The 1,153,433-nt window shown below is 36.2% G+C and overlaps 4 protein-coding genes, 5 long non-coding RNA genes and 2 pseudogenes across 19 annotated transcripts in view; 7 read left to right on the top strand and 4 right to left on the bottom strand.

The window, feature by feature from the left end:
• Positions 1-22,234: 22,234 nt before the first annotated feature.
• TYR (tyrosinase) lies at positions 22,235-141,320 on the bottom strand. 2 transcript variants are annotated; one of them, XM_003910524.3, is made up of 5 exons: positions 134,725-135,579; positions 122,080-122,296; positions 85,425-85,572; positions 31,221-31,402; positions 22,235-22,851 (listed from the first exon to the last, which is right to left on the bottom strand). In XM_003910524.3, the coding sequence occupies exons 1-5, from the start codon at positions 135,541-135,543 to the stop codon at positions 22,625-22,627; spliced, it is 1,593 nt and encodes a 530-aa protein (XP_003910573.3). In that variant the 5' UTR covers positions 135,544-135,579; the 3' UTR covers positions 22,235-22,624. The 2 variants fall into 2 exon arrangements, 1 of the variants encoding a protein (XP_003910573.3); XR_004177419.1 differs by lacking the exons at positions 22,235-22,851; positions 31,221-31,402; positions 85,425-85,572; positions 134,725-135,579 and adding exons at positions 108,674-112,468; positions 136,153-141,320.
• Positions 23,361-31,175, top strand: LOC108582107 (annotated as a pseudogene). The gene is made up of 2 exons (XR_002517338.2): positions 23,361-23,571; positions 23,738-31,175. The product of XR_002517338.2 is annotated as a chromobox protein homolog 3 pseudogene (transcript).
• Positions 141,321-246,932: 105,612 nt separating the features above from the next.
• Positions 246,933-258,486, bottom strand: LOC108582130. Its single transcript, XR_004177421.1, has 3 exons — positions 258,403-258,486; positions 253,966-254,032; positions 246,933-247,520 (listed from the first exon to the last, which is right to left on the bottom strand). It is a non-coding gene; the product is annotated as an uncharacterized LOC108582130 (long non-coding RNA).
• On the top strand, positions 258,009-831,544 carry GRM5 (glutamate metabotropic receptor 5). 6 transcript variants are annotated; one of them, XM_017948835.3, is made up of 11 exons: positions 260,709-260,901; positions 261,913-262,094; positions 274,642-275,502; positions 476,650-476,899; positions 679,714-679,949; positions 728,398-728,644; positions 734,862-735,030; positions 741,503-741,629; positions 766,272-767,211; positions 809,900-809,995; positions 825,859-831,544. In XM_017948835.3, the coding sequence occupies exons 3-11, from the start codon at positions 274,842-274,844 to the stop codon at positions 826,769-826,771; spliced, it is 3,639 nt and encodes a 1,212-aa protein (XP_017804324.1). In that variant the 5' UTR covers positions 260,709-260,901; positions 261,913-262,094; positions 274,642-274,841; the 3' UTR covers positions 826,772-831,544. The 6 variants fall into 6 exon arrangements, with proteins under 6 accessions (XP_017804323.1, XP_017804328.1, XP_017804325.1 ...); XM_017948834.3 differs by lacking the exons at positions 260,709-260,901; positions 261,913-262,094 and adding an exon at positions 258,009-258,690; XM_017948836.2 differs by lacking the exon at positions 261,913-262,094 and having other exon boundaries at positions 260,706-260,901.
• On the top strand, positions 711,913-712,872 carry LOC101019473 (annotated as a pseudogene).
• Positions 831,545-905,017: 73,473 nt separating the features above from the next.
• On the top strand, positions 905,018-910,638 carry LOC110741258. Its single transcript, XR_002517156.2, has 2 exons — positions 905,018-905,421; positions 906,341-910,638. It is a non-coding gene; the product is annotated as an uncharacterized LOC110741258 (long non-coding RNA).
• A 2,832-nt stretch (positions 910,639-913,470) lies between these two features.
• On the bottom strand, positions 913,471-921,091 carry LOC108581999. Its single transcript, XR_001895030.3, has 3 exons — positions 918,810-921,091; positions 917,194-917,304; positions 913,471-916,412 (listed from the first exon to the last, which is right to left on the bottom strand). It is a non-coding gene; the product is annotated as an uncharacterized LOC108581999 (long non-coding RNA).
• Positions 921,092-942,614: 21,523 nt separating this feature from the next.
• On the bottom strand, positions 942,615-981,047 carry LOC116269708. The gene is made up of 3 exons (XR_004177423.1): positions 978,053-981,047; positions 961,616-961,706; positions 942,615-945,933 (listed from the first exon to the last, which is right to left on the bottom strand). It is a non-coding gene; the product is annotated as an uncharacterized LOC116269708 (long non-coding RNA).
• On the top strand, positions 968,531-988,451 carry LOC116269707. The gene is made up of 3 exons (XR_004177422.1): positions 968,531-968,974; positions 971,030-971,159; positions 986,338-988,451. It is a non-coding gene; the product is annotated as an uncharacterized LOC116269707 (long non-coding RNA).
• Positions 988,452-995,929: 7,478 nt separating this feature from the next.
• CTSC (cathepsin C) lies at positions 995,930-1,036,483 on the top strand. Of its 4 annotated transcripts, XM_021926406.2 has the most exons (8): positions 995,944-996,211; positions 998,044-998,080; positions 998,645-998,790; positions 1,020,928-1,021,094; positions 1,024,155-1,024,310; positions 1,029,469-1,029,584; positions 1,033,824-1,033,955; positions 1,035,563-1,036,483. In XM_021926406.2, exons 1-8 carry the CDS (start codon positions 996,191-996,193, stop codon positions 1,036,063-1,036,065), a joined length of 1,278 nt encoding a protein of 425 aa, XP_021782098.1. In that variant the 5' UTR covers positions 995,944-996,190; the 3' UTR covers positions 1,036,066-1,036,483. The 4 variants fall into 4 exon arrangements, with proteins under 4 accessions (XP_003910570.2, XP_009185345.1, XP_021782098.1 ...); XM_003910521.4 differs by lacking the exon at positions 998,044-998,080 and having other exon boundaries at positions 995,930-996,211; XM_009187081.3 differs by lacking the exons at positions 998,044-998,080; positions 1,020,928-1,021,094; positions 1,024,155-1,024,310; ... (1 more) ...; positions 1,033,824-1,033,955; positions 1,035,563-1,036,483 and adding exons at positions 1,005,522-1,005,606; positions 1,007,257-1,012,880 and having other exon boundaries at positions 995,939-996,211.
• A 108,205-nt stretch (positions 1,036,484-1,144,688) lies between these two features.
• The window catches only part of RAB38 (RAB38, member RAS oncogene family), a 62,864-nt gene continuing 54,119 nt past the window's right edge, over positions 1,144,689-1,153,433 (top strand). Inside the window, exon 1 of the mRNA XM_003910520.4 lies at positions 1,144,689-1,144,987. Within this exon, the coding sequence (XP_003910569.1) occupies positions 1,144,786-1,144,987 (202 nt within the window). The 5' untranslated portion in view covers positions 1,144,689-1,144,785. The remainder of the gene's footprint in view (positions 1,144,988-1,153,433) is intronic.

Here is a 1,153,433-nt window from a genome sequence, read left to right on the forward strand (position 1 = left end):
ATTCAAGTTCCAGTAGGTGTTCAAATGTTAAGTGTTAAACGTAGGTCATCTTTGCTTCTGCAGGGTTTCATCTTGCATGTTTAAGAGAACTTTGCTTTATTTTGAGGGATTAATTCTCTGCGGATCATTCTTAAAATATAAGCCTTAAATCACTAATTTTGGTAGCAATAAATGTTAAAATTGAAATGGTGTCCTTGAAATTTCTATAAGCTCACTATAACTTTGGAACAAATAAAGCAGCAACATTTGTTCACAAGATGATGCAAGTTTAAGAAACACACTCTGCTTGTCAGGAATTAGCATTTGCGCTGGCTGTGGCCGTGGTGGCTCACACCTGTAATCCCAGCACTTTGAGAGGCCGAGGCGGGCGGATCACTTGAGGTCAGGAGTTTAAGACCAACCTGGCCAACATGGTGAAACCCCATCTCTACTAAAAATACAAAAATTAGCCAGACATGGTGGCGGGTGCCTGTAGTTCCAACTACACGGGAGGCTGAGGCACGAGAATCACTTGAACCAGGGAGGCGAGACGGAGGTTGCAGTGAGCCGAGATCGCACCAATGCACTCCAACCTTGGCAATGAGACTCTGACTCAAAAAAAAAAAAAAAAAAAAAAAAAAAAAAGATTTAGCATTTGAGTGCACCCTAGCATGAGAAGCCTTAGGAATTTGAGTTCTGGAACTATCAATATTGTTGCAGGCTAATGGTGTGACTGAGTCAAATTACTTCTCATACATAGACTAAAATGTATCATTTTATTAATTTTTGGACAGTGTATCCTTTTGAGAATCTGATTAAAATGCTTAGTATGACATACAGCACATCCCTACAATTTTGGGGAACCTAGAAACACATTCCAAAAAGAAGCACACTTGTTTAAGAACCTCTAAACAAAATGGCTTTTGCTATATGTGTTTCTACTCATACACCTCTTTTCTTTTTCTTGTCTGTTTTGTTTTTGGTTTTGTTTTTTGTTTTTTGTTTTTTCCTGAGACAGGGTCTTCCAGCCACACTGGGATGCAGTGATGCGATCTCAGTTCACTGCAACCTCCACCTCCTGAACTCAGGTGATCCTCCCATCTCAGCCTACCAAGTAACTGGGACTACAGGCACAGGCCACCACACCTAGCCAATTTTTTTATTTTTAGTAGAGACAGGGTTTTCACAATGTTGACCAGGCTGGTCTCAAACTACTGGGCTTAAGTGATCTTCCCACCTTGGCTTCTCAAAGTGCTGGGATTACAGGTGTGAGCCACCACTCCTGGCCCAAACTACCAATTTCTATAGGATTATACCAAGACATTTATTTTGTGGACAAGGGCGTTCTCTTTATATGTTACCAAACAGATAATTCAGTAGGACTTTCCATCGGTTTTTAATCTTGCTGTATCACCTGATTTATGCAAGGGAAGACTATCATTTTTACATATAAATAATTCTAAAAAACTGTGATTCACATACACACACACTCATACATATATACTACATAAATCCATACATATACGTACATATATTTGGGACTTCATTTTCTTTTTTAAAAATTTCAAGTTAAAAGTGAAATGCTTGATAGTTCTTCATTCAGTGACTTTAAAATGCCAATTGGGTGACTATGGTAGTCTAGGCATTTAAAACAATAGCGTAAAAGCAATGTAGACAAGGAACAGGCTGAATCAATTTAATCTACACAGCCATGTGATTTATAAACCCACAAATCAGTGTTTACTTGGAGCATTCACAGCACGTGATGGATTTAAATTATGAGCCGTTGTTAAAGAGATTCACTGGCGGCAAATGGACTGTTGTCATTAATAGATAATGCTAGTGATGAAGAATATTCATTATATAAAAGAGAAGAAATTTTAAGAAAAAATGTTCTGTTTCTTAAGGACGGTTAAACTAGCCAAAAAGTGAATTTTCTAAACAAACCCAGGGGAAAATTTTTAAGTTGCTATTCACTTTAAGAAGTTTCCTTTTCTTGTGCTAACTAGGACTTTTTCCATACACAGTTATATTACTGAAAATAAAATACTGAAAGTAGAAGTAGTCTTATTTTACAATTGGGAAAACTGAGGATCAAAATTGCTACAAGTCATCTATTGAGTTTGTAGCAGAGCTGAGCCTGGAATTCAATTTCTTTTTTTTTTTTTTTTTTTTTTTTTTGAGATGGAATCTCACACTGTCGCCCAGGCTGGAGTGCAGTGGTGTGATCTAGGCTCATGCAAGCTCCGCCTTCCAGACCCACGCCATTCTCCTTCCTCAGCCTCCCGAGAAGCTGGGACTACAGGTGCCCACCACCACGCCTGGCTAATTTTTGGTATTTATTTATTTTTTTTTTAGTAGAGACAGGGTTTCACTGTGTTAGCCAGGATGATCTCGATCTGCTGACCTTGTGATCCGCCTGCCTCGGCCTCCCAAAGTTTTGGGATTACAGGCGTGAGCCACTGCACCCAGCCTGGAGTTCAATTTTTTAAATCTCTTCTACTGAAAGGCTCTTCACCTCCCCATGAAATCTTCATCTAATAAAAATATCTTGCACTGTGAGTTTGAATCTCCCTGTTAAACCCGATTTAGTGTCATGTGGAAAATAAGACACTGAGTGTTAATTCCAGATTCAGATTCAGAAAATTATACTCTTCTGATGAATCTATCTTCTTATTCTAAATGTGTTAGTCTTATATGTTTTGCCTAACATTTTCATATACCTGTTTTTAAGTATGATAATTGTGATAAAGGGATTGTGTTCTCCAGAGTTTTGCATTGGAGAAATCTGTAATGTAGTTTCTAGGAAATGCTAATATTATAATTTTAAATTCAAGTTCATAGATGAAAATCATAACTTCACCAGGTTTCTAACCACCCAGGAAACACTGGTATCAAAACAAATGACTATTGTTCACTACTCACATGACCATAACTCACTTTTTGTCCAGGAGAAAAGAGTCAGCATTTTGTAAACTAGTGAGACAGGAAATAAATGAAATCAAATGTAATGAGATTGACATTTACTTCAGCCACCTCAGGACAATGAGAACTCACTGTTATTTCTCTTCTAAATATCCTCTCTATTGCACTAACTTTATTATTCTATTCTGTAAGACTCTTTATTCTATTCTATGCTATTATGTTCTTTATTCTCAAAGGACACAATTGCAGAGACTAAACTAAATTTTCTAAAGAGAAAAAGCAGAAAACATCTAATAATTAGCAAATAGGGGTTTATTGTAAGAGAAAAAAAGGTCACGTGGATCTTTTATAAAAATGAACAGAAAGCTTAATGTTGCTTTAGAACAGAGACCAACAACCTGATGCAAAGTGTTAAAATTCACATTTCAGAACTAGGAAGGGCAAGAAAAGTCTCATAGGAGGAATACAACTTGTCAGAGAAAGCAAAATCATTGAATACATCAGGACATAATAATGTTTTTCCTTTTATAACTCAAAAGATGCTCAAATACTTGGTAAACTGGCTATTTCTCTGGTTTGGAAGAATATAAAAGAATGTGATGTATGGCTAGATTTTAGGGAACCTTTCACATTTTCACTGACATTAGATTTTTAGCAAGAAGCTTTATCTTAGATTAAAATTATATCTAGGTTCTTTAAGAAATAAAGCATTGATGAGCTGCTGTTTGACCTAGAGAAGACCCCGACACTTAGATGAGAGCCAGCACTGCAAAATACTTTAATATGTATGGCAATAAAGAAGGCCAGGATGCCATGCACTGCTTTAGTCACATACACAATGCATTAAAATTCTGTCATTGCAAGGTCATATTTCACAACCCTTATCCTTCCACCCAGGGAATGAAAACCTTCTTAACAATTGCAGACATTGAGAAACATACATTATCTCTGTCATAACATAAAAGTATATATATTTACTTATATCAGCATATTCACTTGAACCTAGCATCAAGTTTGTATGACTATGTAACTCATTTTAGTGGTGAGAAATATTCACAGTGCATCAAACAGGAGCTTTGCTTACTTGCTTAAAAATTTACTGCAGCCAACACATTGGCTAAAGACAAAGCCATTAAATTTTCTAGGCTTTTGTCTGCAGCTGAACCTCAAAGGAATGTAAAATACCTTATTGCACCTGTGTTGCAATATGGCCTGGGACATATCCTACACTCTGTGATTAGATGTGCTGCACAGTTTATTCTTTAGGCTCCCAGGGACTAACAGGTTTAGGAAAATACAATCTCTTGAGTCAGCATGGAATCTTTAATGGCAGAACTGGGTGCCCACCAGGTGCAATTACACCTTTGTTTAAATAAAACAATTATCTGTCTACCGAAAGGCATTAGCAGGAGATTATATGTTTTTTCTCTTTTCATTAAAATTTGTTTTAAGGCCAGGCAAGGTGGCTCACACCTGTAATCCCAGCACTTTGGGAGGCCAAGGCAGGCAGATCACCTGAGGTCAGGAGTTTGAGACCAGCCTGGCCAACATGGTGAAACCCTGTCTCTACTAAAAACACAAAAGTCAGCCAGGCATGTTGGCGGGCACCTGTAATCTCAGCTATTCAGGAGGCTGAGGCAAGAGAATCCCTTGAACCTGGGAGGCGGAGGTTGCGGTGAGCCAAGATTGTGCCGTTGCACTCCAGCCTGGGGGACAGGAGCGAGACTTGGTCTCAAAAAATAAAAATAAAATAAAAAATAAAAAATAAATTAAATTAGAGATGGGAAAAGTAGAAATCACTTTAAAAATTAAGCATACAATTGGATGACATGCTGTTCTACCCTGAGAGTGTGCCAGTGTTACCCTTGTATTCAGCCACATTCAATGGTTATGAAGAAAACAGGCTTCTGAGAGAGAAATCAGAAAATTTGGAGCCTTCATCCATGAAATATATTAGATCACTTACGTAAAAATGGGAATAATATCTACCTCTGCTTAATTGACAGGGATATAGTGTGGCAAAAATATGGAAGAGGGGAGGAGAAGTATGGTGAAGAGAGAGATTTCCTAGGCAAATCTCCCTTAGTAGGCTTTTGATAACAGAGTAAATATCAAACACTGTTGTAAGAAAGTAAAACTCAGACTTTTATGAGTTGCAGTCCATTGTACCTGAGAGATTGATTATTTAATTTTGTTTTCTGGACAAGTAGGGAAACACCCACAGCAAACCAGCACCACTATCTGTCTTTGTTCCGCTCTCCACAAAGAAAGTCTTTTGTTAAATCTAGTATATGTTTTCTGAATTCCTCTTAGCTGGTTTTGGCCAGGCCCAGTGTGGCTAGAGATAGTTGTATTCACTTACAAAAATTAAGTTAAGAATTGCAGATGGTAGCATGAGTTATCCCACTTATTTAGGATTTGATGGAGGAAAATTTCAGTGTTTATGAGATATTCTACTGAATTAAATTCAAGACCTATGTCTTAGCACTAGAAATCCTTCTATTTACAAAAATTGCAAGACATTTTATCTGCTTTTTCTTTAGATGGGAATAAAGTAAATGTATAGCTTTCTTACTCTTACTGGAGATATTTTACATTGTGGGTTTTCCTCAAAGCTCATGGTATTTTCTAGATTTTTATATTTAAATAATGTGTGTATGTGCATGTGTGTATTTTTATGGTGGATTATAAAAAAAAATCTCTTGAGTGAAAATGAAATTTCAGAATAATGTGTAGCAACACCCTCCAACTTTCATAGCATTCAACAATTCCAGGTTTGCAATTAGAGAAAGTATAGTCCTCCCATCCAATTGTGAGATGCTCAGCAATCCAAGTTTGGCATTTGATCCTTGTTATCTAGTTAAATGGAAGTGTGGCATGATACAGTGCTGAAGAGAAAGCACTAAATCAAATTCAATATTCATAAATAATTGAAAATATGCATACATTTATATATAATTTTATTGCTCTAACGTCATAGTACGTAGGAAAACCTTTATTGTTTTGGAACATGGCACAGTGCTTACAATTGAAACAAATAAAATTTGTTCAAACATACTTAAAATCTCTTTTCATTGGGAATTATGCGCTTTTGGCAATAATAATCAAGAATTTTCTCTAGGATTTTGAGAACAGCATAGTGTTGTTTTCATACTAAAGAAGGACCAGTCTTACATGTGAAGATAATAAAAAAGTAGTATTTAAGGACTGCTCCTTTGAAACACTTTGAAAATATTCTAATTTCCAAGCCACTCAACACTTTTGTGATTTTCCTTACAGCAGGACATGTAATTCGGAATGATAGAATTCTGATATTTAAATTTAACATGCTGGATTTGGGATTTGGGTTTTATTTTTGGTTTGTTTTTTGTTATTATTTTTAAATCTCGTAATTGTACCCAGTAAGATTGGAACATTAAATATTCATATAATTTTAAAATATTAAAATATCTATATATTTGCACAGAAAATTAATAAAATGTAATATGTTCATTACGAAGTTTAAATGTTGAGTTTTTATGTTTGATCATTGGGGAGTCAATTTTACCTAAACATTGAGTATACTGTACATATTTACACACATGTAAAAACTCCTGCTTACAGATTTTTGTTTATTTTATCCAGCACATCACAATCTCCCTTTTCTGAAATCTTCAAATTATGCAAAATAAAGAATAATAGTAAAGTTACTGTCAGGTGTGCCTGACATTTCCTAAGGTAGGATATGAGCCATTTGCCATCAGCCCTGTCCTAGAGACCAGTGTTCTGATACCATCTGAAAACTGCTTTCCCCATCAATAAAATGCGGATCAGACTTTTTTCTAAAAATGCTCTCTGAGAATCATTATATCTTGTGTTTCTATGTTGACTTTGACTCTCTGTAGAATTGATGATTTTATAGTGGATAGGATGAGTAAAAATGCTTCAGTATATATGACTGTGATCACTTTTAGGTCCTAAGATATGCCTAGGCTATACCAAGTTGAAATGCGTTCCTGCATCAGCAGTATGAAAATGTATTTGCTGACTGGGCATGGTGGTTCATGACTGTAATCTCAGCACTTTGGGAGGCCGAGGTGGGTGGATCACCTAAGGTCAGGCATTCAAGACCAGCCTGGCCAACATTGTGAAACCCAATCTGTACTAAAAATACAAAAATTAGCCAGGCATGGTGGTTCACGCTTGTAATCCCAGCTACTCAGGAGGCTGAGGCAGGGGAATCACTTGAACCTGGGAGGTGGAGGTTGCAGTGAGCTGAGACTGTGCCATTGCACTCCAGCCTGGGCGACAAGAGCAAAACTCCATCTGAAAAAAAAAAAAAAAAGAAAAAGAAAAAGAAAATATATTTGCTTCAGAATACAAGACATTATATTATTGATGTTTCTAAATCTATGCTCTTTACATTAAATTATTAGTCATTATTTTCTTTAAGAGTCATTCATGGATTAAATTAGATGCCACTGAGCTCTAACTTATATAGCTTTTAGAAGTAGTGACTTGTTTTGTAGGGTTTAAGCAGGTTACTTCACTATGTGGTACTGTATTTTTCTCAATCAATTCCTACCACGTTGCAGTCCTTCAAGTGATTTATTTTCAAAGAGTCTGCTTTCCTGAGATGGTGTCTTGCCCCCTGTATTTGTCCAAGCTGTCATACATTCTGTAATGGGCATTTCAACAGGTCAAGTTCAAATGCATTTAAAGGGCAAGATTAACAGTTGTATGCTTGCATTTGCTATGTGCACTATTTGCTTTGTGTCACAATGGGGTCATGAGTACATGCTTTAATAGCACTAGTGTTGTAAAATTACTCATCAGCAGCAGCCAGCGAGAGAAGAACACAAAAGATAATTGAGGAAAAAAATATTTGAAGGATGCACAAATCAGTGAGTCATTGATGCAAATCTCAATTCTGAAGACCAAAAGTTTCTATGAAATGTCTTCCCTTATTCGTATTGATTCACCTGTCAGAATGTGTTTGCTAGGGCTAAAAAATATGAAAATATGTGATAGTAAAAGTTTCTCATCAGACTTTTTATTAGGCAAGAAAATCTCTGAGAAATCTTTTCAAGTAGCTTGTGTTGCAGAGGCCACGTTTGTAGCTTGCTGATAAATGTGTAATCAACTGGGAGATGTAAGCATACATACCAGAATTGACTTTATCATTTTAGATATAGAACCAACGTATTGTGTGAAAAAATACACTTAGAGTAACTACTAATTATGACAGATTTTAAATGCACATGCATTTTGACAAGGTGATTTCTGAAATTAAATTTGTGTTTTATTTTGATAAAAGATAAATGGAGGTGTTGACTGGTAAATAAACTCAGATTCAAGATTTTTAAATAGCAGTCCCTGTGCCTTGGTTTTCTGTTATACCGATGGTAGGAAGTGATTAGTTTAGTTATTTATTTTAAATATCTAATGGGACACTTGGGAAATACTGAGGACATAGTTACCTTGCACCTGTCTTCCAAAGCAGATTGAAACGAAATATCTAGTAATATATATTATAACCATGTGGGCATTGTTAAGCCCTCTCTTTTGGGGCAGTTGCCCCTTCCCTCTAACCCATATCTGCCAGTCATAAGAAGAGTGCTTCAAATTAGAGCCAACAGACAGCCAGAGAGCCCTCAGAGCCACAGTTATACCCTGAAGTTGTACTATGACTACATCTTTTCTTTTGTTTTCTGATATAAACTCTTTTCCTCACCTATTTCCTTGAACCTAACTTTAAACTTGAACCTTGTTTTTCCCTGTTGATTAATAACCCACCTACAGACTTTAAGACCCAAAGTTCAATGCCACACTTGGCAAAAGTCTATTTGTTTGGGTTTTTGGATTAATCCAAGCTCTGAGTTTGTCTGTTCCCAATTCAGTGCCTGAATTAGCCTATTATCCTTGATTCCGAGTTTTTCTCTGCCCCAGGGCTCAGAGGAGTCATTGAGGCACTGGCTCTTCCCCGTCACAGCCCCTTCTGTGCCCATGGTTGCTATAGCTCCCTGACATACACAATGTGCTGCGGAACCCGGTGACTTTATGGTAGATAGAGGTTCTTTGTGTATGAAGTGATGTTTGAAGGGGAGTCAATTCTCGTTATTTATGGTAGTTTTGTTCTACAAAGTTGCCACACAGACTGAATTAGTGAATAGCAAACCATTACTCTCAGATAGGTTCCCATGAGCCTCTGATCAAATTTCCATCAACCTTTTAATATATAACATTATATATGTGTGTTTCTTTTTAAAGACACCTTATTTAATATATATTGTTGATTCATTAATATTGAACTCATCCCTGAATAAAGCTTATCTACTATATACATCTTTATCTATATCTATATCTAAATCTAATCCACAAGACAAGAAGACAGACTTTTTGTTTTATTCTGACAAAAGACTTTAATTGGAGGTCCTTAGGAACACTAAACAAAACTTCACTACACTTGGGGCTCAGCTGGGAATGTCAACCTGGAGAGACAAATGTTTGACTGCTCTGCTCGTGACTGCAAAAAACTATGAAAGTGCAGCAGGTATTAATTTGGGGGTCACAAAACTTTTTAGCAAGCAGGTGATTTGCAAATATGGAATCTGCATATAATGAGGCTTGACAATACCTATTTTTTCTGGGTGTGGGAAATGGGAAGGAAGATTCTGTGACTTTTTATATTTTTAGTTTTTATTCTTCACTTACTGGTTTTGAACCAACTTGGGCATTTCTGTAGGAGACAGAGATGCTTTTCTATTTTGATTGGTCGGCTTTTATTATCGTCGCTTTCTTTCTTCTGCCTTCAAGAATAGAGAAGAGAGGATAATAATTTAGACAGAGTGTGAAATTTTTATTGGTCCACATTTATTAAGGGCTATGATTCTTGAGTGTAAAGGATTATGCATATATCTGTGTGCAGAAAAAAAGTTAATATACCAGGCCTGAGACTGATATCCTTCTTAGAAAAGTATGCTTGCAAGCTTGTCTCTTGGCTGGCATTTGGGAACTTGAAATTTCAGGACTATTCTCACTGTCCTAATTGATAACAATGACTGAATGTTACAACACTTTTGTGCAAGCAATAAGGTTTATACTGAACACATGCTTTTTTTTCTGGGACTCTGGAATTGCGATAAGTGCTAGGCAAGATGCCTATGCGATCAACCTACAATGCAAACCTTGGGCACTGAGTGTCTAAAAAACTTCCTTTGTAGACAACACTTCATGCAAGTCACAGCTTGTTGCTGGAGGAATTAAGTGTATCCTGTGCGACTCCACTGAAGAGGACTTTTGGAAGCTTGTGCCTGATTTCCCCTGGACTTCACCCCACACACTTTATCCCTTTGCTGATTTTGCTTTGTATTCTTTCATTGTAGTAAATCATTGCTGTGAGTAAAACTATACTGAGACCTTGAGTATCCTTAGAGAATTAATAAACCTAGGTGATACTGAGCACCCTTGACACGATTTGCATGCCCCTTAGTACTTTGATCTCTCATTGTCTTTTGTTCCTGGGAGAAAAGTGGATGCAGGACCTTATCCCACATTCTCATTCTCTCTTCCATTTCTTCTATGCCATACATATACTAGAATGTCAATGAGGTTGCTGTCATCTTTGTTGTGCTTCTTTTCTCTCCTTGCCTTCCTTTCTCAATTTGATAGACTAGGGGTGGTAAGTGCCCCAGATTTGGAGTCATTTTTTTCTAACCATTGAAAGTTTCACTTGAGACTATTGCTTAAGTCTTGTGCACCAACCTAGCTTTAGCAGAGAACCCCAAACTGGAGTTAGTCACTGATATCGCTGTTAATAGAACCTTCTCTCCCCTTTTTTGCATATCGTTTATTGTATATTCCTCTGTCAGTTCCCTAACACAAAACAGAGGTGATTGGCAGGGCAGAATTAAAACATTATATCACCAAAGCCCTAATATTCCTTGCTTTTTTATCTCTTCCTTTTTGTTTTTGTTTTTTAATTATTATTATACTGCTTGAGTTAAAATCCTGCCTCCGCCAGTGTGAGCTCTGTTACCTTGCACGATGTTTTAAAAATGATTATCAGCTTTAGTATTTTTATCTACATAATGAGGGTTACATGAGTCAATAATATGTAAGGTGTCTAGGGTCACAAAGTAAATTATAAATGCTATTAATAAAAATGATAACTTTACTAATTAGACAAAGATGAATTTGAAAGTCAAGGAAATAGTATGGATAGCAGGAAGGATGAAGTTGTAAAATCAGGAATGTATGAATAAAAGTCCTGGTCTCTCTATTTTACCAATTGTGTGACTTTGGGAAGTTCTCTGTTCTTCAAGTGTCCTCCTCATTAAAATTGAAATAACATACTCATGTCCAGGGTGTATATGACAACTATATGGAAATTATATAGTAATAGTGTTTGAATCATGTCTAACATAGAAAAGATAGAAAGGAATCTATTATAGTAATTATGAAAGAAATTGGATCAACCGGAAGAAATAAGGTAGTAAACTATGGATAGTTTGTTATTTTTTCTATATTATAAACTTATTTACAAAAGTGTGTTTTTAAAATATTTTTCAGAAGTGATGACATTTTCATTACAATTTCATGGGTATTTATCAGCTTGCCTGTCACCTCCAGTAAGTGTGGATTTCTTCAAAGTAGCACATGGTTTTATAGTCTTAATCATCTTCTCACCCCTGGGTCCTAGCAAAATTTCTGATTTTCAATAAGTTCTCAGTAACTGGTAAATTAAATTTAATTCTCATTGTGTTGTTATGCCTAAAAGCCACATCTAATAGGAAATATTGAGTATTGTTAGGAGTACTTAGAACCATAAAAATAATCTTAATAGTTTTCCTTAAAAATATTATAAAGAAAAACTAAAAGGAAACAATTATGTATATGATCAACACATTACATTTTAGTACTTAGAATTTAGGTATTAGTGTAGTTAGAGAAAGAACATTAGTTATTAGTCTAGTTAGAAAAAAAGGAAAAGTTAGGAAAAAACAGACTTTCAAGTTGAGTGTGAATTTTGATTTTTCCTCTCTATTATTTATGTTACTAAGTCCTCTTAATTTTATCATTTTGAGGCTTCTCACATCTGTCCTTTTCTCCTTCCATGTCCACCATCCTAGTTTTAGAGATAGTTTAACACCAGCTAGTTAATTCATTTTCTAATATAGAGTAACATTAAATTCAAGACTACTAACATTAGACTACTAGCAATAAAAACTGTTTTTTCCATGTGTACTTGAAAACGTTTTTCATAAAAATTTTAGTATCTATAGCTCATGGTCTTCTTTTTTACTTAATGTCTGTGCCTACACTCAAAAATTTTTTAGACATCAACTAAGTATGTACCAAAATGAAGTTTTAGAAGATGCACACCCCGGTGACCTGTAGTTGTTGTTTGAAGGGCAGGAGAGCTGGTTTGTTTTTTTTGTTTTTTTCCCTAGAAAAGCTACATTTTTACCAAAGGACACGAACTTAAAATTCTCAACACACTCTTTTGGTATTGGTCTTCAAACCTTGATTTAAGATGCACCAGTCATTTGAATAACCAGAAAGATCAGTTTAAATGTAATTACTTCCTTGATTTTTCCTTGATGCTACTACCAGGTATGTATACACACATCAAACAATCACACACACCTGGCAGTAAGCTATACCAACATGGTATGTTGGAAAATTTATCAGCTTTGAGTTAAGCCTTAGGTTTGGATCTCAATTTCATCATGGCAGCATGACTTTGGGCATGCTACTAAGCCTCTTAGTGTATCAGTTTCCTTATCTTGCAAGTGATGATAATAATACATTCACAAAATTTTAGTGACAATGCAATGATATCAAATATGTAAAATACCCAGATCTTGACATATATTATAAAATCCTCCCAAAGTATTAAGTCTATAAAATCTTTCATCTTGCATAACTCTTCTTCTATAGCCCTAAGCCAAATCTATCATATTTTTATAGCTTGGGAGTATAAATATTTATTATATTCTTCCTGGGCTGAAACCATCTTAAGGGCAGAGCTTCTTTCTAGCTACTTCTGTAGCCCCACATAACCTGGTATTCTAATTTCAACTCATGTTTCATCCATTGATACCTGAAAAGATTTTTTTTGAACGAAGCTATTTTTAGGAATTATTCCAGTATTGCCTATTATTAATAACTTTTCTTTATGATCTGTCATGCTATGGAAGGTCTGATGGAAATGTTCACCATCTGCATCTAAGAACATTGTCTTTTAGAGTCACTGGAAGATTTACCACATCAGGATGCCTTCAACTCATACTGAGGACTTTTCTATAAGTAGCTCCCACTTCTCAGTGTCACTATGTTTACCAATTTGGGTTCTCTATTTCCTTTTAGTTGAAGTATTACCTAGTTTAATGCAACCTGGACTTCTTTCAGAACTATAAGCAATCTTCACTTTTTGGAAGTCCTTGAAATACTGAAGTGAGGGCTAGATCTTACTGTTTTTTAAGCATAAAGTATGTTTATTCTGTTTTTACTTTTCTCTATTTGCTTAGATTTAATTTTTGATGAGTTTCACTTTCATTCTTCCATTTAATATTTATCCTATTCTTACTAGGGATCAGACATTGGGAATATAATTTCTCAAAATTAATGCAGAATTTGTCTTCATGAAATTTATTATCTAGTGGAAACAGATGCATTGAATTTACTTGCCAAAGTACTGAAAGTAAGGTGCAGAATAGCATGAAATAAAACTGGAAAGGCAGGCAGGGGCTAAAAAAGGAGGTCTTCGCTGAGGACTTAGAATTTAACTGGAGAGAAATGTTAAGCTTCTGAAGTGTTATAAGCATCCTTTTAAATGGTCACTTTAATTGCTATGTGGATTAGAAGATAGCAAGTGAGGGGGTTAGAATTAAGTCAAGTGGCTATTGCAGTAGTTTCAACAACAGAAGATTATGACTTAGTCTAGAACTGAAATAGAGAGATTGCTGTGATGTGACAGTGAGGTCATGTTAGAATGAAGTGGAGACATGCCAAAGTCATTGCATGTTTTAGGCAGAAATAGGACTACTGCAAATAGATTAGATGTGGGGGAAACTATATCAGAGAAGACTTCCAAGTTTATTTCATGAGAAATAACTTGGGTACAGGTGCCATTTATTAAGTTGTGGAAGTTTGGAGGAGAAACTATTTTTTTTTCAATAATTTTAGGGGTACAGTAGTTTTTGGTTATATGGATAAATTGTATAATGGTGAAGTCTGGGTTCTAAGTGTACCCCTCACCCAAATAGTATACATTATACCCAACAGATAACTTTTTTATCCCTCATCCTGTTCCCATCCTCCCACCTTCTGAGTCTCCAATTGTCCATTATACCACTCTATATGCTTTTGCATAGCATATGGCTTAGCTCTCATTTATTAGTGAGAGCATATGGTATTTGGTTTGTTCCTGAGTTATTTCAATAAGATAATAACCTCCATCCATTTGCTACAGAAGACATTATTTCACTGGGAATTGATTTTTAGAATGATAGTAAGAGTTCACTTTTAGATTCATTCAATTTTAATTCTTGTAAAATATTTAAGTAAATTTTAAAATGAGCAATTGGATATATCAATTAGAAGCTCTAAGATGAAGCTTGGACTAGAGATGTAAGCTTGGGAGTCATCAACAATTCTGGAATTTTAGAAAAGGAGACTTAAGTAGGGAGTAGAATGAAAAGATGAGAGTGATAAAATCATCCACGTGTAGTGGATGCTCTGCTGTATTGAACAGATTGTTCCTTAAGGACAACAGCATTCATTTCCCCCAGCTACTATTAGTGTTGGCTGCTGATTGCTCATAGCTGAGTCCCTCTTCAGGAACTGTGTTCACAGAAGGCAGTCTCTTGCCTGAGTCTCTTGTCTGGGGCAGCTTATATGCAATGACTGGACAATGTGGGAAAACAAATACTGAAGCTTCCTGCTTTGATGTGGGACAGTTCTGAAAGACAATCCCAGCTGCAGATAGCTGTCAGATCACCTGAGTCTTCTGGGGACCCTGAAGACTACCAGTGCCAAAAGTCGTCTTAGAAAGAAGTCTCTAAAATAGGATTTTGCTGCTGGATAATCCACCAGTTAATCGGCAATGAAAACTCCATCACTAGTAGTAGTTGGAATATGGATAGCTCCTAGCATGCTGTAGTGGGCAATTGTTAAAAACTTTACAGTATTAACTGGAATGAGCTTATAGAAGAATTGAATGCACCTGTAACTAAAGTATATTTAGGGGTTTGGGAAGTTCAAAGGAAGTGGCTCTTGTTGAATGCTATTGATACATTGATGCTGAAAAATGACAATGAAAGTTTAGGGATCACTAAAATGAATTGTAAACCCAAGAGATCTACAATTTAAGCTGAAATCTGGAGCTTAATCCATTGGAAAGTCTTTTAAAAAGGGGTTTGGCCTTTCTTTGTCAAAGAAACTCTCACCTGTGCATTAGCTCATGTCCTTGAGGTTCCAGTTTCAGTCAGCTTATCTTCCCTTCCTGTTTGTCTTACAAAGTTCAGACTGGTTTAGTCAACCCCTATAATTGTGTGAGGCAAATTTCTTATAAAAAGTTTATACGTATGCTTATACGTATGTTTATATGTTTGTATATATATTCATATTTCTCCTAGCTGCAGAGCTCCCTGAAGGGTTGGCTGAAGTCTCTATTACATTGCTTTTTCTCTTCCTTCCACTCCATACTTCTCTTAATCCATTAGAGATATTAGTTCTGCAAGCATTTTACCTTTTCTTCTTTTATTATTTCCTTTTGCATTTGAAATTTTGTTTATTTATAATCATGGGATACAAGTGCAATTTTTGCTACATTTGACATATTTCATTGTGAAGTCAGAGCCTTCATTGCATCCATTACTGGAGCAATGTGCACTGTACCCACCAAGAAACCTGCCATTATCCACCTCCTCCCACTCCTCAACCCCGTGGATTCCTCATTGTCCATCATTCCAAACTCTGCGTCCATATGTACACATTATTTAGCTCCTACTTATGAGTGAGAATAAATTTTACAAACACTTTCTAAATACCACCTCCATGCAAACATCTGCCTTAGAGAACCCCAACTAAGAAAACATCAATGTCTAGAGACAGAAGAGTTGAATCTTTTGGAAATGCCAAGAAGGAAAAAGCGGAAAGGAAGAAAACACCAACAGGTGAGTTACTGCTCAGAAACCATAAGGAAAGAGTGTTTAAGTAGAAGAGAGAATCAAGTTAAATGAGTACCAAAAATGTCATCTAATTTGTCAATATGGACAGCTTTGGTGACCATGGTAAGGAAAGTTTCCATAGAGAGGCAGAACAGAAAACAAATTGAAGTATGTTAAGTCGTCAGTAAGAGACATAGCAGTAAATACCACAAATATAAATAGCCTTATTAAGAAGCTTGGCTATCGAAAGAAATAGGGCAAAAGCTGAGTGAAAACTCAGCTTTTTTAATTTTGGCATTTCTTGGTCAAAGAAACTCTCACCTGTGCATACCTCATTTTAGCTCATGTGCTATTAATGGAGAGTGATTTTCTTTTTTAACTTAAGCATATCTGAATGCTGAAGTGTTAAGGACCCTACAGTATGGGAAGGGTTGAAGACACGGGGAAGAATGAGGAAAACTAATGAAATAAAAACTCAAGAATTTCAGAAGGGTTGGGTTCCTAAGCTTACAAAGAGATGGGTGCTCCATAGGAAGGACACTTAATGGCAACAATAAGTGATATGGTTTGGCTGTGTCCCCACCCAAATCTCATCTTGAATTCCCACGTTTTGTGGGAGGGACTGGTGGAAGGTAATTGAATCATGGGGGCAGGTCTTTCCCATGCTGTTCTCGTGATAGTGAATAAGTCTCATGAGATCTGATGGCTTCATGTGGTGGAGATCCCCTGCACGAATTCTCTCTTCCTGCTGCCATCCATGTAAGATGTGATTTGTTCCTCCCTGCCTTTCTCCAACATTGTGAGGCCTCCCCAGCCACATGCAACTGTGAGTCCAATTAAACCTCTTTCTTTTGTAAATTGCCAACTCTCGGTATGTCTTTATCAGGAGTGTGAAAATTGACTAATACAGTAGGGAATAAAAAAGAAGATGAATAAAACAAACATCTCGGAAGTGTGTAGATTTGCTGGCAGAAAAATATTTAAAATCCCACATTCCTTATTCATATTATTCAGTGTGTGTCTGTGTGTGTGTGTATATCTGTTACCGTATCTGTATCTACATATCTGCACCAAAGCACTTTATATCTTTAAAATAAACCGGCAAATCAATAGAATAACAAAAACCCTAATCAACTATTGTTGTCTCAAATGTTAAGGTGAAGTTCTCTTTCATGATTTTTTACCTACGTTGATCTGTCTTCACCTAATCTGAATTTTTCTGATTTGGTTTATGCCAGGGGTCAGCAGACATTTTCAATCAAAGGCAAGTTAGTAAATACTGTAGGCTTTGGGCCATATGGTTGCTATTGCAACTACTTAGCTCTACCATTGTAGCATTAAAACATCAATAGACGATAAGTAATGTAAATGAATGAGTTTGGTTGTGTTTCAACAAAGCTTCATTTACAAAAACAACTGGCAGGCAGGAGTTAGCCCATTAGCCATAGCTTGTGGGCACTTACCTTTGCTCATGTTATCATTTTGCTCAGATGATTGATCACCTTGTCTACCTGGTGAACTTCTGGGAATACAATTCAATTGTTAGCTTTTCTTTGAAATCTTCTATAGCTCCCCTGATGATATTGTACCCCTGCAGTATCAATTGCATTACTTCAATAAGACATGGATTATTCCTTTATGATGGTATTTATAATTTTGCAATGATTTTCTCAGAGGCTTGTCTCTCAGAGTACTGTGATTTCACTGTGAATAGAGACTAAATCTTATTAACATTCGTATCTCTAGCAAAGTGCCAGGACAGAGTAGGTGTTTTATGAAGACTTGTTCCTTGAATAAGTGAGTGAATGATTTAAACTGAACCAACACTCTTTAGCTCAGAAGAGTTTATCCTGCTAGGGACTGTTGGCCTAGGATGTGCATTAGGTTCAAGCCCAGTACCACATCATAGATGCTTTAATAGCCAACTTTTGTTTAGGAGCTAGAAGTCTATTACTTGAATGATTAATATTTCTATGCCCCAAATGTTTCTCTGTCTTAAAAGTACATTTATCATAATATCATTTTATTACATAGGTACATTACTCTTCATGGTTTTGCAAAATTATTATTGAAAAACAAAATGTGTGGTTATATTTTTATCTTTCTTTCTTAAAACAGGTAACATGCTGAGTTAACATACTCTATGAGAACTTGTGAAATAATAATGAGTATTTATGCACTACTGTAAAGTCTTTAGATTTATTCTTCAGGACATGTTGAGGAAAGTACTATTATTACATGCATTTTAACAATGATAAAACTGAGGCACACAGAGGTAAGATAACTCACACAAGGTTATACAGCTAGTGAGAGATTGCACCAGGAATCAAATTCATAGAGTCTGACTTGAGATCCCAGACATATTAAAAATTTTCTCAAATCTTTAATGCACTTACTATCACAGCCTATGCCATGTTAAATTCACATGAAGTTAAGGTTCTAACTTAAATAAGGCTCTTCAGTTCACCTTCAAAGAGAATTGCAGTATGTCTTCTTTCTTCTAAATTCTTTACCTGTTAATTTTCTCATTTATTCTTTCTGTTGTCCTTTTTTTTAGACTCTTTTCTTTGCATTTTTAAGTCTACACAACCCTTTCCAAAAATGCTGTGGCAGTCCATTAGAAAAGTTATAAAAATATTCATGTGCTTTGACCCAGAGAACCTACTCCTGGAAAATAATTTAAGATAAATAAAGTGGTATATGAACCAAGATTTGCGTTACAATATTAAACAAAACGATAACAACAAAAGCTAAATCAAAACTATTTAGTAGCAAGGAGTTGGTTATTACACTTCAACATAATTGAGTAAAATATAACGATTAAATTTATAATAAGAATCACCTAGGAATAACTAAACTCAAATCCAAGATAAATTACCTAAACTACTGAGCAGGCACGTAAACTTGGGAAGGTGTTCACCCTATTTCAACCAGTTTCCTCCCTTGACAATATGAATAATACTTATTCTCATATTGGTAACATGTAGATTATTAAATGAGTTAACATACATGAAAGTGCCTAGCACAGTTCTTTGAATATCACAACTACAGACTAAATTGTAACATCTTTGTTATTTTTAATTGAAAAACTAGAAATCATAAGAATATGCCGTATAATCATGATTATGAAACATAAAAATTGGAAGATGAACATGAAGTCATAAGAATAATTTCTTACATTGCTATGAAGAAAAGAACTCATAAAACAAGAAAAACATGAACAATATAAGTTTTAGTAAGGCTTTCTTTAAAAAAAATACTTAAATTCTTCCCATATTGTTTTAAATAGCTGAACAATTTGAAAGCTCTTGAGGTCTAAGTGATTTCCATAGCCAATTTTAATTTTCATTACATTGTAGAAAATGGCAAATGATTTTCAAAATAAGCAATAAAAAGTTTATTAAGAAACAAAAACAAAACTCTTTTCACATTTGCATTTCAGCAGCTTTCAGAAGGCATCTAATCAGAGGGGGCATGGAACTTTGTTCTACTGGCATGCCCTCCGAAACAAGCTCACAATAGGTGGCTCCAGTAAGGCCCTTTTTAGGATGACAAAGAAACCCCACAAAATCAAAGCCTACACAAACAAGGAAAAAGCTAAAAACATCCGCCACTAATGCCGGTTGTTAGCCTGCTGGAGACACTGGCTGAAATGACTTGTGCCAATTGTAAATGTAATTTCTACAGATGGAGAATTATATATTTGACTTGTTGGAAAGATCGGATACTAAAAATACTTTTTTTTTTTTTTTTTTTTTACAAAACACAGAAAGATTAAAAAAGAGTGACAGCTGCTTATTTCTATTTTTTTCAACAGAATGTGGCTTATAATGTAGCAATGGAAAATGATCAGAGCGGAAGCATAAAATGAAGCAATTTATAAAGGTCTCAGTAAAAAACAAAGCTATAGAATATAATGTTGATTATAGTTTAATGGACCTGTCAGTTTGATGTATCAGTCATGTAATTTCTATGCCATATTGAGAAAACCATGGAATTAAAGTGATGATGGTTTTATCATAGATGCTACTTCTATACAAACAGACACCTCAAGCCTCTAGAGAAACAAAACGATGTTCTATATTGAGGTGCACTGATGGAGGGAATTACCTGTGAAAAAGGAAAAAAATGACTTTATATGGCTCCCTCTCAGTAACAATGACAATTTCTTAAGTGGACTTTTATTCAAAATGCGTTGCAAAAATGATTTAAACGTATGACCCCGGACTAAAATCTTGCCTTCAAATCAATCCTAGATAAGTGACCCACACATAGTTGTTTTGCGGTGTCCACAACACCTTGGCCCCTGTTAGGTAAGCCATACCCACCCACATGTGTGATCTGTGACTAAAAGTGTCCCCCAATCACTGTTACTCCTTCAGAATCTTCTACAGACTATTGTGCAAATTTCTTTTCCCATTCCTTCTTCTTCTTCATTTAACTAGCTTCAATTCACATCTATAATTGACTCTAATCCTCAGACACCATTGTGAATGATCTGTTTGAAATCTTTTTTGCTGGTTATGTACTAAGTTGAGGATATACTCCCTGGTATTTATCGTTTCCTCCCACAGACTTCCACTGTGTCCATGTGCTGCTCCCCACTTCTTGCCAGAGTTTCCTCCAGTCGGTATCAGAAATTAGACATGCTAGCTTAAGTTTGACAACTAATGGGAGTCAGAAGATGACTGCTGCTCTATTACCAAGTTTAGTAATGGTTAGGAATTTCTGATAATTAATACAATAACTTTAGAAATAATTGTAAATTTTTACTTATTATAGATTTTAAAATTAACCACAATGTATGGTTAGGACATGTGTGTTGTTAGAACCTGTGTAAAGTAGGATGATTTTTGCCTCTCTTTGAAATCTAAAATGGGACTAAATGAAAAGTAATCATTTGAAAATTATGCGGTCTTGATTTTAGGTCAGTCTTATACAGATAAAGGTGTTTTCAAGAACTCAAATTTTTCAGCCAATTTATTTTTAAATGCATTCATAAACTATCAGAATGTATGCTTCAGACCTTTTAGTAGTTACAGAATCTTGTGACGGAAAGGAACCCATAAAAACCCGTGTGTCTCATCTTAACTACCTTCCCAGAGATGTAGGGCTCAGATGCCAGACCCAGAGGGGTTTCTAGGAGCCTGGATTGAGTAGATCTGCCTTTAATATGCCACCAACGGACAGAGAAAGTATGGTGTTCAAAGATGACACTGGAAACAAAAGCAGTCAAACTGAAATACTATTTGAAAATCCTAAGCAGACAAGCACAGCTAGGTATAAGGAAACTGAAGAGCTGGGAACACCTGGACAAAGTAAATAAATTTGGTTGGAAGGCTGGAAGAAAGAATGGTGAAACACCCTGAAATAATGTGGAAGAGTACCAGGGACTTTTTATAGAGCATGGTTAGCTTTGGTTTACAGTGGGGAGAGAGTTGGCAAGAACCCTGAGCCAATTTAAATGACTCACTGCTTAAATTTTCTCTATAGATTAGCCACCCAATCTAGTATGTGAAGACGTCCAGTGGTAACCACTTATTATTGTCCAAAGATGTCCATTTTGATTTTGGAACTCTGAGTATTGAACAGTGTTTCCTCTTATTGAACTAAAATTGGGCCCACTATAAATTCTACCCACTGGTCCTCATCTTTTATGCTATATATAGCCATAATACAAATGTAATATCAATTGTACTTTTTTTTTTTTGGAAATCAATAGGGCCCCAAAATTTAAGTAGTAGGATTATCTGAACATCCTAATTTGAAATCTTAATAAGCAAGGAAAATGGAAATGAGTTATTTTACTAGAACTGCAGAAAGGCTGATAGTCAGAGAGTTGTTCAAACTTCAAATGTTTGATTGCATTTTAAACTTTCTCTAATAAAATACTTTTAGAAGGTGAAAATATGTTAATATACTTATAATTATCATCATTAACATATTTAATGGACACATCTCGAGACAGGCATTTAGCTGGATGTGTTGTTGAGGCTGGGCCCTTGTTCTCAGTGACCTTGAAAAATATCGTCAGAGCTATGACAGGAAAGAGCTAAAGGTTGTTTTCTATTTGAAGTTTATAATATATTTTGGAGCAGAAATGTAAAATATAGGGGAATATCATACTTTCTGAAGAAAAAAAATGTGTTTCTGAAGCCTAAAGGAGTCAGTTAATGTAGATTTGTCACTGTTTTATTAAAATAAAAAAGGAACCAATAAAACATATATATAAATAATCAGAAGGCAAAAATCAAAATTATTTCCTTTTTGTAAAATAAGAGCACTTTAATTCAGATACAAATAACAGTTCCTCATTACCAAATAGCATCCTTTCCTTAGACATGTGGGCTTAGGGGAAAATGTTAAAAGGGCTGAGTGAAAACAGCAAGACAAAGACAGGCATGTTCTACCTGAGCTGGAAGAAGGGTACACTTTGTATTAGCTTGCAATTTTGCAAATGGTCTTTACAGAAAAATATCAGCAGATATTCTGTGGGAACCTGGACATTACTTTGAGTTAGAGTGAGGTCACTCTAACTTTTGACCCTACTCTATTGCCTAAGCCTTTTATAAATGGCTCTGATACAACAAGTTGTGGTAATCCTCTTTCTCCATGAGGAGTGGCTGCCTTTCTTCAGCAAGCTGCTTTCTCTTGTGACCACACAGCAAGCTCACAAGCCCTGCCAGCAGGGCAGTGAGGGCGGCTCCTACCATCGCCGCCCCAAGGAGCCATGACCAGATCCGACCGGCTTGTTCCAGATAGGACTTAATGTAGTCTTGAAAAGAGTCTGAGTCTGAAATAGAAAGACATCCCATCGTTTTTATTGTTACCACCATTGTTACGATCACCATCATCTTCAACCTTTCACAGTCCTTTGAAGGCCAGTTCTACTACTTATTAGCTGTAAGAGCTTGGGAAAGTTATACCTAATACTCCAAAGGCTCAGTTTCTTCATCAGAAAAATAGGAAAATAATACCCCCATTGTTGGAACGTTTGAATTTTATAGATAACATCCGCAAGTGATTCAGAGCCTAGTATATAGTGTGTACTCAATTAAATGTTAGCTGTGATTTTTCCATCTTTTTCTGTAAAAGGATCTTGTAACTATTCCGATTATCAATAGAACACTGTTACATCATTAATCATTCACTAATCCAGTCTTTTAATTATTTGACAAACATTAATAGTAATGTTGGCAAATGCTCCGTAATCTTAGAAGCCTCCTAAGAACCCCAGGGCATTTGAACAATCTCTATATTCACAGAGGTCACAGTCTTAAATCTTGAAACAGATTTTGGCTCATGGGGTTGTCCCTCTGTCCCAAGGCTTCGGTGGTGGGGGTCGCTCTTGGTTACCGGGCCGCAGGGGCACAGGAGCGGGCCCTGTGCCGCGGTACCCTGGAGCGCCCACACTCTGGGCCTTTGTTTCTCCTCGGAGATGCGCGGACCAAGAACCCTGCGCTCCCTGGTGGAGGACGGGAGCCTGGCCTTGATAGGCCTCAGGACGCTGAAAGTAAAGCCTGGAGGGGCGGGGCTTAGGGGAGCCGATATCTGTATGAATAATGGCCCTTCAGGTGTGCCGAAATCAAACAACAACCAAAACAAGCAAAAAAACAAACAAACAAACAAACAAACAAACAAAAAACAAAAAACAAAAAACCTCAAAAGCCTTAAATGAAACTACATTGCAAAAAATAAAAACAAATTTTTTAAAAAGGGAGGAAAAAGAAAAAAAAAACAGAATGAAAAGAGTAAAAAAGTCGAAGAGGCAGAGCCTGAAGAATCTGTGGAAAAACTACTGGATCCAATTGTAGCAAAAGGGAAGGTGGAGCATTTCCTGAAGTGGAAAGGATGTCAGATGTTGACAGTACTTGGGAACCCGCAAAAAATTTAGATTGTCCAGAGTTAATTGAAACATTTCTTAATTCTCAAAAAGCTGGTTTAAAAAAAAAAAAAAAGGTACAAAAATAAAGAAAGTCTTTATCTGACAGTGAATCTAATGACATCAAATCAAAGAAGAAAAGAGGTGCTGCCGACAAACCAAGAAGCTTCACCAGAGATCTTGATCCTGAAAGAATAATTGGTGCCACAGGCAGCAGTGGAGAATGGATGTTTCTCCTGAAATGGGAATATTCACATCAGGCCTACTTGGTGCTAGCAAAAGAAGCAAATATGAAGTTTCTTGAAATTGTAATTGCTTTTTACAAAGAGAGAGTAAGTTGGCATTTTTGTCCAGATGATGAAGCTTAATTGTTTGTACTGCAAGATATATATATATATATATATAAAAATATAAATATACACATAAATATATATATAAATATATACATAAATCTGGGTCTTGGCTTTTAATTAACTAGTGTGGAAAAATAACTACATTCTAATGAAAATCAGTTTCGATATGTTCATTTTAAAAGTAGTATTGGGAGAGTTGAGTTTTTTTGGTGTGTGTGTTTTTTTTTTTCATCAATACCATTGGTTACTTTGAATAAATAAAAGCTTTCTGTAATTGCTTCCTTTATCATAAAAGAACGTTTGATATCATGATGTATTATTTCCTCTGCATTAGAGAACAGCATTTCTAAATGTCGCGGAAAATTTCTATAGCCATTACTCAATCAGAACTTGTGTTCAGCCTAAGGAACACTCTGGGTTGTGTGTGTCTGTGTGTGTGTGTGCGTGCATAAAATGCATGCGTAAATGGCTTTTTGTGTTGTTTTTAAACATTCACCAAAACAAAAATCATGGGTAAGCACATGTTTTTGAGATGCCATCATTCTGAGCAACCTAAGAAATAAATCACATCAAATTAAATTCAAAATTTTCCTGAAGCCATACATTTCAAATAAAACAGATGATTCTATAATTAGTTGGATAATTTAAATGAATCATTTAAAAGCAGTCATATAAGAATCCCTGTCTACACCCTTGGTCATATAAATGAACAGGCTGTTTGCAAAATTCCTAAAAGGAATAATTTTATTACTACCAACAACCTCCCCAACCAGATGAGGGGACTAGACAGATCCTGCTGTGTTTTAATTATCTAAACAAGACTTAGTTTAATGGACATTTAAATATTCCTCTAGCAAGCCATTCCTTTACAAAAAAGTTGAAATCCCTGTGCTATATTGACTAAAAGGTCATGATTCATGGTATGTCTAAGATGTGGCTTATAGGAACCCAATCAGATGGTTGGAGATTTGGCAGTTCAGAATCTGCTGCCATAAATGGATGAACAACTTTTATAATGTATTGACTTGGATATTTTTTCTTCACCTTATCTCATTCCTTACATGTAGACTCAGTCTTTTCAAAATTCGATTTGCTGGTTCAGCAGAAACCAGGATAAACAATAACTTTGTAGTAATCAGAATGTTATCCAATTGTATATTGATTCCTTTATTGTAAATAAAGGTGAATAGTGGTGAATAGTTTTACATTACTTTAAAAAGCAACAACAGATTTTGACCATATATATTTTAAAAATAAATCTGAACAAGGAAAAGCCTTTAGCTTCCTGATTATTTATATTCCTCAAACCACCATAAGAACATGGCACTGGGGAGAGACAGCATCCAATATGTTACTGGCTTAGCATTTCCTCTATTATCACACCCATCACATTATATTCCAGCTATCTATTACATGAATATATTTTTTTCTATTAAAATGGTTCCTTGAAGGCCAATAGTATGTTTTCATCATTGATATAATTCTAGAATCTGATACAGTATCTGAAACACATATGAGAGAATGAACATGTTTACTGAATGACTGAATGTGTTATTGTACCCAGAAGATATGGTGAAGGAATGTCCCTGAATGGCAGGTGTGGAATGAGAAGGGGAGACCTACACAAAGGATGTCACCCAGGTGAAAAATGTATACATTGCCCATATTTCACTCTGTTATGAAGTGGTATTTACAGTTCCTTTTAAAATTTGGTATAAACAGTGATGGGTGCTTTAAAATCAAAAAGATAAAAGTCTTAATTCCAATAGAATTGGAATTAGGAATGTAGGAAAACAAATGTAATCATAGCATACTATTTGGTTGAATTGTAAATAATATCGTAGTAGTGAAAACAATACAATTCCTAGATGTGGATTTGCCCCCAAATATACTGAGAAGTTGAATGAAAGAACAGGGAAGTGTAAGTGAGTTAAAATCATTATTTAAATATGAGGAACTCTAGAGATAAACTTGATGAATTAACAGATAGTAATATTTGCCTATTATTTAGAAATACAGAGCAAAATAGCAGAATAAATAGCTAAAAGGGTTACAGTAGCTGATATAGGGGCATAAGTCTTTTGTTATAAGTCTTGGATCACTCTTTGGCTTGTAAAATAGCATGCATATATTATTCGATAAAATTAAATTAATTAAAACATATGCTTAACACCTTATGTGTATGTGGAAAAAAGTATAAGAAAAAGTACAATGGAGACTAAAACAACACAAGTGATCAATCTGACAATAAGATTATAGGTGATTTTTATTTTTGTTTTATTCTATTATTATTTTTCCAAAATAAAAAATGAATGTCTTTTTACTGATACAAGTAGAAAGCATGCTACTAAAAGTACCTGAGGCAATTAATAGATGATATAACTATAGGAAATCCATCATCAGATAATGCATATTTTAAAAAAATAGCATACTGCTAGATAAGGATTACATAGATTAAACTTCCCTGTGCATCAACAATTAACCTAAAAATAAATATAATGAAAAACAAATCTCATTATCAAAATCAACTGCATATTAAAGGCACATAGTAGTTAAGGAGAAATGTTTAAATTTTATGTAAATATAACTATAGAATCTATTTAGGAGACTATAAGATTTGAGTAAATGAGGAAGTTTATACTGAATATCTGTTCAGTAAGAGCAAATGGATTCTTTCTAACAAAACAATTCCTCTATAGAAGTTGCTCTCTATAATGCATATAGAAGATATGTATGTAGAACATACACAGAAGATACTACAAATTTACTTTTTGACATAGCAGAAAGAAGAGAGTGCATCCGGGGCTTACCTTGCAGCAAGTCATGGCTATGTGACTCAAGTCTAGAGCAAAAATATATGTATAACTTTGGGGGAAGTTCCCTTAAAAAGAAAAAATATATCTTTGACCATTTACCTTTTCCTTTCTGACTAGCTATAATATAGATGGATTGTTGGTGAACCATCATGGACTCTATAATCCAGGGTAAACCCTTGACCTTGAAAGTTACTGTTTTTAATATATATTAAAATTATTTTGAAAATGGGACTACAATACCTAGCTTAGATTACTGTTAGTGGCTTCAATACACAGTATACTTACAATGTCCAAAAAAGGCAGGATACATAGAGGCTATATAATAAATATTTTCTTTTTTTTAAAGACTCAGCTCAAGTGTTTTCACAGCTTTTAAACACTATTTCTATGTCAGTTCTGTTCTCCAGCTTCTCTTATTATTGCTCCACTTCAATTCATTCCAAGTGGTCTCAATTTTTAGTGTCACCAAGGGACTATCTTTGAAACACTTTTACTTCTCAACGTCTTTAAACTGAAATTCAGACTTTCTTTCTAAGCTATCTGCTTTTGAGCCCCAATAGTGCACCTTTTTGTTCTTTCCCAATGTCATAATTTTTTTATCATCTTTCTCTATGTGAAGTCCTATTTTTCTTGTCATCCATTCTTTTCAGAATAATTATGTAGATTTTTGTTTTATGTGCTGTCATTTCCTAAGTGCATTAACATGCCCATTTATTCACAAAACAAACACATGAAGTAGTTAGGGGCCATTACTCTAATGAATTAGGAATCTGCCTGGAGCTATTAAACCAGACAATGTATATATAACCATTGGTACAATGTCTACCATATAGAAAACAATTTACAACTGCTGTTGATTCTTATCATGATAAAATAATAATTTCATCAATATTTCAACTAAATCAGCTTACAATAGGAGTTTTTCTTTCCAAACTTGCTTCAACTGCTGACTCAGCTCCATTCTCTCTTCTGGATTCTCAAACTAGTTTCTTTGCTGCCTTGTGACATTTGGCACAAACGTCCATTTATTATGATTATATCTATTTATATATATCTTACTTTTCAAGCTTGTCACAAACTCTCAAGAACAAGTATTATGTCTTACATGTTTTATCTTTCATTCTTCTATTCATTTATTTAAAAAATCACATATTCATTGAGATACACTACCTGTCAGGGGACACTCTGTCTCATTTACCTTTTCACCCTCAGCACCTGGCAGGTAAACAAATCATTTCGAGAGTAATGTTCTGATGAAGATACAAAGGGATCATGGAGAAGAGACCTCCTACATCTCTCTGTGAAGTCAGGGAAGGCACCAAGAAGACTGTCCCACTGAGTAAAAGAATGAGTTAGACTCTGAGCATATAATGTTGATGGCAATCCATCCTAGGCAGAAAGGAACAGCATGCACAGAGGTGTGCACATAGCCAAAAAGAGCTATTGAACAAATTCACAAATGATAGAAGTGTCATCAAATTCCATTGGCAGAATGGGGCACTGCAGTTACCATGAGCATTGTTTCCCCTTCTCATTTTTGAAACCAAATTTCCAGGTCTTTTATAATGTATGGGAAGAAAGATGCTCTCAACAGAGAACTTTTCTGCTACCCAGAAAGCAAGATTACATTTATCAACAACATTGAGGATATAACCCTTCATTGCCAAAGCTTTTTGGCCTCACCTTGTAAATTAGTTATACATACAAGAAAATTACCTGCTACTCAATTTTCTAAAGAATCGCTAAATTCAATTATAAGAGAATGTTTTATAAATGGCAGAAATCAGCTGCCCTTTTACAGAAATCGCTTAAGTAATTATAAGCATGAGTACCTACCTGGATGATGAATAATAATCCCTTTGAACAAAATTATATCAAGACATTTAAAATAATTTTTAAGTAAGCTTAAAATTTGGCTATGAATGGAGATAAATTTTAAACTTCTTGAAAGTACAACAGAAGCAACAATATGGAAAAATTCATAAAACAGAAAATAGGCAATTGCTGTTACTTAGTTTAGCTATTTTGTTTTGTTTTGTTTTACTTTACTTTGTTTTTAGAGATGAGTCTTGCTGTGTTGCCCAAATTGGCCTCACATTCCTGAGTTTAAGTGAACCTCCTGTCTCAGCCTCCCAAGTATCTGCTGTTGGTTACTTTAAAGTCAAACTTCTCTAAAATTAACTTTGTAAATTCAAAGCTGTATGAAAATTACTCTAAAGCATTCAAATAAATTTTGTTTATTTAAATTTAATTGGAAATAAATACCTTCAAGCCTCTAATATGACTCATTGAGCTTCTTTTCCCCTGGCTCATCCAGGCAATTTTGTTGCCTTTGTAGTAAAAAGTATTCATTTGTACACTTAGGGAAGGAACAAAGAGGTGGAGCATATGTGTAGAAGACAATATAGGGGTTAAAGGGAACCCTCCTCTCTGTGCAGTGATGGAGTGATAAAGTTTTGGATTAAATATTTGACACTTATTAGCTTTGTAGTTTAAAATTAATCACTTTATCTTTCTGATTCTCAATTTACTTACCTGTAAAACAGAATAAAAATCACCCCTTCATAGGATTTTAAAAATTAGCTGAGTCAACAGTTTGTATGCTGATGTCCCTCACATTCGGATCTGAGGGCCAGACACCACTTTTGAGTTTCAGGCCTGTGTATCCAACTTCCCAAGAGACATTTACCTTGCCGTCCCATATAACTTCGTTTCACTGTATAACAAAACCATAAGCCTTCCTCCAAGTCTTTCTTTGCTCCTCTTGTTATTATATCAGTGAATTATTCTACCATTCATCAGTTTCACAGGCCAGAAAGCATAAAGCCATTCCTAATATCCTTCATCTAGTATATAAATCATTTTCCAAGTTCTGTAAATTTTGCCTTCAAAATAATATCAAATTAATCATGCTTTCTATCTCCCTTCCTGCCACTACCACTGCAACTCAAACTACCTTTACCTCTTCCCCAGACTCTTGTAATAGCATTTACACTGCCTTTCTGCATGTGCTTTCCAACTGCTAAAATCTTTCTACACACTGAAGCTGCAATAATCTTTTGAAAATTCAAATTTGATTATAACCTGCTTAAAATTTATCAGTGGCTTGCATTATTCTAACAATATGGCCCAAAATCATAATCATGCCCTCCTTTTCAACTAGTTAATTCTACCTGTCATATTGATGTCATCTGAAATATCACTTCATTGACCCCTGGAGTTAGACATATCTCTGCATAAATGAGTTTTTAAGCAAGCAGTTATCTTTTCCTTCCATTGTAAACTTTATGAAGATAGAGACTATGTTGTTTACCATTGTATCCATAGTATCTAAGGCAATGTCTTGTTCAAAGTAGTTATTCAATAAATGTGTGTGTAAATAATAAAAAACTCAGTGCAGACACATAAAAAAAAACACCTGACATGATAGAATACTTACAGTGTTTAAAAATATATATCCAAAAATGACCTGAGTATAAAGAGTATGACATTTTTCTAGCAAACTTCACTTATATTAGTTAAGAGAAATGACACTTCATGATAAATATCACTTGCACTCAAATTGATTTATTGATTTCAGTCCATACCAGATAAAATGTGATGCTTAGAATGGAGAAGCTTGCGAGATAAATTCTGATCTTGGGGGTTTGGGGAAGAATAAAACCCAGGACAGATTCATACATAGAAAAAAATACTATGTAACTATGAGAAAGGCGCGAGTAAACATGACTATAAGTGTAAAATGATTTTTATATCTGAGAGTTTGACAAATGGAGAAATAGAGAAATCCTAAATGGAAAATCTTTGAAAAATAGTTACCAGTAAGCTCTCTTCTTTATGTACTGTGGTTTTCATAGAAGGAAGGGAAGACCTGTTACTTGAGACTTACAGGAAGTCCCTCCTCTTATCACACCTCTACCCTTTGCAAACTTCTCTGTTCTTAGTGATCTTAAGATTTTTATTAAACGGGTAATAAATTAAGGATTATAATGCACTTTCTCGATTTAAAGCATTCAGGAATAACATTGTAGAAGCATAAGGTTTTGTGCTATCTCAAAATAAATTGGTAACACTAGATTCAGCAATTCCTCTGAAAGAAAGTAAACTTTACCTGAATCTTGTAGGTAGCTATAGTCATAGCCCAGATCTTTGGATGAAATAAAGAAATCACCGTTTCTGTACAGTGGTATAAAAGGAACCATGTAGGATTCCCGGTTATGTCCAATGGGTGCATTGGCTTCTGGATAAACTTCTTGAAGAGGATGGTGCCTTCGGAGCCACTGCTCAAAAATACTGCAGAGGAAAGGGTTATTCAGATTAAGAAACATATTGTGTATAAAAGACATATTTGAAAATTTTTAAAGTAAAGTAAGGCATATATTAAAATCTGGAGACATGGAAAGATGTCGAATATATTCTTTATACTTCAAAAATATTTCATAAAGTATCAGTTTATTCTTTCAGGCCTTGAAGAAGTTCACTCATTTAAAATAAATATTGAGGCTAGCTTTGAAACAATAATTTCTTAGGAGGTGAATAAAACTTACACATTGAGTTTTGAACCTTCAGAATGCTGCAAAATAAAGGTAACTATTGGTTGAGTGACAATCATAGTTGCAAATTAAATATATTGCTTGTCCCAAAGAAAGACCGGAGAAAGAACATATAAAACCAAATTGGAAACAGTGCTAGAATTTGGTCACTTTTTTGGTTCTGGTGGGAGGCTTTCAACGATTTAAACATCCATGTTGTGATAGGTGAAGTGTGGGCTTAATGAGTCTTGATGGGAGACAGAGCTTACCTCCAATGATAATGGTTTAAATACTTGTACTTTGTTTCCCGGCTTTTCCTAAAGTTAGAGTATGACCATATGATAAATATTATGCCAATCAGACATACTCATTCATGACTTTGAAACAGGAGATAATGACACAAAGAAGCAGGGACAATCGGAAACCATCCTAGAAATGGGCAGTGGCAGTTGATACAACAATATTTAGTTTTCAGGGGCAGCAAAGCCAGATGTACCAGCAAAGGAATCCATTGCCCAAGAAGTGCCCTGTGTTCTATAGCATGGTTTTGGCAGCTGTCTTAGCTGATGCCCTTCTTGCTTATTCTCACCTGTTTCTGAACCTGATGCTCCATGATTTTGTGAGCTACCCAATAGCCTCTCAGCAAATTCTTTTCCTACTTAAATCAGGCAGAGTTAGTTTCTGCTTCACGCAACTAAAAGCTTTGACTAGAACAAAAACTAAAAAGGTAAAGGATTGAAAAACTCCAGTAAGAATGGAGTAGAAACTCAAGTTGTAGGATAATTTATAGGGGACCATTAACAATATGACAAAGAGAATGGCCTTGCATTATCGAGTCGTGTGACATACAAGAAGGAACACAAGAACTGGAGTTTGGGAACTCTCCTTGAGGCCTAGCTCTGTGTTTTCATCTGACTGTATGACTCTAAGCCAATCATTGAACTTGGAGACTTAGCCTCCTCATCCCTAAAATAAGAGTAATAATATCTGTCCTACCTGTTTCCAATATGATAGTTTTTGTGAAAGTACTAAATAAGTAAGCTATCGTTACTTAGCTGTACATTTTAAGCTAGCAGGTCAAAGGTTGGTACATGGTAGAAAATGTGGTATTGAAAAAGAAGTGATAATGCTTCAAATAAATTGAATACAATTTTAGAAAACCATTTTCAATATTTTGAAGCACAAAAACAAAGAGGACAAGGAAGCCAAATGGAAGAAATGGTGATCATTTTTTCCATGACAGAAAACAATTGTTTATTAGAGGATCTGAACTTGAAACACTACTTGTGGTCAAAGTTGGTTTTCAGTTGTGAATTTAGTGAGTAATTGGCAGTCCACTGAAAAACACTAAAAATCTGGTTCATGCATACCAAATACTTTCTAAATTAGTGCAATTATTAAATGAATATTTACTGAGTATCTACTGTAGGTCAACCTACACATAGACCTGTGTAAAAATCTGAGTTCTATAGGTTACGACAAGGAAGATTTGTAAAGTTTTATAATCTGTTTGATCTTCTTTATTCTACAAAATGTGAATTATGTTTATGCCATGAAGGTAATGTGAGCATTAATTAAAATAACACAAAATACACACTTAAGTGCTTGCCAAATGGTAAGTAAAAGCTATTATCTTTCTCACAGCTCCTCTCTCCTCTTCTTCCCCCTCCTCAGTATTATGACTATACTGGAAACACTTTAAAATTGATGAGATATAACATAAGCTGTAATAGAAATGCCAAAGCCATGTATATGTGAGCAGTGCCTTTGGTGATGTTTATTATTCTGATAGGCAAAAATGAGAAATTATAAGATTTAAGATTAGTTTTTTTGTGCTTCACTTTCCTCAACACAAGAAATTAGAAACTGGCTTAACAAATAAACCTCAATTTCGTTAAAGTCCTATGATTTTATAAACTAGTCCTTTTGTTTTAACTTCTATGGTTTTCTTCTCTTCACAAAAGCAGTACTTGTTTGTTATATAAAAAAGAGAAAATATAAACAAAAAGGAAATCATATTACAAATAATTTTTAGTAGACATTTGTACTAAACCATGTATTTTCAATTGGTAAATTAATTTTTTGAAATGAGAAGGAGGCTGTCTGATAATCCCTCCACCACCCCTGTCAAACTTTGACTGATTTTGGAATAGCCTGATATACAATGAGCCACTAGATAAGGGCTTGAGGCAAAAATTGTACCTTTTGTCAATTGAGAAAAATTACTATTATAGTTCAATTTATAAATAATCTTGTTTCTGCCATGAAATAAAAATTCTTTACCTAAGTAGGGCAAGGACATCAATTCTCAGCACCAAATGATTTAATGGATGAAACCATTAATGTGCTCACCCACCTCATCAACCTTTTCAAATGAAGGTATTAATCTTGATTAAGTTCTTCACCAGTGACTCTCAACTTCAGTTAATTTCACCAAACCATGTCTAGAATAGCTCACATGGGAATACTAATGTTTAACTTAGATAATTACATTGACATTTAGGGAGGAGGGGGTAGTCATCATTTTAGCAAAACTTAATTTGAACTGAATCTAAATAGTTTTCTGAACATCTGAGCAACAGTGAAATTTACAACAGAAAAATTAGAAAAATGTAAAGATGACCACAGATGGAAACATGGAAAGATACGTTTTTTAAATGAAAGCTGGCATGGGAACTCTGATTTCAGGTCCGTAAAGACTCTAGTCACTCTTATCCTTAAAATAAGGAAAAAATAGACAAATTAATAATCAACAAATTTTCTTGGACCCATGAGAGAATTGAAGTTGTGGGTCAAACTGCCATACTCAAAAGTGGAGAGATGGGTTCATCCAGAGGCACATAGCTGAGATCTGCTTACCAGGGGCAGGAGCAGCTGGATTCCTAAAGTGGTAGGAACGCTGAAACACTTCCATGAATGACTGGAGACTGAGTCTAGACTAGTGATGATAGTGGGAAATTCCTGGGTGCTGCTGTCTTAAGGGAACTTCCACATGTTTGGGGCTTTACCTCCAGGAACTCCACCAGGTTTTCATGGTGAAGACCTCAGAAAGATACTCTCCTTATTCTGTCACAGAGAGGAGGAGAGTGACCATTGTGAAATATGCCCAGGACATTATCCATATCAAAACCCTATGATCCAGGGGAAATGGTTAGAGCCTTATCCCAGTTTCAGGAAGAGAATTCCTTTCAGTCCAGTCTCTTTCAGTTTTCCTGTCTCACCTAAGGGGAAGTAAATATAAACCACAGGTGTCAGAGTTTCAAGGAAATAAATAGAAATACTGCAGTCAGGGAAGCAAATAGAGGGGCAGAGGCAAAAGAAGAAAAAGCTGTATTGTGAAGCCCCAATGCACTGGTCTACTAAAGGACTAAGATTTAATTAGAATATTTTGAACACTGCCCTCCCTCATACTTTACCACCATCCAACAAAGCTTCAGTATAACAACAGTGGATTGCAGCTAAAAGAGCTGAAATACATAAACTATCTCTAAGGAAGAGTATGTAGGGGAACCTAAAACCAAAAATAGAGACAAAAACAAATACTCTAGAGAAACTTGAGGCCTCTGATCTCAAAACCATAACAACTATGACAAACATTTAATCATTGTCCGACTCCTTGCCAGAATATCATAAATTTGTACACTAAAAGCCCATTTACCTCGGTTTATCTTACCTAATAAAACCTATATGGCTTTTAATAAACAATTACAAGGCATGGCAACAGAGAAGAAAAAAAATCTGAAGAGACAAAGCAATCATTAGAACCCAACTCAGATATGATATAGATTTTGGAACTATGAGACATGGAATCTGAAATAATTTTGAATAATATGAATTTTAAATAACTATACATAATATAAAATTAATACATTAAAATAACATTTCTAATAAAAAAGTAAATAATACACCAAAAAACCCATGGATAATGTAAGCAGAAAGATGGAAACTCTAAGAAAAAATCGAAAGAAAGGCTAGAAATCAAAAACACTCCAACAGTGTTGCACATATCACTAGCGTTGATATGGTCAAGAAAAGAATCAGTGAACTTGAGGCTAGGTTAGCAGAAACTTCCCAAACTGAAATGCAAAGAGAAATAATAAAAAATAATTAAGAATTGTGGGATAATTTCCAAAAAATGTAACATATGCATAATTGGAATTCCAGAAGAAGAAAAAGTAGGCAGAACAGAAGAAATATTCTCCAATAAAGAGAACTGTGGCTCCTTGAAGAAATGGCAGCCTCTAGGGCTGGAATAAGAAACATATAAGATGAATGTTGAGCATCTTGCAGTGCCATAAAGTAAGGATATGTTCAAAGAAACCACAGCCATCCACAATGTTAGAGATATGTCAAAGGGACAGAGGAGTCAACTGAAATCACTCCTAAAGGCTAAAACTGGAAGAGTTTGAGCCACAAAATAAAGCCATATAAAATAAATATAGAGGAGTCTATACAGATACAATCTATAAATATATAAGTTAATAAATGGAGACAAATCTATAAATCTATCATGTAAAAGAATTCAAATAATTATGATCATGTAAAATAATTCAAATAATTATGTAGATACTCTGCCCTGAAGGTACTATCTGTAACTCCCCACTCACTAAGTATGGGATGCACACAGTTACTTCTTTTCAAAGAGTACAGTATCAAAACATGATGAAATCATTTAACAGTTTGAGAAAGTTGACCAGCACTACCTCTGACAGGTAATCAAGGTTAACATTCACAATGGTAAATTATGTTAATAGCGTGGCCCTTGTGGGGTGATAGAGGTGTGATAATTTCTCTCTACTCATCGTAAGGGTCATGGCCAACACTCCTATAACAAAAGACAGATTAACAAGAAAAAAGCATAATAATTTAATCAAAGTTTTATATGACATGGGAGACTTCAGACAAAAGAAACAAAGACCCAGGGAAAATTGTCTATTTTTATGCTTAGATTTTATGCTTATGGCCAGTGATGCAGAAATTTGACAGGACAAAAGGGTATGATCTAATGGTAATAGACGGAGAGAAACAATCCAGTGAGACCTATCTGTTTGTATTCTTTTTGACCTTTCTGTGCAGCAGTCCCTCCTCCTACATATAGGGCAGGACTTTAAAAATGAAGGTTTTATGATCTACTATCAAACAACGTAGGTCAAAGTATTTCTTTATGGCCAGTTGCTACACAGAAAGATGAGAGAAGATGATAGTAATATTTTTAGGGTTTATGGCTTGTTTTGGAAAAGAAAGGTTCTAGTTTTCATGAACTTGGGGAAGAAGTTGTCTAGTTTCTATGGCTTCTTTCCCAGGAGAAAGAGGGGACAGAGACTTTGCTTCTGAGGCCTTCCAATCTCCTTTACTTCAAAATACTCAGCATCCCAAGGCACCATACTTTGGGGTACATTTTGAGTCCTTATACACCTGTGATATGATGTGAAGAGAACGGTGCTTTACCTCTATGGTTGTCCATCTCAAAACACATATCCCAGTTTAATCATTAGAAAAATACCAGACAAATATCAAATGTGGGACATTTTACAAAATACCTGAGCAGTACTCCTCAAAGTTGTGAAGGTCATCAAAAAACAAGGAAAGTCTGAAAAACTCTCATAGTCAAGAGGAACCTAAGGAGACAGGATGATTAAATACAATGTAGTATCCTGGGTGGGATCCTGGAGCAGAAGAAGATATTAGGTAACTACTAGTAATCTAAATAAAGTATTGATCGGAAGTATGCGACAAATTCAAGGAACTAAAAATTGACCAAAATGTCTATGGGGATCAAGGAGCAAATAGCTCCAGATGAGGCTAGGAAGGTGAACTGAGGCCAAATTATGAAGGGTAGCAGAGGCCACATTAGGGAAATTTGTGTTTTTTTCCTAAGAGTGGTAAAAAATCACTGTTTGTATCTGGAATGGTGAATGATAACATGAACAGTTTATCATTTGTAAAAGACCAGACAGATTTCATTGCAAAGAAGGGACTGAGGAAGAGTAGGAGTTGGTGGATATGCAGGCATCAAGGGAGATAAATCAGTGAGAAAATTATGTCCAGGAAAAAAGATGACGTCCAGAAGTCCAAGCAGTACAACTGAGAGGCCAGGTGCCACAGAAAATGCCTGATTTTCTGGCTTATGCTACTGAGCAAAGTGTTTGTATTACCAGATATAGAAATCCCTGAAGAAGTGGAATATTAGGGGAGGATGTTAATGTCATGATTCTAGATGTGCTGTGCTGCAAGATGTTTTTGAGGCATTTCAGTGGGGACGTCAGGTCATTAGCTAGATATCTGGGTCTGGATTTCAGAGTAAGATTAACTTTGGAAGCACAAATGGAGAACCCACCAACCTCTAGCTAATAACTGAAGCCATGGGAATAATGAGATAATGAAAATACAAGAGAATCTGGAGTTATTTTTCTTAGATGTCATCTTTCTGAAAGGCCAGGACAGATGATGTGACAATCACACTGTCTTTGAGAACTACAGCTTGAGATGCCTCCAGCCACTCAAATTTCTAGTCACTCAAAATTTATTGAATTGTAGTTGTCTAATAGCAAGGCCAGTGCATTCCTATATTTTTTATTCTTTTTTGTTTGTTTGTTTGTTTCTTCATGTAGTACTTGTTTTGAAGCAGTTACTTGTTAAAACAAATTTGTAATTTTTAAATGATAACAAACATTTCCATTTAAACTTAATCCAATAAAACTCTCTAGGCCTCAGTGTGCTCATTTATAGAAAGCAGATGGTACTATCCATTTTAACGTAGTTATGAGAACAAAAATAAAATAAGGAAGTGAAATGTCGAGTAATAATACTTATGGATAAAATGAGAAAACATAAATGATTGACTCAGTTCTGAAGAAGCAGTAGTTTGTTTTCTTCCCTTCCAAACCCCTCATTTTACAGAGGCAAAATAAAATTGGAATCCAAAGGTCACAGTTAACGGTACAACCAATACTGGAATCAGGAGGTCTTGGCTACCACTCTGTTACTAATAATAGTAAATACCCTGTTCTCTGTGTGTTTACACAGGATGACAGGGGTGTTTCTGCAGATGTGAGTATGCATATGCTTCTACCAAAGTCTGATGTGTAGATTTTCTCTCTCTTGGAAGATGCTCTGCTTGACCTTCATCTTGAAATGTAAGCTGTTTATCCAACAGACACCTGCATTAATTAGCATTAAACAACTTAAGTGTTCCTTTTCTCAGAGGACTCAGGATTCACACTCTTTATACTCAAGGAGTAGCAATGAATACATTGCAAGATCAGGAAAGGGTATGTATTAGCATAACAAATACAACGAAGGAGATAACGTGAAATCATACTTAAAAAAAAGGGCAGAGAGAAAGTAGTGAACAAAGTTGGTAAGGGACTGAGTTAACATGAGAACCCAGTTCTTCTGGCTGACCTATCTGGGCTTGTTTCTCTGACACTCTCATGTTCCCTATCTAGGTGTCTGTTCTTTCCTTCCTTTCTCTCCATGAGGAGGTTTCTGTTACTTTCTGACTAAGCTTTAAGCAATGTAGATGGAGGAGAATTTGTCAACAGGGAGGGAAAGGTACAGAAAACAGATGCTAGATTATCCGTTAAACACATTCCTTATTTCAGAAATTCAGGATCACAATCACTTTTTTTTCTTTCACTGTGAGGGAACAAATCCAAATAGAGGCAGAGCATTGTTGTTTTCAGAGCAGGCACAAGTACATTGGGGGAATATTAATGCTGCCAACCAGCTGAAGAATAGCAGCTTTTTATCTTTTGTTTTCTCAGGGCCATGCACACAGTAGGTGCCAACTATTTACCCAATAATCTTGAGTTTATAATCTAACCCAGAAGACAAATGTAGCAATAAAGCAATTTCTATAAAATAAATTCTTAATGTATTGTTAAATGAAGTTTAGCTGAAAACTGTCTCCTACATATTTTAAGTTCAGCCTAAAGGTTTCTCTGTACATTGTGAACTATAACCTAAATGGACTTGTAAACAGACTATAGTCTATTCTTTCACCAATCACCGAGTTTTGTCTAATCAAAAGTTGCCAGCTGTTCAAACCGTGTTCAAATAAGTCAAACACCAAGCTATAACCAATCTGTTTCTGTACCTCACTCTCATTTTTTTAATGTTATTTTTCTTTTTCTGCACATAAATCTTCTTCCACCATGTGGCTATGCTAGAGAATCTGAGCCTACTCTAGCTCAGGAAGCTACCTGATTTATGAATTGTTCTTTGCTCAATTAAACTCTTTTAAATTTAATTTGGCTAAAGTTTTCCTTTGAACAATATCTTGCTTACTATTTTATTGTTTCCATTTTACAGAAGAAAAAATTAAGTCAAAGAATCTAAGAATTTGCCAATAGTAACTCAGCTAGAAAGCAGTAGGAAATCTGGGGTTCCATTTTATATTCCTGTGACTTTTATTATAACACTCAGCTGGCAGAGCTAGGACCAGAATCACGGTGCTCTGTTCCAAGTTTAATGCTTTTCCACTAACATGCAAGAAATTAGTAATTGGGAATTAAAACAGAAAGGTGGACAAGGCTTTCATGTTTTGTTCCAAGCATTAGCAGGCCTTTCAAAGCTATACACAGAAGTGAGAACTAGGCATCTTCTGATTTCACCTCACGTGACAAACAGATATTTGATTACAAAATCTCTCAGAGTATGTAAGAAAGGATGACAGCATAGTTGTGAAACACTAATATCAGTAGTCTAAAGACATATGATTTATCCTTGTGGAATTGAAACCCTTTTTTATTCACAGGCCATGAGGACCTGTAGACCAGCACTGGCTTAGTAGGGCATGAGGTGGCAACAGATAAGTAGGTCAAAGAGAATGCCATAGACATGAGATTCTGGATCTGGGCCTAGACGTATCCATGATGACTAGCTTAGAATACCCTCCTGAAGAGGGCCACGGAGTACTTGGGAGGTGACTTTAAGAGTGCTGAAAGGGACCTAAACAGCTCACATCACAACAGGCAGTGAAAGTGAAGGGAGTTGGGGAAAGCAGTACAATATATCTTGTTATGAACATGGGAAGAACCTGCCAGATGAACATAGAAGAGGGGAAAGTCCAATTTCCACAATCACAAAGGCTTCTACAAGGCATCCTAACTTTACCCCTGGGATGTGGGAGCACGAAGAGAAGACAGAAATACAAAACCTCCTCCTAAGAAACCTTGTTTCAAATTCCTGTTATTGGTTTTCGTGAGGAGAGAGGAGATAATCTCTGGAAGTTTCAGTTTGCTCTTCTGTAAAATATGGATAATAACAAACTGTAAAGAGCTGTGAGACATAAATGAGATGAGGTGTACGGTACACCAAGGACAGTGCCTAACATGCAGTGAGATTAGTTGTGGTCATTATACTTGCACAGAGAAGAAACCATTAGTTCTACAGCTTAATACAGGAGCCAATTTAATTTCCTCAGACAAGACATTTTATATATTTGCTATTTGGTCTCCCATCCAAGTACTAACGAGGCTAGACCCTGCTTAGCTTTCAAGAAATTGGTATGCCTATGGTATAGACATAGGCACATTTTTGCTATTTGTGAATTATGGTTTACCACAAACAAAAGAGATATCCTAAAATTTCAATAGGTCTGTGAATTTTGTTTCTTATTTTAAAATATAAACAGAGAATCATACAATATAAAGGCTAGCCTCACAGATTCTGGAGGAAGATGATTGTGATACTTAGTAATTCTGCAAACTGGGGCAAGCTACTTAACTTCATGTACTCCACTCTTCTTTTCAGTGAAGTGGGGATTATAACATATTATGAGCTAAACTGTATCCCTGTAAAATTCAAATGTTTAAGTCCTAACTCCTAATACTTCAGAATGTTACTTTATTTGGATATAAGATCTTTAAAGAGATAATTAAGTTGAAATGAAATCATTAGCATCGGCCAGAATCCAATATGAATGAAGTCCTTAGAAGAAGAGGAAATTTGAGCATGGGCAGGGACAGAGAAGACTATGTGAAGATGCAGGAAAAAAGATGGCCATCTACAAGTCAAGGGAAGAAGCCTTAAAATAAACCAACCCTAGTGATACCTTGATCTCAGACTTTAATTTTCCAGAACTGTAAGACAAAAAAAAATTCTGTTGCTTAAGCTACCCAGTCTGTGGCACAGGTATATCACATTTGATTACAATTCAATTTATTGCTTTATGCAGATATTACATTGTTTACAAATTGAAGGTTTGTGGCAACCCCACATTGCAGAAGTCTCTCAGTGACGTTTTTCCAACAGCATGTGTTCACGTCACGTCTCTGTCACAGTTTGGTAACTCTCACAATATTTCAAACTTTTTCAATGTTACTAAATCTCTTATTATGATCTGTGATCAGTGATTTTTGATGTCACTCTTGTAATTGTTTTGGGGTGCCACAAACCACATCTGTATAAGATGGTGAAGTTTTGTGTGTGTTCTGACTGCTCCATCTGCCAGCTGTCCTCCTTCCCTCCCACCTCCATCGCCAACAGTCCTTCTCCCTCTCTTCAGGCCTCCCTGTTCTCTGACACGTAGAAATACTGAAATTAGGTCAATTAATAACCCTACTGTGGCCTACAAATGTTCAGTTGAAAGGAATAGTCACACATCTCTCACATTAAATCAAGAGGTAGGAATAATTACCTAGAGGTAGGAATAATATTAGATAAATATTAGAGGTAAAAATAATAATGAGGAAAGCATGTCCAAAGCCAACATAGGCCAAAAGCTAGGCCTTTTATATGAAATGTAGTCAAGCTGTAAATGCAAAAGAAAAATTCTTGAAGGAAATCAAAAGTGCTACTCGTGAACACATAAATGATAAGAAAGTGAAACAGTCTTATTGCTGATATGGAGAAAGTTTTAGTGGTTTGGATAGAAGATCAAACCAGCTACAACCTTCTGTTAAGCTAAAGCCTAATCCAGAGCAAGGTCCCAGCTCTCTTCAATTCTGTGAGTCCTGAGAGCAGTGAGGAAGTTGAAGAAGAAGAGTTTGAAGCTGGCAGTGGTTCAAGAGATTTAAGAAAAGAGTCCATTTTCATAAAATAAAAGTGCCAGGTGAAGCAATAAGTTCTGATAGAAAAGCTGTGGCAAATTAACCAGAAAATCTTGCTAAGATAATAGATGAAAGTGACTACACTAAACAACCAATTTTCAAGGTAGACAAATTGGCTTCTATTGGAAGATGCCATCTAGGACTTTCTTTGCTAGAGAGAAGTCAATGCCTGGTTTTAAAGCTTCAAAGAATAGGCTAACTCTCTTGTTAGGAGTTAAAGCAGCTGGTGAGTTTAAGTTGAAACCAGTGCTTATTTAGTTGAAGCCATTCCAAAAGTCCTAAAGCCATCAAAAATACTAAATTTAACTCTGCCTGTGCTCTTTAAATAGAAAAAGGTTTAGATGACAGCACATCTGTTTATACCATGATATACTGAATATTTCAAGTCCATTGTTGAGACTTACTTCTTAAAAAAAAAAAGATTTCATTCAAAATATTACTGCACATTGACAAGGTCACCCAAGAGCGCTGATGGAGATATACAAGGAGATGAATATTGCTTTCATTCCTACCTACACAACATCCATTTGGCCGCCCATGGATTAAGGAGTAATTTTGACTTTCAGTTGTTATTATTTAAGAAATACATTCTGTAAGGGTATAGCTGACATACAGTGATTCCTCTGATGAATTTGGGCAAAATTAATAGAAAACCTTTTGGAAGGGGTTAACTATTTAGATACAATCAAAAACATTAATTTTCATGGGAGGTAGTCAAAACATCAACATTAACAGAAGTGTGGAAGAAGTTGAATACAAACCACATGGATGACTTAGAGGGGGTTCAAACTTCAATGGAGAAAGTTATTGCAGATGTGGGAGAAATTGCAAGAGAACTAGAGTACAAGTGGAGCCTGAAGATGGTAACAAATTATTCAATCACATAATAAAATTTGAATGAATGAGGTGTTGCATCTTATGGATGAGCAAAGAAAATGGTTTCTTGAGATGAGATTTATTTCTGGTGAAGATGCTCTGAACACTGTTGAAATGACAAAAAAGTACTTAGAATATTCTATAAATTTATCTAATAAAGCTCCAGCAGGGTTTGAGAGGATTGACTCCATATTTGCAAGAAGTTCTACTGTGGGCAAAATGCTATCAAATAGCATCACATGCTACAAGAATACATTTTTTGAAAGGAAGAGTCAATCAATGTAGCAAACTCTTTTTTTTTTTTTTCTTGTTTTAAGAAATTGTTGCATCCACTCCAAACTTCAGCAGCCATCACCCTGATCTGTCAGCAACCATCAACCTGCTAGATCTACCAGAGGTCTGACCTACCAGAGAAAAGATCACAACTTGCTGAAGGTTCAGAATATTCTTAGCATTTTTTAGCATGAAGTATTTTTAATGTAAGGTATATACATTATATTCTTAGGCATAATGTTATTGCACCATAAATATGCTACAATATAGTATAAATATAACTTTTTATATACACTGGGAAATCAAAATATTAATGTGACTAACTTTATTAGAATGTTTGTTTTATTGTCATGGTCTGAAGCCATGTCTTAGAGTTATAACTTCCATATCTTAGAGTTATGCTTGCACTCTATTATGGAAGCCCTAAGAAACCAATAGGTAATATTACTTACTACAAGGGATTATTTTTAGCATTAACTGAATTAATATATGTAAAATCAATTACAGTAATGTGTAGCATAGAGTAAGCATTGATGTTATTATTATTGTTGTTAAAATTATAAATACTTTGTTTTGGGATTTTTCTTCCTTATGGGTTCTTTAAACTTTTATATTCTCCTACATCTTTTGCCCCTTTAAGATTAGCTCAATGGCTACATTTATGAAAACTTTTAAGAGTTGACATTTTCCTCCTTTGATTATCACATTTGTCATATTGCATTGCAATTATTTGATCATGTGTCATTTTTCAGCTATATGGGAAATTCACTGAAAGCAATGATGTTGCCTTATTGGTCATTATATGTCGCGTGTCCATTACAGTGGCTGCCAGTTAAAAAAATGAATTCAACCAGGAGATTGAATTCATATTATTTATAAAGTCTCATAAACCATACATGAAATACATAGGAATTGTGTATTTTTCCCTAGAGATTCCAAAATGTTTTCAAATTATTTAAGAGAGTATGAAACATTTTATGAATCACTAGTGTTTACATATCAGAACTTGGAGAACAAAAGATCTAAGAGATGTTGATGATTTGGGTTTGAATCTTGGTAGATTGTACCATTCACTAATCCCCATCAATTAGGACAGTGCCTGGCATGTAATAAGCATTGCATTGAGTGCTGGAGATACAAAGCCAAATGAGGAAATGTGCTTGTTTTACAAAGAGCTGAAGTCTGGTCAATAATTCAGCACAGTACAGTGCGAATGCCAGCAGAGAAGGGCCTTTCATGCCTTGGGAAACTAGAGAAAGAGGAGATAGTATCCGCTTGGATGAGGGATGAGTGGTGTCGGTCAAGGTGCCCCTTTGGTGACGCTTGAACTTAAGTTTTAAAAAATGAATAGTAGAGATCTGGGCAAAGTAATAAAAGGGAAAAAAAAAGCACTCTAGGAGTAGTAAAGCACAAGCATGAAGGAACAGAGGTATGCTTTTGGGACCCTGCAAGTAGATCAGATGGATTGAAAGGCAGGATATTATGTGGATATCTGTGGGTATATGTGGTTTAACCCAGATAATATAGGTTTGCATGAAAGGTAATTAGTCAATATTAGTTTAAAAGCTGTGAGAAGCCATTGGAGGATTGTAGGACATGGAGTGACATAATCGTGCCTAGTTAATGTACAATTCAATGGACCGACAGCTGAGTTTGAGGGCTCAAAGGGAGCAACGCAGTAGTAGATCCACAGCCTACTTCTACTGAGACCACTGGGAAAAACTTGGAAGATCTATCTAGGTTTGAAATAACAGCGTCCCAGGAGCTCTATTTCCTCCTGGCTCCTGGCTAATGATGAAACACATTTGAGAGTATCTGGAAACTTTCACTGAAAAACAACCCTTTTAAGAGAACTCGACACTCTAAGAGTAGAGATTGTCAGGAATAAATAGCTTCAAATGAAAATCCTGTTATACAGCTAAGAAATTCAACTGGGGCCAATCTCAATTAATTTTAAGTGTATAGTCTAGAAGTTCTTAACTTAGTTGAGAAAAGGGGAAACAAACCCTTGGGGAATGAGTAAGGGAGTTAAAATCAGATTAAAATCACTTAAACTAATGATGAAACTTGGAGGAACTTAGTATAAGAACCAAAAAGTCCTAAAGAATTAAAAGTTTAAGAAAGAAAGTCAGTTTCAGTGTTTTTTTCTCTCCTTTCCCATAAACATTTAAGCATTTCATTAAGTAGCAGGCACCCTGCTATGAACTATTTAATGTGCACCCAGGATTGAGAGACACTGTATTAGGCAGAAATTGCACTCAAATAAAATGAGCCAGGCCACACAGGGCACAGTAGTCAGGATGAATCTAGAAAAGGTCTCCTAAAGGGCCAGCCCCTACAGACAATGCTGGGTGCAAATGAGAGGTCTGCTATTCACTTAGCTTTCAATAGGAATTACTGATGGACCCTCAAAGCCTCACCGCTCTTACCTCTGAAGTGGTGATAACAAAACTTACCTCTCTCCCTTCACTGAGTTGTCCGTTTATTTATTCAATAAATATTCTATCATGTTAAGGATCATGACATGTCAGGCTCCAGTGATGTAGAAGCACAGTCCCTATCCTCATTGATCTCTCTCCATGTTGTGATAAATGCATACATATAGTGTTAAGGCAATGTAAATGATGCTTTTAAAGATGTGTATAAAGCCTGTGGGATCACAGCAGGAGCAGCTAACCAGATGGGGAAACGAGGAAGTGGTATTTAAATTGGATGAGTAAATTATGGGGAAGGTATCACATAGAATGTGTAGACCAACAGGGACCCTGGGCACTGATGTAATTGAAAAATAAAAGTGATCTGGTGTGGGATGCAATGTATAGAGCAGTGCAGGATCTACAAGAAGTGAGCCCGGAAAGGTGGAGGTGGGTCACACTATGAAAGGCCTTATGCATATCAGGGTGGGGAGTCTGGGCTTGATCCCAAGGGTTAACTTGTACCTAAGTATTTTAGATAAGAAGTGACCATTCCTGGATTTTAATTTTGGAACTATAATTATAATGGATGTGTGTATTATATTAAATTATAATAAATCAAAATATAATACTTCTGTTTAGTGTAGATCATAGTATGCCAGGGGAGCGATAGTGAATAAGACAACTTCTACATATGACAAATAGCTATTACTTTTTTTTTTCTTCGCAATTCGGATATTAATTTATTACTTTTCTTTTTCTTTCTTTCTTTTTTATTATTATACTTTAAGTTCTAGGGTACATGTACACAGCATGCAGGTTTGTTACATATGTATACATGTGCCGTGTTGATGTGCTGCACCCATTAATTCGTCATTTACATTAGGTATATCTCCTAATGCTATCCCTACCCTCTACCCCCACCCCACGACAGGCCCTGATGTGTGATGTTCCCCACCCTGTGTCCAAGTATTCTCATTGTTTAGTTGCCGCCTATGAGTGAGAACATGCTGTGTTTGGTTTTCTGTCCTTGTGATAATTTGCTCAGAATGATGGTTTCTAGCTTCATCCATGTCTCTACATAGGACATGAACTCATCCTTTTTATGGCTGCATAGTATTCCATGGTGTTTATGTGCCACATTTTCTTAATTCAGTCTATCATTCATGGATATTTAGGTTGGTTCCAAGTCTTTGCTATTGTGAATAGTGCCACAATAAACATATGTGTGCATGTGTGTTTATAGAAGCATGGTTTATAATCCTTTGGGTATATACCCAGTAATGGGATGGTGGGGTCAAACAGTATTTCTACTTCTAGATCCTTGAAGAATCGCCACACTGTCTTCCACAATGGTTGAACTAGTTTACAGTCCCACCAACAGTGTAAAAGCATTCCTATTTCTCCATATCCTCTCCAGCACCTGTTGTTTCCTGACTTTTTAATGATCACCATTCTAACTGGTGTGAGATGATATCTCATTGTGGTTTTGATTTGCATTTCTCTGATGACCAGTGATGATGAGCATTTTTTCATGTGTCTGTTGGCTGCATAAATGTCTTCTTTTGAGAAATGTCTGTTCATATCTTTGCCCACTTTTTGATTGGTTTGTTTGATTATTTTCTTGTAAATTTGTTTAAGTCCTTTGTAGATTCTGGGTATTAGCCCTTTGTCAGATGGGTAGATTGTAAAAATTTTCTCCCATTCTGTAGGTTGCCTGTTCACTCTGATGCTAGTTTCTTTGGCTGTGCAGAAGCTCTTTAGTTTAATTAGATCCCATTTGTCAATTTTGGCTTTTGTTGCCATTGCTTTTGGTGTTTTAGACATGAAGTCCTTGCCCATGCCTATGGCCTGAATGGTATTGCCTAGGTTTTTTTCTAGGGTTTTTATGGTTTTAGGTCTAACATTTAAGTCTTTAATCCATCTTGAATTAATTTTTGTATAAGGTGTAAGGAAGGGATCCAGTTTCAGCTTTCTACATATGGATAGCCAGTTTTCCCAGCACCATTTATTAAATAGGCAATCCTTTCCCTATTGTTTGTTTTTGTCAGGTTTGTCAAATATCAGATGGTTGCAGATGTGTGGTATTATTTCCGAGGGCTCTGTTCTATTCCATTGGTCTATATCTCCGTTTTGGTACCAGTACCATGCTGTTTTGGTTACTGTAGCCTTGTAATACAGTTTGAAGTCAGGTAGCGTGATGTCTCCAGCTTTGTTCTTTTGGCTTAGGACTGCCTTGGCAATGAGGGCTCTTTTTTGGTTCCATATGAACTTTAAAGTAGTTTTTCCCAATTCTGTGAAGAAAGTCATAGTTAGTTTGATGGGGATGGCATTGAATCTATAAATTACCTTGGGCAGTATGGCCATTTTCACAACATTGATTCCTCCTATCCATGAGCATGGAATGTTCTTCCATTTGTTTGTGTCCTCTTTTATTTCATTGAGTAGTGGTTTGTAGTTCTCCTTGAAGAGGTCCTTCACATTCCTTATAAGTTGGATTCCTAGGTATTTTATTCTCTTTGAAGCAATTGTGAATGTGAGTTCACTCATGATTCGGCTCTCTGTTTGTCTGTTTTTGGAGTATAGGAATGCTTGTGATTTTTGCACGTTGATTTTGTATCCTGAGATTTTGCTAAAGTTACTTATCAGCTTAAGGAGATTTTGGGTTGAGATGATGGGGTTTTCTAAATATACAATCATGCCATCTGCAAACAGGGACAATCTGAGTTCCTCTTTTCCTAATTGAATACCCTTTATTTCTTTCTCTTGCCTGATTGCCCTGGCTAGAACTTCCAACACTATGTTGAATAGGAGTAGTGAGAGAGGGCATCACTGTCTTGTGCCAGTTTACAAAGGCAATGCTTCCAGTTTTTGCCCATTCAGTACGATATTGGCTGTGGGTTTGTCACAAATATCTGTTATTATTTTGAGATATGTCCCATGAATACCTAGTTTATTGAGAGTTTTTAGCATGAATGGCTGTTGGATTTTGTCAAAGACCTTTTCTGCATCTATTGAGATAATCATGTGGTTTTTGTCTTTGGTTCTGTTTATATGATGGATTACGTTTATGATTTGTGTATGTGGAACCAGCCTTGCATCCCAGGGATGAAGCCAACTTGATCGGGGTGGATAAGATTTTTGATGTGCTGCTGGATTCAGTTTGCCAGTATTTTATTGAGGATTTTTGCATCAATATTCATCAGGGATATTAGTCTAAAATTCTCTTCCAAGCTTTGGTATCAGGATGATATTGGCCTCATAAAATGAGTTAGGGAGGATTTCCTCTTTTTCTATTGATTGGAATAGTTTCAGAAGGAATGGTACCAGCTCCTCCTTGTACCTCTGGTAGAATTGGGCTGTGAATCCATCTGGTCCTGGACTTTTTTCGCTTGGTAGGCTATTAATTATTGCCTTAATTTCAGAACCTGTTATTGGTCTATTCAGGGATTCAACTTCTTCCTGGTTTAGTCTTTGGAGGGTGTATGTGTCCAGGAATTTATCCATGTCTTCTAGATTTTCTAGTTTATTTGCATAGAGGTGTTTATAATATTCTCTTATGGTAGTTTGTATTTCTGTGAAATCGGTGGTGATATCCCCTTTATCATTTTTTATTGCATCTATTTGATTCTTCTTTCTTTTCTTCTTTATTAGTCTTGCTAGTCGTCTATCAATTTTGTTGATCTTTTGAAAAAAACAGCTCCTGCATTCATTGATTTTTTGAAGGGGTGTTTGTGTTTCTATCTCCTTCAGTTCTGCTCTGCTCTTAGTTATTTCTTACCTTCTGCTAGCTAGCTTTTGAACGTGTTTGCTCTTGCTTCTCTAGTTCTTTTAATTGTGATGTTAGGGTGTCAATTTTAGATCTTTTCTCCTTTCTCTTGTGGGCATTTAGTGCTATAAATGTCCCTGTACACACTGCTTTAAATGTGTCCCAGAGATTCTGGTATGTTGTGTCTTTGTTCTCATTGGTTTCAAAGAACATCTTTATTTCTGTCTTCATTTTGTTATGTACCCAGCAGTCATTCAGGAGCAAGTTGTTCAGTTTCCATGTAGTTGTGCTGTTTTAAGTGAGTTTCTTAATCCTGAGTTCTAATTTGATTGCACTGTGGTCTGAGAGACAGTTTGTTATAATTTCTGTTCTTTTACATTTGCTAAGGAGTGCTTTACTTCACTATGTGGTCAATTTTGAAATAAGTGTGATGTGGTACTGAGAAGGGTGTATATTCTGTTGATTTGGGGTGGAGAGTTCTGTAGATGTCTACTAGGTCCGCGTGGTACAGAGCTGTGTTCAATTCCTGGATAACTTTGTTAATTTTCTGTCTTGTTGATCTGTCTAATGTTGACAGTGGAGTGTTAAAGTCTCCCATTATTATTGTGTGGGAGTTTAAGTCTCTTTGTAGGTCTCTAAGGACTTGCTTTATAAATCTGGGTGCTCCCGTATTGGGTGCATATATATTTAGGATAGTTAGCTCTTCTTGTTGAATTGATCCCTTTGCCATTATGTAATGGCCTTCTTTGTCTCTTTTGATCTTTGTTGATTTAAAGTCTGTTTTATCAGAGACTAGGATTGGTTTTTTTTTTTTGTTTTCCATTTGCTTGGTAGATCTTCCTCTATCTCTTTATTTTGAGCCTATATATGTCTCTGCACATGAGATAGGTCTCCTGAATACAGCACACTGATGGGTCTTGACTCTTTTTCCAATTTACCAGTCTGTGTATTTTAATTTGAGCATTTAGCCCATTTACATTTAAGGTTAACATTGTTATGTGTGAATTTGATCCTGTGATTATGATATTAGCTGGTTGTTTTGCTCATTAGTTGATGCAGTTTCTTCCTAGCATTGATGATCTTTACAATTTGGCATGTTTTTGCAGTGGCTGGTACTGGTTGTTCCTTTCCACGTTTAGTGCTTCCTTCAGGAACTCTTGTAAGGCAGGCCTGGTGGTGACAAAATCTCTCAGCATTTGTTTGTCTGTAAAGGATTTTATTTTTCCTTCACTTATGAAGCTTAGTTTGGCTATATTTGAAATTCTTTTCTTTAAGAATGTTGAATGTTGGCCTCCACTCTCTTCTGGCTTGAAGAGTTTCTGCTGAGAGATCTGCTGTTCATCTGATGGGCTTCCCTTTGTGGGTAACCCGACCTTTCTCTCTGGCTGCCCTTAGCATTGTTTCCTTCATTTCAACTTTGGTTATTCTGACAATTGTGTGTCTTGGAGTTGCTCTTCTCGAGGAGTATCTTTGTGGCATTCTCTGTAATTCCTGAATTTGAATGTTGGCCTGCCTCGCTAGGTCAGTGAAATTCTCCTGGATAATATCCTGAAGAGTGTTTTTCAACTTAGTTCCATTCTCCCCCATCACTTTCAGGTACACCAATCAGACATAGATTTGGTCTTTTCACATAGTCCCATATTTCTTGGAGGCTTTGTTCATTTCTTTTTACTCTTTTTTCTCTAAACTTCTCTTCTCACTTCATTTCATTCATTTGATCTTTAATCACTGATACCCTTTCTTCCACTTGATCGAATTGGCTACTGAAGCTTGTGCATGCATCACGTAGTTCTCATGTCATAGTTTTCAGCTCCATCAGGTCATGTAAGGACTTCTCTACACTGTTTATTCTAGTTAGCCATTCATCTAATCTTTTTTCAAAGCTTTTAGCTTCTCTGTGATGGTTTCGAACATCCTCCTTTAGCTTGGAGAAGTTCATTATTACCCATAGTCTGAAGCCTTCTTCTCTCAACTTGTCAAAGTCATTCTCCATCCAGCTTTGTTCCATTGCTGGTGACAAGCTGAATTCTTTTAAGAAGAGGTGCTCTGATTTTTAGAATTTTCAGCTTTTCTGCTCTGGTTGCTCCCCATCTTTGTAGTTTTATCTACCTTTGGTCTTTGATGAAGGCAATGTATTGATGGGGTTTTGGTGTGGATGTCCTTTCTGTTTGTTAGTTTTCCTTCTGACAGTCAGGACCCTCAAATGCAGGTCTGTTGGAGTTTGCTGGAGGTCCACTGCAGACCCTGTTTGCCTGGGTATCACCAGCGGAGGCTGCAGAACAGCAAATATTGCAGAATGGCAGATGTTGCTGCCTGATCCTTTCTCTGGAAGCTTCATCTCAGAGGGGCACCTGGCTGTATGAGGTGTTAGTCGGCCCCTACTGGGAGGTGTCTCCCAGTTAGGCTACTCGGGGGTCAGGGACCCACTTGAGGAGGCAGTCTGTCCATTCTCATATCTCACTCTCCATGCTGGGAGAACCACTACTCTCTTCAAAGCTGTCAGACAGGGACATTTAAGTCTGCAGAAGTTTATTCTGCCTTTTGTTCAGCTATGTCCTGCCTCCAGAGGTGGAGTCTATAGAGGCAGGCAGGCCTCCTTGTGCTGCTGTTGACTCCACCCAGTTCAAGCTTTCCGGCAGCTTTGTTTACCTACTCAATCCTCAGCAATTGTGGACTCCCCTCCCCCAGCCTCACTGCCACTTTGCAGTTTGATCTAGACTGCTGTGCTAGTGTAGTGAGCAAGGCTCCATGGGTGTGTGACCCTCTGAGCCAGGGGCCAGATATAATCTCCTGGTGTGCCCTTTGCTAAGGCCTTTGGAAAAGCACAGTATGAGGGTGGGAGTGTCCTGATTTTCTAGGTTCCATCTGTCATGGCTTCCCTTTGCTAGGAAAAGGAATTCCCTAACCCCTTGTGCTTTCCAGGTGAGGTGATGCCCTGCCCTGCTCTGTGGGCTGCACCCATTGTCTGCAAAGCCCCAATGAGATGAACCTGGTACCTCAGTTGGAAAAGCAGAAATCACCCCTCTTCTGTGTTGCTCATGCTGGGAGCTGCAGACTGGAGCTGTTCCTATTCAGCCATCTTGGAACCTCTCCCTATTACTTTTCTTAAGATGGCTATGTTGCCTCTCTTTCTTCCAAAATATCTCTTCATTTAATATAAATTATTATCCTACTATTCTTCACTAGAATGATGCTTCTGAGGCTCATAGAATAATAAAAAATGACTGATTGCTTCAGTAATAATTTCAATTTTTTGGATGACAGTCATGCATCCAGTGCTATGCTGAGAATTTTGATATATATCATATCTAGTTTTCCAACAAAACTGCAAGAATTGTATTAGTAATGGTAGTAGTAGTGATAGTTAGCTCATATAACACTGTATGCCAGGTATTATGCAAAGTACTTCACATATAGGAACTCATTTGATCCTCAAAACAACCATATGAGGTATGTTATATTTGTATTTTACAGATGAGAAAACTGGAGGACAAAAGGGATATAAAACTTGCCTAAGGTTACACAGCCATTAAGTGTGAAGTGGCAGAATCCAGATTTGAAACTTGCAGTCTAAATATGATAAGTGTTCTTAGCTTTAATGAGGTATTGTTTTATAAAAGTACTCCCATTAAAATACACATAAAAATAGGCAAACAAACAAAAAGTGAGGGTTTAGGCAACTTTTTTCTATTTAGTTAGTAAATGGAGCAGTAGGAATCAAATCTGAGTCTTTTGTACTTGGCACTTTCCAGGACACCAAGTGCTTCCAATTGTGTATTCTGCACATACACACACACACACACACACACACACACACACACACACAGTAAGCCTACATGACTTGCCCATTTTCTAAGTTAATCAGGAAAAAGAAAAACATTGAAAAAGATCTTTGAGTAGAAAACTATGTGGCATTTTACATTAGAAATAAAATCTTCATCTGTTCACTGCTACATCCATAGAAAAGAGAATAGTGCCTGTACACATTTGGTACTCAATAAATATTTGACAAATAACTATCCGAGAGGGTTTTCAGAATGTATCCCCTGGGAATCAGGAGAATATATTATGTGTTTCTTCAAAACATATTCAGAAAATAGATACTTACAAGCTATTACCTACAGGCAAGTACAGGAAATGTTTATAATAAAATGGGAGAGCAAAAGCTTCAGAAAGCAGAGTCCTTCCCTTAAGGAATTTTCAGAGAAGAAAGCCACTTAAACCATTTATATCTATTTATCTCTTTGTATATCTTTAATCATTTATATCATTTTTATGTCTTCAGTCAAAGATGAAGAACCTGTATCTGATGGAGAAAGGTGTCTTCAAGTGCTGTAAAGTAAAAGTCATTATTCAAGGTAATAATAGTTAAGTAAGTTCAAAGTGAGCATATGTAGTACTTTCACATACCCAACACTCTTGTCATAGCAGACAATACTTTCTGGTTTCCAACAACCTCACTGAAATATTCCCAGTACTATATCCCTAAGCCGTAAGCATTGATTTTCATGTGACATTAACAGCCTTACTGCTCTCCCCCAACTGTAGTAGATTTCACTTGATTTTGAGAATTACAGTGGAAGAGTTTCTCATATATCTACTACCTGTACAGATGTAGAACTCCTTTATTTTGAATGACAAGTCTTGCCCCCAGACAAAAGAATATTATTCCTTTTGCCCTTTGTGCCCTTCAGACACAAACTCTAACACTTGTAACCTCCCCAATAACTGACATGGTTTGGTAGGAATCCAGAGGAATTATTCTTCATGTAATAATCTACATGATAATCTTCATGTAATAACCTACATGATAATCTGCATATGAACAGGCCAGGTTTCCACCTCTGCTTCAGAAAATGAGAAAAATGAGTGCTTAGTTTGGTGCTTATAGACTAAAAAAATAGTAGAAAAGTGGGCAGGTAAGAACAAAATAGCAAAAACCTATGGGTGTTGGTCTGAAGTATTTGAATTTATTTTGTATGTAATATATATGCAATAGAAGACTATTGCCATTTGAAGAGTGGAATCGTGTGAAAAAAAAAAAAAAGAGTTGTGTGAAAATAGAAAGAGTTACATGGAGGTGTTATGCAGAATGGATTTTTTTTTGTTGGAGAGATTAGAGTCAGGGGACCAATACATAGGATGGGGCTAAATACCTATGGCCCATACTAAATGTAAGAAAAATCAGAGGTAGTATCTGTAGATAAGACAAGAAAGCAAAGAAAGTAAAAAAAATACGCGAACACAGAGATGTCATCTAAAATAAGCAAAATTCTCTATGAATTATCTATGAACTCAAATGCTTCCTTTCAAAGAACAGCAAATATTCTATGCATGAGTAAGAGTATTTATGATTTACAATTATAAAAATATACAGAACACCAATACACAAATAATTTATGTAATAATAACACTAGTATCATTGGCAATTTATATAAGAAAAAGCATGATGTGTTAAAGTCTAGCCTAATGAACAAAGAAGATAATGTAAAACATTCTTCAGAGAGCAAATTCAACTCAAGCTGACAACCTGACATCTTAATCACAACAAATGATCTGGACCTGCTGGAAAAAAGGAGCCCAAGAAAAGATCGATCAAATGCTGGAAAACAGACTATTTTCTTTGCATTTTGCCCAAAAATAGTAGCTAGATATCCTCCCATGTACTTACCATTTATTTCCTTCTCCAGCCAAAATTTTTATTTATGTAATATTTCTTAGCTTTTTTTCCTTTTCTACTCTTCCAATCCTCTATTCCAATTGGAAAAATCGACAAACTAAAGTATATCTTAAAAAAGCTAGTGATTGGAGCATCATTCAATCTGGAGTTAAAAATATTAATTGCCACTCTCAGGGAACGAAAAACTGATTATTTTATTTTTATTAAATCTCCACTATGGAAAGGGAGATAACATGGAGGAAAGGATTACTCTTTCTTGTGCTAATGAACAATTTGTGGAAGAGTGAGAGATTAGTGAAACCCCCTCTGACAATGAACAAGTAACCAAGGTAGAACATCAACAGAGAAAACTCAGAAACATCTCAAGAAGACTCCAGAATACAAACCAAATGGACTTATGACTGTTAACATTTTGAAATTTCTATTAAAATCCCAAGTTGATTGCTTATTACCTATTTTCCCCAAGTGATTAGTAGTAAAATTCATGAAATGAGAAAGGCCCAGTTAAGAAAAATCAAGAGTAATAAGGAACTCTGAAGACATATTTCACTCCACAGCCAAGTGGTGAAGGCAGAGGAATTCTGAGGGGTGGAGTGGTTGTGATAACTCTATCAACAAGCTCCTCCTTGGGCCTGTCTGAGAAAGCTTATCCTTTTATCAAAGGTCAAAGGAGTAAACTCCTTGTTTGAAGGCTTTCCCCTACCCACTTATATATCCTTGGACAGTGATAATTAATTATTGTTTTTATCTCCCATATCCCCGATGATTTGCTTGTTTACTTTTAAAAGCATCAGCGAGGGTTCAATTTATCATTTTTTTTTGTTGTGTCCAAAACATTTGAGAATCTGTAGTTGTTTAGAAGTGATTAGGTATAATCATTGAAAAAATATGAGTTTCTCAGAGGCCTGATTACCTAATGGACCTAGACTCAAAACTGACATAACTCAATAAAGCTTGAAAGAATTAAATATGCACTAAATACATAGATATCATTTACTGAGAAAAAAAAGAAAAGTGAAGAGATTTCCTTAAAGAAGTGGAAGAAAAATGGCACTTAAGAGAAGTGATTTTCCTTACAAGGGAGAGAGGAAAGTTCTTAGATATCTAAACAACATGTTAGACACTTCACAAATATTAGGGCCTGAAAGAACACTGCTCATGCATGTCCCTGCAAAGGACATGATCTCGTTTTTTTTGTTTGGCTGCATAGTATTCCAAGGTATACATGTACCACATTTTTTTTATTCAGTCTATCATTGATGAGCATGTAGGTTGATTCCATGTCTTTGCTATTGTGAATAATGCTGCAATGAACATATGTGTGCATTTTTTTTTTATAATAGAACAATTTATATTCCTTTGGGTATATAACCAGTGATAGAATTGCTCGGTCGAATGATATTTCTGTCTTTAGGTCTTCGAGAGGTTGCCACACTCTCTTCCACAATGATTAAACTAATTTATACTTAAACCAACAGTGTACAGCAAACTCCCATGACGTAAGTTTACCTGTGTGACCGACCTGCACATGTACCCCCGAACTTAAAACAAAAGTTAAAAAAAGAAAGAATACTGTCATCTAATCTAAGAGTTGATAAATAAGTTGCCTAGAGTCCATGAAATGTTTGAAGACTTGCCACCCAAATGAACTTCGGAGACTTTACTGCAATCACAATTAGAGCAGTTCTACTTGCATCTGTATTACATGTTAAAATGACATTCAGTGTTGGAATTTTTTTAAAGAAGGGTTTCTGGATTTCCATTTCTGGATTGGCAGTGGGAGAAGCTTCATGGATCTTCTTCTTGGCAAAACAAGCATAACTAGTAACAATTATGAAAAAATAATACTCCCCCACTTAAAGTCCCTAGAAGTTATTCTAAGGGTACACAGTAAATGCTGAAACATTTACTTAAGAAAATCTACTAAAACAGAAAGAATATTGAGACTCTGTGGCATTTGAATTATGAATGATGATCTTCTAACTTCCTCTCACTTGACAGAGATTGCGTTGAATTTATAGACTAACTTAGAAAGTATTGTCATGTTAATGAGAGTTAAGTCTTCCAATCTGTGAACAAGGGATGTCTTCCTGTTATTTTATTCAGATCTTTATTCATTTCTTTCAATAATGTTTATAGTTTTCAGTACTGGTCCTAATTTGGTTAAAATTATTCCTAAGTATTCTATTCTTTCTGATATTACTGAAATTGTTTTCTTAATTTCCTTTTCAGTTTGTTTGTTGCTAATGTTTAGAAATACAACAGATTTTTGTATATTGATTTTGTATCTTGCAAGTTTTTTAAACTCATTCCAACTATTTATTTGTAGATTCTTTGGTTTAAGACAATGTTATCTGCAGAAATCGTTTTAATTTTTCCTTTCCAGAATGGACAATTTTTGTTCTTTGTCTTGCTGAATGGCCCTGGCTTAAACCTTCAATACAATATTAAACAGAAGTAGCATAAGCAAACATCTTTACCTTGTTCTTTACATTAGGAAAATTATTTGAGGTTTTTTTTTTTTTTTAGTTTTTAACAAGTAAGTATGATGTTAGCTGTGGCTTTTTCATAGGTGTTCTTTATCAAAATGAGAAAGTTCTTTTTTATTCCTAGCTTGATGTATGTTTGTTTTTTAAATCATGAAAGGTATTATCTTTTTCTGTACCTATTGAGATGACCATGGGTTTTTATTTTCTTTTTTATATTAATATGGTATAATACATTTATTAATTTTAATATGTTGAGCCATCTTCGTATTCTTCAAATAAATCCAATTTGGTTTGACATAAATATTTTTTATGCTGCTGGGCAATTTTTCAGTATTTTGCTTAGAAATTTTTTCCATTTATATTTGCAAGTGTTATTGTTCTGTAGTTTTCTCTTGTGATGGTTTTGTCTGACTTTGTTCACAGCAAGGAACACTCCTCATAGAGTGAGTCAGGAAATGTTCCCTCCTATTCAACTTTTTTTGAAAGACTTTAATTGGTGTTCTTTAAACATGTGAGAAAATTAATTAATTAAACTACCTTGTCGTGGGATTTTTTTTGTTGACTTTTTTTCTTTTTTTTTTGGATGAGTAGCTTGTATCTTTACTTATTACGGGTCTGTTTAGATTTCTATTTCTTCTTGAGTCTGTTTTGGTAATTTGCATGTTTCTAGGAATTTATTTTATCTAGTTTATCAAGTATCAGTTGCTGCCATACAATTATTTATAGTATTCCTTTTTAATTTTTTCTCCTGTAAAGACAGTAGTAATGACCCTTCTTTCATTCCTGATTTTAGTAATTTGAATCTTCTTTTTTTTCCCCTTGGCCAATCTAGTTAAATGTTTGTCATTTTTGTTGATCATTTTAAAGAATTAATGTTTGCTTTCATTGTTTTTCTCTACTGTGTTTCTATTCTCTATTTTGTTTATTTCTACTCTAATCTTAGCTATTTTTTTCTTCTTATTTTAGTTTGATCTTTTATTTTCTTGTTTCTAAGGCTGGTGGTTATGTTATTAATTTGTGATATTTCTTTTATTAATGTAGTCATTAATAACCATAAATTTCAGGCCGGGGATGGTGGCTCATTCCTGTAATCCCAGCACTTTGGGAGACCAAGGCGGGCAGATTACCTGAGGTCAGGAGTTCAAGACCAGCCTGACCAACATGGTGAAACCTTGTCTCTACTAAAAATACAAAAATTAGCTGGGCATAGTGGCAGGTGCCTGTAATCCTAGCTACTCAGGAGGTTGAGGCGGGAGAATCACTTGGACTCAGGAGGTGGAGGTTGCAGTAAGCTGAGATCATGCCCTTGCACTCCAGCCTGCGCAACAAGAGCAAGACTCCATCTCAAAAAGAAAAAGAAAAAAATGAAAATTCTCTCATTTCCACTTTTGCTATTCTCCATGGCTTTGGTATATTTTGTTTTTAATTTAATTCATCTCAAAGCATTTTCTAAATCTCTTGTGATTCTTTCTTTAATTCAACTATTATTTAGCAATATGTTGCTTAATTTCCCCATATATTCATAAGTGTTTCAAATTTCTTTTTATTATTAGTTTCTATTATTTTTTCCATTGTGGTTGGAGAATATACTTTGTATGATCTCAATCTTTTCAAAGTTTTAAGACTTGTTTTATGGTCTCACATGTAATTAATCCTGGAAAATACTCCATGTGCACTTGAGAAGAATGTGCACTCTGTTGTTGGGTAGAGTGTTCTATAAATGTCTGTTAGTCTCATTGGCAATATAGTATTGTGCAAGTCTTTCCTTGCTGATTTTTGGTCTAGTCCTATCCCTTATTGAAAGTGGGGTATTAAAAAGTCCCTATTATAGTTGACTTGCAAATGTTTCCCTTCAATTTTGTCAGTTTTTGCTTCATGTATTTTGTGGCTCTGTTGATAAGTGCATACATATTTGTAATTCTTGTATCTTGTTTAGCAATTGACCTTTTTATCATTATATTATGTCTTCTTTTGTCTCTTGTTAAAATTTTTGCCTTAAAGTCTGTTTCGTCTGATATTAGTATACCTGTTCAAGCTGTCTTTTGAATATTTTTTACATAAAATATCCTTTTCTTTTCAACCTATCTGTGCATCTAATGTGAGTCTCTTGTAGACAACATATATTGAGGTTATTTTTAAAAATTCAGTGAGCCAAATTGTGTCCTTTTATTGCAGAAATTAATCTACTTACATGTCATGTAATTGCTGATAAAATGTCATTATTCTTGACATTTTTCTATTTGTTTTCTATATATCTTATGTCTGTCTTTATTGTTCCTTAGTTCTTCCATTACTGCCTTCTTTTGTGTTAAATACATAATTCCTTCCCCAACCTTTTTGGTGCCAGGGGCTAGTTTCATGGAGTATAATTTTTTCATGGATGGAGATTGAAAGGATGGTTTTGGGATAAAACTGTTCCATCTCAGATCATCAGGTGTTAGATTCTCATAAGGAGTGTGCAACTTAGATCCCTCACATGCCCAGTTCACCTGCCGCTTAGCTGACAGGAGGCAGAGCTCAGGTTATACTCACTTCACCACTCACCTCCTGCTGTGTGGCCTAGTTCTTAACAGGCCACAGACCAGTAGCAGTCCATGGCCCAGGGATTGGGGACCCCTGTTGTATGGCGCATGCTCTCATTTTTATGCTGTTATTGTCCCACATTTTATCTGTATACATTATATGCCCACCAACCTAGATTTATAATTATAGCCTTATATATTTTCTTTTAAATCAGATAGAAAAAGTAAGTTACAAACTAAAAGAGCATTTATGTTGTCTTTTAAATTTATCTATGCAGTTATCTTTCACAGTGCTCTTTACTTTTTCTTGTGGATGAGTCACTGTTTAGTGTCCTTTCTTTTCAGCTTGAACTGCTTCCTTTAGCATGATTGGAGGAAGTCTACCAGCAATGCAATCTCTCAGTTTTTCATTTATTGGGAAATTTCTTTATTTCTCTTTCATATTTGAAGAATAGTGTTGCCAGATATAGAAGTGTAGGGTCACAGTATTTTCTTTCAGCACTTTGAATATGCTAATCCTTTGTTTTCTGACCTTCATAGTTTCTGGTAAGGAGTCAGTTCTCTCTTCTCTCCTTCTAGCACTTCTGTTACACATATGTTGATATAGTTAATGATGGTGCTCAGATCTCTTAGGTTTTGTTCATTTTTTAATTTTTTTTTTTTTTTTTTTTTGCATTTTATTCTTCTAAGTGGCTAATCTCAATGGAATGAGAAGTTCAAGGACTTGTCTAAGGTAATGAAACTGTCTGATAGTAGATGAGAAACTATGGCACACGTCCTTGGCTTAACCCAGTTATTTGCTCATTCCATTGAGTTAAAAGAAGATAAACTAAAAATATGCAAGCTCTTTTTAACCATCAAAGAATATCTACAAGTGGATAATTTTAGTTCTCAGAGAAAACATAGCACCTGGAAAATAACATGTCCAAAGTTACATGAATAGTAAATGGCAGGGCCGGGAATTACACCAATGTTCATCTGGTTCTTAAGCCCATAAACTCTAACTAAAAAGAATAATATAATTAAATACGAGGGAATAATTATTAATCAAAATTAAGATAGATTCAGTGTAACAATAGTGCTATGTATTTTTAAGAAATTACATATGGTTCTGTCATTATGCATTGATGATTGTCCAGCAGATATGCTGGGAAATTGGTAGAATGCCAGCTTAGAAGAAAAGATGTGGGGTCACAAGTAAGCTTTGCCTAAAATAGTATTCTGGTTTTAGGTAGGGTAAGCCCCTGAACAGGGGATCCAGGGGTCTAAAAATGAGCATTCAAGGAATTTTATGAACTCTGGTTTGACTTTGGCTTACTATTTTATTTCTTGGTCCTATTTCTTCCAACTTCTCATATATTTTTTTAACCTAACTACATTAGCTACTTCAGTGTAGTAATATTTGATGTTATTTCCAAAAGGACCTAATTCAGTGTGAGATCTATTGTTCAGAAACAGGTGGTTGAGGTTATAGTTTTGGGTGATCTGCCTGCTTGGCATTACTTTCTCAGTGATAGAAGTTTAAATAGTGTCAACCTTTTGGGGAATAGACTAAAAAGAATAAAGCCAAATACTAATGTTCTAGCCAAATATTCTACACAACAGGGCATAATTTGATTCTCAGTATGGGAAGGACAGTGCTAAGCTTGCAAGGAAGATGTCTTGGCTGTGTAAAGAAGAGATTAGGGGAATGCTATAGTCATTGTGTTCTTAGAATTCATTTGTGCTTACGTAAATGTTACGAATTCTAGACCCATTCATTTTGGACATGAATACAATGGTTCTTAATCCATTATAATACTGATGCCCAGACTTCCATATCTGTTAATTCAGAATTTCTGTGTTTGTGGCTTGCACATGGATATTATTTAAAAAACAAAAAACAAAAAACAAAACAAAAAAAACACCCATTGATTCGTGCAGCAAGGATTGAGAAATACTTTTGCAATAGATTACCTATTCTGGTAGGTATGACTTAGAAAATGGATAAAACAGACATAATAACAGTGTATCTCCAGCTGAGTGAGGCTGGCAAAGGCACTGGCTGCTCCCCACTCTGCTCTGAAGGAATGGTGTTTTATCAGAACCTCATAGTTGGTCTCTGGTATTAGATTTGGCACTGTATTGTGGGAATAGGTAAGTCAGTCTTTGGAAGGAAGAAAGCCATATTATTGAACCTACACAAAGGCTTAGAAAACAGGCCAGTGCCTATTTACGTTGTTTACAATTAAATGTACAATAAAAATACTTTGTTTTTCTTAAATTCATCCAATTTCTGTCCACTTGTCATTTTTGTTTCTTCATCATAATTTCATGGAAATTTTTTCCTGTATATTCTATCATGCACATTATCAAAAGTGTCAGAGAAGATGATCATAAATTCTCATTTTTTCTAATCTAACACCTAACTTAAAAATCTTTTCATACTTCACTCTGAGCCAGAAACAGCCCCAACTTATTTCATTTTTTTTTTTTTTTTTTTTTTTTTTGCACATTTTCATTTGGCCAGATGTTGCCATATAGATAATAAGAGATTTCCTTTACTTTTCCTTTAAGGAAAAGTTGTTACATCCATCAGGCTTCTTTTTTGTTTTTGCCTGATTTGATATAGATAGCTAATATAGAAACACATATTTTCTCCTTCACCACCTTCAAGGTATCAGGTGTCATAATTCTTCAAGTTATAAATAGCTAAAAGAAACATAAAAAAGTTTCTCGTCTGTGTTCAGATAGAATCCATTTGAGAAGAAAATTTTTCACCTTTCACCAGAGTAATCAATATACACTCCATTGTCATAATGCCACACCTTCAAAATGAATTTAAAGGCATAAAAATAAGTGTTGTGGAATCAATTGGCACAATCTTTTGGGACTTTGCAACAAAACACGATTGCACATTCTTAAGTTTTATGAAGAACATGATTTCTTAAAAAATCCATATTCTCAAGGTACATTTGGGGTGTTGCTACATAGTAGTGCAGGAAATACTATATGCATGAAATTAAAGGCCTTCTTTGAGGAGTTTTTAGCATTTCTGTGTTCAGTAATTTAATGGAAGACTGCAGTAACCAAAGAAAGGTGAAAATCACTCAGAATTCAAATTCTTTAGGAAAGAAAGTTTGAGTCATTTGATAGATAAAGAGCCTTAGCCAGCCAAAATGCTGGCTGAGTGCAAATATAACATTTAATAGGTAGTAAAAAAAAATAAAATGAAGTCTGCAGCAGTTATGCATCTTTTCTTTCCTGGTCCTTCTGTGTTTTCACATATAACCTAATTTGTGTCTGTCTGTGTGTATACATATACAGTATTTTTATATATTAACATTTCATGTCTCATTATTTCATATGTGTTATCAATGATATTTAATCTTATAATTCACTCTTTAGAGTACAGAATGTTTATGTAAATCATGACAAAATTTGAAGTTTATATAACATCTCCCAGAGAGGGCTAATATGGCTATTAATCAGAAAGGAATAATTAATCAGAAATGGCTTTTGGGACATTCCTTACATCTTTGTGGGGATAGGATGAGATAATCTTGGTTTGAAAAAATAGCATAAGTTTGCTATTGTGTGAAATTTAGCTATGTGTGGGAGAGTAAATGTGTATCAATGCCTGATAGACAAGAGGTGGACTGTGCTGGTTTTTAAGCTATTGTTTCCAGCCCCAATGATGTCCAACTGTATTCCACTTTGGGATACTGGGGCTGAGAATGTGTAAGCTGCATTTCTCTTTTGCTAGTTGAATCCCTGCCAGACACCACACACAGGCTAGAACAGTAAAGGACTTGTTCCTTCTTGTTTATTTCAGTGACTGTTCTTGATCCTAAGAAGAGCAGTAGAGTCTAGCTTCCAGCTTTTTTATCAGCATACCCAGAATCAGCATTATCAGCATTCCCCTTAAGAAGTTTCAACATGCTTTAAGCCATATTCCTGATTCCCTAACACCCCTACATCCCTCTCTGTTCAAAAATCTGAGATCTAGTTCTGTAGAGCACTGGTATACTCCTAAGCTCTCAGTACCAATTCACTAAAGCCTCCTACTCAGGGGTTTGAATTCCTGCCCTGTGAGGCTCCTCCTCCAATATCAAGTGATATGAGATATCACTACTAAGTAAACAATGTCCTCTCTTTGGAAATCTGAGTCCAGGTTTTCAAAGCCCTTCCCCAAATTACTAGATTCTAATATCTCTTACTACTTTGTTATTTTTCCCCAGCCCTAGGAGTGGTACTGCTTCCTCCAGTGCCTATCTCTGTATTTTTTCAGTTTTTTTCACTTTTGAATTTTCAGATTTCTATTTAAGCTATTTATTATTATATAAACAACTGACATTATTAAAACAACTAGCATTGTTTCTGTTTTTCTCTCATTGAATCTTGACTAATACGAAACACACACACACACACACAAGTACACACACGTATCTCATTTTGTGTAAAACTATAGAAAACAAAGTTCTTAATAGCTTGTCAAATGTGGGTTAATGTGATTTTTTTAATACAAAGTTAAGAAAAACTTAGTAATGATAGAGTATACATTGAAGGCATATGACATAGGACAGTATCAGAAATACTTGATGTGTATTTAGAATTCATACATTTTACAGATGAAAACTTATGTTCACACATCCAAGTTACTCTAAAAATATTTGTAAGTTTTTCAATAACAAATATCGGATTTTAAATTAAAGTTTAAAATTATTTTCTTGAGTTTTATTAGCAATATTTTAAGTGCTCATTAGCCACATGTGCAGATATAGGTCATTGTCTTTATTACTCATATTTCACCCTGATTCTATAGCAAACCATATGTAAAATTTTTTGAACAATATATGGCAGTTTAATGATGTCAAAGATGAGAACAGAAATAAAATGCCACTGTTTAATTAAAATATGTGACTCATTTTGTCAGAAGATACTAGACTAGCAAGTAATATTAATAATACATATCAAAAAATACTGAAATATATAATGGAAAAACAATAGAGAGAATCAATTAAACTAAAGCTGCCTCTCAGAAAAAGACAAATAAAACGAATAAAGGTCTAATTAGGCTGGTTATAAAAAATTAGAAGAGACAAAAATTACCACTATCAAGAATGAATTAGAGGCATCACTACAGAACCTACAGATATCAAAAGGATAAGAAGTAGACATTATGAATTATTGTATGCCACTAATTTGACAATTTAAACAAAATAAACTACTTCTTTGAAAACTACAAACTATTAATGTTTATTCAAGAAGAAACAGATTGCTTGAATAACATTAAATTTATTAAACCAATTGAGTTTTAATTTTAAATCTTTTCTACAAGGAACATTTCTAACCTAGCTGACTTTATTGGTGAATTCTGCCAAACATTTAAGAAAGGAATATTGCCAATTAAATACAAACCCTTCCTAAAATTAAAAGAAGAAGGAACGTTCATTTTATTTTATTTTATTTATTTTTCACTAGACAGGTCATCAAGACAGAAAGTCAACAGAAAAACAATGGACTTAAACTGTACCCTAAAACAAATGGGCTTAAGAGAGAATTACACAACATTCTACCCAACAACCACAGAACATACATTCTCTTCATCAGCGCATGGAACTTTCTCCAAGATAGATCATATGATAGGCCGCAAAACTAATCTCAATAAATTTAAGAAAATTGAAATTATATCAAGTACTCTCTCAGACCACAGTGGAATAAAATTGGAAATCAACTCCAAAAGGAACCTTCAAAACCAGGCAAATACATGGAAATTAAATAACCTGATCTTGAATGATCATTGTATCAACAGTGAAATCAAGACAGAAATCTAAAATATTTTTTGAACGGAACAATAATAGTGACATGACCTATCAAAACCTCTGGAATGCAGCAAAGGTGGTGTTAAGAGGAAAGTTTACAACCTTTAATACCTACATCAAAAAGTCTGGAAAAGTACAAATAGACAATCTAAGGTAACACCTCAAGGAACTAGAGAAACAAGAACAAACCAAACCCAACCCCAGCAGAAGAAAGGAAATAACCAATATCACAGCAGGGTTAACTGAAATTGAAACAAAAGAAATGCAAAAGATAAATGAAACAAAAACCTGGTTCTTTGAAAAGATAAATAAAATTGATAAAACATTAGCAACGTTAACCAAGAAAAGAAGACAGAAAATCCAAATAAGCTCAATTGAAAACAAAATGGGAGATACTACAGCTGATGCTACAGAAATACAAAAGATCATTCAAGGCTACTATGAACATCTTTATGCACATAAATTAGAAAACCTAGAGTAGATGGATAAATTCCTGGAAATATACAACCCTCCCAGACTAAATCAGGAAGAATTAGAAAGCCTGAACAGACCAATAACAAGCAGCGAGATTGAAATGCTAATAAAATTACCAACAACCAAAAAAAGGTCCTGGACCAGACAGAGTCACAGCTGAATTCTATCAGATGTTCAAAGAATAATTGTTATGAATCCTGCTGACGCTATTCCACAAGATAGAGAGTGAATTATCCCTAATCATTTTATGAAGACAGTATCACCCTAACACCCAAACCAGGAAAGAACATAACAATAACAACAAAAAACTACAGACCATTATCCCTGATGAACATAGATACAAAGATACTAAAGAAAATACTAGCTAACTGAATCAAACAGCATTTCAAAAAGATAATCCACCATGATCAAGTGGGTTTCATACCAGGGATGCAGGGATAGTTTAACATACACAAGTCAATAAATGTGATATACCACACAAACACAATTAAAAGCAAAAATCACATGATCATTTCAATAGATGCAGAAAATGTACTTGACAAAATCCAGCATCACTTTATGATTAAAACCTTCATCAAAATTGGCATACATAGGACATGCCTCAATGTAATAAAAGCCATCTATGACAAGCCCACAGTCAATATAATACTGAAAGAGGAAAAGAGGAAAGCCTTCCCTCTGAGAACTGGAACGAGACAAGGATGCCCACTCTCACCCTTCTATTCAACATAATACTGGAAGTCCTAGCCAGAGCAATCAGACAAGAGAAATAAATAAAGGGCATACAAATTGGTAAAGAGGAAGTCAATCTGCTGCTGTTTGCTGATAATAGGATCATATACCTAGAAAGCCCTGAAGACTCTTCCAAAAAGCTCCTAGAATTCATAAATGAATTCAGCAAGGTTTTGTTATACAAAATTAATGTACACAAACCAGTAGCTCTGCTATATACCAACAGCAACCAAGTTGAGAATCAAATCAAGAATTTAGTCCCTTTCACAATAGATGCAAGAATAAAATAAAATCAATTACTTAGAAATACACCTATCCAACAAGATGAAAGACCTCTAGAAGGAAAACTGCAAAACACTGCTGAAAGAAATCATAGACAACACAAACAAATGGGAACACATTCCATGCTTGTGGATGGGTAGACTCGATATTGAAACATTCATTTTAAATGGTCACCATTACCTGGATACCAATACTTGGCAGGGCTGTGTGTTACCTGGAAATGAAGCATTATGTAAGAGCAGAACTCAACAATACTAAGTAAATACCTCAATAAAAACAGAGATTTGAAAAAAAAATCTTCAAGCAGTTAACATTTGTAGTTGGCAAATTCTTGTCACCTGTATGCAATGCTTATAGGCTAAGAAGTCTACTTTTGCAATAGGTGCTGACTTAACTATAAAGAAAGAAAGTAAAAGGATCTTTTATTGACAAGTAAAGAAACAGAACATAAGAATTAAGGGAAATTCTAATCCAGCTGAAATGAGTTAGAATGCTGAAGTTTAAATTTGGAAGTATGACTAATTTGCTTGCCACGTGAGAGAAGAAATAAAGTCATGTAATATAGAGCAATTAACCTAGATTTGGGATCAGAAGATTGTGGTTCAATTTACCACTTAACTACTTTGTACTTCAGAGGCACTTTTCCAAAATACTACTCAACTTATTTATTTTAAAAACAAATGACTGCAGGAGACTGTTTCTATAATTAAATGAAATAATAAAGGAGTGTTTCCTAAATGTTGCTTTCCTTTTCATGCTGAAGCATGAAACTCCTTAAAATGATCCTCGAGGAGCCTCATTACATCCCCAATCTTATTCTCCTGTACAGTCTCCCTAGTTTACAATGGTCCAGTTATTCTAATCTATCTGTTCCTTGAAATTCTTAGTTTGTTTTAATTTCAGAGGTTTTGCACTTGCTTTTTCTAACTCAGTGCTTTGTTTAATTTCAAAACACAAAACTTACATGGAGTGCAAGCACCAGGTTTCTAATTTTTCAGGGAATTGTTTTTCTATCCAGGTCTTGAAGGCTAAAATCTTCCTTTGACTTGTAGTGGATTTTGTTTTTCTACTATACTCATTCATGAATGATGCAGATTTCTAGGGTCTTTGATTATATGGACATTTTGGTCCTAGCCTCGGGTGGGCTGAAGTCTTTCATTTCTGCCCCATCATGGGCTTTAAAATCTTATCCCTTGGGTTACTGAGATCAAAACCCCAACAGCCAAGGCAAGGTACAGGCCACCTTCCTAGCTTGGTACTCCTGTTTTTATTTATTTTTTCTTTCTGAAATCTGATTAGCCTTACTGTATAGAGAGATTGATAGGCACGTAAAATACATTTTCCCATTATATTTTTCTGCCTTTGTACTGATTGTCTCAAGGGAATTTTCAGATTCTCATAGTTTAATATCTTGCTAGAACAGAAAGCCATATGTCAACTTTAAGAATTGCACATAAAATATCTTAAAAATAAATCAAATATCTTCCTTACTCATAGAACATGAAAAAATAGAAGGACATTGGAAATCAGAAAAGCCAATGTCCTCATTCTGTAGTGAGGATAAAAGGAAATATATGGGGATGGCATAACTAAGGGTGATGCAACTTAAGAGTGACACTACTACAATAAGGGCCTTTCTCAAGGCCTGCTTCCCTCACCTCCATACCTCAACACTGAGTACTAGAGTTAATTACATTTCAATGATTTAACTGATATGAGCAACTGTCTGATTAGTATCAAGGGACCTCACAGAACAGGGATCATTGAGGTTAAGGGATTTCAAAAATGTTATTTCCATTCTCTAAAGCAATTGATTCCTGGTTTGGTAAAAGAAAATCCCATCATGTGAATCTTGCAGCTTGTTCTGGCTGTCTTATTTTACCCTGAGGTACAGGAACTGTGCTGCTTCTTTTTCTTTTGGGGAAGCACTTTTTCTTAAAAAACAAAAACAAAACTTTTTTCCTTTCAATAAATATGCTTTGTATGAGGACACAGCTACAGAAAACTTATTTCAGCTGCCATTTCCCCTTTGACTTTTTGAATTTAGTAATATTTCTTTCCTGAGAATTCAACAGATTCTTATCCTCATTGTTATTCTAGATTATTGTGACATTTTGTACTTGACAAGATATATCTTGGGCATACTTTAGGATAAAAATAACATTTGTATTGTGCATGCATGTTATTATTTGTCCTCTGCTGTGGCAATTCGACATACAGAAATTTGTTTTGATACTTCAGGAAACCCTTATGTCATCAAAATTACATTAATAAACAGTCATGTGATAGATATGTTATGAATAATTTGGCAAAAGAGGTTTTCAAAATAGCATTTCTTATAGATATTTTATACATTAGTTAGTGTTCTTTAATTCATTTTTCCTTTGAGGAAAATCTGAGATAATTTCCCTACAGAATGATATCTTTTGGAATTAAAGCCATATGTTTTATAGTACCTATTTAAACATTTCAGCATGCTTTAATGTTTTTTCTCTCATTTCTTCAGCAAATTTCACTTAAACTATAAATTCAGTCACCTGTATCTTAAAATTTTAAAAAATCATTCTAAAATACTTTTTTCTTAATTCTTGCTCCCTTCAAATGATTTGTTTTCTTATTTTTCTATTTTATCATCACAATTATAAAAGCTAGGTCTGATTTAACATTTTCAACTACAAGTCTGTCATTATTCCACTACAGTTTGACTTTCATTCTCACTACTTGCAACAGGCTGAATTGCTTCCCTGCAAAATTTGTATGTTGAAGTACTAATCCCAAGTACCTCAGAATGTGAGTGAATTTTATGATAAAGTTTTTAAAGAGCTTATTAGGGTGAACTCTAATGCAATATGACTGGTATCTTTATATGAAGAGAAGGTTAGGACACAGACACACACAGAGAGAAGACACAGCAAGAAGATGGCCATCTACAAGTCAAAGAGAGAGGCCTTAGAGGAAATTAACCCTGCAAACACCTTGATCTTGCATTTCTAGTTCCCAGAATTGTGAGAAAATAAATTTATGTTGTTTAAGCCACCTAGTCTGTGGTATTTTGTTATCGTAGCCCTAGCAAACTAATATACCACTCTATAAATAATGTTTTTGATATGATTATCAGTTACTTCCTAATTGATACAATGACAGAACCAAAACACAGGGACTTTGAAATAAGAGAGAAGTGAGTTAAAGTCTTAATTTTAGTCAATGAATAGCGCTAAAACTTTGAGTGAATTATTTAATCTTTCTTTGCCTCCACCTTCAGTCTTTAAAAAAGGAAATAGTAAGTATTCATTTTTAAGGATTAAAGAGAATGGTTATATGGAAATTCCTTATGTAATATCAAACAGATAATAATGAAACTCATGACACTATAGTTCTTTCCTGTTGTCCAGACAAGCATGCTTCCTAAATTCAGACCACTGCTATATTTAATGACATAAATAATGGATGATTTGTCTAATATTGTTTTCTCTAACTTACACAAACTCTTCCTTTCTAATTCTTATTCTCCTAGTCAGCCCCCAGGCCCTTAAGAACTGATGACCTCCCTTCACACTTGAATAAGAAAATAGAAGTAACTAGATCAGTATACCCTAATTTTTCCAAGAACAATACATGCATCTGTACTCTATCCTCTGTCTCCATTCAGGCATAAAGGAAGATTCCTCCCAACTCATGGCAAAAGCTCATCTCTCCATTGGGCTTTAGATTTCACATCTCAAATACCTTGCTGTGGCAGTTTTTTCATTTTTCTCCTGTGTCTCTTTCCCTGAATGTTTTAATTTTCAGCAACATATAATCATTCTCTAGTATGTATCCTCTCTCTTAAAAATAAAATCTCAAATCCTCCTTTTCCACTCACATCCCCTTTCCTGCTTCCCACTTAAAAATGCTCTTTTTTTGTGAAAACTTTTCAAAAGATTTGTTTAGAATCTGCTCCAGTCTGGCTCCTGAAGCTTCCATTCTGCTGAAACTTTTCTGTTGCCAAGGGCATGAGCATCCTTGTATTTTCAGACCCAATAGATACTTTTCTCTCCCCATTTTATTGATCTCTTAAGAGCACTTGATTTATTTTTCCACTTTTTTTTGGTATATGGCTTTTGTGGCTTAATGTCCTTGTTTCCCTTCTTCCTCATTGGTCAATGACCCTCTGTCTTCTTTGCTGACTCATCTGTATCAGCTCATCCTCTTAATGATGGAGTATGCCAGACTGCTTCCTTTTCTTCTGTATTTATACTCAATTCCAGGACCTCATTCATTCCACTGATTTTAAATAATGCTAAATAATTAAATTTTAAAAATTAAATAATTAAATTACATGAAGTGATTAAATAATGTTAAATAAATAAGGCTGAAACTACCAAATACATGTATATAAACTGGTTCTCTCTTTTTAGCTTGATACTCCAAGATTCAACTGACTACTTGGCGCCTCTTTTGGGTATCTATTTGCCCTATCCTAAAAAGACCTAAAGATGTTCAAAGATAACTTTAGTTTATTCTCTTTGCTAAATTTATTGCTTACCTGTCCTTTCTACTTCAGTAAACATCTCCACTCTTCTCTCTTACGTTTCTAATTATTGGAGTAATCCTTGATTCTTCTTTTTTCTTTATTTTTAAAATTATCATATCTATATTATAACATAGTCCATTAACAAGTCCTGTTAGTTTTACCTCTGAAATACATGTGATTCAGTTATTTTTTTCCCAATAGCTCCATTGTCACCTCTGTGATTGAAATCACTATCATTTCTCATTTATACCAATGCAATAGAGTAATCCATGTCACTTTTGAAGTTTTCACTCTAACAGTCTATTTGTCACAACAGCCAAGACAAGTTTTAAAAATGTCAATCTAAAAATTATTCCAGTACCTGGATTAAAATAATTTTAAGTCTTTCCTCTGTACTGTACTTAGGGCTCTGTTGATCTCTGTGGATGTCTTCAATATCATATTATACCAAGTTCTTCTTGTTTACTATATTTAGCTTTGCTAGTCTGCTTTCCGACCTTGAAACAAGACAAGCTCTTTTTTTGCCATGGAGCCTTTGAATGTGTGCCTTCTGCTTCCTAAACAAAACTTGTCCCAGAGGGTTTTCTATGGCTATCTCTTTTCCATGGCCTCAGTGTCAAGTTATAGGTCATTTCCTCAGAGAAGCTGGCTACAAGTAGCCTATCTCAACTGGAACCTTCTCCCAAGTAATTCTTTATAAAATATTAGATATTATATCTCATCATAGTGGTTAACTGAATTTTGTGCTTATTTATTTCTTTTCTGGTTTGCTTATGTTTCTCCTCACTGCAATGCAAATATTTTAATGGCAAGTTCCTTGTCTATCTAGTAATTGCGTGCTAAGAACATTGTTACATGTATTTTTACAATATCATACTAAAATCAAAGCTGTAACTTTAAATGGCTACAATATTAGCACCATTTTATGGCTGAGAAAAAGAAGGCCTAGAGAAGAATAAGCAGCTTGTCAGAGATTATGTAGCTAGATGTAGCAGCTTTGGGATTCAAAATGAGGCAGGTCTGATGCTAAAATCTATGATCTTAATCACATGATTTACTGCCTCTTAGTCTTCTGATTTCTGGCCTTTTGATTTACTTTAGAGCCCTGTTCATCCCTTGAATCTGATATTTTGTGCTATTTCAGTGGGTCTGACCTTTGGCTTTCTAAATAATTATGATAAAAATCTATCCTACAGTCATGCTGCTTCTGTCTGCCTAAATATCCTCCTGCTATGTTAAGTATATTCCACACTGCACTGCCCCCAGGATCTCCTAATCTGCAGGACAAGAGGTTGACACACTGTTCCCTCTGCTTTGCAGAAAACTGTGTGCCTTTGGGCACATCATCTTCTCTGGGTCCCAATTTTGTTATTTGTAAAATAAGCAATTTGAATTATGATCTTGAAATTCTCTTTCAGATTTCAGCAATAATGATGACAAGCCATGTTTCTTTATCCCCCTTCGTTTATGCTTTTTAAGTTATCAATATTTTAATTTAAGCAATTTAACTTTCCTAGTACTAAAATATATTCATCCTACAAAGAGCAGCTACATTGTTGTAGGAACATTCTTTAGGTTGTTAGTAATAGTACATGATGTCTTCATCACTTGGATAGAAAGCAATTCAACTTTCTTAGATTAATATTTTACTCCACAACAAAATGTTATTGATAACCCAGTTAATGCCTGCCTGCCTCAAAGTTATCAATTACACAGCACCTCATCTAATAAGTACGTAATGAATGTCTCCTATGTGCTGGATTCTACGCTAGGTGCCAAAAATGATCGATACATAGATCCTGTCTGCAACGAACCCATGATTTAGTGGGAAAGATAGACAAACCATGAGTCAATCTAACAAACGCAGAGTGGTTTAAGAGCTAAATCTAACAATAACATCAAAAAGAAAAACAGCTGTCAGAATACAGACAAGTATATCTATAATGGTATAACTGCTCTTTGTTCTAGGGCATTAATTCTGCTTTAGAGAACAAATCAGGGAGCAGTTTTTAAAGCTGGTCACAATCCAACAGTGTGAAAAGAAACCCAGAAACAGACAGGTCCCCCTCTGCCATCCCATCTGATTGCTAGAATAGACTTTAAGACATTTTTCTGGTTTCCAAGCTTACCTACCCCCATAACCCTGAGATTTCTGCCTTTCTGAGCAAGCTTCAGCCTTGCAATCACCAGCAGGGAAGCAATCTGCTGTTCATTCCTGAAGCCCCGGGGACCTTCCTTGCTGCCACCCTTCTGGTTGGGCTCTTTCTGGGCTGCCAAGTTGGCAAGGCATCTGGTCTGAGGGCCTGTGGGTTAGGACAGTCTTCTTAGCAGGATGGCCTAGGGGAGGCTTGGGGAGTAGAGTAGAAGGGAAGCCTCACTGGAAAATACAGCCAGCGTGTCACTCCAGAAGATGTAATTAATCTGTAGCTGAAGAGGGAGGCAGTCTAGCCATCCCTGGAATGTATTGTTTTAGGTTTGCACCTAACCTAGATTCCTACACATTTAAGAGACACGCTATAGGAGAATCACTGAGGTGTTGCCAATACTGGAGAGCATTTAGAGTATAGTGAGTAAAGAACAAAAGCATTGAATATTTTTTAAGCCCCTTATACTCTACCCTCTTTACAAGAGCTAGTCTTTGTTAATGCATGTTATAGTTTATAAAGTATAAACTCAGGTTCTTATGAGGAAAGTAGTGTTATTACTGCCCTTTTCTAAGTGAGGAAAACGAGGCTTGGAGATCAGCAACTTTCCTAAGATGACACAAAAGAAGCATGAAGCAGACCCAGGACATAATCACAGAACTTCTGACTCCAGGTCTCATGATCCTTCCACTATAGGATTCCTCTTTGCAGTTAGAATTTAGTATCTAGACTGTGAGCTCCTAGTGGTGGATATCATGTCCTGCCTTTCATACCTCAGTCTCAGTTCCTAAGCCAGTGCCTGTCCAGTCAGGTTGACTCCTATGAGCCCCAGACACATCAGAGTATTTAAGAATCAGTTAAAACTGCTGGCCCAAGTTTCTGAGCATGCTAAATGGCAAATCTCCCCACCCTCCTATTTTGGCCCAGTGTTTGTTCCTCTTCTTTTTTTTTTTTTTTTTTTTTTTTTTTTTTTTTTTTTTTTTTTTTTTGAGATGGAGTCTCGCTCTGTCACCCAGGCTAGAGTGCAGTGACCCGATCTCTGCTCACTGCAAGCTGTGCCTCCAGGTTTCACGTCATTCTCCTGCCTCAGCCTCCCAAGTAGCTGGGACTACAGGTGCCCGCCACCAGCCACCATGCCCGGCTAATTTTTTACATTTTTAGTAGAGGATTTACCGTGTTAACGAGGATGGTCTTGATCTCCTGACCTCGTGATCTGCCCACCTCGGCCTCCCAAAGTGCTGGGATTACAGGTGTGAGCCACTGCACCCAGCCTATTCCTCTTCAGATTCATCTTAATCCTCATTTCCCTGCCTGCCTGCCCCATCTGATCATGCTAAATTTTTTATCAACTTGTTTTGCTTGGAATGGCTCCTGCAGCAGTAACTGCACTGCTTGACTAGTGTTCAGAATAATCACTTATCCTGACAGTTCCTGCTCCCTTGTTAGAGGAAGAGTACACTTTCTTTGTCTATATCCAATACACACTTTCCTTCTATTAAGCCTCCATCTAAACCCTTTATGAAGCAGTATTTAGTATGGGTTACTTAACCTCTCTGAATTGCAGTCTATTCTTCTGTAAGTATTGATTGAATGAGTCAATTCATGTGATGCACGTAGAATTTGGTGTGTAATAAGCACACAATAAACCTTAGTTTTGTTTTTAGTTTTTTTGTAATGTTGTAACTATTGACTGTTTTCTTAAGTCTCTTTCAGCCGCATATTTCTATACCTTTTTGTTTTGTTCTCTCTGTATTGACTGTTTTTACATGCAAATGTCACAAGTAAAAAGTCTACTCATTCTTCATAGAACCACCAGTCATAAAATTGTATTCTGAACAACAGTATCAAACAGCTATTAATTGACTGTCTTATGCTAGACATAGTGGTAGGTGCTGCAGATTCAGGGGTTAAAGAGGACTACTCCTGTGGTCCCTATTCTTTGGTGCTCTTTTTCTCACTTCCAAATATCCTGTCCTTAGAGCCACTATTACTGCAGAATTATATTTTGCTTTATGTTACTTAGTTGTTGACATATCTGCCCTGGGGGAAACTAGGTGGAGAATAATAGTATTTAGAGAGTACTTAATGTTAGTTGAATTAACAGATGAAGGAATGCGTATGTGCAAAGGTGTACTTTTTTTTTTTTCCCCTGTATAAACCATTCTTGAATGGGAATGTGCAAAGAAGGAAATATTTCTAAAGCCCCTTTTTTGCTGTTCTGACATTTATCGAAGGTGCACCACCTAGCATCAACCCTTTACTTTCTTCCTGAGGAAGCTATGCACATAAAAGCTTCCAATCAACTGCTAAAACATGGACAATGTGTAGCATAAGACAAAATAGTTCACACAAAAGTGAGATGTGGATTTGCAAGAGTTAATTCCATGCAGAGAATTACCAAAAGGAGAATTTGAAGATCTGCAGAAATAAGGAGGAGCCATTGAATGCATGGTTCTTGCCATAAGCAGGCCATGCTAAGCTGAGAGGGCATTTCAGAAGCTGGACCTTGACAGAGAGTAATACAGGTATGTCAAGAGAAATGCAGAACCTGGAGCTCAACTGCCTAGTAGAACTCTTTATTCAATCAATCTATAAGAGAGATAATTCTGGAAAATATGAGTCACCAGTAATTACTTTAATAAAAATAGATGAAAGGAAACAAACACAATTTTAAGCGACTTTAAGAGTGTAGGCAAATGATAACACATCCCTTTCTACCCTTTTCTATGTTTATTGCTTATTTTTCTGTACAGTTTTGGAAATAGGCTCTATTTTTGGTATTATTGCAAAAGTGTACATATCCATTGCAAAAAAATTTTAAAATTTGTAAAACACAGAGGAAATAAAGTTTATGCATAATTTTACCAACCAGAGGTCCATTACCAACATTTTTATACCCTTCTCACCTCTATTAATAGATATATTTGCATTTGAATACACATGCATATGCTTTTGAAATGGAATATTATTAAATATCTTATTCTATAACCTTTCTTCCTTATTTAATAATAATTAACAAATATTTTAAAACCCAACAATTATAAATACACATCATTTTAATGGTTACTGAATTTTCCATTGTATGCAAGAGTTCACTAAATGTATTTATAGTCTACTTTGAGAAACGACAGCAGAGAATATATTTCAACTACATTTCTTAGCCAGTTTGCTAGTTAACACACTGCAGTTGGACATTGTTATACTTTATTAATTAAACTAAATATTGTGTGCTGGGAATTACCCTGAGCACAGAAAACTACAGATACAAAGATGTGATAGATAAAATGAGAGATGAAATTATAATTCAAGATCTTGCTAAGTAAACTGGACAATTATAATTCATAATAATACAATTCTAACACAATGTCTTAAGCTTGGCATAAAAGGTCAACCCCCAAATTCTTGGAGACCCAAAAGACTGGAGTAAGGGCCTTGGGGAAGTGGAGAAAGCTGCACTGACAAGGTGATGCTTGAACTACCTCTTGACTTATAAGTATAGGTGGAACTCCCAGTTTATGTACATTAACAAGCCTGTTTAGGAAGGATGCAGAAGCTGAAGTGTCTAGTGAGTGGCCCACACATGCTAAATAAGTATTTATTGAATTAATGTAGAATGACTAGATAAAACAATAAAACGTAATCTTCTAAAACATTAATACTAACACTACCCTGTAACATTTAGATCAATTTATTGGGACCTCTAAGCCCCAATAAAGCACTGTATTCCTTTGCCATGCCCACTCTGGAATCATGGAAAACCTATAAACTTTTGAGAATAACATAATTTTTGAAGAATAGGTGTTCAAATTTTTGGAGAATGATAATTATTGTAACATCTTATTATTCAGTATCAGCTAAGTATTATTTAAAATACTCCCAACACCCTGACAAAGATGGTATCATGTGATATCCATTATATAGAGCAGAGGCTCTGTGATTGAGTGCTTAACTGACTCATCTGAGTCGAGGTCTCTCTGACTCTTTAATTCATTATCACACTATGCTCCCTACTGTTTATAGAGAACATTTAGATTCATATCTTCTTTGATTTCTGTAACTTCTGAGTTGGTCAGGACCTCTTTAGAGACTCCCATTTTAGCAATGGAGATAAGTCTCAAAAAAGCTACATGATTTATCTGAACTCCCAGGGATACTAATTAACAGATTCTAAATGTAAAAAAGTTTTCTTTCATTGGCCCACACTGCATTAACCACTCCTGACACATTGTTCTATATGGAAAAATTTCTGAAATGCTAGTTGTCAGAATAGAACCCTCCAGTTAATCTCCAAGGTCCAAATGACCACCTTCACCAAAGTCCTTCCACACCAGTAGGTCTATATGCTACAAAGTCAGTAAAGAGGCCGGGCATGGTGGCTCAGGCCTATAATCCCAGCACTTTGGAAGGCCAAGGTGGGTGAGGAGTTTGAGACTAGCTTGGCCAACATGGTGAAACCCTGCCTCTACCGAAAAAAATATCCAAATTAGCTGGGCGTGGTGGTGGGTGCTTGTAATCCCAGCTGCTCGGGAAGGTGAAGGAGAATCACTTGAACCCAGGATGTGGAGGTTGCAGTGAGCTGAGATTAGACCACTGCACTCCAGTCTGAGCAACAGAGAAAGACTCCGTCTCAAAAAACAAAACAAACAAACCAAAAAAAACCCAAAAAACAAAGTCAATAAAGAGCCAAAGAAGTCCGTTCTGAAATTTTATCCCGGACACTCATCTTTCTCTGAAATAATAACATATCTTTATCTTCTTCAGAAATATATCTATACCTGGGTCTTTCCATGTTCTTCACTATGCCAAAATATTTATAATATCATCTATGGCAGGACACATTGTAATGTGATTTAAATTCCTCAAAAAATCTGTGTTCAAAAGCTGGTTCATTTAAAGAATTCATTTAAAGAAAACTGAATTTTTTTTCTCTTTATTTTCAGTTTTCTCATCTATAAACATGGACTGCAATAACTTACATAATTGTAATGAGACAATTTCACTATTATATTAATATGAAATATATATTATATATAATATATACTATAATATATATTATAGTAATATAACACATAATCTACTAAAATATATAATAGTAATATAACATATATAAAATACAATATTAATATATTAAATTATATTAACATCTATACAAATGAACTGCAATACTTTATATAATTGTAGTGATACAATTTTAGTTAATTGTAGTGAAAATTAAATGAAATAATATTAATAATAACTTAAGCTTTTGAGGTTTTTGTTCACTGCTATAACCTTATTGCCTAGTATAGTGTCAGGAGCTCAATGAATATTTTCTAATTGAATTAATGAGTGAATAGATTCATTGAATTAATAAATGTGAATGAATGATTGAATACAATATTTAAAGGGCTTAAATATTTATTGGACACATATCAGATTTCTTGACATTTTGCTAGGTCCTAGCAATCAAACTATGAACAAACTATATGTGATCCATGCAGAACTAATGGGGAACACTGTTAAGGAAACAGGCAAGTAAGCAGAGTACAGCATGATGAGGATGTACAGGGTAGTCAAGAGTACATACGAGGGTAATTTAAGTGTAGGAGGCAGACATTTCATCCTGAGGCAGGTCACATCTATAGAAGCAACATATGAAAAATTCCTGTCACAGGACCTGGAACTTAGTATGTTCTTAAATAGTTCTTCATACTTTCTTTTTTTTTTTTTTTTTTTTTTTTTTTTTTTTTTTTGAGACGGAGTCTCGCGCTGTGTCACCCAGGCTGGAGTGCAGTGGCGCGATCTCGGCTCACTGCAAGCTCCGCCTCCCAGGTTCACGCCATTCTCCTGCCTCAGCCTCCGAGTAGCTGGGACTACAGGCGCCCACCACCACGCCCGGCTAGTTTTTTGTATTTTTAGTAGAGACGGGGTTTCACCATGTTAGCCAGGATGGTCTCGATCTCCTGACCTCGTGATCCACCCACCTCGGCCTCCCAAAGTGCTGGGATTACAGGCTTGAGCCACCGCGCCCGGCCAGTTCTTCATACTTTCTACATCTTCTCCCTATCATCCAAGCTGAAGAGCATTGACAGACACCATCAGCTTTGCTTGATGACTGTTGTAGTGTTAGGGTGATTTAACAACCCAGATGCCCTTGTGTTTAGTTTTTCCCAAATCTTATATTTGTATAGAAACAGAATAAACAACTCTTCAACCTATTCTTTCTTTCGGAGTCTTCAGCCTCCTCAAACTTTTTAACCCCGTCTCCACGCCAGAGAGTGTTTTGTTTGTTTGTTTGTTTGTTTGTTTTTACAAACCTGAGAACAGCTTAGAGTTCCTTGTCAAACCTTAACCTGAATAGAGGAGAAAAATAATTTTAACTATAAATTGAACTTCTCTATTTGTAACTTACCTATTGATCATAACTAAAAGCATGATTAAGCTGTAACTAAAAATCCCAGTAAAGACCTGCAACTGTACTAATGTATTACTGTCATTTGTTCAAAAAGAGATGATCCAGTTGTAAAGTCCAGAAAGGAACTTAGAGATTTAGAGCAATTCACTCTTTTTAGAGACAATACTACTGTATAAGAAACAAATGTTCATGACCTTAAAGCCATGAACAAACAACTGAATTAAAAAGAAACCATATGAAAAGGAATAACTTCTGAATAGCAAAAAAGTACCATTAAAACATTAAAACATTTAGTCATCACGCTGTACAACAGATCTCTTAATTTACTCTGTTTTTTTTTTTTTCCTTTCTTCCTTTTTTTTTTTTTTTTTTTTTTTGAGATGGAATCTCGCTCTGTTGCCCAGGCTGGAGTGCAGGGGCACAATCTCAGCTCACTACAACCTTGGCCTCCCAGGTTCAAGGGATTCTGCTACCTCAGCCTCCTGAGTAGCTAGGATCACAAGCTCACACCACCATCCCTGGCTAAATTTTTGTATTTTTAGTAGAGGTGGAGTTTCACTGTGTTGCCTAGGGTGGTCTCGAACTCCTGAGCTCAGGCAATCCACCCATCCCAGCCTCCCAAAGTGCTAGAAGTATAGGCATGAGGCCCTTCGCCTGGCCTACTTCTTATACGTAACTGAAATTTTGTATCATTTGACCAACTTCCCTCCAACCCACACCAGCACCAGCCCTTGGTAACCATCCTCTACTCTCTAATTCTAGGAGTTTAAATTTTCTTTTGACTCCACAAATAAGTGAGATCATGCAGTTTCTGTTTTTGTGTGCCTGACTCATTTTATTTCACATACCGAACTCCAGGTTCATCCATGTTGTTGCAAATGAGAGGGTTTTCCTTTTTTATGGCTGAATAGTGTTCCATTGTGTATATATACCACATTTTCTTAATCCATCCATCATTATCAATATTTGGGTTGGTTTTGTATCTTGTCTTATATGAATAATGTTACAATGAACTTGGAAGTTCAGTTATATTTCCCTTTGGATATATGCCCAGGAGTGGAACTGCTAAATAATATGATAGTTTTATTTTTAATTTTTTAAGAAACTGCTCTGTTTTCCCAAATGACTATATTAATTTACATTCCCATGAGCAGTGTACAATTCCTTCTTTTTTTTTTTTTTTTTTTGAAATGGAGTCTCACCCGGTCATTCAGGCTGGAGTGCAATGGCATGATTTTGGCTCACTGCAACCTCCACCTCCCAGGTTCAAACAATTGTGCCTCAGCCTCCCGAGTGGCTGGGATTACATGCATCTGCCACCACGCACGGCTACTTTTTATATTTTTAGTAGAGAAGGGGTATTACCATGTTGGCCAGGCTGGTCTCAAACTCCTGACCTCATGATCTGCCTGCCTTGGCCTCCCAAAGTCCCCCCTTTTTTTTTTAAACATAGTCTCTAACACTGCTTGTCTTTGTCTTTTTATTAATAACTGTTCTAAAAGGTGTGAGATAATATTAATATTATCTCATTGTGGTTTTGATTTGTGTTTCCTGGTGATTAGTGATGTTGAGCATCTTTTCATGTACCTGTTGGACCTTTGCATATCTTCCTTTTGAGAAATGTCTATTCACATCCTGTGCCCAATTTTTTAAATTAGTTTTTCTGTTTTCTAACTATTGAATTGAGTTTTTTATATAGTTTTAATACTAACCCTTTACCAGAGGTATGGTTTGCAAATATATTCTACTATTCTGTAGGTTGTCTGTCTATCATGTTAATTATTTTCTTGGCTGCGTGGAGATTTTTAGTTTGATGTAATCCCATTTGTCTATTTTTGTGTTTGTTGTCTATGTTTTGGGGCTCATATCCAAAAAAATCATTGCCCAGACCAAAGTCTTGGAGCTTTCACCATATGCTTTCATCTTGCAGTTTCACAATTTCTAATCCCTATGTTTAAGTCTTTAATTCATTTTGAATTGGTTTTGGATATAGTGTTAGATATGGGTCCAATTTCATTCTGCTGAATGTGGATATCCAATTGTCCCCAAATGACTAATTGCAGAGACTGTCATTCCCCATTGTTTTTGGCATCTTTGTCAAAATTATTGGATTGACTTATGGGCTCTCAATTCTGTTTCAATGAACAGTAAATGTGCTTTTATGCCATTACCATGCCACTATAATTACTATAGTTTTGTAGTATATTTTGAAATCAGGGAATGCAATGCTTTGTTCTTTTTGCTCAAAATTGTTTTGGCTATTCAGGCCCTTTTGTAGTTCCATATGAATTTGAAGACTGTTTTTCTATTTTTGTAAAGAATGTCTTGGTGTTTTGATAGGATTACATTGAATATGTAAATTTCTTTGGGTAGTATAGTAATTTTAACAACATTAATTTTTCTAATCTATGAATAGAGGATATCTTTTTATGTATTTTTGTGGTATATAGTTACTTATATCAATATTTTATAGTTTTCAGTGTACACGTCTTTCATTTTCTTGGATAAATTTACTCCTAAGTATTTTATTTTTTGATGCTGTTGTACATGGGGTTGTTTTCTTAGCTTCTTTTTCAGATAGTTCATTGTTATTTTACAGAAACACTACCAATTTTTGTATGTTGCATTTGTATCTTGCAAGTTTACTTAATTTATCAGTTTTAACAGTTTTCCTGTGAATTCTTAGGCTTTTCTGTGTATAAGGTCAGATCATCAGTAAACAGAAACAACATCTTCTTCCTTTCATATTTTGATAGATTTTTTTTTTTTTTTTTTTTTTTTTTTTTTTTTGCCTAATTGCTAATTGGGTAGAACTTTTAATACTATATTGAATGGAGGTGACAAGAGTAGTCATACTTTATCTTTAGAGTTCACTGGGTAGTTCTAGAGATTAAAAATGGCAAAAATTTACACCAAAAAGTGATATAAAAATGACTCTTTAAAAGCGTTCAATTTATCTTTTCTGGTAACATTTTATTCCAGCACTATGCTTTTCTCTTATATATGAGTATAGGTGGTTGTGATGTTGGTATTGGCACCAACATTTTGGTGTTCATACATGTTCTTATACACTGATTTCTGAATAAAACTTAACATAGACTGTTACTTAATTCTCATTATATGAGAATTGCCATGAAGCCAATAAAAATCTGCCTAATGATTTTCCTGGATAATGGTCATTTTCTTATTTGATATTATGTCCATGTTCCTGTGGACATGAGTGAAGAGAAGATGTTGATAAATTAAGTAAAATCCTTAATTCTCAGTTTCAGTTTCCTTATCTTTAAAACATGAAAAAAAGTCCTCTTATTTTTACCCAAGAGGATGATAGTATTATCTTCATGGCAGGTATTGATCTGTGCCCTTTATGCATTAACTCTGGTGAGAAAATTACCATAGAGGGGACAAAGAACACTCCACAGCATTTGTCAGTCATGATTTGATGCTTTATTTTCTCCTTTCTTCTTGAAAAATTTCAAGAGTAGGCAGCTGACCTTCCTCTGAACAGTTTCTTTTCTGCTATCATCACCTACAATTAAGTCTAAAACTTAATATGTCTAAGACATTACACATGTAATGGAAGAGGGTTAATAAGGGGAATAAAAGCTCCAAGAGAATTAAATCACATTAAATAGGACAGTTGGGCCATAGTGCACTCTGTCTGGAGAATTAACAACGTACTGTTCAGGCTGGTGGAAGAGATCAGTTTGTACTTCCTTATATGTGAGTGTGTTAGGTTCAAAAAGAGAAGAAATAATACAATTTCCAGAAGGAAAGATATATTGATGACAGATGTAGTAGGTTAGTGCCAGGCCCACATGGCCTTAAATTCCTATATCAGTTCTGTGTGTCCATCCCCCTGCTTTCTCATTTTTTGCTCTTAACCACTTTCTCCTGAAGCCTTTAGAAGGCTGCCCTTGGGTACTGGGGCCATATCTGGAATCAAGCTCCTAAGAGTTTTACATCCCCTACCTCAGGGCAACCTGTAGCTAATGGCTATTTAGTGTGGAAGTCCAAAGACTCATCTTTTTTTCTTCCGGTAGGACAAACTAGGGTATACTTTACATTCTACCAAGATCTAGTGGAGTCTGGGATTTCAATTGACATTGTACCCTTATTTTGCTTTTCTTTCTTTTCTATCTTGCCTAATCCACCTTCTTACTAATGTATCCTTATAAACACTTTCTTTATTATACATTTGCATGCAAATTCTTAGCCTAAGGTCTGTTTTGGGGACAACCTGAACATAGACAATAGACTACCATAACTTCTTAGCTTTTATTTAATAACTTAAATCACACTTGATAGGCACCCTCTATTTAAATCCAATGAGCACATACTTTATAAAGAAATATTAACCAACCTGTCAACAAATGCATGGTGAAGAAGGAAGATGGGATCGTTGGCAGATCCCTGTACCTGGGACATTGTTCCATTCATATAGATGTGCAAGGCATTGTGCATGCTGCTTTGAGAGGCATCTGCTATCCCAGTAAGTGGACTAGCAAATCCTGTTCAGTAAAAAAAATGAAAAAAAAAATTTACTTTAATGACTAAAAACCCAAGTGATTATCCCATTTGATTTATAACTATAACTTAAAGCCCAATTCAAAATATAAAATCAAAAATAAAATTCATTCCTCATTGAGACTCTTTACATTCTGGATACCCAATGTGTATTCAATAAATATTTGTGGAATTAAATGGCCTCAATTTGGGTAAAATAGACTGCTTAACCAGATAAAAGAGGCTGAGCCAGTTTGTGTTCCCTCCTGTTCCTTCTGCCTATAATTTCTGTTTCAGTATGCACAAGTCATAGGAACATTTTATAATAACCAGCAGTCACTTTCACTTCAGTCTGTAACAACACTCACAGCAGATCTTTTCAGACTGTTATGTATCCCCTTGCTTTCCAGTTCTGGAGAATACTTTACGTTTGGTTTCTGGTTCCAGAGAAAGCGTAAAATTTGTGACTTTTCACATTTCAATTCCTCTTTCACAGGAACATCTTTCATATCAGTTCATAATGTGTTTGATTTTACAAAACATTCATTTCAAAAATAATCAGAACTCCAATAAATATTTCCGTTTATTACATCAGCATCAGTAATAATGGGAAAATGTTTAAGAAGAGCTATTATTTTCTAAATGTTGAGTATGCTAAATGTTTATCGTGACATATGTTCTTCAATCTTTACAGTAACTGTGTTGGTGAGAAATTATTATCCCTATTCAAAGAAAACTGAGGTTCAGAGAAGTTCTGAGTTTACCAAACTACCCAGGTAGAGTTGGGATTTTAATCTGTATCAATTAGACGCTAAGATATGAGCTCTTGGAATTTTATGTTCTCTCTCATATGCCCATTAACAAGAGGAAGAGGAAGGTGACTTTTTGTGCCCACTCAGGCAAAACTGAGAGTTAGGACCAGAAAAAGAAGTTTGAATAACAAAATTGAATTGTAAACAGGAACCAAGTTGGGGGAACATGACAAAGGTCATTCAGAATTTAGAAATATCAAGCAAGCAGAAATTGTGAATAAGATTGTAATGTAAACCAGTTATAACAGAAACAGTGAAAAAAATTAGGATTTAGGCAGGGAGGTTCTAGCTTTATTTCATACAAGTAGAACTATTTTATTGGCAATATCTTCCTTATTAAATGTGCAGTTCTTAATTTTTGCACCACATGCCTTGTGCTCGCCCACTAATATGGCTCATAGTGTTTCTGCCCCTTTAGGTAGTGGTGTTTTTCCCTCCTTTTACCTCCTTTTGAACTTATTTTATTCATTCTGGGAGACCATATCAATCCGTGATCCCTCTGAAAGATTAGCCTAAGAACATGCATGTCCCTCTCCTTTATACAGGTTTGTCTATGACAACTTCTGTGAATATATATACATGACAATCTGTGTAGAGATTTTTCTAGATCTTGACATAATTTTATGTGACATTTAGAAAGATCTGACCAATTAAGTACCTCCATTATGACAGAAACGGGAAAAAGGGCTTAGAGGGGGCAAAGAACTTGTCTAAGGTAAAATAACAAGTTGGAGGTTAAGGTTAGAGCAGATACCTGTTTTAGTATAGAACTTATGCTCCTAAATACAATGGTTTACTTCCTTTGCTATGTAGCAATAAATCATGTCACTGAGGACAATGTTCTGCATAGAAGTTCTTTTCAAGATTTTATCTTTGAGTAGCACCAAATGAAAAATTTAAAACCACTTACACTCTCACACTTTTTAAAGTAGGTCCCAAACTGATTTTTTTAATTTAAAATAATTTAAAATAATTTTTTAATTTTTTTTATTTTTCATTGGTATTTAACAATTGTACATATCTTTGGGGTACATGTGATATTTTGATGCCTATAATGTACAAAGTATAATGATCATATCAGAGTAATCAGAATATCGATCACCTCAATCATTTATCTTTTCTTTGTGTCGGGAATCTTACAAAGCTTCTCTTCTAACTATTTAAAAATATACAATAAATTGTTGTTAACTATAATTTTCCTACTGTACTATCAAATTGTTTTAATCATAATCATAAATAGTTTCAGAGGATATAATACAAGGATACTGCAAACAGTGTCAATTTAAAATGAACATATATTATTACTTTCCAAAAATGTATCCACCATGATTGTTTGATACCATCATCCACATCAAAAACAACTTAAACTCTTCTTTGATAGTCTGTAACTTTCTGGAGTTACCTTTTTATACTTGAACTTGTATTTGCATACTATTTGTCTACACAATTATATCTAAATGTTATATATGTTATGCTTAAATTATTTAAAACATATTAGTGATGATTAATGAGATGTTAGTCTAAGGATACAAAATTTTTGTTAGATAGGAGGAATAAGTTCAGGAGATCTATCACACAACATAGTGATTATAGTTAATAACAATGCATGGTATACTTAAAAATTGCTAAGAGAGTAGATTTTAAATGTTCTTACTACCCAAATAAGTATGTGAGGCAACAGATATTTTAAGTAGCTTGATTTAGCCATTTCCCAATGTATACATACATCAAAACATCATGTGATGCACCATAAATATATACAACTTTTATTTATAAATTTTAAAAAGAGAAAATAATAAGCAGCCTGCCAAAATTCTCTGTAACAAAAATAGGTATATCAAGTATATTCTAAATTTTAAAAAATAAATAACTGCCAGGAAACTTTGTTCTTATAAATAAGTAGATAAGGGTAAAGAAATTTTTTATACAAATTTTACTTACTTTTTAGAACTCATTTGAGCTAAATAAGCTAATAAAGATACAATCCAGCAAAAAAATAGTTTTTACAATTTGATCCATCAACTGACAACTCAAGCAAAACTTATTTGATAAAAGCAATTTCACAAATGATGAATTTATTTATAAACTACTCAACTCTTAAGAAGTTTGTTGCCTAGTAATTAAAGTTATACATGTTGGCAATACTAGCACAAATATTTTGGATTTCCCACTTGTCAAACACTCTGGAAGTTTTTCCCATTCTGGGAGCAGATTGTATTGCAAATGAATTCAGAATAGGTGGAAGATAGGCTCTTCTGAAACATCGGAGAAGGGAGATTTTGAAAGGAGAGTGGGTGAAGGAGAATCTTCAGGAGTCTTCTCAATAAGATTCATTTGGAAAAGTATACTTGGAAGGATGAGCTACCCCTTAGAAAGTCTTTGTGAACCTGCAGTAGTGTATCTATGCCACTTTGAAGATACTGCTGTAAAAAGATTTTTAGAACTGAGTAGAACTTGGCTTACATTCTATGTTACATACTGGAAGTCCTTGTCAAGTTATTTATATTTTGGGGGCTTCAGTGGTAAGAGAGGAAGTAAATAATGTCCACTTATCAGTTGGTAGCAAGGATTAATTTTGATAGCAGTTATAAAAGCAACTAGTATAGATCTGGTGCAAAGTGAATACTCCCTGAGTAGTAACTGTTATTTCTCTAATCATGTTGCATGTGATAAATGGGTGCTGCTAACCAAGAATATGGTGCACTCCCAATGCAAAACTGTATCTTTTGCTGCAACTCCACACCATTAGGTACCACTCTAGCATCACGCATCTCCCTCCTTCCTGAACTTAATTGTTCTGTAGAAACCTGGCTGCTGACTGTCCACATCCTGTGTCAGGTGCTCTTAGGTGTCTTAGGAACTAGAACGGACTGACATTTTAAGAGCGTTTTCAGCCAGGCTAGTATTTCATTATTCATTACTATACTGACCTGACAGATGTCACATCGAGAAAACCCTCTAATATTATTAAGAAAAAAAAAAAAAAGGCCGGGCGCGGTGGCTCAAGCCTGTAATCCCAGCACTTTGGGAGGCCGAGACGGGCGGATCACGAGGTCAGGAGATCGAGACCATCCTGGCTAACACGGTGAAACCTCGTCTCTACTAAAAAATACAAAAAACTAGCCGGGCGCGGTGGCGGGCGCCTGTAGTCCCAGCTACTCGAGAGGCTGAGGCAGGAGAATGGCGTGAACCCGGGAGGCGGAGCTTGCAGTGAGCTGAGATCCGGCCACTGCACTCCAGCCTGGGCGGCAGAGCGAGACTCCGTCTCAAAAAAAAAAAAAAAAAAAAAAAAACAGCTAAAGAAAAAGTACACAGAGTTTGTCAGAGTATATTGTGATATGTGCTTAGAAATAACATAAAGCCCCAGGTTGAACCAAGATTCTTTTAATACATACCAGATTAATATAAACAGTTGTAAACAGTTTTATTATATTAACAATTTTAAACAAACTATGTATATATTGTCTATTCAAATAGACTAGAAACACCTCAGAATTAGAGATCAAATTGTTTATTTTGATTTTTGATAATTGAAATCAGAGACTTGAACATCTTCATATTTAAAAGATAAACAAATATAAAATACTTCTCAATCTTTCACTTATGTATCCCACAGAGATTGGGAATAGGAGAGAGAATTTCCATAAAACCTACAAGGTAATTTTAGAGAGCTCTACTCTGGCACCTGTCAAGTGACAAAACAGAGAAAATGTTATGAATGACAAATAATCTAAAAATATGAAAAACTCTTTTCTATTTTATTTTTTCAAAGAGTTCATTTTCTTGGTTGGTAAAGTCAACTTGAAAAAAAATAGAAATAATTACTCCAACTTCAGTGGCTTCTCTGTCTGAGATTTGACTCAATTTTGGAAGAATAAGTCAAAGAGGAAATTCTAGGTACTCCAAAATAGTGCCCATATATATCCAGCTTTTCAAATATCTTTCATGTAAATAATCTCATTTGAATCTCAGGGCTACTTGTGATATGAATATTATCACTACCTCAATTTTACAAATGTGAAAACTACGGTTTATAGAAGTTAAGTAACAAATAATTAAAGCTAGTAATTGGGGAATCAATTATCTGAACCATTGATTCCAATACCTGTGCTCCTGTTTGCATATACTGCTGGGTAGTGTCTGTACTGACTTACCCTTGGAAATTTCTTTGCACTATACCCCTGCAATGAATTTGTGGACTTGTCGGTTTTAGCTACCAAATTACAGCAAGGTGCAAAATGTGTTATTATCTCAACCTTGTCCAGGAATTCTTCATGGAAAGAAATTTTAATGAGCCAGTAGGGACATTGTTAGTCACAGATGCCAAAATAGCTCAATGTTCTTTGTGAAGGGCAGTAAGAGTTCCCCCAAATTATGTTATGCCTTAACATTTGCAAGTTACATTCCTATACGAAATTAATAAACCCAGTTTCAGATCAATGGCAACAATAGAATTTTTTTTTTTTTTTTTTTTTTTGAGATGGAGTCTCGTTCTGTTGCCTAGGCTGGAGTGCAGTGGTGCGATCTCAGCTTACTGAAACCTCCACCTCCCAGATTCAAGAGATTCTCCTGCCTCAGACTCCAGAGTAGCTGGGATTACAGGCGCAAGCCGCATGCCCGGCTAATTTTTGTATTTTTAGTAGAGATGGGGATTCCCCATGTTGGCCACACTAGCCTCAAACTACTGACCTCAGGTGATCCACCCTCCCTGGCCTCCCAAAGTGCTGGGATTACAGGTGTGAGCCACTGTGCCTGGCCCCCAACAATAGAAAATTTCAACTAGTTGATCTCTTTTTGCTCTTTTCTTCCCTAATACCACTCTGAAAAGTTTATGTTTGTTTCTTTTTAATATTGATGCTTATCTCTCACACCTGGAGATTCAGATATAACTGGTTTAGAATGGGACTCAGGCACTTGGAGTTTGAAAACCATTCTGGGTCGTTCTAACATGTGACCAGGGTTGCACTGCACTAAATTAAGCTAAATTGATCTCCATTCTCTAAACCTGAGCTCATGCTTCAAAAACTTTACCTCTGGATATATGATTTCCTTGGTGTGAAATTTTCACCTTCTATATTCTGACACCAAAAATGTTTCTACCTTTAAAATCTTACACTATAAACTTATGCCTTCACATATTTTCTTACTGGTAACTCTTCCATGTTCCTTTGAAAAGTAAGAAATTGAGCAACGACTTTGTAACAGTCACTGGCTAGGCATTGGCACATATATCACCTCATATAATTCCATATTTTTCTGTTTAGGAAGATGAGTTACAGATGTTGCACTTTAATCACACCTGTTAAGAGTTTGAAATGTGAAAACGTGTGTAGTTAAATCTTCAGAAGAACAGAGCACATTTAATTTAGTGAATTTCATTTAAGTGCATTTTAACCTATTTTAACATTTCATAGTGTTTCAGAGATAGAACTGGAGAAAAGGAAATAAAAAGAAGATAGAAAATGTATATTAGTGCATCTGAAGATTTTTTTAAAAGTGACTTTAGACCCACTGACTTATATTCCTCCAATTTACTCTCCTAATGTGCAACTTGATTGAGGAATTAAGTACACAGCTACAAAAGGTTACGCACAATGGTTTTAGGAGGCTGTATTTGATGGCTGAATACTTTGAAAAGGCTTGTAATTTAAACTACTTACAGAAGAAATACACAATTGCAGATCAAAAAAACATTTTTGGATCTAAGCAAGTCCCTAGATACACGAGAAGCATTAACGTTCAACCAACTTCCAGTTTGCTCAAAGTGCTAGCTCTACAGCCATAAATGTAATTAATTAGCATTTTTGTTTATTAGAAAATACTTTTGACTCAGGAGATTTCTTTGATTATGAGGAATAGAGTAACGAAGCAAATGCAGTGGTGCATGAGTGTTTCATACTATGTAATTATTATAGCATAGCCCAGGGCACAAACACTCCACGTATTTTGTGGTTTTCAAAAATGTGGTCCCAGAGTCAGCAGCATCCCATGTAAACTTGTTACAAATACAAATCCTCTAGCCCTAACATTGAATCACTGAACAGAAAGTCAAGTGGGGACCCATCACATGTGTTAACCAGTTCTCCAAGTGATTCTAATGCACAATAAGGTTCAAAAACAGCTGCTTTCATTCTTTTCGTTGTTTGCACAAAGACAATGATTAATCACAATGAATCATAAGTCATCTCTATAAATTCAATAAAGTTTGTGTTATTAAGGTGTTTATTATTTTAAGTGGGTTTCTCTACTTGTTAATCTCGGGGTTTGTGTTTTCTCTACTACTTAATTACCTCTCTACAACAAAGATTACTGCTATTACTACACCTTCTATTCCTATGTGGTAGGTGCTAGAATGTGTTTCCTTAAGTTTTTATGGAACTTCATCTTCATAGTAACTCTTTTTTTGTTTTGTTTTGTTTTTGTGTTTTGTTTTTTTGAGACGGAGTTTCGCTCTCGTTGCCCAGGCGCTGGAGTGCAGTGGCACGATCTCTGCTCACTGCAACCTCTGCCTCCCAGGTTCAAGCGATTTTCCTGCCTCAGTCTTCTGAGTAGCTGGGATTACAGGCACCTGCCATGCCCAGCTATCTTCATAGTAACTCTGTAAAGAAGATACTATTCAACCAACTTTCAGATGTTGAAACTAAGGCCCAAAGAGGATACGTGGTTTATCTAAGGTTATTCAGTAATGATATAGTTTGGATATGTGTCCTCGCCCAAATGTCATGTTGAAATGTAATCACCACTTTTGGAGGTGGGGCCTGGTGGGAGGTAATTTGATCATGGGGCAAATTTCTCATGAATAGTGTAGTACCATCCCTTTGATGCTGTTCTCACAATAGTGAGTGAGTTCTCGCAAGATCTGATGATTTAAAAGTGTGTGACACCTGCTACGCTTCACGCTGGCTCCTGCTCGGGCCATATAAGAGGCGTGCTCTCTTTGCCTGCTACCGTAATTAGAAGTTTCAGCCTCCGTAGAAGCCAGGCAGATGTTAGCACTATGCTTCCTGTACAGCCTACAGAACTGTGAGTAAATATGACCCTTTAAAAAAAAAATTACTCAGTCTGAAGTATTTCTTTAAAGCAATGTGAGAATGACCTAATACAAGCAGATAAGTAGCAGGGTCAGAATTTCGGCCAATTATCTGCCAAACTTCCAAGCTTTGCTCTTAATTATTCTGTTACATTCTTTCAGTTAATATAAAGCCATTAGTTGCAATAAAATTTAAAATAGACAATAGATGTTCTGTTCCAGTTATGATAGTCTCTTTATTTCCCTTAATTCTTGTCATATCCATTGGGATAAAAAGCTGAAACCCAGCTTTTTCATAATGTACTCTCTTGGGTTAGAAAAGGCCCTATCATGGTGGTTCTTACTCTCTGGATGAAAATTTCATCAGCTTCCTATCACAGGACTCCAGGGCACATGGTCGACTGGATCAACCAGACTCCTATTTTAAGTATCAAAGAAGGCAAGAATTTTTGGCAGTGTCACCAAGATATTGTATAAGACCAAATGCCCACATAATTTTGCCTAATTTTCGTTCTTATCAAATTTAATTTTTTTACTACATTGTAAGAATTTGTAGAAGGATATAATTTCATCCTAACGGTTGCTTTTAAAAGCATTCTGTCAGGCTGGGCATGGTGGTTCACGCCTGTACTGAGGCCGAGACGGGTGGATCACTTGACGTTAGGAGTTCAAAACCAGCCTGGCCAACGTGGTTTCTCTACTAAAAATATAAAAATTAGCCGGGGGTGGTGGTACATGCCTGTAGTCCCAGCTACTCAGGAGGCTGAGGCAAGAGAATCGTTTGAACCTGGGAGACGGAGGTTGCAGTGAGCTGAGATCACAGCACCGCACTCCAGCCTGGGCAATAGAGTGAGATTGTCTCAAAAAAAAAAAAAAAAAAAAAAAAAAATCATTATATCATTCTGCTGCTCTTTGCTGCTCTTTACACTTTGGCTGTAAGTTTAATTTAGGATTAATATTTTCCTGAAACAATTTTTGTCCAGTTTGAGTCTCAAGTACTAGTCTATTATTTAGAATTTGGTTTCTATATAGGGCTTGAAAATTACAGTGTGTGCATCAGCATGCAAGACAGTAATTTTAAGGAACTTTTACTATTGCAGTAAAAGGATGGTTCTAAGAAATTTACAAATACTGACTTATGTAATATTCACAACATATGAGGTAGGTATTGTGATTATCATCACTTTGTAAGTGAGGAACCTCAAGCAACGGCAGGTTATTCTTACAAAAGTCATTTAACTAGTAAGTGATAGTGCTGGAATTTAAACCCAGGTAGTCCAACTCTTAACCACTTCTCTCTAACTGCATCTAAAACTTGGCTTTTCTATTTGGAACACTTGAGGATATGATCTCCCTTGCTAATGATCCAAGTTTTCTACCTGTTAGCTCTGTAACATTGTCAAGTTAGATAAATTCTCAGAATCTCAGTTTCCTCATTTATAAATTGTGCTTAATAATAAATATGGCATAAGACTTTTAAGAGGAATAATTAAGATAATGGATGTGAAAGGTGTTTAGAAAAGTAGGATTGTAGTGATGTTAACAGTTGTTATTAATTACAGAGGCTATCTGGTAATTTGTAAGCTTATTTTGTAAAGATACAGGAAAGCATTTGTCAATTTTCCTCCTTTTCTTCTTTGTACTTTACTGAAACTGTTCCAGCTCATTCTTGGTGATATCAGATCAACAATAAAAACTTCTCTGACAAAAAATATTTGGTTAGGTTCCTTCATTTAATGACACTTATATTTGCCTCTTTTAATCATTTATTTTCTTTGGATTATAATTGGTTTTTCACAATCTAGTTCTTAATTATATTAAGTTTCAAGAGGGCAGAATCTGTCATTATTTATTCCTAGTATATTGCAAAGTATCTGTATATAGTAGATACTCTGTAAATGATTTTTAATCAATAAATATGAGGCATATATTTCTCTTTCTAAAACATGTAGCTTTATTTGCCGGCATAATTTTAAAATCAATTAAGTTAACTTTTGAAGATTCCCATAATGTTCTAAGGTTTATGTCTTTGAGTAAGATTGATGATGGCTTTGAATTTGACCCTTATGTTTTTATGTTATAGACTTTTCTCTCAATAGTCTCCTGATGGAATGATTAAGTGAATAGAGACAAAACCCTGAACAACCTACATGAAAAATAGTTTTGGCATTGTTCAGCATGGAGGAGATAACAGTAGATGTTAGGATAAAAGAGATAGGTGATTCTTCACTCTAAAAAAGTAGTTAATAGAAATAATTATTCACCCATAAAACATGGAATAAATTTTTGGGAAATACCATGGGGAAAGAAGAATATATAATGATTATGGAAAACAGAATAGCATGACCTTTTTCCGTGTGGTAGAAAATGGAATAACATTGGAAACTATTTCAGAAAGAGTAAGGCAAGTAAGCAATGGTAAGAAAGATAAAATTATCTGTTCTTTCACAGTTAAGAATTGAGGCCTCAATGAAAATGAGGCATCCCAGCCCAGCCCAGAACTAAAGTTCAGGAATTACTGGATCCTAGAGGGAAAAATAAAACAATGAAGAGACTCAGAAAGACCCAAGACATATCCGTTCACGGTGTTCAAAAAACCAATTTCCCTTAACTCCTGGATGCACAACCAACGTCACATTTATATGTGGCCCTGTGAATAAGTAGTGGTCAATGACATGTGGGCAGAAGGTAGGTGGGCCACTTCAAGGCTTGGCCTATATATTTCTCACAATTCTTCATATATCCTCATACTCTGTCTCCCAGGAAGATGGACAAGATACGTCAGATAATTGGGGGACAGTAGACTCACTAACATAGCCATAGGAAAAGTCACTCACCAACCAGAAATATGCAAATTGGACTTTGTATGAGCAAGAAATTCATTTTTATTGGATTAGACCATTAAGATTTTGGCATGCATTTGTTACACTGCGTAGCATTGCTTACTCTAATACGTTCCACTTCCTAAGTGATATAGTAATAAATGCTCACAATTTTAATAATTTAAAAGGTCTAGAGTTAAAGAGAGACTTTAACACTTCATTTCTACTATATTTCTACTGTAGTAGAAACACTTATTTTTACTATAGAACTAATGTTTTACATGAAATTTAAAACAACACTGTGACAGAACATTAAGGTAAGAGTGTTTGATTTTTATTTCAAATATTTTACAAAACACGAGTAAAAGATTGTGGCAAAGACTACTACTTTTTTCACAAATACTATTTTTTTCTTTTTTTCCTAATAAATAATCTAAATGTTGTTGGACACACGGCCACTGGTTCGAGATAACATCCTCCAGTTTAAGCTAAATGTTACCATGTCTGTTTGATCATGATAAGAAACACTTCTAAATAATTCCTTTAAAGAAAAATAGTAATGCACTATTCTGCCCACTTTCCCCTTTTCAGTTAGGGTGAAAACATTAGGATGAAGATTGAGAGATGGAAGCTATGAGTTAAGGATGACGGAATTGCACTACTAGATCTTGAAGATCTAACTTCATGTCATTTCATAACAGCAAAATCAACTTCTGTTTCTTTAAAGGCATATTATTTGGGTTTTCTTTTCTTTTTCTTTTTTTTTGGGGGGTGGAGGGGGGAGATGGAAGTCTCTGTCTGGACCTCCCGAATAGCTGAGACTACAGGAGTGCACCACCATGCCTGGGTAATTTTTTTTTTGTATTTTTAGTAGAGATGGGATTTCACCATGTTGCCCAGGCTGGTCTCAAACTCCAGAGCTCAGGCAATCAGTCAACCTCAGCCTTGGGTTTTCAATACCATAAAGTGAGCCCCACTTAATAGAAAGTGAAATAGGCTAATTCAGCAAAATTCCATGAAATGAATGGCAGATAGAAACTCAGAAGGAACAATTTGAGCCACAGTTGCTTTTAGTGTACATACAGTAATATTCCTTACTCTGCTTAACTGCCATCCTTTAAGTATATCACCTATAAATCTGATGCTTTTTCTTAGTGCATTTTCTTCTGTTTATTTATACACTAAAGTCACAATTCCAGATTCATAAGCTTTCACACCTTGTATTGGTAAGTGAAGTCATTCACTGCACAAAATCTGAATTTACTGCATGATGAAAAAGAAAAATAAATATGGTTTCAATTAACATTATTGATGAAAGATACCAAAATCCTAGTATGTTATATATATCCTAAAAATTATTTTCTTCATTATAATAATATAGTAACAGAGGTTTTCTATATTTAACAAACATTATCTTAGTTGATACTTACATAAACAGAGATAGAACATAAATACTATCTTTATAAATAAAAAACATGAGCTGTATGAAGTTAAATGACTTACGGAGGGTCTTGTGTCTTTAGTATTAATGATCTCTCTCCAAAAATGGTAGGATTCTTATGACATTTCTAAACATTTCTTAGTAACAGTATGAACACTATTTGATTGACAGGTGCACTCAAAGCCCAGACTTCACCACTGGGCAATATATCTGTGCAACACAATCACAATTGTACCCCTAAATCTATAAAAAAATTTAAGTTAAAATAGATTATTTTAATGGATTGCTTAGACTCAAATTTTTAAAGCCAATGGGATGTAGCCATTTATTTTTTGCCAAAGCAATAATTTTTATTTTATTTTTATTATACCTGGGTACATGTGCACAATGAGCAGGTTTGTTACATAGGTATACATGTGCCATGTTGGTTTGCTGCACCCGTCAACTCATCATTTACATTAGGTATTTCTCCTAATGCTATCCCTCCCCCAGGGCCCCACCCCCAAACAGGGCCCGGTGTGTGATGTTCCCCTCCCTGTGTCCATGTGTTCTCATTGTTCAGCTCCCACTTATGAGTGAGAGTATGTGGTGATTGGTTTTCTGTCCTTGTGATATTTTGCTTAGAATGATGGTCTCCAGCTTCATCCTTGTTCCAGCAAAGCACATGAACTCATCATTTTCTATGGCTGCATAGTATTCCATGGTGTATATGTGCCACATTTTCTTTATCCAGTCTATCATTGATGGGCATTTGGGTTGGTTCCAAGTATATGCTATTATAAACAGTTCCGCAATAAACATATGTGTGCATGTGTCTTTATAGTAGCGTGATTTATAATCCTTTGGGTATACCCAGTAATGCAATGGCTGGGTCAAATGGTATTTCTAGTTCTAGATCCTTGAGGAATCACCATACTGTCTTCCACAATGGTTGAACTAATTTACACTCCCACCAACAGTGTGAAAGGGTTCCTATTTCTCTACACCCTCTCTAGCATCTGTTGTTTTCGGACTTTTTAATGACTGCCATTCTAACTGGTGTGAGATGGTATCTCGTTGTGGTTTTGATTTGCATTTCTCTGATGACCAGGGATGATGAACATTTTTTTCATATGTCTGTTGACTGCATTAAATGTCTTCTTTTGAGAAGTGTCTGTTCATATCCTTTGCCCACTTTTTGATGGGGTTGTTTTTTTCTTGGAAATTTGTTTAAGTTCTTTATAGATTCTGGATATTAGCCCTTTGTCAGTTGGATAGATGGCAAAAATTTTCTCCCATTCTCTAGGTTGCCTGTTCACTCTGATGATATTTCTTTTGCTGCGCAGAACCTCTTTAGTTTAACTGGATTCCATTTGTGTATTTTGACTTTTGCTGTCATTGCTTTTGGTGTTTTAGTCATGAAGTCTTTGCCCATGCCTATATCCTGAATGGTATTGCCTAGGTTTTCTTCTAGGGTTTTTATGGTTTTAGGTCTTACATTTAAGTCTTTAATCCATCTTGAGCTAATTTTTGTGTAAGGTGTAAGGAAGGGATACAGTTTCAGCTTTCTACATATGGCTAGCCAGTTTTCCCAACACCGTTTGTTAAATAGGGAATCCTTTCCTCATTGCTTGTTTTTGTCAGATTTGTCATAGATCAGATGGTTGTAGATGTGTGGTGGTATTTCTGAGGCCTCTGTTCTGTTCCATTAGTCTATATATCTGTTTTGGTACCAGTGTCATGTTGTTTTGGTTAGTGTAGCCTTGTAGCATAGTTTGGAGTCAGGTAGCATGATGCCTCCAGCTTCGTTCTTTCTTGCTTAGGATTGTTTTGGCTATGCAGGCTCTTTTATGGTTCCATATGATCTTTAAAGTAGTTTTTTCCAATTCTGTTAAAGTCAGTGGTAGCTTGATGGGGGATAGCATTGAATCTATAAATTATCTTGGGCAGTATGACGATTTTCACAATATTGATTCTTCCTATCATGAAAGGTTCTTCCATTTGTTTGTGTCCTCTTTTATTTTATTGAGCCGTGATTTGTAGTCCTCCTCGAAGAGGTCCTTAACATCCCTTGTAAGTTGGATTCCTAGGTATTTTATTCTCTTTTTAGTAATTATGAATGGGAGTTCACTCATTATTTTGTTCTCTGTTTGTCTAATATTGGTGTATAAGAATGCCTGTGATTTTTGCATATTGATTTTGTATCCTGAGGTTTTGCTGAAGTTGCTTATCAACTTAAGGAGATTTTGCGCTGAGACAATGGGGTTTTCTAAATATACAATCATGTCATCTGCAAACAGACAATTGGACTTCCTCCCTTCCTATTCCAATACCATACCCTTTATTTCTTTCTCTTGTCTGATTGCCCTGGCCAGAACTTCCAAAACTATGTTGAATAGGAGTGGTGAGAGAAGGCATCCTTGTCTTGTGATGGTTTTCAAAGGGAATGCTTCCAGTTTTTGCCCATTCAGTATAATATTGGCTGTGGGTTTGTCATAAATAGCTCTTATTATTTTGAGATACATTCCATCAATACCTAGTTTATTTAGAGTTTTTAGTATGAAAGGCTGTTAAATTTTGTTGAAGGTCTTTTCTGCATCTGTTGAGATAATTAAGTGGTTTTTGTGATTGGTTCTGTTTATGTGGTGGATTTACATTTATTGATTTGCATATATTGAACCAGCCTTGCATCCCAGGGATGAAGCCAACTTGATTGTGGTGGATAAGCTTTTTGATGTGCTGCTGGATTCAGCTTGAGGATTTTCACATCGATGTTCATCAGGGATATTGGCCTAAAATTCTCTTTTTTTTTTTTTTTTGTGTCTCTGCCAGGCTTTGATATCAGGATGATGCTGGCCTCATAAAATGAGTTAAGAAGGATTCTCTCTTTTTCTATTGATTGGAATATTTTCAGAAGGAATGGTACCAATTCCTCTTTGTACCTCTGATAGAATTTGGCTGTGAATCCATCTGGTCCTGGACTTTTTTTGGTTGGTAGGCTATTTATTGCCTCAATTTCAAAACCTGTTATTGGTCTATTCAAAGATTTGAGTTCTTCCTGGTTTAGTCTTGGGAGGGTGTATGTGTCCAGGAATTTATCCATTTCTTCTAGATTTTCTAGTTTATTTGTGTAGAGGTGTTTATAGTATTCTCTGATGATAGTTTGCATTTCTGTGGGATTGGTGGCGATATCCCCTTTATCATTTTTTATCGCATTTATTTGATTCTTCTCTCTTTTCTCTTTGATTTGTCTTGCTAGTGGTCTATCAATTTTGTTGATCTTTTCAAAAAACCAGTTCCTGGATTCATTGATTTTTTTTTTTTTTAAGGGTTTTTTTGTGTCTCTGTCTCCTTCAGTTCTACTCTGATCTTAAGTTATTCCTTGTCTTCTGCTAGCTTTTGAATTTGTTTGCTCTTGCTTCTCTAGTTTTTAATAGTGATGTTAGGGTGTCAATTTTAGATCTTTCCTGTTTTCTCTTGTGGGCATTTAGTGTGATCAATTTCCCTCTACACACTGCTTTAAATGTGTCCCAGAGATTCTGGTACGTTGTGTCTTTGTTCTCAGTAGTTTCAAAGAACATCTTTATTTCTGACTTCATTTTGTTATTTACCCCAGTACTCATTCACGAGCAAGTTGTTCAGTTTCCATGTAGTTGGCAGTTCTCAGTGAGTTTCTTAATCCTGAGTTCCAATTTGATTGCACTGTGGTCTGAGAGACAGTTGGTTGTGATTCTGTTCTTTTACACTTGTTGCGGAGTGTTTATTGGTCAATTTTACAGTAAGTGTGATGTGGTGCCGAGAAGAATGTATATTCTGTTGATTTGGGGTGGAGAGTTCTGTAGATGTCTACTAGGTCTGCTTGGTCCAGAGCTGAGTTCAAGTCCTGGATATCCTTCTTGTTGATCTGTCTAATATTGACAGTGTGGTGTTAAAGTCTGCCACTATTATTGTGTGGGAGTCTACATCTCTTTGTAGGTCGCTAAGAACTTGCTGTATGAATCTGGGAGATCCTGTATTGGGTGCATATATATATTTAGGACAGTTAGCTCTTCTTGTTGAATTGATCCCATTTCCATTATGTACTGGCCTTCTTTTTTTCTTTTGCTCTTTGTTGGTTTAAAGTCTGTTTTATCAGAGACCAGGATTGCAACCCCTGCTTTTTTTTTTTTTTTTTTTTTTCTTTCCATTTGTTTGGTAGATCTTCTTCCATCACTTTATTTTGAAGTTATGTGTGTCTTGTCATGTGAGATCGGTCTCCTGAATACAGCACATTGATGTGTCTTGACTTTGCAATTTGCCAGTCTGTGTTTTTTAGTTGTGGCATTTAGCCCATTTACATTTAAGTTTAATATTGTTATGTATGAATATGATCTTGCCATTATGATGCTAGGTGGTTATTTTGCCCATTAATTGATGCAGTTTCTTCATAGCGTAGATGGTCTTTACAATTTGGTGTGATTTTGCAGTGTCTGGTACTGACTGTTCTTTTCCATGTTTACTGCTTCCTTCGGGAGCTCTTGCAAGGCAGGCCTAATGGTGACAAAATCTCAGCATTTGCTTGTCTGTAAAAGATTTTATTTCTCCTTCACTTATGAAGCTTAGTTTGGCTGGATATGAAATTCCAGGTTGAAAATTATTTTCTTTAAGAATGTTGAATATTGACCCCCCACTCTCCTATGGCTTGCAGAGTTTCTGCCAAGAGATCCCTTGTTAGTCTGATGGGCTTCCCTTTGTGGGTAACCCAACCTTTCTCTCTGGCTGCCCTTAACATTTTTTTCCTTCATTTCAGCCTCGGTGAATGTGACAATTATGTGTCTTGGGGTTGCTTTTCTCAAGGAGTATCTTTATGGTGTTCTCTGTATTTCCTGAATTTGAATGTTGGCCTGCCTTGCTAGGTTCGGGAAGTTCTTCTGGATAATATCCTGAAGAGTGTTTTCTAACTGGGTTCCATTCCCTGATCACTTTCAGGTACACCAATCAAACATAGGTTTGGTCTTTTCACATAGTCCAATATTTCTTGGAGACTTTGTTTGTTTCTTTTCACTCTTTTTTCTCTCATCTCATCTTCTTGCTTTATCTCATTAATTTGTTCTTCGATCACTGATATCCTTTCTTCTGGTTGATCGAATCCACTATTGAAGCTTGTGTATGTGTCACGAAGTTCTTGTACTGTGGTTTTCAGCTCCATCAGGTCATTTAAGATCTTTTCTTCACTGGTTATTCTAGTTATCCATTCATCTAACCTTTTCTCAAAGTTTTTAGCTTTCTTGCAATGGGTTCAAACATCCTCTTTTAGCTCGGAAATGTTTGTTATTACCCACCATCTGAAGCCTACTTCAGTCAATTCATCAAACTCATTCTCCATCCAGTTTTGTTCCCTTGCTGGTGACGAGCTGTGTTCCTTTGGAGGAGAAGAGGCATTCTGGTTTTTGGAATTTTCAGTCTTTCTGATCTGGTTTCCCCCCCGTCTTTGTGGTTTTATCTACCTTTGGTCTTTGATGTTGGTAACCTACAGATGGGGTTTTGGTTTGGATGTCCTGTTTTTTTGTTGTTGATGCTATTCCTTTCTGTTAGTTTTCCTTCTAACACGCCCCTCGGCTGTAGGTCTGGTGGAGTTTGCTTGACGTCCACTCCAGACCCTGTTTGCCTGGGTATCACCAATGGAGGCTACAGAACAGCAAATATTGCTGCCTGATCCTTCCTCTGGAAACTTTGTCCCAGAGGGGTACCTGCCTGTATGAGGTGTCTGTCAGCCCCTACTGGGAGGTGTCTCCCAGTCAGGCTACATGGGGTCAGGGACCTACTTGAGGAAGCTGTCTGTCTGATGTCAAAGCTCAAACACTGCTCCAAGAGCCACTGCTCTCTTCAGAACTGTCAAACAGGGACATGTAATTCTGCATAAGGTGTCTGATGCCTTTTGTTCAGATATGCCCTGCCCCCAAAGGTGGAACCTAGAGAGGCAGTAGGTCTTGCTGAGCTGCAGTGGGCTCCACCCAGTTCGAGCTTCCCTGCTGCTTTGTTTACACTGTGAGCATAGAATCACCTACTCAAGCCTCAGCAATGGTGGATACCCCTCGCCCTGCCAAGCTCCAGCATGCCAGGTCAATCTTAGACTGCTGCACTAGCAGTGAGCAAGGCTCCGTGGGCACGGGACCTGCTGAGCTAGGCATAGAAGGTCTGCTGGTTGCGAAGACTGTGGGAAAAACGCAGTATTTGGGCAAGAGTGTACTGTTCCTCCAGGTACGGTTACTCACAGCTTCCCTTGGCTAGGAAAGGGAAATTCCCCGACCCCTTGTGCTTCCCGGGTGAGGTGACACCCTGTCCTGCTTGGCTCGTCTTGCATGGGCTGCACCCACTGTCCAACCACTCCCAATGAGATGAACCACATACCTCAATTGGAAATGCAGAAATCACCCATCTTCTGCATTGATCTCCCTGGGAGCTATAGACCAGAGCTGTTCCTATTCTGTCATCTTGGAAACTCTCCCAAAGCAAGAATTTAAACTAAACTGAAAGTTGAGCAAAATGTCTTACGTTTGTTCTTACTTTACAATAACATAAATAGTGGACATAAAAATTGATTGATATGGAAAATCTTTTTTTATATACTAAAAAACAAAAATAAAAAGCAACTGCTAATGCTGGTGGATAAATAAAAACAATGTAAGTGTATCTAAGACGAATGATTACAAAGATCATTAGATATGTTTTAGAAGTACTTATACAATTAGGGATTTGGGTATATCGTAATGACTAATATTATAATGCATATTTTAAGGAAATCTCTGTAAATGATCCATAGATTCAGATGAATTGCATACAAATTATTGAGTAATTATTTTATTCTCTAGCACAATAATTATTCATCTCAAATTGGCAGGAAACAGAGTGATAATATCTTACATTATACATTTTTGTATAATGTAAAATTTAGAATAAAATCTGTATTGGAAGTCCTCCCTAAGTCTTTTCTCACATATATTGATAACTGTTGATATTATCTTGGATGGTGTTACACATTGGTTCTCTTCATGTTTATGCACCAAGAAAGTTCAATACATAAAAGTAAGAATTGCTCATTGCTTGACTGAAATAGGGTTCTTAATACTGCCTTTTATCTCATCTATCTATTTAAATGTAAATTTCAAATATTTGCCTTAACTTTGTCTTTTTAAAAACTTTTTATTTTGAGCTAATTATAGAATTATATGCAGCTGTAAGGAATAATAGAAATCTGATGTGCTCTTTATTCAATTTCCCTCAATGGTAACCTTGAAAAAATATTATGTAATATAGTAGAATATCATAGCTAGGATATTGGCATTGAAAGAGTCAAGACACAGAATATTTACATTTTGAAGCAGTTTTGTATTTATTTTTGGAAGAAATTTCACTTGTTTCAATGCATAACATTCTTTTTATATACAGCTGAATTATATTCGTCAATATTTTGTTAAGAATTTTTACATCTATCTACATGAGGGATATTGATCTGTCTCATTTTCTTGGCATTCTTTTATCTGGTTTTAATATCAAGGTAATACTAGATTTATAAAATGACTCAAAAAATGTTTCCTTTTCTTCTATATTCTGAAACCGATTATATAGAATTTGTGTTAATTTATTAAATTCCTGACTGATTCTCAAGGAAAACATTCTTTGCCTAAGGATTTCTATTTTGGGAGATTTAAAATTACCAATTCAATTTCCTTTACATTTATAGGGCTATTTAAATTGTCTATTTCTTATTGGGTGAGTGGTATAGTTTGTGCTTTTATAGGAATTAGTTCATTTCATCTAAATTGTCAAATGTTATGTACATAGAGTGCTCATAGTACTCTTTTATTACCCTTTTGATGTCTGCAAGATCTGTAGTGATATCCCCTGTTTGATTCTTGATATTGGTAATTTGTGTCTTTTCTCTTTTTTCCTTTGCAATCATGCTAATTTGTCAATTTTATTAATATTTCCAAAAACCAGGTGTTTGCTGTATTCATATCCTGTATTGATTCCTGTTAATTTCACTGCTTTCTGCTCCTATCTTTATTATTTCCTTCATTCTTTGTGCTTTAGTTTTATTTTGCTCTTCTATTTCTAAGTTCTAGAGTTTGAGTTTGTATTACTGACTTGAAACTTTGCCTCTTTCCACATGTGTGCATTTAGTACTATACTTTCCCCTCTAAGCACAATTTTATAGTATGTCTGACAAATTTTGGTAAATTTGGTTTTTAATTTTATTTATTTAAATGTATTTTATTTTCCTTAAGTCTTTCTCTTTACTCCTTGGGTTATTTAGAAGTGCTTTGTTTAGTTTCTAAGTGTTTGAAGATCTTTCCATAATGTTATTGATTTCTAGTTTGATTCCATTATGGTAGGAGAACACAATCTGTATAATTCCAATCCTTTTAAATTTGTTGATGTTTGCTTTATGGCTCAAGGGGCAGTCATATGTTTAGCATATGTTTTATCAGCACTTTAAATAAATGAGTATTTTTATCATTATTGAATGGAATGTTTTATCAATGTTGAATAGATTCTTTTGACTGATGGTGTTAAGTTCTTCTGTATCACTGCAGAAGATATTTTGCCTAGTCCTATTGGTTAAAAAGAAGCATTGAATTCTCCAACTGTAATTGTGAATTTGTCTATTTCTTCCTTTTAGCTCTACCAGCTTTTGCTTCACATATTTTAAGCCTGTTTGGTGCCTACACATTTAGAATTGCTATGTCTTCTTAGTGGATTGACTCATTGATCTTGATAAAATGTGCCTCTCTTACTCCAATGACTGTTTTTTCTCTGAAGTCTATTTTATTAGATATTAATATATCCACTTTCACTTTGTTTTGATTGTTTTATAATTTTTTTTTCCATCCTTTAACTTTCACAAATAATGTTATATCTAAAGTGAATTTCCTCTAGGCTGAATACAGTTGGGTTATTTAAAAATAAAATCTAACCTACCAATCTCTTATTTGGTATTTTTAGAACATTCACATTTAATATAAGTACCATATAATGTTATGGCTTAAACCAACTTTTTTTTTTTTTTCCTGTTTGTTACTTTGCTGAATTTTTTGGTTCATTTTTCATGTCTTCATTTGAGTTGCTTGAAAATTTTTACAAATTCCATTTTTATTAATAGTTTTTTAAAATATATTGTATCACTTTGTTGGTGATTTATCTAAGTATTATGCTATTTTTACATAATTTCTCTCTGCTGCAATCCTTCAACTAGTTCAAATTAAGTGTAAAACCTTATTTGTCTTAAATATTTCTCTTATGTTCATTGAGATGAATGACATAAAATTTTATTTTTGTTTCAACCATCAAATCACAATTTAGAAAACTCGAAGGAAGTCTATTGAATTCCCTATATTTTTGCATAAGAAAGTTTTTTATTTTATCATTTTCCTTCTTTTAAAGAAACTTCTATTAACTTTTTTTTTTTTCAGGGCACGTCTAGTTGGTGGTGACAAACCTTTTCATTTTTCTTCATCTGAGGAGATCTTGATTTCTCCTTCATTACTGAATTATTTTCCCTGGGCATAGAACACTGCATTAACAGTTCATTTTTTTCAGCATTTGAAAAATGTAGTGCCACCTTCTGGCCTCCATGGTGTCAAAGGAAAATCTGTCAGTCATTTTTTCCACAAAATCACTACTTTCAATATTTCTTTAGTTTTTAGAAGTTTGTAGTGATATATTTTAATGTGGATTGCTATGGGATTTATTAAATTGGGTTTAACTCAGATTCTTGAATTTGCTGTTTCTTTTACTAAATTTGGGAAGTTTTCAGTCATTTCATTGAGTACTTTCTCAGAACTGCTTTTTCTCCTCTCTTTCTAGGATACTAATAACACAAATGTTCAATCATTTTCATGTAGTTATTCGAGTCTTTGAGCCTTTTTAATTTTTTTTCATATCTGTTTTCTGTTTTTCAGATTTGGTAATTTCTATTTTTCTGTCTTCCAGTTCACTGATTCTTTCTTCTTTCCTCTTCATTCTGCTGTTGAACCTAGTATTGAGACTTTTATTTTGGTAACTGTATTTTTTAGTTCTAATTTTATTTTGTTCTTTGTGATATCTTCCATTTTCTTGATAAGTCATTCTATTTTTTTAAATTTGTTTCAAGTATGTTTATAATTGTTCATTGAGGAATTCAAAAATGACTGTTTTGCCGGGTGCGGTGGCTCACGCCTGTTATCCCAGCACTTTGGGAGGTCGAGGTGGGCGGATTATGAGGTCAGGAGATCGAGACCATCCTGGCTAACAAGGTGAAACCCCGTCTCTACTAAAAATACAAAACATTAGCCGGGCGTGGTGGCAGGCACGTGTAGTCCCAGCTACTCGGGAGGCTGAGGCAGGAGAATGGCGTGAACCCAGGAGGCGGAGCTTGCAGTGAGCAGAGATTGCGCACCACTGCACCCCAGCCTGGGCAACAGAGCCAGATTCCATCTCAATAAATAAATAAATAAATAAATAAATAAATAAATAAATAAATAATAAAAATAAGTGACTGTTTTAAAATCTGTTAACTTGATACAAAAGTAATTGTGGTTTTCGCCATTCTGTTCAATGACGAAAACCACAATTACTTTTGCTCCAACCTATTATTTGAGATAATTTTAACATATCTGTTACTTCAGTGTTGCCATCTACTGTTTTTTTGTTTTTTTTTTTTTTATTCAAGGATGTAACTTTTCTTGGTATGAAAAGGGATTATTATTATTATTTTGCAACCTGGACATTTTGAGTATTTTATGAGACTTATTAAATCTTCTGTTTTATAAAAGTTTATAATCTCAACTGGGCACAGTGGCTGACACCTGTAATCCCAGCACTTTGGGAGGCCAAGGTGGGCTGAACACTTGAAGTCAGGATTTGGAGGTTAGCCAGGCCAACATATTAAAACTCAGTCTCTACTAAATACAAAAAATTAGCTGGGCTTGTGGGTGGGCGCCTATAATCCCAGCGACTCGGGAAACTGAAGCAGGGGAATCCCAGCTACTCTGGGAGGTGGAGGTTGCAGTGGGCCGAGATCACGCCACTGCACTCCAGCCTGGGCAACACAACAAAGACTCCATCTCAAAAAAACAAACAAAAAAAATGTATAATCTCCTGGCTTTCTCTGACTCAGCTCCAACAGGAGGGAAACGCTGCATTATTACTTTCAAGTAGCAATAGAAGTCCAAGTTCCCCACTGACCTGGCTCCCCACTAGGCCTCTTCTGGTGTCTTCCTTGCTAGGAGAGGTAAGAATACCTCATTACTTACTGCTCCTCAACTAGTTTCCCCTAATGCCATTGGGTGGCCTAATTACCACTAGACAGTGCTAGAAGGCCTAAGTCTCCAATAGGCCCCCTCTGACAACAATCCAGAAGGGAAGAAAAGATTCATCTTTTTATTGCCTAATAGGGATAGAATTGTAGGTCCTCCAAGTTGCCTCCATGTAAAGTAGAAGAGTGGTTAATTCCTCCCTGGTTAGAATGCAAACTGAGCCTTCTCTTATACCACCGTGGAAGGGTATTGAGGAGGCACCTTTTATAGCCTAGCAAAGGTGGAAGTCTAGTCTCCCCAATCAACTTTTGCTGACTTGGGTGGGGATTGTGCCTCAGTTTTTCTGTTTTTGAATTTGATGAAGTAGAGTGGTTACTATTTAAAACTTGTCTGCACCTTTCTTTGTCCTGTGACTAGAGAGAGAAGGCTTTTGTTGGTGTTTTTTTCTGTTTTTGTTTTGTTTTGTTTTACTTTTGTTTGTATATACCTTTAGGTGTTTCTAGATTACAAGCTTCTTCAACTCCAAATCTTGAATATATGAGGTAAATAAAACCCAGGGGACTCACCATCATACCATGAGATCCCAATATTCCTAGCTGATCTGCCTTCTTCTCGCCACTATTTATATTCTTTCTGCTTCTTTTATATACAATATCCAGAGACTGTGGTTGTATTTAGAGGGACTAATAGAGAAAAGTGTACCTACTTTACCTTCCCAGAAGTAGAATTCTGTGTTGAATGCTTTTGTTAGTTTATTTACGATTATGTTTCTGTTTGCCCACCAAAATTTCATTGTTTTCACACAAGAATTTCTTTTAGATACCCTCCCTGAGCAGCGTGGTTAGTGTTGGGTCATATACCAGAGGCAGGGTTGGGAGTTTATCAGAGTCCTGAGCTTTACTTTAGCAAGCTGAAGAAAGCTTTGTAGTGAAGTGGAATTTGTATCAGCCTTGGAGTCAGATGAACTTGGAATAGTAGACTTAACTGTGGTTGTTATCAACCATGTGACTATCAGGTTCCCTATCTGTAAAATCAAGGCAAAACCGATCTCATGGTGTAGTTGCAAATTTCAAATGATTTATTTGAAAATGTACAAGGCATCAGGTGCTCAACAACTACTAATTTTGTTTTCTCTGTTGCTCAGTTATAAAGTTGAGATGAAAGTATCTATTACTTTCTTTCTTTAATATAGTCAAGCTCTTTAGATATCAAAGAAGTCTATTTATGTTATATGAATCAAAGGCTAATGATCAGACTTGCAAATTGAAAATAGGCCACTCTTTTTACACTAGAGATTTTACTGAACAGAAAAATCTTTTCATAGAAACAGCATCATTTTTTTCTGCCCTTGAGGTAAGACAAGCTTGCAATGAAGAGAAATATAAGCCATGAAATAGTTTTTATAGCCATATTTCTACAGTTGATTACAAAATCTGCTCCCCCACCATTACTTATTACATCATAAGAAAAGAAATGTGAATACAGTAACCAGCTATAGAGCAGAGCTGCCCTGTATGCCTGATCATAAAAATCACCTGAGGCATTTACTAAAATTAAAGTTTCCTAGGATCCAGTTATAGAGAGAGAGTGTGAGTGTGTGTGTGTGTATTATGAAAATACATTCTAGTTTTGGCCATGAAACATTATCAACATCAACATGTTAGGGTTGCCAAATTGGCATATATGTAAAACCCTAGAACCAAGTGAACACTAATCACATCTGGAATCAATATATGTGCCAGATAATTTGTAACAGCCAATTAGATCAAGTTTGGGAAACACAATGACCTACTATTTACCATAAAATCTGCCTCATTTTCATAGCTCAGCGTGCTTTTACTGTGGGATTTTCATTCTGTCCTTCAACTTTCCAAATACTAGAAGGTTATGTGTGGACCTCATTCTGTTGAAGGCCCTCAGGATGCACCCAATCCACTGTAGACAACCTCAACAGTCACCAGGGAGAGAAGCAAGGTGATCAGTGTACCATTGCAGGAAAACACCTTTTACCCTGCCCCCACAAAAATATGTGTGTGTGCATGTGTGCTCTTTGTATTGATAATAGGGTTTAATATATAAATAGAAATAATTGTGTGGAGATGTGTGTGTGTGTACACACACACATACACACACACACACATATATATGTATATAAACATTATTATATGAGTCACTGTGGCTCACTGGAGGTCATAAACACCCCTACTTCCACTGCCAGACCTACTGAACCAAAACCTCTAGAGGAAAGGCCTGATAATGTACGTCATTAGCCACCATCTCTTTGGATTTAAATGTGCATTTACATATCAACATTCTTTGACATTTCATCCTGAAAATGCAGAATTATGTTTGAAATTAATAAGGTCTTCCCAGATGCCCTTATGTTTTAAAAAGAAATTATTCTACAATCCCAGGGTTTTCTTGGTTAGCAAAATGTAACCAACAGATCCCTTGAAGTCCCTGAAACTCTTTGAGTATTTGCAATGTCAAAACTATTTTCCTAATAATACTATGATGTGATTTGCCTTTTTCCGTGTTCACATTTGCACTGATGGTGCAAAAGCAATAGTGGGTAAATCTTCTGGTGTTTTAGCACAAATCAAGGTAGTGGCAACCAAGTGTACTGTAATTATTACATTCTTCACCAGCCACAGACTTGCAGTAAAACTGAATACATGAATGCTAGTTTCACTTAATGTCCTTAATGAAGCAATACAATTTCTTTTTAAAAAAACTATCTTCTTTTATATGCCTCTTTATTTTTCTGTTCGACAGAATGGAACCTACATATGTACTATTTATGCTGCATTTTGAAATATGTTCATCTAGGGAAAAAACACTTGTGCCATTATTTGTGTTGAGAGCTGAAATAATCATGTTTCCCACAGGAAATCATTTTGACTTGAATGTAGAATTCAGAGATAAACTGGCTATTTAGACAGGCATTTGGCAGACTTCTTCTTATGTGAACAAAGCAAGTCTGTCACTTGAAAAAGCTAATGGTATTTTTTTTGCCAGTGCTACAATTTGAGTTTTCAAGCAAAAATTTAAATTAAGAAAAATTGATACCATCACTATGAGCTTGATAAAGTCTTCATACTTAAAGATATTTCTGATGAGATTGGTGGTGATATTAATAATGTCATTTTGAATATTGTATAATGAGATATTTTAACATTTGGAAGATTGTGTAACTCAGTATTTTACAAATGACCAATGCATGATATTATAAAATCACTAATGAGTAAAATACTCATTCATGATGCTAGACAGATCAACGGACTTTAATGTGGCAAGGACAAAAAGGTCATTTACAGGATTTCAGATTTGACAGTGTAATTAAACTCTGAGAAAATTACCATTTGTGAAGTTTTAGGATCAAAAAGAAAGGATTCACAATTATCTGAAAGTGTTTTTAAAAATACTTCTCTGTATTCTGATTACATAGTTGTGTGAGGCTAGATTTTTCATCAAGTTCTTCAACCAAACAATAAATTATAATATATTCAATGTAGAAGTAGTCATAAAATCCAGATGTAGCCTGTTTGTAAAAATAAAAAGTAGTTTCATTCCACTTAGTATTTTAGAAATTATTATTAAAATTATATTATTTATACTATCATATAAGAAATTTATTTTTAAATTAATACAAATATGCAAGATCTTTACAGTTTTACAAATGAGAAGTAGTCATAAATATAACCCACATAAATAAAACCTAGCAGAAATTTTTCATATATTGTAAGAGTTGTAAATGGATTCTGAAACCAAAACACTACAAATCATTAGTGTAGAAGAGTACAAAGCAGTCGTATGTTTGCATCAGACATTGTTAATTTATCTTTGATACCCTGAATTTAGGCCAGGCTTGGTGGCTCAAGCATTTTGGGAGTCTAAGGTGGTGGATCTCTTGAGGTCAGGAGTTTGAGACCAGCCTGGCCAATATGGAGAAATCCTATCTCTACTAACAATACAAAAAAAAAATTAGTGAGGCATGGTGGCACTCACCTGTAGTCCCAGCTACTCAGGAGGCTGTGGCTTGAGAATCCTTTGAACCCGGGAGGTGGAGGTTTCAGTAAGCCAAGATTGCGCCATTGCACTCCAGCCTGGGCTACAGAGCAAAACTCCTAAAGTCTTTTAACTCATATTTGTTTAATTAATAACTGCATAAAATAGAGTTATAAATTTTCTTTGCAATATTTATTGCTAGTGTGTAGTGATATTTTTCCCAAGACTTATCCCAAGGAAGTGAGATGTCTATATGTTTTAATGCCTGACTCTATACTTAGAAAAGAAGTATTATTTTGAGAATACTTAAATAAGTATATTTATTATATAAGAATACTTTATATTATATATAAGAATACTTAAATTATATAAAATACTTATATATAAAATACTTAAATTATTTTGAGAATACTTAAAAAATAAGAAAAGTATTATTTTGCTTCATAAAGATCTTCTAGGACCCTCAAATGAATTCTTGGAAAATGAGATTATGCTTCTGTAAATAGCCATTTTCCACAGCAGTGAGTTCAAATCATGAAAAATTAAACAAAAGTTCTTTAGCATGGATAAATACACATTACGAAGACTGATAGCCTATGCTAAATTATAACAGAAGCTGAGAAGACCATTGAAGATTACAGAGAAGGTGGGAGGAGAAAAGGGGAAACATTTTTGTGTATGTAATAGGAGCTAGATGTACATAAATTATCATACATAATTATTGAACAAATTTTACAAATTAGGAAGTAGATGCCCAGAATTTTAGAACTGATACTGAAATACAGTTCTATATGTCTTCAATATCAGTGTTTTCATTGACCCTAAGGGGCTCTGCACTAATCTGGGGAGTTTCTTTTTCTCTTTGCAGTGAATCTTCCTAAGATGGTACTTGCCATAAGATAATACCTGCACCTTTTAATTCAGAGTGAAGATGACACACGGCTTACATAAATTCACTTTAACTTTCTCAGTATTCACATTTGGCAAGAACAACAAATTGCATGCCAGTATAACTAAAGGAGTAGAAGAAGGACTAGGTAGAAGAGTCAGTTTAAAATGTATAAATATATGGGGACAAATGCTGCTTTTTGTTTGTTTGTTTTGTTTTTGTTTTTGTTTTTGTTTTTTAACACAGAGAGCCCCAGCGATACCATTAGTGCACTTACTACTTAGAAGTTACTGAGTATCATGCAATAATAGCCTCAAACTTTAAACTATTCTAAGTCCTCTCTGAAAGAAATAGAAAACAGTGACTTTCTACCACTCAGATGTCTCAACTATGTCACTGGTTCTTAAGAACTCTGTTTCTGCAAAAATTAAAATGCCCCATAATCTTCAAATACTCATCATTTCTAGTAGGCTATCACTGCATGCTAACTAGAGAATTTCTAAAATAACCAGATGTGATAAACGTATTCTGGTCCTCCCAACCTTCTGCTTTGAGAAATAAGATATTGATTAAGAATTTGACAGGAATTTTCATATGTAGTAATTACACTTGACTTGTGTGTGTGTGTGCACATGTGTGTGGGTGTGGATGTGTGTGTGAACCTATAACATAAATATTAACTCTTCCCTGAGAGCAGCTTCTGCCTTCAATAATTTAAAATATACATAAATATCTACAAAGATCTTATTCACAATAGAACATTCCCTATTTTGTTTCAGAATTTTAAAAACAGTAATGTTATTTTCTGATTAAAGAACTACATATAAAGCAAATCTACTTGGAAAACAATACAATTGTCACTTGTTGAATTCCCTTCATGTTATAGGAAAGGTTCTATTTGCTCTGAGAACTTGAAGAAAAGAGAAAAAAAGTTACCTTTTGAGTGAAATAAGTGGAATGAGCTTATAATATAAGGACAGAGACTGTCTCCTAAATTTATTGGAATAATTACTTTGCAGAGAATGGTGCTTTAGTTTAATCAATGAAATATCCTAGGACTGTTATGAGGAAAAAATAAGATAACATGTGAGAAGTATCAACGTCTGGCACATAGGAATTTTTATTGTTATTATCAGGATTATTGCCTGATCAGAATACCAATGTGGTTATCGAGGTGGTAAATCTGGGGGATTAAGTAAAACAGGCCCAGAAAGGTTTTCCTGGTCTGGATTAATCATCTTTCCAAACCTTCTGCCTCTCTCTGAGTCAGGGTACACCAAACTACTGAGTTTCTGATTCCCTCAGAATTAGTGAGGAATATACTAGGGAAATAATTTAGCCTTCCAACTACTAGAATGTGTCACCCCATGTTAACTATCTCCTTGGCTACCCAGTTTACACAATTAGTGTCATTGTAATTGTATTTTGCTTGAACTAAGAAAGTCCATTTCTCAGGCAGGAAGACTGAGAACTAGATTACCTATGGAGGCTTCACTGTAGTTTCCCAGCTGGCTTTTCTCTGCAAATACACACACTATTCATGTTAAAATGTCATTAAAAAATGCAAAACTTCCACTGTTTCTCATTAAAGCTCAGAGCTCATTTACCACTTTCTAGATTGCTCCTTAAAAAAAATCTTTGCATGTGAATTGGTGAAATACTTCCTACTGAAGTGCTTGACAGTCACATTGAAATAAAAAGGACTGAAGGGCTGCAGAAAAAATGTTAAGGTTCTAGAGAAGCATAATATCAGTTTTATAAGGGCTGTTACATGAAGAAAAATTACATTTTTAAATGATGTATAACTTACTAGGACAAAAACAAGGACCAATTGTTAGAAATCAATCACAAATGTGTCAGAATCATCCTGAACTTGTTACTTTCCTTGCCGCCTTACAGTCAGTCACCTGAGCTTCTGATTCTACACACTAACCAACTCATCTTCATCCTCATTCTCACTACTTTAGATCTAGCCCTCATCATCCATGACTCCCCCAATAGCTCACTGATTATCTTTTTGCATTCTACTAATGCCACTAGCATCATATCTTTTGAAGAATATGTAGGATAATATCAATTTCCTGCTTAATAACCTATCACAACTACCCTTGTAGATGGCAATGTTTTCAAGACAAATTTTTCACACATACTTTTGAAGATATGAATGTTGTGGATTTTAAACATTAGGTTTTTATGGTGATGACAGCTAATGTTTTATGTAATACTAATGAATTTATAACTCTTTTAAAGTGAAGGTTTGAAAGAATCTTAGAATAAACTTCAGTTTCTTAATTTTCTAGGGATTTGTGAACATATTCCTAGAGGCCTATAATGTGTTTTTTTTCCTTCAAGAAGATTGAGAGACACCGGTATACATGGATTTTTCTAAACTCCTTACATCTCTTGTTATTTCCCACTACAAACTCAATATTCTAGCCACGTAGAACTTCTCATTTTTTGGTAACTCGTCTCACACTTTCACACCTCTACGTCATTGCATATGTTGTTCCCTCTGCTGGAAATGCCTCTCCTCCTCTTCTCTGCTCAGTGAGCAGTTAATGATATTTCAAGATCCAATTCTATTTTCACCTCCTTGGGAAATATTTCTGGTGTATCTGGGTTCCTACCTCATTTTATATCGATTACTATTTTGTGTATTCCTTATGTATTTGTGTGGTGTTTCTTCACTTGATGGTGAGCTTTTCAGTGAGATAAACTGTGTAAGTTATCTTTGTATTTTTTTGTACTTCCATAGTATACCATAATACCAGGTTCATGGATGGCTCTATTTAAGTTGAATGGAATTAGATTTTGGTTTATCCTAAAGAACTTCTTATTTTCCCTTGTGGGGTAGGTTTTCCCTTGATGGGTCACATAGTGATGTTATCCCAGTGGGCATCTTAGCATAGTGTGGGATGTCGGACTGAATACACTGAAAAGTCTCTTCCAATAATAAGTTTCCATAGTCATAAATTGCATTTGTTAGAAAGGGGTGGTTTGAAACAACCCAAGATTGACTTGGCCCTACCTATGATTAATTTGATTTTACACTATTCTTGGTATATATAAGTTTTACAATGAAGGCAGCTTTCCTTTATTTATTGATTTATCAGTCTGTCAGCCAGTACTTAATGAGCACCTACTATAGGCAACCACTGTGCTCAGAGTTGGAAGTACACCATTAAACACCAACAAGTTGTTCTTTGTTCCTGTCTCCTTCTTCCCTTTTGGGTAACAGAAGATACCTTTGCTCCTGCTGTCACCTCATTTTTGAAACTTGCCCTGAAATCCTATCTGTCTCCAGAAACATTATTTATTTTGGGGTCTATCTTCATGAATCTTCTTTTCCATCCTCCCCTTTCCCTTATTTTTCCACTAAATGTAGGCCTTTATAATATGCTTTCTCAGAACTCAATGTATACTTACTTTGTTAAGCTAATTGCCAGACAAGTTAATGATTGCTAACTAAGTTGTCAGCAACTAACCACAGCTTAACACAATAGTGTTGTGCCCTTTGTTGAAAAAAATGTTCTAAGTACCTTTCATGTATTACATCATTTAATTCTTTGAAACTTATACATTATTATGTTATCCCCATTTTACAGATGATAAAACTAAGACCCAGAGAAGTTAAATAACATACCCAAGGTCACACATCTAGGAAGTGGTTGAGCTAGGATCTAATCCTAATCAGTTTGATTACCTTTAATCAATTCATTGAACTTTCAGTTCGCATGTCCCACTCCCCAACAGTGCTATTAAAAAAAAAAAATCTCTTGTAAACTCTGATATACAGGACATAATGGATAGGCAGAGATTTTCATGAGAGAAAATTGCTGTTTTAATGTGACAACTGACACTGCACAGGGTTCCCTATTTAACCTAATCAGAAAACTGCTTATAATGCAGACTTACTTGTATTTGCTTTATCTAGAAACATGAGGTTTTAATTTAATTAATTAATTAATTTATTTATTTTTGGAAAGAGTCTCACTCAGGCTGGAGTGCAGTGGCATGATCTAGGCTCACTGCAACCTCTGTCTCCTGGGTTCAAGTGATTCTCCTGCCTCAGCCTCCTGAGTAGCTGGGATTACAGACACGTGCCACTATGCCCGGCTAATTTTTGCATTTTTAGTAGAGATGGGGTTTCTCTATGTTGGCCAGGGTGGTCTCGAGCTCCGGACCTCAGGTGATCCACCTGCCTTGGCCTTCCAAAGTGCTGGGACCACAGGCGTGAGCCACCGTGCCCGGCCATGAGGTCTCTCTTATACAATTCACAAATTACACATCTTCACTATTTCAGCAATGAAATCTAAGAGGAAAGCTGAGGTTACTTAAATAACTTCCATAGACAAAAATACAATAGTTCCTTTGTCCTAGCAATGACTATGAATATTTTGTTCCATGGGAAGTGCATTAAACACTTCTCACAAGACAAAGAAAAAAAAGGAAGCAATAACTTTGAGGTTTAATCAAAAGCAACAATTCCATTTCATGTGCAAGTATTGAGAGAGCAGGGTGTAATTGTGACATTTCACCTCTTCTCAATTCCTATTGTCCTCACTGCTATACTCACTTGAGTAGTCCTTGTAGACCAAGACACCCCAAGACTGGATTCTATTTTGGAGAAGAAAACTCCCTGCCCTATTCATGTTGTGAGATAAAATGTGTCTCTCTGGTGACCAAAACTTGCTTCCAAATCTTGACCTAGAATTTCCTTCCAATGAAAGAAAACATTACTCCTTATAGTCATGGCTAATTTCAGGCCTGGAGCATTGTAGGTACAAGATGCTGTAGAATAATTTACTTACCAGAGAGAGTGTGTGTTTTAAAAAAATGTGTATATGAAATGGAGACATAAGAACAAGCTTGAAGGTGTACCATGGGCAAATTCTGGAACCACTGGCACACAAAGATAATTAAGCACATCAATGAGTTATATACCATTAAACAATGGAAAGCCTTTACTCCATACCATTATTAGATAGGTAGACAGATAAATAAATAGAAAGAATGGAGGATTCTTGCTAATAGTAGAATCCTGAATATTGGCTAATAAATTTAAAAGAAGTGCTGAAGCTGAAAAATCATACATTTGTAGCCATCAATGGATGGCAACTGTAGGAGAAATTGTGATAAGAGGTGGTTTATTTACATAGTCTTAAAATGTCTCCATGTAGACAGTTTATTAAACAGGGGAAAGAAGTAATTATGCAGTGGGAAAATTGAACCACATCTGGAGTAGGAGATCAAAATTAACGTCTCCAACGTGAGACAGATAGTCATCATGTGCCTCCAGATGTGACAGCATCTCAGAAAGATGCATAATGACCTATGTAGAATTTTGGTTAAAAGTGCATTATCTGGATCTAGTCATGAGGAAATATTAGATGCACTCAAAATGAAGAACATTCCATTAAAAAATGAGGAGGAAGAGGAGGAACTGTATCCTCCAGAGCTGTCAATCACATAAAGACACATATGTACAGACTATGGAAATATTTCAGACTAAAGAACCATGAAAACTAAATGCCATGTGACCCTAGACTGGATTCTATTTTGGAGAAGAAAAATACTGAAAAGGATATTATTGTATCTATTTTTAAAAACTGAAATATATACAGTAGATTTGATACAAGCATTGTATCAATATAGAGTTTACTGAGGTTGAAAACTGTTCTGTGGCTATATGAGGATATCCCTATCCTTAGGAAATACACACTAACATATTCAGGGGTAAAGAGTTAGTCTATGCAATTTACCCTCAAAATGGCTCAGACTGGGAGATAGAGAGAGAATCAGGATAAAAAGTAGGTTTGGGTAAAATATATATTCATGGTTTTTGTATTGCTTTCATTTTCACAATTCTGTAAGCTTAAAATTATTGCTGAATACAAATTTAAGGAAAAATAATTTTAAAATGTGTACCTACTAAAGAAAAGTTTTTCTTGGTAGCTCAGTTTAATGGTTTCTCACATTTTGCCTCATGACATGGACTTCATGCAACAGGCATAGATAAGGTAAGTGGTGGGTTAGATAAAATTTGAAGGATTCTAACTATTATTTATGTATTCGGTTATCAGATACTTATTGAACACCTACTGTGTGCCAGACAATATGCTATGTTGCGTCTTTTCTCACACACTTTGCCTACTAAAGTGTGTAAAATTAGAATAAATTATGGGAAAAAATAATTTACAAATATAAATTATTTGTAGTAGCAAATTATTTGCAGTAAATTTGCTGTTCCCTCTTTACCTGTGTGTATTAGACTCTCACTTGAAAACCACTGGCTGAGTTGACACATCTTGAGTCACTTTTTTTCTTTGACTTGAGACCCTAGACGACTGATGTTCCCCTGCCTTATTTCTGTGACCAACCCATGCTTCGTAATAATAAAATATATGCTTTTGTCACTCATGGCTGAAAACTTTGCCTGAAGAAACAGAAAAATACTCCAATTTCCTTAAAGATGTAGCTTCATTTTGCAACATCATTAATATCAGCTTTCTGAGTACTATTGTTAATCCCTAAAGTGTAGTGGGTCACCCAATCCTCCCAGATTGTGACTTTGAAATTGTGTACTTTAGATTCGTTAAATAGGCTCTGAAATTCCCTGGTACTATGTCTTGCCTTCTTGTATCAAAAGACCAAACTGGTATTGTCCACTTCAAAGAAACTCTCAACCCACTGTTAATCATCAGAGTGCGAAGGAAAGAACTTGGACTTTGGTACGTGATAAAGCTGGGTGCAGATTATCTCTGCCGCTTATTCAATGAGAAGCAATAACCAAAAGATGAATATCTCTGATAATGTTTCCTCCCTTAAAAGTGGGAATAATAAATGCAATCTTCCTTAGAGGATGGTTATAAGAAATTGAGTGAGATAATGCCATACAAAGTGTTTGACATGGCGCTTTAGATATGGTTATTACTTTAAAAAGTTAATCATGAATATTACTGTAGAAGAATAAACCTAATTTCTGTTTACATAGCTGGAAAACAGAATTCATCTTTAGGATGAGACTCTCGTTGCTTAAATTGATTCTGGATGTAAGACCCTGAGACTATGGTTTTGAGTAAAACAAGGAAATGAACAAAACAGTAAAACCGTTCTGCACAGTACAATAACAAAAGTTAGGGTGTAAAACAATGACAAAAAGGGGGGGGGGAAAGAACAAGTTAAGGAGAAAGGATTACAAAAGAGAGGAAAGTTTTTCTATGTGGTAAGGTGTTACAGGTCTTTAAGGAGGTGAGATGTCTAGTGTTAAATTTTGAGTTGTCTGCCTTGCCACAAGTCAGTGCCTATGTCTTCCCCAAACTCCTCTTAAATTTGTGACTTGAATGAGTGTTTTTGTTTTTGTTTTGTTGTGTTTGTTTGTAATTTTGTTTTCCTAATGGAAATTTATGTGAATGGAATGGGTTTCATGACTGGGTCAGCTATGAGCAGAGAAGAATGAACAGATGTTGAATGCAAAATGCAAGCAAGATGAAAGCATTTGTAGGAGAAATATTTAGGAGTTAGAAAAGATCATGAGATGTAATCTCTGATGAAGAACAGAAAACTTAAGGAATAATGATATGGAGGCTTGACCTATGTGCTGTGTCCTTATTACAGTTAAATGAATGAACTTACCTCAAAGAACACAACTGCCTAGAATATTTTAAACAGGAGAAAACTAAAACACTAAAATGTAGGAAAATACTATCAGTTCATAGACTTATATCTGAAATTCTACAATACAAAATTGTTCTGGAAATGTAATTACTTTTTCTCTTTTAATGGAAAAAACTGACATCACTCACCATTAGGTTGCCTATTGCCTGTATTTATTCATAAGATGAATATATTCATATATTTCACTAAAGCGGCTGCTGCTGCTGCTGCTTCTGCTTCTGCCTCTTCTTCTTTCCTCATAGACTCTCTCACTTTGTTACTGAGGCTGGAATGCAGTGGCACAGTCATAGCTCACTGCAGCCTGAAACTCCTGAGTTCAAGTCATCAACCTGTCACGGCCTCCCAAGTAAACTGGGATTACAGGCATGAGCCACCATGCCTGACTCCTGAAGCTAAGATGTTGAATTATAACGTGCTGACCAGTGTTGGCTAGGGTCATTGTCAATGTAAGTATAGACAACACATATTCTTGGTCAACTCAGAAAATTCTGAATTCTCAAACATCTCCTCAGACTTTGGATAAAAGACTGTAAATACAAATTCAGAAAAAAAATTAAAAGTGAAAAGAAAGAGATTACCTTCCAGTGTATTTCTAAAGCTGAAATTGGCAGCTTTATCCATGGAACCAGATTCATACTGGGTCAAACTCAGGCAAAATTCTACGTCAGCTGAAGAGGGGAGCCTTGGGGTTCTGGATTTGTCATGGTTTCCAGGATTGCGCCGTAAAGGTCCCTCGGGCATTCCATTGCATAAAGACTGATGGCTGTTGTACTCCTCCAATCGGCTACAGATAATCTGTACAAAACACCCTCATGTTAAACAAATTGTCACCACCTCTGAGTCCGTAGAAGAAGGGTAGAAATGTTGGAATTTCTAATTACCATTGTTAGACTTCTCCTTAGGAGATTACCACAATTGTGTGTCTTTAATGACAGGGATATATTCTGAGAAATCCATCATTAGGTGACTTTGTCATTGTGTGAACATCATAGTCAGCGTACTTGCACAAACCTAGATTGTATAGCCTACTAAACATCTTGGCTGTATGGTAAAACCTACTGCTCCTGGGCTACAAACCTGTCCAGCACATTGCTGTACTGAACACTATAGGCAACAGTAAGATAATGGCAAGTATTTGTACATCTAAACCTATCTAAACATACAAAAGGTACAGTAAAAATACAGTATAAAAATTATTTTTAAATGGCATACTTGTACATACAGGACACTTACCATAAATGGACCTTGTAGGAGTAGAAGTCGCTTTGGGTAAGTCAGTAAGGGAATAATGAGTGAATATAAAGGCCTAAGATACTACTTTACGCTACTGTAGATTTTATAAACACTATATATATAGGCTACATTAAATTTATAAAAATATTTTTCTTTTTCAATAATAAATTAAACTTCCTGTAACTTTTTTACTTAATTTTTTAAAACTTTTGGGGTCTTTTGATCATAGCACTTAGCTTAAAACACAAACATATTGTCCAACTGTAGGAAATATTTATATCTTTAGTCTATAAGCTTTATGTTATTTAATTTTTTACTTATAAACATAATTGGAATTTTGTTAAAAACTAAGACACAAGCATATATACTATCGTAGGCCTACACAGAGTCAAGATTGTCTATATTATTGTCTTCCACCTCCACATCTTGTCCCACTGGAAAATCTTCAGGGACAATAGCACACATGGAGCTGTCATCTCTGTGATAACAATGGCGTTTTCTGGAACACCTCCTGGAGATCCTGCCTGAGGCTGTTTCACAGTTAACTTACTTTTTTATAAGTGGAAGAATCACATTCAAAAATAATGATAAAAATATAGAATAGTAAATACATAAACCAGTAACATAGTTGTTTATTATCATTATCAAGTATTATATAACGTACATAATGGTATGTACTAGACTTTTATACAACTGGGATTTCAGTAGTTGTTTACACCAGCATCACCACGAAGACATGAGTAATGCATTGTGTATAACATTATGACTGCTATGATGTCGTGACAGGAATTTTTCAGTTCCATTTATAGTAGTGTGGGACCACTGTCATATATGTGGTCCATCCTTGACAGAAATTCCATCTTGTGGCACATGACTACATTTTAAAATGTTGAAGAAATTAGCTTTTTAAGGTTGCAGAATGAGCCATGAAAGTTAAAACCTAGAACAGGATTCTAGTGTTGCATCTACCACTTAAGAAACTGATTTAACTGTCTAGACCTCATCTATCAAATGAAGATAACAACTACTTCACATAGTTATAGAAAATAAAATATTTATTAATTACCTATTATATATTAAGCACTATGCCAAGTGCTGAGGCTAGGGTTGGTAACAATAGAGATAGTCATCTCTCTATACATAAGGCCCATAGCACATGGCATGACCGACAGAAAACACTCAAACAGTAGCTTTAGAATGTCAAGGACTAGAACTACTTTCACTTTGTGCTTTTTTGTTCATAAAATGTCCTATTATTGTCTTTTTTTTTTTGATGTACAGTACAATACTCATGGTTGATTGTTTTTTAAAAACTAGAAATTTCTCTGAACTTTAGCTAGAACCGAGGTGATTTTCATTGCAGAAATACCATCTTAAAAATAAGAATTTCTCACCTTTTTATAAGCAAAACTTTTTAAGAAAACATGGTGCATGCATTGCCTTATTTAAATCACAAAGCAATACTTTCCACCTCACAAGTAAGGAAAATGAGACTCAGGTTAAGTGGCATTTTCCAGGTTATATGGCAAATAAATGGCAGTGTTGTGACGGCAACCCAAGTTTTCCAACTTCATCTGTAGTGTATTTTGTGCTTTTACAACTAATCTAGCACGGCTCAACATTCAACATTTTTTAAAAGTAGGTTCTAGGTTAAAATAAAATAGAGAGTTCTAGTCCTATATCTCGGTTGTGGTTGACAACAGGATGTTGTTCTTTGTTGATTTCCCTAAATCTTGATCGAATTTTTCTAAATAAACTGTCTTAATATAACTTGATTTGAGTATCTATTTTCTGCTGAGAACCTGTCTGATGCAAACATTATTTCCTGCTGATCTTTCCCTTTCCGTCTCTTCTATGTCTTCATTGGTCTCTTTGCACTTCCCAGAACTCACCAATCACTCTTATGCAACATGTTCCTGTATTGGTTATTTTTTCTAGGTAGACCGTTTTCTCCTGATACCTGCTTGGGTTATTCATATCCTCATTATCTTAATGAGATCTACACTAAACATCTATTTAACATCATATTCAGCCTTACTCACCCACTTTAGCAGTGTAGTAGAGCTGGTTAGCACTAGCAAAATTCAATGTGTGTAACCCTTCTCAGTATTGGAATGTTCAGCAATATCTCATCATTAGATGGAAATCTACCATTGTCAGTATTTACACCACAACAATTGGAAAATCAGAATCGTATCTCCCGACCTTCCCACTCCCCATTGAGAACAAGTTATTAAACATTTACTGTACACCACTAATTTCTGCTTTATCTGTGCACTTAGCAACTTCTAACATACTATATAATCAAAAGAACTCCTCTCATAGAATAATTGATTTATTGTTGCTGCATTTCAAACCAAAGTTTTAAAATGTCTATGTGTCAGGCATTATACCAGAGCACAAGAATACATATTGAACAGGATAAACACAGTTTTTATTTTTATAGAGTTTACAGTCTAATAGGTATGGTTATAAAGATTAAATGTCTATACCATATTGCCTTATTCATTGATTTAAAATGCTTTTTAATAAGTATTAGCATTTTAACTATTGAGTACTTTATGTAACATACATAAAGTGTGTGAGTGAGACAGTAAAACAATATATATATAACTTATATTTTTAACTCCTTCAACTTTTTAAAATAATAAAATATATATCATTTTACTGTCTCACCACACACACTTTCTAGACCTACTCCACTAGAAGGTAAGTTACATGAAATACTCAAATTGCTAATATTTTTGTAAATGAATTTTTAAATCAATGAATAAGGCAATATGGTATACATATTTAATCTTTATAAACATACCTGTTAGACGATAAACTCTACCAAAATAAAAACTGTATCCTGTTCACTATGTATTATTGTGTTATGGTATGGTGCCTGACACAAAGACATTTAAGACTTTGGTTTGAAATTCAATAACAATAAATCAATTATTGTATGAGAGGAGTTATCTTGGTATTTCCATCTCATCAATGAGAAATTAGGCTTATAGAAGTTAAGTGACTTCATCAAACATATATAGTTTATAAAATTGGGGGAGTTAATATTTGAATATAGACTGTGTGATTAAAAACTCAAATCTTAACAACTATCTTAAATGAAACTTCCATTTCCTGGCTATTCCTTCCCACATAAAGGCACTCTAGTCATCTTCCTCTGTCATCTCTTGACCAATGAATTTGTTATGAACCTTCAAAGACTCCATATTATAAAATCCAATTATCCCTGCAGGTCCTAATGTTAAAATAGCACTGGGCACAGTTGACCACTTTCACTTTCACAAAACACATTCCTCTGTCTTCCTCTATCTATTGATTTCTATGATCACATCCCCTTTGATTTTTGCCTTTCTCTCTTGCTGTTACTACTTGGTGTGTCCTACTAGCTCTTCCTCGTCTATTTTACCTGTAAATATTGTGCTCTAGGCAGGACTGGCTATGCAATTTGCAGCACCAGGTAAATGTTGAGAGCTTGGTTGTGGGTAGAGAAATCAATATTTACTTTCTCAATCTACAGGGAATACGTGGCCCACAGTCTCAGTCTACAGTGAATAGGTGACTCCTTAGGGATTGAAACCTCCATGCTAAGACTTGTTTGAGTAGGTGGGTAGATTAGTTCAGGCTGCCATAAGAGAATACTACAGACTGGGTGGCTTAAAGAGCAGACATTTCTTTTCTCAAAGTTCATGAGTTTGGAAGTCCAAGATCAAGCTGTCTGGTGAGGTCTCTCTTATGTCTTGCAGAGGAAACCTTTTCTCCATCTTCAGAAGGCCGTTTATGTATACATAAAGAAAGAGACAGCTCTGTCTTTTTCCTCTTATGAGGACACCAGTACTATTGGATTAGGACCTCACTGTTATGACCTCACTTAACTTTAATTACTTCCTTAAAGCCCTACCTCCAAATACAGTCACATTGGGAATTAGGGATTCAACACACACGTTTTTGGGAGATGCAATTCAGTCCATGATGCTGGGTGAGAGGCCCATATGTAATCACCTGTGCACCATGCTAAGGCGCAGCCAGTCAAAGTAGAGAAGGCCTCCGTTTTACCCTGAACCAACAAATCATGGGACCAACACCCAACTTCACACCTCTTCTTGCTTGCACCAAGGAACCAACCAGGGTTGGAGAGTGATGTGGGATGTTGACCTCTTTCCTCCCACCAGTGGCCTTGGACAGAGGGTGAGGAAGTAGAAACTAGATGGGGCTGGTGGATGGGTTAGTGGTAGCCGAGACTCATCCCAGGAAAAAAAAGAACAAAAGGTCTGCAGGACACATATGAACCAATCATATGCTCCATTGTCCCTATAACTTCACTTATAAAGCACAAACTCAAAGATAAGATTAATAAGAATTTCAACATCAAGACCACAGATCATTAAACCTCAAATGTGGGGTCTGCTTCTGAGCGTGGAGCATCATATGATGGCACTGTTTTTATATTGTCAATTCTACCTCCAAAACATCTCAAGTCAGGCAACCATTCTCCACATGCTGACATCCTGTGTGATCCTGCTGCTAAAGTCAGATGGTCTACTCTTCTCTGACACTGCTTGTTCTTCTCCATTCTATGACTCTGACTGTGGCTAAGCATGCCCACTTTTTGCCATGCATCTAATATCCTACCCATTCTTTAAGGCCAAGGCAAATAATTAGTAAAAAAAAAAAAAAAAAACAGGCATTGTTGACTCTTACTTAAAAAGTAACTCAAAATGGACTGACTCTGAATGTAAAAAAAATTCAAGAATCCTTCACCAAATTATTTTTCTTATAGTTTCGTTTATATGTAGGCAGAAGAATAAACTATGATAAAAATGTATGACTACATAAGCCAAAAAGAGCTCTTAAGAAAAACATTAATTTTACTTTTTCTTAGTGTTACATAAATTAATGCATCACTTAAATTCTTGGATACCTTACATTTAATAAAATAGAGTAATTAGGTAGTGAGAGAGAAATTCAAAGCAAAAGATGAAATTTAGGAGAGTCCACCCTGCCATCACTGACTGTCCACAACAGGTGCATGCTTCTGTGGGAGGCTTGGGACCACTAGGGAGATAACATTGTTCTTTACCCAACTTATACTTATTCATTTTCGTCTCTAATATACAATGATTATTATATCCCTTATAAAAATGCATCCTTCATGAAGACACATTTATTTTTACATTGTTGTTTATTTCTTTACCCTCAGAATCTAGTTCAGTTTCCAGCAATCTGTAGATGTGCAATAAGTATTTGTTGGATGAATGAACAGAGTCAATGAATGAGCCAAAGAATCTCCTACAAAAAGTATGTGTTGAGTGCTCATTTTTCTCAGTCATGTTGTTGGTACCACCTCTACCATAGAATATATTTCTAGAACTTATTTTTGTAAACATATGTTGAGTCCCTACTCTGTCCTAGGCCATAAGGGAGCTATCTCTGTGAACACTAAAAATTGAAATTCTCACAACTACCCTGTGGATTTTTATGATTTTATCTCCATTTTCATGATGAGGATACTAAGCCAGACTGTGAAAGACTACAAAAGGCTAATGGGGTATAAAGTCCCATGTTATGATTTATAATTTTGTGAACAGTAGATGAGGCACATAGAATAGTAATTTAAAGGTAAAATGTCTTACTGGTCAACTGTTTGCATCACATTTGAAAATAATCAAGACTATTTTATTAGTCCCCTATCCCACTGAATTTACTATCTATAAGCATGTATAAACAAATTTAGTCATCTCAAATAGAATTGAATGGGCAGTCCCCCACCATAGATGGCTGCTACTGTGTTAGATAAGAAATGCTTAGAGAAGTTACTCTTAATTTTTGGTCACTAAGATCTAACTTATGAATTATGCATTGTGTGGTGGAGAAAAAATTGGGCTCCATAATGCAGGTAGATGTGACTTCAATTCTGGCTAATTTTCTTACTAGTCATGGGGCAATGAACATGTTTTTTAGGCTTGTTAAATCTCAATTTTTTAAAACTGTACTATGACATGATATATGAAAAGAAACTATTCAACAAATAATTTCTGGCTCAACTAATGCCAGTTTCTAGTTTTCCTTATACTTTACAACATTCCTAAATCCTTTCATCTGTATGTAATTGAGAACTGGAACTGTTGAGTGACTTGTCTTAGGAACATATGATGTTTGGAGTCAAAACCAAAGTACTAAAACACAAGCTTCCTGATTCCAAAGCAATATCCACTACATTTATTATGATGTGTTAATAGTTTAGGAATGGTTGAATAAAACTAACCTAACTTTTACATTGAATGTAGTATGTTGGATGCTTTTATAATTTTGATTAACTAGACACTACAAGTATATAGACTAAATCATTTTTATTCCTCTTTGAGTAATCTCAGGATATTTTCAAAAGATCCTGCTGCCTTAAAGACTCCTACAGCCAATTCAGTTAAATTAGAGAGGCTTGAATGAAACTATTTTTGCTGAAATGCCAACTGCCAAGTGACTAAGTGTTCAGATGACTGGAGGTATTACTAACGAGGAGGAAATCTACCCTGTTTCCAGAAATAATTTGAAAAACTCCAAACCTTAGTCTTTACACTGCATACAGGAAAGGAGGCAGGCTAGGAGAAATTGTTAGCATTGTGCTTATGATCATGAAGATTCTAGTCAGAAAGACCTGGTTTCCATTACTGACCCCATTAGTTACATGGCCTGGGGGCAAGTTACTTAAGCTCTCTGAGTATTAAGTTTTTTCATCTGTAAATGGGAATTATGCCTTTCTATCAATGATCAAATAATCTAACATGTATAAAGCACTTAGCAGAGTGCCAGGTGTAAAGTGTTTGATAATGACAGCTATTATAATTATTTTTGAAAACAGGACCATTGGGCAGGACACCAAATTGTTTTTAACTTTGGGTGTATCACACTGTTTGAATATTCATTATTATAATATCTAACTTTGATATATCATTTAAAAATATATTAATTATTTCCACACATGAAACTCAATATGTCAGATCCTAACAAGCCATATAAATACATTTTATTGAATCCCTTCACAGTAATGCTTTAACCTATATTCTAATTTTAGGGACAAAAATCGTCTCAGAATAATTAAGTAACTTGCTTAGGGTCTTGTAGCTAAGTAAGTATGGAAATTCACTCAAATTCATGCTGACGTGACTGAAAAGACTATACTCTTTGTACTACATTGTTCTGTATTCCATTACATTTAATCCTCCTATTAACACACACATAAAATAAGTATAGATGGTAATTCTACCTCATTTTTTTTCTCTTGGGAATAAACAAAGGTCAAATATTTTAAATAACTGGTCCAATGTCATCGACCAAATGGCAGGGGTAGAATTTGAACCTGGATGTTCTGATGATGACTGTGTTCTTTTTCTATTTCAACACAAGTGATTTATAACATATATAACATATGCTGGGGGAGGAGATCAAGTGTTCCAAGTCAAAGCAAAAAAGGGGAGATACAAGAAAGAGATATGTTAACGAGGAAGGTGAACCTAAATATTGTTTTCTTAAATTTAAAGAAATAACATAAACTGCCAGCTATTAAAAGCTTTTGGGAGCAAAGATTTTGTTATAGCATTAGAGGTTTATCTGGGGCAAAAAATGCAAACCATATGACATTCCACAAAATGTTTTTCATAAAGGAAAAAGAGAAGCTGTTATTTCACTGAGCTGTTGTCATGGTTACCTAAAACCCATGACTCTCTGCTGAAATGTGACTTTTTTTCTTCCAACTGTTTGCTTCCATGTGATGTGCTTTTCACCTGATGAGTGAATTCCCTGGTCACAATTCGCTCATGTCTATCAGCTAGGAAATATTTTTCATCTTTGTTTCAGTTCATCATGACACCTATTCCTGATACCCCTTTTATTTTTATGGCTAGCTTATCTGTTGGTTGCATAACATTAGATCTAATTATGTTGGGCACGGGTAGTTTGTACTTAAATGTTAAGCAACCCTCCACCTCCAAATATAATGAACTATTTTAATTGATGACAAACATGGCCTCTACTTTAAAAGCTTTGGTCATTAAACAAATAAATGAGCAAACAAACAACAGACATGAATTAGGAACACAATATTTCCAAATAAATTAGTTACCTGATTTTAACATATTTAATAGAAAACTTTGACCAATAAATGTTAATTTCATTTAATTCACACTCAGCTATGTTGCAACTTGCTTCATCTTCTTTCTTGTATTCTTACTTTGCATGCACACACACACATACATATGGAACTACCAGAGAGAACTACACAAAATATCTTATACCCAAATTTAAGTAAGTGGCTACTGTTGACATTGTTGTATCCTAGGTATTGGGAATCCAATGCTGTAAAAAACTGCAGTGAACGGTCCTAGAAATCTACCCATGCAGAGTTTAATATTTGATCTATGCTAGCACTGGAGCTAACATTTCTTTGATGTTAAATTTTGTTAAATTCAGCATGTATTTATAAAGCCTGTTACATGTATATATTATAGTCCTGTGTTCTGTGGATACAAAAATATTTAGAAATGATCTCTACCTTGGAGGAGCTGACAGGCTGGTAGATACAGACAGGCTTGAAAACCATTGCATGTAATGAAAAGTTACAAGTGCTATGATATAAATCTGTATAAAGTACAATGATAGCACAAAGGGGAGAGGGTCAGCTCTACTAGAGTAACAGAGGTGGATCAGTAAAAGTCTCAGAATATTTTCATTATGATATAAATTAAAAGGATTACATCACTGTGTCTGCCTATGTTGTCTTGGGCAGGAGAATTTTCAGGGTGTCAAAGTGTTTACATGTCAAATTATACATCTAGAAATTAGCGAGTTACTTGAACCCTTCTGAACTTAAATGGATCCTTATAAATAAGAAATAACACTGTTGACTTAAAAAGCACTGCAGTCAGAGCCGCTCGGTTTTAGTCCTCAGATGTGTGACTTTGGACAATCATCCTACCATTTTAGACTTTTCTATAGTTTTTTAATAAAATGCAGACGCTACCCTAAATACCATTGAAGATCTCTCAGCTCAGAGTTAATAAATGCTATCAAATCTCTAAAATCTCAATTTTGGGGTCAAGTAAAATGATGTCTGAAACCAATAAAAAAAAGAGGGCTTTATGTGAAAGGTGAATCAGCATAGCTAATTTGGAAGGTCTTAATTAACTCAATCTAGAAAGTTTTTGATCTCATCTCACACAAAATAGTCTAGTTCTTAATTTAAGCATTCAATTTGGGCAAAGGCATTCAAATTAATGGTGTGTTTATTACAGAACCTGCATTTTTGTAAAGCGAAAGTAAAGAGATACCAAAACAATCTCCATATTCATTAACTCAATGATTCTCAGTGCTGGCTGCACATTAGAATCACAAAATGAGGGTTTAAAAATGCAAACACTTGAAGGCCCGGCATGATGGCTCAGGCCTGTAATCTCAGCACTTTGGGAGTCTGAGGCGGCAGATCACTTGAGGTCAAGAGTTGAAGACCAGCCAGGCCAACAGGGTGAAACCCCATCTCTACTAAAAGTACACAAAATTAGCTGAGCCTGGCGGTGGATCCCTGTAGTCCCAGCTACTAGGGAGACTGAGGCAGAAGAATCACTTGAACCTGGGAAGTGGAGGTTGCAGCGTGCGGGGATCGCGCCACTGCCAAAACAAAAACAAAAAAAGCAAAAACAAAACAAACACATCCGGACGCTTTTACACTTTTACAACCTCACGGAAGACCACCTGAATCTGAACTTCTGCCAAGAAATTAGGTGCGTAAAAATCTTGCAACAGTTTTTATTTTTTATTTTTAATGGTTTTTTGGAAGCTTCCTAGGTGATTTTGACATTGAAAACTCTGAATTAAATCAATGTAAGCAATCAATCTTAACTTTTATAAGGACTTTGTAACCAGAGAGGCTGTGTGAAGGAGTGGAAACAGCCAATGTGAGTGGGGTTTGACTGTCACCTCTGCCACTAATAATCTCTTGACACTACTAAAACACAGTAGGTGAGCAGCAAATGTTCATTCATTTCACCTTTCTTAAACTGTGATTTCCTTGTTTCTCTTCAATCATCTTCCTTCCACTCTGTTTTCTAATTTTATTTTTGAAACCTGTTTCTACACAGAAATTTAATCATAGAACAAGGTTGAAGTTGATAATTGTAGCAATTTCAGTTCAGGGCTTACCCACTTGACACACTTTTTTTTTTTTTTTCTAGAAAGTATTAAAATTGAACACATTCATGAAAAGAAAAAGGAAAAAGTTCCACTTGACAATAAGTAATTAGGAAAACAATACGCATATGGCCGTGGATATCATCTCGTATTACACATCTCATGTAATTAAAAATCAATGTGTATCTATTAAGCTTTCCTGTGGATGTTGCAGCTTATTTTAGTAATTTAGACAGTCCTCCAACCTTTCTGGGTCAAGTTAAGCCACATAGTTAAACAAAGCATAACAACTGACTGAAAATCCCATGTCCAATCCTGGCAGTTTTTTTAAACAGGAACACAGGATATGAGAGCTAGATGAGAGTTTGCACATTATAGATTAAGGTAGGAGGTCTGAAAGCTCACTGAAATAGATTTTTTTTCCGAGCACATTTTTCTAGCCTTTCCTGCATAAAACCCATTACGTTTGGTAAATAGCTGACTAATAACACCAAAAATTATACAGTGGCCATTTTTTAAATGAACTTCAGTAGACTTCATTGGGATGGGGTACAAACTTGGTTCGGTGGAGAATGCGATCTACATTTCAAAACTGCAGATTTTGAGAAATCGAGTGCAAGATTCTTCTCATCCCATTCACACATTGGGCTTAATTTCATAGAGCATTGCTAGTCAAAAGTGCTGTATTAGAAAGTTTTGGAAGACAGACAGAAGAGCTTTCCTTTAACATATGGTTTTAAATGATAAATAATTAAACACATATTTCTTTGGTTACCATTTGCCCCTAATTCAAAATGAAAAATTCAGAATAGATGAAATAGGAATTCAATTCCAAATAGTAATCCTTCATATTTTATCTAAAGTTTTCAAGGACTGAGAAAGAAAGCTAACTTCTAATGCAGCCTAAAGAAAAAGTGAGAAATGAACCAGATCCTTTAGCTAAAGATATCACAGCAGTTACATCCTTGGAAATAGGATACGGTGGTCATATAGCCAGATTATTAGAGAATAAATGTTTTTTTGTTTTTTTGTTTTTTTTGCTTCTTATTAGCTGTATGATATTATGCAAGTTACCTGATACCTTTATAACCTCTAAAATAGAGAAAGATTGATAAGAGCATGAAATGAACGAATGCACAAAAACATTTGCCACAGGGTTTACACATGCTAGATGTTCAATGAATATTAGCCATCTTCATTATTTACCTGTTTAAGCCTCGGGATCTTCATACTTTCAAAAATGAAGATCTAATCCAATAATTATTTCCCAAACATTCCTGATTAAAAGAATCAACATAGACACTTAGTAAATTGTGCCTTCTCAGGACTATCTCCTGAAGATTCTGACCAATGAGTCTGGGATAGGGCCAGGAATTTGCATTTTTAATTTGTACACCATATGAATCCTGTTGTAATAATTTTATTTCTCAGAAACATTAGTGTATATCATTTTTTAATCAAATATGCATTCATTCATTCATTTATTCAATTCACAAAATACATAATGTGCTATTGCCATTTCTAAAGGCACCATACCATGTTCTGGGAAATACAATAATGAATCAAGTACTCTGTTCATTGCAGTTTAGAAACCTAGTAGAAGTCGTTAGACAAATAATTACAGAAATATCTAAAGTGTGCTATAAAGGAAAAATACAAGGTACACTGAGAGTTCTTAACATGGCATCATTTCTATTCTTGATGGGGGCTGCAGTGGGGTGCAGAAGAGAAGTTTATACCCTGCCTGAAGAAGTGATTGTTAAGGTTCCTCCCTGCTCTGACATCATACATCCAGCACATCTTACCTGCCAAGAGGAGAAGAATGATGCTGGGCTGAGTAGGTTAGGATTTGTGGGGTGCTGACCTCCCATGTACTCATCTGTGCAAATGTCACACTTTTCTGCATCCCGCCAGTCCCAATATGGAATAGTGAAGTTTTCATCTCCTGTCAGCTTCTGGATTTCTTGTTCCCACCGCAACAAGAAGAGTCTATGCCAAGGCAGAAAAGCTGGTGCTTCATGGGCAAAATCAATGTCTCTCCAGATTTCAGATCCCCCAAGCAGTGCATCCATTGACACATAATAATGGATCCAGACAAAGAGGTCATAAATGTTGATATCACTAAACATGGGTGTTGACCCATTTTTCATTTGGCCGTAGGTCCCTATGGGGATGACATAGTCTGAGCTGATGGTATGCTTTGCTAAAGTGAGGTAGGCAAAAAATTTGTCCTTCTCTGGGGCACTCAAATCAAAGATGTTTCTTCTCACCAAGAGTCGTCTGTCTGTGCAGTTGGGTCCCCAAAAGCCAAACTTGCAGTTTCCACAGTCGAATCCCGTGAAGTTGCCAGAGCACTGGCAGGTCCTATTATAAAAGATGGAAGGCCACGACTCCCGGTCATCCACCCCTGTGAAGGGAAATTGAGGCCCAAGTGGTGCATTGGACAGAAGGATATTCTGACAGGAACCTCTGCCTGAAAGTTGGCCACAGGGACTCCCGTCCCCACTCCATGGTGGGCAGCATTCCTTTTCCATCAGGTTCTTAGAGGAGACACAGGCTCGAGGGAAATGTCCAGCGGAGGTCTGGAAACTCCACAGCAGGCAGTACAAAACAGCCAGGATCATTCTTCCTCTAGTCCTCACAAGGTCTGCTGAAACTGGCTAATTGGAGTCACAGACTTCTCTTTCCAGCTACTCCTACAGTGATTATCACATGTCTTGGCTGAGACCTATATAATACCACTCCCACCTCCAGCATCAAACACTTTTAGTCTTTATCTTAAGCTTTCATCCTCTGAAAAGCACATGACTGACTTTTCTTTGGAATTGGCTCATATCCCACCAGTGGGATAGGTCTATGTTAAAGTGAAAAACTCTATTCACCATTAATAGTTTAATTCTTATGGTTAGAATATTAACAATAAGATTAATAATAATAATGCCTGACCTAAGCAAACCCAGTTAATAGACTACAAAATTAATGATGATTTGAACTTGCAGATGAGAGGTAGTGTCAGGAATAGAGCTTCTCTTATTAACAAAGTTTAGGAAGTATTAAAGATTATGGGTTTTAGCTGGTTATTTCTCAGAGACCGTAAACAGGCTACAATATTTGAAGAACTCCATATGCAGAGAGAGATTGTCTTCAGAGTCCAGAGATAATTCCTTATATGTTATTGAATTTCAGTTCATTTATTTTATACAAAGGATCAGAAAAAAATCTTATACTTTTACCTGATAATCCTGATGCATTTTCTGACAACTCCTAAGGATAGCTCACTTTGATAGCTGGTTGATTTGCTTCATTGTGGGGATATCCCATGGCAAAGAGCGCGCGCTCTCTCTCTCTGCACCTCTCTCTCTGCATCTCTCTCTCTCTGCATCTCTCTCTCTCTCCAATGCTGTAGACATGTTGTTTTTCCTATAAATTCTAGAAATTAGGAATTTATTTGAAAATGTTTTTGCAATGTGTTTTGTGCAAAGAAATTCTCAATTAGTGAGTGAATGAAAAAGGAGAAATATATTTCTTCGCAAATATTTTTTGGTCATCTCAATTATTTCAAAAGTTCCTTCTCTGTGTATAGTGAGCTAGGGAAACTGAAATTCATGGCTAAAAAATATAATGTAACTATGTTAGTTTTCAAATGAGTAGTATAGATAATAAGTAAATCAAACTTTTAATGGAAGAGATGTATTTGTGGGCTGATACTAGAAAGAATTGCATAATTTTGGATAATATGCAAGTGTTATCAAGGCAGTGCCCTTGATTAATACCTCAAGGAGTGGGCATAAGTTGGACAGACAATTCAGAATAGATACAACACCTGAGACAGGGGAAACGTGTAGAGATGGGAACTGTGTTTCATCTGTCGAGTTGGAGCATTACACTCAGATAGGCCTCTACACATCATAGAAAATTAAACCTGGGGCCAATACATGGAGGGGCTTAAAGACTTAGTGGTTTGAACTAAAGTGAGCCCTTTTGTGAGCTGAAGAGTGACAAAATGAGAGTAGTCAAATCAAAGTTGCCCCTCTGAAGCTTCCTTCTTTGTCCTCCTCCAAAATTAAAGCTGGGTGGTCCACTGAAATTAATGAAAAAGGAAAAGAGGAGATCATTAGTGTTTGGGTCCTTAGCTGAAGCATTCTAGGAAAAGCTGTCACTATTTTGATGATGCCAGAGTGTCAGACTGTTCTGCTTTTTTCTCTTTTTGCTGGAGTTTTCCTCATTATTTAAAGAAAAAAAAAAAAGAAAAAAGTCACAGCTCCTCCAAACAACTTTTTTGAGACAGAGCAGGCTTTGCAGGTACATGGAGCAGTGTGTGGGTGAAGAGGAAGAGAAGTTTCCATGGAAATACTGCCTCTGGCTGGGATCAGGAAGTCATCACATGATCTCCACAAGGAGGCTTAATCTTTTCTCTCTTTCTTTCAGAGCCACAAAGAGATTAACACAAGACTTCTTGTCCCTGGGGAGCCTTGGTTCTGCATTACTTGTAACCACATGTGGCATTTCATAATTCTTTTCTATATACTCGCAGACAGAATTCAACTTCTCATGTTCAATTTAATTAAGAATTTTGCCTTACACTTGCCCCACTATCAGGCTTCCAGTGAAATAACTTAGAAAGTCTTCATCATGCTCTTTAAGGGCGTTTGTGTCTGCTGTCCTGTCTATTTTTCATAATCTGTAGAGCCTGCTTAGAGGAATTACTAAAATGTACTTTGTCCTATTAATTTCCTTTACAGGGTTGATGTTCTTAAATAGACCTCTTTATTTGTTCCCAGTATAGGCCACTGTCTCCTCTGGCCTACATGTGTTGTAGTCTTCAGTCTTATTGCCAATCTTGGGTTCCTAAATATTAAATTCCATTTAGAGTGCTTTCTTCCTGACTCTAGATGTGCCTTCTTTAGATATCTTCAGGTTGTACGATTTGAAAGAGTCCTATCCTGTTTTGGGAGATTATTGTATGACTTGACATGAAATTAGTGCAATGCCCTATAAAGTAGAATTAGGGGTTCAGTAAATACTCTTCAAGTATTTACTGAGCACCAACTATCAGACATGGGGAGAGATGGGAATGCTATGGTAAGCACAACAAAAATCTCTATCACCATGAAGGATATTGTCTCTTAAAATACTATTTTAATTTTAGTAATTTGAAATAATATTTTAACTACATGTACTTTAAATAACTTTTTTTCTGGATTAAATTACTTTTTAAGTTGCTATAAGAGAAAATTAGAAATTAGGGAACGGACAGAAGGACCTTTCTAGTCTCACGAGAGAAGGGATAGTCAGGGATAATTTTATGGGAAAAGTGACATTTCAAGTGACACTTGAGGGATCAGTAGAAGTCTGTTTGATGAAGGGGAGAAAAGCAGGAGTGTGAGCTTTCCAGGTAGAGAGAATAGCATGTTCAAAGTCTCCGAAGTGGAAGTAGGTTGGTATATTCAAGGGATTTAAGGACAGTTAAGATGGCTGCAACCCCCAAAATGGTAGAGGTGTGATATAAGTATGAAGGTGCATGTATTGACCAGCTCATAGTCCATAAAGGCTTTGCAGCAAAATTTTGGATAATCATACATGAATTTAAAACTTGTCACTCAAGCTACTGAGGTGAGAACAGATGTGGGGTAGGGAGCTAGACTAAATGTAGAAATAACTGTTAGGAGATTATTGATATAAACCAGGCAAAAATGACATTGCTTAGACTAGAGTAATGATCTCTGAGATGGACATAAGTTAATGAATTTGAGAGATATGTAGGTGATAAATTCAAGAGCAGTAAGAAGCAAAGGGAAAGAAGATTTAGGGCTATATGCTAGGATGTTGGCTTGTGCCATTAACTAAAATAAGAAACAATAGAGGATAAATGTTTGTGGGAATTGAATATGGGCTCAATTTTAGATATGTTGAGTTTGAGTATAAACTAGCCACAATCACTGGTCCTCTTTTTCTGGTATTTGTATAGATTATTCACCCACTCACTGGTGTTAACCTGGTCGATCTTCCTCTTTTTCCTCACTCAGATCACTGGTATTTGCTCTTCTATTTGGTAGTAGTTTGAATCCATTTTCTGTCTTTGTTTCTCAGCCCTCCTTTCAATTACAATAGTAGCTACCATTTATTAAATACAACTAATATAATTATCTCAGTATCAAGAGCTACCATTTAAAGAAACAAATTTACTATGGAAATAAATATGCTGAAATCAGTAAAAAAAATAATATAACAAACTAGCATTTACTTACCTCCAAGTTTCAACATCCAGTATTTTTCTGCTTGTTTTGTTTCTATTAGTTTAAAAATTCTGGAATATTTTAAAACAAAACTCAGATAACATATTCTACCTCTAATTTAGGTATATATAGCTAACAAGAACATAAAAACAAAACCATGTATCTGATGCATAAAATACATCTCAAACAAAAAGAGAACAATAATTCTTTAATATCTGGTTTCAAATTTATGGTTAATTTAATTATCTCAAAAGTATTTTTGTCAAGATTCAAACAGGTATATACCTTGCATTTTGGTTGATCTAATTTATCAGTTTCTATTAATCTGTAAGTGTCCTTTTTTTAAAAAAATGCAATTTATTTTTAGAGCAAACTGAGTTTTTGCCCTACAGAATTTCTCACATTTCAGGGTTAACATTTCAGGGTGAAATTTATCTCTATGAATTTAACATGCTCATTATCCTGTATTTTCCATCATTTTATACATTATCAATAATAATATCTTGCATTTTGTACAATTGGAATTAGATCTAGAGATTTTATTATATACAGGTTGAATTTTGTTATTGCTTTTGTTAACAATTACTTCACAGGCATTGTTATGTACTACCTACTTTGATTTACTAGAGAACATATTATCTGGTTTTCTCAGTATTTGTTTTTAAAATTGATCAGCAGCTTGAAGTGAGGTCAGACTGTCCTTTCAATTACATAATTCTTTAACAAATTTTTATATGGTTTTATTTTCACTGATAATTATATCCTATGTTTGGTATTTTATTAAAGCTTGCAAGAAAGGTTATTTTTTTTTGTAAAGAATAACTTTCCTCATTAACTATTTTGTTACCCTGTACAAGAAAAGTGGAATAAATGTTTGATTCTTGTCCTTCATTTTTCAATATTCAGAATAACAATGTGGCTCCCTAACAACCTCTAAACGTGATATATTTTTAACTATCGTGAAGACTTCTAAAGTTTTATGTATTTAGTACCTTTCTTTTGGGAGAGAAATTGTTGCATCTTTGTTCAATATTTTGCTAATAAGTGGATATTAGTCAGCCTACATTGTGATTTGTTGGTCAATGATCATCATGATTATGTTTGTGTGTGCATATGTGGAGTTCAAGAAAAAATATGTAGCCATCAACTCTTTATATTTGAAATTTAGACTCATTTGTTTGTTCAATAGATATTGAACATCTATTATTCCTAAGAACTTATAGTAAATACCTAGGGCATAAACAAATTGTATAAGTCACCAACCTTTATTTTGATGTTACGAAGTCAGAATCTCTGATGTAATATCCAAGGTCTGCCCGTTGTTAGTCTCAGGCCCCATGACAAGAGAAAAGGGGGAAGAGAATTAGCATATATTTAAGATTTGTTCAGTAATTTCACTTATCACAACCTGAGTGTGCTCAACTCTACCACATGGGGCTATTTGGAGTTTTAAATAATTTAATAGATATTAAACATTCAATATAAGGTCTGACACATATTAAGCACTTAATAAATGTTCACCATTTTTATTAAAGACCATAAATTTGGTGCTGTTAGTGTTCATCACTATAATGCTCTCAATACTTCTGGCTATTTTTGGTCTAGAGGGCTAGGGAATAAGTATTTTATTGGATATAATTAAATATCATTGTTTTAAATTGGCCTCTCCTTCTCTCGTTAGCAACCTCAATTGCCTTTTTTTCTCCAATTAAAACCTTGTTCTTTAGGATATTGAACTTCTGCAATAACACTGAGATGTCATACTTCTATAGAATTCAGAAATTAGCACATGTTATTTCTCTTAACAAATAATGTTTTTCTCTTTTATTCCCTTGCATAATTTCTGTACATACTGTAAGATACATCTGAGGTGTCATAGCTTCAAGAAAGCATTTTCTGATCTACAGCCCTTCTCTGAGGATAGGCTGGAGGACTATCTTGCATATTCTCATTCTACTCTCAATTCACCTTTGTCATTGCACTCACCACAATGCATATAATCTACCGATGTTTCTCATGCCCTTTCTATATCATGAATCCTTTAAGAGTAAAAATGTGGTTTCACAACAAATGCCTAGAACATTGCATGTTAAATGTATCTTTAGTAGATGGAGAATGGATGGATGAATGAATTAACAATTAAATCTCTTCTTTTGTTTTCCTTATTTTATAAAATATATGTTCTAAAATATTTCAAACATGCAGAAAAATATAAACAATGAGCACTAATGAATTCGTTACTTATTTAATACATTTTAAAATTTTAGAGTAATGGATGCACTTTTAAGATCACATAGTATCATTTCGGACACATGAAAAACAGAGCTAGAGGAGGAAGGGTAAAAGTATGAATGAGATTCGCCCTTATTTTGAATGAAGTGTCATGCAAGGCAGAACCCATCCATCCATTCAGCATAGAGCAGAGAAGGTGAGAAGGCCCAATATGAGAAGAGACTCACAAAACAGAATTAGGGACGCATTATACCAGAACCTTGGTAGAAGTCTAGCTAGAAGGAGGAGACTAGTGTTTATCTAGGATTTATTCAACTATCATTTTCATTCAACATTATTTATTGAATGTCTACTTTGAGATAGGCATTTTGCATACATTTTTTCTGATTAAATCTTCAAAACAAGAGTGTGAGGTGCATATTGTATCCCTTTATAGCTAAATAACCTGATGTTTATGCTTAAGATTAAGCAACTAGTACATTGCAGAGCCATATCTTTCTGCATACTTCCATGTCGCACAGATATTCTATTTCATTGTGTTATCTTCCATGCTAATGTTAGTTTTACTTGCTGGTTGCATTTGACTATTCTAATCCAGCTTCTAGTTTTAGACTTCATACTTTTCATGTTCTATATTCTCATATCTGTTCTGAATGTCAGCTTTAGGTACTTGGCTACATTTTTGATAGGCTTCTAGAATACAGATGGGTCTTTAGCCACCCCTGCTCCAGTTTCAAAATGTTATTTTTAAGTGACATACAACCTCGGTCATGCACTAAAGCCCCTCCCAAAACTGATCCTCATAGTTTGTTGAAGTGTTAAGAAAGTTGTGGTCACCACAATGTTTAATGAATTATATTTTGTTTGCTTCAGTTGAACTGTCTATAATTATTTTAATGGTAGAGGGTATTGATATCTGGGAAGCCAATTTCCTGATTCCATATATTCTACTACATGCAGAACTAGTTTTGCTATCACTTAATGCATATACCACTTGTAATTAAATTCTATTCAAATTATTTAAATAGCATTACCAAAGAGCAAAATATGCTTTACAAGAACAGCAAGAATAATCTAAGACACATTATGGAGAAAATGGGCTGGCAGGAAAATGTAACTGTAGAGTTGAAGAATGGCTGCTGAGAGCCAGCACAACCTCGGATGAATTCAGAACAGAACTAGCTGATGAACCAACATGTAGAACTAAAGTGTGCAACCTTCACAAGTTTAAAAAGCCCACTCGTTTTAATGTCAACGAACTGTGCAGATCCTCTAGCAGAAAGCACATGGCTTTCAATATTTATTGAACATAAATAATGACACCAACTGTCAGTAAAGTAATTTTATCTGAGAGCACAGAACATGATACCCCCAAAGGATGACTTCCTGGTGTGCTGAGTATTTTCAGCTGAAGGAGATTGGGAGTGCCACGGAAACAAGAAGGTCTCTCTGCCCTTCCCCTGGCCTCTTTTCTCCCTTGAAGTGGGTCATAGAAACCGGAACTCCTCTTCCCAAAGCAAGCCATAAAACCTGGGAATGTCATTCTCTGACCTCCTTCCTTTTCCCCAGAGGACCTTCATGTGACAGGTGGGTCTTCAAGGGGAGCAGGCCTTGCTTGTTTAGATTATTCTTTACCCCAGAGGTCTAATTCTGAGCAATACAATATCTGTATCATAGAGATCATTAGACACTCAGGCACAATAGGAGTTGCTTAGGCATAGACAAAGGACAACAGGTTTTGAGTAGCCAATCAGAAATTGTGAATTGTGATAGGGACTCAGATTTGGGATAAAATAGTTTCACCTTTCAAAGTTTAAAATTTCTACCAAATTGGCAAAATTAACATACCTCCTATGATGAAAAGAAAATAATCTCAGTGATTAAGCTTCAAGTGATATCTTTTCAAATAGATGCATCAGATATTGTTATGCAAGTCAGTGGTCGAAAAGCATATTTACCTAAATAATCAATATCATGCTTATTTCTCACTCACTTTTCTCCAAATACATAAACTTCCAAACTAAGTTTGGATTTATAGAAACACTTACCTGTTAAATTAAGTTTAGCCTAAAACTGCCTCCTTACATATTTTAAGTTCAGCCTAAAGGTTTCTCTCTACAGATAAACTGAAACCTAACTGGATGTGTAAGCAGACTGTAATCTACTCTTATGCTAAACACCGTGTTTTGGCCAATCAAAGGTGGACAACTCTTCAAACCGTGTTCAAATAAGGCAAATGCCAAGCTGTAACCAACTGAGCTGTGCCTGTATCTCACTTCCATTTCCCGTACTTCACTTTCCATTTTCTGTGGCTGCACTGGAGTTTCTGAGCCTCCTCTGGCTCAGGAGGCTACCTGATTCACTATTTATTCTTTGCTCAATAAAACTCTTAAGTATAATTTGCCTTAAATTTGTCTTTTAACATACCTGATGTCAACTTGTGTGCCTCCCTTAAAGTTCAGCCTGCCCTGTCTATCCTCCTAAGCTTATTTTATATGGCACTTAACCTGACGGCCTGTTGATTGCTCACAGGATTAATTTGCCCTGAAACATTCCTTTTCATCAGCTCACACTCTTATTTCTGAACAAATTTACATCCATTCTAGAAAACATTTATTTAGACACCCAGTATGAAGTACCACATCCAGAGTTCAGATAAAATATGAGGCAGTGACTATTTTTAAGGTGTCACAACAATATGTATTACTTCCCTTCCTTCGTTTAATCAAACATTTATTTAATGTTAATTTTTGTGCCAAGCAATGTGCATGACAACAGACGATAACAGTGACAAATAAGCCATGGTCCTTGTCCTGGAGTGGTTCACAGCCTGGTAAGGAAGTCAGAGAAATCAAGAGACAATTTCAGCACAGTTTATTAAGTGCATATTGTTCATAATATGGAATGTGGTATCAGTTAGGGCCCTGGCAGGAAACAGCTGACACACTGAAGCTGTTTTTTTCAGAAGGGCTTAACAAAGAGACTATTTACAATTTTGGGAGTAGGGTTTAAAGAATCAAACAAGTGATCATGCAGTACCCTGGGCATGAGGGCAAGGGCAATGAAGAACTGGAACACAGAGAAGATCACTGTGTCGACTGAGCCAGCTGGCAGGAACTGTGGCTTATAGAAGGATGCAGACAACCACTGGCTACGTGGCAGAGAGAGATTTGAGAACTAAATATCCTGACCTCAGAAGTCACTTTCTTCTGCCCTCTGATCTAGTCATGCACCTCTGGGGATGAAGCCACACTCAAGTCAGAGGAGCAATAAGCCCATTGATGCAGTTCTTACAAGTCAGCCTCATGGGGCCCAGAACAAGGTAGAGACGGGAGAAGAATAGGTCCAGGGGGCCAGAGGAATAATATCTAACACAAATGCTTACTCTATGCTTTTCATATCATGTTATTCATCTTTGCAACTACCTTGTATGAAATAGTTGTTTTAATTTTGCAAATGAAGAAAATGAGGTTCAGAAAGCTTAAACGACTTACTCGAGGTCATGCGACTAGCAACTGATGGATTCAGGGTTCGAACTCACCAGTGTAGCTACATCTCCAGGTCTATGTATTGAGATTTATGTGCAGGAAATGATGGGACCACAAGAAAAACATGTAGCCCATATTATCTGCAAATGGGCCAAGGGAAGCAAGATTGCCATGAAAGACTTCCTAGGGGGAGATGATGTCTGAACTGAGCTTGAAAGAAGATTGGTATAAGAAAATAGAGAGGAAAAAAGGGACATAAAGTGTTGACCAGGTAAAGGGGGCAGCCAAATACAGAGATGACAAAATGCATTTAGGACTTCAAGTAGTTGATTGTGTTTGAAACAGAGAGGGCAGAAGTAACAAGAAAATATGACCTCTATAGTAGCATTGTGAAAAATTAACATAATTGAGGGACATTTAGGTGACTTAAAGATTACATGGTTATATCTCACAGTGTATAGGTATTAAGGTTCATAGCAACAAATGAATAGTATTATTTTGGGTAAAAATAAGGGAGATAGATTATTACAACAAAGACATAATGTGCTTGCTTATTACTGAAACCCATCTTTTTCACCATCGGCCCTCAACTTATCACTTTTGAGGCCTATGCCAACAATTTACAGAAGTTTTATTGTTATAAAATTTAAAACACTTACTGCTGCATACAATATAATAATTTTGTGCCATTGATGTGGCTCACAGCTTCACAAATCCTGCGTATGTAAAAAAGTCAATCAATAATGTAAAGGCTACAAAGATATTATGAAGACTTATAGAAATTCTGTAATAGTACATTTGTTATAGTGTGGTCCCCATATCATTTACATATAAACTCTACTGTTTTTGTCAAACATGCCTCTTCTATCCAGTGGCCAAAAATATAGCCTTTTATCTATGGACAATCATGATACATAGAAATATCAAGCAAACACACACAGAAAAAAATGGCCCTTGAAACAAAATAGATCATCATAAAAAACTAAAGTTTTGTCTTATATAAACCATTAACTTCATTCGTTCCTCATTTTCTCTTTAAGTAAAATAGGGACAGTAAAATAACCTCATAGCATTACTGTTAGAATTAGATAATGTCTTCATAAAAGAAAGCTTCTGCATCCCAGATCCCCCAAATAGTCTATACATACACTTCACTTCATATTTTATACATCTTTCTGAAGGACATGCCATTACTTGACTTAGGAAGGACAGGGAAAACAAACAGATATGGTACTCTATTTCTTTGAAGAATGTCATTGGTATTTTGATGGAATTGGTAGTATTGACATTTTAACAACTGGAATATTATTATAATCCATGACATGGAATAACTTTCCAGTTTTTTGTGTTCTCTTCAATTTCTTTCATTGGTGTTTTATAGTCTTTTTGCAGAGTTCTTTTAACTTCATAGGTTAAATTTGTTTCTAAATATTTTATATTTTTGTAGCTATTGTAAATGAAGTTGATATCTTGATTCTTTTTCAGATATTCACTGTTTACATACATAAATGATACTGTTTTTGTATGTTGATTTGCTATATAGTCACCTTAGTGAATTTGTTTATAAGATCTAACAGTTTTTTAGGGGAGTCCTTAGGTTTTTCTAAATCTAACATCCTGTCGTCTTCAAACAAGAGAGATTGATTAATGGATTGAAAACAAATAGAAGAAATAAAATCTAGTGTTCCATAGTTCAGCAGGGTGAATAGAGTTAATGACTATTATATATTTTAAAACAGCTAGAAGACAAAAATTTGAAAGTTCCTAGCATAAAGATAAATGTTTGGGATGATATATATCCCAATTTAACTGATATGATCATTACACATTATATGAATCTATCAAAATGTCACATGTACTCTGAAAACATGTACATCTATTATATATTAAAACAATTAAAAAATTTTAAAGATATGGAATCAAACTATATCCAGTTTTCTTCATATAGTAGCAATTCTAAAAAAAGGTAGTGAGTATAAAAGAATATACAGAATTTTGAATTATGAACTCTTTTTCCATCACCAATTGTATCAATTTATTAATAATTAGTAATCTATGTTTGTGCTACTAAGATTCTATATCATGATATTTTATTTTATATGCTAGGAAAACAGGGTAAGAGATTAAGAAACTTTTTCTTGATCCTTTGAGAATTTCATAGTTGTAACTAAATTCCCAGGCCTAGAATTCTCAATTCGTTTTTATCCCTTAATCCCCTAAGGATCTCACATTTGTAAAGTCTATTATATCATCAGATGAAAATTGCTACTGTACAGGAAGATATATTTATATAATGTGATCAATGGCACTGAGAAACAGAGAAAACTTGTTTCATGTCATAAGAAAGCAACTCTGATGCAGTGTGAACTTTTTGCCTTGTGTCAGTGTAGAAGAAGCTGGAGAGCAGGCAAATGCCCTTACATCTCATTTATTTTATGATGGAGTTCTGGGGAAAGAGAAATGGGAAAAATACATCTACATCCACTGTCCATCTATCCAGAGAAGCAGGAAATCTTACCTACATCATGTTATATACAACTTCAATTCCTTCCAATAGCTATAAAACCAACCTGCTTCCCATCTTTTACTCTGTCAAGAGATGATAGTTTATTATGAAAAAGGAATATATGAAGCACTGACAGCTTTCAGATATACTTTTATGCTAACTGTATGACTCAGTTTCACTTTGTTGAGGTGTTAACAATTAAATACAAAGCTTTAAAACAGGCTAAAGTGTGCATAGGGTGAACTAAGGAAATCAGGGCTATTTCAGAATGACACAAAGGGAGGCTTTTCTTTGATTTGACAGCCTAGGACCTACCTCAAAGTTAGGCTAACTTGTCAAAGCTATTATTTAATGGTTTTGAATTTTTCTATCCAAGAACTGGCTAGCAGACTTATTTCCTTTTTAAAAGTTATACAATCTTCTTTTAGTAGCTATATTAAGAATGCATAAGAGAAGATATCACTTATAAGCTTATAGTTATCAAACTCCTCAGAATTCATGTGATTCTTTCTTGTTCTAGATTATAAACATAGTATGTATTTACAGAAACATGATCTGGACAGAAAATTGATCCAGACTCTCACCATTTAAAATAAATTTAGCTTCTGGAAAAATATTTATATGTACATTAATTATTGAAAATAAGAAAGAAAAAAGTTCTTGGTTCTGGAAATGAATTAAAAGCCATTGCATTAATCTTTCAATCTGACAAACTTAGTTCATATGAGGTTAATAATCCAGATATAGGTTCTTCATGTTGGGGTATGTGGCTTTAATGCCCATGTAGGAGATTTGGTCCTAGGCATGTGAGAAAAGGAGAGCTGAAATAGAAAACCTTCTATAAACTTGGCAAGGTAAAAAGGCTGCCCTTCCGGGAAGAGCTAGATGGGAAAAACACCCACCAGAACAGGAAAGTTACAGCTGCAAGTGATGGAAACTTTTATAGAGTCATAGAACCTGAGCTCACAATTTAAGAAGCACGTTGAGTTGCAAGCAGAATAAATAAAATATACTGACTGGGCATGGTGGCTCACGCCTGTAATCCCAGCACTTTGGTAGACTGAGGCGGGTGGATCACGAGGTCAAGAGATACAGATCATCCTGGCCAACATGCTGAAACTCCGTCTCTAGTAAAAATACAAAGATTAGCTGAGCGGCGTGGTGGCACGTGCCTGTAGTCCCAGCTACTTGGGAAGTTGAGGCAGGAGAATTGCTTGAACCCGGGAGGCGGAAGTTGAGATATATATACACACACATATTTTATATAAATTATTATAGTAAAATAATTTACTAAATTATTATAGTAAAACCATATATATACATATATTTCATATATATGTATATATGTGCATATATATAAAATATATATATATAAAATATATGTGTATATATATGGTTTTACTATAATTAGCAGTATATATATCCTGCTAAATTTAATGTATATATAATTTATATTTATATATATACTTAATTTGGTATATATATAATTTAGCAAGATATATATACTGCTAAAATATTATAGTAATATTACTATATTATATTACAATTAAATATTACAGTAATACAGTAAACCTAAATTAAACACAAGTCTTAGAAACCTCACAGAAAAAACAGATTATTCCTCCTCACCCCCAAATTAGACAATTAAACATATAATAAAGGAATATATCCAATGTACTAAGAAAAAGTAGCATCAAAACAGAGACATCAAACAGAGAATCTCAGTTTAATGTATTATGATTTAAGAATGAAGTTAAATAAAGGTATTTGAGGGGAAAGGCTGCGAGTATTTACCATTCACAGCTTTTCAATGACAGAATGACTAAACCATGTACATGATTGTGGAGGAAAAAACTCAGAAACAACAGTGAGCAAAAATAACTAGTTAAAAACAACCTGTTTCCCCTTCCCTCATCTCCTAGCAACGAATCACTCTAATTTCTGCTTCTGTGAGGGTCTGAATATTTTAGGTACCTTATAAGTGGAATCATGCAACATTTTTCTTTCAGCAACTGGTTTATTTCATTTAGTATAATGTTCTTCAAGTTCATCCATGTTGTTGCAATTGGCAAGATTTGTTTCATTTTTAAGACTCAATGGTATGCCACTGTGTATATATACCACATTTTCTTTATCCATATATGTCAGTGGACACATTGGCTGATTTTATATCTTGACTATCACGAATAGTGCTGCAATAAACATGGGAATACACATATGTCTTTAAGATACTAATTTCATTTCCTTTGTATATATATGATTGTTAGTAGTAGGATTGCTAGATTATATGGTAGTTCTATTTTAACTTTTTGAGGAACCTCCATATTGTTTTTCATAATGGCAGTATATTTCTACATTCTCAATGTTTCACTTATGCAATATAAAACAGTTTTAAAGATCTGGTATACAACATAGTGCCTACAGTTAATAATACAGTATTATACAGTTAAACATATATTAAGAGAGCAGATCTTAGATTAAGAATTTCTACCACAATAACAAAACAAGCACAGGCATACACACAAAGGGACATCAAGAAACTTCTGAAAGTGATGGATTTTTTTTTTTTTTTACCTTGATTGTGGTGATGGTATCCTGAGTGTGTATGAATATCTATCATCTTAAAATTGTATACATTAAACAGGTACAGTTTTTATTTTGTATCAGTAATATCTCAAAAAACTGTTTAAAAAGCAATTTTTAGTTTCACTGGCAGGAAAATGGTGAGTGTGTCCACTAGACCTTCTTCAATTCTATGGTTTATCTATTAAAAATTCCTTGAAAGAATTGGAATGGTTCTCTTTGTAGTTTCCAGAAATCATCTGCTTTTTCCTATTTTTAATTTGATGTTCATGTTCATGGAAACCTAATAAAAAATTACATGTTTATATTAAATTTTCTTATATAAATTTTAAAAATAACCAGATAAAAATCTGGGAAATACACTGTCATAAAAACAAGAGTGATGACAAATAATTTCAGTTGTTTAAAAATGATGTGAAATTAGAATATTATACGTAACACAGAAAATGACTTTAAACTAAAATTGTTAAGGATTAAAAAAGCCGTTATTACAGATAGAAGAACCAATTCATTTACCACATAGCGAAACATTTTCTAAATTTGCATATACCTATTTATTGCCCCAGTCTAGAATAGAAACGTGACTATAACAAAAGGTTAAAAGTATAGGGATAGAAAAAGAAAACCAGGAAATTATTAGCCAGGCTAAAGCAGTTATAACTTTATTATTATCACATAAAATAGTCTTTAAGCCAAAAATATTTATTAAAGATAAAATCATTATTTGACAAGAAAGGCAATAATTCTCTACCATACAAATTAAAGGCTATTAAGATTCAGTAACATTTTATTTTTATACAAAATTTTAATTGTAGTGTTTCTGTTGTTTAATTCTAAATGTTTTATAATTTTGCACCAGAAATATGCAATTCCCTAAATATTTTTGCTCCTATCGACAAAGCCACAAAATTGAACATTGATATAGAAGTATCCTTAACTGTAGCACAAAATTTTAATGAATCTCTCAGAAAGCGATACACCAAACTTTGTTTAGTAAAATATGGAACATTTTAATAAACAGCCATCAAGCTAGCAAAAAATTAAATATTAAAAAATACTGAATAAGCAAAATTATGCAGATGTGTTTTCTAGTCATATTGTAATAAAAGTATAAATTAATTACAAAAAGCCACAAACCACAAACTGCATATTTGTAAATGTATAAATTATAGAAGAAGTAAAAATGTATCTCACCATATATTTATAATTGAAAAATATAAATTTTATATATCAGAACTTGGAAGATGAAAAAAACGGCTTTTTGAACTCATAGCTCAAACACCATATATTACAAGAGAGGTAAAACTGTAAAATTTATTTTTTTAAATGTTAAATACAAAATGTTAGAGAAAAAAGAAAAACAGAACAAAAGAAAAAATAAACGTAAGATTAGTAATTTTTAACATATTTTAAAGGGAATATATTTTTGAGAACTGATAGGTTTCTGAGAAATTTAATCAAGAAAACCAAGAGAAAGCACAAATTAACATATAAAAGCATTATAACTATAGATTCAGTGATCATTAAATAAAATCATAATAATTCTACCCAAAATTCTATGAATGAAATTGTAAATCTGAGATAAAATGTATATATTTAAGGGAAAATACAATTCACAATGTTGACTTACAAGAAATAGAGAATCTAAATAAACCAAAATTACTAAAGAAATTTAATCAGTATTAAAATGTCTATTTGAAAAAGTAACATTTCCTGATGGTTTTACAATTGTATTTTGTCAAAATACCTAGGAACACATATCCTCTATATTAATCTGTTATGGACAATAAAAATGGAAGACATCTCTGTAACTAATTATGTCAATCCAGTTTACTTTATTGCAAAACCAAATCAAGACAACAAGATAAAAGAAGACTGTAGAGGACTATCACTAATGGAAGTGATGCAAAAATCTCAATAAAATCAGCAAACTAGCAAATAAAATTAGCAAAACAAGCAAATAAATAAATAAAAAAAAAACCCACATGACCAACTAAGATTCATCTGTCACTCTTCTAGTTATGATATAAAATTGGAAAATTCATTAAGAGATTTTGGTTAAAACACATTTAATGTTACTTTCTGCTAAGGTTAAGCAAAAACACATGATAAAGGTGATTCTTAAGTGAATAAACACACAAGGACATGCCTAAAAGAAGAGGAGATCATACCCGTCTTGGAAGGTGGGATGCGTAGAGTGAAAAGTAATGGTAGCAGTCCTGATCAAGCTGAACCCTACACTGGAAGAGTGGACAGCAACAAAGTTATGCAATATGCACTGCAGAAATTCTGAAAGGCTCAGGAATTGAACAGTGTACCTCTGGAATGAGTGTGGAGGGAAAACCAAAAACAACATGCTTATTTTAAAGTTTTTTTAAGATGCAGTTTGCTGCCGAATCAAACATCCCAGTTTCTGCAGAGGGTAGTGGCTATCTCCATTACAATACATTGCCATCAGAAGCACAGACATACTCTCTAAGGAGGAACTCTGTAGTTTCTACATTCAAAGACATAAGCCACAGTGGAAAGCTTTGAAAACAGAGGAACTGGAAAACGCTCCATTGACAGTTGAACTGCCAAACCTCAATCCTCATCCCCAACTTAGTTCCTAGATTTCTGGAAGCTTTTATTTATTTATTTATTTATTTATTTTCCTGTTAGGGAAGATATTGGAAGTTTTTTTATCTGAGAAGTTGACCAGCTCTAGAAAACAAGTAACTATACAAATTACTAGTGGGGGTTCCCAGTGAAATCACTTCTTCAGACCTCTCCATGGTTAAGCTTGTAGATTACAGTCTACAAGACTCTTCCAGGTGTCCACATTTACCAGTGAACTTTATAGTGATTCAAGTTTAAATATGAGCAAACATCACCCAATTCCTGAAGAAATTTCCAACCAACACTAACAAAAAAAAAAAAAAAAAAAAAAAGGTAAGATGTGACAGAAACTAAAACCTAGATGATACAAACAATAATTTATTTGGACAGAAACTCTTAGGTCAGAAGATTTCTCCATCAAAATCTCAAGAGCAGTATCCACTGACTTCAGACATTTGATTCTACAGGGAAGTATGAGGCCAGCCTCATTTTTATTTATTTACAGGTAAATTATTTTATCTGTTTGGATTCTTACAAATGTTCATCTCTTCATAGGAAGGAAACAAATTTCATAAAGATGTTGTAGGGGAGGGGAGAGACCAAGATGTCCAATCAGAAGCAGCTGTGGTCTGCCACACTCTTGAAGAGGAACGAAAGGGGCGAGTAAATACAGCACCTTCAACTGAAATATCCAGGTTCTTGCAATGGGACTAAATAAAGAAACAAGTTGCCCTGTGGAAAATGAAGAAAATCAGGGTGGGGCAATGACCCATCCAGGAGAAACACAGAGCCAAAGGAACCCCCATGTCCAGCCAAGGGAAGTGGTAAGTGATTCAGCAATCCCAGGATACCATGGATCTTTGCAACCCATGGATCAGGAGATCCCCTTGTGAGCCCCTGCCACCAGAGCCTTGGGGCTGACACACACAGCTGTGTGGAGTCTTAGCAGAGCAGCTGCTTAGGCATGCAGAGACCCAGTCAGCTTTACATATTCCAGGATCCCCAACAAAAAGTATCTGCAATTCAGGCAAGGTGGAAAGTCTGCACATACCCCTAGGAAGGGGGCAGAATCCAGGGAACAGAGCAGTGTTGGTCTGCGGGCCCCATTTCCACAACCCCTCACAAGATAAGATCCACTGGCTTGGAATTCCAGCCTGCCACCAGCAACAGGGTGGAGCCTGCCTGAGACTGGCTGGAGCCCCCAAGGGAGGGGTGGGTGCCATCTCTGCTATTTGGTCGACTCATCCATTTCAGCCTGAGGGCTTTGGAGAGTCCAAATAATCTGGACAAGGAAAGGTCTCCCTCAGCAGCGCAGCACAGCATAGCAGCTTTGACAGATTGTGGCCAGACTGCTTCTTTAAGCAGCACCCCAATCAATTCCTCCTCACTGGGCAGGACCTCTCAGCCAGGTCCTCCAACCATGCCTGCCCTCACCTATTATGGACAGAGCTCTGATCTCTCCCTAGGACGAAGTGTCTGGGGTTGGGAAGGCTATCACCTGGGTTGGTTAGATGACTCAGCCTTTCCAGCCTGTGAGCTTTGGACAGTCCAAGACAACAGGGCCAGAGACAGTTTCCCACCACAACACAGACATTTTGTCGAGTTATGTCCAGACTGCTACTTTAAGCGGGACTCCAGTCCAGTCCTTGTGAGGCAGATCCTCCCAGCTGGGTCCTTCCAGCTGGGGTCTCTGACCACCCCCACTGATGTTCTACAGTGCTGACAGGGCTCTAATTTCTCCCTAGGACACAGTGCCTGAGGAGCAGGGCAGGCCACCACCTTGGCTATTTGGGTTTCTTAGCTGGTCCAGCCTGTGGGCCTTGGAGAGCCCAAACCAACTGGAGGCTGGAGGGGTCTCCAAGACAGCACAGCTGCCCTACCAGAAAGCATCCAGACTGCTTCTTTAAGCAGGTCCCTGATTTTATTCCTCTTGACTGGGTGAGACCTCCCAACAGTGGTCTCCAGCCACACACTGCAGGTGTGTTGGTACCAACAAAATGTCAATATCCACCTGGGATGAAGCTACCAGAGGAAGGAGCAAGCTTCCATCTTTGCTGTTTTGAAGACTTCACTGGTGATACCTCCAGGTATGGGAAAAACCTATGCAACTAGGGTCTGGAGTGGACCTCCAGTAAACTGCAGCAGACCTATGGAAGAATGGTCTGACTGTTAGCAAAAAAAAAAAAAAAACAGAAAACAACAACAACAAGCCTCACAAAAACCCCAACCAAAGGTCAGCAACTACAAAGATCAAAAGTGGATAAGCCCACAAAGATGAAAAAGAATCAATGCAAAAATGTTGAAAACTCAAAAAGCCAGAGTGCTGCTTTTCCTTCAAATGACTGCAACACATCTCCAGCAAGGGCTCAGAACTGGGCTGAGGCTGAGATAGCAAAAGTGATAGAAGTAGGCTTCAGAAGGTGGGATAATAATAAACTTCACTTCACTGAGCTAAAGAAGCATATTGTAACCCAATACAAAGAAGCTAAGAATAATGATAAAACAATACAGGAGCTGACAGCCAAAATAGCTAGTTTAGAGAGGAGTATAACTGACTTGTTAGAGCTGTAAAATACTCTACAAGAACTTCACAGTGCAATCACAAATATTAACAGCAGAATAAAACAAGTGGAAAAAGGAATCTCAGACCTTGAAGACTATCTTTCTGAAATAACACAAGCAGACAAGAATAGAGAAAAAAAGAATAATAAGAAATGAACAAAACCTTGAGAAGTATGGGATTATGTAGAGAGACTGAATCTATGACTGTTTAGGGTACCTAAAAGAGATGGGGAGAATGGAGCCAAATTGGAAAACATACTTCAGAATATCATCCAGGAGAACTTCCCTAACCTGACAATACAGGCCAACATTTAAATACAGGAAATGCAGAAACTCCAGTAAGATATTTCATGAGAAGATTACCTCAAGAAACATAATCATCAGATTCTCTAAGTTCAAAATGCAAGGAAACATGTTAATGGTAGCGAGAGAGAAAGGTCAGGTCACCTACAAAGGGAAGCCCATCGGATTAACAGCAGACATCTCAGCAGAAACCCTACAAGCCAGGAGATACTGGGGACCAATATTCACCATTCTTTAGGAAAGAATTTCCAACCCAGAATTTCATATCCAGCAAAACTAAGCTTCACATGCAAAGGAGATACAAGATGCTTTTCCAACAAGCAAATGCTGAGGGAATGCATTACCACCAGGCCTGCCTTGCAAGAATTCCTGAAGGAGGCACTTAATATAGAAAAGAAAAACCATTGCCAGCCACTACAAACACACACTGAAATACACAGACCAGTGACACTATGAAGCAACCACATAAACAACCCTGCATCATAAGAAACTAGCATGATGAGGATAGGATCAAATTCACAATAGCAATACTAATCTTAAATATAAATGAGCTACATGTCCCAATTAAAAGACAGAGTGGCAAGCTTGATGAAGAACCAAGACCCATCAGTATGTGGTCTTCAAGAGACCCATCTTACATGTAAAGACACACATAGGTTCAAAAGAAAGGGATGGAGGAAAATTCACCAAGCAAATAGAAAATAGAAAAAGCAGAGTTTGCAATTCTAGTTTCTGACAAAAAAAGACTATAAGCCAACAAAGATGAAAAAAAAAAAAAAAAGACAAAGAAGGGGCATTACATAATGGTAGTGTTCAACTCAACAAGAAGAGTTAATTATCCTAAATATATATATGCAGCCAATACAGGATTACCCATATTCATAAAGCAAGTTCTTAAAAACCTTCAAAGAGACTTAGAGCCCCACATAATAATAGTGGGAGACTTCAACACCCTGCTGACAATATTACATAGATTATCAAGACATAAAGATATTCAGGACCCCAACTCAATTATGGATCAAGTGGACCTGATAGATATCTATAGAACTCTCCACCAAAAACCAACAGAATATACATTCTTCTTATCACAACATGGCACTTACTCTAAAATTGATAATCAGAAGTAAAACACTCCTCAGCAAATGCAAAAGAACTGAAATCATAAGTGTCTCAGACAACAGAGCAATCAAATTACAACTCAAGATTAAGAATTCACTCAAAACACACGACTACACGGATATTAAACAACCTTCTCCTGAATGACTCTTAGGTAAATAATGAAGTTAAGGCAGAAATAAAGAAGTTATTTGGAACTTATAAGAACAAAGAAACAATGTACCAGAATCTCTGTGATGCAGTGAAAGCAGTATTAACAGGGAAATTTATAGCACTACATGCCCACATCAAAAAGCTAGAAATATCTCAAATTAACAACCTGACAATAACACTAAAATGACTGGAGAACCAAGTGCAAACAAACCCCAAAGCTAGGAGAAGACAAGAAATAACCAAGATCAGAGCTGAACTGAAGGAGAGAGAGACACGTAAAATCCTTCAAAATATCAACAAATCCAGGAACTGTTTTTTTGAATAAATTAATAGATAGACCCACTAGCTAAACTAATAAAGAAGAAAAGAGAAGATTCAAATAAACAGAATCATAAAAGATAATGGGGATATCACCACTGACCCCACAGAAATACGAACAACCATTAGAGAATACTATAAACACCTCTATGCACATAAACTAGAAAATCTACAAGAAATGAATAAGTTCCTGGACACATACACCCTCCTAAGGCTGAATCAGGAAGGAATTGAATTCCTGAATAGAGACTAATATTGAGTTCTGAAATTGAGGCAGTAATAAATAGCCTAACAACCAAGAAAAGCCCAGAACCAGAAGATTCACAGCTTAATTCTACCAGAGGAACAAAGAAGAGCTAGTACCATTTCTAGGGAAACTATTCCAAAACATTGAAAAGGAGGGACTCCTGCCTAACTCATTCTATGAGTTCAGAATTATCGTGATACCGAAACCTGCAGGTGATACAACAACAACAAAAAACTTGAGGCCAATATTCCCAATGAACATCGATGCAGGAATTCTCAGTAAAATACTGGCAAACTGAATCCACTAGCACATAAAAAACGTATTCACCATGATCAATTAGGCTTCATCTCTGGGAAGCAAGGTTGGTTCAACATATTTAAATCAATAATTGTGATTCATCACGCGAAGAAAATGAATGACAAACCTGTTGATTATCTGAATAGACACAGAAAAGACCTTTGATGAAATTCAACATCCCTTCTTATTAAAAACTGTCAATAAACTAGGTATTGAAGGAATATACCTGAAAATAACAAGAGCCATATATGACAAACCCACAGCCAATATAATACTGAATGGGCAAAAGCTGGAAGCATTCCCCTTGAAAACTGGTACAAGACAATGATGCCCCCTCTCACCACTCCTATTTATTATAGTATCAGAAATTTTGGACAGGGAAATCAGGCAAGAGAAAGAAAAAAAGAGTACTCAAATAGGAAGAAAGGAAGTTAAACGGTCTTTGATTGCAGATGAGATGATCCTTTATCTAGATAACCCCATCATCTCAGCCCAAAACTTTCTTAAGCTGATAAAAAACTTCAGCCATGTCAGGATACAAAATCAATGTGCAAAAATTGCTAGCATTCTTATACACCAACAACAGGCAAGCTGAGAGCCAAATCATGAATGAACTCCCATTCACTGTTGCCTCAGAAAGAATAAAATACTTACAAATACAGCTAACAAGGGAAGTGAAGGATCCCTTCAAGGAGAATGACAAACCACTGCTCAAATAAATCAGAGATGACACAACAAAATGGAAAAACATTTCATGCTCACTGATATGAAGAATCAATGTTGTTAAAATGGCCATACTAGCCAAAGCAATTTATAGATTCGATGCTATTTGCATTAAACCACCATTGACATTCTTTACTCAATTAGAAAGAAACTATTTTAAAATTTATATGAAACTAAAAAATAGCCCAAATAGCCAGGATAATCCAAAGCTAAAATAACAAAGCTGGACACATTACCCTACCCAATTTCAAACTATACTACAAGGCTACAGTAACCAAAACAGCCTGGTACTAGTACAAGAACAGATACATAGATCAATGGAACAAAATAGAGAACTCAGAAATAAGACTGCCCACCCACAGCCATCTGATCTTCAATAAACCTGACAAAAACGGGAAAGGATTCCCTATGTAATAAGTGGTGCTGGGAGAATGGGCTAGCCATATGCAAAAAATTGAAACTGGACTCCTTCTTTACACCATATGCAAAAATCAACTCAAGATGGATTAAATGCTTAAATTTAAAACCAAAAATGATAAAAACCCTAGAAGAAACCCAGGTAATACCATTGAGGACATAGCCATGGGCAAAGATTTCATGAAAAAGACACCAATGACAATTGCAACAAAAGCAAAAATTGGCAAATGGGACACAATTAGAGTTTCTGCACAGCAAAAGAAACTATCATCAGCATGAACAGACAACCTACAGAATGGAAGAAAATTTTGCAATCTATCCATCTGACAAAGGTCCAATATCAAACAGCTACAAGGAACTTAAAGAGATTTACAAGAAATATTTGACCCCACTAAAAAGTGGGCAAAGGACATGAACAGATACATCTCAAAATAAGATGTACATGTGGCCAAAAAGTATATTAAAAAAAGTTCAGCATCACTGATCGTTAGAGAAATGCCAGTTAAAACCACAATAAGATACCATCTCACACCACTCAGAATGGTTATCATTAAGAAGTCAAAAAACAACAGACGTTGGCGAGGTTGTGAAGAAAAAGGAAGGTTTTCACACTGTTGCTTGGAATGTTAGTTTAACCATTGTGGAAGACACTGTAGCAATTCCGCAAAGACCTAGAGGCAGAAATACCATTTGACCCAGCATTCCCATTGATGGGTATATACCCAAAGTAATATAAATCATTCTGTTAGAAAGATAAGATGCACGTATGTGTTCATCACAGCATTGTTCCCAATAACAAAGACATAGAATCATTCCAAATGCCCACCAATGATAGAATGGATAAAGAAAATGTGGTACATATACACCATGGAATACTATGCAGCCATAAAAAAAGTAATGAGATTATGTCTTTTGCAGGGACATGAATGGATCCAGAAGCCATTATCCTCAGCAAACTAATGCAGGAACAGAAAACCAAACACACATATTCTTACTTATAAGTGGGAGCTGAATGATGAGAACATGTGGACACATGGGGGAGAAAAACACACACTGGTCCTGTTGGAGGTTGGGTGGTGGCAAGAGGGAGAGCATCAGGAAATATAGCAAATGAATGCTGGGCTTAATACCTAGGTGATAGGATGTTCTGTGCAGCAAAGCATCATGGTACAAGTTTATGTAACTAAGTTTCATAACCTGCACATGTACTCCTGAAATCAAAAGTTTGAAATAATACAAAAGATGTTGCAAGATAAAGAAAAAATACTATTTTATATTTGCTAGAAGGCCTTTCGAGAAAATAAGGTAAAGATGGTTATTATGAAATCTTGCAATGTAATTTACTGTTTGCTGCCTCTTCATATATAGAGACGGACAAACATATATATTTCAAAATTTGAGCATCAGCCTGTAGTTCATTTGATATAATACCATGTCTGAAAGACTGTATACATAGTGGCTCTATTGTATTTGGGTAACAGATGCAAGTACTTGCCACCACTGAATATTTCCTTGGAATTGCTAAATCTTTATGGATATTTTCATATGAGGTATGCAGTGGTCATTTTACACATCAAACACAGCCTACATGAAGAGATGACTGCTCACGTAGAGATGGCTGTCCATTTCCTGTGTGACAAAATCCTTGTATCTCTGTATAGAATTATAAATCAAGACAAGAAATGTCTATTGCCTCCCCAACTTCTTTCATATAAATAGGATTGTTCTACTTCAAAAGGTAATTCATGACCAGGACACGTGTTTGTGTATTTGTGTGTTTGTATATATATTTTTTAAACAGCCCTATGTTTTAATGATCAGAGATTCTTAGCTCTTAGATGTCAGTGTCTATTTTAGAAGATGGTGTGAATATTTGTCTTTATCCATGTCCTTACAAATAAGTACCTTGGTGGTAAGTTTAAGTGGCTGTCTGGAAGTGCTAGCCAAGTGACACTGTAAATGAGAAGTCTAATTTGGTGTTTAATAGAATTGGCAATTCTAAATTAAGTTGTCTTGTATGCTTCCTTACTAAAACTCTGTAACTCTCCAGGAGGAAAATGATTTAGAGTATTAGCCCATATAACATATTTATTTTTATGTACTGCTTTCAGACTCTGTTTGGCCCTAGGGAAATAATTATTAATATGATAGAACTTTACCTCCCAAAGAGATAGCAATCTGATGTGAGGACACCCATGTATCCAATAAATCTAGTATAACTGAAAGGATCTATCATTGTTCTTAGCACAGATTAGCTTCACTTATGCTGACCTCAAGAATCAGTGAAAGATTTACCAGGATGAATAACTAGGGCCAAGTGTGGAAAGATGATTCTAAACAAAACGAAATGCTCCCATGTGCTTTAAGTGATGAGAATGTGTTTTCCCAGTAATTTTAACAGTTTTATTAAGATGTCTCATTTGAAATGTGTGGTTCAATGATTTTTAGTATAATCATAAATATATGCAACTATCACCACAATCAGTTTTAAAATATTTTTATCGCCTCAGAAAGAAATCCTAGACCCTTTAGCTATCAAACCCCTATACCTACCCTGCACTCCCAGCCATGTGCAACTACCAATACATGTTCTGTCTCTATAGATTTCTCTATGTACCTTTATAAAAGTGAAATCATATAACATGTGTAAATACTTTTATTAATAGTCATTCTGACTAATATGTAATCTTCTGGGACTGGCTTCTTCCAATTAGCAAAATGTTTTCATTGAACAGTTACTGTATGACCCAGCAATTTCACTCCTAAGTATATATCCAATAGCAATGAAAACATATTCACATGAAAATTTCTACATGTATGCTTATAGCAGCATTATTCATAATAGCCAAAAGGTAGAAACAACCCAATGTTTATCAAAAAACAAATGGAGAAATTAAATATACTATATCTGTATAATGGAATATTATTCAACTATAAAAATTCATGGCATGCTGATATATGTTGCATGTTTCTTTATTGCATTCTGAAACAGTGAGGATAAAGAAGCTGAAACAGGTTAGAATTGCAATTAGCACCAGCCCTTGTTGACCTGAACTTGCATTGTTGAGAGATATGCTGTCATTCTCTTTCCAAAATCTTCCCTGAAATTTCTCAGATCATAGACCTGAGAAAATATAAGGCCATAGAATTGGCTGTGAGTCTGACTAGTTTACCGTGTTGAAGAGAGATGAAAGAAAAAAGTAATAGAAATAAATTTAAAAAACAACAATTCCAGAGGACAACTGTCCATGACAATAGAGAAAACAAAAACTCTTCATTTAAGCTAGCTGGGCAAAAGTTCTTCCTATGTCCATACTATGAGAAGTCCTGTGGAGACCCAGAATAGAGAATGAAAACGGTAGTGAGTACAGTGTGGGAAACAATAAAATTCCCTTCCTTATTCAATTGTCTGCTTCAAGTGTTTTAAACTTTTCAAGTTTTATATTATATTACATCTTTGTTAGTGCCATAACCCTGACTATTCATTTCTATAACACAGTTAATATTTATCATTATATTATTTTGTCACAAGATTTAGAATTAAATTTGGTCTCTGTCATTTCTCTCTGTCTCATTTGTCTCTCTCTTTCTTGGGGAACTCTTTATTCTTATTGAGGTTAAAAGAGTTCATTAATTTCCATGTCCATTTTGAAGAACTTAATGACATATTCCTTTTGCATCCAAATTCCAACCTTATGTACCTCTCCTTTGACATTGTCAGTAAAAATTTTAGATGCAGATAATTTTCTGAAACAGTAAATGAAATTAAAGAAAATGTAGTTCTATCACTCATTTTGTAGATCAATGAAAAATGGCCAAAAGAGGTGTAATAGCCAAGATTACAGTCAGATAGAAGAAAACGAGCATCAGAACCAGTTGTCTTAACCCTTATTTAATGCTCTTTAAGCTCTTCATCTTCCACCTGTTGTAAGAAACTTCATAGACTTCAAGATATGAAGGCTTCAGAAATTGTCTGTCTCTAATCTATAAATTGAGAATAATTTCTCCATGAATGTTTACTTACGAAGCACTGCAGAGCCCATTTGACTGAGATTTTTCTCCTACCCCATTTAGTAAATTATTAATGATTATTAATTTAGTATGACTGCTATACCTGCAGTCCTTTCACCTCTTCCCAGAGATTCCTCAGCTCAACACTAGATGTTGGTCCGGCAGCGTTTTGATTCCATATGAAGTGTCTATTGTATCATCACACTCAACAAGTTTGTAAGAATCTAGGTTTCAATTCAGAGTTTGAATGTTAAAGTGGCTTAAAAAAGATGGAATACCCTTGAGTACCAATACCCTGCAAATCCCCTCTTCCTTCTTAATTCCTACTCTTTCACTGGTGCTTACTGTGAAAACACTATTCAAGTCAACATTTGTTTGTTGGATAAAAGCATCTGTTAAAAGCCTGGGAGAATAAGAAAAATGTTCAAGCGGTACTTGATGGTAAGGAAGACAGTAGATGTCTCTTTCCAAATTAATAGGAAAAAAAAAAACAAAACAAAACCCTATTTTAGTTCCATGAGATGCTTACACCTGAATACAGAGATGACTGTAGAAGAATCACCTGCAAACTGTGGTAAAAATACAGATAAACAGCCTCCAGTTTTCAGAAGTTCTGATTCAGGAGACTGAGGATGAAGTCAGAGAACTTTATTTTTTTTAAGTGCCCCCAGGCAATGCTGACACAAAGCCAGATTTTGAAATTAGTATCCTGTTGAATAACACTGGGGCTCAGGAATATGGGCAACAAAAAATATTTCAAACAGCACATCTAAAATATGAAAATACTTAAATAGATACATTATATTCTTATGCTGGAGAATTTTAGAAATGAGTAAGGAATGGATTCTGCTGCAAAGAGATTTACAAAAAATGTGAAGACAGGCATACAAGCAAACAATTAATCCTAGTATTTGCATTAATGATAGTTATTAATACTCATACATAATTATTATATATATAATTATTTAGGGGGTACAAATGCAGAGTTTTTACATGCATATATCGCATGGTGGTAAAGTCTGGATTTTTAGCGTACCCATTAAATACTGTTTATTTTACTCAAAAGGTAGTATTTCATCCCTCACTCCTCTCTCACCCTCCTATCTTTGGGAGTCCTCAGTGTCCATTATTCCACTCTGTATGTACATGTGTACCTGTTGTTTACCTCCCATTCATAAGTGAGAACATGTAGTATTTGACTTTCTGCTTCTGAGTGATTTCAGTTATAATGACCCCTAGCTCCATCCATGTTGCTGCAAAATACGTGATTTTATTCTTTTTTATGGCTGAATAATATTCCATTATATATACACACAATGCATTTTTTTTAAATCCAGTCCTCCATTGATAAGTAATTAAATTGACCCCATATCTTATAAATAGTGCTGCAATAAACATACAAGTGCTGGTATCTCTTTGATATAATTATTTCTTTCTCTTTGGGTATATATTCAGTAGTTGGATACCTGGATTGAATAGTAGTTCTATTTTTAGTTCTTAGAGAAATCACCATACTGTCTTCTGTAAAGAATGTCCTATTTACTTTCCCACCAAAAGTGTACATGCGTTCCTTTTCCTCTGCATCCTTGGCAGCATGTGTTGTTTTGACTTTTAAATAACAGTCATCCTGACTAGTGTAAGATGGTCTTTCATTGTGGTTTAATTTCTATTTCTCAGATTATTAGTGACATTGAGCATATTTTTCATGTATTTGTTGGTTTCTTATATGTCTTCTTTTGAAAATTGTTAATGTCTTGTACACTTTTTCATAGGATTATTTGTCTTTTTTGTGTTGAGCTGTTTGAGTTCCTTCTGGATTTTGGATACTAGTCCTTTTTTGTTTTGATGCATACTTGCATACGTTGCAAATATTTTCCCCATTTTTTGGGTTGTTTATTGATTATTTTTTGTCATGCAGAAGCTTTGAAGCTTATTTCAATATTATTTGCCTATTTATGTTTTTGTTGCATTTGCTTTTGAAGACTTGATCATAAATTCTTTGCCTTGACTAATGTCCAAAAAAGGTTTTATTAGGTTTTCTTCTAGAATTTTTATAGTTTCAAGTCTTATATTTAAGTCTTTAATTCATCTTGAATTAATTTTTGTGTGTGATGAGAGGTATGGGTCCAGTTTCATTCTTTGGCATATGGCTATCCGATTTTCCAGCCTTCATTTATTGGATAGGGTGTCCTTTCCCCAGTGCATCTTTTTTTCTCCCTTTGTCAAAGATTGGTTGGTTTTAGGTATGTGGCTTTATTTCTGCATTCTCTGGTCTCTTCTATTGACTGATGTGTCTATTTTTATGCCAGTTTTATGCTCTTTTAGTTACAATAGCCTTATAGTATTATTTTAAGTGGGGTAATGTGATGCCTCCAGCTTTGTTCTTTTTGCTCAGGATTTGTTTGTCTATTCATGGTCTCTTCTTAGTTTCATATGAATATTGCGATTGTTTTCTCTAATTGTGTGACAAAGGATGTTGAAAATTTAATGGGAATTATGTAAATATGTAGATTGCTTTGGGAAGTATGATCATTTTAATAATATTGATTTTTCTAGTCCATGAGCATGGGATATTTTTCCACCCATTTGTGCCATCTATGATTTATTTCAACAGTAATTTACAGTGATTTATAACTCTCCTGATAGAGATGTTTCATCTCCTTGGTTAAATATGTTTGTAGGCAAATTTTTTTGTAGCTATTGTAAATGGGACTGCCTTGATTTGGTCTAAAGCCAGATTGTTAGAGCCAAATCAGGAATGAACTCCCATTCACAATTGCTTTGAAGAGAATAAAATACCTAGAAATACAGCTAAGAAGAACAGTGAGAACTACAAACCATTCCTCAAGGAGAACTATAAACCACTTCTCAAGGGAACCAGAGAAGACACAAAACAAATTAAAAAGAAAATTCTATGCTCATGGATAGGAAGCATCAATATCGTGAAAATGACCATACTGCCCAAAGTAATTTATAGATTCAATATTATTCTCATTAAACTACTATTGACATTCTTCACACAATTAGAAAAACTACTGTAAAATTCATATGGAACCAAAATAAAGGCTCGTATAGCCAAGACAATCTTAAGCAAAAAGAGCACAGCTGGAGCCATCATGCTGCCAGACTTCAAATTACATTCTAAGGCTACTATAACCAAAACAACATAGCACTCTTTGACAAACCTGACAAAAATAAGCAATGGGGGTAATAATTCCCTATTTAATAAATGGTGCTGGGAGAACTGGCTAGCTGTAAGCAGAAAATTGAAACTGGACCCCTTCTTCACACCTCAAACAAAAAGTAACTCAAGATGGATTAAAGACTTAAATGTAAAACCCAAAACTATAAAAACTCTAGAAGAAAATCCAGGCAATACCTTTCAGGACATAGGCAAAGACAAAGAATTCATGATGAAATCACCAAAAGCAATTGCAATAAAAACAAAAATTGACAAATGTGATCTAATTAAAGAGCTCCTGCACAGCAAAAGAAACTATCATCAGAGTGAAATCAGGCAACCTACAGAATGGGGTGCGAGCCATCCATCTGAGAAAGGTCTAATATCCAAAATCTACAAGGAACTAAAACAAATTTACAAGGAAAAAACACCACCATTAAAAGGTGGGCAAAGGACATGAACAGACACTTCTTAAAAGAAGAAATTCAGGCAGCCAGCAAACATACGCCAAAAAGTTCAACATCACTGATCATTAGATAAATGGAAATCAAAACCACAGTGAGATACCATCTTATGCCAGTCAGAATGGTGATTATTAAAAAGTCAGGAAACAACAAATGCTGGTAGGTTGTGGATAAATAGGAAAACTTTTACATGGTTGGTGGGAATGTAAATTAGTTCAACCATAGTGGAAGATGGTGCAGTGATTCCTCAAAGACCTAGACACAGACTACCAGTTGACCCATCTATCCCATCACTGGGTATATACCCAAAGGAATATAAATTATTCTATTACAAAGATACATGCACGCATATATTCATTGCAGCACTATTCACAATAGCAAAGACATGGAATCAACCCAAATGCTCATTAGTGATAGACTGGATAAAGAAAATGTGGCACATATACACCATGGAATACTATGCACTCATAAAAAAAGGAATGAGATTATGTCCTTTGTAGTGACATGAATGAAGCTGGAAGCCATTATCCTCAGCAAACTAACACAGGAGCAGAAAATCAAACACCGCATATTCTCACTTATAAATGAGAACTGAACGAACAAGGGGAACACATTGACACAGGGAGGGAACAGCACACACTTGGGCCTGTTGGGGTGGTGAGGGAGGGAGAGTATTAGGAAAAACAGCTAATGCATGCTGGGCTTGATATCTGGGTCATGGGTGGATAGATGCAGCAAACCACCATGGCACACGTTTACCTATGTAACCTGCATATCCTGCACATGTACCCCAGCGCTAAAAATAAAAATACTGCCTTGCAGTAGCACAAGGCAGCATAGCTTTTCCACATAACAAATGTGGAAGACTTTTAGAGACTATACATTTACATTAGGCTTTCCTGAAATATTTCTTTAGAAGATGTTCATCATGCCTAAATAGTTTGTATTCAAATAAAAAAGCCATGTTTTATCTACAAATTTCATTTTAAATGCCTCTTCAGGTAATATGACCATATTGGCTTACATAACGTGAATGAGGATTGAAGGAGGGGGATATGAAGGAAGAAGACTCAGTGCCTACTGCAGTGTGGTAGGCAAGTGGCAATAGGGTTTGAAAACCAATATTGAAGTAGAAGTGTAAAGGAAGCGGTTTACATAAGTAGTTGTAAAAGATGAATGAAAAATGTTTTATGTGACTGAATTTTAGAAGAGAAGAATCCATCATGTAATCAATAAGTTTGCTAATTTATTATTACAGAAGTAATACAGGTGCACTATAGATTATTGTAAAATATAGAACATGAATAACAAAAGAGGAGAAAGTCACCCTAGACCCCTCGTGCTTTTTTTCTTTTGTATAGTTTTCTGGTTATTTTTCTTATTTTTTAAAAATCATGATCATATAATTTTTCTATCCTCCATTTCAAATATTACATGACATTTTTAATATTATAAAATCTATTTAGAAATATTAATGGCTAAATAGTAGTCCATAGTGGAAGTCTATCCAATTCGACTTGATATGGTAAACATCTGACAAATTCTATCATAAATTAGATATTCACATGGTTTCCATATTAGGCATATTATAAACAATACTACAAAAATATTTTTGTGCACAACTTTTTATTCATTCATATTTATAAGTTTTTAAATGGAGAGATGCTATAATATGTCCTGGTTAGATTTTATTTTTCAGGATACATATTAATAAAATACTTGCTAGAAATTGCCGTTACTGGCCTGTAACAGTAGCTTTAGGTATTATGATTTTAAGGAATATTTGGTAACATTTAATATCAAGGTTTTGAGCCTGAGGATGAGGAAATTATAGTTCTTTTGGTGAATCTCTCAAAGTGCGGAAAACAGCCGATTTGAAGGAAAGAATGAGGTCAAAGAGTACTTCTAAATTGTATACATTAAGTGAAGAAAAAGTGGCAATGATTACAGCAAGGATTCTACCATTGAGAATAGGGCTGGCTTTCCCAAGCATTAAAAGACAACATACTTCCTGCTGTTTGCTTGTTTATACCTGCTGTGCCTCACCTTTGAGATCAAACTGACAGTCTACTTGAAAACTGGATTTAAGATATAATTATTAAATGCAACAATTTACATTTCTGGAAAGTAAACACTTGCTTGAGAAAAATTGAGACTCTTATATAATTGACACCTTAAATTTTGCATGTCAAATATCTCCAGGGGCATCTGATGACCTGAGTGGTGAGTTTGTAAATAAATTAGTTATAACCTGACTTGAGTGAAAGCTTTTTTTTTTCTTTTTTTTTTTTGAAACAGAGTCTCGCTCTGTCACCCAGGCTGGAGTGCAGGGGTGCAATCTCTGCTCACTGCAACCTCTGCCTCCTGGGTTCAAGCAATTCTCCTGCCACAGCCTCCCAAGTAGCTGGGACTACAGGTGTGTGCCACCATGCCTGGCTAATTTTTGTATTTTTAGTAGAGACGGGGTTTCACTACATTGGCCAGGCTGGTCTCAAACTTCTGACCTCATGTGATCCACCTGCCTTGGTCTCCCAAAGTGCTGGGTTTACAGGCATGAACAACCCTGTCCAGCTGCAAACTTCCTAAATTAAAATTTCAGGAAAACCAAATGACAATAAATTTGAGGAGCTATGCCATACAATAAAATAAATTTTAGACGACATGATGAGTTTGATGTAATAAATGAGTTAACAAATAACAAAAAGTCAAAAGCAAGTATATGTGAATTTTATTGGCCCTAGTTTAGAAAATAATCATGTATTAATAAAAGCAAAGTAAGTAAATTGATATATAATTAATTATTAAAAATATTAATTTCTCTAAACCAATGGGATCAGAGGATATAAATATATAATTCTATAAAAAATAAAGGAAATATAGTTAATTCACTAAAAGACAAAAATCACATTTTCAACCTCACTAATAATCTCAAGTTATGCAAATTATTATGTAGCTTCATTATAATTTTTTATCTATCAAAAATATTTTTTAGAAAAGATAAACATTTTTTAAAAAGATAATGTTTATGAGAAGGTTGTGAAACAAGCTGTCTTAAATACTGCCTGAGGAAAGATATAATTTGTCTTAAATTACCGAAAACAATCTGTCAATTAGTATGACAATTGGTCCAAATACTGTTAAAGTCTCTCTAAAGGTATTAGTCATTTTTAGAAATAAGTTCTAGGAAAATAAGAGATGAAACTTATTTTAAATTTTTAGTGATTTCCTGAGACATGATTATGAGGCAATTCTGGTGACCAGACTTTTAGGAGTCACTGTTTTAGAGAAACTTTGTGTTTCTACCTAAAGACATGTACAAGCTTCTTCACTACGATATTGTTTGTTGCAGATATAAAAATTGTAACTAAAAATAAAATACCAACCATAAAAAGATGGGTACTAGGTTGGAGTATAATTACAAAATATAACTCCGCTGTTAAGAAGAATGGATTAGGTCCTGAAACAATGTTGTGGAATCTTGAAGTGCACTGTGTCCTAAGCAAGTTTCAGAGGGATACATATTGTATGCTATTTATTTAGTTTTAAAAAGCGTAAGATATTGTATATGATTTACAGGTACACAGTAGCAAATGTAAAATAAAATGACTTAGAGATAAGAATAAAATTCATGGCAATTTTGCCCCAAAGAAGGATTTCACATTAAGACTGGAAATGGAGGCAAAGACACTTAAACTTTATCCACAAATACTTCCTATTTTAAAATAGGATTTGAAGCAAATATATAAAATGAGCATTTTCAAAACTTGATGTTGGGAATAGGAGATTAATTTATCATTTCAAGTAATATTTAGCATCCATCTGTTACAATCAGGCAGTTTTCTAGGTTCATACAATTCAGTTTAGATTCTAGCAGAGAGAGACAGTCAATAAACAAGTGACTGTAGTAACTAAACATCAGATGAGGATTAAGTACTATGGAGATAAAAGCAGAGTAACAGAAACAGAAAATTTAGAATGAAGAGGGTAGGGAAAGACTTATGTATTGTTTAGGAGAATTAGGCTGTGACAGGGATATTTGAGAATGGGAGAGCGAGCGAGCCCAGGAGCACTATGTAGAGGAATAGTACTTGCAAAGGGTTTGAGACTTGTATGTCTGAGGAAGAGCAAGGAGCCTCATATAATTTGGGTAGACTGATGGGGGGAGTAGAGGAGAAGGAGATGACATCAGGAAAGTAAGAAGTCATCAAGTTATTTTTATAATTAACTCTTTTAATCAAAATGTAGCACATACGGATATAAGCGAACAAATTTTAAGTGTTTGGATAGATGAGTTTTCCAAAAAAGGACATGGCTATAGGGACATGATGGTCAACTAGACATAGCAAGGAAGCTCCACTCCCACTGAGACAGACCAAAATGTCAAGTAAACCAACATTCTTTGAGCAGACCTCAAAGAGAAAACACCAAGAGTGGATAAAGAGGTACGGACTCTGAGGCTCCAGAGCGAGGAAGTTAGGAACACTGCACAGGATACCAGAATGTCTCCTAAAGAAGTGGTGAGCGAAGAGATTGATGGCCTAATTTTACCATGACCTTTTAGGATCCTAGCTTTAAGGAGACCCTAGATCTCCCACGGACCTATGGACATTTGAGCTGGTAGCAGAATCTCCCTGGAGAGTAGTCAGAATCAGGGCTTCAGCTGCTCTGGAGTGCAGGGGCATTTTTAATTTTTTGTCATGGAGCAGCTCTGATGGAGCACAGCCGTAAGTGCCCATCCCCCAGGGCTCTTCATGTCTTTCTGAGATGCTCCTACCCCAACTGACTGCCAGTTTGGAGATTTCTCAAAAAACTTTAAATGGAGGTACCATTCAACCCAGCAATCCCATTACTAGGTATATACCCCAAAGAAAACAAATTATTCTACCAAAAAGACACTTGTATGTTTATTGCAGCACTATTCACAATAGCAAAAACATGGAACCAACCACCTAGGTGCCTGTCAGTGGTGGACTGGATAAAGAACTGTGGTATATACTACATAGCCATAAAAAGGAATAAAATCATGTCCTTTGCAGCAACATGGATGTAGCTGGAGGCCATAATCCGAAAAAAATTAATGTAAAAACAGAAAACCAAGCACTGTATGTTATCACTTTTACATGGGAGCTAAACATTGAGTACACATGGACATAAAGACGAGAATAATAGACACTACAGGACTACTGGGGAAAAGTAGAAGAGTGGAGCATAGATTGAAAAACTACCCATTGGGTACTATACTCACTACCTGGGCGATGAGATCTGTACCACAAACCTCAGCATTATGCCATATTCCTATGTAACAAACCTGCATATATAAATATGTGTGTGTGTATAATATATGTGTGTATATGTATATATAGTATATATGTATATATTATATATAGTGTTTACATGTATATATAGTGTATATATGCGTATATATTGTGTGTGTGTATATATATGTATATGACCTGTATCTAAAAGTTGAATTTTTTTTTTAATGAAAACTCATTAGTGTACCACTTGTAAAAGAGAGAGGGGAAGAAGGAGGGGGGGGGATGGTGTGATGGTAATACTGAGTGTCAACTTGATTGGATGGGAGGATGCAATATGGATTCTGGGTGTGTCTGTGAGAGTGTTGCCAAAGGAGATTAACATTTGAGTCAGTGGGCTGGGGAAGGCAGACCCACCTTTAATCAGGTGGGCACCATCTAATCAGCCACCAGTGACTATAAAGTAGGCAGAAAAATGTGAAGCTACGAGACAATGGGTCTAGCCTCGTAGCCTAAATCTTTCTCCTGTGCTGGGTGCTTCGTGCCCTCTAACATTGCACTCCAAGTTCTTCCATTTTGGGACTCCGACTGCCTCTCTTTGTTCATCAGCTTGCAGACAGCCTATTGTAGGACCTTGTGATTGCGTAAGTTAGTACTTAATAAACTAACCCTCTCTGTCTGTCTGTCTGTCTCTCTCTCTCTCTCTCCCCCCCCTTCCTTCCTTTCTTCTTTCTTCTTCCTTCTTTCTTCCTTCCTTCCTTCCATCCATCCATCCATCCATCCATCCATCCATCCATCCATCCATCCATCCTATTAGTTCTGTCCCTCTAAGAGAACCCTGACTAATACAGATGGGGAGGGATAGAGGGGAAAAAAAGAGAAAGCGAGATTGAGAGCAGTGTAACACCTGAAATCTCCTTCTATGCCTCAGCACTTATTACTATCCTCAGCACAGGTAACCACTATCCAAACACCATCAATTCATTTGGGCAGTTTTTGATGAGGTAGTTCTAGTTCATTCATTTTCATTATGTATGGCAATCAGACACGTGCGTGTGTGCGCGCACACACACACGGACATACAATTTCTTCATTCTGCTCTTGCGGTTTTTATGTTCATTGTTTCATTTGAGGAGGAGAACATTTTCTAGTTTTTTACCATCATGAATAGTGCTGTGATAAACATGGTTTTTGTGAATAAAAGGGGCACATTTCTGTTGGGAATATACCTGGGAATTACATTGCTGCAGCATATTGCTTACATATGTTTCAGTCCCACTTACTACTTCTATCAGCAGAATATGAGACTCCCAATAGCTTTACATTTTAACTTACACTGGAATTATTAATATTATTTAAGCCATGCTGGTTGGTATATAGTGGTATCTCATTGTGATCTTAATTTGCTTCCTTCTGATGGATGAAATTGAGCACTATTTTATGTTTATTGATAATTATGATATCTTCTTTTAAAAAGTAGATAGTCAAGTCATTTCCTTTTTTCCTTATTTGGTTTCCTTATTTTCCTTATATTCTTTGTATATCTTAAATGTGTTATTTGTCAGATATATGTGTAAGAAATATAGTTTCCTATCCTTCTACTTGTCCTTTTTACTCTCATAGGAATAATTTGTTGATCAGATAACTTTAAATTAACGTATTACAATTTATTGTTCATTTCCTTTATTAGTAGTACATTTTGTGACCCTTTAATAGATTATTACTTAACTCTAGACCACACTAATATTCTCCTGTATCATCATATAGAAGCTTTGCTGTTTTACATTTCACTTTTAAATTTAAAATCCACTTGGAATTGTAGTAAAGTAGGAATCAAAGTCTATTTTCTCTCATATGGTTATATAGAGAGAATATAATTCCATATAATTCGTTTAAAATGTCCTCTTTTCCTTTAATCATTTGCAGTGTATCTTTATCAAATATCAAGTGACCATCTATGTGAATCTTTTTCTGGACTTTTTAGTAAGTGCTAGGGGTCTGTTTAGCTTTTCTTGTACCAGTGTCACACTGTCATAATTAAAGTGTCTTTTTAGTAATCAATAAGAATTAAAATTTTTTCTTCACGTATGTCCTGGCTGTTCTTTGGGCTTTACATTCTCATATAAATTTTAGAATAATTTTGTCATTTTCTATAAGAAAACCAGCTGGGATGCTTTTCTGGGGATTATTTCAAATCTAGAGAACATTTGTAAATTGATAAATTTACAATTCTAAGTGTTTCTATCTATAAACAGAACATATTCATTAAAATACTCAATCTTAGTTATTTCAATCGTGTGTTATAGTTTTGTGTGTATGCTGCTTTGATTTATTCTTTAAGTATATGTTGCCTTTTTACACTAACGTAAGTGTATTACTAAAAATAGCTTGCTCTATAGTCTTAAGGTGTGTGTTTCCCTAAAATTAATATGTTCAAATGTAATCACCAATACAATAGTATTAAGAGTAGGTCCTTTGGGGAGTGATTAAATCATTAGGTCTCTGTCTTCATGAATGGGATTAGTGTCTTTATTTTTTTTTAATATATCCTTATAAATGAGAGCAATCTTGCTCCTTCACCATGTGAGGACTAAAGAACAGGTACTCACTAGACACCAAGTTTGCTAGTGCCTTCGCCTTAGACTTCCCAGTCTCCAGAACTGTGAGAAATAAATTTCTAAATTTTTAAATAAATTACCCAGTCTCAGGTATTTAGTTATAGCAGCCTGAAGAGACTATGACAGTTTGTTTTTCTCTTTGCTGTCAACTATTATTTTAGTATTGCTCTTATATCCACTGATACTGGTAAATTCAGTTATAATTATTTGTGTATATTTTTTGTAGTTTTCTAAATATATAATCGTTTTTCTATGAGTAATGATGTTTACACTACTTCTCATACAATTTTTATATTTTTATTTAACGTGCTGGCAAAGACTATGCAGAGTGCAACCTATAAGTATTCATAATGGGTCTTCACAGGGGAAAAGTTTTTACTGTATCACCATTAATTATGTTCTTCAATTTGATTAGACAGTTTTCATCAGGTTGGAGACATTTCCTTCTCATTCTAGTTTGCTAAGAGGTTTAGGGTTTCTTTTCTTAAAATGAATGCAGTTGTTACTCATTTTATCAAAATACCTTTCTGCTTCTATTGATTTTAATGTTTTTCTTCTCTTTTTTCTATTATTGTGATAAATGACATAGCTTACTTTTTAAAGTACTGATTATTGGGAGGCCAAGGTGGGTGAATCACCTAAGGTCAGGAGTTCGAGACCAGCCTGACCAACATGGAGAAACCCCATCTCTACTAAAAATACAAAAATTAGCCAGGCACATGCCTGTAATCCCAGCTACTCAGGAGGCTGAGGCAGGAGAGTTGCTTGAACCCAGGAGGCGAAGGTTGAGGTGAGCTGAGATTGCGCCATTGCACTCTATCCCAGGCAACAAGAGTGAAACTCCATCTCAAAAATAAATAAATAAATAAATAAAGCACAGATTACTTACATAGAGAAAAAATTACCTTTTAAAACTATATAGTTTGCTGAATTTTTAAGAACATTCACAGCCATGTAATCATCACTATAAACAAGATTATTTTTATTACTGCTGGAAGTCTCCTCATATCCCTTTGTAGTGAGCACCCTCCATCACCCCACCAACCTTTAGGAATGGCGGCTTCTTTCAGTATAGTTTGTCTTTTCCAGAATGCCATATAATTTTATTGTATAGTAATTATACATTAATCCATTCAAACCTGGCTTTTCCACATAATATATTTTCAAGATCCATTTATGTTATATATCAGCAATTCCTTATGGATGTAGAAAAATTGTTATTTACTGGTTGATGAATATGGGGTTGTTATTTTCTGACTATTATGAATAAAATTGCTATAAACATTGAGGTACAGGTCTTTGTGTGTAGACACAACTTTTTATTACTCTTGGATAAAACAAGATTGGGATTGCTGGGCTATATGTTAAGTATTTGATTAAATTGGTTAAACTACTAACCTGTTTTCAAAACTGGCTGTGTGACTTTCCATTCCAACCAGAAGTATATGATATCTTTACAATTTTATTGAAATCTATAACCATGCTACACCCATCCCATACTGCTTTAATTGCTTTTTTCAAATGATGCCATGAAGTCATACAAGTTCTCCAAATTTATTCATATTTTTAAATTATTTTGACTATTTGAGGTCCTTTGTTTTCCCACATAAGTTTTTAAATTGCCATTTTCTAAAAAGTCTAATGTAGTTTTGATTAAAATTATGTTGTAATAATACTGCAATAAACATACTTGTGCATGTGTCTTTATAGCAGCATAATTTATAATCCTTTGGGTATATACCCAGTAATGGGATGGCTGGGTCATATGGTACATCTAGTTCTAGATCCTTGAGGAATCGCCATACTGTTTTCCATAATGGTTGAACTAGTTTACAATCCCACCAACAGTGTAAAAGTGTTCCTATTTCTCCACATCCTCTCCAGCACCTGTTGTTTCCTGACTTTTTAATGATCGCCATTCTAACTGGTGTGAGATGGTATCTCATTGTGGTTTTGATTTGCATTTCTCTGATGGCCAGTGATGATGAGCATTTTTTCATATGTCTGTTGGCTGTATGAATGTCCTCTTTTGAGAAATGTCTGTTCATATCCTTTGCCCACTTTTTGATGGGGTTGTTTGTTTTTTTCTTGTAAATTTGTTGGAGTTCTTTGTAGGTTCTGGATATTAGCCCTTTGTCAGATGAGTAGATTGCAAAAATTTTCTCCCATTCTGTAGTTTTCCTGTTCACTCTGATGGTAGTTTCTTTTGCTGTGCAGAAGCTCTTTAGTTTAATGAGATCCCATTTGTCAATTTTGGCTTTTGCTGCCGTTGCTTTTGGTGTTTTAGACATGAAGTCTTTGCCCATGCCTATGTCCTGAATGGTACTACCTAGGTTTTCCTCTAGGATTTTTATGGTATTAGGTCTAACATTTAAGTCTCTAATCCATCTTGAATTAATTTTCGTATAAGGAGTAAGGAAAGGATCCAGTTTCAGCTTTCTACTTATGGCTAGCCAATTTTCCCAGCACCATTTATTAAATAGGGAATCCTTTCCCCATTTCTTGTTTCTCTCAGGTTTGTCAAAGATCAGATGGCTGTAGATGTGTGGTATTATTTCTGAGGACTCTGTTCTGTTCCATTGGTCTATATCTCTGTTTTGGTACCAGTACCATGCTGTTTTGGTTACTGTAGCCTTGTAGTATAGTTTGAAGTCAGGTAACGTGATGCCTCCAGCTTTGTTCTTTTGACTTAGGATTGTCTTGGAGATGCGGGCTCTTTTTTGGTTCCATATGAACTTTAAAGCAGTTTTTTCCAATTCTGTGAAGAAACTCATTGGTAGCTTGATGGGGATGGCATTGAATCTGTAAATTACCTTGGGCAGTATGGCCATTTTCACGATATTGATTCTTCCTATCCATGAGCATGGTATGTTCGGTATGTTCTTCCATTTGTTTGTGTCCTCTTTGATTTCACTGAGCAGTGGTTTGTAGTTCTCCTTGAAGAGGTCCTTTACATCCCTTGTAAGTTGGATTCCTAGGTATTTTATTCTCTTTGAAGCAATTGTGAATGGAAGTTCATTCATGATTTGGCTCTCTGTTTGTCTGTTACTGGTGTATAAGAATGCTTGTGATTTTTGCACATTAATTTTGTATCCTGAGACTTTGCTGAAGTTGCTTATCAGCTTCAGGAGATTTTGGGCTGAGACAATGGGGTTTTCTAAATATACAATCATGTCATCTGCAAAGAGGGACAATTTGACTTCTTCTTTTCCTAACTGAATACCCTTGATTTCTTTCTCTTGCCTAATTGCCCTAGCCAGAACTTCCAACACTATTTTGAATAGGAGTGGTGAGAGAGGGCATCCCTGTCTTGTGCCAGTTTTCAAAGGGAATTTTTCCAGTTTTTGCCCATTCAGTATGATATTGGCTGAGGGTTTGTCATAAATAGCTCTTATTATTTTGAGGTACGTTCCATCAATACCGAATTTATTGAGCGTTTTTAGCATGAAGGGCTGTTGAATTTTGTCAAAAGCCTTTTCTGCATCTATTGAGATAATCATGTGGTTCTTGTCTTTGGTTCTGTTTATATGCTGGATTATGTTTATTGCAGCACTATTCACAATAGCAAAGACTTGGAATCAGCCCAAATGTCCATCAGTGACAGACTGGATTAAGAAAATGTGGCACATATACACCATGGAATACTATGCAGCCATAAAAAAGGATGAGTTTGTGTCCTTTGTAGGGACATGGATGCAGCTGGAAACCATCATTCTTAGCAAACTATCACAAGAACAGAAAACCAAACACCGCATGTTCTCACTCATAGGTGGGAACTGAATAATGAGATCACTTGGACTCAGGAAGGGGAACATCACACACTGGGGCCTATCATGGGGAGGGGGGAGGGGGGAGGGATTGCATTGGGAGTTATACCTGATGTAAATGACGAGTTGATAGGTGCAGCACACCAACATGGCACAAGTATACATATGTAACAAACCTGCACGTTATGCACATGTACCCTACAACTTAAAGTATAATAATAATAAATAAATTTAAAAAAAATAAAAAATAAATAAAAAAATTATGTTGTGTGTATAGATAGATTTTGTGGGAATTGATTTATCACCTACACTGAGACTTTCAATTTGTGAACATGGTGCATAGTTCAGTTAACTTATTTTGGTTTTGATTTCTCCCTTCAATGTCTTATATTTTTCAGCACAAAAAATTTTGTACATGTTTCTGTATACATTTTGTTAGATTTATCCATAAGGGTTTTATGCATTTTAATACTATTTTGTGAATGATATTTTTATTATCCAAGTAATTTTTATATGTTGACTTTGTATTCTTTTTTTTTTTTTCTCTCTCTCTCTTTTTTTTTTTAAGGTGGAGTCTCACTCTGTTGCCCAGGCTGGACGGCAGTAGCGTGATCTTGACTCACTGAAATCTCCACCTCTTGGGTTCAAGCAATTCTGCCTCAGCCTCCCAAGTAGCTGGGATTGCAGGCATCTACCACCATGCCTGGCTAATTTTTGTATTTTTAGTAGAGACAGGATTTCACCATGTTGGCCGGGCTGGTCTCGAACTCCTGACCTCAAGTGATCCGCCCACCTCAGCCTCCCAATGTACTGGGACTACAGGTGTGAACCACTGCTTCCAGCCTAATTTTTAATTAATATTTATAATTTTTGTGTTTCTTTGGAATTTTTGGTATGTTGTATCATGTCGTCTGGCAAAAAAAGAGAAATTTTATGACTTCCTTTCCAAGCAGTATGTCTTTACTCTCTCTGCTCTACTGGTTATAATAACGTGGCACAATCTCGAATATGAGTGGTGAGAGAAGAAATCATTGTCTTGTCCCTGACATTAGGGGCGAAACATTCCATCTTTGAGAATTAATTATGAAGTTAGCTATAGGATTTTTGTAGATACACTTGATCAATTTTTGGAAGTTTTCTTCATAGTTTTTTAAAAGGTTTTTTCTTATTGTGGTTATCATAAATGGATGTTGATTTTTGTGAAATATTTACTTCTGCTTTGAGATAATCACATGATTTGCCCTTTCAGTCAGTGAGTATGGTGAATTATAATGTTTAATTTTTAATTTTTTTCAAACCATACATTACTGGGATAAATTCTACTTTATGATGAGGTATTATACTTTTTGTATGTTACTGTATCTGATATGCTTATATTTGTTAGAAATTTTTGCATTCCTGTGATCTAAATATGATCATATACTTCATAGGCTCAATATTTTAAAATAAAATAAAGATAGAATCCTGGGCTAAATTTTGGCTCAGAATCTGGTATATGAAGCCATCACTTCACTTTAACAATATTAATAAAATACATATATTATCAATTTACAGTTTAAATTTTTTTCATAAACATTATTTTATAATACCATCACAATAATCCTGCAGAAAAATATAATTTTCTTCATTTTTTTTAGATAAAGCAACTGAAATGGGGAAGATAAAATGCCTTGCCCAATTTCTCGCAATTTATTAAGTTCATTATTATCACTTAGAGGTCTGCACTTTAATATAGCTATTATCCTGAAATATAAAGTGTCTACCTCCAAACCGATTTTCTGCTACCTCTTTGCAACAGCTTGACTTTTAAGCTCCACTAGATATTGTGATGTAGATGGTTATTTTTGTGCTCCTAGTCATCCTGTTCTGTACCTTCCTTTTTGTCACTTCTTACCTCTGGTCCTGCAACCCTAGCTGTTTAGGGTCTGTATAATCTGCATACCAAGTCTTCCACACATACCCCAACACATCTCAATCATCACACCTGTTAGGCTTTTCATTCACAGCATCATGAAGAATTATATTTTATTGAATCTAAGATACCATTAGTTATTAGATGTACTGATTATAATCGAACCATTAATTTGTATACTGCTAAAAGAGAAAAATATTATTGCAAATGACACTGAAATATCTTCTTACCACATTCATTGTAATTCCACTAGAAGAAAATTCAAAATATGAAAAGATTGTTTCGATTATCTATTACTGTATAACAACCTACCCCCAACTGAGTATCTTAATACAAATAGATATAGATATAGATATATAGATATAGATATATAGATATATCTTTCATAGTTCTATAGGTTGACTTGGCTAACCCGAGCCATTCTTTCTTGAGTTTTCTTAAGCATGTTTTTTCAATGATAGTAGTGATAGCAGTAATTGGAGGAAACCAGGATAGGCATCCCATAGATGGCAGTTGATGCTACTACTGAAGGGGAGCTTAGCTGGAGCTATTGAAGAGATTGCTACACAAGACATTGCTATATGTATAGGCTTCATACAACATGAAAACTGAGTTCAGAGAGGGAGCTTCCAAAGCATGTTTCAAGAAAGAGGTAGTAGAAGTTGTCAGTATAATTAAGGGCTGGATCTGTAACCAGCATAGCATTATTTCATTTAACATCTATTAATCAAGAAGTTACAGGGTCTCCTGATTCAAGTGCATAGAGAAACATACTGCATTTTGATGGAAGTTTGGCAAGTACAAATATGTTATGCATAGAAATATGCCTTTTTGAGTTCACAAAAACATGAAGTATATACATAATGTTGTTACTCATGATTGCTTCTGGTTCTAGAATATTGAAAGAGCTAAAATTCTCTGTAGGATTAAAATTTAAAGGTTGGCATTGTAACAGATTTTTACTTTTTATGGTTTTCTCCATATTTTTGAGTACATTTTAAAGTGTATTAAAGAAATATGTTTTGAATTAAAATTGACTGACTGCCCTTTCCCTATTTTCCCAAGGCTCCTCAAAGGATAACAAAAGGGAATAACTACTATTGGAATAATTTATCTGGACATTCCTCAATTCTTCCTGTTTTTCTAAAAAAAAAAGTCCTTTAGAACACCACTGCTGTATTTTCTTCTTCACTCCTACACAGGAAAAAACTCTTGTAATAAGAGGTTGCTTCTCTAAATCATAGTCCTCAAATTTTTTTGTAAAGGAATAATTCTTGCAAAGATAAAGGAAGGCAATGGGACAAGTTAGGTTTAAACATTTTTTAATCTTTTGTATTATATGGGATGATGAGAAGAGACAGGAACTGTGGGAGTTTGGTTGTATTATTTTGCTATTTTAACATTAACTCTTAAGCAGTGAAATCTCTCCTTAGAAAGACTTTGTCCAGGCAAGGCCATGCATCAGTTAAAGTTCCTAAGATCTGCCAGACAAATGACTTCCACTTTTTCTTCATTATATTTTCACCTAACAATACCTTTATCCCTCAAAAGGCCACATCCATTAAAAAGGGAAGGGATGGTGTGGGTAACTATAACAGGAATACTATTGATTCCTAGTTAGTAGAAAACATAGTGATGATTATTTCTGTGTAGACACTATAGGCATCAATAATTACTATTAAATTAACTTGAACTCTTCACATTTTTAGTAAAACCCCATTGGGTGAAGAACGGTAAATTGGAATGGAGACTTTTACAGACTTCAAAATGAAGTCTCTGAGAGTTTGAAGATTGACATGCTCCAAATCTGTCATTGAGGACTTTGTAATTACTCTATGTGAGTAATTTCATCTAAATACTCTCTCCTTGGACCACACTACCTTTTGAAATTCTATTCAAACATGCTATAACAGTAGACACTGGACAAATACGAAATGGATTTTGCGGTGTTTACATTTAACTTCTTTCCTGATTTTCTGTGTGTCCATAAAACTTCAGGAGTGCCACTTATCTTTTTATAGATCAGATTGACACTGAGTAAGGTATACCTAGGGTTTCAGCCTGAATCTGTTATGACAGGCAATAAATCACCTAAAACATCTTTTTGTATTTGATGAGCAGTCAAAATCACTCTTATAGAAGCTGATGACAGAGATTATTTTTTTTTCTCTCAGTTAGCACAAGTTTTCACACTCACCGATTTTAGAGTAGTTACTAGACTAATGACCCAATTCAATCAGATGCTTATGATATTTTTTGTCATCAGTTTTGTGATCATGAAGAGGATGAAATGTTAATAGTTCTGACATTTGTTTTTTCAAATCTTTTAATACACTAAAGAAAAAATTCTCACTAATATTATAGAGACTTCTTTTACATTGTTTTCTATTCAAAATAAGGGAGAAATTCAGTAACAGTTATTAATAACATTTTTCTTCTAAATTCCCAGAATGTCACCACTAAGAAAAAGACATCTTGGGTAAATATAAGACAAATTTGTTAAACTTCAACTGGACCTTCAGTACTTCTATTTGTTTTTTTCCACAATAGATACTCGCCACCTATCTCTTACACACTTTCTTCTTCTTGGCAGATAACCTGGTGTATTAGTTAAGGTTCTTCAGAAAGAGAAAAACAATATGATGTATATGTATGTGTTTTTAAAAACACACAGAAACACAGATCTGTATATATGTGTACCTGTATACACATATTTATGTGTGTGTGTGTATGTGTATGTGTTTGTGTGTATTTATACACAGAATTAGCCAGACTTAAAGTCCAAAGGCAGTCTACTTATTGAATTCCTTCTTGCTCTGGTAGAATTCTAGATCAGTCTCTGTTCTACTAAGGCCTTCAACTGATTGTATGAGATTATGTAGGGTAAACTGCATATTTAAAATTCACCAATTTAAACGTTAATCTCATCTCAAAAGCACCTTAATAGAAACATCCAGAATAATGTTTGACCAAATATATGGACACCATGGGCCAGGCAAATTAACACAAATTAGCCATCATACTTGGTGTCTTACTTTTCTAAAAACCTGCTGCTGCTTCAGAGGAAGGAGACTTTCTACCCTTCAGAAGCTAATGCTCTCTATACCCTTACCCCTCTTCTTTGATTTCTCTTATAACTTGTTCTTTCATCTGTCCTCCCAAACCCCACTTCTATCCCGTTATGACACCCTACTTCAGTCCTTTCAGTCTTCCCAGAAACTCATCAGGTCTCTCCATTGATAAACTTTCTCTTGACCTTTTCAGGGTTGCCCTCATTTCACAGTCCAACTCCCCATTTCTTGTGTTCTCTAATCTGACTGCACTTCCATTCAGCATAGGAAACAACTCTTACAGGTCAGCAGTAGGTTCCTAGTGGCTAGAACAATGAGTTTTTCTTTGTTCTCTTTCTTTGACATTTCTCTGTACCCTGGTCCTGTTATTTCCTCTTCCCCATTGATTTTGGTTTTCTGTGATTTTGTCATCCTCTAATCATTTTATCTATTTCTCCTTCACTTGCTTTTCTTCTCCCTGTCATCCCTTATGTAGATGTTTCTCAAGTTCTATTCTCTGTCTTTCCCTTTAATTTCTTTATTTTTTTCTGCCTGGATAAATATCTAAATTTTTATGGTTTTAAATATCTACTTTAAAAAAAAAAGTGTTTCTAAATGTGTGTCTTCTAAATTATTTCATTCTCCTGTATTTTAGCTTCCTGAACTAAAAATCTTGGAGCTATATGTAAAAATTTTCATTTTCTCATTTTTCTCACTTAGACCAGTAAGCATTCCAGAAAGATCCTAACAAAGAAATACTTCGACTTGAGTCATTTCCTTCATCCTTAATGCCCAGCCATGATTTGAAACTTCATAATCTCTTCTCTGGTTATTTGGTAAGTCCCGCTGACCGTTCCCACCTCGAGTCTCTCTTTTTTGCATCTATTTCTGTAATTTGCTGGAGTCGTCTTTCTAAATATGTGCCTCTCCTTGGTCTGTAGTGATTTTTGTGATGTCTCTTCAAAATGTGGTCCATCCAACAGAAGATTTATTTCTCTTTCAATTATTATTGCCATGTGATAAAACAATGCATGCTTAGTTTGTCATTTCTTAAATGAGAAAAATGAAACTTGAAAGACATAAGCCTGTGGTTGCTCTGATATCTGAAGATAGACCTGCAAATATGATTATAGTCCTGATTTTGATTTTTTGCTTATCATGCTGTTATACTAATTCAAACTAAGACAGCTTCTAAATAAATAAACAAATAAGCAAATGCCATTGGCATCTGTCATGAGAAATGAGTGCCTGTTGAGTAAAGGCAGTGATAATTCAAAGCAGTAGTTGTCAGCCTGGCTAGATTATTAAAATCCCCAAAGGAGTTTAAAAAAAACACTGATGCATAGGCATCACCAAAATCTCTGGAGGTGGGAATCTTACACCAGGATTATTTTTAAGATCCCTAGTTGAGTCTAATCAAAAGCAGATTTGAGAACCAGCAGTTTCCTTTGCTATTTGAAGTGTACATATTTGAAAGTAGTCCACAGGATGTTATAAACACATATGTTTTTAAAAATCAAATTACTTAAAGCATAATGGATGTGTTTAATTATTTACCTATGCAAATGTATGAATTTCTCTTAGGAGGAAGTATAGTATTCAGAATTGGCAAACTAACTTATTGCAGAATAGTTTCTTTGTTTCCCCCCCCCAGCTTTTTTGAAGTATGATTGACAAATAAAAATTGCATGCATTCACGATGTACAAACTGATGTTTTGAGATGCATATACATTGTGAAATAATTACCACAATACAGATAATTACCATATTCATTATCTCACATAGTTACCATTTGTGTGTATGTGGTGAGAATACCTAGATCTACTCTCAGCAAATTTCAAATATACAACACATTATTATTAGCTATAGCAATCATGGTGTACATTAGGCCTATGAAACTTATTTATCTTTAAATGAAACTTTGTGTCCTTTAACTAATATGTCCCCTTTTTCCTCACCCCGCATCCACTAATAACCACCAATCTACTCTCCGTTACTATGAGTTTGACTTCTTTGTAAATTCCACATATAAGTGAGGGCATGCAATGTTTTCCTTTCTGTCAGGTTTATTTTACTTAACATGGTGTCCTCCAGGTTCCTCCATGTTGTCACAAAAGATAGGATTTCCTTTTTTAAAGCTGAATAATATTCAATTGAATAACATATACCATACTTTATCCATTCTGTTGTAGATGGGCTTTTGTCAATAATGCTGCTATGAACATTAGAGTGCAAACATCTCTTTGATACAGTTCTTTTATTCCCATGGCTATAAACTCAGAATTGGGATTGCTAAACCGCATGGTAGTGCTATTTTTATTTTTTTGAGGAAACCCCATACTGTTTTCTATAATGGCTATAAACAATTTACATTCTCACCAACAGTGTTAAAGAATTCCCCTTTCTCCACATTCACCAACACTTGCCTTTCATTTTTTAAAAATAATAGCCATCATAACAGGTGTGAAGTAATAGCTCATTGCTGTTTTGATATGCATTTTCTTGATGATTAGTGATGTTGAACATTTTTATATAATATATACCTGTTGGTCATTTGTATGTCTTCTTTGAAAAATCTTAGGTCCTTTGCCTATTTTAAAATTGTGTTTATTTATTATCCTTAATTTTGAGATGCATGTGTTCTCTAATATTTTGAATATTGGCTTTTTATCAGATATATGATTCGCATTTTTTTCTCCCATTCTTTTGGTTGCCTTTTGTTTTGTTGATTGTTTCCTTGGCTGTGCAAAGACTTTTAGTTTGCTGTAATTCCACTTATTCATTTTTGTGTTTGTCCCCTGTACATTTGGTGTAAAATTCAAAAAAGCATTGCCAAGACTTATGTTAAGGAGCTTGTCCTTATGTTTTCTCTTAGAAATTTTATTGTTTCAGGTCTTACTTTTAAGTCTTTAATACATTATGAGTTGATTTTGTGTAAGATGTATTATAAGGGTCTAGTTTTGATCTTTTTCATGGGGACATCTAGTTTTTATGGTATAATTTATAGAAGAGACTATTCTTTCCTTATTCTGTATTCTTAGCACCTTTGTCAAAAATTAGTTGACTGTATATATGTGTGTTTACGTCTGGGTACTAGTTTGTTTTACGCAGAATTCTTTGGGACTAAAATGTTCCCCAGAACACTTTGATAAATATTGATGTAACAGTTTTTCTCATAGGAGCACTATTGGCATTTTGAATGTGATAGTTATGATGGTAGTTATTGCTAAGGACCTGCCCTACATGTTTCAGGAAGGTTAGCATTTCTGAACCCTGTTTAGTAAAATTCAGCAGTACTCCCCGGTGATTTCAATAATCAAACACACTTCTGTAAATTACCTAGCATTTTCAAGTCAGTGATGCCATCCAAGGTTGAGAACTATTTTGTAGCTGGTCACTAGGCACAAAGAACAGGAAATTAAGTTTGCCAATTGGGAATGTTATTCACTCCAACTCTCCGAGTCTAGATCTTCTCCATTGTCTTTGGCCTATTACATAAAGCCTTGAACTCTGCTGGTATCATAGCGAGATTTGTCAAAGACTCACTCAGAGCATTACAAAAAGCTACAGAGGCCCAAAGTTGTCAGAGAGGTTCTGTCTTGTGCAAATATCATAAAACCTCATACTTCATGGGGACCATTGTACCAGTGACGTGGATGAGATTGTTTGGGCCAGAAAGACCTTGTGATTACATCAACTTTAGTTTGTCTTCCTCACATTTGAAACGGCCACCAGAGATATTTTTTTCTTAAATCACTCATCATATTCTGTCATTCCTCTACTGAACATTCCTTTATTGGTTTTCGATTGCTAAAGATTAAGAGATTAAGATATAAATTCTTGATGACATTTAAAATAACCATAGCATAATAACAAGTAGACTTCTTTACATACTTCAGCACCCTCACATGCATACACCACCTCTCCATTTCTCCTTCTCTATCAATTCCAGTCACACAACCATTTTCTGACTGAATCTCATTATTTGTTAAACAAGACATATAGTTTACATCCCTAGCTTTTTGCTCTTATTACCTGGAATGGTCTTTTTAATTTGACAACCTGATGAAAATCCTACTTAATTTTTTTAACTTCTTATAATTGTTACCTCCTCTGCATAAAGTTCTCCAACATTTCTATTTATCAGTCACTTTTATGTTCATGGCTGCAGACACTATTAGACAACCTGCCATAGAAATCCACCTTAAAATCTACAAAGTGGTGCGTATGGTGGACGAAATCTTTTTCTTTTCTCTACATTCCTATCTGGGCTCTCAGAGGAGAGCACTTCTCTAGACAATGTGTCCTTTGGCATCATGCTAGAAGGCAGTTCCATCTTCTACAAATCTCTTTATTGCTCCTGCTCATAAGATAAAGTGTAGTTAATATAATTTGTGAAACTCAGATGTATAGTGAGCAATATTGGAAATATACTTTACCATTCTCCTTGCTCTGACCACCTCATAGATGAGTAGAAAGATTAATGGAAGGACTCTTCTCTGTTTTCTGCTTCCACGTGGTACGAACACTTGGGTCAAAGTCCTACAATTGCTTTCTAAAGGCAGGCCAAATATCCTCAATTAACCCACCCCTTATCTCTCTCTCTGTTTCTTTCTTTTTACCTGTCTCTATCCCTTCATCTGTTCTGTGTTTCTCTTTGTCTCCTTTCTCTTTTCCTATCTCTGTATGGGTTTTCTGTCAGTTTCTCTCGTTGTCTTCCTCTCTCCTTTTCCTGTAAGTAACTGGTAAATGTGGAAGATCTGAATTATTTGTATCTGGCAAAGTCAGCTCCTTCATTAGGTTGAGTGTTCCAGACTGTAAACATGGGTGAATATATAAGGATCCTATTTGATGTCTATCTAAACCACATTCTTCAATCCACTTTTACCATGAACACTGTGTGCTTTGGGGTTAGTAAGCATATGCTTTGCTGATTAAAGGGTTTTCACTTCATTTTTCTTTTCTTGTTTCTAGTTTTCCCATCAAATAGAACCAGTAGGACACCCTCCCTCCCACCTGATCTCCAGCATATTGGTGTATTGGTGGGAGGTGGTTGCAGAGAGTATTGGGAAAAAGGATGGTAGCAGCCATTTTGTGGTTATATTGATTCTGATTCTTCTAAAATGCAGAATAAATAAGAAAGTTTGAGTCTTTAAGAGGGCTACTATTACAAAGGAAACCAGATTCCATTTAAATAAGACTCTTTTTGGATTAGACCAAAAAAATTAAATATTGATTGGAGAAAGACACCATGGGGAGGAAGGCAGCCTCAGTAAGACTTGGTGTCTAGATGTGACATATTTGCAAATTTTTGAGTTTTGAAAGAATATAAATGCATTTGAGACTCTTTACATGCCTTTGTTTTTTCCTAATTCTCATTTTTCCAAAATACCATCCAGATGTCTTTGCTGTGGTCTTTTTAAAATGACAATCTAAACTCTTTTAAGTCCTAGTTTCTGAAAACAAAATCCCGCTTAGCATAATTTTTGAAAGTACTATAATAATTTTTGCATTTTTTACAGAGAAAAAGCATGTGTAGTTGAAGAGATAATTTGTGATATCCATCTAAAGATGCTGAAGGAGTCAGAGTTGTGCAGAGAAACTCAGATATTATTTGAGAGAAATTCTTTGGGTGGAGACTGAGCATACTAAGATATTAAATGTTAAAAACTTCTGATTTGAATGTCTTTTGACTATAAAGAGTCAGTGATTTAATTTTTTTCCAGACTTAAATTTTCTTATTGAGAGGAGAGGTTTGATTTTTTTTCCCTTTGTGCTTTTTATGTTGCAAAAGTTATATTATTTTAAATACTATTTTTTAAATGGATTTGGGTGTAGGGGGCGCGGTCTCACTTCATTGCCCAGGCTAGTGTCTAACTCCTGGCTTCATGCAATCCTCCTGCTTTGGACTCCTAATGTGCTAGAATTACAGGCATGAGCCACTGCACCTAGCTCTGGAATACTTTCATTCCACCTCATAGTGTTGGTTTTCCTATATCCTCTGACCAGACACACTGGACTACATGGCAAGGAAAATTTAAGACAAAAAATGAAATAATACATAACTAAAATCCCTTTATTGTCCATTTTAGACTCATTATAAACACTGAACTGCCCATGCCTCATCCTAGGATAACACAAAGGCTTACTGGTAGTAGAGATTAGGAGACAACATGATAAAGGGAACTTCAGAACAACCATGATTTGTTGTTGGTCTTTTCACCAATGTATGTGTACACATACACACATACACACACACACGCACTCCTGGTTGTCCATAGATGTTTTCCTTGTCTATTGGGATGAAAGAACAATATTTGGGGAATGTTGAAGGTAAACTTTTGTCTAATATTCTCACTTTAGGTTGTCTGAAGAAATACTTAATGAAATTTCTGTAATATCTTGCTATCCCACCTTTCCCCTTACTTTTCCTTTTAGCAATAAGAACAAATAATTGGACTGGTGAGAACTTGTCAATAGGCCATGTTTCCCCCACTGGTGGGTGCTCTGTATTCAGAAAGTCACTGCTCATGTAAGGCATAGTCTCTTGTTTGAACTACATTATATTCGCTCTCCAGTGGGTACACATATTATCTGATCTTCTCCAATATACATTGCGTCCATGCAATTAACACACCATCAGAAAAAGATAGATCAATTCCCTGACCTGCCAGAATGTAACCTGTCATTCCCTCTCGCAATTTGGTGCAGGAGCAGGTGCCTGACAAGGTAGATGAAACTTGTGATATCAAACCGTGGTCCCCATCAGTATGCTTCAAGGTTTAGATTCAGGAGAGAGTAAGACGGTCCATTGTAATACCAATTTAAATCCATACTCTTTAATGCATCATTCCAGAAATCCTAAATTTAGGGATAATTGAACATTTTCTTAACTGTTAATAAACTTATTCTTTGATCTCTCTTTAGACTGCATTTGTGTTTATTTTCCCCATTATTTGGAAACTAGATGAGAAGATGACTGAGGACAGGCTCTTGCTGTTCCATCTGTCTGTAATGATTATGTCCCAGGTATCAACTTACTCCATTTACTAATTCTGTCCTTTATTCAAATGTCCTTTATTCAGAATATCTGTATCTGACAATCCCTTCTCAATTTATATGATTATTTCTCTCTGGCTCCTTCTTATGTTCTAATTTTTCCCACAGCACTAATCATACTACCTAAAATTGTATTTTATATTTATTTGATTATTATGTCTTCCTTTTTAAAATATGAATTTCAGGAATTCAGAATCTTGTATTTAGCTGTATCCACAAAGCCTAGACAAAGCGTGATATATAGAAAACACCATATGCATATTTGTTAACTGAATGATCAAAAAGATAACCTTTCGATTATGTATCTGTCTGATACATCATCAATACTTAATACTTTGAATTTAAATGCAAAATGCTAATGCTCTCAATCATTTCAGGGAAATTTATTTAACAAAGTTTGTGGTTTTAAAATAATTCTCATTACTGAGGTTTTTTTTCCCATGCATCTGATATAAGGAGAGCTACTGACTCATTTAATATGTTTTAACCTATACTTTGTAATGCTGTGCTAAATAAGAAGACCAGATGTGTTCCCTACTCTCATAAATTTTACAGTCTAGCAAAACAGCTCAAATAACTGTACCATAAAATCAACTTATGTGTAGGTAAAATCATACATTAAATATGCTTGTTCTAAAAAGTCTTTGGCCATCGCATCAGTATCCTTAGCTTTCTCTCCTCTGCTTCTATTTAACTTTCCTCTAATCCTATCTTTCAGTTCAGTTCTGTATGCAGTTTAACTGTCCTTTTTGACATCTTGTCACTTACTGTCTACTCATGCCTTCAATGTCTCACCTTACATGCCAAGTGACTTTTGAAAAATGATTTCCTAAACACAGGTATAATAATTTAAGGAATTATTTGTCATCTCCTTCTGTGTCTTATCTAATTCTTTTGGTTTTATAAGAAATTACAGAAATTTAGAGCTGGAAACCCTTATTGAACATCATAAGACTAGAGCCACTTATCTTTGAAGCAGTCACATGTTTTCTGACTTGACCACAGGCCCTATTCACTCAGCCTGAGTTGTCTGAAGGAATCATGGGGAAGGTTTTGATTCACTTTTCTGCCCTACTACCCTCTGAAGACTGTTACTTCCTCTATATTCTGGAGATGGAAAACAGAAAGAAAATAAAATAAATGGAATACAAATTCTTATTTGTGTAAATTGTGATGCCAAGCACTCATATTTTCTCAACTAAGTTGCCTTTGCTTTGCTGAATTTTAGCAGCTATTTCCTAGTGACAGCTCAAAATTTCTGTGTAGCTTGATTTTGGGAGCAACAATCTGGTGGAAGGGTCGGTCAAGGCACTTTTAAATCTGAATGTGCCTAGAAGGCACTCTTTTTATTTAGGTTATATAATACAAATAAAAAGAGCAAGTAATACAGCTTCTAAAATGCTTTTTTTTTTTTTTTTGGTTTTATGTAAGATTTAAAAAATGTCAATGTGGCCGGACATGGTGGCTCACGCCTGTAATCCCAGCACTTTAGGAGGCCGAGGCGGGCAGATCATGAGGTCAGGAGATCGAGACCATTCTGGCTAACATGGTGAAACCCCGTCTCTACTAAAAATACAAAAGCAAAATTAGCCAGGCCTGGTGGTGGGTGCCTGTAGTCCCAGCTACTAGGGAGGCTGAGGCAGGAGAATGGCGTGAACCCGGGAGGCAGAGCTTGCAGTAAGCCCTGATGGCGCTACTGTACTCCAGCCTGAGCAAGAGTGCCAGATTCTGTCTCAAAAAAAAAAAAAAAAAAAAAAAAAAAAAAAGAAAAGAAAAGTCAATGTGTTTATAAAATAGTACTACTTTATAAAACAATATTTGATTTCACCTTGAGATTTCATGTAGATTATTTAGGGGCAGGTGCTAAAACTCCCCACAGACTATTTCTAGGCCTTATCAATAACCAAGGAACTTAGTTGATTTGAAAATAGTTTGTTTTATACACAACAAATATTTTATATATATATATATGCTGTTTTTAACAAATATATGTTTTAACACGTATATGCTCTTTTAAGTGGTATTTTAAAATAAATATGTACATATATACTGTTTGTTTTTTAATGACTTTTTTTGCAGTACCAATTATCAAAGCTTGAAAGCTAAGGGTATTCAAGATTTACATTATTTTTAAGTAACATTTTGTTAATGGGAAAGTCATCCATTATACAAGGATTCTTTTATTTTCTGCTTTCCCTCCCTTCCTCCTTTCCTCCCTTCCTTGACTTTTCCTTTTCCTTTCCTTTCCTTCCTTTTGTTCTTTTCTTTCCTTTTGATTGAAAAATAATAGTTGTGTACACTTATGAAGTACAATGTGATATTTTGATTTATGTATACGTTGTAGATAAGATTCAATAAAGCTAATTAACTTACCTATCAGCTCACAGACAGCATCATTTATTTGTGGTGACAGTGTTAGAAATCTATTTCTTTAACAATTTAAAATTTATAATATATAACTGCCATCACTGTGTAGTACAATAGATCACTAAAAGTTAGTCCTCTAGTCTAATTATAACTTTGTATTCTTTCATCAGCATCTCCACTTTCCCTATCCCTTGGCATCCCCTAACCCGTCCTCAGTCTCTGTTTTTATGATACCCGCATTTTTAGATTCTACATCTATGGGAGATTATGAGCAGTTATCTTTCTCTGCCTGCCTTATTTCTCTTAACATAATGTCCTCCAGTTCTATACATGTTGTTACAAATGACAGCATTTCCTTCCTTTTTAAGGTTTATTATGTTCCATTGTGTATATACCATATTTTCTTTATCCTTTCAATTGTTGATGGACACTTAAGTTACTCTCAAATCTTGGCTATTTTAAATAATGCTGAAATGAAAATGGAAGTGCAAATATCTTTTTACCATACTGATTTCAGTCTCCTTGGAAACATACTCATACATGGGTTTGCTGGATCATATGGTAATTATATTTTTAGTTTTTTGAAGAACCTACATGTATTCTCCAAAATGATTGTACTGATTTACATTTCCACCAACAGTGTACAAGAGTTCCTTTTCTCCACATCCTCATCAACACTTATACATCTTTTTTATAGAAGCTATTCTAGCAGTATGGGGTGATATCTCATTTTGGTTTTAGTTTGTGTTTCCAAAATAATTAGAGATGTTGAGCATTTTTTCATGAATCTGTTGGCCATTTGTATGTCCTCTTTTGATAAATGTATATTCAGATCCTTTGCCCATTATTAGGTTTTTTTTCTATTGAGTTATTTGAGTTCTTTATACATTTTGGATATTAGCTCCTTATCAGATATGTGGTCTGCAAATATTTTCTTCCAATCCATTGGTTGTCTCTCCACTCTGTTGTTTACTTTGCTATGCAGAAACATTTTAGTTTGATATAATCACATTTGTCTATTTTTGCTTTAGTTGCCTGTATTTTTCATGTTGTATCTATGAAATCAGTGCCAAAACCAATGTCATGGAGATTTTCTCTGACTTTACTTCTAGTAGCTTTATAATTTCAGATCTTATGTTTAAGCATTTTTAAGAATTTTTTTCCATAAGTTATTGGGGTACAGGTGGTATTTGGTTACATGAGTAAGTTCTTTAGCAGTGATTTGTGAGATTTTAGCGCACCCATCACCTGAGCGGTATACACTGCACCATATTTGTAGTTTTTTATCCCTCCTTGCCTCCCACCATTCCCCCAAAGTCCACAAAGGCCATTGTATCACTTTATGCCTTTGTATCCCCATAGCTTAGCTCTCACATATTAATGAGAACATATGATGTCTGGTTTTCTATTCCTGGGTTACTTCACTTAGAATAATAGTCTTCAGTCTCATTCAGGTTGCTGCAAATGCTGTTAATTCATTCCCTTTTATGGCTGACTACTATTCCATGATATAAATATACTACAATTTCTTTATTCACTCGTTGATTGATGGGCATTTGGGTTGGTTCCATGATTTTGCAATCGTGAATTGTGCTGCTATAAACGTATGTGCAAGTATCTTTTTCATATAATGACTTCTTTTCCTGTGGGTAGATACCCAGAAGTGAGACTGCTGGATCAAATTTAAAATCCATTTTAAGTTTATTTTTGCATGTGGCATAATAGGAGGGCCCAACTGCATTTTTCTGTATGTGGATATCTAGTTGTCCCAACATAATTTATTGAAAAGACTGTCCTTTACCCATTGTGTGTTCTTGGCATCTTTGTCAAAAATCACTTGGCTGTAAATACTTGAATTTATTTCCAGGCTCTCTATCCTGCTTCATTGGTTGATGTGTCTACTTTTATGGCAGTACCATGTGTTTTGATTATAATCTATTATAATGTCTTAAAATAGCTTTATAATATATTTTGAAAAAAGACAGTATGATGCCTACAGCTTTACTCCTTTTGTTCAAAATTGCTTTGGCTATTCGTGGTTTTTCTGGTTCCATACAAATTGTAGGTTTTTTTCTTTATTTCTGTGAAAAAATGATGTTGGAATTTTAATAGGAATTTCATTGACTCTGTAGATAGCTTAGTTTGCATGGACATTTTAAGACTTTCTCCACTTTTATTCAACATAATACTAAAGCTCTAGCCAGAATATTAGGGAAGGAAAAGAAATAAATATAATTCATTGAGGAAGGAAAGAAGTAAAATTGTCTCTGTTTGCTGATGACATGACCTTATACGTAGAACTCCACCAAAAAACTGTTAGAACTAATACATTTAAGTAAAGTTTCAGGTTACAAAATCAATATACAGAAATCAGTAGCATTTCTATAAACTGACAACAAACTGTCTGAAAAATAAATTTTAAAAAAATTTGATTTACAATAGCATCAAAAAATAAAATACGAAATTCAAGGAGGTGAAGATTTATACACTGAAAACTATAAAATATTGATAAAAGAAGCGAAGAAGATACAAGTAAATGCAAAAATATCCTATGTTCATGAATTAAAATAATTAATATTGTTAAAATATCCATAGTACCCAAAACAATTTACAGATTCATTAAACCAGTGATTTCTAACCTCAGATTCAAATGCACATGAATGGACTTCGGCAAAGAGAGGAATACCCAAAAATTTAAACAAAATTCACATGGATATGCACTTTATTGTAGAAAAGGCCTGTAATTCCGTAGAGGCATACTGGATTATACTAGTACATATGAACTACATATGCTTAACCGAAACCCCCAATTCTGAAATCTTACTATGATAGCAATTTATTTCTTCCTCACATAAAATTTCAGGGTAATATGTAGCCTTACTTTCTGAAATGGTCTCAGGTTCAGTTTTCTAATTTTTTTCCCACCATCTTATGATGTTTATTGCTAGGTGGCACAAAAAAGATCAGCATTCCAGCCAACATAGACATCCCATTCCTTTAAAGGCAAGTCTGAAAATTGTACCATATTTTCAGTGAACTCTCCATTAATTAGAACTTAGAAATAAAATCTTCATTCTGGGTGGCCATGTGTTGAGGATAAAGGATTCTATTACAGTAGAGGAAGTAAATAATAGATATTAGGAACAGCTAGCCCTTTCTGGCACAAACATACATTGTAAAGTACTTAGAGCAATACCTGGTAGATAATGAGTACATATTAAATTTTAGCTATTTTAACCATGGATCTATGGTATAAAAACTAGAAAAATCTGGTAGTAGCAGAGAATTCAAGATAATATGACTTATAAATTAATTGCCTCATGTAATATTGTCTTAGTTGTTTTATATGTAATTTGTTTACATTTTGAGTGGATTAAGATAAGCAAATCTAATAGATTTAAATTCATGCATATTTTTCCCTCGGAGCATGGTATACAATAATAGAATTGTTAGTTTACATAATTCCTGTGAGCTAACTTGGATTTGTGATCATCGAAACAGCATTTTATCTGGTATGAGACTTCAGCCTTAGATATTATTCCCCTATATAGGAATATATATTCTAGATTTGAACTAAAAGAACAATTATTCTATAGTGATTATCTTGTGCCACTCACACTCCACATTGTTCTATTCAATGCAAGAAAAAGGTTTCTGAATATTAAAAAGAAATCTCATGCCAAGTGAAATATATTTTTGTATATCTGAAGGCACAAGTATGGGATATAATATGTCAATATTTCTAAGCTATCTGAGAGTTAATATTATTACACAGATATTATTATTTATGTTAACTATTTCTACATGACAAATTTGGTAGCCAGATGTCCAATCCAGACTATGGAGCATCTTTGATTTTGAACTTTGTAAAACCTATTTATAAATGCCGTAGGAAACTAGATCCATTACTTTATACAACTGCCACATGCCTAGCACAAAATAGCATTGCTATTTTCCTCATTTGGAATATTTAGAATTAAATATCATTTATTTTTTCCATCAAGATGGAAGGCAATGTGTTAAAGTAAACATGACATATTAATTTAATATTTTTTATCAAGAGGATTCAAGTATTAGATTGGGAATTAGAATATGTGAGTTTTATTGTTCCCTTTTACTCCAAGAGCTAATATATATACATATTTTTTAATAATTTATAAGGGTTTGTTTCTAATTCTAATTCTATTTATAACTGTGTGGTCATGGAAGGGTGATCCAGATTTCCAATTCTATAATGTCATATAATCCAGTTCTAAAACAATCTAAGATTTATAATCCACACTTAATCTTTGGGGGTATTACTATGAAGGAAATATATATATTTTTTTAGGAAAAGGTATTGACCAAGACTTTTGCATTTCAGTTGTAAGTTACAGGAAAACAATTTGAAATAAATTATTAAAATTGGGGAGAAGTTTCTCGGAAGGCAACAAAAACATCTATCTTGAAGACACTTCATGACCAGATGAATCAGAGTGCTAGGTGCAGGAGATAACATGATCAGTCAGTCTTGGGCATATGTCCACTCTTGTGCTTGCAGTCCAAAGGGGAGCAGAAACTAAGAGTATTAGATGCCAACAGTAAAACCAAAATTAGTTTCTAAAATGCTTTTGATCAACAACTGCATCATTGATGTGAGTTATCTCCTCTTACAAGGGTAAACTTAGTGAACATTTGCAAATAGAAATACTTATGATATAATACAAATACATTAAGATTTTATATTTATGCATTTGTGTGTTCTTATAAGTCTAGATAATTGTCCAAATAAAAACTCACACATTCATTTGCTAGGGCTGCCATAACAAATTCTAAGAGTTGAGTGGCTTAAAACAAAAGAAATTTATCTTGTGATTCTGGTGGTAGAAGTCTGAAACCAAGAATATGTGGTTGTCTCTTTCTGAAGCCTGTGAGGAAAGGCTCTGTTCAAGACTTTTCTCCTTAGCTCATTATGGCTGCCTTCATACTCACATGTTATTCTCCCTATACACATGTCTGTGTCAAAATTTTCCTTTTTTTTTTTTTTTTATAAGGACATCAATTATTTTGGATTAGGGTTCACTCAAATAATCTCATTTTAACATGATTACCTCTATAAAAACCTTATCTCCAAATAAAGTCATATTTTGAGGCACTGCAATTTAGGAATTCAACATATTAATTTGGTGGGGCGGGGGTACAATTCTCCTCAGCAACTAGAATGAGACCACATTAAAAATTTCATTATTAATACATAAATTTCAACTCTCTTTCTTCATACTCCACTCTTCACTTTAACGTTTCTAGTTAGTAGAAAATATACTATCTCTTTTTGCATGTCTTTCTCCGTTGAAATATACAGTTTATGAACCCTACCACTTATTCAGTCCAGAAGGGTCAGTCTGCATGGGAATACCTCAGAACCACAGGCTTAATGGATTTCATCTATTCTAGTAGTAGCCTTTTTTTTTTCCTGGTGCCATTTCTTCCATCACTGACACATAATGTCATTGTTGTAAGAAGAATTCCCCCACCCACCACCCCCCTACCACACACACATATAGTTAGGATGTCCACATTGTCCACTACTCCAGTAGCTCCTCTACTAGTCAGGCTGGACTTACTCAGGTTATGGAAGGCAGGGCCAAAAAAACAAAACAAAACAAAACAAAAGTCTTTCCCAAAGTGTTATGCTTGGTGGCCATATGGACAGTTAGTAGTAGTGGCCATATGGACAGTTTGGTCTATCAAACTGATTGTCCCTGAGCAACTCATGCTGGTGCATAGCCCTCCACAGTCTGTGGCAATTCTTATTTGGAAAATGTCCAGAGGTGCCCTCCCTGTGATTTCCAAAATCACTGTTTTTTACTTGGCATTATATTCTGAATGACTATTTCCATATCAGCCCCTCAAGACCAAAGAAACAAGAAACAGAGATTTTCAGCCTTTTTCACACATTTTTTTTTTTTTTTTTTTTTTTTTTTTGGATACATCTTTCTCCAAATCACACAGCTCTGGAAGTGAGCCTGATTCACCTGCCCAGACTATACCAAATGAGTATCCCTTGGATGACCTTGATTTACTTTCTGCCAGCATTCCTCAGCCTGATTGACTTCAAGCCATGAGATCAGAGAGATTTTACTGAAATTGAGTCTCAAAAAGAGAAAGGTTGACCATAAATATATACACCTACAATATACCTGCAAAAACCAAGAATAAAACAAATTAAAGAAAGGTTGAAATCTAGGACCAGTATTTTTTTCTGAGGCTACTTGGTTTCTATGTAGATATTTTGACCCACTCATCAATTTTATGAAGTAAATAGACACTATCAATTAACCACCACAACTTACCAAAATAATCTATTCCACACTTTTTTGCTACAGTGCCAAGGACCCTCTTTCGTTATATGACCTTAGCTAGAGAAACAATCGAGATTTTTCCTAGAACAATAAGATGAAAAGGCCCACTCCATCAAAATATAATTTAAAAAATATTTATAGAGATGACTTTCATACAAGTATATATTGAACACATTTCAAAATGTATTTAATTATCTGAGAGAGCCAGCAAGGTGTAAAGTAGGTTCAAAGAACATTTGTACAGCTTTTTGCAATCAGCCAGAAAATAAATGTATAAATAAATTTGCCGAGTTAAAATACAAAACTGGCTAATATCCTATATGCCAATTATACTATAACCTTTGGGGTTATCTTTTCTCCTATACAAAAATAGTCTCAATTTTTTCTAAAAAAAATTGCAAGTTCAGAATTTTTTTTAGTTTAATGAATTTACAATCTTTATAGAATCTATAAGTAGAGTCCTAATCAATAGTAAGGTAAATTTATGAGTACATTCACCTTAAAAATAAGATAACATTTAATTATGTGTTTTATTAAGCAAATCATTTTTATATTATTTTTTGAGTGGCTATATATGTTCGCATTTTTTAAATACTCTTGAAAAATTTGGATAAGTCTATTAGTGCTTGAGTGTGGCACAGAAAAACATAAAATCATCTTTTTGTGTTGTTTCCATATTTTAGATATTTTTTCTTAACCACTCTAAAGTTGTATAATGCCTGTCATAGCTTCATGAGAAAAATCAATCCTTAAAATTTTTTTCTCATAAAAAATTAAAATAGTTTTTCGTCACCTGGCATTCAGGTGTTATATATGCTAATTATTACAAGCAACTAAGGCCTTAAAATTTATTATCCACTTGTATGACCACCTTCACTTTTAGCAACATAGTGGACTACAAAAAAATAACAAATGAAAGAGGAAAAGTGACATCAAGATGGCACAGTAGGAGGCAATGTGCTTAAATTCCTGAACAACAAGAATTCTGTAGCCATCCACATTTAAAAGTCTCTCTGCAGTAGCCTTGGGATTTAGGTAGGAGTTTTGTGAAACCCTGGTAAAGCACAGGACCCAGGAAGACTGTTTTGAGAATGCAGAACAGCAACCAGGTTGCAGATCCACTGATGACGTTCTCAGGTTCAAACCTAGAATCAGTTCCATTCCCCAAAGGCTTTGGCTACAGCACCATTTGGCCCTGAGCCTACAACCAAAACCATTTGCCAAGGGATCCAGAGGGAATCACGAACACCAGTGTCTCAGCAAGAAAATATCATTTTCATGCTGACCCTGATCTCTGCAGTGGACCTGAAACTTGTACTGTGGCTCAATTCCAGCCCAGCCCAGTTGAGGTTCCAGCTTAGAAGTGCTCACACCCTTGTGTGAGAGACTTTTCCGTATGCTTCAGCCAGAATCTGAGCCTCCATAAGGGGCTTACCAGCCCTCATCCCATAGCAGATCTTAAGCGAACCCAGTCTCACCTCTGGTACCTCTGGTTACAATCAGAAAACTATCCCACCTGTGCAGGGACCCACAAGGATATGTGCACCTGGCAGAGCTAATGAAACAGGCTCACCAACCTCTGTCTCACATCATATTCTGAGGGTGCCCTATTTTGGCTCCAGCTCCTCCTGCTATAATCCATGAACCATTCTTCCCGTGCAGGATCCTGCAGGGAAACACATGCCTGCCTTATTCAGTGAGATGGGCTTGACAGCCACCATCCTACAGGAGGACCAAAAAGGCCCCTTTATCAGGTCCATTTTCTCCTGCTGCAGTGAGAGACCTATCTCACCAGTGCCAAGACCTCCTGAGAGACACACACCCATCTGAACCAAGGAGATGGACTCCCAAACTCCATTTCACAACAGATCACCAGGAGGCCCAGCTCACCTCCAGCCTCACATGCTGCAGTCAGGAACCTCTCCTGCCTTTTTAAGGTGCTGCTGAGATACATGCACCCATCTGAGCCAAAGAGAAAGGCTCACAGTTAGCCATCCCACAGCAGATCCCAAAAGGGCCCTGTCTCAGCTCTGACCCTTTGTGCTGCAGTTGGAGACCACTCTCACTGTTGGAGAGACATGCTAGGAGATGCATACCTATCTGAGCCAAGGAGATGGGTGCACCAACCTCTACCTGAGAGCAGATTCTGAATGGGCCCTCATTCAGTTCCAAGCCCTTTCACTGTAGCTGGTGAATTATCCCATCTATGCAGGGAGCTTCAGTGAGGTGTATGCCTGGCAAAGCCAATGAAACAAGTCACCAGCCTCTGTCTAATAGCAGATCCTGAGGGGTGCCTAATCCCTGCTCCAACCCGTTTCACTGCAGCTGAGGGACTATTCTGCCTCTGAAGAGTAGTGCTTGGGGGGTGCACCTGTCTGGGCCACTGGGAAAATCTCTGGCTCAAGTTTCTGGCCAGCTTTCCCACAAAGCCCAGGTACCCCCACCTTGAGTTTTCAGCAGGTCCATTTGGGCCCGAAAATCATGCTGATTACAGAGCCCTTGTGAGACTTGTGGCAAACCTATGCTTAGAGCACCAGAGCACCCTCGAGGGTTTAGATGGCTGCAGTGGTGACAGGTTCTGGTAACACAACAATCTGGTTAAAACCTGTAGAAGGTCGAATGAGAAGAATGAGCACAGCCAAAAGCAGATTTTGAAGGTTGGAATAAATATATAATCCCTTGAGGTGCATGCAATATCACATGTCAACAAGAATCAACATTAAAAGAAGTATGATGTCACTAAAGCATCAAAACAAAGCACCAGAGACTGACCCTCAATTAATGAAGATGTGTGATCTCTTAGAAAATAAAATCGAAGTAGCTGTTTTAAGGAAACTCAGTAAAATTCAAGTAAATGCAAAGAAATAGTCCAGAAACTCATCAGAGAAATTTAGTAGAGATAATAATAAAAAAACAGAATATTGGAGCTGAAAAAGACAATGAGCAAAATAAAAAATACAATAGAAACAATCAACAGTAGAATCAAACAAACGAAAGAATCATTTAACTTGAACATAAGCTATTTGAAATTACATAAAGGAGAAGGAACAAAAGGGAACAAAGAAAGCTTACTGGATCTATAGGACAATATCAAAAACATAATAAGATAGAACTTTCCAAACATGGAGAAAGATATGAATATCCTGGTACAGGTAGGTCAAAGATCACCAATAAGATTCAACCTAAAGAAGACAACCCCAAGACATGTTATAATCAGACTCTCAAAGGTCAAAGACAAAGAGAGGATTCTGAAAGATGTGAAAGAAAAGAGGTAAATAAACATATAAGAGTGTTCAAATACACCTGGCAACAGACTTCTCAGCAGAAACTTTGCAGGCCAGGAGGAAGTGGGAACATATCCTTAGGGTGCTGAAACAAAGAAACAGAAAACACTGTCAACCACTAATACAGCACCTGGGAACTATCTTCAGAAATAAAGTAGCAATAAATACCTTCCCACACAAACAAACTAAAGGAATTTATTACTATCAGACCTGTCTTACAAGTAATGCAAAAACAACAACAACAACAACAAAAGGTTGGGGCAATTCTCTAAACTGAAAAAAGGATGCTATCATGTAACAAGAAAAGTATACTTGAAGACATAATAGGCATTGGTAAAATAAGGTATATAGACAAAATACACTTACTTTAATACTTTACTAGTGTAATCATTGTTTGGAAAGCATATCTTTAGTATAAAGACTAAATACAAAACTACTTAAAAAGTATTTACATTAATTTGTTATGAAATAAGTAATATAAGAAAATATAAAATGTATCAAAAATTTTAAAAAACAAAATGAAGTTCAATATGCATTTTTTGTTATTTGCTTTTCTTTGCATTCAAAGTTATCAGTTTAAAATAACTTGCTATGACAATAGAATGCTTTTTGTAAGCCTGATGATAACCATAAAACAAACAGCTATAAAAGACACTAAAAATAAAAAGGGAGGAATTGAAACATACCATTTGAGAAAAAAACACTTATGTACAAGGAAAGACAATATGAGAGAAAGAAAGGAAGAAAAGGTTTAGTAGAAGACAAGTAACAAAATGGCTGTAGTAAGTTCTTACCCATCAGTAGTTACCTTGAATAGAAATAGATTAAATTGTCCAATTAGAGGACATAGAATAGCTAAATTGATTTTTTAAAAATTATGTGCTGTCTACAAAAAACTTACTTCATCTGTTAAAAACATTGAGACTAAAAGTGGAGACGGAATAAGATATTCCATGCAAACAGAAACCAAAAGAAGGCAGAAGTAGCTATACTTGTATCAGATAAAATAGACTTTAAGTCAAAAACTGTAAAAAGAGACAAAGAAGGCCATTATGTAATGATGAAAGGGACATTATAGGGAAAGGATTTAACAATTATAAATATGTATGCACTCCATATGAGAACACTTAAATATATACAGAAAATATTAATAGGTCTAATGACAGAGTTAGACCACAATACAGGAATAATAGGGGATTTTAACACCTCATTTTAAGCAATAGACAGATCATTCAGAAAAAAATGTCAACAAAGATTAGTGTTAAACTACATTCTAAACACAACAGAACTAATAGACATTTAAAGAACTAATAGAGATTTAAAGAACATTCCATCCAAGAGCCTCTCATAGCACATGGAACATTCTACAGAATAGACCATGTTAGACCACAAAACAAGTCATATGGAAGTTTAAAAAATCAAATTGTATTAAGTATCCTTTCTGACCACAGTCGAATAAAGTTACAAATTAATAACAGGAGGAACTTTAGAATCTATACAAATACATGGAAATAACATGCTCTGCAATAACCAATAGCTCAATGAATAAATTAAGAAGAAAATTAACAAAAAATTTTTGAGACAGAAAGGGAAACACAAAATAATAAAACCTGCGGGATACAGCAAAAGTTCTAAACGTATAAATGACTAAAAATGTACAAATGATACGTTTTGTGTCCCCACCCAAATCTCTTCAATTCCTGCATGTTGTGGGAGGGACCCAGTGGGAGGTAACTGAATCATGGGGGCAGGTCTTTCCTGTGCTGTTCTTGTGAAAGTGAGTAAGTCTCACAAGATCTGATGGTTGCTATAACAGGGAGTTTTCCAGCACAAGCTCTCTTTGCCTTATCCACGTAAGATGTGAGTTGCTCCTCCTTGCCTTCGGCCATGATTGTGAGGCTTCCCCACCATGTGGAACTGTGAGTTCTCCACTAAACCTCTTTCCTTTGCAAAGTGCCCAGTCTTAAGTATCTTTATCAGCAGTATGAAAATGGACTAATACAATCAATGAAGCAACAAGTTGGTTGTTTGAAAAGATAAACACAATTTACCAGCCTTCTGCTAAATTAAGGAAAAAAGAAGATCCAAATAAATAAAATCAGGAATGACAAAGGAGTCATTATAAATTATACCATGGAAATATAAAGAATCATGAGAGACTACTATGAATATATATCAACAAATTGGAAAACCTGAATGAAGAAGGCAAATTCCTGGACACAACCAACTGACTAAGATTGTTACGGGGAATTGAATACCTGAACAAACCAATAAAGAGTGCCGAGATTGAATTAGTAATAGAAAAGTCTCCAATCAAAGGAAAGCTCAAGACCTAATTAATGGCTTCCCTGCTGAATTCCACCACACACCTAAAGAAGAACTAATACCAATCCTTCTCAAATTATTCCAAAAAACTGAAGGAGAGAGAATTATTCAAAATTAATTCTAAGAGCCTAGCATTGTCCTGATAACCAAACCAGAAAAGAACACAAAACAAAAAGGAAACTATAGGCCAATATCCCAATTCTCAACAAAAAAACAGCAGACCAAATCTAACAGCATATCAAAAAGATTACTCCCCTCGTAAAGTGGGATTCATCCCAAGGATGCAAGGATGGTTCAACAAATGTAAATTAATAACTATAATACATCACATTTACAGCATGAAGGACAAAAAAATCATATGACTATTTAATAGATAACGCATTTAATAACATTAAACATCCATTTCCTGATAAACACTCTCAACAAATTATGTATAGAAGGAACATATCTCAGCATAATAAATGGCATATATGACAAATCCACAGCTAATATTATATAAGAAAAGGGAAAAGTTGAAAGCTTGTCCTGTCAAATCTGAAACAAGAAAATGTTGCCTACTTTCACCACATTTATTTAACAGAAAAATGGGAAGCCCAGCCAGACTGTTAAGCAAGAGAAATAAATAAAGGACATCCAAACTGGAAAGGAGGAAATCAAATTATCCCTGTTTGCAGATGACATAATTTTATATAGAGAAAAACCTAAAGACTGCACCAAAAAACTGTTAGAATGAGTAAACAAATTTAGTAATGTAGAAGGATATAAAACCAAAATATAAATTTCAGTAGCTTTTCTATATGCTAATAGTGAACAATCTGACAAAAAAATAAAGCAATCCCATTACAATAGATATCAACAAAAATAAAACATATATAAAAATTTAATCAAGGAAGTAAAAGATCTCTATGATGCAAAGGTACAAAATATTGATGAAAGAAGTTGACACAAATAAATGAAAAAGATACCATGTTCATGAATTTGAAGAATTAATGTAGCTAAACTGTCCATACTTTCCAAAGCAATCTACAGTCACAAAACACCCAAGACATTCTTCACAGACACACAAAAAATCCTAAAATTTGTATGAAACAAAAATAACCTTGAATAGCTTAAGCAATTTTGAGAAAAAGGAACAAATTTGTAAGCATCACATGATCTGACTTCAAAATATAGTACAAAGCTATAGTAACCAAAACAGCATGATACCAGCATAAAAAGAGCAGCAAGAGAACCCAGAAATCCATGGATTTACAGCCAATTGATTTTTGACAAGAACAAGGATGGGGAAAGGACAGTCTCTTCAATAAATGGTTGTGAGAAAACTATATATCCACACACAGAAAGATGAAACTAGATGCCTATTACTCAGTACTTACAAAAATCAACTCAGAAAGGAGTAGACTTAAAAGTAAGATCCTAAACTATGAAACTCTTAGAAGAAAAAATATACAGAAAACATTTATTTTGTGATATTGGTCTAGGCAAGTTTTTCTGATAAAACTTCAAAAGCACAGGCGACAAAATAAAAACAGACAAATGGAATATTAAAAACCTCTGCAGAGAAAAGGAAAAAAATAAACAGTGAAGAAATAATCTACATTATCTACATAATGCGATAAAAGATGCACAAACTATAAATCTGAAAAGGGTTAATATCTAGAATATGTAAGGGACTCAAACATTTCAATAGCAAAAAAAAAAAATAATGACTTAAAAAAGGCCAAAACATATGGATAGACATTTCACAAAAGAAGACATACAAATGGCCTACAAATATATTTTAAAATGCTCAACATTACTAATAATTACGGAAATATAAATCAAAATCACTATGAGATATAACATCAGTCCAGCTAGAATGATTGTTATTAAAATGACAAAAAAAAATTACCTGACTGTGGAGAAAGGGGAACTCTTGTATACTATTCGTGGGAATGTATATTCATACAGCCATTATGAAAAATAGTATGGAGACAGGCCGGGCGCGGTGGCTCAAGCCTGTAATCCCAGCACTTTGGGAGGCCGAGACGGGTGGATCACGAGGTCAGGAGATCGAGACCATCCTGGCTAACACGGTGAAACCCCGTCTCCACTAAAAAAATACAAAAAACTAGCCGGGTGAAGTGGCGGCGCCTGTAGTCCCAGCTACTCGGGAGGCTGAGGCGGGAGAATGGCGTGAACCTGGGAGGCGGAGCTTGCAGTGAGCTGAGATCCGGCCACGGCACTCCAGCCTGGGCGACAGAGCAAGACTCCGTCTCAAAAAAAAAAAAAGAAAAATAGTATGGAGATTCACCCCAAAGTTAAAAATGGAACTAACATTTGATCTTGCAATCCCACTACTGGGCCTATAGCCAAAAGAAATGAAATTGGTTTGTCAAAGAGGTATCTGCTCATCTATGTTCATTTCAACAGTATTAACAAGAGCCGAAATATGAAATCAACCTAAGTGTCCATAAATGAATGAAAGGATAAATAAAATAGGGTATATTTATACAATGAAATACTTTTAGCCATAAAAATAATGAAATGTTGCCATTTGCAGCAACATGGATGAGCCTGGAGGACATTATGTTAAGTGAAATAAACTAGGCACAGAAAAACAAATACCTCATTATCTCACTCATATGTGAAATCTAAAAGAGTAGAGAGTAGAATAATGGTGACCAGAGGCTGGGAAATTAAAGGATATGGAAGGATAAGGAGATGTTGGTTAATGGGTACAAAGTAACAGTTACGTAGGAGAAATAAGTTCTAGTGTTGCATTACCCATTAGGGTGACTGTAGTTAACAATAAAACACTGTATATTTCAAAATAGCTAAAAAAGGATTTTGAATGTTCTCACCAAAAAGAAATGATAAATATCTGAGTTGATGTGTAATTAGCATATTTTTATGGGGTAGAGTGTGATGTTTTAGTACAAGTGTACATTGCACAGCATCAACAATATGTGATGTATGCCTATATTAAAACATACTGTACCCCACAAAATGTACAAGTACTATGTATAAATTTAAAATAAATAAAACTTTTTCAAGAGAAAAAACTTAATTTCTCCTAAATTGTGTGCTGAACACAAAAATATACCTATTTATCATGGTAGGAGTTTTATACAACAAATTGGTAAGGTTTTTATTTAATGCCACCACTAATTCACTAAAGCATTAAGTAATTGGTCCTAATCACTAGACCTATAGGTGATGGAACAGGACCATCAACCCTGTTATCTAGGCCCCTAAGTTCACAATCTTTTCCCAGACCATCTCAAAAATACCTTCTTGATAATTCTCAGGGGAACTTATTAGAAGAGCTAAATTTAATGAGGTAATTATCAGCAGTTTGGTCAGAAAACTCTAATAGGATGAAACTAAGTCTGTTTGAAATGACTAAATGAGCATGAAAGAATGCCAACTATTCTAATTCCATGTAATGGAAAAGCATTGTCTGCTTCTTTTGTGTTTTAAACTGCACAATAGATATGATAAATTTGAAAAACAAATGAAAGAAGGAGATGCCCTTAGGGTCAGAGTTAGAGTCATTGCAACTGGTTTGAACGGATGATCAAAATTAAAAAAAAAAAAAAAAAAAAGCTGGGAAGAGAGTGTTAATGAAAGAAGTACAGCATAAAGATGCAGGAAAAATCTGGAGTCCTTGATTATAATCATACTCTACCACCAAATCTGCCTGGCCATAGCAGATTAATGTGCTTCTGTAAGCTCCAATTCCTTATTGTGTAAGTTTAAAGTGCTGAGCTAGGTGGTCTCTAAGGCCTATTATAGCTTTAATATTCTTTGAACTCATTTAGGAGTCAATAATAGAGGACTAACAATATATACACAGTAACATCATTTTCTTGCTTAAAAATTTTCAGTGAATCTCTATTGTAAATATAGCACTGTCATTAAGAAATTGCTTAATTTCTCTGAGTTGTAATTTTCTTCAATTTTGTGAATATTTAAGATTATGTTTATAAAAGTATATCACAATACTCAGGAAATGGTAAGCATTCAATAAACACTGGCTATTGTTATTGACTGTAGGATTTAGTTAATTTTTTACATGACTTGAGTAATTCCCTTTGATCTGGGTTTTGTCTATCTTCTTAGCATTGTCTGTCACCATTTTTTGCCTTATATATCATACTGCAGAAGCACAAACTGCTTATAGTTCTCTTCTGTTCTTTCTTATTCCCTCTCAGGAATACTCAATTTTTTTTTTTTCCGTTAAGAGATAAGAATAAATCTTTCATGAAATAAAGGGCATAGAAAATATATAAAAATGACCGTTCAAAGGCCCAAAGTGATCCTGGGTCTTTGTTTCTCATTCTTGACAAGTTAACATAAAATTTCTTGCATTGGTTTTCCTCTTTAGTCTAAAAATTTGGCCCATGAAATTGTGTTAAGATGCCTGTTATTGTAAATATTTATGTGGCATTAAATAAAATCTTTGTAGCAAATACACATTATTTAATGACAATTTGCATGAAAAAACAACTCTTACAGTAATAATCTCTTGACACAAATTTTACAAATATTCTTGACTTCACTGACACTTTAATTATCAAGTGACATGTCTAGTCCCAAAGTAGAGAGTATGCATAATCAGTCAATTCACTTCACGTGTTGTCACTAATCTTAATACTGTACTCCACAACTTCAAAATCTGTCCTCTACCATTGTGGAGAGCAAGATAAAAAGTTTAATATACTTATCATTTAACATTTTGACTAATTTATTTTCTGGTGAATTTAAAACTTAAGGCAAATTTTTTGAAGAAGGATTTTTCATTTATTTTAACAGGGATATTGATATCAGCAATTAGATGTCTTTGACTTTTTCTGTCAGAATAATCAATTTGCTTGATTTTACCTTTCATGGTCCATTTAATTTCATATTGAAAGATTTATTTTCTTGCCCCCCTACTACGCTGCTTCTTGTGGTGGTTGTGTCAAACAATCATCTATTTTTCTATTTCTGGACACCATAAGACTACAAAATTATTTATTTGGTTGATTGTTTGATGCTCCATCCCCCTTCAAGCCCCACCAAAATGATATGATGTAGCTTATAAGATTATTTAGATGTAGTGGCTCTAGCCTTGGAAACAGCATTTTTTTTCCATAGAACTAAATTTCAAGAGGAATTTAATACATGTTTATTTGAAATGAACAACAAAATAGAAAATACAGACATACCTTGGAGATACTGCAGGTTTGGTTCCAGACAACCACAATAAAGAAAAAATCATATGAAAGTGAGTCACACATATTTTCTGGTTTTTCAGTGCATATACAATTATCTTTGTATGATACTGTAGTCTCTTAAGTGTTCAAGTCTTTAAAAAGTACATACGTTCATTAAAAATACTTCATAGCTAAAAATGCTAGTGATTATCTGGGCCTTTAGTGAGTCATAATTTTTTGCTGGTGAGAAGTTTTGCCTCGATATTGATGGCTGCTGACTAATCATGGCAGTAGTTGCTGAAGTCTGGGGTAGCTGTGGCAATTTCTTAAAATAAGACAAAGAACTTTGCCACATTGATTGACTCTTCCTTTAACAAAAGAGTTCTCTGTAGCATGTGGTGCTGATTGATAGCATTTTACCCACAATAGAACATCCTTCAAAATTGGAGTCAATCCTCTCAAACCCTGTCCCTGCTTTACCGACTAAGTTTATGTAATTCTTTAAATCCTTTGTTCTCATTTCAACAATTTTCACAGTATCTTCACTGGGACTGAATTCCATCTCAAGAAACCACTTTCTTTGCTCATTCCCAAGAAGCAACTCCTTATCCATGTAAGTTTTATGACATTGTAGCAATTTAGTCACATCTTTAGACTCCACTTTTAATTCTATTTTTCTTCCTATTTCCATAACATATGCAGTTATTTCCTCCATTGAAGTCTGGAATCCCTCAAAGTCATCTATAAGGGTTGCAGTTAACTTCTTCTGAACTCCTGTTAATAATGACATTTTAACATTCGCCCATGAATCACAGATGTTCTTAATGGCATCTAGAATGATGAATCCTTTTAGAAAGTTTCCAATTTACATTGCTTGGATAGCAGAAGAACTGCTATCTATGGCAGCTATAGCCTTATAATATGTATTTCTTAAATAATGACTTGTAGGTTGAAATTACTTCTTGATCCATGGGCTGAGAATGGATGTTGTGTTATCAGGCATGAAAGCATTAATATCCCTGTACATCTCCATCAGAGTTCTTGCTTGACTAGGTGCATTGTTGATAAGTAGTAATATTTTAAAATATTTTTTTTTTCTGAAGAGTAGGTTCCAATGGTGGGTTTAGTAAACTATGCTGTAAACAGATATTTTGTGATCTAGGTATTGTTGTTCCACTTATAGGCACAGGCAGAGTGCATTTAGCATAATTCTTAAGGGCATAAGGGCCCTAGGATTTTTGGAACGTTAACAGGGCATCGGCTTCAACTTAAAGTCTCAGCTGTATTAGCCCCTAACAAGAGACTCTGCCTATCCTTTTAGCTTTTTAAATCAGGCATTGAATTTCATCTATTCTATTAGTTAGACCTTCTGAATATCTGAATAACTTGCTGCAGCTCCTACATCAGCACTTTCTTCTTCACCTTACAATTCTATGTTATGGATACACCTTCTTTCCTTAAACCTCATGAACCAACTTAAAATAACTTCACACTTTCCTTCTGCAGCTTCTTCACCTCTCTCAGCCTTTGTAGAATCAAAGAGAGTTAGGATCTTTCTCTTGATTAGTCTTTGGCTTGAGGGAATGTTGTGACTGGTTTGGTCTTCTATTCAGATTACTAAAACTTTCTACATATCAGCCATAAGGCTGTTTTACTTTCTTATAATTCATATGTTCACTCATGTAACACTTTTAATTTATTTCAAGAACTTTTCCTCTGTATATGTAACTTTGTTAACAGTTTGGAATAACAGGCCTTTCTTTATTTATTGGCTTCATGCTTTCCTCACTAAGCTTAATCATTTGTAGCTTTTGATTTAAAGTGAGAGACGTGCAACTCTTTCTTTTATCTGAACACTTAGACACCCTTGTAGGATTATTAATTGGCTTATTTCAATACTGTTTTGTCTCGGTGAACAAGAAGTCCAAAGGAGAGGGAGAGTCCAGGGAAGGACTGCCTGGTGGAGCAGGCAGAACATACATACACAGCATTTACCAATTGAGTTCATGGTTTTATTCGGGCATGATTTGTGATGCTCTAAAACAGTAATGGTAGTGTCAATAACACTGATCACAGATCACTGTAACAGATTCCATATTAATGAAAACATTTGAAATATTGTAAGGATTACCAAAACGTGACATGAGATGGGAAAGAAGTATATGCTGTTGGAAAAATGCTGCCAATAGACTTGCTCTTTGCAGGGTTGTCACAAACCTTCAACTTGTTAAAACATACATACACACACACTCTCTCTCTCTATATATACATATATCTGTATAGATATAGATATATGGTACACTAAAGCCAAAAAAAAAAAAATGAAGTATGCCTGTACCTAACACCTTAATCTAAACCAACTATATTTCTGTCATGACACGTGTGAAACAAACCAATATTTCAGGAAAGAATCTCTCAAATTTTCTCTTTGCCTGTCATTTGACTGAGTTAGCCACTCCATTTTTTCTTGTTGTAAACTGAACAAGCAATTGTATCAACCATCAATGAATAAATAAAAGTTATTTTGAGAGACAAATGTTTAGATTATCATACTCCTGCCATTTACATATCCCAAGAAATAAACTTGATAGGTTCCATGCTCCAAATTTTGTCTCAGCATTAAAGCACCAGCCTTGAATTTCATGTCCTGGATGCTCTTGCTGGGTAAAGTTGAACCACTGACAGCCATGCAATGATGTATAGAATCAAATAGTATTCAGGAAATACTTCAGTACTGACAGGACCATCAAACTTAAGATGAGTATTTATTTTGTGTCAAGTTATTTTATTGTAAAGTAATAAAATCACTTGATTGCTATTTTTCAGTATTTCTAAGAGGAAATCAGTGGACTCACATGGAGTGGAGTGAAGTGAAGGGAACAGATGTTAAATTTTGGACAAACTTGATAGCAATATTCCAGGAGCAAATATAAACTTGAGAAGACATTTCTCTAAGTTGGTGATAAGAAGGCAAATCTTAGATACATGAGATGTATAAAAGTATGTGTTAATCTGAGTTGACAGAAAGTTCACAAGAATAGAGAAACAGGCAGAATAAAGTAGAATGCATAAAAATAGACACAAATTAATATGGAAGTCTATTGAGTACATGATAAAAATGGCATCTCAAATCACTGAGTCACAATTGACTTTTTTTAATAGATGATGCTGGGACAATTAGTCATTCGGAATATAATTTTGATCCATCCTTTGCCCTGTCCTTAAGAATGTACTCTGAAAAGATCGGCAATGTAATAATAAAACATCACACCATGAAGGTAATGGAAGAAAGCAACAATTGTAAATGTTTTATTCCCCTTTAAATAAAACATGTTAAATTTAATTGCATTCCTCTTTAACACAGGTGTAGAGAATGGCATTCTAACTATGAGTCAAAATCCAGATACAATATAAAAATTGATAAATTTGAATACACGTGATTTCTAAAACCACTTTTCATGAACAAAAACAAAACCCACTACAAATAAAGTTAAAAGAATGACAAACTGGGAGAATACATTTGCAATATAAATACACACACACACACACACACACGTATATATACATACATATAGGTGACAATTAAATAACACAGGTTTGAACTGTGCAGGTCCATTTATATGTGTATTTTCTTCTGCCTCTGCCACCACTGAGACAAGACCAACCTCTCCTCTTCCTTCTCCTCAGCCTACTTTGTGTTGATAAAATTTGTGTAAGAAAAAAGAGACGTTAGAACACAGACACATGTCTGTTCATTTGCATGGAAAGAAATACAGGAAAAGTAAACAGAAAGTTTGATAATTTGGTTGTTTCCAGGTTTTGGCTAATAAGAATAAAGCTGTTATGAAATTTTATATACAAATCTGTGGGTTTTTGCTTTTTTAAAATTTTTTAGGTGAATCCTACTAATCCAATGGCTAGAATGCATGGTATGCTTATGTTTAACTTTTGGAAAAATAGAAAAACTGTTTTTCTAAGAGATTATATCATTTTATATTCCAATTTGCAGTGTATTAAAGTTCCATCCTGTCACCAACTCTTTGTGAAATGCATGTTTTGCAAATATTTTTTTTCCAGTCAATGGATTTCTTCTTTCTCTTGTCTGATGGAGTCTTCTAAAGGGCAAAACTTTTAAACTTTTATAAAGACCTATTTATTCTTTTATGTTTTATGTTTTTATGTCCTATTAAAACACCTTTGTCAAATCCAAAATCGCCTATTGTTTAAATCTACATATTTGATGTTTTAGCTTTAGGTCTGTAATCTATTTTCAGTTAATTTTCATACATGCTGTAAGGAAAGGTTTGAGATTTACTTTTTTATATATAGTTACTCAATAGTTTTGGGGCAACTTATTGAAAAGGTTATCTTTTCCCACATTGAATCACTTTAGTACTTTTGAACAAAAATCAGATGACCACCAGGCCTCCTTTGCAAGAGCTCCCAAAGGAAGCACTAAATATGGAAAGGAAATAACCATTATCAGCCACTACAAAAACACACTGAAGTACACAGACCAATGACACTATGAAGCTACCACATAAACAACTCTACATCATAACCAACTAGCATCATGATGACAGGATAAAATTCACACATAACAATAATACCTTAAATGTAACTGGGCTAAATGCCCCAATTAAAAAATGCAGAATGACAAACTGGATAAAGCACAAAATGCCATCAGTATGCTGTCTCCAAGAGACCCATCTCACATGCAAAGACACACATAGGTTCAAAATAAAGGGATAGAAGAAAATGTATGAGCAAATGAAAAAGAGAAAAAAGGAGGGGTCACAATCCTAGTCTCTGACAAAACAGACTACTTGCTTTCCAAGATTTTGTGGAATCCTGAAGCATGGATTTTTATGCTACAGGAATAAACAAACATTTCTTGCTGGCAAAAATGTGTTGATTATAATGGTTCCTATTTTGATTAATAAAGATGTGTTTGAGCCTAGTTATAATGATTTGAAATTCATGGTTTGAAACCACAATTATGTTTGCACAAACCTAATATAATCAGTGTTTTCCCCTTAAATGTTAAATAGAATTCACTAATGAAGTCTCCTGTTTTCTTTTGTGGAAAATTTACACACACACACACACACACACACTCTTAAGTTATTTCTTTACTAAAATTTGAATTTGATTTTTTCAAAGTGGTTGAAATTAATAAATAACATGGAAAATATTTTCCTATTATTTCAAATATTTTGAAAATATTTTCCTATTATTCCTTTAATGTTGATTTTTTTCCTCTCTCTCTCTGCAGTCTGGTAGGGGTTTATCAATTTTATTAATTTTCTCAAAATACTAGCTTTTGGTTTCTTTGATTTTCTATATTGTGTATCTGTTTTTTATTTTAATGATTTCTGCTTTTCATTATTTCCTTTTCGGTACTTATTATAGATTTAATTTGCTCAACTTCCCAAGTGTCCTGAGGCAAAAATAAAAAAGTCATTATCTGAGACTTTCCTTCTTATTTGACATAGACTTTACTTTTAATGCTTTACTTTTTCTCTGATTACTGCTTTAGTTGCATCTACAATTTTTGATTTGCCTTGTTTTTATTTTTTTCACTTAAAAATACTTTATAATTTCTATTTTTTATTTTTCTTGGAACCATGCATAAGCGTGCAATTTAGTTTCCAAGTATTTGGTAATTTTCCAGCTGTCTTTCTATTATTATCGTTTAATTCCATAGTAGTCAAAAAATACACATTTAATAAGTTTGTTTTATGAACCAGAATATGGTCTAATTTTGTAATGTTTCTTATGTTTAAAATACTCATATTATGATATTGGATGAAGAGTTGCATAAATGTCAAATACATCAGATAAGTTGACAGTGAGGTTAAAGTTCTACACATCTTTGCTAATTTTCTGTCTACTTATTCTGTGAAATATTGAGAGAGGTGCTCAAATATATTTTGGGATGTATTCCTCCTTTTATTAGTATAAGATTATGCTGTTTTGTGAAGTTTGGCTGTTAGATGCATTATTATCTTGATGAATTGTTTGTAATTATAAAATTATTGTTATTTGTAATAATTTTTACTCTGAATTATACTTTGATATTAAGTTTGCCATTGTACCTTTCTTTTGATAGTGTTAGCATGATATATTATTTCCTATCATTTTATTTGTCTTTATAATTTTTTTTATTGTACTTCAAGTTCTAGGGAACATGCGCACAACATGCAGGTTTGTTACATATGTACACATGTGCCATGTTAGTGTGCTGCACCCATTAACTCGTCATTTACATTAGTTATATCTCCTAATGCTATCCCTCCCCTCTCCCCCCATTCCACAACAGGCCCCGGTGTGTGATGTTCCCCTTCCTGAGTCCAAGCGATCTCAATGTTCAATTCCCACCTATGAGTGAGAACATGCGGTGTTTGGTTTTCTGTTCTTGCGATAGTTTGCTGAGAATGATGATTTCCAGCTGCATCTATGTCCCTACAAAGAACACGAACTCATCCTTATTTATGGCTGCATAGTATTCCATGGTGTATATGTGCCACATTTTCTTAATCCAGTCTGTCACTGATGGACATTTGGTTTGTCTTTATAATTAAAGCAAATTTATTTTAGGCAGCACAGAGCTTTGATAACATTCAACCTGATTTTTCTGCTTTTTGATTGGTGTTTACATCATTTATATTTTATATGATTACTAATATAGTTTGGATTACATCTCCCATCTTGCTATTTATTCCCATTTGTCTCATTTTTACTTTATCAACATTTTTCACACTTTCTGCCTTATTTTAGATTAATTCAACATTTTTAACCATTTGAATTTATCTTCTTTGTTAGTTTATTAGTTTTTACCTATTAGTAAAATATGAGTAGTTGTTCTTTAGGATTTGTAGTTCTTTTAGGATTTATAGTACACATTTTAAAATTATTTAGTTATATACTCTATGTACACTGGTAACACCAGAGTACTTTATTCCTCCTTTCCAATTCTTTGTAATGTTGTTCATATAAATTTTATTTGGACATTTTTCACAAACTCTATATAATACATTGCTATTGTTTTTGTATTGTCAATTATCTTCAAACATATTTTTAAAATAAAAAATATATTCATTAACATAATTGCCATCTGTTTTGTTTTTTTTTTTTTCTGTCTGAAGGAAACTTCCTTAAATTTTTTTTAGTGAAAACCTGCTGTTGAATTATTTCAACCTTTTATATTTGAAAAACACTTTATTTTATCTTCATTTTTGGTAGACCTATTCATTGGTCACAGAATTCTTAGGTGACTGTTTTGTTTGTTTCCAGAAGCTTCAGGATGTTGCTTCATTGTCTTCTGACAAGCTTTGTTACTAACAATAAATAATTTCCTTGTCATTTCTATCTGTGTTTCTCGGTACAAAATATCTCTGTTTTATCTCTGGCTACCTTTAATATTTCTCTTTACCAATTTTTAATCAATTTGATTATAATGTATATTGGTCTTTATTTTTTCATGTATTTTAATGTCATTCTATGACCCCAATTATGCACAATATGAAGCAGAGTTAGTTTTTTCCATAACTCTCTGATGCTATTATTTTTTAACTACTTTTACCTATGTATTTCATTTTAGACAGTTTCTTTTATTATGCATCAGTTTCACCAATATTTTTTCCCAGTGTGTCTATTCTCTTCCTTACCCTCCTCAGGATAATTTTCATCTCATGCAATTAGTTTTTATGTCTAGAAATTCAATTTTGCACTTTTCTGTCTTCCATGCTTCTCTTTAAAGTGGTCATGGTTTTACCTACTTTCTTTACCATATGGAATGTATTTTAACTCTTTTATGTTCTTGTTTACTAATTGTCACCTGTGTCTTCTTTGTTTTTATTGATTCATTTTTCTCCTTATTGTGGTCATATTTTTCTGCTTCCTTCACATCTCTTAACATTTTATTAGATGTCAGGCATTGTGGACTTTAGCTTGATGAGTACTAGGTATTAGTTTCCTTAAATATTCTTGAGCTTTATTCTGTGGTTCCATGGTGCAGTTGAATTTCTTAGGATCAGTTTTTTCCTTTGAAGACTGCTTTCTTAGGGTGGTCTAAAACAGTGCCATATTTTTCCACCCTACTCAGGTAATAGCCTCCTGAGTCCTCTACCTGATGCTTCATGAATTATGATGAACATTTTTGCCCTGTTTAGTGGGAACACAAACTATATCTGGCCATTTGTGAGCTTCACAGCTTCTTCCTCTTGCCCCTTTGTGGTGTTTCTTTCCTTGGTCTTGAGTAATTCCTCACACTCATGCACAGCCATTACTCAGTGGAAGATTCAGGTGGAACTCTGTAGATCTTTCCTTCTTTTTATGTACACACTGTAGCGAATTCCTGTAATTTTATATCACCTTGGTATCCATTTTGAATATAGGTTTAACTTTTTCATACCTGAAGCAAGGCTTAGTTACTCTTAACACAATTTACACTTTTCTGCTTCCTCCCAGTTTTCATTATAAAAGACAAATACCTGCCATATACAACCACATCTGGTGATCACATCCCTGTGGTATATAGAGATACAATCTACTTGACTTGCCCCACTGACTCCCGCACCCCACATGGACTGCACAGATACCTCTTAGTGATCACCTCTTAGTCACAGTATGAACCTGCTGAATGCTTATTCTAAACCCACGAATTCAAACTCTCCACAGGAGGGAGAGTAAATTAGTTCAACCATTGTGGAAGACAGTGTGGCGATTCCTCAAGGATCTAGAACTAGAAATACCTTTTGACCCAGCAATCCCATTACTGGGCATATAACCAAAGGATTATAAATCATTCTACAATAAAGACACATGCACACGTATGTTTATTGTGGCACTATTCACAATAGCAAAGACTTGGAACCAACCCAAATGTCCATCATTGATAGACTGTATTAAGAAAATGTGGCACATAAACACCATGGAATACTATGCAGCCATAAAAAAGGATAAGTTTATGTCCTTTGCAGGGACATGGATGAAGCTGGAAACCATCATTCTCAGCAAACTATTGCAAGGACAGAAAACCAAACACCACATGTTCTCACTCATAAGTGGGAGTTGAACAATGAGAACATATGGACCCAGGGTGGGGCATATCACACACGGGGGCCAGTCAGAGGGTTGGGGGGGGCTGGAGGAGGGATAGCATTAGGAGAAATACCTAACGTAAATGAGGAGTTGATGGGTGCAGCACACCAACATGGCACATGTATACATATGTAACAAACCTGAACGTTGTGCACATGTACCCTAGAACTTTATATTAAAAAAAAAAAAAAAACAAAAACCTATCCACAGGAAATTTCCTTGGGTAACACCCCAGACCCCTATAAAGGCCTTGGCCCATAGGTCCATCTCTTTTTCTGGCTCCTCACTTTTAGGTTGAGGGCATGGCCCCTGTGATCTTTCCATTGGCCCTTGTTGGTACTTCTCTTTTGTTGACCTATGAATAATAAATGACTTCTGCTATTTCATGTGTTTTTGTTCTGTTGCCTCCACTGTGTCTCACCTGACTGACCCACCTGGATCTAACTTTTCTCCTGGTAAAGGCTCTCCTAAAGAGTAGATATCTTGGTAGAAATAAACTGGAAAAGGGAAAAAAAAGATATGCAAGTGTATCTGTGAGTATAAATAACACATTTTGAGAGGAACACTTGGTTATGGGTCAGATACTTAGGCATTAGATTATTTGCCAGGATAAAAAAATGTATCCCCCAAAAGGCTGACTGCAAACATCCAAAACCACATCCCTTAGATCCCCATGAGAGTAAAGCTACTGATGGTAGTCACTATCCAGATAAACACTTCAATGCCAAATTAGAGCAAACAACAGTAGTTCCCTCCACTTCCACTCTATGCCACTCTCTTAGATCTGGTAACTGCTCCCGAAATTGTAGCCACCACAACCTCTTCATATTTCAATCCTGTCACTTTGACAGAGAGAATGAGTGCCAGGCTTTCTCAGGGCTCCAATTCCCACACTAAAACCTGGACATTATCCAGAAAGCAAACTGGGACAATAGTAGGGTTAACCTTGTAAGTTTCCCATCTTTTGATGATTACTTGTCTTAAACAGTGGTTGTCAAACAACTGAAAACCATTGTTTCATATATTATGCCCATTTTTAAAATTGTGGAAGGTGAAAAGAAAAAATAGTCGCTAGTGTTCTATAATGGTTGTAAATGAAAAGTTAGCTGTATGGTTTAAACTAAGTTTCTCAACTGTCCATAGCTCTATCTTCTGGAAGTATAAAATGATGGATATTATCATTCCCTTACAGTGTTAAGGTGAGAATTAAATAATATTGACCTTGATATGGACATGGTGTAATGTCTCTACTTTTTAAGAGTTTTATCAAATGTTAGTTGCTCTCTTCCACTCATTCTCCTTAATCAAAAATAAATTAGCATAATTTGAATATGCAGTTTATCCCACAAGGTAACATAATTTGTTATTTTATGAGGAAGAAGTAGAGGATAATATATCCCCTTAAAAGAATTATCTGAAAAGTGTTGCAGCAGAAAATACTTTTTACTGTTTTATTAGATTAGGCTCACAGCTCCCGCCCTTCCCCCTGCAAATTTTATAGAAATCAAACAATTAACTTGCTGAATTAATTATCTGCATTTTTCACAATAGATATAAAACTGCTGCTCTCTCACACATGAAAACACTGAAGGCAGAGACTGTGACTATACCCACGTATAGTTGCCAGCCTCTAAGATGGACCTCATAGATCTTCCTTCTGATGCTTATCCCTTTCCTTAGTTGCCTTCAAAAATATATCAGGGCAGGTCTGTGTGCCCAATAGAATAAAGTGGAAATAAAGAAATGCCAGCTTTTGATTCTAGAGACCTTTCTGAAATAACTTACTCTGGGAAAAGCCAACTGCCATTGTATAAGCAGCCATATGGAGAGGTCCATGTCACAGGGAGCTGAGGCCTCCCAGCAACCACCACGCAAATGACTTGATTGGCTCCTCCAGCCCCAGTCAAACTTCCAGATGACTACAGCTTCAGCATGTATTTGGCTGCAACCTCCTGAGTGATCTTGAGTCAGAATCACTAGCTACACTACTCTCAATGTCCTAATATTTGAAATTCTGTTAGATATTAAATGTTTAATAACTGAGTTTTGAAGTAATACTTTATGCAGGCTAGGTAAGTAAAGTAATACTGATTCTGCTATTGCAATGTGGGTATGCTATCATAACAAATATCTAAAAACTTGAATACTAGGAAGTGGTTACAAGCTGAAATGATATTAAGAAGAGTGTTCATTGAAATGTTGAGCATGTGTTCTTTTCTTTCCTGCTACTTACAGTAAATGAGAAATGAGAGAATTAAACAAAAGGAAAGGCTAATATATGTGTAAAATGTTGAGATTTCATCATTTTAAATTTTTAAGCTTCCACAGGTAGCAAAAGATTTTAAAATTAAGACATGGCCTCTGAACAAAGAGTAAGGAAAACAAGGTCCAAAGATGCAGTAAATACCATGATTAAAAATTATGTTTAGCTTAGAATAATTTGAAGGTGGTACTTCCAGATACACCTTTCTGTCAGGTAAAAGTCCTTCCAGACAGATTGGGCTTCTAGGAAGGTTAGCTGTAGAGATCCAAGGTAAAGAAGGGCTTATCTTGGAGAGATTTGTGGGTGTGAATTTTACCCAATGGAATGAACTGCAAGAAGATTCACAAGAGATTGAAAACGTTTTTAAGATAATGTATCAACAGAAACATTGCCAGCTTGGATGAAAAGGGACAGAAGGAGTACAAAATGAAAGGCCTTTGGGCCTGCTAGCAGGAAATAGGTTGAAAGGACTACTTACCTGCAAATACATACCACATCTCCTATAAAAGGAAGAGTGGTTCAGTGGAAACAAGAACCCAGAAGGGAAAGCCAAGGGCTATGACTTCTGGGCAGAAGCAAACTGACACTTAATTAAAGAACTTGCTACATTTTTCGAGTTGGATCTCAGAATTGCTAGAAACCCAGACTACTATGTGCCACTCATTTCCCTCTTTTATAGAAAAGGAATTGTAAATGTATATAGAAGTGTGTGTTTCACATGTGGGAGGTATGCCTATCATTACAGCCAGAGGGCAGACTGTGGTAATAATCGTGTAAGCTACCCCCAACTAAATACACATCCTTGTGTATTTACTTCCCACATTCTATTATGGAAGGTCTGTGTGTCTGATAGAATAAAACAGAAGAGACAAGGTGAGACTTTGGAATCTATAGGACATAAAAGATATTGAAAATTTTCTCTCTCTCTCTTTCTCTCTCTCTCTCTCTCTCTCTGGAGGAAGCCACCTGTTATAAGCAAACCTATACAATTGATATTTGAATCACATTCTCTAGCCCATGTCAAGCCTCCAGATGATGGCAGCTCCAGCTGACAGCTTGACTGCCACCTTTTGTGAGACCTTGAGTTCAAACCGTTCACAAATCTGCTCCAGGATCCCTGATCCTCATAAACTATTAATATGAACAAAATATGGATTTAAGGTGATATGTTTTGGGGGTATTTTACTCACCAAAAATAGATAACTAATACACCACATGTCCAGAATAATGGTATGTGGTGAAACTGATCCGAGTATCACCCTGTCTTATTATCTCACCTGATAAAAATTGAAGTGGAAGGCAGAAAGTGTGGTTCACACCTGTAATCCCAGCACTTTGGGAGGTAGAGGTGGGTGGATCACTTGAGGTTAGGAGTTCAAGACCAGCCTGACCAACATGGTGAAAACCCGTCTCTACTAAAAATACAAAAATTAGCTGGGTGTGCTGATGTGCGCTTGTGGTCCCAGCTACTTTCTGGGCAGGAGAATTGCTTGAACCTGGGAGGTAGGAGGTTGCAGTGAGTCAAGATGGCGCCACTGTACTCCAGCCTGGGTGAGAGTGAGACTCTATCTCAAAAAACAAAACAAAAAAAATGTAGAATCCATTATGACCACTAAACAATAGTAGCATCTAGACATGGTTTCTGCTACTTGATTTTCCCTGAGCTGTGTCTACAGAAGGACTGAAAGTACCTTGAACTGGTATGTTGTACAATGACTTATTGAAAACTTACTGTGTTAACTTGGCCTTTACACTCCTTTGTTGTCATTCATGCTTAGCACACATATAATTATTTATATTTCCCCAAAGTGTCATATTTTTAAACATCTTTATATATAATTTTTCCTTCATCTTATTACCTCCTTATCTGATAGCATTCTTATCCTCCATCAAGATGTTGTTCACATAATTTCTACAATGCCTTCCATACCACCCTAATGAACATCAACTCCTTCTTTTGCCTGTTAAAATGTGGCTTGAATATGATTCTTCTTAATAGTTATCCTAAAATATTATTATATTCCCAGTCTCTTATACAGTAACATACACAGAATATGTTATTAAATATTTTATGGGTAAAGGAAATAATTAACAGATGAGGGAGCACCATGAGGACACCTGATGAATATTAAATATATAAGAAAAGCTCTGGAGTAAGGAGATGTCATGTGCAACGAGATAGGAAAAATTATTATTACATTGTTTCTAAAAGGATCAGTACCTTATAAATTACAAATACTTCATATACCACAAAGACAGACTACTTAAGTGTTTTACAAACTCTCAGATTCGATTCTAAGAACCTAGTAGGCAGGATCCATGTCCATTATTAAGCTCCAGCATGCCACAGGTGTTTAGTAAATGTGTGCAGAGAAGTCACGAAGGGGGGAAAAGGGCTGTGTTTTTATTTTGTAGATTATTAGTGAGAATAGCTGAGTATAACAGTCATTGACTTACTGTATCCCTATTTCTGTTTCCAAAAATCATAAATTATGTTTCATGACTAGCATATCTAGTCAAAAAAGGAGCCAAGCAATAGAACTAAGCCAAATGAAATTTCAGCTTCAGCATACTTTCTAAAATGGCACTGAGAGAGTTTAGGTAGCAAGTAGCAGGACCAGAGGAGAGGGGTTTCAGCTCACTTCTCAACACACATTTACTAAACACCTGTGGCATGCTGGAGCTTAATAATGGACATGGATCCTGCCTACTAGGGTCTTAGAATCGAATCTGAGAAATAAGAAAATGTGGTAAATCACTAATAGAATAAAGAATACAGTGCTATAAAAGATGTGGCAAATACATAGCAAATGAAAAGAGGAGAAAGAGAATTTGGAAGTGTGGTGGATCATGAAGGGCTTGATGTAGAAGGAGACATCTCAAATAGGCTCTAAAGGTTAGATGCCCAACCATATATTCCAGTCCTTATCTACTGATTGTAAGAATCAGCATAGCACAGGATTAAAAATTTAGAGCCAGAAAGAACAGAGCTGCAATCTTGCTTTTCATTATTACTAATTATAGAACCTTGACTATATGATATTGCTTTTCTGTGTCTCAATTTTATAATATGTAAAATGAGGATAATAATAGTGCCATCTCATTTTATTATAAGAGTTATTTAAAAAGTTGTAGAAAAATATTACACAACCTGGCAAACAGGCAGCAAAAATGCATTGAAGTTATTATTATGGTTGTTGTTATTGTGATTTTAGCTACCTGGCGACCCACAGAGATGAACTGATCCCTTTACTCATTCTTACTGCCATGAAAAGGTGATACTTGAAGTTGGGGCAGCATTCATATCACCATGTGAAACAGCAAAGAGAATAATATAATGTTGGCCCAGCTTTCATTGAACCTTTTAACCATACTGGCAGCATCTTACTGCCAGAGTGCTTGTTTTGTGAGAGCTGTAATCCATGTATCTTAAGTCATCGTTTAACAGGCTTTCTTTACCTGCATCCCCAAACACTCCTAACTGATACATTGATCATCCAACAAGGCAATTTTAGAGTGAGTAAGACATAGCAGGCACTGTAAGACATTATATGATTTTGATAGGTAGAAGTAATTTCATATTTGTTCTAGATGATAATATTTCAGAGACCCACTGGATCCCAGATTGAAAGAGAGGAAACCAAGAACTTCATACACTCAAACTGAAAGCCCATACCTTTCATTCCCCAAATATCCATGACGATGACAGAATCTGGGCTTCCTCATTCATAAGATGAAAGTAAAGAATAACACTTTATAGAACTGTTGGGAGGATTAAATACAATAGTCTATGAAAATTTTCTTTCATAGTACCTGGCAGTAGAAATTACTCATGAATTGGTACCCATTTACATTATTAAAGCAGAATGTTATTCTCTAGTGAATTTTCTTGAAAAAATTCTAAGTTATTTAATACGTAATAAATTAGGCACTTCATTTGAAGCTTACATTCTTCCTGGATAGGGTTCAAATCTTCTCTTTATTTTTGGTCCTTTCCCCTCATCCCCAATACCACAACCAATCACAGCCCAACTCAGAGAATATACTTATTTTTTGTTTTGTTTTATAGAAACAGGATCTCACTATGCTGCCTGGGTTTGTCTGGAACTCCTAGCCTCAAATGATCCTCCTGTCTCAGCTCCCAAAGTTCTGGGATTACAGGCGTGAGACACCACACCCAGTCACAGAAGACATGCTTATTGAAATGAACATTTTCAAACTAGCTGTAGGTACAGAACCATCATTATCTCTTTGCATATGGAGGCTGCTTCACATTTCCATTATATGGATGCAAATAAACTGAGAGTTGTTAAACAATTCTATAATACAATTTGTCCTTGGAAGTCAACATTTCTAAAAGCTAAATAGGAAAGCCTCACTTAAGCTTTTCCTTGACATATGCATTTGGTTCCTGGGTATAATGAAGAGAAACTTGCAAACTGTGAGATAATTTCATTGAAATAACTCATTTTGATTATAATTTAAGTGGTGATAATAAGGAAGAATCCTAAGTAACGGCTTTATTAGCATAATTTTTGGAAGTCTTGTTAACTCTATGTGACAGATTTGAATATAAATTAATGAATAATTTAGAGATAAAAAGTTTCTGCTATAAATTATATTTCCAGATTCTTGAAGTTACGAAGAATAACAATTAAGGTCACAGGCACTTGGATCAGATAGACCTAACTATTCCCAGCCTGATTCTATTTCCCGTGGGATTTTGAGAAAAAAATTAATATATCTAAGCCTCATTGTTCATTTGTACAGTATTGATGATCATTGTATTTACTTAATATAATTGTGATAATTAAAAATGTATGCGAAATGCATTAAATAAGGCTGGCATACAGTAATTGCTCAATAAAAATTGACTAGTGATCTTGCGATTTGCAAGTATAATCTATATCTCAGGCTCTCCCTACTTCTTAATTTCTGCATTGCATTAGCTTGAGCCCCACGTTCCATATTTGAGTTTATCTCTAATATTGCTGACATTATGAGGAAGGTCAGTTCTCATAGTCATGTTTCAATTTGGATTTCGGGTCTGCCGAACAATCGTTCTTTGCTATTGTAGGAATTTCCCTTTATTACTTCCTGGTATTAATTCAAGTAAAACCAAATGTATTCCCCTAATTTTCTTATGTAATGAATTTAATCCTTATAAGACCCTATTGCCAAAATAAGCACTAATGTTTACTTTTTTTTTTTTTTAACAAACAAATAACCCAAAACTCATTAATTCACCCTGCCAAACAACTGGGCCAATTCCACCTGGTCTCTATTCTTCCTCTACTTATCTGATAATAATGATACTAATGCTATCCACAACCTCCCTCCCCAACACAAACACATGAGAGAGTAGCGGGGACTGTGATTAAATGATAATGTTGATTTTTGCTTTCTTTTCTGCATTTTGAATGAAGAAAATGCAATTTTTTATAAGTTTTTATTGCCTTATATATGCACAAGTTTGAGTTGCAGTTAAACACTCATGTAAGACTAAAAGTACAGATTTTACTTTACGAAGACCTGCTTTTGGCCTATTCTTAGGTTATAATTTAAGCAGACTGAATCATTTTCCAAGGGGAGCCCATTTGTTCAAGGAAGACCATATTTACAGTCAAAATTCATGTGTTCTTGTTATGACGTCAGTATCCTCATCTGTCCAAAGATAGAACTAGTATTTTATTTGTACGATAGGGTACTTATGATGGATAAGTTAGAAAATCAATGTTAGCATGCTTTGTAAGTTATAAAACAGAATACATGAGTTACACTGAATTGAATTGAGGCAACATGGCAGAAGAGAAGCAAACAAACAAACAAACCTGGGCTCTAAAATGAAAAGATCTCAGTGGCTGACCCAAACAAGACTTTTTACCTCCCTTTATTTCACTATGTCTCAGAAATGAGGCAAGTGATAATAATTCAAATGATACCTTTTTACTGGTCTCTTACAAAAAACACTAAGAAAGATAAATGCTTTTCTTTTTTTTTTTCTTATTTTGTTTGTTTTTACAACATTGTTGGAAATTAAAAAAAAACAAAAAACCTCAATACTTATTCCTTCTCTGTTTTACTTTTTTGGCTTTAGATGGTAAGACTACTGTGTGGCTTTCAACCCAGAATTCCTGTTAGTTTTGTTATGAGAGAGATGCCGGCAAATCTGCTGCAGTTGACAGGTGGCAGTGTCCTGGCCCTGAGGAACACAAGGGACAGTGCTGACCTCTGGCTTGGTTTGAACCAAAGGTCATGGGCGATGATCGTTTTACGAAAATACTGCTTTCCTCTAATAGATTTTCAACTTTATCTGCTTGATATCATTCTCAGGGGACTGCTCAAAGCGTTCAATATGTGGGAGGCTTCCTGCCAGGGATGCCTCACAGAGGAGGTATTATATCTGGTTTCTGTAGAGCACAAGGTAGAAATAAAATTTGTCATCCTGCTGCCCTTTTAAGAAAGAAGAACTGTAAAAATTCCCATTTGTGTTAATTACCTCTTATAATAAACTGATTAATTTTTGCACTAAAAATTGAATTTTGGTAAGATACCAGGACTGTGCTAGTCCCTGGAATTGCAGCGATAAACCCCAGAGGAGGTCTTGGGTCCCACCTTCATGTTATTCCCAAATAAGGGAATGATCTGAGACTTCAGTTTTATATGCCCAGTTTAAGCAAGGGACTTGAGATTAATAAATGTTTACTATGAAAAGAAAGAAAAGTAAGATCTGAATCTTGAGATCCATGGTATGCTTAGAAGCCATTGTGTTCTTCATTGGGTGGAACTTAACAGGTGTTGAATGGGCAGGAATGACAGGAGAGGAACCTGAAGAATAGACAGAGGCCATAGTAGAGTAGACATTCATATCATGGGATATACTTTAGGGATCTATATTATCTAAGGGCACTCGAATCGTCTCTGATACACTATACTCCCTATTTCTTCAAGGCATGTGAAATTCAAGAGCAGTCCCAGTCCCAGATCTTATAAATAAGGTTCTTCTCAGGCCATTGCTTTAGCCGAAACTCACCTCTTGACTGACTATATTAGTCATTTGTTTGAAGACAACCTCACTCTTCAGTAGGGGAAGACCTAGGCCAGCAGCAGCTCTTACTCTGCAACCCTCTGCTACCCTCTTCTGGTAATAGTCTGTCACTGCAATTAACCCTTCAAATCCAGGTGAATCTATTCTAAGCGTGGTTGGTAATGGTCAAATTAGGAAAAGCGACATGGGGCAGAAGACATAGCCAGATCCAGCTCCTGGCTCTAGAAAACCAAGTCCATTCGTGGAATTTGACATCTTAAGGCTATGGCAAGAGACTTCAGATGTGGTGGGCCAGGCAGTCTGTATCAGCCACGGACGTGCTAAATTACTGTCATGCTTCCAGTAAGAGGGTAGGCATGTCAATAACAATGAAAATATTACTTTTCATTCAGCAATATTAGAAAGCACAAGCAGCAGCAGGTAGACCAGCACCTCCTTCTGTGGCCTTTCATTGTCATCTTGTTTAAAATATCTTCAAATTTCTATGTCCATCTTGTTTCCCTTTTCTCTATAATATTCTTTTACCACCTAACATGATGTTTTTTGAATTTTGTTAACTGAGTATGTTATTAAAAACTAAGCTCCAGGAAAACATGTTTTGTTTGTTTTTTCTTTTGTCACTACTATATTCTCACTTATATTAGGACCTGACACCCACTAGTTGCCCAATCAATACTTTTAGAATGAAGATATATCACTAGGAAACAACTCTCATTCATGGCGCTGTAGGTTTGAGACAAAATCTGCACAATAAAAATACAGTGAGGTCTCCCAGTCCTGCTGCTTAGATAGTGAGGAAATGGGTTGCCAGAACTGAGCCCAAATATCATCAGAGTTTTGGAAAGTGTGATTGATGGGTTTGGGTAAAGTTCTCAAATGTTACAGAGCATAACAATAACCTGGGAGGCATATTTAGATGAAGATTCCTGAATCCCTACCTCCCCAAAGTATAATTCAGTAGATCTGGATTAAGGTTAAACATCTGGATTCTAAACAAGCACCCCCAAAATAATACAGAAGGCCCTCTGATGAAATTTTAAGGAAAACAAAATTAACCCCTCATAGTTCAAGGTTAAAATTGTGTTTAGAAGTTAAGGGAGATTCTGCAGGTGGGAATTTTGCTTGTGAAAAAAAAGAATGGAGGTAGAAGGTGGAAACAAGTGAAGTCTAGGGGCATCAGATGTTCATTGCACGCCCAATTTCAATGCTTAATAAATTGTACTTTCTGCAATTATATTCTCAAAGATTAGATTTTAGTATATAGCAAGTGATTCTGATACCAAAAGCCCAGAAGTCATACTTTAGAAATGCTGGCGTGAAGGGAAAGGAAAATGTTTTACCTTCTATAATGTATATGTGCCAGACACTGTGCCAAGAGACCTTTACACAGAGGTAAATATTATTAACTTTATTTTACAGATGAAAAAACATGATAATCACACATGATATAACTCCCTGAGGACACACTGATAAAATAGAGGTGAACTGTGACTCAGATAAAAGGAGTCCTGAATCTGTTCCCTTAGGTTATTCTATTACGCACAATGATTGTCCTGCAGCACATACATAAAGGAGATTTATTGAATAGATAAATGTGAGGATGATCTAGTAAACAAATGAATAAGTGATAGCATAGTGAACATTAAAATAGGTGAATGTGAGAAAGCCAATAGTGACCACATGGTATTCTGAACCAAGATGTTCATTTGAATCACTAATATAGTAATCTGATGTGATTAATCAATACTAGGTTTTATGCAATTCATATTTCTTCATTGACATATTTTGCAGATGAGGTCAAGTTTATTGGTGTTCAGTGTGCACAGAGGTACATACTCTTTAAAATAATTTAGTCACATAAATTTGGCCAGCTGTATGTGGTTTTGTAACCCCTACCATAGTCAAGACATAGAATCTTCCCTGGTTTAATTTAGGAATTACTCTTCCCCAACCACTAGCTCTTACCAAAACGACAACAAAAAATCTGATTCTACCCTTAAAATTTCAACTTTATAACTTATCTTACAGATTCATCACTAATTATTTTAGGGTTTTGATGCTACTGCAAACATTTTTAAAATTTTAATTTAAAATTGTTTCTTGCTAGTACCACAGCCTTGAAAGTGATTGCCGTCTTAAATTTGGTATGCTAAGCACCTCTTTTGACTTATCTTAATAACACCATGGATAGTATATATATAAAAAAACTACATCTTGTACCTTGTATGTTAACTTTATGTTCTGTGATTTTGTTAAACTGATTAGTTCTAGTAGCTTTTGAAAGGTATATTTTTGGGGAATTTTTACATAGACTATCATGTCATCTATAAATAAACACTCATTTATTCCTTTCAAATTCATATACATTGTCTTTATCTTGTCATATTGTTTTACTTATGATCTATCTCCAGTACAGTATTAAAGAGATTTAGAAAGAAAAAATATTTTTGACTTGTTTCTGATTTTCAAGAGATAAAACATTTATGCCTTCACTCTTAGGTGAGTTTTTTCATAGATATACTTTATTAGGCTGAGAAAATTCTTTTCAATTCTTACTGTGGTGAGAGCTTTTATTACAAATAAATTTTGAATTTTTGTCAAATGTTTGTGTAGATCGGTTGAGATAATTATTACTTTCTCATATTTTGTTCATATACTTAATTAAATTATTCTCCAATAATTTAATCTCCATTGACATAATGATGGATTTATAAAATTAAACCTACTTAATAATGATATCTTATGCTTTTGAAAATATACGGATGGATTCAATTTGCAATGGTATACCAGGGAAATAGCCAAATTATAATCAAATTGACTTCAGAATAAGAAAAAAATGTGGTTATTATGTGATTATGATGGGTTAAATTCAATAAGAATATGTGATAATACACAATGGGTATGCAAAAAATAACAAGCTTCAAAATACAAAAAGCAATAGGTAATAGAATAAATAGACAATACACAATCATATTTGTGAAATTCTATGTTCCTCTCAAAATAATTGATAAAATAATTAGAAAAACATTTGTAAGGATACAGGAGATCCGCACTAAGCTATCAGCCAAGTTGACCTAATTGTTATTTATAGAACATTACAACCAAGAAAATATATAAAGCATTATTTCATATATGCACAGAGCACATCAAGATATATCATATCCTGGACCTATAAAAATATTAATAAATTGATAATCATATAAAGTATGCACATCAAACACAATGGAACTAAATCGAAATAAAGGAAAAAATGAGAAAATCTTCAAATATTTGAAAATGTAAGTAACACATGGGTAAGAAAGAAATCTCAAGGGAAATTTTAAAATATACATGAAATGGAAAGAAAAGTACAATATATTAAAATGCTAGATACAACTTAGAGATAAATTTATAGTAATAAATACTAATATTAGAGGGGGAATAAAGCAATGAATCAATGGCCTAAGGCTTCAATTTAAGGAACTAGAATAAGAGCAAATTAGGCTCTAAATAAAGAGAGAGAAAAAAATAATAAATGGAATACATGAAATAGAAATTGGTACAATAAGAATAGAAAACTAAAAACAATCAAGAAAAGGTGAAACTAAAAGCTGTTTCTTCAAAAAGATCAATAAAATTAATACATATCTGTTCAAAAGGATCAATAAAAAATACAAATTACCAATATTAGGTACCAATATTAGGATAAAAAAGACTGCTTAGTCTTCATATATTTATAAAATATAGAAAATTTATATAAATATATAAATTTTATTAGCCTATTTATAAAATAGGCTGCTTTTTTAGTTGCATATATTAAAGGGACAATATATTATATGAAAAGGCAAAAAATCTAAATAAACGATTTTAATTTTTGTTATAGTAAAACACATAACTGAATTCAATATTGCAACCACTTTTAAGTGTATAGTATAGCAGTGTTAACTATATGTACACTGTTGTGCAACAGATTTCTAGAATTTGTTTTTATTTTGCAAAACTGAAAATACATACCCATTTAACAACTCCTCCTTTCCCCTCCCCCAGCTTCTGGCAAACACCATTAAGAGTTTTACAACTTGAGCTATCTCATGTAAATTGAAACATAAAATATTTGTCTTTTGTGACTGGTTTATTTTACTTGGCATAATGTCCTCAAGGTTTATTCATGTTGTATGAGTGTGACAGGATTTCTTTCTTTCAATGCTTGAATGTTCCATTGTTGATGAACATTGAGACAGCTGTCACCTCTTGGCTAATGTGGACACTGCTGCATAAACATTGATGTGAAAATATGTATTCCAGCCCCAGTTATTATTTTGGGTACATACCCAGAAGTGAGATTGCTGGATTGTATGGTAGTTCTATTTTTAATTTTTTGAGGAACTTTCGTACTGTTTTCCAAAGTGCTGCTCCATTTTGCATGCCCACCAATACTATAAAATAATCCAATTTCTGTGCATCATTTTTGATACTTGTTATTTTCTGGTTTCTGTTTTTTATACTTACCATTCAAATCAGTATGAGGGGTAATCCATTGTGGTTTTGATTTGCATTTCCCTGATGATTAATGATGTTGAGCATCCTTTCCTATAATGATTGGTCATTTCTACATCTTTGGAAATTTTTTTAAAGTACTTTGCCTATTTTCACATCAAGTTATTTGTTTTGTTGTTGTCATTGTTACTGAATTGTAGGTGTTGTTTTTATATTCTAAATATTAACTCCTTATCAGATATATGCTTTGTAAATATGTTTACATATTCCACAAGCTGCTTTTTTAGTTAGTTGATAGTTTTCTTTTGGTAGAGAAGTTTTAAAATTTGATGTAGTTCAATTTGTTATTTTTTTCTTTTGTTGCTGTGCTTTTAATGTAATTTCCAAGAAATTATGCCTAGTCCAATGTAATAAAGTTTTTTTCCTAAATTTTATTCTAGGAGTTTTATAGGTTCAAGTCTTATGTTTAGGTTTTTAATCCATTTTGAGTTAATTTTGGTACATTATATAAGGTAAGGGTTCAACTTCATTTTTTCATATGTAGATACCCAGTTTTTCTGATACCATTTGAACAAGAGAGTCTCCTTTTCACATTGTGTAACCTTGGTATCCTTTTCAAAGATCAATTGACCATATATGTAGGGGTTTATTTCTGGGCTCTCTATTCTGTTCCGTTGGTCTATATGTCAGTCTTTACAGCAATACCATGTTTTTGTTACTGTAGCTTTATGATATGTTTTGAAACCAGAAAGTATGAGATCTCTCGCTTTGTTTTTCTTTCTCAAGATTTTATTGGGTATTTGGGGTCCTTGGAATTCCATATGAATTTTAGGGTTTCTATTCTAAGAAAAAGGTGCTATTGGGATTTTAATAGGAATTGCATTGAACCTGTAGATAACTTTGGGTAGTATGAATATTTTAACAATAATGATTATTCTAATTCATGAACATTTCATTGTATTTATTTACATCTTTAATTTTTTGATCAATATTTTATAGTCTGTACTGTGCAAGTCTTTAACCTTCTTGGTTAGTTTATTCCTAAGTAATTTACTCTTTTTGGTACTATTGTGAACAAAATTGCTTTCTCAATATCCTTTTGTGAATTGTTCGTCATGAGTGTATGAAAACAAAACTTGTTTTTCATGTTGATTTTGTATCCTTCAACTTTGCTGAATTTACTAATTTTACTAAGTTTGTGTGGAATCTTTAGTATTCTACAAATAAGATTATTTCAACTATAAAGATATATAATTTTTCCTTTTCCTTTCCAATTTGGATGGCTTTGATTTCATTTTCTTGCCTAATTGTTTCAGCTAGGACTTCCAGTACTACGTTGAACAGAAGTAACAAAAGTAGGCATTCTTGCCTTCTTTCTCATCTTGGAGCAATAGCTTTTTGTTTTAACTGTTGAGTATGATGTTTATTGTGGGCTTTTCCTATATGGCCTTTATTGAGAAAATTTCCTTCTATTTTTATTTTGAGTGTTTTTATTATGAAAGTGTGCTGCATTTTGTAAAATGCTTTTTTTTTTTTTTTTTAATCGGTAAGGTGATTATGTGGTTCTTTTCCCCATTATTATGTCTCTTTTTTTACAGTTTTTGAATTACAGTCTATTTTATCTAATTTAAGAATTGTTGCTCCTGTTCACTTTTGGTTTCCATTTATTTGGATTATCTTTTTCCATTCCTTTACTTTCAGTCTACATGTATCTTCAGAGATGAAGTGAGTCTCCTGTAAGCAGCATAAAGTTGTGTCTTATTATATCCATTTAGTCAATCTATACCTTTTAATTGAAGAACTTAATCCATTTACTTTAATGTTATTATTTATCAGTAAAATCATATTCCTGCCATTTTGTTAATTATTTTCTGGTTCTTTCATAGGTAATTTATTCCATTTTTCCTCTCTTACTGTTTTTGTCTGTGGTTTGGTGGTTATTTGCTGTGCTAAACTTTATTTTCCTTCTTATTTGTATATCTGTTGTAATTTTTTTCTTTATATTTATGAAGCTAAAAAAAGTCTTGTAGTTATAATAGACTATTTTTAACTAATAAAAATTTAACTTTGGCCACATAAAAATATCGTAAAAATTTTCTTCCTCACACTCCACAGTTTATATTGTGTTGCCTTCATTTACATCTTTATCTACTGTGGGTTCCTTAGCCACTAATTGTAGCTGTTGTTTCTGACCATTTTGACTATAAACCATGATACTAGAGGAATACAAGATTTACCTGGCTCATTATAGCACTAGGGTATTCTGAGTTCGATTTTGAACTTATCTCTACTGGTGAGCTTTATACTTTCACATGTTTTCATGATGGTAACTACCATCCTTTCATTTTTGGTTGTAGTGCTCCCTTAAGCATTTTGTGTAAGACCAGTACAGTGGCAATGAATTTCCTAAGATTTTACTTGTCTAGGAAGATGTTTATTTCCCTTTCATTTTTGAAGACTAGCTTTGCTGAATGTAGTATTCTTGAGTACCATGTTTTTTCTTTTGCCAATTTGAATATATCTCTCTATTCTTTACCAGCCTGCAGTTTTATGCTTGTAGTAATCTGCTGACAGAGTAATAAGAATTTGCTGTTATGTAACTAGATGCTTTTCTCTTGCAGCTTCTAGAATTCTTTGTTTACAACTTTAAAAAAAAGTTGTTTTTAATTGAAACATAGTTATAGATATTTATGGGGTACAGAGTGATATTTTGATACATGAATACAATAGGTAGTGATCAAGTCAGGGTAATTAGCATATCCATCATCTCAAACATTTTTTGTGTGTGTTGAGAAAATTCAACAACCTCTCTTTCAGCTATTTGACAAATACAATAAATCATTATTAACTATAGTTACCTTATAGTGCTATAGAACCCAAGAACTTATTTCTCCTATCTATGTGTAACTTTATATATATTAATCACCTCTCCCTATCCTCCCTTTCTTTTACTTTTCTCAGCCTCTAATAACCATAATTCTATTTTCTACTTCTATGAGCACAACTTTACTGCAGCACTATTCACAATAGCCATGACATAAAATCAACCTAAGTGTCCATCAACAAATGAATATACAAAGAAAATGCTACACACAAACACACAATGGAACACTATATCTGGATACACACACACACACACACACACACACACACACACACACACAATGGAACACTATCCACCATAAAATGAATTAAATGCTGTAATTTGCAACAACATAAATGAGCCTGGATGATATTATGTTAAGTTAAATAAGTAAGACATAGAAAGACAAATACTGCATGTTTCACTCATATGTGAGAACTAAACTTTGTCTTTGACAAATTACAGTTTGATTATAACATGGCTGAGAGAGAATCTTTTTACACTGAGTCTAATTGGGGAATTTTTAGCTTGTAAGATTTGGATGTCCATATCTCTCTCAAGTATTGGGAAGCTTTCAATCATTATTGTGTAAAATACATTTTCTGTGCCTCCTTCAATAATATGATGCTCTAAATATTTGTTCATGTAGTGATGTTTCATAAGTTCTGTAGCCTCTCTTTATTCTCTTTTATTTCTATATTTTTCTGACTTTGTTATTTCAAAGGACTTGTTTCCAAGTTCAGCAATTCCTTCTTTTGTTTGAGCTAGTCTTTTGTTGAAACTCTCAATTGTGTTTTTTATTTCATTCACTGAATTATTCAGCTCTAAGATTTCTGCTTGGTTCTTTTATATGATACTTATCTTATTGTTGAACTTCTCATTCAAATCACGAATTATTTTATTGAATTCATTGAATTGTTTGTCTGTATTTTGTTGTATCCTGAGTTTCTGTAAGATCATTATTTTTATTTCCTGTTAAGGTATTTCATAAATACTTCTTTTTTTTTGGAATCTGCTTCTGAAAATTTATGTTCCTTTGGAGTGTCAAATTTCCTTGTCTTTTTATGTGTCTGGTGCCCATGGGTTGATATCTGCAAATCTAGTAGAACAGTCATTTTTCCCCTATTTTATCAAGTACTTTTGTAAAGAAAGACTTTTCCCTGAAGATGGGTCCTACGATGTCAGTTGGGTATGGTGCATTGCATTTAGCTGTGGATGGATTCTGTAGTATGATCTCCATGTAGTTACTTCAGTTGAAATCCTTGTCCATGATATCTGCTATTGTCTCTGTGGTCTGGGCTATAGGAGTTTGTGATGGTGATGGTGTGGTATTGCTTGAGGCTGTGTCTCTGGGCTGGTCATCATGTTGGGTGCATATGAGCACAATGTGCCAACAGGTTATGTGGTGGGCTCTCTGGGGGCCTGGGCTGTCACTACATTGACTGTTGGATTAGGCACAGGCATAGGCACAAGTCTGTTTCTTGAAATTGAGAGAAAACTGAGGTGTTGCCTGTAATCCCAGCACTTTGGGAGGCCAAGGCAGGCAGATCACGAGGTCAAGAGATCGAGACCATCCTGACCAACACGGTGAAACGCCGTATCTACCAAAAATACAAAAATTAACTAGGCATGGTGGCACGTGCCTGTAATGCCAGCTACTCAGGAGACTGAGGCAGGAGAATTGCTTGAACCCGGGAGGTGGAGGTTGCAGTGAGTCGAGATCACTCTATTCTACTCCAGCCTGGCGACACAGTGAGACTCTATCTCAAAAAAAAAAAAGGTGGGGAGGTGTTACCTTCTTTCAGGTCTAGTAAAGAGTGTCCCAGGAGAATCTCTAATTATGGACTTGTTTATGAAAAGAGCTTATTGGTATCTTATTAACTACCTGAGTAGTGGTGGTTGAAAAACAAATTATCGATTGAGACCATCCTGGCTAACACGGTGAAATCTCGTCTCTACTAAAAAAAAATACAAAAAACTAGCCGGGCGAGGTGGCGGGCGCCTGTAGTCCCAGCTACTCGGGAGGCTGAGGTAGGAGATTGGTGTGAACCCGGGAGGCGGAGCTTGCAGTGAGCTGAGATCCGGCCACTGCACTCCAGCCTGGGCCACAGAGCAAGACTCCGTCTCAAAAAAAACAAAAACAAAAACAAAAACCCCACAAATTATCTGGCCTGTCCATCTGGGACATGGTGAGATTATTTTGGGGGGAGCTTGACCTAAAGTGTAGGCGTATATACGAAGATAGATATATTTGGTGTCTATGTTATTATAGACATATATTAAATCTAGAGCCTTCTAGAGCAACCTAGGCCAGCAGAACCCTAAGATAAAAATATGGTGTCTGAAGAAAATATGGTGGTGACCCTACAACATTTTAATTCTCTGATGATCTTGGAAGTGCAGGAGCAGGCTCCAGTGTTCCAATAGCTCCACATAAGGTTAATGAAGGTTAGCTGGGAGACGTAATTTAGGAAGCATCCTAGTCAGCTAACTAGTCAAGCAATAAATTGCCCAACCTAGAGAAGTGGTTGACAGCATACATCTTTGGTGACATTGTTGAGGAGCTTGGCCGTATTATATGAGTGGGCTCTTAAAGACAGAGATAACTAAACAAATCTGGATACCATCAGAAAACTAGGCTCATCAATAATACAGAATCCAACATACCCCTGGAGGATCTGAGCATCAAATTGAATAAGGTCAGGGGTATCTTCTCTATACTACCATATCAGCAGCCACAAAAGAGGATATCTTTTCTCTCATTTCTTCTTCTTTGCCTCAATGGTAAAGTAACTAGAAACTAGGATAGAGAGAAAACATGAAGGACGTTTAAAGGCAAAGTCATCTACTTCTGTTCCAGATGCTTAATTAGGGAAAATGTTCAAAGAATAGATCAACCATCTTTGTCCTCTTCTATTCTTCAAATTTCAAGTCTTTTCTGAATAGAATGGAGAGAATGACAATTCTGATATGAAAACTATGTTTTAAACTGAAATGAACTTTCTTAAGAACCCAATGTAAACAAAATAATTATGTTTTTTAACATAAGCTTCCCTGAAGGGTTCTGCCACCTTATTGGGAAGCAATAATTTTAATAAATAACACATTGGGAAGCATAACACATTAACAAGCAATAATTTTAATAAACATGTGTTTATATTAATACTTCAAATATTGGAGGTTCTCCAAGAAACCAATGGCACTCTTTTATATTATTGTTTTCTGAGAAAAGTATGACCTTGAAGCTAAACTTTTGGATATGTATACTGAGAACTTTGAGGAGAATTAAATTATATGCAACTTAACTAAGCAGTTTAAACATGAAAAATGTGTTAACCATAGTTCACTTAAATGGTTAAACCATAAAGGAGGACACAGAACACCTTGATTATACTTCTAAAGTGTTGGTATTAGATTGTTTCAGATAACTGTAACTGCATCTTATTTGTCCTGACAGGACACAGATTATTCTTTGGCTTAGGTTGATAAACTGAACTTCACCTTTATTCACAGTATGACCTATTCCTTCAGCAGAGTCTAGACATTTTGCAGCAATATTTCAGTGCTGCTTACTTACACATATTTCATAGTTTGAGTGCACTAAATCTCCCTTTTTAGTCCTTGCACTCATACTGCTTATCTGCAAAGGAACAAAATACTTGAGAAATCTATTTGGTCACCTTATTCTGATGATCTAGTCGTATGACCTGTTTTTCCATCTTCTCTCGGTAATTTAAAGGAAAGTCCCTATCCAAATAATCTGTCAGATAATTCTTAGACAAAATTTAGACATTTCATCTTTGATGACCACTAGGTAGAATCCCCCCTACTGTCATGTTGGTTTCATAAATATCAGTGTTCATGCTGTGTGTGGGCCGATTCAGAGCTTTCATACACCTACAGTTCTATGCTAAAAATAAGAGGAAATCATTTGTTTCCTAGGCAACAATTTCATGGAACATGTATAGTTCTCCTTTGAAGGTGTCCTAAATGGTGAAGTTTACTATTTGTAATATTAACATGTTCACTTAAAAAATACTATTAATGATGTGCTTTAACAATCATAGATTGCTAAATTAGGCAACGTTGACCAAGTTCAAACTTGTGCACAAGGAGGGCTAGGTGTTCTCTCTGTATAAACTCTATATAGAATGTATAAAAGGGGATAGGGAATAAGGACAGAAGGAAGGAAGAGAGGTAGGAAGGAAGAGAGAGAAAACAAGAGAGAAATAATCTACAAATAAACACCAAACCCATAGGAGGATTTTCAGATTAAAACAAAATGCTTAGTATGATGATTGGTAGGTATTATATGTCAAATCCATGGTAGGTTTTAAATTTTGTTAAAATAAAAACAATCATTCCTGTGTAAAATACTTAGGAAAGCACTCGTGTATCGTGAAATACAAGCTCAGCGTATATTATAATCAGGCCAAAGATAACAATGAAGGCAAGACATTGATAGATCAGGAAAGGCAAATTCTTCTTTTGTTGGCTTAAGTTTATATTAATATGTACAGATATACAGCCTAGGTAAATTATACCCACGTTTGCAAACTACTTAGCACCTCCTATCTGGAAGATTTTATATAGAGTATTTATATGCATTAACTCTTTAAATTCTGAGAACTCTAAAAGAAAGCTATTATTGTTGGTATTTTAAAGATATGAAACAGATGCTCAGAGATTTTAAGTGATCATCTGAAGCTTGCACAACTAGTAAATCTAGGATCTAGAATTAAAATTAGGTCAGATCCTTGATGTTTAACTACACACTATTCCAGAGGTCCTCTGCTTTATTTTTTCCCGAGGAAAGTAGATCTAATATTTCCATAAAATCAAAAAGTCGCTAATAGAACTTGACAAAAGGATATTTAGATAAATCAAGCTATAATTTATCTAATAGAGAAAGGAATCAAAAACATCTGATGCCCCAGGCTATCAGTAGGACATAAGTCAAAATTATAAATTATTTTGTTACTGCTTTTTCTACATAGAATTTTAGAGCTAGGTTAAAAACACAGTTTGATAAATACATCTAATAGTGATTCATAGTATTATTATTTCAAACCTGAAACTTTCCTGGACTCATACAGATACCTAAGAAACACAGTTGCTACAGAATAAGTTCACTGAGTACTCCCGGGGAAAGCCATATCCTGTCGCTTTTACTTCTTCCTTCATCTCAAGTCTCTTTAAAAATAAGCCTCAGAAAATAATCCATTAAAACAAGACATGAGGGCCGGGCGCGGTGGCTCAAGCCTGTAATCCCAGCTCTTTGGGAGGCCGAGACGGGCGGATCACAAGGTCAGGAGATCGAGACCATCCTGGCTAACACGGTGAAACCCCGTCTCTACTGAAAAATACAAAAAACTAGCCGGGCGAGGTGGCAGGCGCCTGTAGTCCCAGCTACTCGGGAGGCTGAGGCAGGAGAATGGCGTAAACCCCGGAGGCGGAGCTTGCAGTGAGCTGAGATCCGGCCACTGCACTCCAGCCTGGGCCACAGAGCGAGACTCCGTCTCAAAAAAAAAAAAAAAAAGACATGAAAAATAGCTCTTAAGTGAATTAAAACTTAACATTCAGCTAGTTGTATAAAACTGTAAAATTATTTCATTACATTTACAATAGGTTTTAGGCTTTCTTATTTTGATATTCTTGCATATTTTACATGAAAAAGCTTATAATAAATTTTAGTTGTCTTCTTGATTTATTTTTAAGGTGACAAAACCTAATTGTTCTCGTCAATTAAAAGCCTATTTTCTTTTATTTTTATAGAGTTGGGTGTCATCTTCCTACAGGTTGGTGACATTGTGAATGTTTTCAGTTAACAACTGGCTTGGACACAGACATTCAACTAGTTCAACTTTTCCAGCTTATTCTCTTAGATAACGGAAGTAAATGTCTCAGTTTCCTTTGTCAGTTTAAACACAGACGATTAGAGTCATGCTGACAAATAAGATGCTCTGGGAGTTTCAGTTGATTCAATTCTGAAACTAAATATACTTTTGCTGAAATTGATTGAATATTTATGCCCTGTTAACAGTGGCTTGGCCACATTACTTTGTGTGAGGTATTATGAGGGCAAACATAGACCAAGAGAGAGAAACTTGAAAAGAGTTATAGAGTTTTGTTACTCACAGTTCCCTAGGGAGAACACAGCATGCCATGCAGAGCCACTCGAGGAAATACGGGGACTGCTGTAAAATACACACACACACACAAATATATATATACACATATGTGTGCATACATATACATGTAAACATGTATGTATGTGTGTATGTATATACACATACACATATATGTATACATATACACATGCATGCATATATACATGTGGATTTATATATGTGTATATGTATGTATATAAAAATATATATGTAAAGTTATATAAAGTTTTCTTTGTTTCTATTTAAATTCTTTAGACCTCATTCTTCATTATTGTGAGAAATAATTCATTTTGTTAAGGGAACAAAGACAACCAGTTCCATTCTTCATTTTTCCTACTGCTGAGACTGAGCCAGCCAAACCAATATCCTTGCCATCTCTCACAAAAAACTTATGTCTTCTCTGGGCACATACAAATATCTCTCTGCTCTTTCCAATTCACATTTTGCTGCTCCTTCAGAAGGTAAAGAAAAATTTTGTGAAAAATTTTATGTCACTCTGATCTAGTAATTAGATCTGTAATTTATTACTCTGTGCCATTTGAATGGTATGCTTCACAATCCTCATATTGGAGCTTACTCAGAATAAACATGTAATAAGTACTTGTTGAATGTTTTCAACTCTGCTTCACACAAGTGCCCTGTGGATACCTAATCATGAATATTTTGAGGGTAAAACCCTAACTGTATGGTTTGTCTCACATGCCTTAGTCCAATGATTACTTTAGTAATCATTTAAGCTGAGATGTAAAGGATAAGTAGGAAGGAGTCAGTAAATATTTTCACTTTACTTCAGTATTGTTCACCAAATTTCTAAATGTGATTTCAATTATTTGCTGACGTTCACATGATTATCTATTAGGTAAATCTACCTGGGGCATCAGAAGGTTTTTAAATTTCAAAAAGTGACCCTAGAAAGAAAACTAGAATGCTATACAGGGACACAATGTTGGTATTCTAAATTTCTTATTTTTTCCAAAAATCTTTCATCCAAAGACTACATGTAATTATTTATTTGCCTTGTTTTGTAGGAAATAGAAAAGAATTTTGGAAAAGTTAGCAATATCCATATTAGTGTTGCACTGATGACTATAATATGCTAGTCCTGAAGTGGTTAAGTGTATAAATTTACAGTTGTTTCTCAAAGAAGTATTTAAATAATTGAACATGTGCATTTTAATCAGTTACATCATATGTACTAATAGGGACTGTTGTTTATGATAGTCATTATGTGTGTCCTATAGGTACTCTTTTGTGATTCACATAAGATAATGAATGCGAAAGAGCCATGGAAAGGATAAAACATTAGGCAAATAACATGTTATATTTGTGACATTCTTCTCCAATTTTCCTGTTGTTTAACTGTAAAAACATAAGAATTTTAAAGTGTTTCAAGAGAATATTTTAATCATGGATCAAAGTTAAGCAGAAAAGAAAGAAGGAAGATAAAAGATAAAACTCCAAATAAGACAGGTTGAAAAAATAATCAGCAATGGATAACTTGGATTCTATTAAAGTTATGAGTAGCAGAGTAAAATTGATTGGATAACTCAAAAATGTAAATATAACTAACGGCACTGAACATTTTAAAATGGTTAAAATGATACATTTTATGTTATGCATACCTTACCACAATATAAAAAAGATAACATGTTATCTTTTTATATTTTTATATTTATATTTATGTTATGCATACCTTACCACAATATAAAAAAAGATCACATTTTTATATTGTTGTATATTTTTATATTATGCATACTTTACCATAAAAATATTTTAAAAGCTTAATAAACAGATTCTAGAAACATATTAAAAGTATAATAAATCATTACCAGCCACAGTTTTCCAGGAATAAAATAATGTTTTATTATTGGGTAACCTATTAACAAATTTCCCTAGGAATGATAAATCAAAATAATCTCAAAAAAGTTTACAGAAATTGTCAGAATTTAACATTTATTTTGTACAAAATAGCAATAATTAGAGATGTCATGCTGATTGGAAAACAGCATTCTCATTAAAGCCAGAAACAAAACAAGGAAACTCTTTATTACCACCACTATATAGTATTGTCTGTGAGTTATAAGACAATACAATTAGATAAAGGAAAATAAGAGATATAAAAATTAGAAAGGATATAAAATTATTCTCTGGAGATCTTGTAATTGTTTACTATAAAACAAAATTTTTTCAAAACTTTGTAGAGTCAAAAATATTTATAACGGATAAAATAATTAAGCTGAAAATTAATTTTCAAAAACCAATTAGTTTTAAGCAGTCAAAGAACACCACAAAAATATCATGAAGGTAAATTCCCATTTCAAATAAATGTTAAAAGATAGTAAATATAACAAGCACAGGAAGACTCAATGAAGAAAATTTTAGAAGACAAAAGGGATACAAAGGAAGGTGCTGGGGAGTGCAAATAATGCTTTGAAATAAAAGGTGTTAAAATATAAAGACAGCGATCCTGCCTAAACTGTTTAACATTTAACACCATGTCAATCAAAATGCTTAGAGATTTATTCGGTAGCTTGAGGGGTAGGGAAACATAGATATATTTTCTTTTTTTGTAAAGTAAACAATCAGTAATAACCAGAAATTTTTTTAAAAAAATGAAAAGATACATACTGAGTAGAGAATAGCCTTATTAGATATTGTATTAGTCAAGGTTCTCTAGAGGGCAGAATTAATGGAATATATATATATATATATGTACTATTATATATATTCTATATAAATTTCATATATATTCTATTATATATGTACACTTAATAAACTACATTTTTTTTCTATTTCCTACAAAATTCTTTTCTATTTCCTAAAAACAAGGCAAATAAGTAATTACATGTAGTCTATATATATTATAGGAGTTTATTAAGTATTAACTCATATGATCACAGGGTCCCATGATAGGCCATCTGCAGGCTGAGGAGCAAGGAGAGCCATTCTGAGTTCCAAAACTAAAGAACAGAGTCTGAGGTTCAAGGGCAGGAAGCATCCAGCACGAGAGAAAGATGTAGGCCAGGAGGCTAGGCAGTGTCTCATTTCACATTTTTCTACCTGTTTATATTCTAGCCATGCTGTCAACTGATTACATTGTGCCCACCCAGATTAAGGATGGGTCTGCCTTTCCCAGCCCACTGACTCAAATGTCAGTCTCTTTTGGCAACACCATCACAAACACACTCAGGATCAATGGTTTGTATCCTTCAGTCCGATCAAGTTGACACTCAGTATTAACCATCACAGATATTATATCAGAAAACTACAATAGTTTATACTGTATGATATGAACAAACAGATCAATGGACCAGAATATAAAGTCTAGAACGGTAGTGAGTAACTAGAACATTAGTAAAGTCTTAGCACTTTTAGGATGGAGAATTCTTTTTTCAGATGCTCTCTGGTGCATCGCAGATGCTCTCTGGTGCATTGCAGGATTTAACAACATCCATGGCCTTTACCCAAAAATGCCAGTCTCTCTCCCTAGTTGTCGCAATCAAAAACATCTCCAGACACTGCCAAATGTCCCCAAAGGGGCAAAGTTGCCCTTATTGAAGACCTACTGATACAAAAATTGATCCAAATGTAATTGGCTATTTATATACAATAAACATGACCTTCAAATTAGCAGAGAAAAAAATAGATTATTTAATTATATGGTTGGTAAAAGTGGATAGAATTCTGGAATAAATAAAAATAGATCTATACCTCACACTTTAGAACAAAATAAATTCTGATAACTCACAGAATGAAATGAAAATAGATATGAAATATAAACTATGAAAGTCTTAGAAGAAAATAAAGAATTTGATTATTCAAAATAATCTTTCTAAATAGGAATAAAACTCAGAAGTCATATTAGATAAGATTAAGTTTGATCTCTTAAAAATTTAAAAAAATCTCATTTTATCAACACGATAAAGTCAAGAAATAAATGGGAAACTAGAAAAATTTTAACTTGAATCACAAGGAGCTACTTTCCTTGTTAAGAGAAGATTATTACAAATCAATAAGGAAAACAGGATGAACTCAAAACAAAAACTAACAAAGATTAGGAATGGTTGACAGAAAAATTATAGCTGGTTCTTAAGCATATGAAATAGTATTTTGACATAATCATAAAAAAGAAATGCAAATTAAGATCATATTGATATATAATCTTTCTTATTTCCTTTTTGCCAAGATCACATGTGTGATGACATACTGTATTGGTAGATGTATGAGAAAGTAGCTGATCTTGAAAGATGGATACGTAGTTATTAGGAAAAGAAGGAGATAAAATTATGAGCATTTTAAAACCAAGTAATTCCTGCTGATGTGTAAATTAAAACAACTAAGGAAGGAATTTTGAAAATATATTTCAAAATAACAACTACAAATACCATTTGGACATATTCTAGAACATATTCACAGGTATGCAAAATGATATATTTAATAACAATATTTGTTATATTGATAATGTAAAAATTCTGAAATCAGCTTGTTTATAGGCACTGGTAAAATGTTACAGTACATCACTTCAAAGGAATGCTGTACATTCATGAAACCACTATAGTTTTACTGAATGAAACCACTATAATTGTATTGAAAAATAAAAAAATAAGATGTAGAACAGTGTGCTTAATGTGCGATACTCAATTTGTGTAAAAATAAGGAACACATATACATTTCAGATACATCTGAAAGGATATAAGAAAATAGGACGTATACTTACTTTTACTCGTTAATGTATTATGTATTTTATATGGTATATCATGTGCATTTATAAGATATTCACAATGAGTAAATACAATTTTAAAATTCATTAAGGACATAGTGGCAAAACATCCACAGTCAGTACACAGGTATATCCTATGTGACTGCCTCTGTTGACTATTGAGTGGAATTACCTATCACAGAATCATATGTTACCAATGGAGGTGTCACAATTTTATCCTGGGTTCAGCAGTAGGAAGGGACTGGCTAGAATTAGTTTTGGCATCTTAGACCTACCACTGGGCTACTTAAAAGGCAAACTAATCACAAGCATTGCAGGAGTATGGAAAACATGCACTACTTAAAAAAGATTTTCTGTTTTATACTTGCTATTTGAAAATAAATATTGAAGCATCTATCATGGGGATAAATCAAAATATTGTAGCACTTCTTGGAGCTTTTTAAAATATAACTTTAAATTTTCTTTTGAATTTTTATGGGGGTGGCCCTTCCTTCTTTCCTTCTTCTTTCCTCCTCCTTTCCTTCTTTCTCTTTCTTTTTCTTTCTCTCTTTCTCCCTTCCTTCCTTCCTTCCTTCCTTCCTTCCTTCCTTCCTTCCTTCCTTCCTTCCTTCCTTCCCTTCTTTCCTTCCTTCTTTCTTTCTCTCTTTCTCTCCTTTCTTTCTTTCTCTCCTTCCTTCCTTCCTTCCTTTCTTTCTTTCTCTTTCTTTCTCTTTCTTTCTCTTTCTTTTTCTTTCTCTTTCTTTCTCTTTCTTTCTCTCTCTTTCTTTCTTTCTTTCTTTCTTTCTTTCTTTCTTTCTTTCTTTCTTTCTTTCTTTCTTTCTTTCTTTCATTCATTCATTTAGGGCCATTATTCATCCTACAATAAATCTGTCCTGTTGTCGGATACATCTCACTCATTACATAACATCTTTTTCCTACACCTTTATGTCACACTAACCATATACTATACACACTGCCATTTCTTGCTAGGGTTGAATGTTATTATGAATCTCAGCACATCTTTCTCATAATGAAAACGGCATAACGTGGACCTGATCATTTCCACTAGGGGAAAACAGGTGTTTGCAACTCTTTAGGGCCCTGGAAGGTCACGCACTAGAATGCTTCCATTTTTCTGACTTTAGGGATCATCAGCCACCTCGATACCATTGTTGTGTATGTACCAGGCTGCTTCTCAGAGATGGTGATGCCCATTCGAACACAGTATAACTTTGCCACCCTGTTTTGCCTACCGTGAGCAGAGATTCTGGTTGCATTTCTTCCTTGAAGGAAGCTCTACGACTTAGTTGTTTTCCATAGTCCCTGTAAGTTTGACTCTTAACTGAGATAATCTCCAGAGACCAACCATTAGACAAAATGAACCTAAAGCAGAGAGGATAAAGAATAAGGGAGTGAGAAGTTTTTCATTCACTTACTCTAAAAATATTATTACATGCTAACTCAGTATCAGGCATTGTGCTAAGTGTTAGAAATACTGAGATGGGTAAGGCTGCGTTGCTCTTCTTAGATACTCAAATATTATTAGGGTAACTTTCATCAAAATTAGTTTCAAAATTTCACAGAAACTGCCGGAGGCTTCATCTACTGATGTTTTCATGCATTTTAAAAACTTCATCAATGGCTACATTGTATTAGTCTGGGTGTTGCTTTTTGATGATGTTCCTTTGATATCTACTGTAATTAGTTACCACAGGATGTAGGCTCTTTGATTTCACAATTCAGCTTAAAGAGGAAAAAGGGCTTTTTCAAAACACCTGAAAGAGTTTTGCCACGGCCCTCCACTATAATCCCACTCTTCTATGCCAGTTATATATTTTTGACTTTCAGTATATGTAACTGCATACTGTATTGTGGCTTTCTAACATTTGACCTCGAGATCTTAAATTTGTGTTTTGTGAATGCATCCAAAGTGCTTGTAATCTGCTCTTATGTAGCACCTAGACATAATCTTGGCACTCATCAGATCATATTATCAATGTTTTCCCCATCAATGACTCGCAGTTAAATTTGAATTTCAGTAAAACAGCCTTATTTGTAGTGTAAGAATGTCCCATTAAATCTTTGGGACACAGAGTTATGCAATTTTCATTATGAATGTATACATTAAAAAAAATTCATTAATCTGAAATTCAAATTTAACAGCTTCCTGTATTTTGTATGAAAACTCTAAAGATGTATCATAGCCTGAAGATTCTATAATTTTATCTTTAAATAGCATTTAACAATAAAGGACATGATTTAGTCTATAGCAATCAGAATTTTTAAAAAGTATTCAACCTTTTTATCAAGTCCTGTCGTCTGGGTTATATTCTTATATCTATGTCTACATACATATATAATTATATATGTATATGTATTATGTACATACACATGTAATCTGCTCTTAATTTTTTTAACCACAAATCTGAATAGGTCTTCATTTCAATATTTTTCTCATGAATGAATGGGTTATTGAAGTAAACGAAAGGCAACTTTAAGGATGTCAATTCATATATTCATTCAGTAAATATTTATTAAGTGGCTAAAATGTGGCAGACATGTTCTAAGCAGAGATGGTGACATGATAGAAAAAAATGATCATTCATAAAGATAAAATTGGCCATATGTTCATAGAAATAAAATGAAATCATTAAAATAAATAGTAAATGACTATATAGTGTAAAACTGGGTGATTATAGAAATTTGTAGAACTTTGGAACAAAATTGACCTGATTCATATTTTAAGATAGGGAATTTGTCAAGATATATGAGTGAGGTAGAGATTATTAAGCTTACATCAGAAAGCCACTACTGTTTACTCTTTACATTAATTCAATGTATTATTTACTTTTTCTAATTGGAAATTGATTACTGTAATACAAGATATATAATGATCAAATAGAAAAATAATTAGGTTAAAATTTTGAACTAATAATTATGGATTAGACAAAATTGAAAGCTCAAATTTAGACAGCACATGTTTCTGGTTGAATAGACCAAGGTTTCTAGGGAACTTTCTGAATTGTATTTTTCAGATTATTTAATGCAGGACAGTCATATTTAGACTTCGTTGCATATAAAAATCAAAAGCAGTTATTGGTTATTAACTTATCCCCCAGTAGCAAAACTTATGCTCCAAATATGTTTCTGTTTTCTCGCTAGCTCTTGATTGGTTTACAGAGTCCATGTTTCCATGAAAGATAGAAATCTAAATTTATAACCATTTACTCAGGAATAAATACAAGGCTATATTATTCTCTCTATATATCTCTAAATATTTAATTTATGGTGCTCAATACCTCTTATTTCTCTTCCTTGTAATGCGCTATTGATAGTTTATTTATACCTAACTTGAAGGCATTTAAGTTACAATTTTCCTTGGATTACTTCAGTAATGGAGGAAAGATTCTGAAAACAATTGATGAGAGAAAATCAATTTTTCTTATCATTTAAAAGGCTCATGAAAATAGTCACTATGGAAGGAAGACATGAGTCCATGGAACATCAAGAGATCAGAAGAGAGGTCTTGAGCTGAGACTCTTGGTCTTAAATTTGGAAATTTGACATAAATTTTAACCCTCATTTGATAACTTCTTTATAAATTATGAGGTTTATTTTAGATTACATAGTCCTTGGATTTTTAAATTTTTGCATAATTCTCTGTGGTATTTCCTTTCTCTTTTTCTTTCTTCTTACCTTCCTCCCTGTCTTCTTCCCACACTTTATTGTCACATTCTCTCTTTTTCCTTCTTTCCTTCCTCCCTCCTTCTCTCCCTCCTTCTCTCCCTCCCTCCCTCTCTCCCTCCCTCCCTCTCTCCCTCTCTCTCTCTCCCTCCCTCTCTCTCTCCCTCCCTCTCTCCCTCCTTCTCTCCCTTTCTTCTGTATCTGTATCTCCTTTTTAAATGTTTTTTCTCCTCTTTCTTCTTTTCCTGCCATTGTTTTTCATTGTTTTGAGTGACAGTGTGACATGTGAAAAGAAAGGAGATGACAGAAAACTCTCTTGGCTTTTCTACACCAAAATATTACTAAGAAGTGGGGGAAGTAATACATTCTATTAAAAAATAGAACTGAGAACAATAATTGGAAAATAGATTGCTTAAATATTCTAGGTAGTTCTGAGTAAACCCATAAATCTGTATGAGTTTAAATTTAAATTTTTTTAAATTTTAACATTTGCTTGAGGATATCCTTATATAGTTATATATGAATAAAATAGAAAAATGTGTAGTTGAAAATAATCATTAGCCACTGTATTTACAAATATATGAAATAATTTAGAAAACAATTTTAAGTAAAACAATTAAAAGCTAAGATTTTGTGTATAACATATGTGCAACTAGATTTTCAGAGCTTTGAGGTTATTGCTCTTTGTAACCTCTATACATATCACAGGGTGTAGCATATAACAACTGCTCAGTTAATATTTGCTTAAGAAGTACATGGATGCACAGAAGTACATATATATGAACAGTTGAAAACAAAATGCAAAAAATAAATATTCACTTAATTTTGAATTTACTGGACAATAAATATTTGTCATTCTATTTCTTTGTTTTTGCATAAAATATTGAATAAATTATCTTGTAATATTTTAAACATTGTAATTCCCAATATATCTTTATATAATAAATTACTAATATGACTTCACTTTTAAACATTTTTCTAGAAATGCAGTAATGTCTACTTGAGATTTTATAACAAAAATATTTTATTCTAGTATATGTGAATTAAGCATGTCAATATGCAAAATTTACACAGTTTAAGAGTCAATGGGGAGGAGTGTTTACAGAGTTAGGATGCAGCATAAGATAACTGGAAATAGCACAAGTTTTGGGTTCTAGGATATGATTTTACATATTGGAGTTGTTATTTTAACATTGTATGGTAGGCAGGGTGTGGTGCCTCATATCTGTAATCTCAACATCTTGGGAGGCTGCGGTAGGAGAATCACTTGAGGTCAAGCGTTCAAGAACAGCATGGGTAACAAAGCAAGACACCATCGCTACAAAAAAAATAAATAAAATTTGCCAGGTGTGGTGATTCACATATGTAATCCTAGCTACTGGAGAGGCTGAGACAGGAGGATTTCTTAATCCTAGGAGTTCAAGGTTACAGTGAGCTATGATTTCCACTGCACAGCCTGAGCAACAGAACGAGAACCTGCATCTTAAAAATGTGGTAAGCGCTAACAACTTCACCTCTTTGGGTCTCATCAGTTACTTCCCATAGTTGATATGAAGAATATTTGAGAGACATGTCTATTTCTGACATAAAGTATGCCTTAAAATTTTTACAAATCTGAAATGGGGATATCCATTGGAAAAAAAATTCTCGTTCTCAGAAGGGGTAAACAGTGCATTAATCATATAGAAGTTCATTTATTCTCATGTTGACAAATTGTGCTTTATTTGATAAAATGACACCTACACTCATATCTGTCATTTGTGCCAAATTAATTTAAAATAAACACAAAGGGTGTAAAAAATACTGAAGAGTGGTTCTGAATCTTGGCAGTATATTAACACCATCTGTGAACTCTTTAAACATCCCTTGAGGCCTCACCTGATATCAAATAAGTCAGTGGTTTTAAAAGATCTCCCACGTGATTCTAACATGTAGCCAAAGTTCAGAATCCTTGCACTAAAAAGTCTAGGTATCTGAACTCGTTTATGCTACTTTAGAATCTAGCTTGTGAAAATCTGGATTGATTGCTAGAACACATTAATTTATTCATTAAAAGTGTGTTTGTTACCCACTACATGCTAAACGCAATAGGCAGTACAGAGAATGCATACAATAAAATGCCTAAAAAGAGTTTGCATTATATAAGGCAACCTGATGAGGCAGGAACCTAATAAATAATTGCCATATAATATGATACATCTTACACTAGGGCTTTTTAGCAAAGTTCTACGGTAGCTGAAAGAAATGATGTCCAGTCTTTCAAGGGAGTTGGGCAGTGTTTCACTGGAGTTAATCTTGAAAGGTAAACATGCATTCATTAGAGGAAAAAAAAGGAGATTAATATTAAATGTCTTTCAAAATGATAAAGAGTCATGATAAAAGGGAAAAAGGGGAATTAGAGATTCATGAGAACTTCTACACTTTCTGAATATTCTGAAGATATTCATTCCAACATAAGGTTTATAAAGCCCAGTGTTTCCTAGTTCCTGGGACTTGAATTATCAGGTTCAATTTGATGATAGGACTCATTTAAGTTGAATGATGACTGGATCTAAACTGCTTACTAAATTATTATAAGCTAATAACTAACATTGTATGTTGGCCATTAGCAAGGCACTGTTCTAATGGCTTAGCAGGAGTTAACAGTTAATACTAACAATGGCTTTATGAAGTAGTTGTCTTTCTCTCTACTTATGAATAAATAAACTAAGGTACAGAAAACTTAGTCAATACACAACTAGTAAGCAACAAGCAACACAGACAAGTGTCAAATCCATGCAGATTGGCTTCAGAAATTATGCTTTTACTCATGTGCTACAGAGTGTGTTAAATGCTCACCATGTACCAAGCTCTGCACTTTGCAAGTGTAACTAATTTAATCTTCACAACTAACTCATGGAACTAGCATTTCCTCCCCCCCCCCATTTTACAGATAAAAACGCTAAGAAAGAGAACTGAAGGATTTACCTCTTCAACAAGCACCTTGGCTCTTAGTCTATCCATCAATGTTTCTGATAGATCTGTGTGTCTAGCCCAGCTCAACATTCTTACTGAATCTTAAAGAAGTATAAAAAGCAAACATATAGTAACATAAAGAAGCACTCACCTCACCAATTTTCAAAATTCTGGCTTTCATTGCTTACTACATGATTTAAAATAATTACTGGCTTTAGCTCAATGAATTGCTTCTAGGAAATGTAACACTGAAAAACAACATAAATCTCCCAAATCACTAGAGTTATAGTGTGCTAAACATAACATTAGATTTCAGGTGGCTTAGAATCCTCAAGACTAAATGCATTATAAATAGTTGCAACAGCTATATCTAAGCCATTAATGGCATAATTGTCTCTTATATATATAGTGAAACATTCCCAGGAATTCTATTAAGCAATGAGTCTGAGGTTCTGTTTGGAAGGATAAAAACTTCTGTATACCCTTACTTGTTCATTTACATGCAGTTTAGAATGCTGCTGCTGCTGCCATTTTACTTAACCTATTTTTTATTGTAAGTGAAAAATTTTACTATCTTTGCCAAAAATATTGATGAAGAATTACTACAAGACCTGGTCTTATAATTTAAATATATTTACAAAGAGATGAGCTCTACTAGACTAGAAAATAGTTTTGAAATTTACAAGTATCTTAAAAAGTAGACTTTATGTCCCAGGCTATGTTTAGTATATTGGCCATGCTAATGTGGGATGTAAATAATTGGAAATTAAAATAAACTAATCCTCATTCCCATCATCATCATCATCATCATCACCATCACCAAATGCCCTGTATCTGCCACATTTCAAGGACTGTATAATTGCTTCACATCTATTATTGTTTATCTTAGCAGCAATCTCTACATAGGTACTATTATTCACATTTTAGAGAAAGAAAACAAGAAATTTCCTGTCAACATAAAAATAGAATTTAGAGAGGGATTTTCTTTTGTTAAGTATGACCCTTTCTAGTAATCCAACACCATTATTCAATTTCTTACCGACACATCACATTGTACTGGAACAAGAGAGTCATATTGTGAGGAAATGTGAGGAAAAAAAGGACCACGATTTGCTGAGACTTTATAGCACTTTTGATTTCCAGAGTGACTTTATGTATAACAAAGATAATTAGATATTTTTTACATCACCTTTCTGATTTTTCCATTTCCAGATAAGGAAAGAAGGTTCCAAGGTTCAGTAGCTTGTCCAAGTCCCCTACTCAAGAAAGAGCCAAAATTCAGTTTCCAAATGCAATCTGTTAGGACCGAAATCCCATGGACATTCTGCTATACCCTTGGATGAGTGTTCTATGTCTTCACCTGGGATATAAGGGAAGTCCTTTGCCCCTTGTGATGAGACAGTTAAACATACACACACACACACACACACACACACACACACACACACACTATATTTTGTGCGCACAGAGTGAAGAGGAATATCTCTGTGTTTGCCATACATGTGCCAAGAGTCTGCTTGGACAGAGGACTTCGTCTTGGAAAACACTGTCTAAAGGAGTTGTAGTTCCAAAGCACTAAAGGGCTAAATACTTTTCTTACTGTATTTTTTACCAAGTATCATAACAAAAATTAATTCACAGGGTTACATTTCTAGGTCTGTCCTCCGTGAAGAATAGAAAGATGAATAAACATGGATTCATAAATAACAACTTGAGTTAAATTTCCATGGTTTGTCTAGATCTTAAATTGACACTTTATATAAGAGTGCATAATATAAAAAAGCTTCCTATTTTTGCTATAAAATCCTTGCTGAAGATATCGAGTTTTTAGGGACCATGTATATAAGGGTCTATATAATAGTACTATCATTTAGTAACAGCAGCAATAATAAAATTCTATGAGCAGACTAAATTTCTTAGATAATGATATAACTAAATATTTTCTGGTAAACCACTTTAGTCAATATGATACGAGTATTTGTCATTTCCTTTTTCTGCATGGTTTTCATTTTCCATTCTTAATAACATATATAATTGCCTCATTCACATCTAGAAAGTTGGCAGATTAAATTTAGTAAACAAAATTAGATAAAATTACCCTCATTTGGGAGTTGAACAAGCTGAGATATAGCTAAGGTTTGTCAAGCTCTACTTCATTTACCCCGATGTCTTTTCAGTTTCCAAAGCTTGGCAAATGTTGTTCTGCCTCAGAGCTTCCACATATTGTTCCCTCTGCCTGTAAACCCCCTTAATTTTCTTCCCACTCTTTAATCAGCCACCCCTTGTTGATCACACCTCTTAACTCAAACAGAAATAGAGACATGTCACATATTTTGCATAATATACTTTTTAGGTCTTGATTTAATATTTCTGTCTTAGAATTATTTTTAATGTCCAGTCAAAACAAGATACCAGTTCCCCTCCTCATGCCCTACTATTCTATATAACTGTACCTTGTTCTTCATTGTATTTCCCAAAAATTGTGACACATTAGTTAATTTATTAATGTGTTCCTTACTTTAAGCCTCACAAGGACAGGAGATGAATTCTATTTCATACATCATTGCATCCCCAACACCTAGCCATCCCTGGTACATGATAGTTTAATAAGTATTTAATAAATGGCATGAATGAATAAATTTAAACATATATGCACTCACACACATATGTAATAACTTTAAGTTTTCTAAGGCCAAGCAAGTATATATTAATATTTTGTGTATCATTCTATTATAGTGCTTTGTACAGTAACTGGCAAAAAATAATAGCAATAATAGATGTTTAATGAGTTCATTAAATTAATAAAAACATTCAGAAATTTTTAAGCCACTTGTAATCTTTTATTTAATGAGCTCAGATAACCACATACTTGCAAAACATTTAGAATTTTTATAACCCCCTTGAAGTCTAGAACATGAGCTAGCTAAGTCTGAGAATCACAAGAGCAAAAACAATGTAAGAGGTGGGTAAGTGTGCCCATATTAGGAAAAGATGCTGTCACTCAGTAGTCTTTCAGACCTCCTGCAAACATTCACATGATTTACCATCAGTGTTGCCAACTTGTACAATGAAGGGCAGCGTATAACAGCTATACCTCTATTATCATAAATATTCATTTAATTATTCTAAATATTTATTGAGAGGACTTAAGTTTTTACTCAGTGAAACCAGAAGTTACTGGAGGGATTTGATTTAAGATAAATTCTTTAAAAGATCACTCTGGATGCTGTGCTGAATATAGCCTGTACTAGTTTGGAATTTATCCCTGTAAGGCAGGTAAAAGTTGATAGTTGATGGATTCAACATGGTCTCTCTGAAGGTGGTTAGAAGTGGTAAGATTCTAGGATATATTTTAAAGGCAGAGCTAACAGTATTTCATGACAAATTCTCACATATAAGAAAGGACAGAAATGAATGGAGACTTCAAGTTTTAAGCTTTATGAATTCTGAGAATGAATGAGTTTTCCAGTCCTTTTTTTCTACTGTTCTACATAAGAATTAAAATATTTTGTTCATTAATAGCTCATCCTAAGGCAAAAGTTATACCTTTGAGCAATTTATAATCAGAACTTACTATTGGGATGTAAAACATTGTTTCTATATTCCTTTTAATTTTAGTTTTGCCTAATTCAGCACTTTACAATTAGGAGATAAAGCTGTATTTTAAAATGTCACTGAGCAATTTTAAGATTATATAATAATGTTTTCCTTCTCATCTGAAAATTTTACTATTGCTCAACATGGAGAATGTCCTTCACATTTTAGCTTTTAGAGCATAGGAAGTCGATATGTATTGGTAAGCAGGTATTACATTCATGGAGTGCTTTGTCATTTTTTTGACATGCTTTGACATGTCATGTCATCCCACTCTTGTCATAGAACTGGGAGACAGGTGAGAAGGAAATATGTGTAGGAAATTGAAGAGTTTAAGTGACTGAGTGGCCAACATGGTAACTCCTTCTTTCCCATTCACTAATGTATTTTGATCCAGCTCCAACTGATGGAGAAAAACTGGGAGCTTGGAGTGCCCCATGCTCACTGAAAGCTAAATGTCTCATACAATGACCCAAATTTGACCTTATCTTTATTGTTAATGCCTCAGAATTAGAATTGGATAAACAAATCACTTTATTCATCGGACTTAATCACATCACCAGAATCATCTAGTCATGTTACCCTCCATTTTCTTGTGAACTCACAAAAAAATAAAAAAATAAAAAAAATTTGTATTTCCTCACCTATGCCATCTTTCTATTTTCTCATCTATGCCACCTTTCTTGGTTTTTTTTTTTTTTTTTTTTTTTGAGACGGAGTCTCGCTCTGGTACCTAGGCTGGAGTGTGCAGTGGGAGTGATCTCGACTCATTGCAAGCTCCACCTCCTGGGTTCACGTGATTCTCCTGCCTCAGCCTCCCGAGTAGCTGGGACTACAGGCACCCGCCACCACGCCCAGCTAATTTTTTGTATTTTTAGTAGAGACGGGGTTTCACCGTGTTAGCCAGGATAGTCTTGATCTCCTGACGTCATGATCCGCCCGCCTCGGCCTCCCAAAGTGCTGGGATTACAGCGGTCAGCCACTGCGCCCGGCCACTTATTTTTTGTTTGTTTGTTTAATTAAGGAAGCTCACTCACAGCTTTTCTGGCCTCTCTCCAAAGACTAAAACTTGTTTTGTGAATTGCAATCAAAGAAATACAAAAAGTAAAAATGATCTCATCAGTAGATATGAAAATGCAAGAAGAAAGATGCTGTTGTAAAACTCAACAAGGTGTGGTGGTAGATAGATCTCTTTCTTTTTCTTGTTGTTAAATCCTGAAGCTATCAAACAATAACTTACCTTATTGACAAGGGTCTGGTGGAAAATCTAATGAGTATTAGTAATGAATGCATCAGCAACAATCCCCTTGACTTTAGTGCACTCATCTTTTAATCTTTGACCCAGCTGCTGCAAGCACCTGGTTCCCAATTCAGTTAGGAAAATACAATGGAAATAATAATAATAATAATAATAATAATAATAATAATAATACTGCAATGTCTTTCTTTTCTTTAAGCCATGCAAGTAATTTATACCAATTCCTTTTCAGAGGCAGAAATGAAGTCTGTTTTTGTATTTAAAGATAATCTCAGCATATCTGACAATCCTGGGCAGTTATGGGGGTGGTGAAGGAAGGCAAGCAAAGTCGTTTGAGAAAGTAAAGACATTAAGACATTCAACTGCCAACGAAGAATAAATTTTAACGGATGTAGGAAGAATCGTTTGTAAAAAGTGCAGACAAATGCAAAATGGTATTATTAATAAGTAACATCATTAGAGGCCGTTCTTTCTAACCACTCACACCTCTGAATCATCACGGGGTTCCCTGACTTCCTAGCTCTCTCTACCCTCCAGCAGTGACGCCCCTTCTCCCAATCATTGTCAGGGATTTAAGTGCCATAGTCAAAGAGAACCTTATTATCTACCTGCTCCCCCAGCTTCTCTCTGAGTGACACACCACCCACGCCTCCCCCGCACAGCTTTCCTCCTCCCAGGGCTCTCAGAAGGAATGTGAGGAGCAGGAGAGGGAGCCCAAGGCTACCCTCGCCTGAACCCCAAAAAGACGAGGCTTTAAGACCCTTATTCACCCACTGAGTCTATGCCTTGGCGGTTCTGCCAACCCCCGCCGCGCGCTGCGGGAGTGTAAGCCAGTCCTGCGCTGCGCTTCCAGCTGCGTCTGCCCGAGCGCGGCACGTGCTCCCGGCGCTGGCGCGAGAGAGCGAGCGCCACCGCCGCGGGCCCCGCAGCCGTTCTGCCTGCTGTCACCGCTGCCTCCATCGCCGACACTAGCGCTCCAGCTGCAGCCAAGGCCGCTACGAGAGCGCAGGAAGCCCTCGAGGAGCGGCTGCCTGGGGGCGCAAGGCTCAGGGCGCGCACCTGGTAAGCACAGCGCCTTTTTCTTTCTCTTAGCTGTAGTTACCACGGATATAGGATACCGCTGGAGCCCCTCCCCCAGTGCAGGGATGGAGAACGATCAGGCGAGGGGCGGGAGCTGGGGCTTAAAAGACCCAGGAGGGCAGGTGGTGGGCAGGTGGAGGACTGGTGGAGCCAGGAACGCTAGGAGGTCCTGCAAGTTTAGAAAAGTCACCCTGCAAGGACGTGTGCTGTGTGAATCAGACATAAATTTAAGTCAGGAGCCTGGGCTACCGCGGCATAGCTCCAATGGGAGGTTTATGAAGATCATTTTGCTTTTATTTGCATAAGTGAGGGATTTAAGTGGGCTTGTTTCCATAGAAAACGAACTAAAAAAAAATCAGAGGAGGAAAAAATAAAGATCCGAGCCAAAGGATACGTTTGGATCTCTCTCTCTCTCTCTCTCTCTCTCTCTCTCTCTCTGTGTGTGTGTGTGTGTGTGTGTGTGTGTCTGTCATACCGATACATGTGCACAAAAGGCATGGATTTAGGAAGGGAGAAGGGCTCCTCTATCTTTGAGCCCATTAGGTGTTTGGGGGAGCTAATAAGAGCAGTTGTTGGTGCTTCACCCCAAAAAGAGGCAGAGAAGAAGGGACCCTATTGGGTGTAAATGTCAGTGTTCCATTTCTAAAAGGACTACAGTACTAGGAGGGAGAGGTTTTCTAGAACTGTGGGTCATGTAAAGATGGTGCACCTGCAACTCTGGACCTATAAACTCAAGTTCATATACTCCCAGTGGAGCCGGGAAGACATGTTTACTCTTCGTGCCTGTGTGGAACTTTGGCAGAGGATAATCACACACACACACACACACACACACACACACACACAGAGAGAGAGAGAGAGAGAGAGAGAGAGAGAGAGACAGACAGAGACAGAGAGAGAGAGAGGTAACGAAAGAACTAAATAAATGAATAGAGGGAAGAGAAGGGAGCTGAATATGACTGAATAGGCTGAGTGGGGTAGTAGAAAGAACAAGAACAGGGTGATCGGGTTTGGCATCACTGCGTTCATTCAGTTCTACCCTAGGTAGTTCCTGGACTAATCTCTAGAAAAACATGACCTTGAACAAGCCCCTTAACCTTCATGTACTCAGTTTCTCTACTGAACAATGTAGAGGATATTCTGCATTTGGGGACATGAAGGTCCCATGCAATAGTGTTGATGTATGTGTTTGAAGATCTGCATACTAAGAAGTAAGAACACTCATAAAATATGGATAAAGGAAGCTTCAGGGGATTCTTCCTCAAAGTACTAAAGGCAGTTGGCAAGATCCTGACTGTGCTGTCAGGATAATGCATGCTGAGAGGTCTCTGGAAATGACTGAGGAAAATCCGACGTCCAGCCTGCAGCTCAGTGAACTTGGAGTTCTGAGAGCTGTTTAGAAATGTTCAGATCCAGTCTAAAGTCATACGCTATTTTTAAGGTTAGCATTGAGGAAGGTTTGGTGGCAAGGAAAATAAGTGGCAATCCAGTTTAAAGGTTAGGTAGTCAGGGCAGCAAAAAGAAGGTTTTAGAGTAAAACATAAATGCAATGTAATCTGGGCAGAGGGGTTAGGAAGAAGAAGATAATGGATATTCCTCCTGAGACAAGGATGTCTATACTCCTAGGAGTCAACTGGGACTTACCATGTCCTTGACACTCCTTCCACCTGTCTGAGGAAGGCACAGGTGCCCTTTCTCACTCAATACAGGCTTATTCTTAGAATTTAGGGATCTGTATCCCAGGTGCTGAGATATGACGGTAAACATGTGAAAACTAAGTCCTGGGAGTGCCTCCAACTCCCTTGCCATGTGAGCATCTGTTTGCAGAGCTGGTCTACCCATCCAGATTCACCCAGGAGTCTGTGTTCCTAAAGGAACTCACTGTGCCACTTGGTGGCACCAAAAAGTTGCGCAAAGAACTCTTCTCTATAAATACAAACTACCACCCCTCCCTCCTCCGCTCTCTCCCCTTCCCCCCTTCCCCCCTTTCTCAGTAGCGGGGAGATTGCTGCACACGCCGCCCTCAGCTCGGCTGTTCTGCGCACGCTGAGCGGAGGGGATGAGCTTGAGATCATCTTGGGGGGGAAGCCGGGGACTGGAGAGGCCGGCTCTGCCCCGCTGATCCCTGTGGCCCAACTTTTCGGGGGGCTAGCTAGACCGAGTCTCACTGCTCGCTGCGCAGCCAACAGGGGGGTAAGCTTGCTAAGTGTCTGTGTGCCCAAATGTTCCCTGGCCAGAGAAGGATTTAGGATCTATAAGCTTGCTGAGTAGCTCATAGTTTTATTGGGGGAGGGGGACGCGGGTGGAGCGGGGGTGGCCAAAGCCGACAAGATTCAAGTCTACTCCATTTGCGAACAGCCTTAATTAAACCTGTTGGGGAAAAAGGCGCGAGCAATGGGGTGAAGGAGGGAAGAGCTGCAAAGGTTGAAAAGGGGATTCTGCATGCCTTCGCATCCGAGTTCCCGCTCTCTAAGGCCAGGTGCGCGTGGTTTCGAATGCAGAGTGTGCTCCCGCAAACCACCCGAGGGCTCGGAATTGTGAGAAGCAAAGGTGGAGAGGGAAAGAGGACAGAGAACTGCTTTTCAATAGATCGGTTAGCGGTCGCATCCTGGCGCCTGCTGCAGGAAGAGGGGGGACAGCGGGTGGTGCTGAAAGCACATCTCTTTCACTCAGGCTATATTGCCTCTCTTTGAACACCAGCCTGAGCCCTCCCGCTCTTTCCTCTTCCATGGATTTGTCTTCCCCCTCGAACACAAAGCCTGCTAGTTATCCCACGGCGGGAGCATGATCAGCATGCCAACGAGGAAGCCCAGGCTACAGCGACTTAGGGAAGAAAACCCAGGGCAGGCCCTTGAGTGTGGAAGCTAGCCGGTGACCCGAGCCTAACATGCATTAGGACCTCTCCAGGGAAGTGACAGGTCCACCTGGAAGGCTCTTGCACCTGGTACTTGAATTTACAGCTGCCCTCATTTCCCTTCAGAGGAGTTGCTGTGTGGAAGGGAGATTTAGGAAAGGATAACAAGCGCTTGTGCTTATTTAGACACAATCTTGATGCTGCCTTAGTTGGACTGTAACATCGAGTAACCAGGCAGATAGGTTCTCCAACACTTTACTTTTCAATAAGCAATTGATACAGACCAGTGAAAAGGCAGCTTCTCCTTTTCACCTTCTTCTCCATTCGCTACATGGTATTTCATTGTTCAGAGTTTCTCAGGACAAAGCTAGAGCTAATTTGTGTCTCTAATGCTGAGCACTGGCCATTTGAAGCAGCCAAAGGTGCATTGACCAGGACTACGTGCAGCCCTTCCTCCAGTGGGACATAAGCAGGGGTTTTCTGTGGAAGCCGTAGTTGCATGACATTCTACTGTCAGCTATGGAGCGTTCAGGTATGCTACCTATTGTTAGATGTGCTTTTTGCTGTTTTCTTTATGGAGTGCAGGGAGTTTTCTCCTTTAATTTCTCAGTTCCGTCAATGTAATTACACATGTAAGAATCCATTGTGGCTATTTCTGTCCTTTATGCATGTTTATTTCAATTTAAAAAGGCCATTGGTTTGGGACTTGAAAACACTGCATCCTGATCTCATTGGGTTAGTAGTGTGTACCCCATCAATTTCCAGCCTTCTCCCCGTGAAACCTCGTCAGCACTCTGGACAGATCTTTCAAGCTTTCTTAGGAAAAAATTATACATAGCACTTCCTAAATATCAGCTTCTCTTAAGAGAAAAAGCTTTCCCTAGTCATTTACACTCCACATGACAAAATATACAATCTAGATATTTTAATTGCACCCCCTAGAGGTTTGTGCTATCACATGGGAATGTTTTGGCTGTGGGCTATACACTCACAAAAAGCCCAAACTCTTCAATGTTCACTTATGAAAGAATATGTCGAGATTATTTGGGAGAGGAAGATGGTATTTGAATAATCCAAGTTTTTCACTTTACTTCCATAGGTAGACACAGACCTTTACTATCACTTTGTAGTACACCTTATGGACATGATGACAAACACCCACGGGGAAATTGAAAAATTCACTCATATCTATTTTATCCAAGCAGCACAAACTATCCAGACTTTGGGAATACTTGATTAACTATATACCATTTTTAGTTTGGGTTCTGATCATTAATGTTGTTGTGTTTCATGATAAAATGACTTATATCATTAAAGATGCTCACTTTTGTGACTAAAGCATTTTAATAATTCTACTTTTCTTATTTCTTTCCAAAACCCATTCAATATTTTATAGGAGTCTTACTATATTGTCTTTTACAGAATGATAATTTTTGTTAGAGAAACTAAATTAAGTGTCAATGAAAGGTAGGTGATACTACAAGTAGAAAATGTAAGATGAGGTTAATCATTAAAAATATTTTTTTGTATACCAATTTTATCCCAGGTTTTCTATCCTCATGGGATGAAGACAGAGCTATATCCAAATATTTTAACTTACACATACTTATTATATTATATATGTACATGTGAGGTATTTTTATGTATATGTCTATAGATAGATCATGTATGAACCAACTTTATAAAATATTAGATACTACCTTTATATATGTTGATATATATATGTTATATGATAAAGCTGATTTGGTTTGTATCAAGGTTGGATATATTGAAGATGTGTTATTACAAAGCAGGAAGATTCTGCAGTTTAGAAATATGTGTTATATTCATATTCAGAGAAATATTAATTCTAGTCCTGATGCATCATTTAGTTGTCATTTTAGTCAGTGAATGAAGCTTAGGAGAACATAAGAAGACAGGAACATGAAAAGAAATATTTTTAGTGCATGATGTATTTATATAACCCAAGAAAAGAAACTTCAATTTTGATGTTTGAATTTTCAATTATTTGTAAATCAGATAATATCTTGGTATTCCTTTATCTTAGTTGTTTAAAATGTGTTTCTAAAAAGCATTAAGGCATAGGCTTGCTTTCATTTCCTTTAAATCCATAGAAAGGAGATGAAAATCTATATTTTACCAGTCCAAATCATATTTTAACTATATATAACTTTTGTCAAAAGGGCCACCAGGCAAAAGTCTTGGTGCAGACTCATCCCTGCTCTAATAACTACTATTTATTAAGCACATCAGGCATCATGCTAAGCACTAGGTATGTTATTTTATTTAATTATCATATCAACAATATAAGGCATTATTTGTTTTTCCTTTTCTGTTATAAAAACTAAGCTTTTTATTCTATTGTCAAAAAACAGTGCGTAGTTTATGCAGTGTTCTCTGTGGGTCAGACATTTTATTTGTGCAATTAATTATACTCATTCAGTAACATGTACTGCTATAACCCATCCCCCATTTTGAAAATAAGAAAAAATATTTCACTCATATATATGTGTGTGTGTATATGTATATATGTATCTTTTACCATATATGTAAAAAGAGAGAAATAATGGGAACATATATACATATATATGCAAAAGAGAGAGATTTGATTTGTTTGGCACTAAAACTTACCCTGTTTCCATTGTATTGAGCTGCATTACTCTGTGGTGTGGCTAAACACTAAACATCATGGGATTATTTTATTGTGGTTGCCAGTGAGTTGTGGTATGATTGGAAGTACAGGTCCTGGCTTCAAATTGCCTGAGTTTGAATCTCAGCTTTGTGGCTTACTACTTATGTGACCTTAGGCAAGTTACTTAAATTTATGTACCTCAGTTTCATTATTTTCAAACTGGGGGATGGGTTATAGCAGTACATGGCATCGAGTGAATATGATGAATTAATTGCACAAATTAAAAAAAAATAGGTGCAGAAAACCACCATGGCAGACATAGACATATGTAACAAACCTGCATGTTCTGCACATGTACCCTACATTTTTAGAAGAAATAAAGAGAAAAATAAATTAAATTTAAAAAATAAAGTGTCTGATCCATAGTGAACAGAGCATAAACTATCAATCCTACCCAGGCCTTTGGATGTCCAGTTTTCTGCGTTTCCTGTGTTATTACATTTAGTGTTCAACTAGCCTATGGATTGTGTTTTATTTTTATTTTTTGACTTTAATGATAAAATGTAATACTAAAATAGATTAAATAACTTGTCCAATGTCCCATGGTACAAACAAAGGTGACAGAGCAGGTATTTAAATCTAGGATCATCTGATTTCCAAACTTTTATGATACTGACCTACAGCTTAGACACATATATCAATTTTTTTGAATTCTACTAATTTTGAGTCGGCAGCCCTTCCTCTACAAGAGAATGTGCAAATATTTATTTTTCTCATATATTCAAGAATATTTGAAAATGTGCAAATGCTTGAAGATAATCAGAAATCAAAATGATACATAATTGCTGTCTCAAATATCTCCTTTTTTAGTCAGACTGTAGAAGAAGTGTAAAGGAAAGACTTATATGCAAAAATATATTTTATGCATATATGATTTTTATTGGTCTTGCAAATATATCAGATTCAAGAAAAACTCTCTAATGATTAGCTGTTCACAATAATTCTGGTTCAGGTCATGGGTTTTAAAATTTTGAGTATAAATGTTCTGAGGAAAATGAAAACTTGTAATCACAATGATAATAGTGAGCACTTTAATAATGCAACCTTCTTACAGTCATTATATTTTACAGAAGAATGATAAAAATACTTTTTAAAAAATGATTTGTCTAAATGCATAGTAATGTAGAATTATTCAAAGATATAGAAGTAAATAATACACTATTATATCATTTGTTTAAAAATAAGTAAAATTTTAAAAATCAATGTGTAAATTACTTTATAAAGTTATCATTGTCTTGTTAAATTTATAATGAACTTTGCATTTCATATCAAAAGCAGCCTTTGAGTTTGGGAAGTATATTGTAGGATACTCTCCTCACATTCATTTCTTGTAATTTGTGATACTTAGAACTATGCATATTTAATGTAAGGCAATATAAACCTTGACTCTTACAGTTTAAATTTGTCTTTCTCAAATTGAAATTTCTACCTTTTAAACAAGATAATACAGACAAATAACTACATAAACATTGAGTAAGGAAGCCTATTTCAACCTTCTCTCCTTAGCATTATTTGGAAGTTTCAGGTAGAGGCTTTGTAAGACTGATGTGTCCTGATGATTGGCTCTTAGTTATGCTTTTCTTTCATGATTACGTCAACCTTGCCAGGATAACTTTAATGTAAATTAGTGTTTTTCAACTGGAACTGACTTTACATACAGGAGACATTTGCTAATATCTGAGGATATATTTGTTTATCAGAGCTGGGAGGGGATGGCATTGTCATCTAGTGAATAGAAACCAGGGGTGCTGCTAAACAACCAACAGTGCACAAAAAACATCCACCCACAACAAAAGATTATCCAGTCCAAAATGTCAATAGTGCTCGGGTTGAGAAACTCTTATCTAAATGATGCTAGGAAACAGAGTTTCCAATATTTACTTGATTTGTTTGTATGCTTTCTGATGAATTTGTGGACATTATATAAGAATTTAATGGAAAGCAGGATCTCCAAAATGCTTTGCAACCAATGCATAAGGTTTGAATAATCAATTCATTTATTTATTGGGGGAGATCTCATGATTTGTTTATAAGTATGGGCTTTGGAGCCAAATGTAGTTGGATTCATGTCCTGATTCTGCCATTTATTATAGGTTTGATACTTTGGATAAGATTCTTGACCTCTAAACTTCAATTTCTAGAGGTAGTAACATAGGTAGTAAATATACCTACCTTACAGGGTTTTTGTGAGACTTACATCAAATAATTATTATACATTATTTAGCAGAAAGAAGGCACTTGATAAATATTATCTATTAATACATAAGTGGAGATCAAGTTATAGAAAGGTAAAACCACAGTCTCAAGCATTTGATGATAGGTAATATATAGAATAATGCTTTACAGTCTTCAGAGGTATACCCTTCATAACGAGAAATCAGCTGAAGGCTACAGAATGGGTAAAAGTGTAAAATCCCTGCTTTATAATTAAATTGACACTAGTTAACTGTGGATTGCATCATTTTTATTGCTTTGCTGCAGAAGGCTGTTCCAGGTCTTCATAGACTACTAAACCACTTGTTTAAATGATTTACAGTCATTTAGTGAGTTTTTTTCTACTGCCAGAACTTTTTAATTAATGGATAAAATTACAGATTTCATCTTTGTACAATAGTGTTTTATGGCCCTTTTTTTTGTTGAGGGGGTTTCAGTTAAAATGTGGCCTATGCTTTGTGGGGCTAAACAGTGGATGCTGCATTTTCTTGTTTACAAGGTCACAAATGTGTGATTGAGATAGTAATGACAATAGAACTTTGCTTAGACTACAGGGTTCTCTGTATCATTGCACCTCAGAATATCTCTTATCTATGGTATGCACTTATTTTCAGAAAAATGTATCAGATGCATTGATGGCATTTGCAATATTGACACCCCTGACTGTTTGTGATGAGGCCACTGAACAGGCAGAAGAAATCATTTTAGTGTTGAATCCTGAGCTGTGTGATTTGCTTGTGTGGAGATTAAGTTATATAAGAGACATCTGTGCCAGAAAGATGGTCAGTATTTTAGAAGATTGTTGAAAATAAAGGACAATGTGAGCTGTGAATCTGATTATAGTGTAGATTGCAATTTATGGCAAAATTTACCTATCAATATCTCTTTTTTGTATTCATTTAGGATATAACATGAGAGTGTGTGGTTACCTGATGCAAAATACTTTTATATGTATTTAAAATATGTCTATTGTTTTCTATAATGTGCTAGTAATTAATTTACTATGCTAAGGACCCAGAAAAATAACACTCAATAAAGCATACTTCTGAAAATAAGTTCTTGAGCTAATATACTATATAATCAAACTATTAATACATTTACCCACCTTTTAGTGAATTAAATGTCACCATATTATTAGATTGTAGGTCATAACATTTTAAAAGCTTTTTTATCATTACAAGAATTAATGCCTCCCCATTATCTATAGCATAAACCTGCCCCTTTATTTCTACTGACATATTATCCCTACCATCTAAAAGCTATAAACTAAAGAAAATAATTTTTCTTTGAGACTTTATTTCCTAATATAAGAAATAGGGGTTATTAGATATTTCTAGAAGTATCATTTTTAGGTAGATGTGAGATCAAGTATGAAAAAAGGGTCTTTACATTGGAAATAAAGTATTATGGTATTTTTCTTTGTCTTTTCTTTTGCTAGGCACATGTTAAAATAATGAATGAATCTTGTGGTGAGATTGCACAGGAGAAATCTCACCACAAAGAGAAATGTCCTTACCCAGGAACTTATATAGAAGCAGGAGAGCGTAGGTCCTCACAGAAAGAATATTGGATAGTTCTCAGAATTGATTATGTTAATGAGACAGATCTGGGAGTGAATTTGATATCATCTTTTATACTTTACATTCATCAATTGTAAACTATGAGAAACGTTAATGCCAGAAATACCATCTTTAGATAATTGTGCTACAAAAATACTTTCAAAAGCAAGTAAAATGCAACATTATGATATTAAGACAAATCTATAAATAACCTTAATATCTAACAATAAGGAATAATTAAATATTGGTACACACGTGTAATTGAATGCCATGAAACTGATAAAATTCAATAAACGTTCTAAATGTGACTCCTGACTCTGCTGCTACTCACTTGCTTGGGAATCCTGGCCAAGCCTCTGTACCTCTCTGAGCCTCAGTTCCTTTCTCTGTAAAATGTGCATACATAACTTATTTTACAGTTAGTATGACTTGCACTTACCATATCTTCAATCCAACCACTGTCATCTCTCTCACCTAAGTTAGTGCAAATTTCCTAATTGCTATTCGTTTTCTGCTTTTGTGCCCTTATTCTTGTTAAAATTTTAGGCAGAATGTGTTCCTCCTCTGTTAGAATCCTCCCAGGAAAACGTTCTCATGAAATGTTAAAGCCAAAGTCTTTTAAAGTCCAAATAGGCTCAACATCACCACATTATCTCTTGTTTTCCATGTCTTCCTTTCTCTGCATTTTAACTTTTCTACAGCCACACGAGCCTGTTTGCTACTCCTCAGCACACTAAACAGAAGTCTGTCTTAGAGGCTTTGTATTTGTTTTATCCTTTAACTGGAATGTTGTTTTTCTAGAGATCTGCATGACTCATTCATTTAATTCTTTTGGCTATTTACTCAAATGTTATTTTTTTCAGTTTATGCTTCTTTGGCCACATTACTCAAAATTTCATATATCTCTGGCACTTTCTATACTGCTTCACTGCATTTTGTTTTTTGCTTTTTAAACACTCGCCACCGTGTAGCACACAATATTTTACATATTTATTTTGTTTGTTGCCTGGCAAAATCCCTTAGAGTATAGGCTCCATAATGATTTGAATTTATATCTATTTTGTCCATAACTGGGTCCCTGGGGCATAGAAGGGTGTTGGTACAGAATAGTTACTCAATAAACATTTATAGGAAACATATGAGTAATGCTGATAGATTTGATGTATTCCTTTCAGGTCTATTTGGAATTTATACTCCATGAATTTCTTGCATTTTGATTGCACATAAGATGACTTTCTATTTAGCCTTATAAAATCTGAGTAATAGCACAGTTCTTTCGCATTTCTATGTCATAATTTTTTTAAGTGTATTCCAGGTATCTAAGTTCATAGCTATTATGTGCCTCATCAGATTATAAAGCAATTACTACAGTAATTGCAGTATAAAGCAGTAATTGCTTTATAATCTGATGAGCCGTAATTTGGGATGGATATCAGGGCAATGTAAATATACTTGTACTAGATAACCTATACACTGCACCTTCTGTGTTTCTATGTGCTGAATCATCTTTTCCCTGGAATGCTCTTTACTGTGTAGTTTGAAAGGCAACTCCTGTAAGATTCTATATCTCTGGGATGTTCAAATTGTGTCTGGGTGGCCCTTCTCATTTTCATGGACATTGGTAATATCTTTTATTTTTTTTGGTAGGAAGGGGCTGTGAAGCAGCAAGGAATAGTTAAAACAATGTGTTATAAATCAACAGGCATAGGCATAAATTCCAGCTCCATTATTTTGTAAGTGTTCAGCTAGTTTTTAACTTATCAAAACCCATTACATCATTTGTAAAATGAAGGTAATAATTCAGTTCAAACATCCCAAATTCAAAAATTGAAAATCTGAAATGCTTCAAAATTGCTGGATTTTTGAGTACCCGTGTGACACTCAAAGGAAATTCTTATTGGAATATTTCCAGTTTCAGATTTTAGGATTTGGAAAACGCTCAAGCAGTAAGTAAGTATAATGTAACTATTCTAAAATCTGAAAGATTCTGAAATCTGAATATTGGTCCTAAGCATTTTATGTAGGGGTTTTCAGCCTGTACCTACATTTTAGGGTTGTAAGGATTATTGGTATACATTTGCCACACTTACAGACACTCTCAAAGACATAGTCATTGTGTCAGAAATCTTCGGGGTATATAGCGTGTACATGGAATATAGTATCTTCCATGTGAATCAGATACATTTTTTTCTCTGAAATATGTAAGCCTTTTATATGTCTTTAAAAATAAAGTACCTAAAACATTCTCTTTTGGCCTCTATGACATCACATACTCTCACTTTACCTTCTTTTTGGGTTGCCTCCTTTTCATAGCTGGCTTTTCTCAAACCTGGCCCCTCAGCAGAGCTTACTTTTTAGCTCTACCTTTGCAATATTTATACTTCCTCTCCAGGTGATTTCATGCATTCTAAATATTTTGTATATTGATGACCCTCAATTTACATCTCTAAACCAAAACTCTCCCCTGAGTCCAGCCTTACATATTCACTTTCCTGTTTGACATCTTTACTTGGATACCTCCAAAGCATCTAAAATTTTGCATTTTCAAAAGATCATTAATTTTCTTCTGCCCCTCACCTGTTTATGTACTAGTCTATCCCATCTCTACTAATGCTGTCAAAATGCACTAGGCTCTCAAACTAGAAGCCTAGGAGTAGACCCTGATTCCTCTCTCTACCTTACTACTCACATCTAGTCCATCAGCAAGTACTGTTGATTCAACTTGGAAAATATGTCTGACTATGACCACTTCTCTTCATATCTACTGTCACCAGTCATAGAGAAGTCACCATCATTTCTCGCTAGATTATTACAGCTTTCCTTATAAGATTTCTTCAATTGATTATCCAGAAAAATGAGCAGCCAGAATAATTCTAAGACTAAATTGTGCCAGTCATTTGCTTAAATCTCCTCAATGACTTTCTGTTGTACGTAACATTATTATTACTTTTTTTTTCTTGAGACGGAGTCTCACTCTCTCACCCAGGCTGGAATGCAGTGGCACCATCTTGGCTCACTGCAGCCTCCTCCTCTCGGGTTCAAGCGATTCTCCCGCCTCAGCCTCCCAAGTAGCTGGGATTACAGGTGCGTACCACCACATCCAGCTAATTTTTCTATTTTTGGTAGAGACGGGGTTTCACCATGTTTGTCAGGCTGGTCTTGAACTCCTGACCTCAAGTGAACTGCCAGCCTCGGCCTCTCAATGTGCTGGGATTACAGGCATGAGCTACCATGGCTGGCCAACATAAAAAATTTTTGTAAGAGCCTACAACATCCTACATGGCCTGGACCTTTATTGTCTTTCCATCTTCACCTCGTATCACCATCCCTCCCATGTTCTTCATGTTCTAGTCATGCATTTTACATGACTGGCTTTTCTTCATTCTTCTGTTTCTTTTTCTTTTTCCTTGGAGATGGAGTCTTGCTCTGCCGCCTAGGCTGGAGTGTAGTGGCGTGATCTCTGCTCACTGCAAGCTCCGCCTCCCAGGTTCACACCTTTCTCCTGCCTCAGGTTCCCGAGTAGCTGGGACTATCTTTTCTTTTGTTAACTTTAATTTTAAGTTCAGGGGTACATGTGCAGGTTTGTTACATAGATAAACTTGTGTCATGGGGATTTGTTGCACATATTATTTCATCACCCAGTTGTGAAGTCAAGTATCCACCAGTTATTTTTCCTGATCCTCTCTCTCCTCCCACCCTCCAGTAGGCCCCAGAGTATGTTGTTCCCCACTATGTGTACATGTGTTCTCATCATTCAGTTCTGACTTATGTGTGAGAACATGCAGTATTTGGTTTTCTGTCCCTGTGTTAATTTGCTGAGGTTAATGGCCTCCAGCTCCATCCATGTCCATGCAGAAAACATGATCTCATTTTTTATGGCAGTATAGTATTCCATGGTGTATATGTACCACGTTTTCTTTATCCAGTCTATCACTGATGGGCATTTAGATTGATTTTATGTTTTTGCTATTGTGAATAGTGTTGCAATGAACATATGTGTGCATGTGTCTTTATAATAGAATGATTTATATTCCTTCGGGTATACACCCAGTAATGAGATTGCAGGGTTGAATAGTATTTCTGCGGTGGGAGTATAAATTAGTTCTATCATTGTGGAAGACAGTGTGGTGATTCCCCAAAGACCTAAAGACAGAAATACCATTTGATCTTTACTTTTCTTTGTATTCATCAGGTTTCAGCTAAAGTTACCCTTTAGAATACCAATATGTAAGGCCCACAAGTATAGGGCGCTTGTATATTTTGCTTACTCTTGAATATTCAATTCCCAGGACAGAATAATAGCATATACATACTATAAATATTTGTTAAATGAGTTAATGAATAGATGAGGCATGTTAGGTGCTCAAAGAAAGATAATAATGACACTTACCAATGAATATTATTACACTTCTTTTTTACATTACTCTCTTTCACTAAATAGTTAATAATTTTTTGTTAAATGAAATAAGTAACAAATTTCGCATAACTTCAAAAGGCAATATTTTAGTGTTTTAATATATATACTGTATCTCAATATGTAGGGGTTTCATAAAACAACTTAAATGAATAAAATGCATGGGATTGATATTTCAGCTACATGAGCTGACGGGACACTAGGTCTCTCATATCACTTTTATGTTTTCACATAAAAAATGAGTCCTGTTTTGTTATTGGTTCACTCACTAACATTCTGATTTAATCAGAAATTGTGCTTTCTTTAACTTCAGATTTTTCTTTTTGTCTACAGTAGAATTCACATGACCGTGAGAATAATTATTTTAGATTTTGGGTCTAAGGAAAGTGAAAGAAAGATTTGGTAGTATTCAAATGACTTGCCAATGACAAAACTAACATTAGTCTTCATTTGTTCCTCCGTGTCTACAATGCCAACTTTTGTACCAAAACTATTTTTTTCTATATATTCCCAAATGTCTAGTTATTCTGCAACATCTGATTATTTGATGAAATATTAAAAATTTAAGCTTTTGTCGCTGTACAGAGGAAGCCTTTCTCTGTTGCCATAGGAAACAGTAGAAGGAAATAGTGAAAATGCTGGTAGGAGGGATTAGAAATATGATTCAAGTTATGTTTGTTTTGTGTCTGGTCTTAAATTTTTGTAGATTTGACGACCTTTGAAACCATTAGTATTCTTGTAAAAGTGCGATATTTGCATACATTCCTGAAGAAACATCACCTGTTTTTGAAAGTCGGTGATTAAAAAGATAGTCACTTTAAAATAATTTGAGATCCTTGGCTGGCAAAGTTGATAACAAAGTAAGTCTCTTACACAATTCCCCTAAGTTATCAAATCACTAATTCGTCAGTTATCTTTTACAAATTATGCTAGAATTTGCCATAGAAAATTTGGGACAAAATTTCTTTCTTCCCAGGAATTTAAATTGAAATAGATGATGACATTCACAGCTATACTAAATTTCTACCTGGCAGAATAGTTCCAAACATACATCCTTTTAGACTTTTGAGCCTTAGTGATGTGGAATCTTTTTCTGGATCAGGGCTAGAGGACTGATTACTGTGAATTTTATTACAAGACTCTGTAATTACTTTGAAGTCTCTCTGGAGGACCAAGTAGGTTGCCAGAGAATTTTCTGTCCTCACGACCTAGCCACAGAATGCCCTTGAAAATTTAATAACAAAAAGATGTCGTTTTGAAAAAAATATATATATTTTCCCTGTTTAATTTATAAAGCATTTATTTAGTTGATATCTTGTATTGATTCACATAGGGGACAGCCTAGCACATAGTATCCCCATTTTTCAGGTGAGCAAATTCTGGTCCCGAGAGGTTAAACAGTTTACTAATACTTCTTAATAGAAGAACAGGGATTGAAATGTGAATATTATTTTCTCTAAAAATTGGTGCTAATTTGACACTTCCTTGCTGCCTATTTGGGGGACATTGTACTCTATAATTTCCAAACCTTTTCCTTTCTCTTCTACAGTTTGTTTAACATGAAACATCCACCTTTCTTCATTTGTTTTTGTTATATCTTCCACAATAATTAGACACAATACTTATTTATTCCTGGGAAGATTATTCAACTTGTTTGACATTGCATTTGGAGAGAGATTATGTGGGGTATTTTTGAAAAGATAATTTTATTTTTGTAATTGCATAATTAATTACATGCTCAATGCTAAATATTTCAAAAGAAAAGAAAGCATAATGCAAATTTACCAACAGTTAGCCACACTTTCATTACCGAGAGATCACCAATGTTTAATATTTTGGGGTGCATACTTCTTGAAGTTTTCTGTTCCTGGTGTAGTTTTGCTTCTAGAATGCTCTGTCATCTCTGCCTGAGAGTACAGTACAGTTCTGACTGCGACACACAAGGTTTGGTTTTGTGTATTGCAGGTGAACAAATAAAGACTATTACTCTAAGCAAGGCAGGGTCAAGAAGCTACATCAGCTGCTTCATCAAATCATAAAGGAAGCAGACAAAGGAAAGTCAGAAACATTTTTGAATTATTTTTTCTTTGTTATCTGCATCATCAAAATGTTTTTTCTGCTAACATGTATTATGGAACTTCCTCAAACTAGTTGCACTTATGTTTGTTAAAGACGCATGTTATTTTTTTTTTTTTTTCAGGTTTAGAAGATCGTGACCACATGGATCATCTAACTGAATGGTACATGGGGACACAATGGTCCTATAGAGAATATATGTGAATTGTTGGCTAATTTCTTGATTTGCGACTCAACATAGGACATCGCTTGTTCATATCTATCAGAACACTCCTGAATTTTCCCCACCATGCTATCTTTATTAGCTTGAACTCCTTCCCTAAAATGGTCCTTCTGTTGATCCTGTCAGTCTTACTTTTGAAAGAAGATGTCCGTGGGAGTGCACAGTCCAGTGAGAGGAGGGTGGTGGCTCACATGCCAGGTGACATCATTATTGGAGCTCTCTTTTCTGTTCATCACCAGCCTACTGTGGACAAAGTCCATGAGAGGAAGTGTGGGGCGGTCCGTGAACAGTATGGCATTCAGAGAGTGGAGGCCATGCTACATACCCTGGAAAGGATCAATTCAGACCCTACGCTCTTGCCCAACATCACACTGGGCTGTGAGATAAGGGATTCCTGCTGGCATTCGGCTGTGGCCCTAGAGCAGAGCATTGAGTTCATAAGAGATTCCCTCATTTCTTCAGAAGAGGAAGAGGGCTTGGTACGCTGTGTAGATGGTTCCTCCTCTTCCTTCCGCTCCAAGAAGCCCATAGTAGGGGTCATTGGGCCTGGCTCCAGTTCTGTAGCCATTCAGGTCCAGAACTTGCTCCAGCTTTTCAACATACCTCAGATTGCTTATTCGGCAACCAGCATGGATCTGAGTGACAAGACTCTGTTCAAATATTTCATGAGGGTTGTGCCTTCAGATGCTCAACAGGCAAGGGCCATGGTGGACATAGTGAAGAGGTACAACTGGACCTATGTATCAGCTGTGCACACAGAAGGTAAGTTTTCTTTGCATACATCGAGTATCTATTATTATACACTCAACGGTTAAAATTTCAAGTTTGGGAAGACTAAACTATTCCTAATTATTTTGGATATTTTGAATTGTCCCAGTTATAACAGTACTATAAGAACAGACTGGATGACATATATCTAGAGAGACATAGACTTAAACTACAAGAGGGTGTATGTGGCCGATATTTGGTTAAATATAATTTTGTTTTAATTGTGAATTACATTATTTCCTTCTGCTATACTGATGCTGTATTATACTTCTGATATAATGATCTTTCTATATTCATTACTAGAGGTTTTTAAGTCTCTATATCTTCATTGTACATCTCATATTTTTGTCATTTCAAGATTGTTCTAGGTTCCTATTGTTTCTAATAGTTAAAGCAAGGTACACATAAATATACATTGCACTGAAGGTAGTAGCCAGCTCTAACCTAGGTATGTTGTTATAGAGAATTACCAAAAAGTTTAGTCTTACAGCTATTTTTTCAGAAGAATTCATGGTCAAATCCAAAATGGAGATAAATTAATTTTATCTTTGTGTAGAACATATTTGAGAAGTATAATTTTAAATAATTCAACATGTTTGCTTTAAAATGTATTGCTTCTTGATGCTCCAAGAATAGTGAGGAAAGAAAAATCTGACTGATGCTTTATAACAGTGAATAATAAGTAGCCCTTTGCTTTTTATGGTGTTTTAAAAATCATTTGTATACATTATTTGTTAGTTCTTGACCAAGGCTGTTTGGAAAAAATTTGTTTTGACCTCCAGAGTTTGTGACCCAAACGGGGAGACGTACTTGTTATGCAGCTCTTCTTCTAGAATAACAAAATGTATATATTAACACTATAGAGTACTGAAGAAGATACGAAATACTTTTTATAAATCATCGAATTATTGTATTTGTTGAGATTTTTAAAATTCTGCATTAACATATTAATATAGTCCAAACATTTCAGTCCAGTAAAATGTGGAATTAAGTTACTAACTCCACTTCAGAGGTTAGGAATATATTTATGCAACACATATTATGCACAAATATATATGCAAGACAGGCCTGTGAAGGATAGCCCTTTGTTTCGTATATCACAGACTTCAATGGGATTTCAATCTGGCAAATGTAAGTATGCACAAATACTTATATAATCATAATTCAAGATGACACAATGTTACAAATCTGACTCTAAAGGAAATTGATGGGGAAAAAAATCACCTCCCGCTCGGTGGTTATGGGGGTCATGGTGGGAATCTTACAGAAGGAAATGGAATTTGACAGTTGAAATTTAACAATAATAATACTGACAATTGGTGAAAATTAGCAGGGATGGCTTTCAGTGAACAGCATAAGAAAATATGAATAGGTGAGAAAGTAAAAATGTTTGAAAGGGCCAATTATAAAGGTATGTTTTGGTTTGCCTCAAATAAATCATACATTTTATTAGGGACTCCCTTCTAGCTTCAGAAAAGCAGGGTTTGGTCATGGTGTGGCAAATGCTAATTCAGTTGTGCTCCAAGGGAAACTCTTAGCCATGACCCTTGGCTTTTACTAGTTAAACTGTTGTTTTATCCTGAATTTACCCCAATAGCAATCTAATAACCTACTAAAATAAGTTATGATGCATTCAAACAATGCATTATCACATAGCTAATAAATAAATGAGATACTCTATTAGGTAATGATTACAATTTCCAAGATCATCTTAGGTGAAAAAAACAAGGTGCATTTCTGTATATATTACATTTTATTTTTTCTGAAAGAGTTTCTTATGCAAACAAATTGATTGGATATTCATAGAATTGTTCTCAGAGAAGAGCAAAACTACTAAGAGTTGCTGCTTCTGAGAAGAAATCTAAGTTAAGAAATGAGGTGGAATATTTTATGCATAATTTTTATATACATACACTTTAAGCTCTATATTGAATACATAATTTACCTACTGAAATATAACTATCACATGAAAACATTCTATTTGTGGGCAAACAAAAGACAGTAGAAATTGCAATGCCAAATTAAGGCAAAATATTTAGGTTGTACCACCAGGATTCAGGAGAGAACAGACCTTGGAATTGGACATTCAAAGGTTGGAAGAAGTTCTGCTTTGCTTACTGTTTATGTGGTTGTGTCAAGAAATATTTATCTTGCTTTTATCCCAAGCAAGTATGTGGATAATGAGGTGATGTAGCGTTAAGGCTTATGATTTATCAGTATAAGAATGGCATGGTAGGAATTTTCACAAGGTGAAGCTCACCTCCAGGATCAGAAAAATGAGAGTCAAACAGGATACAGCTTTGTTGGGTGCTGTGGGAACTCTCCAAGGCCATGCTTGTTTTTTTTGCCACTTGGTTTTTCAGAAAGTCTTGGTGTGGGATCTTCCATGAAATGATAGTGTCAGTTATCATCCAGTCTCTTTCTCTCACTGGGTTGAGGTGATTTTCTCTAGCATTAGGAGAATTAATCCCAGTACCTGATAATTTATCTTCATGTTCTTATAATTATTCTCCTTTGTTCCATTAATATTCTCTTTCTTGAAGAGTATGGAAATTTCCAAATGCTTTCACATGAACCATTAAGGTCTATGAAAAGATATGGTCCTACTTTCAAAAAACATTTTTTCTCCTAATTGCCTATGTATTTTATACTTAAACCTAACCATACTGTGTCACAGGTACCACAAGATATTCCTTCAAGAAAGTGTATATCATCACAGAATTCCAGAGGAGTGTACAAGGAAAACTCGGTTTCAGTTTCAATGTTAATCTCTTACACTTGCTATTTCCTGTGATTTATGGCTTTCGTAGGCCGTGTGACTGGGTATTTATTTGTTTTATTACGCAGAAATTATGCCTAGAACTTCTAGGCAAAGAGATTCATAGTATAAAGCAGAAGAAGAAAAAAAAGAAAGTATTTTTAAAGAGTAGATCAAACTAGCTCTTCAGCTTGGAAGAGGAAAGGAATATGCGATGACTCAGAACAAAGGTAAAATCACTTTCTCTGCACTAAGGAAATGTGAAGGGTCCTTCGCCTTAGTACTTTTGCAAACCTTGGTACATGTGTCCATGATGACACAGGATTGATGGTGCTTGCTTGTTTAGCAGTGTGGCAGATTGCATTGATGACTTCCACTAATGGTTCCTCTGTATTCACATCATTTGCTTTTGACTCGATAATTCCCTTTTACTTTCATGTAGCACTGGCCTTCTGACTACTTTGACCAATAGTGCTTGGTTGACGTGAGAACTTTCTTCCTAGTTTGTGTTGGAACCCTATCATCACTCTGTGAAGTATGAGAGCACCCAGGTTTTCCAAATGAGTGCATCTTAGACCAGTTGACCTCAAACATGTGAGAGCATGCAATGCAGATCAACAAAATTGCCTTCCCAACCCACAGCTAATTGCAATCACATAATTGAGCCCAGCTGAAACCCTCAACATTACCCAGCTGACTATTATTGTGAGCAATAAAAAATGCCTTCAGGATGGAGTTCAGTATAAACATATTCATCCCTCTCACTTTAGTCTCTAACTTCCCTCCTCCCAAATAAGATGCTACTGCTTAAACTTCAAAAGCAAAATGAAATAAATTACCATGTATTAATATTCTTGAAATTTGAATATGAAATAAAACATAATATATGCTGCGGGAAAGAAGGAATATTTAAAATGCTTTGCCCATACTTCTGTGGCTAGAGATGTGATAGTTCCCTTAAAGTCTGAATGTTTTAAATAGTTAAGCACTTGAATATATTTCATTATTATATTTTTTACCTTAGTCTAGTTCAACATTATTGAGAAAAGTAATTATTGCATTGCGTTTTATACAAAAAAAAATTATATTGTACTTTCTGGGTGATGGACAAGATTTCACACTTCACTAGTTTTCCTGACTTTCTTTGAAAATCTACAGTATATCCACAGGGCCTATTAGAATGCCCATCATATAATAGGTGCTCAAAGACTATTTGCTGAATAGAAAAATTTGTGTTAGAAAAGTACATAGCTCACTATTTATGAATATATAGTATGTGGATAAATAGCAGGCACTTGTAAGTTTTTAGTTTTGCTTCTTTATAAAAATGAGGTGTCAAAATGACTCCCTTGATTAATTGTAAAATCCTGTTCATGCTACACCTCATTTTTTGTTTTCACTGGTTCTTGAAGTTATTATTTCTGTCTAATGACAGGAATGCTAATTTATTACAGCAAAAAAAAATATCAGTGATGTTCTGGGGAGAAAAATGTACCAATAAATTTCACTGGTGGCATACATTATTAAAAATATTGTCTTCAGGTTAACCTAGAAATTGCAGTTTCAGGTTATGATATGACTTCCCATCAATTATTTACTTAAAAATGTGATAACAATCCAGCTTTGATTGAAGAAACTTCAGTGTGATTCATAGTCTATATGTTTGTTTGACTTCTAAAAAGTGGGAGTTCACTTTTCCCATCTCAGCATTTCTACTAATTATCATTATATCAAGACAACAATTTAGCTGGGAAAAATAATAAATGCCACTGTGGAAGCTACTGAATAATTTTTTAAAGGACTTTATTTTGTTTCTCCAGGAGTTGAATAGTGCTGAGAGTTAAAACAAATTTTGGGATGATCATGGTAATAATAAAGACACATAAACTACTGTTCATTCCATAGAATGTTAACACTGGACAGGTCTCAGGCCAGCATTTAATCTTCTGTATTTTACGGTTAAGGAAACTAAGATAGAAAGGTCACATATCTCTACCTTGCTTGTCAGATAATTAGTTGCAGAGTTGTGTCTTGGAACTCAAGATTTCTGTCCAGAACTTGGTTTCTAAAACATTGTTGGAGATTATTATGCAAGTTCCTGTGTGCCATTTTTCTACCTCTCCATTGCATTGTTTTATTCCTTCTCCCTTTATCTCAATGGCACCAATATTTCTAAATCACTGGCTGAAAGTGTTAATAACTATCTGAAATAGTAGAAGGGACCACAAATGAAGTAATTCATCTAAAAATTAGCCTTGACAGGAGATTTGCTTGAACCTGGGAGGCGGAGGTTGCAGTGAGTCAAGATGGTGCCATTATACTCCAGCCTGGGTGACAAAAGTGAAACTCTGTCTCAAAAAATAAAAATAAAAATTAGCCTTAAGAAATAGCATGCTCCCTTTGTTCTTGATCTGTAAATTAGATGAAATGCTCCTTTTCCTGGGTCATATTGAAGGTTTGCAGAAACTCTGAAAGATTTTCCTTTGGTCCACAAAACTTCTGAAAACATGAGATCCCCAGAAATCTTTGAAATTATGGATTGATTGTATAATTGTATTGATTACCACTGACTTAACAATATATACAATTTAGAAGACGCAGAGACTTTTAGGGGGATTCTTTAGCAAGTTGGATCATGGATCCATAATCTGGGAAACACAGTGGGTAACTCTAATTGTAAAGAAGCAATTTTTCATATTCACATATCACTGTCAGAAACTTCATTGCTAACAGTGAAAAAATTACAGATAGCCCTGGTTTAGAGTGTTTAGAGGGGCACTCCCTCCTCTTCCCTCCAGAAGGAATAGCCTATGGACTCAGTAAGTAATTTCTAAGAGAGTTACTGCCTCTTTCAGAGAAAAATATAGAGTCTGCTGACATATCCACATGTGTTTTGGGCAGTGTTTATATTGAGATTCATTTCTGATGATACAATTTCTGGCTTGGACTCTGGCTCACCGATAAGAGACTAATTCCTGGGATAGCATCAACCTTCCTCTCTCTTAGGCACCATTGTTATCATCAATTGCTGAAAATACTAGAAAACTCTCACAGATACTCCATGTCCAGGATGAATAAGCTGAGTTAAAAGGAATTTTGTTAGCGGATTTCACTGCACTGCTCCCCCATAATGCGTAAATATCTCTGGTGATTTGCAAATGTGGACACTTCTACAGTTCTAAATAATCAGATGCTTACCTAAATGTGAAGATCATATCTTAGTATGTAGCCTGTCAGTTATTCACTATTTACCCATCTTATGGATGGCAGCTGCATACAAATGCATGTTTTCCCTTGGTCACTCTTATTCCAGATGCCATTAAAACCTTTTAGCTTCCAGGTTGATAGTGTTCAGCCACTTCTGTTGAAGTCACTTCTGCATAAGGAAAGCTGGGGAATGAGAGGGCATGCTGTGTGATGTTTATGTTCCAATGTACAGCTTGAAACACATAAAACACAGAATGAAAAGCAAATTATGCACAGTAAATTCTGCCCAACAAAACCCAAACAAGCATACAAGAGAAAGCAAGAATAGAGATCCTCAAAACTCTAGAGGGAGTATCTTGAGAATTTTTTTTCTTCCTTCCCTCCTCCTTTTCTTTCATTCCTTCCTTCCTTTATAACTTCTTACCTTCCTACCCTCCTTCCCTTTTCTTTGTCTCTCTCCCTTTCTCTCTCTCTTTTTTTTTTTGTTTGAGAGAGGGTCTCTCTCTCTATTGCCCAGGCGGAAGAAGAGTGGCATGGTCATAGCTCATTGCAGTCTCAACCTCTTGGTCTCAAACGATTCTCCTGGTTCAGCCTCCCAAGTATCTGGGACTACAAGAACATGTGACCACGTGTGAATAATTTTTAATTTTTAATTTTTTGTAGAGATGAGGCCTTACTGTGTTTCCCAGGCTGGTCTCAAACTCCCACCTGCCTTGGCCTCCCAAAGTTCTGGGATTACAGGTGTGAGCTACCACAACTGACATTGTCTTTCTTTCTTATTTATCATTTTTCCTCATCTCCTTTAAACTAGAAGGTTTTTGTTTTGTTTTTTGTTTTTGTTTTTGCAGGCTCTTCTGTAAGTCTTGTCATTATCCTGTTAATTTCATAGTGAGTATATAAAATATGAAGAATACATTAATACTATCTTGGAGTTGGAAAAATAAAATGACTAACTGTGCTAAAAGTAAGATAACTGACATGAGAACTAAGGATTTTACTCTGTGACTCCAAGAAAGTCACTTCAACTCCTTGCATCATTTTTTTTAATACAGAAAGGCACTACAAAGGATGTTCTTACAGATTTCTTCTAAGACTAAGCTTCTGTGACTTGCTATGCTCAAATTCCTGCAGACTACAGCTGGGCTACATTAAATGTTGGACATAGGGTGGGCAACATAATAAGGCTCTATCTCTACAAAAGGTAAAAAAAAAAGAAAAAGAAAAAGAAAAAAGAAAAGAAAAATTAGCTAGGCATGGTTGTGTGCACCTGTAGTCCCAGTTACTTGGGAGACTGGCAGGAGGATCACTTGAGGACAAGAGGTTGAGGCTAAAGTGAACCAAGTTTGCACCACTGTACTCAGCCTGGGTGACAGAGCAAGACCAGTATCAAATGCAACCAAGCAGGGCCTGTTCAAAGGAGAGTAGCCCAAATGGTTATGCAATTTGAAATTATATCCTCAGAGAATAAATTTAGTAGAGAGAAGACAAGGCATGGCAAGGCCCTGACTGCTACCTTTAGGTATCTGGTATATTTACATATTTTGATTATTTAGATATTTGTAAATTCAGGTGGAAAACAGCTAGCTTCACTCTGTATGGGCAGCAGTTAACAGAGACAGCTAATTACTAAAATACAAGAGTAACAAAGTATGGTTTAATTAAAAAATTAATATTAGCAGAACTGTTCAATAAAGGAATTGCCTCTCTTAGGAGGTAGTGAGTTAGATCTCTGTAACTCCTTGTGCACAAACCTGGAATGGACAATCACTTGGAGGACTCTGGAAAAATAGACTTAAACCTCAGTTGAGGAAAGAACGATATTGGACTGTTTGTTCTTTTGATAATTCCCAATGTTGACAATCAAATGCCATTGAGATCTTATTACTCTGTGAATTGAAACATAATCACTATATATTTTCTTCTCTTCTCTTCTCTTTTTTCTCTTTTCCTTTTCCTTTTCCTTTTCCTTTTCTGAGATGGAGTCTCACTTTATTGCCCAGGCTGGAGTGCAGTGGCATGATCTCGGCTCACTGCAACCTCCGCCTCCGAGGTTCAAGCAATTCTCCTGCCTCAGCCTCCTGAGTAGCTGGGATTACAGGTGCATGCCACCATGCCCAGCTAATTTTTTGTAGTTTTAGTAGAGAGGGGGTTTCACCATGTTAGCCAGGGTGTTCTTGATCTCCTGACCTCGTGATCTGCCTGCCTTGGCCTTCCAAAGTGCTGGGATTACAGGTGTGAGCCACCATGCCTGACCACATATACTATACTTTAAATTTGGTTAGTTTGTTCATTTATTTCATAACACAGTCTGATAAAGTAGCCATTTTAGTAGAATGGACAAGGAAAGAGTGATTTTTTTCTGCAGCTAAAGTTAGTGGCAGAACAAAGATTTGGACCCAAGGCCAACTCTTTTGAAACAAATCTAAATCTCATTCCTTTACATTGGAGTAGGTGTGGCTCCAAGGAAAAGCAGAATGGACATCGCCTGGTTCTTTTTCCTTCCCTGGGAAACAACAACAACAAAAAACCCTAATTGTTTCCCCACTGAGAGTATCTTTTGAGCATATTTTTGTGTCTTTTTATCTAGCTTTCAAAGCAGCACCTTTCCTTGTTCCCATGGAATGGGTTAATTATAGTGAAAAGAAAACAAATTAAGGAGGAGGCCTGTGGCAACAAGTTGACCTCATAAAAGACCTCTTTGTGAGTCTGATGATAAACACAGAATGTGCTTGGTTGTTTCTATTTACATCTCCATCACAGGCTCCACACTCTGTCCTTCAGATGCTGATAATAGCAGGAAGCAATATGGTATATAATTTTTTAAGAGCAGGATGATATATTGTTAAATGATGTAGCCTTATATATGAAAGACAATTATTTGGAATTCATCAGGGCTGTGGGTTACGAAATCTCATTTTGGCACATTTGCAAATACTCCAGAAAGATTTATCAAACATTCAAATGTTGAATTGAGGAGATGTTTTGGCAAGAGGTGTAATAGTCAAATACATTTATTTTAGGGAACTTTGTAAAGTGATTTCAGCCCAATGTTACATTTACACATTGATTTTCATACACACACACACACACACACACAAAAGAGATTCTAAAGAAAGAGATTATCTAGTCCGTGTTATTTTCTTTTTTTTCAAATAGTGGATCATAACTTATAAGTTATTTGTAAAACCAATTTAGAGGGTTGAAATCAGAATTTAATATAGAATACATTAAAATAGACTAGAGTAAAATATAAATATTAACATGTATTACATCATAGGTTAGATATTTTGTAAATTTCACTTTAGTTACACATAACCATAAATAGCCTGTGTGTTACCATTTAAAAGATATTTCTTCTATGTCTTGCAGCTAAAAATATAAAATTTAAAAGTAACTTACTCTACTTATATTTTTCACGATGTTTGTAAATACTTTTCTAGAGAAATGTAACCGATACACACGAATTTATTCTTCTGTGACAATGTCATTTAGTTTATATTTTATGGAGTGATGGGTTTTAGGTCTTATTTAAAACAAGCAAAAACTTCATGGCAGCCATGGTAGGAAATGATAGAAGCATTGAACAACTATCTTATAGGGCAGATATTTTTATTTCAATTTGATAATAAGGTAATTAAATTTACTTATCCAAAGTCCCTCAACTAGCAAGACTGTTAATCAGTATTTGTACTCAAATTTGCCTGGGTTCATCCTACTACTTAATTGAGAATTATTTCAAAGGGTCAAAAATCAGATTCCAAAGATACATTTGCAACAAACTGTGAATTTAAGTTATTGCACAGTAGGTTACTCATTGAACAATTATACCAATTATGTAAATAATTGATATAATTTTGGTAAATGGTATATGCATCAGGATAGGACAATGGAGTGGATACTAGACAAGGAGGTCAGGAGAGTTTCTAGTCCTAGTTTTTATCAGTGATAAAGACAGTGTGGAAGCACTTTAATTTTTAATATCCCAATATAGTACACTAAGAAATAAATGCCAAAAATATTATCATTTTGACATTATTTTGACATTAAACATTTACATTTAACAAATTAACATTTCTACCCCCTCCCCCCTCCGACACACACACACAGACATACAGGTACAAGCACATAAAATATAATGTAAGGCATTTGTGCCATTTACAAGATAACTTTTTGGCTATATAAACAAGTCATAGTGCACCACATGTGCACTATGTGTAATAAGGCACAAGTTTAAATATATAAAGTAGCAATCTTCTTCCACTTTTCTCCGAGTGTCCCCAAAATTATATGAATAATTTCATTTGATATATAGTCAAGTCTAAAATTTAGACTTCTTTTGAGAATGAGAATCTTGGACCAAATACTATTTGTAAAATATAGTACGGTAATTTATGAGAGTGTGCTTTTAAAAGTATTATAAAAGTAGTTTGATGAAATGAGTAACCTACAGTGCAATAACTTAAATTCACAGTTTCTTGCGAAAATATCTTTGGAATCTGTTTTTTGATCCTTTGAAATAATTCTCATTTAAGTAGTAGGATGAACCCAGGCAAATTTGAGTACAAATGCTGATTAATAGTCTTGCTAGTTGAGGGACGTTGGACAAGTAAATTTAATTTTCTCATTATCAAATTGAGATAAAAATACCTGCCCTATAAGATTGTTGTGAAAACGAAATATAAAGCACTTAGTATCAAGCTTGGCACATAGAAAACATTCAGTAAGTATCTTCTAAATTCTCCTGCCAAGAACCTGTCTTGCCTTATCTTGGCTTTGAAGAAAAGAACCATAAATGATGTTTCAATTCAGCTTTGCCCCGTTATAATTGAAAACATAATGGAGTGGAGAATTGGTCAGGAAAGTTATCAATATATGTAGTGAGTGTTAGACTCTTACTAATTTTCCCCTTAGAAGGTAAGTTTGCAATTGCACCAAAAAAGATAGGGTGCTTATTGCTTTGGCATAAGTACAAATACACCCCACACTTTCCTCCTCCGATTGGTGATGTATGTTGAGAGGCGTTATGCTGTGGTAAGATGAGCAAGGTCTGGACAATTCCAGAGCTGTGAACATGGTTATCTTTGATGTACGTGGGTGGAGGAGATGAAACTAGAGGGGATTAAAGATGGAAACTGATTGCTATACTTTAAGTACTTTTGAATTCTTTTTACATTTTCAACAAGCATAAGCAACTTTTATAATGAAAAAAAAAAGAAGTGCAAACAATAGATAAATTCTTTGTAAATTTCAAATTGAACATGCTCATGTATCTTTACTAGTCCAACTAGAAACTTTGTTAATAGAAACAAGTTGTAGCACATTGAGATATGCCATGGGCCTGAGGTTAAAACCAAAAGAAATAACATGGACCCTAGGAAATAAAACAGACAGATTACATTTAATTGCTACATTAGTTTGAAAACTAAATTAAATGCTCTGTCAGATTGTTGTAGTTCCAATAATAACAATGAATATATAACTTATTTATCAAATGTTTATTTTCAGAAATTATAAAGGCTTTTTTATTCTATAAAGTGATATCTAGGTAGATTTTTGTGCTGTTATTAGTATATTATTAATACAACCTGAAAGTCAGTAGTCTCATTCATAGCTGCAATGAAAAGTAGATAGAATAAAAATAGAATAAAAAGATATTTCTGCATTCCTTTCCTCAAGAACAATAAAAATATAAATATTTGTATTTTTAATGATTTATTCAGAAACTGTCTTCATATTGCTTTGGTTATATACCCTCTTTTGAACTGTTATATATTTGACCTTCACCAGATTTGGGTTAGGAATTCAATCCTTGCCTTTCCCTAATAAAGTTAGAGAGACATTTTTGTTAATGAAAAATAAGTTACTGAATTACATATGATAGCATTTTATCCTTCAGAGAATCTGAAAAAATATAAGTTAAGTAAGACATACTGAAGTACATGTCAGTTTACTTTCAGTTTTATGGAATTAGTGCACATGTACCCTAGAACTTAAAGTATAATAATAATAAAAAAAGCTACAAATGATGTTGACAATATGTTTGTATGGAAATGATTTGATAAAACAGTAAATATGTGAAGATAGAGAAATATTGTACCATCTGGCTATATTATTTGCAATAAAATTGAATTTTATTGTTTGCAATTCTCAAATTAATACATTCATTAATTTCTTATGATTTTGATGATTGAGAATAATTGATATTAATTTTTTGCTCAGAGGATACAAAAATATGCAAATAACCATAGATTCCATTATATATTATAACTCTAGGTTTTAATAAAATATATATGCTAAAAATCACAATACTATAGGACTTTGTATTTATATAAAATTGATAACAGCAAAGTCTCTTATACCTAATACATTGCCAAAAAAAAGCAGGGGGGGCTTGGTGGTACTTTAATTTGACAAGATTTTGAACTTATAAAAATAAACAAAAGCTTCTGCTTTGAGAGAATTTTTTGGACAAAATACAACTTTCAATGAAATACAGATATTTGTATTTCAATGCAAATATATAGTACATGAAAGCACACCCAATAGAGCTTGAGGTCCATGTGATACTACTACAAACAAATTGTTTTATTCATTAGTCTACAAATATTTATTGGGTAGATACTCTGTACTCAGCTCTGTGATAGATACTGTGAAAAAAGTGACATGGAAGCACTTGCTAGTGAATGAGTTTTCTCAGATATATACCAAGCCACGGCTCCATAAAAATAGAACATTTCCCTTCATAGAATATGTTAATATGTAAGCAGAAACTCACAAAGCAATCTATATGACAAGAGATGAATATGTATGGATAGCTTTGGTTGAAGTAAAAAAAAAAAAAAAAAACACCATTGTGTCATGTTTTTGTTTAATACAATGTTATTTTATATCATGTAGAACACTGTAGATGTAGTAATTCCTTTTTGTTTATGCTGTTGAATGGCTCTGATTCAGTATGAAGATCATCAATACTGTTCCATTTGAGATAGGAAGTCTGAGTTGCATACCATTAATATCTTTCTTTTGTAAAAGAGTGAGATTTTAAATCTTCCACACTAACAGATATAGCATACAACTTTAAACAATAACCTATAAAATCCATAATAAGTAATTAAGATATTCTCTGGTTTAACAACATTGAAATAATTTACTTTTAGGACTATTTGACCTCTCGTAATAATTGTCTATCTGTGTGGAACTATGGAAAGACTTAAATAAACACTTTTTATATTTTAACCATGCTACACTTTTCTTGGTATAAATTTAACATTCTTTAACTGAATTGATTCATAATCTCAAATGTTTCTTGGTATCTGTCTCTTTTTTGAAATTCTCAATCTTATTTTTATTTCTGTTTTTTTCTGAGTCTTAACCTCTAACTTTTTCAATTCTTTTGAGTAATCAGTATCATTGATGGTTTGAATTGTTTTCACTTATTTGGAATGTACCTTCTTTAAAGGAGACTGCATTATTTGTGACTTTAGAGATTAGTAATTTGAGTTTGTTTGACTGGAAATTTTTCTCCTAGCTTCAAAACCTGTCACATACTTTTGCTTTTACCTTCAGTCTGTCAATACGTGGAAAATTAAAGCATACAATTTCAAAATTTGAAGAGGCTGAAGAGAGTATATCACTTGTGCTATTAACAGGAAAAAATGTCCTTTAGAAACACAAAAAAGAAAAATTTAAAAATTCAAGATTTTATATGTGAAATACTAAAGTGGCCATGAGTGGAATTTTGTAGATTGCACACAATTTCTAACCATAGGCAACTCAAATAAATGTTAACCATTCCCAAGAAAGAGTAGAAATTAATGCTGAAGTAATTCAGCCTGAATATGTAAAACTTTGTTACTGATCCTTTTATAAAATAAAAACAATTTAGTTTCGATGTCAGTGGAAAGAGTGTTAATCTTGGAATTGCTCTGGCGACCATATTTTATTTTCCACTTTGGGATGACCCTGGGCAGCTCACTTAACCTTTATAAACACACAGATCTTCATTTGCAAGATGACAGATGGCTGTACCTGCACTTTCTGTACTAATGTTTTGTTATGATGGTCAGTTGAATAATCAGTTAATGCACTTTGTAAGTGTAAGGCTGCCTAATTAATTATTAAATGAACACTCACTATGTGCCAAGATCTATGTACTTGGACTAGGCTTTTAAGTTTTCTTAAAAAATATTGAGCACAATACTTTGAAAATTAGGTGCTAATCAAAGACTTCATTAATTGTGTCTTTATAACAACAGAATCAGTGAGATTTTGACTGACTGGGGGAAGAAGTTAAACTCCTTTTTCACACTATATTTATGCTCCATCAGTAATTAGCAATATTAATAAAGTGTCAGATCTGGAAGGGACAGATCTGAGAGTTCTAACAGTGGGAGCACTGAAAAGTCATCAAGAAAGAGCGCAGACATTGAATTCAGATACACTTGGGTTTAAAGACCAGGTGTTGTCTTATTTGCTGGTCCATCACTATTTGCCGTGGAAATGAGGCAAGTTCCCTAAGCCTAAATTACCACATTTCAAAAAAGGGATGATTTTCGATATTGTTGGCTCATAGGGCAGTTGTGATCATTAATGTAGCGTAATACTTGGCACATAATAAGGGTTCAAAAATGTTATTTTCTGCTAGTATGTGTTCTTTTTCAACCTCCTCATTTTTAGAAAAGAAACTCAGGTCTAGGAAATTTAAGCAACTTGTCTAAGGTCACAGAGCTGGTAAGTAAGAGTGCTTGCACAGAAGGAGACTCCTGGTGCCAGGGTACTGTTGGGAAAGTATGCTTAATATTCAGATAATATTTATTTTAAGGCACTCATTCTCACAACAAAAGTATGTCTATTATAATTGAAATATATATGTATATATTAATATGATATACTTCTTTTGGTTTACTGTTTTTATCACTGTGTTTAAGGACATAGATCTAGAATCTATGGTTAAATTACCTAGAATTTGAGCAACTTATTTAACCTTTGTAAATCTCAATTTCATCAATTGTAAAATGATTGATGCTGCTAGTGCTAGAAAACAATTACCTGAAATTTACCAGGTGTCCAGTCCATTTTCTGAGCACATTGCTTTCATTAATTTAAACCGAGTCACAGAAAATGAAAGTAATGGTAGACAAATGTCAAATATTTATGCAACTTAAATGGTATTTTTAAAACTATGCAATATTTATGGTGCGTAGTATATAACAGGCAGTCAATAAGTGCTGTTAATACTATTTTTCTTCTTATGTATATTTTTGGCCTAGCCATGATTTCAAGTGTAACTTCTTGAGTCCTTTATTTGCATTTTGAATTATTCTCCTAATATTCTGGTGTCTGAGAACAACTTAAACTGTATGTATAAAGTGAAAATAAGAATGATGCAAATAATATATTTTAAAACATACATGATTTCCAAATATAAAAGTAATTTAATAGCTAGATATTTAACATTTAGAAAACGAGAAAAAAATTTAAATCACTAATATTGCAACAGAAATAAAACTTTTAAACATTTTATCATTTCTAATGCACAATTTAAAAAATTAGCTATAGACATAATATTGGATGTTTTTGTTAGCATTTTTTTTTATTTTACTCAGCATTGTAAGGAGCATATTTTCTCTTGTTATTCGTACTTTTTATGAACATTGTTATTGACAGCATTATAATATCCTTTCTCTTCTCCACAACATTGCCAGGTTGGGAGCCCTCAGATTCTTTTTTATTTTTCACAATTCCAAAAAGCACATAAAAGAACATAATCTGTATTTTAAAAAAATAAAAACAAAAATAAGCAAACAGATTAAATTCTTGTACAACTTGAAAATATCTTAATTAAGATTACTTACAACAGAAATAATGTAAATGTTTTAAATAAATAATTGCTGTCATAAAAAGTTTAGGTAGTATAAAAACACTCATGTTAATACTGGCTTAGGAAACAAACATTGTGCCTATCCCTTCCCATGGATAACCCACTTTAAGTTGCTTTTGAAATAAAGTTTTTGTCCTACAAAATAGAATTTTGAAGTTTTAAATACATGTGTCCATGCATCCAGAATAACATTTTTACTAAACTTTTATTAGACCTCATCTCTAAGGCAAATCATCCTTTAATCTTTCTTCGTAAGTTCTACTCTTTACAAGTAATTTTTATTTCAACTCTTCCAATAATTATTTAAATCATCTAGTTGGAGAAGTTTTCTCCTTCTGGACACATTTTATTTATATTTAAAATCGTGCTTAGGTTTACTTCCACCAGGGACTAGTCAAATACACATGTAAACTACAGGGTGTTTTTCCATAGTATTAGAATATTTTACCTGTAATTCAGCATTCTTGAGTATAATAGGGCATAAGATCATAGAATTTTGAATCAGACTATGTCCGGAATTGGTGGGTTCTTGGTCTTACTGACTTCAAGAATGAAGCCATGGACCTTCTTGGTGAGTTTTACAGTTCTTAAAGATGGTGTGTCCGGAGTTTGTTCCTTCAGACATTCAGATGTGTCTGGAGCTTCTTCCTTCTGGTGGGTTCGTGCTCTCGCTGTCAAGACTGAAGCTGCACACCTTCCTGGTGAGTGTTACAGCTCTTAAAGGCAGCGCGAGTTGTTCGTTCTTCCTGGTGGGTTCGTAGTCTCGCTGGCTTCAAGAATGAAGCTGCAGAACTTCGGGGTGAATGTTACAGCTCACAGTAGAAAGACGGACCCAAAAAATAAGCAGCAATAAGATTTGTTGCAAACAGCCAAAAAACAAAGCTCCTAGGGCGTGGAAAGGCACCCACCGGACTGCCACTGCTACCTTGGGCAGCCTGCTTTTATTCCCTTATCGGCCCCACCCACATCCTGCTGATTGGTCCATTTTACAGAGAGTTGATTGGTCCACTTTACAGAGAGCTGATTGGTCCGTTTTGACAGAGTGCTGATTGGTGTGCTTACAATCCTTGAGCTAGACACAGAGTCACAGAGTGCTAGTTAGCTAGATACAGAGTTAGCTGGATACAGAGTACCAATTGGTGAATTTACAAACCCTGAGCTAGACACAGAGTGCTGATTGGTGCGTTTACAATCCTTGAGCTAGACACAGAGTCACAGAGTGCTAGTCCTCCCAAATCCCCACTAGGTTAGCTAGATACATATTTATAAACCTTGAGCTAGACACAGAGTACTGATTGGTGTATTTACAAACCGTGAGCTAGACAGAGTGCTGATTGGTGCACATATGATCCTCTGGTTAGATACAAAAGTTCTCCAAGTCCCCATCCAGTTCAGGAGGGCCTCTGGCTTCACCAGGTGGATCTTGCACCAGGGCTGCAGGCGGAGCTGCCCGCCAGTCCTGAGCCCCTACTGCACTCCTCAGCCCTTGGGCTGTGATGGGACCTGGCGCCATGGAGCAGGGGGCAGAGCCAGTTGGGGAGCTCAGATACGGCGGGCTGCAGGTCCTTAGCCCTGCCCGGCGGGGAAGCAGCTAAGGCCGGCGGGCTGGCACTGCTGGGGGACCGGGCGCAACCTACGCAGCTGGTGGCCCGGGTGCTAAGCCCCTCACTGCCTTGGGCCAGCAGTGCAGGCCAGCCACTCCGTGTGCGGGGCCCACTGAGCAAGCAGCTCTGCGCCCGCCTGAACTCACACCCGCCCGCGAGCGCAGCGCCGGTTCCCACCGGCCTCTCCCTCCACACCTCCCCTCAAGCAGAGGGAGGAGGCTCCTGCCTCAGCCAGCCCAGAGAGGAGCTCCCACGGTGCGGTGGCGGGCTAAAGGGCTCCGCAAGCGCTGCCAGAGTAGAAGCCGAGGCCGGAGGCCAAGGAGGCACTGAGAGTGAGGGCTGCTAGCACATTGTCACCTCTCAAGATCATCTGTTCCTAAGATTCTCAATTTTATACTAACTTGAGAACATCATACAACCCATCTTAAGGACGTTGTTTTTATGTATTTTTAAAGAGTTGTTCTTTAAATATATGATTACTTTTATTGTTATTTTATTATCATAGCTAATACTAACTACTTAATATGTTCCAGCCAATGTGGTTCTATTTTATTTAGTCCTTACGATAATGCTATGAGTTAAGTACTTTTAATTACCATTTACCGGTTGAGGAAATGAAGGCACAAAGGCATTAAATAAAAGAATGTATTTATCAAAGGGCTTCCTGAGAAAGTCAACCTCACATGGCCTTATGATTATTTCTGTCTTGCTTTTTCTCCTTTTGCTGGATAAAATACTTCCCCAGGATGGATGTTGTTGGTATTTTGAGATTACTGCAAAGCTCTGTAACCTCTGATAAGGCCAAAGAGACACAATATATTGTATAAGAAATCATTTGGGCTCTCTTATAAAGGCCAATCATTCTGAAGACACTTTTATTGAAAAAGAATTTTACTGGAAGAATTAAGAAGTCAAATATCCAAGTTTTATCATTTAGGAAATACATTAGGGTCAGCGGATCAAAAAAATAAGTTTCATGATTGCACCCAATGTCATTGTATTATTTTGAAAAAAGATGAATTCTGGTTGATAGATTTTATACTAATGGCATGCTTTCTGTGTTGTTATTGGTGTTGTCTCTCTTTAAGAAAAAAGTAAGCGAGAATAACAAAGTATAACTTAGAACAGGAGTAAAAAATGTTGTGTAATATAACATCTATAGCTTTGGTTGTCTCTTTTGTTGCTTCCCTTGGCACTGTTTCCCCAGCAACCCAGCATTCCTTAGTGTCTACTCCCCAGCTAACCACTGTACCGTGATTATTTAGCAAGGAAGTTTTGTAAACAATTTAGTGGGAAATATTGAATAAGAGATGTAAGGACTTTTTAATATAAGGCATTTAGGAAATAAAATATTTCAGCATGCCTCATCCTTACCATGCACAACCACAATGACTTCTGTAAAATCCCATTAAGGATGCATCTAGAATAATCAAGTATACAGCATTCTGGTGTTAAGAAAACTCGAAGAAAGCCTCAGTAAACTCAATGCTTAAATTTTAACATATGTAATGTTAATGTTCAGAGTGCTTGTGATAGAAAACTAGAAAAGTATTCTATAGATTTATTGAAATATATGCTATACATATGTATGTGTGCTGCTATCAAATTATACCAGAATCTGAAGAACGAAGCACTAGTATTAAGGAGATTTAAGTTTTCTATCAACCTTCTCACTAAGGATGGTTAATTTATCTGACTTTGTTATATGTCACTAATTATCACAGCTTATTTCCTATTGTATTGAATGATTCTTCTAAATACTATACTGACAGAATAATCCAAAAAGTTTTTTAACAGTGCTTCTACCAGATAACTTGTAGTTTTCCTTTTCTCCTTAACATGTTAAGCTTATTTGTATTACAAATTCTGTAATGTTTTGTTTAGAAAAATGCCCATCAATGTTAGACTGGATAAGGAAAATGTGGTGCATATAAACCATGGAATACTATGAAGTCATAAAAAAAGATGAGCTCATGTCCTTTGTAGGGACATGGATGACACTGGAAACCATCATTCTCAGCAAACTAACGCAAGAACAGAAAACCAAACATTTCGTGCTCTCACACATAAGTGGGAGTTGATCAATGAGAACACATGGACATGGGGAGGAGAACAGGGAGGGCCTATCGGGGGGTGGGAGGCTGGAGGAGGGATAGCACTAGGAGAAATACCTAATGTAGATGACGGATTGATGGGTGCAGCAAACCACCATGGCAAGTGTGTGTATACCTATGTAGCAAATCTGCATGTTCTGCACATGTACCCCAGAACTTAAAGTATAATCTTAAAAAAAGAAAAAGTTAACTTAATTTTCTATTACTAAAAATTTAAAATCAACCAACTCTTTTAGAGATGTACTAGGGCATCTTTCCTTTTTAAGATCATTACATTGTGTGTTTATTAAGGGTTACCAAACACTTTGGTCATGTGATATATGGCTAAAAATTATAGTACTTCAAATGTGTTTTGGGTTTTGTTCTTCTGACAAGGTCTTATTCTGTCGCCCAGGCTGAGTACAGATCATGGCTCATGGCAGCCTCGACCTCTCAGGCTCAAGTGATCCTCCTATCTCAGCCTCTTTCTCAGTCCCTGAGCTGGAACTACAGGTGCACACCACCACTCCTGGCTAATTTTTTATTTTCATTTTTTGTAGAGACAAAGTCTCGCTATATTGCCAAGGCTGGTCTCAAACTCCTGGACACAAGTGATCCTCCTACCTTGGCCTCCCAAAGTGTTGGTATTACAGGCATGAGCCATCATGCCTGACAAAATTTGGTACTTAAATTGTTAAAAAACAGATAATAAAAATTGTATTGGGATAAGTGATGCATGGATGTTCGTTATAATTAATGAGGATGCAGGCTTCTTGTAGTAAGGGGTTGTCTTAGTTTGTTTTGTGCTGCCATACCAGCCTACCACAGACTGGATTATTTATAAACAGAAATGTATTGGCTCACAATTCTGTTGGCCAGGAAGTCCAGTATCAAGACGCTGGCAGATTTGATGATTCTGATTCTAAGATAGTGGCTTGAATGCTGTGTTGTCCTCCTGGAGGAAGAAATACTTCATCTCACATGGCAGAAGATCCAAGGAAAAGAGGGCAAATGAGGTCCTAATTCATTCTTTTAAAATGGCATTAATTCTAAAAATGAGGGGAGAGCCTTGATGGCCCCATCACCTCCCAAACTTACACCTGTTAACACCACCACAAGGGCAAATTTCAACATGTGTTTTGGAGAGGATATTCACACCATAGCAGTGATATTAAATTTTTGGGTGTTGTTCATAGCAGTTGCCATAGTTCTGAGTATATGGAGGTCAAATAAATGCATACTGAATTATATTTATTTGATGTTGCATTTAAATATGTTCATATGTCCTAATGAAAACAGAAATGCTAAATAATATGGAAGTGTTTCTTTTCAAGATTCAGATGTCATGGTCTTATTTTGTAGACTAGACCAGGGTGACTAATTTATGAGAGATTGGTAAGTACTGCAACCCCAGGGTTAGAATTTTTTACTTAAAGTAGAAGTGTGAAAATCAGAAATTTTGTCATAAACTGATTTTATCTAATAAACCAAACTTCCTAGTCTTCCTTGTTTCAGTAGCCTGTTTGGCACTGTAACTTAGTAACTAATTCCTTCAGGCTTTGAAAAATATTTGAGTGAGTAAGAAAATGTAGGCCGGGCATGGTGGCTCATGTCTGTAATCCCAGCACTTTGGGACACCAAAGAGGGAGGATCACGAAGCCAAGAGATTGAGACCAGCCTGTCCAACATGGTGAAACCCTGCCCGTCTCTACTAAAAATACAAAAATTCGCTGAGTGTGGGGGCATGCACCTGTAGTCCCAGTTATTGGGGAGGCTGAGGCAGGAGAATTGTTTGAACCCAGAAGGCAGAGGTTGCAGGAAGCCGAGATTGTGCCACTGCACTCCAGCCTGGCAACAGAGGGAGACTCTGTCTCAAAAAAGAAAGAGAGAGAGAGAGAGAGAAAGAAAAAGAAAATGTGATATGGCTTTGTGGGGGTGGCCAGTGAGCAAGCATCCGATACAAATGGGAGGGCAAAAAACTGGAAAGAAAAATTTGTCTCTGTCTCTTGAGAAGGTGGGATGAAGCCCTTTTCCTTCTGTCCCATGTACAATCACTTGGCCATTCCTTACTTCAACACTTCCACTTTGTCACATGGGTTACTTAAAACATATGACTTCAATAGGATGTGAGATACTGTGAGAAGACAGAAATAACTAGTCATAAGACTAATTTTCCAGAGTGTCTTTCCCTGTTGCCCTATGGAGTTAAGAGTGTTCCATTAAAGGTAAAGTAAGAGTGATTAATTTAATGTATTCCTCTTCCTTCCTTCCTTCCAACGGGGCTTAGAACATGAGAAATAATCATAGATTGCACACACTGAATGACTCTCATGTGTTAGTATTTTCATATATGGAATCTCATTTTATTTCCACATTGTCTTACAATGCAGAAATAATTGTCTTTTATAGGAATCAAGGAAACTAAGGTATAGAGAAAATAAGTAATATTACAAAGTCACAGTAAACTTGAGACAAAATTTTATTTTAGATGTTTCTGATTCCAAAGACTCTTTCTATGACACCATGCTATCTATAGTCAGTGTTCCAAATGCAGATGCTACAGAAGTGTAAATTGTCTATATGAAACCCTGACCCTCAATTCTACTCATGGAGGCAACTACTATTGGCAGTTTCACATTAAGTTTTCTAATTTTTCTCTATATTTTTCCCCTTAAGTTTTACTTTAGGTTCAAGGGGTACATGTGCAGGTTTGTTACATAGGTAAATTGTGTGTTGTGGGTGTCTGGTGGACAGATTATTCTGTCACCCATGTAATGTGCATAGTACCCAGTGGGTAGATTTTTATTATCTCCCTCCTCCTACCTTCCACCCTCAAGTAGTCCCCAGGGTCTATTGTTCCCTTCTTTGTGTCCATTTGCTTTCAGTATTTAGCTCACACTTACAAGTAAGAACATGTGATATTTTTCTATTCTTGAGTTAATTTGCTGAGGAAGATGTGTGTTGCCAAAAAGGGCATGATTTTGTTCTTTTTATGGCTGTGTAGTATTTCACTGTGTATATGTACCACTCTTTTTTTTTAATCGAGTCCACAGTTGATGAGCATCTAAGTTGATTCTATGTGTTTGCTATTGTGAATAGTGCTGTGATGAACATATGCATGAATGTATCTTTGTGGTAAAAGAATTTACATTCCTTTGGTTGTATACCCCAGTAATAGGATGGCTGGGTTGAATGGTAGTACTGTTTTAAGTACTTTGAGAAATCACCAAACTGTTTTTCACAGCAGCTAAACAAATTTATATCCCTAGCAGCAATATAAAGTGTTCTTTTTTCTCTGCAACTTTGCCAGCATAACTTTTCACAATCCATTTCTTTTCCTCCTTCCCTCTCTATTTCCATATCTTATTAAATCATATTTGAACAAAAATTAAGATTGATATTTGCATCTTCCTTTGTGACTTAATTTAAAAAACAATAATAATATATCATGAACACATTTTGAATTCCATCTGATGCATTTTGTAAGCGTAGATCATTTCCAGGTCATTGTGTAGTTCCTATTATTGCAGGCTCTTTTGTAATTAAAGAGTGCAGAGTATATTGACTCTGTACTCTTTATGTCTGCATTAACTTTTCTCATATTTTCACTCTCTCTGAAGTCTTTAGTAATCTGACCTATCTTTTCCTTTCCCTGTTGTCTCTTGTTGCCATCCTTAGCAACTTCCAAACACAAGTTTGCTGTCTATCTCAGCTACTGAGCTTACAATTTATTGTCAGTCACCAGGGCAAATCCAGTCTGGTGATATCTCTTGAACAGAGTTAAGGTTGCTTCCTGGTAGTTAGAGACACAAATGGAGGTTTTCTCTTTGGACTAGAAAAAGATGGTTCATAGTAATTTTTTCCTTATGCCATTTATTCCCACATCCTCACATTACAAGATACAGGAGGAAAATTGAAGCCAATATAACTCGAAGATGACTTTCTAGATTTCATTCTTACTACAACTAATTTTCAGCTTCTCCTGATAACTAACATTATATAGATTTGTGGCTCGAGGCAGATGTTAAGAAGAGATAAACAAGTCTTTTTTAGTGGAAAAATTGCCTATCAGTGGTGTAGAGCTCATTTGATTACCCGTCCTTTGAGATATTCACCTGTTTAATAGTCAGTTATGGTTATTTAGGGAGTCTACTATGAAGAAAGGCTGGGCCAAGGTGTAGATAATTCGTTAGCAGAGTGTGAAGGTCCAATATTATATTGCAAGTCTTGATTCATACTTCAAGCTTATTGGCCAAGGTATTAGATTTGTTTTTTTTCCAGTAATACACACAACAGTTGAAAATATGTCATTGAAAGTTGAACAAAGTAGAAAATATTGTTTTCCCAATATTTTGGCCATAATATATTCTAATAGAATACAAATATTTTCTGTTATTTTGATCTTGAGATCTTTGAGCTAAAGAGGTGATATGATATGTGTAAACATCCCTGCCAGTACTTTATATTTAATAAGCTCTACCTCAATTGAAAAATTCTATTATTTGAAGCAAATTAAAAATGAATTTCATCCCAAAATAAGCTTCTTCATTAACTTGGTAGATGATCATAATTATTTTTGCTATGAAGATCCTGATATAAGAGTCTGAAATTAAAGGAGGCTGCAGATACCTTAATGTAGTGATGGTGCACTTGAAGGATCATTAGGCATACTCTCCTCAGTATCTCTGGCAAGGCAAGGCTAGCTCTCTGAGTCTATATTTGTGTAATCTTTCAATGACTATCTTTGGAATTAAAAAAGATAATTGGTATCTGATGAATAACTGTATTATTTATTTATTAAGATAGAGTCTTACTCTGTCCTCCAGGCTGGAGTGCAGTGGCAATATCAACTAATTGCAACCTCTGTCTCCCAGGTTCAGTAGTGATTCTCTCAGCCTCCTGGTACCAGGTGGGTGGAACTTCCCACCTGACTAGAGAGCCAGCCCATTTTTAGCACAGGCAGGGGTTTACCATGTTGGCCAGGCGGTCTTGAATTCCACGGCTTCAGGTGATCCGCCTCCCAGAGGCTGGGATTACAGGAAAGGCATGAGCCACTGTGCCTTAACCTCCCCTAATGGTTTCTTTCTTAAGATCATTATTTATTTTATTTTATTTATTTATTTATTTCCGTCTCTGTCCTTCATTCCTTCCACAACCTCCGCCTCCCGGGGATTCCTCCACCTCCCATTTCATTCATTCTTTCTTCCTTCCTTCCTTCCTTCTTCCTTCCTTCCTTCCTTCCTTCCTTCCTTCCTTCCTTCCTTCCTTCCTTCCTTCCTTCCTTCCTTCCTTCCCTTCCTTCCTTCCTTCCTTCCTTCCTTCCTTCCTTCCTTCCTTCCTTCCTTCCTTCCTTCCTTCCTTCCTTCCTTCCTTCCTTCCTTTTCTTTCTTTTCTTTCTTTCTTTCTTTCTTTCTTTCTTTCTTTTATTTTCTTTCTTTCTTTCTTTCTTTCTTTCTTTCTTTCTTTTTCTTTCTTTTTCTTTCTTTCTTTCTTCTTTGTAGTTTTAGTAGAGATGGGATTTCGCTATGTTAGCCAGGCTGGTATTGAACTCCTGACCTCATGATCCACCTGCCTTGGCCTCCCAAAGTGCTGGGATTACAGGAAAAAGTAAGTCACAGTGCAGCAGCCCTAAAAACTTCTTGAGATGAAACCCACTGTAAGGTAAAATATTAAGGAAATGACGAACATACATGACTGGACAAAGAAAGACCTTGGTATATCTGGGACTAGAATTGTAATCTAATCTGTATCACTTTGAGACTACAGAGGTTCTAAGGACCTCAGCAGCTTTTAATCTCGATTTGATAGCAATGCTCCATTGATTTAACATTATAATAGGTAGGATGAGTCTGGGAAGTATGGAGAATAGAGCAGAAGAAAAGTGTTCGAGGTCACGTCGTGTAGGATGGAAATCAGAGACAAAAGAAAGGGATAACAATATCCTCTGATGGTGTATGAAACATTCTTCATCATTATTCCAATATTCTCCATGTACCCACACAATGAAAGCATGTGCGCATGCACACACATGCACACACACACATGCACACTTTGCATATACTTCATTCACGCCCCATAATAGTGCAGGAGGGTACGTGATACTGTAACTGGCCAAGTACATCACTGTTTGGAAAAAAACATAGCTGGAAATATGCATGAAAATTACCTGGGAACGTGTTAGAAATACACGTTTTTGGGCCCCACCCCTGATTTTGTGAATCAGAAACTCTGGGGATGAGACATTTTAAACATATTTCCTACAAAGCGTTTGCTCCTACATTTTCATTTTTAAATCTAAGACCTAGTTCAAAACCCACTTCCTGCTTGAACCCTCCTCTAGCCCCATGATAAGTGATCCACTTCTTGACATAGAAAACATTTCATACTGCACTTAGGGACCTTATAATGCACTGTTGTTTATTGCAGTTCTATTTGAGCACATTTTAACTCCCAGGCCAGACTAGTAAGGAAAGTAAAAAAGAGTAAGATACTCTTTATCTATCTATCTGTCTGTCTATGTCTATCTATGTCTGTCTGTCTGTCTGTCTGTCTGTCTATCTATCCATCCATCCATCCATCCATCCATCCATCCATCTGAGATGGAGTCTCCCTCTGTCACCCAAGCTGGAGTGCAGTGGCATGATCTCGACTCACCGCAACCTCCGCCTCCTAGGTTTAAGCAATTCTCCTGCCTCAGCCTCCTGAGTAGTTGGGATTACAGGCATGTGCCACCCCATCTGGCTAATTTATTTTTATTTTATTTTATTTTATTTTAATTTTTAGTAGAGAACAGTTTTCACCATATTGGCCAGGCTGGTCTCAAACTCCTGACCTTGTGATGCACCCACCTCAGCCTCCCAAAGTGCTGGAATTACAGACATGAGCCACCGCGCCCGTCCTATTCTTTTATTTTTAATCTTACATAACTGCTACCTTGTAGTGGATCATATTCATATTTAAATAGTTGGTATATGATGAATATGGAGTAAAGATTCTATAATATCAAAATAGTTGAAATTATGGTTAGGGTGTATAGTGAATATTGTCTCCTTTAGGCTATAAAAACCAGCTTTTACAAGTATAGAAAGAAAATGCATGAAATGAGCACTTTCTAGAATCCAGGCATGTGTTTAGTTAAAATGTAAATGGAATAACTACTATAAACCAAGCCCCATGTGATATGCTGGGGAAAAATATTTCACCAGCCCCTTCCAGGACATCATCTATCAAAAAACTCTGTTTTATTTTCTTAAGAACATTTGTCATCTCAAATTCTCATGTGGTTTAACTTGTTCTCTTGTTTATTGTCTTCCCCTTTCCCAAATCCATGAGATAGACTTTGTCCAATATATTAACAGCTGTACCCCAAGTGTCAGGGGCAGCCTGGTACATAATATCCACAGAAAAAAAATACTTTTCAATGAGTAAATAACTTAAATAGTGAGTAACATTGTGAGGAAGACATTCTAACCCCATCATAGACAAAGAAACTGAGACTCTGACAACTTAAGTGACATGCCCAAAAAATGTAGAGCCTAGAGTTTAAGCTCAGTTTTTTCCAATTCTAAAAATTGCATTTCTTAACTCTACTGGCCATCTTCACATGATTTTTCCCCTTCAACATATCTGTCTCCAGTTTTTTCATGGGATCACAGGAATTTGAGCTGCAGTTTTTTAGTACTGACTGCCTGTACTTGAAAACTTCTCAAAATTGTACTGAACTGTGCAGTTAATCATTTTCTTGAGTTGAAATGAACACCACAACCTTGCATACCACCAGTTCTCCCAATAATTTTGGTATATATAGCCCCAGCTTTTGGAAACTTCCTTGAGAATCAAGGAAGCAGAAAGATAGGATTAAGGAAGCAGTTATCCAATGAGTTGCCAGTCCAGTGAGCTGACAGCAGGAACCTTGGCCATGGGCTGATTTTAAAGAGGCTTGTGCAGGTGATGGAGTGACCTTGTTAGTGATATTTTCTTTTTTATTTCTTCCTGCACATTTTGCTTTCTGTTTATGATATTGAGGGAAGCAGAGGACTTGTGAAGAACTTCATAAAACCTTTTCTTTTTGCCAGGACTCCGAATATCCACTGAATCCCTTCTGTTCTTTTTTTTTTTATTAGCTTCAAGAAACTGAGTATCAGACTGTTGCAATAAGAAATGCATTTAGTATTCACAAATAAAGTTGTATAAGGATAACTATGACCTGGAATTTAGATGGTGAAATGAAGTGGCTGTGGTCAAATGTATTATCTATCCTCCTTCGTGGAGACTCTCACAGGGAATTGGAAATGAAATAACCTTGGGTAACAGAATATCCTGGATTTGAGCCCTAATTCTGCCACCATTAGAAAACACTAATCTCATTAAGTCAGTTTTTTATTTTTCCTGCCAAATAAGATTCATTGTGATTACATGGAAGGATATTTGAGAATTATGTGAGATAATGATTAATACAGCCCTTAGGATCATGCTTGGCACATAGTATATATTGCATAAATGTATGTCACACTTATTATTTTTAACATAGAATAATATGTAATGAATGGTCTCACAGGGATAATGGATCATTAATTCATCAAAAACCGGATAGGCATGAAGCTGGAATCGATGGTTCCTTTGGTTCTGTGTCTAGGCCGTGTAGACCAGATTATATGGGGTTTTTTAAGGGTACTACCTACTAGTGTAATTGAATGAAGACCATCATGGCCATCATTTGGCTTCGTTTTACTCCTCTAACAATGTTATCGTTTTAAGTCTCTGACTGTCAGCACCCACTGATCTTTAGTAATTCCAACAGTCTATCACTAAATTCTACTGTGGTCCACATTCTTAGTACGGACTTCTGCTATTTCTCCCATTACAGGAAAGATGATAACTTCGCTTAAGAATGTTTCCTGTAAGTGAGCATGCTCTGAACCTTCTGTGGTGGGAAATGGATGTGACATATTATTAATGTTGGATTGTTGCTTAAAATGTCTTTTGGTGCTATAAACATGAGATTGGAAGTCCAAACACCTGGGCTTAAATTCCAATTCTGCACTTACTATTTGGTGTTATCTGAGACTTTCACTACTGCACTATAAACAGAACCAGAAATGCTTAACTCACATGGTAATTATGTGGGTTAAATTAAATTAGATAAGGTATATTCAGCACCTGGAATAGTGAGAATTAACAATTGGTAATGCTTTGGCTTACCTCCCTGTCCTTCCATAAACCACGCATGGCTGAACTCATCCTCTCCCTGCCCAGATTTTGCACTATTGAGATTATGAGGTACTTCCTAATGTTGCTGCAGCTGCAGCCCATAAAACAGAGCTCTTTGTGTGTGTGTGTGTGTGAAGAAAATCATAATAAGAGGGGCCTCCAGAGCCATGTCACATCTCTCAGGCAGTACAGCCTCTTTCATTAAATCATATGAATGATTAAACCAAAGGTATCTGATTGGTCTCACTGTTTTATAGCAGAAACTTTTCTACAGGTTCTGGCATCAGGAAAAATCCTTCCACTCTGAAATTTGGGAAGTATTAGAGATGAAAGTGTATGTTTGTTGTGGTTTTTGCTGTTGTTGTTTTACAGAGTTTTGCTCTGTTGCCCAGGCTAGAGTGCAGTGGCGTGGTATTCTCGGCTCACTGCAGTCTCCACCTCCAGGGCTCAAGTGCTACTTGTGCCTCAGCCTCCTGGGTAGCAGGGATTACAGGCGCCCACCACCACGACCAGCTATTTTTTTTTTTTTTTTGGTATTTTTAGTAGTAATGGGGTTTCAGCACGTTGGTCAGGCTGGTCTTCAACTCATGACCTCAGGTGATCCACGCGCCTTGGCCTCTCAAAATGCTGAGATTACAAGTGTGAGCCACCCTGCCCAGCTGAAAGGGTTTGTTCTTGATATGACATTTTTCTGTACATAGCCTAGATAGTATGGAATGGTGAAAGAGAGTAACTTTACAGTGGAAAAAGCTGACAAACACTAATATCAGGTGATCCACTGTAACATAAACAATGATAAGAGTATGTTGGTAACACATACCCTCGATATGATGTAAATAAGAATGGCACTTTCTTCTGTGGTCTTTCTCCCCAAAACATACAACCCCAATGTAATCTGAGAGAAAACCATCAGACAAATCCCAATGGAAGGACATTCTACAAAATACCTGATTCGTGCTCCACAAAACTGTCAAGGTGGTCAAAAACAAGAAAAATATGACAATCAGTCACGGTTTTGAGGAGCCTAAGGAGGCACAACAACTAAATCTAGTGTGGTAAACTGGATGTGATCTCAGACAAGGAAAAGGATACTAGGTAAACATTAAGGAAGTCTGAATTAACTATAGTTAGTTCTATAACTATATTATTAACTTTAGTTAATAATAATGTATCAATATTCATTTATTCTTTGTGACAAATGAACCATATTAAAGCAAGACGTTAATAGGAAAATGTGGGTATGCAGTATATAGGAGCTTTCTGTGCAATATTTACAATGGTTCTGTAAATCTACAACTATTCTGAAATGAAAAGTTTATTTTAAAATATTATTATTCTTATTTATCCTTCAAAATTCTGGGCACTCTTTTAGGAAGCCTAACCTTTAATGTAATCCCATAATCCCATAACTTCCCACTCTCCCCCATCACCATGCCTCTCCTCTCTAGTCCTTACTGTATTGTATGAGCATTTTTTCACAGAACTAAATGTTCTTCAAGGACAGGTCTTTAATTTCCATATCCCAGTGCCTCTCACAGCATTTGGGATAGATAGTAGATAGATAAATGTCCAAGACATAGTAGAATAAATTTTTTAAAATATTGAATAAATCAATGTTAGAACAAATAAATGCATTTTTTAATGAATTAGTAACTGAAGGGGCAGAAATACTAAGCCCAGCAAATGACATCAGCTGCCTTTGTACTGATATGATATTGAAAAGAACAGTGACTGAGGGATCTCACCACAGTACATTTCACATATTATTGCATCATTGATAGCATAATTACTGACAAGTGGCTTGTTTCTGAGGAGCAAGGCTCTATTCTGGGGATTGGATTTGGTACACATATACCTCTTGGTGTTAAGCACAGCTATTTGGTCTATAGACACTGCATGTGCCCTGCATGTGAGCTTCATTCATTAAATCATTCAACAAATGTGTAATGGCAATGACAACAATACCCTTTATTAAATAATTATTATGTGTCATATATTGTGTTAGATACTGTATTGGATTGATTTCATCCATGCAACAAACCTGAAATTTAAATTATAATCCTATTTTTATAGATGGGGACATTGAGGCAGGTAGTTTAAGTAGTTTTATTTAAAGAGCCTATCATGTGCCAAGTAGTGGATATACAGCTGGGAGAGTAGGAGGCAAGCACTGGAGAAAGAGGTTCTAAGAAGTAAAAACAGAGTGCTAGTTATGAGTGTATTGACCTAGACTTTTATCTAAATGCTTAGGTCACTTATGACTCTTTCTTTGTAGGAACTGAAAACCAAACATTCTGTAGATTTTCTTCTAAATCTCTTATTTTCCTTCTGGAATAGAAACTCTAAGGTGAGTACTCAACAAATAACAGGAAATGATGGTGCATCTGATACAGTGCTTGTGAGAAAAAGCATATTGTGTTAAAGGGTTCAAGCTTGGAATCAGATACACTTGGACTGAAATCCCGGGTCAGCCATTAGTAGCTCTGTTACCTTGGCCAGTCAGCTTCTGCTTCCTTTTTTTTAAAGTGGGAATTATCATTCTTCTCTTGAAAGGTTGTTGGAGAGATTAAGTCATAGGTATCAAGTACTTAGAGCAGAGTAGGTATTTATTTGGTAAATAGGCATTTATTTGGTAAGAGGCATTTTCATTACACCTCTGGAGAGGAGTAAAACACAGTAGCTGGTGGAAGGAGGAGGTGTGCTGAAGGCCAGCTTTCAATTTCTGTACATTATACTATGCCTTGTTTGAATTTTAATTTTGTTGAATGAGTTGTCTCAAGAATAATGTTCTCAATAAAGTTTATTTTGTAGGGCATAAACTAGTATTAACAGAAGAGTCTACTTATCTTTTATTCATTGAGCATTGCTACAGACTAGAGTCATGGTAATACTCAGAAGTCCATTAGTTAAACCCTGATGGTCTGAGGGTCATACCAGAACAAGGATACGCTGATGAATTTCTTATTTTTGATGGAGTCAAATGCTTGCTTAGTTTATACATAGTCTCTTCTATAGTGACAGAATGTTGAAGTTTGAAATGACTTGAGAGCTCATCAAATTTATTATATCTACCTCTGTGTAGTCATAAATGAGAGAATACAAAGAAAGCTTCTTGGTGTTAATGATAGTGCTAGCCTTGCTACTTGTATTTGGTAGTTAAAGTATGTAGCTTTTCTTTCTACAAACAATTTAAAGTACTCTCATCATGTGCTCCCATCAAAAATTTTATCTGTAGATGGCTATTATCCAGTTTGCTATGAAAAACTGAGTGGAAACAGTATTTACTTTAGGAAAGTATCTTCCTGACTGTTTTATCCCATCTCACTAGAGGTAGATCTTAGTATGCAAATACCAAATTTCAGGAGCCAATGTAGTCTTTATTGACTTGGCCTCACAAAACAAGCATGCCCACTAAAGTACACCCAGATGTGTAGAAACAGCTACATCAAAATGGCTTACTGTTATATTTGCTAATTGACAATAAGAAAAACGCTTGACTTCTCTAAATGCTAGTTTCATCCTTTCTCAAACAGGAGATAACAATTACTTTTCAGGGATACTTAAATAACTACAGACAGTGTATATAAAGGATTATGCATTGGTTAGCAAATACCACCACCACAAAATATTGGAAATGCAGTATTAATTTCTTTCTATAAGACTATTATTAAAGAAAATAAGAATAGTGTTATTCAAAGTCCTTATATAAAGAAACGTCAGCATAAAAATTACATTTGAAACAAATTTTATGAAAATATCTCTCTATATGAAAAACCATTATTTCCATGCACATAATATGTACCTGTATGTATAATGTATATATAATAAATGTGAAATATAAAATATGTACTATATATGTTATATGTTATAGATAAGCACAAATATGTTTTATGGTATATGTAAATATATATAATACATAACATATAATAGTTCTATATATTTTATAACATATTATTATATATAGATATAATTTACATGTATTTAGTTAGTTTCACCTTAACACTAGAAAGCTCAGCACTAAAATAAATTTTTGAATATAGTGTTCTTTTCCCCCTAGATGACTGATATCTTCTTTTCCTTCCAACTGGATTTTTATTGTTTCAAAATCTGCAATCTACTCTACTAAAAACTACATTTGATCACTTTTAGAAACAGGGAGGACCTCAGTTGGCAAATGTATCATGCCTTCTAGATCAGGAGAGAAAACAAAAGCAATAAGGTTAAATGACATGCCCCCTATCTCACATTGTTGGCTAATGGTAGAGTCAAGGTGAGAACAGCCAGGTGCTGCCTGGTATTCTTCCCAGCTGGTTTGTGTAATCACACTGAAAGGTGTAATGAGATATCATGAAGCTACTTTCTATCAAATAACTCTTATCCCTTTGGGAAGCTTTTCTAATGAAAAGTTCAATGTACATCCTCCAAAGTACTTGGCACACTTCCTGGGAAATGGTATTTAGTGCTACCTGGGCTTTTAAAATACACAAGAAGAAAGCGTTTGTGTCTGTGTAGCTTTGGATTAAAAAATGAACTGGCCATTGCCTGATGAAGTATGAGGCCCTGAGATATCCACGAGTCCATGAGGGCAGACTCATATCCAGAATTTTTTTGTGTGTGAGTAGCTACGTCTATTACCTAAGGAATATGTCTTTCAAAACACTGTCAACAGACACCCATTGATTTCTTCTCAGTCATGAGCACTGAGTGGCAGGAAGAAGCACAATAAAACAGCCAGCCAACAAATACCCTGCGAGTGCCACCAAAGTGATATCATTTGTTACTTCGCAGTGAAGGGAAGCATAAGTAATGAAGGTTCTGCCTATACATTTTAAATTGTGTGATCTGGTGTCACTGACTTTTGTATGAACATTCATAGTTTACAAAATTATATAAGGTAGCAATCCTATGAAGCAGGTTTATGAAATTTTATGAGTGGGTGCTCATTTCACCAATAAAGGATTTGAAGTTCAGCCAGGCTAAGTGACCAGTCCAAGTTCAAATAAATATTAAGTTATGTGATATGTAAACTCACATCCTTTTGACACCTGTGCTCTTTCAGCGAAACCATGTTATATTTTGTTTCATATGATTCCATTGATTTATGTAAGCAGCAAGCTATGGTTCTAAATCGGGTTCTGGCCACCCTATGAATCAGCCCTAGTGAAAAATGGATGAGTGCAGCTCACTTGAATATGTGCAGTGGGCATTATGCCCACAAGAAGTAGGCAGGACCAGAACCAAGCATTCAAGAGTAATTGAAGCAAAGCTTTTAAAATTTTTTAAAAAATTATTTTTAAGACGTTTTGTGGGTACAGAGTAGGTATATATATTTATGGGGTACATGAGATGTTTTGATACAGGCATGCAATATAAAATAAACACATCGTAGAAAATGGGGTATCCATCCCTTCAAACATTTATCCTTTGAGTTACAAACAATCCAACTGCATTTTAAGTTATTTTAAAATATACAGTTAAGTTATTCTTGACTATAGTCACCCTGTTGTGCTTTCAAATAGTAGGTCTTATTCGTTCTTTCTATTTTGTTTTTGTACCCATTAATCATCTGTGCCTCCCTGTCCCAGCCCCCCACCTCCCTTCCCAGCCTCTGGTAACCATTTTTCTACTCTCTATGTACATTAGTTCAATTGAAAGAGGCAAAAAAAGCCCTATTTTTAGGGGAAAATGAATTGAAGTAACAGCATTGAAACCCAGTTCAGGTTAGCTCAGCAAATTGTGTTTGTGCTTTTATGATGAGCCAGCACTGTTGACCAGTAACACAAATTCTGTTTTCTGTACCATGTGCAGAACTAACGGTCTTGATATATCTTGATGATACTAATGGTCTTGGTACATCTCCATGATCTCTACAATTTTATTTCCTTAAGTAGGCTATATTTCTATTAATAAATAAAGTTTGAGTCACTAGCAACAATTGTGAAAAGAAAAGGGAAGATAGTTGTAGTGTTGTATGTGTGATTATGTGTTTGTGTGTATATTTGACACATGCAAAAACATGTGTGTGTGTGTGTATATATATATGTATGTTTTTGTGTATGTGTGTATACGTGTGTGCACGTGATAATGGATATATTTGTGACTACGTAGCAAATATCTCCAGAATACTGACTTACTGATGTTGGGCACAGTGTCTTGTCTGAACTAGAATAAAAAATATAAGCCTTAAAGAGTCCAGTCTTTCCATACTTTTCAAATGTAACGTACTTTATAAGAACTGGGAAGTTACATGAATAAGTGTTACCTAATCTCTAACCACTAGGAATTCACTTCTAGTCATTGAGCAAGGCGCATGCTCAAATAATTTTAATAGCCATCTGGTAGGATGTGATAAGTGCTATAATAAGGTTAAAATTGCTAAGGGATCACAGAAGGAGGAGCATTGGATTTGGACTTGGGTTGTAAAAACCATTTCTCAGTAGAAATGACATTTCCCTGAACCCAGAATAATGAGCAGGGTGTTGATATGACAAGATAAGTAGCTTTGACAGTTTACAGCTATTTTTGCATCCAGAAGCAAAATAATTCTTTCCTGATAGTAGTATGGAGCAAGTCTGCCCTCATAGAGTAAAGATTTTGGAGTGCTTCAAAATACACAGAATTGTCAGGTGTGAGAGTGAGACTTGGGGCCTGCATTTGTATTATTCACTTCACTAACATGATTCTGACCAATATATGATGCTCCTAATGTGCAATGCAGAGATCCATAAACCAGCTTGATTCAAGCCATACATGGAGAATGGAGTAGTACCCTCCCTCTTCTGGTGCTTTTAAAACTATAAGATGAAAAAGAAGTTATTCCTTTCTTTCTAATATTCCCCTAAAGACCAAGAGTATTTGTGGACATTTGTTTTCTGTGGACCAAGTCAGGAACATGAGCAAGAAAAGCCTAAGCATTTCCTCTAAAATAGTAATTGACAAATACAAAAAAATAACACATATGCGTAGCTTCCAATATTTGTCATCCATCATATTAGACTTACAGAACTCTTACATGTAGCAAACAATATGCTATCTTAAAGTCTGATCTTAACTGTATTACAAAGGGAGTACCTATCGACTTTGTCCACAGGGACTTAGATTCAGTGAAATATGGCAAATAGATCATATAAAATTTGAAATGAAACAGCTAATGAATAATGAATGTTCTGTTGCTATTTTGGGGTAAGCGTCTGCAAACATATGTTTTTGGGGACTTTATAGGATGTTGATTTTATGCAAACTAGAAATTCTCTACCATCTGTAATAGGAAATGAGTTTTCTGTGCTATAGCTAATAATAGATAGAGCACTGAGTGAATTTTAGGAAACTATTCAAACAGTATGTAATGATTCCTTCACGTTGTTCTTTAGCATTGCTTTCTTGCTCTTTGATGATTTGGGCTGGCTAGAATGCTGACAAGCTGAAGCTCTTTTAATGTTAAGATTTGGTCAATGTAGGGCCTTGAAATATTGTTCAATTTTGGGTAAGCTTTGACTCTGTGTCTCCTTCTGTTCATTTGTTTCTTTTTCATATTAGGACATTGGCTATCAAAGGTTTCTGTGCAGCAGTTCTTGATTCTCTTAGTAGATTTGATCCTAGAGAGAGAATAATGTATACATTCAATGTAGAGTCATAAGGAAATTATATTTTTTACATACCATACATTGTCCCAGAAAAGACCCCTATTTGCAACAAGAAAGATCACCAAATAGGCTCTCTCACTGTGCTAGGTTAAATGGTTCAGACTCTGCTCATGGGAGCTTGATGTCAGAATTCACTGGATTAGGCCAGAATGCTCTGACCTAAGGAGTACAAATCATCTTCCTCCTGCTGGGCACCTACTTCATTGGCATGAGGAATTCCTGCTACCCCTACAGATATTTATTTGCAAGTATTATATGCAGATGTATTTTACCTTCTTTTGCCCAAAGCTCCATTGCAACAAAAAGTCTACTCTTACTTTGCTGTTCATTTTTATCTTAAATTTCTTTTCCTCTGATTGTAGATTTTCTACTTCTAAATTATTTGTTTCTTCTTTTCTCTCTTCCATTCTTCACTCACTCCCTCCATTCTCTTGCTTTCCCACCCTTTATTTTTTCTTTCATTGGAATTTTTGATCATTATAAAAAATGTACCCATTAACCTATGCATTATTGTTATCAGAATGAGAGACAATGTAACTTGATACTTAATGGAACTAGTTTTGGAATCAAGGTAATCTGAGGTCAAATCCAGACTTTCTTCCCTTAATCATTCTGTGAAATGATCAGAATTTTAATTCTCCTTAAATGCAAATTTATTCATCTGTGAAAACATCTATGAAATAACATTGCTATAATGTAGATATAATTAAGAATAATAGCATCTATATAACACAATCCCATGAATATTACATAAAATAATGTATACAATATATTTAGCAGACTGCCTGGCCCCTAGTAATTCAGTTAATGGTCAAGATGCTGTAGGCTGCTTCATGGTTGGTGGTGGCAGAGATCAGTTATTATGCTGTATCAAGTATATCATCCCATTTTCTTTGAAAGTACATTGCAGATTTCACGTAATCAGTGTTGGGATGCCACCATGAATGAAAAGGCAATTTTGTGCAAAGCTCTGGTTTTCAGTAATCAGTTAGGATTAATTCTTACATGTGGACAAGCTGAAGCATTCTGCAGCAGCTCCTGCCAACTTCTCTGTAATACAGACATTTTCAACTAGACACCACTGAACTAATAATGAAGATGTCATCTCTCTTATAAGTTACTCACATGATATTCACAACTGTTTTAGCCTGAACATCTTGATAAAGAGATCTATTTGTTTTAAAATTGTTTTATAAAACCCCTTCACCCTCAAAAAAATTCAAATTAATATTGTAATACCATGTTAAATAAGATTAAGAAACCTTCCTGTAAATTACCGAAAGTAAAGCTCATGCCGAATTACAGAAGTTGTAAAAGAAAAAAAAAAGAAAGAAAGAAAAAAAGGGCTAGTGCATTAGGAAAATTAAGCAGACACACTATGAACATTAGTTACAGCTAACTGAAGTTTTGTTTACTGAGGTTAGCAGATTCTAACTCACTGAGTTTCCTTAGAAAATGGCCTCAGTTATCCTGGCACCATAAGTTATAAAGCAGCAGATATTATTTCTCTCTACAAATGGAACCACATTAAATTAAATATAACTTTTCTTATTACTCTTTTGGAAACCAAAGGAGGGAGTTACCTAGAGTCCATCAGGATGCCTCAGACCACTAAGGCTTTTCATTTTCTCATAATCATGTGCCATCCTCTGCAGATATTAGTTTTGCTTTTTCAGGCTCATGGTGTGGCTTAATACATATGGCACCATGACATGGTGAGTTGAGGGGGGAAAGGAAGGAAGAAACCTGTGTTCTAATAACTATTCTCCCAGTATCTAGTGTATGGTTCTCCACAGTCACTTTGGCTCTCTGTGTTTCCACTTTGTCATCTACAAAGTTGTTTATATCAATAATTTTTAAACTTTTAACAATTATAACTCCCTTTAAGAATAACATGTCTATAATTTTGATTGGCATAAACATGAAATTTTCACAAAATACAGCTATATATCATTTTAACAATTCTATGCCACCCTGAATCCCTTACAGTTGCATGAATATTAGGATAGGGACCCTTATCTAGGTGGCCACATGATATCTTCATAATTCTGTGTTCCTTGGGCATTTAAATTCTTTCCCAAAAAGTTTATACTCATAGGGTCTTTTGGGAAGCAGGGGTTATGTATATTTTATACATTCTCTAGCTCTGAATTTGCTGTAAGATTTGATCAAGTTATAGCTTCTGTGGGCCATGTTTATAGGGCAGTGTAGTGATAAAATCTTAGACTTTGGAATCCAAAATATCTCAGTGCAAATCTTCGTTGCTTCATATATTCACACTCTAACTTTAAGGCAGAATACTCTGTGGGCATGCTTTTATTGCATATAATCCTGAATAATAGGCCATGTCTTAAGACTTTGAAAATTCAATAATCATTTGCTCAATATTTGCCTCAATCCTTTGTAATGTATATGCCCATATACATGTGTACATATATATATGTTCATATACATGTATACATATATATATCTGCATTATGTATAATATATGTGTATATACATATATGGAGTTGTAGCTAATTGATGTTTCAATTTGAAGATATTTATTACAATTGTAAACATTTTGATTTTGTGTTTTTATGGCTTGGAGATCATTGCTCTTAGATCTTAAACACGTTTTGTATTCTGTACAATTTCATACGTACTTTATTATATTACTTAATGAATATAATGGCCATGGTTTGACTCCTAGTTTTCTCATCTGTTAACTTGATGATCTTGGGTAAATTCTTCTATTTCTCTGAGGTTAAATTTTCTCAATAGGCTGCTATTTGTCATTCAAAGAAAGTTAGGTCAATTAGTGATTAAAATAAAGCTGGATGTAAGTATGTAATTCTCAACTCCTTAACTTTTTTTGAAATTGAAATTAGTTCATTAAACTTGAAAAGGTTAAGGAATACCAAAGAAGGAAAAGAGGTATGAATAAAGTCTCTGTAATTACTTGATTTACAATTTAGTGACATTACATCTTGGTATGCTAATATGTCAACTTACCTTTATGTTAACAAATTCATTCATTGATACACTTAAAATTAACTTACAAAACCTGTGCTTGTCTTATACAGCTTAAAGTTTTTTATTTTTATTTTTAGGGTGGAGGGGCAAAGAAGGAAGAGATGCATAAGGGGGATTAGATATTGATGTTATCTTTTATGAGGTGTGTAAAACAATAAGGCTAAAGGTAAATTAGGCTCCTAATTCGTTGTAAGTAAAAAGTTATCACTTGTCAGTTATGTTTTTAAAATTAAGCTAAAATGCCCTTAATTAAGAAACAAACTAAAGAAATAACAGAGGCAAATCAAAATACAAGAATATTCTTCAAAAACTTATGCATATTTATTGTTCCATCTTCTAAACGTGATTTTTCTTGATTGCCTTTTACCGTAAATCATTACTTATGGATGATAATCATATTTGTAGTGTACTGCGAAGAAACATTTTTCATGCATTTGAATTAGAAATAGCAGAATGTATCAAGACAACAGAGTAGACCAAACTGTTTTCTCCCACATAAGAAGTAATGAAATTTTATACTGGAGAGCTTAACCTTATGATGAAGCCAGTAACAACACGTTTGTGTTCTTTAAGTTCAGTTATAACAAACGGACTAATAATTAGTGAACTATCACTTACAGTTTTGGATATATACGATTATCAAAATCAAATTTATATGACCTTGATGTCTATATAAACGTAGCTATGAAGAATAACATTTGATGCATAAATACAGACTGTGTAGTAAAACAGTTTTGCAGGAATAGTCCTTGTCTATTTACATATAATGGAGAGAAAGAACATCAGAGGAAATGAATGATTTATGATAGAGATCTGAGCATTATTAAATTTAATTTTATTTTGAATACTTGCTTGATTATCCAGCTAACCATGTCTCTTATTTTCTTTAGTAAAGTAAACGGTTTCAATAGTAAACGTTATATATCCTTGAGTTTACATGTCAGCACTGCATACGAATTCTTTGCAGCATAGGTTCTCAAAGAAGATATTTTGGTCCAAAGAGACTTTTTCTTCTCTATGCAATACTGTTTTTTTAGTTTCCTTTTTAATCAAGACTCAAAAAAAAAGAAACATATAATTTTATTCCTTTTTCTTTCCCCCTCTTACAACAAAGATAGTTTCTTTCTGAGTACATACAATGGTACTGAAGTTTGGGATTCTAATTTTAAGTATTATCCAGGACTGTGTTTCTTTATTTGAAGTTATAGATGCGTTAATATTGTGAGTGATTAAACAAGGAATGAAAGGTTGCCACTTTCACCATTCAAGTGAAGTTACTGATGACACAGCGTTAAACACAAGAAGATTAGAAAACTACAGAAACTGAGGATTCAGTCTTCATTCAGTACCTTCTTTTATTTCTTACCTTGATTTCATAAGAGTCTTCTAATTGCTCTCCCTGTCTTCACTTCATATTTGTAATGAATTTTGCATTCTGCCACCAGAGGTTCTTAAACATTAAGCTATTCATCATGCTCTTCTGCTGAAGCCCCTTTAATTCTTCCTCTTACACACTTGGATAAAACCCATGTGACCTAACAAGGTATAAAACAAATAAACCTTTACTACCTATCTAGTCTCTTTGTACTTCCCCAAGCATCATTTTTCTCCCTTCTCATCTTGCATCTATGCTGTATTTATAAAAACCCTAAATGTAAAATAACAGCACAATGATAATGGCAGTAATGAAAATCACTCTTGTTGATTGATTATTAATAATGTGACCAATCACTGGATTTGAAGTTTCATCTATTCCTCCACTCAAAAAATACCCCTGAACACAAGTATATGGTAATACTTGGCACTAAACTTAGCAGAGAGATATACTGGCATGAAAAGAACAGTGGTGTTATAATTCAAGAAAAAGCAAATATTCACTACACTCCTGGAGTCACAGTCTGGTTGGAAGGATGCAAATTATCACTTAAACAAATGCAAAATTTTATCTTTGCTGTGTGCTAAAAAGTAAAGGAAGCAAGTCCTGGGAGATCCTATGATAGGGGCATGTGGCCTAATAAATAAGGGTGGGATAGGCACACTTTATGCGAGATTTTAAAAACGATTTGAAATTATGTAGGCAAAGTGGAAGAGAGACGAGGACAGGGTAAAGGTAATACGCAAAATGCAAAGAGCAGAAAGGGGCATGGATATGTGTAAACTCAAAGAAGGCCAAAGTGGCTGGTGCACAGAGAGTGGGGGAAGCAAGGCATGAAAATGATTTTAGTGAGACAGGCAGGAGAGAAATCATGAAAGATCTGTTAGCTCGACTTTAATAATTTGGTTTTAGGAGCAATGGGAAGTCATTGGGGGCTTTTAAGTGGGGATGTGACTTGATCTGGTATGCATTTAGGTTCTTCAGCCTGGATGGTGGAGAATGGGTTAGGAGCAGGGGTCCAGGTGGAAGCAGGGAGAGAGTTAGAGTTAATAACTAGGGTCCAAAAGAAAGGAAGACTCAGCTCATTTGGAAATAGTGGGTATAAAAATAAATGTGTAACTTATCTCATTTAAGCCACACAACTATGCCAGAGTAGATCTTACAAATCCCAATTTGCAGATCAGTACACTGAAACTTGGATAAGTTATATCAATTTGCTTAGTCCCATGGCAGTATATGGCATAGCCAGGCCACAGAAACCAGGTTCTTTAATTCTAAACTACGTTCTCTTTCTACTATGCTGTTCTCTTTCCATATTCTGCAATGCTGTGCTTTTTACATGTTATAACTTTTCATTGGCTGTTTTCTCAACTCGAAATACATTTCCATTGTATCAAATCCCTGGAAGCCTTCTTCAATGACTCCCCCTTTATGCTTCCGGTCTCTGCTAATATCTGTCCTTTGTGCTTTCATAGCACATTTTTTTTTCTTGTTGTTTTATTCTTTCTTTACTAGACTATGCACTCTTAAATACAAGGAATAGGGCATTTATTTGTATAGTTCCAATGCCTAGCAAAATGACAAGAATATGGTAGGTGAGTAACAAAATTTAAATTAAATGAATGCTTGTGATAACAATCTACATCAAGCCCTCAAACATCCCCTAAATCCTTGGTACAACATTTCTGGTCAATGATCACTGAAGACATCCACCATTACGTTACTGGTAATACATTACTGATCACCTCCTAAATGCCAGGCACAGATGTAAATACTTACTAATTTGCCATATTTAATACTCACACAATCTCTAAAAGTAGATATATCTATATTATAGATGAGGAAAAACTGAGTAACTTATCTAAGGTAACATACTCTAGAATTCAACATTAAAGGCATTCTGAATCCAGATATATTTGATGTAGATTATAATATATCCATTCCAATTACTATTACCTTTGGCCCTTTATAATTATCCATTGCTAGATGGAAAATTACACCTTGACTTTCCTGACCCTAGCTTGACAAATTGTATATTTTCCCCAAGTCAAGCAAACCTAATACAAGCGAGTGGTTCTTCCTGACTCTTGTTATTTCTGCTCTTTCCAATTCCTTCCCAATATGAAATGTATAGCCTGCTTTTAGTACACAATGTAATAAATTTGTCAGCTTCTGCTTAAATAAGGAGTCTTTCAACAAGCTCTGACAACTACTTCAAATTTCTTTCTTTCATACTTACATTTAAACACATAAAATTTAGTAAAATATTTTAAAAACCAGTTGCAGAATCTTACTTGTCAGCATAAATCCAAAGATAGATTTCATCTATGTAAGAGTTTTGCTAAGTTGGTCCTGCTCCCAGCTGTGAAATCCCACAGTCAGAGAAGTCAATAATGTCCTAAGCCTAGAGGCAGTCTGGTCTGCCAAAATGCATTCCAGTTTTGGAGGTGGAATCATTGAGTTTTCAATTGCATGTAACCCATATGATATTTCTCCTGGCTTCAGAGTTCTTGATTAGACTGGGGAACCAAGAAGAGCTCTGTTTGAAGGACAATGTCTTTAAATAGAAGAGAGGCTTCTAGTCTCAAAACATAAATATTTCATCTATTTGCATATGGGATTAAATAATTGTAGATTTAAGTTCACGTAATCAAATTCCCTTTCTCACCAACCTTACAAATTGTTTCCTCAGAAATGCTTCAGAAAGAGGAAAATAATTTTTAGAAAGATAAATACCTTGCCCAAGTCACAAAGCTACATTTCAAATGTAGATCTAAATGATTCCAGAGCCTAAATTCAGAACTATTTGGATCTTACCTTGTGCATGCCCACTTTCAACATCTTAGGACTGCTAAATTTTTTTGTTTTTGTTTCAGGTTAAGCATCCTCAAATTCCATAAGCTTGCCTTATATAATGTGCCCATATTTTGTACTCACCAGTAGTCCCCAATCCTGGTTAGTAAGAAAGTATTTTAAAGAAGAAAAGCCCTTTGATCCAAGTATAAGAGATTTTTGTAAGAGATAATCAAATCTATAATAATGTGAGAAGTTCAATATCATTTAAATTGCAGCATACAAATGCCAATATTAGAGACTTTTAAAATATTCTTTGCATTTAATCATCTACTCCCAATAAAATCACAGGACAAACAATTTAAACTTGAGTGAAAAGAAAAACCTACCTTAGACATCTCTCTTGGAATTTATCATGGAGGATAACAGATCATTTGGTCCAGCCTCTTGCATTTAAGAGGAAGTTGTAATGTATTCATTTGAAAACATAGCATTTAGTACCTATTAATATGCTAAGACCTCTGCTATTTGATTTATTTTTAATTATATCTCTTCAATATCCCAAACTCCAATCATTCTTTGATCTCAAAAGGACCTGCAACTCATTTTTGATCTTGCCTATCCTTCAGTGTTCATTATCCTTCTCAAGCTTTCACTCCTACCTTATTCAGCTTATATTTCCAGTTCAACTTTATAATCGCTTACTGGGATATCTTTATTTTCCCTTGTAATTGTACCTGCCACCATACTTGATTGGAGCAACTCCAGCTTTGGCTAATTCTACCTGTCTCCCTAATTTATACCTGTGCCTGGGCCACTGAACAGCGCTGGAGCAAACACAAAACACTACTGACTGGCTTTACTTAAATTTATTATCACAAACTTTATATGGCTTCAGTTTACCTCCGGCCAATACCACAACTAAATTTTATTAGTCTATTTACTCTACCACTGTCCAAAATAATAATAGTAAGTTGTTTAAATGGTCAAAGACAGCAGATTTCCTTTGAAATTCATCTAGCTTTATAATTTAAAAAGCACTATTCAAAATTTGTCATTGATCTTTTAACACTTGATTCAGTGTTATTCTTAGAGTTCTCCAGGCCATCTAGCTTGTCCTTCTTCCATGCTTTCACCACTTTTTGTATTCATCTCAATGCATGTTATATTGTATTGCTTTAAAAATTTTTTTCTGTTTATTTCTCTTCCCCCCTCATGCTGCTCTCTCTTTTAAATGACATTCCCTCGTTAGGTAATTAGATTCCTAAGGATAAGAGTTTTAAGGACTGTACTGTGTTTTATTTGTTTTTATATCCCAGGGTTTTTCAGGAAGCCCGGCACTATATCCCATATTGTACTGCAGTTATCTGTTTGTTTGTAATACCTTCCTCTCACCCCAACTCCAATCTTTTCCTCCACAGTCAGACCTGTGAGAGTAAGGCTTGTGTAGCATGTAGTTGACTCCACTGCTAGAATTATGCCTGGTACATTATAAATAGTAAGCAAGTGTTTGTTGAAAGCATAGCACAGCAAGAAAAACATAAGTTCTTCAAGTTCTTCCATTTAACATGTTTTTGTTGAGCATATATTCTGTGCTTGTCATGAGAAAAATTTTGGGGATAGTGCAGTGAACAAGAACACAAAAAAATTCCTATAAAGGAAATGTAAAGATAGACACTAAGAAAAGCAAATGAACCCTCAAATGTGTTAGAGCAAGATAGGCTAGATTGGATATTAGATAATGTTCTCAGGGTGAGCCTTACTGAGAAGAGGACTTTACAACAATGATCTGAAGGAGGTGAAGGTGCTCTCTAGGTGGCTGTCTGCGGGGAAAGCATTCTGAGCAGTGGGAATAGTGCGGCATCCTTGGTAAAAATGGAAGCCTTTGGAGGGTTTTGAACAGAAGAATGAGGTTCTCTGATTTATATTAAAATATATAAATAAGTGAAAATACAGGAGAATATAATCAGTGGTAAAATGTTCTGCAATAGATTATTAAACACTCATCTGTGTTGGTTCTGTGCATTTTAGTAATAAGTGACCCATACGAAGCAAAAGTTGCCCTTGTTGCAAATAACATATTTAGTAGATGAATAAATGAACTAATGAACTTGAATGACAGGTTGCCAAGGAAATAGCCTATCAGGATTCGTTACAAAAGAGGCTTGTCTTTATGTGGGAATCAGGGACAACAAATCTAGTTATTAGCATTAGCAGCCTCTTATTTTTGAGTATTTATTTTTAGAAAACCAGAGCTCCCAAACAGGATTCTTCTGTGCACTTTACCTAATGTTCTTGAATAACAAGATCAATGCATACTCAGTTTGCTAAATACATCCACCAGCAATTTCCTTGATGCAAATAACTTATACCTTTTAATAAAAACATATTAGCTCTTTGTTATGACTTTATTTAAAGCATAATCCTCTGGAATTATTAATTACCATTGACTTTGGCATCTTACATTTTTCTTAGCCTAGATACTGTTAGGAAAACATGCCAAAAATAGTTAAACTTGAAATAGAAATATGTTCAATCCAAGAATCTTAGAAGACAATATGAGCTCCAGGCACTCACTTTATGTCCTTCCACATGCCTTTTAAAATGTTATCACCCATATTTCCAGCTCTCTAGGGAGAGAAAATAGCTCACATATAAGAAATGTAGGTGCTTTTTCTTTTAATGTAAGTAAAAATTACCCTTCAGTTAGAGCATTAAGAACAAATGAGATTTAGTATTTTTGTTTTAAAAATGACAGTGTGTTTAAAATATATGTACTTTGTTTTTGTTGACATAATTATGATTAATGTGATATGCAAGTCTTTAGATGACATTTTTAATAAGACAAGTTGCTGATGTTAAGACCGTTTTAAAGTAAACCCTTTATTTTGAGACAATTGTAGACTCACATGCAGTGTGAGAAATATATAGAGAGGTCTCATATACTCTTTACCAGTGTTTCCTCCAATGGTAACCTTTTACAAAACTATGTACAAATATAGCCAGTGTAGTGACACTAATACAGTCAATAATAGAGCAGCACCACCACCACAAGTATCCCTCATGTTTTCTTTTTATAGTAGCATTCACCTCCCTACCCACTACGTCCCTGACACTGACAACCACTAACCTGTTCTTCATTTCTATGATTTTGTCATTTCAAGAATGTTCTATAAATGGAACTATACAAATAAGACCTTCTGGGTTTGGCTTTTTCACTTAGCATTATTCTCTGGTGATTTATATAGGTTGTTGGCTGTATCAGTATCTCTGTCCCCTGATATGGATATACCATCCATTGAAGTTTAAACATTGACCAGTCGAAGGATGCCTGATCTGATTCTGGTTTTTGATTATGACAAATAATTCTGCAGTGAACATTCTAGCACTTTTTTTGTGTGGAAGCAGAAGTTTTCATTTTCTAGCATAAATGCCCAGGAGAGTGATTGCCAGATTGTATGATAGTGGAAAATGTAGTTTGGCAACTTTTTCCCCCCAAGAAACCTCAATATTGTCTCCTCAAGTGGTTAGGTTATTCTACATTTTCATGAATAATGTATAAATGACTGGTGGTAGTTTTATTTATTTCTTTTTCTTTTTAACCATCCTGCTAAGGTTATAGTGCTCTCTCACTGTGGTTTTAATTTTCATTTCCCTGGTGGCTAATAATGTTGGAAATTTTTAATGTGCTTTTTTTTCCATCAGTATATTCCCTTCAGTGAAATGTCTGACCAGTACTTTGTCCATATACTAATGGGCATTCTTTTTAACCACTGAGTTTTAAGTCTTTCTATATTCTAGATATTAATCCTTTGTTAAATATGTGGTTTGCAAATATTTTCTCCCAGTCTGTAGCTTATTTTTTGTTGGTTTTCTTTAATTCTTTTAGGGTCTTGTACAGAGCAGTTTTTAATTTTGTAGCTCTATTTATGATTTTTCCTTTTATTAATCTTGTGTTTGGTGTCAAGTTTAAGACTCTTTGTGTAGTTCGAAGTCGTGAAAACTTTCTTCTATTTTTTCCTAAAATTTTAAAATAATTTCAAGATGTACATTTAAGTCCATGATCCAGCTTCAATTATTTTCTGTATAAGACATGAGGTTTAGGTTGAGATTCTTTTCTTTTTTCTTTGCCCATTGATGATAACTTACTCCAATATCATTTGTTAAAGAGGCTATGAATTGAATTGTTTTAATACCTTTGTCAAAAATCAGTTGGGCATATTTGTGTGGTTTTCTGAGTTTTTTCGTTTTGTTCCATTGATCTGTGTCTACTCTTCTGCCAGCATAACACATTGTAGACTACTGTAATTATATAATAAACCTTGAAACCAGGTAGACTGACTTATTTTTCGTTTTCAAAATTGTTTAGCTAGTCTAGTTCCTTTACTTTTCCATATGTATTTTAGAATAATCTTGTCTATATCTAGAAAAAGCCTGTATACTTTGTAGATTTATACACCGTTTTTTAGTGATTGTAAATGGTAGATAATTTTTTATTTTCAATGTCCACATGCTCATTGCTAGTATATAAAAATACATTTGATTGTTATGTTTATCATAAATACTGAAGCTTTGCTAAACTCACTTATCAGTTTCAGGAGTATTTTTATAGATTCCTTGGGATTTTCTATTTAGACTATCACGCCATCTCGTAATGGAAACAGTTTTATTGTTTCATCTCTAATCTTTGTTTTACCTTTTATTTACTTTTATTGCCTGTTGCACTGGCTAGAACATCTAGTGCTATTTTGAATAATGGGAAGATTGGTCATCCTTGCCTTGTTCCTAATCTTAGGCTAAAGCATTTGGTCTTTCAACATGAAGTATAACATTTACTGCTGGCTTTTTGGAGATACTCTTTATCAGGCATCAAGCTGAGTAAATTCTCTCTCTTCCTATATTCCTGAGAGTTGGTTTTTTTAAATCAATGAATTTATGTTGAATTTTGTCAAATGGTATCTCTACATTCATTGATATGATCATGTCATATGGCATATTACATTGATTGATTTTCAAATATCATTCCAACTCGCATCCCTGGAATAAATATCACTTGGTCATGGTGTATAAGCTGCTGAATTCATTTTTATGTACTGCTGAATTCTACATAATAATATTTTGTTAACAATTGTTGTGGCTACATTTGCGAGGTAGTTGCTCCCTTCCTTCCCTCCCTCCCTCCCTCCCTCCTTCCCTTCCTTCCTTCCTTCCTTCCTTCCTTCCTTCCTTCCTTTCTTCCCTGGTCGCTTCCCCCATCTTTCTGTCTTTCTTTCTTTACTATTTTTCTTCTCTGTCACCTTCTCATATTTTTTCTTCTCCCACCCCCTCTCATTTTTTAAATTAGTTTTCATACCAGGGAATACTTTCTTTGGTTTTGGTATCATTAATATACTATATTCATAAAGAATATTGGGAAGTATTCCCTACTCTTCTCTTTTCTGAAAGAGATTGTATAAAATATATTTGAACTCTTCCTTAATGCTTGATAAATTTCTCCAGGGAAACCATCCTGGCCTAGAGATGACTTTTTTTGAGTTTACATTATAAAGTCAATGTCATTAATAATTATAGGATGTTGAAGTTATCTATTTATATTTAAGTATTTGAGTAAATTGTGATTGTTTATACATTTCATGGAATTAATTAATTTCCTCAGAGTTGTCAAATATATGTTTGTAGAGCTATCTGAAGTATACCCTTATTATTCCTTTAGTATTTGAAGGCTCTGTATTGATGTTCCACATTTCACTCATGATGGCAGTAATTCATGAATTCATGTCCTCTCTCTCTCTCTCGTTTTTCCAGTCTTCTTAGAGGATTGTCAATTTTACTGATTTTTTAAAAAAATAAGTAACTTGATTTTCTCTACTTTTTGTTTTCAAGTTTATTAATTTTTGTTATATTTATTGTTTTCGTCTTTGTTTGCTTTGCATTTATTTTGCTCTTTTTTTGAGGTGGAAAGTAATACTACTGATTTAAGATTTTTCTCTTCTTTTTCTTTTTTTCTTTCTTTTCTTTTTTTTTTTTTTTTTTAATTTTGAGACAGAGTTTCACTCTTGTTGCTCAGGGTGGAGTGCAGTGGCGCAGTCTCAACTCACTGCAACCTCCAACTCCTGGGTTCAAGTGATTCTCCTCCCTCAGCCTCCCAAGTAGCTGGGATTACAGGTGCCTGCAACAATGCCTGGCTAATTTTTTTTTTTTTTTTTTGGAGTTTTAGTAGAGATGGGGTTTCACCATGTTGGATAGGCTGGTCTTGAACTCCTGACCTCCGGTGATCCACCTGCTTTGGCATCCCAAACTGCTGGGATTACAGGTTTGAGCCACTGCGTCCATCCAGATATTTTTCTTTTCTAATAAAATCATTTAATGCTATTCATTTCTCAGCACTGTGTTAGCTGTGTTCCACAAATTTTGTTATATTGTCAACTTAGTTCAATGATTTAAAAAAATTATCTTGATACTTCCTTTTTAGCCTATAGATTATTTAGCAGTGTATTGTTTAATATCTATGTGCTTGATATTTCTATTTTCTTGGTATCTTTCTGTTACTGATTCTGTTTTGATTCGATTGTGGTCAAACAACACATTCTGCATGATTTCAAGTCTTTCAAGTTTGTTGTGGTTTGTTTTCTATCTTAATGTATGTTCCAAAGGCATGTTAAAAACAAGAATGTACTCTTATGTTGGATGGAATGTTCTATAAATACCAATTAGATGTTTTACGAGATGTGTTTGTCTATATCCTCACTGATTTTACATCTAGTTCTATCAATTTTTGAGAGAGTGGTACATAAGTTCCCCACTAAAATGTGGTTTTGTCCCTTTTTCTTTTAAATTTTATCAGCTTTTGCTTCACATAACTAGATTTGTTGTTGGTTGCATATAACTTTAGGATTGGGTTGTCCTCTTTTTTGTCATTCTATAGTATAATGATGGCCTGATGTATCATCATTCAAGTTTGGCAAGTAATTAGTCACAGCCATATATAGTGTCAGAATTGTTATAACTTGATTTATATTGCATGGTTTATGAAGCCCAGGTACACCAAATACCATTTCTTCTCTTCAGAAGTGCTCAGAGATATCCTTTGGAAGTTTATCAGTATTGTTCTTCTCATGGATTTCAGAGATAAAGACACAGCTGTAATCAAATTGTGTGTGTAGAAAATAGGCCATTTTGTAGTAAAATTCTCCCACAGGGTTTATCATGCTGAGTTGAACTGTGAAACTAATACATTGAGTGATAATTAAAACAGTCCTAAAAAATGTGAAGCTGTAAGATTTCATACAAGCATACATTTACTTTGACTAGCAGCTATATACTATAGTTTCTCTGCTCTGTGAGGTTTTTCTTTTTCTTTTTCTTTCTTTCTTTGGTTTTGGTTTTGATGACAATTTCTGAGGGAGATGTCAATTTCTGGAAAGTCTTTGGATGAAGGATTCAGGTGAGGAAAGCAGCCATATGGTTCTTCCCCCTTTCATGACCAGAGCCCCAATATGTAATCATTCTTCTTATGCATTTATAGATATTTTATCATTTAGAATTTCAAGATTTGAGTTTTGCTGTGTACTCTTCACATGTTTGATACAACCTATATACTATTTTTCATTCCTATTATTAGAAATAAGAACTGATATTTAGAAAATGTCAAATGATTTGCATCCTACAGATTGCAGCAGCCATCCTAGTTGTCAAGTCCAGAGAATCTTTAATTGTCCTTGCCCAAGAATATGTTCTACAATATTAGTGCACACCACTTCAGTACCTTATACCATGTACCTCACTGGCCGCCTTTTTTTTCTTTTTTCTTTTTTTTTTTTTTTTTTTGAGACGGAATCTTGCTCTGTCACCAGGCTAGAGTGCAGTGACATAATCTCAGCTCACTGCAACCTCTGCCTCCCGGGTTCAAGTCTCTAGCCTCAGCCTCCTGAGTAACTGGGACTACAGGTGCCTGTAAACATGCCTGGCTAATTTTTTGTATTTTAGTAGAGATGGGGTTTCACCATGTTGGCCATGATGGTCTTGATCTCCTGACCTCGTGATCCACCTGCCTTGGCCTCCCAAAGTGCTGGGATTATAGGCGTGAGCCACTGTGCCCTGTCACTGACCTTATTTTAACTCATATGTTCACCTTTGTTCTGTACAACCAATTCTTGGTGGATCTCTTATTTCATATCTTAATATATGTGGGTGCTATAATAACTGTCTCCTATTCTCTCCTCCAATTACTCTGATTTTTAAAACTTAGTATCATCATTTTTCTGGGATTTTTTTCTAACCATCCTCATGCTCACAACTTTCAAAGGTTAAAAGCTCTACAGTGAGACGATTTTCCTCATTTCTTTATCTCCAGGGTTTGATAATTTATAGGTACATAATAAACATTCTTTAAATAATTTCATTTTAGTCATGGTTATGGAAAGGAATGAAAGCATAGGTAAATGTTCTGAGGATACACTAAGAGGCAAGCTATAAGTGAAACATTCCCTAAAACAATTAAGATAACCAAAACCATAACATACAGTAACAGGGAAGCTCTATAGATATCAGTAGAACTTCACCCCACCAGTCCTTGGATCTTGATCTTATGGAACCTCGTATGTACTTGAGATAATGATTTTGTAAAAAACCAAAACAAATAAAAAAATTTCTGATATAACATAAATTAAAATCTTAATCTGAGTTAAATCCTAATCATCCCAGGAACACCAACAAAGTGTTTTACTGTTTTGTTATATAATGCTTTAATTCAGTGGCTTTCAAATAATGATCATGGCTAACTCTGGTGTCTCCAAGATTCTCTCAGAGGATTCACAATGTCTATATTATTGTCATATCAATACTTTGCAGCAATTGTAAAAAACCATTATATATAATAATCAGCTAAAGTGATTAATAATAATAATAATAATAATAATAATAATAATGAGTTTTTGTGTCAGGAACTTTACCAGGTACTTAAAAATACTTTCTTTTTGTGAAAAATGCCATTGGAATTTTGATAGGGATTGCATTTAATGTGTAGATTGCTTTGAGTAATATTAACATTTTAACAATATTAATTCTTCTAATCCCTGAACTCAGGATATCTGTTAATTTATTTGTGTCTTTTAAAGATATCTTTCATCAATATCTCCTTGTTTTCCTTGTATGTATCTTTTACCTCCTTGGTTAAATGTATTCCCAAGCATTTAATTCTTTTTATAGTTTTTTCTATTGTGAATAAGATTATATCCTTTTTTTTTTTTTTTTTTTGGATAGTTCGTTGTTAGTGACTGAAGGCAACTGATTGTTGTATATTGCTTTTATATTATAAAACTTTACTGAGGTTGGTACAGTGCTTTGTATAGGTAATCTCAGTACTTTTGAAGGCCAAAGCAAGAGTTGCTTGAGCCTAGGAGCTTGAGACCAGCCTGGGCAACTTATGGACGTAACTACAAAAAGTCAAAAAATCTAGTTGGGTATGGTAGCTCACGCCTGTCATTCCACTTAGGAGGCTAAGGTGGGAGGATCACTTCATCACTGCAGGCTAAGGCTGCAGTGAGTCATGATTGCATCACTGCACTCCAGTCTGGACAATAGAATGAGACCCTGTCTGAAAAACAAGCAAACAAAAAGCACCAGAAATAAAACCAGAAAAAATAAACAAAAACAAACAAACAAAAAAAAAATGCTTTACTGAATTCATTTATAGTGCTCATATCTTTTCAGTGGGGTCTTTAGGGATTGTTATATATAATATTACATTACCTGTACACAAAAACAGTTTATCTTTGAGAACCAAAAAAGACTCTGAATAGCCAAAGCAATTTTGAGAAAGATCAAAGCTGGAGGCATTCCTTGATTTCAAACTATATTACAAAGCTACTATAATTTAGAAAGTACGGTACTCAGTTGAAAACAGACATATTTACTAATAGCACAATATAGAGAGCCCAGAGTTAAACTCACAAATACATGGTTGACTAATCTTTAACAAGGGCACCAAGAACATACAAAGAAAAGTCTCTTCAATAACTGTCACTGGGAAAACTGGATATCCATATACAAAAGAATGAAATTGGACTCTTGCATTTTTTTTTTTTTTTTTTTTTGAGACGGAGTCTTGCTCTGACCCCCAGGCTGCAATGCAGTGGCACCATTTTGGCTCACTGCAAGCTCCGCCTCCTGGGTTCAGGCCATTCTCCTGCCTCAGCCTCTCCTGAGTAGCTGGGACTACAGGTGCCCACCACCATGCCCAGCTAATTTTTTTTTTTTTTTGTATTTTTAGTAGATACGTGGTTTCACCATGTTGGCCAGGATAGTCTCGATCTCTTGACCTTGTGATCTGCCCTCCTTGGCCTCCCAAAGTGCTGGGATTACAGGCGTGAGCCACCCCGCCCAGCCTGGACTCTTGTCTTATACACAAAAATTAACTGGAAGTGGATTAAAGACTTAAATGTGAGATGTGAAAACATAAACCTTCTATAGGAAAACTAGAGGGAACGATTCTTGAAATTGGTCTTCCCAATGATTTTGGGGGGAGGATATGATACCAACAGTGTAAGCAAAAAAAAAAAAAAAAAAAGAAAAAAGAAAAAAGAAACTCATCTGACTATATTAAACCAAAATTTCTGTACAGAGAAGGAAACAAGCAACAAAATGAAAAGGCAACCTAAGGTTTGGAAGAAGATATTTGCAAACCATATATCTAGGAAGGGTTTAATACCCCAAATGTATAAGGAACCCATACAACTTAATAGCAAAGAACAAGTAACCCAAATAAAAATGAGCAAAAGAGTTGAATAGACACTTTTTTCCTAAAGACTTCTTTCCAAAGAAAATATACAAATGCAAAATTATAGTATAAAATCACCAGCAGGATATTGACATTGATACAGTTAAGAAAGAGAAGTGTTCCATCACCAGTAGGAAACCTCATGTTATCCTTTTATAGCTGCACCCACTTCCTCCATTTTCTTTTTTCTGAACCTTGTCAACCACCAATCTGTTCTCCAATTCTATAATATTGTCATTTCAAGAATGTTATATAAATGGAACCATACAATATATGACCTTTGGCTTTTTCACTTAGCATAATTCTCTAGAGATTATATTAGTTGTTGTATATATTAACACATACATATATGTATAGAAATAGGTTGTTCTTTTTTGTTACCTAATAGTACTCCATGAGATGGACGTACCACAGTTCATTTAAACGTTCATGCATTAAATGATATCTGTAATAAGCCTGCCATAATCATTTGTGTATACATTTATATGTAAATATATTTTTTCATTTTTTAGAATAAATGTCCAGGATTGCAATTGGTATGTTGTATGGCAGTGGAATGTTTATTTATTATTATTGTTAAGAAACTGCCAAAATGTTTTTCATAGTGGACGTACCATTTTATACTACTATCAGCAATGTATAAATGATTGATGTTGTAATTTTGCATTTTAGACACATTAGCAGTTATATCTTGATAACTTACTCTGATTTTCACTTGCATTATTTTGTTAGCTAACCCTATTGGACATTGATTGATGTGCACACTTGCATCTGCAAGCGTCCATACAGTGGAAAAGGACAAACAATGCTTTAGTATTGCTGTTATAATAATACTGACATTGCAGATCCTCTGAAAGTGTCTTGGGGACACCAAAGGCATCGTTGGCCATGTTTGAAAACTGCTGAATCTAAACTTAATATGGAAAAGTGAAACATTCGGTGTTCTTGGTATGATTAGGACTTCATTTTGATTAATAATTTATTTTATATCAGAAAGCATTGTTTATTAAAATATAGTCCCAAGCATGTATGAGGTTTCATGAGATCAATGTACAAGGACTAGTGGGGTAAGCTCTGCTGAGATCCACAAACAATAAATTGTGCCTTTAGTTATCTTCATTGCTTTAGGGAATGTTTCTCTAATAGCTTGCCTCTTAGTTTATACTCAGAAGAATCACCTATTATTGTATCCATTATCTTAATTATGACTAAAATGAAATAATTGAAAGGATGTTTATTATGTACCTAAAAGGATGTTTATTATGTGCCAGAGTCTGGGGAAAGATAAAGAAAATCAGTTATACATGTAGGAGTATGAGGTATGTGGCATCTAACTTTTAGAGTTGTGGATATGAAAATAGTTTTCTCAGAGAAATGATACTGCAACCAAATCTTTAAAAACATGGTAAGATTAAGAGAATTGGGCGTGAGAATGGGATGGCAGGCTTTATTCCTTTAGAGTGGCATTTACGGCTCTTGTGTATTTATTTCTTAGACTGAACCTGATATCAAAGGACTTAATAAATGATTAAGTGGAATGGAGTAAAATTGAGTACCAGATTGATGATACACATAATATTGTGATTAGAAAAAAAGTGAGTCAAATTATTAAAATGGCATTTTAAAAATATCATTGATAACAATATAAAATTTATTTTCATGATTTTCCAGGTGTGTGTTCTTGAGATTTGAAGAAGTTAAATGGAATGATTCTTTAGTATATGATGCCCTGGAAATTGAAAACATCCAAGTGCTCTCTCTCTGTTTCCCCACCAGTGCTGTAATTCAAATAAATACCTTTCTTTCTCCTATAGCTATAATAAACCATCTGAATGTTACATAGACTTTTAACCCTTTTTGGTTAAAAATATATAGGTCTTACAAGTTTAAAGTGAATATCATTTAGTCTAATTTTATAATCTTTATTTAAATTTAGGAAGGCAACTCTCAGAATTAGGAGAATAAAGATATTGCTAATTAGCTGCATAATACACATATATAGTCATATGTCACTTAACAGTGGAAATACTTTCTGAAAAATGCGACATTAGGCAGTTTCATCCTGTGAACATCATAGAGTGTACTTACATAAACCTAGATGGGATAGTCTACCCTACACTTACTCTATGTGGTATGGCCTAGCTCCTAGGCTACAAATCTGTACAGTCAATTAGTGAAAACTGTAGACAATTGTAACAAAATGATAAGTGTTTACATATATAAACATAGAAAAGGTACAGTAAAAATACAATATAAAAGATAAAAACTGGTACACCCGTATAGGACATTTACCATGAATGAAGCTTGAAAGATAAGAAGTTGCTCTGTCGAGTTGGTGAGTGGTAAGTGAATGTGAAGGCCTATGACATTACTGTATACTACTGTAGACTTTATAAACACAGTATACTTAGGCCATACTAAATTTATTAAAACCCTTTTTTTCCAATAATAAACTAGCTTATTGTAACTTGTTTACTTTATAAACTTTAAGTTTTTGATTATCGTAATAACAGCTTAAAACACACACATTGTAGAGCTATACAAAACTATTTTCTTTATATCCCTTTTCTATAAGCTTTTTAATATCTTTACAAGTTTTTATTTTTACACTTTTTGTTAAAAACTAAGATACAAACACACACATTAGCTTAGGTCTACAAGGAGTCAGGACCATAAATATCACTGTCTTCCACATCTTTTCTCACTGTAAAATCTTTAGGGGCAATAATATGCATTGGGCCATTACCTCCTATAGTAACAATGTCTTATTCTGGAATACTTCCTGATGCATTGCCTGGGGCTGTTTTATAGGTAACTTTTTCCACAAGTAGAAGGAGTATACTCTAAAATAATGATAAAAACTATAAAGTATATTATCAGAAGTACATAAATTAGTAACAGTAATTTATTGTCATTAACAAGTATTAGGTACTGTACATAACTGTATGTGTTAGATTTTATGAGATACTAAAAAAAAGACTTTTATGAGACTGGCAGCACAGGAGGTTTGTACCAAACCAGCATCACCACACACACGAGTGATGAGTTGCACTATGACATTGTAATGACTGTGACATCACTAGGCAATAGGAATGTTTCAGCTTCATTATAATCTTACAGGATCACCGTTGCGTATATGGTTTGTTGTTGATCAAAACGTTCCGGCAATAGGTGGAGCATAACTGTAGTTACTATGCACATGAACTCTTTAGGTGCCAATTAAGATAAATTTCTATATATCTTTCCCTTGGTTTTCCTTAATGATATTTTACATCACCATTTGTCCAAACAATTGACATGATACTATTAACTAAACTACTACAGGTCAGGTGTTATATATATAATATATATATATAATATATGTACATAAAAATATATATGTATATAAAAAATATATATATAATACATATATATATATATTTTATATAGAATCTCGCTCTGTTACCCAGGCTGGAGTGCAATGGTGAGATCTTGGCTCGCTGCAAGCTCCACCTTCCGGGTTCACATCATTGTCCTGCCTCAGCCTCCCAAGTAGCTGGGACTACAGGTGCCCGCCACCACACCTGGCTAATTTTTTGTGTTTTTTAATAGAGACAGGGTTTCATCATGTTAGCCAGGATAGTCTCAATCTCCTGACCTCGTAATCTACCCGCCTCGGCCTCCCAAAGTGTTGGGATTACAGGAGTGAGCCACAGCATCTGGCCAGGTCATATCGTTTTTATAAGGAATAAGCTACTAGAAAAAATAAGAACACTTTTATTTAATTAAAATAACCTTTTAGTATTGCATTTCTTAGATGTTTCTTAGATTTTAGATATTTCACCAACATGAGGTAGTCGTTAAGTTGAGGACCTCAATAGTTCTCTCAGCTGCTAAATGTTCAGAAATCAAATTCACTAAGGACTCTTTTAATTTCATTAACAAACATTGCCTAGATATAATTTATTTTTTGTTAACTAATCAGAATATATTTACCTAAATTTGAATCCTTATTTTTAGCCATTTAAATTGAGTAGGTAATAGAGATATGGTACTTCTGATTAATATTTCCAATATTTTCAGCTGTGTTTTTTCAATTATAAAACTAGGAAGCAATTCTAAAAATATGCACTGAAGAATTAGTCTGTGGATAGAAGTCTGCAAAATCCAACCTCCGCACACTAAGACTCTATTTCTCTCCCAATGATCATATCTTCAGAATCTCCCACATTTCTTTACTTCCAACGTTTAAAATTGTATAGATTTATTGGATAAATAGCCCATGCAATAAAATGCCTTAGATTTCTAAGCTTTTTGCCCTGGTTAGACCAATGTAGGGTCTTCAATAAGAATCTGGAAATTAGAAAGGACCATGACTTGAGAGCAGCAGTGTTAAAAAAATGTTAATATCCGTCTCACGTGTCTGCTCAGTTACTCATTGATTTCAGCTCAAACCCCTATTAGGAAGTGATTTTTTTTTCCACACACACACACACAAAAGGAGTATAAAGTGCTCCTCTCTCTACTGCAGCACAGGAAAGCCACAGACAGGAATTCACAGAAGCATCAGACCTAAGCACAGAGAAAGTCAGAACCCGAATATTAAAGAGATGAGGCAAAACGCAACTTTGGGCAAAGCTGAAGGCTTTTCTACAAATAGTAAGATGGGCCCTGAATAAAAGCAAATGACATGGTATGCTCACAAAACAGATCAGCAATAATCAGACATCTCTAAAGAGTCTTGACGCAAATAAAATAGTCTCCTAGCAAGGATTAATATTTGTGTAATACCTGTAAGGTAATGACTTGGAAATTTATGTCAGACTCACAGAACATTTATCACTTGATGTGTGTATTAATATTTAAGTTAGAGAATAAATGTGCAGTTTCTTATTCCAGTAAATATTTGGTTCCAGTATTTCAAAAAATCATTTTGTTTATGTTTTGAAATCAAAAGTTCAATAAACCCTCCCAGCGTTTTGAAATCATGACGGTGAGACTAGTTAGATCCTCCATGACTTGAGAAGCTCCTATTGTTTTAAAAGACTGGTTTCTGTCAATGTAAAATAATTACTCATCACAGGAGAATTCCAAGGCCCTAATTCTCCTTTAACCTGCCTGTGACTTTTGCATTATTCATTAGGTTTAGATTATTTAAGAGTTAATAGTAGCATCAGGAATAAAACTGCATTGCTGAACAAGAAGATGAAAAATTATGGCTCTTTGTGAAATGAATTTTTCTTAAAACTGGGACTGTTTTAAAGATGGTAGGAGATAAATGAAGGATTTTGATACACTCTATAGTATTTATGTTTTCTCTTACACAGTAAAGAGTGCAGTCTTAAAGAAATATAAATTGAAGTTAGAAATCCTGTGTTGAATCTCAGCTCTTCTATTCACTGGATGTATGTCTTTGACAAATTACCTACTCTGAGCATCAGTTACCTCATTAGCAAAATGGAGATAATAGATACTTAATAGAGGATGGGAGAATTCTATGACACAACGGAAAGCTTTTTCTGTGTTTACTGGCACATGTAAGGTGCTCAAAATATTAACTGCTTTTTTTTTTCTCTCCAACATCAATATTTTATTTTATCTTTTCAACATTTTTAAAATTTAATTTCTTGACATAAAAAATGCTATACATCAACCTTGTCCAACCCATAGCCTTGTAAGCCACATGAGACTGGATGGATTTAAATGTCGCCCAACACAAATTCATGAACTTTCTTAAGACATTATGTTTTTTTTTCTTTTTTTTCCTTTTTCTTTCTTTTTTTTTTTTTTTTAGTTTATCTGCTATCATTAATGTTAGTGTATTTGATGTGTGGCCCAAGACAATTCTTCTTCCAATGTGGCCCAGGGAAGCCAAAAGATTAGATACTCCTGCTGTACATAAATAATGGATACAACCTGATGAGTTTGGAGGTAAATATATACCCAGGAAACCATCACCACAACCAATGCCATAAATATATCCATCATTTGCAAAAGTTTCTTCCAGCTTTCTTGTTTATTATTATTACTTTTTGTTATGGGACAATTAACATAAGATCTACCCTCTTTGCAAGTGTTTAAGTGTACAATGCAGCATTAACTATAGGCACTGTGTTTGTACAGTAAATACCTAGGACTTATTTATCGTGTATTTTAGAGCTGGCTAATTGTGAGGAATATTGGCTACAAGTGGAGCAGAAACTGATCTACTACAAATGAAAATGTGCAGAATTTTCTATATGATATCCAATAAAGTAGATGATATTCTTAAGGATGTATAAGCAGAAATGCTGAATGAAAAAGTAATAAAACAATTTTGTGCAAGATTATTATGAGTTTGTATGTGTTGACAAGGGAGGTGTGTTGATGTGCAAGAGAAAGCAATTGTTCTCTCTACCTATCTTTACCAGGGCATTTTGATGCCATGTATCATTCATGTCAATTGTCATAAGACGCACAGAATTTTGAGGGAATTCTAAGCATGTTTCATCTGTCTTTCCCTCCATAGCAAGTGACTTCTCCTTGAATATCCATGGCAACAAAATATGAAAGCTTGAATTAAAATCTTAATCTTTCACTTGCAGAAATGTGCTTCTTAACCTGCTGTGGTCATTTACTTTGAGGTAGTCTCAAATTCTTGCATATGACACCACTTCAAATATTCAAGACCTTCATAGCTAATAGCAAGTAGATAATACTTTTGAAATTTAAATTTCTGCATTGTGAATGGAACTTTATTTTTGTTAATGAGCTCAGTTTTTTAAAGACTTTGGCTCACGCCTGTAATCCCAACACTTTGGGAGGCTGAGGCGGGCCTCAGGAGATCCCTGAGTCAGGAGATCGAGATCATCCTGGCTAGTACAAGGTCAGGAGATGGAGATCATCCTGGCTAGCACAGTGAAACCCTATCTCTACAAAAAATACAAAAATCAGCCGGGTATGTTGGGGTGTGCCTGTGGTCCCAGCTGCTCAGAAAGCTGAGGCAGGAGAATGGAGTGAACCTGGGAGGTGGAGCTTGCAGTAAGCCAAGAGAGATGGTGCCACTGCACTCCAGCCTGGGTGACAGAGCGAGACTCTGTCTCAAAATAAATAATAAATAAATAAATAAATACATACATACATAATATAAAAGAAAATATTTTATGTTTAATCACCTGGGATGAATTTCTCAAATTCATTTAAAAATGTTCCTTCATTTTGACAAGGACTTATTTTAATCTCTTCAAATAAATCTATTATTTGAGAATAAAATCTTTCTAGACTCTAATTCTCCCCACATGAGAAATAGAATTTTATTTGATCTATTAGAAAATTAAAGTAAACTGAGAGTTTCTCCTCCAATATTGACTAGTTTACTAGGGATGAAATTATTCATTTTTTCTCTTTCCAACAGTATTATTTAAGGGTCACATGCTAAGTATGCAGGAAAAATCAGCATACCTAAGTATTTTTTTGTATTTATAGAAAACCTTTGGAGGAAGTAAGTCTTCACTAACAGTGTAAAAGATCTTCCATTTTTATATCTGAAAAAAGATTTGTGTGTGTGTCAGATTTACTGCTTAATTACAACTAGCACAATATAAAAACTTACTCCAGATGCTCAGTTCAGCAAACAATTATTGAGTGTTGCTTCTGTATATAATAGAGTTCTACTAATCCTAAAGAATACAATATTGAAAAACCCAGTATCATCAACCTCCTCCTCAAATCAATTATGGGTAAAATTTACATAATAATAGCAATTAATTCATTTTTTTGCCAAGCCCTGTGTTCAGCACTAGGATTTTTAAATTTTCTTATAACAACCCTATGTATTAGATATTATTATCTCTATTTATTAGATAAAGAAACAAAGGCTTTGGAAGATAAGACTCAGGCTACCATAGTTCTATTTGAGAAATTCAAAAAGTGACATTGAAGAAAAGAAAGGAAATGGTAGATTCGCAAGATTCACGAGACCAAAGTACACTCCAGCCATCTCTCAATTTTTGTTCTAATTACTCTCACAGCCACAATTCAATTCTCTCCAACTTAGTCACAATTTTATATCCGATTTTAAATATTCATTATATTTAATCAGTCAATATCTGCACACACTCAATGTAAGTATTTTAAGTTGTAATTACCTAGGAATCAATTTTACTTTCCTCTTCTTGTGGTTAAAATCAATAATCATTAACTGGAATAATTTCACTTAAAGCATCATTAAATTTACCAAATTAACTAATCAAATAGGTGGAACCAACATAACAAATAAGCAATTTCACAAACAGCCTTGTGCTAGCTGCAACCTGAGTATTCGTGTAAAAGTGTAAAACCAATGTCAGAGCATAGCTCTCTGTTCAAATGGAAGCTAGGCACATTATATTCATAACATTATTTCATTCCTGTTATAACCAAGGGAGGACACTATTATGATCTCCATTTTATACATGGGGAAACCAAGGCTAATGGAGGCACAATTCACTTATCAATGTTTGGCTTCAAATCCTAATTTTTTTACCTCATAGTATGTTGGAATCAAAATGAGACCAACATTGTCATTTTAACAGATGTGAAAATGAAACAAAATGTTATATAATACATTTAGATGGCAGTGCTTCATAAACATTCATGCCCATATGAGTCAACTGAGGATAATGCTAAAAGGCAGTTTCTGATTCAGTAGATCTGGGTTGGAGCCTAGGATTTTGCATTTCCATCAAGCTCCCAGGTGATGCCAATGTTTCTGGCCCATGGGCCACACTGTGGGTAAGAAGGTTTAATTTAGATCCTTGAGATATAACGAAGGGTGGTCCTAGGTGGGAAGCATCAGCATGATGTGAGAGTTTGTTAGAAATTCAAACTCACTGGCATCCTTTCAAACCCCTTGAATTAGAATATCTGGAAATAGGACCTGGAAATCTGTGTTTTAACAAGACTTCAAGATAATTTTTGTTCACACTACAGTTTGAGAAGCATTAATGTAAATTGCATATTGAATTTGTATTAGAAAAAGAAATTATGTCTTCTCACTCCCTTCCTCTATACCAGATTGTTTCTCCCAGTGCTGGAATTGGCTGCCATCATGGTTTGTGAAACGTCAAGATTTTATTCATAGTCCTCTTTCTTTATACTTTATATGACATATTTGAGAAATTTTATCTATTCACAAGCTTTAACTAGCACCTACCTGCAGAAGAATACCAAACTTACATCTCTTGTTCTAACTTCTCTTAGTTTAAGTCCTAAATGTCTAATTCTCAAATACATACTTATTTGCACAAGGATGTCCCGCTGACACATCAAACTCCTTATGTCTAAAACAGCACTCATCAATTTTATGCGATATGTCTTCTTAGTTATCTTCCTGTGTTTGATATTCCCATCCACTGCAATTATCTAAGATAGGGTCTTCAGAATGTTGATTGAATACTTCTCATGAATCACTTCTTAACCTAATTATTTACCAAGTTTTGTCTTTCCTATTTTTCTTTCTTGTATGTTCCTACTTACTTACCTCATTTAATGGGGTGAGAGAGAAGACATTAAAGATATGAGAGATAAGAGATTTTTATAACAATTCCTGCTAAAACTTGATATGGTTTTAATGTAATACCATAAAATTGGGCACACCAAAGAAAATCTGTAGACAAAAAATCATGATAGAATGTAAAACTTACAAACTGAAACACAAATGATGGCCTAGGGTGTTAATTCTGAAATGATTCTATGTTGGGGACTATGCTCTAATAACTGACATATACTCACATGGCTAATATAAACTTGGAATATAAGATTCATTAATTCATCCATTTATGATTTATACATACACCAATTAATAGTATAAGCATTTATTGAACATATATTTAAAGCATTGTGATAGGCTCTCTAAATACAGAATATCTATCTATCTACCTGTCTGTCTGTCTGTCTGTCTGTCTATCTATCTATCTATCTATCTATCTATCTATCTATCTCTATTGCAGGGAGCTAACACTGTTAGCCAACTCAACAGATGTTTTTCAATCTTTTTCTCCATTTTCATATCAACTCAAGATGCTGGGAAAGCAAATGCCCACCTTCACAGTTTCCCTCACAGTTGGGTATAGTTCTGGCTACTGAGATTTAAACAAATATTTTCTGGAGATATCTAAAACAACATCTCCTTTCTTGATAAAAAGACACAGGTTCAACTGGCATGAACCTTTATCATCTTTCTCTACTTTCTTTCTCATCTTGAAAACAAATATGATATCTGTAGATACTATAGCCACTTTAGAACTAGGAAATAAATAGCTTTAGGATAAAGGCCAACATCTCAGGAGGATAAAATAGTGGATATTTAGTGTCTGAATCCCTCCAGAAAGTGTTGATCTTCCTCCCATTTCATGTTACCCAGGCAATAGCTTTTAACCTTTACTTAATCTTCCAATTTTTAAAATTTTAAAAGCATTATTCAGTAATTTAAAATTTACATAAAAATTGAAAAAATATAGGGAGTTCTTGTATAACTTTCACCCACATTTCCTTGTTAACATTTCTCTTGTTTTGAAAAAGTTAAGAGTAAGTTTCCATTATGATACCCCATTACTCCTTGTATTAGTTTCCTGTGGCTGCATTAACAAATTGCAACAAACTTGGTGGCTTTAAACAACATAGATTCATTCTTTTACAGTTCTGGAGACCAGAAATCCAAAATTAGTCTCATTGGATTGAAATCAGGGTATTTGCAGGATGGGGGTCTCCTCCAGAGAGAGATCTGTTCCTTGCTTCTTTCAACTGATGTTGGTTATCAATATTCCTTAGCTTGCCCCCATATTAACTCAATTTCTGCTTCCATCTTCACATTTTCTTTTCCTCTTCTATCTGGGTTAAGTGTCCCTTTGCCTCTCTCTGAAAAGAGCACTTGTGGTAGTATTTTAGGGCCCACCTGAACAATCCAAGATAATCTTCCAGTCTCAAAATCATTACCTTACTCACATCTGCAAAGAACCTTATTATAAGACAACGCTTAACAGGTGTAGGTTTCAGAACCTGATACATTTAGGGCCTATTATTCTTCTTACCACACCTCTTAATTCTCCAATATGTATTTCCTATGCACAAGAACATTTTGCCACATAGGCCCAATGTATCCATCAAAATCAGTAAACAAGTATTGATGTAATATTATTTTCTAGTCCACAGACCCCACTTACATTTTCCCAGTTATCCCAGATATACCCTTTATAGATCCACTAACCAATCCATAATCAGTACTTTAATTCATTGTTATATGTCTTTAATACCTTTCAATCTGGAATAGTTCCTTATTTTTTCTTTGTCTTTAAGGATCCTAACATTTTAAAAAATTAGTCATAGTTACTGTGTAGAATGTGACTCCATTTGTAATGTTTGTTATATTTAAGAATTTGTACGTTTTTGGCAAGAATACCACAGAAGTGATAATGAGCTCTTCGCAGTGTGTATACAGAAGGTACGCATGCTGATTTTGTTTCATTATTGATGATGGTAACATTTATTATTTAATTAATGGTACCTGTGGGATTTCTACACTAGAAAGTTAATTAATAAGTATATTATTAATAAATAATCAACATGCATTTATGGAAAGTTACTTTGAGAATATGTGAATACTCCATTTTTCATCAGTCTTTTACACATCAGATTTGGCATTCATTGATAAATTCTTTTCACTGATGATTGTCAAGTGGTAATCTCCTAATTCCATAATTCTTTGTAGATTGGTTAGTTGGCATGGAAGAATTCCCTTCCAATTCTAGCACCACCCCCAATTTATATATGTATCCATTTATGTTAGTAAAATCTCATGAATTCTTATTTTACTCAAAATATTATAACTGGTCATTATTATTGTAAGAGTTAAAGAAAGGAAAGAAACACAAAAAGTGTCTCAACAGTCAAAGACAGGTTTATTTTGAAGAATAAACCTGAGAGGGGCTTCTGGCCACTTTCGATCAGGAGTGCTGTCTCTTATAGACTAAGAGTATGTACTGATTTTAGGGTGAGGGAGCTTATTACAGACTTGAAATGTTTCTTGGTGGGGGAGAAGTTTAATGGGGGGTTGGAATGTCTCTGGTTGGAGGGGAGGTTATCTCAGGGCTGGCATGTCTCTGGTCAGGGAGAGGTTCATCTCACAGTTGGAATGTTTCTGATCGGAGATGTCATTTATGGTTTATGGTCATGCTGACCTTAGCCATTAGGCTGATGCCCTTTGTATTTAGGTGATTTTTGATCAAGGGGAATTTTAAGATGGCAGTGCTTGTCCAAGACGGCAATGCTCCTGCTTGGTCAATTATCACTTATTTCAATTTGTCCCAGACTTGGCTAGTGGAAGCTCCTTCAACTGGTTCTTATGTCTTTTGGACATGCCCCTAGAGTACCTCTGGCACCACAGGATGTTCCCAGATCATCTTGCATTTTCCCTGCCTCAGCCCTGGAGTCAGGTACTCTTCCCCAGGAAGCTCTGACTCCTTAGTATCTAGAAACAAATAATGGGACACTATATGTGCTCCTTGTGACTGCAGTGTAATTGCATGTATGTCCTCTAAAGAGAGTGAGATTTAAAAAAAATCTATTTCTGCACTATTCACAGTGAAAAAGATATGGAATCAACTTAAGTACCCATCAACAATAAACTGGGTTTTTAAAAAAGTGGTACATATGTACCATGGAATACTATGCAACCGTAAAATATAAAATGATCATGCCCTTCACAGCAACATGGATGGAGCTGGGTGCCATTATCCTAAGTGAACCAACACAGGAATAGAAAACTAAATGCCACAGGTTCTCACTTATAAGTGGTGGCTAAATATTAAGTACATATAAATGCAAAGAAGGAGACGACAGTCACTGGGGCCTACTTGAGGGTGGAGAGTGGGAGGAGGGTGAAGATAAAAAAACTATTAGGTTCTATACTCATCATCTGAGCATGAAATAATCTGTACACCAAACACCTGCAGCACTCAATTTACCTATATAACAAACCCACACGTATACCAGTGAACCTAAAATAAAAGTTAAAAACAATTAAATTTAAAAAAGCAAATCTATATATACAAATAATATGCACATATGCATATATCTATATGTTTCTATATTTTATTTTAATTTTAACTGGAGCTCTATCATATTTGATCATTGTGCCCACTGGTGCTTCTACTTGCATTCCAAAACTATCTCCTTTCCATATTCATAAGTCCCATTTTCAATAATGAGAAATATGTTTTCCACTACCCTAAATGAATTTCCTAATTTGTTCAATCCTGCCGGTATTAACAAACTCCTTATCATGACAGCAGAAAGCAGTGTCCTTGACTCACATCCATATTGGGTATACCAGCTAAAAGGTGTACACAAAGGAAGGGGAGAAGTAGAGAAGGAAGAAGGTAAAAGGGCAGGAAGAAGGATGAAGAAAAAGACATTTAGAAAGCACAACCCCAAAATTTAATTTCCCTGTATTAATATGCTGGTTCATAGCTGGGTCCCTACATGGCACTGACAACTGCCCACTTCCCACTGCCCACGTGTTGTGTACATCTGAAAGCTGAACTTCCAAAAAGGGAAAGAGAAAAAGGAAGAAAAATTGGTCAGTTAGAACTGTTGATTCCAGATATGTGACACTCGTCTTACCAATATGTTGGCCCTACCAAAACATGCTGTTCCCTGTTCCCACTGGGCATGCCCTCCCAAAGCTTGACTAATGTAGTAGTTTAATTATTTTCAGTTTAATGTTGCTGCTAGCTGTCCAAGATAAATCAGTGTTTCTCTTCCTATGTACAGAGTAAGGCTCCATTTCACAGCTTCCTTTTTAGCTACTTCAGGCAAAATGATGATGTTTTAACCACTAGAATGCAAGGAGAAGTGATATGTGCAATTTCTGGACAAAGACATTTAAGAAGAAGCTATATCTCCTTCACCACCTTTTTACTCTTGCCTGATGGATGCAGATATCAGTGAAAAGCTAAGGGAAGCAGGGGCCATAGGATGGAAGAAACAGGGCTTCGTAAGTTGTGCTATGTGAAGCAGAGCCATCCAAGTTGAACGATTAGGTAGGTGAGAAAAAAGCATCCATTTATCTTGGAGCCACTATACCTCCTATGATCTATTTGTTACAGAAGCTTATTCAAGTTGCACAGACTAACACAACATCTTAAACTAATATTATCTTTATAATATTATACCTGTTGAATAGTTATGCATAGTGTTTTATGTGTACACCGAATAAGGTCACTTAATACATGTTAGACATAGAAGAAAATCAAGAAATGCTTCTCACAGGAGGTAATACCTACTTGAGTATTGGAAAAAATAAGCATTAATTAAACAAGCAGGAAATAAGATTATGTTCCTATTAGAGATAACAGCATGTATAAAAGTAAGGCAAATGAGGCAGTGGATATTGTGTTTAAGGGAAGTCAAGTTTTTTGATATGACTATAACTCAAAATGTATGAAGACAGTCATGGAAAAATAAAGCTATATGTGTCATGCTGAATTTCTTTCTGTGCACGAAATTAATTTAGCATTTCAATGGAAAATACAAAGTATATACATATTCGTTCTTTTTGACATCAGTTTATTTCTTCCCTGTTAATGATGGTCTCATGTCTAAAGCAAAAGATGTAAAATAAATTATCATACAGAATTCTTACTGCTATAAACACCCGAGCCTTGAAGAAGCTTTTAAGATGAAGCCATGTTAATAAACATTAACATCTTTATATCATATATTTGATAAAAGTTAAAAGTAATTTCAGCTCATTTGCTATCCTCTATTTTGTTAGTACCCAGGAACATTTTCTTAATAGGAGTTCCAGGAGATCACTGATTGGTTTCAGTAAAGAAATCACTAACATAAACATGTTATTTTGATGGGGAAATTAGATTTGATGTATTCCACAAGAAGCAGTTGGATCTTAATTTAGAGGGTAATTTGGTACCTAAAACTACCTGCAGAATGTTTAGTTTGGGGTATAAAAATACTGTCTCCAAGCATTGGGTAGTGTTTCTCACATGCTTGGAGACTTGCATCTTATTTTTCCAGCAAGTAAATATATATATATATTATGTTTTTTATAACATATGTTTTATATATATATTATATATATATATAAAAAATCAGTGACAGAAAAAATATAACAATTTTTTAAAGCATAGGTGTTGTAGGTCATCTCATAGAATGCACAATTGATGGGAACAAAAGTTAAATGACTGAAATGCATTCTTATATTATCCACCTAGTTTCCTTCTCACCTGTTGTTCATTACTTCCATTCTGTATTCATTGCTGATTGCTCCTGTTCAGGCCCTTATTTCCTCCTATCTATGCTAAATAATGTCTTACTTTCAGGATTGTCCTTTGCTCTCTACAAGACACCTTCCACACTGATGCTGAAGTTTTCTTTTAAAAAATCTAATCTTATTGTTACTACATCTAAAAAACCCGATCCTGTGTATCCACAGCCAAGAGAAATAATTAAAGATTTCTTGTTATATCATCTAAGCCCTTTGATTATCTGACTCTTATCTACTTATTTTTTAGTTTATTTTTTATTTTTTAAGTATACAATTCAGTGGCTTTTTAGGGTATTTTCAAAGTTTGAAATTACTTGCACTAATATTACAACATTGTTATCACCCTAAAAATAAAACCTTCAACCCTTTGTTTTATTTTTTATTTTTTTAGAGACAGGGACTTACTCTGTCTCCCAGGCTATAGTACAGTGGTACATTTATGGTTCACTGCAGCCCCAAACTCCTGGCCTCAAGCAATCCTCCTGCCTTGGCCTCCTGAGTAGCTGGGACTACAGGTGCAAGTCACTACACCCAGCTAAGCTTTTTATTTTTATTTTTGGTAGAGATAAAGTCTCTCTGTTGCCCAGGCTGGTCTCAAGCTTCCGACTTTAAGTAATCCTCCTAAGTCGGCCTCCCAAACTGTTGGGATTACAGACATGACCCACCATGCTCAGCCCTTGAATCATTTAGCAGTGACTACCCCTAGTTCCTGGAAACCACTATTCTACTTTCTGTCTCTCTAGATTCCCCTATTCTGTACATTTCACATAAATTAAATTATACAATATATTTCTGCCTGTTTAAACCCTCTCTTTGTAACTCCATCTTTCATATTCTTCCAGCTGACCAGACCTAATTGTAACATACTATATTAATTTTAATTAGGATTGACTACTGTATTGGACATTCAAAATTAATGATTTTAGTATGACATGTATTTCTTTCTGTATAAACCTGAGCCAGGCTTTTTCACATAAAATTCTTCATTAAATTTTCAGCAGTCCTAAATCTTTCTATTCTGTTACTCCACCATCAATAGACATCACATCCAAATTCTGATTCAAAGGAAGGGGAAGGTCTAACCATGACTCACCTGTAAATTTGATGGTCACTTTATTTTTGCTCTTAGGTGTCATCTTCACATTTTCCTTTTCTGTTGTATAATTCAATGGAGGACCTTGGTAGGTTAGGTATTTCCTTCCTCTTCATCCGTCTTGGATGCATCTTCTATAGAAGCTGCCTTTTCTCTGTGCCTCTAGCCTCAGACAAATGGCCCATACCCTCATCACTCAGTTCTCAACATGCATCCATCAGCAGGGAGCTTTAGCTTTTGGACTCATCATATTATCTGTTGCTATGACTTGAAGATGCCCTCTGAAACTCATGTTGAAATTTAATCCCTAAAGAGTGTTGATAGGTAGGACCTTTAAAAGATGATTAGAATGCTGGGACTTTGCCCTCATGAATGGATTAATGCCATTATTGCAGGAGTAGTGTCCTTATAAAGAATTAGCTGAGCCCCTTTATTGCTTGCTCTCATGCATGCATTCTTGCATGTTAGCTGTAGGATTACATGGCAAAAATGACTTGCTAGAAGTGGGCCCCTTAGCTTCAGACTTCCCAGGTGCCAAAAGTATAAGAAATAAATTTCTGTTCATTATAATTTATCTATCTGTGGTTTTCTGTTATAGCAACATACAATGGACTAAGATATCCCTCTATCCCTATAAGTGGTAGGGGCATCATTTTTTTTATGTTTTAATAGATAAAATACTCTTCAGAAGATTATATATATATATAGATATGTGTGTATATATAGACACACATATATGCATGTATACACACACACACATATATATATCTTTAGTGAGTTTTGATAGATTGTGGCTATTAAGGAATTCATTATGCTTGACTTCTTGGATTGTCTGTCAATGTGTAAAAATGTATTCTATAAAATATCATCTGATTGAAACACTTAGATTGGTGTCAATTTTATTAGAAGTATTATGCCTAATGGGTTGTATGACATTGAATTCCATACACACATTTTGCATTTCTCTTGGCCTAGCTGGATGGCCATATCTAGCTTTAAAAGATGGTGGAGAATACAATCTTTATTCTGGAAGGCCATACACACAGCTAAAGATTATGCTTCATGTTTATTCCATGAGAGGAAAATCACTCGATATTAAAGGAAAACCAGAATTATCTGCCATACTATACTCCTTTGTCAGCCAAAATCATTTGTGTACACTCCTTCCACATAGAGAACGTATTCATCTCATATCCAGGGGGGAAACTTCAAAGTCTCATTCAGGAAAGTCCACTGAAGTCCATAAACTTGAGGTTATGAGTATTCACATGTATTAGGTCTATCTATGGTTCTTCACGATCCAGTGACCTATGACATACCCAAAATGCAGCGGTAGAGTAGGAACAGGATGACCACACTAAAATGTCCATCTGACTTGTCAAATTTGTGGATATAGAGTTGCTCACAATTTTCCATTGTTATTTTTGTGTTTGTGAAGGTATGTAATGATGTCCCTTGTTCAATTCCTGATGTTGGTATTTATGTCTTTTCTCTTTTTTGGTTGCCAGTATGACTAGAGTTTTATTTTTTTTCTAAAAACACAGCTTTTTTTTTTTTAAACTGCTTTTCTGTTTTTAATTTCATTGATTTTTGCTCCCAGTTTTTCTATTTGCTTGTTTTGAGTTTGTCTCTTCATTCTCTAATTTGTTAAGCTAGAACTTGAGTATTGATTTAAGGTCTTTATTCTTTCATAAGCATTTAATGCTATACTTTTTCTCTAAAGATTTACCTGCATCTTATAAATTTTCATGTCTTATTTCCATTTTCATTCAGTTCAGTATTTTTACCTTGAGACTTCTTCTTTGACCTCTGGGTTACTTAGAAATGTGTTGTTTAATTTCCAAGTATTTAGAGGTTTCCCAGATATATTTATATTATTTATTTCTATTTATGTTATGGTCTAATATACTTTGTATGATTTTTACTTTTGTAAATTTAAAGCCTGTTGAATTTCCCATTGTGTTCTGTCATGATGAAATTTTCATGCATGCTTGATGCATATTCTGCTGTTTTTCAGTAATCTATTGCATAAAATGTCACTCAGATCAAGTAGTAGCTAGTATTTTTCAGGTCTTCTGTAAGCTTCCTGACTTTTTATCTCCTTGTTCTGTGAATTACTGAGGAGTGTTGATCCAAATCCACTACAGTTGTGTGTTTGTAGATGTCTCCTTTGTGTACAGGTTTTATGTATTTACGTATGTTGTTGGCTACATACCAAATTAAGATTTTAAAAATACCTTCTTAGAGAAACGACCTGATTGTGTAGCTTTTTACTCCTGATAATATCCCTGGTTCTGAATTCTACCTTGTCTGATATTAATATTGCTACTCCAGCTTTCCTTTGATTGGTGTGTGTTCGTCAAATCCCTTTCCATCCTTTTACTTTAATCATACATAAGGCTGTATATTTAGTGTAGTACAATGGACTGAATGTTTATGTCCACCCAAATTAATATGTTGAAATCCTAATCTCAATGTAATGGTATTTGGAGGTAGGGTTTTTAGAAGACAATTAGGTCATGAGCATGGAGTTCATGATCTAATTCATGAATGGAATTAGTGCCTTTAGAAGAAAAGGTCAGAGAGTGAGCTAGCCCTCCTTCCTCCATGTGAGGATAGAATGGGAAGTCTGCAACGTTGCAAGAGGGCTCTCACCAGAAATCAACAATACTGGCAACCTGAACTCATACTTCCAGCCTCCAGAACTGTGAAAAATAAATTTCTAAGGTTTATAAGCCACCCTGTCTAAGGTACTTTGTAAAAGTAACCTGAACTGAATAAAACAAATAAGTTTCTTGTAGATAGAATGTAACTATATGCCTTAGATTTTTATTCAGTCTAGCAATTTTGTAATTGGTGTGTTTATAACATTTATACAAAATACTATCATGGATGTATTTGGATTATAATATACAGATCTTCTAGGTATATTGTATTTGCTCAATATGCTGTTTTATTGTTCTTTTTCTGACCACTTGAGTTAACTTAGCAACTTTTTAATGCAATTTTCACAGTTTTTCTTTCAGCACTTTAAATATGTCATTCTATTGTCTTTCAACTTGCACAGTTTCTGAGGAGAAGTCTTATATAATTTTATATAATTCTTTTTTTAATATACAAAAGTAGGCCAATTCTATTGCTGAGAGTAGATATAATTCCTATTCTTATTTCATTGTATATAATTTGACCTCATTCTTTGGCTATCTTGAAGAACTTTGCTCTGTCTTTGGTTCTCAGTAGCTTGAATATGATGTGCCAAGATATGGCACTTTTGATATTTATTGTGCTTTTTGTTCTTGGCTTCTTGGATACATACTTTGTTGTCAGTCAATAATTTTAGAAAATTACTATGTTTCACTTCTCCCTGTAGGTGTCTGTCTATTTGTTTATTGCTGGACAGTTGGTTGTCCTATGACCATAGCACTTAGACGGGCTCAATAAAATTTGTGAACTTGCTGTTTGCCCGGCTTTTTAAAAATGTGCATGGTCTAGTTCCCCAAACTACTGAGCAAAATATAGAATTTAAAATAGTTTTAAGTCTGGAGTGTCTAGTCTTTTAAGAAGAAAACCAAAACCAAAACAAACAAACAAAAAAACCCTCTATATCCCTGCCTATTCTATTGTTACTCTCAGAAAAATAAAATGAAAGCTTTCTTTTGAGTCATCTAAAATAATGTGTTTGGATGGGAAGGCAACATCCTTAATTCGATTTTGGCTACTGTGGTGGCTCCAATGTCTGGCTAACAATTTTTAATTAAAAATGCTTGGTGTCATAGTCTTTTCTCCAGGTAAAGTACTTTTCCAGGGCTGCCTAATATTCTTTTTCAATCTGAGTTACAAAATCAGTTTACTCTTTGAATCTATAAGGCCTCAAATTATGACACTTTCAGTCAACTTAGATTACAAATTGCATGTAGAGAGTGTGTCCCTGCACTGATCTATAGAGTCTCCAATCTGTGTAAACTAAATCTCCACCCCAGTGTCCTTCATCTCTTCTGGGCCTTTTCTAAAACATAAAATAAGAATAAGAATATTTCTAAACATTTCCTCTTAAGCATAGACTCTCACAGGAAGGAGTTTTCTTTCCAAGTATTAGGACAAGTTTTACCAAATACTGGCCATAATGTACTGAGAGTTTTCAGCTTTCCAAAATGTGATATCTGTATCTTCACAGCCTCTCTTACTGTCTCAAAGAGAATGCCACATCTTTTATATTCTTTTAGTGAAACGTTCCATTGTATAGAATAAAGGTTCTCATACCATAAATCGTTCAAATTAAGAAATTACAAGTGGTTTAAACAATATTAAAAAAGTAAAAGCCAATGCTAGAAGAGGTTGGCCGGCACAGCATCATGGGGTCTAGAATTTTTCCATCCTATAATTCTGCCACCTCTACCAGGTTGCTTTATCTGCATGGTCCAACATGACTAAGTAGCATAACTGTATTCCAGTCAGGAGGAAGATAAAAGGGATAGCAAGTTTATTATTTCTTCTCCTTTTGAAACATAACACAGATGTTGCAAACACTACTTCTGCTCACATTCAGTGATCAAAAGTAACATAAATGGCAATACCTAACTAACTGTATGGTTAGTTACTGAGGCTGAAAAAATAAATTTGATTCTGGGCAACTATTTTGCCTAGCTTTTAATTAGTAATTTTATTACTATTAGAAAGGCATAATAAATATTGGGGCATGACCAACAGTATGCCACATATATCCTGTTATTTAATGTAAATTTGTATCTGCTTTACCATTTCCCATTGTCTGAAATGTTTCCTTTGTTTTCCAACGTGTCAACTTATCTGTTTCTTTTAAGCCTGCATTTGTGTATCACCTCCTTTGGTAAGTTTTTGTGGTTTGTTTGTTTGTTTTGAGATGGAGTCTTGTTCTGTCACCAGGCTGGAGTGTGCAGTGGTGTGATCTCAGCTCACTGCAACCTCTGCCTCCTGGGTTCAAGCAGTTCTCCTGCCTCCGCCTCCCGAGTAGCTGGGACTACAGGCACGTGCCACCATGCCTGGTTAATTTTTGTATTTTTAGTAGAGACAAGGTTTCACCATGTTGGCCAGGATGGTGTCTATCTCTTGACCTCATGCTCTGCCCGCCTCGGCCTCCCAAAGTGCTGGAATTTCAGGTGTGAGGTACCATGCTGGACTGGTAAGCTTTTATTGAACTACTTCTCTCCATACAACAAAGATATTTTCTCCTTTGCCTCGCATTAATTTTTTCTAGATTATTTGAATCAGACTGTAAGATACTGTAGGTTAGAGTATGTCTTACTCATTTTAGTATTCCTTGTATCTAGTAATGGTTTACTACAAAGAAGATACTTAATAATGGTAATAAATGGATATAGTTTTAATAAATAGTTGAATAGGTTATGGAATGAATGGATAGATTTCAGGAATTATTAAATTAATAAATGAATGAATCAGTGACTATATGAATAAATCGACAGATTGGTAATGGTTTTAATATAGTTGAATGCATGAAGAAAGTAGTGGAATGGATGACGAGATAAGTGAATGGAAGCATTGAAGAATGGATACATAAATATAAGAACAAGTAAGTGTGTGGATGAAAGAGTGGATATTTGGAGGAAAGGTGGGTGGATGGTTAATCATTAAATTGATGGATAAACTGATGCATAAGTATATTGGTAAGTGCATGGTAAATGGATCCTATATACATATATACCTGAATTGACACTTCTGCCATATTGCACTGATTTGAGAGTTAGAATGACCTGGATTTTTATGATACCTCTGCCATTGACTTTCTGAATTTTATGCACTATTTATGCATCTCAAGTTTATCTGTGCATCTCAGTTTCCTTGATTCTAAATTCATATTATAATAAATGCCTTGCAAGTTTTTGTGGGGATAAAATAAGACATTATATAATGTGACTGGCACAAAGTATGTGCTCCATAAACAGTAACTGCTATTACAGTCATCATTACCATCATCAAATTCTCAGCCAACTCTAATTTCCTACACAGCATTTCACTGATCACCGGGTGTACATGGAAATATATATGTAATCTTGGTTCTGCCTTCTAGGATCTCCTAGGAACTCTGGGTAGATAGGCCATATGCATAGAAGGATTACCACTATTAAAATGAAGGGAATGCTCAATGCCAGATGACCAATTTGTGATAAAATTAAAAAGAAAAGGATCATGAATAGTCAAGTAAGTCTTGGAATGTTATGTTGAAGGTTGGGAAGTAAAGAAAGGAAGAATTTAATTAGCAGAGAGAAGGTGATAATATCTTACCCATACTTCTCATTAAATTGCAGATTATCTGAAGGATCTCAAAGGAAAAATGAATAAATAGCAAGAGTTCCATTTATCTGTGAGACAAATGAGGTCTCAAAACATTTGAATGAATGGCCCAAGGACAGACAGTGACTTTGACCCTGGCACAGTTGCAAATGGCAGCCTCAATTCTTGGCTGCTGTGTCTCTTTGGGTTTGCCAGTATTTTCAAAACAAGCAAAAAAAAAAAAAAAAAAAAGAAAGAAAGAAAAGAAAAAAACTGTAACATTTTTTCTGAGGACAACTTGGCTGAGTTATTTTGACAAAACACAAATCACCGGGAAGAACAGCTGAGCTGCTTGTACGTCACACTCGTTTGCTTACCTACCTGTCTAGATGCTAAGAACAATATTCTAAAACAGTGAGTTCATATACGGCACCTACTTTTGGTGTTCTCCTTTTACCCCACCTGGCTCCAGTCAAGCCTCCTTGATTTATTTAGGCTATTCTTGAAGAATTTCTCACCTAGAGATTCACACAACCCCTAGGAACTATAAATTAAAGGGCCAGTGATATAATCCAGCAGTTACTTTAGGCCCCAAAGTCTAACACTATTGGATTGAAATCCAGACTCCACCAGTTATTAGCTATGTGTTCTTTAGTATATGTACTTCTTTCTGAACTTTTTTTCTATCAATATCATGGGAATGCTAATATCTGTTAAAAACTGCTTCATCTAGAATATTTTTTATATAGTAATGGAATCAGAAATAATGGTTGACTTCACCTGAATTTGTTTTTGGCTTACCATTTACACTAAGAATAATACCTTAAGGTCATTTGGTTTCAGATCTGTGATGTTATTTTAGTGGACTCCTTTACTTCCATTTCTGTCAACTGCAACTCACTCTACTAGGTCACCGGCAGTGATGGGGAATCTAGGATAAATCAGCTCAAACATGTTCATCTCACACATCTTCCCAAGTTTCCTAAAGTTTCTGGGTATTGTAAGCTTCTCCCAACTCATCTTGCTGCTTCCACACTTGCCTTGCTACTATCTGTTCTTAAGACTATCTAATGTGATTCTTTTAAATTAGATAATAGGTCTGTTGCACCAAGCATTAACCAGCACTCACTCAACTTTAGTTAGCAATGAATGTTCCTTCCTAGCAAATATTTGTCCTTGCCTAAAGGTGGTTTAGAAAGTCAAGCTGAAGAATTTCACAAAGCCCTTTTATTATTTAGCAATATCCTTTATGTGCCTACTTCATAGTTTTGTGGGTTTTTTTTTTTTTTGTGAGGATGACACAAGCTTATATAAAGTACTTAGAATAGGCCTGACACACAGTAATTGTAATATGTGTTAATTATTGGATGTCTCTCTTCTTTTTACAGCCTTCCAGTCATTCCCGAATTCGTTCGTTCTAAATGTAATTCGACCTACATAATCAGTTCCCTACTACTTCTCTGACTGCATGCCTTTCACTTGCCCCATTCATCCATCTTACTCTGGCCAAATGGTCTCCTTGCTCTTTCTCAAACGCTCTAAGCACAAATCTGCCTCAGATCCTTTCCAAGTGCAATTTCCTCTGCTGAGAACATGCTTTACCCAGAGTCTGCATGGCTTGCTTCCTCCCTTCATCCAGATGTCTACTCAAATGTCATCTTATCAGCGATGCCTTTGCTAAACACCATATGTTAAACTGAGTTTAAAATGTTCTATGGAAAACAAGAAAAGAAAATCTTTCCAAATTCTAGCTGTATATATACTTTTTGCTGTCAAGAAGACTTTGTTTGCCTTCATGATTTATTCCATCTCATCTTATCTAAACATAACAGATAGGAGTGTGATTTTTAGCAATACACTGACCTCTTATCACATTTCCCTCTTCCTGGCTAGGCAGTGGTTCTAACCCAGAGCTCTGTGTCTCTGGCTGACTCTACTAAGGTCAATATCTGAACATTCTCTCAAATAAGAGGTGAAACTGTTATGTGCAGCAGGGAAGGAAGGGTGTTAGTGGTCTCTTATTTGTTCTTAAAATAGAGTATCTCAAAACTGCTTTAAAAAGAGCTCTAACTGACCAATGATTAGTATATTTTTATCAATTTATACCTGTAGAACTGTGTTTACTTTAGAATTTGACATTTTAAAATCTAAAATGCAGATAAAATTAAAGTAATTTAGAAACAGTATATATAAATGTATATAAAATTAATTATAATACATATATATTTTTATGTTCAGCATCTGAACATCAAAAATGACAAAAGCTGGATTATTATTAAAATTTACATAATATTATTAATTTCTTAGACATATCTATCTGTGATGGAGTCACTGTTATTTTTCTGAATTTATTTCAACATGACAGCACAATTTTTTTTTTGTAAATTTGCTACAATCATCTTAAAATTTATATTTTCAGTAACTAAAATTTAAATTGTTTACACTTTCAATTGACATTTCCCTAAAGAGAAGAAATTACTAATATGTTATCCAAAGACACTTGGAGATTCAAAATCCTTTCACAGGTCCTGTGAGGTCAAAACTATTTTTATATATTAGAATGCCATATATCTCTATTTCTCATTCTTTTATGAATATACGATAGAATTTTCTATAGCCTTTCCGACACATGGTATCACAGCATTTTAAATGTGATAGATATAAAAATCCAACTATCTTCTATGAAGTGTGATACTTTGCAAACTTTTTAACAATAAAATAAGAAAAAATGCCACCCTAGCCAGAACTTCCAATGCCATACCCATTAAGCTACCAATGAGTTTCTTCACAGAATTGGAAAAAACTGCTTTAAAGTTCATATGGAACCAAAAAAGACCCCGCATTGCCAAGACAATCCTAAGTCAAAAGAAAAAAGCTGGAGGCATCACGCTACCTGACTTCAAACTGTACTACAAGGCTACAGTAACCAAAGCAGCATGGTACTGGTACCAAAACAGAGATATAGACCAATGGAACAGAACAGAGCCCTCAGAAATAATACCACACATCTACAGCCATCTGATCTTTGACAAACCTGACAAAAACAAGAAATGGGGAAAGGATTCCCTATTTAATAAATGGTGCTGGGAAAATTGGCTAGCCATAAGTAGCTGAAACTGGATCCTTTCCTTACTCCTTATACGAAAATTAATACAAGATGGATTAGAGACTTAAATGTTAGACCTAAAACTATAAAAACCCTAGAAGAAAACCTAGGTAATACCATTCGGGACATAGGCATGGGCAAAGACTTCATGTCTAAAACACTGAAAGCAACAGCAACAAAACCATAATTGACAAATGGGATCTAATTAAACTAAAGAGCTTCTGCACAGCAAAAGAAACTACCATCGGAGTGAACAGGCAACCTACAGAATGGGAGAACATTTTTGCAATCTACTCATCTGACAAAGGGCTAATATCCAGAACCTACAAAAAACTCAAACAAATTTATGAGAAAAAAACAACCCCATCAAAAAGTGGGCAAAGGAGATGAATAGACATTTCTCAAAAGAAGACATGCATACAGCCAACAGGCACATGAAAAAGTGCTCATCATCACTGGCCATCAGAGAAATGCACATCAAAACCACAATGAGATACCATCTCACACCAGTTAGAATGGCAATCATTAAAAAGTCAGGAAACAACAGGTGCTAGAGAGGATGTGGAGAAATAGGAATGCTTTTACACTGTTGGTGGGATTATAAACTGGTTCAACCATTGTGGAAAACAGTATGGCGATTCCTCAAGGATCTAGAACTAGAAATACCATATGACCCAGCCATCCCATTACTGGGTATATACACAAAGGATTATAAATCACGCTGCTATAAAGACACATGCACATGTATGTTTATTGTGGCACTATTCACAATAGCAAGACTTGGAATCAACCCAAATGTCCATCAGTGACAGGCTGGATTAAGAAAATGTGGCACATATACACCATGGAATACTATGCAGCCATAAAAAAGGATGAGTTTGTGTCCTTTGTAGGGACATGAATGCAGCTGGAAATCATCATTCTCAGCAAACTATCGCAAGAACAGAAAACCAAACACTATGATGTTCTCACTCATAGGTGGGAATTGAACAAGGAGATCACTTGGACTCTGGAAGGGGAACATCACACACTGGGGCCTATTATGGGGAGGGGGGAGGGAGGAGGGATTGCATTGGGAGTTATACCTGATGTAAATGACGAGTTGATGGGTGCTGACAAGTTGATGGGTGCAGCACACCAACATGGCACAAGTATACATATGTAACAAACCTGCACGTTGTGCACATGTACCTTAGAACTTAAAGTATAATAAAAATAAAATAAAATAAATGCCACTCTTCACACTAAAAATATTTCTATATTTTCTATGGAAATATATAATTTTCAATAAAAATATTCGTGTTAACATGTAATAGGTTATTTAAAATCAATGAATATTTAAATTTGTGTTTTAGTTTTTAATATAGTAAATACCAGTAGAAATTACCCACATAAACAAAAGTCATTTGGAGCATTCAATACTTCTTAGGAGTACAAAGCTGTTATAAAACTTTGAAAGTTTGAGAATTGCTGTTGTAAACTATAATGCTTTACGTTAAAATACTTTCATTGCAAATATTGATTTATCTAGTAGGTATCAGAATAAATTATGCTAAATGAAAGATGTCTTTAGTTATATTTTATATTGAAGTGTATGAATATTTAAGCCTAAGCCTTAGAGGAACAATCATTTTTATTCTCTTTAGAATATTTTCTTTGGCAGATATTTTATAAGACAAAATTTATAGAACAAGTTGTTTTGTGATTCTTTTAATTATTTTGATAATTTTAGATGCTGAAAAATTCTATACCTTCTCAACTTCAATCTTTGATAGTATAAAAATATAAATTTCTAAAATTAAAAATAGAAGTTCTTAAAAAGATTCTACAATTTGAGATAGGATAAACACAATTATAGAATTTAAAAATTAGAACACCATGCACAGTTTGAGATTTCTAATCTTCCCTTTCTGCTTTTGTTGGATAAATTTGGATACTTTTTTTGTAAACTCTATTATCATTATTTTCAATTCTACTAACATTTTTAAAGATAATATTTTTAGCACTCAAATTGTTGAACAGTTTCATCACAGACTCTCAACTGATTTTGAACAAAATGCAAACAAAATTTATATAACTTGTTTACCAAATTTACTCAATATCATAGAAGGAAACTTAGATTTATGTAAAACTGACTCTTCAAAAGCTTAAATATTTCTAAATTCTGGGCAGCAAATAAACAAAGAATATACTACCACATGCTGAAATTTTTCTTTTCTTTTAAATTCAAAATCAGCTACATCACAAGTATTTTGAAGTTCAGTTACCCTTTGCTTATATACTTGTACTTTGGACAACTATAGCTTCTACTTAGATTGATAGAATACGATAGCTTATTTTGATATACTTATGAATTATATGCACATCACAATAAATTACAAGTATATTTCTGCTTCATAAACTTCTTTACATAGTAAGAACATTCTTTTACAATGGTACTATGTTTCACCCAAATTTACACTTTTGTTTTCCTCACAAAAAATTATATTCCATGCTTATCTTTTAACTGAACTTATAATAGCATTCACTTTATTGTCTGCTATTTTATCTTCAGTGAAAAAAAAAGTTGTCATTGGAAAATTTATTCCATGAAGTACATTTGAAAAAATAAGTAGCATCTAGTGATTCTGCTATAAACTACGTAATTAAACTGTTACAGTTAACCTATTTCACTATTATGTTATTTTTTCTTACATACACAAAAAATGCATATAAAAAATGAGAATAGTATATAAGAAAATAAGCAAAATCAACACAGAACATAGTTATTTGATCTATATTAAAAATTATGTTTATGTAGTTTCTTCATCTACATGTGTTATATTGCCATCTCAGACACAGTGTTAAACTAATGAGTAACCTTTGAAAAAGATGCTGAAATCTCCAGACTTATGGCATTAGGTTTTCACATGGTAAGGGATATGATTGAGACCTCCAGGCTAGACGGTAAGTGTCAGTCAAAAAACCTTTGGATAAGTTTATATTATTCACAACTTCCTACATAAATGGGAGGTCAGAAAGTCTTTGCTTAAACCAATGTGTAGAAAGGCTTTTCCAATGTTATCTTCTAGAACTTTTATAATTTCAGGTCTTGATTTAAGTCCTTGATCCATCCTGAGTTGATTTTTGTATAAGGTGAGAGATGAGAATCCATTTTCATTTTCCTACATTTGGCTTGCCAATTATCCAAGCACCATTTGTTGAATAGGGTGTCCTTTCCCCATTTAATGTTTTTGTTTGCTTTGCTGAAGATCAGTTGGCTGTAAGTATTTGGATTTATTTCTGGGTTGTCTATTCTGTTCCATTCACCTATTTGCCTATTTTTATACCCAGTACTATGCCATTTTGGTGAATATGACCTTCTACCCATCCATGAGCATGGGATGTGTTTCCATTAAAAACAAAGATAAATAGGTGGGGCTTAATTAAACTAAAGAGCTTCTGCACAACAAAAGGAACAGTCAACAGAGTAAACAGAAAACCCACAAAGTGGGAGAAAATCTTTACAATTTATACATCTGCCAAAGACTAATATCCAGAATCTAGAGGGAAGTCAAACAAGAAAAAAACAAGCAATCCCATCAAAAAGTAGGGTAAGGACATGAATAGCCAATCTCAAAAGAAGATATACAAATGAGCACAAAACGTATGAAAAGATGTGCAATATCACTAATGATCAGGAAAATCCAAATCTAAACCACAATGTGATACCACCTTACCCCTGCAAGATTGGCCATAATCAAATAAAAAAAAAAAAGAAAAAAGAAAGAAAGAATGATAGATGTTGGTGTGGAGACGGTGAAAGGGAAATACTTCTATGTTGCTGATGGGAATGTAAACTGGAACAACCACTGTGAAAAACTCACAATTGGAAAAATATGGAACCCGCCCAAATGCCCAATAATCAGTAAGTAGATAAAGAAATTGTGGTACACATATATGATGGAATACTACTCAGCCACTTAAAGGAATGAATTAATGACATTTGCAGCAACCTGGATGGAACTGGGGACCATTATTCTAAGTTAATTAGCTCAGGAATGGAAAACCAAACATTGTATGTTCTCACTCATAAGTGGTAGCTAAGCTATGAGGATGCAAAGGCCTAAGAATGATACAATGGACTTTGGGGACTCAATGGAAAGGGTGGGAGAGGGGTGAGAGATAAAAGATTAAATTGGGTTCAGTGTATACTCTTTGTGTAATGGGTACACCAAAGTCTCACAAGTCACCACTAAAGAACTTATGTAACCAAATATCACCTGTTCCCTAAAAATCTATAGAAATAAAAAGTTAAAAAAAAAATAAATGGAAGGTCAGTATTTAACTTTTCATTAAACGTGTGCCCCTTTTTTTTAGGACATTACTACTGAAAGGTTAATTTACAAAATAAACATGAATGCAGATTTATCTCACAGATAAAAACACTGCAGGAAAAGAGTTCAAATTACCCTCTTACATTCATTGACAGACCGTCTTGACCTCTACTTCCTAAACAGATTTCACATATGCCTAATACATTCATTTTCCACTTTTCTCCTTTATGCAGTAGACTGGCTAGTACACCACGTACCAGATAGCATCAGTCTCTTTTCTTAACACCTCAGACTAGGAGTTACCTGTCCTTAGTCACTCATGTCAAAACACGCTGTTTTTTCAGCAAGTGTCATGCATGCTACCCTTGAAAAAAGGATGGTTAGTTATATTGTATCTCACAAGAGTTAGCCCGAAAGACAGGACTATTATCTCTCATATTTCACCACCTCTTAAAGTAAAAACATTGTTAACTGTATATTTATTTTATATTCTGTTAGATGAGATAATGGGCAAAGATGAAAGTACAAAGTAGAGATCTTCCAAAGCCATTCCAAAGTCCTTTAATGCAGTTATTTTCCCCAAACAAGAAAGAAGTTTTGTGACTTCTCACATAGGTGAAAAAGATATTTAAAAGTGGATATAAAGTCCAAAGCACGTAGTTGGCTCTGCTTTGATATTAGTGCGGAACACAAGTTACACCTGGTTGCAGTTCCCTTAGAGTATTGCCTCCATACCCATAGGGTAAAGCTGGCTGACAATCACCACATCCTGCAGAAGGTAAAAGAAAGTACAGGACAAGCAATTTCTTTTTAAGGAAGTATACAGAAGCTATTTACATCATTTCTACTTACAGTTCATTTGCAAGCATGTAGTCCTCTACATACTTTGCTGCAAGTAAGATTGAGAAATACAGGCAGGAAAACAATCACAAATTCAGAATTTAAAACCAAGGCTGCACCTAATATATGAGCAGCATTATAAATAAATAAATAAATAAGAGAGAAAGAAAAGAAAAGAGAAGAAAGAAAGATAAGAAAGAGAAAGGAAATGAAGGAAAAGAAAGCAAGAAAGGCAGGGCAAGTCAGGTCAAGGCAAATCCTCAGGAGCGAGGTCTCAAAGCCACATTAAGTTAAAGATTTCATTTTAAGTGAAATTATGCCCAAGAGCCCCTAAAATAGTTTCCTTGAGGTTTAATGAAATTATTAAAAACATAATAGTTTATTTAAAAGATGAAAAATCCCAGAGAAATAGTAGCTGAGAACACCAGGAAAACAAGGATAAACCAGGACAATTTGGGGGAAACTGGAATATATGCTCACCCTAACTATTAAGGATGATAACAAAAAGGAACTAACATTCATTTAGCACATAATATACCCTTATGTTTAATCTGAAGTTTACTTTGTCTTCTAAATCAATCAAGCATATCAGTGTTACTACCCTCAATTTATTTTTTTCTTTTTTCTTTTTTTTTCTTTTTTTTTTTTTTTTGTGATAGAGTCTTGCTCTGTTGCCCAGGCTGGAGTGCAGTGGCACGATCTTGGCTCACTGCAACCTCAGCCTCAGCCCCCCAAGTAGCTGGGATTACAGGTGACTGCCACCATGCCCAGCTAATTTTTTGTATTTTTAGTAGAGATGGGGTTTCACCATCTTGGCCAGGCTGGTCTTGAACTCCTGACCTCGTGATCCACAAACCTTGGCCTCCCAAAGTACTAGGATTACAGACATGAGCCACCGTTCCCAGCCTACCCTTAATTTCTATATGAATAAACTGAGAGGGTAGGTTACCTTCTCAAAGGCTGTGTAACTATTAAAATATTCAAGCCTCAAAATCATGCTCTTTCCATTCGATCAAACTCTCTCAATTAATAAACAATCCCTAAATGAGTGCTTATCAGAAGATTGAAGAGTATTGTAGGATTAGTTCATGCTTTAAAATGATCTTCCCCCATGGAGACAATATTTTTTATTTTTACTTTAAATCATCTTCATTAATATTTCATTCATTTTAATATTTAAATCTTGATCATCTAGGAATAGATCTTATTTTTAAAATATATTAAGAAAATTCTCATGCAGCAACATACACAGAAACCTAGTCAGGATAGCACTAATATACATAGAAATTATATTCATTCTTTCTGGTATGATCCAGTAAGTTTTCCAGCAATAAATGAAATATATTAACTATTAATACTGTAATGGCAATGCAAATATTTATATGTCCATTTTCATTATAGCAAGTTGGTGAAAAAACAGGAACATACTTTCTTCTGTGATTTTATAATGATGTCTCAATCTCCATTACCAATCATTACGTTATTTTAAGACATCCTCATTTTTTTCTTATCTTCATCCCTGTTGTTTAGAACTAAGTTCAAGATCTTGTCATCTGTGTCCTGGAACTGTTGAGATAACTTTACAACTTGTTTTCTCATTTGATGCTTCAGCACTCTAAAGTGTATTTTGTCCCACACTGCTTTTTGTAAAATGGAAATATATACACATTCTGAACGTTTATGGGATCTCTTTGTCATGTTCTTTAGTCCCTTCTCCATCTGCCTTCTGCTTTAGCCGTACTGTGCTGCTTACAATTCTCTTGAATATATTCTTCTGAGGATGTGTTCTTAATGTGAAACACCTGTTCCTTTCTTAGTGATGTCACCTGGAAAATTCCTACTCATCTTTCAAGTCTTACTTTCAACAGTCCTCCTCTGAGAAGGCTTCTCCAGCTTACTGTGACAGAATGAGGTCCCATCCTTTCATATTTGCATAGTATATTCTATTTTCCTTGTTCATAGCTCTTTTCACCTTGAACTGCAATTATTATTACTGATAATTACTGAGCACTTATTAAATTCCAAACAATGGACTAAATATTTTATGTATCTGCATACACTAGCTTTCTAAGTTCTCACAATAACCCAGTAAGGTATGTAATTTTAGTGTCTCCATTTTACAGATGAAGAAATAGGCTCAGATTGGTTAATCAAGCTGAGAACAAAATAGAAGTTATTGTACCTGAAGCTTTTCTTTTTAATGTGTTACATGTTGTGCCTCTCCTCGGAGACTATGAATTCTTGAGAATAGGAACAATGTAATATTTATATTCAATCTCTAGCCTAGCAGAGTGGCTAGCATATGATATATGCTTAATAAACATTTCTTGAATAAATGAATAAAATACTTGCAACAAAATAATTTGCTTAATTAGAATCAGTGTACCATGATAAATATCATCTATCACTAAGATTTTAATGTTATTTTCTGAGTGCTCTACTTAGGAATTTTGTTAAGGGATTTGCATTTTGAACACTTTAGCTTTTACGTGCAAAGAGTGTGAAGGCAAAGTGTTAGGTGATTATTTATTCTGACAAAATTTTCAAGTGGAGGGGATTTCTGTGCCAATCTGCTACTCTAAGCTTTGCATTTTCAGATTTTCACTTGTGAGTAGTATCAGGAATGCCTGAATAGAGGTTTGAGTTTCTGATGCTGTTTTGTGAAACTGAGGATCTCGAGTTAGCAAGACAAAATACAAATGCTGTTTCACAACTGGATTTTTAAAAAAATAATTTGTAGCCAGCATTATTTAAGAAGCTATCTTATAAGGCAGGAACTTGAAAGAGTCAAATGGTGTTCAACTCACGGTGCATTCAGACTACTAACTAGTAACAAGGCTTTCAGATAAATATCTATTGTGCAAAGTATGAGATCAAGGTCAGAATTACTAAGAAAATACTGAACAAGGAGTGATGAATTCTGATGAGAGAAAAGACTTTCTGTAGTGGGAGGCATTTGATCTAGGTGCTGAAAAATGTTAAGGTTTAGTAGGTGGACAGGTGGGAAGAGCACTCTAAATGAACAGAACTCCACACACAATGGAAAAGAAGCAAGAAAGTTCAGGATACATTTGGGACAAGGACAGGAACAAGGTATGATCAGAGTGTAGATGAAATGTGAAGAAATTGGATAGAAAAAAATAAGCATTTTAAGCTAATGAAGAAGTTAAGAATGGAGAAATAAATGTGAAAAATTATTTTCTGTATGCTGTGGAAATACAGATATTTTTGTTAATTTTATAGTTATATGAGTTTTATTATATGCGCTTATATCAGAGTTAATATACATGGTTGACAAAATTTACTAATTTTTAAAAGATTATAGTAAGACATACATAATCATCATTAACTGTTACCATTGAACCTGAGTAATCACCCTAAGATGTTTTAGTATCATTGTTTATACACATTAGTGATTAATGTATGACTATAAGACATAAGCTGAACTGTTTGAAATATTTTATTTAGCAGATTGAAAAGAATTGCCTCCGCTCTTTTTATTCTTGAAGAATGATAATAGTAAACTCCTTCTGGTGTGTAACTGAACAAGTTACTCACCTTCTCTTTGTTTTTGATTATGTCTGTATACAAACAATACAAAATTACTTGCTTGTTGTCTTTGTATTACCATTATTGATGCCCAGTGGGGGGGAAAAAAAAAACATGTGAAAGTGTTGGACAGGCCATAAATCATTATAGAAATTGTCCACATCATTTTTCAGGAACTTAGTAAATGGGAAAGTATCCCCATATATTTCATTATTTTGGAAAGAAAAATAGATCTAAAATTCTTTTACATTCAGTCTTTTAAATTTTAATCTTTAGCCCTTGCCATTTCAGCCTTTCTCCATTCACCCATCCCAGCACCTGTTCCACCATGTACCATGCATACCACCGGGCTTTAAGGTTAGAACAATTACAGCAAGCAGACTAAGCTTCACAACAATGGTAACAAAATCAGCCAGGTGATTACAGGACAGACCAAAGGGGAATGACTATAGCTGTGCTGTCCACTACAGTAGCTACTAGCCACGTGTGGTTTATTAAATTAAAATTAATTAAAATTAAATAAATTAAAAATTCAGTTTCTCCGTTGCACTAGCCACATTTCAAGTACTCAATAGACACTGGTATCAGACAGCTTAGATTTATAGACCATTTCTGTCTCTGCAGAAAGTTCTACTGAGCAGTGCTGGGCTCTCATGTCAGACCTGATTATATTACTAAATTCTTAAATAAACATTTATCCTTTATTTAGTCTCTTTGGTCTTGTTTTTCTTTACACAACATGTGAAAAGAATAATAACACTCACTTTACTTACCTTAGGGAGCACACAAACATTAAGTGAAAACACCTTTTAGCATTCTCTAGAAGAACACTACAAAATGTCAGGTATCGCTGTATTATTTTTGGAGGACTCAAGGTTGAAGACAAGCTTTTGAATTCTTAACTAATTTTCTTTAAGATATGTAGCATTTCCATCTCAGATAGAACAGTTTTGATACGGTTGATGTAGAAGGCACCACATGACTGGTATTGTGCTTTCCTAACTCTTCCACTGGGAAGAAACAGCATTTTAGCTAACCTATGGACTTTATATTGAATAAAACTGCTGAGAAATAACCAGAATATGAACCTAATTTTAATGAAAGGACAATAGCAGGTTGGCAACCATTCTTTGAACAGTAATTTTATCTACACCATTTATGAACCAAAAGACTGACATGAAATATAACATGTTAACATAAAACATAATATGTTCTTTCAGTGGTGTTTACAGAAGCTTATTCTTCATGCTATGGTCAGAAGACATGCACATTTAGGTAAAATACTTCTCTTAAAACCTCATAAGACAAGATGCTACATTACAAAAGTCATATGCAAGTGACTGCTTGAAATACCTTTAGCAGCATAAAGCATTCAATTATATGATTCTTTTGTAATTTTTCTTTCTCCATTAAATGACAGTTTGAGTTTTTTCCCAATAAATTATGTGATTCAGCAGCATGGATATTAGGATTAAGTATCCAACATAGGCAATGTTGATATCATTGAAACCAAGGAGATGTGCTTGTCTGATAGGGGCTGGCCACAGCGCCCCATGGAGCACTGTGGTAGTGCCTATGGCAAGGGCAGAGGAAACAAATGAGGGTGGAGGTTCATGTGGTTTTATAGTTTAGAAGAGGTCAGCATATGTGACTTTAAGGGGCCATCAGAGTGTATATATTTGGCTTACATTTCTGCTTCATGTACCTTCTTTTGCTTCTTTGAAGATATTGTCTTAAGAAAGAAAAAATATGATAAAGTAGGCAGTTGTAATTTTTTTAAAAAATTAGTCATTCTCCAGGTCTTGTTCTGAGAGCCTATTATCTGCCCAATTCTATGTTATGGGATTTTAATCTACCGGCAGAGATGTGTGTGTATGCGTATAAGTGTGTGTAGATGTGTATATGCTACAATGAATGCATGAATTTTAAAAAAGTGGAATGTTGATATTTGTGTCTTGATCCTTTCTCTTTCCTCATAACCCTCAATCAGTAAACAATAAACACGAGTCTTACAAATTTCAAGGTACTGTAATAGGCTGCAATAAATTTGATCTAGAACATCAGGGTTTTTATTTCACTATCTTTGCAGAAGGATAAATGAAGGTAATTCAGAAACACGATTGCTTTCTTCACTCTCTATTCATTTTATTCATTACACTAAAGATAATTTAACATTATAGAAAGTTTAGAAAACAGAGGGGAAAATCCTCCATTATCCATACACTCAAATAAAATAACTATTACATTTTAATTTTTCTTACCGTCTTCTCTATATTCCTTTTAGAAAATATTTTACAGATAAAAACAATTATGGGATAATGGATGGAAATAGACATCTGTTCTCTTTTTTCTCATTTAAGAAATGGAAATGATTGCCCAAGGCTGAAAATATATTTTTGTGATTTATTTTTAAAATGGATACCCATTGTTTGATTTCCTCTATACATACATACAGAGAGAAAAATGAAACCACTGACATTATCAAAAACTCTGTGACTTGCCACATTAGCATTGCTGGGAATTTAAAAAAAAAAGTTCTCTTTCTGCTTTCACCTTTTTAACTTACTATGGAATTTACAAAAGGTAGTAGGAGGTACTGAGAAGTTAATGGTAGAAATTTTTCTTTATGTTTTGGGATATGAATTTTGCCATCAGAATATTCAACCAATATTCATTGAATGCATACCAATACCATTTACTCTACAATTTACCAGCAATGAGACAGTGGAAGAGGGAGAAAAACCCCGCTCTTGTGCTGCCTCCAGGCTAGTGTATGAGACATACAAATGAACAGGGATTACAATCCATCCAATGCTACTGAATGACAGTTGGAAGTTCAGAGAGCTATGTGGGCACATTAGTAAGTCCAGGAGGTCAGAAAAAGGTTTCAATGAGGAAACCTGAAAGATATATAGGAGATTTTCAGAAAAGTGGCAGAGACTGAGTATCCCAGGAAATGGGGACAGGGTGTGAGTTAGCTTAAAGAAAAAGCAGAGAACATGGTGCATTATATGTGAGTGTGTGTGTTTGTGTGTATGTGCACGTGGTGGAAGAGAGCGAGACTTTGCTGAGAGCTGACACCTGAGAAGTTAGCTGAGACATGAGTTATGTGGAGAAGAGTGGCGGGGATAGAACTGCATTTCAGAAAGACAATTCTCCCTGAAATGTCTTCTTTGTATCATAAACTAAACAGTGGCCAGAACAGTCAATATGGAGCAGTCAAAAGCAAATAGACTTAATGAAACCCATGCTTGAGAAGTGAAGTAATGCATAGTTTGTTTAATCATGTATAAATACACACTGCACACATACATACACATGCAGACAGACATCCAGGCCAGAATCAGTAATTAGTAACTATGATGACATTTACGGGGCACTTAATATGTGCCAACAATTGTACTTAAAATATCTTTAGCCTCACAACATCCTCACACTATAGACATTGTTGTTTACAATTTATAGAAAGAAAACTGAGACTCAGAGGGGATAAGTTGCTACTGTCTCTCCTCTGTTAAATAGACAATATTTCTCTGACTAAAAACTCACACTGTGTCTACCATAGTATGCTCTTTCTCTATTGAACTGTCAACCCAAGGGAATAATATGAGCCATTGTTGAGATTGATAAATTGGAAAAGCAAACACAAGACACATCTTATCATCCAACACAAAAAAGAGAGTCCAGCAGGCTCAGTAGCAGACAGGTCATATAACCTGCACACTTGCAAGGAGGCCCAGAGCTTCCTGGTATGCAAAAGTTCTTCCCCTTTAACTTCTCATACCTCCCAAAAGTGAATTTTTCAATATCCCATTTAACACCAAAACAATTTTCTTTTACTTCAACCTTAGTTCTTACCTCATAGTCCTTCAATAAAGCATTGTAAAAGCAGAGACTGTTCTGGAAATAGAATTGATTCTGAAAATGTTAACCACTGTCTTTCAGGTTTGAATTCAGCACAGTTTTTCCTGCATAGCAGAAATGAAATACACAGACTTCTATTCATTGCTTTAAAAACTAATTCATGTACTCTCTTTCACACACAGACACACACACTAACCTGCCATTTGAGAAAAAGAAATTGTCAAGTAAAAATTCCTAGACTGATTTTTCTCAGCTAAATAAATCCATTTTCTGGTTTTTAGTCTTGGTTTTTCCCAACACTGATGGTCTCAAAACCTGGAGTATAACTGCATTTGATTTATACATTTATACATTTACAATTTATCTCACAAGTAGTACCTCCCTTGATCCTAACGACAAACCTGTGAATTAGAATCACACTTGAATTTGGGTCAGACATGTGAGGCAAAAATTCTGTTCAATGATGACAATAAAACTGGTTTTGCTACAAAATAGCTTTTTGGGTAGCTACTCTCACAGCAAATAATGACAGAAGTAGAGCGTTGTCTTGTAATAAGGAGAGGATAATATTTTGGAATATCTGGGAGGACTCCCTGATAGCTTTTTAAAGTATTTTTTCTAATTTCTTAGTCTTGTACTTCTTTTTGTCATTCTAATAATGAACTGCCACATGTCAAAGGATCTCACTTTATAAAACTTGTATTATTTTCAATAGTTTGCACATTATTTTCTAGTTCTGTTTTATATTCTTATAAATATTTTAGTGCAAAAAATTAAGAAGGTATTTCTGAGTGAAAACAAAAACTAAAATTTTCCCAGAGAATACCACTGGTATTGTCTTGCTCTTTTTTTACTTATTTCCCTCTCTGTGCATATGTTACACATACACACACACACACATGCTTGTCTCACAAATATCTCTTAATAGGCTCTGTTTAGAAATATCTCACAAATATCTCTTAATAGGCTCTATTTAGAAATATTTTCATTTACCTATTTTATTTCAATCAACAGTACAGCATAGAACATATTCCTGGTATTTTTCTAAACACAGATATAAAATGTAAATGATAAAGAGTAGTTGTCTTTAATAGTGTCTAATAGATAATGAAGAAATTTGGCCAGGTGTGGTGGCTCACGCCTGTAATCCCAGCACTTTCGGAGGTCGAGGTAGGTGGATCACGAAGTCAGGAGATCAAGACCATCCTGGCTAATATGGTGAAACCCCGCCTCTGCAGCTGGAAACCATCATTCTTAGCAAACTATCACAAGAACAGAAAACCAAACACCGTATGTTCTCACTCATAGGTGGGAACTGAACAATGAGATCACTTGGACTCAGGAAGGGGAACATCACACACCGGGGCCTATCATGGGGAGGGGTGAGGGGGGAGGGATTGCATTGGGAGTTATTCCTGATGTAAATGACGAGTTGATGGGTGCAGCACACCAACATGGCACAAGTATACATATGTAACAAACCTGCACGTTATGCACATGTACCCTACAACTTAAAGTATAATAATAATAAATAAATTTAAAAATAAAATAAAAAAATAAAATTAAATTTAAAAAAAAAAAAAAAGAAAGAAAGAAAAAATTAGCCAGGTATGGTGGCATGCACCTGTAGTCCCAGCTACTAGAGAGGTTGAGGCAGGAGAATCACTTGAGGCCCGGGAGGCAGAGGTTGCAGTGAGCTGAGATTGTGCCACCACACTCCAGCCTGGGTGACAGAGCAAGACCCCGTCTAAAAAATAAAAAAAAATTAAATATTGATTACATTGATGTATATATTATTTTTGGCTCCTAAAATATTGTTTCTAATGATTATATTCTTATTGTATAGTATGGGTATTGAATAAAAGTTTTGCTATTTAAAAAATATTGCAATGAGTACCTTTGTAGATAACACTTTACATGCATTCATAATAATGTTAAAAATAATATATTTCAAGGATTTCCTTAAGATTTGCTTTAACTTTCTTTAAAAGTCTATGCTTTATTATTTTTACATTTGGTATATTTTAACAACTAAACTCTCTTACTTCATAAGTTGCCTATGGAAAACTGTCTGTCTCAATCATTAATCTGGTCGATTACTTGAAGTGTTTCTTCAACTAGGATAATATTTCATGGTCGTATGTTTTATGGTAAAATGTATTCACTTAACAAATATTTATTTAGTGTACCTACTGTATTTCAAAATGACACACACTGGGTATGTAATGGGAATCAAGTAGAACAACGTATTGCCTTCATAAGAATTACAGTAATGAAAGAGACAAAATGAGCAGGCAAGTGCAGTACAGTGTGAGGATTCTGTTGATGGAAGATATCTAGAGCTGTGGGAGCACAAAAGTAGAAGAGCACAACAATAAAGGTTAAACAATTGGAAGAATGTGAGCTCGTGGTGAAGCAAAGTTGGTTCCCTCAGGACAACACCTGGAGTAAAATCAGGATTGGATGCCTTAGGCACTGTACTTTTATTGTATAATCCTGCTCCTAGTGGTCAGAAATTGCTTTTAATCTAGGGGAGTGGCTTCAGAGGACAATCAGAAAATCAAGTATCTGCACATCCACCTTCTAACTAGACAGTAAAGAGGAAGCAAAGCAAGCCATTCTGAGCTTCCTGTTTAGTTGGGGCACACAGTAATATCTTTCCAGATGTAAAATTAGGAAGTTATCATTTTTTGTTTCTCATCTGTTGCCTCTTTTGAACACAATTGCTCTTCAATTTTGCTCTTGTATTAATTTATTTGCACTTGCCTTTGATTGCTCTTCTTCCTTATTTCTATTACTTTCTTAGGTTCATATCTTACCCTTTTATTGTGCATTTTGAATTGTTTTCATAATTTATTTCTTTGGAATCTAATATTTGCACATAATAGAGCAATAGCTTTCTTGATTTCATATTTTCTTTTGGAAATTAGTCTATTTCTAAAAGTGAAAATTAAAAGGGTGTGTGCGTGTTAGCTGGACAGAATGCAGGAAAACAGAAATGATTTCCATGTACTAAAGACTCATAAAACTTCTAGGAACTTTATTAATTCTCAAACTTGAACCCTTGCATTTATCCAGGTTAGACCTAAGTTAACCGAGAAACATAATACTTTCTTCTATTAGGTGAATTTCATAAAGGTATAAAAGAAGGACAGAATATGACCATTTCATTTTTCAGTACAATTGGCAAAAATTTATTTCTAGCCATTGTGTAACAGTGGAAACTGAAAGCAGCAAGCCATCCTTGACCAAAGTCGTGAAACTAGCCACCTGTCTTTTGTGAACCACACTGGAAGCTCAATTAAAGAAACCTGCACCTGACTCAAACTGGTTTGAATACCAATATCTGATTCATTAATTGCAGAATAAAGTTCTTAATGCTTTAAAAAAAATGAATATGGGCAGTAAGAATGTTTATGCCAGTAGTTTTCAAAATTGACATACAAAAAAAGCAGCTTTCTTGTTTTCTTTCTTTTAAGAAAAGGACTGTCATACAGAAAGCCAATAGGTAAAACAGATAAAACTGGGACTTCTCTGGCTAAGATTAGGTTCGATTGTCCGAAGCTCCCCTCCCTTCTCCTCCACCTATCCTTTTGGCCTCCATTTTCCTGCCACTCTCCCAATCACCTCTGAGGCATTTCCATGGATTCCCGGTTTCTGCTGATCACATTTGAAAGCCAACGGCTGCACTCTCCAATTTGCCACTTCCGACTCCAGAGCTTGTTCTTACTTATTACAGTTGTTTCCAAGGGACATCTTTACACTGTGCAAATTATTTATATTATTAATAGTAGTTTGAGGAAAGATGATAAGACTTCTTGAACTTTAAACATAGTAGATATTTATTTATTGCTTTTCCTTTAGCTCTGAACAAGATTGTTCAATAAGGGGAGAGAAGCCCTGGTGACCCCTCTACCCTCACCCAGTAAAGTGGATTATTTCTTCCAGTCATAATGGATTATATTATTTTATTAACCAACTAAATTTATACTAACAGATAAGTGGGTATTTAGCAAATATAATACTTAAAGCCAGAGATGGTGTTTGAACAATAAGTTCACCAGTCAAAGAGTATGAAAGAGGTAATAGAGAGAAAAAAAAAAAAAAAAACTAACAATGCAAGGACACAATGGTAAAAAGAACACATTTTAGGTACCTAAACCTCCATGGTGTGTATTTGTAAGTACAACATTTGAGTCAGGAGTTGAAGTTTGTGGGTGACTTTATTGTCCTAGTGAGGATTTTGCATTTATCTCTATGTGGAAGGCATTGGCAGGCAAGTAAATATGCTTTTTGGAAATGTTGTTTAAAGTAACCAGAGTTAACTCAGCAAATATTTCAACAGAAAAAAAAAAAAAATGAGCACACCAAAATAGAGATTTCTATAAACATTAACATGCAAGAACAGCAAAATATTAATGCAGGAGGTAGGATAAAATGGGGAAATTATTTAAGTCATTTGAGGCCTAGTAAGTGATACAGTAAACAGGAACCTTTTTTTTTTTTTTTTTTCCCCCCCCCCCCACAATTCTCATTACAACCTCTCCTTTACTTACACTATTAAAAGTTCGGTCTATAATATGTTTCCTAGTTCTTTGTTTAAAAAATTCAATATGTTCAATTCATTTTTAAAGCCAAAAAGCTTTATACTGATAGACTTCCTAGATTCTTCAGTGAGTCTGCCTATGCAAAGATTTTCCCCATAGGTAAACATTCTCATTTTGATTAAAGCACAAAGAATAATAAAGCAGTCAGATAGAGAATGCTCCAGGAGATAATGTTTCATTGACTGGCAATCTGTCAGTAATGTGAATGCCATCCTGTTCTCACTTTCTCCCTGAACCCTGTAGGGAGACCAGACTGAATAAGTAACCACCCCCCACCCCGCCAAAAAAAAGAAAGAATTTCTGAAAATGTCAAAAACACAAGACACAATTTGGTCTCTAACATAATTGATTACTTTGTATGGACAGATCCAGAAGAGATGACAGAAAATTTTTCAACTATTTTTCCCCTTCACCCCTACTCCAGTAGTCCTCAGTATCTATTATCGCCATTGTTATGTCCATGGGTACTCAATGTTTAGTTCCCACTTGTAAGTGAGAACATGCAATATTTGATTTTCTCTTCTTGCATTAATTTACTTAGGATAATAGCAGCTAGCTGCATCCACAATGCTGCAAAGAACATAATTTTATTTTTATTTTATTTATTTATTTATTTATTTATTATTATTATACTTTAAGTTCTAGGGTACATGTGCATAATGTGCAGATTCTTGCCATATGTATACTTGTACATGTTGTGCTGCACTCCATCAACTCATCAGCACCTAATCAACTCGGCCATTTTACATCAGGTATAACTCCCAATGCAATCCTCCCTCCCCCCTCCCCATGATAGGCCTCTATGTGTGATGTTCCCTTCCCGAATCCAAGTGGGATCTCATTGTTCAGTGGGGAACAGATCCCACCTATGAGTGAGAGAACATGTGTTTGGTTTTCTGTCTTTGTGATAGTTTGCTAAGAATGATGGTTTCCAGCTGCATCCATGTCCCTTGCCAAAGGACACAAACTCATCCTTTTATGGCTGCATATATTCCATATGTAGTATATGTGCCACATTTTCTTAATCCAGTCTGTCACTGATGGACATTTGGGATGATTCCAAGTCTCTTTGCTATTGTGAATAGTGTCAGCAATAAACATATCGGTGTTGTGTCTTTATAGCAGCATGATTTATAATCCTTTTGGGTATATACCTGTGGGATGGCTAACATATGGTACATCTAGTTCTAGGATCCTTGAGGAATCACCTACATTGTTTTCTCATAATGGTTGAACTATTTCTATGCACCCCACCAACAGTGTAAAATGTTCCTATTTCTCCACATCCCTCCAGCACCTGTTGTTTCCTGACTTTTTAATGATTGCCATTCTAACTGGTGTGAGATGGTATCTCATTGTGGTTTCCGATGTGCATTTCTCTGATGGCCAGTGATGATGAGCATTTTTCATGTGTCTGTTGACTGTATGAATGTCTTTGAAAAATATTCAATTCATATTCTTTGCCCTCGCTTTGATGGGGTTGTTTTTCTTGTAAATTTGTTTGAGTTTTTGTAGGTTCTGATAATAGCCCTGTCAGATGAGTAGATTGCAAAATTTTTCTCCCATTCTGTAGGCTGCCTGTTCACTCTTGATGGTAGTTTCTTTTTGCTGTGCAGAAGTGCTCTTAGGTTTAATGCAGATCCCATTTGTTTCTACTCTTTGGCTTTTGCTGTCATGTTTTTTGGTGTGTTTTAGACATGAAGTCTTTGCTCATGCTCTATGTCCTGAATGGTACTACCTAGGCTTTCTCTCTTAGGGTTTTACAGTTTTAGGGTCTAACATTTAAGCTCCTAATCCATCTTGGAATTCCTTTAATTTTCAGATAAGGAGGCGAAAGGATCCAGTTTCAGCTTTCTACTTATGGCTAGCCAATTTTCTCCTGTGCACCCATTTATTAAACAGGGAATCCTTTTCCCATTTCTTGTTTCTTCCCAGGTTTGTCAAAGATCAGATGCCATAGATGTGTGGTAATATTTCTGAGGGCTCTGTTCTGTTCCATTGGTCTTATATCTCTGTTTTGGTACCAGTACCATGCTGTTTTGGTTACTGTAGTCTTGTAGTACAGTTTGAAGTCAGGGTAGCATGATGCCTCCAGCTTCTTTGTTCTCCTTTTGACTTAGGATTGTCTTGGAAATGCGGGCTCTTTTTGGTTCCATATGGAATCCTTTTAAAGCAGTTTTTTCCAATTCTGTGAAGCAAACTCATTGGTAGCTTGATGGGGATGGCATTGAATTTCTAAATAACCTTGGGCAAAGGCCATTTTCAATGATATATTGATACTTCCTCATCCATGAGCATGGTATGTTCTTCCATTTGTTTGTGTCCTCTTTTATTTCACTGAGCAGGTTTGTAGTTCTCCTTGAAAAGGTCTCTTTACATCCCTTGTAAGTTGATTCCTAGGTATTTTATTCTCTTTGAAGCTAAATTGTAAAGTTCACCCATGATTTCTGTTTGTCTTGCTGCATTGGTGTATAAGAATGCTTGTGATTTTTGCACATTAATTTTGTATCCTGAGACTGTGCTGAAGTTTCTTATCAGCTTATGAGATTTTGGGCTGAGACAATGGGGTTTTCTAAATATCCAATCATGTCATCTGCAAACAGGGACAATTTGACTTTTCTTTTCCTAACTGAATACCCTTGATTTCTTTCTCTTGCCTGATTGCCCTAGCCAGAACTCAACACTATGTTGAATAGAGGGGAGAGAGGGCATTCCTGGTCTTGTGCCAGTTTTCTTCTGTGCTGAATTTTGGCAGTTTTGCCTCCATTCAGTATGATATTGGTTGTGGGTTTGCTCAAGTAAATAGCTCTTATTATTTTGAGGTACATCTCCATCAATACCGAATTTATTGAGCTGCTTAGCATGAAGGGCTGTTGAATTTGTCAAAAGCCTTTTCTGCATCTATTGAGATAATCATGTGGTTCTTTGTCTTTGGTTCTGCTTCTTATATGCTGGATTATGTTTATTGATTTGCTAATGTTGAACCAGCCTTGCTTCCTCAGGGATGAAGCCCACTTTGATCATGGTGGATAAAGCTTTTGATGCTGAATCCGGGTTTGCCAGTATTTTATTGAGGATTTTGCACTACGTTCACTGTGATATTGGTTTAAAATTTCTTTTTGTGTGTGTCTCTACCAGGCTTTTGGTATCAGGATGATTTTGGCCTCATAAAATGAGTGCTAGGGAGGACTTCTTTTCTATTGATTGGAATAGTTTCTGTGAAGGAATGGTACTCAGCTCCTCCTTGTACGCCTGGTGGAATTCTAGCTGTGAATCCATCTGGTCCTGGACTTTTTTGGTTGGTATTATTAATTATTGCCTCAATTTCAGAGCCTGCTATTGGTCTATTCAGGGATCTCCCACTCTTCCTGGTTTGGGTCTTGAAGAGTGTAAAATGTCCAGGAAATTATCCATTTCTCTTCTAGATTTCTAGTTTATTTTAAGTGAGAGGTGCTTTTATAGTATTCCTCTGATTGTAGTTTGTATTTGTGGGTCGTGGTGGTATCCTCTTTTATCATTTTTATTACATAGCCTATTCTGATTCTTCTCTTCTTTCTTCTTTTTATTAGTCTTGCTAGTGGTCTTTGTCAATTTTGTTGATCTTTTCAAAACCAACTCCTGATTCATTTTCGATTTTTGAGGGTTTTTTATGTCTCTATCTCCCTTCAGTTCTGCTCTGATCTTAGTTATTTCTTGCCTCTGCTAGCTTTCAAATGTGTTTGCCTTTTGCTTCTCTAGTTCTTTTTAATTGTGATGTTAGGAGGCCAATTTTAGATCTTCCTCTAAGCTTCCGTGGGCATCTAGTGCTGTAAATTCTCTACACACTGCTTTAAATGTGTCCCAGAGATTCTGGTATGTTGTATCTTTGTTCTCATTGGTTTCAAAGAATACCCTTTTTATTTCGCTCTTCATTTCATTATGTACCCAGTAGTCATTCAGGAGCAGGTTATTCAGTTTCCCATGTAGTTGGAGCGGTTTTGATTGAGTTTCTTAGTCCTGAGTTCTAGCTTGATTTCACTGTGGTCTGAGAGACAGTTTGTTATAATTTCTAATTTTGTACATTTGCTGAGGAGTGCTTTACTTCCTATTATGTGGTCAATTTTGGAATAAGTGCTATGTGGTGCTGAGAAGAATGTATATTCTGTTGGATTTGGGTGGAGAGCTCATAGATGCTCATTAGGCCTGCTTGCTGCAGAGATGAGTTCACTCCTGGATATCCTTTGTTAACTTTCTGTCTTGTTGATCTGTCTTAATGTTGACAGTGGAGGTTGAAGTCTCCTAATATTATTGTATGGGAGTCTAAGTCTCTTGTAAGTCTCTATGACTTGCTTATGAATCTGGGTGTCTTGTATTGTGTATATATTTGGGATAGCTAGCTCTTCCTGTTGAATTGATCCTACCATTATGTAAATGGCCTTCTTTTGTCTCTTTGATCTTTGGATGGTTTAAAGTCTGCTTTGTCAGAGACTAGATTGCAACCCCTGCTTTTTTTGTTCTCCATTTGCTGGTAAATCTTCCTCCATCCTGCTATTTTGAGCCTATGTATGTCTCTGCATGAGATGGTCTCTCTGAATACAGCAAACTGATGGTCTTGACTCTTTATCCAGTTTGCCAGTCTGTGTCTTTTTTAATTGGAGCATTTAGTCCATTTATATTTAAGGTTAATATTGTTATGTGTGTGAACTTGATCCTGCCATTATGATATTAATGGGTTACTTTTGCTCATTAGTTGATGCAGTTTCTTCCTAGCCTCATGGTCTTCTTACATTTGGCATGTTTTTGCAATGGCTGGTACTGGTTGTTCCTTTCCATGCTGAGTGCTTCCTTCAGGGTCTCTTGTAAGGCAGGCCTAGTGGTGACAAAATCTCTAAGCATTTGCTCATCTTAAAGGATTTTATTTCTCCTTCACTTATGAAACTTAGTTTGGCTGGATATGAAATTCTGGGTTTAAAATCTTTTCTTTTTAAGAATGTTGAATATTGGTCCCCACTCTTCTATTTGAGTTTCGCCGAGATCTCGCTGAGTCCGATGGCTTTCCCTTTAGGTAACCCGGACCTTTCTCTGGCTGCCCCAGATCTTTTCTCCTTCATTTCCAACTTCTGGTGAATCTGGCAATTATGTGTCTTTGAGTTGCTCCTTTCTCGAGTATCTTGTGGTGTTCTCTGTATTTCTGGATTTGAATGTTGGCCTGCCCTACTATTAGAAGTTCTCCTGGATGATATCCTGAAGAGTGTTTTCAACTTGGTTCCATTTTCCCTCTCACTTTCAGGCACCCTAACTCAGACGTAGATTTTATCTTTTACATACACCCATACTTCTGCAGTTTTGTTCATCTTTTTCTTTTCTTTTGTTTCTCTCTCTACTTTATTTCATTCATTTGATCTCAATCGCTGATACTCTTTCTTCCAGTTGATCGAAGCCGCCATTGAAGTTTGTGATTTGTTAATGATTTTATCATGGTTTTCATCTCTTTCATTTCGCTTTATGACGCTCTCTGCATTAATTACTTAGCCATCAATTCTTCCACTTTTTTTTCAAGATTTTAGTTTCTTTGTTGGCACTCTTTTTAATTTTGAGTTTGAGACTGGTTTCCTCTCTCTCATCTCACAAAGCCATTCTCCATCGCTTTGATCCGCTATTAAGGAGTTGTGCTCCTTTTGCTGGGGAGATGTTCTTATTTTTGAATTTCCAGCTTCTGTCCTGCTTTTTCCCTCTTATCTTTAGGTTTCTGATCTGCCTCTGGTCTTGATGATGGGTGACGCATCGATGGGGGTTTTGGTGGTAGGTGTCCTTCCTGTTTGGATAGTTTTCCTTCTAACAGTCAGGATCCTCACGAGGTGTGCTGAGACACGGAGGTCCACCCAGACCTGTTTGCTCTGGGTGTCAGCAGAGGCTGCAGAAGATAGAATATTTCTGAAACAGCCGAAAGTACCTGTCTGATTTTGTTTGGAAGCTTCCTCTCAGGGTGTACTCCACCCTGTGAGGTGTGGGGTGTCAGGATCGCCCCTAGGGGATGTCTCCCAGTTAGGCTACCAGGGTCAGGGACCCACTTGAGCAGGCAGTCTGTCCCTTCTCAGATCTCAACCTCCATGTTGGGAGATCCACTGCTCTCTTCAAAGCTGAAGCCAGACAGAGTCTCTTGCATCTGCAGGAGGTTTCTGCTGCTTTAGCTGTTGCTTAGCTGTGCCCTGTCCCCAGAGGTGGAGTCTACAGAGACAGACAGGTTTCCTTGAGCTGCTGTGAGCTCTACCCAGTTTCTCAGCTTCCCAGCCGCTTTGTTTTACCTACTTAAGCCTCAGCAATGCATGGCGCCCTCCCCAGCCTCACTGCTGCCTGGGTGCTGCAGATCACAGACTGCCAAAGCAATGAGGGGAGGGGCTCCTGGGCGCGGGGACCCTCCCCAAGTGTCCAGGTGTGGGATATAATCTCCTGGTGTGCCTGTTTGCTTAAAAGTGCAGTATCAGTGGAGTTACCCCATTTTCCAGGTAAGCAGGTCTCAGTTCTGGCTAGGGAAAGGGATTCCTCTCAGACTTCCCAGGTGAGGCAATGCCTCACCCCTGCTTCAGCTCGCTGGTCGGGCTGCAGCTGGGACCAACACTGATTGTCCAGGCACTCCCAGTGAGATGAACCCAGTACCTCAGCTGAAAATGCAGAAATCACTGTCTTCTCTGTGTCGGCCAAGGGCTGGGAGTTGGAGACTGGAGCTGTTCTGTTCGCCATTATCTTGTCTGGCTTCCACCCCTTCCAAAGAACATAATTTTAATGGGCACCTGGATTGATTCTCTGTCTTTGCTAGTGTGAATAGGGCTGCAAAGAACATGCAAGTGCATATGTCTTTTTGGTAGAAAGTTTGGTTTTGTTTTCGATATATACCTAGTAATGGGAGGGCTAGGTTGAATGATAGCTCGTTTAAAGTTCTTTGAGAAATCACCAAACTGCTTTCCACAGTTACTGAACTAATTTCCATTCTCACCAACAGTATATAATAATTCCCTTTTCTCTGCAACCTTGCCAACATCTTTTGTTTTTTGACTTTTTAATAATAGCAATTCTGACTGGTGTGAAATGACATCTCCTTACGATTTTGATTTGCATTTCTCTGAAGATTAGCGATAATATTTTTTTTCCTGTTTGTTGACCTCTTGTATGTCTTCTTTTGAGAAGTGTCTATTAATGTTGTTCACTCACTTTTTAATGGGGTTATTCATTTTTTGCTTGTTGAGCTGTTTAAATTCCTTACAGATTCTGGATACTAGACTTTTGTCAGATGCATAGTTTGTAGATATTTTCTTCCATTCTGACAGGCTGTCTGTTCAGTTGGTTGATCATTTCTTTTGTTGTGCAGAAGCTCTTTTTTTTTTTTTTTAACTAGGTCCGACTTGTCAATTTTTGTTTTTGTTGCAATTGTTTTTAAGGACTTAGTCATAAATTCTTTCCTAAGTTTGATGTCCAGAATGGTGTTTCCTAGGCTTTTTTTCTAGGATCCTTATAGTTTGAGGTCTTACATTTAAATCTTTAAACCATCTTGGTTAATTTTTGAATATGGTGAAAGGTAGGAGTCCAGTTTCATTCTTTTGCATATGGCTAGCCAGCTGCTCCAAGCAACATTGATTAAATAGAGAGTCCTTACCTGATTGCTTATTTTTGTCAATTTTCTTGAAGATTAGATGGCTGTAGGTGTGCAGCTTTATTTCTGAGTTCTCTATTCTGTTCCATTGGTCTATCTTCCTATGTTTGTACAAGTACCATGGTGTTTTGGTTACTGTAGCATTATAGTATAGTTTGAAGTTGGAAAATGTGATGTCTCTGGCTTTGTTCTTTTTGGTTAGAATTGCTTTGGGTATTCAGGCTCTTTTGTTTTGTTCCATATGAATGCTATGATACATTTTCTAGTCCTGTGAAAAATAACATTGGTAATTTGACAAGAGTAACATTGAATCTATGATTGCTTTGAGCAGTATGTCCATTTTAATAATGTTTATTCTTTCAATTAATGAACATGAAATGCTTTTTCATTTGTTTTGTGTCATCTATGATTTCTTTTAACAGTGTTTTGAAGTAGTTGTCCCTGTAGAGGTCTTTCACCTCATTGGTTAGATGTATTCCTAGGCATTTTGTGTGTGTGTGTGTGTGTGTGTATCTATTGTAAATGAAATTGCATTATTGATTTGGATCTCAGCTTGAATGTTATTCCTGTGTAAAAATGTTACTGATTTTTGTACAGTGATTTTGTATCCTGAAACTTTACTGAATTTATTTACCCATCTCAGGAGCCTTTTGGTGGAGTCTTTATGGTTTTCTAGACATAGGATCATCTCATCCACAAAGAATAATAGTTTGACTTCTTATTTTTTATTAGGATGCCTTTTATTTTTCTCTCTTGCCTTATTGATCTGGCTAGCACTTCCATTCTATATTGAATACGATTGGTGAGACAGGGAATCTCTGTCTTGTTCTAGTTCTCTAGTGGGATATTTCCAGGCTTTGCTGATTCAGTATGTTGTTGGCTGTAGTTTTGTCATAGATGGCTAATTGACAAATTCTAAGCATCCTAGTGAATTTCAGTCTTTGTTTTAAGCTCTTTGTAATCCAGTGTATTTTTTTTATAAGCCACACACAACTATCTTTCTTTAAAAAATCAAGGAATCTGGAGATCTAATGTACTACATGAGAACTATAGTTAATAAAATTGAGTCATAAACTGGAAATTTGCAAAAAAGTTACATAGATTTTAGGTAATTTTACCATACACACACAAAGGATAACTATATGAGATGATGGATATGTTAATTAGTTTGACTATAATAATCATTTTACTATGTAAATATATATCAAAATATCATGTTGTAAACTTGAAATATATTCAATAAAATAAAAGAATAATTTAGCAACTATTTAATTATTCCACTGTGACCCAAACACACACATGCACACACACAAAACTCCATTATGTTTCTCTCTTATGAACATTTATTGGTTCTCTAGCATCCAAACTCCTTATTTGTCGTCGGAAATTCCTTATAATCTGGCTTCTCTGCATCTTTCTGGTTTCAAGTTTAGCCTGTTTGCTTCTACATCATTTATTCTTTTCAGAATAAAATTCTCATTTCCCCCTCCTAATAAAGTCCTTTCATGAGGTTACAGCAACAACCAACTTATCCTTCAAGAAGCAGCTCAAATGCATCTTGCTTTAGGCAACACAACTTTAGGATTGTCTATTTTCTGCCAAACCCTATTAAAGTGCCAAGCATTTGACATTGATTATTCACATTTAGTATTCACAGCTTCTTGAGATAAGGCTTGTAGTCTCCATTTCAGAACAGAGAAACAAAACTGAGGGCCAAAACAGTTAAGAGTCTGTACTCGGTTGGTTGAACATGTAGTGAAAATGTGAATTTGTAGTATGGATGCCAAGACCCCTATATATGGACCTCTACATTGCATGCTGTAGTTTATTAGAACAAAAAGAGAGAGATCTGGGTATATGAATGATAATGAAACCTATATGTTGCGGTAAAAGCAAATTCAATATTATTAAAATTAACTCCTGTTCTTTTGCTATTTTTCCTACATTAAAGCTACATTTTGTTGCCGGTGGGAAGGAAAGGGTAAAGTCCTACGAGGCATCAAGAGTTCCCACTTGGGAGCTTGGTGTACATCATTAACTGATAAGGAAATTACAGAAGAAGGTGAATTTTCAGGAGAGAACAATAAGCTTTGTTTTTGTTTTGGAATGTTATGAGTGAGTAGTAGCAGTATGCTTTCAAAGATATGTACAACAGAAAATTAGCCATTGCAGTCAAACCTAGACTTTCACATTTCACAATTAGGAGCATTTCTATGTAGAAGATTATCTGAAAATGATTATCTGATTGCTGCTAATCGTGAAGCTGATATATAGAAGAGAGACTTGGATAAATTTGTGATGATTTCTAGATGTCTGGGGAAATGTTCTGGGATACAATCTTCACAAATGAAAGTTATGTTTGATTAAATGACTACCACAAATTTTAAAACTGCATAGACATCAAAAGGAATTCCCTAATACATGACAGAAGACATAATATTGGTCTTAGAGTTCAGTAGTTCTTTCCTAATGACACCTATATGAAGCCCTGTCAGGCAGAGTGCATCAGTTAATCTCTCAAAGCCTCAGAGTAATAACAGTTATTAATAACAACAGCAATAATGTACTCATATGGGGCCACTTGTCCTTGGTTTCCTAGGGTATTGTAAGGAATAAAGAAATTGTGCCATATTAGAACAATTGGAGTTGCTTGCTTGATAGCTGTATTGCTCAAAAATTTTTTGTCTGGGCTTCTACTTTGTATCCTATAGTTTATTAGAACAAAATTAAAATGATAGATCTGAGATAACAATGATGTTGAAACATATTTGTTGAGGTTCTATTAAAGCAAATAAAATATTGTTAAAAATCAATTCAACTCAAAACCTCAAAGTAATTTCAAACTTCAGTTGTGTCCCATTTTTTTTTTAATTTGAACACTGTCATTTTACAGAGAAAATGATAAATCTAAGTCATCATATTATCAAATGTAAGTTCTTAAATGCTTTACTAAGCTTAAAAGTCTTCCCATAGGGCAATGGAACCACTGAAAGTATTCTTGGGTGAGAGGCTCATGTTTGATTTATGAATATATAATTTTAGGAGAACCTTTGAGGGCCATAAGACTAGAAACTAGTGTTGGCAGGAAGCAGGAAGCAGGAAGCCAGTCCTTAATGCAATTTTAATGCCCAGAAGAAGGAATGGATGTACTTATCTGGGATTTAGAATGAACGAGACTGGTCAAATAGTATTTCCTGCTGTTCTATTTGTTTTTACTTTGAAAAAGACAAATCACACTAGCAAAGTTGAAAGAATGGTACAACTATATATCCCTCGTATATCATATATTATATAACAACTCATATATCCCTCACCAAACTCACCATTTGTTAACATCTTACCACACACTTCCCTTTTGCCAAATCATTTGAAAATACGCTATGAATGTCATGATACTTCATCAATAGATATTAAAATGTGTATATTTTTGGAATGATAAAAATTTCTGACACAGCCTTAATTTACTAATTTAGCACAAGTCAACATCAATTTACTAATATCATTATAGCCAGTCCATACAAATTTCCCCAGTTATCTAAAAAATGTCATTTATGGCAGTGTTTTATGTTTTGTCTTTGTGTTTCTGTGTTTTGTTTTTGTTTTTGTGTCTAAAATCCAATTAAGGTGTATATATTTGCATTATTTCTTCATAGTCACCCTTGATGAAGCAACAGTCTTCATCACGTGAATTTTTGTGTGTAACATTGAACTATTTGAAAAGTCCTGGTTTGTTGTTCTACCAAATATCTTATAATGTAGAAAGGCCTTTTCTTATAGTATAGAATTTCTTATACTATAGAAATGCCACATATGTGGCATTATTTGGTTAAGATTCTGACCATCAAATATCTCCATTGTAAATGAATTTTTAATCTTTGTAAAATTAAAATTGATATTATGTTCCCCAACATTTGTTAGGCCCATGTTTTAATGATCCCATGTAAGTCAATTATTACTATAGTTGTTCTACATTTACAGTTGGCATTCTTTTCCATAAGGAAGCTTTTTCCCCCCTCCCCTTCCCTCCCCTCCCCTCCCCTCCCCTCTCCTCCCCTCTTCTCTTCTCTTCTCTTCTTCTCTTTCTCTCTCATTATTATGTATATGTGGGTTATTTCTTTAAGTTCAGATGTGTTATATTCCATTAGTTTCATGATTATTTTTGATACTCAGAGTGTTCCAATTTTGTTAATGGGGTTGCCTTTAAACTGGCCTCTGTCTTTTTCACATGTCCCCATTAGACTTTGGGCATTTCCTTATTTTCTGGCACATTAAGGTGCTTCAGGCTCTCCTTGTACTTTTTATTTCAGCCCCAGTCTGAAATAAGCCATTTCTCAAAAAAACTTTGTTTCTTATTAGTAGAAAATGACATTTAGATACAAAGATCTAAGTTTGGAGTGTTTGTTACCTCTTGCTTGTTTCATTGTGCTTTGGTCCTTTTGGAGATAGAGTTAGGGGAAACAAATGTGTGTGTGCACTTAACACATTGTCACACATGAGTGCACTTGCAAGTGTGTTCATATTGATTGCTTCAAATGAAATTCAGCATTACAAGGTTGTTTCTCATCTTCTTCCATTTGATATTTGTATTTCTCTATTTCTATAGCGAATATTCTTATTTATCAAAATATATATGTTTAGATATTTTATTTCAGTATACTCAGAGTAGTTTCAGAATTGCATCACCAAGACCATTATCAGGAAATCAACTAATCAAAGTTCAATATTTTTTCAGTTCTTCTTATTTTTATGCTATACTTCCCATAAGTTTATAGTCAACATGCTGTATTTCAAAGTTACTTGAATTAATTTTTCCATATGTTACTATGTAATCAATTTTGCATAATATTAGGATTATCTGTATTTATTTTTTTAAATTTCAGAGTTTTATTTTTATATTAATTTTGAGCAGTAAGACACTGTTCAAAAGATAAAACTGTATAATGGGAGCTCTTTCTCCCATCACTATTCCCATTAAAAAGTCTTCTTTTCCCCAAACAAATGACCAAAAAAAAAAAAAAAAAAAGAAAAGATAAAAACATTGTCCCTGGAGGCTGAATTGCTTTTAAAAGGTCTTCTAAAAAAAAACATGAACCTGGGATGAGATCACACTATGTGAGATGATTTCAAATGTTTTCAAATCAGGGAAAAAAAATGGGCCACTTAAATAATGTTGCAAATAGATGCTAGAACACAAAGAAAGAAAATTAAAATTGGTTTCTCTTCAGAGTTATGGAATATATCACCTAAGGCCTGGGCACTAATAGAAGACTAACTCTGATGCATTTGGGCAGGCGTATTTACTTTTGTGTTAAGAACCCTGAAGTTTAAAACTAGGCCACTAAGATGTGAGAGAAATCAGTAAGCTTCATTGAATGATATTTGAGCAAGATAACACATAATATAAAAGACATTCTACAATCTGATTCCTTTTATTACTGAATTATTCACTCTTCATATTATATACTTTGATCTTTCAACTACTGCCACCCCAGCCTATGTATAGTTATTTGCACTTGGTCTGCTACTTCTCAATTCTGTACTTTTAGCCATTTCTTGCAATGCTCCTCTGACTTATTTTTTCAACTAGGAAGCTACTACTTCTAAATAGAAGGTTTTTTTAGCCATCAGGTACTTCTTTCCCTTTTCTGTTTCTCAACATTTGTTTATTCATTATTTACTAAATGTCAGGTACGCTCATATTGCTTCACCAAACATGTGCACACATACGTATTAGAATATTTTTATTCTAATAATATTAGACTAATTATTCTAATCTAGTTTTGTGTTTGCTTATCTGTTTTTAAAATGTAAGCTACTTGGTTTAGGATTATGCTACTACATGAGGGTATCCAGTAAATATCATTAAAAGGCCAAGTGAGAATTACTAAAGAAGAATGATCATGATTTCTTCCTTCATGGCCCACATGTGCAGCTAAAATACACACATTACAACTTTTAAAAGTTATTTGCTTCAATTGTCCTGGTATCATTTGGCCTATTTTCTCCTCCTGAGGAGGAGCCATGATAGGATAATATTGGTGTATCTGGTATGTTTGGGTTTCACGAAAATACAATTAATGTGGGCACCCTTATATTACTTGATTAAAAATTATTTTGCATTATAAAAATATTATTTTAAAGTAAGCACATCAGGCACCAAAGTTCTGGTGGTTAAAAACAAAACGAAATTGAGTAAACAATTCGGGCCTTCAGTGGTGACATTTAGAGAATGAAATTTGAATATATATTTGGTGATCTCAAGAGAAGAGAAATTATTTCAGATGTGCCAGAATAAAACAGAATTCTTGAGTCATCCACAGATGAATTAGTCATAAACTAAAAATATAGAATATGCAAAGAAAACGGAAAATTATTGCAGAAGATAAAAAATAGAGCAATTGTGAATTTAAAATATACTGCAATCAAGAACATTTTAGGCAAATATCAGTAGTGCAGAAAACAGTAAAAATTCACAGTTATGGAGAGAAAAGAGAATATGGACTAGAATCCATCCTGGAACATGTTAATGGAGACAGTTTGTTTGATACCATCTTGAAAGATGCAAACCTAATATAACTTAGGAAATCAAAAATATATGTAAGCTTTTCTAAAATTGGTGCTAATATATAGATGTAAAAACATAATCCAATTTTAATATTCATTAAAAAACATTCAAATGATTGACCTACTTTTACTTGAACCCTGTTATGTGGAGGTGAGATAAGAAGACAGTGAGTAGATAAACAGTGTTTGTACAGAGGACCCAGTGTAATGAGAACAACTGGATTTGGTGCTACTACTTGCTGAATATGTAATTTTATACAAATTACTTGACTTCTCTGGGGTGTAGCTTCTTCTTAAAAAAAAATGAAGTAATACCTCATTAAAATATTGTGCGAATTAAATTAGAAAGTATATAAAAAGTGTTAGTACAATGTTTAACACTAAATACAGACACAATAATTACCGTTTTATTGTTGAATATCAGGCTCTGTCTCTTAAGTAAATTTTCTAAATAATGGATATTTAATCCTTCATATATGAAAAATCTAAAAGATGTCTTTACCATTTAAAATAACAATGTATTGTTTTAAAACACAAAAATCAAAATCATGCTAAATACTTTCTTCTCTTCCTAAAAGGAGTAAAATGTGATAAGGCTAAGAGCTTCTTAATCCAGCACACTTCTCATTGTAAATATTTGGTTCTTCCCAGCTTTATTGACATACAACTGACAAATAAAATTTTATGTATTTAGTGTATAACATGATGTTTTGATATATTGGTGACATACGTATACATTATGAAATGAATAAATCAAGTTAATTCACATATCCATCAACTCACATACTTAATCATTTTCCTTGTTGGTCATAAGAACATTTAAGATCTACTCTTATAGCAATTTTCAATTATATAATACATTATTTTCAACTCTGGGCACCATGCTCATTATGAATATTTGTAAACACATTTTATTTTAATTCAACTGTGCTGTCTAAAGTCATTGAATCATTACAACTGTTTGCCCCTTTAGAAAATGACGATGATTGTGTGAGATACAGTTTCATGCATTACTTCCCCTGTTTGCCCACGTATCCACTGACTTTGCTCACAGACGTTAGTATGAGATTATAACAAACACCTCTTCTCATTTTCTGCTTCTATTCTGCAGTCAGCTTGGAGACCGGAGGACTGAATTTGCTTTAAAATTTGTCTATAAAATAAGAGATCCTCTACTGTATTTGAGGGCTTGGTGGGCTGTCTTGAAAAAGACATGCAGAGTCCAACAAATTTGTGTTACAGAATTTGTTTGGAAACATTTTGTTTCCTTCTAGTTAAAAGACTGTATTTTGTGTAAATATCCAGCCATGTGAATGCTGGATAAGAGAAACATTACTATAATTGTTCTCACTTGGTTCATATGTTATAATACTACTGATAAATGAAGCTATGCAAATTGTCAGCAGAAAGAATGAAGGCTGTGTTGTCATTGTTTGTTTAGAAAATGAGAAATCTGTCAGACTTCAAAGTTATTATAAGTGTTGAAAGAAGACAAAGCAAAGATAAATACTGTATTATGTTATTAACTTCTCAAACTGTAAGATTTTGTATTCTATACAGAGAATATCATTACTAATGTCATTTACTATTTATTTGATTTTAAGTACCATAAACACAAGTATATGTGGTAGCATGTTTCATCCAAGAAATGATGAGAACATTTCCACATATTAAGGTTAAACCCAGTTGGTCCCTCTGAGCTCAAATTAAGCTCAATATTCACCTTTCTTAAAGATTCCAGACCCAAATGAACATGTTTTATATCACTTTGAGTTTTAGTTTTTTAAAATCACTCTCAAAAATGCTACTTATTTGTTCTATAATAAATTGTAAATTATACCATAGCCAATATTGGAACTTCTCTTTCTTTAGGAATCTTCCAGTTCCTAATCTTTCCATCCTCCACTCCCTATACTTGAGAACCTAAAACAGCTAAACATAAAATACCTTTAGTGTTCAAAGTGATTACTATTTAATAAACTATGTCCAGGCTTTGCTCCTCTCTCAATGTTGGGCTGTTCAATTTTAATATTTCAATTGGTCCAAACAAAACTAATTGAAAGGGTGAAGTGATTGGGCTTTTTCAGTACCCTTATATCTTGGTAATTGTTTATGAATAAATGGTTAATGATATTTTTATTTACATTCATAATGACTCTTTAAAGTTATATGTTTAAAAATATTATAGTTAAGTATTTTAAACTTAGCTTTTTATCCAGTTCATATTTCCATCCTTCGTATCAAGTATTTTTTCTTACCATGTGTCTTGTTTAGTTATATCAGCTTTCCTTGCTTTATGTTAAAAGATACTTTATTTCACATTGTTTTCCATGTTTTCACAGCTTTTCTTTATTTGACATAGTAGTAAAAATAGTAGTAAACAGAAGAAAGTATGAGAGATTGTAATGAGAAAAAGCTTGATGACTCAGATAAATCTTTCTGCTATTGGCCTAATAGTCAAGCCTCTTTTTTCCTTTAGCAAATGTTTTTATTTGTTAAGTTTTCACTTAGGCTTAAAACAATATGGTCATCTGGCTAACAATAATACTCACCATACATTGACTTCTTGCCAATTCTAGGCCTTTGTTTAAATATTTATGTTGTTATTTTAAATCTCTTACAACCATCCTGCGAGGAAGGTGCTAGTCAGATTAGCAACCTAAATCTTAGGGAATTTAGATAACTTGACTAGTCACATAGCTGCTGGTGGCTGAGACAAGATTTGAGGGCAAGTCTTTCTGAAACACTTTTCACAACTGCCTGTAGTCTTGTACATGACTCCATTAATCATCAGCATCTCCTCTTGGCTCTCCATTAATAATTAGAAAAATGAACTGTGGGATTTACTTTGTAGAATAATAAATGACAAAAACATTAAAATAGATTTATTATTTATGTCATCTAAATGTTGCCAAAGGGACTAGAATTAGTTGGGATTGTATTTAATTTAATTTTTAATTAGTCTTACCCCAAATAAATACTATACTAATGAGGCGATCTTCTCTTTTCAGAAATCTTTGAATGTATCTTTTTAAAAAACTTTTAACAAAAAATATAATTAACAGGAAATAATATATGAACAACCTAAAACGTGTGGTTTATATATGAAGGATATCCATCCTGTAAAATGTGCATTCCTTTGAATGTCTTCAAAAAGAGTATTTCCCTTTTCATTCATCCATTGAAGGAGTGAGTCTGGAACATGAGTCTCATCCTGTGCCAAGCTGCCTTTTGTTGTAGTGAGGGATTTTTGACCATCACACTCTTCCTAATGGGGGAAGTTCAAACCTTGCTCATGGATTTTCCTAAAGAAATCTGTATTTAGAATCACAGTTGCTCATACTAACTAGAGCACTACCTTTGGACCTAAGCAAGCAAGACTGATCATTTCTTCTCTGTCCCTTTTGAGCAATGTAATTTTCTCAGCCTCATTTTCTTATATGCAAAATAGGAAGTCAGTAATTGGAAGAGTGATAATTGTGTGTTTATACACACTGTATTTTTTTGTCTTCATCTATGTGATCTTCCTTCACTATTCTAGACATTCTTTTTTTTTTTTTTTCAGTAATTTGAAAGATTTATTTGGTATGTTAAGGAAGAGTTTAGCAATCCTGGTGGGCTTGCATTTTTATGATAATGCATTGAAAAGCTCCTGCATATATGCCTTGGAATGAGCACAATAATGCAAGCACCAGCAGTAAAGGGATTATTGCTATTGTTGGGGCTCAGAAAACAATACCCTGAAATGAAGGCTTCATAAGCAAAAGTTTCTTTCTCTGATCTTCTGACTTTCTGTTTCTCAGTCCCATTGTACCCTAAGGCTAGCCATAGAAATTAGACTCCTTCTTTCCTAAGGCAGATCATAGAAACCAGAACTCCTTTTTCCCAAAGCCAGCCATAAAACATAAAAATATTACTCAAGCTTTTCTTGTCACCTTATACATTCCTTTTATTTCTGTCACTTTCTAACCTGAAAATTGACAGCCAACACATTGCTTTGGAAGAGAATATGGGGTTGTGGAAAAAACTAAAATCAAGGTCTAAAAGTCTCAGCTCTGTCGTTAATGAAGTTGAAAGATTGGTGAAGTTACCTAATCCTTATATGTCCTAATTTTTCTCCCATGGTATGGGGACATTAACAGTTTGATAGCAGATTTATAGTGTTGACATGAGAATTAAATGAAATTGCTAATCACAACAGTACCTAGCACAGTGCTTGGGACATAATAGGCCCACAGTAGGCAACTGACAGGTATTAATTTGCCCTTTCCTATTCCTTCATGAAAGCTTTAGATCATAGAATTTGGCAAACCTGATGGTCTATTGGTGGCCTATTTCTATAGTCCAGTGTTTTTCTGACTTAACTTTCAACTCCTTTTAAAAGAAAAACATTTGCTTGAAATCCTACCTCTAACTTACACATTTTTATTATAATAATATTTAAAATATAAAACCATTACAGTTTGAATTAGACACTAATATTTATAATGTATATTCAGTTATAAGACCAGAGCAAATTTTCAAATAAGGTTTGAATACAATTAAAATCAAATAAAATTCAAATAAAATCATTAAGTTAATGTGATAGAGGATGTTATTTTTCTGAAATTAAATCACAATGTACAACTGAATGTAGTACTGGATATACTTTTGCATTCATCATGCTTCTACCTCACCATGTTATGTGATGACTTGAGTTTCTTTTCACTTAAATTATTCAAATTCTTTATTTCAGCATTGTGTCCTGGTATGATTTAACCTTCACCTGGTGCAAATGCATCATTTAAATTTTGAATATGCCATTTGTGTTTTCCTGAAAAATAACATGACAAATAGAGCAGCTTTGGGCACTAAAAATGTGCAATACTTAGTTATTAGGTTATCATGCAGAAGATAAGAGCTATTAACCTTGTTAGGTTATCTTTGAAATCAATTGACAGTTTGACACATTCTTGGAGCTCATTGTGAACTCTGTTATCAAAGAATAGAGATCACAGCTTGAAAATCGTTCTGTATTAAAAGACCAATACAGGAATCAAGAAGAAAGCCTCTAGTAATTGTTTTGATGATGGTGACATTATTAAAATAGTAAAAATTAGAGAAGTGAGTTGTGTGGCAGTATAAAATGAAGATTTTTTTGTTTGCTTTTTTTTTTTTTTTTTTAACTTTTATGATGTTGAACCCCTTTTAAAAAGAAAGAAAATTATCAGCAAGAAAAGGCAGATCTTATTATCTGTCCTTAAAAGTCCTTTTCTTTTTGCTAATTTCTTAGGGTATGTTTTAATTTTAATAGGCCCAGGTCTGGTTCACTTTTATATTTCCTTCAGTGTCAACCATATGTAAGAGCTGTTCCAAGCCCTTTACTGACGAAAGAAGTAATTTTATTCTCTGAAGAATATTTTAAAAGATACTTTATTTTTACCCCTTGGAGTGATTTAAGTTGCCTATGTGTAAGCAAATGAATTAATTAAATAACATTTTCAAACGTGTGATTTCTTGGTTTCATTGATTTCAATCTAGTGTAGCAGTAAGTAATGGATAGAATTAAGATAGTAAAAGTTGACTTATGCAAAATTATGTGGTGTTAGATTGATTTACGACTCAAACTAAATAGGTCTTAACAAGTAAGACTAAATTAAATATAAATGAGAACACTGCTAAAAGTATTTAATTTTTTTAAAATTGAAGAAATATGTCCAAAGAGTAGTATATTCATGGATTTTGCAAGATAAGATAGAATATATGAGCAGTTAAGAATGCTTTTAAGTTGGTCTCAATACATCTGTTTGAAGTTTAGCAATGAACAGTAAGTCAGGAGAGTCCCGCTAATGTAGCAAAGACCTTTCACCAAGAGGAACTCCAGCTTATGTACTTTCACTTACACCTTCATTGCTGTTATTATTATTTTTTAATTATGAGCCCTGCACTTAGTTAGATGTTACTTGAGGAGAAGGATAACACAATTCTGTTACACTGGCAAATCAAACATATGCTAACCAAAAAAAAAAAACCCCAAAATATTTGAATTGTAGAGCTGAGGTATTTCCTGAAAACCTCTCAATTTTTTTGGAGTTTATTAAAAGATAGAAAGTAATATAAAGTTTAAATGTTAATTACTTATGAGTGACCTTTCTGAATTGCCCGCTTGGAAGACTTTTCTCTGAGATGATTTAAAGAATCTCAGAGAGTGTGTTTTCCAAATAAAATTGATTTGTTAAAAGGTCATACACATGATTTAGAGATATGTGGGTCAAGGAAAGAAGATAACTAATTGCAAATTAACTGTTTACAGTTTAGATGGTCTTTAATGAAATCTTAACTGGTATTTTGGCAATATCAGGCATTAGAGACTTTATTTAATGAATCAACAGGGAACTGAAGCTTTCATGTAACACTGTTTTGTCTAGAGTGAATTGTAATTTGAAGTGAGCTAATGTGATATAGAAATATTGGCAACCTTGGAAAATGTCTACAGAACCCCTTATTTATAAAAAAAAAAGTTTTAAATTACCAAAATATCATGTCCTAAATATAACAACTCTTAATATGTTATTACATATATAGCTATTTATCTCTCTATGACCATTCTGTATTTCCATATATAAGCCTGCTTATTTTTTATGTATTTATATAACATCTTATTAATAACAGATACAACAGCAAATATAATAACTAAACTGGATTAAGTGCTCACTATATGAAGGAACTATGCTAAGCATCATTACACATTATGAAAATTTCCACGTCACTAGCTAACTAAATATGTGCATGATACATTGTAAGTTTTGATAGCTGCATAGTGTGTTATTATATGATTATACCATAACTTATTTAGCCAATAAACTATTGTTAGGCATTCACGTTATTTCCAAATATTTGTATTTATAGATACTAACATAAGATTTTTTTAATAGTCAAGTATTTTATGCATCCAAATTTATTATGTCAGGATAAATTGTCAGAAGTATAATATCCAAACTAAAACATTTACATGTTCCTTTGAAATTTCATTATTTAGCTGTTGTATCAAAAGATAAAAAATAGAGAACAGGGAGGTTTTTGAAATGGATCGTTGAATTGTAAACTCAGTAACCCCATGCCGGTGTATACACCCAATAATACTTTGTGAGACTTCCTTCCCTACATCCTTGCTGACTCTGGTTTTATGTGTTTCAATCTTTGATGAGACTGGTCAGTCTTAAAGCCAGTCAGGTTTATTTTATTTATGGATGCCCTCAATTGCTACTCTTTCTCCTAATAGATGAGATCAAATATTAGGATATCTTAATTGATGAACCATGCAGTGTGTTTTCATGACATATATAATGTGTTATATATCAGAGATAGTAGGGAAGATATCAATAATAGTGTTATTTTAGTTCAAATGTGGACCATGAAAAAGCTTCAAAAATATTTCAGCCTACTTTCTCCAGATACAGAAATAACAGATGGCAATATAAATAAGAAATAAGGTGAGATGTGATGTCATCCACAATAAAATAATTATCAGGTTATGATATAAAGCTGGTACAGAGGACAGAATAACAGCAACAATAACTGCCATTTTATCTCTTCTAGAGCCCTGTGTGGGGCTAGAAATTCACAAGTGTCTGTCTTTGTCTTTGCTCATGATAATTCCTCAACATGGTTTTCCAGCCCTGCTATTGGTTTCTTCTTTGCCTGTTTACATTGTACGTACCACTGGGACCCAGATCAAAGGCTAGGGTCTATTTGTAGCTTCCTTAATCTCTATAATTAGGATTTTTATTTTTTTTTACTTTGGTTCTTTCAATATTCTTTATCTTTGTGTTCATTTTAATTTTGCATGGTTAAGTGTTAATAAAGTCATTTCTCTCATTTGTATACATATTCCTTAAAGTGGCATATATTTTAACCAATTGTGTAGCATAATCAAAACTCAGTATTACAGTGACTGGCAAAGTACATGAAATATTTGTTGAATGAGTAAGATAAAGTGTTTTATTTATAATGCTTTTCAGATAGCATATAGTATTTGAAACTCATTGGAGAATCACTAAAAATGACACTGAATTATTTCCAGGAAAAGTTTTAAGCTTTTCATTTGAAAATAGTCATGTATTTATAGCACATATAATAGCATTTTTTAAAACTCTCATTAAAAGAATGTCCTCCATTTTTATATACTTGTATATAAAATATAATTGTATAAAGCACGCTTTATATACTTTCCACATCTAGAAATAATAAAATCAGCAACTATAATCTCCCATTTTTTTTAAAGAAAACCCTACAACACTTCCCTTCATCTAGAATTGAAATGGTTCTTATATCTATTTATCTTTGTTCTCTACCATTAAGAAGTTGGCAATATGAGGCCGAGTGTGATGGCTCATGTCTGTAACCCCAGCACTGTGGGAGGCCAAGGTGGGTGGATCACCTGAGGTCAGGAGTTTGAGACCAGTCTGGCCAACATAGTGAAACCCCATCTCTACTAAAAATACAAAAAATTAGTGGAGTGTGGTGGCAGATGCCTGTAATCCCAGCTGCTTGGGAGGCTGAGGCGGGAGAATTGCTTGAACCTGGGAGGCGGAGGTGAGCTGAGATCTCACCATTGCACTCCAGCCTGGGCAACAAGAGCAAAATTCTGTCTCAAAAAAACAGAGTTGACAATATGAGGTAAAGTTGTATTTGAGGGCCACATGATAAAAATTGCTTTCCTTTTTTCCTTGAATAATGCATCAGATTATTTACTTATGTATTTATTAGAGATGGGATCTTACTCTGTTGCCCAGCCTGGAATACAGTGGTACACACACATTAAGACATCATATTGTGCTACTATTCAAAGGTATTTTATTATCTTGTAAACTTAAGTTTATGTTTGTCAATGAGACCCACAAATTTTTCATTTTTGAAATAGGTAACAAATAATATCAAATTAAATGCATTTATTACTTTTTAGTGAAGCTCTATAAATGGCTTCTAATTAGATACAAATAGTTAGCTCAAGAGGGGCCTCAAAAAAATGAGAACAACTTTTCCCAGTTCATCTGGACAGAATCACTATGTGCATAGTGATACATGTTTTATTCTCAAACACTTGGGTTTGGTTTCAACACGCCAAGGATCCTAGTTTGGCTGTTTCCCAAGTTTGCTTTAAAGTAAGGCTATTGGATCAGACTGGTGTTTCAAAGAAATAAATCAAAATGTACACAGTCAAATTTGTTAGGCAGAAAAAAGCTGTCATCTCTCCAAATGTTTTTTGGTGTCTATGTCTCTCAAGCTCAAAGAAAATAAGACATGCCAAAAAAAGAAGCATCTGTCTTAATGTAAGCAAAGAAAAGTGATAGATTCAACAATAATCTGTGCTGGGTGCAGTGACCTGTAATACCAATGGCTTGGGAGACGGAGGAGAAAGGATTGCTTGAGGACAAGAGATTGAGAACAGCCTGAGCAGCATAGTGAGACCCAGTGTTCACCAAAACTAAAAAAAAAAAAAAAAAAAAAAAAAATTAGTTCGGTTTAGTGATGAACGCCTGTAGTTCCAGCTACTCAGGAGGCTGAGGCAGGATGATTGTTCGAGCCCAGGAGCTGGAGGCTGCAATGAACTGTGTTTGTACTACTGTATGCCAGGCTGGGCAACAGAGTAAGATCCTATGTCTAATAAATACATAAATAAGTAAATAATCTGATGCATTATTCAAGGAAAAATGTATACATACATATATATGTATATATGTATGTATATATATGTGCGTGTGTGTATATATACACATACTTTTATACATGCACACATATCCATATATATGGCATAGGTACAGACCTCTCTAAAAACCAATAAGGGAAAAAAATTTCATCCATATTTCTTACCATTTACTGCACTGATAACAAACAGTGTACGTTTTAAAACTATGTTGGTATATGTTACACAGAAACTTATAAATTAAAACATAAAATCATAGACCCACATGTGGAATATTTAATAAAATATCTAAACATTACACTTACTGAGCTGGACACAGCTTACAATTGTTCGAACTAGTCCTTCCAATGTGTTTTGGCAAAACTTATAATTGTCATTTTATCAGTGATTGATTCAGAAAACATGTAGTGACCAAAAACTACAATAAATTTAAGGATATTTTCAAATGCTTTTGTGTTCTTGTAAATCACAGTGACGTCACCATTCGTTATGAATTAATAGTACATATATATATATGATAGATTGTCAATCTATAGATGAAGTTTGGTGCACTTAGGGATTCACGGACTCACAACTACTCTGTGGAGTTGCAGTTAATTGCAACCCACAAGTGTGGAACCACAATGAAGTAACTGGGGCCCACAGTAACCACAGATGAAGTAACTGTGGCCCAGAGAAATGATTCACCTACAATTATATAACTGGTAAGCACCTTATTACAATTAAAACCCAAAATTCCTCAATGTTGGTCTTACATACTTTCCCCTACACTGAAATTTCTCATCAATTTTGTTGATGTCTCCGTTGAGAATCAGATGCTGTTACCCCAGGGAAATGCATATGTGCCCATCCATGTGAAATGCTGCCCATAATCCTAAGAGGGTTCACAAACCTTTTAGGGTCTACTCATGAGCCCCTGGTAATAACACTTGCCGAAGCTACCACCTTAATTTCTATGTTAAAAACCAAGGAAAGAGTGGGCTACCGGGCCCTGGTTCTGAAATTAAGTGATTGGTGGAGCTTTTTAGATCGTATTTTTTAAAGTGTGCTTTCCCCTCAGTTTTAACCAGGATCACTTGATCATCACAATGTGCAAGTATTAATGGCTTTGAGCTATTAATAATGTTCTTAAAAATATTTTTAAGAAATCTGAATCTCACTGTTATTTCTTTAAAATTAATTGAACACACACACAAACAAGATAAAATAGAAAGTTAAAATCCTTCCTGTCTATGTTGGTGGCTTAACTTTGTGATGTTTTCAGTAGTAAAGCCAGTCTTTAGCTAGGAGTTCATAAATATTGAGAAGCATGATCTTCCTCCAGAGAAAGTGCCTACCAATTCGTGTGGATTCCGGTTGCCAAGAGACAAAGTTTAGTCCATTCAAATTAAGTTCAATGGTCGAAAAAATGCCAAATTTATGATAAAATGCTATCTTTTGTGGTAGAAAATATTTATTTAAAATATTTAGGCCTTTAACATGTACTCTTCTTTTTAAATAATGACAAATGTGTGCAACTTTGAAATTGAGGGTTTTCTTTTACTTTTTCTTTCTTTTATCTTTTTCATTTGTTTGTTTCTCATTCACATTACAAATTCAAAATAATGATGCCAGACAGTCGAAAGAATCTAAGTCTGAGGTTTTACTTCTAGAATATATTCTTTCTGCCAGACATTCCAAAGGCTTTAATTTTCAATTCTGGGGTATTTGGCTATGTGTAAAAAGCCCTAGAAGAATTGAAAGAAGGCCAACAGGAGGAGGGAGCTTCCTGAACAACTATATTGACTTCCTTCTTTTTGGTACACCTTTAGTTTTTGAGCATTCCGTTAAGTTCATCCAAACCACCCCAGGATAAAGAGGGTTTTCTTTATTTACGATGTCGTGAGGCTGACAACAAATTAGCATTGTATGCATTGAAGTTTTAATCTCCCGAAAAGAAAGGGACTACAAGAAAAGAAATTGGTCATAGCTTTTTCCTGTGAATAGTTCAAACATGTAAATAGTTGAAATGTAAATATTTAATTGTTAGTAAAATAGCTGAAATATAATTATCAAATAATTTATATAGTCAAAATAGATGGACTGAATTCACTCAATCATTGAACAAATATTTGCTGAGTAGCTCCCGCAGATGTAAAGAGCCATTCTAGGTGTGGGATAAACAATGAACAGAACACAGAACTGCCCTCATAGGGTTAACATTTTGGTGGCTCTTAGATTGATATCATTTAAGAAATAGATTTCTCTATGATTTAGAAGTCTAATTCCAATGGAGAGTACTGTAAGATCTGGGAAAACAAAAACAGTCATTTTGAAATAAAATTAATATAGATTTGTGGAGATACAGGTGAAAATTCTAGCTCCAATGAACCAAAAGTTGAGTTGCTAAATAGACAAAGTAGACTTTAAGCAAATACAAAGGTATATGTGAAGATATAAAGACAAAGGATGGAAAGGTCAAGTTTTATATGAACACCATCAGTAGATATAAACTTAATACCTGGATGATATGTGTGGCTATCATTTTAAAGCAATAAGCACTTATTTTACCCATAAAATGATATCTTTTTAACATGCTAGTGGTAATCACAGTGGATTTGTACTACTTTTCAAAACTCACACTGTAGAACACAAAGTATAATTTGAAATTTGACATGAGAATAGCATCCAGGGGAGTCAGCCTGGTTTTTGACTTTAGAAGGATTTGGTTTTGAATACTGGCTCTGCAAACTGCTCCTTGTGACCTTATCTGTAAGACACAGAAGTAGTACATACATTGAGAGTTTAGAGAATCAAATGGGAAAAGGTGCAGGAGGCACCTAACATAGTGTTGTGCGTATAATAGCTAGTTAGTCAGTGGCTGGTCATTTGTATTTACAAGACCAGAATTTGGATTTCATGTGCTTGGTTTAATCCTGTGCTCCTTTGAGAATGCACCTAGCTGCCTCCAGATATAGTAAAGGGGAAATTTTTAATGGGCAGTAAAAGAAGAAATATGCCTCACTATTTTTTTTCTTGGGGGAGGGGTCCTGACTGTTTGAGTGTTGCTCTGTCCCCCAGGCTAGCATGCAGTGGCACAATCTCGGCTCACTATAACCTCCGCCTTTCAGGTTCAAGCTATTCTCATGCCTCAGCCTCCAGAGGAGCTAGGGTTACAAGCATGTATTACACCCAGGTAATTTTTTGTATTTTTAGTAGAGTTGGGGTTTTGTCACATGGGTCAGACTGGTCTTCAGCTCTTGGCCTCAAGTGATGTGCCTGCTTCGGCCTTCCAAATTGCTGGGATTATGGGCATGAGCCACCACAGCACCGGGCCAGTGCCACATCTTAGAACACTCCTGAGGTGTTTTCTGATTTTTAGGTAAGTGTTTAAACCCGTGTAACACATTACGATTGACTCAGTAAACTATTATCTATGCCTTGAAATTTGGATTAGGAATCCCTAATGGTGAATAAGGTTGTGTTGTAGGGATGTGATATGTCAAAGATCAGAGAGAACTACAGGACAGGTCAGCAATTAAGTTGCTAATGGGGCCAAGCATGGTACAAAGTAAAGGTGGAGGATGAGGTGGGACTTTGGGAGATGAAACTAGTTTCTAAGGAAAAGGGAAAAAGTAAAATAAAGCAGCAAAAAGTACTCAGTATCTCTGATCCTTTCCTCAACTCTGAAAAAATAATAGCTCTTTTCTTGGGCACTAAAACCACATTGAGACTCAGTGGCCATTTTATAGGTGTCAGTTATTTTTATCATTATTATTTTTATTTAAATCATGACACTGTTGAGCTAATTAAATCCTTCCTGACTATCTTCAGGCCAATTGATCACTTATTTGCTTTGGTATCTATCTGTGTTTCAACAACATGTGTAGTTATATACAACTACATAATTTTAATAAAAACACATGATCCTTATAACTCTTCAGGTTTTTTCCTAGCTGAAGTAAAACATTTGTGAGATATTTATAGCCTCTCTCCCCCAAAATGATGTTTTAAAATTTATTTTTATTGTGTATATTTAACATATACAAAATGATGTTTTGATAAACATACATATAGTGAAATGATTACTGTAGGTAAGCAAATTAGTATACACATCATTTTCCATAGGTAACTTTTGTGTGGTGAGAGTGCCTAAAATCTACTTTCTTATCAAATTTAATTATATAATATATATATATTATTAGCTATAGTTAATAATATTATAATGCTGTAAATCATAATATTTGATATCTAAACTTATTCATTTTACATAGCTGCAAGTTTGTACATTTTTGACTTACATCTCCCCATTTTCTCTTCCTCTGTGTCCCTGGTAACTAGCGTTCTACTTTCTGTTTCCATGTATTTGACTATTTCTGAGAATCCCACATGTAAGTGAGATCATGCAGTATCTATTTTCCTGTGTCTGGCTTATTTAACTTAGCATAATGTCTTTCAGATTCATTATACTGTCGCAAATGGCAGGATTGCCTTCTTTGTCAAGGCTGAATAGTATTCATTTGTATGTATTTATAAAATATTTATCCATTGATGGACACTTTTGTTTTCATACCATTGTTATTGTGAATGATGCTGCAATAAACATGGGAATGAAGATCTTTCTACAAGGTGCTGACTTCATTTCCTTTATGTAGATACCTAGCAGAGGTATTGCTGGTTTTATAGTAGTTATATTTTTAATTTTTTAAGAAAGCTACAAACTATTTTCCATAATGGTTGTACCAATTTACATTCTCAGAAACAGTTTGCAAGAGTTACCTATTCTCCCCACCCTAACAATGATTATTTCTTTTGTTTGTTTGTTTGTTTTGATAATAGCTATACTAAAAGGTGTGAGGTGATATCTCACTGTGGCTTTGATTTTCATTTCCCTGATGATTAGTGACATTAAACATCTTGGCATGTGTCTCTTGGCAATTTCTATGTCTTCCTTAGAAAAATGCCTATTCAGGCCTTTTGCTCATTTTTAGTATTTATTTATTTTTCCCTTTAAATTTTTTAATTTTTTATGGGTATATAGTAAGTATATATATGAATACACATGTGAATATATATATTCATGGGGTACATGAGATATTCTGATATAGGGATACAATGCACAATAATCACATCAGAGTAAATGAGATATTCATCACCTCAGGCATTTATCTTTTCTTGGTGTTACGGGAATTCCAACTATACAATTTTTTTTATTTTAAAAGGTACAATAAATTGTTGAGTGTAGTCACCCTGCTATGTTATCAAATACTAGATCTTATTCATTCTATCTAACTATATTTTTGTACTTATTAACCATCCCCACTTTTCCTCAACTCCCCACTACTCTTCCCAGCTTCCGGTAACCATCATTCTACTCTCTACTCCATGAGTTCAAAATTATTTCAACTTTTTGCCCCTGCAAATGAGTGAGAACATTCATCTATTGATGGACACTTAGGTTTGCTTACAAATCTTGGTTATTTTCAATAATGTTGCAATAAACATGGGAGTCTAGGTATCTCTTCAATGTACTGTTTTACTTCCTTTTGGGTACACACTTACCAAGAAAATTGGTGAATCATATGGTGGTTTTACTTGTAGTTTTCTGAGGACCTTCCATACTGTTCTCCATAGTGGCGGTAGTAATTTATATTCCCAGTTTTTTATATCCTTGCCAACATTTGTTATTACCTGTCTTTTGGATAAAAGTCACTTTAAATGGAGTGAGATGAAATTATATTGTAATTTTGATTTGCATTTCCCTGATGATCAGTGATATTGAGAAACTTTTCATTTACTCATTTGCCATTTGTACATCTTCTTTGAGGAATGTATATTCAGACATTTTGCCCATTTTTAAATTGGATTATCAGATTTTTTGCTATTGAGTTGCTTGAGCTTCTTCTTTTTTTTTTTTTTTTTTTTGAGACGGAGTCTCGCTCTGTCGCCCAGCCTGGAGTGCAGTGGCGCGATCTCGGCTCACTGCAAGCTCCGCCTCCTGGGTTCACGCCATTCTCCTGCCTCAGCCTCCCAAGTAGCTGGGACTACAGGCGCCTGCCATCTCGCCCGGCTAGTTTTTTGTATTTTTAGTAGAGACGGGGTTTCACCGTGTTAGTCAGGATGGTCTCGATCTCCTGACCTCGTGATCTGCCCGTCTCGGCCTCCCAAAGTGCTGGGATTACAGGCGTGAGCCACCGCGCCCGGCGAGCTTCTTATATATTCTGGTTATTGATCCCTATCAGATGTAGAGTTTTCTAATATTTTTCCCATTCTATGGGTTGTTTCTTCACTTTGTTGATCATTTCCTTTGCTGTGAAGGAGATTTTTAACTTGATATGATCCCCTTTATCCATGTTTGCTTTAGTTGCTTGTGGTTTTGGGGAGTTGCTCAATAAATCTTTGCCCAAACTCATGCCTTACAGCCTTTCTCAAACGTTTTCTTTTAGTAATTTTTTAGTTTAAGGTCTCAGATTGTAGTCTTTAATCCATTTTGATTTGATTTTTGTATACAGCAAGAAAAACTATAGTTTTATTCTTCTGCATATGGATACCCACTTTTCCAAACGCCGTTAATTGTAGAGACTGTCCTTTCCCTAATGTATTTTCTTGAATCTTTAGTCAAAAATTAGTTCTGTTGATATGTGGATTTATTTCTGGGTTATCTATTTTGTTACATTGGTCTATGTGTCTGTTTTTGTGCCAGCACCATGCTATTTTATTTATTATAGCTCTGTAGTATAACTGGAGGTAATGCCATTCCTCCAGTTTTGTTCCTTTTGCTCAGGATAGCTTTGGGTGTTCCCAGTCTTTTGTGGTTGCACATAAATTTTAGGATACTTTTTTCTATTTATGTGAAGAAGTTAAATGGTATTTTGATAGAAATTTCATTGAATCTCAGATTGCTTTGGGAGTTATGGGCATTTTAACAATGTTAATTCTTCCAATCTATGAACATAAAATATTTTCACCTTTTTTGTATCGTCTTCAATATCTTGAATCAATGTTTTTTAGTTTTCATTGTGGAGATCTTACACTTTTTTGGTTAAGTTTATTCCTTAAGATTTTATTTTATTTGTAGCTAATGTAAATGGGATTACTTTCTTGATTTCTTTTTCATATTTTTCACTGTTGGCATATAGAAATATAATTTTTTTGTATTTTTATTTGGTATTCTGAAACTTTACTGAGTTTATTCTAAAAGGTTTTTGATGGTATCATTAGGAGTTTCTAAATATAAATTATCATCTACAAATGCAGATAATTTGATTTTTTCCTTTACAATTTAGATGACATTTACTTCTTTCTATTGTCTGATGGCTCTCACTAGGACTTCCAGAATTATGTTGAATAACAGTAGGGACAATAGGCATCCTTATCTTCTTCCAAATCTTAGATCCAAGGCTTTCAGTTTTTGTCTATTTAATAGGATAAATGACAGCTGTGGGTTTGTAATTAATGGCTTTGTTGTTGTTGTTGTTGAGATATGTTCCTTCTAAGCCCAGTATTTTGAAGATTTTTACCATAAAAGAATGCTGAATTTTATCAAAGGCCTTTTCAGCATTGATTAAGATGATCATATTTTTATCCTTCATTCTGTTGACATGGTGTATCATATTGATTGATTTGTGTATGGTGAACCATCCTTGTATCCCTGGGATAAATTCCACTTGGTCATGGTGAATGATTTTTTTAACAAAATTGTTTTTAATCACACTATTTTTAACACAATGAGATTTCACTTTATTAAAAAAAACAATGGTTTTTAAAGTGTGGAATATTAAGGTATTTTCAGGACTGAGGGTACAACAGATTCTATTAATTTGCTGATATCTTCTTCACTAATAAGGAGGCCAGCTTTGAAAGCCGTTATAACCTGCACATATATGTTTTTAAAAAATAAAAATAAGAATGCCATACACTTATGTAGCACTTTGACAGTCAAAGTAGATTTGTTCCTATTTTCCATTGGGTAATGTGAGGTGAGGCAGGTATTGTCACTGGACTCTCAGAAAACAAGGCTTGATAGGTGCAGCAAACCACCATGGCACACATATATCTATGTAACAAACCGGCACGTTCTGCATATGTATCTCAGAACTTAAAGTGAAATGAATGATGTTTTTAATGCATTGGTGAATTCGGTTTGCTAGTATTTTGTTGAGGATTTTTGCATCTATGTTTATCAGAGAGATTATCCTGTATTTTTTTTTATGTGTCTTTGTCCTGTTTTAGTATCAGGATATTACTGGCCTCAAAGAATTAGTAGTACTTCCAATGAGTTTGGAAATATTCTCTCCTCCTCTATATATTGGATATTGGAGCACTTTGAGTAGTATTTGTATTAGTTCCTCTGAAGTGTTTGGTTGAATTTAGCAATGAATCCAGTGGGTATTTGTATTAGTTCCTCTGAAGTGTTTGGTTGAATTTAGCAATAAATCCAGTGGGCTGTGAGTCTTTTTTTTTTTTTTTTTTGGCTGGGAGACTTTTTCTTATGACTTTAATCTTCTTTCTTGTTATTAGTCTATTCAGGTTTTAGATTTCTTCATCATTTGATCCTGGTAAGGTGTATGTGTCTAGGAATTTACCTGTTTCCTCTAGGTTTTCCAATTTATTGGCATATAGTTTTTCATAGGAGTCTATAATGATCCTTTGGATTTCTGTGGTATCAGTTGTACTATCCCCCTTTTCATCTGATTTAAAAAGTTCGACCTTCTCTCTCTTGTTTTTAGTCTGGCTAAAGGTTTGTTGATTCGTTTTATCCTTTCAGAAAACCGTCTTTTCATTTCATTGATTTTTTGTATTTTCCCCTGTTTCAATTTAATTTACTTCTGCACTGATCTGTATTATTTCTTTTTATCTACTAATTTTGAGTATGCCTTACCGTTGTTTTTCTAGTTATTTAAGATGTGTCATTAGGTTGTTTATTTAAAATATATATGCTTTTTTAATGTAGGCACTTATTGGTAAAAACTTTCCTTTTAACATTGCTTTCTCTGTATCCCATAGATTTTGGGATGTTGCATTTTCATTTTCATTGGTTTCATGAATTTTTAAAATTTTCTTTTTAATTTCTTCATGGGCCCACTGGTCATTCAGGAACATTTTGTTTAATTGCCACGTGTTTTTATAGTTTTCAAATTTCCTCTTGTTATTGCTGTCTAATGTTATTCTATTGTTCTCTGAGAAAACACTTGATATGATCTTATTTTCTTTTAATTTTGTGAGTCTTGTTTTGTGGCCTAACATATAGTCTATCCTTGAGCATTATGCATGTGCTGAGGAAAAGAATGTATATTCTTCAGTTAATAAATAAAATATTCTGTAAATATCTATTAGATCCATTTGGTCTATAGTGCAGATTAAGTCTGATATTTCTTTATTGATTTCCTGTCTGGATAATCTCTCCACTCCTGCAAGTGGGGTGGTAAAGTCTCCAACTATTATTGTATTGGGATCTATCACTCTCTTTAGCTCTTATAACATGTGTTTTATATATCTGTGTTCTCTAGTGTTAGGCGCATATATATTTAAAATTGTTATATCCACTTGCTGAATTGACCCCTTTATCAATATGTAATGACATTCTTTGCCTCTTTTTGTAGTTATTGTCTTCAAATCTGTTTTATCTGATATAAATATAGTTACTCCTGCTGTACGTTGAATGTCATTGGCATGGGATATCTTTTTCCATCTTTTTTTTTTTTTTTTTTTCAGTGTATGTCTTTATAGGTGAGGTGTGTTTCTTGAGGCAGCATATTGTTAGGTTTAGTTTTAATGCATTCAGCCACTCTACTTTTTTATTGGAGTGTTTAGTCTATTATATTTAATATTATTATTGATAAATAAGGGCTTACTACTACCACTTTGTTATTTGTTCTCTGGTGTCTTGGGGTTTTCTCTTCCTTCTGTCCTTCCTGTCTTACTTTTGTGAAAGTGTTTTTCTCAAAACACTTTGAGAAATATTGTGAAATATTTCTCAAAACACTTTGAGAAATATTGTGAAAATATTTTGTATTGGTCTGTGTACTTATTTCCAGTCAGCTTTGTACTTTTGAATGATTTCTTATTTAATCTCTTTGTGTGTGTGTGTGTGTGTGTGTGTGTGTTTCTATTTTTTAGATTTTTTGATTTGAGGTTACCATGAGGCTTACAAATAACATAACTCATTACTTTAAACTTATGACTACTTAACTCTGATTGCAAAAACAAAGAAAAAACTAATAAAAACTCTATACTTTAACTTCATACTTCTTGTTCTTTAACTTTGTTGTTTCTATTTATATCTTCTTATACTATGTATGTCTTTAAAAGTTGTTGGAGTTATTATTTCAGATAGATTTGTCTTTTAGCCTTCCTACTCAAGATATGAGTAGTTTACACACCACAATTACAGTGTTATAATATTTTGTATTTGTCTGTGTACTTATTTCCAGTCAGCTTTGTACTTTTGAATGATTTCTTATTGCTCTTTAATGTCCTTTTCTTTCAGATTAAAAAACTTCCTTTTGGACAGATCTGGTATGGATGATATCCCTCAGGTTTTGTTTGCCTGGGGAATTTTTTATTTCTCCTTCATGCCTGCAGGATATTTTCACTGGATATACTATTCTTAGACAAAAGTTTTTTTGTTTGTTTGTTTGATTTGTTTTTGTTTTTGTTTTTGTTTTTCCTTCATCACTTTAGATATGCCATGCCACTCTCTCCTGGCGTGTAAGGTCAAGACTTTAAGTCTGCTGACAGATGTATTGGTGCTCCTTTGTATATTATTTGTTTCTTTGTTTCTTGCTGCCTTTATGATCCTTTCTTTATTTTTGATGTTTGTGAGTTTGCTTATTAAATCTCCTGAGTTAGTCTTATTTGGGTTAAATCTTCTTGGTGTTCTATAACCTTGTGGTACCTACATATTGATATATTTCTGTAGGTTTGGAAAGTTCTCTGTTATTTTTTTCAATACACTTTCTACCCTAATCTCTCTTTCTATTTCCTTAGGCCAATAACTCTTAGATTTTCCCTTTTTGTGCTATTTTATAAATCTTGTAGGGATAGGCATGCTTCATTTTTTTTGTTATTGCTCTCCTCTGTCTGTGTGTTTTCAAATCGCCTGTTCAAGCGCACAAATTCTTTCTTCTCCTTCATCCATTCTGCTCTTAAGAAACTGATGCATTTTTCTGTTTGTCAGTTAATTAATCTGTTCCAGAATTTCTGCTTGAGTTTTCAAGATTATGTTAATCTCTTTGTTAAAATTATCTGGTGGAATTCTGAATTTCTTCTATGTGATATTTTGAATTTCATTGAGTTTCTTCAAAACAGCTATTTTGAGTTATCTGAAAGGTCCCATAGCTCTGTCACTCCAGGATTGCTCATTGGCACCTATTTAGTTTGGCAAAGTCATGTTTTCCTAGATGGTCTTAATGCTTTTGGATGTTTGTCAATGTCTGGACATTGAAAAACTAGTTTATTCTAATCGTTGCAGTCTGAGCTTATTTATACCCATAATTCTTGATAGGGCTTTCTAAGTATTTAAAGGGAATTGAATGTTGTGATCTAAGTCTTTGGTCACTGTGTGCATTAGGGGGCACCCCAAGCCCAGTAACACTTTAAGTCTTGCTGACTCATACAGGTGCCACCTTGGTGATCTTCAGTAAGATACAAGAGAATTCCCTGTATTACCAGGTAAAGTCTTGTTCTCTTCACTCACTTTCTCCCAAGCAAACAGTGTCTCTATTTCTGTTCGTACTGAGCTGCCTGAAGTTGGAGAAGGGGTGTTGCAAGCCCTCCTGTGACTACCATTGCTGGGACTCTTCTGGGTCACAGCTGAGGCTAGCATAGTACTGGGTCTTGCCCAAGGCCTGTGGTGACTACTATCTGGCTATGGCTGCTGTATATTCAATGCTCAAGGGCTCTTTAGTCAGAGGTAGTGAATCTTGTCAGGCCTGTGTCTTTCATTTCAGGGCTTCAGGTTCCCTTCTGTCCCAGGGTGAGTCTAGAAATGTCATCTGGGAGTTATGTCCTAGTATTGGGGTCCTTATGAATTAGCTTCATGCTTTATTGTACTATGGCTGAGCTGTTACCGAAGTTGCAAGACAAAGTTCTCTTTACTCTTCTCTCTCTTTTCATCAAGCTCGAGGAATCTCTCCCAGAATTGTGAGCTGTGTTGCCAGAGTTGGGGGAGGGATGACACTCCCTTTGCTGCTCCAGCTGGTTTCTTACTGAGTCACATGCACCCCAAGTCCACTGGCTCCAAGCCCAGCAAAGCATCAAGACTGCCCAGGAATTACAGTCCTTGTGGTCTAGTCACCCTTTCTAATTTATTTAGGATCTCAGGGCAATTTAACTCATGGTGGTGGTGCCAGTCATAGCTCAGGTTCCCACTCCTCAGATGTGCTATTTCCCTTTGGGTAGGGCTGGTTTAAATCCTTCCTCCTTGGAGGCTGGCTGAATTCCACCTTGCATTACTTTCCCCTGTGACAAGTCAGCACTGACTTCCAATGCAAAGTCTCAAAATCAATGCACTCTCCCTCTCCCAAGCATACAGATTCTCTGTCCTAGTACCTTGTGGTGCACTGGGGGATGGGGGAAGGATGATGTACGCAAATAAAGACTGTCTTTCCTACCTTCTTTCATGCCTGTTTCCTTGATATGAGGTTAAAGACATGCGCTGTAATTGCTAGCTTGATTTTTGGTTCTTATGAAGATGTTTTCTTGTGTAGACAGTTGTTCAATTTGATGTACCTGCAAGGGAAACAATTGCTGGATGCTTCTCTTCAGCCATCTTGTTTCTCCTTCTACCAAATGAATTTTTAAGAAGAATAAATGACACAGCCATTATTTACTTAATTCTCAAATTTATATTATTATTATCTTATCTTATTAAGAAATTTATTGTGTCCATAACCTTTCAGGATAGTTTGACTATTCTGTGGTAGTTTTTGTTTTGTTTACTTAAGTTAAAACTTCATTTTCTTCAGAAGATAAAAGACTATTTGGCTGGCCTTCAGTTTTGTAGACAACCATGAGACTAAAAAACTGTTCTTAAGGAACATAATATCTGCACAACAAAACCTCTGATTTTTAAGCCTCTTCCTGACCGTCAGATCTGAAGTTAGAAGATGTTGATAGTGGTGCTTTGAAGATCCTCCAAAGAAACCTGTTTGCAGCCCATACATATTTGCAGAATTATTTCCTAAGAACTGAAGAAATGGATTGTCAAATAACTGTTCAAGATCCAGGTCCAAAAGCCTGTTACATAAGTATTAATGGAATTTTAAATTAATTAATGCATTATATATTAATAGTATATCTTTGATTAGATAATGAGAGAATATATGACCTTTGCAAGAAAACTGAATTTAGTCTCAGATAGCTACAACAGCTGTAATAGAAAAAGATACTCTCCATAATGGGGCAAGGGAGCAAGAACTTATCCCTTTCCCCTTATTTTCAATTATTTACATTTCAGCTCCACAAATTTATTCTAATATGACCAAGATATCACCAGTTTGTGAATCAAACTTATGCTGCACATTAAAAAAAAAAAAAAGTCTTACAATTCAACAACAAAAGATGGTTGCATTTTGTTTTATAAACCACCAATCTTGTTACTTTAGGAAAGCTCTACAGGCCGGTTTTATTTCTGGGGCACTACTTCACAGTATATTTATTAATGTTTTCTTTTCTACTCCTCCTCTGTCTCCCCCTCCTTCACTAAATTTTCTCTTGCTCTCAGTATAATTAAAAATTAGATTTTTTTTTTTATTCTACAAAGAGTAGGTGGAGGTAGTCAAACCTAGTGCTCAAAATAGTATAATTATTGATTATTCTATCTTCTGGAAAATGTGACCTTTTTGTTTTTGTGAAAGTTGCTAACAAAACCATTAAAAATCTTGTTAAGGAAACCTTAATTTTCTCAGTATTTTCTTACCCATACCTGAATATTGAGGCAAATTGAAGATGATATCACCTTTTTATTTTATTTTAGATAATTTTCCATGAACAATTCAATGAACAGTTTTCATTTGACTTTTAATTTTTTTCATAGTCCTCAGGAATATGACAACATTTTTCTTTATGTTTGAGAAAAGAAGAAAAATACTGAATATGATTGCTAAGAAAAAGGGAAATTATTTTTCTTGAGTCGAAAGTGGATATTGTTGATCTTTAATTCACTATGCAGTTATTCACACATTGTTTGTAGTAATCTGGTAAAGTACAGGATAAGACATGGATCTTACCTTCGGATTCAATGGAACAGAGAAACAGGGCAGCAAGGATATATGCTGAGTCACAGAATAACCTTACCACCTGCTGCCACTGCCTTAGTCCAAGCTGCCATGTCTCCTCACCTGTATTATTCCAACTGTTCTTGCTTCCTCTCCTGGATTCTGGCAATGTCTTCTGAATATAGCAACCAGAGTGAACTTTCTAAATTAGGCCAGTCATGTTATTTAGCTGCTTAGAGGCTTTTGGTTTATATCTTTGATCCTTCACAAGAATATAAACTCCATTAGGATAGAGAATTTGATGTAATTGGTCACTACTATATCTCCAGTTCTTGGGAGAGAGAATGCTTGATGTATAGGATCTATTTCTTCATATTTTTGAATTAATGATTAATGGAAGCATGATGTCTCAAAGATAGAAATTTGAGTACCCTCCGTCAGTCTTCAGAAGGTGATTGGAAATGTGGAAGGAGACCCTAGATCAGTGACTCTGTGAAGCAGAAAAAGTCAACTTCAGCCTTCTAGAGAAATGTCCAAAATGTATGCTAACTGGAGACATTAAGAGACATATGACACCAACATGCTGAGTGATTTATCAGAGCGTTGGTAAGGCACAGAATTTACTGCATATGGTTCAAATAAAGATGATTCTATGAAAGGAATGTATATGGTATGTGATCAGGATTAAAGGAGTAGAAGCAGCAGGAAACCATTAATACCCACTAGGACTGAAGGAACAAGGAGATAAAATAGTATTGTGTGACCAGTGAGATATGGAACTGTAGGTCACATGCAGTGGCTCACACCTGTAATCCTAGCACTTTGGGAGGCCGAGATGTGTGCAAAACTTGAAGTCAGGAGTTCGAGACCAACCTGGCCAACATGGTGACACCCCATATCTACTAGAAACACAAAAATTAGCCAGGTGTGGTAGCACATGCCAGTAATCTCAGCTATTTGGGAGGCTGAGACAGGAGGATTGCTAGAATCTGGGAGCCGGAGGTTGGAGTGAGCCGAGGTTGTGCCACTGCACTCCAGCCTGGGTGACAAAGCACGATTCCACCAAAAAAAAAAAAAAAAAGATATGGAATTGTAAAAGAGGGACCAACCAGTAGGAATTCTCATCAGAGGGGGATGCAGTTTCTACCACAGATGCAGTTCTGAGACGGGGAGGGGAAGGAAATATCCTGAATTCTCTCTTCTACATTACCCTCCCCTATTGCCTTCCATTAACCCAGCAGGACGCCAAGCAGGAAGGGATCTCAACTGCTACCTTCTTCATGAATTGGCCTTCCTGGGCTCAGAGTAGGGCAGAGAAGTGTTGAGAGACTGGATCTTGAGGGGGTGAGAATAGAGAGGCACAGGAGATATCACCATGGGATATAATTATGCCTCTGATTTTCTCACTGATCAGACCACACCTAGAGCACTGGGCTCAGTTCTGGGCATTACCTTCTGACATGGTCCCTGACAAACAAACCTATTTAATACCAGTGATCATGAACAGATACGGTAGGAACTGAGGGTATTAAGCTTGAGAATAGATGATTTAAGGATTATGCATAACTGGCTACATAATTTGCAAGGCCCACTGCAAAATAAAAATTGAGGGGCATTTGTTTGAAATGTTAAGAATATTAAAATAGCAACAGGGGAGGATTGAATCAAGCATATTGCTACTCAGATTCGCAATCCTATGTTCCATGCCCATGTATGTAGACCTGGGAATATGTCAGCCTCCATCAGGCATTTAACGGACTGGCATGATGACAACAGGTCAATAGGTAAAGATTAGTCTGTGTCTTAAGATAGTAAAACTCACATCCAAGGAGGGAAATTTTATCAAGTGCTTTTGTTTGTTTGCTTTAAAATAAGTTCAACTGTTTCATAATGGAATATGCTTTCTATAACTGGAAAATCTTTAGGAGATACTATAGAAAGATTGAATGTTTGCAAGGATGTTGGACAAAATGACCATTATGGATGCTTTCAACTATAAAGATTGATAGAAATCTGACATTTAAAAAAATTATGAACTGAAACATTATTCTTCATTACGGACATATTAACCTGAGCCCTCCCTCCCTCACCAACACACACACATGCATGCACATACATATACAGTATATAATGATCTCCATGGCAAACGTGTGACAATGCAGAGAAAGAAATCATATGCACAGAGGGCAATACAAGCCTTTACCTGTGCACTTTAGGAAGCAAAGACCAGATGAGAGCCTTGTTTCCTAAATATTTCCATGAAATATGAGAGAATAAAATTCCTTAGTATAAGTCAGCCCCTTTAAGAAAGTAACAAATATCAATTTGTTTGATGGCAGTAAATTGGAAAATGTTGCATTATCATTATTTTAGTTATACCAAAGTATGCACATTTTAAAAAATGTATTATCTTGATGGGATATACATATTGAAAAATAACATTGTGACTCGTTCTTCACAATCTCAACTTTTGAATGCTCTAATACTCTTCATTTGGTCCTTTTGGGAAGTTATACAGATACATGTTCCTCTGAACTTTGCCAATACTTACAGTATTGCACAATACTTATTTGTGACTTCTCATCAACACCCCAACTGGTTAGATGCTGTTATTTTTACTGGTTGTGGATTAAGAAATAAGTTCATACTTGGGGGGGGCAAAGAATTCTTACTGACTAGTTCATATTTCTAGGTTCCCCACCACCATTTCCAATAGAGGGACTTTTTCTTCTTCCCAAATAAAATTGTGCACAGATGCCAAATGCATAAGGCAAATGAAAGTAAAACCACTGTATTTAAAGTAAGCACAGTGAGCACAGAGCCCTACTAATTTAATTCCCCCTCATCTCCAATTTTAGCTTCTGAGGCAACACAAAGTGTAAACCAGTGATCTAGTTCAACGTCCTCAATTTACAAATGAGGAAACATAGCCGATAGAGGTTTAGTGACTTATTCAAAGTCAAACAGCTTATTAGAAGTAGAGTCAAGATTAAAACAAAGTCTCTGAACCCCAATGCTGTTTTCTATACACTACGCTACCTGGGTGGTACACGAATTAAATACACTACCCATCATATGGATATAAAAGAATTTAGAATACTCCAACAGTGAGAGAAACTGTCACTTTTGTGTACAAAAAATCTATATGCTTTCTCATTTGTTTGTTTTAATTTCACTTAGCTTATTTAATTATTCATTTTTTCACAGGAAATGAACAGGAAACACAGGATAGATGAATAAATAGAAAATGATAAAGATACAGACAACACACAAGCTATGCAATTACAGTTGTGTGTAGGCGAAGGACTTGTTAAAAATGAATCTGTTCTCTTATGACTGCCCAGAGACTCCAGCTAGTTATCCTTATGCCTGAAGCAGAGCTTTACATACAGTGGGGACTAGTCCCTTTTTAATTGTTTTTAAATGCTCTATGGTAAATATTTAATCTTTTTCATCTTTTGGGAACACGTGACTTGCATGGAAAAATCAAGAAGTGACTAGGAAAAAATATATTCTTATTTACAAAGCAACTTTTTTTTTCCAAACACGACTGGATGTGTTCGCTTGTTATTTTAGAGTATTTCAATAAAAGATTTAAACCTTAAAATTCAGGAGAACTTTAGATTTATGTTTTTGTTCCCATTCTCTAGCTACTGAAAAGAGAGAGAAACCAGCAATTTGAAAATATTTCTTGGATTTGGGATTGCATATTTTAGGACTTTATCTGAAACAAACAAACAAACATATGTTCTACATTTTGTGTTTTTTAAGTATTGAGCCCATTTATATGGCTATACATTTATGTGAATAGACATTTCACCTACTGGATTCTTGCTTGAAATATATTTTACATGTCTTTGATGGTTTATCATGTTCTTGCTTAAAACTGCTGCTGATTCAAACCATATAGGATATTTCTCTTTGTCTAACCATTTGACAATTTTAGACAGATATAGTCTAAACATATATGTTTGAGAATTGTTCAGGTTTTTGTCTAATTTACTCCCTCTTCACAGTCTCAGCTAAAGAAAAAAAGCCAATCAAAACTATACCCACCACAATGTAAAATGATGTAACTGCTGTGGAAACCGTCTGGTGGTTCCACAAAAAGTTAAATGTAGAATTTACATATGAAACAAAAATTCCACTTCTAGGTATATACCCCAAAGTATTGAGAACAGAAATTCAAACAAATACTTGTATATCAATGTTCATAAAATCATTGCTTATGATAGCCAAATAAACTCAGTGTTCATCGTAGATAAATAGATGAACAAAATGTTGTCCTGTATGTTCATACAATGGCATATTTAGCCTTAAGGAATGAAGTCTGATATATGCCACAACACGGATAAACCCTGAAAACACTAGACTAAAAGAAATAAACTAGATACATGAAAAAATTTTGTATGATTTCAATTATATGAAATATCTGGAATAGATATGCTGATAGAGATAGAAAGTAAAGACTACCAGGGACTGGGGAAGGGTAAACTGGGGAGTGATTTCTTAATGGGGATGGAGTTTCCATCTGAGGTGAAGTGATTTTGGAAATAGTGCTGATCGTTACTTAGCACTATGAATGTATGTAATGCCACTGAATTTTACCCTTAAAATGGTTAACATGGAAACTTTGATTATATGTGTTTTACTACAATTTAAAAAAATAAAGTGTATACTCATAATCTCTAGAGGAAAATCACAAATAGCAGGAAAAATCTTATTTGTCCTCAAAATGACTATTATTGTAGTAGGTGGGCTTCACGCTCCTGAACTTTGGGCACTAATATTAGATGAGAATGAATTTGTTATTATTGTGCTCCTCATTCTTGCTAGACACTGCTATGGTAACTGGGGTTACAGAGGTGAGTAAGAAAGGCACACCCTCTGCATCTTGGAGATACCAGTGAGTATGGCCAAGAAACAACAAGCAAACATAGAAAGAAGCAAATGTAAGTTATAAGTACCATCATGGAAACAAGCAAGAGATGAAAATAGAAAGTATGTGTGTGTGTGTGCCTGTGTGTGTGTGTGTATGTGTATGTGTGTGTGTACTGGTGAGGATGAAGAGGTTGGGAACATCCTGCTTTATTAAAAAGAAGCATGGGATTCAGAGTAAAAAAAAAAAAATAGACAAAAATTCAGAAAAAAAAAAAAAAAAAAAGGATGGCAGTGTAGTCTGGCCATTCATTTACCTGCCAGTGGAAAGTAGAAAAGAAAGAATAATATGAACGTGTCTGAAGACACTTTTTACCTTAGACACCAGCCACTTTGAGGGAGGAAGTATGTGAGTAAGAACAAGATGCCAGTTTTGCTAATATACAACATGTACGATAAGTTTTAGATTGCTGTTAAATGTTGTTTGGCTAGAGAAATCCAGGATTAATAGAACCATGCTTTATAAATCATCTGTTTCCCACAAGGCTTCCAAGGCAATAATATACTCAAGGAACAAGGACAAATGAGAAATGAAAGTTCCACTTTAATTTTAGTTGGGGTAGTGACTGTAACTGCCAATTAAATGTTTTGAAAAATCTGGATTGAAGTACAATATATAAATTTGGACTCAACGTCTCCTAGAAAGGACTTCAGCTTCAAAGTCCAACTCTTGTCTCTAACAGGCTGCCAAGTTCAAAGTGATTAGGTTTCTGACCATCAAAGTACTAATACAAGGCAACTAAGAATGCTAGAATAATGGGTTTCCTTGCAGTATGGAAAGAAGGGGCCACCATATGCATATAGGTAAACTCATACTTTATAAATGTTACTCATTCACTGGACATTCTGAAATCTGAACAAACGGTTTAATATCTGCTCTTGGGTGCAGTTTTTGGTTGAACTGAGATATTAAAAGGATTTTCACAAGCAAATATTGAAGGAATCATAATTCGTGTCAGTCAGAGAAAGAAAATGACCCCAGACTTGAAGACTGTATTCCAATATACCTAGAAAATGAGGTACTTTGTTAAAATAAGGTATAATAGGATAAGAAGATGAAAATAGAACTTAAGGCCATACTACTTTTGAAAAACAGGCAAAAAATACCCTCTTATTTTTATGTTTTGAGCAGTCATTTTTAAGCTTGTGGAAAGATAGTTACCGAATCTGGGTTTAGGAAGATATATTCCGGGGGCTATATGTGAAAGAGGTGGTGCAGAGGAAAGAGACTCCTAGCAGAGATGGTAGTAAGCATGCAGTCATTACTTACCAAACCCAAGATGATCATTTTTATTCACATTACTAGAAAAAGAGACTAACAATTTTTTTTCCATTATGTAAGAAATTATGATGAATCATGACCATTATTTTCAAAATCTATCATGCGATCAGACTTTTCAGGAGCAATATTCCCTGTTACAGTTCCTAGATAGAAGACAGGGAAGAGCAGGTTTGCAAGATGGACAAAGTTGACAGGTATTTTCATGGCACATATAATTTTCTCAAATATGGAAAACATGATGTTTGTATTGAGTGCTAAAATGCGGATAAGTATAGATAAGAAATATTGTCCCATATTTTCCCTCATTTTAATAACTATACTCAATATTTTAGGGCATATTCCCATGTTTTCTGTGGAGTTGCTTTATAACCACTTTCTCCAGTATTGTCTTAGGCTGCATTTAGTCTCCTCAGATATTTTTTTCTAATAATGATGGGATTACGTGCAAATTATATAAATTACAACAGACAAAAAATTGTTTTTAAAGCTACCATTTATGAGCATCACCACTGCCAAATTTTCTGCTATGAGATTCTATAAATATATATGTGAATAAACAATTTTATTTAAATATTTAATAATTCCGAGGGACATTTCTGAATTACTAGTTTTCAAATTAAAACAATGAAGCATAGAGAGGTTAAATGACTTGACCAGCTAGTAAACAACAAACCTGGGGTCCAATCCTGCTTGATTCCAAAGCCCTGGTATTCACGATTAAGTTATTCTGCTCTTCCACCTTGTAAATGGTAAAACCCTAAACAAATGTTCCATGTAATTATAATAATTTCTAATATTCGCATGAGTAAATACAGCTGCAGAGAAATTGTGACATTTTAAAGTCATACAAATATTTAGTGAGAAGATAGAGCACTTCCAAACTGCTCTGTTTTGATAAAATAGCATTTTGTTCTATTTTCACAATTCTCTCTCTCTTCGTCTTATTCTCTCAGTCTTGCTCTCAGTTTCTATGTCCATTTGTGGAACTACTAGCAGGTTGGGACAGAGTGGAGGCATGGAAGGCCAGAGGAGACTCCTGTGGTAACTTTGTGGGGCACTAGAGTGTGGCCAGCTGTGGTCTCCCAGCTGTTGGGAGGCTTTCAGGAAAACTCAGTGATGATTGCTACTAGCTAACATACACAGGGTTTATATAACATTCCAGACAAGCCTCTAAGCACTTCATGAGTAATAATTTAATTTTCATAACCATCCCCATTATATAGATGAGGACATGTGGCCCTGAAAAGCCAAATAACCTACCTAAGATGTTACTTCAGGCAAATAGAACACCTAGGAATTGAACTCGAGTATCTGCTTCCAAGCCAGGATTCTTTCCCTGTTAGCCAAACTGCCTCAAATCCTCAAAGTAACTCTTTTTAACTGCTTAGAATAGCTAGGCAAAATATAACCTGTTACTAGCAGTACTAGATGTTCAAACTAGTAATTATTTAGCATTTTAAAAATTAATAATGACAATTGATTAACTCCTTAATTAGCCTTTTCTGGCATGGACTCCTTATCACTTTCAAATGTGGCATTATGTTTTCATGCATATAATGGCTTCATGGAGTTCTCATTATTTACTCAGTTTTTAGCAGGGGAATATGACGTTTAGTAAGATTAAGTGACTTGCACAAGGTTACATTGCTCATATTTACTAAAACTCAAAATTTATGTCATATTTTCCAACTCTAAGTTGAGTATTACATTCTTTATACCATAATTGTGGTTATTTCTGACATAGAGAATTTCCTATATTTTGACATATATGTATTTTCTAAAAACTTACCAACATCTATTTATCATAGAAACGTAAGTTTGTTCCTGTCTGGAAAGTGAAATAGAAATGAAACAAGTGAAAACAGACAAAAATAATCCAAGGCTTTTGAACGTTTTTTCCTCCCAGATGAAGTAATTTCTTCTAAAATGGTACAAATATCTAAGTAAGTCATATAGTGAGATAATCTCATGAAAACAACTCTCAGATTTATGTATAAATGTCCTCAAAATTTGAGGAGGGCTAATAAAGTAATAATGTATGTCTCACATCCTAGAAAAATCACTTGAGGAACACTCTTGTTTTAGTTGCCCTCCGTTGTGAGTCTTTCCTCAAAATAGACCAATATAAATGCTGAAAACTTCCCAATGACAGAAACAAGAGTAGATGAAATTAATAAGCCAGTAACCATAAATGCTTTTGATTTACTTGTCAATAAATATCAATGGTGTTATCTGGCTAAGAGAGATGCTGTTAAATTCATTTGCATTTACAAAACAGGTTACCAATACAACTCAGCTTTTTCTTCTGTTATACACTAAGTAAATTTAAGGGTACTTAAATAAATTTGAATATAATTTTACAAAGTCCTTAACAGTTTTCAGATCTTGCCCTTTATTTGCTCTGGCTTCCCTCTTGTTTTATTCTCTAAAGAATTAAAGTATAATAAGATTTGAATGTAGAGAATGTGTATGTTTCTCTTCCTTGGCACCCACCAGTGCCTCCTGCCTTGCCACACTCCAGGGTTGATGTTCTCTAGAGTCAGAGACTCTTATTTTGTTCATTTGCTCATCTCAGTGTCTGGCATTTAGTAAGTGGCTCAAAAATGCCTTTCAAAGTGAGTTTTGCAGAGAGATTGAAAGACATTCAAAGTCGGGTATCATTAAGACCATCTTCCAGGTGAACAAATCTAATAAGAAGTCCTACCCCATTTAATAAAGTAAGGCCAGGCATGGTGGCTTATGCATGTAATCCCAACACTTTGGGAGGCTGAGGCAGACAGATTACTTGAGGTCAGGAATTCCAGACCAGCCTGACCAACATAGTGTAACATCGTCTCTACTAAAAATACAAAAATTAGCCAGGTGTAATGGTGGGCACCTGTAATTCCAGCTACTCAGGAGGCTGACACAAGAATCGCTTCAACCCGGAGGCAGAGGCTGCAGTGAGCTGAGATTGCATTACTGTACTCCAGCCTGGCTGACAGAGCAAGACTCTGTCTCAAAATAAGTAAATGAATAAATGAATGAATTAATGAATAAATAAATAAATAATAAAATATTGTCTTGTCCATGCAGGCCTATCTTTTGCTGCTTGGCAAGCTCCTGCTTTCTGACCCTTTGTCAATATGGCCCCATCGTTGGAAACATGTACTCAGAGATGGTTAATTTCCACATTCTTCCCTACCCCACCTTCTCTCCAGTGAGAATGTAAGGGTAATATTCTTTGCTCAAAAAGTTTCTGAAAGATAAACACATATTGTATAGACACAACTGAACGGAATCTTCTGATTGGATGAAGATGTATGACACATTCATGCCCCAAATTAAATTCACAATTCAGCAGCATAATCATATATCAGTAAGAAACAACTTTTGACTAGATAATAAGAGCTTCTGTTTATGAGATCTTTTATATTAACATAATTATCTTATATGTTTAATATTGCAGCCTGATAGTTCTCCTTTCCAATTCACATTTTTTCAATAAATAATTCTGCAGTGAATTGAATGGTATGCCCTACAATGATAAGTCCACATCCTAACTGTGTAAACCTGTGAATATGACCTTATTTGAAAGCACTATATACACAATATATACATATATTCTAGAGATAAAATGCACTGTGTGTAATGCATGCACATATATGATGGAATACATATATAATGGTTATGTAAGATATACATTCTATCTGTAGGTTTACATGAGTAATTTGAATCCCACACCTATAGTTCACAGACTCCTAGTATTCCACCGAAAAAGAAAGGGGAATATACAAGCTAAAGCTATCTCCAGTGTTTAAAAGAAACCAAAGGATAGAATATATTAATTGCAATAAGGTAGTACAGGTTGATGGAAATCATACGTTCGTTTGCTCTTGACTAGAATGGTGACTCTAGGAGAGAATGACATTGGTTTGCTGCCACCAACTGGAAGTTGAGATTAAGGTTACTTATGGCTTTGAAAAAATACGGTGGCATGAATTAATTATAAATAAATTATCTTTGGTTGAGAAAATGTGTTTAAAATATGGGCTCCTGAAGGAAAATAAAATAAATAGTCAAAAGAACTCCAGGCAATGAAAGCTTGACAAGTGGATCCATATATATATACACACATACAAATTGACAATTGTGCATAAATCACAATGCATTTGTCTTAATTTTCTCCTTTGTGAGGACAGTCTAGTTTTACTTCTTAACGCCTCATTATTCAACTCTCTGCCTTTCCCCGAACTTTATCTTTTTAATGCATCCTCTTCATTAGTTGGCTACTATACCCTTAATTATCTGAACCTATCTCGAGATGCTTTAATCATTTATTTCATTCTCAATGAAAGCATCTTCGATTCATTCCATAATGCTATTCCAAACCCTGAAATTCCTTCCATCTCACTTAACATGAAATCTATAGTTTTTACTTGGCCAACAATCCCTAAAAATCTGTTATGCCTTTTTTAATAAATATATGGAATGCAAGTATAATTTTGTTTTGTCTCTAAATTGCATAGTGGTAAAGTCAGATATTTTAGGGTATTCATCACCCAAATAATGTACATTGTACCTATTAAGTAATTGCTCATAATCCATGCTCCTCCCACTATTCAACCTTCCTAATCTCTATTACCCATCATTACACAATCGATATTCATGTGAACATGTTATTTTAGTTCCCATTTATAAGTGAGAATGTTGAATTTGTATTTCTGTGTCTGATTTGTTTTACTTAAGATAATGGCCTCTTGTTCCAGCCTCATTGCTGCAAAAGACATGATTTTGTTGTTTTTAATGGGTAAATAGTATTCCATTGTGTATAAATATGCCACATTTTCTTTATCCAATAATCTTTTGATAGACACTTAGGTTGATTCCATATTGTTTCTATTGTGAATAATACTGTGATAAACATGCGAGCAGGCATCTTTGTGATATAATGATTTCTTTTCCTTTGGGCAGATAGTCAGGAGTGGAATTGCTGAATCAAATGGTAATTCTATTTTTAGTTCTTTGAGAAATCTCCATACTGTTTTCCATAAAGGTTGCACTAGTTTAAAAGTTTGTCACACTTTGATGCTCATCCTCTTCTCCTAACATTCTCCCTCTTAAACATCCTCTCATATCTCCTCTTTTATCAAATCAGTCCTTTTTCTTGGTTTTCTTTGATGATGACAGAAACCCTCTAGCCTCAGGGCCTTCGCATTTGCTTCGCCCCCGTCCCAACCCAGAGAGTTACAGATCTATCCCTCTTTTCACTCAGGTGCATGAATAAATGTTATCATAAACTGGAGTCTGTCTCTGGCTGCCTTATCTAAAATAACACTTCCCTTGCTGTTGCTTGTCCTCTTACTCTGCTTTTTTTTTTTTTTTTTTTTTTTTTTTGAGATGGAGTCTTGGTCTGCCACCCAGGGTTGGGTGCAGTGGCATGATCTTGGCTCACTGCAACTGCTGCCTCCTGGATTCAAGTGATTCTTCTGCCTCAGCCTCCCTAGTAGCTGGGACTACAGGTGTGTACCACCATGCCTGGCTAATTTTTGTATTTTTAGTAGAGACGGGGTTTCACCATGTTGGCCAGGCTGGCCTGGAAATCCAGACCTCATGATCTGCCTGCTTTGGCATCCCAAAGTGCTGGGATTACAGGTGTGAACCACTACGTCTGGCCACTCTGCTTTATTTTCACACATATTTATTTTTCTGTTTGGTACCTTTCTCCCTTTGAGAGAATGTAAGCTCTAGAAAAACCAGGGAGCAACTTTGATGTGCTCTCTGCTACTCTCCCAAGTCTTAGAAATGGGTCTAGCACCAATAAATATTTTCTGAATGAATAATTACATTCACTTTCTTACTCTTCATTTAACATTTGAGTACCTAATAACCATAATAACGGTTTTTGAATACTCAGTAGGTGCTAGATACTATGCCAAGTGCTTTACATGGACCACTTTCATTTAATCCTCACAAAAGCCTTTTGAAGTAAGTTGTTTGATCTTCTCTTCCCAGATAGAATGTGAGTCTGGGAGAAATTTTTAAATGTTCCCAAGTCTGCACGACTATTAAGTAGTAAAGGTAAGATTTAAACCTAGACATCCTAACTACAGATTCCAAGTTCTTCCACCCTAAGTTATACTGGCATTGTATCAGATTCAAAAGATAAACTCATTTAAAAAAACAAAAACAAACAAACACTTTTCTCTGCCCTTAGGCAGTCTGCAGCCTAAGCCAGAAAGAGAAAGGCGGCATATAATCCAGTGGAATGAGTTGACACAAGGGGCATTTGGGGATCTTCTCAGAGGATCATCTAAATCGTAATGAATAAGGAGAATTTAGCCATGCTAAGAAATGTGGAAAAGGATGGGAACCACACCCTAAAATGTGAACTTTTTATACAATTCCAGAGTCATAGAAAAACCTGGCTCAATTATGAAATTTATTTTGGCTGTTTGCTTAAGAGATGGGAAAACAAAATTGAAGCATTTGGCTTTTTAGCCCTAAGTTTGAGATGCATTCAGAAGAGACGGCTTCAAAAATGTTAAGTAATTAAAAATAAACAACTCAGAAGAAATGAAAAGAAAATATCAGAGGCTATGGGAAGACTTCTCTTGAGAGCAATCAAGCAAATGATCACTTTTCACAGGACAAAGAGTGGATGAGCCTCCCTCCTAAACTGAGGAATATTGCTGAAAAGTTAATGTGAAGACTTGGTGGCCAAATTCCCTGGCATTTTCAGAGCTCATTCACCATAATGCATAAACATGAAGGGACATAGCCTGGGTCTTTGATTTCCCTAGCTCTGCTGTGTTGCCATCACAGCAATTAGGGGAACATTCCAAGATGCTTCTGAGGTCAAAGAACATGAAGCTGGAAACGACTTCAGGAAATGTCTAAGAGATTAGAGTCAGAAAGAATTAGGTTGGAATTCTACCTCTGGTCTTTCCTAACATTTAAATTGTGTTTAGCTTACAATTATCTCAGATTTATCTAATATAAAAAGAGAAAGAAGGATATTCACTTTATAGGACTGTTGTGAGAACTAAGTGACTTAATGTATGTGAGGGGATATAACGGCATCAGTCAATCAATAAATTTTAGCTATTATTTTATTATTATCCACCACAAACCATTTTTTTTCCATTGATAAGGGATCTGACATACTAGAAAATGACTTGACCAAGCTCACACATGGATCTCACAAGTTACCCAATCCATCAGCATTCCTCTAGGGCTCTACCCACTTGTCCGCATCACCACCAGGTTACATGTTTAAGTTCCATTAAAGATCTGATAACCAGCCTAAAAGTTCCTTCTTATTTTAAGCCTCTGTTTACCATCCCCACAAAATCATGAACCTGCTTCACCTTCAACTAAATTTACAGAGATCACTTCAAATACGGGATCGAAGTTGTGGTTGGCAATACTAGGAATAACTCTAAAGTAAAAGAGCCTGTGTTTCATAAGGTGGTTTTGACAGCATCATTTTCCCAGAAAACCATCCCAAACAAGACTGGGCTAAATGGCTTTTCTCTGTACTGTGGGACAGAGGCTTACCTCTATCTTAGTATTTATTCTTCTATCTACTGGAATTATCCATTTGGTGGCTCTTTTTATAATGTAAAAATAGAAACTAAGTCCTAGCCATCTGTGCATCTCTTGTTCATAGCACAATGTCTAATATATAGTAGATCTCTAAAATTTTATATAATTGAATGTTTATTTTATCACAATTAATTAATATGAGGCCCATACAGGAGGCTATTATACTATGTTTTAATAGCATCAGTGTAATTACGACTGTGTAGATTTAGATACTCGAAATGATCATTTTAACCAACATGTTTTTTGGTATATAATATTTTCAGTTTTAGATAAAAATTCACATAGATTCTTTGCTTTTGTATCTGTTAAAATAGTCATCCACTTTACATATCTAATTGTAAGCAGTGGTGTGTTTCAGTTTGTCACACTGACTTTCAAGAGTTGTATCCATCTGTTCCCAAATCTATGTTCAGTGATTTCACATTTGTGGCTTGAAACTGGTCATGGTAGGAGTGCTTACGCCATGGAAATCAACTAATGTTAGAAAGCAGAGATTTTTTCTTCCTCAGAAACCAGGTTGTTATACATTTACCAGTATATCACTATACATATGGTTCTTAATACTATCCACTCTAGTCTGTGTAGTTCTGCATTTATGGTTTTTATTAATCTAAGGTAGAAGCTACATCTAATTTTCTGTCTCTGCTTCATTTTTTATGCCACCTGGGTACCCATAAATAGTTACCAGCAGAGTTGTTTATATATTTAGCAGACACTCATAAAATAAATAATTAATATGAGTCAGTCTCCATGTCTAACTAGTTATTCCTAATATATCTTTTAAAGTCTTATTACGTTTTATTAAATGAAGTAGGGAGGATCAGCTTTGTGAGTGGATCAAACTCAAATGTTGGTGGACTGGACAAAAATATATTGTGGAACTAGAAAACAATGTCTTACTAAAATTGCATATAAATTTAATCGGCTGACAAAACTTTTGCACTGCCTTATTTATGCAAAGAAATGTGGAAATAAGGCAGTTATTCATATTTTTCTTAAAAGATGTAAGGCTAAGATTGTTTTATACACATAAATGAAGTGTGGATTTATTCTCACTTCAGTTTTGTTTTCAGGATAATACAAGATTATTTCAGGCCATTCTAGTATTATAAATAATTGTTGCAGTCCCCTAAATGCAGTTTAAATTTCAAACTGTAGGTTATTATTATAAAGTAATCTTTGGTGATAAATCAGTCCATTTCCTCTTCAGTTACTTAAGGGTGGAAATATTCAAGAAAAATGGATATGTTTTAAAATTACTGTTCTCAGTTCTTTCCCTCATAAATAATTAGTAAGTCTGCTAATTATTTTCTTCAAAATTATCCACTTCCTAATTATCCACTATTTTTTCTTCCAAATACAGTAAATGGGCAATAAATACGTTTTATTGTAAAATGGTTATATTACTGTCCTATCCCAGGGTATATGAGATAAAATTTAACAGAGATTGATGGACGTCTAAATTTTAGCCAGCATATTTACTGATGAGACTTCTCCCTATACCCTCTCCCTGTCAGAATGCTCATGTTGCTCAAGATGAAATAACCTAAGAGAGCAATAAATTATTTTGGCAGATATTCTGAAAGAAAGCTCCTGGGAAGCTGCTGTAGATGTCATTAGGATTTTAAAAATCTAAGTTTGTAGGCTAGTCAAAAAAATCTAAAGATCACAATCGGAAAACTAGGAAACTGACAAGTAACAATAATGAGAATGTACATAAACACATAACAAAAGCAAAATATGTATATCCCTTTGATTCGTTTGAATACCACCTAAACTCTGATCCACTAAGAGAAATTCAGGTATAAAGGGCATTTTTGGTAAGCTCTAGGCATGTTCATACATCCATTTTTCCATTTACTCCTTTACTTGATAAGTAAATTATTAATTAGTAAACTAAGTTGTATATCAATCTAAAAATTACTGCAACAGTTTCCAATATCAAAATAGTAGCAAGCCAGATAGATAAATGGATATATAGTTCAAATATAATGTAACAAATGGAAAGAAAAATACATCATGTTTTGTGTGAACACCAAAGGGACATAAATACCTGGGAGAAAAGGGAAAGTTTTATACACACACATACACAAACGTGTGTTTGTGTGTGTGTGTATGTATGACATATATGACTGGATAACAGGGTGCCCATATATGTTTTTGAGCATCTGTGATCCAGCAACTGCTGTACTAGTTGGTTTTCCATAGTTTATTTCTTAGTCTAGTTATTTTAATCTTTCAATTGATGCTACAGACAGTATTATTTGCATTCTCTCATATAAAGAAACTGAAGTTCTGGGAAATTAAGCAAACTGGTGTTTTGGTTGTATTGTGTTCCTGCCCCCAAAAAAGAGATGTGAAAGTCCAAATGCCCATTACCACAGAATGCGACCTTATTTTTAATAGGGACTTTACAGAGTCAATCGAGTTAAACATAATTATTACTATTATTAATTATTAATTATTGCTATTAATAATTATTAAGAGAGTTAAACATTATTAGTGTGGGCCCTTATTCAATATGACTGGTTTCCTTACAAAAGAGGGAAATTTGGATACAGAGATAGACATGCACAGAGAGAAGGCCATGTGAAGATGGAGGATTGGAGTGATGAATCCATAAGCCAAGGAAAAACAAAGATTGCTGTCAAACCCTCAGAAGCTGGAAATAGGCAAGGAAGAATTTCCCTACAAGTTTTAGAGGGGGCATGGTCCTGCAGTTTGTTCTTCTAGCTTCCAGAACTGTGAGACAGTATTTCTGTTGTTCTGAGACTCCTGTTTTATTGTATTTGTTATGGCCCCCCAAGGAAACAAAGTTGGTCAAACATGGGGCTAGTCAGTAGTGATTCACAATCATCCTTTCCTGGTTCCAAAGCTTACATGTTTTCTCCTTTACAAAGAAAATCATTTTCACCCAAACCTTTTAAGGATGAGTTAAAGCTTATAAGGCGGAAGGGAAAGGAAAGTGTCTCCTTTTATCGGAAAACTTTGTGAGTTCAGGCTAACTCTAAAGGCCCTCAACCTTAGCACTATTGACAGTTTGCTTTTTAGGTGGTCTTTCCTGTGCATTGTAGGATGTTTAACATAATCTCTGACCTCAACCTATTAGATGTCAGCAGCACCTCTTTCAGCTAAGACAGTAAAAAATGTCTCCAATTACCAAATGTCCCTCAGGAGGCAAAAATGATCCTCTGGAGAACCACTACCATCAGTAACATGCTGATGTTCAGCCAGTATTGCAAGCAAATTTATTTCATGCGTCATCTTCCCTGATTAAGAGTAGTTGCCCAAACATGGTATTAAGAAGGAATCAGACTTTTTTGCAGATTAAAGAAAAAACATTTCATTATGATTTTTTTGTGTCTGTTGTGGGCCCAGGAGGGGAAATATTGGGCTGTCCTTTATAAATTCTGACTTCTAGCTAGTAGTACTAGAGAGAAGAAAAGGGATGAACCCTATAAATATTTGTATCAAAATTTTAAGTTTGGTAAATGTCAGTTTATCCAACTGCATATTTTTTCTTGCCTGTTAAGAGTTTCAGAGGAGTTTGAATTTTCTTTTGCAGTTCCTCAACTTTGCCTTTTTTAGAAGGTTGATTTCTTCCAGACATAAAGGTTATTATTAAGGAATAATTTTTTAGGTTTAGCCACCCATAATTGAACTGATGTTTCATCCTGTGTTTCAGAACATTAGTTGGATGGTTCGTTTGATTAGGGTGTTTTGTCCTGGAGTTCAGGATCTGTGATGTTGCCCTTAAAAGGATCTGCAAGCTCAGACGTTTAACAAATTTTGCTCGTTATGATGGTCAATTTTATGTATCAAGTTGACTGGATTACAGGGTGCTCAGATATTTGGCTGAACACTGTTTTTGGATATATCTCTGAGGATGTTCCTGGAGATTAGTATTTGAATCAGTAGTCTAAGAAAAGCAGACTGACCTTCCCGATGTATGTGGCCATCATCTAATCTTTTATGATGTCCAACAGAACAAAAGATAGGAAGGGAGGATTCACTCTCTCTGTTTGATTTGGGACACCATTCATTTCCTGTTCTCAGACTAGGACTCAAACCATTGGCCCTGTGGTTCTCGGAACTACACCACTGGTCTTCAGTCTCAAGCTTGCAGATTATGGGATTTTTTTGCCTCCATAATTGTGTGAGCCAATGCCTTATAATAAATACACCTCTCTAGCTAGCTAGATAGCTAGATAGATAGATGATAGATAGATTCTCCTATTGCTTCTGTTTCTCTGTAGAACCCTAAAATACTCTTATTTCCCACTCTGCCCCATGTTGACTCTTGTTTTTGATACTTGCTGTTATTTTTGATACTTGCTGTTATTTTTGATACTTGCTGTTGTTTTTGATACTTGCTATTGTTTTATTTCCTCCTTTTTTTCCTATCCCTTTCTACATATCTTCCTTTGGAAATCTTCGTTGTTATCTTCTTATTTATGATACAATGCCTTTCCCTTTTGGAATGTTCAGGAAAGTTTAAAATGCTTCTCTGAGAATTGCGTTATTTATGTACATCAGTGGTTACATGCACAAGTGTTGGAAACAGGCAAGCTTAGATTTGAGACATGGCCTACCCTCTACTAGATGTAGTTACTTCATCAAATTCATTAAATTCATCTATGAGATGTAGTAGTTATTGTGTAAGTGATATATTTGCTGCAAAACTTTCATTACATATTACCTTCTATCTAATAGGCAGTTAATAATACAATTTGAATTGCCTTGTCCATTTCTTTGCCTGGAGAACCTCCTTCAAAATTCTAATTCTATCCTAATGTTATTTTCTCAGTTCTAATGCTGTTTCTTCGAAAATATTATAAAAACTAATATTTTTTACTAGTAATACATACCATTTTAAACTTCTACATCACAAGCACCTAGCATAGTGACTAACACTTAGGAGATGCAATAAATATCTGTTGAATTATATTTGATCACACAGACCTGAATTCTATAATAGATGTGAGAGATATATTATTGCACAGTGTATGCCAATAAGCAGCAAATATTTTCATAGAAAAACCAATTTAAAATAGTTCACATGTTGACATTATTGTTTAAAAATAGCATCAATGTTAAGAAACCAAATGATAATTACATGGTGGACTTGTTTCTTTCCATTTTTGCCTTTACAAGTGATCAGATTGGCTTATAGGAAAAAATAATGAATACCAATAGTAATAAACCCTTCAGAGTTTATTTTCACAATCCAATTATGATAGTTAATACTCATCACTGATTGTGCAAAATGTTTACTATATTATTCAATTATAATGGTTTAAAATATGATTATGATTATTGTTCCCTCTTTACAGTTAAAGAGACAGTCTAATGTTAAGGGATGCACTCGAGGTCACAAAGCTACAAGTTGAGGTTGAAAATTCCAATCTGTCTACTGCCAAACTTACATTCATCATTCTTTATAACCTAACTAGGATGTAGGGTTACCTCCACTTTACTGATGAGGAAACTATTTCAAAAAGATTGTAATTATTTAATTATGTGTTACAAATCAGTTTCCCCAACCCAAAACAATTGACTTCTACAATGAATAAATCAACTCAGTCTTTCTTTAATTAATTTAATTTTTTAGGTATTTTCTTAATTGTTTCAATAGGGCTTACAATATACATCTCAATTTATCAGTGTACTTCAAATTTACACTAACTTAATTCCAGATATATATATACACACACACACACATATATATGTATGTTTGTATGTATATAGCTCCAGCTCCAGAGTTATCACGGTTGTCTACTCTCTTAGTCAGTTCGGGCTACTATAACAAAAATAGCACCACGTGGCTTCAAAAACAAATTAGTTTTTCTCACAGGCTGGAGCCTAGGAAGTCCAAGATCAAGGTGCCAACAAATCTGTTGTTTGGAAAGGCTTCACTTCCTGGTTTGTTGATGACAATCTTCACATTGTATTCTCATGTAGGGGAGAGCAGAGAGAGAAAAAAATGTATTCTTTCATTTCTCCTTTTATGAGGGCACTAATTCATTCATAAGTACTCTATCTTCATTACCTAATATTGTCCCTAAATCCCCATTTCTTAATACTCTCACTTTAGGGATAGGATTTTAACATATGAATTTGAGGGGAACACAAACAGGAGCAGGAACAATCAAGCAGTGAAGATAAAACTGATTCTGCCATTAAGTTCCAAGTTCAAGTACACAGCCAGATAAAAGTTCCAAAATTCTGAAAGTTAGTCCCTTGGAGGCACTAGAACACAGGTTAGAAAATTGCAGTGGTAGGACCAAAGAGAAAGTACCTTAGTGCCATGGACAGACCTCAAGATGAAGCAGCTGCATTGTCTGTGGTTTAAACACAGGGTTCATTGTCACCTGCCAGGAAAATTTAGGACATGGACAAACACAAGGAGTACAGGAGCCAGGTTTAATAGGCAGAAGACAAGAGAAAGAAAAACAGCTTTCTTTATGGAGAAAGGAGTTTCTGAGTGGAAAGGACTGGCTGGCAGCAAATGTGCTAACTTTTGTAGTCCAATTTGAGGTGGCAGTGTCTGATTTACGCAGGGCTTATAGATTGGTTCGATCAGGTATGATGTTTACATAATGCACAGGGAAGGCTGGTCTCCCCACCCTAATGTTATTATGCAAATGGGCTGTCCAGTTGATCAGCACCATCTTGTCTGCTCCTTACAGTACACATAGCTAATAGAGAAGGGAAAATGGAGCCGCCATCTTGAAAATGTCTAGTGCTTAATTTCTGCTGGCATTCACCCATGCAAGCTCCCACCTTGCTTGTCTGTGTCTGCAGGTCAACTTAACAGGCTACTCTTTGTTAGTAAATGATTTGGAACTGTGTTTCATTAAAAAGAAAAGCATTACTAAAGACTCTTATACCCTTGCTATCTGCCTAAGTGATATCTTCTTAACTCTTCTATCATTCCCCTCTCTGGAGTGGTAACCCTATCTGCTGTTGAGGGGTGTTGGATGATGACTCTTTCTGGCTATTTCCTGCTGAAAAGGGTCATCATGTGGGGAACATCAGCTAGGGCTCCTCTTAGGTCAATCTAAGGGTTCCTGGAAGAAAGATGCACCCATGTGTGGTTCAGTGTGAAGCTCCATTTGGAGTTTGATTGCTGTCAATCATTCCAATGGCTTGTGATACTGGTTTTCCTCCACCAGATGCTGCTGAAGTAACATACAAGTAATATACAAGTAACATTCTTTTTTGAATAAGTGGTATTGGATTTGGGTAGCTAGAGTAACTTTAGTGTTAACCTTGACTAAATCTTTCCTGCAATTATTAATTCCCTCATTACTTCTACAGACCATCTAAGACGTGCTTAAACTTGTCCTAGCATCCTTCTTTTTAAACAACCAACTCTTATTTTTAGAACAAGTATTTACCATCCTTATAATCTTTTCATGACTTCCACAAACCGTCTACAACATGCTCAAAGCTTCTGACTTCTCCTAAACATCCCTCTTTTAAACAACCAACTATTCTCTTTAGGACAAGTATTTGCCATACAAATTCCTTTCTTATGTAAAATATTTTTCCTTTATAACCTTCTTATAACCTTATATAGCCAGGGTGTGACATTAACAAACCTAATAAGAAGTTCTAGCAGATTCAATGATAGTAAAACTTTCATACTTCCTTTTTTTTTTTTTTTTTTGGTAACTGTTATCCCTGCTGTAAGGATAATAATTAAGCAAAATACTATAGCAATGGAAACTCTTTATCTGATATTCCAGTTAGAAGGTGCTAATGTGTATAGCCCTACTGCAAATAGTAGAGTGAGTACAGCAATTTCTGCAAGTGTGGTGTAGTAGATAATTTTCATCTAAAATTGTACCTGCCAAGATGTAGAATTTCCCTTTGGGGAGTCTGTGAAGTTTCTTGGTTTCATTTTCCCAAACAAATAAACCTCCGGGTTATGGGCACCCTACTGACTTTTAATACCTGGCAGAATTTGCAGAATAATTGCCCAGAACTAGAGTATTTATCCAGATTTTCATGTTACCCATTTCTTTTTGTTTCTTCCAAACTGCAGATCACCACTCGATTCACAAGAATAAACAGAGTTAGTCTAAAATGTAGGTAAAAAGCTTAAAAACAATTATTGTGACTAGGATTTAATGACAAATTTATGATAAGCTTTGGAGCACAATTTCTCTCTCCGGTCCTCATCTTTAGTAAAAACAAATTATGATAAGACCATGTTGTTTGTAGAATAAACTTTAGCCTTATACTTGGCGTGAATATTTGCATAAAGTACAGCAAGAATAATTATCCCTACATAGGCCTTTTGGATTGGCTTTGATGGAACTCTATTCCACAAGGAATCTCAGATAAGATCTCTTCAAGCCAAGTTCAGCAATGGATTTTTATCCTCAAATACTTTACACTTAAGGTCCCAAGATAAACTTGGAGCTCCTGGACCTGTTAGAAAGTGACAATCTTTACCGACCACAGGTTAAGAAACCTGTCCAGAGACTGTGTAGACAAGATATGAGGCCAATCTTCCCCCCAAGATGTTTTTATCAGCTCTGCAAGTTGAGATTGACTCTTTAAAGGGAGAAGCATACACTTCCAGTCAAAGCTTTGATAAAATAACCAGTTTTTCTAATTGTGTCCTATTGCGAAAAAAAAAAAAAAAAAAAAAGGATTCTTATGGCACTGATGCAAACTACTATATTGCCATAAGTTAAGATTACTCACAGATAGTTTCCGAATTCTAGAGGAACCAAGTAGAGAGAAACAAACATGCTTCAAATTTTGTTCACAAGAGTATAACTTACTCAATTATTAAAGGCTGTACATAGTTCAAAATAAGTTTCCTTGACTCTGAGAAACAAAACAAGGATCAGCAATATTCTAAGCAAAAGTCAAAAAGATTGCTTTAGCTTTCTGAGTAGAGTCCATATAGTCAACTCTTGTTTTGCTTGATATTTACAATAATTTTAACCTTGGTTATGATTGATAGTGTATACTAAGACATTAGAATTTTAGAAATCCCATAAAATTTTGGAACATATATTAGTATTATTCACAAAAATATAAGTTAAAGAAGATTGAGGGCCGGATGTGGTGGCTCATGCCTGTAATCCCAGCACTTTGGGAGGCCGAGGCAGGTGGATCATGAGGTCAGGAGATCGAGACCATCCTGGCTAACATGGTGAAACCCCATCTCTACTAAAAATACAAAAAATTAGCTGGGCATGGTGGTGGGCATCTGTAGTCCCAGCTACTCAGGAGGCTGAGGCAGTAGAATGGCATGAACCTGAGAGGCAGAGTTTGCAGAGATTGTGCCACTGCACTCCAGCCTGGGTGACAGACAAGACTCTGTCTAAAAAAAAGAAGATTGGACATCACTTTGGCAATTCCAATGTGATTAAACATGAGACAATTTTAAAACTTGAAATTTGATTTTGGGATGTCTGTTAAATATTAGAGATTTAAAACAGTTGATGTCGTGAAACTGAATTCCAGATAGTCATAAATTATTTATTTTGCCAAAATGATGACTAAAAAGGCAAAAACCTTTCATAAGCCTTTACTATTATATAAAAATCCTGCTCAAAGCCAAATTTCGCCTTTGCATTAATTTATTAATGTTAACCTCAATTTGATTAAATGACACCCTAAAGACAATTCCATCTAATCTTAACCAATTTGACCATGAGATGAAATCCTTACAAACGCTTTATAACCCATTTTGCTAAAGGGCAGAGTAGTGTCTTAAGACAGCCTTGTATTTCAATGTTCAATTTATGAAAAGACCATCTTTCCACAGCATGCTTAAACCTGTAGCTTTATCTTATCAAGTTTAAGATAATTCCTCATCCCCGGGCAGTATTTACATTTCTATAGTTTCTTATAATCTTTTACTAAAAAACGCATTTTACTGTTTTTTACACCTTTCATTTAAAACGGTTTAGTGATCTCAAATACATGCTGCACTGTTAACTCTTAGCAACTTTTACATTTGGTGAGAAACCTGGTTAGTAAGCAATTTTCATTATGTACCAGACATGGAGTCTAGGACCGAGACAGAAGTGTAGATAAGATCTGACTCTTTCCAGTATCTAACTCCATGTGTCCCAAGCCTTACATACCTGTAAATCAGGTAGTATACAACCTTGGAACAGTTAGCAAACCTGGTATCTGTTTTATGATTTAGACCATCAATTTAGATTTTGATGACCGTTGCATTTTACTAATAATCCTTAAGATTATTTTTATTTCTTAAAAATTGAAGTCACATGAACTAAAACATATTTGACTTAAGCACTTATTTTTTTAAGCCAATTAATTAGAGCTTTTATTATAGACATTACACACAATGCATATATAGGGACACAAACAGAAGACTCAGCACTTGTAAGATTTTTCATTTGTCAGTTTCTTAATTGGATTATTGGCTTCAGGGTGGAGACTTTGGAGGAACTGGGCCAGGCAGCATGCATTTTTAGGGCCTAATAAGTAGGCACAGCTGAAGGCAAAGGCACATTCCCTAAAATGAAGTGTGCCAATTTATACTAGATTTTTGATCCCCTAAAGGAGGGAGATACTGTGGGAGAAAACAGTGCATTGGTTCTACCATGTATTTCATTGCAAGGCAACCCAAAGCCAATCAGCTTTATCCCCCACGGGCGTATCATCTCTCAGTCGAGGGTGGGGATGTTTCCATATCTTTCAGGTGGCCAAGAGCATGCTTCTCTGATTTATAACTACTATTTGCCATCCCTTAAAGCGTATTTCCTACCTACTTGTTACACATCAAAGCTCTCTCCTAATGTGAAGTATGTTGATACACCCGAAACTCAAAATGGTCAGTACATACAATGCAAAACGAACAGAGCCTTTGATTTCGAGAGGGAACTATCTGCTCTTACTTCCTGGGGCTTCAAGAGGAAAAGAGAGGGTTTTTTCCCCCCCTACAATGTGGTCTGTGGCACCTCCTCTGTTTTTCCCAAGGACTCCCATGGTATCAGAGGTTATCTTAGGGCCTCTCATGCATGCATTAAGAGTGGCAAGAAATAAAATGGAGAAAGATGATTTAGTTAACTGAGAAAAATTTAAAAAAAAAAATTTCCAGAAAACAATATCCAAGAAGAGAAAAATATAAAGGCCTTTTAAATATACTTATTACTTGAATACCCAGTTTTAATTAAGCTGGGCACTCTTTAACAAAATCCCTTTCAATCCCCTGTTACTCAACTTTAGCTATGCCAAGCAGTTAAGATTTTCAGCTTTTGAACTTTACAAAAAGTAACCTCACAGATGAAAACAACAAGCCTTAATTATATTATGATGTAACAGTGAGTGTACAAGGTGTTTTTAAAGGGATAATAAGCAGCTTTTGAAACTGTCATTGCAAAATTGTGATTGAGACACTGAAAGAGATCTGATCCAAAGAACTCTATTTTTTTCAGCCCCCAAGCATTATTGTCCATCCCTGTGCGTAGGCTGAACCAACTTTGGGAGGCACCTGGTTTACAGTTTATACTCTAAAACAAAGATGATATCAGCCCCTTCTTAACATATACTTTCCTTTTGTCTGGGGATCAGACCAATAAACTAGCCACAACGTTAAAATCCATGGCTTAGGAGTCACACAGCTGGAGGCTACAAGATTTTGACCCTCCCTTAACTGCTCTCAAGATTAGTACTTAAGATATTTTGTAAACCCTGCCCTCGATGGATCAGCTGGCAGCTCCCTGATTGACAAACTGGCTTATCTGATTTTGTGGCCCTCATGCAGAAACTAACTTAGCACAATAAGTCAGCAAACATTGTAATATGGCCAAAACTAAAACAAAGTGTTGCCACATGGTTACAGGTCATGTTCCCAAGGACAAGAAGCAAGATGGAGGCCTTTAGCCAAGTTTGTTAGTGATCATTTTGTTGGGCTGGCTTGAACAGCAGGCTTATAGGGTCCCAGGTCTGCATCCTAACCTAAAGTACCTTTTCTTTTGACAGAGCCATACAGAAAGACACACAAAGCACACCAGATTGTCTACAACTTAAGGCCAACCTCACAAATCCTTTCTCATTAATTAAAACTTTACAGAGAATATAAGCAGTGATCCTTATTTCTTTTACCAGTTTGCACAGGGAGAGAGAAGCCAAAAGACCAACTAATAAAAAAACTTTTACCCTTTTGCTGGCATGTCAGGCTTCTGGGTGTTTTTTCCCCCCAGCTCAACTCTAAGCCAAGCATTTTAAGGTTTGGGGAAATTAACTTCTCCCAGGTTGAATGAACATCATAAAAGGGCCATTTAAAACACTGAAAAAAGGAAAAACACCATAGAAGAGTCTGGAGCTTCCAATTAGGGTTGTCAAGAGGTACTGCCTCTCTCTTCCTATTGGGAATGGTGTTTCCCCTATTTCTTCACTTTCTCTATCTTCTCTCTTTTCTCTCTTCTCCTTTGGCCTACTATAGGAGACCTATTACTCACCTCAGAAATTCTCTGCTGCTTGCAGAGCTGTCTGTTTTAGCTGCAGTTAGGGTTTCGCTTAGGAGCAACATAACATCCCTCCATGAGAGGCCAAATACTTGAGTTAAATTCTGGAAAACTTCTATATGCCTATCAGGGTCATTAGGAAATTGGCCCAAGTCTCCCTTTAATTGCCTGAGGTCCTCCAATGAGAAGGGAACCTGAGTCCTAGTGGCATCACCTCAATTATATATTTTCTGTGGGAGTAAGTGAGAAGGTGTTAGAATGGAAAATTTGGGAGATGGTGGAGGCATCTGGTGGCAAGAGCTGGTGGCAAGGTTGGAGGTGGCCCCTGTTAAGGAGGACTGGAAGGGCTGGGACACCCAATAGGGACACTCAGATGGTTCCCCTGGAAGTTGCTTTTCTCATTTTGGGAAATTATTCTCTTTGGGCCTGCCTGATATAATTGCTAAAAGAGCTGGATTGATTTTGCAATGCTTGCAAAGATCTAGTAAAAAGGCCATGCCCTTGTACAAAGGAAAATGAGCTGCTTTTTATTTAAAGTCTCAGGTTAAGAGCAATCTCTCTGCCTCAGTATGCACTCTAGGGCAGTGCAGGCTGAATATGGCACCCATCTAGAAAGAGAAATGAGAAAAAGGCATCCCTTTAGTCTCCTTCCTTTTTGTGTGACACAGAGTGGAGAGGAAGACAGTGGGGGCATTCCCCTTGCTGTATCCCCTCCATGGTTCCTGGGTCCTGGCACCTTGTTGAACGTGCCACTCATGGTTGCAGGTGTGACCACCAGCCATGGAACCAGAGGCACTTAGAGATTGGGGTTTGTCACACTCACCCAAGTGGCTCTAGTCCTCTGCCTGTGATTTCCCTTTGACTTCCTAGACTTGTGTGACCTGTCTGGCCCCCTGAGAAATAGATCTCAAAAAAAAAAAAAAAAAAAAAAAAAAAGCCCAAAAAACTACATAATAGTTGGTCAAGGCCTCTTTAATGGAGGGGGCGTGCTAGATTGAAATCTATTCCTGCTATTATGGGCTGTCCTAAAGCATTTACCCTTAGAGAATGGTTCTGGTTAACTTCTGGACTTAAAATTCCCTTACTAATTAAGTACCATTCTAATTGGTGGCAGAATAGGTACCTTAAAAATGTAGGGACCAAATGGTCATTTTCCTGCTGATGGGACAGTATCAAGACTAACATTTGGTTCCGGAGGACATTTTAATCCTAGTTGTTGAAGGTAGAGTCTTCCTGTTAACAGAAGCAGCATAAAGCATGGTGTCTAGTAGAGGGATGTAAAAAGGGAGAGAATTGGTAAGCTAGAGTGTTTTGATAAAGGACCAACAATGTGCCTCATGGAAAGATCCCTATTCCACTAGGTGGAGCTGTTGACCTTGAAATGCCATGTGCTCTTCAGACCAAGGGCAGAGAGATGCTCACTGTGATGAGAGGAGACCCTATGTTCCTTGCAAATCACAAATATGCCTTCCCTTGAGCTGTATCCCTGGTTACTATGACATTCCCTGATCTTGCCAAACAAGATTACCTCCTTGAACTATAAAATTTCCCACACATTGCATACACAGAGAGGATTAAATAGATATGATGATCACAGACAGGAAAGGAGGAAATTATGATAAAAAGTTGGAGATCCTGTTGCCGACATCTCATCAGGGTAGTCAGGGGCTGGGGTTGGTCCAAATACCACTGGATAACACCAGGGGAAACCCTGGCCAGAAATCCTCAGTTGCACTAGGACTTCTTCCAGCCCCATATAACAGCTAAGTCCTCCATGAAAGGAAGCTGGTTTAAACAGGGCCAGTATGCCCAGTGACCCATGGGTACTGACTGGGTGATGCTCCATGTTCTCCCTAGCAATCATGTCCCCCAAGTCTTGTAAGGCTGGCAGTCATGCTAATCATTTTAAATGGCTGAAAGGGGGCCCATATTTGGTTTGATCTGGTTCTAAAATGGAAGCCAAAGGCCTCAGAATAAAAGGACAGAGTTGGAGTCTGCTCCTCTATTCACCATCTCAATGAATGTTGTATGTTGTTATCCCGGACGAGCCCCAGTTATAAAGCAGCTACATCTGGGGTGTAAACCCAGGATTTGTCTTCACGCACCAAGAAAATTTATGACACAGACACACATGAGGAGTTTACAAGCAAAGGTTTAATAGGCAGAAGAGAAGAGAAAGAGAAACAGCTTTCTCTATAAAGAGGTCTCTGAGTGGAAAGGACTGACTGGTTACAAATACACTAAAATATTTAGTCCAGTTTGAGGAGGCAGTGTCTGATTTACGTAGGGCTCATAGATTGGTTTGATCAGGTATGATGTTTACATAGAGCGTGGAGAAGGCTGGTCACCCCACCCTAATCTTATTATGCAAATAGGCTTTTCAGTTGATCAGCACCATCTTGTCTGCTTTTTACAGTATATGTGACTGGCAAAGAAGGGAAGATGGAGCTGCCATCTTGAAAATGTCTAGTCCTTAGTTCCTACCAGCATTCACCTGTGCAAGCTCCCGGCTCGCTTGTCTTTATCTGCAGCTCAACATCCCAGGCTGCTTTTTGTTAGTAAATGATTTAGGATTGCTTTTCATTAAACAACAGGCTTGACTGAGGATTCCCACACCCTTGCTATCTGCCTAAGTGATTTCTTCTTAACTTCCGTATCAAAGAGACTGGAGATTTTTTTATGAGAACTACAGATTGCCTCTCTAGTTTGGTTTGTTTTAAAGGCAGGTTATCTGTGGAAGCCTTATTTATATATTAATTTGTTTCTCTTACTGGATCTGAAAAACTTTTTAAGGAGGGATACTATCCTATATAATTACCTTTCTAAAGTCCCCTAAGTCACCAAAAAAATAAATAAATAAATAAGGATAACTACCATAGAATTCAGAAATTTTACTAATGATGACTATAATTTAAAAACCAGGCCGGGCGCGGTGGCTCAAGCCTGTAATCCCAGCACTTTGGGAGGCCGAGACCGGCGGATCATGAGGTCAGGAGATCGAGACCATCCTGGCTAACACGGTGAAACCCCGTCTCTACTAAAAATTACAAAAAACTAGCCGGGCGAGGTGGCGGGTGCCTGTAGTCCCAGCTACTCGGGAGGCTGAGGCAGGAGAATGGCATGAACCCGGGAGGCGGAGCTTGCAGTGAGCCGAGATCCGGCCACTGCACTCCAGCCTGGGTGACAGAGCAAGACTCCATCTCAAAAAAAAAAAAAAAAAAAGTTCTCAATGGAGTTTTCTATAGAAGGATTTCTAATTAAAATGAAATTTAAGTGGAATAATCATAATACTTTTACTGACTTGCCATTTGTTGTATCTTTTAAAAAATATGCTTCAGAGCATTTAATCTTGATTTGTATGTTTTTCTCTCTGCACATTGAGTTGTGGTTCAGTAGATGGAAGATCTAAAACATGACAATTATGTATTTAAACTGATTTAAGCTAGAGTCTAAAAAATAGGATAAAACAAGAATGGGATGTACCTCATTTTATAATATGTATATGTATTCAGAAACATTTATAAATGCATAAATAAAATATTTTAAAAACGGCTTCTTTTCAGATCTTAGGAATGAGTAATTCAGTTAAGGAGGTAATGTGGAAATTTTGAAATGTGGAAATATTATTCAATTTTAAGGACCTATATGGTATATTAGTCTGATCTCATGCTGGTAATAAAGACATATCCAAGACTGGGTAATTTATAAGGAAAAAGGTTTGATGGACTCAAATTCACATGACTGGGGAAGCCTCAGAAGCATGGCGGAAAGCAAAGGAGGAGCAAAGTCATGTCTTACATAGCAGCAGGCAAGAGAGAGAGCATGTTCAGGGGAACTCTCCTTTATAAAACCATCAGCTCTCATGATTTATTCACTACCACAAGAATAGCATGGGAAAGACCCGCCCTCACGATTCAATTACCTCCCATTGGGTTTCTCCTATGACACATGGGAATTATGGGAGCTATAATTAGAGATTTGGGTGGAGACTCAGCCAAACTATGTCATTCTTCCCCTCATCCCTCCCAAATCACATGTACCTTTCACATTTCAAAACACAATCATGCCTTCCCAACAGTCCCCAAAAGGTTTAACTCATTTCAGCACTAACTAACAAGCCCACAGTCCAAAGTCTCATCTGAGACAAGGCATGTTCCTTTCTCCTATGAGTCTGTAAAATCAAAAGCAAGTTACTTACTTCCTAGACACAATGGGGTACAGGCATTGGGTATACATCCCATTCAAAATGGAAGAAAATGCCAAAACAAAGGGACTACCAGCTCCATGCAAGTCCAAAATCCAATAGAACCATCATTAAATTTCCAAAATGATCTCCTTTGACTCCATGTCTCACATCCAAGTCATGCTGATGCAAGAGGTGGGTTCCCATGTCTTTGGGCAACTCCGCCACTGTAACTTTGCAATGTAGAGCTCCTCTCTTGGCTGCTATCATGAGCTGGTATTGAGTATCTGTGGCTTTTCCAGGCACACAGTGCAAGCTGTAGGTGTATCTACCATTCTGGTGTCTGAAGGACAGTGGCCTTCTTCTCACAGTTCCACTAGGCAGTGCCCCAGTGGGGACTCTGTGTGGGGGCTCCAATCCCACATTTCCCTTCCATAGTGCCTATCAGAGGTTCTCCATGAGGGCCCTGACCCTGTAGCAAACTTCTGCCTGGACATCCAGGCATTTCCATACATCCTTTAAAATGTATGTGGGAGTTTCCAAACCTCAGTTCTTGACTTCTGTGCACCCAGAGTCCCAACACCATGTATAAGTTGCCAAGGCTTGGGGCTGCAGCTAAAACAGCTGGGATGCAAGGCACTATGTCCCGAGGCTGCATACAGCAGATGAGCCCTGGGCCCTGCCCATTAAACCATTTTTTTTCCTCTTAAGCCTCTAAGCCTGTGATGGGAGGGACTGCCATTATGGCCTCTGACAATACATTTTCCCCACTGTCTTGGTGATTAGTATTTGGCTCCTTGTTACTTATGCAGACTTCTTCAGCTGGCTTGAATTTCTCCCCAGAAAATTGGTTTTTCTTTCCTACTGCATCGTCAGGCTGAAATTTTTTCAAACTTTTATGCTCTGTCACCTCTTGAATACTTTGCTGCTTAGAAATTTCTTCCACCAGATTTCCCAAATTATCTCTCTGAAATTGAAAATTCCACAGATCTCTAAAGCAGGGACAAAATGCCAACAGTCTCTTTGCATAGAGTGACCTAGTTCCCAACAAGTTCCTCATCTCCATCTGAGACCACCTGAATGGGACTTCATTGTCCATATCACGATCAGCATTTTGGTCAAAGCCATTGAACAAGTCTTTAGGAAGTTCCAGACTTTCCCACATCTTTCTGTCCTCTTCTGAGCCATCCAAACTGTTCTGATGTCTGCCTGTTACCCACTTCCAAAGTTGCTTCCATGTTTTTGAGTACCTTTACAGCAGTACCTCACTCAACCGGTACCAGTTTACTGTATTAGTCTGTTCTCACACTGCTAATAAAGACATACTCAAGACTGGATAATTTATAAAGGAAAGAGGTTTAATGAATTCAGAGTTGCATGTGGCTAAGGAGGCCTCAAAATCATGGCAGAAGGCAAAAGAGGAGCAAAGTCATGTCTTACATATTGGCAGGCAGGAGAGAGAGCATGTGCAGGGAAACTCCCCTTTACAAAACCATCAGATCTTGTGAGACTTATTCACAGTCATGAGAACAGCATGGGAAAGACCGACCCTCATGATTCAATTACCTCCCACTGGGTCCTTCCCATGACATGTGGGAATTATGGGGGCTACAATTTGAAATTTGAGTGGGAACACAGCCAAATCTTGTCATATGGAAATACAAAATAATTAATAATAATAATAAACATGACAGCAGCTGTTTGATCTTGAATTCAGTGAAATTATTGAAATTATTAGCTATCCATAGGCTCAGGTATTTATTAATATAATAAATAAATTGTAGTCTCCACACAGTTTTACGAGAGGTGAAGTTCATTCTATCGATTCTTTATTTTTCTTTTAATTATTTATTTATTTACTTACTTACTTACTTATTTTGATTCAGAGTCTCACTCTGTTGTCCAGGCTGGAGTGCAGTGGCAGAATCTTAGCTCATGGCAGCCTCCACCTCCTGTGTTCAAGCGATTCTCCTTCCTCAGCCTCCCACATAGCTGGGATTACAGACGCTACCACATCCAGCTAATTTTGTATTTTTAGCAGAGAAAGGGTTTCCCTGTGTTGACCAGGCTGGTCTCAAAGTCCTGAGCTCAAGTGATCTGCCCACCTTGGCATCCCAAAGTGCTGGGATTACAGCTGTGAGCCAACGTGTCCAACATTCCATCAATTCTGATTTCTATTTTCTATAGAAAATGACAAATTTCCAAGAACTCTAAAGCCTCAAGTAGTTTTATATAAATACTCATTATGCCATTGGATGCATTCTTAAGTAGGATATGATTTGTATTCAAGTTTTTTAAATAACTAGTTTGTAATTTTCACAGAACAATAAGGGTTTTTTTTTTTTTTTTTTCCTGTTTTGTGTTTCACAAATCCTGAAAGTCTCCCACAGGAAATTGGAGTATTGAAGCTGAAGTTAGCAAGAGCAAAACAAATGGCCAGTATTTAAACGAGAATTAGGAAAGTCTAAGAGAACTGAGTGCATGTGACTTTCATCCTTTGTTACTACAGTCTCCATTTATACTTGAACTCAGTTTTCATCTTTTTGAAGAGTTACTGCTTTTCTTCTAGTGAAGAGAAAATAAATACATGCTTGATTACTTGCTATTCCATATAACTGAAACCAAACTAACTTGGTTTTTAAGTTCTCAGATTCTTTTGATATGTCATAGTTTAATATCATTATTTTATCACAGAAGATGTTAATCTTTTGATGTCTGCCAAGTAGCTTTCTACAGTTATTAAATCCATAAAGTTCATCTCTTCTTGATCATCATAGTTGAAGAAATCAAGGTGACAGTTTTGTTTTTTGTTTTTGTTTTTGTTTTTTTGAGGCCTATTATGGTTGAGTATGGTAACATTTTTAGAGAATTTGTTTAAAATCATTATGATAGTCTCAAACTTTTCAAGTCTCAAAACCATTAAAAATTTAAGTTTTTAAAAGATTCCTTTAGAAAGAAAATGAGATGGAGATAACACAGTCTTACTTCTAATAATATTTCTTTAAATTTGAAGGTCCCACTGAAAAATACATGTCACTTAATGTCCTTCCCCTGACTATATAAATCCTACTAAGGGACTAAATAAAATGCCACCTTCATTTAGGCTTTCCTGGAGTTCTCTAATATAAGTGTTATTGCCTTTTACCATAATTCCTGTCATTTATTGAGGGTCAGTGTTTTGTCCTTCTTGACCTATATTACTATTTAATTTCACAACAATTCTATAAGATAGGTATAGTAATTTTCTTTCTTCCCCAGACAGTACACTGAGTCTTAAAGTAATTTGTGTAAAGTTACACAAATAGTATGTGCAGAAAGAGAATTGACCCCAATCCAGTAAGACTTTAAAAGTCTAGACACTTCCCATCACACTTAATTGTTTGTAACTCTCCTTTGTCAGTAAGTCATGTTTCCTTTAAAACATTCTATTTACTTATGATTTCTAGATAGGATAACAAATTTTTGAAGCCACGTGTTTTGTCATGACCTAAGTCAAATGGTTTTGTAGGAAATACAATGGACCAGAGTCAGAAGACCTACTACCAAGTTCTTGCTCAGTAATAACTTTAAAACAATTCAGAAACTTCAAATTTAAAATGAGGAAAGAACTGTATTCCAGGATTGTTGTTTAAATGTGAATATAAGGAAGGCTTTTTATAAAGTTAATTAAGTGTATGTTATTCATATATAGAAATATACCAATTTTTGATCCTATTCACAAAATAGCTGACCCATACATATTGTTAGAATGAATGAATAATATGAAAGTTAGAGAAATATACAAAAATGTACAATTTTTACTCACCTTTTTTCATATTACCATAATCTCTTCAATGAATATTTGCAATTTCATTTCATTTACTCATGTGCTCTGCCTAATATTTATGCATTGCTTGGTCTTAATATTTTTGTTTCTGTTAAGACCTTCTTTTTTCTTTATTTCATGCTTCTTTTCTCTCTCTTCCCTGCCTCATAGAGTTCTTTGTTGGCAATCAACCAGCCAACAATTACATGCTGTCTATTTCATGCCTAGCATAAGACTTCTATTCTTGTCTAAGACTTGGCTGGCTCATGTCAAAATTCTCATACCTTCTCCTCTTCCGTCTTTCATATTGAAATCTGAAGCATTTCTCCAGAAATTCCCTGTGTACCCAAACCACTTCATTAAAGGCTTATTCATTTTCTTCATTAAATACATGTATCTATTTCTCTATAATAAGTCTAGTGTTTAGTTTTGTTTCCTCCCACCCCCGCCTTTTATTCTCATGGAAATATTGAGTAATATTTAATAAAGACTGAAAAAATGCTGCAAAAAAAATAGTTGTGATTTCGGCTCTATAGGCAATCTGCTGAGAGCCTCACAGTACTGAAAGCAGATTATCTGATAATGCTTGCCATACTGATCATTTCATCTACCAAGGTAGATGAAAGGTAGATAAAATAAACAGGTAAAAATATTTACTCAGGAATTATTTCATATTAATTGAGGAAAAATATGTTCATATAAATATAGAAAGGTGATGAAAATCTTGAAAACATGGCTAACATTATAAAAGAAAGAAAGGGAAGGAGACTGGTTACAGGTAGATTTCTCACCAGTTTTTTTAATGTGTGTGTTTTTCTTTTATTTATTACTCTCAGTTTCTCTTTTGAAATTTGCTATTGTCCATTGTTCATTTTTCTACTAGCATTGACATTTTTTATTAATTATTAATATATCCATATCTAACTTAAAGACTTAAACTCTTTTATGGTGTATCTATTTAAAATTTTCCCAGTTTTAGAAATGGAACTGTTTATTTTCTTGTTGTTGAGTACTAAGATTACTTTCTATATTTTGGATACAAGTCAGATCTGTGATTACCAGATACTTCCTCCCAGTTTGTTATTTTTAAGAGAGGAACATGTTACATTTTAATTGATTTAATCTATTCACTTTGCACTCATAACCCCTTTTATTACACTTATATTTAGAGAGTCCTTCTCAATTAAATATTATACAAAAAATTTCCTCACATTTTATCTTTTATTTACAATTTCCATAGTACTTTTTATCCTGTAACTGACATCTAAGTTTATATACAAAAAATTCACTTTTTGAAAAAAAATTTATCTTTATTGCTTTTGACAAGTGTACACATTTTTATCACCAAAACTAGGTTCAGAAGTTTCAGAAAGTTGCCTAAATGTAGTTTGTACCAGTCTCTTTTATCTACTGCGAATGCTGATCTGATTTTTATTCCTATAGTTTTGTCTATTCCAGAAAGCCCTAAATGGAAACATACAGTATGAAACCTTTTGAGTCTAATTTCTTTCACTTAGCATAATACATTTGGAATTTATCCAAGCCATTGCATGAATTACTAGTTTGTTCCTCTTTATTGTTGATTAGTATTCCATTGTATGGATGAACTACACTTTGTTAATTCATTCATGTTGGAAAAGACAGTCTCATGAGTACAGTCTTTCTCCTACTTAGTCACCTAATGGACTTTGGGCCTGGAATACTTTCTTATCAAGATAAAAAGAGTGCACACCACCTGTGCAGGGCTTATTGCTTTGTGTGAGAAAATCTTTCTCCATTGCCAGCCTAGTATATGTCCCTTTGTTCTGTTTAAGCAAGTGTGTCAATTAGCACTTGGCCAGCTCCACTGCGGGGAGGGAATAGGGACCTTCTACAGCACTCGAGGAGTGTGCATGGGCAATTACCCTGCATTCATTGCTGGGAGAGACCCCCTGGCCATGGGGTATTGAAAAGTATTCTCAGAATGAATTTTTCTCTGTTTCCTGTCTATGAGAGAATAAAGAGTTGTTCCATCCAGTGCCTGACTGTGTTGTGATTCCCATGATAACTCCAATACCAAAATGCAACGGGCAGAAATATGTGGAGTCCTCTCCAGGGATTGACAACTGGTGCATGGTGTTCTGTTTAATAATTCACCTATTGAAGAACATCTGTGCTTTTTTGCTTTTTCCAAATTTGGCAATTTTATACACCTGGCATAAATAAACATTGTGTAGATTTTCTGTGAACATAAATTGCTATTTCTCTTGGATGATTACAATACAATTGCTGAGTCATATGGTATATTTTGTTTTCCTTTCCTTTCTTTCCTTCTTATTCTTTATTTTTCTTCCACAGAGTCTCTCTCTGTCACCTAGGCTAGAGTGCAGCAGCCACTATATTGGCTCACTGCAACCTCTGCTTTCAGGGCTCAAGTGATCCTCCCACCTCAGCCTCCCAAGTTCCAAGTAGCTGAGACTGCAGGCATGTGCCACCATGCCAAGCTAATTTTCATATATTTTTTTTTTTTTTTGTAGAAACAAGGTTTTATCATGTTGCCCAGGCTGGTCTCAAATTCCTGTGCCCAAGCCATACACCCATACATCTGCTTTGGCCTCCCAAAGTGCTGGGATTACAGTCATGAGCCACTGGACCAGGTTGATATGTTATATTTCTTAATGATAAACTGCCTTTATAATAATAATAATAATAGTAAACTGCTTAATGAAACAGATAAATATTTCTCTTCCCCAAATATCTATACCATATCGTATTCTCACCAGTAATGTATGAGAGTTGCCCTTGCTTCACATCTTTGCCAGCATTTAGTTTCTTATTTTTCACTTTAGTCTTTCTAATACTTGTGTGAAATTATCTGTTTTTAATTTGCATTTTTCTAATGTCTAATGATGTAAATACTTTCATGTGCTAATTTACCAGAGTAATTAGCGTATTATTCACCTCAAACACTTGTCAAAATCTTCTCTTCTTGCTACTTTGAAGTATATAATACCTTATCGTTGGCTATAGTCACACTACTGTGCAATAAAATACCTGAACTTATTCCTCCTATCTAACTGTAACTTTGTTCCATTTGACTGACTTCTCACCTCCACTCGTCCTTGCTACTCTTTCCAGCATCTGGTAACCACTATCCTACTCTCTACTTCTATGAGCTCAACTTATTAAGATTCCAAATATGATAGGTATCATGCATTATTAGGCCTTATGTACTTGGCTTCTTTAACTTAACATAATGTCCTCCTATTTCATCCATGCTGTCACAAATAACACAATTTCATACCTTTTTTATGACTGAATAGTATTCCATTGTGTTTATATGCCACATTTTTTATCTGTGTTTAGGGAATCCCAAATCGTGACCATATATGTTGGTGAATTTAATAAATATTTGTGTTCTGACTGCTCCACCAACAGGCCACTCTACCTTGTGTGTCCTGCTCCTTGGGGCTTTCCTGTTGTCAGAGACAGAACAATATATAAGTTAGGTCAATTAATCATCAAAAATGGCTTCTAAATTTTCAAGTGGAAGAAAGGGTCACACACCTTCACTTTAAACGAAAAGCTAGAAATGATTAAGCTTAGTGAGGAAGGTGTGTCAAAACCCAGATACACCAAAATCTAGGCCTCTTGTGCCAGTTAGTTGAGTTGTGAATGCAAGGAAAAAATTCTTGAAGAAAATTTAAAGCTACTCCAGTGAACACACAAATTATAAGAATCTCTTACAGCCTTATTGCAGATACAGAGAAAGTTTTAATGGTCTGGATCAAACCAGCCACCACATTCACTTAAGCCAAAGTCTAATTAATAGCAAGGCCTTTTAAGGTGATAAGCAACTTCAGCAAACTCTTGGGATACAATATCCATATGCAAAAATCACAAGCATTCTTATACACCAATAACAGACAAACAGAGAGTCAAATCATGAGTGAACTCCCATTCACAATTGCTTCAAAGAGAATAAAATATCTAGGAATCCAGCTTACAAGAGATGAGAAGGACCTCTTCAAGGAGAACTAAAAACCACTGTTCAATGAAATAAAAGAGGACACAAACAAATGGAAGAACATTCCATGCCCATGGATAGGAAGAATCAATTATTATGATAATAGCCATACTGCCCAAGGTAATTTATAGATTCAGCGCCCTCCTCATCAAGCTACCAATGACTTTCTGTACAGAATTGGAAAAAACTAAAGTTCATATGGAACCAAAAAAGAGCTCACATTGACAAGACAATCCTAAGCCAAAAGAACAATGCTGGAGGCATCACGCTACCTGACTTCAAACTATACTACGAGGCTACAGTAACCAAAACAGCATGGTACTGGTACCAAAACAGAGATATAGACCAATGGAACAGAACAGAGCCCTCAGAAATAATACCACACATCTACAACCATCTGATCTTTGACAAACCTGACAAAAACAAGAAATGGGGAAAGGATTCCCTATTTAATAAATGGTGCTGGCAAAACTGGCTAGCCTTAAGTAGAAAGCTGAAACTGGATCCCTTCCTTACACCTTATACAAAACTTAATTCAAGATGGATCAAAGACTTAAATGTTAGCCCGAAAACCACAAAAACCCTAGAAGAAAACCTAAGTAATACCATTCAGGACAGAGGCATGGGCAAAGACTTCATGTCTAAAACACCAAAAGCAATGGCAACAAGAGCCAAAATTGACAAATGGGATCTAATTAAACTAAAGAGTTACTGTACAGCAGAAGAAACTACCATCACAGTGAACAGGCAACCTACAGAATGGGAGAAAAATTTTGCAATCTACTCATCTGACAAAGGGCTAATATTCAGAACTTACAAAGAACTCAAACAAATTTACAAGAAAAAAAAAAAAAACCATCAAAAAGTGGCCAAAGATATGAACAGACACATCTCAGAAGAAGACATTTATGCAGCCAACAGAAACATGAAAAAATGCTCATCATTACTGGCCATCAGAGAAGTGCAAATCAAAACCATGATGAGACACCATCTCACACCAGTTAGAATGGTGATCATTAAAAAGTCAGGAAACAACCGGTGCTGGAGGGGATGTGGAGAAATAGGAACACTTTTACACTGTTGGTCAGACTGTAAACTAGTTTAACCATTATGGAAGACAGTGTGGCAATTCCTCAAGGATCTAGAACTAGAAATACTATTTGACCCAGCCATCCCTGACTGGCTATACGCCCAAAGGATTATAAATCATGCTGCTATAAAGACACATGCACATGTATGTTTATTGCAGCACTATTCACAATAGCAAAGACTTGGAATCAACCCAAATGTCCATCAATGACACACTGCATTAAGAAAATGTGGCACATATATACCATGGAATACTATGTGGCCATAAAAAAAGATGAGTTCACGTCCTTTGTAGGGACATGGATGCAGCTGGAAACCATCATTCTCAGCAAACTATTGCAAGAACAGAAAACCAAACACTGCATGTTCTCACTCATAGGTAGGAATTGAACAATGAGAGAAGAACAAAAAACCAAACACTGCACATATTCACTCATAGGTGGGAATTGAACAATGAGAACACTTGAACACAGGAAGGGGAACATCACACACTGGGGCCTGTCGTGGGCTGGAGGGAGGGGGGAGGGATTGCATTAGGAGATATACCTAATGTAAATTACAAGTTAATGGGCACAGCACACCAACATGGCACATGTATACATATGTAACAAACCTGAACGTTGTACACATGTACCCTAGAACTTAAAGTATAATAAAAAAAATTTAAAAAATAATTAATTAATTTAAAAAATAGCAAAGCCTTAAATCTTTTCAACTGGCTCAAGGCTGAGAATGGTGAGGAAGCTTCAGAAGGAAAGATAGCAGCTAGCAGAGTTCGGTTAATGGAGTGTAAGGAAAGTAGTCATCTTTATAACCTGAAAGTGCAAGGTAAAGTAGCATATACTATTGTAGAGGTTCCAGCAAGTCATTCAGATATAAGATAATTGATAAAAGTGGTTACACTAAGCAATACAGTTTCAATGTAGTCAAAGCAGAGTTATATTGGAAGAAGATGCTACCTAAGACTTTCATGCTAGAGAGGAGAGGTGAATGCCTGCTTCAAGGCTTCAAAGGACAGGCTGACTCTCTTGTTAGATATAATGTGGCTGGTGACCTTAAGTTGAAGCCAGTGTTCTTTTATTGTTCCCAAAACCCCAAGGCCCTTAAGAGTTATGCTAAATCTACTCTGCCTGTGCTCTAAAAATGGAACAGCAAAGCCTGATTGACAGCATATCTGTTTATAGCGTGTGTTACTGAACATTTTAAGTCCACTGTTAAGAACTACTCTTAAGAAGAAAAGATTCCTTTCAAAATATTACTGCTTTATGACAATGCACCCAAGAGCTCTGATAAAATGTTACAAGGAGATTAATGTTGTTTTCATGCCTGCAAAGACAACATATATCCTGAAGCTCATGGATCAGGGAGAAATTTTGGATTTCAATTCTTTTTACTTCAGAAATATATTTCATAAGTCTATAGCTGCCACAGATTGTGATTCTTCTGATTAATCTATGCAAAGTAAATTGAAAATCTCTTTGAAAAGATTCAACATTCTAATTACCATTAAGAACATTAGTGATTAATGGGAGTGGGTCAGAACATCAATATTAACAGTAATTTGGAAAAAGTTGATTCCAGCCCTCATGGATGATTTTGACGGGTTCGAGACCTCAGTGGAGGAAGTAATTACAGTTGCGGTAGAAGAGTAAGCGAACCAGAGTTAGAAGGTGAGCCTGACAATATGAATTTATACAACCTCATGATAAAACTTGAGTGGATTAGAAGTTGCTTTTAATAAATAAGCAAAGAAAGGGCTTTTCTGCGATGGAATCTGCTACAGCAAAGATGCTGTGAGCTTTGATGAAATGACAATGATTTAGACAATTACCTAAATCTAGTTGATAAAGCAGCAGTGTTTAGGGTATTGACTCCTGACTTTTAAAAGCAGTTCTACTGTGGTACAATGTTATTAAACAGCATTATATGCTACCAAGAAATCTTTCATGAAAAAAAAAAAAAAACAGTCAATTCATGTGACAAACTTCATTGTTATTTTAAGAAATTGCCACAGCCACCCAAACATTCAGCAGCCACCGCCCTGATCAGTCAGCAACCATCAGTATCAAGACAAGATCCTCTATCAGCAAAAATATTATGCCTTGCTGAAGGCACAGATATTCATTAGCATGTTTTAGTAATAATGTATTTTAAAATTAAAGTATGTCCATTTTTTATACCTAATGTTATAGCACACTTCATAAACTACACCGTGGTATTACAACTTTTATATGCACTGGAAAAGCAAAAATTGTGTGACTCACTTTATTGTGATGTTTGTTTATTGTAATGGTCTGAAATCAAAATGGCAATGTCTCCCATGTATGCCTTTATATTCTTATATTAACCCCTTTTCAGGTGCATAGTTTGCAAATATATTCTCCCATTCTGCAGGTTGTCTCTTCACTTTGTTGATTTTTTTCCTTAGATGTGCAGAATCTTTTTGTTTGATATAATTCTCTTATTTGTCTACTTTTTCTTTTGATGACTGTGGTTTTCAGGTTTTATTGTAAAAACCTTTGTTCAGATCCATGTCATAAAGCATTTTTTTCCCTGTGTTTTCTTCTAGTATCTCATAGTTTCAAGTCTTATGTTTAAGTCTTTAATCCAGTTTGAGTTGATTTTTGTAAGTGGTAAGAGATACGGTTACAGTGTCATTCTTCAACATATGAGTATCCAGTTTTCTCATCACCCTTTATTAAGGAGACTGTCCCTTCCTCAATGTGTGTTCTGATACCATTGTAAAAAAGCAGTTGGCTGAAAATGCCTGGATTTATTTCCGGGTTCTCTATTGTGTTCCATTGATCTGTATGTCTGTTCTTTATGCAAATACCATACAAGCATGAGTTTGTGAGGATTCCTTGTACTTCCTTTTTTAAAATCATCTCAGAAAGATTGGTATTATTTCTTCTTTAAAAGCTTGATAGAATTATTTGGTAGTGAATATATCCAGTGCTGAACTTTCTGAATCAATATCATTACTAATTATCGGTCTGTTCAGGTATTCAGATATTCTATGTCTTCATTATTCAATCTTGGTAGGTTGTACATACCCATAAATTCATCCATTTCTTCTAGGTTTTAATTTGTTAAGGGTATAGTTGTTTATAAGAGTCTGTAATGATCCTTTGTATTTCTGTGGTATATTTATTTTTACTCTATATTCTATTTATGCTCTGATTTTCATTATTTCTTTATTCTGTTACTAGTTTGGGGTTTATTTTATTCTCATTTTTCTAGCTTTTAGAAATACAGCTTTTTCTTATTTCTTTGGAATCCTTCCACATTTTTGATACAAGTTTTTTTGCTATAAACTTTCCTATTATAACTTCTTTTTCAGCATCGCATAGGATTTGGTATGTTGGGTTTCCATTTTCATTTGTATCATTATTCTTCAAAAACATTTCTTCACAATTTCTTCATTACTCATTAGTTGCTCAGGAGCATGTTGTTTAATTTTCATGTATTTGTACATTTTCCAAGGTTCCTCATATTATTGATTCCTAGTTTTATTATATTTTGGTTAGAAAAGTTATCTGATATAATTTTAACATTTTTAAATGTGATAAGACTATTTTTTTACTTCACATATGGTCTATCCCGGAGAATGGTCTATGTGCTGCTGAGAAAAATACATATTCTGAGGCCGTTACATGAATTTTTCTGTAAACATTTGTTAGGTTTATTTGGTCTACAGTGTGGCTTAACTCTGTGAAGAAACTGATAGTTCACTATATTGGGATGATCTGTCCATTGCCAAAAGTGGGGTGTTGAAATCCACCACTATTATTGTACTGCAGTACAATCTCTTTAAGTATATCAATGTTTTCTTTGTATATTTAGGCACTCCTATGTTGAGTGCATGTATATGTATACTTCTTGTATCCTGTTGCTCTATTGACCCTTTTATCGTTGTGAATGTCTTGTCTTTTTACAGATTTGGCTTAAACTCCATTTTGCCTGATATAAGTATAGCTACTCATGCTTTATTTTAGTTTCCATTTGTGTGGAATATCTTTTTCATTCCTTACTTCACTTTCAGTCTTCATGTGTCTTTATAGATGAAGTGAGTTTCTTGTGTGCAGCATATAGTTGGGTCTTTTTTTTTTTTTTAATTCATTCAGCCATTCTGTTTTATTTTGATTGAAGAATTTAATTCATTTACATTTAAGGTAATACATTATAGGTAAGGGGTTACTACTGTCATTTTGTTACTTGTTTTCCAGTTGATTTGTTGATCCTTTTTTCCTTTCTTATTTTACATTTTTTCTTTGTGATTGATTTTTTTCTAGTAATATGCTTTGATTCCTTGCTTTTTATTCAATGCCTCACAATTGCTGTGTTTTCCCTCTCCAAATTCCCGGAGATGCTCTCTGTCACTGCCAGGGTGAGGAAGGGGTGGTGTCAGCAATCCAGGTCTGTTTATTAAAATCTCTTATTCTAGTTTCTATTTGTGTGAAATATATTTTTCATCCCTTACTTCCTTGCAGTGGGAGAGGGAATAATCTTTGTAGCTTTCTATTTGCCATCTTCTTCTGCCTCCCTCCCAATTTATACATTTTTAAATATTGCCTATCTCTTAACAATAATAGCTAATATATAAAAATATAGCAGTCTTGAAGGAGAAATAATTACAGCCTCACCTTAAATTGTCATGAATTTAGATTTTAGAAGGCTCACTTTAATAAAACGTAAAATTTTAATTTTTACTAATTTGCATCACTTCTTTCTATTATAATTTTAAGATGATTGAATTTATCTTATTACATTGTGTTAGTGCCTTGTTTCCTGCATCTTAATATGCTTCTTCCTTGGTGATTAATTTTATTTTTTATTACTCTGTGCATTTATGATAATATGATACCTTCTGAAACATGTAGCTTTCATTAGTCTCACAAAAATTTCCAAGAATACTTAAGCAATGCTTAATAATGTTAATTTGTTCTGCTCTGTCCATCTTATTTCTTTTCTCACTAAAAATTTAGGTTTTTCTATTAGTTGAATAATTGGATTTATAGGTTTCTATATGACATAATGGAAAAAGTGCTGGATAAATTTCAGCAGCCTGGTTTTTTTCCTAACATTTATTAGTTTTGTGACCTTCAGCATGTTACTGAATTCTATTGAACTTTTTTTTCATCTGTTTATAGTGTATGATTATTTCGACCTATTATCTCCTTTTTGTTATGGGGTTACAAGATATTTAAGAGTCTAGTAAATAACTTTAAAAAGTTATGTAGTTTGAAATTACAGCAATTTGTTCAACACCTATACATTCCATTTCAGTACACACAGTATTTTATATAACTCTGAAGAATGAAAATATCACATGAATAAAATCTTCCTTAATATGCTAGGGTCTACCTTCCTAATATGGATTTATCTGACTTAGATGGATTCGCTCCTTTCTTTCATTTCCATATACTAGAATTTGCATTCTATAAATATTCTTTTTACCTCCTATTTTTCATCCTAACTTTGCACTCAAATCTGAATTATGCTCTACTGCTTCACTAAGACAATGCTGCTGCAGGTCACTGACCACCGTGTCTTTCTGCCTTCCTTCAGTCCTAGTTATCTTTATTTGTATTATGGCATTTAACACTGTAGGGCACCATCTTTCTTAGATATATGTAGGTCTCCTCTATTTCCAGTGACTACTTTTCTTTCCTTCAGTAGGTTGAACAGGTTTGTGTATAAATGCCTAAGCTTCAATATTAGAACTGATTTTAAATTCTTATTCTGTGTCCCTTTAATAGTTATATGACTTTGAGTAAGTTGTTTAATCTCTCTGCTGTAGTTTCTTCATCTGGGAAATGAGGATAGTATTTCATTCCAGTCTCACTGGGTTGTTTTGAACATTCATTGAGATTACGTGCATAAAAGCTTACCCAAGTCTAACTCTCAATAATGTTAGATGTCATTGACAAATTTTTTCAACATTTTTAAATTTTATTTTTAATTGACAGTAATTGTACAAATTCATGGAGTACATAGTGGTGTTTTCAATACATATAATGTATAGTGGTCACATCACACTAATTTTAGCGTACCCATCATCCAAACATTTAGCATTTCTTTGTATTGGGTGGGAGCATTCAGTCTATCATTATTATTATTATTTTCAAACAACCTTTCTTCCCTTTAATCATTTATTTAATTCTGAGCAAAAGTTCTGTCATAAGCTCTCTGTTCTTTCTCTTCACTCAGTTTATTGACTTTACCTCTTATTTTTACATGTACACCCATATCATCCCCCACTGCCCAGACCTCTCATGAGAGCTCCATTATTAGGTTAATTTTTGAGTCCAAAATGTCATTTTGTAGATTCCTTGTGGTAATCCATGTGTCCACAATAGAACACAACATTCCCTGTCAAACATCAGCTTCTACTGCCTGGCTATCCTATTTCTTAGTTGGTCTATCAGACTACAAATTATGAAATCATTCTTAACTCTTTCTTTTTATGTATTACTTAGCCCTAGAAAAAATATGGTGCCAAACACAATGATTTCTTTGTAGAAGTGACTTTATAATTAACTCTTTCTTTGCTTTCTGTTGTCTGTGTCCTATTTAAAGTTCTTGTCATTTCACAATTGGATTTTTTTCAGTAGCTTCTCAATGGATCTCTCTCACACACCATTCTTGCCTCCAGTCACCCTTGTGAACCTTTGCCAGAAAAATATATTTTTTTTTAATTTATTTTTTTATTATTATTATACTTTAAGTTCTAGGGTACATGCATAACGCAGGTTTGTTACATATATACTTGTGCTATGTTGCTGTGCTGCACTACAACGGCCAGCACCCATCAACTCTGCCATTTACATCAGGTATAACTCCTAATGTAATCCCTCTCCGCCTCCCCTCTCCCATGATAGGCCCCGTGTGTGATGTTCCCCTTCCCGAGTCCAAGTGATCTCATTGTTCAGTTCCCACCTATGAGTGAGAACATGGTGTTTGGTTTTCTGTTCTTGGTGTGGGATGGTTTGCTAAGAATGATGGTTTCCCCCAGGCTGCATCCATGTCCCAATGGCGACACAAACTCATCCTTTCTATGGCTGCACAGTATTCCATGGTGTATATGTGCCACATTTTCCTAATCCAGTCTGTCGATGGACATTTGGGTTGATTCCAAGTCTTGCTATTGTAAATACTTCGCCACAATAAAACATAATGCAGCATGTGTCTTTATAGCAGCATTACGATTTATAATCCTTTTGTGTATATAAATTTGCAATGGGATGCATAATATATGGTACATCTAGTTCTAGATCCTTGAGGAATCGCATTTACAATTGTTTTCCATAATGGTTGAACTAGTTTACAATCCCACCAACAGTGTAAAAGTGTTCCTATTTCTCCACATCCTCTCCAGCACCTGTTGTTTCCTGACTTTTAATGATCGCCATTCTAACTGGTGTGATATGGTATTCATTGTGGTTTTGATTTGCATTTCTCTGATGGCCAGTGATGAGCATTTTTTCATGTGTCTGTTGGTTGTATGAATCTGAGAGAACAAGAAATGGGGAAAAGGATTCCTGTTTAATAAATGGTGCTGGGAAAATTACAGCTGTAAGTAGAAAGCTGAACTGGATCCTTTCCCATTCCTTATAATGAATTAATCTAAGATGGATTAGAGACTTAAATGTTAGACCTAATACCATAAAACCCTAGAGGAAAACCTAGGTAGTACCATTCAGACATAGGCATGGGCAAAGACTTCATGCCCAAAAACACCAAAAGCAATGGCAGCCAAAATTGACACAAATGGGATCTCATTAACTAAAGAGCTTCTGCACAGCAAAAGAAACTACCATCAGAGTGAACAGGCAACCTACAGAATGGGAGAAAATTTTTGCACCTACTCATCTGACAAAGGATAATATCCAGAACCTACAAAGAACTCAAACAAATTTACAAGAAAACAACAAACAACCCATCAAAAAGTGGGCAAAGGATATGAACAGACATTTCTCAGAAAAATATTTTTAAATATAATTTTCATTCTATAACTTTCATGCTTGAGACAAAAACTGGCTTCATTACCTAGAGTATTATTAGGTTGCAACTCTGTCTGACTTGGGTACTTCTCTTTATTTTAGTGCTTTCTTCCATTGTTCACCCACATGGGACCTATGATTCAGAAAAATCTAATGACAACAAAAAACATAATTTATATCCATATCTGTCACTCCACTCCCTATAAAGCTCTGTCCCATATCTACAATATCCTCTCATCTGGTGAAGCATTTTTTCTTTTCTACCCTTTCTTTGTGGCCTAACTAAAGTTCTAACTTCTCCCTAGAATTATTTCTTCCCTTGTATTTTTTCTTACTTCTATTAGAAAGACAGGATGTTGTCACTGTAAGTGATGGAAATTAAAATCAAGCAAAAAGGAGAATCTACTTGTTTATGTAATTATGAAAAACAGGAATATAGTAGGGGCCACTAAAAATTATAAGCAGGGATCTTATACTGACAGATTCACCTCCCTACACCTATTAATTTCCCCTCTTTTTTGCGGAGGCATTGTTCTCTCTTTTCATTTCTTCATGAGGTTAGAACAATGGCTAATGACTGCTCTTGGTTCATATTTTTGAGGAGAATAAAACTATTTTTCAAGCAATAAAGTGATTCTCTATTAGTTTGAGTTTGAAAAACGTAAACAAAAGGCCCTATGAGCAGTTCAGGTAACATCTCACTCCTTTAAGCCAATAACTGAGGTTAGGGGATTGAAGAGTTATAAATCTAAAGTAGAATTATACTTTATTAAATGTAAATAATTGTAACACTTTTAAAAATTTATGCCTTACAATTTATTAGTCAAGTGGATCATGTACGCACATCAAATAAACAGAAAAACAGGGATCTATTTCCAGGAAAAGGGATTATGAACAGGCATTGCACTGCTGGAGTTCTTGGAAACTGGACAGGTACCATTTTTGCATCAATAATAATGAGTTTTTAATTAAACTTAAAGCATATCCATGATTATTTCCTTTTTCCATAACTACCTACACAATTTCATGAGCTCATGACCCAGTGTAATCCTGAGTCCTTGAAATGTTTCTAAAACTGATTCACCCTTTCAGTGAAATAGGAATAGATAGGACTTTCATTTCTAGGGTTTTTTCTCAGCCAGAAGTGTCCCCTGGAGGCTTGGGCAGAATTACTGATATCTTGAGATTAAAGGGAAAAAAAGGAGCCACATTGGCTGCTTCCATCTGCTTCAGAGCAAAACTTGGTATTCCTGTGTGTTAGGTAATCCCAAATGGTTTTTACATTCTAGTGTCTCAAAGGTATGATTAAAGGATTAGTGTGGAGGGGAAACAGCAGACATTAGTGCAGCAGAGTTGAAAAAAGCCAATACTTTGGTACTATCCTGGGATTTCATCAGCAGCAAAATGAGGACAGGAGAATTAGACCATAAGTGATTTTATTAAAACACTAGGGTAATCCAATCAAGATGCTTTAGCTATTAAGTTCCCTGATTACAGAGGTTATGTCTGTTCTAATTTGCTTCGTGAGGTGCCTACATAGGCAATAGAGACAAGGACCATGATTTTAGGTACTAAGATGTTGTTACTTTGGAAGAACTACTGAATACTCAGTGCATCACCATATCTAATGAGCACTTTTAGTTTTGAATGTCTTGGAAGAATGCTTGACAATAGCTGAATTAATGTTTGCCATGTATCTAACTGAGAAAATATAAGTTAGGAGCCATAGGTGTTAGTGAAATATGAAGAATAGATCGTTTTTATTCAGGAGTGTGTCATAGTTGTGACAAAAACCAACAACTAAGAAGTTAGTAGCAAAATAAGAACTCATAAAAATGTGTGTGACTAATACTAAAAAATACTACTTTAGCTTTATTTATATGTCAGTCTCCGATATAAGCACTTTCCATGCAAAATCTCATTTAATCCTCATAACCACCTTATGAAAATTTTATAGATGAGAAAACAAAGGCTTAGAGAGATTAGGTAACTTGTTCAAACATCCAAACTAGTAGATGTCAGAGCCAGGATTTGAAATCAGCTTTGATTAATTCAAGTGAAGTTCAAGTTTCATCTAATTTCAGAGCCATTCTCATAAGAGCTCTTTATGATTGCCTACTGAGAAGAAGAAATTATGAGAGAGCTAAAACAGAAACTAAATTTTGCAAAGTGTCTATTCTGTGCCAGACTTTGGGTTGGTGATTGACCTACTGTATCTGATATGATTAAATAAACTGAAGCTCAGAGACACTTAAATAACTTGTCTAAGGTCATGTATCTAGGAAATTGTAGATACAGGAATCAAACTCAGTCCATATATGGCAAAGGCCAATGCCCTTTCCAAGTATTATGATCTCTGTGATAATAAAATTAATTTCATCTTGTCTAAGGATTTGGGTAGTATTTGTGAATGCAAGTTTTGGTCAGCTGCAGAGGACTATATTAGTTAGCTTGAGCTGCTATAACAACAAACGCACAGACTCAGTGGTTCCTAAACAGCAGAAATATATTTCCTTATAGTTTTAGAGGCTGGAAGTCCAAGATCAAGGTGTCAATAGGCTGTGTTCCTTCTGAGGATCTGTCTCCTTGGCTTGTAGATACCATCTTCTCCTTGTGTCTTCACATGATACTGTGCATGTCTGTTTCCTAATCTCTTCTTGTAAGGAGCCCATTCAGCTAGATTATGGGCCACCCATATGATTTTTTTGCCTTAGTTTCCTTTTTAAAGACCTATATACACATACAGTCACATTCTGAGGTACTTGGGGTTAGGATTGCAACATAGAAATCTTCTATGACACACAGTTTGGCCTATAGCAAAAGCCAACAATGCTCTGATATGACACTAAGAAGTTAATATAAACTTCTATGACAAAAGACACAACAAAACATCCTAAAACTGAACAGCCCATGTAGGATATAGTCTTCGTTTTCATTACTTTCTTTCAAGTTACCGTCATTTCTCATCTGGACGCCTGACTACATTAGCCTCCAAACTACACTTCTTGCATTTTCTCATATTCAACCTCAAATGAAATAATAATTTGCCAGTAATTTGTAGATTCAATGCTATCCCCATCAAGCTACCTTTCTTCATAGAATTAGGAAAAAAAACTACTTTAAATTTCATATGGAACCAAAAAAGAGCCTGTCTAGTCAAGACAATCCTAAGCAAAAAGAACAATGCTGGAGCCTTCATGCTACCTGACTCCAAACTATATGACAAGGCTACAGTAACCAAAACAGCATGGTACTCGTATCAAAACAGTTATATAGACCAATGGAACAGAACAGAGGCCTCAGAAATAACACCACAAATCTACAACCACCTGATCTTTGACAAACCTGACAAAAACAAGCAATGGGGAAAGGATACACTATTTAATAAATGGTGTTGGGAAAACTGGCTAGCCATAAGCAGAAAGCTAAATCTGGTTCCCTTTCTTACACCTTTTATAAAATAATTCATGATGGATTAAAGACTTAAATGTAATACCTAAAACCATAAAAACCCTAGAAGAAAACCTAGGCAATACCATTCAGGACATAGGCATGGGCAAAAACTTCATGACTAAAACACCGACAGCAATGGCAACAAAAGCCAATATTGTATAGCATAATTCCAAAGATCATTATTTACTTTGTATTCCAGGGGAGTGTCAAACTCTACCAAATTACATTAAAAAGTGGCCCTGCATATTGTCAATGCTTCACTTCATGGTAAACATCCAAAATCAGGCCTTTGTTCACTTTTTGGTGCTTTTATTTTTATGTATTTATTTTTATTATACTCTAAGTTCTGTGATACATGTGCAGAATGTGCAGGTTTGTTACATAAGTATACACATGCCATGGTAGTCTGCTGCACACATCAACCTGTCATCTACATTAGATATTTCTCCTAATGCTATCCATCCCTAGCCCACAATCCCCCAACAGTCCCCAGTGTGTGATGTTCCCCTCCCTGGGTCCATGTGTTCTCATTGTTCAACTCCCACTTATGAGTGAGAACATGCAGTGTTTGGTTTTCTGTTCCTGTGTTAGTTTGCAGAGAATGATGGTTTCCAGTTTCATCCACGTCCCTGCAAAGGACAGGAACTCATCCTTTTTACGGCTGCATAGTATTCCATGGTGTATAAGTACCACATTTTCTTTATCCAGTCTATTTTTAATGGGCATTTGGGTTGGTTCCAAGTCTTTGCTATTGTGAATAGTGTTGCAATATATGTATGCATGTATCTTTATAGTAGGATGATTTATAATCCTTGGGTATATACCCAGTAATGGGATTGCTGGATTAAATGGTGTTTCTGGTTCTAGATCCTTGAGGAATCGCCACACTGTCTTCCACAATGGTTGAACTAATTACACTCCTACTAACAGCAAGCTGCCTTTATCTCCACATCCTTCCAGCTTCTATTGTTTCTTGACTTTTAATGATCATCTTTTCTAACTGGCCTGGAGATAGTATCTCATTGTATTTTGATTTACATTAATTCTAATGACTAGTGATGACGAGCTTTTTTCATATGTTTGTTGGCTGTATAAGTAAGTTCTCTTTTGTGAACATCTGTTCATATGCTTCACCCACTTTTTGATGGGGTTGTTTTTTTCTTGTAAATTTGTTTAAGTTCCTTGTATATTCTGGATATTAGCCCTTTGTCAGATGGCTAGATTGCAAAAATTTGCTCCCATTCTGTAGGTTTCCTTTTCACTCTGATGGTAGTTTCTTTTGCTGTGAGAAGCTCTTTAGTTTAATTGGATACCATTTGTCAATTTTGGCTTGTGCTAAGCATTGATTTGGTGTTTCTGGCCAAGAAGTCTTTGCCCATGCCTATGTCCTGAATGGTATTGCCTAGGTTTTCTTCTAGGGTTTTTATGGTTTTAGGTATTACATTTAAGTCTTTAATCCATCATGAATTATTTTTGTAAAAGGTGTAAGAAAGGGAACCAGATTTAGTTTTCTGCTTATGGCTAGCCAGTTTTCCCAACACCATTTATTAAATAGTTATCCTTTCCCCATTGCTTGTTTTTGTCAGGTTTGTCAAAGATCAGGTGGTTGTAGATTTGTGGTGTTATTTCTGAGGCCTCTGTTCTGTTCCATTGGTCTATATATCTGTTTTGATATGAGTACCATACGTTTTGGTTACTGTAGCCTTGTCGTATAGTTTGAAGGCAGGTAGCGTGAAGGCTCCAGCATTGTTCTTTTTGCTTAGGATTGTCTTGGCTAGACAGGCTCTTTTTTGGTTCCATATGAAATTTAAAGTAGTTTTTTTTTTTTTTTTTTTTTCCTAATTCTATGAAGAAAGTCAATGGTAGCTTGTTGGGGATTGCATTGAATCTACAAATTACTTTGGGCAGTGTAGCCATTTTCACAATATTGGTTTTTCTTATTCATGAGCATGGAATGTTTTTCTATTTGTGTCCTCTCTTATTTTTTTTCGAGCAGTGGTTTGTAGTTCTCCTTGAAGAGTTCCTTCACATACCTTGTAAGGCTCATTCAACATACACAAATCAATAAATGTAATCTATCACATAATTAGAACCAAAGACAAAAACCACGTGACTATCTCAATAGATGCAGAAAAGGCCTTTGATAAAATTCAACACCGCTTCACGCTAAAAACTCTTAATAAACTAGGTATGATGGAAAATATCTCAAAATAATGAGAGTTATTTATGACAAATCCACAGCCAATATCATACTGAATGGGCAAAATCTGGAAGCAGTCCCTTTGAAATCCAGCACAAGACAAGGATGGCCTCTCTCACCATTCCTATTTAACATAGTGTTGGAAGTTCTGGCCAGGGCAAGCAGCCAAGTGAAAGAAAGAAAGGGCATTCACATAGGAAGAAAGGAAGTCAAATTGTCTCTGTTTGCAGATGACATGATTGTATATTTAGTAAACCCTATCATCTCAGCCCGAAATATCCTTATGCTGATAAGCAACTTCAGCAAAGTCAGGATACAAAATCAATGTGCAAAAATCACAAGCATTCCTACACAACAATAACAGACAAACGGAGAGCCAAATCGTAAGTGAACTCACATTCACAATTGCTACAAAGGTTATGAAATACCTAGGAATACAACTTTGTTCATTTTAAACTCTGTCATTGTAATATTCTATTGTATCCTTCTCGAGCGCCACTCTACTCTCTTATGCTATTATTGCCAGTGTAGTCTTACTTGCAGTTTAGTTCATGTTACCTGCCTTCAGAAACCTCTTCTGTTGCACCTCTTTATGTTTCAAGTTTAGGTCTCCCCCTTGTAATCTCAGCCTGCTTGCCCTCCCATCATATAGCCTCAACTGTAGGCAGACTGGAGCTTGACCACATAGTACCCACCTTAACCTGTCTGTGCTCTGTTTACTCCATCTAGAATGCCAAGGTCCACTCCTTCTGCAGCGTCAAATTTAAATTATACTTTATGAGCAGACCTTTTCCTAGTACAGGAAAACAGAAGTAATAATATTTTCCATTCTATATCATTATACTTTCACCTCTATTGTACTGGATCTTTATAAAAAGGGAGTCTATTATAGCTAATTAAGTCAGTGGTCCCTTCAAAGTCATGGAGTAACTGAAAATATGACAGAGATCATTGACTAGAAGAATTTTAGGATATTTTATTGGCATAGTCCAGTGGTGTGCTGGAACCAGCTCATCTAGGTAATTGTAAGAGAAATGTTAAATTTTAAGAGTCCGTTGTTAGAAACAGTCATTATTAAACATGAAATTATATAAACAATGATTAAATAAACTATAAAAAATGAAAGTTAAATATCAGACAATTCTAATTCGCATAATTCATTTTAATGTATTTTATAGTTTTCTACGCTCTTTAGGCTATTTTCAGCTCTAGTATCTATGTGGTCAATATAATATATATGGATGTGTTGTTCCCCTCCCTGTGTTCCTATGTTCTCATCATTCAGTTCCCACTTATAAGTGATAACATGCGGTGTTTGGTTTTCTGTTCCCCAGTTCATTTACTATGGATAATGGCTTCCAGCTCAATCCATGTCCCTGCAAAGGGCATGATTTCATTCATTTTTATAGCTGCATAATATTCCATGGTGCATATGTACTATTTTTTAAAAATCTGGTCTATCATTGATGGACATTTGGGCTGATTCCATGTCTTTACTATTGTGAATAGTGCTGCAATGAACATACACGTGCATGTATATTTATAATAGAATGATATATATTCCTTTGGGTATATACTCAGTAATGGGATTGCTGGGTCAAATGGCATTTCTGACTCTAGACCTTTAAGGAATTGCCATACCATCTTCCACAATGTTTGAAATAATTTACATTCCCACCAACAATGTAAATGTGTTCCCATATCTCCTCAATCTCGCCAGCCATCTGTTATTTCTTTATATTTTAATAATCACCATCTGACTGGCATGAATTGGTGTCTCATTGCGGTTTTGATTTGTATTTCTCTAATGCAGTGATGTTGAGTTTTTTTTCACATATTTGTTGGCTACATAAATATCTTCTTTTGAGAAGTGTCTGTTCATGGCCTTCGCCCACTTTTTAATAGGGTTGGTTTTTTTTTTTTTTCTTGTAAATTTGTTTAAGTTTCATGTAGACTCTGGATATTAGAACACTGTCAGATGGATAGATTGTAAACATTTTCCCCGATTGTGTAGATGGTCTGTTTGCTCTAATGATAATTAGGAAGAGCATCAGGGAAAATAGCTAATGCATGCTGGGGTTAATACCTAGGTGATGAGTTGATAGGTGCAGCAAAAACCCATGACACAGGTTTACCTATGTAACAAACCTGCACATCCTGCACTTGTGTTCCAGAACTTAAAAAAAATGAAAAAATAAAATCTTCCCTGTAGATACAATACTAATACTACACAGTCCATGACATACTAATTACCATATAGTAAAAAGACAAACATTAAAATTTATAATTAGAGCAATGCAACTAATAGCACCATTGAAATATGCATAGTGGATATATCTGTTGACATTTATTCTATTTGAATTTAAAACTGAGAATTTTAAAGTGTTTGTGATTCATTTAAATAACAATAATAAATCCTCTGCATGGTAACAAATAACATTTTTATGAAAATGACTATATTTCCCCAAAAAACAATAAAGTTTACTAAGTGAAATAAACTAGTCACAAAAAGAAAAAATATATACATAACAAAACAATTTAGGAAGCAGGTATAAAAATCCACTCTCTAGGGTTTCTTAGAATACATATAATTTTGTAATTGAGGAGACAAATTTACATAAAAAGGTAAGCCATTTCCCAAAAACCATGTAAGTGATAAATCAAACAAATAGATTTTCAATCACTGTCTCCTCTATCAAAGGCACTTTTGACTAAGCTGTGTTATCCTTGATAATTTATCTTAGCCTAGCTTAGTGCTTTCATATCACAATAAATGCAGGGTAGCGTCAATACCAGAAGCTGCTATACACAGTGATTCATAGTAGATGCTCAGTAATTTACTTATGAAAAATTGCTGCTCATTTTCTAAAATTTATTTATTCAACAAATACTTAGGTTGCCTAGGCTCTAGAGATAAAGGGGGTAGTTAACCCCTTTGTCCAACTGTCTCACAGTCTTTTATGGAGTAAGACAAATAAATAATTACAATAAAACATAAACAATATCCTATGACGTTGGAGGGGAGTTGAGCAACGAGAGCACAGTGGAAGATATCTGTTTAGAACTGTGGGCCAGGTGTGGTGGCTCATGCCTGTAATCCCAGCACTCACTCTCAGAGGTTGAGGCTTCCCAAAGCCTCCTGGGATTGCTTGAGCCCAGGAGTTCAAGACCGCCTGGGCAACATGGAGAAATTTAGTCTACAGAAAATACAAAAATTATCCGGGTGTGGTAGTATGTGCCTGTAGTCCCAGCTAATTGGGAGGCTGAGGTGGGAGGATCGCTTGAGCCTGGAAAGTTGAGGCTGCAGTGAGCCATGATTGTACCACTGCACTCCAGCCTGGGTGACAGGAATGAAACCTTGTCTCAGAAAAAGCAACAACAACAACAACAATAAAAACTGAATTTAGAGAATTCTGTCACTTTCAGCCGAGTCTTGAAGGATGGGTAGGAATTAGCTAAATATAGGGTATTCTAGTAATAACAGAGATTGTGCAAAATTTAGAGATGTAAAAAAGCCTAGTGTATTTGATTTATATATCCTTTGGTATGGCTGGAGCATGTGCTATGTCTCAGGAAAAGGCAGTCAGTGAAGCTGGAGAGAAAAGTTAGGCAGCAGATCATAACAAGTTTGAATGCCATTAAATATCCTAAGAAGTTTGAATTCTCCCCTGAAATGTACAGGATCTAAATTTCTTTGCACGCCTAAAGTTGTACTGTCTAATAGAAATGTGATGTGGCTATATTTGTAATTTTAAGAAAAAGTAAAAATGATATTAAATTTAATAATACATTCTATGCAACACAATATATCAGAACTATTATCATTTCAACATGTAATCCACATATTAATGGAATATTTTGCATTCTTTCTTTTATATTAAGTCTTTGAAATCTATTTTGTGTTTTACACTGATTGAACATCTCAATGTGGCAAGTGGCTATTAAACTGGACAGCACAAGTGTAAATTATAGAGGAAAGTCACCGAGGCTGTAATGCCTGAACACAGCATAGTTACCCACTCTTAAATGAGACTCAAAATTTGGCAACAACGATGGCACAGCCATTACACTACATTTTAATTCTTTCTTCTCATTTCTGAATCCAAAGTGAGTTCTGTGTTGAGACACCAAGTCCTTCCAAAGGGAATCTAGCTGCGACAGAACCCAGACAGCACAGATCTAAACTGGAGAAGGTGGTGGCAGACCAGGGAGCTGCTGTCAAAGAAGCGACTTTTTTCAGCAAAAGCTGTCAAGCATGAAGAGTTTTGGCTATGTTGTAGAGGATTTTCTGCCTTCAGCTGGTGATGGGAGAATTTCTGCATTGTCATTAGATCCAGTTAGAATCGAGGATCATTGGTGACTAGTGAGCTATAGCAAGCAAAATAAGTAACTCACCAATCCACCCGACCCATTGACACACAGCTCCACACAGAATTTCGTCCTTTCTGTGGAAACGGAATTACTTTTAATGAGACAAGCACCGAAGGCTTCAGCTGTGAATTTGACAGCTTACAAAGAAAGCAGAAAGAAGTTGAATTCTGGAACCTTAGTGTGGGAATCTGGGTCATAGCTTCTGTCTCAAGTTTTTATTTTCCTCTAGGAAGAATAGCCAGAGGAAAAAAATGAGGAAGACTCCAACATTTTTAAGAAGATTGAAAAAGTGATTTTTTTCATTATGCAAATCTCAAACCATTTTAAAAAATAATAAAAGCTTGAAATATTACAAAAAATTTAACACAAAAATCACTGTTTTTGTCATTTTCTATGGTCGCTCTGAAGTTTCTCCCTCTTCGGCAATGATTTAGTTAAGTGACTAATACAAGATAATATGGTACATCTACTTTCAAGAGCCCCCTCTTATTTTATAGGACTTTGTCCACAGAAAAGCTACAATTAAGCATTGTGTATTTTATAGAAAGGCTCTGGGATTTAAACACCATCTCTCAGCAACATGAGGATTGAATCATTTAGTGCTAGCTCATATCCTTCTCTAATATAATGAACACGTATTTGAATTACTTATAGGGTATTAACTCAGATGTTCTGCTTTCACAAATTCACATCCTGTAGCATTTTGATCTATTATTGTTTCTAATCCATCATTCTAGTAGCGAGCCTCCCAAATAGTTCCAACTCAGACTTCTATTCTCTTAGCCAGAATGTTCTTATTTAATTTCCTACTTGGCATTTCTAAGAGCATGGGCTTTGAAATTTGACAGAATGAAGGTTGAAATTTCAGCTCTTCAGAATGAAGGTTGAATTTCTAGCTATCAGTTATTTGTCTAATACTCTCAGTTCATTCAACCCAATTATATGAACTAGAGTTGCTGGAGGGAGTAGATACATGCTGAGAATCAACTTTTGATTCCAGGGCTCAGGAATCTACCAAACCAAATATGACACTCAAACTTGTTGTCCTTATGTATAGTGGTTAAAACTGTCATGTATTCTTTAAATAATCTGATTTCCTGCTTTCTATCATATCTAAATTTATTTGGTCAACGTATACCTTTGCTCTTAAGATCAAACTTCTTTCTCTAGCTCCATACTTGATCGCCAGAAGAAAAGTTCACCAACTCAGCATACCACTCAGTAAATCACTTGGCATGCACTTTTATGACAATACTCAGTAACTCTGGTTAATATTCCTTTAAATAATGTTTTATACATATAGTTCAAAATCCATGAGGTGGGCTATGCATAGTTATAAACTTATAACATCTACATTTATTACATAATTATGCTAGCAATTTGTTTTCTGCTTAATTTACTGTTGAAGAGTTCATCAAATGTTACTTAAATAATCCATTCCTAGAGTAATAACTAAAGCAAATTTTCTAAATGAGATCCTTCTTGTACTTCCAATAATAAATACCTTGGATGAGATTCAGTAATACTGTGCCTTATGCTTAATGTTGTGGTATATGGGTCGTGTTATAGAAAGACTCCAGGGCAGGATGAGAAATAATTGGGTCATTGTTGAAAACTTGGAAATCTGTTTGTTAGCAAAGTTTTCATATCCATGACATTTATAATTCAGGTACCTTGATGAAGGTGCATGATAATGATAACTTTTTATTCCAGTCCTTTGGCTTTAAAACTTTCACATTAATCATATGTCCAGGCACCTAAACACCTAAATCTCAATTATACAGAAATTTTTAGGAATATTTCTTGGGTCATTTAACTTCCTTCTTTCTTTCCATAAAAATATGTATACACATTTCTTGCATCATTTAACTTCTTTCTTTCTTGGCACAAAAATATGTACATACAGTGTTTTTGTTGTGAACATAGAAATATCTGCCTTAAAGAACACTGTCTAGTAACAGGAGATAAATATAAACAGATGAGTGTAATATAGAGTTTAGAATGCTATATCCACTGCACATATAGCTGTAGTGGGAAAAATGGCATCAAACAAAAGAACATCTTTATAAAACTATTAATAAAATAAGAAAAGGTGCTTCACTGTCAAGCTTTTCCCACTCCTGACCATTTTGGTTAATCACTAGTTTAAGCCACAACCCCCTCAATATGGGCAGTTTGGGTTAAGATCTCTTGATGAACACTTCTAATTCACATTAAAGGACACGAAGTGGAGACGCACGCTGCTTATACATATTTTTAGGGGATGATATCATACCAGACTAATGTCACAACTCACATGAGTTTACTTCACTAGTAGTTGTCAGTAAAATGAACTGTGTTTACAGTAGCATCAAGATATTAGTAGTTAAAGCCACTTGAAATATACTTTAAAATAATTATTTATATGGGAAATCTTAATTTCCTTGTCAGGAAAAGATAATTTGGACCAACTAAGATGGAAAATAAAGTTATATTGTAGAGGTTTTACTTATTCATTTTCTTTGCAAAGGTTTAGGATTTCCTGAAGTGAATACTTTCTGAAAAAGTATTTTCCACATTCTTTTAGCATCTGCTTGGTGATCTGCTTAGAAAACTGTATTTACTCTTCCAAACTGTTTTTGTGCCTATTTTTCTGTACCACTTTTCTGTACAAGAAATATGTAATGATGATATGTAGTTAAATAAATGCATTCCTACCTCTATGGGCTCACAGTTTGGGAAAATAGGATATGTAAATACATCCAAAATATAATGAATATATGCAATAGGCAACATATATAATATAGAATGTCTATTTTAATTTACGCCTAATTTATTATAATACTTAGTACCTTAACTCATTTCCTGACTCTGAGACATTTTAGAAATCCCATGATAAAGCGCATTATTTAAAGTGAGTTGTTTTCTAAGAAAAAAAATCAACATCATGGTTTATATTTTTAACCAAGTTTTGAACATCAAATAAATCATGAGTATAATCAGCCTTGTTATGAAAGTGAAGGATCCACAATTATAAGCTTTTTTAGCAATTATAAATTACAGAGATGATAGAAATACTGTAATTAAACAATAGCACTATGGAGAAGATGTATTCTCCATCCTAAAGGAATCTAGGGAATTGAATCTGTACAGCATGGAAAAAGGTATTTCATGTAGAAAGAACAGCATTAGTAAAAATAAATAAATGAGAATATGTGAGGTGTCTATGATACATATGAAAGAGAATAGTAAAAAGTATGAAACAAAAAATAGTGGTTGGTAGGGTTTGGGAAAATGAAAAATAAGAGATGATAGAGGAAATAGTATACAAGCTTCCGTGCAGTGATTCGGGGTCTGATTTATGGAGAGAGAAGTAAGGATACTATGAAAAAGGGAAAAGTATCAGAGAAAACAAAATAGTTTGTATCTTTTTACTATGATTATAATAGTTTGATTTTTATTCTAATGATAGTTTTCCCTAACATACGTGAGATTGATAAATTTAAACAATCTATTTAATGGCTATTTTGCCATTAAAACAAAATGTCTTACTAGGTACACCTCTTCTATGCTGTTGTACTTTATTATCTTTTAAAGTGGCCACTGTAACACAGTTGTTAATGATATTGAATTCGTACCATCTGAAATAGCATTTACCTATGGTTATAAATTACTTGCTAAAGTAGTTTATAATTACTCAGTGCCTTTTAACATACAGTTAAAATAAAAAAATTTTCTTAGGCTGGCAGAAAGTTTTTTATTTTTTATTTTATTTTAATTTAATTTAAAATATCCAGGGGGTTTATGTGTAGGTTTGTTACATGGATATATGCCTTTTGGTGAATTTGGGGCTTGTAGTGTGAACAAGGTGTGAACATTATACCCAATAAATAATTTTTTAACCCTTACTCTCTTCCTACACTCTTCCCTTTCGGGGTCCCCAGTTTCTATTACAGAAGAAAGTTTTAAAATTACTCTTTAACAAATCCTGTTTCCAACGTGTGCTTTATAGAGTCAATGTAGGCAGATACTTCCAGATCCCAGCTGATGCAATTCAGGTCAAATAGTATTAGTGAAAGCACTAGCTTTAAACAGTATTTGAGGTTGAATTATTAAAATCTGTTATGATCTGAGGGAAAAACTGGGGTCCTTGAGGAAAAAATATCAACATTTTGATTATTGTGCAACTCTGTTCATGTTTTAAGTGAAATATGTTATAATAGCTTATTAGAATGATGCCCGCTAGACACAGTGTGGCAGTCCCGATTGCTGGTCACATAGTTGGACAATTATTTTAATCTGGAAATAGATGTTGATTATTTTGTACTGCTCATTCAATAATTTATTTCTTTATTCAACATGTGTTAGTTATCTAACAGGTCTCAGTAGCAGTACAAAAGTGAATAATATACTGTTGTTGCAAATAACAGAATTTTTTCTTTTTAAACCCATTTTTTAGGGTTTTTAGGCTGACTAGTATTTCATTGTGTATATATACACCACATTTTTAAATTCATTTATCTATTGATGGATAGAATGTGGCTTTTGTAAATAATGCTACCGTGAATGTGGGAGTGCAGTTAAAATTTGCTGGAAATGTAGCCAGAAGTAGGGGTGCTATATCATATGGTAATTCTATTTTTAGTTTTGTTGAGGAACTTCCATGAAGTTTATTAATGGGTGTACTAATTTACATTTCCACCAAGCATAGAATATAGATAACTTCTATGAGTTTTATCCCTAAAACAGGATAAAATGATAAAGCAGAGAGAAGACAATTACTTTTAAAATTATCTGCATCAACTCTCTCCTTTCAGTGACTTTTAAGTATGCTAGTTTATTTTTTTCATTAAATGTATATTTTCACATTTTTAAAAGTCAAATAGTAGAGCAGGGCTTAAAGTAAAAAAAGTGTTTCAGTTTTTCATCCTTTTATTTTCACCTCCATATCTCTAATATGAATGTCTTTTTAAAAAATAGCTACTTTTAAATGACTATAGACATTATCTCTTACCTTGTACATCTTCTTATTCCTTTTAATATAATTCTCTCATCACATTAGCTAACTCCTGATTATTTTAGCATCCAGTAATTCCCTTAATCACATATATTTTATTTTCTGTATATCTTGACTTCCAAATTGGGAGTGGATGATTTTAATGGCCTTCCTCTTCCCAACAACTTTCCCTGCATCTACCTCTCAGCCTTCATCTTCTTTCTCTTTAATTATCATTGTAAAAGTTGATAACAAATATATTTTATTGCATAATGAGTTTTTCCATTTGTCTATAGGTGGATTCTTAAAGTTGAAAATCAATGATTGACATTTGCATCATTATGCCTATGTCCGTACTTATAAGTAGTGTGAGCTATGAGTGAAGACATTGGCTATGATTACATTTTCTCCAAAAAATTCCAAGTTATACACTCTCTGCTACCTAAAGAAGAACGTTCTATGGTTTCCTTCTTTCTTCTATTCATTGTTTAAAATGAAGTCACATGTTAGTTTCATATTTTATATCACAGCTTGCTTTCTCAGGAAAGCAAGAAAACAATTACTTGTTTCCCTCTGTTGGAAAAAGTAATTGTTGCTTCCTGAGCTTTTTCCTCATTCTACATATTACTTGAAAGGTGTTCTATTCTTTGAGAAGACTGTAGACATTTTTTGCTGTGCTTTTTTCATTATTTTAAAATGTATAATTATAGAATACAGTGTTTCTATCAACTACCGGAAAGTCTCAACACTTCAGTCTTTTCCATTTTATTGGACGACATATTCTCATTTGCCTCCTGGTTAACAAAGGATTTCTTTTGTTAAATCAAAATTATATTCCGTAAAATTTTTATGTCACACATGTATTAAAACTGTTTCTTATTTAAATGTTTAAAGTAAACTTTCTTTCTTAGAGCAGTTTTTGATTCACTGCAAAATTGAGTGAAAATTTTTCATATACCCCCTGCCTTTTTTAATTTTAAAGAGTACAGCTTGAGATTTGCTCTGGGAAAATAATATTTTATTCTGCTAGTGTAAGCTTATTTTTTTAGGCTAGTGTTCAGCAATAGTGCCATTTGCTCCACTGTTTGTTTTGGATGCTGCATTAAAGAGTAGCTAAACTCTGTCTAGAATATTCTTTATAATTTCAGTAGGTACAATTAATTGGGTTCAGGTGACCTACCAGATAGTTTACATACATTGAACATAATATTAAAGTATCTGAATATTAAGCAGTGTTACTTCAGAAAGCTGAGATTTAAAAGACTATATAAACTGAAGTCGAACTCAGGTTTCTCTAATGACAAAGTTCTCTCCACTATTTCAAGCTGCTTCTCTACAACATATTGTACAAACAAAAACAGTGTTAAAACTGTTAGGAACAAAATGCTAAAAAATCTGAATTTGTTAGGTGTCTTTTCTTGTTTAACAGTGAATGTATTGAGAATAAAAGTAAATGATGTGAAATTCTCAATAAATTCACATCACAATCACTATACCTAATTTCAAATTATTTATGCAAATGCCTCTGCATTAAATCAAAACATGAAATGCAAGACAGTCTGTTGAAAAACGGAGTTAGCTAAAAATAAATCAAAGAATAATAGATTACTCACATTAGTGTAAAACTGATAGTAATTTAGGCCCATTGGCACATTTTTCAGAAAGTGCCCTTTAAACTTTGTTAATTGCAAAATAACTAGATTGCCCACCTGCCATCATGACAGAGGCTTCTTGTTGCTTTTAATTCTGGAGAAGGAGGGAAAAGATGCAGCTGGCCCACCAGTATTTTTGGCTCAGACTCAAGCTGACCTGCTCTGCTCTGCCCTTTGCAGTTTGTTCATGGAGACAAAACTTCATCAAAATCCACCCTCAAAGTTTATAGATTTCATTTGCAACAAGGTACCTGTTGTATGGTAGCACCCACATTAGGACAGGAATCAGAGACATATGTTCCAACCAAGATCCTGACACCTACTATCTGTATTTGAACTTCAGTTTTATCAGCCAAGAGGAGATAACATTAACCTTTATCACAGAGTTGTAAGGAGCAGTGAGCTAGCATATGTAAACTGACTTTCCCAAAATCAAATTGTTGTGGAATTATTTTTATTGCAGTTATAGACATATAGTGAACCCTATGTGATTGAATGTTCAGTGCTCCTTATTAATTTGATATCTACTCATCCTGATGAGATTCCAGTTCCTAAGTCTAGTTGATTTTTAGGTCAGTCGCATCCTTATATGTTCTACAGCTTGGTTATCTTGTAATAGCCTCTTGTATTCTTCAAAACAATCCCCCTCATATATCTAATATTTTGAAAATTCAGAATATGAGCCCTGTATAAAATATATAGCCTTAAAATGTTCCAAAAATATCTAAAATTGGAGAATTATCACTTTCAAATAGAAAAGAGAAATGAGTATGTAACTAGAATTCTGAGACTCCTAAGAGTCAGCCTTAGACAAGTAGAGGGAGCAGAACCTATGCTATTAGATCTGTGAATGGAGTTCAGCCCTCCACTTACTGCTAGAGTAACTCCAGGTAAATACGGACCTAACTGCTTTATCTGTTTTCTGATCTATATATGGAATGGAACTCATAATATCTACATCAATATTTTATTGTGAGTGCTAAATTAGATCACATATATAAAGGTCCTGGTGTCCTGGCATATAACTGACTGTCAATATTAATCCCCTTTTCCATTAATTTTAAAAGACTACCATTAGTCCTTAGTCTCCAAATTTTGAAAAGGACTTTGAACTTTTTCATCCTTATCAATAACTACCCCATGTTTGTATAAGATAAAACTGTAAGCGTTTTTCATAAGTTTACATATTCATCTGTGACAAGACTAAATCTTAATCAAGGATCTCAGTTTTTCAGTTAAGACCAAACCATAAATTCTCATGATTATAAATATATAATATACTGAATATTACATATAGTATAATACTTTTTAAAACATTTATATGGCAACATCTATACTATATAGACTACATGTATTACTCATATGTACTATATCTTTAAATACAAAAATCTCAGTAGGATGAAATTATCATCAATGAAAAGCAAAGAGAAGTGAGATCGAATGCAAACAAAAAAAATAGCTGATACATATCTCCATCAACTCATACTTAGAATAAGAGCTGCTTTTCAGTCATAAAAGGATGATGAATTGCTTACCCTTTTTATATTATTCTCTCCATCACAGTGAAAATATAAATGATGAATGCATGTATAATGTGGTTCAATTGTAATTGGCCCCAAATAAGCAATTCAGCAAAAGAGCAAAAACTGAAATTCAGTTCTTCAGGTTCCAAGTGCTGCACCATGACTTTCATGCTCCTAACACCTACATTCTGATTACACCCAATTAATGCAACAATCTCATTTCACTATCCCTCTGCTTATCTATGTTTTCACACAGGCAACTATGGAGAAAGTGGGATGGAAGCCTTCAAAGATATGTCAGCGAAGGAAGGGATTTGCATCGCCCACTCTTACAAAATCTACAGTAATGCAGGAGAGCAGAGCTTTGATAAGCTGCTGAAGAAGCTCACAAGTCACTTGCCTAAGGCCCGGGTGGTGGCCTGCTTCTGTGAGGGTATGACGGTGAGAGGTCTGCTGATGGCCATGAGGCGCCTGGGTCTAGCGGGAGAATTTCTGCTTCTGGGCAGGTGAGTGACAATAAGAAAATTTACATGGAGTTAATACCAGGAATTTGGCAGCACTAAAAGGTAGCTTTTAGTGTACAATAAAGAAAAATCTTTCAAAGCTTAATGTGTGCAGTGGAAATAGAGCTTAAATTTCATAACGCACCTGTGCCTGGAGAAAATCATGGAAAATAAGTAGACCCACCATGTGCTGATTAATAATAACAGGAATCAACAAATGAAGATGATGAATCTGTAAGTCCTAAAACACATGACTGTAAGGTAATGAAATGGATTTTTATATCCTTGAGTAATTCACTTGGAAAGTAAACATGTCTCACCCTCCTAGTTGCTTTTTTTTTCATATATATATTTTTTATTTAAGTTCTAGGGTACATGTGCACAACGTGCAGGTTTGTTACATATGTATACTTGTGCCATGTTGGTGTGCTGCACCCATCAACTCATCAGCACCCATCAACTCATCATTTATATCAGGTATAACTTCCAATGCCATCCCTCCCGTCTACCCCCTCCCCAAACTAGGCCCCGGTGTGTGATGTTCCCCTTCCAGAGTCCAGGTTCAATTGTTCAATTGAAAAAGTCCAGATCTCATTGTTCAATTCCCACCTATGAGTAAGAACATGAAGTGTTTGGTTTTCTGTTCTTGCAATAGTTTGCTGAGAATGATGGTTTCCAGCTGCATCCATGTCCCTACAAAGGACATGAACTCATCCTTTCTTATGGCTGCATAGTATTCCATGGCATATACGTGCCACATTTTCTTAATCCAGTCTGTCACTGATGGACATTTGGGTTGATTCCAAGTCTTTGCTATTGTGAATAGTGCCGCAATAAACATATGTGTGCATGTGTCTTTATAGCAGCATGATTTATAATCTTTTGGGTATATACCCAGTAATGGGATGGCTGGGTCAAATGGTATTTCTAGTTCTAGATCCTTGAGGATTCGCCATACTGTTTTCCACAATGGTTGAGCCAGCTTACAATCCTACCAACAGTGTAAAAGTGTTCCTATTTCTCCATATCCTCTCCAGCACCTGTTGTTTCCTGACTTTTTAATGATTGCCATTCTAACTGGTGTGAGATGGTATCTCATTGTGGTTTTGATTTGGATTTCTCTGATCGCCAGTGATGACGAGCACTTTTTCATGTGCCTGTTGGCTGTATGCATGTCCTCTTTTGAGAAATGTCTATTCATATCCTTGGCCCACTTTTTGATGGGGTTGTTTGTTTCTCATAAATTTGTTTGAGTTCTTTGTAGGTACTGGATATTAGCCCTTTGTCAGATGAGTAGATTGCAGTAATTTTCTCCCACTCTGTAGGTTGCCTGTTCACTCTGATGGTAGTTTCTTTTGCTGTGCAGAAGCTCTTTAGTTTAATGAGATCCCATTTGTCAATTATGGCTTTTGTTGCCGTTGCTTTTGGTGTTTTAGACATGAAGTCCTTACCCATGCCTATGTCGTGAATGGTATTACCTAGGTTTTCTTCTAGAGTTTGTATGGTTTTAGGTCTAACATTTAAGTCTCTAATCCATCTTGAATTAATTTTCATATAAGGAGTAAGGAAAGGATCCAGTTTCAGCTTTCTACTTATGGCTAGCCCATTTTCCCAGCACCATTTATTAAATAGGGAATCCTTTCCCCATGGCTTGTTTTTGTCAGGTTTGTCAAAGATCAGATGGCTGTAGATGTGTGGTATTATTTCTAAGGGCTTTGTTCTGTTCCATTGGTCTATATCTCTGTTATGGTACCAGTACCATGCTGTTTTGGTTACTGTAGCCTTGTAGTACAGTTTGAAGTCAAGTAGCCTGATGCCTCCAACTTTGTTCTTTTGACTTAGGATTGTCTTGGCAATGCGGGGTATTTTCATAGTTGCTTTTAAAACTGATTTTGAGAATGACTACATGAGTCTGGTTTATAATGTAGAATCATAGAATTTGGGATTTAGAAGTGAGGAATTGCTTTCAGAGCACATTTTTAAAGCATTAGAAAATGGGCTTGTTATTTTATATCACAAAAATGTCATTACCTTGCCTGGTCACCTACATTGCTTCTAGACAAGATACTAAAATATTAGCTTCCACAGAGATTGACTTGATTTACCTGGATAATTCACTTGATTGACACAACTCAGCCCATTCCCTGTTGTTGTGGCTGAATCAGTGTATTAGTCAAATTCTCCAGAGAAATAAAAACAAAAGTATATACATATATAAAAAATGCATATATGTATATATGTGTGTATATATTTATATATGTATATATATGATTTACAAGGAATTGGTTCATGTGATTAAAGAGGCTGAGAAGTCACAAGATCTGCATTTGGCAAGCTAAAGACCCGGGAGAGCCAATGTGTAGTTCCAATCCAAGTCCAAAGGTCTTAGAACCATGAGAGCTGATAATATTAAGTTCCAGTCTGAAAGCTGGTAGGCTTGCAATTCAAGATGAGCCAATGTTTCAGTCCAAGTCTGAAGGCTGAAAAAGACCAATGTCCATCTCATGCTGTCAGGCAAAGAAACATTACCTCTTAGCCTTTTAATACTATTCAGGTCTTCAGTTGATTGTTTGAAGTCTATCCATATTAGAGAGGGCAATCTGCTTTACTCAGTCTACTGTTTCAAATATTAATCTCATCCAAAACACTCTCACAGACACAGGCAGAATAATGTTTGGTAAAATGTCTGGGCACCCATAGCCCAGGCACTAGACACATAAAATTAACTATCATCACTAGTAAGACAACACCATAGTTTTGAACTTGTGAATGAAGTGCACTTCTGAGATGGTAACACTAGAAGTTATAAGTGGTAGGGAAGCTGCTTCTTCATTGCATACCTTTAAAACATTATTAACAGGTAGCCAATGTGAAGAACAGCAAAAACTTTAGAAACCACTGCACCTTTCTCAGGATTTCTGCCCCAGATAGAGAGCCAAGTCACTTGTTACTAACTTTTGATGGCTTATTAAGGGAAATGTACTTCCTTCATTTTCCAAATGCTTAACTGTCCTTCTGTGATCAGACTTAGCTCCAGCTAGGATACATTTTATGATAGCCATTTTATGTACCCAATTCTGTTCTGTCTGATCTGATGGCAATAGATTGATAGGGCTATTTTGGTATGAGGCCACACATCCTTCAATAAAAATGATATTGAGTGAGATTCCTTTTTTATCAATGTCATACATTTTGTCAAAATCATCCCTAGTTGGCAGGAATGATGCATCAGTTAGTTTTATGCAACCCAGGAACATGCCAACTGCCAATATTCTCATACTGTATTCTGAAGTGCAGTGTTACCACAGCAGTAAAAAGATCAGAAAATAAAAAAATCTGGCTTTAAGTAGTTCTGTTTTTCTGATAGGGAATAAAGAATTCCATGATTCCTATCTGCTCCATTTGCCAGCATTAGTAAGAAAAATCAGCAGCATATGTTTTCAGTCATACGGTATATTTTCCAAAAAGCAAATGTTCTTTGATCCCATGTACACTAAGTAAATAGATTGGTTTTGATAATATTTGCCATTGTCCATCTATGATTTTATTTCCAGAAGCATTGCAAAATTTTATATTTTGTGTATTTTAAAATTTATTTTGTATATGATAAACACAGAGTTCTTTCCATATAGTTTAATTCATGGAATACTAAATTTATAGCCTTTAGTTAAATTTTTTATCCCCCCATTAACTGGTTATGTAGTAATTCGACATTTACTTGAACATCAATTCATCTCACTTTTAAGCAGTTTTGTTAGGTCTTCTTTACTCCAAATTTAAAAAATATCTTCCTGTAGTTTCTGCCTCTTGGCCCATGTTTTTTGTTTTTTTTTTTTTTTCCTCTCCCTCTAAAAGTAACATGTGATATTCTTTCAAATATTTGGGAACAACAGTGTGGTCCTCAGTACTCTCCAACTTCTCTTTGAAATATCCCAACTTCTTCCAGCTATCTTAGTGAGATGGCACTGTGGGTGTTAATAAACTACTTATCAGAACCATTTATAGGATCATTTATCAAATACTTTGTGCCAATTACTGTGCTAAGCACTTTACATGTACTGTTTCATTTCACCATTAAGTTGACAAATGTTGAGTGTTTAGTATATGTTAAAGTGCTTGAAATAAATCAGTGAATAAAAGAAACAATAATTATTGCCCTTACGAAACTTACAGATAAGTTAGATAGAGGGTCATATAAGTGTTATGAAAAAATCCCACATCTAAGAACAACCTAAATATTAAGTACTATTGTATTTTATACACAAGAGCTCTAAGTAAGACTCAGTAAATATTGATGTGTGAAATGGAACAGAAAAGCAAAAGTTAATAGTTGTAAGAAAAAGTTTACATCTACTAACTCTAATTTTACAAATGAGGAAACTGATACCTCCAAAATTTGGATGACGTGCTTAAGGTCACCAATTACCCAACTACCATAACTTATAATCCAGTGTTCTTTTCTACTAATTTGTCTTCTATAGAGTAGAAACAGAGGGAAAGTTATTATTTAATAGCAAACCCTAGGTTCTACATAGAACCTGGGTTTATTTTTTAAAAATTGTAGATAATTTTAATTTTAATTTTAATTGGTATTTGATATGAATGTTACCTCCTAAAAATTTTTATTTAGTTCACCCTGTAACTTCTTTCAACATTCTAGTGTTATTTTATTTACATATATTCTGCAAACCTCTCTTTTTTCTCCTTCTCTTCCCCAAATCAAACTTGAATGAATGGCTTTAGGAACTAGAAGTAAAAGCTATGTGTAAAAAAAATAAAAGGCTATATTTAGAGCCTACTAGAAGGTCCACATTTAATAGCTGTATTTACTTATAAATATCTCCAACTGCCTTAGGTCAACCATGTTTAATAGGTCATTCAACTTAGGTGCTTGGCAGGACTAAGGCAACTCTGCTGCTGAGACAACTTCATCCATCAACACATCTCACCATCTGTGCTGCACATCGATAGAATGTTTGAATGATACAGACCTCGCCACTAGGTCTTTCTTTCCGTTTGAGCTGTGGGTAATCTGCTGTCTCATTGCAAATAAAAATATCCTGTTCAGGTCCCTGAAATAGTCTTGCTAAACACTTTGGCTCTGACACCTGGCTGAGATCAATAATCTGAACAGTAATGGCTTTTCATAAGGGGCTTATTTTCTAGAATGAATACACTGTCTTGGTTCTGGATCTGTGAAAGAATTACTTGAAATATATTATTTAAAAGTTAGAAATTTAAATAAGACTTGGAAACAAGAACTAGTTTTTAGCAAATTAACTACTGAAAGATAGTTTTATTTGATCTATAATTAACTTTATTTGAATAATTGGAGAATTTCCATTTTTTAATGCGATGACTATTACAAAGCCACAAAAAGGACATGACTTAACTTTCAAAAGTACTTGGGGATTATAAGTAGCATTTCTTAGTGAGAGGTCAATCTACATCAATATTTTTCAAAATGGAAATGATAAGACCTTACTGTAAGAAACAACTCTGCCAATGAAATTACAGTTTTTCTAGTCAAACTATCTTAGTAGCTACTCCGCAGAGGTAGATATTATTCTTTATCTTTACATGTAGCTAGAATGTCTATTTCAAATTAAGTCATTTTCATACAAGTATGCAGGCATTCCTTGGAGAAAATGTGGGTTTGACTTCAGACCACCACAATAAAACAATATCACAATAGAAATCATACAAATTTTTTGTTTTCCCAATTCAGATAAAAAGTGGGCTGGGCGCTGTGGCTTACACCTGTAATCCCAGCACTTTGGGAGGCAGAGGCGGGTGGATCACGAGGTCAAGAGATCAAGACCATCCTGGCTAACACGGTGAAACCCCGTCTTTACTAAAAATGGAAAAAATTAGCCGGGCGTGGTGGCGTGTGCCCGTAGTTCCCAGCTACTCAGGAGGCTGAGGCAGGAGAATGACGTGAACCCGGGAGGCACAGGTTGCAGTGAGCCGAGACTCTGCCACTGCACTCTAGCCTGGGCGACAGAGCGAGACTCTGTCTCAAAAAAAGAAAAAAAAAGTATCTTTATACTATACTGTAGCCTAATAAGTGCACAATAGAATTATGTCTAAAAATATATAAAACTTAATTCAAACGTACTTTATTGCTAAAAAAAAAAAAGGCAAGCGGTCATCTTCAGTGGGTTAGAATATTTGTGCTACTTGAGGGTCTTGCCTCAATGTTGGTATCTGCTGACTGATTAGGGTGGCAATTGCTGAAGGTGGCGGTGGCTGTGGCAATTTCTTAAAATAAGAAAACAATGAAGTTTGCCACATCAAATGAGTGTTCCTTTCACAAAAGGAAGTGGTATTTATCTGTAGCATGAAATGTTGTTTGATGGCATTTTACCCGCATTAGAATTGCTCTTAAAATTAGAGTCAGTCCTTTCAAATTCTGTCACTGCTTTATCTACTAAGTTTAGGTAACAGTCCAAATTCTTTGTTGTCTTTTCAACAATGTGATAGCAACTTCACCAGAGTATATTTCACCTCAAGAAACCACTTTCTTTGCTGATCTATAAGAAGCAACTCCTCATCCATTTAAGATTTATCATGAGATTGTAGGAGTTCAGTCCCATCTTTATACTCACTTTCTAATTCTAGTTCTCCTGCTCTTTCCCCTACATCTTCAGTTACTTCCTTGACTGGAAGTACTGGAACACCTCAAAGTCATCCATGAGGGTTGGAATCACTTCTAAACTCCTGTTGTTGATATTTTGAGCTTCTCCCATGACTCATGAATGTTCTTAATGACACCTAGAATTCCAACTTGCTTTGCTCATATCTGTCTGAGGGATTACCACCTATGACAATTATGCCTTATGAAATGTATTTTAGAAATAATAAGACATGAAAGTCAAAATTACTTGTTGATTCATATTCTGCAGAATGGATATTGTATTAGTAGGCATGTAAGCAACATTAAACTCCATGTATGTCTCTATCAGACCTCTTGGCTGGCCGGGCACATTGTCAATTATTAGCAGTAGTACTTTGAAAGGATTTGTGTGTGTGTGTGTGTGTGTGTGTATAGATATATATATGAGTAGCAATTCTCAAAAGTAAACTTAAAATATTCAGTAAACCATCCTGTAAAGAGATGTGTTGTCACCCAGGCTTTGCTTTTTCATTTTTATAACAGTCATAAATTTAGCATAATTCATAAGTTTCCTAGTCTTCTCAGAATGGAAATGAGTATTGGCTTCTACTTCAAGTCACCAGTTTTATTATCTACTCATAGAAGAGTTAGCCTGTCCTTTGACAATTTGAAGCAAGGCCTTAACTTCTCCTCTCTAGCTGAGAAAGTGTTAGATGACATCTTCTTCCATAAAAAAAAAAAAAAAAAAAAAAAAAAAAGGCTGTTTCGTCTACATTGAAAATATGTTGTTAAAGTTTCTCTATCAGTCTGCACTTGCTGCTTCACCCAGCACTTTTATGTTATAGAGACAATTTCCTTCCTTCAATCTCATGAAATAACCTCTGCTAGCTTAACATGTCTTCTGTAGCTTCCTCCCCTCTCTCAGCCTTTATAGGATTAAAGAGAGTTGAAGTCTTGCTCTTGATTAGAATTTTGGTTTACAAGAATGTTGTGGCTGACTTGATCTATCAAGACCATCAAAACTTTCTCCATATGAACAATAAGGCTGTTTCTGTTTCTTATCATTTCTGTATATTCACAACTTGGCTGATTTTGCAACAGGCCTAATTTTTGGCCTATATTTGCTTCCACCATACCTTCTTCATTAAGTATAATCATTTCTAGCTTTTAAAATGAGAGACTTACAATTCTTCCTTTCACTTGAGCATTTAGCCATTGTAGGGCTATTGATTAGCCTAATTTCTACATTGTTGTGTCTTTAGGGATAGGGAGGCCTGCGGAGAGGGAGAGAGACAGAAGTACAGCCAGTGGCTGGGACCATCAGAACATACTACCCTCATTACTGTCTTATATGGGCACAGTTTGTGATTCCCCAAACCAATTACAACAGTAGCATGTTCCTAACGCAAATAGATAATAAATGTCTGAAGTGATGGATACGTTTATTACCCTGATTTGATCCTTATATATTGTATACATTTATGGAAATATCACACTTTGTGTCATAAATGTATATAATTATCATGTAAATTGAAATAATAATACAAGCAAAAAAGATCACTGATTACAGATCACCATAACAGATATAATAATAATGAAAAAGTTTGAAATATTGCAAGAATTAACAAAATTACACAAAATGAGACCATGCCATTGGAAAAATAGTGCCAATAAATGTGTAGGACAGAGTTGCCAACAAACCTTCAATTTCTAGAAAATGCAGTATCTGTGGAGTTACAATAAAATCAAGTGCATTAAAAAGGCATGTCCATAATTTTCTTCCACTGGGTCATTCAATGTCATCAATTTGTAGTATGGGATAAAAGTTAACAATAGGAATGATAGTACCTTTACTGAGGTCATTGGGAAATGTCAGATATGAAGTAGATAGCAGATCATGAGTTCAGTTTTGGATAAGTGGAGTTCAGATACATTTCTTTATTATTATTATTATACTTTAAGTTCTAGGGTACATGTGCACAACATGCAGGTTTGTTACATATGTATACATGTGCCATGTTGGTGTGCTGCACCCATTAACTCATCATTTACATTAGGTATATCTCCTAATGATATCCCTCCCCCCTCCCCACACCTCACAACAGGCCCCAGTGTGTGATGTTCCCCTTCCTGTGTCCAAGTGTTCTCATTGTTCAATTCCCACCTATGAGTGACAACATGAAGTATTTGGTTTTCTGTCCTTGTGATAGTTTGCTGAGAATGATGGTTTCCAGCTTCATCCATGTCACTACAAAGGACATGAACTCACAATTTTTTATGGTTGCATAGTATTCCACAGTGTATATGTGCCACATTTTGTTAATCCAGAGTTCAGGTACATTTCAAAGATAAAAGTAGTCTACTAGGTAGGAGAATATGTAAGTTGGGAGCTCAGACGAGACATATAGGCTGTAAATAGAACTGAGAGAATCATCAGGATACTATCAAATCAAGGACGTATTTGTTAAAATTAAGAGAGGAATTGTAAGAAATTATCTTTGAGGGACCTCAGCATTTAGCTTGAAAAAAAAAAAAGATGAATTCTAAATCAGAGATAGGAACAGGCAAATCCAGAGATGTAGACGGGAAACCAAGAGTGTTGTGTCATCCAAGCCAATGGAAGAGAGTATTTACAGGCAAGACCACAGGGTCAACTGAATTTAGGAGATCAAGTGAAGATAATACTGAAATGGCTATTTGGATTTATTGAGGTGGAGAGAATTGGCAATCTAACAAGGCATGGCTGAATAGAGTAATAAAAGCAGATTAACAAAGGAGTGGCTAAGAACTGAGTAGAAGGTGAAAAAAAGAACCCATGACATATAAGCCAGTATTTTGGTAAGTTCAAGTAATAAGGAATGAAGAATGAAATCTACAGTTCACCCTTGAACAACATGAGTTTGAACTGTGCAGGTCTCCATATACAGATTTTTTTTTCAATTGATATGTTGAAATTTATTTTTGAGATTTGCAATAATTTGGACAAACTCACAGACAAACTATGTTGCCTAGGATTATTTTTTAAAAATAAGAAAATATGTGTCATAAATGAATATAATATTTACATATACTATTTTATCATTTACTACCATAAAATCTACACCAATCTATTATAAAAAGTTAAAATTTATCAAAATGTTTGTGCACACTTATGAGCCATTCCTGATTAAGAGGAAACAAAGTAAAGATTTACTATTAAATCATAACTACATAAAATTAACTGTAGTACATGTTGTACTACTGTAATAATTTCAAAGCCACCTCCTATTGATATTGCAATGATTTCAAGTATTGTGAGTATCTGCTTAAATCACAGTTTGAGGCTAATCATCTCCCTGTGAACAGTTCATTTCAGCAGTAAATCACACATCACAGTAAAAAGCGATTGTTCCTGGTTATTGCATTTTTTTTTTATCATGTCTCATGCAATACTGTGAACCTTAAATAACACCATGGGAACCAAAGTGTCAGTAGTGATGCTGGAAGTACACCCAAGAAGAAGAGAAAAGTCATGATATCACAAGAAAAAGTTGAATTGCTTAATATGTACTGTATATTGCGATCTGCAGCTGCAGATGCCCTTCATTTCAAAATAAACAAATCCAGCATAAGGAAAGACCAATGTAATGAAAAAAAAAAAAAGGAAACGTATGAAACCATCCCTGTGGTTACACCAGCAGGTGTGAAAACCTCACTGTTCTGGGGAAATACCTTTTTATGTAATTTTGAAAATGCAGCTTTCATGTAGGTGCAGGATTGAGTATAATAAAAGCATACATATAGAGTCTAATATTATTCAAGATAAAGCAGTCATTAAAGGATGACTTACTCAAAAGGAAGGTGAAGGATCTAAAGCTAGAAAATTTAATGCTAGCAAAAGATGGTTTGATAATTTTACAAAGATATTTGGCTTAAAAATTGTCAAGATAATGAGAAAAACAGCTTCTGTTGCCCAAGCAGCAGCAGACAAGTTCCAAAACATCATTAAGAAAACCACTGAGGAGAAGGAACATTTGCTGGAACAGGTTTTTAATGTGTGTCAAAGTGCTCTATTCTGTACAGAAAAACACCACAAAGAATATGTATTAGTAAAGAAGAGAAGTGAACACTAGGAAGGAATAAGCTAACCCTCCTGTATTGTGATAAATACAGTCAGGTTTATTATGATCATGACTTCTCTTATCTACAAAGTTGCTCATCTCCTAGCATTGAAGGGAAAAGATGAGCATCAGCTACCAGTCTTGGTTGTACAAGAAGACCTGGACATTGAGAACTATTTTCCTTGATAGGTTCCATCAGCACTTTGTCCCTGAAGTCATGAAGTACCTGGCTTGTAAGGACTGCCTTATAAAGTTCCTTTGCTATTGAACAATGCCCCTTACTGCCCAGACCTCATGAGTTCAACATGGAAATATCTACTTGCCCCTAGACACAAAGTCTCTAATTCAGCCTCTAGATTAGGGGTCATAAGGACCATAAAAGCTCATTACACGGAGTACTCTATGGAAAGTATCATCAACGGTTTGAAGAGTATCCAAACAGAGACAACATCATGAAAGTCTGGAAAAATTATACCACTGAAGATACAATTGTTGTTATGGAAAAAAGCCCTGAAAGCCATCAAGCCTGATATAATAAATTCCTGCTGAAGAAAACTGTTTCCAGATGTTGTGTATCACTTCACAATATTTATGATAGAGCCAGTTAAGGAAATCATGAGATCATGGGTATGGAAAAAAAAGGTGGGGGTGAAGGGTTTCAGAATGTGGATCTTGGAGAAATTCAAGAGCTAACAGACATCACACTACCAGAATTAACAGAAGATGATTTTGATGGAGATGAGTGCTTTTGGACCAGTGCCAGATGAGGAGGAAGATGATGTTGAAGTAGTGTCAGAAAGCAAATTGACATTAGATAATCTGGCAGAAAGATTTCAGTTATTCAAGACAGCTTTTGACTTATTTTATGACATAGTCCTTTCTATGATACAGGCATTGAAATTAAAGTTAATAGTGGAAGAAGGCTTGGTACTATACAGAAACATTTTTAGAGAAATGGAAAAGAAAAAAAAGGCAGAAATTACAATGCATTTCCTTTAATGTGTTAAGTTAAACCAAATGTGCTTGCCTCTCCTGTCTCCCATCTCATCCACTTCTTCTGCCACTGCCACCCCTGAAACAGCAAGACCAACCCCTACCCTTCCTCTTCCCCATCAGCCTACAGTGTGAAGACAATTAGGATGAAAACCTTTATGACGATCCACATCTACTTCATGAATAGTAAATATATATTTTTCTTCCCTATGAGTTTCTGCATAACATTTCTTCATCTTGCTTTATTATAAGAATACGGTATATAATGCATACAACATACAAAAATATGTGTTAATCAACTGATTATGTTATTTGTAAGGATTTGGGTCAACAGTAGGTCATTAGTAGTTAAGATTTAGGAGAGTCAAAAGTTAGGCCAGGCACAGTGGCTCAAGCCTGTAATCCCAGCACTTTGGGAGGCCGAGATGGGCGGATCACAAGGTCAGGAGATTGAGACCATCCTGGCTAACACGGTGAAACCCTGTCTCTACTAAAAAATACAAAAAACTAGCCAGGCGAAGTGGCAGGGGCCTCTACGTAGTCCCAGCTACGCGGGAGGCTGAGGCAAGAGAATGGCATAAACCCTGGAGGCGGAGCTTGCAGTGAGCTGAGATCCGGCTACTGCATGCCAGCCTGGGCAACAGAGTAAGACTCCGTCTCAAAAAAAACACAAAGTTATATGTAGATATTTGACCGTGTAGCATGATGTCGCCTCTAACTCCTGCATTGTTCAAGGACTGACTGTATATTTTAAGCGAAAATAAGGTAAAGAGAGATTTTTTAACATTAACGTTTTATTTATCTCCAAAGATGTAATTTATGATCATGAAAAATAATTTAAATGGTGAACAAAATGTATAGTGAAAAGCACTTGTATTTCTATGTCGACTCATGGTATTATTAAATCATTTGCTATTTGATAATATTATGAATGAAAATTGCATCATAATGTTTTAATTTGTAGTTTTAAAATTAAGAGTAAGATAGTAAATATTTTCGTATGTCAAGTGACATGTATCTCTATGTCCTAAAAGCTACGTATCCATGTACTAAAATCATTTTTTTTTGTTTAGTTTTCCTTATTGATTTCTTTTATTTATTTTTTATTTATTTTTTATTTTTTGAGACAGAGTCTCTTTCTGTTGCCCAGGCTGGAGTGCAGTGGCGCGATTTCGGCTCACTGCAAGCTCCGCCTCCCGGGTTCACGCCATTCTCCTGCCTTAGCCTCCCGAGTAGCTGGGACTATAGGTGCCCACCACCACGCCCAGCTAATTTTTTTTTTTTTTTTTTTGTATTCTTAGTAGAGAAGGGATTTCACCGTGTTAGCCAGGATGATCTCAATCTCCTGACCTCGTGATCCGCCCGCCTTGGTCTCCCAAAGTGCTGGAATTACAGGCGTGAGCCATCGTGCCCGGCCTCCTTATTGATTTCTAAAAACTTTATAAATTAAGGAAGGTAGCTCATTGGAATATGTTGAAAATATTTTACTCTTGTCATTTAATTTGGACTTTATGATCTTCAGACAATACCAAGCTTTATAATTTTTAGATTTTTAAAATTTATGATATATAGTATCTGTATCTTGCATGAAAGGTCAGTTGTTTATTTAATTGGTTAATTTTGGTATCCAGGTAGGATAGGTAATTTAATGAATGAAAAGTGGGTTATGAATAGTATAAAATTCATAAAAATGTGGGAATTGGTGGCATTTAAAGTCCAGGTAGAGGAAACCAACTGAGAAGATGTACTACAGAACCAGAACTGAAATTTAAAAATGTGTTGGGGCATATACAGCTTAAATGTTTAGAAATAGAAAAATCACTTGATGGCCTTTCTTCCTACATTTGGAGGCAAGTGGAGAAGGAAGTTTGTGTGTGTATATGTGTGTGTGTGGAGCATAAGGGGTGTGACAGTGGGTTGAGAAACAGTTGAGATTGGAAACCAGGAAAACTATACTGCTAATAAGTGGTTTCATTTATTATTTTTTAAAGATATTACTCCATCTGTTATGAACGATGAAAAGAGAAAGATTTCATTAAACTGTAATGCAAGATATTTGTAAAATAAGACCAAATTTAACATTTGTAACTGTAGAGTCACATAAAGTATTATATTAAATTCTCACTGTTAGGGATTTAAAGGTTCATTAAACAATAGCCATTTTCTCAAATTAAATACCAGCAAGAAGTCATGGAGTTAGTATATATTAGCTAAATGAAAACCAAATCTTTGATCTGTGACCAAATATTCTTCTCCATCCCCACAGTCACAGACAGGGCTGCACAATCACAGGACTTGCCTGCTTTAATAGATAGCTTTCAGAAGGACAGGAGAAAAACTCTTAGGTTCAGAGAACAGACTGCTCCATAAAAAGAAGAGATGGAGTCATACACACTCAACTCCTTCTCCAGTTTCACCAGACAGGTGAGTCACTATCCCCAGAAGAGATAGTAGGAAGATGGTGGAATGAAGCTGTGTGTTTACCTTCAATGATTTTCCCACCTGGAGCATAAAACTCCCCCTCAAATACCCCTATTAAAATATAAAGAATGAGATATTTCTTTTATTTTTCACAAGTCCCTTCTGTAGTGAATAATATTAACCTAACTTTACAGATGAAGAATCTGAAACTCAGAGATGTTACTTGTCTTTTTTTTTTTTTCTTTTTTTTTCTTTTTTTTTTTTTTTTTTGAGACGGAGTCTCACTCTGTCGCCCAGGCTGGAGTGCAGTGGCGCAATCTCAGCTCACTACAAGCTCCGCCTACTAGGTTCACGCTATTCTCCTGCCTGAGCCTCCTGAGTAGCTGGGACTACAGGCACCCGGCTATTTTTTTGTATTTTTAGTAGTAGGGGTTTCACCATGTTAGCCAGGATGGTCTCGATCTTCTGACCTCGTGATCCGCCCGCCTCGGCCTCCCAAAGTGCTGGAATTACAGGCATGAGTCACTGCGCCCAGCCGACGTTACTTATGTCTTTAAAGGCAACTCTGCTTGCTAGATAAACAGCTGAAATTTAAATAATAGCAGTTGCCTTGGGAGGTGCTGTAGGTGTGACAACTGAAAATGAATAGAGGCCTTTGATGTTATTGGATGAAGAAGCATTCCTATGTCCATGATGAAACCAACCCAGGACTTTGAAGCTGTCTTCTAATACTAGAGCTTGTGCTTTAAAGTAATCTGCACCTCAAAGTGTCCTGGTGGCTTTGAGATTGACTGCACTGTGAACATTTGTTTAGATAAATATTTTTAAAATGTTGATGATAATAATCACTTTTTATAGTGTGATCTTTATTTAGCAAGCACTGTTCTAAGTGGTTGATCTTCATGTATTAATTTATTGACTTTTTATAGCAATTCTATTTGTAAGCTATTATTATTCACTTCATTTTATAGCTGAAGAAACCGAGACACAGAGAGACAACTAATTTGCTCAAGGTCCCACAGGCAATAAATGGCAGTAAGAACATTAGAAGGCAACCTGTATCCTAAACCATTCTGGAAAACCATCTCTGGATCTTTGATAATCCTCAATTTCAGTAATAAATTTTGCCCTTACAGTATAAGATAATATATCTTTCTCTATTTTCAAGAGAGATAATTTAAACAAAGGAAAATATGGAATTAAAGATGATTCTGAAAATGTTTCTTTTTAAAAAAAAATAAGGTTAAGAAACCAGAAGCAATTATACCTTCTGTAATCAAAAAAATTTAATAATTAGATGGACTATTCAAACTACACTTTCATTTTCCCAGGAAACTAAACTTTTTGATGAAACTTTAGTTTTTAGTAAACAGGAAAGTTTGAAGTTGCTTTATAAGTGTGTGTAAACATCTGTGGACAATCAAAGACAAACAGTATTATTCTGTGCTGAACTCAGGTCAAAAACATTTGCTGTTTATTGTTTTCTAGATTTCTTTCTTTTTTTTTTTTTTTTTTTTTTTTTTTGAGACAGAGTCTTACTCTGTCACTCAAGCTGGAGTGCAGTGGCAGTATGTCAAGTCACTACAGTCTCTGTCTCCTGGCTTGAAGCAATTCTTCATCCTTAGCCTCCCAAGTAGCTGTGATTACAGGCAGGCACCACCATGCCCAGTTAATTTTTGTATATTTTTTAGTAGAGATGGGGTTTTGCCATTTTGGCCAGGTTGGTTCAAACTCCTGACTTCAAGTGACCTCAGCTTCCCAAAGTGCTGAGATTACAGGCATGAGCCACCACACCTAGCCCATTTTCTAGAAGATTGACATGATTTGGTAGAATTAACAGAAGATGTGAACTATCATACATATATATACACACACACACACACACATTTATATACACATATATACATGTGTCTATTTCTATTAGTTGGTGGGCATTGTGATAAATCATACTAAAAACAGTGACTGATTAACTGAGGCCCATCAGCTGAATTCTATTTTTGTAAGATAGTTTCATTGAAACACAGTTGCATTCATTGACATAATGTCTATGGCTGCTTTGGGGCTATAATTGCAGAACTGAACAGTTTTAATAGAAATCATATGTCCCACAGAGCCTGAAATATTTAACATCTGACCCTTTACAGGAGAGGTTTGCTACCGGATCCAGAGTTTTTTCATCTGTGAAGATGAATATGCTTACATACATAGCAGTATTAAGGTTAAGTTTTCAATATTATTCAAAAGTAGTCATGTTTTGCACATAAACTCCACCTTTTTTTCAATTCTTCTTGAGGTTTAAGGGCTTCTGATGGGTTATGAGATCAGAGAGTCTTAGGAGTGTTTGTTGGAGTTGAGGGTACAGGCTTGAATGCCGTGATTCTCAATGGAGAGGAGACCCAGAACAAAGGAGCTTTCTTTGACTTCAGCATCCTGGAACATAATATTCAAAGCAGTTGCCACAGGCAGTGCATTTGAACTACCTCCTCATTCAACCCTAAGTGATTTAATTTTACCTAAAATAAAAGAATGTGCTAAGTTTAATAAGAAAGGTACTCTTTGGGTATAAATATTAGTCTTTTTAATACAGTTATTTTTATACCTCTCATTTGCTAAATTGTTTCAATAATATGGATTAAAAATGCTTCTTTTCTTTTTTTCCTCATCCCATCGTCCCCACTTTCCTCAGAGTTGTTTTTTCTGTAAAACAAATTTAATTGTGTCATCCTTCTGCAAAATGATCTTAGTTGACTCCCCTTTGCCATCATATTCCACTCCATAATTTGGCATATACTACATGGCCTAAAATCTGCCAATCTCTTCCTATTATACTCAGAGGTGAGATTTAAAATATTTAACAACTAGTAAGATGTGGATCCAATCAAAACAAATGCAAGTCATAACCAATGGGTTAATTCATGCTGATGCATACCAGCCAAATATCAGAACTGACGCACTTCTGCACCTTCCCACTGCTATGTCTTCACCTATTCTATCTCAAAATGCTTACAATTCTCTGAACATGTCCAGCTTACAGTGTAACTTACACTATTTTCTCTCTGGAATTACTTTCGTTCTTTTACCTATATACTCAGGTTTATATATCAGGTTTATCAAGTGAGACATTTCTCGGCAGTTTGGAAGACATCCTGAACTGCAGTAGGACTTCCACAGACCCCTTAAAAAATCCCTGTGACTTTTCACTTTTATTTTCCTGTTTTCTTCTTTTTCCTCTTACACTAGAATATAAGCTCCTTGAAAGTGTGGGTAAAGGTTTATAAATCTTCATACCTTTCATACCTAACATATTATAGGTATTTTAGAATGGCTGAAACTGCAGGGGAAAGAAAAACAAATTGGCAGTTATAGAGACAGAGAAAAACGATTTTCTTTAACTACAGTCAGACTAAGTAAAAGGCAGGATTTTCAAACCTAAAAGTGAAAAAGCAGACTAAATGTTTATGTTCCTCTGCAAGGAAGCCAGCTAAAAGTCTCCTGGTGGAGAACAGGGGTGACTCCCTAGGACACCCATTCCATGAGTTTATGACAGGTCTATTTCATAACTTTTCTTACAGAATGGTGAATTTCTGGCCTTTGCAAAACACATCTGAAGAAATTAGCACTTTCTATGAGGCTTTAAACATGCATTCAACTAATCAATCACTTGCAATAGAAAAAGTCAAATTGTTAGTAAAGTGATGAGACAAGGAAGACCAGATACATTCTTGGACACATGTCTGTTCTGTTTTAAAGGAAGCCTTCATAGGTTTTATTTCCTTACAAAGTCAGGGAAAACAGATTTAGTTTCTTCAGTACTCTGACTTCATATTATTAGACTTGCCAGCTAATAAAGTGAATATTGATTAGATATTATTCGGTCATTAGTTAAGAATATTTTAAAGCTTTATTGTTTTTAAATAGCTTATCAAAACATGAATGCAAGTCTTTATGCTTCAAGATGATTTATAGAGATTCTCTCAATTTACCTTTTTGTACACACCAAAATCTGTTTTCTTACTTAATTTTACTTTTAAAAAAATTTTGGCAATTTTTTTTTTTTTTACAAAAAGTGATTTTTTAAATTGCTTTTGTCATGGGTACATATTTGTATGTATTTATGGGGTATGCATGATTTTTTTTTTTTACAGTCATAGAATGTGTAATGATCATGTTAGGGTTAAGGTATTTAAGGTATCCATCACCTCAAGTATTTATCATTTCTATGTGTTGGGAACATTCTAAGTTCTTGCTTATAGCTATTTTAGAACAAACAATATATTTTTGTTAATGATAATCTACTTAGCTAACAAACATTAGAATGTTTTTCTTCTATCTAATTGTATGTTTGCACCCATTAACAAACCTCTCTTATTTATGCTCTAACCATGTACACACCCTTCTCAGCCTCAGGTATCTACTTCCATGTGAAAACCTTTTTTTTTTTGGTCCCACATATATGAGTGAGAACATGTGATATTTGTCTTTCTGTGCCTGGCTTATTTAACTTAACATAATGAATACCAGTTTCATCCATGTTGCTAAAAATGAAATGATTTCATTATTTGTTATGCCCTAATAATATTTCATTGTGTTTATATATACCACATTTCTTATCAATTAATCCACTGATGGATACTTCGATTTATTTCATATCTTGCTTTTGTGAATAGTGCTGTAATAAACTTGGAAGTGCAGATATCTCTTTGATCTACTGATTTCCTTTTCTTCATATACATACCTAGTATTGGAATTGCTGGATCATACGATAGTTTCATTTTTTCTTTTTTGAGAAACCTTTATGCTGTTTTCCATAGCGTCTGTATAAATTTACATTTTTTACCAACATTGTATAAGAGTTCCCTTTTCTTTGCATCCTGGCTGGCATCTTTTATTTTTTGTCTTTTTAATAATAGCCATTCTAACTGGGATGATGAGACCTCACTGTGGTTTTGACTTACATTTCCCTGGTGCTTATTGATGTGGAGCATTCCTTCATGTACCTGTCAGCCATTTATACGTCTTTGAGAAATGTCTATTCATGACTTTTGCTCACTTTTTCATGCAATTATTTGTATTTTTTTGGCGGGGATGGGGGTGGGAGTTCATTTTTGTTGTTGTTGTTGTTGTTGTTTTTTAGCTGTTAAGTTCCTTGTATATGCTGAATGTTACTATCTTGTCAGATGAAACATTGTGCAAGTATTTTCTTCCATTCAACAGGTTATCTCTTCACTGTGTTGATTATTTTCTTCACTATGCAGAAGCTTTTTAGTTTAAAACAATCCCGTTTGTTTATTTTTGTTTTTGTTGTCTGTGCTTTTTAGGTCTTAGCTATAAAATCTTTGCCTACACCAATATCTTTAAGTGTTTCCTGTATGTTTTCTTTTAGTACTTTTATAGTTTGGGGTCTTACTTTGAGTCTTTAATCCATTTTAAGATGATTTTTGTATATCATGAGAGATACGAGTCCTGTTTCTTTCTTCTGCATATGGATATCCAGTATTCCCAGCACTATTTATTGAAAAGGATGTTCTTTCCTCAATGAATATTCTTCACACCTTTCCCAGAAATCATTTGGATATAAAACACATGGATTTATTTCTGGGTTCTCTATTCTGTTCCATAGGTCTATGTACCATTTTTCATAACATGCCATATTGTTTTGGTCACTATATTCTTGTAATATATGTTAAAGTCAGATAGTGTGATGTCTCCAGCTTTGTTGTTATTACTTAGGATTGCTTTGGTTTTTCAGACTCTTTTTTGATTCCATAAAAATTTTAAGATTTCCTTTTTCTTTTCCTGTGAAGAATATTATTGGTATTTTCATAGGAATTACATGGAATCTGTAAATTGCTTTGAGCAGTATGGTCATTGTAACAATGTTCATTCTTTCAATCTATGAATATGTGATGTCTCTATATTCAATTAAGTTCTCTTAAATTTCTTTCATCAGAATTTTGTAGTTTTCTATGTAAAGGTCTTTCACTTCCTTGGCTAAGTATACTTCTAGATGTTTTATTTTTTTATAGCCAGTGTAACTGGGATTGCCTTCTTTATTTTCTTCTCAGCCAGTTCATTATTGATGTATAGAAATGCTACTGGTATTTTAGTTTTAATTTTGTATCCTGCAACTTTACTGAATTTATCAGATCTACAAGGTTTTGAGTATAGTCTTTAAATTCTTCTAGATATGTAAGATCATGTCATCTACAAATTATTTAGTATCTGTGGTACTGATTGGGTGGGGCACTTTGGCTCTGAGTGTGTACAGCAGTGTAGTCTTTGTATGATTTGTTTGGGTATAGGCAGTATCAGGATAGTCTGTGATTTCCTTGGTAGCTTAGGGTACAATTGGTAGTGAAGGCTGTAGTGATATTTTGCTGGAGACAGGAACATCCACTGAGATAGTCCTCAGGCCCCAGTGGTGACAATGGCAGGCTAAATGTGCCTGGGTCTCACCAAGCACAGCATTCACTGGCACCAATGTTAACGGGCTCAGGCTAGCTGATTCTTTGGCCTCCAGGCAGCTTGCCCAGGTGCTGGTAGTGGCAGCTTTGCATTGGGCAGGTGGGCAGGTCCTCAGGTCCCTGAGCAGTGGGTGTGGTGTTGGTGATGGGAGTAGCAGTGGCAGAACAATCCTTTGGATCCCAAGCAGTCCAAGTTGGTGTTGTCAGTGGCTGCAATAGCGCGCCCACAGTTGGTGTGTGTGGACAGATGCCAGCTGTGGTGGTAGTGGTAATTTTGGTGGACTCATCCTCAGCACCATGAGAGGTGGTAGATGGGGCAGAGTGATCTCCAAACCCCCAGATGCCAAGTGGCATGCTCAGGCACTGGGGGAGGGATACTTGAATGGGGTGTGACCATCCTCAGGTACCACAGAGGTACATGCTGATGCTGGCTGTGGTAGGCATGAGTTGAGTGATGCTCAGACTCCTGGCAGAATGCTTGGTTAGGGAGGCAGTGGCTGCACTGTGGCCCTGCTTCTGGGAATGGTGGAGTTACTTTCAGTGGCAGAAGCCATAGGCAGGAGGCTGGGAGTTCAAGCTTTTATCTCCAAGTGGTGGCTGTGAGATAACCTTTCTTCATGGCACTTTTAAATGCGTGATGGCCCTGCTACTTGTGGCAGTTGGGGTTGCTGCCAATGGCTTGTACTTTAGCATTGGCTACAGCATCTGACAGCAGTGTCCATCTGTGAGCAGGGGATGTCAGTTTTACTCCAGGAATAAGGAGACGCAGGATACAGACTGGTGGTGACTGGACTCTCAAAATGGTGTCTCACTGTAGTTGTTTAGGGCTTGAGGTGTATGTGGGATCCAGCGCGATATGGTTTGGCTGTGTCCCTACCCAGATCTCATCTTGAATTCCCACGTGTTGTGGGATGGACCCAGTGGGAGGTAATTGAAGCATGGGGGGAAGGTCTTTCCCATGCTGTTCTCATGATAGTAAGTCTCATGAGATCTGATGGTTATTATAATGGGGAGTTTTCCTGCACAAGCTCTCTCGTTGCCTGCTGTCATCTATGTGAGATGTGACTTGCTCTTCCTTGCCTACCTTCATGATTGTGAGGTCTCCCCAGGCACATGGAACTGTAAAATCCAATTAAACCACTTCCTTTTGTATGTATTGCCCAATCTTGGGTATGTCTTTATCAGCAGTGTAAAAACAGACAAATACACATCGTGACCTCCCTTTCTGGAGCCATGCTGTCAGAGCTGTTTCCAGGTAGCTCTCTCTGTTAGTCTCACAGCCAGTGTGGATGGAATGGCTCTGGTAAGTATTGTAGGAATCCGTGGTGGGGATATGGACCATTAGGGGTCACTCACTTACTTTTTCCCCACATTGGGAAGTCTCTCCTGGCTCCTGGAAGAGAAGGCTGTCTCACTTCCCTCTCCTTTCTGCCTTAGGTGTTTTCTGTTACTCCTCTGTTGAATTCCCGCATTCTTTCTAAGGCAATTCATTCAAAGTATGATTATTCATTTGCTTAGAGTTTTTTTAGTTTTGTTTTTGTTTTGTGGAGGGGGTAAGTACCAGATACCTCCAGTCAACCATTTTGAAGCCTGTCTCTCTTACTTTTATTTGAAATATATTTTTACAGATACTATATTGCTGTAACAGAATTCCAGAAGAATACTTTCCAAAATCCAATCCCCAAATCAAATCTTTGTTTTCATTTGCCTTTTCCTCTTTGATGCTTTGCAATGTGTCCATTCATCCTTATTAACATGTAGCATTAACATAAGTAGACATTATGCTAGTGCATATATATTTTTAATTTTTCCATTATCTCTTTTGTATTTTTCTTTCCATTATCTCTTTTTGTTTTTGTGGTTTTGTTTGTTTTTCCTTTTGTCTACCTTCTCCTCTCCCTTCTTCCTGTCTCTTCTTACTTTCTCCCCAGGTAACCAATGTGAATATGGACATTCTCTTCCTCACATTTCTCTTTGGCTTTATAATCATTGACATACAGATTTCCCCTCAATGTATACTTTGGTTCTAGGATTCTGATTATGCTAAATTTGCCATTTTTTGCCTGTACATAATCAAATACATATTTAAAAGTTATTTTATAGCTTCTTCACTCCCCTTTTTGATCCAAAAAATTTCTCTGAAAACTGGCAAAGTTTTGTTTTCTTGTTTTGTACCTTTATTCATTTAATCCAACTACATTTTTTTTAATTAAAATCTGTGCAGTGAGAGGTCCAGTATTCTTTTCTTTGAGACAGATGATCAGATGTGCCTGCATTATTTAGTAAATAAAAAATTATTTCCCACTGAAATAACATTTCTTCACATTTCATTAAAATTGTGCATATTTTAAATTATATATTTTCTGTATACTATTGTATCATTTTAGATACTCTCTTTGGTACCATTGTTTTATTTATCTTTTCTTTTGTAGCAGCATAGTAAGTGGATGTTTGCTTGTTTGTTTGTTTGTTTTTGAGACCAAGTCTCACTTGTTGCCCAGGCTGGAGTGCAGTGGCGCAATCTCAGCTCACTGCAACCTCCACCTCCCAGGTTCAAGCAATTCTCCTGCCTCAGCCTCCCTAACAGCCAGGATTACAAGCATGTGCTACTGCAACCCGCCAAGTTGTGTATTTTTAGTAGAGACAGGGTTTTGCCACATTGGCCAGGCTGGTCTCGGACTCCTGGCCTCAAATGATCTGCCTGCCTTGGCCTCCCAAAGTTTGGGAATTATAGGCATGAACCACCAAGACTGGCCAACATAGTGTTTTTATTACACTGTTTTTCTATTATACTTAATACTTGTAAGTCATGCCACTCTAATCATTTTTAGTTTTCATATACTAATTTTGTTTTTCTCTTAAATATTGTTGGTCTTTAAGAATTTTTTCAGATTATTTTTCTAATTATAAAATTAAATTTTTAAATAATAATATTTAGAGGGCTGAAATTTTAATGATATTAAATATTCTAACAAAAAAGAGAAGGCCTTTTATTCAGATTTTTACATTCTGCCATAAAGACAGATTGCTTTATAAATATTTTGTGTTTTCTTGAATTATTACCACCCTTTATAATTTTGTATATTTTTGATTTCTATTTGTTGCTAATAATGAGAAAAGCCACTTGATGTTTGTATAATTCAAAATTCTTATTTAATATTTGTAGTTTTCTCCAGAAGTTTTGGATTTTATAGATGCACAATAATTTTATTAACACAAAATATCTGACTCAATTTATCTACCATCCTTATACTGGTGATATTATTTTCTTGATTTATTACATTCACTAAAATTTTTAAATCACTGGTATGTAATAATTGTGATAACAAGTATCCTTTTCTACACTTTTTATGGGATTGGTTTGTTATTTTACTATTTAGAAATAACATTTTGTATTTTTGTCTTTATCAATTTATGTATTTTCTTCTTCTTATATTGTCCTGTCATGATCCTGGGTTCTCATCTCTCCAGTTCCAAATAAACACTTTGAAGAAAAATACATACATGCCCAAATTAGAACAAATAAGATTGGATGAGTATTATAATCCTAAGTTGTGAATGTACAATTACCTCTATGTCAAGGAACACTAAACTATTATATCTGGATTCTGGTTTAGATGGTAACAGAAGTATACAAGTTTATCTTTTTTCTCATCTAAAAATCCATCTAATTTATTTGTCATTTACAGTAAAACCCACAGTCTTACACTATATTACCAGATTAACACATACCTCTTCTGCCTTTCCCATCCATGTCCTGTTGCTCCTCTCCTGTCTCACTTCACTTCAGCCACAGTGGTCTTCCTGCTGTTCCTAGTCTCACTTCCACCTCAGGGCCTTTGCACTTGCTGTTCTCTTTGCCTGAAACAATATTCCCCCATATATCAACATTGCTAGATTTGTCATGTAAAATCTTCACTCAGATGTCACCTTCTCATTGAAACTTCTCTGACCATCACATTTAAACATAAAACATACCCTACCATTGATAGTCTTTACCCCCCACCCACTTTATTATTGTTAATAATATGTATTACCTTATAATATGTAGCATAATTGCTACAAAATTTATTATGTATTTGGTTTATTGTCTCTCTAGTCTATGCTAGAAGGTAAGCTCCATGAGGAAAGGGATTTTGTTTGTTTACTGCTCTATCCTATGTCACTATAAAGAATACCTGGTACAAAATAAGCACCTAATGAAGTAAATAAGCTGAAGAAACCTTAATCCATATTTTAGCAGATAGGATTTTTTAAAGTTTCTCATTTAGAATCTTGGAATCATCTGAGATCAAAATAGTAGGTCTGGGAGAAGAAGCAGGATTCAAACAACCAGCCAACTAAATAGTTTTATGTTGTGGTACAAAATAAGCATAGTCAGCTGTTCAAAGAGTGTTAGGGTGAAATGAAAATGGTGTAAGCAGGGGAACTAGCTGACTTCATTTGTCCTAAAGCGAAGTTTACATAGCAAGAAAAGCATAACATATTTGTAGAAAACTAAAAACTAAAAGATCTAGAAATCTCCATGAAATATGAGGTCTAGAAATCTCTGTGAAATATGAGTATGCATGTAAGGATGTGTGACTAGACATCCAGAAAGATGAAGTGTGCTGGAAGATTAAGGGAGGAAAATGTAACGTTGCTGATGTGGAGTAGTGCCAAATGAGGTCCAGCAGGTGATCCTAGGAGAGGGTGATGGAATTACAGGAGAGGTGAATGGCATTGCCCTTAGCACATTGATTAAATTACTTACATAAGTCTTGCATTTGAAGTTATTTACATAGAGGTTTGTAAACAACTGGTGTTCAGATGTCCTCATTTCTCAAGCAAAGTAAATACATTTGTCATTTATACAAATTGCTTATTCAGCCAGAGAAGATAGTGCTGCTTAAAAACAAATACTCCATTACAAATAAACCTCTTGCTTCCTACAATAAAATCTTGCTCTAATGATATGCCAAAAAACTTTTAAGATGTATTTATATTTAATATGGCATCTCAAGAGATTGTTATAACCTGACACTTCCACTTTTCCATTTTTGAATTTTCTGTAGCAGGCTGGATTATGTAGCAAAACAACTGAAAAAGTTGGTGATTACCACTCCTATGGAAAAATTTTATTTCTAAAAGTCTACGTAGTCTTGTGATTTTTAAGTAGATAAAGGGAATTTTTTTCAGCTTAGAATCTGTTGCTATGCATTCTGAGGCAATATTGTAACCGTAACAGTACTAATTCTTTATATTTATTAGTGCTTTAACGATTACAAAATGCTTTCTATGGGCATTATGGCATTTAATCCTTCTTGTCCAGTAAATATATGACAGTCACTAGTGACAATATGTCCAGATGGTGGAAAACGGACATCAGTTACCCAAATACACATTATACTAGTGGCTACTAAATGCTGGTCCTTTGGCCCTTGGAAGACTTTAATGAAATTTTCAAAGGTCCAAAATAAAAAAATAAATATATATATAATTATTTGTACATACATGTGTGTCTGTGTATTTGTAGTTGATGATGGCCTTTATTTTAAAAATGATTTTTCATCACTTATTCCTACAGAACTTAAGGTCTAAGAAAAAGAGCAAATATGTACTAAATATTTAATACTTAATTTTGGTAAGTACAATGAAGAAACTATCTTTTTTATTTTGGTTAGTAAAATACTCTTTCTTGTATTAGATGACAGTAATTTATGGTAATTTGTTATGCTTAAAAATTGCTAAAACTGGAAATTGAACTGTCAATACTCTGTTGGCTTTACATTACTTTGACATCATAATGGTCTCTGAGAACCACCATTCAAGGCCTCCCCCAGTTGTTCATATACCTTTAAGGATATTATCCTAGAGGAAAAGTGATGACTTTAAAAACCATCTTAACACCTAGAGTGAGATTCATCATTTTCTTTTATATAAAAACAATTACTTCTTCCTACATAACCCAGTGACTGTCCAAAAAAATATAATGCATTTTTTTTTTCTAACTTGGAACATAGAGTTTGGTTAATGTTTATAGTAATGTTTGGGTATGCCTTGTGTTAACAGGTGAAATGAATTAAGGAGGACTGGAATATTACAGAAAACATATAGTGTTATTTGCACTAAAACCCAAGCCACCTTAATTGCTTTGAGCGTTCCTTCAGAAATAGGCAAACAGTAATAATCTCTCTTGTGGTTAGAGCCAGTATTTGCCCCAATTTATTTTAATTCTAAAAGCTATAATCATTTGAGTCCTGCTTGTCTTTCCACTTTCATATTTTGGGAGATTTATTCATATTTAAACACAAAGCAGCTCTCCAGCATTAGTTGTACCCCACTTGTGATTTGTGTTGTCAATTTACTTTACAAGACAGACCCACACTGTATGTCGACTATCTATTCCCTCATCTTGGTAAAAGTCATAGAATATGTTGATTTGCTGATTTAAGACATAACCCACTTCTCATTATAGTGAAGATGGTAGAGTGGCAAGTAGGGCAAGTAAGACTGCCTCTGGTATTTCTGAGCAGATTGGGCTAATGCAAATATAGTACCCCTAGACGAAGAACTGAAGGCAACTGATACTATGGACAAAATAACAAAATTGTTTCAATCTTATTTGAGTGGTGTTCACAAAAACAATATAAATCAACAAAGAAAAAATTCAGCCGTACTTAAGAAAATAACAAACCTTAACTCAAAAAAAAAAAAAAAAAAGAAAGAAAGAAAAAGCGTTCAGGATCCAGTGTAATTGATTTTATCCTGTTAACTGAAATAACTGTGATGATCCTTAACATAAATTAAATAGCCATCAGATAGATAATAAAAATAAAGACTTCCACATGAGAAAGTAAAAAAAAAAAGAAAACACAGTAGACGACGGCACTAAGAAATGTGCAGGGTACTTAGTTGCAAACTTCATGCTTAGTGAAGTTTTCACATGAGCTCATAAATATTAACTCATCTATGTTAGATATCTAAAATTAAAACACATGTTCAGATTTACAAATGTGACTATGCATGTAGTATATGTTACTCTGAAAATGAACATGCAATACAAAATATGACTCATAAAAGATGGTAGTTAAGAAACCTAAGTTTGCCATATACATATGCATGCTCGTCTACACACACACATACCCATATGTCGGTACTGGTAAATTATTTAGAGCAGGGGTCTCCAATTCCTAGGCCAAGGGCCAGTACAGGTCTGTGGCCTGTTAGGAACCAGGCAACACAGCAGGAAGTGAGTAGTGGGCAAGTGAGCATTACTACCTGAGCTGTGCCTCCTGTCAGATCAGTGGTAGCATTATATTCTCATAGGAGCACAAACCCTATTATTAACTGCAGATGCAAGAAATCTAGGTTGCATACTACTTATGAGAATGTAATGCCTAATAGTCTGAGGTGGAATAGTTTCACCCTGAGACCACTCCCCTGCCCCGCCCCACTGTCCTGTGGAAAAATTGTCTTCCATGAAACTGGTCCCTGGTACCAGTAAGGTTGGAGACTACCGATTTACAGCTTTCTAAATAAACCACAGTGCTGTGTACAGAGTGGTGGGGAGAAAGCAATTCATATAGAGATTCCAAGGAATAAAAGAATCTTTCCATGTAATCTAGCTCTGGTAGTTCCTTATATGTTCATCAAATACTGCTAATAACCTCAGTCCTTCTCGCCCGCCAACAGAAAGTTATGTGAAGCCCACAAAAGCCAATCAGAACAACTTCCAATAATGACAACAGATTGAACACTGACATTTAATTTCAGGGGTTTTTTTCCCTTAATGCTTCCAAATAGAATAAAGAAATGTTGCCCTTAAATCTTACAAAGACCAAAACAATGCAAGAAGAGATGACAGCAACACAAATTTTAAAATGGACAAGTGATAACTAATTTATGAAGAAAGCCAAATTCTCAGTCAAGGAGTAATCCAATATGCAATATAGAACCCTCCAAAAGCTCAGACATCTGTGATAGCAGTTACTTCTGGAAGCTGGAATGATGGTAGGACCACAAGAAGCAAGAATAATTAAAAGTTTGTTTAAGCAATAAGTATCCCCAGAATCCCATCTAATTGGCCAAAGAGTTGAAGTTTATCCAGAGTACAGGGTGAAAAAGAGGATCTCTGGATTGAAGTTCCCAACACCAGGTGAGAGGCAAGGCACTATATTGAAATGTGGAAATAAGAAAACTTTTACAAACTAAATGTTGACAGCCCAAGTTCTGTTCTCCATTTGGGATCGTAGAATGCAGGTAGCCAGGACTTTCTCTCTAAGCAGGAGAGTGGGAGTATCTTCTTCCCTGAGACCCATGAAACCAGCTCTATGTCAGTGATGAGCCAGTGAGCATCCTAGTCAGTAGTACTTCCTGATGTAAAATCTACAATAGACAGGCCCCACTCACAGACACAGTCTCTAGTCTTGTTTTTGAAATCGTCTAACATTAATTATGAAGAGATCATTGCACATCACTAGGACATCTGAGGAAAACTTCTAACACTGAAGACAGAGCACAAAGCCAATAAACTTAAAATACTGAAGGATATAGAAACTCTTCAGGGAGATGGAGAGTTAAAGAACTAATAGTAATATCCTCAAACACAAAACAAAAGATACTGCATCCTTAAAAGTGGAAGGAAATGCTGTACAAAGGAATGTAATAAGTTCTTAAAATGAAAGCTTATATAACAAATAAAACATCTAATAGAAGGGTATGAAGAAACAAATTGAGGAAATATCTAAAAATGTAAAACAGAAAGGCAAAAGAATAGTTAGATGAGAGAAAACACAAGAAAACTGGAGAACTGCTCTGGGATTTCCCAGCATTTGAACAAGAAAAACTTGCAAAAGAATAGACAAAATGAATTGCATAAATTATTAAAATCATGTTTTAAGAAAAATCCTCATAACTGAAGAACATGAATTTCAAGATTGAAATAACCCCTTTAATTCCTCAGTGTTTGAAAACTGTTGAGTTACGTTTTAGTCACACTTCAAAAAACTGGAGAGAAAAAAAGATATCTCAAGTTTCCAGAGAGAAATCAGGGGACAAAAGGGGAGAGAAAGAGGGAGGGAGAGAAGAAGGGAGGGAGAGAAGACGGAAGGGAGAGGGAGAGGGGGAGAGAGAGAGAGAGAAAGAGAGAGAGAATATGGATTGAAAGGTTGAAAAGATTGGCAATCAATATCACTGAGAAAAAATAAAGACTTAAAGGGAAAGATGTACCACATTCAGGAACTGAAAGAGTCAATATTCTTAAGAAGATAATTGTATTCCAGCCCTGTCTGCTGCCACACTTTCACATCTTTTATCAGCTGAATTGAATTTGTTTGAGTTCTTAAAATATGCCAAGCTTTTCTCTGCCTCCGTATTTGCACATGCTAGTCTTTTAATTGGAATGATCTTCTTACAGTTTTTAGCTGAGCTAATTCCTACTCATCCATCAAATATCAGTGTAGATGTCACTTCCTCAGTGAAGTCTTCCCTTGCTACCTAAAATAACTTCACCTCTTTTGCATGATTGCTTATTATCCTGCATCTTAAAATCGTTGCCTTTATGTAATTTATAATTAAACATTATTTGGCATTTTTATCTATATATCTATCTTATTTGCAAGATCATAAGCTCGACTATGTATAACACAGTGGCTATAACACAATAGGTCGATATTAAAGTTGCGTCATCCTGTACAGAAATTATTCATCTAATTAATTCTCTTTCCAACTAAGATATAAATTCCAGAGGATATATATCTATTTCTTTACCATTGTATCTCAGTGTCTGGCACTTAGCAGTTGCTCAGAAAATATATGGTATATGAAGTCACTTAAACTATTTGATCTAAGCAATAATCTGGGAGAGTAATCGTCTCTTCTCAATTCAAAAATAATTTATAAAAACTTCCACTGAAATGATTTTCCATGAAAGAGTCATCAAAAAGAATTAAGCATAAGCTGCTTAACGATAAAATGTAAGTAGGAAATTGGAACTCCAATATTCAATAATTCATTCATCACCGAGAGTGTATTGAGGGCCTAGCTCTTGTCTCTCATCAAAAAGGGACAAATAAGTTCTTGAGTTGAGGGTGTTTTTCAAGTTTTAATTTTCTGTGGCTAGAGAAGACTCTGGAAACATAGGTTCAAAATTTGAAGTGATTTATTTTCCAGATTAAACTGTATCCTGAAAGCAGTAGAATTATAGAAGATTTCAAGCAGGGGGAATTCAGGAGCAAGTTTTGTATCTAAAGGATCACTCCAGGAGTAATATGGAAGTGAATCAAAAGGAAAATCAGACTAGAGCTTGGGAATATCAACTGACCTATCATTGCAGTAGTCCAGAAAAGAGCTGCTCAGGATTGAAAGCAAAGTAGTATTGGAGAAGGAACAGAGAAACTAAGGACATGGCTTACACGTCATGGAGGAAGGTGGCATGGAAAGCTGAGTTGCTCTTTGTCTGGAAATATTTTAGAACTATGACCCTTCCTCCTCCTACCTTAGACCCCTGTTTTTCTGTTTGTTTGTTTGTTTGTTTGTTTGCCCCTCAAGCAAATGTCCAAAGATGCAGAGGACAAAAAATAAGGGAGTTATGAACAACCCTTTTAATAGAAAACAGGAGGCCAGTGAATGGAATAAGCCCAAATTCTCTGCTTTCACTTTTCTCTTTTTAGTGGTTTGCTTTCAGAAACTTAGAACAGCTCTTTCAAATAGATTCTCAGGACAGATAGTTAATTATCTTGTTATCTATGGCCATTTTAACACTGATGTAGAGACCTTTTGGGAATTCAACTGAGGTCATTGATTATTACCTTGGCTTACAAGCTTCCTGGCTTCAGTTATGTGTATCTGTAGGCAGCACCCTCCATTTGTATATATTTCTAAAATGATATCTTATACGTCAGAATAAAAATAATTTTGCTTTCCTTGTGTGAGGTTATATTTTCTAGTGCCCCCAAATAAAATCACTTTCAACAGCAATAAATTTTGTGCTTTTGTTGGCTTATGCAAATTTTAGAAAAGCTATTTTTTAGTGCTCACTATATTTTCTACTTGTATTATATGTTTAGTAATCCATGCCTCCAAAGGACACGCTTAGAAATACTTCATTCTGTTTCACAGCAGAAAGTGGGATGGTAACAAAGCAAGACATAGGGAAGTAACATTTGGAGTGAGACATTTACTAAATATTTTGTGTACGTTATTTCCTTTAATGTTCATCACAAATTGGCAAATTAAAAAAATGTTTTATGCATTTCTATAGTTAGCAATTCAATGCTCTGAGAGGCAAAGCTATTTGCCCAAGATTTCAGGGTTAATAACTGTAAAAGCCAGGTTCATCATAGTTTTTCAAATTATATACTTCTCTGCAAAGACCAGCAAACCAGTGAACACCGTGTTTTCAAAAGGTACGGGGTTCAAAAAGAATATCAATAATAGAAAAATAATAATACTGATCATATTTACATTGGCTCTTTTTTTTTCTTTTTTTTTGGAGATGGAGTCTTGCTCTGTCGCCCAGGCTGGAGTTCCATGGCGCCATCTCAGCTCACTGCAAGCTCCGCCTCCTGGGTTCACACCATTCTCCTGCCTCAGCCTCCTGAGTAGCTCGGATTACAGGTGTGCACCACCAAGCCCAGTTAATTTTTTTTTTTTTTTTTTTTTTTTTGTATTTTTTAGTAGAGACAGGGTTTCACCGTGTTAACCAGAATGGTCTCGATCTCTGATCTCCTGTCCTCGTGATCCGCCTGCCTTGGCCTCCCAAAGTGCTGGGATTATAAGCGTGTACATTGGCTTATTTTTAAAAATTAATCTGCTATGATTTGAATATGTCCCCCAAAGTTCATGTGTGGGAAACTTAATCCCCAGTACAACAGTGTTTAGAGGGAGGACTTTAAGAGGTGATTAGGTCATGAGGGCTTTGAGCTCATGAATAGATTAACTATATTACGATGGAAATGGGTTACTTATGGCAGGAGTGGGCTCCTGGTAAAAAGATGAGTTCAGTCCCTTTCCTTTCTCTCTTGCACATGTATTTGCTTGCCTTTTTGTCTTCCAACATGGGATAAAGCAGCAAGAAGGCACTTGCCAGGTATGGGCCCTTCAACCTTGGACTACCCAGCCTCCAGAACTGTAAGAAACAAACCTGTGTTCTTATTAAACCACCCGTTTTCAGGTATTCTGTTATAGCAACACAAAATCAACTAAGACAAAGTCCTTAAAAAGGAATTAAGTGATCCACAGTAACCCACATGTATTTGCTAAGGATGATTTAAGAAAAAGTAAACTTATTTTCATTTTTAACAAGAATTAATGACAAATCATGATATTGCCATTAACAACATGAATTCTTTCATTTTTGTTTCAAAAAAAATGACTATTGAGAGAATAAACTTAGCAAGATATCTTGGAAAAATCTGTGCAGTTATTGTCTAAGGTTATATAAATATGTGAGTTTAGATTAATTGATAGCTACATGTTAATATAGACTGATTCATTTTTAAAATAATGTTTATTAAGAGCAACAGAAAAATATTATTTAGTAGCATATCTACTGCACAATCTAGACAAATATGTAAATGTATATAGTCATTTTCAGTTGATAAAGTATCTTCCTATTTTGATACATTTTCTCTGCTCCAGAGGAGAAAGCTGGAGTTTACAGTGTTATGTGATTTGGCCAAGGTCACAAGCTCAGAAATGATGGCATCAAGCCTCAAACCTATTTATTTTGATTCCAAGACCTATGCTCTTTCCACTCTATTAGGACTGCCTTTCTCTCTTTGGAAACATTCTTATTAGTGATTTGTATGAAGTCATGAAAATGTTGCTTTTGAAATTTGTCCTTCATATAGAGCTGGAAGTTTAAACCAATGTGACTAATTATAGGATAAGAATTGGAAGGAAAAAATCCTTTCTGATGGAAAAACAGGACATATTCTAGAAAGTTGAAATTTATTAAGGACAAACATAAACTCTCATAATAGATTCAGTTAATGGATTCAATGACTTGGGGGGGTCCTGTCCAACCATAACAACTTTTTGAGTCTAGAAAATAATGAATGCTGTCTTTTTAAATTTCCCTTTGCATACAATTGAAATCTGCATTTACTTTTAATATCTTCTGCTGATTTCATTGAATATTTATATAAACTATGATTTAGAGACATATGTTTATTAGTCAGCTTTGTTCTACAAATGAACTACTTTATTAGAGCTACTTTCAGAATAATAATTTGAATCACAGGAATGAATAATGCCTTCTGCAAATATAATAAATATATTGCTCTACTATCACTTGCAAAACAATAATTTCTATGTAATAAGTGTTTAATAATAATAAGAAAATTATATAAGTATCAAAGCAGTCCTACATTTATAAATCTAATCTTGCTACTAGAAAGAACATGACTTATTGACATATTAAGGATGTATTCATCATTCTACTTCTCCAAGTTTACTGAATAAAATAATTTTTCTTATAGAGCCAAAAGGCAGCGTACCATCATATATATAGTTTTAATATATAGGTTGGGCAATACTTTTGCACAGAATGGAGGCATTTGAGGAATGTCACAGGCTGATTATTTTTCTGTCATAATCATGATACAACGTATTGCTGAATAAAGTCAGGAATAATAGTGGCAAGTAAAACAAATGTGGTGTCCCAACTAAGACACAGAATTTTATCTGTCCTCCAAGGCATTGTAAAAATCAGGCTGTCACAGATCCTTTAGCCAGTTCATTAATTTTCATTTTTTTCATTTTTTTATAATAGAAGTAGATTTATAGTTTGATATGTTTATATTTTATAAACTATCTTTTCATACCATAAAGGAACTGAGGTTTAGATTAATTTAAGTAATGAAAGTGTTAGCAATCAACTTTCTCAACATGTAATAAGTATTCTGTGAGTACTTACTGCTTCTAAGTTACAATGAGTATAGAAATGAAAGAAACAGACTTAGGGAAGCAGTGTAACATGTGGGCTGAAAATATAGACTTCAAAGTTTAACAGAGCTCAGTTCAGTTCTTAACACTGTGGATTATAAGCATGAGATCTCAGCCAAGTTACTTAGTTTATTTAAACCTCATTTTTCTCATGCATAATGATGATTATAAATTAATCTCACATTTTTATAGGAAACAGAGAAGATGTTTAAAGGACTTAGTATATGGCTACTGTAATAGTAGGACACAATAATTTAATAAATAACTCAGTATTATTATATTTCCCTCAAGGAGCTTTCAGTTTGTTTTCTAACACATTCAGAGTGATTTTGAATTTTTGTATGTTGATTGGTTGGTAGGTGATAAAAATACCTTATACTAGTTGATACTATTTTTATAAACCTTAGTCAAAGAAATTAGAAATCAGTGCAAACATTTAAGTATGGTTAAATAACACTTTTTGAGTTGATATCACATGACATAAAATTGGAAAATAATTTTTCAGGATTTGGGAATTGTATCAAGTACAGCTGAAAATTGGATAGGTCCACAAGTTCAAACAAAGAAGTCTAGTGGAAAAATAATCAATAGAAAAAAAAAAAGAAATTTAAGTTCTGTAGTATCTAATATTAGAATTTCCTAAATCAAAAGGGCATTTTATGCACCATTTACATGTAAACAGTGGCAAAATAAGCAAATATATAAAATTATTTGTTTAAAATATCCGTATGTGTTTCTACTATCCAAACCAATTTGAAGATATTTTACCACTAATCAACTATATGAGCCAGATTTTGTTCTCTTCATAGAGTGATATTTTTGTTCTTTAGTTTAATTATGTATTTAATAAACCAATCTCAAATTATTAAAATAAACTCAACAGTAAAATATAAAGATTTTACTTGTTCATTTGTTTGGTAAAAAGGTACACATTGATTTTCCAAATTTATATGTGTGTGTGTGTGTGTGTGTGTGTGTGTGTATGTATGTATGTTTCAGTTATCTGTTTCTTCCAGAATGAATTATGAAGGACCTTTTCTATTTCATTTAAATTGTCAAATTGTGGGCATAAAATTGTTTACAATGTTTTTTTATGATCCATTTAATATTATATAATTTGTAGCAATATGTTCTCTAAAATCTCATATTGGTTATTTGTGCTCTTTCTTTCTTTTTTCTTTTTTCTTTTTTTTTTTTTTTTTTGGACAAATCTGGATAGAGATTTATCAGTTGTATTGATTTTTCTCAGATAACTAGCTTTATTGTTTCATTGATTTTTTTAAATTGTTTTTCTGTGTTCCCTTCATTGATCTTTGCTTTGATTTTTATTTTCTATTTTCTGCTTATTTTTTATCTTCATTTGTTCTGTTTCCAATTTCCTTCTTTTTCTTTTTTTTTCTTTTCCTTTTTTTTTTTTTTTTTTTTTTTTTTTGAGACAGAGCCTTGCTCTGTTGTCCAGGCTGGAGTGCAGTGGCATGATCTTGGCTCACCACAACCTCTGGCTCCAGGGTTCAAGTGATTCTCCTGCCTCAGCCTCCCAAGTAGCTGGGACTACAGGCGCGTGCCACCACCTCCATCTAATTTTTGTATTTTTAGTAGAGACGGGGTTTCACAAGTTGGCCAGGCTGGTCTCAAACTCCTGGCCTCCCAAAGTGCTGGAATTACAGGCATAAGCTACTGCACCCAGCCTGTTTCCAATTTCTTAAGGTAGGGGCTGAAGCCTCTGATTTGTGACCTTTTTCTCTGGTTTGAATGTTTATTCCCCAAACATTTAATGTTGAAATTTGATTTCAATATTGGAGGTGGGGCCTAATGACAGGTATGTGGGTCATGGGAACAGATTTCTCATGAATAGATTAATGCCTACTGTCAGAGGTGAGTGAGTTCTCACTCTGTTAGTTCCCACAAGTGGAGTTGTTAAAAAGAGCCTAACACCTCCCCTCTTTCTTTGTTTCCTCTATCACCATGTGATCTCTGCACATACAAGCTTCCCTTCTGTTATTTTCCACTATGAGTGAAATCAGCCTGAGGCCCTTACCAGATGCAGATGACCAATCTTGAACCTTCTAGACCTCAAAATTATGGGCCAAATTAAGCATTTTGCTTTATAAACTACCCAGTCTCTGGTGCTCTGTTATAGCAACACAAAATCAATTAAGAACCTTCTTTCTTTTCTAATATAGCATATAATGCCCTAAATTGATAACTCACAGATTTTGATATGTTGTGTTTTATTTGTATTAACTTCAAAATACCTTCTGATTTTCATTTTGATTTTTGTCCTTGACACGAGTTATTATAAATTTTTTTATTTAGTTTCCAAATATTGAAGATTTTTCAGATATCCTTCTGGTATTGATTTATAATTTAATTCTATTGTGGCCAAAAGTATACATTGTATGACTTGAATTGTTTTAAATTTATTAAAGCTTGTTTTATGGCTTAGAATATGGTTCATATTGGTAAGTGTTTTGTGTGTCCTTGAAAAGAATGTATATGCTGCCATTGTTTGGTGGAATATTCTATAAATTTTAGTTAGGCCTTGTTGAATGATGAATTGTTCAAGTCTACTATGTTCTTATTTTTCAGTTGACTTGTTTTGTCAAGTTATTGAGAGAGGGGCATTTAAATTTTGACTGTGGTTGTGAATTCTTTTTATTTTTACAGTTTATTCATTTTTGCTTTATGTATTTTACAGACCTGTTATTAGGTGCTTATATGATTAGGATTTTTCTACTACTTAATGAATTGACACTTTGATCCATGGTAATGTTTATTTCAATTCTGGGAATGTTTCAATTAATTGTTATTGTTTTTCATTATCAGTTGTTTATTCCCACTATTCTGTATGCCTGGTAGCTTGTTTAAATTGGAATTCAGATATTATAAATTTTACTTTGGTGATTGTTGTATTCTTTTTATCCTTATAAATCTCTTCAACTTTGTTCTGGGATGCAGTTCAGTTAGTTGGAAGCAGCTTGCTCTTTATTGTTACTATTTTATAATTTGTTAGGTAGGATTACAGCTGTGTTTAGTATATATATAGAAACATTCTCCACTACAGAGGCAATAGCCTTCTGAGTACTCTATTGTGTCTGTGAATTATAAGACTTTCTACTTAGATTTATGGGTATAGGCACTAATCCAGGTCCTGTGTGTATACTGAGTACTGTTCAATCCAATACTTTCAGACTGTATGTTTTACAGGCTCTAATGCTTAACTCACATTCAGGTACTGATAAATTATCTTCTGAATACTCAAAAAAGGCCCTCTGTGAATTGTCAGAGTCCTCTTCTCCAGTCCTCTATCTTGCAGATGTTAGAAGCCTTTGTGTCCTCAGACTCCTGTTGCAATGACCTGGAAATTCCCTCATGGCTATGGGCTAGGGTAGTTATAGGGTTCATCTTGTTTGTTTCTCATTTCTCAGGGATTACTCTCCTACATTGTTCAATATTATATTTCTTGAAAACTACTATATATTTTGTCCAGTTTTTTAATTGTTTCACATAGGATGGTATATCTGATTTCTGTTGAAACATTATAGTCAGAAGCCAGAGTCCAATAGTATTAATTTTGGAATAATTTAGTAATTAAAAGTATTATTACATCCAACAAGCAACTGGAATTTAGAAAACAGTCTTGTTTTCTTAATCATTTGAATTAATGGTTAATCAGGGAAAGCATTATTGTAAAAATTGTTTTTAGGATATACAGGTGGAGTCAAATGAGATGAAATGAAAACAGAATATTTCTTTTCTAAAAAGTTATGAGTCACTTTATTCAGTATTGTACATTCCTACCCAAGCCTGAAATTCTCTAGATGATTCAACATTTTGCATGAATCTTTATATGTTGTATGTAAAAATGTATGCATACTAAACTGTGTATCTGAATTTGCTTAATTTCTAGAGATACCATAGATCAGTACAAAAGTTTCATAGTCTGTTTCACTTCCTCATGAAACTGTTGTGATATAAAACTATGGCTTTTTGAGATATGTTTAGAAAACTTGCACTGGAAGAAGCTGGGAAAACTAGAAGTCATTCCACTAATATGAGCCTCAAAATGTTTCAAGCATATGGCAGAATTTTCATTGGCATTTTTAAAAATGAGTTATAGAAAATTGAAGTAAAATAGATGGTGGTAGAATAAGTCGGACTCAGGCTGACTTTGAAGTGGTACTCAAGGCATACTGATTGAAACATCTTGGCAAACCTGGTGAGAGAACTAAAAAGTCCCAGCCTGGGGTGCTCCCCCCTGTGCTGTTCCATTAATCATTCATGCACTTAGCAGACAGCATTTAGTACCCCCTACCTGCAAGTCACAGTGATACAAACATGAATAAAATGTCAGCAACTTGTTGGAAGACTAAAAGACGGTGTTTAAAAGATTTATTTGTGATACAAACCTGGTAAGAATCGCCAATTTCTTTTGCAAGAAATTTAAAATTTTGGAGGACATTAGAATACTAAAGCAATGTACTAAATGCACAAAGAAAGAGAAATTAATAAAAAGAGATAAACAAAAATCTTCCCCTGGAGTTAAAACAAAAATCAAATATAAATATATGAAATTCAGGGTGAGTGATAGGGAGGTAAGACAGAAAAATCAGGATTTACCAGAATTTAGGTGAGAAAAGCTATCAAATATGAATGAAACAAGCATAGACAGAGATTGAGACGCCTTTATTTAAGTAATTTTCTAGCTGTGAAAACTATGTTCAAAACATTTAAACTATTTGTTTCAATTTCCCCACATGCAAAATTGGGTGTTTAGTATTATAGCTTCAAAAAGAATATTTTAATTCCTGGAGCTTAAAGTTTTCTGTGTTAAAACCTGGGTTTGGGGAAAAAATGTAATTTTGTCTTTCATGATGAAAGGTTTTCATAGGTTTCTTTGCATTTCATTATAATAAACTTTAAGGCAGAGAGACAGTGTCAGCCATATTTACATCAACAGTAAGAGTTTGTTGATTGAAAAGTATTTTTATCTCTTCCACTTACTGAACAATGCAGAACAAATGACATCCCCTGGTCTTAGTTGCTTTATATAACAAATGCATTAGAAAAAAATTGAGTCAAAAGACCTGGTTCGGAACCATCTCTTCCATTTCTTGGGCAATCCTAAGCAAATAATTTAACATTTCCAGGTCTTGATTGCTTTATCTCTATGATAAATGCATTAGACAAGATCCTCTCCAACTGGAACATTCTGCAGTTCTAAGATTCTTATTCAGACATAACTGAGCAGCTCTCACAAATATGGTTTTTGCAGTTGATGTATCACATATAATTATCTCAAATTTGTGGGGCCTCTCTTCAGAGCCTCATCGCTAAAATGGCTTTTCCTGCTGAGCTAATTTCAATATATATGAATATTGGGACAATTTCTCTTGGATATTTATGAAATTATTGAAATATAGTATTTACTTTGGCAGCAAATGGTTAATATTGAATGTAGGTTATCATTTCAATAATGTACCCTTCAGAATTATAAAACAGAACTTCTGAAGCAAGGGAAATTAACTTCACCTTCCTCTTGTTACCACTTGAAGGCAGAAACATTAACAATATCACCAAAGTGGCCCAGAGTGTACTCGTTTAATGTGAGTCTTATATAACTGACCTAATTCTACCCTCTACACTCTAGAGAAAAGTCTTTTTGGGGAAGAGTATGTCATTTCTGACTGTTATCCCTGATAGGTGCTGTAAATTTGTACCACTGGGCTATGGGTAAATTGGCACAAGGTACCCCTGGAAGGGGACAGGCGTGGGACCTGGAAGGGTAGGGTATGATTGGAGAAGGAAGGAAATCACCACATACTGTGTGCCTGTGGTATGCTTTATATAAGATATCTCACTTAATACATACAACAATACATAATTTTATATCATTACTTCCCATCTTGTCATACATATAGTTTGTCCTATAGGTATTAAATCATAGAGACAGTTCTCTCTAATTTTGAGAATTCATTCTACTTTCATTCTACAGAGTGGACCCAATCTGCAAAATGCTCTAAGGCTGATATCAGACCAAAAAAAAAAAAAAAAAAAGTTCTTCTCTAGTTCTAAGAGAAACCTGCTGGAATATTTTGTTCTGTGTCCAAAAGGACCCAGGATCATAATTTTTCTACAGCACAGAATAGTAGAGAATACTGTGGATTCTACAAAAGGTCTTTCTTATAAAATATTCAAACTGAGTTTCTGTTTCCTGATTCAGATTCCCAAAGTCCTTCTTTCCCTGTATTTTAGATTTCATATCCCATTTTTAATGCTCTATAGCTCTTTTCTCCAATCTGTCACAAAGTCTATCAAAATGTGTTCAGAATATTTTCCAAAACAATCTTCTTTTATTTGTCCTCAAAGGCACCAGCTTAATCTCTGTCCTGCTGGAAACACATATTTGAATACTTGAATTGTTGTCCTTCTAAGTGATCCACCCCCAGTGTTGTTAAGGCATAGCGTCTTGAGAATGGGAAAAAAAAAAAAAAAAAAGAGGTGTCTCAGAATAATGGCTTTTCCATAGAAGGGAACCTTGAATATTAGAGCTGAGATAATCTTTGCCCAAACCTTATCTAATAGAATCTTTATTCTTTTTCCCTAAGATGGTCTTGTTATGAATAAACTCTGTTAACTTGTTAATAGCACAACCAGATTTCCTAATTCCAGTTATGTTTCTCTTAAATAGTCACATAATTTTTTGAACTCTTTGAGCACAAGGAGATTATCTGGCAATATTGACTTCCTCTTTGGACATAGATGGCAATAAATAGATTTTAAAAAACTCTTTTTTTATTCAATGATCCTGGTTGGCATTGGTTATCTTCTTACTGACATATATATTCATACTTCACAATTAATTTAACTTTGAACATTTAATATGATAAAATATCAATGAGTGACACAAATACAACTTCTCAATAAAAGTTGTTTCCCTTCCTCCTATGCTGCATGTTCGTTGAGCAACCAGCAGGATTTATTCTGCCTGTTGATGCCTTCTGCAGGATGCTTACTCTAACAGCTCCCTGACTGGTCTTCAGTATCTACTGTATTCCTAATTTAATCCCTGCCTTGCTAGGCCCCACCATACCTTGTTAATCTTATTTATGAGCACTTACTTTTTCTCAGCTGTTTCTTCATGTGATATTTATGTAGCTACAGATGTTTGTACAGAATTGATATTTGAAAAAGACTCATTCCCATGTTTTATTTTTGCTAATGCCACCAGAGACTAATCCTCTTTTACTCCTCTTCAAATACACATCGTTCAAGAGCCAGCCCAAGTTTTTCTAATCAAAGCTTTACTCAGCTATCCAAACCTAATTATTACTGGATTTTATGGATCTCAATGTTACTGCCATACATAGCAACCTTCCATTAACTCAAACTTGCTAATCTAGGCTGCAGTTTTTCCAAACCATTTTACTCTTCAATGTTTCTCATACTTAGGACCTAATCTCCAAAAACAAAAGTCATCATATTAGATGTGTAATCAAAGCACAGAAGTCCTACTGTAACAGCTTTCCAAGTTTTTGTCCTCAGTAGTAGAGGCCTCTCTAGCTTTTATTTCTTATAAAGGAAAGTCTCTTAGTAGGGCAGTCAGATAAAATACAAGACACACAATTAAATTCAAATATCAGGTTTAAGACACACATTTGTTTAGTATCAGCTGTCCCTAAGATTGCATGGGATATTATGCTAAGTTAACTGATTTTCTAAAATTCAAATTTAAGAGATATTTGATATTTTTGTTTGCTAAATCTGGCAACCCTATCACTGAGGAATCTCCTCAACTTTTTTTTTTTTTTTTGACATATTAACTTCATTATACCTGGTCTCAGTTCATCTTGATTGAGTGTCCTTGTATGATGTCATATCTTAAATGTCTTTAATGCTGCCTTGTTTTCAAAGTACATATATCATTTTATTTCTTCCCCCAAATTCCCCAAGTACCAGTTATTAACTTGGTTGTTTAATATCACTGGGCTTCCATTTTCTAGAATATAACAAAGTTAATCATGCCTACTTGATGAACAGTAAAAATAATAATCTTTACAAAGATTAAACGAGATGAACTAAATAAAGCAAAGTGCCTGGCTGACCAAAGGAAACAAATGACCAGTTGAATCTATATAACCTCTAGACTCCTCTGCCACCATCCTAATTGACTTGCTTATGACTGAAAAGCCAATACATGATGAAGCTGAGAGCTTAAACTTGACTAAACCGGATACAGTTGTGAGCTTATTAGAATAAGCCTCTAACTTGCCCCTTAGAGGGGAAGGAAGTCTGATGAAACACAAGAAAATACAGTGACTTATCACCTCCTTTCCTCCAGCTGGATATTCCCCGATCTCCACGATGAGACTATTTTTCAATTAATTCATCCATTATAAGAAATATATGAGATAATGCTTTGTTCTTAATTTGAATCAGTTGCTCTTGTTTTTTCCTCAGTAACTTGTGAATTAAAAAAGAAATGTTTTTAAAGAGTCTAAGGTTAAACTAATTAACATTCTCCACACAGAAACAAACATGTTATTAAAAGACGAAGGAAATGAATTGTCAGTCTATGCCCATTCTTCCCCATGGATATACAAGAATGTTGATTAGTGGAACATGGATGCCAATAAATGGCAACAACTATCTCTCATAAATCTTTGTGAAATGTGAAAAATAAAAATATATCCTGGGAAGCACAATTAATTCATGTTCAGTGATCATATTTCACAGTACGTGATTACTATTCATGAATATGGAATGAGCAGAATTCAGAGATTTCTGCCAAACCAGTTCATCTAGGAAGACCAAGAGATTGAAAAAGAGAAGCTGTAATTTTGGTGCCATTTTTATTATCTCTCTTGCAATAATATTTTGGATTCCAATATAACATAATGACACTGAGAAGTGTTATATGTTATGGTCACTATGCTAAAATGTGGTTTTGAGAAATTCTCACCTCTTAATAAAGTCTATGTAAATTGACTTTTTCACTTTACAACAGTGGTTTTTCACAAATCAATGCTATTTGACAATAAAGATCCACGCCATTCTCTGCTTATCTGTTCCTGTATAGTGGAAACATTAAAAACAATAATCTAAATGCAAACACATAGTTGTAATACTCTTTCTATTTATTTCTTTGACCATCTGTAAATTATTTTAAATATACAGTTTACATGGTAAATACATACCTCGTGTGCTGCAACTAAAATTCTATGACTGTAAAGTACATATATACAGTATCTAAGGACAGCAAGATTTTCTTATATCATGCTATTATAGTTAGAGATTAGGAAATAAAGTCATTTCAAAACTTATATTCTCATATGAGATATGAAGTAACAACGCTTAAATACACATGTCTGTGCATTTCATATATATCTATACACACACACACACACACACACACTATGTAAAATATCTCTTCTACAAATAATTGCCAGTATGTAATATATACGCCATCATATACACAATTATTAAATAGTAGATATTATGCAGTGTAATCGGTAAATACCCTATTATAGATTAACCAGTATCTAGAAATTTATAAATGAATATTCTATCAAAGCATATGCTACAAAATGTCCAATATGCCTATTTGGGGATTAAAATTATTCTATAAATGATAATACTGAGAAATAAATGTTCTAAAGTGTTATAAAAACTACATGGCAAATGAGAAGCAGCTTGTTAATTGACTAGTAGGTATAACTCAATTTCTCTTAGCACATTTTTATTCAAATTGTATAAAACAAGTTATTTGAATTTTGCAATTCATTAATTTCAGATGCCTTAAAAATAGCAGTTTATATGAAGAAAGTCTCCTGCCTGCACTCTGTTTTCTGAAACACTAAATGCAATTTGAATATCAGATCTCTCTTTTGGTGACAGACTTGCTTAACAGACTGATGACCAGTGATAACTTGTTATTCGAAGGATTCTCAAAAAGATGGCATATCATCAATTGCTCAACTCACAGGGTCCAGCAGTGAGTGCTTACCAAGTGGTTCCTTTACTTATTCACCCACCGACACCAGCCTAGTTTCAATCTTAATTGTTTCCCATTTGAGCAAAATTCTCCTAATCAGTTTCACTTTTTCTTTTCTTTCTTTCTTTCTTTTTTTTTTTAAATTATATTTTAAGTTCTAGGGTACATGTGCACAATGTGCAGGTTTGTTACATAGGTATACATGTGCCATGTTGGTGTGCTGCACCCATTAACTCATCATTTACATTAGGTGTATCTCCTAAAGCTATCCCTCCCCACATTCCCCTCCCCACAATAGGACCCGGTTTGTGATGCTGCCCTTCCTGTGTCTAAGTGATCTCATTGTTCAATTCCCACCTACGAGTGAGAATATGCAGTATTTGGTTTTCTGTTCTTGCGATAGTTTGCTGAGAATGATGGTTTCCAGCTGCATCCATGTCCCTACAAAGGATACGAACTCATCCCTTTTTATGGCTGCATAGTATTCCATGGTATATATGTGCCACATTTTCTTAAGCCAGTCTGTCACTGATGGACATTTGGGTTGATTCTAAGTCTTTGCTATTGTGAATAGTGCCGCAATAAACATACGTGTCCATGTGTCTTCATAGCAGCATGACTTATAATCCTTTGGGTATATCCCCAGTAATGGGATGGCTGGGTCAAATGGTATTTCTAGTTCTAGATCATTGAGGAATCGCCACACTGTTTTCCACAATGGTTGAACTAGTTTACAGTCCCACCAACAGTGTAGAAGTGTTCCTATTTCTCCACATCCTCTCTAGTACCTGTTGTTTCCTGATTTTTTAACGATTGCCATTCTAACTGGTGTGAGATGGTATCTCATTGTGGTTTGGATTTTCATTTCTCTGATGGCCAGTGATGATGAGCATTTTTTCATGTGTCTGTTGGCTGTATAAATGTCTTCTTTTGAGAAGTGTCTGTTCATCTCCTTTGCCCACTTTTTGGTGGGGTTGTTTGTTTTTTTTTTCTTGTAAATTTGATTGAGTTCTTCATAGGTTCTGGATATTAACCTTTGTCAGATGAGTAGATTGCAAAATTTTCTCCCATTCTGTAGGTTGCCTGTTCACTCCGATGGTAGTTTCTTTTGCTGTGCATAAGATCTTTAGTTTAATTAGATCCCATTTGTCAATTTTGGCTTTTGTTGCCATTGCTTTTGGTGTTTTAGTCACAAAGTCTTTGCCTGTGCCTATGTCCTGAATGGTATTACCTAGGTTTTCTTCTAGAGTTTTTATGGTTTTAGGTCTAACATTTAAGTCTCTAATCCATCTTGAATTAATTTTCATATAAGGAGTAAGGAAAGGATCCAGTTTCAGCTTTCTACCTATTACTAGCCAATTTTCCCAGCACCATTTATTAAATAGGGAATCCTTTCCCCATTTCTTGTTTTTGTCACGTTTGTCAAAGATCAGATGGCTGTAGATGTGTGGTATTATTTCTGAGGACTCTGTTCTGTTCCATTGGTCTATATCTCTGTTTTGGTACCAGTGCCATACTGTTTTGGTTACTGTAGCCCTGTAGTATATTTTGAAGTCAGGTAGCATGATGCTCCCAGCTTTGTTCTTTTGGCTTAGGATTGTCTTGGCAATGCGGGGTCTTTTTTTTTCCATAGGAACTTTAAAGCAGTTTTTTCCAATTCTGTGAAGAAACTCGTTGGTAGGTTGATGGGGATGGCATTGAATCTATAAATTACCTTGGGCAGTATGGCCATTTTCACGATATTGATTCTTCCTATCCATGAGCATGGTATGTTCTTACATTTGTTTGTGTCCTCTTTTATTTCACTGAGCAGTGGTTTGTAGTTCTCCTTGAAGAGGTCCTTTATATCCCTTGTAAGTTGGATTCCTAGGTATTTTATTCTCTTTGAAGCTATTGTGAATGGGAGTTCATTCATGATTTGGCTCTCTGTTTGTCTGTTACTGGTGTAACAGAATGCTTGTGATTTTTGCACATTGATTTTGTATCCTGAGACTTTGCTGAAGTTGCTTGTCAGTTTAAGGAGATTTTGGGCTGAGACAATGGGGTTTTCTAAATATACAATCATGTCATCTGAAAACAGGGACAATTTGACTTCTTCTTTTTCTAACTGAATATCCTTTATTTCTTTCTCTTGCCTGATTGCCCTAGCCAGAACTTCCAACACTATGTTGAATAGGAGTGGTGAGAGAGGGCATCCCTGTCTTGTGCCAGTTTTCAAAGGGAATGCTTCCAGTTTTTGCCCATTCAGTATGATATTGGCTGTGGGTTTGTCATAAATAACTTACTACTTTGAGATACGTTCCATCAATACCGAATTTATTGAGAGTTTTTAGCATGAAGGCTGTTGAATTTTGTTGAAGGCCTTTTCTGCATCTATTGAGATAACCATGTGGTTTTTGTCTTTGGTTCTGTTTATATGCTGGATTATATTTATTGATTTGCGTATGTTGAACCAGCCTTGCATCCCAGGGATGAAGCCCACTTGATCATACTGGATAAGCTTTTTGATGTGCTGCTGGATTCGGTTTGCCAGTATTTTATTGAGGATTTTTGCATCAATGTTCATCACGGATATTGGTCTAAAATTCTCTTTTTTGGTTGTATCTCTGTCAGGCTTTGGTATCAGGATGATGCTGTCCTCGTAAAATGAGTTAGGGAGGATTCCTTCTTTTTCTATTGATTGGAATAGTTTCAGGAGGAATGGTACCAACTCCTCCTTGGACCTCTGGTAGAATTCAGCTGTGAATCCATCTGGTCCTGGACTTTTTTTCGTTGGTAGGCTATTAATTATTGTCTCAATTTCAGAGCCTACTATTGGTCTATTCAGGGATTCAACTTCTTCCTGGTTTAGTCTTGGAAGAGTGTAAGTGTCCAGGAAATTATCCATTTCTTCTAGGTTTTCTAGTTTATTTGCGTAGAGGTGTTTATAGTATTGTCTGATGGTAGTTTGTATTTCTGTGGGGTCGGTGGTGATATCCCCTTTATCATTTTTTATTGTGTCTATTTGATTCTTCTCTCTTTTCTTCTTTATTAGTCTTGCTAGCGGTCTATCAATTTTGTTGATCTTTTCAAAAAACCAGCTCCTGATTCATTGATTTTTTGAGGGTTTTTTGTGTCTCTATCTCCTTGAGTTCTGCTCTGATCTTAGTTATTTCTTGCCTTCTGCTAGCTTTTGAATGTGTTTGCTCTTGCTTCTCTCATTCTTTAATTGTGATGTTAGAGTGTCAATTTTAGATCTTTCCTGCTTTCTCTTATGGACATTTAGTGCTATAAATTTCCCTCTACACACTGCTTTAAATGTGTCCCAGAGATTCTGGTATGTTGTATCTTTGTTCTCATTGGTTTCAATGAACATCTTTATTTCTGCCTTCATTTCATTATGTACCCAGTAGTCATTCAGGAGCAAGTTGTTCAGTTTCCATGTCGTTGAGCGGTTTTGATTGAGTTTCTTAGTCCTGAGTTCTAGTTTGATTGCACTGTGGTCTGAAAAACAGTTTGTTATAATTCCTGTTGTTTTACCTTGGCTGAGGAGTGCTTTACTTCCAACTATGTGGTCAATTTTGGAATAAGTGTGATGTGGTGCTGAGAAGAATGTATATTTTGTTGATTTGGGGTGGAGAGTTATGTAGATGTCTATTCGGTCCACTTGGTGCAGAGTTGAGTTCAATTCCTGGATATCCTTGTTAACTTTCTGTCTTGTTGATCTGTCTAATGTTGACAATGGGGTGTTGAAATCTCCCATTATTATTGTATCGGAGTCTAAGTCTCTTTGTAAGTCTCTAAGGACTTGCTTTATGAATCTGGATGCTCCTGTATTGGGTGCATATATATTTAGGATAGTTAGCTGTTCCTGATGAATTGATCCCTTTACCATTATGTAGTGGCCTTCCTTGTCTCTTTTGATCTTTGACGGTTTAAAGTCTGTTTTATCAGAGACTAGGACTGCAACCCCTGCTTTTTTTTTGTTTTGTTTTCCATTTGCCTGGTAGATCTTCCTCCATCCCTTTATTTTGAGCCTATGTGTGTATCTGCATGTGAGACGGGTCTCCTGACTACAACAAATTGATGAGTCTTGACTCTTTATCCACTGTGCCAGTCTGTGTCTTTTAATTGGACCATTTAGTCCATTTACGTTTAAGGTTAATATTGTTATGTGTGAACTTGATCCTGTCATTATGATATAAGCTGGTTATTTTGCTCACTAGTTGATGCAGTTTCTTCCTAGCATCGATGGACTTTACATTTTGACATGTTTTTGCAATGGCTGGTACCTGTTGTTTCTTTCCATGTTTAGTGCTTCCTTCAGGATCTCTTGTAGGGCAGGTCTGGTGGTGACAGAATCTCTAAGCATTTGCTTGTCTGTAAAGGATTTTATTTCTCCTTCAGTTATGAAACTTAGTTTGGCTGGATATGAAATTCTGGGTTTAAAATTCTTTTCTTTAAGAATGTTGAATATTGGCCCCCACTCTCTTCTGGCTTGGAGAGTTTCTGCTGAGAGGTTTGCTGTTAGTCTAATGGGCTTCCCTTTGTGGGTAACCTGACCTTTCTCTCTGGCTGCCCTTAAGATTTTTTCCTTCATTTCAACTTTGGTGAATCTGACAATTATTTGTCTTGCAGTTGCTCTTCTTGAGGAGTGTCTTTGTGGCGTTCTCTGTATTTCCTGAATTTGGATGTTGGCCTGCCTTAATAGGTTGGGGAAGTTCTCCTGGATGATATACTGTAGAGTGTTTTCCAACTTGGTTCCGTTTTCCTCGTCACTTTCAGGCACACCAATCAGATGTAGATTTGGTCTTTTCACATAATCTCATACTTCTTGGAGGCTTTGTTCATTTCTTTTTACTCTTTTTTCTCCACACTTCTCTTCTCACTTCATTTCATTCATTTGATCTTCAATCGCTGATACTCTTTCTTCCAGTTGATCAAGTTGGTTACTGAAGCTTATGCATTTGTCACGTATTTCTTGTGTTATGGTTTTCATCTCTGTCAGTTCTTTTAAGGTCTTTTCTGCATTGATTATTCTAGTTATCCATACATTCTTTTTTCAAGGTTTTTAGTTTCTTTGCGCTGGTTACGTAGTTCCTCCTTTAGCTCTGAGAAGTTTGATCGACTGAAGGCTTCTTCTTTCAGCTCGTCAAAGTCATTCTCCATCCAGCTTTGATCCATTGCTGGTGATGAGCTGCGTTCCTTTGGAGGGGGAGATGCACTCTGATTTTTTGAATTTCCAGCTTTTCTGCACTACTTTTTCCCCATCTTTGTGGTTTTATCTGCCTTTGGTCTTTGAGGATGGTGTCGTACTGATGGGTTTTTGGTGTTGATGTCCTTTCTGTTAGTTTTCCTTCTAACAGTCAGGACCCTCAGCTGTAGGTCTGTTGGAGTTTGCTTGAGGTCTACTCCAGACCCTGTTTACCTGGGTATCAGCAGCGGAGGCTGCAAAAGATAGAATATTGCTGAACAGCGAATTTTGCTGTCTGATTTTTGCTCTGGAAGCTTCGTCTCTGGAGTGTACCCCACTGTGTGAGGTGTGAGGTGTCAGTCTGCACCTAGTGGGGGATGTCTCCCATTTAGGCTACTCAGGGGTCACGGACCCACTTGAGCAGTCAGTCTGTCCATTCTCAGATCTCAACCTCCATGCTGGGAGATCCACTGCTCTCTTCAAAGCTGTCAGACAGGGGCATTTACCTCTGCCGAGGTTTCTGCTGCTTTTTGTTTAGCTATGCCCTGTCCCCAGAGGAGGAGTCTACAGAGTCAGGCTGGCCTCCTTGAGCTGCAGTGGGCTCCACCCAATTCGAGCTTCCAGGTGGCTTTGCTTACCCATTTAAGCCTCAGCAGTGGTGGCACCCCTCTCCCAGCCTCGCTGCTGCCTTGCAGTTAGATCTCAGACTGCTGTGCTAGCAATGAGGGAGGCTCTGTGGGCGTGGGACCCTCCGGGCCAGGTGTGGGATATAATCTCCTGGTGTGCCATTTGCTAAGACCCTTGGTAAAGCTCAGTATTAGGGTGGGAGTTACCCGATTTTCCAGGTGTTGTGTGTCTCAGTTTCCCTTGGCTAGGAAAAGGGATTCCCTTTCCCCTTGCGCTTCCCAGGTGAGGTGATGCCTCAACCTGCTTCAGCTCTCGCTGGTCAGGCTGCACCAGCTGACCAGCACCGATTGTCCGGCACTCCCCAGTTGAAAATGCAGAAATCACTCGTCTTCTATGTCACTCGCACTGGGAGTAGGAGGCTGGAGCTGTTCCTATTCGGCCATCTTGGGCACGCCCACTTTTTCTTTTCTCTTCAGATTATAAAATAACCTTCCCATTGTAGATAGGATAAGCTTTCTAAAATAAAATAAAGTGACAAGATTTTATTGAATGGACGTTACAGGCTAGGGACAGAGTTGAGTCTCGTGTAGGTTTGTAGGTAGGGTACAAATTCAGTAATATGCTTCATCTGAGAGGATTCCAAAGATCCCCTTTTTAAGGTTGCCTGAAAGTTTAAGACAGCTTTTAAACATTTTCTGAAATTCTGACATTTTTCAACCATTCATTTGTTCAATAAGCATTTTTTAATACTGTCTATGTCAAGGTTTATGGTAGACAATGCAGACATAGAGGTAAAAAGGCAATGCCTTTACCATCAGGAGATGTAGAGTCCAGTGAGAAATCCATGTCAACAGATAATTTGTAAAACATAATATAAAATGCAAATACAGCCTAGGGAAAGTAAAACCTTGTTTTGCCTGGGTAGGTTAGGGAAGACTTCACAGAAGAAGCAATGTTTGAATCAAGTCTTAAAAGAAGATAATCATTGTCTTGAAGTTCTCTTTTAAAATTTAAGTGGTATCTTACAGTTTGGGGGTAAAGAAATGAAGATGTGGAGAGGTAACAATACTATCTGGGGACCAATTAGTGTATCAGAAACTTAACACATTGAAAGAATACAAGTATAAAAAGATAGGGAAAGTTTCACAGGACACCAAAAAGATACCCTACAATACCGTATGCCCACGCAATTCCCAGGATGAGGGTGTTGAAGGGAATACAAAACACCAGAGATTAGCTTGATCTAATCCATAATTAGGTATAAATCTAATCCCATGTAAAGTAAACTCAGTATTGTCAGCCACAGAGCTATCCTCTCTAGCACTAGTCAATTCCTGAAAGCTAGTTATTTTCACAGTTGAGATCAACTGCCTAAAATATTCTATATTACTTCCTTGGCTCTAGAACTTGATTAACTACAGGCAGAAACCAAAGGAATTAGAACTCTTTTGTTAATAATTAAATTAACCATTAAAATTGACGATTAATGGAATAATTAAAATGAATTAAGTCAATATTGAAACATCTAGTGTATTTCTTCTAGAGGATTTAAAATAAAAAGGACACACCATATGTTTAATAAATTCTTGCTAAATAAATGATTGAGAATTCCTGGAATTTCTGAAACTACAGACTGCAAAATTTATGGATCATTTTAGAAAAACAGACATTTTCATGCTCTCCTCCTCCCTGTGGACCTACTGAATCAATCTCTGTGGATGAATCTTGGCTTGTGTATGTTTAATAGAGGTCCATAGATAATTTTGGTGAGCACTTCTAGTTAAGAACCACAAAGTTTTTCTTTACATTGTGCAGATGAGAAAACTAATGTCCAAAGGGATGAAGTAAATTGTTCAGTGCCATGCAACTAGCAGATGCAGAATTGGGATTTGAATTATTATCTTCCGTTTCCAGTGTTGTTGGCAGTACTTGACAGCTGTCTCTGGAAGAGTCTGACCCTAGAGGTCTGGGGCAGAGTGGCGAGTCAAAGTTAGTTATAGAAATAGAAGCCCTGATCAGAAATGTAATATGTCAGTGTCAAGGGAGAAAATAAAGGGAAGATCCTACACCCAAAAGTTCAGGTAATTGTCAATTAGGGGAAAAAAGTCAGAGAGATATATTTATTCATGAGATTGATGGGTTCCCTGACTGAGAAAACATTATTAAGTATATATTATGTGCTAATCACTGAGAACAAGAGGAAGGAGAAGACAAAACATGAACCAGAAGACATACTCTCTAAGTCTTTAGAATTTTTAAAAGAATGAATAGAACAGTGAAGATTCATAAATCAATACTGTTCCATTTACATTGAAATTTCTTTTTGCTTTGTATTAGTAAAGCTAGGAAGATGGTTAAACTGCCCTTTTTTTTTTTGGAAACCAACATTTAACATATTAAGAATCGGTATTTTCTGTTTTTAATAAGTATACAGGTCGGGCATGGTGGCTCACACCTGTAATCCCAGCACTTTGGGAGGCCAAGGCAGGTGGATCACAAGGTCAAGAGATCGAGACCATCCTGGCCAACATGGTGAAACCCCATCTCTACTAAAAATACAAAAATTAGCCAGGCGTGGTGGCATGTGCCTGTAATCCCAGTTATTCAGGAAGCTGAGGCAGAAGAATCACTTGAACCCAGGAGGCGGAGGTTTCAGTGAGCTGGGATTATACCACTGCACTCCAGCCTGGCAACAGAGTGTCTCAAAATTAATTAATTAATTAATTAAGATAAAATAAAATAAGTATACAGAGAAATATCAGCACTCATGAGTTGATGCATGTGACAGTTGATACAGCAGAAACTCTGGCTCCAGCTCTTTTAACAAACTGTCTGCTAGGGTTGCAACAATCCCTCCAACACATGCATTTATAGGAAATAGTCTGTACAAAAATCACTGAATTTATTACAATCAAGCTTTTGGCATAAGACTTCCCTTTTTTTAGTTTTTTAATTTATATAAATTTAAAGATATAAGTGCATTTTTTACATGAATATATTGTGTAGTGAAGTCTGAGCTTTTAGTGTAACTATCACCTAATAAGGTACGTTGTACCCATTAAGTAATTTCTCATACCTCATCCCCTCCCACCCCGCTATGCTTCTGAATCTCCAATGTCTATTATGTCCCACTGTATGTCCATGTGTACACGTCACTTAGCTCCCACTTATAAGTGAGACCCTACAGTATTTGACTTTGTTTCTGAGTTGTTTCATTTATGATAATGACCTCAAGTTTCATTCATGTTTCTGCAAAAGACATGATTTTATTCTTTTAATGGCAGAATACTATGTATACACTATAAATTATATATATACATTTTCTTTATTCAATTATCTGTTGATGGATACTTAGGTTGATTCTATGTCTTTGCTATGTAGAACTTCTGATTTTTGTGAGCTGAGTTGGACCTCATAGAGTCTTAAAGCCTACACCAAAAGAAGTGTTTTTCTTAGTTCTTTGTCTTTAGTCCCTTCTCTTAATTGTTGATCCATGAGCTCTTATCACTGTCACTGCAAGATTTGAAAGCAAGCATAAAATCAAAGAAACTCAGGAAAAAGTAAAATATATCTTCCTGAAACTTAAGAGAGATATTCCAAAGCATTTCTCCACATCTCCCTCCCCCACGCTTGTTTCTGCTTGGTGCAGAGAAGGTGTTTCTGGCAGCTTAGGAATATTCCTGACCCTTATTGCATCATCCACATGGATGTAACCAGAAAAGAGTTAACCTCTGTTCAGCATACTAAATTCTCTGACTCCTGACACCAAGGCCTATATAAGCTTTTCTCCTCATAGAGGTTATAAAATTTGATAATGTATAACTAGTAAATAGCAAGACTAGAAGTGAAATTCAAACTTAAATGGAGAAATGTGTGCCTTTGAAGCAAATGTGCCTATCATTTCACTATACTTACTATCTCTGTAAAAGAAATCAAATATTCTATCATGTGGGTTTCTCACCTATGCCTCACTCTCACCTATGCCTCCCCCATTGTCCTCTTACAATTTATGTTTGTGGGTTTCGTTAAGATTCAGTTATTCCTTAATTTGATGCCAATAACCCTTGCATGGATGATTATTTACAAGTAGATATATTTGTCTCAAATAACTAAATTGTTCTGTGCAGTTCTAGCAGACTGCTGGCAATATGGAATTTGACATTTACAATGTCTCCTATACTAGAAGGAACCCAGAGGCACAAACCATGCTAGACTGGTGCAAATTACTTTTGAGAATGTCTCTCAAAAAGTAATTACATTACTTTTAATGGCAAAACTGCAATTACTTTTGCACCAATTTAATAGTAATTTATAGCTTCAGTGAGATACAGATAAAAATCTCACATCTGGAGACATATAGGAACAAATCCTTTGGATCTCAGTATCTACATGGCAATGTAGTTTTCTTATTCCCCACCCGCAATTATTTATACATTTTAGGAGAAAATTTTGGAATTTAAAATCTCTATAATTTATGGAATCCCCAAATCTGTGCATGTATCACTCAAAAGTCAAAGGTTTAATGGTATGCCTCTGGGCTGTCATTACCCCAGTACAATATAGCTAATGACTTTGGATTTCTTTAAAAACATACCTGAAGCATATAGCATATATCAGTAGAAACAATCATATATATTTTATTTTACTATAGCAGGCATTGTATTTGAATGGTATGTCCTGAAAAAGCTAGACCCTGTTTAAAAGCCCCCCACACATATTCCCTCTATTCATGTAATAATTTGCTATTAATAAAATTGCTGTTACATTTATGACAATTGATCCTCATTGCCACACTGGAAAGTAGCCTAGTAGGTATGATTTCTCCCAACTTATGAATAAGAAATGTGTTGATCAGGGCAATTGAAGGTGTTGTCATTGCCATTAGGAACTGATAGAGGAGGGACTTAAATCCAGGTCTCAACTATCAGTACTTGCTGTTTCCATCATATCATAATGTCCCTTGGCCAGTCCATTGAGAGTGTCTCTCCTCCTAGTGAATCCAATGAACAGAATAAAACAATCATTCATTCATTTATGAAATATTTGCTGAGTACCTGCTATATTTTGTGCAATGCAATTGGCACTAACGATTTAAGGTAAACACAATATGATTCTTGTCCTTCAGAAACACAAAATTTACTACTGGAAATAGATAAGCAAAAATTTTGATATTGTTTTGCAAGTAATCTAGTAGGTTTTTTTTTAAATTACTGTGGAACCATGAAGAATTACATAATTCTGCCTGTGATTGTCAGAAAAGGCATTGCTATGATAATCTCCCTTTGTTGAGAAAATTACATAGCCCACAAAAACAGTAGTGTTTTGGCTTGAGAGTCCTAGATAAGAACTATACTAGGCTAGGAATCAGGGGATTTGACTTTATAGAACTAATTTTTATAGCAACTTTGGCAATTTGCCCCCCTTTTAAGCCTCAATTTCTTTATCTGTGAAATGAAATAATCAAGCTAAATGATAAGTAAATTGCCCGCCAGCCCCCAGTTTTGTTTGTTTGTTTGTTTATTTATTTATTTTTTACTTTTATCACAGATGTGCATAAATTCCCTGTGGGGCTGTTTCAGAAATTGCTTCTTAGATTTTCTTTCAAGTTAGGACCTCATTCATGATGTTGGTTTCTCTTTTCACTGGGAGGTTGATTCTCATTTCCATTGCCTATTGGCCCACAGAGTCTGTTGTTTGCCAGGAAGTCTGGGATCAAAGCCCAGACTGTTTCAATTGGGATTATTGATATGTGCTTTACTGCATTATCCAGTATTTAGTTTGAGCTGAGAACTTTCTAAACTATGAATGCCATTTTCATTTCTGTAGGTGAAGGATAAGAAAAAGGAGAAATATTCTGACTTCTATTATCGTAGAACTGCTGTGACCATGGATACACAAAATAGCTAATGTTGCTCCAGGGAAACTCGAGATTGAGGACCATATATATCCATATTTAAACTTAGGCTGAAAGCATATCTAGTTTCCATTAAAGATGATGAGTGTGTTATTTTAACTTTGGGATATCTTTATGAGTTTCTACTTCTTTGTGTTATTCAATTTCATTGTCTACTTTTCCATATTATCCATAACTCCACTGCATTGAAAATAAAACATAATTTGTTCATATGCTTCAAAAATTTCCATACACTCATATATCTATATCAAAATGTATCACTTGTATAGTAATGTGCATAATTCTCTTGAAGTATACATATATAGATAGTTACAAAAAATGATATTAATACTATATGTACTATTTTGTGGTCCCTAACTTAAATACAGTTGATAAATTGCTATGTTAAATGGTTAGCTTTAAATCTTCATTTTTAATGTGTTTAATCTTTTTTAAGGTTCTGCCATAAGTTATTTAGAAAATTAATACAAATCTAATTTTCATAATTATAAGCAGCAATTCAATGAAAATTCTCATATAAAAATATGTGAACACTTTCTTAGTAGCTTTTAAGAGCAATTTCTAAAAGTGCCATATACTTTTTAAGTTAAAGGCCATGTACTTTTTAGAACTCTTTATGCGTATTATAAAATTTCCCTTAAAAAGGGCAAGGAGTTTCTGTTTTTCACGTCTTTACTAACATTGGATACTAAAGAGAGATTTATTTTATGAAAACAGAAGCTCTTATTTTTACTTTATACCTTTTTAATTTAATATACATCTAGAGCTATCTTAGGACAGGTGCCAAGGTTGCATGTTTTACTCCTTTTGAGTCTTCCCTGGTTTGTCATATAAAATAGGTTTCACTTTTGCACAGTTTTTTTGGTGTTTTCATTAGGTAGTGAAGAGTAGAGAAACACTCATGACTTTGACTCAGTGTCAGGAATTTCAATCCCAGCTTTCTCTCAAACACTCCTATCTGCAAAACAACAACTATGCCCATGATAAATAACTTTTTACAACACCACAGGCTTTCCAAAAACATACATATTTATTTCCTCTTTATTTTTCACACCAATGTTGGTTAAACCTGGGAAAAAGACATAACTTTTAAACTTAATGATGTGAGATGAAGATGGTTGTTTGTTGTTCTGCCTTGATTGCTGCCCCACATTCACCAGCTTTTCATTTATTCACCAGCTTTTCATTTAAGACCTTTGCTTAAAATAAGCCTTGGACAATTGCCTTGATGTACTGTAAGGTCCCATTTATTCATTCTACAAAAGCGTTTTCTGTGTAATATACTGAACTTAAGGTCAAGAATTTCCAGCACCAAATACAGTGCTTTACACATAGTAAATATTTAATAAAAGTTTTGGGATTGACAGATGAAAGATTAATTGGACCTAGTGCCTGCCCTCAAGGTATTTTTCAGACAAATGGAGAGTATAGCAGAAAAAAAAAATTGAACGATATTGTCATATGCAATAATAAGGCAGATTGAAATCAGAGCTAAATATCACTCGACACTGATTTAGGTAGAAGGGGAACATGTAGTCTCAGAAAGATAATTTCCATCAGAAATTGATACTTGATCTGGGACTTAAAGAACAAAGAAGAGTTTGCTATTTGTTCAGAGACAGGAGAAAGAGCAGACAGGAGAGCATGAGGTTCTGGTCAATGAGAGAGAAGCATGGGATAAAGGAAACATTATAATATGCATGGAAGAAAAAATCAGCATGGTATTTTACCATGTGCCATGATAGTCATGACATATTAAGGGTTATTATTTTCTATGTTTATTCTTAGCTCCCCAACTAAATATAAAGGGAGGTGAGGCAAGAGAGAGAGGAAGAGATCAAGATCCATAATGCTTTTTTTTAAACAACAGCAATTCATGAAACTGTTTAAACAGATGAAGTAAATAATATTTTCAAAATCTATATAGAAATAATCAGAAACCCATCATAAGTATCTTATACCAAAATAGGATCCTATATTGTGACAGATAAGAGAATCCAACAAATTTAGAACCTATCTTAAAAAGCAAAAGGAAGAAGAGATTATTAGTATTTTAAAATTAGTGTTGCTGGACTTACTAAATTCTAGTTTCTGCTGCTTACAGTGTCGTAGTATCATCTGAAGCAAATTAGAACAATTTAATGGTAAGATTATTTGTGCTATTGCTTAGGCCATTTAAGATACGCTTATTATACCTGGCATTTTCTCAGGATTTTTTTTTAACTGAGTTTATAATTAAAAACCCAATCTTGGCCAGGTAAGGTGGCTCATGCCTGTAATCCCAGCACTTTGGTAGGCCAAGGTGGGCAGATCATGAGGTCAGGAGATCGAGACCATCCTGGCTAACATAGTGAATCCCCACCTCTACTAAAAATACAAAAAATTAGCCAAGCGTGGTGGTGGGCGCCTGCAGTCCCAGCTACTCGGGAGGCTGAGGCAGGTGAATGGCGTGAACCCGGGAGGCGGAGCTTGCAGTGAGTCGAAATCGTGCCACTGAACTCCAACCTGAGGACAGAGCAAGACTCCATCTCAAAAAAACAAAACAAAACAAAACAAAAACAATCTTGGGCCAGGTGCGGTGGCTCACACGTATAATCCCAGCACTTTGGGAGGCCAAGGCAGGCGGATCAGGAAGTCAGAAATTCAAGAGCAGCCTGACCAACATGGTGAAACCCCGTCTCTACTAAAAATACAAAAATTAGCCAGGCGTGGTGGTGCATGCCTGTAAACCCAGCTACTTGGGAGGTTGAGGCAGGAGAATCACTTGAACCCAGGAGGCAGAGATTGCAGTGAGTCGAGATTGTGCCGCTGCACTCCAGCCTGGGTGACAGAGTGAGACTCCGTCTCTAAAAAAAACAAAAACAAAAACAACAAGTAAAAAATTTCAGTCTTCTCATGTTGAACACCTAAATTTGCAGAGATGGCATCCATGTTTGTACAGTCTCAGAAACTAATTTGGTATATGTTAATTCAACAGCAAACCTTTCCTGTTTGTCCACTCTGTACTAAGAAATTATCCAGGTTCTAAGAGTATAATAAAACTATGCTTGTATACACACACGTGTGTGTGTATACTTTCACCTAGGTAATCACAAAAAGAAATACAGGCACCTGTTTCTTTCCACATCTTCCCTAGAGAGCAATTTGTTTCATGATCTTCACAAAAGTCAACTTATGACAAAGAAGAATTATGTAAAGATCCTAAGATCTCAAGAGCATTTTTATCAGTTTATCAAGTTCAAATCATTTTAGCCTATTTATAAGACATATATAATATAGGACCCATGGCAGATGTGACCTCTCATGCTTAATGAAAATCAGTTATGAAAAAATCATGGCACTTAAATAATAGTTGCATTCCTTACCATTTGTTCCTGGCTTTTTTATCATCATAAATTTTCATAGAAGTAACCATACAGAATTGAAGTCATATATTATGTTCTGATCTAATCTTCACTAAGTCATGCGGGGAGTGTCATATATATATTTTAAATTATGTCTTCTGTAAAATTTAAAAGTCAAGGTACTTCTTATAAAAATTTAATTCACTTATTCAGCATACATTATTAAGCAACTTTTATTCCAAATAGCATACTAGGACCCAGAAGTATGATATTAATTAAGATAGTAACTTTTCTATTAAAAAAGTGTTTAATGATTATTTGAAATTGATGATTCATAGTAACAAAAATATAACAGAAACCAAGTTGCTGGAAACAATTCAAATACTGACCTTGCTTTGTTTTCATTAGCCAACCACATGACTGATTTCCTTGAAACACATTGTATCCATGGATCTTGTCTCTCCGACTACTTATTTTTAATTAGGTCGGAAATGCAAGTGGTCCTGAAGATCAGTAATAGTGTTTATGCTAGCAGTAATAGTACACTAGGCAATTTAATTATATCCTTCAGAAGACTTTTCTGGACCAATTAGTTGAACCCATTTTCTCTGAGTAATTCAATGTAGTCCATTTCAAATTACTAATACGTTTCATTAAAAAAGTAACAATCCAGAGGATTCACTAATTGTTTTTCTTTTTTACCAAGAAAGCTTCCAAAATGTCTCTCCAGGATTCTCCTACACAATAGGGACATATGCAACTATTAAACCCGTTGTTGTCTCAGGCTAAGGGACCCACTGTGATACCCACATTGGCAATAGAGCAAAATGGTTATGAACATAGGCTGAATTCCGGGACACAGTTCAGCTGCTCAATAGAGAAATGATTTTTGGCAAATTACACAGTCTCTTTAAGCCTTCATTTATGCATTTGTAAAATGGAGAATGCTAATAATATCTCATTGATAGGGTTATCATGATATGTTGAACACTCATCACAGAAGCTTGCATTTTAAAAATCTGTTCAATATTGTAGGTATTATTATTGTTCTTATTAACGGTAATTAGTTATTTCTAATGGCTTCACAGATATCTTCAAATGGAAAGCAATCCTTTCACTATTACGTTTGCCCTTCCCTAGTATATGATCCATCCTAGTAGACTATCTTTGTTCATGGTCAACTTATTTTCTCTTTTCTTCCAACTGCACAGTCCACTTCAAGCCTTTCCTTTTATGATGTCCTTGAGATAGTCACAACACTGCTCCTTGGCCTTGGGTAGCCACCATTTTGTAGCATGGAGTTCATTGGGCTGCAAATCTGAAACTGGATCAGAATCTGTAACCAGCTGGATAACTTTGGCCAAGTTGCCTGCCCCTCTCTGGGATACAGCTTTCTCTTGCTTTTTAAAAACCCTTTCCATTCCATATGCCCTAATATTTGTAGAATTTCTAAATATAGAGATCTCAGTCCTCAATATAGTCTCATTTTCATATAAGGGGAATTCTACCATTTTTCCACATGTTCTAGCTCTGATTGTGAAAATACTCCTGTTTGTTCTTATCTGAAATTTCTGTAAGGTCTACTTCCTGCATTTTGGTCTTTCATTGGAGGCACACAGTGGAAATTCTTACTTATGTAATAGATCATGAAGGATGGTTATCACACCACATCAGAGATCTTTGGGCTTTACAGCCATAGCTATGTTAGCTTTTTTTTTTTTTTTTGCACTAACTGATCTCTCATGAAGAACATTGGATGCTACGTGTAACCCATCTAGGAGGAAGATTTATTATGAAATGTACTATTTGGCCTATTTCTTTATCCAAGCAGACAAAGTAAGCATAATGACCCTCCAGTAACAGGATATGATGCTTCACCTTAATGCTCGTCCATCATCATCTTCTTTATTGCTCAGGTTTGAAGCTATTTAATATCAAACACATATACTTTATTTTCAAATTCCATTAAACTTACCTCCATGATGCTCCTCACATCCATGCCCATGGACTCACCTTACTTTATGTTCTTAACATGTCAACTGGAATAGATTTCTAGCTGATCACCTTGCCTCTAGTGTTTCCACCTTGATTCATCCTCTAGATGTCTAACAGAATATTTAAAAAAAAAAATAATTCAAAGTCTGTAGTCTTACTGTAACCCAATTTTCCAGGCTGACTACACTCTTACAGATCTGCCAGGGAATTTTAAGCCATGGTAAATAATTCAGATTGATAAGAACAAAAAGTGTCCACAGAATGGTGTTACACAGGAAAGTGAAATAACTCATATTATTAGAAACATTTTAATTTAGTGCAAATAGTGGCTTGAATATGGGGTAAGATTAGAGGCAGGTAGACCATTCAGGAAGTTATTGCACTAGTCCAGGTGAGAGATGCCGTTCCCCTAAAGTAGAACAGTGGAGATGGGAATGCTTAAGAACAGGTATGTTCCAGATGTATTGAGGATTCCAAACCATTATATTAATTATCTCTCACCTTCAATCCCAGCATTTTGGGAGGCTAAAGGCTGAGGCAGGAAGATTGCTTTAGGTCAGGAGTTCAAGACCAGCCTGAGAAATGTAAAGAGATCCTTGTCTATACATAAAATTAGCCAGGCACAGTAGTGTGTGCCTGTAGTCCCAGCTACTCAGGAGGCTGAGACAGGAGGACCACATGAGCCCAGCAGGTTGAAGTGGCACTGAGCTGTGATCACACCACTACAACTTAGCCAGGGTGACACAGCAAGACTCTGTCTCTACAAAAAAAAAAAAAAAAAAAAAAAAAAAAAAAAAATTCTTCTCTCTTCTTTACTTTCCCAACCTATCCCTGCTTCTTTCAGATCCTTGTTTCTTACTTAACTTCTTGAGTGCTTCCTGACTCCAATATTGGCCCTCCCGGTAGGTTTGTTCTGAAACTATTATAGTTCTGAAAAATTATGTAATGATTATATCATAAAATATAGGCTTTACTGAGAATCCCAGAAACACATCTTAATTTTTATATCCACATTAAGAATGTTATTCTTAGATCTAATTAAAATACTTCCCAATACTATTATTACTATTTCTGTGTCTTATAAAAAGAAGAGCCTTCCTCAGAATATGCAAAAATATACTGTACTTTAAATACCAGATTGACACTGCAGTTCTACCATCAATGAATTATTCCCATGTTTTTTAACCTGACGTCCAGAAATACCTAGCAATCCTTAGATGTTCACTATAAAATCCATGAATTCTCTCCAATTATATGTCAAATTTTAACATATGTGTAAATCTGGAAAGCCCATTGCTTACACCACAGGTTAAAATTAATTGGGACAATAAAAAATATAGTTCATATATATGCTTTCTTGTTCCTATAGAAATCCCTATGTTAGGTTTAAGTTTGGGCTAGATTATATATTTAAGTGCTATTGTGCTTTCAGTTAGGATTGATATGAGTTATTCAGTTAGGTGTCAACTGCTCTGTAATATGTATCATCAATTTGGAGATAAAAGTCTGAACAGAAGGGTATAATCTGTAACTATGAGAATGAATGGTGAACATAAACATAAGGCTGGTGCTATACTCTAAATAGCGTCAGAAATAGATCACGACAATGCATATTACAAGGCCCATCTTACATGATTAACACTTTGTAATTTTTAAATATTTTTCAAACATACATGCAGATATTCTAAGTCTATGTAAACATAAATGGTTATGGTATGATTTCATTAAAAAACACAAATAATTGGTTTAAGAAAAGATAATTTAAATAGCAGTATTTCACCATCAGAACCATGTCTTATACTTTTCGTACCCCTTCCCAAATACCACAGTATGTTGGGTGGGACACACAATATATTGAGTTTATAGAAAAATTCCCATCTTTAAGATAACTTTTTTACAGTGGAGAAGTAAGTTGCAGCTTTATCAAACCAATCTCTAGAAATATCCCCTAGTTGTAATGTTACTGACATTTCTTTGATACCAGAAATAATAGGAATCCTGTCAAAAACATATTTTGCTTTTTGAACACAGTATGTTAATGGCAACTCATAGAAAGAGTAGTTTTCTCGGTCACCACATTACCACACATGTTTAGCTGTTTTTTTTTTTTCTATTTAGAGATTGAGCACCAAAGATGCTAATTCTGGCCTATAAATAGCCCAAATTAGAACAATAGAACAAATGTGTTAAGTTCTTCATGACTGATATTGCCCAGGTAAGATTCATACATGCAGACTCATCTATGCATGAAATGGACTCTTTCTAGAGCAATATCTATGAGATATTTTCAGGCCCCCACTAAGAAAACAGGGCTATTGATTTTAGTGTAAGGCCCAACTTTCTAATGCCACTACAATAATTTTTTTTAAAAACTAGGTTGTTGGTAATAAAATTGGGTGCTGAGATGAAACAACCCAAAGAGTGAGTCTTATTCCTGGGATTCCATATTCTATCTAACATGCTCTCCTAACTTTCTTTGGTCTCCAAACATGTTCTACTACCTAGCTTTTACATTCACCTAGGTAGTACGCTGATCAATGCCACAAAATCCATTTTACTCTTTTTTCAGCTAAGCTAAAATGGGATGTTACAAATTATTGAATAAGAAATTAGTGACATAAAAGCCCAGAGAAAACCAAATGTATTTACAGAGTACAAGGTAAACACTGATTAAATGAAAGAACATAAACCTCTAACTAGAAGTCAAACATGAATTAGAATTGATTTCATTTCAATCCTGATTATGCCACAAACTTGTATGCTTTTAAAATATTGATATAGTGTCTTAAAATAATTTAAGTGTCCTTTATTTAATAATACTTTCCCCATATACTTCAGTATATATTGTAATGTTGGTCATTTGCTATGTATTCATATTTTATATTCTAGAACATATAATAGAAACAAAAAGGGCTGTTCTTGTCCAAGTTATCAATGAAATTTCCATTTATTGAGTCCTTATTATGTGTCAGGAAACTTGCATCTATTAGTTTTCTAATCAAGGGAATTTGGAAGTGGGTGATAGTATTAGTTCAACATTAGCAGTAGCAGCTCAGCATTTGCTGGGAGTTCCAGTCTTTATGTGTGGAGTTGAGAATAAAGACTAAACGAGACAAAGTTGCTCTTCTCAAGCATCTTATTATGTTTTCCTAAACATATGTTTTCAACTCACAATTCTCTCCTAATGTATTCACCTGCATATTCCGCTGCTTATATGACATTTCCAGTGCATTTTTCATAGGCATCTCAAACTCAGCCATTGCATTATCTTATCATTGACACGTCCTCCTGTCCTCCTCTTGGCTTAAGTCTTTAAAAAAATGAGAGTACATATAATCTTCTCTTACAATTTTATGTCTAAATTTTAATTAAGGAATAAATCCCATTTATTCTAATGGTTTTACTTCTTTCCTATGTGTTCATTCCTCTGCATTCACACTGCCACTGTTTGCAGACTTTTATAATCTCTTATCATTCCAATTGTTTAGTATTTTCTGCTTCCATTTCCTCTCCTGTGCTTGCAAATCATCTGCCACATTGCTGCCAGTGATCTTTCTAAAATTTAATTCTAACTGTTATAAATTTCCAGAGGCTCCCCATTACCTACAAGATAAAGTTCAAATTATTTGTCATTGCATTTAAAGCCCATCACACACTAGCTGTTGCCTTCTTCTCTAAATTTATCTTCTGCTGTGTTCATTTTTACTCCTAAGTGCTCCAGATTTCCTTTCCAAATACAGTATATCATGATATTTCCTACTTTCAAACCATTACCTCTGTTGCCTAAGATACTCTACCCCTGTCTTTGTTCCTCATCTGTACTTCATGCTTTCTCTCTCTCTTCCATTCTAGGCAGCCTGTCGTCTCCTACTATCCTGAGAGTTGATCTATATATCACATACACCGAACCTCATATGTTTATTTTTTAAATTAGTTATTATATCTTCTCTCCTAGTACTATTCTATATATTAAAAGAGAAGAGTTTCATGCATCATCTAAAGTTGTAAATCTCATATGGTAAAATTTTTCATAGAACAAATATTTCCAGCCAAGGTTGCTGTTACAGAGTATCTTCAAAGTTAATTCATGCATAGTTTAAAAAAATTAATTTGCTTATTCAGCAAATATAAGTAAGACAGAATTATGTTACTCAAATAGTTCAAAGTTTTATGGGGAAAACAAACACAAAGATTGATAAACACAGTGCAGTGTGATGTTTTGTGTTTGTAAATAATATGACTCATACATTATGAATGAATTAATGGGTAGATAGAGAAAATATTGATTTAGAGTAAAAATAGCATACAAGATATGGGAGAATACTTAGAAGTTGCTTGTATGGGCCAGGTGCAGTGGCTCATGCCTGTAATCCTAGCACTTTGGGAGGCCGAGGCAGGTGAATCAACTGAAGTCAGGAATTGAAGGTCAGTCTGGCCAACATGGTGAATCCCGTCTCTATTAAAAATACAAAAATTCACCAGGCATGGTGTTGCATCCCTGTAACCTCCCAGCTCCCAGCTGGAGACTGAGACAGGAGAACTGCTTGAACCCGGGAGGCGAAGGTTGCAGTAAGCAGAGATTGTGCCACTGCCCTCCAGCCTGGGCGACAGAGTGAGACTCCATATCAAAACAAACAAACAAACAAACAAAAACAAACAAACAAAAAAAGAAGTTGCTTTGTACATTGTAGATGGTCAATAAATATTTGTTGAATTTTGGGAAGCTGCAAGTACGTTAATATTGCTACAGCATATAATTTACCATAAGAATAAGTGGAAGGAAAGGTCATTTGGACTGGTTAGCTTCATATTCACTAGCTATTCTGTAGGCTTTGGAATGCCACTGGTGTGTGCTTTGAGGGGTTAGAAAATTTCCCTTGCATTTTTAATATGGTACCACAAGGGAATAATCAAGAGATTTCTACCATTCTAAAAGATAAGTTTCATAAAAAGGTTTTAGAAATGTTTATACATTCTCTGAGTATTAAAAACATCAAAAATGGCTACATATAGTGTACTTGAACAAAAATATTCAATTTATGACAAAAATGAAAATCATTATACATTGGCAGGTACATTAACTTATAGATAAACCTTACTGAAATAATTCATTCTTAAATTTTCACTTAAAGTTTTCTTTTCTTTTCTCTTTTCTTTTTTTTCTTTTTTTTTTTTTTTTTTTTTTTTTTTTGCTTTTATGTTATTTAAATTGAGCTTGGCCCCCAGACCTTGACAATTAATCTCATCACCCACAATTTCCTTCCTGTTAAATGTATTATCCTCTACTTTGTGGATTGCCATTCACCTGTCACTCACAGATTAAATCATTATAGGTAAAAGGAACTCTAACAATTATTTCACTCATATCTAGATGCTGGAACTGGACACCAGGGAAGAACTAACTTTCTTAAGTTCATATCTGGGTCTGGTTTAGAATATGATTCTCCTAATTTTAACCTAGTGAACTGTCCTGTAACTATATTAACTTTATTGGTCCAAAAAGATCTTAGCATTTCTTCCAGGATTACTCACCTTCCTTAAGAATACATTCCCCAAGAGGACAATGAGAACATTGCCGCCCTCCAAAATAACAATGCTTCATCATAAAGGAGGCACAGAATCTCTATCAAAATATCAATTGAGGAGGCTTTCATCCTTCACTTAGGATTTCACACGTTTTCTTGTGTATGGAAAGTTTTATCTAACTACTCACGTCTTCCACTTAATGTATTTTGGAAAATAGATTTCCATATACAATTTAATAGCCCCCTTTCTAGTTTCCCTAGCAACTGACAGAATTTTGAAAACAGCATAGTTGATTTAAACAGATTTGGAAATTAAGAAGCATTTATGTTTTAAACTAATTCCATCAGATAGTCACATTTCTAAATATCTCAAATATTTTAACATATTTTTGGTAATTTATCCTTACTACTTTTAGAACCAAATTGGAGTATGTTTCTATTCTCAATTAGAAGAGATGTCATGTGAAATATATACCCTGTGGAATAAAATATAAAATGATAATTTCAATACTTTTGGTGAATGGAATTATTGGATAACAATATGATTTGCCTGTCCACAAAAATTCTTCCCACCATCCCATTTTTTTTCCATGTGCTTTAACGCCTCACATGGCCCCTGGCTTCCTCTGACTCTATTCCCACTGTCTTCCAATCCCTCTCAGGATCCCTGCGTCTAAAATTCTTCATATTTCCTCTTACAATATTACTATTATGATTGATCTTCTTTGTTTCTTCTAAAAATACACCACCTAGCTTATTTTGTTATATCCAAGGCACTCATCAGGTCTGTTTTCAAAATGAAGTAAAAGATTTTTGAAAAGTTATTCTGGAATTAACCATTTATATGTGATGGCCTGTTCTGATCTAAGGAGCAAAGAAGAATAAGGAGATGTTCCTCCCAAAGCCAGAGTGCCCAACGTGTCTAGCTGGTAAGCCCAGCAGGATATAAAGAGAGTTTTCTTTTAGGGCAACATTTATAAAAGTACCATTTTGCCAACTGCTGACCTAGGGATGAACACAGTAAAATATCTTCCCTTGGGAAATTCATTGTATAATGATGAAGACAGGCATAGATCCAGCCTATGAATTGACCTGCCTACATGACATCTCCGCTTGGATATCACATAGGCCTTTCAAACTTAACACATCCAGAAAGAAACCAAATTTCTATCCTTTTTCTTCCATTCATTTCCCTACATTCTCTATCTCAATAAATGATATTATTTTATTACCAAAGCCAGAAAATGAAGAGTTGTTTTTCCTCTCTGTCTCTTTTCTTTACCTCCTAAATGTAATCCAACACCTAATGATCTATCCTTAAAGTCAATCTTAAACATATCCACATATCACCATCATTTATATTCTTAACTCAAATCATGACATCTCACCTGGATGGCTAGAAGAACCTTCTATTATTCCAGTTCCATTCTTTTTTTTTTTTTTTTTTTTTTGAGACCGAGTCTCGCTCTGTTGCCGGGGCTGGAGTGCAGTGGCCGGATCTCAGCTCACTGCAAGCTCCGCCTCCCGGGTTCACGCCATTCTCCTGCCTCAGCCTCCCGAGTAGCTGGGACTACAGGCGCCCGCCACCTCGCCCGGCTAGTTTTTTGTATTTTTTTAGTAGAGACGGGGTTTCACCGTGTTAGCCAGGATGGTCTCGATCTCCTGACCTCGTGATCCGCCGGTCTCGGCCTCCCAAAGTGCTGGGATTACAGGCTTGAGCCACCGCGCCCGGCCTCCAGTTCCATTCTTGTCACAGTCCATTCACACACTACACGGGATCTTTAAAAGAGAAGACTCTTTAAAGTCTATAGGAAATCATGCCATTTCCCTAATTAAAATCATTTGATACTTTCCAAAAACTCTTCAAATAAATCCAAATGCCTTATCATGTCTTCTACAACCTTGTATGGTGTGGCCTCCACCAATAACCCTGCTCATTCCACTATCTTCCACATCGTCCCCTTTTTAATTTTTGTGATATAAATGAACTTCATTTCTTTCCTGCCCTGGATATTTTTTAATACTTACTCCATTCTCTGCTTTGAATCTTACTGACCTCTGCTCACCAACTCTATAAATGAGTGCTTCTTGGATATCGGATCTCAGCTCACCTCTTCAGAGAGGCATTTTCTGATTGTCCTGGTTTAAAAGACACACACACATCATATCATATCATATCATATCATCATATCATATTTTTAAAGATGTCTGCTTGTTTCATTCATTCTATTAACTCAATCTGTAATTAGTACTTTTTATTTACTTGTATATTGTCAGTCTTTTCCACCTAACAGCCATCTTCAAAGGGCATCTGAAACATTATAAAAACTTACTGTGTATTTTGAATAATACATACATTATTTCAGTTTTAAATCTTTCTACAAACATTTGTAGATTGCCTCTTATGTGCCAGAAGCTCTTCTTGTCCCAGAGTCCAGCAATGAGCAAAACAAACAGAAGCCCCTGCCTTCATGAAGCTCATATTTAAGTGGAGAGAGAAAAGGGGATCGATAATAGACACAGAAAGTTATGTAATGTAAAAAAAAAAAAAATAAAGCAGGAAAGGGGCATTAAAATACTCTCTGTGGGAATGATGTTTTAAAATAAGGTAGTCAGGAATGTCCTTACTGAGAAGATGATATCTGAGAAGACTTAAAGATGGGACAGAGGAAGCCATGCTGGTACCTATGGAAAGAGCTCTCCAGGCTGAGGGCACAGCAAGAACAAAAGCTCAGAAGTATAACATGTTCCACACATTACAGAAGTAGTAAAGAGTCTAGTTGGCTGAGATGAGTTGAAGGAAATGAGTTCAAAAAGCTAAAGAGAGTAGATTAGTTAATGTAAGAACTATAAGCACTTTGACTTTTGGAAGCTTTTGGAGGATTTGCGATGTTAGCTAATTATAGCAAGACATGGCAAAGCAATGCATTAAGGATTCTGTGAGCCCAAAGGTATCACCTCAAATTCATTCTGAGTAGTGCAAGGGAGTAACATCAACAATGACTTCTTGGAAAAAATTATAGCTGAGATGAAATGACTCTTACCTGTCAAATTCCTATTCATATTCAGAACACATGTCCAGTGTTACCTCCATCACCTGCTGCTACATCTTATGAATGGTTCAATTTCATTATGCTGTATGTTCAGACTACAACTCTCTTTGTACTAGGGACCATATCATATTCATGTACCTGGCACAGTGTATGGCAAATATTTGATGTCTCTTGGACATATGAGTATAAAAGCAGAGAACAGAAAATATATGCTTCCCCTTGGTAGTTCTGAACTAGCAGATTTTTACACTAAATGAATGGGGATAGTATCTAATGCGTTAATATATGAATAGGTAACATTTATTGTCTTTGGAACGTGAGCAAAGCAGGAAAGTGCTCTTGCACATCAAAATATCAGCTTGTTTTCTTTCCGGTAGTTAACTTTCCACCCTACCTGAAGATAAATGGTGCACAGTCACTACTATTGTTGCTAACCGTGTCAAAAATGGCAACATATGGATACTCTCTTAACTTCTTTTATTATAGAATGTTCAATAAAAATTTGAGGCTTCACTTCATCAGTCACAACAAACTTTTCCTAAACACTTGTTATTTGCAAATACCATAGTAGAAATGACTAATTGTGTCAAAGAACTGAATGCTTTGACTGCATAATGTGTCTCTGAGGATAATACATCATTTTCCATGATGTTTTTAACATCGTAAGTACACAAATATTCTTAGATATGATTGTTCATCTGCCTAATTATTTTAACTATAGATGTTTTGAGGTCATAAGTAATAGGACAAAAATCTTTATTTCATCTTTTTCAATTTATTTTTTGAACAACTTAAGTCCATTTCTTCTTGCTTTATTCATCTCCAAATCAAATTTTGGTACAAACTAACATTTCTTCTTTAAAACATAAAAAAAGCATTTGGAGAGGAAGATCATGCCCACTATATTTAGAAATTTACCAGAATAACTACCAAAACAGAAATAATGAAATTCTGCCAAAGTATGTAATTTCTTCTCAAAACTATTTATTTGAAGGCCGTTAATTGTAAGGGAACTTAATTGCAATTTTAATGTGACTAAGTAACCAAATGCTTACTCTGGGATCATTTCAGTTGAGATAGAAAGATAATCCCCTACACTTCACCTCCACTGACAATTCTCTACAGAATACCCTTGGAATATTTTAAGATGTCTGTTTAATTCTGGTAATTGAAATGTTCTGAGGTTTTAGTGTGTTAGTTAACATAGTGTGCTAAACTGAATATAAAATTTTATACCATAACATCTCTTGAGAATGGTTTCAAAATGTTGGCTAAATTCAGGTCTTTGTCCATGATTTATATGTCATATAGAGAGCTGTAAATATATTTCATGATAAATTTACAGGAAGAAATTATGTGATGGATAGAACAGTTAAACATTTGAAACCTGTGACCAAAGATTAACATTCCCAAAGACGGGCAGCCCTGTATCTGCTAATCGGGTTTATGGACTTGTCTTGTATTTTGTAATTCTATAGGGAGAGATGAAATCCTGCATTTATGGAATCATGTTTTAAAAGCCTTCATTTCCTAATCCCTCAGTTACCGTCATTTATAAAATGAATAATTTCTACCCATTACAACACAGTGTTTATTCAATAGAATGGGAAGGGATAGAATACACTGATGAAGAACACAGGCTTTGCAGTCTCTGTTCTAGCCAGTCAAAATCTAACACAACTGTTCAACATTAGGTCCTTTACTTAGCCTTGTGAGCCTTATTTTATTCCTTTATATTAAGTGGTGGGTGATACATATCACAGAAAATTACTTCCATGATTAAATATGATTTGTATTCAAAGCACTTAGTGTAATATGTGGCACACGAGTATGTGTAAACTCAGTGAGAAGAGTGTATTGATCAGTTAGTCCTACAGTGGGCACGTAAGTGGAGAATAGGAAAAGTGTGCTTCCTACTGGTATTTCTAAACTAGCAAATTTTCACTCTAAGACATTGGAAATCTCATCTAATGGATCAGTATATAATTAGGTCACATTGCATTGTCTTTGACATCTCAGCAGAATATGAGGCTGCTGCTTAACACAAACAAGATATATGCTTGTTTTATTTCCAGTAGTTATTTTCTCACCTCCTGCTACTAAGAGATTTCCTAGAGGAAAGAATATGGAAGATAAATTATGGTCACAGTGGTATAGTGGTAAATGTATAAAAATTGAGATTGATTTTTAGCATATGAGAAACTGGGAAGAAATTAACCGGTTCCTGTAAGCTAGTATGAGGCTGTCATCAGTGCTCCACTGATAAGGGGGAATTATTTTTTCTTCTGTGTATAGAAGAACTCACTGCTAGCAGATTTATGGGATCAAAAGATGGAATGTGTTTCCTATGTGCCAGTGTGTAAGATGCTTTGCAAGTACTAACCTATATAATCCTCCTAAAACCCTGAAAAGTAGGTATTTCCATTCAGTTTGATAAGAGAACCAATGCTAAGATGTCTTCCAAGTGCATACAAAAAAGTAAGACACAGAAGTGCCCTTTTGAGTTGTTAATATATCATCTGCTGCCTCAGTCACATGAATGTTCTAGCATCCAAGAAGAGTATGGGTAGAGTTGCTTCATTTTCCAGAGTGAGAGAGGGAGAAAACAAAACATTTGAATTAAAAGTCAAACTCTTGGAAAGTCATGGTTATTGTTTAACAGACCTAACTATACAATATGTTTTCTGCTCAAACTATGACAGTTGCTTCTATTGTTTCCCTTGTCTTTGCATTTATTCCAATTACAGCTCTGACACACCTACCTACCTGCATTATTATTTTTTTCTTATTAGTGTGCTAGTGCCTGTAAATTTTTAAATAGCTACCTTGTATGAGATAAATAGACAACATCTAGAGTGATAAAATATTTCACAGCAGTTCAGTCATAATGTATATGGACAATGAAGAAGATACCCAAAATTTAATGTTCGATTGTTTACAGGATTCTAAAGATTCAGGTCTGACTGTAATTAATACATCATTTGAACACAAGTCCTTTATGTTGAGTTTGATTTGAAGATGTCCCAAAATTACTGTAAGAGGGGATAGTTAAACTTCTAACATTATAGAAAAATGTTTTCTCTCCCTCTTAAAAGTGTAGACACAAACAAAATGTTGAAGAAATAATTGATTTAAATACCACCGGTTAGCATAGTAATGTAGAGTCCAGCCTTTAAGTTGGGTGAACTTTAGTTCTGGATCTAGTTTTGCCACAATCTAGCATGGTGATCCTTGGCAAATAGCTTAATCTCCAAACTTCTATTGTCATCTGTCAGAAGGAAACAATATTAATTTTAATACATTTGTTGCCAGGATAAAAATAAATAATATCTATAAAGGGCTTAGCACTCTGCTTGATATATATAGTGAGTGGTCCATGAATGAGTTCAGCCATTATCACTATTGATGTTTCCTCTGAAACCTGCCAGAACAACTGCCAGTCAGCTCTGGATCATGTGAATTGACATTTTAATTATTTGGGCATTATATTCACAAAGACCATTTTTCTTCCATAACATGGTGAAACCTAAAGCTTTCCAAAATTCAGAGAACAGAGACTTAAAGCTTCATTTATAACAGGGACAACCTTAAATAAGGCAATACATATAAGGTGATATGGAAGTGTGTGGCAAAAGAAAATATGTAATTAGTAAAAAGTAGCCATTGATATGGTTTAACTGTGTCCCCACCCAAATCTCGTCATGAATTCCCATGTGTTGTGGGAGGGACCCCGTGGGAGGTGATTGAATCACAGGGTCAGGTCTTTGCTGTGCTTTTCTTGTGACAGTGAATAAGTCTCATGGGATCTGATGGTTTTAAAAATGGGAGTTTCCCTGAACAAGCTCTCTCTGCCTGCTGTCACCCATGTAAGATGTGACTTTCTCCTCCTTGCCTTCCACCATTATTGTGAGGCTTCCCTAGCCATGTGGAACTGTAAGTCCATTAAACCTCTTTCTTTGTACATTGCCCAGTCTCAAGTACATCTTTTTCAGCAGTGTGAAAACAGACTAATACAGTAAATACAGCAATTATTATTGTTATTATTATCACTGCCACTTCTAGAAGAATTTTCATTTTCTTATTAGAACGAGATCACTTGGACTCAGGAAGGGGAACATCACACACCGGGGCCTATCATGGGGAGGGGGGAGGGGGGAGGGATTGCATTGGGAGTTATACCTGATGTAAATGACGAGTTGATGGGTGCAGCAGACTAACATGGCACAAGTATACATATGTAACAAACCTGCATGTTATGCACATGTACCCTACAACTTAAAGTATAATGATAATAAATAAATTAAAAAAAAAAAAAGAAATTCATGTTTCCCTTTAAAAGCTTTTGTAAAAAATTAGACTTAATAATATGCATATTAATAAATACCATGCAATACAGTAACAAAATCTGTAGAGAATCCAAATTATGATAATAAAAATTATAATTTTATGAATCACAATACTTTTCAATTAATAAATGCAAAATTTATACCCAAGAAGGGTAGCATGTGAGGGATGCTTGGAAATCAAGTCTGTGAATTCAATACTGTGTTAATGTGATTCTCAGTCACCTGCTGTCATGCAGCAATGCTGTGGGCAGCCCCATTGCTTATAATTCTGCTCAGCATAGGATCTCAGCTTTGTTGGCTTGTCAGTTTCAAGAGGTGTCATTTAGCAAAGAGGTGATTTAATCCATGATGCTAGTTTCCCTGTGGGGGCCAGAGGAGTTTGTGGTCAGCACCTTAATGTCTTCCTACTTTGTTCATGCTTAGCAGGAATCCAGGAACTCTTAAAAAAGTCACAGAACAGCAGAACAAGCTAACTACTTGCCTTACAAATGGATCTTGTTGGATGCAACCGGGAACCATTTGTGAGAATCAAATGTATGATGACTGGAATCATAGTCAGGAAAATCAGCCTGCCGGGAAATTCTGAGCAAAGGACTGCACCATGCCTTTGCCTCCTTTAACTGTACATCCAGACATAAATATGAGGATAGAGGTCTGAATACAGTAGTTTGGGTTCTGAATATATCTGTGAACAAAAGAAAGATGTGTACCTGTATAATAAGGATGCTTGAATGTATCTTGTGAGGTTCATCTCAATTTATGTAGTGTTTCCAGCTCTTTGCTGCTGATTCTTAGAGCATATTTTAATGCTCTTTAGAGTCAGACATGCCCAGTTATGATAATCACATACATGCCTCTTACAGATGTTGAATTTTCTCTTCCTCTTCATTCTTATTTTCTTTAACCACCTCCACTCCCACATGCTCTTCAAAATAAGCCTCTGCACAAAAGGATACACCAAATATACACACACCTACACACAAACACACACACACACACATACATATATATATATCACAGCTTGGTTGCTTCTCTATTGTCTAATTTATGTGTTTTTCCAGCTCTGTATGCCATATGTACAGTTACTAAGAAAGACTAGGATCAGCCTGAGGTTATTTTCAATAAGTTTAAAGATTTCTTAGTGGAAAAAAAAAGGCATGTTTAATGACTACAGAAATGAAATGTGTGAATAGATCAAAGGAGGATGCAAATTTGTCTCACACTTGAGAGCTGTTCCCCTTGGTAATGGGAATTTGCTTCTGAGAAGTTATGTTGAACACTTTTTCTATAGGAAAAATACACAGGGTCTGGCATGGTGGCCCGTGACTGTAATTCCAGCACTTTGGGAGGCTGATGTAGGGGGCCAGGAGTTTGCAACCAGCCTGGGCAACATAGTGAGACTCCCAAATTTACAACATCTTTAAATAAAATAATAAATAAATATACAGATACCCCTGAAATGTAAATAAATATTTGCCAACTTTCATGGACATTTTGTATGTACCCTCAAATATATTACCTGAATTAACTGTCATCTGTATATTACCTGATTTACTTTTATCTGTAAAACTCTGGAGGGTTTAATACTATTATTATCCCCACTTTTCAATTGAGAAGACTGACTCACCCACAAGCTAAGGTACTCTCCCAACATCATGAAACTTAAAGGCAGCTTGGTCAGCCTCACCTAGGGAGGCTAAGAAGAGGAGTGTTAATTCATGACTATAAACTCATGTTCTCAACATTGTATAATGGGATTTAGAAATAAATGAGTAATCACTTGTTGCATTTATAAATATTTTAGAAATTTTCAAAGATGCCCCAATTGAAGTAATACAGGAAATTGTTTATTAGAAAAAAAGCAGCACAGTGTTGTATAAAGCAGCCCAGCGTAATATTTAAGGGCATTCCAGCAGGGAAGAAGCTATTAAGGATATGATTGCACAATTAATTGTTATCATTGTAAGTGCCACAAAGAAAACAGGATACCATGAGAGCCTATTAAAAGAAGACCTCCTTCATCTGTGCAGGTCAGGAACGAATTCTGCAGAAGAGTTAAGATCTGAAAAATCAGCCAGACTTAGCCAGAGAAAGAGGGCATGGGGAGAACATTCCAGGCACAGGGCATAGCTCTCAATTCTGAGGAGATTTAAGAAAAACAAAATGACTGGAACATAGTGAACAAGACGGAGATGGGGCACTAATCCAGGAAAAAGGAATGGGACCAGTGACTAGGGCAGTTGCCATGACAAAGAACAGGGGAAGGATGCAAGAAACATCGTGGAGTTGGAATTCACGGACCTTAGCAACAGTGTTGATGTGCGAGGTGAAAATGGATCACTTGAATCAAATGATTTGTGGTACTTGCTTTTTGGTGACTAAGAATCCAAATAAGGAAAAATTTTAGCTGCAGTGTAGAACTTAGGAGGGAGGAGCGGCAGTTCCAAGGGTGATGAATCTCCTGTATAACTCTGTGCGTGGGTAGGTATGAGGGTGTGTGTGTGAGTATATTAATTTCTTTAATTCTGAAATTAGAAAACTTTGATGTCATTTCCTCTTGTTTCTGAAAGAGCACAGAACAAAATTCTGTTATTGAAATTTTCAGATAATTGGGGGTTTGCTAAACAGCAGGAAAACTAAGCACTTATCTAGACGCAATGGTGCTCCTTCCACCTTAACTTCTGTTGCAGTATGATCCTCTAAACCCAGCAGAGTCTGATGTATTCCAGGCACCAGAGGAAAAAAATATGATAGATGCTTATTTTCTTTAGAGCAAATATTACCATGCTAGGTTCTGCCAGATGAAGAATTGAAGGAATATCAACTTCTTACTAATCCCAAACAGCTGTGAAATGCTAAATAATCCTTACAGAGTTCCTATCAACAGCTGTAGCAGCTTAGACAAACATTTTATGTGTTCAGAAGCAGTTGAGAACAGTGGAGAGAACACAAGCTTTAGATCAAGAACCCCATTTAAATACTGTGTTTACCACATTCTGATTAATGTGCTTGCTTAAACAAATTGCTCTCTGAGCATCAGGTTCTTCATCTTTAAAAGATTTTTATGAGAATTAAGCTCACTCAATAATAAATTATGTAAGCTATTTATTATACAATTTTAGCACTGGTCTACATGGCATAAGCTCTCAATAAATGGTAGCTCATTTTATTTAACCCAGAAGGGCAGTGGGCCAAGATCTTCCTTGAGTAGAAAACAGTGAAAATGTTATGTAAAATAAATTTGAACTTCATGAAGCCTAAGTGAAAATTTTCTTATAGATAACTTGAAAGAATTCCTCTCCCCAGTTAAATAGAGAAACATTTTTGTTTAAAAATATCCAGATCACTTGAAAATGGGCATTGATCATAAGATCTCTGGGCCATAGGTTCTTTCTTTATATTAAAAGCAAATTAGACTAGACCAATGTTGTCTGATAAAACCATAGTGTAAGATGACTCAAATATAAGCCAATTTATAGTTTTAAGTATTTTAATAACAACATAAAAATGAAGAGCAGTGGGCATTTCAAGATGGCTGAATAGGAACAGCTCCGATCTGTATCTCCCAGCATAATCGATGCAGAAGACAGATAATTTCTGCATTTCCAACTGAAGTACCTAGTTCATCTCACTAGGACTGGTTGGACAGTGGGTGCAGCCCATAGAGGGTGAGCCAAAGTATGGCAGGGCATTGCCTCACCCAGGAAGTACAAGGGGTCAGAGGATTTCCCTTTCCTAGCCAAGGGAAGCTGTGACAGACTATGTAGAAAAACAGGACACTCTTGCCCAAATACTGAGCTTTTCCCAAGGTCTTAGCAACCGGCAAATGAGGTGATTCTCTCCCATGCCTGGCTCAGCAAGTTGTACGCCCAAGGAGCGCTTGCTCACTGCTAGCACAGCAGTCTGAGATCGATCTGCAAGGTGCCAGCCTGGCTGGGGGAGGGGCGTCCACCATTGCTGAGGCTTGAGTAGGTAAACAAAGTGACCAGGCAAGTCCCAACTGGGCGGAGCCCACCACAGCTCAACAAGGCCTACTGCCTCTAGACTCCACCTCTGTGGGCAGAGCATTGTTGAACAAAAGGCAGCAGACAATTTCTGCAGACTTAAATGTCCCTGTGTGACACCTCTGAAGAGAGCAGTGGTTCTCCCAGCATGGCATTTGAGCTCTGAGAATGGACAGACTGCCTCCTTAAGTGGATCCCTGAACGCTGTGTAGCCTAACTGGGAGATACCTCCAAGTAGGGGTTGACAGACACCTCATATAGGTGGCTGCTCCTCTGGGACGAAGCTTCCAGAGGAAGGATCAGGCAGCAATATTTGCTGTTCTGCAATATTAACTGTTCTGCAGCCTCCACTGGTGATACCCAGGCAAACAGGGTATGGAGTGAAACTCCAGCAAACTCCAACAGACCTGCAGCTGAGTGACCTGACTGTTAGAAGGAAACTAACAAACAGAAAGGAATAGCATCAACATCAACAAAAAGGTAATCGACACCAAAATCCCATCTGCAGGTCACCAATATCAAAGACCAAAGGTAGATAAAACCACAAAGATGGGGAGAAACCAGAGCAGAAAAGATGAAAATTCTAAAAATCAGACTGCCTCTTCTCCTCCAAAGGATCACAACTCCTCGCCAGCAACAGAACAAAGCTGGATGGAGAATGACTTTGATGAGATGACAGAAGTAGGCTGCAGAAGGTTGGTAATAACAAACTTTTCCGAGTTAAAGAAGGATGTTGAACCCATCACAAGGAAGCTAAAAACCTTGAAAAAAGATAAGACGAATGGCTAACTAGAATAAACCGCATAGAGAAGACCTTAAATGACCTGATGGAACTGAAAACCATGGCACGAGAACTACGTGACACATGCAGAAGCTTCAATAGCCGATTCAATCAGGTGGAAAAAGAGTATCAGTGATTGAAGATCAAATTAATGAAATAAAGCAAGAAGACAAGGTTAGAGAAGAAGGAGTAAAAAGAAATGAACAAACGCTCCAAGAAATATGGGACTATGTGAAACGACCAAATCTACGTTTGATTGGTGTAACTGAAAGTTATGAGGAGAATGGAACCAAGTTGGAAAACACTCTTCAGGATATTATCCAGGAGAACTTCCCCAACCTAGCAAGGCAGGCCAACATTCAAATTCAGGAAATACAGAGAACACTACAAAGATACTCCTCAAGAATAGCAACCCCAAGACACATAATTGTCAGATTTGCCAAGGTTGAAATGAAGGAAAAAGTGTTAAGGGCAGACTGAGAGAAAGGTCAAGTTACCCACAAAGGGAAGCCCATCACACTAACAGCAGATCTCTCAGCAGAAACCCTACAAGCCAGAAGAGAGTGGGGGCCAATATCTAACATTCTTAAAGAAAAGAATTTTCAACCTGGAATTTCATATCCAGCCAAACTAAGCTTCATAAGTGAAGGAGAAATAAAATCCTTTACAGAGAAGCAAATGCTGAGAGATACTGTCACCATCAGGCCTGCCTTATAAGATCTCCTGCAGGAAGCACTAAACATGGAAAGAAACAACTGATATGAGCCACTGCAAAAACATGCCAAATTGTAAAGACCATTGATGCTAGGAAGAAACTGCATCAATTAATGGACAAAATAATCAGCTAACATCATAATGACAGAATCAAATTCACACATAACAATATTAACCTTAAATGTAAAAGGGCTAAATGCCCCAATTAAAAGATACAGAATGGCTAGTTGGAGAATGAGTCAAAACCATCAGTGTGCTGTATTCAGGAGACCCATCTCACATGCAAAGACACACATAAGCTCAAAATAAAGGGATGGAAGAAGATCTACCAAGCAAACGGAAAGCGAAAAACAAAACAAAACAAAACAAACCCAGGAGTTGCAATCCTATTCTATGATAAAACAGACTTAAACCAACAAAGATCAAAAGGGACAAAGGCAGTCATTACATAATGGTAAAGGCATCCATTCACCAAGAAGAGCTAACTATCCTAAATATATATGCACCCAATACAAGAGTGCCCAGATTTGTACAGCAAGTCCTTAGAGACCAACAAAGAGACTTAGACTCCCACACAATAATAATGGGAGACTTTAACTCCCCACTGTCTATTAGATCAACAAGACAGAAGGTTAACAAAGATATCCAGGACCTGAACTCAGCTCTGAAACAAGCAGACCTAATAGACTTCTATAGAAGTCTATAGACTTCTCTCTACCCCAAATCAACAGAATACACCTTCTCAGTACCACAATGCACTTATTCTAAGATTGATCACATAATTGGAAGTAAATAACTCCTCAGCAAATGTAGAAGAACAGAAATCACAACAAACTGTCTCTCAGACCACAGTACAATCAAATTAGGACTCAGGATTAAGAAACTCACTCAAAACCACTTAACTACATGGAAACTGAACAACTTGCTCCTGAATGACTACTGGGTAATTAACGAAATGAAGGCAGAAATAAAGATGTTCTTTGAAACCAATGAGAACAAAGACACAACGTACCAGAATCTCTGGGACACATTTAAAGCAGTGTGTAGAGGGAAATTTATAGCACTAAATGCCCACAAGAGAAAGCAGGAAAGATCTAAAATTGACACACTAACATCACAATTAAAAGAACTAGAGAAGCAAGAGCAAACACATTCAAAAGCTAGAAGGCAAGAAATAACTAAGATCAGAGCAGAACTGAAAGAGAGAGACATAAAAAACCCTTCAAAAAATCAACGAATGCAGGAGCTAGTTTTTTGAAAAGATCAACAAAATTGATAGACTGCTAGCAAGACTAACTAATAAAGGAGAAGAGAAGAATCAAATAGATGCAATAAAAACTGATAAAGGGGATATCACCACAGATCCCACAGAAATACAAACTACCATCAGAGAATACTACAAACACCTCCATGCAAATAAACCAGAAAATCTAGAAGAAATGGATAAATTCCTGGACACATACACCCTCCCGAGACTAATCCAGGAAGAGGTTGAATCTCTGAATAGACCAATAACAGGCTCTGAAATTGAGGCAATAATTAATAGCCTACCAACCAGAAAAAGTCCAGGACCAGATTCACAGCCAAATTCTACCAGAGGTACAAAGAGGAGCTGGTACCATTCCTTCTGAAACTATTCCAATCAATAGAAAAAGAGGAAATCCCCCCTAACTCATTTTATGAGGCCAGCATCATTCTGATACCAAAGCCTGGCAGAAACACAACCAAAAAAGAGAAATTTAGACCAATATCCCTGATGAACATCAATACAAAAATCCTTAATATAATACTGGCAAACCGAATCCAGCAGCACATCAAAAAGCTTATCCACCATGATCAAGTGGGCTTCATCCCTGGGATGCAAGGCTGGTTCAACATACGCAATAAATGTAATCCATCACATAAACAGAACCAAAGACAAAAACCACATGATTATCTCAATAGATGCAGGAAAGGCCTTTGACCAAAATTCAACAGCCCTTCATGCTAAAAACTCTCAATAAACTAGGTATTAATGGGACGTATCTCAAAATAATAAGAGCTATTTATGACAAACCCACAGCCAATATCATACTGAATGGGCAAAAACTGGAAGCATTCCCTTTGAAAACTGGCACAAGACAAGGATGCCCTCTCTCACCACTCCTATTCAACATAGTGTTGGAAGTTCTGGCTAGGGCAATCAGGCAAGAGAAAGAAATAAAGGATATTCAGTTAGAAAAAGATGAAGTCAAATTGTCCCTGTTTTCAGATGACATGATTGTATGCTTAGAAAACCCTATCGTCTCAAACCAAAATCTCCTTAAGCTGATAAGCAACTTCAGCAAAGTCTCGGGATACAAGATCAATGTGCAAAAATCACAAGCATTCCTATACACCATTAACAGACAAACAGAGAGCCAAATCATGAGTGAACTCCAATTCACAATTGCTACGAAGAGAATAAAATACCTAGGAATCCAACTTACAAGGCATGTGAAGGACCTCTTCAAGGAGAACTACAAACCACAGCTCAATGAAATAAAATAGGACACAAACAACTGGAAGAACATTCCACGCTCATGGATAGGAAGAATCAATATCATGAAAATGGCCATACTGCCTAAGGTAATTTATAGATTCAATGCCATCCCCATCAAGCTACCAATTACTTTCTTCACAGAATTGGAAAAAACTGCTTTAAAGTTCATATGGAACCAAAAAAGAGCCCACATTGCCAAGACAATCCTAAGCCAAAAGAACAATGCTGGAGGCATCAGGCTACCTGACTTCAAACTATACTACAAGGCTACAGTAACCAGAACAGCACGGTACTGGTACAAAAACAGACATAGACCAATGGAACAGAACAGAGGCCTCAGAAATAACACCACATATCTACAACCATCTGATCTTTGAGAAACCTGGCAAAAACAAGAAGTGGGGAAACGATTCCCTATTTAATAAATGGTGCTGGGAAAACTGGCTAGCTATATGTAGAAAGCTGAAACTGGATACCTTCCTTACACCTTATACAAAAATTAATTCAAGATGGATTAAAGACATAAATGTTAGACCTAAAACCATAAAAACCCTAGAAGAAAACCTAGGCAACACCATTCAGGACGTAGGCATGGACAAGGACTCTGTGACTAAAACACCAAAGGCAATGGCAACAAAAGCCAAAATAGACAGATGGATCTAATTATACTAAAGAGCTTCTGCACGGCAAAGTAAACTACCATCAGGGTGAACAGGCAACCTACAAAATGGGAGAAAATTTTTGCAATCTATATCTATATTAAGTTGGACATGAGTTCTTATTGTTGTCTCCAAGTCTAAACAATTACCATGTGGATCAATCTCACCTCCTTACCTTGCCAATCCACAAATTCCCACTCCAGAAGTGGAAAACCCGAACTTAGACTGAGCCACTCCTGGCTTCTTTTTTCCTCAGCTTGCATATGGCCTATTGTGGGACTTTACCTTGTGATCCTGTGAGCCAATTCTCCTTAATAAACTCCCTTTCATATATACATATATCCTATTAGTTCTGTCCCTCTGGAGAACCCTGACTAATACAAGCATGTCTTGATTCCTGCTAGTGACATTCAAGAGGCTAGAAGCTACCATACTGGACATGCCAGGGTTAGGCGATACTAAAAATATTTCCTTGTCTGTCTATGCTATTAGCTACATATTAAGATATCTGTTTTCTGATTTTATCAAATATTATTTTTCTTAAGCACATGGGTTTGCCATGTAGTAAGGGATACATGTCTGATTTAACTGACTAAAAAATGAGGAAAATGCATTTAAATTGCTTGGCTACTGCTGAGTGGCAATATGGTCATATCTGTCCAGGAATCCATTCTGACGCTAAGTGACAAATGCCCCTTTGTTATTCTATTTCAAACTTAATATGTTATCACATGATTATGTTTAAATTAATGTTCTGACAAATTCTAGTAATATATGTGTCATAAAACATTTAAATCATTAGATACCCCCAAATTGTAACCCATATCAATTTCTGTCAAGAATACATTCTTTTCTGGAAGCATATTCCTGTTACTCCTTTCATGTGATAAAATTCTGTTCAGTCTTGGTGACACATACCATCCATCACATAGTAATAAAACAAATATATAACCAAGCCAACAATTTCTGCTTTCCACAAGGTTAAAACAGGAACTATTTAGCTATATTATCAATTAACCAAAAGCAACATTTGTTCAATTGATTTTCCATGAATCAACTTCATTTTTAAGAACAGTTTATGATTCACTAAAAAATTGAGCTTGTAGTACAAAGAATTCCTACATTACGTCTTTCCTCTGACATACGCAGAGTTTACTCCATTATTAAAATGTTACATTAGTATATTTGTTAAAATTAATGAAACAATATCAATACATAATTATTTATTAAGAGAATAATCATTTATTAAGAAGTCCATAGTTTATTACGATTCCCTTTGTTTTTATCTAATGCCCTTTTTCTGTTCTGGGATCGCATCCAGTATACCATATTACATTTAGTTATCCAGATTCCTTAGGTTCCTCTTGGTCATAATAGTTTTCATACCTTATTTACTTTCAATTACCTTGAAAGTTTTGATGAGTATAGGTCAGGCATTTTTTAGAATGTCTCCAAATTGAGATTTGTCTCATGGGTAAATTGGGGTTATAGGTTTTAGAGAAGTAAATCACAGAGGTAAAGTACTATTTTAATCACATCATATCCAGGGTGTATACTATCAGCAAGATTTATAACTGTTAGTATTGACCTTGATCGTGACTGAAGTAGTGTGTGCCAGGTTTCTCCACTGTAAATTTACTATTTCCTCCCCACTTCCATACTTTACTCTTTAGAAGGAAGTCACTCTGCACAGTTCCTACTTAACAGTGGAGAGTTTTGCTCTCCCTCCTTTAGGATGAAGTGTTTACATAATTTATTTGGAATTCTTATGCATGATTGATTATTGCCCTCCATTTATTAATTTATTTGATTTTTTATTCAAATCAGTCTGGACTTGGAGATGTTAATTTTATACTTAGAATTAAAATCCAACACTTTATTTTGCTGCTCAAATTGTCCATCTTTGTCCACTAGGAGTTCTTTCACTTGATTCTTGTGCCTTTTTGACACGCTGCCATCAATATGTTTTGTTCTTGTTGTTGCTGTTATGTTGTTTTGTGAGGGCTTCCTTACCTAATGGTACTACAACATGCTCCAGGCTCATCTTTTATATTTCCTGCAGCTTAACCAGTCATTTCTCCAAACAGCACTGGTTCCTTTCATTGGAGAATAATAATAGAAATCAAGATCTAGATCTGGGTGTTACTTATACTCATTACTACAGTGCCATTTCTTTTAGACACTTAAAGTTGGCAAAACAAAGAAATAATGTGTGTATAATGACCTGGATATATACACATGTCCATAAATATCTCTACATATAACCATCTGTATCTATATTAAGTTGAACATGAGTTCTTATTGTTGTCTCCAAGTCTAAACAATTACCATGTGGATCAATCTCACCTCCTTACCTTGCCAATCCACAAATTCCCACTCCAGAACTGGAAAACCTGGCTGCTACCATGAGCTATTCATTTGCTTCCTTGCTTGATTAAGGAATATTTGTATATCAGAATCAGAATTGTTACCCCATATCCCTATGGGAAACAAATTTATTGACTAGAGCACAGTACTTATATGCAGTTTCTTTAGCCTAGTCTTACAGATTCCACTCTTTTCTGAAGTTAACTTAGACCAGCAACTCCTTGGTAAGGCTATTTTATTCATGCAGGTTTGAAGGGAAGCATAAAACAACAAAATTTTATTCTGTTACATTTCTGGAAGTCCAACGTATAAAGTGAAGGTGTTGTCTGGGCTACATACCTTCTGGAGCCTTCACAGGGAAATCTGTTTTCTTGCCTTTTTCAGCTTCCAGAGGCTGTCTGTATCCTTTGGTCCATCTTCAATAACTCCTTCACATCACCACTTCACATGGTCTTTTCTTCACATCATGCCAATTTCTGTCATCCCATCTCTCTCCCCATTCACTCTCTTGTCTCCTTCATATAAGGACCAGTGTGATGACCTTTAAGGTGTGGCTCTTTTTAAATTATCTTTTTTTTTCCAATTTTTATATGTGGTTAATACATATAACAAAAATGTATCATATTCAACATTGTTAAGTGTCATGCTTCACTGGTATTAAATTCATAATATTGTGAAAACATTACCACCATCTATCCCCATAACTCTTTTTATCTTGTAAAAGTGAACTTCTATACCTATTAAACAGTAACTATCCATTCTCTCCTCCCACCAGCCTCTGGCAATCATCATTCTACTTTTTGTCTTTATAATTTTGACTACTCAAAGTACCTAATATAAATGGAATTATACAGCATTTGTCTTTTCTGTGATTGGATTACTTCATTTAACATTATCTCCTCAAAGTCATCCATATTATAGCATGTGAAAGAAATTCCTTCCTTTTTAAGGTTGAATAATATTCCATTGTATGCATATATTATGTTTTCTTATCCATTCATCCATCAGTGGGTACTGGGGTTGCTTTCACATTTTAGCTATGGTGAATAATACACTTTGAACACGACTGTAAACATTATCTCTTTGATATCTTGCTTTCAACATTTTGGGTATATACCCAGAAGTGAAATTTCCGGATCATATGGAAATTATATTTCTAATTTTTTAAGGATCCATCATACTGTTTGCCACAGCAGCTATACTATTTCATACTTCTATAAACAGCATACAAGGGTTCCAATTTCCCTACACTCTTACCAACACTTGTTATTATTTTTTCTTTTTATAGTGTTGCAATCCTATTGGGTGTAAGGTAGTATCTCATAGTTTTGACCTGAATGTCCCTAATGATTAACTATGTTAAGCATCTTTAATTTTTATTTAGGTTCTGGGGTACATGTGCAGGTTTGTTAATGTAGGCAAACTGGGTTTTATGGGGATTTGGTGCACAGATTATCTTGCCACCCAGGTAATAAGCATAGCATCCAGGTAATAAGCATAGAATCTAGTAGGTATTTATTCTGATCCTCTCCCTCCTCCTACCATCCACCCTCAAGTAGGTCCCAGTGTCTGTTGTTTGCCTCCTAGTATCCATGTGTTCTCGTTGTTTAGCTCACACTTGTAAGTAGCAGTATTTGGTTTTCTGTTCCTGTATTAATTTTCTTAGGATAATGGCCTCCAGCTTCATACATGTTGATGTAACAGACATTATTTTATTCTTTGGTATGGCTGCATAGTATTGCCTGGTGTACATGTACCACATTTTCTTTATCCAGTTGGCCATTGATGGGCATTGAGGTTGATTTCACATCTTTGCTATTGCGAATAGTGCTGCAATGAATATACACATGCATGTGTTTTTATCGTAGAACAATTTACATTCTTTTGAGGATATGCCTAATAATGTGATTTCTGGATCGAATGGCAATTCTGTTTTAGTTCTTTGAGGAATTGACACACTGCTTTTCACAATGGCTGAATTACACTCCCACTAGTAGTGTATAAGTGTTTCCTTTTCTCTGCAACTTCACCAGCATCTTTTATTTTTTGAATTTTATGTAATAGCCATTCTCGGCTAGGAACAGTGGCTCAGGCCTCTAATCCCAGCATACTGGGAGGCTGAAGATGGGGTTGCAGTGAACTGTGATTATGACACTGAACTCCAGCTGTGTCAAACAAGAGGAAAAAGTTAAATAGCCATTCTGACTGGGGTGAGATGGTATCTCACGGAGTTTTGTATTTGCATTTCTCTAACAATTAGTGATGTTGAACATCTTCTCATGTACTCGTTGGTCACATGTATGTCTTCTTTTGAAAAGTATCTATTCACATCCTTTGCCCATTTTTAATGGGGTTGTTTGGTTTTTGCTTGTGAATTTGTTTAACTTCCTTATAGATACTGGATATTAGACCTTTGTCAGATACATAGTTTGCAACTATTTTCTTCCATTCTGTAGGTTGTTTTTACTCTGTTGATAGTTTCTTTTGCTCTGTAGATGCTATTTAGTTTAATTAGAATTGTCAATTTTTGTTTCTGTTGCAATTGCTTTTGGCATCTTTGGTCATGAAATCTTTGCCTGGTCCTATGTCCAGAATGCTATTGCCTAGGTTATCTTCCAGGATTTTTATAGTTTTGGGTTTTACATTGAAGTATTTGATCCATTTTGATTTGATTTTTGTGTGTGGTGTAAAGTAGGGGTCTAGTTTCAATGTTCTGCATATGGCTAGCCAGCTATCCCAGTACCATTAACTGAATAAAGTTCATTCCCCATTGCTTCTTTTGCTAGGTTTGTCAATGATCAGATAGTTATAGGTGTGCGACATTATTTCTGGGCTCTCTATTCCATTCCATTTGTCTATTTGTCTGTTTGTGTACCAGTACCATGCTGTTTTGGTTATGGGAGCCCTGTAGTATAGTTTGTGGTCAGGTAATGTGATGTCTCCAGCTTTGTACTTTCTGCTGATGATTGCCTTAGCTGTTTGAGCTCTTTTGTGGCTTCATATAAATTATAAAATAGTTTTATCTAGTCATGTGAAGAATATCATTGGTAGTTTGATAGGAATGGCATTTAGTCTACTAATTGCTTTGGGAACTATGGCCATTTTAATAATATTGATTCTTCCTATCTATGAGCATCTTTTCATGTGTGTATTGGCAATTCATATACCTTCATTGGGTAAATGTCTATTCAAGCTCTTTGCCTTTTTTTGAATCAGATTGCTTTTGTTGTTGAGTTTTAGTACTTCTGTATATTTTCTGGATATAAGTCCCTTATATATATAAGTTGCAAACATTTTCTCCCATTCTGTGGATTTCCTTTTTATTCTGTTGATAGTGTCTTTGTATACCCAATTTTAAAACATAATCCTGGAGTCAAATTTGTCTATTTTTTGTTGTTGTTGTGCCTTTGATGTTATATCCAACAAATCATTCCCAAATACAGTGCCATGAAGCATTTTCACTACATTTTTTTTTCTTTGAATTGTATAATTTAAAAATTATATTTAGGTCTTTCATCCACTTCAGTCAATTTTTGTATATGGTATTAAGTAAGGGTTCAACCTTATTCTTTTATGTGTGGATATCCAGTTATCCAAGCATCATTTGTTGAAGACTGCCATTTTCCCTTCTGAATGGTCTTGACACCCTTCTCAAAAACCATTTGACTATATATGTGAAGAATTGTTTCTGGGCTCTCTGTTCTATTCCATTAACCTAGATGCTAAATCCACACTGTTATGATTACTGTTGCTTTGTAGTAAGTTTTAAATTGGAAAGTGTGAAACCTTCCACTTTGTTTTTTGTTTTTGTGTTTGTTTTTTCAAATTGTCTTGGCTATTTGAGCTCATTTGAAATTCCATATTAATTTTAGGAAAAGTTTGAGAAGTATTGGTGTTAGTTTTTCCTTAAACAGTTAGGAGAATACACTCATGAAGCTATCAGACCCAGGGCTTTTCTTTGTGGGGAGATTTTTTTTTTGTTTCCCAGGGCTTTTCTTTTGTGGGAGACATTTTGCTTACAGACTCAATATCCTTACTACTTACAGGTCTATTCAGATATTCTATTTCTTTGTGATTTAGTCTCAGAAGTTTTGTGTCTGTAAGAATTTGCTCATTTCATCTAGGTTATCTAAATTGTTAGCGTACAATTATTCATAATATTCTTTTATAATCCTTTATATTTCCCTAGGATTGTTCATCATGTCTCCACTTTTATTTATGACTTCAGTAATTGAGTCTTCTCTCTTTTTGTTTGTCCATCTACCTAAAAGTTTATCAATTTTGTTGATCTTTTGAAAGAACCAAGTTTGGTTTTATTGATTTTCTCTATAATTTTTCTAGTCTCTATTACTTTTCTGTTTAAGTTATATGTGCTCTAACCTTCATTATTTCCTTCCTTCTTCTATCTTTTGATTTAGTTTGTTTTTATTCTAGTATCTTAGTTGTAAAGTTAGGTTGCTGATTTGAATTTTTCTAAATTTTTAATATAAGTGTTAATAGCTATAAATTTCCTCCTTAGCACTGCTTTTGCCGCATCCCGTAAGTCTTGGTATATTGTGTTTTCATTTTCATTCATCTTTAAGTATTTTCTAATTGCCCTTGTGATTTCTTTTTATTGATTCATTTATTGTTTAAGAATGTTATTTATTTCCCACAACTTTGTAAGTTTTACATTTTTACAACTGTTACAGATTTCTAATTTCACTCTTTTCTAGTCAGAGAAAATAACTTTGTATGACATCTATAAAAAAATCTATTGAGACTTAATTCGTGGTAAAAATATGTATGTTTTATTCTGGAAAATGTTCCATACGCACATGAAAAGAATGTCTATGTTGTGTTGTTGGGTAGAGTGTTCTTCTGTGTATGTCTGCTGCATCTAGTTGGTTTATTGTGTTGTCTTTATTTCCTTCCTATCTTTTGTCTTGTTGTTCTAATCATTATCAAGAATGAGGTGTTGAAGTCTGCAACCATTATAGTAAAACTATTCTCTCTTTAAATCTGTTCATTTTTGCTTCATATATTTTGATTGTTCTTATGTATGTAGATTGTATCTTATTGTTATATTGAACATATTTTCTCAATATATGGCACCCTTCTTGTCTCATGTAACACTTTTAAATTTAAAGTCTCTTTTTTCTAACAGTAATATAGTAATGTTTTCTATTTTTTTGTTTGTATTTGCACAGCATATCTTTTTTCATTCTTTCGCTTTCAGTCTATTTGTGCCTTTGAATCTCAGTGGGTCTCTAGTAGACAACACAGATTTGGATCAATTGTTTTGTTCATTCTGCCAATCTCTGTCCTTTAATTGGAGAAATTAATCTATTTACATTTAAGGCAATAAATGATAAGGAGTGACTTATCCTGTCATTTTGCTGTTTCTTTTCTATATGCCCTGTAACTGATTACAGTTACTGCATTAATATCTTCCTTTGGGTTTATCTGATTTTTTATTGTGACAAATTTTATTTTTGTATATACTCTACAGCTATTTTATTTGTGGTTACCATGGGGATTACATTTAACATCTTATACTTTTAACACCATAATTTGAATTTATACCTATTTAACTTTAATAACTTTAATAACATATAGAGATTCTATTCTTTTAACAACTCTGTCCTCACCCCTTTGAGATGTTGATTTTACCATTACAATTTTACCCATTGTGAGCCCAAACGCATATACTAATAATACTTTAAACATATTTGCCTTATAAATTATGAGGAAAATAAAATGTGGGTTTACTAACCAAAGTTAATCCTAGCTTTAAACTAGTAATTTTAAAGTATTTGATTATGTAATTTAGTCATGTAGAAAACAAGAAGTGGCATTGTAAACCATTGTTACCATGGTACTAATTTTTATGATTGCGGACATATTTACCTCTAGTGGCATTGTTATGTCTTCTTATGGCTTTGAGTTATCATCTAGTGTCCCTTAATTTAACCCTACAGGACTCCCTCAAGGCCTATTGCATGTAAAAAGGATTTAGTGCTAATTAATTCCTTCAGCTTTTATTTGTCTCAGAATTTCTTAATATCTCCCTCACTTTTTTAACTTTTATTTTAGGTTCAGGGGTACATGTGCAGGTTTGCTATATAGGTAAACTTGTGTCATGGGGGTTTGTTGTACAAATTATTTTGTCACCCAGGTATTAAACCTAGTACTCATCAGTTATTTTTCCTGATCCTCTCCCTCCTTTCCCGCTGCACCCCCTGGTAGTGTCCCATGTCTGTTATTCTCCTCTATGTGCCCATGTGTTCTCATCAGTTAGCTCCCACTTGTAATTGAGAACATGCAGTATTTGGTTTTCTGTTCCTGTGTTAGTTTGCTAAAGATAATGACCTCCAGTCAATTCCATGTTCCTGCAAAAGATGTGACCTCATTCTTTTTTATGACTGCATAGTACTCCATGGTGCATACGTACCACATTTTCTTTACCAGTCTACCTACCACTGATGGGCATTTAGGTTGACTCCATGTCTTTACTATTATGAACTTATATGCACATGTGTCTTTATGATAGCACAATTTATATTCATTTGACTAGATACCAAATAATGAAATTGCTTGGTCAAACGATACTTCTGCCTTTAGCTCTTTGAGGAAGTACCATACTGCTCTCCACAATAGTTGAACTAGTTTACACACCCACCAACAGTGTATAAGTTTTCCCTTTTCTGAGGAACCTTGCCAGCCTCTTTCATGTTTTGACTTTTTAATAATAGTCATTCTGAGTGATGTGAGATAGTATCTGATTGTGGTTTTGATTTGCATTTCTCTAGTGATCAGTGACACTGAATGTTTTTTCTTATGCTTGTTGGCTGCAAATATGTATTATTTTGAAAAGTGTTCATGTACTTTGTCCACATTTTAATGCGGTTGTTTGCTTTTTACTTGTAGATTTAAGTTCCTTATAGATGCTGGATATTAGACCTTTGTCGATTGCACAGATTGCAAAATTTTCTCCCATTCTGTTGGTTATTGGTTTACTCTGATGATAGTTTCTTTTGCTGTGCAGAAGCTCTTAAGTTTAATTAGATCTCATTTGTCAGTTTTTGATTTTGCTGCAATTGCTTTTGGTGTCTTTGTCATAAAATCTTTGCCCATTCCTGTGTCTAGAATGGTATTGCATAGGTTGTACTCCAGGGTTTTCGGGGTTTTACATTTAAGTATTTAATCCATCTCGAGTTGATTTTTTATATGGTTTAAGAAAGGGGAACAGTTTGAATCTTCTACATATGGCTAGCCAGCTATCCCAGTACCATTAATAGAATAGAGGGTCCTTTCTCCATTGTTTTTTTTTTTTCTTTTTTCTTTTTTTGTCAGCTTTATCAAAGATCAGATGGTTGTAAGTGTGGCATTATTTCTGGGTCCTCTATTGTGTTCTATTGATCTATGTGTCTGTGTACCAGTACCATGCTTTTTTGGTTACCATAGTCCTGTAGTATAGTTTGAAGCAGGTAGTGTGATGTCTCTGGCTTTGTTCCTTTTCCTTAGAATTGCCATGGCTACTGGGGCTTTTTGGTTCCAGATTAATTTTAAAATAGTTATGAATTTTAAAATAGTTTTTTTCTAGTTCTGTGAAGAATATCATTGATAGTTTGATAGGAATAGCATTGAATCTACAAATTACTTTAGGCAGTCTGGTCATTTTAATGATGTTGATTCTTTTTATTCATCAACATGGAATGATTTTTCATTTGTTTGTGTCATCTCTGATTTCTTTGGGCAGTGTTTTGTAATTCTCCTTGTAGAGATCTTTCACATACCTGGTTAGCTATATTCCTAGATATTTTATTCTTAAGTGAGAAGTTGTGAATGGGGATGTGTTTCTGATCTGGCTCTTGGTTTGATGGTTGTTGGTGTATAGGAATGCTAGTGACATTTTAATGTGGGTTTTGTAGCCTAAAATTTTGATGAAGTTGTTTATCAGCTTAAGGGGCTGTTGGGCCAAGACCATGGGGTTTTCTAGGTATAGAATCATGTCATCTGCACACAGGGATAGTTTGACTTCTTCTCTTCCTACTCGGATGCCCTTTATTTCTTTCTGTTGCCTGATTTCTCTGGCCAGGACTTCCAATACAATGGTGAATAGGAGTGGTGAGAGAGGGCATCCTCATCTTGTGCTGATTTTCAAAGCAAATGCTTCCAGCTTTTACCCAGTCAGTATGATGTTGGCTGTGGGTTTGTCATAGATGACTCTTATTGTTTTATGTTCCTTCAATAACTAGTCTATTAAGGGTTTTTAACATGAAGCAGTATTGCATTTTTTGAAAGACTTTTCTAAATCTATTGAAATAATCATGCAGTTTTTGTCTTTAGTTCTGTTTATGTGATTCATCATATTTATTGATTTGCATTCCTTGAACCAAGCTTGCAGCCCAGAAATAAAGCCTACTTGATCATGATGGACAAGCTTTTTGATGAGCTGCTGGATTTGATTTGCTGGATTTGGATTTTGTTGAGGATTTTTGCATCAATGTTCATGAAGGGTATTGGCCTGAAATTTTCTTTTTTGTTGTATCTCTGTGAGATTTTGGTATGGAGATGATGCTGGCTTCGTAGAATGAGTTAGGCAGGATTCCCTCCTCAATTTTTTGAAATAGTTTCAGTAGAAATGATACCAGATCTTTTTTGTACATCTGGTAGAATTTGGCTGTGAATCCATGTGGTCCTGATAATTCTTTTGGTTGGTAGGCTATTTATAACTGATTCAATTTCAGAGCTTGCTATTGGTCTGTTCAGGGATTCAATTCATTCCTGATTCAGTCTTAGCAGAGTGCATGTATCCCAGAATTTATCCATTTCTTCCAGATGTTCTAGTTTGTGTGCATGGAGGCATTCACAATATTTTCTGGTGTTATTTGCATTTCTGTGGCATCCATGGTAAACTCACCTTTGTCATTTCTAATTTTATTTATTTAGATCTTCTCTCTTCATTAGCCTAGCTAGTGGTCTATCTTATAATATTTCTGAAAAAAAAAACAACTCCCAAATTCGTTATCTTTTGAATGTTTATTTCTTTCTTAATTTCCTTCAGTTCAGCTCTGATGTTAGTTATTTCTTGTCTTCTGCTAGCTTTGGGGTTGGTTTGCTATTGATTCTCTAGTTATTTTAGTTTTGATGTTAGGTTGTTAAATTGAAATCTTTCTAACTTTTTGATGTGGGCATTTAGTGCTATAAATTTCATTCTTAACATGGCCTTAGTTATGTTTCAGAAATTCTGGTATGTTGCATCTTTGTTCCCATTAGTTTCAAATAACTTCTTGATTTCTGCCTTAATTTCATTATTTACCCCAAAGTCATTCGGGAGCAGATTATTCAATTTCCATGTAATTGCATGGTTTTGAGTGAATTTCTTAGTCTTGATTTCTAATTTGATTGTGTTGTGGTCTGAGAGAGTAGTTGTTATAATTTCAGTTATTTTGCATTTGCTGAGGGGTGTTTTATGTCTGATTATGTGGTCAGTTTTAGAATATGTACCATGTGCCAATCAAAGAATATATATTCCTTTGTTTTGGGGTGGAGAGTTCCGTAGACGTCTGTCAGGTCTATTTGATTCAGTGCTGATTTTAGATCCTGGATATCTTTGTTAATTTTCTGCCTCAATGAGCTGTCTAATACTGTCAGTGAGGTGTTGAAATCTCCCACTATTATTGTGTGGGACTCCTTTGTAGGTCCCTAAGAACTTGCTTTACGAATCAGGCTGCTCTTGTATTTAGTGCATATATATTTAGGACAGTTAGCTCTTCTTGTTGAATTGAACCCTTTACCATTACATAATTTCCCTTCTTTGGTCTTTTTGATGTTTGTTGGTTTAAATTCTATTTTGTCTGAAATTAGGATTGCAATGCCTGTTTTTTTTTTTTTGGTTTTTTTTTTTTTTTTTCTGTTTTCTGTTTGCTTGGTAGATTTTTCTTGATCCCCTAATTTTGAACCTTTGTATGTCATTGTGAGATGGGTCTCTTGAAGAGACTGCATACTGGGTCTTGCTTCTTAATCCAGCTTGCCACCCTGTGTCTTTAACTGGGGCATTTAGCCCATTTACATCCAAGATGAGTTTTGATATGTGTGGGATTTGATCTTGTCATATTAGCTGGTTATTATGTAGACTTGTTTGTGTGGTTGCTTTTTAGTGTCTGTGTACTGCAGTGTTTTTGTAGTGGATGGTAATGATGTTTCTGTTCCATATTTAGTTCTTCCTTCGGGAGTTGTAAGGTAGGTTTGGTGGTAACAGGTTCCCTCAGTATTTGCTTGTGTGAAAAGAATCTTATTTCTCCTTCATGTATGAAGCTTAGTTTGGCCAGATATGAAATTCTGGGTTTGAATTTCTTTTCTATAAGAATATTGGCTCCAATCTCTTCTGGCTTGTAAGGTTTCTGCTGAGAGGTCTACTGTTAGCATGATGGATTTCCCTTTGTAAGTGACCTAAGCTTTCTCTCTAGCTGCCACTAATATTTATTCTTTCAGTTTGACCTTGGAAATTCTGATGATTATGTGTCTTGGGGATGATCTTGTGAAGAATCTTACTGGAGTTCTCTGCATTTCCTCAGTATAAATATTTGCCTCTCTGGCTAGGTTGTAAAAGTTCTCATGAATGATATCCTGAAATATGCTTTCCAAGTTGATTCCATTCTCCCCAACACTTTCAAGGACACCAATGAGTCTTAGATTTGGTCTCTTTACATAATCTCATATTTTTCTGAATTTTTTTTATTCCTTTTTATTCTTTTTTCTCTATTCTTCTCTGTCTTATTTCAGAAAGCCAGTCTTAAAGCTCTGAGGTTCTTTCTTCAGCATGATCTATTTTGCTTATTACTTGATAGTACTTGCAATTGCATTATGAAATTCTTGTAGTGTGTTTTCCAGGTCTATTGGGTTGGTTACATACTTTTCTATGCTGGCCATTTTGTCTGTCAACTCATGCATCATTTTGCTGTGATTCTTAGCTACCTTGGATTGGGCTTCAATGTACTACTGCCTCTCAATGATCTTCATTCCTACCCAGTTCCAAATACTACTGTCATTTCAGACATCTCAGCCTGATTGAGAACCTTTGCTGGAGAGGTAGTGCAGTGATTTGGAGAAAAGAAGACACTCTGCCTTTCTGAGTTAGAGTTCTCGTGCTTGTTCTTTCTCATCTTTGTAGGTTGGTGTTCCTTCAATCTTTGAAGTTGCTATCCTTTGGATGGGTTTTTGTTTCTTTTATCTTATTTGTTGACTTTGAGGATTTGATTGTGGTATAACGTGGGTTCAGTTGACTGGCATCATTTCTGGAAGATTTTAGTGGGGCAAGGTGCAGCTTCCAACTCCTGGACTGTGCACTCAAACTCTAGGGGACTTGCGAGTCTGACTTTCCTCTCTGGCTCCTCAAGGTTAGAAACCAACTACACTGGGTGGGCGGTGGGGGAAGCCATGGTGCTCTTGGACCACTGGTCTGTAAACTTCATTGGGAGGTGCCAGACAAAGCATTTTGAAGGGCTACAGCAGAAGGATCCATTCTTGTTCACATGTGCCAGTGGTAGAGGTAGCATGGGGTGCACACTCATTGACTGTAGCAGGGTGCTAGTGGGTGCCAAGGTTCCTGCCTCTGTATGGCATTCATAGCAGTGGTGGAGACAGCATGACAGGAGGAGGGTATCCCTTATTTTTGACTGTGTGTGTGTTTCCACTGGTGGTGGTGTTAGCAGGGGGGTGGGACATTGGTGGGGGTGGGACACTGGTGGACACAGGTCTATGTGAACCCTCTGTGGCTGCTCAGAGCAGGCAGGGGTGGTTCCACCATTATCCGTGCTAGTTTCACTCTAATGGCAGTGTTGTTGCAGGAGCACAGCATTGGTGGGGGTGAGGCTGGCAGGCTCTGTGTTCACAAAGGCTCCAACTGCAATGACAGTTGGGTTAGGGGAAGTGTGGTGGAGTGCACTTCACCAGCAGCAGAGGCATGGCAGAGTGCACTGCACACATGTGCTAACAGAACAGGGAATGCAAACATCTACCTGCATCACGTGCACTGGCAAAATGATGTGGAGGGTGGCTGCAGTCCCAAGGGAAGTGGTAGTGTATCACCTGAACTGTCTTTTTTTTTTTTTTTTTTTTTTGAGACGGAGTCTCACTCTGTCACCCAGGCTGGAGTGCAGTGGCCGCATCTCAGCTCACTTCAAGCTCCGCCTCCCGGGTTTACGCCATTCTCCTGCCTCAGCCTCCCGAGTAGAGTAGCTGGGACTACAGGCGCCCACCACCTCGCCCGGCTAGTTTTTTGTATTTTTTAGTAGAGACGGGGTTTCACTGTGTTAGCCAGGATGGTCTCGATCTCCTGATCTCGTGATCCGCCCGTCTTGGCCTCCCAAAGTGCTGGGATTACAGGCTTGAGCCACCGCGCCTGGCCTCACCTGAACTTTCAAAGGACATTTTTGCCAGATAAGGAATTCTTGTTTGATAGATTGTTTAGTTTTTTTTTTTTTTTCTTTGACTGCTTTGAATGTATATTTTCCCCAGCTCCTCGCCTCAAATATTTCTGGATGAAAAATCTGTTCATGTTATTTTTGAGGACCCCTTGTATGTGATGAGCCACTTATTTCTGATTGTTTTCAAGATTTTCTTTTTGTCTTTGTCTTTAAAAAGTTTGATTTTAATGTATCTTAGTTTGAATTTCTTTGAGTTCCATTTACCTGGAGTTCATTGAGCTTCCTAGATATTTATATTCATGTCTTTCTTCAAATGTGTGAAGTTTTCAGCCATTTGTTCTTCAAATATTCTCTGTCATCCTTTCTCTTATTCTTCTGGGACTGCCACAGTACATAGGTTGTCCTATTTGATATTGTCCTACAGATAGGTCCCTTAGTCTCTTTTTACTTTTCCCCTACTTTTTTTCTTTTTGTTCCTCAGACTCAATAATTTCCATTGTCCTGTCTTCAATTTTGCTGATTTTAATATATAATATACAATGTATGATTTATAGTTTATATAACATAAAGTTATAGTTTATAATTTATAGTTTAGAGTTTATATAACATAGTTACTATATAATTTTCTATATGTATTCATTTACATTTTATAGAAACAAAAAATCATAGTACTATGAGACATCTTAATGCTACTTTATATTTTTTATAAAATCTTGTCATGCTGATGTCTTATGTCTTATTTTAAAACTACAAATGCCATGTGAATAACTGCCTAGTGAACTCTTGCTGACTGAATATGACAGCACAGATGTAGAAAATGAAAAGATCTGAGACCCAAAAGTCTTGAATTATAATGTAGACCCTTCTACTGGTTTTCTCTCTTTGGATGAGAGTATTTCTCTGGGTTCTAGTTTGTTATCTGCAAATTTGAGTATTGGAATACATGATTTATATGATCTCTTCCATTTATGACCATTCATGACTAGTATTTCTTTATTCTAAATGGCAATTTTATTCAAGATGAAACTGGAATAACATGAAACAGAGTCAGACTGTTAGAATGCTAAAGTAAGGCTGTTTCCATGTCTACTGGAGGCAAACGTTTATAAATCTGTGTATTTTCATAGATCACCAATCCCTAGATGGGTAGAATGTAGAGACAGAAAATGGCTGCTAGGAGCAGATACAAATAAGTGAATATAAGCCTTGTTCATGGCGAGGACAATCAGTCCCAACCTCTGTTATGTAGAGTCATATTTTTTATGGCTCTTGTTTTAGTAAGAAATTTAGGGAAAACAACACTGGGCCTGTAGTTAGAAAACCTGGCACAGCATCCTACTTTCGGCATCCATTTCTTGTGTGATTCTGTGTAAATCCTCACATTCCCTAAGGTACAAATTCCTCACCTTGGCAATAAAAGTGCCAGATTCAATATTCTCAGGGGCAGCTTCTAAATTGAAAATTATTTAATTCTCTCTTTGGAAGCAAATGGGTACTGGTAAATGTCAGAACTACTTAAAGATCACAGAGGCCATCTTCGGGCATAGAAAAAATTTGCTGTGTCTCTAACTCATGAACTGTCTAGGCATACTACAATTTCATAAATTATTTTAATTATATTTGTCTTAGCAAGGGTGGATATAGAGAGTTTGCACCAAAATCATGCTAACATCTGTTATTGCAATATAAATATAAAATGAAAATATTGATTTTCTGGGTATTTAACATTTCCATTGTGATAGGACACTTTTCACTTAAAGAAATTCATTTTTTCCTACCATATGATTAAAAACTCTTCCTAACCTACACAGATATGGTAGGTCTCATCGTTAAACCATAACTTTATATGAAAAAAATTAATTTGGTCAAGTTCATGTTAATATTGACTAAGTTGTTCTACTTTATGTTTTTTCCCATTTCAGATATATTAATTTATGGCATCTTGTACCAACTTCTCTGAGACTCTGTTTTCTGAAACTATTGGGAGAAGATCGTTACAATTTGAGCTCTTGAGAATCCCCAAGCTCTTGTCTTTGATGATGTATCTTCTATTTCCAAATGCCTTATTGAAACATCTAAACACACATTTGCTTCAGTTTCTTATAAGGATTGTTAATCCATTATATTTCTCTAGTGTTTAGCAGGATTACAGAGTGTTCTTCAATGTAATATTTCATTTGAATCTCAGTAATTCTGTAGAGAAAGTGGGGATTATATATCTCTGTTTTGCATATGAGGAGAGCAAGGTCTACAGAAGTGTTGTAAAATTGTTCAGAGCTGCATAGCCTATGAGTGATGACCCAAAAATAAGCTGAAGTCTTTAGGAGCACCTAGGCAGAGAACAGAGACAATTGATTTGGAGAACAGACCAACCCCAACTGTAGTATAACTGCAGAATTTGATGTCAGACTTTGGCAAGTTATATTTTGAGTTCCCTATCTTTGAATTTAGGGGAAGATAAAAAAGTGGAAGAATATGATGATGATAGTTAATATGTATGAACACAGATGCATACAGACCCTCACATATGCACTTAAAATTCTCAAAAAAAAATTAACACCCAATAATTGTAGATTTTCTATAGAAAATGTAGGAATTGATAAGGATACATCTAGGAGTGTAATGACTGCCTTTGAGAATCTCAGATATATATTAAAATGCCTACCTGTTAGTATTGGTTCCCTTCTATTGTGGCAGAATATTCAATGATGTTTTCCTGCCACACTTAATAGAGTCAATATACCTACATTATAATGAATAATTAATTTTCTTCTTCAACTTTTATTTTAAGTTCAGGAGTACAAGTGCAGGATGGACAGGTTCGTTATATAGGTAAACATGTGCCATGGTGATTTGCTGTACAGATCATCGTATCACCTAGGTAATAAGCCTCGCATCCATTAGCAATCCCTTCACCAACTTCTCCAGCATTCCCTGACAGGACCCAGTGTGTGTTGTTCCCCTCCCTGTGTCCGGTGTTCTCATCACTCAGCTCCCATTTATAAGTGAGAACAAGTGATATTTGGTTTTCTATTCCTGCATTAGTTTCCTGAGGATGATGGTTTCCAAATCCAACCATGTCCCTGCAAAGGACATGATCTTGTTACTTGTTGTGACTGCATAGTATTCCATGGTGTATGATATGGTTTGGTTTTGTGTCCCCATCCAAATCTCATCTTGTAGTTCCCATATTTCCCACGTGTTGTGGGAGGGACCCAGAGGGAGATAATTGAATCATGGGGGCAGGTCTTTCCTGTGCTGTTCTTGTGATAGTGAATAAGTCTCATGAGATCTGATGTTTTTAAAAACAGGAGTTTCCCTGTTCAAGCTCTTTTTTCTTGTCTGCTGCCATGTAAGATGTGCCTTTCATCTTCTGCCATAATTGTGAGGCCTCCTCAGCCATGTGGAACTGTGAGTCCAATAAATCTTTTTCTTTTGTAAATTGCTCAGTCTCGGGAATATCTTTATCATCAGTGTGAAAATTGACTAATACAGTGTATATGTAACACATTTTCTATATCAAGCCTATCATTGATGGAGAGTTAGGTTGACTCCATGTCTTTGCTACTGTGAGTAGTGCTTCAGTGAACATATGCGTGCATGTATCTTTATAACAGAATGATTTATATTCCTTTCAGTATGTATCCAGTAATGGGATTGCTGGGTCAAATGATATTTCTGCCTCTAGGTCTTTATGTAATTGCCACACTGTCTTCCACAATGGTTGAACTAGTCTACATTTCTACCAACAGTGTAAAAGTGTTCCTTTTTCTCCATGATCTCACCATCATCTCTTGTTTTTTGACTTTTCAATAATCACCATACTGACTGGTGTGAGATGGTATCTCATTGTGGTTTTGATTTACATTTATCTAATGATCAGTGATGTTGAGCTTTTTTCATATGTTTATTGGCCACATATTTGTGTTCTTTTGAGAAATGTCTGTTCATGTCCTTTGCCCAGTTTTTGATGGGGTTGTTTTTTCTCGTAAATTTGTTTAAGTTCCTTGTAGAAGCTGCATATGAGATTTTTGTCAGATCGATAGATTGCAGAAATTTTTCCCCAATCTGCAGGCTGTCTGTTCAGTATGACAGTTTATTTTGCTCTGAAGAAGCTCTTTAGGTTAAATAAATGCCATTTGTCAATTTTTGCTTTTGTTGCAATTGCTTTTGGTGATTTCATCATGAAATATTTGCCCATGCCTCTGTCCTGAATGGTATTGCCTAGATGTTCTTCTAGGGTTTTTACAGTTTTGGGTTTTACACTTAATTCTTTAATCCATCTTGAATTAAGTTTTTGTATATGGTGTAAGGAAGGGGTCTAGTTTCAATTTTCTGGATATGGCTAACCAGTTCTCCAAGCACCATTTATTAAATAAGAAATCTTTTCACCATTACTCTTTTTTTGTCAGGTTTGTCAAAGATCAGATAGTTGTAGGTGTGCAGTCTTATTTCTGAGTTTTCTCTTTTGTTCCATTGCTTTATGTGTCTTTTCTTGGACCAGTAGTATGCTGTCTTGGTTATTGTACCCTTGTATTATAGTTTGAAGTCAGGTAGCATGATGCCTTCAGCTTTGTTCTTTTCACACTATCTTTTTGCACTGTCTTGCCCATTTGGGCTCTTTTTTGGTTTCATATGAAATTTAAAATATTTTTTCTAATTCTGTTAAAAATGGCAAAGGTAGTTTAATGGGAATATCATCGAATCCATAAATTACTTTGGGTAGTATGGCCATTTTCACAATATTAATTATTCCTATCCATGAACATATGATATTTCTCCATTTGCTTGTGTCCTTTCTGATTTATTTGAGCAGTATTTTGTAGTTCTCCTTGAAGAGGTCCTTCACTTCCCATGTTAACTGTATTCCTAGGTATTTTATTCTTTTTGTAGCAATTGTGAATGGGAGTTCATTCATGATTTGGCTTCTGGCTTGCCTGTTGTTGGTATATATGAATGCTAGCAATTTTTGCACTTTGATTTTATATCCTGAGACTTTGCTGAAGCTGCTTCTCACCTCTCACCTTAATAAACTTTTGTACTGAGATTATGGGGTTGTCTATATATAGGATCACATCATCTGCAAACAAAGATAGTTTGACTTTCTCTCTTCCTATTTGAATACCGTTTCTTTCTTTCTCTTGCCTGATTGCCCTGGCCAGAACTTTCAATATTGTGTTTAATAGGAGGTGTGAGAGACGGCATCATTGTCTTGTGTCAGTTTTCAAGGGAAATGCTTCCAGGTTTTGCCTATTCAGTATGATATTGACTGTAGATTTATCATATATGACTCTTATTATTTTGAAGTATGTTCCTTCAATACCTAGTTTATTGAGAGTTTTCAATATGAAGGGATGTTAGATTTTATCACAGGTCTTTTCTGCATCTATTTGGATAATCATGTGGTTTTTGTCTTTAGTTCTGTTTATGTGATGAATTACATTTATTGATTTGCATATGTTGAAACAACCTTGCATCCTGAGAATAAAGCGAACTTGATCATGGTAGGTAAGCTTTTTGATGTGCTGCTGGATTCAGTCTGCCAGTATTCTATTCAGAATTTTTGCATTCATGTTCAACAAGGATATCGGCCTGAAGTTTCCTTTGTTGTTGTATCTCTGCCAGCTTTTGGTATCAGGATGATGCTGGCCTCATATAATGACTTAATGGGGAGTCACTCCCTTTCAATTGTTTGGGATAGTTTTAGTAGAAATAGTACCAGCTCTTCTTTGTACCTCTGGTAGAATTCAGCTGTGAATCTGTCTGGTCCTGAGATTTTGTTGGTTGGTAGGCTATTTACTACTGCCTCAATTTTGGAACTCATTATTAGTCTATTCAGGGATTCAGTTTCTCCCTGGTTCAGTCTTGAGAGGGTGTATGTGTCCAGAAATGTATCACTTTCTTCTAGATTTTCTAGTTTATGTGCATAGAAGTGTTTCTAATATTCTCTGATGGTTGTTTAAATTCCTATGGGGTCAGTGGTAATATGCACCTTATCCTTTCTGATTATATTTATTTATTCTTCTCTTTTTCCTTCTTTTTAATCTAGCTAGTGGTCTATTTTATTAAATTTTTCAAAAGAACAATTCCTGGATTTGTTCATTTTTTGAAGGGTTTTGCATGTCTCTATTTCCTGTATTTCCACTCTGATCTTGTTTTTTTCTTGTCTTCTGCTATCTTTGGGGTTTGTTTCCTCTTGTTTTTCTAGTTCTTTTAGTTGAGATGTGAAGTTTCTAATTTGTGATCTTTCTAGCTTTTTGATGTGGGCATTTATTGCTATAAATTTCCCTCTTAACCATGCCTTACAGCATCCCAGAGATGCCTCTTTATACTCATTAGTTTCAATGAACATTTTGATGTCTGACTTAATTTCATTATTTACCCAAAAGTCATTCTGGAACAGGTTGCTCAATTTTCATGTAGGTGTGTTTTCAGTGAATTTCTTAATCTTGAGTTCTAATTTGTGCTCTGGTCTGAGAGACTGTTTGTTATTATTTAAGTTCTTTTGCATTTGCTGAGGAGTGTTTTACTCCCAATTATGAGATCAATTTTAAAGTGATGTGTGGTGGTAATAATGTATATTCTATTTAATTTGGGTGGAAAATTCTGTACATATCTATTAGGGCCACTTGATCCAGAGCTAAGTTTAGGTGCTGCATATCTTTGTTAATTTTCTATCCCAATGATTTAATATTGTCAGTGGGCTGTTAAAGTTTCCCATTATTATTATGTGGGAGTCTAAGTCTCTTTGTAGGTCTCTAAGAACTTGCTTTATGAATCTGGGTGCTTTTGCATTAGGTGCATATATATTTAGGATAGTTAGCTCTTATTGTTGAATTGAAGACTTTATCATTATGTAATGCCCTTATTTGTCTTTTTTGATCTTTGTTGGTTAAAATCTGTTTTGTCAGAAACTAGGATTGCAACCACTGCTTTTTTCTGTTTTCTATTTTCTTAGTATCCCTTTTCCTCCGTCCTTTTATTTTGAGCCTATGTGTGTCTTTGCGTGTGAGATGGGTCTCTTAAAGACAGCATTATGATGGGTCTTGGCTCTTCATACAGCTTGTCATTCTGTGTCTTTTAATTGGGTCATTAGCCTATTTACATTTAAGGTTAGTATTGTTATATATGAATTTGATTCTCTCGTCATTATGCCAGCTGGTTATTTTTCAGACTTGTTTGTGTGGTTCCTTCACAGTGTCACCGGTCTGTGTACTTCAGCATGTTTTTGTAGTGGCTGGTAACGGTTTTTCCTTTTCATATTTAGTGCTTCCTTCAGGAGCTCTTGCAAGGCAGGCCTGATGGTGAAGAATTCCCTCAGCATTTTCTTGTCTCAAAAAAAAAACTTCTCCTTACTTATAAAGTTAAGTTTGTCCAGATATGAAACTCTGGGTGGGAATTTCTTTTCTTTAAGAATGTTGAATATTGGCCCCAATTTCTTCTGGCTTGTAGGGTTTCTGCTGAGAGGTCCACTGTTAGTCTGATAGGTTTTCCTTTGTAAGTGACCTGGCCTTTCTCTCTGGCTGTCCTTAACATTTTTTCTTCCATTTCAAACTTTGAGAATCTAATAATCATGTGTCTATGGCTTGATCTTTTTGTGGAGTATCTTACTGGGTTTCTCTGTATTTCCTGAATTTGAATGTTGGCTTGCCTTGCTAGGTTGGGGAAGTTCTCAGGCAAGATACCATGAAGTATGTTTTCCCACTTTGTTCCATTTTCCCTGCCTCTTTTTGGTGCCCCAATCTGTCATAAGTTTAGTGTCTTTACATAATCCCATATTTCTCAGAGGTTTTATTAATTTATTTTAATTTTTTAATCTAATCTTGTCTAATTTCAGAAAGACAGTTTTCAAGGTCTGAGATTCTTTCCTAGACTTGGTCTATCCTGCTATTGATACTCGTGAGTGCCTTGTGAAGTTCTCTTGTGTTTTTCATCTCCATTATGTCAGTTATGTTTCTCTCTAAACTGGCCATTGTGGCTATCAACTCCTTTATTGTTTTATCATTTTTTCCTTCTTAGTATTGGGTTACAACATGCTGCTTTAGTTCAGTGAAGTGATTTATTACCCACCTTTTGAAGCCTACTTCTGCCAGCTCAGCCATCTCAGCCTCATTCCAGTGCTGGGTCCTTACTGGAGAGGTGTTGTAGTCATTTAGAGGAGAAGAGGTACTCTGGCTTTTTGAGCTTTCAGCATTTTTGTGTTGATTCTTTCTCATCTTTGTGGGCTTATCTGCCTTTGATCTTTGAGGTTGCTGACCTTTGAATGGGGTTTCTGTGGGGTTGTTTTGTTGATGTTGTTGTTGTTTTCTTTTTGGTTGTTTTTAACTGTCAGGCCACTGTACTGTAGGGTTGCTGTGGTTTGCTAGGGATCCACTCCAGGACCCAGTTGCCTCAGTTTTTCCCATACCTGGAGGTATCACCAGTGAAGGCTGTGAAACAGCAAAGATGGCAGCTAGTGTCTTTTCTGGAAGCTTGGTCCCAGGGGGGTACTGACCTGTTGCCAGCCTGCATTCACCTGTAGGATGTGGCTGGAGACCCCCGTTGGAAAGTCTCACTCAGTCAGGAGGAACGAGATCAGGGACCTGCCCAGAGAAGCAGTCTGGATGCTTTTTGGTAGAGCAGGTACACTGCATTGGGGTGAACCCTTTCTCATCCAGACCACTTACATTCTCCACAGCCTGCAGGCTGGAGCAACTGACTCAACTGAACCACAGAGATGATGGCTATCCTTCCCCCTGAGAACTCAGACCCATCTCAGGAAGACCTCAACCCACTGCTGTTGGCTGCCTGGGATTCCAAGCCAGTGGTTCTTAACTTGTGAGGTGCCACTGAAGTAGGGCCTGCAGAACAATACTGCTTGGCTCCCTGGATTAAGCTCCCTTCCTAGGTGTATGTGTGGGTGGCTTTCACACCTTGCTAGGAATCCCAGGGCTGGAGTATGTAAAACTCCCAGTCTCTGTGTGTGCCTGAGTGGCTGCTCTGCTGAGACTCCACACAACTCTGTTTATCAGATCCAAGGCCCTGGTGGGGATCACTTCTTAGGGGATCATTTGCTCTATGGGTTGTAAAGATCCATGGGAGAGGTGTGGTTTCCTGGGCAGGGTTGTACAATCACTCACCGCTTCCCTTGACTGGGGATGGGGGTTCCTTTGGCTCCCTGCCACTCTAGGGTGGACCATGCTTCAGACCATGCTTCAGCCCTGGCTTTTCTTCCTTCTTGGTGGGTCAGGTTGTTTGCTGAGTCAGTCCCAATGCATGAACCTGGATATTTCAGTCAAAGGAGCTAAATTCACTCACCCTTTTATATTCCTCTCCATGAGTGATGCAGACCACAGCTGCTTCTAATTGGCCCTCTTGGGCCAATGAGTAATTAATTTTAATAAAAAATAACACAAATCAGTTCCTAAGCAGAATATGGTCAAACAATTATTAAAATGTTATTTCTGTATGTTTTTAGACAATTATTCTGTATCACTCCTTGTTATGTAATCTTTTTTTTTTTTTCCTGGATAGCCAGTTAGACAAACTGCATTCACTTTTTCACTTTTTCTTATCACAAAATCTGAAAAATAAAGTATGTATATTCTAGTGAATTTTTCTTATCTACCTGCACGTTAGATATGGTAGAACTGCTTGACGCCTTTCCATTTTTAGGAAATCACTCTGTAATCCTTATACTTTATGGTGTATAACTGTCATCTAGAGAGGTTTTTAAAATTTAGAGGTACATGTCCAGCCTAGAGTTCGGAAATATTCTAGTAGGGTCTAGTGATCTGGTAGTTTGACAGGAACATAAGTAAGAAGCTTCATGTTTATCTAAATTCAGGCATTTATCTTGGTTCTACATCTACTCCAAGTCTTAGGTCAGTTTCAGTCATAATCTGTTTATCTCTGATGCTTAAGTCTAAGGAATGTGTTACCCAGCTTGTTATGCTGTATTCACATTGACATGGTGAAAACCACATGCATATGAAAAAATCATTAGAGTTTTGTGGAAAACAGTTTGAAATTGTCTTCTAACATGAGCTCTGCTTTTGAAAATAGTTTTGAAGCCTTAACTCTTCACTACCAGGAAATGGGAAACCAGGTTGAGAGCCTTTGGTTTTAATGAGAAACAGAAGATGATTAGAAATGGAATATTATCTCATTAAAATAATTGGATAACAGGGTGTCTTCCTTATGCAATGACAATATTATACTCTACTCACAGTATACTTACTTTGTGAATCTTGTTCATTTCAAAGTAAAAAATAATATATAACATTTTTAAAAATTCTGTTTAAATTGGATATTCTGTATACCTGAAAGTTTCAGAAAGAAACATAAGGTCTAAACGATATGCTTCATTGATTTCTGGATTTTTATGGTTAGGTTTCTTGACCCCATTAAATTTTGATATTGACAACAGCAGCCATACTTCTTTATTCTCAACTTCTTACGTGCTACTTTTTTTTCTGCTTACAACCATCTTTGATGTGTGAATATATAGGAAATAGCTATTCTAGCATATTAACAGTCTCTGTATTTGGCTATAGCATGAAGTCAGAAACTCGTATAATTTATTTTCATTTAATAAGCAGTTAGTATATGATGAATGCAGGTGAAAATATATCAGCTCATATTACTGGAAAAAGATGTTGGCTTATTTTTTTTTTTTTTGTCTCCAGAATCACTGAGTCCAAATTGAAACCCATTTCTGTCTCAAGAAAATAAATTGTTCACTATAGTCTCCAGTATAGGAATAATTTGTTTGCATATGATATCTGGGATTAATTCAGCACAAATGTGAAACTTACTAGGCTAGAATCACACTAAACAAAGATACCTTAGGCACCATCCCTGTTGTCAAGCATGTTATTGCCCAGTAGAAGGAAAAAGAAAAATTAAAGGGGAAAAACTACTTTATAGTGTTGTAGAAGTTATTACGGAAGTCTATACATATTTCAGAGGAAACACACACAGAAAAATGTATTATTAACCCAGCCATAGTTGTGGGAGTGAGAATAATGTGGGATATTATGGGAAGAAAATGTGGGAGTAAGAATAATGATATAGTAATAATAATAATAATAATAGTGAGTTAATTAAGCATATCATTTAGACCTTATGTTTCTTTCTGAAACTTTCAGGTATAGAGAATATCCAATTTAAACAGAATTTTTTAAAATGTTATATATATATATTTTTTACTTTGAAATGAACAAGATAATAATGATAATAATGACTCCTAGAGAGACAACACCTGAGTTAAGCTGTTTGTTGGACCGTGTTAAAGAGGTCAAGGAGGAGCAGATGGATTCTAAGAGTTATCATCCAAGGATTATTCAAGGATGATTAGCAAAGGTTGGAACCAAAAGGGGCCATAATGATCAACATTTATTGTGTGTTTATTACATGCCAGGAACTTAAAGAATTATCTCTTCTAATTTTTACTGAAGCTTCTGAGATATGTGATATTAGGTTCATTTTAAAGATGAGGGAACCAAGACAGAAAAACTAAATAATATTCCCAAGGTCACTTAAGTAGTAGATGGGGCTTTTCAGAAATGTCTACTTCTTGAATGCCTCAGGAATTTCTCAGCATGAGCAGAAAGTGATTGAATAAAACAGCTGAGGTGGATTGGCTGCTAGAGGCTCTATCACTAGAGCCTACCAAGAGCAGCCCCTCTCACAGATATCACTATTGAAATTTCCTCTGCCAACAATCTGTGAGGTCCGATACTGGGTGTTGGAATTAAATAGAGAGATACTTAAGTTTTCCATCTTTTTGGAGATACAAGACTGTTACAGAAAAAAAACACAGAAGTTGGAAGTTAGAAAATATGAAAAAAAAAAAGAAGTTACAAGATCTACAAGGCCAAGGTCCAAATGAACTGCTCAGCCTGAGAATATTATAGAAATCCAGTGAAGAGTAAAGAATATCAGGCTGGGCATGGTGACTCATGCCTGTAATCCCAGCACTTGGGGACACTGAGACAGGTCTATAACTTGATCTCAGGAGTTTAAGACCAGCCTGGGAACAATGGTGAAACCCTGTCTCTACAAAAAAATACAATATTAGCTAGGTAGGGGGCACATGCCTGTAGTGCCATCTACTTGGGAGGCTGAGGTGGGTGGATGGATTGAGCCCCGGATGTTGAGGTTGCAGTGAACTGTGATTATGCCACTGCACTCCAGCCTGAGTGATAGAACAGAACAAGATCCTGTCCCAGTAAATAAAAGAAAAAGAAAAGGAAAAGAAAAACTAAACATTAGAAGAGGTGAGTGGTAGAGAAAAAGCAAAAGCTTTGGGTGACCATAACCCTGGGTTTAAAATCTGGCTTTTCCATTTCTTGACTATATAACTTGTGAAGTCACTTAACAATTCTATGGCATATTTATTTGTTATCTGTAAAATATAATAATTATAATTGAGTATGAATGAAAATAGTATACAGACAGGCATATACTCTCTCTTCAATCAATGTCAGTCATCATTATTCATCAATGTACTCTACTAGACTTCCTTATTTCTGAGAAAGCATATAGATACATATTTTGGAGTACCTAGGACTTACCTCAACCTTAAACTCAATGTTTCCCAAATGTTTTCACTTTTTAAATGGCTCTCGGTTATTATTTTTGAGATTCTCTAAAGTACCTCTGATAGAGTTCTTATGGGTTGATTCCTGAGCCAGGACTAGATTCTAATACCAGAGCAGTGCTGGTTCACCAAATGAGCCACTTTTATTTCCCTTTTAGAAAGGCAGCATGGTGCAGTAGGACATGCCCTACCATTTCTGCTGTGAAGTCTTTAATTTCCTAAAGCATGACCTGAGACCGGGGACACCTACCTTTCAAGGTTCACATAGGGATTGAAAGGTTGGGTGTGTGAAAGGCATAGAAATGTGCATCTTCATACCATAGATGCTCAATACTTGTTCCTTTCCTTCTCTTCCATTCTCCACTCCTGGGCTTCAGTTGCAAAACCTATAACATAAAGGGGCAAGGTTTTTTGATTTCTAAAGTCCCCACTAGCCTGTTATGCAATGGTTGCTGAATATCTACTTAAAGCAAAGGTGACCTTGTCATAAATAATGGTTTGCTGCACAGAATGTCTAGCTGTTAATGTCTCCCTGTCTGTTTGTAATGTATCGCTCTTAGGCATCAGCATAATTTTTTTCCTGTCATTTTTTTTCCCTCTGGCCTTTCATTAATATTATTCACTTGAAAATCCTTAATGTAAATCAATTGCTCTCATTTGGCTTTCCACCACAAGAAGATGCAAAGTTATTTATATAACTATGGTCCTAGGTTTTTAAATTTAGGCCTTAGGAATGGGAGGTATATGATTAATCTGCCTTTAAAATTATGATATAGGATGGAACTTTACTAGTATGCTTCTTATATTAACTTCACAAATTTGTGGACAGCTGCCTTGTTCAGCAACCTTAGTATCATTTCAATATTTTCTTGAAACAGCTTTGAATTTTGCTTTTTATGTTTGCCTAACCAGTCAATACAAGCTTCATTACCATTGGCAATTAACTGCAATTCCTTCTAGCATGTATAGCCAAATCTGTATGTGTGGTCAATCATCTAGAGCTAATTAGAAGTATCTGCTGCTTATGAGGGGCTACAATCTGCCATTTTGGGTTACTGATTAATTGTGGAAAATTGTTGTTAGGTTTCTGATAGGATGCAATGTGATTTTATTTGCCTCAAATATCCTCCAGCCAGGCTGTTTGGGTCACTGATAATTTGCATCCTGGTAAAAATGGCCTAAGGCTTATCCTGAGGCTTTGTAATCATATCTCTTTCACTGGCACTGAATCCTGCAAGCCCATTTAGCCTGTGAGAGCCCACAGAAGAAAAGATACAATGCCTTCTATGAGGAGGTTGCCATTGAGGGCCATTTTGGAAAAGGCCTGGCTCTGTCATTTCCAATCACCCTAAACTTATTTGGCATGAGAAGTAAAGTGCGGATGTCCTAGGGGTTTGGAAACTGAGATTGAGATAAAGTTCCATTATACTCAGGTTATGAAAATATCATCTGCCCACCACTTTCCCCTTCCCCCTAGAATCTTGTACTAGTAAAACCTGAACATAACATGAGGTCTATTGTGTACCCAGTTCAGTGCCAAGTAGTGGCAGCTTGAGTGGATATTTTCTCTTGATATTTTCCTCAGAGCTTTATACATTTACTTGCCTACTGGATTCTTACAGAAGAAATGGGATGGTCCATCACCCTTTTCCCTTAAAACTGTGGGTCCTGCTGTCATAGCCCATGTAAGAACAGACATGGGGTTTGTATAAAACGGGGCTAAACGGCAATTCTGTTGGAAGGAGAGCCTAGGAGAGTTTCCCTGAAGGTATATTTTCAGAGCAAGCTCGCTGTTTTGAAATGCATCTTTTCAGAAGTTGACAGAATTTGTGTGTGGGGGGGGGGCTATATCCTCTCTAATACTAGTCATTGATGCTACTTCTGCATGAAGAGGAGCTGACTGGAGCTTCCTCCTCATCTTGTTTCTGCTTCATCTATTCTGACTGGGGTAAGGGGACTTAGATGGTAGAGCCTACCAACACTCTGTAGAAGCAGTTCTGTAATTACGTCTACAATTCTGAGATGGCATCAATATTCCCAAATGGCATCAATATTCCCAAATGGGTTAGTTAAAAATGCATTCCTCACACCCACAGATTCTCAAATGGAAAGCCTGCGGTAAGGACAAAAATATGCCTTTTCTTCAAACTGCCGAAGAGAAACTAAGATAGGCGTTCCAGAGCGGTCGTACTTTGAAGGACTTTCTCTGTGTAACATGATTTCTCCCTCTCCTCTTAGCCTCTTCATAGAAAGGAACAATAAATACCTGGAGAGTTACCAAGGGAGGATATTAGACTCCCAGTTGCTAAGTATCAGCTGTCCCTTGGTTAGCAAATTATAGGAGGTGGTATTATGGAAAGAACATTGGATAAGAAATCTGGATTCCAGATTTGACTCCACTCCTTAGTGTTATCGTCTCTAGCCATTAATATAAATTTCCTACCATCTTAAGTTTCCTTTTCTGGGAAATAATTTTGATAATATTATTCCTGCTTATTTCAGAAAATTGTTTTGAGGATCAAACAAGATAATGGCTATGAAAGTGCTTCATAAAGTATTATGCAAATATAGATAATTATTATTACACCTTTCTAGAATTAGAAATGATCAGAGATTGAACTCCATGACCGCCTAGATCTTCTGCAGCTCTAATCCCTATTATTAGGGAAGGGGTTACACAAATGTCATTCAATGCCATGCTTTTACAGCTATTTAAGAGTCTATAAATATCTGTGGCACAGCCTAACCTTCCTTCCACTTCACCGCAGCTGAACATGCTAATCAGATGGCAGTGGGGGTGGTTTCATTGAATTTCTTTTACTGGGGTAGTTATCTTGCTGGGCCACTTCCATATTGTTTTCATTGTGTTTGCTTTTATAACAGCCGTATGTTCCTGTTGGTGCTTGTCTACATTTCTCTGCCTCCATTATCCTCAAGGGTGGATCTATTTCCTCCAGGAAATTCTCTCTTAATCCTCCCACCCACATACATCACCAGAACTTTGAGCCGCTACTGCTTTCTATGTGTACTCTGTACTTTTTAGAGAACTACCTTACTCGAAAATAAATTACTTGATAGTATAGATTAGTACAGCATATTATAGATTATGTCTTGTATATATTATTGGAGAACTACCTCACTAGAAAATAAATTACTTGATGGTATAGATTAATGTAGTATAGTATAGGATATGTCTTGGTCATAGTCTATTTGCTCATTTACATGGCACACTGTATGTGTTTGATAAGGAGTGAATGCATGAATGTAAGAATAAATGTCAAAGAAACCCCATGTATAGGCTCAAATATTTACAGTTTTTGAATTGGAACTGTAAAGACTTTCCTGGCAGGAGCAATAAGAATGTCAGAATTCTCAGCCCCATCGAATGAAGTTTAGCAAGAAGTCTAATCACTCTAGGCCTAACCCTGGGAGTGAGGTTACTGTGTTGCTACACCTACCAGAAGCAGGGGGCTTGAAGTTGCACAGTTTCCAAGTTGTAATATTTCATTCTTCCTACTGTACTGGTCCAGTTGCAAAACTGAATTTTTGCTTCATTTCTGTACTCTATAGTTTACCTGATTATCTTCATGGTATTCCAGACCAGTAATGTAGCTGATCCCGACTAGCCACACTGATATTTGTTATTTTCATCATAAATATTATTTAATTACCTACCACTGAACTCCTCTTAAGCAGTGGTTGCTGCCTAGTTTCCCAACTCTTGGTCTGCCTTCTATATTTGACTAATTAATTGCTACAGGTATATCTGTTCTTCTATCCTGAACCCATAGTATACAATCCTAATCTATTATAGCAATGAATATTCTTAAGACAGTACTGCAGGAAGATACCACCAACAGACACCATTTGGTCTATGATGGGACCGTATTCTGGTATATCTCAGATTGCTCCACCATCCTCTCTAGGACTTACCTCTGTGGCTAGATAATCTTCCTCTAACCTGTCAATTCCTTTACTCTTGGAAACAAATTCTACTTAATTCTAGCTTCCTTCACTACCTCCTGGTGCCGTGATGCTGACATCTGAGCATGCCTTATGCACATACTGGCCTTGGTTGAAGATGTGCTAATAACGAGAGAGAGAAAAACTACTTCTGATTCTCACAAAGCCTTATTAGATTAAATTTATTATTTTTGTTAACAGCATGGACTCTAGAGCCAGATTGCTGAGGTCCTAATCTCAACTCTGTCACTTACTGGTGGAGCAACGTGGGAAGGTTACCTAATTCCCCTGTGTCTCAACTTCCTCATCTTTGAAATGAATGTGGTAATACTACCATCTTCTTAGGGTTACTATGACAATTAATAGTTGAAACAGGTGGAACATTGAGAACAGTACCCAACTGAATCTTAAACATATATCCTCTAAAAATATATGTCTGCTCCAAGATATATTTCATAGTCTTATTAAAATATTAAACAAACATCTATGAGTCAATAATAAGAAAGGTAAATAACCAAATAAAAGAAATAAGGGAGGCAATAGAAAGCTATTATTCCCCATGGCAGAATTTGAATTAGTGAGTACAGAAAAAGTTAAGAAGATAGAAAAAAATTATCCTGTGGTAAACACCAAAATAATAGTTTCAGTAATCAATAAATGCTAAAATTAGTATGTGGAAGTAATAAGAAGTAGGATATTTTCATATTCTGAAAGTATCATTCTACAATGTACTTAGCCATTACAAAGTAAAAATAGTAACCTTATAGTGGAGAAACTTTATAAAAATAATGTTAGCCAAGTGATCTAATTGAACACTAACATAATGAGACAAATCAATATCATGAACTTCTTTGTATAATGTCCCGAGAAGGCTCAAAATAACTTCTGTTGTGTTCTTTCTATAAATGCCTAATCTACATATTAAATATAATCAGGAGTAATATGGACCAAACCAAATTGTGCCATATTCTATAAAACAATTAGCCAGTGTATTAGTCCATTCTCACACTGCTATAAACAACTGCCCAAGACTGGGTAATTTATAAAGGAAAGAGGTTTAATTGACTCAGAGTTCCACACAGCTGGGGAGACCTCAGGAAAATGACAATCATGATGTAAGTAGAAGCAAGTACCTTCTTCACAAGGTGGCAGAAAAGATAAGTGTGAGCCAAGGAGGAACTTGCCAAACACTTATACAACCATCCGGTCTCGTGAGAATTCACTCGTGATCACAAGAACAACACGGAAGAACCCATCCTCATAATTCAAACACTTTCCACCCTCCCCACGTGGGGATTACAATTCAAGATGAGATTTTGGTAGGGACACAAAGCCTAACCGTATTAACCATTGTTCTTCAAAAGTCACAGTCATCAAAAACAAAGAAAGGCTGAAAATCTGTCCTAAATTAATATAAATGTAAGGTGATATAATAAGTAAATGGAGTATATGATCCAGAATAAGATTTTCACTTATAGAAGACTTTAGTGGGGCAATTATAAACTTTGAAAAAGGTCAATGGATTAGTTAATAGCTTAGAAATGGTGTTCCCTGGTTGAAAAACTGTACTAGTTTATGTAATATGTCAACATTTGGTGAATTTGAGTGAAGAATGCATAAGAATTATGCATTAGTGATATTTTTATAAGTCTTGTTTACCATATGCCAAGGAGAATAGTAGTTCTAGTTCTATGAAGGTTACAGAAAGCCAACATAAGGTTTATAAGTCCAAGTGCTTATAGCCTCATAAAGGATATAAAATGACAATGTGAACAATGTTATGTGCTATGAAATATGTAATTTTAATTTTATGAAAATTTTGGAAATATAGAAATTTATTCTAATGGAAAGTGAAAAATATACTTCATGAACAAGGCAGCATTTGAGCCACACATTGAATGACATCTGGAATTGGAGCATGTAAATATAGGGTAAGAAGAGAGTATAAGAAATGCATGGCCAAGAGCAGTTGATTTCAATGAAAGGTTCAGGACTGGAGCATTGGGTATTTGTAGAAGGCTAGCTGGGCATGAGTATTGAGATTTCATTAGGGAGGGTGTTGAAAGCAATGACAAAATGTCATAATTTCATTCAGTAGTCCGTAAGAAGCCATGGAAGCTTTTTGGGCAGGATAATGTCAAGATTGGTAAGCAGAGATGTATAAGAGTGACTGTGTTAGATGAGGTGGAAGGAAGGATCAGGGCATATCCATTGACCACTTTATGTTATTCAAACATTCAACATTAAGAGAATAAGTATTCCACAGGTATTTGTATTGCTTGCTTAACTGTGAAATAGTTGTTCATGTTTAAATGGACTGATTAAGAATCATGAACTCAGAGCTCTTCACATTTGCAGAAGCAAATGGTGGAATTAAAGAGACCTCTTAATACATTTTCTACCCAGCTGTTCCTACAATAGATAGGACAGTTTTAAATAAAGGCTTGGATGTGCATACATATTTACTTATAATAAAAATCAGGAAATGCAACATTTCAAGTACAATTCTGTAATCTGAAGACAACATTTTTCTGTGGTTCTGACCATTGATTTTCCCATAACATTTATTAAGTATTTATTTATTGAATAAATGTTGAAATGTGTTTAAGGTACCAGTTTACATAATATTTTTTCATTCTATTCTGCCATATAATAAAAATAGATTTTATAATTGTGCTAAAGTACAAATAATAAAATGATAACATAAAATACAGAAACATTTCAAAAAATTCCTGTGATTTCAATCATTTAACCAGACTCAAACTGTCTTGCTTCAAAAATACTCTCTGAATAAATGAATTTTTAAAATCTATTTTCACTAGATGAAATTTCACAACTGTCTTTATTCTAGTTTATTCATTTTCACATGTATCTTTCAAAAACATTGTAATCATGAATTATATATTTGTTGGAAAGGTTCATGAACATGATAATTATAGGATTGTATAACTGTTCTCATTTACAAAGTTTCCAAATATAACTTGATGACATTTAAAAAGTTATTTTAAAGCTAAATTTCAGTTTGTCTTTTAAATCTGTTTAAAATGATCATATATCTTGTAGTATAGATAGATGTGAAAGAAGATTAGATGTGATAAAAATCTATGGCCAAGATGAGCCTGCTTAAAATCATGACAAGCTCCTTTCCTTCCTTTTTATTTTCCAAATATGTGATTTAAAAAAATCACAAAATGTTCTGTACAAGCCTCTCATGTAACTATTTTGTTGTTGTCTCCATACTGGCATGCCAGTACAGAGGACAGATCACTATACTTGGGCTTTAAAAAATCAATAATTATTGTTGCATTCATAAGCATTATGGACTCTCTGAGGTTCAATTTTCTTATTTTTTGAAGCAAGAAATGGCCTATAAAAACTTAGCCCATAAAAGATGTTTAATACATGTTATATGGTCCTAAATTTCATTACTTTTAATCAACATTTAAGTGTTCATTGAATACCTACTGGATTAAAGCACCAAGCCTCCCAGAGAAAAAACACTCTTCTTGACTTCAACATAGCTGTGGAGGCTAGACATGCAGGGACAATTCAACTCTTACCTCTGCCTGTGAAAAGGTTGAGACCTAGATGTGTGCCCTGATAGCATCATACTGTTAAAGGAGGCATCCACAATGAAATCTGTGTCTGAGCATAAGAAACAGTAACTTATGAGAATATATCATCTTCATCGAAGACATGAAATCTTTTCACAGTGTGAGCTTTAAGCTGCAGGTACACCTAGGTCTCAACACAGTATGTGTGATTCAGTTTTTCTTTCTTCCTCAAGTGACCTTCTTTTTCCTAATCCTAGATTCTATAATCAATTTGTTTAGGTAGCTTACTGGTCTAGCATTTAATCTGATCTACCCACTGCATGTATTTCCTAGATGAAGGGACAGACTGGGAGGCTGTGTGACAAGGCTGCAGAGGCACAGCATGGGAACTTTAGCATAGCGGTCAGACCTTTCCAACACTCTTCTTGTCAAACTGAGCTGCCTCATTTTTAGTATATTGATAAACAATTCAGTGTCTCTAGTACAATGGCTACTGATACCATGAAAGTGGCACTTTAATCTTGTCATAGTGTATTATAGTATTTTCATGCAAGGGATTACATGGCAGAGAATCAGTGAATTATTCTGAATCCCCTTCAATTCCCATCCTGCAGGGAAATGTGCCTGAGTATACCAGCTGGAGGCACCATGAAAAATGCCAGCAAAGCAGGACCCCATGCCCCTCACACTCACATGTTTGTAACAAAGTTGGAAAGGAAGTCAGGGAACATTAACTGTACTATGTAATAAGAGACATTTCTTCGTTGAGAAAATAGCCTTTTTAGTAAAGGGGGGCTCCAAAATTCAGTTGCTGATATCAATCTGCCCTGTTTTTGAGTTGACTGAGATATCCATATCTAGACACTTGCAAAGAGATACAAAAATTTGGGAGAAAACAAGCCTCCAGGACCTTCAGAACTTCACACATTAAAACACAAAGATCCCGCAAAAGTCAGTTTGAGTTTCCAAAAATAAAGTTAATTTCATGTTAACATTAGGAATATGTTACTTTCAGGAAAGTTTTTTTAGGTTTGTTGCGTTTCTGTGTACTTGAGGCTGACCTTATATTTTGTAAAATGTTAAAACTGAAATTATCATTAGAAATCATAGTGTTTAATCCCTTTAACTGAGACTAAAAGAGGTGAACAGATTTTTCTAAGGACATAAATAGGTTGACCACAAATGATTGTCTAAATGATTGTCTAAATGACCACAAATGGTTGTCTAACTTTGAGAGTGCTCAGGAGTGTTGTAAGTGTGGGAGAACAATCATAAGAGAAAATGTCACAGGAAAACTAGGCAATATGGCTGTTTCAGCATAGAAATAATTAGTAATTATGTCTTTTGAATTCAGTTATCAATTGCATGAGTATACCACCTCATGACCTTGGGAAAGAGCCTGTGGCTGGCTGTGCGTGTACTGTGTCAGTAGTGTGAAGGACAGTATTAACCCAATGTCTCCTGGACAGTCTGACATTTTGACATGATGACTTCGCAGATTTGAGACTAAAATGAAAGGATGTTGAATTATTTTCCAGTTATAAATTAATGGAAAGACAGAATGCACAGACAGATGTCAATGCAAGTGTGTGGCATTGTTCCTGTGTACACCCTGGGGCTGCCTACCTGCCCAGGATATCAGGCTTGAAGGCAGCAGACCCGTTTCAGATCCTGTTTACCAGTCAGTGGGAAGGAAGCCCCAACCTACTTCCAGGATTTCCTTTGCTCAGAGACTGAGGACTAAGCTCAATCCTGGGCAAGTTATTATTGCAGATTGCTATGTGGAGAGAAAGTTGACAAAGACAATAGCAACAGGAACAAACGAAGTTTTACCATTGTGAAACCAAACAACAAGGTAACAGGCACAGAAAATATTTACACTGAAAACTTGTTTTATTTCATTTTTCAGCAAAACGAATGCTAGCAAAGCTACATTTTTTAGACAAAATTTACTGACCACAGAGTGCCAGAGAAGTTGAGAGATTTCATTTCACTGTTAAAGTAACAGTTATCTTTGGACAAATGAAGGAAAAGTCCATGAGACAGGAGTGAGAATGTGGTGAATATCATCATTTTAAAAAATAAAACTAAAGTTAATGTATTTCTCCGAGTTATATAAGATTATTTCATTATGAATAACTCAAGTGTTAGAAAAGCAGGAGTAGCTTAAGATACATTTATTTTTAATTGTAAAAATCAAATGTGCAATCTAAATAAGATGAAATTAGTTTATGAGTAGATTAGAAAACTTATTTATTTTAATATGTTATGATCTAATTAAAATACTAATTTAGCAAACCCAGAATCCATCTATGATGTCTCTCCTTGGTCAGCTAGCACAGCCATCTGGTTACCAAATATTGTTGACTCCATCTCTAGAATCCGTTTCCAATTTTCCATATTCATTGTCAATAACAAACACTTAATAAATCCATAATCGGTTGTCTTTAACATTTACTGTACCAAGTATTATGTTTTGAAGAAAAATGATACACAGAACTTTGTTACTAGCATCTGTGACAGAAAGAAAATGAAAATATTCTGTAATCTAAAAAGTTACAAAGTTACAGCATGTTAAGTAAGTGTAACCAAGAGAATTTACTATTTTGCAAGAAAAAATTTAAAATAGAAGATATTTGGATCAACTGATGTTGCAACTGTTTCCTGAACTTCAGTCATTCATTTATTGGAAATAATTGGCTATGGTGAATAATGTTGCAAAAAACATGGGAGGGTGGGTCTCTCTGAGATCTTCATTACAATGCTTTTAGATATATATCCAGAAGTAGGATTGTTGAATTATATGGTATTTCTGTTTTTCATAGCTACTATACCATTTTACATTCCTCCCAACAGTATACAAGGGGTCTAATTTCTCCACATTTTTGCCAAAACTTATCTTTTTTAAAAATAATCTTAACAGGTATGAGATGATATCTTATTGTAGTTTTGATTTGCATCGCTCTGTAATTTGTGATACGGAGGGTCCTTTCATATACCTATTGGCCATTAGTGTGCCTTCTTTGGAGAAAGGTTTATTTGCTTGTCTTTTATTTGGATTATTTGATTTTTTGCTACTGAATTGTAGGAATTCCCCCACTAAGTGAAAAAACACCAATTTTATAAATATAAATTATAAAAATACATGACTATTGAAATAAAAACATTCACCAATGATGACCTAAAATAATCTTGTATATTCCCAGCATCCCTTATGCCATACTTTGGTAAATACTGTTTATGGTCTTAGAAATGCCAAGCAAGCAGACAGCAGGAAACTAGTGATCTAGAATCAGCAAGAAACCTCTAAGGTAAGGGTGGGATTGGTCATAGGCCCTCTTTTCCCCTACTTTTCTCTTACTACTGCATTTTGTTTCCATGAATGCCAATTGCCTTTCTCTAAAGTTTATTAAAGTCCTCGCACTCCCCTAGGACAATAAACAGTTGCAAGAATAAAATTTACACACATTCTCGAGAAGTTTCTCTATTACTGTATAACATAGAGAAGCAGAGAAAATGTCTGTGGACCTGTGAGTCAACTGTCAGAAATCTTAATATGTAACCACAAAGACTGCTATTTTAGGCTTCTTAATTTTCACTTGTTAATGTGTCTAAAACTATCATAGCTTAAATAATAGCTTGCAATTTCTGAAAACAGAAAATCTCATAGAAAATTCACTGGGTTCTCAAGGTATACCATAGTAAGACAACTCCTAGCCTCCAACATGCTTAAATTGAAAAGAGATAATTCAGAGTCCGGAATATGGGTTCCATCCCTCACAATACATAGTCTGAGGAGTATTTGATTTCACTGAGTCTCATATTTCAAGTATGTATAATGGAAAAATTATTTCTTATCTCAACCTGTATATTTTTATCAGGATTTCCAGAACCTTCTCAAACAGATATGAGAATGATAAATATTTTAAGTTATTCAATGACTGACTCTTTTTAACTGGCAGCAGTTATACTCAAGATATTATCTTAGATGCTGGGAATAAACAGCTAAGCTGAATGTGTTTCTACTTTCAAAAAGTTTCTAATCTAGTGAGGAGAATAATGTATCAATACTCAGAGAAACTACACATTATAGTACAAGGTAAGGCTCTATCCTATCGAAAATGAATTTTTCCATTTGCTGTTATAATTATTGATAAACAGATTTATTGGTTCATGTCTATGAAATTCATTTAGCAAGATCAATAGATTGTGCTGTAATAAAAGTACTAAGGAAATTCATAAACTAACAGAAAATGCACTGAAGAAATCATTGCTTTGAAAGTTTTCTTTGGCCAAAATCTTAATTTAAGGCATCTATTGGTGCCACCCAGTCCTGGAAAACTATAGCCAAGACAGGACATCCACAGTCTCTAGGGCAGAATGATTTCTATCTACTTAGAGGGGTGGGCAGGGGACAGTCAAGTGGATGGAAGGAGATCTTGTAATCTGAGCCAATAAAATTTTGCATAGTAAAGAGTATTTTTCACTCCACTAACCCTGAATCAGAAATCTCTTTATCTTCTTTCTTCATATATTCTGAGTATTTTTCACTTTAAGTCATATTCTCTGAACCGCAGGTAAAGAAACTTTGATATCAGAAATATCTTAAATTTATAATCCTTTTCATTAAATTCAAGTGTCCTTATCTGCAAAATAAGGTGATTTTATTTACAAGTTGTTATGAACGTGCGACAAGGTAACATTGACAAAGTCCCTCGTGCCCAGCACAGTATGTGGCACATCATAGAAGCTCATCAAATGTCAGTTCCTTCCCCAGAGTCAAGGTTAATTATATCTTGTTTTTGAATATTGCAATTTTTGTTTTATATATTTATGACATTTATTAATAACATTACAACTCAACTTACTCCTTTGGACATAGGTTCATTGGTTCATTCATTCAAAAAACATTAATTGATACATCCATGGACTAGCCACTGGATTAGATTCTTGAAGTGTAGAAATTAATGAAGTAATCTTGCCTTTGGGGAATTTTCAGTCAAACAGGAGACTACTTTTCAACAATTGGTTTTAGTTTAGTTTGCTAAGTGCTATGATAGAGACATGTACAGTGTGTAGTGAGGCTCAGTGAAAGGAGTGGTCATATTTGGTGCTAGGCAGGGATGTTTCAAAGAGGAATTGGATGAATAATTATTGTCTCAATTAGTGAAAAGGGCACTAGAATGTAATCCAAGAGACTCCGGACAAATCTTACTTTTGTGGTCATTTTCGCAAGGCATCACTTACACTGAGAGCATTGATTCAATGGTCTTAGGTCAGCTTAGCCTGCAGCTGGAACATACTTTTTTCATAGCCTAGAAGGAATAAATTCTAATAGCTGTTCAGAAAGTCAGAAAATTCATTTTTAAATAAACTATTAGGTTATCTAGGATGAACAAAGTGGATGCTGTGATTGTTTCAGTAAACTACTCTTGAGCAAATCTGACCCATCTTAATACTGGTTTACCTTGATCATTCAGTTAATTTCTGTAAATATAGGTCATGTGGCTACTCCATTCCAGGCACATTGTAAGGCACTGGGGATATTGCAGTTAACAACAACAACACATCCCATCAATGATGTCACTCCTACTCTCAAGAGTGATAGGAAGATAAACCAAAATATTCCAATGATGTTAGTGTAACTGGGCAAGTGATTCAATTTCTCCCATTAAATATTTGTTGATCATTTGCACCATGATGTAGGACTACAGAGTGATGTGAAAGCATAGAGATATAATTGGCCTGCATGGTGTTCAAAGAAGGCTTCTTGAAGGAGTTGACGTCTAAGATGTATTAGAAAAAATCAAAGGTGGTTTGTCAGGCAATGGGAGTGCACCTTTCAAGCAGTAGAATAATACTAAACAATGCCATGGGGCTACAAAACAGCATGATGCCTGTGGGTAGTAGGAAGCAGTTCAACATTACTAGAGACTCAGGTATAAGTAGAAGTGGCGAATTATGAAGCTGGAGAAGTGGGCAGGAATGATGTCATGAAAACCTTGTCCATATGATAAGTGTGTATCATAAAGGACTTTCTCAGCTTTCTAGAGCCATTAAAAAAATGGCAATTTTTGTGAATAATAGAAGTTTCTGTTTTCAGTAGTGCATTAATAAATTACTCTTAATTCATAGTAACTACTATCCAGAATGATAATATTTGTTTTTTATTATACTTTATGTTCTGGGATACATGTGCAGAACATGCAGGTGACATAGGTGTACACGTGCCATGGTGGTTTGTTGCACCCGTCAACCCATCTACTACATTAGGTATTTTTTCTAATGCTATCCCTCCCCTAGTCCCCCACTCCCTGAAAGGCCCTGGTGTATGATGTTCCCCTCCCTGTGTCCATGTGTTCTCATTGTTCAACTTCTATTTATAAGTGAGAACATGTGGTGCTTGGTTTTCTGTTCGTGTGTTAGGTTGCTGAGAATAATGGTTTCCAGCTTCATCCATGTCTCTGCAAAGGACATGAACTCATCCTTTTTTGTGGCTTCATAGTATTCCATGCTGTGTATGTGCCACATTTTCTTTATGTAGTCTATCATTGATGAACATTTTAATTGGTTCCAAGTCTTTGCTATTATGAACAGTGCTGCAATAAACATACATGTGCATGTGTCTTTATAGAATGATTTATAATCCTTTGGGTATATACCCAGTAATGGAATTGCTGGGTTAAATGGTATTTCTGGCACTAAATCCTTGAGGAATTGCCACACTGTCTTCCACAATGGCTGAACTAATTTACACTCCCACCAACAGTGTGAAAGCGTTCTTATTTCTCCACATCCTCTCCAGCATCTGTTTCCTGACTTTTTAATGATTGCCATTCTAACTGGCATGATATGGTCTCATTGTGGCTTTCTTTTGCGTTTCTCTAATGACCAGTGATGATGAGCTTTTTTATATGTTTGTTGGCCACATAAATGTCTTCTGAGAAGTGTCTGTTCACATCCTTCACACACTTTTTCATGGGGTTGTCTTTTTCTTGTAAATTTGTTTAAGTTCCTTGTAGATTCTGGATATTAGTCCTTTGTCAGGTAGATAGACTGCAAAAACTTTCTCCCATTCTGTAGGTTTCCTGTTCACTCTGATGATAGTTTCTTTTGCTGTGCTCTTTAGTTTAATTACATCCAATTTGTCAATTTTGGCTTTTGTTGCCATTGCTTTTGGTGTTTTAGTCATGAAGGCTTTGCCCTTGCCTATGTCCTGAATGGTATTGCCTAGGTTCTCTTGTAGGGCTTTTATGGCTTTACGTCCTACATTTAAATCTTTAACCCATCTTGAGTTAATTTTTGTATAAAGTGTAAGGAAGGGGTCCAGTTTTAGTTTTCTGCATATGGCTAGCCAGTTTTCCCAACACCATTTATTAAATAGGGGATCTTTCCCCATTGCTTGCTTTTGTCAGGTTTGTCAAAGATCAGATGGCTGTAGATGTATGGTGTTATTTCTGAGGCCTCTGTTCTGTTCCATTGGTCTATTTATCTGTTTTGATACAAGTACCATGCTGTTTTGGTTACTGTAGCCTTGTAGTATAGCTTGAAGTCAGGTAGCATGATGCCTCTAGCTTTGTTCTTTTTGTTTAGGATTGTCTTGGCTATATGGGCTCTTCTTTGGTTCCATATGAATTTTAAAGTAGGTTTTACTACTTCTGTGAAAAAAGTCAGTGGTAGCTTGATGGGGATGGCATTGAATCTATAAATTACTTTGGGAAATATGGCCATTTTCACAATATAATTCTTCCTATCCATTAGCATTTACAGTTTTTCCATTTTTTTGTATCCTCTTATTTTATTGAGCAGTAGTTTGTAGTTCTCCTTGAAGAGGTCCTTCACGTCCCCTGTAAGTTGGATTCCTAGGTATTTTATTCTCTTTGTAGCAATTGTGAGTGGGACTTCATTCATGATTTGGCTCTCTGCTTGTCTCTTATTGGTGTATTTTTCCACATTGATTTTGTATCCTGAGATTTTGCTGAAGTTGCTTATCAGCTTAAGGAGATTTTGGGCTGTGATGATGGGGTTTTCTAAAGATACAATCATGTCATCTGCAAACCAAGATAATTTCACTTCCTCCCTTCCTATTTGAATACACTTTATTTCTTTCTCTTGCCTGATTGCCCTAGCCAGAACTTCCAATACTACGTTGAATAGGAGTGGTGAGAGAGGGCATCCTAGTCTTGTGTCAGTTTCAAAGCGAATGCTTCCAGCTTTTGCCCATTCAGTGTGATATTGGCTGTGAGTTTGTCATAAATAGCTCTTATTATTTTGAGATATGTTCCATCAATACCTAGTTTATTGAGAGTTTTTAGCATAAAGGGGTGTTGAATTTTATCAAAGGCCTTTTCTGCATGTGGTTTTTGTCACTGGTTCTGTTTATGTGATGGATTGTGTTTATTGATTTGCATATGTTGAACCAGACTTGCATCCCAGGGATGAAGCTGACTTGATACTGATGGATACGTTTTTTGATGTGCTGCTGAATTAGTTTTGCCAGTATTTCATTGAGGATTTTCATGTTGATGTTCCCCAGGGTTTTTCTTTTTTTGTTGTGTCTCTGCCAGGGTTTGGTATGAAGATGATGCTGGCCTCATAAAATGAGTTAGAGAGGAGTCTCTCTTTTTCTATTGTTTGGAATAGTTTCAGAAGGAATGGTACCAGCTCCTCTGTGTACCTCTAGTAGAATTTGGTTGTGAATCCATCTAGTCCTGGGCTATTTTTGGTTAGGCTATTAATTACGGCCTCAATTTCAGAACTTGTTATTGGTCTCTTCAGGGATTTGAACTCTTCCTTGCTTAGTCTTGGGAGGGTGTATGTGTCCAGGAATTTATCCATTTCTTCTAGATTTTCTAGTTTATTTGCATAGAGGTGTTTATAGTATTCTCTGATGGCAGTTTGTATTTCTGTGGGATTAGTGGTGATATCCCATTCATCATTTTCTATTGAGTTTACTTGATTCTTCTCTCTTTTCTTGTTTATTGGTCTGGCTAGTAGTCTATTTTGTTAATCTTTTCAGAAAACCAGCTCCTGGATTCATTGGCTTTTTGAAGGGTTTTTCATGTCTCTATCTCCTTTAGTTTTGCTCTGATCTCAGTTATTTCTTGTCTTCTACTAGCTGTTGAATTTGTTTGCTCTTGCTTTTCTAGTTCTTTCAATTATAATGTTAAGGTGTCGATTTTGGATCTTTCCTGTTTTCTCCTGTGGGCATTTAGTAAATTTCCCTCTAAACACTGCTTTAGCTGTGGCCCAGAGATTCTAGTACATTGTGTCTTTGTTCTCATTGATTTCAAACAACTTATTTATTTCTGCCTTAATTTTGTTATTTACCCAGTAGTCATTTAGGAGCAGGTTGTTCAGTTTCCATGTAGTTGTGTGGTTTTGAGTGAGTTTCTTAATCCTGAGTTCTAATGCACTGTGATCTGAGAGACTGTTTGCTATGATTTCCATTCTTTTGCATTTGCTGAAGTATGTTTTACTTCCAATTATGTGATCAGTTTTAGAATAAGTGTGATGTGGTGCTGAGAAGAATATATATTCTATTGATTTGGGGAGAAGAGTTCTGTAGATGTCTATTGGGTCCACTTGGTCCAGAGCTGAGTTCAAATCCTCAATATCCTTGTTAATTTTCTGTCTCATTGATCTGTCTAATATTGACAGTAGAGTGTTAAAGTCTCCCACTATTACTGTGTTTGAGTCTAAGTCTCTTTTTAGGTCTCTTAGAACTTTCTTTATGAATCTCGGTGCTTCTGTATTGGGTGCATATATATTTAGGATAGTTAGCTCTTCTTGTTGCATTGATCCCTTTACCATTATATAATGCCCTTCTTTGTCTTTTTTGATCTTTGTTGGTTTAAAGTCTGTTTTATCAGAGACTAGGATTGCAACCCATGTTTTTTGCTTTCCATTTGTTTGGTAGATCTTCCTCTATCCCTTTATTCTGAGCCTTTGCATGTGAGATGGGTCTCCTGAATACAGCACACCAATGGGTCTTTGTTCAATTTGCCAAATTATGTCTTTTAATTGGGGCATTTAGCCCATTTACATTTAAGGCTAATATTGTTATGTGTGAATTTAATCCTGTCACTATGATGCTAGCTGGTTATTTTGCCCATTAGTTGATGCAGTTACTTCATAGTATTGATGGTCTTTACAATTTGGTATGTTTTTGCAGTGGCCAGTATCGGTTTTTCCTTGCAATATTTAGTGTTTTCCTTGCCATATTTAGTGCTTTCTTCAGGAGATCTCGTAAGGCAGGCCTGGTGGTGACAACATCTCTCAGCATTTTCTTGTCTGTAAAGGATTTATTTCTCCTTCACTTATGAAGCTTAGTTTGGCTGGATATGAAATTCTGGGATGACAATTCTTTTAATAATGTTGAATATTGGCCCCCATGATCTTCTGGATTGTAGAGTTTCTGCTGAGAGATCTGCTGTTAGTCTGATGAGATTCCCTTTGTAGGTAATCTGACCTTTCTCTCTGACTGCTCTTACGTTGGTGAGACTGACAAATATGTGGCTTGGGATTGCTTTTCTCGAGGAGTATCTTTGTGGTGTTTTTTGTATTTCCTGAATTTGAATGTTGGCCTCTCTTGCTAGGTTGGAGAAGTTCTCCTGGATAATATCCTGAAGAGTGTTTTCCAACTTGGTTTCATTCTCCTCATCACTTTCAGGTACACCAGTCAAACATAGGTTTGGTCTTTTCACATAGTCCCATATTTATTGAAGGCTTTGTTCATTCTTTTTCATTCTTTTTTCTCTAATCTTGTCTTCACACTTTATTTCATTAAGTTGATCTTCAATCTCTGATATCCTTTCGTCTGCTTAATTGATTAAACTATTGATACTTGTGTATGTTTCATGAGGTTCTTGTGCTGTGTTTTTCAGCTCCATCAGGTCATTTATGTTCTCTCTTTACTGGTTATTCTAGTTAGCAATTCCTCTCATCTTTTTTCAAGGTTCTTAGCTTCCTTACATTGGGTTACAACATGCTCCTTTAGTTCGGAGGAGTTTGTTATTACTCACCTTCTGAAGCCTACTTCTGTCAATTCATCAAACTCATTCTCCATCCAGTTTTATTTCCTTGCTGGCAAGGCATTGTGATCCTTTGGAGGAGAAGAGGCGGTCTGGTTCTTGGAATGTTCAACCTTTTTGCACTGTTTTTTCTCATCTTCATGGATTTATCTACCTTTGGTCTTTGATGTTAGTGATCTTCTGATGGGATATTTTGTGGACATCCTTTTTGTTGATGTTGATGCTATTCCTTTCTGTTTGTTAGTTTTCCTTCTAACAGTCAGGCCCCTCTGCGGCAGGTCTTCTATAGTTTGCCGGAGGTCCACTCCAGACCCTGTTTGCCTAGGTATCATCAGCAGAGCCTGCAGAACAGCAAAAATTGCTGCCTGTTTCTTCCTATGGAAGCTTCATCCCATAGGGGTACCTACCAGATGCCAGCTGGAACTCTCCTATATGAGGTGTCTATTGACCCCTGATGGGAAGTGTCTCCCAGTTCAGAGGCATGGGGGTTGGGGACCTATTTGAGGAGTCAGCCTGTCCCTTAGCAGAGCCTGAGTGCTGTGCTGGGAGATCCACTGCTCTCTTCAGAGCTGGCGGGCAGGAACATTTAAGTCTGCTGAAGCTGCACCCACAGTCACTGGTTCCCCCAAGTGCTCTGTCCCAAGGAGATGAGAGTTTGATCTATAAGCCCTGAATGGGGCTGCTGCCTTTCTTTCAGAGATGCCCTGACCAGTAAGGAGGAATCTAGAGAGGCAGTCTGGCTACAGTAGCTTTGCTGAGCTGCGGTGGGCTCTGCCTAGTTCAAACTTCCTGGCAACTTTGTTTACACTGTGAGGGGAAAACCACCTACTCAAGCCTTGGTAATGGTGGATGCCTCTTCCTTCACCAAGCTTGAGCACCCCAGGTCGACTTCAGACTGCTGTGCTGGCGGCAAGAATTTTAACCCAGTGTATCTTAGCTTGCTGGGCTCCATGAGGGTGGGGTCCACTTGGCTCCCTGGCTTCAGCCCCCTTTCCAGAGGAGTGAATGGTTCTGTATCATGGCGTCCAGGTGCCACTGGAATATGAAAAAAAATATCCTGCAGCTAGCTCGCTGTCTGCCCAAACAATCACCCAGTTTTGTGCTTGAAACCCAGTACCCTAGTGGTGTAGGAACCTGAGAGAATCTCCTGGTCTGCAGGTTGTGAAGTGTAGTATCTGGGCCGGAATCCACCATTTCTCACAGCACAGCCCTAGCCTCCTTTGGCTAGGGGAGGGAGTTCCCCAACCCCTTGTACTTCCCAGGTGAGGTGATGCCCCACCCTGCTTCACCTCTCCCTCCACGGGCTGCATGTACTGTCTAACCAGTCCCAGTGAGATGAGCAAGGTACCTCAGTTGGAAATGCAGAAATCACCCAACTTCTGCATTGATCTCACTGGGAGCTACAGACCAGAGCTGTTCCTATTTGGCCATATTGCCAGCCACCTATGTTTGTTATTATCCATCCATTCATTCAATAAGTACTTATTAATATATTACAATGCCCCATCACTATTACTGGTCCAAATAATAAACTAGTGAGTAAAATAGATGCAACCCTACCATCACAGAGCATACTATCTAGAGAAGAAGATAAATACCTAGTTGATAACTGTGCAATAACACCATGGAGGGCACAGTTAGGAGTAAGTATGGAGTATTGGGAAGCAAGTAACTTTAGGGCACCATGTAAGCAGAGTGCCAGGGATGGCCTCCTGAGAAAAGGTCAATGAAGAGGAGACCTGAAGAAAGAATATGATTTTAACAGGTGAAGATGGGGTAGGAAAGAAGATACGTTTCCACTATAAGGGATGGTATGTGCTTACCATCCCATATAAGGGATGGCAGATTAGTAACAAAACACTCACGTGGAATGAGAAGGCAGCCAATAGAGATGAGTTAAACTAAGCAGGAAAGAAAATTGTCAAAGATGGATCTGGAGGAATAGGTAGTTATGAGCACATGTAAGTCCTCATAGATTAAGGATTTGAACTCTCTCCTAAGAGAGTTTAAATTTGGATTTGCATTTTTTAAAGGGCATTCTCAGTACCTATTGAGTATAATGTTCACTATTTAGGTAATGGATATACAAATAGAAGCCCAATCCCCAGCAGTACATAATATACCCATATAACAAACATGCATATGTACTCCCTAAATCTAAAATGAAATAAAATTTAAGTAAAAAAATAAATAAATAAAAAGGGCATCCTGGCTGCCAAGTGAACAAAGAGCTTAAAGTGATGCTACAAGAGTAAGCATGAGGTTAGAGGGTCCTGACACCTGGCTAAGATAAGGATCATGCCAGGAGCTATGAAGAGTGAGTACACAAAGGTTGACACTGCTGTTCAAAACCTCAACGATAATGGCAAGGAATGTTCCCATAGTGAAAGGTTGTTATCTAGTTGCTTGGGTGTTCAGAGGTTTCCCACATCTTTTGTAGAACTCATGTAGCTTAATGACCTCTTCCATAGTAACAACCATTTGTTTGAGAGACAAGCAAGAAAAAAGCATGGAGCAATAGGAAGTCTCATTCATTGCTTGTGGAAATTGGAAATTGTATAGCCACTTTGGAATACAAACAGTTTCCTACATAACAAAACATACTGTTACCATACAATCAAGCAATCACACCCCATTGCATTTTACCAGCTGAGTTGAAAACTTATGCCCACACAAAAACCTATATATAAGTATGTATTCATAAATTTATTCATAATTGCCAAAACTTGGAAGCAACCAAGATGTCCTTCAGTGAGTGAATGGTATAAACTATGGCACATTCATGCAATAGAATAGTAGTCAGTGATAAAAAGAAATGAGCTATCATGCTATGAAAAAAACAGGGAGGAGCCTTGAGAGCATATTGCTATGAGAAAAAAAAAAGTCAATATGAAAAGACTACATACTGTATTATTCTTAATATATGACATTCCCAATAAAGAAAAACTATGGAAACAGTAAAAATATTAGTGGTTGACAGGAGATTCAAGGGAGAGGGAACAGGAGAAGATGGATTAATGGGTAGGGCACAGGGGACTTTTAGGACAGTGAAACTATTCTATATGAGGCTATACTGGTGGGTACATGTCATTATAAACTTGTCAAAAGCCATAGAATGTACAACACAGAGTGAACCCTAAAGTAAACTATGGACTTCAGTCAATAATAATGTGTCAATATTGGTTCATGAATTGTAACAACTATTCTATATAATACAAGATGTTAATATTAGGGAAAACTGGGGATGAGGCAGTATATGGGAAATCTGTATTTTCTGATTATTATCTTTATAAACATAAAACTATGCTAAAAATTAAAGTCTATTTATTAAAAAAATATTATAGCATAGCCATGAATTGCTGGAAAACCCAAACGAAACAGACCATTTTGTCATACAGTAAAAAGTCGTATATTTCTAGCTTTTTGTCCAGGTATCTCCCTTGTCTTAGTGCATAAAGATTGATTGTGCCAGACCCTCCTGGACAAATCTGAGAGATCTAGGAAGTAGAGCAGTTGCACTGAGATTTCTGCATGTTATGGCTTCTGAAATACACAAAAGTTATCATGAAGTAATTCCTCTCCCTTTGGAGTTCTCTGCTCAACACTTAGAGAAGTGTCGAAAAGGCAGTCATAGCAAGGGCCCTGAGGCAGGTTGGAGTTGTGTCAGAAAGCTCAGCATATTCCCTAAGAAGCTACAAATGTTTAGAGGCAGATTTCACACCAGATCATCAGGACATCCTTACAGGGATACCAACTCATTTTTCCACAATTTTAGAGGAGTGGTTTAACAGTATAATTCTGCCATTCCACCCTCCAATAAAGGCCAAAACCAGAGAAAGGTAAAAACACAATGCCAAATATGGTTGCAGGCTAAATGCACAGGTGTTAATTGTTAGTAATCCTCAGCCAGGCAATGAAATTTTGACCAAATGTGAACCAAGAGAATATTCCATTATTTGATATTTCCTTCTCACTGCTTTGCTAATTAATTTAGAAATGTGAATTGACCAAATACCCAGTGTCGGGCCATGTGTTCAGTTTGTGAAAATTAGATATCACTAGTCATTTAGTCACACCTTACATCCCCAGTCTGTTTTTCTGGAAAGAAATTAGGAAGTAATGAGGTATATCTTCATAAAAGTGAACAGTCTTTCAAATATGCATCCAGCACTGTGGAGAACAAAAGCTGTCTTTTCCTTTGTCAATTTCTTTTCACATATTTGATGATTTTGGTAAAAGAGGATGTTCTCATCTATATTCACCTTGGAGGCATAAAAACTTCATTACTGAAAGTGAGTTCATAGATAGGATGTTTTTCACTCATTTCCAACCATCAGTGACAAGATAGAGACTTACCCAAATGGCACAAAATCAAGTTATGGATGTGCATTCGTAACAGTATGAATCTGGAGAGGTTTATTCTTGTTTGCAATCATTATTAACATTTATATTAACAGTATAAGCATGCATGATTTAAGTCACTTATGAAAGATAATGCTGTGCACAGTAATATTAGACTGTTTTTGTAACCACCAGATACTTGGTAAATATTTGAAATTAAGAGTGGTCCAACTTTTGTACAGTTTGCAGTGCTATATTCTTCAGTTAATAGAATCAATAAAATATGAAATAGTGCATTCTTAGTTCAAATTTTCCAATGATGTGGGGGTAGCTTCAATGACAAGATGCTACCTCTTCCAGGGACCTTTCTTAACCTTTCTTAACCTTAACCCACCAAAAAAGATTGAATTTCTAAAAAGGAGAAAAATTAGTTGCCCTTTTCATGGTGAAAACATTCACTGTTATAGCCAACCATTGTTGAGTGTGCTTTGTGTCCACCATCGTGATGTTATATTTACATGTATTCTCTCATTTAATCTCCCTAAGAATCCTATTTTAAGGTTCTATTATTACCAACTTTTTTGCACCTAGGGAGAATAAATTTCAGGAAGGTTAAAGAATGTACTTAAAATCACACAAGTGGTGAAGTGGTAGAGCCAGGATTTGAAGCCACATATAGAAATGCTACATGATGGCTATCCCACACTAACCACTGTGTGTTTGTTTTTAAATTATGGAAAAACGCATCTGAGGTATTGTGAACCTTACTGGATTTTGTTGATCTCGATAGGGACTGGTTTTGTGTCAAGCAGTATAAACTTAATATAGGCACACACACGCGCGCACACACACACACAGAGTAATGATTTTCCTACAAACCTGTGTGAGTCTGTCCACATAAATGGCTTATGCATAGGGCACATAACTATTTTCATGGAGATTAGACAGATGCTCTCCAATATTATTTTTAACTTTTTCTAAAATGCGTTGAGTTCATTTTGGATAAGCTGGATATGTCTCCCTATTACAGAGAAAAAAAATGGTCAGTGGCTGTTTTTTTTCCTGCATTAAGAGTGTTTTCAGTTAAAACTGTGTTGACTATGATTTGTGGGGTAAAACTTCATAGCCTTCACCCAGTTGGTGTGAAAGGCAGGATCCTGAACAGGATTTTAAGGTAAAAGGCAGGCTCGCAGGCAGCTCCTCTCTCAAGTTACCTTGTACCAGAGGCTGAGAGTGGCTTCTTAGTAGATTATTTACATGTAATAAAATGATGCTCACTCCCACCTTCACTTAATTGTCTGCTAGGGAAAATATATCTGCACTCAGCCATAAGTATAAACGCTTTCCACTCAAAGCTTTTTCCAGAGTATTATCTAAAAAGTTCACAGCCACTCACTTATTGTCAAAACAATATTAAAAAAAAGGGCTTACATGGTGTATAGTAGAGACATTACATTTTTTCCTGTCTTCCATGCATATCTCTGTGATTTTGTACATGACGTGGATTTATTCAACAAGTATCAATTGGATACCTCCGAAATGCCAGGTTCTGTTTAAGGTTCTAGGGATATAGCAGTGAACAAAATAGAAACATATATATGTCTTCATAGAACTTATATTTTAGGGAAGAGAGTCAAGCAATAATGAGCTTCTACACAACAAAAGACACTATTAACAGAGAAAACAGACAAGCTACAGAATGGGAGAAAGTTTTTGCAAACTATGCATCTGACAAAGGTCTAATACCCAGCATCTATAAGGAACTTAAACAAATGTACAAGGAAAAGACAAACAACCCTATTAAAAAGTGGGCAAAGGACATGAACAGGCACTTTTCAAAAGAAGACATGCGTGCAGCCAACAATCATATGATAAAATGCCCAACATCACCGATCATTAGAGAAATGCAGATCAAAACCACAATGAGATACCATCTCATGCCAATCAGAAAGGTTATTATTAAAGTTGAGAACAAATAGATGCTGGTGAGGTTGGGGAGAAAAGGGAACTCTTATACACTGTTGGTGGGAGTGTAAATTATTAGTTCAGCCATTGTGGAATGCAGTGTGGCAATTCCTCAGAGACCTAAAGACAGAAATACCATTTGATGCAGTAATATCATTACTGGGTATATACCCCCCAAATATGTAAATTATTCTGTTATAAAGACACATGCACATGTGCATTCACTGCAGCACTATTTGCAATAGAAAAGACATGGGATCAACCTAAATGCCCATCATGATAGACTGAAGAAAATGTGATACATATACATCATGGAATTATATCCAGTGACAAAAAAGGATGAGACCATGTCCTTTGCAGGGACATGGGTAGAGTTGGAGGCCATTATCCCTAGAAAACTAACACAGGTAAAGAAAACCAAATACTGCATATTCTCACTTATAAATGGGAGCTAAATGATGAGAACACATGGAGACAGGGAAGGGAACAACATACACTGGGCCTTTCAGAGGGTGGAGGGTAAGAGGAGGTAGAGGGTCAGTAGAAACACTGCATGTTCTCACTCATAGGTGGGAATTGAACAATGAGAACACTTGGACACAGGAAGAGGAACATCACACACCAGGGCCTGTTGTGGGGTTGGGGGAGGGATAGGGATTGCATTGGGAGTTATACCTGATGTAAATGACGAGTTGATGGGTGCTGACAAGTTGATGGGTGCAGCACACCAACATGGCACATGTATACATATGTAACAAACCTGCACATTGTGCACATGTACCCCAGAACATAAAGTATAATAAAAAAATAACTAATGAGTATCAGGCTTAATATTTGGGTGATGAAATAATCTATACAACAAATCCCTATGACACAAGTTTATCTATATAACAAACCTGCACTTGGACCCCTGAACTTAAACTAAAAGTTTAAAAAAAAAAGTATATCAGATGATAATAAACACTAAGGAGAAAAATATAAGAGGGAAGGGGAATAGTGCTTGACAAGGGATAGCATGAGGCAATTTTAGACAGGGTGGCCAAACATGGTTCACTGAGAATAATAAGGAGAAGACAAAACATTTAATCAAAAGTCAATTTCTCAGTGAGGTCTTTTACAGAATCTGTGACTTCTTTGAGAAAGGATTCCACATGCATATTCAGTTGTTAGCCAATGTATACCATGAGTTAAGCCTTCAGTCTACAAAGGTGATTTAGACCTTGTGCTTTCACTCACATTATAGAAAATTATAGAAAAATTTCATGCAGAATATGTAGATATAGAAACAAAAATCAAAATGGAAACTAGGAAGATAGAGAAGTGAACTGAGCCTAAGAGGAATTGAGGGAGGCTTTAGAAAAGAGGCAGTCTTTGAACAAAGGATTAAAAGATGATAATGGCTAATAATAATATCTCAACTTTACTTTTCTGTCAGAGAAATTTTAATAAAATATATTTCCTTCTCTTTTGATTTTAAATTATATAAGTAATATATGAATACACCCACATTTGCACTGTAAAACTTTGAAACAGAAAGCACAGTGTAAATGTGAATATTATACACCACTCTTTTAATTCTACTGTCTCTAAAGCCTGGATCATCTAATCACTTTGTTATACTGAAAATAGAGGGAGGAGTAGGTGAAAGAAAATCACTTATTTGCTCTACAAATATACATTTTAAAAGGCTTACTGTATCGTGAGTACTGTGTTAGGAAAATTGGATACCAGAGTTAAGATGATAAGACCTTTGCCCTCAAAAACGTTATAGTTTTGTGATTCCAGGCAAATGGAATCACATATATAGGAATTGGCTTGTGAAAGAATATAGTACCTTCAAGTGATATGGTAAAATCAGAAAGTAGAATATATCTTACAGAGAGTTTTAAGAATTAATTCTGGAAAGGTAGCCAGGGGTTAGATTATAAAGGATCTTGTATCATAAATCAGCCATTTGGATTTTTAAAATATTTTCTATGATAAGTCTGTCAAAATTATAAGCAAAAGAATTATATTTTGCATTTTCATAGTTCTGTTGCCTAAATAAAAGCCTTCTCATTATTTTGATGTATTTCCTTAGAATCCTACTACATTAATAGATTATATTTTAATTATTAGTATGTCATTATCTTTCTAACTATAAATAGTTATTATAGAAAATATGACAACAGAGATGTTTTGAGCAGAACACAAGAGTACATGTATAATTCAACCATTTAGTGAAAAATGTGAATGTTTCAATGTATTTCCTTGAAATATTTTCCTAAATATGTATATACATTTCCTTGATATGTGTCATACACACTTACTCTTGTGCTATGGACATTTTCTCATGCCTTTAAATGTTATTCAGAAATCTAATTAAATAGTTATAGAATGATATTCTGCTATATGAAAATATTTATTTACTTAGAGCTAATTAAGTGATGTGTTTCAAAAGATGGGCTGAAGCGTTAAACCAAACTAGGCCTTGCATTATATTTACTAGCAGGATGTATAAAGGAATTCAATCCTTGTAAAATTTAATTTCTTCATCAGTAAAATGGAGATAAAAATAGATCTAGTATATAGGGTTTTTATGAAAATCAAATAAAATATGGAAAGCGTTTCAAAAGTCTAATGCTTAGAGACAATAACCATTCAATAAATAATGTTAGCCACTACTATCATTAACAATATTAACAAATGTCATTTATCTGTAATAAAATATTAACAACTGTTTGCCTATGTTTTAGTGTTTATAAAACAATCCTAGCCTACACAAAGACTAACAAATGACTTTTTTTAAACGTATCACTCTCAATGGCCATTAAATTGATTCTCTGTAATGAAGAGAACTGATTCCTATTTAAGTGGCTTTGTCTAGAGAAGGTGATTTTGTACTGAGTTTCTTTTTTCTAAAGAAGGAAAACAGTTGCATTCTTTAGCTTTGCTAACAAGGTATAGACATATGTGATAATTTACTATCTTACCGAGAGAAAAGCTACTGGAAATACAAGCAACTGGGATGGCTTACTCTTCATAATTAGTTTAAGTCCCTTGAGTTAGTTAGCCACACTTGAACTAAAGTGCAAAGCAAACCAAATAAAATAGTGGGGCATTCTAGGCCTTAGAAAAAAATGAGTGAATTTATGGTCACTAAGGCATATGCTAGAATCAAAACCATCATGGTGATTTTTCTAAGTGACAGTTAAGAGAGAATGGTAAGTACTTCTCAACTCAGCCTGAAGTTTAGACCATGACTTTCACATAACCATGGGTTAAATATAACTGAGTCTCAGTTTCCCTACTGGAAAGTGAGATTAATGTCACTAATGTCACCTGCCTCTGTGGGTAAATCTAAGCATTAAATGGTGTAACATGCAAGCCACTTTATAGTATTTGGTACAGTGTGGGTGCTCAAGAAATACTAGTTGCCTCCTGATTTCATTTATTATATTTGTATCTTAACGCTGTTGACTAGCACTCTGAAAACATTAAGCGGTCAATACAAATCACCCACACACTACATAGAATGCCAAGGGAATGCAGCTTCATTTGTCTTATTTAAAACTTCCTTTGCATAGTCCTCATTGGGGCCAATTCAATCTCCTTTCTAACTGCTGATCAAATGTGTGTGCTTTCCTATCTCAGTCCTCACCCTAATCACCCACCCACCACCCCAATAATAATCATCGCTTAAGCAAAAATTCACTGACAGTTCACTATGTGCAATACACTATGCTAAATGCCCTCATTTAAACCTTCCTGGCCTACTCTTTTGTACTCTTCACTAGCCCTCCAACATAATCCATGCTATTTCCTAACAAGTACCCTAGGGAATCTACATCTGTCCTAAACCAATTAGAATTTGGGCTGGTGCTAGCCCAAGCTGCCCATGATCTTCCAGACCAAACTCTCCTCCTTACAAACTCTCATCCTTTTTTTGCCTTAATGCTCTGTTGGCAGAAACATACATTTCTTTTTTCTCCCGATTTTTGTGAGAAAGTCCTGTAATGATAGAAAGTCATAGAATTCAAAAGCTGGAAGGGATTCTAGCATGCATCTAATTCAGTGTTTCCTAAATGTGGCTGTGCATCAGAATGATCTGGGGCTCTTTTTAAAAATAGAAATTCCCAGACCCAAACCCAGATAGTCTAATTCTGTTCTTTCAGCAAACACCATGGGTTATTCTTATATACAACCAGGTTTTAAAAGCACTGATTTGATTCTCCTTTCCACCGAAAATAAAACTGAGCAAATTCAGGCAGGAATTGTATCTTTTCTCCACCATATCTTCCTTTTCTAATACTGCATACCCAAAGCAGGAAAACATAGTTGGCACACAGTAAATACCTGTTGAAATGAAAATGAAATCATAGTACATCCTCAGCATTACTTATTTGTGTGATTATGTTTTCTCATCCTTGTTCCAGAAAAAGGATTTGAGGTAGCTGATAAAGATTCATGTAAAATCTCTCTCTATTCTACTGATCAGGAGGGGAGGATTTCTTTGTAAAATAATCTGGGGGTGGGGGGAGGGCAGCAGCTCTGCCTGCTTCATAGATAACTTACAAATCAGTAACATCCACCTTATTGAGAATTATATAGTTTTTTTTTTTTCATGAAAAAGATGCCATCAGGGAGGGGTATTAAAATATAGTTGAAAAATCATGTCTTGCAGTCAGACAGACCTGCATCCCAATCTGAGTTTTCTCACTTCCCACATGCAACATGCCTAGCCCATGGTCTCTCTGCAGGTCGTTCCTGAGAAATGTACTTAACTGTTCTTTACTACTATTTCTTCAGCTACAAGATTCAATTCAATTCCTCTTTTTCACAAATACTAATTGAGCATCTATTATAGTATGTAATAGGTACTATTTTAAGCACTGACAACAACCACTGCCCTAGCAATACTTTTATTTACAAGCCATAATTATGTCTACTTCAGAGAATTTTTGTGAAGGCAAAATATACATAAAAACCTTGTATATTTGCAGTCATTCAATAAATGTTAATTCCCTTCCCCACTTTTCATTCTCATCTAAGTGATATACAGACCCCAAAATATCTTTGTGAAAATAATTATATGTCCCTTTTGAAATATATTCTAATTCTGAAGAAAAGTCAGTCAGAGGTTAGGGTCCAAAATAGGTTTTTGGCCTGTATCTAGGCGTTCATTTTTCATGCAGTGCTAGTGGAACTTACAGTCTCATTTGGGATTTTTTACATTGACTTGTCCTCAGGAAGAACTAGCAGTTTGCATCTTCACAGCGTTCTGGATGCAGCTGTACTACAGATGAACTCAATATGCATCACAGGCAACATGAGTCCAGACTAATTCTGATGAGCATGAAGCTCCTTTCACAATTGTGTTTAAGGGCTTTATGAAGTGACTGTAAATGTACCTGCAAGCAACAGAGGCAAATGCATTACCATCTAGGAAATAATCAAACTGCAACTATATCTCAAAGAAGAGATTATAGGGATTTAGAGGACTGTCCAGATTTGTAATACTATATGGTTATACCTGTAAACTATAATATATGCTCTAGGTTTCCATCACTTTTTTAAGAATGTCTCTACCACAATAATTTTCCTCCATTTTTACCATGAATGAACACAATGCTTTCCCAAAGATGGATGTAGGTGTCATATTTTGCAGCTGGCCTGTCTGCTGATACCTCTACCCACCACCTTTATGCATGCCTGACATCAGGGATGCCTTTCCTACTCACTGAGAAACCTTCCTACTCCTCCCCTTTCACCTACCACTGCCTTAACAGGCCCTGAAAGCCCAGTACATGGCCTGTATCCTTTAAAAAGAAAACCACAGCCTCCTGTATCCTGTTGTGACTTCCCCACCTTCTAAGTTTCTTCAAAAGTTATTCTCTATGCCACTTTGTCACTAGTTAACTGAAATAACAAAATCCTAAAGTATATATCAAATTAAAATCGAAAGTTATGAAAGCTATAATCTATGTTCTTTGCACAGAAAAACATCCACCTATTTGAACTCTAAAAATTCTTGATAATAATTATAGCCCATAATATTCATAAATCTTAAAATTTTACAAAGTGTGAATCTTGTTTCTGCAGAGTCATTGAAAAACATTTTGCTCTCAGTTGAAAGCAAAATATATGATTTTCTTAATTTCAAGAAGAACAATCAAAAATTTGGGAAATTCCTAGAGATAATTGGACTATTTTTTCTTTCGTAGCATTTTAATCATTTAGGCCCCCAAATGAATTTAAGTCTCCTAGAATGTCCCATCATCAGAGAGTACCTGTATGTGCTAGCAGGGACCAACAGAAACACACATACTTCCCACTGGAGAAAAAGACTGTTTTTCTTTCTATGATGTCTGCAACATCATATTCATGCCTGTGACATTCTAATCTTTGAGTGTACAAGAAAACATGCCTCCACCTCGGGAGAGTAAAAGAAGATGGATAAATATTCTTCATATAACAGCATCATTTCTGTCTGTCACTATGTAGCAGGTATAGAGAGATCTGTTTCTTTGTGTGTCCTTCCTAATAATAAACAACTAGTCAGCATTAGTTCAGCACCTATTGCATGGCATACGCTGTATTAAAGCTTTATAATTACCAAACTTGTTTCATCTTCATAGAACCATTAAGTGGTAGATATAATTACTATCCATATTTTACACATGATGGAAATGGAGGTATGGAGAGACATCATGTTATCTACCCAAAGGTCTTACTCAGTATCTGCACTGCACTGTAATAAGCCATGAACATCCCTAGGAAAGAGCAAATTTTATTACTTTTTATTTAGAGACCCCTTAGCTAACAAAACACCTGGCTTTTAATACATGATTAATAAATATTTGGGTTTTCTTCAACTAAATGTTCAATGTGACTCAGAGGCACAGTATAGCAGTATGCTTTCTGGTATGCCATTGCAAGCTGTGAATATTCTAAAATTTTGCCATAAACCTACTAATATTTACCCAAATCTAGAAGGGAATAGAAGACAGTTATTCCTTTTTCTAAACTGGAGCCTACCTACACTTGGCATAGCCCCTGGCCTTGACCAAACGCAAGAAACCTCACTGAATACTAACGATACCACATAGGAAAAAGAATGTATATTTGTAAAATACAGTAAACAGAAAAATAATAACTTTGGCTTTTACATTATTCTTTATATTTCATAGCATGTTCACAGATAAAATTGCATCTGATTCTAATGTCATTGTTGAGATGGTGGCAAGGCAAGTTATTACTCTGAATTCACAAGTAGCCAAATTGACAACTATTCAATGTTTAGGAAACAACCTCCAACTATCAATGACATGGCCCACATCTCCTGACTCCTCGTCTATTTTCTGTGTGGCTTTATGGGCATCAAACTATGAACAATATTCATTATAAGACTATTTTAACCCTAAGATGACTAAGTTGCCTTTGCTATAATTTAAGAATCCAACTTACTTCCATGCAAGTAAGATGTTAAGATGATCACCTTGGTTATGCACTTTCAGACTCAATATCACAGAGAAGCCCCAGGCTGTCATCACACTTTCAGTGCAGGACGAAATAAATAAAACTCCAATGAGACCACTAAAAGCATATGTTAAATAAGACATCATTTCTCTAACCAAACAATAACAAGCACCCTAGACTGCAGAGAATGTTGGCTCTAACAAGCTCCTACAAGATGTAGATCATCTCTGCTTGTAGGACGTACATGGGATGCCTGGAGACAGGGGTACTTCAGAAATGGTGATTCAAATATTCAACCAAAGTAATGGACTTCAGAGCAATCACACAATATGTTAATTTTTAACAAAATATATTACTGAATCTCAGTACCTTTTTGAAAAAGCCAAGTTATATCTTGTTATTTATAGAATTATTTATACAGGGCAAGAGAGAAAGATTTTAGACTTGCAAGAAAAGTTCTCCTCTGTCCTCCAGTAATTACTTCTATACCTTCTGTCACTGTGCTTTATATACTCATTCATCAAACACTGTCTGAGAAAAAAACTCATATGCTTAATGGGTTCCTGAGATGCAAAATGAAAGAGACATAATGCTTGCCTTAAAGGAATTCACAGTGTAGGAGAGTGGTCAGGGAAAGTGTAGATTACCATTATTAGACTTGCTGTTTTGATGTGGAATTCTCTCTCTCTGAGTTCTCACATTGACTAGTTATATGATTTTTTTTGGAAAAGTCTCTAAATTTGTGTTCCTGATTCTTTGAAATGTCAATAATCTGAATCAGGAGAGGAAGCATTTTTGTAGTGCCTACTATTTGCCAGACACTGTTTTACATGCTTTCAATGTATTATTGCATTTATCCTTTCAATAATCCCAATCAATAGTTACTGTTGTTATTCCTGTTTTATAGATGAGGAAATTGAGAGATGATATGACTTATTTATGGTTATTTAGCTAACAAGTGTTTGGTGCAGGCCATCAACTCAAGCAATCAGAGTGGAGAAGTACATGTCAGCATGAGAACCATGGGTGCTAGAAGGCAAAGGATTTTGAGGTTAGAAGCTTCTCTTTGCTATTTGATTAGATATATTCCTTTAGAAAGAATGCCCCTTTCATTTGTTCCTCCAGACCCACTCTCCCTTTTTCCTTGTCCTGGCCAGTGCCTTGGGAGCTGACACAAGTGGATCACGGCATCAATAGGCTATTTTGCCTTTGGCTGCAGTAGAATTCAGTCAGTGGAAGGTACCAGCAAGAGGATAGATGGAGGAAGGCAAGTGAGGTCAGAATATTTATGGCTTTGTTGAGTTTCCTTCCTGTGGGACAGAGCCCTTCCTCATTCAAACTTTTCTATCCCTGGTTCTCGTTAAGGCCATTGCTTCCTCTCATTATCACTTTGTTTTAGGGTTGGTAAGTAGACCCCAATGGTGCACTATTACTAGTGATTCCATTGCACCTTTATAAACAGTCCCTTAATTCATCCTCCTCAAATTCCCTGAATGATTTTAACCTGAGTGTCCCATCTGTTCCCTCCAGGGAATGAGATAAATCCCAGTTTCACAAAGCACTAAATGATCAGCATTCCTGGTCTCAACTCACCCTTTATACTCTAATTTTTCTACTTCATTTTTCAGCATTACTGTCACATGAGCCTTTTTAAATCCTCAAACTTGGATGCACCTTCTTTTTGTAGAGATTTTACATATCCTGTTTCTTCTACCTGGAATGCACCTTCTCAATATCACTGCTCCCTTCACACCAACAAACACGCATGCATGCACACACATACTCAACAGACCTACCGGCCACATATAATAGATCTCAATATTTTTCAAGTTAATTCACAGAATTAAAAGCCAGAGACTGCCCTCTTCAAATTTTTCTTGAACAGTTTTTATCCTTTAGAGTCCTATTATTATGGAGCCATTTATAGTAGCATATTTTCCTAACACATATTCTGTGAGAGTGGAAAACTGAGTTCTGAGTAACTTAAGTGACTTCTTTTAAAAAACTTAAGTAGTAAGTGACAGCGCCATGATTTAATCCCAGGACTGCTTGAATTCATGCCTGTTGGGCTCTCCCTAGTGAGGCAGGCCCAGGCAACACTGTTCTGCATGCTGCTCAACAAAGGTTTTCTGTCAGGCCCTAAAAATACAAGGGGCTTCCATAAAACATTTAACGGATGTGGTGGAGACTATTTTTTTCTAGACATTTCTTTTTCTATTTTGTTGTCAATATGTTCTTTCCACCCACTACTTTTATGAAACCAAACAAAGCAACACTTTCTGTGGTGCACACAATTGCAATTTTGCAAGTGCTTTATTTTTGAACAGATGAAGGAATAATGGCTATCTTCAGGGAAGCTTATTTGAAACCTCTTAGATTGCAGTGAGGCACAATAATGAGAAACATTAGCTCAGGTAATTCAGCTCCTGGGGTAGTTTAATTTGAAACAATTGAAGTTGTGAATGAGAATACCCAGCATTTTCCCTCTGGTTTGTGGAGAGAGAACCAAGGGGGCCTTCGACAGGAAGCTGGAAGAGGCAGCTTGGTAGGCAGCAGAGCTGTGACTTGCTTTATTTCCAACTTCCTCCTGCCAACTCCAGTGGCACAGTTGTTTCCTATTGAGAACAGATTCTGTTTGTTCAGTGCATGTTTGTGAAGAGAGAGATTTTCAGACACTCAGATATAATGGAGCATTCACACATTCAAAACTCCGCTAAATTTGCCCCCAGGGCACATGGAGATGATGCCAGAAGCACAAGCTTGCCCGGAAATGATGATGGAAATACAGCCTCTGTTGACTTAGGGTGAGTCCAGGCAAAGAGCCCAGCCACCCAGTGCCACAGATTCATGTCTAGAGCATGCTGGCTCCTGCTCTGACCCCTCAGGATGACACTGAGGTGACCTCCTCTCCAGAGCATTTCATTGATTAATTCACTTCAGAGAGGTGGGTTGGGATTCGATTTCTGATAAGTCTCTTCCTCATTTTGCTCCTCAATGTCGTTGCCTACTTTCTTCCATACCAGTGACCCAGTGAAATCTATGGATATTGCAAATCAAGTCATCCCAGATCCTTGCTTAAAGGATTTCCTATTCTTCAGAAAAAAAAGTCTGGATCACTTACCCTGGCTCTCCATGATCTGCCCTCCAACTCACCTTTTAGCCTCATGGTTCATCCCCTCATTCTCCCCTCATGCTGCTGCTGCTGCTGCTGCACAGAATGCTTCATGGGCCCTGAACATGATCCCTTACATGGCTATGTCTTTGCACATGCCACTCCCTTTCTTGCCAATTTCCTCCTCCCTTGGTCCCTATCACTAAGCAACTCCTCCTTTGGAGTGCTTTCTCTGAGGTCTGCTTTCTCCTGCCCTGCCAAGAGCACCAGAAGTCCAGGGACTTCTCTCCAAAATAGTACTTCCCATTTTCATCTTTACAAGGTGGCATCAAATATAAGGCACATTTCACATAAATGTGAAAATATGAAAAAAATAAGCAAACCAGACTGATTAAATATGGCATTATAATTTTCTGTTTACTTGCTTCTGCTATTAGGCCTTTTGCAGACAAGTGTTTAATCACTCACTTCTGTAACTTACTTCCTACCACAGTGTCTGGTTCATATTAGGCCTTTAGGAATTTTTTTTCCAATAAGCAAAAGAGATATTATGGGTGATGAACCAGGTGGTATCTGTAGAGTGTTCAGATATGATCCAATATAGAATTAGGAAAGCAAGTCTTTACTACTCCTAAAATATTGGGAGCTGGATATAGAAAAAGCTAATTTTCCTATACAAATTTTAAATACATTTAGAAAAAGTAAATTATTTACTAAACCCTGAATGTTTGAGGCTTAGTGTGGGAGGAACTTTTACATACATTGTCTAATGTGATTGTCACTAAATCCCTGGTGTAGATGTGGTCTTAAATGTTTAGAGATGGAAACAATCTCAGAAAAGGAAAATGGTTTGTAAGGTCAAACTACATGTTAAGTGACAGAGACACAATTCAAATACAATACTCCTACCTCAAAGTCTTTAGTTTTTATATTATGTTGCTTTCTTTCTTCCCTATTCCTCTCAATATTTCCCAAAATGTGAGATGTCTCTAAAAGGGATTCATAAAAAGAAAAAGCACTAAATACCACTGAATCTCATGCTGACAAAATTATTCCCTGTTTTATGCAGCCTTTTAGATCAACTCAAGGAGACAATCTCCCTTTGGTGTTGGGACACATTTACTTACAAAAATGTGCTAAGGTATTTTCACAATAAAAGGGGAGCAAACCTGGGACTCAACATGTTAGCAAGCAGGAGTATCTGCTTAATCACTGTTTTCTTGTCATCATATTTATTTTTAGGCTATCTTCTATTTATGATAAGCTAAATGGCAATTTTGCTCCTACATTTATAGTAGTGACATAGTGTTTTCTTTAAACACATTAAACATATTCTTTAAACATAAGTTTTCAAATATGGAATATAAAGAAAACTCTGAGGAAAATTGTAGTGCAGATGGTTCTCAAATAAGGTAAAATCCATGAAGGTGATAAAAGAAAGACCATAGTCTGAAAAATCAAAACTGCCTTCCAGTGATGGTAACAGAGTAATTATAAGTTTGTAGGCTACCTGATCTTTCTTTGATCTATCACTATTTAATGCTCTTCACTCAATAAAGGAGTATGGTTTTAATGATATAATATGAGATTAGTTAAAGGCACAAACAATTTTCAAATCTTGTACTGCTAAATGTCCTGTCTCTCAGATGGAAAGTAACACTTTTCATTAGCTGGCCACAGTCATCCCTAGGTATCTACAGAGGATTGGTTCCAGGACTCCTACAGATACTGAAATCCATAGATGCTCAAGCCCCTCAAGCCCCTCATATAAAATGGTGTAACATTTGCATATAACCTACACACATCCTCCTGTCTACTTTAAATTATTTCTAGATGATTTAAACCTCAAAATTATATTATCTGCTGGAGGCCCCGTGGCATAGAAATTTGAAGTGATGACCGACACACTCAGTCAGATGCAGAGAAAAATATATGGACAGGTGTCATATATGAGAGAGGCGGAGTAGTTATGGATAGGGAGACATCTCTATCTCCCCTCATGTGGTGGAAAAGAGAAGAATGCCTTTACGTTTACAGTGACACTGTCCATTAATTTAACTAGGATATGCTTATATAGAACCTACCAAATCCCAGGCACTGGCCTAAGTGTTTTTAGATATTAACTTAATTCACAAAATTTCTATATGTTATAGGTACTGTAATATTTTACAGATAAAGAAACAGAAGCACAGTTAAGTAATTCATCCAAGATCACACAGCCAATGGGAGGAGTGAACCCCATACACTCAAGTACCAATACCACACTCTTAATCACTAAGTCAGGATCAATCTGATTATCCACAAGTGTTCTCCCGGAGGGACTCAGAAATGAGTTGTGCAGAGCAATGCAGAATCATTCCTTGGACTACTTCCAGCAGAAATAAGACGGAGAGAGAAGGTTCTTCTTCACTAATCCTCAAACATTGCAATATGTGTACATGTCAATCAGCAATAAACTTAAATATAAGATCACCGATTTCATGAACTTTTCCTCAACAACACCATTCATTTATCATTTTAACTAAGTACCATCTCCTTTAACAAGAGACTGATTCCATTCACAATTACTAATTCTTACACTAAGCTACAAGCAAAAGTGTAGATGTTGAATTACAAGCATTCATATCTTGGAGAATTTGTACAATATGACTCACAAAATTTTTTAAAAAATACTTAAAGGCAGAACATTTTCTGTATTATTTCTGAAAGGGTTTGGTTAAAAAGGCATGAGAAAAATCACCTTAGAAAGCAGTTTTAAAAATAAGGTGACCATCCATCCAGGTTTTTACCTATCATCACAGGAAAATTATTAATAGCACTTTCCAAAATTCCCCAGGTTAGGTGATAAATTATATCACAATACTACTAAAAGAACATTTCATGTTAGGGACTTCACTCTCCAGTGTGGTGGAGGATAGCAATACAGAGATAAAAGACATATTTGCTGCCTTCAAGGATCTCACAGACTGGATTTTACTCTGCTTTAAGGGAGATACTTAAATAGAAAATTACAATATAGTGCAATAAATGCCAGAACACAGATGTTGAAACAATGTGCCTGGGTAGTAGAGAAGGGGCCCTAAATCTTGAGTGAGGAAGAGTGAGGGCTTAGGGACTGCTTCCAGGAGCAGTAACACAACTAGACCTTCAAAGATCACAGATATTGATCAGTACTTGAAGATCTGATGGAAGATAAACATTCAAAAGAGAAGGACAACAAGTGAACTTTGATGGGTTATGTAAGGCAGGTAATAACACATACTCATCAAAAGCACAGGATTTGGAAACAGAATGTCAGATTTTGAATTCCAAGACTATGAAATTCTAGCTGTGTGTCTTTGGGAAGTTAGTGAATCTCTTGGAGTCTTAGTTTCTTCAATGGTACAATGGAGAATAGTGATAATCCAACACATAGGGTTGTGGTGAGGCCTCAGTAAATTAAGCACTCTAAAAAGTGTGTGATACATAGTAAGTGCTTTAATAGATTGGTTTAATAAGTTTGATATATGTATTGTGAATGTCATAAGTTGAGAGATGGAGACAGATTCTTGGGTGACATACCCAAGGAGTTTGCACTTGATTCTAAGGGAAATAATTATTGAAGGGGAGAGACACATAGAAGAGTGATAAGATCAGATTGGATTTTTTAAAGGTTAATCATTCTTGGCAAGTGTGGGGAGGATGGAATAGATACGAGATTAGCAGAAAGCAGAGAGAAAAGATGTTGCAGTCGATGATGAATGGCAGCAAGGAAGGAGGAAAAAAAAAACCTGCTCTACCTAACTCCATGTCAAAACATTCACCTTCATCATGCTACAGTGCATCCTCACCACAAAAGCTAATTAACCAAAATAAGGTGTGGGGATGAAATGTAGGTCTTCAAAACAGTGATACTTTTAGCATTTGTTTTTAAAAGATACATTTAGAGGTGACTGAATGTAAAAGCCAGAAAATGCCTAAAGGAATGGTCTAGTCCAGTGGTTCTCCAGCCTGGCTGCCATTAAATTCTCTTGGGGAGATTTTGCAAAATACCAATCCCGAGTACCCATACTTTGTGAATTGAGTAAAGGTCCCTGGGAATGCAGCTCAAGCACTGCTGAGTCTTCAAGCTCGTCAGGTGATTCTAATGTGCTTCCAGGCTGAGGAACCCCCATTGATCTCATCCAACCCTCACACTGTACAGAGCAGAAAGTGAGTCTCAGATATTCTACTCTTTTATGATATGGGTAATTATTGTGTTAACTGTCTTACCGATAACACATGTAGTTTCTTACATACTTATAACAAGATTAGAACCTCTTGAACATTTGATATAAAATCATATGTTTATGCTGATGCAAGAGATGGTGAGATAAGAGATGAAAGGAAAATTACAAAACAAAGGAAAAGAAGTAGAGGGAAAGAGTTTATGCAAACAATATGAAGTGAGACCATGTATTCATTTCACAGACGAAGGGAAGACAAAGCTTATTGTCATAGGAAAAACTAGCTTCCTTCCAGAGTGAATGGGGAAATGGTAGTTAGGAGAGAACAGAAAAGTATAGAGTGAAGAAGAGGAAGAAAAATAAAATCCTCCATGAAAGCAAAGGGCTGTGACTAATTTGTTCATTTTCCATCCTCAGCACCAAGGACAGCACTTTGCAAATAGACTAGTCCCATGTTTTATTTAAGGTCTAAATAAAAGGAAGAAAGGCAGGCATGGAGAGGGCAAAAGGATCAAACAGTTACTCATCTGCTTTTTCTCCTTGGTCCCATTAAATCTGGCTGAACAGTCTCAGAGATGAGAAAATAATTTTCAAAATGTTCAGTTCCTCTTATATGCTAGGCTTATTTTTCTGGCAGAAATGGCTTTGAATTTCTTTAGCAGAGGAATTATCAATGGTTCTCATCCTAGGTTTGGTGTTCTATGTAGCCATGACTTTTACTGATGCTCTGTGTGTAAGAGTGTGGTCTCAATGGAGAGTAAGTTCTGGTTTTAAAATCAGGCCCTGTTCCTTACCACCTAACTTGGGGCAAGATCCTTAACTGCTTTTAGCATTAGTTTTCTTAAAATGGGTACTGCTATGGGTTATTGTTTCTGTTTCCCTCACATTCATATATTGATAACCTAAGCCCTAGTGTGATGGTATTTGGAGGTGAGCTTTTGGAAGATAAAGAGGATTACATTATGTCGTGAAAGTAGGACCTCATAATGAGATTAATGCCCTTATAGAAAGAGACAAGACATCTCCTTTCCTCCATAGGCATGCACTACAAAAGGGCCATCTGAAGATGTAGTGAGAAGACAGGTGCCTGTCAGTAAACCAGGAAGCAGGCCCTCACCAAACACCGAAGCTACTAGGGCCTTAATTGTGGACTTCCTCACCTCCAGTACTATGAGAAATTAATGTCTGTTGTTCAAAAAGCCCAGTCCCTAGTATTTTGGCAAAGCAGCCCAAACCGACTAAGATAGGTATATTCCAGGTGTTGGAAGTGTTGATGAGGTTGACACACATGAATTTATTAGGACCTTAACATATTGTCAGTGCTTATAAATGTTAGGCCTTGTATTGTGGTACTGCATTTATTGTCTTATTATTTTAATGATTATAGTTTGATCCATCCCATTTCACACTGATGAGAGCAAAAAACCAGGATGTGAGAAACCACACAGTTAGGAGTTGGTAGGGGTAGATTCCATGTTATTTGTTGTATTTGTTTTGTTCTCATGCTGCTATAAAGAACTGCCAGAGACATGGTAAGTTGTAAAGGAAAGAAGTTTAATTGACTCACGGTTCTGCAGGGCTAGGGAGGCCTCAGGAAAATTACAATCATGGCAGAAGCATCCTTCTTCACATGGTGGCAGGAAGGGGAAGTGCCCAGCAAAAGAAGGAAAAACCCCTTACATAACCGTGAGATCTCATGAGAATACTCACTGATTATCACAAGAAAAGCATGAGGGTAACTGCCCCTATTATTCAATTACCTCCCACCGGGTCCCTCTCACAACATGTGGGGATTATGAGAACCACAATTCAAGGTGAGATTTGGATGAGGACATAGACCCAACCCATATTGCTCGTCCTTTGCCCAACCTTTTGTTTCAAACTCAAAATTCCTAATTGAACTAGGTTTGGTTTGGCCCATATTCCCATTGTGATCACAGATTGGGGATAAAGTGTTTTAAGGTAACATGAGATGTCTATATACCATCCCTCAGGTGTCCAGTACTATCCCAATGTGACAAGTTTCTTTGCAAAAGATTGCAATTATCATTCTTTAGAGTATAGTAAAATAAATAGGAACTACTGTGACTGAAAAGAGAATTCTTGTTTCTTTAAATACTTGTCTTAGTGATCTTGATTATTCCATGGGGGTGTAGAGGATTTACAACATGGGACAGAAAGGGGTTATCTGGGGAGAGGACCCAGCCCTTTCTCCAGGTTACAGACATCTACCAATGCTTTAGAGTTTATATATAACAAGATTTTAGGCTGGATTCTTCATTTTGGATTGCCCATTTTGAGAAAATATTTGCTAATTAAGTCAAAAATTATATGATATCCCCCAATTTAAAGCATGCTTCAGTATTAGTTTGCTAGGCTGACCTAACAGAATATCACAGATTGAATGGCTTAAACAACATAAATTTATTTTTCTATAGTTCTGAAGGTTAGAAGTCTATGATCAAGTTGGTTAGCAGGGTTGGTTTCTGCTGAGGCCTCTCCCATTAACCTATAGATTGTTGACCTGAAGCTGCCTACTCATGTGGCTGTCCCTCTGTGCATGGTGCCCCTGGTGGATATTTCTCCTCTTATAAGGACATCAGTTATATTGGATTATGGCCACACAAAAACAGCCTCATTTCGACTTAATCACCTCTTTATATACTTATCTCCATATATTATTACATTCTAAGGTCCTGGAGGTTGGGCTTCAACATATGAATTTTGGGCAGTCACATTTCAGTCCATAACACCTTATCAATGAGTCTTCAATGGATCATATGATTGTGATCATATGAAATGGTCCTAAAATATCTTTCATATTACTGTCAACTACCTTCCCAGAGAGCCAAGTAAACACCAAACATTTAGGAGTAGCTGAATTTCTTTTTGGGATCATAACAAATATAGAGGTTTTATTGGACAGTAATTTTGGTGACACCTGTGAGAACTGAGCAAAGCAGGACTGGAAAGAAAGAGAAGCTGCACTGTGAGGCAGTTGCAACAGAGATCTTTCACTGATCATTTGAAATTCTTGAGCTGGATAACCTTGCAGAGTAGTCCCAGTCTAAGGTATTTATTCCTTTTTGTACCTCCGTATTGGAAGAATGCTACCACAGATGGGGAATACCTCAGATAAGGCAGATTCCTTATATCTATCACAGGCTATATGGTAGATATAGTTACTTCATAGTAACTACATAGAGAGTAAACTAAAAATAAACTCCTAACCCCCAACCAACAGACTGAATTAATGTCCCCTTGACTAACAGGACACCAGACAACCTTAAAAACTGAATTCTCTACCGTAATGGGAAGGGAGGTCAAATATGATTCATTTTATCCCTTCCTTTTTGGACTTTAGACACAACAGCAGGCCAGCATTTATTTTAGAGTGGATATCATGAGACTAACAAAAGACATTCTTTGTGATAATAAGATACCAAATTATAAACATGACCTAAGTCTATGCCAGACAAGAGTTAAGTCACATAACCCTACAGGTCATGCTGACCCAGTGCATTGGTTAACAGCCTTCCTTGTCTTAACCTAAACATTCCTTTATGCTCAATCCAAGTTTTTAGAAAAGTTTTACTCCTGTAACCAATTGCAAATTGAAGAACATATTTATGACCTGTAAGCCCCTGCTTCAAGATATTCTACCATTTTGGGCCAAACCAATGTAACCTCCATGTATTGATTTATGACTTTGTCCATAACTTCTACTTCCCTAAAATGTATAAAACAGAATAATGACCTAACTGTCTCTACTAGAAATAGCTGCTCCAAGATTCTGGTTGGTTTCTTTTCCAGGGAAAATATACAAAAGCAAGTTGGTGGAACAAACTACAGGCCCCACCTCTGAAGCTGACCTTGAGTCCTCAGATGTTGCTATTGTTATTATCTCCGGTGCATTCTGAAGTTCCCTGACTTCCTAGAACCCTTGACTATGCTTGTCTTGATCGCTTACCTAATTGTGATCCAGAATGTCATCCCTGAGGGGTCTGACTTCCTGATCACCACATCCTTCTTAGTCCATGACCACTGTACTTGTCAATTTTCTGTCAAGATATGGCAAGGAGGTACCAAAAGACAACCCAGTGATTATACTCTTCCCTGTCATTGTAAAAACTGTGTATCTGCAGCCCCACCACTCTCTGTCAAGATGGTGGTTTCTTTCCTTGCTTGTTGATTTCTTCATTCAAGAAGCCTACCGAGGCTGAGTGGCAACTAAATCTAAAAGGTTATTGGGAAACTCACTGTGTTCCTTGCTGGAGGCATTCTCTCCTTGGGAAGCAGGACCTCTGGAGCCACAGAATCCAGATTTGTAGGGATGAAAAGCACAGAAAACCCAAATGGGACATGTGGAGTGATGGTTAAGTAGGACCACTCATATATCGATTGCCTTGTTGCTGCACAAATGTATGCTGCCTACTAGGGACACAGAAGCACTTCATTGGTTACAGCTGTTTATTTCATCTTATAAAATGGCACCCCCTCCTTGCAGGGCATTGTACCTAAGCGAATATTTCAGTTGTACCTTCAAGAGCCTGCCCCATTGCTATATATGTCTAGCAGCTTCTGGTAGGTGCCAAATGTGTAGGACCAGTCAGTCCCATCCACATGTGACCACTGTCACACCTCCTTGGCTAGTCTGTGAGTTCCTTTGTCTAGTGCAACATTATACAGGATGCCATGGTGGTAGATTACTCTATGAGCTGCCATAGTGGTTCTAGCTGAGACCTTGTGAAAAGGAAGGGTAAATCTTTACATGGAACATATTTCGATTTCAGTCAGAGTAAGTTATTTGCCCTTTCGAAGTAGAAGTACAATGCAGACAACATGCCATCAAATAGCTGATTGGTCTCCTTGAGCAGTTGTGCCATACTGGGGACCCAGCTGTTGTCTCTATTACTTCTAGGTTGTATTTTTGAAAGTGGCAGTAACTATATCAGTTCTGAAGAATGAGATCCCATGCTTTCGGATCCATCCATCACCTGTAGCTACTCTCTTCTTGAGCCCATACTGCTAGCAATGGGATGCCTGATAACAGAGGATGGCTAATATTAAATAGTTGTTTGATGTCTCCCGTGTAATAGATGCTCTCTGATAAACTTTAACATGAAATACAAAGATCTTCACACTCTGGCCACTCCCATAGGTTCATATACATACCTTTTCCGCAGTCTTTCTGGTTGATCCTGATTACCTTTTATCTATTTTATTTGAAAGCCTCTCCCTAATCAATCAGCCAAGCCATTCAACTCTGTCCAATAATTCATACTTATTCACTTTAGGCCACTTCCCACGTGGGAGGATTTCCTGTTACCATTATCTTTCAGGACTCCCCTGAGGTCTATGGCATAGAATGCTTCCAACTGCACACTGTCCTCCCCAAATCTCTTTTGCTATAAACATACACAGAACTTGCTCATTCTTGAATCAAGCTTACCTTTTGTCTTCTCTGACATCGAGTCATAGAAGACTTCTCATGCAGCCATAGGTGTTAGCTCTGGGAGAAATGCTGACGTAACAGTATTTAAATCAGTATTTAAGTGAATGGCATTAAACCTGGACTCTCTGCTCATGCAGCAAATTAGTGTCCACTAGTCTTACTCATGCTTGATCCACATATACCACATTTACTCTTATAATGAAATTCTACTACCCCCTCCAGACTTGTCTCTATTTGAAGTAAGAGGGCAGCTTTTGTACTCGTACAAAAGCTTTGTTGAAAGCAGGCTGCCCCCATGGAACGGGAGTGCCTAGGGTAAGTCAGTTTCCTAGCTGCTCTTAGATGATGGAGATGCCCAGAGAGAGACTCAGCTGTGAGTTGTCAGCAATCAACACTCCTGGCAGCCAAAGGAATGATTGCCTTGTTCCTGAAGAGAAATCTTTATGTCACCTCACAGCTTCTACTGCACACATTTTAAGAATTATAAGAAAGAGATAAGGCCTAGGAAATGGGAGAAGTTTGGAAACTCTAAACCCTGCTTGGGATCTGATTCCATGATGAGTTTTTCATTCATATACTTTTTAAAAAAAAATGCCATAGTGAAAAGTTAGGTTCAAAGCCTCTGTCTCTATGTACAAGTCTAAGTCACTTTCACAGCTGACCCATGTAAAGAATGTGAATATAGAACACATTGTCATTCCCAAATTTCTTAGAGGCCATAAGTGAGAATGACCCTTAGAGAATAACTAATAAAACTTGTTTTTTTTCTCTTTTTGTCAGAATGGGAGACTAATGCAGACTTATTTGTTTTCTGTCTCAGTTTTCTGCATCTGTAAACTTGAAATAGCAATAGTCCTTACTCATAGGTTGTAACCACTTGTAGAATCTGAGACCATATAGCTAGAGAGTGTGTGGAAAGGGCATTTGATCTCAAGGAAAATGGTTGTAAATCCTCAACTTTGTTCAATCCAACATACATTCATAATTTCTACTTTCACAAATATGCTTAAGAAGGAGACCATTTTTTTCATTCATTCAGCCTGGACATATCGATGTCTTGTCTGATCCAGGAACAATGCCAACACCTGAAAATTTGACCATTAAGAATACTTCCTTTCTCTGAGCCTGCAGTCTAACTGGAAAGATTCAAATTCATCAAATTATTAACAAGGAAATAAAAACATATTGCCACACTGGGGACTCAGATGTTGGCTCTGTTGCTTCTAGGCAGACACTTTGATGGTGACAGTAACGAGATCAAATCTGGAGAATAAGATCCCATGCTATTGGATCTATACATAGCCAATAACTACTCTCTTCTGAGCCCATTATGCTAGCAATGTAACAAGTGCTCTGAAAGAGAGGATATGGTTTCATGAATTTGCATAATAGTGGAAGTAATGGAAGATTTTGCTAAAGTAATATGTACAGCATATATGAAGCATTAAGAGAGTGAATTTGTAGAAAAAGGTGTTTTTAAGTATTTCAGGCAGAGGAAACAATACATGCTGAGAAGCTTTTGTAGAAGAGGACACGACACACATAAAGAATAAAAAGGTTATTCTAGCTGGAATAGAGAGAACAAACAGGAGCATGGCATAAAGAGAATCTGCAGGACAAACAGGGCCAGATCATCTAGGGTCATGTTCAGAACTTTTGTCTTTACCCTGAGAGAAATGAGAAACCACTTTTTATTCAGGGGAGTTAATAATCAGATCTGCATTTTTAAAAGTTTCCCTTGCTACCCCGTGGAGAATGGATTGGCAGAGGACAAGTCTGAATGACAGTAAAGAATTTTGAGTCTATTGCAGTTTTCCTGATGAAACATGATGACGGCATGGATTAACTGTGCTAGCAGAGCTGGAGAAAAGTAGATGGATTTGAACAGAATTTAGTCAGTAAAATTGACAACACTTGATACTAGATTACATATGAGAAAGAAGATGTCCAGGATGACTCTCTGGGTTTTTGGTTAGCACAATTGAATGGAAATAGTGCCAAGATATAAACATTAAAGCATTCTCAGGCAAAATGTGATTATATATTTAACGAGTTCACTTGCATACAAAGAGAAATCTATTACTTTAGAAGTTTTGTCAGTATTATGATCCTTGATTTTTGAATTGTGTATTCTTTAGGAAATTAATAAAAGTTACAAAACCTCTGTCTAGACAAAAGCACTTTCCTAATCACTCACAATTGTGCATGTATTTTATGGGTCTGCTTCATTCAAGTAAGTTTCATATCACATGGCATTTATGTAGTCCATGCATCTGAGGCTAGGAAACCACTAAATCTTTATAATGTGTACCTTGTGGCTGCACTTGTATATTGTAGTATACAAAGTTAGAAGATAAAGAACATGATTTGCATTGCTGCTACAGGTATCCATTTATAGTATTTTACTGTTGGTTAACAAATGAGTGTTGAGTGAGCACTTGCAAAGCACTATGCTAATCTTTGGAAGGAATTGCAAAACATAAATGATCCTCTGGGAACCCATACAAAAGCGCATCAATCCTAATGACAGAACCAAACACAAGGGTCGCCATGGCACTACTGTCAGGAAAAAGTGCTTCAGAGAAAAACTGCCTTCTGTCAGCTGCTCTTCACATTTATGGCTTTGTGTGACCTTAGGGGAAAATAAAAATCTTCCTTCCCCAGGGAAAGAGTCATTTGGATGCAGCTGCATTTGAAAGAGAATTGCTGACTTAGAATCTGATTCCATGATGAACATTTTATAAAAATACTATATATAGCAATTATATACACTACATATTGTGTACACATGAGACATAAATTATATGCCAAATCAGCTCTTGTGCCAATCTGGAAATATTGAAAAAAGGATATGTGCTTAAATTGCAGCTGGCAGGCTTAGAAAGAAAAAACTTTTAAAGGAAAATCACATACACAGTGATATAGCATCACCTTCTCCAAAGATTCTTTTAAAATTACATAATCATTTGATACTAAATTTAATTAGTCTTTTTTGCAGTTTAGTGATAAGTTATCAAAGATTTCTTCCATTTCTCTTCATTTCTCTTATTCAAAGCTAATAAAACCAAATACATGTTGAGGGTTTACTGCATGCCAAATACTGGGTTAGCACTTTACATTATGTCATTTAATCTTTACAAGCATTCTGTGAGATAGGTAGCATTATAAAACCCATTCTGCTGAAAAATAAACTAGAGTCAGAAACGTCACATAATTTTCCCAGCAGGGCTTCATTATCAAATATCAAATGTCATAATCCAGGTGTCTCTGACTTGGAAATCCCAATTATTATTATTATTATTATTAATTTTTTTTTTTTTTTTTTTTTTTTTTTTTTGAGACGGAGTCTCGCTCTCTCGCCTGAGCTGGAGTGCAGTGGCCGGATCTCAGCTCACTGCAAGCTCTGCCTCCCGGCTTTACGCCATTCTCCTGCCTCAGCCTCCGGAGTAGCTGGGACTACAGGCGCCGGCCAACACGCCCGGCTAGCTTTTTGTATTTTTTAGTAGAGACGGGGTTTCACCGTGTTAGCCAGGATGGTCTAGATCTCCTGACCTCGTGATCCGCCCGTCTCGGCCTCCCAAAGTGCTGGGATTACAGAAATCCCAATTATTATCTTATAGATGACCACTTCACCTAAACCACATGTCCCACCAAGGTGGACATAATGATTATTTAATGTTCAAATCACATGTCATTCTTAACCACGGAAGGGAGGCAGGGAAGTACTGGGCAGAGAAGGGTGGGGTCCCTGACACAGGCTCCACCCTCGGGCCTGTGCCTATAGACCTAAGTGATAACAGGCACTCCTGTTTTTCTGCTCAAATGTTGCATTTTCGAAGACCACTCTGGCCTGCCACGCCCCCATTCTGTGCCCATAAAAAACCTGAAACCGTAGCAGGCACAGACACAAGCAGCTGGACATGGAGAGGAGCAGAAAAGCACACCCACAGACAGACACCAGCAGTTGCTGGCAGACCATCAACAGTGAAATTCAGTCAGGAGCAGTGGGAGGAGAGCCCCACCACTGGGCGCAGGACTCCAGGGAAAGAGTACCTTCCCACTCCATCCCTCTTCTGGCCTCCCCATCTATCTCACTGACAGCTAATAAAACTTTGTACCTATCCTCCAAGCCCATGTGTGACCCAAGTTTTTTGGTACACTAGGGCAAGAACCCAGGATACAGAAAACCTTCTGTCTTTGTGGTAAGGCAGAGGGTCTAATTGAGTTGATTCACACAAGTCACCTGAAGAAGGCAAACCTGAAAGAGCAAACTATAATACATGCCCACTGAGGTTTTGGGAGCTGTGAACACTCAACCCCAGATGATGCCGATGGGGTGGGAGCCCATAAATGCTCCACACGACCTACACTTCTGCATGCTTCCCCTAGGGCTTCCAGCAACAGAGCATAGAAAAAGCAAGCCACACCCCTGTCTCACGCCCTGGGAGGGGGATAAGGGAACAACACTCCCGTTTCAATAACACAACTACCAAAAATAGGTGTTGATTCCTTGAAAACTCAGTTACAAATATTATTTCAGGACCACTGTATTTGGAAGGTATAGAAAAGCCCCAGGAAATATTCAAATATAAAAGTGAATTTAATCGAAGTCATCTTATTAGACTCATATGAATGTTTCTTTGGCAATGGGAAAGATAAAATTACTTGGGATCTAGAGGACTTAGTCAAAAAAAGTCATAGTTATTTCCTAAAAATACTGACCTGAAGCCATTCAAAGCAGCAATATCACACAAAGTAGAAATGTACCTTTGTGTGAAAAGTTCTTTTTAGTGAATTTCAGTATTTTGCCTTACAAAGCAAGTAGGACAGCTCCACTATATAAATAATGGAAGTACATACTTGGAAGATGGTGGGGTTAAGAAATGATCAAGCAATCTTTTTTTCCCCCCAACATCTAAGAACTGCACATTATAAAACATAAACTTATTTCCACATGTTATGTAATTATCTCTAGAGGTTATTAAATTTCAGAGACAACTCCTTTTGGTCTCCTTCTGAAAATGTATTTGATGGAAATGAAGAGACATGCTAGCTCTTTGCTATTTTCTTTCTTTCTCCTATCCATGGGGATATGTTACATAATCAGACACTTCATTTACAAATTAATTTTGGAATTTTAAGTTTCATTACATGATCTATTTCCTTTTAATTTATCAGCTTGGTGAGATCAAATTCTTGTGTATTGTGTTTTTCTTGAAGTGAACTGTACCTTTTCCACACAGTCAGGTCTCCTATATTGCTATTATATATCAGTACAGGAAGAGAGTCGTATGGATTGTGGGGACAGGAGAGAGCAATCTTACATGGGCAGCCCATCCATACGGAGAGGTGAGCCCAGTCTCCCAGTACTGTGATGGGTGGGTAAGTCTGCCTATTTTCAGGGGTCAATTTCAGCAAGCCCACATGACATTAGACTAAGCTCCCAGCCTAGTGTCATCAGTATTTATGGTGAATACTTTTTTCCTCCACCTTTTGTTTCTCAACATTTTCAGAATCAGACAGGAATGAGGGAGACAATTTGAGAGCCTGCCCAGAATCTCAGGTTCTGCTTCCTTGAAAGACTTTTCCCAGGCCCCTAGTCAGAAATCACCTTTCCCTTTCACATCTGACATCCTTGTCAGATGTCATACCTAGAGAGCTGTGAATAAATCTTCTCAATTATTCCATAGCTTTTGACCCACACACATAACTTATCTCTCTTGCATCAGTCATTAAATTGGTACAAGGCCATGTTTTATATGGTTAAGTTCAGAGCTCATGTAAGAATAGGTGCTTCATTGGGGAATTTAAAAATGCTTCCATTTGAAGATCTCAGTTTTTCACGTAGTCATCTTCTTCAAAAGTTATCTGTGTGGTAGGTGCCCTTTAGCATCCTAGCATATACATATACAAGAGGAATAATTAATCTGTCCCCACAGTATCATGTAATCAATAGCCTAACGTGATACTGCAGTCATAAGTAATCGTATCTATATAATAAAAGAAAAACACCCATAACATTGGTCTCTAAATAACCAAGAAAGTGCATTCCTAAATCATCTTCATCTGTATGGTCATGATAGTTTTATGATTGTCCGATCATGCATTTAAAAGCATCTAGGGCCCTGAAGAATTATAGATATCATTTTTCGGTTCAGTTTAACACTTGTTCAAGCTCATTAGCATGGTCTCATAAAAAAATAGTTCTCTAAGAAGGATGGAGCTGGAAATGAAGTTATGCCCGCTGTTCTTTCCACCTGTATTCCCCCCTTTGGTAGTCTTCATTTAAATTCACACCACATCACTTACACTTCATCACATCCTTGCATTCACCTCTACATTTTGTTGTGTGCTATTCATTGTACCTGCCTATCTTGCTCTCTCCTGTCCCCATAATCCATACCACTCTCCTCCTGTACTGATATCTAATAGCAATATAGGAGACCTAAGTGTGTGTAAAAGGTACAGTTCACTTCAAGAAAAACCACAATACACAGGGATTTGATCTTACCAAGTTGATAAATTAAAAGGAAATAGATCATTTAATAAAACTTAAAATTCCAAAATTAATTTGTAAAGTAAGTGTGTGGTTATGCAACATATCTCCGTGTTCAATCACTCTGGTGGTTAGATATTATTACAGTTATGTATTGAGTTCTGTGAAATGGGTACTATTATCTCCAACTTGCAGATTAGAAAACCAGGCCAGAGCATTTAGGTGACTTATTCAGATCAAGAAAGAGTCAACATTAAACCATGTCTGTTTTACTCCAAAAATAGTGTTCTTAATCATGACAATTTTCTATCTCCTCAGGACTTGCTTACAAAGTTCACATTTATCTTTTACCCAGCCTGAGATGCCCTTCCTTCCCTCTCACCATCAAGATCCTACCATGCATTAGGAATGTGTTTTTCCCATACCTAACATTTCATTCCTTAGAAGGAGATCAATTAGTATGGCTCTAAGGTTTTCTCAGAGGAGGAGGAGTAACTTATTTGATAAGTTTCAAAAGAATAACCAGGCTCAGCTCATCTTTACCATATTTCCTTGGGGATTGATAACTGTTACAGAAAGAGCTGTCCTGGGGTTCTAGGTCTTACATGGGCAGCCCATCCATATGGAGAGGTGAGCCCAGTCTCCCAGTACCGTGATGGGTGAGTAAGTCTGCCTATTTTCAGGGGTCAGTTTCAGCAAGTCCACTTGACATTAGACTAAGCTCCCAGCCTAGTGTCATCAGTATTTATGGTGAGTGCTTTTTTTCCTCCACCTTTTGTTTCTCAACATTTTCAGAATCAGATGGGAATGAGGGAGACTGTTTGAGAGTCTGCCCAGAATCTCAGGTTCTGCTTCCTTAAAAGGCTTTTCCTAGACCCTCAGTCAGAAATCACCTTTCCCTTTCCTATCTTCTCACTACTTTGTATTTCCATACTAGCCTTTATACATGTTCATTTATATTAGTGGAAAATTCTACAACTATATGAAACTGCAGAAGCTCAGAACTGTTTTTCTTACCCATTTATAAGTGCTTCTCCCATAGGACCTAACATAGTGTTTTATAGATAGCAGGACCTCAAAAACACGTGTGTTTAATTGAATTGAATTGTTTCTATGCTATGTAATCTTCCTGTTAGCTTTAAACTTTTTTTTCATTTATACTTTCGTTAATTCTGCAGTCTGTTAAGAGCTGTAGGAAATAGAAACTCCATTTTCTCCTCTCTGCAGTAGACCACTCAGTGCAGTGATTCAGGCACAGTGGAGAAGCTATAAAATTGCCGGCCTTCTGACTGACAGTGAGCCAGTTAACTGTTCCCACTAGGAGAATTGCCTGTTTGTTTCTCCTCATGTTGACTCTGATTACTCACCCTGTGCAGGCCTCCAGGATGGAGGCATGGAGGGTGGCCCTGAAATTAAGAGAAGGAACTTCGAGTCTCAGAAGTGGCAATACCCCCATGTTTGAAGCTGTGACATCTTCGGGAGTAGCTGGGAGCCAGCTGCCATTAAGTTTATTTTAGGCATGAGGAAACCTAGCATTTTTAACAGAAAATGGAGTCTTGTTGCATATCTTACAGTTTTATTCCAAATGAATATAAGCATGACAGTGTTTCTGAAGCAATGAATTTAATACCTAGCATTTTAAGAGCATGCGCTTATTGCCGAAGCACTAATTAAGCTTTACAGATGAGAGACTAAGTGACTCACTAGAGGTGACAGAGAGCATCAGTGATAGGACTTTCGGATGTCATAAGGGCCTGTGGGGGGTTGGAGTCTGTTCATTCAGCATTATTCTTTATTTGAAACTATTCTGTAGCTAGTCATAATCTAGTTCATTCATTTACTCACTCATTCATCCATTCATGTATCTATGCATTAAAACATTCAGTAAGCTTTTATTGGGCACTTACTCTGTACAAAATCCAATACGAATTACTAAAGACAGAGATCATTGTCTTTAGTAGCAATGACCATTGTTGTTTCTGCCTTTAAGGAGCTCACAATGAATGACAGATCAGAAAATGAATTAGTATAGTACCTAGTGATAAAGGCTACAATAAGGTAAGAGAGCTAGGAAAGGATAAAAGAGGGGTTCTAACCATCCTGGGGTCTAGAACAGTCTCTTAAAGATATGAGGTTTGAGCTGAACATTGAGACTTTAGCAGGGATTAACAGGAAACAGAAGAAAATGGTGTGCAGCTTCCAGTGTTTCTAGGGCAGAATATTTCTCTGGAGAGAGGTATAGTATATTAGGAGAACTGAGCACCAGCTAAGGCCAAATTTTGAAGAAGCCCACAGGCCATGCTAAGTAAGTATTTTGGACTTTCCTGCTGCTCACAGGGAGCTGCTTCAAAGGGGAGGATCATGTCATAAAATTTACATTATAAAAAGTTTATTGTAGAACCAGATTGTCGATTGTTGTAGTATTCCTTGTCTAATAGGAGAAGACCACTGTTTAAGGGATTTTTATGATAGAATGATAGAACAGGATCCTAATTAAATGCTTGGTTTTGGGAATTTTAGGATAAACCCTAAAATTCCAGCTTAAACACGTGGGTGGATGGTAGCATCTATCGCAGTGTTAGAAAATACAAAATGAAAGCAGACGTTGAGATTGAAGTCTGTAAAATTCCCAGATCGCAGAGAGCAGACATAGTAAAGAGAAAGTGAGAAGTGTGATCAGGAGGTATAAAATACTCAATGATATAGATATATTGGTTAAAACTATGGATGTAGGTGAAATCTTTGCTATATCCAACCATATTTCTAATTGCTTTGGCTGCATAGATAGTGATTTTTACTTTTAATAAGAAGGTCACTTTCAGTTTATTCTACATGGCTGAATGAAGTGACTATTATTTTTTGAAATACCACACACCAAAATTTTGACACATTTATACCTTATTCTCAGGAATATGGGAAAATGACTACATGGATAAATACAATAATTAAATTATGTAAAAATGTGACCCTTTCTCCAGTGATCAAGAAAAAAAATAAAACTATGGTTATGGTAGAAAAAGTGTTTGATTCAAGCCCCTATTTAACTTTATTAGAAATATACTATCCTCTCCTACACCACCTTTTGTGCTGCTCTGCTCATCCAGCTCCCTTCCCAGCCCATCACTCTGCAATTTAAAGGGCTTAACGTTAGTTTCCACCCTCTCTTCAAGTGTCAGTGGCAACTTATTTAGAGAAGACCTTAAAGGCCGGGAGCCTCTTTGTGCTCTACAAACTTCACATATCAGACTAAAAAATTGATCCATAGGCTGGTTTTGAATTGCTTCTCATCCAAACTCTACCTATTTAGGTTCCATATAAAGAGTTAAACCAAACCACTGAGCAGAAAGATGAATAAACAGGTGATGTTGAAATTGAATGTGTATTCCACAATGATAGAATTTCCTTTTAATTCTCAGTGCTGGTTGTACCTCTGGCCAAGAAACCTTCTATGGCCCCTTCTCACTGCCATCCTCAACCTGATTTATAATAAAAGAGCACTTTCCATACCACATCAGAACAGCTTTTATCTCTGTCTGTGACTGAAGTGACAGATCTTTGAGGGGAGGGAGCTTGTCATTCATTTGAGGCACCTCCACACCTAGTGTGACATCAAATCCAAAACAGGCACTCTCAGCAGTTTTCAGAATTTAGTTATTTACCTATCAATGCCAAATTATGATGATCCTTAGGAATTAGGAACTGTTTTTAATAAATTATAATTCATTTCAGAACTCATTATTTTTAAAAAGATAAAGCATCATGAATAAAAATATCACTAGGGAGTTGTGCATAATATCCTATTTTAATGAATGAATCTATTTCATGATATTACTTTCTTTGTTCAATGTTTATAATCCACTTTTCCATAATGATACAGTTTCTTTTCTCCCAAAAAGCAAATGGATTTCTGTTCAAAAACAAAATGTGGACAATTAAGTCAGAATCAAATATTCTTAGTCATATATCTGAAATTCAGGGTAAAGCAAGTTCCTCGTATTGTAAAACCATTTCTGTAATAAAAAGAGTTGATTTAATCATAAAGCAGAAAATAATAACACTGTGATGCCTCTGTTATATATGCTCAGTTGTATTCTCATGTATCTGAGTTAAAAATGTGACTACCAGATAAGAATCATCTCCGTGTTACTAGACATTTTCACAGATTTTTTATCAGCATCTCTCTTGCTGTGTTATGTATTTGTTTTTATGTTATTTACCCAGTTGGAGAACAAGCTCCTACAGGACAGTTTATTTTGATTCCCCAGTACCTATGACAATGTCTGGCATAAGGAAGGAACTTTAAACATGTCTCTTTGATAAAGGACAAAACAAACAAACAAAAAAACAGTTTTGTTTTGTTTTGTTTTTGCTTTTGTTTTAGAATAAAGAGATCAGCCCTGTTTATACCTCCCTGGTTTAGTCTTGGATAGTGTCTGTTGATTATTTGTATCGCTATGCTCCACAGCCAAGTCTCTGACTTCTTGCCAAGAACAGTGCACAGGTAAGAAGTCAGTGAAGGTCATGAACTGACGTCAGACACCAGAAGGCATAGGCGTGACCTCAAAACTGAGCAGGTAGAAGGAAAACGAGCTGAGGTTCAGAAAGTGATCTGATAAAGCTGAATCTGGATGAAAGGGAAAACAACAGTGTCTGAGGGACTGTCTTATATCAGTACCTAGAGAGGTTAATGAGTGACAAATGAAGAAAATTAGCCAGTTTATTTGCAGTATACAAGTTCCTCACACCAAAACCACACAAGCCCAGAATAAGGCATGCTTTCTTAGTATTTATTACTGTTCCTTTCACCTATAACTTACTTTCATAACCTCAGTTCTTCTGCCATTTTTGTATGGCTTCTACATCTCAGTTATTCTCTAAGAAGTCTTCACACCTCAAAACTACGTTGGGAACACTTTCTATAAGGTCATATTGTTCTTTGTCCTGCCAAACCCATCATAGTGTCTGTAAATAGTTCATTCAGGGATGTGTTTTACTCATTTTTCTGAAAGTTGAACTTATTCCCAATAGCTAGAGCTTAACACAGTGCCTAAAACAGAGCAAGTATTTGATAAATATTTGTTGAATGAAATAAGGAGGCATGTTTTGTTTTTACAAATGAGAAGTAAACCATTATTAAAACACTGAGTAGCCTATTCAGCATCACAGTTAGCAGTATCTGCTATTTATTTATTCAACAAATATTTATCAAGTTCCCAGGTACTGTACTAGAGTCTGTGAGTACTATATTATTAATTTTTTTAATCTTACAATGACCCCTTTCATTTTGTGTCTTTTTTATATGGGTGTTTTCAGTATTTTCACGTTAATGATAATAAATGTGTAGATTTGGTTCTTTTGTCTCACATTTTGCAGCTAATGAAAGCATGTCTGATGGAGGTTAACTAACTGTTCCAGGTCTAATCGTCTAATAAGGTGAGGTGCTAGAATCAAACCCAGGTCTCTCTGATCCAAAGACAATTATTTCCCTACTATGCAACTATGAATATTTATTTATAATATAATTTCTATTTTTTTGAGCAAATAGATTGTGTTCCTCTTTGATGCCTTTGACAATAGTGAATACATATTTGGATGATTTTGTTTCCTTTGGAACTTCTCTATATAACTAAAAAAATTCTCAGGACTAGTGAAAAATTTTCTAGCTAGATCTCTCTATGTACCTTAATTACTTTTCATTAGGCTATATTTAATTAGGAAAGTAAATAGGCTTTATTAAAATTTAAGAAATCCAACTTTGTCAATATTTTATGGACGCTATTGAACTTTGTACTGAAATCCACAGTGTATTTTTCTGAGTTCTTTTCTGGGCTTCATAGGGCCAAAGCATCAGAAAACTAGTTTTTTTATTGTCCATTTGCACTTACAGTTGTAAATATCCTCAGATACCCCAATAGTGGGAATAACATGATTTAATATTAAGCACAATTAAGGAAAATTGAAAGAGATTATGTAATAACTTGTTGTTAAAATGTAAACTACATTTTATCCACTATTTAGTGCCTTCAGGACATCTATTTAAACTGATTCTGCATTTAAATATTTAGTATTCACGTCCATTACTTAAGGAAGATCTTTATAGAGCTTCACTTTTACAGGACTATAACCACACTTGTCACCTGCTCTCCTCACTTTGTCCAAGACCTTTCCAAAGTGCCCAAGCTTCTTGACCTCTTAGTGTGAATGGATATTTATATGCGAAATCTGTGAATGTGTGTATGTGAATACATGTCGTGAAGGAAAGCAAAAGATTAAAAATTAAATCAAGGTTAAAATTAAATATTTGGGATTTCAGAAAAAGCTGCATTAGGGCGAGAGGAAGATTGCAATTGTAACAGTTCTAAATTTGATTCTCAATACTATCACTATCTCATAACCTTAGTTAAAATGTCTGAAGGGTCTTGACCCTTACTTTTCTCATATAGAGTTTAGTAATACAAATAGTTTATTAGCAGGAGAACTCAGATGAGTTAATTACATAATGTTGCTGACAGAGGTTTTGTAAATATAAAATACCATTCAGAGGTATATATAGTATTGAAAATTACCATTTTTCCTAGTGCAACTATGTAGAAATAGGTTTAGATGCAGAGCATGTATCATTCATTTTCCTCCATCATGTAGGCATATGTGGAGAATATATATATATCTATATATATAAAAAATGTGTGTGTGTGTGTGTGTGGGTATACATATGTATGTGTGTATATATATTATATATTTTTTATATTTTTATATATTTTTTATTTTTAGATACATAATATAAAATATATGTATAATTTATATGATTTATATATTCATATATATTATTTTAATATAATTTAATTAATATAATTTAACATAATTTTAATATGAATATATAAATACATAAAGTATATAAATATATTTAATATAATTTTAATATAAAATATATAATATATGAAAATATTTGTATATAAAATTTATATATATAAAATAATATATAAAATAAATATAAATATATATATTTATTTTTATATTTCTTATATTTATATATTTATAATACATAATACATATATAAAAGTATTTTTTTTTTTTGAGACAAAGTCTCACTCTGTCACCCAGGCTGGAGTGCGGTGGCACAATTTCTGCTTACTGAAAACTCCACCTCCTGGGTTCATGCCATTCTCCTGCCTCAGCCTCTCGAGTAGCTGGGACTACAGGCACCCACCACCATGCCTGGCTAATTTTTGTATTTTTTTTTAGTAGAGATGGGGTTTGCCCATGTTAGCCAGGATGGTCTCCATCTCCTGACCTTGTGATCCACCCACCTCGGCCTCTCAAAGTGCTGGGATTACAGGCGTGAGCCACCACTCCCGGCCCGAATGTATTTTTTATGATTAACTTCTGAATGATTTTCCTACTGTCAGAGAACGTGAATCTAGAGTTGTATCAGAGCCTAATTTAGATGGTAGGGTGGGATGAAGGAAGGCTTTGGGGAGGAAACAGCCAAATGAATAAATATAGGCCAGATGAAATGCTGGGAGTAGTCAGGGCTTGGGAAAGGAAATAACATTTCCAATCAGCCTGAATGGAACTCTCAGATGAGACTGTTCTCTGTGGGTTTAGTAGAGGAGATAAATCTTAAACCTGTAATAGGAGGCAAAATCTGGTCAGTGCCATGAGTCTGTATTAGTCTGTTTTCATGCTGCTGATAAAGATATACCTGAGACTGGGAGGAAAAAGAGGTTCCCCATGGCTGGGGAGGCCTCAGCATCATGGCAGGAGGTGAAAGGCACTTCTTACATGGCAGCCACAAGAGAAGATGAGGAAGAGGCAAAAGCGGAAACCCCTCATAAAACCATCAGATCTTGTGAGACTTATTCACTACCATGAGAATAGCATAAGGGAAACTGCCCCCATGATTCAAATTATCTCCCATCAGTTCCCTCCTGCAAAATATGGGAATTATGGGAGTACAATTCAAGATGATATTTGGGTTGGAGACACAGAGCCAAACCGTATCATTCTGCCCCGGCCCCTCAAAATCTTATGCCTTCACATTTCAAAACCAAGCATGATTTCCCAACAGTCACCTAATGTCTTAATTCAGCATTAATTTCAGCATTAACCCAAAAGTCCACAGTTCAAAGCCTCATCTGAGATAAGGCAAGTCCCTTCCACCTATGAGCCTGTAAAATCAAAATCAAGCTAATTATTTCCTAGTTACAATTTGGGTACAGGTATTGAGTAACACATCCATTCCAAATGGGAGAAATTGTCCAAAACAAAGTGGTTACAGGGCCGATGCAAGTCCAAAATCCAGCAGGGCAAATTTTAAAGGTCCAAAATGATCTCCTTTGACTTCTGGTCTCACATTCAGGTCACACTGATGCAAGAAGTGGACTCCCATGGCCTTGGGCAGCTCCACCCCCTGTTGCTTTGCAGGGTACAGCCTCCCTCCTGACTGGTTTCATGGGGTAGTGTTGAGTGTCTGCAGCTTTTCCAGGGAGACAATGCAAGTCCACTAGGCAGAGCCCCAGTCAGGACTCTGTGTGGGGGCTCCAACCCCAAATTTCCCTTCTGCACTGTCCTAGCAGAGGTTCTCCATGAGCACCCCAATCCCGCAGCAAACTTCTGCCTGGGCATCCAGGCATTTCTATAGATCTTCTGAAATCTAGGCAGAGGTTCCCAAACCCCAATTCTTGACTTCTGTGCACCTGCAGGCTCAACACCACATGGAAGCTGCCAAGACTTGGGGGTTGCACCCTCTGAAGTCACAGCCCAAGCTATACTTTGACCGCTTTTAGTCATGGCTGAGACACAGGGCACCAAGTCGTTAGCCTGCACACAGCACTGGGACCCTGGGCCATGAAGACCTCTCACATGTCCTGAAGACATTTTCCCCATTGTCTTGGGGATTAACATTTGGATCCTTGTTACTTACGCAAATTTGTGCAGCTGGCTTGAATTTCTCTTTAGAAAATGAGTTTTTCTTTTCTATCACATTATCAGGCTGCAAATTTTCTGAACTTTTATGCTGTGTTTCCCTTATAAAACTGAATGCTTTTAACAGCACCCAAGTCACCTTTTCAATGCTTTGCTGCTTAGAAATTTCTCTTGCCAGATACCCTAAATCATCTCTCTCAACTTCAAAGTTCCACAAATCTCTAGGGCAGGAGCAAAATGCTACCAGTCTCTTTGCTAAAACATAACAGGAATCACCTTTGCTCAGTTCCCAACAAGTTCCTCATCTCCATCTGAGATCCCCTCAGCCAGGACTTTATTGTCTACATAGCTATCAGGCTTTTGGTCAAAGCCATTCAGCAAGTCCCAGGAAGTTCCAAACTTTCCTACATTTTCTTATCTTCTTCTGAGCCCTCCAAACTGTTTCAACTTTTGCCTGTTACCCAGTTCCAAAGCTGCTTCCACATGTTTGGATGTCTTTTCAGTAACATCCCACTCTTGGTACCAATTTATTGTAATTAGTCTGTTTTCATGCTGCTGATAAAGACATACCCAAAACTGGGAAGAAAAGAGAATTAACTGGACTTACAGTTCCATGTGGCTGGGGAGGCCTCCGAATCATGGCAGGAGGCAAAAGGCACTTCTTACATGGCAGTCACAAGAAAAAAATGAGGAAGATACAAAAGCAGAAACCCTTGATAAAACCATCAGACCTCATGAGACTTATTTACTACCACTAGAACGGTACTGGGGGAACTGCCCCATGATTCAAATTATCTCCCACCAGGTCTCTCCCACAACACGTAGGAATTATGGGAATACAATTCAAGATGAGATTTGGGTGGGGACACAGAGCCAAACTATATTGAAGTCTATGCCTTTAAACCTTGCTTCAGCACCAGGCCCTTCCACCTCAGTTGTGTTTCTACCATGCCTTCTTCAAGCCAGAAACCTTAAGCTCACCCTTTGCTCCTCTCTATTTATAACTCTGCACATGCAATCCAACAGCAAATTATATTGCGTTTACCTTCAAAATGTATCACTAACATTTGCACCCCTCAATTCCAAGCTATCTTCATCCCTTACCTGGATTAGCACATTAGATTCCCAATCGATTTCCCTAATTTCATTTTAGATCCTCTCTAGTACATCTTCCACAGAGCACCTGGAATAATCTTTAAGCATAAATTAATCATATAATTCCCTTGCTTAAAACATTCCAATAGTTTCATATCACATTTAGAATAAAATGATTTACAAATCAAATGTGATTGGGTTCCTCTCTACCTATTCAAAGTAATCTCTTACTAGTCTCCCTTTGGCACATTATGCTCCAGCCCCAGTGTTCTTCCTTCTATTCTTAGAACACACCAATGCTTATTTCTGCACCAAAGCCTCTTTATTCATTGTGTCTTCTTCCCATAACATTGTTTTCATAGACCTCCATATGACTCTTCTAATTTTTTTGGTCTTAATTCAAATGCCACCATCTCAGAATGTATTTCCTTACCAGTCTAGCTGCAGTGCCACAATCCCCTCCAGCATTATTATCTACTCCATTGCATTTTACTGTTTTATTTCAGCATATATTGCTATGTAAATATATTATCTATGTGTATGTGTGTATTTGTTTTTTCTTCTAAATTCTCTAACAAAAGCTCCATAAGAGTAAACACCCTTCTTATCTCTTATCATATATTGCCAGTACCTAGACATGTGCCTGATATATATTAGCACTTATCAAATATTTTTAACTGTTAAATTATTTTTTTCTATATAATAAATTTACATTTATCTAAATAGATGTTGAATTTTACACAAGAGCAGAAAGAGTTCCTTTTAAACTATCAACTATAAATTAATTTATACAGTAAACTAATTTCCAAATAAGGGTTTTCAAAATATTCTGAGGGAATAGTAGTGAGTTTTGAAGACAATGAGAACTGACAGATTCATCTGATAATTCCATGCATAGCTTATCACATTATACCCAGAAAATCATTAACATGCTTTAGCCTAGCAGAAGGAAAATAAATTCATAAATAAAATCAACAGGTGCAATATAAAATGCTAAAGTAATAGAAAGTGACTGTGTGCATAGTTTACATGATGTACCATTAGGCAGTGTTTTTGCTGGTGACAGCATAGTGGGAATGACTTTTTGGAGAAGGAATAGAGTGCAAACCAAGTAATCAGGAAACATCAGGGATTCACAAACACCCATACCCCATGGGGGCATTGACAATACCATTAATGAACCACAGTGTGAAATTAATGCACTGCCTGGTGGGGACAATGATCCCCTGAGACCTGCCTGTGGTGGCATTGTAGCTATGACTCATTGTCAGCAACTATTAGAAGGAAAAGTACCTTGAAAAATAGGATAGAAATGTTATTAATAACATAACACTGATATAAGCTGGGAGGGAAGTATCTGGTTTTCTCTTATAAGAAATTAACTACTTAAAGTTGTATGAAATTGATGTAAAATGTTTAATATGAAATAGCTGCCTAAAATATCAGCTGATTAATTAAAAAAAAAAACTATTCGATTTAAACACCAGTAAGCTATTGAGCACCCATAATGAGCCAGACATTGTGGGAAATACAAAGAAAAAAAAAAGAATGAAGGTGAAGAGAAAGGGAAGAAGGGAGAAAGGAGGAAAAACATTGGTATTTTTTAATTCATACAGATCAGAAATTAGCTGTAGCATACACAGGTAAACACCTAAATATATCCTGTCTTACTATGACTAGAGAGAACAGAATTAATAGAAATATAAACAAAGCATCATAGGCAGATATATGAAAAATAAATTCATTATTGAGAGAAGGGAAGATTGGGTAATTGTCAAAAAGTAATTAATGCCAGAATGTATCCTTGAAGGATAAGTAGGATTTAAACAGAAAAAAAAAAACAGTTTCAGTTGTTGAGTAACTGATATTCTGGTGGTATTTGTCCTATAGCTAAGTAGATAGGTATCTCACTGTCCTGTGTATTACTGATATACATGGTTATATTCAACAACATAACCTGATTATAGCCACTGTTTGCTTTTTCCTGTTTTGAATTGTAAGCTTGGCACTTTAATTAAAATCATTATTCCCCAAGGCTAGGTAGTTGCTAAATGTTTATATTATATTCACAAGAAAGTTGCATGATGCTGCTTTACATCTCACAGGCCCTGCCTCCTTAGTTCATCCACCTTCCTGGTGTCCTAAATAGGCATATACTGATACATAGAGAGTAGATGAGTCTGGAGCTCAAGCAGAGAGGTCTGGCCTGGATACAATAAATTTCAGAATCAATATCAATAGAGATGATTGTCAAATCCATAGGGAAGTAAGTTATCTATTGGAGGCCCTGACTCTCAGTTAATTAAAATCAGTTTATTGGATTTAAATCAAATAGTAATCATAATTTTTAAATTGTACTACAAATATGGTAATCTTGCTGTCCTATGTGAACACTATATTTTTCATAGCTAAATGTGTGGTAGTATACTCGGTGGCTACAATTTGGATCATTTAATGAGTAGGACAAGGAATAACCATGAAAATGGTTTTCCACTTTCACAAAAAAAAAGAGCATACACATGAATAACAAAAAGAGGGCTGGACACCGTGACTCACACCTGTAATCTCCGCACTTTGGGAGGCCGAGATGGGTGGATCATGAGGTCAGGAGGTCAAGACCAGCGTGGCCAACATGGTGAAACCACGTCTCTACTAAAAATACAAAAATTAACCGGATGTGGTGGTGGGCACCTGTAATCCCAGCTACTCAGGAGGCTGAGGTAGGAGAATCACTTGAACCCGGGACGGGAGGTTGCAGTGAGCCGAGATCACGTAACTGCACTCCAGCCTGGGTGACACAGCGAGACTCCATCTCAAAAAAAAAAAAAAAAAAAAAAAGAAAGTAAAGAAAAAAAAGAAGAACTCAACCTCTTGAGTTTGTGAACAGTAGGGGAAATATGATCCAGAAATGAAAATAAGGATTCAGAGGAGTAGTTCCAAAACAAATAGCACTGGGATACACAAGCTAAGAGAAGAAGAAATTTCAAAAAGAAAGGGCTCAAGAGAAGTCAAAGAGAAAAAAGTACATTGCAAAAAAGAATGTTAGCATTTAACAAAGCAATTTTGTAGGAAGTTTTGAAGAGAAGATGACTTTCAGAAGGCAAGGAATTGATAAAGGAATAGAAGTATAAAATGTGCTCCATTAATACAAGTTGGAAAGTAAACAGAAAGAAAGAAATGTAATATAACTCAGGGGGGGATGAGAGTAAATTAAGACTTCTTTAAAAAAAATAAATGTTGAGAATTGTGTAAATTTGAATGTCCTGGAAAGGGTGAAATGGTGAAATTCAATGACAAAAAATGAAATGCTGACAAGAGTTCTGAGAGCAAATCCATACATGTGTCTTGAAGGGAAAAATCTGAGGTCTAGAGACAATGAAGACATTGACTCTGAGACATAGAATGAGTCATGAGGATATCTTACAAAAAACACAGAATATTGCATACTTCCTATTGTAATTGTCTCTCATCTATACTTCTCAGCTACCTTTCTCACATAGTATTTGACGCTGTGATGAATTACAGGATGGATCTCATATTGTTACTCCTCCTTTGCCATATTCCTTATGTGATTCTTTCAGAGTGCTTTTCAGACCATCAGGAAGGCCTTAGAAGGAAAATGATAAGGGTGATGTAATAGAAGGTGGGATGTAGACATGATGAAAAATCAAGGTGTGAAATATTAGTTTGATGTTGAGAATGTCACAGAATTAACCCTCATAGATTACGAGCACAATATCAGAAGAATAGATTGCATTTGGTGTAAGAGAATTAGTAGTTCAATAATCGAAGTTGTATCAACTCTCAGGCATTTTTGTCTTGTTTGTTTTTATTAAACAGATTAAGAAGATGAAGAATAAGGAAGGTGAAACTAAGGTATAAGAGAAAGTATATTCATAAATAAAATGGTGCCTTATTTAAAATAGATTTGTTGACCATGTGGTCAAGCTTTTGTCTTACTGAATTTAATTAATATAAATCAAGTATGGTGATGCTAAGGGACAGCAACAGAGATATTGCTGAGAATAATGGCACATGCTGTTCAACTATTCACCTTCCAGAATTGCCAAATTCAATCTAGCTTCCTCTTAGCTTCTAAATTAAAGGGACTCATAAAAGTATTTGAACCCCAGGATATTATCATATGTGAAGCTAACTTTGAGTCAACTCTCCAGCAATATGAGGCAATAAAATCCAGATATATTGCTAGATAGATAATAGATGATAGAGGAATAGATAGATTGAATATATATATATATATACACATACATACTGCAAGCAAAAGAGGCTTGACTCATAGTTCTCAGATTCATATTTTCTATGTAAAATATTTGAAATTCTAAAGTAGTATATATCTCTACTTGAATATCAGAAGGTGACCATACTTAAAATAAAGCTCATAATCTTGTTCCCAAAGCTAGTTATTCTCTGTATTCTTTTTCTTAATGGTTGTTTAAGCAATAAATTTAGAAGTCATATAATCCTCTGAGAATTCCGTAGCTCCATTCCTCAGTATTTCTTAAATTTCATCACTCTTTCCCATCTCCACTGCCATGATCCAAACTCCAGTGACCTATCTCCTGAATCAGTGCAACTGAAACTTAATTTGCAATTGCATCTTCCATTTTTGCCTCTGTACTCTAATTTTTCATATTGCAACTAGTATATAGAAAGTTGTTTCTAAAATATAAATCTGATCCTCTCATTGCCTATTTACAACACCTCATGTATTTTCATTGCTCTTGGGATGAAAACTAAACTCTTTAAAATGGCCTGTGATTTCCATATGATATGGAGTTGTCTTGTGCCACTATCCTCCTCATTCTCTGTACTGGCCTTCTTTCATTTTTGTTTAAATGAGTCAAGCTTCTTTTTACAACAGAGCTTCAAATGGGATACTTTTTCTTCCTGGGATATTGATTTACCTGGCTAATTATTACTGGCATATTTCTTCACCTAGTTAATTACCACTCATCTTTGGAGCTGAGATTAAATGTTCACTATTCATGGAATTCTTCCTATCCTCAGAGTAGATAAAATCAGTTTCTTCATTATGTTTCTTTACATTGTGGTCAATTTGTAATGAAAAAAATATCATTTAAATTTGGCATTGGCATTTTTCTTCACTCTTATGGCATCAAAGATATATTTAGTGGGTATTTTGTTCCTAAGTTCAATGACTGGCATACAGGATATGCTAAATAAATGCCAGTTGAATAGATGAAAGAATAAATGAGAAAATTTTGGAGGAGAAAGAATGAGCTAATTGCTAAGCTGTGTTGACAGGTTGAAAATCAGTACTGATGGTGAGCAGATGAAAGAAGTAATGATGTGGATGGTGTGGTCCAGATAATGGACAAGTAAGGTGAAGTTCAAGATGGACTAGACCAGTTGAAAATGCAACATGACTGGGGGCCATGGCTCACATCCATAATCCCAGTGCTTCAGGAGGCCAAGGCAAGAGGATTGCTTGGACTCAGGAGTTCAAGACCAGCCTGGCTAACATAGAAGGACCCCATCTTTACAAAAAAATTAACAATTAGCTGAATATGGTGGCACACACCTGTAGGTCTAGCTACTCCGGAGACTGCAATGGGAGAATCACTTAAGGCTGGGAGTTTGAGGCTGCAGTGAACTATGATTATGCTACTGCACTCCAGCCTGGGAGACAGAGTAAGACACTGTCTCAAAAAAAAAAGAAAAGAAAAGAAAAAAAATCAGAAATTAAAAATAAGTAAAAATGCATCACATTTGTAATCTTAATTCCATATTCTTTTATATATTGTGATTTTAATTTGTTAAGCCAATTTTCTATACCATCTATTAATTCCAACATTTTAAAATGTGTACAGCACAATTGTTGGTAACTAATTATCTGAATGTAATAACAACATTCCAAGTATTGTGATAATATGCATTATCAAGTTAAAAACTTGCCAATTTCTAATATTCAATAAGATGTCTCTTTCTTATAATTAAATGTTTAATGTAGCAAATCAAATTGAAAGATGCATCCTCATGATCAATGAGAAACTGATAATCACATCTCAATTTAATACCTCCTTATAACATTTAATATTTTTGTCAGTGATGTAAATAATAGAAAATCCATTGTAGATTGGCTTCGGCATTAAAGAGGATTTATTAGTTTATGTAATTAAAAAGTTCAAAGTGGTCAGGCTTAAAGTATAGGGTTTAAGGTTTCTGGCTCCATTTCTTTGTAATTCTCCATATTTCAACTTCATTCTTGGGCTAATTTTTCTTGTTGTAGAAGAATTGCGGTAGCAGTCACCAGCCTTACAACCTCATATACTACTGTCCAGTGAGAGAAAGAGAATATCTGTGTCCCACAATTCCCGGAAAAGGTTCTGACTAGGCTAAGAGAAATCTAAGTGCTAAACAGATTGACTAAGGTTACCTAAACTAATAACAACTAAAGCAAAGAGAAGAATTACTCTGGTTGACGGAGACAAGTCTGGACCCTCTAGAGTTAAAATATGAATTTACTACAGGAGAGCACAGGAGTGAATATTGGAAGAAAAACATTACCCATTATATTACAATTCAGGGCTTCTAGATAATACTGTAAATGTACAACTCAATAAAAGGTATTACAAGTTGTATATATATCTTCTAGTCACATAAATGAATATAGTAAAATTCACTTTACTGGACATTAACAAATACAAATATGAAATTATAGGTGGCCCATCTAAGAAGTGTAGAGTTCTTAATTAGTTTACCATAAAACCTTTCATCCTGTTACTCTAACCATACTTCCACAGATTTCAAGTAGTTTTCAAGCACTTAGGTAATCAGATTATATTTTTATTTCTCATATAATTAGCTGTTCTACAAATTCAGATGAATTACTGAGTTATTTCAACAAAATGATTTTTTCTTGTCCCCATTTGACCACAGGCATTAAATGCAATACCTTTCACATGGTAAGTGCTACATAAAAAGGTGTTAATTAAATGAATGAACTAAATTCAAGTTTTGAAGATGCATTAACTTAAAAAGAGTATAAATTTTCACTTTAAAAGTATTTTCATTATATAGCATCTTGAAAACAATGGAGTATTTGAATTAAGGGACTCATAGTATCTCATACACTTATTCATTCCAAAATTTATCAACACAATTGAAAATCTGAAATACATTGTGCTAGGCAATAAGTAATTATTCTTCATTTGATAGTTTCTATAGCATCTTGTGCATATTTAAATCATTGTATTTATAATGTTTAAATTGTCATTAATTTAATAAATAATTATTCAATGTTTACCATTTACCAAGCACTGGAATATAAATATGTTGAAGATACAATCCCTGCCCCCAAGGAACTTCAAGTATGTTTGGGGTGGTGGTGGAGGTAGAGGTAGAGGTGAATAAAGAATGACTTATTTGTCAATATGTCTCAAATGACAGCATAGGCATATAATAGGTGCCTGATAAATACTTGTTACCCTTACAAATAATGCATGAAAAATTGAATAAACAATGTCCTTTGAAGAACTTTATAACACAATTTCTCAGGAAGTACTGAGAGTGGGGCTCCAATCAATCATGGTTATAAAATCAATCAATTAGGAGAATAAAACACTGAAACTATACTGAATTGTTTGAGAGTTATAATAAAATGCAAGACATTAAATTATCTTTTATAGAATGATGGTAACTTCCCTAAAGGATAAAATACTTTGATTTTCCTAATGATCCCTCTTGCTGAGTTCTTTATTATAGCTAGCCTTAGGGTTTTTATCCAAGAGTTCATGAAACCAGAGCCGCAGTTGCCAGCATTGGATATTTATCACTCTACAAATACTGTGATTCTCTTACATGTGAGAATGCTTAGACTCTCAATATGGCCATCTGTTATTTCTGTACTTCCACATTCAGTCCCATGTTTAACCTTCTACATGGCCACATTGGACTCCCAATTCTTCCTTGTTGCTGATTCAACAAACATTTATAGACTGACTATTATATGTCAAAATCTTTGACTCTGTGTGAGAAACATGGGACAATGAGTCCAAGATTTTGGGTTAGGATGACGTAACAGAAGTCCAAACAGAGCAACTAACTAGGGAGAAAACTCAGTCTAAGTCTTGTCTTTTCTTTAAAGCTTGCTCTCACTACTTTTATTCCTGTAAATACCCTTACAGTTCAACTCCTCTTAATGTGTACATTATAATACTTGCCATTTGCTTATATATAGCTTCGGGTTGTTCTAAGTTGTTTTCTATATCAAAATGTTATTAACCCAAAATACTCTAATTTTCTTGAAGACAGAACAGACTCATACTTCCTTGAATCTAAATCTCAGCATAACCTCCAAAGATCCTTACTCATTTAAATTACCAGCATATCTTTCTCTTCCTTCTTATAATGGTCTTTATTCTCTAACAATTGCCTCACTCCATCCATTTACTCAATATTAAAGACACCTTCTTTATTGACAAACAATGAATCCAGTGAAGTGCTAGGACAATGGAATAAAATAGTTTCTTGAAAAAGAGAAGCATGTAACAATTAAAATTACAATGTGATTCACGCTAAGGCAGAATTAAGCACACAGTGTTTAAGATACAAAACTGCTCTTTCCCACATGTAGGATCACAGAAGACTTAGAATAAAAGGCACCTGAAATGGGGTTAGAAAAACAGCCAGAATATAGAAAAATGAAAAGAAAAAGCATTTGACTAAGTGAACATGAAGTGAGCATTGATACCATAGTAGGGATGATTAATAAAAAATGTGGTATCTTGAGGGCACCTACAGTATTGTGGCATACAGAAAGAAAAGGGGAGTGAGAAGAGAGACTACTGAGAAATTACAGTATCATAAAGGATCTTATGTGCCTCCTCAAGGAGTTTGGTCTTTATTTAAAGGCAACGAGAACCAAAATAAAATGTTTAAGCAGAGATGTAATGTTATTAATTTGTTTTAGAAATCTCATTGATAACAGCAAAGGGAGAAGAGTAGCACCTAGTTCAAGTGAGAGATAATAAGGTTCAAAATAAAGCCATCACTGAGACAGTCAAGGAAAAAAAATAGCTTCCCAAGATGCTAAGTCAATGGAATCATCATGACTTTGTCTCTGGAAGGAGCAGATCCCTAGTAAGAAAGAGTGACACTGCCCCAAACCCACAATCCTTGTTTGAACAATTAGAGGAACAAATGGTAGCATTCATCTAGAGATATACCACAGAAAGGGCAATAATTTCTATTGGGGAAATGCACAGTACTGATGTTTTAGGTCAGTTTTATTGGAGGTTTCTCTCGATCAAGCTAATAGGTGTTGAATGTTTTGATCTAGAGCACAGGAAGCATAACAAGGCTAAAGATAGATATGTAGAAGTAATTAGATGTAAATGGTAATTGGGGTCATAGGATAAACTCCAAAAGGGAAACTATATAAACGTGCAATAGAAAAATATCAAAGACAAAGCTCTAGGAAACATTAATATCTAAAGTTGGCATGTAGGAAGACAGACTCACCTGGAGGATAGAGAAGAAGAAAACAGGGAGGCAAGAGGAGTGTTAGGATAATTTGATACTATAAAGCCATGGGATGAGAGATTTTCCAGGAGAAAGTAGTCAACCATCTCAAATGCAGCAAAGGTCAGTGACTCTCAACATTCCCTCTCACACCCAAATACAACCCTGAGTGGTTCTTCACTTTACTCTGACATTTCTTAGATCCAACCTACAAATGAGATGTGTTGATTCTTCCCTCGTACTTGTCTGAATCCTCTCAGTGCTTCTCTATATATAGGTCTAAGCTTCACCCTCACATCTGCTTGTTCCAAACACAACCTACAACAGAAATGCTTGGTAATTATACTCTACAGTATTTTCTTTCTCCCAAATAGTGTTGCATCCCCGGTCTGAAATTACAGATACTGAACTATGAACCATTTGGCACTGCCCGTTTCTCTACGCTTCTCTCATAGCCTGGGTTCATGTTTTCTACTCAACACATCTCCCTAAATAGATTTTTGTCCTTTCTGTCTCTGAGATATGACTTATGCTCTAACTGGACATTCAAGTATGAACAGCCAGTACATTTAAACCATTTGGGGGCAATACAAAGTAGAAAAGAAATTTTGACAGACTAAAAAGTATAATAAATGAATTTCTCAATTGCTCGTAACATGCAGCATCCCCATTGGGTGATCACATTCCCTTTACCAGTTCTACCAAATATAGATTTATTGATAATATCTGAATTAAATATCTCTGGTCAGACTTCTGTTCATTTCATATTATATGTGTAACTGCATTTGCGACATATTCACCTGATTGTTTCACAAGCATTTCAAAGTTAACATATTTAAAACTAAACTTCCCCAAGAAACATATTTGTCTTTAGTAAATGGTACTAATCACTCAAATCAGAGAATTCGGTGTCATTCTAGATTTGTTTTCCTTCCTCATACTCTATAGAATATTATTCACAAAACCCTGCCTCTTTGGCCTCATAAATACAGTATTTCTTACTTCAGTTCCTAATTTTCCATCCTATAATCACTTCCTTGTTTCAAATCATCACTTCTCACTTGACTTATGGCAATGGACTCCTAATAAGTACTTGAAAATGGAAAAGGTTTAAATTCATTTGCAAAGAAGAGTCACCTGTAAAATAGTATAAATTAGACTGTGTCATATTCATATTTTAAATTTCTGTGAAAATTAAGTGGCTGGAATTTTCCCTACATAAAAACAAATGTGGATACATGCCTCTTTGCTTTTGTTCATGATATTTGCAGTGCTGCAAATGCCATCTCCATTTTTATATCTGACAATTTTGAAAAAACTTCAAGACTCGATACAGTAACTTCTCTGTCTTGATTACCACTGTATCCTCAGCATATAATAAACTGCTTCATATATAACAGGCACTTAATACATATTTGCTGATTGATTTATTCTGTCTCAATCATGTCCATTTTACTTTTTAGTACCTTTCAGTTTTTCCAGTTATCAGCAATGTCTTTTTATTATTGCTGTAATTATGTATTATATAAATATGGCATAGAATTTTATATTTTACTTCAAACATTTGTTTCCTGGACCATAGTGTTTGCTCCGATCAGATTTGAGTAAAAATATTTCTGCTGTATTCAACAAGAGAGTTTTCTCAAAATTATCCTTACTTTTGTACATTTCACCAATTGTCAACTCTTTGACACTTTAGATTTGAGACCAGATATCAACTTATAAAAAATAAAATAACTTTTCCTCAAGACATGGGCCCAATTTTTCATGTCTCATTTTGTATAGGTCTTTGTTATACATATTATTCAACTGTATTTAAATTATACTTTTCTGTAGTCTTTCCTTCTTTAAGTCTTTCTTTCTTCCAGTCGTCCACCAGAGTATAAGCTTGATTTAGGACAGATATAATATGTTTGTCATCAAATTTGACTTAGGCTTGGAACATAGTAGATGCTTAATAAATGTTGATGTACTTGGACTGTACTAATTTGGTCCACTATTTTCAGATTCCAAAAGGATTTTCTAAGAATTATAAATTTCAATATTTAAGTTTAAATATGGGTAATGCAACTTCATGTTAGCTATAATCAGTTTTATTATGATATCACTGGATTTTTTAAAAAGTGGTGGCCAAGGACTCCAAGATATTCTTAAAAATGCCTGAGCATTTTAAGACTCCTAAGAATGAAATGAATTAATGATGAATCTCCTTTATGCAGAATTTACTGCTGAAATTTTGCAAGTCGGCATTATAAATTTCTTGACTAATCAGAAGTTTTAAGTTTCTTGTTTAAATAAAAATATTTTACACATTATAATATACAATCAAAAGAGCACAGAAACCATGAATGTGTAGTACATTGAATTTGCATGAAGTTAACAAGCTCATTTAAACACCAACCAGATCCAGAAATAAAATTTTACCATTGCTCCACAGTGAGCAAGGTCCCAACATTCCAACTTGCTCATTCCAAGTCTAACACACTCTTCAAAAGGAACCAATGTTTTAACTTCCAATATTCTGGGTTATTGTATTCAAAATTTTATGTAAGTGGAATATGTATAATCTTCTCCTTTCCATATACTTTCTTTAACTTGGTATTATGTTTATTATATTATTCATTTTCCTTCATGTAACAGTAGTTTGTTCATTTTCATTGCTGTCTACTACTGTATTGTATAAATAAACTGCAATTCATTATCCTTTCCACTAGCAATGAACATTTTGGTTGTTATTAATATGAGACTATTTCAAATAGTGCTACTGTGAATGTAAGAGCTGAAGAAAGAGGAAAGAAACACTAAATGGAGCTGGCAGTTAAAGACAGGTTTACTTTAGACAAAACCTGAGAGGTGCTCCTAGCCAATTTCGGTCAGGAGCACTTTTTCTTACAGACTAAGAGTGTATATTGGTTTTAGGGTGAGCAGACTTACTGCAAGCTTGGAATGTTTATGTGTGTGGGGAAGTTTATGGCAGGGTTGGAATCTTTCTGGGAGGAGAAGAGGTTATCTTGGGACAGACATCTTTCTGGCCTGGAGGTGGGTTATCTAGGGTCTAGCATGTCTCTGCTTCGGGAGGATTTTGGAATGTTTCTTGTTGGAGACGTTATTTGTGGTTATGGTCGTGCTGACCTTAGCCATTAAGTTGATGCTCTTTGGATTTAGATGGCTTTTTATTAAGGTGAACTTTAGAATGAGGGGCTTGTCCAAGATGGCAATGCTCCTGCTCTGCCAGTGAACATTCTTCTGTATGCATTTTGGTGTGTATTTAATAGCATTTCTGTTAGGAATATATTTAGGGCCAGAATTACTGGGTTATATTGTATGCTTATATACAGTTGTAGTAGATATGCCAAATAGTTTTCCAATGCAGTTGTACCAACCTATACTCTTAAAATCAGTGATTGAGAATTGCAGTTGCTTTTCATTTTATACTGCACTATGTCTATCATTTTTAACTTTTTGCCATTTTGTTCTGTGAGTAGTGCTATTCATAGCTTGTATTCTCCTAATGATTAAAGTTAACCACTTTAAAAACATTCACTGGTCATTTCAAATCCTATTTTGTGAGGTGTGAAGTGTTCAAGCTTCCTGACCACTTACTTTTCTGTAGGATTTTCTATTTTTACATTAAATTATAGAAATTATTTATATACTTTAAATATGAGTCCTTTTCAGACTATCTTTTTGCCTATCTAACTATCATTTTGGTATCTGTCATCTGTATACACAACACACACACACTACAAGATCTCCTAATTTGTGGCCTACTTTTTTACTCAATTAGTGATGTCTTTCGATGAAAATAAACTGTTAGTTATATTATGGATACCTTTAACAATTTTGACTTTAATAGTTCTTTCTATGCCCTTGTTGAGAAATCTTGCCTATCCTATGATGAAAATATCTCCTTTTGTTATTATCTAGAAGATTTATTATTTTATCATTCCTATTTAGGTCCACAATCTACCTTGAATTTTGATTTTTGTAAATGGTGTGGATTAAGTATCAAGACTCTTTTTTCATAAAGACATATGATTCACCTAGAATCCTTTTTATTAGAACATTTTTTCCTACTTCTTTGCAGTGTTGCCTTTGTTAGAAATTAAGTCTCTCTATGCATGTGGGACTCTGTTCTATTGGTCTACTTATCTATTTCTACAAATTATGTATAAGTTTCTAAAACCCTAATATCTAATAGTATATTTTTTCAAATAAACTTTGTTCTTTATTAAGGTTATCATGGCTATTTTTGAATTTTTACATTTCCCTACAAATTTTAGAATCTACTTATAAATATTCTCTCCATCTAAACCCCACCAAGGAAAACTCACTGGAATATTGATTGAGATTACAATCCATCTATAATCAACTTTAAGAGAGTTAACTGTACATTATTCATTCATCCAATTTATGAATACTGTATAACTCATTATCAAGTAAAATCTCCCATAATTTATCTTACATGCATGAATAGAACTTGCACATATTATTTAGGTTTCTTTCTTTGTATTAAGTGTTTTTTAAGTAGTATATTTAAATTTTTAATTTGTATTTGTTTTGAATATACAGAAATTAAATGTATTTATATATGCCAAACTAGTACTCATCAAATTTTCTAAATTCCTTTGTTATTTGTAATAGTGTATCTGTAGCATATCTACAGATTATTTCAGATCTTCTAGGTAAATAATTACATTATTCTTGACTAATGACAGTTTACTCCTTTTTTATTTATTTTCTTTCCTTATTGAACTTGCTGGAACATTCAATAAAATATTAGGAAAAAGTAGTGAGTGAAGACATTTCTCACTTATGCTGGATATCAGGAAGAAACATTTCAACGTTTTACTGTTGTGTTATCTTCACTGTAAAGACTGCACAGATTAAGGAAGTTATCTTTTTTAGTTAGGTTGCTAAGGAATTTTATCAGAATGATGTTGAATTTGTCATGTTTTCATTAATTTATTGACTGCATTATGTTGTTAATGTGGTAAATTAAGCTGACCAGCTTTAGAAAATTAAAATAAATTTATATGTATATACCACATTTTCTGTATCCATTCATGCACTAATAAACATTTAGGGTGTATCTACATCTTGATTGTTGTGAACAATGCTGCAATGAACATGAGGGTGTATATATCTCTTCAAAATCCTGATTTTCATTATTTTGGATGAATACCCAGAAATAGAATTATTGGATCATATGGCAATTCAATTTTTAATATTTTGAGGAAGCTACATATTGTTTTCCATAGTGGTTGCACCATTTTGCTATGGATAAACTGTGAGAACATTATGCTAAGAGAAATACCATAAAGTCTGCCAGTCACAGGAAAACAAATACTTCATGATTCAACTTATAAGATACGACTAAAATAATGAAATTGATAAAAGCATAAACTGAATTGTGGTTGCCAGGGGCTGGGAGGATGAGGGAAATGGGGAGCTGCTATTCAAGAAATATGAAGATTCAGTTCTACAAGATGAATAAGTTCTAAAAATCTGCTGTGCAATACTGTGCTTATAGTTAACAATATTGTACTGTACAGTGAAAAATTTATTAAGACAGATCTCTTGTCACCTGTTTTTACCACAATAAGAACAATAATAATTTTTTATTCCTGGGGTATACCAAATTTGAATGAGTATTAGCATTTCTATACATTGCTGGACACAATTTCCTAATATGGTATGTGAGATTTTTCATTGATATTTATAAGAGTTTGGCCTACATTTTGTCTTTCTTTTGAAATAATTTTAATATTTAGATATTACTGTTTTTCTGGACTTATAAAATGAAGTTTTCCTCTTTGCTTTTTCCTGAAAAATATTGTTGAGTATTGGTGTTATTTCTCGTCCAAAGGTGTAGAATAATTTGTTAGTGAAGTTGGTGGGCCAGACTGTGTGTGTGTGTGTGTGTGTGTGTGTGTTTCTGGAGATGTTTTAAATAAACTTCCATTGATTTAAGAGATATAAAATTATTCTGTTTTTATATTATGTTTGTTTCTGTTTCATAATTTAATACTTATGTAGGGATTTATCTATTTTATCTAAATTTTCAAATTTATTTCCATAATATATTTCACAATATTCTTTTTGGCTGCCCATTTACAATTACTTTTTAGTATATAACTTGTGCATTTCTCATTTTTTTATTATTATTGCCAAGTATTCATAAATGTTCATCAGTTTTATTAGTCTTTCCAAAGAATCAATCTTGACTTTAACATTTCTTTCTTTTTCTTTTTCTTTTTTTAAATTTTATTATTTTTTTAAATATACAGTCTCCCTCTGTCGCCCAGGCTGGAGTGCAGTAGCACAATCTCGGCTCACTGCAGCATCTCTCTGCCTAGCAGGTTCAAGTGATTTTCCTGCCTCAGCCTCCCGAGAAGCTGGGACTACAGGCGCCTGTCACCACGTCCAGCTAATTTTGTGGGGTTTTTTTAGTGCAGATGGGGTTTCACCATATGGGCCAGGCTAGTCTTGAACTCCTGACCTTGTGATCTGCCTGCATCGGCCTCCCAAAGTGCTGGGATTACAGGTGTGAGTCACTGTGCCTAGCTTTTTTTTTTTCCTACTATACTTTTTTTAAGCAATTCTCCATAAATTTTTATTTTTCCATGACCTCTAGCTTTTGGGGGGTTTAATGTGCTTCTTTTTCTCACTTCCTGTATTTTACTTTCAATAACTTTGCCTTTAATTTTTAGCAGCTTTACTATGATAAGCCTGGGTGTGAATTACTTCATATTTATTTTGCTTAGAGTCATCATACTTATTAATGTGTGTTTCAGTGTATTTCATACTGGTTGCACTTTTGGTTTTGCAAATACTCCATCATTATCTCTTCAAATATGATTTCTACTCTATTCTCTTTTTCTCTTCTCCCCCTGGAAAACTAACTATCTGAATTAGATGTTTTCATCATATTTTATACTTTTCTATATTAAAAAATTGTGTTTTTCCATGTTTCAGTCTGGATATTTTCTATTCCTTTAAGATTTCTAAACTTCATTTTGGTTGTGTTTATTCTGCTGAAGCTGACACATCCATTGAGTTCTTAATTTAAATTTTTAAATGTTTAGATTCTTAAATTTCTCTTTATTTTAAATTACTGCTTTCAATGTAATACTCTGACTTTTCATCTATTCTCTTGAATATATTATTCATATTTGTATTTAAATTCACTCGATTGATTCTAATGATTGGGATGGGATTGATTTCATTGACTGTTTTTCCTGGTTTTCAATCATTTCATTCTTTTTCTTTAATGCTTTATATGCCTGTCCATTTACTACTGAAATGATAGACAAACATGTATAAAAATTATAGAGGTAATCTAAGGCTACATCTCGTTGTATGTACATCCAGAGAGAATTTGCTGTTGCTTGTTTATAGCAGTTAGAAGAGAGGAAGACCATTTTAAGCTAGCTTGATAGTGAGAGTATTTGAAGCAGTTTCCATTTTTGTTGGAGCCTGTCACTTTCCAGTTCGTCTTTACAACTAAAATATAGCCTCTAATGATCCCAAATAAAAACTCAAAGTGGTTTCAGTATGCAATGGTTTGTTTGCTCTCAATAAAACTCAGGCTGAAATTTGATCCCCACTGTGGTGGTGTTAGGTGGGGCCTAGTGGGAGATGTTTGGGTTATGTGAGCAGATCCCTCATCGATGGCTTATTGCTCCTCTCTCATCCTGAGTGAGTTCTCACTCTTGAGAGACTGGATTGGTTCTCATGGGAATGGATTAGTTCCCGGAAGAGTGAGTGATTATAAAGTCAGAACACCTCTCAAGTTTCCCCTCTTTGCATGTGTCCACTTCCTTTTCCACCTTGTGATACAGCACAAAAGCCCTCACCAGAAGCCAGAGAGGCATGCCCTTGAACTTCTTAGCCTGCCAAATAAAAAGTAGAATAAACCTGTTTTTCTTATAAATTACCCAGTTGGGAGCATTCTCTTATAAACAACAGGAAATGGACTAATGGACAAGTGCAATTCTTTTTTCTTCAGTTCAGTATGACTGCCTAAAACTCTTCTCATCTTTCCAATATCTTAGCCACTTCTGAGCTTTCAGCAAATGCCTACAAATTAGCGAAGGGTTCAAGGGAGAAAATAGTATCTGCTTCAGATATCTGTGCTTCTCTTCCCTCCCAGATATTCACTGATAAGATTTTAAATGTCATATTAGCCCAGAACTCAAAAATGTTCAAAGCTCACCTAGCGCTTTTGTCCCAACTTCTTAGCTTCCTATCAATGAGTTCAACTTCAATGAATTGTCACATACTTCAAAGGGAAAGTCTTTCCTCAGTCCATTTTTTTTTTTCTCTCTCTCTCCAGGATCATGGTCCCCTCAGTCCTGGCTGACTAGACAGCTTTCTGACCACTTAAACAAATTTTAAAAAAATTATTCAAATTATTCAGCTTTTCTAGTTGTCTTCAGAGGAGGGCTTGCCTAATTTATCACAGGCAAATGTGGAAGTAGCTATTGAGTTTCTATTACGTGACTTAAAATTTAAGTCTACTTGGATTAATTATTGGGCATATGATACTTAAATTTTTCAGGAACTTAGGTTTTGACTTTTGTTTCGCTTCTTGTACAATGATTATTTCTATAACTTAATCTGAATCCCAGTATAATTTTTGATTATTTACTCTTCTTCTATAGCTATAAGTTTTATTTGGAAACCATATTAAATAAATGTGAGAAGTTCACAATAGACTTGGTTTCCCTGAGTGTCATGGGGATATTTTGTCAAGGAAAAACATGTTGCCTCCAAGTGAAATGTGAATGAAAATGAGTCCATTCTGTGTTTATGTACAGAAATCAAGGTCTCTTAAGCATCTTCTAATCGGTCTTTTCCATGTTATTAGAGAGACTCTTACTAACAATAACAGAGCACTGAACAATACAGAGATAGACATTTTATCGGAATATTAATTTAATGGTTTAAGGCAGTTCTCTGACAATTCAAGTAGAAGGGAAAAAAAGAAAGAAATTCCAAGAGGGGTGTGTGTTTGTGTGTGTGGGTGTGTGTGTGTGTGTGTGTGTGTAGAAATTAAATTAGCTCTTCTATCTACATTTTAATGTATATAACTTTGGACACAGATTTGTATTAAAGATTACATTTCATACATTGTTCTAGTTCAGTTTTAATGTCTAGATTTAGATAGAGTGGGTTTAAATCTTGTGTGACCCTGGGCAATTTGCTGCTTTTCAAGCTACTGTTTCCTCATGTGGAATGTGAATATGTAAAATTATGTACTTCAATTTCATACATATAGTCTTTCCTTAGCATCTGTGGGATTGATTCCAAGACCCTCTGTGGATTCTAAAATTTGTGGATGCTCAAGTCACTTTTATAATAGCTCAAATCATTATCATATAGTATTTGCATTTAGCCTGCATACATACTCTTGTATACTTTAAATAATCCCTACATTACTTATAATACCTAATACAATGAAAATGCTATGTGAGGCTGGACACTGTGGCTCACACCTGTAATCTCAGCACTTTGGGAGGCCAAGGAAGGTGGATCACCTGAGGTCAGGAGTTCGAGACCAGCCTGGCCAACATGATGAAACCCCGTCACAAATAAAAATACAAAAATTAGCCGGGTGTAGTGGTGTGCGCCTGTAGTCCCAGCTTCAGAGGAGGCTGAGGCAGGAGAATTGCTTGAACCCGGGAGGCGGAAGTTGCAGTGAGCCGAGATCATGCCATTGCATTCCAGCCTGGGCAACAAAGCAAGATTCCATCTTAAAAAAAGAAATAAGAAAAGAAAATGCTATGTGAATAATTTTTGTACTCTATTGTTTAGGAATAATGACAAGAGAAAAAGGTTTGTACATGTTCAGTACAGATACAACCATCCTTTTTTTTTTTTTTAATCTGGGTTTATTGATTCCACACATGTGGAACCCAGGGATATGGAGGGCCAACTGTATATATAATACTTAGCAGAATATAAACATGAGCATATATTGCTTAGGACAATGCTTGGCAGCAAAAAAAAACACTATATACATTAGCATAGTTATCATTCAAGTAATTTTTTTCATTTGCCTGACTCTAAGGTTGAAGGGAATGATAATTTTTCTTCTCTTTATTCCTTATATGCAGCACTCTATAGAGAACTTAGCAAGTGCAACGTTACTTGTTAGATTTTGCTAAATGAATCAGTAATGTTAAATAATGCAGGAAGTTTGAGGAAAGTATGAGGAAAATATAGATTTGAAATTATGAAGTCCCTAGTGACCTGTTATGATATAAAAGGAAATAAAACAAACTGGGAGGTGAGATTTATATTCATTGATATCATCTTGAAGCCTGCCTTATTGCTTAGAATTTAATAGGTGTTCAATAAAAAATTACTGATTTAATATTGCACTTAGCACTGTGCAATCACCTTGATTATGCTCTCAAAGGCTGTTTGGCCTTCATAAAAGAGGCAATTAAGAAGATAAGAAATATTTTTGAAAAGGTGAGTGTTGGCCGGGCGTGGTGGCTCACACCTATAATCCCAGCACTTTGGGAGGCCGAGACAGGCGGATCACAAGGTCAGGAGATCGAGACCATGGTTAAACCCCGTCTCTACTAAAAATACAAAAAATTAGCTGGGCGTGGTGGCAGGCACCTGTAGTACCAGCTACTCAGGAGGCTGAGGCAGGAGAATGGCATGAACTCAAGAGGTGGAGCTTGCAGTGACCCGAGATTGCACCACTGCACTCCAGCCTGGGTGACAGAGCAAGACTTGGTCTCAAAAAAGAAAAAAAAAAAAATGTGAGTGTTATCCTAGCACAGTCATGTAACAGAAAACTCTAAGCACTCTAAGCACTAGTCCCACTGATGAAAGTTTACAAGCTTAACAGAAGGAATTAGTCAAATTCAGTGGAAGACGGGTTTATACCATGAAAACTGGAAGATCATCCTAAGAAAGGAAACTTCATGAAAAAACAGAAAAGGTTATATAAAGCTGTGGATACAATAGCTCATTCAAAGTGTTTTCTCTGTTGAAATGGATCATTTTGCTTACTAAGTTGTTGCACATTTTATACAATAGCCTCAATTTTTGCATTTCTCCAACTGGCTATAATATGATGAGAGAAACAAAAGATTGGGTAACACACAACGTAATCAATCTATTTATAAATATGTTTATCAGCTTCTCCTCTTTAAAGGATGTGTATGATGAGGAAGCATCCCTGGAGCCACAAGACATTAAACCAGAGGACATTAAGCCTGCCATCCTAGAACCAAAATCAAGACAGGATGGATATTCTAACTATTCTAATAGATTTCTCTTACTATCTGTTATTTTCTATAATCCCCATGTCTTTGTAAGTCAGTCTATACTGACCACACCCAGAATTAGGTCAGACCACCTAAGATTTTATCTCTTCAAATATTAACAGGCATTGGCCTTCTGACTGAAGAAATGCAGAATAGAGGTGGGAAGTGAGTATTAACTTTATATTGTTGTGTAACAAATTACAACAAAATTAGCAGCTTAAAGCAAACTGCATGTATTATTTCATACTTTCTGGATGTCAGGGGACTGTGTATGGCAACTGGGTTCTCTGCTCAGGGTCAAACAGGCTGTAATCATGGTATTGGTGAACTGCATTTCTTTTTGGAAGCTTTGTGGAAGAATCTGCTTCCAAATACATTCAAGTTTTTGGCTGAATTTAGTGGTCTGTGGGTGTATGCTTGAGTCTTATTCTGGTGCTGGTTGTTTGCTGGAGGCCATACTCATTTCTGAGAGGCCACCTGAATTCCTTTCCCTGTAGCTCCCTCCATCAGGAAAGCGAACAATGGAGATTCTCCTCCAGCTCTCTCATGTCAAGTCCCTCTCATTTGAATCTTTGTTATCAGAAATAACCAGTCCCTTTCAGGACTCACCTAGTTAGATCAGATTCATAGAGGGTAGTATCCCTATTTTAAAGTCAGCTTGTTTGGAACCTAAAATACATCTTTAAAATCCTTCCAGAGAAGCACTTATCCAGATGAGTGTTTGATTGAATAACTAAGACAGGTGTGTATATCCCAAAGATCAGAGATCTTGGGTGCCATTTTAGAATCTTACCTACACATTTTCAGATTACAATCTGATCCCTGTTTTCCAATACATGTCAGTCACTTAAATAAAATTCATCAAGACACAGTTCTCTGCTGTCATTACTGTATGTCATTACTTAGCAGATTTCTGAAGTATGAAATGTGCTGGAATTTTGGAATTTGCAAGATCTGAGTTTATATCTCCTTTACATTTGCCGTGGGGTTTTGAGTAGGTTATTTAATATCTGAGATTTCCTTAGTTATAAAGTTATTTAATCCTTCAGTTTCCTCAGATGTAAAAACTAGCGCTAATAATTATCTCTAAGGCCTGCAGAACTTTAGAAAAAGCCATACAATGAAAATTACCTTATGGTATATAGTTGACAAATTTCAAGTTCCTGACTTTTTCCCTTCTTTTGAATGTTCTGATAGCACTTCTCCAATCTACCTCTACTTACTTTTTACGAATCCTTTGAGATGAGAAATATTGAGATTTATACACCTCAGAAATAAGTTGATTTTCAGTTGATAACATTATCTTTTTCTCAACAATTCTAAATTTTGATTCTTTCTGGAATTAATTCATTAGTGTTGGCTGGGGTATATTCATAAGAACCTTAACTTAAAATTTCAAAGCCAGGCACAGTGGCAAAGGCCTGTAGTCCTAGCTATTCCTGAGGCTGAGGTGGGATGACTGCTTGAACCTAGGAGTTTGAATCCGTCCCGGGCAACACAGTGAGATTGTACCTAATAAATAAATAAAATAAAACGAAATAGAGTCTCAATATTTTTCCTTGATTTTCACTAGTGTATAGAGATTTGAGACTTCTGCTCTTCCTGGGGTGCAGGGAGCAATATTATACGAAAACAGCCTAGTAGTCAGTAGACTCCCACTATTAGAATTTTTAAAAATCCCAAAATATCTGTTAAAATGCTATTGGTAAGAGATTTGGCAGGATGATGGTTACATGTGGGTAGAACAGCAGTTTCCATAATAATTATGTGGGTTGCAAACAGATTTTGAAAAAAAATACTGAGATGCAGCCTAATGAATACACTCATTAACCTTAATAACATCAGGTAGATAATGGAGAGGACCATTCTGCAGGGGGGAATCAACTCAGCCTTTCAGAGTCATTTTATAAGGCACATTTCACAGTGTTGTTTTCTCAATTAACAAATGAGTAGATGTAGTTATGTGAAAAGAAATCTGTGTTATTTGAAGTTTTCCTTTTAAAACCTAATTTTTAAACAAGTTATATTAAACATTTCTTGAGTATTTGGTATGTACTGAGCATTATAATAAGCATTAAGGATACAAAGATGTGCAGAGTCTAAAATTTATAGTCTACTTTGGGGAAGCAAAAATAAATTTAGCTATCTTTAATACAATGACAATTGCAAAACTAAAAGCATCATGTTACCTCTATGAGAGCAGAAATCTTGCCTTCCTTGTTCACCACTATATCCACACATTTAGAATATTAGTTACACAATACTTGTTCAGTGAATAAAGCAATGAATGTCACTGTATTTTAGAAGCAGATCAGAAGGAACCATTAAGCCCAGAGGAGCTTTTTGGTAAGTTGCATTCCAGCTAAATCTGTCTGCTTGATGAATTACATTTTATCAAATCAGAAAACATGTGAGGAGTTAAAAGAATGACACTCTGTGCAGAAGGAATAGCATACTCAAAGGCTTAGGAATGTGAAACTATAACATATCTAGGGAATAAGAATCAATGTTCTATGTCTCCGATGAACAGGATGTGTGAGGTTTGTCTCAGCAGTACCAGTTTCATCATGATAAGCATAACTAATGATTTCAGTGGGCAAGAATAACTGTGTGGGCCTAGCATGCCCCACACATAGTTACATTTCCTGACACAAGTTTAATGACCACTAACTTCTAGGAATATTCATTCAGATTCCAACATTTTTAGACTGGTATTGCTCCTTTGGGTACAGAATGTACTTAGGTTGTTTGCCTATGGCAGGTAGCACCATGGGATGCCTTCCTAAAATCTCCATGGAGTTGTAGTGTTAATAAATAACCATGTTGCCATTTGAGAGTCCAACTAGTGAAATCTATACCTATTGTATATAATTAGTCTTCCATATAAATAAATCAAGAGATTATAAATGTAAGAATTAAGAACTTGGAAATATCCAAAATACTAATTGAGGTGACCAGAGAATAATCTTAGGGAGGCAAGACAGAAATGTAATTTTCAGTAAATAATTCAGTGACTGGAAATCTAATGATTTCTACTGTTTATGGAAAGATTGAATAAAAAGGAAAGGGAATGTTTAATTTGAAGGATAAATGAGAAAAACGCAATGGACTGGAAGCTGGCAATGCCCATTCAGGCAGGTCATGCCTAATGGACTGTTCACTCCTCGAGGGCATGGCCTGGAACCTACCAGTGTCTGGCACAGAGGAGGCATTCAAATGTTTAGTGAATTAATAAATTGAAATGAGTAAAACATTGAGACTGTTATTAAAGGATCATTTAATGCAATTTTTAGTGCTACGTGTATTTTTCTGTTTTCCATAGCAATAACTTATAACATATATTGATAGAAAATGAAGAAAGAAAGAAAAAATTGTATTGTCTGCATTTTATGGATTTAGATTTCATTAACAGAGATAGATTTTTAAATTATTTAGCATTGCTGCCCTAACATTCCATAATCCTTAGACTTTTTTCTTCATAATTGTCTAAGATTTATTTTTACATATTCCTGTTAGCATATAGAACTCAAGAGCTTTCACACTCTAGCAAAAATAGATTGTGATATTAAGCCTATTGGTTGTTAAATCCTACCATAATTATTTTAGAACTATTGGTCTGCTTTATATTTCATAAATTTAATATAATGAATGATAGAAATAATTATAAAGTTAAAATACTTTTAGTATAAGCATATAATGGTATAAGGTATAAATCTTTACAGATGTATAATTACCATTGTTTCTCATATTTTTGAGTGCCAACAGCTATTGCACTGCATGCAAAAACATACATACAATAAAAAAGAGTAGGTTAATATCATACTGGAACCACAGGTAAGAACATTGTTAACTTGCATTTTTAACATTCAAACCAGTTGCATATGGAGATAATATGTAGAAATCCAGGAGAAACAGAAATGTGAGAGATCATATAAAGATAAATCTGAACATCACAGATCCCAACTCATATTCATTTTTTTCCTTTTTCACACAAAACCTGTTCTCTTCACATACTGTCCAGCCTAGGACATGGAGCTACATGCAATGTTGTTATTCTCCTCCCACAAACCATTAAAATACTCCTTTACCTTCTATGCCCCACAAGTTCAGAGGTTCTACCTTAAGATTCCTTATAAATAGGGCTCTTCATTCTTACTGCCACTCCCTTAATTCAATTCTCCATTGGCTTCATTGACCATTGCAACATATTTTCTAACTTGATTCCCTAACCTTCATCTCCAACAGCTCTGATCTGTCATGTAAGCTTTTAGCAGAGTTCATATACTTCTCATCATGTCTTTGTATCATTTCCCACTTTAAAAGACATCACTGGCTCCCTACTACCTGCATGACAAAGTTGGAAATCTTTAGGATGGCACAAAAGAAGATTCACAAGTGATTCTCTTCAGCTCACCCTCTCATTACTTCTCTGACCTGTGCACCCTACATAGCTGCAATGCTCTGTATTCACTATTCCTTGATTAACAATTTTTTTTTCAATATATAGAAAACAATATTTCAAAATGCTGGTATCGCTCTATTGTCCACACTTTTCAAACTTAGTTCAAATCTTATCTCCCTAAGAAGTGTTGGTCAATTATTTATTGATCTGCTCTCCCACTGCATTTAGCACATGCCCATAATAATCATTTATATGTGGTCACTTATTTATGTCTGTCCTCCTTTCTCATCTCTCCACTAGACTTGTGAACTGCTGGAGCATAGTCTCTAAAACCTATTTAACTCATGTTTCTTCTCAGTTTCAATACAATTTCAACACATAGTTGAAATTGTCAGTTGCATTTTCTTCAAAATACTCACTGCTCCTCTCCATAGGAAAAACCGTTGATGCCTGTCCCATTCAGGTCAGGTTTAGCCATGTGATTTGTTCAGTCAGTGAAACGTGAGCAGAAATAACATGTGCCACTTTTAAGCAGAATCTTAAGAACCATTGTATGATTCCCCTATCATATCTGTTTTTCCTTCTACAACAGCAGTCCCCAACGTTTTTGGCACCAGGGACTGGTTTCATGGATGAAATTGTTCCATCTTATAAGGAGCGCACAACCTAGCTCACTCACGTGTACAGTTCGCTATAGGATTCACCATCCTATGATAATCTAATGCCTCTGCATTAGATCTAACAGGCGACAGAGCTCAGGAGGTAATGCTTACTCACCCAGGGCTCACCTCCTACTGTGCAGCCAGGTTCCTAACAGGTCACGGACAGGTACTGGTCTGAAACCTGGGGTTTGGGGATTCCTGCTCTACAAGATTTGTATGTCCCAGAAACACACTATTCTTTTAGACTTGAAATTCAAAATGAAGATGACATAGAACAGAGTTATAGGCCATCTGCAGTGAATATAAAGGCTGAAATAAACCTCTGTTCTATACCAGTGATATACTGGGACTATTGATTGTGACAAAATAATTTAGTCTAAGATGGGTAGATATCTAATAAATGTTGAAGAAAAGAAGGACAGTTATAGAGACCTAGGAAAAAAAAATAGCAGGGTAATTCAAGAGTCAATTTTGTTTTAAACAAGAACTGTCTGTTGAAAATGAAGAAAAATTAAGCTTTCATGAGTTTCTCATTATGAGAAATCATAGGAAGTAGGGTTGAAAGGAGAAAGGAGAAGAGTAGATTGTAGAGAAAGAGAGTATATTTTTGGTAATGCAATCTTGGGAAAAAAGTGAAAGTAAATTCTTGCTAGGTTAGCATGCCCTTAAGATGTCTGCAGGGAATATTTAAAGGATCTAAGTATCTGCTAGTGAGGTGTTTTGAGAATCCAGTACATATGTACAAAGAATCCTCCTTTAGTTAAGCCAAGCTAAGTAAGTTAAGAATGCTTTTTCTATTTTAAATGTTCAAGTTATTCTGCTTCCATAGCCAAAGAAAGGCTACAAACCTGACTAACAAAAAATCCAGATTAAGATTATATATAATTACAGCCAATTTTTATTATTCACAGTAATGTTCTATAAACATGCAGCAAACAGTAAATTAGTGAATAATGACCATTACTCCTAGAGGAAATACAAGCTTACGTTGCTGTGAGTCTTTAGTCACAACATGTTCATCAACCAGTCAAAACACAACCTTGCTTTATGTGTGTTCTTATTTAAAGACACCTTATTTAATATATATTGTTGACTCACTAACATTGAACTTGCAGTAGCAGCACTTTATTCATGCAGCTTTTTTAACATATGTATTGTCTATATACAGTTATCCCTAGTCCCTTGATATTTGCAGAGCATTGGTTCCAGGACACTTCCTCCCCTTACCGCACTAATACCAAAATCTAAAGATGCTCAGGTCTCTTGTATCAGGTAGCTTAGTTTTTACTTGTAACCTGTACACATCCTCCATTATACTTTAAATCATCTCTAGATTAATTATTATCCCTAATATAATATACATGTTATATAAATAGTCATTGTACTGTCTTGTTTTTTATTTGTATTTTTTTATTATTCCAAATATTTTCAATTAATTATTGATGAAATCCGTGAATATGGAACCCACAGTTATGAAGGGCTGACTGTATTTTCTATGTATATTACAGCCATCTTATGTTTAGAAACACTAGATAACACATCAGGCTTTATTCTTGGAGGCCAAGTTAAACAGTAAAGTCACCAATAAATAATACAAACCTGCAAAAGATGGCACTAAATAGATACTGAAAAGGACATTTGTTTGTAGTATGAGAACTGAAACAAGAAAGCAGAGAGTCACCCTTTTCAACCTCAGATGGGGACGTGCACTTCAGTAGTCTCAAATGTGTGCCACTCTCTGCATGCCCATGAAAGGCTGCAAAAATGACACCAATATTGATTCTGGTATTGCAAATAAACTTTAGCAAGCAGTTAAATTTGTAAATACATAATCTGTAAATAATGATGACCAACTGTATATTCAAACAACTGGAAAGAAAAGAATAAAATGGATTATGAGGAGTTGGACAAAATGCCCACCAGTGAGAAGAGGGAGAAATTGTATGGGTGGACAAATAATAAATCTAGTAAAGTGACTTAAATGTGGTAGATTTTTAGTAAATGTTAGTTTCCTTCCCTATCTTTATCCCTCTGTTTTCTCTTGCTTTGGTAAAATATATGTCACCCAAAGAATTAAAGCAGTACTAGAATATTGAAGGTCCACTCTATCAAAGTAATAGAAAGCTTTAGGTGGTAGAAAGGTTTTTCCTTTGCATTTCATTTTACTGCTCAATTTATTGCATCATACTTAGAGATGCCCTATCATCTTAATGCAAATCTTAAAGATATATTTATATAAAAATGTTAATATTTAATAAGCTAAAGTCAATACACCACCCTCTAATTTAGCCAGTGTTAAACTGTTTTTTGGGGGATCAACATAGCAGATATTATCCAAAAATTTTAAATAGCATGACCCTGTTTTGTCACATAGATATTGGGATTTTCTGTTTCTATACTATCTCCTTTATGATTTATATTTTGCTGTTAATTGGCAACATCTGAAACAAAAATTATTTTAAACTCACAACTCTAACTTGGAAGACTAATAATAAAACATCATAGTTTTCTAAATTATTAAACTTACAGAAAAGATAAATACCTCAAAAAAAAAAAAAAAGAGAAAGTACATGATGAGAAATGAGTAAACTATCACTCTCATCCTGACAGTTTTCTTTTATGGAAATATCACCTGCAAAAAAGTTTATCAAGACAAACTTTTTACAATCCCTGTTAAATTCAATGAATGAACTGTGAAGGGTAAATTGGAGCCATTATAATCTTACATTTCTTATGTAATATTCATAATCATAGTGTTACATAAGAGCGAGCTAATGTTAACAAAAGGAGCAATTTAAATTCCCACTTCCTTGGAGAATGGGGCTCTGCTTGACAAACAGCTTCCTGTCCCATTTGCAACACGCCCATGCAGCTCCTTGAGTGTCAATGAGACCCACACTCTCATCTCAGTGATATAATAAACCCTCCAAAACAGAGGAGAAAATGAGGCAAACAAGCCCACTTCATTTCAACTTGTCAGCTTTAAATAAAATCTTCTGGAGCTGAAAATGGGAAACTTGAGGGAAGATAATGTGTGAAGTAACCAAATTCAACACTGGGACAAAACATACTACATTACTATTTTTTTTTCTTGATCTGCCACAAAAGTTTTTGAAATTTCACTATAGGTAATTTTTAATGAAATATCTTTTTGCCAAGGAGGACTTAGAGAAAAAAAAGTGTTCTTTTTGTTTGTTTTTTCCCTTCTCTCCACCCACTGATGCCCTAGCTAATATCTCAAGTCACCTCAAGCCCTTATGATATCTTAATGAGTAATATATGACCTTTGGAATAACTCACAATTATCAATATTTATATTAAAGTTGGTATAGCAGAGCATACTGGAAAAAGTACATGCTTTCTGTATAATTTAAATTAATTACTTACATAATACTTTCTTGGCACTGATTTTTTATGCAAAATATTGGACCACGCTTTCTGCATAGTAAAAAAAAAAATGTTAAGGGCAAAAATGCAATGAAAGGAAAGTAAAAATAAATTAACATTCTGTTAAATGGAAATATTTGAATATCACTGAGGTAAGCAGTGATTGGTAGTGTAAATCTCTTCCCACGTCCTCTCCCTAGTACCCTCTGCCCCTACCCCCAGCTCACCTCCTAACACTTTTTCCTGCTTTGCATTTAGGAGGCTCTAGTCTGTTCTTCCCCTTAGATCTCTCTATATTCCTTCTCTTCTCTCTTTGAGATTACTCGTGATTTAGTCAAATTGTCCCTTTCCTCATACTTCTTTAATGAGCACTTGCACTTCTTCCAGGGAAAGATAGTACCACTGGATTCCAGCAGACATACAGCACAAACTGTGTATATCCGATCAGTGGCAGTGAAGAAGGACAAGTCAGTTTCCTTCGTCCTTAGATGCCCTAGGGTGTATCCAAATTTTATACAAACATCTTTTCATGCCTTTTGTTTTTATTTCCAATACTATATTTCATGTATTTTCCAAATCATTGTAGAAGATTTTTTTCTTATTCTGTTATACTTTCCTCTAGCATTATAATACGACCCTCTGATTTCAAATCCTTTTATCTTAAAATTCCTAAATAACTTTGAGTGATCAGTGCATAGAATGATAGTTATGTTGAGGAGTATGATCCCTTCACCACTTTTGATGGCACACTGTTCAGAAGTTCTTTTGGGCACTCTAATATAAAATGTGATTTCAGATGTACATTTTTAATGTATTTTAGAAATTCCATAGGAAAGAGTGTATGGACTATGGACTACAAAGATTTCAGTTTGAGGCTTGGCAAATCAACATATAATAGAGTAACCATAATCAGCAAACGGTTTTTTAAACCTATTATTCACTTGTAAAATTCAAACAAAAATGTTGTCTCACAGGATGATTAATATTAGACATGTTGGATGATATTTTTGACTCTTATTTTATTATCATTATAATTACTATTATAAAGCCAAAGAAAATAATGTATTCAAAGTTAACTTGACCTGGCTATTAAACGTCAATTAAAAATGTGAATGATGATATTATGCAGCTTCCATGTGTATACTATATTTTGCAACCAGTAAAATTCTGCCAGAATCTTCAGGTTATTCTCTGCAGTTTAAGGTAAGTGAAGTTAGTTCCTTTTAGCACTCTTAGACCCAAAGTTTCCATGGTGTTACTGCACTTTTTATCCTAACAAGCTGCTATATCAATAATCACCTCGGTGTAATATTGGACCATCATGTGGCCTAAGGTATCCATTTAATGACTAATCTCGTCAAAAGGAAAGCAAATTGATTCATTTTCTTAGGAGGTATCTGTTCTAAGCTGAGGGGTTTTTTATTTCCCCACAGTGATGGCTGGGCTGACAGGTATGATGTGACAGATGGATATCAGCGAGAAGCTGTTGGTGGCATCACAATCAAGCTCCAGTCTCCCGATGTCAAGTGGTTTGATGATTATTATCTGAAGCTCCGGCCAGAAACAAACCATCGAAACCCTTGGTTTCAAGAATTTTGGCAGCATCGTTTTCAGTGCCGACTGGAAGGGTTTCCACAGGAGAACAGCAAATACAACAAGACTTGCGATAGTAAGCAGATTTATTGTTTCATTTAAAATGCATAAGGCTAAGGCTCCAATTTAAGTAAACCACGTCATGGGGATAGTGGCTGTAATTTGTTAGAGGGGAGGACTGTTACATAAGTAGAGTGGATATTACCACTTACGGTGACAAACGGGTTTTAGTCTCATTAGGAAAAACGTATCAGAGCAAGTATTTAGTGATAGTTTATGTGATTAGATCATTTATATTTGTATCATTCAAAAAATTGAATGTATTTCCATAAGGCATTGTGCTAAAAAGATCACATGAACTCCAGAATGGAACTATTTCTGACATCCTTGAATACAGTGACTAGATTCTGCTCATTTCTTTTATCCAGAGTAGTTAGCACAGTGGAAGCTGATAGCAACGGTTTCATATATGTACAAAGAATGAATAAATGAGTGTTGAAGGACAGATTGAGTTACTACTTCCATCAAAAACCATAAAATAGTACCATGGATTTGCTATATATAATTGTGATGTTTCAGGAAACATAACCTAAGTAGAGCCATTCATTCAAACATTCAACAAATACTTATAAGAGACTAAGAATGGACCAAATTTTGCTTTAGTTGTCAGGATATCAAGATGGAGAAAGCTAGTTCCTGCCCTCAAATGTTTACTGTCTTGGAAGGGAGATAGTAATGCCAACAAAAATTGCAATTGAACATTATAAATGATAAGATAACTAAGGGTTTAACGTAAGCGTGTGGGTTAATATTATTTGTAACATGTCCAAAAAGAATCTCGATTCTAATAACCAGGTAGAGCCAGCATATACTACATCTATCTATATCTATATCTATATCATCTATCTATCAAACATCTGTGCCTGCAAAGGTTAACGTTTGTAAAACTTGATAAAGGATTTTTTTTTTGGAACTGACTTATCCTACATTGTGTAAGAAGAAACCTATATGCATTTGCATAGGAGGAAAATGCAAATTGAACATGAAACATGTTCAGATTTTTGAATGATATAAATAGTAATAAATTATCTAAAATCTTACTAGAGTAAATACTTGCTCTGATATGTTTTTGTTAGTTGGTGGTATAGGTGTCTTTATCCATGGTGCTGGAACACCAGAATTCAGTGAGGGAGTGGGCTTGAAATCTTGGTCCATTACCCAATTCTAGTCCACAGAGAGGTTGTGACACACCAGCAACAAAGTGATAAAAACAGAAACAATGTAGTGAGTTATTCATAAAGCTTTCTCCCTCTGAGGTCATGTTCATCCTATGTTTCTGGTATCAGTTTGTTCTTTTGGGAAATGATGGAGATAGCCAATGGTGGCTTGTGATTGTTTTTAAATGTAATTGCTTCATAAAACAAGAACCCAGCAATCCCATATCAGTTCCTATTTGGGTAGAAGGGGAAGGGAGGAATGCTGGAGTGTGGGATAATACACTGGTCAATGAAATCCAGAAATCATTGCAACAGCGTGAGAATACGTTTGCTTCTCTCCCACTTCAGATCCTTCTTACTCTGCCCCAAATCCTCAAATGCTTACTCATTTCCTTTGTTTTCATTTTTTATGGAAAAATATGTGAGAAACAAAAGCATTGCCACTTATGGCTCATAATTTCAAATTTGTAGCTAATTTCATATTTCAACAGTTCTATCTAGTTTCTGAAGAAAGCAGATTTCTTTCCTCTCTTGATGGAGCATATGTCCTTCTACGGTCTATTCTATGTTTGTGTACTTATTAGTATGTGTAGCTTCATTGGAGGAGTTCTGTAAGGTAAGGAGTAGCTATGATCTAATCTTTAGTTCTTCTTTGGTAGGAATTAGTGACAACGCTAACCAGTATATTTAAGGGAATTTTTCCAGTTGACCTGCACCCTCTTTCTTTATTAATTTCTTCTTTTCCCCACTGTTTTTTTTTTTAATCTGAAATGCGTCCTCTTGAAAATAGTCATTTGTTTCTCTGATTCTTTATTTGCTTGAAGTTCTGCTTAAATATAGTCTTGAAAACTTTGATTTCCATGAAAATATCATTTCTATGGAAACCATTCTGTAAAATCCTCCCTTGACCTTGCTGCTGTAGCTCTCTGTCTCTCATGTGAGCACCTTGGTGTGATCTCTCTGCTCAGAATCTGTTCTTTACTGCAGTCATAGAAAGCACCACTTAGTCCTCCCACTTGGAATCTCATCTGACAACAGATGTCATTTGGTACACAGGCATGGACACTTTATATGTACTACCTCTGTTATTCTTCTTAATGAGGGATGTATAACATTATCCTCATTTTAAAGATGACATGGCATGATTTAGAGAGACAAAATAAGTTCCTCCAGTCATATAACTATTAAGAATTAGAATTTAAAATTGAACTCAGATTTATCTAGAGTTTAGCCAATAGACTAAACAAATTAAATATAACAGATTGAAAGTAACCATCAAATCTGCATTATATAATAGTCAATATATAGATCAAAGATACAAGGAAAAATAATTCTTAGAATTATATATGTCTTACTATGAAATGCAATAAAAGATACTCAAATATTCACTACCCACTACTTTTGACCCTAGTTTCTTATGTAATCCAATGTCAATTGAACATTTCCTTCCTACCATGTATGAGAGTTTAAGTTGTTCCACACCCTTGTTAATATCTGTTTTTTTCTTTTGTGTTTTTGACAATCTGTGAGTATGTAGTTCTATCATATGGTGATTTCAATTGACTTTTTCTTGATGTATTTCAAAGTTAAGCTTCTTTTCATATGTTTTTGGAAAGTTGGTATCCTCTTTTGTGTCTGTTCAAGACTTTTGAACGTTTATTTGAGTTTATTATCTTTTTAATATCTATTGTAAGAATTCCTCATATAGTATGGATATGAGTCCTTTGTCAGCTATATGTATTGTAAAATTGCCAAAACGGAAGTTTGGCTTTTTTATTACCTTAGTATATCTCTCATTTACTACTTGTTTTCTTTTTGTCCAATTTATTATTTAGTTCTTTATTCCTCCATCTTTTCTGCTTTGTTTTGTATTAATCAATAATTTTTGTTATTCTCTTTCTCTTAACATTTTTCTTTCATCTCTTTGTATAAGTTATTTGTAGTTTTCAATAGAAATTACCAAATGAGTCCTTAGTTTAATACAGAATATTCTAAGTTGGTTCTTATCACATTCAAGAAGCTTGAAAATATTTAAATCTATATACCCCTTCAGATTTTTTTTTGCAATTGCCATATAGTTTACTTTTACATGTACTCTATATACCACAGGACTCTGTTATGACTATAGTCATAGATGATCAATAGTTTTATATTTATTGAGGCAATTGTTCTTCATCCCTTCTTGTACTTCCATGCTTCCATCTATAATTCTTTCAGCCCAAGGAAATTCCTTTGGTATTTCTTGTATATGCAGATTTACTGCCAGGAAGTTGTATTAGCATATATTTTTCTTACAACATTTGTATTTCACCTTTTATTTTTAAAAACTATTTTCACTGAGTGTAGCATTTTATATTGGCAGGTTTTCTTTTGTTCGCTTGTTCTTATGTTTTTCTTTAAAAATGTCATTTCATTTTCTTCCAGATTTTGTGATTTCATAGAGAAGTTAGCCATCATTCTTAATGTGCTTCCCCTGGTGGCAATATAGCAAATAAAATTCAAGAATTTTTAAATTACATATATATAATATATGTAATATGTTACATATGTAACACATTATATATATTATATAATATAATATATATTAATTATATAATTGTATATAATATATAATAAAATATATAAATATGTAGTAAAATATATAACATATATAAAATATATATTATATTATTTTTATTATATTATATATATTTTATATTTTAATGACATGATGAACTTTGGTGTAATTTCCTTTGTATATTTACTTTCTTAGGGTTTCCAGAGCTCCTTAAGCCTATAGAATAAAGAATTGCATCAGATGAAAAATTTCCCCTTAAACATTCCCTCTGCTGTATTTCTCTCTCCACTCCTACTACCCAATTACACCTCTGTTAAGTCATTTGACCATGTCACACATATGACTTATTCTCTGTATAGTCTTTTCTTTTTTCTATGATTCAGAAAGAAAATTTGGCCTATATCTTGAGGAAAAGACCAACTAAAGTATGAGGAGTCTCCATTCCTCAAGTGAGCTTTTCTTGCAAATATTACAAAACAATGAGAGATTTAAATCTCCCTCTTGAAAATCTTCAGCCTCTCATGTAGCCCCCAGAATCAGCAAGTGAATCATGGGAGAAAATGGTTACCATGCTTTTAGGGCTCCTGGAATTTATAAAGTGTCATTTTAATAACCAAAAGCATTACTGGTTCTTCTTTTTTTAAGGAGTGTCTTATACTGGGTTGAATTACCACTTGCTACCCCTTCCTCAATTCATGTCTTTTGCCAGAACCTTAAAGTATGATCTTCTTTTAGAAATAGACTCATTGCAAGTATAACTAATAAGGATGAAGTCATACTGTAGTAGGGTACGTCCCTAATTCAGTATGATAGATGTCTTTATAAAAAGAGGGGAAGAGACATAGAGACAGAGAGAAACACAAGAGGGACACCATGGGATGACACAGGCAGACATGGATTGATGCAGGAGTAAGCCAGGGAATCTCAAAGATTGCTGGTCATCACCAGCAGTTAGGAAGAATTCTACCCAGAGTCTCAGAGGGAGTATGTCATTGCTGATACCTGATTTCAGACTTCTAGCCTCTAGAACTGGGAGAAAATAAATTTCTACTGTGTTAAGCCACCCAATTTGTGGTTTATTGTAATGGCAACCTTAGAAAATTAACATTCCTTCATTTAAACCAAGAGAGATCCTCAAACTGAATTCTGCAGTCAGAACCTGCAAGTATCCTAGGCAACAAAGGAAGCTGATGACACCCTGCTTCTTTGCTGCTCTCCTCTTTGTGTTATTTCATTTTGTCTTTATTGCTTCTATATATCTTCAGTGCCTGTAAGATTTTTGACTTTTGCATTTCTTTCACCTTTTCAAGTATGCAATAAAGGAATTTTCATTTGTTTCCTTCTCCATCCTACTGAACACCAGTTCTTCCTCTACTCTTGATTCTTAGTTATTGCTACTCTTGAAATCCTAATGCTGTTATATAAATAAAGCCCATCACTTATAACGTCTAAAGTGTTTGTAGCCTTGTGAATTTTTGTTTTCCTTCTGAACATTTAAAAACTTAAATCAAAATATTACTATGGCCCTTAAATATTTTAACTACATGGTATTGAGTCCAGAAATATATACTATTAACAATGAGCCTGATTTCAGTATGTCTTATTTAAATTGCACAATTATGAAAATCTTAAATTATAAATTGAATTTAATAATAAATTAAAAGTAAGAAGTATTAAGAGTATAATTTTTCTCTAATTATATATTGAAGAGTAATAAAGTAAGCTACAAAGAATTAAGTTAAAACTGTTTCTTAATAACTATGCTATTCCATTTTTTAAGGATGATTTCCTTTATAGACATACTGTTACTTGCTTACATTCATTGTCTTTTCTGTAACTTCTCCCTGTCATCTCCAGTAGTTTCCAGAAGTGTCACTTATGACAACATTCTCACCTAAATTTCCTAAAAGCATCTCAAACTTAAACATCTAAAATTAATTTCATTATAACTTCTATAACCACCACCTCAAACTTTAGGTTCCTCCTTTTTATAGCCCCAGTTGAAGTACATGATATACTCATCCATGCTGTATCTCAAGGTGCAGGAGTGAGTAGTCCTCACTGCTTCCATCTGCACAGCCAACCAGTGACAGAATAGTGTTTGTTCTACTGTTTCACCATTTTATACTTCTGTTCCCTGAATTCATGTCTCTGTACTACTGTATTCAGTATAATTTTATTATCCCTCACCTTAAATATTAGAATCCCCCTATCTAATGTTTTTGATAACACCTTTTCCCTTATCCATTTGATGCTAAAAATTAGTTTCAAAGATCTTCACCTAAAAAGCAAATCTCATCAATGTTACTCCCATTCTTCAAGATTGTCCTTGGTTCTCCAATGTCAACAAAAGGAAGTCAAACTCTGCCTCAGTCAAAACTCTTCAAATTGGTCATTTATATTCTTTATGCCTCATCTTCTATTTCTTAAGCCCATGAAATCTGTGTTCCAGCCATTTCACAATTGTGATCTTTCATTTTAGAACTGCATGCCCAGTTAAGCTCCTGTGCTTCTGTACATGCTAAATCTTGCTCAATGAAAAGTCCACTTCAAGACATTTATCAGTTCCAATGAATTTACATTCTCATGGTTTCTAATCACTCCAGTTTTCTGTTCTTACTTTAACTTTAATTTTTTCATTTTCACCTCATTTACCTTTTGTCTTCTTTTTGCTACAAGGGAACCCAGACACTGAGCACAGATATACTTCCCTGTTTTTTGTTCCCCCAAGTAATTACTCACACAACCATCTATATGTGTACCAAACTACTATTAATAAAATGAAGATTAAATGAATGGGTTCTAGAGCAATGTAAAAGTACATTGGCAATGAGGTTTCTCTGGGTTGTAGCAATGTCATTTATTGATTCAGTGGTGGTTATCAGGGTGTGTTTATCTTAATAATTGATGTACCATTGTGGTTTTTGAACTTCTCTACATTAATGGTTTACTGTAGTGTTTAGCTTAACAACCACTGCCCCATAAAAGTGACCAAAATAAATTTCTTTCCGTGTAACGTTTCCCCATAGTGCTCTCCTATACACACTCCCACTCCCCTACAAGCTTTTTGCCACCATGGTGCTTAATTCTCTCCCTTATTTTTCTCTGTAATCTTTCCCTTATCTCTTCTCAGCATTTCTACACATCAACACAAGTTTCTCTCCACTTCATGTGTAGAGCTATTTAGCTGTTTCTTTGTTTCCTTGTATTCTTCAAAAATTCTACCCTTGGACAGAGATGCTCACCTTTTGAACCCAAAACTGCTTTGGGATAAAGTTACTTTGCCACACAGAAAGTAATTTACTGCAGAAAGAAAAATGATACCATCCACAGAGGCTGAAGTAACTATAGTCAATAGAAGTTTTTCTTGCTGTATTACATCAACAAATAAGTAGAATTTATCATATTGTTAGACCAGCATGCAAACATTTTATATTCATCTTTCTCTGTTAAATTATAAATGTCTCAAGGAGAGGAGCTATCTTTATCATCTCTGTTTTCCAAACCCTTATCACAATGCCTTGAATATGAGGCAAGCATTTTATAAACGTTGTTAGATAAATGCTACTTTATTTCTCATAGTGTTAAAAAGCTAGAGGACCTAGGACCACAGTCCCTAATTTGTGGGCTGCAGGGACTGTGTGCAAAGTGTGGGTCACTGTAGATACTTTGCCTGGGTCCAAAATCCTCATATAACTGAGCATTGTTCATGGACTGAAGTATGCCTTGCATATTCTTGTGTGTATGTACAAGCTGTTGCAGTTACAAAATTATAAATTAAGAATTACTGAAATCATAGTTTTTTATGGCCATTATATGTTCTCTAAATTAAAGGTACTAAAAGTACAAATAATAGTTGTAGAATGTGCACAAGTTTTTTCACATTCAAAGGGTTTTTTATATTCAAAAAGGTTGGTCTCACTATCTTAGAAGTGTTTCTTCTTCTCTTAAAGTAAGTCTCAATCTAGAGTTGTCTACAATCTCTCTGATGAATATGTCTCACTAGTTTTTGAAGTGGGTTAGTTAGAGGATATTTCCTTATGCATCAGAATGTTATCTTCTGCCATCTTTTATGCCCTTTGAAATGTTCATTAATGGCTTAGCCAAAGCTCAGAACACTTGAGCATCTCTCAAACTGAAAATATGACTGGGGAAAATAAAAAAGTCTACTGAAAGAAAATAAGTGCTTGGGAGAGAGTAGCTAGAATACAGGAATAGTACTTTAAGAGCCAAATAAAATTAAATTAAACAACTGCTACAGCTAACACCAGATTTGAGATTCCTCATCCTTGCACCACATTAACGTTTTCAAGATTGTATTTGGAGAGAGCAGTAATCTAGTGTGAGAAAAGGATTCCGTGGTTACATTTTTGGGGATTATCCCCTATTCATATTTTAGAGATACAATGTATATCAACATGTTGGAAAATGATAACATTTATTATAAATTATAAATTCTTCACAGCAGAGTTTGTCACAAAGGAAATTATATTAAATATATATAATATCACAACAGTGATATACATACATATACATACACACACAAACACACACACCTAAATATAAAAATGTTGTTAGATAAAGGCTACCTTATCTCTCATAGTGTTAAAAAGCTAGGGAACCTAGGACCGCAGTCCCCAATTTGTGGGCTGCAGGCACACACACACATTAGATCTATATAGTTATATATATAGTTATATATATTATGTTACAAACAATATATATTATATATAATATACAATATATAATGTACATATATAATAATATATATATAATACGTGTGTGTGTGTGTGTTTATTTGTCCACAGTTTCTGGCTCACAATCCCCAGAGCCCTTGTTATAGACTTTTGTTATTATATTAGGGCCTTCTAGGCCTCAGAAGCAGGCCTCAGAGTTAGACCTCAAAACTAAAAATATACTCTAATCTTCCGTTGTCTTTCTAGCTTGGAGCAAGTCATAAAGAAATTATCTGACCTACTTCATCTTATTGTAGATCATAAGATCTTCTTTTCAAAAGGGATCCTATTCCATATCCTAGAGGAAGGAATGCCACACAGAAAGGCTGATATAGTTTAGATATTTGTTCCTGCTCAAACATCATCTTTAATTGTAATCCCCAGTGTTGGATGTGGTCTGATGAGAAGTGATTAAATTGTGGGGGATGTGTTCTCATGAACAGTTTAGCATCATCCCCTTGATGCTGTTCTTGCAATAGTGAGTGAGTTCTCACCAGATCTAGTTGTTGTAAAGCGTGGCACCTTACCTCTACCCTACTCTATATTTTTCTCCTGCTCTGGCCATAAGATATGCCTGCTCTCGCTCTGCCTTCTGCCATGAGTAAAAGCTTCCTGAGACCTCCCCAGCAGCAGGTGCCAGTGCTATGCTTCCTGCACAGATTGCAGAACCATGAGCCAATTAAACATTTTTTTCTTATAAAGTACCCAGTCTTAGGTATTTCTTTATAGCAATGTAAAAATGACCTAACACAGGAAATTGGTTATCAAGGAGTGGGACATTGCTATAAAGATAACTTAAAATGCGGAAGTACATTTGGAACTTGGTAATGAGCAGAGGTCAAAAGAGTTTGGGGGTCTCAGAAAAAGACAGGAAGATAAGGGAAAGTTTAGAACTTCTTAGAGACTAGTTAAATGTCAGTGACCAAAATGATGATAGTGATATGGACAGTGAAATTCAGGCTGATAAAGTCTTAGATGGAAATTAGGAACTTACTGGGAACTCGTGAAAAAGTCATCCTTGTCATGCCTTAGCAAAGAGCTTGGCTTATTTTATTCATGCCCTAGAGATCTGTGGAAGTTTGAACTAAAGAGTAATGATTTACAGTATCTTGCTGAGGAAATTTCTAAGCAGCCAAGTGTTCAAGATGTAGCTTTACTGCTTCTATCGGTCTCTGCTCAGATGTGAGAGCAAATAAATGACCTAAAATTGGAACTTATATTTAAAAAAGAAGAGCATAAACTTTGGAAAAAATTGCAGTCTGACTATGTTGCAGAGAAAGAGATCTTTTTCAGGTGGTAAATTGAAGCAGGCTGTGAAACAACCACTTGCTAGAGATATTTACCTAACTAAAAGGGAACCAAGTGCTACCCAAGATAATGGAGGAAAGGCCTTTTAGGCATTTCAGAGGCTCTTGTGGCAGCCGCTTCCATTGCAGGCCCAGAGGCCTAGGATGGAAGAATGCATTTGTGTGCCTAGTCCAGGACCCTGCTGCCCTGTGCAGCCTCAAAACATTATTACCCACATTCAGGCCACTCAAACTCTAGCTGTGGCTCAAAGGAGAACACATACATCTCGGGCTGCCACTTTGGAAATGGAAGTCATAAGCCTTGGTGGTTTCCACATGGTGTTAAGCCCGCTGGCACGCAGACTACAAGAGTGAAGAATGCCTGACGGCCTCTACCTAGATTTCAGAAGCTATATGAGACAAACCGGGTGCCAAAGCAGAAGGCTGGTGCAGGGTTGGAGCCCCAACAGAGAACCACTACCGGGGCAGAGTGGAGAGGAAATGTGGGATTGGAGACCCCACAAAGAGTCCCCACCAGGGAACTGCCTAGTGCAACTGTGAGAAGGGGGCCACCATCATCCAGATCCCAGAATGGTAGATCCACTGGCAACTTGCACCTTTCATTTGGAAAAGTCACAGGCACTCAGCTCCAACCCGTGAGAGTAGCCACATGGATTGCACCTTGCAAAGTCACAGGCGCAGAGTTGCCCAAGGCTGGGGAAGCCCACCCCTTGCACCCACATGCCCTGGAAGTGGGACATGGAGGCAAGGAAGATTATTTTAGAGCTTTAAGATTTAATAACTCCCCTACTGGGTTTCAAACTTGAATGGGTCCTGTAGCCCCTTTCTTTTGGCTAATTTCTCCCTTTTGGAATGGGAATGTTTACCCAATGCCTAAACCCCCATTGTATCTTGGGAGTAAATAACTTGATTTTACAGGTTTATAGGTGTAAGTGACTTGCCTTCTCTGAGATGAGATACTGGACTTGGGACTGTTGATTGAGTTGATGCAGGAATTAGTTAATACTTTGGGGGACTGTTGAGAAGAAGTGATTGTGTTTTGCAATGTGAGAATAAGAGATTTGAGGGGCCAGGGGCAGAATAATATATTTTGGTAGTATGTCCTCTCTAAATCTCATGTCAAATTATAATCCCTAGTGTTGGAGGTGGGGCTTGGTGGTAGGTGATCAGATTTTCTAATGAATGATTTAGCACCATTCCCTCCGTGCTGTTCTCATGACAGTGAGTGAGTTCTCACAGCATCTAGTTGTTGTAAAGTGTGGCACTTGTCCCACCCTCCACTCTCTCCCTTGCTCTTGCTCTGGCGTGTGATGTGCCTGATCCTGCCTCACCTTCCACCATGAGTAAAAGTTTCCTGAGGCCTCCCCAGAAGCACATGTTTGTACTATACTTCCTGTACAGCATGCAGAACTGTAAGTCAATTAAACTTCTTTTCTTTCTTACTAAGTTCCCAGTCTCAAGTATTCCTTTATAGCAATGCAAGAACCCCCAACAGAGAAGCCAAGAAGAATCTACACTTTTTGTCTAATCATATTTTTACAGTATTGTCAGTCATGCCCAATTAATGGCATCTCTGTAAATTACAAAGAGAGAGGGTTCAGATAGACTCCCAATAACTGAACTAATGGGGGTTCCTGAGGATGATGCACCCAGGGAGAGCATGGAAGCTCCACACCCCTTCCCCTATACCTCACTGTATACATCTCTTCACATGTATCTTTGTAATATCTTTTATAATAAACTGGTAAATGTAAGTTTCTATGAGTTTTGTGAGCCACTCTAGCAAATCAACTGAACCCAACGAGAGGTCATGTGAACTTTACCTTCAAGCCAGTTGGTCACAATTTCTGGAGGCCCAGACTTATTACTGGTGGGAAGAGGGAGGGTGGTCTTGTGAGGTTAATGGAGGCTACTCCATTAACCTATGGGATCTGATGCCATCCCCAGGTAGATAGTATCAGAATTTCATTGGAGGACACTCATCTGGTGTTTGCTGCAGAACTAATTGCTTGCTTACGCATGGAGAAAACTCCACACGTGGTCACAGAAGTCTTCTGTGATGATTGTTGTTAAGTGAGAGAACAGAAAAAGTACAGTTTGAGTTTTTCCTCTCAGAACTCTGAACTCACATTATTATTTAACACTGATTAGCACCATACTTTAGGAAAGACTGTACTAGAACAATAATAACAGACATTGAAGAAAAATGTTGATCACATGATACTAGTGCATGTAGTAAAATATCCCGATCAGAAGCCCATTTGTGTCTTCATATCAGACAAAATTAATTAGAATTTCATGTGACATTATTGGCTTAATATCCATTCTTGAATTATTTATATTTTGATATGTTTCATTGCCAAAAAAATAAAAGTTTGTCCATGCTGGAGTCAGCATTAAGGAAATAGAATATAAAGCCATATCAAAGCCCCAGATACGAAAGTTCTGAGAGAAATAATTTTACATATTTCTTATTTAAATTCCAGAGTTTAAGAAATGATTGTAATTATCCACTCAAGTAAGTGTTTAGTGCAGGCAGTTTTCAATGATGAATATCCACTGTCAAAAAATACTCAATGAGATCCCAGAAGCAAGTCCTTAATTTAGAAAGACCAATTTTCTACAAACTCCTAAGGCACTAGAACTTGAACCCAAGGTATGTTAAAGATATGTAAGACATACCAAATTGAGACCTGATAAGCTTGTTGAAAAATACAAAAAAATTAGCTGGGCATGGTGGCACGCACCCGTAGTCCCAGCTACTCAGGAGGCTGAGGCAGGAGAATGGCGTTAACCCGGCAGGTGGAGCTCGCAGTGAGCAGAGATCGCACCACTGCACTCCAGCCTGGGCAACAGTGCGAGATTCCATCTCAAAAAAAAAAAAAAAAAGAACTTTCAAGATTATCATGAGGCTTAAATATGATTATGTATGGGAAAATGGCTGCTGCTTTTGAAGATGAAATAATAAAAATGGAATTTACTCTCCTGCTTGAAATAACAACAGCAGCAAAACCAGACAAAATTCAAAAAACAAGTTTGCAAGACACTGGACCTCAAACAATGAAGACAATTATTCTCAAGAGACAAGAAATAGAAGATGTGACCCTTCTGATGTGAGAAAATGGAATTGAGTTCAGAGAGATCAACGAAGCTAGAGTTTGTAGAGCACAGAAACAGGGAGGAGAGAACTGTGTGAAGAGAGAATGCTGGAGATGTGTAGAGGCTCCCTCCTGAGCATTCAGCTTAGTATTGATCAAACATGCATGACCCGGGAAAGAACCACTTAAAACAGAACACTGTTCCCAGCAATCATATGGTAAAGGAGTCAGACCGGAAAAAACATGTAGTTCAGATACCTCAAACAATATTTTAAGGACATATTCTAGCATTAAATATTAGGAAAAAATGAACGAACCAATGGCCACAGCTTCCACCTCAAGACATTTGTAAAAGAAAAGCAAATTAACCACAAAGTAAATAGATAAAAGGAAATAATAGATCAGAGTGAAAATCAGTGAAACTGGAGACAGAAACACAACAGAGAAAATTCAATAAAAGTAAAGCCTGTTTCTTTTAAATGATCAATCAAATCAAAAAACCAAATTGGTCAGAAAAAAAGAAAAGAGAATACAAATTACTAATATCAGGAATGGGTGAGGCAACATCACTACAGGTTTTATAGATATGAAAAAGAAAATAAAGAAATACTATGAACAACTTTATGACTTAATTTAGCTAAAATGAAAAAAATTCCTTGAAATTAACATTCTACCAATGTTCACTGGAGGATAAAGAGAAAACATGAATGATCCTATATTTGTTAAATTGAATTTATAGTTTAAAATTTTCCCACAAAGAAAACTCTAGGCCCAGATTGGTTTCACTGGTGAACTGCTGTCAAACATTTAAGGAAGAACAGATATCAATTCTATGTAAACTCTACTAGAAAAGTAAAGAAATAGAAATGTCTGTTCATATCCTTTGAAGACATTCATACAGCCAACAGACACATGAAAAACTGCTCATCATCACTGGCCATCAGAGAGTACAAATCAAAATACAATGAGATATGCATCTCACACCAGTTAGAATGAAGCTGATCATTAAAAAGTCAAGGAAACAACAGGTGCTGGAGAGGATGTGGAGAAATGGGAATACTTTTACACACTGTTGGTGGGATTGTAAACTAGTTCAACCATTATGGAAAACAGTATGGTGATTCCTCAAGGATCTAAATTTAGATGTTGCCATATGACCAACCATCCCATGCTGGTATATACCCAAGGATTATAAATTATGCTGCTATAAAGACACACATGCACCGTATGTTTATTTGCAGCACTATTCTAATAGCAAAGACTTGGAATCAGCAAATGTCCATCAGTGACAGATTGGATTAAGAAAATGTGGCACATATACACCATGGAATACTATGCAGCATAAAAGGATGAGTTTGTGTCCTTTGTAGGGACATGGATGCAGCTGGAAACCTCATCATTCTTAGCAAACTATCCACAAGAACAGAAAACCAAACACATGTTGTTCTCACTTTCCCCTTAGGTGGGAACTGAACAATGAGATCACTTGGACTGGGAAGGGAGACATCACACACCAGGGCCTATCATGGGGAGGAGGGAGGATTGCATTGAGTTATACCTGATGTAAATGACAAGTTGATGGGTACAACACACCAACATAGCACAAGTATATGTAACAAACCTGCACGTTATGCACATGTACCCTACAACTTAAAGTATAATAATAATAAATAAATTTTTAAAAAATAAATAAATTAATTAATTAATTTAAAAAAAAAAGTAAAGTAAAGAAATAGAAATACTTCCTAATTCAATCAATGAAGATAGAATTACTGATACCAAGACCAGACCAAAATATCCCATGGAAAACCAAAGAAACAAACAAAAAACTATACACCAATATACCTCATATAGACCTCATGAACATTGATGTAAATATATTAAACAAAATTTTTTAAATCAAATCTAATAATATGTTTAAAAAGTATAACATATTATGACCAAGTAGTGTTTATCTTGAAATGTAAGGTTGGCTTAATATTCAAAAATTGATCCATGCAATTTATTATATTAACATATAACATTTTAATGAGAAAAACCTATTATAATAATTTTTGATGAAATGATTCACAAACTAAAAATAGACAGAAACTCTTTTTTTTTTTTTTTTTTTTGAGACAGTATCTCGCTCTGTTGCCCAGGCTGTAGTGCAGTGGCACAATCTCAGCTCTCTGCAACCTCGCCTCCCAAGTTCAATCAATTATCCTGCCTCAGCCTCCGAGTATCTGGGATTACAGGGGCATACCACCACACCCAGATAATTTTTATATTTTTAGTAGAGACAGTGTTTTACCATGTTGGCCAGGCTGGTCTCGAACTCCTGACCTCAAGTGATCCACCCACCTTGGCCTCCCAAAGGGCTGGGATTACAAGCATGAGCCAGTGTGCCTGGCAGAAACGTTTTCAATCTACTAAAAATATTTTTCCCTATGATCAGGCAAGGAAGTTGGCTTTCAACTCTATAGGTTCTAGTCAGTGAAATAAGTCAAGAAAAAAATAAATGATATCCAGATTTTAAAGAATGAAGTAAAACTCTATTAATAGATGACATAATTGTCTTTCTAGAAAAGCAATGGTGTTTACAAACTAAGTTCTAGTGAGTTTATTACATTTTTGTAATAGAAGATATGAATTATACAAAAATGAATTGTATTTCTATATAATAGTAGTAAACAATTAGAAATTAAAATTTTAATACATTAGTATCATTTACTGGACATCCACATGTGGAAAAATAAAATTGGACCCTTACTTCACACCATATACGAAAATCAACTCAACATGAATTAAAGGCTTAAAAATAAGACCTAGAAACATAAAACTACTGGAAGAAAACATACGGGAAAATCTTCTTGATAGTGGCCTGGACAATGATTTTTTGGGGGCATTATGACCCCAAATGCATAGCAACAAAAACAAAAACAGACAAGGAATTTAATCAAACTACAAAGCTTCTGCAAAGCAAAGGAAACAATCAACAGTGTGAAAAGACAACCTAAAGAATGGAAGAAAATCTTTGCAACCATATATCTGATAAAATTCAAAACATAAAATAAATGCAAACAACTCAATAGCAAAATTAAAACATACACACATAAATCTAAAATCCGGACTAAGGATTTGAATACACGTTTCTCAAAAGAAGACATACAAATGTCCAACGGATATATGAAAGGTGCTTAACACTGCTAATCATTAGAGAAATGTAAATCAAAACCACAATGAGATATCATCTCACATCTGTTAGAATGGCTACTATCAAAAAGATGAAAGAAACGACATGTTGGCAAGGATGTAGAGAAAAGGGGACCCTGTATACTGTTGGTAGAAATGTAAATTGGCACAACCATTATGGAAAGCAGGATGGAAGTTCCTAAAAATATTAAAAATAAAACTACCTTATGATACAGCAATCCTATTTCTGGATATATATCCAAAGGAAATGAAACTGGTATATCAAAGAGGTATCTGTACCCAACACTCATCACAGCATTAGTTGCAATAGCCAAGAGGTGGAAATAATCTAAATGCCAAAAGATAAGCTTTTTAACAAATGCTACTAAAAAATTTGTATATCCACATGTCCTTCTTCCCCACCAAAATTCAGTCTATTCCTTGCAACGTAGAGTCCTGTGCTACATAACGATTCAGTAAATGATGGTCCACATATACAACAATGTTCTCATAATATTATAATGGCACTGAAAAATTATTGTTGCCTAGTGATGTCATGGTGCAGCACATTAATCATGTGTGGTGATGCTGATGTAAATAAACCCAGTGCACTGCCAGTTGCATGAAAGTATGGCACATACAATTATGAATACAACATAATTTTTAAAATAATAACGTTTATGTATTTACTATGCTATATTTTTATCATTACTTGGGAGTGTACTCTTTCTACTTACAGGAAATAAAAAGTTAACTGTAAAACATCCTCAGGCAAGTCCTTCAGGAGGTGTTCCAGAAAGTATTGCTATCATAGGAGATAACAGCTCCATGTGTTATTGCCCCTGAAGACCGTCCAGTAGGATGAGATGCAGAGGTGGTAGACAGTGATATTGATGGTACTGACCCTGTGCACGCCTAGGCTAATGTGTGTATGTATCTTAGTTTTCTAAAAAAACATTTAAAAAATAATAGGAAAATATTATGTAATAAGAATATAAAGAAGAAAATATTTTTGTGCATTTATACAATGTGCTTGTGTTTTAAGCTATGTGTTATTACAAAAGAGTTGAATAGTTAAAAATGAAGTAAAAGTTTATAAAGTAAATGTTACAGTAAACTACGGTTAATCTGAAGAAAAATAGTATTTTTTATAAATTTAGTGTAGCCTAAGGATATATTGTTTATAAAGTCATAGTGGCATACAGTAATGTCCTAGTCCATCACATGCCCTCACCACTCACTCACTGACTTGCCCAGAACAACTCCCAGTCCTGCAAGCTCTATTCATGGTAAGTATCCTGTAGAAGTATACCATTTTAAAACTTTTTATGTCATACTTCTACTGAACTTGGTCTATATTTAGATATACAAATACTTAAACTTTTGTATAATTGCCCACAGTATTTGGTACAGTAAAATGCTGTACAGGTTTGTAGCTTAGGAGAAACCAACTATATCATATATTCTATGTGTGTAGTAGGTTGTGCATAACCACCCTCTAAGATGTTCAAACAGTGATGAAATTGCTTAACTGCACCTTTCTCAGAATATATTCTTGTCATTAAGTGATGTATGAATGTATATAAAAATTAACTAAAAATCAATTTTAGCTAGTTATGGTGGTTCGTGCTTGTAATCTCAGCACTTTGGAAGGCCAAACCAGGAGAATCATTATAGGCCAGGAGTTCAAGACCAGACTAAGCAACAAAGCGAAACTCCCCCCTGCCTCTTTACAAAAAATAATTTAAAAAATTTAGTCAGGTAATCGGTTACAGTAGTGCCTGCCTGTAGTCCCAGCTACTCGGGAGGCTAAGGCAGGATTGCTTGAGCCCAGGAGTTCAGCACTGTAGTAAGCTATGATTGCACCACTGTACTCCACCCTGAGTAACAGAGCAAGAACCCATCTCAAAAAATGAAAATTATAGATATAAATGTGAAACCTAAAACTATAAAATATCTATAAGAAAGCATGAAAAACCATCCATGACCTTATATTAGAAAAAGTTTCTTATATGTTACAGCAAAACACAACAAGTAGAAGAAAAAATGACTGTGTTGGACTTCATCAAAATTAAAAATTAAAAACACTTGCTCTTTAAAAGACTTTAAAGATTGGAAGAATTTGTATATAATTTACCTATATTTGGGATAAATGAGAAATTCTTTAAAAATAATAACAATGCAGTTTTTAAAATGAGCAAAATGAAAAGCCATTTCTTTTATTTTTAATTTTTGTGGTTTATGTGTTTATAGGATACATGACCCAGTAAGTGTATAGTGGTATCTTATTGTGGTAAATATGTTCACTTTCCTAATGATTAGTGATATTGAGCATCTCCTATATCTATCTGCCACCCATACATCTTCTTTGATGAACTGACTATTCAAAATATGCTTGTTCAAAATATTGATGAACAGTTATTTCATCAAAGAAGATATAAGGATTGCAGATAAGTACAGGAGAAGATGCTCAATATGATTAATCATTAGGAAAACAAAAATTTATACCACAATAAGATATCATTATGTACTTAATAGTATGTATAAAATTATAAAGCCTGGTCATATCAACTGTTGGGAAGAATGTGGAGGAACACATATTCTCGTGTACTGCTGGTGAGAATATAAAATGCTATAACCATTTCAGAAAATAGTTTGACAGTTTCTTAAAAAGTTAAACATATAGTCACCACTTGGTGCAGCCATTCTACTCCTATATATTTAAGGAATAGTGTTCAAAATGATGTTATTTGTAATAGCTCAAACTCCAAAAAACCTAAATATTCACCAACAGGTTAAAGAATATACAAACTGTGATATATTCATATAATGGAATATTAATTCTCAACATAAAGGAATGACTAATTAATACACCCAACAACACAGTAAAAATCAAAGTAATTATGAGTCGAAGTAGCCAGAAAAGCCAAAGCAGGAGGATCACTTGAGGCCAGGAGCTCGAGATCAAACTGGGTAACATAGGGAGACCCCGTCTCCACAAAAAAATAGAAACATTGGCCAGATGTGATGGCACATACCTGTAGTCCTAGCTGCTTGGGGATCTGAGGCAGCAGGATCACTTAAGCCTACAGTGAGCTAGGATTGCACCACTGCACTCCAGCCAAGATGAAGGAGTTAGATCCCATCAAAAAAAAAAAAAAAAAAAAAAAGTACATACTGTGGGATTCAATCTCTATGAAACTTTAGAAAATGCAAAGTAATCTAGAGTGACAGAAAGCAAATCAATGGTTGCCTAGGGATGGGAACAGGGAGTGATGGATTACAAAGGTGCAGGAGGAACCTCATGGAGGTGATGGATATGTTAAGTATCTTGATTTTTGTGTGGTTTCATGAGAGTATACATATGTGAAAACTTATCAAAGTGTTCAATTTCAATATGAGCAGTTTATGTCAATTGTACTTTAATAAAACTGTTCAGAAATGTTTAAGGACAAATATCTATTTGTCCTTTTATACATATATATCTATAAAACATAAAATAATCATCTGTCAGACTTATTTCTCAGGCTTCAAAGAATTCTAGCAAATAACCAAGTCCCTTATCTCTCATATATTTTGTGATTTTGATGTCTGTAACCAAATGGAAATTTACTTTACAAAAGGATGTTTTTCTCCTCCTGCTTTTAATGTCTAAGCTTGTCCCTTTTGAGATGCTCAGTGAATTATTCTCTCCCAGTCTCTCAGATGGCTCAGGTAAGCCATGCTGTGAAATGCACAGGAGTGAGAGGTTTGGAGTGATCACCTATGTTAAATTCAGCTCACCATTCACTCACTCTGTAACCAGGGACCAGTTACTTAGCCTTGCCTTCTTCATTTCTACAATTCAGACAATAATTATATTTTAGAGTCATCATGGGGATAAAATGGTATGATATAGGTAAAGATCCTATAAAAGGATCTCAAGAAATGTTACATTAAAACTTTACACTTACAATCAATTGTGCTTTAGAAAATATTTGCATTTAGGTTATTGTGGAAAAGAAATACAAAGTGTGGTATTAGTAAATATATTTCCCAATAATATCCAGGCTAGGAATGATGATTTACAGCATATTACTAGAATATAACATTTAATATAAAAACAAAAAACAGATGTTTCCTCTGCCTATTCATAACCTTATTCTTCATATTCATGTATGTGTTTTAGTGTGGTATACCTGTCTTATACAAGGTGCCATTCTCTGAGATATTATAAAAAATTAACTTTAATTTCAATTTTATGGCTGAGTGTCAAATGCTATATATGAGTTTACCCACATCACCATGACAAGTATGTGGGAAGGTTTTTGCCACAGTCCTCATGGTTGGCCTCGTGTTTTGACATTTCAGTAATTGCCAGTGTCACAACCTTTAAAAATTACAGAGAACTGACACCTAGTCCAGATGGCTGCTAAATAAAGAAGCTGCTGTCCCCACAGCTGTGACGTGGTACTGAAGACAGGAGAGCCTTCTATCAAAGATACGGTCACTGAGAAATGATGTGAAAGATCTTGACTTATAAAATATAATAACTGGATGGGTGCAATGGCTCATGCCTATAATCCCAGCACTTTGGGAGGCCGAGGTGGGCAAATCACCTGAGATCGGGAGTTCAAGACCAACCTGACAAACATGGAGAAACCTCGTCTCTACTAAAAATACAAAATTAGCCAGTTGTGGTGGTGCATGCCTGTAATCCCAAATACTTGGGACACTGAGGCAGGAGAATGGCTTGAACCTGGGAGGCAGAGGTTGCAGAGAGCCAAGATCAAGCCATTGCACTCCAGCCTGGGCAACAAGAGTGAAACTCCATCACAATGTGTGTGTGTGTGTGTGTGTGTGTGTGTGTGTGTGTGTGTGTGTGTATTACATTAGTAAATTATTATTAAGCCCTTTGCAATACTGGGCAACCCTGGAGTGGAATACAAGGAAAATATATGATCTAGTACTTAACTTCAGGGTCTCTACATTCTGCTAAGGAATAAAAGATATACTAAAAGATTAAAACTAGAAGAGTCATTTTCCCTTCAGCAAATACTTATTGAATAACTACTATATATCATTAGGCATTTTAGATACTAGAGTTACAGAAGTAAACAAATCAGACAAAAAGTCTTGCCTTTGTGGAAGATACATTCCTGTTAGGGGAGATAGAGTTAAACAAAATAGATAAGTGAAATATATATTGTATTACATGGTGATAATTGCTAGAAGAAAAATAAAGCAGGGAAATAGGATTTAGAGTGTTGGGGAGGGTGCACCTTACTGAATTTTGTATAAAACCCAGAAAGTGAGGAAGGAGTGACCCAAGTTGTTAAGGGAGATGATGATTTCAGGAGAAGGAAATTACAGGAATAAAGCCTGGAGAGGTGTGGGAACTGTCATAGGTAAGGAAACAGATGGGAGACCAATGTGGCTGGAGCAAAGTAAGTTGGGGAAACAAGTAGAAGATGATGTCAAAGAGGTCACAGAAGGTGAGATCTTGGAAAGCTGTGTGGGCCACTGTGCTGACTTTGGCTTTTATTCAACTGAGACATGAAGCCACTAGAGGACTTAGACAAAGACAGGACTTGAACTGGCCTTTTTTGTAACAGATAACGTTGACTGCCACAGAGCTGTAAACAGATTGTCTGGTTATCAAGCATCACGGGAATGTGTAACTCAAAGAGTAAGTCATGCAAGTCTGTGGATAGGAGAAATCAATTCAGGTCAGAGTATCCAAGGGCAATTGGAGGAGACAGCATGGGGATACTGTGGGTAAGTGGGGTGGTATGGGTAAGTGGCCAAGTAGACAGAATAGCCTGAGGAAATAGGAAAGTGTAGCTGGAGTAGAAGAGTCCATCATGAAGAGGTTCTCTATTTGTCCATCCTCAATAAAGAAGGCATTCTAATTCACAAAACCCTCTACCTCTGGAGGGGGTCTCAGAATTTGCCTGCCATGTTCACAGACAGAAATGGATTAGGAAGATTAAAGCAGAAAAGACACTATACATAAGCAGAGATAAGGTGGGAGAGGTAAGGTGCAGTCAGACTATAGATATGTTTGATGCATAGCTGACATATTTGAGTTTGAGAATGAATAGCAATGCAAAGTTGTTGGGTATTACTGAGCATAGCCCTGCCATGGAATTCTACTAAAGAAGGTCTGGTCACTTGAAGGAATTTTATGTTAAAAGAATTTTGACACTACCAATAGACCCAGTACAAATGCGTTTTCAGGGTCCTTCTTCCAGAATAATAACCATCAGATCCAGATATCAAATTCCTTCAGGTGCTGGAGCTTTGGTATGGCAAAGATAGGCTAGATGTTCAGCAAATCCATTTCCTTTTCCTGAGCACATAGGAAAGCACCATTTGCAAACCTACTTTGCAGTATCTGACTATAATTGGTCGACAGAATATGAGCTAAAGTGATGTGTGCTACTTAAAGGCCTGTGTTCTAAAAATACACAAAAGATCCTGGTCTCAATCTCCCTCCTACATTCATGTGACCAGAAAAAAAGGGATCCAAAGTTGGCAAAATCATGCGTTAGAAAGAGCTTGGCTCCCTGAGTCACTTAAAAGAGTCAGGAGCACTTCACAATCTATATTAGATTGTGATATAAGCAAAAAATAAACTTTTATTGTATTAAGCTACTGGTTACTTGAGTCTATTGTCATAGCAACTATTGTTAATTATCATGACTTGATATACCTTTCTCCTGCTCCTGATGGACAGCAGCAGGCCTTTGTCATGATATGTAAATGCCAGTCTACACCAAAGTGACTACAAGAATTAAAGGATCCATCTGTTACCATAGTGATTCCCACTGACCCTGCAAATTCAATTTATTTTGGAATAGATCCAGGATATTTGAGCTGTTTCTTGCAAAACATTTTACTGATCAGCTCAAGGGTTCATGACTATCAGAGCAGACATTAAATATAACCTAAATGGCACATGATTTCTTTTCAATGAAGTATTGATACAAATTCAAGGCATGAATTAAATTTCTTTCATATATTCTTTATCAAATCATCACTTTTTAACATCCATTAAGCATGATCCTGAACTAGTTTTAAGAGTTACAAGAGAAGAGGCCAAGAATAGTTAGTAGTTAATCTCTTCCATCTTATAATTTATCTGGGAATACCTTCAATACAAGATTATACATAATAAGTAGAAAATAGTTGAAATGTGACTTAATGTGGTTCTAGGCGTTAGAGAAGTAGAGAATTCATGCATCTGGGGAAATCAAGGATTAATGACATAGCTAGTCTTTGAAATGAATCCTGAAGTTTGGTTGGGCTGTGAGACAGGGAGTTGGAGGCAGAGTATTTCAAGCTTAAACAGCTTGGCAAACTGAATAATGGAGTTGAGAAAATACATGTCCTACTCAGTGTCACAGATTATAACAAATAAGACTGAGAATTTAAGTTTGAAAAGATTTTTTTAAATCATGCATGTCGAACCATGATTTGAGGAATTTTCTTCTATATCTTAATTGTTGAAGATTTTTGAAGAAAATGATGTAATCAAAAGCCACATTTAAAAAGATTAATCTGACAGTATAATTCAGAATTTGTTGGGTGAGGGAGAGATTACCTTTATTTTATTAAGCTAATGGGAATTTGAGGGTGTCATAGAAGTTATTGTTAGGTGACAGAAGAATGAGGTAAACTTAGTGATCCTCTGCAGGGTTGAAGGAAAGGGAGAAGGCAAGGGTGACATAAAGGATTCAATTTTAGGTGATTGAGAAAATTTTGTAAATAGAGAAATAGGGAAAGGGGCAAGATTGCGGTAGAGAAGGTGAGTTCTGCTTAAAATATTTCAAATTTGAAGTGTACACATGTTGCTGTTGTACAGGCAATTAGGAGGAGTATGACTGACATCTTAATGACATGCAGTGGTAATGAAGAATCCCTGGTGCAAAATTACTAAGAGTGAATAGAAGGCTAGAAACTGTCCCTAATGTGCATCTTTCAGATAGTAATTACAGGAAGAGCTGGGTCCATCAGACCCAAAAAATGTTCCACAAAGAAATGTAAGGTAAACTCATGTATCTCGTATTCATAAATGTGATAATGTGATTAAATTGATTGATTTGTGAATGGTGGATTTATGGAAATGAAAAGTTATGCACATTGAAGACATCACAGTAAAGTGGTTTTGCATAAGCTTTGGCATTTGACAGGCTAGATTTATATCCTGGCTCTGCCACTTAATAGCTCTATGACACTGGACAAATTGCTTAAACTCTCTTTCTTCACTTTCTTCAGTTGTAAATTTAGGATAATATTAAATGCCTAGCAGATAGAAATCTTATGAAAAGAACATGGAATAGTACCTATGAAGCATTTAACATAGTGTTAAGTCAGCTTGGGCTGCCATAAGAAAATAACATAGACACAGTGGTTTAAACAACATTTTATTTTTCACAGGGCTGGAGGCTGGAAGCCTGAGATCAGGATGTGAATATAGTTGGATTCTGGTGAGGTCTTATTTGCCGACTTACAGATAGCCTACTTCTTGCTATGTGCACACTTGGCAGAAAGGGAGAGAAATTCAAGGCATGAATCAAATTTTTTTCATGTCTTCTTTATCAAGTCACTGGTATCTCTTCTTTTAAGGACATTAACCCTGTCATGAACAGGCTACCCTCATTATCTCATCTAAACCTAATTACTTCCCAAAACCTCATCTCCAAATACCATCACACTTGGAATTAGAGTTTCTTCAACATATTGGGGGTATTTGAGGGGACATAATTTAGTCCATAATACATAGTGTCTGTCATTTAGTAAAACTCAATAAATTACAACATTATTAGGCATATTTCTTCTGCACTTTTTTCTAGCAATTTCACAGAGCCAAGAATCACAACACTTCCGAACACATAAAAGAATGTAAATCTAAGAAAGAATTCAACCAAAAATTACATTGTATGGAGAAATGAAACTCAAATAAATGGAAGTCAGAAATCTCTATGAGTCACAGTGGAGAGGTTTGTGCATTTATAAACTAAGTGCAAACTCTTATTGCCAGAAGGTTTCCGATTAGACTGCTTTATATATTCTGCTTTAATTGGCATGTTTTACATCTGTGAAATTCTAGCAAAATATAAAAGCAACATTTAAGAATGTTTTATGATCTAAAACCTCTTATCTATACTATAGCTATGTAATCCATGGCATTATACAAAGCTGTGTTTAGCAGTAGTGCTTCTCTGCCATTTTCTGTCTCTGTGACCTTAGGCAAGTTGTTAAATCTCTCTATATTTGGTGTAACCTGTAAAGGCTGCTCTCAATTTACAAAATTGTTGGAAGAATTGTCCAAGAAGTATGTCTGTGAAAGTTTAGTGTGAGGTACTCTGGTAAAAATAAAATAAAATAAAATAAGCTAGTCACTTAAAACGTGCTCTGTATATGTGACATTTCTTAGAGCTCACTGCCTGTTACCTCTGAATTCTACCTGGAATTTTTGTGTTTTGCCTAGACGGTGGCACAGGAGAAATCATCATAGCTTTCTCCTTTGACCCAAGCTACAAATTCTCTCTTCTTTTCTAGAGTTTGGATTTGTGTTATTGCTCTTTGTTTGCTTGATTTTTTGTTGTTTTTATTTTCATTTCTTTTTCAACTCTTATTTTAGAATTAGGGGTACGTGCACACATTTGTTACAAAGGTATATTACATGATGTTGAGGTTTGGGGTATGGTTAGACCCATCACCCAGGAAGTGAGCACAGTACCCAACAGGTAGTTCTTCAGCCCTTGCCCCCCTCCCTCTCTCTCCAATTAAACATTCCCTCTAGGTTACAGCATCTTAAGAGTAAATTGCATGGCCTTTTCAGGCCCACAATTCTATACGATAATGTTGGTACGATGCTAGTGCTTAACAATTTTTAATATGAATGTCAAATTGTGACCCATGAAGAAGAAAATCCACCCAATACTTCTTTTCTAAGGATTTTTCCTTAGAAAAGTTACTCTTTGTGTAACAATTTGGCTAGATTCCAGGATACTTACTGGGCCACCTGTGATAGAGTGCAGAGGTACTATGGATTCAAAGTCAGGGACACTGGTATAGCCTTTTCTCTCTTTCCTCATACACTCTTGCTATGGAAGTAAGTTGAAGTAGGGCATATTCTTATCTGGAGGCAAGCCTGGCCATTTTGTTCCCTGTTCTCTGAGTGAGGTAGAAATCCTGGCTCTCTGGATCTTTGGCACCCTTGAGTTCTTTAGCCTGTTCCCCGTAGAGCTGCCAAATCTTACTAATGTAAGATTTGCATCTGAGGCTGAGGAATAGATCCCTTTGATATAAAATTTAGGTTTACTTCATTCCAAATGACCATGGTTTGAATAATAAAGCATTTTAATTTCACATATGAGGTACGGTCATTGTTTGGCAAGACTGTATCACATAAGTAAACCTCATGCAAAACAGTAGCTATAGTTTTATACAATTCTGTATTCCTAGATCCCCTAGCAATAACACCATCTTAGTTGTATCAATATCTTACCTCTGTTTCTAACACAGGGGAAAATTAAGTCTGAAACATAGTAAATAACTTCAAAGAGTTTTTTTTTTTAAATCCTGAATAACCAGGTATTATTGAATATGACATGGAAAAATTTAGAAAGCAAAACTGATGTTTTAATTGATTGTCTAAGAAGCACATAGCAAATTTTCTGCAATAAGGGTTCCCTTGATGCCTGAATTTTTAATTTTTAATTTTTATTCTTTACAGTTAGGGTCTTGCTCTGTTGCCCAGGCTGAAATGCAGTGGTGCCATCATAGCTCACTGCCACCTCAAACTGCTGGGCTCAAGAGATCCTCCCATCTTAGTCCCCCAAAGCACTGGGATTAGAGGCATTAGAAACCATACCCAGCCTGAAATTTTTAGTTTCTTATTTCAGTTTCCCTCTTGTCATTGTTCCTTCCTCCCATGTTTCTCATTCTCTTTGGAGTACGTACATAAGTACGTCCATAAGGCATGGCCCAGGGTTTTCTCTTATCCTCTCAGGCAATATTTAATTAAGCTTATTCAGCAGACAAGAGAGGGAAGAAAATTCATCTGGTGATTCTTTCTCTATACAGAATTACTAGATTCAAATAGTCACAGATAATTGGAAGGTATTCTCCCCTGTGAAATCAGGTTCCAGGGTGCGAGGCATATGTTATTCCAGATCAGGAGAAGCCAGTAGTGAACTGAATTTGACGTTTGCATTTTCTTTCTTAAATAATTTGGCTCAGGAAAACTTTTGGTCCATGGTTTGACTTTAATATAAAATTAAATAATTTAATTCTCTTGGACTGTAGGCCTTCATACAAGCCCATCAAACACTAAAGACAGCCAAGCCACTCATTATTATGAAAATCAATAGTTGAATTGGAACTTAAATAATTAGTAAATATGTATCCAGTTGATTGCAAGTTGCTTTTCCAAACAACATTTTGACTCATGCCAGTGGTTTCGTTGCGATCACTAAAAACCAATTTTAGTTTGACTTTTTTAAGACAAATAAATGACATAAACAGTATTGGTTTAAAGAATATTGCCCACCCCCACCACCCGGATGTACTGGTAGCTGGAAGACCAAGTTTGGAAAGTTGGCCCAGGTCCATAGGCTTCCAGGAAGCAGGAAACAGCTTTTAGCAATTTGGCCAGAGTATGACTACATTTGCACCCTATCACGAACATGATTGCAAATAAATACTGATCATTCTTTTGCTTTACTTAGCTCTCTCCAGATTCCTGGAATACAGCTGCCAATTTACTGAGCCTGGGTGACATTCCCATTGCTCGGCAGTCAAGTAAAAGGAACACAGGGGAATAAAAGCTACTTCAATTTCCCAAATGAAAAAATAATACAGTTTTCCATAATCTAGGTAAAATAAGAGGTCCATCAAAATTAGAAAAGCGATTTGTATTTTATGCAGCCCAATCATGAAGATTTCTATAGCTTAATTTGATCATTGAGGACAATATAAGTGGTCTCAGGCCGGGCACGGTGGCTCATGCCTGTCATGCCAGCATTTTGGGAGGCTGAGGCGGGCGGGTCACCTGAGGTCAGGAGTTCGAGACCAGACTGGCCAACATAGTGAAACCCTGTCTCTACTAAAAATATGAAAAATTAGCCAGGCATGGTGGTGGGCACCATAATCCCACCTACTCAGGAGGCTGAGGCAGGAGAATCGCTTGAACCTGGGAGGCGGAGGTTGCAGTAAGCTGAGATTGCGCCATTGCACTCCATGCTGGGTGACAAGAGCGAAACTCTGTCTTGAAAAAATAAAAAATAAGTGGTCTTATTATCATCATTATCATAATTAACACTTAACAAGCAGTTGCTTGCTAGGTTCTATTCTTATCCACACTTTCCATATACTATCTCATTTTATGCTCCCATCAAATTTTATGACACAATTACTATTAGTGTCCTTTTAACAAAAATCCAGTAATGTTTAGAGAGAGTAAATAACTTGCCCAGGATTATCTAATTAAACTAAAGAGTTTCTGCACAGCAGAAGAAACTACCATCAGAGTAAACAGGCAACCTACAGAATGGGAGAAATTTTTACAATCCACCCATCTAACAAAGGGGTAATATCCAGAATCTACAAAGAACTTAAACAAATTTACAAGAAAAAATCAAACAACCCCATCAAAAAGTGGGCAAAGGATATGAACAGACACTTCTCAAAAGAAACATTTATGCAGCCAACAGTCACATGAAAAAATGCTCATCATCACTGGCCATCAGAGAAATGCAAATCAAAACCACAATGAGATACCATCTCACACCAGTTAGAATGGTAATCATTAAAAAGTCAGGAAAAAACAGGTGCTGGAGAGGATGTGGAGAAATAGGAATGCTTTTACACTGTTGGTGAGAATGTAAACTAGTTCAACCATTGTGAAAGACAGTGTGGCGATTCCTCAAGGATCTAGAACTAGAAATACTATTTGACCCAGCCATCCCATTACTGGGCATATACCCAAATGATTATAAATCATGCTGCTATAAAGACACATGCACATGTATGTTTATAACATCACTATTCACAATAGCAAAGACTTGGAACCAGCCCAAATGTCCATCAATAATAGACTGGATTAAGAAAATGTGGCACATATGTATACCATGGAATACTATGCAGCCATAAAAAAGGATGAGTTCACGTCCTTTGTAGGGACATGGATGAAGCTAAAAACCATCATTCTGAGCAAACTATTGCAAGGACAGAAAACCAAACACTGCATGTTCTCACTCATAGGTGGGAATTGAACAATGAGAACACTTGGACACAGGGTGGGGAACATCACACACTGGGGTCTGTCGTGGGGTGGGGGGAGGGGGGAGGGATAGCATTAGGAGATATGCCTAATGTAAATGACGAGTTAACCAGTACAGCACAGCAACATGGCACATGTATACATATGTAACAAACCTGCACGTTGTGCACATGTACCCTAGAACTTAAAGTATAATAATAATAATAAATCATTAAAAGAAATAAAAAAAAAGAAATGTAATAGATTTTCTTGAATACAAATAAATAAATAAATAAAGCTTGCCCAGGGTTATACAACTAGTAAGTGGAAAAATAGTTTCAAACCTAGGTTATATGACTCCAAATAAGCTAAACCATATGCATATGCATGAGACTAATTCCTCTACTGCAGTTTTATGGATATTAGGACACACTAGATTCTTAAGAAATATTTACTGCAATCTCTGTTAACTGGAAAACCCTGGCACACAGTTGGTGTTCAATACATACTAATTGAATAAATAAATGCATATATATCAGGTTTTGATTAAAAGATCAGATGTCAGAAGGCAGGTGTCTGCCACCCCCACCCCTTCCTCGTAGCTCCCTCCAGCATGCAGCTCTTGAGCTATGTACTGAGCTGTGTGATCCCATAAATCAAAGGAATTCAAGTCTGGGTTATAGTGAAATAAATGTGTATTCATAATGGTAAGGTGGATAGTGTATTTAAGCAATTTCTTATCTTTGTTACTTCTTTTTAAACATGATAATAATTTAGAAAATGTTCCTTTTAGGTATACTGCAGAAGTTTAGGTATACTGCAGATGACATAGTCGAAAGAGTCAGACTGAACTGTGTTTGAAATTCTCCCCAACTATGTTTTAGTTTTATGTCATTTAACATTTTATTCTAACTCTTGGAGCTCAAATGTTCTCATCTAAGCAAGGGTAGAAAATGATGCTTAGCTTATGTGTTTGCTGTGAGGGCTACATGAGGTCATAAGTGTAAAGTACCTAGAATGTAGCACCTGTGGGATACTTTCCTCTCCTATCTCTTCTTTAGTGGCTACCTTTGAAATATTTCAGAGTAAAATGGTTTGTAGAAAATAATTATTGTCATGGTTGAAAATAACATTGTGATTTTAAAGGAATATCTATACTTTACAAAATTTGTACCATTGGCACAATAGCCACTACACTCAGAAGAGGGAGCTTCATAAAATACTTTTTGATAAAAATGATTCAATATTAGACATTTTATACAGATCTACTTTCTACCCTAATCAGATCTCTTGTATTAGAGATGATGATTAATCTCCCACGTGTGCAATTTGTGAACTATGCATTTTCTGGTTCAATTCTTTGTAGAAGGTTTACATACTGCAATGTAATTCGTTTTTGCAATTTTCTACTTCATTTCAATTACAGTGCTTATTATAAGAGATGGAATTCTCATTTAGCATGCTCATTATTTTTAATTAGAAATAAAATCTTAAAGGAACTTACATTTTTTGCATCTCATTGTCGGAAGCATAAACTCTAGAACACTGTGTGAATAAATAAGCACAGTAATTCTCAAATTTTCAAAGATGGAGTATGTTAATTATAGAAATATACTAATAGTGATCTTGTGTATGTAAATTGTACTAGATGTATAATAACAACAGCAAGTTTCTAATTATTTGGTACCTGTTATGGGGTCATAACTTCCATATGTATTACCTCTAATTCTCACAACTCTAAAAGAAAGTATTATTTTCCTTCTTTTCAAAGTGAGGGAGCCCTGAAAAAAGAATCATTTTCAATTCTACCTGGGAAACGCTATCAAGGATTCATCGTACAGTGACCACTAGATTGTATTTTAACGGATGACAAAAAGCTAATTGGAAAAAAATGGGAAAGCCACATCTTCAGAAACATTACAAAACACAGTTAAAATATAACTCATGGAAAAGAATGGTGGCGATGAAGATAGATAGGGCCAAGTGGGAAAAGTCTGGTCTAGGAGTTTGGTCTTAGTATAGTAAGAAGACTTTAATGCTATGGTTTTTGCCACACAATCTTTTAAATAATATCATAACCATTAGCCCTCATGCCCCTGTGGAATTCTCCTTTCATTTACATACCATATGGAAGTTCTGCAAAATACTGTAATGTGAATGAGAGATATGGTATCTAAAAAAACATAGTCATCAGAGGGCTGCCAACCGGCTGTTCATGGTGAATCATTTAAATTTAAAATTTGGTGTTCTGCACGTAGAAGTGTGCAATCCCTGTTGAATTTTTGAAGCTCCCTGAAGAAGCCTCTTCTTTCTGCAGCTGCTGTGTTCATTTGCATTTCAATATGAGCATTCAGAGGTCAACTGCCTGTATTTCGGGCACAATTATAAACGGGAGATGCTGCAAATATTCGGAACTGGTGTCTCTACAGGCATGTGGATACAGCTCTGGGTTTCCAGTATTGCCATGCTGCCTGACAAAGAATAGGCAGTATAGTGTTAGGCACAGGATGAATGATTTATGTGATGTCATCAGTTACTCCAGCCCTTTCATAGAATATTTTTTCTTCCCTAGAACACTAGTCACCGCCTAAGCCCTAAATCAATAGCTAGTCATTTGTTTTATTAAACTTGATCTGCTTTCCGCGCTACCTACCGAGGGGTCCATACGGCATTGTTCTGGATTCCCGTCGTAACTTAAAGGGAAACTTTCACAATGTCCAGAGCCCTTGATGTCCTGCAAATGAAGGAGGAGGATGTTCTTAAGTTCCTTGCGGCAGGAACCCACTTAGGTGGCACTAATCTTGACTTCCAGATGGAACAGTACATCTATAAAAGTGATGGCATCTACATCATAAATCTGAAGAGGACTTGGGAGAAGCTTCTGCTGGCGGCTCGTGCCATTGTTGCCATTGAAAACCCTGCTGATGTCAGTGTTATATCCTCCAGGAAAACTGGCCAGAGGGCCGTGCTGAAGTTTGCTGCTGCCACTGGAGCCACTCCAATTGCTGGCCGCTTCACTCCTGGAACTTTCACTAACCAGATCCAGGCAGCCTTCCAGGAGCCACAGCTTCTTGTGGTTACTGACCCCAGGGCTGACCACCAGCCTCTCACGGAGGCATCTTATGTTAACCTACCTACCACTGCTCTGTGTAACACAGATTCTGTGCTATGTGGACATTGCCATCCCATGCAACAACAAGGGAGCTCACTCAGTGGGTTTGATGTAGTGGATGCTGGCTCGGGAAGTTCTGTGCATGCATGGCACCATTTCCCATGAACACCCGTGGGAGGTCATGCCTGATCTCTACTTCTACAGAGATCCTGAAGAGATTGAAAAAGAAGAGCAGGCTGCTGCTGAAAAGGCAGTGACCAAGGAGGAATTTCAGGGTGAATGGACTGCTCCAGCTCCTGAGATCACTACTACTCAGCCTGAGGTTTCAGACTGGTCTGAAAGTGTGCAGGTGCCCTCTGTGTCTATTCAGCAGTTCCCTACTGAAGACTGGAGTGCTCAGCCTGCCACAGAAGATTGGTCTGCAGTTCCCATTGCTCAGGCCACTGAATGGGTAGGAGCAACAACTGAATGGTCTTAAGCTGTTCTTGCACGGGCTCTTAAGCAACATGGAAAAATGGTTGATGGAAAATAAACATCAGTTTCTATGCACCTTCATTTCTCTGTTGGGCCCACTTTCTGTTAGATTCCATATAGTAAGTCTATTCCACCTTCAACCATCATAAGTATGATCCACTGTTATATTACTGACAATGTTGAACAGTGTTCTGGGTGCTGGAAATACAATGATAAACAAGATCAATGTGTGTCTGATCCATATAGGGCTGATTTTCTACTCTGAAGTAATCTCTGAATCCCATGATACGTTTAAAGGCTTTTGTACAGAATAGGCATTTAGCAAATGCAAAATGAAGAAATGGATTGCCTAGTCTAAGCCATGGTGTTAAAAACTATGGAAGATCCAAGATAACATGACAAATGTTAGCCTTCAGGGAGTTCCCACTCTGTGGTGGGCACAGACAAGCACATAGAAAATTCTAATGCATGGCAGAGAGTATTGTGTGTTGTAATAGAGATATAAACACATTTCTGTGGGAGCATATAATGACAAAAGATTAATTCTGGCTTGGAGGGATGTCCTGCCCTTCTGTCACAGCAGAAAAAAATATGGTATCATCCACTGTGCATAACTGAAATCCATTTGCCATATGCATAAAGAATGAGTAGATTCACAAAATAAATGAGAGTAGGGAGAATTTGATTTACTGCAGTTTTCTTTTTCATTGCAATGTTATAGTATGTTATCCAATGGTATTTTCCAGATTTTATAATCATCTTCCAAGAAAATACTTGGATCCCTTCCCTTATATCTTCCTTCCTTTTACTATCCTTCCCTTACTAATCGGTACAGAAGAAACCATGAGGACAATCTGAAAGTATTTTAGTGCCTAGAATAAGAACTAACACAAAGAATTAACTCAAGATTTTTTTAAAAAAATAAACTGCTGCTTGTTTTATTACTCTATGGTCATGAGTTAATTTGCCAAAATCATTCTTAAACAATGGTTCCTTAGCCTCACATAATGAAAATAACACTATTCAAGAAATTAGGAGGCAAGTATTCTGAGGCTAGCTTCTACTAACTAAAGGTATGACTTTAGGTAAGTCCTCTTGGTCTTATTTTCCTTATCTGTAATATTAGTTTATTGGACCAAATTAGAAGGTCACAATCTTGGATGAGACAGGGTCCAGAGCATTTGCCATGTGAGAAAATGGAGCCAGTGTTGTCACATCTTCTGATTATCAAGAGAATCTACAAAGCTAGATATTAATGTGAAATTTCCATAAAACGGCATTTAGGCCAAATAAAACATATCTAAAGGCCAAATTCAGCCCAAGGGCTTCCTTTCTTCAGCTTGTAGAGTAGATGTTCTCTGAAATCTCTTGTATCTCAGACATTCTTTGATTCTGCACTGTTAAGACAGTCTGATTTTCCTTTGTTTAACAGCTACTAGGCTTCAAAGTTCTGGTTTCCCAGATGAATTAAAGAACATGTTTTGAGGCACTGTAAAGTTAAATTATAATCACAGATTGGAGAGTTGTAGTTTCTGCTAATCCTCTTGGAGGCTTCTGATTTGTTTAAACAATATGAAAATTAGGAATGAATGTTAAGAGGTCTAACTCAAGGATCTAGTTTAGAATAAAGAAAAAAAGAAGGAAGAGCAGGCCTTTCCTGCTTCCATTTCCTCTCTACATGCTGCTGTGAGGCCGATCTAGCCAGAGAGTACCTGGTAAGTCTGCTTGGTACAGAACCTCATGGCTAGGTTAATCCTGGCTCACAGCAGACCCTAAAAAATAATCATTGAACGAAGTAAATACTACTGAATGAAGTCCTGTTCTTTGGTGGACTATCATGCCAACTAATTAACATACCTACCATTTACTGGATAAGAAAAGAACTTTGAATAAAACAAAGCATTTTATTATGTGCATTTAAGACTTTAAAGTTTGCCTAATAAGATGAAACTCCTTTGGTCCCCACAAGCTTCTACCACTGAGCTCATACCTTATATGGTGAATTTTTTTTTTTTTTTTTTTTGAGGACACAGATTCATCTTACTTATGTTTCTGTCAGCAGCGTCCAGCACAGTGTCTGACATGCAGTAAGTACTCAATAAATGTCTTTTTAATCAATGACTTAATCTCTGAATGAGTCAACTAATAAATTATTTAATGAGCCAGAATTTCTCTCTAGGGCCAAAGCAGCAAGAACAAAGAATTGAATATAACTCAATGAGTTCTACTAAATCATTAAAGAAAGATGGTATCAACAGTCTGAATTTAGAAATGAAGCCAGAATATTAGTAAAAGTTTCTGGGCTCTTTACATCACTCCCAAATAATTGTATACAGTTGCCATATTCTGGACATTTGAAATATAATGTTATGAAATTTTGGGTGCTATTTAAATCTAATGGAGAATACTGTTTTTTGTTTGTTTGTTTGTTTGTTTTTTAAGTATAGGCAAACAACCTCATTAGTCTGTAAGTTCCCACTTACCTTCTTATGCTGCACCTTCAACTCTCAGTTTTCAAAGCCTTTGCAGTGCTATCAAAGTTTATCAAACATACGCCTCATCGAGTGGTCAGTCTTTAGCCCTGGCCATTGTTCCATCCCATAGTTTAGTTCTCAAAAGGTTGGTATGCTGACCAGAGTCAAATCAATGCCTGTACAACTTAGGGGGAAACTAAGAATCATACTCAATGCTATAGAACCACTTCCTTAGCACTCCCCACCTCCCTGCCCTTACTGTCTCCCTGTCCCACTCCAGGTTCCAGCCTCTCCCACCCACCTCCTGGTCCCCCGGCTAGAGATCTGAGACTTTAATTTTCACCTCTGCCTCTCACTTTCTGTTCCTAAGATCACCCTGCCATGGGAACCAAGTGGGGAAAGGCTAGAGAAAGGAACAAACCAACAGAGAATTTCTCCCCACACACACACACACTCTTGGGATATAGTTCCTTTGGTCACAGAGAAGGGTTTCCATCCTTAGATTTAAAAGCATCCACCCAGACACTTTTGCCTTTGCCACCACCACGTGCTATCACCTTGCCAGGGTTACCTGGGGGCTTGAATAGAAGAAAACAAAAAAACAAAAATATAACTTTCTCCACTCTCTCTGATTTGTAGGGTGCCATTTTCTATTCCTCAGATTGGAAATAAAGAACTTTTCTTGGAGCTTTTTCTGCTTGCATCTGGTGCACACTACCATGATTTGGCTGCTTTTGAGTCTAAATCTGAAGATATTAGGGAAAAAAATTCAAGAAACTCATGCATGATTCAGTGATGTTTTGAGTTCTGTTATTTTTCCCCAATCCACTTATTACTACTTATTTTTGAGAGTTTTCAACTAGCTTCTCCAGCTCTGTCCAGGATTTTTAGCTGTATTCAGTGGGAGAATCAGACTGCGCTTACTCCATCTTGATTGGACCAAAATTTTTCCCATGTAGTTTTATTAGATGGTAAAAATACATGAGATTGCTTGATGGGATTGTCTGGTCCACCTAACGATCCTGCTGTAAATTGGCATTGCTATGTTTAGTTTTGTTTAAACAAGTGCTGTTCTACAAAGGAATGCTTTCTGTCTGGTAAACTGACTTGATGATCTGAGAATGAGACTTGTTATTTGATCACACTCCTTGAGGCATCCTGTCATCCCTTTGGCCTCATTCATGTACTTAACATATATTAATAGAGCCAATTGTGTGTCAGGTGCTATGCTAGGCACAAGGGCTACATCTGTGAAAAACACAGAATCTTTGTCTCTAGGGAGTCCACAGTATCCTGGAAATCAGTGACAGATCACCACCAATGTTACAAGACAGCAAAACTGAGCCTTAGATCCAGGTTAGAGATAGTTATGTAAACAGGCAATTTTTGTATTGAATGTTTAATATATGATAAAAGTCAGTACCAGTATTATAGGGAAACAGAACAGAATCATAATTATGTATTAGTGATTTCTCACTTCTCAATTAATGACACTCTAATCTGTCTACTTACTTAACTGAATACTTGGACTCATCCTTCATTATTTTTCCTAACACTCCACATCCTATCTTTTAGTACATTCTATTCTCTATGCTTTCGAAATATATTCAGAATCCTTCCCTAGACTAAGCTACCATAATCTCTTAGCATTCTGTCACAGTATTTCCTGCGTTTCCCCATTTTCCCACTCTTGTTCTATTTTCCATGCAGCAAAGTAAAAAAAAAAAAAATTAATGAAAATCAGATAGCAATGTTTCTCTGGGAAAAAAAAAACAAAAAACAAAAAAACACTCCGAAGCACTACCTCATCCAACCCCCTTCTCTCTTACTTCATATCCTACTTATCTTCCCCTTATTATGCTTCAGCATTTCTTTTATTCCTCAAAGAACATATTAGGCATATTTGCACTTGCTAATGCCTCTGGCAACATACTTCTCCCAGATCTTTATATTTTTAATGTGAAGAAATAAATCATATTAGCAAAACTTGGGTTAGGGATGAGGTAACATAAATCAATTTATTTTATCAAATGCTTTGTTAGTATAAACTTGTTTAAGTATCATCTAAATTTGCTAGATACCGTTTTTAAAACCATCTTTTTCAGGCACAGAGAGGTTAACTAACTTGCTAGTAACAGTGAACAGAAGAAAATGGCAGAACTATGGTTATAACCTTCTGTCTGCTTCCAGAATCTGTGCTCTTATATGCTATGCTCTGCTGTTCTTAATAGTTGAGAGGCATTCTCTACACAAAGTGCGATGTCGTCTTGCACATTCACCCCCTTCAGCCATGTGTGGAATTATGGGGGGAGTGGAGATAGATGGGGACCTAAACCTACAGAGATAAGAGGCAATAGAATTCCCCAATTTACCAATATATTCACCACATCTATAATCTTGAGACTGATGTATTAACAAATGTCTCTTGTAAATATGGATACCAACCACCCCTGTCCCCAATTTTAAAAAAAAATCTAAGCTTGCCAGCTATTCACAGTAACTTTGATTTTTTTTTTTTTTTTTTTAGTTTCTTAATCTATAGTGGAAATAGCCCCTAGCTCATTGAGTTTTATGAGATTAAAGCATTTTGTGAAGTCCTGATTTTGTTAGCACACATTTCAATGGAGCTCTCTCAGCTACCTGAAGAAGGTGAAAGGTCAGCCATGTGCTTCTTTCTCTGGTGGAGGAAGAAGGCTGGAAAGTAGGTGAAATGGCACAGGCAGAATTTAAACTTGGATTTCTATGAACTGAACTCCTGATGCCTCATGAATGCTAAAACTAATTATGATTTATTTCTGCAAAATATATAAGCATCAAAATGACTTAATAAGAAATTGATTACAAAAGTTAAACTTCTATTTGTTCTCTTCTGGTATTTTGTTGGTTTTCCAATTATTGTTTGTTTGTTTGTTTGTTTGTTTGTTTTGATGGGAGGAATTTGCAATCACTTAGGCCTTTGGGTGATTAGGGAAAAAAAGTCACCAGGGACTTCTACAAGATCCTAATGCCACTCAAATACGCCAGTTTTTTCCAGATGCTCAATAATAACAAATGATTTAACAAACTGTGAACAAACATGTGCATCCGTCAGTTTTTAAGCTCTTGCTTTGATCAGCCCTTTCTGTACGTATCTGGGCCCAAGTCTTGGGCAGTGCTAGCAGGCATTATCTGAGAGAACAGACGCATGGAACTATATAGGAAAAATTCAATATTGTTACCATTTGTTTTCCCTAAGTTTAACTCTTATTTAGAATAATTTTTTAAAAGGTGATACAGGGATTTCTTCTTTCCAAAGAATAACAATATAGTATAACAAGAAAACTAGTCATGACATTAGAAGTTTCTGTCTACTTTTGAGTTTTACTCTCTGAGTGACCATAGGAAATCGACTTCATTTGTCTACAGCTCGGTTTCTTTATATATACAGTGTTGATAATTTCTGCTGTCCATGTCTATCTTGCAGTGTTGAGGCACATAACAGATAAATGCAAAATTATGCTGAAAAGTGCCAAACAAATGCAAATTGTCAATATTTTCCCCATTCAATTCAATAAACAGTATAGTAACCATGCCCTAAACACTGTGATTTAATTTACAAATTAAAAAGGCTCAGATTTGCCTTTGTGCCAGTTGCTGTCTATTGTGGACAAGGCATAAATAAAAATCAGGAAAAAAAAAGCTAAACGGTGATTGCCTGAGAGTCTAATGGGTATCACATCAGGTGAGACCTTTTACTTCCTTTTATACTCTAAAGTCTTGAGCAGAAATATATAGTTACTAAAGGTTATTATGATTTACATTTTGATATAGTTACTACTTATGAAGCATCTTGTGCCAGGCTCTGTGTGAGATACTTATTAGTTTTCTATAACATTTAATTCTCATATCATCCTTGTAAAATGAGGGTCATCATTTAGCAGATGATTAAACTGAATGTTAAGTAACTGAAGTAACCTGTCCAAGTCACAGAGCCAAGAAGACACAGAACAGGATTCAAACATAGATCTCCATACCCTGTTCATAAGAGAGAAAAACAAAAGAATGAGACTCAAACCAGCACCTTTTATAACAGAAAAACATGTACTGCTCTACTCTGATAGTGGTTGGGAGGCTGAGTTGCAGAACACGGCTTAGGGTCAAGGTAAAGCACCTAAGTGTGGCCTCAGAGATTGCCACTGAATACCCAGTCTTCTGGAAATAGAATCAATTAAGTGAGTAAACTCTTCTTTACTTAGCATGTTAAATAGGGAAAGGTAGGTATAAGACTGACCTAGGAAATGAATGATTCCAACTCTGCTCCCCTAAAGTATTCCCACAATTCTATAATAAGGAATACAGAGTGTCAGAGAGAGGTCTAGAGAAAATGATCCAGAGTTCAAAGTGCAACTTAATTTTAATATCTGCAATCATGGTGGTCTTCATGAAGGAAGTGTTCTTGGATCCTTTAAAAATGGTTAGCAGCTAATAGCACAATAACAGGATCAAATTCTCACATATCAATTTATATCCTGAGTGTAAATGGGCTAATGTCTCCACTTCAAAGGCATAAAATGGCAAGTTGGATAGAGAAGCAAGACCCAACTGTCTGCTAACTTCAAGAGACCTGTCTCAAGTAAAAAAACCCACAGGCTAAAACTAAAGACATGGAGAAAGAACTATCAGGCAAATGGAAAACAAAAAACTGCAGGGGTAGCTTTTCTTGTATAAAACAGGCATTAAACCAACGATAATTTTTAAAAAGACAACATACATATTGTATAATGGTAAGAGTTACAATACAAACAAGAAGACTCAACTATCCTAAATGTATATGTACCCAACATTGGAGTACCCAGATTCATAAAACAGGTTTTTAGATATCTGTGAAGAGATTTAGGAAGCTACACAATAATCTTGGGGAACTTCAACACCCGACTGACAATGTCAGATGTATCATCAGGGCATAAAAGTAATGAAGATATGCTGGACTTAAACTCAACACTTGACCAGTTGGAGCTAATTACACATCTACAGAACACTCCATCCAAAACCAACAGAATATATGTTCCTCTCATCTGCACATGGCACATAATTCTAAGATGAGCATGTGCTCAGGAATAAAACAAGTCCAAGCAAATTCAAAGAAATTGACATCATACCCAACACACCCTCAGACCACAGCAAAATAAAAATTAAAAATCATTACTAAGAAAATCTATCAAAACCATACAGTTACATGGAAATTAAACCATATTTTCCTGAATGACTCTGGGATAAAAAATGAAATTAAAGCAGAAATCAAAAAATTCTTTGAAACTAATGAAAACAGAGGCATAACATACCAAAATCTTTGGGACATAGCTAAAGCATTGTTAGGAGGAAAGTTTATAGCGCTAAATGCCTACATCAGAAAGTTAGAATCATCTCTAATTAACAATCTAACATCACACCTAGGAAAGGAAGAGGAACTAGAAAAACAAAAGCAAAACAACATCAAAGCTAGGAGATGATAAGAAATAATCAAAATCAGAACTGAAATGATTGAAATTGAGATGTGAAAATCCATACAAAACATCGATGAACACAAAAGTTTGTTGTTTGAAAGATTAAACAAGACTGATAGGCTGCTATCTGAGTTAATAAAGAAAAAAAGAGAAGATCCAAATAAACACAATTAGAAATGACAAAGGTGACATTACAACTGACTCCACGGACATACAAAATATCCTCAGAGACTATTATGAACATCACTATGCACACAAACAAGAAAACCTAGAAGAAATAGGTAAATTTCTGAAAACACCCAGACTCTCAAGATTGAACCAGGAAGAAATGAAAATTCTGAACAGATCAATAACAAATTGTGAAATTGAATCAGAAATAAAAAGCCTACCAGCCGAAAAAAGTCCTGGGCCCAATAGAATCAAAGCCAAATTCTACCAGATGTTCAAAGAAGAGCTAATATCAGTCCTACTAAAATTATTCCAAAAATACAAGGAGGAGATACGTCTCCCTAACTCATTCTACAAATCCAGCACCATCCTGATATCAAAGCCTAGCAGAGATACAACAATAAAAGAAAACAACAGGCTCATATTCCTGATAAACATATATGCAAAAATCCTCAAAAAATACTAGCAAACAGAATTCAGAAGCACATGAAAATGTTAATTAGCCACCATCAAGTAGGCCTTATTCCTGGGAGTCATGGTTAGTTTAACATATGCAAATCAATAAATATGATTTACCACCACAACAGAAGTAACAAAAACCACATGATCATCTCAATAGATGCAGAAAAAGCCTTCCATAAAATTCAACATCACTTCATGTTAAAAACTCTGAACAAGTTAGGCAACAAAGGAACATACATCAAAATAATAAGAGCCATCTATGACAAATCCACAGCCAACATACTGAACAGGCAAAAGCTGGAAGTATTCCCTCGAGAATTGGAACAAGACAAGAATATCCACTCTCTTCATTTGTATTCAATGTAGTACTGGAAGTCCTAGGCAGAACAATCAGGCAAGAGACAGAAATAAAGGGCATCCAAATAGGAAGAGAAGAAGTCAAGCTACTTCTCTTTGCAGACGATATGAATCTATACCAAGAAAACCCCACAGATTGCACCAGAAGGCTTCTAGAACTGATAAACAACTTCAGCAAAGTTTCAGGATACAAAATCAATGTACAAAAATCAGTAGCATTTTTATAAACCAATAACGTCCAAGCTCAGAGCAAAATCAAGAACACAATCTCATTTAAAATAGCCAAAAAAGAAAAAAATAATAAGGAATAACTAGGAATACTACTTACCAAGGAAGTGAAAAATCTCTATAAGCATTACAGAACACTGCTGAAAGAAATCAGAGATGACACAAACAAATGGAAAAATATTCTATGCCCATGGTTAGGAAGAATCAATATTGTTAAAATGGCAATACCACTCAAAGGAATTTATAGATACACTGCTATTCCTACCAAACTTTCATTTTTCACAGAATTAGAAAAATTTATCCTAAAATTTATATAGAACCAAAAAGACCTCAAATCAAGCAAAATGAACAAAGCCAGAGGCATCACACTACCCAACTTGAAACTATACTACAAGACTACAGCAACCAAAACAGTATGGTACTGGTAGAAAAACAAACACATAGGCCAGAGAAACAGAATATAGAACCCAGAAACAAAGCCACATACTTATACTCAACTGATATTCAACAAAGTCAATAACAACAAACAATGGGGAAAGGACTTCCTATCCAATAAATGGTGCTGGGATCACTGGCTATCTGTGTGCAGAAGATTGAAATTGGACTCCTACCAGTCACCATATGCAAAAATTAACTCAAGATGGATTAAAGACTTAAATGTAAGACCTAAAACTATAAAAACCCTAGAAAAAATCCTAAGAAATACCATCCTGAACATTAGCCTTAGCAAAGAATTTATGACTAAATTCCCCAAAGCAATTGCAACAAAAACAAAAATTGATGTATAGGACCTAATTAAGCAAAGGGCTTCTGCACAGCAAAGGAAACTATCAGCAGAGTAAATAGACAACCTACAGAATTGGGGAAAATATTTGTAAACTATGTATCCAACAATGGTCCAATATCCAGAATGTGTGAAGAACTTAAATCAGCAGAAAAAACACAATCCCATTTAAAAACGGGCAAATACAAAGGACACAAACTCATCCTTTTTTATGGCTGCATAGTATTCCATGGTGTATATGTGCCACATTTTCTTAATCCAGTCTGTCACTGATGGACATTTGGGTTGATTCCAAGTCTTTGCTATTGTGAATAGTGCTGCAATAAACATATGTGTGCATGTGTCTTTATAGCAGCATGATTTATAATCCTTTGGGTATGGTATATACCCAGTAATGGGATGGCTGGGTCATATGGTACATCTAGTTCTAGATCTTTGAGGAATCGCCATACTGTTTTCCATAATGGTTGAACTAGTTTACAATCCCACCAACAGTGTAAAAGTATTCCTATTTCTCCACATCCTCTCCAGCACCTGTTGTTTCCTGACTTTTTAATGATCACCATTCTAACTGGTGTGAGATGGTATCTCATTGTGGTTTTGATTTGCATTTCTCTAATGGCCAGTGATGATGAGCATTTTTTCATGTGTCTGTTGGCTGTATGAATGTCTTCTTTTGAGAAATGTCTGTTCATATCCTTTGCCCACTTTTTGATGGGGTTGTTTGTGTCCTTTGTAGGGACATGGATGCAGCTGGAAACCATCATTCTTAGCAAACTATCACAAGAACAGAAAACCAAACACCGCATGTTCTCACTCATAGGTGGGAACTGAACATGAGATCACTTGGACTCGGGAAGGGGAACATCACACACTGGGGCCTACCATGGGGAGGGGGGAGGAGGGAGGGATTGCATTGGGAGTTATACCTGATGTAAATGACGAGTTGATGGGTGCTGACGAGTTGATGGGTGCAGCACACCAACATGGCACTAGTATACATATGTAACAAACCTGCACGTTATGCACATGTGCCCTAGAACTTAAAGTATAATAATAATAAATAAATAAATAAAATTTTTAAAAATAAAAAAAATAAAAATGGGCAAATAATATGAACAGACATGAATCCCACTACTGAGTGTATATGCAAGGGAAAAACATTCATTCTATGAAAAAGACACATCCCCTTATATGTTCATCACAGTGCTGTTCACAATAGCAAATACATGGAATCAACCAAGATGTCCATCAGTGGTGGACTGGATAAAGAATATGTGGTACATATACACCGTGAAATACTACACAGCCATAAAAAAGAATAAAACCATGTCCTTTGCTGCAACATGGATCAAGCTCAAAATTCAAAAACTGAGTGAATTAATGCAGGAATAGAAAACCAAAAACTACATGTTCTCATTTATAAGTGAGAGCTAAACATTGAATACACGTGGACATAAATATGGAAATAACAGACACTGGAGACTGTTTGAAGAGGAAGGGTGGTAGGGAGCTATGGTTTGGAAGGCTACCTATCAGGTACTATGGTCACTACCTTGGTGACAAGATCGTTTATACACCAATCCTCAGCAACACAATTTTCTCATGTAACAAAACTGCACATTTACCCCTGAACCTAAATAAAAGTAGGAGGAAGAAAATGGTTGGAACTAGTATTAGTATAGGATTAGGGAGAAAAAATAAAATAGAAGGATAGTCTAGAGAAGACAGTTTGTTAATTTAATTCATTCACCAAATATTTTTTGGTGGCCAAATGTGTGCCAGACATTGTTCTAGGCACGGAGTAGAGAACAAAAAAGTATCAGGGCTGGGCGTGGTGGCTCATGCCTGTAATCCCAGCACTTTGGGAGGCTAAGGAGGGCCAATCATGAGGTCAGGAGATCAAGACCATCCTGGCTAAAATGGTGAAACCTCGTCTCTACTAAAAATAAAAAAAAAATTTAGCGGGGCATGGTGGCGGGAGTCCCTAGTCCCAGCACATGAACCCGGGAGGCAGAGCTTGCAGTGAACCAAGATCGCGCCACTGCACTCCAGCCTGGGTGATGGAGCGAGACTCCATGTCAAAACAAAAACAAAAACAAACAAACCAAAAAAACTCCCTGTTTTTATAGAGCTTATATTTTAGTGAGTAGTGTTTGAGATAGCCAATAAGCAAGATAATAAGGTAAATCTATAAAATACGTTAGGTGTTGGTAAGGTGAAAATAATGTCACAAACGAAGATAGGGAGTATTGGTGGGAGGAGGTAGAGATGCAATTTAGACAGGATATCCAGAGAAGGTCTCACAGAGAGGATGATGCCTGAGTAAAGTCATAAATTGGGAAGGAAATATGCTCTGCGACTTGTGAAGCAAGCTCACTATGCACTGGTTACCAACTTGTGTGACAGAACATACTCATATGCAAGTTATGTGAAATGGGTTTATTACTCACAGATAGGCAGCAAAAAACATCGGAAGCCTAGGACTCATTGTGAGCTGCTCCCCCAAGGATCAGAAAGCTTCCTAGGGTGGATCGAGTCTCAACTGCATGTAACCCACTTGCATAGCAGACAAGGGACCCTGGAAAGCAGCCTGCACTGGGTGTTATATCCTGGGGTCACATGACTTCCTGTGCTAAATCTTTGAAGGACATTCTGTTCTGGTGAGACTGAAACAGAGCCTAGGCTCTTCTAGCCAGTCTCTCTCTATCTCAGTAAATTACATTATCAGACCATCATACAGTTACTGTTGAGAACTACAAGCAAGAAAGGGAGGAAACCCTGGTCAGTCCAAGGCCATTGGGAGAACTGTCCTGCACAAATCTTGTGGGTAGAGTATTACAGGTAGAAGACTCAGCAATTACAAGGGCTCAGAGGCAGGGGCATGCCTAGCATATTTGAAGATGTGGGAGAAGGTCAGTGTGTCTAGGGTGGAATAATTTATGGGAAGAATATTAAGAGATTGAGTCAAAGGAAAAGGGGGTGAAATACCACGAGGCAGGCTTCTGTATGTCTTTGAAGGCCATTGCAAGGACTTTGGCTTTTACTTTTAGTAATAAGAAAAAAGTCACTGGGAAGTTTGATCAGAGGATTGTTATGATCTGAATTCTATTTAAGGGAATTATTATGGCTATTGCGCTAAAAACAAGCTGGAGTGCAAGGAAGATGGGCAAAAGGAGAAAGTAGGAAATCAGTTAGAAGACTATTGCTATAATCTCGACAGGAGAGGATACATACTGAGTCTGGTAGAAGTAGATTAGTGCTAAGTAGTCTAATTCCAGATAAATTTTGAAGATAAATAAGAGTTGTGAAGGTATGAAGGAAAAAGAGGAGTCAAAAGTGATTCAAAAGTGTTTGACTTGGCAACTAGAATCATGGAATTTCCAGCAGTGTGAAGTAAAATGTGGAAATATGAATCCAGTCTGTGTGGGGAATGAAATTGTAAGATTTGCCTAGAGTGTAGCCTGGGACCATTGTCTAGTCCTGAGATAGAAGCAGGACTTCCCATCTTATATTATGTCAGAATGAACTATGCCAGTTTCTCTAGGGAGACTCTCTACTGGGGAAATTTAAGGTGTCAGTATTTGGGCCAGCAATCAAGACGGAGATAATAGGCCTTTACAATTTGGGAAGCCATAAAGCACCATACTATCTTTGGAGAGTTGTTGTTGTTGTTTGTTGTTGTTGGGGGAAAAAAAAAAAAAAAAACCTTTCTTAAAGGAAACATTTCTTCCAAAATGAGAAGCTCTGGCTTTACCTCAGCATTTTCTTTCACCTTTTTTTTTTTTTTTTTTTTTTTTAACCACACTTTTCCTATATGTCTTAACCCTATTTATTCTACAATCATCAGACCTGGATATAGATTTCACTTCCTAGACACTTTTGCCATAATCGTGGCCTCTACCACAGCCAAGAACATTTTCTTCTGTCATTGGGATCACTGCATTCCCTCTTAATGAGTTTCTCTGACAGCCCTACTCCTACAGCCCTTTAAACCTTTCTCCACAATGTAGTCAGAATGGTCTTCCTAAAACAGAAATCTGATCATGTCCCTCCCTAGCTTCAACACTTCAGTGAATCCCAATGCTCTTATGATAAAGTGCAGCAATCTTTTTTTTTTTTTTTTTTTTTTTGAGACTGACTGACTTTCCCTCTTATTGCCCAGGCTGGAGTGCAATAGTGCCATCTCGGCTCACTGAAACCTGCACCTCCTAGGTTCAAGCAATTCTCCTGCCTCAGCCTCCTGAGTACCTGGGATTAAAGGCACCCGGCACCACACAAAGCTAATTTTGTGTTTTTAGTAGAGACGGGGTTTCACCATGTTGGCCAGGCTGTTCTTGAACTCCTGACCTAAAGTGATCCACTCGCCTCGGCCTCCCAAAGTATTGGGATTACAGGCGTGAGCCACTGCGCCTAGCCAAAATCCAGCAATCTTAACATGGTTTAATCATCTCTGCCTTCCTCTACCATTTCAGCTCTCTCTTTTCTCCTACCTCCTACTCTCTGTGCTGGTCCTTGATTTCCTTAAGGTCTCCCAAACATAGCATGCTGTATCTTATCTGTTATTCTTTAAAAATGCTTGGACCACTCTTTCTCCACCTTCATCTGATTGATACTTAGCCTAAAGCCCAGCTTCAGAGAGCTTCCAGGTCTGATTGACTATTCAGTCCTGTCTCAGCCCTTATCAAAACACATTGTAATTGCCTGCTTAGATAGATGCTCATCTGCCCCCTAGACTTTAAGTAAATGAGAGCAAGAATCACGTCTGTCTTGTTCAGCATGATGTCCCTCACTCGGAGCAAGTTCTAAGCAGTTAGAAATAACAGGCACTAAGTCCATATTTGTCAAATCAATCATCAATAACAAACTTTAGTTCCTGTAGTTCCTTAATTCCCAAGAACCTTCTATTGGAACGGATATATCTCACTCCTTTGGGCCTCTATAGATTTTACCTCCACATGTTTTGCAGATTTATTATCTTCTACCTTTCACTGTATTTGCATAATTTATCTCTGTTATTGGACAAGTTTCTTATGTACAAGCTCCATGTTCAAATCTTCTTTTTTTCCCTAGATGATAAATTACACAGCTTTGTGCATATTCTGACTCTAATAAATGTTTACTGAATTAATGAATTAAAGGAGTTTAAATGTTATATTTTATAACTTTCAAATAGGCCAGTTTATAGAGAGCATATGCTTTGAGATTAGAAGTACTGGGTGATAAATCTAAATAGGTAAATTTATATCGATGGTGGAATATCGCCAGGTAAGAGAACCTAATAGTTTAGAAACTGGAGGTTTGTTGAGGATTTCTGAACCAAAAAAGTATATTATCACAGCTGATACTAATGAAATGAATCTGTCCTTAAGATACATTTTGTGGTACAGAAATACAATTCTATCCTGCATTCATACTTAGAGTTTGGTTATGGAAGAAAGCGGATCTTGCTACTGTTGGTGATTCAGAAAATATTAGTCCCGTTATGTTGGTACTGTTTCTCAGTATTACCCACGGTTCTAACTCTGATAAATTTGCTCCAGTGCATTCTCTAATTACAGGCAACCCATTATTCAGTACCCAGGAATATCGCGAGAGTAGATTTGTATCTCAAAGCTATGCTTAATTTGTTTCCCAACAGGTTCTCTGACTCTGAAAACACATCATGTTCAGGATTCCAAAATGGGATTTGTGATCAACGCCATCTATTCGATGGCCTATGGGCTCCACAACATGCAGATGTCCCTCTGCCCAGGCTATGCAGGACTCTGTGATGCAATGAAGCCAATTGATGGACGGAAACTTTTGGAGTCCCTGATGAAAACCAATTTTACTGGGGTTTCTGGAGATATGATCCTATTCGACGAGAATGGAGACTCTCCAGGAAGGTATTGTTACGATTCTCCTCTAGACAGTAGAGACTGAACAACAGCCAACACTTGATCCTGAAATGTCTCTTTCTCTCCTTTGTGGTTAATCTAGGATTCCTGGTCATGTTTCCCCTTCCCTAACATCCCAAATGAGCAAAGATACAGAGAGAAGAAGCCCCATTTCCTGTGGCCAGGAAAAAAGCATTGGTGCTGATGTTCAAAATGTGCTTTGGGAATTATCACATTTCAGACACCTAAACTAAGAGACAGGAACCTCACATGATCATAGATAAATAAAAATCATCTCTGTGGTTTCTCTGTACATGCTTGTCATGTTATTCCCTGTATTCGGCTATTTTCTTGTGCAATGGAACTATTCTGAAATAGGAACAATTTGATTTCTGGTAATCCAGAAATGGGGCTGAGGTTCTGTTCTGTTGTTTGCTGTACCTACAGCAAGTGAGTTACAAGTCATATTTTATTTTATTATTCTCCAGCTGGATCACTTTCTTCCTTGTTAAGGACCAAATTGTTTTTTTCTCTGAAATTTTACCTTTCATTATTTATAGAGGAACTTGAAGAACATAAACTCATAATTATAGGTCAGTCCCCAGAGAAATCACTAAGTACCAGAACTTACCAGAATTCACATTTATCTTCTACTGCAAATTCTTAAATGACTCGACACAATCATTTAAGACTTGTAGACACTTTTAATCTATAAGGAATCATGCCATTGAAATGATATTTTGAGTTGTAGCAGGGTTGAGTCTTCACTCAGCCTTGTATCAAAACAATAGGGTCCTTTGGTCTCTCAGTGCTTTTCTAGCAATAGTTCATACTTAACAACTGTGCTTGGAAAGCTGTCTATACACTCTGTTTGCAGTTGACCCTGCCAAGAGGTTTCATAAATCCTCAACAACTCGCACCACATGTGCCCACACATTCTGTCAGCAACCTTGGTTTACCACACTTCTATATTCTATATTCTAAGATGAGCTGGAGCTTATCCCAAATGCAGCTGTTACTATTTCACATACCAGACTTATAAGTAATAGCTAGTTTCAGGTCATACAGCCAAGTGAAAAACCTAGGTTTTTTTTTTCTGTTCTACAGACTCGAAGAATATTGTTATAACTAGGCTGTTTGCCAAAACAAACTGACTTTTCACGTGTTGTTTTCTACTTTTTGGCTCTTCCATATATCCATGAAGGAAAAAATACAAGCATTTTCTCAGGGCCAAACAAAACTTCACAGTTGTAAATCTTTTACGGGCAGGTTGACCAATGAGTTCAGTCTTTAGGCTCAGGTCAAGGCATGGGCCCAGATATCTGCACATGAATTTATTATTCCCATGTGCATCTCTAGAGTACTGACATCAGCTTGGGACTTGTTGATAGAATTTGATGACTGTATCTCCACCAATTCAAGAGTTTTTATGTCAGGTACCCAAACCCATTCCACAAACCAGGAAGGGAGGAGATGCCTCAGAAGGTCCAGCTCTATTCCAAAGGGAAACCTTGATGGATCAGGCAGAACATGGCTGCCTTATTCATAATCCTTCAAATATGTTGTAAGGGGTTCTTAATCTTTATTGGAACAATCATCCCTTCAAGACTCAGACAAAATTTATACATATTCTTCCAAGAACAACATACTTAAAATTTTGCAAACAATTTCTGGGAATTCAGGATTGCTTTGAGTCTATCCTTGCACTACTAGGTTTGAGTATGACATTAACCCATTAATAAATTATCAGAGTTGGCCTCTAAGGGCATGAAGCAGACTCAGGAAAAGGTGATTTACCACCTTTTGTTTCTCGAAATAATCCATTTACATAACTAGCATATATTGAGTGTGTGTTCTGAGCCAAACACTAAGCCAAGTGCTCTACTTTTTAATCCTATGAGGTCAGTAATGTTACCATTCTTTTTTCCAGCTAAAAAAAAAAAAAAAAACAAAAAACAAAAAACAAATCTTACAAAAGTTCAATGACTTGCCCAAAAGTACAGTCTAGTAAATGATAGAGTCAAAATTTTAACTCAGTCTTCTGGGCTTCAACTTCTAACCTGATACAACAGCCTGCCAATTAATCAACCAGGATCAAAATTTTAAAAACACTATATTCTGAGAAAATTTATTTGTAGACATTAGTTTGTTATTTTTGTGGAGTAAAAGCATCCTGCCAGATCAAAGGTATTCCTGGCTGAGTGAGAAACCAAAGGATCCTGGGATGATTAAGGAATCCTCTAGAGTTAAAGAGTTAAAAGAGGAGGATCCTAAACAGAGGAAGCTGAAAGAGATAGCAACTCACTCTGGCACACACTTGCAGATTGTTAGATTTTCCTGGTTAAAAAACCCTGTGTCATAGAAAGAAAGAGACATGCCCAAGGTTGTATAGTCAATTAAATAACAGGGCAAGGACATGTGCAAATCTCATGCACAATCATCAAGTAAAAATTTACCTTAATTTTTTTTTCTTATATTACATTTGAAATGGTTCAGTGCATTAATATGTAATATAAAAGTGTTCCATTATTAGGTGCCATTCATGTTTTTGGTCTAACTAACTCTGTGATCTCTCTTTACTCTGTGATTATCCAACCCCAAAGGCACAGATCATTGTAATTGCTTTGTTGTATAGGCCAGGGCTTGGGAGTATCTATTATGCCGACCCACAGATAATTTAGCACACATTTAAGAATTACATTTTTTTTTTTTTTAGGAAAAGAACCTTAGCATTGGAATTACAGATAGAAAGAGCCTTAGGATCCACATAAATGTAATACTCTGCAGTCTTCTCCAAATGATTTTTCACTTTTCTCTAACAACAACCCTGTTTAAGCCCCTTGAATAAACCCCTCATTATCATCTGAAGACAATCTTCTCTAATTTTCAGAGTTAGAGCCATTTAGAAAGTTCCTTATTTCTGTTCAATTGAACCCTGACTTTCTCTAGTTTACCTTAAATGCTTTAATAGAACTTTTTGTTGTTGTTACTGTAATATCTTTTGTTTATTTTGATTTTGAGCAATATATAAAATTTATTTTTAAAATTATTTAGAATATTCTAGGTTTAAATTGTGGCCAGTTAAGAAAGAGCAGACATGAGGAGGTAGAGAGTAAGGGGAAGGAAGGGACAGATATTAAATCAGATAAATTACATATACAAACACACTATGCTGAGAAAAACATTTCAGAAGCAGAGAAATATAAAGACCAAGAGGTGCAATGAGAAAGAAAGGCGGGGGAAGGGGAGGGAAGGGGAAATGGGAGGGGGAGAGGGAGAAGGGAAGGGAGGAGGAGGAGGAAGAAGGAGGAAGAGGAGGAGGAAGAAGGAGGAAGAGGAGGGAGGATGAGGAGGATTGAGGAAGAAGAGAAGGAGGAGAAGATAAATGGGAGGAAGGGGATGGGAAGGAGAAAAAAGAAACTGAGCTGGAGATTCATATTAAAGTGTCTTGTGATTGGAATGACACACTAATCTTTGCTTCTGACACTGAATATGTTCAAGTTGGATCTTTACTAAAGGCATCAAAAACAAAGAGCACACAGAATTTCCGTGTTTTTGGGTTTTGTTTTTTTTTTTTTTTTTGAGAGGGAGCCTCTCTCTGTTGCCAGGGCTAGAGTGCAGTGGTGAGATCTCGGCTCACTGCAAGCTCCCCCTCCCGGGTTTACGCCATTCTCCTGCCTCAGCCTTCCAAGCAGCTGGGACTACAGGTGCCTGCCACCACGCCTGGCTAATTTTTTGTATTTTTAGTAGAGATGGGGTTTCAAGTGTTAGGCAGGATGGTCTCGATCTCCTGACCTCGTAATTGGCCCACCTTGGCCTCTGAAAGTGCTGGGATTACAGCTGTGAGCCACCGCACCCTGCCTACTGTTATCTTTTTGGGAAACAAAATACAGTCTTCTGGATTGAATCATGGCTAAAGATTACAGGAAGTCATTATGTCTTTTGATTCTTACCTAAAAGTTATATAAGAATATGTTTTAAACATTCACTTTATTTTCCTTTGATGGAGAATAAAAGCTATATTCTATCTCTGAAAATTAAAAGGGCTCATACAAATTCACAAGTGAAGGGGAGAATATTCTTTTGTGGAGACATATTCTCATCTATTTCTTTTTTTAATGTACTAAAAAAAGATTTTTAAAGCAATGTTCTATTTTCACAGCTTTAGCCGTGAGTGATAATATCTCTTTGTGTTTGCCTTGTATTAAGAAACAATGACCAGAAATCTAAAGGCTAATTCCAAAGGGAGGGTTCATTGTCTCAAATGTAACTATAACAAGTTTATCGAGTTGAACTGAAATTAAGGTTTAACTTTCCTGAAAACAAGTTCCCTGTCAAATGTGACATTTTCCACTCTATAGAGTTTTCATGTTTATTTTTCAAAAACTGGATCCCTTTACTTTTTACCATTTGTTGTACATAAAACAAAGAGGCGTGGATATAGAGATAAAAGCCTTACAATATAAATTGGTTCAAATTTTTACAATATTTAAGCAAGGAAAATATGGTCTCTTAGCTCTACCCAGTATTTGGAGCAGTCTAATAAGGAAGAAGGAACTGCAGATTTGAAATCTAAAGGCTTAGTTTAGGTCCTGGCTCTGACGCTTACGTACTCTGTAATCTGTACTAATTAACCTCACTGAGTTTCAGTCCTTTATCTGTAAAATTAACAGTGTGAACTAAACTTTTCAGACTTAAGAATTGCTAGAAATGGATTTGACAGCTTAGTTTTGAGTGAGGAATAACACCCACATATTTCTTCAAATTATCAGCAGCAAAGAAATAAGTCTGACACTGACATTTCTCTTTCTCCCATCCTAGAATCTTCAAAGGTTATTTGCTCATAGAAAGTCACCCTTTGAATACTCAAAGCTCATATATTTGAAGTAGCCAATAACATAATACAAGAGTTCTTTTTACCTCAGTGCTCTGTGTTCTAATATCTCAACTCATTGCATGAACCGAGGCCATGGGATAATTGTGACCAAGGGGGAAGGAAAGTATCCTATAAATTGATAGTTTTGATTTAGAAGTAGAATTTAGACCAAATTTTTGCTGACTGACAACACTAAAGGAAAATCCTCAAGTTACTGAACAACCAACAAAACAAGAATGAGGTAATATTCTGAAGAAAAAAAACCTACAGTAAAAATTGTGATTTGGAGTGAAAACAGAATGGCATCATTTTATAACATAAGTTTCAATAGATGCCAGTTTTGTTCTGAATATTTCTGTACAGAACATTGGTTGGAGTATAGTAATCTCATCACTTGAATCCAAAAGCTAGAACATTTTCCATTCATATCAGTTTCCAGATAGCTACACATGCTGAGCATAGGAGGCTGGAGGAGGCATTTATATGTCTATCTGTCAGGACTATAAGTCCTGAGGGGGTAAACAGTATAAAATACTATGTGAGCACAGTGTGTGCCTGAGACATACCTGTAGAAACTAAGATAGTGGTGATATTGCTTATCCAATATCCTCAAATTGGAAAATTGTTTCAGAGATTCTTCTCTAGAAATGAGCTTACTTATAAGAAAAGGCTTGTAAGTAAGCACATTGATTTTCTTTTTTTACATTTATATCCACATACTCAAAAAAACAATAGTTAGCAAAGGCTGAGAACTCACAAGGAAATACTCTTTTCCAGCATTTTTACATTGCATGAGGTGCTTTAGAAGCTATTTTCAAACTTTTTTAAACTTCACTCTTGAAATTATCTTTGTACAATGAATTTAGCCATTGATAATGGACAAAGTAAGAAAGGTAAAATGAGGCCCTCTGTAAATTACCTCTATATCCCCTAAAGCTGAAAATAAGATGAAAGATTTACCAAATTTCTCACTCGGTTAGTAAATGGAAATTTTATCATTTTACTTGAATACAGACAAAAACCTGTCTATCTTTTGTAGAAGTCTAACAGTAGTACTTGTTTAAACTTCTTGAAGTTATTTTGAAACTGTCTTTCATCCTGCTGAGGTCAAGTCACCTTCTCACATGGGATTACTTTCTATTTCAGGTGTAAGCTTGAAAGTACGGAAATGTTCTCTGCAAAGAAAGTGAAATGGACAGATTATTTTTGTTATTCTAAGTGTACTGTCATGGAAAATTCCAGTGTTACTTATATGACAGTAGACACATTTTTGGGAATAAAATATATTGCCTTTTCAAAGCTGAATATTTACGTCTTAAGCTGCATAATTATCATATTCTTATTCCTAAGGTATGAAATAATGAATTTCAAGGAAATGGGAAAAGATTATTTTGATTATATCAACGTTGGAAGTTGGGACAATGGAGAATTAAAAATGGATGATGATGAAGTATGGTCCAAGAAAAGCAACATCATCAGATCTGTGTGCAGTGAACCATGTGAGAAAGGCCAGATCAAGGTAAAATGGAATCTATGTTTCTTTCATTTTTGTTGTAAATTCAACAGTGTTAATTATCATTAGCTATTTTTTAAAATTTTAGACACTTATTTTACTTTTTATATTGTAAGCTTCTAATGTCAGAAATTCTCACTCATTCCTTATGAAATCCCATGTGCAACTCACAATAGTCTTAGTAGTTGGTTTGATTAAACCAGTTGATGAATCACGTTTGCCCACACCCTTTCTGCTCATACAAGCCTTTCAAGACATGACTTCCTGGAAATAAAGTTTACAGTTAGAAAAGACACTAATTCGAATTTATTTAATAAATATTCATCAAATGTTTATTAATATAATAGTTAATATTGATGAGGCAAAAATAAATGAGACACCCTTAATTGTCAGAAGATTTACAGTCTGTGTGAGAAAAATATGGACACAGATAAGCAACATTATGTAAAATGTGATGACTTCATTAAGAAAGAAAAGAAGAGGGCTATATCAGTTTGTACAAAAGGGATAGAGATATTTCTTCTGAATAAAATGTCAAACTTTGGACCATAAAAATGAGTATGATTTCAGGGAGAGAACATTTACAAAGAAAGAACAGTAAAAGAAAAGGGACAAAAGTGGTAACTGAAGACTGTCTAGCACAAGTAAATAATCTAGAGTGCATTGCTCTAAATGGTTATTATAAAAGAGAAAGTTGAAATAAGTTGAACCCAGATTTGTGGAGAGTTTTGAACATCATACTAAATACATTGAACTTAATTTTTATTAAACAGGAGTCAGAATAATTTTGATCAAGATGCTGGCATAAGTTGAGCTGTGGTAAGGAAAATGAATAAATAGATTTATAAAACAAGAAAGAAGAGACAAGTTAGAAGCATGCTGTGATAGTGGTAACAAGGCCTTGAATTGGGGAAGAAACAGTGAAAATGAAAAGGGGCCGGAAGACATATTTGGAGAAAACATTACAGATGTAGATTCAATCAGGCTGACTACCAATTTGATGTTGAGTTGTGGAAGCTAAGGAAGTCAACACAATCAACTGCAATTCTAAGTGTCAGTAAATAAAAGGTGGCATTGCCAGGAATAGAAAAATAGGGGTAGCTTTATAGAAAAGGTGATTGGTTAGTTTGGGGGCATGTTGGTTTTGATATAGCCATCCAGTGATTAAAAGTTTGGTCTAGAGCAATGAAAAATAAGGCTAAGCATACAGATTTAGGAATTGATTGAATAGAGTTAAAGTTGAAGCTATTACAATAGACAAAATTGCAGAACCTAAAAGTGTAAATAAAAAATAAATATGGACCAAGAATATACCTTAGAGAATTTCTGCTTTCAAAGTGTAAAAAAGGAAGAAGAGGTAGAGGCTGAGAAGCAACAGGTACAAAGAGAGAGACGACCAGAGAGCACACTGTCACATAAGATGGTAGTCAGCAGAAGAAAAAGGTCAAAGAAGAGGAACAATGAGGAAAAGACATGAAAATTGAGGGTTCACCCTTCATCTGGGCCTGCTAGATTGAATAGAATGTAATGATAATTGAGTATCAAGATAAATGGATAAAGAAAATATAATATATCTACATAATAGAATACTATTCAATCATAAAGAATGAAATCCTGTCATTCACAGCAATGTAGAAGGAACTGGAGAACAGAATGTTAAGTGAAATAAGCCAGGGACAGAAAATTAAACATCACGTGTTCTCACTTATATGTGCAAGATAAAAAAAAGTTGATCTCACAGAAGTAAAAATTAGAACAGAACGTACTAGAGGGTAGGAAGGGAAGGAGGAAGAGAGGGATAGGGAGAGCTTTGTTAAAAGAAGCAAAATCACAGCTAGATAGGAGGAATAAATTCTAGTGTTCTTTAGCACTGTAGGATGAATATAGTTAAAAGTATTCTATAGTTTCAAATAGCTAGAAGGAGGATACTGAACATTCCTAACATGAAGAAGTAATAAATATCTGAGATGATGACTATGCTAATTACCCTGATCTGGTCACTATACATTATGTGTATCAAAACATCACTATGTAACCCATAAATATGTACAATTATTGTGTGTCAACTGAAAAAATAAAAAGTATAAGAAAAAGAAATATGTGACAAAAAGCATGTAAGAGATAATTTGGTAATTTGAGGACATTAAAAAATTACTCTTAGGCTAAAAAAGATGTGGCCACACTTACAGGAATTAAAAATTCATGAAGAGAAGACAAAGATATAATAAAAAGGGGGTGAGAGCAGCTATTGGTGCACAATGCTGTCGGGAAAAATGATATCAAAATAATTTATTTGCTCATCAAACAGTTCTTAAAGTACTACCATACCACATTTCAGGTAGTGTATTCCTAGAGCCACTGGACTTGGTCTTTTCAATCAACCTTATCTTCACTCTGTTTAGAAGACAGTTCATATGTTTTTTCATCTGTGATTAAGACTGAAACTGAAATATTTTAATATTGATAGTAAGGCCCTCAAAGGGTAGGTCTGAAGATTTGGAAAGCATAAGACCAGAAAGAAGAAAGATAAGGTAAAAGAAGATAAAAATAAATGCATTAATATCTGCTAAATGGCTCAAAATATTAGATATCTGACATTTTCTGTATGTCTTGTTATGTTATACAGCAAGAGCTGGTAAACTATAGCCCACAGACTAAATCTGACGTACTATCTGTTTTTGTAAATAAAGTTTTATTAAAATACAGCCAAGCTTATTTGTTTATATATTGTCCATGGCTACTTTCTGCTATAGTGGCAGAGTTGGATAGCTGAGTTGCTGACTTGCAATAGAGACTGTATGGCCCAAAGCCTAAATATTTACTATTTGATCCTTTGTAAAAAAATGTTTGCTAACGCTTGTTACATCAAGACAAAAGAGATTTTCATCTTGGCCAATTATCTTGCAGTTAAACTCTTCATTATGAGGGGTTTAAATTCATGTACAATTATTTGTGTATCCACCAAGAATATCAATATTCATAATTTCCAGTGCTTCCTGTAGAAAAATTACACAGTGTAAATTACCATATATTTTTTCTTTATTTTTGACCCTTCACAGCAATACATTTTGAAAATATAACTTCCAAGGCCAGGCATGGTGGTTCACACCTCTAATCCCAGCACTTTGGGAGACCGAGGTGGGCAGATCACGAGGCCAGGAGATCGAGACCATCCTGGCTAACACAGTGAAACCCCGTTTCTACTAAAAATACAAAAAAATTAGACAGGTGTGGTGGCAGGCACCTGTAGTCCCAGCTATTCAGGAGGCTGAGGCAGGAGAATGGCGTGAACCCTGGAGGCGCGAGATCACACCACTGCACTCCAACCTGGGTGACAGAGTAAGACTCCATCTCCAAAACAAACAAACAAACAAACAAAAAGAACTTCTAAATGCTGAATGACTAATTTGAGAGATTTCTTCATATATACTTTTCTACCCTATTCTACAGGGAATAATTTACATAACTAGAAGAATTTTATTCCCTATTATCGTGTGTGTATACATACACACACACACATACATACACACACACATATATATATGTGTGTATATATATATATATTTTAGACGGAGTCTCACTCTGTCTCCAGGCTGGAGTGCAGTGGCACAATCTTGGCTCACTGCAACCTCCGCCTCCCAGGTTCAAGTGATTCTCCTGCCTCAGCCTCCAGAATAGCTGGGATTACAGGTGTCTGCCACCACACCCGGCTAATGTTTTTGTATTTTTATTAGAGGCGGGGTTTCACCATGTTGGTCAGGATGGTCTCGATCTCCTGACCTCATGATTCGTCCACCTCGGCTTTCCAAAGTACTGGGATTACAGGCATGAGCCACCGCGCCCAGTCTATTATCATATTTTTAATACTGGTTATTTTGTAACAATATTTGCTTCGACCTTTTTTAAAAATCCCAAACTTCATTTTCCTAACCAGATGTCATTTTTACTCTATTAAATATACAATGCATAAGATTTTCTTAATATGGTTTAAGGCTGTAACTGAGCAATTTAATTCATGATATCAACATCTCATGGCATTGTTCAGAGTTTGTAAACTTAGTTTCCATGAAAGGGTTTAGTCTAGTAAAGGTTCAGATATGTTATATATTGTTATTCATAAAGAAAGCACTGCTGACTGGGTGCAGTGGCTCATGAGTATAATCTCAACAATTTGGGAGGCTGAGATGGAAGAATCCCTTGAGCTCAGGAGTTCAAGATCAGCCTAGGCAACTTAGTGAGACCCTATCTCTTCAAAAAAATAGGAAACAAAAATAATTGAGCCTGGTGGCACACATCTGTAGTCCCAGCTACTCAGGAAGCTGAGGTGGGAGGCTCTCTTGGGCAGGGGAGGTCAAGGCTGCAGTGAGCCAAGATGGCGCCACTGCACTCCCAGCCTAGGTAACAATGCAAGACTGCCTCAAAAAATAAAATAAATAAAAAAGAAAGCACCACTGCTTCCAGGATCTTGAAAGAGAATTGTCACTACCTCGTGTTCAAAATAAATGTGAAACAGAACATAAAATGTGAAAACATAAAACAAGTTCTAAATGATCAGAGGAAAACATATTAAGTTATCACTATTGATTCAAAAAGAGATTATCATATTGGAATTCTTCTTGGAAAAAGGCATGAACTTATTTTAATTTCAGGTGTTTACCTGAAATTCACAAACCGATGAAAACTGAACCATAAGAAATCAAAGTATTTCAGTGGGGGGAAATGCAGCTGCTTTTATTTGCTAATCCCTGCTAAGGTCTGCTAAGGTCTGAAAGACACTCCTTCAGCTTTGCAATATGCCTGTTTGCATTACAAAATCTAATAATTGTTCAAGGATAGTTTTGCCAAGTGTGGTATACCTTGAAAATGAAATTCTTCATTTCTATATATGGACATTTATGTGCAAATTATTAATGAAATGGGTAACATTATTAGAGTGTTCTACACTTTACAAATCACTGTGTTGTTTTATTTAATCCTAAGGAAATCCTATAAGGTAGATACTATTATTGTAAAAGCAATAGGTCCAGTTAAAAGAAACTGAGCATTGGCTGGAGAACTCTGGTGCTACTTGATTCCCAAGCCAGTACTCTTTCCCCTGCATCTTTCAAAATATCACACAGTCTAATCTTCCAATAAGACTCAGTATTTATAAGCATGAGCATTTGAAGTTCAACATACATTGTTTGATCCCTCATTTACCCTAACATGCTATGTGAGCTAACTCAACTTCAGTTTTCTCCCCTAAGAAAATGAAAAAAATAAACCAGCCACTTCATACAGAGCTGTTCTAATGCTTTAATGGGATAACAGTATGGGACAAGTACTAAAGAACCTGGAAATAGTCGATATTATTATGAAGAATACTTTAATCAGGTCTAAGGAGCAATTTTGCCTCACTTATTTACTTACTTTAGGGAAAATCTATTTTAGGCCCTTTTGCCATTATTCCCTGCTTGTATTGTTGTAGTTTTAAGAGTCAGTAGAAGAAATACTACAAAAATGTAAAAAACAGTTGTCAGCTTACAATTATATTTGGTATCTAGCTGATGTTATTATCAAAGGTCATTACTAAAGTCAGCATCTCAGACTAGAAATATAAAGTGTAACTATTACTGTGTCTGGTCATTGCTGAATATTAACCACGGTTTTAATGATTTAAAAGAACATTTAATGAATGCTGTCTATTCCAGAGAGGTTTTTCATGCACCAATGGTGGGGAAGAAAAGGTACATCTATTTCAAAAGAATAACATCTGTGACTCTTTCAACTGTTAAATTATTTCAATTATTTTCCATTACCTTAAAAAAGTCAAATAGATTAAGAGGTATATAATAGTCTGAATGACCTCATCTACCTTCAAACAAAACAAAGCTACCAAAATAGGAAAGAATGGGCTGAATTGTTGAATCAGACTTTTAGTAGAAAGAGATCAAGAGATCATCTCCAGGAAAATCTTAATCTTTTGCTTTCTTCTACCCAATACAAATTCCTAATTATATTTATCAATATGGATAGATTTTAGAAGATTAGGAAATATACAATGTTTTTTGCTCACAATTAGTCAACTAATGGGGGGAAGGAAGCTAAGGTAAATCCAGAGAGCAGCAGTTCTTAACTTGAGGAAAGGAGAAGTAGAACAGATCCTGGGGTGAATTCAGTTATGTGTATGTACATATGAGCACAAGCACAGGTACTTAATTAAATACAGGTTTCCAAGGCTAATTATCCAAAGACTTGCATTTAATTTAATGCCTTATCCTGCTACCAGCTAACTTTATGATGTTGGACTTGTTTAAACTCAGCCTTACTTTCTTTAATTATAAATTAAGAATATTAAAAATTATACTGCTTATCTGATAACATTTAAAATAATGTATGCAAAAGGCCTTTCTGCTTTGCAAAGCAGCACATTGGAATATAGAATTGTTGGATTTTTATCTATGCAAAAAAATATCTAAATTTCAAATATTTGCCTTAGGTGATCCGAAAGGGAGAAGTCAGCTGTTGTTGGACCTGTACACCTTGTAAGGAGAATGAGTATGTCTTTGATGAGTATACATGCAAGGCATGCCAGCTGGGGTCTTGGCCCACTGATGATCTCACAGGTAATCTGTCACAATCTCACCACATATACATAAACTGAAAAAAGATGCAGATGTGGGAGAGGGGGGTCACATCCCCAAGTATTACTCATCTTGGGTAGTCTTATTTATGGAACAAATAATTTCCTTGGGAACATAAGCTTCCCAAAGTTTGAGCTACTTTTTAAAATCCTCAAATCTCTGGGAGAGATGTGCCTATACGTCCATCTTCACTCCAAAATTAGATCAGAATTCCTAGCTTGTCTACTGGGCATTCTTCCCTCATCCCCAGGACATTCCCAGAAGTTCCTAAATAGGGTCCCAATTATATGTGTATTTTAGGTGAAGAGAAAGAAGTTTTAGCCAGGAAGTGATGAAAATATGTCATGACATATCCAAGAACAAAAAGGTAGCACTGAATTGGGCAGAATGTCATCTAAAGTTCTTTTCTTCTCTTAATTGTTTTTATTAATTGAAATCAGGAGTCTCCAACTAATAAGTTTTCAAGTATTGTTGGTACAGGGCAAGACTTGATTTTACTTGTTTATTGTTTTACTTTTTTGTTTTGTTTTGGCTTTTGGTTCCTTCTGCCAACAGATGTTAAAGACTATGTCATCGTGTACTCCAGTCTATATTTCATAGTCTTTTCTAATTTTTATAATATATAAACAGAATATGATTCCTTTCATACTGTCTTCCAATTTTTCTTCAATAAACATTTATTAAATGCACTCATGCTTATTTGCCTACCACTAAAATAAAAATATAGAAATAAAAATACTACCTCTGTCTTAATGAAGTTCACAGATTAATAAAGGAGGCAAAAAATTAAAAATATGATTACAATATAATAAGAGGACATAGATTTATAGACATGGGAGCATGAGGAGGGCACCCATAAACTGAGTATGCAAGAAAAGCCTTGCAGGCAGAGAGCCCCCCATGTGGTATGTCAGGTTGTCTAGTGGTTTTAGAATTCAGATGGATTTAGCACAAAACTTCTAGAGGCTAGAAGATCATAAGGTCATCAGTGTTAGACTCCATCCCTCCCAGGACAAATGATTTTATTCATAGTAGTTGTATTCACTTATTTCAAAAGTCTGGTTATTAAAAATTCCATCATCCTGGGTCTGTCAAGACAGCTTACCATTTTTTGGTGATTGGTATGTATACAGAAGACTTTTTCTTTTCTCAAAAAAAAAAAAAAAAAATCCGATTTAATAAAACATCCAAGTGCCTTTTGATCGCATTTGAATCTTCTTTTTGCCATTACACTATGAGCTTTCTGATGTTCTTATTCATCCTGTTTTCCCCAGAGCTGACTCAGTGCTAAACACAAAGTCTTCAATAAATTTTGTTGAATAGATGATCTATCGTGTGCCTGTGTGCAAACACACAGTAAAAGTGCCAAAAAGAAAAAAAAAAAAATTCTGTGATTGGTTTTCTTGAAGAAGGGTGAGGAGCAATATTCCTATCTTTTCTTTATACTATCTATTTACATGTTTTTCTACTTTTAAACTAGATTATGGTGAAAATGAAAAACTGTCTTGCAACGTCAACTAATTTGCATGGCTAAGCACCTTGTAAATGAATATGTAGATGTAACTTTTTGTCTCATGTTCTGTAAGACTATGATATTGAGAATGAACACAGTCTGTTCTTTCATTATTTCAGCAGATAAATATTTTATTATTACTATTTTCATTATAATAATAGATACTTTAGAAATTGAGGTAAAAAAAACAGCAATGCTTCCTGTGTCACTTGTTCCCTATATTCTAGTCCTTAAACATCTTACCATCTTGCGGGGAAAGAGACATAAAACAACACATGCACATGGCTAGTCAGCTCTTTGTTTGCTAGTGGGCTATTTGTGTGCTTCATTGACTAATTGTATATGAAGTCAAAGAACAGGAATAAAAACATGGAAATATCAGAGAGGTCATCATTTAAATTTGTGGTCATATAATTTCTCTCTGAAGAAGTAAAAATTAACTGAGACCTAAATGATAAATATAAATATTTAGCAAATAATAACTAAGAAGAGATTAAGTCTGGGGTAACAGCACATGTGAATGTCTGTATATGAGTAAACAGGTAGGAGAACAGTGTCAGAAGAGGTCAAAAAAGTAGCAGGGGCAAGAACCTATGCAGCCTAGGAGAACATGTTCAGGGTTTGAGTGTTTTATTATTAAGACAATGAGACATCACTGCAGGAATTTTAGTATAAGAAAAAATACATTATTATAAATATATTTTTAAAATATTATTCTGGTTACTGTTACCAAGAATAATTTGGGAAGGGTTAGAAAGTGGAAACAGGAAGACAAGTTGGGTAGTTGCAGACAAGAATTCTTAATGTCTAAATAGTGCATTGGAAGATTTGAGATATGCTTTTGGGTAAAATCAACAAGACATACAGATTAATTGGATGCTGAAGGTGTTAAGGAAGTTGCCACATTTTCTTTTTTGAAGGCTAAAAAAATAGATTATTTCATAAAGATCAAAACTTTAGTTACAGAAAATATCAGACATGTCTTTGAGATTTTCAAGTGCTAATGATTAATTTAACAAATTTAGGCCTTAGCTTGTGCCAGAAAATGTAATTTGGATTGGGAATACAAAGATTTAGTCTAAGTTCCTAAGAAATTTATAATCTTGCAAAAGAAAAGCATGTAACCAGGTAATAACAGTGTTCTTGGTGCTATAGGTGAGGAGTAAACAAAGTATTTTGGAAGGGCGGGGTTGCCAAACTAACCCTGGGGAATCTGGGAAAGTTTAATCTTGAAACATGAGTTGAAGCTCACTTTACAAAAAAAAAAAAAAAAAAAAAAAGTGAAGAAGATACACTGTGTGTTATCTCAAAAATGTCCTTCTACAGTGTAAAGACAAATCCAAATCCTTGCATTGTTAATTCCATCTCATCCCTCTTTCCAATCAACTTTCTTGAGTAATAAATCTTTCTTTTATCTTCCTCACTCTTGACTTATCAAAGCAATTTGCCTCCTACCCTTACCATGCTATCATAAATATTTCAGCTGAAGATGTCTGTAGTCACCACATGGCCAAACTAATAGTCCCTTGTCAGTCCTTATTTTACAAACATTTCTGTTCAATTTAATGGGCTTGATGCTGCACAGTCTTCTGAAGTTTTCTCCTCTGCCAGCCATATAATAACACAAGTTTCTCTTACCTACCTAAACACCACTTCTGGGTGTTTTTGTTTTTGTTGCTGTTGCCTCTTCCACTTAATCTAGATAATAAAATATTGAAGTTTCCCAGGGTTTCGTCACTAGCTTATTGTGTTTTCCCCCTACACAGTCTCTCCAAATAATGTCATCTACTTTGATGGTTTTAATTATTACCTGCATGCTGTCAATTCCCAGTAGTACAGCTCACACTGTATTCTTTTCCTGAGTGTCAGGATCATGAATCTAAGTGCTCACTGGATTAGTCCTCACTAACGTGGTTAGTCCTCACTTATTTCAGTTCAGTGTATCCAAACCTTATCATTTCACCATTGTGCCCCTTTACTAATTAACTGTAAACTTGCTTTTCTATTCCCTGGGTGGATATGGCCACCCATATCCAGTCACTTATCTACCCTAATGGTTTGAATTGCTAAATATTCCTAACCACCTTTCCTCCTCTCCTAGTACAACTCTTCACTCAACTAGGTTCTCATCATCTCATAAATATTGCAGTAACTTTCCAATTTATTTCCTTGTCCCTAGATTTATGCCACATGCCTCTTAATCCACTTTTGATCTTGCTATTTTTTTTCAGGGAGAATTCCGATCTTTTTTTAATGGCAGAAATTGCACAGTTTATTATTTTGAGACAATTGTTGCAGACATATTTAAAATTTTCTAAGCAAGGTGCTTTTAACAACGAAAATTTTTAAAGTTGGAAAGAGCCAATAACTTGGATCACAGCTGACACAGAATTCCCAATTAAAGTGGACTCCATTATCTCCCTAGATTTTGCAAACAATGCTTTGTCTAACACTTCTTTAAAACAACAAAGGAGACAGCAAGCTGAAATTTTTTTCAAGCACACAGGAAATGGTGTCATCACACTACTTGAAGAAGGTGCTGAAGGGAGAAGATGATCTTGCTATTGAATACTGTATCCAAAATACAGATCTGTCTTTTTTTTTTTTTCCTTGCTGGTATAGGAGAAAGTAATTATCTTTTCTTCCCAGCCTAGGTTTATGGATGAAGTCCTTGGAACAAGACAAACTAACAAGAGAAAAGCACATACATTTATTTAATATAAGTTTTACATAGGGAAAGGAAAACAAAGAAACAGGAAAACTTGTGTATTTTTATGCTAGGTTTGAGAGAGAAGTGGTAAGTCGTTGGGGAGTATGATTGGATTATAAAAGCATGATCTAATGATAGTTAGCTGGGGAGAACTCAACTATTCCTGTTTGTTCAGATTGCTGTCAGTGACCTTGCATTTTTAGAGATATACAGATGTTCACTTCCTCTGGGTACAGAGAGAGCACCTGTCAAATGAGAGTTTTATGGCCTGCTTCAGGAGAGAACTTTGGGGGGAAGGTGAGAGTTACCTTCCTGTTTCTGCTGTTTTCTCAAATGCCAAGGTGCCATGCTTTGGGGTAGTGTGTCCTGAATCCCATCACTCAAAACTTACCACTGGTTTTATAACTCTGTATGGTATATTCCAAGCTTTCAACATGACATACAAAATGTCCTCTCTTTCCCAGCCTCCTATGATCTTTCTAGTTTCAATCACCACTGCTTTCCATCTTTCATTTTATATTCTGTTGTCAAAGACTGTTCATAATTCTCATCTACAGAGAATGTTATTTTATTCCTCCCTATCTGAATATATATATTGTCTTCTCTACCTGGAATATGCTTACCCCTCTTTCTTTACTCGAGTAACTCCCACTTACCCTCCCTTACTCTGCTCAGGTGTTATTTTCTCTGTGAAGCCTTCTTTGATACACGTAGACTGCTAAGTTTCCTAACAAATTCTGCTTCCCCCTTTAAATCACTTTGCAACCTAGATTTTAATGATCCGTATATATATCTGCCACTCCTACTGAAATGTTAGTCTCTCATGGACATAGCTGTCTCTTAAACATATTTGTAATCTCAGCACCTAATACAATGCCTGACCTAGAGTAAGCTTTCAGTAAATATGTGTCAACCTCCAGTAAAATGATGGAGAGTGTTACAAATGAAGATTAAAGTAGGTATTAAGGCCAGCCTGTGAGTAAAGCCTTTAACAAGTTTGGAATTTATCCTATAGACAGTGTGGGGCTAGTGGAGGTTTTCAAACAGAAGAATAAAATGATTTGTCTCTGGCTAGATGCATACATGTGAGTGTGTGTATGTGTTGGTGGGGGTCTGGGTGGGGGACAAATGCCAAACCTAGAAAAGTCTTTGCGTTGATATTATGTGAAGTTTAACCTTTAACTGGAATCTGCAGCACTTTTCCAAAGAGCCTATAGCTGTGTGCAAGCCCACCTCAGTGACTCTGATTCAAAGTAACACATCACTCGGAATTGCTAGCTAGAATGTCCTGATGGCTTCAGCTATTCCAAAGCCTGACACAGAAAAGCTCGGGGCTAGCTTTAGGAAACACTGCAAGCCTTTCTTCTATGCACTTGGCTTATAGTTACCTTACTTCAACCTAGAATGTGACAGCTCAAGTTACCTTTGGGTCAGTGCCTTCATTGTGATAATAACAATCAGTACATATATAATGCTTTCTATGTGACAGGAACTGTTTGCAGCATCTTGGAAATGTTATTTCATTTTATGCCAACATAATCCTATAAGATTATTAGCATGGCTAAGAGATCTCCCGTAAGATTATTAGCATGGCTAAGAAATCTGAGCCCACCTGGAATTAAACAATTGTTCAGAAAACAAAGTAGCAATCAACTGACATTAATGTCTACCTATATTTTTAGCCATATACTATTTGTATGTGTATATATTTTTTTCATAAAAAAAATCCTAAATGAAGGCTACCTAATGTTAAGATGTTTACAGGTGGTAGGATTACAAGTTCCTTTTTTAACACATAAATACATGTGAGTGTGTGTGTGTGTGTAAACATGTATGCAGAGCGTTGAATATTATGAGAATGTATCATCATCAATAAAGTCATTAAAATGTTGTAAGTCAGCCATATTCTCAATAGCAGTCATAAATTCTTAGGAACCAGTAACCAGGAATTAGGTAGAGAAATAAAGACAATCTGGTATGAAAACCAAGAAGACATGAAAGAAATGAGAAATAAATGGAGGATGAGGTCAGAACATAGGCCATGTCCCCAATTCAACTTATTTTCCTTGAGGACAGCAAGCAGTTATTCTTTGTCTTATAATTAACAGGTACCAATGCTAGCAGTGAATAGGATAAAGAGGATCCCTCCCCTCATGGAGATTATTTTCCCAAATATTGACAAGTAATAATAATAAGATACTGAGTATTGACAACAGAGAAGACCAGAATGGTGTGAGAGCCCATAAGAGTAAAAGCTAACTTAGGTGATATTTAAAATTGCCTCTTCAATGAATTGTGGGAGTGCAAAAATTGGAGTAATGATAGGAGCTGGCCAAACTAAAATGAAAGAGAAGAGTGTTGTGGACACAGAACATAGGAACTAAAATGGAACTGACACTATAAGGGAGAAATGAGACAAGAAAGCAAAGGCCACCTTTTGGAGAGCCTTGTAAACTATAGTAAATATTTTAAAGTTTATCTTAAGGGAAATTGTAAAACATTTATTCATCCATTCAGTCATCTAGTCATTCATTCAATAAATGTATATCCAGCATTTTCACTGTTCCAAGTGCAGGGGAGGAAATATATATATTTCCCTCTACCCGTCTTAGGTTCATTGGCTGGGGCCCCTGTAACTAAAGACAGATTAACAAAAGAAAAGCATACGTATTTATTTAATACAAGTTTTATGTAACACTGGAGCCTTCATAAGGACCTGAAGAAGCAGTTAAACCTGGCTGTTTCTATGCTAGGTTTGATGTAAAATGAAGAGTTGTAGAGAAAGGAGATAGGACAAAGGGCATGAGTAAACTCAGGTAAACTTAGCAAGGCCTGTTCCTTCAGATTCCTCTGAGATAAGGATGCTCCTTTGCTTCAGGTCTAAGGAGGGCACCTCTCATGTGAGGGTCTTATGACCTGCCTCAGGGGTGTAGGATGTGAGAAGGACATAAAGTCTTTCCACACCTGCTGTTTCTCAAACTCCTTCAGCTTAAAATATTCAATATGCCAAAGTGCCATATTTTGGAGCTGAGTGTTGTGAACCCCATCTCAGGCAATGTTCTAAATGCTGAAAATATTTCTATGAACAAAACTGATAAAACTATCTGGTCTTATAATGTTTACATTCCAGTGGAGAGAATAGTTTTAAGCAAGGTGATTATCTCCAGGAATATTCAAAAATTAAATATGAAGGAAACTGTGCTGGGTGCCGTGGTTCATGCCTATAATCCCAACACTTTGGGAGGCTGCATTGGGTGGATTACCTGAGGTCAGGAGTTCGAGACCATCCTGGCCAACATGGCAAAACCTTGTCTCTACTTAAAATACAAAAAATTAGCCAGCCACGGTGGTGCACGCCTGTAATCCCAGCTACTCAGGTGGCTGCGGCAGGAGAATCGCTTGAAGCTGGGAAACCTGGGAGGCAGAGGTTGCAGTGAGTCTGCACTCCAGACTGGGCGACAGAGCGAGACTCCATCTCAGAAAAAAGAAAAGAAAAGAAAAGAAAATGCAATCATGATGGAGTGCTTTATAATATTATTTACATAGTCACAATGTGAAGAGTAGATATTGTATAAAAACATGAAAAGGAAGGATACAGATTTCAGAATAGCAGTATCATCTGGTAAGAGAAGAAAGGGAGTTAGATGGGAGTTACAAAACAGGTTTTAATTATAGCTTGTGTGTGTGTGTGTGTGTGTGTGTATAATTTGAAACATATATGACAAAATATTAACTTTTTAAATATAGACTTTATTTGTTCCATACCATTTATACTTTTCTCAGCATATTTAAAAATTTTATAATTTAAATGATTCCATACTATTTGAGCTATTCAAATATTTAACACTAAAATATAAGATTTTAAAACATAAGACTAAGTTGGGAATTGTAAAAAGAGGATAAGAGTAAGGAAATTTTGCAAAAATCAATGTGAATCTACCAGTGGTTTGGATAAGGACAATGTAGTGTGAATCAAAAGCAACAAAGATTTGATTAGGAATTAAAATCAATAGAACAAGGTAATTAGTTCTCTGAGAAAAGTGTGGTCTGGTTTGAGAAAGAAAGGAGAAAAAGTAGTGAAAGGCAACAATTTGAGCTAGACATTCAGAGAATTATCTAAAAAGCCTTTGCCAAGACGCTTTTTCTGGGACACCATTCCCTGCCACATATCTGCAAAAATTGTCCTAGAAAGAATCTTTAATTTGTTTTTTATCAAAGAATTTAGGAGGAGATATAAGTAGTAAGAGCTCTAAAGATCTTAGGTCCCCAGTCCAAAGCCACAGAAACACTTCCAGGTGGGACTTACCAGATGCTGCCAACCTTCCAATAAACTAAGTAAAAGGAAAGAGCAAAAATATTGTGTCTTTCAAGAAGTAACCAGGTGGGAAGCCTTATGACAGGAAGTTAGCATTATCTCCTGCTTTTCAATCATAAAAGAAATATATCTTACGTAAGTTCAAAGCTGTAAAACGCTTCCATTTTATTCCTTCCAAGGCAATACGTGTCAACAGCTTAATGTCAATAGGGACATTCTCTAGGAAGTTCCTTTGGTTCCCCGAGTTACCTAATTGCTTTGGAGGTTGGAACATTTGTCTCTTCACTTAAGAGGAAAAAAGCCACAGAGTTACACAAAGAGATGTTGGTGAGAATAAAGAAGGGAGCAGAGGATGAACTCCAAGAGGTGAAACCACTGGCAGGTTTTATAACTCCTGCATTTGAATTGCTCTCTTTTTACAAATGTGCATTTCATTTGTATTCCTCAACTTGTCCTACTTTTCTTGGGACTTTTTTTTTAACCTTTTAATAAATAAGCACATTAAATAAAAACATGGGGAGGATTACTTTTCATTTCCAATTATTATAACTATCTTAAGCGTTATCTTTTTGAATCCTTTAAGGTAGATATTATTATTCTACAGTTGAATGAAACAAAACTCAGGAACATTCTATACATGGACAAGATCACAAAATTGGTGGAAAAGAAATCCCAGGTGCTATGATTCTGGGATTTTTATGCTATACTACCTGTCTCCCTCCACAATCACATTTTAGAGCCCCGTATTTTCAGAAAATTATAGAAGGGAAAAAAAATCAGCTTCAAGCTGGTCACATGTTAATTATCTCCAGGCTGCTCTAATATTTTTTATTCCAAATGTGCTTAAAATGTGCTGGCTATTTGACTATTATAATTAAACTTAGATGAAGAAAGGAGGGAATTAAATATTATTTGTTTCTGATTCTTTAGGGGAAATTTCTTATGAGTTTAGATGAGAAACAAGTTTAGTTTATTATTACAATTGTAATAAATAGTTCTTGTTAATTGAAACTGGAATAAGCTTTCAGAATTCTGCTATCTAGCTTCTTGGTTTCCAGGTTAGACAGTAATCTGAACAGGAGCATATACTATACAGCTGGCTATCTATCATTCATAATTCATTCAGCAAAAGATATTTTATCAAGTTCCTACTCTTTTTTTTTAACACTGTGCTAAGTTCTGATGATACAAATATAAATGGAAGATACCTAACCTTAAATAATTGCATTAAATTATACATATAATACATACAATAATTAAACCACATACCAAATGCAGTGGTGGCAAAAAGGATGAAATTATTCATTAGCAAATATTTGAGTTCCAACTAGGTGCCAAACATAGCACTAGATCCGGTACTGGGCACACGGTAGTGATCGAGCCCCAGTTCCTACTCTCAAGTATCCCAGAGCCTAGACCAGAGACACATGCAAAATAAAGAGGCAATTTCAGTATATTAAGTATCCCTGCCATAGCATAGGAATCAATTTAATGTTTGTATAATGAAGGAATAAAAGACAGGGGAGGAAATGCGGAAATGAATGAAGGAAGGAAAGAAAGTGCTAGGATGGAGTAAATGTTGATGAGAGGAAATTAACCGGGTCTTGGAAGTTCAGAGGTAGCTTCTGGGTGGAAAGGGAATTTATGTATGTGAAAACAAGATGCTAACCAGGTAAAACCGAAATGAATTTTCAGGCAGAAAAAAAGGCCATAAGGAATGATACATGTCATATCTAAGGAATGTGTGTGTGTCTCAAAATATTTTTTCCAATATAATATTCAGAGCAAGTACACCACCATTTCACGGTCGCTTTTTCATCAAAGCCTCTATTATGGGAACTAACCTTTCCTAAATACTAAACATAATGGTGATCAGCTGTAAAAGAAAGTGACTGTTTTGTTTAACAATAGAATTCCCAGGTCTCTAAGCACTTTTTAGGTTTCCCTAGATAAGTTCACTACATTGCACACTCAACAGTACAATCTAAGGAAGTCAAATTTATGGCAAATGTAGTGTAACAAAGTACAGCTGAGAATTTGGCCTGCATACAATACCAATCTGCAACAATTCATCTTTATTTTCTTCTAAGAGTGTAGTGGTTTAAATCAAAAAGTATTGGAGTCAAACATGCCCATGTTCAAATTCACACTCCACCAGTGACTCATTGTGCGACTTAAAGCACGGAAATTTTTATCTGTGAGTGTCAGCTTTCTCTTCCATAAAATCGAGATAACAGTAGTAACTAGTTCATAAGATTATTAGAGCAATCTTACAGCATACAAATAGTTTAGTGCCCATTAACTGTTCAAGAATACTATTATCACTCCACTGTTAATAAAGTTGTTAAAATATAGTAATGAAAAATCAATAGAGAGATAGATGGATTGGTTTAATAATGAATGAACAAAAAAAATTGGGGAAAGTTTTAACCTGTGTTTATTTATTTAAATTTATTGATTTATTTATTGAGACAGAGTCTTGCTCTGTCACCCAGGCTGGAGTGCAGTGGCGCAGTCTCAGCTCACTGCAATCTCCACCTCCCAGGTTGAAACAATTCTCCAGCCTCAGCCTCCCAAGTGGCTGTGACTACAGGCGAGTGCCACCACGCCAGCTAAGTTTTTGTAATTTTTTTTTCTTTTCTTTTCTTTCTTTTTTTTTTTTTTTGAGACAGAGTCTCGCTCTGTCTCCCAGGCTGGAGTGCAGTGGCCGGATCTCCGCTCACTGCAAGCTCCGCCTCCCGGGTTCACGCCATTCTCCTGCCTCAGCCTCCCGAGTAGCTGGGACTACAGGCGCCCGTCACATCGCCGGGCTAGCTTTTTGTATTTTTTAGTAGAGACGGGGTTTCACCGTGTTAGCCGGGATGGTCTCGATCTCCTGACCTTGTGATCCACCCGTCTCGGCCTCCCAAAGTGCTGGGATTACAGGCTTGAGCCACCGCGCCCGGCCTTTAATTTTTTGTATTTTTAGTAGAGACGGGGTTTCACCATATTAGGCCACCTCGGCCTCCCAAAGTGCTGGGATTACAAGCGTGAGCCACTGCGCCCAGCCTAACATGTGTTTATTAAATGTCTTCTACATTTGAAAGTAAGATCCTCTTAAGTCAATGACTGTCTAGCCCAATGAATGGCAGAGAGTAGGCAATTTTTATTTGTTGAACTAAGCTTACTGTTATAAACATCTCTTTTAACTTCACTTAGATTAGCTTATTAGCCCTTCTGATTCTAAATGAATAAATTATAGAAGTTTAATGGTGACTTGGAAATCCCAGAAAGCCATAAGCTGTGACAACACTAAAGGGCACCTGCCATTTGTTTTTTTATCTTATCATTGTCCCTGATAAAAAAGGTTTCTAGTTTCACTGATCACTTCATTATACACTTTTGATATTTTCCTCCACTGGCAAAATTAAAAATAAAAAAATTAACCTTCCCAAAAAGAATCTAGCATCCATTGCCACTGATATTTTTACATTTATGTGTTTTAAATAAAATGAAGGCTATTGTGTTGGAGTACTCCAGAGCTCAGTCTTGATCCTCTTTTCTGTCTACACTTGCTTCATTGGTGATCACATCCAGTTTTATTCATGCCATTAAATATCATCTATACAATAAACATTTTGACGTTAAGTATCTTGTCCAGATCTCTCACCTAATCTCCAGACTTAAATATTCCATTGCCTACTTGACATATTGATTTGAATATCTAATAGATATCTTAAATTCTACACTTCCATCACTGAAATCCAGGTCTTTACCTTCTTGATCTCCCAGGCTGCTTTATCCTTACTATTACATTTCATCTGATGATAAACACATTCTTTCATTAGGTAAGACCAATAACTTTGGAGTTAATCTGCTGATGTCTTGCACATCCTTTAGTCAGTAAAGAAATCCCATTGGCTCCTCCTTCATATCGCAAATTCCACCACTTATCACTACCTCCAGTAACTGTGCCTAACAATCATCATTAATCATCTTCCTGCTGAAATAACCTCCTAACTTTTCTCCTTGATTCTACCTTTGCCCCTACTTACAGTCTCTCCTCTACATTCCAGGCAGAGATATCTTTTTAGAAAATAAGCCAGGTCATGTTACTCCATTGTAAAGGAATCTACACTGATTTCCCGTTTCATTCAAAGTAAAAGCCAAAGTACTTACAAATTCCTGTTTTGTATGACCTGGTCCTTTGTTATGTGTCTGACCTACTTTTCCCTTCACTTCATCTGGTCCTTCCTCCCAACACATTGGTCCTTTTGTTCTTCCATTTAAAGATCAGAAAGCCTCTTATCCCAGGGTAATTTCCCTAGCAGTTATCTGCCTGGAAGGCATCACTGCAGATAACCACATGACTATTACTCTTTCCTTCTTCAAGTCCTTGCTCAAATGTCTACCCTGAGCAACCTGTTTAATACTACCAACTAACACCCCTTGTATCCAGTTCTACCTCTTCTTTTCACTACCTTCTATATCACCTCATACTATTTTATATTGTTTATGTACTAATGTATTTTTGCTGAACATATACTGTTGATCCTTCAGCTAGGATATAAGCCAAAATACAGTAACTTTTGTATATTTTCCTCATTTGAGAATACAAAGCTCCTAGAACATAGTAGATATTCAACGAATATTCACTAAAGAAATGAATACAGGATGGAAGAAAGGAAAGAAATCCCCCATGTATTGAGTACCTGTCACCTATCAGTATAGGAAGTTTGTGTTATATCACCTAATCCTCCTGACACCTCAAAAAGATTAGGATCCCTACTAGCTACCCATAAAAATTAAAATAATAAAAATAAACTTTAAAAAAGGTTGGAATCATGATTTCCATTTTACAGAAAACTGAGTTTGAAAATAGAAAATGTCCGTGCTCATGATCACTCACTAAGTAGCAGAGTAAGGCTCAGACCCTGTTCCATCTTTCTGTAAAACTAGTACTTTTTCCTTGAGATGCTGCTGCAGGAAATATGGAAGTGACTGTGAATCACTGGATTCTTTCTAACAGGATCTCTAAATTGCAGTGAAAAATTGTGTGCACTGTTTTTGTTTTCAAACAATAAGCTTGATAAAGTTGTTTCAGTTAACACTAAAAACAACAATGTTGTGTTTTGGTTCTTTTAAAATGAGACGCCAGGGCTTACACATTGATAAATTCTAAAATGCCTTCTTACTCTTCCAATTTCTCAATGTTCATTAACTTCTAATAATTAATAATTTTTTTCCTACAAGATAAGTCAAAAAGACAGTGTATTTAAACTTGTAAACGCCACTGACTAAAGAAGAAAAAAAGTGCTGAAAGCCTCTCTCTTAATGGAACTTATCAAAACAGGTCCCAGAAAAGTACATAAACCAGTTTTCATCTCGCCAGAAACCACTCAATGAAAAATGTTCACCATGTTCTTCTTTACAATGATAAATTTGTGGTCTGACCAAAACAATGGCATTGTGGTCAAAAACCATTCTGATATGGCCAGACTGAAGACAATAATGTGGTTTCGTTGATTTCAGTTTTTGGTCAATGTAGCTTACCCAAAATAAATTATCACATTTTCCCCTTAGAACATAAAACATGATACAGTGCTAACTACTGCATTATCTAACCTACTTGGAAAAATGCTTCATAAAGCATTGATATATTATATGAGTAAAATGAAGCAGATAAATTCCTATCTTGACACCTCTTAAAAATCACATTAATTGAAGTGATGAAAAATTCAAAGCATTATGGGCTGCCTTGTACTTACAATTTAAGACAACAGAATACCATTTACTTGGGGCAATATATACCTAAACAAGCTAGAAAGAGAAAATAGCCTGGCTTTTCTCCAGAATAATATAGGATAATCTAATAAAACAGATAGGCACTTTAACAGATGCTGAGTCTCACCGTTTTGTGTGTACACTTCCCCATTTCCTCTTTCTCTCACTTCATAATTATTATGCCACTGTTCAAGTTATTTTATATGGTCCTCACACTAATCCTTGAGATGTAGGCAGATAGGTATTATCACTTCCCTCCTAGAGCTTTTGCTGATTTCCCATCTGAACTATCAGCAACAATTCCTAAAGACATTGTAATTCTCTTGTGATACATTACTATGCTGTAGCGTTTTTTCCTCTGCATATCTGATTTTTGATTTTGGCTGTTTCCTTTGCATTCCCTCTGCTTTTCTCTATGTCTGTGTTTCTCTTTCTATGGTTCCTTTCAAATGCTCTTTAGTTCCAGTGGAAGATAGTTTCCTTAACTGAAAATAGATGAAATAATGGTCCCTATCTCATGAGAACCTTGTAGGAATTAAAGAAGGTAATAAGAATAAAGTGTTCAACACAATGCCTGGCAGAGTAAAGTCACAGAGCCTGAGCATTTGGTGAATACGTTATTTTAAAGGAACAAACAATTACCTTTCTATCACCATAGTGTGGACCAAGTGCTATGAATGCTGTAGGTGCTCAAGAGAGAAATGTAGCTGTGCTGTGTGAACAATGTTCAATCTCTTTAATGGGTGGGATGAGGCATAAATCTTTCCCCTTGTACACTTTTCTTACATGTGTGCACTTTGTCCCCATATTTTCTTTCTGTAATAAACATGAGCATTTGAGTTAGTTAAATGTATGCCCATAGCTCAATTGGAGAATACTTACAATATTATGATACTGAAAATTTAGGAACAAATAGGCTTGGGAAGAGAAAAGGGAGTTAAAATCTGTGGCAGAATATGCATACAATTTTGCAGACTTCCTTAGGAAAGGTAATGTAATTTGAGGTCTTAGAACAGTCCTAGTATGCCTCAAAGGAAAAGAAAATCAAGGGTATATGGGAACACAGAAGGAATATAGTGGGGCCTGGAGAGTGGTTGCAAAATTCTGAATCATAAAATCAGAAAGCTATTGAACATTTGGATGGAAGACCAGCTACAGGAGGAAAGTGCTTTTTAGTATGCAGCTTATTTGCAAAATAAGCAATTTTATGAGTCTGACTAAAACTGCAGGAAAGGGATCTTGACAAGGGTCTGGCAAGCTAGCAAAGGTAAATAGAAATGAATCGTAAAACCCAAATTATAGCTCCTATTACGTGTGTAAAATTCCACTGATACTCTATAGGTTTTAAAATGATGAGTTTAGTATTTTATTTCAATAAAATACAAAAACAACTGTAAGCATTTTATAAATTTATTTCTAAGAAATCGTTTCACTGACCTTTTTCAGGTCATTCGTCTTTAATTTCTCATCTGTGAATTCTTCTACAAGGGTTTCTCCAGATTAAAACCCTAATTATAGATAAGAGAAGTCTGTGTTAATTTCATTTCATGTATGAAAAATTTGAGACACAGAGTAAAAGGCTCGTATTAATATTTGTGTGCAAACTGAAAATGAAGTGCATGTCTCCTTATTCTTTACTTGCCCTCTTCTTTGTTAATCACACGTTCATTCATTCAACTTATTTAACTGCCTATTGTGTGCCAGGTACTAGGACTAGCACTAGAAATACAACAATAAGCAAAGAAACAGTCTCCTGCTCTCAAATTGCTCAATCTACCATGTCAAAGAGACAATACTAATACACAATTAGCATGAATGCAAGTGCTATGACGGGTAGAGGCCCAGGGAGCTGTTTGACCACATGAAAGGAACCTGTCAGTCAGGCTCAGGGAATCAGAAAAGTCGTAATCATCAAAGAGAATCTGGAAAATAGAAGAATGAGGAGAAGTTAGCTAGTGAAAAGGGGCAGGAGAAAAGTAGAAAGAGAGGGAATTGTTCCAGTTAGCACAGTTTATTATTTAAATTCACATGCTGTGTTTTTCCATTCTTATTCATGTGCGGTATGACCGGAAGTCATATTTTTCAAAGCTATTCCCTACAAATGTGCATCTGTGGTCACATTTCCCTTTAGTACTCTGTGGTACTATTAAGTCATTCTTTATGTCTTAATTATAAAAGAAATCTTTGCACACAATTTCAAATTCCCCTATAAAATATAACCAATAAAAAAAAACAGAAATAAAAACTATAACTCTGAATTTTCAGCTCTGTGAAGGAATTCTATTACGGGAATCTAAAACGAGATGTATAATAAACCTTGAAGGATGGGGAATAGGCTAGGTCCAGTGACAAATGGATGGCTATGAGTCTACTCTGTAGCAAAGTTGGGAATGTCCCATGAATGATCATTCACAACATGTTCTATGCTTAGAAAACTTTAGGAACCCAAGAAAAACAACTGATCAATCAGTGTCTCTGGCCAGCAACTCTCAGAACACATAGCCCAGAATGAAAATCTTGCTGAAGGGTTTGAACCAATGAGATTTCTCAAGAGGAAGAATGGATTTATGTTAAGATAAAGCTATCAAATATTTATGCCACCACTAGCCCCACCTTGCCCATTTAGACATTGTTAATTAATCATGATTCTGTTTCCTACTAAATAGACTCAGGACTTCTTTCAGAGGAGTAATTGACCAAGTTGCCTCCCCTGATGTAGCAAAGATAAAATTAATAAATTAACTAAATAAGTTAGTAGATAACCACAGAGTTTTAATCTCAGTCCCAGAAAGTTAATATATCTAATTAAACTTCATATTGCCCCCTCTGAAGAATAGAAATAATGATATTTACCTCATTTTTTATAGTGAAGATTACATGAAATTTCTGGGATAGCACCTGACACATAGTAAGCATTCAATAAATGTTAGTCTCTTTCGGTTTTTTGTTTTTGTTTTTGTTTTTATTTGTTTTTTGTTTTTTGATACTGACATAAAGAGGAATATGGCAGCTTCCTATTGGGGCAGTTACCAATAAAACTTGCCTAACACCTTGGATAAAGACTATATTTTTATTGGAGAAAGCGATCATGCCATGTTTTGTTTCATGCTAAGGTAATGGTAAAAATCAACCAACTATAGAATATGCCTTCCTTGAAGAAAACTTGGGAACTTTTCTATTTTTTTCCTATCCTAAACTAAAAAAAAAAAGAAAAAGAAAAACAAAAGTTATGATTAACAACCTTCTTAAGAAAAGTACATCTATCTAACCTTAATAGTTGGATGGCACTTTTTAAAGAATGACTTTACTGGTTACTGTCTCATTCTTTCCTCTATACATACTTCCCAGATCCAATGAATTACTCAAAATTACTCAAAATCAATCAGTCATTAAAAATGTCCCAAATGACTGGTCAGCACGAGGAATATTTCTTTTTCTCTGAGATGGAGTCTCACTCTGTCACCCAGGCTGGAGTGCAGTGGTGCGATCTCGACTCACTGCAACCTCCATCTCCCGGGTTCAAGTGATTCTGCTGCCTCAGTCTCCCAAGAAGCTGGGACTACAGGCACCCGCCACCATGCCCGGCTAATTTTTGTATTTTTAGTAGAGATGGAGTTTCACCATATTGGCCAGGCTTGTCTTGAACTTCTGACCTTGTGATCCGCCTGCCTCAGCCTCCCAAAGTGCTGGGATTACAGGTGTGAGCCACCACACCTGCCCACAAGGAATATTTCTAACGTGAAACATGTCACATCCCTAGGTGGAAGTAAGATTTTGAGCTGCTTATCTAGTTTTGCCCTCTTTGGGTTCCAGAAACTAGACTCAAATTCAGGTGTAGTGAACTGATTTTAGACTTCTGTCTAAAACAGTACATAATAGTTCTGTGACTTGGGACTTCTAAAGGCAACACAAACATTTTCTGAGAATGACTTATCCATGCCCTAGAATTAGAATTCTGTATTTAATTGTATAGAAAATATATTAATTTATAAATTGCTGTATTAACCACATGAGTGAGGCACTATGCTCAGTACTGAGGACCCATTTGTGTGCAAAAGAGACAAACTCCCTATCATCAGGGTGCTTCTAGTCAAGTAGAGAAGACAGACTTTAATGATATAATCAATCAAACTCCCCCTACCACAAAATGGATTATAAATACAGTAAGTGCTACAGAGAGAAATGAGTTTCCTCAATGTCTCACGTCACACACAGACACCCATCACTTCAAATTCTCTGAATTATGGAAGTGATGAAAAACCTTAGCTCAGGCTAAGTAAAGAAAAAATATTAAAGGATCAGGGATATGAACACTACAGAAAGAATTCTGATTCTGTATCACCCTGCGATCCCGATTCAACATCCATGAGATCCAAATCCAGAGAGGTAAAGAAAGAAGGAAAGGCAAAAAGATGACGTATTGGTTAAATAGATGGAAAGCAAGCATGATATTGTTAGTTACCAGTTAACACCTTGTACTCTGGGCAGATCTATGCTCGCATATCAAAGGGGAAACTCACAACAGCCCCTTGTCAGTTCTGTATCCCCGTATTAGTTCTAATAGATCTGTTTTTTATAATCTATCTTATATCTTCCCTCTCATTATATGCCTGAAATGACCTAACCAGCAGCTGAGGGCACATACATCTTATTCTCAGAGATTCTAAGTAGCAATTTCTTTTATCCAAAATATACAGGAATGTAGGAGCTTGGTAAGGAGCTCCTGTTGAGCCCAACTTACAGAACATCAGGCATCCCTCCCTGAAGAAACACTGGGAACAGGGTTTGAATAATGTAGCAGTCTAGAAACTAGTAACTACAGGAATATTAATACTGCAAAACTAACAACCAAACACTAAGCATGAGTACCAGCTGTGAATGAGCAGTCACATCATTTTTAGGGGTCCAGAAAATCAGTAGATCATCCATTCTGCTATTAGACTTATGGGAAACACATTAGTGAAGTAATAGAATGAATGTGGACAATATAGTTTTGGCAGCTCACTTTCCCTCTTTAAAAAAAGAAAAACTTGTATTTTCAATGTATGTCAGTTCAAACTATGAAACGATGGATTATACAAGAGAACCACAGACTTATGAATCAAGTATAAAAGGGAAGAAAAATGAAAAGTGAATAGCTACCTAAATAGATGTTATCAGAAAATGGACCGCAGTTTTCTAATCCATGTTTCAACTGCATTTCTAGAAAATAATATAATACTGTGCATTTTCTGAGAACCAGAGAAACTGCAATATGCTTGTTAGGAAGGAATTTCACTCACATGATCAAGATTATTTAACCTAAAATACAATAAATATGCTAAATTGATTAAACTTGTAATAAAACTATACATTATATGCACTTTAGACTCTTAGATATCTTCTAGATACACTTCCAGTAACTTGCCATTACAGTAAGGTTGAAACAAGGATAAAAAATAAAACCATTGATAGAAAAAATGCCCAATGATTAGAAGAAAATAAGGAAGTTAGGAACAATAACTACACAGATATTTGTACAACAGTGCACATAGTAGGGGTAGTTATCACTGAGAATTTAAATTTATATCATAATAAGGTTAGCATTATTCCAAGATTCTGAGATTTGGTAGACTTTGTTTCATGTTAGAAAGTACAACATTCCTTATTCAAAAGAAATAAATCTAATACTAGTGAAGGAAAAAAAACATATAATTATCTAATATCAGAAGAGACACCTGTGAACCTGAAACTTGAAGCTTTGTGCAAGCTATTTGGATAAGAATTTTAAAAAGTAAAACAGAACTGATATTGTTAGAGGGGACTGTGGTGGGCCATCCACTTAACACTTTCCTTTGGCTTCTGATACACTTCCTTCCTTCCGTCTGATGTTACATCTTCCCTGACATATTATCTCCCTCTCTCATTCCTTAGTATTGGTGTTACACCAGACTGCTAGGCTCCGCTCTCATCCACATCTAAGAATTTCCTCATCGATTGTGTTTATTTCCATGTCTCTTATTTTCAGCTTTTATAAACAGATGATTCCTAAAGCTATAACTTCCACACTGATAGCTTTTCAAAGCTCACTAGGTCAGACTCAGCACAAACAGCATGCTCAAACTGGAACTAGATATCATTCCCATGAAATGTGACCCTTTGCTTCCTAAGACCTCATCTTAGTTAACAGTACTGCTATCAGCTACAAAGCCTTTCTTCTTGATTCTTCTATCTTCTTCATAATTTCTTTCAATTCCAGTTCTGAAATGTCTGTACCAACTAATTGTTTTCTCTAGTATAGTGACTTAGTTTTTGCCTTTATCATCCCTGTCTCCTTGTGATAGTCTTCTGACTGATTTCTTCATTTCTAGTCTCCACTTACCATCACAACTTTTTGCCTTTTCAATCTATCTCCCCACCGCTACCACCAGTCCTACCCTTGAGACGATATACTTTATAAAAAGCCTTAAGTAAGGTTAGGATGATTACGTCTTGGAGTTATCATATAAAGCATTTGCACAATGGGTAAGAATTTGGCTTGATAATCTCTAAGGTTGAATTGCAAACCAAGCACTAAAGACTAATAGAGCATCACTGAAGTTGCTTATTCAAAATAAGTTTCCTTTGCCCCACCACAATGTACTGACTCAAAATCTTCTGAGTTTAGACTCGGGAGTTATAGTTTTGTATGCTTCCCAAGTGATTGTGATACATATCCATTTTTTGGAAACCCTAAGATCTTATTCAGTCCTAAGATTCAGTGATTATAACCCTTTAATCAGAGTCCAATTTGCTATTCTTAGAGAATAGTTACAACAGTATTTTTTTGCAATGGCGGCATCAAACTAAATGTAAGACTTTCTAAATGGTTTACATTAAATAAAAGAAACATTCATTTAAATATATAAATTCTGATAAATTTGTGAAAATAATTACATCACATTAGGGGCAAGCCTCATGTACATTTTTAACACATATATCTAGAGTTTTCTTTAGTTTCACACAGATGTTAATAAGCTGAACATGAAGAGTTCAAAAATATATCTGATAAAAACAGTAGTAAATGTTATTCTATGCAAAGTATTTATTAAACTGCTAATTACATTAAGATGAAAACAATTAAGATTTAGCAGAACAGTAGGAAAAAATAGGGTAAAACTGAAGTGTTTAATTACTTTTTCCAGCTCATTCTTTTTTACCTAAAAGATTCCTGCCCTATATACAAACATAACATTTCTTATATAAGTAAATTGCTATAGACATTAGTAGCTTATGACCTAGCAGTAGAAACAGACCTCTATATGTTTAATAAATTTTATTGTTAAATCATTGCTATAAATGAACTATTATGAAATAATAAAGATAGGAATGGGATAGGCACAGTGATTCATGCCTGTAATCCCAGCACTTTGAGAGGCCAAAGCAGGTGGATCACTCGAGGCAAGGAGTTCAACCAGCCTGGCCAACACGGTGAAACCCCGTCTCTACTTAAAAATACAAAAACATTAGCTGGGCGTGCCTATGATCCCAGCTACTCAGGCGGCTGAGGCACAAGAATCACCTGAACTCAGGAGGCAGAGGTTGCAGTGAGCCGAGATCACACCACTGCACTCTAGCCTGGGCAACAAAGCAAGGCTATGTCTAAAAAAATATATATTTTTTAATATATATACATATATATGTATATATATGATTAATACTTTCTTTTGTAAAATAGCCTCTCCAAGGAGCAAACTTGTAAATATAAGCCTAAACTCTATGGCATACTAAAGTATCAGAGGTTGAATTCCAACTGTATAGGAAGCACATGGGAATGTAGATGACTAAAAATATGGATATAGGCATATTAATTAGCAATGAGATATGTATTTTTATATTTAATGAGGTCATATAACACAACTGTTTTGTATTTAGTTGTATTTAGTCTGAGCTATCCACAATTTTTTAAAATTTAAAGCCCTTTGTTTCGATATTAAATGCACAATTATTTAGAGTAAGAATACATTTTCCCATAGAAACATTTTGCAAAGTGTGCTGAGAATCCCAGGCTAGCTCATAATTCCTATTAAACCCATTATGACTTTAATTGTAGTACTAACAGTACTTTCTGAAATGTGAGATCTTAAAGCAAAGCAGCAGCAGGGCAGAAATAAGGGGAAGAATTCCCCTCCCTTCCATTTCCCCTTCCCCTTCCCCTCCCTTTCCCCCTTCCCTTCTCCTTCCTTCCCCCTTCCCCTTCATTCCCTTTCCCCTTCCCCTCCCACTTCTCTTTCCCTTCCTTCTTCCCTTCCCTTCCCTTTTCACAACGAAGCTACCCTTAGGAATATTTTGAAAGAACTACATGCTTCCTTGCTGTCATTACCTGTTGTTGCCTCCCCTGCCTCCCAGTAACCATTGATATTCAAAGCCACTGACTGCAACACCCTTTATCATGGGATAGGAAAAGTTAATAGGAAACTTTACTCCTTATCAATAAGGATTTAGTTTCCCTGCATAGATCAAGAAAATAAATAAATAAAGGAAGCTTAAACAAAGAAGATGTGGATATACATAGTCCACAAGTAGTGGGGGGTCCATGGTTCTCAGGGAGTGGAGCCCCATCTATTTATCTCTTCCAAATCCAGAACACATGTTCTGTCCTTCAAGTTACCTTAAAGTCCAAAACAACTGCTAGAGCTCTAGCCATCAGGTTTATATGCCAGACAGCAGAAGAAGAAAGTAAATAAGGGAAAAATGTTACTTTCTACCATGAGTCACTTTCCTTTTAGGAATCCTCTGTTTACACGTTATTGGCTAAAACCTACTACTCATATGCCACATCTCGCAGCAATGATTGACGCAAAATGTAGTATTGTAACTGATGCCTTTACCATCGCAAATGAAATTAGAGGTCTGTTGCTGAGAATGAAGGGGAGAATAGATATTGACATGAAATTAGTCATTTCTGCTATATTCCTCAAATGTCCAATGCTCCAGATTACTTGCCTCCTTTCCTACTTACTCAGTGAAGCTATCTCAATTCTATTTTCTTTAAAAGTCTAAGTGACAAGAATGATCCTCCTAGAACAATGGTTCTCAACTTTGGTTGCACATTACAGGCACTTACAATATTGTTAAAAAGTTCTGATGCCCAGGTAACACTCAGACAAATTAAGTCAGAAGCTCAACCAATGGGACACCCAGGTCTCAGGATTTTATATATGTGTGTGTGTGTGTGTGTGTCTGTGTGTGCGTGTGTGTATTCTTGGTGATTCTAGTGTGTAGCCAACTTTGAGAACCACTGTCCTAAAAAATTGTAAAGGACAGATAATCCAAATGATGCTGTATTCTATCACTGTTTTTCTGCTATATAATCAAGAAATAATTTAAAAACTGCATGTCATAAGTAAGGAATGATTTTGAGAGTGGTGCACTTCCCTTGCGTGCCAATTGTTTGCCTTTGGGGTCAGTTTTCTTATAAAAATGAATATCCTCCTTTTTTTTTAACAGAATCCTCTAAAACTTCTAAACCACAAAATTCTCTGAAATTTCTTTACTAGTGTTGGTCATATTTCAGACCTTTTTCACTTTTCACACACTCCCACATCCATTCAAACACTCTATATGGCTCTAAAATAAGTCTTAAATGTGTCCACACCTTTATCTCATCCAAAACCCACGTAGCAACCAAAGAAATGTTTAAAACAGACACACACACACACATGCACACGCACACACACACACACACACACCTGATCCTGTCATTGCTCTACATAGATCCTCAGAATAACTTCCTACTGATCTAGGACTTTCTAAACTCCAAGATCCCCTTCCTGCCTACCTCCCAGCCTCATCATCTTAGGCCACTTGTTGCACTATCCTACAGTGGCTTCCTTTCATGCCTCTCTTCCTTACAGTTAACATAGTTTAACTGTAAGTTTGCCAAGCCCATGAAATTCCCAGCTCCATCAAACCAACACATTTATTTGCTAATTCCTATTGTAGGAGGTCTTTGCTGCTTCCAGAGACTGCTTAGAACCCATATTATAACTCTTCATAAACCTTATCACAGTTACAATTGTTTAAAAGGCCATTGATATTTTTATGAGGGCAGGAAACATTCTTCATTATTTCTTCTCAGAACCTAGAATAGTTCCTATCACAGACCATGTATGTGTTCAGTATTATCATCATTAAAATTTTCTGAATGAATACATAAAATAATGAGTAGCATGAGATTCTGAAATTAGAAAAGTAGATGGGGAACAAACTGAAATGATCATAAACAGCTGCTTGTAACTTAGGGATATGTGACTCAAGTCAACATCTCTTCCTCCTTTACAATATGTGTTTGTGTCTCTGCAGGTTGTGATTTGATTCCAGTACAGTATCTTCGATGGGGTGACCCTGAACCCATTGCAGCTGTGGTGTTTGCCTGCCTTGGCCTCCTAGCCACCCTGTTTGTTACTGTAGTCTTCATCATTTACCGGGATACACCAGTAGTCAAGTCCTCAAGCAGGGAACTCTGTTACATTATCCTTGCTGGCATCTGCCTGGGCTACTTATGTACCTTCTGCCTCATTGCAAAGCCCAAACAGATTTACTGCTACCTTCAGAGAATTGGCATTGGTCTGTCCCCAGCCATGAGCTACTCAGCCCTTGTAACAAAGACCAACCGTATTGCAAGGATCCTGGCTGGCAGCAAGAAGAAGATCTGTACCAAAAAGCCCAGATTCATGAGTGCCTGTGCCCAGCTAGTGATTGCTTTCATTCTCATATGCATCCAGTTGGGCATCATTGTTGCCCTCTTTATAATGGAGCCTCCTGACATAATGCATGACTACCCAAGCATTCGAGAAGTCTACCTGATCTGTAACACCACCAACTTAGGAGTTGTCACTCCACTTGGATACAATGGATTGTTGATTTTGAGCTGCACCTTCTATGCATTCAAGACCAGAAATGTTCCAGCTAACTTCAACGAGGCCAAGTATATCGCCTTCACAATGTACACGACCTGCATTATATGGCTAGCTTTTGTACCAATCTACTTTGGCAGCAACTACAAAATCATCACCATGTGTTTCTCGGTCAGCCTCAGTGCCACAGTGGCCCTAGGCTGCATGTTTGTGCCGAAAGTGTACATCATCCTGGCCAAACCAGAGAGAAATGTGCGCAGCGCCTTCACCACATCTACTGTGGTGCGCATGCATGTAGGGGATGGCAAGTCATCCTCCGCAGCCAGCAGATCCAGCAGCCTAGTCAACCTGTGGAAGAGAAGGGGCTCCTCTGGGGAAACCTTAAGGTAAAAGTTGTGGGGGCTTAGAGGGGCGCTGGCCCCTGCAGCTGAAGCAGAGGCATGTGTTTCCTGGGTCTTTTAAATGGGAGAAATCTGAGTAAATGAAACCATGGGAGGCAGGGTGCCTTAGGGCATGGACCTTCTCATAAAACGGTATTTATGGGGTTAATGGGATGTGGGTCAAGTTACTTAGGCCAAGTCTAGAAACAGGGAGTCGAAATCTCTAATAAAGCAGAGTTACAGCATATGGGTTGAGAGGTGAGACAGAGCAGAGTTAGGTCACAAAGCCAAGGCAAGGGCCCTTGAGTTCTGAGGGGACAGAGTTACATTGTGGGTTAAATTCTAGCTCACCAGAACAGAGTCAAAATATATTACTAACAAAGATTATACTGAGAGCAGAATGCCAAGAACTCTACATATCGGACTGCACTTGCACGAGCCTAAACCTATTCAAGCCAGAAGAGTGCTTAAATGCCCATCCAATAGAGGCACAAGAATGTAAGATTTATATTTTAGTTCTTAATGGGCAAGATGAAATCTTTGGGAGATGTCTAAGCAGCTGAAAAGGACAAAACAACTAAATGACTTTGCATATTAAAACAACCAGTTTCCCAGTTCTTTTTTGTGTGTAGTCTCATCTCACTCCAAGTTCAATATCACAGGCAGTAGTTATTCGACCATTTCAATCTGAAAAGAATCTAGAGCCAAAAGCCAATGATTTCCCCCCATGTTAGGAACTTCCGTATGTGATAAATGATCCCAAAGCACTTCAAAAGACAAGGTCATGTTATCAGTGGCTTGGGAAAAATGTTGAAGTACCAAAAAGGCAACACCGATTGTTGATAATTGGGACTAAGGATCACCTCTATTTAAGAAGTACACATCAAAAGAGCTGGTCAAGACATCAGTCCTGCTAACTCTTCTGAAATTTAACAGTATTTCTAAAACCTAGATAAATAAATGGAAGATACATAGCTTTCAAATGGAAGCTACATATCTAAATAACATTGCTTGAACTATTCTCCTATACCATCACTTAGCCTGCATAAAGTCCTACTTTTCTGTCAGCCCTAAATCTTCAAAGCATGACTTATTATGATGGTAAAGATACTGTCTGCTGAGGTTTGAAAATAATTCAGAGGAGAGTTGAATTTTATCCACAAGGTCCAATTCGTTTACATTATTAACTTGTACCCTTACCTCTTTCAACTCTTTTCTACTTGCTTTACACTTCTCATCTCTTTCTACGTACATTGTACAAGACATTCAATTAAACTGTAGTTCGTGTCTTCTTCTTCAATAAATCCTGGCTATGTCACAGTCTGTACACAGCAGGCCTTTCATATATCTAACCTGCTGGCCTATTTTCCAGCTGCCTTCCTGACTCCTCTACAAACCATTCTTTTTCTGAAATTTCTGCAAGATCAGCCTTTCCATTTGGCTAAGAAAATTTATTTTTCAAACTTTTGTTTTATCAGCTTTTCTTCAAGTCCAATCTGTAAACAGAATCTCCCAGGAAAGACGAGTATATAAAACAAGCATATTGATGGAGGCAGGGAATTGTGAGTCTATGTCTGAGCACCTAAAAAACTCACTAGAGAAAGCTCCTTAGGGAGACAGCATGGGAGTGGTGGCAGAGAACACTGGCCTCGCCAGATTGTTTTGGGTTTGAACACCACCACTGCTACTTCATCTCTCTGTACGTTATTTTTACCATCTGACAAACTGGATTGTAAAAAGTGAAGGAGATGATATGTATAAAGGCTGGCACATAGTAGGCACTTTATTGAAGGTAGCACAGTATAGTGCTAGAGAGCACTGGGATTAAATACCAGCAGCATGACTTACCAGGTGCAGAACCTTAGGCCAATTCACTTAACCTCTCTATGTCTTGATTTTTTCCTCTGAAAAATGGAGATAAAGAAATGCATACTTCATGGACTGGTTGTGAGAAATGAATGAGTTAACATGTGTATAGTGTCTGCCACACAGTAAGCACTTCTTTAGTATTTGATTAACTAAGTTAACCACTGTCAGTCTTCTTTTACTCATGAAAGTTACTGTACCAAATACACAATCTAGATGATCTTAATAACAAAGAGAGCATTATAAACGGCAGCACAAACCTATGGAGACATTGATTATACAGTCTGAGTTTTCCAGGGCATCTTGATCTTTACGTTGTCCAGCTCCTTGCCATTCTGTATAGCACATCCTATATTTCAATTTAAGCACAGCAAGCTCCTTAGGGGTGGAGGTCTTCTTTACCTTGCTCATCACTGTGCCTCCAATACCTACCTCTACCTTGAAGGGTGCTTGGCACATAGAAGTGCTCAGTAATGATTTTTGATATGTTTGTTGAATGAATTTGGGATGGTAGCAATGTGGTAGGTACTTTTTTGCTTGTCTTCAAATGTGCACACTCTTACTGCCTAGTTGTCCTATTAACTTTTATAAGATTAAGACAACAGTGCCCTACATTAGATATCTCTCTCACTCCTGTGGTCATCAGTCTCTGCTCTAGAATTGGATCACTGATCCCATGCTTTGCTATAGTTATAATGTTTCTCTAGTAATGTTCAATAAATATTTTAAACTATTTTGTTTCTAATTTAATAAACAAAGGGACAAACAAAAGCAACAAATTTTACTGATAGTGCCAACCACTAGAAAGCGGAAATTCTAAAGATTTTTGTTGCAATGTTTTAACTTGTTTTTCCTACAGGGCCATGTAGTTTTTACAGTTTTGCAATCTGTGCATTTGGATGTTAGAATCTGACAAGAGGGTAAAGAGAGACCTTTGGCAAGTGTTTGGTCTTCTTTCTGCAATCTTGGCAAATCTTGATCTGTCTATGTGATTATAGCTAAGACAGGCTATAGTCTGATTATATGGAGACTCCTTTTTTTGCCATCAACCCGAATATTCAAGCTAGAACCTGCTTTTGATATGGATAAGAAAAAGGCGCAGGGAAAGCTATAATTCTTTTGTATCACATGCATCTGATATCTGCTCTCCTTTTTAACCCACAGTCATTAGAAAGAGATGCAAACTAAAATTTTTTTCCTCTATAGCTTCCGTGAGCTCCAAAACTAAATATTTCTTCTCTGTGATACAAAATCAAGATGTTCAGCATATTTATTACATCGTAGGATATAGATATAGCCTTTTATGCAGGGATTCAGCTCCCATTTGATAATTAGTTTTATAAAAGCCAGTGTATAACACATGGTTTGCCACACTTCAACTTAACTAATGGGAAACAAACAAATTCAGGTGTTTCTAATATTTTTACATGTTCTTCCAAATCACTTCCATGAGTTGTGCTTCTCAGGTGTGAAAATTTTAATATGCCATTGAGCCCACCTCTTGGGATGTCAGGTGGGCTTAAATAGGTAAATTAAATCTCTGGATGTAGGTCTTTGGTGGAGAAGCATCTACCATACTGGGCCCAGCCCTGTTCTGCTGTACTCTGTCTGGTGTATGAAGAAACAGGCTACTATAATCTGAGACTGGGTATGCCCTCTATTTCTGGATGGGGTCTGTGTGTGTCACTTCCACATGGAATGGCAGATGGTAAGGGTTCTCTATCTTAAAAAGGATACTAATTGTGTACCTCAAAATGAAGAATATAATAATATCTATGGTTATGGTAACTTGGTCTCTGAAAGTTAGGACAGGCTCCTGGAAAGGTGTATGTACAGAGATGGAAAATGCAAAGACAGCATACTAGTTTAGAGTTCTGGCTTTGGAACCACACCTGGATTTCAATTCAGCTATGAATTTGAATAAGGTACTTTTGTCTGTTTTCTCAACTGTAAAATGGTAGATAATAGTTCCTATTTTGAGTAGTAAATGAGGTAATATGCATTAAGTGTTTAGTACCAGCATGTAGAAAGTATTCAATAAATGCTACCTCAACCTTTTAGAATTGTGTCTGCAAGTAGTAGAAAGCCTATTTTCAAACACTTATACTCTTTGGGGTTCATTTTACTCGTGTTATAAAAATTGTGGAGGGGGATTGCTTCAGGTTTTGGTTCAGTGATGCAAAGGCAAACACGTCTGCCATTCTCTAGGCCTTTTACTAATGATTGTAATATAGTTGTCATGGTTCCACACATTGTGTACTTTCATTAGGGAAAACAAAAGTCTTCTCAGAGTCCCATAAGAATTGCCCTTGTGTCACACTGGCCCAAACTATCTAATATAACAGAATATGGAAGTGGAAAGAGAAAAGGGGGTGTCAGGTGTTTGTTAGACAATCCAGTGCACAGTGCCTAAAATGTTAGCACCTAGTAGTAGTCACGGTGGTAGTTGTCATAGAAGGAAGAGCAGTGGAACAGAGAAGAGGGAAAAGAAGAGGAAGGAAGTAAGATGAAGTGGAGCATGAAGTAGGAGATTGGAAAAATGTTTCAAATCAGAGTAGTCCCTCGAAATGGTTCATTTATTACCTACCTACTATGTTCTGCCACCTTACAGAACTTTTCATATGTATAACTAGTCTAACATTTCTAATTGTCACAAAATACTGCAAGTTGAAGCAACAATCCTCCCATTTTTCAGATGAGGAATTTGAGGTCCTGCACGGTGAGAAGACTTGCCTACTGTCTCATGACTAATGAGTAATGCAGCAGTTTTTAAACTAAGGTCTTAGCTGATGATTACTAGAGCTGAGCATATATGAATTGTTTTCTTTGGAAAATTAGTGTATTCTTTGAAAAATTAAATAGCTCCATGAAAAAGAAATTATTTGGTCAAAAAGGTGACAAAATTCTATTCTCTTATTGGGGATAAACACTGAGAAGTCTTGCACTGTAGAAACCTATCATCCATTTGTTGACTTTTTCTAATCATTTTGCAAACGTATACACAAGACCATTTTTTTTCCAAGTAAACCTCCTAACATTCTGAAGAACTGATGCTCCAAAGAACTTACTTTGGAAAACATCATCATAGACCCAAAAGAAGACATGTTTATGGGGCCTGAAGAGTAGTTCATATCTTTAGTGAGAAGGGGGCTAGATGAAGCAAATTTCCACCTCTCATCATGGAGAAAGAATCACTTTGAGCTCTCTGAGCACCTAAGGAGATGACAGAGGTAATTCTAACAGATCCAGCAATTTTCTGTAAAGTTAAATTAGCTCAACCTAGAGCACAAATAGAAAAGTGCTCAGAGTCAGTCATTCAATTCACTGAAATAGCAAAGGGAGATTTTTATTTAAATGGAAATGAGTCACTACAGATTTTTTTATATGGAAACATGCTATTTATGCCATCAATGTATAGAGGTCCCTGTGATTAACATTTTGGTTCTAGACACTAATTTCCAGCACAACATGGTGCAGCATCAAATCATTGTCAAGCAGATAATGCCAGGCTTCCGTTTAAGGCTTTCGCTTCAGCTGCAAATTGACAAATGAACACAAGGCCAGTTCTGACCTAAATAAAGCATTGAATCTGATGAATCTAAAGTTCTAGCTCTGCAAGATTCAGAATTTCCAGGCACATGGAACTGGGGTTCTAAAATGCAACGGGCCTTTCATGGCCAAATTGATGACAGAGACCTATAGCTCGAAGTTACAAATTTTCTCAGAAGGCAAAACCCTCCCTTGGGATTCTAGTCAGGTGGCAGAATCATTAGTGTTGCCTCCACCTTTAACTGAAATTTAGAAACTGCCATTTGCCACTTCTGTTTTAATTAACTAATTAACTTTGCTTTAATTAGCAATGTCATGAGGGCCCACTTTGGCTGTCTGCTAAAGCAACTGCTGGTCTCCCCGCATTCACTGGCCAAATTACAATATGCCTAGAAAACTGGTTCATTTGTGTGAATTCCAATATACTTCAATTGTTTTCAGAGCTTTCATAATTTCCAATGGCTTTTATATCCTTCAGGCATTATTAGTCTGCATGAAGTGATGTTCATGCTATTTCTCTTTCCTTAGAGTCCTCCACCTTTTCCTTCTATCCCTCCAGATTCGACTCATCTTCCAAGGCTAGGACACCTCAATCAGACCCTATCAGATTTACCCAGCTCACAGATTTTCCCTCATCTGGACTCTTGGAGCATTTATTTTATATATCATACATTTCACACATATCCCTCACCCTTTATTCACTTGTTATTTATTCACAGACATTGACTGAGGACTGAGCAGTACCACCACTGTGCTAGGCCCTCAGGATATAGAGTTTGTTTTGTGTACATAAGTAACATTTTCACAACTATATAATGCTGTCTTCGGTGTATTTATATCTCCCTTGGTGCCTAGCACAGTGCTTGCCCAGCAGTGATTAATAAAGAACATATAGGAGGACAGGTGGATTAGAAATCTGTTGGGCAGCACCTCATGGTACTCACACTGCCTTCAGAGTGAACAAGATTACTCACTTTGTTGACTTGATGGCCAGATTTTATCTGAGAATGCTTTGTCCTAAAAATATAAGAAAAAAATGCTTTCTTTCTAAAATCAACTTTTTTTTTGTTTGTTTTAAATCAAGCTTCCATTGAATGCCTACTCAGCAGCATCAATAACTATTCCAGCTCCTAGTGATACAGAGATAGATAAAAAACAATCTTTGAGGAGCCCTCAGTCTCCCAAGGAAGACAGGATTAGAAACAGTAAGTTCAATAAAGCAATACAGTGCCATGATAGAGGCCTACAGAGAAACAGAGGGACCCAAAGGTAGAAGGAGTAAATTCTGTCAGAAATTAGAAATAATGTTTAAAAGATACTAATTCAAACAAGAGAAACTATCTAAGTGTTTTAAACCCTGTTTAGAAGACTTCAGAGCTTCTCCACTGAGTAGGACAGGAGAGAGCCAAATTTCTTTTGCATAATAGGAAAGGCCCTTGCTAATCTGACTCCTTCACGCTCACCTAGCCTTGCTTCTGGCCACCCCCTGCCTGACCTTCCACACTGATCCTTATACAATTTCCTTGCTCTAGGGCCTCTAGAGAGGCAGCCACTTTAGTATGAAATACACCTACCCCACCTCACCCCCAACTCTCACTTCGCCAACTCATACTCATCTTAGATATCAATTCTGCTGGAAAGCCTGTCCTGGCCCTCTGAGACTGCATTCAGTTCCCCACCTTATGATCCAAATGAGCCACGTGCTTCTCGCTAGAGCATTTATCATCCCATGTTAGAATTGTCTGTTTAATTGAAATACTTTTTTACACCATCATCTCTAGTCCCGCCACACACACACACACACACACACACACACTATACCATGAACTTATTAAAGAGAGAAGCTGTATCTTACTCATTTTCTGTATCATTTACACCCTGCACAGTGCCAATCACATACTCAATACTCAAAAAATATTTGTTAAATGAATGAATACATGGATAAATAACTAATGATGGCTCAGCTGCACTGACATTTGCCAGTGAACAAGAAAAGGCTGAAGCTAGGGAGTAATTATATTTATTGAGTACTTGCTAACTGCTAGGCACTGCTCTAAACCCCTTAAATGTAATGAATCTTTTTATATCCAAAACAATCTATGGGGTTGGCATTATTACCTCATTTATTGTACACATGAGGAAACTGAGGCAAACAGAAGCTAATTTACTTCCCTATTTAGACAGTAAGTAGAAGAGGAAGGATTAGAATAAAAGGAAGCTAGCTTCATAGCCCACTTAGGTAACTGTTAAGCTGTGTTCCCCATTCCAGTCCTTATGACAAACATGGTGGCTCTAACTGAGGAAAAACTGAGATTAATGAGTGAGGAGTAGAACTTCCTGCCAAGGAATTTCCTTGAAAACTGCTCCCTGATCTTTATTGCACTGCATACTTTTGATTCCATCATATCGTGAATGAACCATGAACCTAATATGATTGTGAATAGAATACACAAAAGTCTCTGAGATAAAAGTTAACCCTTAAGAACTGCCTGAAATTTGGTGGTGATTTTCATATATCTATATAGATTTTGTTTATGAGAATAAAATCTAACTGACTTATTATTTATAATTTTTTTACAGGAATTATGAAGATACACTACTTTTTTTGTATAATATTTTTAGTTACAAAGTTATTAGCTTTTTATAAACCACATTTTAAATCTGCTTCTGTTTACTAATTTTTCCCTCCAAGAAGTCCCACAAACTGATAAAAAATAGAGCTTTATAAATATACTTTGAGAATTATGCTGTTTTGTTGTTGTGTTTTTTGTTTATTGTTTGTTTTATGTTTTGAGACAAAGTCTCACTCTGTTGCCAGGCTGTAGTGCAGTGGCATGATCTCAGCTCACTGCAACCTCCACCTCCCGGTTTCAAGCAATTCTCCTGCCTCAGCCTCCCAAGCTTCTGGGACTACAGACACCCGCCACCACACCCAGCTAATTTTTGTATTTTTAGTAGAGACGAGGTTTCATCATGTTGTCCAGGATGGTCTCGATCTCCTGATCTCGTGATCTGCCCTCCAGTGGGTCAATGTTTCAAGTCATCTAACCCTTTCCCACTCCCTCCCCTTAGAACAAAATTACAGGAGTGCAGCCTGTGAAATCTCAATAGCAGAAATTGCAACCCTTTTCCAAATCCCACCTATCCCTTAGCACAATGGCATTCAACAGTTGCTTACTTTGGATAATAACAATGAATGAGGAACTGCAGAAACACTGACTGGAATGACAGCTCCCAAAAGCAGTGAGAACAGCAACCTGGGATTGGCCATGGTTCGAATGTGGGGCTGTATTTACAAACTCACCTGGCCATAAATCGCCAAGCACTGAATCACAAACACTGATATAATTACTTTTCTTTGGAGGGAGTGCCTAATCTGAAGTGAAATTTCATGAAATAGGCAAAGGATCCTTATGCTTCCCAGCTTGGTTTAGTCCAGAGTAATTCAACCAGTGTCTTTAGAATAATCATTATATACTGGGTACATTGCTGAGTTCTGGGAGAATAAAGATAAACAAGACACAAAATCCGCCCTTTGGAGAAGGTCACAGAGTAGTGGGGAAGATCGATTCATACACAAATCAATGTTTTAGAGTATGAAGTGATGAGGGAAAAAAATGCACAGAGAAATCAGAAGTCACTGAAGAGTGAACTGAGTCCAATTTGAAGGTTTCTGGAAAGGTGACACTTGAGTTGAATCTCAAAGGAGAATCTCATTAGGAGAAATACCTAATGTAGGTGATGGGTTGATGGGTGCAGCAAACCACCATGGCACGTGTATACCTATGTAATAAACCTGCACGTTCTGCACATGTACCCCAGAACTTAAAGTATTTAAAAAAAAAAAAAAGATGATTAAACCACATGAAAACCGTGGAATACACTGTACTGGGAAACAACAGGAGCAACAGCCCAGAAGTATGAAACAACATGGTGTGTGCAGGGAATCACAAGCATGTAAAATGTGTGTCAGCAGGTAACAGGAAATGAGGCTGACAGGGAAGAGGCAGAGGAGGATCCTCTATTGTTTCCTTATAAGCTTAGCCTCAAGGAACCATCAGCCAACCACCTTCCAGCTCTCCCAATTTCCTTTCAGTTCCCTCTTTCCCCTTCTTAACACCCACTTTAGACATCCAATTCCATAATACTTATGGCTACCTCCCCAGCACCAACCTGATGTTTCCACACACCATACACAATCAAAACTTCCCCTCCTCTCTGCTAGATAACAGATAAATTAATCTGTGCTATGATGATAAGAATAATGGCTTGCTTCATCCTTTATGCAGTAAACACTTACTGAGCAACTACTTTATGACAGATACTGTGTTAAGTACTTTTATCTGTTATCTCATTGGATCTTCACATAGTATTTTAAAATAGAAACTATCATCGCCTATCTATATATAAAGAAAAATTAGTAACGGAAGCACATAGAGGCCTAGCAGCCTTTAGTTAGTGAAGTGATAGGTGGTAGAACCAAAATTTAGGATTCAAAAGCAGGTCTATATGTCTTCAAAGCTCTTTCTCATTCCAACATTGCTTTACTGGTGGATTTATTTAATCAAGCATGTATCTCATTCTTGTTACTGTTGATAAATAAGGTCATGATGAATGTATTTCTGCCACACATTTTGACACAGATTTTTAGTCTCAGAGAAATAACCCTAAAGGCAACATTTTTTGTGTGTGTTTTTCTTTTTGGGTATATAGGCAAATCAGTCCAAGTGACCCTCATGGAACAAGGTAGCTGTCGGTGTCTCTCATGTCATAACTTGACAGAAGTAATGTAGTATAGGGAAGTGAGCCTTCTCAGCGAAGACATGCATTCTTATCCTGACTTTGACATTTACAAGTCAGGACCCTAGACTAAGCACTTAAGTCCTCAGAGCCTCTAGAAAATAAGGACAAAAATATTTATTTCACCCTGTATTGTGCTCAAAGGGCCACTGTGAACATAATACAGAAAGTATCCCACAGGGCCACACATGGTGGCTCACGCCTGTAATCCTAGCACTTTGGGAGGCTGAGGTGGGCAGATCACAAGGTCAGGAGTTTAAGACCAACCTGACCAACATGGTGAAACTCCGTCTCTACCAAAAATACAAAAATTAGCTGGGCATGGTGGTGGGCACCTGTAATCCCAGCTTCTTGGGAGGCTGAGTAAGGAGAATTGCTTAAACCCAGGAAGCAGAGATTGAAGTGAGCCAAGATTGCACCATTGCACTCCAGCCTAGGTGACAGAGCAAGACTCCATCTCAAAAAAAAAAAAAAAAAAGAATGTGTCCCACAGTTCAGATCCATGAAATGTGAGTTTTCTTTTCACTAATCTTGGGGTCACCTCATGACCCCACCTAATAGACAGTCCTGGTGACAATCTAAGAGTAGGTTACATGACTTTATTCTTTAGAAAGCTACTGACATGGAAATATTTGACTTCAGGAATCCTGCCTGAATTACTAGGAAATCATTGCTCTATCCTGGGGATCCATGGCGCTCCAAATTTTCATTACATCCCTCAGTGACAAGTTAATAAGTTTCTGCTTAACTGCTTTTCTAGAAGTCAAACTTTCCTCAGGGTTTAAAGGCGGTTTGTGAGTTTTAGTCATCTCTCTCATTCCTGTTGTGGTTTGGCAGTGCATTTACGGTTCTTCATGAAAAATATGATTTTTAACTTGGCCCAGAACATGTGGATCCATCTGTACTTAATTACGTAGAAACTAAATGATGAATCACTGCAATAAATTTTATGCATCACACAATATGAAGCTGTATTTGGTGAGGCATTTGTGTGCTCATGTTTTTCATGTATATTTAGTCAAAAAGTTTAAAAAAACAATTGAAGAAAATAGTCACAGCATCTCTCAGGTGCATAAGCTTTCTGCCTAGCCTTGCTCCGTGGCATCACGACAGCACATTCTGGACAAAAGAAGTTGCCAGAGTGCGTGACTCCCTCTCTGCTGAGTTAAAATGGCACAGCCAGAAATACAAACTAATAATGCTGTTTTCTTTCATTTATGTGACTCTTTAGTTTGAGAAAAAAGAGAAACCATCACTTGGTAAACAAACATAAATCTGTCATTGGCCATGCTCTTCCAAAACAAACAGTAACTGAAAAGCAAAAAGCATGGTGAATATAATGAGGCTCCTAGTGAAAAGAATAATTACAACCAGCATTTGTTAAGTCGCAGTCATGTGAGACACTTTTCCATGTGTTTTGCATACTACTATTTTATGGAGTAAGCCTTCCCAACCCAGAGTTTCTGATTCAGTTGGTCTGAGGTAGAGCCAGAGAGATTGCTTTGCTAAGGAGCTTCCAAGTAATGATGACATTCCTGGGTTAGGAATCACAATATAGATTCACTTTGAGAACCATGGACTTACATATTCTAAGCTCACAACAGTGATATGAGTCAGCTATTATTATTATTAACTCTGTTTTAAAAGTGAGAAACTTGAAGCTGAGAGAGGTTAAGTGATTTAAGATTACATAGCTGGTAAGGGACACAAATGGTCCTGAAATCCAAGGTTATCTGAGTGCAAACAGCATGTTCTTTCCACAGTACCATGATTGGTAAGCTTTCAAGAGGATATGTCAAGTGGGTAATTGTTCCCTCCTTCCTGTTTGCTCCATATTCAAACTTTTGTTTTGCAGATTCATTAAACTCTAGGACATTGCTGGCCTACCTGAGGGTAAGATAATAACACTGTTATTGTAAGAGGCTTGCTATTGGTTGGGTTATTAAGCATAATCTCCACTCTGCCCATCTGGCAAATTCCATAGCAGTCTCAGAGATTTATGCTAAAAGTGTTCATCCAGCTTCTCCACTTCTGGCTGAGGGGAACACCTTTTCACCTCACTAGAAGACAATGTCCAATCCAAAAGACTATTTGCCATTCCTCTACATTCAGGTCCAAACAAACAACTGCATCAGTGCCAGATGCAGGAACACAGTTAATTAACAGGGAATTAGAAAAGAATTTGGGATATAAGTTGGCTAGTATCTCAGCATAACCATTTAGAATTGCTATAAAAACAAAAGCTAAATTAAACAAAAAAATCTTATTACATCTTCAATAGCATGAATAAAACAAGGGACATAATAGGATAGAATAACATCAACCTGGAAGTCCTTTTTAGTAGCCAGATGATGGCCCCCAAACATGGTCACATGATATTCCCTGGAACCTGTGAATATGTTATCTTACATAGCAAAAGGGACTTTCAGGTGCAATTATGTTAAGGAAAGATGATCCTGGCTTATCCAGTGGGCCCAATGTGATCACAAAGGTATTACAAGAGGGAAGCCAGGTGCCAGAGTCAGAGAGACATTTGGAAGTGCTACTCTGCTAGTTTTGAATGTGGAGGAAGGGTATAGAAGCCAAGGAATGCAAGCAGCCTCTAGAAGCTGAAAAATACAAGGAAATGAATTGTCCCCTACAGCCTCCAGAAAGGAATGTAGCCCTACTGACACCATGATTTTAACTCAGTGAAAGCCATTTCAGCCTTATGATCTCCAGAACTGTAAGATAATAATTTCTTTTGCCTTAAAGCCACTAAATTTGTGGTGAACTTTTAAAGCAGCAATAGAAAAGTAATACACCCTTCATAAGATCTGGAACCTAGATGAATGATCCTTTCCTAACCATAACACTCCTTAAAAGGTAAACTATCTTGAATTATGCAAAGGGAGAGGAGATTTTGGTCTTTCCTACCCAAAACTCCTGTGAGGTTTCATGACATCTTACAAGGTTTTACTGTGGTCATACGTATCACACAGAAAGTCACTGTATTTTTCCCCCAACACACATCTTCTACCAGAGATCATCTGCCATGGTAATACAAGGGGTAAAAATGAGAGCAAGCCCTACCAATTCCCCCTACTTATATTCCTCAGGGATAAACAAGCTGCTGCTGTGCTATGCCATCCATCTTAACTTTCCCCTGTGCTGTTGCCTGTTCAATTTACTCTGGATCCCTCTGGAGTCTTGATTAGAAGACGAAGAGAGCAGGACCACACTTGGCCCATTAGTGAGAGTCAGGCTAACCAGACAATGTGCTTTGACTCAGGCGGACACATTATGACAATGCAGAAAAGGCACAGAAGGAACATCAGAGGCAAATGAGAGGGAACAGGAGCTCTGAGTGAACTGTGGGCACATCTCTCGGAACTATCCAGCCACTGGATACAGCTGAGTGTGCAGCTTATTGCTGGAGAATGGACCAGAACGAAAGTAGACTTTTCTCCTCCATGCACAGAGCTAGGACCTGCCGGCATAGCAAAATGAGAACCAAATGTTCTAGCCCAAATGGACTAGCAAGCACTTTTCCCTTTCATTGATTAACTAATGAAAACACAAGAAAAATTGATTTCATCATTCACTCACAACAGAAGTCCAACTTCAGAACTTGTTTTAATCTAAAGAATGTTTAAAACGTCTGATGGTACTTGAGGAAAACTGAGCAAATTGACTTTAGTGAAAAACAAAACAAAAAAAGACACGTTAGCAGAATGCTAATGTGCTGAACTGGAGCTAAGCAGATGCAGACTTCTGATGTCTTGGCTGTCTTTTTCACCTTCAAACTCCAAATCCCTACATCAAAGCACATGTTATCTAATTTCCCCTTGGAAATTTTTAGAGGCTTTTGTTTAATTGCATTCACTGTACAGACACTGCTTTGTGACTGTATCTCCAGGGAGAATAGTGCCAGACAGACTATGAGTTGTGGGCTGAAAGGAGCAGACAGTCTTAAAACTCCAGGGCATTTCTGACCATCCTCAGTAATGCTAGAGAAGAATCAGACCTTGTGTGTCAACAGTGTATGGACTCTTTTTCCTCCTCCTTTTCTTCCCCCCTCAACCCCTAACCTGGCCCGCAGCAGTCAGCCAGCCAGGTCCCTTTCCTGGCCATTAAGTGGCAGGCAAAGTTCTTTGGTCAATTCCAGTGAGAGCCTTTCTGCCCAAGATGCACTCAGCTTGTGAAGCAATAATCAAAGACTACCACTGTGGGTTTGCACAGAGAGCTCAATGTAAGCAGCAGAGACAAACTTTTGCAGAAGCAATGGTAACAGTAGAGGTGCTGATTCCCAGATGGACCAACTGAAGAAGATTCCTAATACAAATTTCTAAATTTCATCTCTTGGTTTGCTGATTATCATTGATATCACATTTCCATACCCATAAAAATGATATAACAGTCCAGCCATGATGGCTTATGCTTGTAATCCTAGCATGTTGGGAGGCCAATATGAAATAATCACTTGAGGCCAGGATCAAGACCGGCCTGGATGACATAGCAAGACCCCATCGCTACAAAAAAATTAAACAAAATAACTTGATGTGGCGACAGACAGCTATCATACCAGTTACTCAGGAGGCTGAGGTGGGAGAATCACTTGAGCCCAGGAGTTTGAGGCAACAGTGAGCTATGGTCATGCCACTGCACTTCAGCCTGGGCAACAAAGATCCTGACTCAAAAAAAAAAAAAAAAGTGACATTTAAAAGTTGGAAAAAATCAATTGTTTCCTAGAATGTTGATGCTAGATTTTAAAAACATATACCTCACATACCATAGGAGGAGCCTTGCCTAAATATCCTCCTACCACTCACTTTTGACAGTGAAAATGCCTTTACAATTCAATGAGTTCTGCTTCCAGTGTTTATTCTTCAGAGTCAAACTACCATGATCTTCCATTGATTGGTGATGTACCATGTGCCCATGTGTACTATCTGTTTAATCTAATTCACTTCTTACAATAACCCTGTAAGAAAAGTTTATTAGACCCCTATACTGATGTGGACACTGAAGTGTGGAGAGGGAAAGAAACCTACCCAAGGCAGTGAGTGGCTAAACTAAGGTTTGAATTCAACTGTTGAGGTTAAGAACTTTAGCTCTAAAATCTACTAAAATGTATCAATTTATCTAAAGCTTGACCTTCTGAATAAGAATTGAATCTGCCTTGCCATGTGCTTACTCGCCCCATTTCTGGAGGGGAAAAAGGAATTGTGGAGAGGCATGTAGCCTTTTACTAGCAGGGAAAATTAATACGTCAGAGTCTGCAACATTTTACACCTAAGTAAGTGCTCAATGCAAGTATGAAGAGATTGAGGTCTGCTGGTGGGAGGTAGATGAAAAAAGAGACCGAGAATGAAGTCAGGCTGTTTTTGCAACTACTACAGGATTTAAAGTCAAGTTCTTGGACACTCCAGCTAAAGTCTAAATAGGCAGAACCCACAGAAGGGAAAGTGGAATGTAGGATGTGGAAAGGGGATAATAGGGGCTAAAGATGACTAACTTTCAATGAGCATTTATGATGTAGCAGGTACTACTGTCAGTACCACATGGACATTCATTGAACCATTAAAACAACCCCATGAGACAGGTAACATTACTATTCCCATTTTATAAATAAGGAATTTGAGACATGTGAAATTGAGACTGACAGTAGCAGGTACTACTGTCAGTACCACATAGATATTCACTGAACCATTAAAACAACCCCATGAGACAGGTAACATTAGTATCCCCATTTTATAAATAAGGAAATTGAGACATGTGAGGTTAAATAAATTGCCCAAGGACAAATATCTGGAAAAGAGTGAACTTTAAATTCAAATATAAGCAGTTTGTCTCTACAGTCCATTAGCTTAGCTACCAGAAATTATAAACACTAAGATTGTATTTGAAAGATTGGTAAATAATTTGTAGGAATCAATGAAAGGTCAGTATTGAGAAAGACATTTGGGAAATTATCATCATTACAACTTGATTTCAGTTAGGAATCTTCCTATTTAACCCTCTTGATAAACTGAATAAATGACTGTCCATTTCCCTGTTTTCTTTTGTTATTTCCCCACTCTTTTATCAGCTTCTCTTTCTGGAAGACTTAAAGCCACTGTCTGAAGTACTCCTCTGTATTATAATCCAGTCAATGTCTAAAGACAATTTGGTTTGGTCATGAAAGCAAATGTACACAAGAAGCACATTTAAGTTTCTTAGCTGAAATATCTGCATAATGCAAGCAGGGCTGACTTGAACTAAATTGGTACAAAGAGTTGGATATGTGTGTCTTAAAGACAGATCCAGATGAAGTACATGGTTTCATTTGATCAGTTTTATTTTTATTTCCTTTCTTCAAATGAAGACTACTTCTAAAGTTGTTGTGGAACATATATTTTAGAAAGTAGTCAGGTACAGTTGAATTTCATCAGCTATTTCTCAAGTATCTACCTAGTAGAAATACTTAAGTCAATTTTTAGAATTAAGCATACTTGACAATCTGGATAATTTTAATGTTTAAATCAGGTCATCAGAAGAAAATATTATGATGACCAAGAAATTAAGTAATTATTTTATCATCACTTCTCCAGACCTTGATTGAAGTTTCTTCTTCTTCTTCTGTTTCCTCTCTGGATAAAAGCTGTAATTTCAACTAATTGCCCAAACCTATGTCATCCTTAACATTTTACTTGCTCTGACCCTTCACATCCAATCAGTCACTTCTCCTACTAATTTTACCTTATCTTTTGCATTTTTACTGATATCTTCATGGATCAGGTCTTCATAACCTATTGTCTGAACTGTTGACATAATGTTCTAAATCTCTCTTATTGATCTACCACCCTGTCCCAGCAGCTACCAGAGTAATCTTCCTAAAGTGAAAATGTAATCACACTATTCAATACTCAAATTGATTTCAAGGAGTGTACATGCCTTACAATATAAAAATCTAGAACTCTTTCAAATGGCTCACAAAGCCTTAATGACCTGACCCTTGATGACTTGGCCTTCCCAACCTTGGATCCATCCACCAGTCTGCTACATCAAGCCCCTAGAACCCCACCACCAGTGTGCCTCCAAGCAACTTCCAAACACATACTATAACACAGTGCCAAACTGCAAATAGTTCCCAATTACAACAATCCTTGGACATTTCTTTTGTTGTTGTTTGGTTTTTGAGGTTTTTTTTGTTTTTTGTTTTTTTTTTCCTTTGAGACAGGGTATGGCTCTGTCACCCAGGCTGGAGTGCAGTGGCATAAACAACATCCATCACCTGGGCTAACGTGATCCTCCCAAATAACTGGAACCACAGGTGCACGCCACCACACCTGGCTAATTTTTGTATTTTTTGTAGAGACCAAGCATTACCATGTTAACTTGGTTTTGAACCCGTGAGCTCAAGAAATCCACCCTCCTTGGTCTCCCAAATTGCTGGGGTTACAGGCATGAGCAACTGTGCCAGGCCCCCTTGGCCATTTCTTTGGTATTCTTGCTGCCTCTACTAATGCCTGAATTTATCTCCCTTTCTATTACCTAGAAAATGCCTTCTTACTCTCCAATTCCTAATCCGAATGTTTTACTTATTTTATCAACTGTATTTCCATTAGATTCTCTGGATCTCCTATAAAACTCATTAGGTTGTATTATACCATTGATTTGTATGTTTTTCCCCTGTGCTTGACTGTAAATTTCTTGTAGACATTGCTTTCTTTTTCTCCATCCTCAGCAACTAATTTGGTGCTTGTTTTTAGCAAGTTATCTGATAAATATGTGCTGGGTGACCAGCAAAGATTCACTTCTCTAGTCTCTGGTGAAGGCTTAGCTCCTCCCTTAATGTGAATCAACACTCAATAGTAGTTCATTTTCCAAGAGAATAAGTCAACTTTCCAAGTGGTCCACTAGTGCCTAGTAATATACTTTTAAAATATATTAATGTCTCTCACTGGAGATGTAGAAGGTAAATGCTAAGAAAAACTTATATCCGGCAGGTTGTAATGTTATGAATGATATATTTTAGTGTTTTATTTTGAGGGAAGAAATGCTTTGTAGTGATTAATTAAATGGTTTGGCTCTGTAATAATTGAAGTATATTTGTGGAGCTATTAAAGACTATGTCTGGGTAATTTTGATGAATTGCATCTAAAACACTCCCTTTGTATAATGAATTGATATTTTTGAGTGCTGTGATTACAGCAGATTTTTTTTAATTTGCATGTGATGTTAGTGGCCTCATTTGTTACTACTTAAATTTGATTGAAATGTTTTTGATTTATTGCTATAAATTTTCTGAATGGTGAGGTAAACTAAGCAGTTTTATTTCCAAAATTCTGCCTCAAGAAATGGTCCTTTTATTTACATTAGTCCTGCTTAGAAGTGGTCTTGATGCACCATATCTGGTGCATGCAAATCATATTTCCTTCAGAACATAACATTTTATATCAGAGAAAAGTATGCCTCAAGTATAATTCTGTGAGTTAACAGCTCTCTTCTCCCAAGCAGCATTCCTTTGGTAAAGATGAAAGAAATAAACAAGAGAAAGATAGGAATATCCTTTTCTCTAGCCCTTTGACTACAATAAGTTTTCTACCTTTTCTCAGTCATTTAGACACACTTTTTTGGTCTTATCTCCTATGTCCCAACTCCTTCCCCTTCCCACCCTCAGCAAGGCATTTTGTAGTTCTAATATTTCCATTAGTTGGTAGGCATAGGGATATATCTAGTGGCTGGTTAAAAAATAAAACATATTTATCAAATTCCTTCAAAGTACTGTGTGCTATTACATATTATATCTTATTTCATTGTACAATAGCCTTGCAAAATAAAAAGTATACTAATTTTTATACTTGTGAAAGTTGAGGCTCAGAGAGGTGAAATAATTTTTTAAACCTGTATGCTCAGCTTGTTATTGAGCTGATGTGAACCCATGACTGCCAGCCTACTCCTTGTGCTCTTCACACTATGCCTTATTATAGCCTCCATTATTCTTTAACTGAAAAATATTTGCCTGTTGGTCTGAAAAGAGGGAATCAGGTATAGAATTTCAACTCTCAAGTGATCTATTAAAGGAACTCATAGAGGAAATAGCCTTGAGTACTAGAATAATGGGAGTGTTTGAGTTGCTTATATAGGGAAGGCATTCCAGCAAGAGATAACAGCAGGCACAAAGATACGGTTTGGGGCTACTTGAGGCAGTCTCCCATCTCCTAACTGAGGGTATTCCCTAAGGTCAATCTGTGGTCCTCGAGTTCTGTCTACTTTTGTTCTCTTCTTTGGAGAACTCAACCATCCCATCATTACACTTTCAATTCTCAAGTATTAGTCTTCCTTGAGCTCTGGTTGTGAGTCTACAAATGATAACTAGATAGCTCCACTTTCATACCTAGGTTCACCTCAACCTCAACACATCCAAAACTCACTTTTTTATATCAAATAAATCTATTTGTAATAGTTTCTTTCTTCTCAGGTTTCTATTAAATGCAACAAATTTTTCTACTTCCCACTCTGAAAATGTAATCATGTTTAATGTTTCCTGTTCCTCAGTTTACCCATTTTTAATCAGAAGTTAGATAAAACTTTTTTAATGTATTGATTTTGTATCCTCATTTTAATTTCCACAATTGCCATACAATTGAATATCATATGTCTATACATTTGAATTAATAGAAGAATGAGAAACCAATACATTGACCAACTAATAAATATTCAATACCTCCCCATTTTTGTTGAAAAGTACACTACTGGCAATTCTTCATAGTATCTTCAGCTTGCTCTTCTTACCTTTTCAATTTAACCGTATGGTTCTCCTCAGCATTAATCTTCTGCATAAACCAAGCTGCCTCACCACTCAAATTGTTCTTGTACATTGCTGTTTCTACAGAATAAATTCATTGAATTTACATAAATTCATTTACATGAATTTCATTAGCATGAAACTTATCCCCACGCATCAAGCTTACACCACGTATAAAGTCTTTCTTCACTATCTAGTCTACAGAAGTTTAAACACATAGGGTCCATATTAAGACTTTACCATTCACTGAAATGGCTATGAACATATATATATATATATATATATATATATGTATGTATATACACATACACATATATATACACATATATACACACATATATAGACACATATATATAAATTTTCTTCCCTTTAGGAAGATGTGTGTTTTATATATATACACATGTATATGTACATATATACATATATATAAATATAGATATTTATATCACACATATATATGTGTGTGTATATATATAAAAAACACATCTTCCTAAAAGGAAGAAAACTCCATTTAGCCAAATTCCAAGCCAACTGCAACAAAAATTTTAATATATATACGTATTAAACATAAAGCAAAGCAAAAGTCATTGTAACAGAGGACAATTCTGGGGAACTTTAGCTATAATTTAATATCTTGACTTTATTCATTAGCACATTCAGTAACTATTCATTAAGAATATGCTGTGTGCCAGCAACTGTTCTATGCTTTGAGGGTAAAATGATGAACAACCTAAAATCTCTACCCTGAAAGAACTTCAACTATAGTCAGAGAGAATGCCAATAAAACATACACAAATACATAGTATTGATTGCCATACAGAAAAGAGAAGCAAGATGAGGTATTAAGTGAAATTGATTTGGGACTAATTTTAGATATGTTTAGATATAATGTCATGAACAGCCTTCTGAATAAGTTGAAGAGAAAGAAGAATGAAGCAAGAAAATAAGACACACAGAGTTCTGGGAGGTGGAGGTACATGTCCCAAGCAAAGAAAGCAACAACCAAAAAGATCTTAAGGCAGGAAACAGATTTTCATTTTAGGGGACTAGCGAAAACTCCATTGTGATTAAAGTAAAATGAGACAAGGAGAGAATGGCAAGAGAAAAATGTGGACTGGTATTTTGGGATCAGACTAGCTGAGGTATAGATTTTGTATATTGTCCTGAATGTGATAGGAAGCTTCAGAAGTTTTGAGAAGAGGAATTACATCGTAAGATTAATATGTTTAAGAAATCTTTCTGGTTTCGGTAGATAGAATAAAATTTAGAGTGACTAGAAGAGAAGAGGGAAATTAGATGTCCATTGCAACAGGATAGGTGAGAAATCACGATGGTTTCAACTAGAATGTATAATGATGAAACTTAATAATAGATTGAATGTTGCATATAAAGAAAAGAGAATACTTAAAGATGAGTGCTAGACTTTACCTTTGTGAATGGAGGATTTGGACCTGTGTAATTCAACCTCGAGGGGAAGAGCTTTGAAGGGTAAAATCGATAACGAAGTTTGGACATGTTTATATCATGTCCTATGAGCTCAAAGGAAATGTTCAGGCTGGAGAATAAAATAAAAGGGTGGGGAGGGGAAGCCAACTGCATTTGATAACAATAGGACTAAATTAGAAATAATTTGGATTGGGGGCGGGTAAGGTAAAAGAGAATAGGTTTGAAGAAATATGTGTTTTTGCAACTATTACATTTAAAATTTCTAAGAGACATCTAAGTGAACAAGTCTAGGAACCTGCTAGAAAACTGGACCAATAATTAGGAGAGTTTGGGGTTTGTTTGGAAGCGTGATTTGGAAGAACCAAGGACAGAACCCAGAGACTAAATAAAGAAAGTCCAAGAACTGAGACCCAGATACAAGCGATAGCATGACAGGAAAAAAAGTGTTTCAAAGATGAATGAGTAGTCAACAGTTCCAGCTGAAGATGAGTCAGGTTAGATAGAGTTAAGAGTAATCATTGGGTATGGAAACTAGATGTTGGTTGAGGGTTTAGCAAAAAGCAATTTCAGGCCCCATCTCTTTGAGGAAGTTTGTCTCCCAAAGGCCCAGGCAAAGACGTAAATCAATGTTCATTCATCAAATAGAACATTCTTATTAGTTGGCTACTGGATTCTATAGTGTAAACCTTGATATAATGTGCAAACTATCAAGATGTGGGTGTGATACTCATCGTGAAGGATTTCACTGGTACCAAGAGCACTAAGACCCTGTGATAGCCTCTTCCAGCCTCCTCTTGTGATGGGTTTCAGTTCTTGATAGACTTGCTTGCTTGCTTGCTTATGCCCAAGTTTAATGTTCCTAAATCAACTGCATTATATAGCCACACGTTTTATACTGGGGACTGTGGGAGCAGGCAAAGGAGCGCTGAGGCTTGGCACACTGTCATGACACTCCTACACTAGGACTGTGTTGCCAAGTGCAGATCCAACTGGGCCCTGAGAAGTGTGTGATGAACAAGGCCCCATAGAGGGCAGCAGAGCCTCACAGGAGTGGAGAGAAAGCCCAAAACAGAGGTTAGTGGGGAGTTTCACTCAAGGAGACACAAGGGGGCAATGCACACATTTATGGAGAATGAAGTTAAGCTTTGTGAATTAAAGGAAGTCCATAATACAAGGAGTAGAAAAGTCTTAAGATGAGAACCAGGCAGGAAACACAAGGCTGAACTAGGAAAGGAAAGAATGATCAGAAGTCAGTCACAGGAAAGCAAGGCTGTCTGCTCAGTGAATGTTATTACCCAAGCAATCATAATAAATAGGTACCATTTCACCATTTTCCTACTCTGTTTTGTGTTGCTATAACAGAATACCACAGACTGGGTAACATTATTTAAAATGAAATTTATTTCTCACAGTTCTGAAGACTGGGAAATCCAAGACCATGGCACCAGCATCTGGTGAGGGTCATTCCGTTGCGGAAGGGCAAGAGAGCATGTGTATGTGTATGTGTGTGTGAGAGAGAGAGAGACAGAGAGTGAGAGCAAAATGGGAGACAAACTTATCTTTTTACCAGGAGCCCACTCCCCCAATAACTAACCCACTCCCATGATAACAGCATTAATCCATTCGTGAGGGCAGAGCCCTCACAATAATCATCCCCAAATACCCCACCTCTTAATACTATTACAATGCCAATTAAGTTTTCAACACATGAACTTTTGGTGACATATTGAAGCTATAGCAACCGTGTTGTCTGCTACGGGCTAGATGATAGGTTAGGCACTGGAGATATAAAAATGAATAAAATACCATCCTTCCCCCCAGATAACTTTTCTCTTCATAATAAATTCAGAGTCATAAAGAAATAACGTTAGTAAAGAGGTATAGGTAACTTGATCCTCTGTAGGGGACACTGTGGGTATACAAAATGGGAAATAATTATGAGAGAGGACAGGAAAGGCCTCAAAAAAAAAAAAAAAAAAAAAAAAAGGATAGCATGATGGTATGGGTCCTGGTTATGGGGTTTTTGTTTTCCTCTTCTCTGATTTCTCTGTCTTCCCTGAAATATTTTTCTTTCTCATTTATTTATTCTCTCATTCAGCACTTTTTTAAAATTGTTGAGTCTTGCCAGGTCCCACTCACTGTTGTGGGCACTGGGATACATACATGGTCCCTGCCTTCAGAAATCTGCTATTTTATTTGTGGTGAACGTGACAGTTACAAGCAAGGCAGTCAGCTTGCACCTGTTTGTTTCCTCCAACGACACATTCTACACCCTGCCGTCTTTCTAGGCTTGAAGGAGAAAGCCTAAACCTTCAGCTCTACAAGGCCTCGTGTGAGAAAGAAAGGTAACAGATAAAGAATATCATGTCTTTTCACCTAATCAGCTCTTATCACGCAGTTAACAAATAGTTGTTCTGCACAGTGTGCCAAGCTTGTGCCTGTCAGGCCAGGTTAAGTTCAAATTCCACCATGTCATCTTCCATTTTAGTTCTAGGAGTTTTATGTTTTCATTCTAGAACACCTAGGTATTATTATCTTTTTTCAGACGAAGTCTTACTCTGTCGCCCAGGCTGGAATGCAGTAGCCCAATCTCAGCTTACTGCAACCTCCACTTCATGGGCTCAGGTGATTCTCCTGTCTTAGCCTCCTTTGAAGCTGGGATTACAGGTATGTGCCACCATGCCTAGCTAATTATGTATTTTTAGTAGAGACGGGGTTTCACCATGTTGGCCAAGCTGGTCTCGAACTCCTGACCTCAGGTGATCCACCAGCCTCGTCCTCCCAAAGTGCTGAGAGTACAGACATAAGCCACCATACCCGGCAGGTGTTATTATCTTTACCATGAGTTTAGTGTTCTCTATTTTTTTGTCTATGACAACTGATGTTTATCATCCCCATTGGATTCTAAGCTCCTTGAGTTGAGAGGCTGTAAAATGTATTTTCTGGATGTCAAGTAGAAAACTAAGAACTATGTCACGTATCTAGAAAATACACAATATGTGTCTAAGTATACTATTTACAAACAGAAGAACCTAGCTTTGAATTCCAACATCAACATTTATAAACTTTGTGACCTATAGATCTCTCTTAAATAGGATCATCAATACCCCTCCCCAGGGTTGTAAAGAGACAATGTTTGAAACAATGTTTAAAAAGCTCTGAGTGTAGTGCCTGTTAATATGCTTGCTCTTCCTCTTTCTCTTCTTCATTCTTTGCCCTCTGCTTGATTTTTTTTTTTTTTCTTTTTAGTCATCCCTTTGGTAATTGTGGTTATTTTCTCTAATCTAGTGTTCTACAATACAAGCCTCAGTGTTCAACAGCCCAAATGTGAGGCCTGGCTTTGCTTCATCTAACTGTATGACTTTCAGCAAACTACCTAGCCACTCTGTGCCTCAGTTTTTTGTTTGTTTGTTTTAATCGGTGAAAGGGGGATAATAATAGTACATATGTCATAGTGTCTGTATTACTTTGCTCTCACACTTCTGTAAAGACACTACACAAGACTGGATAATTTATAAAGGAAAGAGGTTTAATTGACTCACCGTTCCACATGGCTGGGGAGGCTTCAGGAAACTTATGATCATGGCCAAATGTTAAGCAGGCACCTTCTTCACAAGGAAGCAGGAAAGATAAGAGAAAGCAAAGCGGGAAGAACCACTAATAAAACCTTTAGATTTCACAAGAATTCACTCACTATCATGAGAAGAGCAGGGGGGAAACTGCCCCTCATGATCCAAATCACCTCCCTCCCTCCACACATGGAGATTACAGGTCCCTCCCTCGACATGTGAGAATTACAATTCGAGATGAGATTTGAGTGGGGACAGAGAACCAAACCATGTTAAGTGTCTTAGTGAAATTAAATGCTAAAATCTACATAAAACATCAATCCTGTAAATTACATAGCATTTCTTCCATTATTCGAATAGAAAACTTGAGAAAAACTTATCTAAGTTATTCATAACAATATAGCTAGTAAGTGGTACTGCTGAGAATCAAATCCTTGTTAATTATCTCCAAATCCAGTACACTTAATTACCATAATATATTGCCCATCTCAGGCAAACTAAAGCCCAGTTAAGTTAGACAAATCTGAAGAGCTATGGTATATCTATCTATATGTATGTTTATATAGGTATATGTGTGTGATTGTGTGTATATATATTTGTCTGTGTCTATATATTTATATATGCTTATACACGTGTGTGTGCGTATATAGAGGATACTACTTAACTTCATGCATTAGCTTATCACACTCTGACATGATAAACTCCTAATATCTATAATAGATCACAATGAAACTCCTAGCTTAGGACCTAGCAAATACTAAGTACTTAAGAAACATCAGTAAATGTTTCTTTGGGTATTTTGCATTGTGAAATTAAAATAATCTCACTTTCATTTATTGTGATAGACACTCGACAGTGTGGAAATCTGCTTGGAAACGACAAAATTAGGAAATCCATCTGTTGTAATCATGTGTGATTATAATTAACCATAAAATGTTATCCTAAAACCAGGAGAAATATAATTACCTTTATTAAAATCATACTCTTAAGACAATGTGATGGGGCCAGGCACAGTGGCTCACGCCTGTAATCCCAGCACTTTGGGAGGCTGAGGCGGATGGATCATGAGGTCAGGAGATTGAAACCATCCTAGCTAACATGGTGAAACCCCATCTCTACTAAATATACCAAAAAATTAGCCAGGCATGGTGGTGGGCACCTGTAGTCCCAGCTACTCAGGAAGCCGAGGCTGGAGAATGGTGTGAACCCAGGAGTCAGAGCTTGCAGTGAGCTGAGATCACGCCACTGCACTCCAGCCTGGGTGACAGAGTGAGACTCTGTCTCAAAAAAATAAAATAAATAAAAATTAAAATTAAAAAAAGGGCAACGTGATGAAGAATAGAGGAAGTGGAAAGGTAATCTCTAGTCATAGACTTGTGATTTTAGTTCCCTCCTCCCAGTGTCATGAAGTGGAGATGATTCTTTTGATGGCTATGTGAGTGCACAACTTATACTAGCTACCTGTAATTGCATGCCCAGGACTTTCCAGAACTGCTTCTCTCTCCCTGGGTGTCATTCCCACTCTTGGGCAGCTGTAACTATCAAAAGTAAGCATGATTCCCCTCCCTTCAGTCTTCACCCCTCACATGTATATAGGCAAAAAAAAAAAAAATCCCAAACTCCTTCCTCCACCCCATCTCATCTTGTTCTTGTGAAAATCGTTATTTTAAATCCTGAAATAATTGGGAACTAAGCTTCTTGACAAAATGTAGAAAGCTTTTTTTGTTTCTAAGTAGTCCAAAGACAAAGGAATGAGGAAAAAAAAAGACAAGTTTTATGAGTTGAGTTAGGACAGGAGGGGTTAAAAGGGCAACAAAGGTAAAGGAAGAAGGCCAGAGGAAGAAGGAGGGTGGCAAACAGAATGCTTTAGTTGAGACAAGAACTGGTGAATGAACTTTTGTGTAGGATAGAAGGGGGAGGTTCATTTTGATGTAGTTAGGTTTAGATAAATATTACTGCTTTGCCTTTGATAAATGTCCCTGCTTTTACCATTTCACTTGTTGGGTTGCTGCTCTATACTAGGCCCTATCTCTAGATGCTTGTTAAAAGAACAGCCCCGTACCCGTGTACCCATAAAGTTTACAGTGTAGTGAAAAAGACAGTTACTAAACTAGTAGGCAGATATTTAATTATAATTTGTAATAATTGGTGTGAAGGAAGAGAATAGGCCCTACTACAGATTAACAAGGGAGACAGCCTGAGATGAAGTAAAGGGAAGAGCATCATTTGTCTCTATATCATTTTCAAATCCAGCCTAAATTGCAGCAGCATAAATTAGGGAATGTGGGAGCAGACAGATCTCCCACATTCTACCACTGGAGGTAGGTCCAGATGGAGGTAAGAAAATCAAAGTTGCATTAACCTAAAAGAATTAATGGAGATTATATTGGTTATGTCTCATATAACGAAGCACTATTTCATACGTATTAGGGAGCATGTGGAGAAAACAGGAAGTATTTTGTATCAGAGCTATCTGGGAAAAGCCTGCCTGGTTATAGAAGTTATTAGTACAGAAAAAAATGACAGATATGAAAGCCACATTATGAAACAACTACTACTAAAATTAAGCATTTTACATGAATTATCTTACCTGATCCTGAATATTTCCATTTTATGTATGGGGAAATTGTAATTCAGAAAGCATAATCGACCCCATGAGCATAAACACAGTTGGTTTATGATTCCCTTATGGGTCAAAGGCGAACTCTGGTAAACAGGTAGATCCAGGCTTTGTGAGACCTAAAGTTCCTTCTACTTGGGGAGCTTTATTTAAGAAAAAGATTACAAAATGTGAATACAGAAATAGAAACAGGGCCTTGCTAGGGGCATCCGTGAGTGAGGGACTCTGATACTCCATCAGCTTTAGAAAAAATCTGCTTCCATCGAGCACTACTGAGGTTTAGGCTCCATCAGTCCCCAGACTAAGAAAATCAAGATGCTGGTGCAAATTGTAACCAAAGTTAGTATCACAGAGGAATCAGTCTTCCTATCCAAAAGGGTAGAAAGGGCTCAAGTAAACGCATAGGCAGTGGCTCAAGTCAAGGAGATTATGGGGAAAAAAATGATAAGGTTTGAAAAACACTACAGTAGCCTGTATCCCTTAAGCCATTTAAAGACAGAACTAGGTTTAACAAATGGCACAGCTACTGTTTGTAGCCAGCATTTTAGTGAGAAGCAATTTACCTCACAATTGTGACCAATTGACCAATCTAGTAACCTGGGCAAGTCACTTAATCTTCTGTGTCCTAGTTCTTCTTCATTTGTAAAGTAGGAATAATAATAATAGCACCTAACTCAAAAGACTGTTGCAATGGTTAAATCAGTAAATTCAAGGACTCAGAATTGTGTATGGAATATTCCAAGTGCTCAGTAAATGATGGCTCTAATTATATTTATTATCTAGCTTCATCTGACTTCACAGCATTTCCAGTTGTTCATGTATAAAAATGTAAGGAAAAATCTCTGTTGGAAAACTACCCATCTCTCTTTAGAAATAATAAGTTAATTGTCTGAAAATTCCTCAGTCCTATAAGATAGAAACTAGCAACTTTTAATTAATGCTATAATGAAATGTTTCCTATGGAGACCCTTCTTATAGTTAACATTTTGTTCCTCCTTGAAAAGTTTTCCCTATTAAGGATGTCGTATAAGCTTGTAAAGCACCTTCAGATTGGTTTTAAAATCTGTATCTTCCTGAATTTCTATTGATTGTGCAACAAATAGTAATGTTGAAGGAAAGTACACAATAAAATGGCAATGACTTATGATGATTCATATCTGAAAACAAGCTCTCATCATAAGTAGGATTAAAATACATCCTTTGGGAATTCTTCAGAAGCTAAATGAAAGGCTTTACTCAATACAAAATTTAACATATTTCCATAATATTGCTAGGTTGTAATTTATTAAACTATTCTCCAGTGGTTGGTTTGTTCTTGTTTTGTTGAGGGTTTTTTTTTTTTCTGTTTTCTATAACATTGAAGGAAAAAAATCTTTGTGCAGAAACCTTTGTGCTTATGTTGAATTGTTTCCTTAGAATTACTGAGTCAATACAGCTGATTTTTTACTTTTTAATTCCTTCTTTGCATTGCTCCCCCATTTTTCAGCTTTTACCTTTCCGTTATTTTCATAGAACACAGTGAATTATGTTACCTGGCAATTTCTCAAATCATTTTGCAACTTATGTTCACTTTGCCATTAGTTTCTAGAGCTATTAATCATGCTCAATTTTTGTTTTTAATCTGATTTATCTGAATGAATCAAGTTGACATTTCAAGTCTGGGCAAAAGATGTTTTTCTGCGCATGGAGACCACAAGATCTGATGGAATATCTAGTAAATCATTCCAATATATTTACATATATAGATACATAGAAGGTTGAGAGATGATACTGAAGAAAGGAATTGCTTTGCAATAGTACTGCATAATATTGATCTTTTTACATTTGGCTCCACTCTTTCCCTCTAACCCAAAGATCCGTAATGACTTCCCTTCTGTCTTCATCTAGAATTTTCCTCTAATCAGTTTGACTTGGAAGGCTGACTTGGGCTTTCCTTCAGCTCTCTTTGTAACACTTTGAAGTTGTTAAAATATTCTACCACCTCGTCCCTGTCTGTCTTCTGCTATCACACTGCATCCCACACATCGAAACTGATTGTCAGGTCTTCTCAGTGATGCCTCTTTTACAGCCTTCAGATTTTTGGTGTATTTCTGTCTAGGAAAACTCCAGCCAGAGAAATGCCAATCTGTTTGCATGTTAGCAAGGGGCCCAGAGGGTGATTTATCCCACTTGACCATTATGTAATCAAATTTGACCTTTTAAAAAATAAGCGTATATTGTGCTCAAAGCCTAGCTCCACTAAGTATACACTATTACCTTTATGCACAACCTTTTCGGTCCCTCCAATGTGCCATCAGATTATTTAAATTAGGGGGTTTTAAGCACAAAATGAAGAAAAAAGTAAGTTGTTAATAAAGAGCATGAGATTTGGAGGTAAAACATCTGGTTTCTAGTGGCACTTCTGAGACTTACTAGCTATGGGGTCTTGACCAAATTGTGAAGCTTTCTGAGCGACAGTTTCCTTATCTGCTGGATGGGGATAATTACATTGCTGAGTTTGTTAAGAAAATTAAATGATATAGGGAAAGTTTTTCTATAATAATGTGAATGCTATTCAAAAGTATATTGCACCATAGTTTCTCTCTTCACTTTATGACTGCCAAGATCCAAAATTAGGATGGTCCTAAAAGGAATGTGGCAATAAATCTGTAGAATAAGAAGCAATGTGCAATATTCTACCTCATATATTTTCCCTAAGATGTTTTAAAATTATAAACTGTGTTTCTGGGTGATCGCTAAAGATATCATCTAGGGGTAGATGTTTGATCCAAATTTCGCCTGAGGTCGAAAAGCTGAGGTCTTGGCTGGTGTTCAAGGAACCAACATGGGAACAGAATTGAATGTGCTCAAAGCTGTTATAAAGCTTTGTGTTGGTACAAAGGGGAAGTGGATACAATAACTATAGCAAAGTCAAGATTAAAAACTAAAGTCAGAAAAATTCTGTGTGAGGCCAGGGAGGCAAAGGGAAAGAGAGAGATAAGAAATAAAAACCGGCTCCAAAATTTGCTATAATTGGTCTCAAAGAAGATGGTGCCTGAAAAGGAATTCCAAAATCATCATTGAGTTGAGGCAGGACTACTTGTATATGGATCTGTCACTGACTAATAAGGAATAAGCACATAAGCACACTGAGGTTCATTTTCTTTTTTGTGTGCGTGACACTTTCTTACTCAAATTACACAAAAGATAATTGAAAACAATTTTTATTAAATATGTATAAGCCCATGCCAATTCTTCAATATATGTGAACAAAAGCATTTTCAGAGTAGTTATAAGGCTTCAGTGCTATGAGCCGAATCATTTCCCATTACCTAATCAGTTTAAGAATGTAACGCTAAACCCACAGTAACTAGTTATGACTGTAACTAGCCTAGCTTTCAGGAAATGAACAAGCATTATTTGTTCCATGATTATAAGGACCAATTGTTTAGGCTTTCTCTAAGTGTGGATTATTGAGAAAACAATCTCTCTCTCTCTTTTTTGCTACTTACAAATCTAACTTATTAACTCTCACACTTCTTTTATATAAATGGTACATACAGATAGGAGCATTATTTAAAAGAACACAAACATCTAAGTAAAACTAAACTATTTGTTAGTAATTTCTTTAGATTCATCATATATACACACACACATGCATACACACACAGAGAGAGACACACAAAATTTACAAGCAGTTAAACCTAAGTAAATGCTATAAACAATTTCAGAAATTCTTAGACTCAGTTTTGGGAGAAAAACTAATGAAACCAAGTACAGTGGATAGGAGGATTTCAGCCTCAGAAAATCTATAACCTAACTCAAAGTGGCTTAAATGATAAGCAAATTAATCTCACATAAAAAGAATTTCTGACACTAAAAAGGCTAATTCAATAGCTTAAAGGACACAATGGCACAAGGACCTAATTTGACCTTTCCAGTCTACCACTGAATCACTGGACCACAGTTTTTGAAATGTTGACTTAGCTTCTCTCATGCCTGCCATATGGTTGGAGCATTGTCAGGTATCAGATCCAGACCACTGTCCACAGAAAAAAGAGACTATGTTTTCCAGTGTTTTATTAGTACTAAAGAAATAGTTCTCAGAAGTCTCCAGAAGACTCTCTCCCATGATCATTGGCTAAAACTGATGAGTAAAGTGACAAGTGAATCTGATAATTACTATTATAATCTTAGTGGAATCAGTGTCTACATCCTGAAGGTAAGGATGGGATGGCTTGTTAAGAAGAATGTGACAATGCAAAGGAAAGGCAAATATTTTTAAAAATAAGTGTCTTCCATATAACTGTATTAGTTGGTTTTCACGCTGCTGACAAAGACATACCCGAGACTGAGCAATTTACAAAAGAAAGCGGTTTAATTGGATTTACAGTTCCACATGACTTGGGGAAGCTTCACAATCATGGCGGAAGGCAAGGAGAAGCAAGTCCCATCTTACAAGGATGGCGGCAGGCAAAGAGAGAATGATAGCCAAGCAAAACAAGTTTCCCCTTATCAAACCATCAGCTCTCGTGAGACTTACTACCACGAGAACAGTATGGGGGAAACTGCCCCCATGATTCAATTATCTCCCACAAGGTCCCTCCCACAACACATGGGAATTATGGGAGTACAACTGAAGATAAAATTTGGGTGGGGAAACAGAGTCAAACTATATTATTCTGCCCTAGCCCCTCCCAAATCTCATAACTTCACATTTCAAAACCAATCATGCCTTCCTGACAGTCCCCTAAAGTCTCAAATTATTTCAACATTAACTCAAAAGTGCACAGTCCAAAGTCTCATCCAAGACAAGGCAAGTCCTTTCCACCTATGAGGCTGTAAAATCAAAAGCAAGTTAGTTACTTCCTAGATAAAATGGGATTTTACAGGAATTAGGTAAATGCCGCCATTCCAAATGGGAGAAATTGGCCAAAACAAAGGGGCAACAGGTCCCATGGAAGTCCAAAATCCACCAGGGTAGTCAAATCTTAAACTTCCAAACTAATATCCTTTGACTTCATGTCTCACATCCAGGTCACGCTAATGCAAGAGGTGGCCTCCCATGGTCTTAGGCAGCTCTGCCTCTGTGGCTTTGAAGGGTACAGCCTCCCTCCCAGCTGCTTTCACAGGCTGGTGTTGAGTGTCTGCCCCTTTTCCAGGCACATGGTACAAGTTGTCAGTGGATCTACCATTCTGGCATCTGGAGGACAGCAGCCCTCTTCTTACAGCTCCACTAGGCAGTGCCCCAGTAGGGACTCTGTGAGGACTCCAGCTCCACATTTCCCTTCTGCACTGTGCTAGCAGAGGTTCTCCATGAAAGCCCCACCCCTGCAACAAACTTCTGCCTGGACATCAGACATTTTCATACATCTTCTGAAATCTAGGTGGAGGTTCCTGAACCTCAGTTCTTGACTTCTGAGTACCCACAGGCTCAACACCACATGGAAGCTGCCAAGACTTGGGGCTTGCATCCTCTGAAGCCAAAAATCTGAGTTCTATGTTGACCCATTTCAGCCATAACTAGAGTGGCTGCGATGCAGGGCACCAAATCCCTAGGCTGCACACAGCTCAGGAACCCGACGCCTGGCCCATGAAACTACTTTTTCCTCCTAGGCCTCCAGATCTGTGATGGAAGGGGCTCCCTGAAGACCTCTGATGTGTTCTGGAGACATTTTCCCGGAATTAACATTTGACTCCTCATTATTTCTGCAAATTTCTTGGTTTATAATTCTCCTTTTTGTCAATCATTCATGCATACCCTCATTCAATAAATATTATTACCTATAATATCATAGGCACTGGGAAGATAGCAGTGAAGCATACAGTACAGAACCCATGCCTTCATAGACCTTGCATTCTATCACAGATTCCACTGGGGGAAAAGAGAGAATAAATAAAATAAATTAGTAAAATATAAATTATTTCATGTAAGTGTTCCTGATAAAAGCAAGAAATGGTAACAGAAAGAGTAGAGTGGTAGTTGCCTTCTTAAATAGGGTGGTCATGGCAGGATGTATTGAGAAAGTGACATTTAGGCAAAAATTTGAAAGAACTAAACTTTGAGGATATTTTTAAGGAAAGCATTAAAGGTAGAGGAAATGGCCAAAGTAAAGACACTGTGCTGGGAGGATATCTGGTGTCTTCAAGCAACAAGAAGATCATTGTAGATGAAGCAATGTGAGCAAAGGAGAAAAAAGTGAGTTTGGGGATCAGAGAGATAGTCAGGGAGTGGGAGGTAAGTGTAGGGATTTGTAAAACATAATTAAAAAATTCATAATTTACTGAGAGAAATGGGTAGCAGCGTTTTGAGCAGAGGAATGATATGAAAAGATTTCTATTTTGACAGGATATTCTGCTTGCTAGGTGGAGGGTGGGATGGATTTGGTCAGGGTTGGGGAAATTTATAAGGGACAAAGCAGAACCAGTTTAAGAAACTATTACGATTTTAAAAGGTATTGGTGGCTTGGGCCAGGGTAATAAATACTGGTGAGAAATGGTCAGATTGTAGGTATGTTTTGCAGATGGAGCCTACAGTATGTGCTGACTGATTACAATGTACAAGTGAAAAAGTCTGTTCTTTCCTCCTTTTTTCTTTTTTTCTTATTATTATTATTATACTTTAAGTTCTAGGGTACATGTGCATAACGTGCAGGTTTGTTACATATGTATACTTGTGCCATGTTGCTGTGCTGCACCCATCAACTCGTCAGCACCCATCAACTCGTCATTTATATCAGGTATAACTCCCAATGCAATCCCTCCCCACTACCCCCTCTCCATGATAGGCCCCAGTGTGTGATGTTCCCCTTCCCGAGTCCAAGTGATCTCATTGTTCAGTTCCCACCTATGAGTGAGAATATGAGGTGTTTGGTTTTCTGTTCTTGCGATAGTTTGCTGAGAATGATGGTTTCCAGCTGCATCCATGTCCCTACAAAGGACACAAACTTATCCTTTTTTATGGCTGCATAGTATTCCATGGTGTACATGTGCCACATTTTCTTAATCCAGTCTGTCACTGATGGACATTTGGGTTGATTCAATTACTTTATCTTAAAACTCTCTACATTAGTTACCATTTTCCATAAACATCTTTAATATTTTCCATCTTCCTTGATCTTTTGACCAACTTGTACAGAATGTCTTCGGTTTGTATTTATTATTAAAAACAAAACAAATAACAGCAAAGCCCGTTGGAGATTTGATAATCCCTAAAGTTACAATTTCATTTTGTTCACTTATTCATGGAGGTATTCCCTCAGAAAATGTTGGTTGAGGGCTTATATAATGCAGGCACTACGTTTAGGGTTATTCACGTGGTCATTTTTCTTTAAGTCTCTGGATTTCCATGTTTTTGCTCAAGCTTAGTCTTAAAACTCTGCCATATTTACTGCAATTTTGGTACGAAAATTCCTTATAGGATTTTCCATAACATTCATAGCAACTTGTCATATGACTATAGTTCAAATGTCCCTCACTCGATAACTTTTACTATTTTTTGCACTTTCTTGGCCAAAAAGGCTCTTCCTCCCATATCGTTTTTCTCTGCTTATACCATACTTCTATTCTAAATAACAGAAAGTAGTTGAGGAAAGAGAGAATTTAAATTTGCTCTGTAAATGGGATGCATCTATATTGGTTTAAATGAGAGGCTTCCTTGAAGAACATACTCCTACCCACTTACTCCCCAGCCTTACCCTCCTGCCTCATTATTGTCCATTCCATATTGAGTTACTAAAATTTACACAAAAGACATATGTGAAATATGCAACATTTTCCAACTCCCTTTCACAGACTTCTTAGAGAAATCATGCTGTGTTTTTGCTATGAATAGTTTAAAGCATTATAGCATAAAGTAAAATAGGTATACTGTGGTTTCTACACATATAAGAAAATATCTCCCTGTGGTTTTCACTAAGCTGAATGACAACTAGCTTAGGAATGGAAAACGAGCTTAAGTGCTCACAAGGCTTAGCACAATGCTCCTTCAAGGGGTAGACTGTGGGGCATAGTAGACGTCAGTGTGAGAGAGAAAGTGGCAAAAGAAAATTATTTTTTAAGACAATTTTATCTATTGGAAAGAACAAAACCTGGAGGAGGATAAGCCTATGACCAAACTGGGGTAAGGGAAATGTGCCTTGGGTGCCTTTAGCTGTCTCATTTACTGTGTTTTTTCCCCTCCATTCTTGAACTCTCTAGGAAGCTTAGGCTCTTTCCCCACTCATTTTTAACCAAATATGCTCTCAGATAGTCTGCAATATCTATCAGAAAACATGTCTCGAAATATGCCATGGGATATTTATTCACAATAGCATTTGCATCTTGAGTGTCCTCACTCGTAGAGGATGGAAAACATTTGCTCCTTGGCATTAGGGAAAGATGAGGGAAGAATTCATCAATGGAACCTTCCTAGCATCTCATAAATTGTAGCACATTTGTAAATTCGACTTCTATATATTGCTCTTTGCTTCATCCACTGACCTTTCCCTTCCAAACCATATAGAGGCCCTGTCTATAATTCCTATTTAATGATAAACCTCCCTTCTTATTCAACCTCTATCACTAAACACTCTGTTATTATTGTTTTCTTAAACTGAAACCCAGTTCCCTCCAAAGGACATTTCTACCCCTGTATCTCTCTCAAGTAAAGTTACTTATTCTTCTATATCACGTGTTTCACAGGACACAGAGATGGAGGTCAGCAACTCAGCGCTGCTTCCAGACATATTTCACACCCTTTCGTACAAAAATGTGAAAATTAAAACTGATTCAATTGAGACTCATGGAATGTAGTTATCCCTCTATCTTTTAGCTTCATTTATAACTACTATTTACTGTCAACTTCTGGGTAAAGTATTGTCCATCCCAAGCCCTGCTATCATTCTCAGTGAATTTAGTGTTTGTATGAAGGACAGATGAGTACAAAACTTCTTTTCTCCCCCAGTTCTAACACATTTTAACATTCCTATTACTGGTCCCTTACTCAGACTTGATCAACTTCACATAAGGCATCGTTATTTCCAATATCAAAATCTCTCCTTTTCTGCCAGCTTCAGGCATAATTCTCCATCTATCTGCTATTTCACCTAATATACACATATATTATTTAAACTTGTTTATTTTCTTCTAGTCTTTCACTTCATTCTGCACTCATTTATGCATTCTGAATCACATAGCCAGTATAGAAATTTCAGTAACCCAATATTCAGTAGATATTGGTAGGAAAGAGGAATTGAGGTGAAGAAATGAAATTTTTGATCCAAATAATAATGGAAAATCACATTTACTATCCAATCCTAAGTTATTCTTACCTACATATCTTTTAGATTTACCAGAAGAACATGAGCTCTTGTAGAACTGAGTACAGAGGAGCTAGAAATTCCTTGACAAAGAAGGTACAAGAAGAAGAACAACAAAAATCTTTAGAGAAGATAACCAAATCTTACTTCAGAATAAGACATTCTGACATTTATTAAATCTATTGTGAGAGGTTTTCATGCCAAGCTTCTGGCCTATAAAGTGTCAAAGCTGTATTGAGCATAAATCTAGAAATCTAGAGTTTATAAGAAGACATAAGTTTATAAGATTGAAGAACCTTGAACTCCATGTCTAGCATATAAAAGGCACTCATCAAAATTTTTTTTTCAGTAAATGTTTTAAGGGAATACTTACATTAACAGTGTTATTGGAAAACAGTATGGCGATTCCTCAAGGATCTAGAACTAGATGTACCATATGACCCAGCCATCCCATTACTAGGTATATACCCAAAGGATTATAAATTATGCTGCTATAAAGACACATGCACACGTATGTTTATTGCAGCACTATTCACAATAGCAAAGACTTGGAATCAACCCAAATGTCCACCAGTGACAGATTGGATTAAGAAAATGTGGCACATATACACCATGGAATACTATGCAGCCATAAAAAAGGATGAGTTTGTGTCCTTTGTAGGGACATGGATGCAGCTGGAAACCATCATTCTTAGCAAACTATCACAAGAACAGAAAACCAAACACCGCATATTCTCACTCATAGGTGGGAACTGAAAAATGAGATCACTTGGACTCGGGAAGGGGAACATCACACACCGGGGCCTATCATGGAAAGGGGGTAGGGGGGAGGGATTGCATTGGGAGTTATACCTGATGTAAATGACGAGTTGATGGGTGTAGCACACCAACATGGCACAAGTATACATATGTAACAAACCTGCACGTTATGCACATGTACCCTACAACTTAAAGTATAATAATAATAAATTAATAAAAAAAAAACAGTGTTATGAAAGTTTTTGGACAGGTAGAATGAGCATGGCTATTCACCTCTTCTTTCCACTGTCTACATAGTTTTCCTGTTCTGAGTCTTTTCAACTATTCTCATTTTATTTGTAACCATCAGTATGCTGAGAGCTCCCCTGTGTATAACAATCCTCTAACCTCCAAATGTTTATACTCATGTGTCTACTGAATATGTCCACTTGGATGTTCCACCAGTATCTCAAATCAAATATTCCAAAAGGAAGCTTTTTATTTCCTTCCCCAAATATACTCCTTCTCTTGTATTTTCTTAACTCAGTTAATTGCACTATCCAATACAGTAACTGGGGTAGCATTCTATACTTCTCCCAATTATACTCATCATCCAATAAATCCTACTCATTTTTGCCTCCTAAATAGTCTTGAAACTGTACTCTATTTTTCATCTGCATTATCACTACCCTAAGCATTAGCTTATCATCTCTCACGTGCATAATTGTAGTAGTATTTCTCTATCTCTAGTTTTGTTCCTCCAAGTCCATTGCATTTTATCTAAATGTCAACTCTGATCCTGTTTTATCTAGCATAAAGATTCCACAATGACATCTCATAATCAACTAGTAAATTCATCATTTTTATATACTTCTCCATCTTCTTTCCCTTTTGACCTCCTCTTATTTTATACTTCTTACAATAAAAATTACTAAACAGTGTTTCCCAGTATATACCATGCTGCTAAACCTCTCTACATGTTTGCACTTGATTTTCTCTCCTATGCCTAATTCATCTTTCCACGGTGCATGTCTACTCAATTTTTCAGATTTGTCTTACATATCATATCTCACTAAAGTGTTCTCTGCCAATCTAGTATGGATTAAGTAGCCCTTCTTGTATTTGTTTCTATAATAAAACTTCTTACACTCTTTGGAAATTATCTGTTTACATTTCATCTTCTCAATCAAGGCTGTGACCTTATCAGTGACATAGTCACCCATGTGCTCCTTATCACAGTGCCCAGCACATGGACTATTCAGTAAATGGTTTTGAATGATGTAAACTAAACCTGCATGGTACAGACATAGGGACCTAAGTGAAGTAACAAAATTTAAAGTCCTATCACTAGATCCTCTACCGCTTGTGCTTGATAACTTTGCTACTTATTTGCAAAACGGGGTCAAGGAGAGAAAAGGTAAATAATAAACTTTTGTAATTTTGTTTTTAAACATAGTAACATTGTCACTTAGAGGAAAAAATAATGGAAATAGCATGAGCTTTAGAATCAGAGAAACCTGATTTTTAACCTTGAGCTCCCTGCTCTTAAACCACATGATGTTGGGCTTACTGACACTGATCCTCAGTGTCGGCCTCATCAGAATGAGAATAATAGCAGCTGCTTTGTACAGTTGTTTTAATAATTTACAATAGTGTACAGCAAACAGCCTGACATGCTCAATATTTTGTCATTATTACTTTTATTATAACTTTGAATATAACTATAGTAAATTAAACATTTCATTTGAAAAGTGAGTTAATACTTGCAAAGCACTTAAAACAGTGCCTCGCAAGTATGAGTGTATGTGTGTTTTAGTGTCTGATATATAAATTTATTATGTAAAAGAAATGAAATTTTAAAATTGATATTTCATCAACTGTAAATTCTGAAAAGCTTAAACTATTTTTAATTGACAATTCCATACTTCTAAAATAAACTCAACTGGAAAACAAAATGTTGAGTTTTTAAACTCAACAGTTGAGACTGTTAAAGCTATTAGTAACTTTGAACAGCAAATTACCGGTAAATGGGATAATGAGTAAGTGAATGAATGAATAAAAACGTGGTCTATTTAAATATCTGGTGAATATAATTACAGGTACAGACAGGCAAGAAGGGTCCTATCTGAAAGCAATGATGAGTTTTCCATTCTGCATTAATGCCATTTTCAGCTTGCATTGAATATAGAAACTGCTTGGAAGTTCTAAAAAGTCTAAGATATTGCTCACATTTTTAAAATGAGTTTTGTTATTATTGTTTGTTTTGAAATTTTCTTTTTTATATGCCAGTGAAAGTTTTTACCAAAAGCAGTTAGGTTTTTTTGTTTTTTGTCATTTCTATTGTTTTTCTAAACTTTTAGGTTCAGGGGTGTATGTGCAGGTTTGTTTTATAGGTAAGTCGTGTGTCACAGGGGCATAATGTGCAGATTATTTCATCACCCAGGTAAAAAGTATAGTACCTAGTAGGTAGTTTTTTGATCCTCACTCTCCTCCCACCCTCCACCCTCAAGGAGGCCCCAGTGTCTATTTTTCCCTTTGTGTCCATACGTACTCAATGTTAAGCTCCCATTTATAAATGAAAACATGATGTACTTGGTTTTCTGTTTCTCCATTAGTTTGGTTAGGATAATGCCCTCCTGTGCTATCCATGTGTAAAGGACATGATCTCAATCCTTTTATGACTGGATAGTATTCTATGATGTATATGTACCATATTTTCTTTATCCAGTTTACCATTGATGGGCATTTAGGTTGATTCCATGACTTTGTTATAGTGAATAGTGCTGCAGTGAATATACACATGGATGTGTCTTTATGGTAGAGAGATTTATATTCCTTTAGGTATTTGCCCAATAATGGGAATTCTGGGTCAAATGGTAGTTCTGTTTTAAGTTCTTTGAGAAACTGCCAAGCTGATTTCCACAGTGGCTGAACTCATTTCCATTCCCACCAGCAGTGTGTAAGCATTCCTTTTCTTCACAGAGGTTAGAGTTTGATAGAATAGGAGGCTTAGGATCCATTCCATATTTCATAAACAGAGGTCACCTGGCAGAGTGTGTGTGGTCATGAGAGAAAGAGAAAGAGAAAGAGAGAGAAGAGCTTATAAGCATGAAGCCTGTAGGTTTCTTAACTCATCTGTGAAATATTTAATGATTAATTCACAATTAGCCTAAGAGAAGATATTCAAAAATATGTTAAGGATCCCTTTGTAAGGAACTGAATGACCACCAATAATTTATTATTCTATCAATATTCTTTTAATCTGAGCTGTAGAGCAGTATTTTGGTTGAACAATCCAATTCACAAATAAGCACAAAATATTTTACATTGAAACATGGAGCATCATTTGGCCATTGGTACTTCTAAGGTATTTTCTTTAGTAAAGTTAAGTCTACTCAATCTAGCTTGGTCTGACGATTTACCTCCTTTAACAAAGTCCCTAAGTTCTTTTCCTCTCTTCTTTATGCCTACATGTAAAGTTACTTGTGTACGTATTTCTTCTTTCCTTCCTTCTCCTACTCTTATGTAAGTTCTATCAGGCAGGGCCTGCAGATTACTTATCTTTACATCTGTAGTATAAAGTCCATTACATAGGATTTAATAAATGCTCAACTAATGTCCACTAAATAGGTAATCCATTAAATTCATTTTGCTTGATGTAATAAGCCATTTTTCTTCAAATACTAGATACTTCAAACATTTTAGAAGGGAAAATGTTAAGGGGAAGGCCTCTGCCCCAGGATCAATAATGATGATGACTTTGTTACATTTTGTTTTATTTTATACTACTTTTGAAACAGCAGGAAAATAAACTAAAAAGAATGTGACTGTACTGAGGTAAATACGTCTTATAATCGTAACTCCCTTTATCATAGCCTATTGGATACCAGGAAGGTGGATGAAGTGGTATAGTACCAGGCTCTAGCTTAGTGAAAAGGTGATAAAACCTTAAGAGCTTTGGGCCCCTGCAAGCTCCACTGGTGGTTATTCTCTACTGATGAGGCTTGTGACTTTCATGAAGTCAGTTAAGTAAATCTAGCTTCCTCATCTGGCAAATGGAAATAGCAGTTCTTTTTTAACAACCTCACAGATTCAAACCAATGAGTAAAAGAGGTTATTTCTGTGAAATCATGTTAGCTCAAAAAACTGTCATTGAGGTACAAGAACTCATCTTGATGCACCATGTAGAAGAGTAATGTTGGGAATCTCATAACTCATTTTAGATGAACTATCTGGTATCTTCAAAGGGTGGTGAACTGCCAGTTATAATACAAAAGCTGTCTGAGCCACACTCTAATAATGGAGGCATCCCAGTACTGACAGTCAAACTTCTGCTTAATGGTTATAGAAACTTTTCATATCCAAAGAACATGTCTTCTCTCCTCTGTTATTACCAGTGTCTAACAACATCCAGAATGGTATCACTCAAGGAGGGTTTGTTCAAGATAATAATTAGCTTAAAAACTTGATAATGGAAGGCAACATATTATAATGGCTAAAGTGTGGTCTCTAAACTTAGATTCCCTGTATTCAAAATCCAACCCAACCACTTACTTAATTGACTAATCTTTGATTCATTTACTTAACCTCTATAATCTTAGGCTTCTTCATGAGTAAAATGGAAATAACAAAGCCTCTGGTCCAGAGCTATTTCCAGGATACAATTTAGGTAAAGTTCTAGGATAATGTCTGACACATGGTAAGCACTGAATAGATTCTAATGTATTGATTGATATTCATCTTTTTCTAAGATGCTAGAAATTGCACACCTTTTACCATTCACTATTAAATGTGACACATTCACAGTTTAATAGTCAATGTGAAAGAATGAGTTACATGTGGTTTAACCAAAAAGTAACAACATCATCCCTGATGTTGTCCATATGCCATCACATTCATCTAATAAGTATCAAAGGTTGGTCATTGCATTGAGAAGCAGGAACCCCTGTTTGGACACAGGGTGACCATCTCCACAGTCACGGCCCTTCCTCAGCCTGGCAGTTAAGCACACAATCACGTCTTTCTGTTTGCTCCTGTCCTTGTTCATGCTTACCAGGTACAAAGACAGGAGACTGGCCCAGCACAAGTCGGAAATAGAGTGTTTCACCCCCAAAGGGAGTATGGGGAATGGTGGGAGAGCAACAATGAGCAGGTAAGCAAATGATGAGTGGCCTGAGGTGGTGTGAAATAAATGTATGCAAGCTAGAGGAACAGGTGGCTCCCTGGTCTGGGTCCTCACTCAACTGTGCAACCCATACAGTGTGTCCAACCTGGGCTACTACTGGTTTTCTGTGTGTGTTTGATTTGCAAAACCTATAACGTCCTCATGTGTAGTAATGGGAGCCTCCTGTCCCAGATGCTGCTGTTTCCCAGGGTTGTGCGCTTTGCATGTCTGAAGCCTTAGCTCACAGTCAGTCCTCCTCTGGATTTTAACTTATTGGTCAAACGGTTCTGGAGTTTGCAAAGTGGAAGAGATTGGAGGAAATTCATATTTCAGGGCTATCCAATTACTTAATAAAATAAATGCAAAAGCTTAGAACTGGTTTTAAGGAAAGGACTACAATTGAGGGAAGACTCCAGCCCCTGATCCTGGACAAGCCTAGAAATTAATATGACTTACTTTGAATATAACATCATCTCACAGCCAAGGGCAAATGCCTTTCCAAACTAGTGGACTGTAGAGATAAGTGGCTTTTCTCGAACTGAAATCAGGAAAGCTAATCCTCCTCTAGCTACCATAGCTTTGCATCTCCTTTACTTCCTTGTGTTTGGTGATAAACATTCTCTGTTGCTGTGCTGTGCATGTTCCTTTATACTAGGCACTCCCGATTGAGTTGTACCTAGTAAACCGGAGTATTTGGAACTATAAGCATTAACTAAGCTGTGTTGCATGAAATAAACGTGCTTTATTGCATGGGACTTGGTTTTAAGAAAAGGGCCCTGGGGCTGGGCACGGTGGCTGACGCCTGTAATCCCAGCACTTTGGGAGGCCGAGGCGGGCAGATCAGCTGAGGTCAGGAGTTCAAGAACAGCCTGGCCAACGTGGTGAAACCCCATCTCTACTAAATACACAAAAATTAGCCAGGCATGGTGGCACATGCTTGTAATTCCAGCTATTCAGGAGACTGAGTCCAGAGGACTGCTTGAACCCGGGAGGCAGAGGTTGCAGTGAGTTGATATCGCGCTATTGCACTCCTGCCTGGGCAACAAGAGTGAAAAAACTATGTCTCAAAAAAAAAAAAAAAAAGAAAGAAAGAAAGAAAAAAGTAAAAGAAAAAGAAAAAAGAAAAGGGCCCTGGAGACAAAGACAGTCAAGATTGACATTAAACAGTTCCAGAATGTTGAAGGAGCCTTGAGTTGAGGAGTCACTTGCCATGACTTAACTCTTCACTTCTAATTTGTTGTGACATTTCCCAATCCATCTGTGGTGTAGAGGTATGGAAGGAAAACTTTTGCATATCATCCTGGATTAGAGAAAAGGAAAAAATCCAATAAGTAGAGTGTGTGCATATGCGTGTGCATGTGCTGAGAGCAGAGCGTGAGACCTAACTACATAACAAGAAGATAATCTTGTTGAAATTTCACCACAAACATTGTGTTTGCTTCCTCAGTGGTGGGCTCCTTCCTGTTTTCAAAATAATGACTAAATTTTTCCAAGGCCCACCATATTGCACAACTGCTGGAGGACTATTCACCTTGCAGTCTATGAAAATGGTGCCCAGAACTGTTCAGCATACAGTCTGAGCAATCATTCATAATAGCCCTGGCCAAGGGCTTGACCAACTTTGTCTATGACTCTCAGAGACAACGCAATGATAGTGTGTGTACATGCGTAGGCATATATGTGTGCACATTGGTGTATCTGATGGCCATATGCCCACAATCCCTTTATATAGCTATCTTTGGATCTCAGTGCATCTGCAAAATGAATCTCAGAGGATCATTTTGTGGGAGTGACTCAACAGAATGCTATTGGGGTTCCTATTTTCATTCCACTTAGATATAACAAAGTAGCATAATTCCTATCCTTGAAAATTAGGCAGACGGCACCATAGTAAGCCGGACAAGGTGAAAGTGACTTCACCAAATGAGTGCTCAAGGGCTCTTCCTAGAGTGCCTTCTAATTTGAGGTCTAAAACTAGAGTTCCCAAACCTGGCAAACTTAGCTGACTATCAAACAGACTGAGGCAAAATATTGGGCAATACAACTTAGGAATCTGTCATGTAACAAGTTTCCTAGGTCATCTCAATGAAGCCAGTGCATGAACTGATATTTTAGAGTAATCCATTCATGTAGGAGATGACATGGAGCTGTTTGTGGCAAGCATTTGGTCTCAATTATACCATGCGATACTTTTAGCAGTGTTTAGTCAATACTTGAGCTTTAGATATGATCATCCCAGAAATTAGATTTGCTCAAGGCTGTCTTGATTGAGAATGAGGGGAAAGGGACAGAGAGGGTAGTGCACAGAGAGTAGGAGATCCCAGATAAACACACCAGGCTTCCTTGGGTCAGGTCCAGATTTACAAAGGTAGTCACTTGATGAATCTCCAGCAAGAATGGTCTGAGTTTCTCTACAACAGCAAAATATCATTTAATTTTTGTTTCCTCTCTTGTTTGGATATAGCTAAGGTAATTGAAAGGCTTATTACATTGATATATCCTGGTGGAGCAGAGGGGAATAATGCATGCAACAATAAATATGATTGTGTTAGATCATCCACCTCAGCCACACAGATGAACAGAGTTAATTGGGAACAAATGATCTTCCCTTCCTAATATCTCTTTCTTCGCATTTCTTTAGCACCATATAAAAACTGACACACACACACACACACACACACAGAGAGAGAGAGAGAGAGAGAGAGAGAGAGAGAAGAGAGGAAAGACCTGTCATGCTTAAGCTTTCCCTTAGGGAGTAGAAAAGGCCTAGAGACATATGAAAAGAGAGGCCAAAATTCACAAGGTCTTGGTATCTTTTTTTCCAGCTTCACATTTGTTCACATAAATACAGACACACATGCCTGCACACACATAATATTTATCCAGGAGAAATAAGTTTAAAATGAACATTAAGAAAAAAGATGTCAGAGAGGAGATAACTGTGATGGAAACAGTTTCTAAGTAAGGGGTTGGAGTAGTTAATCCAAATTTGCTTACTCAGGAATTGAATGGAAGGGCTGGAGAAAGGTTAACTCTATGTACTTGAGACTTTTATAGGTACTTTTAGTGTCAACTAATAAAGTCTTTCTTTGTAATTCATCCCTACTCCACCCCCTATTGCTTCCAGGAGTCAAAGCCAAGCATCACATTTACTCTGCAAACATCTGGGACTCTTCTGTGCCATGATTGAATAACTAGTTCCAGGGAGGGGTTAAGGGGAGCTCAAACAACCACAGAAAACCAAGAGTGTCACTCTGCATCTCATTTGCCTGTTTTCTATAATGAAGCTGTAGAATGGACAGTACTCCATGAATTCATGCCTAAGATGATTATCTAGGAGCCAAGTTGCCTGGTGGGGAAAGAAAGCAGTTCACAATGTTTACAGTTGAAGCAGAGCAAAGCACTATTTTCTGATCTGTAACATTAGCAGGGCCTTAGACAGATGCTCCCTTACTTCTGCCCTCCTCCCTCAACCCTCATGCTGGGAAAGGAATGAGAATATAATATGAAACCATAGCACACTAGCTTCCCGAAATATACTGCTGTTTTCCCTTTATGTGAAGAGGTTATTTTATCTTTATGTCTGAATATAGTATAACTTGTCATCTTTTCATATTTTCACAGTGGACAGTCTAAGTGTGATTCAGAGCAGAATCCTCCTGATTGCAGGAGAAGTGAAAGAGAGTCCTAAACAGGGAGGTGGCTCTAAGAACTGAAATTATCTAAACCCTGTTACCGTGTGAGTTCCTAGCAAGATGGTCCAGCCTCAGGAATGACTGAAACCTCAACACTGAATGTTATCATATTCTGTCTCAGCAGGGGCATGGCATTGGAGTACTTGGAATCTGCTTACTTGCTTTTTTTTTTTTTTTTTTTTTTTTTTTAAAGACAGAGTCTGCAGTGTCACCCAGGCTGGTGTGCAATGGTGTAATCTTGGCTCACTGCAACTTCTGCCTCCCAGGTTCAAGTGAGTCTCCTGCCTCAGACTCCTGAGTAGCTAGGATTACAGGTGCCCACCACTACACCTGGCTAATTTTTTGTATTTTTAGTAGAGACGGGGTTTCACTATGTTGGCCAGGCTGGTCTCGAACTCCTGACCTTGTGATCCACCCACCTAGGCCTCTCAAAATGCTGGGATTACAGGCATGAGCCACCACTCCCGGCTGGAATCTGCTTTCTGATGTGCTCATGTTGTAGCACATGTAGGACTCGAAAACATTCTGAGCCTCCTACTCTCTCTTTGAGGAAGGGCTCCCTCAGTCAAATGAAATCCACAGATCTCTAGTCCCACTCCAGTGCTGGAAGGAAGGAGGTTGGTGTGGGGTTTTCTTTGAACAAAGAGAGAATTATTATCATTACTCTTTTGTGATATAAGCTACGTGAACTATTAACTTTTAATCGAGTCACTGATTTTTCACCTGTGATATGCAGCATCTAATTTTAGTAAGTATAAATGTTTAATAAAGCCTTAGAGAATTTGGTAATAGTCATGTCATAATAGTCCTTGTTAAATGAGTAGGACCTCAGATAGCCCCAAATATAATGTCTTGTGTTAGTATTGCCTTTCATTCATTCAACTATTTCTTCCTCCAGGTAAAGCTCATTCATTAAGCACCTATTATGAACCAAACACTCAAAAGACTCTAGAGATAAATGGATGACCAAGATATGACTAATGCCCTTGAAAATCTGCAGTGTATTGAGAAACAGTCAGAAAAACAGATAACTACAATGCAATATAAAACCCCTGTAACACAGGAGAGTTTATGCCTCAGATTAAGTCCCCATTTCTTATCTTACGCTATAGTTTAAACCCGTACAAACAGAAGTAATAGAATAACACATAATAACAGATCCAATGTGAGTATTCAGAAAGTATAAGGCATATAGTTATATAATTTAAAATCCATAGATAAGAGAAAGATTCTGCCTTTCCAGTACAGACAATAGAAGCCAGCTGGTTTTTGAGAATAGATTATAATTTCTATAATAATCTTCACTTTATTTATCTCCAAAGTCAATTCCATATTACTATTCTAACATATTCTAAAAAATAATAAGAGGAAGAATTAGTAACACTGCTATGATTACCATGTATCACACACTCTATATATTAAGTCCCTTCATGGAGGGTCTGCATTAAGTTCTCCCAAGAACATATAAAGAAGGTATAATTTTTTTCTTTCCATGCTACACACAGGAAAATAAGGATCAGGCAAATAAAATAACATGCATAGTAGAGCAATCTCATGAAAAATATAAAATCAAAGGAACTTCAATAAACTGGTTCTGGCACTAACCAGTGTGTGACCTCAAAGTGCCATTTCAACTCTTTAATCTCCATTTTCTATAAACTTCGGATTATAATATAGCACGTATCTTACGATGATGCTGTGAAAATCAAAGGGAATTATATAAGTACAACACTTAGCATATTGCCTGACACACAATAGGCTTTCAATAAATGTTAGCATGTGCTTTTACTATCCAAGGCCACCCAGTTTAGAAAGGTTGTTTTTTATGTATTTACTATTTTGTCTTGTCTTTCTCTACCCTGCCACCACGGTTGTTTGCTCAAAAATCAATTCTGGAAAAGTAAGTAAAACAAAATCTAATGATAACAAAAGAATAAATTCAATGATATAATTTCCCTGTTTTAAAATTCATGTTCTCCCATGTTTACCTAGAAAAGCAGCCAACTTTTATTGAGTACTTAGATACATGAGACACTATGTCAAAGGCTTTATCTGCATGATTGCTCATTTAATCTTTTTTATAAAAAAAATTGGTAAAGCCCATATTAGAGCCCAACTCAGTCTGATTCTGCAGTCCACACACTAAAATCACCATGTTATCAGCCACGCAGGAAAAAAATACAAACTCATGCACTCAGAATACAAGGTTCTTCATAAACTAACCCTAACCTAACTATGTGATCATTATTCCTTCTGTTTCTGTACATATGTTCTCCTTTCCAGACATCCCAGATATCATACAATTCTCCAAACATGCTGACTATTTTCTACAACAGCACATCTTAAGACTTAAGACATGCTGTGTTTCTATCTGAATTATCCTTCATTTCTCTTTCTATCCATCTTCTTCCAGGGAGAAGGAACTCCCATTCCTGCTCTACCAAGCAAACCTACTCAGGTTTCAAAACCCAACTCTAATGTCCATTCTTCCTTGACGTTTTTAAAAGTCTTAGTCTAGCTAAACTCTACCCAACTTCCATCTGATATTGTATACTATCCGGTTGCCTGTGTCTTCTCATTAAACTTGAGGTTTTTAAGGCCACAAAACAAAAATGTATTGTTCACTTTTACATCTTCAGTACTCAACAGTGTGAGGAGTCTATTGATTCAATCAATCACTTAATAAAAGTGCCCGGATAATTTTTGTGTATGTAGGTAGCATTGTTTTAGGGACCATGGGGAGTTTGGGGAAGTATAAAATAATCTCCACCCTAAAGGAAATGACAATCTTAATAAAGAAATAAAACTCACTCTGATGGAACCTGAAAGAGCAATAGTCTACATTAACATTTTAAATCTGTGGTACCAAAAATAAGGCCAAGATTTGGATGGTGGTCAGGATTGGAGGGAAGCAGGGACGAAGTTATGGCTAACAATAATGGAGTCAACACATATGCACGTATGCCCTTCTTGGAACTTCTCAGTGAATAGCTACACAAAAAGTTGACAAATTCATCAGAAATTAGTTTAATTTAACTTACTTGACCCTGAAACCATTTATTCATGAACCATCTATTGTCATTCTTAGTTTCTATACCATTTGCCATTTTATAAAAAAATTAATCAAAAAACATAGCATGAAAATTATGTATGAGGAGTACCTTATAATAATCCTTGAAATCTTATTATAAGCATTTTCCCAGATAAATCCCTATAAGACCAGCAAAAACTAAAAGAATTAGCTAATGTTTGGTGACTGGAATAGAAATTTACTAGCCTTATTAAGTACCACAAATATTAACCAGATTTCTAATTATCTTTGCTTATTTTTCTGAAAGAATCACTAACTACTCAGAGTATGTTCTATTTTTATATTAAATTGAACATATTCTACATTTATATTATTAAATTGAACAGTCTCTGTTCTTAGCCTGTAAAAAATGTAATACGTAAATGTAACAGGAATACTTGAATTCTATGATTCTCTCATCTCAGTTTCTGCTCAATTCTCTTCTTATCTAATACTCTTTTTACTGGATAAAAGGAGGAGCTGGTCAAAACCTTGTGTGAGGCTGCTGTCCTTGCCTGTGAAAAACATTTTGTAAATAGACATATATTTACACACACATATCTATATGCACACATTTATGCACAAATGTATAGTTTTTGTAGATAATTCAGTAGTTATATACAACATATATGCATATATTTTATTTGAAACAATAGATTTGCTAGCTTATGATTTTCTGTAAAAAAGGAAAAAGGAAATCAAAATCATTTCTAATGGAAAATGCCAAACCAAAATGGGAACAGCCTGACATGTAGTCATCAAGTACAAACTTGTATGCTCTAGAAAGGGAAGTGAATTTTAAGGGACACTTTCTACATTTAGTCTCACCTAAACATATGGATAAAATCTTGGAATTGTGTCCAACTAATCTTATTGGCATATTCCCATTATGTATAATGGTAATATTGAAATGTAGACGCAAGTAACTCAGCAAAGCTGAGTGCTCTGAAATTTTAAATTAATCATTTTATCTAATCTCATGTTTAATGAGTTAGTTTGAATTGATTCTTCAACACAAACATTATTTATTATTAATCATTTTTAAAAACTTTTTTTGCCACTGTGTCTCACATGCCTTCAAAGCACACTATACTTTTACACACACTGTCTTCCATTCTCCTACAATCAGTAGCTTATCAAAAATCTTGGCTTTACCAAGATGTTTATACCTTAAGTATTTTCGACTTTTATGCACACAAGTTCTTTGAATCTCTCTAATCCTCAATTTTGTAGTCAATTTAATAGCATGTATATGACAACACATATGCACAGATATTTTTAAAGATTAAAAGAATTTAAATGAGGGGATCAGAAACGTATGTGTGTGTGTGTGTGTGTGTGTGTGTGTCTATACAGAAGCCAATATATTACAATTGTAAGAAAAAAGTAAATATTAATCAGGAATAGCTGTATGTTTGTGTACCCAATTAATTTCCTAAGGGTCCAGAGAAAGGAAAGATTCCTATTGTCTGTGAGGAACCAAGAAGATTGACACTAAGCAAAATAATGGTGTCCATGGTAGATTTAAATTTGTTTTAATAGTGCAAAGATATAGTGCTCAGCATCCCAAGAATTTCACAGGAAATGGGACTAGAACTGACTGATATTAGTGACTTATATCTGTGGCATGTGTCCATTTTATCCAATTAAAAAAAAAAAAAAAAAAAAAAAAACATGATAACCAAGAAACTTCCTTCTTAAACCAAGAGACTTCACCAGACAATAAACATATTGGTGGTGAATCTGCACCCAGGATTCAAGCCTCATAACTAACATACCCTTCATACATCAGATTTAAGTCACAAGCTTCAGCTGGGGTGCTCTATGACAGAAAGGAATCTTTTGCCTAAACAGAAATTATTTTCCCAGAAACCATTCTAAACATCCTGGGACAACTTTTATCTTACAGTCCCTCAGGATTTATCTCAGCATTCTTGATGCAGAGCTTTAGAATTTATCAGGTTATTTTATGGGCAAAACCTGGGGCATTGCCTTCTTGGATGCTCCACAAGGGTATGTCTTGTTAGCCCCTTGGTTCATATGTGTATCTTGGCACTCAGCACAGAGACAATGGGAATGACTCTGGATTTGGCGTCTGATTTGGGGCACTGTCCTGCCATTTACTTTGACTTGGGCTACTTAGTTAAGTTCCATAAGCCTCCTTTCTCATATCTACAGTGAAGGTTAATAATACCTGTCTGTCTCAAACATTCAAGATCATATAGTTCACTTTATTTCACTAACACTCCTCTGCACTACTCTGTACTATACACCATATTAAGCACAGGAGATACATGTAGCATCTGCCCTTGGAATGCTCCAGGTTTAGTGTGGGAACAGACTTGTAAATAAGTAATTAAAAATACTATTTGATAAACGCTACCCTAGACAGCTGTTATGAAGGTAAAATATGATGACATAGGTGAAAACACCTTGTGAGCTGAAAAGTTCTGTTAAAATGGAAACTATTATCATTCCAGGATTCTCCTCCTCTTTGCCACCAATCCCAATTCCATGTTTTATTCAAAAGGTTTAAATGAAGCTGAATTCCTCCACAAAGTCTTCCTGACTGCAGCAGCTTCTAGACACAAAACAGCTGTGTCTGGTTTTGTTCTCTATTTACTATTATAATTGAGCTTTATAGTAATTGTTGGAAAAATTGTTTCCTGTTTTGAAAGAAAAGTACAAAAATCTAAAATTCTTTCTAATCTTTGTTAAAGCATCTCAGCTAAGACCTAGAACTTAAATGTCAGAATGAAGAGCGGTTTAGTGGGATTTTTTATTTTTTTAGTTGACACTTAATAATTGTACACATCGATAGGATACGGAATGTTTCCTTACATGTATCCCAAGTGTAATAACAAAATCAGGGTAATTAGCATAGTGATGACCACAAACATTTATCATTTCTTTGTGTTGTGAACATTCAAAATCCTTTCTTCTAGCTTCTTGAAAATATATAATAAATTACAGTTAACTATATTCACCCTACAGTGCTGTAGAACACCAGAGATCATTCCTCCTATCTAGCTATAATTTTGTATGACTTTACCAACTAATACCAGTCAGAGTAGTTTAGTTTTGAGGCTGAGTCCAGGTAACAGAATTGCGGATCAAAATAAATAGTTCGATTTGAGAAGGAAATATCTGTGATGACTCAACACAATTCCAATGCTTGGCACAAGCTCCCGTGTCATGTTCTCCTTTGTTAAGGTGCTTGTTCTTTAGGAGGACTCAGGGGAAGTAGCAACTGTACTAGTACCATTAAGCACTTTAATAACCCACCGTGAAAGAACATGTAGCTTCTGAAAAGGCTTCCTGTTGCTGTTAAACCAAAGACTAGTTAAGAGAGGATTGAGTGATTCTCCTCCCACCAGGAATTTATTAGGGATTAAATGCCTGGTAAGAGAGATTATCTGGGGGAATTATCATGGAAACATGCAACCACTGCTACTTAAGAGAGAAGTGAAAATCCACGTCACTTAGGGCTGTTGGAGGAGTTTCATGGGATTAGGCATGTAGAATTACTTTCCTTTCCATATATGCAATACATATATTAATTGAGATTCACTTATCCATGCTATTTTAACATCCCCAAACTTTAAGGCCTCGTTAATACCCACTTTATTTGCAAATCCTTCCTTGAAACTTCTTTCCTTAGTGAACAACTTTTTCTCTGAATTCTTCTAATCCTGATAAGAAAAACCCAAAAGTCTTTTTTTCCACAGTAGTTTTCATATCAGTACATTCCTTTCCATCCTCATTTTTGTCACACTTGTGAGTACATTAACATTGTATTCCTGTATTGAATTATAAATTCCATAGACTTTTTTGATGGTCAAACTCTTTTGTCCCCTTATTAATGTTTGCTTCCTAATGATGGTGTGCCATGGCAGAATACTGTAATATCTGCAGATTTGAGCAGAGGAATAGAAAACTGGGTGAGGTCACTGACATGACATTCAGAGCCTGCTTGAAAATGAATAAATTTGCTAAGTGTCTGATATGGAAGGGAAAAAGAGGAAAAATAAACCTCTGAGAATAGAGATAGAAAGTGCCATTTTGGCAGACCCAAAATGTAAACAAAAACTAATGAAACAAATAAACAAAAAACTTAATCCTGAAATAACATTTTTGATATGCTTTTTGTTTTTCAGAAATAAAGAACAAATAATTATAACAGAGAGAACATTAGATGACATCATATTATATATTGCAAAAGGGTTAAATGGTGCCTGGAAGAGAGCAAGAAGTTACTTTTGGCCCCCTCCTCAGATGTGGCAGATCATTTCATCTTGTCCCTTTCTCCTCCATTCTTCTTTCCCTCTTCTTTTCTAAGGTCTAAAATATTCAGTGAGGGAAGGTGACGTGCCATAAACGGGTAAAGAAAAGTTTCCTTTCATTTTTCTTACTTCAGTCCCTAAGGACAAACATATAATATGGATGCTGAAAAAAAATCTCAGCCTAAACGATAAATACATCATCTTAGTTCAACCAAATAGAAGATTTAATGTTAATGAATAACCCCTCACATTTGCAGAAGGGCTATGCTCTATAAAGTACCCTCATATGTATTATCCTTTTGTTTTTTCCCAGACATCATGCAAGGTGGGCAGTTTCTTTCTTTCTATTCTTTTTTTTTTTTTTTTTCCCAATAAAGAAAGAAGCTCAAAGGTGGCAAGTGAATTGCTCAACATCATTCTGAGTCAGATCCTAGACTGAGAATCTGGGTCCTTTCTCTTTTCCACTGTCACTACTGCCTCGATAAGATTTCACCACTGAGCAATTTCACTAAGACAGATATGAGTTCTAAAGAAGTAATTATTTTGCGATTTTCATGGCAGATATCAAGCTTTGTATTTTCATATTTAATGAAAATTTTAAATATGTAGATATTGAGTACTATTGATTAAAGGGAGGTATATAAGAAGTAAAAATAGATCCATAAGGCAAAATAGTTTCATTAACATTGAATTATTTTAAAAACTTAATTCTAACAGAAAAACAATTCAGTATAAATTTTAAAAATGAATTGTATTTTATCTACTCAAGTATTGGCCCAAGAATATTACTGAGCACTTACCATGTTCTAAACAATGCATGGGTACTACTGGGCATATAGGAAAGAACAAACCCTCTGTCTGTGCCTTCATAATGTCCCACCAAGCAGGTGAGATAGACATATAGCAAAGAGTTATTATATGCCTGAATGCAGGGACCATAGGAATCTAGCCTAGCAAGGTCAGGAAAGCTTTCTTTAAGACAAGACAATTAAGGTAAAATAAAATAAGAAAACAAGAGGATACGCTTAAGCAAAAAGGAAGAGAGGATGTAGCGCAATGCAAAAGCATTTGAGGAAGAAGGTTAATTTGGAATTTAATGGGGTAGAGGTGATCACCCACGGAGACAGTTAGGGTGTGAAAAGAGGCCACGGATCATGGAACTCCAATATTTATTACAGTTGGTCAGGTAAAAGAAAAAGAACCTGAAAGGTTTTATGGCTTACCAAATATTTTATTTTGCACTGAATTCTCTGTTCCTTAAACCAGGGTTCAAAATGGCATTGAGTATACCTTTTATTTTCTGAAATGTTGTATTCACATAAAATACAAAACCTGAACATCCTTAGACACCTTCTCTTTACCAGCTTTTTTCACCTACATTGTCTCACTTCATCTCAAAACAACCTTAACTAAATGAGACACTGTCTGCTTCTCACTGAGGCTTAAAAAGATTATTCCTTTCCAAATATCCAGGATGGCAGAACCAGAATAAGAACCGGATTTTAGGATCTCTATTCTATTGCAGCTTCCAAGACACCCCACAGTGGCCCTGTTAACTAAAAAATCCTATTCATCCTTCAAATGCTTATTAAGATCATGCTGAGTGTCACTGAACAAGATAGATAAGATCTGTGTCTTCATGGAATGTACATTCTACTAATAAACAGAATAATGTCATGAGTAGGGAGTTTTTGTTTGTTTCTTAAGAATTCTTATTTACTTCAGAGAAAAAAAAATCTTTCATGTTCAAAAGAATGAAATGAAGTACTCACATTTGGACTCCATTTCTCTGGTTGTCTGGTGTTTCCTGTGTCCACTTTCACTGTTATTCAGATGGTCTGGTGCTCTTTCTCCCTTATGGCCATGGGCACTGTAAGCAAAGGCACGGCCAGGAAAAAGATGTCAATACTTTGTACAGAATTGGTTAATTAGGATGGTTCCCTCATCACACACTCACCTAGAGGTTTTGCAACATGCTATCATGTTTTGGGTCATAGCTACAGGTGATTCCAAAGACTGTTACTGCTAACACCCAAAGTTATGTTCCATCATGTTCAACTAAAGGCATTCGAGAGAGAGAAAAAAAAAAAAAAAAAAAAACCCTTTAAAAGCTAGTGTTTGCAAAACCTCTCTGTACTAGGAGCAAGAGTGTCCCTAGGGTAAAAGTTGGTGGAATAAATCCAGCTAGTCTTCTGATTTCAAGCCCATGCTTTGTATTAAAAGGGGACTTAGTGACCTGGAAGAATAATTGTACCTTTCGAAACACCTGTGTCTTATCCTTCTGTTAGGAGAAAGGGTGTAGTTGGCAACCATCCTCCCAATCAAATCCTATACATAAACTGGCCCATTTCTTCTCTGCCATGTTCCAGAAGTTAGTAGACACCTGGGAAAAAGAAATGTAATACATGCAAGTCAGGCTAATGCAAAATTGAAAAATAAACCCCGAAACTACTAGAAAGGAACGCCAACTGTTCGGCAATGCCCCCTCTGCTACTGTGGATGCACAGCAACCTCCAAACCTGGAAACGATTCATTTATCTTTTCCAGGAAGGGCAGGGTAGGATGGAAGTAGCTCATATTCCTAGATTCTGAAGGACATGAGACTACAATACATTGGATAGATTACATGGAAAGAAATTTCACAGGAAAGAGCGGAGAAAGAAAGACCATGAAGTAGAAAGGAACAGATAAAGAAATGGGAAGCAGGCCGGGCGCGGTGGCTCAAGCCTGTAATCCCAGCACTTTGGGAGGCCGAGACGGGCGGATCACGAGGTCAGGAGATCGAGACCATCCTGGCTAACACGGTGAAACCCCGTCTCTACTAAAAAAAATACAACAACAAAAAAAAAAAAAAAAAAAAAAAAAGAAATGGGAAGCAGTGTGGAAAGAGGCAAAAAGCATGTCATTAAAGGAGCTGCAGTAATGTCAGACTGTTACCAAGGGAGTGGGTTTCTCAGACAGAGTAGATTCTGCAGGGCCAGTCAGGCAGCCTCAAGGCTGGTGGATTCCAAATGAGGTACAGGCCCCGGCCCCTCAAAGGCAAGCCAGCCCTCCAGTAAGGGGGACCAAGGGGAGCGATGGGGATCTAGAAAAAAAGGATGGCTTTCTGCCAGAGTTTCTCAGTTTCTGAAAGAATCTGAGAAACAAAGTGCTTCAGAAATACTTCGGGAGCAGAAGAACAGAGTGCTTGTCAAAAGCATAGGTCCGTGGAAGCCAATCCAGACAATCAGACTCTCCTGGGGTCACATCTTATATCTTTGACAAATGCCATAGGTGAGTCTTATGCAGAATTTAGTTTAATAAGCATAGGCTATGATGATAAAACTGCAGTTTTCAACTTCTTTTGTTGTCAGGCTGCTCAAGGCTCTCTGTTGGTCACAGCCCCTAGAACAGAGCTGTCTTGACTGACAATACCAGACCCCCTAGTAACAGAGATCTTGGATTACTTTGTGATGGGAAACTACACCAGAATCTCCTCATATAACATTCCTGACCAGGCGCAGTGGCTCACGACTGTAATCCCATCACTTTAGGAGGCCAAAGCAGGTTGATCACTTGAGGTCAGGAGTTCTAGAACAGTCTTACCAACATGGTGAAACCCGGTCTCTACTGAAAGTACAAAATTAGCTGGGCATGGTGGTGCATGCCTATAATCCCTGCTACTTGGGAGGCTGAGGCAGGAGATTCGCTTGAATCCAGGAGGCCAAGGTTGCAGTGAGCTGAGATGGTGCCACTGCACTTCAGCCTGGGCAACAAGAGCAAAACTCCGTCTAAAAAATAAAAACTAAAAAATAAATTATTGAGTGTCAGGCCACATTCTCTGACCTTTGTAAAGTTCCTGAATCAAGGTCTGCAGCTTCAGAAGTTACTGTGTCAGCTTTTAGTGGTAAGGAGAGTACTAGGGCACTGAGGCTGAGGTACCAATCAGATCTTGAGTGTGGCTTTCAGACCCTTTGTGTGGAAGCACAAAGGTGAAAGAAGGAGAAAGGCCTTTAAAAAACTTGTCAGTCCCACAATATTCACTAGGATCCTAATTCGAGATCGCTCTGCTAAGTGCCGAAGGCATTATACAGCACTCTCATTGAACTGTTATTCAAGTATAGAACTCAAAATAAATTTGTGAGGTGAATTTCTATGAAGTAAAGAAGTTCTCATTAGAAACGTGTGTTCATTAAATTTTTATTTTCCAGCAGGTAAGGCAACCTAAGTAAAACTATGTTCAAAATTAGGGGTTCAGACAGGAAACCCTAGTTATATATACACCAACCTCCAGAATAAAGGCTGAACTGGAACCACTGCCTACCTCCTTGTAATCCCTGACTCTCTTACCCCTTCCCTCCTCTCTGATGATTGTTGGTGAGTTTGGGTCCTTGTGGTAATGTTTCCCTTTGAGGTCACTAACTCTAGGAAGCCCCTGTCCTGTACCAGGCACTTCTGCACACAGCCGGGACATTGCAAGCCCTTCCATCTGTGTGCTGCTGCACTCACAGGTGGGCTCAGAACTCCCGCAAAATCCTAATAAACACTCCTTCATCCAAAGGGGACAAGCATCCCCTTTGACACATTTTCATGATAATGATAAACTGAAGGCCTGATACAGAAAGCAGCCTTTAACTCAAAATGAGCAAATGAAAGCCACTTCCAAGGTCTCTTTCCGTGATGTCTTTTTGACGCTGTGTTTCCTGAAAGAATGAGAAAAGTCCTCCCCAGTTCGGGGCCTATGAGCAACCACCATTGGGGAAGCGGCATCCAAGCCCCTTGGACACCTCGCTGAGTCACCTTTCCTCTCCCTTCTCTCCTCAGCTCCAATGGAAAATCTGTCACGTGGGCCCAGAACGAGAAGAGCAGCCGGGGTCAGCACCTGTGGCAGCGCCTGTCCATCCACATCAACAAGAAAGAAAATCCCAACCAAACGGCAGTCATCAAGCCCTTCCCCAAGAGCACGGAGAGCCGCGGCCTGGGCGCGGGCGCTGGCGCAGGCGGGAGCGCGGGGGGGATGGGGGCCACGGGCGGTGCGGGCTGCGCAGGCGCCGGCCCTGGCGGGCCCGAGCCCCCAGACGCCAGCCCCAAGGGGCTGTATGATGTGGCCGAGACCGAGGAGCACTTCCCGGCGCCCACGCGGCCGCGCTCACCATCGCCCATCAGCACGCTGAGCCACCGCGCGGGCTCGGCCAGCCGCACGGACGACGACGTGCCGTCGCTGCATTCGGAGCCCGCTGCGCGCAGCAGCTCGTCGCAGGGCTCCCTCATGGAGCAGATCAGCAGTGTGGTCACCCGCTTCACGGCCAACATCAGCGAGCTCAACTCCATGATGCTGTCCACCGCGGCCCCCAGCCCCGGCGTGGGCGCCCCGCTCTGCTCGTCGTACCTGATCCCCAAAGAGATCCAGCTGCCCACAACCATGACGACCTTCGCCGAAATCCAGCCTCTGCCAGCCATCGAGGTCACAGGCGGCGCGCAGCCCGCGGCGGGGGCTCAGGCGGCTGGGGACGCGGCCCGGGAGAGCCCGGCAGCGGGGCCCGAGGCTGCGGCCGCCAAGCCAGACCTGGAGGAGTTGGTGGCTCTCACCCCGCCGTCCCCCTTCAGGGACTCGGTGGACTCGGGGAGCACAACCCCCAACTCGCCAGTGTCGGAGTCGGCCCTCTGTATCCCGTCGTCTCCCAAATATGACACTCTTATCATAAGAGATTACACTCAGAGCTCCTCGTCGTTGTGAATGTCCCTGGAAAGCGCACCGGCCTGCGCGTGCGGAGCAGAGCCCCCCCGTGTTCACACACACAGTGGCAAGCATAGTCGCCTGGTTACGGCCCAGGGGGAAGATGCCAAGTGCACCCCTTGATGGAAACACGAGATCCATAGTGCTATCTCACGACAACCGACGAAGACACCGACGACAAATCTTTTGGCAGATTTTCTTCTAGTGGCCTTAGAAAACATGGGCTTTTAAGAAACATGGCTGATATCTTTGAGGGCTGACAAGGCGTCTGTTCAAACAGTTCCATACCAAGTGCTTTGCTCTAGGAAAGCAGTGCGTGTGAAACAGCGTAACGGAGGGTGAAGAGCATAGTTAATAAGCAACTGTAAAAAGTTTTATTTGTTTACTTTAATTCTTTTCCCAGAAGAGTCTTTGATTCACCAAACATGAATGTACATTTTCTAACAAACTCAAAATCTGGGACCAAAACATCAACTTTTCTCTTTCTTTTTTCTTTCTTTTTGTTTTTTCTTTCCTGTAAAGACCTTGAAAAGCAGTAACTTGGGTCCAGTATTTACTGAGGCGTTGTGAATGTGTCCCATGCATAACACACGACTGGATAGTGAGTGCTGCGCTAATGTACTACGTAGGGCTTCTACCAGAGATTTTCCTCTCCAATTGGGTTGTGAAATACTCTTCCAAAAGCCTGCATCGGGGATTCCACCTACTTATTTCAGATTCACCTCCATTAACCAAGAAAACCAGTGGAAGATTTCTTGACTATTTCACCATGTTGCCAATCAATACTGGAGTAGCAAAAAAATATTTTCTGGAATACTGTTTTGTAATTCCCTCACTGGGGTGCATTGTAGCTGGAAATTCTCTTTATAATCATTCTTGAGCTCCAGCCTGGCTATCTCTTTCAAGAAACATGGCCACTCCTCTTTAGGAATGCTGTTCCGTTTGCATTGCCAACTAAAATATTAAAATATGCATTGGGGCTTCTTCATTCCTTTATTTTGAGAACCTGATGCACAAAGAGCTCCTTTGTTCTTTTTGAGTCCCACCACTGGAAGAGTGGTCCATAGACCCCATGAAGACATTGTCACGATTTGAGAGACTGTTGTTGAAAGGATTAACACAATCTTAATACACTGAAAATTTTAAACTGTGTCAAGTCAGCTTAGTGGAGATTTAGTTATGCCAGTGAGCAGTGATTTTAACTATTCTTGGCTGCTTAAACAGGGCAGCTATGAACTATGACAAATGTAGATTTTTCAAAGCAATACAAAATACTAAAAAAGAGGAACCTTAATGAATATTAACCACACAGTCTTTCTTAGCCATTCCAAAAAGAGGCAAAGCAATTCTTATTTTCTTTTTTTAAATAATGATTCATATTATTTTGTGCACTTCATACTGTCACTTTTTAAAACTGCAGAAAAGAGATTTAGAGGTATAATAGAAACAAGTGTGCTTTGATAGTCTCAAATAGGTAGAATTCATAGTTCAAGACCTGAATCCACTGTCATCTCTTTCTTCCTCCCATTGCAGCTATCCTCAGGTACCAAATGTTTTGATTTTTAAATAAGGATAGTAATAAATGGAGGAGGTGTCCTATAAATTCAAAGTTCAGTTGACCCAGCCTTATACTTAAGATAGCCTTATGAAAAATATATGCTGTGAGGCAGAAGTATATTTTGGCAGAGAGAAAAATAAATAAAACTTTTTCTTTTAGCTCAATATCCTTATTTTGGTAAGTAATTTTTTTTTTATTTCACATCTACTTAAAAGAAACTAAACTGAGAAATAGAAGTCAGTCCATTGGCATAATTTATCATTCTTCACTTTAAAACATTCTAATAAATATTGTGCTTGAATTTTCTTTTCTGCTATTTGTTCTTACTTGCAACTTTAAGTCAAACCTCCCAATACAAAACATTAAAAGCTAACATTCATGTACTAAAGTATTAATTTACAAGAAATCAAACCTCCCATGCTAGATTTGAAAATAACATCATCACAGCACCCTGATCCCAAATATTATAACGAGGCTTTTAAAATGTAAGTGAAATCCAGCTAAGTTTCATAGTTTCATTAAAAGCAAATGTCTGCCTCTACCTGAAAAACAAATGGAAATCTTTTGAAGTATTAATACCCTTTGGATCCTCATAAAAACGATGGCATTCACCTGAGGATTCCTATCTTGACTTCTTATGGATTAAAAACCTTTCCCGATATGCTCTACATTTTAAAATTTGTTTCATAAAATCCTTATGTTGATTTTCATTTTATTCTCAAGTACAATACGTTTCACTCTAGACCAATAGAAGAACATGTTTAAACTTTGTTCATGGTCAAATTCATTTTCTATGTTTTAGTAACATGGCTCTTAAAAAGTACACTACCTTACAAAAAAACTTCATTTGAAATTAAATTTAATGCAAGTAAATTGCCATCTGATAATTCCACATGCTATCATAATCAACTGTAATAATAAAAATGATTTATCCAATTAGAAGAAAACAAGATATATTTTTCTCTGTATTTCTACAACTTTTGCCACTTCATTGACTACATTGTATATTGGACATCAGATTATTAGTAATGCATTATTGAGATCTTTTATTTTGGAATGATGCTAACTCTGTCTCTTTGCCAATTCTAATACCAGGTTCCAAGTAATAACTCTACAGTACAAAGAGAACTGAATATTCATTCTAGGGCTATAGGATATGAACTTCACAATTCATTTGGGTACATTCTCATTGAATTTCCTTCAAAACAATCTGTTCCTGGTGCCCAGTGATAATTCAGTCGGGACCAGCATGACTAAAAGGAAGGGGATATGCTAAGGCTCAGCAAAGTGACCCTAAAGGAGAGATATGTCCCAGGATGGAAAGAAGAAGATGTGGTTTAACCAAGTTATACTGACTAATCTAATCAGTCCATTCGTCCTTCTATTTTGGGAAAGGAGTGGGGACAGCCTAAGAAGAACATATCTGCATTGGGAAGAACCGTCTTTCCAGGCTAGGGATGGGGAACAGAAAGGGAGTATGGAAAGAAAAATTTTAACAGATTTGACTGAAGCAAGGAAAAAAAGCAAATCCCCAAATGTGCTAATCCTTGAAAGTAACTATCTTTCCCAAACTACTGCTGTTACCAGCAAGTGATCAGGAAGACTAGGAGCTATTTCTGACTGTAAATGAATTGTATAATGGCTCTGCTGCAGTTCTGTGACTTCCAAGCCAGGAATTAAATGCTCTTTTTAAGAATAACAAAAAACAAAAGCATTTCCTATGCTAGTCTCCCAGTAAAATGTACATGTTTTGGAGACTTCAAAGGTATTATATGAGTTCACATTTAGCAACAGCTTATTAATAACCCTCAAGCTGTCAGAATCTCTATAGTTACCATTTACAATTTTATACTGTGAAAAAATACAGATCAGTGAAAGCATAAAGATAAATCAGAATTCACTTTGAAGAGGGTCTGAGGCCTGGGAGAGTCTCTACTGTCTATTGAAGAATGAGGCATGTATAAAATAGTTGGTTGAATTTCACTGATCTTCCCAATGTGAACAAATATACTATGTATATTGTGTGTATTTCTAGAAATCAATGGCAGCTGCTGATGGTGTTGTAATTAGAAATCTATATAGATTATAGATGTTTTAGAAAGATGGTGCCAATCCTAAAAGATTTGTGTGGGCTAAAAGTGCTTGTACTTACTTTTTTCTGCACTTATAACTGATTTGGTTTTAAAATTGTGTGCGTGTATCTGTTCTTTCTCTGTTGTGGCAGCTTGTACTATTAAAATAATAGAGAATGTTAAATTATTTTGATGTGAATTGCAAATGATTTTTTTTCATAAAGTTTAACATTTTTATCAGCATTGTTTTGCTTTGTACTTGTATAAATATGTTTTATTTTAGCACTTCAAAATATACTTGCCTGTTTCTCAGTTGTCTAAATCATGTTGTACTTGGTGTTTGTGAAGTCAGTTACTTTTCAAAAAACATTAAAAAAACTGTAATATGATTTTAAGATTATTCCCCTCAAATGTTTAGAATGTTGTCTTAATAGTGTTTTCTAAGATGAAAAGAGCCATGATACTCATTAATCTTGAATACTGGATGATCTATACATTGGAATTATGGGGTTTACAAAGTCAGCAGTGGACTATAGATTTAAATGAAAATATAAACCAACCACTAATTAACCAGAGATGTTGTCCCCAAAGACATCTACAAACAACTGTTACATAAAGAACTACTTTTTTAAAAAAAAGGAATGTAGGAAATATGCATTATTTGTCTAGACATACAAATTATAGAAATAGTTTCATAATTATCTGTGTTGATAGAGGTAACATCACAGAGATAAAATAGATTATTTGTGTGTGTATAGATGTGTGTCTACAAACACACATTTATATAGACATTTGACTTTTGAGTCCATCTACATGTGTGTCTCTGTGTATATGTGTGTTTGTGTGTATATGTATGTGCATATTACATAATTTTTCCAGAAAAAAAAAACTTTTTCCTTTGACTGATTCTTAAGCAAATATACATTCCCTGGACACAAATTAGTGAAAAACTAACAGCAGAATATAAAGTAGATGTTTGATGTATGGAAGAGAAAAACAAGGTATATTTAAAAATATATTTGCTCTATGCTTCTGACATTGTATTAAATCCATAATGAAAGATATACATATGTAGATACATATATTATTATACAAAACATGTTTGATCTTAACAAAGAAAACCATTTTATCTGTTCTGTCAGACTCTTCCCTTCAGTATCTTTTATTCTAAAGTGATATGAATGGTAATATGTTCATATAAAATTGAGGATGAAGTGACATTTACAAACCAGGTATAGGAAATTGCCTTCTAAAAATCAGAACAGCCTTATCAGACTCCATCAAATTATGGAAGGCCATTTAAAACCAGCAGATGCAATAGAAATAGCATTGAATTAAAAGCCAAGATCTCTTACCCTGTCAGCAACTGACTTTGGATAAATCACTCTGATTTCTCTACAACTTGCTCCTCTTTAAATGCAGAACTGAGTTACAATAACCTGTGAAGTTTCTATCATTTCAACATTCCTGATAAATGCTCAATAGTAGCTATTATTAGTGGCAATGTAGTATTTAATATACAGTTAATATTCAGCAGGAAGCTTAAATTTGTTATATCAATGTTATTTGTGGAGCTTAACAAGTTCCACACAACTTAAAGCATATATCCTGGAGGAAACCTGTTGAGGTTTGAACTCATATGCAACCTTGGAATTGCCTATCAAGGACAACTTAGCAAATTGATATTGAACACCACAGACAGAATGCTTTCCCTCTGTTATAATTTCTGCTGAATGTTGGCCAAGTTTTTGGTTATGCTATACATGAATTATCAGTTTTAGAACATAAACAATTTTCAAATATTTACTTTGTATGATAGCTAGGCAGATAGGTAGGTAAATAAATAGATAGGCAGAATTATATTAATGAAATTATCTCCTTAAGCAAAAGCTTAGTATTTACATTTTCTCTCACAGTATTTTGAAATTTAGAATCAATTATTATATCTCACTTTGTTTATTAATTTTAGGTTATTATGTTAGTAAATAAGTTCTATGAGGAGAATGTTTAAACTCATCTTCTCCAGTCATTCTTAGAATCCTGAACCAAAAGTTTCCAGGAACACTGAACCTCCACTAGAATAAATATTTTAAATTACTGTTACACCAGAACAAAGACATTTCTTTTTGCCAGGACATAAGTCTCTTTGAGTTATGATCTATTTACAGGATAGCTATGCGATATACATATCAGATACTTTGGCTTATTTATGTATAGCTTGTATTTTTATTCACTGACGTAAAAAATAAAAATTTTCATACTATCAGATTTCTATGAGATAGATGTTATATTATAAATTATACAAATTATATGTCCATGAAAACCACATAAAATTGGCTTTTCTGAACTGCTGAATAGTAATAGATGATTCATAAAAGTTATTAGAGTCTTAAAAGTTTGAAAAATGTAATAACTCCAAGTTAAATGGCTATCTTCACTTCAGAACTTACCAATTTATAGTATTCCAATATCCATTACCTTTGCTAATGAAGCTGTCTCCTCAGAGTAGAGTTTCATGAGAAGTATTTTGGAAATGTTATGATATAAAAGTTATAATTTATATACACTTTTTCTTTTAGTTTTCAAAATTCATTGCCATTTCCATGATGATCTCCTTAGGCCTTTAGAGAAGTAAACACAGATTGACAGAGTTACAACATTATCTTCAGGAGCCATTTTATTGAACCATCGGAAGTCTTGCTCAATTTTATTATTCATTCTCTTCCCATTTTTTGATTTCTTAGACCTCTGTCAGCACATTTACTTTACTTTAATGGGTCAAGCTGAGGGATTTCTTTTACAATTTATGTTATTTCATTTTGGTTCAAAACGCTGGGTAGTTTCCTTAACTTCAACATCCTCAGATGAAGCAATATGTGAGATACAGCATTAATAGATGTTGCCTAACCAGTGAAATGTATTCCAAAAGCAGTAGAAGTCTATCAGCATATTATCCAGAAGCTACTTTTAGAAACTCTTTCTAATTTAAAAACATAAGAGCAAAACTACATGAACACATCTATAACACATACCACATAAATGCATTTCTACTCTTGCGTATTTAAGATAATGACTTTAGCCCTTTACTTCCCCATGTGTGTGGTACTCTCTATCACATATTTTCTGAAGAGCTTAAATCCCATCATCCCTAGTAATTCATCTTATTCTTCAAAGAGTCATGAAACAATCTAAATGTATACAGAGAAAAAAAGATCTTGTTTTGGGAAGACAAGTACCCACTTTAATAACCCGAGACAACTTAGCAACAAAATTAGGAGAACATCCTAGCTAGTTCTATCCAGCCTGTATGAAAGAAGCCAGTGGAAATGTTTTTGTATTCTTTGTCTAGCTATAACAAAAAGCACCAAAGTTGGTCGGGTGACTCATCCCTATTAATCCCAGCACTTTGGGAGGCCAAGGCAGGCAGATTACTTGAGCCCAGAAATTCAAGTTCAGCCTCGGCCACATAGTGAAACCCTGCCTCTACATTAATTACAAAACTTAGCTGAGCTGAGATCATGTAACTCTGTCTCAAAAGCAACAACAACAACAACAACAACAACAAAATTAGAAAGAATGAAAGAAAAAGACATACACAAAAGTCAATTCCTAAAGAATAAGACTAAGATACAACCATTTACAACCATTTCTGATTGACAAAGCACAGGTCAGGGGTGCAAGAAACATGTGAGTGATGACCACAGGGCCAACAAACAGACTTAAATGACCAAATAAATTAAAGAAAGTTAAGAAGCACTCAGAAAAAGAATAATGCAACCATGTTCTTAAGTGATGGTATTTGCTGAACCAGCACTATCAGTTAACCATTTCTGATCTATACAAAGCATTTAAAGGAGCAAATGATAAACAAAGGCAGTTGTAAGAATATTAATGTCCAATAAGAAATAATTCAAAATAAAAGCCATTAAAAGGATTAAAAGAAATATTTAAAATTGATAAAAATCTACACAGAAGATAAAACAGTGATGAACCTATATGTGCTTAAAAATAGGGCTTCAAAACCTATAAAACGAAGATTATTGGAAACACAAGAGGAAAAAAAAAATCCACAATCACAATGACTCACTTTAATATATTTAACTTGCAAATACACCAAGAAACCAAAAGAAAAAAAAAATCTATGTAATTAAGTAACACAAATAGCAAGAATAATCAAACAAATCTACTTAGAGGTTTGTTCCTATTAACAGAGGACAGACATTCTCTTTATCATCATTAAAATATTCATAAATATTAACCTTGGATTAAACCTGAAAGAAAATTTAAACAAATTCCAGGAAACAAAAATTAAACAGGCTACATTCACTGACTAAAAGATAAGAAATCTTAAATTTAAAACAAAAGTTATCCAAAAGAAATATGTTCACTTACAATCTCTCTTTAAAGATAGCTTTCTTGAATGAAGAGAAAACCTTAACTAAAATCACATCCTGTTTATAAATGAACATCGGTGACAATTCTGTATATTAAAATCTGTAGAACGGCCAAAGAGTACTCAAAAAATGTTTTATCATAAATGTATGTTTTTAAGAAGACTGAAAACAAATTAAACATTCAACTGAAGATGTTGTAAAATAAATAATAAAAAGTAAATACAATACAAATAATTCATATTGAACAAATCAAAATAATACAAGCAAACATTTTAAAAAATTAAAAGTAACCATTAAAACCAAAGGCATCGACTGGATAAAGAAAATGTGGCACATATACACCATGGAATATTATGCAGCCATAAAAAGGATGAGTTCATGTCCTTTGCAAGGATATAGATGACACTGGAAACCATCATTCTCAGCAAACTATCACAAGAACAGAAATCCAAACACACTCATAAGTGGAAGCTGAATAATGAGATCACATTGACGGAGGGAGGGAAACATCACACACCAGGGCCTGTCAGGAGGTGAGGGACTAGGAGAGGGATAGCATTAGGAGTAACACCTAATGTAGATGATGGGTTGATAGGTGCAGCAAACCACCATGGCCCGTGTATACCTATGTAACAAACCTGCACGTTCTGCACATGTACCCCAGAACTTAAAATATAATAAAAAAAATTAAAAAGGTTAGACCCAAGTAACCATGATAGCTCTCCTCCACTTTTGATGGAAATAAAATTAGGGCAAACAATTTTGGTCTTCTGAGATAAACATTATAAAAACTAAAACAAAATGAAATAGTGTCCAAACACAATTAAGGCTCAGTAATAATAGTTCAGTGTGAGAAAAATTATTGATGTTATTTATCACATGAAAATATACAAGTACCTCAATAGATTTGGAAGGGAAAAAAAAAATTTGACACAATTTTTGAAAAAGTCATCTATTTGAAAAGACCCACATGTTAACAGTCATCAAATCTAACTGAGTAAAAGAAAACACAAACAAAATTAGTAATAAAAAATATATACATAGAAATATAGACATATCAAATTTCTAAGTAGAACTTTATGCTAATACATTTGAAAATACAGGTAAGATTAATATTATTCTTAAAAAATATAATTACCAAACTGAAATAAAAGTAAAAAAACAACCTGGACCATAATGATAGAATATTGTAAAAGAGAATATAAAATATCTTACTCTAAAAAATATAAGCCTAAATGTTTTACAGGTAAATTACACCATAACATATAAATATAGAAGATGAAAACATATAGAAATATTTATAGCTTATTCATGAGGCTTTCATAACTTTGGTACACAAATCAGACAAAGACAGAAATACAAGGAAATTATAGTCAAATCTCATTAAATCAAATTTCATTTGATCAAATATATATCATTATTTTTAAAAATACTAAATATTTATATATAACACTATAAAACCTAACAAACTATTAAATACTTTAAAAGGAGTATATTTTGCCCTTAGATTGTAAGTTTTATTCAAAACTAGAAAAATCTACTAATATGGCTTACTCCATTAACATATTAAAAATAAAATGTAATATATAACAAAAACATTTGATAAAATCCTACACTAATCTCTGATTAAAACAAAATAAATTAGCAACTAAAAATAAAAGAAAATTTTCTGAAGGTAGAAAAAATTCAGAAACCTATAGAAAATATAATACTAGCAACAAAATATTAGAATAATTCCCATTAAATCAGGTGTAAAAGAAGTATGTCATATATGCACAATTTCTAAAGTGAATATGTAAGCTTTGTCCAAAACAGGTCATTTTTGAGAGTTAAATAAAATGCTAGTGATATTTCAAAAACAGATTTACCTGGGAAAACTGCTTATATATGGACTCTTTTGAATAAACTAGGACATAACCCCACTTTAACTTATTACTATTCAGTAAGTATTTAACCTTTTAGATAAAATTCTATGAAGTGTCTAGCATAGCATGGAATATACAGTATGTTTTTTGAATGCTAGCTGCTTTAGTAGTAATAGCACTAGTTGTGGTAGTAGTAGTGGTAATAGTAGCAGTGTTAGATGTTTAGCTCTAACTAATAAAATATTTAAAATATAAAACATAAAACACAAGTGACAATATTCCCATGCAAAATTAATTATTGCTGCTTATATTCTTGTGTATATATGTATCTTTCCCTAACAATTGAAACACACACAAAAAATACTAATCACTCATATTGTTGCAACAAATATCAGAAATAAATATAAGAAATCAGTTGATATAGCCATTTACAACCAAATTAGATTAAATGAAAAAGTAAATGAAATTATTTCTGCTTAGTAAGTAATGAAAATACATAAAGAATACTCAATTACAAAAAAAAAGGGAGATACTCTGGCAAAGGCCTCATGTTTGAATAAAAATACTTAAAACTGGAGAGACAGAAAAAAAAGAAATGTTAGAAGAATATAAACTATATTATATATGACTTTGGTGAAGAGACTTCTTCAGTTCTGGAGCCCCTTTCATTCAGGTAAGCCCCCTTCTGTCCATCTTTTTTCTTTTATAAGTTGAAAAAACTGTCATACTTAGATAATTGTTACCAAAAATTTCAGTTATTCTAAAACCTTAATGCCATTAAGGTAGTATAAATATACATTTTAACTTTTTTTTTTTTATTGTGGTAAGAACATTTAACATGAGATCTATCTTTGTAAATATTTTTAACTACACAATACATTACTGTTAACTATAGACACAATGTTTTATAGCAGATCTCTACAATTTACTCAACTGCATAACTGAAACTTTGTACCCTTTGATTAGCAGCTCCTCCTTTCCCTCTAACCCTTGCTCCTGGCAACCACCATTCTACTCTTTTAGCCTATGAGTTTGACTGTCTTAGACACCTCATATAAGTAGAATCATGCAGCATTCATCCTTCCATGACCGGCTTATTTCACTCAGCATAATTTCTTCCAGGTTCATCCATGTTGTCACATATGAAAGATTTCTTTTTTTAAATAGTATTATTGCCGTATATTACAATAATAATCCATTGTATGTATATACCTTATTCATACACTGATGGGCATTTAGGTTGTTTCCACATCCAAGCTATTGTGAATAATTAAATAGATAGATAGATAGATAGATAACTATATTTATATAACCAAACTGGTTATTTTATATATACTCCTTAATTTATATAATTAAATATAATATACTCCTGATTTGGTTATATTTATATAATGAAACCAGCAATTTGGTGGAACTGAAGTACAGAGATCTTATAACATCTCTCTCTCTCTCTCTCTCCCTCTCTCTCTCTATATATAATATATATATAGATATATGTAGATATATATCTATATTTATATAAATATATTATATACATACACACACATATACACATGCACATATCCACATATATCAATGACTAAAGATAATATAGGAGCAAATCTTATGTAATATGTAATTGTTATATATATAGATCAAAAACAAATTTTTAAGCTTAAAGTTACTTCTTATAATCATTACTACCTAAAAATTGTGACCTTTTTAATCGTAAGGGATGTTGTGAGATTACATATCTCTATGAAAGGGGTTCACTAATCAAAGACTGAATAATACATTTTTTATATTATCCCTATAGTTAATTTTAGCTTAAAAAATCACTGAACTTTATAATAGTAATGGAAGCTTTAAGTTATATCTACCTGAGCAATAATGTTTCACAAGTGAGAAAGGGACATTCCATGTCGTAGTTGAGATAAACTTGATCAATAAATACCTCAATCCTAGCTCTGGCTCAAAGGCAAAGTACAGAGCCAGTTTCACTAACACTCTTACTGCAAACTACCCCATTAAACTTGGGGAGTCAACATCACTCTTAAGCAAGCTATTTGTTGGTATAATACTCTCCAAACTATTTCTTCTTGAAAAGTAATGCAGCTGGTCAGCAGAAGACCTGGGATTCAAAACTATCTCAGACTCCAAGATCCATCAATCATTCTAGCACATCTTATATTATGAGACATAAATAAGATGCTCCCCTCCAAAACACCCCACATCTGAGTCCTATGCCTCATTCTATAGCCAGGAAAGAGATAGGACCTTAAGGAGAAGAGCAAGCATAAGTGTTCTGGGGTTCACCGAGCATAGAGCAGGACAAAATGGTGGTATTTCATCCAGCGGAACACAGAGCACTTTGCCTTGGGGCATGCCATCACCTGAAGGAAAGGAGCCATTGCAACAACTAAGAGGCACCCAAACTAGTTGTTGAGGGTTATCTAGGGAAGTTTTCTGGAGACGGTGATGCTGGAGGTAGGATCTGAGGGACTACTACCCACAGGATATTCCGGACAGTGGAAACAGCATGCACAAAGACATGAGTGTGAAATGCAACTATCTGTAATAAACAAACAGTGGTTTGGTGGAACTGAAGTACAGAGTTCTTATAAGTAAGTATTAGGAAAATAGCAAATACAGGTTAAAAAAAATTGTAAGGGCTTATATGCTTTGCCGAGGAAGTTAGACTTTATCTTTAAAGTGATAGGGAGACTTCAAAGGGTTTTAAGAGTAGATTGGCATGTGCAGTTTTTTTTTCTAAAATATGATTTTGATAGTCATGAAGACAAAGAAATAGTGGATGAGAAGCCAGGCCAATATAGGTGATAATCTACTGGACTTCGGAACTAATGAGAGCAAGAATTGTGCAGATGGTGAAGAAGCAGTGAACTCAGAAAATTTTCTGAATGAGGATTAATATAAATTGATATAAAAAAGAGTGAGATGGGGTGGTCCAGGATGCCAACAGCTGTCTTTTGACTACCAGAGAATAGCATCAATTGCTGAGCAGAGAAGCAGGTTTGTGATGAGTTCTATATTGGATTACAGTGTTGAGATGACTGTAAAACTACAGTCTATATGTCTAGTAAACAGTGGATAAAGGGAGTAGATCTCAGGAAAGGGAAAGAGAATGAGCAAGAAACAGACAGAACACCCAAAATGATCACTGAAAATGTGTTAATGAATACATTAAATTTACAAAGACAGGAGCAGGGTTAGGAAACTAACTAGGGATTAGCAGAACTACTAACAATATGAAGTTGCCATGATCCCCAGCCCTGAAGGGGTAAGGGAAGAATTTACTTAATGGATAAGAGCTGCAGCTATAGGAGAGGGCCACCTAAAGGCACTCTGGTCTTGGGACAGGAAAATGTCATATTTCTTGTCTTCAGAGTTGCCCTCACATCTCAGATGGGCTGCGTAGAAGTATGGCAGTTGAGTGCATGAGATATGCTTACCCAGGAGAGGGTAGTCATTAAACTCTCATAGCTTGTCCCTTATATCAGCCTAGGAGACTGCCCATTACCAACACTTTAATCAGTCACTCTTGGATCAATGCAGTATTTTATGTTTTAAGTAACACTGACAACTGTATGTCTATGTAATCCTAATTTCCTGATAACCAGGAAAATCAGTGTATTAGTCCATTCTCACACTGCTACAAATAAATACCTAAGACTGGGAAATTTCTAAAGAAAAGGGGTTGAACTGGCTGATGGTTCTGCAGACTGTACAGGAAGCATGGTTTGGGAGGCCTCAGGAAACTTACACTCAATGGCGGAAGGCAAGGGGGAAGCAGGCTCGTTTTACATGACTGGAGCAGGAGAAAGAGAGAGAAGGGGGAAGTGCTGCACACTTTTAAGCGACCAGATCTCACAATAACTTACTCACTATCACAACAGCACCGAAGGGGAAATCGACAACCATGATCCAATCACTTCCCAACAGGTCCCACCTCCAACATTGGGGATTACAATTTGACATGAGATTTGGGGGGGACACAGACCCAAACCATATCTGTAAAACCTGTAAATCATTAAAATTAGAAAAGACCATGGAGACCACCTACCACAGCTTATCATTTCCATATCTCGGAATATTCATGTAACTAGAAACTAACACTGTGATGGGGACACATGAAACCAGAGCATAAACACAATTATAAATTAAGGCATTCATTGTATATTAAAAATATATATGTATGTGTGTGTGTGTGTGTATATATATATATATATAAACTAGCATTGTGCTTAGCAATATTGTGTCTGGACATGTATTTGTTTCATTTTCTTGTCTTTTTTAGTTAGAGATGAGGTTGCAGAGAGTATTACTGATTTGCCCAATGCCACCATTAATTCATAAAAAAGTCAGGACCAGGAAGAAGGATTGAGCATCTGCTATGAGCCTGTAACTTGAAATGGAAGACATGAAATGTCATTTATCTCATGCAAAAGCCATTGTGGATTAGACTGCAGCCCATTTCCTAGCTCTTATTCTAAAGACTTTCTGCTCCAGCATATTGTTTCTCTTTGGTTTGGCACCCTGCTTGCTCAATGTATAACTGCATTAGCTGCCAATGGCAGAAAAGCCCACGGAGACTTTTACATCTAATTTGCCCTCTTGCTGTAGCCTTTCTCCTGCTTGCCATGCTGACAGGTGGCTTGAAAACCATAAATGGATAGGATTCTAGAGAGGCGGAACAGAGCAGCTGGCAAGCCAAGGTCAGGATGACACTCAAGTTCAAATGATTCTACAAAATTGGAATCAGAATTCGAAATCTTTCTTCCTTCCAGATTCTTTCCTGGAGAAAGTAATTCAAGATGGTCCCAAATAAGTTCTCACTTTTTTAAAATAAAGAATATCATGTGCTCATGCAGTCGCCAATTTGGAAACATTTGCAGCAAAGGAGTGAGACAGGGTATAGAGCAGCATTTCTCTAAGCATTCTCCAGAGATGAGTCTTCTGAGACTTCTGGCTCAGAAGCCCTGGCCGAGAGATTATAGCCACTGCTAACATCATCCATCTGTGTGGACAATATGCTAAAAATCCATTCTTCCAACAGATAGGCAATGTTGCATGGGATAATGTCTAAGTGAAAATGGTTGCTCTTCAAGATTATACCTTTCTTTCCCTACTCAGTCCACTTTGATTAACTTATTTTAACTCAATCTCACCATCACACGCCCCTCTGCTGCTCAGGAAGGACACACATAGCATCACAAGGGGCATTCAGAGTGCTAAGAGGAATGCAGTTATCTGAACCAGGCAAACAAGTCAATGTAAATTCTCCTTGCCATGCATGTAGCCTTGACTGAAGTGACAAGCTCTATTTGGACAGAGAATGCACAGAGAGGTAGAAGGGGAAAGGAAGGGCTCAGCAAGATTTTAGGTAGCATTATTATTATTATTATTTTTTTTTTCTTTTTTTTTTTTTTTTTGAGACAGAGTCTTGCCCTGTTGCCCAGACTAGAGTGCAATGGCACAATCTCGGCTCACTGCAACCTCCGCCTCCCAGGTTCAAATGATTCTCCTGCCTCAGCCTCCCAAATAGCTGGAACTGCATGTGCCCGCCAACATGCCCAGCTAATTTTTGTATTTTTAGTAGAGATGGGGTTTCAATATGTTGGCCCAGGGGGTCTCAAACTCCTGACCTCATGATCCGCCCTCCTGGGCCTCCTAAAGTGCTGGGATTACAGGCGTGAGCCACCATGTCCAGCCAGTAGCATTTTTATTTTAACGTTTTAAATAGGTTTGTGAATTCTAGTCAAAATTATTGGCAAAGGAAATAAAGAGAAGGTTGATCTAGGTTTTCCAGAGGACTTAAAATGGGAAGGTTCATACAAAAAGCAATGGACTTGTAGTCTCCCCAGGTCTACTTCTTACTAACATTCTCAGAATCCTTACCAGTTGGAAGTCATTCTTTGCAAGATAAATAGCAGCTGAAGCAAAATAATGCTTATGATCAATGTTGTATGTTAGTTGTTAATTATTATTAATCTCCATTATAATGAGCTCGATTCTAACTAGCATTTGCATTAGCTTTTTGTTAGGAATGTGATCATATATCCAGTATGTTTGAACGCTAAAGCTTGAACTAGATCTTCTAACTTCTGTCCTGATGTAAGAACTACCTTCACAATACCACATTTCCTCCTCCTTTTTATTAAACTCTGCTATAACACAGCATTTGTAAAGGAAGTTGCCACTTTCAGGTCACAAAATAACATGGCTAAGTGTGTTTGTTTCTTAGAGAAGCACAGTCATGCAGTTTAGCATTCTTCTTTCCCTTCACCTTGTGTCTGCATCTCCACAAGAATGATATTAAATGACAGCTGCTTTGGTTACGTAGGTTGGAATATAAGAAAATAGTGTGAAAGTAGAAATACTTTTATTTTGAATAAATATTGAAGCAATAACAAATTAAAAGGCGAACAGACAGACAGTGACCTAGATTTGGTTTCAACAGACCTGGGTCAAAATTGGAGTCCATTACTAACCAGCTGTGAGATCTTAGGCCACATAATTGAATTTCCCTGAATCATAACTCTATTTTCTGTAAAATGAAGAAGATAATTGTGTCCAGCCTATTTCAGTGTTGCTTTAAAGTTAAAATAATTTTATAATGTGTACAAATGCCTTGGTAATTATAAAGGACTATGAAAAATACTAGCTGTTAGCTGTGATACTAAGCACTAAAATATTGAAATGTTTCTGTTCAATCTTCTGTCAACTTGATTCCATTTGCTTAGTCAAAATCTAACCTTGACTTCATTTTTCCTTTCTTCCTTTTTCATGTCTTCATAGCTCTCATTTAATATCAAAATACGTACAGAATTATGCAAATTTACTGAATTTATTTATTAGTTCTAAGAGTTTTTTGGTGGAGTCTTGAGGGTTTTCTACATATAAGATCAGGTTATCTGTAAACAGGGACAATTTTACTTTCTCCTTTTCAGTTTGGATGCCCTTTCTTTCTTTCTCTTGCCTAATTGTTATGGCTAGGACTTCTAGTACTATGTTGAATAGAAGTGGTAAAAGTGGGCATCTTTGTCTTGTTTTTGACCTTAGAGTAGAAGCTTTTAACTTTTGCTTATTCAGTGTGATGTTAACTATGGATTTATCATACATGCCCCTTATTATGTTGAGGTACATATCTTCTATGTCTAATTTGTTGAGAATTTTTATCATGAAAGGATGGTGGATTTTGTCAAATGATTTTTGTCTGTTGAAATGATCGTATGGCTTTTGTCTTTCTTAATGTTAATGTGGCATATCACATTTATTGATTTGCCTATATGGAATTATCCTTGCATCCCTGGGATGAATCCCACTGGATCATAGTAAATGATCTTTTCAATGTGCTGTTGGATTCGGTTTAATAGTATCTTGTTGAGAATTTTGCATCTAAGTTTCATCAGAGATATTGGTCTATACTTTTCTTCTTTCATTGTGTCTTTGTCTGGTTCTGGAATCAGGGTAATTCTGGCCTTGTAAAATGAGCTTGGAAATATTCCTTCCTCTTCAGTTTTATGGAATAGTTTGAGGAGAATTGGTATTAGTCCTTCTTGAAATGTTTGATAGAATTTTGAAGTAAAGCCATCAGGTCCTGGACTTTTCTCTGATGGAAGACTTTTAATTACTGATTCAATTTTCTCACTCATTATTAGTCTGTTTAGATTTTTTATTTCTTCATAATTTTATCTTGATAGTTTTTATATATCCTGATATTTATCCATTTTTTCTATATCATGAAATTAGTTGTTCATATTAGTCTTTTATGTTTCTTTATATTTCTGTGTTAACAGTTGTAATGTCTCCTTTTTACCTTTAATTTTATTTGAGTGTTTTCTCTTTTTTTCTTAGTCTAGCTAAAGGTTGGCGGATTCTGTTTATCTTTTCAAAATATCAGCTCATCATTTCTATTATTTTTTGAAGGATTTTTAGTTTCTATTTTGTTTTTTCTGCTCTGAGTTTTATTATTTCCTTCCTTCTACCAATTTAGGGCTTAGTTTGTTCTTGTTTTGCTAGTTCCTTGTAGTATATCATTAGGTTGTTTATTAGAAGTCTTTCTTCTTTTTGAGGTAGGTGTTTGTCACTAGAAACTTCTTAGAACTACTTTTGCGATGCCTCATGGTTTTGGGTATGATGTGTTTCTGTTCTTGTTTTTCGTGGGAGTTTTTTGTTTATTTTCCCCGGGTTTCCTCATTGAACCATTGGTTATGATCCAGCAATCCTAATACTGTATATCTCCAAAGGAAATGAAATCAGTATGCCAAAGATAAATCTACACTCCCATATTTATTGCAGCCCTGTTTATAATAGCCAAGATATGGAATCAACCTAAGTGGTTAAAAATGGATGAATGGATAAAGGAAATGTGGCATATATACATAATGGAATATTACTCTATCATATAAAATAGTAAAATCCTGTCATTTGTAAAAACATGGATGAACCTAGAGGGCATCATGTTAAGTAAAATAAATAAGCCAGACACAGAAAGACAAACACCACATGATCTCATTCATATGTGAAACCTAGGGGGGAAAGTTGATAACAGAAATAGAAAGCAGAAAAAGGAGAGGTTGTTCAATGGGAATAAGGTTGTAATTAGGTAAGAAGAATACATTCTGGTGTTCTACTATGCAGCAGGATGACCATAGTTAACACTAAGGTGCTATATATTACAAAACAGCTAGAAGAAAGGCTTTTGAATGTTCTTACCACAAATAAATGCTAAATGCATGAGGTGATGCATATGCTAAGTACCCTAATTTGATCATTATACAAGATATAAAATCTATAGAAGCATCAAATTGTACCTCAAAAATAGGCACAATTCCAATGTCAATTAAATTGTGTGTGTGTGTATACAGAACCAGACAGCTTCATACCAATTTACTCCCAGCTGGTTCAAAATACTATTGACTTTTGTCTGAATTTCAGCAATAGCTTTTTAAAGGGTCTCTTTGCTTCCACTTTGCCTCCCTGCCCATTTCCCCAGTGTATTTTCAATATGATAGCCAGAATGATTTATTTAAAATGTAAGTCAGATCGAGACACTCTTTTGCTCAAAAGCTTCTTAGACTTTTAAGACAGTGAAAGCCAAAACTTTTACAATAACCTCCAAGAGCCTTTATTTCTTTAAAGCTGTCTAGCTAATGAATCAGAACATATGTGTCAACACAACTCCTGGTCTCTGAAGACTACCTAAGAAAAAATGAAACCATTTACCTTCATCTCCGACAGGGCTTGACCCAATCTCAAGCCAGTTCCCTTTCTGCTGTTGTTTCCTTGCTTCTTTACAAAATTTGGCTTCGAACTAGGATCTCCAAGATTCAGAAACCAACTTTTCAATATAAGTGCCACCTGGCATTCAACTGCAATTCTCCAAAAGTTAGGGGAATCAACTGACAGTCAAGTCAAGAGAGGAAACAATGTTGACTGTTATTCTAAACCCCAAAGAGACCATTCTACAATGTTAGGCCTTTATGTCTATGTACACAGTGTTCACTTTGCCCTAACTGCTTTTTCTCATCAAACTCCTACCCACTATTTAAGGCCGAGTTTAGATGTCACTGCCTTCCTGGATCTTCAACTAATCCATCCAGTCAATTGTGGTTGTTCCTTCCTCTACCCCCCACCCCCATAATTTGTCTTTCCAGTTTAGTCTGTAAGTCATTTTCCACACATCTTAACTGACTGGGTATGTCTGCTAAGTACTGATGGATTATCACTCCTTGAAGACAAAGTTAATAAGTGTTGCTCACTATAACATTTTTTTTCCCCAAGCAAGTAGGAAGGAGGTCCTTCAGAATTTAAGGATGGAAGCTGAAGGAGATGGAAGAAGGCAATAGTTTGCTGCAGGGTAAAGTACCCTTTCAGAGAGATCTGGGCTGTCCCTTTCACATCTCCTTCCTTCTCCCTCTTACGTCAATGTATTGACTCCATTAGGATGTTGAAGTCGTAAGCTGACTGGATGTGATGCCCATGCCTGTAATCCCAGCACTTTGGGAGGTGAAAGCAGGAGGGTCATCTGAAGCCAGGAGCTTGACCAGACTGGAAAATATGGCGAAACTCTGTCTCTACTAAAAAATTAAAAATTAGCTGGGCATGACGTCATGTGCCTCTAGTCCCAGCTCTTCAGCAGGCTAATGCAGGAGGATCTCTTGAGCGCAGAACTTTGAGGCTGCAGTAGTTATGATTGCCTTACTGTATACTCCAGCTGAAATGACAGAGCAAGATCCTGTCTCAAAAAAGAAAAAAGAAAATTGTAAACTAGCCTAATGATTCCCAAAAACAGATTTAAAAGAATTCTTCAGCAGAATCATCTGGGGCAAAATTTAAAAACATGTTTCTAAGCTACTTCTCTGGAAGTCTCCAGAAATTTGGATTAAATGGATCTGACCAAACGCTTAGGTATATGACATAGGATTAAATGATCAGCAAATTTTAGAAATAATTTGATTAAGGCTAATTTTAATAATTTTAAGAGAAGACAGAGGCTTAGATGATGGCGGAAAAAAGAAAAAGAAAAAATGATATAGAAAGTATTACCTCAATATAGTACACAAAAGATGATGTAATTTCCAGTTTAAGGTCGTTTTATTTGTTTTGTCATTATATTCACTAATAACCCTCAAATAAAATTTTGAGTTATGCTTAGGTCACCATCATAGAATGAATATCTGGGCAAAAGATTACGGTATCCTTTCCTTTAGAAGATACGCTTCTCAGTGTAAATTAATAATTGACATCCTGGTAACCATACATCAATCTCCATGTACTTGTTTGCTGTGAGTTTGTTCTGGGAGACACATTCACAACCATATATCAACAAAATCAGCTTTCTGAACCTGTAAACCTCCAGGTCTTGAGAGGATCAAGTATATGTTTACCCTATTAAGGACCTATATATTAGCCTCTGGTAAATACTCCACTACTTTTTTCTCATTCATATTAATTAATACATGAGAAATGAAATGTAGAGGGGGTCTGGAGTCCTAGACATAAGTTTTGACTCTGTGACTGATTTGCTTTGTAATATTTGTCAACAGTAATTATCATTTATGTATTATATTATTATGCTTCATAGATTGCCCTTGCCATCTTACACACATCATCCTGTTTAATTATCCTACCAACCCTGCAAAAAAGAAGTAATGTATGGTAGCTATTTCTATATTCCTCCACATTAGCAATTCTCTCATTCATCCTTAGAAAGAGAATCCCAATTTCATTAAAGGGTATTGATGCATAGAATATATACAAAATAACTGGAGCTCTAACAGCTGCCTTGGACTGTAGGGTGATTTTAAGTATAGAAGTCACTTGCTAAGGATGCAGAATAGGAATAGCTTGGATTCCTGATGGTAGCAGAAGCCACTATACCTTCCCTGGCTTTTCTGCCTCTGTAAGTTTTTTACGTAAGAGGGAAATATGCCACTGTTATTTTGGGTTTTCTTTGTATATTCCAAACATAACACAAACTGCCACAGAATTGGATTTATTTTAAATTGAGGAAACAAGGTATAGACAGATTATGTAACTTAAGATCACACAGCTAGCATGTACTGAGCAGCAATGCTTGGCCTGGCAATACTATTCTAAAACAAAAATTCTTTATCATGTTTTATGACCTCAAAAAAGATAATAATGCCTTTTATGCTTTATGTTTTGTGCAGAAGAAAACTTGTATCTACTGACACTTTTTTTGTGTCAGGCACCTTGTTAGCTATTGTCACAAGGATATACATTGCCTTGTGTATCATTTAATCTCAAGATTCCCTGTGTCTAAAATTTAGGTGATATCTAAAAATTTAGATATAAAATATCTCTTTTCATCTCTGTGAAACTAAAACCAAAAACCTTTTTGTACAATCTAGCAGGGAACACTTGTCAATATGTAGCCAAACATTGAATAACATATTTTCTCCAAGTTAGGCCAGCTCCACCAGAGAAAATGATCTCTTCAACTTTGATAAACCCTCATATACAAGATGCAGAACAAGTGAACATCACACTCGTTCTCTTCTTCTGATTCCCTTTCAAAGTCACTCACACACTGTAAGTGTTATTATTAGAACCTTAAGACCTATTAGAAACAGGATAAAAGAAAACAGAAGTAACTAGCTCTCCTATCCGGGGAAGAGATGAAACAAGAGAGAGAAAGTTTTGTTCTCCAAAACAGAAATTCCACATTATGAGGTTATATAAAAAAACACACACACTCACATATACACCACTCACCACACACACACACACACACACAGAGAGAGAGAGAAAGAGAGAGAGAGAAAGGGGGGTGGTTGGTGGAGGAACACATAAAAACAGAGCAAGCAAAAACAAAAATTAGAACATTTTGGAGGGAAGGGTTCCAGATGGCTGACTAGATGCAGCCAGGATGAGCCTCTGCCACAAAGATGAACCAAAATATCAGTAAATATTCACACTTTGAAAATATTTTTTGAAAGAGAACACTGAAATTCAACAGAGAGGCAACAGAAGACACCATGAGTGAAGAGAGAGGGAGCAGGGCTGCCTGCTCAGCATTGCCGGGTGCCAGGACCAGCCTCCAGACCTGGACCCTGATCCAAGGAAGGGATAAGTGAAGAAACCTCAGGGCATAACATTCCTGCCATAGACCTCTGAGATCCTAACTACAGGAGAGTTCCATGACCCGTGTAGACCTTTAGACTGGCAGACAAAGCTCGCTGGTGGCCACACAGAGGCACTGCTCAAACTCATGTGGAGCCCAAAAGGCTTCCATGCCCTAGGCAGCTGCGGTAAAGCTCAACTATGGACTTCTATCCACCAAGGCTCTGTGTCCTGCTTCTCCACCTATCATTGTCTACTGGACTCAGGAGTCAGCAAGCCTGGGCAATCCCACATGCCCCAAAGACAGGCTCACTACTATTGCTGCAGGACATACGTGCATCAAACCACATGCCCCATGACTTCGAGTTCCTCCCAAGACTGCCGGCCTGACCGTTCCTGCAGGGGGTGTGGGGTGGGGGGGGGGGGCACGGGGAAGGCATAGCATAACCATTGCCCCACTCGAGTTCTTTGTTGGTGGACTGGGGGCAGTTCACTCCTTCCTATCATAGCCAGCTCCTAAGCCCAAGAAATCAGAGTCTAAATCTGCTGGCCTAGTCCTAGTTCCCCAAGACTTGAGAGCACACAGTGCTGGGGCATGGAGATGATATGTGTGATATGATTTGAGTCAGGGAGGAACCCCCCCACCCCCGACGTCAGAACAAAGTGAAAAGTGTAGCACAGGTTCATGTAGTGGCACGGGAGATGGGTGCCCCTCCCTTCATAAGACTAGACTGGGAAGGGTGAGGCCTGATAGCCATGCTGTTCAAGGGAGTCTCACAGCCCAGAACACCTGGAATGACTAAGTGATCTGAATGCAGATGACCTGAGTCTAGCCTAACCATTTTGGCCTGCTGTTAGCAGCAGAATGTTGGAGGGAGACCTGCTGCACCAGGCGTGTGGGAGCTGGGCCAGTTCCACTGCTGCCTGCTGGGCTGAAAACCCCAGGCCACCCAACTTGCCTTAAGCAGACTCTGTGGTACAGGAGAAGGCACCTCAGCCCCTTGGCCCCAGCTGCCTGAGAGTGTGCCTAGAGCCCTGCCAGGATTGGGGCTTGTGCTCACCTCAGAGAGCATGGTCACAGGTTTGCCCGTCCCAGCCCCACCCAGATTTGCTTCGTCCAGCTGCCTGGGTGGCAGAGCACAGGACAGGAACCCCTGGAAACCCCAGGGTCCAGCCCATTGCCCAGGATATTCTCGTGCTTCCCCTCATTAACAAAGATCAAGTAAAATTTCCACTGCCACCACAACTACCTCCTGCCTGCAAGTGCCACCTATTGGCCAGAAGGTCAACCTATATGTCTCATCACAACTTCTGCTGACACCATTATACAGCACTCAGGCAGCTCATACTTGAAAGTGCCACCTACAGGCCAGTAGAGTGAACTGCAAAAGGCAATATAATTCCTGCTGACACACATGCACAGCATCGAGGAATAAAGTTCCAGAGACCTCCACCTCCCATCTCTGTAAGAGACAACGAGCCAGCTCACACATGCAGTGCACTGTTGCTACAATCTACAAACAACCAGCATTTGAGAAAATCACCACATGAAGGCTATCTAAACCAAGGAATTTATACAGATCTTTGGCCCCCTAAAAGCACAAGAAACAAAGAAAAATAATGCTACTCGACATACACAACAGCCACACACTCAAAGTGGAAAAAAATTTCATCCAAATGAATGTAAATTCACAGCTTCTCTGGAAAGAATTTTGACAATGGCTATTTTCCCAAGAATTAACACAAAAAATTATATGGAAATACGTTCATAGTCTTATTATTTACTGTGTGACCTTTGGCTTTCTCTTAAAAATAAAAGCCACTTTTAAATTATAACGCTTAATTCCTATTAAAATAGTAATTTAACAAAGTGTATGACAGGTTTTCTTGCCTTCCATAAATGATTTAGTAATACTAGACTCATCAGAGGAAACATGAAGTTTCCCAAAGGTACTACCTGTAGGTGCTCTAAATTCTTTAGAATGTGAATATTCTCATATGATGACTAGGACAAGTGTCTCTCTCATTCATTCATTCATGCATTCATTCATTCAACAGATGGTTTATAATTGCCTACTATGTGTAAGGTACAGTGCTAGGCACTAATGATGCAATAGTGAAAAGAAACATGTAGTTGTCACTCTCTTGGGCCATCTAATCCAAGAGTAAAGATAAATCAAATAATTACACAAACAAATATGAAAGCTGCAAATGTAAAGATATGTTTTGAATATCAGCTGTCAGTCAGGGAACAGGCAACATAAAAAACAAGCTAATAACAAATTTTTATTTTATTGTGAACTTAACAGAAATTTTATTTTCACAAATTTTACAGTCTTGGTTTTAATTATGCCATGATATACTTGAAAACCTCTTACACTCAGCTAATGAATGAACCTTCACCTTGGCTTTGTTGTTCTCTCTTCAAACATTTGAAAATTTGTAAAAATCTCGGGACTTGTTCCTCATAAGCCACAAGAGTTTATCCTACAATCAGTATTTCTCCCGAGATTGACCTATCTGGAAATTAAGGTTTTAACTGCCTTTAGTGCTATAAGATCAGGATTTGTTGTATTTAGGGCTATATCCTCTGCACTCAGTATCTACTATATAGTGAGTGCCCAATACATCATTCTTTATTGATTGAACTACTGGGATGGTTTGTTTAGAAGAAGTAAAAGGAGTTTCTTAGAAAGTGATGCATGACCTTGCCTACTTGTGAGAACCACCTGGCAAACTTAAAAAATAAATAAAATCCTTGTTGTTCTTTCTTGGCAATTGTGAAAAGGAATAACCAGCATAATTTTTGATAGTACCCACTGTCACTCTCAAAGTGTACCAATTTGGTTGGTAAATTATGTGCTTTCCCTATGTATATAAGAATACAATAGAAGTCAAAGATGGGTGTTGTTGGATGTACCTCTACCATATACAGACTTTGGAGCCAGACAAACCTACATTCCAATCCCTGCTCTTCTACTTACTAGTGGTACCATGAGTTAAGAAAAAAAAATCTTACTTAAATTGGCATCTTTGGCAAGTTACTTTACCTCCCAAAGACTCAGTTTCATCAACTACAAATCGAAATAATACTGGTTTCTTACTAATACGGCTATAGTGATTATTAATAATGTGGAAAGAATGTTGGTATGGCACAGAATAAAGAACAGGTGAATAAAATGGTTTCTCCCCAATACATACATGGACTCTTTTTCCCTTAAGTTATGAAATGAGATCCACACCCTTGAAGGGGACATAGATAATGGTTTGCACATGACACACTTAATGACTTGTGGGAAAATACTTTCATCTCACATCACGATTTTGTTCAACATATCTGGATTATAGTTTCTTTCCAAATAGCTGTTGACTTGAAGGATGACACACACACAAAGCCTTCTCCTGTTATTCAGGAGGAAACAAGATAATTTAAACGGTCCAATTTTTACCTCTTTGTAGCTTTCTTTTGTGATTTGTTTGGAGGTGTTAAAAGGGCCAAATCCCTCAGTTGTAGCCTTTCAATAACATGTCAGTTTACATTATCTGTGCGATGAACTCTACCTCTTATACAATGTCTGTAAGTTGTGCAGCCTACCAGTGAGAAAGCAAAAGACAGCAAGAAAAATGGGATGTGCTAGGAACATCTTTCTTCCCAAGTCCTGCCCTCCTCAATCTGCCTAAACATTCTGCAAGGATTATTTCTTGTGAGACAAAGTCTTTGATTCAGGCTTATGGAATAAGTAGGATTATGATAGGCAGGAAAGATTCCAGAGGGAACAAAGATATCAAGATACAGAAGGACTAGACGGATTTAAGAAAAGTGAAGAATCAGTCTAGTGAAGGTAGAGTGTAAGTGATGTCAAGGATAAATTGGGAAATGAGAACTGAATGCTGTATGGGGTCCAGATCATGGAGAGCTTTGAACTCTAGGTTGAGATTAGATGCTATTCTCTAATTAGAGTTTGTGGGGAATAGGAGAGCATATTTTCTACTTGAAATGGACAGCTCTTATTCAGATACGGCAGATCAACTCCATTCTGCAATGCAGTTGAGAGCCTATAATCATTTACTTTGGGAGCAGTGTAAAAGACAGCTAGAGATGTGGGCCATCCAGTGGGCCACATGTGATGAAATGAGGATATATAGGACAGAGCAGTAGCAGGGGCACCCAGTGCAAGAATCAATAGGAGTTAGTGACTCATTAGATACAGAAAATTAAGGGAAAAAAGAAGTCAGATGACTGTGATTTTCAAGTTGAATTGCTTGGAAAATGATGATGTCCTAAAACACTTTAGTTGTAGACCATTTTGACCTAATGTAAGCCTCAAGTGGGAATTTATTATAAGCAGAGTAACAGCTAATAGTCATTGAGCACTTACATTGCCAGGAACTATTAAGAATACATTATAGCTATTATCTTATTTACCTTATCTTCATAGTACTAGTAAGGTAGGTACTATTTTCATATGAGCAGAGTATTTTCATATCACCAGAGGTTTAACCAAAGTCGCATAACTGTTAAGGGAGAGGCATAGGATTTGAATTCAAATAGCCCAGTCCAGAGTGTTCTTAATCAGTAGCCAACATTACCTCCCCATGGTTAACATTTGCCTCGCAAAATACCAAACCCTTAAAAGGAATGTAGCCACCCTTTAGGAAGGAATGAAAAGAAAAATAGGAAAACGGGTGGCAAATAAAGCAGTATTCAGCTTTGATCTCTCAGTTCTGCCTCACCAGCCACCTGGTGGAGTATGGCAACCAGAAGAACATGGCAACCCAGAGTTCCTGAGTTTACATAGTTGAGTAGTAGCCCCTATGGGTCTCTCACTCTTTTTATCTTGGTTTCATCCTTATTTATACTCTTATTCTCTATCCAATGCCAAATCCCTAGCAAAGGAATTGTGACTGAAGTGTGAGTAGATGCCCAACTTGGTCCAGTCATTAGGGTCTAAGGTCCCCACTAACACAGCTACTGAAGGGATCATCTCTTCAAAGAGGCAGTTATTCTTTGGCCATGAATGTAAATTGCACAGTCTACCCAACTTTTTATCATCAAACATCCTTGGACTTGAAATTTAAAAGGCCTAAACTTAGATTTGTGTTATAGAACTACCATTAACAAGTCACTTGTGCTCTCTGAGTCTTGATTTCCTCAAAACTAAGATACTCATAATTATCCTTGCACAGTCTACCCCACAGGGTGACTGTGAGGGCCAAATGGGATAACAACTAGTACTTCTAGTATAGCTAAAACTCATAAAGGGCTTATCAGGCATAAGCACTATTTTAAGTGTTTTGTATATTACTGACATTAACTCTCTGCTTGACCCTATGATACAGATGCCAATTTATTCCCATTTCACAAAAGAAGAAACTGAGAATCAGAGAAGATAAGAAAACGTGCCCAAGCTCACACAGTTGTAATCAACACACTATGAAACACAGCTTTTGAGTCTATGTTTTTAACCACTCCTTACATGGGTATGAAAAGACCTAGTAACCTACAAAACACTATCCAAATATGAGAAATTATTACTACTGTCAACCACTGCGTTTAACAGCAAAAACAATGTTTAATCTAATCAAATGAAATATGATTGGGCGTTTGGATTTTTGTTCCTACAAGATTTTAGTACACTGGTTTGGCTTTATTTCAGTCTTTGTAGGGAAGATACATATTAATTTTGTCTTTAATTTGTTTCATGGGAGTCTTTCGGAAAACATTTGGTTTGGTTCTCATGACAAATATGTTGAAGGCTCCATGATAAATTAATTTGTTGCATTCATTTGGTTTTGTGGCTCATGAAATTTGTGTAATTTATTGCTACCTTGGGATGACAGTTTCACTCAGTTCTAGTTCCAAAGTAAGGTCCTTTAGAAAAAGAAAAGGAAAGCATGAGAAAAACGGTGAGAGTGGCTGAGTCAAAGAAGAAAAAGCCAAAAGATCTAGGCAGAGGGCCAGGGAAGGGAGGAAAATCTTGGTCACTCCCCAAAGGAGTATGTTCTCTAGGAAGAGATGTTAATAAGTAAAGCTTTATTAATAGCTTAGGAAAAAAATGAAGGGAGATGTGGTTAGAATATGTTGGGGTTCAAAAAATGTCAGTACAGGATATTTAGTATAGCTGGGCATTCCAGGAGCTAGGGCTAGAAACCTTAGTAAAGGGCAAGAGTCTTCACCAGGAGGCTCACCATTTTTGTAACTCAGTAATTGTGTGTGCAACAAATTCACCTCTTTTTTTCCTACTTCCAGCTAATTCAGCTTATCAATATAGGTAAACCAAATGCAAATTGCAGGGTATCTTTTTGCAGCAGTTGAGATAGCCAAACTTTGATCCAGGGGTTTGCTTGGGTCTGTTAACTACAAGGGAAGATTCAAGGTGCCTACAGTGTTTACTCAGCCAGAACTACGTGCAAGGGTATTATAGGAGAAGAGAGTATGGCCTGGGTAGACATACCAAACTATCTAATATCATTCACTAGTCCTGACTAATTGTGGACTTACGAAAAAGATACAACATAGCCCAAGGTAGGTAGTTTTTCTTCACAAAGTTTGAGCTCCCTTTTGAAACATCAGACTATCCAACTAAACAATAAAACATATAAAACTAAAAGAGAAATTGGCGTCTAATGAAACACTTCGTGGTGCAGTAAAGATAGCCAGTGCTGTACAAACTCAGAGAAAAATGAGCAGCATAGAAGAAGGTTCCCTGGAGAGCTTGAACGTCATCTGGGCCTGGAAAGATTGCTGTTTGGACTGGGATGAGTAAAGGCCATTCCATATAGGAAAGAGTACAAAGGGGAGATTTGTTTCAGATTTATTTTAACTGAAACTCTCTTATGTGCCAGATCTCGTAGTTGAATGTGCTTGAGTGCTCCATAAGTTCCTGACAAATGAATAGATGAAGAATCTGCATAAATAAGAGAGATATATTAAATAAGAGTAGAAGATAGAAAATTGAGATGGGACCATATTACAGAGGAGCTTGGAAGCCAGGTGATGGACCTTCAGAAACAAAACTATTAAAGGAGCTTAAATTAAGAAATGTTATAATAAAATTGACACTTAAAGAAGATGAATTAAGCTGAAATGTACAGCCAGGAGGCACTAAAGACAGCCAGAAGAATATGGCCACAGACTAGGTGTGAATTATTGAGGAGCTGGTCCAAGTTGTTGGTAGAGCAAAGAGAGAAAAACTGACATGAATGATTGTCTTAGCCCACTTAGGCTGCTATAAAAAATGCCTTAGATGTAGTAACTTATAAATAACAGAAATGTGTGGCTCAGAGTTCTAGAGACTGAGGAGTCCAAGATCAAGATGCCAGCAGATCAGTGTCTGGTCAGGGCTTGGTCTCTGCTTCATAGAGAGCACCTTTTTTATTTATCCTCATATAATACAAGGGGCAAACAAGCTCTGTTGGGCCTCTTTTATCAGGGCAATGATCTCATTCATGAGGACTCCAACATGAGCTAATTACCTCTCAAAGACCCCACCTCTGAATATTATTGCATTGGGATTGGGTTTCAACATGTGAATTTTAGTAACATACAAACATTCAGATCATAGAAACAATGTCCTAAAGGGAAAAGACAGAAGAGAATCAATAAGTGGTATTTTTGAATTCTTCATGCTGGAGCTAGAAGTGATGTATAAGTTAGGGAAATTGGGAAAAGAGTATACTTGAGCATCTTCCTAAATGTGATGTGATGATGATAGCAGGTAGTAAACTCTTACAGCCCTCATTATAACTCTATGAATGACACAGTCAGGCCATTTATTTTCTTGTCCTTTTCTATTTTTTCCCTTTCTCATTTCTTACACCTGATTTTGAAAGGACACCAAGAAATAGGTCTTAATGTCAAGCTTCCTCATGTCTTCAGTGAATGACGAATCTGTACTTGGCAGTCATTGTTAAGAAAAGAATGATTGTCCCTAAATTGAAAAGCACTCCAGTATGGCATGTAACAGCTGGCTGTTTCCCCTAGAACACATGATTATTTTATTGGCACAGTGTTTTACTAACTAGGGCTTCTTTCAACAGAAGCTGCCACACTGAGTTAATGGCCCTGGCTGAGCAGGTGAGAGAAATGGGGAACAATGCCCAGTTACCTAGGACGAATGCCAGTCTTATTTCACCCCACATCAAAGGAAGCAATTGCTTGTATGTTTTTCACCTACAGAGTAAGCTGTGCTCTGAGAGTAGAGCACCAGGGACATATATCCTGATTACAGCAGAAAAGCTCACGTGGACCAAATGACTTTAAAAAAAAAAAGTGTGTGTTTGTGTGTGTGTGTGTGTGTGTAGCTGGGTGGGTGTGTATTATTCACTCTAAAAGTACTATTCTTCTCTCTTAAGAAACAAGAAACATTTTCCCCTCTTAAGCCTCTTTGTTTCACCAGAGAAGAAGACTGCAATACTCTATTCCTTTTGGTCCCTGTTTTAAAACTCTTGGTGTCTTTTTTTTTTTCTCCCATGAGAAGCTTGAGTGTCTTCATAAGGAGCCTGACCCAGAAAAACTGTGCCAGAGGCAGCATCTGGGAGACAACAAGGGATTTGTGTAGGATTTTCCATGCAGTTCACTGTCAGTGGCTTTTTTTTAACCTTTTGAGCAGAATAGCTTTAATCCAAACAGAACTGGGAAAGCATGACAGCTGAGCTGTGGTTGATACTCAATAAATCTGATTGAAAGATGGGAAATTTAATCCTGCTGATGTCAAATTTCTATATTATTCCTCTCATTATGGATTCTGGGTCCATAAAGTCAAAGCAGGTTGGGGGATGGTTTATTTTTTATTTTACATTAAAGCCTCACTCAGATTCAACTTCATTGTTGCAGTGAAACAAGAACCTCCATGATGCTCTCTCCATCTTCAGGTGTTCTCCAATCTTAATCCATCCTCGGTGCCCGCATTAACTGAAAGTCTGCTTAACAGCTCAGCAGGGCCTAAACCACAAAATCTGAACTTTGCCATTTGAGAACTTCCATAACCCTACCCCAGTCTACATCTTAACTCTACCTGTCCTCAGCACACAAGCTGTATCTCACTACCTCTCTGCACTTCATCATCTTCTTCTTGATACCTGGACAACCCTTGCCTTTTGATTCCAAACATTTACATTTAATCTTTATTTTAAAATCCAAAGTGTGGAGATGAGGGAATGGGAAGAGTTAGCATTTACTACCCGCTAAATACTATGCTATTAATATATATTTGATATAATTACCCTACGTAATCTTTCCAATACCACAATGTTGGCATTATGATACCCATTTGAGAAAAAAAGGTAGATGATGCTCATTGAGTTTAAGTGACTTTTCCTTGATATAATAGTCAAGATTTGAAACCAATTCATCCAAAGCTTCAACTCTTATTCTCCGTGACACTGCTTATTTGACTTTTGTTAGCCTGTGCCCAGGATCAGCAGGATCAGCTCTCTCACCTGGCTCTGCTGGTGGTTGCTGACTGCACGCTGACTTTCCTCTGCACTGCTGCACTCCTTCCTCAGCAAACTCGTTGAACCCAGAGTCTCTGCAGAAAAATCCTTTTTGCTTACACTCCCTATAGAAGTTTTAGAGCCTTCTCTTCTTGCCAGTATCCCCAGGCTTCCAAATGAGGTCATTCTTACTACTTCCTGGGTTTGTGCTCTTTCAAAGGCCAACCAGAAGGAGGCCCCAAACTAAAACATACCTAACAGTATTTTTTAAAGTTAATAGCCAATTAGTGTTAATTTCATGTAGCATCAAGCACATGGTTTTCTAACAACTTTCTCTTAAATATAATAAATACAGAAGAGAGTACATACCAGAAGTGTAAGCTGAACACAGATGAAATCAACACACAGAAGGGCCCCTTGTGCTTCCTTTCTGCCTCTGCCACTCCCAAAGACTAACCACTCTCCTTACTTCTAACATCCTAGATGGGATGTGCCTTTTTCTATGCTTTCTATAAATGGAATAATACAATTTATACTATTTGTATCTGGCTTGTCACTCAATATTATGTTTAGGAAATTCATCCATATGGTTGCAGCATTTGTAGATTGATCACTCTTATTGCTGTTTAGTTTTGTACTCTCTTGATTTGCTTAGTTGGTTACGCTCAGAAATTATGAAAATGACTCACTTCCAAAAGTTAGAATTCCACGTAAACAATGTATTAAGGGAAAAGAAGCCTAAAAGTATATAACTTGTTAGGATTTATAGGTCATTTGATCCAATATTTTTCAAACATTTTTGCATCCAACCCTTAGTGGTGGTGCAACCACAGACAAGTCAACTGACCTTATCTGTAAAATAGAGATGATACCTACTCCAGAGAGTTGCTACCCAGATTACATGATGTGATATTTGTACAAATGTCCAGCAGTATGCCTGACAAACAGTAAGGACTCAAGTGTTTTTTATAATTTAATTTGAATAGGTAGTTGTGTTTCTACGACCCACCTCAAGCAAGACTCATGGCCATCACTGTAAACTAGCAATCAAAAGCTGGGGGGCCACATGGATGTTTTTATACAGATGATTGCTCCTCATTTCTGAATGCCTGGGTTCTATTATTAACCTCCCCTCTTCCTACCTAAAGTACTTTAAGGCTTAACCTTTTTAGCCTCAATCGTCTCATCGGTTAAATGAGGATATTATATGTTTGTGTGTGTGCTCTTGTGTATGTGTGTATATATATGTATGTATACTTATACACCTCATGGGATTGTTGTGGTAACATACTGTAGTCAGAAGTACTTTGTATCTTTATAGCAGCATGATTTATAATCCTTTGGGTATATACCCAGTAATGGGATGGCTGGGTCATATGGTACTTCTAGTTCTAGATCCTTGAGGAATCGCCATACTGGTTTCCATAATGGTTGAATGAACTAGTTTACAATCCCACCAACAGTATAAAAGTGTTCCTATTTCTCCACATCCTCTCTAGCACCTGTTGTTTCCTGACTTTTTAATGATTGCCATTCTAACTGGTGTGAGATGGCATCTCATTGTGGTTTTGATGTGCATTTCTCTGATGGCCAGGGATGATGAGCATTTTTTCATGTGTCTGTTGGCTGTATGAATGTCTTCTTTTGAGAAATGTCTATTTATATCCTTTGCCCACTTTTTAATGGGTTTTTTTGTTTTTTTCTTGTAAATTTGTTTGAGTTCTTTGTAGGTTCTGGATATTAGCCCTTCGTCTGACGAGTAGATTGCAAAAATTTTCTCCCATTCTGTAGGTTGCCTGTTCACTCTGATGGTAGTTTCTTTTGCTGTGCAGAAGCTCTTTAGTTTAATTAGATCTCATTTGTCAATTTTGGCTTTTGTTGCTGTTGCTTTTGGTGTTTTAGACATGAAGAATAAATCATGCTGCTATAAAGACACATGCACATGTATGTTTATTGCAGCACTATTCACCATAGCAAAGACTTGGAATCAACCCAAATGTCCATCAGTGACAGACTGGATTAAGAAAATGTGGCACATATACACCATGGAATACTATGCAGCCATAAAAAGGATGAGTCTGTGTCCTTTGTAGGGACATAGATGCAGCTGGAAACCATCATTCTCAGCAAACTATCGCAAGAACAGAAAACCAAACACTGCATGTTCTCACTCATAGGTGGGAACTGAACAATGAGATCACCTGGACTTGGGAAGGGGAACATCACACACCGGGGCCTATTATGGGGAAGGGGGAGGGGAGAGGGATTGCATTGGGAGTTATACCTGATGTAAATGACGAGTTGATGGGTGCTGACGAGTTGATGGCTGCAGCACACCGACATGGCACAAGTATACATATGTAACAAACCTGCACGTTATGCACATGTACCCTAGAACTTAAAGTATAATAAAAAAATAAATAAATAAAAATAAAAAGAAGTACTTTGTAAAATAAAATATTTTAAAGTCTAAGTGATTTGTATTGCTATTGACAGGACCATGAACCACCTATCAGTTTTCATATCACAATTATCATAGAGAAAAAGCATCATGGTATGACTTAGGAGAGAAGTGAAGAGGTTTTAATTAGATTCTTAATAGCTACACATTGTGGAGAATCTACAATAGATCAGTCACTGCTCAGACTGGATTAAGAAAATGTGGCACATATACACCATGGAATACTATGCAGCCATAAAAAAGGATGAGTTTGTGTCCCTTGTAGGGACATGGATGCAGCTGGAAACCATCATTCTTAGCAAACTATCACAAGAACAGAAAACCAAACACCGCATGTTCTCACTCATAGGTGGGAACTGAACAATGAGATCACTTGGACTAGGGAAGGGAGACATCACACACTGGGGCCTATTATGGGGAGGGGGGAGAGGGGAGGGATTGCATAGGATTTATACCTGATGTAAATGACGAGTTGATGGGTGCAGCACAGCAACATGGCACAAGTATACATATGTAACAAACGTGCACGTTATGCACATGTACCCTAGAACTTAAAGTATAATAATAAAAAAAAAAAGTTAAAAAAAAAAATAAAAAAATAAAAGGAAAAAAAAAAAAAAAAAAAGATCAGTCACTGCTAAACACTTTACAGACACATACACTGACTTCCTAATTCCTCACAATGACCAGGATTCAGCATTACTCTCTTTCTCACATGAGGAAATTCGGGTTCAAATAAGTTAAGCATATTATCTAAGGTCACTTGGTAATGGGTAAGACCAAGGCACAAGCCCAAGTTTGTCTGACTCCAAGGCCCGTGCTCTTGTCACCACATGGCACTGCCTCAGCAATGTGAAATAACAGATGCTGCCCAAATTAAAACTACATGGAGTTATGATTAGCACATTGGCATGGGCTCTTAAGTGGGTGGGACAGATGCTGAAACTAGGCAGAAGTAAGTGTACCAACTGATGGGAACCAGGACAAACAATCAAAGAACATGCCTGTGAAAAAAATCTGTTGCTCTCAGAATGTTAAAACATTTTTGTTTAAATAGAATCCTCATGTCCTTGTTATGAGGAACAGTCAGAGATTTATAGTAAAATATTCTCAGTGAGTCAATCAGGAATGCTGTTAAAACTTACAGTGTGCCTGGTTCTGGGAAGACTCCAAAGGTATAATGTGACCTTTAAGGAATTTATTAAGTGTGATCCTTCAGTCCATTGATGTCCGTTTTGGCCATACTTTTAAATTACTTATAAACATGTCACACAGATTATTAAAGGAAACACACAGGAAACTTTCAATCTTCTTGGGTAATATGATCATAGAATACCTCAGGGAAAAAATACAGATGTTTTATTTGGAAATTGTGTTATTTCTTTTTTTAATAGGAGTAGAACTACAGTAATTTTGTTAATTTACCTAAGGTTCAATTTGAAAGGAGCAGAGAAACTAGTCAGTTCTGTCCTTCTTGAAAATGCCAAAAAGTTCTTCCTGAAAATACCATCAAAATGGACTTTTTTAAAAAACGACAGGGATCCTCTAATATAATCTGTGTTGTATCTCCCAAGTAAATATTTGAAGGAAGTCATTTCCTATCCTTTTCCAAATATTAATTCAGCCATTTTGTGTTTTTTTCTAATCATAAACATAATGTATTCTTGTAATAAATATTTTAAATGATGTCAAAATGATGTAGAAAAAAATGTCATTACCCAGATGTGAACATTGTTAGAATTTAGATGAACATTCTTCTGCAGATATCTCTTCTCTGTCTCTATTTTGTTTTTTCCTCTCTCTTGCACACCTCTCACACATCTGTGCATATGCATACATAAACTTACATAAATGAAATCAAATACATTGAACATTTTATTAATCATCTTTTAACATTTCCATAGATATTTTTTCCAAGGTTTCTATCATCATGTTTAGTGGCTGCTTAGCATTTTATATTATGGATGATAAGGCAGATTGATAGTATTGAATAAATATCCTGGAATCAGAGACAGCAGTTTCTGTCAATTCATAACAAGTCCCTTTCTCTCATAAGATCTTAAATTCCTTACTTGTAAAAGAAGGTGACTGAAGTAGGTGATTTACCTAACACCAGCATTCTACAGAGGAGTATTGTATATCTATATAGAAATATTCTATATCCTAAATGGAATTGTTCTTTCCAGTTTCACGTGCTCCATCTTCCCTATACCCTAGAATTATTTACATATAGTACTATAAATGAGGCACTATGATAACACAAGAAGAGAGAGCAAGAGATTACTTAATTTAAAACTCAAAATATGTTTGTGGAGGAGGGCTTTAAAAGAGGAACTTGATTTTGAGGAACCAGTAGCACCGAACATGTGGTATGACATAGAAAAGGCATTCCAAAGCAGGGAACAGCACTGATACAAGGTACTGAGGTAGGACAGAGCACTTTATCAGATGAGACTGATCCAAGGGCTACTTGAAGGAAAGTGATAATAGATGGTTGGGATCACATTATAAAGGAAAGGCATACATTGGAGGAATTTTGAGGGAAGGAAGGAAAGGGGTAGGTAATGAGAGTTTCTGAAGGGAGGAAGATAAAATAAGAGCAAGAGGATTTTTTTATCCTTCCCTTCCCTCCCTTTACCCCCTTTTCCCTTTTTGAGTGGTTTGGAAAAGGAGAGTTACTAGAGGCAGAAAGACCATTTGGGCTACTAACAAACCCGAATCGTGTTGGTAGTACTACAATGGGCAGGCAGCGGGAGGCAACACAATGCACTCACTAAGACCCTTTAGGACCAGAGTACCTGGTTTTGAATCCTTTCTCAGGGTTAAATAGCTTTGTGGCCCCAGAGAGTTACTTGATTAGATATGTTAATGTTTGTATATACTGAGCACTATGCATGTTTGATTAAAGTATTATAAAGATGTGATGAATGCAACAGACATTTCACAGATAAAATCAGTGGGACATTTAGGGGAAAGCTTTGATGCTGTGAGACAAAGTAAAGAAGACTCCCGGTTACTAAGAAGCAGCAGAAAGGGGGCTGGGGAACAAAGTGGCAGCAGGTTTGCACAGGGAGACTGACTGGTGTCAGGTTCATGCTAGGTGGATTTTGAGGTACAAAAAGGAAATATGCAAAGAAAAAAAAAAAAATATATATATATATATATATATATATATGCAACTGAGGATTTGAAACAGAACATGGAACTCAGGAACCCAAGTAGAGGTACAGATTTTGGAATCATGAGCTTCACATATCATTTGGAGCGACTGTTAGGTTGAGATGTGATAAGGTGATAATTCTATGCTCACAAGATATATCACATGCATATATCAATAAATATATGTAATATGTGCGTAGAAAATTATAATTTTAACATTGGTCCTGTAAAACAGAAATCCATTTGTAATAAAACTAAAATTCTGTTATTACCTCCAAGTAAACATTGATGATACTATGTTTCTGACACCCAATCAGTCTGTTAATATAAATTCCAAATGATGATTTTTTTCAACAGAGCTACATAAAACAGTGACAAATCATCTACTTAATGAGCCCAAAGCAATTAAGACACAAATACATTGGAGAATCCCATTGCATTTAATCATCAGAAAAATAATAAACAAAAATGTACTCTGATGAAATAATTTTTATTTATTTATTTATTTAGTCTTTATCTTTTATTATTATTATTATTATACTTTAAGTTCTAGGGTACATGTGCATAACGTGCAGGTTTGTTACATATGTATACTTGTGCCATGTTGGTGTGCTGCACCCATCAACTCGTCAGCACCCATCAACTCGTCATTTATATCATCTATAACTCCCAATGCAATCCCTCCCCCCTCCCCCACTCCGCATGATAGGCCCCGGTGTGTGATGTTCCCCTTCCCGAGTCCAAGTGACCTCATTGTTGAGTTCCCACCTATGAGTGAGAACACGCGGTGTTTGGTTTCCGTTCTTGTGATAGTTTGTTGAGAATGATGGTTTCCAGCTGCATCTATGTCCCTACAAAGGACACAAACTCATCCTTTTTTATGGCTGCATAGTATTCCATGGTGTATATGTGCCACATTTTCTTAATTCAGTCTGTCATTGATGGACATTTGGGTTGATTCCAAGTCTTTGCTATTGTGAAGAGCGCCACAATAAACATACCTGTGCATGTGTCTTTATAGCAGCATGATTTATAATCCTTTGGGTATATACCAGTAATGGGATGGCTGGGTCATTTGGTAATTCTAGTTCTAGATCCTTGAGGAATCGCCATACTGTTTTCCATAATGGTTGAACTAGTTTATAATCCCACCAACAGTATAAAAGTATTCCTATTTCTCCACATCCTCTCCAGCACTTGTTTTTTCCTGACTTTTTAATGATTGCCATTCTAACGGGTGTGAGATGGTATCTCATTGTGGTTTTCATTTGCATTTCTCTGATGGCCAGTGATGATGAGCAATTTTTCATGTGTCTGTTGACTGTATGCATGTCTTCTTTTGAGAAATGTCTGTTCATATCCTTTGCCCACTTTTGATGGGGTTGTTTTTTTCTTGTAAATTTGTTTGAGTTCTTTGTAGGTTCTGGATATTAGCCCTTTGTCAGATGAGTAGATTGCAAAAATTTTCTCCCATTCTGTAGGTTGCCTGTTCACTCTGATGGTAGTTTCTTTTGCTGTGCAGAAGCTCTTTAGTTTAATGAGATCCCATTTGTCAATTTTGGCTTTTGTTGCCGTTGCTTTGGTGTTTTAGACATGAAGTTCCTGCCCATGCCTATATCCTGAATGGTATTGCCTAGGTTTTCTTCTAGGGTTTTTATGGTTTTAGGTCTAACATTTAAGTTTCTAATCCATCTTGAATTAATTTTCGTATAAGGAGTAAGGAAAGGATCCAGTGTCAGCTTTCTACTCATGGCTAGCCAATTTTCCCAGCACCATTTATTAAATAGGGAATCCTTTCCCCATATTTTGTTTTTCTCAGGCTTGTCAAAGATCAGATGGCTGTAGATGTGTGGTATTATTTCTGAGGACTCTGTTCTGTTCCATTGGTCTATATCTCTGTGTTGGTACCAGTACCATGCTGTTTTGGTTACTGTAGCATTGTAGTATAGTTTGAAGTCAGGTAGCGTGATGCCTCCAGCTTTGTTCTTTTGACTTGGGATTGTCTTGGCGATGCGGGCTCTTTTTTGGTTCCATATGAACTTTAAAGGAGTTTTTCCAGTTCTGTGAAGAAACTCATTGGTAGCTTGATGGGGATGGCATTGAATCTATAAATTACCTTGGGCAGTATGGCCATTTTCACGATATTGATTCTTCCTATCCATGAGCATGGTATGTTCTTCCATTTGTTTGTGTCCTCTTTTATTTCATTGAGCAGTGGTTTGTAGTTCTCCTTGAAGAGGTCCTTTACATCCCTTGTAAGTTGGATTCCTAGGTATTTTATTCTCTTTGAAGCAATTGTGAAAGGGAATTTACTCATGATTTGGCTCTCTGTTTGTCTGTTACTGGTGTATAAGAATGCTTGTGATTTTTGCACATTAATTTTGTATCCTGAGACTTCGCTGAAGTTGCTTCAGGAGATTTTGGGCTGAGATGATGGGGTTTTCTAAATATACAATTATGTCATCTGCAAAGAGGGACAATTTGACTTCTTCTTTTCCTAACTGAATACCCTTGATTTCTTTCTCTTGCCTGATTGCCCTAGCCACAACTTCCAACACTATGTTGAATAGGAGTGGTGAGAGAGGGCATCCCTGTCTTGTGCCAGTTTTCAAAGGGATGCTTCCAGTTTTTGCCCATTCAGTATGATATTGGCTGTGGGTTTGTCATAAATAGCTCTTATTATTTTGAGATATGTTCCATCAATACCGAATTTATTGAGAGTTTTTAGCATGAAGGGCTATTGAATTTTGTCAAAGGCCTTTTCTGCATCTATTGAGATAATCATGTGGTTTTTGTCTTTGGTTCTGTTTATATGATGGATTATTTATTGATTTGCATATGTTGAACCAGCCTTGCATCCCAGGGATGAAGCCCACTTGATCATGGTGGATCAGCTTTTTGATGTGCTGCTGGATTCAGTTTGCCAGTATTTTATTGAGGAATTTTGCATCGATATTCATCAGGGATATGGGTCTAAAATTCTCTTTTTTTGTTGTGTCTCTGCCAGGCTTTGATATCAGGATGATGTTGGCCTCGTAAAAAGAGTTAGGGAGGATTCCCTCTTTTTCTATTGATTGGAATAATTTCAGAAGGAATGGTACCAGCTCCTCCTTGTACCTCTGGTGGAATTCAGCTGTGAATCCATCTGGTCCTGGACTTTTTTGGTTGGTAGGCTATTAATTATTGCCTCAATTTCAGAGCCTGCTATTGGTCTATTCAGGGATTCAACTTCTTCCTGGTTTAGTCTTGGGAGAGTGTAAGTGTCCAGGAAATTATCCATTTCTTCTAGATTTTCTAGTTTATTTGTGTAGAGGTGTTTATAGTGTTCTCTGATGGTAGTTTGTATTTCTGTGGGGTCGGTGGTGATATCCCCTTTATCATTTTTTATTGCGTCGATTTGATTCTTCTCTCTTTTCTTCTCTATTAGTCTTGCTAGCGGTCTATCATTGTTTTTGATATTTTCAAAAAATCAACTTCTGGATTCATTGATTTTTTGGAGGGTTTTTTGTGTCTCTATCTCCTTCAGTTCTGCTCCGATCTTAGTTATTTCTTGCCTTCTGCTAGCTTTTGAATGTGTTTGCTCTTGCTTCTCTAGTTCTTTTAATTGTGATGTTAGGGTGTCAGTTTTAGATCTTTCCAGCTTTCTCTTGTGGGCATTTAGTGCTATAAATTTCCCTCTACACACTGTTTTAAATGTGTCCCAGAGATACTGGTATGTTGTATCTTTGTTCTCATTGGTTTCAAAGAACATCTTTATTTCTGCCTTCGTTTCATTATGTACCCAGTAGTCATTCAGGAGCAGGTTGTTCAGTTTCCATGTAGTTGGGCGGTTTTGATTGATTTTCTTAGTCCTGGGTTCTAGTTTGATTGCACTGTGGTCTGAGAGACAGTTTGTTATAATTTCTGTCTTGCACATTTGCTGAGGAGTGTTTTACTTCCAATTATGCGGTCATTTTTGGAATAAGTGCGATGTGGTGCTGAGAAGAATGTATATTCTGTGATTTGGGGTGGAGAGTTCTGTAGATGTCTATTAGATCTGCTTGGTGCAGAGATGAGTTCAATTCCTGGATATTCTTGTTAACTTTCTGTCTCGTTGATCTGTCTAATGTTGACAGTGGAGTGTTGAAGTCTCCCATTATTATTGTATGGGAGTCTAAGTCTCTTTGTAAGTCTCTAAGGACTTGCTTTATGAATCTGGGTGCTCCTGTATTGAGGATAGTTAGCTCTTCCTGTTGAATTGATCCCTTTACCATTATGTAATGGCCTTCTTTGTCTCTTTTGATCTTTGATGGTTTAAAGTCTGTTTTATCAGAGACTAGGATTGCAACCCCTGCTTTTTGTTGTTCTCCATTTGCTTGGTAGATGTTCTTCCATCCCTTTATTTTGAGCCTATGTGTGTCTCTGCTTGTGAGATGGATCTCCTGAATACAGTAAACTGATGGGTCTTGACTCTTTATCCAGTTTGCCAGTCTGGGTCTTTTAATTGGATCATTTAGTCCATTTACATTTAAGGTTAATATTGTTATGTGTGAACTTGATTCTGTCATTATGATATTAATTGGTTATTTTGCTCGTTACTTGATGCAGTTTCTTCCTAGCCTCGACGGTCTTTACATTTTGGCATGTTTTTGCAATGGCTGGTACCGGTCGTTCTTTTCCATGTTTAGTGCTTCCCTCAAGGTCTCGTGTTAGGCAGGCCTAGTGGTGACAAAATCTCTAAGCATTTGCTTATCTGTAAAGGATTTTATTTCTCCTTCACTTATGAAACTTACTTTGGCTGGATATGAAATTCTGGGTTGAAAATTATTTTCTTTAAGAGTGTTGAATATCGGCCCCCACTCTCTTCTGGCTTGTAGAGTTTCTGCCGAGAGATCTGCTGTGAGTCTGATGGGCTTCCCTTTGTGGGTAACCCGACCTTTCTCTCTGGCTGCCCTTAACATTTTTTCCTTCATTTCAACGTTGGTGAATCTGACAATTATGTATCTTGGAGTTGCTCTTCTCGAGGAGTATCTTTGTGACATTCTCTGTATTTCCTGAATTTAATGTTGGCCTGCCTTACTAAGTTGGGGAAGGTATCCTGAAGAGTGTTTTCCAAGTTGGTTCCATTTTCCCCCTCACTTTCAGGCACCCCAATCAGATGTAGATTTGGTCTTTTCACATAATCCCATACTTCTTGCAGGCTTTGTTCATTTCTTTTTCCCCTCTTTTCTTTAGACTTCTCTTCTCACTTCATTTCATTCATTTGATCCTCAATCGCTGATACTCTTTCTTCCACTTGATCGAGTCGGTTACTGAAGCTTGTGCATTTGTCACGTATTTTTCGCGTCATGGTTTTTATCTCTGTCAGTTCGTTTATGGCCATCTCAGCAATGATTATTCTAGTTATCCATTCTTCCATTCTTTTTTCAAGATTTTTAGTTTCTTTGCGCTGGGTACATAATTCCTCCTTTAGCTCTGAGAAGTTTGATGGACTGAAGCCTTCATCTCTCATCTGGTCAAAGTCATTCTCCATCCAGCTTTGATCCGTTGCTGGCGATGAGCAGCACTCCTTTGCAGGGGGAGATGTGCTCTTATTTTTTGAATTTCCAGCTTTTCTGCCCTGCTTTTTCCCCATCTTTGTGGTTTTATCTGCCTCTGGTCTTTGATGATGGTGACGTACTGATGGGATTTTGGTGTGAGTGTCCTTCCTGTTTGTTAGTTTTCCTTCTAACAGTCAGGACCCTCAGCCGTAGGTCTGTTGGAGATTGCTTGAGGTCCACTCCAGACCCTGTTTGCCTGGGTATCAGCAGCAGAGGCTGCAGAAGATAGAATATTGCTGAACAGCAAGTGTTCCTGTGTGGTTCTTGCTTTGGAAGCTTCATCTCAGGGGTATACCCCACCGTGTGAGGTGTGGGGTGTTGGTCTGCCCCTAGTGGGGGATGTCTCCCAGTTAGGCTACTCAGGGGTTAGGGACCCATTTGAGCAGGCAGTCTGTCTGTTCTCAGATCTCAACCTCCGTGTTGGGAGATCCACTGCTCTCTTCAAAGCTGTCAGACAGGGTCATTTGTGCATGCAGAGGTTTCTGCTGCTTTTTCTTTTGTTTAGCTGTGCCCTGTCCCCAGAGGTGGAGTCTACAGAGACAGGCAGGCCTACTTGAGCTTCTGTGGGCTCCACCCAGTTCGAGCTTCCCAGCGACTTTGTTTACCTACTTAAGCCTCAACAATGGTGGGTGCCCTTCCCCCAGCCTGGCTGCTGCCTTGCAGTTAGATAGCAGACTTCTGTGCTAGCAATGAGGGAGGCTCCATGGGCATGGGACCCTCCTGGCCAGGTGTGGGATATAATCTCCTCGTGTGCCCTTGCTAAGACCCTTGGTAAAGCGCAGTACTGAGGTGGGAGTTACCCGATTTTCCAGGTGTTGTGTGTCTCAGTTCCCCTGGCTAGGAAAAGGGATTCCCTTCCCCCTTGCACTTCCCAGGTGAGGCGAAGCCTCACCCTGCTTCAGCTCTCGCTGGTCGGGCTGCAGCAGCTGACCAGCACTGATTGTCCGGCACTCCCTGGTGAGATGAACTGGTACCTCAGTTGAAAATGTAGAAATCACCTGTCTTCTGTATTGCTCGCGCTGGGAGCTGGAGACTGGAGCTATTCCTATTCGGCCATCTTGCTCCCGAAATAAATTTTATAAATCAATTATAATTTAATTTTCTGAACATATTTTGAAAGCCACAGATCTCTGATACGACATGGTTATAGGTTAATTGTTAAGTACTGACAGAATTAGAGGAAAATAATGGGAAAAGTACTTGGCCAGAATTTAGAAAAACTGGGTTTTTTTGGTGCTCTTCAACTGTTTTTATGACTTCGGTTAAATCATTATGCTTTCCTGAACCTCAATTTCCTTATTTATCAAATTCCACTAAAATATCTTTTCTGATACTATGATGAAAATAAGAAAGACACTGCAAGTAGAAATTACAGTAGTCCTCCCTTACCAGTGATTATGGGTTTTTTATGGTTTCAGTTACCCTTGGTCAACCTCAGTTCATACTAAATGGAAATACTAAATGGAATACTCCACAATTCCCTTCTGAATGGAATCCTAAATGGAACACTTCATTTACTAAATGCAATATACTAAATGGAATACTAAATGGAAAACTCCAGAAATAAACAATTCATACATGTTAAGTTACACACTGTTCTGAGTAGAGTGATGAATGAAATTTTACGCCGCCCTGCTCCATATCACCTGCGATGTAAATCAAACCTATCCAGGATGTCCATGCTCTGTATACTACCTGACCATTAGTACCTTAGTCAACTTGGTTTTCAGATAGAAAAACATAGTATATGTAGGTTTCAGTGGATTCAGGCATCCACCAGGGTTTTGAAATGAATTCCCTGAGGATACTGTGTTTTAAAGTCTGCTGACCAGTTTTGCTAACTAACACATGCAGGTACCAATTGAGACTGGTTGTTGGCATTTGTGGCAAAGAGAGTGGCCCTAAGTGCCAAGAAATCCCATCACAGTTTCCTTATCACTTTGATGTGTTTAACTTATCATGTACCATAGTCTGGACCTCAGCTTTGCAGGCTCAGCACAAGGAGGACAGGTCCATTTCTCAGTAGTAGACTCTAATATACAACTGAATAAAATGGGAAAAAAACAAACTTTCAATGTTCTAATCTATAACAAGATATAATCATCAGAGAATTTGATACTTAAAATAGAAATCCCATCACTTTTTCTCTCTTCTGACAAACTTTCATGAGAAGGAAGATGCTGTGTTATTTAAAATATGAAATTAAAGATGTAAGGAATTACAGTTGGTCCTCTAAATCTAAGGGTTCTGTATCCACAGATACAACCAACTGCAGTTGTTTGGGGGAAAAAAACAACAATAAAAATAACAATACAACTTTAAAAATAATACAACTTTTAAAAATACTGTATAACAACTATTTGCATAGCATTTACATTGTATTAGGTGTTAGAAATCATCTAGAGATGATTTAAAGTATATAGGAAGATATGGATAGTTTATATGAAAATACTATACCATTGTTTATAAGGGACTTGAGTATCTGTGGATTTTCATATCCATGAGGGTTCCTAGAACCATTCCTCCATGATACTAAGGGATGACTGTACAGACAATCAGAAGTGTAACTGCATGATACTATTCGCCAATCTGTTATAGGCGCCTCATAATAGAGGAGGTCTTGTCTTGGTGTAAGACTTCTACTTCCTCAGCTGGCTAGATGGCTGTGGCCCAAATCTCACATCTGTGATTTTACTTTTCTAACCTTTAGTGATAGAACTAGCACCATTCTAAGAGCTCATCTTTGCAATCATAGTTTACTGTAGCCTTGAACTCCTGGGTTCAAGCGATCCTCCAGCCTCAGCCTCCTGAGTAGCTGGAACTACAGTTCAACTAATGTTTTATTTTTATTTTTAAGGGAATGAGGTCTTGCTATATTGTGCAGGATGGTCTGAAACTCCTCACTTCAAGTGATCTTCCCATCTTAGCCTCCCAAGTAGCTGGGATTACAGACATGAGCTACTATGCCCAGCTAGACCATTTTTAATATGTATCTGAGTCAGGATTATCCAAAAAAGCAAAACCAATAGGGAAATATATATATATTTACATATAAATACATACAAAGAACTTTATATGTAAGATCTTTTTATATATTTATATATATTATACATAGAAAATAGTAAATATATAATATATAATATATATTTATGTATTTATATAGTTTTTATATAAAGATATATAAAAATGTTTATGTATATACGTAGATACAGATATATATTTCTTAATATATATAAATATCTTTAAAAGTATATGAGTAATTATTGAGACTGAGAAGTCCCAAATCTGCTCTCTTTAAGCTGGGAACCTAGGAAAGCCTTTGTTGTAGCTCCAGTCCACACTAGAAGACCTGGGGTCTACGGGAACCCATAGCGTAAAGTCCCCATCCAAATCCAATGACTGGAAACCAGGATCACCAAAGTCAGAGAGCAGGAAAAGATACATGTCCCAACTTAAGAGAGCAAATTTGCCTTTCCTCCACCTTTTTGTTCTATTCAAGCCCTCAACAGATTAGATAATGCCCACCTGCATTGGTAAGTGCAGATCTTTACCCAGTCTATGCCTAGACTCAAATGCTAACGTCTTCTGGAAAGATCTCCACAGACAAACCCAAGAATCATGCTTTATCAGCTATTTGCTTTAAAACTTAATGACTAATACCCTACTATTGACCAAAACCCTTACTGATAACATAAACACTGATTAACTCATATTTGTATGTTATATGTATTATATACTATATACTAACAATAAAGAGGGCTAGAGAAAAAAGGTTATTAAGAAAATCATAAGGAAGAGAAAATACATTTTTAGTACTGTACTGTATTAATCAATACCATAAGTTCATGTCTTCTGCTTACAAAATGAATCATCTGTCTGAAGTGGCCGCCAACTGCAGCTGGCAACTCAGTCAAGTTAACATGTAAAATTAGCCATCATGACAATTGTTATAATATTCTCTGCATCTTCTAGATTTTAAGGTTTTTTGTCAAAAAATTGCACATAATATTCTTATATGTGTTTGCTTCAATTTCATGAGGAAATATGTCTCTGGATATACAGTTGACCGACCCTTGAACAACATGGGTTTAAATTGTGCTGTCCACTTAGAGGCAGACGTTTAAATAAATACATTGAAGGGGTTTTTAAATATTTGTGAGAATTTGTAAAAACTTACAGATGAAACATGTAGCCTAGAAATATTGAAAATATTAAGGACAAATGATGTATGTCATGAATGTGCACAATATATGTAGATACTAGTCTATTTTATCATTTACTTCCATTACATATACACAAATCTATTATAAAAAAGTTAAAATTTATCAAAACACACACACAACCACTCACAGACCATACATGTCACCATTTGCAGTTCACAGAAATGTAAACAAATGTAAAGATGCAGTATTAAATCATAATTAACTATAACACATACTCTACCAGTGTAATAATTTCATAGTTATCTCCTGTTGCTATTGCAGTGAGCCCGTGTCCTGAGTATTCACTTAAAATGCCATGTGACACTAGTCATCTCCACATAAGCATCTTGTCTCTCCAGTAAATTACCTATCACAGTAAAGACTGATCTCTTGCAGTTCTCATGAATTTTTCATTATGTTTATTGCAATATTGTAAACGCTGAATAACCCCATGGGGCTCAACAACATGCCACTAATGAAGTTAGAACTCCTAAGAAGCAAAGAAAAGTCATGGCATACAATGAAAGTCGAATTGCTTGTTACATACCGTAGAGTAAGGTCTGCAGCTGCAGTCGGCAGCCACTTCAGACAGATGATTCATCTTGGAAACAGATTACATAAACTTATGGTTTTGACTAATACAGTACTAAAAATGTATTTTCTCTTCCTTATGATTTTCTCTAGATTATTGTAAGTAAACAGTATATAATATATATAACACACAGAATATGGGTTAACGAGTATTTACCTTATCAGCAAGGTTTCTGGTTAATAGTAGGGTATTAGTAGTTAAGGTTTTTGGGGTATCAAAAGTTATACATGGATTTTCAAGTGTGCAAGATTTCGGTGCTGCTAACCCCCACATTGTTCAAGGGTCAGCTGTATGTATTTTTTCTCATTCCTAATTTCAACTTTTTTTTTCTCTCACTGTTTTGCTTAAGCTTTATATATTTTATTGGACTTTTCAAATGATGACTTCAAAATTCATTTTTGTAATATATTTATTTTTAATTCTGTTAATTTGAAAAGTTATTGATTATGCTACTTATATTTTGGATGATTTTTAATTGCTTTATCTTCTAAATTAGTGTTATACATATTAGATTTCTTGATTTTAGTCTTTTTATTATTTAATAATAAAGATATTAAAAGTATGCATTTTTGGCCAGGTGTGGTGACTCATACCTCAACCCCAGTATTTTGGGAGATCAAGCCAGGTGGATTGCTTGAGCCTAGGAGTTCAAGGCCAGCCTCAGTAACATGGCAAAACCTGTCTCTACCAAAAGAAAAAAGAAGTAGCTGGATGTAGTGGCTTGCACCTGTATTCCCACCTACTCAAGAGGCTGAGGCAGCAGATTGAGCCCCTGAGGTCCAGGCTGCATTAGCTGTGATCAAGCAGCTGTGCTCCAGCCTGGGTGACAAACAGAGGCCCTGTCTCAAAAAATAATAATAAAATAAAATTATGCATTTTTTCTGTTAATTGCTTTAGCTGTGTCCCATAGGTTTGGTTTGAAGTGTTCACATTTTGTCTTTTCATAGGAATTAAGTAATTTGATTTTTATCTCTTCCATGTTCTAAAGGTTACAAGTACTCACGTTATTTTATTATTTATTTCTAATATGTTGGCTTTCTATCAGAGAATGTTTTTTCTACTTAAAAAAAAATTAAATATGTTTTATAGCTAAGTACATGACTACATATATTAGTTATATTAATATGTAAAAATGTATACGTTCTCTTGAAAGGATGAAATGAAGCATCTGTAATGTGCTAGTTACTTCTATGAGTACTGCAGAAAAAGCAGAGAACACAACAGACAAATGTCTGACTCTAAGGATCTTACATTATAATTTACAGAAAACCACAATAATATATAATAAATAAAGACAACATGTATTAACTTAGAAGGTGATGAGTTGTGTGGTATTAGAAATATTTAATAACTGGTAGAGATATAGAAAATTCTAAGTCTAAAACATCAAACTTTATTCTCCAAGTCAAATATTCAATGATACAAGTTGTAGGAATAATTATCTATTAGATCATTCTTGTAATTTCAAAATAATTAGTTTATTTTAGAAATTGGTGGTGGGTGTCTTTTGATTGATTCAGCTGTTAGATAAATGCCTTTTTCTGTGTCATATTTTGACAGATTTTAACAGAGAGCACCACATTTGTATTTTTAATGAATACTTTCATTAAAGGTGTAACCTCAAGTCAAAAAAAAAAAGTCTCAACAAAGATAACATTGTTCATAGCACTGAGTATCTCTTAAACAATAATCACATTCAAAATGTTTTTATACTCTTTTTGTATTACCTGAGAGTTTAATATATTCAGTCTCAAACTATAGTAACCAAAAGAGTGTGACACCAACATGAAAAAAAGACACTCAGATGATTGGAGCGGAATAAAGAACCCAAAAATAAATCCACATATCCAAAGTCAACTCATTTTCAACAAAGGTGCCAAGAACATACATTGGAGAAAGGACAGCCTTTTCAATAAATGGTGCTAGGAAAACTGGATATTCAAATGCAGAAGAATGAAACAAGACTCCTATGTCTTTCCATATTTAAAAAAAATGAATTAAAGACTTATATCTAACTTTTGAAACTGAAACTTCTAGAAGACAACAACATTAGGGAAACATTCCAGGACACTGGTCTGGGAAAAGATTTCTTGAGTAAGACCTCAAAAGCAAAAATGGATAGAAGGGATTCACATCAAGCTAAAACACTTCTGCACAGCAAAGGAAACAATCAACAAAGTGAAGAGACAACTCACAGAATGGGAGAAAATATTTGCAAACTACCCATCTGACAAGGGATTAATAATCAGGACATATAAGAAGCTCAAACAACTTAATAGGAAAAAGTAATCTGATCACAAAAAGGGCAAAATCTGAATAGACATTTCTCAAAATAAGACTTATCAATTGCAAACAGATATGTAAAAGTGCTTGACATTACTAATCATCAAAGAAATGCAAATTGAGACTACAATGAGATATCTCACTCCAGTTAAAACGACTTTTATCCAAAAGACAGGCAATAACAGATGCTGATGAGGATATGGAGAAAGGGGAACCCTCATACACTGTTGATAGGAATGTAATTTAATACAGTAAGTATGAAGAACAGTATGGGGGCTCCTCAAAAAAAACTAAAAATAGAACTACCATATCACCCAGCAATCCCATACCTTGATATATATTCCAAAGAAAGGAAGACGATATATCAAAGAGGTATCTGCACTCTCATGTTTATTCCAGCACTATTCACTATATAGCCAAGATATGGAAGCAACCTGTGTCCATCAGTAGGTAAATGGATAAAGAAAATGTGGCATAGCTACACAATGGAATATTATTCAGCCATTAAGAAAATGAAATACTGTCATTTGCAACATGGATAAAACTGGAGAACATAATGTTAAATGAAATAAGCCAGGTAGAGAAAGACAAATATTGCACATTCCTGCTAATAAATAAATAAAGCTAAAAAAAAATTGAACTCAGAGAGAGAGTAAAATGGTGGTTACTAGAGGCTGGAAAGGGTTGTAGGGAGAGAGGGAGAAAATAGGGATGGTTAAAGGGTACAAAAATGAAGTTAGATAGAAGAAATAAGATCTCGTATTTGGTAGCATAATAGGGAGATTACAATCAACATTAACTTATTGTTATATTTTCAAATAACGGAATGAGTGAAATTGGAAAGTTCCTAACATAAAGAAATGATAAATCCTTGGAGGTGATGGATATCCCAATTATCCTGATTAGATCATAACACATTGTATGCGTGTATCAAAATATCACATGTACCCCCAAAATAGGGTATAATTTGACAAAAGCATACGCTATTTTGGGGGTACATGTGATGTTTTGATATAAGCATACAATGCGTTATGTGTCCATAATTTAAAATAAATTAAAAACATGTATATTCAATCTCTCTACTTTTTACTAAATGAGGAAAATCATTTATTAGATTTTGTTAAGTATTTACTAGAATGTCATTTCATTATCTTGATTTTATTACTATTTTTGTACTGCTAATTCATAGTGCCTTGCACACATCATTGTGCCAACTTTCAGGACTCAATAAGTTGAAAGCAATGGAAAATTTTATTTTGACTTTCATTTTTATCATCTTACAACAAGCACATTTTCATATAACTTGTTAGGCAATCTAAGCCTTTAGAATTGTTCCTTTGTTTTGCTTCAAGGAGTATATTATGCTTCTTCATTTCTAGTTTCACTCTCTTTTATGAATCCTTTGTTTTATACATTCAATTACTTGAACTGTTTATCAAATTAATCTATCAGTTTCATTAGTGATACGTCTTTTATAAAAGGAAAGGGTCATGATATTGATTATGACTTCAAACTATACTACAAGGCTACAGTAACCAAAACAGCATGGTACTGGTACCAAAACAGAGATATAGACCAATGGAACAGAACAGAGTCCTCAGAAATAATACCACACATCTACAGCCATCGATCTTTGACAAACCTGAAAAACAGAAATGGGAAAAGGATTCCCTATTTAATAAATGGTGCTGGGAAAATTGGCTAGCCATCAGTAGAAAGCTGAAACTGGATCCTTTCCTTACTCCTTATACGAAAATTAATTCAAGATGGATTAGAGACTTAAATGTTAGACCTAATACCATAAAAATCCTAAGGAAAACCTAGGTAGTACCATTCAGGACATAGGCATGGGCAAAGAGACTTCATGTCTAAAACACAAAAGCAAGCGGCAGCAAAGCTAAAATTGACAAATGGGATCCTAATTAAACTAAGGCTTCTGCACAGCAAAGGAAACTACCATCAGGTGAACAGGCAACCTACAGAATGGAGAAAATTTTTGCAATCTACTCATCTGACAAAGGGCTAATATCCAGAACCTACAAAGAACTCCAACAAATTTACAAGAGAAAAACAAACAACCCATCAAAAGTGGGCAAAGGATATGAACAGACATTTCTCAAAAGGGACATTCATGCAGCCAACAGACATATGAAAAAATGCTCATCATCACTGGCCATCAGAGAAATGCAAATCAAAACCACAATGAGATACCATCTCTCACACCAGTTAGAATAGTGATCATCAAAGTCGGGAAGCAACAGGTGCTGGAGGATGTGGAGAAATAGGAACACTTTTACACTGTTGGTGGGATTGTAAACTAGTTCAACCATTATGGAAAACAGTGTAAGCGATTCCTCAAGGATCTAGAACTAGATGTACCATATGACCCAGCCATCATTACTGGGGATATGCAAGGATTATAAATTATGCTGCTATAAAAGACATACATGCCTGCATTATGTTTATTGCAGCACTATTCTAATAACAAGAGCTTTGGAATCAACTTAAATGTCCATCAGTGACAGGTGGATTAAGAAAATGTGGCACATATACACCATGGAATACTATGCAGCCATAAAAGGATGAGTTTCATAGTCGCTGTGGGGACATGGATACGGCTGGAAACCATCATTCTTAGCAAACTATCACAAGAACAGAAAACCAAACGCGTAATTTCTCACTCATAGGTGGGAACTGAACACTTAGATCACTTGGACTCAGGAAAGGGGTTATCACACGGGGGCCCTATCATGGGGGGAGGGGAGGGATTGCATTGGGAGTTATACAGTGTAATGACGAGTTGATAGGTGCAGCAGACTAACATAGCACAAGTATACATGTAACAAACCACCATGTTATGCACATGTACCCTACAACTTAAAAGTATAATAATAATAAATAAATTAAAAAAAGGAAGGGAATACTGCCATCTCTGTTAAATATATAAGTTAGAAAAACTAAACCTAGCTAAAAATTTAATTTTCAAATATTTAATGATTTCCATTGTATTACTTCCATTAAGGTAAATATCTAAGACCTCATGCAATTTACAAACCATTTCTGCAGCTAGAACACAAAAGCTGGCAATTTGGCTGTCATAAATATTCTTCCAATTTACAATTTCTAATTCCTCAGACATACTATTTAATTTCCTTGATATTTATATGTTGACTAGAAGTAAATATAAAATTTACTGAGAAAATATAATTTTAAAATGATTAAAATGACTTACCTAATTATTGCATCGTCCAGAGGAACTTTTATTTGGAGACAGTACCAATGAAACCATCAAAAAATGTTCAAAATTTTGCTGAAACTCTAGTCTTTCTTTAGTATTATATTTTGCCATCTGCATGAAGATTTAATAGTTTTCAAAGTTCTCAGTAATCCCTCTTTTCTCAGTAATGAATAATAAAACTAGATATATTAGTTTATATAATGTCTCTAACAGTCCACGAGATCAGCATAAACCATAAAAATAATTCAGTCATGAATTTCACATTTTAAGTAAATTTTTTAAATGAGTAAAACTGTTGAATAGTTGAAACATTGTTGATGATTGAATTTTTAAAATATTTTTGAAACACAATACACAGAAAAGTGCACAAATTATAAATTATCACAACAGAATGATGTTACTGACATTTTTTGGAAGTCTTCCCTGACTCTCCAACATGAAACAGAAACTCCAACCTCAACGTCCCCCAACAATCCTGCTTCATTTCTCTCTATGACACTCACTGCCATCTGACACAGAATGTATTTCCTTGTTTATTTGCTTAGGTTCTTAAAATTGCCATCTAAGTCTACCTGCTTCTAGTAGTACTGTCTTGGTTCTTATGTTCTCAGAACATTTTACCAGTTCGGTACTGAAACAGTCACACTGCTTTTTGTTGTTGTCTTTATAAATTAAGATACTTTCATATCATTTGGTAACTAATAGAATTGTAATTGTGCTAAACAGCAAGATTAATAACAAAAAGTATGATATTTATTTCATTGGTTTACACTGATTGTTTTAGAATGCCAAAGAATACCACTGAGGCATTAGATTGCTATCATGGTAGCATCTGCCAAACAGTCATGTTTCTGTATTAGAGTGGGCCTAAGTTATGGTCAGTCACAAGGCTAATCACAAGGCTAATCTGAGTATTGTTTATGAAACACTTTGTGCTTTAGAGGAAGCACTGTTTTATCATTTTCCTCCAATTATATTGTGACTAATACTTCTGCATTTCAATGAATCTTCTAAATCTATGGGAGAAAAATGTACATCAACAATGAACCACAGTCTAGAATCTTTTTTGATAGCGTGCAAAGGTCAGAAAAGTCTGGAATATTGACGATGTAGAAGAGTCAAAAGAAACCAAATTGATTATTTCAACCAAAAATTATCAATGAGTGACATATTATTGCTTGTAACAAAAAGGTTTGATGAAAATGACACTAGAAAATTGTAACACAAAGCCTAAATGTTTGAGGTGATAGATACCTCATTTCCTCTGTGTGATGTGATTATTACATATTGTATGCATGTATCAAAATATTCCATATACCTCATAAATATATATGCCTACTATATGCCCACAAAAACTAAAATGTAAAGTTAAAAAGAAATATTTGTCATTAATAATTGAAAGTGCTAGGTATTTACATATTTCTATCAGAATGGTACTCATGTTCTGCCTTAAGTTCATGGTTCAAATAAAGAATATATGCAGTTTTCAATGAGGAAAATCTCTTAAAAGACCGTGAAACAATTTCATGTAATAAAGCAATTAAAAATAAAAATTTGGGAATTATCCTTAATCAGAGTGTTTATAAAGAAAATATATGTAAAGAATCATCTATACTAGCATTTTCATACAAAATACTTAACATTTCGAAGATACTAATACAGATATGAACATACTGCAACCCACATTAATAGTTTTGGTATTCTATTCTGAATTTTGTTTACTTAAATTTAAATCTGCTTTTTTATTTAGTATTTTTAAGTAGTAAAATACAAAAATAGAGAACAGTACATAAAACATACATTTAGAGAATAAAGAATTATAAATTAAGGATATCTAGGTCAAGATATATACAATTGTCAGCATACCAGAGTCCCCACCTATATTTTCTGATCATATTAATTTTCCTTAGCCCTACAGTTAACTGAAATCCTGGTTTTTATGGAAAACTTTAGATGTTCTAGTTGTTTTTATTTGCTCCAGTTTTTACTTTTGCAATGATAGCAGACCACCCTACACTTAGGGGCATAGAACAATAGTCATTTTGTTATGTTCATGGATTCTGAGGGGCAGGAATTAAGAAAGGACAAAAAAAGAACAGGGTAACCCCCACTTTATAATATATGGGGGTTTCAACTGGAAAGACTCAGAGCATGGGGTGACTTGAAAATTGGAAACTGAAATATCTAAGACCTATTCATTCACATTTCTGATTATTTATGCTGGCTATCTGCTGGGACATTCACAGGCCCGTTTTGCCAGAACACTTACACATACTCTCTTCATATGATTACTTGGACTGTCTCAAAGCATGTCAGCTGGGTTCCAAAAGTAAATGTCCCAAGAGAAGTAGGTAGAAGCTATATTGCTTTTTATAACCTTGCCTAGAGAGCGTCACTTCAGCCACAATGACAAGCCAACCTAGAATCAAGGAGAAGCAACATCTCTCAGTGGAAGGAACCTCAGAGTTATGTTGTAAGAATATCACGTGTGATGTAATGCAGCCATCATTTGAAGATATAATCTGCCATAATCCCTTCACTGATCACAACAATTAACATATTTCCCACATGCAAAACATACACATCCTCTCTTGCCAAGACCCTCAAGTCATCCCATTACTGCATTAGCTTAAAGCCCAGGATTTTATCATCTTAATAAGGTCCACATATGGATTAGACTCTTCAGGTGTTGTTCGTCAGTTTTAATTCTTCAAGTATTGTTGTTTTTTATTGAAAACCAGTGATCTAAAAAGACAAGTTGTCTGCCACTTTTGCATCAACATGCAATGGCATAGGATAACTGTTACAAAAACTCCTTTTCAGAAAAGGGGAAAACAGGAGACACAGAAGAGTTACCACTCCATAGAAATTCTGAAATCACACGTTGGTTCTTCCTATTAGCCTTCAGTACCACTACTTGGAAGACTTTTTCTAGGGCTCTTAGTTCTACCTCTGAATCATACTCCTTTTACATAATACATCACCTGTGTTTGTAACTGAGAAGTTTCCTCAGCCTGACTGCTGGAAATTGGAATATGAAGCTCCAAAGGCCTTTTTCTTTCATTTTGTACTCTCTTTCTAAAAGGATGAAGAAGGGAAGGGAAGGGAAGGGGAGGGGAGGGGAGGGGGAAAGAAAGAAAGAAAGAAAGAGAGAGAGAGAAAGAGAAAGAGAAAGGGAAAGGGAAAGGAAAGGAAAGGAAGAAAGAAAGGAAGAAAAGAAAGAGAGAAAGAAAGAAAAGAGAAAGAAAGAAAGAAAGAAAGAAAGAAAGAAAGAAAGAAAGAAAGAAAGAAAGAAAGAAAGAAAGAAAGAAAGAAAAAGAAAAGAAAAGAAAAGAAAGAAAGAGAAGGAGAAAGAAAGAGTGTGTGTGTTGTGGATTTCCTGTGTGTCAGTTTAGTGAACATATAAGTCATGTCATCGGACAAAATCCATATCTAAAAAAACTCTTTGAGATAAGCTCTTCTCCACCTTATCATGCCATAAGACCTCTATCAGACAATGCCTTTATAATTTTTAGAAACCCTATTGGAGAGGATCTTCAAGGCATCCCATTCAGAGGGTCTACCTGTCTGAAAGGTTCTGCAGGATATCACCTTGCATCATTTTGTGGTCTTCACAAACGATCCCGCAGCTCTACCCTAATTCTGATATTTAATTAGAACCCATTTCTTAAACTCAGAATTGCTTGATTTTTGGAGAAGTTGGAAATGAGATACAGTTACATTTTTGAACTATGCAAATCCTAGCTCATTAAGACTTGGCTTTTTTTTTTTTAAGCTCATTTCTCTTTGCTCACATTTCTCAAGGCAGTGAGAGAAAACCCAACGGCACTTTGGACAGTCTTCCTAGAATCCTCCTCAGCTAGATCATCAAATTCATTAGGTGTGTATCTCATTTTCCCTATTGCCACAGGTGACAGTGTTGTTAAACTTTTCCACTCCTAAATAACAAGGGTCCCCTTTCCTCCAGCTACCAATAAAATGTTATTTGCCTTCAGGCCTTCATTGATAGCCTCCTCAAAACTCTATTGTCTTCATGAACCCTCTTTTTAAAGCTCTTTTGGCTTTTGCCTGGTGCCCAGTCTCAAAGTCAATGATAACTACTTAGGTTTTTGTTATGGCAGCACCGAAATTCTGGTACCCAAATCTCTCTCCATTACTCTTTTTCTGTATAACAGATGACCTCAAACTTAGTGACAAAAAACCACCATTATTTTATTATACTCATGGATTTATATACTGAACAGAGAGTAAAATGGAAGGAATAAAACCAAGTATATCAGTCGTTACAGCAAATGTGAGATGGGTCTCATTAGAATACACAGCAGTGGGGAAAAGACATTTTTTGATAAATTGGGAAATTCAGAAAGGGTATAGTAGGGACAGATTTTTTCTAGTCTATGATGCCTGGGGCTTCCGATGGAAGAGTCAATGACTAGGGATGACTCAGTAACTGAGATCTGGAATCTGAATATTTACTCACTCACATCTGGATTTTACTGGTCATGTGGTAGGACCTCATACCTACATATGACTACCTAGAAATGATCACTGAATATTGCTGATTAGGCTTTCTCATACTCAGTGACTGAGTTCCCAGGGTGAAAGTTCCAAGAGAATAAAGAAGAAGCTGTGTCACCTTTTCTGTTCTACCCTCAGAGGTCAAATAGCATTGCACAGTTGTCACAGCCAAACCAGTTTCAGAGGAGAAAATATAAATGTCACCTATCTATAGGATATATGTAGTATTGTAGGAAGAGCATGAATGATGAAAAATATTTTTGTGGCTATCTTTGGAAAATATAATCATCGACAACAGTATTTCCAAACTAAATGTACCATAATTTTAACAATCGAATCTGATAGGAAGCCAGCAGAAAGAGGTGATACATATAAACTATAGAATTTGAGAAGAGTTTACTATAGATCATTTACAATCACTTGATAGGAGTATGGGAATATTATGAGAGATAATGTATTATCCAGGTCACAGTAGTGTTTCCATCCTTAAGTCTGAAAAACACACCTGGGGTTTTGAATCATACCATATGCATTATGTCTTGTTCCTTTTTTTGAAAAACAAGTTTGCAAAATTTGTTCATGTTCTTGCATGCAACTCAAGGTATTCATTCTCATTATTATATACAATTCTGTTTTATGAAAACAGCACAATTTATTTACCTACTTTCCTGTTGAACATTTTCTTTCTTTTCTTCTTTTCAAGTTGTGATAATTGTGAACAATGCCATTCTAAACATTCTTGGTGTATCCTAGTGCTTTAGGATATATACCAGGAGTGGGATGACTGAATCATAGATCATGTGCATCTTCAGCTTTACTAGATAATGCCAAACCATCATCCAGTATAATTGAAATAATTTACACTACTACAAACTGAAATTAGAATATATTTTTATCCACATCTTTGATAATATGTAGTGTTGTCAGAATTTTTTTATTATTCAGGCATCGTTTGGCTTCATTTTTTCTGAATACTAATAAGATTCTGTATTTTTAAATGTTTATTGGCCATTTGAATTTCCTATTTATAGACATTAACAGTACAAATCTTCTACTTAATTTTCTATTTAGTTTCCTATCTTATTATTATTTTTTCAGACGTCTTCATATATTCTGGGTACAAATTTTTTGCCAGTTATACAAGTTGCAAATATCTCTATGTCTTTCTCACTTTCCTAAAAGTGGCAACATTTCACCTTATGGTTAATTTTTCCCTTCTCTCCTTATGCAGAATAATAATAATACTTCATTTTTTAAAATCTTGACCTACCACTAGGTCTTAATGATATTTTCTTTTTTTTTAATTTATTAATTTATTATTATTATTATTATACTTTAAGTTCTAGGGTACATGTGCATAACATCTAGGTTTGTTACATATGTATACTTGTGCCATGTTGCTGTGCTGCACCCATTAACTCGTCAGCACCCATCAACTCATCATTTACATCAGGTATAACTCCCAACGCAATCCCTCCCCCTTTCCCCCTCCCCATGATAGGCCCCGGTGTGTGATGTTCCCCTTCCCGTGTCCAAGTGATCTCCTTGTTCAGTTCCCACCTATGAGTGAGAACATGTGGTGTTTGGTTTTCTGTTCTTGCAATAGTTTGCTGAGAATGATGGTTTCCAGCTGCATCTATGTCCCTACAAAGGACACAAACTCATCCTTTTTTATGGCTGCATAGTATTCCATGGTGTATATGTGCCACATTTTCTTAATCCAGTCTGTCACTGATGGACATTTGGGTTGATTCCAAGTCTTTGCTATTGTGAATAGCGCCACAATAAACATACATGTGCATGTGTCTTTATAGCAGCATGATTTATAATCCTTTGGGTATATACCCAGTAATGGGATGGCTGGGTCATATGGTACATCTAGTTCTAGATCCTTGAGGAATCGCCATACTGTTTTCCATAATGGTTGAACTAGTTTACAATCCCACCAACAGTGTAAAAGTGTTCCTATTTCTCCACATCTTCTCCAGCACCTGTTGTTTCCTGACTTTTTAATGATTGCCATTCTAACTGGTGTGAGATGGTATCTCATTGTGGTTTTGATGTGCATTTCTCTGATGGCCAGTGATGATGAGCATTTTTTCATGTGTCTGTTGGCTGTATGAATGTCTTCTTTTGAGAAATGTCTGGATATTTTCTTATGTAATCTTCCGAAAGCATTATAATCTTCCTTTTTACATGTAAGTCTACAAACTATCTAAAGTTAGTATATTTGTTCCATAAGTGGTAAGCATTTAGTTTTACTTATTTATTGATGAATATTCAATTGTCTAAAAGAATCTATCAAAAATATATGTATTTTTCCCATTGCTCTGTATTTTAATGAGACTCATTGCACATTTGCTGTAGCAACTGATATACTTGGTTTTATTCTTTCTATTTTACTGTATGTTCACTATGTAAGTTTTTCTTATTTACTTTTCCAATTTAATTCAATTATAGTAGGTTTTCATTCACAATTTTTATTTTTATATTATGGAAGATTTGCATTATCTGAAACAACTATTACTCTCCATTTCCTGAAACTTAAATACCGATCTCTATAAATCTATGATTTAACTATTATTTTAAAAAAGATACCAATAATCTTCTTCATTTGCATTCCATATTCCCCTTGACTTATTTCCAATTGTATTAGGATAAATATTTTGTATTAGAATAAACATTTTAACGTATTTACTATCCTAAGCTTTATCATACTCCCTGGATAAAAAGTTTAGAAAGCTTTAACATTTCTACCTTGTTTACTACTTTCTGAATACCTATATTTCTTAAGATAATTTGGAAATTTTAATGACAAGTGATTATCAAATTTCCCTTAGAGTATGCCTATATTTGACTATATTAGTTTAAGAGTCATTCTTTAAGTTTGCTCTTATCCATTACCAGGCTACAATTATCCATTTACATACATCCTTACATGGAACTAAAGAATGAAAGAGAAATTGATTCATTGCTCACCACCTCATTTTCTCCTGTAACTCACTGCTCTGTTCTATTTATTGCCTCATTAGAACCCTTTAAACAATATTTTTTATTAAATATATTCTGCAAATCTTTCAATATCTCCAAATTATTTCCTTTTATTCTGACATATAATGTTTAAATTGTGCATGAGTCTAATGTAGCAGTCCCTTTGTCATCTAAAAATGTTATTCTTCATATTCTCGACTCTTCTACTTCAGACGAAGTGTCTTACACACTCCAGTGCTACTTTTTTTAATTTTGTAAGTGACTTTGTTTTTTATATCATAAAACTTTTAAATTTTTATCTTTACTCTTAGAGTTCACATATTTTACCAGAATATGTGTATGTTCATATCTTTATTTCATCAATCTTGCCAGGAACTTGATGAGGATTTTAAATTTGAAGATTTAAATGTTGAGAGATTTTCTTCTACTATTTACTTAATCATTACCTCTCTTATATCAGCTGCTTTTTCTCTTATAAGTAATATTGATAGCAAGTTAAATCCTTTGGTTTTTTTCTTCCAAGTCCTTTATCTTTTTTTTCATTACTGCCATCTCCTTATATTTTATGTTTGGACATATTTTCCCCTTGATCTTCTAAAATACTAATCACTGTCTCAAAGTGTCCACCACTTCTCTTCATCTAATTTTTAAATTTGAAAAATTAATTTTTGGAACCAGAAATATGTGTATGTACTATAGGTGAATTTCCATACAGGCTCTTTTTTTGTTTTTAACTTCAAGTTATCAGTGGTGTCCTGTATCAATTGTATTTTGCTACAAATTTCCCAGTCTGAGCATTTTACTTTTCATCTTCTATTTGGCTTTTGGCTCCCTTGAGTGTGTGATTTATAGTTATTTAGCTACTCATGGTTAAATCTTGAGCTCAAATACAGCAGAAGCAAAATAAGCATGGTCAAATTATATTAGGCTTTACTCTCTGGACCAATATTACCTAACTTACCAATTTGTCAGTTGTCTGCTAAGGCACTAGGGAGAAGACTCTCTGCTTCACAGTATGCACTTAGAAGAAAATTCCAGGACTCCCTCACCCTTCTGAGTAGAGAGAGCTTAGCTACCTGTTCAGATTCCCACGTGTTCAGCTGGTGAGAAAGGGAAGCAAATATGTATTCACCTTAATATTTGTAAAGTTCAGCACCATCTTTTCTTTAATAGATCACAAATCTCTACAGAATAAGTTTTTTTAAAAAACCTATAACACTCTGACTGATGTTTAATTCTGAACTGTTCACTGTTGAGCACTAGGCTGATTTATGGCCCTACACCAACATTATCTGCTCTCAATGGTAGATATGAAGATCTTTACCAAATACTCTAGGCCCTGCTTGAAAGCGCCAGCATTTGTTGCCCAGGAAATGTGACAGATGATTCATTAGGGTACAAATTTATTAGCTTAGTTACACAAATGGCTTCAACAACATTCACTTTTTGGCTAACCCAGTGAACTCCGTGTAAAAGGAGAGAAAGAGGAAGAAGCTCTGGACACAGAGGTATGCAACAGAACAGACCAACATTCAGGAAAACAAAAAGAAAGACAAAAAATTCATGTGATCTAGGAGTTAAGGATTTGCATAAGCTTAGAGTAGAAATTCTTATTAGAGAATACAGCAGCCAAGCAAGAGAATGAGGGGTTTGACCTAATGCATCACCCATAAAAATAAAAATTAGTGTTGTAAGTATAAAAATAAAAGCAAGATTAAAATGCTAAAGCATTTCAGAAGTAATAAATCGCTTTCATAGAGAATATAGGTGGAAAAGTCTTGGGAAGTCTTCATAGAAAGATGGTTGTATTAGTTTCCTGTTGCTGCTGTAATAAATTATCAGAAACTTCATAGTTTAAAAACAACACAAATGTATTGTCCTACAGCTCTGGAGATGAGAAATCTGACATGGTTTTACTGGGATAAAATCATGATGTTGGCAGAGCTGTCTTTCTTCTGGAGACAGTAGGGGAGATTCTATTTATTTATCTTTTACAGCATATAGAGGCCATCTGTATTCCTTAGCTTGTGGTCCCTTCTTTCACCTTCGAAGTCAGCAGGGCAACATCTTCAGATATCTCCCTGATTCTTACAGTCTTGCCTGCCCCTTATAAGAACACCATTATTACACTGGGACTAACTAGATAATATGGGAATTTTTTCTCTTCTCAATGTGTTTAGCTTAATCAAATCAGCAAAGTCCCTTTTCTCATGTAAGGGAACATACTCACAGGTTTTGGGAATTAAGAGATAGACATATCTGGGGACCATTATTCTGCCTATGACAATCTACACTCTGGCCCCCAAAGCTTCATATTCATCCCATGTGCAGGTTAAAACTCACCCATGCCAATATCAACATAGGTCTCAATCCACCACAGCGTCAACTCAAAGTCTAAAATTTCATCTAAATGTCAGTTAAAATGTCCCAAATCTTATCAACTAAATCATCTAAGTCAGGTATGGATGAGATCCTGGGCATAATCACCTACAAGCATATTTCTCTCTTTTTAAAATTTTTTTAATTTTTAATTATTATTGATTACATAGTAGGTGTATATATTTATAGGATATATAGCTAGTTTGATACAGGCATACAATGTGTTGTACTCACATCAGGGTAAACAAGGTATCTATCACCTCAAGCATTTATCCTTTCTTTGGGTCACAAACGATCCAATTACACTTTTTCAGTTTCAAAAATGCACGATAAATTTTTGTTGACTTATAGTCACTCTGTTGTGCTATCAATGACTAGATTTTATTCATTCTATCTCACCATATTTTTGTATCCATTAACCATCCACCCACCTCCCATTACTCTTCTCAGCCTCTGGAAAACATTGTTCTACTCTCTAGCTCTATTAGTTCAATTGTTTTAATTTTTACCTCTCAAAAATAAGTGAGAACATGCAAATTATGTCTTTTTGTGCCTTGCTTATTTCACTTAACATATTGACTTCCTGTTTTATCCATGATATTGAAAATAACAGAACCTCATTCTTTTTTATGCCTGAATAATACTCCGTTGTGTATATGTGCCACATCTTCTTTATCCATTTGTCTGTTGATGCACACTCAGGTTGCTTCCAAATCTTGGCTATTGTTAATAATACTACAATAAAGACAGAGTGCAGACAGCTCTTTGATATACTGATTTCCTTTATTTGGGGTATATACTTAGCAGTGGGGTTGCTGGATCATACAGTAGCTCTATTTTTGGTTTTTTGAGGAAACTCAAACTGTTCCATAGGGGTTGTACTAATTTACATCTCCACCAACAGTGCACAAGGGCTCCCTTTTCTCCATATCTTTGCCACTATTTCTTATTGCCTGTCTTTTGAATAAAAGCTTTTTTAACTGGAGTGAGATGATATCTCATTGTAGTTTTTACTTAAATTTCTCTTACTCTATTAACTTGTGAAGCCCAAAAAACAAGTTTTCTTTCCCCAAAATAGAACAGAACAGAAAAATGGGAGAAGGAAAAAAAAAGTCACTGGTCCCAAGAAATGTGGAAATACAACTGAACAAATTTCTTTAAGATTTAAAGTGTGGGAATAATCCTATGTGGTTTTTGTTAGGTTTTCAAGGGAAGGCAAGGGTTAAAGACACACACACACACACACACACACACACACACACCCACACACCCACACATACACATGCACACACACAGAAAGAGGGCAGCTTAACAGCAAATGTGGGCTTTATGCCCAGCATAAAACCTACAGAAGTGGGGAACCAGCCTAATGTCAGATCCCACCATGGCTTACAGGCTGGAACAATTTACAGGTATGGGTGGGAGGGTTCTGAGCAGTATAGCTTTGCTGCCTGGTTCCAGTGGAATGTCATCGTGGTGTTCCTTGGACCTTTGTCCAGCAAGATATGATAGGGATGTTTCTTTAGTTGGGCCTCTGGCTACCTTGCAGTCAGATGGTCAGGCAGGATGTTTCTCAAGGCCCAAATCCCGATGAAACGTTTCCCTCTGACCAAGGTCTGCAAAAGAGCAGGCAGCTTACAACATGGTGCACAGTTTGGGCTAACAGTTTTCAGCTCTGCCCTCTGAGCTTCCAGCTCTGCCCCGATGTCATCATTTCCTTTTTCACGAAGGGTAGCATGTGTTTGCAGCAAAAGCATTTTCTCAGCCTGTTTCTTATTGTAGAATTTGGGGAGTATAATAGCCTTCTTGTATTTTGTCTTCCTTCTGTCTTTTTCAGTTCAAGCTAGCAGTGTTTCTGATGATAAAACATTTTTTAAATCCTTGTGGGACTCTCATGTATGTCTCAGAAATTCACTCCATTAGACGAGGGGCTCACCCCACAGTTCTTTCCTATATAATTCCATCTCTATTCCTGACTTCTGCTTATATGGCTGAGGGGATCCATAAGTCACATTCCCAGTTTCTTCCAAGAGCCTACCATGTGACTGAATACTCAGACTTTTTTATCCTTCCAAACAACTAGCAAAAAGTTGATCATCGATCTGCACTCCCTTGGTATTTCAGAGCGTGCTTCCCTGCCTCCCTTTTATTTATTTTTTCCTTTTTTTAAGCATGCTTTCCTGACAGAGAATCTCCTAATTTCAGCATCTTTTACAATTTGGATAGGCTGAGAACTTTCCAAATAATAAAGTTCTGATTCGTCTTTCCTAAAAGTTATTCTCTCAAGCTATTTCTTTTCTCTCTTACTTTACTAAGCAACAAAAAGAAACTGGGTCACATCATCAATACTTAACCTGGAAATTGATCTCGGTAAATAACCAGTTTCATTGCTTACAAGTTCTGCTTTCCATGTAACTATAGGACACAATTCAGCACAGCTTTCTGCCACTGTAGAACAATGTTCTCTTTTCCTCTAGTTTTGAGTAACAAGTTCCTCATTTTCTTCTGGCCCTTCACCAGCAGCACTTTTAATGTCATTTTTCTACCAACAATCTGTTTATGATGTTCTCTAAGACAATATAGGCTTTCACTACTGTGCTTCTTACTTCCTTCTGAGTCCATAATCGCAGAGTAGTCAATATCCATATTTATACCTACAGTCTATTTAAGGCAATCTAGGTTTTTGCTATCATGCCCCTCAAAATTCTTCCATCTTCTGCCCAATGCCCAATTCCAAAATCACTTCCACATTTTCAGTATTTACATAGCAACATCCCACTTATAGATACCAAAATCTATATTTGTTTCTTATTGCTGCTGTAGCAAATTATTTTTAAAAACAACACAATTTTTTTTATCTTACAGTTCTGAATATTTTGAAATCAAGTTTCCAAATATGTGGGTACTGTGGTTTGGCCTAGTTGGCATATAAAATTGACCATCACACATAATAAGAGATTTCAGGGATTAGGAAATGAACATCTTTGTAGAGTCATTATTTTGTGTACCACAGCGATGGTCTACAAATATGAAGAATAAAAGGAGTAAAATAAGCAGACAAAGTGACATGAAGGGGAATGTGAGGTATAAATAGAGGTGGAGAAAGGCATTTCAAACAGATATAATTTTCAACAGTGTGGAAGGGATAGATAGGAATATAGATCTCAAAAATGTGGCAAGAAACACAGCTGTAGAGATGACCAAATTATACACATAAGGGGTTCATCTTCATAAAGGACTTTGATTTTTACCCCAAAGTGAATACTTAGGATGGATGATGAGAATACCTGTACTAAGTCATTGATGAGTTTAAGTAGGAAAAGATGATCTCATCATTGTGTTTAAGAAAGACCATTCTGGTGCCAGTGAAAAGTCCTGACTTCTATGGAGAACTATTGAGGATAAGGAAAAGACAAACAGGGACTGAACCAACAATGTAGCAATGGAACTGAGGGAAGGAGCTCAAGGCATACTCAATAAGACTTGGTGATTGATTAAAGATGATAAATCATTAAAAATGTGCCTACAAGCATTTGAAAGATTATGTTCCTGTCTAAGACAGAAGTGTTATTATAAGGACAATTGACTGTATTATTAAAGACAATGTAGGCATCTGGCAATGTTTTGTTAGAGTGATATTTGATTATATTCTAGAAAAATGTCATGGTTGATTGGTAGGAAATGGTGGTTTCTCATTACTGAAATGTCTCAAGGGAATTTTAAAGAGTCTGTAGTTAAAGGACCTCTCTTTGGTAGTCCCAAGGCAAGCGTAGAAAGCAGTATTTAATGAGGAGACTAAGAATAAAATGGAAGCTAGAGAAGTCTCCCACCTTATAAGAGAGATGAAATGAGGGGAAAACTCATGGTTAAGATTAAAAATCTTAATAATAATGACAACTTATATTAAGCATGTTGTCAGGCTCCAGCAAAAAAAAAAAGTATACGTTTATGGTTTAATCGTCATATATACCTGGTATAGCATATATTTGCCATCAGTATTGCCATATTAATGATGAAGTGATTGAAGTTTAGAAACCTGACATCTTACCCAAAGTCACACAGTGGAGACAGACAAGTTCAAACTCAGACCTCTCAGACTCCAAAAACTGTTCTCTTAAGGAAAGAGCGGCAGGTTCCATCTCTCTTTATTGACAGTGTTATTTAGTATAAGCATGGACCAAATAGCAGCTATGGTGTCATACACAAGATGCACATTACAAAGAAGGGAACAACAGACACCAGGACATACTTGAGAGTGAAGGGTGGGAAGAGGGTGAGGATAGAAAACCTACCTATTGGGTACTATGCTTATTAACTGGGTGACAAAATAATCTGTACACCAAACCACCATGATGTCCAGTTTACATGTATAACAAACCTACACCTGTACCTCTGAAACTAAAACAAAAACAACTGTACAGCCAAGAGACTCAGAGTTGCTACTCCAAATGCCCAGTGGTTAGCTGTGTGACACTGAGCAACCCTTGACTCTCTCTGTCCAAGTTTCCTCATCTGGAAATTAGGTCTATGTTTTCTACCCACCAACCAATGAACCAGTACAACAAATTCAATTCTTTAGGCTTTTGTGATTATTCTTTTCACCATTCTCCTCTGTAGGAGTCTAGGGCTCAGATTCCCCTTCTTCTTGTCCTACATTCCACATCCCACCTGGTAGATGTTGACACTGATGCTGAAGTATGATTTGATTTGCAAACTATCAGACACAAGACCTCTAAAGTCCCTTCTTGATCATAAAGTCTACTAATGAGCTGCAGCTGATAATACTTCCTTTTCTTTTTTTTTGAAATTGTAAGTATATTTGTCTGTGAAAAAGAAATTCTATACTGAGAGACTTTTGAAGCTGCATTTCATTTTGTACAAAGGAGAAATTTCACTGAAAGAAAATGATAAGGCTGGGGAGAAATTGTATCTGTGGGAGAGGTTAAAGAAATACTGAAGTGTCTTGGCAATGGCATGTAAAAGACATAGAATCCTTCCAGAACTTTGGGACACCTTCATACTCTGAAATCAGCTATAGAGAATGGATAAAAGAAGTCTTCCTGGAGTGAACCCAGACAAAGCAATTTGATGTTCACAAAGCTCTGTAGTCCTGAATTCCCCCAAAAACATATTGTTTATTTGACTTAGAAATTTAATTTAACAACAACTGCCCGTTACATGGAAGAAGCAGGTGGACTTTTAAAGGTAAACAGTGCAGTACAGAAACTATTACGTGTGGGAATCATGCTGTGACTAGCTAAAAAGCAGTATCTTCCCTCAGTAGAAGTGTATGACAGGGTTTGGTACCGTTAAAACAACTGAAGTTCCACATAATTGGGAAATTGCCTCTTTTGCACAGTCCATTAGACACTCACTTGGCTGTACTTAATGGAAGAGGCTGATGAAAGCCACAAAAGTGTCACTGGGGTGACATTCCATTTAAAGTCACCCCAACCAGACATTGTGAGCTTTCCAAGGGGAGGCGTAAGCACCAGGCTGGAAGCAGGCGGGATGATAGCACAAAACAACTCGGGAGAGAGCTCTACAGCCCAGTGACTGAGGGATGAGGCTCTATGGGTGAGTAGAATCTTCACTGCTTGTAGGTGGACTTTGTGTCCCTCTCACAAGACCTTTCTAAGCTCTGCCTGCTCCCTGGAGAAAGAGCTCAGAACGTGATAACAATGCGTACTTTTATTTGAATGAGAATTTATGTAAGCAAAAATAAGGAGTAGAAAGAAAAACAAAGGCCCTGTATAATGGCATGAAAACTAAATTAGAAAACAGGAGAATGACTGTATTTGTGGCCCCTGACAATCTTAGCCTCTATTTTGTCATCAGTGAATGAATGGCCTTAGATGATGTCAAAGTTAGCTTTTAAGGTTTATTTCTGTGAATTAATAATTGTTTATTTTAGTTGAAGAGAAGAATTTAAGGAAAAAAGAAAAAAAAAAACAAGAGAAAATGCAAATAAATTAGTAGGTCTTTCTAAGAAGTAAAAGGGAAAATTGGCCTAAGTTGATTATGATGATTGTTGATAATAGGACATTCTAACTACTGACTGACCTCTTTTAAAAATAAATAAATAAATTTAAGGGGTACAAGTGCAGTTTCGTTACATGGATATATTGTGTAGTAGTGAAGTCTAGACTTCCAGTGTAGCCATCACCTGAATAATGTACATTACACTCATTAAATAATTTCTCATCCCTTAGCCTCCTCCCACCTTCCCACCCTTCCTAGTCCAAAGTATATTATTTCACACTTTATGTCCTTGTATGCACATTTTTTAGCTCCCACTTGAATTTGATTCCCTATCTCCATTATGTTATCTGTTCATCACCTATACATTGTCTCAACCATTAAAAAACTTCCCCGTGGATTGCCCTGCCTCTATTCTTATCACTTTCCAATTTGTTTCCATATGCAGTCAGAGACATATTTTCCAAAATACAATTCTGTTCATGTTGCTCCCTTGCTTACAAATCATAAATAGTTCACTGTTGGCCTCAAAACAAAATTCAAGCTCCCTAGCATGCTGCATAATGCATTTTGTGATATGGCCCTAAGGGAGTGCCACTCACAGTTGCAGGACTACAGAACAAGCCTCAAAGGACAGAGGTGTTCTCAGAAAGTGTCATATATTAAAAGAGGTGCACAGAAACTAGCAGGAATGCATAACATCAAATTTGAAGGGTGGAGAACAAAAGTCTAAGGCCCAGAAGTAAATTCAAAAAGTCTGAAGCAGAACAAACAGAAATGGTGCAAAGACTGGGTAAAGGAGACACTTTGGACAAAGATAAAGGTGGAGTTCTTCATAAACTTGCTGCCCTAGTGTCTTCTAGGGGACAGGAGTGATGATGTAAAGGAGCCAGGAGGACTGGAGACTGCACCCCTTTCCAGCATCAACTCTTGCCACTTGCCTTCATCTACGCTGTCCTCCAGCCATGCTCAACTCCTCTGTGGTCACTGAAAAATACTTCAGGCTCTTTCACATGACTTTACCCATGCCTTCCCACTCTGGAATACACATCTTTCTTCTGCCTAATAAATTCTTATTCAATCTTTAAGACTTGGCATAGATTTTAAACACTGAATAGACCCTTCCAGAGGCCCTGAAATAGTTCATTGTTCCTTCCCTGTATCTCCACAGAAACTTTTACATACCTAAAGGGTATCAAATAGTATATACCATTATTGTTTGTTAATGTGGCCATATCCACACCAGATTGTGAGTTTCTGGAGGATAAAGACATGCCTTATTCAATTAAGTGTAGGAGAGAGAGATTGACAGACTAAGATCCATTAAAGATAGACATCTTTCTCATAAATGAACTTGAGGAATTAAAATAGAGCTCTACATTAAGTAGTAGTATTTTTCTGACTTCAAGTGACCTTAGGAAACATTTTATTCCGATTAAAAATATGTATACCAAAATATTATTTCTGCCTACCCATAAGAGGGACACCTGTAAGGGCTAATATCCAAAATCTACAAAGAACTTAAACAGATTTACAAGAAAAAAACAACCCCATTCAAAAGTAGCAAAGGATATGAACAGATACTTCTCAAAATAAGACATTTGTGCAGCAAACAAACATATGAAAAAAAGCTCATGATCACTGGTCATTAGAGAAATGTAAATCAAAACCACAATGAGATACCATCTCACACCAGTTAGAATGGTGATCACTAAAAAGTCAGTAAACAACAGATGCTGGAGAGGATGTGGAGAAATAGAAACACTTTTACGCTGTTGGTAGGAGTGTAAATTAGTTCAACCATTGTGGAAGACAGTGTGGTGATTCCTCAAGTATCTAGAACTAGAAATACCATTTGACCCAGCAATCCCATTACTGGGTATATACTCAAAGGATTATAAATCATTCTATATATTATATATAATATGCAATATATAATATATACAAAATATATACACACATATATATACATATACACTCATACATATATATATGCACACACACACACACATATATATATATATATATATATGAACTGGAGATCAAAATACTAGAAATGTGGGCTAAACAGTAACTTGCTTTAGGCATCACATAGAGTTTAAAAGTTGGTTTTCAGCTGCCTCCCAGAGCAAGATGACGTAAGCTGCCTAGTCTGTCTTCCTGTGAATTTTCCATTGGCGGCATAGGGGGGATAAATAGTAAAGAGAGCTGGAGTTGGGTTGGGCACTGCTTATATTACACCAACACTTCCCTTTGCATGAGAGGCTACATATCTAGAAAGCTGGATTTGGGGAGAGAACACATTTGGAAAGACATGAATATCAAAAATCCTAAAGTTGATAGGTTTTTCATTGCTCCATTATCTTTCTGGGATGAGAAAAACACTTTGCTATAAAAACAAGAATTCAATTTAAGTAAATTCAATTCTGCAAATGTATATTAGGTTTCTACTGGGATAAAAGGTCCTATGCTAAGTTGAGGAAAATCTCAACTTGAACATGAAAAGACAATCAAAAGACATAGAGATAAATCAGATGTTGAAATTATTTAACACAGATATTAAAGCACATATAACAAAAATAAGAACATTACAAATAGTCCTATAACAATTAAAAATAGAAATATTACCAAAGAAATAATAGATATAAAGAAAGAACATTTTAAAACTGGAAGATACAAAAACAAACAAAAAAAAGTGTTCACTACTCTTAACATATGAATAGTATTCAAAATTCTAGCCAGAATATGGTAAGAAAAATGAATAAATAGCACATAAATTGAAAAGGAAGAAATAGTACTATCCTTATTCACAGAAGACATGATTGTCTACATAGCAAATCCCAAGCAATCTACCAAAAAATTTTTAAAATAATGAGCAAGTTCACCAAGTCTGCAGGATACAAAATCAACTCACAAAAGTTAATTGCATTTCTACATACTAGCAAAATTAAAAACAAAATGGCATTTACAAATGTTCCAAAGAAAACGAAGTAGTTAGGTATAAATATAAAAACTTTGTACAAGATCTATATGATAAAAATTATAAAATACTAATGAAAGAAATAAAAGATGACCTAAACAAATGAAGAGACATACTGTATTTATGGATCAAAAGATGGAAAACAAAGACATGAATTCTCCCCAAATTGATCCATAGGTTTACTAAAGTTTCTATTAAAATCCCACTAAGAATTTTTGTGAATATAGACAAAATTATTATAAAAACATATATAGAAGTTAAAGGACCTAGAATAGCTAAAACAATTTTGAAAAAGAAGAATAAAGTGAAAGGAATCACCCTACCTAATGTTAGTACTTATTACACAACTACAGTAATGAAGACAATGTAATTTTGTCAAAGGAATAGGCATATAATTCAATAGAACACAACAAAGAGCTCAGAAAGAGCCCCACACAAATACCATCAACTGATTTTTCATAAAGGTCCAAGAGCTAATTCAATGGAGCAATTATAATCTTCAAAAAAATGGTGCCAGATTAATTAATACAGATTGAGGGGGGAAAAAACACCTCGATTTAAACAAGAAAGAAAAGAAGAAAATATAGGCGAAAATCTTTAGGACCTAATACAATATAAAGAGTTCCTATTCTTTTTTTTTTTTTTAGACGGAGTCTCGCTCTGTCGCCCAGGCTGGAGCGCAGTGGCACGGTCTCGGCTCACTACAAGCTCCGCCTCCCGGGTTTACGCCATTCTCCTGCCTCAGCCTCCTGAGTAGCTGGGACTACAGGCACCCGCCACCACACCCAGCTACGTTTTTGTATTTTTTTTAGTAGAGACGGGATTTCACTGTGTTAGTCAGGACAGTCTCGATCTCCTGACCTCGTGATCCGCCCGCCTCGGCCTCCCAAAGTGCTGGGATTACAGACGTGAGCCACCGGGCCCGGCCCAAGACTTCCTATTCTTAACACAAAACCATGCTCCATAAAACGTAAAACTGATTTTTTTTTTTTTTTTTTTTTTTTTTTTTTTTAAGTAAAACCTTTTTATCTGCAGAAGATCCTGTGAAGGAGATAAAAAGACAGTAAGATCCAGGCTGAGAGAAGACACTTACAAACCACATATCCAACAAAGGAATAGAATCTAGAAGATGTGAAGAACTCAAAACACAACAGTAAAAAATTACAGAATTCAACTAGAAAATGAGCAATAGACATGAATAGATGGTAATAAGCATATAAAAAGATGTTCAATATCTTTAGCCATTAAGACAAATTAAAACTGCAGTGAGAAAACACCAGACATCTCTCAGAATGACTAAAATGAAAACTTACGATAACAAGAAATCCTGATGATGCAGAGAAACTGGATCATTGGTACAATGCTGGTGGGAATATAAACTGGTACAAACGGTCTGGAAGAATAAGTCAGTATCTTATAAAACTAGGTGAAAGGTACATGAGATTTCCTGGACTTTTTTTTTTTTTTTCTTTGCAATCTCCTATGAGTTTATTACTACAAAGAAAAAAAAAATTTAAATTGACTTCCTATTATGGAAAATGAGGATTTTAACTTTCTTTTATTCTTCCTTTCCCTTCATCCCTCTCTTCCCCCATTATAGTTATTATGACAATTGGTTAAATCTGTATTTAGTATTTGCATGATTACAGCATTATAAATATTATTCACTGATGAAACAGGTAGCCTATTATTACATTTCTTTTCTTGAATAAATTCCTACTTACACTGATGCTAAAATCTCCTCTTTTTCCAATTTGTTTAGAGTAAATATATAGCTATGCCTTAGCCCTACTTTTTCAACAACTATACACAATTTCATACACAGAACACCTGTCAGATAGCCAATTCCATTTCCCCCTCAGAGACTTTGCTGAGATTCCCTGTCCTGTACTTTGCTCCGGATGCTGGTCTACATAAGTCCTGCTGCATGGTGAAAGACCTGGAAGTTCTGTCATCATTCTGGGAATTCTTCTCACTTGTTTCTTGTGTTTGGTTCCCTGCTTCCTCAATTCAATGTTGTCCTGTGTTGGTTAATTCCGTTTTTCTGGGTTTTTGTTTTTGTTTTTGTTTTGGTGTTGCACATATCTAGGAGCTTCCTGAGAAGACATGCATGCAAACAAATATTTTATGTGGCTGAAACTATTTTAAATTTACCTTATACCCAATTGATCATTGGGCTGGGCATATGATTCTACACTGAAAAAAAATTTCTCCTCAAAATTTAGATTAGTACACAATAAAAAATTAATGTATTTATCTACAACTTTTTATTCTTAAAGAATCTTAAATTTTATACATCTTAATCTTTATATATACTGTTTTTTACTAACTAGATCAATTTCAAATAAACCTTTATCATTGTAAATTTATGATTATTTCTTTTGGTGAATTCTCAGTGGGCCTTTTCCACCAGGAAACTCCTAAGAATTTTTCTTGTATCATTTCTTTGACAATTTCCTTCCTTTCATTTCCTGCTCCTTTTGTTCTCAAAATCCTTTGGTTAAACAACACCTTCTAAACTAATGCCCTAAATTTTATTTCTTCTTCTTCTTTTTTTTTTTTTTTCCTTTTGAGACAGAGTCTCACTCTGTCACCCAAGCTGGAGTTCAATGGCGCAATCTTGGCTCACTGCAAGCTCCGCCTCCCAGGTTCACGCCATTCTCCCTTCTTAGCCTCCTGAGTAGCTGGGACTACAGGTGCCCACCACCACACCCGGCTAATTCTTTGTATTTTTAGTACAGATGGGGTTTCACTGTGTTAGCCAGGATGGTCTCGATCTCCTGACCTTGTGATCCTCCTGCCTCAGCCTCCCAAAGTGCTGAGAGTACAGGTGTGAGCCACAGCACCTGGCCTTTCTTCTATTTTTATCTCTGCCTTTTTTTGCTGCACTTTGTGGATGATTTTATTGACTTTATATTCTAAACATTTTACATTTTTAAAAATTTTGAGGCCAGACGTGGTGGCTCATGCCTGTAATCCCAGCACTTTGGGAGGCTGAGGTGGGCAGATCACAAGGTCAGGAGATTGAGACCATCCTGGCTAACTCAGTGAAACCCTATCTCTACTAAAAATACAAAAAAAAAAAAAAAAAAATTAGCCGGGTGTGGTGGTGGGCGCCTGTAATCCCAGCTACTCAGGAGGCTGAGGCAGAAGAATGGAGTGAATGCGGGAGGTGAAGTTTGCAATGAGCCGAGATCGCGCCACTGCACTCCAGCCTGGGCGACAGAGTGAGACCCCATCTCAAAAAAAAATTAAAAAAAAAAAGATTGAATACCATATTTTAGTTTCTGATAATTTCTCTTGCTTTCTGATTGTTTTTTAAAGCACCTGGATTACATCTCATCAATACAATATCTTCCCTTATCTCTGTGGCTATACATTATAATCTCTTTCATGTTTTATTCTACTGATTGGATTGTCTGTGATTTTTCTAAGTCTCTCTTTCTTTTCTGTTTGCTTTATTTCTGTCTTTCATTTTAGGTATGCCCCACAACGTTCACTGATTGTTTCTTATTCGTATTTAAAAGTGAAACCCTAAAGAACTTGTTGAAAGTTCTGTGCATATATGCAGGGCTTCTTAATTGATATATATCACTCTAAACTGACCAGGAAGTATTTTAGACTTTTTTTGCACTTCTCCAAATTTCAGTATATGTATTCCTCTTCTCTGAATCAGTTTTGTTTTCTTTCACTTTTCCTCCAGAGGAGAATCCTTTAAACTTCTATCAGGGGATATAAGCCCAGCTACCAACATTTTGAAGCTAGCTGAACAAATGGATCTGGGATGGGAAATCTTACCTTCAATATAGACTTTAACCTAATCCCCTGATATGCTTTGGATGTTTGCCCCCTCCAAATCTCAAGTTGAAATGTTACCTCCAATGTTGGGGGTTGAGACCTAGTGGTAAATATTGTAGAATGGGGGTGGATCCCTCATGAATGGCTTAGCACCATCCCCTTGGTGATGAGTTCTTGCCCAGCTCACACATAACCTGTTTAATAGAGTGTGCCACATCCTCCCTCTCTTTCTTGCTCCTACTCTCACCATGTGATATGCCTGCCTCCCGCTTCACCTTCCACCATGATTGTAAGCTTCCTGAGGCCCTTACCAAAAGCTGAACAGATACGGGCACCATGCTTCCTTTACAACCTGAAGAACCACGAGCCAAATAAACCTCTTTTCTTTATAAATTACTCAGCCACAAGTATGTCTTAATAGGAATACAAAATGTGACCAATACATACTGCTTTAAGTACAGAGCTTTACTGTTTTGTTGAGTGTCCCCAAATCCATAGCCTCTCTCAGTCTCTCAAGAAAATATATCTCCAGTTTTTGTCACTCAAAGGAGTGGGCTAAGTCTTCCTGTGAAGACTTTAAAATAGTCCTTCAATTGTCAGCCCAGCCAGAAATCTCAAGAATTTTTTTAACTTGGAAAAGAAAAAGAAGAATGCAGGCCGGGCGCGGTGGCTCACGCCTGTAATCCCAGCACTTTGGGAGGTCGAGGCGGGCGGATCACAAGGTCAGGAGATCGAGACCACGGTGAAACCTCGTCTCTACTAAAAATACAAAAAATTAGCCGGGCACGGTTGTGGGCGCCTGTAGTCCCAGCTACTCGGGAGGCTGAGGCAGGAGAATGGCGGGAACCCGGGAGGCGGAGCTTGCAGTGAGCTGAGATCCGGCCACTGCACTCCAGCCTGGGCGACAGAGCAAGACTCCGTCTCAAAAAAAAAAAAAAAAAAAAGAAAAAGAAGAATGCAATTATTAACTCAGTTCCTATGATGTCTCTGATACTATGTTGCCACCATATTTACATTATCTTATTTAATCCTCCACATCTTATAAGATATATGATACCTATTTTACAGAAGAGGAAGCTGAAGCTCAAGTGGCTAATTAAGTCTCTCAGCATCACACAACTAGTAAGAGTTTAACATAATTTACTAATAATAAATTTGCTATAATGCATTATTGGGGTTCTTTACTCTTTTATCAAAGTTTGTGTAAAAGTTCCAAGGTGGGCACCAGAATATTAGGAATATCCTTGTGTATCAGCCAATATGGATGGTTTCTTAGATGTTCATGGACCTAACACACATCATCCTGCCTTGCTGCTTCCCTAGGGCACAGGCATCTTTTCTAAGTTGGGTAATGGCGATGGCTGCCATATGGATAGCATACAGCTATCCTTAGCGGCTCCACACAGGCATATGCTCTATGGGCCTGAAAATACTCTGGAGGGTGAATCATAATGGGACATGAGAACTTGCTGTTTTCAGAACCCATCAACCTTTATCTCTTTCCCAGGCTAAGGAAATCTCTCAAAAGTATTTATATCACTGCCATCTCTACCTTTCAGGGACATGAATAGCATAATCTCTGTAAGTTTAAGTCTTTTACAGAAAAATAAAGAAGAGTGATGATCTAAGAAGCTTGTTTCCCACTTTAGAGAAAATGATGAGGCAATGACTTAGCCTGATCAAATATTTTTTGGAATCAGAGATGAAAAAAAAAGGTAAACAAAACAATTTAATATCTGATCAGTTATTCTGACATATACATACTACTTTTAAAAATCTGGTCATTTCAGCAAACTCTCTGTACACCACTGGTTTTTAAAATTATGTCTTTTGGTTGTTGGTTGAGGCCACTTGCAACTAAACAATGTGAATTGTTTTTTTGTTTTTTTTTTTTTTCCTCAGAGTTTTGCTATTTCTCTAGTAGACTTCCCTTCCAGATGTCTTATGATGCTGTGTCATGACTGTTTTTTCTCCGAATTTCTTGAAATCTGATTCTTAAACTTCAGACTATGCTTACTCTTTCCTGCTCTCGCTGTTACAAACTAGCAACATATGGCAGCTTTCTACTCACAGGCCAATCTCTTTCACTTCACTATATGTTTAGGCCTCAAGTGTCAGTTCCCCCTAGATACTTTCTCTTCCTCAGGAACAAAGTTATCAAAAAGTCAAGAATCTCTTACCCTTTTAGCTGAAGGAGTGTTTTCGCAGATGCTGTGGGATTGGCTTTGTGTGCTTCTTTGGTTGGTGTATGGCAGATGCACCTGACTGCAATAACAGCATATCCTGAGAATGACCCTATGGTCTAAGAAGAATGTGTTCAGAGTTCTGAGCTAAGGAATCTCGGAGTGGCCAGCCTGGACATTTATACCTTATGTATGAGGAATATCTGAACCCTCAGTCCATTCCATGGAATACAGGCCATACAGAGGATCGAGGCCCTTTGTATGGGCTTAAAGATTGACAGGTGGAGGTTGCTAAGGCCTGGGGGGTACTAAGTGAAAATACTATATAAACTTCATACTTTTTACAAGCGGTTGCAGTTCTCCTGTCCAGCGTGCTACTACTGGATCACCTTGCATGTAAGTTCCCTCAATAAGACCTATGTCTTATTCACCGGCTCTAGTTCTCTTCCTTGGCCTCTTAAACATGATACTGTCTCTACTGAAGTAAATATGGGTTGAGCATGATAGTTGGGACATGTTGCTCATTTCTTTCATGGGTCTCTGCTGCTTGTATGTACAGTCACTGTCATGTCACCTCTGTTCCTCTTCTGCTATCCCCATGAAAATGGACTCTAAAATCTAAAGATTTCCACAGTATACACACTTTGATATACAGTAGAACTCTGCCTCCCTCTAAGGTACATGGATGGGCTTTGGTCAAGGATAGGCTGGGGTGGATATTCAGGCCTACATGACTCAGCAAGTTTGAAGCACAGGTGCACACCTCCATCTGTTATATCACCTTTTTAAGTTCATACTTGGCTCTGAGCCACTATTGCCTGTAAAGGTATAATTGCCCTGCTAATGCTGTACAGGAGCTCTTGGGGCTTGACTCAGTTCAACATGGATCTTGTCCTGGTGCCCAGAGAGAAGGCCAAAGCTGTCCCCTCTTGCAGATGCACAGAGGGGAGCCACAGCGTGGCTTACACTGGTGCCCAGAGATAGAGTTAAGCTACTGACCCTGAAGGCAAGGGAGAGCCAGCGGTGCAGCTGCAGGCATGAGGGTGGCAGGAGCCATAGAGCCAGAGCAGAGAGCCAAGATAGAGGTGCACACTGTAAAGAGCTAGTGTAAGTAAGCTGTTTTTTGTTTGTTTGTTTGTTTGTTTTTGACATGCAGTCTCGCTCTGTCGCCAGGCTGGAGTGCAGTGGCGCGATCTCAGCTCACTGCAAGCTCCGCCTCCCGGGTTCACGCCATTCTCCTGCCTCAGCCTCCTGAGTAGCTGGGACTACAGGTGCCCGCTACCACGCCCGGCTAATTTTTTGTATTTTTTAATAGAGACGGGGTTTCACCGTGGTCTTGATCTCCTGACCTTGGGATCCGCCCGCCTCGGCCTCCCAAAGTGCTAGGATTACAGGCGTGAGCCACCGCGCCCGGCGTAAGCTGTTGATGAGAGCTGCTACTGAATAAAACCATATTCACCTGCCTACAGCCCCCTAAGTGCTCTTTCTGCCCACCACCTACTCCCCTCAGACCACAGCATGGGCTGGACCTGGACCCCCAGGATCTGACAATTGACAATGGGGATGGGAAGAGGTGAGCAGGTCTTCAGTCCCTGAAGGCTCCCCGGTCAGTTATGAGGCTGCAGCATGAGCTGTGGTACCTGGTGGCAGCGGTGCTGCTTGGATGGACCCCAATGGAAACACGAATGACAGTGGATGGGTCTCCTGGGAGTGTGGAGAAGGCGCTGTAGCACCTGGAAGTGCACAGCATCGAGAAGAAGCATGCCTTTACAAGCAGTCAGATGGCCATTTGTGACTGCACTGTAGGGCGTTCATGCCCAGTCCTTGCAGGACACAGCGCGGGGAGGAGGAAGAACTTCCATTGCAAGCTTACCCAGTGATCCACCTGGAAATAGAGCATGAGCAGCTGTCAGGCCCCAAGGGTGGGCCAGAGACGCCCCCCTACTCTGGTGGAACACCTTACCTTTGGTGCCTGTGTCCCCGCTAAGTTGTGGGAGTTAAGCAAGTAATGTCGGCAGTCACGTACAGACTTAATGCCAGTCATGTGGAAGAAGGATATTGCTGCACGGCCCAGTCCTGCCCTAGTATTCTAGTTCAAAGAGTACCTGCTGCAGTTAGCGGGAGTGTAAAGCCTTATCTGTTTGATAAGAAAACTGGTCGAGATGCACGGCTTGTGGGGGGCACCAGACAAACAGTTACCTTTGGACTTGGCAATCTACTGGTCCCTGAACCCGGATAAATTTCCAGGCAGAGCTGCATTTATTAATGGCTATGAAGACCAGTGAGTGACAGTGAAAACCTGTGTCTTTGCATCTTGGCATGGGCTGCTTAGCTCTCCATGTATGCGCTGTGTATGTCTCTCCCATACCTGCACGCATTCTGGTGCTGAATGTTTTGCATGGTTTGGCCACTGTGATGTCTGTCACAGGCTTGATGGACCATTTGACAACAGAATAGGGACAGTCCACCGAGAGCCAGGAACAGTTTGCCTTCATGGGAGGGCAACAATGAACTTTCACAGTGTTGCTGCAGGGCTATTGTATAGCCCCAACATATGTTGTGATTTTGTTAATAATGTAATGTTAACCTCTGATCCTCTTGCAGGCTGAAAACTGGCAGTGTCCTCTCTTGCCTGGAATTAGGATGATGAGGCTAAGACACCCTTTCTGTGTAGTCAATCAAGGGTGCCCATGTAGACTAGATTTACATCTAACCACAGATAGTTTTGGCTAGGGCATATAGCAGTGCATGGAGTGATTGGAAGTGCCAGTGGGCTGTTAGTCTCAGCTGTGGAAGGGAGTTGAACTCTGGTGTTCCTTAATAAACAAGCAGTAATGACGGGATGGGTGTGTTCCTCGGTAACCAGCCCCTGGACTGGGAAAGCAATTAATGACTGCCTATGCTGCCCTTCAGGCCCATAAGAGCGTGGCAGGACGGGTTACAGTCATCATGCAGACAACTTACCCTTTAGCTGGATGGGTGCATTCATGGGTAATGAGCCCCTGAACAGGGATGGCACAGATATCCACTTTAATAAAGTAGGGTGCCTACTTAGAGCAGCGGAGTATACCAAGTATAAGTCCCTTAGCAGCCGAGTTACAAGAGGTTTCAGGGCCTGCAGTCCTAATACAAGATAATGCCATGGGGCCTGAGGTACTCTTAGACCCTGAGCCTTCACCATTAGGAAGAGCAACCCCCATTCCTAATAGAGCATGGTACACTACTGGGTCTAGCTGGGGTGCTACTGCTTCCTGGACTGCTGATGCAGCCCAGCCTACTACTGACACCATATGGTTTAAAACCAGGTATAGGCAAAGTTGCCAATAAGCTAAACTCAGGGAAATGTGGATGGTAATCACCAAGGAGGTGACACTTGTGGTAATCTGCGCCAATAGCTGGGCAGTTTATCAAAGTTTGTATATGTAATGGGCCTGCATGCCCAGAAGCTTATGCAGTATCAGGCCTGTGTGCCCAAAGCTTATGTGTCAGTCCTATATATATGTACTGGGCCTGTGTGCACAAAGCTTATATGCATAACCTGTGTGTCCAAAACCTATGTCTCCCTCGGCCTAGGGGATGGAGTGTAAGGTGCATGAATGTGCGTTGGTCAAGGATAGGCCAAGGCAGATATCCCGGCCTGCATGACTCAGGTAGTTTGGCACACAGGTGCCATTTGTTATATAACCTGTTTGTATCAGTTCATACTTGGCTCTGAGCCACTATTGTCTGTAAAAGGTATAATTGCCCTGCTAACACCGTACAGGGGCTCTTGGGGCTCAGCTTGGCTCAACATGGCTCTTGTGCAAGCTCTGGTGCCCAGAGAGAAAGTTATCCATCTTGCAGACAGAGGAGAGCCACAGCATGGCTTGCACTGGTGCACAGGGAGGGAAAGATTAAGCTGCTAACCCTGAAGGCAAGGGACAGCCAGCCCAGTGGTGCAGCAGCTGCAGGCATGGGGGCAGCAGGAGCCACAGAACTGGAGTAGATGGCCAAGATAAAGGTGCACAGTGTAAAGAGCTAGTGTAAGTAAGTTGCTAATGAGAGCTGCTGCTGAATAAAACCATATTCACCTGACTACGCCCCCTCCACCCTCCCGTACCCCACCCCCAGACCCCCGAGTGTTCTTCTTTCTGCCCATCCACTCACTCCTCTCGGACCGCAGCATGGGCTGGACCTGGACCTTGGGATCTGATACTCCCACACTACAAAAATGTACGTTTTTGGAAAGAACTTACCCTTAAACCACCATTTTCCAATTTTGAGCTTCAACCCAGAAAGTCTCAGTAATTTTAATAAATTAGTATCGATTGCCTGATGTGCTAATCTCAATTTCACATGTGAATATGAACATATACCCTTTCTAGCCTTTATTTTTTTTAGAATTATAAAATACTTGATATTTTTCTGTCTTTACATTACTCTGTATCTTAAAGTATTTTCTCTCACCCTCTCCCTAGTTTAGTGCTGTTAATTGACCAAAAAAAACTATCTAGTAGGCCATACATTCTCAAAACTCATAATGCATAAGGAGCACCTGTAAAGCTAATTTACAGATGTTAACTCAGTGTCTTCCAAACCCCTTTTCCTGCTGAGCTCAGTAAGTTGGTGATAAGGCCCAAGAATTGGTATTCTGCAGACCTCATATTGAGAAGAGCTATTACAGACAAGCAAGTGTCCCCCTCTTTAGTGAACTGAGCTATGTTATCCAGGTTTCATCATTCCAATATCTCAGGCCATGGTCCAGAAATTCAAATGATTGCCAATACCATCTGGGGAGCCAAATGTTCAACTCCACGATCATTTTTCTCTTTTAAAGTCTTCTGGATAGGAGGAAATGTTGAACATACCACCTGGGATCTGTAGTGTCTTTACTTCCTTCAACTTTCTACCCAAACCTCAGAAAGCATTATATTTTCAGATGCCACCAAGTCAGAAAGAGCGAGAAATGGTTAACCGTTTTGCCAAAACTTATCTTTCCCCTATACAATACATGCTTTGGAAAAATAGGACATCTCCTGAAAGATAAAGATGTTTACATTCATTTTCATCTAAATGAATCAGTAGAAAGTTACTAATCACTGATAACGGGTCCCTGCCTCCTATGTTCAAAGGCAAGACGTATTTTAACCAAAATTATTTGAAAATTATTCTTACTAGAGCATGTGTTTCCCAAGATCTAATTTATCTCAATCTAAACCAAGTGCAATTTTGACACCAGGAAACATTTGGCAAAGTTTGGAGACATTTGTGTTTGTCATGAGTGAGGAATGAGGGAGCTACTGGTATCTAGTGAGCAGAGACCAAGGATGTTGCTATACACATTACAATGTACAAGACACCTCCCCACCCTGCCAAAAAACAGGAAATAAATGTAAATAGTGCCCAGATTGAGAAATCCTGCTGCATATAAAACAAGCATCATACCTACCATGAATATCCAATAACTACTATATGCTATCCATTTGTATTCTTCTTAAATATATACATCATTAGATCAGTGTCATAACTTTTCAAAATTCATTCTGATGACTCGGCGTTTGGCTTTCTTATATAACTTTCTATTCCATACATTACTTTTATTTATTTTTTCTGTATTAAAGGCATTATCGTGAACATCTGTGTTTTTGTAGCTCCAGCAACTCTTTAGCAGAACAGCATCTCAGCTGCTGCATGTGATTCCTGAGTCAGCCAATCATGAACTCCCAATAACTCTAAACACATGGGTGACAACAGGGTCCAGTGCTAAGCTGATCTGCCTTTTCCTGCTGGGAATGACATAAGTGAAGATACACAAGAGTACAAGATCTTTGTAACTAAGTCATCCAGTGGTACTACTCTAAAGAGAAGGGTTACACATTTCTGCTGCTGCAAGCTGCACTGAATTCTTCATCTTTAAATTACTCAGAATATTTTCACTTTTTGTTTGTTCATCATCATTAAAGACTGATACATGTTGCTAGTAGTCAAAGAACATGAGAGAATAAACTTTTTTTTTTTTTTTTTTTGCCTCGCACTGTCTCCCAGGCTGGAGTGCAGTGGTGCAATCTCGGATCACTGCAACCTCAGCCTCCGCAGCCTCTTGGGTTCAAGCACCTCTACCTCAGCCTCCTGAGTAGCTGGGATTACAGGCGACCACCATCATGCCCAGTTAATTTTTGTATTTTAGTAGAGATGGGGTTTCACCATATTGTCCAGGCTGGCCTTGAACTCCTTACCTCAAGCAATCCGCCAGCCTCGGTCTCCCAAAGTGCTGGTTTTACAGGCGTGAGCCACCACACTCGGCGGGATAAACATTTCTTTATTGTTGATCTGCTGACACAGAGAAGAGATATTCTCCCAGCTGCTTCACTTCTTCCTTCTGGAAGAAACTAGCTTGAATGCATTCACAGTTAGTTGGAACTTACCTCTGGTGAGGAAAACAGTATGCATCCCTTGAAGTTCTGAAGCCCTTGCCTGAGCCCACGCAATAAACAGAATATTTTATAGCAGTGCTACTTAAAAGGTGGCCTGCCTTCCAGGAGTACCTGTAGCTTATTAGAAATGCAGATTATGGAACTCACATGACTGCAGGTCTCAAATTTCAGCCGGCATAAAAATCACCTGGAAGGCTTGTGAAATGAGGAGCCCTAGCTTGCCCCCGCAAAGATTCAGCAGGTCTCAGATGGGGCCCAAGAATTTTCTCTCCGGTTCCAAGGGAGTACTGCTATTGCTGTTGTTCTTCACACCACATTTAAAACAGCTCTGTGAGAACATGTCACTTTTTCTCCTTTTTAATCTTTATTTTATCTGACATAAAGCTCAGTTGCTTCAGTTGCAAATAAAAGAAACCCACCTCAAACTGACTCAAAAAACAAAGGGAACTTATTTCCTGATACAAATTGCAATTTAGAGGTTTGAGGGTTTCAGCTGTAGCCCAATTATATTGCCAACTGCCTGGTTCCTTCCAAGTAAATGACCTCTTTTTGAATATTGCTGAAAACTGTGAAGCTGTCAGGTCTGGTGTGGATGTGTTTACTAAAGTGGTCACTACTCAAATTTATCTTTAACCATATCCATATAGCATTTTTAGCGCACTGTAGGCCTTCAGTGAATAACAAATACAGATCTCTGTTGTTCCTTCTTCTTTGAATATGCTGTTGTCTCCCTGGAAAATAATTTTTTATCTACTCATATATCCCTTCCTTGTATCACAATAACTCCCAAATGTCAAGAACCCTTACATGCTAGGTAGAGAATGGATAACAAAACAGCCATAGTACCTGCTTTAAAAAGCTTTAATAACTTTCTAAGAGGCTTTCCTAACTTCCTACCCTTACTCCCATTCCCTAAACCAACTTAGAAACATTTTCTAGTGCCATCCTTCCTCTTATACTATGTACCCCATTATATTGTATATATAAAGTAAATAGAAAAACAAGAATAAGTATAAAGTGTAACAGATCCAATAAAGTAGAAAGAGATGACTGGGGAAATGTGACAATGGGGATATAACAGCCATGGGGATTTTGTAACTTACATCAGGATCCTCTTAAGTGATCTTATTTGGATACTCTCATTTTGAAGTGTGAAACACACAGGGTAATAAACATTGAGAAAGCATAAAAAATCCTATAAAAGAAATTACATTATGTTTTATTAAATCAGAGTTTAAAAATAATCTGATTATGTCTTGAAAAATCAATAACATTCTATTTTTTTAAAATAATACTCTTCTGTCTTGGAATAGTGAACTGTATTTACTGTTATTTTTCCACATAAGCAGAAAAAAATAAAGCCATGAGGGTGTGTATTGGAGATGTCTGCAGTTGAGTCAATCCTGTAAAGAGTACAGAGTTGATTTATAACTCCATTTCATCCATTTGCTTTACTGATGGTCTTTTCTCTTTCAATCCAGCATGGTAAAGATCTGTCAAAGAAAACAAATGACTCAGACTCCATGTGCTGTGTCGGTGTACAGTTTATCTGTCGTCCTTCATGTTCTTCCCTTATGCATATCTGACAATGTCTCTCAAGGTTAGCAAAAGAGTGAGCATACACTGCTGAGCAAATTGGAACTAAAACCAGAAATGTTTTTTGGAGAAAGTGCAACAAAGAAGCCATCTCCTGCCTCCTGCCCCAATTGACAATGTCTTTAAGATTTTCCTTTTTGTCTTCTTCATGTCTCAACTCATTAACTTTGTCATTGGCATAGCCAAGATGACTTTGTTCTTTTATCTTTCTTTCTTTCTTTTTTTTTTTTTTGGTTGGAGATAGGGTTACACTTTGCTGCCTAGGCTAGAGTGCAGTGGTGTGAGCTCACACCACTCACACTACTGGGCAGTAGTCCTACAGAGGCTGAGGCTCAAATGATCCTCCCACTTCAGCTGCTGGAGTAGCTAGGACTACAGGGATGCATACCAGGTCCAGCTAATTTGGTTTTTATTTTTTGTAGAGACGAGATCTGGCTGTGTTGCCCAGGCTGATCTTCAATGCCTGGCCTGAAGTGATCTCTTCACCTTAGCCTCCCAAAGTGCTGGGATTACATGTTAGAGCCACCATGCTCAGCCCAAGATGACATTTTATGGTTGAATTTTCACGTTTCTGTAAACAATAATGATGGTAATGGTGATCTGGTGGCTTTGTCAAAGGTCAAGAAAGTTCCAGGACTGTTGAGTAAGAAACCACGTGTCTTGTTTGGGTCATTCACAGCTGACAGATGGGCAAACCACAAGCAAAGGAAATGAAAAAGACATCAGCTGGGAAATTCTGTAAAAGAGAGGATCAATTTTTTGTGGGATAAAGCATTCTTACAATTTTGGACACCTCACTAAGAAAAGAGGAACAGAAAGTAACAAAGAAATTGTATGAAAAGTGTTTATGAAATGAAGAAAAGAAATGGGAAAAAAATTGCAAGTATAAAAGCACTGATCACAAAATTCAGAAAAATAACAATATTCATATTAATAAACACTATCTCTTTTCCATTACGTAACCCCAATTGTAGATGCTATAGGGCACTTTTATATATAGAAAATAAGTCTGGCCCTGCAGGTTCACATCATGATACTAGGTAAACTGCATGGTAAGCAGTTAAGAATAGAACTGACAGCCATTGCTACACTTAACCATTACTTAGCTGTTCACAAAAAGACTGCAAAGTTCACAAACTCTCACTAAACCCAAATAAAATGTATTCCCATTTCGATTTCCCCTTCTCTATATCCTAAAGTTGCCACAGGCCACTCTAATGCTCCCCTTACAGGAGGCAGAGCATGCCAAGGGGTTGCAGTGGAAAGGGGCAACAGATGGAAATGATGTAGTTAAAATGTATTACAATTGCATCTTTTACAAAAGCATAGAAACAAGTTGTTGATGATTCTGGAAGAGGACCTGGAAGGAGCCCCAGCAGGTGAGGAGCCCTGAGGCTTAAGATTCATCAGCTTTATAGTAAATCCAACTGATGTACTAGGCGTATGTATCGAGGAACTTGACTACAAAAATTCAGTAAATGTTTTGAGAACCTGTACTAGACAAATTGGGGGGATTTATGATGCACAGGGTATGGTGGAAGGGAACAGATTTATTTATACTTTCATCTTGGGATTTTTATCTATGTGAATATATTACCTGTTCAAAAAATAAGCAAATATTTTTAAATAGAAATTTTAAAAGAAACCAATGAGACATGGTTCCTACTCCCAGCTTTGATAAGCTTTCTCAAATTGTGCAGGGTTGAAAGAAGTAAAAATAACAGAGGTTCAAGAACCCTCAGGAATGAACCAAGATATATGAGAATACCTATGAGAATATCTGTATCTGTGAGAATATCTATGAAACTATTGGAGCATTCAATTCAGACTTAATTCTGAGCAGAAGGGAAGAAGAATGGAACACATAGAGTAGAAGAGTAGGCAGGCAGAGCCATTGTGGCATTAGAAGCTTGGTCCAGTCACAAAAGTCCATTTATAAACTCTGGTGCAGAATGAGGGTCAAGCCATCTCGGATGCTAAGTAGGAATTCAGAAACTGGAAGGCCAGGCAAGGCCCAGTTGAATGGGCTGGACCAACGTGACCAGAGGGGGAAGTCTGCCTTTAAGCAAATTCTCACATGCCCCTGCTTACCACGCACTCACTAAACAAGTCAAGTGGTCCATTATTTGTTTTGTCTAGGAGGTAGCCTCACACCATAGGTGTGTGACAAACTTCCTCCCTTAGCCCTTTATGAGCCCCTGACCTACACTTATGTGAACGTAATAAAATAATTGTCATTTTAAGCTGCTACAGTTGGGCAATTTGTTACACAGCACAGTAGCCAGAACACTATACGTCATCCATTTATTTTCAAAGCAAGATACTAAGAATGTTGAGTATAAATTATTTTGAACCAAGTTAGAACATTTTTGTCCAAAGATCTGGAGGAATTCCCTTAGTGTGTTATGACATGTTGTTAGATGAGTGGATAGATAAGTAACACAACCCTCAGAGAGTAGCAGTTGCTGTAACCTCCAAGAAGCAGAGTGTATGCCAGTCCTCCTGTACAACTGCATTCAAACCATGCTGAGCTCCCAGGGCCTCGGCAGCCTTGCTGTACCCTCTTACCTCTAACTTATGTGCGTGCTATCCCTTTTGCCAGGAAGTGCGCTTTCTCCTTTCTCCTACAGCTTCTTGTGTACTATTTCCTTTCTTCTACGTTTCATTCCTTTGATCACTTCTGTCCTCTCATCACCACCTTCTTCTTTATCTAAATCTACTTGGCACCACTTCCTCTAGCAAACATTCTGTATCCAGCTCCACACAGGGTAAGTGCGCTTAGCTTCTCTAATTTTATAGCCCCCTGCTTTTCTCTTTGTGAGCAATCACCACTTGCATGTTAACTGCCTATCTGCATATCTCTTTCACAAAATTATAAAATCCCTGAGGATAGGGACAAAGTCTATTTTATTGTGGTACCACCAAAGCTCTAACATTCACCTAAAATTTAGCTCATAGTGTGTGCTCAATATTTACTGACTAAAAGGATGAATGAACTATAATGTGTCCTTTAATACTGCAGGGATTCACTTAAGTGACCCTTTACCCCACTTCATTTTTTTGTTAGTATGCAGCATTATGGACTAAATATTTGTGTGTTCCTCTCCCAGTCACCCCACTACAAATTCACATGTTGAAATCCTAACCTTCAATGCAATGGTGTTGAAAGTTATGGCCTTTGAGAGATAATTAGATTATGAGGGGGGCCCCCTTAAATGGGGTTAGCCCCCTTATAAAAAAGATGCCAGAGAGTTCTCTTGCTCTCTTTCTACAATCGGAATATACAACAAGAAGTCAGCAGTCTGCAACCAGAAGAGGGTCCTCTCCAGAATCTGATCATGCTGGCACTCTGATGTTAGACTTTCAGCCTTCAAAAAACTGAAAAATAAATTTTTATGTAAACGATATAGTTTATAGCATCTTGTTATAACACCCCAAGCTAAGACAGTGTATATTGGCCAAATGGGACTGAACCATTATTCCATTCTCAGAGAAGAGGAGAAACCATTCTGTGAACCAATACCAAGACTTGGGCCAGTGAAAGCCACTGGATAATCTTTACATTGACCTGGTTCCTGATATTTTATGACCAACAATAATGGGCCAATAATAAAGCGATACCCCCAATTCTGTTGGAAGTAGTATAACTTCAGAAGGATCTGCCCACACCCTCTTTCAGGATGCTTTTAAATTAAGCCTAGGCCAGTGTGGGCCATGCCATGCCCATCTCCACAATTTAGTCCTTCAGGTGGCTGTGGTAAAGGAGAAGTTCTGGCCTACAAAAGCATGGCCACGCTGACTCTGATTGAGGCTAGGCAAGGCTGTGCAGCAGCATGGGAAGGATGCAATCCTTAGTCAAACTACCTGGTCCAATTTTTGCTCAGCAACATATTTCCCATGGACTGGGGAAGCTGTACTCATTGATTGCTATGGTCTGAATGTTTGTGTCCTCTCCAAATTCATAGGTTGAAACTTAGTCACCAAAGTAATGGTGTTGGTAGGTGGGACATTCTGGAGGTGATTAAGTCATAAGAGTAGAACCCTAGGGAATGGGATTTGTTCCCCTATAAAAGAGGCCCAAGTGAGCTCTTTCAATTCTTCCATCATCTGAGGTCACCACGAAAAGGCATCATCTATGAACCACGTAATGGGTCCTTACCAGGCACCAACTCTGCTGCTACCTTGATCGTGAACTCCTTAACTTCTAGAACGATGAGAAATCAAGTTCTGTTGCTTCTAAACTACCCAGTTTATTACATTTTGTTATAGCCTGAAAACAGATGAAAAAAATGATAAAATGAAGAAAATGGTCATAGCTACATCACTAGAATGTTCTTGAGATACATTAGCTGATAAATGGTTAAAACGTAAAGACTTAATGAGGTATGGATAAGACATGGTAAAAACATTAGTAAAGGATGAAGGACATGATCTCTATTAATACAGCAAATAAGTGGCTCAGCCATTTACCTATAGCCTTGAGCCAGTCACTTTATCATCTTTGCACCTTTCTGCTCAAATGCAAAATGGAGAAAAAAGTTGTATCTACCTACATATGTTAATAAATGTAAAATGCTTAACCCAGAACCTAGCATGCACTAAATTTTCCTTAAAGATGACTGAAACACTGGTATGTATTCTTAAATGCCCTTTGAAAGTTTAGGAGGGTTTTGTTTGTTTGTAAGAATTAAAGGAGGCTTCATGATGAAGGAGGTATGTTGTCTGTGTTTTGTTTTATTTTATTTTATTTTATTATTTTATTTAGTTAGTTATTTATTGTGTGAGACAGCCTCACTCTGTTGTCCAGGCTGCAGTGCAGTGGTGCGATCTCAGCTCACTGCAACTTCCGCCTCCCGGATTCAAGTGATTCTCCTGCCTCAGCCTCCCGAGTAGCTGGAATTATAGGAGTGTACCACCACGCGCAGCTAATTTTTGTATTTTTAGTAGAGACAGGTGTCACCATGCTGGCCATGCTGGTCTTAAACTCCTGGCTTCAAGTGATCCGCCCAACCTGGTCTCCCAAAGTGTTGAGATTACAGGCGTGAGCCACCATGCCCAGCCTGTTGTCTTTGTTTTAAAAAGTAGGTTGCATTTGTACATAGAAAGACGAGGAGAAAAATCTAGGAAATTTTTTCTAACCTAGAGAATTAAACAGGTACCCTTTGCCGGCCGGCACTATGGAATATGGTAGACAAGAAGCAATAGGGGTGGAGGGGAGAGAGAGGTAATCTGAAGACTTCTGGTCAGTCCAACCCTTGGCATTTCATAGACTGGGACCCATAGAGGCAATATAGAAACTGAACCAGACCCTTTATTCTAGAGAAATTTCCAGTAGATAATTAAAATTCAGTTTTTACTGCTTGGTCTAGTCTGTTTAAAAAAAAAAAAAAAAAAAAACAGTTTTGAAATTGTTCATCAAATGATCTGCTCCAATTAATACAGAAATCCTATCCACCTTTTTGACTTTTCTACTCCACCCACATCCCCCCAACCCAGGTCAATTTCAGCCACTCCAAACAAAAAAAACTAGCTGATAGAAGAGTGTAACCCAAACAAATTATTAACAACAACAGCAACAACAATAAGATAAATGCTTATTACTTATCCCAATAGGCTTAACTAACAGCATTAAAATGATAAAGAAAACCTCATTCTATTTCATTGTCTACTGTTCTACTCTAAAAACAAAATCTGATAAAGATAAGAAATTTTTTTTAGAAAGTCAGTAAACAAACAAACAAACAAAAGTCCCCTGGAGTGTATTAGAGTGTTTACCACTGGGAGAGAGCTGTCCTCTGAAGAATAAAGGCAAATTGCTGGCTTTTCTGAGCCTCATTGATGGAGAGAGAGAGGAAGAATTAAGACAGCTGCTCTTGTCTTAGTTGGACAAGCTGCTAACAGGAAACTGTGGGTGGTATGTCTGCTGAGTATGACTTCTCAGAAAAGCGGTTCCTCCAGTTTTCAGGTTCCTGGAGGCCACATGACAGGTTACTTCCTAGCAGTCATTCTGAAGACTTTGGGGTCAAGAGCAGCCCTGGCCCCCTATCCCTACTGCTATCTTACATTTCCTGTGCTTTGGGGCTTTTCGCCTAATAAATGATTGTCCTTTGAGTAAAAACACACTCTCCCAAATGCCAAATACATTTTAGTGATGAACCAGTGCAGGAATGGCCCTTTGAAAATTAGAACAGTTCTCACTGAAAAATAGTACACTCTTATGACTTTAACCTAGGGTCTTCTATGCTGGTTCAGCTTAAATCCTCTGTTACCTCATTGTGGAAAACTCACTTTTGTAGAGTTCCTCTAACTTTCTGCAAAAGCTTTAAATATTTGTTGTTTTTAGTCCTCCTTGTCCATAGAGTCTGACCATGAAAATGGAAAGAATCTTAGAGATTTTTAAGGTAGTCTAGCACCTTAGACTAGTCCAGATTTGACTTCCCCAAGCAACGTAATTCAGAGAGTTCTTCAAATAAATGATGCTATGATCCTATCTGGGCATCACCCCAGGAGACAAGTGTCAGAGGTCCCTCAGACTTCTGGACCCAGGCTCTTTGCACTTACTGCAAAGCCTTACTGTCTCCAGAACACTTCCTTTCTGTTCTCCCTCTCCATCTTGTATTAGGATTCTCTTATTCCTACCAATCCTATCTCCTTCATGCCCATCAAGTCTTGCTAGTAGGAAGGCTGAGATCAGTCATTTATGGCTCAGTTTGAATTTGAATCCCTATATTCACTGTAAGGAAGGAGAAGATTTGCTCCTGACTTGGATAATTTTAGATTCTTCTTGTTTGTATGACCAAGAAGAGAAGTTTAAGAGGAAGCCTCAAAATTAAACCACAAAAGCATTTGCTCACTTGGCCCAAACATAAGGCAGATACTGAATATGGTGAAACATGGGCTGGAGAGAGTTGGAAAATCCTCTCCTCCCTATGCCCTGGGTCCCTTCTCAGCAGGGACAGCCAAGTTGTTTCCAGCTGACAGCAAACCAGTCCTGACACCCTGTTCTCATGACACACTCCGGCCCTTCACTGTTTCTGTTCATTCCTATCTTTATGCCAGTTGGAAATCCTGCTGCCGCAGAAACTAAAAATGACTCAAAAGTACTCCCTCTCTTTCTTCCAAAAGGGTGTCTCTGCACAGCCTGTTCTGTGACCATCACATGACTCCACATTTGCTCATCTGTTCTTATCTGCCATCAAGTCCTGTAGGTCTTTCTCTGGAATCCTCTCTCTAACTCATTGCTCTTTCTCGTCTTTCCACAGCCTGGTTCTGAGACAGAGGGTGGGAATTTCTCACCCCAAATGCCTCATCTGGGCTTGCAGAAGTTAGTCCAAAGACAGATTATGAAATCTTCATTGTCAGTTCTTGGCCTTCCCATCCCCTTTGAGACCCTTCTTCCAGTGGGAAAATTATGCAGGCACAATATGTATGCATACAAGTATTCTCTTATGTGAGTTTTGGTGTTACTAATTTAGCCACACAGTATGACCTAAGAAGGACAGGAATTAAGCCCTAAATATTTCCTCATCATCTATAAAATATTTTTCTCCATTCCCAATATAATGTCCTAGTTCAGGCCTTCATCTTTTTTTTTTTTTTTTACCTGAAACTGGTTTCCTCAGCAGTCTCTGTGCTTCTCACCTGCCTTTAGCCTCTTCTTTCTCCATATGTCACACTACCACTGCTGTAATCTACCAAAAATGCAAGTATGACTATTAGTGAATCCCCTGATTAAATGCCTTAGCCCCTGTAGGATACAATTTAAGACCCCTAGCATGATATTCTACTTCCTTGGGAGTTGTCTTCTGCTCTACCCCAAGTTGCACTTCAGGCAACAGGAACTGTATACACCTGATAGTGCTTCTTGACCACTCCATGCTGAGCCTCTACTTCTCCTGGATCCTCCTCCTAGAATGGCATTCCCTTGGTTCTTTCCTGCAAAATTTATATTCATCTCCATTCTGGCATCATTTAATTCTGAAAAAAAAATTTACGTAGACCCATAACATCCTACATGTAATTCCTTTATAATATTTGCCATTTCATATTTTTATTAAAATGTTTTCAGTTATTTTTCTATTCACAAAGTACATTTATAGCAGATAATTTCAAAAATACAGAAAAAATATGAAAAAAGAGGAAATTATTCAGAGAGAAATATACTAACATTTTGAGGTATATTTTCCAATGTTTGGTTCTATGTGTATAGTCACATTTTTATCTTGTTCTCTTTCACACAACACACCTATATAAACACAAATGTAGGTATGCAATCTTATATGTTTTGCAACTACTTTTATATTTTACTTAAAAATATGAGTGTTGTTAGTCTTAAGCTTAAGAGAGTAAGCTCTTGGAGGAACAACGTGTGTGTGTGTGTGTGTATGTATGTGTGTGTGTGTAGGTATGTGCGTGAGAGAATGTGTAAACAAACACATAAAAACATCCAGCTGAGTGAATAGTATATAATAGACTCTAATTATTCATTGAACTAATTTATTAACAACAGTGAACGAGACACGGGAGAAAGAAAGAATATGGGATAAGCTGGAGCACATGGAAGGTAAAAAGAGATGAAGAGAAGACAGCCCACCATTTGGAAAGTATTTATGACTTTTAAAGATTTTAGGTACTCTATAGTTGATCCTCATAATAGCCTTCTATTTTATTTTATTTTATTTTATTTTATTTTTAATAGTGACAGGGTATTACTATGTTGCTGAGGCTGGTGTTGAGCTTCTGGCCTTTAAGTAATTCTCCTGCCTTGCCATCCCAAACTGCTGGGATTACAGGCACGAACCACTGTGCCTGGCCACGACTGCCTTCTGAAGTAGTTAAGGAATTTTTTTTCAAATCAGGAAAGTGAAACTCAGAGAGGTTAAGTGACTTGCCCTAGGTTGTGCACTTTATAAGTAGCAGAACTAGTTTTTCAAATTAATAAACTATGTATTTACATTACTTTACACAGCTTCTGGGGAAAAAAAGGCAGCAACATGATCCCTACCGAGGTCTGGGAGTCTGAAGTGGTATTCACACTGCCTGGCCTGGTACCTGGCAAAGGGTACTAAAACAGTGATTGTCGAGCACAACTAAAAAGCAGAAGAGAGAAAGAACGAACAGTAGACAATAGTGAGTATACAGGGTAAGACACCACAATCCACTTTTCTCTATCCTCACCATGCTTGTTTGATCTGCCTCCTACCATTCAACACCCTTTTCATCCATCTTCCATAAACACAAATTGATCATGACAAATGATGTATTGGTTCCCTTTGCTCTTGAGAAAATATTCAGAATATTCTCCTAGCTTAAAATGTACTTCATGATGGAACACTTCTTTTCCATCTTGATTTCTCATTTTTCTTTCTCTTGTACATGCCACTCAGGCATATTCAACACCTCTAAATCCCCAAAAGTGCTGAAACATTCTTTTCCCTGCTCTTCCTAGATAATTGTTATTTTGATAATTTTTTTTTTTTTTACTAATTGTTATTAGTTTTCTATTGCTGTGTAACAAATTACCAGAAATGTAGCAGTTTTTAACAGCATGAATTTATCTCACAATTTCTATAGGTTAGAAGTCTGGCACAGTGTGGTTGGTTTATCTTGTCAAAGTCTCATTAGACTAAAATCCAGGTAGTATCCAGGACTACAGCTCTCATCTGGGGCTTATGGTCTTCTTCCACACTCACTGGATATTGGCAGAATTCAGTGCCTCATGGTTGTGGGACTGTGGTCCTTATTTGCCTGTTGTATGGTCCTCTTTCTCTTCAAGCCAACAATGGTGCCTTGATAATCCTTGTGCTTTGACTCTGATTTCCACTTCTGCCTTCTGTTTTAAGGATTCATGCGATTACATTAGGCACATCTGGATAATCAAAGATACTCTCTCAATTTTAAGGTCAATTGCTTTGTAACATTACATCCACAAAATCTTTTTGCCATTTAATGTAACCTATTCATGGACATAAACACCAGAGAGTGAAGTCCACGGGGAGCCAACATTCTGCCTGTCACAATTATAGCATCAAATTTGGCTTAGAGGCCCTTGTTATAAAATTCATGCTCATTTATTTCTCTGCCTCCATTTCTAGAGTATAAGTTTCATGATGTCAGTGACTATGTCTACCGCACAAATCTGATGTGTTGGAGCTGGCTAGTACTAGCTAACAAGTGCCTATTATTAAATTTTCAGGAATTTTTAAATCTGTTTGTTAAACATAGCTATTATTTAAAAAACAAATTATATTCTCAAAAGGTAATAAATGCTCTAATTCATTACCTGTTTATTCTCATAGTGTTTACTATGATTTATTCTCTTGAAGTTATTTTCCCTGATTCAGTCTCTATGGTGGAAACTATCTGTTGATGGACTACTGCACATCTTTTCAACTTCTTGTTCAATGCCATTATTAGGTTGGTGCAAAAATAATTGCAGTTTTTGCCATTACAGTACATTATGTTGGTAGCTTGAAATTGACAATATTGGGTGTATTTATACCAAATAAATCAGCACCACTAGTTGACATCTTGATGTATTATTTATTTGATTGTTTAGACTTAAGAAAATGATGGTGAAAATGTTAACAGCACAGATTAAGCTTAAAGCAGGTCATGTCTATAGCCATTACACAAAAACTTAAAGAAATATTATTCTTCCAGTATCTAAAACCTATGATTCAGCAAAGAAGCAGGTCATGATATTGACAAACAAAGGAAGTTACAACTTACTGCCTGATTTTACTTTAATCTTAGTTATTAATACAAAAAAAAATCAAGTAACATTCTTATGTGAACTATATTCATTCATCAGATACAACCATAGCTTGGCTAAAAATACAATAGTTTAGCAAAAAAAAAAAAAAAAAAAAAAAATTCTATGGAAACAAAATGACTACATTAAATTTAAAATAAAGAGTAAATTGTACACTATACATTCTTTACATCAATGTTTTATATTAAAAAGTATATGTTTATGTATGTGTACATAAACATACATTTTTACACCATCATGAAACATTTACCAGCCCACCACTGAATGCACTGAATATACACCCCTAGAGCTCATCACAATGCTTAGCACATATGGGGTGCTCAGTAAATGTTTAATGAATGAATGAATAGAAGCAATGGTCTACATAATTGACCAGAGAACACAGGCTGGGTGGAAAGGGAATAGAGGCCAGAAAAGAAGCAACAGTTTGGGGAAGTTGGGAGGATTCCAAGAACTAGAGGTCAGTTGAGAATTTCTGTAAGATTCTACAGAAGTTATAAAGTAGGAGACCAAAAAATAATTAAAGGAGCTCTGACAAGACAAAGCATCTTAGGAATTAGAGAAAGCTAGGAACTAATCACGTGCAAGGCCCTGTGCTGTTAGTCCACTTTGAGTTAATACTTTATAGTCCTCACAAAACCTTCATTTATCCTCATTTTATAGGCAAAGAAACTAGGTAATTAAGGTTAATCAACTTGCCCAGACTCAGTCAGCTAGTAGAGGGTAGAGGCCAGATCCAAAGCCTGAACTCTTGAGGGCTACACCAAATGGAAGTGGGAACAAGGCTATGAGGAGTTGTAATGCAAGAACTTACTACTCACAGTGTGTTCTGAGGAACACAAGAGGGGGTTTTTGTTAGAATGTTGATTTTCAAGCCCTACCCCAGATCTACTGAATCAAATCTGTCTTTTTTTTTTTTTTTCTGTCTTTTACAAGATATACTGGAAATGCCTATGCACCTTGACTTTGAAAACCACTAGTTTAGGAGGCAGTTGTATCAGCAGGTAACCACATTGCAGATGGTCACTAAAGTCAAAGAAGTCAAGAAGTACTATAACGTACATTGTAAGACTGAACTTGCCCAAGTAAAGTGAAGGTGCTCCTTCTAGCATGTGGCATATTAAAATCACCTAGACAACTTTGTAAAATACCAAGGCATTAGTAAATTTAAAGTGATTCCGATATATAACCAAGGTTGAGAACTTATCAGGAGCATCACATTAGCCATGCCATTTCTCTCAGATGTGAACAGTAGCCCCTACTTATCAAAACAAACAACGAAGCAAATGTCTGTGGATCTGACTTGAGAGGCTGAAGCATCTCCTCCGCAGGATATAATCACTCTTATGCCTCACAGTGGTTTTCTAGCCTTGCTCTTTACACAATAACCCTGCCTTCCAACCCCCGAAACAGACTGGCTCATAGGATTTCACATTTCATGTGCCCTTCACCGGGCACTCCCTCTTTTCTCCTTGCCACCAGGCCACATCCTTTCCTTCCACCAGCCCACATTTATTTCCAGACCTAAAATGATTCCTTAATGTCATTTTTTATTCTGTCAGCCTTTTACTCTGCTCACATGACATCATACCACTCACCAGGATTAAACTGTACCAAAGATCCTTGGAAACAAATTCTACAAAATAAATAGAATTTAGGGAGGGTACACAGTTCTGTTTGTTCAAATCAAGTGTTCTCCTAAAAAAAAAAAAAAAAAAAAAATGCCACTAAAGCTAGTTTCCTGTATCTGGATCCTCTGCTGTGCAGTAACAATACAAGGCCCACAAAAGAGGGCTGAGTTCCTTCCCACATGCACTGCTTTTTCTCCAGTAATAGATTGTATGCTGGTTGACTGCCAGGCAACAATAGTCGACTCATGCTGGCCGGCTCTCAACACAGGTCTCTGAAGAAGAGGGGGAAAAGGGCAAATTGATGCTTCTAGTTTTCTCTCAATAATCCCTCCCCAGGGCTCAGGTTCACATGTGGACTTCTGTTACCAACCTTGTTTGATCTCTTTAAAGAAGTCCCTTGTCTCCATTTGGATGACATGAAGACTCATAAGAACAGCAATAGGAACACTTAAGAGCTTCTTGTCACATGATAAACAGTCTGATTAGATCTTCTGGTTTAGTGACTTCCTCTTCGCTCTCACTAGCTACTGAAAGTGTGGCCAGTCACTTTGATTGGGGATGTAATTGATTCTTTGGACTTTGCTCCATTCTTAACAGTATTCCAATACTGTAACTAGATAGTGGGCTGTATAGACTGAAAAATGGTTTTGCTAAGCGTAATGAGAATTGTTTCCAGGTTATCCTTTCATTGTAAGAATTCACTAAGGCATGCAAACCAATTTCATTTATTTCCTCTTCTGTTTCTCAGAAAAGGGCCTTTTTTTAGCAGGGTAGTGGTGGGGAGGATGGTGATAGCTTATATAAATTCCAGAAAACAAGGGATGGAGATGAAAGATGTTTAAAACAAGCAAATCAAAACAGTCTCTAAGAAGGAAGTCAAGTAAAATTCTTTTTGACATTTGAAAAGCTTTAGTTCTGATTTACACCCACACTTGTACTCTGTTACTTAAAATTCCCTGCGTTTAGCTTATACCTTCTAGGAACATAGATACTCATCTCCATTCATTGATTCATACATACATACATTTAATCACTATTTCATTCATTTATTCAGTAACATTTGTTGGATATTTGATAGAAACAAAGGGTTCAGCATAAACAAAAGTAAGACATGTTCCCCAACCTCAAGTAGCTCAGAATCTAAAGGAGCAGATAATTTCTAAATTGTCTAAAACTTATACAGGTGCTAAAATGTAAATCTCTGGATGATACAGTGGGAATGCAGCAAATATCATGATCAACTCTGTAGGGGCAGCAGTAGCAGGGTGGAACTTTTTCCTTAGTAAAGAAAGAAGAAAATTCCAGAAAAGAAATAAAAAAAAGAGCTTCGGAACCAATTTTCTATAATCAAAATAGAGGTGCTCAGATTTTGTCTAGTGCTATCTTTTATATGAAACTCGTATGTCAATTGAGGTAAGCTTTCTGCTTAAACTAAGGCTACTCAGAACCCCCAGGCCATAGTCAAAGCCTTTTCTAAGAGTTCTATGAATCTCAGGAGGATCTGGGTTTCTATTGTCACTTCTAGTTCTGAGCTCCTGCTCCCATAAATCAGTTCTATTTATGAATTATTTTATCTTCCTTGAATGTTGCCCCTGACTTACACCACTTACACTCAGATATGGACTTTCAGGATTTTTCCTTGATCTTAAAAAATATCAACAATAAGATCATGCCAGTATGGTGCTTGTAACTGTAACATCAGTGTAGGGAGCAAAGAGCTGAATCCCTGTGTGAACCAATCCTCTATTTGAAACAATCCACCCCTTGTCTTTTGTCCACCCAGGCACACTGGTGTCACGTGCTCTTTCTTCATTTCAGTGGCTTCTCTCTTTCTCTTCCCTATGATCTTTTTAAAAGTGGGCTTCTAGGATTGCTCCTAGCAACTCCAAATGCTTTTCATGCCACGCTGAGTAATGCAGTACTCACCAGCTCCAATCCCAAAAGTCAGCTCAAGGACATTTTTGTTTATTCAAAGTTCTCTGGTGTTTAAGCAATCCTGGGAACAAAGTACCTTTGTTCTGCTTCTGCTATGAACAGACACTTCTCAAAAGACAACCATGCGTCCCACAAACATATGAAACAAAGCTCATTATCACTGGTCATTAGAGAAATGCAAATCAAAACCACAATGAGATGCCATCTCATGTCAACTAAAATGATGATTATCAAAAGTAAGGAAATAACAGATGCTGATGAGGATGTGGAGAAATAGGAATGCTTTTAGACTGTTGATGGGAGTATAAATTAGTTTAACCATTGTGAAAGAGAGTGTGATGATTCCTCAAAGATCTAGATGCCATTTGACCCAGCAATCCCATTACTGGGTATATAACCAAAGGATTATAAATCATTCCATTATAAAGACACATGCACAAGTATGTTTATTGCAGCACTATTTACAATAGCAAGGACTTGGAAACAACCCATATGCCCACCAATGATAGATTGGATAAAAAAAATTGGGCACATATATACCCTGGAATACTATGCAATCATAAAAAAGAATGAGTTCATGTCATTTGCAGGGACATAGACAAAGCTGGAAGCCATCATTCTCAGCAAACTAACACAAGAACAGAAAACAAAATATCACATATTCCCACTCATAAGTGGGAGTTGAACAATGAAAACACATGGACACAGGCAGGGGAGCATCACACACTGGAGCCTGTTGGAAGGTGGGGGGAAAGGGGAGGGAGAGCATTAGGACAAATACCTAATGCATGCGGGGCTGAAAACCTAGATGATGGGTTGATAGGTACAGCAAACCACCATGACACATAAATACCTATGTAACAAACCTGCACATTCTGCACATGTATCCCAGAACTTAAAGTAAAAAAAAAAAAAAACAACAAAAAAACAGGACGCTTCTAATACCATCTACTTTTCTTAAAAAGTGCTTACCAATTTCTTCCAAGCAACATTACAACCAATACTCTTCATATTTGAGGATGATGTTACTGTTCATCAAAACCCCTTTTGGCCGGGCGTGGTGGCTCATGCCTGTAATCCCAGTACTTTGGGAGTCCAAAGTGGGCAGATCACGAGGTCAAGAGATTGAGATCATCCTGGCCAACATGGTGAAACCCCGTCTCTGCTAAAAATACAAAAATTAGCCGGGCATGGTGGTGGATGCCTGTAATCTCAGCTACTTGGGAGGCTGAGGCAGGAGAATGGGGTGAACCTGGGAGGCAGAGGTTGTAGTAAGCCGAGATCATGCCACTGAACCCCAGCCTGGTGACAGAGGAAGACTCCGTCTAAAAAAAAGAAGAAGAAAAAGAAAAGAAACACACACACACACACACACACACACTTTCTTTTCTTCCTACTTTTGTTCTGGTATTCTTTGGAGATGGTTTGGAAGAAATCCAGTTCCATTACTGTAGATCTATGCCTCACTTTGAACTCTAAACATTGTTAATCTGATCATGGTTTTGTTAAATCTGGATGTCTTAAGTCTCTAAAAACCCCAGACACCCCAGGAACAAGTATTACTCACCAACTATGGTATTAAAAATGAACCACTGTCTCTGAGTTCATTTACTTGTTCTATAAACATCAATCATGTACCATGCATTAAGTTAATCGTTGTTCTGCTCTAGAAGAGCTCACAGTCTAACCAAATACAAATTCCAAAAAAGCTTTAAGGAAAGGCAACATCTTTGGAAGCCATTAATAGCCTCTCAAGGGGATGGCTTTAATGGGCAATCGTTTTGGGGGGCCTATTTCCCATTCATTAGTTAAAACATTGATCCTATGCTTTGCCATTGTGCCTCATACTTGTTCTATCTCCTGTGATATAATTGGCAGTAATTTAGAAACATACTCTGAAAAGAAAAAAAATTTGTAGAAATGTAGGTTATAAGACTCTTTCCCCCAAATTGTGACTTATAAATTCCTCTTTTATATACTCATAGGGCCTAGAACATTATATAGTATGTTATAATTATAATTGTTACATTATATTATAATTGTGCAATTACCTGTCTGTCGCCTCCCCTAGAAGTGAGCCCCTGGGGCAGGTTACGATTTATCCAAATTCAGTTCCTAGTGTAGTGTTTGAAATTGTCAGTGTACTCACAGAAGACCTGGGAAAGAAAAGGAAAAGGAAGGGAGGGAGAAAGTAAGGATGATGACTATCATTAGTGTGAGTCAGATTATTCTGCACAACTGCTTCTATTTGGCACCTGGGAGGCTCCCCGTTCAAAGGTGTGGTCAGTCTTACACAGAATTTGCAGATGGCTCAGCACAAGGACCTCAGCTGTCAGCTAAATCAGGATGAGTATTTTGTAAAAACTGGGATTAAATGCCTTCTGTTAGATTGGGCAAATAATACTGAAGTCTTGTTAATATTTAATGTTAAATTCTATGACCTGATACTCCATAAATATCATAGCTGCTAGAAACAATACTGAGATTCTAACCTTAGGTTTTGTTTTGTTTTTAATTTAAAATGTTATTGATTTGTCATATCTTAGTGCTGAATTTTGTGCCTGCAAAATTCAGATGTTGAAGCCCTAACCCCCAGTACCTCAGAATGTAACTGTATTTGGAGATAGGAACTTTGAAGAGGTGATTAAAGTAAAATGTTGTCAGGGTGGGCCCTAATCCAATCTGACTGGTGTTCTTGTAAGAATTGGAAATTTAGACAAATGAAGAGACGTCAGGTGTGTGCATGCAGAGGAAACACCAAGGGAGTAGTCAATGAGAAGGCAGCTATCTTCATGCCAAGAAAACAAGCCTCAGAAGAAACTAAACCTGCTGACATGTTGATCTTGAGCTTCTCGTCTTTAGAACTATGAAAACAAGGCTGGGCCTGGTGGCTCACGCCTGTAATCCCAGCATTTTGAGAGGCTGAGGCTGGTGGATCACCTGAGGTCAGGAGTTCGAGACCAGCCTGCCCAACATGGTGAAACCTTGTCTTTACTAAAAATACAAATTTTAGCCAGGCTTGGTGGCAGGCACCTGTAATCCCAGCTACTTGGCAGGCTGAGGCAGAAGAATTACTTGAATCCAGGAAGCGGAGGTTGCAGTGAGCTGAGATCGCACTACTACACTCCAGCCTGGGCAACAACAGCGAAACAAAAACATGAAAACAATTCATTTCTGTTGTCTCAGCCACCAGCCTGTGCTATTTGGTTATGACAGCCCTAAAAAACTAATAGACTTAGCATTGATCTCAAGCTATAATCATTGAGACTAATCCTGGCTCTTCCACTATCCAGCAATTACTTTTTAAAATTAAATTAAAAATTTAACTTAAAAAGTTGAATGAATATCCATCATGGATGACACTACTAAAAAACAAAAAAACAAACGAAAAAAACAAAAACACAAAAACGAATAAATAAATGAATGGCATGAGTTACAAAGTACAAAGATCTAAAAAAAAATTGGAAGTTAAAATTGAAAAGAAGTCTACCTGTATGGTCCTGGATAAATCTCTTATCTTAGGAGGATCTGAGTTGTCTCTTTTCTAAAATAAGTGAGATCATGAGAGGAAGAAAGAGGCCCTCACTGCTGGGGAGTCCTTACCGTACTCAGTTCCCCACCACACTGAGAATCTCCCCTCCTCACAGTTTCCATGCAGAACCCCTGAAGAGGGAGGGGCCTAGGGAGCCCCTCCTTGTCATGAACCATCAATAAAGTCCGCTGTGCTCAGCCAAAAAAAAAAAAAAAAAAAGAAAGTAAAAATATAAGAAGACCTTAGAATCAACAGATGGCACACGTTTGCCTTGACTTAAAGATATGATTAGAAACCAACATTGTTAGTCTGAGAGAAAAGTTGCAAATCTATAATGCAATTGTATTTTATCACAATAGGCTAGGTTGTACCACATTTAAAAACAACGTCCAAATCTCAGCATCCAAAAAATAATTGATTTATTTCTCTTTTTCATTGTAAATTTCAACTCAGTGCAGCTCATACTAGTCACTCAGGCATCCATGCTGATAATGGTTTAATCTTCAACAATTACTTTGCCAGAGAAAGAGATGGGGGCAAATTAATCATGGCTCTTAAAATTTCTGCTCAGAAGCAGCCATATGCCACTTTCATTCAGATTTCATGAGGAAAAGTAAAGCACATGAGTATGCCTAACATCAAAGTGAGTGGGAGTCCAATTTTTCTATGTGATGGAAAGGACAGGAATGAAATATTTGTCAATAGACTGCTGATAATTGCCAGCCAAACTGGTGAAGGATGCTCACAAAATTTGATTGTGTTTATAGGTGAACATAATTTGGAAATTTCAATCTATTAAACCTAGGAAACTCTGCTTGAAACTTGAAAGAGTTAATTTAACCACAAGAACGAGGAGACGGAGAAGGAGGAGGAGCGTTATCTCTTATATTAAGAAATAAATTCATGAAGTTATTTACCTCAAGAGTTGCTACAGAGTAAAAAATGCTTCAGAAAAAGTCTAAATTAGTACATGAAATTGACTCCATGTCAACTGAGAATTAAAAATTTTAAGATATCTCAACATCCCTAGTAGCTGAATCACTCAGTTGTTTTTTTATTTGTTGTTTTGGTTGGTTGGTTGGTTGGTTAGTTTTGTAAACAAGTAAGCTTGGTACTAACACACTGTGCTAATTTAGTGGTGACAACATTACTGGTTATCCATGAAAACAAATATGATGTGTCTTGAAATTTGAGTTTTCTGTTAGCCCATGTTTAATCTATTCAATCTGTGATAGAAGACAGTCCACTTTGTAGCCTAAAATACATTGGAGGTAAAAAATCCAGGGAAGCCACCCTCATCATTGTTTAGTATATAAATTGCTCTGAATGCCTATCAACTGCAGTCTCTCTGCTAGGCACTTTTCATACACTATCAAATGTACTCTTCTCCTCAACCTAGACATGTAAAGTGCAGTGATCCTGAACTGTTCTCAAAGGCTTGTGGGTCACGATTCATGGACATGCGACATGAAACCATCCTCTCTCTCCTGGAAAAAATTAAGTTTGTTCAAGCCACTTGTGGCTCTAATCTCGAATACAGTATCAAAACCTTTCCCAATGATTACTTAGATAGGTAACAAAGAAATATTATAAAAGCATAAAGTCATCTTGCCCTTTTGAATTACTGATAAAATCATGTCCATGAACTATGAACTTGGGCAGACTTCTTTTAGTTTCCAATCCTCATCCTTAGAGAGGGAGGTGATCTTTTTAATAAGTCTTTGAAAAAAATGTTAAACTCTCAAGCAAAAGAATGCCAAAAAAACATAAACAGGGAATATATGTATGTATACACACAGACACACACACACAGACACACACACACACAGACACACACACACATTTATCTTGAAATCCAAACTTAAACCACTTATCTTACAAAAAGAAAAAAAATAATAATAATTAATTTGTGTGACAAAGGAAAGAGAGTCTCTTCTGCTCATTGTTGAAGAGCCCTGGAACAAGTGTTATTGGTTCAATGTTACAGATGAAGAAAACGAGGTCAAGTCATTAACACAAAATCCAAAACTGATCTTTATTCACTTTCACTTTCTGAATCCCCATCTCCCTTTTTACTACTTTCTAGCCACCTCAAATGCCTGCCTTTTCCTTCTCGCTGCCAGAATTTCTGAATCCAGGATCAGGGAAGTCCCCAATGAGCTGCATTCTCAAGAAATACTGATGCACACCTCCCCACCCTCAGGCTTTTCCCAGACCCTTCATTTGTTTCCTAAGAGGTTCTGACAGACTTTTACTTATTAATGTTTGTATCAGGGTTTATATTTTAAAACAAAATTTGAGATGGTGATTGTTTTTGATGAAACAAGGAATTCTTCGTGTTTGGACCAAGGAACTTCAATTGGAAAGAAATGGGAGTGAAGGCTTTTCTGGTGTCCTTGAAATCATACTACCACACTATCAGCCCTCATTGAGGGATGACTTTACTCTGATTCTTCTAATTCAGATATCAGAAATCTACTATTCAAAGATGATTACCCTTGAGAAAGACTCTTAAATTAGGAAATTTAAACCAAAAGAAGAGGTTTCAATAATATATGGCATGTAGGGAATGATTTCAGACACTTAATCCAACCACAGTGTTTAAAAGCAGAGAAAAATCCATGAATACTCCTGCTGTCATCGGCTCAGAGACGAGTCATCTACTTTCTTTGTTTTTTTTCTGTCAGTCATTTAGCCTGTGGCTCTCCTCTAATTAAAACTCCCACAGATGTTTCCAGACTGGCTATTGCAGTCTTTCGTCACAGCTCACTGAATCTCCACATTGTATACAATATGATCTCTTTTAGTTGGTGCTCAGAAGCACTGGAACACAAGACTGGCACAAGGATAATCAGAACTGATCAGAGGCAAATCTGTAGCTAAAGATGTTGTATCCAAAGGAAATCGATGCCTACCAAAATTTCCCCTATGCTTCAGTTAAAGAAAGACAGGAAAACAAATAGAGAAGCTACTTTCCAGCAAGTTTTGATCCTGACCTCATTTTCCCATGGCTATGTGGCACAGCAGCAAACACTTCAGTTGAATTTCCTTGTTGGTACTTGTCTGGTCTCTTTTATTTTTCCCCAGTGTTGCAACTTGATTACCTAAGCCTCATCAATCCACTTAAACAAGCATAAATGGGAATTTCCACTAAACACATTTCCAAAGAATATTCAATATTGGTCATTGAAGTGAATTATCTAATGTATGAAAAATGAAGCAGCTGTGAATTATCTAATGTATGAAAAACACTAGTTAACCCCTTTCACTATCATCACCCTTCTATTCTAGGCTTTTAATGTTCAGAGAGATATTTAGAATATCCCTCTTTTCTGAGAGCTCTATGTACATGTGAAAAGCTAAATCAAATAGATGAGTCTAGTAACTAAATGTGATCGGCAATGGGACTTTTTTCTGCAGCTCCCCATTAGATGTCTGGGCTCTAGAGACTACAAGTTGACCCATAGCTTAACAAATTTCCATAGAAATTTACTATGAGCCACTGCAATGTATCATGGATAAATGGATACAAAGGAGAAAAAAAAGTCTTAGTTCCTGCCCTTATGTTTTTCACTGTCTCTCTTCACAGGAAGAGAGAAGTAAGAAGTAAAATAACTTGTAACTGTACTGGCGACTCTAGAAGGCAAACACTTTGCCAAGTGATATTAATAATAATCCTTAGAGAGAAACATGAAATGAACTGGTGCTTCTATGATGTTGATAATGTTGTGATTTTTTTTAATGTAGGCATGTTCAGTTTGTGCTTTTATGTGCTCTTTATGCACTTCTATATGGATTTTGCATGTATTCTGTATTTCTATACTCTTTATGCATTACTTTAATTTTAAAAATGCTTTAAAATCCCTTACATGAATTTCATATATTTAGCTCTAAATCCAGCATTGTTTCCCAACACCATCTTAGTGATATATTTACTACTTACCTAAGCATGTTTTTAGACAAGGGGGGATAAAAACAAATGAACAGAAACCAAAACGATGTTTCCTTACTTAAGTGATACAGTGTGCCATGCACTGATCAGGCATTAGGCCTTGAAAGCCATAGTGAAGGAAAGAAGTGTCTTGGCCACGATAGCTCTCAAACTGAGACTTAGGGCTGGCTGTGCTGTGCTTTCAGGCACAGTGTTCAGGGTGTGAAGGAGTGAGGAAAGAAAAAAGAATCTGAAGACATCTAGGTGAAATATGCTCTTTCCATTTAATTACTAGCCCACACCATTTACTATTATTTTCTGCCCATCTGTTTCACATATTCTGCCCACCTGGACAGCCCAAGAGAGCAATCAAATTTCCCAAGCAGTTCTAGGCTCTTCCATTCTCACTGCTGCTCTGTGCATTTCAATCTTTCAGGTCAGCATCAAGCTGTGTGAGGAATCACCAAGCAGCCTCCCACATCTCCAAGCAGCTATCGCGTGGTAAACACAAATCTATAGGCCAGGCTAGGTAATGCCCCACATCAATAAAACTAAGAGTCAACTATCTCCTATTATAGAAACTATGGAAAGGCTAGTGAACTCCTCATTAACCTTTTAAGTAATCCCAGTCAGCACTAGCATTCTTAGTGCTGCAAGTTGACCCACAGCTCAATACATTTATAACCAAAGAGTAAAGACAAAAATTATAACCAGCTTTTATTGTTTAAGATAAAATGGTAACCTTCATGTATTTTAGGAGATGATAAAATAGTTTCGTTCGGTCTTATCCTTTTCATTCCATCTCCCTCCCTATCTCCTTACCTCCCTGTCCCAGCCATCTCCTCTGCTCCTGATTGCTATGTCACTATTAATAACGCTGTGGTCCCTCGGACTATGAGGCATTCAATGACAGTGCTTTTATCGTACTCATCTTGCCTGCACACTGTCTAACACAGTGCTCAAATCAGAGTCACTCAATAAATATGGGTCAAATAATGAAGAAAAACATATGAAGACCAAACTATAAGAAATTAAGTATATTCTCTAAAACATAAGAATTAATTTAGTCTGCTAGAAACTTAGAGCCCAGTATAAAATGTTAGAAATGTAAATAATCTTATATCTCCTTTAATATAACCCCCTTTTTTAACAAGTGAGAATGCAGATACCCAGAGAAGTCGGAGAGACAGCTGGGAAAAAGCCTCCCTCAAGGAATCACACTAGGTTCACCACCCTAGGAGCAGTTTTTTCTGATTAACTTCCCATTCTCATCACTTGAAGTTTTGGTATTGCCTCAGCCAGCTACCAAAAATGTTCTCATGATTTTTTTCCCTCTGATTTGCTTTTTGTCAGTTAAGTAACTTTTGTTTTGCTTTGTTTTGTTTCATGAGTCAGACTCTTCTCAATAACCGTAGTGACCTTTTCTTAACCTTCCAGCTACTTCTCATTTGTTTTAAACATTCTCTAAGTTGCCTACATTCAACTATTTATTCATGTTTAAGAAAGAACGCTGTTAAAAACTGTGTCTGTTAAAAGAGGGATTGGAAGCCCTATCCCCAAATGTGATGTGAGTTAATGGAGAAGAAGGAAAAAGGGAAGTGTCCCAGGCTGGTGAGGAAACTCACCAGAGCCTAGAGGATGCCAAGCATTCTCTTACGTGAGTTTTGGTGTTACTAATTTAGCCAAGTCAGACAGGACACACACAGGAAATCCTGATAAGCAGCCCCCAAAGACATTTTTTGCAAAATAATAAAAATAAATGAATGAGAGGGCTCATCTGGAACATCTTTCCAAAATGTAAGCAATGTAAAAGTGAAACAAGGTCTCAAGCTGGTAAATTCATTCAAATATTTATTTCTTCAACTAACATTTAGAAAGCATGTTTACTTTTACCAAATCTCATACCAGACAACTGGGTTATAGTAGAAAGAAATCAACCCTCTCTTCAAGGAGTTTAGGTTAAAGGAACAAAGATAAAATTTCCCAAAAGTATTGATGTTGAGCAAGGGTCTAGGTTTATTTCAAACTGTCAATAAGAGTACTAGCTTCAAAGAAAGCTGGTTCAAATCTTGCTTCTGCAAAGTGTCTTTATAGTAAAAACCAAAATAAACAAAAATGACAAAAAATTCTTAACTTGATAAGAGTGTTAGTGTAGGTACTAGAAAGGAATGTCTGCTAGGTTTTTGATCTATTTACAAGATTTTAAGTTTGTAATACTATCATACATGTATCAGCTTTGTAGGCTAAACTCTAACTTCACTGATTGGGATGTTAATCAGAAATATTACTAATTGGTAAAGAACAATTCTTAAAGTATCAAAAAGAATTAATGTTTTGCTCAGGTTTGAGACATTTGTTTCTTTCTCGCTACCTAAAATTTCTCCTATTAGATGGTGAGACATATATAATGAAATTAGAACATATATTGTCTATCATGAATACAGATAGCGACTGAAGCTTTTCGTGACTGATAAGAATTATTAGTAAAAGTGAAAAATGACAGTATAAAGTGTTCAATGTTTGTTTCATCATGTTATAAAGATACATAATCAGTGTCCTCACTGGGAGAATGTCAATGGTTTTCTGTTCTTTGCCACAACTTAGATAGACTATTCTCTCAACGAACATATTCTCTTCACTCTTGACTCTCATACTCAGGTATTATTTTCATCAGATATTATTTTACTCTGCTAGTGGTGAAAAGTACTGTGTAGTCAGAGAGACGTGGTTTTAATATCTGCCCCACCACTTAACCAGGTTTGGATATTGGAAAGCTATTTAAACTTTCTGAACATCAGTTTCCCCATTTCTAAAATTGAAATAATTTCCCATCAAATAGAATTGTTTGAAAGTTACAAAAGATACGGTATATAATGTATTACTCTTACAAAGTAAGCATTCAATAAATTACAATTACTTTAATTATATCATCATTATCATTATCATCACCACCACCATCACCATCACTACCACGATCATCACCACCACCATCACCATCACTACCACGATCATCACCACCACCATCAGCAGCATCAGCATCATCATCATCATCATCATCATCATCTTTTTCAGCCACTGTGAGTGTTCTCTGCCCATCGCATGAAGAATACATCAAAGAATCTTAGGTTTGATTATTTGCTTCAAAACTTAGTAGCTTTGAAATGAGGGTAAATTATTTAATGTTCTCATTTGAATTTCTCATCTATAAAATTGGGATAAAGAAAGAACTACATCACTGTGTTTAGTGACGACTAATTTAAATAATATGAGTGAAGTGTCTACTATTGTATGGAGTAGGTTCTCACTAAATGACATTTCCTTTACACAATATTGGCATTATATTTGTTGATTTATAAGTGTCATTAGTGTGAGGCAGTCCCCTAGGGCCTGCTCATCCCTGCAGAAGGTGATCAAATCACATTACAGATCCTGCAAAACTGCAGACAAGAATCAGGGTCTCTCATTAAGATTCATTCATTTAAGAAGCTCCATCCCATGAAATAATTTGTTTCTGGTTTAAACCAAGTGTAAATATATTAAAAATAAATGAAAATGACAGTATGTATATATAGTAACTGAGTTCCATGTGCATGCCTAAGAGGGTAAAAGATAATGGTCAGAAAATTCCTGTGAATAGAGTCAAGGGGAGAGTTTCATTTGAGGTCCCATTGGCTGCTAATTCCAAGACTCATTTCTCACGAGTACCCAACCTCCCTCACCAATTCCCTGGCTCAGTCCCACACCCTGTGCATGGCTCCAGCCATTATCAACTACCTGCTATTTTCTGATTATTTTGTGATCCTGCATTTCAATGCCTCTGTACCCTCTAGTCTCTCTATCACAAGTGGTTCTAGACCCCTTTCACTTACCTTTCTTCTCTACCTACATACCTTTTACAACTCAGGTGAAATATCAACTTCCTCTAAAAACACTTTCTTCCTTCATTCCATTAATTGTCTTCCTCTGTTTCTTTGGCCTCTATCTTGACCTTTACTATTGACATCCCATGCAACATATTTTATTCTGCAACTCTTCTAAGCATGAGAACTATTTCGGTGTAGGCTCTTGGTCTTATTTGTCCATTTATAATTTTGTTGGTTCTTCAAGGTGCAGCTCAGCTCAAATAACACAGCTCCACTGACACTTACCTATGAAGCTTTTCTAAAATAACCAGATATCTAGGCTTTAGACTTGATTTTCTATCCCAGGTTTTCCATTTATTAATTTGCATCTTTGATTGGTCACTCACAGACTTCAAGTTTCTTTTTTAAAAACTTTCATAAGTAAAATAAAGATATGGCATTTATCTTACTGAATAATTGTAAATGGCCAAAACAACATGTAGTGCAAAGTATCTAGTGTCTAATAGATGCTCAAAATTCCTAATAATTATTTCTATTCTTCTCAGAATGTTTTTGGCATTTTTATTGTATCAATTATTTCACATATTATACCACATTTTGCCTTATATTATTAGTGTCTATGCATTTGTCCTCTCCTTGTCATTGGATTTTAGATTATGCTCAGATGTTCTTTCTTAAGCATGTGTCTCTGCATGCATATATGCGTGTTTGTTAGAAGAATTTATCCATGGCATAAACCCAATAAATGTGCACTGAGGTTCTCATCAGTAAAGAAGGTGGTGTCAAGATTTAAACTAAGGTAGGTAAACATGAGAAACACACAAGCATCCAAGAATCCTATATAAACAAGCACAAAATATATCTCAGTAAACATTAACATACTATATGAACTATAGAATGTTACACAAACACTAAGAATTATTATTAGAAGTAGGATAAAATTTGAGTTAAAATTGTGCCTGTTCTACAGTTACCATTAAGACTTCATTTCATAACTTCTTCCATTGCTTTCTTTCTGTAAGAAGTGAGAAAGGATGACTTCCTGATGAGGGAAACTAAGCTGAAGAGTCAATTTTCACCAAGAAATGTGATAGAACCACACACAATTCTGTAACTATTCTTTCCTAAACACTGCAGGGAAGCTGTAGGCATATCTGGTGTAAGTAAACAGAGAGAGACTGAAGCATGTGACCAATTATTCATGTATACTAGAGAGAAAGTTGATTTTTGTCAAGTTCTAAATTTGAGGGTACACAGCAAAAAAAAGAGAAAGTGGTCTTAAAATATTTTTTGTATTTCAGATACACAGATTTTTTTCCATCCCACAGGAAACTGACAAAAATAAATACACCAAACTGTTTCCCTGTATGGTAGTTTCCTCTTATCTGTGGTTTCTCCTTCTGTGGTTTTAGTTGCTGCCCAAAAATATTAAATGAAAATTCCAGAAATAAACAATTCATAAGTTTAAATTGTGCACTGTCCTGAGTAGTGTGATGAATCAGGGGCTGTTCCACTCTGCCCTACCCGGGGCATGAATCATCCCTTGTTGAGTGTTATCCACATTTTATTTGCTTCCTACCCATTATCAGATCCACTGTCACAGTATCAGGTTATCAGATCCACTGTCACAGTATCACAGTGTTTGTGTTCAAGTAACCCTTATTTTACTTAACAATACTTAACTAATAATAACTGTATTAGTTATTGTCAATCTCTTATGGCACCTAATTTATAAATTAAACTTTACCATAAGTATGTATGTATAGGTAAAAACATAGTATATGTAAGGTTCAGTAATATCTATGACTTTAGACATTTAATGAGGATCTTGGAACATATCCCCCAGAGATGAAAGGGAACTGTTGTATATAAGATTCACCTTTGTATTAGTATTAAGATCTTGTTCCCAAATTCATTTCTCAGGAAGTTGAATTTTAGCTTTGAAGTTGTTGATCCTTGTGTGTTTCTAAGAAACTAAATGTTACCAAGTAGGATTAAGAATTGGGACTAAAATAATGAATAAAGACAACTAAATATATTTCATGCCCTCATTTTTTTTTTTTTTTTTGAGGAGGCCTTGAAGTTAAAAGTTGCTTTTTTAAATAAAAGAGTTGGTGTTATGACCTTAGTTGAAAATACTTCTATCATTGCCATTTTACTCTGCAGAGCATTAAACAAACATGGAATCTAGGTTGCTTCTAATTATATAAAGATGGGAATAGACAGAGCCTTTTCACGTTTGGAGCTCTCCTGCCTGCTCCAGGGACTTCTATTTAAATAAAATGCAAGAATATTTGTGTTAGTCCATTTGCGTTGCTATAAAGGAATACCTGAGGTTGGATAATATATAAAGAAAACAGATTAAATTGGCTGAAGGTTTTGCAGGCTCTACAAGCATGGCTCCAGCATTTGCTTCCAGTAAGAGCCTCAGGAAGCTTACAATTATGGCAGAAGGCAAAGGGGAGCAGGAACGTCACACGGTAAGGGAGGGAGCAAAAGAGAGGGAGAGGGGAGGGGTCAAATGCTCATAAGTGCGTTCACAGGAGAACGCACAGTGAGAACTCACTCATTGTTGCAAAAAGGGCACCAAGTCATTCATGAAGGATCTGTCTCATGACTCCCACCAGGCCCCACCTCCAACACTGGGAATTACATTTAATCATGAGACTCGGAGGGGGTGCACATCCAAACAATATCAGTATTCAAAAATGTTTATTTCTTAAATTAAATTTAAAAAGATTCTAATAATCAGCCCAACACATCTAGGGCAAAATGTGTCTGCAGAGTACTCCCTCTTTACATATATAAACTCTCATTTCTTTAATAATAATGGCATATGAAACACCTACTATATGTGAGGTACAGTACTAGTTACTTTACAGATTATACCTGTTGGTCTGAGTGCAATTCCCCATCTCCCTCTCTCACTGGACACACAGACACACACACATATACCAACAAAAATTCTGGAACCAACACTCTTAGAAAAGATGTGGCCAGCTAAATCTACCACCCTGTTTTTCTTAATTATGTCCCAATATGGTTTGTCTGTGTCCCCACCCAAATCTCATCCTGAATTGTAGCTCCCACAATTCCCATATGTCATGGAAGGGATGCAGTGGGAGGTTATTGAATCATGGGAGAGTGTCTTTCTTGTGCTATATTTACGTTAGTGAATAAGTCTCATGATATCTAATGGTTTTATAAAGAGGGGTTCCCCTGCACAAGCTCTCTCTCTCTTTGCCTGCCACCATCCACGTAGACGTGACTTGCTCCTCCTTGCCTTCCACCCTGATTGCGAGGCCTCCCCAGCCATGTGGAACTCTAAATCCATGAAACCTCTTTTTCTTCCCAGTCTCAGTTATGTCTTTATCAGCAGTGTGAAAATGGACTAAAACAGTAAGTTGGTACCAGTAGAGTGGGGCATTACTGAAAAGCTACCCAAAAATGTAGAAGCACCTTCAGAACTGCAGAGGCAGAGGCAGAGATTGGAGGTTTGGAGGGATCAGAATAAAACAGAAAAATGTGAGAAAGTTTGGAACTCCCTAGAGACTTGTTGAATGTCTTTGACAAAAATGCTGATAGTGATATGAACAATAAGTTTCAGGCTGAGGTGGTCTCAGATGGAGATCAGGAACTTGTTGAAAACTAGAGCAAAGGTGATTCTTGTTATGTTCTAGCAAAGAGACTGCAGCATTTTGCCCCTGCCCTAGAGATCTGTGGAACTTTGAACTTGAGAGAGATGATTTAGGGTATCTAGCAGAAGAAATTTATAAGCAGCAAAGCATTGAAGTCGTGACTTGGGTGCTGTTAAAGGCATTCCATTTTATAAGGGAAGTAGAGCATAAAAGTTTGAGAAATTTGCAGCCCTACAATGCGATAGAAAAGAAAATCCCTTTTTCTGAGAAGAAATTCAAGCTCACTACAGAAATTTGCATAAGTAATGAGGAGCAAATGTTAATCCCCAAGACAATGGGGAAAATGTCTCGAGGTCATGTCAGAAGTCTTCTTGGCAATCCCTCCCATCACAAGCTGGAGGCCCTGGGAGGCAAAAGTGGTTTCCTGGGTCAGGCCCAGGGTCCCCGTGCTGTGTGCAGTCTAGGGACTTTGTGCCCTGTGTCTCAGCTGCTTCAGCCGTGGTTGAAAGGGGCCAATGTAGAGCTCAGATCATGGCTTCAGAGGGTGCAAGCCCCAAGCCTTGGCAGCCTTGACATAGTGTTGAGCCTGTGAATGCACATAAGTCAGGAAGTGAGGTTTGGGAACCTCTGCCTAGATTTTAGAGGATGTATGGAAATGCCTGGCCGGCCAGGCAGAAGTTTGCTGCAGGGGTGGGGCCATCATGGAGAACCTCTGCTAGGATAGTGCAGAAGGGAAAGGGCAATGTGGGGTCGCAGGCCCCACACAGAGTCCCTAATGGGTAACCATCTAGGGGAGCTGTGAGAAGAAGGCCATTGACCTCCAAACCCAAGAATGATAGATCCACCCACAGCTTGCACCGTGTGCCTGGAGAAGCCACAGACAAAACACCAGCCTGTGAAAGCAACCAAGAGGGAGGCTGTACCCTGCAAAGTCACAGAGGTAGAGCTGTCCAAGATAAGGGGAACCCACTGTTTGCATCAGTGTGACTGGGAGGTGAGACATGGGGTCAAAGGAGATCATTACAGAGCTCTAAGATTTGACTGCCCCACTGGATTTCAGACTTCCATGGGGCCTGTAGCCCCTTTGTTTTGGCCAATTATTCCCATTTGGAATGTCTGTGTTTAACCAATACCTGTACTCCCATTGTATCTAGGAAGTAACTAGCTTGCTTTTGATTTTACGGGCTCATAGGTGGAAAGGACTTGCCTTATCTCAGATGAAACTTTGAACTGTGGACTTCTGAATTAATGCAAAAGTCAAAAGTTGGGGGACTGTTAGGAAGGCATGATTGATTTTAAAATGTGAGGACATGAGATTTTGGAGGGGCTGTGGTGGAATGATATGGTTTGGCTGTGTCCCCACGCAAATCTCATTTTGAATTGTAACTCCCACACTTCCCACATGTAGTAGAAGGGATACAGTGGGAGGTAATTGAATCATGGAGGTGGTCTTTCTCACGCTGGTCTCATGATAATAAATAAGTCTCACAATATCTGACGGTTTTATAAAGAGCAGTTCCCCTGCCCAAGCTCTCTCTCTTTGCCTGCCGCCATCCATGTAAGATGTGACTTGTTTCTCCTTGCCTTCCACCATGATTGTATGGCCTCCCCAGCCATGTGGAACTGTAATTATCAGCAGTGTGAAAACGGACTAATACATGTCCTAAGATGTAAAACTCTTTGTTCAAATGTGCTTTTAGGTACTCAATTACTCTCATCCATCTCCTCATTCATCTTTCCATACAAACATCCATCTAATAATTGAAGCTTTTTAAAAGTAGGCACAGAGTACTTGCTGTGAGTTAGGCACTTCCCTGTGGGATGCAAAACATATATGGCTCCTTTTCTCAGAGAACTTGCAATTGGATAGAGGAGATAGACATAAATCGTTACTTAAATACTTAAATAATTATATATTAAAACATGAGCTACTGTATCTCTAAGAATGGTTAGCATTTTGTTAAATGGGAAATGGCAGGAAGAGAATTCCAGGAAGGAGCTCTCAAATTGCATAAAGGTGAACAACATTGAACAAGGTATGAGCCTTGGTGAAACTGAAGGAGGGCTAGTGGGGTAGGAATATAGTAAGTTGAGGTAAAGGTAGAAGGAGCAGTAACCAGGTCATGGAGGAACCACTATGTCTTTGAGCAGTTTTTAGGCCTTTTGGAGGAACCAAAATATCCATTAGTAGTTTTAGACATACTTCATTGACCTGTCCTCTGCCTCCAATGTGGATACACTCCTCACTCCACTCAAGCTACAGTTCCTTCTGCTACTCTGGCCCTACCATAAGGACATCCTCTTCATCCAATTCCTACTCCAGCACCCTGTGCTGGGCCACTTCACTCACTCTTGGGCTCTGAGACCATCACCATAGCATCGTCCTATAAAGATGCCTACCCATCCCCTTTGGGCTTTGCCTCCCACTCTATGTCACTATGGGTGTCCTCCCAGGACAGACACCTACAATATGCTCCACGTAATGTTTTTGGACTGAATGACTTATGAAAGAAAAAAATAAAAGAAATAAAATAAAGAGAAAAGAAATGAAGTAAAGTATGGAGGAAAACAAGAAAAATAAGAGCATTTTAAAAAGATGAGAAAAAATGTAGGCTTTGGGAAAACAATACTAAAATCATATGTTTTAAAGAGACCCTAAAAAGTACCCAGTTTAGTCATCCCTAAATCTGGTAAAATATTGGAATTACCTGGAGGACTTTTAAAAATTAAAAATCATGAATGACCTGATGGAGTGGGTGTTATTCAACCTCTGATAACCTGTTAATGACGCATTCTAGTGCAAATGTTTTCAGTCTCCCCTATGCAGGACACTGCAGTTGCCTTGAACTTCAAGAGACGTGTGTGTGTGTGTGTGTGTGTGTGTGTGTGTGTGTGTGTGTGTAAGTGGGAAGAGTGTGGGAAGGAGTACATCTAATAAAATCTTTCCACTTCCACTGCAATCAGGGCAAAATAGAACTCCGAATATATTTTCTGTACTTATCATTCATGCAGTATTTTATTAGAAGGCTTTTCTGTTTTAAAACAGTGTGAAAGTATTGCACTACAGTATTTGGGTTCCCTTAATCACACATAGAAGATAAAAAGGAAACTAGAAAGTCTCACTGCATTTGGTCTTCACTATAATGAAGGCAAATTCTGAAAATACTCACGGATCTTTCTTGAAATACAAGTATTCTTCAGTGCAACAGAGATTACTCCAATTTGCCAATCTCCTTTAACAGTGTATATAATAATATCTATCATTTAATGATCGTTTAAACCTACCTAGTAATAACTTTAATTCTTTTATAGAAAGGGACAATTCAAAAAACTCATTTATGCTTTCTGAAGAAAACACCTGACATTTTGAAAACACAAATATTTACAAAAGATTTGCTAGATAAATTATGACGAATATTGTAGCTATAGTTACTTTCTGATCACTGGGCAGATTAAATACAAATACATAGGAAGATTTTTCAGATCACAAGGACATTCATTTGTTACCTGTTTATCATGAGCTCTCAGCGGGTTCAGCACCATGCAAAATAATTAAAAAATGGTCAACTCTCTAAAGAAGGAGTTCATATTCTATCTGAAAAGACACAAAGAAGAGAAAAAATAATGCAATGATATTTGTACAAGTATAAAGATAAAGAGAGAGGGTTCTATGGAGCCCATAAAAAGGGCATATAAGCCAGTGTGGGAGTTTTAGATAAAGCTTTCTATACGAGGTGAGGTTTGAGTTACAAAGCTTATTCTCATTGATTGTTTTAAAACTGCCTTTTGATGTGGCCTAGATGAACCTCGGCCTATAAAGTTTCCTTTGTTGCATTAACCTCAATGCAAGATCATCTAACAAGCTCTATGCCTTATTTAGATAAGCAGTAGTGGTCAGGTTTTTGAATCCAGTCATCATTTACTCCTTCCACACCTCATTTAATAAGCATGAATAGTTTTGTTTTTGTTTTTGTATTTTTTCATGTCTGTTTATTACAGATATTTGGGAGCTTTCCTGTGATGGGAGAAGGTAGAAAAGATTTGAAGTTAGTCTAGATTTTAGAATTGGATCCTCCGCTTGTTAGTAACTTGACCTTGGCAATCCATGTAAATCTTTACAGTTGCTTCATTTGTAAAATTGACATAAACATATCTTTCTAGTTAGTTGTGTATCACAGAATTAAGCAATATATGATCATGTCTTTGTTATGTTTAATATGTTTTATAGATGTTAAAACTCTTTGAAAATGAAGTGCATACTCTCTCTCTCTCTGTGTTTTTTCTTTTTTTTTTTTTTTTTTTTTGAGACAGAGTCTCGCACTGTCTCCTAGTCTGGAGTGCAGTAGAGCGATCTTGGCTCACTGCAACCTCCATCTCCTGGGTTCAAGCAATTCTCTGCCTCAGCCTCCTGAGTAGCTGGGATTACAGGCACCTGCCACACCACATTCAGCTAAGTTTTGTATTTTCAGTAGAGACAGGGTTTACCGTCTTGGCCTGGCTGGTCTTGAACTCCTGACCTTGTAAGCCATCTGCCTCGGCCTCCCAAAGTGCTGAGATTATTAGGCATGAGCCACCGCGCCCGGCCAAGTGCATACTTTCATCATTTTAAAATAATGAACTTTTTTCTCAAAATGATGACAAGCTGGTTCTAAGTAGTAGTATAATGCATCTGTCCTGGCAAAGTCATAAGTAGTCAATCTATCCAAATGTTATTTACAAAGGTAATAGAAATCTAGTATGCTTTTTATATGAGAAGTGTGAGAGCTGAGCCAATATAAATAAACTAATCAATCATCATTTTATGAGTTTGAAAATGTGTAAATCATTCCAAGCTAGAGGAAATCAGAGAAAGCTTTATGGATGAGTAACATTTGTTCTGTAAGGTAGATATATTTCCAACAAATGGAACAGTATAAGAAAGAAATAGGGATAGAGTAAGATGTTTTTGGTTGTTAGCAAATTCTCATTGGAACACAGTTAATAGAAGCATAGATATTTACATATGAACTAGGGTCTGAGCTGTACTGTTACGTCAAGAAGTTTAGATTTTGTGCAAATGATAATATCATAGCATATTTAAATAACTGAGTGACAGACTTAAACCTGAAACTTAGAGGAATTAAAATTATTCTTGTAAGAGATTCGGGGAGAGGAGAATAACTGTGGGGTTAGATAAAATTGTCAAATGCAGACTACCTACTAAAATCTACTTTTAAAATATTGTTCACTCATTCAATAAACTTATATTGAGGATCTCTTATATTCCAGGAAAGATGTAGGTTAATTCCTTCTTATCAACTTGTTTCATATGATTTCCTAGTTTATAGGTATTATTTTAAAAATAAAAATGACTGCCCATATCTTGATTTCTAAATACCATTCTACACTAAATGAAATGAGCACTCATCGGAGAAATGGCTGGCTCAAGGGCTGGAGCAGGGAAACTACAAGATGAATGTAGAACATCTTTTAGTAACAGAAAGTATGAAGAGTCTAAAGAATGATAGAGCTTGTCATAGGACACAGGGGCCAGCTCTAGTGGTTCCCTTGGGCAAACCTAGAAGAGTTAGAACATTGCCAGGCCCAGTGGCTCACGCTTGTAATTCCAGCACTTTGGGAGGCTGAGGCGGGTGGATCACCTGAGGTCGAGTGCAAGACCAGCCTGACCAAAATGGTGAAACCTCGTCTCTACTAAAAATACAAAATTAGCCGGGCATCGTGGTGGGTACCTGTAATCCCAGCTACTTGGGAGGCTGAGGCAGGATAATCACTTCAACCCAGAAGGTGGAGGTTGCAGTGAGCCGAGATCACGCCATTGCACTCCAACCTGGGCAACAAGAGCGAAACTCTGTCTTAATTAAAAAAAAAAAAAAAGAACATTAAAATAATGATAGCAAAGGATTATGGCCCTCAAATAAAGAATTTTTAAGTTCACACTGATGTAAATAAAATACATAAATATATAAATTTAAACAATGGAAAGTTTTTCCTCCCAGTGGATAAGGAAATATGAAATTAGAAAATTACAAGTTGTCAACCATCATAATAATTGATTCAGGCAAAATGTGTCAATACATGCTAAAGCTAGTGGGTAAAAGTTTGAGGAAATATAGGATATTTGCAAATATACAAAGTATTTCCCCATGGCAACATTATGTAAAAAGTGGAAAAACTGAAATTTTCAGTACAGAAATGTAGCAATCAAGGAATAAAAGTTAACATCACAAGTAATGTATTTATAGATGCCATATGCCATGTTGATACACAGAGACATATGAAAAACCCAGATTGAGAGATAACTACAATTAAATGACCTATATTCTTCAAAAAAATTTCAAGATAAGCCAATTAGGATATAAAGGCTGAAAAATCACATCACTTTCACTCAAGCAATGAGAAAAAGTAGAAAAAAAATCTACAAATTGTAATTATATTTGAGCCAATCAGAGAACTGAGATCACAAAGCAATCAAGGAAATGGAATCCTAAGGAGTGATGGGTTCCTGATGAGAGATGGAACACGTGAAATATGTCACATTTGGCAGCACACAGAAGAAAGAAATGATCACTATAAAAGCAGTTCGAAGAACACAACTGATATTTTAGTAAATTTCTAAAAGCTAGATGTAGATCAGTGTGAGTTTAATATCCTGGGAGTCCTAGATACATGGGAAGCACATTCTTTCTCACTAGTTTGTTTGTTTGTTTGTTTCACTGCTCCTTGCAGAGCAGGGATACCCCACAGGCAGTGTGACCAGAGTTTCGCTCTTGTTGCCCGGGCTGGAGTGCAATGGCGCGATCTGGGCCCACTGCAACTTCCACTTCCCTGGTTCAAGCGATTCTCCTGCCTCAGCCTCCCAAGTAGCTGGGATTAGAGGCATGCGTCATCATGCCCGGCTAATTTTGTATTTTTAGTAGAGAATGAGGTTTTCCATGTTGGTCAGGCTGGTCTCGAACTCCCGACCTCAAGTGATCCACCTGCCTCAGCCTCCCAAAGTGCTGGAATTACAGGCGTGAGCCACTGCGACTGGCCTCACTAGTTGTTTTCCATGTGCATCCATCGCATGTTCATGAGAAAAACTGGGGACGGGGACAGAGACCTGAAAGAACTGCATTAATGAAATGGGATGCTGGACCTGGCTAGGTGTGTGGGTGGAGGAGGAGCACTTGGAGAAGCCCATTTTGTACTCTAGGCCCTGCATGAGTGTAAGGTGGGGATTGACTGCCACTTGGGAATAGAAAGGAATGCTGAGGCTTCTGTGAACAGGGACTATGTAATTCTGAAGTTGCAAAAGGAGAGCCAAGAAAACTCTGCTCCCGCCTTACTCTCAGTTAGAAACATCACCAGCCTATCACTAAGGGATGGGCAAGGGCGCAGAGAGAAACCACCGATACGGTTTAGGAGTGCAGGCCTACGGAAAGCCAACAGTGGAACAGGAGTTCTAAGAGAAAGCCTCTAGTACTCCGGGCCATGAATTAAGCACAAGATAGTGGTGATTTGCACTAAAGGAATTTGAAGTCCGTGGTACAGAGAAGGAAACTAGCGACCAAAAAGCCTAAAACCAGCTCAGCGACAGACTAGATTTACTCAACCCTTCCCTTCAAATTGCCTGATAGAAGAAAAAACTGAAAACTTCCAGGCATAAATTTTAGTCACCTAGTCTCAGTTTTATTCATCTAGTTTCAATTTCTTCCTTTTACTAACAATGTCTGACGTTTATCTAAACATTATGGAACACATAAAGCAGGTAAAAGGACATATATTCAAGAAAGAAAATAATGAAGAGAAGCAGACATGGAGACACCTCAGAGGTTGACAGTAGGACAGGGAGCTTAAAATAACAATGACTAATATGCTGAAGGAATCGGGTAGTGGAAGAGGTGAATCCATGTATGAAAAGATGGGAGAAATTCAGAAGGAAGGAGAGAGTTTAAACAGAGTCAAGTGGAAATGCTGAAAATAAAATCACAATATCAGAAATGAAGAATTACTTCCACAGACTTTTCAGCAGAATAGTCAGAGAAACGGAAAACAGCAATAACCTTGAACATAATTAAAACACAAAGAGGAAAAAAAGAGCTAAAAAGCAAACAGAAGCATGGAAGAGTTGTGAAACAGAACAAAATCATTTAATATACACATACTTGGAATCTCAGGTGGAGAAGAAAGAACGAAGCAGAAGAAATATTTGAAGAGATAAAGGTCAAGACTTTTTCAAATATAATGAAAGATAATAAACCAGAGTTCCTGAAGTGTCAGAGAAACCTAAGCAGCGGGACAAACTTATTTTAAAGAGATTTCAATTATATATTAAAGAAATTTTAAAATATTAAATCTGTTCTATACACCCACATTGTAAATTATATTTTAAAGGCAACTACATTTTAAAGACATTTAAAAAACTAAAGTCTGTTATATTTACCCACATTATTACTGTGTCCAAACGTGTGTGTGTCTATGCATGTGCATGAGTGTGTCTGTGTGTTTTCCTTCAGAAATTCATCTGATATCATGCTCAGTTTGCCAGATATTGCTGTAACATCTCTTCTCATGCAAATGGGCTGGCAATAATTTATCTCAGTTTTTGTCGTCTGAGAAGCATATTGCTTTCTTATTTGCAAGATGTTTTCACAGGGCATCATTGTAGGTGGAGAGTTGCTGTTTCTGTGTTTGGTTTTCATGTGTCAAATAAGCAACTTTATTGTCTTCTGTCTGGCATAGTTTCAGAAGCGAAGTCTGCTATTTCATATCTTTGCTTCCTGGTACAAGTTGTTTCTTTTCTCTTTGATTGGCTTCAAGATTTTCCCTTTCCCTTTGTTTTCTTAATCATTTGACTACGAAGAGCTAGAGTTTTTCTTCATAATTATCCTGAAACTCTGAAATTAATATATCAGATAACACATCCCATTTATTTTTTGAGGCCAGCGTTAGTCTAGTAGCAAAACAAGATACTCTTAAAAAAACAAAAATGATTAATATTAATAATGTAAAAAAATGAGCAAGTCAAATCAAAAATACATTTTAAGAAAGGAAAATATATCATGAACAAATAAGGGATTACTATAGAATTCAAGGTTTGGGGCCCGGTGTAGTGGCTCATGCCTATAATCCCAGCACTTTGGGAGGCTGAGGCCGGTGAATCACCTGAGGTCAGGAGTTCGAGATCAGCCTGGCCAACATGACGAAACCCCATGTCTACTAAAAATACAAAAATTAGCTGGGCATGGTGGTGCATCCCTGTAATCCTGGCTACTCAGGAGGCTAAGGCAGTAGAACCAGGAAGCAGAGGTTGCAGTGAGCCCAGATGGCACCATTGCACTCTAGCCTGAATGACAGAGTGAGACTCTGTCTCAAAAATGAAAAAAAAAAAGAAAGAATTCAAGTTTCGTTTATTATTTGAAATCATCAGTCAGTAATTTCTATACTATTATTGGACTAAATAAGAAAAGCCATAAGATAATTTCATTAAATGCAGAAATAACAATTGACAAAATTCAACATACCTTTAAGATAAAAAAAAACAAACAAACAAACAAACAAAAAAACAAGTAAAGTAGATACTTGGCTATATAGGTTATTTATTTATTCCTGGTGAACTTTGTTACTTTGTTCTTTTAAAGAATTGTTCACTTAATCTATGTGGTGAAGTTTTTGACATAAAGCTGTTCAAAATATTTTCTTATATTCTGTTAAATTTAGAACAATATATAGTTATGCTTCCTCCTGCCCTTTCATTTCTGACATTAGTAAAATGTGCTATCTCTAGCTGTTAGAGATTTACCAAATGTGCTGAATTTTGACAAGAAGCAGTTGTTGGTTTCACTAGTTTTTTCTATTGATTTTCCAATTTAGTTTTATTCATTTATTTTCTTGTCTTTATTATTTGTTTCCATTTCTTACTTTGGGTTTACTTTGTTCTTCTTCTGTTAGTTTATTTTAGACAGCATTATTGAGGTATAATTGATATACAATAAAATGCGTGTATTTAATGTATACAATTTATGAGTTTTGACATAAAATATGCTCATGAAACCATCATCACAATCAACGTAATGCACATATCCACCATTTCCAAAAGTTTCCTATGTCCCATTGTTTTATTGTTTGTTTGTGGGTTTCCTTTTTGTGATAAAAACACTTAACATAAACTTTACCCTCAACAATTTTTCAGCGCATAATAGAGTATTGTTAACTATAACTATTATGCTATAGTGCAGATCTCTAGAACTAATTCATCTTGCATAACAAATACCTTATATCAATTGAATAACAAGTTCACAACTCCCTGTCCCCCTGCTCCCTAGTAACCACTATTCTATTACCTGTTTTTGAGTTTGACTATTTTAGGTACCTCACGTGAGTGAAATCATGTAGTATTTATCTTTCTGTGACTAGCTTATTTCACTTAGCACAATGTCCTTCAAGGTCATCCATGTTGTGGCAAATGGCAGAATTTTCTTCTTTTTTAAGACTTAATAATATTCTATTGTATGCAAAAAAATCACAAATTTTTAAATATCCATTCATCTTTCAATAGATATTTCAGTTGCTTCCATAACTTAGCTATTGTGAATGATGTAATAAATACAGGAGTACAAATATTTCTTCGAGACCTTTATTTCAGTTCTTTGGAGTATATGCCCAGAAGTGGGATTGCTAAATTACATGGTAGTTTTATTTTCAATGTTTTGAAGAACCTCCCTACTGTGTTCCATAGCAGCTGCATTATTTTACTTTCTCACCAACAGTGTTAAAGCGTTCCAAGTATTACACATTCTCACCAAAATTCAACTTTTGTTTGTTTGGTGGTATGAGGTGATATCTCATTTCAGTTTGATTTGTATTTCCTTGGTTATTAGTGATGCTGAGCATCTATTCAGATAACTGCTGACCATTTGTATGCCTCTATCAGAGAAAAATATCTATTCAGGTTTTTGACCGTATTTTAATTAAGTCATACTTTTTTGCTATTGAGTTGTAGTAGTTCCTTATATATTTTATATACTAACTCCTTATAAGATACATGGCTTGCAAATATTTTCTCTCATTCTGTAGGTCTCCTTTTTACTCTGTTGATTGTTTCTTTTCTTGTGCAGACAATTTTTTGTTTCATATAGTCCCACGTGTCTATTTTTGCTTGTATTTCTTGTGCTTTTGGTGTCATAGCCAGGAATCATTGTCAGGACCAATGCTATGAAGCTTTCTCCCCATGTTTTCTTTCAGGAGTTACACAGTTTCATGTCTTATATTTAAGTCTTTACTCCATTTTTAGTTTACTTTTGTGTATAGTGTAAGATAGGGAGCCTATTTCATTCTTCTGCTTGTTGACACCCAGTTTTCCCAACACAATTCGTTAAAAAGACTATCTTTTCTCCATTGTGTATTGTTGGTACTCTTTCAAATATCTGTTAACCACATATGTGTGGGTTTAATTCTTGGCTCTACATTCTATCCAATTGGTCTATATAACTGTCTGTATGTCAGTACCATAGAGTTTTAATTACTGTAGCTGTGTAATATATTTTGAAATCGGGAAGTATGATAACTCTAGCTTTATTCTTTCTGCTCCAGGGTGGTTTGGCTATTCTGGGTCTTTGTGGTTCCATATGAATTTTAGAATTGTCTTTTCTATTTCTCTAGCAAATGCCATTAGGATTTTGATGGCAATAGCATGAAATCTACAGATTGCTTTGGGTAGAATGGGCATTTTAACAATATTAAGTCTTCCAATCCATAAACATGGGTTGTGTTCCCATTTGTTTGTGCCTTTAATCTCTTTCATTAATACTTTGTTGTTTTCTGTGTATAAGTCTTTCACTTCCTTGGTTAAGTTTATTCCTAATTATTTTATTATTTTTGATGCTATCATAAATGAGACAGTTTTCCTAATTTTCTTTTTGGATAGTTCATTGTTACTGCCTAAAAATGTTTCTGAGTTTTGTAGGTTAATTCTGCAACTTTACTGAATTCATTTATTGGTTTTAACAGTTTTTTGGTGGTCTTTATGATTTTCTACATATAAGATCATATGATATTCATATGATCTCCATTATTAGTTCATTAGCTACAACTTTAAGTTTTTTAGTAGCTGTTCTGAAGATTATAATAAACATTTATAACAGTACCACAGAGTATTAGAGAAACTATATGAAAGTATACTGCTGTAAATTTCTTACAGTGTATGTGAATTACAAAAACATTATTTACAGATTAATCATGATAAAGATACATACTACAAACCTTAGTGCTGCCATTAAGCAATAGCAACACAGGTACTGTTTAGTCCTATGAATGTTATCTAGTTTCCTCTGTTTTGACAATTTTGAGACCAGCACCCCAGTCCTACTCTGCTAATATGCAATATTCTATATATATTGTTTTGTGTTGATATTGCTATGGACTCAATTGTGCCTCTCAATTACAATGTTGAAGTTCTAATTCCCAATATGATGGTAGTTAGAGATGGAACCTTTGGCAGGTAATTAGGATTAGATTAGTTTATGAGGGTAAGGTCTTTGTGATTAGATTAGTGCCCTTATAAAAAGAGAAAGAAATCTCTCCCTTTCTCTCTCTTCATCCTTATGCACACAAAGAAGTCATGTGAGCACACAGCCAGATGGTCATCACCTACAAGCCAAGAGAAGAGGCCACAGAATGAAACCTACCTTGCCAGCACCTTAATCTTGGACTTCCCACCCTATAGAACTGTAAGAAATAAATTTTTGTTGCTTAAGCCACCCATCTATGATATTTTGTTATGGGAGACTAATACAGGTATTAACAGAAATCTTCTTAAATGGATGGAATTACACTTTACAGAAAATCTCTCCATGTTACATAAGGCTAAATAGAGATGAATGTAAGAACCTTCCTTATGTCATTTGCCAATAACTACAGAGAATAATGTTAAGGAAGAAAATAATAGTACATGTAAAATTAGCAAAAGATTTTTAAACATTAAAATAATAAAGAAAGCTATTTAACACAAGCACAAACCAGTGGGCTTCAAGTTTAGGGGCATGTAAATAAAACTGGCTACAGGAATTACATGTGTAATGTTGCGCTAACATTCTGTATGGTAGTATAGAGAAAGAAACTCCATTATTAGAATTTAATGTTGCTGATGATTTAGAAGAATAAGAATTTATATTTTATTTATGTTTCCTACAGTACTTAGCAGAGCATTCTGCATATTTTAACTGCTCATTAATATGTTAATTCTATTTAATTTTATTCCTTTTGATTACATATTGCTTTCACCTTGTAATCTTTTTTAAAAGGCAAAACACTGCATTACAATATGAGAATACAGAACAATAAAATGAGAACACACTTAAGATAACAGACCTTGGATGGATTCCATTGTGGAGAATGTAAGCCGGTCATTTCACCTCTTTGGAGTTCTGTTTCATCTTCAGGAAAACAACAGGGTTAGCAAGGTGATCCTGTAACCTCATGCATTTATTCATTAAATGACACTGTTTTTTGAGTACCTATTTTATTACAAACATTAAACTAGGCACATATAATAAATCTCTGGCTTCATGAAACTTTATGAAACTAGCTTTATTTAGATTTTTTTTCTTTTTTCTTTTTTTTTTTTTTTTGAGAAAGGGTCTTGCTCTGTCACCCAGGGTGGACAGGCTACAATGCAGTGGCACGATCACAGGTCACTTCAGTCTCGACCTCCCAGGAACAAACCATCGTATCGCCTCAGCCCTCCGGTAGCTAGGACTACAGGTGCATGCTACTATACTCAGCTATTTTTTTCTGCATATTTTTTAGAGAGGGTTTCACCTTTTGCTTAGGCTCGTCTTGAACTCCTCAGCTCAAGTGATCCATCTGCCTCAGCCTCTCAAAGTGCTAGGATTAGAGGTGTTAGCCGTCATTTCTCGCCAGAATTTTTAGAATTATTATTTCATCCCATTGCATCATCAGAAACCTTAGCATCTTGCAATACAGTATATGTTGGGAGAAAATGATTATGGTGTATAGGATACTGTGAAGTAGAGGCTGGAAAGCTGAAAATCACATTATCCAGATTCCCTTGAAGCTGAGATTCTGGATATGTTTATGTTTCACCAATCAGATGCACAAGCGTGAAATCTGAATTTAAATTGTTTTAAGTAGAGAGAAAGGCCAGGTGTGAGACTTCTATTTTGCTGGTGTGGGTCACAACAAAACAGAGAGGTTATGAAACTTTCTGTAGCAGCAGCTTCTCAATTCAACAGTCAGATTCCTGATTAGGATGGAAAGAGCAAAACCCTTAGAGACACAGTTCTGTTATATGGATTTCCAAGTGATTTTTGAAAGTTCTACCTAAAAGTCTGTTATTTCATTTATGCCCCAAATTCTGTTAGTGATTTAGCACACATTTATAAATTTCTTTCTGCTAGAATTATCTATAGTAGAGTCAGTACTCTGCAACCAAACACTGGCTGACAGAAACGACTAATAAAAGAGAAAATATACTTGGGAATAACTGCATAATAGTCCAAGTCAAAAGTTTCCTGGCTGATCTGAAATTATTAGTGAACTGAGAGATGTTTGCATAAGTGTTTAAGAATAATGGATTTCTTTTGAGTAGGACTTCTGAACATTTTTAAATGGTTAATTTATGTTTTAAATCACACTGCTACAGCATTTCCCCCAATGTATTTGACCAGGAAATTAACCGTTCATTTCAGGGAAAATCTATTATCAGCTGGAGAAACACAGAGTTTGAGACATTGGTCTCACGTATTGCCCAGCGGTCTGAGCCAACAACCTTTGCTTTTGTTCCAAGTCTGTTCCAAGCAATCTATTTAGACTTTTATTTTCCATACATCTTGTTGTCATGCTATAGTAAGTAGTTTTCTAAATAGGAATATCAATCTCCAGCCAATTTAAAACAGTGTACATTCTTTCATTAGAAGTTAATGACATTAGTTGCTTGAACAAATGGATTCCTTCTCAGCCTGGATAAAATAATAAAAATTAGATGAAAAGGCAAAACCAGTTTATTTCAAGAGCTGACAGAAATAAAAGGGAAAATAATGAGAAGATAAATAGATTTTGTCTTTATTTTCCAATTTTTGAGTAGATTTAAATGAGTTTAATGGGGGTAAGACTTGTAAAAGTCAGAAGGAACTCTGAATGTGTTTGAGGTGAGAAAATATTTAACTACTAGAAAATCTTGGGCACTGAGATCATCCTTAGCTATACAAAATTAATGACATCATTGTGTAATGTGCTAAGTACTATCATTTTCTAGAGTAAAGAGAAAAGTTATTTTAGCCTACAGTGGTAAGGAAAGTAATTGCAGAAGATATGATGTTAAATTTCTAGTAGGCTTATTACAGCTAGAGTTGATTTCTAGGTAGAGTGGAATGTAAACAAGATGACTGAGGGTGGTTCAGTGTGATTGCAGACCTGCATATAATTTCTGCAGATCTAATGAATTCTGAAAAGCATAATCAAGTCTCACTACTTGACTATGCATCATAATGTAAATCAAATGCTTAGAAAAGGGAAATAATATCCATGTCAGTATTATGATTAATTATCACGAACAAACTTAGATAATATTGTTACAATTACAAACTTATAAAATGTTAGAATTAAAAAGAATTTTTGAAACTATGTTATTCAAATCCTATACCCATCTTTCCACCTAAAATTTAGTTTGGTTCAAAAGAAGAGGGAAAAAATGGTAGCTATATTAGGCTAACTTGGCCACAATAAAAAAGTTAAAAAAAATAGGCTAAAAAATACTCAAAGAAATAATGGATAATATTTCCCAAAGGTGGCAAAAGACACAAACCTACATATTTAAAAAGCTGAACAAACCGCAAAGATGAACATTGTATAATAGAAGCTGTTGATGTCCTGCCCATATTCTCTTTGCTACCCACTGCCCTGACCCCTCCACTTGCTGGAAGTAGTAATGTTGTCTGCCACCCACAGTTTCTCCCTTCTGTAAAGAATTGTCCTTGGTCATTGGCAGCCTTGTTGCTCAGGAAGTCTGCTAATCTCACTGTCTGTCCTTCCCTTGGACCTTGGCAAAAAAAAAAAAAAAAAAAAAAAAAAAAAAAAAAAACAATGACTGATGCAGGAGTACAAAAGGCCACTACCTTACTCCAAGGGGTTATTTACACTGTACTAGACTTTTCTCCAGAGATTCTGTGAAATTAGAATGAAGCTAGTCTCAGTCTGAGGCAACACTTTGTTAGCTTTTTTCCCATGCCCATCTTGCTGTCTCTACTCACCTCCTCAAAAGAATATGGAGAATAGCCAGAACTGTATTAATGGAGCAGTAGGATGCTAACTACAATAGTCAGGGAAACCCTCCTGGGGATACAATGCTTAGGCTTCCATATGAATGAAAAGAAACTCAGGAGCAAGAAGACAATGGATTGGGGGAAACTACCATGTTCAAGAAACAGAAAACAGCAACAACAACAGTGTTGTTGAAAAACAGTGAGTAAGAGGGAAAGCTAAAGAAGTTATGATCAGAGAGGTGATCAGAAGGCATATAGATCATGGTAGGAAATATATATATAATGTGTGTATATATGTGTGTGTATATGTGTGTGTGTATATGTATATGTATATATGTGCATATGCATATATACACACATACATATATATACACACACACACCCATATATTTAAAAATACATTGCCTGCTGTGTGAGGATGGAATTTAGAAAAGCAGTAGATGAAGCACAAAGACCAGTTAGGATGCTAATATAATAGTCCAAATGGCTTGGATGCACATAGACATGCTACAAAAGGAAAGATTCAGGATATACTTGCGTGGTACAAATGATGTCACTTGCTGCTGCGTTGGGCATGAGGAGTAAATAGAAGAAAGTGATCGACAACAACTCCTAAGTTTTTGGCTTGAGAAACTCCTAAGTTTTAACTTGAGCTCACTTATCTGAGCAGATAATGGTAACTTTTACTGAGATGAGGGAGATTATGGGAGAAATACATTTGCTGAAGGTGGATGAGAGTTAACAGTTCTTTTTTGGAAATGATAAAGTTGAAATGCCTATTGTTATTCAAAGTGAAAATGTCATGAATTTAGTTGTGTATGCAAGTCTGAAGCTCAGGAAAGATGTCCAGATGGAAATTTGGAAGACATCAGCATACAAGTAGTACTTAAAATCCTAGAACTGGAGGATATTTTCTACAGGAAAAAATGTAAGAAAGCAACAGAAAGAAATCTGAGACTCGACCCTAAAGTACATCAACAATTAGAGGTTGAACAGGATAATTTAAGCCAGAAAAGGAGACAGAATGAAGTCTCAGTAAGGCAGAAAAAGAAATGTGTGGTGTTAAGGAAAGCAGAATAAATAAATGTTTCAAGAAAGCAGGAGTGACTGCTGGTCAAGAGTTCCTAATAGACTATGTCAACGGCAGAGAAGTAACCACTATACTTGTTGTCTTGACTAGAGCTGATTGAGGGTAGTAATGGGAACAAAGACCAGGGTAGCAGTATGTTGAGGAGGGAGTGAGGTGGGTGGCGAGTGGCGGAGAGACAGGAAGTCAAAGAGGTTTATTTGTGCTTCTTTTTATGTAACTACTAGAGAGTCTAAATAATAAAGCAAACAATTTAATAAAGAGTAAAATAGCTGATGAGGGAGACAGAAATACACTAAGATCAGAGGATTTGTGAAAAGAAAAAAGAATGGAATCAAGAGCTAAAGAAGAGAAGGGGCCTTCAAAGAAATAGCATCTCATCTCCCATAACAAAAGGGAAATAATAATAATCTCTAAATCATCCTTGCTAATATGTAAAATTACCATGCATTTTTGTATATTGGCCTCATCAATCTTTTTTATTTTTATGTTTCAGTTTGAATAATTTCTATGGACATCTTCCAGTTTACTTTTTTTCTCAGCTGCATTCAATCTGATTATAAATATTCAATATTCTTTACCTTATCATGTTTTTTAAAAAAATTTCTAGCAATTCCACTTGATTGTATTTATTGTTTCTATCACTATGCTGAAATTCATCTCTTTATGCATGTCATTTTCCTTTTTCTTTAGGTCCTTTTTTATATTAATCATAATTATTTAAATACGCCTGTCAGAGAGTTTCAACTATAGTTTCAGCTATCAGACTCAACTCTGAATATTATTTTTCTTGCTTTTTTTTTTTTTTTTTTGACAGAATCTTACTCTGTTACCCAGGCTGGAGCGCAGTGGTGCGATCTCGGCTCACTGCAAGCTCCACCTCCCAGGTTCACGCCATTCTCCTGCCTCAGCCTACCAAGTAGCTGGGACTACCGGCACCCGCCACTACGCCCGGCTAATTTTTTGTATTTTTTAGTACAGATGGGGTTTCACTGTGTTAGCCAGGATGGTCTCGATCTCCTGACCCCCTGATCCGGCCACCTCGGCCTCCCAGAGTGCTGGGATTCTTGCTTCTTATTCTTGACAATGGGGTCATTCTTTCTTGCTTTTGTGGGCACAGAACATAATTGTTACTGAGTATTGGTAATTGTGTGTGGAAAAACAGTAGATACAAAGGGAAATAGTACTTATGCTTGGAAATGTGTGTACCTCTACTTCTGAGTTGAATCAATATAGTTGTAGTTAGGGTAGATTTGGTAATTGTTTTTGCTATTGTTACCTGAAGTGTACCACACACTTCCAATTCCTCCAGTGATGGGATATCTACATTGTGCTTAGAGTGGTTCCTTGGGTACCAGAACGTTGTTGTTGTTTTTTTTCCAAGTATTCCTGATCCATCCCCTGCTTTCAGTCATTCTCTACCACAGAGAGGCTCTCTTGTCACCCTTTGTCCTGGTCCCAGTTGGTAGACTATTATTGCTGGCTACCCAGTTTGAAGCTCTTGGAGAGAAGATGAGATTCTTGGCTCTTCTGACCCAGTCTCAGTCTTTGGCAGATTGTATATACCTGGGCCTTGAAGCTTTGACTTTTCAGCATTCCTGCTTCTCTTTTCCTCCTGGATCCTGCACATACTCCAGTTGTAGCAGACTTCTGCTTTGTATCAGTCCAGGAACGCGGGCCCAAAAGTTTTCTTTCAATTTTCCAAGAGGCAGAGATATTTTAATTCTACCCTTCTCCCAGAGGGAATGGGTCTTTTCTGGGTCCTGGAGAAATAAGATTTTCCTACCTTTTATGTTATCACTTTCATGTAAGCAGAGGACCTTTGTCTGGCCCTTGATGTTGGAGGAGTTGTTGCCTCTTCCTCAGTGGCTTAGTAATTTGTTTTATTTGAGACATGCATCCAGAGAAGTGAGTGGTCATTTCCAACTTACCCCAGTGGCGATCAGTCACTATCTGCTCATCCACACACTGGTGCCACCAAGGGTCCTGTGTCCAGTCTTCTGCATGAACACCTCTGGAAGCCTGTGGAAAAGTACATGTGAGTTAGGGTAAACTCCTTTTGTGTTTAGGTTCTCAGGGTCATGAATAAGCTATCCTACACATTGCTTTAAAGAATTTGGTAACATTGTAGCTGATTTTTAACATTGTACCTGCTTTTAGGACAGCAATATTTTTTCCTCTTATGTTCTGTCAGAAATGAAATAGTTCTTTTGTCCCATCCCTTCTCAGAGTAGTATGCCATTCATTGGAATTGAGTTGGTTTGCCTTGCAATATCAGCTCTCTTTATGATTTCCAAAAAATTTTTATGATTTTGTAGATTGTCTAACTTTTTCTCATTGTTAAGAAAGGAAAGACATTTTCTTGTCACATTCTACATCTGAAGCAGAAACGGACATCCTCATCTACTAATTTTAGCATCAGTTGGTAATTCTTGCCTGAAAATTATTATTTTTGAGGTCACACATTTTTCTAATTTCATTATCATTTCCACATTTATTAATTGACGTTCAAAAGCTTGTGCTTTGAAAAAATACAGGTGAAAAAGGACTGTGGGAGTATCCACAAGCAATAAGGGTACCCCACACTACATTTCCTGAACTGTATGAACTGTGAAATATTTTCCAGAAAATTCTAGTAAGTTTTCTTAATTCTGCCTCTTAATCAACATATAATTAAATTCCACAATCATTACTTCAGGGTTTACTAACTGCCTAACATTGAATTATGGACCACGCTAAGTTCTATTGATACAAAAGAAAATGATCTATTGTCTGTTCTCAAAAATAGTTAACCTTTACTCAACATTTACCACATCTCAGGAACTCTTCTAAATGATTAGTAAGAATTGCTTTACTTAATCCTCACAACAATCCTATGTGTTGTGTACTTATTACTTTTTTCATTTGTAGTACATTCAACCATAGTAGAGATTCATAAAAATTAGGTAGTCTGTGAGAGACAAAGTTGAGATATAAACCCAGGCAATCTGATTCTAGAACCAGTGCTACTATGCTCCACTGCCTCTAAGTGTGGTGTAGTTAAATGGGCTTGAGACCTCTTCTCAGTCAGATCTGGGTTCTAACCTTGGGAACAGCGCTTACTATACGTGTGGCATATGGTCAGTTTCTGTTCCTCTCTCTTTAGTTTTTTTTTTTAAATCTGAAAAATAGGGAATATAATACCAAGGTTCTTAAGCTAGTCTAACAATTAAAGGAGAGTACAGAATGCTAAAGAAAATCCAGTACTGTGTCTGACATAGTAACTCAATCCGTAGTTTTCTTTTATTTCCTTTTTCATGAAGGCTCTCAATCTGGTACAAATAAAATATGTTTCAGTGTGGGAGTGCTATGCCAAGAGATGTGCAAAGTATTCTTCCAATGGAGAATAATTAGTTCTTCTCAACTGGAGAGGAGGTTAGAGAGAGGTTCACAGGGCAAATGAGCCTGCAGTGTCATAAAATGCATAGCATAACCTGTCTACTTGAAAAAGAATGACAGTAATCACAATTTAATGCCAACTTCCTTTTAATCTTCTGAAAATACTCCACTCACATTAGCAGATGTAGCTACTACACGAGCCTTCAAGATAATTTTTAAAAGCACTAGACCTTTGGAGGAGAAATATTTTTTCCACAAACTTGTGGGTTCTGACTCTGGACTTAACACTGAGAAGACTTTTTTTCACCTCCAATTGTGTAGTCTTAAGAAACTAATAGATGGCATTCATGTCCCCTGGAGGTATTTTTTTTTTTTTAATCTTGCAGAACATCTCCAGTTTTCTAAACTAATCTTCCTATTCTGCAAAGTTTATTTATTCCAGAGACATTCACTGTCATTCTAGGCTATAAGAAAGGTGTTGAAGATACAGTAGTGAGAGTTACTAAATTCCCTGCTCCAAAGGCACGTGCAGCTAGAGAGAAGATAGACAAGAGAAGAGATGTTTTCTCAGGGTGCTGTGGATTACAAACTCTTCTTCCTCCAAGTCTCCATCTCTAGAAAAACACCAGTAAAATATAAGCAAGCCTCATACTTCAGTCACATTTGACAATGTGCATAAAATTATTGGAAAATAAAAAAGAATGGAGCAACATTACAGTGAAATTATATCTCCTTTATCTGGCACTGAGATTATTCTTGCTCTGGTTTAGAAAAAGCTGCAGAATCAGAAAAGCAAATGGGCCTAATCCTCCAGAGAAAAAGAAGAACTTGGGGGCAGGAGAGAGCAAAGCTAGCTGGTTCAGAGTCAGTTTCGATGAGAATATCAACTATTTGATGCAATCTGACCCTGAGACTAACAAATTTCCTGTTCTCATGATCAAGTGAAGTTTCCTCTCTTGAGAAAATCTCTTTTTTAGGCACTCCTATAATTCAACTGACTGAATCCTTTAAGGAATCAATATTAATCAATTGGGTTCTTTAACCAGTAGCTGTCAGTGTAATTTGAAGAGTTCAATAGAATTACTTCAATCATTCTTGCTCCATCCACATTATGTTCTTCCGTTCTCTTTCTTTCTTTCTCTCTCTCTCTTTTTTTTTTTTTTTTTTTGACAGAGTCTTGCTCTGTCACCCAGTCTGGAGAGCAGTGGCACAGTCTTGACTCACCGCAACCTCTGCCTCCCAGGGTCAAGCGATTCTCCTGCCTCAGCCTCCCGAGTAGCTCGGATGACAGGTTTGTGTCACCACACCTGGCTAATTTTTTGTATTTTTAGTAGAGATGGGGTTTCACCATGTTGGCCAGGTGGGTCTTGAACTCCTGACCTCAAGTGATCTATCAGCCTCAGCCTTTCAAAGTCCTGAGATTACAGACATGAGCCACCATGCCTGGCCCATTCGCATTATTTTCATTTTAATTTTTTTTGTTTTATTGTACTTAAGAGAGATGAAAACACCTTGGCATAGAATTTCCTATGAGAGGTAATGGTGGAGCTGGGGGAGAAATTCTTCCCCATTTAAAAAATTCTACACACTCTACATCCTTTACACATAAAAAAAGGGGTCACTGACACATGATCAATAGTTTTCCTGTTTTGCACGCTTACGACCAAAGGCCCACATTTATAAGATGCCCAGCCAAGGTTAGCAGTTCATTCTGTGACCACAGATTAGGGTTCTTCTCAATGCACAGCAAAGGAACCTCTGCAGGCACCAAACTTTGGAAACACTAAGTCCTTACTCACCAAAATCATTGTTAAACAACCCAGAGCCCTGGACAACCGAGCTATCTTATCCCCAAAGCTTTGAAATTAGGAGAGATGTCAGTCCCTCAATTTGTCCAAAGAAAAATAAAGTTTCATGTCAGAAGGAAGATGTACTTTAAGGGGAAGATAATAATAGAGCCAGCTCTTTCAATATTTCTTTTTAAGTAGTCTCAGGAGAAAGAGGTTGGTCCCATAACCCAGAGACAAACATGCCTCTCTCAGCCTCAGAGCTAAAGAAGGAGACTGTACTTGTCCTTCCAAATTATGCTAACCTTGCACAAGAAAATAGTGTCATGGCTTCCACAAACCATAGATTTCTGAAGGTACTCAGAGGGAGAGAGCTAGGTTAATTTTAGAATTTTTATTTAAAAACTAATAGAAGTAAATGTCTTTGTCATAATATGTGTGTGGGGGAAGGGGTGGTAGTAGGGAAACACTACAACCTAGTACTAGGCTATAAGATCTGTGCTCTTGATTTCCAACTGTGGTTGCAAGAATTGTGTTGATTTTCTCTTGCTTCCTTGTTTGCAAAGGTTGCAACCTTACATGCTACACATGGCATTAGCACCACACTCTAACCAACTGAGCTAACTGGCCTCCAACAATACGTGTGATAAATGCACATCCAACTTCTAACTAAACGAATGTTTGACTGAATAGTTTTACTTTTTAAATTCTGTAGACATTTGATGCCCCTCTTAGTTACTTCATCAGTGTCATATACGGCTCATTAAAAGTCATTTTTATTCAATAAAAATATATAAAATATGTACTTGGTACAGGGATTGTGCTAGACCTCTTTTGAGAAGGGGGTATAGAGATAAATATGAATTGCATATATAGATATAGATCGTGAGATAAATGGAGATAAAGTGACATGGAAATGATGGAGAGGAAAGTGTCATTGTTGCCAAGTGAGTTGGATAAGAGAGAACCTCAGGATTAGAATTGGCTCTGGAAGGATGGGTAGAATTTGAACTTGAGAGATGGAATATTGCAACCAGAAAGAAGAGTCTGAGTAGGAACATGGCCCATGGGGATCAGGCATAGGTTTGAAGGGAAATATTGAAAATAGGTTTCAGGTCCTGGAATACTGAGCAAAAGGCCTGTATTTACCTACCACTGAGAATTACAGTTACACTCATTATTGAACAACTTGGCTCTATAAAATATGCTGACTACCTTTCTGAGTTTAGTTCTCTTTGTCTGAAATTCTTTCCCATCTTCCCACCTCCATCACTATCCCTGGTCACTTTTTTCTACTTCATTTTTGACCATTATTTGGATATCAGCGTAAATATCACTTCCTCAAGGAGCCTTCTTTAACCCATCTGATGAAGTTAGAGCTTTTTAAAATAATTATGCACAATGCCCTATGATTTTCCTGCAGAGCAGATATGAAATTTTAATTACATAATCTTTTGTTTAATTATTATTTTCCCTGCTAGATGGTAAGCTTCAGGAAGGCAGAAATAATTTTCATCTTGTTTAATTCTATATCCTCAGTGTCTAGCAAACTATCTGGTTTATAATGGGTGTTCAATAAGTATTTCTGGAACAAATGACAAACTAAGTGAAGATATAAAGATAGTTAGCAATATGATATGCTGAAAGTAGGGAAGATAAATACTTTAGGGTTCACAAAAGCATAGGGGTGAGCAATATGACAGTACTGTTTTCAATCAGGGTTTAGCTGACAGAGAAGTCTTTAAAGTACGTGCTATGCCAAGTCTTGTAATACACATTTGAGGTGGCACCACTAATATAAACAACAAAATAATAGCTCCATATATCAAGGGCTTATTGGATGCCAGGTTGCCAGGTTATACATGCATTACTTCATGCAGAGATGAGTAAGACATGATACCAGCAATTCATCATTGACAGGGGAAAATGATAATGAGTAATGCAAATAATTAACTTTAATGTGTAAACATTGTCTCTAAGATAGAAGTAATTACTGAGAGTTTCAGAAAACAGAGGGCGTGGGAGAAATTAATTTTGCCTATGGGAATCAAGGAGGAATTCAAAGAGGTGACATTAAGTTAGGCCTTGAGTACAGCAGTTAGATAAGGACAGAGGGGTGTAATTAAAGGTACTATTGAGAAACCTGTGTGAAAAACGACATGAAAGTTTAAAAGTGCTTGTCAAAGTTCAGGAAAAAATGAGTAATGTGTTGTAAGAGGAAAGTGAATGGGAAGTAGCGCAAAATAAAGGTGGAAAAAGTAAACTGGGGCCAGATTGTGAAGGTCTTGGCATAAGAAGCTAAGGAGTTTGGACTTGACGGTATTCTGAAAACAGTGTGGAGACTTCTAAAGTCTTTTTTTTTAATTAAGAGAAAGACAAGTGAGATCAAATGTATAGTTTAGAAAGATTGCTTCTTTTGATCCAAGACCTGAGAAAAGCTTAAAAGAGATCTCTATCAGCAAAAGGTTGCACTTGATTAGCAACTCCTGTAGGTCTCCGTGCAGAATGAATGAATACCATGTGATCTTGGCATTGAAAGACAGCTGATTCTACACCTATCATTCACCCACACTTCTGCACAAACACTGCAACTACCCTTAGCAACACCATTCCAAATTGAGATTAAATGTACAGTCATGTATCCTCTCCCTTTCTTACATTGGGGTAGTCAACATCCCAATGTTCACAATTGTTTATGAAGTATTTATGTCTATTTCTCCTAGAAAATTGTAAAATCTGAAAAGGTAGAATACAAGTTTTGCATAATTTGAATCCTGGCTAAGGTCTGGTGAGTGTAAAATAAGAAATTAATATATTTATATAGATTTTTTAATTTCATGAAGAAAATATGCTTTTATAATATACAAGCAACACTTCAGTGTATAAACCCACCCTCTAGTGAAAACCACCAATGGCACTTAGTTTTATATATTATCATATATCTTTATGCATAGACAAATCCACACGCACAAACTTTTTATTTTTCCTTTTGGAAAATGGGTTTACTATACTATGTATATTTTTGACTATATAATTATTTTTTCACTTAGACTGTCATGGATAGCTTTTCAAATCAGTATTGGAAGATCTAACATATACTTTTAAAAATAACTGTACAAAACGGCATAGTATGAACATATGATAATTTAACTTCTTTTTTATTAATGATTATTTAAGGTATTTAATTGGTTTCTAATTATTAGTTCTCACAAATTATGCTGACATAATTATTATTTGAGTTCTTGAACACTTTCAAGTATTATTGTACTACAGATTACCAGTATCAGTACTGCTAAGTCGAAATACACATGCTTTTTCAATACATTTTTTTCAAATTATTTTCTAAAAGGGGTATATAAGTTTGTACCACTATAAAAGGTTTATTGAACTGCCTATTTTCTCAAACCAGTGCTGTTTGACACAGAAGCCACTAGCTATATGTAGCTACTTAAATTTAAATTTTAAAAAATTAAAAATCCAATTTTTAGTAACATTGGCAATATTTATTTATTTCCATATAGGATCTCGCCCTGTCACCCAGGCTCTGGAGTGACATGGCATGATCATGACTCACTGCAGCTTAAGGGATCCTCCCACCTTAGCTTTCAGAGTAGCTGGAGCTACAGATGCCTGCTGCCACACCTAGCTAATTTTTTTGTTTTGTTTTAGAGATAAGGTCACTGTGTTGCCCAGGCTGGTTTCACACTCCTGACCTTAGGCAATCATCCCACCTGGGCCTCCCAAAATGCTGGGATTACAGTTGTAATCCCACCACACTTAGCTGGCAATATTTTAACTGACCAATAGCTACATGTAGTTTTTGGTCACGATCATGAACACCACAGATACAGAAAGTTCCATCATCACAGAAAGTTGTATTGGACAGTGCTACCTCAAATTATGGTTAACATTGGTTGTTATGAATCTTTATGAATCGTTTACGTTTTGGGCAATATAAATTTTTTCTTTTTTTTCCTTGTTTTTTTGTTTTTTTGGTTTTTTTTTAGAGACAGAGTCTTGTTATGTTGCTTAGGCTGGCTTCAAACTCCTGGGCTCAAGTGATCCTCCCACTTCAGCATCTCAAATAACTGGGACTGCAGGATCCAACACTGCAGCAGCAATATGGTACATTTATCAAGGCCTCATTTTAATTTTGGTTCTTACTCAAATTGTAAGCATTCTTAAAGTGTTTATTGATTATTTCTATTTCTTCTCATGTTAAGTGGCTGTTCATATTCTTTCTTCATGTTTCATAGGATTGCTTGGCATTTATTATTAATATGCAAGACAAATATTTATCAACTGACTCAATGTATCTATGAGGTAGCAGAGTAAAACACAATTTAAATAACTTTCCTGTGACATTGTTTGACCCATAAAAAGGGTTTGAACATATAATAAGCAATTGCTTGCAAAGAAATGCCTCATAATAAATTATAAATTATGTATCTTTTCACCAAAACAATTCTCCAAATATTGTAGTTTGTCAACACTTGATTGATACATTTGAGATTATTAGCTGAAACCAATAAAACCGCTTTTCTTGATAAAGAATTGAATACATCTAGTTCATCTTAAATAAACCCAACTTTATTCCTGGTTTTTCTGACCTAGGGAGGCTTTACTGAATTGAGAGACAGACTGCATTAGGTTCTCCAATGTTTGAAAAAGTGATTTACAATAAAAATGAGATTGTAAAGCCCTCTCCCTCAAAACATAAAAAAGGGTACTTCTGTATGCTGTAGATGTAGAAATGTAGAAGAAATCAAAATGTAAATGAGGATTTTCATGCTTTTAGTTTTAATGATTATAATTTAGTGCTAAGAATTTACTAGCAGCTGGCTGGAAGACAGAAACAATAGCAATTTCAATGTTTCTGTAGCACGTTATAATTCCCCAAAAATCTTCACACAAATCACTCTTTGCGCAAAAATAAATGAACAACAGCAATGAAGTTGGGAGAAAACTTGAAAATGCAGAGTTGGAAGGTTAAAGGTTTAGGTTATAGGAGTCAGAAAAGCCTTTTTTGGAATCTTAGAAGCTTTCTTGGTACTGGCCAAAGCTTTTCTTGGTGCTGGCCAAAGTCAATGTACCACGAAAGGGAGGTTTGCTCAGATTGGCCCTGATGGTGCACAACAGAGGCATTGTCACCCAGGATGTCACTGGGCAGCTCAGAAAGTAATGGGGTCTGAAGGCTAGAAATAGACACTGAGAACTGGGGCACAACCCATGGAAATCGGGGGAAATGAGAAATGAATTAATGTCTGAGAGTAATTCCAAATATGGGGATTAGAAAGAATGGACTAGATAACCCAAGATGGATGCTCTAAAGGTTTTTTGACCTGTAAAATAATGATGATGATGATGACGATGATGATGATGATGAGTGATGATGATAGCCACCTTTGCTAAGTAATTGTATTTAATCTTCACAATGATTTGTTATTCGAAAAACCTAATGTTCACTTTGACAAAACTGGCTCAGAGGTGTAATAAGTTACCAAAGCCTAATCACAAGCAGACCTATAATTCTAACTCAAATCTTTTAACTTGAAATTTTATGCCCACAACCTCTCCTATCTCTGGGGAAGTGAAATAGCCTGAGGATCCGTCTCTATCTTTAGGTGAAACTGAGATGAGTGACAAGACTGTTCTTTAATAAATGAATGTGTACAGGTTGAACTTCAAGATTCCAGATATTGCAGGGAAGCAGTTTTGAACTCTCTTTGGTGGATTGTGTTTGTGTAAGGAATAGAAGCTTCTCTTTAGGGGTGATCTTATCACTACACAATGTCAAAGATAAATGTATTTTCAGCCTCTGCATTAAACTCACCTTGCCACCTCTTCGTCTTTGCTCCCCTCACATCAAGTGCCTCAGCAGCCTGTGATTCTGTGATTTTATAATCTCTCTGGTTTCAACCAAAATGGAAAAAGTAATCTTAGGTACATATGAAGGAAGAAGAACAGCATGATCTCACCTAAGAAGGACTGAGGCTATTCAGTAATGAAAATCAAGAAAAACCTGCAACAGAGAGTTCATCCCTGTATTGGGGGTGTGGTGGGAGTCTCACAGTGAGATGGCATCACCAGTTCGTGTTGCCCAATACCCTTGCTAAGAGTGTCTCTTAGTAAGAGTCTCTGATATGAACCTAATATTTTATTTTCTTTGAATTCTCTCAGATATAACTTTGAGATAAGGATATGTATCTGACTGGAGTTGTCGGAAGATTAAATGTGATGATTATGTAAGCATTAATCAAGTTCCTGAATTGAAAGAGGCAATAATAAGAGGAGACTTTTTGAAGTGATGGTGAGTCATTTCCTCCTTATAAAATATTTCTGAATTCTCTTTTCTCACTGCAAAAATAAGGATACTAGTACTGCACTGTTACTGTGACAATTAAAGGAGATACAAATGCAAAGTGCTTGGCTTATAGGAGGTACACAAGAAGCAGAAGGTATTAACATAGCTGTTTCTTCACCAGGGTCTGTGTAGTAAGAGGATTCATAGGAAACATCTCTGGGACCCCATCCCCAATTTTCTTCTTAGCATCCTCAATGATTTATGTGTAGATACTAACAACTCACTAGATTACAGATCCATTAAAGGGGAAAGGTGTACATATCCCAAATGCCCAACTATAGGGGAATAATCATATATATTTTGAGGCTTCTCTTTAATGGCATATTCAGTGTAATTAATGTAAATTCAGATAATAAAATATTATGTTACACAAAATAATAGTAGGCATAAGTTCTATGTAACAACAATGTAAACAAATAGATGTACACAGATAAAGTCTGTTAACCCTATAAGAGCAGAAGCATTAGTGTGGGTGTATGGCTGGGGTTGGGGAGGGTGTTAGCTCTGTGAGACTAGGGACGTGTGTGTGTGTTTAAGAGTGTGCTTGCCTAGGCATTGCAGCATTGCAGTTTTTCAGTAGGGTGCATGACACAGATATATTAGTCAAATAATATATGAAGTGGGGGAAAAGGAACATAGAAAAACAAAACAGTTCTCTTAAATAAATTAGAGTTTAAATTTTGCTTTAAAATTTGTCTGTACTGAATTTACAATATGAAAAGCGGGCAATAAAAATCGTAGCCTCCTAGAATACCAGAGAAAGTTATCACTTGGAACACAGAGGTACATACATGTTACCTTCCCTCCTACCCCACCTCAAAGCAACCATTGTTAAGAGTTTTCTGGTTATCTGAGACTTTTAAAATATATATATACAAACATAAAATTACAGATATTCTCTTACCAGATAACCTTTGTTGCACATCATGTATTTTGGGCATCTTTCTATGTTCGTGTTTAAAGCTCTTATTCTTTTCTTGACAACTCCATAAATATTCCATAGTATGTGTTTTTGTTTTTGTTTTTGTTTTGAGATGGAGTCTTGCTCTGTTGCCCAGGCTGGAGTGCAATGGTGCAATCTTGGCTCACTGCAACCTCTGCCTCCTGGGTTCAAGCAATTTTCCTGTCTCAGCTTCCCAAGTAGCTGGGATTACAGGTGCACACCACCACGCCTCCCTAATTTTGGTATTTTTAGTAGAGATGGGGTTTCGCCATGCTGGCCAGGCTGGTCATGAACTCCCAACCTCAAGTGATCCACCCGCATCAGTCTCCCAAAGTGCTGGAATTACAGACCTGAGCCACCATGACTGGCCAACAGTATGTGTTTTCCTTAATTTTCTTAAACATTTGCATATTACTCATGATTTATGATTATAAAAATGATATTATTATTTTACTTTTTTTCTTTTAATAGAGTTCTGCTCTTGTGGCCCAGGCTGGAGTGTAATGGTGCTATCTCTGCTCACTGCAACCTCCGCCTCCTGGGTTCAAGCTATTCTCCTGCCTCAGCCTCCCGAGTAGCTGGGATTACAGGCATGTGTCACCATGCCCGACTAATTTCTGTATTTTTAGTAGAGATGGGTTTTCACAGTGTTGGCCAGGCTGGTCTTGAACTCCTGACCTCAGCTTCCCAGAGTGCTGGGATTACAGGCGTGAGCCACTGCGCCCAACCTGTAATTAACTTTTATCCATGAAATTGTAGAGTCAAAGCACTATATGAACTTAAAATTTTGATCAACATTGACAAACGGCTCGTCTGGAAATGCTATTTCTATTATTGTACCCATCAATAGGATAGCAAAGTGTCTATTTTCACACATCTTCATCCAAACTGGATATGACATATCTGTTACATTTTTATCATTCTTATAGGTAAAATTAATCAATATTCTAATACGCATCTTGAAGTATTGATCAGGATTATTTTATTTCATTTAAACTACTAATTTGTATATCTGGCTCATTTTTCTATTGGGTTTTTTTCTTTTCTTTTTTCTTCGAGACGGGGTCTCGCTCTGTCACCCAGACTGGAGTGCAGTGGTGCGATCTCCGCTGACTGCAAGCTCTGCCTCCCGGGTTCACACCATTCTCTGAGCCCGCCACCACGCCCGGCTAATTTTTTGTATTTTTAGCAGAGACAGGGTTTAACCGTGTTAGCCAGGATGGTCTCCATCTCCTAACCTGTGAACTGTCCGCTTTGGCCTCCCAAAGTGCTAGGATTACAAACGTAAGCCACCGCGCCCAGCCGGGTTTTTTTTTCTTTATTAGTAAAGAATATGTACTTGTTCAAAAGGAAGTCTGAAATGCAATCCTAAAGACCCTCGTTAAATTTAAGGTTTTTTTCTCTGGGAGAAGCAAATCATTTACCACTAGGGAGAATAGAAAAACCCTGACTAGGAGCAGAAAGAGTGAGAATTCAAAGTCGGCAATTATTTCTAGAGCTGGCTTTGCCCTTTTTCCTTGCTCAAATGTGGAGAAGGCCTTCTGTTCATGAAAGCAGACATCTTAGCCAAACACTAGAGTTAAAAATTAGGGCTCTCAATTTTCCGCTGGGGAGGGCGGGTTCTGCCTGTGCTTGAGATACTTCACCTTAAGAAACAAACATTAGTTCATCCACTCAACAGGTAATTTGCTAGTTAATGAGGTTACAGCAGTATAAAACAGATGTGGTCAGTGCCACTTAATGGTGAGGAGAAAAACAATTCTCCTCCCTGTCTTCAGTGGAGGTTGAGGGATAGGGGCTGGTGGATGACTAGGGGTGAAGGTAAACATGGATGAATATACAGACTGATGCATTTTGAGAAACTTATCGGAATGGAGTGAGAAAGAAGATACAAGGCTGGTGAACATGTGTTTGGGTTATTATTTAACAAATATAATGGTAAAACATTAAATTATTCTCTTACTGGGTAATTGTTTGTTACTAATTATTTAGCAAAGTTAATAACTGAAAACTATTCCTACATTTTTTTTTCTTATTTGGTAAAGTCTTCTTTCAGTAAAACCTCCTTCGCTATCCTCACCCCATTCGAGAGATACTGAATTTGCATTCAATAAGTATATACTTCTGATAGCAGTATTACTCTATTTAGCTATATTAACTTGTTGGGGGGAAAAAAAAAGCAGTGGATGCTTTGTGCTTTCCATGTTTGAATAAGCCCATTTCTGTCTATTTCTAAAAATGTCAAATGTTTTTAAATGTTTTATGGATACCCATTTAAAATACATTTTTAAATTGTAAAACTGTGATATCAGGATATCAAAACTAAAAAAATAAACATAGTCAAATTCTCTACTTTTAGGGAAAAGAAAGCATGACTCAAAAGTTTTAAAATACTTCCCCCTATGAAAACATTCTGTTCCTCCCTTTCACACCCTTCGTTTGTACAAGAAAAGATGAAGCAAGGGAGAAAAAGAAATGGAAATTAACACTGAGTTTAGGTGGCATATGTATTCCGACAGGGCATATGAGGGTTTTATCAGCAGCTACAGAAACCACTTCCTCTCTTCAGTGTTAGTTTACTAATCCCTTGAAGCTTGACTGCACCTTCCACTCTTCACGTTCTATAGCCACTCACCTCCTCTCACATCCCATGTTACACCTCTATGTGCTATGGGATCCATCTAGGCAGTAGTTACTCTTATTTCAAAACAAGGATGTTAAAAATTACTTTACTCATCAACAAGTGAAAGATCATGCCTTGTGGCTTTGTGAGCTGTGCCACACGGCTTAGCTTCTTGACCCCAAAGCTTTCCCTAAAGTAAGAGATATTTGCTTACTATAAATGCTTCTTGAGTTGCTACAGGGGTAATTTGCAAAGAGGAAGCAGAGGCTCAGGATAATGCTAGATTTTTCATGTCTTGGTGTATAGGAATCTTTCCTTTTATGTTTATAAAATTAAAAATTGGGTGCATTCAGTATATGGCATACTGACAGAGCATAGGAACTGGACACTGACCAAGGTTTGAATGGTGACACTGCAATTTACAAGCTGTGGACACTCTACAAGATAAGTAACTTGCAGATTATTACACTATCTATCTCAGGGTTTATGGGGATTATATTTTTAAGGTAATTCAAAATATCTGAAATAGCAGGTGTTTGATAAAAGTAGTTTTCTCCTTTCTTCTGAAATTCAAATAACCAAATTTCACATTGCTGGAATTTTGGTAAATCTTTATACAGGGGAATTATCACTCCTGAATCTCATTCACAATTATACAATATTCTTTCTTGATTATTCTAATCCACATTTTACTAGCACAGAAAAATTAAGTCAAAGACTCAGTAAGAAAAAGTGGTTTTCCCCAAGTCACCAGCTAGTTAATGGTAGAGTGTGGCCTGACATCAGTTTTCACGACTCCGAGGTAGGAAATGCCAAAAACAGTCTTTCAAAGATGGTGTGCAGTAGTCCTTCCCATATTTTCATTTTAAATTATTAAAACAAAAATAGTTTGTCAATGACAACTTCCATTTCCCCCAACTTGGTAGTACTACCTTTATAGTTAGATGCTAAATAACATATATTTTGATTAAATAGCTCTGAATTATCTTATATAACTTCTATTTTATTAATAGCAACAGGGTCTATTAATATGCACATATGAAAGTCATGCATGAATAGAAGACACACTACTGGTTAATATGTGTCTTTGATGCATTTTGCTTCCTCCACTCCATAAATCAACTTCACATGGTCTGAATTTGGAAAACCTGGATATAAAGTTCTTCCTTGTTTACTGTTTTTTGCTTGCTACTCTTTTCCTCTCAAAAGAACTATGAATTTCTTGAAGGTCAGGAGAACAGATTCTTAGAAAAAATATGAAGAAGACCAAGGTTTTTTATTTTTCTATGTTTCTCCTTTCCTTTTTTCTCAATCTCTGGAAACCTCCCACACTTGAGGGCCCAGGGCCCTCCTGCTGTGCTGTTCTCTCTGGGCTTTATCTAAATTAAAATCTTTTAACCACTTTCTCTAGTATCACTAAGGGATTGTGTGGGAAAAATAATCTTAGCTAACTTTGAAGTTAGAAGTGATTTTTTAAATTGTATTAGTGGAGAGGCCATAATGTAGGCATATTTTGTTACAGTTCTCAGGAGTGTTTGCATTTTAACCAGAGGCAATTAAATTCAATAAATATTTATTGAAGCCTATTCTCAACCTGAATAGCATCAATTACAGGACCTTCCTGCCATGCCCACCACCTAGAAACATGCTTAGGAAGGCAGACAAATAAATAAATTAAATGAAGCATGCAGTCAATATGGTGATGAAACCAGGTACACTCTGTAGCTGTTGTACAGAAGAAAGAACAGGAAGGACTTTCTCAACGATCCAAAGGAATTCATCATAAAAGTGAAATTTCAGACATCAGTGATAAACTAGTAGAAAAATTGCTACCCCTAAGCTAAATTTCACTGTTTTGTCACATTGAAACTTTATGCAAACAAAATAGAAACTTTCATGCCTCTTTGCCAAATTCTTCCCTCTGCCTAAGGCACCCTACCTAAGTCAGTTTCTCTTTTTCTGTCTCTCTCCGTCTCTCTTTCATCTTCTCCTTCTCTCTCTCTCTTGCTCACTAGCTCTCATTCTCACTCTGCTCTTACTGTAAAAGCAAAACATGTGCAACCATCACAGACTAGCTATAACCTCTCCTCCTTAGATTCAAATCTCTTATTTGCCTTTAGAAGAATTAGAAGAATGGTTCCTTTCTTCATGCTCTCCTCAAACTGTATTTAAAACTCACAGCCTTTATCATATTCTGTGTATTAAGTCACTACCACTCAGTTTAGTAGTAATAAAATTTTACCTTTCTATTATAAATCTTATAGTTTACAAAGTACTTTCGTATATATCATCACATGTGATCCTGACAACAGCTCTTTAAGGTGAGAATTATCTTTGTTTTATTATGAGAATATCTAAACCTCAGAGAAATTACCCAAGATAATACATTTAGTAAGCGGCTGCCAAAGTTAGGTCTTCTGACGCTAAAGTGATTTCCCTAATGTAATTTTGAGACAATATTCTTTGCACAACATCTTACAAATTGAGAACATCATACTGGATCTGAATGAAAATAATAAGCTACATATTCTTAAACTTTATAGTTTCCTTGCCTCTTATGTTTAACTATCCAATAATTTTTATTTACCACACTTTTTAAACATTTCTTTTCAAAACTGCAAGTTCTGTTTTTGTTCCAGAAATACTCTGTGGAATTAACATGTGCATAGAGTCAAACTACTTGAATTTTATTTTAAAATATATTTGCAAAGGTCTTTCTGTGCATAATGTATTAGATCACTTGACTCCAGGAATTAAACAATACACTGTTAATATTATGACTGGGACATTTCCTTTAAATAATTTTAATTATTCACTCAATCCTGGGTTTGTGTTTTTGCCCCTGCTACATGGAATAACTACATCATATAATTTAAAGTAGAGTCAAGTTTAGACACAGTATGTCTTGAGCTGTTATTTAATAGAAACGGCTCTGAGAAGTTGCTACATCTAACTAGTGTCAGAAACTTTCCTAGGTTAGCTAACACTTATGAGGCAGGAAGAAACTTGAGTCACTATGTAGCCAACTGTCCATTTTCCCCACAATAATGAATGTCATGTGCTCATTATGGTAACCCTTTCTAAAACACTAAAAAATATTTACAGTAAAAAAAAAAAAAAAAAAAAATAGGGCTTTGGAAAGGCATTTCTCCATGGCATTTCTGTTGATCTTGTGTTAGGTTATCTTTTCAAGGTTGTTCCCATAGCAAAGAGCTTCTTTGAAGCTAGAAATAGTGTCTCCTTACAGGTCAAAGGACAGATTTATTTGCTCACCAGGACAGCGAAGATGAGATGTTTCCATCTTCTTTCTGGAGACATTCCAACATAATCAAGATATTGTCTTTTCCAGAGGAGAGGTGGATAGGTTCGCCAGAAATCCCTATATAAAATTAGGATATCGTCATCTGAGAGTTCGTCAATCATAACAGAGAATCATGGAGTGATTATTATTTACCTGGACCCATGTCTGCCTTGCCCCCTCCTTCTTTCTTTTAGTATTATTAAATAAATATTTTCTCCTATTATTATGAACTCCATGTACAGATTTTTATTAGCTGCAAATATTTCCTCATTTACACAAACCATAATTTTTTGCTCACTCCTATATAATTTTTTTTTCTCTACTATAAATACACATTAATAAACATCATTGCTCTTAATTTTGTCTGTATATTACATGATTTTTAGTAGGATAGCTGTGCAGATGTGAAATTATCTAAAAAAATGCTAAAAAGATTATTTGAGATTCTTATTTCATTTTACCAAAATGCTTTCCAAAATATTTGAACCATGTTGTGTTCTCCCTAGGCATGTCACAATGTGTTTTCATAACTGTAATCTTTCACTTCTTCTTCACCACTCATGGTTTTAGCTATTCTGAATTATTCACACTTCCTCAAATTTCTATAGACCTATTCAACATGTTCTCTCCTTGACTTTAAATGCTGTTGGCATACACAACTCTTACCCTGCAGAGCTCAGCCTATCACTTTCTCAGAGAGTTCTCTGACTTCCTAAACTACCATACGTTATCATTATGATACTGACACTTATGTTTGTGATACTCATCCCACAGGTGACTGAGGTTTTATTTCTGGCTTAAATTTAAGCTCCATGAGAGCAAAGGTCTCATCTGCCATGTTCATTGCTGACTCCCTGCTGCTAACACAGCTTAGCATGGAGTAAGTAAATATGCACTTGTATGAATGAATGAATCTTTCTTGAAAAAGTGAATTTTTTTCAATATTCATAAAAAACTAGTGAGATAGGCATGGCAATTATCCCTAATTTGACCTGTAATGAATCACAGAAATAGTTTGATCTTCTCAATGTCCAAATGACAGAGATATAATTATAAGCCAGGTTTCTTGGCTCCTAGCACATACTTTTTCCAATATATGTTTCAGATATTCTGAGTATTTCTGTGATTTAAAATGACAGTTTTGTGCAAATTGAGTTCTAGGGAGAATCATAGAGATTCTCTAAATATTTATTGTCTATGTGTCTATAGCGATATCTAATAATACCCCTGAATCAATAATTTTTCTACTAATGGATTCAATTTAACAAAATCAGAAATTATAACCACAGAGGGAATAGTTTGTTTCTTCAGCCTTCTAGGGAACCATGTTAAACTTAGTTCAGAAAATTAGATGATAATTTCGTTTTGACTTTCAGACATGTCATGTGAATCACACGCAGATGAGTTTTCCTTAATTAACTCTTGCAATTATGCAACAGGTTTGTTGCCTACAACTTTTAAATTTTCTAAAGAAAAATCAAGAAAGACAGTCTAGCATGGGACACTAATTTTTAATTACTCCTCCTCATTCAGGTTCTAAGCAACTAGAAAGTTCAACTTGTGATAATGTTTCTATATCCTTTTATGAGAGAAAAATGATAAGTTGACATTTAAAATGTTTAAAAAGCATCTCAGTATATGACACGTTGTGGTATAACGGTATAATGAAACCTACCAGGTTTAACATGCTGCTCAGTCTATAGCACAGAACAACATGTTCATAGTAATGTTCATCAGGAGTGGCCACACAGCAGTTTCAGTGGCACCTAAGTTCTCTAGAAGGTTGGGGGTGGTCGACTCCAGATTTCTGATCAGTGTCCCAATAAGCTAGGAATATTTGCCAGGAGCCCAAGAAATGGGACACCAATTTGGCATATGGTCCTGAAGATAGAAGCCAAAGTTGGCTATGACTTAGGGATGGCTGAAGTAAAAATTCATTCATCAAATATTAGACTCAAAACTTCCTTGCTTTTATCATATCATTCGTTCTTACTTGGTCCTTTTTCTGCATATCTTAATTTATCTTTTATGAAGATAAGTTTCACAAAATTTATCTTCTTAAACATTTTTGTTAAATTTTACTTTAAAACTATCTTCAGCTCTTTCTTTCCCCCTTTTCCCCTGCATGATATAGGCTTTCTTTGGGTGATCTCTATGCTTATAACGTCAGTTCTCCTTTATTTAGTGATGACTAATAAAAACTGTGTTAGCCAGTGCCTAAGGTAGTCTGAACACCTTTTAAATATTCTCATTGTCTGCCTATTCCTTGAAGAGAGTAGATGCTCAATAAATATTTATTGCAAGATTGAATGACCATCCCCAAGTCCTACACCAATATTCCCAGGCTTTTACTAGGCAACTCCATTATTATATCCCACAGGTACTTCAAAGACATATCCCCATTTGAATGAACTTTTTTTCCAAAAATACCTATTCTATTGTCATTTCCTCTTGATTAGTAGCTGCAACGCTTACTAGTAGGTACTTCATGTTGAATAGATATTTATTGAATAAATACAGTTTTTAAGATTAAAAAAGCATTATACCTATTATATTATAAATGGATGACCATTTATTCAGTATAACCAGAATATCTTTTTAGTCTGTATACAAGTAAGACAGTATGGTGTACTGGGAAGAAATAGGTATCTGACTTTTCATAAATTGAAAATCAACCAAGCTTTCTAGTTTAGCTACTTATTAACTGCATTATGTTTATTGAGATGCTTAATCTCTTTGTTTGGAACACTTTTTCATTTCCAAAATGAAGTAAATAATGCCTGCCTTATAGTGCACCTGTAAGGATTAGACAGTGTGAATGTATATGTATTGTCTATAGATAATAGACACTTAATAAACAGTAACTGTTATTATAAAAATGAGGTTGGGTATAGTGGTTCATGCCTGTAATCCCAGCACTTTGGGAGGCCAAGGCAGGGGGATCACAAGGTCAAGAGTTCAAGACTAGCCTGGCCAACACGGTGAAACCCTGTCTCTACTAAAAATACAAAAATTAGCTGGGTATTATGGCGTGTGCATGTAATCCCAGCTACTCAGTAGGCTGAGGCAGGAGAATCACTTGAACCTGGGAGGTGGAGGTTGCAGTGAGGCAAGATCGTGCCACTGCATTCCAGCCTGGGCGACAGAGCAAGACTCCATCTCAAATATATATATATATTTATATATATTTATATATATTTATATATGTATACATATTTTTATATATTTACATATATTTATATATATTTACATATATTTATATATATTTATATATTTTTATATATATTTATGTATATTTATATATTTATATATACACACACACACACACACACCCATACCTGCTGCCTCTCTCCATGCTCTCACCTTTAACTTAATTTCTTTATTCCTCCTAGTTTATTAATAATACTGTTGTCAGTAATCTGTACCCTACATCAGTGAGAAGGCCTGTTAACATTATAGAAGCCAAAAAACGAAAAAAAATATTAGAAGTTAAAAACATAAGGCACCTAATAACAGTATGAATTTGCATTCCTAGAATTCTCTCCTTCTAAACTCAATCTTAACTAGATGCTGGAATGAGATAAAACCCAGCACTGGCAAGCTGGCAAGTGTTTGAGAGAACATTTGAGGCTGGCTTAGGCAGAATTTCCAGAGGAGAGGGCTATTGTGCAACACTTATGAAGAGGCAAAAAGTATAAGTTTCAAACAAGATATAATATACATACATGGATGTGTACCAACTAGCATAGCAACCAAATCTATTAAGAACATGTAATTAAATAAATGAAAAGTTAGAGTGAAGCTACAATGAAAGATTTCAATTACTCTTTTAGAATTGAAAGTTAAAATAGACCAAAAAAAAAGCAAGGTCATAAAGAGATTTAATCCAATCATATTGAGTGTATATCACAGGCCTATTGAGCAGTAAAATGTAATTTTTTATACGTTCATTTCATAAAACTCAGTTGTTAACTTCGCCACAAAGAAAGCATTAATAAAATCTTAAATATTGGCATTTTATAGGCCACATTCTCCAAACAAACTACTAAAATAAGAAAATAAATTATAATAAAAACTTAACTTGTTATAATAAGCAACTGACTCCTTAATAACCTATAGAACAAGCTAGAAATCAAACCTAAATTAAACTTCTTAATACAAAGGAAAAGAAACACTTTATATTGTAACTTGTGGGATGCAAGTTTGTCTCAGAAGAAAACTTAAGAGCCTAATGTGTCTTTATTTTTTAAGGAAAGGATTGAAAATGAGGTACTAAGTACTGTTAATAAATTAGAATAGAAGAAATAAGCTGAGACAAAGTAGGAAGAAAAAATTAGAACGAATAAAAGATGAAATTAATAAATTAAAAATAAACAAAATATCAGGGTAGATGAATACATCCCAAGATTTTTTTAAAAAATTATATCCAAATTTAGATCCATCAAATGCTTCATTAAATAAAAATATACAATTTTGTAAGTAATAAAAAATTTTGAAAACAGAAACAGTGATCCTAAAATTTATATGGAGGGGAAAAATGCCAGAGAAAAGCTGAGAAATATGTAAAAAAGAATAGTGTCAGAACTTGCTTTAAAGCTAATTGCTGAAACAAAACAGCAAACTACTCCAGAATTTGTTACTGAAATTTAGAGGGAAAATAATATTTATTTTTTATTTATTAATTATTTATTTATTTTGAGACGGAGTCTCGCTCTGTCCCCCACCCAGGCTGGAGTGCAGTGGCGCAATCTCGGCTCACTGCAAGCTCCGCTTCCCGGGTTCACTCCATCCTCTTGCCTCAGCCTCCTGAGTAGCTGGGACTACAGGCACCCGCCACCATGCCCGGCTAATTTTTTGTATTTTTAGTAGAGACGGGGTTTCACCGTGTTAGCCAGCACGGTCTCAATCTCCTGACCTCATGATCTGCCCACCTCGGCCTCCCAAAGTGCTGGGATTACAGGCATGAGCCACAGCGCTCGGCCGGAAAATAATATTTATTTATTAAATCGTTCTGTTACCACTGGCTAGATGAAAAGACAACTTATATATCACATCATATAGAAAACTAGGTTTTAGGTGTTTCAGAGAGACAATATTAAAATTAAAGAACAATTATTTGAAATATTTCAACAATTCGAAATATTTAAATTAAAAAATGTTTAAAGTAGCTCAGAAGAGAATGGAAGTGTTTGAGGAAGAGGTCAGGTGGGACGTGAGAGGACTGACATTCCTGGTGGAAATGTGATTAGCTAAGTCTCTTCTGGACATTTAATCTAGCAATGTCTATTGACCTAGCAATTAGTTCTCATCACATTCCTATAGAAATAAAAGAATCTGTAGGAAAGATATATGTTCAAAATTTTAATTGAAACATTGTTTGCATTGGCAAAAAATGATAATGCTAAAATACCTGGAAATAATCCAAATGTCCATTGATAAGAAAATGGTTAAATAGATGTGTTACAGACTTTAAATCCCAATTAGCTATTTTCTACACATGAATTCAATTTCTTGATGTCAAGGGATCTCTGTAATGTATTTTTAAGAATGGAGGAATTTTGTTAAGAATGAAATCAGGTTAAGGAGAATTAATGAAAGAAAGAAAATTTGGTTGAGGAGAAATGTATATAGTATGCTCCCATTTCATGAAAATAAAAAAACACAAAAATCCATACACATATGCATCAAAATAATAATAATAGCACCTTTACAGTGCTTATTCTATGACACTATTGTTCTAATAATAGTGTCTTTTCACATAATTATTTAAAACTTCATTATAACCATATGAGATAGGTATTCTTATTGTCTTGGTTTTACACATGAGGAAACCACATCACAGAAGATAAGTAAGTTTCCTAAAGTCACACAGGTAGGGTCAGTGCCAAGATTCAAACCATGCATTCTGGTTCCAGAATCTGTGCCCTTAAATAATGTGTCCCCTACTTCTTATGCATATTTGTAAATGGCTAGGTAAGATTATAAAAGAGGGAAGGATACACACCAGGGAGTGAACATACATTACCTTGCTTGTCAGGGTGTGTATGGCAAGAAAAGGGGGGAAAAGGAAAGTCAAGGAAAAGAACAATGACAACTATAGCACAATGGCAAAATGCACTTGGTGTAATGTTAAGTAAAATTTAGAGAATTTTATGTCTCCATCATACAATATAAATATAAATATAATTAAGTAGAAGACACAAAGACAAGAACGGAGTAGGCACCAATGAAAATGAGGTCTTTTATTCCTCAGAGTTCTGTTACCTTAGTCTTTATTATCTGCAGCAAAGTTATTTATTCATGTTCTTTCTATTTTTCTATTATCTATCTATCTATCTATCTATCTATCTATCTATCTATCTATCTATCTACCTACCTACCTACCTACCTGAAGGGTTCTGTGTTGAAAGTGAAAGGAGAGGCCAGTTACAACAGCTTACACCTATAATCCCTGTGTTTTGAGAGGCTGAAGTGGGAGAATTGCTTCAGGCCAAGAGCTGGCGGCTGCAGTGGACTATGCCACTGCACTCCAACCTAGGCAACAGAATGAGACTGTCTCTAATAAAAATAAAAAATAAAGTGGAAGAGTCATGTATTAATGAGCCTGATTTCTGCAACTGATTATGCAAATACAATATTTTAAATATTCCCCTATCATTACTGGGGTAAGTTATCTGATTCTTGGAAAAGAAATGAAATCTCTCAACTGGGAGAAACTAAGAGTGTTGACCTTTAAACCTGCCATCCTCAGACCAGCTGCTGGCCCAGCTTTGCTCTCTTCATGCCAAGACTCTCTACAGTTTTGCTTGTTTAAAATTTACTTTGTTTGACTTCATGTTTCCCTCTAAGAAATAGACTATAAGGAGAAGAGGAGTCAAGTCACACTACAAAACTTTGAAGATAAAATGCTGTTGACATAGGGTTTAACAACCGATTGCCCAACGCATGTTTATAACTTGACTTGAAGTTAGCAAGCTAAATATATGTAAAGTCATCCAGGGTCAACTTTCAGAGCTTCCAAACTGATTCACACTAGCATGTTGATGTAAAATCCCTGATACTGCTGGGGCTCCCAGATCCCTTGTGCTAGATAAATATCTCTGAAAATGAAGTCCCTGTGCTAGATGAATATCTCCGAAGGTGAACAGCATGAGGTAAGAAACATAATTTGGCTGGGCAAATTGTGCCTGTAATCCCAGCACTTTGGGTGGCCGAGGTGGATCACTTGAGGTCAGGAGTTTGAGACCAGTCTGGTCAACATGGCAAAAACCCATCTCTACTAAAAGTACAAAAATTAGCCAGGCATGCTGGCAGGCGCCTGTAGTTCCAGCTACCCAGGAGGCTGAGGCAGGAGAATGGCTTGAACCTGGGAGGCAGAAGCTACAGCTGAGATCACACTACTGCACTCCAGCCTAGATGACAGAGTGAGACTCTTTCAAAAAAAAAGAAAGAAATATAAAATTTATCATCTATTGACACAAATGCTTGGCAAAGGAAAATTTGCTCCCAATAAACCTACTCTTTTTTTGTTGTTGTTGTTAAAGTTAAACCTGGAGAGTAATTAGTTTTCATCAACATTAAATAAATATTACTGAGCACCTATGATGTCCTAGGGATACAGCAGTGAATAAGACAGACAAGGCTCAAGCTGCATAGAGTTTATATTCCAGTAAAGCAGATATATAATACACAAGAAAATGCAATAATTACAGGCAATTTTAAATATTACCTGGAAACAAATAGGATGATGAAAAACAAAAATGAAACTTAAGCCCCTCAATGGACTGAATGGACCCTTTCTTGGCCCAGGGTATCCTAGAGAAACTTTGAAAAGTGAGTTACTGGCCACAACGGAATGGAAAGTTGGACATGCCTCGTTAAACCCCCTTGCTTCCTAACCACCATTAAGCTTTCTTTCCTAAGGGTTAAAGCAAGTTTGTCCAACTCACAGCCCATGGGCCACATGCAGCACAGGACAGCTTTGAATATGGCCCAACAGAAATTTGTAAACTTTCTTAAAACGTTGTGAGATTTTTGTAAAGGTTTGTTTTTGTTTGTTTGTTTTTTGTTTTCTCATCAGCCATTGTTAGTGTTAGCGTATTTCATGTGTAGCCAAAGACAATTCTTCTTCTCCCAATGTGGCCCAGGGAAGCCAAAAGATTGGACAACCCTGGGTTAAACAGAAACCAGCCCTTTGAAAATACTCACTCCATCACTGATATCAACCAATGCCCGATGCTGCCCCTTCTTTTTGCAGTTTCAACAAGACAACCAACCAGCATTCCTTCCTGATGAGAGACCACCTAACCATGGAGCAGTTCTGGAAGTCTACAGGAAGATGAGTAGTGAGGGTTTTTGTGTCTTCTGCTTCACCTTTTGATATGAGAAGGCCAAAAACTCCATCCTCAGATGGTGCTAATGCCCCGGTTTTTGCACATGGGTCCCACAGAGAAGCATGGAGCAAAATTGCACATGCACATCTTTCTCCTTTCATAAATATTCATGACTCGTCCCATAGCTTATTGAATATGTATATTTATTTGCCCACCTAATTCAGTATAAATCCATGTCTTATTCTTTCCACTCTCAAAGTATTTGTTTCCAGCTTCTGGCCAGAGGCTACAGTTCCCAGCCTGTCAGAATGGCCACCCTGCAGGCTGCAACCCTTTATGAGAAACAAAGCTCTCTTTTCTATATTTATTAACTTCCTCATTCTTCAGCTGACAGTGATAAAATTGAATAGCTGGAAAAGGCCACGATAAACATTATGGTTAGTGGAGGCCTTTCTGAGAAGGTAAAATATTTATCAGTGAGAAGTTCACAAACAGAATGAGCAGTTTTTGGAAAAATGACATGAATTATTTCAGGCAGAGAAAAATAACAAAGTAAAAAGCTAATGAAGAGAGAAGTCTAGACGGTTTGAGGATCAAATAGAAAGCAGATTCCTGGGATAGTGAACAACTAGAGGATCAAAGGGATAGATGGGGCCAATGATGTAAGGTCTTGTGATTTTATTGAAACATGATAAAAAGGTAACCTACTGAGGAGTATTAAGCAAGGGAATTAATGATTCAAATTTAAATTAAAAAAATCAAAGTGGTGATGGCAGACTCAGTCAAACCCACTGATCAGACACAGGGTGGGAGACAGGAGAGACAAGAACCAAGGAAGGCACTTAGGTTCCTGGCTTGTGCATTAAATTCAATGAAAAGAAAATGAAATTAGAAGGTAATTGCTATAGTCCAGCAAGAAATGATGGCATATTGGACCAGAGTGGTATTGGTGGAAACAGAGCAAAGTGGACACATTCATGAAGTTTGTCCTTGTCTCTTCAGCGTTCCTCTTACCTGTGTGGTCTATGGGATAATCCTCATCTATTAGCAAACAATAATGCTTCTCAAAATTTTCATTTCAAAACTTGGTTTATTTAACAGAAATAGTGAAGTGAGAATGGGATCGCATAGTAGAGACTATCTCAGTAATTCACAGTTCCACAGGTGACTCAACATGCATCATGTGTATAGCTCACTTGTAAAATCTTTGTTTTTCTTGATTTTATATTTGACTGCATCAATAATTAGACAAAATCTCACTCTCTTAACTCCATTCTAACAATTGGACTTAAAGCCAGAAGTCTTGTTGGTTATCAGCTTTCTATTCACCAGTAGTATTTTTATTAAAAAGTCACTTATCTTTTCCAAGCCTCAGTTTCCTTATTTGTAAAATGGGAGTAATAATATCTGGAAGATGACTCTCAGGTTGACATAAAATGTGAATGTACTATGCAGCTGAAAATAAACTATTCAAATAGAAAGCATGATTATTATTTTTCTAATGTCATAAACTCTTATTCCATCACATTAAAAAATGTTCCCCTATTTTTTTTTTTTTTACATATCTTAACTAATAAATCTAGAATATTCAGATGCCTGATATACAAAAGTAACACTAGTGAGCCACAATTTGTAAGGGCTATGCTTTCTGTGGTTTTTCCATTCTTGCAATTGTGTCAAAGTCATCCAACCACCTCTCTGCCCATCCCTCTTTACCTTATGACAAAGGGCACATATTTTTGAGACAGCTGTCAGTGAGAGATCTCAGAGTGGAAAATTATTCTAGTGAAGAGGTTTTCCGAATGTGCTCCAAGGACCTATGGGGATCCTTGCAGGAGTTCTCTACATTACTCACTTTCAATTATATATCTGTATAATGCTGGTTTTTTCATATTCAACTAAAGCAACTTATCTCAATAGATGGAATGCAGAAGTAGATAAGATAGCACTCTTTCATTAAGTCAGATATTAAAGATTTTGCAAATCTATAAGATAATGTTGCTCTTCCCATTAATTTTTGTTTGTTTGTTTTGGAACTATAGCTGTATCTTCAAGAGTGTTACTTTCATTTTTTATTGTTAAATGAATACGTCAATACTCTATTTTTTTTTTACATTTCATTTCTAATAGGGTGAATATTATCAGATATTGACCACATAAGCAAAAGCTCTTTGGGGTCTGTATATCCTTTAAGAATTCAAAGGAGTCCTGAGAACAAAACTTTGAGAAACATTGGTACAGTGCAATCAGCCAAGCTGGGCAGCATTACCAAAGTAAACCTATTATTTCTTTTCTTCCACCATAATAGTAAGGTCTAATTAGCTGAGTTTTCTTGTACAGAAATTTCGTTATTCTCTCCTTCTGCCTTCCTTCCTGCTTAGCTTCCTATATTTTTTCCTTTCTTTTACTCAGTTTATTGAGTGAATAAATGAGTAAACATTGACCAGGTTCTGTGATGAACCTTGATATACAAAAATAATATAGTCCTGCTGTCAAGGAGCATGGAGCCTTGTGGAAAAGACAGTCATTCACTCAGGTAATTATAATGAATAATGAATGCAGGACCATGAGGTCATAGGAAAGAGAGTTTTGACATCTACCTAGAAGATCAGGAGGACAGAAACAGAGTACAGTACCCAGGATGTTATAAGGCCTGAACAAATGGTCCAGCCTCCTTTTTATGCTTTGAATCAACCCATAATTTCAAACAGAAGTTTCCCCACTATGGCTGTCATGGTGGCGCTCTGCTCCCATTTCTTTTCCAGAGAGCACCTGGCCATAGGGGTATCCTTTGCTGACAGCTTCCAGCCATCGTGACTTCAGGATTCACCTCAGCTTTTCAATCAAGGCCAACTGCTAAGTGCAGCTCAGGTATCAGGCCTGGCCATTTGGGCTTAAGCCAAGCTCCCTTATGGGCAGTCTTTGCACCAAAGTTCCCTGCTAGGCTGGCCGAGGCTATCCCAGAGGTGTATCTCTAAGCCTATTTCTCTCCAGTCCTCTTTCCTTCCTTCTTTCGCAGGTGTCAGAGAACTACCTTGTCATCTGAGAGTTTCTCTTCTTATTCCTGTTCCTTCCCTCCTTTTTCTTGCACAGGCATTGGTCTCTAACAAATTATTTGAACCTCAATTTAATCAGAGATAAAATAGAAATCAGATAATACTTTCTTCATACAATTGTGAGATGATTAAATGGGATACTATTAATATACGTTTGTTATTTTGGTAAAATGTAAAGTGGTAAAAAAATTATTATGATTATTATCATTAATACTAATTACAGAGGTGTATACAATAGCAAATACATGGTAAAATATTAATATATCAAATTCTTCCTCTAAGATCTTTCTTAGTTTTGATATGTGTTCTAGTATAGTTTTTCCAGTTTATTCATGAGGCGGAGAACATAGAAATCATACTTTTCTTTGCCAAATATTATGAATTATAGATACATTTATATCAATCATAATATTCATTTGTTCAACAAATATTTGAACATTTATTTTGTGCTAGGAGTTATTCAGATTGCTAGGATTACACTGAACTGGATTTGGAACCTACTGTTTAATTACTAAGGAAAATTTTCCAATAGAAATATACATAGTAATACATGTATGTAGTCAGATCTCCACAGAGATCTGTATTATCTTATTTAGTTTTCTCGAAGCCAGGTGAGGTAGTAGTCATTGGGAATATAATTACAAATATTTTATAGATGAGAAAACCAAGGCACAAAAAGAAGTAAATAACTTTCTCAAAATTCAACAGCTCCTGAGTGTCAGAACCAGACTTCAAATAGAGGTAGTCTAGCTGGAGTCCTTGCTGTTAATATGCAAGCCAGTGATTCTCAAATTTTAGTTTATATCAGGATCCTCTCAAAGGTAATTGTTAAAACACAAATTGCTGGGATTTACCAGACATTTTCTTATTTGGTAGATACAGGACTCAGGAATTTGCATTTCTAACAAATTCCAAGGGCATGCTACTGCGGTTTGAATATAGTTTGTCCACTAAAATTTATGTGTTAAATTCATGTGTTAGAAATTTGGTTACCAATGCAACAGTGTTGAGAGGTGGGGCCTTTCAGAGGTGATTGGGTCATAAGAGCTCTGCCTTCATCAATGAATTAATCCAATCATGGATTAATGGATTATGGGCTATGAAGGAAGTGAGTTAATTATCATGAAAGTGAATGTGTTATAAAAGCCAGTTTCTCTGTTTCTCATGAGCTTCCTCACCATGTGATGCCTTGCACCACCTCAAGACTCTGAAGAGTCCCCACCAGCAAGGAGACCCTCACCAGTTGTGTCCCCTTGACTTTGGACTTCCTAGCCTCCAGAACTGTAAGAAATAAAGGTCTTTTCTTTATAATTACCCAGTCTCAGTTATTCAGTTATAACAAGAGAAAGTCAACTAACACAGAAAATTGGTACAAAGAAGTAGGGCTGTTGCTAATAGTGAATACCTGAAAATACGAACATGGCTTGGAAACTGGGTAATGAATAGTCTGGAAGAATTTGGAGGAGCAGGCTAGAAAAAGCTTGTATCACTGTGAATGGAGTATTAAGGCTGATTCTGGCGAGGGTTTAGAAAAACAAAAAGCTAGAGAAAGTCTGAAACTTCTTAGAGATTATTTAAGTGGTCATGATCAGAATGCTGATAGAAATATGAAGAGAAAAGACCATTCTGATGAGGTACCAGATGGAAATGAGGAACAAGGTATTGGAAACTGGAGTAAAGGCCATTGCCGCTCTAAACGGTGTAAGACTTTGGCTAAATGGTGCCCGTGTCCTAGGACTTTATGAAATGCAGAACTCAACAGTGATAAACTAGGATATTTGGAGGAAGGACTATCTAAGCAGAAAAGCATTTAGGCTGCTAAATGAGCTACTTTTAGCCACTTAGAGCAAGATATAAGAAAAAACAGAATAGAAAAAAAAAATAGAAAATTTGAAGCCTGGTCATCTTGAGAGTAAAAGGGGTGTTTGGGTATGGTCAAGAGATTGCTAAAGAGGTCACCATGGATAGAATGAAGCCAAAGGCTATCCATGACAATGAAATTAAAAACCCCAGAGGCATTTCAGGGATCTTTGAGGCTGCCCCTTCCTCACAGGCCCTGAGCTCTAAGAGGGCAGAATGATTCTGGGGGATGGACTGCTGCCCAGGGCTGTTTGGGTCTCTACTCTGTGCATTTCAGCACACTGCATTCCAGCACACTGCTCCTCAGCGCCCTCAGCTGTAGTTCAAGCAGCCACAGGTGCAGATTATACTGCAGCTCTAGGATGTACAAGTGGTAAACCATAGCAGTATCCATGTGGTACTAATTCTGCAGGTGCATAGAATGCAAGAGCTGTGGAGGCCTGGCAGCCTCCACAGGCTGTCTGGGGGTAGAGCTACTGCAGAGAGTTTCCACTAGGGCAATACCAAGTGGAACAGTGGAACTGGGGCTGTTGCAGAGAGCCCTGCTGGGGGCAATGCCTAATGCAGCTGTAAGAGCCAGACTGCCACCAAGACTCCAGAACAGTAGAGCCACCAGCAGCATGCAATACCTGCCTGGGAAAGCTGAGGGCACCATGGTGCCTTGAGGCCTCCCAGAATACCCCATCCCCCAGTGTACACAAGATGCTGGATATGGAATTAAGAAAAATTATTCTCCAGTCTCAAAATTTAAGTCTGCTCTGCCAGGTTTTTGACTTGCTTGGGCCTCTTACTTCTTTCTTCTGGCCTATTTGTCCCTTTTGGGAAGGGAGTGTATACCTTATACTTGTCCCACCATTGTCTCTTGGAAGTAGATAACTTCTTTTGATTTCACAAACTCACAGATGAGACATTAGACTGTTGAGTTGGTGCTGGAACAAGTTAAGTCTTTTGGGACTACTAGGATGGAATGACTATATTTTGAATTGTGAGGCCATGAATTCTGGGGACCAGGGACAGAATGCTATGGTTTGAATATAGGTTGTCTCCCAAAAGTCATGTGCTGAGAGGTGGGACCTTTCAGAAGTGATTGGCAGTGCCCTCATGAATGGATGAATCTGTCATGGATTAATAGATTAATGGATTATAGAGTTATCCAGGGTTAGTTATCATGAGGGTGGGTATGTAATAAGCTCTAGTTTGACCATCTCTCATGACCCCCTTTGCCATGTGATACCCTGTACCGCCTTGGGACTCTGCAAAGAGTCTCAACCAGCAAGAAGGGCCCCATTCGATGTGGCCTCTTGACCTTGGACTTACCTGTCCCTAGAAGTATAAAAAATAAGTTTCTTTGTTTTAAATTGCCAAGTCTCAGGTATTCAGTTCTAGCAACAGAAAACAGACTAAGACAGATGCTGATGCCCCTGGTCCTAGGCTACACTTTGAGAACCACTGCTAAGTAATGCTGCCTCTCTGTAAACCTGCTTTTAATTATGGGAACCTAGTGACAGACTGTGTTTTGTACATAAACTCACTTTTGCTTTATATAATTTTAACATATACAGAATTTTTGGGACTGCAACCTCTCGATAAACCTTCAGCAGAAAATTCTACTTTGTTCTCCTGGGAACTTGACCAAGAGTTGTCTAACATCAACAACTCTGGTATGGTGTTTGAGCGATTATTTGATAAGGTATTTGAGTTATAACTCATCAGAAATCATTTCTGTTCTCAGAAAAAAGTTCCTATCACATTTACCATGATTCTACAATTTTACATAGAAATGAAACCACCTTTGCGAAAATTATAACAGGAAATTATGACAGTGAAAGAAATCAGACGTAATCGACTTCATCTTGCTTCTTACCTTTAAGCTGTCCTTTTACATTCCTGGGCATAGGTGAAACAAACTTTGGGAAGTAATTCAGTTCACGGTTTGACTCTGAAACAAAATTGATAATAGCCTTTCCCGAAAAGACTCCCTTCTTGCCTGGGGACCAGTCTGCCTTTGCAGGACTAACAAATTAGCTACAAGATTAGAAATTACAGTTTAGGGGTCATGCAGCCTCTGGCTCCAAAAGTCTGCACCCTCCTGCCCCCCACAAGTTGCTCCTGGGGATAATATCTCTATTGTAAAATCTAAGATCAGTGCTTGAGATATTTTACAGACCCTGCACTCCATAGATCAGCTGACACCACCGAGACCAGCAATCTGGCTCAACCATTTCCGCCATCCCACCCAGGAACAGAAGACAGCAAGAAAAGCTCACTTAGACCCCCTATGGGTCCATCTCCAACCTGACCAATCAGCACTCCCCACTTCCCAAGCCACTACCCACCAAATTATCTTTGAAAACGCTGATCCCTGAATGCTCAGGGAGACTGATTTGAGTGATAATAAAACTCCCGTCTCCCCTACAGCTGGCTCTTCTGAATTACTCTTCCTCCATTGTAATTCTCCTGTCTTGATAAATTGGCTGTCTAGGCAGCAGGCCAGGTGAATCCACTGGGTGGTTACAGAAGTGTGAAGAGCAAGTATCTGAGTGCCTCATTATGTTTTCCAACATATTCATACTTGAACATTTTACATGATGGGATATATCTTATTATATTAGAAATGTATTTAAAATATCTGATTTCTTCTTTTATTACATTTGGCATTACATTTATTTTTATTAAGTGTGTAAGTGGTTTATATATTAATTTCATTTCAGAATAGTAAGGGATTTGGGGTATGATCAGTTTAAGAATCAATTTTGTGTGTGTGTGGAATGGAGAGTTAGTAGTTATTTTTGAGAGACAACAGTATGGGAATTACTAGATTAGTAGAAATAAACTAAACTGAAAATCAATGTGCCTGAGGTTCATTCTTAAATCTCATTAAGTGGCAATATGACATTCAGCAAGTGATTTAACTCTCTGAAACTCCATTTCCCAATTTTAAAATGAATCCATTAGACTAAGAGGTCTCCAAGATCTTTTTCTATTATTCAATCATTGAATAAAGACTGTTTTAAACTTTTTTTTACAATTAAGTGTGTTACTTTGATTACGTTCATCAAATAAATTTCCACCTAAACTGGTTCTTCAATATTGATGACCTAATACAAATTTTAATGTTTTAACAATCAGTAACACACTTTCCCAGAGATTCAAGAAGGGAAACTTAATCTGCCAGGGTATCTTTAAATAAGTAGTGTGTTAGCTTAATTATACAATGTCAGCTTTTAATTCTAAGAAGAGATATAAAACCTAAAAGTAAGGTGTTCTCCAACCCCACCACCACCCTCGCCCCAGGGTTTTGAAGTTTGTGCCCCCACTGAGGAGTATTTTCACCTCTGAACTTTCAAGGGCAACTCCTTTTGCCTCATTGAAACTGGCTTTCAGGCTTGGCAACCAAGATAAGAATATTAAGTACACTTATTTTAACACTCAAGGACACTTTCTGAATAAACCAGAATCTAGGGAGATATAAATGAATAATGTGGACCTGCTCTCTTTGAATGTTTATTATCTGGTGAAAAAAATGGACATATGAATATTGATTTGTGACCAGTGCAAAGGGGGCAAAAATTCATATGCCAGAGAGAACGGGGACACATCAGGTCTGTCTTGTTCATCACTGTGTCGACAGGGCCTGACACCTAGTAGGCTCAGTGGGAGAAAGGAGCCCCAATTACCAACAAAAGCTAGGAAAGAACAGGAGGCTCTTACAGAAAAGGGTGATATTTAAACTGAGAAAGGAGGCACCTGGAAATAGTGCTACCTAATAATTTTTGGCGATCAGATTGGCACACTAGAACGGTTCATAAGACCAGCCTTCTCCCATCGGCTAGCTTCCTTCCTCACCCTTCTCACCTTGGGCAAGCCGCTTCCTCTCTCTGGGCCTCCTGCTTTTCCTCTGTAACACAGAAGGGGTTGAGCAATATCATCTCTGAGAGCGCCATGTGTGTGCGCGCCAGAGGGAAAACCCCCACAACGCTAATACACCAAAACTGCTGGTTTGCACAACAACTGAATTCTGCTGAATGAGAATAGGCAAACAGCATTTACCAGGAAACAAAACAAAATCAAGCACATAAAAAGGTAGGAAGAGTTGGAAAACGGAAGGAAGATAAGTTCTCAAACAGCTGGAATAGTTGATTTTAGCTAGTGAAGTTTTTCAGAGGAAAAAAAAAAAAGTTGGTTATGAGGCAACTGGACCTGAGAAAAAAGACTAAAGGGGAAGAACAGCAAGTAAAACAGAACTCCACTTGCTAGATTTCTCCTTCTGTCGCGCTCTTTCACCTGACCCATCCCCTTATTCCCCCCACACCTTTTCCTTCTCTCCCTACGTTACTACACAAGAACGAAGTTTGGGTCGTGTGCGGACCGCTTGTGGCTCTTAAGCCCTCTTTTTGTCACCCTGGCCGTGCAAAATTCTGAAACGACCCTCGGCAAAAAAAAAAAAAAAAATCTGTCCCTGGGCCCTTCCCTGGTTCTGGGTCCAGTTGCAGTCAAGTGAGGGGCGGCGCGCGCTCCCAAGTCCCCGCTTCAGGGGCGGGCACGCGCCTGGCGCCCAACCCCCAATTCCCGGCTGCTCAGTGTCCCCGCCCCCGGGTTTCCGCGCCGGCGTAGCTATTTCAAGGCGCGCGCCCCGCGGTGGACTCACCGCTAGCCCGTAGCGCTCGGCTTCCTGCTAACTCTTCACCTCCTCTCTCAGCTCCCGGCAGCATGGGTGTTGGGCCAGCCTCGCTGCTCGCCGCCCTCCTGCTGCTTCTCTCCGGCGACCGCGCCGTGCGCTGCGACACACCTGCCAACTGCACCTATCTTGACCTGCTGGGCACCTGGGTCTTCCAGGTGGGCTCCAGCGGTTCCCAGCGCGATGTCAACTGCTCGGTTATGGGTAAGCCGCCGGCTCGGCAGTCCTCCGGGTCGTCCTTTCTGCCCTTGAGCCCCTAACGCAGCGCCATGCTAACTACCGCTTGTCCCCAGGCAGACGCTTGTGGGTGGCCAGAGCATCTTGACTGGATTCGGGGACCCTTGGTGACCTTCTTCCCCGCTAGGCCCGCGAAGTTAAAGCTCATCTGCTGAGAACTTCTAACTCCACACTTTCTTGGTTATCTTGGGGACTCAATACTTTTATCAAGAACTTTTTTAAAATCTCTCCCGCTTAATTTTGTTTGGTTTGAGAGAGACTTGGGAACTGCAATCTTTTGATTCTCCAGTCCGATCTGGCAGCGTTATTTTTAAAATTTATTTTTATTTTCATTTTTTATTGCTATTGTACCAGTGAAGACAGGTGAGCTCAAAGACTCTCGAGGATATAGCAGGAAGTTTTCTCTTTTTGTTAGTTGGTTGGAAAGGGACTTTCTGCCCGGCGATTTTGGTTTGAGCGTGTGTTGATGAGTACTAGAAAACGTCTAGTACCACTCTGAATTGTTTCATGCATTGCAAGGAGGTTAAAATTTAAAAAATAGTAATAACAGAAAATTTAACTCTGAGCCTACTAATTAGAAATGCCCAGAGTCATGCACAATGCCTGGCTCATGGAAGTCTCTCAATAAATACCTAGTGTTTGAACATACTGGAGATATTCCATATGCCTTCGGATAACGTGGTTGCCCCTAGAAAAAAGAAGGGGGTGGGGTGGAAAAAAGACAAAGACAATCACTGGTCAGAAGAGTCACACTGTGGTCTACCCAAATCCTCTTACAGCCTGTTACTTTTGCAGAGTCAGTAAAAAATCAGCTATAATTTTCTTGTCAGCGGAACAAAGATTGTTAAGTCATTTGTTACTAAAGAAAGACCTTTTTAACTGACTATATAGCATTTCATAATCCTGAGCATTATAACTTTTTTTTTTTTTTTTTTAGAACAGCATCTCGCTGTCACCCAGGCTGGAGTGCAGTGGCGCGATCTTGGCTCACTGCAACCTCCACCTCCCAGGTTCAAGCGATTCTCCTGCCTCAGCCTTCCGAGTAGCTGGGATTACAGGCGCCGCCACGACGACCAGCTAATTTTTTGTATTTTTAGTAGAGACGTGTTTCACTGTGTTAGCCAGGATGGTCTCTATCTCCTGACCTCGTGATCCGCCCGCCTCGACCTCCCAAAGTGCTGGGATTACAGGCGGGAGCCACCACGCCGAGCCTTTTTAAAAAAAAAAAAAAAAATTTGGGTTTGAAGGTTGGGGCAGAAAGAGATCGGGGTTTGCACTGCCTCGTCACATGCAATCTCCCATGTCAGAACATTAATCTGAAACATGGAAAAACTGTTTAAAATGTAGAACGCTCCAGATTGACACAGCTGAACCATTTTCAGGCAGACTCTGCCTATAAAATTACCTTTGGCCTTAATCCAGTAATTAAAGGCACCTATTGGTCTGAGCCCTCATCTATGAAGGTTAAACGTTTCATTCCTAACAGCACAAATTAGTTTTATAGGACACAGACCTCTAGTTTGCCGAATAAACTTTGGAAAGATTCAGATTATGAGGTTCTAAACTGTAGAGTCTTTGAGGAGAAAGGTAGCCCATTTCTTCTGTGAATAGATCATTTTGTGTCTTCTCCTGGGCTTAGTACATTGTCCTCCTTAGAATCTGATAGCTAGTCTGTTTATTTGTCTTTTTATTGTCATACCTTTTATTCTTGCATTTCCCACTTTTGACTAGCATTTTGCCTTCTCTCCATTTCTGGAAGCCTGTAATTTTCAACATTCCCCATTTCTCCTTTTCTTCAGTGGAAAAATTTCTTCAGTGTTGGGATGCTCTGGAAAGGTACTGTACTTTTTGGGGTATCCTTGCCTGCTGGGCTGCATAGCGTATCTCTCCTTTTTGAGACAAGGTCTCACTGTGTTGCCCAGGTTGGAGTGCAGTTGTGCAATCATAGCTCACTGCAGCCTCCAACTCCTGGGCTCACAATCCTCCCACCTCAGCCTCAGCCTCTCAAATAGCTGGGACTACAGGCTTGCACCGCCATAACCAGCTAATTTTTAAAAAGTATTTTTGTAGAGACAGGGTCTCACTATGTTGTCCAAACTGGTCTTGAAGTCCTGACCTCAGCCCCCCAAAGTGCTAGGATTACAGCCGTGAGCCACTGCTCCTGCCTGCATTATCTCAAATTTTGAGAGCCTAACTGTGTCACAGTCTTGCCTGGGAGCAGGAACTGTTTGAGGCAACAAAATGGATCCTCTGGTTTCTTCACTAGGCACACTGTGCTCAAACTGGGTAGCATGAAAGGAAAGCAGCACAATTATAATTGAAATTGGGGGATTCTTTCCCCTATTGAAATCCAAATCATTTTCCTTTATTGTGCCTTTTTTTTTTTTTTTTTTATTTTAGGACCACCAGAAAAAAAAGTAGTGGTGCACCTTCAGAAGCTGGATACAGCATATGATGACCTTGGCAATTCTGGCCATTTCACCATCATTTACAATCAAGGCTTTGAGATTGTGTTGAATGACTACAAGTGGTTTGCCTTTTTTAAGGTTAGTTTGTTGGAAGTTGGATTTACGTTTTCAATGATGTGATATCTGAAACCTCTTCTGATTAGTAGACCCTCAGAATTTTAATTTTAGATTAAGAAGATAACCAGAATTGACACCACTCTTCCCAAGAGTAGTGGCTGGTATAATTTTGCCACTTTATTTAAAATTATGATTTTAGTAGGTTTAAGAAATACCAGCTCTACATTTGAATATGTATAAATTACGTGTAAAATTTACATTTTCGTAAGTATGACTAAATTCTTAATTTATTTTCATTATTACTACCACTTTATTTCTAAATATTGCCATAGTCATTTGGCTTTGTTCTGAATCTATAGGAAAGATATAGAGATTACACATTTTGTTTTCTTGCAGTTATTATGCTTATCCTTCCTATCACTACCTGTTGGCTATGAGAGATTGGCCTAAATGATTCGTTATCCTAAATATACTAAATATATTGAGTAATTTTTTCTTCTGAACTAAGAGAGAGAACCCAGGAGTTACTCCCTTAGGCTGGTTAAAGTAAAAGGTAGCCAGGTCAATCCAGCTTGTTTCCTTCTCTCACTAGGAAAGAACTGCTGTTCATTCTCATAACACACTGTTCCAATTGCGAACATACTCAGGGTTAAAATAGTTTAGCACAAATTGCAGCCCATTTCATTTGTTCTTCTCAAGCAAGAACTTTTCTTGTAAGCTAAATATTAAATGGTTCAAGTAAATTGGAAACATAAGCTTGAAACTAGGCGTTTCTCATTATACATAGAGTATAAATAAAGACAGACTTTTTCATGGCGAAAGGTTTACAGCCCTTAAAACATCTGGAAAGAAGTGGGAAAGTAGGGAATGACTGTTAAGTATGATAAAAGACAAAGCACCAACAAAGGCCTGGTTCTAAACTTGTTATAATTTCTCGTGGGAGTTGTGGTCTGTCACGAGGTTATGGCGGTCCAAGCAAGTTTACCATATTTTTTAGAATAATAACTCCCAGAAATATTTTTAAAATAAGGACCTTTCTTTAATATGGAAAAAAAAAAAAGATAAAGGGAAATAGAGGGGAAGAGGCTGCCTCTCCTCAACTGGATTTGCTGGTATGATATGCAGCTGGTAGAAACTAATTTGTCCATACTGGCTGTTGATGGCCAACAGTCCACTGAATTAGTGGAAACCCATGGTTAACCAGTTGTTAACTATTTTTAGTATCATTTCCAGATGCTATGCATTTTTTTGTAAAAACATACTTAGTATCTATATACATTTTAAAAATTGTAATGTATATGTGGTATATTTAACCTGAAAGTAATCTTTGGTATATATGTTGATGAGCCTAGGCCTTTGCAGACCTCTTACAGTTACTCTGTCACAGCCCTTCAAAACTTATTTGACTTGAGATTAAGAATCAATTGCCTGTGGAATTCATGTGCAAAGAAAGAGATATTCAAGGCAATTGTTACCATGTACCATAAACCTTGTCCATAATTTTCTGTCATTTTCTTTTCCTCTGTCTCTATCTCTTCTTGTTTGACACACAATAGACACTTAGTCAATTTATTACAAAAGGAATGAATGAAGTGGAATTCAGTTGGGAAATAGGTTAAATGAAGTATTTAGGAGATGAGCAGATATAAATAGACAAGTACATAGTTTATTCTTTTGACGTAGGAAACTTTTCATTCTTAAATTCTGCAGAATTGGAGAAACTGGTGGGGAAACTTCTAAAATCATTATTTAATTACCAGAGATGTAATAGATATAGACAAAAGCAGTTTTCTTCTATTATATTTTTATCAGTTTGTTCTTAGCTTAAATAATAGTCCAAAGGTGGTAGGGACAGAGGGAATTAGCTGGTGACTGAATGAGGAATTGTATCACTTTACGTATTTCTTGTGAATCACGGTGTAAGCACATTTGGTGTTTGCCATAGCCTCAGAACATTAGTTACATTAGGTCAATAGAAAATCACTTTTTAAAGCCAAATAAAGTTATGTGTATTCCCAACCATAAGTTGGAAAGAGTTAATATATATGTTGTTGGAGGTTAGAACCCTGCCTAATCCTATGATTCTGGATGGCATTGGTCAAATCCTTATTCTTCCATTAGGAATAACAATAGGAAAAATACTCCTGCCCTACTGATTTCAGGATATGTATGTTTTAAAATGCCCATTTGACAGAACCATTATCAAGGCTGTGTTTTGTTTTTCTACAGAGTAATGAACCACTCTGGTCAGTAGTTAGGTCTTATGACAGGGACCATAATTTCCTTTGGCAGAGTAGAATATAACAGGTACTTGTTTTTGAAACTTGATATAATCAGATAGTTCCAGATAAACGTAGTTTGCAAAGTAATAAAATACCACGTTATTTTAGGAAATCCAACTGCAAGATTGATAGGAAGCAGAGTTTAAAAACTTAAGAAAGATATTAAGATGGAGTTGACTTTGAATAATAAAGTCATCCACTGTTGGTGGGTGACATTTATTAATACAGAAAATTTACAGATTTTACCACAAGCGTCAGGGTATTTCCTACAGCTGGGGAAACTGTGCTTGAAAGGACACGTAAATCAAGAAAAACACAAGCCCATTTAATAAGTAATGCATGTAAGAATTGTTCCTACAGAATTAGAAAGCATCTTTTACATTAAAATTTATTTTTGTAAAAGGAGAAAACATCAAAACTTGAGTAGTGTTTGCTATTCAATTTTAAGAGTCTTACATAAACGAAAACACACTCAACCTACTGCCATTACAGAAATATTTGACAAATTTTTGCCGTGCTTACCTGCCATCATTGTTGTTATCCTACAAATCAATTGGATTTTCATACCTCTCCACTGACTCATGGAACCCTACCACTTGTTTTGTTTTACCTTCTTTATATATGCTTCAGATATGCTTGAAGTAGATTGTTTCTTATTGTTCTCGCTGCTCGAGTTTGTTGAGTAGTTGGTACATGCAGAGTATTTGTATGTTATGATATATATAGGTTTTGTCCATGGTTCCTGGCTCATAATTCACTCCCAATACCCTTCTTTCAGAAAACCAGACTCTCTCTCTCTCTCTGATCTTCTCCTAGCCTCCTTTCATCTGCCCACTGCAGGACTCTAATCTGATTATGGGTTCTAAAACCCTCATACCAGACAGTATTCTGCCCCATACTATAGCAGAAGGAACACTGCACAGAGATACCAAGAAGAATCTGAACAGACAGGCCTTGTTGGGATTAGATCATGCCCTTTTAATCTAATTACATTTCAACATGGTTATCCATGCTTTCATCATGTGTATTCAATGCATGCTCCATAAAAGCCCAAGAACAGATTTGAGGGAATTCTGGAGTGCTAAACACGTCGGGTCTGACAGGAAGGTGAAGAAGAACTCAACATGCTAGAAGGGTGGTCCCCCCCAACTCCACGGGGACAGAAGCTCCTGTGCCTGGGACCCTTCCAGACCTTGCCCTATGTATCTCTTCAAGTGTCTGTGTATTTATGTCCTTTCAAATATCCTTTGTAATAAATCATAAATGTGTTTCCCTGAGTTTTGTATGTCACTCTGTCAAATTAATTGAACCCAAAGAAGGGGTTATGGGAACCCTAATTTGAAGCCAGTCTGTCAGAAGTTCTGGAGGCCTGGACTTGAGACTGGTGTCTGAAGTGGGCAGGCAGTCTTGGGGACTAAGCCCTCAACCTATGAGGTCTGAAACTGTCTCCTGGTGGGTAGCATTGGAGTTGAACTGGAGGGCACTGAGCTGGTGTCTGCTGCAGAATTGATTGCTTGCTTGCTGGTGGGGAGAACTTCCTACATATTTTGGGGGCACTGAAGTCTTTTGTATTGATTGTTGTTGCCGACTGGGAGAATAGGAAAAAACACGTTGAGTAGTTTTTCCACACCACAGCATTCTTTTAGGCTCCTGCTTTTACCTTCTGCTTCCCTCAGCATCCTGCATCTCACCAGGAGAGACACAGCTTCTTCCTAGTTCTCGGCATTCCACTTCGGAATCAATCGTGATACCAGTAGCTCCTATTGCTAGAAACTTGCTTTAAGTTCTCCTTATTCAGGGCTCATCTGAAAGAGAAACATTTATGATTTGAGATTTCTAAGCCATTTTAAAACTTGGTTTTAACCGCTTGAGAAATTGGGGGTAGAGTAGGGATGGAGATATGTATATTTGCTTGTGACTTCAAGCTAGATAAAAGTTTGGAAGGAATAAAACTTTGACATCTAAAGTTTTTGCATAGTTTGAGTTGAGCAGGAGGCTCTAGGTATGTTTTTAAAATATTTTTTTCAGCTGGGCACGGTGACTCATGCCTGTAATCCCAGCACTTTGGGAGGCTGAGGCGGGCGATCACCTAAGGTCAGGAGTTCGAGACCAGTCTGGCCAACATAAAGAAACCCCATCTCTACTAAAAATACAAAAATTAGCTGGGTGTGGTGACACACACCTGTAATCCCAGCTACTCAGGAGGTTGAGGTAGGAGAATTGCTTGAACCCAGGAGGCAGAGGTTGCGGTGAGCCGAGATCACACCATTGCACTCCAGCCTGGGTGACAGAGCAAGACTCCGGCTCAAAATAATAATAATTTTAAAAAAAAATGAAAGATTTTTTCTTACTCAGCATCCTCCAGGCATTTTATTATAGCACTTTATGTGAGTTACATATTACATTTAGGGCCCACTCAGGTGGGTATCTAAGCATTTGAAATAACCTTATGTAAACTAATGAGTAATTAGGCCTGTGGCAAGATGGAAACATTCTTAGAGGCGTTCAAATTCAAATTTCCTTTAAAATACTGGGCTGGCCAAAAAGGCAATATTATCTACAGGCCAGTTTCTAAGATTATCAGATTTTAGTAGCATTTACCATTTCATCGTACTTGGCACACTTTAGCAAATTTGCACTTCTTAAAAGTACCTGCAGGTAACCTGTATAAAAACACAGTGCAGGCTGGCTTGTCTCGTGCCTGTAATTCCAGCATGTTGGGTGGCTGAGAAGTTGGAGACTAGCCTGGCCAACATGGTGAAACCTCATCTCCACTAAAAATACAAAAATTAGCCAGGCATAGTGGTGCACACCTGTAGAGCCAGTTACTTGGGATCTGAGGCAGTAGAATCGTTTGAACGCGAGACAGAGCTTGCAGTGAGCTGAGATTGCACCACTGCTCTCCATCCTGGGCGACAGCGTGAGACTCTGTTACTAAACAAAACAAAACATACACACACAATGTAACAACACAAAACAGAATACTGTGAAAATGCTTAATTATGTCTGACTTTACATGGTGGGTGGATAATGTGATTATATTTTCTTCTTTATGCTCTCATGTACTTTGTTCATTTTTAATGATGATTATGTGTAAAGCTCCTCTGTATAGCATCCTCTCCACCAAATTGCCCAGAAACAGGAAGTCCTATAAAACAAACTAAGCTCCAAAAAATGACCTGTTGAATAGGCCTTTTTTTAAAACGGAGTCTAGGTCTGTTGCCCAGGCCCTCACTCCTTCCACCTCCTGGGTTTAAGAGATTCTCCTTCCTCAGCCTCCAGAGTAGATTGGATTACAGGTGCCCACCATCATGCCCAGCTAATTTTTGTATTTTTAGTAGAGACGGGGTTTCATCATGTTGACCGGGCTGGTCTTGAACTCCTGACTCAGGTGATCCACCTGCCTGGACCTCCCAAAGTGCTGGGATTACAGGTGTGAGCCACGCGCCCCGCCCCCCGCCAGCCTGAATAGGCTTTCTAACCTTTTACTGTTTCTCATTTTACTTTTTCTGAGGCAGTAAAAGAAACTGACTGTAAAAGGGAGCAGTAGAGAAGGAACTCAGATTTTATTTTGAAGATTAAGCTACTCAAGGGCTGAGGAAATACGTAGAGGGGAACTAGACTCATTATGGCTGGAAATTTTATTTGGTGATAGTGAAGTAAATCTTAGTGCTTTCTAATTGAGCTCTTGTTTGGAGCCCTCCAATCTTAATAGAACCATAAGCTAAAACATATGACCATCAGGGCTTCTAAAGCAAGTTGCTACTCAAAACAAGAACACTTTGGGAGGCTGGGGCTGGTGGGTCACCTGAGGTCAGAAGTTGGAGACCAGCCTCCACATGGTGAAACCCCTCTCTACTAAAAATACAAAAAGTAGCTGGGTGTGGTGGTGCACGCCTATAGTCTCAGCTACTCAGGAGGCTGGGGCAGAAGAATCGCTAGAACCTGGGAGGCGGAGGTTGCAGTGATCCGACATTGTGCCACTGCATTTCAGCCTAGGCGACAGAGTAAGACTCTGTCTCAAAAACAAAACTAAACAAACAGAAACAAGAACTCTATGTTGAGAAATCCATACTAGAGGATTTTATTCCTTACTTTGTGTGCTAATGATCAATAAATTTCAAACTTATCACATAGCCAGAAATATCACCCGTGTTTCTACAATAAAGAATTTGGGAATATTGTGCCATTTTTTCATTGAGTCTTCTGGGTTCATTATTAAGATACAACAATTTTAGAAGACTTGTTGAGATAGATATACTTTTTAAAATATAGATTCAATATATCAAGCTCAGCATTTTGTCTTTTTTTTCCTTAAGCAACTTTGGGTTTACTTGTAAGAGTATTTCAATGGAGGGAGAGTATCAGAAGTTTAGCACGGAGTGCATGCCTAACTATTTTATGTCTTCTTTCATGATGATGCTTAATTGCAACATAATGACTCAGTTTACCATTGTAAACTCTTCGTAGGATGTCACTGATTTTATCAGTCATTTGTTCATGCAGCTGGGAACTGTGGGGATATATGATTTGCCACATCTGAGGAACAAACTGGGTGAGCTCCATTGAAAAATTTCTAACTTTCTTATTAAAAGCAAGCTTCCCCACTTCCTGGTGGCTTATGCAAATTAATGCCTATTTATTCATCAGAGGGAGACTGGAGAGATTATGGTTTTCTTATGAATTTCTTGCTTGAGCCTGCTTGTCTGCTATTTCTAACTTGTCTACACTGTTTTATGTGAGTAATTTTCTGCTTTATTATGTTCTGTTTTCACATGTCAAATCAGCTCTCCCAAGAATAATACTTGTAACATAAGTAGTCATGAACTGAAAAGGGTAAAGACCCAGCTAAGGAAAAGGTTGACTCAAGTTCAGTTCACATTTGTAAAGTAGTTATGCTGCCTTAGGTTGCTTATTCTTTTCTTGAAAAGAATCCCTCAAGAGAGAAACATGTGAGGCCACAGCAGCATAGATCTGTCTTCCACAGAGAAGGTGGCTTTTACAGAGAAATTGACATACTCATCACTTACCTCTGAGAGACGTGACCCAGCTTTTTAAAAACTGGCTTGTATTAAGAATGTAGACTATTCACTGAGGAGAAGAGAATCTTATTCACTCATTACATTCTCTTCACATTTTCAGAATAGATGTTTAATCATTGCTCACACTGGATCCATAAATATCTAAAATTCTGATGAAAAATAGGGGATTAGAGAATAAAATCAATAGAGACTTGCCCTTCCTTGCATTTTAACATAATATTCTTTCCCCTTTTCCTTCCTCTGTTACTTGGCTCTTAAATGCTGGAAGTGAGATATAAAAAAGGGAACTGGGGACAAGTATTGAAACCACCATAGGTTTATCTTATATCAGCATTTTCCAAACATTGTAATGGACCAGCCAGGTAGGAATTGCTCATCAGTTGTTTTGCATTATCTTGTTAAACTTCAGCAATGTTCCATACAGCCACTAATAACCATCAAAGTGAGCATTATAGTTGAAATTAATAAGCTGTTTCTTCTCAGTTCTTTCCGGTAGTTGAATAAATATAGAATGTATTAGTTTTCTTTGTTTCACAACTTCTCAGAATCTGTAATATATTGTATGGTGGTAGCTTAAGACGAAGATACAATAGGAAACTTTTCCCAGATAAGTTCACCTTTTTTTTTTTTTTCCCCCCCCACACACACACAAAAGCTGTTCTCAAAATGCAGTTTACAAAATTTTATCCTTAACTCTTCACTCTTTTTCCTAGTTAGGGAGACAGCTCCACCAGTAGAAAAGATAAACCTGGTAATTTGTTATGTAAATGAGATAGTCTAGTATCTAGTCATATGCATTCAGGCAGCACTGAGCCTAAATTAAAGTTTGTAAGGTATGCATGTTAATGTATCTAAGTTACTATATTTAGCCTGTTTCTTAAGTATATTTCAAAAACGTATTTGTTTTTTTCAGTGGCAGTTACCTTCAAACGCATGTGCTTCTAAATCATGTTGGTTGCATGTGTAATACATATCGCTTAAGCATTTAGCTTCAGAATGGCATCTTTCTCGTGAATGTCTTAACATTTACAAAAAAATACCAGGATCTCAAATATTAGTGCTGGTATTTTTTTTTTTTCTTAAAGAAATTGATATGATTAAATATTATTAACAGACAATATGATCCTTGTTGGCTTATAACCCTAGTTTTTATTGTCTTGTAGTTATTAAATAGAGCATCTGTTGAGGGACTCTTTTAAAACCACAGCCATGAACAGACGTTGGGGCTAAGAGACACAGCAACTTGCGACAGTGTGGACCTACCTGTAGCAGCTAGCAAAGGCCTCTAGCAGCTACAGTCCCTTCTGGAGTCTTTATTTGCATGTAAAATGCAAAGGAGTCCTGATGACCTACCTCCAAGGCAGCTGCCCTCCTGAACATTCCCTTGGAAAACAGTAAACATCATTTCGGAATGTGAACAACCAGAGACTACACAGGAGAAAGGAAAAAAAAAAAATTCCGGAAGATACAAAATCTTGGGTGGCTTCACCTTTCAGCTTTTTAATAAAAGGAACAATATACAACACATTGTTCTTTTTCTCTTTTGAAATCCCTTCTATTACAGTGATTTTTTTCTAAGATTGTCAGGATTTGAAATGTATGTTTTGTTTTATTCACAGCGTACATTTTATTCACAGTTTAACTGTCTCTGCCTGGGTGTCTTTCCTTTCTCTAATTACCCAGAGGAACCCAAGAGCCTATTTTAAGGAGAAAATAAGGCCCTTGGATCTCTTGAGATTCACAGATATAAGTTATTGAAGGGAAGATGGTCCTATGGAGGACATATTTAAAGAAGGGAAAAAAGAGGCTTTCTCAGATAGGTCAGACTGCTAGAGTATACTTCTACAGATTATAGACCTCCAGTACCTCTGGCCAGAAAGATGGTATTGTAAACACCTTTTTTTTTTTTTTTCCTTTTCTTTTTTCATTAGGTACAAGCTTTGTGCTAAGAAGTTGACATACTATAAGCTATAAAAATTATGTAAAGTAGATATTACTAATTCCATTTCATAGATAGAGAAAATCTCTTACAGTGCTAAGCTCACAAAATTTCTAACTGTAAAATGCTGGAGCTTGTCTTTCACGTCTAAAGACTTCCTTGGGGCTAAATAGTGAAAAAAGCCATTTCACAAATAAGTTAATGGTATTTAGAGGCATATTTGAATTTCCTGGTAAATCCCAGTCTGTGAGCATCATGAATATTAGTTTAATGTTGCAGGGGCTCATGTTTAAGAGAAGAATTGCCTTGAAGCTTAGGTTTCCTTAGCTATTAGGCTACTGACTTTGTTGCCTAAACCAGGGTTTTTTCATTGAAGACCAAAACTTATCTTCTCCTTCCCTTTGTAGTTTTGTAAATTGGTGGAAGAGCTTTGTAAACTTCAAATTAAGTACAAACTAAGTGTCCTAGTCAAATTTACTCATCTTGATTACACTATTGTTCACACTGATTACTATCTTCTAGCTCTCTCCTGCCAAATAATGGACTTGTTTTTTGCTTGTTGGTTTAGATCTGACTTCTTTCAGCTTTGGTAAGCCTGAAATTATGGGGTTATGTTTAATTCATATTGTCTGGGTGGACTTTCCTCTTGCATTTCTGCTTGAATAGAAGAATTTTTCTCTAGAGAGTAGTTTGTCATCCTTACTCTGTTGATTCAGATGACTCTTTGTACCATCTGAGAGGTATACTGTTCTGCTATTCTGAGAATAAATGTTTCAGAAAGATGAATTAAGAGTACAGTGGACTGCTTCCACCTGGAAACTTTTATCCATCTCACCTCTGGACCTGATAAATTCTTTATCACTCAGGACCTTGATGCCACCTCTCTGTGAAACTCTCCCCAGCTCTCTCCATTACCGTGAGAAACATCAGAACTTTGGTTCCCATTGCATATTGCAGGTACCTCTGCTTTCATGCTCTGCTGTAATGGAGTGATTTGGTAGCATATTTTCATCTCTTTCCAGATTGAAAATCTGTATTTCTCCCTATATATCTTCAACACCTAATGCACATAGAACTTTTTAGTTACTTGGAAAATGCACTACAGTTCTCTTTTCTTTTTGCAGACTATTCACAAGTAATACCAACTTAAAAAGAATTAATTTTGTAGGGTTCTAGAAACACACATCAGGAATGGTGCTATATACTTCTTTTTTGATTCCCTGTTCTAAAGAATATTATCAGGTTACCTTCCTGCAGAGTTTTAAAAAAATTGCATATTTCAAGCTGACTTTCAGGATGGAAATATAACCAAAGCAACTGATATGCAAAAAATATATTCAATGACGTTCCTAGATTTTCTTCTAGGGTGTTTTATTGTTTTGGGTTTTACATTTAAGTCTTTAATCCATCTTGAGTTAATTTTTATATAAGGTGTAAGTAATGGGTCCAGTTTAAATTTTCTGTATGTGGCTACCCAGTTCTCCCAGCACCGTTTATTAAATAGGGAATCCTTTCCCCATTGTTTGTTTTTGTAAGGTTTGTCAAAGATCAGATGGTTGTAGATGTGTGGTCTTACTTCTGAAATCTCCATTCTGTTCCATTGGTCTATGGGTCTGTTTTTGTACCAGTACCATGCTGTTTTGGTTACTGTAGCCTTGTAGTATAGTTTGAAGTCAGATAGCGTGATGCCTCCAGCTTTGTTCTTTCTGCTTAGGATTGTCTTGGCTATACGTGCTCTTCTTTGGTTCTATATGAATTTTAAAATAGTTTTTTCTAATTCTGTGAAGAACGTTAATGGTAGTTTAATGGGAATAGCATTGAATCTGTGAATTACTTTGGGCAGTATCGCCATTTTCACGATATTGATTCTTCCTATCCATGAGCATGTGATGTTTTTCCCTTTGTTTGTGTCCTCTCCCATTTCCTTGAGTAGTGGTTTGTAGTTCTCCTAGAAGAGATCCTTCACTTCCCTTGTTACCTGTATTCCTAGGTATTTTATTCTCTCTGTAGCAATTGTGAATGGGAGTTCATTCATGATTTGGCTGTCTGCTTGCCTTTTGTTGGTATATAGGGATCTTGGTTACTTCTGCACATTGATTTTGTATCCTGAGACTTTACTAAAGTTGCTTATCAGCCTAAGAAGCTTTTGGGCTGAGATGATGGAGTTTTCTAGATGTAGGATCATGTTATCTTCAAACAAAGACAATTTCACTTCCTGTCTTCCTATTTGAATACCTTTTATTTCTTTCTCTTGCCTGATTGCCCTGGCCAGAACTCCCAATACTATATTGAATAAGAATGGTGAGAGAGGGCATCCTTGTCTTCTGCCAGTTTTCACGGGGAATGCTTCCAGCTTTTTCCCATTCAGTATGATATTATCTGCGGGTTTCTCATAAAAAGCTTCTATTATTTTGAGATATGTTCCTTCAATACCTAGTTTATTGAGAGTTTTTAATATGAAGGGATGTTGAATTGTATCTAAGGCCTTTCCTGTATTGAGATAATCATGTGGTTTTTGTCTTTAGTTCTGTTTATGTGATGAATGACATTTATTGATTTGCATATGTTTAACCAGCTTTGCATCCTGGGGATGAAGCCAACTTGATTGTGGTAGATAAGCTTTTGGATGTTCTGCTGGATTTGGTTTGTCAGTATTTTATTGAGATTTTTTTGCATCGAAGTTCATCAGGGATATTGGACTGAAGTTTTCTTTTGGTTGTTGTATCTCTGCTAGGTTTTGGCATCAGGATGATGCTGGCCTCATAAAATGAGTTAGGGAGGAGTCCCTCCTTTTCAATTGTTTGGAATAGTTTCAGAAGGGTATCAGCTCCTCTTTGTACCTAGGGTAGAATTAAGCTGTAAATCCATCTGGTCCTGGGCTTTTTTTTATTGATAGGCTATTTATTACTGCCTCACTTTCAGAGCTTGTTATTGGTCTATTCAGGGATCCAGCTTCTTCCTGATTCAGTCTTGGGAGTGTGTATGAGTTCAGGAATTTATCCATTTCTTTTAGATTTTCTAGTTTATTTGCATAGAGGTGTTTGTAGTATTCTCTGATGGTTGTTTGTACTTCTGTGAGGTCAGGGTGGTATCCTCTTTATCATTTTTTATTTTGTCTGTTTGATTCTTCTCTTTATTTTTGACAAAGCTGACAAAAAGAAGCAGTAGGGAAAGAACTCTATATTCAATTAATGGTACGGTATATCTGGCTAGCCATATGCAGAAAATTGAAACTGTTCCTGTTTCTTAATCCATATACAAAAGTCAACTTAAGATGGGTTAAAGACTTAAATGGAAAACCCAAAATTATAAAAACCCCATAATACAATATAGGCAATATCATTCTGGACACAGGAATGGGCAAAGATTTTATGAGAAAGACACCAAAAGCAATTGCAACAAAAGCAAAAATTGGCAAATGAGATCTAATTAAACTAAAGAGCTTCTGCACAGCGAAAGAAACTACCGTCAGAGTGAACAGGCAACCTACCGAATGGGAGAAAATTTTTTCAATCTATCCATATAACAAAGATCTAATATCCAGAATCTACAAGGAACTTGGACAAATTTACAAGAAAAAAGGAATCCCATTAAAAAGTGGGCAAAGAACATGAACAGACACTTCCCAGAAGATATTCATGCGGCCAATAAACATGAAGAAAAGCTCAACATCACTGACCATTAGAGAAATGCATATCAAAATCACAGTGAGATACCATCTCATGTCACAATGGTGATTATTAAAAAGTCAAGAAACAACATGCTGGCGAGGTTGCAGAGAAATAGGAATGCTTTTACACTGTTGGTGGGAATGTAAATTAATTCAACCATTGTGGAAGATGATGTGGTGATTCCTCAAGGATCATTACTGTGTATAGACCCAAAGGAATATAAGTCATTCTGTTATATATGCACACGTATGTTTATTACAGCACTATTCACAATAGCAAAGACATGGAATCAACCTAAATGCTCATCAGTGATAGACTGGAAAAAGAGAATGTGGAAAATAAACACCATGGAATACTCTTCAGCCACAAAAAGGAATGAGATCATGTCCTCTTCAGGGACGTGGATGGAGCTGCAAGCTATTATCCTCAGAAAACTAATTCAGGAACAGAAAACCAACCACCACATGTTCTCACTTGTAAGTGGGAGCTGAACAATGAGAACACATGGGCACAGGGAGGGGAATAATACACACTAGGGCCAGTCAGAGGTTTGGGGGGCAAGCTGAAGGAGAGCATTAGGAAAAATAGCTAATGCATTCTGGGCTTAACCCATTTATGCCTAGTGTTCCGTTTCTGGGATGCTAAGCATGTGGAAGTTATTTATATCCTGCTCAAGGTCATCACCAAGGTCTGATTTTTCACATTCAGCAAATTGCAACCTCTGGCATAAATGGGTTAATACCTAGGTGATGAGTTGATAGGTGCAGGAAACCACCATGGCACATGTTTACCTATGTAAGAAACCTGCACATCCTACACATGTACCCTGGAACTTAAAACATTTAAAATATATATGTATATATATTTAATATGGAATTTTAAAAATTACTAATGAGTTATTTTATCTGAGTAATTTTGTATCAACATGCTTTTATTATGGAAGAGAAGATTCAATGTGTACAAAACCGCAGATAGATGTGTCAGAAGATCCCTCAATATAATAAGGCTTAGCATTCTGTGTCATAATTGTCTGTTTGTATTCCTCTCTGGTCTTTAAACTTCATTAGGGAAAGGATCAACTCCGTCTTACTAACCATTTGATTCCCTATGTATTACACTATATATGACAAATAATAAGCCTTCAATAAATATTTGTAAAATAAAGAATATTGTATAATATATTATGTGGTATTATTTTATTGATGTGTTCTTTGAAGTGTTGTTACCTTTGTGTCCTTAGAGGCTATGGTGGACCCTCAGGCCATTTATGTTGGATGATTTAGTGGAAAAGAGATTAGACTTTTATATTTTATTCGTGTATTTATTTATGTTTTAATCTTGTGTGAGCCTATAGAGGCCAAGATAGGGCTCAGAGTTAAAAACAGTAGTGTTCTAACTTTCAGAACTACTAAAAACGAATTAGCTATCAAGGGAAATCCTGAGTGTTTTCATTGCAGTGGTTCCTCAAAGCCTGGAGGACCGAAGCTTTGAAATGCTGCCCAGTGTGCCTCACCTCTGTTGAGTATAGTGAGGAACACGAGCTAAGGAGTGGATTAGATGAACTCTTAAGATTTTTTCCAATTTTACGGTTTGAATTTATGAGCGAGTAAGTGAGGAATGAGCCCAGGGACTTTGACTACTTTGCTGAGCAGTAAATTGCTGTTTTCTTAGCTTTTCTGGAATGTATATTTTGGTTTTAATGTAATGTCTTTTCAGCACTGGAAATAAACAGATTTATGACCCTACATTTTCACATGTAAACTTCCAGTTCCTTTAGTAAAATGCTGGAATTTGCTTGGCTGTAACACTGTAACAATTTTCTGGCAGTTTTGCATTTTATTACAATTCAACTTTTCAAATCAATGGTTCAGTCCAGTTAATAGGCAGAAAACTCTAGCTATTCCTTGGAACTGACATAGGGAAGTTGGTTTCTTTCTGAGGAAAGATGTGACACTCTCTGATGGATATGCCAAAATACCAGTTTCAGTAAAATTTGCCTGGTTCCTTTCAGACAGCAAATGGAGGTAGTTAATTTGTACATATGTAGATTTCTACAGTAAACAAAGGAAAAATATGGAATATGCATTCTTTGTTTTTTAATGTTGCTGGAATATAAGATTTCCATATTTGGTTAATCATCAAATCATTCAACTCCATGCAGAGTACTCTTTTCTGAAATAATCGTCTTGATGGATTAGACTTAGATGTCTACATTTTTTATTACATATTCTAAATTATCTATAGGTACACTTTGAAAATTATACATTTATCACTATACTAGTATATCTGTTATAAAATGTGAAATATTAAGTGATTAAATATCTTATTTATTAATGTCATAAAATTGTGCCCTACCCAAAATATATTTCAAGAAGATATCGTTTGAAAATAATGTAAAATATTCTTCATGATTATGATTTTATTGCCAAAAGTAATGTTAGAGTCCCTGTTACTGATAATTTTCATGACTTAAATTTTCAATATTTGGAGGCAAAATTTTCTGATGTGTTTTAAAATCTTAAAGAATTTCAGTAGATTTTGACACATTTTTGTTAAAAGTATGAAAGTGTCACAGCTTTAGAAGAATTGGGAATAATTACCGATTGATATTAGGGATGATAATTTTAATAGACAAATTTTAACTGAAACATTTGCTTTATTGATGACTAGGACTAAAAAGAATATTATAGTGGTGGAACCATTTCAAAACATCTGTTTTTAAAAACTTAACATGTTTGACAGAAGTCAGAATAGGGTAATTATAAACTTTGCCATTTTCTTATGTTTGCATCATTAGTATTTGCAAATCCTTGTTTCTTTGCAAGTATATTTTAAACTACTTATTCATTTTATGAGTGTTAGCCTGATTAATTCAGGTAAGATGCTCAAGTCAATTTTAGCAGGCAGATGTGAAAAAGGGAATATGCTGTGCCTTAACCATCTTGTAGGGACTTACTAGCACACTGTACATAACAGATGAACATCTGATAGTGGATCTGATGGGCACACCAATGTTGTTTTGTATGTTAAATAATAGTGGAAATTTTCAATTTAAATTAATTTTTTTTTTTTTTTTTGAGCGAGTTTCGCTCTTTTTGCCGAGTCTGGAGTGCAATGACGCGTAGTTGCAGCTGACTGCAATGTCCGCCTCCTGAGTTCAAATGATTCTTCTGCCTCATCCTCCCAAGTAGCTGAGATTACAAGCATGTGCCACCATGCTAGGCTAATTTTCGTATTAGTAGTAGAGACGAGGTTCCACCATGTTGGCGAGGCTGGTCTCAAAATCCCAACTTCAGGTGATCTACCCGCTTCAGCCTCCTAAAGTGTTGGGATTAGAGGCATGAGCCTCTGTGCCCGGCCAATTGTAATTTTATATTAGAAATATATATGGGAGTTACAATACTTTCTTTCCAATGTTCCGATGGAAACCACTGGTTGAAAGGATAGGTCCCAGTGTCAGCTGCCCAGTTGGCAGTTTTGGATAGAATATAAGCTCTATGAAGGCATGGATGAAGTATCCTTCATGGACACTATGGTAATATTAGTATAGTCACTTGTTTAATGTTTTATAACTTTTTAACTCTTCCAACTTCAATTTCATCTATATCTTTCATAGCAGTCCGGTAAAGTAGTATCAGTTATAGATATCATTCCTGCTTTCAGATGAAGTAATTGAGGCTCACTAGCTGTGACTTGCTCAAGGTTACATAAATGATAAGTGACAGAACTGGATTTAAAGGGAAGAGTCCACTTTACTAAACTGCCTCTGTCTTCTAGCCAAGTGTGTTATGTAAAGTAAGTATTCAAACACTGGCCAAGTATATTATTAATCAAGAAAACAACAGAACAGGTTTAAGCAATTTTTTCACTCTCCTCGGTGTCAAAAAGCAGTCAAGTAAAAGATCCAAGATAAATAACTTCAGTTCCCAAAAATAACTTCAATTCCAAAATTTCCCTATGACTACGTAGATCTAATTGGACAGCTGATAAAATGAGTGGGAAATTGAAGAAGGGGTATTTTGAGAATGTGTGGCAACTTAATGGTAATTTTGAAGAAGCAAATGGATAGTTATTGAATCATAATAGTTTTCTAAACTTAAATACTGGGGCTTGATAGTTCTTCAGATTTTAGGAAATTATCTATCTGTTGCAGTAGAAATTGGCATAAATGAATGGAAACTTAAATTATCTCATCTGTACAAGGCAGTCTTCAGAGACTGATGTTTATATAAGTGAAAACCCTCAAAAAATTTTTGGCTGCATTTCAAGCTAGATAGCGGGGTCAAAACTTCAACTTCTTAATTGGTGATACAACGTCAGAAATCACGAAAGTATTTCACTGGAAAAATGACATACCCGAAAACATTCAAATCAAGAAAATCACAGGGGTACAGTGGATGGTCCTCCTTAAGGTACTGCACACTTGGCTTCCCCACTGGTAAATGCCTCTCTTCTACTAAATTGTTGTCGTGCAGAGTGGCATTGCAGCTCTGTCCTTTTACAGAATAATTTCAGGTTCTAAAAATGATACATAATTTCAGGTTATGAAGACTACGGAATAGTATAAAATAAAATTTTAAAAGGGAAAATAACTCCATCAATTTAATGGAATGTGTAGGGTTTAAGTTATAACAACAAAGACAAAGTTGTTTTTTAGGATTACTCATGTAAATACAGAGTGTGTCTATATTAAGAATTACTGGCTTTATGAATATTAAATAAGAAGACTGGGCATGGAGGATCATGCCTGTAATCCCAGCGCTTTGGGAGGCCGAGGCAGACAATCACCTGAGGTCAGGAGTTCAAGACCAACCTGGCCAACATGGGGAAACCCTGTCTGTACTAAAAATACAAAAATTAGCTGGGTGTGGTGATGCATGCCTGTAATCCCAGCTACTCAGGAGGCTGAGGCAGGAGAATTGCTTGAACCTAGGAGATGGAGGTTGCGGTGAGCTGAGATCACGCCACTGCACTCCAGCCTGAGTGACAGAGCAAGACTCCATCTTGGGGAAAAAAAAAAAAAAATTTTAAGAAAACCACAGATATAAGGATTTGCAATTAGAAAGCTTGAAGGGAAATTTTTGGAACTTTTGGGTCAACCTAAATTTACAGATAGGGAAGCAGCTTTGGAGACAAACATTTGCACTTCTGAAGTAATACTGTGATTTGGACTGTCAGGCATTGTGATATATTGGCATCACCACACCTCTGTTAATTATAAACTTAACTATTCTCAGTGCCTTGTTAATTGTTGAAATGAGACTTGACATTTGTTGTTCTTTCTTTTCTGTTACTCATTTATTCACTCATTCAGTAATTAATTACTTCCTAGTGCCAGACAGTTTTCTAGGTACTGAGTAAACAAAAATCCTGTTGTCACAGTTATGTTTTTGTGGAAAGAACATCCTGGTAGACTATCGTGAAAAATAAATGAGTTAGTATACATAAAACACAGCCCGTAAGATGGAGTCTGTAATTGTCATCCTTGCTTTATTTATTTATTTAGAGAATGGATCTGATTCTGTCATCCAGACTGGAGTTCAGTGGCTGGATCATTGCTCACTGTAACCTCAAAACACTTGGCCTCAAGTGATTCCCCCAACCTTGGGCTTCCAAAGTGCTAGGATTAAAGGCATGAGCCACTGTACCTGGCCATTGCCCCTGTTTTAAAGATGAGGAAACTGAAAGTACAGAGAGGAAAGTGACTTGCTCAGGATCACACAGCCAATGAGTGGCAGAGCAGTCTAGGCTGTCTAGGCCTGAAGGCATTATTCTTTCTTTCTGTTCTGCATGAAAAACCCTAGGCAGGAATGGTAAAAAGACTGAAAGAGCCAAAAAGACTGAAAAAGCCAAAATGACTGAAAGAGCCAAGGCAACATAGGTACCTGAATAGTGGGAAAACACCCATGAGGACTGCTAGAAATTTTAGGCAGCCCTTAAAAGGCCTTGGGCAACAATTTGAACCTGACTCATAAGTCAGTCAATCCTCTGCAACTGTTTTTTTTTTTGGTTTGTTTTTTGTTTTTTTTAAAGAATACAATGGGTAAAACAATGACCTTTGTAACATGTGAACCTGTATTTGAATCCTTTCCTCTCCATTTAATTTTGCAGAGTCACCTTCATTAGAAAGAAATTTTATCCCAAAGAGATTATCATGAGGCTTAAATAATATAGGTGCAAGCCCTTTGGGTTTTAAAAAAGCCTTTTCTGTCATTTCTGGGTATCTCCTGTCAATGATTTTAGTAATTGTTCACCTCTCTGGCTCTTTGTGAGAAGACAAATTGTAGGAAGAAGTCGTGGATGGCGTTAGGTAGAATGCTTAGTTCTAGTTCCACCACCTCCTTAGGTCTTTTTTCGTCTCCCAAGACTATATCATTTCTGTGTTCTCTTGAACCTGTAAGATTTATGAGTAATCTGTACAATATTTATAAAGTATGAAGTCTCTCCCATCGTGGCACAAAAGCAGTCATAGACAATGTATAAATGAATGGGCATGCTGTTCTCCAGTAAAACTATATTTATAGAAATAGGCAGCCTTCTCCAATTTTAGTTTGCTCACCCCTTTCCTATAGAACTCAGGTTTATCATATAAAATGTTACACATTATTCCTTTGAATAAATTGTTTACGTAATACTTTTTAAATTTGGACATTTTCTAGGACATTCTATTGTTTTTGTTTTTAACTTTTCTTATACTGCAGTGAATGTCTTCCTGTGTGTAGCATTTTGTTTGTGTATGTGTGACAGTTTCTATAAAGTAGCTCTTAAGAACTCTGGAAACATTATCAGGCGACTGCCTCAAACAGCAGAGGTAGGAGGGAGCATCGGCCTAACCCTACCTGGCCTGCCTTACCAACATGCAACCAAGGAGAAGAGAACAGGATCAAGAGCCAGTGCCAGAGAGAAATACATAATATGGAGTTTAGGCTGCTTGCCATAAAGTTACCATGTTAGACTGTTTTTGATCTACCAAAATAGAAGCTTTACATAAGTTAGTGTAAAATTAATTTTATTAACCTTTTTATACAACACACCGTCTCATATTGCAGCCCAACAATGTCCTTGGCCTTTGTTTCCATGGTCTTTGTCTTGAGTAGGATTTTAGTAGGGACGTGAGTAGTTGGGAACTGAACTCATGCTAGTGAAGTCATTCTTCACCAGAAGTAGACATTTGGGCTTCAGAATATCGTGAATGACCAGCCGGGCACAGTGGCTCACACCTGTAATCCTAGCACTTTGGGAGGCTGAAGGAAGCAGATCATCTGAGGTAAGGAGTTTGAGACCAGCCTGGCCAACATGGTAAAACCCCATCTCTACTAAAAATACAAATATTAGCCAGGCCTGGTAGCACACGCCTGTAGTCCCAGCTACTCGGGAGGCTGAGGCAGGAGAATTGCTTGAACCCAGGAGGTGGAGGTTGCAGTGAGCCAAGATCTCGCCAGTGCACTCCAGCCTGGGCAACAGAGTGAGACTGTGTCTCAAAAAAAGAGAATATCATGAATATCACCAAAGATAAAAGGAAGATGTGGATATGAGTAGCCCAGAGTAACTTTTCCTGTGCTATATAACATACTGAGTGGTGATTCCCAGGATTCAAGTCCAGATTTTCTGGATTCGAAAGCCATACATTTTTAACTCTTCCCCTAAGTATGATTTGAATTCAGAGAGTCAGATGCAATAAGGTAATTTTAACTTTTAGTGTAGTTTAGTCCACACATTTCTCTAAACTGGGTGTTGGCACACTATAAGCCTCTTTTTGTAAGTAAAGTTTTATTGGAACACAGCCTAGCTCATTCATTTATGTATTCCCTTTGCACCTTTTAGGTTGAGTAGTTGTGACTGAAGTCTTCTAGCCTGCAAGCCTAAAATGTTTACTGTCTAGTCCTTCAAAAAGAAATTTGCCAACCTCTGCCAACAAGCGAAATAATGGGTATCAGAGTAGAGCAGGAGTCCACAAACTACAACCTCTGGAGCCAAAACCACCCTACTGCCTGTTTTTGTAAATAAAAGTTTTATAGAAACATAGTAAGTCAGAGCCTGAAATTGTCTGTGCCCAAGTCTCTCCTCAGAAATTTAGCACAGCATTTTCCCTTTCTGTCTCCCACATGCTACACAGCCATTCTGGATCATGTGCCCCGCCTCCATGAGGAGATGTTCTAACATGAGGGTGACTAGGCTCTGGAGCCAAAGCATCTTAGTTCAAATCCTGGATCTGTTAAAAATAATAGTTATTTTTCAGTTCTAACACTGAAATAAGACAAAGGGCCATATGAGTGAAATGAAGTGTAAAGAATATATTTAACACTTAGGTTACTTTAGCTCCCTCATGATCAGAATATGCTAATAAATTGAGAGATTGACAGAAAAAAATGATTGTTTCACTGTGGCTCACACCTGTAATCCCAGCACTTTGGGAGGCCGAGGCTGGTGGATCACTTGTCTGGATTTCAAGACCAGTCTGGCCAGCATGGCTAAACCCTGTCTCTACTAAAAAAATACAAAAATTAGCCAGGCGTGGTGGCGCGTGCCTTTAATCCCAGCTTCTTGGGAAGTTGAGGCAAGAGAATCGCTTCAACCTGGGAGGTGCAAGTTGCAGTGAGCCAAGATCACGCCACTGCACTCCAGCCTGGGCGACACAGCAAGACTCCGCTGCTGGGGGGAAAAAAAAAAAAGTTCATCATTTGTTCTTGTAGTTTTCTGGTGTGGACCTTGTCTCAGTGGAAAAATGTAGTGTGATAGACTGAGGAGAGTTCTATTTCTGCCACTTAACAGCCCTGTTGCCTTGGTAAGAGCTCCTTATCTCTGAGCTGAACTCCTTTTGTCCTTGGTAAAATGTGGTTACTATCATCTGCATCCTCATAGCCTTCTTGTAAGGATAATGTGAAGTCACTTTTGAAAAATGCCTTGAATGTGCCAGATGCTGTGTTTTTGTTGTTGTTGTTCGTTTTTGTTTTTGTTGTTTTTGTTTTTCCTTGGCCTTCATTCCTGGAAGTGTTTTGTTATACACCTTTTGTTTGGTGGCCAAAAATGCTAACTACAGAAAAGTTTGTATCTCTTCTTTTTCTAGAATAATTCTTACAGTGTAACCTCTCAGGGTGAAGTTTTTGTTTTGATTGGCACAGGGTGAAAAGGGGCACATTTCCTGTGAATGAGAGCCATGGAAAATGGACCTGAAATTTGAAAACAGATTTTACTTGGTTTCCTTTTCCCTTATTTGTTTGCAGTATAAAGAAGAGGGCATCAAGGTGACCATTTACTGCAATGAGACAATGACTGGGTGGGTGCATGATGTGCTGGGCCGGAACTGGGCTTGTTTCACCGGAAAGAAGGTGGGAACTGCCTCTGAGAATGTGTATGTGAACACAGCACACCTTAAGAATTCTCAGGAAAAGTGAGTTGCTATAAGTGAGATATACGTTTAGTTTTGTTTTATAGTATGTGTGAATATGTGTGTACATTTTTGGAATTTTAATTTGATTACACAAAATGTCTTTGGCTTAGAAATATTTGCCATGCTATATAAAACCTTACTGAAAAAATAAATTAACCAATATAATTCAGAGTATTTTTTCAAAGTATTCCAAAAGTAATGGACCAATGATTTCTTTAAGTGAAATCATGTAATGGACCACAGAATTGCAAATTACTAATAAAGAAAAGCCATTTTACTTGTTGCCATGTAATAAGGGCATGTCGCATAATACATGTAGATATATATATTTATGCTGCAACAAGTATAGGTGATACTAACTGGGCAACTTTTAAACAAGACCATAAATAACTGGAATCAAAGTTCTTAGTATTTATGCAGCCTGTTGGTTTGCTAGGGCTGCCATAACAAAGTACCACAGACTGGGTGGCTTAAGGAAGGTTGTTTTCTCACAGTTTTGGAGGCTAGAAGTCCAAGATCGAGGTGTTGTCAGGTTTGGTTTCTTCCAAGGCCACACTCCTTGGCTTGCAGATGTCTGCCTGCTTACCGGGTCCCTAAACAGTCTTTTCTGACTGTCCTAATCTCCTCTTCTTATAAGGACATTGGTCATATTGGATTGGGAGCCACCCATATGACCTAATTTTGCTTTAATTACCTCTTTAAAACTCTGTCTCCAAATACAGTCATATGGCTGCAATACAGGGGGTTAGAATTTCAACATACAACTTTTGGGGGGACACAATTCAGACTATAACCTGCAGTTAATGTTTACTGTTAAATCTATAACTAACTGTGAACCACACAAACAGGAGATTTCAAATAAGACTTTATTAGTTGTAGAAGGAAGAGATGAAATGTTACCTTTTCTGTTTTATGTAGTTGTAAAAGCCACTAAAAATGTACATGTACAAATCTCATCCCAAGCCAGGCAACACTAGCAATGAATGACTGCAGCACAGAGGTAAGAGAGATGATTTAAAGGAGAATGAATTGTCTGCAAAAGTGCTGAACAAGATCTAGACTAATTCATCCCCTTCATTTTGAGTTTAGGTTTTAAATAGCTTTGTTTGGCTTGATCCTAGAGTTATGCATTTCCTTTTAACTTGTTTACTTTGCACCCTACCATTTAGGATATGCTATGTACTATTGTACTCTATTTGATATTCCAAACATTGTCTCATTTAATGAAGAAGCTCCTAACCAGAGTGCTCAGCACCTACATTGCCTCACCTGTGAAATGAGCATGTGGGACTGAATTGCCTTTGAGGTCTCTTTCAGCTCTTAATGATCTGTTATCCCATAGTAAGATACATTATTTTTAATCTCGTTGATCTTAAACACCAAAAATAATATTATTTAAGACGGAGGATGCTATTTTGTCATTACTTTAATGCACATATCAACACACGAGGTTTTGCTAGATGTTACGATAAAGCAAGGGAAACAGCAGGCTACTGCTCCTCAAATATCTACAGTCAATGAAGTATTGACTCTCATTGTGGGAAAATATCTTAAAAGTATTTTATTTACAATTTAAAATATATTCTTTTGCCTAAAGAAACAATGAAACAACAATAACTTGTTTTTGTTATTGTGTTAGTGTAGTCATACATATGATACAGTTTTATAATCTGCTTGATGAAGGTACCTCTCTGGTTTTTTCACACTTTGCAACAAGTGGGAAAGACAAAAACATTAAAACATTATCAACCTGGTTGCACGTTTTTCTGATTATTTTCAGTACTCTCAGGTTCTTAGACCATATCAAAATTCTCTCTCTACACACATGATTTATAACAGAAAGGAAAGTTTGCAGTATGCCTAAAATGTTACTCAGGTTAATTATATCTTGCTTTGCATAGTTGAATGTTTATAGAAGTCTCAGATAGTAAGTCACTCTGAAACCACAGACTCTTTTTTAATAATAATAATATGGTGAGTTCTGTAATTCATAGCATCTAGCACACAGGTATGATAAATGTTTGAATTAAGTGAATAATCAACTCCCTGAATTTTTCTGCTTTGTAAATATACTCTTTGTGTGTTATGTCTATTTACATAAGTATCCAAGCATTTCGCACAAGGTAAACCAATGTGGCTCAGATTTTAATGTTATTGTGAATCACCTGGGGATCTTGTTAAAAGAAGAAATGCAGATTCTGATTCAGGTGGTCTGCACTGAGCACCTAAAGTATGCATTTCTAACAAACTTCCAGGTGTTGCTGCTGATACTGGTTCAAGAACTAAATTCTGAGTAACAAGTATAAGCCAAACGTCCATAAAGTATAATTTATTTTTGCATCATATGGTTATAATGCTTGCATGTTGTATATATGTTGTATATATGTTGCATACAGGTTTTGCTGTTCTCTTTTTTCATATTAAAAAGGTTATAAAGGTACACTGTAGAAACTAGGGGATAGGGGAAAGCTGGGCATCTCATGCCACCACTCAGCGGTAACCATGTTTGACATTTTTAAAAATGCATTTATAGTGTGTGCGCGCGTGTATGTGTGTGTGTGTGAGTGTGTGTGCGCATACATATGTATGTATATATTATGCATACACATTAATATGCATATATACATATATTACTGTCCAAAAGTTGATAAATTGATTATGATTATGTATAAACTTTGGCTTCTTCTTATATTTAATATAGTTGTGAGCACTCTTCCATATCATTAAATAACTTTCTAGACATTTTTAATGAATATATTATATAGAAAATGAAATATTAATCGGTTCCTTATCCTAGAATATTTATTTCAGTTATTTACAATCTATTAGTAGTTTAAAAGTACTTCATGGAAAATCCTTATACATGCATCTTAGTTAACTTGAACTTTTATTTTTAGAGAAGACATGCCAGGCTCTTCTAGGCTATTGATACATATTGCCAATTACCTTCCTGAAAGATTGTACCACTTTCCACTTAAGCACAGAGTGTGATGCCTGTTTTAATTACTCTATTTACATCAGTAAAGACTGTATCTGAAATGATCTCATTTTGGGGGACAGGTATTCTAATAGGCTCTACAAATATGACCACAACTTTGTGAAAGCTATCAATGCCATTCAGAAGTCTTGGACTGCAACTACATACATGGAATATGAGACTCTTACCCTGGGAGATATGATTAAGAGGAGTGGTGGCCACAGTCGAAAAATCCCAAGGTAATAAAGCACACATTTTATCATTAATAAAAATATGAATGCTGAATACCATCCTCCCTCCTAACCAGTCCTGCTGGTGTTGCTCGCCATTTTATTGGTCGTCCCAGTTGTAACTTTTTATGTGATCTGTTAACAATCTTTCTCTCCTATTGATACATGTTCTGTCACTTTCCAAGTCCTATTTATGAGTTTTTCTTTCACATGTCTGTTGTTTCCATTGCCCCCTTTCCATTTTCTACACTCTGGCATGGAGCTTTGTCCTGTTTCCCCCATGCTGTGGATTAGCCTCCTGCCTGTAACCGCCTGAGGGGTTCTTCCTGCTTGCCGCATAAGGAAAGACCATGGCAATGTAGTAGGGAAAGAGCTTGAGAGATACTAGGCTGGCTACGCCACGTGGGGGATGGAGTTCATATTCAAATTATCTTGTCCAAAGCTCATAGGTAGGAGATGGAATTGAGTGAAGTAGGAAATATTAAAGCAGATATTATAGTCTGGCTGCCTGATTTTCACTAGCGGTTTTGTATATAAATTAGTTCTGTTCTAAGAATCCAGTGACATAATAGAAACTCTCAAAGATTCTTAGCTTGTGATATAGGGAGTCTGTGAAACTGCTGAAATTACAGACAACATTTATTGTTTATGAGCATTTCTGAATCTAGAGCTTTCACTAGATTTGTAAAGAATGTGGGCCAAAAGATTAAGAGCCAATCATGTGTCTTTTACTCAAAATGTTTGTAATTCTCACCTTTTTATCCCCCAAACTCCTTTTTCTCTCTCTCCATTTTCACAGTGTTACTGGAAAGGGGTCCTGATCCAGACCCCAAGAAAGGGCTGTTGGATCTTGTGTAGGAAAGAATTTAGGGCGAGTCCTCAGTGCAAAGTGAAAGCAAGTTTATTAAGAAAGTAAAGGAATAAAAGAATGGCTACTCCATAGACAGAGCAGCCCTGAGGGTAGCTGGTTGTCCATTTTTATGGTTATTTCTTGATTATATGCTAAGCAAGGGATGGATTATTCATGCCTCCCCTTTTTAGACCATATAGGATAACTTCCTGACATTGTCATGGCATTCTTTTTTTTTTTTTTTTTCAGAGTCTTACTGTGTTGCCCAGGCTGAAGTGCAGTGGAGCAGTCTCGGCTCACTGCAACCTCCGCCTCCTGGGTTTAAATCATTCTCTTGCCTCAGCCTCCCAAGTAGCTGGGATCACAGGCGTGATCAACCAATGTTTGTATTTTTAGTTGAGACAGAGTTTCGCCACGTTGACCAGGCTGATCTCAAACTCCTGACCTCAGGAGTTCCTCACTCCACCCACCTCGGCCTCCCAAAGTGCTGAGATTACAGATGCGAGCCACCGCGCCTGGTCTGTCATGGCATTCTTAAACTGTCTAGCACTGGTGGGAGTGTAGCAGTGAGGAAGACCAGAGGTCACTCTCATCGCCCTCTTGGTGTTGGTGGGTTTTAGCTGGCTTCTTTACTGCAACCTGTTCTATCAGCAAGGTCTTTATGACCTATATCTTGTGCTGACCTCCTATCTCATTCTATGACTTAGAATACCTTAACTGTCTGGAAATGCAGCCCAGTAGGTATCAGCCTCATCTTACCCAGCTCCTATTCAGGATGGAGTTGCTCTGGTTCAAACACCTTTGACAACAACATTAAGCCTCAGTTTTCACATTGTTTTTGTTTTGTTTGTGTGTGCAATGATGGGCAAATCTCCACCTTATGGGATGGTAGAAAAAAGGAACTTAATATTGAAATGACTGTTTTGTGCCAGATAATTGCTTTAAACTGTATCAGCATCTTATTTAGTCCTGTTGATGACATGGATGTTATCTTCATAACAGCTGCCATTTTATTAAGGACTTACCAGAAAAAGGCAGTATTCTGAGCACTTGTTACCCATCATTACATTGAATTTTCATAACAACCCTTTGAGGTAAGCATGATTATAACCACTTAAATAGAAGTTAACTGTAGTTTCGTATTGTTAGGTTCCTTGCCAAATGTTACACAGATAGTAAGTGATAAAATCATATGCCCTGAAATTACATTGCACTGCCAAACTTAAATTTCTTTTTTATCCTTTATATTCTTAGGTTGAAACAAGGCAACTAGTTAACACATACTGGATTTTGTCCACAGTTCCTGGCTCATAACTCCCATAGGCCTTGTTACTTTCTTTTAATGTGGGGGCACATTAGGCCTCAGAAAACAGAATCTCTCTCTCTCTCTCTTCTTCCGCCCTTCTCTCACCTGCCCAGGGCAGCACTCTAATCTTCCCCTGCCTTTCTGATCTTGGGTCATAGGACTTTCATTTCCAAAGATGTCCTGTGTCATACCCTAAAGGAAAGAACACTGCAGAGAGAGGCTAAGAAGAATCTGAACAGACAGGTCTGGCTGTGTTTACATCATACCCTTTTTGTCCAATCACATCTCTACAGGGTTGTCAATTGTGCCTATTCAGTGTAGTCTCCATATAAGGCTCACAAAGACAGGGTGCAGAGAGTTTCCAGATAACTGAACACGTGGAAATTCCTGGAGGGTGCTGTGCTCAGGGAGGGCATGGAAGCTGTGTGCCCCTTCCCTCATACCTTGCCCTACTCATTTCTTCATCTGTTTCATTTGTAGTATCTTTTATAATAAACCAATAAACATTAGTTAGTATTTCTCTGCATTCTGTGAGCCACTCTAGCAAAGTAATTGAACCCAAGAAGGGTGGCATAGCATCCCCACATTATAGCTGGTTGGTCAGAAGCACAGGTAAACAACCTAGGGCTTTCAATTGGCATTGGAAGTAGGGGGCTGTTTTGTGGGACGGAGCCCTCAACCTGTGAGATCTGATGCCATCTCCAGGTACACAGTGTCAAAACTGGATTGGGGGACGCCCAGCTAGTAGCCACTGTGAAAATGGTTGCTTGCTTGATGTGTGGGGAGAAACCCACATGCATTTGATCACAGAATTCTTTTGAGTTGATAGTTGATAGTGTTCAGTGAGAGATTAAAAAAAAAAAACTGAGTTTCTTCTTCAACATACTCTCTCAATGTGAAACCACAGAAACTATTTCTATTCAAAGATGGAAATAGTTTGCATCTTAGTTTTTATTTATATATCTTAGAAGAAATGTCCAAGCTTTGTTTTTTCTCTCACCCCATATATAAAGTTACCTATGAGGCATAGATTTTTATGATCCTTGATTATTTAGACTTTGTCCAGGTTGTATGTTTTATAGCATTACTGTAACTTCTTTCTATTTGTTATAGTAATTTTTGTATGCATTATTTCTCTTAACATTGTCTTCCATATTGTTAATGACCATCTCATATTTATCTCTGTATCATGTATATCTTCAACCAATGTGACTGGTTTAGGAGAAAAAAAATTAGTGAACAATTAACTAGCATTTCTCTAGTCTATACAATTGTCAGGGTTACAGTTGCTATTCTTGAAGAAATCATTGTTGTTTTTCTCTTTGTTTCATCTCAGTTCCATTTTGTCATGTATTCTTAACCTGTGTTATATATAAGAGAAGTTGTGAGACAGGACCACTTGTGGAGAGATGCAGAGGGCATGAAGTAGCCCAGAAAGCATCTTTGCCATTGACTAAATTTTAGCCTAGTAAAAAACATCTGGTAACCACTGAAAAACTAGAACAGTGTGATATGACAATGCCCAGTTGAATAAGAAATTCAAGTAGTTTGTAGTAACAAAAAATAATTGTTACCACATTGTGACTGTAGTGCCCTCACAAAAAATTTGAAGGAGCAGAGAGAGAGAGGAAGTGAGTTTTCGCTGGGGGCTGGTGAGGGGAGGCTACTTTATGAGCAGTTTTTAAAATTAGAAGTTAGGGAAAAACTCTTAGGGGAGTTTTAAGTGGTGAGTAACAGGTGCTTGACGTTACAGGAGCAGCAGCATAAAGATGTAGAACAGAGAGGCCATTTGGCAGTCTTCGGGAAACTCCGAGAAGTCGAATGTGTCTAACGCTGTGGTGTGTCTCTCTCTCTCTCTCTCTCTCTCTCTGTCTCTGTATGTGTGAAATCGCTAATATAGAGAAGCTGTTAGAACAATTTTCTCACTTCCCAAAAATGTGTGTTCATTCATGGGCCTAGGCAACTGTCCTTTGTGTGTCTTACAGCCCAACACTATCATATAAGGTGTGGTTCTATAATGAAACAGTTTTATCTGTTGCTTACGGAGCTAGTCAGCCTATGTTATGCTTATATTACTGGTTGAGGGTGTCCAGGTTCTTGGCGTTTTGAACAAAGAATTGGACAAAATGTACAAATGAAGCAAGGAAAGAATGAAGCAACAAAAGCAGAGATTTGTTGAAAATGAAAGCACACTCCACAGGATGGGAGTGGGCCTAAGTAAATGACTCAAGGCCCTCGTTACAGAATTTTCTGGGGTTTCAATACCCTCTAGAGGTTTTCCATTGGTTACCCGGTATATGCCCTATGTAAGTGAGAGGGTGGAGTATACTTACAAAGTCATTTACTAGGTATGGGCCCTGTGTTAATGGAGAGGATGTTACTCCTGGGGGTTGTGGCCTGTGTAAATGCAGAGGATGAAGTGAAGTTACAAAGCGGTTCACATTCCTGCCACTGCTGAAGTGTTGCCATTTTATTTAGTTCTAGGAAGTCAGCATGAATTGGCCTTATGTTCCCTGCCTCCAGACCCTATTCTCCTGCCTCACATAGACCTTGTTTTTCCTTTGCCAACTTCACTTCTTTTACAGCCACCCCACTACCAATGTGTCTGTCTCCTAAGTCAAACATCAGTGATTCCTCTGTTTTTTCTAAACCCTTCTTATGTCTTCTACTTCTCATCTCTTTCTTGGTCAAAAATCTTTCAAAAGTGAGTAAGAATGCAGCTATTCAGGCAAACTAAAAATAACATCATAGTGATACACAAAACCAGTGTGATTTCACAAGGGAAAATTATCAATACTAGATACTGAAAAAGAAACAGTGAATGAAAGCCATTTACACAACTCTGTTGTATAATTGACACATTGAATCACTCACAGAACAAGTGCTCTTTGGGTCTGAATCTAGATCCTAGCTAGTCTGGTAGCTGAAATCATAGAATTGTAATAGAGTTTAGAAAATCATCCTCAAATGAAAGATTATATGTTGATATCAAATGTGTATTTCCTTTCTAGGCCCAAACCTGCCCCACTTACTGCTGAAATACAGCAAAAGATTTTGCATTTGCCAACATCTTGGGACTGGAGAAATGTTCACGGTATCAATTTTGTCAGTCCTGTTCGAAACCAAGGTAAAAAAGAATTCTAAATTTTTTATTAATTTGTTCTGAACTATTAATTGAACATTTGCTCTGTGATGGATTTTGGGGATACCTAGATGGAATAGGCATGATCCCCTTATTACAGAAATAGAAAATAGATGGCCTATGAATTATTCTTTCCTTTTATATCCATAGCAGACTTTGGTTAAAAATTTTCTTTTCAACTGAGCTTAGCATTTCCTCAGTGCTTTTCTCAATATATTTTCCAGGTAGCTAGTGACAATCAGAGTGATATGTAAGACAAACTCATTTGCCCTCCTAGTAGGAAAGATTCTAGTAGAAGCAAAGAATTGTATGCCATTCTGCAAGTGGTTTGTTGGAATCTTTGTTTGCTATCTGTCCCTCTATTCCCCCACCCCCATTAATTTAGTCATTAATTACTACATGAACCCATAAAATAAATCCTTAAATTATTCTCCTGGTAGACTTTTTGAGCTGTGTAAGGACCTTTCACTTTACATTAAAATATGACATGTGATGGTAAGTATTAACCCAGCTTCCTGAGTGATGGCGTGAGGGCAGAGCTCAGGTTCATGAAAATATTCCTATCATTGAATTTTACCAGTTATTTTCAGAAATTTGATAACATTTGATTTCATAACATGTCCTCTAACTGCACTTGATAGCAAATTATCTTTTTATCCTGAGTTGTAGCCCACAATGACTTGGAGAATCTATGCAATACTCAAGTGTATTACTTCTAAGCTCATTTTGAAGATAATACTACCCATGACTGATTTGTTACTATAAAATAGGTTTAGTATTTGCTATCTGGAAACATTCTGATTAGTATCTCCTGGGAGGATTATAAATTTATAGTACCCAAAGATAAACTGTTGTTTCCCTTTCGTAAAATTCTAGTGATAATCAGTCTCTGCCATGTCTTATTTTCATCACTTGCCCTTCAAGCTCCCATCTCACTGAATTCTTGCAGTGTTCTGAATGTTGAGAGTCCTAAGTAGGTCTTGTAACAGCCAGTGAGCAACATTTCTCTTCTTCATCAGACACCAAGGGTCTCATCTCTTTGCTTTTCTACCAGTTATTCTGGGCTCTTCAGCTCTAAAGAAAGTATAGGTCCTGAAATCTTTCCCTACCTTCTCAGTTTCCTGGGAAGGCTTCCTTGGAAAGTGGGATTGGAAATAAGATAAATTTGAACATAATTGAGAAATGAATGCAAAGTGAAATTGAAGGGTCCATGTTAAGAGATTGCAAGTTACGCTATCACCAACTAGATTTTTTATGTCTATTTGAGAGGATTAATTAATAGTGCATATCATGTGTTGACTTGATCATTGAGGTCCTGGCACATGGTTAGCATTGCTATAATGTGAGCTACTGATATTATAGTGTTGCTTCTGGTGTTGTTACCGGAACATCTAAAATGTGTTAGGATTTTTTTTAATGGCAGAGAAAATAAGGACTAATATGACATAGTCCTTGTTCTGGTGATTTACAGTTTAGCAAGACATACAAGCAAAACATTAAAATATGATAACTACTTTAATAAAGCATTTTTTAAATTCACTGGCAACATAAGAGACGGTAGAAAAGTTTAGCAAACCCTTCCCAAAAGATATGATTGACAAGTTATATGAGATAATAATTCAGGTAAAGGAAATTTGACTTTCTAAAGCCAAATTATTTGACATTGGTTTTCATATACCTTGGTAAAAGCTATTATTTTCTCCAATGTTCTTTATTCTCTGACTGTTATAAATAAGATTTGTACAGAGAAATGGCAATTTCAAAACAGAGGGCTTTGATGGATTAATTGCTTTTGAATTGATCCCTCATCTACAGTATCTTGTCAGGTACTTGAGAAAATAATGTACTTAGAGGTTCCTCTTTTGACTTTCTTTTGGTATTCTATACTGTAAGTTGGGGAAAAAAGTATTTTCTCTTCCTGCTAATTGGGCTACTTGAAAATTCCCACCAACTTTGCCAATACCAGTGTTCTGTATAACCCAGATTTCAGAATTAGCTGCAATTAAGGGAATTCACAGCTTTTCTCTAGTCAGAGAGCAAATTGAAATTAAAGAAAAAAGAAACAGTGGGAGGACAAATGAGGTCTTACCTTTACACTTGGAAACAGATTTAAGAACAAGCCTTATAGCTAGATTTATTAATACTTTGAGGTATGAGAGGGAAGAGAAGCTTAGAAATAGGGCAGAATGGGCTTTCTTTGTTCTTCTCCCAGCTATACTGTTTTTATTTATTTTTATATTTTTAAGAGAGAAGGGAAGTGTCTCTCCTGGGTCACATTAACTAGGAAATACAGTGTTTTCATAATGTATGAAATCTAGTCCATTTAAGTCTTGTTTCAAAATGCTGTTTATACTATTTGAGCAGGAAGGCAGAGACCTTAAACTGCTCCACCCAATTCATTTTACACAAAAGATTAAAAAAAAAAAACAGTGTCAAAAGGTCAAGCGCACAGTGTTGCACAACCAATGAGAGGCAAAATAAGAGAAGAGGGGAGAAAAAAAAAAAAAGAATCCTGACTCCTGACTCCTAGTGCAGCATGTTCTTCACTGGTGGAAGGTACTGCTGAATATAGTTATACCATATGAAAATAACACTATCTATTTGAGATTGTAGAAATTTGATTACTGCAGAGCTCTGGCTGGGCTAGAATCACTTCTTATTCTTTATTGCATTGCAGTATTCTTAAGAGATAAATGGTTCTTTTAGAATCAGATCGGCCTTGGCTGTGGAAATGAGGCATTAATTCCCTTGGTAGCTGACACATTCTTACAAGTCAGGGGCCTGATGAAGGTTATCTTTTTCCCTTGTTCCTGTGATTACTCTGTAAATAGAACACATTCGGAGCCCTTGAATGCACTTGTGGCCTGTCCCTCCCACAGTGATCGATGGTTAGATAATGCAAATTTAATGACCAGTACTGAGAGAGATTATTTCCATGGCTGCTATGGGCCGAGAAAGCTGGACGGTCAGAAAGGGACCCTTTCCAGACTCTCCTGGGATGTGTTATTTCTTTGACATTGGTTTCCTTTCATGAGGTGCCAAGGTGTATTTGTCAGTTGTCCAGTATTGCACAACTAATGAGGGGCAAAACAAGAAAGCAGGAAAAAAAAACAAAAAAAAACAAGAATCCTCACTCCTAGTTCAGTGTGTTCTTCACTGTTGGAAGGTACTGCTGTACATAGTTATATGTTCAGTGTGCAATGTACAATGTTGACATTCTATCATTTGAAGGATGGGTCCTATAGATAGTATCATCTGCATGGTTTTGAAAACAAAAGATATAAGCTAATTTTGCTCTGTCTAGTGACTACGACACAGGGAGAGAAAATCTGAACATTGGTTAAAGTAGACATGGACCCATAAATTGAAAAGGACACTAATCCTGCCTTAGGAGACAGTAAGGCACTTGTCCCTGCTATCTATTAGCTGTGTGTCCTTGGACAGCTCATTGCTTCTTTCTGAGCCACCTTTACATGTTATCAAGTGAGCAGATTGTACACTAGATGAATTCACAGGGCCTTCTTCCAAGTGCTTTTCTAATCTTCGTAATTTAGATAATCTCTCAGTAGGAAAATAGTGTATAATATGGTCAATCTGAGATTTTTAGGGGGAGAATTTTAGGGAACATCAGAAATGGCAGTAGTTAAAAGGAAACAGGGCTCAGACTGACTTCTGTCTATAACTTCACGTGGTAGAAGGGATGAGAGTTCTCTCTGGAGCTTTTTGTATTAGGTCACTAATCCCAAAGGCCCCACCTCCTAAGACCATCACTTTGGGGATTGGGGTTTTAACATGATTTTGGAGGGACATAAACCTTCATCTCATTGCATTAGAGTTATTTGAAAGCTCAGCTCACATATATTCCTCCACAGTTTTCTCCCAACCTGATGGCTTTTAATGTTGCAGACATAAATCCTTTCATCATTATCAAGAATATTGCCAAAAGCTTCTCAGAAATTATGAGGGGATTTTTTAGTTTCTAAAATATTCTCAAAGAAAATCCCATGTACTAATGTTTGCCTTTTGATGAAAAAGGATGAAATCTTAATGATTGCCTTCATAAGCTCAACAATGCTTGTTAGTTGAGTCTTCTTATTGTGCTGATTCTTATAAATAACAACATTCAGTATAAACATTAATGTATGTGATTCACTAAGGTTTCTGTATGATTTTCTGTGAGGCTTTAGATGGCTCCTGGATTATGTATCTTTTTTCCATCTCCAGCATCCTGTGGCAGCTGCTACTCATTTGCTTCTGTGGGTATGCTCGAAGCAAGAATCCGTATACTAACCAACAATTCTCAGACCCCAATCCTGAGTCCTCAGGAGGTCGTGTCTTGCAGCCAGTATGCTCAAGGTAAGTGTTGCATTTCAGACACCATTTATGAGCTATTTACCTGTGTGGAGCTGGCTGTTGTTGGCAAAGGCAAAAGGATGGTCCAGTAGAGAGCACAGTGTCTATAGTCAGAAAACCTGGGTGCAAGTCTGGTCCTGTAACTTATTAATGGATGGTTTCTCATGGAATTCACTGTACCAGCCACCAAAATGTCAATAGTTACTATATATTGAGTGAGCTCTGCCTCTTACATATATTGCCTAACAATGCTCAAAACTCTGAGAAGTAGTAAGTATAATCCCTATTTATGGACGGGGAACAGGAACAAAGGAATTTTTCTAATAATTTGAAGGTCTCACAGCTTTTAGCATTGGAGTTTCACTTCTAATTATCGTCTCTAAAACCCAACTTTTTTAAAAACCGTGCTAACACTGGTTTCTCTCTGGGAGAATTTTAAAATTCTGTACTTAGGGCTGGGTGTAGTGGCTCATGCCTATAACCCCAGCACTTTGGGAGACTGAGATGGGTGAATCTCTTGAGTCCTGGAGTTTGAGACCAGCCTGGGCAACATGGCAAAACCCCATCTGTATTAAAAATACAAAAAATTAGCTGGGCTTGGTGGTGTGCGCTTGAGAATCACTTGAGCCCGGGAGGTCAAGGCTGCAGTGAGCTGATATCATGCCACTGCACTCCAGCCTGGGCAATTGGAGTGAGGCCCTGTTATGGGGGGAAAAAAAAAAAAAAAAAAAAAAAAATCTGTACTTAGGCTTTCAGATCAGGCTGTATGTGACGTATGTCAAAAACACAGCTATAATTGATTGAGGGAGAAACATTACCATTTTAAAGATTTATGCTGTCAAGCCCAGATTTGGCCACTAGGAATTTCCCAGCTCACCATTGAAACTGCTGATGAGTGATTATTTGCCAGTGAGCCTTTCATTCTTTCTAAAATACGTAATACTAGTTGTGACTTGTTGGCTATAGGGGCTATAGTATATAAGACAGTCTTTATCCTCATGAAGCTTACAGTTAGGTGAGAGATAGAGATTAAATAATTATAACCGTGTGAAGAACAGTGAAGAAAAAGTACAGAGTTATGGATATATATAATAGGGTCAGGACTACAGGAGGAAGGTAGGAAAGACATTTCAGCCAGAGGTTGTCAGGGAAAAGACTTGCTTGAAAAAGAGCCGAGGTGTGGGGTCTGGCTGCTTAGCAATGACCATAATATATAACTTTTGCTATTTTTACATGAAGTAACTAATTTAACCCTATGAGGAAAGTACTACTATCATCTAGATTTTACAGGTAAGTAAGCAGAGATACAGAAAAGTTATACTCTTCACACAGCTTTGGCTTTAAACCTATGTAGGCTTCAGAGCCTCCCCACTTAACCACTTTGCCATTGCTACACCCATGTTAGGTGCTAAGTAGATATCTGTTAAGTAGAAGGGGGATGAAAGGATAGTTAGCTAGCTGGAAAATGGATGGATGAATGAAGTGACACTTAAGCTAAGAACAACTTTCGGGGTAACATGCAAAGAATAATGGAGCAAAAAAGAAAAAAATAGAAAATGGGATAATCCTTTTTCTACTAAGGAGTAACCATGTGTGTTGTTCATCTTCAGGCTGTGAAGGCGGCTTCCCATACCTCATTGCAGGAAAGTACGCCCAGGATTTTGGGCTGGTGGAAGAAGCTTGCTTCCCTTACACAGGCACTGATTCTCCATGCAAAATGAAGGAAGACTGCTTTCGTTATTATTCCTCTGAGTACCACTATGTGGGAGGTTTCTATGGAGGCTGCAATGAAGCCCTGATGAAGCTTGAGTTGGTCTATCATGGGCCCTTGTCAGTTGCTTTTGAAGTCTATGATGACTTCCTCCACTACCAAAATGGAATCTACCACCACACTGGTCTAAGAGACCCTTTCAACCCCTTTGAGCTGACTAATCACGCTGTTCTGCTTGTGGGCTATGGCACTGACTCAGCCTCTGGGATGGATTACTGGATTGTTAAAAACAGCTGGGGCACCAGCTGGGGTGAAGATGGCTACTTCCGGATCCGCAGAGGAACGGATGAGTGTGCAATTGAGAGCATAGCAGTGGCAGCCACACCAATTCCTAAATTGTAGGGTATGTCTCCCAGTATTTCATAATGATCTGCATCAGTTGTAAAAGGGAATTGATATATTCACAGACTGGAGACTTTCAGCAGCAATTTCAGAAGCTTACAAATAGATTCCTATGAAGATTTTTGTCTTTAGAATTAAAACTGCCCTCAATCTTAATATACCTTTCAATCACCCACTGGCCACTTTTTTCTAAGTATTCAGTTAAGTGGGAATATTCTGGAAGAGGGTCAGCTATGAAGTAATAGAGTTTGTTTAATCATTTGTAATTCAAACAGATGCTATATTTTTTTAAAATCAATGTGAAAACATAGACTTATTTTTTAATTGTACCAATCACAAGAAAATAATGTCAATAATTATCAAAACTTTCAAAATAAATGCTCATATTTTTAAAATAAAGTTTAAAAAAATAACTGCATTATAGAGTTTATGTTTACTTCAGTGAATTTTTATCATTGACTCAGTAAGATTCACTTATGTTACCTATGTAAGCATTTAAGAAGAAAAAACGTTTGAAGATATTTCAATTAAAAACAAAAGTATGGGGGCCGGGAGCGGTGACTCAAGCCTGTAATCCCAGCACTTTGGGAGGCGGCTTGGTGGATCCAGGTCAGGAGGTCGAGACCATCCTGGCTAACGGTGAAACCCTGTCTCTACTAAAATACAAAAAACTAGCGAGAGGCCGGTGGTGAAGCCTGTAGTCCCTTCTTTCGGGGAGAGGCTGAGCAGAAGCGGTGTGAACCCGGAGGCAGAGCTGCAGTGAGCTGAGATGCGGCCACTGCACTCCCCTACCTGGGCCACAGGCTGAGAGACTCCGTCTCAAAACAAAACAAAAACAAAAACAAAGTATGAACCTTTATGACAGGGGATATACTCAGATAATGCCTAGTGAATCCTAAGATTATCCTTGGATATTTGATGAGTCAGAGACCTCAGAGAAAAAAAATAAGAGTTTTGAAAAAATCTGGATATTGGTGAAATTATTCTATGGTGTGTATCTTATATTTGGGAGTATTGGCTAGTTTTCAGTAGGTGAGCAATAATAGCTTAATGAGTGAAATACTAGCAGCTTAGATTTAAATAGATTTTTGGAATCTCCCAGAGATATTTCATAGTGGATATGAAACCTCTATGCTAAGTAACATATGCCTTCTCTTAGAAATTATGTGACAGGAGAATAAGGCAGTCAGAGCTCTGAAACATGAACATGGACCACAGCCTTATCGAGCTGGAAAGGACCATAAAGATCATGTAATTTAACCTCTTTGCACAGAGACTCAACTTACAGGGCAAGTGATGTATCTAAGGTCACATAGCTGGCAAGTGATGGAGTCATGCTTAAAACCTAAATCTTCGAAACCGAGTTCTCCTTGAGCACCTTCAAGCACTGAATCTCAGCATTTCCCACCAGAGTATCTGCAATCACCAGGGATACTAGCTGCATACTTGGAAATTTCACCTTAACATTCTGAGTTTCAGAGTTTTGTGCGAAACTTTCCTACGTATTTTCTGCACTAAAATTCACTACAATGATGTTTTTACCCTCCTTGAACTCCAGTAGGGCTCCAGGAGTATGCACCATTTAAAGTTTGGCTTCCTGGACCTCCTGGCATGCTGCCACATACCTTTGATCTTTTCACCACATGGTGGCACAGAAACAGCACTGGAAGGCACAGCCAGGGTCGGAATCATTGGAAGGCTTCCAAGGAGATGAGATACACTTTCTTTTTATTGTTACTGATTGAATGTAATTTCCATCCTATTTTGTGCCCAGCCTCACTGCTATGTGAACATATAAACAGATTTTTAAATCAAGCATAAATATTTTTTTTTCACTAAAATTCATGAAGTTCATCTGTCAGTTTAACAAACACAATTCTATTTAACATGTAAGCATGAATTTATTCTCTAGTTTTCCAGTTGGACAGCAGTCGGCTGACACATAGGAACAACTCAACATGTTGTAGAGTGCCTGTGATTTTGCGCTATGTTATGAGGGCCCTGACTGGCTCTTAAGTAAATAAATTCATTGCTGGCATCATTCATTAAATACTTTAGGAAATATTAAATGGCTAAATATTGGTGTGAACCTAACTGTCATGGAAGTCAGATCATACAACATGTTTACTTGAGGACAAGCAATGATTTGAAGAGACCCTAAGTTTTCAGAGATTATGAGAGGGATTGCCCAGAATAAGAACTTAAGATAGACTACATTTCAACTTGGATTTATCTTCTGTCGAAGTCTGCTTTTCCTGTTTCTCTACGACAGAAAGATCGTTTATATCATCCATGTTGCAGATTTCATCAAATACAGTGACTAAATGGAACATTAGGGTTTCACAAACCATGCAATTAGACTGTTAAGCTGTACAAAAAGCAGTTGGTGTCAGTATCTAGAACTTTTTATATCGATGCTTAATAGAACACATACTCAGAGTCTTTTAACAAATGGAGCTCTAGAAAAAAAAAAGAGATGGGAACTCTGGCTAACCTCCCCAAAGACATTCCCAGAAAATCTACAAGGATTATCTACATGGATGATGCCACAGGTCACAAAGAAGAAAAATAATATTTAGCCAGGCAGTCTGACACAAGTATAATATTGATTCTGGAGCCATAGTGCCTGGATAAGTGTTCTGGCTGTGTATCTTATTAGCCATGAAACCTTAGGCAGTTTCCTTATCCTACCTGCTCTTTTCTTCTTTCTTTCCTTCCTTTCTTCCTTCTTCCTTTCCTTCCTTCCTGCTTCCTTTCCTTTCCCTTCCTTCCTTCTCCTTCCTTCCTTCCTTCTTTTTTTTCTTTTCTTTTCTGTAAAAATAGAGAAAATCGCATCGATATCTCTCACTGAATTTTTGACTTTTTTTTTTTTTTGATTCATGCTCACTGCAGCCTCAACCTCTTGGGCTCAAGCCATCCTCCCACCTCAGCCTCCCATGTCCCTGGGACTACAGGTGCATGCCACCATACCTGGCTAATGAAGTTGTCCTCTCTAAACCGTTGCTATTGCAACAAAGGAACTAAATGTATTTGTATTTGCATTTTTAATAGCATTACTTGCTATCTAAGCTCAGGCCCTTCATCATTCCAAATGGAGGTGCTAAAGATAATTAAAGATAATGCAGTTTCCCTGATCATACAAACTTGCTCACAGAACTCAGGAACTGAATAGATTTGGATAGTAAGGAATATATATACATACTTCATAGAGTTCTCTGAGGGTTAAATGCTTTATATATATGCAAAGTATGTAGAACAGTGCTTGGCATGTGGTAAGGAGTAAATAAATATTAGTATTTTTCTGAACTCAAATTGTAAAATAATATTTTGCTATGAGGAAGCAGCTAAGATGTATTCTATAAATAAGCTCTACAACGAGAGGATAGAGAAAGGCTTATGAGGGTTTTTTGTTTGTTTTTTGTTTTGTTTTTTTAAGGGAGAAAATAACCTACAGAGGAACACTAGCACAAGGAAACCCACAGAGAAAAGCAAAAAGCTTTATGAATTAGGCATATGGTTTAAATTTCATTTTTACTATACAATTTTTACATCCCTCACCCCTACCATTCTTGTGTTGCTGCCTGCGGGAAGAGAACAAGTCTGAAAGGTGATGGAGTTTGAGAGACTACCACAGGAGTGAGTAACAGGACCCAGCCAGGGAAAAGACATTGCAATTTTGAAGTGAAAAAGACTGAAGGTAATGTAAAGTCATAATTTGATTTTCATATTCAGGTTCTAAAAGCATGAAGATAAAGTAAGCATAACAGATTTACATCACATTAATGCTGGAAGGTTATCTAGTCTACCTCTGTTGCTAAAAATGGGCCTTGAGAGGTAACATGCCTGAGCTTCCAGCTAATAAAGATAAATCTATGCTCCAATATGTCCAGAACTTTCTATTGTACCTGCTGCCTTCCAATTAAGAAAAATGGCAAAATAATGTATCCATTCTTAAATGTTGTGAGACCAATAACCTCACCTTGTTCTTTAAAATAATTTCCAACGTTTGTACCACCTCCCAGAAATCTCATTCTCATTTCTTTGGGGCAGGTACTCTAAGTGCCAATCCACGTGTGGTGGTTTGGAAGGTTTAATATAACAGTTTTCTTCTAAATATAGTGATGTTAATGTATTTATATCTCTTAACTCTAATTAAGGTTTATTTTTGGTTTAAAGCTAAGTAGAATCTTCCTGGCCAAGTTTGGGGAGCTTTAGATATATCAGAATCGTCTTTAATGGGAAGCACATGGACTTAAAATTGTGTGTTGGTAGTGGGTGAGTCACTGGGCCTCATGAAATATTAACTGTAAAGTATTGACCTCATTGAATTTTAGTTCCGATTAAAAGTACAAATTTGCGTGAAATTGCCTGGGACAAAATAATCGGAACTTCAGCAGACTTTCTGGTCATGCCATTCTATGTCCTAGTAATAACAAACTAGAATTTCAGGATATAAACTAACTCAGGAAGAAAATGCAACACACGCCTTTTGTGTGTGTGTATTTTCCTTTTTCCTTTGAGAAGTCCATTTTTCAATATCCCTTTTTTTAAACCTCTTTTAAGAGTTAGTAGAAGAAATTTAACCTCTTCTTTTCCAACTTTGAGGATGTGATGCTGATGTAATACTTTGATTTTGAACTTTATGTTCTTAAAGACAATTTGTCTTCTTGAAATTCAAGTCTGTAGGTGGTTAAATGCGGAAAGAATATGATAAACTTCAGACTCCTCAAGTTGAGAAAAAAATAGCAGACATTTTCTTCCTCTAATGCAAAAGGTCTTAAAGAGATTGAAATCCTAGCAATCAATTGAAAGAAATAAGTTAGAGAAATAGCTTTCCCCCCAGGAAATGAGGGAAATGCCATAAAGCTAAGGGTTGTGCATTAAAGTAATCATTGAGATGATTTTTTTTCTGTAATGTATTTTCTGGACCTTCAAAAGTATTGAATAGTTTCACTATAGTTTGAGATAAATGACAGAAAAGTTCTTTCAGTATCAGATTTTTAAACTTCATTCTCTCTTTCTGGGGGCTTCTGAAGAACTAAAAGTCTGCTTTTCCTTTAGATTGACTATTTCTATGCCACTGTAAGAAATGGGCACTATTCTCAAGAGATGGCAGATGCAATCCTAGTTTGGCAGGCTAAAATTCAGTTGGGTGAAAAGGATAAGCCTATGGAAAGAAAGTAAACAAAATAGCATTGTGCCACTAGAGAACCCAGAAATAAATTCATATATTTTCAGCCAACTGACAAAGGTACCAAAAACATACACTAGGAAAAGAACACTCTCTTCAATAAATGGTGCTGGGGAAACTGGATATCTATGTGAAGGAGAATGAAACTAGATCCTTATGACTCACCGTATACAAAAACCCAACATGAATTAAAGACTTAAATGTAAGACCTGAAACTATACAAATACTAGAAGAAAACATAGGAAATGCCCAAGAACTTTAGCTTAGGCGAAGATTTTATGGCTAATATTTCAAAAGCATAGGCACACAAAAACAAACAGTATACAAATGGAGCTATAGTAAACTACAAAGCTTCTGCACAGCAAAGGTAACAACCAACAAAGGGAAGAGACAACCTGTACAATGGGAGAAAATATTTGCAAATGATTCATTCAACAAGGGACTAATATCTGGAATATAAAAGGAGCTCAGACAACTCACCATCAAAAAACAAAAACAAACATACAAAAAACCCAAACAATCTCATTAAAATGTGAGCAAAGGATCTGAACAGACGTTTCTCAAAAGAAGACATACAAATGGCTACCAGATACACGAAGAAATGCTCAACATCACTAATGATTAGGGAAATGAAAATCACAATGAGACATCATTCCAGTTAGAATGGCTATTATAAAAAAAGACAAAAAGTGAAAAGACACTTGTGAAAATGTGGAGAAGAGGAAACTCTTACACACTCTTGGTGGTAATGTAAATTAGCACAGCTATTATGGAAAACAATATGGAGGTTTCTCAAAAAACTAAAAATAGAACTACCACATGATCCAGAAATTCTACCAATGGGTATTTATCCAAAGAAAAAGAGATCAGTATATCAAAAGGATATCTGCATTCCCATGTTTATTGAAGCACTATTCACAATAGTCAAGATATGGAATTTAGTCAACTGTCCATCAATGGATGAATAAAGAAAATATGGTATATGTACACACTATGGATTCCTATTGGGCCATAAAATAGAATGAAATCCTGCAATTTGTGGCCACATTGATGGAACCTGTGGTCATTATATTAAGTGAAGTAAGCCAGGCACAGAAAAACAAATATTGCATGTTCTCACTCATATGTGGGAGGTAAAACAGTGGATTCCATGAAAGTAGAGAGTAGAATAATGGTTAACAGAGGCTGGGAGGGTATTGGGAGAAGAGGATAAAGAGATGTTGGTTAATGGGTACAAGCATTCAGTTCAAAGGAATAAGTTCTTGTGTTTGATAGCACAGTAGGCTAACTATAGTTAATAATAATATATTGTATATTCCAAAACAACTAGGAGAGAAGATATGAAATGTTCCCAACACACAGAAATGATAAATGTTATAGGTTATGTATATGCTAAATACCCTGATTTCATTATTACACATTTTATGCATGTATCAAAATGCCATATGTACCCCCATAAATATGCACAAATGTGTATCAATTTTTAACAATAGCATTGTGGCACAAAAATATCATGGTCTTTGGAACCAGAAAATCCTGATATTGAGTCTTTGCTCCACCAATGTTTGTTATTTGGACTTTGTTCAGTTATTGAACAGAAATTTCTAGTAATCAGTGTCTTTGCCTGTTAAACAGCAATGCTACTATCTTTTTTCAAGGGTTGTGCCAAGGTTTAAAAGAAGCAATGAGTGTTTATACATAACTTGCCTTGTTTTAAAAAAAAGATTTAAAGTGCTTTGTGAAGGTTAAGATGCAATGCAAAATAAATTAAAAATAAGTGAGTGAAATGAATTAAAGGGAAGATAAAGGTTGGAAAGCAAGATATACCCATGAAATAAAAGCTAAAAATAGAATCTAGTACATTACCTGATACATGTGGATCACTCTTCAACACTGGTTCTCAACTAGAGGGTAATTTTGCCCCTAATGTTGGTAGACATTTGGGGTTGTCATAATTGGGCAAGGATGGGAGTGTACTACTGCACCTAGTTGGTAGAGGCCAGATATACAGCTAAATATTCTACAGTGCACAGAACAAACCTCCACTTGAAGAATTAAGCAGCCCAAAGTGTCAATAGTCCTGAGGTTGAAAAAGTCCTGTCTACAACATGCTAATTCTTTTATATACTTTCCCAACACCAAATGAATGTTACACACTTTGGAAGAGCGAAAGAATTCTGAGGGTTAAAGTAATCCCAGAATCTTCCAAAGAGGATTTGCAACTTGAGCTGACCTTTGGAAAAGCAAGAGGCATAGTAAAAGGCATGGGAGGCCAAGAGACTGTGGGAAGATAGAAGCAATGAGAGAAGATTAAGACATTTCGCTTCAATTTCAAGGTGACAGATTGACCCCATTCTGCAGTAATCCCCACTCAACAGAACCGACTGACATGACTCTAAAAGGTATAAAATGTATTAAATACGTAGCCATAATTTGTAAGAATGGAATGTCTTAATGAACCAGAAATTGTGATAAACCCTTATAAGAAAAAGTGAGGGGAGCAAATGGGAAGTTATTGTGATAATTGAAGGCCCAAGCATGTGGGGGAGATTCTGCCATAGAAGATGAGACCATTCAACTCACCAAACAGTTCATCAAAATAAGGGTAAGAAGGAAAGAGGTAGATTGTAACATCTTTACTTAAAGCATTGGTCCTTCATGCCTGCTGGGTCATGAGCCTCTTTGAAACTGATGAAAACTATGGATCCTTTCCCCAGAAAAGTGCACTTTTTCATTCCGTATTTGCATAAAATTCCAGCAGTCTCATGAAAATGTATAATCCCAAGTACTGGCAGTAAACTTTTGTGTGTATGGGTGCCTCTTCCCCTAGCCAGTAGCCATTCCAAAATGCCGATATTGTTACTATTTCAATTTTTCTCTCAATTATAGGCTGGGAGGAACCATTGAAAAGTCTTGGCAGGTGAGATTCAGGTGGCTAGACCAGTTAGATAACTCAGCTTTGAGCCGTAATTTCACTCGGGGTCAGACCCTGTTGGGAAACTGAACTCTCCATTTGTTCCCTGAGCCTTAGTGGCTCTCTCAGTCCCCAGCTCTTTGTCTGTTTCTCTGGGGTTGAGATGTAGTCTTACTCATGGTATCATTGTCTCTAGAGACAAGACTCTGACAAGTAAAATCCCACCTGGGAACCAGATTCCTTCTGCCAATGGAGAGACTTTTTTTGATGCTCACTACCTGCTGTCTAATTGGGCATTTTGTGCAGTACCCGGATTCCCCAACATTGTGCTCCTGCTATATCCAAGAGCAAGCATTATCTTCCCCCTGCCCCTCCCCTTGAACCTGACTGCTGCCTCTTTACCTTGACTGTCCCCTGCAGCAGCTTCACCAAGTGTATACTTTATTTTTGACCCAATTACTTTTGCCTTTATTGGTAATAATAATGATAGCTGCCATTTATCAAGATCTTACTTTGTGCTAGGTGATATGGTAAGCTCTTTGCATGCAACATCTCATTGAATTCCTGGTATAGATTTTGTTTTACACATAAGGAATAAGACAAGCTAAGGAACTCATCCATTTTCTTGAGATTTGAATCCAGGTCTCTTTGTTCTAGTGCCATAGCTCTTAGCTATACTTCCCTCAAGATATTCTTCCTGTGCTTTTCCCAGGAGTCTTGATTTTTTAGGTCCTGGTCTCTTTTGTTCTTCCTTATCTTTTTGTAAGAAACTATCATAATTGCACAAATCCTGAGAAATAAGAAGACACCTTCAGCGTCTTAAACTAGGATAAATAAAAGAAGGGTGGCCTCATAGAATTTAAGTCAGGAGAGAGGTGGTGGGCAATGGATGACAAGCTCTACTTTGAACAGGTTGAATTTCAGCTGACCACTGCTAAAGCAGTACAAGCTTTTCCTTTCAGCAAGTATCTTCCCAGAAATGTGATAGCAATTTTTAGGAAGAATTTGGCAAACATAATGTTTAGCAGATTTGCAACAAATGCTATAAGCTCAAATGGAAGATTTTTTAATTTTTATTTTTTGGCAGCACACTCAGCCCTCCAAGGGAGAGTGGATTATTTTGCTTGCAAGTGCGATATCAAGGGAGGTATTAAGGACAACAACATTCCCTCCTGTATAATAAATAAATAAATAAATAAATAAATAAAGATTATTGAGACCCTCTCTGCTGTATTTAATGTACTTCATGATGTTGGTAGAAAAATACCAACTCAGAATAAGTTCAGGAATACATTTGGTTTCACAGAAAGTTTAAAGTCAATCTGGGCATTCAGTGATCTCTTTCTGTATATTTGATCTGCTGGGCTTTTGAAGTTTTGGATAATAAAAAATAAAAAAAGGAATAGTCCCAGCAGTATTTGCATGAACTTTTATTGAATTCAGTTCAGAGCCCTTTGGCATGAAGAGTACTGACTTTGGCAAGCATCCAGGAAACACTCTTATGGGAAGTTTCTCTGTTTTTGTTTTGGAGCAACTTTGCACAATTAATCACAGCATCGTTTACAGTTACAAAAAGTTGGAAACAACCTAGAGGCCCAACAAATAGAAAATAGATCATTTATAGTACACAAACTTGACAATATATTATACAACATTAAAAACAACTATGGCACTAACATAACAACATTAAGAAGTATTTATGTTATATGTGGGAAAAAGGATGCTGTGTTTTGTAATGAAAAATGCAAATGGATATATTAGTGCCTTCAAAAGGGCAAGAGGATTATGAATGGTTAAACATACTTATTTCTTTTATTGTTTTTCTTATGAAAAATAGCTATGCTATAAATAACAGAAAATGTAATAAAAATTTGCATGACCAAGGAGGCCTTATCACATAAATAAGCTCAAGTCTCTCCTCCAAAAAGCCACTAAAGTAGCCTGTTCTCATGCTGGTGTGCAAAAATACCCGAGATGGGGTAATTTTTAAAGAAAAGAGGTATAATTGACACCGTTCCACATGGCTGAGGAGGCTTCAGGAAACTTAGAACCATGGCGTAAGGCAACTCTTCACAGGATGGCAGAAGAGAATGAGTGCAGAGCAAAGGGGGAAGCCCCTTATAAAGCCATCAGATGTCACAAGAAGTCACTATCATGAGAACAATATGGGGGAAACTGCCCCCATGATTCAATTATCTCCACTTGGTCCCACCCTTGACATGCGGGGATTATTACAATTCAAGGTGAGATTTGGGTGGGGAAGCAGAGTCAAACCATATCAGCTACCAACTTTTCACCTACTGTAAATATCACATTACACTTTTCTTCACATTTAAGTGTCTTCAACGAAATTTCTTTTACCTTCTTACTTTGTGTTTTCTCCTCAGTCTATTGAAACCTTTCTTCTGCCAGGTCACTTATTTGAAATTGTTCGCATCAAGATGAAATCCACCTTGTTGCTGAAAACAGTTTTCAGTCTTTCAGCAGTTGGTATTTATTTGGTGACACCTTCTTTAACCTTGCAATTCCCAGATTTCAGATCTCTATTTCTTTGCAGTATTCTTTTCAGCCTCCTGGTCCTCCTTAAACTTTTCCTCTAGGAATGTGAGCTCCCTTGAATTATCAGGCCCAGAAAAGCATTTAACATGTGGCAACAGTCACATCTCACTACCCCTTGAGCTAAATCACTATCTCTTGAAGCCACTTGCTTTGCAGGCTCTAGACTAACTGACCCCAAGTAGCCATAAAATGCCATACAACCTATAGTTCCACAATGTATAGCCAATTGCTAACTAATGCTATTTCTGTGAACCAATGAGAATTCCCGACAAAAAATTTTTGTAATTGTTCCTTCTCCTGATTCATCTTTTTTTTCTTTAAAAACTTGAGCATCTCTTTTGTTCTCCAGAGCACTCCCAAGGCAACTTGGAAGTGTTTCCTGGACTGCAGTCTTTAACCTTTGTGCTTGAATAAACTCTCTTAAAACAGATTTTGAATTCTTTTATTATTTTATGTTGAGAGTTTCTTGGTGTCTGTTGACCAGATGCCGATCTCAGGACCTTGCCATGTGGGCCTCTATAACACAGCAGTTTGCTTCATTAAAATGTGCAAGCTATGAAAGCAATAGAGAGAGTGTACTCACAAGACAGGATTCATAATCTCTTGTAGCCTAATCATGAAAGAGACATCTCCTCAATGTTTCCATATTCTATTGGTCAGAAGCACATTACTGAAGGAGATAGTGTTACATGAAGCCTGAATGTACCAGGAGGTAAGATCATTGGGGGTTCTCATAAAGGCTGCCTGTTGTAATTCTAAATCCTGTATCTCATTCTCTACCTATACATCAAGACACAAGTCCTATTAGTAAATGCAACATGCACAAGTCTGAATACATCATTTTTCTATTCCCAAAGACAGCTCATTTCCATCTTTTTAGTTAATGGCATCTCCATTCACCAACTTTTCAAAATCAGAGAACTATGACAGTTATTCTTCCTTACTCCAACATTCAGTTAATCATGAGCTCCTATTAATTCTAATTTCTAAACACCTATTACATCTGTCTCTCCACATGTCTGTCTTAACCTATCATGATCCATAACCTATGTCATTGCTATGGCTTCCTAACATGCCTTCCTACTCCCAGTCTTGCTGTCTTCCAGTCCTCACCACACCAGTGGTGACAATGCCACACTCCTGCTTAAAATGCTCATCTAGTTTCCCATAGTTCAGAAATATTTCAAGATGGATATGGATAGTGATTCTGAAAATGCACATTCAATAAATCTGTGATTTCCACAATACAGGCTACAAAAATTTAAACTCAGGAAAATCTTTCTTAGCTGGTAAGAATATGTGAAGTTGAGTGACAGAGTTGTGAGGGATCTAGATTTGTATTTGAGTAATATGCAAAATCCTTATATACGTGGTTTAATGTGGAATCTCAGATATGAGGGATATAAACTCAAAACAGTTGTATTAGTTTTCAGTAACCAATATCAATTATTCTTTGAACATTATCTATTTGGAAGGCTGTATCCCTTGAAGATATTTCAATTCCATTGTATAACTTTCCAGACATTTTCACATATTAGAAGTTTCATGGCAGTTCTGAGAAACTCAGACTTATTTATTGTAATATTTCAATCTCCAAGGGCTTCTGCTAGGTCACAGAGTGCCAATATAGGAATGGGAAAATGATGCCCCTTCCTCCTGGTGGAGACAGGGACCTGCACAATGAGTTCAGAGCACTAATTCCTCCCCAGACCACATGAAATTCTAGCCATCTGGAATTTAGAGATTGTGTGGCCTGCTTTAACAAAATTCCTCTTCGTGTTTCTAATCTGGCCATGGAGTAGGTATAAATAAGAGTGAAAATGATATTTTCTAGTCAGTTGTAACACGACTGGTTATCAAATATTTCAAATATTGCCCCAAATACTATCCCCAGAAGGTGGTGCTGTGAGTTCTGGAATGTTTGTCTGGGAGCTGCCTCTCCAGAAGCAGACCTAGATGGACCAAGTACAAACTAGAGGTCAGTCCTTTGTGTGTATTTCAATCTGTGCTGTCATGACTTCAAAGCACAAGTAAAATGCTTCCCATCCTCAAATTCATTTTAACTGGATCAATTTTTGAGGCTTGGAAAACAGTTGAAATTTGTTATTCTGACAGCTCCATTCAAGAATGAGATGTAAAAAAATGACCTTTTTATAGGAACATATGGGAAAGAACTATAAAAACCCTTAAGATTTGGTTTGGCAGAGACATTTTTCTCATTCAAAAATGAGTAGCGTTTTTGGCACTTGCTGTGGTACTTTGTAGCTGGCAGCTGAATTATTTTGGCCTCTACCCAAATCTCTGGACTCAAAGCTGATCTTCAAATCTCCTGTTTAGTTAAAGAAGGATTTAAAACACTTAATGGCCATTTACGTGTCAAAAATAAGACATTATATTAACCTGATATTGAGACACTGTGCCTGTCTAAATAGCCATGATAATAGATAAAATAATTGCCTTTTGAATGGCAGTATATTACTTATATTGATCTTCAAAACAACCTATCAATAGAACAGATTTTAAAAGCCCATTTTACAGATACAAAAACTGAGATTCAGTAGACCAAGATCCTTGCTCAGGCTATTTGGAAGAATCAGTATTCGAGCCCATGGCTATAGACATTTACCTATTCTCTTTCTATTATGTCACATTATTTTCAATGTAGATTTTCTGAAATGCAATGTAGTAGGCCTTGAGTTAGTAATTCTTCCTTTAAATGCACCTGCAAATTATATAACACTCTTAGCCAATAATGACTTAGGTAATTATTTCTACTTTCTTTAGCATTAGTACTTTTATATTCTTCTTAGAGGTAATTATTCTACCTATGACTGGTCCATTATAAAACAGGGTGGTCTTAGTAGTTTACAAATATGTCCATAAGTAGATGTATTGTGGTGCCCTAAATTAGCTTTACTCATGTTCTTTTCTTTCTAGAAAATTTTTGTTAACTAGGATCCCATGCCTCTGTAAATTGAACATCCCCTAACCCATAGCTTCATATCATTTAGTGTTCTGGGACCTCCAAATGGAGTCTTCATTATTAGACAAGGAGGCATGGTCTCTCTGATATATGTTGAAAGCCAATAACATAACTCACTGTCTTTCAATTTGATAATAATTCTGTCTTAATTCAGTCTTGTACATATTGCTTTCTATTATCTTCCATTCTTTTTCTTGGAGAAAGTAAAATGGAAGAGTCAAATGAAACACAGTGTTCTAAATCTACCCGTATGAAGCAATCTACCACTTCAGATGTAAGAATAAAAGGAAGTAAAAGTTCAATTTATGGATTCCAGGGAAATATAGTAATATGATCCAGGAAGTATAGATATTTAAAGGGGGCATCTTCTAAGTTGATAGAACATAGCTGCAGAAGTCTCTGGGGGCACAAATAGGGACAGTAACATGATTCTAAATTTTGGCTAAAGATTTCCAGTGAGTTAGTGCCTGGGTGAGGTAGGTGGGCATAGTGTATCATGATCCAGCAAAGTAATAGCTGAGCATGGTATCTAGACCCAGGAAAATGGGGCAGGGGTCTGTGGGGGAACTAGAATACAAACTAGGAGGATATTCAAGGTTCTAGGAAGGAAGAAAGTCTGCAGCTTTGCATCTGGGTTTATTTCTATGTACATTGAATTTTAATAATAAATGCTGGTGAGGATGTAATCAGTGGGGAGAAGGAATTTGTGCAGAGAAATATTATGATCAGATCTTTGCTTTCGTTATGTTATTATCTGTTGGTAAGGAAATTGTAAGAGGAAGAGCAAGATTGGAAACAGTGAGATCAGTTAGGAAGCTATTGGTATCTTCAAAGCACTGTCCAAATCTCACCTTCATCCTTGTCAGACTTTCTCACCCTAATTTCTGTAGGATAAACTACGCTTGCCAAATCATTTATTTTCTGTTTCTGTGTCATACTCTTCTAATGACATTATAAACTATGATGAATTTAATTAATTTTATTTTAGTTGTTTCATTGCATTAAGTTCATAATAAACACACAGAAAAATACATGAATGCTTTTCAATGAAAAGTAGGAAGTAGGAGCAAATAAAGCATGGCAAAAGCAGAGAAAGGGAAGCATAACATATTATATACAGGGATATAGATACGTCAAAAAGGGGAAAGCTAACTGATTCCTACAGCGAAGTATTATTAGATGGGTGACTTTTTTTGTAATGTGTATACATTTTTTTTTTTACTATTTTTTTTTTTCTAACTTTTAAGTGCAGGGGTACATGTGCAGGTTTGTTACATGGGTAAACTTGTATCATGGGGTTTGTTGTACAGATTATTTCATCACCCAAGTATTAAGCCTAGTACCTATTAGTTATTTTTCCTGATCCTCTTCCCTCCACCTTCCATTAGGCCCCAGCAAGTGTTTTTCCCCTCTATGTGTCCCTGTGTTCTCATCATTTATCTTCCACTTATAAGCAAGAACATGCAGTATTTGGTTTTCTGTTCCTGCATTAGTTTGCTAAGGATAATGGCCTCCAGCTTCATCCATGTCCCTCAAAGGACATAATCTCATTCTTTTTTTATAGCTGCGTAGTATTCCATAGTGCATATGTACCACATTTACTTTATCTGTTTTATCATTGATGGGAATTGAGGTTGATTCCATATCTTTGATGTTGTGAATAGTGCTGCAGTGAATATATGTATGCATGTTTCTTTATAATAGAACAATTTATATTCCTTTGGGTATATACCCAGTAATGAGATTATTTATATAAATTTAAAGGGTACAACTGCAATTTTGTTACATAGATACATTGCACAGTGGTGAAGTCTGGGATTTTACTGTATCCATGACCCAAATTATGTACATTGTACCCATTACCCATTAAGTAAATTCTCTCTCTCTCTCTCTCTCTTTCTCTCTCTCCCTCTCTCTCTCTTTCTCTCTGAGTCAGCGGCTCACTGTCACATACGCTGGAGTGCAATGGCATGACCATATCCGCAGCCTCAAACTCCCAGGCTCAAATGATTCTCCCATCTCAGCTGCCTGAGTAGATGGGACTACAAGCCCATGCCACCACACCTGGATAATTTTTGTATTTTTTGTTGATACAGTGTCTCACTGTGTTGCCCAGGCTGGTCTTGAACTCCTGACCTTAAGCAACCCTCCACCTTGGCCTCCCAAAGTGCTGGGACTACAGGAGTGAGCTACCGTGCCCAGCCAGGATTTGTTTTCCTTTGGGTAGATAGCTAGTAGTGGAATTGCTGGATTAAATGGTACTTCTATTAGAAAATAACAGGCTCTTTCTTATTGTTTTGAATGTATTACTTACAGAGGCAGGCTCTGAGGCTTTGAAGAAATGCAGAACATAAAATTAAATTACTAAATAATACAAGGAATCAAAGAGAACATGAGTTATTTAAAAGTGTTCAAAAGAATATCCATGTTGTCAGGAGCTGAATTTATTTAAACACAACATATCAGAGTAAAATTTTTTTGATCACTAAAGAATGCATGAGTATGTATGTGTATATATATATTTGTGTCTACATATTTATGTGTATATGTACATGTATATGTATATATGTGTGTCTGTGTGTGTGTTTAGAAGAGTGAGAGAGAGAGAAGAGAAATTGAGAAGTGAAGGCCAGTCGCCACAAAAAAATTTAAGTTTTCGTCATCAACTTGCAAATGGAAACTGGCACTGTGCTGGAATAAAGATGAAACATTTTTTTTTCTTTTTTTTTGATTAGGCTTTCTTCCAGTTGCAATTGTTAGAATGTAGAATTTGCAGCACATGGTTACTTTTTTTGAATGCCTGTGCTTTGGAGATATTTAAACTCAGACCTCATGTATCCCTTGCAATCTGATCGTGCAAATACTGAATATCTGACTGATCTCTTTATGAGCTGGAGGCTGTTTTATCCCAAGGCTTGGTATGCTGTCAGTAACTCAAAAGTCCTTAGTCCTGCCATTAAGCTAGATTTTGTCTCATAAAAGAAAAGAGGGAGAATTATGCTTTCTGAAAATAATAGCATGTAGGTTAACTTTGGTCTGAACCCTTTAAAATCATCAAATGGTTTCAGGGCTGTTATATACTTATCTGAGTTATTCTGAGCCACGTATATATCCAGTTGCTTGGCACATGATTATTTTTGCTCCTAATTTCACTAGCAATACTGAGAGATGATAACCTTTATACCACAAAGTATTCCCTATTTTATCATCTGAGTGATCTTTATGAAAACCAGGTCTGTCTAAAATTATTTCTAAGGCTGCATTACTTTAAACCTTTAAGAGACTACTATTGTCTTTAAGTTAAAATTCAACCTGAGAAAGTGTAACATAGAAGTTAAGAGCACTAATCCTTGAGTCAGGTTGGCTAGCTTCAAGGTTCTACTTCATACTAACCCATCTGTATTTCAGATTCTGGGTTCTGAAAACTGAGGAAAATGATAGCACATACCACATACACTTGTTAAGAGTATTAAAGGAGATAATTTACCTAAAGCCATTCAAAAAGTGCCTGGCACACAGTAAGTGTTTAATGAATGCTAAATCATTTCATCATTGACGCAGGATGCAAGCCCTTTAGTTGGGTCTTTACTTGATTTGTAATTTCCTATGTGTCAATAACTCTGTTGGGTATCTCCATATATGATTTTGTCCAATTTATATAACAATCCTATTGGATAGGCATTATTATCCCTGTTTTCAGGCATCCAAAGTAGGTACTTCATGTTCCCATCAGCATCATAATCATATTCTTATTCAATAGGTGTTATCGGTTCAATTCAATAGAGAGAGTAGTCCCTTTGTATGAACCTGAGTAATTTAAATATAGGATGTCAATCTGTGGAGAGGGTAGCAGGGGTAGACAGAGAGAAGGGATGGGATGGGAAGGGAAGGGAAGGGAAGGGAAGGGAAGGGAAGGGAAGGGAAAGGAAGGGAAGGGAGGGGAGGGGAGGGGAAGTGGGGAGGGGAAGGGAAGGGAGATAGACACACACACACACACACACACACACACACACACACAGAGAGAGAGAGAGAGGGAGAGAGAGAAGAGGAGTGGGCAAGATCTGTTAACAGAAGCAGACATGAGAAATGGGGCATTGAGTTCTCTAGTACCTGGCTCTGTTGTCTTCTTGAGACACAGCAGCACTGAATTTTTTCAAAATTTTCCCTGTATTCTTATAATGCAATCACTGTTTTGGCTAAAGATATATTTCCTTGAAAATTAAAAATCTTCACTGCTGCTTTACTGCTGGTAGCTATATAGGGGAATACAGAAGATTAAGGTCTATAATTCTCTCTCAGAGATTATGTGATACATGGGCTTTGAGCAAAGGAATAAGGTGTGTTGTGTGTAGGACAAGAGTCAGAGCTACCAGTTCTGTGTACCAAAGAGTAAAGGGACAGCCTATTCTGAACCTCAGGAGATCCTGTTCATCCTTTCCTCAATTCAATAGATGTCTGGTCACTTTAAATTTTCACGTCTAGAAGTTGCTACTGAGAGGACTCTACCTATAATAGAAAAAATTTATGTGAAGTAGACCTGCAGCCTCCACTTCTAACATGAATTTTTAATTCTATCTATCTGGATATTTTGCTACATGACTAATTCATATGCCTGGTAGGTGGGCAGCATGCTGCCTATGAGCTAAATTGCTGAGATGAATACACAGAATTGGTAAGTTCTGAGACAAAATCATAATAATACTAGAACATGCTCAGGCTACCCAGCACCCTGAGGCTGTTCTTGAGGTCAGCAGGGATCATGAACATAATAACTATCATTCCTGTTATTATTACCAGACTCACGTTCTTATCCATCAATTTCCATTACAAACTCTTTGTTCTGCTTGGTCCCACACAAAGTGTTCTCAAATTTTATGTCAGGAAAAGAGTTAAGGTCTAGACTTCCTTATGGAAAATCATATTCAAAATGACATTGGCTTCTTAAATAGTTGTTGGTGGGTCAAAACTAAGTGATGCTCTTTTGTTTTTTGTTTTTTTTTTTCCTTTTCTCTCATTTAATTTTTCCTCTTTCATTATTCTATTCCTCTTTGCATGTGTACGTGTGTGTGTGTATGAGTATGTTTTCAATAAAAAATTAAGACACAGTAAATGTTTGTTAGCCTATTTGTATCTCTGTAACTGATTGTTAGCCTATTTGTATCTCTGTAATTAAATACCCCATTCTTTTCAGTATCACAGTGTTTAAGTCTAAGATTTTTCACATTCAAAATTGAAAAGTTTAATTAATTTTATTCATTTAAAGTGTTTGGCCTATCCTCATGGGGATGTTCTGGTTTTCTTACTTTAAAAAATAGATATGGAGAGATAATTGATGTTTAACTAATTGCACATTTATGAAAAACACAATTGGATAAGTTCTGTCACATGTGTGCACTCATGAAACCATCACTGTAGTAAAGATAATGCACATATAGATTGTCCACAGAAGTTAACTTATGCTCCTTTATAACCCTTCTCTCCTGCTGCTCTCTGCCTGCACCCCACTGCCATTAGGAAACAGCTGATTTACTTTTTGTTGCTATAAATTAATTTGTAGTTTCTAGACTTTTATGTCCATGGAATCATACATGTATGTCCTCTGTTGTCTGAGTTCTTTCTTTTGGTATAATTATTTAGAGATTTATCAATGTTATAATGTGTTAATAATTTATACCTTTTTTTTGGGGGGGGGGGGGACAGAGTCTCACTCTTTTCCCCAGACTGGAATACAGTGCACAATCTTGGCTCACTGAAAGCTCCACCTCCCGGGTTCACACCATTCTCCTGCCTCAGCCTCCCAAGTAGCTGGGACTACAGGCGCCCGCCACCACACCTGGCTAATTTTTTGTATTTTTAGTAGAGACAGGGTTTCACTGTGTTAGCCAGGATGGTCTCCATCTCCTGACCTCGTGATCCACCCACCTTAGCCTCCCAAAGTGCTGGGATTACAGGCGTGAGCCACTGCACCCGGCCAATAATTTACACCTTTTATTGCTGCAAAATATTCCATCTATGGATTTATCACAGATTCTCATTCACTGTTGATGAATATTTGAGTTGTTTCAAGTTTTAGACAGTACACATAAAGCTTCTAGGAACATTCATATATGAGTCTTTGAGTGACGTATGCTTCATTTCTCTTGAATAGAACCCAAAGAGTGAATGATTGGACCACATAGTAGGTATATGTTTAACCTGTAAGTAACTGCCAGGTTATCTTTCAAAATGGTTGTACCATTTTACACTTCCACCATTGATGCATAAAAGTTCCATTTCCTTGTCATGCTTGCCAATTGGTTGGCCTTTTTTTATTTTAACCCATGTAATAGCTATATAGCAATATCTCATTTTTTGTTTTAATTTGCATTTTTAACATGACTAATGAAGTTTAGTACTTTTTCATGTATATTTGTCACCAATATGTCTTACTTGGTGAAGTGTCTGTTCAAATATTTTGCCGATTACATTTTTTATTATTAAATTTTTAGGTTTTATTATTGAGTTTTATATATTCTGGATACAAGTCCTTTACAGATACATGATTTGATATATTTTCTTTCAGACTGTTGTTATGTATTGTAATTCTTTTAACAATGTATTCTAAAGAGCAGAAGGTATTAATTTTGATGAAATACAAATTATCAGTTTGTTCTCTTATGGATCGTACTTCATATGTCATAACTAAGAAATTAATTGTTAACTGATATAATAAAGGTTTTTTTTTCTAGATTATCTATGCTCTTAGGTTTTACTCTTAGATTCAGATATATTTTGAGTTACTTTTTAAAAAATACGCTGTGAAGTATGGATCATAGTCATTGTTTGCATACGGATATTCAATTATTCCACCACCATTTGTTGAAAAGACAATCCTTTTCCCATTGAATTACCATTGCAGTTATGTTGAAAATCAACTGTCCATCAAAATCAGTTATGCAGACCAGTTTCTGAAGGCTCTATTATTTTCCATTTATCTATTTGTCGATCTTGTTGCCAATGCCATAATTGTATAGATTAAAAACATAATTGTAAACTGTAGCCATATAATATTTCTTGAAGGTTAGTCCTCAAACTTTGTTCTTTTTTTCTTTTTAAAGACATTTTTATGGATACATAGTAGGTATATGTATTTATGGGGTGCATGAAATATTTTGATACAGACATACAATGTGTAACAATCACATCAGGGTAAATGGGGTATTTATCACCTCAAGTATTATCTTTTCTTTATGTTATAAACATTCCAGTTATACTCTTTATTTTTAAAGGTACAATAAATTGTAGTAGTCACCCTGTTGTGCTATCAAATACTAGAACTTACTCATTCTAACTATATTTTTGTACCTATTAACCATCCCCACTTTCCTACCCCCACATTCTACCCTTCTCAGCCTTTGGCAACCATCATTATACTCTCTATCTCCATGGCTTCACTTGTTTTAATTTTTAGCTCCCACAAATAAGTGAGAATATGCAAAGTTTATCTTTCTATGCCAGGCTTATTTTACTTAATGTAATGTTTTTGGGTTATAGCCATGTTGTTACAAATGACAGGATCTCATTCTTCTTTATGGCTGAATGGTACTCCATTGTGTATCCATTGCTCTGTTGATCAACCCTTAGGCTGCTTCCAAATCTTGGCTATTGTGAATCGTGCTGCAATAAACATAGGAGTGCAGATATTTCTTCAATATACTAATTTCATTTCCTTAGGATAAATACACAGTAGTGGGATTGCAGGATCATATCAGAGTGAAGGGGGGGCCTGCCCCTCCACACCTGTGGGCGTTTCTCGTTAGGTGGAACGAGAGACTTGAGAAAAGAAATGAGACACAGAGACAAAGTATAGAGAAAGAAAAAGTGGGCCCAAGGGACCCGCGCTCAGCGTACAGAGGACCCATGCCGGCACCGGTCTCTGAGTTCCCTCAGTATTTATTGATTATTATCTTTACCATCTTAGAAAAAGGGAAGTGGTAGGATAATAGGATCATCCTAGGGAGAAGGTCAGCAGTAAGACATATGAATAAAGATCTTTGTGACATGAATAAGTTTAAGGAAAAGGGCTGTGCCTTGATATGCATATACAAATATCTCCATAAACCTTTTTAATGCATAAAGAGCAGCATTGCACTAGCAAGTCCCACCTTTCGCCCTAAGGCGGTTTTCTCCTTTCTCGGTAAACAGAACATACAATCGGTTTTACACTGAGATGTTCCATTGCCCAGGGACGAGCAGGAGACAGATGCTTTTCTCTATCTCAACTGCCAAGAGGTCTTCTTTCCTCTTATACTAGTCCTCCTCAGCACAGACCCTTCACGGGTGTCAGGCTGGGGGACGATCAGATCTTTCCCTTCCCACGAGGCCATATTTCAGACTATCACATGGGGAGAAACCTTGGACAATACCTAGCTTTCCTAGGCAGAGGTCCCTGTGACCTTTGGCAGTGTACATGTCCCTGGGTACTTGAGATTAAGAGAATAGTGATGACTTTTCACAAGCATACTGCCTTCAGGCACTTGTTTAACAAAGCACACCCTGCACAGCCCCAAATCCATTAAACCTTGAGTCACCACAGCACATGTCTTTTGCAAGGACAAGGTTGGGGGTAGGGTCACAGATTAACAGCATCTCAAATACAGAAAAAATGCAGTCTCTTATGTCTACTTCTTTCTATATAGACACAGTAACAGTCTGATCTCTCTTTCTTTTCCCCACACAGAGTTTTTAGTTATTTGTGGAACCTCCATATTATTCTTTGTAGTGGATGTACTAATTTACATCCACACCAACACTGTATAAGGGTTCCCTTCTTTCCACATCTTTGCAAAACATTCATTATTACCTGTCTTGGATAAAAGCCACTTTTACTGGGGTGAAATGATATCTCATTATAGTTTTGATTTGCATTTCTCTGATGATCAATGGTGTTGATTACCTTTTTATATATTTGTTTGCCATTTGTATGTCTTTTGAGAAATGTCTATTCAAATATTTTGCCCATTTTAAAATTGGATTATTAGATATTTTTTCCTATTGAGTTGTTTGAGCACCTTTTATATATTGGTTATTAATCCTTTGTCAGATAGATAGTTTAAAAATATATTCTGTCATTCTGTGGGTTCTCTCTTCACCTTGTTGATTGTTTCCTTTGCTGTGTAGAAGTCATTTAACTTGATGTAATCCCATTTGTCCATTTTTGCATTGGTTGCCTGGGCTTGCAGGATATTATTCAAGAAATCTTTGTTCAGAAAAATGTCCTGGAGAGTTTTCTCAATGTTTGCTTTTAGTAATTTTATAGTTTGAGGTCTTAAGTCTTTAATCCATTTTGATTTGATTTTTTAATATGGTAAGAGTGAGGGTTCTAGTTTCATTCTTCTCTATATGGATGTCCAGTTTTCCCAGTAAAACTTATTGAAGAGACTGTCTTTTCCCCAATGTATATCCTTAAAATCTTTGTCAAAATTTAGCTCATTGATATGTGGATTTCTCAGTTCTTTATTCTGTTCCATTGGGCTCTGTGTCTATTTTTATGCCAGTAACATGTGATTTGGTTACTATAGCTCTGTAGTGTAATTTAAAGTCAGGTAATATGATTCCTCCAGTTTTGTTCTTTTTGCTTGGGATGTCTTTTGCTACTCTAGGTTTTTTGTAGTTCCATATAAATTTTAGGATTTTTTTTTCTATTTCTATGAATAATGTCACTGGTGTTTTGATAGGAATTGCATCGAATCTATAGATTGCTTAGGGTAGTACAGACATTTTAACAATATTGATTCTTCCAGTCCATGAACATAAATATCTTTCTATTTTTGGTGTCATTTTTCAATTTCTTGCATCAATGTTTTCTGGTTTTCCTTGTAGAGGTCTTTCATATCTTTGGTTAAATTTATTCCTAGGTATCTTATTTCTTTGTGGCTACTATAAATGTGATTGCTTTCTTGATTTCTTTTTCGGATTATTCATTGTTGATATGTAAAAACTTGACTGGTCTTTGTATGTTAATTTTGTATACTGCAATTTTCCTGAATTTGTTTATCAGTTCTAATAGTTTTTTGGTGGAGTCTTTTTTCCAACTATAACACCATATTATCTGCAAACAAGGACAATTTGACTCCTTCCTTTCCAATATGGATGCCCTTTATTTCTTTCTCTTATATGATTGCTTTAGCCAGAACTTCCAGTACAATATTGAATAAAGCAGTGAAAGTGAGCATTCTTGTATTCTTCTAAATTTTAGAGGAAAGGCTTTTAGTTTTTCCTTGTTCTGGATGATACTATCTGTGGATCTGTCATATATGGCTTTTATTGTGTTGAAGTATGTTTCTTCTATAGTCAGATTTTTTAATTTTTATGATGCAGGGCTGTTGAATTTTATCAAATGTTTTTTGAGCATCAATTGAAAGGATCATATGATTTTTGCCCTTCATTTTGTTGATATGATATATCACATGAATTGATTTGTATATGTTATACCATCCTTGCATCACTGGGATAAATCCCACTTGGTCACAATAAATAATCTTTTCAATGTGTTACTGAATTTGATTTGCAAGTATTTTGTTGAAGATTTTTACATCAATATTTATCAGTGATATTGGCCTGTATTTTTTATATATATCTTTGTTTTTGTTATCAGGGTAATAGTGGCCTTGTAGAATGGGTTTGGAAGTATTCCCTTCTCCTCTATTTCTCAGAGTGGTTTGAGTAGAAATGGTACTATTTCATTAAATATTTAATAAAATTCATCAGTGAAGCCATCAGGTCCCAGGATTTTCTTTGCTGGGAGATTTTCATTACAGCTTCAATCTCATTACTTTTTATTGGTCTGTTCAGGTTTTGGATTTCTTCACAGTTCAATCTTGGCAGGGTGTATGTATCTACATTTCATCCAGATTGTCTAATTTATTGGCATATAGCTGCTCATAGTAGTCTCTATTAATCCTGTGAATTTCTGCTGTATCGATTGTAATGTCTCCTTATTCAAGGTTTTATTTATTTTGGTCTTCTTTCCTTTTTTCTTAGTCTGGCTAAAGGTTTATCTATTTTTTTTAATCTTTTCAAAAACTGAAGTTTATGTTTCAGTAATCTTTTTTATATTTCATTCCAATTTCATTTATTTCTGCTCTGATCTTAATTATTTCTTTTATTCTACTAATTTTGGGTATGGTTTGTTATTACTTTTCTAGTTCTTTAAGATGCATTATTAGGTTGTTTATTTGAAGTTGTTCTATTTGTTTTTTTGACATGATGCTTATTATGATAAAGTTTCCTCTTAGTACTTATTACTTTTACTGTGTCCTATAGGTTTTGGTATGTTGTGTTTCCATTTTCATTTGTTTCAAGACATTTTAACATTTTCTTCTTACTTTCTTCATTGACTTACTGGTCATTCAGGAGCATTAATTTTGGTGGAAATTTAATTTCCAGTTTGTATCGTTTCTAAAATTCCTCTTGTTATTGATTTCCAGTTTTATTCCATTGTGGTCAGAGAAGATACTTCTTAAAATTTAAAGTTTTTTCAGTTTTTTGAGACTTGCTTTTAGGCTTAACATGGTTTATGCTTGAAAATGACCCATGTACTGAGGAGAAGAATGTGTATTCTGCAGCCACTGGATGAAATGTTTTGTAAATATCTATTAGGTCCATTTGTTCTAGAGTGCAGGTTAAATCTGATATTTCTTTGTTGATTTCCTGTCCAGATAATCTGTCCAATGCTGAAAGTGGAGTATTGGAGTCTCCAGCTATTATTGTATTGAGATTTATCTCCCTCTTTAGCCCTAATAATATTTGCTTTATATATCATCATGCAGCAGTGTTTGGCATATATCTATTTACAATAGTTATATATCCTCTTACAGAATAAACTCCTTTATTACTATATAAAGACTATCTTTTTCTCTTTTTATAGTTTTTGTCTTGAAGTCTATTTTGTCCTATAAGTATAGCTACTTCTATTTTATGGTTTTTATTGGCATGCAATATCTTTTTCCATCCCTTTAGTTTCAGTCTATGTGTACCTTTATAGGTGAGTTGTCTTTTTTGTAGGCAAAAATTCAATAGGTCTTGTTTTTTTCATCCAATCAGCCACTCTATGTCTTCGATTGGAGGATTTAGTCCATTTATATTCAATGTGATTTCTGATAAGTAAGTAGTTACTTCTGCTATTAGTTTTCTGGTCTTCTCTTCTGTCTTTCCTTCCTGTCCTACTTTTGGTGAAGGTGATTTTCCCTGGTGCTATGTTTAATTGCCTTTTATTTTTTGTGTATCTGTGTATTTTTTTTTCATTTGAAGTTACCATGAGACTTGCATATAACATCTTGTAACTCATTATTTTAAACTGATGACAACTTAATACTGATTACAAAAACGAGCAAAGAAAACTAATAACAATTCTGCACTTTAACTTCATTCCCTCCCTCACTTTTTCACTTTTTATTGTTTTCATTTAAACTTACTATACTACTATACTATCTTTCTCTTGAAAAATTACTGTAGTTATTATTTTTGATAGGTTCATCTAGTCTTTCTTCTGAAGGTATGAGTGGTGTGTAGTAGTCTCTCTACTCAAGGTGTGAGTAGTGTACTATTATAATATTATAATAGTGTTATAATATTCTGTGTTTGTCTACATACTTACTGTTACCAATGAGTTCTGTGCCTTAAAATGATATCTTATTGCTCATTAACATGCTTTTCTTTCATATTGAAGAATTCCCTTTACAGGTGTTGATAAAATTCCTCAACATTTATCTGGGAACATCTTTATTTCTCCTTCATGTTTGAAGGATATTTTTGCTGAATATACTTCTGTTCTAGAATAAAAAAGTCTTTTTTTTTCTTTAGCACTTCAAATATGTCATGTCTCTCTTCTGGCCTGTAAGGTTTTCACTGAGAAGTCTGCTGCCAGACGTATTTGAGTGCCTTTATATGTGATTTATTTCTTTTCTCTTGCTGCTTTTAGAATCCTTTCTTTATCCTTTACTTTTGGGAGCTTGATTATTAAATGCCTTGAGGAAGTCCTCTATGGGTTAAATCTGCTTGGTGTCCTGTAAACCTGTTGTACCTGAATACTGATAATCTTTCTCTAGGCTTGGGAATTTCTCTGTTATGCCTTGGCATAAACTTTCTACCCTGATCTCTCCTTCTACCTCCTCTTTAGGGCTAATAACTATAGGTTTGCCCTTTTCAGTCTACTTTCTAGAACTTATAGTTTTATTATTATTTTTCTTTTTTCTCCTCTGTGTATTTTCTCCTCTATGTATTTTCAAATAGCCTGTCTTCAAGGTCACTGAATCTTTCTTCTGCTTGATTAAGTCTGTTGTTAAAAGACTGATGCATTCTTTAGTATGTCAATTGCATTTTTTAGCTCCAGAATTTCTGCTTGATTTTTAAAAATTATTTCAATCTCTTTGCTAAATTTATCTGATTTTCTGAATTCCTTCTCTGTGTTATCTTGAACTTTGTTGATCTTCCTCAAAACAGCCATTTTGAATTCTCTGTCTGAAACGTCACATGTCTCTGTCACGCTGGGAGAAGTCACTAGTGCCTTATTTAGTTCAATTGGTGAGGCCATATTTTACTGGATTTTTTTTCTTTTTTCTTTTGTTTTGAGATGGAGTATTGCTCTGTCACCCAGGCTGGAGTGCAGTGGTGTGATCTTGGCTCACTGCAACTTCTGCTTCCCGGGTTCAAGCAACTCTCCTGCCTCAGCCTCCTGAATAGCTGGGATTATAGGCGTGAGCTACCACACCCGGCCAGAGACAGGTACTTATTGTAGTCTTCTCAGTCTGGGCTTCTTTGGCAACCTTACTGGGAAGGCTTTACAAGTATTCAGAGTACTCTGGGCAACCTTATTGGGAAGGCTTTACAAGTATTCAAAGAGAGTTGAATGTTGTGATCTACATCCTTGGTCATTGCAGCTGTATCTGTACCTGAAGATAAGGCTGTAGTATTAGGGAGTACCTGAAGCCCAATAATACTGTGACTCTTGCACCTTCATAGACATATTACCTTGGATCTTGGGTAAAATCCAGAGGAATTCCCTAGACTACTAGGCAGAGACTCTTGTTTTTTCCTTTCCCTTAGTTTCCTCCAAACAAAGAGTCTCTGTCTGTACTGAGCTACCTGGAGCTTGAGGAGGGGTGACACAAGCACCCTGTGTCCACTACCACTGGAACTGCACTAGATAAGACCCAAAGCTAGCACAGCACTGGGTGTCTTAACTTCCTGGCCACTGGCAATGTTCACTTAAGGCCCAAGTGCTCTTGAGTCAGCTGGTGGCAAATCCAGTGAGACTTGTGGCCTTTCCTTTAGCGTAGTGAGATCCCCCTGTCCCATTAAGTCCATAAATGCTATCTAGGAACCAGGACCTGGATTCAAGAACCTTAGGAATATACTTGGTGCTCTATTGTACTGTGGCTAAGCTGGCAGCCAAGTCACAAGACAAAGTCCTTCCCACTCTTTCCTCTCATTTCCTCACGCAGAAGAAGTCTCTCCCCATCACCACCACTGCCCCAGGCCTGCAGCAGGTGCTGCCTGGGTATTGCCAATGTTGACTCAAGACCCAAGGGCTCTTCCATCAGATTGTGAATGCTGCCAGGCCTCAGTCCCTCTCTGCAGAACAGTTGTCTTTCTTTTGGCCCATAATGGATCCAGAAACACTGTCCAGGAGCCAAGTCCTGGAATTGGTGACCCCAGGAAGCCACTTGATACTCTACCCGACTGTAGCTGAGGTAGTATCCAAGCTTAAGAACAAAGTCCCATTCACTCTTTCCTCTCCTGTCCTTAAGCAGAAGGAAAGGAGTCTCTCCTCATGGCCACCACAGCTGGGAATGTACTGGGTCCCACCTAAAGTCAGCACAGCCCCAGGTCTTATCCAAGGCCTGCAGTGAGTATATCTGGCTACTGTTGATGTTTATTCAACGACAAAAGGCTCTTTTCATTTGCAGGCAATGAATTCTGCCTGGGTCCTTCTCTTCATGGAAGGTCCCAGAAGGACTGGGTCCTTCTCTTCATGGAAGCAGGTGCCCTTTTGACCAAGGGTATGTCTAGAAATATTGTCTGGGAGCTAGGGCCTGAAATGGGAGCCTGAGAACTCTACCTCATGCCTTATTCTATTCTGGCTGAGCTGGTATCCAATTTTCAAGACAAAGTTCTCTTTATCCTCTCTTGTCCTCTCCTGTCCTGTCCTGTCCTGTCCTCTCCTCTCCTCTCCTCTCCTCAAGAGTAAAGAAGGAGTCTCCCAGAGCTGTGAGCTGTTCTGCCTGGGGTTGGGGTAGAGGAAATGCAAGTACTCCCTTGGCTGCTCTAACTGGTGTCTCACTAGGTTACATACACACCAAGTTCACTCACTCTGAGTACAGCATAGCAACAGGATTTGTCCAGGAATTGAAGCCCCTGTTGTCTAGCTTGCCTTTCAAGTTTACTTAGAACACTAGAGCACTTTGGCCCTTGGTGTAGGTCTTGCTGAAACTCAGGTTTCCACCACTGGGATGGATAATTCCACCCTGGCTAGTGCTGGTCTAAGTGCTCTCTCTATGGATGCTGGCTGAGTGTTTCTTTCTGCTGCAACAGGGCAACACTGAGTTCAAGTGCAAAGTCTCAGAGTCATTCTGCTCTCTCTCCCCTGAGCACACAGATTCTCTCTTCATGCCACACAGCTGCTGCCAGTGTATGAAGGAAGAGTGGTGTCAGCAATTCAAGACTGCCTTTCCCATCTTCTTCAGTGTCTCTTTCCTTGATATGCTGTTAAAACTAGGTACTGTGATTGCTTATCTGATTTTTGATTCTTATGATGGTGATCTCTTTTATGGATAGTTGTTCAATGTGGTGTTCCTGCAGGTAGGATGATCACTACAGGGTTCTATTTGGCCATCTTCCTCCACCTCTTCACCCTGATTATCCAACTTTGTTCTTTTAAAAAATTGTTTTGGTTCTTGTAACGTGAATTTATATTTACATTTAGAAACAATGAGATAATAGCTACAGAAAATTATTCTGGGATTTGGATTGGAAAGGCATTAAATTTATCTATTTGTTTGAAAAAATTATAATTTAACACATAGACACATCTTAGTCATTAACATGGCTTATCTCTTCACTTATCTAGATATTCTTTAATTTCTCTCTGCAATGTTTTGTAATTTTTATTGTACATATTTTGCCCAGTTTTGTCAGATTTATTATGAAGTATTTAATGTTATTTTATACAATTGTATGTGATCTTTTAAATTTCAGTTTCCAATCATTTATTACTAGTAGATGAGAATACAATTTATATATTTACCTTGAATCCTGCAACCTTGGTAAAATCACTTTTTCTAGTAGCTTTTTTTTTGTAGATTTCATAGGTTTTGTGCATGTTGCACAGAAGACAGTTTTACTTCTTGTTTTCCAGGTTTGATGGCTCTTATTTCTTTTTCTTGCACAGTGCTCTGCCTAGAAGCTCCTGTACAACATTGAGTAGAACTGATAAGACCCAACATCCTTGCTCTTCTTCCTTATTTTGGTGAAAAGCATCCAGTCTTTCATCATTAACTATTATGTTAGTTGTAGCTTTTTGATAGATAAACTGTCATGTTAGAGTAAAAATGTTAACACTGAACTTATTTAAATACAGAACTGAAGTTAAACATAGAAGCAGTAGTTATAGCAAATTTTTAAATTTTATTGATATAATTTGGAAATTTGTCCCCACCCAAATCTCATGTTGAAATGTAATCCCGGGGGAGGCCAAGATGGCTGACTAGAAGCAGCTAGTGTGTGTGGTGCTCATGGAGAGAAATGGAAGGGGTGAGTAAACACAGCACGTTCACCTGAAACATACAGGTACATACCTTGAGACTAATCGAGGAAACAATTTGATCCATGGAGAATGAAGAAAAGCAAGGCAGGATAATGGCCTACCCAGGAACGACACAGAGCCAAAGGAACCTACTGCACCCAGGGAAGTGGTGAGTGAATGTGCAATCCTGGGAATTTATGCTTGCCTTATGGATCTTTACAATCCTTAGGTCAGGAAATCCACTTGTGAACGTACTCAGCCAGGGTCTTCTGACTGACACATAGAGCTACATGGAATCTCAGCTGAGAAGCTGCTCAGGAACACACAAATATCCAGGAGCCTTAATACCTGGGCTTTCCAGGCTTTCCGGCAAAAGTAGCTGCAACTCTGGCAAAACAGGAGGTTATACCCCCTTACCTATACCCTGAAGAGATGCTGAATTCAAGGGGCTGAGCCAAAATAGCCTGCAGGCTGCACTCCATGGCAACTTACGGGATAAGACTCACTGGTTTGGAATTTCCATCAGCTACCAGTAGTAGCGTTGAACCTCCCTGGTCTGGAGCTCCCAGGGGGAACTGCAAAGACAAATCTTTGCAGTTTTGTCAATTTAGCCATTCCAGCCTTTGGGCTTTGGGGAATTCAAGCCAACTGTGGTTGGAAGCAATCTCCCAGCACAGCACAGCTGCTCTACAAAAAGGGGCTAGAATGCTTCTTTAAGTGGTTCCCCTATCCCATTCCTTCTCGTGTGGCAGGACCTTCCAACTGGAATCTCCAGCCACCCCCACTAGCTGGTGGAGATTTAAAATCTTCCTGAAATGGATCTCCCAGAGGTAGAGCCAGGCTGCCATCTTTGCTGTTTGGGCAACTTAGTTATTCCAGCCTTTGGGCTTTGGAAAGTACAAGCCAACTGGAGGTGGAAGCAGTCCCCCAGCAGAGCACAGCTGCTCTACAGAAACCTGGTCAGAGTGCTTTTAAAAGCAGGTCCCCAATCCCCAGCTCCTCCTCACTGGGCTGGACCTCCAAACTGGGGTCTCCAGCCAATCCGTCTGGTGCTCTCTGGCTGACAGATATTTGAAACCTCCCTAGGACAGGGCTCCCAGAGGGAGGGGCAGGCCACCAACTTCACTATTTGGGTGACTTAGCCATTCTGACCTTTGGGTTTTGGAGCGTTTGAGGTGACAGGGACTGAAGCAAACGCCCATCACAGAACAGCTGCTCTATGAAAACGTGGCCACACTACTTTTTTAAGTGGATCCTGTTCCTCCTCACTGGGTGGGACCTCCCAACTGGGGTCTCTAGCCACCTCTGACAGGTGCATTTAGGCCAGCAACAGGTTTATACCTCCTTGACATGGAGCTCCTAGAGGGAGGTGCAGACCAGCTTCTTTGCTGTTTGACAGCTTTCTCTGCTGATACTTCCAGGTACTAGAAAATCTGAGGTGACTAAGTACTGAATGCCCAGCATATCACAGCAGCCCTTTGAAAAGTGGCCAGACTGTTACGTGGGTGGCTGTTCCCATGTCTCCTCACCAGGCGGGTCCTCCAGGCCTGGGCCTCCAGAAATTCCCTGCCAGAACAATTGAGCCCATAGCTCTGCTACTCCCTGGACAGAGCCCCCAGGGGCAACTGAAAGCCTCTCTGCCACTGTCTCTGCAGTGGAACTGCCCTTGCTACCCTTGGACTAACAAAGGAGCAAAGACCCTAAGTGCCTTATCCACACCTTCAAAAATCTACAGTCAACACAAAAAAAGGAGTCCAGTCTGTCTGCCATGGGTTCCCCTCCACACACAGTTTGTCACTAGACAGGGAACCCTCTGCTTAGGCTTATAGCACGGACCCTCCTTCCTGGACTGATTGTACTGAGAAATTGCTGACCTGCATCTCTCTGGGGTGGAGCCCCCAGGAGACCAGCAAAAGACTTTTGGCCATGACTACTGCTAAGGTCCCTTCGTCTGCTGCCTCGTCCTTGAGGAAGGAACATAAACACTGAGATCTCCCCAGAGATGCAGTGGGCAGCCCAGGAATGCCAAGCCACAATTTATAGCCAACACTCAAGGGGGAGAGGAACCCACACTTTCAGAGTATTGACAGGTAACATGGCTGCAACTGTGAGAAAACAAAGGGGAGCCAACTGAGCAAGAATCCACCAATTGACCAATCTGCCTAAGTTCCACCTACTGGATAACACCCCAAAGCTTCAACACCAAAAATACCTCGCTAACATACCCCACACTGAAACCAAAGACCAGAAGTCAGCTTCAGATAAGGATACTGCACAAAGCCTCAGCCCTGTGAAAACATCTAGAAAATAAGTCTCTTGATTGTATTCAATCTACACTACAGTTAAAAAGAACACAAACTCTCAGAGATGAGAAATAACCAATACCAGAGCTCTGGTATTTCAAGTGCTCAGAGTGGTGTGTGTCCCCCAAATGACTTCACCAGTTGTCCAACAGGAATTCTTAACCAGGCTGAGGTAGTGAAAGTGACAGAAATAGAATTCAGAATATGGATAGGAACAAAGATTATAGAAATTCAGGAGAACAGAAAAACCCAATTAAAGGAAACTAAGAAGCACAATAAAATAATACAGAAGCTGAAGGTTGAAATAAGAACCTAATGGATCTGACAAAGCTGAATAACACAATACAAGAATTTCACAATTGCAATCACAAGTATTAACAGCAGAATTAACCAAACTGAGGAAAGAATCTCAGAACTGGAAGACTGGCTCTCTGAAATAAGACAGTCACACAAAAATAAAGAAAAAAGAATAATAAGGAATGGACAAAATCTCTGAGAAGTATGGGAAAATGTAAAAGAGGCCAGATCTGTAAATCATTGACATCCCTGAAAGACAGGAGAAGAAAGCAAACAATTTGGAAAACATATTTCTGGGCATCATCCATGAAAAGCTCCCCAATCTTGCTAGTGTGGCCAACAGTCACATTCAAAAAATACAGAGAAGTCCTGCAAGATTTGACACAAGAAGGTCATTCCCAAGACTCATAATCATCACATTTTCCAAGGTCAAAATGAAAGGAAGAATATTAAAGGCAGCTAGAGAGAAAGGGCAGGTCACCTACAAAGGGAACCCTATGAGGCTAAGGACCTCTCAGCTGAAATCCTATAAGCCAGAAGAGATTAGGGACCTATATTCAACATTTTTAAAGAAAAAAAAAATCTTCAATCAAGAATTTCACATCCAGCCAAACTAAAATTCCTAAGCAAAGGAGACATAAGATCCTTTTCAGAGAAGCAAATGTTGAGGGAAGTCATTACCACAAGACCTGTCTTTCAAGAGATCTTGAAAGGAACACTAAAAATAGGAAAGAAAGATTGCTACCAGTTCATACAAAAACATATTTAAATACCCAGACCGGTGACATTATAAAGCAATCACACAAAAATAATAACCAGCTAACAACACAATGACAGGATCAAATCCACACATATCAGTACTAACCATGAATGTAAAGGGGCTAAATGCACTAAATGCACTTAAAAGACACAGAGTGACAAGCTGGATAAAAAATCAAGACCCAAATGGTATGCTATGTTCAAGAGACCCATCTCACACATAATGACACTTATAGGCTCAAAATAAAGGCATAGGGGGAAATCTACCAAGCAAATGGAAAACAGAAAAAAGCAGGGGATGAAATCCTAATTTCATACAAAAGAGACTTCAAACCAAAAGGATAAAAAAGACAAAAATGAAGAAAGGCATTACATAATGCTAAAGAGTTCAATTGAACTAGAAGACCTAACTATCCTAAATATACATGCACCCAACATAGGAGCACCCAGATTCATAAAGCAAGTTCTTAGAGACCTACAAAAAGACATAGGCTCCCACACAATAATAGCAGGAGACTTCAACACTCCATTGACAGTATTAGATGGATCACCAAGGCAGAAAATTAACAATGACATTCAGAACCTGAACTCAACATTGTACCAAATGGATCTAATAGACCTTTACAGAACTCTTCACCCAAAAACAACAGAATACACATTCTTTTCATTGCCACATGGCACATACTCTAAAATTAAACACATAATTAGACATAAAAGAATACTCAGCAATTGCAAAGAGCCAAAATCATACCAAATACACTCTCAGACCACATCACAATAAAAATAGAGGTCAAAACTAAGAAAATAGCTAAAAACCATGCAATTATCTGGAAATTAAACAACATGCTCCAAAATGAGTTTTGGGTAATTAATAACATCAAGGCAGAGATCAATAACTTCTTTGAAACTACTGAGAACAAAAATACAACATGCCTGAATCTCTGGGCGACAGCTAAGGCAGTGTTAAGAGGAAAATTCGTAGCACTAAAATGTCCACATCGAAAAGTTAGATCTCAAATTAATAAAATAGTATTACAACTGAAAGAGAAGCATGAACAAACCCCAAAGGTAGCAGAAGACCGGAAATAACCAAAATCAGAGCTGAGCTGAAGGAAATTGAGACACACAAAAACATTCAAAAGATCAATGGATCCAAGAGTTGGTTTTTTGGAAAAAAAAAAAAAAAAATAGTCCACTAGCTAGACTGAGAAGATCCAAATAAACACAATCAGATATGACAAAAGGAATGTTACCACTGACCTCACAGAACTAAAAATAACCATCAGAAACGACAAACACCTCTATGCACACAAACTAGAAAATCTAGAAGAAATTGATAAATTCCTGGACACATACACCCTTCCCTAGACTGAACTAGGAAGAAATTGAGTCCCTTAACAGACCAATAATGAGCTCCAAAATTGAATCAGTAACAAATAACCTACCAACCAAAAAAAGCTCAGGACCTTAGGAATTCACAACCGAATTCTACAGATGTACAATGAAGAGCTGGGATCATTCCAACTGAAACTATTCCAAAAAAACTGAGGAGGGACTCCTCCCTGACTCATTCTATGAGGTTAGCATCATCCTTATACAAAAACCTGGCAGAGACACAACAAAAGAAGAAAACTTCAGGTCAATATCCTTGATGCACATTGATTCAAAAATCCTCAATAAAATACTGGCAAACCAAACAGCAGCCCATCAAAAAGCTAATCCACCATGATCAGGTAGGCTGCATCCCTGGGATGCAACGTAGGTTCAACATACACAAATCAATAAATGGGATTCATCACATAAACAGAACTAAAGACAAAAACCATGATTATCTCAATAGATGCAGAAAAGGCTTTTGATAAAATGCAATGCCCTTCATGTTAAAAAGCTCTCAATAAACTAGATATTGAAGGAAAATACCTCAAAATAATGAGCCATCTATGACAAACACACAACCAACATTATACTGAATGGGCACAAGCTGGAAGCACTCCCGTTGAAAACCCACACAAGAGAAGGATGCCCTCTCTCACCACTCCTATTCAACACAGCATTGGAAGTTCTAGCCAGTACAATCAGGCAAGAGAAAGAAAGAAAAGGCATCTAAGTAGGGAGAGAGGAAGTCAGACTCTTCCTGTTTGCAGATGACATGATTCTGTATCGAGAAAATTCTGTAGTCTCATCTCAAGAGCTCCTTCAGCTAATAAACAACTTCAGTAAAGTTTCAGGTTAAAAAATTGATGCACAAAAATCACTACCATTTCTATACACTAAGAACAGCCAAACCGAGAGCCAAATCAGGAAGGCATTCCCATTCACAATTGCCACAAAATAATAAAATACCTAGAAGTACAGATAAGCAAATCAGAGAAGACACACACACAAATGGAAAACATCCCATGCTCGTCGATAAAAAGAGTCAATGTTATTAAAATGGCCATACTGCCCAAAGCAATTTGTAGGTTCAATGTTATTCCTATCAAACTACTAATGACATTATTCACAGAACTAGAAAAAACTATTTTGGAACTTATTTGGAACCAGAAAAGAGCCCAAATAACCAAGGCAATCCTAAGCAAATAGAGAAAAGCTAGCTTTACCTAACTTCAAAGTACACTACAAGGCTACAGTAACCAAAACAGCATGGTACTGGTACAAAAACAAGCATATTGACTAATGGCACAGAATAGAGAGCCCAGAATTAAGGCCACACACCATCTGATCTTTAAGAAAGCTGACAAAAACAAGTAATGGAGAAGCCATATGCAGAAGATTGAAGCTTGACCCCTTCCTTACATCACATACAAAAATCAACTCAAGATTAAAGATTTAAATGTAAAACCCCAAACTATAAAAACCCTGGAAGACAACCTAGGCAGTACCATTCTGGACATAGGAATGGGCAAAGATTGCATGACAAAGACACCAAAAACAATCACAACAAAAGCAACAATTGACAAGTGGGATGTAATTAAACATAAGAGCTTCTCCATATGAAATTAAACTATCACCAGAATAAACAGACAACCTACAGAATGGAAGAAAATATTTGCAAACTATGCATCTAACAAAGGTCTAATATCCATCATCTATAAGAAACCTAAACAAATTTGCAAGAGAAAATTAAACAACCTTATTAAAAAGTAGGAAAAGGACACGAGCAGACATACATTTGGCCAACAAGCATATGAAGAAAAGCTCAGTATCACTGATCATTAGAACAATGCAAATGAGATACAATCTCACACCAGTCAGAATGGTTATTATTAAAAAGTAAAATGAAAGCAGATACTAACAAAGTTGCAGAGAAAAGAGAACACTTATACACTATTGGTGGAGTGTAAATTAGTTCAACCATTGTGGAAAACAGTATGGCAATTCCTCAAAGAGCTAAAAGCAGAACTACCATTTGACCTATCAATCCCATTGTTGGGTATATACCCAGAGGCATATAAATCAGTCTGCCATGAAGACACATACATGTGAATGTTCACTGCAGCACTATTCACAATAACAAAGACATGGAATCAACCTAAATGCCCATCAGTGTCACATAGGTAAAAGAAAATGTGGCACATATACAGCATGAAATACTACACAGTCATAAGAAAGGACAAGATCATGTTTGTGTGTGTGTGTGTGTGGAGGGGGGGAACATAGATGGAACTAGGGACTAATAGCCTTAGCAACTAATCCAAACAGAAAAACACATATCGCATGTTCTCACTTATAAGTAGGAGATAAATGATGAGAACTCATGAATTCAAAGAAGGTAACATTAAGGGGTCTACTTGAGGGTGGAGAGTAGGAGGATGGAGAGGAGCAGAAATGGTAACTATTAGGTACTCTACTTAATACCTGTGTGATGAAATAATCTGTATAACAAACCCTGTGACATGAGTTTGCCTATGTAACAAATCTTCACATGTACCCCTGAACATAAAATAAGTTTTTAAAATTAACATTTTTTAAAAATAAAGTATATATATACGAAATGTAATCCCCAATGTTGGAAGCGAAGCCTGGTTAAAGGTGTTTGCATCATGGGGGAGGATACCTCATGCCTGTCTTTGTGACAGTGAGTGAGTTCTGGTTTTGTAAAGTGTGGCACCTCCACTCCTTTGTTTCAGCTTCCACAGTGTGACATGCCTGCCCCCATTCGCCTTCTGCTTCCTGAGCCATCCCTAGAAGCAGTTGCTGGTGCCATGCTTCCTGTGCAGCCTGTAGCACTGTAAGCCAATAAAATATTCTTAAGAAAAAAAATTACCCAGTTTCAGGTATTTCTTTATAGCAGTGCAAGAATGGCCTAAAAACAATTGTAAATGTAAAACATTGTAAACATAATGATGTAAGTGTCAAAAGCATGTATCTTTTGGGTAGAACAATTTATTTGCTTTTGGATATATACCCAATAATGGGATTGCTGTGTTGAATGATAGCTTTAAGTTCTTTGACAAATCTCCAAACTGTTTTCTACAGTGCCTGAACTAGTTTACATTCCCATCAACAATATATAAGGGTTTCCTTTTCACTGCAGCCTCACCAGCATGTGTTGTTTTTTTGGCTTTTTAGTAATACACATTCTGACTGGTGTGAGATGGTATCTCACTGTGGTTTTGATTTGCATTTCTCTTGTAAAGAGTAGTGATATGAAGCATTTTTTTTCATGTTTGTTGGCCCCTTGTATGTATTTTGAAAAGAGTCCTTTGCCCATTTTTAAATGGGGTTATTGATTTTTTCTTGTTCAATTGCTTAAGTTTCTTTTGGATTCTGAATATTAATCTTTTGTTGGATGCACAGTTTGCAAATATTTTCTTCCATTCTGTAGGTTGTCAGTTTTCTCCATCAATAGTTTCAAATCCTGTGCAGAAGAGCTTTACTTTAATTAGGTACCACTTGTCAATTTTTGTTTTTGTTGCAATTGCATTTGAGGACTTAGTCATAAATTCTTTACAAATGCTGATGTCCAGAATGGTGTTTTCTAGATCTTCTGCTATGAGTCTTATAGTTTACAGTCATACATTTAGATCTTTAATTCATATTGAGTTAATTTTTGTATATAGTGAAAGGCAGGGGGTCAGTTTTGTTCTTCTGCCTATGGCTAGCCAGCTATCCCAGCACCATTTATTGGATGAGAGTTTATTTTTGTTGACTCTGTCACAGATCAGGTGGTTATAGGTATAAAGCTTTATTTCTAGGTTCTCTGCTCTGTACCGTTGGTCTATGTGTCTGTTTTTGTAGAGTACCATATTGTTTTGGTTACTGTAGCCTTATAGTATAGTTTGAAGTCAGATAATGCAATGCTTCCAGCTTTGTCCCAGTTGTCAAAGGGAATGCTTTCAGTTTTTGTCCATTAAATATGATGTTGGCTGTGGGTTTTTCAAAGATGGACCTTTTTTGGTTTGAGGTATTTTTCTTTGATGCCTAGCGTGTTGATGGTTTTTATCATGAAGGGATGTTGGCTTTTATCAAAAGCTCTTTCTGCATCTATTGAGATGATCATATGGCTTTTGTTTTTAATTCCGTTTATGTGGTGAATCACATTTATTGACTTGCATGTATTTAACCAACCACCTTGCATCCTAGAAATGAAGTTTACTTGTTCATGGTGAACTAACCTTTTGATGCGCTGTTGGATTCCTTTAGCTAGAATTTTTTTGAGAATTTTTGTATGTATATTAATCAGGGACCTTGGTCTGTAGTTTCTTCATTGTGTTTTTGCCAGGTTTTCATATCTGCATGATGCTGGCTTTGTAGAATGAGTTAGGGAGAAGTTGCTCCTTCTCAATTTTTTTGAATAGCTTCAGTAGAATTGGTACCAGCTCTTCTTTGTATATCTGGCAGAATTCAGCTGTGAATCCATCTGGTCCAGAGCTCTTTTTGGTTGGAAGATATTTTTTTAAATCACTAATTCAATTTTGGAACTTGATTTTGGTCTGCTCAAGGTTTCTGTTTTTTCCTGATTTGATCTTGGGAGATTGTGTGCTTATAGGTATTTATTAATTCCTCTAGATTTTCTAGTTTGTGCCCAAAGAAGTGTTAATAATAGTCTCTGAGAATCTTTTGTGTTTCTGTGGGATCAGTTGTAATGTTATCTTTGTCATTTGTGATTGAGCTTACTTGGAACTTCTACTCTTTTTGTTGTTGTTGTTAACTTAGCTAGCGGTTTATTGATCTTGTTCATCCTTTCAAAGAACTGACTTTCGGTTTCATTGATTTTGTGTATAGATTTTTGGGTCTCAATTTTATTCAGTTCTGCTCTGATTGTAGTTATTTCTTTTTTTTTCTGCTAGCTTTGAGGTTAGTTTGTTCTTGTTTTTTAGTTCCTCAAGACGTGATGTTAGATTGTGTCAACTTGAAATCTTTTTTTTTTTTTTTTTCTTGAGACAGAGTCTCATTCTATCACCCAGGGTGGTGTGTGCATGGCATGATTTCAGCTCACTGCCACCTCCGCCTCCCAGGTTCAAGCAGAAATCTTTCTAAATTTTTAAAATAGCCATTTAGCACTATAATTTTCCTCTTAACACTGCTTTTGCTGCATACCAGGGATTTTGGTATGTTGTTTTTCTGTTTTTATTTATTTCAAATAATTTTTTGATTTCTGCTTTAATTTTGCTGCTTACCCAAAAGTCATTTGGGGACAAATTGTTTGATTTCTGTGTTGTTTTCTGGTTTTGAGAGATCTTCTGCTATTGATTTCTATTTTTATTCCACTGTAGTCTAAGGATATGGTTCATATGATTTCAGTTTTTTTGAATTTGTTGAGATTTACTTTATGACTGACCATGTGTTCGATCTTTGACTATGTTGCATATGCAGATAAGAAGAATATATATTCTGTGATTGACAAATGGAGCATTCTGTAGATGTCTAGTAGGCCCAGTTGGTGAAGTGTCAAATTTAAGTCTAGAATTTCTTGTTAACAGTTTTCTGCCCCAGTGTTCTGTCTAACAGTGTCAGTAGTGTGTTGAAGCTCCCCACTACAATTGTGTGGCTGCCTAAATTTTTCTGTAGATCTAGAAGTACTTGTTTTATGAATCTGGGTGCTCTCATGTTGGGTGCATATATATTTAGGAGAGTTAAGTCTTCTTGTTGAATCCAACCATTTATCCACATGTAATGCCCTTCTTTGTCCTTTAGTGCCATTGTTGTTTTAAAGTCTGTTTTATCTGACATTAGGATAGTGACCCCTGCTCTTTTCTGTTTCCTTTTGCATGATAGCTCTTTCTCCAGCCCTTTACTTTGAGCCTATAGGTGTCATTATGCATGACATGGGTCTCTTGAAGACAACAGATGAATGGGCCTTATTTTTAAATCCAACTTGCCACTGTGCCCATTTTAAGTGGGGTATTTAGACCATTTACATGTCCTTGAGCTTTTCGGTGAGTACATGTCACATGTTTCATAAACTGTTTCTAAATTTAAATTTGTTTAATATAGTTTTTAAGGTTAGAATAGGCTTATGAGGTTTTGTGAAGCTCACCCCACAAAAGTGCTATTTTTATCACATCGTACCAAGGGTCTGTACTATCTATATAATTTAAGACTGCTATCTTTAGTCACTTGGCTGGGGTAGTATCTGTCAAGTTTCTCTATTCTGAAGTTATTCTTCTTCTCCCTTCTTATGCTTTACTCTTTAGCAAGAAGTCACTATGCACAGGCTTCATTTAAGGAATTGCGAATTATATTTCACCTCCTTGAGGGTGAACTATCTCCATACATTTTTTGGAATTCTTCTGCAGAAGAATTTGTTTATGCTATTTCATTCTAATTAAATTAATGACCAAATAAATAAACTAATTCTAGTTAGTTGATTAATTTTTTTTATAATTTGGATTATAATCTAATGATTTTTTACTTATTTTGCTGCTCAGATAATTTCAGCTTTGGTCACTGACGTTCTTTCCAGTTGCCCCATATCCCTCTGACATACTCAATAATTGTGAGGTTTTTTTTTTTTTTTTTTCCCCAGCATTCCCTTATTTTCTGGCACTACAAAATCTTCTGGAATCATCTTTTATATCTTCTGTCTCAGCCCTAGCTTCAGCCATTTCTCTAAGTATCCCTGTTTTCTTTTACTGGAGAATGGTATTAGAAACCATGATACGGAGCTAGGTGTGTTTTCTGTAACTGAAATATCCTTGATTCTAGGACTTCTCAGCTGACAGAGCAAGAAAATATTTTTATATATGCTATCTCATTTACCACATTTCATTTTTATTTAACTAAAATTAATATATTAAATTTAAAAATATGCATAACTCAACCGAAGTGTCTTAACATTTTAAATCTAGTGGTGTATCTATCATTTGATCTGTATATAGGTATACAGGTAATTCTGCAATGATATACTCTTAATAGTACTGATTATTACTTTTGAGTGTTGATATGTTGTTTGTAATTTTATATACACACTGAATTTTTAATCATGTGAAGATCTTAAAAATCAAGTCACTTATTTAAAAAGAGGGAAGGAAGGAAGGCAGGCAGGCAGGCAGGCAGGCGGGCAAGCGGGAGGGAGGGAAAGGAAAGAAAAAAAGAGAGGAAATGAAGAAAGGAAAAGGAAAAAAGTTTGAGAAGATAATTCCATGATTGGAGTCACAGCCCTTCACACATGTAACCTGTAACCTGATTAGATCTATCTCTCCTAACTTTAACTATTTCGTAACATACCTTGAGAGAGTTGATAAATCTCCTACTTTTTATTTATTGACTCGCATGTAACAGGAAAGTGTCAAAACTTTTAACAACTTTTTGTTCACTGCTGCTTCCTAGTGTAACGTTTTTCAAAGTATATTTAGTAACAATTAGGGATCCAAATTTAAAATTTGAAATGTAAACCCTAGTATAGTGCCAGTAACTAAACTGAAGTGACAGATAAACAGTTATCCTCTCTTTCTCCCTCTCCCTGTCTCTCCCTCTCTCTCTCTTTCACACATGCACACACACACACACACACACACACACACAGAGCTACATTTGCCTACCTATAAGCAGTGACAGCTATGTTATAATTTAGGCCAGTAACTTTTGGCTTTGAGAAGCATCTTGATTTCAGAAACATATGAAGATAGAATAAAGTACAGCTTAGAAACAAGACAATGTGATGTTTCCTGTTTTTGGGAAAACACAGGGCTAAACTATGAACCCAGGTCAGCCATATAGATCAGAGCCTTCTATGTGGTATAAAAACCCTTTTATACTTTAATTACTTACAAATTGGTAATTCATGTGAGCCACCTTTGGCAAAATCCCCCAAATCAAATATAATCAAAGACATTAAAGCAGGAAAGTATCTTTTAAATTAAGCCAGCTAAAGCCCTCCCTAAATATACATACTTCCATTTCTCCAAATAAAGTAATGAAGACTCAAACAATACTTTTCTAAATTCATAGCAAAGCCAGGACTAACATCCACTTTCTGTCTCTCTGCCCCAGGCACTTTCCACTTCACCATCCTACCACAGTGCATCTTATCTCGTGACCTATAATAGATAATTAGAGACCTGGAGTAAATAACTCAGCCTGTAATTGAGAGGAAACATTACGTAGTTGGTCAAGCAAGGTGAGCTCATTACTCATATGATAATATTTGAGAGACCCAGTCTGCCTCATATTCCCTGCTCTAATTCTCCCTGGCTCACATTTGATCCTATTCCCTCTTAAAGCCTATTGGTCAGACCTACTCATATATATATACACACAGAGATTTTATATATATATATATGAATTACATATGTATGAAATTGGAAAAGAATAATTTACCTAGTTTAATTAAAATAATAACAACATTGTATGTACTATCAAGAAAAAATATTATTTTGTCCTAAAATTTTCCTTCTGGGAGTCCAGGAGAGACTATTATGGAATGTTCTTCCTTCTAACAGCTATGTTTGCTTTCAGTACATTTTAAGTGGAATATTTTTCACCCTTCTGAGTAGGGCAGACAAAGACTTTAATTAAACAAACATCATATGGGAACTCTTGCCCCAAAAGCCATTATTGGCCCTAATTAGCAGATGCAGCTGTAGACTCTATCAATATTAGATGGTCTGTTTATTGTGTCCATTTATATCACCCTCATCAGGGAGCATGTGGAAGGCACCCAAGAATTATCAACTTTAATTAAAACTAGCTCAAATAGTGAAGAAAATATCCCAGGCAAAAATGGGTCAGGTAGAAGAGGAAGATTTTTTTTAAAAGCATGCTGGGAATATTACCAAGACTTCTTTGGGAAGACTAGAGGATGTTTGATGATCTTATTGTCAACAACTGCCTGAGAGAAGCACAGACATTTGAGAGATAGGCTGGATCACACACATGAGTAGCCCAGTAAGTCAGAGCATATCCCTGTTCTTCCTGGGGTTTCCAAGTAACTACCAGGACTCCAGGAGGCTTCATGCTAAGTAGGTTTAGAGGTGGCACATTTATTTAGGCATACACATTAAATTAATCATTCCAGGAATTATATAAAGTTAGATCTGGAAGTTCCTGGAAGGTTATTTTATGGATCTCATATGTAATATATTATAAAGTTATCATTATTTATTCAATTTCTGCTGTGCTTTTAGGTATTATTCTAACTTCACAACCCAACTCTGGTATTTTTGAATTTTTCAGATAAAATATTTAAGGCTCAAAAGTATTAAGTCCTTTACAAATGTCATAGAATTAGTATGTACTAGAACCAGAATCTGAACTTCTATCTGATTCTGAATCCCAGACAGCTTTCTATACCATAGGGCTTCTCTATATTAGTCAAAATAATTTAATATTTTGGCAAATAGTTTGTTAACATAAATAATTGAAGACCCACAACTTGAGTTTAAGCCTTTTCCCATTTTTCTAAATTCTCCTAGTCCCAGTTTATTTATTCATAAAATCAGAATAGTGCTTCTCAAAAATTGGTTTATATGAGATAAACTATGTAAAAAGATTTTGGTTGTGGGATATGCATAATAATTATTTCATATCCTATTCTCACTTACATTTTACCATGACCCTATTTTAGACAGTTTGAGTGACGAATTCTTGATATCTCTTTGGAGGCTTATTGGGCTCGGTAACATAAAGCCTCACTGAAGGATAATATATGATGCAATTGATCCTTTGTGCTCTACAGAAATATAAGCCTCCTTTATTTATTCTGATTCCCAAGGAAACAACTGCTGGAGATGTGTTTCTGCAGTATGAAAATTGTGAAATTTCAAAGAGATCATGATAAGCCTGAAGTAAGAAAGCTGCAATAATTTATAGTATGCTTCTCGAAAGTTTCTAGAAAGTGTCCTTAAAGGCACAGCAAAATGAATTTTTGTCTCCATGTGGTTTGAATGCCCTACAGCTAGCATGACATTTATTGAAAGATATAATTTATCGGCCTGGTGCAGTTGCTCATGCCTATAATCCCAGCACCTTGAGAGGCTGAGGCAGGCAGATCACCTGAGGTCAGGAGTTGAAGACCAGCCTGGCCAACATGGTGAAACCCTGTCTCTACTAAAAATACAAAAATTAGCCGGGCATGGTGGCAGGTGCCTGTAATCCCAGCTACTTGGGAGGCTGAGGCAGAAGAATCACTTGAACCCAGGAGGCAGAGGTTGCAATAAGCTGAGATCGCGCTACTGCACTCCAACCTGTGCGACCGAGGAAGACTCTTGGCTCAAAAAAAAAAAAAAAAAAAAAAAGTGAGTTCTGTACTCTTTAGTACATATGCTTTTTAGATTTAAAATCACTAAATCATGTGTTGACCCCCTTCACAATCTTTCATGTCATCCAATCATGCCATGCTCCAAAAATGTGCCGTCTTTATCCTGTGGCTCCTGGTGCCTCACTGGAATATCCCTAAGAAGTCCTAGAGAGGTACAATATTCTAGTGTAAGATGTATATGTTTAGAAAGTATTTCATCCAAGCTAAAAATAAGCCAAAAATGATTTTTGCCTCTAGTAATTATTTCTGAGGCGATTGTCATGATAATAAGTTCCTTTTTGGCACAAGACCTAACATTCTGATAGTAATCCTTGGAGGCCAATTATTTCTGGATGAGAATGACAGGCAAGAGGAAACAATTTGGGGTCACTATTTATATACCAGAACATTAAACCTTAAGTACCTCAGTTAACTTATTGTTCAAATGGAAGCAAGATTTAATGAAAAATAATGAGACATTATAGTCCATGGTCTTTCAGTTTTATAACTGATTTTATCTTTAGGTTTACTTTCAAAGCGGGTGTCATGGTCCATTGCTCAGACCCCTCCATTCAGGTCTGAGACCCTCAGTCCCCTAGTTTCCCCAGCTGTAGCAAATGTTGACTGCCTCACAGCTGAATCCCTCTCCAGGAATTGGTTATGGCTGTCAGCTGAATCCCTCTCCAGGCATTTCTTTCTAAGGGCACCACCTGGTCCAAGGTTAGCCCAGCATCTTATGCCACAATCCAGACCATCCCTGAAGTGCCACCCCAGTTCCAGAGCTCCCGAGCAGATTGGTTCTGTTGTTACTGTGTTACAAGTCAGTTTTTCTTCTTATTCAGTCATGCTTCCTTCATCCCTTTTCAGGTACTATTCCTGCAAACAGGTATCTACCCTAGAGTCTATTTACTGAGAAATCTAGTCTATGAGAGCTTCCCATAGTAGCAAGCTAGCTGCCTTTAATTATCCGTACCCAGTGGTTTCTTTAGATAACATCTTTAAATTGAAATGTGAGATAAAATAGAAACTATGTGAATCTGAAGCATCATTGGTATGTGATAGGTAAGGATAGTCAGCAAAGTGATTATTTCCAATTCCACTAGTTTTAGTGAGAGCACTTATGCTTCAGGCACTCAACTGAATTTACATGGTCTTACTGATTTTCACAATAACCATATGGCAAAAGTATTAGTATACTTGTTTAGGAAATAAACTGATATTTATTTACTTGCTTAAAGTCATAGGGTTAGTACATTGTGAAGTTAGAATTTGAACCCGTGTCCTCCTCCTCCAAGTCTAGCAGTTTCTAATCTACCTGTGAACCATTGTGCAGTTTACAGTATTTTCACCTCTCTGCCTTCTGAGCACATGGTAGAATTGTACTTCACTACCGTCCTAATGTTAAATATGGCCATACAACTTGCTTTGGCTAATGAAATGTGAGCAAAAAAGCTGCTGCCTTTTTGCTTTATTTCCCTCCCTGCCACAGGGTGTGGTGATGTTCTAAATTATAGTGGCTCAGCACTTTGTGTCCCTGAATGGAGACAGCATGGTACAGGATCCCCAGCGCAACTCAAGGTAGGCATGGAGCATCAGGGAAAAATAATCTTAGTTGTGTTAAGTAACTACTGCCTATGAATTATTCGTTATCACAGTATAGCCTAACTTGATGGATACATAAATTTCAACTAAAGAACAGATTAATTTTTTAATCCAAGATGTATTCGTGGAGAATTGCCATTTTTTTTTCTAGAATTGAAATATCCTTAACATCAGAGTTTGTTTTATAATAAAATATAATTGAAAGAGTTTGGATTTTGCAACTATGTAGATATAACTTAATTTGAATTTCTGATCTAACATATTTGATTAATGACCTTGGGTTTTCATTTCCCTTACTCAGCCCTCTTTAGTCATCTATAAAATGAGGCTAATAATATTTTCCTTATAGCATTAATGTGATGGTTTGATAACATAAAGCCTGTAAAGCTTTTAGCAAATTGTCTGATACTATTAATATCTATAATAGTAACAAATAAGTGTTTTATAGAATGCAGTCTTCTCACTGTTGCATCTGAAAATTATTGTTAAAAACATAGATTCCTGCCTGTAATCCCAGCACTTTGGGAGGCCGAGACGGGCGGATCACAAGGTCAGGAGATCGAGACCATCCTGGCTAAAAGAGTGAAACCCCGTCTCTACTAAAAATACAAAAAAAGCTAGCCGGGCGAGGTGGCGGGTGCCTGTAGTCTCAGCTACTCGGGAGGCTGAGGCAGGAGAATGGCGTGAACCCGGGAGGCGGAGCTTGCAGTGAGCTGAGATCCAGCCACTGCACTCCAGCCTGGGCGACAGAGCGAGACTCCGTCTCAGGAAAAAAAAAATATATATATATATATATATATATGTGTATATATATATATGTAGATTCCTGAGGCCCATTCCAGACCTATTGAATTAGAATCTCCGGGTATGAACTACATTTTGAACAAACTCCTTCCGTAATTCTTCACTGAGATGGAAAAATTATTTCACTAAACAAATGTTAAATACTTCTATATATGTATATATAAATGGTTTTGACTGCCAAAGAGCCTTCCATGAAGTTCTTGAAATGATCTTAGAACTAAATAGGAAAGTATCACCCAGTGCACTATAGATGCATCAAAGTGAACTCAGCAGAGGATTTGGGGGACTGCAAGGCATACTTCAAAGGGATAGCATCTTAAAAACAAAAACAAAACAAGGAAAAACTTAGTGAATTCTTTGTCTCTAAGTATCATGAGAAACGTAGTCTGACTAGGGTAATCTTAGCTGATGAGGACCAAGGAGGGTGTGGGACTTGAAGGCTGGCTGAAGTGAATCAGATGCCTATGAAATGAGGATGACTGCCAGTGAGAATCAACCAAGGCCACTTTGATCAGCGACTCATGCAAGTGAGCGATTATAACTCCTGAAATTTTCTGGTGGAATTCTAGCCCAGAAATTTTAGTTCCATTGCTTTTAGGAAAAGAGGTGATTTTGATTCCTGCTAGAGTTTTAAGTAGTGGTGAGTGACTTTGGAGCTGGATATTATTCTCCCAACTCCCTTCTCTCTGGGTCACTTTTCTTGACTGCTCTCTTCCGGAGTTTGTGTTTAACATACGTCTGTGAACAGCTGAGGCTGATGGGGCTGATGAAGCAATTAAGCTTTCTTGATCAAGAGCAGGAGAGTAAAAGACACTTGACTTTTAGTCTTGTGGATTAGAGGAGGGGAAACCATACCCAGTAAGATCCTGAAGAAAAGGGCAGGAAGAATGCAGGTCACAGCTAGTTGTTGTGGCTTAAGAAAATGTAAGGAAGCACTGGGGCTGACGCTAGCTTTCAGGGCCTGGGTCTTCATAGACCTGCCTTTCCAGGCAGAAAGCTGGACAAGAAGACTCTATAGCAGCTTGGAGCAACAGAAGTTGGGGGACCATGACTCCTTCAAGGAAGCACACAGCTACAAGGAACAGGAACATCAGACACACACACACACACACGATCTTGCTTCTTCCCTGCTAAAGATGTTGATGCCTAATATACACTATGTCAGAGCTGTATACATTCTACAACCCTCCTGTCCTGTCAGTGTTCTTGTATCATACAAGTGAAGACAGAGAGGAACCCACATCAACAGTCCTTCAAATAACTAATAGTGAATTTTCCACACATTTAGGTGGGTAGAGGAGTCTTATGTGAATCTTCAATAAAATTGAGAAGTTTAAAGAAATGTGATATTACTTGCACTTTGAGTATTGAGAAGTTTGGACTTCTGTTCTAATTCATCACACTTGCTTGAGTTAAATTGGGGTCACCTGACTCTCACGTTTTGATTTCTTGCAGATATTGAAACAGAATATAAATGTAAGTCAATACTGTAGTATTCAGACTTAACATTGACCTGAGGGAAATAACACTACAGTCATGATTACTCCAATCAAATAAGACTGTATAGAAATGGGAATAAGTCTCAAATTTGACTTCACTTTCTGTGATGCCCTTTTGGAGGCTAAATTTGAAGCCACAGAGAAAGTCTTACAGTGCTTTACCACTCTGACTAGTGTGATTCTCCCCAGAGCACGTTCTCTAGGCCTCCAGGCCCAGAAGGCCAGAAATATCAGGAGCTGATGCATTAGGGAGCAACCCTCAGCCAAAGAGAGACAATAATTAGAGGTTAATATATATCTTCCTTGCCCATGGGGACTGGGAGGCTAACCCTGTGACATGTTCTACATTATCTCCCTAAGTTCCTTGCCCATTAGGATTGAGCCCTAGTTGTCTACAGTATTAACTTGCTTGATATTGTAAACTTTGCTGGCTTTTTTTTCCCACTTCCTGTCTCCTATCCTCATTTTCTTATTGGTACTTCCTGGGACCACTTCCCAAATATTCTATTTGCACACAAGTGTTTGTCGCAGGGACTGATCTAGAGAAAATCCAATCAAAGACACCTCCTTGGGGTAGTAAGGAGATGTAATAAATACTTAATGGGTGCCTAGAATGGAAATTTTAAAATGATGTAAAATAGCCATCAGGTGATGTTGTATTATCCTATCAAAGAAGGAAGCTGGCTATATGCCAAGGGCCTCTTTAACAAGGGGACATTTACTGCCATGGTAAATTTTCCACAATCTGAGGCCTTTCTGATCTTGTCAGCACAAAGAGAACTCATCCCTTGAGCATAGTTATATATGGCAAGCTCAATGAACTAAGGTATAATACTCAAATACCAGTTTACGAGTTTACCAGAAGAAATAATGGCCACAGGGACTAGAATACTCAACCTCCAAGTGACCACTACATATTGTTGCTAGAGGCTTATCCACATGGGATTCCAAATAAATATCAAAGGTTGTGATAATAATATGGAATCAGGACAAGGGAAGCCAGAGGCAATCAAGGTCTAATGGCATTAGCCTCAGATTCCCTGATCCCCTCATCTGTGGGTAAGGGTAGTAGTGCCTATGAAAATAGAAATAGAAAAGTCCTAGGTAGAAAATCTCTCCAACCTTTCCACATTGGGGATTCCCTTCTGAATAAGACTTTTAGATTATTGGCTACATTTGAATATCCTTTGGAAAATGCTTAGATGTTGAATGCCTTTGAGATTCTCAACTCCTCCTTTTAAGTCTCATATTCCTTCTTAAAATGCTAATAAATTCCATCAAATACATATCAGTTCTACTGGACTGTAAATTATGCAGACTTGTTCAGTGATTTTGCATATGTTAGCTCTAATTTTAATTTCCAAGGAGCAAACTCATTTTCCTAGTATTTAATTTGGGGAGGGTTAACAAACTGCAGCCCCTACAGAGTAATACCACCAGACTGGTAATACTAAATCCAGGCTGCATTTCATTTGTTATCACAACCAATCTTCGAAGTAGAAGTTATTATCCATGTTTTATTCACAAGAAAACAGAGAGGCTTCAGTTAGGACAAGTTACTTGCTTAAGGATGAAATTGGAATTAAAGCCTGGATTTATCTAAGTCGGTGAGTCCTGTTCTTTCTAAAGTTAAGCCTTGAACAAGTTGGGATAGAAGCACCAACTCCCCGCACGGTCGAAAATTCATGTATAATTTTGACTCTTCAATAGCCTACTGTTGACTGGAAGCCTTACTAATAACATCAACAGTCAATTAACACTTTTTGTGTTATATGTATTGTACACTATATTCTGACAATAAAGTGCACTAGAGAAAGGAACATATTAGGAAAATCATAAGGAAGAGAAAAAATATTTAATTTTCTTATGTGGAAGTGGATCATCACATAGGTCTTCATGATGAGTGGGCTGAGGAGAAGAAGAAAGAGGAGGAGCTAGTCTTGCCATCTCAGGGGTAGCAGAGGCAGAAGAAAATATGCATAGAAGTGGACCCCAACACAAGTTTAAACTTATGTTGTTCAAGGGTCTGAACTTTGAACAACGGTCTGTTGTTCAAGGGTCAACTGTACTTTGTCATGCTACCCAAAAGCTACTGTACCAAGTTTCTATTCTAAAATTGATCTGAACAAAAGCTTTCACTACTATGACAAAATTTGACAACTCCTAAGGGTTTATCCAGCTCCAAGAGTGTATGATTCTCTAATGCTCCTGGCTTTGCTAAACCTCAGAATTGAGATCTTTTTCTAAATAAGTCTGACAAAAATGATTGCTCTTGGTTATTCAGGGGCAAGAAACTCTGCCTGAGTTATCTTTCTAATTGCCTCCGTTTTTCACTTCACCAACCTTAGGATCATATTATTACTCGCTGGATCTCCTTACTAATGCATACTGCGCCAGATATTGATGTTTCACAAGGAATGAGAGTAACTTTGTAAAGACTGTAAAGGATCTAATTAGCTGTATTGACTGTGCCCAGAAGCAACCACAAACAATGCTGTAATTAACTGAGTTTAGCTATAAATGGGAAACATGTGGGTGATCTTTATTATAGAAGAATAAAGGCAAGCTCACTAAGCTGATGGGTAGTTTATTTAACATTGTGAAATTTGTTCAAGGCTTCTATACTGTCTTTTTTTTTTTTTTAAATCCTTTTCCCTTCCTTGCTGCTTCTCTTTTTCCCTTCTCCCCCTCCCTGTTAAACATGTTTATTTTTTCCCAGTATAAAATTAGATGGTAATCAAAGAACATTTTAGAAAATACAGATTAAAAATATCTATTTTCTACTAATTAGAAATGACCACTTTAACCTTGTAAAATATATTTTCCTTTTTTGTTATTGTTTTGGCATAGATACATAACATAAACAATTATTTAGTTTTTTTTTCTTAAACAATATCAGTAGATATCCTTTGAGGATTCCAGCTATTTCACAATCTCCTTTTCCTAGAAGAGATGACTTTAGAACAGGCTGGGAGGAGACAGCCAGGTAAAGAAAGATATGCATGTATGCAAAGGCTGCAAGGGCCACAAATACAGGGCATCAGAGAAGCAAGCAATGCAGCTGGGCTGGAATAGGAGTTGCTGGAAAAGGAGTGGTCAGGAGGCAAGCAGGGCCAGATAAACATGGGCCTTGAATGCCAAGTAAAGAAATGTAGACTTCAGCCAGAGGCTACAGGGAGGGGTTGAAGTGGGTGATGACTTGATCAGAGTTCCAGCACAGAGCCTGGCACATAGTAAGGGCTCAGTCAATATTTATCCAAAGAATAAATGAAGAATAAATAGCAGCCATGTAAATGTTTGAAGACAATAAAGTGAGCCAGAGGCAGGGAAGCCAGTTAGGAAACTCCAGTTTCCTAAGTTTTTAAAGGTCTGAAGTAAGGTTCTAGAAAATATAGATAATAAAGGTAGAATGGATTACAAGAAGGTTAAATAAGATTCCTCTCTTTTACCAAATTTCCCCCTTGCTGGGTAGGTAAGATACTTTTACTTGGTGCCCCTTGTTACTCTGCATAAGCCTCTATTAGTTCACTTCTCAGACGGAATTGAAACTTCTAGTTTAATTGACTATTTGATGAATTAGTGATTAACACTCAGAGAGTGTTTGTGGCTTTAAATGCAAATAAGCATAAGATGAATTACTCTCCTCCATGCATCCCATGTACCAAAATCCTATAGATGCCAATGATTTGCCAGGTACTTGCTTGAGGTAGAAGCTGTATACAATAGAAATTTGATATTCTGAGCAAGCAAAAACTTACTCTTTGTGTAATGCAAACTTTAAAACTGATTTTAAACGTTTCAAGCCATAGTGTTATTTCATTCCTTGTGGCTATTTTAAATCCAGTTAATGACAAAATTATGAGCAAGATTTAAGGGCACAAACATTTGCAGAAAGAAGCTTGCAATGAAGAATTCTGTAAACCAGTTAGGTAGTACACAACTTTTTTTTCTCTTTTCTTACTTTTGGTGGTGGTTCTGTATTATTATGTGTTTTAGACAAAGTATTTGTTCTCCTATGTATCAGAATAAATTTAAATATTAAACCTGTGATTTTATGGAGGATATTGCTAAACAGCATCTAACTTTAATAATTCAAAAAATAAGTCTGGATAATACTTAGTATTAACAATGATTATGGCTGTGATACATGAATATTTGGAAGCAATTACTGATCTCAAATTTCAAGAATAGGACTGACTCTTCCTGGATTTCTTAAGTTAATTCTAGTTAATTTTCTGTGAAGAGTTAAAGTTTATCATTTTATATTATTTTTAACCTCAGCCAATCGGAAAGAGTCTTTACCACTAGAATTTGGGTTTGTGCAGTCCTTAGACATCTCCTCTCTATTCAGGACTCCACTCTACAAAGTACCTACTATGTATGTACAAGGAGCTTATATATACTGTAACATTAGATTATAATATTTAGTTTTTATATTGAAGCATTAAGAAATATATTAATATTCCTGTTTTGGAGATAAGGAAATTAAGGAGCAAAAATGTTGTATAAACTTCCAAAATCATGTAGATAATAAATAATGAAGCTAAGATTTATATGAAAATCTAAATCAAATGTCCATGTTCTTAGCACAGTATACTCTGCCTCCTCACCAACAAATCCTATGGAATTACCAGGATTTAGAAATGAGCATGTTATAGCTGACATGAAAAAAAAATATTCACCTGAAGATAAAATCAGGACTGGATACATAAGAAGAGAAGCAACATTTAGTAATAGCCCTTAAATTTGCATCACACTTTATTGTTTGCAAGCCTGTCATGTATCGCACCTTCCTAATACCTCACATGGGGTGGACATATGGGCATGGGTTACTATTCCCATTTTAGATGAATAAACAAAATTTTGTTAGGAAAATTACAGCAACTTGGCCAAGGTCACAGCCTAATTTAAAGCAGATTGAGAAGCAGAATCCAGGATCTGACGTTGTGAGGTCTTTCTATGCAACTTCTAATAGGCTTGCACTTTAGTAGAAAGCAGGGCTGGAGACGCTGTTGGAGTAGCCAGCCCAGACAGATTTCAAGTCAAGAAGACAAGACAGAGGATTTGCATACAAACTATACCAGGACTCATAGTCGGGTTTTTGTTGGGGGAATTTCAAACATCTCACCTACTGCTTATGTATATCTTTTCATTTATTGATCTGTTTCATTGTTGATCCATTAATCTATCCATCCATCCATCCATCCATCCATCCATCCATTCTTCATCATCGTTGTCATCATCATCATTGACATTATTATTACTACTATTGAATAGCTACTTTACGGAGGTACTATCCTAGGATATGAAGTTATAAAGTCAAACAAGACCAGATCTCTGCTTTTAAGGATCTCATAGACCAAGGGAATAGATAAATATGAACAAATATTTGTATTATAAAAAGGCAAATTTAAACGAGGGGCCAGAAGAGAGTACAGAGACTTAAGGATGGAACAAGCAACCACTGGGGAGAGAGAGTGTAATGTAGGGAAGGCCCCAGGGTCCTGGACATACCTGAAAGGTAAATAGTTTGAGGTAACTAAGTGGAAATGATTTTTCTGAGGGGAAGCTTGTACTATGGCACAGAGCTACAGCAAATTTCGATTTGTTTAAAAAAATGCATGTGTTCCTTAATTACTGGTGTGACAAGTATAAGAAAAGGAGGGTAGGTAGTAAGCAGGCAGGGATAGTCCAGAGCCAGAGCAAATCTCACGGCAGGACGGACTCCGGGAACCAGGAGAACCAATTCTAGAGGTGCAAAGCTCAGTTTGAATGGGTATTATCAAAGAGAAAGTAGGAAATGTGTGTGTGTGTGTGTGATGTCAGGGTTCTAGATACTGAGAATGGATAGGGAGGAGGAAAAGGGTGTCAAAGGATGTCATCTCAGACTTATCAAGAGGTAGAAAGAAAAGTTGCTGGCTTTTTCAGAATTCTTAAGTATTTTTATCTTAACTTCTCTCTAGTCTCCTTAATACTCTTCTTTAAGTTTTAAAGTAACGTAACTACATACAGAAAACAAGAGAAAGAAGGATATATACATACAGGTCTCCTATCATTTTGTTCTAAAACAGTCACTGTTTTAGCAACAATATTGTGTATTTTTCTGCTGTCTTGTTTTTATATCTGTTGTTAGAAAATTAAAGGTAAAAGAAAAGAGTTCTACGTAATACACTACTATGATAAATTTTTGCCAGTTATTTCTTTAAAAATAAAAAAGAGGTAGGATACAGGCCTAATAGTGATCCTAAGTGTGTAGTGGTTCAAATGACAGGCTTTGGAGCCAAAAAGGTCAAATACAGAATTCCAGCTCTAACAATTACCCGTTATACAATTTATTTTTTGTTGTTCTTAACTTTTTTTTCTGAAACATTGTAATAATATTACCCAACTCACAGATTTGGTTGCAATACATAGTAAGTTCATTCTTATATCCTTTTCTGTAAATGTTGTAAGACATTTCTTTCCTTTTTTTTTTTTTCTAAAACTGAGTTATGTTTCTACTTTGAATTTACCAATTTAGCAATGAAAATTCTAGAAGTCTAATTAATCTTTATATATGGAGCACCTCTAATTCTAGCTACTCTACCTTTTATATAAATATATTAACTGACACAAAAGCTTTCTATCAGAAGACCCGATTTTTTCAGCTGCGAGGATCAAGTCTCATTTAGTGTTCTTCTAAATGTAAATCTAGCTGGGAGGAATGAGATAGTATAGAAAAGGCTAATTTTTTAAAACAATTTTTGGACAGCATTATTTTCAACAATATGACCACCCTTTATTTGTTGTATTATTTCTATTTTTGAGATTGTTGTATGCAATTGTGATATTCCCTTCTAGGACAGTGGCATGGTAGCAGGTTTTCATTGTGTAAAGGGGTTATGATAGAACTGAAGGGGCAGCAAAGCTATCAATGATAATCTGTCATAATCAGGTTTTTCTTACAATCATCTCATCTCAAAACCCCATAACTCCGTGCTCTGATTGTGCCCATTAGGCACAGCAGATGGTACCATTTTACTCCGTGGAAGCAGTGGGCAGAAAACTTGCCTCCGACTACAAAATTTGTGAGTGGAAAAACTAGACACTCTCTTCCCCTCAGTATGCCCAAGCCCTGGCATTTAGGTGCAGTAGGCAGGTGATGTAAAAACCCTTTGATGATCTAGAAGAGGAAACCCAGATACTTTTATTGTAACGCACACTGTTGTGAGCCCTAACTACGAAGCACACTTCCTCTGGCTGAGAGTGTGTGTTCACAAGCTAATTCATGTTTTCCAGCCCTGCTTTGTCTTGCCATAGGAAAGATGGATCAGATATTTCTCCTGATTTTATGTAAGCTGTACATCTTTTCTGTTTATAACCATGGAAGAAAAACAGTAAGTGTGGCAAATGCAAAGACCTATGGCAATACACACTCTGGGTGCTGATCTGTGGCATGTTACTAAATCAATGTGTGACCTAGGCTATTCTCTTCCTTAGCTAGTTCTCAGAGTTCTCCTCTGTGAGAATGAAGGAGTAGGATCACTGATTTCCTTCATCCTTTCCAGCATCAGCATCCAATGGACTAAAGTGATTAATATTGGGCCTGTGGCAAGCACAGATTTTATGGGGTTCCACCTAGTGGCTTTGTTCCATATTACTGTTATAAGCGAGTATGGCATGGTTGTACAGAATATAGGCTTTTGAGGCTACAGACCTTGCTCTAAGTCCTGACTTTGTGCTCAATATCCAGGTAAACTTGGGCAGCTTCTTAGCTCTTTGTGATTTGTTTGCTTTTCTATAAAAATGGAAAATAATACCTATTATATAGGGTGGTTATGAAGATTAAATGTTAGCACAAAACACAGGAATAAAAGTGAGGGCAGCATTGTTAGATTCTAGGGAAATTAAAGTGATAGTTAAAAATAGTGAAAACTGGCTGGTAGACGGGGACCTTCTGTGGGTGCATGTCCATGAAACTCACTGTCTGTGCATCATATAAAGATGGCTAGCTAGACATAGGTAATATGTGCCTCCTCCTAGGAGAGGAACAAGGATAGTAAGTAGATATCAGAATAGTTCGTAGATACTCACATTTTAAACAGATCATATAGGAGACAATGCTAGGATTCCCCAGAGCAGTGAAAAGAAGCACCCAAAGTAGGTAAAGAGAGAGGAAGATAGCTTGCCCAGCCAGGAACCAGCTAAAATTCAGGAGAGCCTCCTGGACATGGGGAAATAGTAAGCGAGAAACCGCCAGGGCTCCAAAATCAGATTTTACTATCTTGGCCACCAAAGAAACCCTTGACTGATTAGGGCCTTGGGCTTGACATACAGAGCTGGCTAAAGATTGCACAGAGATGTTTTTCCAGAAAGAGAACCTGTATAAAATTTCACAGGCACCTGAGCTTGGAGCAGCCTCAACTGGGAGCCATCTTGAGAGTCTAGATACTAGAGATCTACAAACATGGCTGCTGCTACTGCAGTACTCCAACAAGAGAAAGAAGAGACTGGGCACTCCCCTGCACTCCTAGGAGGGTGCCTGTTGCCCTGCTGTGAGACTGAGATGTAAGTGGACTACATTCCCCATAGCTTCTTGCCCATACTGCTAGACTGGAAGGTACTCTGCCCTCTCTGGTCCCAGGCCCAGGGCGGGTGCCATTTTGAGAGCTTAATGCTGAGCCATACCTCACCCTAGGCCTGAGTTCAGGCTGATGTGGTTGTAGCTGCCACCTGGCCAAGGAGGAACAAGAAGACAAAGGTATCCTATGCATATCTAAGACAATATTTACTTCCCTGCAATAGGCTGCTATGAGACTGAGACACAACTGGACTATATTCACCACAGCTTCTTGCCAACACTGCCTGCATGGGAGGAGACCACCCTCCCTGACTAGAGACTCAAGGTGCCATTTTGAGAGTTTAATGCTTGGTTACGCCCTGCTCTTGAGCTGAGTTTGACTTGACATGGCTGCAGCTAATGCCCAGTTACAGAGGTACAGGAAAACCAGGCTTCCTAATGCACATCTAGGTCAATACCCAGTGCCCTACTATGGGCTGCTGTAAGACCAAGACTCAAGTAAACTGCTCTCCCCATAGCTTTTTGCCCATGCTTCTTGCCTGAGGAAACCATACACTCCCTGGTAACAGGCCCAGAGTGCCATTCTGAGAGCCTAACACTGGGCTGTGCCCCGACCTTGGGCCAAGTTTGAGGTGATATAGTTGCAGCTATCATCCAGCTGGGAGAGGGACAAGTGAGACAAAGCTCACCTAAACATAGTTAGGACAATACTCACTGCCCTGCTACAGATGGCTGTGGGACTGGAGACTAGCCCACCTACCCTATCACAGCTTCCAGCAACAACATCATGCACTGCTTGGGTCCCAGTGGGTTGTGCCATCACTGCTGCTACCATCACCCATACCACATTAGCTACCAAGGGGCCTGAGAACCCACCCACATACTGGGACCACTGCTCTTACTATTAATTTCTAAGCAAGCCACCTGAAGGCTCAAGAATCAGCCCTCCCAGACTCATAAACACTAAAGCCAGTGTAAGTTGCTGCTCTGGGGCCTGAAAGGACCCCACTGTTACCACCACCAGGACCTGAAGACTGACTTAGTTGGTGTCCAGGTCACTAGCTTAACTCCACCACAACCTCAACTTTTAACTGTACCCTAAGTTACTCAAGAAATCACAGAGACCACTGCCTTGTGTACTGCCAAAATATTCATACAAAGATCACACTACTATGAGTACCCAAAAGCAAAGCCACAGTATCTTAACTGAATCAACAACATATACACATCCTCAGGAAAAAAATTCTCCCCTATGAAAGCAATTTCAAAAACTTGGAAAAAATGACTGCTATACAAGATACATCAAAATCAATGGAGGGACACAGGAAACATGAAAACTCAGGGAAATATGACACCATCAAAGGACCAAAATTGTCCAATAACGGATCCCAATCAAAAAGAATTCCTCAAAAGTTCAGATAAAGAATTCAAAATACTGATTTTAAAGAATCTCAATGAAATGCAAGATAAACCTGAAAATCAATACAAAGAAATCAGAAAATCAATCCAGGATATTAATGAGAAATTTACCAAGGACATGAACATCTTAAAAACAAATAGAATAGAAATTCTGGAACTAAAAAATTCATTGAAAGAAATAAAAAATACATTCAAAAGTTTCAATAATAGACTAGACCAAGAAGAAGCATCTCAGAACTTGAAGACAAGACTTTCAAAATAATCCTGTCAGACAAAAATAAGAGAAACAGAATAAAAAATGAATGAACAAAGCTTTCAGAGATTTGGGACTAAAGTGACCAAACTTACTAATTATTGGTATTGCCAAAAGTGAAGAGGGATCAAAAAGGTTGGAAAACATATTTAAGAAAATAATCAATGAAAATTTCTTGTCTCTTAAGAAAGTTAGACATCTAGATACAGGAGACACAACAATCCCCAGGAAAATACATTGCACAAAGGACGTCATCATGGCATATTATACTCAGAATGTCTAAAGTCAAAGTGAAATGAAGAGTTTTAAAATTAGCAAGAGAAAAATATCAAGTCACCTATAAAGGAAATCCCATCAAACTAACTGTGGAATCTTCAGCAAAAGTATTATAGGCCAGAAGAGAATGAGATGGCACTTTCAAAATGCTGAAAGAAAAAACTTCCAGCCAGTGATTTTGTATCCTGCCAGCATAAGCTTTATAAATGAAGGATAATTTAAGTCCTTCTCAGACAAGAAAGCACTGAGAAAACTTGCCACTACTAGACTAGACCTATAGTAAATGCTCAAAGAGTCCTTAAACAAGAAATGAAAGGTTAATATTCACCATCATGAAAACACACAGCAATATACAACTTATAGTTTGTATAAAACAATCACACAAAAGAGGAATAGAAAGATATCAAAGATACCACAGAATTTCATGAAATCACAAATACAAAAAGAAACAAAGAACTGTTTAAAACAACTTGAAAACAATCAATAATAAACCAGAAACAAAGTCTCACATATCAATATTAACCTTGCATGTAAATGAATAAAATGCTCAACTTAAAAGAAAAAGATTGGCAGAATAGACCAAAAGCCCGCAATCCAACTATATGGTACAAGAAATTCACCTTACCGAATTAGACTGAAAGTAAGTGGGTGAAAAATGATATTCTACACAAACTAACTAAACGTGAGTAGGAGTAGGTATGCTTATATCAGATAAAGCAGACTTTAAATCAAAAACAGTGAAGAAAGAAGATGAAGAAGGCCATTATGTAATGAAAAAGGGATCAATTCAGCAAGAGAATATAACGATCCTAAGTATAAGTGCATACAACATTGGAGCACCTATATTCACCAAACAAATATTACTAGACCTAAAGAAAGAGACAGACAGCAATGCAATAACAGTAGAGAGTCTTAATATCCCACTAACAGCACTAGACAGATTATCGAGGTAGAAACTTAACAAAGAAACATTGGGCTTAAATTGGACATTAGAACAAACGACTTAATAGACATTTACAGGACATTCTACCTAACAACTAGAGAATATGCATTATTTCATCATCACATGGAATATTCTCTAAGACAGACCAAATATTAGGTGAAAAATAAGTATTAACAGATTTTTAAAAATCAAAATTGTATCAAGTACTTACTCAGACCACAGTGGAATAAAGTCAGAAATCAATGCCAAGGCAAAGTCTGGTAAATATACACATATGTGGAAATTAAACAGCATGCCTTAATGATCATTGTTTCAATGAAGAGGTATAGCTGGAAATTGAAAAACTTTTTGAAATAAATGAAAATGGAAACACAATATACCAAAACCTGTGGGATACAGCAAAAGCAGTGCTAACAGGAAAGTTTATAGCTTTAAAAGCCTACATCAAAAAAGTAGAAAGATCACAAGTTAATAACTTAAAATTGCATCTCAAGAAACTAAAAAAGGAACAAATCAAACACAAAGTTAGCAGAATAAAAGAAATAACAAAGAGCAGAATTAAATGAAATAGAGATTTAAAAAATACAAAGAATCAATGAAATGAGCAGTTGAGTCTTTGAAAAGATAAAAAAGTTAATAAACTGCTAGCTAAACTAACCAAGGAGAGAAGAGCCAAATAAATACAACCAGAAATGAAGAAGAAGACATTACAGCCAATACCACAAAAATACAAATGATCATCAGATACTGTATGAACAACTATAGTCTCACAAATGACAAAGCTTAGAGGAAATGGATAAATTCCTGGAAACAAATAACTGCCTGAGATTGAACTAGGAAGAAATAGAACACCTGAATAAACCAGTAATGAGTGATGAGTTGAACATCTCCCAACCAAAATAAAGCCCAATACCAGACAGATTTACTGCCAAATTCTACCAGACATACAATGAGAATCAGTCCTCCTGAAACTATTCCAAAAAATCAAGGGAAGTGAAATTCTCCCTCACTTATGTTGTACAAGTCCAGTATCACCCAGATACCCAAACCAGACAAGGACACAACAAAGAAACAATACTACAGACCAATATCCCTAGTGAACATAGATACAAAAACCTTCAATAAAATACTAGCAGGTAAAATCCAACAGCACATCAAACAGATAATACATCATGATCAGGTGAGATTTATCCCAAGGAGACAAGGATGGTTCAACCATCCATCAATAAATAAATCATCCATTCAATCAATAAATGTGATGCATCACATAGAATTAAGGACAAAAACTTAGGATCATCTCAATAGAAATAGAAATAAGCTTTAATATAATTCAGCATCCTTTCATGATAAAAATTCTCAACAACTTAGGCATACATGGAACATATCTCAACATAATAAAGGCTGTTTAGGACAGACCAATGGCCACATTATACTTATAGGGAAAAGCAGAAAGCATTCCAAAAAGTGGAAAAAGACAAGGATGTCCAATTTCACCACCATTATACAATACAGTACTGAAAGTCCTTGCTAGAGCAATAAAGAAAAAGATAAAAAGCATCCAGTTTGGAACAAAGTTAGTTAAATTATCTATTCTCATTGATTATATGATCTTGTGTCTAGAAAACTCTAAAGACTCAACCAAAAAACTCAAAAAATTGAGAAATTTAGTAAAGTTTCAGGATATAAAAATGTACAGAAATTAGTAGCATTTCAATACAACAATAATGATATAGCCAGGAGTCAAATCAAGAAGTTAACCCATTTACAATAGCTACAAAAAATACCTAAGAATATATTTAACCAAGGCAGTGAAAGATTTGTATAAGGAGAACTACAAAACATTGATGAAAGTAATATTGCATGATGCAAACAAATGCAAAAACATTCCATGCTCATGGACTGGAAGAGGGAATAGTGTTATAATGACCATACTGCCTGAAACAATCTACAAATTCAATGCAGTTCCTATCAAATTACCAAGGTCATTTCTCACAGAATCAGTAAGAACAATACTAAAATTCATAAGGAATTTTTTAAAAAGCCTAATAACCAAAACAATCTTAAGCAAAAAGAATGAAATTTGAGGCATCATATTACCTGACTTCAAATTATACCACAAGGATATTTTTAAGCAAAAAATCACGGTACTGGTATAAAAATAGACACATAGACAAATGGAACCATATAGAGAATGCAGAAATAAAGCCACATACCTACAGCACACTGATCTTCTACAAAGTCAACAAAAATATACACTGGGGAAAGGAGGCCCTATTCAATAAGTGATGCTTGGAAAACAGGAAGCCATGTGCAGAAAAATGAAACTGGAGCCATATTTCTCACAATATACAAGAGTTAAGCCAAGATGGATTAAAGAGCTAAATGTATAACTTGAAAATATAAAATTCTAGAAGAAAACCTAGGAAAAACACTTCTTGACATTGGCCTAGGAAAAGAATTTATAACTAAGTCCTCAAAAGCAAACACAACAAAACAAAAATAAACAAATGGGATTTAATTAAACAAAAACCTTCTCCAAAGCAAAAAGAAAAAAAAAAAAAGAATCAACAGAGTAAACAGACACATGGGAAAGATATTTCCAAACTACGCATCTGACACAGGGCTAATATCCAGAATCTGTGAGGATCTCAAACAATTCAACAAGAGATAAACAAAAAACTCTATTAAAAAGTAAGCAAAAGATGTGAACATTTTTCAAAAGAAGACATATAAGCTGCCAAAAAACATACTGACAAATGCTTAACATCACTAATCATCAGAGACCACACTGAGATACCATCTTATACTAGTCAGAATTGTTATTATTAAAAAGTCTAAAAACAAAAGATGTTGGCAAGGATGTGGAGAAAAGGGAACACTTATACACTACTGGTGGGAATGCAAATTAGTGCAACCTTTATGGAAAACAGTATGGAGATTTTTCAAATAATGAAAAAATAGAACTACCATTTGATCTAGCAATTTAACCTCTAGGTATATACCCAAAGAGAAATAAATCATTATATTGAAAAGATACCTGCACCTTGTTTATCACAGCACTATCTATGATAGCAAAGATATGGAATCAACTTAAGTGTCTATCAACAGAGGATTGGATAAAGAAAATGTGATATGTGTGTATATATATATGTATATATGTATATAAAATATAGTGATATATACATGTGACATAAATATATGTGATGTACACACACCATGGAATACTACTCAGCCATAAAAAAGGATGAAATCATGTTTTTAGCAACAACATGGATGGAACTGGAGGTCATTATCCTCAGTGAAATAATTCAGAAAGTCAAATGTTCTCCCTTACAAGTGGGAGCTAAGCACTGGGTACACCTGGCCATACAGAGTGGGTAATAGACATTGGAAACTACAAAACGTGGGAGAGTGGGATGGGGATGAGGATTGGAAAACTATCTGTTGGGGTGATGGGTACAATAAAAGCATACTTCACCACTACACAATGTATACATGTAAGATTCCTGCATTTGTATCCCTTAAACCCTGTGACAGTTACATCTTCAGTATGAAATGTTAAATATCCCATTCCTAAAAAAAAAAGATCTCTTCTACTAATCAGATCATCGTAACTAAGCATTAATCTTTACTTAGAAAAGTGTTGAAATTCTGGTAAAATTTTCTAAACTTTGTCTATATAAGCAACACCAAACCTCTACACTTTGGAACATTGATTTTATTCTTAGGAATCCGTGCTTCCCATGTGGAACCATCTCAGCCTTTCTGCTTGGAATGAATTTTCTTTAGAAACTAGAAAATAATAAAAATGAAAGAAAAAAAAGATGCCATTAAATTATAGAAGTTAGACATGGCATAGTGGCTTATATGTGTAATCCCAAAGCTCTGGAAGTCCCAGAGAGGAGGGTCACTTAAGGCCAGGAATTTGAGACCAGCATGAGCATCACAGTGACACCCTATATCTGGAAAAAAATATAAATAAATAGATAAATTGTAAAATTTTGATAAAACAGGAAAGTTACTTTAAAATTAAATTTATAAACACATACACAAGAAGCATTATACAAATTGAATAGTCCTATGTCTAGTGAAGAAATATGCCTGAAAATGAAAACTTCTCCACATAGGAAATTCCACGGGCAGATGAGTTTAGTAATAAATTATTCCAAACATTTAAGATAAAAATAACACCAACCTCACCTAAGATCTGTTGGAGAATGGAAAAAAAGACATATTTTAAAATTTCCTAGGTAGTACAATCTTGACAACAAAATCTGACTAGGATGTTAGAAGAAACAAATATTACAGGTTAATACCTCTCATAAGCATAGATGCAAAAAATCCTAAATTATATTAGCTGATTACTGAATCAAGTTAGATAACAGTAATTCTATTTCAGGTTGTTTCAAAATTCAGAAATCAATATAATCCAGTATATTAAGGAAAGAAAAGAGAAATTATATAATTATCTCAACAGCTGCAGGAAAAAAAGCATTTGGCACCACTCAACATCCATTCACATTAAAGTGTTAGCATAGTAAAAATAGAAATAAACATATTTAATTTATTAAAGAACATCTACAAAACTCTCATTGTACAATTCCTGATTAATGGTGAAATATTTGATATTTATACCATAAAATCAGGTGAAATAGAGGGTGCTCACTGTCATCTCTTCTATTTAACATTGTACTGAAGAGTCTAGCCAGCAAGAAATGGCCCAAGTTTTGGAAAGGAAGAAATAACTCATTATTTGTCATGGATAACATGATTTTAGATGTGAAAAATCCAAAAGAATCTATTGATAAACTGTAAGAATTAGCAAATGAATTCAGAAAATTTAGCATTCAAATAACAATTTGCATTAAATTTAGCATATAAATATCAATTTGCATGTTGCACACCAGCAAAAAGCAACTGAAAAAAAAAGTAAATCTCTGTCTAAGGACTGATATACAACATTTTTGAACATAGAGCACTACACAACATTTTTGAGAGATTGTAAACATATTCAGAAAGAATCTAGATGCAAAGCAAACATATTCAGGCATAATGACAAATGTTAGCAGTAATTATACAGAAGGCACAACCTATTAACTGCTCATCATAGGATAGCTGTCAGGAAGTGTCTATAAAAACTTTTATTGACTTCAAAGCTTTGATCATGTTTGGCAGAAAAGGTCGTGGTGTGTCTTGTGAATGTTTAGGACATCAGAGTAGCTGAAGACAATACTAGTGGTCTTCAAACTACAGATGAGGGAGGTCAGGAAAATAGTGAGGAATAAATTAACTTATATACATACGTAAAGCTACCATGGGATTCCAAACAGAAGGTCAACTGACTTAGTCAGCTATAACCAAGGCAGTGTATTAATAATTTCTGTCTTTTGATTTAATGCCAATATGTCCCCAATGCTAGATTTTTGCATATGAAAAGTCATCTGTAGTCAGTTTTCTGACTAATTGAATTTGTTGGGGAAACTAGGGCCAGGTAGTGATAAACATCAGGGCAATATTATTCAAAGCATGGATAAAATTTCCTTGCTACTTTTAGGTTTTGAATGTATTGAGGACGCTATTAAGTGTTACGTACTATACAAGAGGTTATAGATTCATAGTGTTCGTTAGATATTATTGTCCCTCATTTAAAGATAAGAGGAGACTGAAAGAGGATATGCAACTTATTCAAGATACCCAGATAGTTAAGAGTCAAGTTTTGAGTTCAAACTTTCATTACCATAAACATTAGATCTTTGTATTATATGAGGATGCCTACAAGTTTGAAGTATGAGATAAGCTGTTTAGCTCAATATCTTATACATCATTACTACTCAGTAAATTCCATTAGTATTATTTAAATATAACTGAATTAGGCCATTCTTGCACTGCTATAAAGAAATACCCGATGCTGGGTAATTTACCAAGAAATGAGGTTTAATTGTCTCACAGTTCTTTAGGCTTTCCAGAAAGCATAGTGCCCACATCTGCTTCTGGTGAGAACTGAGGGAGCTTTTACTCATGGTGGAAGGTGAAGCTGGAACAGATGTGTCACATAATGTGGTGACAACAGGAGCCAGAGAGGAGGGAGGTGCCGCACACTTCCCAACAGCCAGATCTTGTGAGAATTCAAGCAATGAGAGATCTACCCTCCATGATTTAAACACCCAAACACTTCTCATGAGGCCCACCTCCAACAATGGGGAGTACATTTCCTTTTTATTTTGTTCTATTTATTTATTTTTTTGAGATGGGGGTCTCACTCTGTCACCCAGGTTGGTGTGCAGTGGTGTTCACTGCAATCTCTCCCTCCCAGGCTCAAGTCTCAATTGCTGCTCCCACCTCAGCCTCCTGAACAACTGGAACCACAGGTGTGTGCCGCCACACCCAGCTAATTTTTTTCTGTTTTTGGTAGAGATGGGGTTTTGCCATGTTGCCCAGGTTGGTCTCAAACTCCTTAACTCAGGCGATCCACCTGCCTTAGTCTCCCAAAGTATTGTGATTACAGGTGTGAGTCATCATGTCTGGCCTGGGATTACATTTCAACATGTAATTTAGAAGGGGCAAATATCCAAACCATGTTAATAATTGTATCATGGTGAGTTTTTTTTTCTCTCTCTTTCTCTCTCTCTCTCTCTGCCTCATGAAGTAGAGCCTCAATCTCTTACCCAGTAAGAATTGCTTCTTCTTGGCAGCACATGTTATAAAAAATTATAAGAATAATGTAAGACATGGATGAAAATTACTGCTAATCTTTCCTCTCAAGTAACAGTTATAATAGTAAGTTGATATTCCATACTGAAGCTTTTGCTAGAATGAAGCAAATTATGCACAGTGAGCTATATCTACTCTCTATAGTCCCTTGGTAACAAGTGCAAAAAAAAGTCTGTGATGCTTTTGGAAGTTTTGCTCTAAAACTCTTTCATTGACTTCAAAGCTTTGATCATGTTTCGCAGAAGAGGTTGTGGTATGCTTTGTGAATATCTAGGACATCAGAAGAGCTGCAGACAACAATGCTGATAGTGACCTTCAGAATGCAGATGAGGGAAGTCAGAAAAATGGGGAGGGTTGAACTGGTTTATTCCTACAGGGCATTAGTCATCCAATAAAACCTTAAATTATTTAATTTATTTAATAGATAATTTTTGTAACAAATCTTGGAAGCATCATAAGTAAACTGCTAGTATATCAATTAGTTCTTTCATCTTATTTAGATTAGATTCATGTGTCAATGGATTTACAATAAAGGGATCCATTCCGACCTTTTGAGAATGTGACAGATTAGGTTGATCACAAATAATTTATTCCTCATATTTGCATGAACTTTGGAATTTCACCTGAATAGGTGTATTTGAAACAGTAGGATGATTATGGAAAATTACAACTAGTTTTAAAAGTTTTGCATAAGCTAGAGTGCTCAGTATGGCTAAGTCAAAAATGTTTCAAATCAAAATAAGGAGAAAAGATGTAAGTTCTACAATATTTGTTAAAGCAATACATCAAAATTATACATTAGCCTCGTGCAAACAAGGAAAATTAAATCTTAAAATTTAATTCATTATGATTACTCAGTTTTTCAGGCAAACATTTTTGCTTTCTCAGTTCTCATTTCTACAGTCCAGATTCTAAATATTTTCACTGCTCAACTAAGCATCTTCAGCTCCTTTGAAGATGTTTTCTTCACCTGGTATAAATATTAAATCTTGTTTTGTGGTGATTTGTATCCCCACAAAAACATGGTTTCTGTATAAATACCTTTGTCATCACTGGAATATATAGGCCTTAAAGACAGTGATAGTTTTAAAATTTATTTTTGTAAACCTCAGGGACTAACACAGTGCCTTCCATCTAGTAGGTGTTAAACTAATGCTGGGTGGCTGAATAGTCAGTAAGACTACTTTGAAAAAATGCAATAGAAATTAGAAATCAAAAAGACAAGGTAGTCTTTTTAAATATTTTTATTTATTTTTATTTTTCATTTATTTCCAAAGCTTATTGGGGAACAGGTGGTGTTTGGTTACATGAGTAAGTTGTTAAGTGGTGATTTGTGATCTTAAGCTCTCTGTGGGAAAGCATAATTTTCTTTTTATCTTTTCTGAAAAAGAGACACCAATGGCTATGAAAAAGGCCATTTGAGATATATATATCCAATAGTATGTATGGAATAACAGGAATTATATCATGATATTTCTAATTTACAAATAATTTTCAGGAGAGGAAGGCAATTTTTTATTTAAAAATACAATTTAAAATAGTATCCGCATGTGAATACACACATTGTGGATTGTCTGTGACAAATACATCATCTCTAGCTATCTTTTTTCCATGACACTTCATATTTAGGTAAGTCATAATTCTATTATTCAGTATATTTATTGACATGGCTTGGATCTGTGTCCTCACTCACATTTCATGTTGAATTATAATCCCCAATGTTGGCAGCAGGGCCTGGTAGGATATGATTGGGTCATGGGGGTGGATCTCCCTCTTGGTGCTGTTTTCATGATAGTGAGTTCTTGAGAGATATGGTTGTTTAAAAGTCTGTGGCACCTACCCACCTCTTCCTTCTGCTCCAGCCATGTAAGACATGCCTGCTTCCCCATTGCCTTCCACCATGATTGTAAATTTCCTGAGGCCTCCCCTGAAGCAGAAGTTGGTATACTTCATGTACAGTCTGCAGAACAGGGAGCCAATTAAACCTCTTTTCTTTATAAATGACCCAGTCTCAGGTGGTTCTTTATAGAAGTGTGAGAAAAAGCTAATAAGGATAACTGGTACAGAGTAGTGAGGCATTACTATAAAGATGCCTGAAAATGTGAAAGCTGCTTTGGAACTGGGTAATGGTCAGAAGTTGGAAGAGTTTGAAGGGCTCAGAAGACAGGAATATGAGAGAAAATTTGGAACTTCCTAGAGCTTGGTTAAATACTTGTGACTGAAATGCTTATAGTGATATGGACAATAAAGTCCAAGCTGATGAGGTCTCAGGGGGAGATCAGTAGCCTATTGGGACCCGGAGCAAATGTCACTTTTGTTACGCAATAGAGAAAAATCTGGTGGTATTGTGCCACTGCCCTAAGGATCTGTGGAATTTTGCACTTGAGAGTGATGATTTAGAGTATCTGGAAGAAAAAATTTTTAAGCAGCAAAGCATTCAAGATGTTGCTTGGCTGCTTCTAAACAACCAGGTTCCTAGAGGAAAACCTAGGTAGTACCATTCAGGACATAGGCATGGGCAAAGACTTCATGTCTAAAACACCAAAAGCAACAGCAGCAAAAGCCAAAATTGACAAATGGGATCTCATTAAACTAAAGAGCTTCTGCACAGCAAAAGAAACTACCATCAGAGTGAACAGGCAACCTATAGAATGGGAGAAAATTTTTGCAATCTACTCATCTGACAAAGGGCTAATATCCAGAACCTACAAAGAACTCACACAAATTTACAAGAAAAAAACAAACAACCCCATCAAAAAGTGGGCAAAGGATATGAACAGACATTTCTCAAAAGAAGACATTCATACAGCCAACAGACACATGAAAAAATGCTCATCATCACTGGCCATCAGAGAAATGCAAATCAAAACCACAATGAGATACCATCTCACACCAGTTAGAATGGCGATCATTAAAAAGTCAGGAAACAACAGGTGCTGGAGAGGATGTGGAGAAATAGGAACACTTTTACACTGTTGGTGGGATTGTAAACTAGTTCAACCATTATGGAAAACAGTATGGCGATTCCTCAAGGATCTAGAACTAGATGTACCATATGACCCAGCCATCCCATTACTGGGTATATACCCAAAGGATTATAAATCATGCTGCTATAAAGACACATGCGCACGTATGTTTATTGCGGCACTATTCGCAATAGCAAAGACTTGGAATCAACCCAAATGTCCATCAGTGACAGATTGGATTAAGAAAATGTGGCACATATACACCATGGAATACTATGCAGCCATAAAAAAGGATGAGTTTGTGTCCTTTGTAGGGACATGGATGCAGCTGGAAACCATCATTCTTAGCAAACTATCACAAGAACAGAAAACCAAACACCGCATGTTCTCACTCATAGGTGGGAACTCAACAATGAGATCACTTGGACTCGGGAAGGGGAACATCACACACCGGGGCCTATCACGGGGAGGGGGGATGGGGGAGGGAATGCATTGGGAGCTATACCTGATGTAAATGACGAGTTGATGGGTGCTGACGAGTTGATGGGTGCAGCACAGCAACATGGCACAAGTATACATATGTAACAAACCTGCACGTTATGCACATGTACCCTAGAACTTAAAGTATAATAATAATTAAAAAAAAATAAAATTAAAAAAAAAAAGAATCAAGTGCTGGGTAGAAACAAATATTTGCCTTGAGCATTGTCTTCAATGAAGGCAAAAACAATTTGGATTTTCATACTTTTTGATAGTGGAATAAGTCTAAGACAATGAGTCCTGTAAGATATTGGATTACAAATCTTAGAATCACATTTCATGAATACATTTTCCTCCCTCAACAAAATTCTGTCAATCTATATTAAACCATTAAGACTCAAATGGTTTTAAAAATTGGCAAGTAAATAAAACAGTCATGGGGTTTTATTGGACTCTAAGTTCTCACATTCCTTAAATTATACCATGGGCAAACACAAATTTACAATTTATCTATCTTAACTTTGCCCCTGTATTTTGTGAGGTGAAAACATTTCAATTTCAGTAGCTAAGCAATTTCAATATCCAGTCACTTTGCAAAAAAGTCTACTTTGTCTGACTACCTGAATACACAAGTCCATCATTCTTAAAACAAAATATTTGCCTCAACACTTCTTTTGTTGGCTAGTATAAACTAGTATATAGCTACTAGTATAAACTAGTTAGTTAATTTTGTCAGCTCTTGTCTTGATAATCTACTTTACCTGGGACACTTATACCTTCCTCAAAGATTTGAATCTCACCCTGTCCTCACCAGTATTTCTTAAAACCTTAACAATGTGCCCTCAAAATCCTGTCCCAACACTGGAATCTTGAAGCCTGCTGTTGGGCCCACTGACACTATTCACTTGTCTAGATCTTTGAAGCTTATTGGTCCTATGTCAAACTTCTCTACTTATCTGTTAAAATGTTCACTAATTGTAAAAAAAAAACAAAAACACAAAAAAAAAACCAGGTTCATATGTGTGAGCAAAGAAATTATGTACAACTGGAACTTATAATTTAAAGGAAAGCAAAGCATAAAAGTTTGAAAAATTTGCAACCTGACCATAAACAGTAGGCCATATGGTAGAAAAGAAAAGTCCATTTTCTGGGGAGGAATTCAAGCCAGCTGCAGAAATTCACATAAGTAAAGAGGAGCCAGATGCTCATAGTCAAACAATGGGGAAAAGGCCATGAAGTCATTTTGAAGAACTTCCTGGCAGCCCCTCCTATCACAGGCCAAGAAGCCTAGGAGGGAAGAATGGCTTTGTGGGCCACAGCCAGGGCCCTGCTGCACTGCAGAGCCTGGAGACTTTGTATCCCAGCTGCATCCCTCCATCCCAACTGCTCCAGTTCCAGCTGTGGCTCAAAGAGGTCCAGGTACATCTCAGGAAGCTTCTTCAGAGGGTGCAAGTTGTAAGCCCTGGGGTTTCCATATGGTCTTAAGCCTGCGGGTTTGCACAGTACAAGAGTTGAGGCTTGGAAGCCTCCACCTAGATTTCAAAGGATTTATAGAAAAGCCTGTATGTCTAGGCAGAAGCCTCCTACAGGAGTGGAACCCTCATGGAGAACTTTTACTAGGGCAGTGCAGAGGGTAAATGTGGGGTTGGTGACCCCGCAGAGAGTCCCCACTGAGGCATTGAATAATGGAGCTGTGAGAAGAGGCCCATCATCCTCCAGACCCTAGAATGGTAGCTTTACTGGCAGCTTGCACCCTCAGCCTGGAAAAGACACAGGCACTCAGTGCCAGTCCATGAGAACAGCTGCAGGGGCTGAACCTGCAAAGCCACAGTGGTGGAGCTGCTCAAGGCCTTAGAAGCCCACCCATTGCATCAGTGAATGTGGGATATGGAGTCAAAATAGATTATTTTGGACCTTTAAGACTTAATGTCTGCTCTGCTGGGTTTTGGACTTGCATGGGGCCTGTAACTCCTTTCTTTTGTGCAATTTCTCCTTTTTGGAATGGGAGTATTTACCCAATGCCTGTACCCCCATTGTATCTTTGGAGTAATTAACTTGGTTGTGATTTTACAGGCTCATTAGTGAAAAGGACTATCCTTGTCTCAGATGAGACCCTGGAATTCAGACTTTTGAGTTAATGCTGGAGTGAGTTAAGACTTTGGGGGACTGTTGTGAGGGATGATTGTATTTTTCAATGTGAAAAGGACATGAGATTTGGGAGGGACTGGGGCAGAATGATACAGTTTGGATCTGTGTCCCTGCCCACATTTTATTTCACATTGTAATCCCCAATGTTGGTGATGGGGCCTGGTGGAGGTGATTGGATCATGTGGGTGGATTTTCTCCTTGGTGCTGTTTTCATGATAGTGAGGGAATTTTTCTGAGATCTGATCATTTAAAAGTATGCAGCACCAGCCCCTCACCCTCCTCCTGCACCGCCCGTGTAAGATGTGTGTTGTAAGGACAGACTAATACATTTTTCCTTAGGAAATGCAATCTCTTTTTTAATTTAAGGCTAAGAAAACACAGTTATTATTTCTACGATTATTCTTTTCTGGACCCATTTTATTTCCCACAATCTAACAGGCACTAGTGCTGTGTTCCCACTTTGTATCTCTTTCTCACAAATCTCGTCTACTTTTAATAATTCAATTAGCACAATATATAGGTGGCCGCAGTTTCAACATTTATGTTTATCCGAAGCTCCCCTTATATCTGCAACTGTCATCAACAGTGTCACTTGAATGCTCCACTATCATCACAAAATCAGAATCTGATTAAATAGACATTAAGCACCAAGTATCTGCTAGGCACTTTCTAGCCATACCCAGTGCTGTAATCTAATTACACAAACAAAACAAAGCTTAAACTTTAAACTTGTGATCTCTCTACCCTATAAACCATGTTTTAATGCTATACGAGCTATGGTATATTGGGCCATCTACCGGGATCTATGTACTGTACCCAGGATCTCTTAAGTATATAAATACATACACACAGATATAAATTTTTAAAATGTAAGTATCATTATCTTCACTAAAATATGATATTTAGACTCAGAAAATTTCATTTGCCTAAGACTTCATATGATAGAGAAAGGATTCAAACCAAGATCCTTAGGATTCCAAAGTTTAAGCTCTTTACACTATTCCTCACTTCCTCTAACCTCTACTCTGTTATTCTTAAATACACGATAGTAATGAAGACAATTTACTGGAGTCAGACTACTTGAGTCTGAATTTTAGATGTCGTAGTTACTATGCTAGTAACCTGAGGTCATTTTACTTTATTTCCCTCTGCCTTGTTTTTAAAATCAATTTTAATTAATCATTATTTTTAATATAATGGGGCTAATAAATACACATACTTCACTAGATTATAAGAATTAAATGAAATATGAAGCATGTGAAATAGCAACTAATACATGATAACTCAATATATTATTCCTGGGAATCATCTAGTAGTCAGAATGTCTTATCAATTCTTTACTAAAATTCTTCTCTATCCATTTCCATCTTTTCAGGTTTAATGTTGATAGTCCAAATGGAGGAGTCCATCAAGTCAAATGACTGGTCCATTTTCTATCCTAGGAACCACATTCATCCCTGGATTTGCCACCTGTTTTGTGCTATACTTCACTCCATGAATAGCCTGCCAGTTCTTCTCTATCTAATTTGACCTTTAGGCCAAGCTCAAGATTGCTTTAATCAAATTCTTTGCTAATTAATCCAATCAGAAGTCATAATTTCTTCTTCCTACTGAGAAACCAGAAGTTGAGTCTTGTTTTATGATTAGATAGGGTTTAAATTCTTGGGTAGTCTTAACCATGACTGTGACCTCAGATATACACTACTATTGTCTGCACAAAACAGCCTTATAACATAGCTCTGTCCCAATGTTCACTAAAGCACAGATTTCTGTGATCTTTGATTCTCAACAGGCCTTAAGGAAAGATCCTTGGATACTTGGAAATTATTCTCTACTTAGTGTTATCAGTCAATGCTTCATAACAATCAGTTGTGAGTATGATGCATATAATTGCTCATATTTTCAGAATTTTGTTAAAGGAGAGTTAGACTGTGTATTCATGAGGACAATAGACTCTAGCTTCTGTGGGAAACAAATTCAAATTGCAGTGGATTAAAATAATAAAGGTTTATTTTTTGCTCATGTTTAATCTGCAGAGGTTCAGGTGATTTGCTATGGATTTTGGGTGTGCTAACTTCCAGATGATTCAAGCATATTGATTTACATTATGCAGATCCAGAATCTCAGAATCATTCACTTCTAGCAATAAGGTCAGAATAAAATTAGATAAGGAATAATTGAGGCAGTTTATAGCCAGGCCTACATAGTGGTACACCATCTTCCACATTTTATTGGCCAGATATCAGTCACATGACCCCAAACCAACTGCAAAAAAAGCTGAGAAATCACTTTTGCTGTCTTGCCCAGAGGGAGAAATGGGATTGATCTGCATTTTGCTAGTCTCTGACAGGGGACCAACGAAACAACCCTCTTTCCCACTGCCATTCATTCTTACAATTATGTAGCTGTTTCACCCCTGTTCCTAAAAATTATATCAGATCTTATGACTATCCCATTCCAGGGACTATCCCATTCCCATTCCAGATAATCAAACATTAGTTCCAAGAATAGTCTCAGTATAGTAATCAAAATGTCCATTTTGAAAAATAAAACTGTGAAAATCATTTGAAACTAAAGTTTTCCTCTTCTCCAACTTTCACCTAAGGGAAGCTTTAATTTTCCCTTATGCAATCTGTTGTGTAACTTCCAGGCTTTGTGAAGTCCCAGAATTAAAGAACTATCCCACAATGCCTCTTGAGGTCTCTCAAGTTCCCAATTTGTTTTAAACCAGTCTTGTTTGACTGCCACAAGCTTACTGGTTTCTATTTCCCCACTGGAGATTCTAGGCCTGAACCAACTTCAGCCCTTAGGTTGGTCTCAGACTGGGCAAATGCCCTTCGAGGAAAAAATAACATAAGATTATCAGCTCCCTTTCCAAAGGCACTCCTTTCTCTAAAGTTTTAATCTAGTCTTCGTTGTTTTCACAGTCACTTGATGTCTTTAAAATTGGGATTGGTGTAATTTATTTAACTTTTTCAAGGTTTGTTTTTTCCCCCAGTGGGAGCATAGGTGTGATCTCTCCTACTATATTTAAAAGTGGAAATCCTGCTTTATTGATTTTTAAAAGTTAAACTACATTTATTAAATTAAATTTCCCCTAGTTCCATAAATCATTTATTGAGTTTGGGAATTTTTTGTATTTAGAGATATAACCACAAAATGCATTTTATCTAAAGACATTATCTCATTGTGAAATTAAAGTGATACCTTAAAGAGTAGAATAGTGGCTACTGGAGGCTGGGAAAAGTAAGAGGGAGAGATAGTCAAAGATTGGTTAATGAATACAAAATTTACAGTGAGATAAGATGAATAAGTTCTAGCATTCTTTAGCATTGTAGGGTGACTATAATGAACAACAATTAATTATACAGTTTCAAATAGCTAGCAGAGCAGATGTTGAATGTTCCCAACACACATACACACACACACACACAAAAATGCTTGAGGTAATGAATATTCCATTTACCCTGATTTGGTTATTACATATTGTACCTATGAATTAAAATGTCACACTGTACCCCAAAATATGTACAATTATCATGAGTCAAAAATAATAAAAGCAAAAAAATGGTTTCTTTAAAATTAGGTATGTTTATCTGTAAACATGAATTAATATTTGCACAGTTGTAAAAAATAATATACATGAAAGGGCTTTGGATAGTGAAAAATAATATACAAATGGGAATTTTTAAAAAAATTACAACATGGAGTTACTTGAACAATCTGAAAAGTGGGATGACTTCCCCTTATACTAATTACTTTTGTAAAATCTATAGAAATATGGTGTTTAAAGTAGGGTCACGAACAACTTCCCCTGAACAAAGTCTTCTTAGACATATATTCATTCAGTTCCTAAGATAGAGAAAACAATGTCATTTATTAAAGATACATTTTTAATCAATCATTTTAAGGTAAATTATCTGACTGAATTTTCACAGCATCAAAGATATCTTCTATGTTATAAAACTAAGACAACTCAGGCTGTAATGGGTTGGTAATTTTACATTACAGTCACACAAGTAGAAGGTTGAAGGGCCAGTCTTTAAACCTCTGAAAGTAAGTACAAACCTAGGCTCTTTGAACCATACCAAAGATTCTTTTTGAAATCATGGTCTTACCAGAAAGAAAAGGAGATTATAACTTCAAGTTTCTCTGTAGTTTCTTCTGTTCCACTTGCAGCATAAAATGCATTTTAAAACTTGGACAGCGTCTCCTATAGTAATTACATGACCAACGAAGCTCATTTGCCTGCAGGTTGAAGGAAATCATTCTGGAAGTTTCCTTCTGGAGTATTACTTTCTCTCAACTACCAACTATATAGTGAACTCACAATTGTACTGGTATGTTAGAGATCCATAGGGGAAGAAGGGTCTTAGCAAAAGTCAGTTTCCAGAAGGTGTAGAGACTGTTCAGAGACAATATTAAGAAAGTAGAGGACTAGACATAGGTTATTGAGGACAGAGTGGAAGGGTTTCAAAAGTTGAGGCCTAGGTGAGAAACGGGATCAGATGAGAGAATACAGCCCTATTAGAAGTTGAGAGTCCAGGAGACAGCAAATGACCCAGAGGTCCTGAGCTTTGAGAGGTGACTAACAGGAACAGGAATGAAGGCACAATGGAATTCATTCTGAAAAGCTTCAAGGCAGATGGTGCTAGGGTGGCTATGAATGTTGAATGGAAGGAGGAGTGGGTAGTAGATGAGGACTGAAATTAACTAAAAACAGAGTGAGTCCCCTGTGGGAAAGCAACCAGTGTTTGATGATACAACAAATCACAGAAGGAGGGGAAGACAGTCCCAATGAGAGAGCAAGAAATTCCTGTTGACTCCTCTAAGAAATCTGAATTCGAAACCCCAATTCTTCCGCCACAAACATTTGACTATCACTTATAAGCCTTTACATTTAGCAGAATGTTCCCTTTTCAGCTTCATTGTTTCAGCTATTAGAGCTAAAGGAATATCACTGTCACCTGATTAATAAAATATAGTACTTCCCAGATATTACTTTTTAGTATAGCTCTCTTTTTCTTTACTAGAGGTCTATCAAAACATATTCATCTCAGTTTCAATATAGACAATTAAAAGCTTTGCTGAATAATTTCAAGGACATGGTAAAAGATAAAATTCTCTGAAAGTTAGCTTAACTGTATTCACTACTCGCATGCTTTAAGATCCATGTCTTTGCCTTACTTGCAGTGAGCCTATTTAACCACCACAATTTTATTGCAGGATATAAGGCAAACTATGATCAAACTACCAATCAAGGTAACCAGAGGAAGTGTAAAAACTTAATGTTAACTTAATGTTAACTCCATAGTTCATATAAGAATACTTTTTGACATAATTTTTCCTTCTTTGGTTTTAGGAAGATGATTCTAGTTAAATAAGTTTCATACATTAAACTAGGTACATTCAAATACAAATTTGGTCCCAGTAAGCATATTTTACTTTTCTAGGTAGCTTATTCTGTTACAAAATTTACAACCTGTAGAGTTAGATTTTCTTTTTAATCTGGTTCTTGTTTTCCTAAAGCATGTGCCATCCCTTCTGCCTAGAATAATCTTCCTACCTATTCTGTTAGAAAACTTTTTTCAGCATTTAAAACTGAATCCACTCATTTCCTTTGTAAAGTCTTCTTTGACCCTCCTATCTCCACTGCTACGTCTCTGAAGTTAATAATTTCCTCCTCTGAACAATGTATAGATATATACAAATATAACATATATAAATAAGTAAATATATATTTTTATCATATTATTTTACAATTCATATACATGTCTGTCTCTTAGTGATTATTTGTGGGGATAATATTATATTATTTTCATTAGTATATCCACAGAATAGTAAGTGTTCTAAGAACATGCTCAATAAATTTTGTTACATTGAACTATGTTTGGGCTTGTGGACTAATTTGTGACTTCCTTAATTTTGGCTGATTTTGCAATGGTGTTTACCAAAATTAATGTATATGGTTAAATAGAGTGTAAGATAGTGACTAATCAGATATGAAAACTTCCTTAAGGCCATTAGAGTCTAGGACAGAAAAAAAAAAAAGCATTACCACATCTGAAGTGTCTCCATTACTGGAGATTTTTATTGACCAAGAAATTTTTATTTGGTATACTTCCATCCTCCTTACCCCATTCTTCTTTCTCCTTCTTCTGGTACTTTTCCCTTCAAAAGTTGGGCATTTCAAAAATGTCAAGGAACCCCTCTTGCCACACACTTAATTAAGAAAAAGATTGTATGTAAAGATTGTTTCTCAAACTTGAGTAAAATATAGACCTTTCTTAAAATGAAAAAAAATTCATCAATTACTAGTGTTGGCTTAACTTATATTTGTTATGTTACTAAGATATGTATAAGAATAAGAGTAGGTATAAATTCATGTATTATTTTAGAAATAAACCGAAACACATTTCTAAATTAAATACATAAATCTAGGACTTAATTAAAATTAATATATTAATTAAATGTTTTATAAATGTCACTGTTTGACATTTAAATGTTAATATTGAATTCAATAGTACAAGCATGCATTTTCTTGTCTTATGTTTTACTTTTTGTGTACTTAGTTTTTTTCCCTTGTACTGCCTAGTCTATTCTGTGTATATTTTCCATTATTACTATCATTTTATTTCTTTTTAAACAGAAACATTTTTTTAACTATGAAAACATTATTTTAGTGGACCAATTAAATTAATGATGCATAATAAAATATAATAATGGAAAATTTAAAGGACCATTTAACAAATATTTCTTCATTTTATATTTACTACTCTACATTTTGCCAGTGAGCTTGTACAAGTTGGTAGAAACAAAAAAATGGTTTGCCCAACATATTTGCTTGCAATCTGAACTGACTGTTTTGGCACAAGTCCATTTGAATTCAGCATGCCTCTGTTAACATGGTGCCCTGATAACTTTTAACCATCATATAGCACCAAACTGATTATAAACCCAAAAGCAAACCAGAGCACATAAATCTGTTGGAAAATTAATTTTTAACTTGGTTCTGCAGATGACTCATTTACTCCTGTGTTTTGTCTCTCAGATTTAATGGGACTTTACTGCTGTGTCTTGGAAGTGTCTAGGAAACCTCATTGGGTAGTGTCTCCATCAAGACATCTTCCCACTGTTGGTCATTGCTGTAAATAACACATTGTATGATCAAGAAGTCACTTTATTTCCTGCCTTGAGAAAAGTACAGGTAGCATAGTAGCATTCACCACCTAAGTACTTTCCTCTCGAAACATAAAGATTACTGGAACCCTTTCTTATTATGCCAGCTTTTTCTGTGTTGGCCAAAAGAATTCCCTATCTCTATTTGGTCTTCCAAAACATTTTTGTTTCACACAGTCATCCAATTCTTGCCTCTCTTTATGTTGTATTCCTAATTTGTTACACACATGCAATTAATTATAATTAAAGGTAGGGAGGTGTCAACGCTGTAAGAGTTTTATAACATAAAGTTGTAGAAGTCTTCAGATAAGTGAGAGATTCCTTTCATCCAGGGTATCTGAAGGGGCACCTCGAAATACAGTAAATAAGCGATATCCATATCCACAATCATATGTTGTTGTTGTGGGAATTTTCTGGTTCCACTCATCCCTAGCTTGCACTCAGTTTCCTTCTCTTTTCCAACAAATGTCTATCTGCTTAACCACCAGGATTGGAGCCTAAACAAAGATATATGGCAGCTCCATGCAAATTAGAGGAAGTTTCCCATTCTTTCCAGGTAAATGTAGCTCAGCACCAGATTGCATAGTTTGGTAAGCGGGGCACATGCTGATTTTAAGCCCTCATTTTTTCCCCCATGGTTGAGTGCTCCATTTCAAAGCATGACCTACACAATTGCCTATGATGGCATTGACCATGATTAACTCAGACACTGTCACATAAACCAATTGAGATTAATAAAATACAAAAAGAACATTAATGGGGACTTTGGAAAATTAAAAAAAAAATTGTTCTATGGAATCTATGAAAAAGGCACTTTGTCCTACTGGACATTAATAAGAAAGCAGATAGTTTTAGTTCCTGCAAGTTGATATCATAGGGCCATAAAGTCTTGGGATTAGCTTTAATAGGAAGCTATATTAGTTAGGCTATAACAAACAAAAATGACTCAAAAACAATATGGTTTATTTCTAATTTAAATAAATTCCAAGTTTTTGATTGCTTTTGTTTTTACGTTCAGGGATAGAAGAGCCTCACATTTTTAAAAACAGCTTTATGGAATTATAATTGATGTGCAAGAAACTGCATATATTTGAAATAGACAAATTAGAAAACTTTTGACATATATATTTACATGTGAACATTCTAGTTCATTCTAGATTATTCTTTTTTTTCCAGCCCCAGGTTGTCTCTTCACACACATTTGCTGATCAGTACTTTGCTGAACACTAAAGGTGTACCCTCTGCATATCTCCTTAGTTCTTTCTCTGTGCAGCACTTTCCTTTCTATTTGCTGTTTTGTGAACTCCATCTGCCTGGGTCCCTCCCAGACTTATATCTGATGCCTCATTTTAGAAAATGTGCTGGAATCTGCTTGGGTTCCTGCCCCCTGAGCTGTGTCTTGCAAATTCTCTCAAGGCAGTAAACTGGAAAAGTTGTAGGACCCACTCATTTGCTGTTTTTAAAAGATTGCTAACTATCCTTCAATATCTGACTTATATGTCCAATACATAGAAAACCATTGCTTCAAATATTTTGTAAGATTTATTCATTGTTTCAGAAAGGAAGATATATCCAGGCCCTTTCTCCCATTCTAGTTAGAAGCAGAAGTGCCCAGTCTCCTAATATCTTGTGGCTCCTCCATTCTCAACATACAGCTTGCATGATCTCTATGCTCTTTTCTGTCAAGCCACAGAAAGAGAAAGAGCCACATGATCGACATGAAGAATCACATGTGAGTAGTTTCTGTGAGTCAAGTCTGAAAGTGGTTGCTAACTTCTGTCACATTTCGCTGGCCAGATCTTAATCACATGGCTGCACCTGACTGAAAGGTCAATGGGAAATAATACTCAAACTGTAATTACAGGAAAAAATAGGAAATGCTTTTTGGTAAATGGCTAGCCAGTCTCTAACACATTGTGCTTTTATAGGCATCAAACATATATTTTACTTCTCCTCCCACAAAGTACAAGATACTCATTTCATCTCATGGGAGACAACCTGTAGTCACATACAGTTATTTATGATCTTCCAGTACTATCCCCTTCTCTTCATCAAGTCTGATTATTATCTCTAATAATCCCGCAGCATTTGAAGCAAAAATTACTTATTTTCTCCTCTATATCCACTCAATAAATAGTATTGGAGCAGGGATTGGATAATTAAAAAGAAAAAAATAAAGAGTAGGATTTCTACTATAGTCAGTAGTGCACAACAATGATGAAAATCCTGCCAGGCAGGAATTGTGAAGTCCCACTCTCCTAATAAATGGAGAAAATTCATTGATTAGACTTTTATTTTGCCTTCTGAAAAGAACTTTTTCACTCTGTTTTCTTCAGGCTGACATCTCTGTCTATTTCCTATTAATTTCTCTATCACCTTTCATGTTGATATCTTATATTTACAACAGCCTATTTTAAGCTAATAACAACTTAATAGTTGTGTATATATGTATAGCTTTCTGTGTGTCAATTATACTTCAATAAAGTGAGCTTATTTAAAAAAAAAATTAGTATGTTTATAGGCAGATGAAACTATCTGGAAGCAAATAAGTTTACTATATTTTGAGGAAATTGAATTGCTAAAGAAGTCATTAGCCAATACAAAAAAAAAAAAAAAAAAAAAGAATGCCTTGACCAGTCAAGGCTTTAAAATCTGGAAGACTACAAGATAAGAAAAGAGGAGCAAAAGAACTACAAAACGAGACAGAAAACAATGAACAGAATGGTACTGGTAAGTCCTTATCTATCAATAATTACTTTAAATGGAAATGGATTAAACTCCCCAATCAAAAGACATAGAATGGCTTAATGGATAAACCCAGATCCAACTATATGCTCTCTACAAGAGATTCACCTTAGATTTAAGGACACACAGACGGACAGTGAAGGGATGGAAAAAGATATTTCATATAAATAATAACCAAAAGAGGACGGGGATGGCTCTTGCCCTCTTAGAGGGCAAAAAATAGATTTAAAGTTAAAAACAGTCATAACAGACAGAGAGGGCCATTATATAATAAAAAGGGGTCAATTAATCAAGAAGATATAATAATTATAAATACATGTGGACCCAATATCATAGCACTTAAATATATAAAGCAAATATTTATTTACAGATCGAAAGGGAAAAATAGACAGCAATACAGTAATAATAGGAGACTTCACCCCATTTTCAATAATAGATAGAACATCCAGACAGAAAACCAATAAGAAAACAGTAAACTCGAACAACAGTATAGATCAAATGGTCATGACAGACGTATACAGAACATTCCGCCAAACATCAGTAGATTATACATTGTTCTCGAGGGTACATGGAACATTCTTCAGAGTAAAGTTTATTTCTAGATATAATTCTAAAGCCTGATTCATTTTTATTTTTGATTTATCATCCCTACATCTACCATTCACAATAATGATAGTTAACTGGAAACCATTAGAAAAAGTTTGTAGCAATAATACACACTATTAGGCCATTGTTGCTGAAATCCTGTTTATAATCTTATCTTTTACTGTTTGAAGTCTAGAATTAATCATCTTTCCCCTTCCCTTTGGATCCCAAATTCTGGAATCTATATATTACCTTTTAATTCTGACTGAAAACTGACTTTTAAATAGGCTAATCTCTTTCTTCAAATGATTTGTCAGCAAAGCAACAAATAGTAGCAACACACACTCAACACTGTATACCTTTTCAACCACTTTTCCTAATGTTACAGGCTTATAGTCTACCTTCTACATTACTGAAGCATTTGCTTTATGAAATGTTTTCTTCTATTGTATAACATAGATCACTATTTTTTCAGCATGTTTTCTTTATTATTAAACCAACTACAACTAAACAACTAAACCAATCCTATAAAGTTTAGGTTGTTCTTGAGGCATCATTCCACTTCTGTTATCAATATTTTAATGTAAGTCAGTAAAGTAATGTAATGGCTCAAACAACATAACAATTTATTTCCCTTTTACATAAAGTCTAAAATGGGTATTCATCATTGGCAGTGGCTTTCCTGCAACTGGCTTGAACCTGGGCTTGCCACATACGGTTTCTAAGATTGTGATGCTTATCTTCATCAGGTTGTGGAAGGAGATAGCACGAAGAAACACACATAGGCTCAAAATAGAAGTAGACAAAATTTTGCCAACTGTTACCTGGCCAGACTTTAGAGACATGCACAAATTTACCTATAAGGAAGGCTAGGAAATACATACAATCCAGTGGTGTCATCAGGAGAAAGAGCTAAAAATTTTAGGGTATAACTAACCATTTTATACACAGAAGCCAATACTATGGAAGATAGAGTAGGAAGATAGAAAAAACTGGATCTTTCTTGACTTCTTTGAGCTACTGGATCATGTTTCACCATATTGCTAGACTGAATGTTTGCTAACGTTCCTTTTATTGTTGAAGGTGATTTTAGATGGAATTCTGCCACTTGCTATGTCAAATCTTATGATTAATGCAATTGCCAAATAAATTTCCCATTAATATCAACTGACAAACCAAACACCGCCTGCTGCCACCCTGCTATCTATTTGTATGATGCACAGTACGAATGTTTGATGCTTCAGTTGCCAATGAGTACCTGATAAAATATCAGGTCTGCATCCTGAGAAATTCAACTGGGTCCAAGAGATGAGGCCCATAGCCTCAAAATAATAGTGGTAGACTTCAACACTCCACTGACAGTATTAGACTGTTCACTGAGGCAGAAAACAAAGATATTCAGGACCTCAACTCAATATTTGACTAAATGGACCTAACAAACATCTCCACCCCGAAACAATAGAATATATATTCTAAATAAAACTATCAACCCACAAACAATAAAATATGTATCCTTCTCATCAGCATATGGCACATACTGTAATATTGACCACACAGTCATAAAGCAATTCTCAGCAAATGCAAAAAATAAATAACCTCAAAATCATACAGACCACAGTGCAATAAAAATAGAAATCAATACTAAGAAGATGGCTCAAAACCATACAATTACCTGGAAATTAAACAACCTGCTCCTGAATTACTTTTGGGTAAACAATAATATTAAGGCAGAAACCAAGGCTCCTGAATTACTTTTGGGTAAACAATAATATTAAGGCAGAAACCAAAAAATTCTTTGAAACTAATGAGGACAAAGATACAACATACCAGGATCTCTGGGACACAGCAAAAACAGCACTAAGGGGAAAGTTTATATCACAACCACCAGCATCAAAAAGTTAAAAGGATCTCAAACTGACAACCTAATATCAGAGGAACTAAAACAAACAAGCAAACCAATCCCAAAGCTAGCAGAAGACAAAAAATAACAAAATCAGAGCTGAACTGAATGACACGGAGATGCAAAAAACCACACAAGATCTCTGAATCTAGGAGTTTATTCTTTAAGAGAATAAATAAGATTGATAGATCATCAGTTAGACAAATAATAAAAGAGAGAAGATTGAAATAAACACAATTAGATATGATAAAGGAGGCATTAGCACTGACTCCCTAGAAATACAAAACAAAACACCCAGAGACTACAAGGAACACTTCAACAAACACAAACTAGAAAACTTAGAAATTGATAATTTCCTGAATACATAAAAACTCCTAAATTGAACCAGAAGAAACTGAATCCCTGAATAGATCAATAACAAGTTCCAAAATCGAATCAGTAATAAAAAGTCCACCAACGGGAAAAAGCCAAGGACCAGTTGAAACCACAGACAATTCTTCCAGATATATAAATAAGAGCTTGTATCATTCTGCTGAAACTATTCTAAAAAAAAATGGGGATCAGGGACTGCTCCCCACCTCATTCTATGTGACCAGCATCATTCTGATACCAAAATCTGACTGAGACACTGCAGAAAGAAAACTGCAGGCTGCAGACTGTAGGCTGCAGGCTGATATCCTTCATGAACATAGACACAAAAATCCACAACAAAATACTAGCAAACCAAATCCAGCAGCACATCAAAAAGGTAATCCATCATTATCAAGCAGGCTTTACCCCTGGGTTGCAAGTTTGATAAACACGTGTAAACGAATAAATGTGAGTCATTACAGAAACAGAACTAAAAATAAATCCACATGTTTATCTCAATAGATGCAGAAAAGGCTTTCAATAAAACTCAACATCCTTTCATGTTAAAAACCCTCAACAATCTAGGCATTGAAGGTACGTCTATGACAAATCCACAGCCAATATCATACTGAATGGAAAAAAGCTGGAAGTATTCTTCTTGAGAAAGAATGCATTCTCACTACTGCTATTCAATATGATATGGGAAGTTGAATAGCCAGCTTGCTCATACAAGAGACAGAAATAAAAGGCTTCCAAGGAGGAAGAGAGGAAGTCAAACCATCTCTGTTTGCAGATGATATGATTCTTCATATAGAATACCCCGTAGTAAATGCCCAAAAGCTCCTAGATCTGGTAAACAACTTCAGCAAAATTTCAGGACACAAAATCAATTGCACTGCTATATACCAACAATGTGTAAGCTGAGAACCAAATCGAGAACACAATTCCATTCTCGATAGCCACAAAAGAATAAGATACCTAGTAATACAGCTAACCAGGGAAGCCAAAGATCTCTGTAAGAATTACAAAACACTCCTGAAAGAAATCAGAGATGGCACAAACAAATGGAAGAACATTCCATGCTCATGGATAGGAAGAATCAATATGGTTAAAATGACCATACTGTCCAAAGCAATGTACAGATTTAATGCTATTCTTATCAAACTAACTATTGACATTCTTCACAGAATTAGCAAAAAAAACTATTTTAAAATTTGTACAATGCCTAAAAAGAGTCTGAATAGCTAAAGTCATCCTAAGCAAAAAGAACAGTGCTGGAGGCATCATGTTAGCTGACGTCAAACTATACTACAAGGCTTCAGTAACCAAAAAAGCATGACACTGGTGCAAACACAGACACATAGATCTGACAGAACAGAGAGCCCAGAAATAAAGCCACACACCTACATCATCTAATCATCTACAAAGTTCACCAAAATGAGCAATAGGGGAAATGAATCTTTGTTCAATAAATGATGCTGGAATAACTGGCTAGTCATATGCAGAAGATTAAAACTGGACCTTTTCCTTACAATACATAAAAAAATCAACTCAAGATGGATTAAAGATATAAATGTAAAACCTAAAAGTATAAAAACCCTGGAAGGTAACCTAGAAAACAGTATTCTGGACACAGGTCTTGGCAAAGATTTCATGCTGAAGATGCCAAAAGCAATTGTAACAAAAACAAAAGTTGACAAATGGGACCTAATTAAACTAAAGAGCTTCTGCACAGCAAAAGAAATTATCAACAGAGCAAACAGACAACCTACAGAATGGAAGGAAAAATTGGCAAATTATGCATCCCACAAAGGTCTAATAACCAGAATCTATAAGGAACATAAACAAATTAACAAGCAAAACACAAACAATCTCACTAAAACGTTGGTAAAGGACATGAACAGACACATTTCAAAAGACAACATACTTATGGACAACAAGCATATGCGAAGATGCTCCACATCACTGATCATTAGAGAAAGGAAAATCAAAACCACAGTGAGATACTAAGTCACACCTGTCAGAATAGCTATTAATCAAAAGTCAAAAAATAACAGATGCTTTTGAGGTTGTAGAGAAAAGGACACACATAACACTGCTGGTGGGAATGTAAATTAGTTTAGGCATTGTGGAAAGAAGTTTGGCAATTTCTCAAATAACTTAAGATAGAACTCTCATTTGACCCAGCAATCCCATTATTTCATACATACACAAAGGAGTATAAATTGTCCTACCATAAACACACATGCAGGTGTATGCTCATAACAGCGCTATTGACAAAAACAAAGACATAGAATAAATCTAAATGCTCATTAACAGAAGAGTGGATAAAGAAGATGTGGTACATATACACCATGGAATACTATGTAGTTATAGAAAATAATAAAATCATGTCTTTTGCAGCAATAGGAATGTAGCTAGAGTCTGTAATCCCTAGTGATTTAATGCAGGAACAGAAAACCAAATAGCGTGTGTTCTCACTTTTAAGTGGGTGATAAACATTGAGTACACAGGGATACAAATAAGGGAGCAGTAGACACTGAGGCTTACATGAGGGTGGGGGTTTGTGGGGAGGATGAAGATTGGAAAACTACTACCTATCAGGTACTATGCTTATTACCTGGGTGACAAAATAATCTGCACATCAAACCTTCATAACACACAATGTATCTACATAACAAACCTGCACGTGTACTAGAAATAAGTTAGAAACCTAGAATTAGAGTTAGAATTAAGAATTAATTAAGTTAGAAACAAACTGTCTCTCAGACCACAGTGCAATCAAACTAGAACTCAGGATTAAGAAACTCACTCAAAACCACTCAACTACATGGAAACTGAACAACCTGCTCCTGAATGACTACTGGGTACATAACAAAATGAAGGCAGAAGTAAAGATGTTCTTTGAAACCGTTAAGAACAAAGACACAACATACCAGAATCTCTGGGACACATTTAAAGCAGTGTGTAGAGGGATATTTATAGCACTAAATGCTCACAAGAGAAAGCATGAAAGATCTAAAACTGACACCCTAACATCACAATTAAAAGAACTAGAGAAGCAAGAGCAAACACATTCAAAAGTTAGCAGAAGGCAAGAAATAATTAAGATCAGAGCAGAACTGAAGGAGAAAGAGACACAAAAAACCCTTCAAAAAATCAATGAATCCAGGAGTGGTTTTTTGAAAAGATCAACAAAATTGATAGACCGCTAGCAAGACTAATAAAGAAGAAAAGAGAGAAGAATCAAACAGACACAATAAAAAATGATAAAGGGGATATCACCACTGATCCCACAGAAATACAAACTATCATCAGAGAATACTATAAACACCTCTACACAAATAAACTGGAAAATGTAGAAGAAATGGATAAATTCCTGGACATATACACCCTCCCAAGACTAAACCAGGAAGAAGTTGAAACCCTGAATAGACCAATAACAGGTTCTGAAATTGAGGCAATAATTAATAGCCTACTAACCAAAAAAAGTCCAGGACCAGATGGATTCATAGCCAAATTCTACCAGAGGTACAAAGAGGAGCTGGTACCATTCCTTCTGAAACTATTCCAATCAATAAAAAAGCGGGAATCCTCCCTAATTCATTTTATGAGGCCAACATCATCCTGATACTAAAGCCTGGCAGAGACACAACAAAAAAAGAAAATTTTAGACCAATATCCCTGATGAACATCGATGCAAAAATCCTCAATAAAATACTAGTAAACTGAATCCAGCAGCACATCAAAAAGCTTCTCCACCACAATCAAGTGGGCTTCATCCCTGGTATGCAAGGCTGGTTCAACATATGCAAATCAATCTACATAATCCATCATATAAACAGAACCAAAGACAAAAACCACATGATTATCTCAATAGATGTAGAAAAGACCTTCGACAAAATTCAACAGTCCTTCATGCTAAAAACTCTCAATAAACTCAGTATTGATGGGACGTATCTCAAAATAATAAGAGCTATTTATGACAAACCCACAGACAATATCATAGTGAATGGACAAAAATTGGAAGCATTCCCTTTGAAAACTGGCACAAGACAGGGATGCCCTCACTCACCACTCCTGTTCAACGTAGTGTTGGAAGGTCTGGCCAGGGCAATCAGGCAAGAGAAAGAAATAAAGCGTATTTAATTAGGAAAAGAGGAAGTCAAATTGCCCCGGTTTGCAGATGGCATGAATGTATATTTAGAAAACCCCATCATCTCAGCCCAAAATCTCCTTAAGGTCATGAGCAACTTCACTAAAGTCTCAGGATACAAAATCAATGTGCAAAAATCACAAGCATGCCTATCCACCAATAACAGACAAATAGAGAGCCAAATCATGAGTGAACTCCCATTCACAATTGCTTCAAAGAGAATAAAATACCTAGGAATCCAACTTACAAGGGATGTGAAGGACTTCTTCAAGGAGAACTACAAACCACTGCTCAATGAAATAAAAGAGGACACAAACAACTGGAAGAACATTTCATGCTCATAGATAGGAAGATTCAATATTGTGAAAATGGCCATATTGCCCAAGGTAAATTTATAGATTCAATGCCATCCCCATCAAGCTATCAATGACTTTCTTCACAGAATTAGAAAAAACTACTTTAAAGTTCATATGGAACCAAAAAAGAGCCCACGTTGCCAAGACAATCCTAAGCCAAAAGAACAAAGCTGGAGGCATCACACTACCTGACTTCAAACTATGCTACAAGGCTACAGTAACCAAAACAGCATGGTACTGGTACCAACACAGAGATATAGACCAATGGAACAGAATAGAGCCCTCAGAAATAATACCACACATCTACAGCCATCTGATCTTTGACAAACCTGACAAAAACAAGAAATGGGGAAAGGATTCCCTATTTAATAAACAGTGCTGGGAAAACTGGCTAGTCATAAGTAGAAAGCTGAAATTGGATCCCTTCCTTATACATTATACAAAAATTAATTCAAGATGGATTAAAGACTTAAATGTTAGACCTAAAACCATAAAAACCCTAGAACAAAACCTAGGCAATACCATTCAGGCCATAGGCATGGGCAAGGACTTCATGACTAAAACACCAAAAGCAATGGCAACAAAAGCCAAAATTGACAAATGGGATCTCATTAAACTAAAGAACTTCTGCACAGCAAAAGAAACTACCATCAGAGTGACCAGGCAACCTACAGAATGGGAGAAAATTTTTACAATCTACCCATCTAACAAAGGGCTAATATCCAGAATCTACAAAGAACTTAAACAAATTTACAAGAAAAAATCAAACCACCCCATCAAAAAGTGGGCAAAGGATATGAACAGACACTTCTCAAAAGAAGACATTTATGTAGCCAACAGTCACATGAAAAAAATGCTCATCACTGGCCATTGGAAAAATGCAAATCAAAACCACAATGAGATACCATCTCACACCAGTTAGAATGGCGATCATTAAAATGTCAGGAAACAACAGGTGCTGGAGAGGATGTAGAGAAATGGGAACGTTTTTACACTGTTGTTGGGACTGTAAACTAGTTCAACCATTGTGGAAGACAGTGTGGCGATTCCTCAAGGAACTAGAACTAGAAATACCATTCGACCCAGCCATCCCATTACTGGGCATATACCCAAAAGATTATAAATCATGCTGCTATAAAGACACATGCACATGCATGTTTATTGCAGCACTATTCCCAATAGTGAAAACTTGGAACCAACCCAAATGTCCATCAATGACAGACTGGATTAAGAAAATGTGGCACATATACACCATGGAATACTATGCAGCCATAGAGAAGGATGAGTTCATGTCCTTTGCAGGGACATAGATGAAGTTGGAAACCATCATTCTGAGCAAACTATCGCTAAGGACAGAAAACCAAACACTGCATGTTCTCACTTATAGGTGGGAATTGAACAATGAGAACACTTGGATACAGGTTGGGGTACATCACACACTGGGACCTGTCGTGGGGTTGGGGGAGGGGGCAGGGATAGCATTAGAAGATATATCTAATGTAAATGATGAGTTGGGTGCAGCACACCAACATGGCACATGTATATGTATGTAACAAACCTATACATTGTGCACATGTACCCTAGAACTTAAAGTATAATAATAATAATAAAAGAAGTTAAATAAATAAATGTCAATGGAACACACACAGAGAATTGAAATAAAAATTGAGTCTATAATTATATATTATCATATGTATTAAGTTGGTGCAACAGTAATTACAGTTTTTTGCCATTACTTTCAATGGCAAAAACAGCAACTACTGTTGCACCAACCTAATAGTATCTTATAAAGAATTTGGCCAGGCACAGTGGCTCATGCCTGTAATCCCAGCACTTTGGGAGGTTGAGGCTGGAGAATTGCTTGAGCTCAGGATTTGGAGGGCAACATAGTGACACCCTGTACCTACAAAAAGTTAAAAAAATTAGCCGAGTTTTGGCATCCCTGTAGTTCCAAGCATGAGATTTTGTTCTTATTTTTTAACACATTACATATGAAATGCATGAGTGGCTGAGGTAGGAGGATTGCTTGATCCCGGAGCAAGGTTGAAGCTGCAATGAGCAGTGATTGCACCACTGCACTCCAGCCTTGGTAACAGAATGAGATCCTGTCTAAAAAAAAAAAAAAAAAAAAATTTGTGGGGGTAGAATTTTTTTTTTTTTTTTTTTTTTTAGACAGAGTCTCACTTTCTCCCAGGTTGGAGTGCAGTGGCACGATCTTGGCTCACTGCGAGCTCTGCCTCCCAGGTTCACGCCATTCTCCTGCCTTAACCTCCCGAATAGCTGGGACTACAGGTGCCCGCCACCATGCCCAGCTAATTTTTGCACTTTTAGTAGAGACGGGGTTTCACCGTGTTAGCCAGGATAGTCTCGATCTCCTGACCTCGTGATCCACCCGACTTGGCCTCCCAAAGTGCTGGGATTACAGGCGTCAGCCATGTGCCTGGCCCCTTGTGGGGGTAGAATTTTTTGTTGTTGCTGAATATCACCTCAAATTAAATGTTTAATTTAAAAAACCTAAGTTTTTATTAAGTTGTGTGAATTGCTTTGACACACTCCAGATGAAAAGTGCTAAGTATAATTAGATGTAGATAATTTGCATATGCTAAAAATTATGTTCAAAGACCACGATGGTTTTTTCCTAAAATTTGCACTTTGGAGAAACTCCCAAGATATATAAAACATAATGTATACAGTTTAAGAAGATTATTTTTATTACTTTCTATTTCATTTTGGAAAAAAGTGGATGTTTTAATATCATTTGAGAAAGGAAATGATATTTTCTTAAAATGCTGTTTCCTGTGATATATCACTTCATATGTAATGTGTTAAAAATAAGAACAAACTCTCATTAAGAAACTAGTGCTGTTATATTTAAAGAGCTCTATTTGGGATCAAAAACAATAATTTGCTGAATTTTATCTTAAACATACTTTTAAGGGACAATGGACCATGACTGAATTAATGCATTTCATAATGTTTGAAGCCAAAGAAATCCTCGTTATACAAACAAGTAGAACTAAGAAATCTACCCACATACGTAATACTGTTTTAACTGTACTTACATATCTACATATACATTACAAGAGAAATAAATAATAGAATGAAATGCAAAAATATTGGCTGCGATTGTGCTGGATGACGAAACTACAAGATCTTTTTTTTCTACTTTTTATATTTGCCAAACTTCTTGAAAATGCATCTGCATGAATGTATACTAAAAATAATAAAATAAAAAATATCCCCTATTTTGTCTGAGTGGTAAATGAAAACTCAGAATTTTATATATGTATTGGCAAAAGCACTTATGATTTACTAATAACTCTAAAAATAAGTTATTTTCTTTTTTGTGACTATATCTTCTTCATAAAGTGGACAGTAACATACAGATTGGTGAAGAGAAGTTCAGAAAATTGTTGCTGTTTAGCAATAATAATTCATATTTGTTAAGCACTTACACTAGTAGTCTATATACAATAACTCAATACTCAGAACAACCCTATAAGGTAGTACTACTTTTATGTCCATGTTATAGGGGCAGAAGCTGAGGCACAGAGAGGTTAAGAATCATGCTAATGATCACACAACTAACAAATGGCAAAGCAAGAATGAATCCAGGCACTTTGACTACAGGGCCAACTGGCTTATTATGCCTGTGCTTACCAAATGTCTACTATGTGCTTTGCACTTTTGATTATGCATCATTGCTTAATGGAAAGGATGATGACCTCAGATCTAGATGGTTCTGGGTTTAAATTCCAATTCAAATAAGTTCAAGAGATCTGTTGTACAATATGGTAACTATGGTGAATAACAATGTATTATATTCTTGATAATTGCTAAAAGAGCAGGTTTTTAAGTGTTCTTATCATAGAAAATGATAAACATGTGAAGTAATGCATATGTTAATTAGCTCAATTTAGCCATTCCACAGTGTAGACATATTTCAAAACAATGTGTTGTACATGATAAATATAATTTTTGTCAATTAAAAATAATACATGCACCACAAAAATCAAATTTCAACTTAAGTATTCACAGGTTATATGTCTTTAGAAAAGAAACCTAGACTCTCAACCTGTTTCTTCACAAATAAATGGCAATAATGGTACTATTTGACAATAAAAAAGTATAGATTTGAATTACATATTAGGTATGTACACACACAAGAAAACTCTGAGGAACATTAAGTAACTTCCCCAAGGATCATACCAGTAGTGAGTAGCAGAGCCACAGTTCAAACTCAGGTCTGCTTGATGCAAGGCAGGATGTGCTACAGAGTTTCAGAGAGGCTGGGGAATCACTTCTAGTTGATAATGTTCACTGATACTTTCATAGAGAAGATTGAGTTATTTTAATCTTTTAGTTTTATAGCATGGGTAATAGAGTTCTTTTAGTCTTACAGTGTAAATCTTATGTTTAGGCTTAGAATATTAGCGTCGAGTATTACTGAAGAGTTTTTAAAATCTTATAGCATGGGAAAAGAGGCACAGTGAGAAATTGTAACTTAACTTTTCTATAGTGATCTCTTCAACGTCCTAACAATTGCTCAGTTACTTATCTGATGTAATTTTCACCACTACGGAGGGTAGATAATATTCATCTAATTTTACGGCTAAAGAGCCTGGAGCTCAGAGAGAACCAATGACTGGTCACGATCACGCTCCAAATAAGTTGTAGAACTAGTACTAGACCCAATAATTTGTATTTTTCAGTAAGATTTGAAAAGCCGTGAATGCAAAGTTTGCCTCCTAGCATACAGTGTCCCAGGGATCTGCTACAAGTGTTTCCTACTTTCTGCAAATATGACCATCATTTTCTTTGCTGAGACCCATAATTATAGCTTTTTTAGTCATGTTTGTCAGCCCAGTGTTCCAAATCTTGTTTTTTCCTAGTTCTGCTAACTTTTCTGTATAATAAATGCCAGGCAGCACTAGCTAATTAACAAGCAGCAGACAATGCATGTTGATAAATAACTCTTACTCTTCCAAGTCCATATTTACATCCAGTGACTTGTGACCTCACTGTGAACCCAAGTGGCAATAAAGCTACCACTGTGATTAGGGTTAGAATAAACATAATCTGCTTAGCCTTAGTTGAAACTGTGAAAATCTCTTTCATCTTCAATTATTATTTATTTGGCCATTTGGCCCATTTCTCTGGGGGGCAAGGGGCTGTCTAATCTCTCAGGTTGAGCCTCAGGAGTCTGTAACAACAGGAAAGAATGCCAGACCTGCATACCAAGAACTGGGAGTCTGGGCCATAAATCTAAGAGGCCATGACCCCAATGTGGGTGGAGATAAGGAAGTTTCAGGAGCATGTTTATTTGACAGTTATTCTCCAAAGTAGCTGCTTTCAGAATAGATCAGAAAAGTTCCTAGCATTGTACAATTTTTCTAAGTGGAGGAGAATAAATAAACTGTACTACCTTTAGAAACAATACATAATGTAGAGTAAACTGAGACACTGCAGAGTGACTCAGGAGTGACCCAGCTAATTGATCTATTGCACTCCCAAGGGTTCTCATGTCAGCAAGGCAAAGATGTGCTTCTTGGAGACTCACAGGAATTATTCCAGAACTGCCAAGAGTGTTGAAAATGTGTTTAAGAAGACCATATACCCAGATTAGATTACCTTGGAGGAACTCAGCTTTAAACAGTAAGCAGTAAAGTTTTGGCCAAAGTATACTTTCCTCAAATGGAGAAAGCATCTGGGCATGGAGATTCATGCTTATAATCCCAGCTATTTGGGAGGCCAAGACAGAATGATCAGTTGAGGCCAGGAGTTCAAGACCAGCCTGGGCAATACAGCAGGACCCTGTCTCTACAAAAAAGAAAAAAAAATGCTGGGCAAGATGGAGCACAACTAGAGTCCCACCTATTCAAGAGGCTGGGGTGGGAGGACCAGTTGAACCCAGGAGTTCAGGGCTGCAGTGAGCTATGATTACACCACTGCATTCCAGTCTGGCTGACAGAGTGAAACACTGTTTTCAAAAAATAAAAGGAGAAATCAGCAGCAAACACTAGTTCCATGGGTCTTGGAGTTTGTGACACCTACAACCCTGATATTCCTGAGACTTCTAGTACCAAGCAAGTTGGAAGAATTGGTGCCTCTTTTTGGATTTGTCATGGGATTATCAACCTCAAGCAGCCCAATAGCCATGTCTCGGGGTCCTCAGGTTTTTCTTGTCTCTATTCCCTCTAACATAGACCAATTTGTGCAACAATACACCTTACTTGGGAAAGATGATTGATTCCAGCAGTCTTTATAAGTATCTCTTTTCCAAGGTGAACTGGCAGAATGAGGAGGCACCAATCATCTGTATGGTTTTGCAAAGATCTGGGAAGCAAACTCTGATCAACATAAAAACATTGCCAAACACCTTCAACCAGTAGACATGAGTCTAACAGATCAGAACTAAGAGTTTTGTTTTTCTTTCATAAGAACAAAAGCAATCAAACAACAGCAACAACTAAACCCCCATTTTCTATCTTTGTTTTGAGTTCTTCCTAAAGTTCTAAATATAGGGTGGTTATTAGGTGACTTGGGGGAAAATGGTAGAAACCAGCCAGTTTTCCCTTTCCTCCAACGTTGCCCCTAGTTGAGCTTAGCTCACTGAAAGGATCTTCCAATATTAACACAATTTAAGAATTCCTGCTCCCCACAGGTTATCTATTATTTATTTCACTAAATACCTGGTTATTGTTGAGGTTAAGATATGTCAGAGCTTGCAAATCTACAGACAACATAAAATTTCAGTGCTTTTTAAATACTTCTCATATGGGTGGGTGAAGGTGGGGGGCCTGTATTCGTGTTTTTACACTACTGATACAGACAAATCTGAGACTGGGCCATTTATAAAAGAAAGAGTTTTATTGAACTCACAGTTCCACATGGCTGGGGGGGCCTCACAATCATGGCAGAAAGTGAAAGGCATGTCACACCCTGGTGGCAGATAAGAGAAGGCCTCTGGGCCTGTGATAGAAGGGGCTGCCATGAAGACCTCTGACATGCCCTGGAGACATTTTCCCCACTGTCTTGGGGATTAACATTCATCTCCTCATTACTTATGCAAATTTCTGCAGTCAGCTTGAATTTCTCCTCAGAAAATGTGTTTTTCTTTTCTATCACATTGTTAGGCTGCAAATTTTCCAAATTTTTATGCTCTGCTTCTCTTATAAAACCTAATGCCTTTAACAGCATCTAAGTCACCTCTTCAATGCTTTGCTGCTTAGAAATTTCTTTTGCCAGATATCCTAAATCATCTCTCTCAAGTTCAAAGTTCCACAAATCTCTAGGGAAGGGGCAAGATGCTACTAGTCTCTTTGCTAAAACATAAAAAGAGTCACCTTTACTACAGTTCCCAGCAAGTTCCTCATCTCCATTTGAGACCACCTGAGCCTGAACCTTATTGTCCATATCACTATCAGGCTTTTGGTTAAAGCCATTCAACTGTCTCTAGGAAGCTCTAAACTTTCCCACATTTTCCTGTCTTCTTCTGAGCCCTCCAAACTGTTCCAACCTTTGCCCCTTACTCAGTTCCAAAGTCATTTCCAAATTTTCAGGTATCTTTTCAGCAGCACCCCACTCTACTAGTACCAATTTACTGTGTTAGTCTGTTTTCACACTGCTAATAAAGACATACCTTAGACTGGGCCATTTACAAAACAAAGAAGTTTATTGGAGTCACAGTTGCATATGGCGGGTGAGGTCTCACGATCACGTTGGAAGGTGAAAAGCACATCTCACATGGCAGCAGACAAGAGAGCTTGTGTAAGGAAACTCTCCTTTTAATACCATCAGATCTCGTGAGACTAATTTGCTATCACAAGAATGGTACAAGAAAGATCTGCCCCCATGATTCAATTACCTCTGACTAGCTCCCTCCAACAACATGTGGGAATTTAAGGTGAGATTTGTCTGGGGACACAGCTAAATACATCAGGGCCCTGGGGGTATACATTTTCCAATAGTTTTTTTAGGAAGTTGCTATGGCATTATTATCAAAAACTGATACAGAAAGTTTAATTGATTAACCTGTATATTTATATTTTGCGAACCTAGCACTTTTTAAAAACTAGATAAATAGATCTAAGTATCTCTTCAAAATCAAGTTGCTAATTAAAAGTTTTCAATGAAAGACTTTGTAAACCAAGTTGAGCATGTCTTCCAGAAAGTAGAATATAGAGACAAAAAGAATGAAACATTGTTTAAAAAGTCTTAATGGTGTCCTAGAGTTAGATTTAAAAATTTTTGAGAGATTGAGAACAAATAAAAAGAGAGATAAAATTATCAAAGAAATAATGCAAGAATGCTTTTGATAAATGAAAGCCATCTATGTCCAGATGAAAGAGACCATTTGGTAACTTAAACCAAGATGTGTTAACTGTAAAATTTCAAAATATCAAGAATAAGTAAAAATAAATAATAAATCCTTAAGGATTTTCAAGATAATTACATATTAATTTCATTAATTTTAAAACCAATCCATATATATCCTAGATAATTTAGAAAAGTATAAAGAAGAAAAATGTTTGTTCTAGTTATATGTATAATCATGTACATATATTTATAAAATCTGGATAATTTATGTATGTATGCACATATATATGTAATTTTATATTTTCTTTTACAAGTAATAGCTTGAATATTCATTCTATTAATATTCTTCATAAACATGATGTTTAATGGTTATAAAATATTAAATTTTATGGATATGACATTGTCTAACCAGTTTCTATCGATAAATATTTAGGTTGCTACTAAAAATAATGCTACATTAAATATCTTGTGCATAAATCTTGGAAAGACTGCCTGATTATTTATTTGGGACAGATTCTTAAAAGAGGAACAACTGTTTAAAGGGTACTTACTAGTTGTTGGATACTTATGCCTGTCTTTAAGATCCTTCATGCATATGACCTGGTTGTTTTTGAGAAGCTGCTATCAATTTAGAGAAGATACTCAAAGGAGGTTAAAAGGGTGTGTGAAATAAAGGGATCAGGCTGACTCTGAAATTAGTGGCAGAGTCAGTAAGGGAATGCAGCCCAATAACTTCCGCACTAGCAGTCTTTGTGCACTCATCTTCCCATTGCTTTCTATGGATGCCAGTAGCAATGTTCACGCCTCTTATAAAAAAATAAAAATAAAAGAAATAAAACAAAATGCCAGGTATCTTACTGCATATCAGGCTCAAAATTGTTGGCAATAACATAAGACATGGTCTTGCATGATTCATACTTTTCATTGTCATTAAAAGGCTTACGGAGTGCCTGTACAAGTCAAGACATTAATACAGCCTGGCATAAACAAATATGGACCATTTCTTGAGCATGCCACTATCATGGAGCAGGCTGCACCTTGTGCTGGTAGGGTATATTCTTCTGATTTTATGGGTTAGAGTCAAAGAGGAGGGCAACAAAATCTACAAAAAGAATGCTGGGGAGAGGTAGAATGGTGAAATGGCATATATATAAACTGCTATTATACAGGCATGCTAAACAGAGACATGCCTTCTTTTAGACTCAAGGAGATTTATCATTTAAGATTTGGTTTGGCTCCATAAACAGAAAATCCAACTCATCAAAAGGTTAAACAAAACAAGGTATTCTGCTCACACATAAGTTCAGAGGTTACAATAAGAGGAGTAAGTGTCCTATTGCAGTAGTATCTTTATTTTATTTTACTTTTTAAAGGCAGGGTCTTACTATGTTGCCCAGTCTGGACTTGAACTCCTGAGCTAAAGCAAACCTGCCACTTCAGCCTCCCAGTAGTTGGGACTACAGGCAGATGCCAACATGGCCAGCTTGTAGTGATTTATTTTTGAAGATTGATCTGGGGGTGGTGAGGGATAGGATAAAGTAGAGGAAACTGAATCAGGAAGATGTCCTTAGGGAACAACTACTTGATGAGATATTCAGAGGGACTGAAATGACAGCATGAATGAGAGAGACACTGGAGAGAAGATTTTGCAAGTTGGTGTCAAAGTGGAAAAGTAGGGCACAAGCAGGAAAGAAGTGAAGATGATATCAAGGTTTGGATATCGGGAATTTCAATCCAAACTGGGGAGAGACAGTCAATTCCCTTTCAGGCACATGGAGCTTGTCCTCATGAGCTAAGCCAGGGCTACCATGGCAGAGTCACTCCAGGACAGCATGAGTACCTTGTCTAACTGGTTTTGGAGTGTCTGCCTGATTGTGCCACCCATGAAATAGTGCATTGGTTCCCTTAGGAGGGCACACCTCTCAGCACTGATAAGATTAGGGTGATCAGAATGAGAAAGGTTGACTAGAAAAATACTGAAACCTAAAACACTGATACCCAGCTCTTGGTGGTCAGACAGGAAACTTCATTGTCTCTACACATTGAATGCTGAAACCTGGAACAGGAGTGACTGGAAATCCGCATCCAAGACCTATTCAGTACACATTTGATTTTAACTTTGTTTTCTTCTTTTGATATCAATAATGTTTCCATAAAAATGAAATAAACATAGAAAAGGAGGAAAATATATTAAAAAGAAGCAATAATCTCACCATCCAGAGACATAACTCTAATACGTGGGTACATAAATTTCTGTACCTTTTTTCCATCAACAATGTGTGTGTTTGTGTAAAAAGGAAATTATGTATTTTATGCTAAATTGGAGATAATAACTTTTTGTGATTTGTTGACCTCCCATTTAAAAATGTTATGAAAAAAATTGTGAACATTTTTCAAACTGTAATATTTTCTTTAACATTGTTTATAAAGGCGGTATAATGTGCCAGCACATATGTATACCATTACAATATTTAACCTCATGTGTATTTAGGGAGTTCTGATTTTTTGTTTTTATAAGCAACACTGCAATTGGAATGCTTAAAACTAAATTGTCACATACACCTTTAATGATTTCCTTACCATAAATTACTAAAAATGTAATTGTTAACAAAGGGCACATGCATTTTAAGGTTTTCGATATATATAACCACATTTCCCTTTAACAACTTTTTCTTATGTTAGTTCCACCACAGGGTCATATGATAATATCCATTTTTTTACATTCTCATCAAAATTGGATATTTTTAGTACTAAAATATATTTGTCAATTTAAAAAGTAAAAAATGGTATTACATTATTGCTTAATTTTCATACTTTTATTACTATCCTAGTGAAAAATGTACTTTTCATATTATTGGCTTTTTGCTTGTCCTGTGTGGTCAATTGCTTATTTATATCTTTCTCTAATTTAGTGTCTAAAAAAGTTATTAGAACAATTTAATATAAGGTATATTTCCTTTTGCCTGTCTTAAATGTTGCAAAATTTTTCTCATTCTGCAAGTATCATTTGTCTTGCTTCTGGTGATTGTTAATATCTACACATTTAGGTTTTTTTTTTCTTTTATTATTTCTGCCTTTCATGTAATATTTAAAGGTCCTTTCTCCACAATAATAATGCATAGATATTCACCTTTTTGTTATAATAGTAATTTTGTGGAGTAGTGGAAATGCCGTCAGGAATTCGTTTGAGATGGGTAACAGAGAGAGGGATCAAGAGTGACTGAGTTTTTGAGCTTGGTAGACTTTGGTGAGGGAGGAACCACTGACCAAAAACCAGGAATACAGGAAAGGGAACAAGTCTGTTAGGGTAGATAATGAGTTCAGTTTTGCACATGTTGCATTTAAACTGTCTGCCAGAAACCCTGGTAGAAATGCTCAACAGGCAGTTGGAACAAGGGTATGGAATGAGGAGTAAGGTTGTGTTTTAAATACAGATATAGAAATCATCAGCAGACATCTGATAGTTTAACAACATGTTCTTTTCAGTGCATATCCTGGGCCAAGCACTATGCTAAGCACTTCACATAATTTTATTTGGTCTTCTCAAAAAAATATGAGGTTAAAATTATTACCCTCATTTTACACCTGAAGGGATGGGTTTGCAGAAGTTAAACTACTTTACAAAGTTCTTACGGCTGGGTAGTGGTAAAACTTGAATGTGAAATCAGGTAAGTTCACCTGATTCCAGAGTTCCTAACCCCATTTGCTCTATTGTCACAGGAGTGGATGAGCTCAAGCAGGGAAAGTCAGAGTCCGAAGGATGAAGAATAGCAAACTTTAGTGGATGGGCAGAGAAGAAGGGAAGTTGTGAAGGAGTCTGAGAAGGTTAGAGTGGAAGGCAGAAGGCCATGTGTATACATGCTGCTGCTTTAACCAGAATGGAAGCATTTTGATGGTAGGGGCTTATATCTTATACACTCTTTGAGATAAACGTGAGACCTTTCTTCTGACCCTGATCCTCAAGAAAGTCTCTTAACAATGCTTTGTACATAAATATTTCTTTGTTTATGCTGTGATGGTCTGTCAGTAATTTTGTTGCTTTAACTTTCTGAGCTAGACCTTACCAGTCCCTGTGTCCTCACGCATTATGGACTAGGGGTTCATTCACTGGAGAGCCTCAGTGCTATCCTATCGCCTTCTCTGAAAGCAACAGGAGTAGACTCCTTGGTATATGCTCTCTATGTGCCCCGGGTCAGACCTCTTCCCACAAATGCACAGCATGCCACTTTTACTTGTGTTGACTTTTTACCTGAGTTGGTGAGAGATTATGCAATATATCCTTTTATCTTTGCATCATAGATTTTTCTTTTCTTCCTTTATTGGCTGTTTCCCTGCATAGTTAGGACTTTATCAAATGGAAATAGAATCAACCTCTTTTCTTCATAGCCTGAATATTTAGTAGCATAGCAGAAACAAAGCTATAGTAGAAGCCTGGACCTGAAATTTATCACATACTAATGGAGTGTGGTATAGTAGAAAAAGCACAGATTTAGGAATTAGGTGTTACGATTCTCATGCTGTCACTCCATATCTGTGACTTTGGAAAGATTATTTAAATGATTTGAGCCCTATTTCCCTCATTATAAAGTGAAGATACTTGTTACCCAGTGATTGTGAAGATCAAATAAACTTACCAAGATAAAGGGCTAGCTCGTTGTAGATTCCCAGAATGAGGAAGTTGAAATTCTGGCACATACAGAATCATTTTGCTCCATGTTCTCAGATGCTTGCCTCTTGGCCATTCCATAGCTTATTTCCACTCGTCCATGTTAGGTACTGTTAGTAGAAAAATAAGCCCCAATTCAGCCATGCCTGTCTGGCACAGCTAAGGCACATAATTTTAGTTGATGATAAATACACTGTTGAAAATGCTTTAGGTCATATCTGGTTTTCTTGATTCATACTATTAGTGGGTTAAAAAATGCACTTGCAATCAGTTTCTCATGATAACCCATAAATATCCTATTGTAGTCTTTCTTTCTGGAAAAAAAATCTAGACACAAATTTCTCATAGACTGGAGAGTATTTATTTCAAGCACATCCCATACAGAATCCATCTTGGCCTCTCTCCAAATAACCCAAAAGTTGCTTCCTACTTCTAGGCACCTGCTGCAATCCTGGCTGAATACTAGATGACTCCAATTGCAAGTCAGCACAGGTTTCAGACAAGCCTAAAAGTAAAGAGAGAACTTTTTGAAGACAAGAAAAAAATAAGCCGCAACTTTAACTTGGTAGACCTATTTATTAAAATTGTGGTTTAGGAGAATTTTCCAAAGCCCCTACAGCTGTAGATCTCATTTGAAAGCCCCAACTTCCCCCTCTTCCTTAGGAATGAATATTCTTTTTATTATTATTATTTATTTATTTATTTTTTGAGACGGAGTCTCACTCTGTCGCCCAGGTTGGAGTGCAGTGGTGCGATCTCGGCTCACTGCAAGTTCCGCCTCCCGGGTTCACACCAGGGAATGAATATTCTTTAGGAAAGCCCTGGCTTGTTCCTGTTGTCTGGTGTAATTATTCATAGTGCCCCCTTTCACTCTCAAGAGTCATAGTTTGAATGATAAAATATATGGTCATTTCTTCCAGGCCTTTTGCAGAGTAAAGTTCATCTGTTTTAAGACATATTTCTTGTATTAATCTAAGAAAAATTAGATTACCTTTTCTGTAAGAGAGCCCTTGGGACCCCATCTTGAAGTCATTTACATATTTCTTCAGGGCAATAATTAAAAGCTCACATAAGCTAATGAATAACTCCCCATGGCTCTCTTAATGGCAAAAGCAAATAATGTAACTTCACAGGGGCTCACCAAATACAGTATCTCTAGGAGGAAAACATGAGGGTTTGCCCCTTCAAGTTTACATTTGCAAAGCAATTTGCAATCATTGTAATTAGTTTTTCCATTTCATAAGAATAGGTACCCACATTGGATAGAAAGGGAATGGAGATTCAGAGAAATCTAATGCTGTGCCTTCTGGGATATCATTCTTGGCTTGAATTCTGAGCACTTCGTGGTCTCACACACCTTTTACAAACTTGAGTCATTGGCCTTCCCAACCTTGGTGAGAAGATGTGCTATGGTTTAGCAATTTGAGGGTAGTAAGCTTGTCAAAACATCACCAGAGATGTTTTGAGAATTACTGTGGAGAACAGGTTTCCATGGTGCAGTGTGGCTGCTAGGAGGGGGACGAATGGCACAGCTGTTCTCTCCAGAGGGAGGAAGCACTGGCTCTTTTGTGTCAGAAAAAGCTGAGATCTTCCTGATAATCCTAAACCATCTTGACAGGTATATGTTCAGGTTGGGGAAGGTAGGTTCTCGAGAAGCATCATAACTGCAGGGGACAGGGTTGATTGAAAGAAGAGGCAAGAATAGTCTAGCTGCTTGATAATATCCTTTCCATCTATTCACTGTCTGGCTTGATCCAGTGTATAGTTTGTCCCTGACTACCTGACTCCCTGTCTGCAGCCTAGTTCCGAGAGTAGAAAATAAGTCCAAAGCAAGGAAGGGGAGTACAGGAAGGTTTGCCCTCCACAAAAAATGTTCTTGGATTGCCTTTGTCTTGTGGGAAAATGTACTTCAGCAGAGGAAAGGATAGCACCATGAAACCAGAAGAGATCTATGGCATCATGTTTGCTTTGAGATGGCCTTTCTTCCAAACCTAAAAAGAGGAGAGAAAACATCACCTCTTGGGCAGTGGTGCTCTTGTAGGGTGACTAGAATCAGCTAGGGTGTAAGTCTTACCAGACGATGTCTAGAACACCCAGAATTCTGGTATTTTAGAGTCCAAAGGACTTTCCAGAGATCTTGCAACCTAACTCCCTCATTTAAACCAGGGGACTTTCAGGTTCAGAGACCTAGGCAACTTTTACAAAGATTTTACTGAACTGCTAGGCCGGGGTGCTTACCAAGCTACTTTAATCTAAAAGTCTTAAAAATATAAACCGAGAGTAATTTCTTCCCACTGTGAAGAATGATCATGAGACCTAAATGAGCACTGCTGGAAACAAACTGCACATACTTCCTGCCTGGCAAAGGAGCTTGCTCACCATGGTTGGCTGCTGTCCCTGAAAGAGGAGTCTCCTACCCCCAGAGAGGCAATAAAACTGAAGCTTCAGGATCCCTTTCAAGGCCCTAGACCTAATTATATATTTTTGATTTTGCATTCTTTTGCTTAAAAAGCTCCTTCCTCCAATGTTATCAGCTTCAGGACTCAGAAATCCCGAACTTTGCCCTGCCTGTCCTACCTCATAAATCAAAATGTCTGATGTTCCAATATGCTCTTGCTCAAAAGAGGAGAACAGACAACAGTGAGGATGACTCTGCCTGGACCAGGCTTGGGAAAACAGTCTGGGGCTGGTGAGAAAGTTGGGTTGGGTATAATTCTGAGGGCTGCCCCCACAAGATGTCTCAAACTCCTACCTCGTTTCTACCCTAGGAGCTCGTTGGGCAGACAAAGTCTGTCTCTCAGATTTACAGACCCAGGATTTTAGAGCTGGCAAAGGTCTCATTTTGTCATCCTTCCTAATTTTGCAGGCATTTAGAATGGCTTCAGCATCTTGTGCTCCTGAATTCCCCTCCCTGGGAAGTGAGGTGACATGGTTGGCTAATTCTTTAAGCAGGTAGAATATCTGTCTCACTTATTAGATATAATCTTCTTGGTGTGTCCCTGCGTGGGTGGAAACCAGTGAATGAGGCCTACCCAGCTAAGCACTTCCATAAAACACAAATGAGTGCAATTCTACACACTGTCACTTAGTGTCCATTCCAAGCAAAGCTTCTGAGTTACTCTCTGAGGAAAGATAAAACTGCACAGGACAGTGCCTGCGGACAGTATTTAAAGCGTGTCCCTCATTTCATATTAATGGCTACCATTTATTTACCACCTACTGTGGACCCAGCATTTTCTCAACAACTTTATTTCTATTTATTTATTTATTTATTTATTTAATTTATTTATTTATTTTGAGACAGAGTCTTGCTCAGGTCACCCAGGCTGGAGAGCAATGGTGCGATCTTGGCTCACTGTAACCTCTGCATCCTGGGTTCAAGTTATTCTCCTGTCTCAGTCTCCCAAGTAGCTGGGATTACAGGCACCCGCCACCACGCCCGGCTAATTTTTGTATTTTTAGTAGAGACAAGTTTCACCATGTTGGCCAGGCTGGTCTTGAACTCCTGACCTCAAATGATTCACCCGCCTCGGCCTCTCAAGGTGCTTGGATTACAGGCATGAACCACCGTGCCCGGCCACAGGTATTATCGTTCTCCTTTTGTTGATGTAGAAACCAAGGCTGAGAGAGGTTATGTGACTTGTCCCAGTTACACATCTAGGGCATCCCTCTGCTTGTTTGGGGCATGTGGAGGCTAAAGTTTAGGGTGTGTCAGGCCAGATGAGGAAGGCAGAAAGACAATGGCCTTGCCAAACCTCCTTTCTCCCTTTCACACAGGACTCTAAGTCTCAGTTCTAACACATACTAGTTATGTGTGCCCTTGAGAAAGGTGCTCTTAATCTTGGTTTCTTTATTTATAAATCGAAGAAAATAACCCACTTCATAAAGCAATTGAGAAGATGAAACAACAGAATGTGAGCAGCGCTCCATTCACAGCACATTCAGGTACAAAATAGCTCATTTTGGTATAAACTGCTCACCCCCTAGACCTGAATGCCCAATTTCTCATTTTCTTTATGTCTTTACTAAATTGTCACCTTCCTACTGAAACCTTCCCTGGCCACCCTATCTAAAAGGCGAACCCCATATAATCTCTTCACATCCCCTTTCCTGCCTTATTTTATTGCCAATTAATATATGACAAATAGTACTTATTTTGTCTTGTCTGTCTCCACCCACAAGAAGGTAAATTTTTTTGAGGCCAGTAGTCATTGTCTGCGTTAGGATTTCTGTATCATGCCAAGTACACAGACCTGTGCATGGTGAATGGTAGTACTCAATGTATATTGGTCAAATGAATGAAAACAAACAACAACAACAACAAAAAAAACGTTAGGAACCTCAAGACCTGTGCTTGATTTGGCTTTTTTCCTTACTATTTGACTCTGGGTCCATTACTTAAAACGTCTAGTCCTTAGTTTCCTCATTTGTAAAATAGGAAGAAAAATAGTATCTATTACTAAGACAGCTGGGAAGATTAAAAGACATAATTTATAAACCCTCTGGCATATAGTGAGTGCTCAATAAATGTTTGCCATTATTATTATTTGTAATAATCTGACCAATTGTTAAAACTGTCTTTCTGTGCAGCTCAGACTTTTTAGGATATGAGAAGAGGCTAAAAGTCACGAGTGCCCTTGGCATTTTCGGCCCAGCTGTCCTCCTTGTTAACTGATTGCCAGTTGAATGGGTGTGAAAGTGCTCAGTGTTCACACCTCCAAGCTGCTGAGAGGTCAGCATTGCCATTCATTGAGAAAGAACAGGCTGGGGGAGCTCAAATGACTTACTTATGGTCCCTCAACTTAAAAACCGGGACATGCAGGAACCAAGTCCAGACAGTCTCCGGCTTCCTAACACTGTACTTTCTCTCTACAGTGTGGGGTGATTCGGAGCCCTGTGACTTCAGACCTGTGTTCAGCGGAGCCTTTCACTGGCCATCTCCCGCAGGGTACTTTTTCACAATCAGTTTTCTCGCAAGCAAAACGTGGAAAATAAGATCCACACCTCATAAGTTTGTGGCCAGGGTCACAGGCGAAAACAGCTCTTCGGAAACTCTAAAGCGCCAGATAAATAAGCACTGCAACACACAACCACACGCGAAATCCTTTCAGCTGCCAGTCCCGGGACTAACTCCTGTCTCCTCCCCTCTCCAAGATCGCGGAGTAGGAAGGAGGATTAACCCCTAGGGGAGGAGTTCCGCCCCCCGGCCCCCGCCCCGCCGCCCACGCCTCTCCTTTGCACCTACACTTGCGCTCCCCAAGTCTCTCTCCTGCGCAGAGCCCTGGCTGCGCTTCCCTGGTCTGGCACTGCACGGCCGGCCGGCCGCCAGGATGCAGGCGCCGCACAAGGAGCACCTGTACAAATTGCTGGTGATTGGCGACCTGGGCGTGGGGAAGACCAGCATCATCAAGCGCTACGTGCACCAGAACTTCTCCTCGCACTACCGGGCCACAATCGGCGTGGACTTCGCGCTCAAGGTGCTCCACTGGGACCCGGAGACTGTGGTGCGCCTGCAGCTCTGGGATATCGCCGGTGAGCGCCGGGGGAGGGGGTCAGGGGGCTAGAGCGCCTCGCGGCCAGTTTCCAGTCTTGAGGCAGCGGCTTGCGGCCAAGCGTGAGATTAAAATCCCTAGGTCGCGAGACAGTTTTTCCTGGTGGGCTGGAAACTTAGTTTCAAAGAAAAGAAAAATGTTTGAAACTTCAAGTGCATTCCCTGGAGCTTTTGGGCTATTGCTTTAGCTCCTTCCCGCACAGTCCCCTGGGATCTCTCTGCCCAGAGCAGGCCTCCCCAGGGAACCTGAGGAAGATTGGCTGCAATTGCATTCTGCTCTCCACTCCAGCTCGTTTTCTGGGCGTGGGTAGTTCTGCCAATGACGCAGCCCAGTGTCAGGCACGGCCTTCCGTGCAGGGGCCGACCGAGGGGAAGCCCCTAGGCTGGGTCACAGCGGAAACCGGGATAGTTCCAGGCTAGCTGGAGTTTGCCCATTCCTGTCTTCCGTCGCTCACTTTATTTCAAATTTTGTCACCTTTCTCTCTGCCCTTAAGACAAAGGAGTTTGAGATTTTTTTTTTTTTTTTTCTTTCAGGAAGCCAAGTACTTTTGTGTGTGTATGTCAGGGGCAAAGTATTCTTTCTCCCTCTCTTTCTATATTTCTATCTCTCTGGCTCTCAGTCTTCTATGAAAAGGAGATTGTGTATATATTTTAAGACCATTTTTATGTAAGGGCCTATGATAGCCTTATGATTTCTTGATTTGGCCCTAAAGTTTTCATTGAGAGATCTGGAAAATGAGAGGTTTTTTGTTTGTTTTTGTTTTTTACAATATTGAAAATCAGATTTTGACTCCACAGGTTTGTACCAGAAGTTAGGCCTAGTCAAAGGTGAGGGTGCAAAGTATCTACTTCAAGTATGCCTTGGACAAGGCTGTTTGCAACCTGGGCATGACCAACTCCTCATTACAGATTTTAGCCCTGCTACTAACTAACCTGCTCAGTGGCTTTGGACAAGTCTCTTCAGCTCAGTTGCATCACTGTTAAGTGGAAAGGAGTTGGGCAAGGGTCAGGGATCTTCCTGCTCAGAAGTTTTAAGGTCTTCTGGGATTCTCCATGGAAACAACTTCAAACAGTCTTACTTCATGGTCTGTGACACTAGGAACCTTTCTTTATAAGTGCTGGACCCAAACTAGCCACTGCTGTTTCAGAAAATGGGTTCATTTTAGCTGATGCATTTGATTGGAAACACTTTATCATGGCTTGAAGCCAGAACAAATGTGGAACATTTTTGAAAGGGCATTTGTGATCTGGGGACTTTCATGCCTCTTTAATCATAAACTGCCAGGACTTATTCTTTTAGCATGTGAACAGATGAACAGATTCATGCATTTGGAGTCATCTTCAGCTGCTCTAGTAGCAAGGGGGTTATCAGAGAACAGAAGATGTTATCAGCCACTGTTGGATGGGGCTTTTCATCTAAAAAAATTCGGTGTACTTTCTTGCTGCGTGTCATAATGTCTGAAAACCCTTCTGGCTTCATGAAAGTCCTCAGGATTCAGATTTAGAAATGGCTTACTGTTTAAACAGGGATGTAGCTGTAATTTGGACTTTTATGTACCATCCAGGTAACAGCATGACAGCAGACAAGTTCTATGTAGATTTTAGTCTCCTCACATAAACAGAGGAGATGGAAGGGTATAGTGATTAATAGCTCAAATTCCAAAGTGGAACTGCCTCCATCTGGATTCTTACTTTACTCTGCATGTAGTAGGCAATCTTAGGTAACTTCTCTAACCTCCTTGTTTTAGTTTCCTTACTTGTAAATAGGGAGAATGCTTTCTCCCAATAAATGACAGGTGAGCCACCAACAGTGCTAGTTGAAGGTGATCATGCCTGTTCTCTAGGAGATCTGCAAGGATTATTATCACACTAGCTAGCGTGTTTTAAGCCTGTATAAATGCTAGGCAAGAAGGATATGATATACAAGTGCTAATTAATTCCTAAAAAATTGTGATCCCAATATTACATATATATTTTGTCCCCAGGTTATCACCATTTTCAGTTTTGCTATTTTACAACATACTGTCAGGAGCAATTTAACTCCCAAGCTCGAAGGCACTTCGTTAGCCATGTTTGTAGACTGAAGTTGCAGTGGAGGCTATAGTCACAGAAGTCTGTATAAATAAGAAATCTGGAGTCTTGGAAATTTCTTTCTACAGATACTGTGGTGTTGTTATGTTCAACATCTCAGTAGAGGAGCTTGTTTTTCCCAGAGCTCTAATGCTCAGTGGTAATCTGTCTTCAGCAGCCTCAAGCCCAAAGGCCCTGTTAGCTGAATTAGAGATTGGACAGCAGGCACAGTGAATTGGGTGGAAGCTAGGCCACTGTGGGAAATGGTTGGAGCATGCATGTGCTCCACATTTCATGGTTTAAGCTGCATAGGGAGCCATGCGGGTAATGAGTTCATGTGAAATCCAGCCTCAACTGCCCACCCAGACTCCAGCCAGCCAGGTGTACCTTGTAGTACTTTCAAATCACAGCCTGTCTATCCAAGATAAGAATGCATCTCTCCCTCCCTAGTGTTCAACTGTGGTGTGTGCCTGGAGAGAACAGGTAGTGGAGGTCAGTGGGCCCAGCTTTGAGAAGGTTGTGGGTGGTGAATGAGATAGAGAAGACCTGCACTATTCTGACAGGATATCATACACACTTGTTATTAAGGGAATCTTGGCTCAGCTAGACTCTTGATATTCACTTGGTTCAATGCCAAATAGGGCCCTTTTTATCCACTAAATTCCCATGATGTATCTCTTGTAGCTGTGTAGATTGGCCAGTTTGATCTTGAAAGACTCCAAAAAGCATCTCTAGGGTCTTGTGAGTAGGCCTTGAAACAAGGTGACAAATCCCACCAAATCCCATAGGGGACAGCAGTTGGCCTGGATTCCGGTGATTCCATGCTAGAGGGTCAGCTGGGTCAGCTGTGTGTTGAGAGGCTCTTGATAGAGTCAGACAAATGAAGTAAGTTTGCCTGAGGCCACCCAGCTAGTAGAGGAAGAGCCAGATTTGACGATGCCGTTTGCACTTGCTGGCCTGTGAGTGCCTGGCACACAGCTGGCCCACAGGGATTATGCATCCTTCCTTTTTAAAAGTGTTGTTTCATTAGTAGGTGGGTTAACCTTACCTTCTCCTTTCTAACTAGATTTTTGATATTATTAAGTACACCTGTGCATTCAGTGAAAAGAAATGAATTAAAATCTATTTCTAAATGTTTTATCTTGATTAGGATGTGAATTTATAAGTTTTTTTTTTTTTTTTAAATAGATCAATTAGGGAAAAGGAAAGCCAAAAGTTCACACTAGAGACTCTACTTTTTTATTACTCTCCAAATCCAGAGACTATAATTGCTTATTCACACTTTCAAAAAGAACTATACTATTTTGTCTAGAACTCTTGATGTGCTTTGGGACTCTGATGCAGGCATTGGGACATTTATAGGGATAGTAGCTAATATTTCTTAAGCCCTTATTGTTATACATGTCCAGGCATATTATAATCTATAATTTCCCAGTATAATAGCTGGTTAGACCACTAGAATTTAAAATTGACCGTTGAATCTGTTTTCAAAAGATTTGCTCTACTTCCCTTAATTTAAAAACAGAACACTTCAGACTAGTTTAAATATATTCTAAATTATATATACTCTGAAAATATAATTAGGCAAACTGTGAAACCCTGCCGAACCTCAATTGTCTCATCTATAAAATGATTATTTAATTTTCCTGTGATACTTATTTTATCTTTTGTAGTCTCTGCAGGTAAAATGTTATATTATCACTGTACTCAGGGTATAGGTAGCACATGGTCATTTATTCCAGCTTCTTTACTTAGTAGCTTTGTGACTTGTGCGAGTTACTTAGCCTCTGTGCCTTGGTTTTCTGTCTGTAAAATGGGAATAATAACAATACCAGCATCTTAGAATTTTTATAAGGATTAAATGAGTTACTTCATGCAAAGCTCTGCCTGACACATAATAAATGCTGAATGAGTGTTAGCTATTATTCCTGTTATCATAATTATTATTACAGACTATTTTCACATACATTTTCCCACTTGATCCCCCAGCATTGCTGAGGGTGTAGACAAGCAGATGGTCCTAGACCCACTTTTTATTAAAAAAGATAAAAAAATGAGAGAGGTAAGAGACTTGCCTGAGATCATAAGTGGCAGAGGAGAACAGGAACAGTCAGTCTGTTTAGCTTCAGCTTACTTGTATGAGTGAGATAACCAAGTCTGTTGGTAATCAGAAAACCCAACTCTAGTTTTATATTGCTATAGTAGAAAATAAATTAAGTGGGCAGACAATTTAGAGACTGTTTCGAGTGTTTCTTTACCATGTAAAAGTTTGACTGCAGAGCTCTGCTAAATAACAAATGCCTCTAAATACTTAAAAGAAGATCTACCCTATAAGAAAAATATTTCCACCCAAGGCACATCTGTACCAACTTCCTCCACCTAAGCCATATGACATGACAGCAGAAGAATACATTAACTGTCACATAGACAAAGTAACAGGATGAAGGCAGCCCGGTCCCAGTGTCAGGAGTCCTTGGACTAACTCTTCACACCAGCAACTCTGACACTTGGGTCACAGTGGTATGTTGTTTTAGGGTTTGTAAAGTGCATTCAGGTTGTGAAATTCAACCAAAGACAGGGTTCAGACTTAACTATTTCTTTAGTATCTATTTCTAAAAGACTATTTCTTCAAGCAGTTTTACAAGATGGGTCTTAAATGTCAAGGTAATAGGTCTAGGCATGTAGAAAGAGCTAAATTTGGCGATCAGTGTGTCAAATAAACCCCCCCCCCCCCCCCCAAATTTATACTGAGGCTGAGCCATGCTCCACTGGACAGTTTATTGCCTTGTTTCTACAGATTTTCTAAATACCACATAAAATAACATGCTATGTGCTTATGGGTAAATAATGTGTACAGTGAGCAACAATGGTGAACTTTCAAAGTAGGAATGAGGGATATATGGAGAAAGTGCCTCAAGGCAGGACATGGTGCGTCATCTGGGTTTTAGAAGACTGATTCTGATAGAAAAGGAAGTAGCAGCATGATCAAGGAAAGCTAAGGCATTTGAAAGTGGGAGAGGATTGGAAAAAGTAGCTCTATATGTGTGATTGCTTTCTGTAGCAAATACATGTACATATATATAAAGTGACTGGTACGTGAAAGTACTTAGGTGAGGGGAAAACAAAGAAGGATAATAATTGAGTAAGATTTAATTCTTCATCCCAGCTTCATCAGCATGACACAAAAACAAATCACTGTAACAATAAGTAAAAAGCACTGGTAGATGTAACTTCAAAACACTCTCATGGTGCAGAGATGTTGTCCACACCACATCCTCCTACTCTCTGAGACTAAATCTGAGGAAGTTGCACAAAACCTTAGGGCTAGTATGATGTTTCCTGTGCTTTTCCCTAGCACCAGTCATTCCCTGTCAGTGTGTCAGGGCTGCACAACTTGAGACAGAATTTCATCGTCTGGCCCTCTAATCTGGTCTCCTTCGCTTGATGATCTCATGCATTCCCAGGGCTTTAACTCTATGCAGATGACTTTAAAACTATGCCTATATCCTTGACTACTCGTGAGCTCAGTCTTACAATTCCATCTTCCTGCTGAACATCTCTACAATATCTCACCTACACTGCCGGTGAACATGTGCATAACAAAGTTTGCATGAAAACAGGTTTGTTTTTTCTATTAATAAGTAATATGTGCTCAGTGTAGCAAAGCTGGAAAACAGAAAAGAAAAACAAGAAAGAAATACAATATATCCACATTTGTCCCACTTAATGATAAGTAGTAAATGATGCTATTTGTAAGTCTAAACTAGACATTTGTCCACATTCACTGGACTTTCTAGTTTGTGTTAACCAAAATACCTCACCCCCAGTCACTTAGACTTGAAACCTCTGCCATCTTTTCTATTCTGACCCTCATATGTCACCCGTCTCCAAGTCAGATAGTAAATATGCCTCTCTTTTCTCACTTCCATAGACCAGAGACAGCACTTTTTTACATACCTGTTCTGGTATCATAGCCTCTTAGCTAGCTCTAATCTCTACCTCCTCCAGTTCTCAGGTGTATCAAAGCCAAGTTTATCTTCCCAGAACATCTCTCTTTTGTATTGGCTATAGATTACACACGCTGTGATGAGAACAATGGAGGGGATGAGAGTAAAGTATTAGGGGGGCTGATAATTAGAAAATTAGAAATATGATAGATCCAAGTCATAGAGAAATTGAGGAATGGGTTTGTGAAGTCCTTGAATGGAAGAAGTGACTGGAATACTTGAGGCCTGGTGAAGTCAAAAGGGAACCCAGGGTGTCTCTCCTATTGTGGTCTTCTTGTGAGGAACACAGAAACTGTCATTAAAGGCTCAAGTGCTACTTATTTTTTTATTTGTTTTAAAATGCAGTTTTAAAACTTGAAGATTTGAGAAGTATAAGATCTTGCCTGAGAAAATTTATTAATTCACTTGATAAGCAGAGAGATTTAGGGGTGATCGAAATAGGTTGATATTTGCTCTTACGGACTTTTAGAGTCTGGTGTGGCATAAAGATATTTATTTCAAAATAATTATTTAGTCACTGATAAGTGATCTGATGGGAAAGTGTCAGGTGCTAAAAGAAAGTCAACCAGGGGACGTATCCTAGCCATAACATGGAGATGAGACGACATCATGCAGGCTTCAGTAATCTGACCTAGCTGAGGATTACAGTGTGTGAGAAAGGTGGTGTTAAGAGGGATGCAGCAGACAAATTAGGAAAGGTCATATATGCCGAATTAAATGTTAAGAGTAGTGAAAGTGAAAATTCCTTCTATTTACCAATTTATCAAAGCAATATTTGCAATTTAAATACTACAGTAATTCTAACAAATAGGTCCTCTTATATCCTGTTTCATAGATGAGGAAGCTGGGCCAAGCATAAGTAGAACATGACATTTGGTACATAATTGTTGCTTAGTAAAAGGGGTTTGGTGTTAAGCAGCCACTGAGGTTCATACTAACGCCATCACTCATCTGGTAAATTTTTGAGAATAGATGTTTTGACTTACACTTAGAATCCTTTCTCTTCCTCTTCTGATGATTCACTTTGGAGAGTCCTTGAAAGCTTTCAAACCATTGAGAAGCTTTATTTATGTTACTTTCTTAGATTCTGAGATGCATATTCCCAGAAGGATACAGTGGACATATTGCTCCTGGAGTGGGAATCAGGTTTATTCCAGCAAGGGAAGATCCTTATCTTCTAGGATGGTGAACTAGACTGATGTCCTTTAACTTGGCAAGGTCAAGTCTGAGACTTTAGCCTGGGGTTCTGAATAATTGAGTTTTACTCATTTTTTTCAGCTGTTCAGGAATTTAACTAAGAATTTATGTGATCTTAAATTACTCTTTGAAAATAATTTGGGTTTTAACTTCTACCATTCTCTCCTTCCTTTCATTGCCCACTCTTAAGTACAAAATTCTGTCTTTTCTACCTTATAAAATAAATATCTTTTCCGTTTTTTCAATAGCCACATCTTCTTCATAACTCCCCGGAACTGTTGCAGCAGTTGCCGCCTGCCCATGCCCTCCTCCAGCTTCCCTGCCCATCAGTTTGTAATCAACAGTGGTGATACCCCTCATCATGGTGCTGTTCTCCAGTTGATATTCTCATTTGGGATCCATCAGTGGAGCCACAGCATTTTTAGAATTAAAGGCTGAACTTTTTAGCATGACAGTCAGGACCATCATAACTGTCAATCATTTGCCATTCATTCCAGTCTTCTCTCTCACATCTATGATTTTTACATTCCAGATCTTACAGTGGCCCCATTATACCTACCTTCCCCTTTATGCTGTGGCTCACATGGTTGTCTCTGGCTGAAAAAAGCACATTCCTCTTTTTAACGTAGGTAACTCCTGTGGGTCCTTTTCACTCTATCAATATCACTTCCTCCAGAATGTCTGTTGAAACCATGAGACTCGGGGAAATACTTTATCTGCTCCCATAAAGTTCCATGATTATTCCAGATAGAAATATTTTACTATTGCATTGGAATGTCTTTTTCCTCCAAAGTGTATCCCTGGGTCCTAATATAGTATTTGGACATGTGGTAGGGACTCAAGGAGTATTTGTTCAATAAAAAGTTTTTCAGTCAACTATTGCATCAGTGCCTTAATTCTAGACATATCATTGATCTAAACATTTCTTCAATAAAAAATAGACTTCTGTTCATGATTGAAAAACTTCATAACTTCATAAACATTAATATATAAAAGTATAATTTAGAATTGAGAAATATAGCAACCACTTTTTTTTCAGGTTTTATTTTATTTTATTTTATTGTTTTATTTATTTATTTTTTATTATTATACTTTAAGTTCTAGGGTACATGTGCACAATGTGCAGGTTTGTTACATATGTATACTTGTGCCA

This window comes from Papio anubis, chromosome 12 (genome assembly GCF_008728515.1).
Source record: "Papio anubis isolate 15944 chromosome 12, Panubis1.0, whole genome shotgun sequence".
Taxonomy (NCBI): domain Eukaryota; kingdom Metazoa; phylum Chordata; class Mammalia; order Primates; family Cercopithecidae; genus Papio; species Papio anubis.

Excerpts from the sequence above, each read along its gene's own strand:
- TYR (XM_003910524.3), bottom strand. The coding sequence starts at position 135,543 with ATGATCCTGGCTGTTTTGTACTGCCTGCTGTGGAGTTTCCAGACCTCC. Across the intron at positions 122,297-134,724 it reads CATTCTTCTCCTCTTGGCAG|ATTATCTGTAGCCGATTGGA; the intron begins GTAAGATGTGCT and ends TGTTTTGTACAG. Across the intron at positions 22,852-31,220 it reads TAGCTACCTACAAGATTCAG|ACTCAGACTCTTTTCAAGAC; the intron begins GTAAAGTTTACT and ends TTTCTATTTCAG.
- GRM5 (XM_017948834.3), top strand. The coding sequence starts at position 274,842 with ATGGTCCTTCTGTTGATCCTGTCAGTCTTACTTTTGAAAGAAGATGTC. Across the intron at positions 767,212-809,899 it reads TCCTCTGGGGAAACCTTAAG|GTACAAAGACAGGAGACTGG; the intron begins GTAAAAGTTGTG and ends CATGCTTACCAG. Across the intron at positions 809,996-825,858 it reads GGGAGAGCAACAATGAGCAG|CTCCAATGGAAAATCTGTCA; the intron begins GTAAGCAAATGA and ends TTCTCTCCTCAG.
- CTSC (XM_003910521.4), top strand. The coding sequence starts at position 996,040 with ATGGGTGTTGGGCCAGCCTCGCTGCTCGCCGCCCTCCTGCTGCTTCTC. Across the intron at positions 1,029,585-1,033,823 it reads CAGTCCTGTTCGAAACCAAG|CATCCTGTGGCAGCTGCTAC; the intron begins GTAAAAAAGAAT and ends TTCCATCTCCAG. Across the intron at positions 1,033,956-1,035,562 it reads TTGCAGCCAGTATGCTCAAG|GCTGTGAAGGCGGCTTCCCA; the intron begins GTAAGTGTTGCA and ends GTTCATCTTCAG.